This window comes from Pseudophryne corroboree, chromosome 4, assembly GCF_028390025.1.
Source record: "Pseudophryne corroboree isolate aPseCor3 chromosome 4, aPseCor3.hap2, whole genome shotgun sequence".
Classification (NCBI taxonomy): Eukaryota; Metazoa; Chordata; class Amphibia; order Anura; family Myobatrachidae; genus Pseudophryne; species Pseudophryne corroboree.
Genome location: NC_086447.1, coordinates 415,602,483 through 416,755,915, shown reverse-complemented (window position 1 = coordinate 416,755,915; position 1,153,433 = coordinate 415,602,483). Strand labels below are relative to the sequence as shown.

The window sequence follows — 1,153,433 nt, the reverse complement described above, 5'->3', positions numbered from 1 at the left end:
CCTAGATGGTATTTGGTACCGGGGACACAGTACCTCCAACAAGTCTCTAGTTGGCTCTGCAGTAATGATGGATACCGGAACCACGTTTCTCACCACCCAGGATGTCAAGGCCTCAGTTATCCGCTTTGCAGTAGGATGACTGCTGTGATATTTCATCTTCCTCGCAAAGGACTGTTGGACAGTCAATTGCTTGGTGGAAGTAGTAAAAGTGGTCTTACGACTTCCCCTCTGGGATGACCATCGACTCCCAGCAGCAACAACAGCAGCGCCAGCAGCAGTAGGCGTTACACGCAAGGATGCATCGGAGGAATCCCAGGCAGGAGAGGACTCGTCAGAATTGCCAGTGACATGGCCTGCAGGACTATTGGCATTCCTGGGGAAGGAGGAAATTGACACTGAGGGAGTTGGTGGGGTGGTTTGCGTGAGCTTGGTTACAAGAGGAAGGGATTTACTGGTCAGTGGACTGCTTCCGCTGTCGGCCCAAGTTTTTGAACTTGTCACTGACTTATTATGAATGCGCTGCAGGTGACGTATAAGGGAGGATGTTCCGAGGTGGTTAACGTCCTTACCCCTACTTATTACAGCTTGACAAAGGGAACACACGGCTTGACACCTGTTGTCCGCATTTCTGGTGAAATACTTCCACACCGAAGAGCTGATTTTTTTGGTATTTTCACCAGGCATGTCAACGGCCATATTCCTACCACGGACAACAGGTGTCTCCCCGGGTGCCTGACTTAAACAAACCACCTCACCATCAGAATCCTCCTGGTCAATTTCCTCCCCAGCGCCAGCAACACCCATATCCTCCTCATCCTGGTGTACTTCAACACTGACATCTTCAATCTGACTATCAGGAACTGGACTGCGGGTGCTCCTTCCATCACTTGCAGGGGGCGTGCAAATGGTGGAAGGCGCATGCTCTTCACGTCCAGTGTTGGGAAGGTCAGGCATCGCAACCGACACAATTGGAGTCGGACTCTCCTTGTGGATTTGGGATTTCGAAGAACGCACAGTTCTTTGCGGTGCTACTGCTTTTGCCAGCTTTAGTCTTTTCATTTTTCTAGCGAGAGGCTGAGTGCTTCCATCCTCATGTGAAGCTGAACCACTAGCCATGAACATAGGCCAGGGCCTCAGCCGTTCCTTGCCACTCCGTGTGGTAAATGGCATATTGGCAAGTTTACGCTTCTCCTCCGACAATTTTATTTTAGGTTTTGGAGTCCTTTTTTTACTGATATTTGGTGTTTTGGATTTGACATGCTCTGTACTATGACATTGGGCATCGGCCTTGGCAGACGACGTTGCTGGCATTTCATCGTCTCGGCCATGACTAGTGGCAGCAGCTTCAGCACGAGGTGGAAGTGGATCTTGATCTTTCCCTAATTTTGGAACCTCAACATTTTTGTTCTCCATATTTTAATAGGCAAAACTAAAAGGCACCTCAGGTAAACAATGGAGATGGATGGATTGGATACTAGTATACAATTATGGACGGACTGCCGAGTGCCGACACAGAGGTAGCCACAGCCGTGAACTACCGCACTGTACTGTGTCTGCTGCTAATATATAGACTGGTTGATAAAGAGATAGTATACTCGTAACTAGTATGTATGTATAAAGAAAGAAAAAAAAACCACGGTTAGGTGGTATATACAATTATGGACGGGCTGCCGAGTGCCGACACAGAGGTAGCCACAGCCGTGAACTACCGCACTGTACTGTGTCTGCTGCTAATATAGACTGGTTGATAAAGAGATAGTATACTCGTAACTAGTATGTATGTATAAAGAAAGAAAAAAAAACCACGGTTAGGTGGTATATACAATTATGGACGGGCTGCCGAGTGCCGACACAGAGGTAGCCACAGCCGTGAACTACCGCACTGTACTGTGTCTGCTGCTAATATAGACTGGTTGATAAAGAGATAGTATACTCGTAACTAGTATGTATGTATAAAGAAAGAAAAAAAAACCACGGTTAGGTGGTATATACAATTATGGACGGGCTGCCGAGTGCCGACACAGAGGTAGCCACAGCCGTGAACTACCGCACTGTACTGTGTCTGCTGCTAATATATAGACTGGTTGATAAAGAGATAGTATACTCGTAACTAGTATGTATGTATAAAGAAAGAAAAAAAAACCACGGTTAGGTGGTATATACAATTATGGACGGGCTGCCGAGTGCCGACACAGAGGTAGCCACAGCCGTGAACTACCGCACTGTACTGTGTCTGCTGCTAATATAGACTGGTTGATAAAGAGATAGTATACTCGTAACTAGTATGTATGTATAAAGAAAGAAAAAAAAAACACGGTTAGGTGGTATATACAATTATGGACGGGCTGCCGAGTGCCGACACAGAGGTAGCCACAGCCGTGAACTACCGCACTGTACTGTGTCTGCTGCTAATATAGACTGGTTGATAAAGAGATAGTATACTCGTAACTAGTATGTATGTATAAAGAAAGAAAAAAAAACCACGGTTAGGTGGTATATACAATTATGGACGGGCTGCCGAGTGCCGACACAGAGGTAGCCACAGCCGTGAACTACCGCACTGTACTGTGTCTGCTGCTAATATATAGACTGGTTGATAAAGAGATAGTATACTCGTAACTAGTATGTATGTATAAAGAAAGAAAAAAAAACCACGGTTAGGTGGTATATACAATTATGGACGGGCTGCCGAGTGCCGACACAGAGGTAGCCACAGCCGTGAACTACCGCACTGTACTGTGTCTGCTGCTAATATATAGACTGGTTGATAAAGAGATAGTATACTCGTAACTAGTATGTATGTATAAAGAAAGAAAAAAAAAACACGGTTAGGTGGTATATACAATTATGGACGGGCTGCCGAGTGCCGACACAGAGGTAGCCACAGCCGTGAACTACCGCACTGTACTGTGTCTGCTGCTAATATATAGACTGGTTGATAAAGAGATAGTATACTCGTAACTAGTATGTATGTATAAAGAAAGAAAAAAAAAAACACGGTTAGGTGGTATATACAATTATGGACGGGCTGCCGAGTGCCGACACAGAGGTAGCCACAGCCGTGAACTACCGCACTGTACTGTGTCTGCTGCTAATATATAGACTGGTTGATAAAGAGATAGTATACTCGTAACTAGTATGTATGTATAAAGAAAGAAAAAAAAAACACGGTTAGGTGGTATATACAATTATGGACGGGCTGCCGAGTGCCGACACAGAGGTAGCCACAGCCGTGAACTACCGCACTGTACTGTGTCTGCTGCTAATATATAGACTGGTTGATAAAGAGATAGTATACTCGTAACTAGTATGTATGTATAAAGAAAGAAAAAAAAACCACGGTTAGGTGGTATATACAATTATGGACGGGCTGCCGAGTGCCGACACAGAGGTAGCCACAGCCGTGAACTACCGCACTGTACTGTGTCTGCTGCTAATATAGACTGGTTGATAAAGAGATAGTATACTCGTAACTAGTATGTATGTATAAAGAAAGAAAAAAAAACCACGGTTAGGTGGTATATACAATTATGGACGGGCTGCCGAGTGCCGACACAGAGGTAGCCACAGCCGTGAACTACCGCACTGTACTGTGTCTGCTGCTAATATAGACTGGTTGATAAAGAGATAGTATACTACTAATATTATATATACTGGTGGTCAGGTCACTGGTCACTAGTCACACTGGCAGTGGCACTCCTGCAGCAAAAGTGTGCACTGTTTAATTTTAATATAATATTATGTACTCCTGGCTCCTGCTATAACCTATAACTGGCACTGCAGTGCTCCCCAGTCTCCCCCACAATTATAAGCTGTGTGAGCTGAGCACAGTCAGATATATATATACATTGATGCAGCACACTGGGCTGAGCAGTGCACACAGATATGGTATGTGACTGAGTCACTGTGTGTATCGTTTTTTTCAGGCAGAGAACGGATATATTAAATAAAACAAACAACTGCACTGTCTGGTGGTCACTGTGGTCGTCAGTCACTAAACTCTGCACTCTCTTCTACAGTATCACAGCCTCAGGTCAATCTCTCTCTCTCTCTCTCAACCCTAATCTAAATGGAGAGGACGCCAGCCACGTCCTCTCCCTATCAATCTCAATGCACGTGTGAAAATGGCGGCGACGCGCAGCTCCTTATATAGAATCCGAGTCTCGCGAGAATCCGACAGCGTCATGATGACGTTCGGGCGCGCTCGGGTTAACCGAGCAAGGCGGGAGGATCCGAGTCTGCTCGGACCCGTGAAAAAAACATGAAGTTCGTGCGGGTTCGGATTCAGAGAAACCGAACCCGCTCATCTCTAGTTCAGACATTTGTAAAGGGAGTGCTACATATTCAGCCCCTTTTTTGTGCCTTCTGTGGCACCTTGGGATCTCAACGTGGTGTTGAGTTTATTAAAATCACTTTGGTTTGAGCCACTTAAAACTGTGGATTTGAAATATCTCACGTGGAAAGTGGTCATGTTATTGGCCTTGGCTTCGGCAAGGCGTGTGTCAGAATTGGCGGCTTTGTCATGTAAAAGCCCTTATCTGATTTTCCATATGGATAGGGCAGAATTGAGGACTCGTCCCCAGTTTCTCCCTAAGGTGGTATCAGCTTTTCACTTGAACCAACCTATTGTAGTGCCTGCGGCTACTAGGGGCTTGGAAGATTCCAAGTTACTGGACGTAGTCAGGGCCTTAAAAATTTATATTTCCAGGACGGCTGGAGTCAGGAAAACTGACTCGTTTTTTATCCTGTAGGCACCCAACAAAATAGGTGCTCCTGCTTCTAAGCAGACTATTGCTCGCTGAATTTGTAGCACAATTCAGCTGGAGCATTCTGCGGCTGGATTGCCGCATCCTAAATCAGTAACAGCCCATTCCACGAGGAAAGTGGGCTCATCTTGGGCGGCAGCCCGAGGGGTATCGGCTTTACAACTTTGCCGAGCTGCAACTTGGTCAGGGGCAAACACGTTTGCTAAATTCTACAAATTTGATACCCTGGCTGAGGAGGACCTTGAGTTCTCTCATTCGGTGCTGCAGAGTCATCCGCACTCTCCCGCCCGTTTGGGAGCTTTGGTATAATCCCCATGGTCCTTACGGAGTTCCCAGCATCCACTAGGACGTCAGAGAAAATAAGATTTTACTCACCGGTAAATCTATTTCTCGTAGTCCGTAGTGGATGCTGGGCGCCCATCCCAAGTGCGGATTGTCTGCAATACTTGTATATAGTTATTGCCTAACTAAAGGGTTATTGTTGAGCCATCTGTTGAGAGGCTCAGTTATATTTCATACTGTTAACTGGGTATAGTATCACGAGTTATACGGTGTGATTGGTGTGGCTGGTATGAGTCTTACCCGGGATTCAAAATCCTTCCTTATTGTGTCAGCTCTTCCGGGCACAGTATCCTAACTGAGGTCTGGAGGAGGGGCATAGAGGGAGGAGCCAGTGCACACCAGATAGTACCTAATCTTTCTTTTAGAGTGCCCAGTCTCCTGCGGAGCCCGTCTATTCCCCATGGTCCTTACGGAGTTCCCAGCATCCACTACGGACTACGAGAAATAGATTTACCGGTGAGTAAAATCTTATTTTCTCTCTCACCCTCTACTTACCTAAGTCTGGCTGGCTGCCGCTGTAGTTACTCTCCAGTCTCCTTCTGTACAGCAGCCTGGCCCGTGTAGCTCCGCCCCTTCTGTCCCGTTTAGCTCTCCCCCTTCCGGCCCGTGTAGCTCCACCCCCTCTGATCAGTACACTGCCGCTGTGAGACAGGTGAGGGGAGGAGGCTTTTCATGCTGCCGGCGTAGCTGCCAGAGCCTGTCATGCAGTGACAGGCACAGCAGCTGGCAGCAGCAGCAGCAGGGGGGGACAGGACGGCGCAGCAGCAGGGAAGGGATGCAGAGCAGCAGGAGCGCCTCTCCGTCCCAGCGCCTCCCTGCACTGCATCCCTTCGCTGAGCGGGTAGCGCCGGGCCTGCAGACACTGTCTGATTATTTCTACATGTCCCCTGTGCCTTCATAGTGAACGAATGGTGAAATGTTTACTCCATACTTGCCTACCTGACCCTCTCCATGAGGGACAAAATGCTCTGTTCCTGGACTTTCCTGGTAATGTATGATTGCTATCACCTGTGGTGAGCTATGTTAGTTGATAAGAAAGGTGTTTCACCACAGGTGATGGCAATCATACATTACCAGGAAAGTCCAGGTGCAGAGCATTTTCTCCCTCATGGGGAGGGTCAGGTAGGCAAGTATGGTTTACTCCCAAGGGAAGGAACACTGAAATTATGGACATACACACTGAAATATCTCTATGTATGGCAACAATATCTGTTTTAGATAAAATGTCTGTCGGTCCAGACATTTTATCTGTCGGTATATCATACCTCCCAACATGACCCTCTCCAGGAGGGACAGAATGCTCTGCTCCTGGACTTTCTCTTAATTTCTGATTGCCATCACCTGTGCTGAAACACCTTTCTTATCCATTAACCTGTTCAACACAGGTGCCGGCAATCATACATTAAGAGAAAAGTCCAGAAGCAGAGCATTGTGTCCCTCCTGGAGAGGGTCATGTTGGGAGGTATGCTAACATGAAGTGTATTAAACTTGCTTTATCGTGCTCTACTCTTAAAATTTCAGCACACGGTGAGATCCTTGCTATGGCCGATTTTGACTATGCGATTTCCCTTGATCTCTCTCCGGAGCCCAGCACCACCGATTTTGACTAACTTTTCTTGAGATATGGACTATGTGTGCTTACGATTTTAGCTTATGTGAGATTTTGACTATCTCATTATAATAGTGGGATGACATTACAGGGTTGGGGGGAGTGTCTTTTTCGACTGTCAGACATTTTTAAAACCGTGCATTTCTGCTCTGTGGCTGTGCACTGTGTGGTTGATTTTTGTAAAAAAAAATGTACAGGTACCCCATGGATTCTACATGGACAAGATTCTACAAGTGAATGTGTAGGCGTCTGTTAATAAACTTTTACGTTCACGGTGTGTGTGTTTTGTCTTTCTTGGGGTATTTCTTTTGTTGTGGAACTACAGGTACCAGCGGGCCCTTTAATTCTCTGCATGCTGGTACTTGTGGTTCTCCAAGTACCAGCATGCGGGGGAGGCTTGCTGGGACTTGTAGTTCCACAGCAAAATACAATATTATTTTTGTACATATTTTGTCTAACAGCCAGGCACCCACCACCCAGGGGTGCTGGGGACAGCTTCGGGCTTCACTCCTGGCCCTTGGGTGTCTGGAGGGGTGGACCCCTTTATTTTAGGGGTCCCCCCCAGGGAACCCCGGCCAGGGGTGACTTGTTGGGTGTTTGATGCTGCGGCCACAGGGACCTGTATAAAAGTGTCTCCTGGCTGCGGCGTCACTTCCCTGGCTAGTGGAGCCCGGTGCTGGTTTAAAAAATAAGGGGGACCCCTACTTCTTTTGTCCCCTGTATATTCAAAACCAGGACCGGTCCATGAGATCAGTGCTGGTTGCTTAAATATGGGGGACCCCTTCTTCATTTTCCCCCCGTATTTTTGCAACCAGGACAGGCTCAAAGAGCCTGGGGCTGGTTAAGCTTTTTGGGTGGACCTGCACATCGTTGTTTTTACTTTTAACACTTTATAATTTTCACAGAGAAGCATGCACGGATCTTACTGATCTGTGCATGCTTCTGACTAAGGGGGTCATTCTGACCTGATCGCTCGCTGCAGTTCAGGTCAGAAGTGCGCCGGCGCCGCAGCTGTCGTTGCCTTGCGATTGTCTCTCCCTGTGCTGGGCGTCCCCCCGCATGTCGGTGTGCCTGATCGTAGCCCTGCAAAATTTTGCAGGGCTACAATCAGGTCTGAATTAGGCCCTAATAAAACATGACCCAAAAATTGTGAAAAACATGACCCCAAAAAAGACACTTAAAAAACGTGTGGTTTTCGCCAGTATCCCCCCCACGTCCGTCACAGCAACACTCAACACCCATCCATCCCCCCCCACCCCCCAAATCCACCATCCCCCACCTAAAAACGCTATAGGGCGTTTTTGCGAACACTGCCAATAACTCAATAAAAGGGGTAATTCTGAGTTGATCGCAGCAGGATTTTTGTTAGCAGTTGGGCAAAACCATGTGCACTGCAGGGGAGGCAGATATAACATGTGCAGAGAGAGTTAGATTTGGGTGTGGTGTGTTCAATCTGCAATCTAAATTGCAGTGTAAAAATAAAGCAGCCAGTATTTACCCTGCACAGAAACAAAATAACCCACCCAAATCTAACTCTCTCTGCACATGTTATAGCTGCCTCCCCTGCAGTGCATATTGGTTTTGCCCAACTGCTAACAAAAATCCTGCTGCGATCAACTCAGAATTACCCCCATAACCCACATTACATTTTTTAAAAACGCAACACAATTTTTTTGTTTCAGAAACCTTTATAAAAAAAAGGAAATGTGTAAAATACAACGCCAATTCTGGTCAGGATTCATTCATTGTGCCATGAGAACGCGTGCCTTTTTACAGGGACTATGCCAACAGAACAAGAATCGGGCATATCCCAGTACAGTAGAGGCAAACCCAGTGCGATTTTGCCTTGGGTGAAGAACAACAGCAAATTTCCAAACAGTCTTAAAGGAACACAAGAAGTGCAGTGATCACAACAATCCGTAGTCCGGGACAGGGAGGTCACAAAACCGACACTGCAGTACTAATGAGTAATGACCCCAATAAAGTTCACTTGGAGCAAGAGCGTAGGATATGGTCACCAGCAGATTTTTCCAACAAAACTAAAAATCCCGGTACAAAAAAACAAATTATAAATTAAAATAGCGTGGGTCGCCCAGCACAGGGGACTGTGTACTCGGCATGTCCGAGTACATGCCATTGGAGGAGGTGCTAGATTGGGGGGAGGGGCTGGGCTGGGCTGTGTGGCGCCCGCCGGAAAAAAAGTTGTTTGCGGAGGAGGGTTTACCGGCGCATGCTCCATGGGGCGGTGGTATGGGAAGGTGGGAGGGGGCAAATTTGGGAGATGCCAACGGTCAGCTGGCACTGTCTCACACGCCGTCACCAGTGTTTGGCGCGTGAGGTAGCCTCACAGACTAACCATTTATGGATCATCTTTTGATCCTCCATCATTAACCACATCTCCGCTGCCAGGGGCGGATCCAGAAGAAAATGATAGGGGGGGCACCATGGAAGGGGCAAGTACATTTGCGTGCGGCTTTGGTGCATGTGAGGTGGCGCTTCTTATACAATGCCCACAGTTGTAGCGCTCATTATGCAATGTCCACTGTACTGGTAGTGCCCCTAATATAGACCCCATAGTAGTGGTGCCCCTTTTGCAATGCCCGTATTGCCCCCAGTAGTAATGTTGCCTGTAGTAATGCCCCCAGTCATTATGCCCCCAGTGGTAATTCCCCTGCAGTTATGACCCCAGTAGTTTACCCCTACCTTTAGTTTAGCCTCCCAGTGGTAATGCCCCCAGTAGTTTAGCCACCAGTAGTAATGCCCCCTGAAGTTTGCCCCATTGTAGTTTATCCCATGTAGTTATGACCCCTTGTAGCTTAGCCTTCAGTAGTAATGCCCCTAGTAGTTTGGCCCCTGTAGTTATCCCCCAGTAGTTTGGCCCCTGTAGTTAAGCCCCCAGTAGTTTGGCCCCCCTGTAGTTTAGCCCCCAAGTAGTAATGCCCCTGTAGTTAAGCCGCCAGTAGTAATGCCCCTGTAGTTACGCCACCAGTAGTTAGCACCTTTGTAGTTGGCCCCCAGAAATAGTCCTCCAGTAGTTTGCCCCCAGTAGATGCCACCCAGTAATAATGTCCCCCAGCAGTTTGCCCCCAGTAGATGCCCCCCAGTAATAATGTCCCCCAGCAGTTTGCCCCCAGTAGATGCCCCCCAGTAATAATGTCCTCCAGTAGTTTGCCCCCAGTAGTAATGCCCCCTAGGAGTTTGCCCCCAATAGATGACCCCCCAGTAGTAATGCCCCCAGTAGATGCCCCCAGTAATAATGCCCCCAGTAAAAATGTCCCCCAGTAGCTGCCCCCAATAGATGACCCCCAGTAGTAATACCCCCAGTAGATTCCCCCCAGTAATAATGCCCCCAGTAGCTGCCCCCAATAGATGACCCCCCCAGTAATAATGCCCCCTACGAGTTTGCCCCAATAGATTACCCCCCTGTAGTAATGCCCCCAGTAGATGGCCCCAGTAAAAATGTCCCCCAGTAGCTGCCCCCAATAGATGACCCCTCAGTAGTGATGCCCCCAGTAGATGCCCCCCAGTTATAATGCCCCCAGTAGTTTGCCCCCCCCAGTAGTAATGCCCCTTGTTGATGCCCCCCCAGTAGTAATGTCCCCCGTAGTTTGCCCCCAGTAGATGCCCCCGCTGCATTAAGGAAGAAAAAAACATACTTACCGAGCCCCGTTCCCGCTTCCAGGCCGCTGCAGTCCTCCTCCCTGGGCGTCTGCTCCTCAGTCAGCACTATGAGAGAGACATCATGACTGACGTCTCTCCCATAGCGTACGGCGCACAGTGACAGCGCCGGAAGCCGGAGCTCAGTACTGAGCTCCTGCCTCCGGCTGCCGCTGTGCAGGGAGACAGGCACCCGCTGGTAACACAATCTCAGCAGGCGCCTGTCATCTCCCTGTGCGGCGCCGGTGGGGGGCAGAAGGCCACAAATGACAGGGGGGGCACGGGCCCGAGTGCCCCCCCCCCTGGATCCGCCACTGTCCGCTGCAATATAATTGCAGAATTGTTGATCCACATCCAGTGGCCTATGCAGAACCTCCTCGGCGCATAGAAAAAACTGCTGGGAGCCAGAGGGGGGGCTATAGGGGGCAGAAGTGGACCTCCTCGCCTTGCGCCTTGATCTTGGTGGACACAGCTGCGGGGGTGCCACCGGCTCCACTACTGGCTCCTCCACTTCTGCCCTTTGGCCTGTGGTAGGCTCCTTCTCCAGCTACGGGGTAGGTTCCTATAATATAAGAAAAGCAAAAATTAGGTCTATGTAAAAATTTGTGGGTGGCATACCAAACAAATGTGTGTGTACTTACCAGATCCAGACTCTCCTGGGCCTCCTCTTCTACAAGAACTGGAGAATCTGGATCCAGAGTGTCCCGTGACCTTACCCATGGTTCTTGCTCCATAATGAACTTCAATTGGTCATAGTACCACAGAATCGGCTTATAGACCTCATCTGTTTAGGCTCCGGATCGCTGTGAATCCTGCACCTTCTCGTGTTCATTGACAAAAACTGTTAGGAAATTTGCTATTTTCTTCTTCACCCAAGGCACATCGGCAACAGAGTTTCTGCTGCTGATATGCCCGATTCCACTTGGTTCTGTTGGCATAGTCCGAGCTTCTGACACGCCACAGGGCCTCGTTCTCATGGTAGAGATCGATGAACCCTGACCAGAATTGGCGGTGCTCGTCAGTTGTCATTTCTGGTTGAAAGTAAAATAACACAATTAACCTACAAAATACAACCGTCACAAATAGCCTAAAAATACTATTAATAGTAAAAATTATCACATTAAAATATGCAGCACCCCAAAAATGCATCCCTTAATGCGTCTCCACCATCCCCCAAAACATTGGTGGTGTACAGTGTCCCCTCTCTATGCAGCCTCCCCTGTCCCCATGTGCCTCCCAGTGGTGCAAGTAGAAAAAATGTCTTAGTGGTACTGTGTACGCATGCCAGAGGTGCGCAGGCCCCCCCAAAAAAAGGGTGTGACCAAATGCCACATGGGGCAAAGCCAATTAAAATGGGGGTATGATACACATATGGGGGGCTAGATACACATGACTACAATAGTGCCAGATACATAAATGCCCCACGGTGCCAGAAACATAAATGCCCCCCAGTGCCAGAAACACACATTGCCCCCAGAGCCAGATACACACATGCCCCACGGTGCCAGAAACACAAATGCCCCCCCAGTGCCAGAAACACAAATGCCCCCCAGTGCCAGAAACACACATTGCCCCCAGAGCCAGATACAGAAATGCCCCACGGTGCCAGAAACACAAATGCCCACCAGTACCAGAAACACAAATGCCCCACGGTGCTAGAAACACAAATGTCCCCCAGTGCCAGAAGCACACATTGCCCCCAGAGCCAGACACATTGCTCCCCAGTGCCAGACACATTGCTCCCCAGTGCCAGACACACTGCCTCCAGCGCCAGACACATTGCCCTCCCAGCGCCAGACACACTGCCCCCCAGTGCCAGACACATTGCCCCCCCAGAGCCAGACACATTGCTCCCCCAGAGCCAGATACGTTGCCCCCAGTGCCAGACACATTGCTCCCCCATCGCCAGACACATTGCCCCCCCCAGTGCCAGATACGCTGCCGCCCCAGCGCCAGACACATCGCCCCCAGTGCCAGACACACTGCCCCCCAGTGCCAGACACACTGCCCCCCAGAGCAAGACACATTGCCCCCAGTGCCAGACACATTGCCCCCCAGTGCCATACACATTGCCCCCCAGTGCCATACACATTGCCCCCCCAGTGCCATACACATTGCCCCCCCAGTGCCATACACATTGCCCCTCCAGCGCCAGACACATTGCCCTCCCAGTGCCAGATACACTGCCCCCCCAGCACCAGACACATTGCCCGCCAGAGGCAGATACATTGCCCCAGTACCAGACACATTGCCCCCCCCCCAGTGCCAGATACACTGTGCCCCAGCACCAATTACACTGCCCCCCGTGCCAAATACACTGCCCCCAGTACCAGATACATTGCCCCAAGTGCCAAATACATTGCCCCCCCCAGTGCCAGATACATTGCCCCCCGTGCCAAAGACATTGCCCCCCCAGTTCTGCCCTCTACCCCGCTGCTGATACTTACTGGTTTTTGAGTTGTTTGCTGCTGCCCACTGCTCCACATGTAGCTTCTTCAGCCTCCGCGCAGTGAATGAAGATAATGGACGGCAGGGAGTGGCTGGGATGACGCAGATCGGCATCGCAAGCTACTGGAAACACTTACAATATGAACTAGATAGTACACCGATCTAGCAAGGATTGACTTGCCTGTACAGTCTATCTTTTCTTTCCATGCCGACCCTGCGGGACCGCGCATCGGGATCAAATCGGGATCGCAAGCGGTATAACACCTTGTGATTTGCACTAACTTTTCTTGCAATTCTGACTATATAGTCAAAATCAAAAGAAAAAAATCTCACCGTGTGTACACACCATAACTGATATGTTCAGCCCCAGTTTGTCAGCCCAAAGCTGACTCCACAGAGTGTTTTCTCTAGATGACAGTCTGGACAAGGAGGGGTAAATTTACTAAGGTGGGAGTTTTTTAGAACAGGTGATGTTGCTCATAGCAACCAATCAGATTCTACTTAACATTCATCTAGTTGCTTCTAGAAGATAATAGAATCTGATTGGTTGCTATGGGCAACATCTGAAAAGCTCCTCCCTTAGTAAATTTACCCCGATAACTCCGGTCGACTATGTCCTCCTTGCACAGCATATCAAGAAAAGCCAGGAAGCTAATCAATTGTTTTTGCAGATGTGTGCGATAACATAATTACTGATAGTTGCCTCCTGAGGTGGCGAGTAGAAATCTGTAAAAAGCCCGGGCTATGAGCAACCAAACTGTTTGGACGGGCTAAACAGGACTTTTGACAAGTAATGTGGCTAAACCAGCTCTATTAGGACGCTACATCTGTGGGAAAAGAAAAAAAGAATATCTCCTGTCAGTTTATAGAAGTAAAGAATAAGTGCACAAAAACAATTGAATACTTCCCTATTACTCAGCAGACCAATCAGGGGTGGGGCTTTTGGGGTTGGATTGGAGGGCAGAGCTAGCGTAGAAAAAAACCAGCAGGGTGGATTTTGTTCCATCAGTGGTGGGGAACCATTTGCCCCTGCTTGCAGATTATTATTTACCAGTAAGTAAAGAATGTAATGGTGTGTACACTACACACGGTGAGATATTTTCTTACAATTTTGACTATATAGTCAAAATTGTAAGAAAAGTAAGTGCAGATCGCAAGGTGAAAGTCACCTTGCGATGCCGATGCGCAGTCCCGCGCGGTCAGCATCGCAAGCATAGATAGACTGTGCAGGCAAGTTAATTTTGACTATCTCATAGAAAAGATGGTCAAGATTGACACTTAGGTGGTCATTCCGACCCGATCGCTCGCTGCAGTTTATCGCAGCGCAGCGATCGGGTCAGATCTGCATATGTGCTGGTGCCGCAGTGCACCAGTGCATGCTGGACGGCCGAAGGCCCTTGTTCCCTAGCAGAAGCCGGCAGAGGCGGTCACTGGGCGGGAGGGGGCTGTATGGCGGCGCGGTACGGCCAAAGCAGGCTGGACCGTTGGGGGGGGGGGGCATGGCGGCTGTATGACGTCACACGCAGATGCTGCGACCCGGGCAGCGAAGAGGTTCTCCCGGCCAGCCGCAGGAGCTGCGCTGGCCGGGAGTTACTCCTCAAATGCAAAAGCATCGCCGCTATGCGATGCTTTTGCATTTCTGCGGGGGGGGGGCGTCACTGACATGTGGGGCAGACTAGTCCTGTGCTGGGTGTCCCCCCGCATGTCTGAGTACCTGATCGTAGCTGCACTGATCTGTGCATGCTTCTGACTAAGGGGGTCATTCTGACCTGATCGCTCGCTGCAGTTCAGGTCAGAAGTGCGCCGGCGCCGCAGCTGTCGTTGCCTTGCGATTGTCTCTCCCTGATTGACAGGCAGAGGCGGGAGGGGGCGGCATGGCGGCGTTTGGCCGCCATTTTCTGGGCGCAGTCCAGCCAATGCAGGCATGGCCGGACCACACGGGGAGCAGGCCGCAGCAGCTGCGTGACGTCACACAGAGCCGCTGCGACCCGGGCAGCGACGAGTAGCTCCCAGCCAACACGCAAAAGCTGCACTGGCCGGGAGTTACTCCTGAAGTGCAAAAGCATCGCAGCTGTGCGATGCTTTTGCACTTCTGGGAGGGGGAAAGGGGGCGGGTCTGACAAGCGGGGCAGACTAGCCCTGTGCTGGGCGTCCCCCCGCATGTCGGTGTGCCTGATCGTAGCCCTGCAAAATTTTGCAGGGCTACAATCAGGTCTGAATTAGGCCCTAATAAAACAACATGACCCAAAAAAAGACACTTAAAAAACTTGTGGTTTTCGCCAGTATCCCCCCCACCTCCGTCACAGCAACACTCAACACTCATCCATCCCCCCCCCCCCAAAATCCACTATCCCCCACCTAAAAACGCTATAGGGTGTTTTTGCTAACACTGTCAATAACACAATATAACCCACATTACATTTTTTAAAAACACGCAACACAACTTTTTTGTTTCAGAAACCTTTATAAAAAAAAGGAAATGTGTAAAATACAACGCCAATTCTGGTCAGGATTCATTCATTGTGCCATGAGAACGCGTGCCTTTTTACAGGGACTATGCCAACAGAACAAGAATCGGGCATATCCCAGTACAGTAGAGGCAAACCCAGTGCGATTTTGCCTTGGGTGAAGAACAACAGCAAATTTCCAAACAGTCTTAAAGGAACACAAGAAGTGCAGTGATCACAACAATCCGTAGTCCGGGACAGGGAGGTCACAAAACCGACACTGCAGTACTAATGATGACCCCAATAAAGTTCACTTGGAGCAAGAGCGTAGGATATGGTCACCAGCAGATTTTTCCAACAAAACTAAAAATCCCGGTACAAAAAAACAAATTATAAATTAAAACAGCGTGGGTCGCCCAGCACAGGGGACTGTGTACTCGGCATGTCCGAGTACATGCCATTGAACGAGGTGCTAGATTGGGGGGGAAGGGCTGAGCTGTGTGGCTCCCGCCAGAAAAAAAGTTGTTTGCGGAGGAGGGTTTACCGGCGCATGCTCCATGGGGGGGTGGTATGGGAAGGTGGGAGGGGGCAAATTTGGGAGATGCCAACGGTCAGCTGGTACTGTCTCACACGCCAGCACCAGTGTTTGGCGTCTGGCGCGTGAGGTAGCCTCACAGACTAACCATTTATGGATCATCTTTTGATCCTCCATCATTAACCGCATCTCCGCTGTAATATAATTGCAGAATTGTTGATCCACATCCAGGGGCCTATGCAGAACCTCCTTCGCGCGTAGAAAAAACTGCTGGGAGCCAGAGGGGGGGGGGGGCTATAAGGGGCAGAAGTGGACCTCCTCGCCGTGCGCCTTGATCTTGGTGGACACAGCTGCGGGGGTGCCACCGGCTCCACTACTGGCTCCTCCACTTCTGCCCCTTGGCCTGTGGTAGGCTCCTACAGCTACGGGGTAGGTTCCTACAATATAAGAAAAGCAAAAATTAGGTCTATGTAAAAATTTATGGGTGGCATACCAAACAAATGTGTGTGTACTTACCAGATCCAGACTCTCCTGGGCCTCCTCTTCTACAAGAACTGGAGAATCTGGATCCAGAGTTTCCCGTGACCTTACCCACGGTTCTTGCTCCATAATGAACTTCAATTGGTCATAGTACCACAGCGTCGGCTTATAGACCTCATCTGTTTAGGCTCTGGATCGCAGTGAATCCTGCACCTTCTCGTGTTCATTGACAAAAACTGTTAGGAAATTTGCTATTTTCTTCTTCACCCAAGGCACATCGGCAACAGAGTTTCTGCTGCTAATATGCCCGATTCCGCTTGGTTCTGTTGGCATAGTCCGAGCTTCTGACACGCCACAGGGCCTCGTTCTCATGGTAGAGACCGATGAACCCTGACCAGAATTGGCGGTACTCGTCAGTTGTCATTTCTGGTTGAAAATAAAATAACATAATTAACCTACAAAATACAACCGTCACAAATAGCCTAAAAATACTATTAATAGTAAAAATTATCACATTAAAATATGCAGCACCCCAAAAATGCATCCCTTAATGCGTCTTCCCCATCCCCCAAAACATTGGTGGTGCACAGTGTCCCCTCTCTATGCAGCCTCCCCTGTCCCCATGTGCCTCCCAGTGGTGCAAGTAGAAAAAATGTCTTAGTGGTACTGTGTACCCATGCCAGAGGTGCGCAGGCCCCCCCAAAAAAGGGTGTGACCAAATGCCACATGGGGCAAAGCCAATTAAAATGGGGGTATGATACACATATGGGGGGCCAGATACACATGACTACAATAGTGCCAGATACATAAATGCCCCACGGTGCCAGAAACACAAATGCCCCCCAGTGCCAGAAACACAAATGCCCCCCAGTGCCAGAAACATAAATGCCCCCCAGTGCCAGAAACACACATGCCCCACGGTGCCAGATACACACATGCCCCACGGTGCCAGAAACACAAATGCCCCACGGTGCCAGAAACACAAATGCCCCCCCAGTGCCAGAAACACAAATGCCCCCCAGTGCCAGAAACACACATTGCCCCCAGAGCCAGATACAGAAATGCCCCACGGTGCCAGAAACACAAATGCCCACCAGTGCCAGAAACACAAATGCCCCACGGTGCTAGAAACACAAATGTCCCCCAGTGCCAGAAGCACACATTGCCCCCAGAGCCAGACACATTGCTTCCCAGTGCCAGACACATTGCTCCCCAGTGCCAGACACATTGCCCCCCAGCGCCAGACACATTGCCCCCCCAGTGCCAGATACACTGCCCCCCAGCGCCAGACACACTGCCCCCCAGTGCCAGACACATTGCCCCCCCCCCCAGAGCCAGACACATTGCTCCCCCAGCGCCAGACACATTGCTCCCCCAGCGCCAGACACATTGCTCCCCCAGCGCCAGACACATTGCTCCCCCAGCGCCCGACACATTGCCCCCCCAGTGCCAGATACACTGCCGCCCCAGCGCCAGACACATCGCCCCCAGCGCCAGACACACTGCCCCCCCAGTGCCAGACACACTGCCCCCCAGTGCCAGACACACTGCCCCCCAGTGCCAGACACATTGCCCCCAGTGCCAGACACATTGCCCCCCAGTGCCATACACATTGCCCCCCCAGCACCAGACACATTGCCCCCCCAGTGCCAGATACACTGCCCCCCCAGCGCCAGACACATTGCCTGCCCAGTGCCAGATGCATTGCCCCCAGTACCAGACACATTGCCCCGCAGAGCCAGATACATTGCCCCAGTACCAGACACATTGCCCCCCTGAGCCAGATACATTGCCGCCAGTGCCAGACAGATTGCCCCCCCAGTGCCAGATACATTGCCCCCCAGCGCCAGATACATTGCCCCCCAGCGCCATACACATTGCCCCCCAGCGCCAGACACATTGCCCCCCCAGTGCCAGATACACTGTGCCCCAGCACCAAATACACTGCCCCCCCCGCGCCAAATACACTGCCCCCCATGCCAGATACATTGCCCCCAGTGCCAGATACATTGCCCCAAGTGCCAAATACATTGCCCACCCAGTGCCAGATACATTGCCCCCAGTGCCAAAGACATTGCCCCCCCAGTTCTGCCCTCCACCCCGCTGCTGATACTTACTGGTTTTTGAGTTGTTTGCTGCTGCCCACTGCTCCACGTGTAGCTTCTTCAGTCTCCGCGCAGTGAATGAAGAAAATGGACGGCAGGGAGTGGCTGGGATGACGCAGATCGGCATCGCAAGCTACTGGAAACACTTGCGATATGAACTAGATAGTACACCGATCTAGCAATGATTGACTTGCCTGTACAGTCTATCTTTTCTTGCCATGCCGACCCTGCGGGACCGCGCATCGGGATCGAATCGGGATCGCAAGCGGTATAACACCTTGCGATTTGCACTAACTTTTCTTGCAATTTTGACTATATAGTCAAAATCAAAAGAAAAAAATCTCACCGTGTGTACATACCATAACTGATATGTTCAGCCCCAGTTTGTCAGCCCAAAGCTGACTCCACAGAGTGTTTTCTCTAGATGACAGTCTGGACAAGGAGGGGTAAATTTACTAAGGTGGGAGTTTTTTAGAACAGGTGATGTTGCTCATAGCAACCAATCAGATTCTACTTAACATTTATCTAGTTGCTTCTAGAAGATAATAGAATCTGATTGGTTGCTATGGGCAACATCTGAAAAGCTCCTCCCTTAGTAAATTTACCCCGATAACTCCGGTCGACTATGTCCTCCTTGCACAGCATATCAAGAAAAGCCAGGCAGCTAATCAATTGTTTTTGCAGATGTGTGCGATAACATAATTACTGATAGTTGCCTCCTGAGGTGGCGAGTAGAAATCTGTAAAAAGCCCGGGCTATGAGCAACCAAACTGTTTGGACGGGCTAAACAGGACTTTTGACAAGTAATGTGGCTAAACCAGCTCTATTAGGACGCTACATCTGTGGGAAAAGAAAAAAAGAATATCGCCTGTCAGTTTATAGAAGTAAGGTGCGAATAAGTGCACAAAAACAATTGAATACTTCCCTATTACTCAGCAGACCAATCGGGGGTGGGGCTTTTGGGGTTGGATCAGAGGGCAGAGCTAGGGTAAAAAAAAACCAGCAGGGTGGACTTTGTTCCATCAGTGGTGGGGAACCATTTGCCCCTGCTTGCAGATTATTATTTACCAGTAAGTAAAGAATGTAATGGTGTGTACACTACACACGGTGAGATATTTTCTTACGATTTTGACTATATAGTCAAAATTGTAAGAAAAGTTAGTACAGATCGCAAGGTGAAAGTCACCTTGCGATGCCGATGTGCAGTCAGCATTGCAAGCATAGATAGACTGTGCAGGCAAGTCAATTTTGACTATCTCATAGAAAAGATGGTCTGAGAACCAGTGCTGTCTGGGCCACGCTGGAGCTATGAGAAGCAGAATTCCTCTTTCTTGCTTGAACTTCCGAAGTACCCTGGGCAGGAGTGACACCGGAGAGAACACATACGGCAGCCGAAACCTGCACGGCACCGCCAGCACATCCACGAATGCTGCTTGAGGATCCCTTGTCCTTGCTCCGAAGACCGGAACCTTGTGATTGTGTCGAGACGCCATCAGATCTACGTCTGGAAGGCCCCACCTTTCCACTAGGAGTTGAAACACTTCTGGATGGAGGCCCCACTCGCCGGCATGCACGTCCTGACGACTGAGAAAGTCTGCTTCCCAATTCAGGACTCCCGGAATGAATATTGCCGATATGGCCGGTAGATGGCGTTCTGCCCAATGTAGAATCCGTGAGACTTCCTTCATTGCTAGGCGGCTTCGAGTGCCGCCCTGATGATTTATGTAAGCCACTGTGGTGGCGTTGTCCGACTGCACTTGAACAGGACGGTTCTGAATTAAATGCTGGGCTAGGTTCAAGGCATTGAAGACCGCCCGCATTTCCAGAATATTGATCGAGAGGAGGGACTCCTCCTTGGTCCACCGCCACTGAAGGGAGTGTTGCTCCAGCACCGCGCCCCAACCTCTTAGACTGGCATCTGTTGTCAACAGGACCCAGTCGGATATCCAGAACGGACGGCCTCTGCACAGTTGTTGGTCCCGGAGCCACGAGAGCAGCGACAGACGGACCTCCGGAGTCAATTAAATAATTTGAGACCTGATCCGGTGAGGCAGGCCGTCCCATTTGGCTAGAATCAGCCTCTGGAGAGGGCGAGAGTGAAATTGAGCGTACTCCACCATGTCGAATGCTGACACCATGAGGCCCAGCACCTGCATCGCCGAATGTATCGACAGTTGCGGACGAGATAGGAAGCAACGAATCCTGTCCTGAAGTTTCAGGACTTTCTCCTGAGACAGGAACAACCGCTGGTTGTGAGTGTCCAATAGTGCTCCCAGATGTACCTTGGTCTGAGCAGGGATCAGGGATGACTTCTTCCAGTTGATGAGCCACCCGTGGGCTTGCAGAAACCGGACCATCACATCTAGATGACGCAGGAGAAGTTCTGGGGAATTTGCCAGGATTAACAAGTCATCCAAATACGGCAGTATCCTGACCCCTTGATGACGGAGTACCACCGTCATCACCGCCATGACTTTTGAAAAGACTCGCGGAGCCGTTGTTAAACCAAAAGGTAACGCCCGAAACTGGTAATGGCAGTTGCCAATCGCAAATCTCAGGTATTGCTGATGAGACACTGCTACAGGAATATGCAGGTAAGCATCCTGTATATCCAGGGAGACCATGAAGTCCCCAGGTTCCAAGGCCAGAACTATAGAGCGAAGGGTTTCCATCCGGAACTTGGAAACCTTCACAAACCTGTTCAATGCCTTGAAGTTGAGAATGGGCCGGGAGGACCCATTCGGTTTCGGGACTAGAAACAGCGGAGAATAGTACCCCCGACCCCTCTGCGCAAGAGGCACCTGTACTACGACTCCTGTATCCAGGAGGGTCTGTACCACCGAATGTAGAGTGTTTGCCTTTGTTTTGTCCAATGGGACATCTGTCTGGCAAAATCGATGAGGGGGTTGGTTTTTGAAGGCTATGGCGTAACCTCGAGTGACGACTTCCCATACCCAGGCATCTGAAGTGGTCTTCAACCATTCCTGGGTATACCCTAGAAACCGGCCCCCACCCTGGGATCCCCCAGAGGGAGGCCCGCCCCGTCATGCGGCAGGCTTATCTGTCTTGGAAGCTGGCTGACGGGCCGCCCAGGCTCTTTTGGGCTTAGGCTTACCAGGTTTGGAAGTGCGGGCCTGCTTGTTGTACGCCTGACCTTTTGCTTTACCTGAAGAACGAAAGGGGCGAAAGGAAGTACTTTTAGCCTTCGATATAGAAGGAGCAGTACTTGGCAGACAGGCAGTTTTGGCAGTAGCCAAGTCAGCCACATTCTTATTTAAATCCTTCCCAAACAGAATATCTCCCTTAAAAGGGAGTACCTCCAGGGTTTTTCTAGAGTCCAGATCCACAGACCAGGATTTCAGCCACAATATCCGGCGAGCCAGGACTGACGTAGTAGAGGGCTTGGCTGCCAGGATACCGGCATCAGAAGCCGCCTCTTTAATATAACGAGAAGCTGTGACAATATAAGACAAGCATTGTCTAGCATGGTCAGAGGAGATTTCAGCATCTAACTCCAAGGCCCATGCTTCAATGGCCTCTGCAGCCCAAGTAGCTGCAATAGTGGGCCTTTGTGCAGCACCCGTGAGGGTGTAAATCGCTTTCAGACAACCCTCCACGCGTTTATCCGTAGGCTCTTTTAGAGACGTGACGGTGGTGACCGGTAGAGCTGAGGAAACCACCATCCTAGCCACATGTGAGTCCACTGGAGGAGGCGTTTCCCAATTCTTAGACAGCTCCGGCGCGAGGGGATAGCGAGCCAGCATCTTCTTTTGAGGCACAAACTTCGTACCCGGGTTTTCCCAGGGTTCCTGACGTATATCAATTAGGTGGTCAGAGTGAGGTAAAACTTGTTTAATCACCTTCTGACGCTTGAACCTATCTGGTTTCTTAGGAGGAACGGATGGCTCGGGATCATCCGTAATCTGTAAAATTAACTTAATAGCCTCCAAAAGATCAGGAACATCCATATGTGAACCACCCTCCCCATCAGCCGTATCTGAGTCAGAACCTGTGGGGTCACTGTAAGTGCCGTCTTCATCAGACGAGGTGTCAGTGACAGCAGTGGATTGTGAGGAGACAAGCGCTCGCTTAGAGGACCCCTTGGACATAGGCAAGCGACGGTCAGACTTTTTAGTAGTCAGGGACTGGTTCAACTTCTTTATTTGAGCAGATAAATCGTCCGCCCACGGCGGGTTAGCTGCAGGGACCACAAACGGTTGCACCGGCATTGGGGGTCCTATAGGTGGTGTTAGTTTATGAACTAGCGTATGCAGAAGCGTGGAAAAAGCGGCCCACGGCGGGTCATTATTTGCCCCCGTTGCCACCATCCCACTGGGGGGCAAGGAACCCCCAGAACCAGAGTCCAAAGCTGCTATATTCTCCTCATAGGTATCTGCGGCTTCAGCAACACCGGCAGTGTGTTCAGCCCCAGAACCGTTACCCTCAGAAGCAGACATGATATAACTTGCAGTATCAGGTAACAGAGTACAATTTGTCAGCAGCACAATACCTCTAGCTCAAACCCCTGCGCAGTGTAGTCAGCACCAGCAGAGATAAAGGAGAGATATGGTGACTAAATCACAGAGAAAAATACGTAATACAGTATATCTTTGTGAAAATCCTATATTAGATAAAACCTGACGCACCAAGCCCCCTCAGGTTATAGAATATAGGGATAGCAGGTTGAGTGAAAGACACAAAATGGACACCACTCAGCTATCAAATGCACACACAAATAGTCACAGTCTGTACAATGCAGAGGTTATTACTAACAATAATACTGCACTGGACTAGCTTACACAGCTATATAACAATAGATATAACAGTACACAGTAAGAACTGGATGTATTTCACAGGGTAATTGTACTAGGAAACCCTGACTAAGTGCACTCTTTCTTAACTAACACTGACTAAAAAAGGCAGGTAGAATACTTAAGTGTTTTGTAAAGTCACAGTACTGACAACCAGGCGGCTTTACATAGGAGGATTTGCCCAAGCATTCCCAGGAACAGTGAGCTGAGGGATAATGGCGCCGCAGACACTGCTAGGGAGTGAGGGAGAGACAGATATGCAGCTCCAGGGCGGGAACATTTGCAGAAAATGGCGCCCTGGGGGAGGAACTTCAGGTCCAAGCTCTATCCCCCTGCTGGCAAAACCACTGGGTACTGCGGGCTCTAATAAAATGGTTTATAGAGAAAACCTGACCTGTCCCATGCCCTGGTGATCTAGTGGGATCGCCTGTACTGCCACAGTGTCCACCGCCAGCACGCGCGGCCCGCCTCCCACTGACCGCGCCGGATCGCGATAAAGACCGGGTCCCGCAAGCTGGACTCACTTACCACTAGAGATGAGCGGGTTCGGTTCCTCGGAAACCGAACCCCCCCGAACTTCACCCATTTTACACGGGTCTGAGGCATACTCGGATTCTCCCGTATGGCTCGGTTAACTCGAGCGCGCCCGAACGTCATCATCCCGCTGTCGGATTCTCGCGAGATTCGGATTCTATATAAGGAGCCGCGCGTCGCCGCCATTTTTCACTCGTGCATTGGAAATGATAGTGAGAGGACGTGGCTGGCGTCCTCCCACTTTGTTTCAGGGGGCTGCATATCTTTATTCTGGGGACCAGCAGTATTATAGGGGGAGTACAGTGCAGAGTTTTGCTGACCAGTGACCACCAGTATTATACGTTGTCTGCCTGAAAAACGCTCCATATCTGTGCTCAGTGTGCTGCATATATCTGTGCTCACACTGCTTTATTGTGGGGACTGGGGACCACCAGTATATTATATAGGAGGAGTACAGTGCAGAGTTTTGCTGACCAGTGACCACCAGTATTATACGTTGTCTGCCTGAAAAACGCTCCATATCTTTGCTCAGTGTGCTGCATATATCTGTGCTCACACTGCTTTATTGTGGGTACTGAGGACCACCAGTATATTATATAGGAGGAGTACAGTGCAGAGTTTTGCTGACCAGTGACCACCAGTATTATACTTGTCTGCCTGAAAAACGCTCCATATCTGTGTTTAATGTGCTGCATATATCTGTGCTCACACTGCTTTATTGTGGGGACTGGGGACCACCAGTATATTATATAGGAGGAGTACAGTGCAGAGTTTTGCTGACCAGTGATCACCAGTATTATACGTTCTCTGCCTGAAAAACGCTCCATATCTGTGCTGCATTGTAGTATATAGTAGGAGTACAGTGCATAATTTTGCTGACCACCAGTATATAATATATAGGAGTACGGTACAGAAGGCCACTGCTCTACCTACCTCTGTGTCGTCAAGTATACTATCCATCCATACCTGTGGTGCATTTCAGTTTTGCACAGTTTGCTGACCACCAGTATATAATATATAGCAGTACGGTACAGTAGGCCACTGCTCTACCTACCTCTGTGTCGTCAAGTATACTATCCATCCATACCTGTGGTGCATTTCAGTTTTGCACAGTTTGCTGACCACCAGTATATAATATATAGCAGTACGGTACAGTAGGCCACTGCTCTACCTACCTCTGTGTCGTCAAGTATACTATCCATCCGTACCTGTGGTGCATTTCAGTTTTGCACAGTTTGCTGACCACCAGTATATAATATATAGCAGTACGGTACAGTAGGCCACTGCTCTACCTACCTCTGTGTCGTCAAGTATACTATCCATCCATACCTGTGGTGCATTTCAGTTGTGCGCAGTATATATAGTAGTAGGCCATTGCTATTGATACTGGCATATAATTCCACACATTAAAAAATGGCGAACAAAAATGTGGAGGGTAAAATAGGGAAAGATCAAGATCCACTTCCACCTCGTGCTGAAGCTGCTGCCACTAGTCATGGCTGAGACGATGAAATGCCATCAACGTCGTCTGCCAAGGCCGATGCCCAATGTCATAGTAGAGAGCATGTAAAATCCAAAACACAAAAGTTCAGTAAAATGACCCAAAAATCAAAATTAAAAGCGTCTGAGGAGAAGCGTAAACTTGCCAATATGCCATTTACGACACGGAGTGGCAAGGAACGGCTGAGGCCCTGGCCTATGTTCATGGCTAGTGGTTCAGCTTCACATGAGGATGGAAGCACTCATCCTCTCGCTAGAAAACTGCAGTGCCACTCCTAGATGGGCCAGGTGTTTGTGTCGGCCACTTGGGTCGCTTAGCTTAGTCACAGAGCTACCTCATTGCGCCTATTTTTTTCTTTGCATCATGTGCTGTTTGGGGACTATTTTTTTGAAGTGCCATCCTGCCTGACACTGCAGTGCCACTCCTAGATGGGCCAGGTGTTTGTGTCGGCCACTTGTGTCGCTTAGCTTAGCCATCCAGCGACCTTGGTGCACCTCTTTTTTTCTTTGCATAATGTGCTGTTTGGGGACTATTTTTTTGAAGTGCCATCCTGTCTGACACTGCAGTGCCACTCCTAGATGGGCCAGGTGTTTGTGTCGGCCACTTGGGTCGCTCAGCTTAGTCACACAGCTACCTCATTGCGCCTCTTTTTTTCTTTGCATCATGTGCTGTTTGGGGACTATTTTTTTGAAGTGCCATCGTGCCTGACACTGCAGTGCCACTCCTAGATGGGCCAGGTATTTGTGTCGGCCACTTGGGTCGCTTAGCTTAGTCACACAGCTATCTCATTGCGCCTCTTTTTTTCTTTGCATCATGTGCTGTTTGGGGACTATTTTTTTGAAGTGCCATCTTTCCTGACACTGCAGTGCCACTCCTAGATGGGCCAGGTGTTTGTGTCGGCCACTGGGTCGCTTAGCTTAGTCACACAGCTACCTCATTGCGCCTCTTTTTTTTTTCTTTGCATCATGTGCTGTTTGGGGACTATTTTTTTGAAGTGCCATCCTGCCTGACACTGCAGTGCCACTCCTAGATGGGCCAGGTGTTTGTGTCGGCCACTTGGGTCGCTTAGCTTAGCCATCCAGCGACCTTGGTGCACCTCTTTTTTCTTTGCATCATGTGCTGTTTGGGGACTATTTTTTTGAAGTGCCATCCTGTCTGACACTGCAGTGCCACTCCTAGATGGGCCAGGTGTTTGTGTCGGCCACTTGGGTCGCTTAGCTTAGTCACACAGCTACCTCATTGCGCCTCTTTTTTTCTTTGCATCATGTGCTGTTTGTAGACTATTTTTTTGAAGTGCCATCCTGCCTGACACTGCAGTGCCACTCCTAGATGGGCCAGGTGTTTGTGTCGGCCACTTGGGTCGCTTAGCTTAGTCACACAGCTACCTCATTGCGCCTCTTTTTTTCTTTGCATCATGTGCTGTTTGGGGACTATTTTTTTGTAGTGCCATCCTGCCTGACACTGCAGTGCCACTCCTAGATGGGCTAGGTGTTTGTGTCGGCCACTTGTGTCGCTTAGCTTAGCCATCCAGCGACCTTGGTGCACCTCTTTTTTTCTTTGCATCATGTGCTGTTTGGGGACTATTTTTTGAAGTGCCATCCTGTCTGACACTGCAGTGCCACTCCTAGATGGGCCTGGTGTTTGTGTTGGCCACTTGGGTCGCTCAGCTTAGTCATCCAGCGACCTCGGTGCAAATTTTAGGACTAAAAATAATATTGTGAGGTGTGAGGTGTTCAGAATAGACTGAAAATGAGTGGAAATTATGGTTATTGAGGTTAATAATACTATGGGATCAAAATGACCCCCAAATTCTATGATTTAAGCTGTTTTTGAGGGGTTTTTGTAAAAAAACACCCGAATCCAAAACACACCCGAATCCGACAAAAAATTTTCAAGGAGGTTTCGCCAAAATGCGTCCGAATCCAAAACACGGCAGCGGAACCGAATCCAAAACCAAAACACAAAACACAAAAAATTTCCGGTGCACATCACTGCTTACCACCTCCCGAAGCACGGCAACGCGATCCCGGAGAGCCCCCGTCGTGTGTGCCTGACAAGAAGAAAACCGGAGCCTCCTGCTGTAGTTACCCGACAACCAGGGCTCGGGCGTGTACAGCGCCGCTGGGGAGAGCCGGAGCTGCAGCCGTGAATGTCCACTGACATTTAACACTGCTGCTGCCCTTGAAGTCTTCACTTTTTTCCTCAGAAAAAAAGCTCTTCTTAGGGCTGCCTGGAGCAGCCCCTCTGTTAAGTGCCTGCTACTGCAGCACCAACTACAAAACTGAGATCCTGTGCAGGGAGGCAGGATGATATAGGAGGCGGCACTATGCATTCTGGGAACAGTCAAAGCTTTGAGCCTGTTGGTGCCTCGGATCAAGATCCTACTCTACACCCCATTGTCCATTCCTTGTGGAGCCAAGTGTACCCCGCAGCAGAAACACAGCTTTTGTACAATGTCTAACTGACTACTTTTGACTGATGACCTAAAGCAGGGGTGGGGAACTTTTTTTCTACCGAGGGCCATTTGGATATTTATAAAATCCTTCGGGGGCCATACAAAAATTCTCAACTTAAAAAATTACCCTGCCCCCCAGTAGGTCTGCCCCTTAGAGGCACTGTGTGTGCGCGCCGAAGGCGCGTGCGCCAAAAAAATGGGTGTGGCCAGTTAAAATGGGACGTGATACACATATGCCCCCAATAGTGCAGTGCCAGATCCACAATTGCCCCCACAGTGCCAGGTATACAAATGCCCCCACAGTGCCAGGTATACAAATGCCCCTCACAGTGCCAGGAATACAGATGCCCCTTTACAGTGCCAGGTATACAAATGCCCCCACAGTGCCAGGTATACAAATGCCCCTCACAGTGCCAGGTATACAGATGCCCCCACAGTGCCAGGTATACAAATGCCCCCCACAGTGCCAGGTATACAAATGCCCCTCACAGTGCCAGGTATACAGATGTCCCCACAGTGCCAGGTATACAGATGTCCCCACAGTGCCAGGTATACAGATTCCCCACAGTGCCAGGTATACAAATGCCCCTCGCAGTGCCAGGTATACAATTGCCCCTCACAGTGCCAAGTATACAGATGTCCCCACAGTGCCAGGTATACAGATGTCCCCACAGTGCCGGGTATACAAATGCCCCCCCCGTGCTGCTTACCGCTGCTTGCTGCTTCTTTCGGCGGGACACGGAGGAGAGCGCGGCTATGTTGGGCGGCGGCGTGTAGGACTTGAAACCAGCCGCCGGTTCGTGAGCCAATCAGAGCTCGCGGACCGGCAGCCGCGGATCCTGATTGGCTGCCGGTCCGCGAGCTCTGATTGGCTCACGAACCGGCGGCTGGTTTCAAGTACTACACGCCGCCACCCGACAATAGCCGCGCTCTCCTCCTGAGTCCCTGTCCTGACAGCTGAGACACGCTGCCGCTGGACTGAGCAGCGGCGTGTCTCACTGAGAGAAGCGGGTGGGCTGGAACAAATGGCTTTGCGGGCCTTATACGGCCCGCGGGCCGGAGGTTCCCCACCCCTGACCTAAAGGCTGGATTTGGTTTTACATTGTTTTTATGTAGTCTCCCTGCCCCAGTCATCTTCAGTCAAAATTACCATTATGTCTAAATAGAATGGGTCACATTTGCTCAGACAACCGGTATTAAAAAGGGAAAGTTGTACACAGAATATTCGGTTACATGCAGTTACACACCACATAAATATATACCAAATATACGTACACTCACATCCACATATGCAGACACCGCCACATATGCACACAGCCATACACATCTACATATGCAGACATAGCCACATACATACATGACCCACCCAAGTAGCATAAGACAGTAGTGGCAACGTGAAGGCCAGGGGAGTGGAGTGGAGTGCTGGAGACAGGAGGTAAGCTGTCAGGGGGCGGGTGCACTGCCTGATACTGCCGGCAAGCCCCACCTCCTCCCCTTGATGTTGCTGAGCACCATGCAACACTGGAAGTAGCAGCCAGCGACACGCAGACAAGCAGGTGATCTTAGAACCCCATTCACGTTACGGCCTGCAGGCAGAAGGAGCGGGATGTCACCCCCCTTTTCTCTGTTACAGTGTCCGGACCGTGGACTGATGTACCCTTGATGGCGGCCCCGTGTATGATCATTATAATAGAAGATATTCCTTACAATGGTATCTCTACAAGATCAGAAGTTGAATCTGATCTACAGCATTTTGGGACTCACAGCTGGTCAGAAAATACCTTGCTGTTCACAACCAGATAGCAGCACCTTTAATGATTTACAGCACTTGTTTATAAACTGTAATGCTTCTAAAGACCTCATATCTGGGTGAATGCATACAATTACTAACAGATGGTAGCAAAAAAATTTTATTTTATTTGTCACATGAGAATTTTTTTATATATATATATATAAATATGTTTTTATTGATGTATCGTGTATAATTAAAGATACAATTCCATTATACGGCTTAGCGTTTGCACGACAACAATGGAAATGTCAAATAATAGTGATAACAATAAATAGTTATAGGAAACATGTATAGACAATGAGCCGTGTAATTACAGGTAAAACTACATGTCTCCGCAAAGAATTATTACAATATAGTTGAATTAAATTATTAAATTTGAACATAAAAGAAAAAGGTTCCCTCTCCTCCCCTCCTCACACACACAGGGTGATTATCCCTCACACTTGTATATAGAGCAGAAATTTCTATCACGTCAAAATAAGAGGGTCACCACTCGCCAGCCACCTTTCGAGTTAAATACCAAGAGGTATCAAGCAAGCTTCTATAATTTTGACTCTTAATTTCAGGTGATAGAATATCTATAAAACTTTACCACATATCAAAAAAGAAGGTCGGTCTTTGATTCATTATACAAAACCACCTCCACCTAGTTCATTCTAAAAAGCTTTTAAAATAAAAGCTTTAAAAATGGATAGAGGTGGGGCGACTGAGTGGTTCCACATTTGGCTGCAAATTTACAATTTTTAATAATTCTGATCCTCTTTAGCCAGTACTGAAATTCAAAAATAATACATTTGATCTGGGATTAGTCATCCATGCTGAAGTTGCTGCACTTTTTCCTAATATTACTAAATATAGATTATACTAACACTTTTTCTCTTACGTCCTAGAGGATACTGGGGATCCATTTAGTACCATGGGGTATAGGGGGTCATTCCGAGTTGAACGCTAGCTGGAAATGTTCGCTATGCAGCGATGAAGCAAAAAAACGGCACTTCTGCGCATGCAGCACAATGCGCACGCGCGACGTACTTTCACAACGGCCGATGCAGTTTCACACAAGGTCTAGCGAAGCTTTTCCGTCGCACTGCTGGCCGCAGAGTGATTGACATAAAGTGGGCGTTTCTGGGTGTCAACTGACCGTTTTCAGGGAGTGTTCGAAAAAATGCAGGCGTGCCAGGAAAAGCGCAGGCGTGGCTGGGCAAACGCAGGGCGTGTTTGTGACGTCAAATCTGGAACTGAACAGTCTGAAGTGATCGCAAGCCAGGAGTAGCTCTGGAGCTACTCTAAAACTGCACAATTTTTTTTTGTAGTCGCTCTGCGAGCCTTTCGTTCGCACTTCTGCTAAGCTAAAATACACTCCCAGAGGGCGGCGGCTTAGCGTTTGCACGGCTGCTAAAAACTGCTAGCGAGCGATCAACTCGGAATGGCCCCCATAGGCGGGTGCACTAGGAGCCATGGGCTCTTTAAGAATTTGATAGTGTGGGCTGGCTCCTCCCTCTATGCCCCTCCTACAAGACTCTGTTTAGAAAATGTGCCAGGAGGAGCCGGTCACGCTTATGGAAGCTCCTGAAGAGTTTTCTGCATTTATTTTTCTGTTTGTTGTTTTCAGGCAGGACTGGATGGCAGCCTGCCTGCTTCGTGGGACTTAGGGGGGAAGGGGGGAAATAGCCCAACCTCTTGAAGGGTTAATGGTCCCGTTCCCCGCTGACAGGACACTAGCTCCTGAGGTAACAATTCGCAAGCCCCACCACGGCGAGCGTACATTCCCGCAGTACACCGCCACCCCTAACAGAGCCAGAAGAATGAAGAGCAGTGAGTACTAAGCCGGCATCCCGGTTAGCGGGTCGCCGGCCATTATGGCGGCATGAGGGTACGGAGATGCACGGCTTCCAACCTGGGCGGATTGCGTCTCCAGACTCAGTACACAACTGCATCTCAGTACACTGTACACAGTACCCACACTGGCAAACAAAGCCTTAAAACGGATCTCTCTCCATTTTAAGCACAAAATTACCTCAGCCAGTATAAAAAAAAGTGGGAAGACAGTGCGCCATTGAGAGGGCGGGGCTTTACTATGAGCAGATCCAGCAGCTCACCAGTGCCATTTTCCCTCTGCAGTGGACACAGACGCTCACTGTCAGTGACGCGCAGCTCCTCCGGTGTGACTCCAGAATACCTCAGTGGTATCAGGGGGTCATAGCAGGGGGGAGTGATTATTAGTGTACTAAGTCCCCAATCTAGGTACTTAGTCTGCGACCGGGCTAAGCTTGGCATTAGCAAGAAGGGTGCTGTGTGCTGGCTCCAAAAATATCTCTGTGTCTCCTTGGAAGGGCTCTTTGTGGGTTAATTGTGCTTTTAACCTTTTCCTGTGTGTGTGCTGTCACATTTACAAATGTCAGGCAAAGATTCTGTTTCATGTATGGCAGAGTGTTCCTCTTCCCAAGGGAGCTCACTACTATGTACTCAGTGTAGTGCACCTTCCCAGGCTAGCTTGGCTAAACCAGCATGGCTGGATTCCATTAAAGGAATGATTTCCAATATCTCTAATAAATGGTCCTGCAATGAGAAAGTGACGCAATACTTAAGACAGTCTGTGGATGAAATTATCAACAGAGACTCAGTCCCCAAACAAGCGTCTCAGTCCCCTGCCATTTGTCCGCAAAAACGAACTCTGGCCCATATCCTGCAGTCTGACTCTGACGCTGAGGGGGTCAGACATGGAGGAGGGGTAGGTGGATTCAGAAGGGGGGAACGCTGCTCTGTCACATGGAATAGAGGCTCTTAAAGAAGCTATCAGAGATGTTCTGCAGATTCCTGATAAGGTGACAGAGGAATGTGAGCAATTTTATTTTAATGTAAAAAAGAAGTCCTCAGTCACTTTTCCTGTGTCAAAGGAATTGAATACCCTGTTTGAAGAACCGTGGGTTAATCCTGAGAAGAAATTTCAAGTCCCTAAAAGGTTACTCTCATCTTTTCCTTTTCCTCGTGCGGATAGGAAAAAATGGGAAAGTCCACAGATAGTGGATGCATCAGTGTCCAGGTTGTCACGAAAAATTGTATTGCCTGTCCCTTTTGCAGCCTCTCTGAAAGACACGGCTGATCGTAAAATTGAGACTACACTCAAATCCTTGTACATAGCTGCTGGGGTGGCTCAGAGACCCACTATAGCATGTGTGTGGATTATTAAAGCCATTGCTAAATGGTCGGGTAACCTCATTGAAGCGTTTGATTCCTTATCTGGGGGGGGGGGGGGGATTGTGTTACTCCTGCAACATATACAGGACTCTGCGAACGTTATGGTGGAAGCCATAAAAGAAGTAGATTTGCTTAATGCACGCACCACTGCTATGGCAGTGTCAGCACGCAGGGTCTTATGGTTACGCCAGTGGACGCAGACTCCAGGAAAGGCGTGGAAGGCCTACCCTTCACAGGAGAGGCCTTATTTGGAGATGAACTAGCCAAATGGATTTCCAAAGCTACTGCGGGTAATTCCACATATCTTCCTTCTGCAGCTCCCCCAACCAGGAAGACCTACTCAGGACCTACTCTACAGTCCTTTCGGACTGCCAAGTTTAAGGGCAAAGCCAGAGGATCTTCTACAGCCAACAGAGGCGCTAGAGGTAATCCACGCAAACCAGCAACTGCCAGTTCTCAGGAACAGAGCTCCAGCTCTGCTTCCTCAATGTTATGAGCCACGGCAGTGGCTCATTCCTGTTTTGCATTTTGGTTATGTATTTTATGTTATACTTCTGTTGGGATGCAGTCAGTTTACCTCCAATCAAAATCCCGACGTTCAAAATCCCGACACCAATTGACCGATGGTCAAAATCCCGACAAGGTCAAAATACCGACACGGACAAAATACCGACATTTAAAATACCGACAAGGTCAAAATACCGACATGTAAAATGCCGACAGGTCAAAATACCGACATGAGTTTTTCATGATTTTTTTCATTGAAACCGACTTGTTCATACTTTACCATCCCAGTGGACCTGGAGGGGGAATATAATAGTGTGCCCGAAGCATGGCGAGCGCAGCGAGCCATGCGAGGGGACGCGGTACACTTTATATGGTATCCATGTTGATTTATGTCGACATACACACAAAAAAACATCAAAAAATGCATGTCGGTATTTTGACCTGTCGGCATTTTACATGTCGGTATTTTGACATTGTCGGTATTTTAAATGTCGGTATTTTGTCCGTGTCGGTATTTTGACCTTGTCGGGATTTTGACCATCGGTCAATTGGTGTCGGGATTTTGAACGTCTGTATTTTGATTGGAGGTATTTCATACCGATCCCCTTCTGTTCTGTTCCCCTTGGCTTTTATGGGGTGTCCGGAGTCCACCCTTAAGGAGGGGGTACTGTTATGAACCACAAGCAGTGGTTCATTCCTGTTTGCATTTTGTTCATGTATTTCATGTTATATTTCTGTTTGCATGCCAGGATTTCTCATGTACTTGTTTTGTTCTGTTGTTGGCTGCCAATGGTGAGTCTGTAATTGCAGCCTGTTTCCAATGTGTTCAGCCTAACCTGACAGTAATTAGGTCATTACCTTGTGCCTGGCTTCCAGCTATCCTGATTGGGGCGTGCTTCCTTTATTACTCAGCTGGCCCTGCATCCTGAGCTGGTGATAGAAGTTTGTTATGATACCTGTATGTTCCTGTGAGAACCTGTCAGCTCCTCCAATCAGACTGGTTTGAACCGTTACAGGAGGTTGACGTAAAGTACCTTACGTGGAAGACTGTCACACTGTTGGCCTTGACTTCAACAAGACGTGTGTCAGAGCTGGGGCGTTGTCTCACAAAAGCCCCTATTTAATTTTCCATGAAGACAGAGCTGAACTCAGAACTCATCAGCAATTTCTTCCTAAAGTGGTGTCTGCGTTTCCCATCAACCAACTTATTGTAGTTCTGGTTGTTACCGACACCTCTGCTACTTCAAAGTATTTGGCTGTTGTGAAGGCTTTGAAGGTGTATGCAAAGCGAACAGCTCGTCACAGGAAGTCGGACTCGCTGTTTGTTCTTTATGATCCCAATAAGATTGGGTGTCCTGCTTCAAAGCAGTCCATTGCACGCTCCATCAGATTCACTATCCAGCATGCTTATTCCACAGCGGGATTGCCAGTTCCAAAATCTGTACAGGCCCAGTCTATTAGGATGGTGGGTTCTTCTTGGGCAACTGCCCGGGGTGACTCGGCTTTACAGCTCTGCTGAGCAGCTACTTGGTCAGGTCTGAACACGTTTGCTAAGTTCTACAAGTTCGATACTTTGGCCTCTGAGGACCTTCAGTTTGGTCAATCAGTTCTGCAGGAATCTCAGCACTCTCCCACCCAGTTTGGTAGCTTTGGTACTTCCCCATGGTACTAAATGGATCCCCAGTATCCTCTAGGACGTAAGAAAAAATAGGATTTTAATTACCTGCCGGTAAATCCTTTTCTCGTAGTCTGTAGAGGATACTGAGCACCCGCCTGCTGCTTTGTTCTTACTGCACTGTTACTTGATAAGTATTGTTGTTTGGTTCAGCTGTTGCTGTTCCTGTTTCAAGTTTGCTTAGCATGACTTTACTCTTGTTTGTGTGTGCTGGTTCGGAATCTCACCACTATCCTTTTATATCCTTCTCTCAAAGTATGTCCGTTTCCTCAGGCACAGTTTCCTAGACTGAGTCTGGTAGGAGGGGCATAGAGGGAGGAGCCAGCCCACACTATCAAATTCTTAAAGAGCCCATGGCTCCTAGTGGTCCTGTCTGTACCCCATGGTACTAAATGGATCCACAGTATCCTCTACGGACTACGAGAAAAGGATTTACCGGTAGGTAATTAAAATCCTATTTTTAAAGTATTTGCTAAAGTAGCTTCTTTAATCACGGCTATATAATTTCACAAAAATAATCTCAAACATGTATATACAGTATAATGATTTGGAAAAGCATGCCCATCAAACTGCCTTGTGCAGAGCTAGCAGAATGTATTGTACAGTAATAGAAATGACTAACAGCCTTTCTTCATACTTTAAGCCCTCTTAAGGGATTCCGTGCCCCTGTAATTACGCTGCTGCCAACGATTGCCTACAACTACTAAAGTTGGCCATACAACAGACCCTCTCTCCTCCAACCATCCAACTTGTCTCCCCAACTAAAATACTCCCACACATACTGTACCTAACCAACTTATTCACCAGACCAGCCTACGTCCCTCATAGTAACATAGTAACATAGTATCTAAGGTTGAAAAAAGACAATTGTCCATCGGGTTCAACCTATTTGTGGTCTCCTATGCACGATTATTTTGTATAAAATTTTGACTGAAGTTGCTGACTGCCGTTCCGATTAACCCCTCTTTTTTATAATAACCATAGTGCGTGACTATGCCCCATAACCCTGGATATCCTTATCCATTAGGAATTTATCTAACCCATTCTTAAAGGTGTTGACTGAGTTGGCCATTACAACTCCCTCAGGCAGGGAATTCCAAACACGTATCGTCCTTACCGTAAAAAAGCCTTTACGCCGTATTGTGTGGAATCTCCTCTCCTCTAACCTGAGCGAGTGTCCACGAGTTCTCTGTGTTGATCTAACCAAAAACAGGTCCTGCGCAAGATCTGTATATTGTCCCCTTATATATTTGTAAATGTTGATCATGTCCCCTCTTAATCTCCTCTTTTCCAGTGTAAACATGCCTAGTCTTGCAAGCCTTTCCTCGTATTCCAGCGTCTCCATACCCTTATTTAGTTTGGTCGCCCGCCTTTGAACCTTATCTAGCTCCAGGATATCCTTTTTGTAGTAAGGTGCCCAGAATTGTACACAGTATTCAAGGTGTGGCCTCACAAGTGATTTATATAACGGGAGTATAATACTCTCGTCCCTAGCATCAATTCCCCGTTTTATGCATGCTAATATCTTATTAGCCTTCTTTGCTGCAGTCCTACTTTGGGTACTACTGCTTAGTTTGTTATCTATGAGGACACCTAAGTCCTTTTCCCGTACAGAATCCCCTAATTTTACCCCATTTAGTAGGTAGGTGTTATTTTTGTTCTTGTTACCACAGTGCATTACCTTACACTTGTCTGTATTGAAGCGCATTCTCCATTTCGCTGCCCAAGCTTCTAATTTAACTAAGTCATTCTGAAGCAACTCAGCATCCCCCTCCGCATTTATAACTTTACACAATTTGGTATCATCTGCAAAAATTGACACCATGCTCTCTAGACCTTCTGTTAGGTCATTAATGAAAATATTGAACAATAGCGGTCCTAATACTGAGCCTTGCAGCACACCACTTAGCACTTCAGTCCAAGTTGAAAAAGATCCATTAACCACAACGCGCTGCTCCCTATTATCTAACCAGTTTTTGACCCAAGTGCATATTGTGCTTCCTAGCCCTGATTCTTGTAGCTTGTATATAAGTCTCATGTGTGGTACAGTATCGAACGCTTTGGCAAAATCTAAAAAGATTACATCCACCTCTTTACCCTGATCTAGGTTTGCGCTTACTGTTTCATAAAAGCCAAGTAAGTTGGTTTGACAGGATCTGTCCTTCATAAACCCATGTTGATTCCTTTTAATGACCTTATTGACTTCAAGGAACTTCTGAATACTATCTCTTAGAATACCTTCCAATACTTTCCCCACTATAGATGTAAGACTAACTGGTCTATAATTACCTGGTTCAGCTTTACTTCCCTTTTTGAATATAGGCACTACTTCCGCTATACGCCAGTCTTTGGGAACCATACCTGATATTACTGAATCCTTAAAGATCAAAAATAGCGGCTTTGCAAGTTCAGAATGAAGCTCCATTAGAACCCTTGGGTGAATACCATCGGGACCTGGTGACTTATTAATCTACAAATGTTTTAATCGGTCACAGACAACTTCCTCGCTTAAATAAGTACCTATCAGTGGGATATTCTCATTATTGAGATTATATGTTAGTCCCTGAATTGGGTCCTCTCTAGTAAATACTGTTGAAAAAAACTCATTTAGTGTGTCCACTATGTCATTATCATTTTTGCTTAAGACTCCCAACTTGTCTTTTAAAGGGCCTATACTCTCCTTCTTTAATCTCTTGCTATTAATGTATTTAAAGATTTTTTTGGGATTCGCTTTGCTTTCCTTTGCTACTAGTTTTTCTCTGACGTCCTAGTGGATGCTGGGAACTCCGTAAGGACCATGGGGAACAGCGGCTCCGCAGGAGACCGGGCACAAAAAGAAAGCTTTAGGACTACCTGGTGTGCACTGGCTCCTCCCCCTATGACCCTCCTCCAAGCCTCAGTTAGTTAGATTTTTGTGCCCGACCGAGCAGGGTGCAATCTAGGGGGCTCTCCTGAGCTTCTTAGATAAAAGTTAGTTTTAGGTTTTTTATTTTCAGTGAGACCTGCTGGCAACAGGCTCACTGCATCGAGGGACTAAGGGGAGAAGAAGCGAACCTGCCTGCTTGCAGCCAGCTTGGGCTTCTTAGGCTACTGGACACCATTAGCTCCAGAGGGATCGAACACAGGCCCAGCCTCGGAGTCCGGTCCCAGAGCCGCGCCGCCGGCCCCCTTACAGAGCCAGAAGCAAGAAGAGGTCCGGAAAATCGGCGGCAGAAGACATCAGTCTTCATCAAGGTAGCGCACAGCACTGCAGCTGTGCGCCATTGCTCCTCATGCACACCTCACACTGCGGTCACTGATGGGTGCAGGGCGCTGGGGGGGGGCGCCCTGAGCAGCAATATTAACACCTTGGCTGGCAAAAATACATCACATATAGCCCCCAGGGCTATATGGATGTACATTAACCCCTGCCAGAATCCATAAAAATGCGGGAGAAAAGTCTGCGAAAAAGGGGCGGAGCTATCTCCTCAGCACACTGGCGCCATTTTTCCCTCACAGCTCCGTTGGAGGGAAGCTCCCTGGCTCTCCCCTGCAGTTAATACACTACAGAAAGGGTTAAAAAGAGAGGGGGGGCACAATTTAGGCGCAGTATACATATATATATGCAGCTATAAGGGAAAACACTTTTTATAGGTGCTATCCCTTATATAGCGCCCTGGTGTGTGCTGGCATACTCTCCCTCTGTCTCCCCAAAGGGCTTTGTGGGGTCCTGTCCTCTATCAGAGCATTCCCTGTGTGTGTGCTGTGTGTCGGTACGGCTGTGTCGACAGGTATGTGGAGGATAATGAGGTGGAGGCGGAGCGAATGCCTGTAAATATGTTGTCACCCCCTGCGGGGTCGACACCGGTGTGGTTGAACTTATGGAAAGATTACGTGAAAGTGTCAACTCCTTACATAAAAGGTCGACGACACAGAACAGCCGGCTACTCAGCTTGTGCCTGTTCCAGCGTCTCAAATGTCATGGGGGGCTCTAAAATCGCCCGCTACCTCAGATAACAGACACAGATGTCGACACGGATACTGACTCCAGTGTCGACGTCGATGAGACTGGTGTACCCTCCAAATAGGTCCACCCGTTACAGGATTGAGGCAATGAAAAATGTATTACACATTTATGATTATACCCCAGGTACCACATAAAAGGGTATTGTGTTTGGTGAGAGAAAACTATTAGTAGTTTTTCCTGCATCTGAGAAATTAAATGAGGTGTGTGAGGAAGAGTGGTCTTCCCCCGGTAAGAAATTGATAATTTAAAAAACGGTTATTGGCAGCGTACCCTTTCCCGCCAGAGGATAGGTCACGCGGGGAAACACCCCATAGGGTAGATACAGCGCTTACACGCTTATCAGAAAAGGTGGCACTACCGTCTCCGGATACGGCCGCCCTGAAGGGACCTGCTGATAGAAAGCAGGAGGTTACCCTATAAGATATAGTCACACACTAGGGCATTATATTGCGACCAGCCGTTGCTTCGGCATGGATGTGCAGTGCTCCCGCTGCGTGGTCAGATTCCCTGTCGGAAAATAACTATGGATAGGGACAATATTTTGCTGAAAATAGAGCATATAAAAGACGTGGTCTTATACATACGTGATGCACAGAGGGATATTTGCCGGCTGGCATCAAAAATAAGCGCTAGGTCCATTGCCGCCAGACGGGGGTTATGGACTTGGCAATGGTCAGGCGATGCCGACTCGAATCGGCACATGGAAGTTGCCCTATAAGGGGGTAAAACTGTTTGGGGATGGTTTTTCAGACCTCGTTTCCACAACTACTGTTGGGAAATCGATTTTTTTGCCACAGGCTACCCCACAACTAAAGAAAGCACCGTATCATCAAGTACAGTCCTTTCGGCCCCAGAAAAGCAAGAGGGCTAGAGGCTCATCCTTTCTGCCGAGAGGCAAAGGTAGAGGAAAAAGCTGCAACACACAGCTAGTTCCCAAGAGCAGAAATCCTCCCTGCGTCCGGTAGGTCCACAGCATGGTGCGGGGGCTGCTCAGGCGGACACGGGTACGGTGGGGGCCCGTCTCAGAAATTTCAGCGGTCAGTGGGCTCTCTCACATGGATCCCTGGGTCCTTCAAATAGTATCTCAGGGGTACAGGCTGGAGTTCGAGACGTTCTTCCCCCCGCCGTTTCCTAAAATCTGCCTTACCGGCACCTCCCTCTGCCAGGGAGACGGTGTTGGTGGATATTCAACACTATAATCACAACAAGTGATTGTCAAGGTGCCCCTCCTTCAGCAAGGAAGGGGTTATTATTCCAGAGTGGTTGTGGTACCGAAACGTTTCGGTGAGACCCATCTTGAAATTAAAATACTTGAACTTTTATATCAGAAGATTCAAGTTCAAGATGGAATCGCTCAGGGCGGATATTACGAGCCTGGACGAGGGGGATTACAGGGTCTCCCTGGACATCAAGGATGCGTACCTGCATGTCCCCATTTACCCTCCTCACCAGGAGTACCTCAGATATGTGGTACAGGACTGTCACTATCAGTTCCAGACGCGGCCGGTGGAGTTGTCCACGGCACCGAAGGTCTTTACCTAGGTAATGGCAGAAGTGATGATACTCCTTCGCAAGAAGGAAGTTTTTATTATCCCGTACTTGGACGATCTCCTGATAAAGGCGAGGTCCAAAGAACAGTTGGTAGTGGGGGTAGCACTCTCTCGGGAAGTGCTACAACAGCACGACTGGATTCTCAATATTCCAAAGTCACAGCTGGTCCCGACGACACGTCTTCTGTTCCTGGAAATGTTTCTGAACGCAGACCAGAAAAGAGTGTTTCTTCCAGTGGAAAAAGCCGAGGAGTTGTCATCTCTAGTCAGAGACATCCTATAACCAGGACAGGTGTCGGTACATCAATGCACACGAGTCCTGGGAAAAATGGTAGCTTCGTACGAAGCATAATTCCATTCGGAAGACTCCACGCAAGGACGTTCCAGTGGGACCTGTGGGACTAATGGTCCGGGTCCCATCTACAGATACAACAGCGGATAACCCTGTCAGCAAGAAACAGGGTGTCGCTGCTGTGGTGGCTGCAGAGGGCTCATCTACTAGAGGGCCGCAGATTCGGAATACAGGACTGGGTCCTGGTGACCACGGATGCCAGCCTTCGGGGCTGGGGTGCAGTCACACAGGGAAGAAATTTCCAAGGAGATTTCGCTTCACATAAATATTCTGCAGCGAAGGGCCATTTACAATGCCCTAAGCCAAGCAAGGCCCCTGCTTCAGAACCAGCCGGTACTGATCCAATCAGACGACATCACGGCGGTCGCCCATGTAAACAGACAGGGCGGCACAAGAAGCAGGATGGCGATGGCAGAAGCCACAAGGATTCTCCGATGGGCGACCTTAACCCAGGAGAATGGGGACTTCATTCAGAAGTTTTCCAAATGCGGGTAAACCGTTGGGAATGACCACGGGTGGACATGATGGCGTCCCGCCTCAACAAGAAGTTGAAAAGATATTGCGCCAGGTCAAGGGACCCTCAGGCGATCGCTGGGGACGCTCTAGTGACACCGTGGGTGTACCAGTCGGTTTATGTGTCTCCTCCTCTACCTCTCATACCCAAGGTACTGAGAATAATAAGAAGGCGAGGAGTGAAAACCATACTCGGGGTTCCGGATTGGCCATGAAGAGCTTGGTACCCGGAACTTCAAGAGATGCTGGCAGAGGACCCTTGGCCTCTGCCGCTTACACAAGACCTGCTGCAGCAGGGACCCTGTCTGTTCCAAGACTTACCGCGGCTGCGTTTGACGGCATGGCGGTAGAACACCGGATCCTAAAGGAAAAGGGTATTCCGAAGGAAGTCATCCCTACCCTGATCATAGCCAGGAAGGATGTCACCGCAAGACATTATCGCCGCGTTTGGCGAAAATTTATTGCTTGGTGGGAGGCCATGAAGGCCCCGACGGAGGAATTTCAACTATGTCGATTCCTGCACTTCCTACAAGCAGGGGTGACGTTTGTGCCTCAAATTGGGGTCCATCAAGGTCCAGATTTCGGCTCTGTCGATTTTCTTCCAGAAAGAACTGGCTTCACTGCCTGAAGTTCAGACTTTGGTTAAAGGAGTACTACATATTCAGCCTCCTTTTGTGCCTCCTGTGGCACTTCTTGGATCTCAACGTGGTGTTGGATTTCCTAAAGTCGCATTGGTTGAGCCACTTAAAACCATGGAGCTAAAGTATCTCGCGTGGAAAGTGGTCATGCTGTTGGCCTTGGCCTTGGCCAGGCGTGTGTCAGAATTGGCGGCTTTGTCATGTAAAAGCCTTATCTGATTTTCTATATGGATAGGGCAGAGTTGAGGACTCGTCCTCAGTTTCTCCCAAAGGTGGTCTCAGGTTTTCACTTGAACCAACCTATTGTGGTGCCTGCGGCTACTAGGGACTTGGAGGATTCCAAGTTGCTGGACGTAGTCAGGGCCCTGAAAATTTTATTTTTCCAGGATGGCTGGAGTCAGGAAAACTGACTCGCTGTTTATCCTGATGGCACCCAACAAGCTGGGTGCTCCTGCTTCTAAGCAGTCTATTGCGCGCTGGATTTGTAGCACTATTCAGCTGGCGCATTCTGCGGTAGGATGACCGCAGCCTAAATCAATAAAAGCCCATTCCACAAGGAAGGTGGGCTCATCTTGGGCGGCTGCCCGAGGGGTCTCGGCTTTACAACTTTGCCGAGCAGCTACTTGGTCAGGGGCAAACACGTTTGCAAAATTCTATGAATTTGATACCCTGGCTGAGGAGGACCTGGAGTTCTCTCATTCGGTGCTGCAGAGTCATCCGCACTCTCCCGCCCGTTTGGGAGCTTTGGTATAATCCCCATGGTCCTTACGGAGTTCCCAGCATCCACTAGGACGTCAGAGAAAATAAGAATTTACTTACCGATAATTCTATTTCTCGTAGTCCGTAGTGGATGCTGGGCGCCCATCCCAAGTGCGGATTGTCTGCAATACTTGTACATAGTTATTGTTAACTAATCGGGTTCTTGTTGTGAGCCATCTATTCAGAGGCTCCTCTGTTATCATGCTGTTAACTGGGTTTCATATCACAAGTTGTACGGTGTGATTGGTGTGGCTGGTATGAGTCTTACCCGGGATTCAAAATCCTTCCTTATTGTGTACGCTCGTCCGGGCACAGTATCCTAACTGAGGCTTGGAGGAGGGTCATAGGGGGAGGAGCCAGTGCACACCAGGTAGTCCTAAAGCTTTCTTTTTGTGCCCGGTCTCCTGCGGAGCCGCTGTTCCCCATGGTCCTTACGGAGTTCCCAGCATCCACTACGGACTACGAGAAATAGAATTATCGGTAAATAAATTCTTATTTTCAGTTTCTACTTTAGCCGCTCTTATTTCCTCCTGCATGTTTTGAATGAATAAGATGGCTTCCACTTTGTGAGTGAATAAACATCATTTGACTTTGCTATAAAGACCCTGGTGAGTGCCTTTTTTGCAATATGTAAACATATGGATTTCTTATGGAATGCATTGGAGTGCACCCCAGGCAGTTGATGTATAAAAACAACAGAGAGTGCCAACCTACCGAAGATATATATATATATATATATATAGTCGAGTGGATGCTCGGCACTCTGGACTCAATGAATGTGGTAAATGATCAGCCCTCCGGTACTGTCAACGTTTCAATTTATTCCAAATTTTTCTCAAGACATATAAATGAACATAGACAAACACTCACCTTATATCCCCACCATTGTGCAGGTGCGCGTGCCGGAGCGGGGGACCGCCTCCCGGCGAGGTCCGTCGGGCCGGAAGTCTCCCGTCAGCTGTGGCGCAGTAAAACGACGTCATTGCGTATTGCGCGATGCACGTCCAGTGCTGGGTTGCCATGGCAATGCTATACACAACAACAAGGATTATATAAGCTTAACAGTACTTGCTATATAAAACAAGTACATTGCTATGTTGCGGCTCTATTCATGAAACTGTATTATGCAATCCATTAGTGCCTGATGTAAATAACTTGGAAATAGCAGTGCGAAAAAACTGTGAAAGAGTGAAAGAAGAAAAGAGAGAGAGAGGGAAGGGGGACGAAAAAAGAAGAAAAAAGAAAAAAGAAAGAAAAAAGAAAAAAGAAAAAAAGAAAAAAGAAAAGGAGGAGAGGGAAGAGAGGGAAGTAGGAACGAAAGAAAGAGAAAGAGAGAGAAGGAAAGAGAGAAAGAGGAAGAATAAAGAGGTAGAGAGAAAAAAAGGAGAGAGAGGGAAAAAAAGGGGAAAAAAGGGAGAGAAAGAAAGAAAAGGGGAAATAAAGGGGGGAGAGGGAAGGAGGAAAGAAAGAACAGCTGAAAAAGACTGATTACAACAAAGATATATAAAAATATATAAAAGTGTATAACAATTAGTGAACATATTGAGGCTAAAGGAAACAAGATAGAGGTACCATATCATTAAGGCCCCGGGGGGTCACAGTATCCAGTTTGTGAATCCACCTTGATTCACATCTCAGAAGGGCCTTGCCCCGGTCACCACGAAGCAAGGGTGGTATGTGATCTATCATTCTGTATCTGATGGTGGCTAGGGCATGTTTCTTTTTTTCTTTTTTCTTTTTTCTTTCTTTTTTCTTTTTTCTTCTTTTTTCGTCCCCCTTCCCTCTCTCTCTCTCTTCTTCTTTCACTCTTTCACAGTTTTTTCGCACTGCTATTTCCAAGTTATTTACATCAGGCACTAATGGATTGCATAATACAGTTTCATGAATAGAGCCGCAACATAGCAATGTACTTGTTTTATATAGCAAGTACTGTTAAGCTTATATAATCCTTGTTGTTGTGTATAGCATTGCCATGGCAACCCAGCACTGGACGTGCATCGCGCAATACGCGATGACGTCGTTTTACTGCGCCACAGCTGACGGGAGACTTCCGGCCCGACGGACCTCGCCGGGAGGCGGTCCCCCGCTCCGGCACGCGCACCTGCACAATGGTGGGGATATAAGGTGAGTGTTTGTCTATGTTCATTTATATGTCTTGAGAAAAATTTGGAATAAATTGAAACGTTGACAGTACCGGAGGGCTGATCATTTACCACATTCATTGAGTCCAGAGTGCCGAGCATCCACTCGACTACTTACACGTGAACAACGTCAGCACGGGCACCGGACCAAGCCACCTGTGCAACAAAGAGTGCCAGACCATCACATACCTATATATATATATATATATATATACACATACACACACATATATACGTACAGAAATATTTTTTTTATGCATGTCCTATGTATTGTTTTAAAAGGTTAGGGTGGAAAGATGGAGAGGTCAGGAGAAGATGATGAGGTTAGGGTGCAGAGATAGAGAGGTCAGCGGGAGGTGGGTGAGGTTAGGACACAGAAATAGAGGTCAGGAGAAGGTGAGTGAGGTTGGGGTGCAGAGATAGGTCAGCGGGAGGTGGGTGAGGTTAGGGGATGCGGTCAAGATCCCGCCGGACGGACAGTATACTGACACCGGAATCCCGACCGGCACAATCCCGACATATTCTCCCTCTGTGGGTGTCCACGACACCCATACAGGGAGTATAAATCAGCGCGCCGAGCGTAGCGAGGCACCGTGCCCGCAGCGAGCCCGCAAAGGCCTGCGTTGCGCTCATTCCCCTGTTGGGATTGTGCTGGTCGGGATCCCGGTGTCGGTATTCCGACCGCCGGGATACCGTCCGGCGGTATCTCGTACTGATCCCGAGGTTAGGGCACAGAACTAGGTCAGGGGGAGGTGGGGCAGGTTAGGGCACAGAGATAGAGACATCAGGGGGAGGTGATTCTGAAATATAGATTGAGAAAAGCAGAGGACCTAAGACTGAGCCTTGCGGTAGTCCAACTGATAGAGGTAGCGAAGAGGAGATGGAATCAAAGAAGCAAACACTACAAGAGCGATTAGATAAGTAGAATGAGAACCAAGTAAGGCTGTATCCTGAAGGCCTAGTGATTGTAGTGTTAGTATGAGAAGAGAGATCTAGAAGAATAAGAAGTAAGTTATGGCCTTTGGATCTTGCAGTGACCAGATCATTTACTACTTTAGTCAGTGCTGTCTCTGTGGAGTGTTGGGAGTGAAAGCCTGACTGAAGTGGGTCCAATAAGTTGTGAGGGTTAAGAAAGAGTGTGAGGCAAGTGTAGGCAAGTCTCTTAAGTAGCTTGGGGAGGCATAGAAGCTGAGTGATGGGCCGGTAGTTAGAGACTTTGGGTCAGAATTGTGTTTTTTCAGAATTGGAGTAATCACTGTATGCTTGAACAGAGAAGGAAAGATACCAGAATAGAGAGAGAGATTACAGATTCTAGTTAAGGTTGGGATAAGCACAGGAGAGTTTTACTGACTTGTGAGGGTATGGAATCAAGAGGAGAGGTAGTAGAGTAGGCAGATGAGAAGAGTGTTGATACTTCATCTTCATTTGTGGGATCAAATGAAGAGAAAGTGCCAGAGTATTCAGGTACAGAATTGAGCAGGTCACTGGCTGAGGAAGAGCATACCATTTTATATTGGTTTTTATTTAGCCTGTCCTTGAAGTAGGAAACAAGTTCTTGTGAACTGATAGTAGTTAGAGGGGAGAGTGAGGGAGGGTAAAGAAGTGATTTAACTGTATTAAAAAGTCACTTGGGGTTCGTGGCATGAGAGGAGATGAGAGATTATAAATATGTTTGTTTGGCAGTGTCCAGGACATTATGATAAGAGTGGTCATATATGTGAGGAAGTCACTTGGATTCTGAGATTTACACCACTGACGTTTACTTTATGTGACAATTTTTCTAGGTGTCTTGGTGATTGATAGTGCCACGGCTGGCATCTAAGCATACGTGGAGTGTGATGGATAGCTGAAGCCACTTCATCAAGGCCTCTCTCTAGAGTCTGGTTCTGGTGGGATACAGCATTGGGCCTAATTCAAACCTGATCATAGCAGCAAATTTGTTAGCAGTTGGGCAAAACCATGTGCACTGCAGGGGGGGAAGATATAACATGTGCAGAGAGAGTTAGATTTGGGTGGGGTGTGTTCAAACTGAAATCTAAATTGCAGTGTAAAAATAAAGCAGGCAGTATTTACGCTGCACAGAAACAAAATAACCCACTCAAATCTAATTCTCTCTACAAATGTTATATCTGCCACACCTGCAGTGCACATGGTTTTGCCCAACTGCTAACAAATTTTCTGCTATGATCAGGTCTGAATTACCCCCAATTTCAGGAAAGTAAATAAAAAAATTGTCAAAAGCAGTTGAGAGGTGGAAAGTTGTTGAAAATTAATAGTGTTAATATTTCTGCGGGATAGAGGAGGCTTGCTTGATTTCAGTGTTATAGAGTTTGAAGTAATGGAAGAGAGCATGCAGGTGATAAGGTTATGATCTGAGAGAGGGAAAGGAGTATTAGTGAATTCAGAAACTGAGCAGAGACTGGTGAATACAAGATCAAGGCAGAAGCCATCCTGATGAGTAGAGAAGTCAGACCATTGGGTGAGGCCAAGAGAGGAGGTTAAAGAGAGAAATTTGGAGGCATGAAGAGTTTGTGGACTGTCAATAGCGATTTTGAAATCACTCATGATGATGGTGGAGAGATGTCAGAGGCTAAGAAGTGAGGGAGCCAGGCAGATAAATCTTTTCCTAGAAATTGTTGTTTGGTTTGTCCAGGTGGGCAATAGATAGCTGCAACATGCAGAGAGAGTGGGGTGAAAATCCTGATAGAATGAACCTCAAATGATGTGAATGTGAGTGATGGAACCAGTGGTAGAACTCTATATGTGAAAAATTGGGACAGTAATATTCCAACCCCACCTCCTTTACTGTTACCAGGCCTGGAGGTGTGTGTGAAATGAAGACCACAGTGTGACAGTGCAGCAGGGGAGGCTGTGTCTGATTGGGTGAGCCATGTTTCTGTTATAGCGAGCAGGTTGAAGCTGTCAGAGATGAAGAGGTCGTGGATGGACGTTAATTTGTTGCAAACAGAGCGTGCAGTCAATAAGGCAAATTTTTGTGACTTGGAGGGTGATGGGAGACGGGATATTTATGATGTTAGATGGCTTCCTATATTGTTTTGAATTGGCTAAGTGAGTAGGGCAGGTGGTTGGGCCCTGGATTTGGTGATATGTCGACAGTGTGACAACCAGCTGAGGAGAGGGATCCGTCGAGTAGGACCACAGGAGGGTGGAAGCGAGGAGTACGAATATAGTTCCTTCTCATGGGCACTAGGCATTCAGAGGCATTTGGATGGCCTGTACATGGTGTGGTGTTTGTAGTGACTGGATTGCTGAGGCTTGAAAACATGAACTGCTGAAGAATGAAGTCTGGATTGCTGAAGCTTGAAAACAGGAACTGTGGAAGACGAACTGAATAACGGACTAGAAAATTCGGACTGCAGAAAACTGTATACTGATTAACTGTGGCTTGAAAACACCAACTGCAGGACAGCTGGATACTGTGGCTTGAAAACACAAACTGCAATACTTGAGAAGCAGACTCTGGAGCAGGACCGGTTTGCAATATAGGGGGTCATTCCGAGTTGATCGCTCGCTAGCTACCTTTTGCAGCTCTGCGATCAGATAGTCGCCGCCTATGGGGGAGTGTATTTTCGCTTTGCAAGTGTGTGAACGCCTGTGCAACGGAGCGGTACAAAACAGTTTGTGCAGTTTCTGAGTAGCTCAGAACTTACTCAGCCACTGCGATCACTTCAGCCTGTCTGCAGGGTCGTCTTTTCGTATGGGCTCAATGGGCTCTTGCCCAAGGGCCCCAGGAGTTTAAGGGCCCTAGGCTGATAGCTGAGGGTCCCCTCTTTCCAGGGGTACCCTATTTTTGATAATCGGCCCTGGGGAACCGGAGATATCTGACTTGAAAGCAGTGGTCCCCATCCAATCCTGTTAATTGCTTTTCCCTACCAGATATCTCGGGTTCTGTCTGAGGATATAATCCAAAAACTGAGACTCTTCCCTTTTGGTAGACATTGGCAGCTTGTCTCTACTATGCCCAGAACCAGAGATATCAGTCTTCAAGCAGCTGGTCCCTGTTCCAGCTCCACATCCCTAATATGCAGTTTTATATTTTTGTTGGTGAATTGCTCTGGCTCCTGAACTCTGATCCCCAAGTCCCCAGTACCTCCTGAAAGGTGTCCAGAGAACCTCCAGAAAGGTGGGACTCTCTTCAGGAACTTGAGATATCTGCAGTCAAGCAAGCTGCCCTCCCATCGGAAAATGATAAATATTAAGCCCACTCCACTATCCACTCCTTCCCTACTTATTACACACCCCCTACCACCCTGGAATTCATGTACCAGGGCCCCTTCATTCAGCACAATGCCCCCTTCTACTGTTTAGCCCCATCTGTGCAGTACAGGAGTAAGTAGCAGAAATTACTGCTCCAGGTCCTGCATGCTGAGTGGAAGATACAGCACCCCCTACCGCCCGTGGGACATCAAAGCTGCCACTGATAGCAACCCCCACCCCTACTGCTGGAGGATGGGTAGGGGGCCCAGTGCATTGCTGTGCCCAGGGGCCTACACTGCTGTTAAGACGGCCCTGCCTGTCTGGTCCCGGAATTGACGTCAGACTCCTGTCCTGCAAACGCTTGGACACACCTGCGTTTTTCCAACCACTCCCTGAAAACGGTCAGTTGACACCCACAAATGCCCTCTTCCTGTCAATCTTCTTGCGAACGGCTGTGCGAATGGATTCTTCGTTAAATCCATCGCCCAGCACGATCAGCTTTGTACCCGTACGACACACCTGCGCATTGCGGTGCATACGCATGCGCAGTTTTGCTGAGTTTTCACCTGATCACAGTGCTGCAAAAAGTTGGTAGCGAGCGATCAACTCGGAATGACCTCCAAAGCCGGGACACAGCTGCAGTATTTGAGAACCGGACTGTGGAGCAGGATTGCTGGAGTACAGTCAGCGGTTTAGGATTACAGATAGAGTCAGTGGGTGCTAAGAATACACAGCACAGGAGTCCATTGGTAGGCATACCTCCCAACATGACCCTCTCCAGGAGGGACAGAATGCTCTGCTCCTGGACTTCCCTCTTAATTTGTGATTGCTATCACCTGTGCTGAAACACCTTTTATATCCATTAACCTGTTCAACACAGGTGCTGGCAATCATACATTAAGAGAAAAGTCCAGAAGCAGATCATATTGTCCCTCCTGGAGAGGGTCATGTTGGGAAGTATGGGTAGGTCGCTGACAGAAAATACATGCACATCTGGTGTAGATGACAACAAAGCACTGACATCAGGAAGTGCTTTTTTTTTTTTTTTAATTGTGTCATTTTTATTGGAAATTTCAAAAGTTACACCCAGACATTAAAGAGGCATATGAATTGTAAGGCAAACATGAGGAATAATACAGGAGGGCATAAACAGTGTATAAATGACAAAATAAAGATTAGCCACCAAGCCATCGGACATGAGAATGGAACAATTGCAGGATATAGTAAAAACAATGACATACAGAATACCCCAAATCAAACACGGATAAATTAATCGCCACCCGAAGGCGCCATTCGGGTGTACACATGAGAGAACCAGATTTATAATGGGGCATAGGTGACATACCATAAATGAAAATATAAATAACTCACATCCATCAGAATATCAAAACAAAAAGCCTCACATTCCCCCACACCTCATATACCCTAACCTACAAACAAAACAAATACACAAAATAAAATAAAGACACCCAAAGCAAACCTCCCAAGAACCCCCCACCCTATATAACCTTACCCCAACCTAGGCATACCTGGATCCCCATAAGAACCCCATCCCTAACTACACTACACCTAAATGCCTAACATCCCCCCACCCCCCAACCCCATAACACAGGATAAGTATACCGTATAATTGACAGGGGCAGCTAAAATAAATGGTCATAAACTAAGTGGAGCAGGTTACACCCGCAGAATAGTAAAGTAGTATGCAAATACTGAGTTAGCTGAGCTTAAAGACAGAATATAAATATAAATGGCTGTGGAACTAAAACAAGCGACCACAGACTAAGTATGTCAAGCTTCTCTGACAAAATGGTAAAAAGTGCACACGTTCTTAGATACAAGGAGCTGGAAAACAGACATAAAAATACTGATGTAACACTATATTAAGGGCCATACACCAGTTAGAACAGGATTCTCTCGGAAAGTAAGTGTTACACGCAAATATTTAGCTATAATGAGCACGAGGATAGCAGAACAACAAAACTGTAGCTACAGGATAAGCACACAATATACTGTAAATGAAAGGGGCAATTAAATAAAAGACCATAAACTAAATAGAGCAGGTTATACCCATAGAATAGTAAAGTATAATGCAAATACCAAGATAACTGAGTCTAAAGAACAGACATAATATAAAGAGAAGTGGCTGCGGCATTAAAATAAATGACCACAACCTATATATGGGAAGTTGCTCCTGCAAAATAGTGAAAATGCACATACAGTAGGTTTAGATGCACTGAGCCAGAAAACAGACAAATAATTATATAAGTGACAATAACACTAAATAAATGGCCTTAAACATTAGAGCAGAATTCTCCTGGAAAATAATTAGTTGTATGCAAATATCTAGACTGAGCGCAAAAATAGCAGTATAACACAACTGGAACTATGAAAGGACATACAAACAATATGAAATTACGCAGTAGCTAACGAGAATCAGTATACAGAACAGAGCACAGTAAGGGTCTCAGCAGCCAGTGATATGGTTCCCAGTCCCAAGGTGAGCAAAATCAGTCCGGAGGATGAGTCCACCCTGGAACAAAGTAATCCAGCCAAATGACAGTCCCTCGAGAGTGGGCAGAAGGATAAACTGTGCCATCAGCCGTCACACACATCTGTGTCATAATAAACGTATAGGGACAAGTGGCAGCTGAAGAAAACCGGATTAGGGACAAAAACCTCCATCCGCGGGTTACACCGAACCACTGTTCCAAATAAATATTAGAGTGGAAAGCCATTCCCTCTCGCGGACTGCCAACAAACTGGAGGATGTTACGTCGCCATTCTCCCTCTTCATCGGATAAGTGACTCTGTGTGACTGCAGATTGAAACTTCACGCGGGACCATGGAATCACCACTAAAGAAACAGAGACCGCTGGAGGATCCACACGCGCCATCACCAGCCGTAGTTTACTGTGAATATGCGTAAGGTTATCCCTCAGCTCCTCCAGTCTGTTAGTAATTCGTTGCTCGGACGAACCCACAGCGGTAAGCACCTTCTGTAGTGTAATAGTAAGTGGTGCAGATAAAGTCTCACTAAGGGTCCCTGAGAGCTGCTGCACCGATTCAGGATAAAAGGACATAGAAGCAAAGCCATCCTGCTCACCAGCTACAGAGTTGTGGTAGAATTCACACATTATGACAAAGCTGGAGACAGGGCACAGAAATCCACAGGATGCTGCCACCAAAACCTCTGCAGAGCACACTGTCCCTAGCAGCTGAGTGAGGGCAGAGCTGCAGCAGGAGCACCAGCCACACTGAGAGCAGAGTCTGTCTCAGGATCCAGTCACAGACTTCACCAGCCAGTAAGTTAGGACTCTTGGCACCGAGGATCCCAAACTTCACACTGCAGGAGCAGAGCGGGGTACTGCACTCCTGCAGAAATTTTCAGCCACAGCACACCAGAGAAACAGGAGATAGATCAGGATATTAGCAGGAGCTCTGGCAGGAAGCTGCCTACACCATGCTGTGTCAAGCCACGCCCCCCCATCAGGAAGTGCTTTTGCAGGATCTTTATACCCCTGGGTGACTGCGGATTGGCTGGGAGTATCATGTTATCACAAACTGACTTCCAGTTGGTGTTTGATTGATCATCTGATCCAAACTGTCATGGCTGTGTCCATCTCCAATTCTGGAGGGAACTCTGGCGTGGAGTCCACTAAGATCTTACAGCAAGCTGGATACATGGGGTATCCAATTATATCCGATCCTTTTCGGCCGGTGAAAACGGATGGATATCGCGATTATTGACCTTTGGTAAATATTGCATTATTCAATTAGGGTCCATTTTCAGCTGCGATCTCGCGAAAACACTTGGGATCGGGGATAAGTCCCTGATCTCATGTGTTATCGCTGCTCCGGCAGCTGCTTATCACAGATTATGCTTCGGGTGCCACAGCATACCTCCCAACATGACCCTCTCCAGGAGGGACAGAATGCTCTGCTCCTGGACTTCCCTCTTAATATGTGATTGCCACCACCTGTGCTGAAACACCTTTCTTATCCATTAACCTGTCCAACACAGGTGTCGGCAATCATACATTAAGAGAAAAGTCCAGAAGCAGAGCATTGTGTCCCACCTGGAGAGGGTCATATTGGGAGGTATGCCACACCACGATACGCTATAAGTGCTGGCATTGGGGGGGGTCACATTAGGGCTAATAGGATAGCCCCGGGCAATACAATTAGTCGTGGTCAATGCCAATAATTGGGTACCCCCTAAGCCTGCTATAAGCAGAAGTCTGCAAGCTTCACAGGCAGAGACTCCTCAGGTGCACAATCAGTCAGCAGCTTGGAATACAAACACATGCTATAACTTGGAAGCTGAATTCTGTATGGAGCTTAAGCAGGACTGCGAGAAATCCTGAAAACACTGCAGAACAAGAGGTTAGGCACAAGGACACACTTAGTACATGGATAAACTAGGTCTGGATCGTGACAACCAGCTAATAAAAATAGAAGTGTGAGATAAATATTGGTGGAGATTTGTGATTGACATCCACAATCTGCCACCATAAAAACAAAGTACTTGTAGAGAAGTAAGTAAAAAGCTCATGAGTGCTAAGAAGAGGGGCGTGGATAATAGAAGCAGTAATGTGCAGAGAGGGATGATTTGTAGGGTGAGTGTAGGATGTGTGAAATTTAGAGAGAATTTCATGAGAAATAGTAGTTTGGTGAACATGATGTGGTTGTAAGGTAAAATTAGGGTTAAGTGGTTTGGGAGTAATCTTACATAGATTTACAATTACCTTATTTCTTGATGATGTTCAATTAAGTTTGGCACTCACATCAGCCTACCTCCATGCAGAACAAATATATTAGACACTCACAGAACAGGCCCAGACTAATCATAACTATCAGTCGAATAAATTCCACAGATGAGGGAACAAATCAGGAAGGCTGCTGGGAAATTTTATTGAAGGACCCCGGAAATAGGTAGACTCCTTAACTAGCTCATATACTATTCTTTTCGACCCAGCACCTATTTGTACTGAAGTCTAATCCTTTTTTGGAGGAGCCCGCCTCCCCTGACAATCCCAGGAGGAGAGAGAGTTTCTTGACGACCCCATTACTAATGAAGGAGGTCCTTAAAACTATTAAATTATTATCAAATGGAAAATGCCCCGGCCCTGATGGGTTTGGTGTCGAATTTTATAAAATGCTTAGCGTTGAACTGACTCCTACGCTGACAAAACTTTACAATCATAGCCTCACCTTCGAAGAAACTCTGATTCGATGTAAGGTGCATACATATTGGGCGTTTTCAGCATGTATGCACAGTGATGATGTGAACATTGTTGGCAGGAAAATCGCTCTGTGCATTCACACTGAGCTATTTTCCCTGTACCCTGCGATGTTCACTGGGGGTGGGTGAAGCACTTTCCACAGTAGGAGACTGAGGAAAGTGGTTCACTTGGCTGTTTAAACAGCCCGATGGACGGCAGCGGCCAGTGATGATGCTGGAGTGCATCAGCGCTTGACGCTCATCGCCCAGCCATACACACTGTCCAAGTTTGACCTCAAAGTAGCTCAAAACGCCACTAGCTCAAAATCGGCTAGTGTGTATGGGTATTTAATGAGGCTAAAATTATTGTATTGATAAAACCTGGCAAAGATCCTTCCCTGATAGGATCCTATTGCCACATCTCGCTCCTTAATTAAGAGTTTAAAATTCCTACTAAATTGATGGCCAATCGTTTACAGTCTTGTCTGCCCACCTGATTTCGCCAGTCCAATTTGGTTTTGTTAGGAATAGACATTCTGTACAGGGAATTCATGTGGCCATTGCTGCGATTACCCAAACTCGTCTTCATAATGCTACAGACAACATTCTTATTTATCTAGACGCAGAAAAGGCATTCGATAAAATTGCATGGTTCCATCTTGCTAGAGTAGAGTACTGCGTTTTCAACATTTTGGTCTGGCATAATCTCATACAAACTCTTAACACTGCGCAAGTAGTGGTTAATAATGACACCTCCCCTTTTTGTCTTGAAAGAGGTATCAGACAAGGCTATCCCCTTTCTCCACTTCTTTTTAATTTAGGGATGGAGCCTTTCCTGCACTATATTACACACTTGCAAGGTTATCAAGGCATAAAAATAGGAGATCGAGAGTTGTGCAGATGATCTGCTTCTCTTTACATCTAACCCTAAACATTCAGTTCCCTGGATTCTTGATTAATTTTGACAAATCGGAGGTTTTAGCTGTGTTTGGATGAGCAAGGTCGGGCTGCAATGGCTCTTTTCCCTTTCAGTGGACTCATACTCAAATAACTTACTTGGGGATCGCACTTTCGTCCCACCCATCCCATCTGTATACCCAATATTAGCCCGGTTAACCATAAAATCCAGACTGAGCTCAATCTCTGGCAAAACTTGTAATTTAATTTGCTGGGACACTGCAGCCTAATAATGATGGCCAGCTTTCCAAAACTTTTATATGTTTTACAAATGACCCCTCTTTTGCTCACGTGATTGGACTTGTCTCTACTCAATAGTGCTATTTCTAAATTAATTTGGCATAACAAGAGACCCAGAATTAGTCTATGAAAACCATTGCAAACTGTGCAAAGGGGAGGAGTCAACTTACCTAACATTAAACAATAGAACTTAGCCTGCCTTCTGTTTTGCCATTGATTGGCTCAGGGGCTCTAATCATTAAACTGATGTAGCATTAGAATCTCAGTTATGCGCTCCCCTTTCCCTTAGTTACATTTTACATGCACGCCTTTCTGATTTAAAATTGCCTCAATTTGAAAATTTGCTGTTAACCTCTACAATTCAGGCTTGGAAATTGTCCAGAAAGTCTCTCAACTTTCAATATTCTTATTCTCTGTTTCTGCCTTTGGTCTTTAATTTAGATTTCCAGAAAGGCAAGGCCTCTGTACCTTTCACAACTTGGCGCTCTTCTGGAATCCTAACTCTTGGTAATCTGTTAAATTCATCTAACTTCCCGTTTACTTTTAATGAAGCCATGGAAAAATATGGACTTAGACCTCAACATAGATTTTCTTACTTTTAGGCTACCCACTATCTGAAATCTATTCTTCCCAAACTAGCCAACCAAGACTGCATAAACTCTCTTGACAAGCTTATTTACACTAGTTCATACTCTATTTCCACTATATATGCTCGGATATGTACAGAGCTGAGCTTCCAGAAATAGGCAAGTGGGCCTCCCAGATGCCTTCTCTCTCTCCTGTTACAGTTTTAGCCATTTTCCAAATCAATTTAAAACTTATTTCAGTCAGTTCACATAAAAAAATGACATAAGCTGCATCATAGAGCATATTTATCGTCTAAAAAACATCAATTAATGGGCCTCTCAGCTACAATAGAATGCACCAGATGTATGGCCTGCAGCGGCAAACAAAATGCATTGCTTTTGGGACTGCTGTTATATTCAACAGTTCTGGAAAGAACTGAATCACTATGGCACTATGGTTCTGGGCATACCCTTTTACTGTACTGCACCTTGGACACTCTGGATATTTGGCAGACCAACTTCATGTTCCCAAGATGGCCAAAAAGTTGCTTCTTATCTTGGCTGCAGTAGGTCGGAAGGCCATATTACAGTAGTAGATCCATGATTCGGCACCTACCATAACCATGGCGACCTTCAGACTACTCATTTTGTTTACTATGGAGTGGTTAAAGGCATCTTTGAATAAAGAATCTCTGACTCCTGCCCTATTTCAATGTTGGGATATTAACACTCAAACGTTATCCCTACCAACTAAATTGGCAGTACAACGTTTCCTACACACATCATCGTATTCTTACCAACTATTTGATAATTAGAATCCTGTTCCCCTTTAAACTCTTGCTCTAACGTCACCCCTTACATCTCCTATTTTCCCATTTCTATACGTTTCATTTTATTTTCTTCTGCGTAGTCTTCCCTTCTCATTCTTTTTATCCTGTTGCTGGTCATCTCCACGGATGGATTAAATACTATTGGCTCTTGGATAGGCACTGGTTGTGATTAAAAATGCTTCGTTCTTTTTACATATTTTATTTTGAGATTTTTGTTCTATCCCCTTTTTTTTGTTTTTGTTAGTTAGGAGTACTTGTAAATGTTTCTATTTACAGGTAACTATTTGGGGAATGTTCTGTCCCCTACATTCAAGACTGTTGTGTCGATGTACTACCTGACAGAGTTACATTATTTTGTCCATGTTTATTGCCATAATGGTTTTGATATTTGTCACACTATAATACAGTTAAGATATTCTTAGACTTATTGTACTGTGGGGATTATTCCAAGTTGATCGCTTGCTAGCTATATTTTGCAGCGCTGCGATCACATAGTCACCACCTATGGGGGAGTGTATTTTCGCTTTGAAGTGTGCGAATGCCTGTGCAGCCAGGCGGTACAAAAACAGTTTGTGCAGTTTCTGGGTAGGTCTGAACTTACTCAGCCGCTGCGATCACTTCAGCCTGTCCGGTCCCGGAATTGACATCAACCGCCCTGCAAACGCTTGGACACGCCTGCGTTTTTCCAACCACTCCCTGAAAACGGTCAGTAGACACCCATAAACACCTTCTTCCTGCCAATCTTCTTGCGATCGGCTGTGTGAGTGGATTCTTCGTTAAATCCATCGCACAGCAATGATCCGCTTTGTACCCGTACAACGCGCCTGCACATTGCGGTGCATACGCATGCGCAGTTTTGCAGAGGTCTGACCTGATCGCTGCGCTGAAAAAAATAGCTAGCGTGCGATCAGGTCGGAATGACCCCCTATGTTATACCGCTTATCTTTCTTCATAATATTTTGTATTTACTTTTATAAATGCTGTACCTTCTTCTATTATCTATACCAGTGATTTTCAACCTTTTTTTACTCGCGGCACACCGAACAATATTTTAAAATTGCCAAGGCACACCATAAGTTCCCCACAGAAAAAAACAAAACACACACATTGGCACTCACAATAAAAAAAAAAAATCCACACATACATTGACCTACACAGAAAAAACAATCATGTTGCTCCCTACATAAATCCTATTGCTCCACACATAAATCAATCACATTTCTCCCCACATAAATCCTATTGCTCCCCACATGAATTATTCACATTGTTCCCCACATAAATCCATAAATTCTTATTCTCCCCACATAAATCCTATTGAAATCCTATTGTTCCCCACAGGAGAAATAAAATAACAAATATTATTATCAGCTGTCCTCCTCCCTGTCCCTCAGTGGCGGGGGTTGTTCATAGTGGAGTTCTGCGAATACTGAGCAGCGGGCGGTTGGGCAGGTGTGAATGTGGGTTGGCAAGGTAAGCTGTGCATGCAGGCGGGAACTAGAAGATGTGTATGCAGGCAGGTGGGCTGGCTGGGTGGTAAGACGCGGCGGCCATGACCTATGATATCACACCGTTTTAGGTCACGGCCGGAGCACGACTGATCCTCTAAGAAGAGCCTGGGCCAACAGTTTACTCTGAAGGTGCAGGAAGCTGCTCTGGCTCCGCGGCACACCTTGCAACTGGTCGCGGCACACTAGTGTGCCACGGCACACTGGTTGAAAAAGCCTGATCTATACTGTATGGAGCTTCAATACAAATATATTAGGGAAAAAAAGTTAACATTTATGAGGATCTGTTCCTCAAATGTGCATGACCTTCCTCTGTCATATATTAGATCTGCCACGGAAAGAATCATCACTCTGGTTTTATTGTTTTTTTATATTTCACCTTGGTGGAAGTGGTTTACCATTTAACACATATCAATAAATTGTTTATTTTTAACCCCTTGAATGTCCCTATTTAGAATACTGTTCTAATTTTGCTATTTAAACCTGACAGAATAAACAGGCAGAGCCCTGTAATTCGGCCCAATACTACGAGACCAGGGGAGGGAGGGGCAGTCTGGATAACAGGAGGATACTGAGGATTACCAGACAGCTGGAGCTACAACGGAAAAAGAAATTACATCAGCATCTCTTTACTGTGACAAGTCTCACTATAACATCGAACGATACAATATAAGTTCTGAAACCAAATAGACTTTCTTTTTTTGAAAATAGTTTTTATTGAAGTATAAGAAGGAAAAGCACTGGCATGCATAAACACAGCAATATAAAAACAGTATTCTCAGGCAAGAAGACAGCGTACAAAAATGAAAAGCAGCAAATCATTGGCTTCAGATATACATGTGAGTGTGAGAAGGGGGGAATGGGAAAAAAGAAATAAAGGTAGAGATGAGCGGATTCGGTTTTACTCGGTTTTACTCGGTTCTCAAAACCGAATCTTATTGGCTATCCAAAACACGTGACATCCGTGAGCCAATAAGATTCGGTTTTGAGAACCGAGTAAAACCGAGTAAAACCGAATCCGCTCATCTCTAAATAAAGGAAGGAAAGTGTGTGGGGGGTATTAAAGTAAGGGAGAGGAGGTGGGGGACTGTTGGCAAGCACTAAGGATTGCGAGTACTAGAATCCTGATAGGAGATCCAAGCGGACCAGATTCCCATTAATGTGCACGCCCATTTGTACAAATAGCTAGTGATAGGTGTGCCAAATTGAAGAATGTAGAGCAGGAGGGGGATCGGTCTACCTTCTTCCAACAAGTAGTGATGGAGCAATTAGATGCATTCAGAATGTGTTGAATTTACCATGGCACAAAGGCACCTTATTTTAGGGCAGTACCACCAGATGTTTGTGAAGGTGCCATCTTCTCCATAGCCCCTCCAGGATCTGTCTGATGATTGGGGAATCAAAGCTCGAAGGCGGGCAGGCACCAAATACCAGCTGTATAGACTCTTAAAAGTATTTTCATGAATCCTGACACAGATGATTTTGCGAATTTTCTAATTTTAGCCCACTCCTTCAGCTCCAGAGTCTCCCCAAGGTACCTCTCCCAGGCCAACTCCTGGGGTTCTTTGAAAGGTTGGTTATCGGCTATCAGAAGACCATAGAGAGTAACAATGAGACCTTTTGAGTCAGAACAGCGGAGACAAAGGGACCGATTTAAATGTTTTTTGCACGGACGCCAGTAGAGGGCGCCCAATGATGGCTATTCAATTGTCCGAGTTAGAGAAACTCCCGTGCCAGGTTTTAGATAAATAGTATTATATAGGGAATATTAATGGCATAACAATTTGTGTTGACCAAACAAATATTTCAACACAACTCCATATAAGTGGTGCTGCTTGTTGATTTAAATATACATATACAAATATAACAAGAAAAAAAGGAAATCAACTTTAATTAGCAGCACTCTTTCTCTTCCACGAGAAAATGAATTCTTCTTTAATAAAAATGACATGTTTATAATTTTATTAGTATTCTTGTAAAAATAAAGAAGTTCCAATACCCATATGTGATGTAGATATCTTTATTGTCATCACATATGATGTATTTTTTTTTTATTTTTAAGGGGTCATGTAGAGTGAAATATAAAATTATTAGAAACAGAAAAACGTGTGAAGAAAAAATAAATGAATTTACGTGAATAGAGATATTTTAAAAGAAATTATTAAATTTAATTATTATTATTAAATTATTAATAATTTAAATTTTATTAAAATTTTAATTATTACATAAGTCATCAGCGCATCCACTGCTACAGCTTGCGGATCCTTCGTTCTGAAACAGTAACGGCATAGCTTCTTGTTGAGTCGAAAAGCCATCAGATCTATCTGTGGACAGCCCCACCGATGAATTAGCTGTTGAAACACCTTGGGATGTAGGCCCCATTCCCCCGGATGGAGGTCGTGCCTGCTGAGGAAGTCCGCTTCCCAGTTGTCTCCGAATATGGCGGAGATGGCCCCTGCATTCTCCGCCCAGAGGAGGATTTTCGACACCTCTTGCATTGCCACTCTGCTTCTTGTTCCCCCTTGTCGGTTGATGTACGCCACTGCCGTGACGTTGTCCGACTGAACCTGGATTGTCTGATCCTTCAAGAGATGAGAAGCCTGCAGAAGAGCATTGTAAACTGCCCTGAGTTCCAAGATGTTTATTGGTAGGGCAACTTCCTGTTGTGACCAAATCCCCTGGGTTCCTTGGGTCATAGCCCCCCAAACCCGGAGGCTGGCATCCATTGTCGGTAAAATCCACAGGTGGATATTGAAACTACTGCCCTCCACCAGGTGAGGAACCTGTATCAACTATAAGAGAGAAATCTGGGCTTGCGGGGACAACGTCACTTCCACATGCATGTGAAGGTGAGACCATGACCATTTGTCCAGCAGATCCAGCTGAAATGGTTGGGTATGAAATATGCCGTATTGGATACCTTGTAAGCAGCCACCATTTTGCACAGTAATCGGGTGCAAAGATGTATGGATACCTTGCGAGGACCGAGCTCCGAGTGAACCATAGCCTGGATAGTCAAGGCTTTGTTCCTCGGGAGAAACACCTTTTGAGACACAGTATCCAGTATCATTCCCAGGAACTGAAGACATTGGGTCGGTTCCAGGTGAGACTTCTGAAAATTTAGGATCCACCCATGATGGTCGTAGTCGAGTCGTCAGATCGATGCTGTCCAGCAGATGCTCCCTGGACACAGCCTTTATTAGGAAATCGTCCAAGTAGGGGACTATGTTCACTCCCATCATGCGCAGCTGCAGCATCATCTCCACCATGACCTTGGTGAAAACCCTCGGAGATGTGGATAATCCAAAGGTTAAGGCCTAAAACTGGAAATGGTCGTTCAACATGGTAAGCCTGATGAGGGGGCCACATGGGAATGTGTAGGTAAGCATCCTTGACATCCAGAGATACCATGGACTCCCCCTCCTCCAGCACGGACACAACCGCCCACAGGAATTCCATATTGAATTTGAATACCTGCAGATAACGGTTTAGAGACTTCAAGTTCAAGATGGGGCGCACCGAACTGTCTGGTTTGGGTACGAAAAAAGACTGGAGTAAAACCCTGGTTGCGTAACTGAGGAGGTACTTGCACCACCACCCCTGTCTGAAAAAGCTTTTGAATAGCCTCTTGTAACTCTTGCTGCAGGTAAAAGTGGTAAGCCCGACTTGAAATACCTGTGAGGAGGGAGTGTCTGTAATTCTAGCCGGTATCCTTGGGAAATGAGGTCCCTCACCCAAGGATCCCGGCGGGACTCCGGCCACACATGGGCGAAGTGTTGAAGGTGAGCACCTACCTGAAAGGTGCCTCTCTGCTGGGGCCAACCGTCACGTGGAAGGCTTAGCGGCAGGAGATCCAGTTGTCTGGTCCAGGGAGACGGCAGGTGCAGATTTACGGGACTTATCACAAGATCCCCTGGAGGTGGTGGAGGCCCCTCAGCCCCTGCCTCTGAATCTTGCCACACGAAAGGACTGCAAGGAGGGTCCAGTGTAAGAACGTCTAGCAGGCGGCACAGCAGACGGCAGATAGGTAGACTTACCCGCCGTAGCCTGGGAGATCCAGTTATTTAATTAATCTCCAAACTAGGCATCACCTGTAAAGGGAAGATTTACTACACCCTTTTTGGAGTCAGCGTCAGCTGACCACTAATGTAACCATGGAGCCCTGCACGCCGAAACGACCATAGCAGTAGTGCAGCCATTTATCGCACACAACTCCTTAATAGCTTTGCTCATAAAGTTTGCAGCATCCTGTATATGTTGCAGCAGAGTAATGACCTTATCCCGGGGTAGAGAGTCTAAACCTTCAATAACAGTGTCAGACAACCTGACTACCGCCCGAAAAAATCCACCCACAAACTATTGTGGGAGCTTTACCGCGCCCGCTGCCGTATAAATTGCCTTGAGTGTAGTCTCAATCTTACGGTCAGCCGGCTCCTTCAGGGATACAGCCCCTGGTACCGGAAGTACTCATTTTTTGGACAGTCTGGATACAGACATATCGAATGACAGGGGTTTTTCCCATATATTCCTGTCCTCAGCAGGGAGGGGGAAAGTAGTTAAAAACCTCTGAGAGATCTTACATTTTTTATCAGGGTTTAACCAAGCCTCCCTGGTCAGGGAGTTTATTTCCTTAGACACAGGAAAAGTTGCTGAGGTCTTTGGTCTAACATTAAAATATAATTCCTCATCTGGTTCCGCCTCCTGATCTGGTATGTGGAGGACCTCTCTAATAGCAAAGATGAGAGCTTCCACTCCAGGGAACAGAGAGCTGACCTCATCCATATCATCATCATCCACATCTGGCTGATTAGAGTCAGAATCAGACTGTGATACCCGAGGCAGTGAGCGTTTATGGGATACCACTAGAGGGGGCTGATAAGCCTTATTGGCATCTGTAGCCTTAGCCACACAATCAATAGATTGTCTTAGCACTCGTCTCTCTCTTTTAGCAGCCACCAATTCTGAATTTACATTCTGAATCATGCTTTTGAAGCTAGCCAGTCAGGTGCCTGTAAACTGTGTCCCTGTGGTGACAAAGAACATTGTTCACACATGAGTGACCCCACTGAAGTGGGGGTTGAGTTACAAGCAGTACACATAACCATGGGGGTCATTTCGAGTTGTTCGCTCGCTAGCTGCTTTTAGCAGCATTGCACACGCTAGGCCGCCACCCTCTGGGAGTGTATCTTAGCTTAGCAGAATAGCGAACGAAAGATTAGCAGAACTGCTAATAAATAATTCTTTGCAGTTTCTGAGTAGCTCCAGACCTACTCACAGATTGCGATCAGCTCAGTCCGTTTAGTTCCTGGTTTGACGTCACAAACACGCCCTGCGTTCCGCCAGCCACTCCCCCGTTTCTCCAGACACTCCCGCGTTATTCCCTGACACGCCTCCGTTTTTTAGCACACTCCCGGAAAACGCTCAGTTACCACCCAGAAACGCCCCTTTCCTGTCAATCATTCACCGATCAGCAGTGCGACTGAAAAGCGCTGCAGAATCCACAGCAAATCTACTAAGTTTTTAGTTAAATAACTAAGCGCTTGCGCCCTGCATGCCTTGCGCATGCGCATTTTGCAACAAATCGCAGCATAGCGAAAATCGGCAACGAGCGAACAACTCGGAATGACCCCCATGTCCACAGACATTTTAGACAACCGTAATACAGCTTAGCCCACTGACTAACACCTCCACACAGACCCTAGAAAGCCCCTGGAATGTCACTGAGGAGCGGACACCAGCACACAGAAACACAGCAGCACAAAGTGTGAAAGTATGTGTATGACCTGATAGGAGTGCTACCACTGGCATGCTCCCCCCTTCTGTGAACCCCTGGTACCAGTTTACAGTCTGTAGCAGCGTGGGACCCTGGAGGAGCAGCGTTCATGCAGCCTGATGATCCACAGCAGCAGGAAATGGCACCTTCCCGCCTCTGTTCCCACTCCGATGGCGCGCGGTCCCTGACAGTGATTTTATACTGGCGATGTTGAAAACAACATTATACATCTATATACAGTCCACACAAAGTCTTAAGACAGTGAGCACTGCGGGGCTTGTAGCCCAGAGCCAGTTTGTCCGCAGCAGGCACTGCAGCTCCGGGCCTGTGACTGCCGTGTGACTTGCCGCCAACACTGCACCAGGGACCCGCTAACCAGCCCCCTGGTGTAACACTCACCGCACCTGGATCTTCGTCATCTGTTAGAGGGTGGCGGCTAGATGCCGCCATGGGCACACAAACTAATGGAGTGTGATCAGCAGCTCAGGAGATCAGTGTCCTGTCAGCTGGGATTATGAACCATTAACCCTCAGGAGGTTGGTTCAGTCCCCCCCTCTAAGTCCCACAAAGCAGGTAGTCTGGTTGCCAACCAGAACTACCTGAAAATAATAAACTTAAAAGAAAAATCTCTGGAGCTCCAGCTCCTTGAGCACATTTTTCTAAACTGAGTCTGATAGGAGAGGCATAGAGGGGAGGAGTCAGCACACACATGCTGTGTCAGGCTCCAGTGGACCCAATATATACACCATGGTACTAAAGTACAAGACCCCAGTATCCACTAAGACGTAAGAGAAAAAGAGTTATGGTAATACATACCTTAGTTAACTCTTTTTCTTCAAGATCCATGGGATACACAGGGTTAACCTTGGGTATGATCTGGTGGAGACCAGGACTGGCACCAAACAATAAAGCTTTGTGAGGTTCCCAGGATGCAGTGGGCTCCACTGCCTTCATACCCTGCCCCCATGCTCAGGCACATGAGTTTTAGTTAACAAGCCCAAAGCAGGAGCTGGAGAAAGCAGAGCAGAAAGTATGGTACACACAGAAAATCAAACCCTCAGGAGTAATAAACAGCATTAAATAAATAGAAAAAAAACCAACAGGAGAGCAGAACAGTAGCAGAGTAAACCTTTACTCACTGTATAGCCCAACTCAGGGTAGGTTATGCACCCACAGTGTAGTCACAGCCAGCTGGGAGGACAGAAAAACTTGTATGTAAAAACCCAGGCTGGGTATAAAATGGCCGCCAGGCCACCAGTTCACAACCAGCAGCACGAGAGGGCTCCGGGAGTGCAGGGTCATGCAGGGCTGAAAGGCAGGGCACCAAGGAGACAGCTAATAAAGATGGGACTGGGCAGCTGATGGGAGCGCGGCCGGAGGGTCAATTAGGTCCCCGACGCGCTATAGAGGCCTACCACTTTGTGCAGCAGCACTCCTGGGCTGGCTTGTCTGTGGGGTGAGGTAGAGCGACGGGACCCGATGCAGTATGGAGAGCCGGGCGGCCGCCGGGAGCGCAACCGGAAGTAGCGCTTTACTCCGGAGGCCTCCAGTGCTCAAGAGCCGTGGCACAGCAACGGCGTCAATAGCTTGAAACAGGGGGGACACAGCGGCGCCGCAGTGCTTCCACTACTTCCACCAGGGTGTCAGTAAGGTATGTGGCCAAATTTTAGCTCTGGGCTGTGGACAGGATGGGCTCAAAGGGAGCTCCAGGCAAAAATGTCCTACTCCCCTGCTGCTGTGGCCACGGCCCCAGAAAATCACACTCTCGAAGAGAAGGGAACTGGTGACCGTAAGGCAGCCCATTGAAGCGTGGTGATTCAGGGTGGGCGCCCTGTGGATCTTATGTACAGCAAAGAAAAAGAGTTAACGAAGATGTTTTACCATAACTCTTTCTTTTCTTCTTTTCGGGGTCCATGGTCTCCCCAAGGTTAACCTTGGGATGTCCCAAAGCAGTTGTTATAGGGAGGGAACCCTTATGCTGAAAGTAGGACATGGCGGCCTAAGGTTACATCCTGAGAGCCAAATGTATTAAAGACATAGAACCTAAGAAACGTGTAAGCAGAAGATCATGTAGCAGCCTTACATAATTGTTCAGCAGACGCTCCGCGGCGTGCTGCCTACGAAGGACCCACAGAGCAAGTAGAATGAGCAGATACTGTACTCGGAACAGGCAGATCAGCCTGTGTGTAAGCCTGTGAGATGGTCATGTGAAGGCAACGTGCTAATGTTTGTTTATTGGCTGGCCAGCCCCGCTTATGGAATCCATAGAGGATGAATAAGCCATCTGTTTTCCTAACAGAACTAGTGTGGTCCATGTAGATCCGAAGAGCACCGACCACATCCAACGAGGCTTCCTCTGGTGAGAGGCCAGGTTCCTGGAAGGCCGGTACCACAATTGGCTCATTGACATGAAATTTAGATACTATCTTAGGTAGGTAACCACGTTTAGTCCAAGGACCAGGACCACCTGGTAGTGATGGAATATCAGAAATGGGGAGTGATATGAGAGAACACCCAAGTCAGAGACCCTACAGGCTAAAGTATTAGCTAATAGAAACAGAGTTTTAGCAGTGAGCACTTGAGGTGTACCGTTTCCAGTGGTTCAAATGGACTGTGATGTAGAGCCTTAAGAACTAATGACAGGTCCCACGGAGCTATTGGAGGGATGAATGGAGGCTGTATCCAAAGTACCCCCTGAAGGAAGGTACACACATCTGGCAATGGAGCCAGCATCTTCTGGAACCAGACAAAGCTGAAACCTGGACCTTGAGAGAAGCCAGGTAAAGACCCATGGCGAGTCCTGCCTGCAAGAAGGCTAACAATCTAGGGATCCGAATGACCTTGGGATCGTAGTGATGATGAGCACACCACTGGAAATAGGAGTGCCAAATCCAGTGATAAATGCGAGCAGAGACCGGTTTCCTAGCTTGAAGCATAGTTTGAACCACCTCCCCAGAGAAACCTTTGTCCCTTAGGAGGGAAGTCTCAAGAGCCACATCGTCAAAGACAGACTAGGCAAGTCTGGATGGAGGCAGGACCCTTGGGAGAGTAGGTAAGAGGGAAGAGATAGGCCAGCTGAAAGTCCCATGGGACTGTGATAGGGCCCATGAAGCTTGCTCCTGGATCTCTTGTCCTGGCCCCGTACACTGGAACCTTGTGATTGTGTCTGGAGGCCACGAGATCGACGTCCGGAAGTCCCCAATTGTGTACCAGCATCTGAAAGACCTCTGGGTGGAGGGACCATTCCCCAGCGTGAATGTCCTGTCGAGTGAGGAAGTCTGCTTCCCAGTTGAGGACTCCTAAAATGAAGATTGCGGATATGGCTAGGAGGTTAAGTTCTGCCCAAAATCCTTGTTACCTCCTGCATCGCTGCCACACTGTAAGTGCCGCCCTGTCAATTTATATATGCCACTTCCGTGGCATTGTCCGACTGGATGTGTACTGGAGAACCCTAGAGCAGGGTCTGGGCCATCATAAGGGCCCAGTAGACAGCTCAAAGTTCCAGGACATTAATCGGGAGATTCCTTTCTGACAGAGACCAGCGATCCTGAAAGGAGTGACTGCCTGTGACAGGCCCCCAGCCCCTGAGACTGACATCCATGGTGAGGAGTGTCCAGTGTGGGATGACTGGCATCCATGGTGAGGAGTGTCCAGTGTGGGATCCAGAATGGTTGGCCCTTGTTTAAATTGGTCGTGTGTAACCACCATGACAGAGATACCCGAAGAGGGGTAGAATCAAGGTCTGGGATTTGATTTGAGACTGTAATCCCGTAGAGGCCTGGAGTGATATTGGGCATATTCCACCATGTCGAACACTGACCTAGGGTCTGCATTGCTGAATGAACTGAGACTCTGGGACTGTGGAGTCGGTTGTTGATGCGCAACTGCAAGGTTGCAATCTAGTCCTGAGGGAGGAATATGTGTTGTACCCTGGCATCCAGCAGCGCTCCCAGATACTGCATACTCTGGGATGGGATGAGCGAGGACTTGGGTAGTTGATTAGCCATCCATGGTACTGAAGGAAGGTCACAGTCTGTTGTAGGTGTCCCCAGCACCAGTGTACATTACAGCCCTGGTGGTCTAGTGTGGCCGCAGGGAACCCCCCAGTGATCCAGTTGCAGTCCCAGGTGCCCCTGCACCTCTGCTAGTGAAGAAAGTGTGCCAGGGGTCCTGCTAAAATCATGCACCCAGTTGTGGCGTCACGGCCCAGTGGGGGTGTTGGAGCATCAGCTCTGGCTTCCTGTTGGACCCCAGATGCTGATTGCTCAGTAAAAAAAGTTACAAATTAAAAAATAAAAATAAAAGCTTGGGCTGCACACAGCCCTTGTTCAGTGTGACCAGCTCCATGCTGACACCGGAAAAAAAAACTGATGTTCCCAAGCATGGGGGTGGGGTATGAAGGCAGAGGAGCCCACTACATCCTGGGAGCCTCACAAAGCTTTAATGTTCGGTGCCAGTCCTGGTCTCCACCAGATCATACCCAAGGTTAACCCTGTGGAGACCACGGACCCCGGAGAAATATAAATTAAGTCTCTTCCTGACGTCAACTCAAAGTTTTTGACTGGGAGGGACAAGAGTTTTAAATATGTCAATAAGCAAGCTTCTTGGTATGTTAGTAGATTAAGAAGGGATAATCTTCCTTCTTTTCTAGTAAGAAACATCCTGATATGTGTCATTCATGATGGTTTGTTTTTCCATATGCAACATATTTTCTCTAGCATCCATAAGGGATATTGGGGACAGATTAGTACAATGGGGTATAGACGGGTCCAAAGGAGCCAGTGCACTTTACATTTCTTCAACTGGATGTGCTGGCTCCTCCCCTATATGCCTCCTCCTACAGGTCAGTTTAGAAAAAAGTGCCCTCAGGAGAGGATGCACACTCTGCAAGCTCCAGAGTTTTTTCTTCAATTTCTTTTAAACTTTAATTTCTTTCGGTATGCTGTTTTGGCAACAGCATACCTGCACCGTGGGAGTTAGGGGGGGATGGTCATCTGCCTCTTGAGGTGCAGAGCCGCTTCCCCGCTGCAGGACCACCGTCCTGAGGGGCTGTTTGTTCAGAGGGGCATGGAGCCTTGGTTGTCGCAGCTGCAGCATGCCACAAACCCCTAACGCTGCCTGAAGGTGATCATCGGTGGTGAGTACACACCGGGGACCCTGCTAGGGGGGCCCCTGGTTCACTGTGCAGCAGAAGCGCGGGTGAGGCATACGGGTCTCTCCTGGGGGGGACCCGCTGTAGCCCCTGCGTGAGACTAAGCATTTATGTGAGGCTACAAACACATAGGGAGACATGGCCAGTATAAATGTTACACAGTGGCTCCGGCGCCATTATGGGGGGCGGAGCTACAGCATAGCGGGTTCAGCAGCATTTTGGCGCCTTCCTCTGCATAAGCAGCAGTAGCTGCCTCATACAGTTCCTTCATAATGGTCACACGCTGGATCACTGGTACCGGGTGGGTATAGACGGGGGAGGCGCTGTATTGTGCACAAATATAATTCCTCTGAGGGAATTTGCATAAGACGGTCTCACTGTTGGTTATGTATATGTAAAACGCTTACAGCCTCACTGGGGCTGTGCAGCGTTGGGTGCGCTGGTGTCCTCTCTCCTGTGTCTCCTCTCACATGCAATATGGCAGGCTTGTATTGTATTTCGGGCTGTGTTGTATGTGTATTGTACCTGTTTTTCTTCTTCACAATGGTAAAACAGAAATCATGTAGTGTATTTAATGCTAGATTCTCCCCTATCTCATCTGGCTGAATATCAGGGCGTATAGTTACTAATATTCGTGTTTGTGGCGATTTGTAGGGAGTTTGATCTCGAATTTTATCGGACGTATTTTACTGCAACGTTTTGAATCCATCTACGGTAATTTACTAAGCTGACGAAATTTATATTTTCGTATTTTCCGATGTCGATGTGATTCGTAGTGTCGGGCAGTGTTTTACGGGAGTGATTTAAGGGGTCCACACTCCTCCAGGGTACCCCGGCCAGGGGTGACTAGTTAGGGGGGGGGGGGGTAATGCCATGGCCGCAGGGACCTATATAAAAGTGTCCCCCGGCTGTGGCCTTATCTCTCTGGCTAGTGGAGCCCAGTGCTGTTTTTAAAAATACGGGGGACCCCTACATCTTTTGTCCCCCGGATTTTTTGAACGAGGACCGGACGTAGAGCCCGTGCTGATTGTATAAATAATAAGAATTTACTTACCGATAATTCTATTTCTCGTAGTCCGTAGTGGATGCTGGGAACTCCGTAAGGACCATGGGGAATAGCGGCTCCGCAGGAGACTGGGCACAAAAAGAAAGCTTTAGGACTACCTGGTGTGCACTGGCTCCTCCCCCTATGACCCTCCTCCAAGCCTCAGTTAGGATACTGTGCCCGGACGAGCGTACACAATAAGGAAGGATTTTGAATCCCGGGTAAGACTCATACCAGCCACACCAATCACACCGTACAACTTGTGATATGAAACCCAGTTAACAGCATGATAACAGAGGAGCCTCTGAATAGATGGCTCACAACAAGAACCCGATTAGTTAACAATAACTATGTACAAGTATTGCAGACAATCCGCACTTGGGATGGGCGCCCAGCATCCACTACGGACTACGAGAAATAGAATTATCGGTAAGTAAATTCTTATTTTCTCTGACGTCCTAGTGGATGCTGGGAACTCCGTAAGGACCATGGGGATTATACCAAAGCTCCCAAACGGGCGGGAGAGTGCGGATGACTCTGCAGCACCGAATGAGAGAACTCCAGGTCCTCCTCAGCCAGGGTATCAAATTCATAGAATTTTGCAAACGTGTTTGCCCCTGACCAAGTAGCTGCTCGGCAAAGTTGTAAAGCCGAGACCCCTCGGGCAGCCGCCCAAGATGAGCCCACCTTCCTTGTGGAATGGGCTTTTATTGATTTAGGCTGCGGTCATCCTACCGCAGAATGCGCCAGCTGAATAGTGCTACAAATCCAGCGCGCAATAGACTGCTTAGAAGCAGGAGCACCCAGCTTGTTGGGTGCCATCAGGATAAACAGCGAGTCAGTTTTCCTGACTCCAGCCGTCCTGGAAAAATACAATTTTCAGGGCCCTGACTACGTCCAGCAACTTGGAATCCTCCAAGTCCCTAGTAGCCGCAGGCACCACAATAGGTTGGTTTAAGTGAAAACCTGAGACCACCTTTGGGAGAAACTGAGGACGAGTCCTCAACTCTGCCCTATCCATATAGAAAATCAGATAAGGGCTTTTACATGACAAAGCCGCCAATTCTGACACACGCCTGGCCAAGGCCAACAGCATGACCACTTTCCACGCGAGATACTTTAGCTCCATGGTTTTAAGTGGCTCAACCAATGCGACTTTAGGAAATCCAACACCATGTTGAGATCCAAAAAGTGCCACAGGAGGCACAAAAAGGAGGCTGAATATGTAGTACTCCTTTAACCAAAGTCTGAACTTCAGGCAGTGAAGCCAGTTCTTTCTGGAAGAAAATCGACAGAGCCGAAATCTGGACCTTGATGGACCCCAATTTGAGGCCCAAACGTCACCCCTGCTTGCAGAAAGTGCAGGAATCGACATAGTTGAAATTCCTCCGTCGGGGCCTTCATGGCCTCCCACCAAGCAACAAATTTTCGCCAAACGCGGCGATAATGTCTTGCGGTGACATCCTTCCTGGCTATGATCAGGGTAGGGATGACTTCCTTCGGAATACCCTTTACCTTTAGGATCCGGTGTTCTACCGCCATGCCGTCAAACGCAGCCGCGGTAAGTCTTGGAACAGACATGGTCCCTGCTGCAGCAGGTCTTGTCTAAGCGGCAGAGGCCAAGGGTCCTCTGCCAGCATCTCTTGAAGTTCCGGGTACCAAGCTCTTCATGGCCAATCCGGAACCCCGAGTATGGTTTTCACTCCTCGCCTTCTTATTATTCTCAGTACCTTGGGTATGAGAGGTAGAGGAGGAGACACATAAACCGACTGGTACACCCACGGTGTCACTAGAGCGTCCCCAGCGATCGCCTGAGGGTCCCTTGACCTGGCGCAATATCTTTTCAACTTCTTGTTGAGGCGGGACGCCATCATGTCCACCCGTGGTCATTCCCAACGGTTTACCCGCATTTGGAAAACTTCTGAATGAAGTCCCCATTCTCCTGGGTGTAGGTCGCCCATCGGAGAATCCTTGTGGCTTCTGCCATCGCCATCCTGCTTCTTGTGCCGCCCTGTCTGTTTACATGGGCGACCGCCGTGATGTCGTCTGATTGGATCAGTACCGGCTGGTTCTGAAGCAGGGGCCTTGCTTGGCTTAGGGCATTGTAAATGGCCCTTCGCTGCAGAATATTTATGTGAAGCGAAATCTCCTTGGAAATTTCTTCCCTGTGTGACTGCACCCCAGCCCCGAAGGCTGGCATCCGTGGTCACCAGGACCCAGTCCTGTATTCCGAATCTGCGGCCCTCTAGTAGATGAGCCCTCTGCAGCCACCACAGCAGCGACACCCTGTTTCTTGCTGACAGGGTTATCCGCTGTTGTATCTGTAGATGGGACCCGGACCATTAGTCCCACAGGTCCCACTGGAACGTCCTTGCGTGGAGTCTTCCGAATGGAATTATGCTTCGTACGAAGCTACCATTTTTCCCAGGACTCGTGTGCATTGATGTACCGACACCTGTCCTGGTTTTAGGATGTCTCTGACTAGAGATGACAACTCCTCGGCTTTTTCCACTGGAAGAAACACTCTTTTCTGGTCTGCGTTCAGAAACATTCCCAGGAACAGAAGACGTGTCGTCGGGACCAGCTGTGACTTTGGAATATTGAGAATCCAGTCGTGCTGTTGTAGCACTTCCCGAGAGAGTGCTACCCCCACTACCAACTGTTCTTTGGACCTCGCCTTTATCAGGAGATCGTCCAAGTACGAGATAATAAAAACTTCCTTCTTGCGAAGGAGTATCATCACTTCTGCCATTACCTAGGTAAAGACCTTCGGTGCCGTGGACAATTCCACCGGCCGCGTCTGGAACTGATAGTGACAGTCCTGTACCACATATCTGAGGTACTCCTGGTGAGGAGGGTAAATGGGGACATGCAGGTACGCATCCTTGATGTCCAGGGAGACCCTGTAATCCCCCTCGTCCAGGCTCGTAATATCCGCCCTGAGCGATTCCATCTTGAACTTGAATCTTCTGATATAAAAGTTCAAGTATTTTAATTTCAAGATGGGTCTCACCGAAACGTTTCGGTACCACAACCACTGTGGAATAGTAACCCCTTCCTTGCTGAAGAAGGGGTACCTTGACAATCACTTGTTGTGATTATAGTGTTGAATATCCACCAACACCGTCTCCCTGGCAGAGGGAGGTGCCGGTAAGGCAGATTTTAGGAAACGGCGGGGGGAAGAACGTCTCGAACTCCAGCCTGTACCCCTGAGATACTACTTGAAGGACCCAGGGATCCATGTGAGAGAGCCCACTGTCCGCTGAAATTTCTGAGACGGGCCCCCACCGTACCCGGGTCCGCCTGAGCAGCCCCCGCACCATGCTGTGGACCTACCGGACGCAGGGAGGACTTCTGCTCTTGGGAACTAGCTGTGTGTTGCAGCTTTTTCCTCTACCTTTGCCTCTCGGCAGAAAGGATGAGCCTCTAGCCCTCTTGCTTTTCTGGGGCCGAAAGGACTGTACTTGATGATACGGTGCTTTCTTTTGTTGTGGGGTAGCCTGTGGCAAAAAAATCGATTTCCCAACAGTAGCTGTGGAAACGAGGTCTGAAAAACCATCCCCAAACAGTTTTACCCCCTTATAGGGCAACTTCCATGTGCCGATTCGAGTCGGCATCGCCTGACCATTGCCAAGTCCATAACCCCCGTCTGGCGGCAATGGACCTAGCGCTTATTTTTGATGCCAGCCGGCAAATATCCCTCTGTGCATCACGCATGTATAAGACCACGTCTTTTATATGCTTTATTTTCAGCAAAATATTGGCCCTCATTCCGAGTTGATCGGTCGCATTGCGAATTTAGCAGAGTTACACACGCTAAGCCGCCGCCTACTGGGAGTGAATCTTAGCTTCTTAAAATTGCGACCGATGTATTCGCAATATTGCGATTACTAACTACTTAGCAGTTTCTGAGTAGCTCCAGACTTACTCTGCCTGTGCGATCATTTCAGTGCTTGTCGTTCCTGGTTGACGTCACAAACACACCCAGCGTTCGCCCAGGCACTCCCACCGTTTCCCCGGCCACTCCTGCGTTTTTTCCGGAAACGGTAGCGTTTTCAGCCACACGCCCCTGAAACGCCGTGTTTCCGCCCAGTAACACCCATTTCCTGTCAATCACATTACGATCGCCGGAGCGAAGAAAAAGCCGTGAGTAAAATTACTTTCTTCATAGTAAAGTTACTTGGCGCAGTCGCAGTGCGAACATTGCGCATGCGTACTAAGCGGATTTTCACTGCGATGCGATGAAAAATACCGAGCGAACAACTCGGAATGAGGGCCCTTGTCCCTATCCATAGTTATTTTCCGACAGGGAATCTGACCACGCAGCGGGAGCACTGCACATCCATGCCGAAGCAACGGCTGGTCGCAATATAATGCCCTAGTGTGTGACTATATCTTATAGGGTAACCTCCTGCTTTCTATCAGCAGGTCCCTTCAGGGCGGCCGTATCCGGAGACGGTAGTGCCACCTTTTCTGATAAGCGTGTAAGCGCTGTATCTACCCTATGGGGTGTTTCCCCGCGTGACCTATCCTCTGGCGGGAAAGGGTACGCTGCCAATAACCGTTTTAGAAATTATCAATTTCTTACCGGGGGAAGACCACTCTTCCTCACACACCTCATTTAATTTCTCAGATGCAGGAAAAACTACTAATAGTTTTCTCTCACCAAACACAATACCCTTTTATGTGGTACCTGGGGTATAATCATAAATGTGTAATACATTTTTCATTGCCTCAATCCTGTAACGGGTGGACCTATTTGGAGGGTACACTAGTCTCATCGACGTCGACACTGAAGTCAGTATCCGTGTCGACATCTGTGTCTGTTATCTGAGGTAGCGGTCGATTTTAGAGCCCCCCATGACATTTGAGACGCTGGAACAGGCACAAGCTGAGTAGCCGGCTGTTCTGTGTCGTCGACCTTTTATGTAAGGAGTTGACACTTTCACGTAATCCTTCCATAAGTTCAACCACACCGGTGTCGACCCCGCAGGGGGTGACAACATATTTACAGGCATTCGCTCCGCCTCCACCTCATTATCCTCCACATACCTGTCGACACAGCCGTACCGACACACAGCACACACAGAGAATGCTCTGATAGAGGACAGGACCCCACAAAGCCCTTTGGGGAGACAGAGGGAGAGTATGCCAGCACACACCAGGGCGCTATATATCACAGGGATAGCACCTATAAAAAGTGTTTTCCCTTATAGCTGCATATATATATATGTATACTGCGCCTAATTTGTGCCCCCCCTCTCTTTTTAACCCTTTCTGTAGTGTATTAACTGCAGGGGAGAGCCAGGGAGCTTCCCTCCAACGGAGCTGTGAGGGAAAAATGGCGCCAGTGTGCTGAGGAGATAGGCCCCGCCCCTTTTTCGCGGACTTTTCTCCCGCATTTTTATAGATTCTGGCAGGGGTTAATGTACATCCATATAGCCCTGGGGGTTATATGTGATGTATTTTTGCCAGCCAAGGTGTTAATATTGCTGCTCAGGGCGCCCCCCCCCAGCGCCCTGCACCCATCAGTGACCGCAGTGTGAGGTGTGCATGAGGAGCAATGGCGCACAGCTGCAGTGCTGTGCGCTACCTTGATGAAGACTGATGTCTTCTGCCGCCGATTTTCCGGACCTCTTCTTGCTTCTGGCTCTGTAAGGGGGCCGGCGGCGCGGCTCTGGGACCGGACTCCGAGGCTGGGCCTGTGTTCGATCCCTCTGGAGCTAATGGTGTCCAGTAGCCTAAGAAGCCCAAGCTGGCTGTAAGCAGGCAGGTTCGCTTCTTCTCCCCTTAGTCCCTCGATGCAGTGAGCCTGTTGCCAGCAGGTCTCACTGAAAATAAAAAACCTAAAACTAACTTTTATCTAAGAAGCTCAGGAGAGCCCCCTAGATTGCACCCTGCTCGGTCGGGCACAAAAATCTAACTAACTGAGGCTTGGAGGAGGGTCATAGGGGGAGGAGCCAGTGCACACCAGGTAGTCCTAAAGCTTTCTTTTTGTGCCCAGTCTCCTGCGGAGCCGCTATTCCCCATGGTCCTTACGGAGTTCCCAGCATCCACTAGGACGTCAGAGAAAATAAGATTTTACTCACCGGTAAATCTATTTCTCGTAGTCCGTAGTGGATGCTGGGGACTCCGTAAGGACCATGGGGAATAGACGGGCTCCGCAGGAGACTGGGCACTCTAAGAAAGATTTAGTACTACTGGTGTGCACTGGCTCCTCCCTCTATGCCGCTCCTCCAAACCTCAGTTAAGGAAACTGTGCCCGGAAGAGCTGACATTACAAGGAAAGGATTTTGGAATCCAGGGTAAGACTCATACCAGCCACACCAATCACACCGTATAACTTGTGATAAACTTACCCAGTCAACAGTATGAACAACAACAGAGCATCAAACAATGGATGCCAACATAACATAACCCTTTATTAAGCAATAACTATATACACGTATTGCAGAAAGTCCGCACTTGGGACGGGCGCCCAGCATCCACTACGGACTACGAGAAATAGATTTACCGGTGAGTAAAATCTTATTTTCTCTAACGTCCTAGTGGATGCTGGGGACTCCGTAAGGACCATGGGGATTATACCAAAGCTCCCAAACGGGCGGGAGAGTGCGGATGACTCTGCAGCACCGAATGGGCAAACACAAGGTCCTCCTCAGCCAGGGTATCAAACTTGTAGAACTTAGCAAATGTGTTTGAACCCGACCAAGTAGCTGCTCGGCAAAGCTGTAATGCCGAGACCCCTCGGGCAGCCGCCCAAGAAGAGCCCACTTTCCTTGTGGAATAGGCTTTCACCGATTTTGGATGCGGCAATCCAGCCGCAGAATGAGCCTGCTGAATCGTGTTACAGATCCAGCGAGCAATGGTTTGCTTTGAAGCAGGAGCACCCAGCTTGTTGGATGCATACAGGATAAACAGCGAGTCAGTCTTCCTGACTCCAGCCATCCTGGCTACATAGATCTTCAAAGCCCTTACTACATCAAGCAACTTGGAATCCTCCAAGTCACGAGTAGCCGCAGGCACCACAATAGGTTGGTTCAAATGAAAAGATGACACCACCTTCGGCAGAAATTGCGGACGAGTCCGTAATTCTGCCCTGTCCATATGGAAAACCAGATAGGGGCTTTTACATGACAAAGCCGCCAATTCTGACACACGCCTAGCCGAAGCTAAGGCCAATAGCATGACCACCTTCCACGTGAGATACTTTAGCTCCACGGTCTTAAGTGGCTCAAACCAGTGGATTTCAGGAAACCCAACACCACGTTGAGATCCCAAGGTGCCACTCTGTTAACAAACGTCTGAACTTCAGGAAGAGAAGCCAGTTCCTTTTGAAAGAAAATGGATAGGGCTGAAATCTGGACCTTTATGGACCCCAACTTCAAGCCCATAGTCACTCCAGACTGTAGGAAGTGCAGGAACCGGCCCAGCTGGAATTCCTCTGTAGGGGCCTTCCTGGCCTCACACCAGGCAACATATTTTCGCCATATACGGTGAGTGTTTTGCTGTCACGTCCTTCCTAGCCTTTATCAGCGTAGGAATAACTTCATCCGGAATGCCTTTTTCCGCTAGGATCCTGTGTTCAACCGCCATGCTGTCAAACGCAGCAAGTCTTGGAACAGACAGGGCCCCTGTTGCAACAGGTCCTGCCTGAGAGGCAGAGGCCATGGGTCCTCAGTGAGCATTTCTTGCAGTTCCGGATACCAAGTCCTTCTTGGCCAATCCGGAACATTGAGTATTGTTCTTACTCCTCTTTTTCTTACGATTCTCAGCACCTTGGGTATGAGAGGAAGAGGAGGAAACACATAGACCGACTGGAACACCCACGGTGTTACTAATGCGTCCACAGCTATCGCCTGAGGGTCTCTTGACCTGGCGCAATACCTTTGTAGCTTTCTCTTGAGACGGGATGCCATCATGTACACCTGTGGCAGTTCCCATCGATTTGTAATCTGAGTGAAGACTTTGTGATGAAGTCCCCACTCTCCCGGGTGGAGGTCGTGCCTGCTGAGGAAGTCTGCTTCCCAGTTGTCCACTCCCGGAATGAACACTGCTGACAGTGCTTGCACGTGATTCTCCGCCCAACGAAGAATCCTGGTGGCTTCCGCCATCGCCACTCTGCTTCTTATGCCGCCCTGGCGGTTTACATGAGCCACTGCGGTGATGTTGTCTGACTGAATCAGCACCGGTTGGTTGCGAAGCAGAGGCTCTACTTGACTCAGGGCGATGTATATGGCCCTTTGTTCCAGGATATTTATGTGCAGACAAGCCTCCTGACTTGACCACAACCCTTGGAAGTTTCTTCTCTGAGTGACTGCCCCCCATCCTCGGAGGCTCGCATCCGTGGTCACCAGGACCCAGTCCTGTATGCCGAACCTGCGGCCCTCGACAAGGTGAGCACACTGCAGCCACCACAGAAAAGACACCCTGGCCCTCGGGGACAGGGTGATCAGCCGATGCATCTGAAGATGCGACCCGGACCACTTGTCCAATAGATCCCACTGAAAGATCCTCGCATGGAACCTGCCGAAGGGAATGGCTTCGTACGATGCCACCATCTTTCCCAGGACTCGCGTGCAGTGATGCACCGACACCTGTTTCGGTTTTAAGAGGTCTCTGACTAGAATCACGAGCTCCTGAGCCTTCTCCGCCGGGAGAAACACCTTCTTCTGGTCTGTGTCCAGAATCATGCCCAGAAAGGGCAGACTCGTCGTAGGAATCAGCTGCGACTTTGGGATATTCAGAATCCAGCCATGCTGCTGCAACACTTCCTGAGAGTGTGCTACGCTGATCAGCAACTGCTCTCTGGACCTCGCCTTTATGAGGAGATCGTCCAAGTATGGGATAACTGTGACTCCTTGCTTTCTCAGGATCACCATCATTTCCGCCATTACCTTGGTAAATATTCTCGGTGCCGTGGAGAGCCCAAAAGGCAACGTCTGGAATTGGTAATGACAGTCCTGTACCACAAATCTGAGGTACTCCTGATGAGGTGGATAAATGGTGTCAAAGTCGAAAAATATCCTGATTCATATGCCTTGTACTAACCCCTCATGCACATGCCCGCTGCACGTGCATGAGCTCTGCTGTGCGTGCACATGTCCGCAATATGCGTAAGATCGCTCCGTCGATCACGCACGGTGTATGCGCATTTACGGTAGAGTTTGTGAGCGTCTAGCGGGCGACTTGATCATAACATATTTTACCCACATAGCGTGTTTTATAGTGATTATTCCCCTTAACAATGTTAGAAAGTATGTTTAGTGTAAACAGTTCTTGGACAGAGAAATTCCTCTTTGCATGATATGAAGGGTCAGACAAAGGTAGAACGGTGGTGTTTAGTATCCAGCTGTAGAGTATTTTAATAGTAACATTTCGGTGTTGGTTAGGAAGAGATTGTTCGCTCCTGCGTATAGTTATGTTTAAAAAAAAGAATTTACTTACCGATAATTCTATTTCTCGTAGTCCGTAGTGGATGCTGGGAACGCCGTAAGGACCATGGGGAATAGCGGCTCCACAGGAGACTGGGCACAAAAGAAAAGCTTTAGGACTACCTGGTGTGCACTGGCTCCTCCCCCTATGACCCTCCTCCAAGCCTCAGTTAGGATACTGTGCCCGGACGAGCGTACACAATAAGGAAGGATTTTGAATCCCGGATAAGACTTATACCAGCCACACCAATCACACCGTACAACTTGTGATATGAACCCAGTTAACAGCATGATAACAGAGGAGCCTCTGGATAGATGGCTCACAACAACAATAACCCGATTTGTTAACAATAACTATGTACAAGTATTGCAGACAATCCGCACTTGGGATGGGTGCCCAGCATCCACTACGGACTACGAGAAATAGAATTATCGGTAAGTAAATTCTTATTTTCTCTGACATCCTAGTGGATGCTGGGAACTCCGTAAGGACCATGGGGATTATACCAAAGCTCCCAAACGGGCGGGAGAGTGCGGATGACTCTGCAGCACCGAGTGAGAAAACTCCAGGTCCTCCTCAGCCAGAGTGTCAAATTTGTAAAATTTTACAAAAGTATTTGACCCTGACCAAGTAGCAGCTCGGCAGAGTTGTAAAGCCGAGACCCCTCGGGCAGCCGCCCAAGATGAGCCCACCTTCCTTGTGGAGTGGGCTTTTACAGATTTTGGCTGTGGCAGGCCTGCCACAGAATGCGCAAGCTGAATAGTACTACAAATCCAGCGAGCAATAGTCTGCTTAGAAGCAGGAGCACCCAGCTTGTTGGGTGCGTACAGGATAAATAGCGAGTCAGATTTTCTGACTCCAGCCGTCCTGGAAACATATATTTTCAGGGCCCTGACAACGTCCAGCAACTTGGAGTCCTCCAAGTCCTTAGTAGCCGCAGGTACCACAATAGGCTGGTTCAGATGAAACGCTGAAACCACCTTTGGGAGAAATTGAGGACGAGTCCTCAATTCTGCCCTGTCCGTATGAAAAATCAGGTAAGGGCTTTTACAGGATAAAGCCGCCAATTCGGACACACGCCTGGCTGAAGCCAGGGCCAACAACATGACCACCTTCCATGTGAGATATTTTAAGTCCACAGTGTTGAGTGGTTCAAACCAATGTGATTTTAGGAAACCCAAAACAACATTCAGATCCCAGGGTGCCACTGGAGGCACAAAAGGAGGCTGTATATGTAGCACTCCCTTAACAAACGTCTGGACTTCAGGCACTGAAGCCAGTTCTCTCTGAAAGAAAATCGACAGGGCCGAAATCTGGACCTTAATGGATCCTAATTTTAGGCCCATAGACACTCCTGTTTGCAGGAAATGCAGGAATCAACCCAGTTGAAATTCCTCCGTCGGGGCCTTTTTGGCCTCGCACCACGCAACATATTTCCGCCAGATGCGGTGATAATGCTTTGCGGTTACATCCTTTCTGGCTGTTATCAAAGTAGGGATGACTTCGTCTGGAATGCCTTTTTCCTTTAGGATCCGGCGTTCAACCGCCATGCCGTCAAACGCAGCCGCGGTAAGTCTTGGAACAGACAGGGTCCCTGCTGGAGCAGGTCCCTTCTCAGAGGTAGAGGCCACGGATCCTCTGTGAGCATCTCTTGAAGTTCCGGGTACCAAGTCCTTCTTGGCCAATCCGGAGCCACGAGAATAGTTCTTACTCCTCCCCGCCGTATAATTCTCAGCACCTTGGGTATGAGAGGCAGAGGAGGGAACACATACACTGACTGGTACACCCACGGTGTTACCAGAGCGTCCACAGCTATTGCTTGAGAGTCCCTTGACCTGGCGCAATACCTGTCCAGTTTTTTGTTGAGGCGGGACGCCATCATGTCCACCTTTGGTTTTTCCCAACGGTTTATCATCATGTGGAAGACTTCTGGGTGAAGTCCCCACTCTCCCGGGTGGAGGTCGTGTCTGCTAAGGAAGTCTGCTTCCCAGTTGTCCACTCCCGGAATGAACACTGCCGACAGTGCTATCACATGATTTTCCGCCCAGCGAAGAATCCTTGCAGCTTCTGCCATTGCCCTCCTGCTTCTTGTGCCGCCCTGTCTGTTTACGTGGGCGACTGCCGTGATGTTGTCCGACTGGATCAGCACCGGCTGACCTTGAAGCAGAGGTCTTGCTTGGCTTAGAGCATTGTAAATAACTCTTAACTCCAGGATATTTATGTGAAGTGATGTATCCAGGCTTGACCACAAGCCCTGGAAGTTTCTTCCCTGTGTGACTGCTCCCCAGCCTCGCAGGCTGGCATCCGTGGTCACCAGGACCCAGTCCTGAATGCCGAATCTGCGGCCCTCTAGAAGATGAGCACTCTGCAACCACCACAGGAGAGACACCCTTGTCCTTGGGGACAGGGTTATCCGCTGATGCATCTGAAGATGCGATCCGGACCATTTGTCCAGCAGGTCCCACTGGAATGTTCTTGCGTGGAATCTGCCGAATGGGATTGCTTCGTAGGAAGCTACCATTTTTCCCAGGACCCTTGTGCATTGGTGCACTGATACTTGGCCTGGTTTTAGGAGGTTTCTGACTAGCTCGGATAACTCTCTGGCTTTCTCTTCCGGGAGAAACACCTTTTTCTGGACTGTGTCCAGGATCATCCCTAGGAATAGAAGACGTGTCGTCGGGATCAGCTGCGATTTTGGGATATTGAGAATCCAACCGTGCTGCCGCAGCACTACTTGAGATAGTGCTACTCCGACTACCAACTGTTCCTTGGATCTTGCCCTTATCAGGAGATCGTCCAAGTAAGGGATAATTAAAACTCCCTTCCTTCGAAGGAGTATCATCATTTCGGCCATTACTTTGGTAAAGACCCGGGGTGCCATGGACAATCCAAACGGCAGCGTCTGAAACTGATAGTGGCAGTTCTGTACCACAAACCTGAGGTACCCTTGGTGAGAAGGGTAAATTGGGACATGGAGGTAAGCATCCTTGATGTCCAGAGACACCATATAATCCCCTTCTTCCATGTTCGCGATCACCGCTCTGAGTGACTCCATCTTGAATTTGAACCTCTGTATGTAAGTGTTCAAAGATTTTAGATTTAAAATAGGTCTCACCGAGCCATCCGGATTCGGTACCACAAACAGCGTGGAATAATACCCCTTTCCCTGTTGCAGGAGGGGTACCTTGATTATCACCTGCTGTGAATACAGCTTGTGAATGGCTTCCAATACCGCCTCCCTGTCGGAGGGAGATGTCGGTAAGGCAGACTTTAGGAAACGGCGAGGGGGAGACGTCTCGAATTCCAATTTGTACCCCTGAGATACCACCTGAAGGATCCAGGGGTCCACTTGTGAGTGAGCCCACTGCGCGCTGAAATTCTTGAGACGGGCCCCCACCGTGCCTGAGTCCGCTTGTAGAGCCCCAGCGTCATGCTGAGAACTTGGCAGAAGCGGGAGAGGGCTTCTGTTCCTGGGAACTGGCTGTTTGCTGCAGCCTTTTTCCTCTCCCTCTGCCATGGGGCAGAAATGAGGAGCCTTTCGCTCGCTTGCCCTTACGGGGCCGAAAGGACTGCGCCTGATAATACGGCGTCTTTTTATGTTGAGAGGCTACCTGGGGTAAAAATGTGGATTTCCCAGCAGTTGCCGTGGATACCAGGTCCGATAGACCTACCCCAAATAACTCCTCCCCTTTATAAGGCAATACTTCCATATGCCTTTTGGAATCAGCATCACCTGACCACTGCCGCGTCCATAACCCTCTTCTGGCAGATATGGACAGCGCACTTACTCTTGATGCCAGTCGGCAAATATCCCTCTGTGCATCACGCATATATAAAAATGCATCTTTAAATGCTCTATAGTCAGTAATATACTGTCCCTATCCAGGGTATCAATATTTTCAGTCAGGGAATCCGACCAAGCCACCCCAGCACTGCACATCCAGGCTGAGGCGATTGCTGGTCGCAGTATAACACCCGTGTGAGTGTATATACATTTTAGGATATTCTCCTGCTTTCTGTCAGCAGGTTCCTTAAGGGCGGCCGTATCAGGAGACAATAGTGCCACCTGTTTTGACAAGCGTGTGAGCGCTTTATCCACCCTAGGGGGTGTTTCCCAACGTGCCCTATCCTCTGGCGGGAAGGGGTATGATGCCAATAACTTTTTAGGAATTATCAGTTTTTTATCGGGAGAAACCCACGCTTCATCACACACTTCATTTAATTCCTCAGATGCAGGAAAAACTACAGGTAGTTTTTTCTCACCAAACATAATACCCTTTTTAGTGGTACTTGTACTATCAGAAATGTGTAAAACATTTTTCATTGCCTCAATCATGTATCGTGTGGCCCTACTGGAAGTCACATTCGTCTCTTCATCGTCGACACTGGAGTCAGTATCCGTGTCGGCGTCTGTATCTGCCATCTGCGGTAGTGGGCATTTTAGAGCCCCTGATGGTCTTTGAGACGCCTGGACAGGCACAAGCTGAGTAGCCGGCTGTCTCATGTCATCAACATTCTTTTGTAAAGAGCTGACACTTTCACGTAATTCCTTCCATAAGCTCATCCACTCAGGTGTCTACTCCCTAGGGGGTGACATCACCATTACAGGCAATTGCTCCGCCTCCACATCATTTTCCTCTTCATACATGTCGACACAGTCGTACCGACACACAGCACACACACAGGGAATGCTCTGATAGAGGACAGGACCCCACTAGCCCTTTGGGGAGACAGAGGGAGAGTATGCCAGCACACACCAGAGCGCTATATATATGTTGGGATAACACCATACAGAGTGTTTTTCCCTTTATAGCTGCTGTGTATATTATACTGCGCCTAATTAGTGCCCCCCCCCTCTTGTTTTACCCTTTTCTGTAGTGCAGGACTGCAGGGGAGAGTCAGGGAGACGTCCTTCCAGCGGAGCTGTGAGGGAAAATGGCGCCAGTGTGCTGAGGAGATAGGCTCCGCCCCCTTCTCGGCGGACTTTTCTCCCGCTTTTTTCAGGAATCTGGCAGGGGTTAATATACATCCATATTGCCCTGGGGGTTATATGTGATGTATTTTAGCCAGCCAAGGTGTTTATATTGCTGCTCAGGGCGCCCCCCCCCAGCGCCCTGCACCCATCAGTGACCGGAGCGTGTGGTGCATGAGGAGCAATGGCGCACAGCTGCAGTGCTGTGCGCTACCTTGGTGAAGACTGATGTCTTCTGCCGCCGATTTTCCGGACCTCTTCTTGCTTCTGGCTCTGTAAGGGGGCCGGCGGCGCGGCTCTGGGACCGGACTCCGAGGCTGGGCCTGTGTTCGGTCCCTCTGGAGCTAATGGTGTCCAGTAGCCTAAGAAGCCCAAGCTGGCTGCAAGCAGGCAGGTTCGCTTCTTCTCCCCTTAGTCCCTCGATGCAGTGAGCCTGTTGCCAGCAGGTCTCACTGAAAATAAAAAACCTAAAAACTAACTTTTCCTAAGAAGCTCAGGAGAGCCTCCTAGATTGCACCCAGCTCGGTCGGGCACAAAAATCTAACTGAGGCTTGGAGGAGGGTCATAGGGGGAGGAGCCAGTGCACACCAGGTAGTCCTAAAGCTTTTCTTTTGTGCCCAGTCTCCTGCGGAGCCGCTATTCCCCATGGTCCTTACGGAGTTCCCAGCATCCACTAGGACGTCAGAGAAAGTAATTTAGAGACATTTACTGTATCTGCTGTTCATTACCCATGCGGCGGGAATCCTGAGGATACCTCCCACCAGAGCAGTTGGAAACAGACACAGCCCACCTGTTCGAACCCACCTATGACCTTTTGTTATAATGCAGAGACACATTCCTGTGTCCAATGAACTATAAGATTATAGGGACCATTGTATTGTTACTGTATGTTGTGTATATAAAGGCCACCATTGCTGGACCAGCACTCACTCTCTCTCTACAAAAGTATCTTCACACTGAAGGCTGAGGGCTGGTCCAGGACGCGCTTGCGAATCATTCCCACGTGTGTAAGTTTCTCTGTAGCCATTTTGTTATCCTTTAAGTGTTTGCCATTTTATTCTCTTTGTGTTTATTCTGTTTGCGATCGTTCGCTATTGTTCACATTTATTTCTTGTTATTCTGTTTAGATATTGATGTTAGGTCTGTAGTGTATAAGCTGTAACTGTTTTTCCCTTTACTTTTTTATACTAAAGTATCTTCTACGAAGGTGTTGGAACCTTACCAGGTCTTGTGTGTTTCACCAGTTATTGAATAGGGTTTCTGAGCGTCTCAATCGCTCAAACAGCTTTTATATTTTCAAGGTCAATAAGTGTTACATTGTGGTAATATTACAGTATTAAGGTTTACAGTATAAGCATACCCTTACAGTGTGTTGTTAACAAGGTTTACAGTGTGTCAGTCAGTGAGCGTACGTGCCGCTCGTGCGTCGCACCGACGATAAGCGTCTGCTACGCTAAGTGCGTACCCTTACGGTACTCCGTGCGCCAATTGCGTACTTAGTCCATAATAAGTATATAGCTTATGTTCAAAGGTAATATTTGACTCTATCAATTGGGGGCATCGTCCGGGCCTCCTCATATCCGCAGCCAACCGGAACCAGGCAGACTTTTATCCATCAGCAAAGGGCGGGAAGGTAGTATCCCCTGTATCCGTGTTTATGGTTGGGGATACGGTAGTGCTGATTAGATAAGCGTCTGCTCCGCTTGGTTTGTAGGGATGCTGGTGGGATCCGGAACCGAAAGGTAAGAACATTAAGCTATTGTCTTTTAAAACTGTTTTAATTTCTGTTTGGCGCACATTGTGCACGCAACACACGCAACGCACCTGTATTTTCATTTGTGTACTTTCACATATCTAACTTTCCTGTTTTGCCATTTGCATTGATAACGTGCTGAGAAAATTTATTGCTGCTATTATTAGTTAAAAGTAAAGAGTAATACTTAAGGGAGTAATTGTAAAGCACGCACACAGCCTGGCCTAGTTGTAAAGGTTGATACAGATGAAACTGTGTGGTGTTTAGTAAACGATTATAGTTAAATATCGTTTACATTTATAGAAGCGTGTTATTTGTATTACTGTGGAGTATCCGGCCTGTGTACACGTGTCTCTGACCGAGTGCGAGACAGCGTACGCAACGCAAAGGCCTACACACGTGGCGTACATTACGCAGCGTGCGTACGGATACGCCCACTAGATACAAATCACACGATAGCATTGTTTTAGTAGTAGATACGGAAGCCACGAGATAATAGCACAAATTTGTTCAGTTTCCAAAATTTAGTTTAAAGGAAAAAGGTCCTTCTCTCGTTGCATTACCTCTGGGATTAGCCTGTGTTACCTGAATGAAAGAAATTTTCTGTACAGAAAAATCAAAGTATATATGAAGTGAAAGAAGTGTGTGTATGCAAGTGAATTTTTTCTTTGGGTGAACCTTGAGAAAAATCGAGATCTCGTAGAAGGATACCCGTGAAGTGAACACGTGGTGGCGTGGGAGAAGGCCATCTCACGTTAAAAGTCCATAAGGTAAGAGGAGCAATTAGTGTTACAGCAAACCAGGAGGTCCGCGAAAGTCAGAAATCCGTTAAAAGTACATATATGAAGTTCTGAAAACCCTGACTTAAGAAAGGTCAGAGGTAGTGAGCGCAACCCAGGGGAGTTGGCGCAATACCCATATAGGCCCGTTTTGAGAATACGCTCCGGCTGAAGGTTTCGCAGCCTAAACAATCGATTCCGCTGGTCGTTCTGCGGATAAGTAATAGTTACTTATACGCATTGCGACTGTACCGCATGTAATTGTGTGCATTAGTTTGTTACCTTGATACCCATTCTTTGCGGGATCATAAACGCTATTTGTACATTCTAACGTGATTTGTGTAGGTTTTTTTTATTTTAAGGGAGGTTCGCTGATCACTCAGGTATTCTCCAGCAACTGATATTTACTGGGGAGGGTAGCATACTCCCACACGCCCCAGTAAATAGAGGTTCAGGTTGCAGGGGCCCTGGGTTGAGTACGCCAGCGCAAAGGCAGTGTGTGGGCGTATTGGTCGACGTGGGCGAGAGTGAGTGAAGGCACTCGTTGAACTTTCACCGTCGCCTTACCTCTGGGAACTTGTTTTTTTGTAGGAATTCGCTGAGAAAGCAATACCTGCAAATAATGGGGGCCAGTTGCTCAAGTAAGGGGCGATTAACCAGGGTTCAGGTTGATTCAGTACCGCGACCAGTTGGGTCGGCCAGATATATAATGTGTGAAAAATATGAATCACACGCAGAGGTTTTATGCAATGAGTGGAAACGTATGACTGTGAACGATGGGGAGAAGTTTCCCAGGGTAGGCAGTTTTAATCCTGAGGTTTTGCAAAATTTAAGGAGAAGGATATGTCTAATAAAGTCCGGCAAGCAACGGATTAGACATTATGATTATTTACAGTTATGGCAACAGGAAGGTGAGATACAAAGAGGATTAGCTCAAGCAGCTGGTTCCAATCCTATCAGGAAACTGATAGCTACCGCACCACCACCACCACCATACATAACAGGAGAGAAAATGGCTGCAGAGAATGGCACACTGGTATATGATCAAAATGCACTTAATAAATGTATTAGTGATAAGAATAAAGTAGATAAGTGTATTGATGTTAATACTAACCCGTGCAAGTTGTATCCCGTCTTAAACTTCCCCCAGGATTGCGAGCAGGAAGATGAGCCAACCACAATATCGGCGCTCTCTCTAGCAGCCACCATAGCAGAAACTACAGTGGGCATGGCCCAACCAGTAAGAGGAGTAGCAAAGGCCCCTAGTGGAGGGACAGGTGAGGTCGTGTCGGCAGGTAAGTACGGCACTGTACACTACGCAGAAACAATTACACCACATATTGTAGAATCAACCCAGAGTGATGTTATTGAACTTAATCCTGTCAGGGTAATTGCGGTCCCAAATGGGAAAACTGACACTTCGGGAGTCACTCCCGTCAGGAACATTGCAATGCATTGTCCCTTTTCCCGGACAGAATTAAGAGCAATTATGTCTGAATTCCCTGATCCTAGGAAAGATCTAGTTGCAAGCCAAAGGTTCGTTAGAGAACTAGGTAACTCCGCAGAACCCAATAACAAAGATTGGCGGACAGTGCTGAGGGCATGTTTACCCCCCAATATCGACTCTGCGAGATTTATCACTGATTGTAGGTTAGATGAAGAGATGCCTCTCACAGATGCATACAATCAGGAAAATGTTAAGCAGATCAACATGCAATTAGGAGTATATTTCCCAGCTGTTGTCAAGTGGAACAAAATCTTCTCCATAAGACAAAAAGAGGGTGAAATAGCTTCTGATTATTTCCATCGGGCACTGCAGGAAATGGCTAAGTATACTGGAATAGAAGACATTAAGACAAATGTGCATCATAGGGAAGTAGCAGTTTCTGTGTTAATGGATGGTTTAAAGGAAGTGTTAAGGACAAGGGTACAGACCACTCAACCAAGTTGGCGAGGTCTGTCGGTGGCTGCGTTGAGAGAGACCGCTATTGAACATGATCGGAACATCATGAGACACAGGGAGTCACAGGGCGATAAGCTGATGGCAGTAAGTATACAAGCCCTTACAACAAAGCCACCTCAGCCAAAGCCGCAGACCCCTGTGGGTAAGTCAAATGTAATAAAATGTTATAACTGTAACAGGGAAGGACATATTGCACGGAATTGTATGTTTAATGACCCATATAAGGTATACCAACCCCCTAGACAACGACAAGACACACGTAATTGGGATCAGGGACTGCAGAGACGGAGTTATGAGCCACATGCAGGGGAAACAAAAAGGTACCCACCAAGAAGAGACTGGCAAGTCTCTGATAATTCCCAGTTACCCCCCTCACATGTAGTAGCTGCCAGCGCGCTGCGGGGAGGTCACCACACACAATAGGGGTGGGGCCACACCTGTAGTCTGCAGCCAGTGAAATTAATTGCGAGCCTTGGAAGTGAACCCAAGGTCACAATTGATGTAGCTGGTAGATCTCTACCTTTCCTTGTAGATACGGGGGCGGCCAAGTCAGTGATAAATTCAACAGTGGGTATGAAGACCACTGGTAGAACAATTCCAGCCATGGGAGTAACAGGAGTAGTACAACACTACCCTTTAAGCAAACCAGCAGAGATTACGATAGGGCCTTTGCAAACCAAGCATTCCTTTTTGCTAGCTGCATCGGCTCCGACTAATCTACTTGGGAGAGACTTACTGTGCAAGATGGGGTGTGTCATATATTGTACTCCTGGAGGTGTGTTCTTAGATATACCCGAGAATCACGCTCAGGAAGTACAGGATATGCTAGATTCCCCACAAAGGTTAATGACGCATACTGCTGTTACAGATAGGTGTCCGTCCAAGGTAGAGAAAATGATTTCCCAGATATCGGAGTCACTTTGGACCAAGGATGGACAAGACACTGGATTAATGGCAAATGTAGCTCCTGTAGTAGTCCAAGTAAAAGATGGTAGGATAGCTCCAAAAATCCCACAGTATCCTCTGAAGCCAGAGGTGGAGTTAGGAGTTTACCCAGTAATAGAGCGCTTGCTACAACAGGGCATTCTGGTTAGGACGTCCAGCACTGCCAATAGTCCCATCTTCCCTGTAAAGAAGAGCGGGGGGAGGGGTTACAGGCTAGTGCAGGATCTAAGGGGGATCAACAAAATAGTTGAGAGCCAATTCCCCGTAGTGCCAAATCCAGCTGTCATCCTTATGCAAATCCCTCCCACTGCGAAATTTTTCATTGTAATTGACCTCTGCTCCGCCTTCTTCTCGGTACCTCTGTACCCTGACAGCCAATATTTGTTTGCATTCACATACAGAGGAGTACAGTACACCTGGACTCGCTTACCACAAGGTTTCATTGACAGCCCAAGTATTTTCTCGCAGGCTTTGCATGATTGTTTACAATCCTTTCAACCTGAGAGCGGATCAATATTTATACAGTATGTAGACGACTTACTACTGTGTTCTGATTCACTCGAATCGTCCTTGAGAGACACGAAACAGCTTCTGTTTCATCTTTCTGATACGGGACACAAGGTTTCAAAGGATAAGTTGCAATTATGCCAGACCAAGGTAAAATATTTGGGGCATTGTTTGACACAAGGACTGAGACACCTCACCACTGATAGTGTACAGGCAATTCGCAACATGACTCTGCCACAGACTCAGCAACAGATTTGCACGTTCCTAGGAATGTGTGGGTACTGTCGTAACTGGATCCCAGGATTTTCCATACTGGCCTTACCTTTGCAAGAGATGGTCTCATCAAACAAACCAGATCGGATTTCGCACACAGATGAGTCCGAACTGGCATTTGAGAGACTAAAACAGTGCCCAACGCAGGCACCAGCATTAGGTATGCCAGATTATGGGAAACCCTTTGAACTGTACGGTACGGAAAGTGCTGGATGTGCGGCAGGTGTCTTAACCCAGAAGCATGGTGATGCCAGCAGGCCGGTAGCCTACTACAGCGCTCAGCTAGACACGGTAGCGCGATCCCTCCCCACATGCTTGCGAAGTGTTGCAGCGATAGCATTGCTAGTGAGTAAAAGCGAAGATGTAGTGCTAGGACACAACCTGACCATACACACACCTCATGCAGTGTTAGCCTTACTGAATTCTGCCCAAACCAGACACGTCTCATCCGCACGGTTTACAAGGTGGGAATTAGCACTAATGGCCCCTGTAAACATCACCATAAGGAGATGCAGCGCACTAAATCCTGCAACGTATCTCCCAGGTGTGCCTGGACAGGCACAAAGGGTGGGGGATGAGAGTAATGGTGAAGGAGGATTTAGTACAGACACTGACACACATGATTGTATGGAATATTTGACCCAAAATTTCACTGCAAGGCCTGACATCAGTGACAACCCACTGGACGGTGTAGATTTTACTTTCTACACTGACGGTAGTTGCCACAGACAGACGGACTCGGGAGACTTGTGTACTGGATACGCAGTCGTAGATGACAAAGGCACCATAGAAGCGGAACCCCTGGGCCCACCTCACTCAGCACAAGTTGCTGAGCTGGTTGCCCTAACCAGAGCGTGTGAATTGGCTAAAGGTAAGTCAGCCAATATCTACACGGATTCTAGGTATGCCTTTGGAGTAGTGCATGATTTTGGGGCCCTATGGCGCCTCAGAAATTTCATGACGGCAGCTGGCACACCTGTGGCACATGCAACCCACATCAAAAGACTTTTAGCAGCGATACAGGAACCTGACAGAGTGGCTGTTATCAAGTGTTAAGCCCACACATACAGTCAAGACCCAGTGTCACTTGGTCACAGCCGAGCAGACGAAGCTACTAAATCAGCAGCCAATACCCCCAGACAGACAGACATCACACAACTGATGGTATTCAATACCGTAAACACACAGAAATTGAGTGAAATGCAAAATTTGTGTTTGCCACAGGAAAAGGCAGTCTGGAGGTCAAAAGGATATGGCCAGGAGTCCTCAGGACTCTGGACAGATGGACAGGGTAAGCCAGTGGCACCCAGAGCATACCTTCCGAGTTTAGCGGAGGCGGCACATGGGCTGACTCATCTAGGTAAAGAAGGTATGTGCAAGTTGGTAAGAGCCTACTGGTGCGCACCAGGATTTTCTTCTCATGCAAGCAAGAGGGCAATGACATGCCTTACCTGTTTGAGGAAGAACATTGGAAAGGCAATACCAACAGAACCATCCCATATTCCGCCAACGGACGGCCCTTTTCAGGTAATACAGATTGATTTCATACAATTGCCACCTTGTAGAAATTTGAAGTATGTATTGGTTTGTATTGATGTGTTTTCAAATTGGGTTGAAGCGTTTCCCGCTGCCACAAATACCGCTACGTTTACTGCAAAGAAAATTGTGCAGGAATTTGTGTGCAGGTATGGTATCCCTAGGATAATCGAAAGTGATAGGGGTACCCATTTTACAGGTGAAGTCTTTCAGGTAATGTGCAAATTAATGGGAATTAATAGTAAGCTGCATACTCCGTACCGCCCACAGGCGAGTGCGAAAGTGGAAAGAGTAAACAGCACTATTAAGAACAAGTTGAGCAAAGTAATGGCTGAAACTGGACTGTTGTGGCCAGAAGCTTTGCCACTTGTATTGTACAGCATCAGAACCACTCCCAGGTCCCCTCTTAATCTGTCCCCTTTTGAAATTCTTTTTGGTCGACAACCCCATGTTATGATTGACCCCCAGGATGATTTGAAATGTAACAATGAAGTAACCGTAAAGTATTTGGTTAAGATGAGCAAGCAGTTGAGGAATCAGTATAGCAATCTAAAGCTGGTGATTCCTGATCTGCCAGACAGTAATTGTCATGACATTGAACCTGGGGATTATGTAATGATTCTGAATTTTCTACGCTCAGGTTGCCTGATTGACCGTTGGGAAGGACCGTACCAAGTCTTATTGACCAGCACGACAGCATTGAAGGTTGCCGAAAGAGAGACTTGGGTCCACTCGTCCCACTGTAAGAAGGTCGCTGACCCAGAGAAAGTCCGTGACATAGAACAGAGTGTTGAGGAAACCATATCATTGGAGTGTCTGTTCCGGGAAGGCTGAGAGGCTGGACTGTTGTCACGGCACCTGAGCACAGAGAATTACAAGATCGGAGGCGGTTGTCGCGCCAAGTTTTCTTTCCCTCATAGTTGTTTTCTTTCCCCCATTACAACTTTCTCTTTCTCCTCCTGTAAGATGGACTCGCCCCAAGAGACTGCAGTTCGTGTTTTCCTGTTGACCCTGTTGTTGACCAGAGCAGTCTGTTTCGGTGAGAGTACCAGTGAGGTCGAGAAAGGATCTGGAATGGGTTCTGATGATCAGGATGGATTCGTAGAATTCCAAGAGCAACACAACCACGAGCAAAGGCGAGTATCAGAAAACGATCTGGTAGCCATGACATTAATAGACATTGTGAAGGATTGTTAGCTGAAGAGAATTGTATATGTAGAAATTGTGACAACATAGTTGAGGACGGGTGCATCCAGAGATGTCAGTCCAGCATTAATATCAATATGGACCGTCATCCATTGAGTGACTATCACTCATTAGTGGGTAAGGTTTTAAACCAAACGGAATGCTGGGTGTGCTCACAAGTACCTCAAGGTCATAGAAAGTCAGGACTAGTGCCATACTCTTTAACGATAGATGAGGTACTTGAATTAAGGGGTGGGAGACCGGTGGACAAGAAATTTAATATTTCTTTCCCTCCTAGTTTGAAGCTCCACCAATACCATGTAGATAGGTCCCTAATATGTTTTATCATTTCCAATTCCCGAAAGCCGGGAAATTGGGAAGTGACATGGAACAACCGAACCATGACATTCTCACACAGAGCCGATAGAATGCCCATCGACTCAGAGCTTATACGCCAAATAGCCAACAGTGGAAGATATTTCCAATATAGGTACACTCTAGGAAGTAGGCCCATGCGAGTTGGAGAAGTATCACCAGGATACTGTGCGCATATCATACAACCTGATACGTGTACTAGACAGATGAGAGAGTTAGGGATAGGAGTTTTCACCTGGAAGGTTTGTAATATGGTGATGTCATATTCTGTCCCATATGTCCTCCCCGATGATGCATATTTCATATGTGGGAGGAAGGCGTATAAGTGGCTTGCCCCAAACTCAGAGGGATTGTGTTACATTGGAAGAGTGTTACCGGAAGTAATGACCATTACCCATGAAAAGATGAAAGATGTTCACCGCAATGCTCAAGCTCCTTACACTCACACCCATTACGAACACATTGTAAAAAGACACCTTATAGATAGGACAGAGCATGCAGCCTCTGATTTGATTCACGAATCCACCGGGATTCAATTCCTACTCGCGTTAGATATCACCCGTACCGCCAGAGGAGTTATAAATTTTAGGTATATTACCGCGCTAGCGAACCTGATAGACAATATCACCGAGATGTATGATGACACCTTCAGGTATACAGGGAGAGAATTGCAAGCTTACAAAACGGAACTGGTCCAGCACAGGATGGTTCTAAATTACCTCACAGCAATGACAGGAGGGTATTGTGTCACCCTAGCAACTCAGTATGGAGTGAAGTGTTGTACATATATCACAAACAGCACTGAGGACCCAACAGAGGTCATAGATCAAAAGATGGACGATATCTTGCAATTGAAGTGGGAGTTCCGAAGGAGACACAACCTTACCCTTGCTTCTGTGGGTAATGAACTAACCGGCTGGGTATCATGGTTGAACCCACGTAATTGGTTCTCAGGTTTAGGAGAATGGGCTCAAAATGTTGTCGTTACTGTAGGAAAGTTCCTCTTATGTATCCTAGGAGTTGTCATAATGATTGGTCTGATATTCAAATGTGTTCGGATTTTAATGAATTGCAAACGTAGTACCAAATTGATGAGTTTGAGGAGCGAGGGCATTGTAACAACAACTAGTTTAATTTATGACCCGTCAATCGAGACAATGTTGTGATAAAATGTGATTCCACGGTCCGTTTCTTTCACCCGTTTCTCCTTTGGTTTTCTCCAAGGTACAAAGACATCCACCTGGAAGAAGAATTTGATGACCCTTTATACAGACCACTGATGAACTGTGTCACAGATACCTAATGAGCTTTTAGAGACTGTAAATTTTTATGGACACTTGAAGAGCTGTGCTTGCCACTTACAGCAAAGATACAGTAAAGAGACAAGACATCAGACAAGACACCCAAAGACGACCACATACATAATCATACGACTGCATTTGTAACGCATGTTTCTTATCTTCATCTCTACTATCTTCAGGTAGTGACACACATAGTCGACAGGTAATATAGGCACATATATTAGCACTCACATATTCTCCCCCTTCATGTATCATCAACTAATGTGCACCCCCATTTGTTGGAACTAACAGCCGAAAAGAGCTCGGTAGAGTGTGTTAGCCCACTTACAGACCCTTAATACGGGATGAGAAGGATTCAATGTATACTTCGCAATACCTCGAAGCTTATTTTAGAACACGTACGGCACGATGATACATGACCCCTCAGACATGGATTTCATACACACATGCTTTTTACTATCCCACTAGGTCATACATTTCCCACCTCCTCCTCTCCTCCCTACTCCCAATCATAATGAGGTATTTCATGGTAATATATATATTTTTCTGCTTGAATTGTTTAGAAAGTGGCAGTTATTGTTGACTGCCAAAGGGTGGACTGTCAAAGTCAAAAAATATCCTGATTCATATGCCTTGTACTAACCCCTCATGCACATGCCCGCTGCACGTGCATGAGCTCTGCTGTGCATGCACATGTCCGCAATTTGCGTAAGATCGCTCCGGCGATCACGCGCGGTGTATGCGCATTTACGGTAGAGTTTGTGAGCGTCTAGCGGGCGACTCGATCATAACATATTTTACCCACATAGCGTGTTTTATAGTGATTATTCCCCTTAACAATGTTAGAAAGTATGTTTAGTGTAAACGGTTCTTGGACAGAGAAATTCCTCTTTGCATGATATGAAGGGTCAGACAAAGATAGAACGGTGGTGTTTAGTATCCAGCTGTAGAGTATTTTAATAGTAACATTTTGGTGTTGGTTAGAAAGAGATTCGCTCCTGCGTATAGTTATGTTTAAAAGTAATTTAGAGACATTTACTGTATCTGCTGTTCATTACCCATGCGGCGGGAATCCTGAGGATACCTCCCACCAGAGCAGTTGGAAACAGACACAGCCCACCTGTTCGAACCCACCTATGACCTTTTGTTATAATGCAGAGACACATTCCTGGACCAGTACTCACTCTCTCTACAAAAGTATCTTCACACTGAAGGCTGGTCCAGGACGCGCTTGCGAATCATTCCCACGTGTGTAAGTTTCTCTGTAGCCATTTTGTTATCCTTTAAGTGTTTGCCATTTTATTCTCTTTGTGTTTATTCTGTTTGCGATCGTTCGCTATTGTTCACATTTATTTCTTGTTATTCTGTTTAGATATTGATGTTAGGTCTGTAGTGTATAAGCTGTAACTGTTTTTCCCTTTTTTTTATACTAAAGTATCTTCTACGAAGGTATTGGAACCTTACCAGGTCTTGTGTGTTTCACCAGTTATTGAATAGGGTTTCTGAGCGTCTCAATCGCTCAGCTTTTATATTTTCAAGGTCAATAAGTGTTACATTGTGGTAATATTACAGTATTAAGGTTTACAGTATAAGCATACCCTTACAGTGTGTTGTCAACAAGGTTTACAGTGTGTCAGTCAGTGAGCGTACGTGCCGCTCGTGCGTCGCACCGACGATAAGCGTCTGCTACGGTAAGTGCGTACCCTTACGGTACTCCGTGCGCCAATTGCGTACTTAGTCCATAATAAGTATATAGCTTATGTTCAAAGGTAATATTTGACTCTATCAATGGGGACATGCAAGTAAGCATCCTTGATGTCCAGAGACACCATAAAATCCCCCTCTTCCAGGCTTGCAATGACCGCTCTGAGCGATTCCATTTTGAACTTGAATCTTTTCAGATAAATGTTCAGGGACTTTAAATTCAATATGGGTTTGACCGAACCGTCCGGTTTCGGTACCACAAACATTGTGGAATAGTATCCCCTTCCCTGTTGAAGGAGGGGAACCTTTACCACCACCTGCTGGAGATATAACTTGTGAATTTCCACTAACACTTCTTCCCTTTCCATGGGGGAAGCTGGCAGGGCCGATTTGAGGTAACGGTGAGGGGGCATCACTTCGAATTCCAGCTTGTATCCCTGAGACACAATCTGTATAGCCCAGGGATCCACCTGTGAGCGAACCCACTGTTGGCTGAAATTTTGGAGACGCGCCCCCACCGCTCCTGGCTCCACCTGTGGAGCCCCAGCGTCAAGCGGTGGATTTAGTGGAAGCCGGGGAGGACTGCTGTTCCTGGGAACTAGCTGTATGGTGCCGCTTCTTTCCTCTACCCCTGCCTCTGGCAAGAAAGGATGCACCTCTGACCTTCTTGCTTCTTTGTGATCGAAAGGACTGCATTTGGTAATACGGTGCTTTCTTAGGCTGTGAGGGAATATATGGCAAAAAAATTTACTTCCCAGCCGTAGCTGTGGAAACTAGGTCCGAGAGACCGTCCCCAAACAATTCCTCACCCTTGTAAGGTAAAACCTCCATGTGCTTTTTGGAGTCGGCATCACCTGTCCATTGCCGAGTCCACAGGACCCTTTCTGGCAGAAATTGACATTGCATTTATTCTAGAGCCCAGTAGGCAAATGTCCCTCTGGGCATCCCTCATATATAGGACAGCGTCTTTTCTATGCCCCAGGGTCAGTAAAATGGTATCCTTGTCTAAGGTATCCAGTTCCTCAGACAGATTATCTGTCCATGCTGCTACAGCACTACACATCCAGGCCGACGCAATTGCCGGCCTCAGTAGAGTACCTGAATGTGTATAAACAGACTTCAGGATACTTTCCTGCTTCCTATCGGCAGGATCCTTTAGGGAGGCCGTATCCTGTGATGGCAGGGCCACCTTCTTAGATAAGCGTGTCAGAGCTTTATCTACCCTAGGGGAGGATTCCCAGCGCATCCTGTCCGTTGGCGGGAAAGGGTACGCCATAAGTAACCTTTTGGAAATCAGCACTTTCCTATCGGGGGAATCCCACGCTTTTTCACATAACTCATTTAACTCATGTGAAGGGGGAAAAGTCACCTCTTGCTTTTTCTCCCCATACATATAAACCCTCTTGTCAGGGACAGGGTTTACCTCTGATATGTGCAATACATCCTTCATTGCTATAATCATGTAGCGGATGGCTTTAGCCATTTTAGGCTGCAATTTTGCATCATCGTCATCGACACTGGAGTCAGAATCCGTGTCGATATCTGTGTCAACAATTTTGGATAGTGGGCGCTTCTGAGACCCTGACGGCCTCTGCGCTGTAGGATCAGGCATGGGCTGAGACCCCGACTGTCCCAAGGCATCAGCTTTATCCAACCTTTTATGCAAGGAGTTTACATTATCATTTAACACCTTCCACATATCCATCCAATCAGGTGTCGGCGCCGTCGGCGGAGACACGTCATTCATCTGCACCTGCTCTGCCTCCACATAGCCCTCCTCGTCAAACATGTCGACACACTCGTACCGACACACCACACACACAGGGGATGCTCTATATGAGGACAGGACCCCCACAAGGCCTTTTGGAGAGACAGAGAGAGAGTATGCCAGCACACACCCCAGCACTATATGACCCAGGAATCACACAGTAACTTAGTGTTTACCCAGTAGCTGCTGTATATATGATTAATGCGCTAAATTTATGTGCCCCCCCTCTCTTTTTACCCTCCCCTTCTACCGTGAGTCTGCAGGGGAGAGCCTGGGGAGCTTCCTCTCAGCGGAGCTGTGGAGAGAAAATGGCGCTGGTGAGTGCTGAGGAAGAAGGCCCCGCCCCCTCAGCGGCGGGATTCTGTCCCGCGATTTTGTGTAAAAGTAATGGCGGGGGCTCATGCATATTACAGTGCCCAGCTGTATATATGCTGCTTTTTTGCCAGGAGGTAATCAATAGCTGCCCAGGGCGCCCCCCTGCGCCCTGCACCCTACAGTGACCGGAGTGTGTGGGTTAGTGTGGGCGCAATGGCGCACAGCTGCAGTGCTGTGTGCTACCTCATATGAAGACAGGAGTCTTCTGACGCCGATTTTGACGTCTTCTTGCTTCAACCCGCCGGCTTCTGTCTTCTGGCTCTGCGAGGGGGACGGCGGCGCGGCTCCGGGAACGGACGACCAAGGTTAGGTTCCTGTGTTCGATCCCTCTGGAGCTAATGGTGTCCAGTAGCCTAAGAAGCGCAACCTAGCCGCAGTTAGTAGGTTTGCTTCTCTCCCCTCAGTCCCACGTAGCAGAGAGTCTGTTGCCAGCAGAAGCTCTCTGAAAATAAAAAACCTAACTAAAATACTTTCTTATTAGCAAGCTCAGGAGAGCTCACTAAAATGCACCCAGCTCTGTCCGGGCACAGATTCTAACTGCGGTCTGGAGGAGGGGCATAGAGGGAGCCAGTGCACACCAGTAGTACTAAATCTTTCTTTGAGTGCCCAGTCTCCTGCGGAGCCCGTCTATTCCCCATGGTCCTTACGGAGTTCCCAGCATCCACTAGGACGTTAGAGAAATGGGGGGACCACAGTCATTTTTCTCTCTCTGTATTTTTACAACCAGGGCCGGCCCAAAGAGCTCGAGGCTGGTTATGCTTAGGAGGGGGGACCCCACGCAATTTTTTAGAAACATTTTTAAGCCAAACAGACCCTTTCCCACAGATAAGCATGCACAGATCTCACTGACCCGTGCATGACTATCAAAACACACCTGGAAAAAGCAGGTCTATTTTTTTCCTGCATTTTTTTTACGACTTCTATGTTTTCCCGGCAGTGTTTGGCTATTGTCGGCAGTGATTGAGAATACAAATTCTTAGTAAATTACCGAATTGTATCAAATAACAGCCGTGTTTGACAGATGGTGTATTCAATCGTATTTGTGAACTCTGCCGTCAAAACAAATACGAATGCCCACAGCACTGCCGAGATTTGTGTTTAGTAAATTCCCGAGAAAAAAAATCGGAATCTTAGTAAATATACCCCCATGTGAGCAGGGTACTGTACCTCTCCATATTGGCTATTCAGGATGTGTTAAAGCTCCCCCTGGAGGATGCTAATAATCAGCAGTAATTTTTCCTCCCACAAGACAAAATGGCAGTCACATTTCCTGACTCCAAGGAATTGGATGATTTATTTAAAATAGCCTGGAAAAATCCAGATAAAAAATATCAGGTGTCCAAGCGGTTTTTGCATACTTTACCCTTTGCCCCTCAAGGCAGAAAATTCTGGGAAGAATCTCCAGCAGTAGATGTCTCAGTCTCTCACCTTTCTAAAAAGGCGGTACTTCCTGCTCCGGGCTCCTTTACGGTAAAGGACCCGGCAGATAGAAAATTGAGACCACTCTGAAATCTATCTACACTGCTGCAGGTATAGCTCAAAAAACGGTCATTGCGGTTGCTGGATGACACATGCAATTCATTCCTGGGCTACTCAAATTCAGGAAGGTCTCTCGGGTGATATGACCTTAGTTACTACTGTTACTTTCCTAAAACACATTCAGGACATGCCACGAGTCTTCTGTGACTCCCTTAAAGAGATTGGCAATATTAATGCTAGGACCACGGCTGTGGCTGTGTCTGCGCGCAGAGCCATATGTTTGTATCAGTGAATTGCTGATGCTGACTCCAAATGTATTGTGGAATCTCTTCCCTTCACAGGTGAAGGGCTTTTTGGAGGTGAATTGGATGCATCAATTTTCAAAGCTACTGCTGGGAAATCCACGTTTCTCCCATCGGGGACTCCACCTGTTAGACGTACCTACCCGGGACCGTCTACTCAGTTCTTTTGGTCCTCCAGATTTCGATCTAGGGCCAGGGGGGCCTCCAACGCAGCTAGAGGCTCCAGAGAAAAACCTAAGAAACCAGCAGTTGCCGGATCTCAGGACCAGAGCACCAGTTCTGCTTCCACAAAGACTTCAACATGACGGTGCCCACCCACCCCGAGGGGATCTCATGGTGGGAGCTCGGTTACGTCACTACAGCCACATCTGGAATGGTTCCTGCCAAGATGCTTGGGTAAGGCACCTTATCTCTCAGGGTTACAAGCTGGAGTTCGACGGTGCTCCTCCCCAACGATTTTTCAAATCAGGCTTACCAGCTTTGGAAAATATGCGTGGTACGCTACTACTGGCCATAAACAAGTTGGTCCAGTCCCAGGTCATTTTTCCACAACCCCTATAACAACGAGGACAGGGTTACTACTCCAGTCTGTTCGTAGTACCAAAACCAGATGGGTCTGTGAGACCCTTTCTGAATCTGAAGTCCTTGAATCCTTACCTGAAGGTTTTCAAGATGGAATCTTTGAGAGCAGTGATTGCAGTCCTGGACCAACAGGAATTCCTAGTGTCCCTGGATATCAAGGAAGCTTACCTCCATATCCCAATTTGGCCTCCTCATCAGGCCTATCTGCGGTTCGCTCTACTGAACGATCACTACTAGTTTCAGGTATTCACGAAGGTGATGGCAGAAATGATGTTTAAGCTCAGGGTCCAGGGGGTTTCTGGGGATGCTCCAGGATACACAGAAAGTGTTCCTACCAGAGGAAACAAGTGAGAACACTTCAAGAAATGGTTCGCATGGTGCTCCGACCTGCTCGAGTATCCATCCATCTTTGCATAAAATTGTTGGAAAAGATGGTGGCCTCGTAGAAGGCGATACAGTACGGAAAATTTCATGCCAGACCGTTCCAACTGGATATCCTGAACAAGTGGTCTAGCTCCCACCTTCAGATGCACCGGATGATTTGGCTGTCACCCCGGGCCAGGATTTCACTCCTGTGGTGGCTACAGTCTTCCAACCTGCAGGAAGGTCGACGCTTTGGGATTCAGGATTGGATCCTCCTCACGACAGATGCAAGTTTGAGAGGATGGGGAGCTGTCACCCAGGGAGCGCAGTTCCAGAGCAGGTGGTCTGCCCAAGAGGCCCTCCTTCCGATCAACATCCTGGAATTTCAGGCCATCTACAATGCTCTGTTTTAGGCCTCCCCTCTAAATAGGGATCAGGCGATCCAGGTCCAGTCGGACAATGCCAAGGCTGTGGCGTACATCAATCGACAAGAAGAGATAAAAAGCAGAGCCTGCATGTGAGTAGTGTCAAGAATAATCTTCTGGGCAGAAAGAAATGCAAGAGCACTGTCCACAATCTTCATTCCAGGGGTGGACAACTAGGAAGCGGACTTCCTCAGTCGCCACGATCTCCACCCAGGGGAGTGGGGACTACACCCTCAGGGTTTCAACAGATAGACATGATGGCCTCTCGCCTCAACAAGAAGCTTTGTTGCTATTGCTCGCGAACCAGAGACCCTCATGCGAGCGCAGTGGATGCGTTGACAACGCCTTGGACATACCAGCTGGTCTACCTATTTCCTCCGATTCCGTTGGTCACCAGAGTATTCAAGAGAATCAGGCAATCTTGATTGCCCCCGAAGAGCATGGTACGCGGCTCTCCTGGGCATGTCCATAGAGGACCCTTGGCCTCTGCCGCTAAGAAGAGATCTTCAGCAAGGACCGTTCGTCTACCCGGACTTACGGCGGCTTCGTTTGACGGCATGGAGGTTGAGCGGAACATCCTGGTTCACAAAGGGCTTTCCAAAAAGGTCATTGCCACTATGGTGCAAGCCAGAAAACCTGTGACGTCAAAACACTATCATCATATCTGGCAGAGATATGTCTCTTGGTGCGAGGAACGCACATATCCATCTGCGGAAATCCACTTGGGGAGATACCTTTGTTCCTACAGACAGGAGTGGATAAAGGTTTACGTCTTAGATATATGAAGGCCCAGATTTCAGCTCTTTTCGTCTTCTTTCAGAAGTTGGCTCTCCTGACAGAAGTTCAGACCTTCTTGCAAGGGGTGCTTCACATACAACCTCCGTTTGTGCCGCCTACGGCACCTTGGGATTTGGATGTGGTGTTACGCTTTCTACAGTCCTCCTGGTTCGAAACTCTGATGACAGTAGAAGACAAGTACCTCATGTGGAAGACGGTGATGTTACTGGCCCTGGCTTCTGCTAGACATGTCTCAGAATTAGAGGCCTTATCGTGTAAAAGTCCCTACTTGGTCTTTTACGAGAACAGAGCGGAGCTCAGGAGTAGAGAGCAGTTCCTGCCGACGGTAGTCTCCGTGTTTGACTTGAATCAACCTATTGTGATCCCGTCCAGTTCTGGCACTTCTACCCCTCCGGAGGCATTGGATGCAGTGCAAGCCTTGAAAATCTATGTCAAGAGGACGGCTCGGATCAGGATTCCTTGTTCGTGCCGTATGATGAGCAGAAGGGTTGCCCTGCTTCTGTTAGGTTCCTGGTGCTCAGAACAAGGGAGATGTTATGAAGCGAGTCCAGAGCACCAGGACGGAATGCTGGGAAAGGGGAATGGAAAGGGAATAGCCCCTGGCACCCTATCTCCGTTGTCTCACCCGTGCTGTCAGTACACTCTTGCGAGACTATGGTTGCTTGAGCCCATGGCAGCCGCGTTTGAAGGGCGGATTACGTCTGCCCAACTTCGATGCCCCCTCAGGTCTTAATGAGAGACAAAGAGTGAACCGAGACAGGGTGATAACAAGGGGCCCTCTGACTAAACAACAAGGCCAGGGGCTACTAACAAACCTAAAGCCAAAGTATGTGCGGCTTGCCGCCAAAGGAAAAGAACAACAAAGGAAATGCTGACCACACGCCGACAATACTTTTGTGTACCGGCGGTGACAGCATAAGCAGAACCCTCTGCAAAACACCAGTGACAGAAATAATAAGGGAATACAGCGGCCTAAGCCAACGGACGCGGCCGTGCCGCTACTCACGGAAACGGTACGAATACTGGCAAACGGACAGGAACTCCCAATGCTGCTGACACAGACTCTCAGAACTGGAGGACAGGCAGAATCCCAAACGACAGACCGGTGGACACCAAGAAGCCAGAAACTTGCACAGGCAAAGGTACTGGACCTCAGGACAGGAACGCCTCACGGCAGGACACGGGATCAGACATAGGAATCGACACAGGGACTGACACAGGAATCGACACAGGAAGCTCAGGAACTAGCAGGAACCAAGCTCAGAACTCAAGCAGACTGAAAACCCAGGAATATCACCAGCATCTGTGAATTGCAAACAGCCAGCATATAACAGAGAGGCCTAATTAATAATCCCATGCAGCTGCCTTGTTGCATGATTCCAAACTGACCAGATGCAATTAGCAGCCAGGTGAGGCTGAACACAAGGGAACAAGCTGCAATTACACAGACTCACCAGCGGCAGCAGACAAGAGTATTCTAAAACAGAGCAACAGGAAATCCTGGCATGCAAGACAACTTTATAAACATAAAATAGGAATGAACCACTACCTGTGGTTCATAACAGTATCCCCTCCTTAAGGGTGAGCTCCGAGCACCCCATGACACCCACGGGGAACATAAACAGAAGTATAACATGAAATACAGAACAAAACTGCAAAACAGGAATGAGCCACAGCCGTGGCTCATAACATTACCCCCCCCCCCCCCCTTGAGGAGGGGTCAAAAGACCCCAAAATTCAGACTATCCAGAACAAGGGATACAAAAAAAAAAACCTGACACACTGGTCTAACAGACAAGAAAACAAAAAACAAGTTGTAGCAACAACTTGTAACAGTGCCCTCCCCTTGATGGTGGCCACTGGACACAAGACAAGGGGAAAAAAAAATTTTTTTTTTTATTTTTTTTTTATTTATCAAGGCAAGAGTCAAAAATTATTTCTTTTTCTTCTTCTTCTTTTTACAAAGCTCTTTAGGTCTGACCAAGGTAATTCCCCAAACATTGTCTGAACTGATGGTACCACCCAGCAAGGCTGCGTTCAAATCAGAGATAGGTCTCTTACCCTTGGGAGCTGAACTTTCTGGTAAAGTACTATTATTAGAAGAAGAAGTCAAAAAAGCACATCCTGCAGTCAAAACAACGGGCTGGGACTCTTGTGCAGAGTTTACAGTATTTGGTGGACTCTCAGCAGACAAGACGGGTGACTTAGAGGAACCTGAACCAATTTCTTTGGAACCGTATCTTTTAACAATTGCATCACAGAATGCTAGGGGATCCTGAAGAATGGGATCTTCAGCTTTCATTAGGCTGGTTGCCCACTCAGAAGGCTCTCCTCTAAAAGAATAAATCAGATAGAGCCCAAGGTTTTCTGAAGTGATGCCCAGAAATGGTCTAGACAACATAATAGTGTAATAGTGTTTGAAAAGCGCCAGAAATTGGGCGAAGTCCCCATCAAAGGTTATGGATGTTGAGATATCAGAGTCAGGATCTGTTTCCTTCTCATCTGACTGACTGGAGTGCTTTGCTAGGACCTGGTCACTATTGACCTTACTCGAGGCTGAGACTCTCTGAACCCCACCCGGGGCTGAGACTTTCTGAACCCCACCCGGGGCAGTGACTTTCTGAACCCCACCCGGGGCAGTGACTTTCTGAACCCCACCCGGGGCAGTGACTTTCTGAACCCCACCCGGGGCAGTGACTTTCTGAACCCCACCCGGGGCAGTGGCCTCCGGGAACCCCGCTGGGGCAGTGGCCTCCGGGAACCCCGCTGGGGCAGTGGCCTCCGAGAACCCCGCTGGGGCAGTGGCCTCCGAGAACCCCGCTGGGGCAGTGGCCTCCGAGAACCCCGCTGGGGCCAGCACCTCGGATTCTTTTACTGGGACCGGGCCGTTGGCGTCCCTGACTGGGATCGGGCCATCGGCCTCCCTCTCTGAGTCGATAATTATCGAAAGTTCTCCCGGGACTATGACTTCCGGGACTTTTGCTGAAGCAATAACTTTCAGATCCTCCACTAATGCTATGCTTCTTAAGTTCTTTCCTGGGGAAGCGACTTCTAGACCCTTCTTTGGGGCTGCGTCTTTAGAGACCCCACTTGGGGATATTACTTCAAAGATCCCTTCTGGGGTTTTGCTTCTCGAGTTCCCTTCAAGAACTATGGTTTTAGAGACCCTTTCTTGGGTTGCGCTTTTCAAGTCCCTACCTGGGGTGACAGCTTCTGAGACCCCTTCCGGTATGGACACCTGAACTATAATATTTGATGTCCCTCTATAAGCTAGGGCATCGGGTACCGCTCCAGCACTCTGGGCATCGGGTACCGCTCCAGCACTCTGGGCATCGGGTACCGCTCCAGCACTCTGGGCATCGGGTACCGCTCCAGCACTCTGGGCATCGGGTACCGCTCCAGCACTCTGGGCATCGGGTACCGCTCCAGCACTCTGGGCATCGGGCACCGCTCCAGGACCCTGGGCTACGGGCACCACTCCAGGACCCTGGGCTACGGGCACCACTCCAGGACCCTGGGCTACGGGCACCACTCCAGGACCCTGGGCTACGGGCACCACTCCAGGACCCTGGGCTACGGGCACCACTCCAGGACCCTGGGCATCGGGCACCACTCCAGGACCCTGGGCATCGGGCACCACTCCAGGGGCTTGCAACTCCGCTTCCACAGGAACCTCAAGAGAGGAGAAAAACATTCTTTTTTGATTCCTGAATCTATAATGGGGCTCCCTTGCCCAAGGACCCCAATTATAGGACAGAGAGCTTATTAGTGTGGGTTGTGTGACAAGTACCTCTGCCACAGTAGAGACAGGAGTAGGTCTTGTATCCTGACTCAACTTGGCCAGAGGGCAAGACTCGTCACCACACTTTGGCTTGCACAACTCACAGGTCTGCAGATAGTGGCCTAAACCCCCACAATATAGGCATAAGTTTAAGTTTCTGCGACGCAGACGCTCCTCTTCTGAGAGCCTGGGCCGCAGAAAACTTTTAAACCTTTTCTCTTCAATTAAACCAGAGGATTCTCTTGTCACCATACTGTGAACAAGAGTTTCTTTAGAGATAGATGTACTCTCAACGACTTCTGGCAAAATAAGCAAGATTTTAGTCAGAAGGTTTTGCAGTTGCTTTAGGGATTGCTGCAAAACTTCTAGTCGCTCTGGTCTCAAAGCACTGAATACAGAGTTCAGGGCTGCGAGAGATGCCTGCAGGGCTTGCATAGTAGACATAGGAGGATTTAAAACTAGACAGGACAAGACAAGACAAGGCAAGGCAAGGCAAGGCTAAATTTTGCTAAACAAAACAAGACTTTTTTTTTTTTTTTAAACACCGGACTGGATTCTAAACACCGGACTGGATTCTAAACACCGGACTGGATTCTAACACCGGACTGGGCCAAAAAAGAAAAAAAAGTTTTATTTATTTTTTGTGGTATGGCTGGTGATAATGTTAGGTTCCTGGTGCTCAGAACAAGGGAGATGTTATGAAGCGAGTCCAGAGCACCAGGACGGAATGCTGGGAAAGGGGAATGGAAAGGGAATAGCCCCTGGCGCCCTATCTCCGTTGTCTCACCCGTGCTGTCAGTACACTCTTGCGAGACTATGGTTGCTTGAGCCCATGGCAGCCGCGTTTGAAGGGCGGATTACGTCTGCCCAACTTCGATGCCCCCTCAGGTCTTAATGAGAGACAAAGAGTGAACCGAGACAGGGTGATAACAAGGGGCCCTCTGACTAAACAACAAGGCCAGGGGCTACTAACAAACCTAAAGCCAAAGTATGTGCGGCTTGCCGCCAAAGGAAAAGAACAACAAAGGAAATGCTGACCACACGCCGACAATACTTTTGTGTACCGGCGGTGACAGCATAAGCAGAACCCTCTGCAAAACACCAGTGACAGAAATAATAAGGGAATACAGCGGCCTAAGCCAACGGACGCGGCCGTGCCGCTACTCACGGAAACGGTACGAATACTGGCAAACGGACAGGAACTCCCAATGCTGCTGACACAGACTCTCAGAACTGGAGGACAGGCAGAATCCCAAACGACAGACCGGTGGACACCAAGAAGCCAGAAACTTGCACAGGCAAAGGTACTGGACCTCAGGACAGGAACGCCTCACGGCAGGACACGGGATCAGACATAGGAATCGACACAGGGACTGACACAGGAATCGACACAGGAAGCTCAGGAACTAGCAGGAACCAAGCTCAGAACTCAAGCAGACTGAAAACCCAGGAATATCACCAGCATCTGTGAATTGCAAACAGCCAGCATATAACAGAGAGGCCTAATTAATAATCCCATGCAGCTGCCTTGTTGCATGATTCCAAACTGACCAGATGCAATTAGCAGCCAGGTGAGGCTGAACACAAGGGAACAATGTCACAACTGAGGGCCTGAGCTGACGGAAGGCAGCCTCAGTTGTAGGGGCTGAGATGTACCGGAACCTGGGAGGTTGTATCAGACCCCTGGACATGTAAGTAACATGAAGAGAAACTGCCCGAAGGCGTGACCACGACAACTTGGGTAAAAGTCAATGATATTTATTTATGACAAACTCCATGCATCACAGTAGCAGTAAAAGAAACATAAAAATCAGCAGAGAAATAATAATACAGTTCCTGGGTACTACAGGGTGGCAGGGGCCACAGAGCTCTGGTGGTATGAGACAGTTCTTAATATCTGCAAGTTGGAAAGTCCTTACCAGGCTCAACTGTAGCAATGAGGAAAGCCCAGGGTCGTACCAGCTGGTGTTCCAGGGAAAGCTGGACTGCTGTAGATAAAATGCTGCTGTGGGTACTGGTTAGAACCAGACAGGTGTTGGCACGGAGTGGATACTGGCTGGAACCAGTTAAATAATAAATAAAGCTTGAGAGCGATGCAATATAGATGAAATGTAGAATTTGAGAGCGGAGAAATAATAATACCGGTGGAGAGTGGTAAACTGCAGAAAGGACACCGGCCCTTTAAGAGAAGCTGTACACTGCTGGAAGCTGAGCTGGAAGCAGGTGATGTTGTAGCTGGAAACAGGTGAGTCCAGAATGGATCGGAGAGTCAGGCTACACCGCAGATGGAATGCTGGTGCGGGTCTCTATAGCAGAAGTCTGGAGACAGGAGCTGGAACCTGGAAGACAATCACAGGAGAGAGACAAACTGGAACTAGGTTTGACAACCAAAGCACTGACGCCTTCCTTGCTCAGGCACAACCTATTTATACCTGCAGCAAGGAAGGCATTGGCTAGGCAATTATGCAAATTAATAATACAGACAGCAGATTGGTGAATATGATCAGATGACAGAATCCAAGATGGCTGCGCCCATGCAGACACTTGGAGGGAAGTTTGGTTTGTAATCCATGTGGTCTGGAAAACAGTAATGGCGCCGGCCACCGGAGACAGGAGACGCCAGGCTGACAGGTGCACATCCAACCACGCGGACACAGCGGAGGCCGCGGCTGACGTAATCGCCACTCTGAATGCAGAAGCTCAGGAACGGCGGCGGAGGCCGCGGGAGACGCCATGCCAGATGTATAAGGCGTTACTGTGACAGCGTCCAGAGAGACAGGAGAGGATGCGGGAATATGCACATCAGGATAACAGATGGGATCCGGTCCTGGAGCGCTGAGCCAGCCTTAGGAGGCATCTGATGGGTAAGAAATGGCGTCCAGATACCCGGATCGTGACAGCACCCCCCCCCCCCCCCCCCCTTTAGGAGTGGCCCCAGGACACTTCTTTGGCTTTTGAGGAAACTTGGAATGGAATCTCCGGACCAAGGCAGGAGCATGGACATCAGAAGCATTGGTCCATGAACGTTCCTCAGGGCCATAACCCTTCCAGTCAATAAGATACTGAAGTCGACCGTAACGGTGACGTGAGTCCAGGATCTTGGCTACTTCATACTCAACGCCTCGTTGAGTTTGGACTTTCGGAGTTGGAGGAAGTGAGGAATGAAACCGATTCAAGATTAACGGTTTCAACAGGGAAACATGGAATGTCCTGGGTATTTTTAAGAAAGGAGGTAACTGGAGTCTGTAAGCAACAGGATTGATGACTTGATCAATTTTAAAAGGACCGATGAAGCGAGGTGCAAACTTCATACTGGGAACTCTCAACCTCAAATTCTTCGTGGATAACCATACCCGATCACCCACCTTGAGAGCAGGAACTGCTCGACGCTTCTTATCCGCAAACTTCTTGTACCTGAACGATGCCTTGAGCAGAGCTGATCGTACGCTCTTCCAGATATTGGCAAACTGATGCAAGGTGATATCCACTGCGGGAACAGAAGTTGCTGGAAGCGGTTGGAACTCAGGGACTTTAGGGTGGAATCCAAAGTTGGTGAAGAATGGTGTTGAAGAAGATGAAGAATGATACTGGTTGTTATGACAGAACTCGGCCCAGGGAAGTAATTGAACCCAGTCATCTTGAGAGGAGGACACATAGATGCGGAGGAAGGACTCCAAGTCCTGATTCACCCTCTCAGTCTGACCATTGGTCTGAGGATGGTAAGCCGTGGAAAACTTTAGCTTGACTTGGAGGACTTGACATAAACTTCGCCAGAATTTGGCTGTGAATTGAACTCCTCGATCTGAGATAATTTCTTCTGGAAGACCGTGGAGTCGGAAGATCTCTTGTATGAATACTTGAGCCAACTTGGAAGCTGATGGAAGACCGGTGAGAGGAATGAAGTGTGCCATCTTGGTGAACCGGTCAACTACCACCCAGATGGTATTGAACTTGTTGCACATGGGCAAATCTGTAATAAAATCCATCGACAAATGGGTCCATGGTCGACGGGGAACAGATAGTGGAACCAGTTGCCCCGCAGGCGACTGGCGGGATACTTTATGTTGAGCACACTTTGGGCAAGATGCAATAAACTCCAAAACGTCCTTTTTCAGAGTTGGCCACCAATAGGACCTAGAGATAAACTCCAGGGTTTTTTGGATACCTGTATGTCCGGCAAAGCGGGAAGCATGGGCCCAATGCATGAGCTTCTTCCTTAGTGTCGGCTTCACAAAACTTTTCCCTGATGGGGGCGTAGAGTCCATCCCTACCGTGGAGAATGCCAACGGATTTATAATAGGATGCTTGTCTGAAGACTCTGACTCATTTTCTTGCTCCCATGAGCGGGAAAGGGCATCGGCCTTGCGATTCTGAGAGCCCGGACAGAACTGGAGTTTAAAGTCGAACCTGGAAAAGAAAAGTGCCCATCTGGCCTGACGAGGATTGAGACATTGTGCGCCCTTCAGATATAGAAGGTTCTTGTGGTCTGTAAGGATGGTGATTGAATGAGAAGCTCCCTCCAACAGATATCTCCACTCCTCTAGAGCGAGCTTGATGGCTAGCAACTCCTGGTCGCCAATGGCATAGTTGCGTTCCGCTGGGGAGAACTTCCGTGAGAAGAAACTGCAAGGATGTAGATGGCCATCTTTAGCCCTCTGAGATAACACCGCTCCTACTCCAACGGAGGAGGCATCCACCTCTAAGATGAAAGGAGAGTCGATGTCAGGCTGTTTCAGGACAGGCGCAGAGATGAACCTCTGTTTTAAAAGATGAAAAGCTTGCATGGCTTCTTCAGACCACTTGGACGGGTTAGCACCCTTCTTGGTGAAAGCAGTAATAGGCGCCACAATGGTGGAAAAGTCTCGTATAAACTTTCGGTAATAATTGGCGAACCCTAAGAACCTCTGGACCCCTTTGAGGGTTAAGGGTACCGGCCAATTCTGGATTGCTTGTAGTTTCTCAGGATCCATCTCTAGTCCGGAACCGGACACAATGTACCCTAGAAACGGAATGGACTTGACTTCAAAGACGCATTTCTCTAATTTGCAATAGAGATGATTGACACGGAGACGGGACAGAACCTCCTTTACCCAAAAACGATGTTCCTCTAAATTGTTGGCAAAAATGAGGATATCATCTAGATAGACCACGACATGACGGTATAGAATGTCTCTGAAGATCTCATTGACGAAATGCTGGAAGACAGCTGGAGCATTGCTCAATCCGAAGGGCATGACGAGGTACTCATAATGTCCGTCACGGGTGTTAAATGCGGTCTTCCACTCGTCACCCTCACGGATCCGGATGAGATTGTATGCACCTCTCAAGTCCAGCTTTGTAAAGATGGTAGCTCCGCTAACTCTGTCAAAGAGCTCAGTAATCAGGGGTAAAGGATAGCGGTTCTTGATGGTAATGTCGTTCAAACCTCTGTAGTCGATGCACAGCCGCAGACCACCATCTTTCTTTTTTACAAAAAAGAAGCCTGCGCCGGCTGGAGAAGAAGAAGGTCGAATGAACCCCTTTGCTAGGTTCTCTTTAATGTATTCCTCCATAGAATGCGTCTCGGGCAGAGACAACGGATAAGTTCGGCCTCGAGGTGGAATCTTCCCTGGAACGAGATCAATCGGGCAGTCCCATTCTCTATGAGGAGGAAGGATATCAGCAGAAGCCTTACTGAACACATCCGTGAAATCTTGATATGGAGGAGGTGGAACATCAGACGACCTGGGGGAGGAAGAACAGACAGGCAACACTTTAAACAAACATGTCTCAGCACAGGAGGGACCCCATGCCAGGATTTGCGTAGTCGTCCAATCAATTGTAGGATTGTGAAGACGGAGCCATGGAAGGCCCAGGACCACAGGATGTGTGGCTCTTGGAATCACTAAAAGTGAAATAAGTTCGGAATGAAGAACTCCCACTCTCAGACGAACTGGTAGAGTCCTTAGAGCAATAACTGTATCAAAAATTTTACTGCCATCCACGGCAGTTAAGGAAAAGGAGGAAGGAAGTCTCTCGGTGGGTAGGGACCACCGTTTAACATAGGCTTTGGTAATAAAGTTCCCAGCTGCTCCGGAATCCAGGAGGGCAATGACGTTCTGATAACGTTGAGCAACTTGAAGCGAGACTGGGAGATTACAATCTTGAGGAGATGGAGAGGAGATCATTACTCCTAGCCGGCCCTCTCCTTGGCGAGCTAGGATTTGGAGTTTCCCGGACGTTTGGGACAGGCATTAATAGTGTGAGACGGAGCTGCACAATACAGACAAAGAGACTCAGAGAGACGTCTTCGGCGCTCAGCAGGAGTTAAACGGGAACGGCCAATTTGCATGGGTTCATCTTTTGTTGGTGACAGTTGGCGAGGAGGAGGAGCAGAAGATTTTGGAGCAGATGATCTTCCACGCTCAGTTGCTCTCTCTCTGAAACGTAAGTCAACTTTCGTACAAAGTGAGATTAGCTCATCTAACTTGGAGGGTAAGTCTCTGGTAGCTAACTCATCTTTAATACGCTCGGATAAACCATGCCAGAATGCAGCATACAGGGCCTCGTCGTTCCATGCCAGTTCAGATGCCAGGATCTGGAACTGTATAAGATATTGTCCTACAGTACGTGATCCCTGGCGTAAACGGAGAATCTCAGACGAAGCTGAAGTTACCCGGCCTGGCTCGTCGAAGATGCGCCTGAATGTTGACACGAATGCAGTGTAAGAAGATAGCAGGGTGTCGGACCTCTCCCATAACGGTGATGCCCAGTCAAGGGCTGAGCCACTGAGAAGAGAGATGATGTAGGCAATTTTTGTACGGTCACTGGGAAAATTGCCAGGTTGTAGCTCAAACTGAATCTCACACTGGTTGAGAAATCCCCTGCAGAATCTTGGAGATCCGTCAAATTTTGCTGGCGTTGGAAGATGAAGACGTGGAGCAGAAATGGGTAAGGTGGGTGGGGTTATAGTTGGAGTCACTGTGGTTGACGCCCCAGATGCGTCTGATCCACGGAGAGTTGTCTGAATCCCATCCAGCCGAGTAGAGAGATCCTGGAGACAGCGGATGATGTGGCCCTGTGCAGCCTCCAGATGTTCAAGTCGGGCTGCCAGTTCTTGCATCGGCCTGGCCGCTTGATCCTGGTCTCCGGCTGGATTCATTAGGTCAGTGCTTACTGTCACAACTGAGGGCCTGAGCTGACGGAAGGCAGCCTCAGTTGTAGGGGCTGAGATGTACCGGAACCTGGGAGGTTGTATCAGACCCCTGGACATGTAAGTAACATGAAGAGAAACCGCCCGAAGGCGTGACCACGACAACTTGGGTAAAAGTCAATGATATTTATTTATGACAAACTCCATGCATCACAGTAGCAGTAAAAGAAACATAAAAATCAGCAGAGAAATAATAATACAGTTCCTGGGTACTACAGGGTGGCAGGGGCCACAGAGCTCTGGTGGTATGAGACAGTTCTTAATATCTGCAAGTTGGAAAGTCCTTACCAGGCTCAACTGTAGCAATGAGGAAAGCCCAGGGTCGTACCAGCTGGTGTTCCAGGGAAAGCTGGACTGCTGTAGATAAAATGCTGCTGTGGGTACTGGTTAGAACCAGACAGGTGTTGGCACGGAGTGGATACTGGCTGGAACCAGTTAAATAATAAATAAAGCTTGAGAGCGATGCAATATAGATGAAATGTAGAATTTGAGAGCGGAGAAATAATAATACCGGTGGAGAGTGGTAAACTGCAGAAAGGACACCGGCCCTTTAAGAGAAGCTGTACACTGCTGGAAGCTGAGCTGGAAGCAGGTGATGTTGTAGCTGGAAACAGGTGAGTCCAGAATGGATCGGAGAGTCAGGCTACACCGCAGATGGAATGCTGGTGCGGGTCTCTATAGCAGAAGTCTGGAGACAGGAGCTGGAACCTGGAAGACAATCACAGGAGAGAGACAAACTGGAACTAGGTTTGACAACCAAAGCACTGACGCCTTCCTTGCTCAGGCACAACCTATTTATACCTGCAGCAAGGAAGGCATTGGCTAGGCAATTATGCAAATTAATAATACAGACAGCAGATTGGTGAATATGATCAGATGACAGAATCCAAGATGGCTGCGCCCATGCAGACACTTGGAGGGAAGTTTGGTTTGTAATCCATGTGGTCTGGAAAACAGTAATGGCGGCGCCGGCCACCGGAGACAGGAGACGCCAGGCTGACAGGTGCACATCCAACCACGCGGACACAGCGGAGGCCGCGGCTGACGTAATCGCCACTCTGAATGCAGAAGCTCAGGAACGGCGGCGGAGGCCGCGGGAGACGCCATGCCAGATGTATAAGGCGTTACTGTGACAGCGTCCAGAGAGACAGGAGAGGATGCGGGAATATGCACATCAGGATAACAGATGGGATCCGGTCCTGGAGCGCTGAGCCAGCCTTAGGAGGCATCTGATGGGTAAGAAATGGCGTCCAGATACCCGGATCGTGACAAACAAGCTGCAATTACACAGACTCACCAGCGGCAGCAGACAAGAGTATTCTAAAACAGAGCAACAGGAAATCCTGGCATGCAAGACAACTTTATAAACATAAAATAGGAATGAACCACTACCTGTGGTTCATAACAGCTTCAAAGCAGTCTATTGCTCATTGGATTCGGCTTACTATCCACAGTCTCTGAAGGCCCACTCTAAGAGATCAGTGGGATCTTCCTGGGTGGCTACCCGTGGAGTCTCGGCCCTCCAACTGTGCCGAGCTGCTACCTGGTCAGGGAAGAACACCTTTGTGAAGTTCTACAAATTTAATACCCTGGCCAAAGAGGATACCCAGTTTGGGCAGGTGGTACTGCAGATGTCTCCGCATGTTCCTGCCCGTTCTGGAAGCTTTGGGACATCCCCATTGTACTAATCTATCCCCAATATCCCTTATGGATGCTAGAGAAAATAGAATTTTAAATACCTACTGGTAAACCCTTTTCTCGTAGTCCATAAGGGATATTGGGCGCCTGCCTCTGTGCGGTGACTTTCTGCAGGTTCTCTGTTAGGTGTTACCTGTTCAGCTGTTGCTGTTAATGTTGCCAGCCATTGCTGGCCTGGTTAAGTTTTGGTGTGCTGGTGTGTAAATCCCGCCACACTTATTGTTATGTTCCTTCTCTCAAGTATGTAATTCTCCTTCGGGCACTGTTTTACCTATAACTGACCTGTAGGAGGAGGCATAGAGGGGAGAAGCCAGCACACCCAGCTGAAGAAATTTAAAGTGCACTGGCTCCTTTGGACCCGTCTATACCCCATCGTACTAGTCTGTCCCCAATACACTTATGGACTACGAGAAAAGGATTTACTGTTAGGTATTTAAAATCCTATTTTAATAGAATATAATTTGTCAAAATATGTTTGTGGGGGATATATGATATTGGATGGAAAATATAATTTTTATACACAGCATCATTGTAATGCTGCTCATTTGACCATAAACTTAATTTCAAAGGAAGTTGTAGTATGTTTAAATGAAGCTTTCTTTTATTATGTTATTTTATTTAGCCTTCAAATAATTGTTTGATGTTTAGGTGATTACGGGCCCGATTCAGACCTGATTGCTGTTGTGCGAATTTGCAAAGTGGCCGATCGACTGTGCATGTGTATAGATCATTATGCGCATGAGCGAGCCCAAACTGCGAAAAAATCCATCGTGTTTTTATCGCTAGGCGTACGCAAGTTGATTGACAGGAAGCTGGTGTTTGGGGGTGGTAACTGCCCATTTCTGGGAGTGTCAGGAAAAACGCAGGCATGCCCAAGTGTTTTCAGGTAGGGTGTGTGACATCAGCTCCGGCCCTGATCAGCCTGTTCTCATCGCACTGTAGGAGTAGGTCATGGCCTACACACAGACTGGAAAAATCATTTGATGGTGAGTGAGTTGCGAATGGATTTGAAACTGACCGGCGTTCGCAGAGATTTTTGCAAGGAATGCACAGATTGCATGGGGCAGATATTCACTCTGTCTGGGTGGCGACTATCTGATCGCAAACCTCTGCAAATTCGCTGAGGAGCGATCAAGTCTGAATTATCCCCTATGTACAAAGGCATATGTCATTGAAACAAAAGCACATTTGTACTCTTTCTCTAGCATCCATAAGGGATACTGGGGTCTTAGGGGGTCATTCTGACCTGATCGCTCGCTGCAGTTCTTCGAAGTGATCAGGTCAGAACTGCGCATGTGCCAGCTGTCATAGCCTAGCGACCGACAGGCGGAGTCGGTCGCTGGGCGGGAGGGGGCAGCACGGAGGCGTTTGGCCGGCGTTTTGTGGGTGCGGTCCAGCCAACGCAGGCATGGGCGGACCATGTGGGGGGTGGGCCGCAGCGGCTGCGTGACGTCACATGCAGCCGTTGCGACCCGGGCAGCGACAAGTAGCTCCTGGCTAGCACCCAAAAGCTGCGCTGACCGGGAGCTACTCCAGATGTGCAAAAGCATTGCCGCTGTGCGATGTTTTTGCACTTCTGCGACGGAGCAGGGACTGATATGCGGGGCTGGCTCGCCCTGTGCTGGGCGTCCCCTCCCATGTCTGTGTTCCTGATAGTAGCTGTGCTAAATTTAGCACGGCCACGATCAAGTCGGAATCACTCCCTTAGTACAATGGGGACCAAAGGAGCCGGTGCACTTTAAATTTCTCCAACTGGGTGTGCTGGCTCCTCCCCTCTATGCCCCCTCCTATAGCCATTTTAGAAAAAAAATGTGCCCTCAGGAGAGGATGCACACTGTGGAGCTCTAGAGGATTTTTTCTTCAGTTTATTGTAAACTTTATTTTTGGTATACTGTTTGGGCAACAGTATACCGGGACAATTGGAGTTGGGAGGTTTACTGGTCTCTTAATGTGTCAGAGCTACTTCCCCACTGCAGGACCCCTGTCCTGAGAGGTTGTTGGTATCGCAGGGCATTGCGCTTTAGCGAACGCAATCGCAGCACACCCCGAATGTAGCCTGAAGGTGAGAAGAGTGGAGAGTACAAACCAGGGGCCCCGCTAGGGGGGTCCCCTGGTTCTTGGTGTGGCGCAACACAGGGGTGGCATACGGAACCCTCCCTGGGGGCAACCGCTATAGCCCCCCTGTGTACACTGGCAGCGATAGTGAAAACTGGCATTTATGTGATGTTTTACACTGTGTGGGAGATATTGCCAGTATAAATAACTACATAGCTCCATTACAGGGGGCGGAGCTTCCTCAGAGCGGGACCAGCAGAATTTTGGCGCCTTCCTCTGCATTCAGCTACAGCAGCAAGGACACACAGCTCCTCCAGACACTCACAGATACTCAGGAAACTGGTACAGGGGTGAAAATAAGGAGGAGAGCCGCTATTGTACACTATATAGTGTCCTGAAAAGGACAATAATCCGGTGTTTCACTGTGATATCTGTATAGATACAGCTTGCAGTCTCACTGAGCCTGATAAGCTTGGGTGTGCTGTCCCTCTCTCAGTCTGTGTCTCCTGTCAAAGTCAGAAAAATATCACGCTACACACTGCCATATATGCACCTCATGCGAGTGCCTGCTGCGTGTGCATGAGCCCTCCCGTGCGTGCGCATACTCTCAGTTGCGTGCACCCGCAGGCGCACGGTATGCGCATTTACGGTAGAGTTTATGTGCGTCTAGCGGGCGACTCAATCGTAACATATTTTATTCATATAATGTATTTTGTAGATTATGGTCCCTTTGATAGAATCTGAAAGTTTAGTTAATGTAGTATGTTCAGGGACAAAGAGATCCCTCTTTGTTTGATACGAAGGGTCAGACAGGGGTTACACAGTGGTGTTTAGTATCCATCGGAAGAGAATATAATTAGCAATATTCCGGTGTTGGTTTGAAGCGGATTAATCGCTCGTGCGTATAGTTATGGACATAAGAAGTTTATGGACATTTACTATATTTGCACTTTATTACCCATGCGGCGGGAAACCCAGTTTCCCACCCACCTGAGCAGTTAGGAATAGTCACAGCCCACCTGTATGAACCAACCTATGACCTTTTGTTATAATGCGAAGACGAATTCCTGTGTCCAATGAACAATAAGAATGTAGGGACCATTGTACTGTATCGTGTGTAGTGTATAAAAGGACAAGCCGATCTGGGCCAGCTCTCTACTCTCTTCAACGATTCTCATTGCTGATAATCGGAAGCTGGATATCCAGAAAGGCGCTTGCGATTGTTTCCCCTGGTGCGTAAGTTCTCTGCAACCATATTGTCTCTTTATTAATGTTATAAGCCATTCTCTCTCTCCTTCCCCTCCTTTAAATGTAACTGTATCTGTAGTGTATTTTATGTGTAGTTATCCGGTTAGGTATTTTATGTTATCTTGGTAGTGTATAACTTGTATTGTATTATTCTTTTGCGATTGAACGTTGATTCATTTCCTTAAAAGGCGTTAGACCCTTAGACCGGTATTTGAGTGTTTATTATATTGCTAAGGGGTTCTCTGAGAGTCACATACGCTCATACAGCTTTTAAACTAACAAGGTTACACTGTGTTGCATTTACACCTTATCACTGCACAAGGGTTTACAGTAGAAGTACATTGTTTATGGTATTGTTTTAAAGGTTTAACACCGTGAGCGTCAGCACCGCTTGTGATCTCCTCGTGGTCCCGAGCGTCCGCTACGCTGATAGCGTATCATTACGTTAGTCGGCAGCCTATAGCGTGCTTGCCTTTACGCTCTAAGCCATGAGCGAACGTGCCGCTCGTGCGTCTCGTCCACGGCTAAGCGTTCGTTACGCTACGTGCGTACTCTTACGGTATTCCATACGCCAATTGCGTACTGTGTTCTTTAACCTTTTAGCGTGTTTTATACAAAGTATAGAATAGGCATTGTCACTCCTCACATACAGTAAGTCAGGCTTGCTATTGTAATACTTGTTTTTGTGTGTGTGTGAGTGTTGTCTCCTGTAAACATGGTCAAACACCACTTATGCAGTGTTTGTCACACCAGATTCTCTCCCTCTATGGCTGGTTCCCTCTCATGTGAACAATGCAGCCAATCCTCCCAAGTTAATGAGGAGGGTCGGGCGCCATCCTGGCTCAGTGCCATAAAAAATAAGAATTTACTTACCGATAATTCTATTTCTCGTAGTCCGTAGTGGATGCTGGGGACTCCGTCAGGACCATGGGGAATAGCGGCTCCGCAGGAGACAGGGCACAAAAGTAAAAGCTTTAGGATCAGGTGGTGTGCACTGGCTCCTCCCCCTATGACCCTCCTCCAAGCCTCAGTTAGGATACTGTGCCCGGACGAGCGTACACAATAAGGAAGGATTTTGAATCCCGGGTAAGACTCATACCAGCCACACCAATCACACTGTACAACCTGTGATCTGAACCCAGTTAACAGCATGATAACAGCGGAGCCTCTGAAAAGATGGCTCACAACAATAATAACCCGATTTTTGTAACAATAACTATGTACAAGTATTGCAGACAATCCGCACTTGGGATGGGCGCCCAGCATCCACTACGGACTACGAGAAATAGAATTATCGGTAAGTAAATTCTTATTTTCTCTGACGTCCTAAGTGGATGCTGGGGACTCCGTCAGGACCATGGGGATTATACCAAAGCTCCCAAACGGGCGGGAGAGTGCGGATGACTCTGCAGCACCGAATGAGAGAACTCCAGGTCCTCCTCAGCCAGGGTATCAAATTTGTAGAATTTTGCAAACGTGTTTGCCCCTGACCAAGTAGCAGCTCGGCAAAGTTGTAAAACCGAGACCCCTCGGGCAGCCGCCCAAGATGAGCCCACCTTCCTTGTGGAATGGGCATTTACATATTTTGGCTGTGGCAGGCCTGCCACAGAATGTGCAAGCTGAATTGTACTACACATCCAACTAGCAATCGTCTGCTTAGAAGCAAGAGCACCCCGTTTGTTGGGTGCATACAGGATAACAGCAAGTCAGTTTTCCTGACTCCAGCCGTCCTGGAAACATATATTTTCAGGGCCCTGACAACATCTAGCAACTTGGAGTCCTCCAAGTCCCTAGTAGCCGCAGGTACCACAATAAGCTGGTTCAGGTGAAACGCTGACACCACCTTAGGGAGAAACTGGGGACGAGTCCGCAGCTCTGCCCTGTCCGAATGGACAATCAGATATGGGCTTTTGTGAGACAAAGCCGCCAATTCTGACACTCGCCTGGCCGAGGCCAGGGCCAACAGCATGGTCACTTTCCATGTGAGATATTTCAAATCCACAGATTTGAGCGGTTTAAACCAATGTGATTTGAGGAATCCCAGAACTACGTTGAGATCCCACAGTACCACTGGAGGCACAAAAGGGGGTTGTATATGTAGTACTCCCTTGACAAACTTCTGGACTTCAGGAACTGAAGCCAATTCTTTCTGGAAGAAAATCGACAGGGCCGAAATTTGAACCTTAATGGACCCCAATTTGAGGCCCATAGACAGTCCTGTTTGCAGGAAATGCAGGAATCGACCGAGTTGAAATTCCTCCGTGGGGGCCTTCCTGGCCTCACACCATGCAACATATTTTCGCCAAATGCGGTGATAATATTGTGCGGTCACCTCCTTCCTGGCTCTGACCAGGGTAGGGATGACCTCTTCCGGAATGCCTTTTTCCCTTAGGATCCGGCGTTCAACCGCCATGCCGTCAAACGCAGCCGCGGTAAGTCTTAGAACAGACATGATCCTTGCTGAAGCAAGTCCCTTCTTAGTATCTCTTGAAGTTCCGGGTACCAAGTCCTTCTTGGCCAATCCGGAGCCACGAGTATAGTTCTTACTCCTCTCCGTCTTATAATTCTCAGTACCTTGGGTATGAGAGGCAGAGGAGGGAACACATACACCGACTGGTACACCCACGGTGTTACCAGAGCGTCCCAGCTATTGCCTGAGGGTCTCTTGACCTGGCGCAATACCTGTCCAGTTTTTTGTTCAGACGGGACGCCATCATGTCCACCTTTGGTCTTTCCCAACGGTTCACAATCATGTGGAAGACTTCCAGATGAAGTCCCCACTCTCCCGGGTGGAGGTCGTCCACTCCCGGAATGAACACCGCTGACAGTGTTATCACATGATTTTTCGCCCAGCGAAGAATCCTTGCTGCCATTGCCCTCCTGCTTCTTGTGCCGCCCTGTCTGTTTACGTGGGCGACTGCCGTGATGTTGTCCGACTGGATCAGCACCAGTTGACTTTGAAGCAGAGGTCTTCCTAGGCTCAGAGCATTGTAACTTGCCCTTAGCTCCAGTATATTTATGTGGAGAGAAGTCTCCAGACTTGACCACACTCCTTGGAAATTTCTTCCCTGTGTGACTGCTCCCCAGCCTCTCAGGCTGGCATCCGTGGTCACCAGGACCCAGTCCTGAATGCCGAATCTGCTGCCCTCTAGTAGATGAGCACTCTGCAGCCACCACAGAAGAGACACCCTTGTCCTTGGAGACAGGATTATCCGCTGATGCATCTGAAGATGCGATCCGGACCATTCGTCCAGCAGATCCCACTGAAAAATTCTTGCGTGAAATCTGCCGAATGGAATCGCTTCGTAAGAAGCCACCATTTTTCCCAGGACTCTTGTGCATTGATGCACTGACACTTGGCCTGGTTCTAGGAGGTTCCTAACTAGCTCGGATAACTCCCTGGCTTTCTCCTCCGGGAGAAATACCTTTTTCTGGACTGTGTCCAGAATCATCCCTAGGAACAGCAGACGTGTCGTCGGAATCAGCTGCGATTTTGGAATATTTAGAATCCATCCGTGCTGTCGTAGAACTACTTGAGATAGTGCTACTCCGACCTCCAACTGTTCTCTGGACCTTGCCCTTATCAGGAGATCGTCCAAGTAAGGGATAATTAAGACGGCTTTTCTTTGAAGAAGAATCATCATTTCGGTCATTACCTTGGTAAAGACCCGGGGTGCCGTGGACAATCCAAACGGCAGCGTCTGAAACTGATAATGACAGTTTTGTACCACGAACCTGAGGTACCCTTGGTGTGAAGGGCAAATTGGGACATGGAGGTAAGCATCCTTGATGTCCAGGGACACCATATAGTCCCCTTCTTCCTGGTTCGCTATCACTGCTCTGAGTGACTCCATCTTGATTTGAACCTTTGTATGTAAGTGTTCAAAGATTTCAGATTTAGAATAGATCTCACCGAGCCGTCTGGCTTCAGTACCACAAATAGTGTGGAATAATACCCCTTTCCTTGTTGTAGGAGGGGTACTTTGATTACCACCTGCTGGGAATACAGCTTGTGAATTGTTTCCAATACTGCCTCCCTGTCGGAGGGAGACGTTGGTAAAGCAGACTTCAGGAACCTGCGAGGGGGAGACGTCTCGAATTTCCAATCTGTACCCCTGGGATACTACTTGTAGGATCCAGGGGTCCACTTGCGAGTGAGCCCACTGCGCGCTGAAACTCTTGAGACGACCCCCCACCGCCTTTGAGTCCGCTTGTACGGCCCCAGCGTCATGCTGAGGACTTGGCAGAAGCGGTGGAGGGCTTCTGTTCCTGGGAAGGGGCTGCCTGCTGCAGTCTTCTTCCCTTTCCTCTACCCCTGGGCAGATATGACTGGCCTTTTGCCCGCTTGCCCTTATGGGGACGAAAGGACTGAGGCTGAAAGACAGTGTCTTTTTCTTTATACGGCAATACTTCCATGTGCCGTTTGGAATCTGCATCACCTGACCACTGTCGTGTCCATAAACATCTTCTGGCAGACATGGACATCGCATTTACTCTTGATGCCAGAGTGCAAATATCCCTCTGTGCATCTCTCATATATAGTAATGCATCCTTTAAATGCTCTATGATCAATAAAATACTGTCCCTGTCAAGGGTATCAATATTTTCAGTCAGGGAATCCGACCAAGCCACCCCAGCGCTGCACATCCAGGCTGAGGCGATCGCTGGTCGCAGTATAACACCAGTATGTGTGTATATACTTTTTAGGATATTTTCCAGCCTCCTATTAGCTGGCTCCTTGAGGGCGGCCGTATCTGGAGACGGTAACACCACTTGTTTTGATAAGCGTGTGAGCGCCTTATCCACCCTAGGGGGTGTTTCCCAACGCGCCCTAACTTCTGGCGGAAAAGGGTATAACGCCAATAATTTTCTATCGGGGGAAACCCACGCATCATCACACACTTCATTTAATTTATCTGATTCAGGAAAAACTACAGGTAGTTTTTTCACACCCCACATAATACCCTTTTTTGTGGTACTTGTAGTATCAGAAATATGTAACACCTCCTTCATTGCCCTTAACATGTAACGTGTGGCCCTAATGGAAAATACGTTTGTTTCTTCACCGTCGACACTGGAGTCAGTGTCCGTGTCTGTGTCTGTGTCGACCGACTGAGGTAATGGGCGTTTTAAAGCCCCTGACGGTGTTTGAGACGCCTGGACAGGTACTAATTGGTTTGCCGGCCGTCTCATGTCGTCAACCGACCTTGCAGCGTGTTGACATTATCACGTAATTCCCTAAATAAGCCATCCATTCCGGTGTCGACTCCCTAGAGAGTGACATCACCATTACAGGCAATTGCTCCGCCTCCTCACCAACATCGTCCTCATACATGTCGACACACACGTACCGACACACAGCACACACACAGGGAATGCTCTGATAGAGGACAGGACCCCACTAGCTCTTTGGGGAGACAGAGGGAGAGTTTGCCAGCACACACCAAAACGCTATAATTTTACAGGGACAACCTTATAGTAAGTGTTTTCCCTTATAGCATCTTAATATGTAATAATATCGCCACAAAAATGCCCCCCCTCTCTGTTTTAACCCTGTTTCTGTAGTGCAGTGCAGGGGAGAGCCTGGGAGCCTTCCCACCAGCAGTTCTGTGAGGGAAAATGGCGCTGTGTGCTGAGGAGAATAGGCCCCGCCCCCTTTTCGGCGGGCTTCTTCTCCCGTTTTTCTGACAACCTGGCAGGGGTTAAATACATCCATATAGCCCCAGAGGCTATATGTGATGTATATTTAGCCAGCATAGGTACTTTCATTGCTGCCCAGGGCGCCCCCCCCAGCGCCCTGCACCCTCAGTGACCGTTGGTGTGAAGTGTGCTGAGAGCAATGGCGCACAGCTGCAGTGCTGTGCGCTACCTTAAGAAGACTGGGAAGTCTTCAGCCGCCGATTTCTGGACCTCTTCTCTCTTCAGCATCTGCAAGGGGGTCGGCGGCGCGGCTCCGGTGACCCATCCAGGCTGTACCTGTGATCGTCCCTCTGGAGCTAGTGTCCAGTAGCCTAAGAAGCCAATCCATCCTGCACGCAGGTGAGTTCACTTCTTCTCCCCTAAGTCCCTCGTTGCAGTGAGCCTGTTGCCAGCAGGACTCACTGAAAATAAAAAAACCTAATAAAACTTTTACTCTAAGCAGCTCTTTAGGAGAGCCACCTAGATTGCACCCTTCTCGGCCCGGCACAAAAACCTAACTGAGGCTTGGAGGAGGGTCATAGGGGGAGGAGCCAGTGCACACCACCTGATCCTAAAGCTGTTACTTTTGTGCCCTGTCTCCTGCTGAGCCGCTATTCCCCATGGTCCTGACGGAGTCCCCAGCATCCACTTAGGACGTCAGAGAAACTATGATGGCAGATATATCATCACAGCTCACTGCTAATACTCAGAAGACACAACAGCTGCAGCAGGCTGTTGCAGACCTAGCTGCAAAGGCAGATGATAACCCCCACATCCCTAGTTCAGGGCCACATAAACGTGGGCTGCCTGATTTACTCTCAGAGTCTGAGGAAGAGGTACAGGAGGAGGGGGAGGAATTAGATCCCATTACTGAGGATTCAGCTGCTGCACAGGGTATTGAGCCCCTCATTCTGGCTATCAGGGATGTAGTAAAAATCCCTTTAGAAGACGCTGCAACACCAGTCATTTTTCTTAGCACAGAAAGTGTCACTTTCCCTGATTCTCCGGAACTAGATGACATGTTTAAGCAAGCCTGGAAAAATCTTGATAAAAAATATCAGGTGACAAAAATTGGAAAGATCCCCCAGCTGTGGACGTATCAGTCACCCGCTTGTCAAAAAAGGTGGTACTGCCAGCTACGGGCTCCTTTACATTAAAGGACCCTTGGGATAGAAAAAGAGAGACTACACTAAAGTCTATTTACACAGCGCCTGGCATATCACAAAGACCTGTGATAGCGGATTGCTGGATGACACATGCCACTCATACATTGGCGACTCAAATTCAGGAGGGTCCTGGGGGGATATGCCCCTGGTTACTACAGTGACCCTAAGACACATCCAAGACACTGCAAGTGTCCTGTGTGATTCTCTCAAGGAAATAGGCGCTCTTAATGCTAGGATTATTGCCATGGTAGTGTCGGCGCGCAGAGCCCTATAGCTGCGTCAGTGGATAGTGCATGCAGATTCCAAGCGCAGTATGGAGTCTCTCCCCTTCTCCGGGGAGTGGCTGTTCGAGGTTGAATTGGATACGTGGATTTATAAAGTTACTGCAGGGAAAGCAACGTTTCTCCCCTCTGGGGCCCCGCCGGCTAGACGTTGATACCTGGGGCCGTCTGCCCAGTCCTTTCTGTCAAACAGATTTAGATCTAGGGCCAGAGGTGCCTCCAATGCGGCTAGAGGCACCAGAGGTAAGACAAGAAAACCAGCAACCGCAGGTTCTCAGAAACAGAGCACCAGTTCAGCTTCCACTAAGGCCTCAGCATGACAGTGCCCACCCACCCCGAGGGGATCTCGACGTGGGAGCTTGGCTGCGTCACTTCAGCTGCATCTGGGAAAGCTCCTGCCAGGATACCTGAGTAAAGGACCTAATTTCTCAGGGCTACAAGCTGGAGATCGACGGCGCTCCTCCCCAACTATTTTTCAAATCAAGCTTACCAGCTTTGGAGGATACGCATGTTACGCTGCAACAGGCCATCCTAAAGTTGGTCCAGTCCCAAGTCATTGTTCCAGTGCCACTGCAACAACAGGGAATGGGTTACTACTCCAACCTGTTCATGGTACCGAAACCGGACGGTTCGGTAAGGCCCATTTTGAATCTAAAGTCCTTGAACCCTTACTTAAAGGTTTTCAAGTTCAAGATGGAATCCTTGCGAGCAGTGATTGCAGGCCTGGAAGAATGTGAGTTCATGGTCTCACTGGATATAAAGGATTCCTATCTCCATATCCCGATTTGTCCGCCTCAGCAGGCTTACCTGCGGTTTGCCCTGCTGAACTACCAGTTCCAGGCGCTACTCTTTGGTCTGTCCACAGCTCCGAGGGTATTCATGAAGGTGATGGCGGAGATGATGTTACAACTGCAGGTCCAGGGAGTCAATATTGTTCCTTACCTGGACGATCTCTTGATAAAGGCGAGATCCAGGGAGCTTTTATTGCTCCATATAGACCACACTATCCAAATTCTGTCACACCATGGGTGGATCCTCAATTTACAGAAGTCCACCTAGTGCCAACTGAGCAGCTCCTGTTCCTGGGAATGTTGCTGGATACTGTGGCCCAGAAAGTGTTCCTTCCAGAGGACAAAGCGAGAACACTCCAGGAGATGGTCCAAATGATTCTACAGCCTACTAGAATATCCATCCATCTTTGCATAAGATTGTTGGGGAAAATGGAAGCTTAATACGAGGCAATCTAGTATGGAAGGTTCCATGCCAGAACATTTCAGTTGGATCTCCTCAGCAAGTGGTCTGGATTACATCTTCAGATGCACCAGCTAATACAGCTGTCACCTCAGGCCAGGATTTCCCTCCTGTGGTGGCTACAGTCCTCAAACCTACTGGAAGGTCGAAGTTTCGGGATTCAGGATTCTAGATACTAGTCTGAGAGGATGGGGAGCTGTCACCCAGGGGACTCCGTTCCGGGGCAGGTGGTCAGCCCACGAAGCCCTACTTCCGATCAACATTATGGAACTTCGGGCCATCTACAATGCTCTGCTTCAGGCCTCTCCTCTACTCAAGGATCACGCGATCCAAGTTCAGTCGGACAATGCCACGGCGATGGCGTACATAAATCGACAAGGAGGGACAAAAAGCAAGGCATGCATGCGAGGAGTGTCAAAGATACTCCTCTGGGCAGAAAGAAATGCAAGAGCAATGTCTGCAATCTTCATTCCGGGAGTGGACAACTGAGAAGCTGACTTCCTGAGTCATCACGATCTCCACCCGGGAGAGTGGGGGCTCCACCATCAGGTGTTTCAGCAGATCATCGACCAGTGGGGCTGCCCACAAATAGACATGATTGTTTCTCGACTCAACAAGAAGCTTTGCTGGTATTGCTCATGAACCAGGGACCCTCAGGCGAGGGCAGTAGATGCACTGACGTCGCCTTGGCCTTACCGGCTGTTCTACCTGTTTCCTCCGATTCCATTGATCCCAAGGGTGCTAAAGCGAATCAGGAATCAAAGAATCCAGGCAATTCTGATTGCCCCGGATTGGCCTCAGAGGGCGTGGTACTTGGATCTTCTGGATATGTCCGTCGAAGACCCTTGGCCTCTGCCAATGAGAAGAGATCTTCTTCAACAAGGACCATTCATCTACCCGGACTTACGGTGACTTTGTTTGACAGCATGGAGGTTGAGCGGAACATCCTAGCTCACAAAGGCCTTTCCAAGAATGTTATTGCTACCATGGTTCAGGCCAGGAAGCCTGTGATGTCAAAACACTATCATCATATCTGGAGAAGATATGTTTCTTGGTGCGAGGAACGCACGTATCCGCCTGCAGAGTTCCACTTGGGACGTTTCTTACATTTCCTGCTGGCTGGTGTGGATAAGGGCTTACGTCTGGGTTCCATTAGGGTCCAGATTTCAGCTCTCTCAACTTTCTTCCAGAAGAAATTGGCAGTGTTGGCAGAAGTTCAGACCTTCTTGCAAGGGGTACTCCACATACAACCTCCTATAGTGCCGCCCACGGCACCCTGGGATTTGAATGTAGTGTTGGAATTTCTACAGTCCTCCTGGTTTGAACTACTGATAACGGTAGAAGACAAGTACCTCACGTGGAAGACGGTGATGTTACTGGCCCTGGCTCCTGCTAGGCATGCCTCAGAATTGGGGGTCTTATCATGTAAAAGTCCCTACTTGGTCTTTTACGAGGACAGAGCGGAGCTCAGGACTAGGCAGCAGTTCCCGCCGAAGGTCGTCTCTGCATCCTACTTAAATCAACCTATTGTGGTTCCGTTAGGTTCTGGCACTTCTGCTCCTCCAGAGGCATTGGATGCTGTGCGAGCCTTGAAGATCTAAGTCAAGAGAATGGCTCAGATCAGAATGACGGATTCCTTGTTTGTGCTCTATGATGCACAGAAAAAGGGTTGCCCTGCTTCTAAGTAGTCCATTACTCATTGGCTTAGGCTTACTATTCAACAGGCCTATGTGTCAGCACCTTTACCTGTTCCACAGTCTCTGAAGGCCCACTCTACAAGATCGGTGGGGTCTTCCTGGGCAGCTGCCCGTGGAGTCTCGGCCTTGCAACCATGCTGAGCTGCTACCTGGTCGAGGAAGAATGCCTTTGTGAAGTTCTACAAGCTTGATACCCTGGCCAAAGAGGATACCCAGTTTGGGTAGGCGGTGCTGCAGATGTTTCTGCACTTTCCCACCTGTTCTGGAAGCTTTGGGATGTCCCCATCATACTTAGACCCAAGTTTCCCTTATGGATGCTAGAGAAAATAGGATTTTAGTTAACTACCGGTAAATCCTTTTCTCGTAGTCCATAAGGGATACTGGGCGACCGCCTCAGTGCGTTGACTTTTCTGCAGGTTTTTATTTTATAAAAGTTTACCTGTTCAGCTGTTGCTGTTTGTTACCAGCCGTTGCTGGTTGTTTTATGTTGTTTGGTGTGCTGGTGTATGAATCTTACCACTCACTGTCGTTATGTTCCTCCTCTCAAGTATGTCCATTCTCCTTCGGGCACAGTTTACCTATACTGGCTGTAGGAGGGGGCATAGAGGGGAGGAGCCAGCACACCCAACTGAAGAAATTTAAAGTGCACCGGCTCCTTTGGACCCCATCTATACCCCATCGTACTAAGACCCTAGTATCCCTTATGGACTACGAGAAAATGATTTACTGGTAGGTAATTCAAATCCTATTTTCCTCAATATTTGCCTCCTGTACATCACTTTTTATTAGGGATGAGCGGGTTCGGTTCTATGAAAAACTGAACTCTACCAGACTTTACCATTCAAACTCGGATCCAAGCCAGGCTCGAGTTTTCCCACCTGACTCAGAAACCAGAACGAGGCAAAAATAGGATTTTGGTACTTACCAGGTAAATCTTTTTCTTTGAATCCATAGGGGGCACTGGAGTACTCTTGGGATATGGACAGTTCCACAGGAACTAGGCACTGAATAGTTAAAATTTGAGACTATACCTCCCCTCCATATCCCAGAGTACCTCAATGTTTTTTTTACTGAGCCGAACTGGAGCTATAGAGGTTGACAATGGAGAAATACATATAACCAAAACGGACAACAATAAAGTTGACACAAACGAAACTGACAACTAACAGTTGACACCAACCCGACCGAATTTCTAATTTGAAACAGTCGGTAAGAGTGTGTTACCATAATATTCCCTGCACTTACCACAACCAGGTAAACAACTGCTCTGGGTGGGCGTCCAGTGCCCCCTATGGATACAAAGAAAAGGATTTACCTGGTAAGTACCAAAATCCTATTTTCTTTTTCATCCACTAGGGGTCACTGGAGTACTCTTGGGACGTACCAAAGTTTCCCCCGTGGGCGGGAGAGCTATTTGGCACCTGTAACACTAAACGGCCAAAGCTAGATGCTGATGCCGCAAAAGTATCAAACTTATAAAAGCGCACAAACGTGTGCACTGACGACCATGTAGCCGCATGGCAAAGCTGTGTCTTAGAAGCTCCACGACCAGCTGCCCATGACGTTCCTACCGAACATGTGGAATGAGCTGTTACCGATGTAGGCGGCTGTAACCTAGCCTGAAGATAGGCCTGACGTATGGTCAGTTTTATCCACCTGGATAAGGTCTGCTTAGAAGCTGGCCAATCCCTCTTGGCAGCATCATATAGAATAAACAACGTATCCGTCCTACGATCTGTAGATGTTCGGGATACATAAACGCGTAATGCGCGTACCACATCCAGAGTTTCAGAATGTCCTGTTAACACAGGAACTACTATTGGTTGGTTGATGTGAAAAGATGACACTACTTTTGGTAAGAAAGCGGGATTTGTCCGAAGTTCCGCTCTGTCATCATGAAACACCAAATACGGTGGCTTGCAAGACAAGGCACCCAAATCTGAAACCCGCCTTGCCGAAGCCAAGGCTAGGAGAAAAATTGTTTTCCAAAAGAGAAACTTAATATCCACTTGTTGTAAGGGTTCAAAATGAAAAGACTGTAAGAAATCTAAAACCAGATTCAAGTCCCATGGCGCAGTAGGTGGAATGAATGGAGGCTGTACTCTGAGGACACCCTGCATAAAGGTGTGTACCGATGGCAATAGAGCCAATCTTCTATGAAAATAGAGTGACAGCGCAGATATCTGCACCTTTAGTGTGGATAAACGTAGATCTCCATCTAACCCCATCTGTAGAAATAACAAAAGACGAAGATGTCGGAAACTTCCGAGCTTCACACCAACCTGTATAGGCACGCCAAATTCTGTAATAATGAGCTGCCGTAACCGGCTTCCTAGCTCGTAACATGGTTGGAATGACTGATTCTGGAATGCCCTCTCTTCTTAAGAGGGCGGTCTCAACAGCCACCCCGTCAAACGCAGCCGCACTAAATCGGGGTAACGGAACGGACCTTGTTGTAATAGGTCTGGACGTAGTGGAAGCGGCCAAGGATCGTCTGCGAGTAGTCCGCGAAGATCCGAGAACCAAGCTCTCCGAGGCCAATGAGGCGCCACTAGCATGACTGTGACGGACTCTCTTTTGATCGGTTTTAGCAATAGAGGGAGCAGCGGAAACGGTGGACACAGATACACTAGACTGTATGGCCACCTGACTGTGAGAGCATCCACCGCCACTGCCTTTGGATCTCTCGTTCTGGACACATACTGGGGCGTTTGATGATTGTGGCGAGATGCCATCAGGTCCACCTGAGGGTAACCCCACCTCTGGACCAGCATGTGAAACACTTCTGGATTTAATGCCCATTCTCCTGGATGAAAATCCCGACGACTGAGATAATCCGCTTCCCAGTTGTCCACTCCTGGAATGAACTCTGCCGACAATATCACTTGGTGATATTCGGCCCAACTGAGGATTCAAGCTACTTCCCGCATTGCCATGCGGCTTCTCGTTCCGCCTTGTTTGTTGATGTATGCGACTGCCGTCGCATTGTCTGACTGCACCTGAACAGCCTGAGCCTGCAGCATGTGCACTGCTTGTCGCAACGCATTGTAAATTGCCCGGAGTTCCAGGACATTTATAGACAGCAATCTTTCGTGATCCGCACAGAGACCCTGGAGCTGAAAATTTTGAACTACAGCTCCCCAACCTCTGAGACTTGCGTCCGCCGTGAGAATTATCCAATTCCAGGCGCCGAACCGTTTCCCTGCGGTTAGATTCTGTACCTTGAGCCACCAGAGTAGAGACACTCTGGTCCTTGGAGACAACCTCACCCTGTGGTGAATCTGCAAATGCGAGCCCGACCACTGTGCGAGCACATCCAGTTGAAAAGGAAGTGAGTGAAGTCTTCCGAACTGAAGCGCTTCGAAAGCCGCCACCATTGTGCCTAAGAGGCGAATGCACAAATGAACCGAGACCGTGTGTGGCTTGAGCACTAATTGTACCAGATGACGAATGACCTGTACCTTCTGTTCGGGTAAGTAAATTCTTTGATCTACCGTATCGAGAACCATACCTAGGAATTGAAGTCGTTGAGACGGAACTAGATGTGATTTCTTGAAGTTGACAATCTAACCGTGGTGAACCAGTGCATTGTATGTCAGCAATGCCTGTTGAAGGAGGATTTGTTGAGACGGAGCTTTGATGAGTAAGTCGTCCAAGTACGGAACTATTATCACTCCTAGGGATCTGAGATGAGCCATCATCACAGACATTACCTTGGTGATTACCCGAGGCGCTGACGAGAGGCCAAACGGTAGAGCCTGAAACTGGTAATGGTTCTGTCGTATTGCAAACCGCAAAAACCTTTGATGAGGAGGCCAAATCGGAATGTGTAAATACGCATCCTTGAGATCCAGCGCAATCATAAATTCCTGTGGCTCTAGGCCTGCAATTACTGACCGTAGAGATTCCATCTTGAATCTGTAGTAAGTGACGTACTGATTGAGGCCCTTTAAGTTCAATATTGGCCTGACCGAGCCATCCGGCTTCGGTACCACAAACAGACTGGAATAATAACCCTGACCCTGTTGGTGCACAGGGACCGGAATCAAAACTGCTGCGTCCAGCAGAGACTGAATGGCAGTCTGCAGAATCGCCCTCTTGTCGTCCGACAGAGGCAGTCCTGTCCTGAAAAACCGCATTGGCGGGAGACAGTCGAACTCTATTTTGTAACCTGTTAAAACTAAATTGCGGATCCACCCATCTGTGGACGTCCGAAGCCACGCCAACTGGAATGACTGAAGGCGTGCTCCCACAATAGGAGATCCGAGATGGGCTGGGAGCCCGTCATGCCACTGGCTTGCCGGTGACTTTAGTATCTTGACAAGTGGAATTGGTTCGTTGGAAACTACGTCCCCGACCTCGTCTACCAGGTGTGGCCCCCTTCTATTCCTCTTTTGACCTCTGTCTCCGCTCGCCAAGAACGTAGCCAGAGCGCACGACGTGCTGTGACTAGCGATGATGAAAGGCGAGAAGTGAGCTGACAGACGTCAGTAGAAGCTGTATATAAATAGTCAACAGCTTTCCAGATTTGATCAGCGAGAAGTATAAGATGATCATCAGTTAAGGCAGACTTGAGTTCTGTTATCCATACCATTAGTGCCTTAGTTACCCAAATGCCACTCAACCCAGGTCTAAGCAGCACTCCTGCTGCTGTATACATGGACTTTAGCATAGCTTCTATTTTACGGTCCGAAGGGTCCTTGAGTGTAGTTGCAGCTGGTACTGGTATGGTTAATTTCTTTGTAAGTTTAGACACAGATGAATCCACCAACGGCGGATTCTCCCATGTAGCTGTCACAGACTCTGGAAACGGATAACTAGACCTAAATCTGTGAGGTACAGAAAACCGTTTATCCGGATTCTTCTTTGTTTCTAGTAACATTTTATTAAGAGATTCTGAAACAGGGAAACACATTGGAGTTCTCTGTCGTTTAGTAAAAACGACCTCATCATTTGTCAGAGGCTCCTCAGTTTCTGTAAAATTCAGAGACTGACGCACCGCTCTGATGAGATTATCAATGCCCGGGCTGTCAAAATCGTCACCATCTGACTGCTGGTCTACTTCGCCCTCCTCAACCACCTCTTGTAGAGTGAGGTCTGGCGAAGAATCTTCAGACAGTAACATAGCAGAAACCGGTAGTTTATAAGAAAAATGAAACCTATCCCCCTTAGCCAAAGAGGATTTGGACCTTTGGTAAGGCTGAGACCCCTCTGGTAGTTCTAGCGGTCTCACCCTAGATTCAGATCTTGCCGCCCTTTCGCTCTTGCCGAGAGGCGGCCAACTCTGATTGCAATCCAGCTAAGACATCTGCTAATATAGCCCATGGCGGGTCCGGGGTTGAAATTGGATTTGAAACCGGAGCAGAAATTGTATTTGTTTCTGAATTTACAAAACATACTTTACATGTGCTAAATCCATCAGGTAATACATCCTTACAGACATGGCAGTAAAACTGCTTTTTGGCTTTTGTTGGTGTTTTACTCATTATGCAAACAGACAATACAAAATACAAAGACAAACAACTTGCGCGACTCAGTAAATAGCACTAAGGTGTCTCTATATCTCTGGCCAAGTGCCAGCAATATGCCTGATCCCAAATTCCCCCTAACACCCCTGCGCCTTCAATGGTGGAGAGATGTAATATAGGAAATTCTGGAAAAGAAAACAAGAAAAAACAGGAAGCATGGTTAATATGTCCCCATGCTCACAGTATATCACAAAAGTGCATACTTATAACTTATGTAGCAGATTTATAATTCTTTTATATGCATTATGCACATATATCCTGTTACAAAAGGCTTAAACCCTATTTATGCAGCGCTGCTGGCCCTGTGCTAGGCTAATACCATATACACTACTCGATATATTAAGTGTGTCTCCCCCTCCCCCGTGCTCCGTCACCGCTCTCTGTACATGGAGACCGGCCTAAAACACTGCGCCTATCCGGAAGCACATCGGAGCAGGGGAACATGCCGCATAGAGCCGTGGAGCGGCCTATGCAAAATCAAATGACCGCGTGGCTCAGAGCGGCGGGAGAGGCACATAAACAGCGGCGGCTGAGAGCAGCGGCGGGCGGCACATACACACACAGTAATCCCACACAGCGGGGCGGCAGCAAGAGCTGACCGCCCCGATCAACATACCTGGACCCTGTGGTGAGGGCAATGACGGGGCTTCTCTGTAAGCACTGTCAGCCTTTTTCTGCAGGCGTCCTGCACGTGGTAGTGAGGGAGCTCTTCTAGAGAGGTCCGACACCCACAGCTGCTTCAGCAGCTTCCACTATTCCGGACCCTCGCCTTCCTGGAAGGGGGAAAGGGATGTGGCTTCCAAACAAAAAATAAAAATCAAAAATCAGTAATTGTGGACCAACTTCCACAAGCCTAGTCTCGGTGAGCACCGAAAAAACACTGAGGTACTCTGGGATATGGAGGGGAGGTATAGTCTCAAATTTTAACTATTCAGTGCCTAGTTCCTGTGGAACCGTCCTTATCTCAAGAGTACTCCAGTGACCCCTAGTGGATGAAAAAGAAACATCATCCCGCTGTCGGATTCTCGCAGGGTTTAGATTCCATATAAGGAGCTGCACGTTCCCGCCATTTTCACTCCAGCATTGGAGAGTGTAGAGAGAGGACGTGTCTCCGTTTTTTCAGTATCCGTGACTTGTGCTGTATTTGTCCAGTCAGTGGTTGTGTCCTCTTGCTGCCATATGTCCATTGCTGCTGTGTTGTGCTGCATCAGTTCAGTGGTGGTGTATTGTGCTGCATCAGTCCAGTGGTAGTGTCCTGTGCATCAGCCATCAGTCATTGCAGTGACCAGGCAGTCTCAGTGGTATACGCTGCTGCTATATGTCCACTGCTACAGTATAATAATAACAACAAGTCCCTTACAGTGTTGCTGTGTTGTCCTGCATCAGACCAGTGGTAGTGTCCTGTGCATCAGCCATCAGTCATTCCAGAGACCAGGCAGTCACAGTGTTATACGCTACTGCTATATGTCCACTGCTACAGTATAATAATAAGATTTTACTTACCGATAAATCTATTTCTCGTAGTCCGTAGTGGATGCTGGGACTCCGTCAGGACCATGGGGAATAGCGGCTCCGCAGGAGACAGGGCACAAAATGTAAAAGTTTGACTACTAGGTGGTGTGTACTGGCTCCTCCCCCTATGACCCTCCTCCAAGCCTCAGTTAGGATACTGTGCCCGGACGAGCGTACACAATAAGGAAGGATTTTGAATCCCGGGTAAGACTCATACCAGCCACACCAATCACACCGTACAACTTGTGATCTGAACCCAGTTAACAGTATGACAAACGTAGGAGCCTCTGAACAGACGGCTCACAACAATAACAACCCGATTTTTTTGTAACAATAACTATGTACAAGTATTGCAGACAATCCGCACTTGGGATGGGCGCCCAGCATCCACTACGGACTACGAGAAATAGATTTATCGGTAAGTAAAATCTTATTTTCTCTGACGTCCTAGTGGATGCTGGGACTCCGCCAGGACCATGGGGATTATACCAAAGCTCCCAAACGGGCGGGAGAGTGCGGATGACTCTGCAGCACCGAATGAGAGAACTCCAGGTCCTCCTTAGCCAGGGTATCAAATTTGTAGAATTTTACAAACGTGTTCTCCCCTGACCACGGAGCTGCTCGGCAGAGTTGTAATGCCGAGACCCCTCGGGCAGCCGCCCAAGATGAGCCCACCTTCCTTGTGGAATGGGCCTTGACAGATTTAGGCTGTGGCAGGCCTGCCACAGAATGTGCAAGTTGAATTGTGCTACAAATCCAACGAGCAATCGTCTGCTTAGAAGCAGGAGCACCCAGCTTGTTGGGTGCATACAGTATAAACAGCGAGTCAGATTTTCTGACTCCAGCCGTCCTTGAAATATATATTTTCAATGCTCTGACAACGTCCAGCAACTTGGAATCCTCCAAATCGCTAGTAGCCGCAGGCACCACAATAGGCTGGTTCAGGTGAAACGCTGAAACCACCTTAGGCAGAAAGTGAGGACGCGTCCGCAGTTCTGCCCTGTCCGAATGGAAAATCAGATATGGGCTTTTATACGATAAAGCCGCCAATTCTGACACTCTCCTGGCTGAAGCCAGGGCCAGTAGCATGGTTACTTTCCATGTAAGATATTTCAAATCCACCGATTTGAGTGGCTCAAACCAATGGGATTTGAGAAAATCCAAAACTACATTAAGATCCCACGGTGCCACTGGGGGCACAACCGGGGGCTGTATATGTAGTACTCCTTTTACAAAAGTCTGGACTTCAGGAACTGAAGCCAATTCTTTCTGGAAGAAAATCGACAGGGCCGAAATTTGAACCTTAATGGACCCTAATTTGAGGCCCATAGACAATCCTGTTTGCAGGAAATGTAGGAATTGACCCAGTTGAAATTCCTCCGTCGGGGCCTTCCTGGCCTCACACCACGCAACATATTTTCTCCAAATGCGGTGATAATGTTGTGCAGTCACCTCCTTCCTGGCTTTTACCAGGGTAGGGATGACCTCTTCCGGAATGCCTTTTTCCCTTAGGATTCGGCGGTCAACCGCCATGCCGTCAAACGCAGCCGCGGTAAGTCTTGGAATAGACACGGTCCCTGCTGAAGCAGGTCCCGTCTTAGAGGTAGAGGCCACGGATCTTCCGTGAGCATCTCCTGAAGTTCCGGGTAGCAAGTTCTTCTTGGCCAATCCGGAGCCACGAGTATCGTTCTCACTCCCCTTTGCCGTATAATTCTCAGTACTTTTGGTATGAGAGGCAGAGGAGGAAACACATACACTGACTGGTACACCCATGGTGTTACCAGAGCGTCTACAGCTATTGCCTGAGGGTCTCTTGACCTGGCGCAATACCTGTCCAGTTTTTTGTTGAGGCGGGACGCCATCATGTCCACCATTGGTCTTTCCCAATGGACCACAATCATGTGGAAGACTTCTGGATGAAGTCCCCACTCTCCCGGGTGCAGATCGTGTCTGCTGAGGAAGTCTGCTTCCCAGTTGTCCACTCCCGGGATGAACACAGCTGACAGTGCTAACACATGATTTTCTGCCCAGCGGAGAATCCTTGCAGCTTCTGCCATTGCCCTCCTGCTTCTTGTGCCGCCCTGTCTGTTTACGTGGGCGACTGCCGTGATGTTGTCCGACTGAATCAACACCGGCTGACCCTGAAGCAGAGGTTTTGCCAGGCTTAGAGCATTGTAGATTGCTCTTAGCTCCAGTATATTTATGTGAAGAGACGTCTCCAGGCTTGACCACACGCCCTGGAAGTTTCTTCCCTGTGTGACCGCTCCCCAGCCTCTCAGGCTGGCATCCGTGGTCACTAGGACCCAATTCTGTATGCCGAATCTGCGGCCCTCTAACAGATGAGCACTCTGCAACCACCATAGCAGAGACACTCTTGTCCTTGTGGACAATTTTATCCGCTGATGCATCTGCAGATGCGATCCGGACCATTTGTCCAGCAGATCCCACTGAAAAGTTTGTGCATGGAATCTGCCGAATGGAATCGCTTCGTAAGAAGCTACCATTTTTCCCTGGACTCTTGTGCATTGATGCACAGATACTTTTCCTGGTTTTAGGAGGTTCCTGACTAGATCGGATAACTCCCTGGCTTTCTCCTCCGGAAGAAATACCTTTTTCTGAACAGTGTCCAGAATCATCCCTAGGACCAACAGACGTGTCGTCGGGATCAGTTGGGATTTTGGAAAATTCAGAATCCACCCGTGTTGTTGGAGCACTACTTGGGTTAGTGCTACTCCGACCTCCAGCTGTTCTCTGGATCTTGCCCTTATCAGGAGATCGTCCAAGTAAGGGATAATTAAGACGCCTTCTCTTCGAAGAAGGATCATCATTTCGGCCATTACCTTGGGAAAGACCCGGGGTGCCGTGGACAATCCAAACGGCAGCGTCTGAAACTGATAATGACAGTTTTGGACCACTAACCTGAGGTACCCTTGGTGTAGGAGGGGTACCTTGACTATCACCTGCTGAGAATACAGCTTGTGAATGGCCTCCAATACCGTCGCCCTGTCGGAGGGAGACGTTGGCAAAGCAGACTTTAGGAAACGGCGAGGAGGGGACTTCTCGAATTCCAACCTGTAACCCTGAGATACTACCTGCAGGATCCAGGGGTCCACCTGCGAGTGAGCCCACTGTGCGCTGAAATGTTTGAGGCGACCCCCCACCGCCCCTGAGTCTGCTTGTAAGGTCCCAGCGTCATTCTGACGCCTTTGTAGAAGCCGGGGAGGGCTTCTGCTCCTGGGAAGGAGCTGCTTGTTGCAGTCTCTTACCCTTTCCTTTGCCTCGGGGCAAATAGGAATGTCCTTTTGCTCGTTTGTTCTTATAGGAACGAAAGGACTGCGGCTGAAAAACCTGCGGCTTTTTCTGCTGGGAGGTGACCTGGGGTAAAAAGGTGGATTTTCCGGCCGTTGCCGTGGCCACCAGATCCGATAGACCGACCCCAAATAATTCCTCCCCCTTATACGGCAATACTTCCATATGTCGTTTGGAATCCGCATCACCTGACCACTGGCGCGTCCATAAACTTCTTCTGGCAGATATGGACATCGCACTTACTCTTGATGCCAGAGTGCAAATATCTCTCTGTGCATCTCGCATATAAAGAAATGCATCCTTTAACTGCTCTATAGTCAGTAAAATACTGTCCCTATCCAGGGTATCAATATTTTCAGACAGTGACTCCGACCAAGCCACGCCAGCACTGCACATCCAGGCTGAGGCGATTGCTGGTCTCAGTATAACACCCGTATGTGTGTATATACTTTTTAATGTATTCTCCAGCCTCCTATCAGCTGGATCCTTGAGGGCGGCCGTATCAGGAGACGGTAACGCCACTTGCTTTGATAAGCGTGTGAGCGCCTTATCCACCCTAGGAGGTGTTTCCCAGCGCGCCCTAACCTCTGGCGGGAAAGGGTATAATGCCAATAACTTCTTTGAAATTAGCAGTTTTCTATCTGGGGTAACCCACGCTTCATCACACACTTCATTCAGTTCCTCTGATTCAGGAAAAACTATCGGTAGTTTTTTCACACCCCACATAATACCCCTTTTTGTGGTACTTGCAGTATCAGAGATATGCAAAGCCTCCTTCATTGCCGTGATCATATAACGTGTGGCCCTACTGGAAAATACGTTTGTTTCTTCACCGTCGACACTGGATTCAGTGTCAGTGTCTGGGTCTGTGTCGACCGACTGAGGTAAAGGGCGTTTTACAGCCCCTGACGGTGTCTGAGACGCCTGGACAGGTACTAACTGGTTTGCCGGCTGTCTCATGTCGTCAACCGACTTTTGTAGCGTGCTGACACTATCCCGTAATTCCATAAACAAAGCCATCCATTCTGGTGTCGACTCCCTAGGGGGTGACATCACCATTACAGGCAATTGCTCCGCCTCCACGCCAACATCGTCCTCATACATGTCGACACACACGTACCGACACACAGCAGACACACAGGGAATGCTCTGATAGAAGACAGGACCCCACTAGCCCTTTGGGGAGACAGAGGGAGAGTTTGCCAGCACACACCCAAGCGCTATAAATATATATAGGGACAACCTTAATAAGTGTGTTCCCTTTATAGCAGCTCAAATATTATAAATATCGCCAATAAGTGCCCCCCCTCTCTGTTTTTACCCTGTTTCTGTAGTGCAGTGCAGGGGAGAGTCCTGGGAGCCTTCCTCGCAGCGGAGCTGGGCAGGAAAATGGCGCTGTGTGCTGAGGAGAATAGGCCCCGCCCCCTTTTCGGTGGGCTTCTTCTCCCGGTTTTTTTGGAACCTGGCAGGGGTTAAATACACCCATATAGCCCCAGGGGCTATATGTGATATATTTTAGCCAGAATAGGTATATTACATTGCTGCCCAGGGCGCCCCCCCCCCAGCGCCCTGCACCCTCAGTGACCGCTGGTGTGAAGTGTGCGGAGAGCAATGGCGCACAGCTGCAGTGCTGTGCGCTACCTCATGAAGACTGAGACGTCTTCTGCCGCCGGTTTCTGGACCTCTTCTCTATTCGGCATCTGCAAGGGGGTCGGCGGCGCGGCTCCGGTGACCCATCCAGGCTGTACCTGTGATCGTCCCTCTGGAGCTAGTGTCCAGTAGCCTAAGAAGCAAATCCATCCTGCACGCAGGTGAGTTCACTTCTTCTCCCCTAAGTCCCTCGTTGCAGTGAGCCTGTTGCCAGCAGGACTCACTGAAAATAAAAAACCTAACAAACTTTTTCTAAGCAGCTCTTTAGGAGAGCCACCTAGATTGCACCCTGCTCGGACGGGCACAAAAACCTAACTGAGGCTTGGAGGAGGGTCATAGGGGGAGGAGCCAGTACACACCACCTAGTGGTCAAACTTTTAAATTTTGTGCCCTGTCTCCTGCGGAGCCGCTATTCCCCATGGTCCTGACGGAGTCCCAGCATCCACTAGGACGTCAGAGAAAATAATAATAATAATAACAATAACAACAAGCCCATTACAGTGTTGTTGTGTTGTCCTGCATCAGACCAGTGGTAGTGTCCTGTGCATCAGCCACTCCAGTGACCAGGCAGTCACAGTGTTATATGCTGCTGCTATATGTCCACTGCTACAGTATAATAATAATAATAATAATAATAATAACAACAAGTACCTTACAGTATTGCTGTGTTGTCCTGCATCAGACCAGTGGTAGTGTCCTGTGCATCAACCTTCAGTCATTCCAGTGACCAGGCAGTCACAGTGTTATACGCTGCTTCTATATGTCCACTGCTACAGTATAATAATAATAATAACAACAAGTCCCTTACAGTGTTGCTGTGTTGTCCTGCATCAGACCAGTGGTAGTGTCCTGTGCATCAGCCATCAGTCATTCCTGTGCCGCATATTGTGTAATATAACTACAGAAAAATAATGGAGGACAAAAATTTGGAGGATAAAATAGGGAATGATCAAGAACCACTTCCTCCTAGTGCTGAAGCTACTGCCACTAGCCATGACATAGATGATGAAATGCCATCAACGTCGTCTGCCAAGGCCGATGCCCAAAGTGATAGTAGAGGGCATGTAAAATCCAAAAAAGCCTACATTCAGTAAAAAAAGACCCAAAAAAAGAAATTTCAATCATCTGAGGAGAAACGTAAACTTGTCAATATGCCATTTATGACACGGAGTGGCAAGAAACGGCTGAGGCCATTGCCTATGTTCATGACTAGTGGTTCAGCTTCACATGACGATGGAAGCCCTCATCCTCCCGCTAGAAAAATTAAAATACTTAAGCTGGAAAAAGCACAGAAAATAACTGTGCATTCTGAGATGGTATCAAAAATCCCCAAGGAGAGTCCAAGTGTGTCGTGTCGGCAGTTGCGATGCCTGACCTTCCTAACACTGGATGGGAAGAGGTTGCGCCTTCCACCATTTGCACACCCCCTGCAAGTGCTGGAAGGTGCACCCACAGTCCAGTTCCTGATATTGAAATTGAAGATGTCATTGTTGAAGTACACCAGGATGAGGATATGGGTGTTGCTGGCGCTGAGGAGGAAGTTGACGATGAGGATTCTGATGGTAATGTGGTTTATTTAAGTCAGGCACCGGGGGAGACACCTGTTGTCCGTGGGATGAAGAAGCCTATTGTGTTGCCTGGGCAAACTACCAAAAAAGCCACCTCTTCGGTGTGGAATTATTTCTCCAGAAATCCGGACAACAGGTGTCAAGCTATCTGTTGCCTCTGTCAATCTGTAATAAGTAGGGGTAAGGATGTTAACCACCTAGGAACATCATCCCTTATACGTCACCTGCAGTACATTCATCATAAGACAGTGTCAAGTTGTGAAACTTTGGGTAAGAGCATAAGCAGTCCACTGACACCTAAATCCCTTTTTCCTCTTGTACCCAAGCTCCTGCAAGCCACACCACCAACTCCCTCAACGTCAACTTCCTCCTCAGTCAGGAACGTCAGTAGTCCTGCAGGCCATGTCACTGTCAAGACTGAGGAGTCCTCTCCTAACCGGGATTCCTCCGGAGGATCCTTTAGTGGTACACCTGCTGTTGCTGCCGCTGCTGTTGTTGCTGCTGGGAGTCGATCGTTATCCCAGAGGGGAAGTCGGAAGACCACTTGTACTACTTCAACTAAGCAATTGACTGTCCAACAGTCCTTTGTGAGGAGGATAAAATATGACAGCCGTCATCCTGTTGCAAAGCAGATAACTGAGGCCTTGACACTTATGGTGGTGTTAGATGTGCATTTGGTATCAGCCATTAGTGCAGTGGGATTTAGACAATTGATGGAGGTGTTGTGTCCATGGTACCAAATCCCATCTAGGTTCCACTTCATTAGGCAGGCAATACCGAGAATGTAAAAAGACGTCAGAAAGAGTCACCAGTATCCTACAAAATGCGATTGTATCCAGTGTCCACTTAACCACGGACATGTGGACAAGTGGAACAGGGCAGACTAAGGACTATATGACTGTGACAGACAACTGGGTAGATGTATGGCCTCCCGCAGCGGCAACAGTAGCAGCATCTCGCAAACACCAACTTGTTCCTAGGTAGGCTACGCTATGTATCACAGCTTTCCGTAAGAGGCACACAGCTGACAACCTCTTACGGAAACTGAGGGACATCATCGCAGAATGGCTTACCCCAATTAGACTCTCCTGGGGATTTGTGATATCGGACAACGCCACCAATATTGTGCATGCATTATATCTGGGCAAATTCCAGCACGTCCCATGTTTTGCACATACAATTAATTTGGTGGTGCAGAATTTTTTTTCAAATGAGAGGGGTGTACAGGAGATGCTGTCGGTGGCCCGAAAAATTGCAGGCCACTTTCGACATTCTGCCACCGCGTGCTGAAGACTGGAGCGCCAGCAAACACTCCTGAACCTGCCCTGCCATCAACTGAAGCAAGAGGTGATAACGAGGTGGAAATCAACACTCTACATGCTTCAGGGGATGGAGGAGCAGCAAAAGGCCATAAAAAACGTATACATACACCTACGATATAGGCAAAGGAGTGTTATGAACCACAAGCAGTGGTTCATTCCTGTTTGCTTTCTGTTCATGAATTTTATGTTATAGTTCTGTTTGCATGCCAGGATTTCTCTTGTACTTGTTTAGAAGACTCTTGTTGGCCGCTGGTGGTGAGTCTGTGTAACTGCAGCCTGTTTTCTATGTGTTAAGCCTCACCTGTCAGATTTTTGGTCATTATGTGGTGAGTCCGTGTACTGCAGTCTGGCTGTTGTCTGTGTAACCTCACCTCCAGTATTTTGGCCATTACCTTGTGCCTGGGCTACCAGCCATCCTGATTGGGGTGTGCTTCCCTTATTACCCAGCTAGCCCTGTAGTCCAGTGCTGGTGATTGGTGATAGAAGTTTGTTATGATACCTGTATGTTCCAGTTCTTGGTTAGCTTCCTGCAAGCTTGTTCCTGATCCCTGTCAGCAGCTTCCAGTGGAGCCGTCTTCCTGCATCCAGCTTCTGTACTCCAGTGTCCTGTGTCCAGTTTCCTGAGTACGGGCTGAAGGATCGTTTCCTGCTGTCCTTCGAGTTTGTCTTCCAGTGGAGTGGTCTGGTGTCTGAAGCCTCGGGGTTCTGGTCGTTTCCTGCGCACACCTTCCGTGGTGTCACGATCCGGGTATCTGGACGCCATTTCTTACCCATCAGATGCCTCCTAAGGCTGGCTCAGCGCTCCAGGACCGGATCCCATCTGTTATCCTGATGTGTACATTCCTGTATCCTCTCCTGTCACTCTGGGACGCTGTCACAGTAAACGCCATATTACACCTGGCATGGCGTCTTCCGCGGCCTCCGCCGCCGTCCCTGAACTTCTGCATGCAGAGTGTCTGAGTGGCGATTACGTCAGCCGCGGCCTCCGCTGTGTCCGCGTGGTTGGATGTGCATCTGTCAGCCTGGCGCCTCCTGTCTCCGGTGGCCGGCGCCGCCATTACTGTTTTCATTACCACATGGATTACAAACCAAACTTCCCTCCAAGTGTCTGCATGGGCGCAGCCATCTTGGATTCTGTCAGCTGATCATTTCCTCCAATCTGTTGTCAGTATTGTTAATCTGCATAATTGCCTAGCCAATCCCTTCCTTGCTGCAGGTATAAATACACTGTGCCTGAGCAAGGAAGGCGTCAGTGCTTTGGTTGTCAAACCTAGTTCCTGTTTGTCTCTCTCCTGTGATTGTCTTCCAGGTTCCAGCTCCTGTCTCAAGACTTCCACCATAGAGACCCGCACCAGCATTCCACCTGCGGTGTAGCCTGACTCTCCAATCCATTGTGGATTCATCTGTTTCCAGCTACAACATTACCTGCTTCCAGCTCAGCTTCCAGCAGAGTACAGCTTCCCTTAAAGGGCCGGTGTCCTTTCTACACTTTACCACTCTCCACCGGTATTATTATTTCTCCGCTCTCAAGTTCTACATTTCAGTTCATATTTCATCGCTCCCAAGTTCATTTATTATTTAACTGGTTCCAGCCAGTATCCACTCCGTGCTAACAACAGTCTGGTTCCAGCCAGTATCCACAGCAGCTGTTTTATCTTCAGCAACCCAGCTTTTCCTGGAACACCAGCTGGCACAATCCTGGGTTATCTCCATTGCTACAGTCGGGCCTGGTAAGGACTTTCCATCTAGAAGATCATAAGAACTATCTCACACTACCAGTGCCCTGTGGCTCCTGCCATCCTGTAGTACCCAGGAACTGTATTTATTCTTTGCTGACTTTTACGTTTTCTTTTACTGCTGCTGTGTTGCGGAGTTGTCATAATAAACATCATTGACTTTTATCCAAGTTGTCGTGGTCACGCCTTCGGGCAGTTATTATTCATGTTACTTACATGTCCAGGGGTCTGATACAACCTCCCAGGTTCCGGTACATCTCAGCCCCTACAACTGAGGCTGCCTCCCGTCAGCTCAGGCCCTCAGTTGTGACAGTAAGCACTGACCTAATGAATCCAGCCGGAGACCAGGATCAAGCGGCCAGGCCGATGCAAGAACTGGCAGCCCGACTAGAACATCAGGAGGCTGCACAGGGCCACATCATCCGCTGTCTCCAGGATCTCTCTACTCGGCTGGATGGGATTCAGACAACTCTCCGTGGATCAGGCGCGTCTGGTGCGTCAACCACAGTGACTCCAGCTATAACCCCACCCACCTTACCCATTTCTGCTCCACGTCTTCATCTTCCAACGCCAGCGAAATTTGACGGATCTCCAAGATTCTGCAGGGGATTTCTCAACCAGTGTGAGATTCAGTTTGAGCTACAACCTGGCAATTTTCCCAGTGACCGTACAAAAATTGCCTACATTATTTCTCTTCTCAGTGGCTCAGCCCTTGATTGGGCATCACCGTTATGGGAGAGGTCCGACACCCTGCTATCTTCCTACACTGCCTTCGTGTCAACATTCAGGCGCATCTTCGACGAGCCAGGCCGGGTAACCTCAGCTTCATCCGAGATTCTCCGTTTACGCCAGGGGTCACGTACTGTAGGACAATATCTGATACAGTTCCAGATCCTGGCATCCGAACTGGCATGGAACGACGAGGCCCTGTATGCTGCATTCTGGCATGGCTTATCTGAGCGTATTAAAGATGAGTTAGCTACCAGAGACTTACCTTCTAAGTTAGATGAGCTAATCTCACTCTGCACGAAAGTTGATTTACGTTTCAGAGAGAGAGCAACTGAGCGTGGAAGATCATCTGCTCCAAAATCTTCTGCTCCTCCTCCTCGTCAACTGTCACCATCTAAAGATGAGCCCATGCAACTTGGCCGTTCCCGTTTAACTCCTGCTGAGCGCCGAAGACGTCTCTCCGAGTTTCTCTGTCTCTATTGTGCAGCTCCGTCTCACACCATTAATGCCTGTCCCAAACGTCCGGGAAACTCCAAATCCTAGCTCGCCAAGGAGAGGGCCGGCTAGGAGTAATGATCTCCTCTCCATCTCCTCAAGATTGTAATCTCCCAGTCTCGCTTCAAGTTGCTCAACGTTATCAGAACGTCATTGCCCTCCTTGATTCCGGAGCAGCTGGGAACTTTATTACCGAAGCCTATGTTAAACGGTGGTCCCTACCCACCGAGAGACTTCCTTCGTCCATTTCTTTAACTGCCGTGGATGGCAGCAAAATTTTTGATGCAGTTATTTCTTTAAGGACTCTACCAGTTCGTCTGAGAGTGGGAGTTCTTCATTCCGAACTTATTTCTTTTTTAGTGATTCCAAGAGCCACACATCCTGTGGTCCTGGGCCTTCCATGGCTCCGTCTTCACAATCCTACAATTGATTGGACGACTACGCAAATCCTGGCATGGGGTTCCTCCTGTGCTGAGACATGTTTGTTTAAAGTATTGCCTGTCTGTTCTTCCTCCCCCAGGTCGTCTGATGTTCCACCTCCTCCATATCAAAATTTCACGGATGTGTTCAGTAAAGCTTCTGCTGATATCCTTCCTCCTCATAGAGAATGGGACTGTCCGATTGATCTCGTTCCAGGGAAGGTTCCACCTCGAGGCCAAACTTATCCATTGTCTCTGCCTGAGACGCATTCTATGGAGGAATATATTAAAGAGAACCTAGCAAAGGGGTTCATTCGACCTTCTTCTTCTCCAGCCGGCGCAGGCTTCTTTTTTGTAAAAAAGAAAGATGGTGGTCTGCGGCCGTGCATCGACTACAGAGGTTTGAACGACATTACCATCAAGAACCGTTATCCTTTACCCCTGATTACTGAGCTCTTTGACAGAGTTAGCGGAGCTACCATCTTTACAAAGCTGGACTTGCGAGGTGCATACAATCTCATCCGGATCCGTGAGGGTGACGAGTGGAAGACCGCTTTTAACACCCGTGACGGACATTATGAGTACCTCGTCATGCCCTTCGGATTGAGCAATGCTCCAGCTGTCTTCCAGCATTTTGTCAATGAGATCTTCAGAGACATTCTATACAGTCATGTCGTGGTCTATCTAGACGATATCCTCATTTTTGCCAACGATTTAGAGGAACATCGTTTTTGGGTTAAAGAGGTTCTGTCCCGTCTCCGTGTCAATCATCTCTATTGCAAATTAGAAAAATGCGTCTTTGAAGTCAAGTCCATTCCGTTTCTAGGGTACATTGTGTCCGGTTCCGGACTAGAGATGGATCCTGAGAAACTACAAGCAATCCAAAATTGGCCGGTACCCTTAACCCTCAAAGGGGTCCAGAGGTTCTTAGGGTTCGCCAACTATTACCGAAAGTTTATACGAGACTTTTCCACCATTGTGGCGCCTATTACTGCTTTCACTAAGAAGGGTGCTAACCAGTCCAAGTGGTCTGAAGAAGCCATGCAAGCATTTCATCTTTTAAAACAAAGGTTCATCTCTGCGCCTGTTCTGAAACAGCCTGACATCGACTCTCCTTTCATCTTAGAGGTGGATGCCTCCTCCGTTGGAGTAGGAGCGGTGTTATCTCAGAGGGCTAAAGATGGCCATTTACACCCTTGCAGTTTCTTCTCCCGGAAGTTCTCCCCAGCTGAGCGCAACTATGCCATTGGCGACCAGGAGTTGCTAGCCATCAAGCTCGCTCTAGAAGAGTGGAGGTATCTGTTGGAGGGAGCTTCTCATTCAATCACCATACTTACAGACCACAAGAACCTTTTATACCTGAAGGGCACACAATGTCTCAACCCTCGTCAGGCCAGATGGGCACTTTTCTTTTCCAGGTTCGACTTTAAACTCCAGTTCTGTCCGGGCTCTCAGAATCGCAAGGCCGATGCCCTTTCCCGCTCATGGGAGCAAGAAAATGAGTCAGAGTCTTCAGACAAGCATCCTATTATAAATCCGTTGGCATTCTCCACGGTAGGGATGGACTCTACGCCCCCATCAGGGAAAAGTTTTGTGAAGCCGATGCTAAGGAAGAAGCTCATGCATTGGGCCCATGCTTCCCGTTTTGCCGGACATACAGGTATCCAAAAAACCCTGGAGTTTATCTCTAGGTCCTATTGGTGGCCAACTCTGAAAAAGGACGTCTTGGAGTTTATTGCATCTTGCCCAAAGTGTGCCCAACATAAAGTATCCCGCCAGTCGCCTGCGGGGCAACTGGTTCCACTATCCGTTCCCCGTCGACCATGGACCCACTTGTCGATGGATTTCATTACAGACTTACCCATGTGCAACAAGTTCAATACCATCTGGGTGGTAGTTGACCGGTTCACCAAGATGGCACACTTCATTCCTCTCACCGGTCTTCCGTCAGCTTCCAAGTTGGCTCAAGTATTCATACAAGAGATCTTCCGACTCCACGGTCTTCCTGAAGAAATTATCTCAGATCGAGGAGTTCAATTCACAGCCAAATTCTGGCGAAGTTTATGTCAAGTCCTCCAAGTCAAGCTAAAGTTTTCCACGGCTTACCATCCTCAGACCAATGGTCAAACCGAGAGGGTGAATCAGGACTTGGAGGCCTTCCTCCGCATCTATGTGTCCTCCTCTCAAGATGACTGGGTTCAATTACTTCCCTGGGCCGAGTTCTGTCATAACAACCAGTATCATTCTTCATCTGCTTCAACACCATTCTTCACTAACTTTGGATTCCACCCTAAAGTCCCTGAGTTCCAACCGCTTCCAGCAACTTCTGTTCCCGCAGTGGATATCACCTTGCATCAGTTTGCCAATATCTGGAAGAGCGTACGATCAGCTCTGCTCAAGGCATCGTTCAGGTACAAGAAGTTTGCGGATAAGAAGCGTCGAGCAGTTCCTGCTCTCAAGGTGGGTGATCGGGTATGGTTATCCACGAAGAATTTGAGGTTAAGAGTTCCCAGTATGAAGTTTGCACCTCGCTATATCGGTCCTTTCAAGATTGAACAAGTCATCAATCCTGTTGCTTACAGACTCCAGTTGCCTCCCTTCTTAAAAATACCCAGGACATTCCATGTTTCCCTGTTGAAACCGCTGATCTTGAATCGGTTTCATTCCTCACTTCCTCCAACTCCGAAAGTCCAAACTCAACGAGGCGTTGAGTATGAAGTGGCCAAGATCCTGGACTCACGTCACCGTTACGGTCAACTACAATATCTTATTGACTGGAAGGGTTATGGTCCTGAGGAACGTTCATGGACCAATGCTTCTGATGTCCATGCTCCTGCCTTGGTCCGGAGATTCCATTCCAAGTTTCCTCAAAAGCCAAAGAAGTGTCCTGGGGCCACTCCTAAAGGGGGGGGTGCTGTCACGATCCGGGTATCTGGACGCCATTTCTTACCCATCAGATGCCTCCTAAGGCTGGCTCAGCGCTCCAGGACCGGATCCCATCTGTTATCCTGATGTGTACATTCCTGTATCCTCTCCTGTCACTCTGGGACGCTGTCACAGTAAACGCCATATTACACCTGGCATGGCGTCTTCCGCGGCCTCCGCCGCCGTCCCTGAACTTCTGCATGCAGAGTGTCTGAGTGGCGATTACGTCAGCCGCGGCCTCCGCTGTGTCCGCGTGGTTGGATGTGCATCTGTCAGCCTGGCGCCTCCTGTCTCCGGTGGCCGGCGCCGCCATTACTGTTTTCATTACCACATGGATTACAAACCAAACTTCCCTCCAAGTGTCTGCATGGGCGCAGCCATCTTGGATTCTGTCAGCTGATCATTTCCTCCAATCTGTTGTCAGTATTGTTAATCTGCATAATTGCCTAGCCAATCCCTTCCTTGCTGCAGGTATAAATACACTGTGCCTGAGCAAGGAAGGCGTCAGTGCTTTGGTTGTCAAACCTAGTTCCTGTTTGTCTCTCTCCTGTGATTGTCTTCCAGGTTCCAGCTCCTGTCTCAAGACTTCCACCATAGAGACCCGCACCAGCATTCCACCTGCGGTGTAGCCTGACTCTCCAATCCATTGTGGATTCATCTGTTTCCAGCTACAACATTACCTGCTTCCAGCTCAGCTTCCAGCAGAGTACAGCTTCCCTTAAAGGGCCGGTGTCCTTTCTACACTTTACCACTCTCCACCGGTATTATTATTTCTCCGCTCTCAAGTTCTACATTTCAGTTCATATTTCATCGCTCCCAAGTTCATTTATTATTTAACTGGTTCCAGCCAGTATCCACTCCGTGCTAACAACAGTCTGGTTCCAGCCAGTATCCACAGCAGCTGTTTTATCTTCAGCAACCCAGCTTTTCCTGGAACACCAGCTGGCACAATCCTGGGTTATCTCCATTGCTACAGTCGGGCCTGGTAAGGACTTTCCATCTAGAAGATCATAAGAACTATCTCACACTACCAGTGCCCTGTGGCTCCTGCCATCCTGTAGTACCCAGGAACTGTATTTATTCTTTGCTGACTTTTACGTTTTCTTTTACTGCTGCTGTGTTGCGGAGTTGTCATAATAAACATCATTGACTTTTATCCAAGTTGTCGTGGTCACGCCTTCGGGCAGTTATTATTCATGTTACTTACATGTCCAGGGGTCTGATACAACCTCCCAGGTTCCGGTACATCTCAGCCCCTACAACTGAGGCTGCCTCCCGTCAGCTCAGGCCCTCAGTTGTGACACGTGGTGTCAAAAGTAGCGGCTCTGCCTAACCTTACGGCTGAAGCCATGTTCTCGTTATCTGTTTTTGGTTGAGTCATTTTGGCGGAGGCTTCCGCATGGTTGTCCTTGCCGAACTACGACGGATTCGTATTTGGCATTTGGGCAACGTTACTTTAGTTACGGTTTTTCTTGGCGGCCACACCGCACATAAATTAGTTTATTATTTTCTGTGGTTTCCCCTTTCTCTTTTGTGTCTGTCTTAGTTTTCCCCTTGTTCTCTCTCTGTATCGGTTAACTCCTTGTCACCATTGTGGGACTTGTGGATGGAGCCCTTCATTCGCTTTGCCAGGATTCGAGGGTGGTCAATCTGTTGAAATCAGAGCACTATATTTTGGCCACCGTGCTCGATCCTAGGTTTTAAGCCTACGTTGTATCTCTCTTTCCGGCAGGCACAAGTCTGCAGAGGTGCAAAGAACTGCTGGTGAGTAAATTGTCAACTCAAGTGGAACGTGACCCATCAACAGCTCCTCCTTCAATTTCTCCCGCCACTGGGGCTGCAAGGAAAAGGATAAGATTTCCTAGCCCACCCACTGGCAGGGATGCAGGGCAGTCAGGAGCGAAAGCTGACATCTGGTCCGGACTGAAGGATCTTCCAACGATTACTGACATGTCTACTGTCACTGCATATGATTCTGTCACCACTGAAAGAATGGTGGACGATTATATGAGTGACAGCATCCAAGTAGGCATCTCAGACAGTCCGTATGTATACTGGCAGGAAAAAAAGGCAATTTGGATGCCCTTGCACAGACTAGCTTTATTTTACCTAAGTTTCCACCCCTCCAGTGTGTACTCCGAAAGAGTGTTTAGTGCAGCCGGTAAACTTGTCAGCGATCGGAGTAGGAGGTTACTTCCACAAAATGTGGAGAAGATGATGTTCATCAAAATGAATTATAAATTCCTCCGGGAAGACCTTTACCAGCAATTGCCTCCAGAAAGTACACAGTCACCTGTGATGGTGGATTCCAGTGGGAACGAATTAATACTCTGTGAGGAGGAGGATGTACACAGTGAAAGGGGTGAGGAATCGGATGCTGAGGATTAGGTCGACATCTTGCCTCTTTAGAGCCAGTTTGTACAAGGAGAGATTGATTGCTTCTTTTTTTTAAGGGGGCCCAAACAAACCAGTTATTTCAGCCCCAGTCGTGTGGCAGACTCTGTCGCTGAAATTATTGGTTTGTTAAACTGTGCATGTCCTGTTTATATAACATAAGGGTGGGTGGGAGGGACCAAGGACAATTCCATCTTGCACCCCTTTTTCTTCTTATCATCATGTGCTGTTTGGGGACTATTTTTTTAAAGTGCCATACTTCTGTATATGTCCAGTAGTACTGCCGTATAATTCCAGTGATTTGGACGTATAATTCCAGTGATTTGGACGTATAATTCCAGTGGGAATTGTTTGTGTCGCTTGGCTTAGTCATACAGCTACCTCATTGCACCTCTTCGACATCTTTGCATGAGGTGGTGTTTGGGGCCTAGTTTTTGAAAAGTGCCATCCTGTCTGACACTGACGTATGAGTCCAGGGGTACTGCTGTATTAGTCCTGGGGTACTGCCGTATAAGTCCACCAATTGCAGATTTTTTTTTAAATGACAGGGGCGTGCTGGAGATGCTGTCAGTGGACCAAACAATTGCGGCCCACTCTCGACATTCAGCCACTGTGTGACACTACTAGATGGGCCAGATGGTTGTGTCGCTTAGCTTAGTCATAGAGCAACCTCGGTGCACCTTTTTTTCTTCTCTGCATCATGTGCTGTTTGGGGCCTTTTTTTTTATATCTGTCCTCCTGTCTGCCACTGGAGTGCCACTCCTAGATGGGCCAATTGTATGTGTCGCTTGGCTTAGTCATACAGCTACCTCATTGCACCTCTTCTACATCTTTGCATGAGGTGCTGTTTGGTGTCTGGAAGGTTCTTAAATAGCGCAGAATGTTCTTTTCTTCTATAGGTGCTGTTTGGGGCCTAGTTTTTTAAAAGTGCCATACTGTCTGACACTGCACTGCCACTCCTAGATGGGCCAGGTGTTTGTGCCGCACACTTGTGTCGCTTGGCTTAATCATACAGCATCCTCGGTGCACCTCTTTTTCTTCTTTGCATCATGTGCTGTTTGGGGCCTTTTTTTTATATCTGCACTCCTGTCTGACACTGCAGTGCCACTCCTAGATGGGCCAGGTGTTTGTGCCGCACACTTGTGTCGTTTAGCTTAGTCATACAGCCACCTCGGTGCAACCTTTTGGCTAAAAACAATATTGTGAGGTGTTCAAAATAGACTGTAAATGAGTGGAAATGAATGTTATTGAGGTTAATAATACCGTAGGATCAAAATTACCCCCAAATTCTGTGATTTTAGCCGATTTTATGTTTTTTTCAAAAATCATCCAGTTCCAAAACGAAATCCAAAACACGAAACGGTGGTTTTGGCAAAACCAAGCCAAAACCAAAACACGAAAGTGGAATTAGAACCAAAACACAAAAAGTGACAGCCGCACATCTCTACTTTTTATGGCTAGTATGCTGGTAGGGCACACCGGGGGATGAAGGCAAGGCACTACTAGAAAGCATATGCATCATGCATAGTATAGTATTTATGCTCTAATACCTAGTTAACTGTTTTCTAATATTCCTTTGTAGCACCACTTTGTTATTATCATTTATTTACATGGGATCTGCAGCACCCAATTACAGAGTAAGCAAATAAGTAAAACATGAAGACAGTGACTTACAATTCAATACAATATAGGACAAGTACAGGGTATATAAACATAGCTGCGTCAGTAAACAACACTGAAGTATCAGGGCGGCAGAAAACCGAGAGATATGGTGCCATCAAAGGTAGTATTGAAAAGAAGGTAGGTTAAGTAAGAGACATGGAGTCAGAATTCTCGTTTGAATGGTATGGATATTGGGGGTCATTCAGATCTGATCTCTGGGCAGCAATTTTGCAGTCCTGCGATCAGATAGTTGCCACCAACAGGGGGAGTGTATTTTTGCTGTGTAGGTGTGCGATGGCATGTGTAGCAGAGCTGTAGAAACTGATTTTGTGCAGTCTCTGCGATGAGAGCAGGCTGATCGGGACCGGAGCGGACGTCAGACACCCTCCCTGAAAACGCTTGATCTCGCCTGCGTTTTTCCAGACACTCCCTGAAAATGGTCAGATGCCACCCACAAACGGCTTCTTCCTGTCAATCACCTTGCAAAAGCCCATGTGAATGGATTCTTCGCACCATCCCGTCGCAGGGCGCCGATGCCCATTGCAGCCGTGCGAAGCGCCGGCGCAGTGCGGTGAATACGTATGCGCAGTTGGGATCTGATCGCCCGCTGTGCAAAAATGCACAGCAGTGATCAGATCTGAATGACCCCCATTGACTGTACAAATAAGATTGTCGTGGACCTAGAACAGAGACACGTATCAGCGGCCTTCACCAAGGACCCACTCAATGGTGTTTGGGCTTTTGCTGCACCTGATATGCAGGTCACAACCCTCTGGTTGGGTTTCTACTGTATGTATGGGCTGGTGGGTGTGAAGACAGACAGAAACTGGTCACAATCAGGCGTACTGGAGCATAGTTGTCAGGAGTGGATCAGAGCAGGTGGACAATGTGAAACCAGGGGACAAGCAGAATCAGATCAGAGTCAGAACCAGGAAGTCACTGAAGCAGTGCCAAGGCAGCAGGCAATGAGAATCGTCAGACAGATCGGATCAGAACACAGGTAAATATGCATTGAGTTCTAACAGACACTGGAGATCAACATGTGAGCCAAGTACTCTGGCATTACCGCGCATAGCATAGTTGCCAATATTACTAATCACCTCTCCGAGAGATGCCCAGAGAGGAGAAGCAGGTGGGCCGCAATGGGGGCGGGGCCAGGCTAATTGCATGTGCTAACGCATTTAAGGCCTTGCCCCCTCACAGTGAAAGTGCCGTGATTGGCCATATTTGCATAGAGGCACGCTAAAATTACACAATTAGCATATAACCACATCATTTCTCGCAAAACTACCACTCATGCTGAATCAGGGCCTTAAATGTGTTAGCACATCAGTATGTAAGCACCCTGCGAAAAATAAGATTTTACTCACCGGTAAATCTATTTCTCGTAGTCCGTAGTGGATGCTGGGACTCCGTAAGGACCATGGGGGATTAGCGGCTCCGCAGGAGACTGGGCACAACTAAAGAAAGCTTTAGGACTACCTGGTGTGCACTGGCTCCTCCCACTAAGACCCTCCTCCAGACCTCAGTTAGGATACTGTGCCCGGAAGAGCTGACACAAATAGGAAGGATTTTGAATCCCGGGTAAGACTCATACCAGCCACACCAATCACACCGTATAACTCGTGATACTATACCCAGTTAACAGTATGAAATATAACTGAGCCTCTCAACAGATGGCTCAACAATAACCCTTTAGTTAGGCAATAACTATAAACAAGTATTGCAGACAATCCGCACTTGGGATGGGCGCCCAGCATCCACTACGGACTACGAGAAATAGATTTACCGGTGAGTAAAATCTTATTTTCTCTGACGTCCTAAGTGGATGCTGGGACTCCGTAAGGACCATGGGGATTATACCAAAGCTCCCAAACGGGCGGGAGAGTGCGGATGACTCTGCAGCACCGAATGAGCAAACTCTAGGTCCTCCTCAGCCAGGGTATCAAACTTGAAGACTGTTGCAAAAATGTTTGAACCCGACCAAGTAACAGCTCGGCAAAGTCGTAAAGCCGAGACCCCTCGGGCAGCCGCCCAAGAAGAGCCCACTTTCCTCGTGGAATGGGCTTTTACAGATTTAGGGTGCAGCAGTCCAGCCGCAGCATGTGCAAGTTGAATCGTGCTACAGATCCAGCGAGCAATAGTCTGCTTAGAAGCAGGAGCACCCAGCTTGTTGGGTGCATACAGGATAAATAGCGAGTCAGTTTTCCTGACTCCAGCCGTCCTGGAAACATATACTTTTCAGGGCCCTGACTACGTCCAGTAACTTGGAATCCTCCAAGTCCCAAGTAGCCGCAGGCACCACAATAGGTTGGTTCACATGAAAAACTGATACCACCTTAGGAAGGAATTGGGAACGAGTCCTCAATTCCGCCTTATCCATATAAAATACAGATAAGGGCTTTTGTATGACAAAGCCGCCAATTCTGATACACGCCTGGCCGACGCCACGGCCCACAGCATGACCACTTTCCACGTGAGGTATTGTAGCTCCACGGATTTAAGTGGCTCAACCCAATGCGACTTCAGTAAATCCAACACCACGTTGAGATCCCACGGTGCCACTTGAGGCACAAACGGGGGCTGACTATGCAGCACTCCCTTAACAAAAGTCCGAACTTCAGGCAGTGAAGCCAGTTCTATTTTGGAAGAAAATCGATAGAGCCGAAATCTGGACCTTCATGGAACCCAATTTTAGGCCCATAGTCACCTCTGACTGTAGGAAGTGCAGAAATCGACCTAGCTGAAATTTCTCCTTTGGGGCCTTCCTGGCCTCACAGCACGCAACATATTTCCACCATATGCGGTGATAATGGTTTGCGTTCACTTCTTTCCTAGCTTTAAATAGCTTAGGGATAACTTCCTCCGGAATGCCCTTTTCCTTCAGGATCCGGCGTTCAACCGCCATGCCGTAAAACGCAGCCGCGGTACGTCTTGGAACAGACAGGCCCCCTGCTGCAGCAGGTCCTGTCTGAGCGGCAGAGGCCATGGGTCCTCTGAGATCATTTCTTGGAGTTCTGGTTACCAAGCTCTTCTTGGCCAACCCGGAACAATGAGTATAGTTCTTACTCCTCTCCTTCTTATTATTCTCATTACCCTGGGTAAGAGAGGCAGAGAAGGGAACACATACACCGACTGGTACACCCACGGTGTTACCAGAGCGTCCACAGCTATCGCCTGAGGGTCCCTTGACCTGGCGCAATATCTTTGTAGCTTTTTGTTGAGGCGGGACGCAATCATGTCCACCTGTGGCCTTTCCCAACGGTGTACAATCATTTGGAAAACTTCTGGATGAAGTCCCCACTCTCCCGGGTGGAGGTCGTGTCTTCTGAGAAAGTCTGCTTCTCAGTTGTCCACTCCGGGAATGAACACTGCTGACAGTGCTAACACATGATTTTCCGCCCATCGGAGAATCCTTGTGGCTTCTGCCATCGCCATCCTGCTTCTTGTGCCGCCCTGTCGGTTTACATGAGCGACCGCCGTGATGTTGTCTGACTGGATCAGCACCGGCCGGTGTTGAAGCAGGGGTCTAGCCTGACTTAGGGCCTTGTAAATGGCCCTTAGTTCCAGAATATTTATGTGTAGGGAAGTCTCCTGACTTTTCCATAGCCTTGGAAGTTTCTTTCCTGTGTGACAGCCCCCCAGCCTCGAAGGCTGGCATCCGTGGTCACCAGGACCCAGTCCTGTATGCCGAATCTGCGGCCCCCTAGAAGATGAGCACTCTGCAGCCACCACAACAGTGACACCCTGTCCCTTGGAGACAGGGTTATCCGCCGATGCATCTGAAGATGCGACCCGGACCACTTGTCCAACAGATCCCACTGGAAAATCCTTGCATGGGACCTGGCGAATGGAATTTCTTCGTAAGAAGCTACCATCCTTCCCAGGGCTCGCGTGCATTGATGCACCGACACATGTATACGTATTAGGAGGTCTCTGTCTAGAGACGACAACTCCTTGGACTTCTCCTCCGGGAGAAACCCTTTTTATCCTGTTCTGTGTCCAGAACCATACCCAGGAACAGTAGACGCGTCGTAGGAACCAGCTGCGACTTTGGAATATTCAGAATCCAGCCGTGCTGTTGTAGCACTTCCCGAGATAGTGCTACTCCGCCGAACAACTGCTCCATGGACCTCGCCTTTATAAGGAGATCGTCCAAGTACGGGGATAATTATTTCGGCCATTACCATGGTAAATACCTCGGTGCCGGGGACAGACCAACGGCAACGTCTGGAATTAATAATGACAATCCTGTACCACAATTTTGAGGTACTCCTGGTGAAGAGGGTAAATAGGGACATGCAGGTAAGCATCCTTGATGTCCAGTGATACCATGAAATTTCTATAGGCTTGCAATAATCGCCCTGAGCGATTCCATTTTGAACTTGAACCTTCGGATATAAGTGTTCAAGGCTTTTAGAATGGGTCTCACCGAACCGTCTGGTTTCGGTACCACAACATTTTGGAATAGTAACCCCGGCCTTGTTGAAGGAGGGGTACCTTGATTTCACCTGCTGGAAGTACAGCTTGTGAATTGCCGCCAGTACTACCTTTCTCCGAGGGTAGCAGGCAAGGCTGATGTGAGGTAACGGCGAGGGGGAGTCGCCTCGAACTCCAGCCTGTATCCCTGTGATACTATTTGCAGAACCTAGGGATCCACCTGTGGGCAAGCCCACTGGTCCCTGAAGTTCCCGAGACGTGCCCCTACCGCACCTGTCTCCACCTGTGGAGCCCCAACGTCATGCGGTGGACTCAGAGGAAGCGGGGGAAGATTTTTGATCCTGGGAACTGGCTGCTGGTGCAGCTTTTTCCTTCTTCCCTTGTCTCTGTGCAGAAAGGAAGCGCCTTTGACCCGCTTGCTTTTCTGAAGCCGAAAGGACTGTACCTGAAAATACAGTGCTTTCTTAGGCTGTGAGGAAACCTGAGGTAAAAAAAAATTCTTCCCAGCTGTTGCTGTGGATACGAGGTCCCAGAGACCATCCCCAAACAATTCCTCACCCTTATAAGGCAGAATCTCCATGTGCCTTTTATAGGCAGCATCACCTGTCCACTGCCGGGTTTCTAATACCCTCCTGGCAGAATGGACATTGCATTAATTCTGGATGCCAGTCGGCAAATATCCCTCTGTGCATCCTTTATATCTAAGACGACGTCTTTAATATGCTCTATGTTAGCAAACTATTATCCCTGTCTTAGAGTATTAATATTATCTGACAGGGTATCAGACCACGCTGCAGCAGCACTATTTATGCTGAGGCAATTGCAGGTCTCAGTATATAACCTGAGTGTGTATATACAGACTTCAGGATAGCCTCCTGCTTTTTATCAGCAGGCTCCTTCAAGGTGGCCGTATCCTAAGACGGCAGTGCCACCTTTTTTGACAAACGTGTGAGCGCCTTATCCACCCTAAGGGATATCTCCCAACGTGACCTATCCTCTGGCGGGAAAGGGTACGCCATCAGTAAATTTTTAGAAATTACCAGTTTCTCGCTACTTTACACACTTCATTCATTCATTCATCTGATGGGGGAACAAAACACTGGCTGCTTTTTCTCCCCAAAAATAAAACCCTTTTTATGTGGTACTTGGGTTCATGTCAGAAATGCGTAACACATTTTTCATTGCCGAGATCATGTAACGGATGTTCCTAGTGGATTGTGTATATGTCTCAACCTCGTCGACACTGGAGTCAGACTCCGTGTCGACATCTGTGTCTGCCATCTGAGGTAACGGGCGCTTTTTTGAGCCCCTGATGGCCTTTGAGACGCCTGGGCAGGCGCGGGCTGAGAAGCCGGCTGTCCCACAGCCGTTTTACGTCAACCAGCCTTCTATGTAAGGAGTTGACATTGTCGGTTAATACCTTCCACCTATCCATCCACTCTGGTGTCGGCCCCACAGGGGGCGACATCCCATTTTTCGGCCTCTGCTCCACCTCCACGTAACCTTCCTCATCCCACATGTCGACACAGCCGTACCGACACACAGCACACACACAGGGAATGCTCTGACTGAGGACAGGACCCCACAAAGTCCTTTGGGGAGACAGAGAGAGAGTATGCCAGCACACACCAGAGCGCTATATAATGCAGGGATTAACACTATAACTGAGTGATTTTTCCCCAATAGCTGCTGGTATAAACCATATTGCGCCTAAATTTAGTGCCCCCCCTCTCTTTTTAACCCTTTGAGCCTGAAAACTACAGGGGAGAGCCTGGGGAGCTGTCTTCCAGCTGCACTGTGAAGAGAAAATGGCGCCAGTGTGCTGAGGGAGATAGCTCCGCCCCTTTTTCGCTGACTTTTCTCCCGCTTTTTTATGGATTCTGGCAGGGGTATTTATCACATATATAGCCTCTGGGGCTATATATTGTTATCACATATATAGCCTCTGGGGCTATATATTGTGATATATTTCAACAAGAAACAATAGACCTTTCTTGCGCTAAAATTCAAATGTCAGCCCCTCGTCCCTCAAAAGAAACCTTCACCGTGGTCCCACTTAATACGAATGCACCAAAAGAAAAATGTGGGGCGATTGAGGCGCCACTTGACACTTCTAGAGACAACAAAATTATGCTTACACCAATAATATTCACGACAGACGGCGTCCGAATTAGCTGCTAATTCGGACGCCGACGCTGGGTGCTATACCTACGAGGCTGAATGATCCTGACATACCAAATTTCTACATGCAAATTAAAATCCGACATCATGTGAGTGAGATCAAGAAGTAATAAAGGCCTAATTAATCAAATTTGGAATACACTATGTTTTGTGCTTTTTTGTTATCTTTTTAGTATCCAACTCTGGAAGGTCATTTTTTGATCCGTCTGTCGTGAATATTATTGGTGTAAGCATAATTTTGTTGTCTCTAGAAGTGTCAAGTGGCGCCTCAATCGCCCCACATTTTTCTTTTGGTGCATTGTGATATATTTGCCAGCCAAGGTGTTTTTATTGCTGCTCAGGGCGCCCCTTCCCCAGCGCCCTGCACCCTCAGTGACCGGAGTGTGAAGTGTGTATGAGTTGCAATGGCGCACAGCTGCAGTGCTGTGCGCTACCTTGGTGAAGACTGATGTCTTCTGCCGCCGATTTTCCGGACTCTTCTTGCTTCTGGCTCTGTAAGGGGGCCGGCGGCGCGGCTCCGGGACCGAACATCAATGGCCGGTTCCATGCGGTCGATCCCTCTGGAGCTAATGGTGTCCAGTAGCCTAAGAAGCCCAAGCTACCACCAGTTAGGTAGGTTCGCTTCTTCTCCCCTCAGTCCCTCGCTGCAGTGAGTCTGTTGCCAGCAGATCTCACTGTAAAATAAAAAACCTAAAATATACTTTCTTTTTAGGAGCTCAGGAGAGCCCCTAGTGTGCATCCAGCTCAGCCGGGCACAAGAATCTAACTGAGGTCTGGAGGAGGGTCTTAGTGGGAGGAGCCAGTGCACACCAGGTAGTCCTAAAGCTTTCTTTAGTTGTGCCCAGTCTCCTGCGGAGCTGCTAATCCCCCATGGTCCTTACGGAGTCCCAGCATCCACTTAGGAGGTCAGAGAAATGTATTTATTACATTGAAACAGTGGTTTACTAGCCACTACTTCATGTCATTTATCATCCTTAATGCCACTCTGGTTTCTTTAAATGATCAAATTGTATATACAAGAACTAATTAACCCTTGTTCAATATGATTGTATTAACAAATATGCCAATTTGATAATAAAAGTATACTAAATAGGGTTTAAATAGCTGTTACATAATTTGATAATTAAAGAAATTACAACTTTGGGGACATATTTGGAAACAATATTAGCCAGTTAAGTGATTAAGGAATGAAGGGCAGAGTGGAATGTCAAAGTGCTCTGAGGGAAGACAATTATTCCTATATAGACTTGGCCCAATAGATTGATGAACAGAAGAAATAGTTACATGGACAAGTCTTAAGGGCCCCATACACTAGAACGCTAATGCCCGATTTCGACCTTTCAGGCCGATAAATCGGATTAAAAGTGGCAAATCGGATGTGTTTTACATCCGATCCGATCCGATGCACGGTCCCGTAAGCATCGAATCGGAACCCCTAGGTCGTTAGTGCTGCACTCGTGATATGTCGGATCCCATAGGCATGGCTGGGATTGCACGATACATCATAAGCAAAAGGACCGCATACAATGTATCATGTGCGATCCTGCCGCCCGGGAAGCTGTCGGGCGGTTCAAGGGAAATCGCATCCGACTTTAGCCTCTGACATGTCGCTGTAGTGCATTGGGCCCTCTAGTAGTATATTAATATAACTAGATCATTTAAACCTTCTTACTCACCTTGTCTTTAAAATGACATGTGCTCCTATGCGTGTGTGGTCTATGTCATAGGCTGTGTCACAGCAAGTTAACTGACATCATTAGTGTAACCTGCTCACCGCACATGACTCATCGTTCCTGAAGCCTTTTGTAGAGCTCAAAAGCAGAATCCGCCATCTAGCGGCCATCTCCAGCAATCACATGTTGTAAAAGCAACAATGACATGACTGATGACGGAAGTGACTAGTTATTTTATTACAAAGTACTTTACCCAGTACAGTATGTACAATGTCTGAGTTTGTTTTTTCTTTCCCACCTGTTAAAGTCATACATTTCATTTCAAACAATCGGTAAGCAGCTTTAGAATCCCTTGTTATATGAACGCTGGTGAACACTATGCAGGGACAGACTGGGGACACCATCCAGCCCTGGCATACGTGTGCACCCACGAGAAAGGGAGCGCGTGCGCCTTATAAAGGGCGTGCGGACACTGCAACTGGGGGCGTTTTACAAGTCAGGGGGCGTGGACTCGCAGCACGCCCCCAAATCGCTTAGCAACGGGGCACGTCTGGCAGCGGCAGCGCAGTGGGGGACAAACCAGAGAGCCGGGAGCTGCGCTGAGTGCAGCCTTCCCGGCTCTCTGTGGACTGAACCGGTCCACCGATCGGCCCTTCTGGCATTTGCCCGAAGGCTAGTCCAGCCCTGCCATTATGTTACATATAGGCATTTATATACCTCCCAACTTGACTCAGTTGGCCAAATAAGAAGCTAACTTCAGCCTCGTCCAGGAGTGACAGAATGCTCTACTCCTGGACTTCCCTCAGTCTATGATTGCCATCACCTGTGCTGAAACACCTTTCTTATCCATTAACCTGTTCAACACAGGTGCTGACAATCATATGTTAAGAGAAAAGTCCAGAAGCAGAGCATTGTGTCCCTCCTGGAGAGGGTCATCTTGGAAGGTATGCCGCATATTCACAGTGTGTAAGACAGTAAAGCTTACCTCCCAACATGACCCTCTCCAGGAGGGACAGAATGCTCTGCTTCTGGACTTCCTTCTTACTGTATGATTGCCAACACCTGTAGTGAAACACCTTTCTTATCCATTACCTGTGCAACACAGGTGCCAGCAATCATACATTAGAGCATACCTCCCAACTGTCCCGATTTTCGCGGGACAGTCCCGTTTTTTGGGGACTGTCCCGCTGTCCCACCCGCGGGCCGCAGTGTCCCGCGGTGGGGGGGGGGGGGGCAGTTGGGAGGCTCTGTCTCTCGCTGCCCTGCTTAGCAGAGCAGCCGTGAATAGACTCTGTGCGCAAGCGCACAGCGTCTATTTAGGGGAGACAGGAGAGGGGGCATGCCAGCAGCTCACAGAGCGCTGGGCATGCCCCCCTCAGTGACGAAAACGGAGGCGTGGCTAGCGACCGCGGGTCCTCCTGCAAAGACACACCCCTTTTCACAGGTCACGCCCCTTTTCGGGAGCGCACGCGTCTTCGCCGCGCGTGTCCCTCCTTAGACCATAGGAAAGTTGGGAGGTATGCATTAGAGCAGGGATGGGGAACCTTCGGCCCTCCAGCTGTTGTTGAACTACACATACCAGCATGCCTTGCTACAGTTTTCCTATTTGGCAATGCTAAAACTGTTGCAGGGCATGCTGGGATGTGTTGTTCAACAACAGCTGGAGGGCCGAAGGTTCCCCATCCCTGCATTAGAGGGAAGTTCAGAAGCAGAGCATTTTGTCCCTCCTGGAGAGGGTCATGTTGGGAGGTATATGTAAAGTGTGACACAAAAGTCAAGTGAGTCTCAGTGAAACCCATTACGCACATCATGGATAGTACTGACAGAGACAGCAACTACATTCCCATTTCTCGAGTATAAAACAAACGTGAAGCCAACTCTGTATTGCGCGCTACTCGCCCACAGCGGCCGCGCCGCACACAGCACGTGGGAGACAGGACTGCAGGGCACTCGCACTCAGCTGATCACGAGGACACTTCCTCACGCGCTCACACACCCTTTCACGTCGGGCAATGACGAGAAAGGGCGGTGTGCTGAGTCGCCGGTTATTTCGTCATCCCCGAACTGCGTGACCTGTGTCTCGCGCTGCAGCGCTGGCGCTCCCCCTCCTCAGCCACCGCCCCCAGCCTCAGCCCTGCTATCGCAGGGAGGGGCGGTGATGCTTCAGATAGTGAGGACGGACTATCACTGACACTCACTACAAAGAGACAGAGGTTGTTGTTATAAGATTGAGTACAGTAACAGCAAGGGGTGCAGCTATGTCTTTTAAGGCCCCCATAGCAACATTTTTACCAACATATGGTAGTAGTATAGTTCCTTCACGCTATACCTACAATGCCCTCAGTTAATAGTATGTCACGTTGTAGTGCTGCCGGTATACATTATTTCTCTAACGTCCTAGTGGATGCTGGGGACTCCGTCAGGACCATGGGGATTAGCGGCTCCGCAGGAGACAGGGCACAAAAATAAAGCTTTAGGATCAGGTGGTGTGCACTGGCTCCTCCCCCTATGACCCTCCTCCAAGCCTCCGTTAGGTTTTTGTGCCCGTCCGAGCAGGGTGCAATCTAGGTGGCTCTCCTAAAGAGCTGCTTAGAAAAAGTTTTTAGGTTTTTTATTTTCAGTGAGTCCTGCTGGCAACAGGCTCACTGCAACGAGGGACTTAGGGGAGAAGAAGTGAACTCACCTGCGTGCAGGATGGATTGGCTTCTTAGGCTACTGGACACCATTAGCTCCAGAGGGATCGAACACAGGCCCAGCCATGGAGTCCGGTCCCGGAGCCGCGCCGCCGACCCCCTTGCAGATGCCGAAAAGCGAAGAGGTCCAGAAACCGGCGGCAGAAGACTTTTCAGTCTTCATGAGGTAGCGCACAGCACTGCAGCTGTGCGCCATTGTTGTCACACACTTCACACCAGCGGTCACGGAGGGTGCAGGGCGCTGCAGGGGGCGCCCTGGGCAGCAATGAGAATACCTTGTTCTGGCTAAAAAATACATCACATATAGCCCTTGGGGCTATATGGATGTATTTAACCCCTGCCAGGTCTCACAAACTCCGGAGAAGAGCCCGCCGAAATAGGGGGCGGGGCCTATCTCCTCAGCACACGGCGCCATTTTCCTGCTCAGCTCCGCTGCGAGGAAGGCTCCCAGGACTCTCCCCTGCACTGCACTACAGAAACAGGGTAAAAAAGAGAGGGGGGGGCACTTTTTTTGGCGTTTTTGATATATATTAAGCTGCTATAAGGGAGACAACTCTTCTATAGGGTTGTTCCTATATATTTATAGCGCTTGGGTGTGTGCTGGCAAACTCTCCCTCTGTCTCCCCAAAGGGCTAGTGGGGTCCTGTCTTCGATAAGAGCATTCCCTGTGTGTCTGCTGTGTGTCGGTACGTGTGTGTCGACATGTATGAGGACGATGTTGGTGTGGAGGCGGAGCAATTGCCGGTAATGTTGATGTCACCCCCTAGGGAGTCGACACCGGAATGGATGGCTTTATTTATGGAATTACGTGATAATGTCAGCACATTACAAAAATCAGTTGACGACATGAGACGGCCGGAAAACCAGTTAGTACCTGTACAGGCGTCTCAGACACCGTCAGGGGCTGTAAAACGCCCTTTACCTCAGTCGGTCGACACAGACCCAGACACGGACACCGAATCTAGTGTCGACGGTGAAGAAACAAACGTATTTTCCAGTAGGGCCACACGTTATATGATCACGGCAATGAAGGAGGCTTTACATATCTCTGATACTGCATGTACCACAAAAAGGGGTATTATGTGGGGTCTGAAAAAACTACCTGTAGTTTTTCCTGAATCAGACGAATTGAATGAAGTGTGTGATGAAGCGTGGGTTAACCCCGATAGAAAACTGCTAATTTCAAAGAAGTTATTGGCATTATATCCTTTCCCGCCAGAGGTTAGGGCGCGCTGGGAAACACCCCCTAGGGTGGATAAGGCGCTCACACGCTTATCAAAACAAGTGGCGTTACCGTCTCCTGAAACGGCCGCCCTCAAGGATCCAGCAGATAGGAGGCTGGAAACTACCCTGAAAAGTATATACACTCATACTGGTGTTATACTGCGACCAGCCATCGCCTCTGCATGGATGTGCAGTGCTGGGGTGGTTTGGTCGGATTCCCTGACTGAAAATATTGATACCCTGGATAGGGACAGTATTTTACTGACTATAGAGCATTTAAAGGATGCATTTCTATATATGCGAGATGCACAGAGGGATTTCTCTATCGTCCTAGTGGATGCTGGGGTTCCTGAAAGGACCATGGGGAATAGCGGCTCCGCAGGAGACAGGGCACAAAAAGTAAAGCTTTTCCAGATCAGGTGGTGTGCACTGGCTCCTCCCCCTATGACCCTCCTCCAGACTCCAGTTAGATTTTTGTGCCCGGCCGAGAAGGGTGCAATTCTAGGTGGCTCTCATAAAGAGCTGCTTAGAGAAAGTTTAGCTTAGGTTTTTTATTTTACAGTGATTCCTGCTGGCAACAGGATCACTGCAACGAGGGACAGAGGGGAGAAGAAGTGAACTCACCTGCGTGCAGGATGGATTGGCTTCTTGGCTACTGGACATCAGCTCCAGAGGGACGATCACAGGTACAGCCTGGATGGTCACCGGAGCCGCGCCGCCGGCCCCCTTGCAGATGCTGAAGTAAGAAGAGGTCCAGAATCGGCGGCTGAAGACTCCTGCAGTCTTCTAAAGGTAGCGCACAGCACTGCAGCTGTGCGCCATTTTCCTCTCAGCACACTTCACACGCAGTCACTGAGGGTGCAGGGCGCTGGGGGGGGGGCGCCCTGGGAGGCAAATGTAAACCTATATAAAGGCTAAAAATACCTCACATATAGCCCCCAGAGGCTATATGGAGATATTTAACCCCTGCCTGTATTCACAAAATAGCGGGAGACGAGCCCGCCGAAAAAGGGGCGGGGCCTATCTCCTCAGCACACGGCGCCATTTCCTCTCACAGCTCCGCTGGTCAGGACGGCTCCCAGGTCTCTCCCCTGCACTGCACTACAGAAACAGGGTAAAACAGAGAGGGGGGGCAAATTTAATGGCAATATCTTGATATATATAAAGCAGCTATAAGGGAGCACTTATTATAAGGCTATCCCTGTCATATATAGCGCTTTTTGGTGTGTGCTGGCAGACTCTCCCTCTGTCTCCCCAAAGGGCTAGTGGGTCCTGTCTTCGTTTAGAGCATTCCCTGTGTGTCGGTACGTGTGTGTCGACATGTATGAGGACGATATTGGTGTGGAGGCGGAGCAATTGCCAAATATGGGGATGTCACCTCCTAGGGGGTCGACACCAGAATGGATGCCTTTATTTATGGAATTACGGGATAGTGTCAACACGCTAAAGCAGTCGTTTGACGACATGAGGCGGCCGGACAATCAATTAGTGCCTGTCCAGGCGCCTCAAACACCGTCAGGGGCTGTAAAACGCCCTTTGCCTCAGTCGGTCGACACAGACACAGGCACTGATTCCAGTGGTGACGAATCAACCGTATTTTCCAGTAGGGCCACACGTTATATGATTTTGGCAATGAAGGAGGCGTTACATTTAGCTGATACTACAGGTACCACTAAACAGGGTATTATGTGGGGTGTGAAAAAACTACCTATAGTTTTTCCTGAATCAGAAGAATTAAATGACGTGTGTGATGAAGCGTGGGTTGCCCCTGATAAAAAGCTGATAATTTCAAAGAAATTATTGGCATTATACCCTTTCCCGCCAGAGGTTAGGGAGCGCTGGGAAACACCTCCTAGGGTGGACAAGGCGCTAACACGCTTATCAAAACAAGTGGCGTTACCTTCTCCTGAGACGGCCGCACTTAAAGATCCATCAGATAGGAGGATGGAAAATATCCAAAAAAGTATATACACACATGCAGGTGTTATACTACGACCAGCTATAGCGACTGCCTGGATGTGCAGTGCTGGGGTAGTTTGGTCAGAGTCCCTGATTGAAAATATTGATACCCTGGACAGGGACAATATTTTACTGTCGTTAGAACAAATAAAGGATGTATTTCTTTATATGCGTGATGCACAGAGGGATATCTGCACACTGGCATCACGGGTAAGTGCTATGTCCATTTCGGCCAGAAGAGCTTTATGGACGCGACAGTGGACAGGCGATGCGGATTCAAAACGGCATATGGAAGTTTTGCCGTATAAAGGGGAGGAGTTATTTGGAGTCGGTCTATCAGATTTGGTGGCCACGGCTACAGCCGGGAAATCCACCTTTCTACCTCAAGTCACTCCCCAACAGAAAAAGGCACCGACTTTTCAACCGCAGCCCTTTCGTTCCTTTAAAAATAAGAGAGCAAAGGGCTATTCATATCTGCCACGAGGCAGAGGTCGAGGGAAGAAACAGCAACAGGCAGCTCCTTCCCAGGAACAGAAGCCCTCCCCGGCTTCTACAAAAGCCTCAGCATGACGCTGGGGCTTCTCAAGCGGACTCGGGGACGGTGGGAGGTCGTCTCAAAAATTACAGCGCGCAGTGGGCTCACTCGCAGGTAGATCCCTGGATCCTGCAGATAATATCTCAGGGGTACAGGTTGGAATTAGAGACAGATCCACCTCGCCGTTTCCTGAAGTCTGCTTTACCAACGTCCCCTTCCGAAAGGGAGACGGTTTTGGAAGCCATTCACAAGCTGTACTCTCAGCAGGTGATAGTCAAGGTACCTCTTCTACAACAAGGGAAGGGGTATTATTCCACTCTAATTGTGGTACCGAAGCCGGATGGCTCGGTAAGGCCTATTCTAAATCTGAAGTCCTTGAACCTGTACATAAAGAAGTTCAAGTTCAAGATGGAGTCACTCAGAGCAGTGATAGCGAACCTGGAAGAAGGGGACTTTATGGTATCCTTGGACATCAAGGATGCGTATCTCCACGTTCCAATTTACCCCTCACACCAGGGGTACCTCAGGTTCGTTGTACAAAACTGTCACTATCAGTTTTAGACGCTGCCGTTTGGTTTGTCCACGGCACCTCGGGTCTTTACAAAGGTAATGGCCGAGATGATGATTCTTCTTCGAAGAAAAGGCGTATTAATTATCCCATACTTGGACGATCTCCTAATAAGGACAAGGTCCAGAGAACAGCTAGAGATGGGATTAGCAATATCTCAAGAGGTGCTAAAGCAGCACGGATGGATTCTGAATATTCCAAAATCCCAATTAATGCCGACAACTCGTCTGCTGTTCCTAGGGATGATTCTGGACACGGTTCAGAAAAAGGTTTTTCTTCCCGAGGAAAAAGCCAAGGAGTTATCCGACCTGGTCAGGAATCTCCTAAAACCAGGAAAGGTGTCTGTACATCAATGCACGCATCTTCAGATGCACCTGCGGATAACCCTGTCTCCAAGGACAAGGGTATCTCTTCTGTGGTGGTTGCAGAGGGCTCATCTATTGGAGGGCCGCAGATTCGGCATACAGGATTGGATCCTGGTGACCACGGACGCCAGCCTGAGAGGCTGGGGAGCAGTCACACAAGGAAGAAACTTCCAGGGAGTGTGGTCGAGCCTGGAAAAGTCTCTTCACATAAACATTCTGGAACTAAGAGCAATCTACAATGCTCTAAGCCAGGCGGAACCTCTACTTCAAGGAAGACCGGTGTTGATCCAGTCGGACAACATCACGGCAGTCGCCCATGTAAACAGACAGGGCGGCACAAGAAGCAGGAGTGCAATGGCAGAAGCTGCCAGGATCCTTCGCTGGGCGGAGAATCACGTGATAGCACTGTCAGCAGTGTTCATCCCGGGAGTGGACAGCTGGGAAGCAGACTTCCTCAGCAGACACGATCTTCACCCGGGAGAGTGGGGACTTCATCCAGAAGTTTTCCACATGCTAATAAACCGTTGGGAAAGACCAATGGTGGACATGATGGCGTCTCGCCTCAACAAAAAACTGGACAGGTATTGCGCCAGGTCAAGAGATCCGCAGGCAATAGCTGTGGACGCGCTGGTAACACCTTGGGTGTACCAGTCGGTGTATGTGTTTCCTCCTCTGCCTCTCATACCAAAGGTATTGAGAATCATACGGCAAAGCGGAGTAAGAACGATACTAGTGGCTCCGGATTGGCCAAGAAGGTCTTGGTACCCGGAACTTCAAGAGATGGTCACGGACGATCCGTGGCCTCTACCTCTAAGACAGGACCTGTTTCAGCAGGGACCGTGTCTATTCCAAGACTTACCGCGGCTGCGTTTGACGGCATGGCGGTTGAACGCCAGATCCTAAAAGGAAAAGGCATTCCAGAAGAAGTCATTCCTACCTTGATTAAGGCAAGAAAGGAAGTCACCGCGAAGCATTATCACCGCATTTGGCGGAAATATGTTGCGTGGTGCGAGGATCGGAGTGCTCCGACGGAGGAATTTCAACTGGGTCGTTTCCTACATTTCCTGCAATCAGGATTGTCTATGGGTCTCAAATTGGGATCTATTAAGGTTCAAATTTCGGCCCTGTCAATATTCTTCCAAAAAGAATTGGCCTCAGTTCCTGAGGTCCAGACTTTTGTCAAAGGAGTACTGCATATACAGCCTCCTGTGGTGCCTCCGGTGGCACCGTGGGATCTAAATGTAGTTTTAGATTTCCTCAAATCCCATTGGTTTGAACCACTAAAAAATGTGGATTTGAAATATCTCACATGGAAAGTGACTATGTTACTGGCCCTGGCGTCCGCCAGGAGAGTATCTGAACTGGCGGCTTTATCTTATAAAAGCCCTTATTTAATTTTCCATTCGGATAGGGCAGAGCTGCGGACGCGTCCGCATTTTCTCCCTAAGGTGGTATCAGCGTTTCACCTGAACCAGCCTATTGTAGTGCCTGCGGCTACAAGCGACTTGGAGGACTCCAAGTTGTTGGACGTTGTCAGAGCTTTAAAAATATACATTTCAAGGACGGCTGGAGTCAGAAAATCTGACTCGCTGTTTATACTGTATGCACCCAACAAGTTGGGTGCGCCTGCTTCTAAGCAGTCGATTGCTCGTTGGATTTGTAACACAATTCAACTTGCACATTCTGTGGCAGGCCTGACACAGCCTAAATCTGTTAAGGCCCATTCCACAAGGAAGGTGGGCTCATCTTGGGCGGCTGCCCGAGGGGTCTCGGCATTACAACTCTGCCGAGCAGCTACGTGGTCAGGGGAGAACACGTTTGTAAAATTCTACAAATTTGATACCCTGGCAAAGGAGGACCTGGAGTTCTCTCATTCGGTGCTGCAGAGTCATCCGCACTCTCCCGCCCGTTTGGGAGCTTTGGTATAATCCCCATGGTCCTTTCAGGAACCCCAGCATCCACTAGGACGATAGAGAAAATAAGAATTTACTTACCGATAATTCTATTTCTCGGAGTCCGTAGTGGATGCTGGGCGCCCATCCCAAGTGCGGATTATCTGCAATACTTGTACATAGTTATTGTTAACTAATTCGGGTTATTGTTTAGGGAGCCATCTTTCAGAGGCTCTTCTGTTATCATACTGTTAACTGGGTTTAGATCACAAGTTGTACGGTGTGATTGGTGTGGCTGGTATGAGTCTTACCCGGGATTCAAAATCCTCCCTTATTGTGTACGCTCGTCCGGGCACAGTACCTAACTGGAGTCTGGAGGAGGGTCATAGGGGGAGGAGCCAGTGCACACCACCTGATCTGGAAAAGCTTTACTTTTTGTGCCCTGTCTCCTGCGGAGCCGCTATTCCCCATGGTCCTTTCAGGAACCCCAGCATCCACTACGGACTCCGAGAAATAGAATTATCGGTAAGTAAATTCTTATTATTTGCACTCTGGCATCGAGAGTAAGTGCGATGTCCATATCTGCCAGAAGAAGTTTATGGACGCGACAATGGTCAGGTGATGCGGATTCCAAACGGCATATGGAAGTATTGCCGTATAAGGGGGAGGAATTATTTGGGGTCGGTCTATCGGATTTGGTGGCCACGGCAACAGCCGGGAAATCCACCTTTTTACCTCAGGTCCCCTCCCAACAGAAAAAGACACCGTCTTTTCAGCCGCAGTCCTTTCGTTCCTATAGGAACAAGCGGGCGAAAGGACAGTCATATTTGCCCCGAGGCAAAGGAAAGGGTAAGAGAGTGCACCAAGCAGCTTCTTCCCAGGAGCAGAAGCCCCCCCCGGCTTCTGCAAAGCCCTCAGCATGACGTTGGGGCTTTACAAGCGGACTCAGGGGCGGTGGGGGGTCGACTCAAGAATTTCAGCGCACAGTGGGCTCACTCACAGGTGGACCCCTGGATCCTGCAGATAATATCTCAGGGTTACAGGTTGGAATTCGAGAAGTCTCCCCCGCGCCGGTTCCTAAAGTCTGCTCTGCCAACGTCTCCCTCAGACAAGGCGACGGTATTGGAAGCCATTCACAAGCTGTATTCTCAGCAGGTGATAGTCAAGGTACCCCTCCTACAACAGGGAAAGGGGTATTATTCCACACTATTTGTGGTACCGAAGCCGGACGGCTCGGTAAGACCTATTCTAAATCTGAAATCTTTGAACCTGTACATACAAAAATTCAAGTTCAAGATGGAGTCACTCAGAGCAGTGATAGCGAATCTGGAAGAAGGGGACTTTATGGTGTCCCTGGACATCAAGGATGCTTACCTGCATGTCCCAATTTGCCCTTCACATCAAGGGTACCTCAGGTTCGTGGTGCAAAACTGTCATTATCAGTTTCAGACGCTGCCGTTTGGATTGTCCACGGCACCTCGGGTCTTTACCAAGGTAATGGCCGAAATGATGTTTCTTCTACGAAGAAAAGGCGTATTAATTATCCCTTACTTGGACGATCTCCTGATAAGGGCAAGGTCCAGGGAACAGCTGGGGGACGTAGTAGCACTAACCCAAATAGTGCTACAACAGCACGGGTGGATTCTGAATTTTCCAAAATCTCAATTGACCCCGACGACACGTCTGCTGTTCCTGGGAATGATTCTGGACACGGTTCAGAAAAAGGTGTTTCTTCCGGAGGAGAAAGCCAAGGAGTTATCCGAACTTGTCAGGAACCTCCTAAAACCAGGGAAAGTGTCTGTGCATCAATGCACAAGAGTCCTGGGAAAGATGGTGGCTTCTTACGAAGCGATTCCATTCGGCAGATTCCACGCACGAACTTTTCAGTGGGATCTGCTGGACAAATGGTCCGGATCGCATCTGCAGATGCATCAGCGGATAACCTTATCGCCACGGACAAGGGTGTCTCTTCTGTGGTGGTTGCAGAGTGCTCATCTGTTAGAGGGCCGCAGATTCGGCATACAGGACTGGGTCCTGGTGACCACGGATGCCAGTCTGAGAGGCTGGGGAGCGGTCACACAGGGAAGAAACTTCCAGGGAGTATGGTCAAACCTGGAGATGTCTCTTCACATAAATATACTGTAGCTAAGAGTGATTTACAATGCTCTAAGCCTGGCAAAACCCCTGCTTCAGGGTCAGCCGGTGTTGATCCAGTCGGACAACATCACGGCAGTCGCCCACGTAAACAGACAGGGCGGCACAAGAAGCAGGAGAGCAATGGCAGAAGCTGCAAGGATTCTTCGCTGGGCGGAAGATCATGTGATAGCACTGTCAGCAGTGTTCATTCCGGGAGTGGACAACTGGGAAGCAGACTTCCTCAGCAGACACGATCTACACCCGGGAGAGTGGGGACTTCATCCAGAAGTCTTCCACATGATTGTGAACCGTTGGGAAAAACCAAAGGTGGACATGATGGCGTCTCGCCTCAACAAAAAACTGGACAGGTATTGCGCCAGGTCAAGAGACCCTCAGGCAATAGCTGTGGACGCTCTGGTAACGCCGTGGGTGTTCCAGTCAGTGTATGTGTTTCCTCCTCTGCCTCTCATACCAAAAGTACTGAGAATTATACGGCAAAGGGGAGTAAGAACGATACTCGTGGCTCCGGATTGGCCAAGAAGAACTTGGTACCCGGAACTTCAGGAGATGCTCACGGAAGATCCGTGGCCTCTACCTCTAAGACGGGACCTGCTTCAGCAGGGACCGTGTCTATTCCAAGACTTACCGCGGCTGTGTTTGACGGCATGGCGGTTGAATGCCGAATTCTAAGGGAAAAAGGCATTCCGGAAGAGGTCATTCCTACATTGGTAAAAGCCAGGAAGGAGGTGACTGCACAACATTATCACCGCATTTGGAGAAAATATGTTGCGTGGTGTGAGGCCAGGAAGGCCCCCACGGAGGAATTTCAATTGGGTCGATTCCTACATTTCCTGCAAACAGGATTGTCTATGGGCCTCAAGTTGGGGTCCATTAAGGTTCAAATTTCGGCCCTGTCGATTTTCTTCCAGAAAGAATTGGCTTCAGTTCCTGAAGTCCAGACTTTTGTAAAAGGAGTACTACATATACAGCCCCCGGTTGTGCCCCCAGTGGCTCCGTGGGACCTTAATGTAGTTTTGGATTTTCTCAAATCCCATTGGTTTGAGCCACTCAAATCGGCGGATTTGAAATATCTTACATGGAAAGTAACCATGCTACTGGCCCTGGCTTCAGCCAGGAGAGTGTCAGAATTGGCGGCTTTATCGTATAAAAGCCCATATCTGATTTTCCATTCGGACAGGGCAGAACTGCGGACGCGTCCTCATTTTCTGCCTAAGGTGGTGTCAGCGTTTCACCTGAACCAGCCTATTGTGGTGCCTGCGGCTACTAGCGATTTGGAGGATTCCAAGTTGCTGGACGTTGTCAGGGCATTGAAAATATATATTTCAAGGACGGCTGGAGTCAGAAAATCTGACTCGCTGTTTATACTGTATGCACCCAACAAGCTGGGTGCTCCTGCTTCTAAGCAGACGATTGCTCGTTGGATTTGTAGCACAATTCAACTTGCACATTCTGTGGCAGGCCTGCCACAGCCTAAATCTGTCAAGGCCCATTCCACAAGGAAGGTGGGCTCATCCTGGGCGGCTGCCCGAGGGGTCTCGGCATTACAACTCTGCCGAGCAGCTACGTGGTCGGGGGAGAACACGTTTGTAAAATTCTACAAATTTGATACCCTGGCTAAAGAGGACCTGGAGTTCTCTCATTCGGTGCTGCAGAGTCATCCGCACTCTCCCGCCCGTTTGGGAGCTTTGGTATAATCCCCATGGTCCTGACGGAGTCCCCAGCATCCACTAGGACGTTAGAGAAAATAAGATTTTACTTACCGATAAATCTATTTCTCGTAGTCCGTAGTGGATGCTGGGCGCCCATCCCAAGTGCGGATTGTCTGCAATACTTGTACATAGTTATTGTTACAAAAAAATCGGGTTGTTATTGTTGTGAGCCGTCTGTTCAGAGGCTCCTACGTTGTCATACTGTTAACTGGGTTGAGATCACAAGTTGTACGGTGTGATTGGTGTGGCTGGTATGAGTCTTACCCGGGATTCAAAATCCTTCCTTATTGTGTACGCTCGTCCGGGCACAGTATCCTAACTGAGGCTTGGAGGAGGTCATAGGGGGAGGAGCCAGTGCACACCACCTGATCCTAAAGCTTTATTTTTGTGCCCTGTCTCCTGCGGAGCCGCTAATCCCCATGGTCCTGACGGAGTCCCCAGCATCCACTACGGACTACGAGAAATAGATTTATCGGTAAGTAAAATCTTATTTTTCACTGTTCCCAGTACATAATATGGCACATTTACCCACTACGTCTCCAGTCTACTTTACACGGGCTGTATCCATACCCTCCAACATGACCCGCCCCACTAGGTACAAAATGCTCTGTTTCTGGACTTTCCTCTTAATTTATGATTGCCATCACCTGTGAAGAAACAGCTTTCTTATCATGTAACTAGTTCAGCACAGGTGATGGAAATCATAAATTAAGAGGGAAGTCCAGAAACAGAGCATTTTGTACCTAGTGGGGCGGGTCATGTTGGAGGGTGTGCTGTATCATGCAGAAGCCTATTACATGTTCACTGATTGAATATATAACAGCACACCTGAAGCAGCAATACGGACTTTGGGCCTGATTCATTACCAATTGCAAATGTGAGACTGCACACAGTGAGCGTTTATCATCAAACTGCGCATGCGCTGCAAATGCATTGCGCGTGTGCAAAGAGCAAAAATCCGATCGCCTTGTGTATGCAGCCTAATTGTAAAGTGAATTTTAGCAATAGCAGATTTGTGAACATCGCTATAGGGCCCCATACACTAGGACGATAATGCCTGATTTCATCCGATTTCGGGCATTCTGCCAGATATATCAGATGAAATCGAACATTTTGGAGGCGTTTCCGATCCGATGCGCGTTCCCGTGAGCATCGGATCCTCCAGATTGAATGTGCTGCACATTCAATCATGTCTGACCCCGCAGGCATGGCTGGGATCGCCCAAGATACATCATATGCAAAAGGACAGCATACGATGTATCTTGAGCGATCCTGGCTTCTGGGAGGCTGCCGGGGTGATCGCCTGCGACATGTCAGACGGACATGTCGCGTAAGTGTATGGGACCCTTATCTCTGCCTCAATAGCAAAACAAAATAAATCAGGCTCTATGTTCAATGTATGTCACCTACCATACACACAACCAGTTAAATAGACTAAAAGAAAACACAGTCACCAATTGCGCTCACTGAAAAACATATGCAAGTGTAAAGAGAACACCAGGTCCACAAAATGTCAACATAACATACCCGTGGTGGAGAACAGTATCAAGATACATAAAATAGAAGAAGAAAATAATAGTGTAATATGTTCAAACTCAAATCATGTTCTGTACATCCCAGATGTGTTTATACATCTGAAAACTGGTAGCCACAAGTGACTACATCCTCCACCTCCCTATGTAAAAAATATAGGGTGGCATACTGAGCTCACACACTAGTATCACATAATCAACTCAAAAAGGGTTTTTTATAATCAATCTTAAATCTCCAGATATCATACTTGCCTATTCTCCCGGAATGGCCGGGAGGCTCCCGAAAATCGGGTGACCCTCCCGGCCCCACGGAAGAGCAGACAAGTCTCCCAGCTTTTCAAGTCCCCCCCTACCCGGCCACCCACTTTGAGAGTAAAGTGGGCGGTCCGGACAGTAGATGACGCAATTCTTGTTGAATCGCGTCATCATAGTCACGCCCCCTGCTGTAAAATGCCGGTTATCGCGGCATTACAGAACGGGGGGCGTGGTTTAAACGTGTACCGCTATAACCCCGCCCTCGTTCCGCCTCCTCCCTCCTCCCCGCCCCGTTCCGCCTCCTCCCCGCCCCCTCCTCTCGACATTGCCCAGCCCCTCCACTGAGCCGTCCTGGCAGCTCTCTCACGGAGAGAGCAGCCAGAAGGTAGGTAAGTATGTCAGATATACACCTTATAAGGAGGATAACATCCAATAGTGTGGATAAACAGATGGGCATACCCTAGGGAGGCAGGTTCAGGGGAAATTTAAGGAAAACTTACTTCACAGAAAGGGTAGTGGACAAGTGAAATAGCCTCCCATCAGAGGTGGTAGAGGCTAAAGGCCCATATAGACGGGCCGATGTGGAAGAGATGTGTGCTGAGCGAACCGCTCAGCACACATCTCTCCCCCCCGCTCAACACAGCGCGATGTGTGCTGAGCGTGCGGGGGGAGACGGGGGGCCGCTCATTTCACCCAGCGGGTGAAGTGAGTGACCCGTAAGATTGGCCTGCATGCAGGCCAATCTATCACCAGCGATAGCGATGCGCGGGGCTGCGCATCGCTATCGCTGTAGGGGGTACACACGGAGCGATAATGCTTAATTTCTAAGCAATCTTGTCAGATTGCTTAGAATATCGCTTCGTGAGTACCCCCCTTAAGACTGTAGAGCAATTTAAACATGCTTGGCATATGAATATCCTTACAAAGAATTAAGGTTCAAAAAGGGTTGAGATTACCTAAAGGATAAAAAAAGGGGCAGACTAGATGGGCCAAGTGGTTCTTATCTGCCATCAAATTCTATGTTACTTACAGCATCAAACGTGTAATGACTCTCATAAAGGTTTCTCTGGGGTGCTCCAGACCTTGCTCCTTCGTCCTACTCTGAATGCCTGCAGGGGGTTAGAATATACGATAAAGGATCGGTCTAATCAGCAATAAAATGAAATCCCACAATTTTTTTTTACACAACACATAAAAAAAAAACTGCTGACATAGTTAAGCCACCAGGAATACAGAGGATGATTACATGGAAAAGGCTATATAGGGGGCCATTCAGACCCGAACGCAGCCACGCATCTGTATGTAATGGCTGCATTCTGAGAGTCTGTTTACGCGCACCAGCCACAGTGCTCATACGCAACCCTTCACCTTGTGGCCCCATCCTGAAAGGTGATTGACAACAGCGACCGTCGAGGGGCGTCGCTGCGGCATTTTGTGGGCGTGGTCTGTATAACGCAGGTGTGTCCAGACCGTTTTCAGGGGGGGGGCTGCATGATATCACACACAGCCGCTCCGAGAAAAAAATGTCGCTGGACCACCTGCCAATGCAGCCAGACTGCACAGGCTGGGGTCAACCCTAAATCGATGCTTCTGTAATTAAATTGCGGATGCATTGCGAGTTGACGCCACACACATGCTGGGCAGCCTCCAGCATGTGAGTAGATGGATGCAGATTTTGCTGCGGATGCAATGATCTGCATCCATCTCTGAATGAGGTCTTTAGTCCGGCTCACCACCCCTCAGATTACATGCCTCCTCAGTGGTAACTAACTCCAACAAGGCCCACAGCTCCTCCACCGGCACGTTTCAGCTTAGTGTCTATTTTAGTGTCTTGGGTATCTTGACTGTATGTTCACTGATTAGCCCAACTGTGCGTGTGAGAGTAACGCAAACTTGTTTAGGGCACTAGTGAAGACGGGAGGGGAAATATTTAAAAGTTAGTAATGTAAATAGTGGAATATTAGAGATAAAGTAACATTTATTATATATTTCTCTATCGTCCTAGTGGATGCTGGGGTTCCTGAAAGGACCATGGGGAATAGCGGCTCCGCAGGAGACAGGGCACAAAAAGTAAAGCTTTAGGATCAGGTGGTGTGCACTGGCTCCTCCCCCTATGACCCTCCTCCAAGCCTCAGTTAGGTTTTTGTGCCCGGCCGAGAAGGGTGCAATCTAGGTGGCTCTCCTAAAGAGCTGCTTAGAAAAGTTTAGCTTAGGTTTTTTATTTTACAGTGAGTCCTGCTGGCAACAGGATCACTGCATCGAGGGACTTAGGGGAGAAGAAGTGAACTCACCTGCGTGCAGGATGGATTGGCTTCTTTGGCTACTGGACATTAGCTCCAGAGGGACGATCACAGGTACAGCCTGGATGGTCACCGGAGCCTCGCCGCCGGCCCCCTTGCAGATGCTGAAAAGAGAAGAAGGTCCAGAATCGGCGGCAGAAGACTCCTCAGTCTTCTTAAGGTAGCGCACAGCACTGCAGCTGTGCGCCATTGCTCTCAGCACACTTCACACGGCAGTCACTGAGGGTGCAGGGCGCTGGGGGGGGCGCCCTGGGCAGCAATGAAAATCCTTTTTTTGGCAAAAAATACCTCACATATAGCCTCCGGGGCTATATGGAGATATTTAACCCCTGCCAGAATCCATTTTTAAGCGGGAGACGAGCCCGCCGAAAAGGGGGCGGGGCCTATCTCCTCAGCACACAGCGCCATTTCCTCACACAGTTCCGCTGGTCAGGAAGGCTCCCAGGCTCTCCCCTGCACTGCACTACAGAAACAGGATTAAATCAAGAGAGGGGGGGCAAAATTTGGCGAAATTGTGATTTTATAAAAGCAGCTATAAGGGAGCACTTATTATAAGGCTATCCCTGTAAAATATAGCGTTTTGGTGTGTGCTGGCAAACTCTCCCTCTGTCTCCCCAAGGGGCTAGTGGGGTCCTGTCCTCTATCAGAGCATTCCCTGTGTGTGTGTGCTATATGTCGGTACGTGTGTGTCGACATGTATGAGGACGATGTTGGTGAGGAGGCGGAGAAAATTGCCTGTAATGGTGATGTCACTCTCTAGGGAGTCGACACCGGAATGGATGGCTTATTTATGGAATTACGTGATAATGTCAACACGCTGCAAGGTCGGTTGGCGACATGAGACGGCTGGCAAACAAATTAGTACCTGTCCAGGCGTCTCAAACACCGTCAGGGGCGTTAAAACGTCCTTTTACCTCAGTCGGTCGACAGACACAGACACGGACACTGATTTCAGTGTCGACGGTGAAGAAACAAACGTATTTCCCTTTAGGGCCACACGTTACTTGTTAAGGGCAATGAAGGAGGTGTTACATATTTCTGATACTACAAGTACCACAAAAGAGGGTATTATGTGGGATGTGAAAAAACTACCTGTAGTTTTTCCTGAATCAGATAAATTAAATGAAGTGTGTGATGATGCGTGGGTTCCCCCCGATAGAAAATTATTGGCGGTATACCCTTTCCCGCCAGAAGTTAGGGCGCGGTGGGAAACACCCCTTAGGGTGGATAAGGCGCTCACACGCTTATCAAAACAAGTGGCGGTACCGTCTATAGATAGGGCCGTCCTCAAGGAGCCAGCTGACAGGAGGCTGGAAAATATCATAAAAAGTATATACACACATACTGGTGTTATACTGCGACCAGCGATCGCCTCAGCCTGGATGTGCAGAGCTGGGGTGGCTTGGTCGGATTCCCTGACTAAAAATATTGATACCCTTGACAGGGACAGTATTTTATTGACTATAGAGCATTTAAAGGATGCATTTCTATATATACGAGATGCACAGAGGGATATTTGCACTCTGGCATCAAGAGTAAGTGCGATGTCCATATCTGCCAGAAGATGTTTATGGACACGACAGTGGTCAGGTGATGCAGATTCCAAAAACGGCACAAAGGTGTATTGCCGTATAAAGGAAGAGGAGTTATTTGGGGTCGGTCCATCGGACCTGGTGGCCACGGCAACTGCTGGAAAATCCACCGTTTTTACCCTAAGTCACATCTCTGCAGAAAAAGACACCGTCTTTTCAGCCTCAGTCCTTTCGTCCCTATAAGAGTCATATCTGCCCAGGGATAGAGGAAAGGGAAGAAGACTGCAGCAGGCAGCCCATTCCCAGGAACAGAAGCCTTCCACCGCTTCTGCCAAGCTCTCAGCATGACGCTGGGACCGTACAGGACCCCTGGATCCTACAAGTAGTATCCCAGGGGTACAGATTGGAATGTCGAGACGTTTCCCCCTCGCAGGCTCCTGAAGTCTGCTTTACCAAGGTCTCCCTCCGACAAGGAGGCAGTATGGGAAACAATTCACAAGCTGTATTCCCAGCAGGTGATAATCAAATTACCCCTCCTACAACAAGGAAAGGGGTATTATTCCACACTATATTGTGGTACTGAAGACAGAAGGCTAGGTGAGACCTATTCTAAATCTAAAAAAATTTGAACACTTACAAAGGTTCAAATCAAGATGGAGTCACTCAGAGCAGTGATAACGAACCAGGAAGAAGGGGACTATATAGTGTCCCGGGACATCAGGGATGCTTACCTCCATGTCCCAAATTTGCCCTTCTCACTAAGGGTACTTCAGGTTCGTGGTACAGAACTGTCACTATCAGTTTCAGACGCTGCCGTTTGGATTGTCCACGGCACCCCGGGTCTTTACCAAGGTAATGGCCGAAATGATGATTCTTCTTCGAAGAAAAGGCGTCTTAATTATCCCTTACTTGGACGATCTCCTGATAAGGGCAAAGTCCAGGGAACAGTTGGAGGTCGGAGTAGCACTATCTCGGATACTGCTACAACAGCACGGGTGGATTCTAAATATTCCAAAATCGCAGCTGATCCCGACGACACGTCTGCTGTGCCTAGGGATGATTCTGGACACAGTCCAGAAAAAGGTGTTTCTCCCGGAAGAGAAAGCCAGGGAGTTATCCGAGCTAGTCAGGAACCTCCTAAAACCAGGAAAAGTGTCAGTGCATCATTGCACAAGGGTCCTGGTAAAAATGGTGGCTTCCTACGAAGCAATTCCATTCGGCAGATTTCACGCAAGAACTTTTCAGTGGGATCTGCTGGACAAATGGTCCGGATCGCATCTTCAGATGCATCAGCGGATAACCCTATATCCAAGGACAAGGGTGTCTCTCCTGTGGTGGTTACAGAGTGCTCATCTTCTAGAGGGCCGCAGATTTGGCATTCAGGATTGGATGCTGGTGACCACGGAGGCCAGCCCGAGAGGCTGGGGAGCAGTCACACAAGGAAAAAATTTCCAGGGAGTGTGATCAAGTCTGGAGACTTTTCTCCACATAAATATACTGGAGCTAAGGGTAATTTTATAATGCTCTAAGCTTAGCAAGACCTCTGCTTCAAGGTCAGCCGGTATTGATCCAGTGGGAAAAACATCACGGCAGTCGCCCACGTAAACAGACAGGGCGGCTCAAGAAGCAGGAGGGCAATGGCAAAAACTGCAAGGACTTTTCGCTGGGCGGAAAATCATGTGATAGCACTGTCAGCAGTGTTTCATTCCGGGAATGGAAACTGGGAAGCAGACTTCCTCAGCAGGCACGACCTCCACCCGGGAGAGTGGAAACTTCATCGGGAAGTTTTTCCACATGATTGTGAACCGTTGGGAAATACCAAAGGTGGACATGATGGCGTCCCGTCTGAACAAAAAACGGGACAGGTATTGCGCCAGGTCAAGAGACCCTCAGGCAATAGCTGTGGACGTTCTGGTAACACCGTGGGTGTACCAGTCGGTGTATGTGTTCCCTCCTCTGCTTCTCATACCTAAGGTACTGAGAATTATAAGACGTAGAGGAGTAAGAACTATACTCATGGCTCCGGATTGGCCAAGAAGGACTTGGTACCCGGAACTTCAAGAGATGCTCACAGAGGACTTATGGCCTCTGCCGCTAAGAAGGGACTTGCTTCAGCAAGTACCATGTCTGTTCCAAGACTTACCGCAGCTGCGTTTGACGGCATGGCGGTGGAACGCCGGATCCTAAGGGAAAAAGGCATTCCGGAAGAGGTCATTCCTACCCTGGTCAAAGCCAGGAAGGAGGTGACCGCACAACATTATCACCACATGTGGCGAAAATATGTTGCGTGGTGTGAGGCCAGGAAGGCCCCACGAAGAAATTTCAACTCGGTCGATTCCTGCATTTCCTGCAAACAGGAGTGTCTATGGGCCTCAAATTGGGGTCCATTAAGGTTCAAATTTCGGCCCTGTCGATTTTCTTCCAGAAAGAATTGGCTTCAGTTCCTGAAGTCCAGAAGTTTGTCAAGGGAGTATTGCATATACAACCCCCTTTTGTGCCTCCAGTGGCACTGTGGGATCTCAACGTAGTTCTGGGATTCCTCAAATCACATTGGTTTAAAACCAGTCAAATCTGTGGATTTGAAGCATCTCACATGAAAAGTGACCATGCTCTTGGGCCTGGGCCAGGCGAGTGTCAAATTGGTGGTTTTTTTCTCAAAAAAGCCCATATCTGTTTGTCCATTCGGACAGGGCAGAGCTGCGGACTCGTCCCCAGTTCTCTCCCTAAGGTGGTGTCAGTGTTTCACCTGAACCAGCTTATTGTGGTGCCTTGCGCCTACTAGGGACTTGGAGGACTCCAAGTTGCTAGATGTTGTCAGGGCCCTGAAAATATAGGTTCCAGGACGGCTGGAGTCAGGAAAACTGACTTGCTGTTATCCTGTATGCACCCAACAAACTGGGTGCTCTTGCTTCTAAGCAGACTATTGCTAGTTGGATGTGTAATACAATTCAGCTTGCACATTCTGTGGCAGGCCTGCCACAGCCAAAATATGTAAATGCCCATTCCACAAGGAAGGTGGGCTCATCTTGGGCAGCTGCCCGAGGGGTCTCGGCTTTACAACTTTGCCGAGCGGCTACTTAGTCAGGGGCAAACACGTTTGTAAAATCCTACAAATTTGATACCCTGGCTAAGGAGGACCTGGAGTTCTCTCATTCGGTGCTGCAGAGTCATCCGCACTCTCCCGCCCGTTTGGGAGCTTTGGTATAATCCCCATGGTCCTTTCAGGAACCCCAGCATCCACTAGGACGATAGAGAAAATAAGAATTTACTTACCGATAATTCTATTTCTCGGAGTCCGTAGTGGATGCTGGGCGCCCATCCCAAGTGCGGATTATCTGCAATACTTGTACATAGTTACAAAAATCGGGTTATTATTGTTGTGAGCCATCTTTTCAGAGGCTCCGCTGTTATCATACTGTTAACTGGGTTCAGATCACAGGTTGTACAGTGTGATTGGTGTGGCTGGTATGAGTCTTACCCGGGATTCAAAATCCTTCCTTATTGTGTACGCTCGTCCGGGCACAGTATCCTAACTGAGGCTTGGAGGAGGGTCATAGGGGGAGGAGCCAGTGCACACCACCTGATCCTAAAGCTTTACTTTTTGTGCCCTGTCTCCTGCGGAGCCGCTATTCCCCATGGTCCTTTCAGGAACCCCAGCATCCACTACGGACTCCGAGAAATAGAATTATCGGTAAGTAAATTCTTATTTTCTATAGCACTAGGTTCATTGAATGATTAACTAGTTGCGTCATTGATACTTTCCATCGATGGTGGCCTGCATGTAATGGTTAGGAACCAATTGGAATAGGAGGTTGAAAGAGATTTGGGATGTGCAACATGCAGAAAGCCCATGTAACTCCCAACAACAACAAAAAATGCTTTGACACCATTGGATCTCTTATATTGATAGTAGAGAAATTAAGAAGCCTGCCATCAATTGCAAAACCTTCTGACCATTGATAGCAAACCATTGCTCTTTGTTAATCATCAATGTTTGATGGCCATCCCTATGTAATGTCATCATATTCTGCTGAGGTTTACAATTGTCATATGGGATAAATATTGAACAGACAGAACTGCAGCAATCTGTTTTTGCTATTTCTCATACGTCCTAAAGGATGCTGGGGTAACCATAAGAACCACAGCTGTCCAAAAAGGTGGCTCTTCCGTCCCCTCACACAGCAGCCCTTAAGGATCCTGTGGATCGTAGGCAGGAAACTACATTGAAATCCATTTATGTCACCACAGATATGCTGCTCAGGCCAGCCATTGCATCTGCATGGGTGAGTAGTGCTATCGAAAAATGGGCTGATAGATTGTCTTCTGAGGTAGATACCCTGGATAGGGATAGCGTTCTCTTGACACTAGGTCATATCAGTGACGCTGCAGCCTACCTAAAGGAAGCTGCGAGGGATATCAGCCTTTTGGGTTCGAAAGCCAATGCCATGACAGTCTCAGCTAGGAGAGCATTGTAGATTTATCAATGGAATGCTGATGCTGATTCTAAGAGAAATATGGAGTCTCTACCATATAAAGGTGGTGTCTTGTTTGGTGACGGTCTCGCTGATTTGGTGTCTACGGCTATCGCGGGTAAGTCATCCTTTTTACCTTATGTTCCTGCACAACAAAAGAAAACACCACTATCAGATGCAGTCCTTTCGGCCCAATAAATACAAGAAAGGCCGAGGTTCTTCCTCCCTTGCTACTAGAGGAAGGGGAAAAGGTAAAAGATCACCAGCAGTGGCAGGTTCCCAGGAGCAGAAGTCCTCCCCGGCTCCTGCCAAACCCACCGCATGACGCTGGGACTCCTCTGCGGGAGTCCGCACCGGTGGGGGCACGTCTCAAACTCTTCAGTCAGTTCTGGGTTCGTTCGGCCCTGGACCCATGGGTTTTGGAAATAGTGTCCCAGCGGTACAAACTAGAGTTTCAAGACGTTCCCCCTCGCCGATTTTTCAAATCGGCCTTACCAGCTTCTCTTCCGGACAGGGAGCTGGTACGCGACGCAATACAAAAGTTGTGTCAAAATCAGGTCATTATCAAGGTTCCCCCGTCACAACAGGGAGAAGGATTTTATTCGAGCCTATTCGTGGTCCCGAAGCCGGACGGCTCGGTCAGACCAATCCTGAATCTAAAATCCCTCAATTACTACCTAAGAAAATTCTAATTCAAGATGGAATCTCTCCGGGCAGTGATCTCCAGTCTGGAGGAAGGGGATTTTATGGTGTCGGTGAACATAAAGGATGCCTACTTGCATGTTCCCATCTATCCTCTGCATCAGGCTTACCTGAGGTTTGCAGTTCAGGATTTTCATTACCAATTTCAAACGTTGCCGTTTGGTCTGTCCACGGCTCCGAGGGTTTTCACGAAAGTAATGGTGAAAATGATGGTTCTCCTGCGCAAGTGAGGAATCACAATTATCCCGTACTTGGACGATCTCCTGATAAAGGCGAGATCCAGGGACCAATTGCTGCAGAACATGGCGATCTCCCTGACAGTTCTGCAACAACATGGTTGGCTCCTAAACTTGCCGAAATCACAGTTGGTGCCGACGACGCGGCTGTCTTTTCTGGGAATGATTCTGGACACAGAATTACAGAGAGTTTTTCTTCCAGTGGAAAAGGCTCTGGAAATTCAGAACCTGGTCAAACAAATTCTGAAACCGGCAAGAGTGTCAATCCATCAATGCACTCGGTTGCTGGGGGAAATGGTGGCGGCTTACGAGGCCATTCAGTTTGGCAGATTCCATGACAGGGTGTTTCGGTGGGATCTGTTGGACAAGTGGTCTGGATCCCACCTTCACATGCACCGAAGGATAATCCTGTCTTCCAAGACCAGAATCTCGCTCCTGGGGTGGCTGAACAGCTCTCACCTCCTAGAGGGGCGCAGGTTTGGGATCCAGGACTGGATCCTAGTAACCACAGATGCGAGTCTCTGAGGCTGGGGTGTAGTCACACAGGGGGAAAACTTCCAGGGAAGATGGTCAAGCCAAGAAACTTGTCTACACATAAACGTTCTGGAGTTAAGGGCCATTTACAACGGCCTTCTTCAAGCGGAACATCTTCTGCGCAATCTGCCCGTCCTGATTCAATCGGACAATGTAACAGCAGTAGCGTACATAAACCGCCAGGGCGGAACAAAAAGCAGAGCAGCAATGGCAGAGGCCACGAAAGTTCTTCGTTGGGCGGAAAAACATACAAGCGCTCTGTCAGCAATCTTCATTCCAGAAGTGGACAACTGGGAAGCAGACTTCCTCAGCAGACGCGATCTCCATCCAGGGGAGTGGGGTCTTCATCAAGAGGTCTTCACAGAAGTGACAAGTCTTTAGTGAGTTCCTCAAATAGACATGATGGCGTCTCGTCTCAACAAGAAACTTCAGAGATATTGTTCCAGGTCGCGGGACCCTCAAGCAATAGCAGTGGACGCCCTAGTAACACCATGGGTGTTTCAGTCGGTGTATGTATTTCCTCCGCTTCCTCTCATTCCAAAAGTACTAAAGATCATAAGAAGAACAAAGGTTCAGACGATCCTCATTGTTCCAGACTGGCCAAGGAGAGCTTGGTATCCAGATCTTCAGGAATTACTCATAGGAGATCCCTGGCCCCTTCCTCTACGAGAGGATCTGTTACAGCAGGGACCGTGCGTGTATCAAGACTTACCACGGCTACGTTTGACGGCGTGGCAGTTGAACGCCGGATCGTAGCCCTAAAGGGTATTCCCTGTGAAGTCATTCCCACACTTCTTCAGGCTAGAAAAGGGATACAGGTGTTCATCATTGCTAACATCACTTGGAGTCTGAATCAGCCTGAGCCCGTGCAGGAGATCAGCTTTTTTCATCATTGCTGCCACCACGGTATACCATTGACCACTGACCAGCCGCCGCTTGAGTGTCGATCTTGCCTCCATACACACCGGCAACTGCAGGGAGGCTCCATCGGAGCTGCCCGTGGGAGCACAGGTCAGCCGCCTTCTGTTGAGAGCCTGCACACTGTGCCACGCAAGGTAACATCTAGCCGTCCGGATATTGCAGCCGCTTGTCAGCTTTACACAGCCGCATTTCATCCAGTCCAGCGGTCACATCAGGCACGGCTCTCCATTCCCCGTGCAGGGGCTAGCGGCTGACCTCATTAATACTGCTCCGGGCTCTCCCTCCTGTCACCAAGACAGCGGCTCGTGGTTCACCATACGGTGCATTCGCTCACAGTATCATTCATGTGAGCGTCAATTCATTGTTGCAAGGGTCCTTTTCACTCCAGGACCATTGGAATGAATCTTTAGTTACCTATTCTCAGGACTGTTCGGGACTCATATGGACCAAGTGAGTTACATGTATGCAAACACAGACTTTCTCTGACGTCCTAGTGGATGCTGGGTACTCCGTAAGGACCATAAGGTATAGACGGGCTCCGCAGGAGACTGGGCACTCTTAAAAGAAAGATTAGGTACTATATCTGGTGTGCACTGGCTCCTCCCTCTATGCCCCTCCTCCAGACCTCAGTTAGTATCTGTGCCCGGCCAGAGCTGGATGCACCCTAGGGGCTCTCCTGAGCTTCCTAGAAAAGAAAGTATTTGTTAGGTTTTTTATTTTCAGTGAGATCTGCTGGCAACAGACTCACTGCTACGTGGGACTGAGGGGAGAGAAGCGAACCTACCTGCTTGCAGCTAGCTTGGGCTTCTAAGGCTACTGGACACCATTAGCTCCAGAGGGATCGAACACAGGCCCAGTCCTCGGTCGTCCGGTCCCGGAGCCGCGCCGCCGTCCCCCTTGCAGAGCCAGAAGAACGAAGAGAAGTTGAAAATCGGCGGCTGAAGACTCCGGTCTTCATTAAGGTAGCGCACAGCACTGCAGCTGTGCGCCATTGCTCCCTTAGCACACCACACACTCCGGTCACTGATGGGTGCAGGGCGCTGGGAGGGGGGGTGCCCTGGGCAGCAATTAGATTACCTTACTTGGCGAAAAGCACATAATACAGTCTGATAAACTGTATATGTGCATTAACCCCCGCCATTAAAGTACATAAAAGGACAGAAGCCTGCCGCTGAGGGGGCCGGGCCTTCTTCCTCAGCACACCGGCGCCATTTTCTCTTCACAGCTCAGCTGGAAGGAAGCTCCCCAGGCTCTCCCCTGCAGTATCCTGGTACACAAAGGGTAAAAAAGAGAGGGGGGGGGCACATAAATTTAGACGCAAAACTGTGTATGTAAGCTGCTATAGGGGAAAAATCACTCAGTATAGTGTACATCCCTGTATTATATAGCGCTGTGGTGTGTGCTGGCATACTCTCTCTCTGTCTCTCCAAAGGGCCTGGTGGGGGAACTGTCTTCAAATAGAGCATCCCCTGTGTGTGTGGTGTGTCGGTACGCGTGTGTCGACATGTCTGAGGTAAAAGGCTCCTCTAAGGAGGTGATAGAGCGGATGTGTGTGTGGGAGGGTGTCTCCGTCGACAACGCCGACACCTGTTTGGATATGTGTAAGTGCTGAGGTAAAATTATTGCACAAAAGGTTAGGGAACAGAAAGGAAATCTACCCTGGTCTGTCCCTATGTCACAGAGTCCTTCAGAGTCTCTCTATGTTCACTATCCAAAATAACAAAGTATCGACACGGAGTTTAACTCCACTGTCGACTACGATAATGCAAAGTTACAGCAAGAGGGCTAAAAGATATTCAATATATGATTATTGGAATAAAAGATGATTTGCATATCACTGATGACTCATCTGTCCCTGACACGAGAGTACACATGTTAAGGGGAAGAATGCTGAGGTAAATTTCCCTCCTCTCATGAGGAAAAAGAGCGGGAATCTCCAGACAAGAGACGGCAGCTTCCCACAAGAGAATTCTCAGGCTGTATCCTTTCCCCACTAGGGCCAGGATGTGTTGAGAATCTTCCCCTTGGGTGTCCTGTTTACACTAGCTATTCTCAGGGATCCTGCAGATAGTGTGCACATTCTAGTATACTACCCAGACCGGCGATTGTGTCGGCATGGGTTTATAGCGCTGTGGCAGCGTGGACAGGTACCTTATCAGCAGAGATTGAGACCCTAGTATGCATATAAATATTTTAAGATGCTGTCTTAAGTGATAGATATATAATTATAAAGCATGCCCAAAGGGACATGAGTATACTGGGTCCTAGAGACAAAAGCTATGTCGATTTCTGCTTGACGTGTCCTGTAGAATATACATTGGACAGATGATGCCGACTTAAGAGGCATATGGAAGGCTGAGGATTGTGTGGAGAAAGGTTCTCGGGCCTGGTCTCCACAGCTATAGCTGGTAATTCTGATATTTTGCCTTATATTCCTGCACAGCCTAGGAAAGCACGACATTATTAAATGCAGCTTTTCGAATAAAGAAACAAGAAAGTCTGAGGTGCGTCCTTTCTTGTCAGAGCCGGGGGCAGAGGAAAGAAGCTGTACAACACAGCTAGTCCCCAGGAACAGAATCCTTCCCGGCCTCTACAAAAATCCACCGCATGTCGCTGGGGCTCCACAGGCGGAGCTAGGCCCGGTGGGGACACGCCTTCGTAAGTTCAGCCACAAGTGGGTTCACTCCCTGTTAGATCCCTGGGCAATAGAAATTGTATCGCAGGGATACAGGCTGGACTGTGAGAAGATGCCCCCTCACCGAGGACCCGGCGGGCTTCCCCCCAAGAGAGGGAGCCAGTGTTAACTGCAATTCGTAAATTGTATCTTCAACAGGTGGTGGTCAAGGGTCCCCTCCTTCAACAAGAGGGTGTTATTATTCGACCATGTTATAATTAGTGATGAGCACCGGAAATTTTTCGGGTTTTGTGTTTTGGTTTTGGGTTCGGTTCCGCGGCCGTGTTTTGGGTTCGAACGCGTTTTGGCAAAACCTCACCGAATTTTTTTTGTCGGATTCGGGTGTGTTTTGGATTCGGGTGTTTTTTTCAAAAAACCCTAAAAAACAGCTTAAATCATAGAATTTGGGGGTCATTTTGATCCCAAAGTATTATTAACCTCAATAACCATAATTTCCACTCATTTTCAGTCTATTCTGAACACCTCACACCTCACAATATTATTTTTAGTCCTAAAATTTGCACCGAGGTCGCTGGATGACTAAGCTCAGCGACCCAAGTGGCCGACACAAACACCTGGCCCATCTAGGAGTGGCACTGCAGTGTCACGCAGGATGGCCCTTCAAAAAACTACTCCCCAAACAGCACATGACGCAAAGAAGAAAAAAAAGAGGCGCAATGAGGTAGCTGTGTGACTAAGATAAGCGACCCTAGTGGCCGACACAAACACCTGGCCCATCTAGGAGTGGCACTGCAGTGTCACGCAGGATGGCCCTTCCAAAAAACACCCCCCAAACAGCACATGACGCAAAGAAAAAAAGAGGCGCAATGAGGTAGCTGTGTGACTAAGATAAGCGACCCAAGTGGCCGACACAAACACCTGGCCCATCTAGGAGTGGCACTGCAGTGTCACGCAGGATGGCCCTTCCAAAAAACACCCCCCAAACAGCACATGACGCAAAGAAAAAAAGAGGCGCAATGAGGTAGCTGTGTGACTAAGATAAGCGACCCTAGTGGCCGACACAAACACCTGGCCCATCTAGGAGTGGCACAGCAGTGTCACGCAGGATGGCCCTTCCAAAAACTACTCCCCAAACAGCACATGACGCAAAGAAAAATGAAAGAAAAAAGAGGTGCAAGATGGAATTGTCCTTGGGCCCTCCCACCCACCCTTATGTTGTATAAACAGGACATGCACACTTTAACCAACCCATCATTTCAGTGACAGGGTCTGCCACACGACTGTGACTGAAATGACGGGTTGGTTTGGACCCCCACCAAAAAAGAAGCAATTAATCTCTCCTTGCACAAACTGGCTCTACAGAGGCAAGATGTCCACCTCATCATCATCCTCCGATATATCACCGTGTACATCCCCCTCCTCACAGATTATCAATTTGTCCCCACTGGAATCCACCATCTCAGCTCCCTGTGTACTTTGTGGAGGCAATTGCTGCTGGTCAATGTCTCCACGGAGGAATTGATTATAATTCATTTTAATGAACATCATCTTCTCCACATTTTCTGGATGTAACCTCGTACGCCGATTGCTGACAAGGTGAGCGGCGGCACTTAACACTCTTTCGGAGTACACACTTGTGGGAGGGTAGAATAAAGCCAGTTTGTGCAAGGGCCTCCAAATTACCTCTTTTTCCTGCCAGTATAAGTACGGACTGTCTGACGTGCCTACTTGGATGCGGTCACTCATATAATCCTCCACCATTCTTTCAATGGGGAGAGAATCATATGCAGTGACAGTAGACGACATGTCCGTAATCGTTGTCAGGTCCTTCAGTCCGGACCAGATGTCAGCATCAGCAGTCGCTCCAGACTGCCCTGCATCACCGCCAGCGGGTGGGCTCGGAATTCTGAGCCTTTTCCTCGCACCCCCAGTTGCGGGAGAATGTGAAGGAGGAGATGTTGACAGGTCGCGTTCCGCTTGACTTGACAATTTTGTCACCAGCAGTTCTTTGAACCCCAGCAGACTTGTGTCTGCCGGAAAGAGAGATCCAAGGTAGGTTTTAAATCTAGGATCGAGCACGGTGGACAAAATGTAGTGCTCTGATTTCAACAGATTGACCACCCGTGAATCCTTGTTAAGCGAATTAAGGGCTCCATCCACAAGTCCCACATGCCTAGCGGAATCGCTCTGTGTTAGCTCCTCCTTCAATGTCTCCAGCTTCTTCTGCAAAAGCCTGATGAGGGGAATGACCTGACTCAGGCTGGCAGTGTCTGAACTGACTTCACGTGTGGCAAGTTCAAAAGGTTGCAGAACCTTGCACAAAGTTGAAATCATTCTCCACTGCGCTTGAGACAGGTGCATTCCGCCTCCTATATCGTGCTCAGTTGTATAGGCTTGAATGGCCTTTTGCTGCTCCTCCAACCTCTGAAGCATATAGAGGGTTGAATTCCACCTCGTTACCACTTCTTGCTTCAGATGATGGCAGGGCAGGTTCAGGCGTTTTTGGTGGTGCTCCAGTCTTCTGTACGTGGTGCCTGTACGCCGAAAGTGTCCCGCAATTCTTCTGGCCACCGACAGCATCTCTTGCACGCCCCTCTCGTTTTTTAAATAATTCTGCACCACCAAATTCAAGGTATGTGCAAAACATGGGATATGCTGGAATTTGCCCATATTTAATGCACACACAATATTGCTGGCGTTGTCCGATGCCACAAATCCACAGGAGAGTCCAATTGGGGTAAGCCATTCTGCGATGATCTTCCTCAGTTGCCGTAAGAGGTTTTTAGCTGTGTGCGTATTCTGGAAAGCGGTGATACAAAGCGTAGCCTGCCTAGGAAAGAGTTGGCGTTTGCGAGATGCTGCTACTGGTGCCGCCGCTGCTGTTCTTGCGGCGGGAGTCCATACATCTACCCAGTGGGCTGTCACAGTCATATAGTCCTGAGCCTGCCCTGCTCCACTTGTCCACATGTCCGTGGTTAAGTGGACATTGGGTACAACTGCATTTTTTAGGACACTGGTGAGTCATTTTCTGAGGTCTGTGTACATTTTCGGTATCGCCTGCCTAGAGAAATGGAACCTAGATGGTATTTGGTACCGGGGACACAGTACCTCCAACAAGTCTCTAGTTGGCTCTGCAGTAATGATGGATACCGGAACCACGTTTCTCACCGCCCAGGATGCCAAGGCCTCAGTTATCCGCTTTGCAGCAGGATGACTGCTGTGATATTTCATCTTCCTCGCAAAGGACTGTTGGACAGTCAATTGCTTGGTGGAAGTAGTAAAAGTGGTCTTACGAGTACGACTTCCCCTCTGGGATGACCATCGACTCCCAGCAGCAACAACAGCAGCGCCAGCAGCAGTAGGCGTTACACGCAAGGATGCATCGGAGGAATCCCAGGCAGGAGAGGACTCGTCAGAATTGCCAGTGACATGGCCTGCAGGACTATTGGCATTCATGGGGAAGGAGGAAATTGACACTGAGGGAGTTGGTGGGGTGGTTTGCGTGAGCTTGGTTACAAGAGGAAGGGATTTACTGGTCAGTGGACTGCTTCCGCTGTCGCCCAAAGTTTTTGAACTTGTCACTGACTTATGATGAATGCGCTGCAGGTGACGTATAAGGGAGGATGTTCCGAGGTGGTTAACGTCCTTACCCCTACTTATTACAGCTTGACAAAGGCAACACACGGCTTGACAAATGTTGTCCGCATTTCTGTTGAAATACTTCCACACCGAAGAGCTGATTTTTTTGGTATTTTCACCAGGCATGTCAATGGCCCTATTCCTCCCACGGACAACAGGTGTCTCCCCGGGTGCCTGACTTAAACAAACCACCTCACCATCAGAATCCTCCTGGTCAATTTCCTCCCCAGCGCCAGCAACACCCATATCCTCCTCATCCTGGTGTACTTCAACACTGACATCTTCAATCTGACTATCAGGAACTGGACTGCGGGTGCTCCTTCCAGCACTTGCAGGGGGCGTGCAAATGGTGGAAGGCGCATGCTCTTCACGTCCAGTGTTGGGAAGGTCAGGCATCGCAAACGACACAATTGGACTCTCCTTGTGGATTTGTGATTTCGAAAAACGCACAGTTCTTTGCTGTGCTTTTGCCAGCTTGAGTCTTTTCATTTTTCTAGCGAGAGGCTGAGTGCTTCCATCCTCATGTGAAGCTGAACCACTAGCCATGAACATAGGCCAGGGCCTCAGCCGTTCCTTGCCACTCCGTGTGGTAAATGGCATATTGGCAAGTTTACGCTTCTCCGACGACAATTTTATTTTAGATTTTTGAGTCCTTTTTTTACTGATATTTGGTGTTTTGGATTTTACATGCTCTGTACTATGACATTGGGCATCGGCCTTGGCAGACGACTTTGATGGCATTTCATCGTCTCGGCCATGACTAGTGGCAGCAGCTTCAGCACGAGGTGGAAGTCGATCTTGATCTTTCCCTATTTTTGGAACCTCAACATTTTTGTTCTCCATATTTTAATAGGCACAACTAAAAGGCACCTCAGGTAAACAATGGAGATGGATGGATACTAGTATACTTATGGATGGACGAGCCACTGCCGACACAGAGGTAGCTACAGCCGTGGACTACCGTACTGCGTCTGCTGCTAATATAGACTGGATGATAATGATATAAAAAATATATATATATCACTACTGCAGCCGGACAGGTATATATTATATAATGACGGACCTGCTGGACACTGTCAGCACTGCAGACTCCTAAAGTAAGCTACTAGTATCAAGAAGATAGAAAAAAAAAAACACCACAGGTAGGTGGTATACAATTATGGATGGACGAGCGACTGCCGACACAGAGGTAGCTACAGCCGTGGACTACCGTACTGCGTCTGCTGCTAATATAGACTGGATGATAATGATATAAAAAATATATATATATCACTACTGCAGCCGGACAGGTATATATTATATAATGACGGACCTGCTGGACACTGTCAGCACTGCAGACTCCTAAAGTAAGCTACTAGTATCAAGAAGATAGAATAAAAAAAAACACCACAGGTAGGTGGTATACAATTATGGATGGACGAGCGACTGCCGACACAGAGGTAGCTACAGCCGTGGACTACCGTACTGCGTCTGCTGCTAATATAGACTGGATGATAATGATATAAAAAATATATATATATCACTACTGCAGCCGGACAGGTATATATTATATAATGACGGACCTGCTGGACACTGTCAGCACTGCAGACTCCTAAAGTTAACTACTAGTATGAAGAAGATAGAAAAAAAAAACCACCACAGGTAGGTATACAATTATGGACGAGCGACTGCCGACACAGAGGTAGCTACAGCCGTGGACTACCGTACTGCGTCTGCTGCTAGTATAGACTGGATGATAATGATATAAAAAATATATATATATCACTACTGCAGGACAGGTATATATTATATAATGACGGACCTGCTGGACACTGTCAGCACTGCAGACTCCTAAAGTAAGCTACTAGTATCAAGAAGATAGAAAAAAAACAAACACCACAGGTAGGTGGTATACAATTATGGATGGACGAGCGACTGCCGACACAGAGGTAGCTACAGCCGTGGACTACCATACTGCGTCTGCTGCTAATATAGACTGGATGATAATGATATAAAAATATATATATATATCACTACTGCAGCCGGACAGGTATATATTATATAATGACGGACCTGCTGGACACTGTCAGCACTGCAGACTCCTAAAGTAAGCTACTAGTATCAAGAAGATAGAAAAAAAAAACACCACAGGTAGGTGGTATACAATTATGGATGGACGAGCGACTGCCGACACAGAGGTAGCTACAGCCGTGGACTACCGTACTGCGTCTGCTGCTAGTATAGACTGGATGATAATGATATAAAAAAAATATATATATCACTACTGCAGGACAGGTATATATTATATAATGACGGACCTGCTGGACACTGTCAGCACTGCAGACTCCTAAAGTAAGCTACTAGTATCAAGAAGATAGAAAAAAAAAAACACAACAGGTAGGTGGTATACAATTATGGATGGACGAGCGACTGCCGACACAGAGGTAGCTACAGCCGTGGACTACCGTACTGCGTCTGCTGCTAATATAGACTGGATGATAATGATATAAAAAATATATATATATCACTACTGCAGCCGGACAGGTATATATTATATAATGACGGACCTGCTGGACACTGTCAGCACTGCAGACTCCTAAAGTAAGCTACTAGTATCAAGAAGATAGAATAAAAAAAAACACCACAGGTAGGTGGTATACAATTATGGATGGACGAGCGACTGCCGACACAGAGGTAGCTACAGCCGTGGACTACCGTACTGCGTCTGCTGCTAATATAGACTGGATGATAATGATATAAAAAATATATATATATCACTACTGCAGCCGGACAGGTATATATTATATAATGACGGACCTGCTGGACACTGTCAGCACTGCAGACTCCTAAAGTTAACTACTAGTATGAAGAAGATAGAAAAAAAAAAAACCACCACAGGTAGGTATACAATTATGGACGAGCGACTGCCGACACAGAGGTAGCTACAGCCGTGGACTACCGTACTGCGTCTGCTGCTAGTATAGACTGGATGATAATGATATAAAAAATATATATATATCACTACTGCAGGACAGGTATATATTATATAATGACGGACCTGCTGGACACTGTCAGCACTGCAGACTCCTAAAGTAAGCTACTAGTATCAAGAAGATAGAAAAAAACCAAACACCACAGGTAGGTGGTATACAATTATGGATGGACAAGCGACTGCCGACACAGAGGTAGCTACAGCCGTGGACTACCATACTGCGTCTGCTGCTAATATAGACTGGATGATAATGATATAAAAATATATATATATATATCACTACTGCAGCCGGACAGGTATATATTATATAATGACGGACCTGCTGGACACTGTCAGCACTGCAGACTCCTAAAGTAAGCTACTAGTATCAAGAAGATAGAAAAAAAAAACACCACAGGTAGGTGGTATACAATTATGGATGGACGAGCGACTGCCGACACAGAGGTAGCTACAGCCGTGGACTACCGTACTGCGTCTGCTGCTAGTATAGACTGGATGATAATGATATAAAAAAAATATATATATCACTACTGCAGGACAGGTATATATTATATAATGACGGACCTGCTGGACACTGTCAGCAGAATGCATTTATAGAATAAAAACACCACACGACGAGTGTTTAACTTTTTCAGGCAGACAATCACAATATACTGGTGGTCACTGGTCAGTCACACTGGCAGTGGCACTCTGGCAGCAAAAGTGTGCACTGTTAAATATATGTACTCCTGCTATAACTGCTCCCCAGTTTTCCCCACAATTAAGCTGTGTGAGCAGTGAGCACTCAGCACAGTCAGATATACATAGATGATGCAGCACACTGAGGCTGAGCACAGATATGGTATACTGTGTCACTGTGTATCGTTTTTTTTCAGGCAGAGAACGGATTATATTAAATAATAATAAAACTGCACTGGTGGTCACTGGTCAGTCACTAGTAAACTCTGCTCTCTCTGAGTACTCCTAAGCTCCAGTAAATCAAGTGTCTCACTCTCACTATCTATTTCTATTCTAAACGGAGAGGACGCCAGCCACGTCCTCTCCCTATCAATCTCAATGCACGTGTGAAAATGGCGGCGACGCGCGGCTCCTTATATAGAATCCGAGTCTCGCGATAGAATACGAGCCTCGCGAGAATCCGACAGCGGGATGATGGCGTTCGGGCGCGCTCGGGTTAGCCGAGCAAGGCGGGAAGATCCGAGTCTGCCTCGGACCCGTGTAAAAAGCGTGAAGTTCGGGGGGGTTCGGTTTCCGAGAAACCGAACCCCCTCATCACTAGTTATAATCCCGAAACCAGACGGTTCGGTTAGACCCATATTGTATTAAAATCCCTGAACATATACCTGAAAAGGTTCAGGTTCAAGATGGAATCGCTAAGAGCGGTCATTGCAAGCCTGAAATGAATCGGGACATAAGGGATGCATACCTTCGTGTCCCCATTTATCCACCTCATCAGGCGTACCTCAGAATTGCGGTACGGGATTGTCTACCAATTTCACCAAGGTAATGGCGGATATGATGGTGCTCCTGCGGAAGCAAGGTGTCACTATTATTACATACTTGGATGATCTCCTCATAAAAGCGAGATCAAGAGAGCAGTTGCTGGACAGCGTATCACCTTCTCTGGAAGTGAAACGGCAACATGACTGGATTCTATATATTCCGAAGTCGCAGTTGGTTCCTACAGCTCATCTGCCTCGCCTAGGCATGATCCTAGACACAGACCAGAAGAGGGTTTATCTCCCGATAGAGAGAGCTCAGGAGCTCATGACACTGGTCAGGAATCCATTGAAAACCAAAACAGGTGTCAGTGCATCACTGCACTCGAGTCCTGGGAAGGATGATGGCATCATACGAGGCCATCCCCTTCGGCTGGTTCCATGCAAGGACAATGGAACTTACTGGACAAGTGGTCCGGATCACATCTTCAGATGCATCGGTTAATCACCCTATCCCCCAGGGCCAGGGTGTCTCTCCTGTGGTGGCTGCGGAGTGCTCACCTTCTCGAGGGCTGCAGATTCGGCATTCAGGACTGGGTCCTGGTGACCACGGATGCAAGCCTCCGAGGGTGGGGGGCAGTTACACAGGGAAGAAAATTCCAAGGTTTGTGGTCAAGCCAACAGACTTGCCTTCACATCAATATCCTGGAACTAAGGGCCATATACAACGCCCTAAGTCAAGCGGAGTTCCTGCTTCACGACCAACCGGTTCTGATCCAGTCAGACCGCAGGGGCTCATGTAAACCGCCAGGGCGGCACAAGGAGCAGGGTGGCGAGGGTAGAAGCCACCAGAATTCTTCGCTGGGCGGAGAATCAAGTAAGCGCACTGTCAGCAGTGTTCATTTCGGGAGTGGACACGACCTCCACCCGGAAAAGTGGTGACTTCATCAGGAAGTCTTCACGCAGTTTTGCAAATTGATGGAAACTGCCTCAGGTGGACTACATGGCGTCCCACCTCAATAAAAAGATAAAAAAGGTTTTACGCTGGGTCAAGGGACTCTCAGGCGATAGCTGTGGTCGCACTAGTAACACCGTGGGTGTTCCAGTCGGTCTATATATTTCCTCCTCTTCCTCTCAGACCCAAGGGCTGAGAATTGTAATAAACGGAGGAGTGTGAACAATATTCTTTGCTCCGGATTGGCCAAGAAGGACTCGGTACCCGGAACTGCAAGAAATGCTCTCAGAGGACCCATGGCCTCTGCCTCTCAGTCAGGACATGTTGCAACAGGGACCCTGTCTGATCCAAGACTTACCGCGGCTGCGTTGGACGGCATGGCGGTTGAACGCCGGATCCTAGCGGAAAAGGGCATTCCGGATGCAGTTATTCCTACGCTGATAAAGGCTAGGAAAGACGTGACAGCAAGACTTTTTCACTGTATATGGCGAAAATAGGTTGCTTGGTGTGTGGCCGGGAAGGCCCTACAGAGGAATTCCAGGGGGGTCGATTCCTGCACTTCCTACAGTCAGGAGTGACTATGGGCCTAAAATTAGGATCCATAAAGGCCAAGATTTTGGCCCTATCCCTTTTTCTCTCAAAAAGAACTGGCTTCACTGCCTGAAGTTCGGACGTTGTTACAGGGGTGCTGCATATTCAGCCCCTTTTGTGCCTCCAGTGGCACCTTGGGATCTTAACGTGTGTTGGATTCCTAAAATCCCACTGGTTTGAGCCACTTAAGACCGTGGAGCTAAAATATCTCACGTGGAAAGTGGTCATGCTTTTGGCCTTAGCTTGGACTAGGCGTGTGTCAGAATTGGCGGCTTTGTCATGTAAAAGCCCATATCTGATCTTCCATATGGAAAGGGCAGAATGGAGGACTCGTCCCCAATTTCTCCCTAAGGTGGTATCATCGTTTCATTTGAACCAACCTATTGTGGTGCCTGCGGCTACTAGGGACTTGGAGGATTCCAAGTTGCTGGACGGAGTCCGGGCCCTGAAACTTTATGTTTCCAGGACGGCTAGAGTCAGAAAAACTGACTCGCTATTTATCCTGCATGCACCCAACAAGCTGGGTGCTCCTGCTTCAAAGCAGACTATTGCTCGCTGGATCTGTAGCACGATTCAGCCTGCACATTTTGCGGCTGGACTGCCGCATCCTAAATTAGTAAAAGCCCATTCCACGAGGAAGGTGGGCTCTTCTTGGGCGGCTGCCCGAGGGGTCTCGGCTTTTCAACTTTGCCGAGCTGCTACTTGGTCGGGTTCAAACACTTTTGCAAAATTCTACAAGTTTGATACCCTGGCTGAGGAGGACCTTGAGTTTGCTCATTCGGTGCTGCAGAGTCATCCGCACTCTCCCGCCCGTTTGGGAGCTTTGGTATAATCCCCATGGTCCTTACGGAGTACAAAGCATCCACTAGGACGTCAGAGAAAATAAGAATTTACTCACCGGTAATTCTATTTCTCGTAGTCCGTAGTGGATGCTGGGAGCCCGTCCCAAGTGCGGACTCTCTGCAATACATGTATATAGTTATTGCTTAACTAAAGGGTTATTGTATGAGCCATCTGTTGAGAGAGGCTCAGTTATTGTTCATACTGTTAACTGGGTATAGTTATCACGAGTTGTACGGTGTGATTGGTGTGGCTGGTATGAGTCTTACCCTGGATTCCAAATCCTTTCCTAGTAATGTCAGCTCTTCCGGGCACAGTTTCCCTAACTGAGGTCTGGAGGAGGGGCATAGAGGGAGGAGCCAGTGCACACCAGATATAGTACCTAATCTTTCTTTTAAGAGTGCCCAGTCTCCTGCGGAGCCCGTCTATACCCCATGGTCCTTACGGAGTACCCAGCATCCACTACGGACTACGAGAAATAGAATTACCGGTGAGTAAATTCTTATTTTTTATTTTACTCTTAACAGTTATCAATCACTGCTGTTATTATATTTAAAACGACACCCCTGGGGTCATAAGTTTTGGAATAATAAGAATTTGCATTCCAGTTATAAGAATAGCAATAAGTATATAGACACAGAGATAAAGTATTTTTATGTCAAATTGTGAATTGTACTCCCGGGAGATTTGTTGTAATTATTATTACATTTTATGTATCAAAATAAATGTTTCTTACATTTGATTGTTGAGCGCAACTTGGTATATTTTTCTACATAAGTGTGTTTTAGGGGATTGGTATTCCCTTCCCAAGCTGCTGCTGACAATCATTTATACACCACCACTCACTGAGCGCTCAGCTTATTCTTTCTTAGAAAAGGGATAACGTCTAAACATTACCACCGTATTTGGAGAAAATATGTGTCTTGGTATGAATCCAAGAAGGCTCCTACGGAAGAATTTCAGTTTCTCCATTTCCTACAAGCAGGTGTGGATGCGGGCTTAAAGTTGGGCTCAATTAAAGTACAGATTTCAGCCTTATTGGTTTTCTTTTAAAAAACAATTGGCCTCCCTTCCAGAAGTTCAGACTTTCGTGAAAGGCGTGTTGCACATCCAACCTCCATTTGTGCCTCCAGTGGCACCATGGGATCTTAACGTGGTGTTGCAGTTCCTTCAATCACATTGGTTTGAACCTTTACAGAAGGTAGAGTTGAAATTTGTCACTTGGAAAGTGGTCATGCTGTTGGCCTTGGCATCCGCGAGGCGGGTATCGGAGTTAGCGGCCTTGTCTCACAAGAGCCCTTATTTGATCTTCCATGAAGATAGAGCAGAGTTGAGGACTCATCAACAATTTCTGCCGAAGGTGGTGTCGTCGTTCCACATGAACCAACCTATTGTGGTGCCAGTGGCTACTGACGTCTTAGTGGAGTCGAAGTCTCTCGATGTGGTCAGAGCTTTAAAAATTTATGTTGTCAGAACGGCTCAGATTAGGAAAACGGAGGCTCTGTTTGTCCTGTATGATCCCAACAAGATTGGGGCTCCTGCTTCCAAACAGACTATTGCACGCTGGATTTGTGCTACGATTCAGCGGGCTCATTCTACGGCTGGATTGCCGTTACCGAAATCGGTGAAGGCCCATTCTACCAGGAAGGTGGGTGCATCCTGGGTGGCTGCCCGGGGGGTCTCGGCGTTACAACTTTGCCGAGCAGCTACTTGGTCGGGTTCACTTTTGCTAAGTTTTACAAGTTTGATACCCTGGCCGAGGAGGACCTCATGTTTGGTCAATCGGTGCTGCAGAGTCATCCGCACTCTCCCGCCCGTTCTAGAGCTTTGGTATAATCCCATGGTTCTTATGGTTACCCCAGCATCCTCTAGGACGTATGAGAAAATAGGATTTTAATACCTACCGGTAAATCCTTTTCTCTTAGTCCGCAGAGGATGCTGGGCGCCCGTCCCAGTGCGTACTGTATCTGCAGTTATTAGTTATGGTTACACACAGGTTGTGTTATGGTTATAGTCAGCCTGTTGCTGACATTGTTCATGCTGTTGGCTTGAGTTCTGTTGAATGCCATGTTGCGTGGCGTGTTTGAGGTGTGAGCTGGTATGTATCTCACTTTAGTTTAACAATAATTTCTTTCCTCGAAATGTCCGTCTCCCTGGGCACAGTTCCTATAACTGGAGTCTGGAGCAGGGGCATAGAGGAAGGAGCCAGTTCACACCCATTCAAAGTCTTAAAGTGCCCATGTCTCCTGCGGATCCCGTCTATACCCATTGTAGAACAATGTACAATAGTACAATATCCATTGTAGTAGCAGCCAAGTGTTGCCAGTAGTAGCTACATTCTGTGATAAAGTAACTTTGACATGTATGGGTATGGTAGCAATTATTTTGACATAAGCTGTGACCAGCGCCAGCCATATAGTGTAGGGGAGAAAAGCTTAGCACATATAAACATACATGTTATCATGTATGTAATATATGTGTTGGCTAGTTCCCCTGGGGATTGGATGCGCTGAATAATCTGGAGCCATGCTCAGCCGGGATTCAGCATAAGGCTTCACATACTCCTTCTAAGCCCACCCCATTGGCTAATTTCGCAGAAGTCTGGAGGCAGGCTTAGGAGTGTATAAAACCTAACGCTGATTCCCAGGTGCCACATGGAGCACTCAGCGCACCCGATCAGGGCCGTTTCTAGCTAATTTGGCTCCCAGTGCGAGATTTAAAAATGTGCCCCCCCCCCCCCATATTCACATAAGAAAAAATGGTTCCCCCCCATAGATATAAAGAGGAAAACCATGTGCGCGCCTTAGGTGCGCGCGCTCCCAGCAAGGGGGCATGGCCTTGTTAAAATGGGCATGGCTTTAAGATGGGCGTGGCCTCATCTGATCTCATCATCACGGCCACCACAGGATTAAAAAAAAAAAAAGGCCTCATTTTACACATTACAGCAGGCACGTGACCATATTTTACACAGCACGGCAGGCAAGTGTCCCCATTTTACACATTGCGGCAGGAAAGTGTCCCCATTTTACACATTGTGGCAGGAAATTGTCCCCATTTTACACATTGTGGCAGGCACGTGCCCCCATTTTACACAGTACGGCAGGCAAGTGTCCCCATTTTACACATTGCGGCAGGCACGTGCCCCCATTTTACACATTGCGGCAGGAAAGTGTCCCCATTTTACACATTGCGGCAGGAAAGTGTCCCCATTTTACACATTGCGGCAGGAAAGTGCCCCCATTTTACACATTGCGGCAGGAAAGTGCCCCCATTTTACACAGCACGGCAGGAAAGTGTCCCCATTTTACACAGTACGGCAGGAAAGTGTCCCCATTTTACACATTGCGGCAGGCACGTGTCCCCATTTTACACATTGCGGCAGGCAAGTGTCCCCATTTTACACATTGCGGCAGGCAAGTGTCCCCATTTTACACATTGCAGCAGGCACGTGCCCCCATTTTACACATTGCGGCAGGCACGTGTCCCCATTTTACACATTGCGGCAGGCAAGTGTCCCCATTTTACACATTGCAGCAGGCAAGTGTCCCCATTTTACACACTGCGGCAGGCACGTGCCCCCATTTGACACATTGCGGCAGGCACGTGTCCCCATTTTACACATTGCGGCAGGAAAGTGCCCCCATTTTACACATTGCGGCAGGAAAGTGCCCCCATTTTACACAGTACGGCAGGAAAGTGTCCCCATTTTACACAGTACGGCAGGAAAGTGTCCCCATTTTACACATCACGGCAAGCAAGAGTCCCCAATTTACACATTCCGGCAGACTGCGTCCCCATTTTACATATTACGGCAGGCAAGTGTCCCCATTTTACACATTCCGAAGACAAGTGTCTCCAATTTACACAGTACGGCAGGTGGTGGTGGTGAGAGAGAGAGAGAGAGAGAGAGAGAGAGAGGGACGGGGAGGGGGAGAGGGAGAGGGGCTGACTTACATTTGAAGCGGTTCTTCCCGTTCTTCAGCTGCCTCTCCCTCGTCTGCGCGGCGCCGGCCGGCTTGGCTCCCCCTTCTCCCTCCTCCCGAGCGCCTAGCTCGGGGGGCGAGGTTTCACGGAATGACGCGAGTGCGTCGTGACGTCACGACGCAAACGCGTCATTCCGCGAAACCCCGCCCCCCGAGCTGGGCACTCGGGAGGAGAGGGGAGGGGGTATTTAGTGCTGAAGAAGTGCCGCGGCGGGCGCCCCGTGCGGTTGCACGGCTCGCCCGCCGCAAGAAACGGCACTGCACCCTATCCCCAGGGGAACTAGTCAGCACATTTATTACATACAAGCGTGTAGCTACTATAGGTGCAGGGAATGCTGCTGCTATGCGGCCCAGAGCTGAGAGGGGCCCACCTTCCTTGTCAAAGTTACATGTGTTATATATATGTTTCACCATTGGTTGGTACATAAGGGCCTTTAGAACATTTTGCCTTGGGACCTACAATATACGAGGTCTGACAATTAAGTTTGCAAACTCATTACTGTAAAAAAGTGCTACATACCTCATTGCTGAATATCACTGTGGTCGTCTTCAAAGTACTTCCCTGGGGATACTATGCACTGATGCCAGCGCCTAGGCCACCCTTCAAAACTATTTTGAAACTCATTTTGTGGAGTGGCCTTCAGAGCTACGATCATATTACTACTGATGTCATCAATGTCATCAAAAAATTCAAAATGCCTTCCTTTTAATATTTCATTTATCTTAAGGAATATAAAAAATTAATTGGGGACTAGGGTGGTCATTCCGAACACAGACATGCGGAGGGACGCCCAGCACAGGGCCAGCCCACCCTGCATGTCAGTCTTTGCCCCGTCGCTGAAGTACAAAAGCATTGCACAGCGGCGATACTATTGTACTTCAGGAGTAGCTCCTGGCCAGCGCAGCTTTTGCGCACTGGCTGGGAGCTACTCATTGCTGCCCGGCTCGCACCGGCTGCGTGTAACATCATGCAGTCGCTACGGCCCGCCCCCCGCACAGTCCGGCTACGCCTGCATTGGCTGGACCGCGGCTAGAAAACAGCGGCCAAACGTTGCCGTGCCGCCCCCTCCTGCCCAGCGACCGCCTCTGCCTGTCAATCAGGCAGAGGCGATCGCTAGGCAACGACAGCCGTCGGCTGTCAGCCATGCGCCGGCGCACTGCGGCACCGGCGCATGCGCAGTTCTGACCTGAACGCTGCGCTGCGATAGACTGCAGCGAGCGATCAGGTCAGAATGACTCCCATGATCCGGTGAATAGGGAAGGTGTTCCAACACAGTTATTTGTTTACTAGCTAAAAACTCCCTCTCAGACAGTGCCATGTGAGCGGGTGTATTGTCGTGATGCAAGATCCATGAGTTGTTGGCAAAAAATTTGGATACTGTCCGTCTAACTTTTCTATGCAGCCTTTTCAGTACTTCCAAATAGTAAACTTGGTGGATGTTACCTTGCTCTACTATGCTCCTGACAGTTGATGATTTTCACGCACAATTTGATGAACTTTGGCAATGTTTTCTACAGTTCTGCTCGTTGCTGGCCGTCCTAATCTCTTATCGTCAGTGGCACTTTCTCTTCCCTCAAAAAACGTTTCACCCACTTGTAAACTGCTGTTTTCTGCATAGCATTAGCCCAATTACTTGCATGGACACCTCTTGATTTCACATTCACTCTTGCCAAGTTTAACAAGAAATGTAATATTACTTTGTTGCTCTAATTCAAGCTCCAACATTCTTGCTACGGAACACCAAAAAATACACAGACAATAGCCCTCATTCCGAGTTGATCGCTCGCCAGCAGCCGTGCAAACGCATAGTCGCCGCCCACGGGGTAGTGTATTTTCGCTTACAAGTGTGCAAGCGCATGTGCAGCCGAGCGGTACAAAAACATTTTGTGCCAAACAAGACCAGCCCTGTAGTTACTTATCCTGTGCGATGATTCTAGCGTCGGAGGTCCCGGAATTGATGTCAGATAGCCGCCCTGCAAACGCCTGATCACGTCTGCGTTTTCCCTACCACTCCTAGAAAACGGTCAGTTGACACCCATAAACGCCCTCTTCCTGTCAATCTCCTTGCGATCGGCTGTGCGAATAGAATCGTCGCTAGAAGCATTGCACAGCAACGATGCTGTTTGTACCCGTACAACATGCGTGCGCATTGCGGTGCATACGCATGTGCAATTTTGCCATTTTTTTACCTGATCGCTGAGCTGCAAAAATCAGCAGCGTGCGATCAACTGGGAATGACCCCCAATAATAGACAGCACTCAGGAAGAGACTGCCATAGATCAACAACAACACAGCTGTGAAACGCTGATATGCTGCCAACATCATCAAACAATACTGAAGTTTCTGTCCAGTGCTGCCATGGCAAGCACATGGTGGTGAGTTCGCAAACTTAATTGTCAGACCTCGTACCTAGGTATGCCCCTGGACCTGCTCATTGTAATGTATACAATGAACTAGAGCAGGCCTTGTCAACCTGTGGTTCTACAGCTGTTGCAAAACTACACATCCCGGCATGCCCTGTCACAGTTTTAGCATTCCCTAATAGGCAGGGCATGCTTGGACATATAGTTTCACAACAGATGGAGAGCCACAGGTTGGCCAGGCCTGAACTAGAGGATATTGTAATTTGTACATAATATGAACTGAGGCACTCTAATATGGCACAATAAGAAGTGGAGGCACTATAATGCATACTTACCTACATTTCTTTTCTCCTCCCCGGGAGATACCCAGAGAAGAGAAGCAGGGGGGTGGAGACGGGGGCGGGACTGAGCCAAGGGCATCATTAGGCCCCACCCACTTCACATGAAAATACAGCGATTGGTCGGTATTTGCATAGGGGTGGAGCTTCAATTACGTAATTTGCATATAACTGCATCATTAAGCCCTGCCCCCTGCACACTCTTTGCCCTATTCAGCTACCCATTCCTGCACAGTGACAGGAGCAGAGTGCTGCACTGTTATATTATGTGCAGCACTCGGCTCCTGTAACTGTGTAGGAGCCAGCACTGCAGGGACAGCACTCACCGGGAGTCAGCCCTCACCTCCCACACCCCCCAAGTCATACTTGTCTACCCTCCTGGCAGAGCCGGCCCTAACCAATATGATGCCCTAGGCAAGATTTTTGCTGGTGCCCCCTAGCACCGCCGCTAGTTCTGCAGGAGATGCCTGGCATGAGTCAGCTAGCAGCTCTGCTAATGTCAGGCGCCTTTTGTTTATAAAAATGCATCTTATTTGCATTATTATGTGGCTAGGATGCGCAAGCAGCTTCTGCTGATTAAAATGATATGCAGCATGCCTATATTCTGTGTGTGACTGCGGCTATATCTGCATATGAAATGCTACATTACAGTGATTTCCAGGACTACACTGCAACGTAGCATTTTGTATGCCGCAGTCACACACAGAATATAGGCATGCTGCATATTATTTTAATCAGCAGAAGCTGCTGGTGCCCCTAAGCACACCAAATGCCCTAGGCAATTACCTAGTTTGCCTATGCCTAAGGCCGGCTCTGCAGGAGGGGGCAGCAAAGTAGGTAAGTATGCCCCAAGTGACAAAAGGAACGGATGTCGGGATGTGAAGTCCCGCCCCTTCCCACAAAGCCCCACCCCTTTCCAGTCTTTCAAAGGACTAAAAACGGGTGCCACCCACGAAGCCCCGCCCCTCTAATTAAGTCCCACCCATTCCCACAAAGACCCCCCCCCCCCCCCCGCCCGCCGCAGTACTGGGTGTTAAGGAGGTGAGTGACGCCTCTGATGCAATGTGCTCTGTAATATGTGTGCTCTGTATAAATAACTGTTAATGAATAACTGCTTCCTTTTTCTTCACACAGACAGCTGGTCATGTACTCTCACAAAACTTTGTTTACAACTATCGGCTTAATATTTCTTTGACTTCACATTCACAGGCTTTCTGGTATGACCTATTTTGTTTATACAATTCACTAAATCTGTATACGGACAGATTTAGGTTGAATAAGAAAACTGAAACTAGACAGCAGGGATTTTCCTGTCAGGAAAGAGAATAGCTAGGCGTGTGCCTAGGCTGCAGGTTTCATTTATCTCTTCCTGAAGGTGATGTGGGAGGAAACATTACTTATTGGTGAGAATGTAAGAATTTGTCAGAAAGGAAATAGACATGGGAGACCATAGGCGGCATGAAGAGAAAGACTCTGCAACTCGGCCAAAGGAGCCCAGAGGCAGAGGAAGGACGGCCAGAAAATACACCGAATCAGGCAAAAATGAGTGCTCTGGAGGAAGGGGAAAATCACAGACATTGGGAAGAGCTACAACTCTAAAAGAGGTTAATGGAAATGCTGTGGGACAAAGTTGTGGTAAGAAACAGTCACAGGTGAAACCTCAAAAAGCACAACAGAGTGAAACCAAAATTAATTCAGCACCTGACAATAATGAATGTGCACAGTCAGAGGTGAAGTTATCTGGAAGAACAAACAAATCAGGCAAAACTGGTAATGAGAAAATTGTGAAAAAGAGAGTGAATGGCTTAGTACAAGGCAGAACAAGCCGCACAGAAAGTACTGAGGAGTCTGAGGACTGTGATAGGCCATCCCAAATTAACCGGCAAACAAAACAATCTCCCCCTGGGAAGGGAAAATCAAGTAAACTGAGACATGTGGTAGAGAGCTTGAGACTGAAAATGAAGGATATCTCAAATGCAGCAGATAAAATAAATACTATAGTTGATACAATCATCCATGAAGTCTCTGAAAAAGATTTACTATTCCAAGATATAAAGGGAATGTCCACTGGAAGCTATTATGAAGGAGTCAAGGTAAGAAACCCACTTTAATAAGGAAATATACCCAATTATATTGTTTTTATGTACCCTTTGTTCTAAGTAAAAATTAATGATTCCTATCCAATAAGTATGTATGCTACATTCAAGGTCCATGGTCTCCACAGTATTTACCTTGGGGTATGCTTGGTGGAGACCAGGGGGTTTATTTACTAATATCCGTGTTTGTGCCGATTTGTAGGGAGTTTTATCTCGAATTTTATCTGCAACTTTTTTAATCCATCTACGGTAATTTACTAAGCTGCCGAGTTTTCTATTTTCTCTTACGTCCTAGAGGATGCTGGGGACTACGTAAGGACCATAGGGATAGATGGGCTCCGCAGGAGACATGGGCACTTTAAGAAAGACTTTAGATCCTGGGTGTGCACTGGCTTCTCCCTCTATGCCCCTCCTCCAGACCTCAGTTTGATACTGTGCCCAGTGGAGACTGGGTGCTTTTCAGGAGCTCTCCTGAGCTTTCTGACAGGAAGTATTTTGTTAGGTTTTTTATTTTCAGGGAGCACTGCTGGCAACAGACTCCCTGCATCGAGGGACTGAGGGGAGAGAAGCAGACCTACTTCTGTGAGTTTCAAGGCTCTGCTTCTTAGGCTACTGGACACCATTAGCTCCAGAGGGATTGGTACGCAGGATCTCACCCTAGCCGGCCGTCCCAGAGCCGCGCTGCCGTCCCCCTCGCAGAGCCGGAAGATAGAAGCCGGGTGAGTATGAGAAGAAAAGAAGACTTCAGAGGCGGCAGAAGACTTCATGATCTTCACTGAGGTAACGCACAGCACTGCAGCTGTGCGCCATTGCTCCCATACACCTCACAAACGGCAGTCACTGTAAGGATGCAGGGCGCAGGGGGCGCCCTGGGCAGCAATACAAACCTCTTATTTGGCAAAAGAGAGCATATATACAGCTGGACACTGTATATATGCATGAGCCCCCGCCAATTGTACACTTTTAGTGGGACTGAAGCCCGCCGCCGAGGGAGCGGAGCTTCTCCCTCAGCACTCACCAGCGCCATGTTTTTCTCCACAGCACCGCTGAGAGGAAGCTCCCCGGACTCTCCCCTGCTTATACCACGGTAGAAGAGAGGGTTTTAAAGAAGAGGGGGGGCACATAATTCGGCGCAGATAATAACAGCGCTACTGGGTAAACATTTAATTGTTGTGTTTTTTCCTGGGTCATATAGCGCTGGGGTGTGTGCTGGCATACTCTCTCTCTATCTCTCCAAAGGGCCTTGTGGGGGAATTATCTTCAGAAGAGCATTCCCTGAGTGTGTGGTGTGTCGGTACGTGTGTGTCGACATGTCTGAGGTAAAAGGCTCTCCTAAGGAGGAGATAGAGCAAATGTGTGTGTGGTGTCTCCGTCGACAACGCCGACACCTGATTGGATATGTGAAATTAAGTGCTAAGGTAAATTTATTGCACAAAAGATTAGAGAACAGACAAGGAATCTACCCATGTCTGTCCCTATGTCGCAGAGACCTTCAGAGTCTCACAACGCTCACTATCCAAAATAATAGACACTGGTATCGACACGGAGTCTGACTCCAGTGTCGACTACGATAATGCAAAGTACAGAGAAGTATTCAATATATGATTATTGTAATAAAATATGTTTTGCATATCACTGATGACTCATCTGTCCCTGACACGAGGGTACACATGTTTAAGGGGAAGAAAGCTGAGGTAAATTTCCCTCCTCTCATGAAGAAAAAGAGCGGGAATCTCCAGACAAGAAACTGCAGATTCCCAAAAAGAATTCTCAGGGAGTATCCTTTCCCTACTAGGGCCAGGATACAATGGGAATCTTCCCCTAGGGTGGACAAGGCATTTTCACGTTTACCCAAAAGGTAGCGCTGACTTAACAGCTATCCTCAGGGATCCTGAAGATAGCATGCAGTAAAAGTACATTGAAGTCCATTTACACACATTCTGGTACACTACTCAGACCGGCGATTGTGTCGGCATGGGTTTATAGCGCTGTAGCAGCGTGGACAGATACCTTATCAGCGGAGATTGAAACCCTAGATAAGGATACCATGTTATTGACCCTAGTGTGTGTATATATATATATATATATAAAAGATGCTGTCTTATATATATATATATATAAGACATGCCCAAAGAGACATTAGTCTACTGGGTTCTAGAGTCAACCCTATGTCGATTTCTGCTAGACGTGTCCTGTGGAACATGCAATGGACAGGTGATGCCGACTAAAAGAGGCATATGGAGGGTTTACCTTACAAGGCTGAGGAATTGTGTGGAGAAGGGCTCTCGGACCTGGTCTCCACAGCTATAGCTGGTAATTCTGATCTTTTGCCTTATATTCCCTCACAGCCTAAGAAAGCACGACATTATCAAATGCAGTCCTTTCGGTCGCAGAATAACAAGAAAGTACGAGGAGCGTCCTTTCTTACCAGAGGTAAGGGCACAGGGCACAGCTAGTTCCCTGGAACAGAAGTCCTCCCCGGCCTCTACTACATCCACCGCATAACGATGGAGCTCCGCTAAGGGAGTCCGTCCCAGTGGGAGCACGTCTTCGACTCTTCAGCCACATCTGAGTTCACTCACAGGTGGATCCCGGGGCAATAAAAATTATTTCTCAGGGTTACAAGCTGGAATTCGAAAGGTGCCTCCTCCTTATCGGACCTACCGCTTCTTCCCCAGAAAGGGAGATAATATTAAATACAATTCACACATTGTATCTCCAACAGGTGGTGCTCAAGGTTCCCCTCCTGCAACAAGGAAGGGGATATGACTCAACCTTGGCTGTGGTCCCGAAACCGTACGGTTCGGTCAGACCTATTTTAAAATTAAAATCTCTGAACCTATACGGGAAAAGGTTCAAATTTAAAGTGGAATCGCTCAGAGCGATCATCGCCATCCTGGAGGGGGGGATTTGATGGTGTATCTAGACATGAAGGCTGCATACCTTCATGTTTCCCATTTATCCAACCCATCAGGCGTACCTGACAATTGCGGTACAGTATTGTCATTACCAATTTCAGGGTAATTGGCGGAAAAGATGGTGCTCCTACGCAAGCAAGGAGTCACAGTTATCCCATACTTGGACGATCTCCTAATAAGGGCAAGATCAAAAGAGCAGTTGTTGTACAGCGTGTCACTTTCGCTGAAGGTGTCACAGCAACACGGCTGGATTCTCAATGTCCCGAAGTCACAGTTGGTTCCTATGGCTCGTCTGCCCTTCTTGGGTATGATTCTGGATACGGACAAGAAATGGGTTTACCTTCAGATAGAGAAGGCCCAGGAACTCATGACTCTAGTCAGGGACCTATTGAAACCAAGACAGGTGTCAGTGCATCACTGCACTCAAGTCCGGGGAAAAACATTCCCTTCAGCAGGTTCCATGCGAGGACTTCAAATGGGACCTACTGGACAAGTGGTCCGGGTCACATCTACAGATTCATCAGTTGATCACCCTATCCCCCAGGGCCAGGGTATCTCTCCTGTGGTGGCTGCAGAGTGCTCAAGTTCTATAGGGCCGCAGGTTCGGCATTCAGGACTGGATTCTGGTGACCACGGACGCGAGCCTCCGAGGTTGGGGAGCAGTCACACATTGAAGAAATTTCCAAGGTCTTTGGTCAAGTCAAGAGACTTGTCTTCACATCAACATCTTGGAACTAAGGGCCATATACAACACCCTACGTCAAGCGGAGACCTTACTTCGCGACCAACCGGTTCTGATCCAGTCAGACAACGTCACCGCAGTAGCTCATGTAAACCGCCAAGGCGGAACAAGGAGCAGAGTGGCGATGGCGGAAGCCACCAGAATTCTTTGCTGAGCGGAGAATCATGTAAGAGCACTGTCAGCAGTGTTCATTCCGGGAGTGGACAACTGGGAAGCAGACTTCCTCAGCAGACACGACCTACGTCCTGGAGAGTGGGGACTTCATCAGGAAGTCTTCGCACAGATTGCAATTCGGTGGGGACTGCCACAGATAGACATGATGGCGACCCGCCTCAACAAAAAGCTGCAGAGTTATTGTGCCAGGTCAAGAGACCCTCAGGCAGTAGCGGTAGACACCGTGGGTGTTCCAGTCAGTCTATGTATTTCCTCCTCTTCCTCTCATACCCAAGGGTTGAGAATAATAAGAAAAAGAGGAGTGAGAACAATCCTCATTGTTCCAGATTGGCCACGAAGGACCTGGTATCCGGATCTGCAGGAAATGCTTACAGAAGATCCGTGGCCTCTTCCTCTAAGGCAGGACCTGTTGCAACAGGGCCCATGTCTGTTCCAGACACTTACCGCGGCTGCGTTTGACGGCATGGCGGTTGAATGCCGGATCCTAGCGAAAAAAGGCATTCCGGATGAGGTCATTCCTACGCTAATAAAGGCTAGGAAGGACGTGACATCTAAACATTATCACCGTATATGGCGAAAATATGTTTCTTGGTAGGAGGCCAGGAATGCTTCTATGGAAAAATTCCATCTGGGCCGTTTCCTTCACTTCCTACAAACTGGAGTGAATTTGGGCCTAAAATTAAGGTTCAGATTTCGGCCCTATCCATTTTCTTTCAAAAAGAATTGGCTTCTCTCCCAGAAATCACGGCTGCGCTCGTCTCGGAGTATACACTAAGAGAGGTGGGGTTAATAGTACATAAGTCTCTAATAAAAGGATTGTTCTTGAATTAAGTGCGTTGACTTAATATATCCCGTAAAGTTATTGATGCGTACTTGGGCCTTTCTTTATGTGTTTTAGTTCCTACTTCTCCAAGTTGGATCTTGAGTGGGTTCGTGTTGTTGGACTGTGGTATATTCTTCTTGTACCGGTGAATTCGGTATTCGTTCTCTGGATTTTCTCCTGTGCTTCCCTCCGGGGTACCAAGATATTTCTTGACCTCAGAAATTAGGGGTAGAGAAGCAGAGATAGCCGCTGATAGTGTAGTAAGCGTATTAAGAATGACGTTATAGACTAGTAGGGGTGTCTTATGAGAAGATCTTAAAGAAGTGGGGACTGTTGGTTGCGTACTGTACTCACGTGAGAGACGTGATGTACCCCTTGCATAAAGGTATCTTTAATGTTCTTATGTTGTTCTCCTCTTCCTCCAGACAGGATTCTATATAGTTCTTATCCTCGGGAGGGAGAGAGGAGATAGAACAGTTGGTAGTGTGATAGGTTTTTTGTGTGAAGTGAGTATTTACTAGAGAGCAAATCACTCCTCTGAACTTATCATTTTTAAAGGGGAGTGCGTACCGTACTCACATCCGTACAGGAAAGTTCAAAACACATAAAGGTATCTTTTCTCGAATCGATATATTGTCATACACGGTTACACTCATGCAGGTAAAATAGATGAGAGAAATGGTGGGCGTACCCAACTCACACTGTACAATGCGGGGACTTGTATATAAAGGTATCTTTAAAATGATCCTGTTGGCTCTAGAAGTTCTTAGTTTCGGAATCCATTCCGCTCGTATAAATATGAAGAAAAATGAAGCAGGGTGTCATGGGGTAACCTTGAAAAAGACTTCTTCAGTCGAAACGCGTTGGTGTGAGGGCCAGGACTTCCAGGGACTGATAGGGACGGCATTTACTAAGGTGAGAACGATCCGGACATTAACATCTTTTATCCACCCGTGTATGCCCCCCTTTCCTATCTGGAGTCCATTGGCAGTTTTATGTTGTTTTAGAAGTTTTTTGTACTATTAAATCATTTTAAATGGGTTACCCCATGACACCCTGCTTCATTTTTCTTCATATTTATACGAGCGGAATGGATTCCGAAACTAAGAACTTCTAGAGCCAACAGGATCATTTTAAAGATACCTTTATATACAAGTCCCCGCATTGTACAGTGTGAGTTGGGTACGCCCACCATTTCTCTCATCTATTTTACCTGCATGAGTGTAACCGTGTATGACAATATATCGATTCGAGAAAAGATACCTTTATGTGTTTTGAACTTTCCTGTACGGATGTGAGTACGGTACGCACTCCCCTTTAAAAATGATAAGTTCAGAGGAGTGATTTGCTCTCTAGTAAATACTCACTTCACACAAAAAACCTATCACACTACCAACTGTTCTATCTCCTCTCTCCCTCCCGAGGATAAGAACTATATAGAATCCTGTCTGGAGGAAGAGGAGAACAACATAAGAACATTAAAGATACCTTTATGCAAGGGGTACATCACGTCTCTCACGTGAGTACGGTACGCAACCAACAGTCCCCACTTCTTTAAGATCTTCTCATAAGACACCCCTACTAGTCTATAACGTCATTCTTAATACGCTTACTACACTATCAGCGGCTATCTCTGCTTCTCTACCCCTAATTTCTGAGGTCAAGAAATATCTTGGTACCCCGGAGGGAAGCACAGGAGAAAATCCAGAGAACGAATACCGAATTCACCGGTACAAGAAGAATATACCACAGTCCAACAACACGAACCCACTCAAGATCCAACTTGGAGAAGTAGGAACTAAAACACATAAAGAAAGGCCCAAGTACGCATCAATAACTTTACGGGATATATTAAGTCAACGCACTTAATTCAAGAACAATCCTTTTATTAGAGACTTATGTACTATTAACCCCACCTCTCTTAGTGTATACTCCGAGACGAGCGCAGCCGTGATTTCTCTTTTTGTTTTATGTATCTATGTTGTAGGAGGTTGAGTGACCACCTGTAGATATCACCACTGCTGCTCTCTGGGGCGCGGCAGTCCTTTGTAAACCCTTTTAGATTCTCTCCCAGAAGTTCAGACTTTTGTGAAGGGAGTGCTGCATATTCAGCCTCCTTTTGTACCTCCGGTGGAGCCTTGGGACCTTAACGTGGTGTTAAGTTCCTTAAGTCACACTGGTTTGTACCACTTAAAACGGTGGAGTTGAAATATCTCACTTGGAAGGTGGTCATGTTATTAGCCTTGGCTTCGGCTAGGCGAGGGTCGGAATAAGCGGCTTTGTCACATAAAAGCCCCTATCTGATTTTCCATATGGATAGAGCGGAATTGCGGAACCGTCCTCAATTCCTGCCAAAAGTGGTTTCATCCTTTCATATGAACCAACCTATTGGGGTGCCTGTGGCTACGCGTGACTTGGAGGATTCCGAGTCACTTGATGTGGTCAGGGCTTTGAAAATTTACGTAGCCAGAACGGCTAGAGTCAGAAAAACAGATGCACTGTTTATCCTATATGCGACCAACAAGATTGGTACCCCTGCTTCAAAGCAGACTATTGCTCGCTGGATCTGTAGCACGATTCAGCAAGCGCATTCTACGGCTGGTTTGCCGTTGCCTAAATCAGTCAAGGCCCATTCCACTAGGAAAGTGGGCTCTTCTTGGGCGGCTGCCCGAGGGGTCTTGGCACTACAGCTGTGCCGAGCTGCTACTTGGTCGGGTTCAAACACCTTTGCAAAGTTCTATAAGTTTGATACCCTGGCTGAGGGGGACCTCCTGTTTGCTCAATCGGTGCTGCAGAGTCATCCGCACTCTCCCGCCCGTTTGGGAGCTTTGGTATAATCCCCATGGTCCTTACGGAGTCCCCAGCATCCTCTAGAATGTAAGAGAAAATAAGATTTTAAACCTACCGGTAAATCTTTTTCTCGTAGTCCGTAGAGGATGCTGGGCGCCCGTCCCAAGTGCGGACTACTTCTGCAATACTTGTATATAGTTATTGTTTGAATAAGGGTTATGTTATAGTTGCATCGGTCTTGAACTGATGCTATGTTGTTTTCATACTGTTAACTGGGTAGTTTATCACAAGTTATACGGTGTGATTGGTGTGGCTGGTATGAATCTTGCCCTTGGATTAACAAAAATCCTTTCCTCGTACTGTCAGTCTCCTCTGGGCACAGTTTCTCTAACTGAGGTCCGGAGGAGGGGCATAGAGGGAGGAGCCAGTGCACACCCAGGATCTAAAGTCTTTCTTAAAGTGCCCATGTCTCCTGCGGAGCCCGTCTATCCCCATGGTCCTAACGGAGTCCCCAGCATCCTCTACGGACTACGAGAAAAAGATTTACCGGTAGGTTTAAAATCTTATTTTCCGATGTCGATGTGATTCGTATTGTCATGCAGTGTTTTATGGGAGTGATTAGTCCGGCCGAATCAGTGAGATCCGTGCAGGGCTTCATTGAGTACATTATGAGAAGTGTTTAAATAATTAAAAATCAAAGAAAAAAATTGCGTGGGGTCCCCCCTCCTAAGCATAACCAGCCTTGGGCTCTTTGAGCCGGCCCTGGTTGTAAAAATACAGGGGAAAGATGCGTAGGGTCCCCCCATATTTATACAACCAGCACCGGGCTCTGCGTCCAGTCCTGGTTCAAAAAGTACGGGGGACAAAAGATGTAGGGGTCCCCCGTATTTTTTAAACCAGCACCGGGCTCCACTAGCCAGAGAGATAATGTCACAGCCAGGGGACACTTTTATATAGGTCCTTGAGGCCGTGGCATTACCCCCCCAACTAGTCATCCCTGGCCGGGGTACCCTGGATGAGTGGGGACCCCTTAAATCAAGGCCCCCCCCCCTCCAGCCACCCAAGGGCCATGGGTGAATCCCGAGGCTGCCCCCCCATCCGTGGGCGGTGGATGGGAGGCTGATAGCCTTTGTGTAAAAATAAGAATATTGTTTCTCTTACGTCCTAGAGGATGTTGGGGTCCATATAAGTACCATGGGGTATAGACGGGTCCTGTGGAGCCTTTGGCACTATAAAATTTTAAGTGTGGGCAGGCTCCTCCCTCTATGCACCTCCTCCATACCTCAGTTTAGAAATCGTGCTGAGAGAGCCGGATGCACTTCCAGTGAGCTCCACAGAGGGAGTTCAGAAAAGGATATTTCTAAGTTCTTAAATAACAGGGAGGCTGCTGGCAACAGCCTCCCTGCTTCGTGGGATGCAGGGGGAAGGAGCAGGAACCAACTTCCTGAAGAGTTAATGGCTCCTGCTGACAGGACACCATTAGCTCCTGAAGGGTACTGATTGCATAGCCCCCGATGGCGAACGCTCACTCCCACAGCAACAGCTGCCACCCCTGCAGCTGCCAGAAGGTGACAAGGTGGGGAGTACTACATACCAGCGATCCGTCAGACGGAAAGCTGGTGTCCATGGCGGCTGAGGGGAAAGGAGCGCAGCGGCAGCAGGCTGCGCTCCGCTGGCTCACACAGGCAGTCCACGGGGTGCAGAGCGCAGGAGGGGCGCTCTGAGCCAGCAATACTCCCCATACTGGTTACAAGGTAAACGGGGGTGTAAAACCCCCCATTTACAAGAAATCCCTCAGGCCAGTTAAAATAACAAAAACGCGGGAGGTCCGTGCCGTCTTGGGGGCGGGGTTTCTTCTCTTTCAGATCCAGCAAGTCATCAGCGCCATTTTAGGCTGCAGTCACCGCAGAGGACAGGCTGCACGGAACGCTGACCTCCTTCATAACTTACTGTGGTACCAGGGTGTTATAGGACGAGAGGTGGAGTACAGTTGGTGCTTTATATGGTATATATACATATATTTATTGTAGAACAACCGATTAGGTTACCAAATTAGCGTTGAAGGTTAATATTTAAACGCTTCTAGAATCGCTGGATGGAGCTGGCTCTTAGTTTCTGTGTTACTCTGATAAGTCTCAGTAAAGGAATTGTTTTATACAAATATTCGTGTGTGTGTGTGTGTGTGTGTGTGTGTGTGTGTGTGTGTGTGTGTGTGTGTGAAAGGCACAGTAACATGTCAAATGAGAATGATTCAGACAATGCAGACTGTTTGTCGACTGCTGATGTTTTCCTGCCACAGGATGATGAGGTGTTGCCTAACCCCACTGAAACTGACACAGAGGGTTTGGGCAGCATAAAATTAATGCTTGCACAGTTGAATGAGAGATTTACACAATCTGAAAAATAATTTAAAGGTTGGAGGAGATCTGTGGAAGATGCTTTGTACACAGGCCCATCGACTTCCTCACATCAAACCCCCTCAGCCATATCAAAGCGTTCTCTTGCACGCATGATGAATGTCGACAAAGACACAGATGACGATGCGGGGGACATAGATGACATGAAAGGGGCGAATGCTACCCTTTCAAAGAGCAGTCAATCCATGATTACAAACATTAGGGTGGTGTTGGAAATCACAGATACCCCTCCAACAGAGGAAAAAAGGGCATATTTTAATAAAAATAAAAAACCTGTGATAACTTTCCCTGTTTCAGAGGAATTGAATGCTATGTTTGAAAATTCCTGGCAATGCCCAGACAAGAAATTTCGGATTCCAAAAAGAATCTTAATAGCTTATCCCTTTCCAGAAGGTGATAGATCAAAGTGGGAGAATTCCCCCATGGTGGACGCCTCAGTGTCCAGATTATCAAAAAATATTACCTTACCTGTACCAGGCACGGCTTCGTTAAAAGAACCGGCTGACCGCAAGATTGAGACTACACTTAAGTCTATTTATACGGCTAGTGATACTATCCTCAGACCCACTATTGCGGGTGCATGGATTTCAAATGTTATTGAAAAATATGCAGAAAATTTATTAAAAAATATAGACACAGTTGACAGGGATGATATTATCTCAACCCTGGGTCACATAAAGGATTCTGCGGGATTCATGTTTGAGGCCCTGAAGGACATTCTATTAACGGCTGCACGTTCGTCATCCATGCCGGTGTCGGCCCGCAGAGGTCTCTGGTTGAATCAGTGGACAGCGGACGCAGAATCTAAGAAAAATGTGGAAACCCTCCCTTATGAAGGTGAAGCACTTTTTGGGGTAGCATTAGATAAGTGGATATCTAAAACAACATCGGGTAAGTCAACTTTTCTTTCTTTCCGCAGCACCTCCTGCAAAAAAGCAATTTTTTGGCCCGCAACAAAGCCCCTTTCTCGGCGGGAAATCAGGTAGGGCCAAAGGCTCCACCCCTTTCTTCGGTAGAGGAAGAGGTCAGGGGCGATGCGGAAAACCAACAACAGGGGTTTCTCAGGAACAGAAATTAACTTCGGTTCCACCAACCACGTCAACATGACGCTGGGGCTCCCGGCCGGGAGTTCGATCAGGAGGGAGACAAAGATCCTCTAAAATTAGGGATGGCCAAAAGGGCTTAAGAACTCCCACCTGGCAGAATTTTCAAGAAAATTTGGAAAAGGTTGTTGATTCTCTGACTAAAATTCAGAAAAGAGTTTTTCAGACTGGCAGGGCTCTGCCAGCATCTCTTTCAACCTCCTGTTTCAAGCCAAAACAGAATTAGTAATAGGATACCATTAAAAACAATACCAGAGGTTATTACACCTTTTCCAGACACAGACTACTTGTCTAGATGTTGACATCGCTCTAGATGAAGTGATATCTTGCAGCCCAGCTACAGAGGAATTAAAAATTCCACAACAAATTCTTCCATAAAAAATCTATAGAACATGTTATTCAGATTACATCTTTGGATGTAACAGTGAGTACGCCATTGACCGTACACCTAGATGTCATCCCCATGAGGGAGGAACAGGTCCCATCTGCGCGTGGGATGCAGGTTCAGGAATCTGACCTGGATCCTCCTCTGACAGGAGACGTATTGAAAAGATTGGAAGACAATCACAAGACAAAAGAACTTCCCCGGAAGATTTTAAAAGCTAAGAACACTTCTTCACACAAGCATTCGGAGAAGAAGGACAAACAGACAAAGTCTATGTCAAAGTCAACAAAAACTCCATTGCAAGGTTCCCTCAAGGGAACAAGACCTTTGAAACGTTCCTCAAAGGGCCACGAGACCACGTTATCTCAAAAAGAAGTCAGGGACACATTGTTCCAGGTGGACAAACCTTCAGGCCTGGTTGGTTCCGAGGGCGTTTTAGTTGAGGGAAGTGTCTCTTCCAGTTCCACTAACAAGATCACAAAATCTGGCGACCCATATAAATTTGGTAATAGCCCTTTTAATAACAGCAGTAGCACATTTAGTTAAAAGAAAAGGCAGCATCTGTACCGGGTAAAGGAGCCTGGGGAAAGAGACTATCTTAAATAGATGGTAACGACCAATATAGGAAAGTGGTACATGTTTCCAAAGGAGGTTTTACTTCAGTATCTATTACGGTGAGTGCACCTCTGTTTTTGTACCCCCAGGCCCATCAGCTCCCTCTGCCAGCACAAGATCCTCCATGGGCCTCATTTTCTAACATGCTGGGTAAAATTGCTGACCATATTGCAGCCCCGCCTGTGACCCCCTCCCCCCTTCATGGGTCTTCCACAACCTTTACTGCCTGTTTATCAGCCCATACCAGCCCCACCCATCCCTCACCCCTGGTTGGACATGTTCTCTAACTCTATACAGAGTCTGGCTGCTTCATCGGCTGCATTCCAGATGAAGGGTCAGATAACACCTCCTGCTCCTACTGCCACCAAGCTTGTTGTGGCATCTTCACAGTTTATGCCACTCAGATTCTGTGGAATCTTCTGCAGCAGATCATGCTGATTTCGCTGATGCATACTCCCCTCTCGGGGAAAGAAGAGGTGCATAAAAATACAGTCTCACTTTCTGCGCTCCAAATGTCCCCTTGTTTTAAACGGTCCTCACAGCGATGTCATGTTGTACATGACAAAGAAACAAAAAATACAATAGTGTAATCCTGTATGAGCATAAAAGTTCTTTCCACTGTGTTAAGGGAGAACTAGGTGATGAAGATGGTCCCAAAAGAGAAATAAGACGTCCAACTTTCTTATAGGGTCACCCAAAGTGATGCCGTGAAGATACGGTAATGGATCCTTACGTGTATGCTTACTTGAAAATGGAAGATAGAAAGCACATAAAGGTTTCTTTTCCGTGTAGGTTATTTCCTCTGTGACACCGTATACTGAGTATGAATATCACTCATATGGTGGGTATGCAATTAAAAAAAGGGGAAGCCAATTAGGGCCAAAAGAACCCTTCTTTTATTAAAATATACAAATAAAACATAAATAGACAACCAGCCGTACCAAATGGGGAGCAGAGATGGAAGTCAACTGACATAAAGTGATCCGGATATCATAAAATGTCATATGCCCCCTTCAATGGATGTACTGGTTTAGGACATCAATATAGCACTGTATCAACGCGTTTCGACGCTCTGCGGCGTCTTTGTCAAGATTTAACAGTGTGTTTCACTATAATAATATACAGAAAATCCAATAAAACACTTTCCCTTATTTACAGAAAATAATCATAAAAACAAATGTAGTCATGAAAACATAAAACATACCACTGATATGCAGCCTCTCCTGTGTGGTCAGCTGAATGAAAAACTCCCAGTCTGACCTCTCTTAAATAGCAGAGCCTTAATTGGTTTAACCCTAATTAACCAATGAGCTGACCACCAGCGTGATAGACATTCACAGTAGCCAATAGTTTACAATTCACAAGAGACCTGGATTTACAGATTTGGCGCCAAAAGAGTTCACAGATCCCCTTCATGGCACTGCCCCGCATCTCATTTCCATGGCAACACGCCCGGGCCGCAATCACATGATATAGCTAATTCCTGCTTCCTTTAAAACCTTCTTCGTATTACTAACCTGCGTCCCGTTCCCTTGGTAACATATCCGGGGCACAGACCAATACCATGGCTAGCATTACTTCCTCCCACTACCAACGTAACAACCTGCCAGCTGTGCGTCCCGTTCCCCTGGTAACACATCCGGGGTCCAGACCAGTCATACGGCTAGCATTACTTCCTCCCACTCAAAACGTACTATCCTAACAGCTGAAAACGAAAGTGATCTAAACTCCTTTTACAGTACTAACATGTTCAGATAAAACCCGGTCCTGGGAACAAGTATCCCTTAATCTCGCCTAAACGTCCTATACTCACTGCAGTCACGAGCACGGAATTAAGGTATGGGGCAGGTTCTCAACCTTGCCCTTTTCCAACATGGTTCGCCGTGACTTCCGCCCACTTAATACGTCACAGGTATTCTCATAACCGGACCCGCAAAGCTCTCTATTTCTTAACGTATCCCCTCCATACTGATACCCTGCGTCCCGTTTCCATAGTGACGCATCCAGGACACAGTTGCTTCCTAGTAACCAAAAACGGAGTCATCTATACTCCGCCTTTGGTACAAACATTTTCTAACAGAGCCCCGCTCTGGAAACAAATATAATTTAAAAGTCCTGTACCAACTCCGTATGATAGCGGGAACGGAACTATACATAGAATATTGCCCATACCCTACATTATAAATGGAACAGACCCAAGCACACAACCTTTAATACGGTCCCCCATAAACAGGGAAAAGTGATATGCACATAGTTAAAATAGCAACATAATGGTAATTACAATATACAATGTACATAAATAAACTCTCATTTACATATAGAATTTTTTTGTCTGAACACATATAATTACAATAATGTTGGAAATAATCTCCCTATATAGATAGAGGAACACTTGGGAATGATCCCAAAGTTCCAAAAGGTATAAGCCCTACCAGAATGGACCCAACACCACTTTACAGAAACCACCTAATTTCAAAATCGTGGTTTAGACCATGAGGTCTAAGGCTGTTGAATTCATAGATGTTCCTCATTTCCGCCTTGGCTAACCTGTTATCCCTATCCCTTGTCCTCCAGTTATTTTGTATCCATTTGATTGCACAAAAACTCTTTAGGCCCTTGACTAATTTTTCATGTTTCTCTTTAAAATGCAAGGAAAAGGGATGATTAACGTTACCATTGATGATGTTTCGAACATGCTCGGCCCAGCGAATTTTAACCTGTCGTTTGGTTTTACCTATGTACAATAAATTGCATTTGCATACTATGCCATAAACAACATAATCTGTATGACAGGTTATAAACTCGTCAATTTTGATGGTCTTCTTTTCCCAGCAAAAACTAGTAACTTTAGACTCACTGCTGGGACAGGCTTTCAAAGTTTACAGTCTCCACAACGATAAAACCCCTTATTTCTTGGAAGAAACCCCTTTCCATCCATAGGTAATGCACTAGATATCAGACTATTTTTAATGTTCGGTGCCCTCCTATATGTAAATTTGGGCTTTTTTTGGTAACACTTTACACAAGATTTCGTCCTTTATTCCAGTTCTTTCTAACTATTCCTTCTATCCTTTTGTGTTGTTTGTTAAACTGTGTATGGAAGGAGACTTTAAAATTTGTGGTGTAATTCTTTCTATGTTCTTTAGTTTTAAGCAATGTTAACCTATCGATGCTGCCAACCTCCTCTGATACTTTGGATAGTTTAGAAATTTCATACCCTTTCTTTGCAAAATTAGTTACCATCACTGAGGCTTGTTTATTATATTTTGTGTTGTCAGAACAATTCCTGCGTAACCTGAGTAATTGACCCTTAGGTACATTCTCCAGCCAGATAGGTAAATGGTTACTGTCCAAGGGTATGTACGTATTACAATCTGTAGTTTTTACATAATTACTGGTAATGAGATTTCCATCAACTACTTCAATTTTTAAATCGAGAAAGTGAATGGAAAATCTACTGATATCAAAAGACAGCTGAATGTTCAGAGTATTAGTATTGAGATATTGGAAAAAATCCTGGAAGGTGGACTCATCCCCCTTCCAAACAAAAATTATATTGTCTATGTACCGCCACCACCGCACCAGGTTCGCATCCCAGCCATGCCCTGCCCACACATGGGTGTCTTCCCATCTGGACATGAATAAATTTGCATAACTGGGTGCGAACCTGGTGCCCATGGCGGTACCGACTACCTGCTTGTAAAAAGAGCCATCAAAATTAAAATAATTGTTGGTCAGAATAAATGATATTCCATCCAGAATGAAATTAGAAAGTAAAGTATCAAACTTTTCCTGGTTCAATGTGGTCTTAATGGCATCTAAACCGTCCTTATGGGAAATAATAGTATAAAGGGAGGAGACGTCCGCAGTTATGAGGATGTAATCTTCCTCCCACTGTAGATCTAAAAGATGATTTAGAATATCTCTAGTGTCCTTAAGATAAGACTTACCGCGGGTTACAAGTGGCTGTAAATGATGGTCTATATATGCCGACAGATTGGACGTGATAGAATTCGTCCCTGCCACTATAGGCCTACCAGGGGGGTTAAGGACATCTTTATGGACCTTCAGGAGAAGGTACAAAACCGGTATGAAAAAACTCTCATTTAGTAAATATTGTGCAATATTCTCATCAATTGTTCCCAAGTTGACATATTGACTGACTAGGTTATTGTATGATTTGAAAATATTAGTAGATGGATCTCCCTTGAGTTTTAAATAGGTGACCCCATCTTCTAGTTGACGTTGGCCCTCTTTGATGTAATTTTCCTTGTCCATAATTACAATCCCCCCTCCCTTATCTGCCGGTTTCAAAATGATATCCCGATTTTCTTGTAAGTTCTTCAAACATTCACGTTCTTTTTTATTTAAATTATTGATTCTATTTGGACCTACTTCCTTCAATTGATTAAATTCCTCCAATACACTTTTATAAAAAGTGTCCACACAACATCCTCTGCTATGTGTGGGATAGAAGGTGGATTTCCTTTTAAAACAGGAAGTTACATCTTCTCCCACCTGTTGTGTATCGTCATTAAAAAACCTTTTTAATGATAATGTTCTGATGAACTTTTTTAGATCTATGTATAAATTAAAATGGTTGATATCATTGGTGGGACAGAATTTTAACCCTTTTTTAAGAACATGAGATTCTATCTCGTTCAATACATATTTGCTCAAGTTGAATATCTTAATCCCTTCCGTTTGATCAATTTCTGTAGTTGTGGGTACAGAGCTTGTGTCACCATTTATCAGTGTATCAAAGGTCCCTACACTTTTTTTGTTATTATTTCTTAGTTTTGAGGATTTACCCCCTCTTTTACCTCTCTTCCTCCGTTTGGAACATGTCTTAGTTCCTCTGCCCACTTCTAATGGTACCTCTTTTGAAAGTCTTTTCTACCCAAAAAATGTTGTTTACCTTTCCCATAATTTTGTTGTACTCTGGGTCTTTCCCTTATTGCATTTGACCCCCATGAGTTGCGGTCCTCATTATCAGAATGATATACTCTGTATGAGGTGTCCCCATTTTCACGGAGCCTCGATCTTTGCTCTGGAGAATATCCTCTCCTAGATCTATATTCCCTTCCATCAACTTCATTTCTGAAAGATGGTTTCCTGGAGGGGAACCTGTCGAATGTATGGTCAGACCTCTGATGGGGTGTCCGATCCAATTCCTGGTACCTTCTTTGGAATTTGGGTCTGATTCTCTGGGGAAGTGCACTAAAATGCTTTTTTACTGTAGGTAATGGTGTTCTTATATTTCCTCTTTCATCACTAATAACTCTATCCTCCTTATTAACATTTTTATCCCTGAGGAATTTTCTCTTCTTTTTGTTAATGAGTTCTCTCTCATTCCTCTCAATCTTTTGTATAATCCGGTTTTCCAGATGGGAAGACACCCATGTGTGGGCAGGGCATGGCTGGGATGCGAACCTGGTGCGGTGGTGGCGGTACATAGACGATATAATTTTTGTTTGGAAGGGGGATGAGTCCACCCTCCAGGATTTTTGCCAATATCTCAATACTAATACTCTGAACATTCAGCTGTCTTTTGATATCAGTAGATTTTCCATTCACTTTCTCGATTTAAAAATTGAAGTAGTTGATGGAAATCTCATTACCATTAATTATGTAAAACCTACAGATTGTAATACGTACATACCCTTGGACAGTAACCATTTACCTATCTGGCTGGAGAATGTACCTAAGGGTCAATAACTCAGGTTACGCAGGAATTGTTCTGACAACACAAAATATAATGAACAAGCCTCAGTGATGGTAACTAAATTTGCAAAGAAAGGGTATGAAATTTCTAAACTATCCAAAGTATCAGAGGAAGTTGGCAGCATCGATAGGTTAACATTGCTTAAAACTAAAGAACATAGAAAGAATTACACCACAAATTTTAAGGTCTCCTTCCATGCACAGTTTAACAAACAACACAAAAGGATAGAAGGAATAGTTAGAAAGAACTGGAATATTCTATTAAAGGACGAAATCTTGTGTAAAGTGTTACCAAAAAAGCCCAAATTTACATATAGGAGGGCACCGAACATTAAAAATAGTCTGATATCGAGTGCATTACCTATGGATGGAAAGAGGTTTCTTCCAAGAAATAAGGGGTTTTATCGTTGTGGAGACTGTAAACTTTGAAAGCCTGTCCCAGCAGTGAGTCTAAAGTTACTAGTTTTTGCTGGGAAAAGAAGACCATCAAAATTGACGAGTTTATAACCTGTCATAAAGATTATGTCGTTTATGGCATAGTATGCAAATGCAATTTATTGTACATAGGTAAAACCAAACAGGTTAAAATTCGCTGGGCCGAGCATGTTCGAAACATCATCAATGGTAACGTTAATCATCCCTTTTCCTTGCATTTTAAAGAGAAACATGAAAAATCAGTCAAGGGCCTAAAGAGTTTTTGTGCAATCAAATGGATACAAAATAACTGGAGGACAAGGGATAGGGATAACAGGTTAGCCAAGGCGGAAATGAGGAACATCTATGAATTCAACAGCCTTAGACCTCATGGTCTAAACAACGATTTTGAAATTAGGTGGTTTCTGTAAAGTGGTGTTGGGTCCATTCTGCTAGGGCTTATACCTTTTGGAACTTTGGGATCATTCCCAAGTGTTCCTCTATCTATATAGGGAGATTATTTCCAACATTATTGTAATTATATGTGTTCAGACACAAAAATTCTATATGTAAATGAGAGTTTATTTATGTACATTGTATATTGTAATAACCATTATGTTGCTATTTTAACTATGTGCATATCACTTTTCCTTGTTTATGGGGGACCGTATTAAAGGTTGTGTGCTTGGGTCTGTTCCATTTATAATGTAGGGTATGGGCAATATTCTATGTATAGTTCCGTTCCCGCTATCATACGGAGTTGGTACAGGACTTTTAAATTATATTTGTTTCCAGAGCGGGGCTCTGTTAGAAAATGTTTGTACCAAAGGCGGAGTATAGATGACTCCGTTTTTGGTTACTAGGAAGCAACTGTGTCCTGGATGCGTCACTATGGAAACGGGACGCAGGGTATCAGTATGGAGGGGATACGTTAAGAAATAGAGAGCTTTGCGGGTCCGGTTATGAGAATACCTGTGACGTATTAAGTGGGCGGAAGTCACGGCGAACCATGTTGGAAAAGGGCAAGGTTGAGAACCTGCCCCATACCTTAATTCCGTGCCCGTGACTGCAGTGAGTATAGGACGTTTAGGCGAGGTTAAGGGATACTTGTTCCCAGGACCGGGTTTTATCTGAACATGTTAGTACTGTAAAAGGAGTTTAGATCACTTTCGTTTTCAGCTGTTAGGATAGTACGTTTTGAGTGGGAGGAAGTAATGCTAGCCGTATGACTGGTCTGGACCCTGGATGTGTTACCAGGGGAACGGGACGCACAGCTGGCAGGTTGTTACGTTGGTAGTGGGAGGAAGTAATGCTAGCCATGGTATTGGTCTGTGCCCCGGATATGTTACCAAGGGAACGGGACGCAGGTTAGTAATATGAAGAAGGTTTTAAAGGAAGCAGGAATTAGCTATATCATGTGATTGCGGCCCGGGCGTGTTGCCATGGAAATGAGATGCGGGGCAGTGCCATGAAGGGGATCTGTGAACTCTTTTGGCGCCAAATCTGTAAATCCAGGTCTCTTGTGAATTGTAAACTATTGGCTACTGTGAATGTCTATCACGCTGGTGGTCAGCTCATTGGTTAATTAGGGTTAAACCAATTAAGGCTCTGCTATTTAAGAGAGGTCAGACTGGGAGTTTTTCATTCAGCTGACCACACAGGAGAGGCTGCATATCAGTGGTATGTTTTATGTTTTCATGACTACATTTGTTTTTATGATTATTTTCTGTAAATAAGGGAAAGTGTTTTATTGGATTTTCTGTATATTATTATAGTGAAACACACTGTTAAATCTTGACAAAGACGCCGCAGAGCGTCGAAACGCGTTGATACAGTGCTATATTGATGTCCTAAACCAGTACATCCATTGAAGGGGGCATATGACATTTTATGATATCCGGATCACTTTATGTCAGTTGACTTCCATCTCTGCTCCCCATTTGGTACGGCTGGTTGTCTATTTATGTTTTATTTGTATATTTTAATAAAATAAGGGTTCTTTTGGCCCTAATTGGCTTCCCCTTTTTTTTTAATTGCATACCCACCATATGAGTGATATTCATACTCAGTATACGGTGTCACAGAGGAAATAACCTACACGGAAAAGAAACCTTTATGTGCTTTCTATCTTCCATTTTCAAGTAAACATACACGTAAGGATCCATTACCGTATCTTCACGGCATCACTTTGGGTGACCCTATAAGAAGGTGGACGTCTTATTTCTCTTTTGGGACCATCTTCATCACCTAGTTCTCCCTTAACACAGTGGAAAGAACTTTTATGCTCATACAGGATTACACTATTGTATTTTTTGTTTCTTTTTCATGTACAATATGACATCGCTGTGAGGACCGTTTAAAACAAGGGGACATTTGGAGCGCAGAAAGTGAGACTGTATTTTTCTGTTACATATTGTCTTTGTAGGTTGGTGACCTATCTATACTGTCCACTGCTGCTCCAATTTGCAGCGCCTTAGGAAGAATTTTTTTTTGTATTATTTTTTTGTAAAGAAGAGGTGCAGTCCAAATTAATGTCGCTGCTTTGGTAGGGCAGATAAATTCTCACTCCAGTTAGAGGATACTGAACCGGCCCCAAAATCTAAAAACCCTCTCTGTAAACACCAAACAGTAGTGGTGGCTGAGTTTCCACACTCTGATCATTTCTCTAATGCTATGAATGAAGCATGGAAAAATCCTAGCAAGAAATGTACTGTACCTAAATGGCTAAACTCCTTTTGGCCATTACCTACGGCTGACTATGCAAAATGGGAAACTTCACCTACTGTAGATTCTCATGTGACATGCTTGATTTAAAAGTTCCATTCTAACTATTTGGACAGCGTCCTCCCTTAAGGGCATACCTGATCGGCAATTGGACACGTGTCTCAAATCTTTATATTCACTTACAGACACCACAGCCAGACCTGCTACGGCATGGGTAGCTAAAGCCATTGAAAACTGGGCTTATGACCTTGCAAATATTTTCACGTCTGAGGCTACCAAGGACCACTGTCACTGATTGCCAACATCAGAAATGTTGCCTATTACATTGGAGAGGTTGCTCTGCATACTGCTCTACTGTCCCTTTAAAGCTTCGGTTTCTTCTTTGGTAGCACGCCGCATTGTTTGGCTTTGTTCCTGGAAGGCGGACTCTGACGCTAAGAAAGCCCATGAAGCACTTCTATACACAAGTTAATTTCTTTTTGGACCAGAATTGGACAAGACAGTCAAAACCTGGTAACTTTTAATACAGCTTGCCTACCCTCAGCTTCTTCTGTGCAGCCTAGGACTTCCTCTCTGTCCTTTCTTCCTCTCTGTCCTTTCGCCCTTCCCTAGATTGTCTCACCCCACAAAGGCTTCTAAGCCTAAACCCAAACAGGCCTGGGTGGCTAGATGCCCAACTACCAAACTTGAGGATAAACCCTCTGCCTGATGGGGCAAGCCTCACCATGAGGGACCCCAGAGTGGGAGGTCGACTTCTTCAGTTCACCAATGCATGGCATCAGATCACAACAGATGCTTGGGTTTAAGAAGTGGTTTCTCATGGGCACGCTCTCTCCTTCCTGAAGTGTCCTCCCAGACTATACTTTCCTACCAGTCCACAAGCAGACCTCAGCAAAGCCAAGACACTGAAGATGGTCATTCACTCCTTACGATTGGGTGTGGTTTTTCCTGTCCCCGTGTCTCAACAGGGCCAGGGGTTCTATTCTACACTCTTTTTGGTTCAGAAACCCAATGGGGTTTATTTACTAAGATTCGTAATTTCCGTAAAAAGGTCAAAGTTCAATCACGAATGACATCGACAGTGTAAAACTGCAACTTTTTGAATTGATTACGATGGATTTACTAAGCTGTCGTATTCGGGTTTTTCTTTGCTTCCGATGTCGATGTCATTCGTGTTTTTTTACCTAATTTTACGGCAGTGATTAGCAAAACACTGCCGTTTTTTTTTACAATCAATCTCGGCTGGATCTGTGTGATCCGTGCTGGGGTTCGTATTTTTTTTTAAAAAAATTAAACAATGTAAATTTCCAAAAAAAAATGCGTGGGGTCCCCCCTCCTAAGCATAACCAGCCTCGGGCTCTTTGAGCCGATCCTGGTTGCAGAAATATGGGGAAAAAAATGACAGGGGTTCCCCCATATTTAAGCAACCAGCATCGGGCTCTGCGCCTGGTCCTGGTCCCAAAAATACGGGGGACAAAAAGAGTAGGGGTCCCCCGTATTTTTAAAACCAGCACCGGGCTCCACTAGCTGGACAGATAATGCCACAGCCGGGGGTCACTTTTATACAGCGCCCTGCGGCCGTGGCATCAAAAATCCAACTAGTCACCCCTAGCCGGGGTACCCTGGGGGAGTGGGGACCCCTTCAATCAAGGGGTCCCCCCCCCCAGCCACCCAAGGGCCAGGGGTGAAGCCCGAGGCTGTCCCCCCCCATCCAATGGGCTGCGGATGGGAGGGCTGATAGCCTTTGTTGTAAAATAAAAGATATTGGGGTAAATTTACTAAGATTCGTAATTTCCTAAAAAAGGTCAAAGTTCAATCACGAATGACATCGACAGTGTAAAACTGCAACTTTTTGAATTGATTACGATGGATTTACTAAGCTGTCGTATTCGGGTTTTTCTTTTCTTCCGATGTCGATGTCATTCGTTTTTTTTAACCTATTTTTACGGCAGTGATTAGCAAAACACTGCCGTTTTTTTTTACAATCAATCTCGGCCGGATCTGTGTGATCCGTGCTGGGGTTCTTATTTTTTTTTTTTTTAATTAAACAATGTAAAATCCCAAAAAAAAATGCGTGGGGTCCCCCCTCCTAAGCATAACCAGCCTCGGGCTCTTTGAGCCGATCCTGGTTGCAGAAATATGGGGAAAAAATTGACAGGGGTTCCCCCATATTTAAGCAACCAGCATCGGGCTCTGCGCCTGGTCCTGGTCCCAAAAATACGGGGGACAAAAAGAGTAGGGGTCCCCCGTATTTTTAAAACCAGCACCGGGCTCCACTAGCTGGACAGATAATGCCACAGCCGGGGGTCACTTTTATATAGTGCCCTGCGGCCGTGGCATCAAAAATCCAACTAGTCACCCCTGGCCGGGGTACCCTGGGGGAGTGGGGACCCCTTCAATCAAGGGGTCCCCCCCCCCCCAGCCACCCAAGGGCCAGGGGTGAAGCCCGAGGCTGTCCCCCCCCATCCAATGGGCTGCGGATGGGGGGGCTGATAGCCTTTGTTGTAATTGAAAAGATATTGTTTTTAGTAGCAGTACTACAAGTCCCAGCAATCCTCCCCCGCATGCTGGTACTTGGAGAACCACAAGTACCAGCATGCGGCGGAAAAACGGGCCCGCTGGTACCTGTAGTACTACCACTAAAAAAATACCCAAAAAAACACAAGACACACACACCGTGAAAGTATAATTTTATTACATACATACACACATACATACATACTTACCTTAAGTTCCCACGCAGGTCGGTCCTCTTCTCCAGTAGAATCCAAGGGGTACCTGTTGAAGAAATTATACTCACGAGATCCAGGGGTCCAGGCTCCTCGGGAAATCCAGGGGTAATCCACGTACTTGACAAAAAAAACAAAACGGTGTCCCGACCACGAACTGAAAGGGGACCCATGTTTGCACATGGGTCACCTTTCCACGAATGCCAGAAAGCCACTCTGACTTCTGTCTAAGTGGGTTTCTTCAGCCAATCAGGGAGCGCCACGTTGTAGCACTCTCCTGATCAGCTGTGTGCTCCTGTCCTCACTGACAGGCAGCACACGGCAGTGTTACAATGTAGCGCCTATGCGCTACATTGTAACCAATGATGGGAACTTTCTGCTCAGCGGTGACGTCACTTTAGGTCAACCGCAGGGCAGAAAGTTCCCATCATTGGTTACAATGTAGCGCATAGGCGCTACATTGTAACACTGCCGTGTGCTGCCTGTCAGTGAGGACAGGACCACACAGCTGATCAGGAGAGTGCTACAACGTGGCGCTCCCTGATTGGCTGAAGAAACCCACTTAGACAGAAGTCAGAGTGGCTTTCTGGCATTCGTGGAAAGGTGACCCATGTGCAAACATGGGTCCCCTTTCAGTTCGTGGTCGGGACACCGTTTTGTTTTTTTTGTCAAGTACGTGGATTACCCCTGGATTTCCCGAGGAGCCTGGACCCCTGGATCTCGTGAGTATAATTTCTTCAACAGGTACCCCTTGGATTCTACTGGAGAAGAGGACCGACCTGCGTGGGAACATAAGGTAAGTATGTATGTATGTGTGTATGTATGTAATAAAATTATACTTTCACGGTGTGTGTGTCTTGTGTTTTTTTGGGTATTTTTTTAGTAGTAGTACTACAGGTACCAGCGGGCCCGTTTTTCCGTCGCATGCTGGTACTTGTGGTTCTCCAAGTACCAGCATGCGGGGGAGGCTTGCTGGGCCTTGTAGTACTGCTACTAAAAACAATGGGGGTAATTCCAAGTTGATCGCAGCAGGAGTTTTGATAGCAACTGGGCAAAACCATGTGCACTGCAGGGGAGGCAGATATAACATGTGCAAAAAGAGTTAGATTTGGGTGGGTTATATTGTTTCTGTGCAGGGTAAATACTGGCTGCTTTATTTTTACACTGCAAATTAGATTGCAGATTGAACACACCACACCCAAATCTAAGTCTCTCTGCACATGTTATATCTGCCTCCCCTGCAGTGCACATGGTTTTGCCCAGTTGCTATCAAAAATCCTGCTGCGATCAACTTGGAATTACCCCCCAAATCTTTTCTTTTACAACAAAGGCTATCAGCCTCCCCATCCGCAGCCCATTGGATGGGGGGGGACAGCCTCGGGCTTCACCCCTGGCCCTTGGGTGGCTGGGGGGGGGGGACCCCTTGATTGAAGGGGTCCCCACTCCCCCAGGGTACCCCGGCCAGGGGTGACTAGTTGGATTTTTGATGCCACGGCCGCAGGGCACTATATAAAAGTGACCCCCGGCTGTGGCATTATCTGTCCAGCTAGTGGAGCCCGGTGCTGGTTTTAAAAATACGGGGGACCCCTACTCTTTTTGTCCCCCGTATTTTTGGGACCAGGACCAGGCGCAGAGCCCGATGCTGGTTGCTTAAATATGGGGGAACCCCTGTCATTTTTTGCCCCATATTTCTGCAACCAGGATCGGCTCAAAGAGCCCGAGGCTGGTTATGCTTAGGAGGGGGGACCCCACGCAATTTTTTTTGAAAAAATAAGCACTTTCCCACCCCTTCCCACTGATATACATGCACGGATCTCATGGATCCGTGCATGCCTATCCAATCACGAATAAAAAAAGCAGGTCTGTTTTTTTTTAGCACTTTTTTACGAGTTGTAATTTTTCACGGCAGTGTTTGTTCTTTTTTTGCTTTGCACTTCTTAGTAAATGACCGAGATTCATACTTAAACAGCCGCGTTTTGACCGATGGTGTATTCATTCGTAATTTTTTACCTGAACTTGCAAAAAATTACGAATGCCCTCATCACTGCCGTGATTAGTGCTTAGTAAATTACCGAGATGACACTTTGATGAAAAAACGGCATCTCGGTCAAAATCGGGAGCTTAGTAAATTTCCCCCATTGTTTTTAGTAGCAGTACTACAAGTCCCAGCAAGCCTCCCCCGCATGCTGGTACTTGGAGAACCACAAGTACCAGCATGCGGCGGAAAAACGGGCCCGCTGGTACCTGTAGTACTACCACTAAAAAAATACCCCAAAAAAGACAAGACACACACACCGTGAAAGTATAATTTTATTACTTACATACACACATACATACATACATACTTACCTATGGCCCCACGCAGGTCGGTCCTCTTGTCCAGTAGAATCCAAGGGTACCTGTTGAATAAATTATACTCACGAGATCCAGGGGTCCAGGCTCCTCGGCAAATCCAGGGTTAATCCACGTACTTGCCAAAAATAAAAAAACGGTGTCCCGACCACGAACTGAAAGGGGACCCATGTTTGCACATGGGTCACCTTTCCCCGAATGCAAGAAACCCACTTTGCCTTCTGGCTAAGTGGGTTTCTTCAGCCAATCAGGGAGCGCCACGTTGTAGCACTCTCCTGATCAGCTGTGTGCTCCTGTCTTCACTGACAGGCAGCACACGGCAGTGTTACAATGTAGCGCCTATGCGCTACATTGTAACCAATGATGGGAACTTTCTGCTCAGCGGTGACGTCACTTTAGGTCAACCGCAGGGCAGAAAGTTCCCATCATTGGTTACAATGTAGCGCATAGGCGCTACATTGTAACACTGCCGTGTGCTGCCTGTCAGTGAAGACAGGAGCACACAGCTGATCAGGAGAGTGCTACAACGTGGCGCTCCCTGATTGGCTGAAGAAACCCACTTAGCCAGAAGGCAAAGTGGGTTTCTTGCATTCGGGGAAAGGTGACCCATGTGCAAACATGGGTCCCCTTTCAGTTCGTGGTCGGGACACCGTTTTTTTATTTTTGGCAAGTACGTGGATTAACCCTGGATTTGCCGAGGAGCCTGGACCCCTGGATCTCGTGAGTATAATTTATTCAACAGGTACCCTTGGATTCTACTGGACAAGAGGACCGACCTGCGTGGGGCCATAGGTAAGTATGTATGTATGTGTGTATGTAAGTAATAAAATTATACTTTCACGGTGTGTGTGTCTTGTCTTTTTTTGGGTATTTTTTTAGTGGTAGTACTACAGGTACCAGCGGGCCCGTTTTTCCGCCGCATGCTGGTACTTGTGGTTCTCCAAGTACCAGCATGCGGGGGAGGCTTGCTGGGACTTGTAGTACTGCTACTAAAAACAATATCTTTTATTTTACAACAAAGGCTATCAGCCCTCCCATCCGCAGCCCATTGGATGGGGGGGGGACAGCCTCGGGCTTCACCCCTGGCCCTTGGGTGGCTGGGGGGGGGGGACCCCTTGATTGAAGGGGTCCCCACTCCCCCAGGGTACCCCGGCCAGGGGTGACTAGTTGGATTTTTGATGCCACGGCCGCAGGGCGCTGTATAAAAGTGACCCCCGGCTGTGGCATTATCTGTCCAGCTAGTGGAGCCCGGTGCTGGTTTTAAAAATACGGGGGACCCCTACTCTTTTTGTCCCCCGTATTTTTGGGACCAGGACCAGGCGCAGAGCCCGATGCTGGTTGCTTAAATATGGGGGAACCCCTGTCATTTTTTTCCCCATATTTCTGCAACCAGGATCGGCTCAAAGAGCCCGAGGCTGGTTATGCTTAGGAGGGGGGACCCCACGCAATTTTTTTAGCAAAAATAAGCACTTTCACACCCCTTCCCACTGATATACATGCACGGATCTCATGGATCCCTGCATGCATCTCAAATCACGGATAAAAAAAGCAGGTCTGTTTTTTTTTAGGACTTTTTTACGAGTTGTAATTTTTCACGGCAGTGTTTTGTGTTTTTTTGCTTTGCACTTCTTAGTAAATGACCGAGATTCATACTTAAACAGCCGCGTTTTGACCGATGGTGTATTCATTCGTAATTTTTTACCTGAACTAGCAAAAAATTACGAATGCCCTCATCACTGCCGTGATTAGTGTTTAGTAAATGACCGAGATTTACCGAGATGACACTTTGATGAAAAAACGGCATCTCGGTCAAAATCGGGAGCTTAGTAAATATACCCCAATGAGTCTCATCGTCCCATACCAAATCGAAAATTACTGAATACCTCAAAGTGCCCAGGTGCCGAATGAAAACTCTTCATTCCATTGTCCTGGCTATGAGGCCTGGTGGATTTTATGGTCTCCCTGGATGTTCAGGATGCTTACCTTCATGTACCTATAGCACTCTGTCAACAACAATATCTCTGATTTGCTGTCCTCCTTTCAGGGCCGCTGTATCCTAACAGAGGGATCTTTTGATCAATGTCCTGGAACTTCGGGCAGTTTTCCGAGCCCTTCAGATGGTTTAGGAACTTCTTCACGGCTCTCCCATGCAAGTACAGTCAGAAAATGCCAGGAAAATCCAGGAAGTAGCTCAGAACCTGGCCGACAGGATGTGTATACCAGAGAGTGGTCTCTACACCCAAACGTCTTTCAGCTTCTGGTGAACAAATAGGATCTTCCGGATGTGGACCTCTTGGACTCCAGACACAACCACAAGGTACCCATGTATGGGTCCAGGATGAGGGATCTGGATGCAACATTCGTGGACACCCTAACAGTCCGGTGGCACTTTCGTCTGGCTTATTTGTTTCCTCCAGTATTTCTCCTTCCCAGAGTGCTACGCAAAGTCAAAGAGAAAGGCGTCACAATCATCTTGGTTGCTCCGGCATGGCCCAAGTGCCATTGGTTTACGGATGTGCAGTGTCTATCCATAGACGTTCCCTTCCAACTTTCTGTTCAACCAGACCTTTTATCACAATGTCCCTGTTTACACCTGGACCTAGCTTGCTTGTCTTTCACGACGTGGCTCTTGAGTCATCCATCCTAAGGAATAAAGGATTTCTCTGACGTCCTAGTGGATGCTGGGTACTCCGTAAGGACCATGGGGTATAGACGGGCTCCGCAGGAGACTGGGCACTCTTAAAAGAAAGATTAGGTACTATATCTGGTGTGCACTGGCTCCTCCCTCTATGCCCCTCCTCCAGACCTCAGTTAGTATCTGTGCCCGGCCAGAGCTGGATGCACCCTAGGGGCTTTCCTGAGCTTCCTAGAAAAGAAAGTATTTGTTAGGTTTTTTATTTTCAGTAAGATCTGCTGGCAACAGACTCACTGCTACGTGGGACTGAGGGGAGAGAAGCGAACCTACCTGCTTGCAGCTAGCTTGGGCTTCTAAGGCTACTGGACACCATTAGCTCCAGAGGGATCGAACACAGGCCCAGTCCTCGGTCGTCCGGTCCCGGAGCCGCGCCGCCGTCCCCCTTGCAGAGCCAGAAGAACGAAGAGAAATTGAAAATCGGCGGCTGAAGACTCCGGTCTTCATTAAGGTAGCGCACAGCACTGCAGCTGTGCGCCATTGCTCCCTTAGCACACCACACACTCCGGTCACTGATGGGTGCAGGGCCCTGGGGGGGGCGCCCTGGGCAGCAATTAGATTACCTTACTTGGCGAAAAGCACATAATACAGTCTGATAAACTGTATATGTGCATTAACCCCCGCCATTACAGTACATAAAAGGACAGAAGCCCGCCGCTGAGGGGGACGGGCCTTCTTCCTCAGCACACCGGCGTCATTTTCTCTTCACAGCTCAGCTGGAAGGAAGCTCCCCAGGCTCTCCCCTGCAGTATCCTGGTACACAAAGGGTAAAAAAGAGAGGGGGGGGGGGGCACATAAATTTAGGCGCAAAACTGTGTATATAAGCTGCTATAGGGGAAAAATTACTCAGTATAGTGTACATCCCTGTATTATATAGCGCTGTGGTGTGTGCTGGCATACTCTCTCTCTGTCTCTCCAAAGGGCCTGGTGGGGGAACTGTCTTCAAATAGAGCATCCCCTGTGTGTGTGGTGTGTCGGTACGCGTGTGTCGACATGTCTGAGGTAAAAGGCTCCTCTAAGGAGGTGATAGAGCGGATATGTGTGTGGGAGGGTGTCTCCGTCGACAACACCGACACCTGTTTGGATATGTGTAAGTGCTGAGGTAAAATTATTGCACAAAAGGTTAGGGAACAGAAAGGAAATCTACCCTGGTCTGTCCCTATGTCACAGAGTCCTTCAGAGTCTCTCTATGTTCACTATCCAAAATAACAAAGTATCGACACGGAGTTTAACTCCACTGTCGACTACGATAATGCAAAGTTACAGCCAAGAGGGCTAAAAGATATTCAATATATGATTATTGGAATAAAAGATGATTTGCATATCACTGATGACTCATCTGTCCCTGACACGAGAGTACACATGTTAAGGGGAAGAATGCTGAGGTAAATTTCCCTCCTCTCATGAGGAAAAAGAGCGGGAATCTCCAGACAAGAGACGGCAGCTTCCCACAAAAGAATTCTCAGGCTGTATCCTTTCCCCACTAGGGCCAGGATGTGTTGAGAATCTTCCCCTTGGTGTCCTGTTTGCACTAGCTATTCTCAGGGATCCTGCAGATAGTGTGCACATTCTAGTATACTACCCGGACCGGCGATTGTGTCGGCATGGGTTTATAGCGCTGTGGCAGCGTGGACAGGTACCTTATCAGCAGAGATTGAGACCCTAGTATGCACATAAATATTTTAAGATGCTGTCTTAAGTGATAGATATATAATTATAAAGCATGCCCAAAGGGACATGAGTATACTGGGTCCTAGAGACAAAAGCTATGTCGATTTCTGCTTGACGTGTCCTGTAGAATATACATTGGACAGATGATGCCGACTTAAGAGGCATATGGAAGGCTGAGGATTGTGTGGAGAAAGGTTCTCGGGCCTGGTCTCCACAGCTATAGCTGGTGATTCTGATATTTTGCCTTATATTCCTGCACAGCCTAGGAAAGCACGACATTATTAAATACAGCTTTTCGAATAAAGAAACAAGAAAGTCTGAGGTGCGTCCTTTCTTGTCAGAGCCGGGGGCAGAGGAAAGAAGCTGTACAACACAGCTAGTCCCCAGGAACAGAATCCTTCCCGGCCTCTACAAAAATCCACCGCATGTCGCTGGGGCTCCACAGGCGGAGCTAGGCCCGGTGGGGACACGCCTTCGTAAGTTCAGCCACAAGTGGGTTCACTCCCTGTTAGATCCCTGGGCAATAGAAATTGTATCGCAGGGATACAGGCTGGACTGTGAGAAGATGCCCCCTCACCGAGGACCCGGCGGGCTTCCCCCCAAGAGAGGGAGCCAGTGTTAACTGCAATTCGTAAATTGTATCTTCAACAGGTGGTGGTCAAGGGTCCCCTCCTTCAACAAGAGGGTGTTATTATTCGACCATGTTATAATCCCGAAACCAGACGGTTCGGTTAGACCCATATTGTATTAAAATCCCTGAACATATACCTGAAAAGGTTCAGGTTCAAGATGGAATCGCTTAGAGCGGTCATTGCAAGCCTGAAATGAATCGGGACATAAGGGATGCATACCTTCGTGTCCCCATTTATCCACCTCATCAGGCGTACCTCAGAATTGCGGTACGGGATTGTCATTACCAATTTCACCAAGGTAATGGCGGATATGATGGTGCTCCTGCGGAAGCAAGGTGTCACTATTATCACATACTTGGATGATCTCCTCATAAAAGCGAGATCAAGAGAGCAGTTGCTGGACAGCGTATCACCTTCTCTGGAAGTGAAACGGCAACACGACTGGATTCTATATATTCCGAAGTCGCAGTTGGTTCCTACAGCTCATCTGCCTCACCTAGGCATGATCCTAGACACAGACCAGAAGAGGGTTTATCTCCCGATAGAGAGAGCTCAGGAGCTCATGACACTGGTCAGGAATCCATTGAAAACCAAAACAGATGTCAGTGCATCACTGCACTCGAGTCCTAGGAAGGATGATGGCATCATACGAGGCCATCCCCTTCGGCTGGTTCCATGCAAGGACAATGGAACTTACTGGACAAGTGGTCCGGATCACATCTTCAGATGCATCGGTTAATCACCCTATCCCCCAGGGCCAGGGTGTCTCTCCTGTGGTGGCTGCGGAGTGCTCACCTTCTCAAGGGCCGCAGATTCGGCATTCAGGACTGGGTCCTGGTGACCACGGATGCAAGCCTCCGAGGGTGGGGGGCAGTTACACAGGGAAGAAAATTCCAAGGTTTGTGGTCAAGCCAACAGACTTGCCTTCACATCAATATCCTGGAACTAAGGGCCATATACAACGCCCTAAGTCAAGCGGAGTTCCTGCTTCACGACCAACCGGTTCTGATCCAGTCAGACCGCAGGGGCTCATGTAAACCGCCAGGGCGGCACAAGGAGCAGGGTGGCGAGGGTAGAAGCCACCAGAATTCTTCGCTGGGCGAAGAATCAAGTAAGCGCACTGTCAGCAGTGTTTGTTCCGGGAGTGGACACGACCTCTACCCGGGAAAGTGGTGACTTCATCAGGAAGTCTTCACGCAGTTTTGCAAATTGATGGAAACTGCCTCAGGTGGACTACATGGCGTCCCACCTCAATAAAAAGATAAAAAAGGTTTTACGCTGGGTCAAGGGACTCTCAGGCGATAGCTGTGGTCGCACTAGTAACACCGTGGGTGTTCCAGTCGGTCTATATATTCCCTCCTCTTCCTCTCAGACCCAAGGGCTGAGAATTGTAATAAACGGAGGAGTGTGAACAATATTCTTTGCTCCGGATTGGCCAAGAAGGACTCGGTACCCGGAACTGCAAGAAATGCTCTCAGAGGACCCATGGCCTCTGCCTTCTCAGTCAGGACATGCTGCAACAGGGACCCTGTCTGATCCAAGACTTACCGCATCTGCGTTGGACGGCATGGCGGTTGAACACCGGATCCTAGCGGAAAAGGGCGTTCCGGATGCAGTTATTCCTATGCTGATAAACGCTAGGAAAGACGTGACAGCAAGACTTTTTCACTTTATATGGTGAAAATAGGTTGCTTGGTGTGTGGCCGGGAAGGCCCTACAGAGGAATTCCAGGGGGGTCGATTCCTGCACTTCCTACAGTCAGGAGTGACTATGGGCCTAAAATTAGGATCCATAAAGGCCAAGATTTCGGCCCTATCCCTTTTTCTCTCAAAAAGAACTGGCTTCACTGCCTGAAGTTCGGACGTTGTTACAGGGGTGCTGCATATTCAGCCCCTTTTGTGCCTCCAGTGGCACCTTGGGATCTTAACGTGTGTTGGATTCCTAAAATCCCACTGGTTTGAGCCACTTAAGACCGTGGAGCTAAAATGTCTCACGTGGAAAGTGGTCATGCTTTTGGCCTTAGCTTGGACTAGGCGTGTGTCAGAATTGGCGGCTTTGTCATGTAAAAGCCCATATCTGATCTTCCATATGGAAAGGGCAGAATGGAGGACTCGTCCCCAATTTCTCCCTAAGGTGGTATCATCGTTTCATTTGAACCAACCTATTGTGGTGCCTACGGCTACTAGGGACTTGGAGGATTCCAAGTTGCTGGACTTAGTCCGGGCCCTGAAACTTTATGTTTCCAGGACGGCTAGAGTCAGAAAAACTGACTCGCTATTTATCCTGCATGCACCCAACAAGCTGGGTGCTCCTGCTTCAAAGCAGACTATTGCTCGCTGGATCTGTAGCACGATTCAGCTTGCACATTCTGCGGCTGGACTGCCGCATCCTAAATTAGTAAAAGCCCATTCCAAGAGGAAGGGGGCTCTTCTTGGGCGGCTGCCCGAGGGGTCTCGGCTTTACAACTTTGCCGAGCTGCTACTTGGTCGGGTTCAAACACTTTTGCAAAATTCTACAAGTTTGATACCCTGGCTGAGGAGGACCTTTAGTTTGCTCATTCGGTGCTGCAGAGTCATCCGCACTCTCCCGCCCGTTTGGGAGCTTTGGTATAATCCCCATGCTACTTACGGAGTACCCAGCATCCACTAGGACGTCAGAGAAAATAAGAATTTACTCACCGGTAATTCTATTTCTCGTAGTCCGTAGTGGATGCTGGGAGCCCGTCCCAAGTGCGGACTCTCTGCAATACATGTATATAGTTATTGCTTAACTAAAGGGTTATTGTATGAGCCATCTGTTGAGAGAGGCTCAGTTATTGTTCATACTGTTAACTGGGTATAGTTATCACGAGTTGTACGGTGTGATTGGTGTGGCTGGTATGAGTCTTACCCTGGATTCCAAATCCTTTCCTAGTAATGTCAGCTCTTCCGGGCACAGTTTCCCTGAGGTCTGGAGGAGGGGCATAGAGGGAGGAGCCAGTGCACACCAGATATAGTACCTAATCTTTCTTTTAAGAGTGCCCAGTCTCCTGCGGAGCCCGTCTATACCCCATGGTCCTTACGGAGTACCCAGCATCCACTACGGACTACGAGAAATAGAATTACCGGTGAGTAAATTCTTATTTTTTTCAGAAACCAGCATCAGCTCGCATATATTACCGTATCTGGCACCCTTGCTTTCAGTGACGTGCTCATCGCCACTATGATCCTCTGGTATTTCGGATACATAGACTTCTGGCATTTCTACAGATGGGCCTTACCATGGTTCTCTGCCTTGCATCTGTTAAAGTTCAGGTCTCTGCTCTGTCCGTCTGGTTTCAGAAAAGACTTGCTCCCTTTGTTACTTCAGGGGCTCCTTGAAATTTTTCCTGTTCTTTGGGCCTAGCAACAGCCTCACTTTGAACTGTTGGATACGGGTGATCTCAAATGGTTGACAGCGAATATCCTCTTCCCCTTGGCTATTGCCTCAGCCCGCAGAGTATCTGACTTGGGGGCACAGGGTTGTCCTTCGGACTAAGCAGGGATACCTACCTAAGGTAGTATCTAAGTTTCATATCAACTAGGCCATTGTGGTGCCAGCCTTCCTTGAACCTGGCCTTTCACCTAAGGAAGCTTTGTTGGATGTGGTCCGTGCTCTCAAGATCTACGTGGACCATATCAGTTCAATTCGATATATGGATTCCTTTTCATACTCTACGGATTCCACAGGCGTGCCTGGCCAGCCAATAAACAAACCTTGGCTCGTTGGCTCCACATGACCATCTCACATGCTTGCTGATCTTCCACTAACGAATACACTCTCTGCTCATGGAATCAAGGGGTTTGCGTGGAGCGCACAGTGTGTGTATCTTGTTTAAGGGGGCTGCTGGTATCTGAAGAGTTGTCCAGACTCTAAGGCTAGTGTTATTGTACAGGTTTTGGATACCTGCGCTCACCCTGTATTTGGTGTTTGTATGTGAGAAATAATGTATCTCTATGATCTGTAAATACCTTTATAAGTCACAATGCTTAGCATAACAGATGGTACAATAATTCATATATAATCGATGATATTGTGATGACACATAAATGCCCTTATTTGCAATAGTAACATGCATATTGTGTGAACATCCGATGTATAGGGAAAATAAACACAAGATGAAATCAAATATGGTATTGCCGTGTGATGAATATCCTAAAGAAAAGTCTTATGAGAAAAGGAGTATCTTTGTTCCAGATATATAAGAGTCAGTCTTTATCTGAAGGGATTTCCTTTCCCCTCAGTGTGAGTCTAAGCAGTGTGCCCAGAGGCGGTTCTTTGTCAATAATTGATCGTAGGTGGAGGTCGTGTTCTGGGAGGCTGGGGTCCCGGCCTGCCAGTTGCAACTTACCCTCACGATGTGATGTTTAGTTCTCTTTGTTCACTCTGTGGTGAGTGATGTTGTGGCCGCTTGCGCTGTTTCCGCTGTATCCATCCCCGGTGGTGCTCAGCAGACAGAGCTGGAAGCCTTCCTGGCATTGCTGCTAGGCTGAGGGGTCCCACCGGAAGCCGCACTGAACAACCAGAGGTTGCGTTGCCGCAACGCTCCGCTTCTTCCTATGTCCTGTGCGGTCTCAACGGCCGCTCCACTCGCCGGCTGGCGAGGAGTTTTGTGGATGTAGTTTGCGGTGATGTGCTGGCAGGCTTGAGGTGTTTGCATGGATCTGTTTCCAACGCGTTTCGGCCGCAAATGGCCTTCTTCAAGGATTCAGAGTGCTGTCCCATGGGGTTCTTTTATTGGTCTTTCTGACCAATCGGATGCGGTGGGTGTGGTTCCAAATGGGTAATTGATGTTGTGGTGGGTGTGGTTCCAAATGGGTGATTGATGTTTCCATGGAAATGCTTCACTTAGTGCATCTGTTCATTTCAAACAGTAGTGTGCCAGATTTTTTTACTTTTATGGTATGGTGTTTGATGACAACGTGTATGTCCCATATATAGATAGTGGTTTCTTGGTCATATGTATCAACATACATGAATAGTAGCTCTACGGTTAAGTAAAGATATAATTTTCTACAAACATATCACATTTACATATGTATTCATGTCTATGTATAAGTGGATATGGGTGTCTGGTTTTCCAATGTCTGATGGTGTGCTCCAACCTGTATTGATTATTTGGCTAGTATGCTGTTATTAAAGTCAATGTTGAGACCTTTCGGTGCCATGGTTTTGAGATTAAAGATCCATTTTAATTCGTTCCTATCCAATGTTTTATTGAAATCTCCACCTCTCCAATTTCTGAGTGGTTTCTCTATTGCTATGAAGAACAAAGTGGTGGGATTTGCCTCATGTACTTCTTTGTAATGTTTTGATACGCTGTGGTTCTCATATCCAATTTTGATGTTTCTTATATGTTCATATATCCTATTTTTTAATGGTCTGATGGTTCTGCCTATATATTCTAGCCCACACGGGCATCTCAGTAGGTATATCACCCCCTTACTTTCACATGAGACTTCATGTTTGATTTTGAATGACTCATTTATCGTGGAGGAGTGGAATTCCTCTATTCTCTTTGTGGTGGTCTTGTGTGTGATCTTGCAGTTGAGCATTTGCCACAATAGTGAAAGCCCGTATGGTGTTCTGTGTACGGTAACGTAGTTTGTACCTTTGATGGTTTGAGATGGTTCCTTACCAATTTCTGCTTAATGTCAGGGGCTTTCCTGTAGACTATGTGTGGTCACTCCTCCACGATAAATGAGTCATTCAAAATCAAACATGAAGTCTCATGTGAAAGTAAGGGGGTGATATACCTACTGAGATGCCCGTGTGGGCTAGAATATATAGGCAGAACCATCAGACCATTAAAAAATAGGATATATGAACATATAAGAAACACCAAAATTGGATATGAGAACCACAGCGTATCAAAACATTACAAAGAAGTACATGAGGCAAATCCCACCACTTTGTTCTTCATAGCAATAGAGAAACCACTCAGAAATTGGAGAGGTGGAGATTTCAATAAAACATTGGATAGGAACGAATTAAAATGGATCTTTAATCTCAAAACCATGGCACCGAAAGGTCTCAACATTGACTTTAATAACAGCATACTAGCCAAATATTTACTACAGGTTGGAGCACACTATCAGACATTGGAAAACCAGACACCCATATCCACTTATACAGAGACATGAATACATATGTAAATGTGATATGTTTGTAGAAAATGATATCTTTACTTAACCGTAGAGCTACTATTCATGTATGTTGATACATATGACCAAGAAACCACTATCTATATATGGGACATACACATTGTCATCAAACACCATACCATAAAAGTAAAAAAGTCTGGCACACTACTGTTTGAAATGAACAGATGCACTAAGTGAAGCAGTTCCATGGAAACATCAATCACCCATTTGGAACCACACCCACCACAACATCAATCACCCATTTAGAACCACACCCACCGCATCCGATTGGTCAGAAAGACCAATAAAAGAACCCCATGGGACAGCACTCTGAATCCTTGAAGAAGGCCATTTGCGGCCGAAACGCGTTGGAAACAGATCCATGCAAACACCTCAAGCCTGCCAGCACATCACCGCAAACTACATCCACAAGACTCCTCGCGGCCGGCGAGTGGAGCGGCCATTGAGACCGCACAGGACATAGGAAGAAGCGGAGCGTTGCGGCAACGCAACTTCCGGTTGTTCAGTGCGGCTTCCGGCGGGACCCGGCAGCCTAGCAGCAGAGCCAGGAAGGCTTCCAGCTCTGTCTGCTGAGGAGCACCACTGGGGACGGATACAGCGGAAACAGCGCAAGCGGCCACATCGTCACTCACCACAGAGTGAACAAAGAGAACTAAACATCACATCGTGAGGGTAAGTTGCACCTGGCAGGCCGGGACGCCGGCCTCCCAGAACACGACCTCCACCTACGATCAATTATTGACAAAGAACCGCCTCTGGGCACACTGCTTAGACTCACACTGAGGGGAAAGGAAATCCCTTCAGATAAAGACTGACTCTCATATATCTGGAACAAAGATACTCCTTTTCTCATAAGACTTCTCTTTAGGATATTCATTACACGGCAATACCATATTTGATTTCATCTTGTGTTTATTTTCCCTATACATCGGATGTTCACACAATATGCATGTTACTATTTCAAATAAGGGCATTTATGTGTAATCACAATATCATCGATTATATATGAATTATTGTACCATCTGTTATACTAAGCATTGTGACTTATAAAGGTATTTACAGATCATAGAGATACATTATTTCTCACACTCTCTGCTCACTCTACTCTCTCTGTTGGACCTTCGTAGGCAACCCGTCATGGCGCGTCTGCTGAATAACTCTGCAAAGGCCGCTACGTGGTCCTCTTCCCACGCGTTTCTTAGGTTCTATGCCTTTGATATGTTTGCCTCTCAGGATGCAACCTTTGACTGCAATGTCCTCCTTTCATCTTGGAAGTATTCCCTCCCTATTACTGCTTTGGGACATCCCCAAGGTTAACCCTGTGGAGACCATGAAAATAAGAGTTATGGTAAAACTTACCCTCATTAACTCTTTTTCTTCGAGGTCCGTGGAATCTGCAGGGTGCCCACCCTGACGCACCACGTTTCAATGGACACATTAGTGCCGGCGGTGGGGGAAGGGGGGAATCGAGGGCGACTGCAGCCAGCACTCATGCAGCCCTGGAAATAACATGCCTACAGGGGGAAGGGTTGCAAAGCGGTGGGGTGTGGGGGACTCTGCAGCCGGAGACCTTCAATGGTGTCCCGGCAGGAAAGTGGGGCGGGACTATGGCTGCAGAGAGGAAAGTTATCTCTTTCCGAAAAAATGTCTTCTCAAAAAGACCAGTTTTTCGGAAGTGTTAATTTTCTCATGCTGGCATAATTAATCATAAAAAAATTGTGAGAGAATGCAATGAGAATGGAAAACTAAAAATTCTCATTGCACAATTTTTTCATGATGAATATGCCCCTTAATGATGGTAAGTTTTACCATAACTCTTCTTATTTATAAAGCCAACATTTTTTGGCAGAGTGAAAATTTAAAGCGGCAAACACATTTAAGATTAAAGTACAAAGGGCTTTATTCTTATCTTAATGGGGTTGATTCAATTCAGCACGCTGTTAATAACATGGGAAAGAGATCCCGCATTTATTCAATTCAGCATGCTGTTATGTAGGAGAATGCTGGTACTCACGCCTTAAACCGGGTGCTTAGTTCCGTGAACCTCTACCCTCCTCCCCTCTGGTGCCTCTGCCTCCTTTCCCACTTGTACCTCTGCCCACTCCTTATTTGTGTCTCTGCATCCCACCACATTTGTGCCTCTGGCCCCTCTCTACTAGTTTCTTTGCAAGCCTCCTTATTTGTGCCTCAGTATCCCTCCCCACTTCTGCTTCTGGCCCATTTACACCTATGCCCCTGCCTCCCTCCTCAACTGTACCTCTACCTCCCTCCCCACTGGTACCTCTGCCCCCTCCCCTGTGCCCCTATGTTCCGTCCCACTTGTACATCTGCCCCCTCCTTATCTATGCTTTTGCATCCCTCTACACTTCTGCCTCTGGGCCCTTCCCAACTATGACTCTGCATCCCCCCCCCCCTCCCCCCTCCCACTTGTGCCTCTTTTCCACCTGTGCCGGCTGTGCAGCCATGAAAGAGAAAAGGGTCTCAAAGCAGTGCCTGATAGAGCAAGTGTAGCAACAGTTCTGTAATATGCAGTACTATGGATGCATCAGAGCAGTGACGTGCGGTGAGGTCACTGGTTGGGGAGGCACTGGCAGCTAACAAGCCCCCCCCCCCCCCCCCCCTGAAAAAAAAAAAAGCGTGGTCCCCTGACACATCAGTAAAACCAGCACTAGGCAGAACCAGCCAGGGGGAGTAATGCCATAGCAGGGGAGACACTCAGTGTGGGGTCCCCCTGCCATAACATTAATCATCCCCCCGAGCCAGTCAGCCCAGGGTTGGAATTCTTCGGAAAGTGGGAACCCCAAAAAATAAAAATGGGGTCCCCCCTCCCGAGCAATAACCAGCACTGGGCTGATAGCCCAGTGCTATGCCCCGCACCCCTGGTGGCGGTGGGTGCGGGGTTCATTGTATGTTAATATTGTTCTTTACAGGTGGCCTATAGGTCCCAGCAAGCCTGCCCCAGCATGCTGGCACTTGGAGAACCACAAGTGCCAGCATGCCTGGACATAAAGGGCCCGCTGGCACCTGTAGTCCACCTGTAAAGAAAACATTAAAATAAAACACCACACGTCTTAAAAATAAGTTTTATTAAACTGGATCTTCACCTGGGGGCGGCAGCCTTTAAGCTCTTTTGCGTGGCCGCCGCCTTCCCAGGGCTTCCTGCGTCTTCACCTGGGGGGCGCCACATCCCCAGGGCTTCCAGCGTCTTCACCCGGTGGGCGGCGGCTGCTAAGCTCTTTTGCATAGCCGCCGCCCATCCAGGACTTCCGGCAGCTTCTTTCTTCAGGAGCTCTTCACAGCTCCTCCTCCGCCGTCGGACTGACGCTCCTCTGCCTCGCGCTGACTTATATAAGTCAGCCGGAGGGGGCGGGGCGATGACGCGGCGAGCCGTGATTGGCTCGTGGCGGCCATCTTGAATTTAAAAAATGACGCTGAGGTGCCATTTTTGAAACTGGTACCGCTCCGCTGCCAAACTCTGCAGGCTAAAGGTAAACTTCCGCAACCCGCTGCCCGCACCACCGCCGCCCGCACCACAGCCGCATCCAGCCGCTCGCACCTCCTCCGCCAGCGTCGCCCACACAGTGATTGACAGCGGATCCAGTGACGGATCCGCTGGCCAATCACTGTGGCCTCACTGACAGGGACGTGCTTTCATAGGTTGAAAGCACGTCCCTGTATGAAAGCGGCACCTCTAATGGTGCCGCTTTCCCATATATTTTCAATGGGCTTTTACTGCCCATGGCTAGTCCCCGCCCGTGCCCGCCCCCCCGCCCCCATACCTTTCCCCAGTGACAACGGGAGGCACCACGATCGGTGCCTCCCAAACACTTAAAGAGAGGAGCAATGATAAGAATAATATTAAGAGGATACATATGACAAAGAATATGTGTCATATGCATCTTCTTTGTATTATCTTAATCATTAATGACAGGGGAGGCACTGCCTCCCCTGACTGCACGTCCCTGCATCAGAGTACCCAGTAGGAGGAAGAACCTGGAGCGTCTCAGGGAAGCCCTAACCAGGAAGGGAGTTAGTATGTCTTGCACACCCCATACACCCTGTGTATGCCTATATTGTACTGTATTATAACTCCTGTTATGTAGCGCAATGTTCTAATCCAGAATGGTATTACTATAAGTGCTGAATATGCGCAGTGGCGGCATATCAAATAGAATTGAATTGAATTCCCATTACATTTCCCATTTATTATCCAGCAAAAGAGCGTCTTTATAGACAACTTATGATTATGATTATTATTATTATAATTATTATTATTATTATTATTATTATTATTATTTTTTGCCTAATCTGCTGGCCATTCCCACTTTAATTTTCGAAAAGGGTTAGGAAACTGCAGCTGAGGCATGCTCCAAGCATTATGGCTCCACGCTACACCTCTGGCCCTAGGGGAGAATTCAATTGCAGGCGATGTCCATGGAGATGGCCAGACAATTGGCACTTCTCTGATACCATCATTGCCAGTTGTTTCTCGCATTCCTTAGAGCTGCACAGGAAAATGAGTGATGATGGGCTAGCATAATTCTCACAGGTGAGCTCAGCAGAGTTTCATAGTTGCACATTGCTGAGAAATGAACCTTCCCACCACCACCAGCCTCCAGCTCTCAATCTAAACTATCCAATAATTATTGGGAATGGAGTAATGGTTAGCATTACTGCCTCACAGCACTAAGGTCATGGGTTCGATTCCCACTATGGCCCTACCTGTGTGGAGTTTGTATATTCTCCCTGTGCTTGCATGGGTTTCCTCCGGGTACTCCGGTTTCTTCCACTATCCAAAAATATACAGGTAGCTTAATTGACTCCTAACCCTAGCATGAATGTGTGTGTGTGTGTGTGTGTGTGTGTGTGTGTGTGTGTGTGTGTGTGTGTGTGTGTGTGTGTGTGTGTGTGTGTGTGTGTACATGTGGTAGGGAATATAGATCCACTGGGGCAGGGACTGATGTGAATGGCCAAATATTCTCTGTAAAGCGCCTTGTGGAATATGTGTGCGCTATATAAATAACTGGTAATAATAATAACTGGTAATAATAATAACTGGTAATAATCATCCTCCTAGCAAGTAATCAGATTGTGCTATAGCACTCCCCATATTTGTCAATCCTTCAGTATTTTAACTGTACATTTTTTTTTATTTTTTTTTTATATAATAATTTAGTTACAACCAATATATGTACTTGCACATTGTTTGTTTCTAAAGAGATACGGTAGAGGTTGCTGCACTGGGTAATACAGATAATTACAAAAGGAGCAGTATATAGTATATTAAACAGTCCTTAAACCAATAATCCAAGCCAGCTGCACAGTGTGGAAGGATCCCCGCTAAATGTACAAACTGGCAATGTACCCTAAAGGCCCATACACAATAGAAGTCATGAAAGATGTGAAAGATGAACAATTTGAAAGATGAGCAATATCCCTTGAACTTCCCGGAGTCCTAAAAAACGTAATTGAGTGAACACACTGAGTGATTTTGCAAACAATTTGAAAGACGAAAGATCTCCTTGGAATTGGCACCTTATTTACATATTTTAATTTTGGGAAGGCATTTCTGGGTGTGTGGATAGGGCTTTAGGAGGGAATAAATGCCTAGTGTCCATTTTAGCTTTTTGAATTTATGCTAAAAGTGCTGTACTTTGGACCTTTGGCCAACTACCTGTGAGGGCTTCTACATTTAGCTCCCAATACCCCCTATGCCTCCCATTAACACAGCTATACCTCCCAATACCCCCAAACATCCCCTGTACCTCCCATATACACTGCTATACCTCCTAATACTCCCTCTACCTCCCAATTACCATCCATCCTGTAAGGCGCAATCAAAATTTATGCAAATAACAAGGAATTTTGGACTGGATTCATTGAATTGTACACCAATATGTGCCTCTAGAGCAGGCTTTTTCAACCAGTGTGCCATGGCACACTAGTGTGCCGTGACCAGTTGCAGGGTGTGCCCCGGAGCCAGAGCAGCTTCCTGCACCTTCAGAGTGAACTGTTGGTTTGGGCTCTTCTTAGAGGATCAGTCATGCTCCGGCTGTGACCTATGCCTTGAAAATGGTGTGATATCATAGGTCACGGCTGCCGCGTCTCACCACCCAGCCAGCCCACCCTCCTGCTTCCAGTTCCTGACTGCATACACAGCTTTCCTTGCCCACCCACATCCACACCTGCCCGACCGCCCGCTGCTCAGTATTCGCAGAACTCCACTATGAACAACCCCCGCCACTGAGGGACAGGGAGGAGAACAGCTGATAATATTTGTTATTTTATTTCTCCTGTGGGGAACCAAATAATTTCAATAGTATTTATGTGGGGAGAATAAGAATTTATGGATTTATGGGGGGAAGAATGTGAATAATTCATGTGGGGAGCAATAAGATTTATGTGGGGAGAAATGTGATTGATTTATGTGTGGAGCAATAGGATTTATGTAAGGAGCAACATGATTTATGTGGGGAGCAATGTGATTGTTTTTTCTGTGTAGGCCAATGTATGTGTGGATTTTTTTTTTTTTACTGTGAGGGCCAATATGTGTGCTTTGTTTTTTTCTGTGAGGAACTGATGGTGTGCCTTGGCAATTTTAAAATATTGTTCAATGTGCCGCGAGTAAAAAAAAGGTTGAAAATTACTGCTCTAGAGCATGGATTACTCCAACAAATTTAGGCACTCCAGCATATTCACAACTACAGCAAAGTACAGAACATTGATACCGACATAAGTAGGGCCAAGAAAAAGATATTAAATCTGCGGAAAATCTTTTCAAAAGAACACAAGAAATGTAAGAAGTCCCAACATCCGGTAGCTTGAGCAGATGAAGTCCAAAACCAACACTATGGTACTCCAACCATACTCCGGTCATCCTGGATCAAGAACTCACGATAGTGCAGAACATTTTAAGAAATACGTCTTTAAAAACGGCAATTAAAAAATTCACTAATAATAAGCAGGATCACCATGCAGAGCTGACTGTGCACTCATCCATGTGGAGTGAATGCCAGTAGAGGAACTGGGTTTGATGACAGGTGGTGTAGGGGGCCACGCTGCAGATAAATTGAGATGTGACTGGCTTGCAGCAGGATTTGGCGGTGGCGGAATCGACGCAAGCATCGGGAAGTCGCTTTAGGGGTGGTGGCGTGGGCTGGGGCAAGATTGAATGACAGTGCTCTCGGTCAATCGCCTGGCTTGAGCACGTGTCAGTGCATCATACACTATGCATTTGAACAGCCAAAACTAATCTAGGTCTACGCTCTGCAACTCTGAGGCTATGTGCATGCCAAAAATCATTAATTGGTCCGGGAGCTTCTGAAGAACCTGCTGCGCTTGATCCGAAAACTGTTCTGCACATGACGGTACGGAACTGGAAGGTTGCTGATGCCTCTTTGCGGGCCTCTTCCCCTTGCTGGCTGGTTGAGTGGGCAGCGTTTCCAGCACAGTCTCTCCCAGTTCCGTGTACTCAATGGTGGGAGGGTCAGGATCCACATCAGGCAAGACAAACTGAATTTAAAAAAAAGTAGTTAGGTCCAAATAGAAAACGTAACATGTTCTAGGAGGACTGTACATGCAAAAGAAGTGAAAACAGTGGAGAAGCGTGCCATTGAAGAAGTTGACAATATATATCACCAGTGCCACACTTCTCCACTCCACACTTCTCACATTTAACCATGTGTGAAAAACACAAACAAAACAGTGTGTGCCTGGACTGTGTGTGTACTTGTCAGATCCTGATTCCCCGATACCTCGTCTGCGGCGGCCTCAGGGGAGGCAGGCGACACTGAGCACTCTGACCGCTTTGTTGGCTCAGCACTCTGACCGCATCGTTGGCTCTTGATCCAGGGTGGAGAGGAGTACGTCGTAATACTATAGTGTTGGTTTGTAGACATCATCCATCCCGTTTGTAGACACTCCTTGCATTTTTTGTTTTATTTTAAAATGACAGTCCGTATATTTTGGATCTTCTTGACCCATGGGATGTCGGCTTCTGAATTCAGTGCTTTGCTGTAGTCAACAAGTTGTTGGAATGCCTGAACCTTCTTTTGTCTATTGGAGTAATCCTTGGATTTGACTCTCCAGAGGCACTCATTGGCCTGGTACAAGTCCATGAATCCAGTCCAGAATTCCTTGTGGTGTTCCATAATTCTGAAAAGAAGAATGAAAAATAAATAAATACATACGCTCAAACCATAAAACATATCCTCATATACATCTTTAAAATAAAATTTGAAGCGTATAAATTATAATATATTATATATATATATATATATATATATATATATATATATATATACAAGGGCGTAGCTACCATAGGTGCAGGGAGTGCAGTTGCTATGGGCCTAGAGCTAAGAGGGGCCCACCTTACCTTTCAAGGTTAAGTGTTATATACATTTTTTACCATTGGATGGTACATGTAGGCCCCAAGGAGAGTTTGTAAGGGCCTCTAATATATCTAGTCATGCCCCTGGACCTGCTCATTGTATTTGGTATAAAATGAAGGGCATTATAATGTTACATAATATGAACTGGGGGCACTATATGTCAAAATGTGAATAGGGGGTACTATGTTGCATAATGTGTACTGGCAGCCCTACAATGTGACATAACGTGAAGTGGGGAACTACTAGGGTTTATAAAATAAACTAGGGCACTGATATAATATTTGCCCAAACTCCATGGTGGCCCAGTGGGTCATTGGTGGGCAGTGGCACATATGTGTTTTGGGAAACACTGGTGGGGTAGTGGGTGTTTATACTCACAAAAGAAGAGTTTAGTTTTCAGAGTTGTCTTGGAAGCGTGCTGTGGAGGGGCTGCTTCTCGGTCCGCACAGTGCATTAAAATGGTGCCAAGGCGGGTCCGGGAGGAGGTTTGCTTACCATATCATTCACATTGGACATCGGTCGTACCGTACTGTACATGTCAATATGAGCGATGTCACCAGCGAGATTGAGGGAACTGAGCTGCATGCATGGTCGACTGCCAACCTGCTTCAACGAGCACAGGTGCACGCATCGCTCGTCGTTCATTGGGTACACACGAGACGATATGAACGATCAGATCGTTCAATCCCATCATTATCGTGCAAATCTACTGAAAAACTCGTCTAGTGTATACGGGCCTTAAGAGTAAAAGATATAAGTTTGAAGTACAAAATAAAAGTAGACTTTTGCAGTGGCACTTTTATAAATATAAAAATTTTACTTTTAAGTAAATATGTAAAAATAGAGAAACAGATATGAACATAAAAAAATATAGTTTACGTCACGTAAATCATTAGGTATCCCATAGAACAGAGGTTCTCAAACTCGGTCCTCGGGGGCACACACAGTGCATGTTTTGCAGGTCTCCTCACAGAATCGCAAGTGAAATAATTAGCTCCACCTGTGGACCTTTTAAAATGTGTCAGTGAGTAATTAATACACCTGTGCACCTGCTGGGTTACCTGCAAAACATGCACTGTGTGGGCCCCCGAGGACCGAGTTTGAGAACCTCTGCCATAGAACATATAACTATGGGGCCCATTTTATGTAAAAAAAAAAATGTTGATTACTCCCTGAAAACACCCGTTATCAGGGGTAACCGCAAATATTTAGTGTCACCTAAATGTATGAAGGAGGGATCGTAGCTGATATTTCTATTATCTGCTGTGATACCTCCATTCCCGACTACAGCTGCATCCCCAATGGTTTCTGTGGTGCGTGCAATGCTGCCAGATCTACCATTCTGGAGACTGGCCCAGGCAGCTAACGCCATCTAAAGATGCCGTTAACCTGTTGTAGCCTATGGGCTACATTTCATAAGGTCCCCAGAACCTTCCCCAGCAATAGCAACCGCACATGTTTAGTAGTTCCTTTCGGAGCCCCTCTCCGTTTTTGGTCCTGCCTCATACCTCTGACCTACTTATCCACATATTGCAATGAGATCTTGGGTGCTAACATCACTCCCAGGTCACATTTTGTGATGATTGATAAATGGTCCTCTATCTGAGCCAAATAATTCAGGTGCTTTGTGTCAGTGCATATATGCAGAGAGAATCAAACTGTTTATTGAGTATGCAAAGGATTTATAAACATGAAATGTATCCCATAGGTCAGTGGTTCTCAAACTGTGTGCCGTGGCATCCTGGGGTGCCACAAGACACTTGCTGGGGTGCCTCGGGTTGGTGGTCCAGGACCAATTAAAATTATTTATGGTCTATGTAATAGGCAAAACCAGTGCTAGTGGCTGCCAATCATAAAGTATGTGGACAGAGAAGTAAATCCTGTTCCTCACCACATAAAATTTCTCAATAAGAAACCTTTATCCTAGGGGTGCCGTGAAAAAAATTCTGATACTCTAGGGTGCCGTGATTCCAAAAAGTTTGTGAACCGCTGCCATAGGGCATATGGATGGCTCTCCTGCAAACAATTGAGACACCCTACTTCTGCACAGAAACTTTATAAATTGATGGCAAACAATCATGAATACAATCCACAATATACAGTATACAGTAAAATTTGTAATTAAGTAGAATTCATTTTTACAATAGCCGAAATGATAAATACCACAGGGTCTGAAAGCAGCCATGTCCAAAGATCCTCAACTACCTACACAGGAGGCCATACTCAGATGGAAAAACTGCACTTGCCATAAGGCTGGTGCAAGTTTCCACTATCATGAATATATTGTGGGTAGGGAGGCCAATCCCGGGCCGTTTTTTCAATCCCGGGATTCGGGATTGAAAAACGGTCAAGCCCGGGATTGCAGTAGGGACCAGTGAAGGTTGTAGGGAGCAGCGCTGGAGGGAGGGTGTAGGTAATGGTGCGGGAGGTAGGGAGGGTGTAGGTAGTGGTGCGGGAGGTAGGGAGGGTGTAGGTAGCGGTGCAGGAGGTAGGGAGGGGGTAGGCAGCAGTGCGGGAGGGTGGGTGTAGGTAGTGGTGCTGGAGGGAGGATGTAGGTAGCGGCGCGGAAGCGTTGGTAGCGGCGCGAGAGGGAGGGTGGGTGTAAGTAATGACACTTACTATTAGGCGGGCGGCCGCGGCAGCCATGGACTCACTGAACGCGGGAGCATTTCAAATGAAGCGCCGGCCGCCAGCCAACTAGAGCTGGCTGACCGGCAGCCAATCAGGGAAGCGGTCGCAGCAGTGGCTCCTGATTGGCTGCCGCTGCTGCGGCAGCTTCCCTGATTGGCTGCCGAGCCGCCAGCTCTGATTGGCTGGCGGCCGGCGCTACATTTGAAGTGCTGCCGCGTTCAGCTTGTCCATGGCTGCCGCGGCCGCCCGCCTAATAGTAAGTGTCATTACTTACACCCACCCTCCCGCACATGCGCACTGTAATCCCTTGAATCCCGGGATTGGAAGCTCCAATCCCGGGATTCAAGTCCCGGCATTTTTGGGCCCAAATCCCGGGATCCCGCCGATCCCGATCCCGGGATTGTCCTCCCTAATTGTGGGGGGTTTGTCCGGTTACTGTATGTCTGTAATATGTATTTCTATGATAATTTCTATTATATTTTTGTAGTTTGAATGAAATGCATAATATATGTAGGAATAATATGTCAGCCCAACAGGATAAACCATTTAAAAAATAGACAATCCACTGCATGAAGTAAGGGCATTCCTGTGGTTATTTAAGGCAGAATGAGAGAGATTGGGGCATAGAAACTAGAGATGAGCGGGTTCGGTTTCTCTGAATCCGAACCCGCCAGAACTTCATGTTTTTTTTCACGGGTCCGAGCGACTCGGATCTTCCCGCCTTGCTCGGTTAACCCGAGCGCGCCCGAACGTCATCATGACGCTGTCGGATTCTCGCGAGGCTCGGATTCTATCGCGAGACTCGGATTCTATATAAGGAGCCGCGCGTCGCCGCCATTTTCACACGTGCATTGAGATTGATAGGGAGAGGACGTGGCTGGCGTCCTCTCCGTTTAGAATAGATTAGAGAGACACTTGATTTACTAATTTTGGGGAGCATTAGGAGTACTCAGTACAGTGCAGAGTTTTGCTGATAGTGACCAGTGACCACCAGTTTTATTTATAATCCGTTCTCTGCCTGAAAAAAGCGATACACAGCACACAGTGACTCAGTCACATACCATATCTGTGTGCACTGCTCAGGCTCAGGCCAGTGTGCTGCATCATCTATTATCTATATATAATATTATATATATCTGTCTGACTGCTCAGCTCACACAGCTTATAATTGTGGGGGAGACTGGGGAGCACTACTGCAGTGCCAGTTATAGGTTATAGCAGGAGCCAGGAGTACATAATATATTATATAGTGAGTGACCACCAGACACACAGTGCAGTTTATTTAATATATCCGTTCTCTGCCTGAAAAAAGCGATACACACAGTGACTCAGTCAGTCACATACCATATCTGTGTGCACTGCTCAGGCTCAGGCCAGTGTGCTGCATCATCTATATATATTATATATCTGTCTGACTGCTCAGCTCACACAGCTTATAATTGTGGGGGAGACTGGGGAGCACTACTGCAGTGCCAGTTATAGGTTATAGCAGGAGCCAGGAGTACATAATATTATATTAAAATTAAACAGTGCACACTTTTGCTGCAGGAGTGCCACTGCCAGTGTGACTAGTGACCAGTGACCTGACCACCAGTATATATAATATTAGTAGTATACTATCTCTTTATCAACCAGTCTATATTAGCAGCAGACACAGTACAGTGCGGTAGTTCACGGCTGTGGCTACCTCTGTGTCGGCACTCGGCAGCCCGTCCATAATTGTATATACCACCTAACCGTGGTTTTTTTTTCTTTCTTTATACATACATACTAGTTACGAGTATACTATCTCTTTATCAACCAGTCTATATATTAGCAGCAGACACAGTACAGTGCGGTAGTTCACGGCTGTGGCTACCTCTGTGTCGGCACTCGGCAGCCCGTCCATAATTGTATATACCACCTAACCGTGGTTTTTTTTTCTTTCTTTATACATACATACTAGTTACGAGTATACTATCTCTTTATCAACCAGTCTATATATTAGCAGCAGACACAGTACAGTGCGGTAGTTCACGGCTGTGGCTACCTCTGTGTCGGCACTCGGCAGCCCGTCCATAATTGTATATACCACCTAACCGTGGTTTTTTTTTCTTTCTTTATACATACATACTAGTTACGAGTATACTATCTCTTTATCAACCAGTCTATATATTAGCAGCAGACCCAGTACAGTGCGGTAGTTCACGGCTGTGGCTACCTCTGTGTCGGCACTCGGCAGCCCGTCCATAATTGTATATACCACCTAACCGTGGTTTTTTTTTCTTTCTTTATACATACATACTAGTTACGAGTATACTATCTCTTTATCAACCAGTCTATATATTAGCAGCAGACACAGTACAGTGCGGTAGTTCACGGCTGTGGCTACCTCTGTGTCGGCACTCGGCAGCCCGTCCATAATTGTATATACCACCTAACCGTGGTTTTTTTTTCTTTCTTTATACATACATACTAGTTACGAGTATACTATCTCTTTATCAACCAGTCTATATATTAGCAGCAGACACAGTACAGTGCGGTAGTTCACGGCTGTGGCTACCTCTGTGTCGGCACTCGGCAGCCCGTCCATAATTGTATACTAGTATCCAATCCATCCATCTCCATTGTTTACCTGAGGTGCCTTTTAGTTGTGCCTATTAAAATATGGAGAACAAAAATGTTGAGGTTCCAAAATTAGGGAAAGATCAAGATCCACTTCCACCTCGTGCTGAAGCTGCTGCCACTAGTCATGGCCGAGACGATGAAATGCCAGCAACGTCGTCTGCCAAGGCCGATGCCCAATGTCATAGTACAGAGCATGTCAAATCCAAAACACCAAATATCAGTAAAAAAAGGACTCCAAAACCTAAAATAAAATTGTCGGAGGAGAAGCGTAAACTTGCCAATATGCCATTTACCACACGGAGTGGCAAGGAACGGCTGAGGCCCTGGCCTATGTTCATGGCTAGTGGTTCAGCTTCACATGAGGATGGAAGCACTCAGCCTCTCGCTAGAAAAATGAAAAGACTCAAGCTGGCAAAAGCAGCACAGCAAAGAACTGTGCATTCTTCGAAATCCCAAATCCACAAGGAGAGTCCAATTGTGTCGGTTGCGATGCCTGACCTTCCCAACACTGGACGTGAAGAGCATGCGCCTTCCACCATTTGCACGCCCCCTGCAAGTGCTGGAAGGAGCACCCGCAGTCCAGTTCCTGATAGTCAGATTGAAGATGTCAGTGTTGAAGTACACCAGGATGAGGAGGATATGGGTGTTGCTGGCGCTGGGGAGGAAATTGACCAGGAGGATTCTGATGGTGAGGTGGTTTGTTTAAGTCAGGCACCCGGGGAGACACCTGTTGTCCGTGGGAGGAATATGGCCGTTGACATGCCAGGTGAAAATACCAAAAAAATCAGCTCTTCGGTGTGGAGGTATTTCACCAGAAATGCGGACAACAGGTGTCAAGCCGTGTGTTCCCTTTGTCAAGCTGTAATAAGTAGGGGTAAGGACGTTAACCACCTCGGAACATCCTCCCTTATACGTCACCTGCAGCGCATTCATAATAAGTCAGTGACAAGTTCAAAAACTTTGGGTGACAGCGGAAGCAGTCCACTGACCAGTAAATCCCTTCCTCTTGTAACCAAGCTCACGCAAACCACCCCACCAACTCCCTCAGTGTCAATTTCCTCCTTCCCCAGGAATGCCAATAGTCCTGCAGGCCATGTCACTGGCAATTCTGACGAGTCCTCTCCTGCCTGGGATTCCTCCGATGCATCCTTGCGTGTAACGCCTACTGCTGCTGGCGCTGCTGTTGTTGCCGCTGGGAGTCGATGGTCATCCCAGAGGGGAAGTCGTAAGCCCACTTGTACTACTTCCAGTAAGCAATTGACTGTTCAACAGTCCTTTGCGAGGAAGATGAAATATCACAGCAGTCATCCTACTGCAAAGCGGATAACTGAGTCCTTGACAACTATGTTGGTGTTAGACGTGCGTCCGGTATCCGCCGTTAGTTCACAGGGAACTAGACAATTTATTGAGGCAGTGTGCCCCCGTTACCAAATACCATCTAGGTTCCACTTCTCTAGGCAGGCGATACCGAGAATGTACACGGACATCAGAAAAAGACTCACCAGTGTCCTAAAAAATGCAGTTGTACCCAATGTCCACTTAACCACGGACATGTGGACAAGTGGAGCAGGGCAGGGTCAGGACTATATGACTGTGACAGCCCACTGGGTAGATGTATGGACTCCCGCCGCAAGAACAGCAGCGGCGGCACCAGTAGCAGCATCTCGCAAACGCCAACTCTTTCCTAGGCAGGCTACGCTTTGTATCACCGCTTTCCAGAATACGCACACAGCTGAAAACCTCTTACGGCAACTGAGGAAGATCATCGCGGAATGGCTTACCCCAATTGGACTCTCCTGTGGATTTGTGGCATCGGACAACGCCAGCAATATTGTGTGTGCATTAAATATGGGCAAATTCCAGCACGTCCCATGTTTTGCACATACCTTGAATTTGGTGGTGCAGAATTTTAAAAAAAACGACAGGGGCGTGCAAGAGATGCTGTCGGTGGCCAGAAAAATTGCGGGACACTTTCGGCGTACAGGCACCACGTACAGAAGACTGGAGCACCACCAAAAACTACTGAACCTGCCCTGCCATCATCTGAAGCAAGAAGTGGTAACGAGGTGGAATTCAACCCTCTATATGCTTCAGAGGTTGGAGGAGCAGCAAAAGGCCATTCAAGCCTATACAATTGAGCACGATATAGTAGGTGGAATGCACCTGTCTCAAGTGCAGTGGAGAATGATTTCAACGTTGTGCAAGGTTCTGATGCCCTTTGAACTTGCCACACGTGAAGTCAGTTCAGACACTGCCAGCCTGAGTCAGGTCATTCCCCTCATCAGGCTTTTGCAGAAGAAGCTGGAGGCATTGAAGAAGGAGCTAAAAGGGAGCGATTCCGCTAGGCATGTGGGACTTGTGGATGCAGCCCTTAATTCGCTTAACAAGGATTCACGGGTGGTCAATCTGTTGAAATCAGAGCACTACATTTTGGCCACCGTGCTCGATCCTAGATTTAAAGCCTACCTTGGATCTCTCTTTCCGGCAGACACAGGTCTGCTGGGGTTGAAAGACCTGCTGGTGACAAAATTGTCAAGTCAAGCGGAACGCGACCTGTCAACATCTCCTCCTTCACATTCTCCCGCAACTGGGGGTGCGAGGAAAAGGCTCAGAATTCCGAGCCCACCCGCTGGCGGTGATGCAGGGCAGTCTGGAGCGACTGCTGATGCTGACATCTGGTCCGGACTGAAGGACCTGACAACGATTACGGACATGTCGTCTACTGTCACTGCATATGATTCTCTCAACATTGATAGAATGGTGGAGGATTATATGAGTGACCGCATCCAAGTAGGCACGTCACACAGTCCGTACTTATACTGGCAGGAAAAAGAGGCAATTTGGAGGCCCTTGCACAAACTGGCTTTATTCTACCTAAGTTGCCCTCCCACAAGTGTGTACTCCGAAAGAGTGTTTAGTGCCGCCGCTCACCTTGTCAGCAATCGGCGTACGAGGTTACATCCAGAAAATGTGGAGAAGATGATGTTCATTAAAATGAATTATAATCAATTCCTCCGCGGAGACATTGACCAGCAGCAATTGCCTCCACAAAGTACACAGGGAGCTGAGATGGTGGATTCCAGTGGGGACGAATTGATAATCTGTGAGGAGGGGGATGTACACGGTGATATATCGGAGGGTGAAGATGAGGTGGACATCTTGCCTCTGTAGAGCCAGTTTGTGCAAGGAGAGATTAATTGCTTCTTTTTTGGGGGGGGTCCAAACCAACCCGTCATATCAGTCACAGTCGTGTGGCAGACCCTGTCACTGAAATGATGGGTTGGTTAAAGTGTGCATGTCCTGTTTTGTTTATACAACATAAGGGTGGGTGGGAGGGCCCAAGGACAATTCCATCTTGCACCTCTTTTTTCTTTTCTTTTTCTTTGCATCATGTGCTGATTGGGGAGGGTTTTTTGGAAGGGACATCCTGCGTGACACTGCAGTGCCACTCCTAGATGGGCCCGGTGTTTGTGTCGGCCACTAGGGTCGCTAATCTTACTCACACAGTCAGCTACCTCATTGCGCCTCTTTTTTTCTTTGCGTCATGTGCTGTTTGGGGAGGGTTTTTTGGAAGGGACATCCTGCGTGACACTGCAGTGCCACTCCTAGATGGGCCCGGTGTTTGTGTCGGCCACTAGGGTCGCTAATCTTACTCACACAGCTACCTCATTGCGCCTCTTTTTTTCTTTGCGTCATGTGCTGTTTGGGGAGGGTTTTTTGGAAGGGACATCCTGCGTGACACTGCAGTGCCACTCCTAGATGGGCCCGGTGTTTGTGTCGGCCACTAGGGTCGCTAATCTTACTCACACAGCTACCTCATTGCGCCTCTTTTTTTCTTTGCGTCATGTGCTGTTTGGGGAGGGTTTTTTGGAAGGGCCATCCTGCGTGACACTGCAGTGCCACTCCTAGATGGGCCCGGTGTTTGTGTCGGCCACTAGGGTCGCTAATCTTACTCACACAGCTACCTCATTGCGCCTCTTTTTTTCTTTGCGTCATGTGCTGTTTGGGGAGGGTTTTTTGGAAGGGCCATCCTGCGTGACACTGCAGTGCCACTCCTAGATGGGCCCGGTGTTTGTGTCGGCCACTAGGGTCGCTTATCTTACTCACACAGCGACCTCGGTGCAAATTTTAGGACTAAAAATAATATTGTGAGGTGTGAGGTATTCAGAATAGACTGAAAATGAGTGTAAATTATGGTTTTTGAGGTTAATAATACTTTGGGATCAAAATGACCCCCAAATTATATGATTTAAGCTGTTTTTTAGTGTTTTTTGAAAAAAACACCCGAATCCAAAACACACCCGAATCCGACAAAAAAAATTCGGTGAGGTTTTGCCAAAACGCGTTCGAACCCAAAACACGGCCGCGGAACCGAACCCAAAACCAAAACACAAAACCCGAAAAATTTCAGGCGCTCATCTCTAATAGAAACCCCATCCCCCCATCCTGGATTTCTTAACATTTTCTGTATTAGGATCAGTGGCGTAACTACTGCCCCCGCAGCCCTCGCGGTGGCTTGGAGGCGCAGTGCTGCGGGGGTGCCGCCACTGATTTAGCGCAGATTGACATGCGGACGAGCGTCCGCATGTCAATCTGCTGTCTTCTCTCCCTCCTTCCCTCCGCTGCTGTGGGGGTAAAGGTAGAGGCAGTGAGTGACAGGGAGAGGCAGAGGGGATCTCTGTGGAAAAAAGATCAATGTATATTTGGCTGCAGAGTATGTGTGTGTGTGTGTGTGTGTGTGTGTGTGTGTGTGTGTGTGTGTGTGTGTGTGTGTGTGTGAGACATGGAGAGGGAAAGAGGGGGGAGAGAAGGGAAAGAGTGAGAGGGATGAGAGTGAGCGAGGGGGGAGGTAGAGAGAGAGAAGGGAATGAGAGATGTAGAGGAAGGGAGAGCGAGAGGGTGGATGAGGGAAAGAGAGAGAGATGGGTGAGGAAGGAAAGAGAGCTGGAAGGAGAGAAAGGACAGTGAGCGGCGGGAGAGAGAGAGAGAGGGGAGAGAGACGAGGGAAGAGAACAAGGGGAGAGAGGGGAGGGAGATAGAAGGGAGAGAATGTGAGAGTGAGGGAAAGAGTGAGAGAAGAGAGGGGAAAGAGGAGAAGAGAGAGAGGGTAAAGAGAAGAGGGGGGAGGGACAGAGATGGGAGAGGGAGAGAGGCGAAAAGAGGGGGAGAATGTGAGGTGTGAGAGAGGGGATAGTGAGGGAAAGGGGGAGAGAGCGTTGGTGCGAGTGTGTAGGATAGTGGTGTCTCAATCCCCATTTGCTCTCTTACATCAGTCACAGAGAGTCCTTCTATTTGTCCCCGGCTCCCCATCATAAAGACTGCAGCGCTCGGGAGGGATGTGTTGGCTACCCATTGTCCCTTGGAGGCGCCATGGTTCCTGGTGTTTGTGATATACACACTGGCATGGTCTCCTGTCTTCTATGCCTGGCAAGACTTCCGGCTCTTGTGAAAGGTGGTATGTCGGACGGCCATCTATTACTGTAGCGGGTGATCGTCGTTTCTTAAATGAAATTTGTACAAAATTTCTCCTAAACGACAGGATGGGCAAGTGCCTTGGTGCCCTGCTCCTGAATCCGCTATTGTCCATTTCACATGTACACAAACACATACACAGTAGGTATTATTATGTTGGGAGCCAGTTTACCTAACTATACTTTGGGAGTGTGTGAGGAAACTGGAGTACCTGGAGGAAACCCAACCAAGCAAGCATGGGGAGAATATACAAACTCCATACAGTTAAGGCCAAGATAGGAATTAAACCCAATATCGCAGTGCTGTGAGGCAGTAATGCTAACTATTACACCATCTATGCTAAAATAAAAAGGGGTCACTCATTTAATGCAGTAGGTTGTATAGTTTATTAAATGGTAGTCCTTGTAGGGTGAGCAAGCCCTTAGCAGTGATGGAGTTAATTCAGGGAGAGTCAGATAATATGCTCATATTTACTGTGTAGAAATATTTAAAAAAAACTGAGCAGTTATAAGAAAGCTAAATAGTTCTCCTATCCTTTCTTTAGATTTCAAACCCAAATGAATTTGATATCATGGTGAAAGTACCAATCCAAAAAAAAGGCCAAAGATTTGCATTGACTGAATTTGACAAGACTGGTGCTTTTTACACACTGACATGTAAACGAAGTACAGTAGATTTTTTGAAAGACTACACAGATGATGATGGAAAGATTTTATCTCAAAAAGTAATTTCTCGGTTTAGAAAATGTATTAAAGCTGTAATCTCAGGTAAGCCTCAGCAGATGTTTATTTGTGAAATGTGTATATTTTTTAAAGGTACCTATTGTAACATAAAATGCAGATTGGTGACAGTCAGATATAGGGATAATGGTGTTACAGCAGTGGAAGGCTGCCAATTGTTGGTCTTGGATGGGGGTTTGGTGCAAATAGAAGTACAGTAATTGGCTCAGGGGTGTTTTAAGAAAGGGGGGGACCCGCGTGCAGCCACCGTCACGGGCCTCCTCCTCTCTGGCAGCTAGTAGACTCTGGCTTAAAGCAAGAGCCTACTGCGCATGCGCAGGTCTCCGGGAACATGGCACCTGTGCCTTGTTTCCGGGGACACCTCCAGTGCGCATGTGCAAATTACTCGGAAATGGCTGCAGCGGCCATATTCTAAGTGATTTATGCCCGTACTGCAGAGCCGCCGCTGCGGGACTCCGGAGGGGTAAGTATACTCTATGGGTGCGGTGTGGGCCCCCCCGCACACACTGCACCCATTATAGAAACGCCTATGAATTGGCTCATGGTACTGAATTTACATATTTAAAAGAATAAGCTATTATGAGGAGGAATCTAGATATTGATTGACATTAAGAACTGATGATTTTGCACAGCTATGGGAGTGAGGTTTGCGAGGTAAAAAAACCTTGTTTACCTCACTCCCAATTTTGGATTACCGCGGGTATGCGTGCTCCCAATAGCCAATAAAAAAATAATAGTCCTGGGGTTTTCAGCGGTGCGTAAAAATAAAAAAAATTATACTCGCCTCTCGGGGATCACCGCAGCTCATGGTGGTCTCCCCTCCATCTTCCGACTGGGAAGGGGGCTGCTGGGAGTCCCGGGGAATGCTGGGAGGCTTCGGAGATGCTTGGCAGGTGCAAGGGCTGCTGGAAGATGTAATTCTCCCATTGGCTGGCTCCGGGGAAGGGGAATTTCACATTTCTCGCCAGCACTTGATTCTGCCCCTATAAATTTCCTTCTTGCAGTGGAGAGATGATTACTTGTATCAATTTTATAGATTCCAATAACCTCTCAGTACTGGCTCTAATCTATAAACAGAAAAGTGTCCTCCGTCATATTTTTTGTCCCTACCCTGAGTTCCAGTCAGATATGATGTTATGGGATCAATCCAGTTAGGTGTGAATTGCTAGATGTTTCATTACACTCGCAGACATTCTCACAAATGCTCGCTACCAATAATTATCCAATCCAATTAAAAATGCCAATTCGCGGTAATCTGAGTTGTCCAAGGGGCTCTGCAAGGTGTCCAGACATTTTACCTTAAAATAAGGAATTTCCCAACCATCTCTCAACTTCATTGTGAGGTGGTTTACTCTGCCTGGTTCAGTGAGAGATTCTAATTGGATTGGAAAATGTGAATTTGCAGAGATAATGGCAACTTGCTTCTCACACCTAATTTGATTGACCCCTGTGTATATTAAACTAAAAGACCCTTATACAGTGCCTTGCTAAAGTATTCACCCCCCCTTTGCATTTTTCATGTTTTGTTTCCTCACAACCTGGAATTAAAATGGATTGTTTGAAGGTTTGCCTCATTTCATTCACAGAACATGCCTACAATTTTGAAGATGGTTTTTTTTTTTTTCATTGTGAAGCAAACAACAAATAGGACAAAATAACAGAAATCTTCAGCATGCATAACTATTCACCCCCTAAAGTCAGTACTTTGTAGAGCCACCTTTTGCGGCAATTACAGCTGCAAGTCGCTTTGGATAAGAGTCTATGAGCTTGCCACATCTTGCCACTGGGGTTTTTGCCCATTCCTCAAGGCAAAATTGCTCCAGCTCCTTCATCTTGGATGGTTTCCGCTTGTGAACAGCAATCTTCAAGTCTGACCACAGATTCTCAATGGGATTGAGATCTGGGCTTTAACTAGGCCATTCCAACACATTTAAATGTTTCCCCTTAAACCACTCGAGTGTTGCTTTAGCAGTGTGCTTCGGGTCATTGTCCTGCTGGAAGGTGAACCTCCGTCCCAGTCTTAAATCACAGGCAGACTGAAACAGGTTTTGGTCAAGAATATCTCTGTATTTAGCACCAGCCATCTTTCCCTCGCCTTGAAACAGTTTACTAGTCCCAGCTGCTGAAAAACATCCCCACAGCATGATGCTGCCACCACCATATTTCATTTTGAGGATGGTGTTCTAGGGGTGATGGGATGTGTTGGGTTTGCGCCAGACATAGCGTTTTCCTTGGAGGCCGAAAAGTAAAATTTTAGTCTCATTTGATCAGAGCACCTTCCTCCATACATTTGGTGAGTCGTCCACATTCCTTTTGGCAAACTCAAAACGTGTCTTCTTATTTTTACACGAAGTAATGGCTTTTTTCTGGCCACTCTTCCATAAAGCCCAGCTCTATGGAGTGTATAGCTTATTGTGGTCACATGCGCCAGTCTCTGCTGTGGAACTCTGCAGCTCCTTCAGGGTTACCTTTGGTCTCTGTGCTGCCTCTCTGATTAATGCCCACCTTGCCTGGTCTGTGAGTTTTCGTGGCCAGCCCTCTCTTGGCAGGTTTGTTGTAGTACCATGTTCTTTCCATTTGAAGGTGATGGATTTGATGGTGCTCCGGGGATCATCAAAGATTTGGATATTTTTTTATAACCCAACGCTGACTTGTACTTCTCAACAACTTTGTCCCTGACTTGTTTGGAGAGCTCCTTGGTCTTCATGGTGTGACGCCTCTTGCTTAGTGGTGTTGCAGCCTCTGGGGCCAGAAAAGGTGTGTTTATTATACTGACAGATTATGTGACACTTAGATTGCCCACAGGTGGACTTCATTTCACTAATTATGTGACTTCTGAAGGTAAATGGTTGCACCAGAACTTTTGAGGGGCTTCATAGCAAAAGGGGTGAATACATATGCACATGCCAATTTTCTAATTTTTATTTATAAAAATAATTTTTTATATAAAATTTTTACTTCACCAACTTAGACTGTTTTGTGCAGATCTATCACATAAGTCAGATAAAAAAAAATTAAATTACAGATCGTAATGCAACAAAATAGGTAAAAAGCCAAGGGGGTGAATACTTTAGCAAGGCCTTGTAAATACAGCCAACAGAGATATGAATTTGACTTCAAATATACGCATCTACGCTGTTCCTTTGGAATGAAGGAGTTGCCTCTATTTTCTACATTGTTTTACTTATATGTTCCGCATTGTGCTCCCTAGAAGTTCTGTATTGTGCTTTCCTTTTGGTTTGTATTTTCTTTACTGCGCTTTTCACTAGATCCCCCATATTTTCTTTATGCTCCACACATCTCCCCCTACACCATTTTTTTTATTGTATCATTGTCTTTATATTATATTAATTTAAATAATGTGCTCTATGCCCTTAATGACACACCACATTTGTAGTTCTTATAATGTACCCCTACATTATATTCATCATTGTGCTTCCCATCCCACATTTGTGTTGCCACCCTATCCCCTGCGCCTACATCCCACACTGCTGAGCTCCCCTTTCCCCATCCCACTCTGTCTATGCTCCCCTTCTCACTCCATGTCGATCCCAGATTTGTGCTTCCATGAACCACCTCCTCACCTGATGGTGCCCCCAGTTATTACTTACAATGCTAGAAAGGTGCACGGGATATCCTCTGGCTTCTATTCCCTGCTCACTGTCAGGACTGTGGTTTTTGTGAACCCGGTGTTAGTGAAGTCTGTGCGGGCGACTGGAGGACTATGTGAATATTAGGCTGGTCTGTAGGAATCAGTGAGAAGAAGGAGCAATACCTGACCGGGGATCGAACCCAGGCCTCTCAAAGGAAGCCGTATCCTGACCACTGGATCACCAGGGACTTTGATAGCAGGATGATGAATGTATAGGTGAGATTGAACTGGATATAGTGTCACAGGAGTAGGTGCTTATGTACTCAAGGTTACTGGTGAGATAGTAAGATGGACTGGTTACTGGTGAGACTGAGACCCGGACTGGTTACCGGTGAGACTGGGACGCAACTGTAATCCGGGCTGGTACCGGATTAGCAGGAAATGCAACTGAAAGTAGAACGATGACTGTGGCTGTGACTTTAGGACGAGGCTGAAGAACACTGTGGCTGTGACTTTAAGATGAGATGGTAGAATACTGCAGCTGTGGCTTTAAGAGGAGACTGTGGAATACTGCGACCGTGACTTTAAGATGAAACTGTAGAAATACTGGATATCAATGGTAACACAACTGTAATCCAGACTGGGTAGCAAAGGAGCAGAGTTATACAGGAACCGCAATACAAGTGTTACTTTTAGGGAGCTCAGCTTCTAAGCTCACACTGAGCTGTGTGTGACATGAGGAACTGGCAGAGTTTCCAACTCAAGTCTCCTGACTTATACTTCCTGGTCCTTGGTGATTGGTGAGCAGTGTCAGGTGATTCAGAGAGTCTCAGGCTGGCACAGGATTGGACAGCTCTGGGTCAGGTGAACAGTCACTGTCATGTGAGTACTCTAGACTAGGCTGTGATGTGGAGTGAAGCCTGAACTTCTGCAAACAAACAGGATGCTGGCTTTTAGGCCTAAACCTCAGATTGCTGAATTCAGACTCACACAGAAGATTAATCACCACAGGTGGAGCTCGTTATCTCTTACCTTCCAGGCAGAGAACTCAGGACTCAGGAAACTCATGGTAATGGCAAGCTGTTTATCCCAGTGAGCAGAAAAGACACAGGATTCAGGGCAGATGGCAGGGGTAAGTCACCCTTCGGTGCTGCAGCTCCATCACCTCCCAAGCGGCGTCGCATACTCCCGCGGCTCAGTTCCTGGGTGCTTGCGGCGGAGATGCTACAGCTTTAGGCACATGGTTGCAGATGCTTTTCTGGTTCACGTGGCTGCTTCAGGGAGGCGGTAAGAGGGTCCCCCAGGCAGGATCCGCCACTAAATCGCATTCCTGATTGCAGTCTAGGGAGACGGACTACGACTCTGGCGTGGACACTGTCACCGAGCAGGGACCCCACTATATCCGCCAGGGCATAGGAGTGCAAGTCGGGTGTACTAACGCCCCTATTGATAAGGCTTCATATTACCGGTGGTGAGGTCCAGTATAGGGGAGTCAGCGCTTGACCTGTAGTATCTCCCTGGCCGAGGACGACATCTACTGCAGATTTTCCCGCCCTGGATCTTCCGCACACTCTCCCAGTGCCTGACTGAGACGCTGGGTGCAATCTTAGGAGTATTGCTGCTGCTAGTCTCTGGGACTGCAGGGCAAGGTCTCCCTTGTAAAGCTGCCTGTATACAGCGCTGTGACTTTACAATGTCTCTATACAGACAGCGTTAGTTAAGAAAAAGTGTAGAAAATATAGAATATATTGTCCGAGTATTCTGATATATACCTCCGGTCTAGGACTGCGCTGTGTTTTATATATATATACATATATAGAATCCACGTACTGCGGGCGGCACTCACAGGGCTTGTCTGGGAATAAACAATTACCCCACACAGGTCTGATCAACGTTTCAATTTAATTCATCGTCTTCAGGATCTATCAAACAACAAACATCAAAGACAAACATTTATAACTCACCCAGTGAAGTCTTCTCCTCCTCCGTTGCCGCGCGCCGGGTGCCCTTCGGGGGCCCGATGACATCACCGCCTGCCGTCCAGCGTCTGCGTCACTTCCCTCCCGGACTCACCGTTGCCAGGCAACTGGAGGAGGCATAAACAAGTGACTATCCCCACACCTAAAAACATTTAATTCTGTTTGGTTTCCACAAACGTGGCTGGCCTGCTAATAAGCAATCCTTTGCCGGATTAGAATGGTGATTGCACAAGCTTATGCGTAGGCTGGACTCCCAGCTCCTGCTGTAGTTAAAGCCCATTCTACTCAGTCTGTTGGACCTTCTTGGGCGGCCCCCCGTGCGCGTCCGCAGAACAATTGTGCAAGGCGGCTACGTGGTCCTCAGTGAACTCGTTCATTAGGTTCTATGCCATTGATACTTCCGCCTCCCAGGATGCTTCCTTTGGACGCCGGGTTCTCATACCCGCTAAGGTGTGTCGCCTCCCTTGAGGAAGTGGTTTAGGACATCCCCGATATTTTCCTGTGAACACAGTGTGCCCCTCTGCAGAAAAGGAGAGTTATGGTAGACTTATCATTGTTAACTCTCTTTCTGCGAGGTACACTGGGTTCCACAGGGCGCCCACCTTGACACACCTAGCTTCTTTGGGTTTGTATGGCATTAGCCGTTGGTCCCTTCTCCTGTCGTGAGAATGTGGTTCTATGTATTCTATGGTCTGCCTTCTCTATGGTAAGTCTACAATAACTCTCCTTTTTAGCATCTATACACACAGTAATACCAATCGGTACGTCCTTATATGCCACCATCTCCAACAAACCCTGCACATACCCTCTGGCAAGTGCAGTTTCTCCATCTGACTATGGCCTTCTATGACTGTGAATGCAGCCGCTTGCATTGACACATCCACGACATTCCCATAACACGCACACTGAAAGGATCATTTTTGTGTGCATTTCTAGCCACCTCCCAGCTACAGCCCATCACTTGTCCACAACATTTCTGTGCTTTCCAGCAGAGACACAGGGACCACAGGTATTGTGACTCATTGTCCCAGGCTCTATAACCTTGCTGTGACTTGGAACTTCTAGATTCCTTTTTTCAGGCACCACTCTGCACTGGCTGCGTCAAACTTTCATGGTGTCGAACTCTGCTACTACTTTGCACTGTTCCTCCATCAGCCTTTACACCCTGGCTGTTTTGCTCACATGACACTTCTCATTGGATTTACTATAATTGCAGCTGTTGAACTTCTATATCGGACCTGTTTTCTCCATGCACTGTGTAGTCCCAGTCCCACCCAAAGCGGGACAGTTGGAAGATATGATTATGCCACTTTACTTTTTCGTTAAACTTTCATTCTTTTTGTTTCTACAGTTGTGGTATAAACTTCCGTGTTCCATAATTTTTCATTGCTATACTGTATCTATGCATACCTGATTCGCTGCTGCATCCTAGTGGTTATTTTGAAAATTGCACAATGCTCTTTTTATTGTTTCTTGTTTTTAAAGGCCTATTTCAATTATCAGGTTTTAGTCACAATAATTGTCATTTGTTATTGCCTCTATTTAGGAATTTAATAAGAAATTAACATTCACCAAATGTATTTATATACACATGCAGGTTCCTGCAATGTGTTAAGAGTGAAGTGATCGTGTTAGCAGTCACTTCACTCCTCTATCAGGACACCCACAGTGTTACTGCACATGCGTATTCTACTGACCACGCATGTGCAGTTGCCACTGCCGGGGAGGGTTCCAGAAGAACCCTCTACAGGCAATTTTTGCGGAATGTAGCCCTTTGGCCAGTGGTTCTCAAACTGTGTGCCGTCGCACCATGGGGTGCCTCGGGGTACTTGCAGGGGTTCCTTTGATTGGTGGTCCAGGACCAATTCAAATTATTTTTGGTCAATGTAATAGGCAAAAACAGTTCCTCAAACCCCAATCTCTGCCGCCAGTCCTACACTATGTCCAGCTACATCGGCAGCCGGTGTCGGGGTCTGTACAGATCCGGCCCTACAACCATGGGCACCGGGTCCCACCACATTGGCGGATGGTGCCGGGATCCCGCCAGATCAAGCCCCACCACCATGGCAGGGTTTCGCCAGGTTGAAGGAGGTGTGACTATGCAAATGAGTCACCTCTATGATTAGTAGCCTCTGGTCCAGCACAGACCTAATTAAACTGTAATTAGAGCGCTGCCAGTGCTACTAATCATAGAGTAATTTTTGTAAGAATTGTGTCTGGCCGAGAGTACATTCCCATGCAAGTTTTGCCTTTTTTTTTTTTTTTTTTTTTTGGGGAAGAAGGGGGGGGGGGGGGGTTGTCAGAGATTTACTAAAGTCAAACGGATATGAAATCACAAATGGAATTACAAAACACGGGGGTAAACTGAAAAATGATTCAGTACACCATCGGCCAAACTCGGAAGTACTTTCAATAGAAAAGAATACAACATTTCAATTTACTAAGAACCACGGGCCTAATTCAGATCTTTAAATTTAGCACATCTACGATCACTTTCACAGACATGCGGGGAAACGCCCAGCACAGGGCTAGTCCGCCTCTCATGTCTGGCCCTCCCCTGCACAGGTACAAAAACATCACACGACGGCGATGCTTTTGTACTTGACGAAAAGCTCCCTGCCTGCGCAGCTCCTACACGCTGGCACCATGTACCGGGTCGCAGTGGATGCATGTGTCGTCACGCAGCCGCTCCGGTCCGCCCACCCAACGATCCGGACACGCCTCCGTTGTCCGGACTGCGCCCAGCCAACGGCATTCTAAAGCTGTTGGCACGCTCCCTCCAGCCCCGCAACCGCCACTGCCTGTCAAGTAGAGGCAATTGCAACCCTGAGATGCTGATAGGATCTCACCGGTCCTCCCAGGGTGCGTGTGCGCACTCCACAAAGTAATTCAGAGTGCGATCGCTGCCGCGATGCAGTCTGAATTACCCCCCATGTTTTTGAGCTGGTCCTGGTTCAGGAAAAACAGGGGGGACTGCTTGAAGGTCCCCCATAATCCAATGAACCAGCACAAGGCTCCTGAAGCGATCTTGGATAAGGAAATATTTTGGGGGAAAATTTTCAGGTTTGCCCCAGGCTCTTGCTAGCGGGAAAGGGGGGGGGGGGATAATGCCACAGCCGGGGACGCCCTTCACAGGCCCAGCCCTACTAGTCAGTTCAGGCCAGAGTTCCTCAAGAACTGGGGACCCTTTATTGGGGCCTCTACAAGCTGACGCCTGGCCTAAAGATCGGGGCCATTCCCCGCATCCTTTGTGTTGGTGAGTGCGTGGTTAATGAGTATGAAAAATAGAAAAATTGTCCTTTAAAGGGGGACTGCCAGTCCCTGCAAGGCAGCTCCAGCATGCATGTACTTGGAGAACAAAACTACCATCATGCCCGGACAGTAAGGGCCCACTGGTACCTGTCATCCTCCTGTAAGAGAAATCTAAAAATAAAGACAGAACACACACGACTGCTGTAATATTTTATTGCACAGTCACACACAGTAAAAACGTACCTTTACTTCCTGTCGCTGGTCGGTTCACTTGTCCAGTAGCATCCCTGGGAATACTCTTTCACAAACCCCTTTTTCAGGTCCTCTTCAGTGTTCCTGTCCCCACATCCCCTACACCTGGCACTCCTGTCCCCGCTCCTCCTACACAGGTGCTCCTGTCCGAGCTATCCCCTACACTCGGCGATCCTGCCTCCACTCCCCACTACACACATACACCGGGCACTCCTATCCCTGCTCCCCCCTACTCCCATACAACTCGGCACTTCTGCCCCAACTCCCCCCTACATCTGGTGCCCTCTGCTGCCTTCAACACACATACACCGGGCTCTCCTGTCCCCGCTCCATCCCTACACACATACACATGTCTCCGCTCCCCCCTACATTGGGCTCTCCTTTCTCCTCACGCCCTACACCGGGCTCTCCTGTCTCCGCTCCCCCCTGCACACATATACCGGGTTCTCCTGTCCCCTCTACACACGTACACCAAGCACTCCTGTCCCTGCTGCCCTCTACACACATACACCGAGCGCTCTTGTCCCGGCTTCCCTCTGCACACGTACACCGTTCACTCCTGTCTTGACTCCCTCCTGCACACATACACCGGGCCTTCCTGTCCCCGCTACCTCCATACACCTGGCACTCCTGTCCCCCGCTCCAGGTGCAGGGGACTGTATGGGGAGGGGGGGTGACATGCAGAGGACTGTAAGGGTGTGGCGACACGCTGGGCGCAGGGGACTTTATGGGGGGGGGGGGAGCGCAGGGTGCAGGGACTGTACGGGGCGACACACAGGGCTCAGGGAACTGTACGGGGGCGTTACGCAGGGCACAGGACTGTACAGGGGGTGACATGCAGGGTGCAGGGGACTGTACAGGGGAGGAACATGCAGGGCGAAGGAGATTGTAAGAGGGCGACACGCAGGGAGCAGGGGACTGTATGGGAGGGGTGACACATAGGGCACAAGGGTCTGTATGGGGGAGGCAACGCTCAGGGGACTGTAAGGGGGGGGGGAAATGCAGGGCACAGGGTACTGTACGGGGGGCGGCACACAGGGTGCAGGGGTCTGTATTGGTGGGGGGCAACACGCAGGGGACTGTACGGGGGTAGGGCGACATTCAGAAGGCGAGGGACTGCACGTGGGGGTGACACACGGGACAGTATCGGGGGAAAGTGACACGCTGAGTGCAGGGCACTGTGCTGAAGGGGTGACACGCAGGATGTAGGGGCCTGGTACAGTGGGGGCAACATGCAGGGCACGGTGGACTGTAAGGGGGGCCAATATGCAGGGCGCAGGGGACTGTATGGGGAGTGGCACGCAGGCTGCAGGAGTCTGTATTGGTGGGGGGCAACACACAGGGGACTGTACAGGGGAGCAACATGCAGGGGATTGTAAGGGGGGAGCGACACACAGGGAGCAGGGGACTGTATGGGAGTGGTGGCACATAGGGCGCAGGGGTCTGTATGGGGGGGCAACACCCAGAGGACTGTAAGGATGGGGCAAAATGCAGGGCAAAGGGTACTGTATGGGGGACGGCACGCAAGGTGCAGGGGTCTGTATTGGTGAGTGGCAACACGCAGGGGACTGTACCGGGGGTAGTGCGACTTGCAGGACGCGGGGGATTGCACGTGGGGGTGACACACAGGGTACAGGGGACAAGCAGGATGCGGGGGACTGCATGGGGGCGTGGGGAGTGACACACAGAGTACAGTACCGGGGGAAAGCAACACGTTGGGTGCAGTGCACTGTACTGAAGGGGGCGACACGCAGGATGTAATGGCCTGTACAGTGGAGGCAACATGCAGGGCACAGGGGACTGTAAGGGGGGGGCAACATTCAGGGCACAGGGGACTGTATGGTGGGGTGACACGTAGGGTGCAGGGGGCTGTACAGGTGGGGGGCAACATGCACGGGATTGTACTGGGGTAGGGTGACATGCAGGACGCAGGGAACTGTACGGGGGGTGGCATGCAGGGCGCAGGGGACAGTACCGGGGAAAAGCGACATGCAGGGTGCAGGGGACTGTACTGAAGGGGGCGACACGCAGGGGACTGTACGAGGGTGGGGCAATATGCAGGGCGCAGGGGACTGTACTTGAGGTGACACGTAGGGTGCAGGGGACAGTACAAGGGGAAAGGGGACTGCACTGAATGGGGCGACACGCAGAGCGCAGGGGACTGGATGGGGGACAGCATGCAGGGTGCAGGGGACTGTATGAGAGGGGTGACATTCAGGGTGCAGGGGACTGTACGGGGGGGGGCGATATGCAGGGGACTGTAGGGGGGGTGACATGCATTGCACAGGGGACTGTACAGGGGGAGGTGACATGCAGGGCACAGGGCACTGTACAGGGGGCGACACGCAGGGGACTGTATCGGGGTGTGTGACATGCAGTGGACAGTACGGGGGGGTGACATGCAGGTATAGTGGGGGCAACATGCAGGGCACAGTGGACTGTAAGAGGGGCCAACATGCAGGGCGCAGGGGGCTGTATGGGGGGGTGGCACGCAGGGTGCAGGAGTCTGTATTGGTGGGGGGCAACACGCAGCGGACTGTACAAGGGAGCAACATGCAGGGTGCAGGGGATTGTATGGGGGGCGACATGCAGGAAGCAGGGGACTGTATGGGAGGGGTGACACATAGGACGCAGGGGTCTGTATGGGGGGGCAACACGCAAAGGACTGTAAGAGGGAGGCAAAATGCAGGGCACAAGGCACTGTACGGGGGGCGGCACGCAGGGTGCAAGGGTCGGTATTGGTGGTTGGCAACACGCTGGGGACTGTACAGGGGTAGGGCGACATGCAGGACGCGAAGGACTGCACGTGGGGGTGACACACAGGGTACAGGGGACATGCAGGATGCGGGGGACTGCACGGGAGATGTAAGGGCCTGTACAGTGGAGGCAACATGCAGGGCACATGGGACTGTAAGGGGGGGGGCAACATGTAGGGCACAGGGGACTGTATGGGGGGGCGACACGCAGGGTGCAGGGAACTGTACAGGTGGGGGGCAACATGCATGGGATTGTACTGGGGTAGGGCGACATGCAGGATGCAGGGAACTGCACGGGGGGTTGGCATGCAGGGCGCAGGGGACAGTACCGGGGAAAAGTGACACGCAGGGTGCAGGGGTCTGTACTGAAGGGGGCGACACGCAGGGGACTGTATGAGGGTGGCGCAATATGCAGGGTGCAGAGGACTGTACTTGAGGTAACACGTAGGGTGCAGGGGACAGTACAAGGGGAAAGGGGACTGTACTGAAGGGAGTGACATGCAGAACGCAGGGGACTGGATGGAGGGGCGGCACGCAGGGTGCAGGGGACTGGTTGGGGGGCGACACACTGGGCGCAGGGGACTGTATGAGAGGGGTGACATTCAGGGTGCAGGAGACTGTACGTGGGAGCAATACGCAGAGGACTGTAGGGGGGACGACAAGCATGGCACATTGGACTGTACGGGGGGCAACTTGCAGGGGACTGTACGGGGGGCGAACACGCAGGGCGCAGCGAAGTGTATAGGGGGTGTGACATGCAGGGGACTGTACGGGAGGGTTGACACGCAGGGTGCAGGAAACTGTATGGGGAGGGCGAAACGTAGGGCACAGGGGACTATACGGGGGGGGGGGGGGGACATGCAGAGGACTGTAAGGGGGCGAAAACATGAAGGGCGCAGGGGACTGTAAGAGGAGGTTGACATGCAGGGTGCAGGGGAATGTAGTGGTGGGGGGCAATACGCAGGGGACTGTATGGGGGTAGGGTGACATGCAGGACGCGGGGGACTGCACGTGGGGGTGACACACAGGGTACAGGGGACAAGCAGGATGCGGGGGACTGCATGGGGGGATGGGGAGTGACACACAGAGTACAGTACCGGGGGAAAGCAACACGTTGGGTGCAGTGCACTGTACTGAAGGGGGCGACATGCAGGATGTAATGGCCTGTACAGTGGAGGCAACATGCAGGTCACAGGGGACTGTAAGGGGGGGGGGGGGGGGCAACATGCAGGGCACAGGGGACTGTATGGTGAGGCGACACGCAGGGTGCAGGGTGCTGTACAGGTGGGTGGCAACACGCACGGGATTGTACTGGGGTAGGGCGACATGCAGGACGCAGGAAACTGTATGGGGGGTGGCATGCAGGGCGCAGGGGACAGTACCGGGGAAAAGCGACACACAGGGTGCAGGGGACTGTACTGAAGGGGACAAGACGCAGGGGACTGTACGAGGGTGGGGCAATATGCAGGGCGCAGGGGACTGTACTTGAGGTGACATGTAGGGTGCAGGGGACAGTACAAGGGGAAAGGGGACTGTACTGAAGGGGGCGACATGCAGAGCGCAGGCGACTGTATGGGGGGCGGCATGCAGGGTGCAGGGGACTGTATGAGAGGGGTGACATTCAAGGTGCAGGGGACTGTACGGGGGAGCGATATGCAGGGGACCGTAGGGGGAGGTGACATGCATGGCACAGGGGACTTACAGGGGGCGACACGCAGGGAACTGTATGGGGGTGTGTGACATGCAGGGGACAGTACGGGGGGGTGACACACAGGTATAGTGGGGGCAACATGCATGCACAGGGGACTGTAAGAGGGGCCAACATGCAGGGCGCAGGGGACTGTATGGGGGGGGGTGGCACGCAGGGTGCAGGAGTCTGTATTGGTGGGGGGTAACACGCAGCGGACTGTACAGGGGAGCAACATGCAGGGTGCAGGGGATTGTATGGGGGGGCGACATGCAGGGAGCAGGGGAATGTATGGGAGGGGTGGCACATAGGACACAGGGGTCTGTATGGGGGGGCAACATGCAAAGGACTGTAAGGGGGAGGCAAAATGCAGGGCACAAGGCACTGTACAGGGGTCGGCACGCAGGGTGCAAGGGCCGGTATTGGTGGGTGGCAACACGCTGGGGACTGTACGGGGTTAGGGCGACATGCAGGACGCGCAGGACTGCACGTGGGGGTGACACACAGGGGACATGCAGGATGCGGGGGACTGCACGGGGGATGTAAGGGCCTGTACAGTGGAGGCAACATGCAGGGCACAGGGGACTGTAAAGGAAGGGGGGGGGGGGCAACATGCAGGGCACAGGGGACTGTATGGGGGGGGCGACACGCAGGGTGCAGGGAACTGTACAGTTGGGGGGCAACATGCATGGGATTGTACTGGGGTAGGGCAACATGCAGTATGCAGGGAATTCTACGGGGGGTTGGCATGCAGGGCGCAGGGGACAGTACCATGGAAAAGTGATTTGCAGGGTGCAGGGGTCTGTACTGAAGGGGGCGACACGCAGGGGACTGTACGAGGGTGGGGCAATATGCAGGGCGCAGGGGACTGTACTTGAGGGGACAGTACCAGGGTACGGCGACATTCAGGATGCAGGGGACCGTACGGGGAGGGGAGGGTAGGTGACACACAGGGGACAGTATCAGGGGAAAGCAACACGCAGGACACAGGACTGGTGAAAAGCAACACGCAGGGGGCAGGGCACTGTACAGGGGGGTGACACGTGGAGGGTTAGGACACTGTACGGGAGGGGTGACACACAGGGTGCAGGGGACTGTATGGGGGGTAACATCTAGGGTGCAGAGGCCTGTGCGTGGGGGCGACATGCAGGGTGCAGGAGACTGTATGGGGGGGCGACACACAAAGGACTGTACAGGGTGGGGCAACATGCAGGGTGCAGGGCAATATACGTGCGGGTGACACGCAGGGGGGCAACACGCAGGGGACTGTACAGGAGGGGTGACACGTAGGGTGCAGGGACTGTACAGGGTGACACGCAGGGCGCAGGGGACTGTACTGGGGGGGTGACACGCAGGGCACCGGGGACTGTACAGGGGCAACACGCTAGATGCAGGAGACAGTATGGGGGGATGACACGCAGGAGGTAGGGGACAGTATGGGGGGATGACACGCAGGGGACTGTACAGGGGTGACACAGGGCGCAGGAGACTTTACGGGGTGGAAACACAGAGCGCAGGGACTGTACAGGGTGACATGCAGGGTGCAAGGGACTGTATGGGGAAGGTGAAACGTAGGGCACAGGGGACTATACGGGGGGACATGCAGAGGACTGTAAGGGGGGGCAACATGAAGGGCACGGCGGACTGTAAGGGTCGGTTGACATGCAGGGTGCAGGGGAACGTACTGGTGGGGGGCAATACGCAGGGGACTGTATGGGGGTAGGGCGACATGCATGACGCAGGGGACTGTATGTAGTGGGGGGTGACACGCAGGATGTATGGGGGGGACACAGGGCACAGAGAACTGTATGGGGATGCTGCACACAGTGCATAAGACTATATAGGAGGGGTGACACGCAGGGTGCAGGAGACTGTACGGGGGGGGGCGACACGTAGGGCGCAGGAGACTATGGGGGTCATTCCGAGTTGTTCGCTCGCTAGCAGATTTTAGCAGCATTGCACACGCTAGGCTGCCGCCCTCTGGGAGTGTATCTTAGCTTAGCAGAATTGCGAACGAAAGATTAGCAGAATTGCGAATAGAAAATTCTTAGCAGTTTCTGAGTAGCTCGAGACTTACTCCTACACTGCGATCAGCTCAGCCCGTTTCGTTCCTGGTTTGACGTCACAAACACGCCCTGCGTTCGGGCAGCCACTCCCCCGTTTCTCCAGACACTCCCGCGTTTTATCCTGGCACGCCTGCGTTTTTCCGCATACTCCCAGAAAACGGTCAGTTTCCGCCCAGAAACACCCACTTCCTGTTAATCACACTCCGATCACTTCAACGATGAAAATTCTTCGTTCGGACGTGAGTAAATCTACTAAGTTTTGTGCTAAAATACTTAGCGCATGCGCGCTGCGTACCATGCGCATGCGCATTTTTGCCTTAATTGCTCCGTTGTGAAAATCAGCAATGAGCGAACAACTCGGAATGACCCCCTATCTGGGTATGAAGACATGCAGAGCACTGTAAGGGGGTGGCGACGCGCAGGGAACTTTACAGGGGGAAACGAAGGGCGCATGGACTGTACAGGGGGGGGCGACACACAGGGCGCAGGGAACAGTACAAGGGTGGCAACGTGCAGGGGATTTTATGGGGAGAAACGCAGGGCACAGGCACTGTACAGGGGGAATGATACACTGGGCACTGGGGACTGTACAGGGGGGCAACACGCAGGATGCAGGGGACAGTACGGGGGGATGACACGCAGGGCACAGGTACTGTACAGGGGGGGGGGGGGCAACACGCAGGACACAGGGGTCTGTTTTGATAGAGGCAACACACAGGGGACTGTACCAGGGTACGGCGACATTCAGGATGCAGGGGACCGTACGGGGAGGGGTGGGTGACACACAGGGGACAGTATCGGGGGAAAGCAGGACACAGGACTGGGGGGAAAGCGACATGCAAGGGACAGGGCACTGTACAGGGGGGTGACACGTGGGGGGTTAGGACACTGTACGGGAGGGGTGACACGCAAGGTGCAGGGGACTGTACGGGGGGGTAACACTTAGAGTGCAGGGGTCTATACGTGGGGTGAACATGCAGGGCGCAGGGGACTGTATGGGGGGCGACACACAAAGGACTGTACGGGGTGGGGCAACATGCAGGGTGCAAGGGAATGTACGTGGGGGTGACACGCAGGGTCCAGGGGACTGTACAGGGGGGCAACACGCAGGGGCAGGGGACTGTACAGGAGGGGTGACACGCAGTCGCAGGGGACTGTATGGGGGATAAAACGTAGGGTGCAGGGATTGTACAGGGTGACATGCGGAGGCGCAGGGAACTGTACAGGGGGGATGACCCGTAGGACGCAGGGGACAGTATGGGGGGGGATGACAGGCAGGGCGCAGGGGACTGTACAGGGGGTGACGCAGGGCGCAGGAGACTTTACGGGGTGGAAACACAGGATGCAGGGACTGTACAGGGCGACACGCAGGCTGCAAGGGACTGTACGGGGGCAGGGCGACATGCAGGACGTGGGGGACTGTATGTGGAGGGGGGGGGTGACACACAGGGGACAGTACCGGGAAAAGCGGCATGCAGGGGACAGTACTGGGGGGTGACACGTAGGGTGCAGGGGACTGTACGGGGGGAGGTAACAGTTAGGGCGCAGGGGTCTGTACGTGGGGGCAACATGCAGGGTGCAGGGGACTCTACGGCGGGTGACACACAAAGGACAGTACAGGGTGGGGCAACATGTATGGTGCAAGGGAATGTATGTGGGTGACATGCAGGGTGCAGGGGACTGTGCAGGGGGGGCAACACGCAGTGCGCATGGGCCTGTACAGAAGGTAACACCTGGGGTGCAGGGACTGTACGGGGGGGGTGACACGCAGGGCACAAGGGACTGTACAGGGTGCGGCACGCAGAGTACAGGAGACTTTACGGGGTGGAAATGCAGGGCGCATGGACTGTACAGGGCAACACGCAGGGTGCAAGGGACTGTACGGGGGCAGGGCGACATGCAGGATGCGGGGGACTGTATGTGGGGTGGTGACACGCAGGTAACAGTAACATAGTAACATAGTATCTAAGGTTGAAAAAAGACAATTGTCCATCGAGTTCAACCTATTTGTGGTCTCCTATGCAGGATTATTTTGTAGAAAATTTTGACTGAAGCTGATGACTGCCGTTACGTTTTACCCCTCTTTTTTATAATAACCATAGTGCGTGACTATGCACCGTAACCCTGGATATCCTTATCTATTAGGAATTTATCTAACCCATTCTTAAAGGTGTTGACTGAGTCCGCCATTACAACTCCCTCAGGCAGGGAATTCCAAACACGTATCGTCCTTACCGTAAAAAAGCCTTTACGCCGTATTGTGCGGAATCTCCTCTCCTCCAACCTGAGCGAGTGTCCACGAGTTCTCTGTGTTGATCTAACCAAAAACAGGTCCTGCGCAAGATCTGTATAATGTACCCTTATATATTTGTAAATGTTGATCATGTCCCCTCTTAATCTCCTCTATTCCAGTGTAAACATGCCTAGTCTTGCAAGCCTGTCCTCGTATTCCAGCGTTTCCATACCCTTAATTAGTTTGGTCGCCCGCCTTTGAACCTTTTCTAGCTCCAGGATATCCTTTTTGTAGTAAGGTGCCCAGAAATGTACACAGTATTCAAGGTGTGGCCTCACAAGTGATTTATATAACGGGAGTATAATACTCTCGTCCCTAGCATCAATTCCCCGTTTTATGCATGCTAATATCTTATTAGCCTTCTTTGCTGCAGTCCTAATTTGGGTACTACTGCTTAGTTTGCTATCTATGAGGACACCTAAGTCCTTTTCCAGTACAGAATCCCCTAATTTTACCCCATTTAGTAGGTAGGTGTAATTTTTGTTCTTGTTACCACAGTGCATTACCTTACACTTGTCTGTGTTGAAGCGCTTTCTGCATTTCGCTGCCCAAGCTTCTAATTTAACTAAGTCGTTCTGAAGCGACTCAGCATCCCCCTCCGCATTTATAACTTTACACAATTTGGTATCATCTGCAAAAATTGACACCATGCTCTCTAGACCTTCTGTTAGGTCGTTAATGAAAATATTGAACAATAGCGGTCCTAATACTGAGCCTTGCGGCACACCACTTAGCACTTCAGTCCAAGTTGAAAAAGATCCATTAACCACAACGCACTGCTCCCTATTATCTAACCAGTTTTTGACCCAAGTGCATATTGTGCTTCTTAGCCCTGTTTATTGTAGCTTGTAGATAAGTCTCATGTGTGGTACAGTATCGAATGCTTTGGCAAAATCTAAAAAGATTACATCCACCTCTTTACCCTGATCTAGGTTTGCGCTTACTGTATCATAAAAGCCAAGTAAATTGGTTTGACAGGACCTGTCCTTCATAAACCCATGTTGATTGGGTTTATCAGGGGAAAGCGGCATGCAGTGGACAGTACTGGGGGTGACACGCAGGGTCCAGGGGACTGTACGGGGGTAACACGGAGCAGGGGTCTGTACGTGGGGGCGACACGCAGGGGACTGTATTGGGGGGCGACGCACAAAGGACTGTACGGGGGTATCACGTAAGGCGCAGGGACTGTTCAGGGCGACATGCAGGGGACTGTACAGGGGACTGTACGGGGGCAGGGCGACATGCAGGACGTGGAGGACTGTATGTGGGGGGTGACACGCAGGGGACAGTACCAGGGGGGTGCGACACGCAGTGGACAGTACTGGGGGGCGACACACAGGGAGCAGAGAACTGTATGGGTGGGGGGCAACACGCAGGGGTCTGTACGGGAGTAGGGTGACATTCATTACACAGGGGACTGTACAGAGGGGGTGACATTCAGAGCACAGGGGACAGTGCCGGGGGAAAGCAACACGCAGGCCACAGTACCGGGGAAAAAGCAACACGCAGGGCGCAGGGAACCGTACACGGGGGTGACATGCAGGACGCAGGGGACAGTACGGGGGGATGACACGCAGGGCACAGGGGTCTGTATTGATGGGGGCCAACACTCGGGGGACTGTATGTGAGGGTGCGACACACAGGGTGCAGGGGATAGTACAAGGGGAAAGCGGAGCCATTACGGGGAAAACGCGGGGCGCATGTACTGCACAGGGCGACACGCAGGGTGCAGGTACTGCACAGAGCGACATGCAGGGCTCAGGGGACTGTACGGGGGCAACACGCAGGGCACAGGGGTCTGTATTGATGGGGGCCGACACGCAGGGGACTGTATGTGAGGGGGTGACACACAGGGTGCAGGGGACAGTACAAGGGGAAAGAGACACGCAGGGGACAGTACTGGGGGGCGACACGCAGGGCACAGGGGGCTGTAAAGAGGGGGCAACATGCAGGTTGCAGGGGACTGTCTGGGGGAGGGGCGACACGCAGGGGACTGTGCAGGGGGCAACATGCAGGGGGCAGGGCACTGTATGGGAGGGATGACACGCAGGGTGGAGGGGACTGTACGGGGGTAACACGTAGGGCGCAGGGGACTGTATGCAGGAGCAACACGCAGAGTGCAGAGGACTGTACGGGGGGTGACAAGCAGGGTGTAGAGAACTGTATGGGTGGGGGGGCAACACGCAGGGGTCTGTACGGGAGTAGCGTGACATTAATTACACAGGGGACTGTACGGAGGGGGTGACATGCAGAGCACAGGGGACAATGCCAGGGGAAAGCGACACGCAGGCCACAGTACCGGGGATTGGCTGTGTGCTCCTGTAGTGTATGTCAGGCAGCACACGGCAGTGTTACAATGTAGCGCCTATGCGCTCCATTGTAACCAATGGTGGGAACTTTGTGGTCAGTGGTGAGGTTACTTTCGGTCAACCGCTGACCACAAAGTTCCCACCATTGGTTATAATGGAGCGCATAGGCGCTACATTGTAACACTGCCGTGTGCTGCCTGACATACACTACAGGAGCACACAGCCAATCAGGAGGGTGCCACAACGTGGCGCTCCCTGATTGGCTGAAGGAACCCTCTTAGACAGAAGTCAGGGGGGGTTCCTGGCAGTCGGGGAAAGGGGTCCCATGTCAGTGCGTGGTCGTGTATCCGTTTTTTTATTTTGCAAAGTACGTGGATTACAAATAGAAAAGAAGAGGACCGAACTACACTGGATTATGTGAGTATAATTTTTCCAACAGGTACCCCATGGATTCTACATGGAGAAGAGGACCGACCCTCGTGTGAACATAGGTAAGTATGTGTGTATGGAGGTGTGGATGTATGTATTAAACTTTTACTTTCAAGGTTTGTGTCTTCTGTTTTTATTGGGGTATTTTTTTAGTAGTAGTACTACAGGTACCAGTGGGCCCGGTTTTCCACCGCATGCTGGTACTTGTGGTTCTCCAAGTACCAGCTTGCGGGGGAGGCTTGCTGGGACTTGTAGTACTGCTACTAAAAACAATATTAAAATTTTGACAAAAAGGCTATCAGCCCCCATCCGCAGCCCTTGGATGGGGGGGACAGCCTTGGGCTTCACCCCTGGCCCTTGGGTGGCTGGAGAGGGGGGACCCCTTGATTGAAGGGGTCCCCACTCCTCCAGGGTACCCCGGCCAGAGGTGACTAGTTGGGTATGTAATGCCAGGGCCGCAGGGACCAATATAAAAGTGTCCCCCGGCTGTGGCATTATGTATCTGGCTAGTGGAGCCCGGTGCTGGTTTCAGAAATACGGGGGACCCCTACGCTTTTTGTCCCCCGTATTTTTGGAACCAGGACCAGGCGCAGAGCCCGATGCTGGTTGTTTAAATATGGGGGAACCCCTGTCACTTTTTTCCCCATTTCTCTAACGTCCTAGTGGATGCTGGGAACTCCGAAAGGACCATGGGGAATAGCGGGCTCCGAAGGAGGCTGGGCACTCTAGAAAGATTTAGGACTACCTGGTGTGCACTGGCTCCTCCCACTATGACCCTCCTCCAAGCCTCAGTTAGATTTTGTGCCCGGCCGAGGTTGGATGCACACTAGGGGCTCTCCTGAGCTCTTAGAAGAAAGATAGTCTTAGGTTTATTATTTTCAGTGAGACCTGCTGGCAACAGGCTCACTGCAGCGAGGGACTAAGGGGAGAAGAAGCGAACTCACCTGCTTGCAGCCGGATTGGGATTCTTAGGCTACTGGACACCATTAGCTCCAGAGGGATCGACCGCAGGCCCAGCCTTGATGTTCGGTCCCGGAGCCGCGCCGCCGTCCCCCTTACAGAGCCAGAAGCAAGAAGATGGTCCGGAAAATCGGCGGCATGAAGACATCAGTCTTCACCAAGGTAGCGCACAGCACTGCAGCTGTGCGCCATTGCTCCTCTCACACTTCACACTCCGGTCACTGAGGGTGCAGGGCGCTGGGGGGGGGGGGCGCCCTGAGGCAGCAATAAAAACACCTTGGCTGGCAAAAATACCTCAATATATAGCCCCAGGGGCTATATATGAGGTAAATACCCCTGCCAGATTCCATAAAAAAGCGGGAGAATAGGCCGCGGAAAAGGGGCGGAGCTATCTCCCTCAGCACACTGGGCGCCATTTTCCCTCACAGTTCCGCTGGAAGGAAGCTCCCTGGCTCTCCCCTGCAGACTACTCTACAGAAAAGGGTAAAAAAGAGAGAGGGGGGGCATTTAATTTGGCGCAGTATATAGTTATATTAAAAAGCCGCTATAAGGGACATAACTCAGTTAGTCCCTGCCTTATATAGCGCTCTGGTGTGTGCTGGCATACTCTCACTCTGTCCCCCCAAAGGGCTTTTGTGGGTCCTGTCCTCTATATAGAGCATTCCCTGTGTGTGTGGAGTGTGTCGGTACGGCTGTGTCGACATGTTTGATGAGGATAATGAGGTGGAGGCGGAGCAGATGCCTTTAGAAGGGATGTCACCCCCTGGGGGGCAGACACCTGAGTGGATGTGCTTATGGAAAGAAATGAGTGCACGTATAGACTCATTACATAAGAAATTTGACGACATGCCGACTGCGGGACAGCCGAGTTCTCAGCTCGTGCCTGTCCAGGTGTCTCAAAAGTCATCAGGGGCTCTGAAACGCCCGCTATCTCAGATGGCACAAGTAGATGTCGACACGGATACTGACACCAGTGTCGACGACGATGAGTCAAATTTAATGCCCATTAAGGCCATTCACTGCATGATTGAGGCAATGAAAGAGGTGTTAAATATCTCTGATTTACATCCAGGTACCACAAAAAAGGGTATTATGTTTGGGGAGAAAAAACTACCTGTAGTTTTTCCCCCGTCAGATGAATTAAATGAAGTATGTGAAGAAGCGTGGGCTTCCCCTGATAAGAAATTGGTAATTCCTAAGAAGGTACTAATGGCGTTCCCTTTCCCGCCAAAGGATAGGTTACGTTGGGAAACACCTCCTAGGGTGGATAAAGCGCTCACACGTTTGTCTAAAAAGATGGCACTACCGTCTCAGGATACGGCCGCCCTTAAGGAACCTGCTGATAGAAAGCAGGAGGCGATCCTGAAGTCTGTATATACACACTCCGGCATTATACTTAGACCAGCTATTGCGTCAGCATGGATGTGCAGTGCTGCCGCTGCGTGGTCGGATAAACTGTCAGAAAATATTGACACACTAGACAGAGATACGATTCTGCTAACGATTGACCATATCAAAGACTCAGTCTTATATATGAGAGATGCACAGAGGGAAGTCTGCCGGCTGGCATCTAAAATAAGTGCATTGTCCATCTCTGCTAGGAGATGCTTATGGACTCGCCAGTGGACTGGAGATGCAGATTCCAAAAGGCACATGGAAGTTTTGCCTTATAATGGGGAGGAATTATTTGGGGATGGTCTCTCCGACCTAGTTTCCACAGCAACGTCTGGGAAGTCAGCATTTTTACCCCATGTCCCCTCACAGCCTAAGAAGGCGCCATTTTATCAGGTTCAGTCCTTTCGGACCCAGAAAAACAAGCGGGGAAAAGGAGGGTCTTTTCTCTCTAGAGGCAGAGGTAGGGGAAAAAGGCTGCAACAAACAGCAGGTTCCCAGGAGCAAAAGTCCTCCCCCGCTTCCTCTTCCAAGTCCGCCGCATGACGGTGGGGCTCCACAGGCGGAGCCAGGTACGGTGGGGGCCCGCCTCATGAATTTCAGCGATCAGTGGGCTCGCTCACAGGTGGATCCCTGGATCCTTCAAATAGTATCTCAGGGGTACAAGCTGGAATTCGAGGCGGCTCCACCCCACCGGTTCCTAAAATCTGCCTGGCCGATTGCTCCCTCAGGCAGGGAGGCGGTGCTAGCTGCGATTCACAAGCTGTATTCCCAGCAGGTGATAATCAAGGTACCCCTACTTCAACAAGGCCGGGGTTACTATTCCACACTATTTGTGGTGCCGAAACCGGACGGTTCGATGAGACCTATTTTAAATTTGAAATCCTTGAACACATACATAAAAAAATTCAAGTTCAAGATGGAATCGCTCAGGGTGGTTATTGCAAGCCTGGAGGAGGGGGATTACATGGTATCCCTGGACATCAAGGATGCTTACCTGCATGTCCCCATTTACCATCCTCACCAGGAGTACCTCAGATTTGTGGTACAGGATTGCCATTACCAATTCCAGACGCTGCCGTTTGGACTCTCCACGGCACCGAGGGTATTTACCAAGGTTATGGCGGAAATGATGATACTCCTTCGAAAAAAGGGAGTTTTAATTATCCCATACTTGGACGATCTCCTAATAAAGGCACGATCCAAGGAACACTTGTTAGTGGGAGTGGCACTATCTCAGGAAGTGCTGCGCCAGCACGGCTGGATTCTGAATATCCCAAAGTCACAGCTGGTCCCGACGACACGTCTAATGTTCCTGGGAATGATTCTGGACACAGTCCAGAAAAAAGTGTTTCTCCCGGAGGAGAAAGCCAGGGAGTTGTCTTCTCTAGTCAGAGACCTCCTAAAACCAAAACAGGTATCGGTGCATCACTGCACGCGGGTCCGGGGAAAGATGGTAGCTTCTTACGAAGCAATTCCATTCGGCAGATTCCATGCCAGGATTTTTCAGTGGGACCTGTTGGACAAGTGGTCCGGATCGCATCTTCAGATGCATCGCTTGATAACCCTGTCCCCAAGAACCAGGGTGTCTCTTCTGTGGTGGCTGCAGAGTGCTCATCTTTTGGAGGGCCGCAGATTCGGCATACAGGACTTGGTCCTGGTGACCACGGATGCCAGCCTACGAGGCTGGGGGGCAGTCACAAAGGGAAGAAACTTCCAAGGACTATGGTCAAGTCAGGAGACTTCCCTTCACATAAATATTCTGGAACTAAGGGCCATTTACAATGCCCTAAGTCAAGCAAAATCCCTGCTCCTACACAGAAGTCTTCCAAATGATTGTAAATCAGTGGGGTCGTCCACAGGTGGACATGATGGCGTCCCGCCTAAACAAAAAACTAGAGAGGTATTGCGCCAGGTCAAGAGACCCTCAGGCGATAGCAGTGGACGCTCTAGTGACACTGTGGGTGTACCAGTCAGTTTATGTGTTCCCTCCTCTACCTCTCATACCAAAGGTATTGAGAATAATAAGAAAGCGAGGTGTAAACACAATTCTCGTGGTTCCGGATTGGCCAAGAAGAGCGTGGTACCCGGAACTTCAAGAGATGATCTCAGAGGACCCGTGGTCTCTGCCGCTCAGACAAGACCTGCTACAGCAGGGGCCCTGTCTGTTCCAAGACTTACCGCGGCTGCGTTTGACGGCATGGCGGTTGAACGCCGGATCCTGAAGGAAAAGGGCATTCCGGAGGAAGTCATTCCTACGCTTATTAAAGCTAGGAAAGAGGTTACAGCAAATCATTATCACCGCATATGGGGGAAGTATGTTGCATGGTGTGAGGCCGAAAAGGCCCCAACAGAGGAATTTCAACTAGGTCGTTTTCTGCATTTCCTGCAAGCAGGAGTTAATATGGGCCTAAAACTAGGCTCCATTAAAGTACAGATCTCGGCTCTGTCGATTTTCTTTCAAAAAGAACTAGCTTCAGTACCTGAAGTTCAGACATTTGTGAAAGGAGTGCTGCATATTCAGCCCCCATTTGTGCCTCCTGTGGCACCTTGGGATCTCAACGTGATGTTGAGTTTCTTAAAATCACATTGGTTTGAGCCACTAAAAACCGTGGATCTGAAATATCTCACGTGGAAAGTGGTCATGTTATTGGCTTTGGCTTCAGCCAGGCGTGTGTCAGAATTGGCGGCTTTATCATGTAAAAGCCCTTATCTGATTTTCCATATGGATAGGGCAGAATTGAGGACTCGTCCCCAATTTCTCCCAAAGGTGGTGTCAGCGTTTCACCTGAACCAGCCTATTGTGGTGCCTGCGGCTACTAGGGACTTGGAGGACTCCAAGTTGCTAGACGTTGTCAGGGCCCTGAAAATATATGTTTCCAGGACGGCTGGAGTCAGAAAATCTGACTCGCTGTTTATCCTGTATGCACCCAACAAGCTGGGTGCTCCTGCTTCTAAGCAGACTATTGCTCGCTGGATTTGTAGTACAATTCAGCTTGCTCATTCTGTGGCAGGCCTGCCACAGCCAAAATCTGTAAATGCCCATTCCACTAGGAAGGTGGGCTCATCTTGGGCGGCTGCCCGAGGGGTCTCGGCTTTACAACTTTGCCGAGCAGCTACTTGGTCAGGGGCAAACACGTTTGCAAAATTCTACAAATTTGATACCCTGGCTGAGGAGGACCTGGAGTTCTCTCATTCGGTGCTGCAGAGTCATCCGCACTCTCCCGCCCGTTTGGGAGCTTTGGTATAATCCCGATGGTCCTTTCGGAGTTCCCAGCATCCACTAGGACGTTAGAGAAAATAAGAATTTACTCACCGGTAATTCTATTTCTCGTAGTCCGTAGTGGATGCTGGGCGCCCATCCCAAGTGCGGTTTATCTGCAATACTTGTACATAGTTATTGTTAACTAAATCGGGTTATTGTTGAGCCATCTGTTGAGAGGCTCAGTTGTTTCATACTGTTAACTGGGATTCATATCACGAGTTGTACGGTGTGATTGGTGTGGCTGGTATGAGTCTTACCCGGGATTCAAAATCCTTCCTTATTGTGTACGCTCGTCCGGGCACAGTGTCCTAACTGAGGCTTGGAGGAGGGTCATAGTGGGAGGAGCCAGTGCACACCAGGTAGTCCTAAATCTTTCTAGAGTGCCCAGCCTCCTTCGGAGCCCGCTATTCCCCATGGTCCTTTCGGAGTTCCCAGCATCCACTACGGACTACGAGAAATAGAATTACCGGTGAGTAAATTCTTATTATTTTTACAACCAGGACCGGCTCAAAGAGCCCGAGGCTGGTTTTTTCTTAGGAGGGGGGAGCCCACGCATTTTTTTTTTTAAATGAACACTTTCCCACCCCTTCCCACTGAAAAACATGCACGGATCTCATGGATCCGTGCATGCCTATCCAAACACGGTAAAAAAAAGCAGGTCTGTTTTTTTTTAGCACTTTTTCACGATTTGTATTCTTTCACGGCAGTGTTTGGCTATTGTCGGCAGTGTTTGTGATTTGCACTTTTTAGTAAATGACCGATTTCTACCAAATTCCAGGCGTATTTGACCGATGGTGTATTCATTCGTAATTTTTTCCTAGGACTTCCAAAAAAATACGAATGCCCTCATCACTGCCGTGATTTGAGTTTAGTAAATTCCCGAGATGACACTTTGAAGAAAAAACACCATCTCGGTCAAAATTGGGACCTTAGTAAATATACCCCCAAGTCTTAATTCTTCCTCTACCTTGAGTTATTCCTTCCCAAAAATCTCCTCATAGACTACATGGGTAAACGGTCCTAAAAAGCCATGCAGGAATTAGCAGAAAAAAACTGACAGTTGAAATTTTAGGTTACTCCCAATTCCTAATTTTTTATTATTTTACCCTGAAATTTGGCATGCAGCACCGGGTGATGATTCTACGCATCCATGCCAAATTTCAGCTCAGCGTCCAATCCCTTGCCCCCATCTCAGAAGTTCCCTATGGGAGAATTCCGTTTGTTCGATTAAGCCTTAATATAAGGGCACGACCATGACCTTATAATCTATCTATCTATCTATCTATCTATCTATCTATCTATCTATCTATCTATCTATCTATCTATCTATCTATCTACTGTGTCTATCTATCTATATATCTATATATATATCTATATCTATATATATATCTATATATATATATATATATATATATATATTGTACATAAAAGGACATACTGCAAATGAAAACTTGATAAATCTGACTGCTTTGCAGCTCCCATAAAAGCCCATAGACCTATATGCTATAGGAAAGTGGAGGGGTCAGAAAAGCTCAATATTGTGATAAACTGTTTTAAAGTAAACCGATGGACAATAAGTCAGTTGCGCAGTTTCCTCAATGTTACTCTGTTTACACTTTATTCCTAGCTATGGGCATACCTATGCGTAGCGCCACTTAGCGTACCTTTTGAGCGTTGTGATGCTCTCGTAATACCGTGGTGAATATATATATGGCTACAGCAATATAACACACTTAAACCTTAGTATAGTGTCGGAAGCGTCCATGACGCTTCGCCAGATTAGCAAAATAATTTAGTCGAGACAGAGGGGTAAGTTTGGATTAAAGGTCCAACCCAATAACCATATATTAGTCCCTAGCGGACACAAAGGGATAACAATGCTATACTGTAGCAACACAATACAATTCAAAGATACAATAATACATACAATAATATACAATAGACACAGGGGAAATAAATGCAAGTACAATTAGCAATACAACTATACCAATACAATAGTAACAGTTATCGTCATACATACGCTAGTTTCCCTGACGCAGGCAGCCAGTCATCAGAGCAGAGTGTGTGTGTGAGAGTGTATGTGTGTGTGTATATGAAAGTGTATGTGTGATAGTTCTGAGATAGGTAGTTCTCTACCTGGGCCAGGAGTGTGTTCTTTTATACAATAGTTCAAAAGGTAGTACAAAAGGGAATGTATGCTCTTCTTCCATTGGTCTGGGGGTGGGAAATATCCAGTACACTGGGGATCATTGGTCGGCTCAACCGGTGAGCGATGACTAAGTCATGAGATGTGATTACTGTTTGTTTACATCTGAGTTCCCGCTCCAAGACCAGTCAAACACACCACATTATCTTACAGTAATATACATGAATCCGGTATTGCTAATAACTTGTTGCCGAAATATGTGACAATATTCTTGCAACCTCCAAATTACTGCTTATGTGACCCTGAACAATTTGATCCTACACATGGTATTCTTACACGGTGTTCTTGATATTTAATGGAACAATACAATATATATATATATATATATATATATATATATTATATATATATATATGCACTGCTCAAAAAAATAAAGGGAACACTTAAACAACACAAAGTAACTCCAAGTCAATCACACTTCTGTGAAATCAAACTGTCCACTTAGGAAGCAACACTGATTGACAATCAATTTCACATGCTGTTGTGCAAATGGAATAGACAACAGGTGGAAATTATAGGCAATTAGCAAGACACCCCCAATAAAGGACTAGTTCTGCAGGTGGTGACCACAGACCACTTCTCAGCTCCTATGCTTTCTGGCTGATGTTTTGGTCACTTTTGAAAGCTGGCGGTGCTTTCACTCTAATGGTAGCATGAGACGGAGTCTACAGCCCACACAAGTGGCTCAGGTAGTGCAGCTCATCCAGGATGGCACATTAATGTGAGCTGTGGCAAGAAGGTTTGCTGTGTCGTTCAGCGTAGTGTCCAGAGCATGGAGGTGCTACCAGGAGACAGGCCAGTACATCAGGAGACGTGGAGGAGGCCGTAGGAGGGCAACAACCCAGCAGCAGGACCGCTACCTCCGCCTTTGTGCAAGGAGGAACAGGAGGAGCACTGCCAGAGCCCTGCAAAATGACCTCCAGCAAGCCACAAATGTGCATGTGTCTACTCAAACGATCAGAAACAGACTCCATGGGGTAAATTTACTAAGGTGGGAGATTTTTAGAACTGGTGATGTTGCCCATGGCAACCAATCAGATTCTACTTACCATTTATCTAGCTGCTTCTAGCAGATAATAGATATAATCTGATTGGTTGCTATGGGCAACATCACCAGTTCTAAAAATCTCCCACCTTAGTAAATTTACCCCCATGAGGGTGGTATGAGGGCCCGACGTCCACAGGTGGGGGTTGTGCTTACAGCCCAACACCGTGCAGGACATTTGGCATTTGCCAGAGAACACGAAGATTGGCAAATTCGCCACTGGTGCCCTGTGCTCTTCACAGATGAAAGCGGGTTCTCACTGAGCACATGTGACAGACGTGACAGAGTCTGGAGACGCCAAGGAGAACGTTCTGCTGCCTGCAACATCCTCCAGCATGACCGGTTTGGCAGTGGGTCAGTAATGGTGTGGGGTGACATTTCTTTGGGGGGCCGCACAGCCCTCCATGTGCTCGCCAGAGGTAGCCTGACTGCCATTAGGTACCGAGATGAGATCCTCAGACCCCTTGTGAGACCATATGCTGGTGCGGTTAGCCCTGGTTCCTCCTAATGCAAGACAATGCTAGACCTCATGTGGCTGGAGTGTGTTAGCAGTTCCTGCAAGACGAAGGCATTGATGCTATGGACTGGCCCGCCCGTTCCCCAGACCTGAATCCAATTGAGCACATCTGGGACATCATGTCTCGCTCCATCCACCAACTCCATGTTGCACCACAGACTGTCCAGGAGTTGGCGGATGCTTTAGTTCAGGTCTGGGAGGAGATCCCTCAGGAGACCATCCGCCATCTCATCAGGAGCATGCCCAGGCATTGTAGGGAGGTCATACTGGCACGTGGAGGCCACACACACTACTGAGACTCGTTTTGACTTGTTTTAAGGACATTACATCAAAGTTGGATCAGCCTGTAGTGTGTTTTTCCACTTGAATTTTGAGTGTGACTCCAAATCCAGACCTCCATGGGTTAATAAATTGTATTTCCATTGATAATTTTTGTGTGATTTTGTTGTCAGCACATTCAACTATGTAAAGAACAAAGTATTTAATAAGAATATTTCATTCAGATCTAGGATGTGTTGTTTAAGTGTTCCCTTTATTTTTTTGAGCAGTATATATATATATATATATATATATATATATATAGTTTCCTGCTACTACAATTACGTTATGAAATATATATATAAACCGTGGGTTAGATGTGTTTAAAACTGTGTGTAGGAGAATGTAATTGTTATACATTTGACATATCATACATCAATGTCTGGTTTGTACGATATTGAGTGTCACCTTTTAGTGGTCTTGAAAGGTATTAAGCAAACAAGGGTCTGGCATGTGTTTGTGTATGTTATATGGTGTTCTTTTTTGTTCTGACCTCTAGTGCAGGCATTCCTAACTGCGGTCCTCAAGGCTCACCAACAGTGCAGGTTTTAGTGATATCCAGGCTTCAGTACAGATGGTTAAATCAAAATAACTGAGGTACTAATTAAGTCACCTGTGTTCAACCCTGGATATCACTAAAACCAGGACTGTTAGTGTGCCTTGAGGACCGAGGTTGGGAAACACTGCTCTAGTGGAACAATGAGAGTCCAGTATCTATTGACTCAATATACAACTCTCAAACAACTGGGGCAAACAACAGTATTTACACATGTCCTCAGTCCAAGGTCTATCTTCCATGGAAACAATGGCTGTTTGGACAAAGCAATCTGATACTGCATATTTTAGGACACTATAAGAATTTGTATTTCTGGCTGTAATACATTTGATTGTGTGTATAAAATTATTTGCTATTTTTTTGACAATATGATATTTATTAACACATGCATCTTCTACGATAATGCGCACAGTAATGTGCCGTTATGGTCATTCGTGTCCTACCGTATTGACGCATACATCGTAGATGCATCCATTAATAAATGCCATAGCGTATTCTAAATATCGAAATATTTAATTTGACTTTGACAGACCACCCTTTGCTAGTAATCAAAAACTATCACATGTATTTCATAATTCATATTTCATAATACGTATACACAACATTTGAGTTAGTACCTTGTCTCCCAATTTCCTGGGTTCTGGGAATTGGTTTAATCTAAATATATCAGGGATTTATCTATATGGTACTGGTGGAGTCTTAGGCTATGGGATCTAGATATATTATATTTCCTATCCACCGGTCTCCCCCCATGTAACTCAAGTACCTCTGATAACTTTAGTGGGTATGGGACTAAGCCTACATTATTTTGTTTTTGAGGTACCATTGAGCACACTTAACATTCTTATTTGGTTTAAGACCTTACCCACTAGTGAGTGTTAATCACTCAAGGGATGTCTGTCAAGTTCTGCCTTATTGCTAGACTGACATATTTGGATGCACTCATCTTCAATTATAGGGTCACAATACTTACAAATACAGTATTCCTCAGACAATAACCCCTCACATTGTCTCCGAACTCCGTACTCTCCAGACCTCTTACTCACTCCTGCTTTGAGCAGTGTCAGACTGTGCCTGGGATTCTATCAAGTCATCACCGTTTCCTGAAAAACCTGTCCCAGGCCCCCACTCAATTCTTTCCGATCCTTCGCAAAAATAAACAGTCCTGAGAAAAATAAAGGAAAAAAATGGAAAAAGAAAAATGGTGATTGACGACGCTCTTCCATCTCTCAACCGAAGTCCCGTGTGACCACTTAATACGCTTCGGGGGGGGGGGGGAATGTCCACTGTTATCACTTCTCAGTTCTCCCGGAATAGGTTCTAGTGATATCTCCTCTGTTTCACTTCTTTCCCGAGCTTCTTCCGGGTTACTGGCTTTCCTGTAATGCGACAAATGGACCCAAGTCTCTCTCTCTGCTACTTTCAATGAAGTGGTGCTGGTTAACAAAACTTGTTACGATCCCTCCCAATGGTCTATCGTACAACCTGAGCGTAAAAACATTTCAAATCATCACATAGGGGTATATTTACTAAGGTCCCGATTTTGACCGAGATGCCGTTTTTTCTTCAAAGTGTCATCTCGGTAATTTACTAAGTAAAAATCACGGCAGTGATGAGGGCATTCGTAATATTTTGGAAGTCCTTGGAAAAAATCACGAATCAATACACCATCGGTCAAATACGCCTGCAATTTGGTAGAAATCAGTCATTTACTAAAAAGTGCAAAACACAAACACTGCCGACAATAGCCAAACACTGCCGTGCTAAAATACAAATCGTGAAAAAGTGCTAAAAATAAACAGACCTGCTTTTTTATCCCGTGTTTGTATAGGCATGCACGGATCCATGAGATCCGTGCATGTTTATCAGTGGGAAGGGGTGGGAAATGTTATAATTTTTCAAAAAAAAATTGCGTGGGGTCCCCCCTCCTTAACCAAACCAGCCTCGGGCTCTTTGAGCCGGCCCTGGTTGCAAAAATATGGGAAAAAAATTGACAGGGGTTCCCCCATATTTAAGCAACCAGCACCGGGCTCTGCGCCTGGTCCTGGTTCCAAAAATACGGGGGACAAAAAGCGTAGGGGTCCCCCGTATTTTTGAAACCAGCACCGGGCTCCACTAGCTGGACAGATAATGCCACAGCCGGGGGTCACTTTTATACAGTGCCTTGCGGCCGTAGCATCAAATATCCAACTAGTCACCCCTGGCAGGGGTACCCTGGGGGAGTGGGGACCCCTTCAATCAAGGGGTCCCCCCCCCCAGCCACCCAAGGGCCAGGGGTGAAGCCCGAGGCTGTCCCCCCCATCCAATGGGCTGCGGATGGGGGGCTGATAGCCTTTGCTCAAAGTGAATGATATTGTTTTTAGTAGCAGTACTACAAGGCCCAGCAAGCCTCCCCCGCAAGCTGGTACTTGGAGAGCCACAAGTACCAGCATGCGGCGGAAAAATTGGCCCGCTGGTACCTGTAGTAGTACTACTAAAAAAATACCCCAATAAAGACAACACACACACACCTTGAAAGTATAACTTTAATACATCCATCCACACCTCCATATACACATACTTACCTTATGTTCCCTGTGGGGAACACAAATTTAGCATTTCAATTAATTTCTGGGTGTTTGAAGGCGGGTCCAGGTATACTGTACACCTCTATAGGAGAAGGCAAACAGATACTGGCTGTCAGGGTGAAGTGGGACAGAAAAAAAGAAAACAGAACAGAGGTCAATTTCAGTAAAGTGAGTAGAATGAGGAGGAATTTGCATTAGGATGACAGCTGGATTAGGCACTACGGGGAATTGGCTCTCAACTACTTTGTTTGCCCTTCTTAAATCCTGCACTAGCCTGAAGCCCCTCCCCCTACTTTTCTTTACTGGAAAGTTGGGACTATAGGCTGTGCTGGAAGTTCTGATTAGAATTCCCTGTTGGAGCAGCATTTCAATTGCAGGATACACCCCTGATTCCACTTCTGGCTTCAGGGGGTACTGTAGTATTCTTGGAGCTGCCCTACAGTCTTTTAATTGGATTATTATGGGTGCTACATTCGCCATTAATCCAGCGTCCTGTCTATCTTTGGTCCAAAGGGAACCCGATATTTGCGAGATAATTTCCTCTACCTGAGATGGATGTGAATCTAGAATGGGAGAATGCAACATTAGTCTTTGGGGAGTGCCCAACATGTTCTGTACTTCCTGAGCGAAGTTTCCTGGGGTGTCAAAAAATACACCATCAGAGGTACAATAAATCACACATCCCATTTTACAGAGCAAATCTCTACCCAGTAAGTTAGTAAAGGCCGCTGCAGCCAGGAGAAAAGAGTGTTTGGTTGTCGCGGACCAATAGTAACCTCTGCTTGCTTAGTTAAAGGGTAATGTTGCACAGTTCCCGTTACCCCCAATGCCAAAATAGATTCTCCCAGTTATTTCTTTGTACTTACCTATGTTTCTATTGTGTTACCTGTATACTCAAAGTTAAGGGGAGAGTTAAGAACAGACCTGGCCGCCCCTGTATCTATCAGAAAGGTTTGCTTCATGACTGCTATGCTGACCCGTACCTGAGGTTCGACTCTAAGGTGTCGACTCAGCCTAACCGGCTGCAGGATACAGGTGTGACCTGCCTCCTATTGGTGTGCCTGACCCACCCGTGAAATAATGTCAGCTAGAAAGTGAGGCGGGGGCATGCGCTAGGACCCATCTGACTCCTCCCAGTCCCTTTTATGTGTGCTGTATTTCCTAGTATTCCCTGTCACTGGGCATTTTCTAGATGTGTGACCCTGTTTATTGCACTTATAGCATACAATAGGTTTTCTCTTGTGTTTCCCGTATGTGGTGTTTTGCATGCGCAGCTGCAGTTTGGCTGGAGCACTACTAAAAGCTTGCATTTGTGAATGTTCTTATCGTGGTCAATGGCAGATTCCCTCAAGGCATCTACTGTCATGCCCCTCCAGTTAGGAAAGGAAGTCTGCACTCTGACCCTCAAGGTTTCTTTAAGTCCATCCATCAGCACAGAGACAACCATCTCCCTATGATGCGTGCTGTCTTTGAGGTTGGTGATACCTGTGTGCTTGAATGTGGATTGTAAGGCCCTGTTGAAATATTCGCTCGCCGATTCACTATCTTTCTGCTTGATAGTGAATGTCTTGCTATATTCAATTGTTGTTGGAAAATATACACCCAATTGCAGATTGATCAGACGTATATTTTCTAGAGATGAGCGGGTTCGGTTTCTCTGAATCCGAACCCGCCCGAACTTCATGTTTTTTTACACGGGTCCGAGCGACTCGGATCTTCCCGCCTTGCTCGGTTAACCCGAGCGCGCCCGAACGTCATCATCACGCTGTCGGATTCTCGCGAGGCTCGGATTCTATCGCAAGACTCGGATTCTATATAAGGAGCCGCGCGTCGCGGCCATTTTCACACGTGCATTGAGATTGATAGGGAGAGGACGTGGCTGGCGTCCTCTCCGTTTAGAAATTAAAATAGATAGGAGAGTGAGAGTGAGACACTTCATTTACTTACTGGAGCTTAGGAGGAGTTATACTAGTGACTGATGACCAGTGACCTGACCACCAGTGCAGTTTTATAATTTATTATTATTTAATAATCCGTTCTGTTCTTGTTCTCTGCCTGAAAAAAACGATACACAGTGACTCAGTCACACTCACATACCATATCTGTGCTCAGCCCAGTGTGCTGCATCATCTATGTATAATATCTGACTGTGCTCACACAGCTTAATTGTGGGGGAGACTGGGGAGCAGTTATAGGTTATAGCAGGAGCCAGGAGTACATATTAAACAGTGCACACTTTTGCTGCCAGAGTGCCACTGCCAGTGTGACTGACCACTGACCACTGTGACCAGTGACCTGACCACACTGACCACCAGTATAGTATATTGTGATTGAATGTCTGCCTGAAAAAGTACACTCGTCGTGTGACTTGTGTGGTGTTTTTTTTATTCTATAAAAATTAAAAAACTCATTCTGCTGACAGACATTGTCCACTCCAGCAGGTCCGTCATTATATAATATATACCTGTCCGGCTGCAGTAGTGATATATATATATTTTTTTATATCATTATTTATCATCCAGTCTACTAGCAGCAGACACAGTACGGTAGTTCACGGCTGTAGCTACCTCTGTGTCGGCACTCGGCAGTCCATCCATAATTGTATACCACCTACCCGTGGTTTTTTTTTTCTTTCTTCTTTATACATACTACATCTCATTATCATCCAGTCTATATTAGCAGCAGACACAGTACAGTACGGTAGTCCACGGCTGTAGCTACCTCTGTGTCGGCACTCGGCAGTCCATCCATAATTGTATACCACCTACCCGTGGTTTTTTCTTTCTTTCTTCTTTATACATACTACATCTCATTATCAACCAGTCTATATTAGCAGCAGACACAGTACGGTAGTTCACGGCTGTAGCTACCTCTGTGTCGGCACTCGGCAGTCCATCCATAATTGTATACCACCTACCCGTGGTTTTTTTTTCTTTCTTCTTTATACATACATACTACATCTCATTATCATCCAGTCTATATTAGCAGCAGACACAGTACAGTACGGTAGTCCACGGCTGTAGCTACCTCTGTGTCGGCACTCGGCAGTCCATCCATAATTGTATACCACCTACCCGTGGTTTTTTTTTCTTTCTTCTTTATACATACTACATCTCATTATCATCCAGTCTATATTAGCAGCAGACACAGTACAGTACGGTAGTCCACGGCTGTAGCTACCTCTGTGTCGGCACTCGGCAGTCCATCCATAATTGTATACCACCTACCCGTGGTTTTTTTTTCTTTCTTCTTTATACATACTACATCTCATTATCAACCAGTCTATATTAGCAGCAGACACAGTACAGTACGGTAGTCCACGGCTGTAGCTACCTCTGTGTCGGCACTCGGCAGTCCATCCATAATTGTATACCACCTACCCGTGGTTTTTTTTTTCTTTCTTCTTTATACATACTACATCTCATTATCATCCAGTCTATATTAGCAGCAGACACAGTACAGTACGGTAGTCCACGGCTGTAGCTACCTCTGTGTCGGCACTCGGCAGTCCATCCATAATTGTATACCACCTACCCGTGTTTTTTTTTTCTTTCTTCTTTATACATACTACATCTCATTATCAACCAGTCTATATTAGCAGCAGACACAGTACAGTACGGTAGTCCACGGCTGTAGCTACCTCTGTGTCGGCACTCGGCAGTCCATCCATAATTGTATACCACCTACCCGTGGTTTTTTTTTTCTTTCTTCTTTATACATACTACATCTCATTATCAACCAGTCTATATTAGCAGCAGACACAGTACAGTACGTTAGTCCACGGCTGTATCTACCTCTGTGTCGGCACTCGGCAGTCCATCCATAAGTATACTAGTATCCATCCATCTCCATTGTTTACCTGAGGTGCCTTTTAGTTGTGCCTATTAAAATATGGAGAACAAAAATGTTGAGGTTCCAAAATTAGGTAAAGATCAAGATCCACTTCCACCTCGTGCTGAAGCTGCTGCCACTAGTCATGGCCGAGACGATGAAATGCCAGCAACGTCGTCTGCCAAGGCCGATGCCCAATGTCATAGTACAGAGCATGTCAAATCCAAAACACCAAATATCAGTAAAAAAAGGACTCCAAAACCTAAAATAAAATTGTCGGAGGAGAAGCGTAAACTTGCCAATATGCCATTTACCACACGGAGTGGCAAGGAACGGCTGAGGCCCTGGCCTATGTTCATGGCTAGTGGTTCAGCTTCACATGAGGATGGAAGCACTCAGCCTCTCGCTAGAAAACTGAAAAGACTCAAGCTGGCAAAAGCACCGCAAAGAACTGTGCGTTCTTCGAAATCCCAAATCCACAAGGAGAGTCCAATTGTGTCGGTTGCGATGCCTGACCTTCCCAACACTGGACGTGAAGAGCATGCGCCTTCCACCATTTGCCATCCCCCTGCAAGTGCTGGAAGGAGCACCCGCAGTCCAGTTCCTGATAGTCAGATTGAAGATGTCAGTGTTGAAGTACACCAGGATGAGGAGGATATGGGTGTTGCTGGCGCTGGGGAGGAAATTGACCAGGAGGATTCTGATGGTGAGGTGGTTTGTTTAAGTCAGGCACCCGGGGAGACACCTGTTGTCCGTGGGAGGAATATGGCCGTTGACATGCCTGGTGAAAATACCAAAAAAATCAGCTCTTCAGTGTGGAGGTATTTCAACAGAAAAGCGGACAACAGGTGTCAAGCCGTGTGTTGCCTTTGTCAAGCTGTAATAAGTAGGGGTAAGGACGTTAACCACCTCGGAACATCCTCCCTTATACGTCACCTGCAGCGCATTCATAATAAGTCAGTGACAAGTTCAAAAACTTTGGGCGACAGCGGAAGCAGTCCACTGACCAGTAAATCCCTTCCTCTTGTAACCAAGCTCACGCAAACCACCCCACCAACTCCCTCAGTGTCAATTTCCTCCTTCCCCAGGAATGCCAATAGTCCTGCAGGCCATGTCACTGGCAATTCTGACGAGTCCTCTCCTGCCTGGGATTCCTCCGATGCATCCTTGCGTGTAACGCCTACTGCTGCTGGCGCTGCTGTTGTTGCCGCTGGGAGTCGATGGTCATCCCAGAGGGGAAGTCGTAAGCCCACTTGTACTACTTCCAGTAAGCAATTGACTGTCCAACAGTCCTTTGCGAGGAAGATGAAATATCACAGCAGTCATCCTGCTGCAAAGCGGATAACTGAGGCCTTGACAACTATGTTGGTGTTAGACGTGCGTCCGGTATCCGCCGTTAGTTCACAGGGAACTAGACAATTTATTGAGGCAGTGTGCCCCCGTTACCAAATACCATCTAGGTTCCACTTCTCTAGGCAGGCGATACCGAGAATGTACACGGACGTCAGAAAAAGACTCACCAGTGTCCTAAAAAATGCAGTTGTACCCAATGTCCACTTAACCACGGACATGTGGACAAGTGGAGCAGGGCAGGGTCAGGACTATATGACTGTGACAGCCCACTGGGTAGATGTATGGACTCCCGCCGCAAGAACAGCAGCGGCGGCACCAGTAGCAGCATCTCGCAAACGCCAACTCTTTCCTAGGCAGGCTACGCTTTGTATCACCGCTTTCCAGAATACGCACACAGCTGAAAACCTCTTACGGCAACTGAGGAAGATCATCGCGGAATGGCTTACCCCAATTGGACTCTCCTGTGGATTTGTGGCATCGGACAACGCCAGCAATATTGTGTGTGCATTAAATATGGGCAAATTCCAGCACGTCCCATGTTTTGCACATACCTTGAATTTGGTGGTGCAGAATTTTTTAAAAAATGACAGGGGCGTGCAAGAGATGCTGTCGGTGGCCAGAAGAATTGCGGGACACTTTCGGCGTACAGGCACCACGTACAGAAGACTGGAGCACCACCAAAAACTACTGAACCTGCCCTGCCATCATCTGAAGCAAGAAGTGGTAACGAGGTGGAATTCAACCCTCTATATGCTTCAGAGGTTGGAGGAGCAGCAAAAGGCCATTCAAGCCTATACAATTGAGCACGATATAGGAGGTGGAATGCACCTGTCTCAAGCGCAGTGGAGAATGATTTCAACGTTGTGCAAGGTTCTGATGCCCTTTGAACTTGCCACACGTGAAGTCAGTTCAGACACTGCCAGCCTGAGTCAGGTCATTCCTCTCATCAGGCTTTTGCAGAAGAAGCTGGAGACATTGAAGGAGGAGCTAACACGGAGCGATTCCGCTAGGCATGTGGGACTTGTGGATGGAGCCCTTAATTCGCTTAACAAGGATTCACGGGTGGTCAATCTGTTGAAATCAGAGCACTACATTTTGGCCACCGTGCTCGATCCTAGATTTAAAGCCTACCTTGGATCTCTCTTTCCGACAGACACAAGTCTGCTGGGGTTGAAAGACCTGCTGGTGAGAAAATTGTCAAGTCAAGCGGAACGCGACCTGTCAACATCTCCTCCTTCACATTCTCCCGCAACTGGGGGTGCGAGGAAAAGGCTCAGAATTCCGAGCCCACCCGCTGGCGGTGATGCAGGGCAGTCTGGAGCGACTGCTGATGCTGACATCTGGTCCGGACTGAAGGACCTGACAATGATTACGGACATGTCGTCTACTGTCACTGCATATGATTCTCTCACCATTGAAAGAATGGTGGAGGATTATATGAGTGACCGCATCCAAGTAGGCACGTCACACAGTCCGTACTTATACTGGCAGGAAAAAGAGTCAATTTGGAGGCCCTTGCACAAACTGGCTTTATTCTACCTAAGTTGCCCTCCCACAAGTGTGTACTCCGAAAGAGTGTTTAGTGCCGCCGCTCACCTTGTCCGCAATCGGCGTACGAGGTTACATCCAGAAAATGTGGAGAAGATGATGTTCATTAAAATGAATTATAATCAATTCCTCCGTGGAGACATTGACCAGCAGCAATTGCCTCCACAAAGTACACAGGGAGCTGGGATGGTGGATTCCAGTGGGGACGAATTGATAATCTGTGAGGAGGGGGATGTACACGGTGATATATCGGAGGATGATGATGAGGTGGACATCTTGCCTCTGTAGAGCCAGTTTGTGCAAGGAGAGATTAATTGCTTCTTTTTTGGTGGGGGTCCAAACCAACCCGTCATTTCAGTCACAGTCGTGTGGCAGACCCTGTCACTGAAATGATGGGTTGGTTAAAGTGTGCATGTCCTGTTTATACAACATAAGGGTGGGTGGGAGGGCCCAAGGACAATTCCATCTTGCACCTCTTTTTTCTTTAATTTTTCTTTGCGTCATGTGCTGTTTGGGGAGGGTTTTTTGGAAGGGACATCCTGCGTGACACTGCAGTGCCACTCCTAGATGGGCCCGGTGTTTGTGTCGGCCACTAGGGTCGCTTATCTTACTCACACAGCTACCTCATTGCGCCTCTTTTTTTCTTTGCGTCATGTGCTGTTTGGGGAGGGTTTTTTGGAAGGGACATCCTGCGTGACACTGCAGTGACACTCCTAGATGGGCCCGGTGTTTGTGTCGGCCACTAGGGTCGCTTATCTTACTCACACAGCTACCTCATTGCGCCTCTTTTTTTCTTTGCGTCATGTGCTGTTTGGGGAGGGTTTTTTGGAAGGGACATCCTGCGTGACACTGCAGTGACACTCCTAGATGGGCCCGGTGTTTGTGTCGGCCACTAGGGTCGCTTAGCTTAGTCATCCAGCGACCTAGGTGCAAATTTTAGGACTAAAAATAATATTGTGAGGTGTGAGGTATTCAGAATAGACTGAAAATGAGTGTAAATTATGGTTTTTGAGGTTAATAATACTTTGGGATCAAAATGACCCCCAAATTCTATGATTTAAGCTGTTTTTTAGTGTTTTTTGAAAAAAACACCCGAATCCGACAAAAAAAATTCGGCGAGGTTTTGCCAAAACGCGGTCGAACCCAAAACACGGCCGCGGAACCGAACCCAAAACCAAAACACAAAACCCGAAAAATTTCCGGCGCTCATCTCTATATTTTCCTGGTTATCTGCATCGCTTAAGGACTTGTCTTCCCCCACTTTACAATCCCGAATGCATTTTATGACGTCAATATGGGATGGAAGACAAGCCCTTAACACGACCCGCCAATCTTTATTGGTGGGTTCTTGTGCGTTACCAAGATCCTTTATAAATTTCTGACATGCAGTCAGATCTTTCTTGGGATCTGGGAATTCTGCAATAATGGACCGCAGTTCCGACCTAGTCCAGGGACAGTACATATTCACTTGCCTTATAGGTATCACCCCTTCTCTGTCTGCCTTTCCATAGGGGACGTCTAGGGTGCGCAGGGGGTACGTCCGTGGTACTTCCAAGCTCTCAGACACGATATTGGGTATTGTCTCTGTGCTGTGTAGTGCACCATACTTACCTACCTCTCCTACTGTGTCAGTGACGTCAGCCGTCTCCACCGCTTGGGAAACAGCACCCCCTCTGGCTGCCTAGCTCTGCCCTTCATTTAGATTTATTGCATAGCAGACGGCTGAGGTCAGGGTCATTTCATCATCACTTACAGATTACTAAAAAGGAGTTTACACAGGGTATAAGTTAGACGGCTTCACAATTTTGTCAGACACTTTCTTAGTTTCCCCCTTGACGGTAACTGCCCCTCATGTGCATATGGAGGGGGGGGGGGTGCAGTTGCATTTACCAGGCTAATTGCACTTGCATTGGCTAAACAACTATTTTCCCCCTGTGCCCCACCTTCCTGTTGCCACAAGTTGAGACAATCATTATGCCTTATTTTTGCTTTGCGTGATGAGAGCAGGCATACCTTATCTCTAACAGCGTGTAAAACGTCAGGATCGAAACCGCCAACACTCGGAAATTCTACTTTACTCTCAGCGGTCATTTTAACCCATTCCCCCATGTGAGCAACTGTGTACTCTCCGTATTTTATCTTCATGATGAACCTGGCAGACCCTTTGGGTCTGTCTTGCTCCTGATCCCTACGTAGCACGGTCTCCTTGTGTGAACCTCTATTTCCCATTGTGATGAGATAAGATGTTCCCTGTCAGCAGAGCCCGGTGGGCTATTTTCCGAGGACCCCAAAGACTCCTTCCTCAGTAGGCACAGCTAGTCTGACAACTAAGCGTGCAGCGCACACTACGAGGGAAATTTAATCTCACTCATGGCCGTGTCTCGCCTACGGTCGTGCGGACCAATCGTACAGCACAAGGACACTTGTTCTCCTTGTACCCTGCGATTGTTGGAACTGTATGAACTTGGCAGACCCTTTGGGTCTGCTTTGTTCCGGAACTAGTGTCTCTTATCCAACACTTATCGCCTCTTAACCAGCGATTTTTTTTTTCCTTTATTTGGGAGACAATTTAACTAGGCTATGTCCCCTGCACCTGGCTAATCGGTTTCCACTGGGCTACGATTCCAACACCCTCATATCCTAAACCTCACTATCGCTTCTTAACTAGAGTCACTTCACTACCGCTTCTTAACTAGCGTCACTTCACTACCACTTCTTAACTAGCGTCGCCTCTTAACCAGCTTTTAATGAAGAGTGAATGTGGGTCCCAAACATTACCTTCTACAATTATATTTCTGTACAGAAACTTTCTCTGGTTGACAGTTCCTCACCGGATGTTACACAAGTATAAACCCCTTAACTAATAATTTGGAATAAAATCATTACGTTTGAATTGCTTTACTGGAAACGTAATAAAAACTACTATCATATTAATATTAGTCCTATTAATAATATAATTGAATATACTTATTAATAGGATTGTTTTGCGTACCGCCCGTCGCTGGACCTACACGTGCGCTGTGTACGCAGTGAACATAAGCGACCACGTGTATGCACGTGCATCAGTTACGCAACCACACCCACAGACGCAGCCGAAAGTGCGTCAGTGATGCAACGTGAGTACGTGACTACAAATGCACGTGCGATGGTACCGCAACATGTGCACGCAGTCACGCCCGCTTTACGGGGGTAATTCCAAGTTGATCGCAGCAGGAAATTTTTTAGCAGTTGGGCAAAACAATGTGCACTGCAGGGGGGGCAGATATAACATTTGCAGAGAGAGTTAGATTTGGGTGGGTTATTTTGTTTCTGTGCAGGGTAAATACTGGCTGCTTTATTTTTACACTGCAATTTAGATTGCAGATTGAACTCACCACACCCAAATCTAACTCTCTCTGCACATGTTATATCTGCCTCCCCTGCAGTGCACATGGTTTTGCCCAATTGCTATCAAAAATCCTGCTGCGATCAACTTGGAATTACCCCCTACATATGTATGTTGCCAAACACACGACGTGAGTACGCTTTCACGTGCGTGCGTTACTAATGCTATGCGTTACGGACGCCTCGCGTCAACGTATGGGCCCAAGCTTAATACCGTGTGGCAAGTTGCCATGTGGTAGAGGCTTGGGCCTAAAACACATAACCAAGGGCATAGCTACCATAGGTGCAGGGAGTGCAGCTGCTATGGGGCCCAGAGCTGAAGAGGGGCTCACCTTCCCTGTCAAATGACATGTGTTATATACATTTTTCACTATTTGGAGTACATAATGGCCCTTACAACCTTTTGCCATGGTGAAAGTGAATAACCAATCAAAAATTGGAAGGGGCGCTCAAGCTGTGATTCCAATCAGTGTGTGATAAAGCAGCTGTCTGGATAGGCTAGTCACGCCTATAACATCATACAAAACAAAAATACCAGAATAAGACAGCGCTAACTGAGATGGATTGTCAAAATTACAGTACTATTTATTAAAATAACAATGAAATACTAAACACTTTAAAATTGTTAAAATTATAATTTCACTGCACTCTTGAGCTCATAGTCACCATACATATAATTGTTGATCGTTTGCTGCTTTATCCAATGTCCCCATATGATCCGCACATTAGAATGTCCCTTTATCCTGGGGTTGTGGCACAATCCCCGGGCCGATACCAACGCTGGAGGAATGTCTGTCCCAGTAGTGTGGCAATACAACAGGAATGTCCTCACCAGTAGTGCGTGATAGAATTCTGTTCGGTCCTTGTAGATGGATATGGGTGCAAAATAGCGCTATTTAGCGGAATCCTCAGGGGTCCAGGTAGTATTGGATGATCAATGTAGGTGACACAGGTTCACACCTGACGCGTTTCCCAGCTGACTGCTGCTTTCTCAAAGGTCCTTTGAGAAAGCAGCAGTCAGCTGGGAAACGCGTCAGGTGTGAACCTGTGTCACCTACATTGATCATCCAATACTACCTGGACCCCTGAGGATTCAGCTAAATAGCGCTATTTTGCACCCATATCCATCTACAAGGACCGAACAGAATTCTATCACGCACTACTGGTGAGGACATTCCTGTTGTATTGCCACACTACTGGGACAGACATTCCTCCAGCGTTGGTATCGGCCCGGGGATTGTGCCACAACCCCAGGATAAAGGGACATTTTAATGTGCGGATCATATGGGGACATTGGATAAAGCAGCAAACGATCAACAATTATATGTATGGTGACTATGAGCTCAAGAGTGCAGTGAAATTATAATTTTAACAATTTTAAAGTGTTTAGTATTTCATTGTTATTTTAATAAATAGTACTGTAATTTTGACAATCCATCTCAGTTAGCGCTGTCTTATTCTGGTATTTTTGTTTTGCCATGGTGCCTGCAATATTTATAGGTACAATATGTTCCTGGGCCTACTCATTGTAATGTGGTATAAAATGAACTGGAGGGCATTGTAATGTTACATAATATGGACGAGTGACACTGTACTGTGGCATAATACAGTATGAAATGGGTACACTATCTGCCATAATGTGAGTTGGGAAAGCTTTGTTACATAGTTTATACTGGCAGCCCTGCAATGTGACATAATATGAAGTAGGGCACTGTTATGAGGCATAACAGTAACAACTGCTGCAGAAAGCTGTCTTTCTAGAAACATTGGGACAGGGGCCCCTTCAAAATTTTGCTATGGGGCCCACAAAGTTCTGGCTACGCCCCTGCACACAACAGTACTATTAAACAACTTTTTTCAACAATCCTCTATGCACTATACCCGAACTATACGCAAATCACTCTCCGATGGTTACCGGAGTTTGATTTTACGAACGGGCCTGTGTCTACGCTTGTGCGAATGTAATGCTCACACAGCTTAACCGTGATTCAAGCAATTCACACTGCAAACCCCTTTTTAGTTGTGGCAAACAAGAATATGACATTAAACCCAATATATATACAATATATGGTTATTACAATATACCAAGAGACTGCACTTATTGTCCGTGGGTTCGCGTTTGCACCTTTCTAACTTTGTACTGAAGCAGACTTGGTTTTTCCAGCACGAGTTTGAGGACGTCTATCCCACCCTTTGCTGATAAACTTAAGTCTTGCGTATGGTACTTGTTTTAAAGTATGTAATGGCCGGCTAGAGCCCCCATCTGTGATAAACTGTTTTAAAGTAAGCCGATGGACAATAAGTCAGTTGCGCAGTTTCCTCAATGTTACTCTAACTGTTTACACTTTATTGCTAGCTATGGGCGTACCTATGCGTAGCGCCACTTAGCGTACCTTTTGAGCATTGTGACGCTCTCGTAATACCGTGGTGAATATATATATGGCTGCAGCAATATAACACACTTAAACCTTAGTATAGTGTCGGAAGCGTCCATGACGCTTCACCAGATTAACAAAATAACTTAGTCGAGACAGAGGGGTAAGTTTGGATTAAAGGTCCAACCCAATAACCATATATTAGTCCCTAGCGGACACAAAGGGATAACAATGCTACACTGTAGCAACACAATACAATTCAAAGATACAATAATACGTACAATAATATACAACAGACACAGGGGAAATAAATGCAAGTAAAATTAGCAATACAACTATACCAATACAATAGTAACAGTTACCGTCATACATATACGCTAGTTTCCCTGATGCAGGCAGCCAGTCATCAGAGCAGAGTGTGTGTGTGTGTGTGTGTGTGTGTGTGTGTGTGTGTGTGTGTGTGTGTGTGTGTGATAGTTCTGAGATAGGTGAGTTCTCTACCTGGGCCAGGAGTGTGCTCTTTTATACAATAGTTTAAAAGGTAGTACAATAGGGAATGTATACTCTTCTTCCATTGGTCCGGGGGTGGGACATATCCAGTACACTGGGGATCATTGGTCGGCTCAACCGGTGGGCGATGAATAAGTCATAAGATGTGATTACTGTTTGTTTACATCTGAGTTCCCGCCCCAAGACCAGTCAAACACACCACATTATCTTACAGTAATACACATGAATCCGGTATTGCTAATAACTTGTTGCCGAAATATGTGACAATATTCTCGCAACCACCGAATTACTGCTTATGTGACCCTGAACAATTTGATCCCAAACACGGTATTCGTACATGGTGTTCTTGATATTTAATGGAACAATACATATATATTTAAGTAGGTGGCCATGGGCTACATTCACCCCACCCTATGAGTGGTGAGTGCAGACATTGCACCCCGCTTCTGGGGTGGCGAGTGCTGTGATTTTATATTTGTTTGTATATTGCAGGGTTAATCTTTGGTTTACTCTTAATAACTGTGGCCACAAGCTTTTTCATGCACCCCTATGTAAACTCAATTATCCTAAACCTGTGTCAGCTGCTCCTTAGTAATTTATTAGCCAGTGCCAGGTGACTAGTGTACCTTTAAAAGCCATAAGAGATGTGGCAGGTGCACATTAAACCAAGTGGGCATATTTGCAGTTATATTATGTGTGATACAGTTGCCAGGTTTTAATTTTTAAGACTCTGTGATAGTGTAGGACCTGCAAGAAGGTGGGGTACCTTGGCGAGCGGTTTGCAGGCTTCCGTGCATTGGCCAATTCACTAACTAAACCCCCATCCTTTATTTATTGATGTTTTGAGGATAAGTGAGCTTGCTATGGTGAGTGCTGAATTTTCTGTTTGTGTGTGTGTGTGTTTGTTTTTATATATATATATATATATATATATATATATATGTGTACTGTATGTATATATATATGTGTGTGTGGTTTCCTGCTATTACAAATACATTATGGAATATATATAAACCGTGGGTTAGATGTGTTTAAAACTATGTGTAGGAGAATATAAATGTTATACATTTGACATATACATCAATGTCTGGTCTGTACGATATTGAGTGTCACCTTTTAAAGGTATTAAGCAAACAAGGGTCTGGCTTGTGTTTGTGTATGTTATATTGTGTTCTTTTTTGTTCTGACATCCAATGTAACAATGACAGTCTAGTATCTACTGAATCAATATTCAACTCTCAAACAATTGGGGCAAACAATGGTATCTGATACTGTATGTTTTAGGACACTATAGGAATTTGTATTTCTGGGTGTAATACATTTGATTGAAAATAGCAAAAATTATTTGCTATTTTTGACAATATGATATTTATTAACACATGCATCTTCTACGGTAAGCACACAGTAACATGCAGTTATGGTCATTCACGTCCTACCGTATCAACGCATTCATCGTAGATGCATCCATTAATAAATGCCATAGCGTATTCTAAATATCGAAATATGTAATTTGACTTTGACAATATTCCCCAACCAGGGCCGGTTCTAGACCTTGTGGCAGCCAGGGTGACAGTTTCCATTGGTGCGCCTCCGTCCACCATGTAAAATAGGGGCGTGATGTCATGGGGAAGGGGCATGACCACAGAAAAGTACCAATTCACAGTACACCCGCACAGTTGTGTCTGTCAGTCACATTACACCACACAATAGTGCCACTTATACACATTATCCCAGGTACAGCCCCTTATACAACACAGGAAAAACAAAAACACAGGAAAAAATCCCTGATTCATGCCCATTATTTTTCTTTTTCCTCCTTATTGTAATGCTCCTTAAACATTATTCCACACACAGTAATGGCCATTACACATTATCCCACACCCTGTAATGCTCATTACACATTACGCCACACACCATAATGCCCATTACATGTTACTTCACACACCACAATGCCCATTACATGTTATGCCACACACTGTAATACCCATTACACATTATGCTACACACCATAATGCCCATTACATGTTATGCCACATACTGTAATGCCAATTACACATTATGCCACATACAGTTATGCCCCTGACACCATTTTATGCCCCACACACATTTATGTCCCTTACAAATTATGCCCCACAGTAAGGTTTCTTATTATTTTGAAATTACTTGCTCACTGCCAGGAGTCTCATGCTCCCTGCCAGGGGTCTCGTGCTCGCTGCCAGGGGTCTCGTGCTCGCTGCCAGGGGTCTTGTGCTCCCTGGCATGGGTCTTGTGCTCCCTGGCAGGGGGTCTCATGCTCGCTGCCAGGGGTCTTATGCTCGCTGCCAGGGGTTTCATGATCGCTGCCAAGGGTCTTAGGCTCACTTCCAGGGGTCTTATGCTTTCCACCAGGGGTTTCATGGTCACTGCCAAGGGTCTCATGCTCACTGCTAGGGGGTCTCATGCTCGTTGCCATGGGGTTCATGCTCTTTGCTTGGGGGTTTAAATGGGGGTTTAGCCTTTAGTATTTGAGTGTTTTTCTCTATGGAGTCGGCTGCAGCGGGCCTGGCTTGTCCACACCAAAAACCGTTCCTGTCCCCAACCCTGCCATAAATACTTGCATCTCTCATGGAGCCAAAAAGGAGCCCAGAGGCGAGATAGTTATTAGTGCCCCCTTTCGATTATATTCATTATCAACACCCCAATCCCAGCAGCACTCAGCCACACAGTTCCCCAACCCACATTCACTACCAACACCTCAGCAGCACCCTCACAGAAGCTGTCCCCCCTGCCTACACTCCAGGATTACCCAGACTCCCCCTCCCCCCAACCTGCAGTCACTACTATCACCCTAGCAGCACCCAGACACACTCTCTCTCTCCCTGCATTCACTACTAGCACCCCCAGCAGCACCCTGACACACACTCTACTCCCCCTGCATTCACTAGTTACAGTGAACTGCCTTCATTGTCCGCTGGGGCCAGAACCGTATGTTTTCCATAATGCTATTCTCTTTGGAGTTCTCAACATCTCCTTTGCTGTTTGTCCTCTGCAGCAGACAGATTTAGCCATGTTCATCGTGGTTACATCTAGGAGCGAATGCGCCTCGTGTACAAAGTATATGGGGAGGCAAACACACAACTCAGTGCGGGAGTGTCTAGCCATGCCGGGAGTGCCTGTGCCAGCAAGATTTAGCCACGATGAGCGTGGCTACATCTGTATGTGGGTAAGACTTTTTTCAGTCGTGTGTGTCTTGTTGACATTTAGTGCAAAATAGGAACCTATGGGCCTGAGTCACATTGAATAACCCTATGTATGAAGGAGGAGAAGTTACAGTGGTGCAATGCTAAACGATAGCACACCGATGTGCAGGGCAATGTATGAACGGTCAGTTGCACAAACAATTCCGATACCTGCAACTGTCGATTTCGACAGCTGCAGGTGTTGTTGCACATACACCACATCTAGGGACACTGCTGTGTCTGGCTGCGGCGGCTGCCGACTCTGGGTTGCTCAGGAGATTTCATGATAGTAGCAAGATCTCGCACATGCCCAGTGAGCCCACCGGGGGAGAGAGACACAGAGCATTAGCACAATATTTTGTCTTACACACCATCACATTAAATTACACATTCCACGACAGCAGATACTTATTTCAAACCCCTTTGTCAGAGTTGTGGGGTTTTGTGAATCCGAGGTTGGGTTTTTGGCTGGCATGGATTCTGGAGTATGCAAAGGGAAGGTAGCTGGCTTAATGTAGTTCTTGCTCATAGACTGCAGATACTAAAACGAATACTGAGTAGTTGGCAGAAACCCATAACGGGCATGTCTAACACACCGGTGGTTTTCGTCAGGAACCCCCGCAAGGAGGTGTGAACTTCACTGCGCCCGGCGTGCAGGTTCGCGGCCTCCTGTCTAGATCACTCAGTATTGGCACTAGGTAGAATCTGTGGCAACTTGGCTGACGAATGCAATGAATGACTGTGAACCATATACTTGAATGACTGGAGGATGAGACAGAGGAGTTGGTGGTATTAGTATATCGGATGGTACCAACGATGCAGGAGTAACGGCAGGAACTGATATTAATAGGATATCAGCTGGAACCGATGTTGCGGGATATCGGCTGAATCCACTGGAGTTAGGATATCGGTTGGAACCGATGGAGCAAGGGAGTGCTCAGGCTGGAATAAGGCACTGGAGTCACCTATATGGATGATCCACTGGCGCTCTGTAGAAACACACTGCTAGACTGTGGACAACATTGCACTGGCAGCATGAGACATCATGGACTGCCCCTTTTATACCTGCTGGGAAGCAGGGATTGGCTGCTGCAATCAGCTGAACAACTGTCTGGCTTGGATTGACTGAGTAAGAACTGGTCACATTAGTTTAAACAACATGGCGGCGCCCATGGCTGTGTTTTGGAGGGAACTCTGGTGTAGAGTAAATAGGCCCAAATGCTGGGGAAGCAGAGAGTGAGCAGAACACTGTGGAGAGTTGGACTCAGAGGGGTAAATTTACTAACATTCGTATTTTCCCGTTTCAGGTCAAAGTTCAATCACGAATGACATCGAAAGTGTAAAACTGCAACTTTTTGAATTTGTTACGACGGATTTACTAAGCTGCCGTATTCGGGTTTTTCTTTTGTTCCGATGTTGATGTCATTCGTGTTTTATTTTTTATTTTTACGGCAGTGATTAGCAAAACACTGCCGACTTTTTTACAATGAATCTCGGCCGGATCTGTGTGATCCGTGCTGGGGTTCATTTTTTTTTTTTTAAATGAAACACTGTAAAATCCTTAAAAAAAATTGCGTGGGGTCCCCCCTCCTAAGCATAACCAGCCTCGGGCTCTTTGAGCCGATCCTGGTTGCAGAAATATGGGGGAAAAATTGACAGGGGTTCCCCCATATTTAAGCAACCAGCATCGGGCTCTGCGCCTGGTCCTGGTTCCAAAAATACGGGGGACAAAAAGAGTAGGGGTCCCCCGTATTTTTAAAACCAGCACCGGGCTCCACTAGCTGGACAGATAATGCCACAGCCGGGGGTCACTTTGATATAGTGCCCTGCGGCCGTGGCATCAAAAATCCAACTAGTCACCCCTGGCCGGGGTACCCTGGGGGAGTGGGGACCCCTTCAATCAAGGGTTCCCCCCCCCCAGCCACCCAAGGGCCAGGGGTGAAGCCCGAGGCTGTCCCCCCCCATCCAATGGGCTGCGGATGGGGAGGCTGATAGCCTTTTGTGATAATGAAAAGATATATTGTTTTTAGTAGCAGTACTACAAGGCCCAGCAAGCCTCCCCGCATGCTGGTACTTGGAGAACCACAAGTACCAGCATGCAACGGAAAAACGGGCCCGCTGGTACCTGTAGTACTACTACTAAAAAAATACCCAAAAAAAGACAAGACACACACACCGTGAAAGTAAAGATTTATTACATACATGCACACAAACATACATACATACTTACCTTATGTTCACACGCAGGTCGGTCCTCTTCTCCAGTAGAATCCAAGGGGTACCTGTTGAATAAATTCTACTCACCAGATCGCGGGTCCCAGGCTCCTCGGGGCATCCATTTGTAATCCACGTACTTGCATAAAATAAGAAAACGGAAAGCCGAGCCACGAACTGAAAGGGGCCCCATGTTTTCACATGGGACTCCTTTCCCCGAATGCCAGAAACCCACTCTGACTGATGTCTAAGTGGGTTTCTTCAGCCAATCATGGAGCGCCACGTTGTAGCACTCTCCTGATCGGCTGTGTGCTCCTGTACTGTATGACAGGCGGCACACGGCAGTGTTACAATGTAGCGCCTATGCGCTCCATTGTAACCAATGGTGGGAACTTTCTGCCCTGCGGTTGACCTAAAGTGACGTCACCGCTGAGCAGAAAGTTCCCACCATTGGTTACAATGGAGCGCATAGGCGCTACATTGTAACACTGCCGTGTGCCGCCTGTCATACAGTACAGGAGCACACAGCCGATCAGGAGAGTGCTACAACGTGGCGCTCCATGATTGGCTGAAGAAACCCACTTAGACATCAGTCAGAGTGGGTTTCTGGCATTCGGGGAAAGGAGTCCCATGTGAAAACATGGGGCCCCTTTCAGTTCGTGGCTCGGCTTTCCGTTTTCTTATTTTATGCAAGTACGTGGATTACAAATGGATGCCCCGAGGAGCCTGGGACCCGCGATCTGGTGAGTAGAATTTATTCAACAGGTACCCCTTGGATTCTACTGGAGAAGAGGACCGACCTGCGTGTGAACATAAGGTAAGTATGTATGTATGTTTGTGTGCATGTATGTAATAAATCTTTACTTTCACGGTGTGTGTGTCTTGTCTTTTTTTGGGTATTTTTTTAGTAGTAGTACTACAGGTACCAGCGGGCCCGTTTTTCCGTCGCATGCTGGTACTTGTGGTTCTCCAAGTACCAGCATGCGGGGGAGGCTTGCTGGGCACAAAAGGCTATCAGCCTCCCCATCCGCAGCCCATTGGATGGGGGGGGACAGCCTCGGGCTTCACCCCTGGCCCTTGGGTGGCTGGGGGGGGGACCCCTTGATTGAAGGGGTCCCCACTCCCCCAGGGTACCCCGGCCAGGGGTGACTAGTTGGATTTTTGATGCCACGGCCGCAGGGCACTATATCAAAGTGACCCCCGGCTGTGGCATTATCTGTCCAGCTAGTGGAGCCCGGTGCTGGTTTTAAAAATACGGGGGACCCCTACTCTTTTTGTCCCCCGTATTTTTGGAACCAGGACCAGGCGCAGAGCCCGATGCTGGTTGCTTAAATATGGGGGAACCCCTGTCAATTTTTCCCCCATATTTCTGCAACCAGGATCGGCTCAAAGAGCCCGAGGCTGGTTATGCTTAGGAGGGGGGACCCCACGCAATTTATTTTCATAAAATAACAACTTTCCCACCCCTTCCCACTGATATACATGCACGGATCTCATGGATCCCTGCATGCCTATCCAATCACGGAAAAAAAAAGCAGGTCTGTTTTTTTTTTTGCACTTTTTTACGAGTTGTAATTTTTCACGGCAGTGTTTGTTTGTTTTTTGCTTTGCACTTCTTAGTAAATTACCGAGATTCATACTTAAACAGCCGCGTTTTGACCGATGGTGTATTCATTCGTAATTTTTTCTTGGACTTGCAAAAAATTACGAATGCCCTCATCACTGCCGTGATTATTGCTTAGTAAATTACCGAGATGACACTTTGATGAAAAAACGGCATCTCGGTCAAAATCGGGAGCTTAGTAAATTTACCCCAGAGACAGTATGTCATGCTGTCATTGCTGTGTGAGGATAGCATAGGCAGGCTTCACTGCTGAATTCCGAACTTTGCAGATTACTCATACAGGAGAGCCAGGGCCGGCTCCAGGCCTACTAGCACCCTGAGCGAGAAAATTTAAAAGTGCCCCCCCCCCCTATGCGCGCGCCTTCGGCGCGCGCGTTCCTGGAAAAGTGGGTGTGGCCTCCTGAAAAAGTGGGCGTGGTCTCGTCCCCCAGCAGTGCCAGCTACACATGACATGCCCTCCAGCAGTGCCAGCTACACGTGACATGACTCCCAGCAGTGCCAGCTACACATGATAGTGTTCACTTTTTAGGGCAGGTTGCTGATCACAGGGAGGGCACATTTTTAAGTTAGGTGGGCAAAATGATGTACATATTGTAATGCTTGTTGTTCCCAATTTCCACATGCTAAAGCATGGACAGTGCGCGCCGAAGGCGCGCAGCAAAAATTTAGGGGAGTTACTTCGTGGGGAAGGTGCGTAGCCACATTATAGTGGCAATTCACATTACACCACACAGTAGTGCAGCTAATACACATTGCACCAGGTAGAACCTCCTATAAGAGCACGTTAGACACATTGCGCCAGGTAGAGCACTGAGACACACTGCCCAGCCACAGACGCCTAGCGGGAACACTACATGATATGCCCCCCAGCAGTGCCAGCTACACATGACATGCCCCCCAGCAGTGCCAGCTACACGTGACATGCCCCCCAGCAGTGCCAGCTACATAAATGGCCACACAGTTCCAGATGGATAAATGCCCCCACAGCGCAGATATGCCCCCACAGTGCCAGATACATTAATGCCCTCACAGTGCAAAATATGCCCCCACAGTGCAAGAAATGCCCCCACAGTGCCAGATACATAAATGCCCCCACAGTGCCAGATACATAAATGCCCCCACAGTGCCAGATACATAAATGCCCCCACGGTGCCAGATACAGTGCCTGATACATAAATGCCCCCACAGTGCCTGATACATAAATGCCCCCACAGTGCCTGATACATAAATGCCCCCACAGTGCCTGATACATAAATGCCCCCACAGTGCCTGATACATAAATGCCCCCACGGTGCCAGATATGCCCCCACAGTGCCAGATATGCCCCCACAGTGCCAGATATGCCCCCCCACAGTGCCAGAAATGCCCCCCCACAGTGCCAGATATGCCCCCACGGTGCCAGAAATGCCCCCACGGTGCCAGAAATGCCCCCACGGTGCCAGATATGCCCCCACAGAGCCAGATATGCCCCCACAGAGCCAGATATGCCCCCACAGAGCCAGAAATGCCCCCACAGAGCCAGAAATGCCCCCACAGTGCCAGATAAATGCCCCCACAGTGCAAGATAAATGCCCCCACAGTGCAATATATGCCCCCACATTGCAATATATGCCCCACAGTGCCAGATATGCCCCCACAGTGCCAGAAATGCCCCCCACAGAGCCAGAAATGCCCCCAGTGTGCCAGAAATGCCCCCACAGTGCCAGAAATGCCCCCCACAGAGCCAAAAATGCCCCCAGTGTGCCAGAAATGCCCCCACAGTGCCAGATAAATGCCCCCACAGTGCGGATCTTCCCCCCCCCCCCCCAAATACCTGCGGCGCTGGGGAGGAGTACTGCTGTCCGCCTGTCCGAGTGCGGGAGTGCTGGCGGGCGGGCGAGTGAGAGTGAGCCTGGGTCCGGGTCCGGGTGCGGGTGTGGGCGGGCGGCCACTTGTGTGCGCTATGCGCGTTGCGCGGCGCCGGCGTCTGACGTTAGACACCGGCGCCGCGCAGCGCGCATAGCGCACACACGGGCGGGACGGGCCAATGCTGCACACACAGGGCCGGCTCCAGCATCGAATATGGCGGCGCCAGCGTGCGGCGCCCATTAAGGGTGGCGCCCTGCGCGGACGCTCTATTCGAACATGCCTAGAGCCGGCCCTGAGGAGAGCTCCACACAGGTGACTAATCAGCAACTAGCAATACAGACTGCAGCTTGTATGCTGAGCAAACCTCTCATTAATAAACACAGAAGTCATGATAAACTATTAGGACAAGATGAACAAAGTCATTATCATGATACCCTTCATTTTTACTTTTTTTTTCTTTTATCCCATCTTCTATTTCTTCTAACTAGAAGGGTAACTTTAACCTTCAATATATACCTTACACCTGCATTTCATTGTTCTCATATCAATTGTTGATACAGTAACAGGTGTATTCTTCCCCCTCAGCACCTGCTCACTGCTAGCTCACTCATCACCTGTTCAGCCCCTCTCATTCAGAACCTGCTGACTGCTCATGCCCCCCTCACTTAGCATTTACTCAGCCCTATTCACTCTGCATCTGCTCAGCCCCCCTTACTCAGCACGTTCTCACTGCTCAGCCGCCCTCACTCAGCACTTGCCCACTGCTCAGCCGCCCTCACTCAGCATCTACTCAGCCCCCCTTACTCAGCACGTTCTCACTGCTCAGCCGCCCTCACTCAGCACTTGCCCACTGCTCAGCCGCCCTCACTCAGCATCTACTCAGCCCCCCTTACTCAGTACCTTCACACTGCTCTGCCCCCTTAGTCAGCACTGGTTCACCCCCCCCCCCCTTACTCAGCACCTGCTCACTGCTCAGCCCACCTCACTCAGCACCTGCCCTTTTCTCAGCATCCCTACTCAGCCCCCCTTACTCAGCACTGGCTCATTGCTCAGCCCCCTCACTCAGCACCAGTCCAGTTCCCCTCGGTACCTGCTTACTGCTCAGCCTCCCTCACTCAGTGCCTGTTCACTGCTCAATACCCCCTCACTCAGCACCTGCCTACTGCTTAGCCCCCCACTCCGCAACTGCCTACTGCTCAGCCACTCCCACTCAGCATTTTCTGAGCCCCCCTCACTCAGCACCTGCTTGCTACTCACTACCCCCTTACTCAACACCTGCTCACTGCTCTGCTCCCCTCACTCAGCATTTGCTCAGCACCGGCTCACTGCTCAGTCCTACTTAATCAGCCCCTGCCCAGTCCCCCTCACTCAGCACCTGCTCGCTGCTCAGTCACCATTACTCAGCACCAGCTCACTGCTCATCTGCTCCTAACTCATCACTTGCTCAGCCCCCCTCACTCAGCACCTGTTCACTGCTCAGCCCCACTCAGCATCTGCCCTTGCTCAGCCCCCCTCACTCAGCTCCCCTCAGCACTTGCTAACTGCTCAGCACTTGCTCACTGCTCAGCCCACTCTTACTCAGCTCACTGCTCAACCCCCCTCATTCAGCACTTGCCCACTGCCCAGCCCCCCTCACTCAGCACTTGCTTAGCCCTCCTCACTTCGAACATGCCTAGCTTCCTCAGTCAGCACCATCTCAGTGCTCAGCCACTTCAACCCCAGTTGTCACCATTCACTGACCTTGCTGCTCAGCCCCAGGCTCAGCACTACAACCGCTGCTAGTCCCTCACAATCCTCAACTGTAGAAATGCAGATCCAGAAATGCAGTTAGTATATGTCAGTAACTGACTGCATCACTGACACTGTGCTCAACCGGGACAGCATGAGGGCAGCTAAAGTACGGGGACAGCATGCGGCTAGCATCACGCTTGACCTGGGTGGCTATGCCTAATCTGAATCACCACCTGGAAGAGCCTAGCACTGCCCAGGCAAGGCGGCTAATTATGTAGTAAGTGAGGAATCGTCAGTGGCTGCACTGCTCCCACTATAGGATGGCGCGCTTGAGCGGCCACTCAGGTGGAACGGGCCTTGAGCCAGCCCTGCACTCTCGTAACATGCCCACTGACTGGACCATTTTTGCCTTACTTTGTAGCTGCTTCTCACTCACTGCCAGGAATGCCCATCACTTTCCCCCAACATCTCTGATGCCTAGACTGTAACCTCCTTGGAGCAGGGCCCTCTTCCCTCATGTTCTCACAGCCCTCTTCTCTCACACTTCAATTACAGTTCTTTCCTACACAGTGACTGGCTATAACTGCATTACCTTCTGCCCGCCCCCAGTAGTATGCTGATTACTTCTTTGCCTCCTGACATCTCAGCTGTATTGTGTACTGAGAACTGTGCTGCTAATTGTTACCTGTGCTCTGTTTTTTGTTTTCTGTGATGTTAAGTTCCATTTACCCTGTGTTGTTCTAATGTGCGCTCATGTACGGTGCTGCAAAACACTTGTGCGCCTTATAAATAAATTGTAATAGTAATAATGCCATCTGTCCCGATCATAACAGCACCTATGTGTGTACACTCTCTGTGTATCACATGCGGCGTAGGGGTTTTCAAAAATTTTCACGCATGCGCAGTTGCAAATAATTGTGCAGCAACATAATGATCAGTATTGCATGTGACTCAGTCCCTATGCCCTAGGTCTCCTTTGTGGAGGAACAGAGTCAATCACCAAAAACCATTTATTATGATGTTCTGATTCTGAACATTTATGTACCATTTAAAATGACAGGATAGTGTATAGGTGTCCAGACCCTTCTTTTTATATTATGGCCTGGATGTAATGAAGTCCAAGAGGGTCCGAAGTCCCATTCAGAATGACGGACGAACACGGACATTTTTTAAAGAGGCAATCATTTACCAGGCATGGTTTAGACTTGTAAATGATTGGCCCTTTTAAAAAAACATCTGCATTTGGCCGGCATCTTGGACTTCATTACATCCTGTCCTATATGTGTGTTCTACATATAATTTAAAGGGGTTCTCGTCCGCTCTACATAAAATAACCCACAAGAACATTCAATAATATAAATGACACTTTTCGTATGGCACGTTATGGAATATATCAATTTAATATGATTTTCTTTCCCTTAATTATAGTTTATTTAATTTTGTTTATATTTCCTTTGACATTTTGCAAGTGCTGCATAAAAAAAAGACTTGTTTTATTTCTAATTTACTTTCTTTTCTGGGTATTTGCAATACATGAATTTGGATTTATCATGCCATTTATTTGGATGTATTTTTTTTAATTATTTTTTTTACAAATAATATTTATTGAGTTTTCAGAGATAAGTAACATTCAAGTGCAATAACAGTATACAGACTTGCATAGTCAATTGTGTTAGTAGCAATGGCAATATAGGCAAGAGAGAACCAAGGAGATTAACAAACATGCCATATGGCAGGGGTGGCCAAACAGGCCAAACATGCGACCAGTCGATCGCGATCCGCCGCCCAGCCACCCGAAGCCGCGCCTCTCCTGCCTGCCGCTCTGCCTCCTCAGTCTGGTCTGCGGCAGTGACGGCCGAGTGTATAGCTCAAATCAGGTGCCGGTTCGTTAGCCAATGAGAGCTCGCGGACCAGCGCCTGATTTGAGCTATACACGCTGCCGTCACCGCCGGAGATTAGACTGAGAAGCAGGGCGGCAGGCAGGAGAAGCGCGCGCTGCGCTCTCCACACAGCAACGGTGAGCTCTTCTATGGGGGCATATCTGGCATTGTGGGCACATGGCTCAGTGGGGGCATATCTGGCAATGTGGGGCATATCTGGCACTGTGGGGTCATATCTGGCACTGGGGGCATATCTGGCTCTGCGGGCACATGGCACTGTGGGGGCATATCTGGCACTGTGGGGGCATATCTGTAATCTGGCGCTGTGGGGGCATATCTGGCACTGTGGGCACATGGCACTGTGGGGGCATATCTGTATCTGGCACTGTGGGGGCATATCTGGCACTGTGGGCACATGGCACTGTGGGGGCATATCTGTATCTGGCACTGTAGGGGCATATCTGGCACTGTGAGGGCATATCTGGCACTGTGAGGGCATATCTGGCACTGTGGGCACATGGCACTGTGGGGGCATATCTGGCACTGTGGGGGCATATCTGTAATCTGGCACTGTGGGGGCATATCTGGCACTGTGGGCACATGGCACTGTGGGGGCATATCTGTATCTGGCACTGTGGGGGCATATCTGGCACTGTGGGCACATGGCACTGTGGGGGCATATCTGTAATCTGGCGCTGTGGGGGCATATCTGGCACTGTGGGCACATGGCACTGTGGGGGCATATCTATCTGGCACTGTGGGGGCATATGTGGCACTGTGGGGGCATATCTGGCACTGTGGGCACATGGCACTGTGAGGGCATATCTGGCACTGTGGGCACATGGCACTGTGGGGGCATATCTGGCACTGTGGGGGCATATCTGGCACTGTGGGGGCATATCTGTAATCTGGCACTGTGGGGGCATATCTGGCACTGTGGGCACATGGCACTGTGGGGGCATATCTGTTTCTGGCACTGTGGGCACATGCCACTGTGGGGGCATATCTGTATCTGGCACTGTGGGGGCATGTGTATCTGGCACTGTGGGGGCATATCTAGCACTGTGGGCACATGGCACTTTGGGGGCATATCTGTATCTGGCACTGTGGGGGCATATCTGGCATTGTGGGCACATGGCACTGTGGGGGCATGTGTATCTGGCACTGTGGGGGCATATGTGTTTGAGGTTTTTACCTGTGGGGGCCAATGTGTTATTTCGTGTGAGGCAGTCATTACACTCTGTGCAGCAAGGCTACGTCCCTTTTTTTTTTGTTATACCACGCCCACTTTTTGTTATGCCACACCCTTTTTTTGCACGCGCCTGCGGCGCGCGCTATTATTCCTCCTAGGTAGATCACAAAAGCTTTTTAGCTTTCACAGTAGATCACCGACTCCAAAAGTCTGGCCGCCCCTGCCATATGGTGTCCAAGTATATATACGGGGTGTGTCAAGTCTATAAACCGCATATGGGTAACAATTTTTAACAATGTTTAACAGAATTGGAAAGACAGAAGAAATGGGAGATAGAGGGGAGTAGGGGAAGACGGGGGAAGGGTGATCTATGCCTAACTATGCAGGCACCTGATATATATTGAACTGAAATTTTTCAGAACCAACAGTCGATGGGGAATATTACCAAATATGGAGAATACACATTGATAAACCCAAATGGAGATGGCGGGAGTTTTTTGTATAATGGAATCTTGTAAAGTGGGGTGTAAGTAAAGGCTTAGAAAGTTATTGGTGGGTAATGCTGCAAGTAGCATTTTCCTATGTAAGAACCAGTCCGTGGTATCAAATCGAGCAAAAATCTGGGTCTGGGATATCTGTGGGAGTGTGCTTATATAGGGGTTCCATTTTTTGTAAAATTTTGCTACACCACTTTCCGAATCAGCCATGGTTGAGAAGCGATCTATATACATAGTCTTAAGAAGTGAGGCATGAACTGCTGATAGAGTTGGGGCCTGTTTAGATATCCATTTCTGGAGAATGGTTTTCTTAGCTATAGTAACTATCAACGTCAGGAGTGGGTAGAGGTGTGATTGAGTGATGCCCAAATTCCAAACCGAAAAGTCTGCTAATAGTAACGCTTGTGGGTGCAGTGACACATTAACCCCAAGGCTGTTAGTGATGTATTGTACTAATTTGTTCCAGAACCGTTTGATGGTTCCACACTCCCAAAAGTTATGAAAGAACGTTGCCGAAGAGTGGAAGCACTTCAAGCAGTGTCCAGTCTCCTCAACCACAAAATGTTTCCTCTGTGCCTGTGATATATAAGCCCTATACACGGTCTTTACATGTACCTCCTGTAAAGATGACTCTTTCAACGTCCGCAATGTTTTGTCATAGTGGTGGAATATAGAATCTGAGTTTGTAAGACTCGGAATGAATTTGTTCTATGATAGAACAACCCGATTTTGAAGTCTATCACAGGAGACACCAAGCAAGTCGTTGTACAAATACCTAGTTTTATATGGACGGAAGTAGGATAGGTACATTAACGAAAAAAGAGGGTAATTTAAATTGGAATCTGCTATCATCGGCCGCAATGAGTCTATATAATGTCTGATTTGGAAATATGCATAGAGGTGGGAGGTGTGTAGGCCAAATTTTTCTTTTAATGTGGTGAATGGTAGCAGGACACCACCTGGGTCAAAGACATCTGCAATTTTCCTAATGCCTTTTAGCTGCAAGCGTCGAAAAATTGCATCATCAATGCCTGGAGTGAAAAGTGGGTTACCCCATAGAGGTATGTACTGGGAGTATAATGGGTTCCTGGATAATTTCCTGTTGATCGCCCACCAGGACTGATAAATATCACTAAACAGTGGGTGGGAACGTATATAGTCAGGGATCATGGAGCTGGGTGTATGTAGAAGAGCACTAGGAGAGAAAGGGGTAAACAGAGCACAGTCTAGTTCATACCAGGTAAACCTGCTGTGTTCATAGAGCCAGTCTAGAACGTATCTGAATAGGACTGACTGGGAGAAATGTAGTATATCAGGGAATCCCATACCCCCCTTATCTCTAGGCAACTTTATAGATCTACTAGAGATCCGTGGTTTACCACCTTTCCAAAGGAATTTACTGAATGTAGTCTCAATATTTTGAATGTCTGACTTTGACAGTCGCAAAGGGAGCATTTGCATCATGTAGGATAATTGGGGGAAAAGCACCGACTTAATTAATGCATTTCTGCCCAATACAGACAGAGGCAAAGTCATCCAAGTGTCGAGTTTTTTGGTGATAGATTTAATAATTGGGGTAAAGTTTAAATTATAAACGTCTCGAACATTCATCGGTATCTGAACCCCCAAATATTTTATAGCTGTAGTGACAATTCTAATATGGCTATACGGACCTTGCGTGTCCAAATAAACGGGTGGGCCGTTCACTGGTAACAATTCAGACTTGTGTACATTTATAGAGTATCCAGAAAATGAGCCAAAGGTATTAATTAGGTCAAAAGCAACTGGCAATGTTACATCAGGCCGTGACATAAGTAGCAGCATATCGTCTGCAAATAGTGAGAGACGGAGGTCAAGCTCACCTATACGAATGCCATGATACAAGGGGGATTCCCTAATTGATATGGCCAATGGTTCCAAAGCCACTGCAAACAGAAGTGGGGAGAGGGGACATCCCTGGCGGGTGCCCCTTTGGATAATGATAGGTTGCGACAGGAAACCATTGCAGAGGATTCTCGAATCAGGATTGCTATACAATATTCTTATGTAATCCACAAAACGGGGGGAGCCAAATCTAGACATTGTGTCAAATAGATGATCCCAGAGCACCATATCAAATGCTTTCTCTGCATCCAGGGATAGTATAGCAGCAGGAATGGTAGACTTGGCATTCTGGGATGTAAGGATTGCTGACAATACCTTCCGAACGTTCACCGTTGAGGATCGGCCCATAATGAAGCCCGTCTGATCACAATGGATAATAGAAGGCAAGACCAATTTGAGCCTCTCTGCAAGGATCTTCGTCAACATCTTGTAATCTAAATTGAGCAAGGATATAGGTCGGTAAGAGCCTGGGTCAGATAGGTCTCTACCAGGTTTAGGTAAAATGGTGATGGTGGCAGAGTTGAAATATAAGGGCAATTCTCCAGTGGAGAGAATATCATTAAAGACTCTAGTCAGTACAGGTGTCAATTTGGGGGCTAATAATTTATAAAATTCTGAGGAAAGGCCATCCGGTCCCGGTGCCTTCCCATTCTTCAGATGAGCTATGGTCCTAGAGACCTCCGTTTCAGTATATTTGGATGTATTTTATTATACCAGGTTCTGAATATTGCAGGCTGCGTATCAGTACTGATCATGGATCTGTACAATTCGTGTTTGTACGCTAATGCATTAGCAAGTGGGATTCTCTAGGCTGCGGAGCTGCGAATGTTAACAAGTGAAGCTGCTGTCCACAAATGAAAAGAGACGCCCACCAGACTCATTGCAAGCGGACACAATTGCGTAAACATTAGCGGACTTTATACAAACTGTCCAGAGTAGTGACTCAGACGCCATGTATTTGCACGTACGATCATACAGCCATCAGAAGATACACACCCCGAAAGTGGCCATGATAAGCCTGCGTTTCTCCAGCTACTGCCCATAAACTCCCCATTAACACCTCCAAACGACCACCTCCTGTTAATTACTCTGCGACAAAGGCCTTAGTGGGAGGCACTGTGCCATGTCAAAATTAGTGAATTCTAGACTACCTATTCATGAATATTAGTTGTTCATCCTATACAATAACTGTCCTTGCTGTGTGTAAGTCAACTATTCGCACACATTTTTGTGTATTTTTTTACATGGAAATCTATTCCTGAGCTTCTCTATTTGCTCTCCCCATTGTCTAAACTTTGGCAAAGGCAAATCAGCTGATTTACAGTATGTACTGTATATGTGCATTGGAAAGGTCCAGTCATCCAGTGCCTGGAGAAATGAGCACAAACAATGACCTTAAACAGGATCATTTTCATCTTGTTTTTTTTTTCCAGCCATCCTGATTGACATCTAAAAGAACTCAATCAGGGTCTCGTCCTTTTCTTTTAATTCTGCTGAGTCACTGTTACCTGCGTCCTAGGGCTTCAGTGGTTAAGGGCACTTTGTACTCTGCGACATACAATGCACATTCGTAGTCAGCTGAGGTTTGTTTTAAAACAATAGGGGAGGAGGAACGGTGGACAAATAGCGCACTAGCACTTTTTCAAAAGAGAAAAGAAAAGGAAGAATGATTGCGCTGTGAGAAAGAGCTCAACTGACTTTATTTCAGCAGATTATTGGTTTTCATGTAAATACTGAAAGTGTAAGTGATAGGATAAGCTCTTTTTTCCAAATGTCAGCTGTAGAGGGGGTGAAAAATCTAAGTGCTGGAGGGGGCCCGAAATACCTGAAAAATACGGCCTTGAACCAAATTAATTGCAGATCCAGATTGGCAATTTATTTTTGTGCCCAGCAGTATTGCAACACAAGCCTCCTTTTAAGTATAAGTCCTTAATGTGCATTAGATTTTATTAAAGACTAGCGTTTGCCCACTGCTTCACTCTCGTGGATGTCTTCCGAAAAATAAAAAGTAGTCTCCATAGTTCATAAACAGTCCCTAGAAGTATATTTCTCCCCAAACATATATATTTATATACATATAGTCATTTTGGACTTGAGGAGCCTGCACACAGTATGTGCCGAGTGTCAAATGTCTGTTTTTTTCCTTTGTTGCTCTTCTCCCTGATGTCACATTGACTGAGATAATACATACCTCAGTTTCTATCTAGGTCACTAGCTATCCAGTAGTGAAAATGGCATCCAAATTCATTCAGTCGTTTTTGCATGATACCGGAACGAATGAACGAACGAACGAACGAACGAACGAACGAACAGACAAACAAAAATTACAACTTTATTGTAGTTATACAGCAGGTTCATTTTTTTGTTATGAGTTGTTTTACAGTGTTCGGAACAGGTTTAACAAATGTATCAACTGTTTTTAAACAGATATGCCGGCAGTTACTATATTAAGGAAAAAACCCTTATGTCCTGCGGTAACTCTTATTATTAAGAATAAGCCTACAGATATCTCGGTGGATCTAGTTCTTGCATTAGAAATAAAACAGAGCTGGCCTGAAAAGACAAGAGATGGAATGAATATCGATGGATGGTTAGGCAAGAAGGTGAAAAGAGATTTGAAGTTTAATCCATTCTATATGGTAGCTAAGCAAGCAGACAAGGGGAAGGAATCCAAAGGTAAGGGCAATGATTTGTCTATGTACATTATTTTACTACTATACTGTATATACAGTGCATCTGAAAAGTATTCACAGCGCTTCACTTTTTCCACATTTTGTTATGTTACAGCCTTATTCCAAAATAGAATAGATTCATTTTTCCCTCAAAATTCTACAAACAATACCCCATAATGACAGCGTGAAAAGATTTTTTTGAGATTTTTGCTAATTTATTAAAAATAAAAAACGAAGAAATCACATGTACATAACTATTCACAGCCTTTGCTCAATACTTTGTTGATGCACCTTTGGCAGCAATTACAGCCTTACGTCTTTTTGAATATGATTATGATGCCACAAGCTTAGCATACCTATCTTTGGGCAGTTTCAATTAGCTGCTACCTTTAAGAAAATTACTGCTATATCTGTCTTTAGATATAACCTAAAGATAAATATATCTGGCATTAACACATTCTGTTGTGATTTTCCATTTTTCACAGATACTTGGCGAATTTCATTTTCTCACATTGAAAAGGAGATATTACTGAATCATGGGAGCACAAAAACTTGTTGTGAAGGTGAAGGGGAGAAATGTTGCAGGTTAGTGTACCATGGGGGTCATTCCGAGTTGTTCGCACGCAAACTGCTTTTAGCAGCTTTACACACGCTAAGCCGCCGCCTACTGGGAGTGAATCTTAGCTTCTTAAAATTGCGAACAAAAGATTCTCTAAATTGCGACCACACACCTCTTAGCAGTTTCTGAGTAGCTCCAGACTTACTCGGCATCTGCGATCAGTTCAGTGCTTGTCGTTCCTGGTTTGACGTCACAAACACACCCAGCGTTCGCCCAGACACTCCTCCGTTTCTCCAGCCACTCCCGCGTTTTTCCCAGAACCGGTAGCGTTTTTTCGCACACACCCATAAAACGGCCAGTTTCCGCCCAGAAACACCCACTTCCTGTCAATCACACTCCGAACACCAGAACGAAGAAAATACCTCGTAATGCCATGAGTAAAATTCCTAACTGCATAGCAAATTTACTTGGCGCAGTCGCAGTGCGGACATTGCGCATGCGCATTAGCGACTAATCGCTCCGTTGCGAGAAAAAAATACCGAGTGAACAACTCGGAATGACCCCCCATATTTGTTAACCTGTACAAAATAGTGACAATTTAATTATTCAACATTTTTCTGTAATCAAGGGATCTATATAGACATATCTTACAACAGGATAAGTATGGGATCCCTGCGGTCAGGAGACCAACGGGGAGATCCCGACATGTGGAATCCGGCCAGCGAGTGCCGCGTATTCCCTCGCGGGCTAACTATGCATCGTCCCGGTGGCGACCTTTGGTTTTGCCTTGTAGGTTTTGCCTTGTAAACGTTTGCTGCTTTAAAAAAATGTACGAGTTTGGACGGTCTCAGAGCTCCGGCTGTCTCGCAAGCCATTACACCCTGCCACATATAGTACAATAAGAGCCCATATACCAAATACATATTCAAAGCATGTTTATCTGACATTCTTTAATTTATATAATATACCCATTATTGTAACCTCTCTCTTTAACCCACCATTTGGTGATGAATTGTCACAATGCTATTTGCATCCTGCATACTTTTGGTGTAGAACACAGCAGGTCTCACAGACTATTGTAACCAAGGGTGATAATACCCAGAGGGGCAATATATCCAACCTCGTCCACAGCAATCGGTAATAGTATCACTGGTCCTATAATTGTGGGTAGCCCCATCTGATGTCTGTTTGTGGTTAGAATTTCAACAATGCTAATGATGTCGACAGGGTTGTCTTAACAGCAGTGTAGGCCCCTAGTCAAAGCAATGCACTGGCGCCCCTACCCATCTTCAAGCATTAGGGATGAGGGGGTGCTATCAGCGGCAGCTTTGATGTCCCATGGGCGGTAGAGGGTGTTCTATATTCCAGTGCCATAACCAAACATTTTACCTCTGTGCTCAAGATTGGGCATCGCCCCCCCCCCCCCCCCCCTTATGTAAAACAGGAACAGTGCGCGAAAAATATAGGTTAAGGGCTGTGGCCACAAAATAATACCAATTCATATTACATATTATAGTAGTCGCCATTATTCAAATTACGCCACACAGTAGCGCCACTACACCAGGTAGAGTCCCTTTTACACATTACGGCAGACAGCTTCCCCTTTTTACACATTATGGCAGACAGCGCCCCCTTTTTACACATCACGGCAGATAGTCCCACTTTTTACACATTACGGCAGACAGCGTCCCCTTTTTACACATTACGGCAGACAGTTCCCCTTTTTACACATTACGGCAGACAGCGTCCCCCTTTTTACACATTACGGCAGACAGCATCCCCCTTTTTACACATTATGGCAGACAGCGTCCCCTTTTTACACATAACGGCAGACAGCGTCCCCTTTTTACACATTATGGCAGACAGCGTCCCCTTTTTACACAATCCTACTTCTGATCGCTCCAGCATGGCCCAGACGGCATTGGTTCTCAGACCTTCAGGGTCTCTCGATAGAGCGTCCTCTTCTACTTCCGCAGCACCCAGATCTCCTCGTTCAGGGCCCCTGTGTATATCAGGATTTAGCCCGATTGGCTTTGATGGCGTGGCTCTTGAAGCTTCTGTCTTAAGGGCCAAAGGATTTTCTGGGTCGGTCATTCAAACCATGCTAAAGGCCCGGAAACCGACTTCTGCTCCGATTTATAGGGTCTGGAATTCTTACTTTGCTTGGTGCGCATCTAACAATCATGACGCTTACAAGTTTAGTACAGCCAAACTTTTGGCCTTCTTACAACAGGGCCTGGACTTGGTCCTTCGTCTGGCCTCCATCAAGGTTCATATTTCTGCCTTGTCGGTTTGGTTCCAGAGAAAAATTGCAACTTTACCTGATGTTCATACATTTACTCAGGGTGTGTTGCGGATTCAACCTCCTTACGTCCCACCTGTGGCTCCTTGGGACTTGTCGGTGGTTCTGGAGGCATTGCATGGGTCTCCGTTTGAGCCTCTTGAATCGGCAGACCTTAAGTGGCTTTCTCTTAAAGTGTTGTTTCTGCTGGCTATTGCCTCTGCCAGACGGGTGTCAGATTTGGGTGCTTTGTCCTGTAAGTCACCATATCTGATTTTTCATCATGACCGGGCGGTTCTTAGAACACGTCCCGGGTACCTACCTAAAGTGGTGTCTTCTTTCCACCTTAATCAGGAGATTGTGGTTCTGGCCTTTGCCTCTCCTGAATTGTCTTCCAAAGAGCGGTCTTTGGATGTGGTACGGGCTCTCCGTATCTATGTGAAGAGGACAGCTCCTATCAGGAAGTCTGATTCTCTCTTTGTACTGTTTGGTTTTCACAAACGTGGCTCGCCTGCTCACAAGCAGACCTTGCCTAGATGGATTAGAATGGTGATTGCACATGCTTATGTACAGGCTGGTCGTCCAGCTCCTGTTACTGTAAAGGCCCATTCTACTCGGTCTGTTGGACCTGCTTGAGTGGCCCGCCGTGGTGCGACCCTTGAACAATTGTGCAAGGCGGCTACGTGGTCCTCAGTGAACACGTTCATAAGGTTCTATGCCTTCGATACATCCATCTCCCAGGATGCTTACTTTGGACACCAGGTTCTTGTGCCCTCCACAGTGCATCCCCTCCCATAAGGAACTGCTTTAGGACATCCCAAATGTCATTCCCTGTGGAGCCCAGTGTACCCCGCAGCAGAAAACAAGATTTATGGTAAGAACTTACCATTGTTAAATCTCTTTCTGTTAGGTACACTGGGCTCCACAGGGCGCCCACCCTTACGCATTTAGCTTCCTTGGGTTGGTATGGCATGAGCCGCTGACACTTTCTCCTGTCGTGAGAATGTGGTGTATGTGGCTACTAACAGTTGTCGTCTCTTTTGCTTGCTACTGCACTGGACTGGTTAACCAAAAATTGAGTTCCTGTGCACGGAGGCGGGGTTATAGAGGAGGCGGCGCTATGCATTCTGGGAAGAAGGTCAAAACTTTGAGCCTGTTGGTATCTCGGATAAAGATCCTACTCTACATCCCAATGTCATTCCCTGTGGAGCCCAGTGTACCTCGCAGAAAGAGATTTAACAACGGTAAGTTCTTACCATAAATCTCGTTTTATACATTACGGCAGACAGTTCCCCTTTTTACACATTACGACAGACTGCGTCCCTCTTTTTACACATTACGGCAGACAGCGTCCCCTTTTTACACATTACGGCACATAGCGTCCCCTTTGTACACATTACGGCACACAGCGTCCCCTTTTTACACATTACGGTAGATAGACAGATAGATAGATAGATAGATAGATAGATACTGCTGGGAGCTCCGGGTAGCAGGGGAGAAGGAAGAGGAAGGAGGGGGAGGAGGGAGACGCAGCAGTGCACTGTAATTGCCGGCGGCGCCGCTGCAGCAGTCCCTCTCCTTCTGCATTGGCTGGCCGCCACTATGAATGCTGGGATGAGGGAAGCGCATCCCAGCATTCACAGCAGCGGCGGCCAGCCTATGTGGAAGGAGAGGGGCTGCATCGGCAACGCCACCAATTACATAGCGCTGCTGCGGCTCCCTCCTCCTCCTTCTCCGCTGCTCCTCTCATCCTACGGCACAGGCGGCTTGTAATGAGTCAATTTGACTCATTACAAGCCGCTGACTTTAGGGAATGGGGGCCGTTGTGCCCTCAGGGCAACTGCGCTGTGTGCCAGGCACACACGTATTACGGCACTGCTATCTTCCACTCAGCATGTAGGACCTGGAGCAGTAATTTCTGATAATTACTCCTTTACTGCACAGAAGGTGGGAGATGGGCAGGAGGAAGAACACTATACTGTAGAATGGGGCATTGAGCTGAATGAAGGGGCCCCAGTATATGACTTCAAGGGTGGTAGGGGGTCTTTGATATGCAGGGGAGAGGTGGATAGTGGAGTGAGCTTAATATTCATAATTTTCGGTGGGAGGGCAGCAGGCTTGACAGCAGATATCTCCAGTTCCTGTAAATAGATTTCTTAGCTTTTAGTGGGATAAAAAAAATAAAAATTAGAGATTGCTACCTTTCAGGAGGTACTAGGTACTTGGGGATCAGTGTTCAGGAACCAGAGCAATCCACCAATAATCTAAAACTGCATATCAGGGATGTGGAGCTGTAGCTGGGACTAGCTGCTGGAGGGCTCCCAAAAAACAGGGGAGAGTTCCAGCTTTTGGAATATATCCTCAGAAAAAGACAGAACCCTAGATATCTGGCTCGGGTGAGCAATTATCAGAGTCGGATGGGGACCACTACTTTAAAGTCTGATATCTCCGGTTCCCCGGTGCAGATTTAGAAAAAATCTGGTACACCTGGAAAAAGGGGAACCTCAGCTATGAGCCTAGGATCCTTAAACTCCTGGGGCCCTTGGGCAACTGCCCATTGAGCCCATACGAAAAGATGGCCCTGGATGTCGACAAATGTTGTTGATGCAACTATTCTGGCGATTTCAGAGGTAAGTATTGTGAAAATGGAGAGGAAGTCATGGCCCACATTCGTTCCTGTCCCCTCACCACCTCCCCACTTGACCCTATCCAATCCCGCCTACTCCGCTACCTCTTTCCTTCTGCCTGTTCCCATCTTTCCCACCTTCTCAATCTCTCCCTCTCATCAGGCACTGTCCCCTCTGCCTTCAAGCATGCACTCATCTCTCCTATTCTTATAAAAACTACCCTTGATCCAAACACTCTCTCCAGCTACCGACCCATCTCTCTCCTCCCTTTTGCCTCCAAACTCCTTGAGCGTATTGTCTACAACCGCCTTACATCCGTTCTTTCCTCACACTCACTGCTTGACCCATTCCAGTCTGGCTTCCAGCTTCTCCACTCCAAAAAAACTGCCTTTACAAAAGTATGCAATGACCTCCATGCTGCCAAATCTAAGGGCCACTACTCTCTACTTATTCTTTTTGATCTCTCTGCTGCTTTTGACACTGTGGACCATCCTCTCCTACTGCAAATCCTTCACTCCATTGGTCTGCGTGATACTGCCCTCTCTTGGCTGTCTTCCTACCTCTCTGACCATTCATTCTCTGTCTCCTCTCATTACTCCACCTCCCCCTCACTTCCACTAACTGTAGGTGTACCCCAAGGTTCTGTCCTTGGTCCTCTTCTTTTCTCTCTCTGTACGTTCTCACTAGGTAAGCTCATTAGTTCTTTTGGTTTCCAATATCATCTCTATGCTGATGACACTCAAATCTATCTTTCCTCTCCAGACCTCTCCCCTGCTCTCCTCACTCGTATCTCCAACTGTCTCTCCCCTAAGTGCGCTGTCTTGGTGTAATCCTTGACTCCTCACTCTCCTTCAAACCACACATTCAGCACCTCTCACAATCCTGCCGTTTTCATTTAAAAAATATTTCCAGGATCAGACCCTTTCTGACCCAGGATGCTACTAAGACCCTTATCCACTCACTGGTCATCTTCAGACTGGACTACTGTAATCTCCTCCTGACTGGCATTCCTGACAAATACCTCACTCCACTCCAGTCTATCCTCAGTGCGGCTGCCCAGCTCATTTTCCTCACCAAACGCACTACGTCCACCTCTCCCCTCCTACAAGAACTTTACTGGCTTCCCTTCCCTTTCAGAATCCATTTCAAGCTTCTCACACTCGCTTACAAAGCACTCACCCACTCCTCTCCCATCTACATCTCTGACCTTATCTCTCTTTACATTCCCACCCGTTCTCTTCGCTCAGCTAATGCACGCCGACTCTCCTGCCTACGGATTACTTCCTCCCACTTCTACCTCCAAGATTTTTCACGTGCTGCACCACTTCTCTGGAATTCCCTACCTCTTCCCCTCAGACTCTCCACCTCTCTACAAAACTTCAAACGGGCTCTCAAAACCCACTTCTTCACAAAACCCAGCCAAATCTCATCCTAACCCTCTGTTCCACGCTCTCTATGTACCATGTCTGTGTCACCCCTGTGTGTCTACCCCTCCCCTTTAGAATGTAAGCTCTCACGAGCAGGGTCCTCTTCCCTCATGTGCTTATCCTTTGTCTTAATTTAATAATCCTCAACTGCACCAAATCCAGCAGTCTTCTGCCACCTGATACTTATTTCAGGGTCGTCTGCTGATGTAGCTATATTTATTTACCCTGTACTTGTCCTATATTGTCGTCAACTGTAAGTTGCTGTTTTCCTGTTTTGATTATTTGTTTATGTACTCTGTAATTGGGCGCTGCGGAACCCATGTGGCGCCATATAAATAAAGGATAATAATAAAAGAATAATAATAAAATGTCCACAATTTGCAGATGTTGACATGTAGCTGACAATAGTTTAACAATGTCGACTACATAACTGTCGACATGATTAAAGTATATATCATGACCTTCGACATGCTGACCGAATCCCATGTGTTTCTGTGTTTACCCTGTGTGTTTGTGACATGGGAGAGATGAGTGACACAGAGCCATCATTCATTCTATATGCTTTTCAAAATACAAAGACACGCTGGTCCTGAGTTGCACGCAATCCAAACGCAATGCCAATGTTTATGTAGTTGAGGAATTTTTAGCAACTATCCATATGAAATATTTTCTAGAGACCCCTATGGTGCATGCGTGAATGCACAAAGATGCTGCCTGGATAGACAGTATCAGAAATGGAATGATGGGTGTTCCTGGGAGGTGGCTAGAAGTGAACACATGGGCTTGTTATGGGAGTGTTGCAGGTGTGAAAGTGGCTGGGTTCCTGGATGCACAGACGCAGCCAGGAAGACAGACTGTGAAACCACATAGGGCCAGTAGTGGCGTCTAAAGAATCACTGACAGTATTACAGTGTGCAGAGATGCAGAAAGTGGTTGTCCCAGCCCTAGCACATTTAGATGCATGCTACTACACCAGGGAAAGGGCTGAATCTAGCATTTGCATATTGCAGCTGCGACTCCAGCAACAGATGCAAGAGCAGATACAGCAGTCCCCATCATTGGATCAGGTGCATTAAGTGCGATCACTTTATATTTGTATGTTCTTATATATTGTTAACATACATCTAAAATTAGGGCTATAATAAACTAATTAAAATCCCTAAAGCTTCATGGGATAGTCATTCAGGTACATTTACCATACCACCGCTTCTAAATTTCCACTTCAACCAATGTATGTATGTATGTATGTATGTATTTATTATTCCCAGTAGCTACACTGCAGCCTTCCTCTAACATGACAATAAATCTTTACCTAAACATATAATAGTAAGGAAGAGGATTTGCATAAGTTATGTGAGTTCTGTATTCAGTGCCGTAACTAGACATTTTAGCGCTGTGTGCAAGAAACAACATGCCCCCCCCCCCCACACACACACATTTAAAACAGGGCCAGTGCGCGCCGCAGATGCGCAGCAAAAATGTAGGGGGGGTGTCTTCGTGGGAAAGGGGAGTGACCACAAAATAATACCAAATTATATTACGCTGCACAGTAGTCTTCATTATTCAAATTATGCCGAACAGTAGTGCCACTTACACACACATTACAGTAGGCAGAGCTCCCTTTTACACCTTACGGCAGGCACAGCTCCCTTTTACACCTTACGGCAGGCAGAGTCACCATTTACACCTTACGGCAGGCAGAGTCACCATTTACACTTTACGGCAGGCAGAGTCCCCTGTCAATCAATACGGCAGGCAGAGTCCCTGTCACACATTATGGCAGGCAGAGTTCCCTGTCACACATTATGGCAGGCAGAGTCCCCTGTCACACATTATGGCAGGCAGAGTCACCATTTACAGAGTCCCCCGTCCTCCTCTGCTGAAATATTCAGTGATTGCCCCTGTACCTGCCCACCTTCCCCCATCCCCTCCTCTGTCATGCTATGCTGACTTTACCTTATGGCCTGTACCAGTGGCGCAAGTTTAATCTAGATGCCCGGAGGCGGAATAGACGATGGTGTGCTCCCCCCCCTCAAAGTTCACACACAGCCACATAGGCACACACACAGTCACACATACACACACACAGTCACATATGCACACACACAGTCACATATGCGCACACACACGCAGCCACATATGCGCACACACAGTCACACATGCACACAGTGTCACATATACACAGACGGGTACATATACACACACATACATAGCGACATATGCACACACACACAGTCACATATACACACACAGTCAGCCACATACACTATACACACATAGTTATAGACAGCCACAGTATATACAGTCACATAAGCACAGCCTGCCACATGTACACCACAGCACATATACATCGACAACCACATATGCTCCCACACAGTCACACATACACACACAGCCATACAATGTTAAACAAGTAATACACTACTCTCCCCACCACATCGTTACTGACTCCTCACTGCACCCTGCTGAGCGGCGCCTGCTGCTCTCGAGCCCGCGGCCCACCTGCATAATGACAGCTGTATCCCTCTGCTCTGCACGCCTGCACACACTGTGGACGGCTTCTCAGTCAGGCAGCGGGCGTACAAGGTCCGGCGGGTGGCCGGCGGCGGGCGGGTGGGGGGGTAGATGAGATGCCCTTCCTCGCGGCTTTCTGCAGCTGCACAGCACTCCAAGCTCCAAGTCCAGCTTGGGGAGGAGCGGAGGCGGAGCTGACATTCAGACAGTGGCACCGGCGCTGCCGCTGTCGAGTATACATTATGATGGAGGCTAGTTGCGCCCCAGGTCATCGTGCGCTGTGTGCAAGGCACACAGCGCACATACCTAGTTACGGCCCTGTCTGTATTTATTCTTTTATTTGTGTAAGATGTTTGATTTCTATCATTGGGCACTTAAGAAAGGGGCAGGGACGTTTTTTCATGTGGGCTCAGTGGGCAGTTGCCCAAGGGCCCCAGCAGTGTAAGGGCCCTAGGCTGGTAGCTGAGGGTCCCCTTTTTCCAGGGGTACCAGATTTTTTTTAAATCGGCCCTGGGGAACCGGAGATATCCGACTTCAAAGTAGTGGTCCCCATCCAATCCTGTTAATTGCTAAATACATCGAGTTCTGTCTGACTTTAGAGTTTTTCTGAGGGTATAATCCAAAAGCTGGGACTCTCCTCCTTTGGTGGACACTGGCAGCTTGTCTCTACTATGCCCAGAACCAGAGATACTGTATCAGCGCTCCAGCAGCTAGTCCCAGCTCCAGCTCCACACACCTGGTATGCAGTTTTAGATTTTCATTGGAGGATTGCTCTGGCTCCTGAACACTGATCCCCAAGTACCTAGTACCTCCTGAAAATTGGGACTCTCTAATTTCTCTTACGTCCTAGAGGATGCTGGGGTCCACATTAGTACCATGGGATATAGACGGGTGCACTAGGAGTCATTGGCACTTTAAGAACTAGAGAGTGTGAGCTGGCTCCTCCTTCTATGCCCCTCCTACCAGACTCAGTTTAGAAAATGTGCCCGGAGGAGCCGGTCACAGATAGGGGAGCTCTACAGAGCTTCTTTAGTAAAGGTTTATTTTAGAGTTTTTTATGTTACAGGGAGGCTGCTGGCAACAGCCTCCCTGCTTCGTGGGACTAAGGGGGGGAGTAGTGTCTGCCCTGCGGGGTCTGAGCCAATATCTCCGCTGACAGGACACTGAGCTCCTGAGGGGATCGAACGTTCCCCGCCATAGGGGATCGCTCACCCCGGCAGCATGTCGCCACTCCCTTACAGAGCCAGAAGATCGGTGGCGAGTCAGTCACCGGCCCCCCTAGCAAGCGGGGAGCCGATGTGAAGATGTCGGCAACAGATTATGGAGCGCAGTGCTAACTCCTCTCCGGGGCTCAGCGGTACATAGTGCGGCGCTGTTAAGTGCGCCCTGAGCCAGCGCCTACATCCTACACTGACCTCTTAAGCCTGTCAGGGTCCCGGGATCACTGCCCGCATGAATCCTCAGGCCAGTATAATCTTATGAAGAGCGGGAAGACAGCGCCATTAAGGGGGCGGAGCTTCTCCTCAGAGCGGATCCAGCAGTGTTCAGCGCCATTTTCTGCCTGCAGAAACGCTGTCAGTGAAGTGCAGTCTCTCCAGAGCAACTCCAGCTATCACTTACGGTACCAGGGGGTTGTAGAAGGGGGGGGGGGGGGCTGTGTAAAAAGACTGTGTAACCTATTAAGGTGCACAGTCAGTGCTGGTTGGGGTCTCCCTATACCTTGAAAGCGCTGTGTGTGGGTTGGCTCCAATCTCTGTGTCTCTCTTGCCATTCTTGGGGGTGAAACTCTATCTAGCCTCCCCTGTGTGTGTATGGAGTGTTCGGGGTCTATGTCCAGGGACTCTGTGTCATATGCTGCTGAGGATACGTCTTCTCAAGATGATCTCATTCCATGTAATCAGGATTGCACTGTTTTAGCGCAGATACCAGCAAGGGAGCCTGAATGGTTGTCCTCTATCAAATGTATGATTTCTCAGATTTCTACTATGGTTGCACAGAATGAATCTGCAACTCAGGTTTTACAGAACTCGGCAGTTTGGTCCGGTTCTGTTACCTCAGGGCCCCCCTCTGTAGGTTCCCACAAACTCTTGCCCAGATTATGCATGATGACATGGATACCGATTCTGACATGGCAGATGGTGATGGGGATGTGCTCAGGGGGGCCGCATCTCTTGCTAAAGGGGTGCAGTTGATGATAGAGGCTATAAGGGATGTGTTGAATATTGCCGATACAACACCTGAGCAGATTGAGGAGGCTTACTTCACTGACAATAAGAAAGTCTTGCTAACCTTCCCTGCGTCCAAAGAATTAAATGCTATTTTTGAAAAAGTATGGGAAAACCCGGAATTTTTTTTTTTTTAAATTCCAGATCCCTAGAAGGGTTCTGGTTGCTTTCCCCTTACCTGAGGAGGATAGAAAAAATGGGAAAACCCACCCATAATGGACGCGTCTGTATCCAGACTCTCGAAAAAGGTGGTTTTACCGGTTCCAGGATCTACCGCCTTAAGGGAGCCAGCTGATCACAAAATTGATACTACGCTCAAATCCATATACACGGCTTCAGGGGCGATACTACGGCCCACTATTGCCTGTGCATGGATTTCCAAAGCTATAGTAAAGTGGTCAGGCACATTACTTGAGTATTTGGATACAATGGATAAAAGTGACGTTGAATTGTTTTTACGTAATATTCAGGATTCTGCAGGATTTATGGTGGAATCCATGAAGGACCTGGGTTCAATGGCTACAGGAATTTCTTTCATGTCTGTCTCAGCTCGTTGAGGACTGTGGCTGCGCCAGTGGTCTGCCGACGCAGAATCTAGGAGAGGTGTGCAGACCTTACCCTACACAGCAGTGACGTGCGGTGGGGTGAGGCAGGTGAGGCAGGTGAGGCAGAGCCTTTCCTGTCATACTTACGTTTAAACCAGAATTTTGTCTGAACAAAGTATATGAAAAATACTAATAATTTGTTTGAAATATCTTCTTTGCATTATTCTAATAATTTTTATAGCCCAAACTCTGGAGTAAAAAGTCTATGGCAGATGAGGCAGTGCCTCACCTGCTTATCTTTTCCGCACATCTCTGATCAAACCTCACCAAATTTCTAGGGGTTTACTGCTGTACCTTTTTATAATGCCCAGATGTACCCTTCGGTTCATATATTGCATGGAATTCTGGCTCTGGGGTTAGCCAGTGCATCCTGAGCCATTTAGCTCACCGCACATCCCTGCTACACAGGTCAGACTCTCTTTGGGGAAGCGTTGGATGCCTGGATCTCCACGGCTACAGCGGGTAAGTCACCTTTTCTTCCCTCAGCTGCACCTGCTACAAAGAAACCTTTTTCTTCAACTGCATCACAGTCCTTTTGGGTTGCTAAAACAAGAAAGGCCAAACCGTCCAACACCTTCTTTAGAGGAGGTCGACCAAAATCCAAGAAACCTGCTGCTGCAGGTTCCCAGGAACAGAAACCCGCTTCAGGTACGCCAAAGTCCTCAGCATGACGGTGGACTGCGCGGCCTGGAGGTAGGGCCGGTGGGGGCGAGACTCAGACATTTCAGTCACATCTGGGTGTTGTCCAGCCTGGATCCCTGGGTACAAGATATTGTGTCCCAGAGGTACCGGCTGGACTTTCAAGATCTCCCTCCTCACTGGTTCTTCAAATCAGGCTTGCCAGCTTTGCCGGCAGACAGGGCTATCCTACAGGGAGCCATCCAGAAGTTGGTGTAGGCACAGGTTATTGTACCAGTTTCTCCCCAGATGCAAAACAAGGGTTACTATTTGAACCTTTTCGTGGTACTGAAACCGGATGGTTCGGTCAGGCCCATTCTGAACTTAAAATCACTAAACCCCTTTCTGTGGGCGTTCAAGTTCAAAATGGAGTCTCTAAGGGCGGTGATATCAGGTCTGGAGGAGGGGGAATTCCTGGTATCCCTGGATATCAAGGATGCGTACCTCCACATTCCGATTTGGCTGCCGCATCAAGCTTATCTCCGATTCGCACTGTTGGACTGTCATTTTCAGTTCCAGGCCCTACCACTCAGCCTCTCCACAGCACCGAGGGTATTCACCAAGGTGATGGCAGAAATGATGGTTCTCCTCTGCAGACAGGGGCTGAACATAATTCCATATCTGGACGATCTGCTGATAAAGGCATCATCCAAGGAAAAGCTGTTACAGTCCACTGTTCTCACGACCCATCTTCTCAGGGAACACGGTTGGATCCTGAATCTTCCAAAATCACATTTGGAACCAACCCGGAGGTTGTCCTTTCTGGGAATGATCCTCAACACTGAAGTGCAGAGGGTGTTTCTTCCAGAGGAAAAAGCGATGGTGATACAAACAATGGTCCGGGATGTCCTGAAGCCAGCCCGGGTGTCGGTTCATCAGTGCATTCGCCTTCTGGGGAAGATGGTGGCCTCTTACGAGGCTCTACATTATGGGAGGTTTCATGCTCTGTCCTTCCAACTGGATCTCCTGGACAAGTAGTCGGGATCCCATCTACACATGCACCAGAGAATACGTCTGTCACCAAAGGCCAGGATTTCACTCCTCTGGTGGCTGCAATTACCTCACCTTCTGGAGGGCCGCAGGTTCGGGATTCAGGACTGGTTCCTTCTAACCACGGATGCAAGTCTCCGGGGCTGGGGCGCAGTCACTCAAGGGGAAACTTTCCAAGGAAGGTGGTCAAGTCTGGAAGCCGGCCTGCCGATAAACATTCTGGAACTAAGAGCCATCTACAACGGTCTTCTCCAAGCGGCCCATCTTCTGAGAAATCGGGACATTCAAGTGCAGTCGGACAATGTAACGACAGTGGCTTACATAAACCGACAGGGCGGAATGAAGAGCAGAGCTGCAGTGTCATAGGTAACAAGAATTATCCTCTAGGCAGAAAAACATGCATTGGCGCTGTTAGAAATCTTCATTCCGGGAGTAGACAACTGGGAAGCGGACTTCCTCAGCAGACACAATCTCCATCCAGGGGAGTTGGGTCTCCATCCGGAGGTGTTCAAGGAGGTAACGGATCTTTGGTGTGTACCCCAAATAGACATGATGGCCTCTCGTCTCAACAAGAAGCTTCGGCGATATTGTTCCAGGTTGAGGGACCCTTTAGCAGTGGCGGTGGACGCCCTAGTGACTCCATGGGTATTCCAGTTGGTGTATGTGTTTCCACCACTCCCACTCATTCCTAGAGTGCTAAAACTCATAAGGAGAACAAGGGTTCGAGCAATCCTCATTGCTCCAGACTGGCCAAGAAGGTCTTGGTACACGGATCTTCTGGATCTACTGCTAGAAGAGCCGAGGCCTCTTCCTCTTCGGGAGGACCTGCTGCTGCAGGGGCCGTTCACCTATCAAGACTTACCATGGCTACGTTTGACGGCATGGAGGTTGAACGCCAGATACTAGCTCAGAAGGGCATTCCGAACAAGGTTGTTCCCACCCTGATTCAGGCTAGGAAAGGAGTGATGTCTAAACATTACCATAATTTTTGGAAGAAATATGTGGCCTCACATCCACTTTACCACACCTCACCTTATTTCCATGCCACCTCAGAGGATGGCCTGTAACCTTGGCAATATAACTCCTCCCATCACTTGCTTCAATTATACAACATACTCAGAATTTTATGACACTATTGACATATAAAATGTCCTCCGGTCTCTTTCACCAAAACCAGCACAATGTGAATCAGGATTTTATCCAATACATGGGGACTATTTATAATTACCCTTCAGGCAGAAATAAAGTCTTCCGGTATTTCTAGCTATTTCTGCATTATATTCACAGCTTAGTTTAGTGCAAATATAAACAGGAAACAGACTCTTCTTTTCCTCCACATATGTATCATGAATGTATTCTCCTTATTCCATACTCAAAGTGGAGTGCCATGCAGAGAAAAACAAAATGGAGACCAGTAGTGCAGCCCTCTTGAAACAGTTAAAAAATGTTTAGTCTGAATTTCACTACATTACAATAAACACTACCAGTCACCTAGATTGTCAGAAAAGGATCAACACAGGTCCCAGAAACCAGCGTTTTTAGTCCTTGGTTGCACAAAGTATTCCCACACACACAGCAGTCAGTGAACCATTATTCTAAGTTAGAGGCTCTCCCCTTGTGCATGAGGACCTCAACATCCAAGAGGGGGATCGTAATAGAGGTGGTTGGATTTAATCAGGTCCTCTTCTTATAGGACCTCCTCCTCATAGGAAGGAGTCAGGCTCTGGGAACCATCACCGTCTGATGATGGTGTTGGTTTTCGCAGGCAAACCCCCACAATTTTCAGTTTTCAAAGTTTTCTGAATACTATGTGGTCCCATTGGGCCCGTGATTCTGAATGGATATTTCCACATATGCAACAGGCCCATTAAGGAAGATGAATAGGCCTCTAAATTTGAGTATTTTCCATTGTGCCATCCTATTACATAAGCTGTTGGCTTTATCATGTTAAATACATTGTAGAAAGCAATTGCTTATTGTGGTGTTGTGCTTTGTTTTGATTAGGAAACAGTGCCTTAAACTGCTGAAGTACCTACTGGAAATGCTTGGAAAAAATGGGATGAAAGGAAAAATGGATAATTTCTGCTCATACCATGCTAAGACCGCATTATTACACCACTGTACGCGATATCCAAAAGATGAAGACTGGAAACTGGAAGATCTGGATGTATGCTTTAACAGATACATTGCATTCTTTCAAGATTGCCTTAAAAATGCCAAGCTTCCAAACTTTTTTATACCTTCCCTCAATATGTTCAGTTCAATCAAAACTGACTGTAGCCTGCTGCATAGAATGATCGAAGATCAAAAAAGGAACAATTACGCACTCTTTTATAGTTAGAGGAATTTACTGTTAGGTTTGGGCTTGCTTAACTACTTCAGCTTTGCCCTCTTCCCTACATGTGGGAGTAGAAACAAGTTGGTTAAAGTTTCTTCCATTTGTGTCCTACTGTTTGTTAGAGAACAGATCAGCTTTATGAGTGTGTACTACTTAGAAACAGAAGCACCACTACAGAGGGCAATCCTATCCTGAGTCCAGAACTGATAGAACTATTTAAAGATTAGTGTATGATGTGAAACATCTGCAGTAAAAAATAATAATACAAAAAATAATAAAAAATAGAGGTGCTGGTAATCAATGCAGAAACTTATTTAATCATTCAGTGTGCTATAACTTACAAAGAAAAAGATTAAATGACTTGGTACAATGTTTTAGGAAATAGAGAGAGATTTCTGGCACCCTTTGTTCTTAGTGTTGACTTGCCTTGTATTGTAGAGGTCTCCCTTGCTATACTCCAAATTGCAACCCAAAAAGACACTTGAAAAGCACAATAGTGTATGCAGGGCCTGTTTCAGGTGGTTAGATTGTGCATTGCTGCTGCTTACTTCAAAGCAACAGTGATGCTCAGAAATAGCAGCAGAAGGCATCTGGTATAAGTAGACACCTCCTGCTGCATCTGAGAATGTTGCATCAGATCACTTGTGACACCATCCACCAGCTGAGTAACCCATGAGGACACACAGACCGGCTGCCACAGCTCCATTGCTGAGGCCAGGAAATCTCCGTCAGAAGATGGACCAGGATTGGCGGGATCCCGGGATTCTGGTCAAAAATTGGCCGGGCTTCCAATCCCATGTATTTTGGGATTAGGGAGCCCCTTTGTTTTTTCAATGCCGGGCAGCATTGAGCGTCCTTGGGAGGCTCAGGTGCTGCCCAGCTTCCCCTGCTCACCTCCCCCTGACTCCAGCTGTGCGCACTTGAAGTCAGAGGTCTTGCTGCGCAGATAGCCACCCAGACCTCAGCGTCTGCACCGGCCCACACCTCACCTCCTTTTCTTGCAGTAAGTGGATCCACCATCCCTCCCATCTGGATGAGGGTAAATTATGCGGACTGGGCAAGGCGGGAGGGGGAGGTACCTGAAAAGGAACCAATCCCAGGCATCCTGGGAATCCGGGGATTGATCATTTTTCAATCCCGATTCCCGGGATTGAAAAAAATGGCCCGGAATTGACCACCCTAGGTAGGACCTGTGACTCCTTTTAATGTTTATCACAGGTGGTGGAAGTAGAGTGTGTTGAATTACTGCTCTCTGACCAATAGTTAAGAGTGCAGAGTCCTTCTGAACAGATCAGGAATAAAGTGAGATTCCTGACACGTACAGTATTAGGAGATAAAGTACATATTGAGTAAGAAAATGTTTTCAAAAGCTGATCTAAAGTGATATGAGGGAAAATCTGCAGCCACGAGGCGAAACCTTTGTTGTTTTTTTTGCAGATCTCGATCTATAGGAGTATGTAAAATCTTATTGTGAGTTGATATTGCCTTTTGCTTATAGTGAGCCGAATCAACAAACTATCCAAAGCATTAGACCAATCTTTGGAAGAAAGGTCTCTAAGGGGCCATCAGACACACATAGCTGATCATACTGCCGTCTCCCTGCATAGTTTTCTATGCCTAGGGGCAGAGTAACTTGTGCAGAAGTACAGGATCCGCAGTACTGAAACTGGCGTAATAATCACAGGTCTCACTGCGGTATTTTATTACAATTTTATTAAATTTTTTTAGTCAATTTCATCACATTGCATTTCCCATTATACAGTTGTGCTCATAAGTTTACATACCCTAGCAGAATTTGTGATTTTCTGGCCATTTGTCAGAGAATATGAATGATAACTCACAAACTTTTCTTTCACTCATGGTTAGTGGTTGGGTGAAGCCATTTATTGTCAAACAACTGTGTTTACTCTTTTTAAATCATAATGACAACAGAAACTCCCCAAATGACCCTGATCAAAAGTTTACATACCCCAGTTCTTAATACCGTGTATTGCCCCCTTTAACATCAATGACAGCTTGAAGTCTTTTGTGGTAGTTGTGGATGAGGCTCTTTATTTTCTCAGTTGGTAAAGCTGCCCATTCTTCTTGGCAAAAGCATACAGAAGAAATTCTGGATGAATTTTGAGATCTCCCCAGAGTGGCTCAATGATATTGAGGTCAGGAGACTGAGATGGCCACTCCAGAACCTTCACTTTATTCTGCTGTAGCCAATGACAGGTCGACTTGGCCTTGTGTTTTGGATCATTGTCATGTTGGAACGTCCAAGTACGTCCCATGTGCAGCTTCCGGGATGACGAGTGCAAATTTTCCTCCAGTATTTTCTGATAACATGCTGCATTCATTTTGCCATCAATTTTGACCAAGTTTCCAGTGACTTTGTAGCTCACACATCCCCAAAACATCAGCGATCCACTTCCGTGTTTCACAGTAGGAATGGTGTACCTTTCATCGTAGGCCTTGTTGACTCCTCTCCAAATGTAACGTTTATTGTTGTGGCCAAAAAGTAAAATTTTGGTCTCATCACTCCAAATGACTTTGTTCCAGAAGTTTTGAGGCTTGTCTCTGTGCTGTTTGGAGTATTGTAAGCGGGATGCTTTGTGGCATTTGTGTAGTAATGGCTTTCTTCTGGCGACTCGACCATGCAGCCCATTTTTCTTCAAATGCCTCCTTATTGTGCATCTTGAAACAACCACACCACTTTTTTTTCAGAGAGTCCTGTATTTCAGCTGAAGTTATTTGTGGATTTTTCTTTGCATCTCGAACAATTTTCCTGGCAGTTGTGGCTGAAATTTTTATTGGTCTACCTGACCGTGATTTTGTTTCCACAGAATCCCTCATTTTCCACTTCTTAATTAGAGTTTGAACACTGCTGACTGGCATTCTCAATTGCTTTGATATCTTTTTATATCCCTTTCCTGTTTTATACAGTTCAATTACCTTTTCCCGCAGATCCTTTGACAATTCTTTTGCTTTCCCCATGACTCAGAATCCAAACACGTCAGTGCAGCATTGGATGAAAGATGCAAGGGTCTTTCAGGAGTCCAGAAACTCACTGACCTTTTATACACACACACATTGATTACAAGCAAACAGATCACAGGTGAGAATGGTTACCTTTAGTAGCCATTCAAACCCATTTGTGTCAACTTGTGTGCATGTTATCAGGCCAAACTCTCCAGGGTATGTAAACTTTTGATCAGGGTCATTTGGGTATTTTCTGTTGTCATTATGATTTAAAAAGAGTAAACACAGTTGTTTGACAATAAATGGCTTCACGCAACCACTAACCATGAGTGAAAGAAAAGTTTGTGAGTTATCATTTATATTCCATTACAAATGGCCAGAAAATCACAAATTCTGCTAGGGTATGTAAACTTATGAGCACAACTGTAATTATGGGAAATGCAATCTGGGTTACAAAAAATGTTTATAATTAATAAGTTTGGAGCAGTTTTTCACAAAAAAACTGCTCCAAAAGCCCCTAATACAGTACATTCAGGTAAACTAAAATAATATGAAAAAGGTGTTTCACATTATTTTAGTAAAATAAAATGTTAATAAATATGCCCCTAAGTACTGAACTAACATAGTGTTGGGCCTGATAAAGTGCTAGAGCCTATGAGCATGATATACCCATTTTTTTCTGAAATAGTGTGTATAAAATGGAGGAATTTAGTTTTAAACATCTACCAATGTCCAGAATATAAATAATAATAATAATAATTATTATTATTATTATTATTATTATTATTATTATTATTATTATTATTTAGGATGCCCCTTGAACACCAGTAAATTAACTGAGGCTCGACCATTCTGAAATTCTGGATTATCCACTTGCGGTAAAAACAAAGAGTGATGACTATTTAAATCCTAATGATGCCTTGTGTAGTACCACAATGTCCATACTGTCATCAATAAAGGATTTCGAATTATATCATCCTGAAGTTCTTGTTATAATTATGAAGAAAAGAAAGTAAGGACCGTATCCTATTCCCTGCGATTTTTCCAAATGCTTCACCGATTTTTTTTGTTTATGTAGTATCCAAATAGATCTCCTGTAAAAAAATGCAATATGGGAGCCCAGGAGCCGGCATTCAGCACTGTGACCCCCAGCAGGGAAGCCAGAGCAGCACCGTAACTTGCATCCCCCCTCTTCCACATCCCCGTCGGAAGTCATGTGACTGAGATACTTGAGCTGTCTGCACCAGGAGCTGCCAGGAGTCGGCACCTTGTGCAGTAATACGAAAACCCCAATAAGCAAAAAAGGCTGTGCTGTTTCAATTATGGTATATAGGTCTGTCTGGTGAATCCAGTCACGGAAATATCGGAGTATACCCGTGTGGCTATATAGTTAGAAATTATAAAAAAAACACGCCATTTGAGGGGTAGTTGCAATTTTAATAAGCTCACTTGGTGGGTGGCTTCAATTAGTCTGAAAAATGGGTGGTTTTCGCACTTTTTTTGCAGCAATTTTCTTTCAAGCTACCCAATTAGCCAATTTTTTCCAACTGAAAAAGATCAAGATCTGTGTCCTTCTCCTAACTGCTGGGGGCCGCCCAGTGCAGGGCAATGCCACCCAGCATGTGTGGCGCCACCTCATGATGTGTCTGCAATTTCCACTGTGTATGCGCTGTCAGGTGGTCTGCCACCAGTTTTGTTTTATCAGATGTCACATGCAGCCACCACGAAAATGGCAGACTTCAGGTACGAGAAACCAAATCCACAGTAAGTACCAGCATTGAGGCTAATTGGATAGCACCGGGGGAGGTAAATAGCTGAGGTACATTACCGATGATAAAATTATTTGGGGAATATAATCATTTTAACCACTTGCCTAGTACTACAGTATGCGATGCAACCTCAGCCAAGAGTGTGTTATCTGGCCAGGTCACATCACGTATGCATGGAAAGTCCTACTGTGCACAGTCCTGTTATTTACCCCTGGAAGTGATGTTGTGGTCCGTGACTGCCAACATCACTTCTGAAATCACACCTCCCAAAAAATCGTTTAGCTCTCCTGGCCCCCTAGAAAGGAAGGCAAGCTAGCAGTATAGAGAGTACTTTATCATCAAATTAAAAGTGACAGCTTGATACGCCATAATACATAACCAGAACACACCCCAGAAAGCCCATAACAAGCCCCTGACACACCCTGTTTTACACCCCTATTTTATACAAATTTAATATAAACTTAATATAAATTTTATATAAAGTTAACATCATATTTATATAAATGTTATATCAATATGATATCAAATTTCATTTATTTATTTTTGGGTGTTTTTTTAATTAACGATGTCTGCTCTAAAAAAAGCTTCTTTCAAGGCATGTGTTGCTTCAGATAAGAACTTCCAGCACCAGGCCTTTGTGTTTAATATCAAATTATACTTGTTTTGGTATTAAAAAATGATTAACCTTAGACAGTGCAACAGTTCCAGTATGATACACAACAAGAGTAAAAAAAAAAAATTGAAAAAAAGGTATTACAATGTGTTAAACCCTGGCAGTTATTGAGGCATTGACAAATATATAAGGCTAATAAAGGGAAGTTTAAAAGATCGGAAAATTAAAAATTGCTACAAAATCAATATGCCTATACATTGCATAAGCCGGCGCGAAAAACCTATGAAAGGAATATGATTTGCATATCGGCTATAAAACAGCAATGACAATGGATTTGGTCTTGCTCATAGACCTTGCAAAGTACAACAATGGTTTTAAATACACATTAACCATTATCGATATATTCAGTAAGAGAGCTTGGGCGGTTAGTCTAACATCCAAGAATGCTACAACAGTCACAAACACTATTGAAAAAATATATCAACAGGACAAGATGCCAAAGAAATTTGTTAACAAGTGAGTACAAACGGGTAAAATCATAGTAGTGTATCTGCTCATCCTGTTGTGCTTTGTGATACAACTTTATGGCATTTGTATGACCACTGTAAATCGCTGGTCGTGGGTCCAAGGGCTAGGGTAATTCTTTACACTTCAGAAAAACCTGTAGACTCTAATCAGACTCTAACATTTGTTTCCATTCACATTCCCAAATGACACATAAAAGAAAACCTCATTGTTTCAGAGAGTACATTCTCACTGCGACTTGTGTCGCAGTTGACCTTAGGTCATGTTAGTCAGTTTGTTTTCATCATCGGCATTGTAACATGCAACACAGCCGTGATAAAAACACCCTTGGAATTCAAAAGCAGTGGGTACGCCGTTAATCACAGCATAACCATCCAGTCGATAGTTACCAACTTTCTTTTCACCCCATTGTAAAGTGTGTCGTATTTCTATACTTTCTTTGTGTTCTATGTACAACAACCATTGTATGATGTCACATACAGAATGCAACTTATTTGTAATGTTTGTTAAAAAAATGCAAAAAATATTAAAATAAATCATTTCATTTATAGATAATCATAGAACACATTGCGTCTTTTATTAATCGCAATGATATTATAAAATAGAGCATATATTATTACATTGACTGTCTGGTCCAATGCTTCTGCAAAGCAAAATTCAGCGCATAGAGTGCCTGTTCTTATTAGCGACAGGTGCTCCACACACTCCTGTTCAGGCTACAGATCAAATACTAAAAGTGTGTAATCATTGAGGTACTCTTCACAGTCAATCAGTATACTGGAATCTGATTTCTGATTAATTGTAATCTGTATGAGCGACACTTACTCACGCACCGCATTAGCATGTTCAATGTCCAGTTGAAACAGTTTGGCAGGGTGGGGTGGTCCGTCTATGTAGAGGGATGCAAAGTTCTCGTTGTTATGCTCAAAATTTACCAGGTTTCAAACACAGGTTCCTGATAATGCTTTGTTGTCTACAAACGCAGCTATAACTGTTTTTGCTACTTGGCTTAAAAACAGATTTTCTAAATGAAACACCCTACTGCCTGCCGGCACGCTGTAGATTTTCATTCCCACACGCTCAAACGAATATTTTGCATTGCCATTTAGCAAAGCCTGTGCGTGTCTGATCCGGATGGCTGAGGAGACCCGAATTCTTTTCACAAACAGTTAATGCCACTAAAGGCTGAACATATAGACTTTTGTCCATGCTAGTTTGCGTTGGTGGTACGTCAAAAAGATCCAGCTCTGATTTTGCGCATTAAACGGACTCATTATGTATGAAAGACATGGTTAAAAAATATCACGAACCCTTTGCATCAATTTTGTTTTCTTACTTAAGTTGGAACGTCTCATTTTTTGTTTAAAAGGGGCATACACCAAAGCAGACATGCTGTCGACCGTTTCCATTTCATTTTAGCTGCCCCTTTTCTTGTATATATTAAACCAGGGCCATCTTGTTTCGCTTGGTTCACTGAGTGTAATTTATTAATTGCAGCTGCTATGACCTGTTTGATTACATCTTTTGCAATATTACGCGCCTCTCTTTTCACATGAGGTTTAGCTAATTCTAACCCTCTTCAGAAAAGAGGCACAACTTTTCTGAACAGGCTTCAAAAAATGCCACCTAAACCGCAACTGTACATGTACGCGCTGCTGTGAAACCCCGGTAAAACATTACTTGTTTGTGCTTTATAATATTGCACTTACAATGCCGGATCACCATCGTTTTTAACGATGACCATTCTGTCTATTTAATAAAATTCAGTGTTGTGTCGTCTAAAGTATAGTTTCACGATCGCTTTCCCAAACTTAAATGAAATGTTCTTGTTCTGGTCGTTCTTTATTACTATGCGCTTTGCACAAAGGCACATAATCGGGCTTCTCGTATCAAATTGTGACCATCTCATTGTTATGGCCCTTAATTTCAACAGTGCGAAGCAGAGGTACATAACTATCCAAAACCCTCAGGTGATCGATAATGTCTGTGTACATGTACAACATATATGACCCCCGTTGATGTCGGCGCATGGTTTCAAAATCTTAGTTTTAGGCTGTAAACCCAATACTCTTCTCAGTTTAGCTCCGGCTGTGAGTTGATAAAGTTGCTTACTGTCGTATGTTACAACACATTCAAACGGACCATACATTAGTCTTAATCCACCCTCCAGTTTCTGTCGTTCAATTTCTGTGTTAATTACATCAGTAGGGCATTGATTGTTTCATAAAAACCAGGTTTAATGCACATGCTCACGACTCTCACTATCAGTTGAGCCACCGTGCCTCCCCATGTTATTTGCAACCTACAATCGGGTAAATCCAAATTATTCCATATGTGCGGGTATTGCATGTTTGTAAGAGCGACTTCCCACTCACCGGTTAAGTCTATCACCTTTGACAGTTTTGTTGTGCAGTTAGATATCTTATTTTGTGGAAATGTGTCTGCTGAAGCATTATTTGGCAAAATTATGTAGAACGATTTGTCATACATTGTTCGCCTTGTTTAGAGAACGTAGTGTTTTATATATCTTTTATCTCTGCTGCTGTGACCCAACTGTTAAATTTTGCGGGGTACCACTACCCGTGCCACTTGACTAGCGCGTATCTGTGACCACTGACCATCTTATTTTTAAAAATCTTTTCGACTTTGTAAATTCTGTTATACTGTAGTTTTTAGGGATGCTTTGAAGCTCTTCAGGGTAAAAACTGCATGAAATATCTTCACCACCAACATATAAAGCGGCTTAAGCCCTTTAGTGTTCACGCCTTATTTTACAAATATTTCCTCAGAAAAATTCTGTTCATAGCCTTTATGAAATATATCCTTATATACATGATCACCAATTGGTAGACGTGGTGGATTTTTCTTAGTACTAAAGTAATCACCATACGTTGTCTTGAAAAGAGTTAGAGAGAGTTAGAGGGGGTCACTTCATACAGCATACACTTAGGGGTATATTCAATTAGAGTTGGATCCGATCCAACATGGGTTATTCAATAGGATGGCCAAATCCAAAAGTTGGATTGACATTGTTGGAAACGGGACCAAAACCTGTCGGATTTGGCCCCGTTTCTGACAGCAGCACGCGGATCGGCGGCTATTCAGATGATGCACGTGCTTTCCGACAGCTTGCCGACAAGTCGGATTTCCCGACTTGTCTGAAAACATTAGGCTGGATTGAATAGGTTGGAACCCCTTTTTATAACTGTATATGAAATTTTGTAAAACATCTATATACAGTATCTGTGAGTATTCTGAGCAGTAAAATAGCACCACATATGTGTTTTTAAAATCCTATTGAAGTTACATAGTTAATGAGGTTGAAAAGAGGCAAAATGCCCATCGGGTTCAACCTGTAATCTGTCTTAAGCCGAGTTCATTATAATGTCCCGATTGAAATAATGATTTATGTTTAGTTAACAACTGAAAATCATGTTCCTCCCAGATTAAAAATGTCAATATTTTAAATGTTAAAACCTTGGATATCTTTTTCAGTCAGGAATTTATCCAATCCGTTATTAAATGCATACTGTATATAGTGTCCGCCATTACCATCTTCACTGGCAGGGAATTCCAGATCCTTATTGCCCTAACAGTGAATGACCCCTTCCTTCCCCCTCTCCCCCCCCCCCCCCCCCCCCACCCTCACCTCCCCCCCCCCTTCCCCTTCTTGATTGATGTCAGATAGTCTGTGGCGTTAGAGACTAGATGCCCTAATATTTTCATATTGCTTCCTATTGTTCTTAAGTATTGATATGGAATATGTCTTAAGTATCAGTCACTCATGTTTTTGCTTTCTGCTTTATGTATATCCTTGGTTCTACTCAGCTGCTTTTTTTAAGCAACTTTTTAATCCTTTTAATCCACTGTTTATGCTGCACTTTACTCACACAGCACACAAACTGCTGGGTCTTGCATGCTTATGCATGCCTTAATACCACTCATTCAATCCGCTTTTTTTCACTGACAGGCTTTCCCGGCGCCTGCTACTCAATGCACGTGTTGCTAGGCAACGAATACGTCACTGGTGAGCCGCTCACGTGACTCATTTGGAAGTCCTGGTTACAGACGCCGGGAACACCTTCTGCTCTGCACACCACGCTATTTAACAGGTAAGTGTTCACTATTTGGTTTGGTTCTTAGTTTTCACACACAGCACTGGGTTACCTTACCTGGTGAAAAAGCTGCCATGCCTTGAAACGTCGTAATATGCCTGCAATTTGTTGTTCTTTTGAGCACCTTTGTTTTATCATCACTATGATTTGAATACAACCATTTCCACAAGTCCTTGGAGTGCCGCCTCCATTCCTTCGCCGCTAACACCTGAGCCATAGGTGGGGAAGGATACCACAGTTGTATTATCTTTAGGAGGGCACCCGGGCATTTACTCATTTATTCAGAGTGCCGGATGTATCCATTACTATATATATATATATATATATATATATATATATATATATATTATATACAGTTGTGCTCATAAGTATACGTACCCTAGCAGAATTTGTGATTTTCTGGCCATTTGTCAGAGAATATGAATGATAACTCACAAACTTTTCTTTCACTCATGGTTAGTGGTTGGGTGAAGCCATTTATTGTCAAACAACTGTGTTTACTCTTTTTAAATCATAATGACAACAGAAACTACCCAAATGACCCTGATCAAAAGTTTACATACCCCAGTTCTTAATACCGTGTATTGTCCCCTTTAACATTAATGACAGCTTGAAGTCTTTTGTGGTAGTTGTGGATGAGGCTCTTTATTTTCTCAGATGGTAAAGCCGCCCATTCTTCTTGGCAAAAAGCCTCCAGTTCCTGTAAATTCTTGGGCTGTCTTGCATGAACTGCACGTTTGAGATCTCCCCAGAGTGGCTCAATGATATTGAGGTCAGCAGACTGAGATGGCCACTCCAGAACTTTCACTTTATTCTGCTGTAGCCAATGACAGGTCGACTTGGCCTTGTGTTTTGGATCATTGTCATGTTGGAACGTCCAAGTACGTACCATGCACAGCTTCCGGGCTGATGAGTGCAAATTTTCCTACAGTATTTTCTGATAACATGCTGCATTCATCTTGCCATCAATTTTGGCCAAGTTTCCAGTGCCTTTGTAGCTCACACATCCCCAAAACATCAGCGATCCACCTCCGTGTTTCACAGTAGGAATGGTGTACCTTTCATCATAGGCCTTGTTGACTCCTCTCCAAATGTAACGTTTATGGTTGTGGCCAAAAAGTTAACTTGTTCTTGAAAAAAGTCTTAAAGTGACTGAAACGTTGAACACTGTGACGCTGTCCGTCTGAGTTATTCTTCTGCAAAAGACTCGTGAGTGCCGCCCATCAATGTGTATATATATATATATATATATAATATAGTACCCACTATCCGGCACTCCACGGGTTCACACATACAGCAGAATATTACCGGGTGCCTTCCATGATGGCTGGGTTGGGTACGGCTTACGCTGGGGATCCCGGCGGTCAGCATACCGACAGTGGGCTCCCATAAGCAGAATGCCAGCATGGGGGTCGAGCGCAACGAAGCCCCTTGCGGGCTCGCTCTGCTTGCCACTCTGCAGAGTTGGTTCCCACTCTATGGGTGTCATGGACACCTACAAGTGGGTAAAGCCACTGCTAGTCTGCATGCCAACTGTCGGCATTCAGAGAGAGGGCTCCGACCACCTGTCACATAAGTACATCCCAGATATATATACTGTGTGTGTGTATGTGTATATATATATATACACACACACACACACACACACACACAGAAACCCCGCCCCCCTGAAAAATCCTGCGTTTGCCCCTGCACCCATGCTCTCTTACTGAATATATCTATAATGGTTAATATGTATTTAAAACCATCATTATACTTTGCAAGGTCTATGAGCGAAATTCGATCGCATTGCCGTTGCTGGTTTATAGCTGATATGCAAATCATGTTCCTTTTATAGGTTTTGTGCGCCAGCTTGTGCAACATATATATGCATCTTGATTTTGAAGCCATTTTTAAATTTCCAATCTTTTAAACTTGCCTTTATTAGCATTATAATATTTTTCAATGCCTCAATAACTGCCGGGGTTTAACACATTGTAATACATTATTCAAACTGCTGCGCTATCTAAGGTTAATCATTTTTTAATACCAAAACAAGTATCATTTGATATCAAATACAAAGGCCTGGTGCTGCAAGTTTTTATTAACTGAAGCAACACATGCCTTGTAAGTAGCTTTTGTTAGAGCAGACATGGCTAAGTTAAAAACCACAAATGTACCATTTATATAAATATGATATTAAATTGATATAAAATGTATATTACATTTATATAAAATTTATATATATATAGCCCCCAGCCGAAAAATAAATAAATTATGGGGCAGCTCTGGGAACTTGAGTAGTACAGAGAGCACTTTTTCATCAAATAAAAAGTGACAGGTTGACGACCCCAAAACACGCCCAGAATACACCCAAGAATGCCCATAAACCATCCCATAATATGCCCCTGACACACTCTGTTTTACACCCCTTTTTTATATAAATTTAAGGAGCACCTATTGTGGCAACTGAACGTAAGTGTCATCTTCATTATTCTAAGTGATGTTACTAAGAGGAAATAAATCATTTTATTTGGCCAATTAGAGCCATAGTCACATGTATAAAGGATATAAGAATGCACAATACAGGGAATATAACATACAGACAGGAGCGGCGCTACCTACTCAGCAAAGGGATGCAGGGAAGGTAGGCGCCAGGGTGGAGAGGTGCTCTCCCTGCCCTGCATCCCCGCTGCTGTGCTGCCTGTCCCCCCTGCTGCTGCTGGCTGCTGTGCCTGTCACACTGTGACAGGCAGCGGCGCCGGTAGCTTTAAGCATCTTCTCCCCCTCCCTAACTGTGTGACAGCGTGCAGTGTTTACTCACTGTGCAGGAAGACCCGAAAACGGGGTGGGGCTACATGGAACAGATGGGAGGAGCTACAAGGGATCAGGCTGATCATGAGGAGGAACAGGAGGATGGACAGCTCTGGCCAGCCAGACTTCCTTTTGGTAAGAAAATATAAAGAGTGAGTGAGCTTGAGAAAGTGTGTGTGTATTTGTGTGTGTGTGTGTGTGTATATATATATATATATCTGTATGTGTGTGTGTGTGTGTGTGTGTGTGTGTATGTATGTGTGTGTATCTGTTTGTGTATGTGTGACTGGGTGGGCAAAATGTGTGTAAGCGCCAATATTACAGAAGGGATTTTGTGCAAGCTGCACTACTACAGGGGGGATTTTGTATGGGCTACACTACCACAGGTGGAAATTTGTGTAAGTGGCACTACTACAGGGGGATTTTGTGTAAGCGACACTATTAAGGGGGCATTTTGTGCAAGCTGCACTACTACAGGGGGGGTTTTGTATGGGCTACACTACCACAGGTGGAAATTTGTGTAAGTGGCACTACTACAGGGGGATTTTGTGTAAGCGACACTATTAAGGGGGCATTTTGTATAAGTGGCACTACTACAGGGGGATTTTGTGTAAGCGGCACTACTAAGGGGGCATTTTGTGTAAGCGGCACTACTACAGGGTGGGATTTTGTGTAAGCGGCACTACTAAGGGGGCATTTTGTGTAAGCGGCACTACTACAGGGGGAATTTTGTGTATAAGAAGCACTACTAGGTGCGGTGTTATGTGAATAAGATTGTGCTACTGTGGAGTAATTTGAAATGGGGGTACTATTGCGTGGCCATGCCCCTTCTGTGTAAGACCACACCCCTTTTTCATTGTGCAGCAAAGACATGTGCTGTCCCTTTGTAAAGTATGTGAGGACGCAAATTTATAGTTTGCAGGGGGGCGCCGAACACCCTAGCACTAGCCCTGCATACAGACATGACATACATACAATTAGACATTATATGTCACACCCTATACAGCACTAATTACACAATGAGTGTTATAGTAAGCATTTTGTGTGAGAATACTACTAGGATGACATATTTGGCTTTCAGGGGCCTACTCACCAGTCTCTATAGCGGGTGTAGGCAATGTATGGCACACCATCTAATGTGGAACTACATATGCTAGCATACCCTGATAGAATTATAGCATGCCTTTTCAGAAACACGTCCATATGACACAGGGAGTGTAATGTCACAGCATCATTTGGCAAGGTAAATCTTGCTCATTATTTATACATTACTATTACACATTGCTTTATCTTCTCTATTCTCTCCATGGCCTTACATCAGCCACACATATAGGTATCGCCGCAGACCATGCCCCGAGGACAGAAGGCCTCAATGCTTCTACAGTCACAGGTACTGAACAGTGATGCAAGTCAGAGCATATATGTGCATTGTGTAAGTAATAGGAATTAGTGGGGACAGGGCTGGCCTCTGTGGTGTGGGTGGGTAAGTTACATCTGCAGCTGGCAGTAACTGGGTGAGATTGTGGCATCAGTTGTCTAGTATTGTATAAGTCAGCTTTGTGCTGCAGCATATAATATATCAGCAGGTGCAGAGTGCGGGGCACTCACAGGTTAGGGTGCATGTTACTACCCAATATACATGTGACGGTTACACACCATTGGAGCTGCTTTAGATCAGATGACAGCCTATCATACTCCTTTTACACATGCTAAGACCACTGTATGTGGGGAAGCTGCTTGTTATGTGCATAGAGCACAATGTAATGAGAACACTGTAATGCAGAACTAAGAGCCATGTAATACAGGCAGCCCTGATGTGACAAAGTTGTTTTCAGAATTGTTTCATATAAGGAATTGATGTACAGTGCATCCGGAAAGTATTCACAGCATCCCACTTTTTCCACATTTTGTTATGTTAGCAGGGGTGGGGAACCTGCGGCCCTCCAGCTGTTGTTGAACTACACATCCCAGCATACCGTGCAACAGTTTTAGCATTGTCAAATAGTAAAACTGTAGAAAGGCATGCTGATATGTGTAGTTCAACAACAGCTGGAGGGCCAAAGGTTCCCCACCCCTGTGTTACAGCCTTATTCCAAAATGGAATAAATTAATTTTCCCCTCAAAATTCTACGCACAATGCCTCATAATGACAACGTGAAAAACGTTTTTTTCTCTTACGTCCTAGAGGATGCTGGGGACTCCGTAAGGACCATGGGGTATAGACGGGCTCCGCAGGAGATATGGGCACTATAACGTACTTTAGAATAGGTGTGCACTGGCTCCTCCCTCTATGCCCCTCCTCCAGACCTCAGTTAGATCCTGTGCCCAGAGGAGATTGGGTGCATTACAGGGAGCTCTCCTGAGTTTCTCTGATAAAGAATTTTGTTAGGTTTTTTATTTTCAGGGAGCACTGCTGGCAACAGGCTCCCTGCATCGTGGGACTGAGGAGAGAGAAGCAGTCCTACTTAAGTGATAGGCTCTGCTTCATAGGCTACTGGACACCATTAGCTCCAGAGGGAGTCGGAACACAGGTCTCCCCCCGCTGTTCGTCCCGGAGCCGCGCCGCCGTCCTCCTCGCAGAGCCGGAAGATAGAAGCCGGGTGAGTATAAGAAGAAAAGAAGACTTCAAGGCGGCAAAATGTAAGAGGGGTGGCGGTGCGTGTGGTGGTACCTGCTGCCGTGCAGGTGTAGTTTCGGTACTCACCAGGCGCCGCTCTCTCTCACCTTCAGGTACCGGAACCTTCAACGGACCTGGCAATCTTCAGTTGGATCCGGACACGGCGATTCCCTCTCGGAGCTGACAGACGAACGAGCTGAAGAGAAAATAGTCTACCTTAAGGGGGGGTATCAACCCTTCTTCCACCGGAAAAGGGGATACCCCAGGGGTGACGGCGACCTTCACCGGTTGGGTGAAAGGTCATCACTGGCACAAAGCCTCAGCCACCCAGAAGTCACACACTCGCACTCTCGCGCGTAGTGTGATGAAGGGGATTCTCACGTCCGTGAGCAACCCCTATTCCGGCGCTCGGGGACAGACATGGGACAAACGTACACAGATGCTACTCACCGTCAGTTCCGCACTGCGGCCATCTTCTTCTCTTACAGGTCCCTGTAAGGAAGCAAACAAACAAGCAAACAGCCGTGCAGGGCCTAACTCTAACCTAGTGTCACACCCCTATACTAACTACAACGGCAGAGCCCTCAAACTAGCTCTGTGGGTGTGGTGCAACAAAACTAAACACAGACTTAACAAGCTCACACTTTGCCCTGCACTGTAACAACATATCCAATCACAATCCACAGCGCAAGCAACTACCACGGTGCTGTCCCTTTAAGTACCTGAATCAAAACACCAGGTAGTGGGGGCCGCACAGCTCACCCACCTCCCGTACTCTCTCTCCAGGGGCTCAGGCCGAGCGGGCCTGCCTGCCTAAACACCTTGGGGTGCCCAGTGCCACCTCTATTCACTTCGGGGGAACCGCTTATTTATTGGGCCTTGCGCCCCCTATTTGCGCACGGACCCGAGGCCCGACATTACCCACGGGCCTAGCGCCCGCCTAACTCGTCACTCGTTGGGTGACCTGGGCCTAGTACCCAGTGTCACCTTATATTACCTAATTGGCCAAAATACACTAGGGCCTAATGCCCTCTAATGCCTCCCCAGGCCTAGTGCCCGATGTGCCCCTCGGGCCTAATGCCCGCCTGCTGCACCGTTGATCAAATGGTAGCCCCAACCTCCTATCTGCGCCCCAGGCCTAGTGCCTGAATTGTGCCCCCGGGAGGAAAAGGGAGGGGGGTGAAAGTTGCCTCACTGAGGCCTCACCTGCACCGGGGGTCTCCGGCGCCCTCTTCTGCCGCTGACCCGTCCTGGTCAACGGCGCCGCCTCCGCTCTTCCGCGTCCAGCCGCCGCTGGACATCTTCTTTCAAGAGAGCGACGTCTTCTGGCCTCTTCAACGGCCACCGGAGCTTTTCACCGCTCTTCGGCGCGGCCTTCCGTTCTCTTCTCCTTGCGGCGTCTTCTTTCTTCTACCACCCGTCTTCTTCTGCCGCGCTCCTCCGCGCGCTTCGGGTCTTCTCCTCCCGCCCGGCGTTTGACGTCAGATGCCGGGGGCGGGGCCCATGACGCGGCGAGCGCCGATTGGCTCGCTGCGCCCGCCTCTGATTGGCCGGCGCCCCACGAGCCGCGATTGGCTCGCGGACGGCGCCGGATTTCAAATCCCGCGGGCGGCGTTTTTCATTGGCGGCCAGATTGGCGCCAAGTTTAAAATGCCGCCGCCTGTCGCCGCCGACAGTCTGCTGCAGGGAAACATCTGATCCCTGCACCAGACACCCGCCGCTGCTGTACGCCGACAGGCGCTGGGGACAGACAAGCTGCCCACGGCTAGGGTCTGCATGTCTGATGTGCCCTGGGACACAGGGCACATCTCCACAAGAAGACTTCAGATCTTCACTGAGGTAAGCGCGCAGCGGTAACGCTGCGCGCCATTGCTCCCACACACTACACACAATAGCGCGCACTGATGGGTGCAGGGCGCAAAGGGGGCACCCTGGGCAGCAATAAAACCTCTTTATCTGGCATTATAAGTTGGACACTGTGGAGGCAGTAATTCTTTGAATCCCCCACCAGTTTTGAGATACTTTGAGCAGGACCGAAGCCCGCCGCTGGAGGGGGCGGAGCTTGGTCCCTCAGCACTAACCAGCGCCATTTTCTCCACAGAGATCTGCAGTGAAGCTGGCTCCCCGGTTCTCCCCTGCTGAACACGGTGACAGAGGGCTGAAAAGAGGAGGGGGGGCACTTGTAAGGCGCAGTGAGTGTATTAACACAGTGATTAATATAAAAGCGCTATTATCTGGGAGTTTATTTTCCAGTGTCAGTTGGCGCTGGGTGTGTGCTGGCATAATCTCTCTCTGTCTCTCCAAAGGGCCTTATTGGGGAACTGTCTCCTTATAACCATATCCCTGTGTGTGTGGGGGTGTCGGTACAAGTGTGTCGGCATGTCTGATGCGGAAGGCTCAGCTAAGGAGGAGGTGGAGCAGATGATTGTGGTGTCTCATGATTGGATGGACATGTGGAATGTTTTAAATGCAAATGTGACCTTATTACATAAGAGATTGGACAAAGCAGAGTCCAGGGAAAAAGCAGGGAGTCAATCCACGGCTTCGGCTGGGTCACCGTGCCCTTCTGGGTCTCAAAAACGTCCCCTATCCCAAATAGCAGACACTGATACCGACACGGACTCTGACTCCAGTGTCGACTACGATGAAGCAAGGTTACACCCAAGGGTGGCAAAAAGTATTCATTATATGATTGTTGCAATAAAAGATATTTTGCATATCACAGATGACCCCTCGGTCCCTGACACGAGGGTGCGCATGTATAAGGAAAAGAAACCTGAGGTAACCTTTCCCCAATCCCATGAGCTTAACGAGTTATTTGAAAAAGCTTGGGAAACTCCAGATAAAAAACTGCAGATTCCCAAGAGGATTCTTATGGCGTATCCTTTCCCTGCACAGGACAGGGTACGTTGGGATTCCTCACCCAGGGTGGACAAGGCTTTAACACGCCTGTCCAAGAAAGTGGCGCTACCGTCTCCGGACATGGCAGCCCTCAAGGATCCTGCTGATCGCAGACAGGAAACTACTTTAAAGTCTATTTATGCGCATACAGGTGCTTTGCTCAGACTGGCAATAGCATCGGCATGGGTGTGTAGTGCAGTTGCGGCTTGGACAGATACCTTGTCAGCTGACCTTGATACCCTAGATAGGGATACCATTTTATTGACCTTAGGCTACATTAAAGACGCAGTCTTATATATGAGGGACGCTCAAAGAGACGTTGGGCTGCTGGGTTTGAGAGCCAACGCCATGGCGATTTCTGCCAGGTGAACTCTGTGGACCCGCCAATGGACGGGTGATGCCGACTCTAAGAAGCATATAGAGGTTTTGCCTTACAAAGGTGAAGTTTTATTTGGGGAAGGTCTCGCGGACCTGGTTGCCACAGCTACCGCGGGTAAATCTACCTTTTTGCCTTTTGTTCCCCCGCAGCAAAAGAAAACTCCACAATATCAGATGCAGTCCTTTCGGTCGCATAAGTCCAGAAGAGGTCGGGGCTCATCTTTCCTCGCCAGAGGTAAGGGTAGAGGAAAGAGAGCACCTGCTCCGGCAAGTTCCCAGGAGCAGAAGTCCTCCCCGGCTTCTACTAAATCCAATGGATATTGTATCCCAAGGCTACAAACTGGAATTCGAAGAGGTGCCCCTTCGCCGATTTTTCAAGTCGGCCTTGCCAGCTTCTTCCCCAGAGAGGGAAGTAGTGTTAGCTGCGCTTCAAAAGCTGTATCAACAGCAAGTGATTGTCAAGGTTCCCCTAGTTCAACAGGGGAAAGGGTACTATTCGACCCTGTTCGTGGTCTTGAAGCCGGATGGTTCGGTCAGACCCATTTTAAATCTAAAATCCCTAAACCTGTACTTGAAAAAGTTCAAATTCAAGATGGAATCGCTCCGGGCTGTGATCTCCAGTCTGGAAGGGAGGGATTTTATGGTGTCACGGCCCCGAGGATTTTCACCAAGGTGATGGTGGAGATGATGGTGCTCCTGCGCAGGCAGGGAGTCACAATTATCCCATACTTGGACGATCTCCTGATAAAAGCAAGATTTAGAGATCAATTGCTGAAGAGCGTGTCGCTCTCCCTGAGAGTGCTACAACAACACGGTTGGATTCTCAATCTGCCAAAGTCACAATTGATTCCAACAACTCGACTATCATTCCTAGGCATGATTCTAGACACGGAACAGAAGAGGGTTTTTCTCCCGATGTAAAAAGCCCAGGACCTCCAGAACATGGTCAGAGACTTGCTAAAACCAAAAAGAGTGTCGGTTCATCAATGCACTTGAGTTCTGGGGAAAATGGTGGCAGCCTACGAGGCCATCCCCTTCGGCAGGTTTCATGCAAGGACGTTTCAGTGGGACCTCCTGGACAAGTGGTCAGGGTCCCATCTACTAATACATCAGAAGATAAGCCTGTCCCCCCGGGCCAGGGTGTCTCTCCTGTGGTGGCTGCAAAGTGCTCACCTTCTAGAGGGTCGCAGGTTCAGCATTCAAGACTGGGTTCTGGTGACCACGGACGCGAGCCTCCCAGGATGGGGAGCAGTCACACAAGGAAGAAGTTTTCAGGGCCTATGGTCAAGCCAGGAGGCTTGTCTACACATCAACATACTGGAATTGTGGGCCATATACAACGGCCTACGACAAGCGGAGAATCTTCTTCGCGACCTACCAGTTCTGATTCAATCAGACAACGTCACAGCCGTGGCTCATGTAAACCGCCAAGGCAGGACAAGAAGCAGAGTTGCAATGGCGGAAGCCACCAGGATTCTTCGCTGGGCGGAAAATCACGTAAGCGCTCTGTCAGCGGTCTTCATTCCGGGAGTGGATAACTGGGAAGCAGACTTCCTCAGCAGACACGATCTCCATCCAGGAGAATGGGGACTTCATCAAGACGTTTTTACAGAGATAACAAGTCTTTGGGGAATTCCTCACATAGACATGATGGTGTCATGCCTCAACAAGAAGCTTCGGAGGTATTGTGCCAGGTCAAGGGACCCTCAGGCAGTAGCGGTGGACGCCCTGGTGACACCTTGGGTATTTCAGTCGGTCTATGTGTTCCCCCCTCTTCCTCTCATCTCAAAAATATTGAGAATCATAAGACAAAAAAGAGTGAGAACAATCCTCATTGTTCCAGATTGGCCTCGAAGGGCCTGGTATTCAGATCTTCAGGAGATGCTCACAGAAGATCCATGGCCTCTTCCTCTCAGGGAGGACCTGTTACAACAGGGGCCCTGCGTGTTCCAAGACTTACCGCGGTTATGTTTGACGGCATGGCGGTTGAACGCCGAATCCTAGCTGGGAAAGGTATTCCGGAGGAGGTCATCCCTACTCTGATAAAGGCTAGGAAGGAGGTGACGGCAAAACATTATCACCGTATCTGGAGGAAATATGTTTCTTGGTGTGAAGCCAAGAATGCTCCTACGGAAGATTTCCATCTGGGCCGTTTTCTCCACTTTCTACAGACAGGAGTGGATATGGGCCTAAAATTAGGCTCCATTAAGGTACAGATTTCGGCCCTATTTTCTTTCAGAAGGAATTGGCTTCTCTCCCAGAAGTCCAGACTTTTGTAAAGGGAGTGCTGCACATCCAGCCTCCTTTTGTGCCCCCAGTGGCACCCTGGGACCTTAACGTGGTGTTACGGTTCCTGAAATCTCACTGGTTTGAGCCTCTTCAAACGGTTGAATTGAAATTTCTCACTTGGAAGGTGGTCATGTTGTTGGCCTTGGCATCTGCAAGGTGGGTGTCCGAATTGGTGGCCTTGTCTCACAAGAGCCCCTATTTGACCTTCCATGTGGATAGACCAGAGTTGAGGACTCGTCCTCAATTTTTGCCAAAGGTGGTTTCTTCATTTCATATGAACCAACCTATTGTGGTGCCTGTGGCTACGGGTGACTTGGAGGATTCCAAGTCCCTGGATGTAGTCAGGGCCTTAAAAATCTATGTAGCCAGGACGGCTCGAGTTAGGAAAACAGAAGCACTGTTTGTCCTGTATGCAGCCAACAAAGTTGGCGCTCCTGCTTCGAAGCAGACTATTGCTCGCTGGATCTGTAACACGATTCAGCAGGCTCATTCTACGGCGGGATTGCCGTTAACAAATTCAGTAAAGGCCCATTCCACTAGGAAGGTGGGCTCTTCTTGGGCGGCTGCCCGAGGCGTCTCGGCATTACAGCTTTGCCGAGCGGCGACTTGGTCGGGTTCAAAACACTTTTGCCAAATTCTACAAGTTTGATACCCTGGCTGATGAGGACCTCATGTTTGCTCAATCGGTGCTGCAGAGTCATCCGCACTCTCCCGCCCGGTCTGGAGATTTGGTATAATCCCCATGGTCCTTACGGAGTCCCCAGCATCCTCTAGGACGTAAGAGAAAATAAGATTTTAAACCTACCGGTAAATCTTTTTCTCCTAGTCCGTAGAGGATGCTGGGTGCCCGTCCCAGTGCGGACAAAATCTGCAAGGCTTGTATATAGTTGTTGCTTACATAAGGGTTATGTTACAGTCTTTAGCTGATACTGGCTTTTGTTCATACTGTTAACTGGTTGCAGGTTATACGGTGTGGATGGTGTGGGCTGGTATGAATCTTGCCCTTAGATTAACAAAATCCTTTCCTCATATTGTCCATCTCCTCTGGGCACAGTTTCTCTAACTGAGGTCTGGAGGAGGGTCATAGAGGGAGGAGCCAGTGCACACCCATTCTAAAGTTCTTTATAGTACCCATATCTCCTGCGGAGCCCGTCTATACCCCATGGTCCTTACGGAGTCCCCAGCATCCTCTACGGACTAGGAAAAAAAGATTTACCGGTAGGTTTCAAATCTTATTTTTTAGATTTTTGCAAATTTATTAAAAATAAAAAACTAAGAAATCACATATACATAAGTATTCACAGCCTTTGCCATGAAGCTCAAAATTGAGCTCAGGTGCATCCTGTTTCCACTGATCATTCTTGAGGTGTTTCTACAGCTTACTTGGAGTCAGTAGCATCACCAGGTGGGGTGACACCCGGTGCGCAACCTTCATAACCCAGCGCGCCGAGGAGCGTGTTTGCGCCAAAAAGGGGGCGTGGCCGTTAACAAAGGGGGCATGGCCTCAGTGGGGATGTCACTCCGGGGGCGTGCCCAGCATCTCCAGAGATGCTGGGTTGTATTGGGCTGCCCCTGGAGACTGTCTCCCAGCGCTGTCGGCTCCTCTGCTATGATAGGAGCCGGGTGCTGTAGCAGAATTTCACACTGCAGCGCTCGGCTGCTGTCACTGCGGAGGAGCCCACAGTGTGGTGTCACCCCTTCTAGGCGTCACACCCGGGTGCGGGCAGCACCCCCCGCACCCGGCTTGTGACGCCACTGCTTGGAGTCCCACCTTTTTTAAATTCAGTTGATTGGACATGATTTAGAAAGGCACAAACCTGTCTATATAAGGTCCTACACTTGACCGTCTGAGCACAAACCAAGCATGAAGTCAAAGGAATTGTCTGTAGACTTCTGAGACAGGAATGTCTCGAGGCACAAATCTGGGAAAGGGTACAGAAAAATATCTGCTGTTTTAAGGTCCCAATGAGCACAATGGCCTCCATCATCCATAAATGGAAGAGGTTTGGAACCACCAGGAATCTTCCTAGAGCTGGCTGGCCGTCTAAACTGAGCCATCAGGGAAGAAGGGCCCTAGTCAGGGAGGTGACCAAGAAACTGATAGTCACTCCATCAGAGCTACAGCATTCCTCTGTGGAGAGAGGAGAACCTTCCAGAAGGACAACCATCTCTGCAGCAATCCACAAATAAAGCCTGTGTGGTAGAGTGGACAGACAGAAGCCACTCCTTAGTAAAAAGCACATGGCAGCCCACCTGGAGTTTGCCAAAATGCACCTGAAGGACTCTCAGACCATGAGAAACAAAATTCTCTGGTCTGATGAGACAAATATTGAACTCTTTGGCGTGAATGCCAGGCGTCATGTTTGGAGGAAACCAGGCACCGCTCATCACCAGGTCAATACCATCCCTAGAGTGAAGCATGGTGGTGGCAGCATCATGCTGTGGGGATGTTTTTCAGCAGCAGGAACTGGGAGAATAGTCAGTATAGAGGTAAAGATGAATGCAGCAATGTACAGAGACATCCTGAATGAAAACCTGCTCCAGAGCGCTGTTGAACTCACACTGGGGCGACGGTTCATCTTTCAGCAGGACAACGACCCTAAGTACACAGCCAAGATAGCCAAGAAATGGCTTCAGGACAACTCTGTGAATGTCCTTGAGCGGCCCAGCCAGAGCCCAGATTTGAATCCTATTGAACATCTCTGGAGAGATCTGAAAATGGCTGTGCACCAACGCTTCCCATCCAACCTGATGGAGCTAGGGAGGTGCTGCAAAGAGGAAGGGGCAAAACTGCTCAAAGATAGGTGTGCCAAGCTTGTGGCATCATATTCAAAAAGACTTGAGGCTGTAACTGCTGTTTTTTATTTTTTATAAATTTGCAAAAATCTCGAAAAAACTTTTTTCACGTTGTCATTATGGGTTATTGTTTGTAGAATTTTGAGGGGGAAAAATAGGATTTTAATACCTAACGGTAAATCCTTTTCTCTTAGTCCGTAGAGGATACTGGGGTCACATCAAGAATCATAGGGGTATAGACGGGATCCGCAGGAGAAATGGGCACTTTAAAACTTTGAATGGGTGTGAACTGGCTCCTCCCTCTTTGCCCCTCTTCCAGACTCCAGTTTTAGGAACTGTGCCCAGGGAGACGAACATTTCGAGGAAAAGATTTAATGTTAAACCACGGTGAGCATCTTACCAGCTCACACCTCAAGAATGCCGCAGAACGTGGCATTCCACAGAATACAAGCCAACGGCATGAACAATTGCAGCACCTGGCTGACAAGAAACGTAACACAACATGTGTGTAACCACAAATAATCACTGCAGATATATTACGCACTGGGACGGGCACCCAGCATCTCTACGGACTAAGAGAAAAGGATTTATCGGTAGGTATTAAAATCCTATTTTCTCAGGCGACTTCCGGTTCCGGGACCCATGGAGTGAGACTCTCACTGCCGGAGCTCCGTCCTGCCGCCCACCGCAACTAATCTTTTAAAGGCTGCTACAGCCTCCACACCACCCAGATTACCTCCGGCAAGACCCGCGGTCAGCATGGACCGCTACTTGACACCTGTAGCTGCGGCTCCACAGGCTCCCACCGGCGCTGCCACGAGGCTGGAGAAATGCCGCGTGGGCAGCAATATGGCGCCTGGCGCCGGCCCTGAAGTCACCTCTCCTGCTGCAAAGAAAGCCACGGCGGAGGGGACTGATCAGGTATGCCGCGATCCTGAGGCCCCTGTAACATATGGGAATGTTGTAGCAGCGATAAAAGCCACCATGGCCCCCTGCTTTCACAGGCTCTTAGTGATATAACAACACAGCTGCAGCACCTGCAACAGAGAGTCTCCCATACTGAATCCCAGCTGCAAGCAGCTACACATGACATAGAGGGGCTGCATCACTCAGTGAAATCTCTTACTACAGAGAACTATCAGATCTGGAATAAACTGGATGATTTTGAGAATCGTTCAAGAAGAAATAATATCAGATTAGTGGGATTGCCGGAATCACTTAAAGGCACAGCGCTGGCTCATTTTGTCCGTGTTACCCTTCCTGCGATTTTGGGCATAGAACGGGACTGTAGTGATCTAGTAATTGAGAGAGTCCACTGTGTGGGTCCTGTTCCCACCCCCAACAGACCGCACCCACGTGTAACTTTGTTTCGCTGTCTGAATTACCTTGATAAATTGCCATTCTGGTCCGCATCCCGCAAAATAAAGGATATCCAATGAGAGGGTAATAAGCTTTTCATATTCCAGGACTATTCGGTGGAATTGACCCGGGCCCGTAAAGCTTTTTCCCCCATTTGCACTCAACTTGTATCAGAGGGTCGCAAGTTTGGCCTGCTCTACCCCGCACGCCTGCGCATTTATGAGAGTACCTCCCACAAAGATTTTCTGTGGCCTGCTGATGCGGTGGCCTACCTCCGTAATATCTCCAGAGAAGACAACGCAGATATTTTTGATCTCCCCTCAGCAGCAACTTGATCTTATATCACTGGTTCTCCCCCTGCGGACTAGTCATTCCTTCCACATGGACTGCCTTGGTTCGTTTTGTTATAGCAACGATTACTCGCTGACACTACTGTAGCTGCCACTGCTCCGTACTTGTTCTGCCTGCTCTTGGATCCTGTTTTGATCCATTTTTTAATATGTTCTCATATACAAGCTTATTCTACAAATGCTCACTGGGTTTTATTTTACCCAGGCTGGGGTACACCCCACTATCCTGGACTTCCGTGGTTATGTTTGCTTATTCACTAAATTCGACTTAGGTTTTCTACTATATGCTGCTCACTGCATCTCGCCTATAATATGTTGTTCTTTAGAGCATACTGTTACACTGTTTATTTGTTAGGAGTTTCTGGGTGGGTATGTTTATTTACATCGCGGTGGGGAGGGGCTCCTCCTTTACTGTTGGTGTCCACCACTTAATGCCAGGGTGCGGGACCGCTACAACTGGTGTTCGCCCATGCTCGTTGACCGGAGGTCGCTGGTCACAGAAGTATTGGCTATTTTTTAAAGTATTACTTTTCCAATTGTATGGCCTGTTATTGTCGATTGCTTTCTATTTCTTATTTTCTCCTCTTGTTTTGTCTCTTCCCTCCCCCCTCTTCCCCCCCCCCCCCCTCCACCGGGATGTGATTATGTTCATGCCTCTTGTGAAGATGGTATAGAATATATCTGTTTTGCCTTTTCCTCTGAATTATGCCTGATTTGACGGTGGGATCTTGGAATGTTGGGGGTTTTAATTCCCCAGCAAAGAGATGGAAAATACTCCTCTATCTTGGTAAACAGCGCATAGACCTGGCATTCCTCCAGGAAACACACCTCACTCCAGAGGAGAAGGCAAAATTAAATGCTTTGAACTGGCGGGTTTGGGTTTCAGCTCTTTCAATTCTAAGGTCAGAGGGGTTGTTATATTGGTCAAACATTCTATCCCCACTGAAGTCCTATCCACTGCTATTGACCCTGATGGTCGTTATGTGATAATATCTGCTAAGATTAATGGTAGAACTTATTCACTGTGTAATGTATATGCACCCAATGTTTACTCCAATATATTTTTTCAGTCCTTACTTGCCAAACTGACTCCCCTCCTCACAGACCCCTTGATACTCTGCGGAGATTTAAACCTTATCTCCTCCTCCTATTTAGACCGATCTCATATACCAACGAGACCTCTTTCATTGCCCAAATTTGGAGTCCCTCTACTGGCTGACAGACTGCAGGTGGTAGATATCTGGAGAGCCCTACATCCCACAGAGAAGGAATACACTTGCCTCTCTGCGGCCCATCACACACTATCTAGGATAGACTATATTTTATTGTCCCATTCTCTATTACCGAATGTGTCAGACTCTCAAATTGAGGCAATTTCCCTATCGGATCATGCCCTAGTCACTGCAACACTTCATTTTCCAGACATCTCCTCCTCTCCTAAACTGTGGAGATTCCCCTCATACCTCGCAAACTCCCTGAAATTTTAAAAAGATTAGAATCTTCTTGGGAATCCTTTAAAACTAACAATGCATCCCATTTGGATGACGATCCAATTTTGTTCTGAATGACCGCGAAATCGGTTCTCCAGGGCGACATCATATCCTATGTCTCAGCCACCAATAAGAAATACGCCTCTCAGTATTTAGAGTTTCAGAGACCCCTGTCGACAGCCTATCAGCAATACAAATCTCTTCCAACTCCTCATAATCGTCTTAGATATATATTGAAGCCAAAACACACTTTGATGAATTCATGTCTTCCATGGGTAATAGGTACTCTTTTATCGGTTTTACAAATTTGGCAATAGAACTGGCAAATTGTTAACCCTTTCCTCTCTTCCAGTTATTCTCTCCCTTGACGCTGAAAAAGCGTTCGACATGGTGGACTGGGACCATCTCTTTTCCACTCTCCTACACTTTGGTTTTCCTGACGATTTTGTAATTCTTCTAAAACTTCTTTACACAGCTCCACAAACTCAGATATCCTGTAATGGAGTTCTCTCTTCTTCCTTTGAGATTCAGCGTGGTACCAGACAGGGCTGCCCTTATCACCACTGCTATTTACAATAGCACTGGAGCCTCTGGCGATAGCCTTATGCCAATCGAGTGTATTTAAGGGAATTCAAATTGGAAATGTTGACCTCCGTCTTGCTCTTTTTGCCGATGATATGCTGTTATTTGTTTCAGATCCGTCGACCTCTATCCCAGAGATCCTTGGATTGATGCAAGCATTCGGAATTAGGGCGGGGTGTAGGATTAATGTGGCCAAGTCGGAACTTTTACCCTTAGGTCCCTCTTCCCGTACCATTTCCACACTCCTCCCATCCCATATATATTGAAGCCAAAACACACTTTGATGAATTCATGTCTTCCATGGGTAATAGGTACTCTTTTATCGGTTTTACAAATTTGGCAATAGAACTGGCAAATTGTTAACGACACTCCTCACTGGCTCCCGCCCTCCCATGGTAACTCATCCCTTGCGTACCTCCGCTGGCACATTAACTACTAATAATCAGGAGATCTCTGATGTTATGAAATCCTTTTACAAGGACTTATATTCCTCTACCTCAGGCTCCACCCCCTCCACTCCTCCCATCCCGTCGCCATGGCCCAATGAATTTTGGGACAACCTTTCTGTTCCCCAGCTTCATTCTTCCATGGTTCAATCATTGCTCGTTCCTATCTAGTTAGAGGAAGTACAGAGTGTCATTGGTCAATTTGGCAGAGACAAGGCACCGGGCCCTGATGGCTTTAGTGCTGATTTTTAACAAATTCTTCTACCCCAAATAGGAGACGCCCTGGTGTCTGTCCTAAATGCGATTTTGTCTTCTGACACTCTTCCCAGACATTTCAACACTGCTATCCTCAAGGTCCTCCCCAAACCTGGTAAAATCTTGGCAAACCGGATTAAATTATTACTCCCCCATATCATACATAAGGATCAAACTGGGTTCATCTGGGGCAGACACTCGGAGATTAACGTATGGAGAGCACTATCTGCCATTTCTGCTTCTCCTTCTATAACCACCCTTTCCTCTCTTCCAGTTATTCTCTCCCTTGACGCTGAAAAAGCGTTCGACATGGTGGACTGGGACCATCTCTTTTCCACTCTCCTACACTTTGGTTTTCCTGACGATTTTGTAAATCTTCTAAAACTTCTTTACACAGCTCCACAGACTCAGATATCCTGTAATGGAGTTCTCTCTTCTTCCTTTGAGATTCAGCGTGGTACCAGACAGGGCTGCCCTTTATCACCACTGCTATTTGAAATAGCACTGGAGCCTCTGGCGATAGACTTATGCCAATCGAGTGTATTTAAGGGAATTAAAATTGGAAATGTTGACCTCCGTCTTGCTCTTTTTGCCGATGATATGCTGTTATTTGTTTCAGATCCGTCGACCTCTATCCCAGAGATCCTTGGATTGATGCAAGCATTCGGAATTAGGGCGGGGTGTAGGATTAATGTGGCCAAGTCGGAACTTTTACCCTTAGGTCCCTTCCCGTACCATTTCCACACTCCTCCCATCTCTTTCTTTTAAAATTGCCCACACAAAGATTACTTATCTAGGGATTCAAATCCCAGCGAACCTCTCCAGACTATATGAGGAAAATTACACTCCTGTCCTGGCACGTGTCACCTCGCTGTTGGACAATTGGAAATTGTTACCCCTGTCCCTGTTGGGAAGAATAGCTGTGTTACAAAGTATAGTCTTTCCAAAACTATTCTATCTTATGCAGATGCTTCCAGTCCACCTTACTACACATGACATTCACTATTTACGGAAGGTTATGTCAAAATTCTTATGGAAGGGCAAAAAAGTGTTCATTGCTTTAGATAAATTGATGGCCCCTAAGTCCGCAGGTGGCTTTGGTGTTCCTAATTACGCGTCCTACTCAATGGCGTCTTTGTTCCGATGTGCTGCAGAGTGGCTGTTTGACAGTGAACTCTTTACAGACTCTGCTTTAGATGAGGCCCTATTTACTCCCTACTCCCCGGGCTCATTGCTCCTGTCTAAGCCCTCACTGATCCCGAATCACATCCTCAACAATCCCCTTTTTCGCGATGTTTATTACAACTGGCGCTCCTTACACAAGAAATTTAAATGTAACCCCGAGATGTCCATATGCACTCCGCTATGGGGCAATCCCACTTTTTCCCCATCTCTCATTAACTCCAATTACTGGCTCTGGAAAGAGAAAGGTCTTTCTAACTCTTCCAAAGTGTTTGACCCAGGAGGCTCTATGTATTCATTCTCATCACTCCAGGAGAAATTTGACCTACCTCAATCTCATTTTTTTATGTACTTCCAGACCCGACACTACTTAGGCTCAATCACCCATATGTTCACTATACCACGTGACACCCCCCCTTCTTCTTACCCATTGCTACTCTCGCTTAATATACATAGGGCGGGCCCAACAGAGTGTAGATGGGATAGACTACTTACCCAATGGTGTAAGGATATACCTAGCCTGACTAGTCATCACCAACTTAGTGATCATTATGTTTCTACCCTAAAAGCTCTGGCTTCACCTCACTTACAGGAAGTCCACCTCCGTACCCTACAGAGAGCCTATATCTCCCCAAGTCAACATGCCAGGTTTCACCCCACGGAAACTGGGGAATGCCCCAAATGTCATGTACGTATGGCTTCCTTCTACCATATGTTTTGGGAGTGTAGTCTTATCCGGCGTTTTTGACACAAATTACTGGCCTACATTAATAAGCTGTTAAATATACGTGTATCAGCAACACCCCTATCTTGTTTGTGTGCAAATTTTTCTTACTGGGATTTAGGACCTGAGAAGCGGCGAATTATACCGTTTCTCCCTATTTTGGTAACAGTCTCAAAGAAAATTATCCTATCCCACTGGTTATTGTCCTCTTCCCCTACACTGGTGGAAGTTCATGGTAAACTTTTACAGATATTATATTACGACAGGAAATCGGCTCAAGTCAATATAGAGTTGGGTGTTAAATCTTTTTACAAAAACTGGGGTCTCTATATAGATTCGCGGGATCAGAACACACAGGCCCAAATATTTAAGGTCTTTGAGCGCACCGAATGCTTCCTCCATAGGAAGATATTGGAAGAGCCCATATCATGACCTTCTTTATCGTTATATTATGATAAGCCCTAGGATCGAGATCCCCTACCCCCCGACCTAAGATTGATGTATTAATTGCTATTTTTTCTCACTTTCATTGATGGGAACATCCTTACCATCCTTCACTTTTTACCCTTGTGTGTGTCCCTGCCCTCCTCTTTCTCTCTCTAAACTCTCCTTTCTCCTATTCTCTTATCGAAATTGGTCTTATGTGATGTTTCTAATGTTTAGTTTCAAGGAGTACCTTCTTGTGGGTTACTATGGTTCAATTACTGTTAATAATAACCTGATCTGTGGGTATATGTTCCTTATTCTGCCTCCGTATTCCTGTAACTTCGTGTGTTATTCTTTTTGATGTCACCCTATGATATTATTGCTAATTTTTGGTGTACAGGATTTACCGATTTTTATATAATTAGTGACTACAGGATCCTAGTATATGGTGTAGTTACTAGTGCAATACATCTGTTTCCATACTCCGACGAGGTTGAATGTTCACTTCTTGATATAGATTGGTGTACACACCTATGTGATCTACTTGTTTAATTCATCAAATACTTGCGATTTGTTCATGTTTTGCCTTGTATTCCATGAAAATCAAAATAAACAGATATATTAAAAAAAAATTTTTTAAAAATCCTATTTTCTCATACATCCTAGAGGATGCTGGGGTCACATCAAGAACCATGGGGTTATACCAAAGCTCTAGAATGGGCGGGAGAGTGCGGACGACTCTGCAGTACCGAATGACCCAACGTGAGGTCAACCTCAGCCAAGGTATTAAACTTAATTACTTAGCCAAATTGTTAGTTAAAAGGCTGCTCGGCAAAGTTGCAATGCGGAGACTCCCCGGTCAACCGCCCCGGACGAGCCCACCTTTCTAGTAGAATGGGCCTTCACCTATTTCGGTAACGGCAATCCTGCCATGAGATGGGCATGCTGAATCGTACCACAGATCCAGCGCGCAACGGTCTGCTTGGAAGCAGGACACCCAATCTTGTTGGGAGCAAACAGGACAAACAGAGCCTGTGTTCCTGAACGGAGCCGCCCTGGCGACCTAAATTTTCAAAACTCTGACCACATGCAGAGACTTCGACTCAGTGAAGGCATCGGTAGTCACAGGCACCACCATAGGTTGGTACATGTGGAAAGAAGAAAACCACCTCCGGTAGAAATTGCTGACGAGTTTCCAACTCTGCTTTATCTTCATGGAAGATCAAATAAGGTCTCTTGTGAGACTAGGCCGCTAACTCAGACACTCGCCTTGCGTATGTCAAGGCCAACCTGACGACCACTTTTCAAGTGAGGAAATTCACTCCTCCTTACTTAAAGGTTCAAACCAATGTGATTGAAGGAACTGCAACACCCCATTAAGATCCCATGGTGCCACTGGGGCACAAATGGAGGTTGGATGTGCAACACGCCCTTCACGACAGTCTGAACTTCTGGAAGGGAGTCCAATTTATTCTAAAGGAAACCCGCTAAGGCCGATTTTAATTGAGCCCAAGTTTAGGCCCGCATCCACACCTGCTTGTAGAAAATGGAGAAAACGTCCTAGCTGAAAACTCCGCCGTAGGAGTCTTCTTGGATTCACACCAAGAAACTTATTTTCTCCAAATACGGTAGTAATGTTTAGATGTTACCCCTTTTCTAGCCCGAATAAGTGTGGAGAACTAATTCCGTGGGAGTACCCTTACGGACTAGGATTTGGCGGTCAACCGCCATGTCATCATAGCCGCGGTAAGACCTAATACACGCACGGCCCCTGCCGCAACAGGTCCTCGCACAAAGGAAAAAGCCAGGGATCTCCTATGAGTAATTCCTGAGATCTGGATACCATGCTCTTCTTGGCCAGTCTGGGACCATGAGGCTCGCTCAAATTTCCCAGAAATGATCCCAGAACTTTTGGAACGAGAGAACCCATAGGGAATACATATACCGACTGAAAACACCCACGGTGTCACCAGTGCATTCACTGTTCCTGTTTGAGGGTCCCTTGACCTGGAACTCTGAAGCTTCTTGCTGAGACGAGATGCCATCATTCCTACTTGAGGAAATCCCAACAACATGTCACCTTTTCGAAGACTACTTGGAGGAGGTCTCCCCTCTCCTGGATGGAGATCGTGTCTGCTGAGGAAGTCTGCTTCTCAGTTGTCCACTCTTGGAATGAACATCGCCGACAGAGCGCTTGTATGTTTTTTTCCGCCCAGCGGAAAACCCTTGTGGTTTCTGCCATTGCTGTTCTGCTTTTCGTCTGTAGAAAACCATTGTAAACGGCCCTTAACTCTAGACAGAGCTGTCTTAACAGCAGAGTAGGCCCCTGGGCACAGCAATGCACTGGGGCCCCTACCCACCCATCAGCAGTAGGGGTGGGAGGTGCTATCAGCGGAAGCTTTGATGTCCCGCAGGGGGTAGGGGGGTTCTATCTTTCGCATCAGCATCTAGGACCTGGAGAAATAATTTCGGCTAATTACTCCTTTATAGCGCAAATGGGGTGGGAAGGAGAACACTAAACTATAGAAGGGGACATTGCGCTGAATGAAGGGGCCCTGGTACATGACTTCCAGGGTGGTAGGGGTTGTTTGTATTAACAGGGGAGGGGTGGATAGTGGAGTGGGCTTAATATTCATCATGGACAGCTTGCTTTACGACAGATATCTCCAGTTCCTGGAAATAGATTTCTTAGCTTTAATGGGATAAAAAAAAGTAGAGTCCCACCTTTCAGGAGGTTCTGGGGACTTGGGGATCAGACTTCAGTAGCCAGAGCAATCCACCAACAAAAATATAAAACTGCATATTAGGCGTGTGGAGCTGGAGCAGGGACCAGATGCTTGAAGGCTGATATCTCTGGTTCTGGGCATAGTAGAGACCAGCTGCCAGTGTCCACTGAAAGAGGAGCGTCCCAGCTTTTGGCAAATACCATCAGAAAATCTCTAAGTTAGACAGAACCCAAGATATCTGGATGGGAAAACAATTAACAGGCTTGGATGGGGACCACTGCTTTGAAGTCGGATATCTCCGGTTCCCCAGGGCCGATTTTAAAAAATCTGGTACCCCTGGAAACAGGGGACCCTCAGCTAACAGCATAGAGCCCTTTTACTCCTGGGGCCCTTGGGCAAGAGCCCACTGAGCCCATACAAAAAGACGGCCCTGACTCTAGACCGTTTATGTGGTGACAAGTTTCCTAACTTGACCATCTTCCTTGGAAGTTTTCCCCCTGTGTGACTGCCCCCCCCCCCCGCCTCGGAGGCTTGCATCTGTGGTCGCTAGGATCCAGTCCTGGATCTCAAACCTGCTCCCCTCTAGGAGGTGAGGACTGCGCAGCCACCACAGGAGTGAGATTCCTGCCTGGGAAGACAGGATTGTCCTCCGGTGTATGTGTAGGTGGGAACCGGACCACTTGTCCAACAGGCCCCACTGGAACACCCTGGCATGGAACCTGCCAAACTGAGTGGCCTCGTAGGCCGCAACCATCTTTCCCAGCAACCGAATGTATTGATGAATTGACACTCTTGCTGGTCTCGGAATTTGTTTGACCAGACTCTGGATCTCGAGAGCCTTTTCCCCTGGATGAAAAAACTCTCTATAGTTCTGTGTCTAGTATTATTCCCAAAGCCGACAACCACGTTGTTGGGACCAACAGTGATTCCGGCAAGTTCAGGAGCCAACCCTGTTGTTGAAGAACTGTCAGGGAGAGTGCAATTGTGACTCCTTACTAGCGACGGAGAACCATCATTACCGCCATCACTCTGAAATTGGTAATGACAACCCTGAATTGCAAACCTCAGATAAGCCTAATGAGGAGAAAAATGTAATTAGGCCTCCGTTATATCTACTGAGACCATGAAAAAACTCCTTTTTCCAGATTGGAAATAACTGCCCTGAGAGATTCCATCTTGGATTTGAATTTCTTTAAGTAGAAATTCATGGATTTCAGATTTAGGATTGGTCTGACCGAGCCGTCTGGCTTCGGGACCATGAAGAGGCTTGAATAAAAGCCTTCTACCTGTTGTGACAGGGGAAACCAGGCCAATGATCTGATCCTGATACAACCTTTGTATTGCGTCGCATACTACCTCCCCGTCCGGAGGAGAATCGGTCATTTGAAAAATTGGTGAGGGGAAACGTCTGGAAACTCCAGTATGTACCCTTGGGACTATTCGTAAAAACTCCCGGGTCCAGGTCCGTTCCAGGACTGACTGAAGAGTTTTAGACGTGGCCCCACCAGTGTGGGCTCCCGTAAGAGAGTCCCAGCGTCATGCGGTGGATGTGGCAGAAACAGAGGAAGATCTCTTCTCCTGTGATCTTGAAGAGGTTGCAGACCTCTTCCCTTTTCTCCTTCCTCTACCTGCAAAGAAAGAGGAATCTGTATCTATTGGGTCAAAATGACTACATCCGACAATGATGTGTCATCATCCATAGTGAGGGAACATAGGGCAAGAAGGTGGACTTACCAGCGGCAGCTGTCGAGATGAAATTAACTAGGCCGTCACCTAACCAGGCTTCACCTTCATAGGGAAGAGACTCCCCTTCTTCTCAGAGTCAGCATCAGCATTGCATTGGTGAATCCACAACGCCCTCCTAGCCAAGACCGCTATGGAATTGGCCCGTGAACCCAGGAGTCCTATATCCCTTGCAGTCGCACGAAAGTATGCTGCAGTGTCCTTGATATGACCCAACATAAGGGGTATTATCTACATCGGATGACAAGGTACCCAACCATATTTGAATACTACTACTCCCCCATGCGCATGTAATGGCAGGACTAACTAACGTAGTCTTGGACACATAACTAGAATATAACGAAGCTTCCTGCATACGATCCACTGTACTTGTGACAGGGCCCCGTGCAGAACAGGGGGCGACTCCCACTTTATTCTGTCCGTGGCGGGAAAAGAAATAAACAATCAGAATTCTCATGAGGATTTGAAACCATTTTGTCAGGGCTGACCCAGACTTTCTCACACACAGCTCTCAGCACATGAGAATGAGGAACGATACCTCAGCTTTCATTATAACTTTATATATACATACACATACACAATTATATATACAAATATATATATCTATATATCTATATATACTGTATATATATATATATATATACATATCCACACATAGACCCTTCTGTCAAGAACAGCCAGAGTCCTCAGTGACGTCTTTAATGTGCACTACTCATGTACTGAATGCTCTTTTTTTTTTTTTTTTTTTTTTGGGGGGGGGGGGGGGGGCGTGATGTAATCAGGAAACATTATGGTCGACATAGGAAACAGTAACCGTGTCGATATCAGGGAGTAGTAACTGGGCAAAATAACATTTTTGCGACCCCGAGGGGTCTGAGGGAAATATAGCTATGAACAAGACATCCTCCATAAATATTTCTCCGTCTGTGTTGGGGACACAGAGTTATTCAACCTTATGCTATATATATATATATATATATATATATATATATATATATATATATATACCCTTTCTGATATGCAAATTTTCTACCCAGTCAGATAATGGTGATGCCTACATGGTCACCCACACCCGTCTGTGTCCCTAATATCGTTTTCTCTTGGGAAAAACATTCAGCCACCGATGTGTCGACATACAAGTACCAAGTAGCATCAAGAGTCGGTGGTGTCGACAGGGTCACTCCCACTGCCGTTTGTGCAACGAGCACTCAGCCTCAGACATGCCGACACAACACCCTCCGCTCCCAGTTCAACAACAACAATATCCTGCGGGTGTTGTTGTCAGGCTCTGGACCTCCATTGTATAATGCTGTGATAAGTATATAGGCAAGGTTAGGGACTTGCAGAATATTGTGGTCCCTTGACAATGAGTTGCAAGCTTAAACATATATACATATATATACATATTTGACCTAGAAATACCATTGTATGTGGGTTTTCTCTGGGTGCTCCTGTTTCCGCCCAGTATTCAAAATTATACTGGTAGGTTAATTGGCTCCCCACAAAAAAAAAAGAAAAATGAAATGGCAAAGTATTCTCTGTAAAGTGCTGCAGAATATGTGAGCGCTATATAAATAACTGGTAATAAATAAATAAATGTATCTGTCCAATCTGGCTGGTGGGAACACAACTTTGTTATTATATGGGAGCATCTGTAATGGTGTGCTCAGTATATAGGCTAGGTTAGGGACTTGCAGAATATTGGGGTTCCTTGATGGTGGGCTGCAAGCTTAAATGTTTGATTGCTCAAAATATGACCAAATCCCCTGTTTTATGTGCTATATACAAATACATTTGCAGTATATTATTGTTAGTGCCAGTAGCAAATGTCTTTCTGCTAAATAAATATTAAATCAAATACAATGAAGTGATATTTGAAATTCAATTGATTTTATATATATATATATATATATATACTGTATATATAAAGTACTAATCCATGGCACTCACCATTCCTAGATTTGTGGTGCAACACGGTATGTGACCACATTGTTTAAATAGAAATCACAGATGATTCACGTTAATAAAAACTAAAAGAAAAACCCTTACTCCATCCCATTATATGCCTTTTTGGGGCAACCCGTCTTTTACTCCTCTTTCTAATCCAATGTTTATGTCCTAGTGTCAGGCAGGTATCTTGTCTATCAAGGATGTTTTCAATCCTGGAGGCTATCTGCTTTTTTTTTCAGATCTACTAGACAAATATTTTTTTCTCCTGCTCTCATTTTTCTGTTCTTACAAATTTCCTGCCCCTGGCGATTTCCTGCCCTTTGGGTGCTCTGTCCTCAGTAGTGACCTCTTGTAAATTATCTTAATTTAGAATTTGGTACCTCTACTCCCTGGTGCTCTGTCCTCAGTAGTGACCTCTTGTAAATTATCTTAATTTAGAATTTGGTACCTCTACTCCCATTTGATTGTACCATCTCCACACATATGGTCTTCCACCTCCCAGGCGTGGTGGTCGGAATTGCCTAATTTACTAGATTGCCTGATTTACTTTCTCCTTACACTTATATCAGCTAGTTTACAAAGGGTTCATAGTTGTATTTTGAACCGTACTTAAATTTCTCCATAGAAAACACTTTGTTTCTTCTGACACTGGTGCCTGCATTAGATGTGGTCAATCTGATGCTTCATTCTCTCATACCCTGTGGTATTGTGGTAAGGTAAATACATTTTGGAACAAGCTATTAGAATACTTGAACACTACACGACAGTTGGGATTGACCAAAAGTGCTGCACCCTTCATATTTGCATTGTTTTCATCTTGGGAAGTGACAGAAAAATGCTGTGCTAGAAATGTTATATCAAGAGATGTATGGATAGTCACAATATCGATAAAGGGATTTTTACATTTTCTAAAACATGGGAAGCGTATATAGGACCCTATTCACGTTGGATCGCAAAATTTGAGAAATCGCAGTATGGATGATTATCGAACGACTGCGCATGTGCAGCATTCACATTGCTCATGCATGTCCACGGTTAGCGAATATTTCTGCGACTACATTGTGCTTCAACTCAATCGCATTTTGATTGACAGGAGGCCATATTTTAGGGGAGGAAACATGGTGTTTTGTGGGTGTGTTTGTAAAAATGCAGGCGCCTCAAGCGTTCAATCCACTGGTGTTATGAGAGGGGGTGAAGCTTTTTTTTTTTTTTTTACAGCTGTGGGGGTGGAGCTACGAACAACCTGTGGCAGGCTGCTGTAGCTGGAAAAAACTTCCTGTCTACAACAGTACTGCAGCAGATGCTGTGGGCCTATTTTGATGGGGGGCCTGGAGCTGTAGCTCCATCCATCCCATTGTTAATCTTGCCCTGCCAATTGGACACCCCAAAAAGTGGCCCAGGATTGTAAAAATATCAATAGTGGATCAAGGGCACAATTAAATAATAATGGGGAAGATGGCATCCCTGGCATTTCCCTCTAATCCTTTGTTCAACACATTCAATCTGTCTCTAAATCATGTTACATGCACCTAAAAAACATATCCAAAATACGTCCTTATCTTACACAAGATACTGCAAAAATTCTAATCCATGCACTCATCTCCCGTATTGATTATTGTAATGGTCTCCTTACTGGTCTTCCCAAACATAGGCTCTCACCACTACAATCCATTTTAAATGCAGCTGCGAGGCTAATCTTCCTCGCTAGACGATCTTCGTCTGCTGATCCGCTCTGTCAGTCTCTTCATTGGTTACCAGTATTCTACCGTGTTAAATGTAAAATACTTTTACTTACATACAAGACTATTAACCAAACTGCACCAACATATATCTCTTCACTTATCTCAAAATATCTCCCTACCAGACCTCTTCGCTCTGCACAAGATCTGCGTCTCTCGTCCACATGTATTACTTGTTCCCACTCAAAACTACAGGACTTTATCCCTGCTTCCCCCACTCTGTGGATGCCCTCCCACACACAATTAGTGATGAGCGGGTTCGGTTCCTCGGAAACCGAATTCCCCCGAACTTCACCCATTTTACACGGGTCCGAGGCATACTCGGATTCTCCCGTATGGCTCGGTTAACCCGAGCGCGCCCGAACGTCATCATCCCGCTGTCGGATTCTCGCGAGATTCGGATTCTATATAAGCAGCCGCGCGTCGCCGCCATTTTCACTCGTGCATTGGAAATGTTAGGGAGAGGACGTGGCTGGCGTCCTCTCCGTTTATTAATCTTGAATCCTTGATGCAAAAATATTTGTGCTTATTGCTTAATTGTGGGGACTGGGGAGCAGCTGTATTATATAGGAGGAGTACAGTGCAGAGTTTTGCTGACAGTGACCACCAGTATACGTTGTCTGCCTGAAAAACACTCCATATCTGTGCTCAGTGTGCTGCATATATCTGTGCTCACACTGCTTAATTGTGGGGACTGGGGAGCAGCTGTATTATATAGGAGGAGTACAGTGCAGAGTTTTGCTGACAGTGACCACCAGTATACGTTGTCTGCCTGAAAAACACTCCATATCGGTGCTCAGTGTGCTGCATATATCTGTGCTCACACTGCTTAATTGTGGGGACTGGGGAGCAGCTGTATTATATAGGAGGAGTACAGTGCAGAGTTTTGCTGACAGTGACCACCAGTATACGTTGTCTGCCTGAAAAACACTCCATATCTGTGCTCAGTGTGCTGCATATATCTGTGCTCACACTGCTTTATTGTGGGGACTGGGGACCACCAGTATATTATATAGGAGGAGTACAGTGCAGAGTTTTGCTGACAGTGACCACCAGTATACGTTGTCTGCCTGAAAAACACTCCATATCTGTGCTCAGTGTGCTGCATATATCTGTGCTCACACTGCTTTATTGTGGGGACTGGGGACCACCAGTATATTATATAGGAGGAGTACAGTGCAGAGTTTTGCTGACCAGTGACCACCAGTATACGTTGTCTGCCTGAAAAACACTCCATATCTGTGCTCAGTGTGCTGCATATATCTGTGCTCACACTGCTTTATTGTGGGGACTGGGGACCAGCAGTATTATATAGGAGGAGTACAGTGCAGAGCTTTGCTGACAGTGACCACCAGTATATATAGCAGTACGGTACGGAAGGCCACTGCTCTACCTACCTCTGTGTCGTCAAGTATACTATCCATCTAGATTCTATACCTGTGGTGCATTTTAGTTTTGCAGTTTGCTGACAGTGACCACCAGTATATATAGCAGTACGGTACGGAAGGCCACTGCTCTACCTACCTCTGTGTCGTCAAGTATACTATCCATCTAGATTCCATACCTGTGGTGCATTTTAGTTTTGCAGTTTGCTGACAGTGACCACCAGTATATATAGCACTACGGTACGGAAGGCCACTGCTCTACCTACCTCTGTGTCGTCAAGTATACTATCCATCCATACCTGTGGTGCATTTCAGTTGTGCGCAGTATATATAGTAGTAGGCCATTGCTATTGATACTGGCATATAATTCCACACATTAAAAAATGGAGAACAAAAACGTGGAGGTTAAAATAGGGAAAGATCAAGATCCACTTCCACCTCGTGCTGAAGCTGCTGCCACTAGTCATGGCCGAGACGATGAAATGCCATCAACGTCGTCTGCCAAGGCCGATGCCCAATGTCATAGTAGAGAGCATGTAAAATCCAAAAAACAAAAGTTCAGTAAAATGACCCAAAAATCAAAATTGAAAGCGTCTGATGAGAAGCGTAAACTTGCCAATATGCCATTTACGACACGGAGTGGCAAGGAACGGCTGAGGCCCTGGCCTATGTTCATGGCTAGTGGTTCAGATTCACATGAGGATGGAAGCACTCATCCTCTCGCTAGAAAAATGAAAAGACTTAAGCTGGCAAAAGCACAGCAAAGAACTGTGCGTTCTTCTAAATCACAAATCCCCAAGGAGAGTCCAATTGTGTCGGTTGCGATGCCTGACCTTCCCAACACTGGACGGGAAGAGCTTGCGCCTTCCACGATTTGCACGCCCCCTGCAAGTGCTGGAAGGAGCACCCGCAGTCCAGTTCCTGATAGTCAAATTGAAGATGTTACTGTTGAAGTACACCAGGATGAGGATATTGGTGTTGCTGGCGCTGGGGAGGAAATTGACATGGAGGATTCTGATGGTGAGGTGGTTTGTTTAAGTCAGGCACCCGGGGAGACATGCCTGGTCAAAATACAAAAAAAATCACCTCTTCGGTGTGGAATTATTTCAACACAAATGCGGACAACAGGTGTCAAGCCATGTGTTGCCTTTGTCAAGCTGTAATAAGTAGGGGTAAGGACGTTAACCACCTAGGAACATCCTCCCTTATACGTCACCTGGTCCGCATTCATCAGAAGTCAGTGACAAGTTCAAAAACTTTGGATGACAGCGGAAGCAGTCCACTGACCACTAAATCCCTTCCTCTTGTAACCAAGCTCCTGCAAACCACACCACCAACTCCCTCAGTGTCAATTTCCACCTTACACAGGAAAGCCAATAGTCCTGCAGGCCATGTCACTGGCAAGTCTGACGAGTCCTCTCCTGCCTGGGATTCCTCCGATGCATCCTTGAGTGTAACGCCTACTGCTGCTGGCGCTGCTGTTGTTGCTGCTGGGAGTCGATCGGCATCCCAGAGAGGAAGTCGGAAGACCACTTGTACTACTTCCAGTAAGCAATTGACTGTCCAACAGTCCTTTGCGAGGAAGATGAAATATCACAGCAGACATCCTGCTGCAAAGCGGATAACTCAGGTCTTGTCAGCCTGGGTGGTGAGAAACGTGGTTCCGGTATCCACCGTTAATTCACAGGCAACTAGAGACTTGTTTGAGGTACTGTGTCCCCGGTACTAAATACCATCTAGGTTCCATTTCTCTAGGCACGCGATACCGAAAATGTACACAGACGTCAGAAAAAGAGTCACCAGTGTCCTAAAAAATGCAGTTGTACCCAATGTACACTTAACCACGGACATGTGGACAAGTGGAGCAGGGCAGACTCAGGACTATATGACTGTGACAGCCCACTGGGTAGATGTATTGCCTCCCGCAGCAAGAACAGCAGCAGCGGCACCAGTAGCAGCATCTCGCAAACGCCAACTCGTTCCTAGGCAGGCTACGCTTTGTATCACCGCTTTCCATAAGAGGCACACAGCTGACAACCTCTTACGGAAACTGAGGAACATCATCGCAGAATGGCTTACCCCAATTGGACTCTCCTGGGGATTTGTGACATCGGACAACGCCACCAATATTGTGCGTGCATTACATCTGGGCAAATTCCAGCACGTCCCATGTTTTGCACATACATTGAATTTGGTGGTGCGGAATTATTTAAAAAACGACAGGGGCGTGCAAGAGATGCTGTCGGTGGCCCGAAGAATTGCGGGCCACTTTCGGCATTCAGGCACCGCGTGCCGAAGACTGGAGCACCAGTAAACAGTCCTGAACCTGCCCTGCCATCATCTGAAGCAAGAGGTGGTAACGAGGTGGAATTCAACCCTCTATATGCTTCAGAGGATGGAGGAGCAGCAAAAGGCCATTCAAGCCTATACTTCTGCCCACGATATAGGCAAAGGAGGGGGAATGCACCTGACTCAAGCGCAGTTGAGAATGATTTCAACGTTGTGCAAGGTTCTGCAACCCTTTGAACTTGCCACACGTGAAGTCAGTTCAACACTGCCAGCCTGAGTCAGGTCATTCCCCTCATCAGGCTTTTGCAGAAGAAGCTGGAGACATTGAAGGAGGAGCTAAAACAGAGCGATTCCGCTAGGCATGTGGGACTTGTGGATGGAGCCCTTAATTCGCTTAACCAGGATTCACGGGTGGTCAATCTGTTGAAATCAGTCACTACATTTTGGCCACCGTGCTCGAGCCTAGATTTAAAACCTACGTTGTATCTCTCTTTCCGGCAGACACAAGTCTGCAGAGGTTCAAAGACCTGCTGGTGAGAAAATTGTCAAGTCAAGCGGAACGTGACCCGTCAACATCTCCTCCTTCACATTCTCCCGCAACTGGGGGTGCGAGGAAAAGGCTAAGAATTCCGAGCCCACCCGCTGGCGGTGATGCAGGGCAGTCTGGAGCGAGTGCTGACATCTGGTCCGGACTGAAGGACCTGCCAACGATTACTGACATGTCGTCTACTGTCACTGCATATGATTCTGTCACCATTGAAAGAATGGTGGAGGATTATATGAGTGACCGCATCCAAGTAGGCACGTCAGACAGTCCGTACGTATACTGGCAGGAAAAAGAGGCAATTTGGAGGCCCTTTTTTAAACCAAAAAAAATATTGTGTTTTTTGCGCTAGACAGACAGTAAAAAATGCAGCATGCACACCTCAGAAAAATCCACTAATTTTCCATATACAACTGTTTACAAAGAAATTGGTGTACAAATTGCGCAAATTCTGTCTTATATGATTACATATAATAAAAGAGCATTACTTCCCTTTTGTTTCTTTGTGGGAAGGACAATAACTTCTCAGATGTCACCATTAATTGAATTATCTAAACTGTAAAAGATAATAAACACAATAGTGCAGACATCCAATTCAAAAACCATAAAGTTTTTTATATACACCACACTCACAATATGTCAATGGGTTGAAGGCATGTAATGAGTCTCTAACTTGAACGAAGATGTTTCTATTAGGTTCTTTTAAAATCCACCTGGGCTTTATGCTGAAACAGAATAAAGCGAAGCAATAGTGCAGACTCCCATTCAAGGAAAAAATATATTTTAATACAAATGCACTCACAAACAGACAAAATTAAAAAGCATGTAGTAACACTGGTGCTAGAGATGGCTGTATACTGATCGATCCAAAAGGCCCACAGAGTTCCGGATACTCCTAGGAGCAAATTCGGGATCAGTCCTATACCTCAGTCCACCAGGTAAGAAGAAGCCACACCGCTTAATGCATTTCGAACCCAACTGGTATCTTCCTCAGAAGCGTCTGTGGCTAGACAACATCATCAAACATTTATACCCATCCAATTTAGTCTCATAATGTCCATCAGCTGTGTCCAAATGCACCTACTCCCACTTCCGCTTTCAAATTTCGCGGGGGAGATGGTGACGCTATCATCCTCCAATCGGAGGATCTCTCTTCCTTCTCCGACGCCGCTGACGGCGGACAGGAACTGACGTCATGCGTGCCACCCGGTCCTGTGCGTTCCATACACGGAAAGTAAAACTGAGCGAGCACTTCCCGTTCCCGTCGTCAGCGGCGACGGACAGGAAGTCGCGCCCCTCACATATCTCGGGATACCACAATCTCCTCTACATGCGGAAGTGTGCGTTCCACGTCCTCATCTGTCATCCAGAACGGCACCATGATTATTATATATATGTCCACTTCCACTTGAAAAAAGAGGAGATCCTTGGGAATTTTCCATTCATAGTTCCATAAATATATATAAACCAAAAAACAAAACATATAGGTGGTTTTAGGGCCATGATATTATAATAAATACTACGATGTGATATTATCAATACATATAAATTCATGAATAAAAAATTATAAAAAATTATTAGGTTAAATTCACCAGTATATAAATGGATTGAAACATATAAATAAAATCCATAAATATAAAAATCCTGCAAAAAACATTATAAAAAACAATTATAAAAACCACTTCATCTCAAAATCGGTATTTAATCCTTTAGGTTGCAGAGAATTTAGTTTAAAAATCCATTTCATTTCATTCTTAGCTAATCTACTTTCTAGATCTTTAGTCCGCCATGTGGGTTTGACCTGTTCTATTCCCCAAAATCTTTTAAAAAACATTCTTTTTTATCATGCTGGGTTTTAATGTATTGATAATATCACATCGTAGTATTTATTATAATATGATGGCCCTAAAACCACCTATATGTTTTGTTTTTTGGTTTATATATATATTTATGGATCTCCTCTTTTTTCAAGTGGAAGTGGACATATATATAATAATCATGATGCCGTTCTGGATGACAGATGAGGACGTGGAACGCACACTTCCGCATGTAGAGGAGATTGTGGTATCCCGAGATATGTGAGGGGCGCGACTTCCTGTCCGTCGCCGCTGACGACGAGAACGGGAAGTGCTCGCTCAGTTTTACTTTCCGTGTATGGAATGCACAGGACCGGGTTGTTATGAACCACAGGTAGTGGTTCATTCCTATTTTATGTTTATAAAGTTGTCTTGCATGCCAGGATTTCCTGTTGCTCTGTTTTAGAATACTCTTGTCTGCTGCCGCTGGTGAGTCTGTGTAATTGCAGCTTGTTCCCATGTGTTCAGCCTCACCTGGCTGCTAATTGCATCTTGTCAGTTTGGAATCATGCAACAGGGCAGCTGCATGGGATTATTAATTAGGCCTCTCTGTTATATGCTGGCTGTTTACAATTCACAGATGCTGGTGATATTCCTTGGTTTGCAGTCTGCTTGAAGTGTGAGCTGGTTCCTGTCAGTCCCTGTGTTGATTCCTGTGTCAGTCCCTGTGTCGATTCCTGTGTCTGATCCCGTGTCCTGCTGTGAGGCGTTCCTGCCCTGAGGTCCAGTGGCTTTGCCTGTCCCTGGTCAAGTCTTCTGGCTTCCTGGTGTCCACCGGTCTGTCGTTTGGGATTCTGCCTGTCCTCCAGTTCTGAGAGTCGGTGTCGGCAGCATTAGAAGTTCCTGTCCGTTTGCCAGTATTCGTACCGGTTCCGTGAGTAGCGGCTCTCCCGCGTCCGTTGGCCTAGGCCGCTGTATTCCATTATTGTTTCTGTCCCTGGTGTTTTGCAGAGGGTTCTGCTTATGCTGTCACCGCCGGTACACAAGGGTATTGTGTCGGCGTGTGATCAGCATTTCCTTTGTTGTTCTTTTCCTTTGGCGGTTTCTCCGCACATACTTTAGGTTTTTAGTTAGCTTGTAGCCCCTGGCCTGTTTGCTTAGTTAGAGGTCCTCTTGTTATCATTCTGCCTCGGATTTCCCTTTGTCTCTCATTAAGACCGGGGGGCACCGGAGTTGGGCAGACATAATCCGCCCTTCAAACGTGGCTGCCAAGGGCTCAAGAAACCATAGTCTCGCAAGGGATTTCCGATAGCACGGGTGAGACAACAGAGTTAGGGCGCCAGGGGCTATTCCCTTTCCATTCCCCTTTCCCAGCGTTACGTCCTGGTGCTCTGGACTCACTTCATGAACATCTCCCTTGTTCTGAGCACCAGGAACCTAACATTATCACCAGCCATACCCTGGACTGGGCCATACCCTGGACTGGTATGGCCCAGTCCAGCTAGACACTGGACTGGGCCAAAAAAGAAATAAAACTTTTTTTTTCTTTTTTGGCCCAGTCCAGTGTCTAGTCTAGAATCCAGTCCTGTCTAGAATTCAGTGTGCAGAATCCAATCCGGTGTTTAGAATCCAGTCTTGTCTAGAATTCAGTGTGCAGAATCCAATCCGGTGTTTAGAATCCAGTCCTGTCTAGAATTCAGTGTGCAGAATCCAGTCCGGTGTTTAGAATCCAGTCCGGTGTTTAGAATCCAGTCCGGTGTTTAGAATCCAGTCCGGTTAAAAAAAAAAAAAAAAAAAAAAAAGTCTTGTTTTGTTTAGTAAAAATTTAGTCTTGCCTTGTCTTGTCTAGTTTTTAATCCTCCTATGTCTACTATGCAAGCCCTGCAGGCATCTCTCGCAGCCCTGAACTCTGTATTCAGTGCTTTGAGACCAGAGCGACTAGAAGTTTTGCAGCAATCCCTAAAGCAACTGCAAAACCTACTGACTAAAATCTTGCTCATCTTGCCAGAAGTCGTTGAGAGTACATCTATCTCTAAAGAGACTCTTGTTCACAGTATGGTGACAAGAGAATCCTCTGGTTTAATTGAAGAGAAAAGGTTTAAAAGTTTTCTGCGGCCCAGGCTCTCAGAAGAGGAGCGTCTGCGTCGCAGAAACTTAAACTTGTGCCTATATTGTGGGGGTTTAGGCCACTATCTGCAGACCTGTGAGTTGCGCAAACCAAAGTGTGGTGACGAGTCTTGCCCTCTGGCCAAGTTGAGTCAGGATACAAGACCTACTCCTGTCTCTACTGTGGCAGAGGTACTTGTCACACAACCCACACTAAAAAGCTCTCTGTCCTATAATTGGGGTCCTTGGGCAAGGGAGCCCCATTATAGATTCAGGAATCAAAAGAGAATGTTTCTCTCCTCTCTTGAGGTTTCTGTGGAAGCGGAGTTGCAAGCCCCTGGAGTGGTGCCCGATGCCCAGGGTCCTGGAGTGGTGCCTGTAGCCCAGGGTCCTGGAGTGGTGCCCGTAGCCCAGGGTCCTGGAGTGGTGCCCGTAGCCCAGGGTCCTGGAGTGGTGCCCGTAGCCCAGGGTCCTGGAGTGGTGCCCATAGCCCAGGGTCCTGGAGTGGTGCCCGTAGCCCAGGGTCCTGGAGTGGTGCCCGATGCTCAGGTTCTTGGTGCGGTACCTGATGCCCAGAGTGCTGGAGCGGTACCCGATGCCCAGAGTGCTGGAGCGGTACCCGATGCCCAGAGTGCTGGAGCGGTACCCGATGCCCATAGTGCTGGAGCGGTACCCGATGCCCTAGCTTATAGAGGGACATCAAATATTATAGTTCAGGTGTCCATACCGGAAGGGGTCTCAGAAGCTGTCACCCCAGGTAGGGACTTGAAAAGCGCAACCCTAGAAAGGGTCTCTAAAACCATAGTTATTGAAGGGAACTCGAGAAGCAAAACCCCAGAAGGGATCTTTGAAGTAATATCCCCAAGTGGGGTCTCGAGAGACGCAGCCCCAAAGAAGGGTCTAGAAGTCGCTTCCCCAGGAAAGAACTTAAGAAGCATAGCATTAGTGGAGGATCTGAACGTTATTGCTTCAGCAAAAGTCCCGGAAGTCATAGTCCCGGGAGAACTTTCGATAATTATCGACTCAGAGAGGGAGGCCGATGGCCCGATCCCAGTCAGGGAGGCCAACGGCCCGGTCCCAGTAAAAGAATCCGAGGTGCTGGCCCCAGCGGTGTTCCCGGAGGCCACTGCCCCAGCGGGGTTCCCGGAGGCCACTGCCCCAGCGGGGTTCCCGGAGGCTACTGCCCCAGCGGGGTTCCCGGAGGCCACTGCCCCAGCGGGGTTCCCGGAAGTCACTGCCCCGGGTGGGGTTCAGAAAGTCACTGCCCCGGGTGGGGTTCAGAAAGTCACTGCCCCGGGTGGGGTTCAGAAAGTCACTGCCCCGGGTGGGGTTCAGAAAGTCACTGCCCCGGGTGGGATTCAGAAAGTCACTGCCCCGGGTGGGGTTCAGAAAGTCTTAGCCCCGGGTGGGGTTCAGAGAGCAACTGCCCCGGGTGGGGTTCAGAGAGTCTCAGCCTCGAGTAAGGTCAATAGTGACCAGGTCCTAGCAAAGCACTCCAGTCAGTCAGATGAGAAGGAAACAGATCCTGACTCTGATATCTCAACATCCATAACCTTTGATGGGGACTTAGCCCAATTTCAAGCGCTTTTCAAACACTATTACACTATTATGTTGTCTAGACCATTTCTGGGCGTCACTTCAGAAAACCTTGGGCTCTATCTGATTTATTCTTTTAGAGGAGAGCCTTTTGAGTGGGCGACCAGCCTAATGAAAGCTGAAGATCCCATTCTTCAGGATCCCCTAGCATTCTGTGATGCAATTATTAAAAGATATGGTTCCAAAGAAATTGGTTCAGGTTCCTCTAAGTCACCCGTCTTGTCTGCTGAGAGTCCACCAAATACTGTAAACTCGGCACAAGAGTCCCAGCCCGTTGTTTTGACTGCAGGATGTGCTTTTCTGACTTCTTCTTCTAATAATAGTACTTTACCAGAAAGTTCAGCTCCCAAGGGTAAGAGACCTGTCTCTGATTTGAACGCAGCCTTGCTGGGTGGTACCATCAGTTCAGACAATGTTTGGGGAATTACCTTGGTCAGACCTAAAGAGCTTCGTAAAAAGAAGAAGAAGAAAAAGAAATAATTTTTGACTCTTGCCTTGATAAAAAAAAGAGAGATTTTTTTTTTCCTTGTCTTGTGTCCAGTGGCCACCATCAAGGGGAGGGCACTGTTACAATTTGTTGCTACAGCTTGTTTTTTGTTTTCTTGTCTGTTAGACCAGTGTGTCAGTTTTTTTTTTTTGTATCCCTTGTTCTGGATAGTCTGAATTTTAAGGTCTTTTGACCCCTCCTCAAGGGGGGGGTAATGTTATGAGCCACGGCTGTGGCTCATTCCTGTTTTGCCGTTTTGTTCTGCATTTCATGTTATACTTCTGTTTATGTTCCCCGTGGGTGTCATGGGGTGCTCGGAGCTCACCCTTAAGGAGGGGATACTGTTATGAACCACAGGTAGTGGTTCATTCCTATTTTATGTTTAGAAAGTTGTCTTGCATGCCAGGATTTTCTGTTGCTCTGTTTTAGAATACTCTTGTCTGCTGCCGCTGGTGAGTCTGTGTAATTGCAGCTTGTTCCCATGTGTTCAGCCTCACCTGGCTGCTAATTGCATCTTGTCAGTTTGGAATCATGCAACAGGGCAGCTGCATGGGATTATTAATTAGGCCTCTCTGTTATATGCTGGCTGTTTACAATTCACAGATGCTGGTGATATTCCTTGGTTTGCAGTCTGCTTGAAGTGTGAGCTGGTTCCTGTCAGTCCCTGTGTTGATTCCTGTGTCAGTCCCTGTGTCGATTCCTGTGTCTGATCCCGTGTCCTGCTGTGAGGCGTTCCTGCCCTGAGGTCCAGTGGCTTTGCCTGTCCCTGGTCAAGTCTTCTGGCTTCCTGGTGTCCACCGGTCTGTCGTTTGGGATTCTGCCTGTCCTCCAGTTCTGAGAGTCGGTGTCGGCAGCATTAGAAGTTCCTGTCCGTTTGCCAGTATTCGTACCGGTTCCGTGAGTAGCGGCTCTCCCGCGTCCGTTGGCCTAGGCCGCTGTATTCCATTATTGTTTTTGTCCCTGGTGTTTTGCAGAGGGTTCTGCTTATGCTGTCACCGCCGGTACACAAGGGTATTGTGTCGGCGTGTGATCAGCATTTCCTTTGTTCTTTTCCTTTGGCGGTTTCTCCGCACATACTTTAGGTTTTTAGTTAGCTTGTAGCCCCTGGCCTGTTTGCTTAGTTAGAGGTCCTCTTGTTATCATTCTGCCTCGGATTTCCCTTTGTCTCTCATTAAGACCGGGGGGCACCGGAGTTGGGCAGACATAATCCGCCCTTCAAACGTGGCTGCCAAGGGCTCAAGAAACCATAGTCTCGCAAGGGATTTCCGATAGCACGGGTGAGACAACAGAGTTAGGGCGCCAGGGGCTATTCCCTTTCCATTCCCCTTTCCCAGCGTTACGTCCAGGTGCTCTGGACTCACTTCATGAACATCTCCCTTGTTCTGAGCACCAGGAACCTAACACGGGTGGCACGCATGACGTCAGTTCCTGTCCACCGTCAGCGGCGTCGGAGAAGGAAGAGAGATCCTCCGATTGGAGGATGATAGCGTCACCATCTCCCCCGCGAAATTTGAAAGCGGAAGTGGGAGTAGGTGCATTTGGACACAGCTGATGGACATTATGAGACTAAATTGGATGGGTATAAATGTTTGATGATGTTGTCTAGCCACAAACGCTTCTGAGGAAGAACCCAGTTGGGTTCGAAATGCATTAAGCGGTGTGGCTTCTTCTTACCTGGTGGACTGAGGTATAGGACTGATCCCGAATTTGCTCCTAGGAGTATCCGGAAATCTGTGGGCCTTTTGGATCGATGAGTATACAGCCATCTCTAGCACCAGTGTTACTACATGCTTTTTAATTTTGTCTGTTTGTGAGTGCATTTGTATTAATATCTTTTTTCCTTGAATGGGAGTCTGCACTATTGCTTCGCTTTATTCTGTTTCAGCATAAAGCCCAGGTGGATTTTAAAATAACCTAATAGAAACATCTTCGTTCAAGTTAGAGACTCATTACATGCCTTCAACCCATTGACATATTGTGAGTGTGGTGTATATAAAAAAACTTTATGGTTTTTGAATTGGATGTCTGCACTATTGTGTTTATTATCTTTTACAGTTTAGATAATTCAATAAATGGTGACATCCGAGAAGTTATTGTCCTTCCCACAAAGAAACAAAAGGGAAGTAATGCTCTTTTATTATGTGTAATCATATAAGACAGAATTTGCGCAATTTGTACACCAATTTCTTTGTAAAATTTGGAGGCCCTTGCACAAACTGGCTTTATTCTACCTAAGTTGCCCTCCCTCCAGTGTGTACTCCGAAAGAGTGTTTAGTGCAGCCGCTCACCTTGTCAGCAATCGGCGTACGAGGTTAATTCCAGAAAATGTGGAGAAGATGATGTTCATCAAAATGAATTATAATCAATTCCTCCGTGGAGACATTCACCAGCAATTGCCTCCAGAAAGTACACAGGGACCTGAGATGGTGGATTCCAGTGGGGACGAATTAATAATCTGTGAGGAGGGGGATGTACACAGTGAAAGGGGTGAGGAATCGGAGGATGATGATGAGGTGGACATCTTGCCTCTTTAGAGCCAGTTTGTGCAAGGAGAGATTGATTGCTTCTTTTTTTGGTGGGGGCCCAAACCAACCAGTCATTTCAGTCACAGTCGTGTGGCAGACCCTGTCGCTGAAATGATGGGTTCGTTAAAGTGTGCATGTCCTGTTTATACAACATAAGGGTGGGTGGGAGGGCCCAAGGACAATTCCATCTTGCACCTCCTTTTTTCTTTCATTTTTCTTTGCATCATGTGCTGTTTGGGGACTATTTTTTTTGAAGTGCCATCCTGCCTGACACTGCAGTGCCACTCCTAGATGGGCCAGGTGTTTGTGTCGGCCACTTGTGTCGCTAAGCTTAGTCACACAGCGACCTTGGTGCGCCTCTTTTTTTCTTTGCATCATGAGCTGTTTGGGGACAATTTTTTTGAAGTGCCATCCTGCCTGACACTGCAGTGCCACTCCTAGATGGGCCAGGTGTTTGTGTCGGCCACTTGTGTCGCTTAGCTTAGCCATCCAGCGACCTCGGTGCAAATTTCAGGACTAAAAATAATATTGTGAGGTGTGAGGTGTTCAGAATAGACTGACAATGAGTGGAAATTATGGTTATTGAGGTTAATAATACTATGGGATCAAAATGACCCCCAAATTCTATGATTTAAGCTGTTTTTGAGGGTTTTCTGTAAAAAACACCCGAATCCAAAACACACCCGAATCCGACAAAAAATTTTCAGGGAGGTTTTGCCAAAACGCGGAACCGAATCCAAAACCAAAACACAAAACCCGAAAAATGTCCGGTGCACATCACTACACACAATAAGACTCACCTATAGTCTCCATACCTTTAAACGTTCCCTGAAAACTCACCTCTTCAGACAAGCCTATCAAATTTCAGACCCACTAACATAACCTTCAATGCTTCCCTATCAAATTGCATCCTCTCTGTACAGTCAACATAACTTCACATATTTTGTCTCCCAACATTGCTGGGTAATCATATCATATAACCCATTAAGAACCTTGCAATCTGGTAGACCATTATGCAATAAGTAGCATGTATCCTTGTGTATCAATGCTTATATCCTTATAGATTGTAAGCTTGCAAACAGGGCCTTCCTACCTCTGTCTGTCTGTTTTTGCCCAGTTTGTTCTAAAAACTGTTGTTCTAATTGTAAAGCGCAACGCAATATGCTGCGCTATACAAGAAACTGCTGATAATAATAAAAATAATAACCATCATAGTGATAGGAGAACCAATTTCTCCATTAACAACCCGATACAATATGTTAACAGTGCGGAATATAGATAGGTAAAAAAATTAGAAGAAGGTATGCCCAAAGGCGCTAAGATCAAAAATCTTCATCAGGTGACTCCAAGACACTGAATAAAATGCTTTCTCCAGGCTGAGAAGCATAATAGGGGTGGACAAATTGTTAGTTGATTCCTGTATTATTACAGCCAAAGCAGTGCAAACCCCTTTGACCAAAAATCTATTGTGGGTGAAGACTAGTTGTTGGGAAGTGATAGAATGGATTGCAAGCGGTTAGACATTAGTTTAGTCAGGATATTAAGATCCTGAATAAGCAATGTAATAGGCTTGTAGGAAGAAAGCAATTCAGGATCCTTACTAGGTTTTGGAAATAAAATTGTATTGGCTTCTATGAAGTTTCGAAAAAGTAATTGGTCCCTATGGATTTCCTGAAAGTGGGAGGTTAGAATGGGGACAATTAAGGGCTTCAATATCTTATAATATTCCCCAAAGAATCCATCAGGACCAGGAGATTTATTGATAGGTAGCTGTGAAATTACCGTAGCAACCTCTGATTCCATGATGTCCTCATTAAGGAATTCACGTTGAGTCGAGGAGAGTTTAGGTAAAGTGGCCTGCAATTCTAGGTTATCAGGGGGGGCTGTATATAAGGATGTGTAATATGTGTGAAACTGAAAATGTCATATATGGATACAACCTTCTGATTTGTGATTGTGACTGGATGATTCCTAGCCCTCACTGAATGCATTCAGCGGTCACGGTCATGAATAACTGTAATATGTTGTTTATTTCTCTGTGTTCTGGTCATGCTAGCCAACAGATCACCTGCCTTATTACCTCATTGGTAAAAGCGATTTGCCGTGAAGCCTATTTTCAGTTGGGCATTATCTAGGAGAAAGCTCTCCAAGAAATTTATTTTTTTGATTATAATCAGTAAGGCATGGTTCCGTTGGGTCAGATTCATACTGTATAACCAAAAGGCAGTAGCCATAGCCATCACATTTCTGCTGGTATTTCCTTCTCCTCCCAGCTTGATAAGCTATTATGTGTTTTCTAACCACAGCTTTGGCTGTTGCCCAAAAGAGGGCAGGATCATCTCAATGTTCAATATTATCATCTGCAAAATCTTGCCATTTGGAGTGCAAATATTGGGTGAAAGTATCAGACCTGCTGAGGGAGGACAGGAAATGCCAACATTTGGATGAGACACTAGGGTTCTGGGTCTAAAGGTAAATGGAGACAGGTGCTTGATCTGAAATAAGAATACTGTGAATATCTGCGAAGATCGCCTTAGGAAGTAACAGACCAGAAAGCAGGAAATAATCAATCCATGAAGAGGACTGATGGACGTGAATAAGTGTAGGTCCTACCAGAATGGTTCATGATCATCCATACATCATGTAGGCTGTGGAGATTTCTCAATAGGTATAAGCCTCCCCCCCCCCCCCCTCCTCCAAGAGAGGCTGCATAGGACTCATCCTAGAATGATCAAGGAGAGGATCCACCACATTATTAAAATCTTAGCCGATAATCAAATTAGGAGAAGGGCACTGCAGCAATATGTTATAAATATGTCTAAATAAAATGGAGATTAGGAGACGTGGGGGAATACAGATTCAGAATGGTAAAAGGATCTCATCGGATGAGTACATCCAGAAATCTATAGCGGTCCTCATTATCACTTAGACAATCAATACCGAAGATTTGTATTAAATACAATCGCCTTCCCTCCTTTTTAGTGCTATGAGCAGTGAAATTACATTCCTATTGTTTTAACAAAGTCCAGGAGGGAAACATTCTTCAAATGAAGAGAAGCAATGGGACACGAGGACATGCACTGAGACTGGAGGGGTGGGGGGAGGGGGGTTTCAGGAGAAATATGAGAAAAAATTACTTCACAGAAAGGGTAGTGGACAAGTGTAATAGCCTCCCATCAGAGGTGGTAGTGGCTAAGACAGTAGAGCAATTTAAAAATGCATGGGATAGACATAAGGATATCCTTACAAAGAAATAAGGATCAAATAAGTTTTGAGTTATCAATATGATAAAAAAAAAGGGCAGACTAGATAGGCCAAGTGGTTCTTATCTGCCGTCAAATTCTATGTTCCTATATCCAGGAATGTCGAAGGGACATGCTCTGGGAGGCTACCCAGTGGGATTCCTGCAGAAGTACAATATCCAGTGTAAGATGTTTCAGATGGGTGACCACTCACCTACGCTTTACCAAATTGAGACCATGTAAATTCCATGAGATTATATGAGCATCCCAGAAATCATAACTAATGGCAGTATTTTTCATAGTTAGTGACTGTATCAACCAATTTCTCTCCTAGGGATAGAAAATGCAGAGAATAAAGAAAGCAGTAATCCCAAACCCCCATCCCAGCAAGTTTGGGTAGCAGTGGTAAATAATGCCTTACATGTCGGCCATGCAAGTAACATATAAGAAAAACCTTTTCAAAGGCTTGACCTCTTATTTATTTGCTGACTCCCAATGAGCTAGGGATTTTGGGCATAATTCAGACCTGATTCCAGCAGCAAATTTGTTAGCAAATGGGCAAAGCCATGTGCACTGCAGGGGGGCAGATATAACATTTGCAGATATAGTTAGATTTGGGTGAGTTGTTTCTGTGCAGGGTAAATACTGGCTGTTTTTACACTACAATTTAGATTTCAGTTTCAACACACCACACCCAAATCTAACTATCTCTGTATTGGTTATATCTGCCCCCCCCTGCAGTGCACATGGGGGGTATTTCCAAGTTGATGGCAGCAGGAATTTTGTTAGCAGTTGGGCAAAACCATGTGCACTGCAGGGGAGGCAGATATAACATGTGCAGAAAGAGTTAGATTTGGGTGGTTTATTTTATTTCTGTGCAGGGTAAATACGGGCTGCTTTATTTTTACACTGCAAATTAGACTGCAGATTGAACACATCACACCCAAATCTAACTCTCTCTGCACATGTTAAATCTGCCTCCCCTGCAGTGCACATGGTTTTGCCCAACTGTTAACAAAATTCCTGCTGCGATCAACTTGGAATTACCCCCATGGTTTTGCCCATTTGCTAACAAATTAGGCCCTTTGTCCTTTCTATATATCTGTCTGTGCTAAGCAAGATAAAGCCTTTAAAAACATTAATGTTTTTAAAGTTTTTAAAGGCTTTATCTTGCTTAACCCAAATAGGAAACTTTGTAGGGAATAGGAAACTTTGCCTTTTAAATAAAATCAGCTTCTTCTTATCCAAACTATTTATAATTAATGGTAATAGGTGTCCTGTGGAATATTTTATATATATGATACAAGTGTGAACACAAACTAAAGCCACATTACAAATGGCAAAAAGATTATTTTTTTTATGAGGGATGTAGCTTTAATCAGTGTAAAGTTGACTTTTGCAGTACCTCTGAACTGTCAGGGGGATTCCAAGTTCCTACATTTTCCTCCAGTTACACAACCCAAGACACTTCCCCTATACATTGGCAGCTTTGCCACACAACCTCTTCCCATATTCTGTTCAGAAAAACTGCAATCTCATTTTATTTTATTTATTTATTTATTTATTTTTCCCAAATAGGAAGTTATTTTTTGTAGCAAAAATTAGAATTTTTCCTTGATGGCCTTATATTTGCTTTTCAGTTCTCTTGTACAATAAAGAGGACAGTAAGATTTCTAAATCTGAGCCAGTCCAGCAATTGATGGCAGAGGAGGGAGCGTGGGTGTTTGCTCTATGAAGATGCATGCCAAGAAATAGGGTAGTCAAAAATCTCTGCTCACAGCATCATAAGCCATGTGACTATGGATGTCGTTGTAGTCAAACAGCAAACTGTAAGTCATACTTACCAATACTCCCTGATTGTCAGGTAGACTCCCTGAATTTACTCTTACATAGGAAGGATAATCCCGGGATCTGCAGGTTCCCTGGATTTGTGCTTAAAATTGTCGGGATTTGAATCCCAGGATTGGAGGTTTTTTTTGTAATGCTGGGCAGCACTAGGCACCTGCAGCACACGGCTCAGATGCTGCACAGCTGGCCCTGTCCCCCTGTGCACAGCGCCCACTCACTCGCCCGCACTGACAACTGGCAATCAGTGCGACATACTGTGTGCTTGCCTGTGCAGTACAGGGATGTGCGGTGAAGTAAATGGCTGTGGAGGCGCTGGCTAGTACCAGAGCTAGATTTACACACAATATTTTATTATTATTTATTACCAGTTATTTATATAGCGCACACATATTCCGCAGCGCTTTACAGAGAATAATTGTCCATTCACATCAGTCCCTGCCCCAGTGGAGCTTACAATCTACATTCCCTATCACATGTACACACACACTCACGCTAGGGTTAATTTTGTGGGAGCCAATTAACCTACCAGTATATTTTTGGATTGTGGGAGGAAACCGGAGTACCCGGAGGAAACCCACGCAAGTACGGAGAGAATATACAAACTCTGCACAGTTAGGGCCATGGTGGGAATCGAACCCATGACCTCAGTGCTGTGAGGCAATAATGCTAACCATTATACATATAAGAGCCAAAGGGTTCATGTGGGCATTATAGACAGGTGCAGCAGTATATATTGCTGGACATTTGGTGAGTTTTGATAAGAGATGTGCGGAAAAGGAAGGCTACCTCCCCTGCCATAGACTTTTTACTCCAGAGATTTGACTATAAAAATTATATAGAATAATAAATGAAGATATTTATAATATATTCTTTGTATTTTTCATATACTGGATATAGTCAAAACTCTGGTTTAAACGTTAGTATGACAGGAAAGGATCTGCCTCACTTCACCGCACGCCACTGGTGTAGTAGTAGTAGTGTCCAGTCTCATAGAGGGAGCCCAGGCAGCCATGGATAGAGAGGAAAGGAGCAAAGGGGGAGGAGGATAGGTCTCCGGTCTGACTCCTGGCTAGGCAGGGCTTAAAGTGGTCCAGGAGAGGTGGTGGAACTCATTTCCCGTGCAACCTACAACCCCAACACACGCACACACATCTCCCATTAGGCAGAACCAGGGCCAGTGCTAGAGTGTTTGGCGTCCCCCTGCAAACTATAAATTTGTGCATTACCTCCCGATGGTGTCACAAGGAAGGGGTGTGGTCACACAATAGTATCCCCAATTGAAATTATGCCACACAGTAGAACAATCTTATTCCAATTACACTGCATGTAGTGCCCCATATTTATATTACACCACATAGTAGTGTCCCTTATTCACCTTATGACACACAGCAGTGCCCCTTATTCACATTACATCACTCAGTAGTGTCCTTTATTCACATTATGCTACACAGTGGTACCGCTTATACACGTTATGGAATTACTGTGCAAGGCCGTGGAGGAGGTGGAACTAGTTTCACCTACAATCACAGGTGGTGGATCTCAGTCCCACCTTATTCCCGCCCACTTTATCCTCTGTGGCTAGGACTCTGAGTCGGGACTCGGGGGAAGGGACATAAGAACTGAGGGACTGGAGAAGGAGGGAGTCCCGCTGCTAACTGCAATAGTGCCACCACTGCCCAGCCCCACACCCAGTGTGTGAGAGTGACAGTGCTGCCCTGGGCTCTGCAAAATGCCGAAGTCAAGCCAGAAAGCCCTTATCCAGCCAGAGCCAAGAAGCTGCAGACTGCCAGTGCCAATTTGCTGAACCTGTCTGACTACTGAACTGTGCTGTTGGTGTTGACAGTGTCGAGTGTCAACTGACTGCTGCTGCCTGTGCCTGGGTGAGTCAGTGAATCATTTTATTTTTTTTCATATTTTCATTAACTACTCAATCCCAGGTATCACGTGAATCCTGGTATTGAGCGTTTTTCAATCCCAGATTGAAAATTTTTTCCTGGGTGTGTCTTCTACTCTTACCCTCTTTATCTAGTTGTTACAGAACATGGAGATAAAAATCATAGCTGTCTGTCTATATCTCTGTAGTGTATATGTGCCAGTCTATGTCATTGCTTTGGCATTCATTTACAGTTGGACGTAAGTCAATTTTATGACATGCCTCCCAGGCAAAACAATACATACTCTCTTCAGCACTGCGTGCAAAAATAAGATTTTACTTACCGGTAAATCTAGTTCTCGTAGTCCGTAGTGGATGCTGGGGACTCCGTAAGGACCATGGGGAATAGACGGGCTCCGCAGGAGACAGGGCACTTTAAGAAAGAATTTGGATTCTGGTGTGTTCTGGCTCCTCCCTCTATGTCCCTCCTCCAGACCTCAGTTAGAGAAACTGTGCCCGGAAGAGCTGACAGTACAAGGAAAGGATTTTGGAATCCAGGGCAAGACTCATACCAGTCACACCAATCACACCGTATAACTTGTGATAAACATACCATACATAACAGTATGAACAACAACGGAGCATCAGATCAACCCTGATGCAACCATAACATAACCCTTATGTAAGCAATAACTATATAAAAGTATTGCAGAAGAAGTCCGCACTTGGGACGGGCGCCCAGCATCCACTACGGACTACGAGAAATAGATTTACCGGTAAGTAAAATCTTATTTTCTGTAACGTCCTAGTGGATGCTGGGGACTCCGTAAGGACCATGGGGATTATACCAAAGCTCCCAAACGGGCGGGAGAGTGCGGATGACTCTGCAGCACCGAATGAGCAAACACAAGGTCCTCCTCAGCCAGGGTATCAAACTTGTAGAACTTTGCAAAGGTGTTTGAACCTGACCAAGTAGCTGCTCGGCAAAGCTGTAATGCCGAGACCCCTCGGGCAGCCGCCCAAGAAGAGCCCACCTTCCTTGTGGAATGGGCCTTAACTGATTTAGGCAGCGGCAACCCAGCCGCAGAATGAACCTGCTGAATCGTGTTACAGATCCAGCGAGCAATAGTTTGCTTTGAAGCAGGTGTCCCAAGCTTGTTGGAAGCATACAGGATAAACAAAGATTCTGTTTTCCTGACCTTAGCCGTTCTGGCTACATAAACCTTCAAAGCCCCGACTACATCCAGTGACTCGGAATCCTCCAAGTCAGTAGTAGCCACAGGCACCACAATAGGTTGGTTTATATGAAAGGATGAAACCACTTTCGGCAGAAATTGTGGGCGGTCCGCAATTCTGCTCTATCCGCATGGAAAACCAGATAAGGGCTTTTATGTGACAAAGCCGCCAATTCTGACACACGCCTAGCCGAAGCCAAGGCTAATAGCATGACCACCTTCCACGTGAGATATTTTACTTCCATCGTTTTGAGTGGTTCAAACCAGTGTGATTTCAGGAAACTCAACACCACGTTAAGATCCCAAGGTGCCACTGGAGGCACAAAAGGGGGTTGAATACGCAGCACTCCCTTTACAAACGTCTGAACTTCAGGCAGAGAAGCCAGTTCTTTTTGAAAGAAAATGGATAGTGCCGAAATCTTGACCTTAATGGAACCCAATTTAAGGCCCAAAGTCACTCCCGACTGTAGGAAGTGAAGGAAAAGGCCCAGCTGGAATTCCTCCGTAGGGGCATTCCTGGCCTCACACCAAGCCACAAATTTTCGCCATATACGGTGATAATGTTGAGCCGTCACATCCTTCCTAGCCTCTATCAGCGTAGGAATGACCTCATCCGGAATGCCTTTTTCTGCTAGGATCCGGTGTTCAACCGCCATGCCATCAAACGCAGCCGCGGTAAGTCTTGGAACAGACAGGGCCCCTGTTGCACAAGTCCTGTCCTAGAGGCAGAGGCCACGGGTCCTCTGTGAGCATTTCTTGCAGATCTGGATACCAAGTCCTTCTTGGCCAATCCGGAACAATGAGTATTGTTCTCACTCCTAGTTTCCTTATGATTCTCAGCACCTTGGGTATGAGAGGAAGAGGAGGAAATACATAGACCGACGGGAACACCCACGGTGTCACCAGTGCGTCCACAGTTATCGCCTGAGAGTCTCTTGACCTGGCGCAATATCTCTGCTGCTTTTTGTTGAGGCGGGATGCCATCATGTCCACCTGTGGCAGTTCCCACCGACTTGCAATCTGCGTGAAGACTTCTTGATGTAGTCCCCACTCTCCCGGGTGGAGGTCGTGCCTGCTGAGGAAGTCTGCTTCCCAGTTGTCCACTCCCGGAATGCACACTGCTGACAGTGCGCTTACGTGATTCTCCGCCCAGCGAAGAATTCTGGTGGCTTCTACCATTGCCACCCTGCTCCTTGTGCCGCCTTGGCGGTTTACATGAGCCACTGCGGTGATGTTGTCTGACTGAATCAGAACCGGTTGGTCGCGAAGCAGGGACTCCGCTTGATGTAGGGCGTTGTATATGGCCCTTAGTTCCAGGATGTTGATGTGAAGGCAAGTCTCCTGACTTGACCACAGCCCTTGGAAATTTCTTCCCTGTGTGACTGCCCCCCACCCTCGGAGGCTTGCATCCGTGGTCACCAGGACCCAGTCCTGAATGCCGAATCTGCGAAATTCGAGAAGGTGAGCACTCTGCAGCCACCACAGGAGAGACACCCTGGCCCTGGGGGATAGGGTGATTAACCGATGCATCTGAAGATGTGATCCGGACCACTTGTCCAGTAAGTCCCATTGGAAGGTCTTCGCATGGAACCTGCCGAAAGGAATGGCCTCGTATGATGACACCATCCTTCCCAGGACCCGAGTGCAGTGATGCACTGACACCTGTTTTGGTTTTAATAGATTCCTGACCAGTGTCACAAGCTCCTGAGCTCTCTCTATCGGGAGATAAACCCTTTTCTGGTCTATGTCTAGGATCATGCCTAGGAGAGGCAGATGAGCTGTAGGAACCAACTGCGACTTTGGAATATATAGACTCCAGCCGTGTTTCCGTTACACTTCCAGAGAAAGTGATACGCTGTTCAGCAACTGCTCTCTTGATCTCGCTTTTATGAGATCGTCCAAGTACGTGATAATAGTGACACCTTGCTTCCGCAGGATCACCATCATTTCCACCATTACCTTGGTGAATATTCTCGGGGCCGTGGAGAGACCAAACGGCAATTCTGAGGTACGCCTGATGAGGTGGATAAATGGGGACATGAAGGTATGCATCCTTTATGTCCAGAGTCAACATAAAATCTCCCCTGTTCAGGCTTGCAATGACCGCTCTTAGCGATTCCATCTTGAACTTGAACCTTTTCAGGTATATGTTCAGGGATTTTAAATTCAATATGGGTCTGACCGAACCGTCTGGTTTCGGGACTACAACATGGTCGAATAATAACCCCCTTCTTGTTGAAGGAGGGGAACCTTGACCACCTGTTGAAGATATAATTTGTGAATTGCAGTTAACACTGTTTCCCTCTCGTGGGGGGAAGCCGGCAGGGCCGTCAGTGAGGGGGCATCTCCTCAAAGTCCAGCTTGTATCCCTGAGACACAATATCTATTGCCCAGGGATCTAACAGGGAGTGAACCCACTTGTGGCTGAACTTACGAAGGCGTGCCCCCAACGGGCCTAGCTCCGCCTGTGGAGCCCCAGCGACATGCGGTGGATTTTGTAGAGGCCGGGGAGGACTTCTGTTCCTGGGAACTAGCTGTGTTGTGCAGCTTCTTTCCTCTGCCCCCGCCTCTGGCAAGAAAGGACGCACCTCGGACTTTCTTGTTTCTTTGTTCGAAAGGCTGCATTTGATAATGTCGTGCTTTCCTAGGCTGTGCAGGAATATAAGGCAAAATATCAGAATTACCAGCTATAGCTGTGGAAACCAGGTCCGAGAACCCTTCTCCACACAATCCTCAGCCTTCCATATGCCTCTTAAGTCGGCATCATCTGTCCATTGCATATTCTACAGGACACGTCAAGCAGAAATCGACATAGCTTTGTCTCTAGGACCCAGTAGACTCATGTCTCTTTGGGCATGTTTTATATATATATATATATATATATATATATATCTCTTAAGACAGCATCTTTAATATATATATCTCTATATATACATATATATATATATATATATATATATATATATATATATATACATACATACTAGGGTCTCAATCTCTGCAGATAAGGTACCTGTCCACGCTGCCACAGCGCTATAAACCCATGCCGACACAATCGCCGGTCTGAGTAGTGTACCAGAATGCGCACGCTATCGGCAGGATCCCTGAGAATAGCTGTTACGTCAGGGCTACCTTTTGTGACACCCTAGGGGAAGATTCCCATCGTATCCTGGCCCTAGTGGGGAAAGGATACTGCCTGAGAATTCTTTGTGGGAAACTGCAGTCTCTTGTCTGGAGATTCCCGCTCATTTCCTCATGAGAGGAGGGAAATTTACCTCAGCTTTCTTCCCCTTAAACATGTGTACCCTTGTGTCAGGGACAGATGAGTCATCAGTGATATGCAAATCATCTTTTATTACAATAGTCATATATTGAATACTTTTCTGCCATTTTGGCTGTAACTTTGCATTATCGTAGTCGACACTGGAGTCAGACTCCGTGTCGATATCAGTGTCTATTATTTTGGATAGTGAGCATTGAGAGACTCTGAAGGTCTCTGCGACATAGGGACAGACATGGGTAGATTCTCTGTCTGTTCTCTAATCTTTTGTGCAATAAATTCACCTTAGCACTTAATTACACATATCCAAACAGGTGTCAGCGTTGTCGACGGAGACACCCTCTCACACACATATTTGCTCCATCTCCTCCTTAAGGGAGCCTTTTACCTCAGACATGTCGACACACACGTACTGACACACCACACACTCAGGGAATGCTCATCTGAAGACAATTCCCCCATAAGGCCCTTTGGATAGACAGAGAGAGAGTATGCCAGCACACACCCCAGCGCTATTAACCCAGGAATAACACAGTAACTTAGTGTTAACCCAGTAGCTGCTGTTTATATTGATTTTTGCGCCTAATTATGTGCCCCCCCTCTCTTTTTACCCTCTTCTACCGTGTAACTGCAGGGGAGAGGCTGGAGAGTTTCCTCTCAGCGGTGCTGTGGAGAAAAAACATGGCGCTGGTGAGTGCTGAGGAAGAAGCCCCGCCCCCTCGACGGCAGGCTTCTGTCCCGCTTTCATGTACAATTTTTTGGCGGGGGCTCATGCATATATACAGTGCCCAACTGTATATATGCCCACTTTTGCCAAGAGGTCCTAATTGCTGCCCAGGGCGCCCCCCCCCTGCGCCCTGCACCCTACAGTGACCGGAGTATGTGGGTGTAGTGTGGGAGCAATGGCGCACAGCTGCAGTGCTGTGCGCTACCTCAGTTTGAAGACTGGAGTCTTCTGCCGACGATTTCGAAGTCTTCTTGCTTCTTTCACCCGGCTTCTGTCTTCCGGCTCTGCGAGGGGGACGGCAGCGCGGCTCCGGGATCGGACGACAAAGGGTGAGATCCTGTGTACGATCCCTCTGGAGCTAATGGTGTCCAGTAGCCTAAGAAGCAGGACCTATCTTCAGAGAGTAGGGCTGCTTCTCTCCCCTCAGTCCCACGATGCAGGGAGTCTGTTGCCAGCAGATCTCCCTGAAAATAAAAAAAACCTAACAAAATACTTTCTTACAGCAAGCTCAGGAGAGCTCACTAAGTAGCACCCAGCTCGTCCGGGCACAGATTCAAACTGAGGTCTGGAGGAGGGACATAGAGGGAGGAGCCAGAACACACCAGAATCCAAATTCTTTCTTAAAGTGCCCTGTCTCCTGCGGAGCCCGTCTATTCCCCATGGTCCTTACGGAGTCCCCAGCATCCACTAGGACGTTAGAGAAAATGTGTTTTCACAATCTCTCTGAAATGCTGTAAATCATTATTATTATAACTAGTAAAGCCCTCTCTCAGTCCTGCTCCCATCCTTATTCAGCCATTATGTCATACTTACCAACTTTCAGTGTTTTCTCTCTGGGAGAAGCCCGTAAAGAAGACGCAGCTTGCCACTTGGGGAGTGGGGAGGCTGCACTCTCACTTCTTTAGACCCTGCCCTTGTGACCAGGGCTGGCCCAAGCCTGATTTTTTTAGTAAGCGAATATAGATTTTGGCGCCCCTTGATGGGATAAACTTTATAAAGGGACAGCGGCACGTGCTGTAAACTGGGGTGTGGTCTCACAATTTCCCAATGGCATTTGTGCAGTTTTGTTAGGATTTTGTTTTAAAGTTTGGGTGGTAATACCATCCAAAAACTGCATATTATGGTTCCCTGGCACACAGGCAACTTATCCTGTCTCCCTAAATATCCACAGTACTCATCAGCTCTGCCTTTTGGCTTGACCTTTACCATAAGGTAAATCTAGATCGTTGCTTGTCTCCTTGGCAATTTGTTTGTTGGCACAGGCAAAATATGAGAAATCTTCCTTATCACCCTCCAAAGAATGTGGCAAAGGAGAGCAAAAGAGATCACCGGCATTGCTGAATTGTTTGGTTCCCCTAAATTTAATTAAGTATCAGTGTCATCCCAGGAACAAGGCCCATCATTGTAGGCGAACAGCTGTCATGGCCTTCTGTGGATTAAAGGTGGAAACCAGCGGTTGTTCGTTTATGACAAGAGTACATTTTTGCCCATACAGAAATTGATTACATATTTTTTTACAACCCATATTATACTGAGAGCCTTTCATAATCAACAACTAGATGAACCCTAGCTATTTTGAACCAGTCTTTATTATTTTTAGGCTTTTGCTGGGGTTCAGGAATGCTCACTGATCAGCATACTCTTTCTAAGTGGCCATACGCATGACAAAATTGCAATCCTTGTCCTTAAACTAACAGCAATCTGCATTGTGAGAACAGTGAAAACATGCCAGATGTTGTTTAAAGGTAATTTTATGGGATACAGTCAATTTACCTCCAATCAAAATCCCAACGATCGAAATCCCGACAGCAATTGAACGACGGTCAAAATCCCGATGAGGTCAAAATATCGACATGGACAAAATACTGACATTTAAAATACCGACAAGGTCAAAATACCGACATGTAAAATGCCGACAGGTCAAAATGCCGACCGTATTTTGTCCATGTCGGGATTTTGACCGTCGGTCAATTGCTGTCGGGATTTCGACCGTTGGGATTTTGATTGGAGGTATTTCATACCGATACCCATTTTATACGTTAAGCACTCTATACTACAGCGTCTTTTTCTGCCGTTAGAAATGGCGATAGATAGGACCCATCTGAAAGCAGATCAGGTTCTGACAATCTTCTCTGAGTGATACCTTTATAATTTCCGTAGATTTGGTAATCTCTTAAAGCATCTAACAATCCAAATTTGCAATGCTCACTGTCTGTGGCTCCGCCATATACTCTGTTATGGATTCTTTCTTCGATTTGGCATCTTTTATCAAATCAGGACCTCTCTACAATCACTAATGGTTAAAGATTTAAATTATTTTGAAAGCTATCCACAATGTATTTAAGAAATGTATCTGCTGGCTTCTTAAATCATGAAACTCAACAATAAACTGTACATTTTGGAGCCCATCCCACTTCACAAGAATGCCTCCTTTCTGACATCCGGGATGAAGCAATTGAAGTCCACTCTATCAATGTAGGTGGATCGGTCTTAAACATCACTATAAGTGATGATGGTGCCTATATACTGTGGCAGGGACAGTGTGGTTCCACATGAGGTTAATGTGGAATGGCAAGATTTTGCAGGATTGGAGCACCTACCTTATGTATACACATGTATAACCAAGGGGAAGGAGGTTTTTGGAGGGTGAGCCAGTTCAGTGAATGCCAGCCTCATAGAACCCTGCTTTTCTGTGTAAATTCTTCATACAGCAGTCCTCCTTTGAGAATGTACGAGGAGAAACAGCAATTACCATGTCTTACAGTTTAACCAGTTCCTGCTCTATATCTTGTCATGGTTTATTATCGCAATTGACAATAGAATTTCTGTATAGGAACCTTATATTAATTAGTAAATTACAGTTTGAATCACCTTACAGTAATTTACAGAATATTATGCTCAATGGTTCTATAATGATACAGCTCAAATCTAGTGATGGTGCCCCATATAAGTAAAGTATAAGCAATCCGTGAACCACTGAAATGGAAAGTCAGGGGCAGATGTATTAAGCTTGGAGAAGTGCTAAAGCATTGATAAGTGGAAGGAAATAATGCACCAGCCAATCATTACAGGTTTGAAACATGACAATTAGGAGCTGATTGGCTGGTGCGTTATCACCTTGCACTTATCACTGCTTTATCACTTCTTTATCCCTTCTCCAGGCTTAATACATCTGCCCCTGGGTTTCTGTTTCAGTGATTCACTGATTGCTTGTTTAGGCTTTTATGGTTCCAAGCCCCACAGGTTTGTATTTTTTTATTACGCATGCTCCAAAAGTTTGTGCACACATTTGCTGATGCAGAGTTGGACATATTTGGATCACTTCTACATTTACATCAGAAGAGACCTAACTGGGTTAAAAGTGGACATTGGGCCTAATTAAGAGGTGATCGCAGCAGCAAAATTGTTAGCAGTTGGGCTAAACCATGTGCACTGCAGGGGAGGCAGATATAACATGTGCAGAGAGAGTTAGATATTGGTGGGGTGTGTTCAAATGAAATCTAAATTGCAGTGTAAAAATAACGCAGAGAGTATTTACCCTGCACAGAAACAAAATAACCCACCCAAATCTAACTCTCTCTGCAAATGTTATATCTGCCCCTCCTGCAGTGCACATGGTTTTGCCCAACTGCTAACAAATTTGCTGCTGCGATCAACTCTGAATTACCCCCATTGTCGCAAAGGCAAAGTTCAGTGTCTTGATGGAACTGCGGTCTGTGGTGGTGATTCAGACCTGATCGCAGATGTGCTAAATTTAGCACATCTACGATCAGCTTTCCTGACATGCGGGTGGACGCCCAGCACAGGGCTAGTCCATCCCGCATGTCAGGCTCTCCCCCCTCCTCCCCTGCAGAAGTACAAAAGCATCACACAGCAGCGATGCTTTTGTACTTCAGGAGTAGCTCCCTGCCAGTACAGCTCCTGCGTGCTGGCAGGGAGATACCCGTAGCAGCGGCAGCGTGTGATGTCACGCAGCCGCAGTGCCCACCCACCCCCAACAGTCTGTGCATGCCTGCGTTGCCCGGACTGCGCCCCCTAAATGGCGGCCAAACGCCGCTGGCCCGCCCAGCAACCACCTCTGCCTGTCAATCAGGCAGAGGCGATCGCTAGCCTAAGACAGCCGTCGGCTGTCTGGCATTCGCCGGCGCACGCGCAGTGCAGACCCGATCGCTGCTGTGCGACAATGCACAGCAACGATTGGGTCTGAATGACCCCGTGTCTTCTGTTTGCAGATGTATATTCAGCACCTAGCATAGAGAAAGTGCAGCTGAACGCTGATAAGAACTAGTAGCAAATTAGATGTGAAATTTAATTAGCCCAGAATTTGCAGTGGGCTAATTAATCCGCCGAGGCTATTCTTTTAGCGGGTGTACTATGGTATGCCAGCGGCCGGGCTCCCGGCGACCAGCATACCGGCGCCGGGAGGCCGACCGCTGGCATACCGACAGCGTGGCGAGCGCAAAGGAGCCCCTTGTGGGCTCGCTGCGGGCACGGTTATTCTCCCTCCAGGGGGGTCGTGGACCCCCACGAGGGAGAATATCTGTCGGTATGCTGGGTGTCGGAATTCCGGCACCGGTATACTGTGCGCCGGGATCCCGACATTCGGCATACTGAAGACCACCCCTTTTAGCACTGACTGCAGCCCGCAGGCTGCAGTTAATAGGAATTTCTTTACAGGTCTGGGCAGAAGTCCCTCATACTGTAAATAGCATGTTACCAAATCATGTTAACACATAGGTCCGGGAATTTATCCTGGATTCTATGTGTTAACACCAAATAACATGGTAATTTACCGGACGAGAAAAAAGGGCTCTAAATGAATAGCCCCAGACAATAGAGCCCGAGACTATCACCTTTTTTCACACCCAGTAAATTACCGGGTCTAATTGAATCCTCCCAATAGTGGTGGTCGCATAAAAAGGTACAAATAACTCTGTACATGGGTGAATATATAAATATTTTCCATGCACACTCCTTTGGAGCTGCATAGAACTGGATGCAAATCCAATTCTGCATCAGGCCCATAATGCACTTGTGAAAAACAGGACAGATTGAAGTTGGGAAGTAGCTAATATATTAATAATTAGAAAAGTGGAAGATCCACCCAATATCAGCAGATTGGCCAGATAATTACAGCATGTATGTGGCCAACAGACCCAAAAATATTTATTAGTCGGCCATGCTGGATCTTCCAGCATGCCCCACCGATTCGATGTTTTCATAGTGTCATGTCGGCTGCATCATGCAGTGTATGCCTTGCTGCAGCCAACTGACGGGCATTCCCCTGTTGCTTCACATGGGGAGGAACGGGCAAATGACTCGGACCCGGGAGATGAAAGGGTCGATATCACGTGACATACACTGCGAGAGATCTCACAGTGTATAGGCCCATATAGACGGGAGAGATGTGTGCTGAGCGATGCGGGGGAGGACGGGGGGTCGCTCATTTCACCCAGCGGGTGAAATGAGCGACGTGCTAGATTGGCCTGCATGCAGGCTCAATCTAGCAGCGGCGATAGTGATGTGTGGGGCCGCGCATCGCTATCGCTGAGGGAGCTACACATAAGTGATCTGTGCTTAAAATCTACGGAATCTAGTCAGATAGCTTAGATTTTAAGCATGGATCTCTCCGTGAGTACCCCCCTTATGTCTCGGATATAGGCAGGGTCAGGTAAAATGCCTGTTTGTCTGACAGGCATTTTATCTAAGCGTGTATGCCCGACATAAGTAATGTGAAGGCTTTATCAGATTACTATGTCAAAAGAGCAGGAGGTTGAAATAAAGGTGGAGGCTCCAGAATCTCTATCCTGGCTTGTAAGGGAACTAAAATCTGGATGGGGCTCAGTCTAACTGTCTTATAAGATCCTCCTGTACATAGCTGCTGACACATTTCAAGTAGAAACTCTTCATCAATGAATCTACATCATCATCATCTTCATATACTGTACATCATCTTCATCTACAGGAGGCTATGGGATCCTTAAATAGGGTTATGTAAATTACTTCCAGGTAGCCAGTTCCAAGAGAAAACCCGGAAATGGAAAACTATGTTTATTTTACAAAAAATAAATGTAGTGTCTCTCAGTTGGATATTGAAAGCTGTGAAAATCTCAAATAATTTATAAATACTTTAGATTATTAAATTATTAACCCAGATCACATTTTAGTATCAAATGAACATTTACACAGCACTTGATACTTGAAAAGGATAATTGCTAAACACATCTACAGCAGAATCAAATCAATCCAAAATGACATACTAATTACCAAATAGGGTTACTATATTTCAAAAATAAAAATATGGGGAACACCCTGCGATATATTGATATGAATCGATATATCAATGTAAATCAGTAAACAAGAATAGGTATGGGAGACAGTAAAAGCTAAATATTCTAGTCATTTCTGAAACATACAGCTGTATGGCCATGCTGGGACTTGTAGTGCAACTTACAGCAGCCAATGGTGGCCACTGGTAGCTGTGCTAGTATGGTGAAACCAGTATATGAGTCACTCACCTTACTCCGCAGAGTCCGAGTCATGCCTCTCCTCCCACCTCAAGCCACCCATCTCCTGTACCCAGGGCCGTCTTAATAGCAGTGTAGGCCCCTGGGCACAGCAATGCACTGGGCTCCCTACGCATCCTCCAGCAGTAGGGGTGGGGGGTGCTATCAGCGGCAGATTTGATGTCCCGCCGGCGGTAGGGGGTGTTCTATCTGCCACTCAGCATGTAGGACCTGGAGCAGTCATTTCTGCTAATTACTCCTTTACTGCACAGATGGGGCTAAACTGTAGAAGGGGCATTTAGGCTGAATGAAGAAGCCCCGGTACATGACTTCCAGGGTGGTAGGGGGTGTTTAATATGTAGGGGAGGGGTGGATAGTGGAGTGGGCTTAATATTTATCATTTTCCGGTGGGAGGGCAGCTTGCTTGACTGCAGATATCTCAAGTTCCTGAAAATATATTTCTGAATGGGATAAAAATCTAGAGAGTCTGACCTGTCAGGAGGTACTGGGGATTTGGGGATCAGAGTTCAGGAGCCAGAGCAATTCACCAATGAAAATCTAAAACTGCATATTAGGCGTGTGGAGCTGATGCAGAGACCAGCTGATGGAATGCTGATATCTCTGGTTCTTGTCACAGTAGAGACAAGCTGTTAGTGTCCACCGAAAGGGGAGAGTCACAGCTTTAGGATTATACCCTCAGAAAAACTCTAACTCAGAGAGAACCTGAGATATCTGGCTGGGAATAGCAATTAACAGGCTTGGATGGGGACCACTGCTTTCAAGTCGGATATTTCCAGTTCCCCAGGTCCGATTTTCAAAAATCTGGTAACCTTGGAAAGAGGGGACCCTCAGCTATCAGGCTAGGGCCCTTATACTCCTGGGGCCCTTGGGCAAGAGCCCATTGAGCCCATACGAAAAAACGGCCCTGCCTGTACCCAGATTCATAGCTCTCTTCCTACCTCCAGACACCCATCAACTGCACCAGGAACTCGTGTACATGTATTTAACTCAGCAGATAATCCTTTGAGGAGACCAAACAAGCTGGTGGAGACCATGATCGTGTGAGTACATGCAGTAGCGGATCTTGCCACGGGCAAGCAGGACTTTTGCGCGGGGCGCCGCCTTCCGGAGGGCGCTGGCGCCATCCGGAGGGCGCCGCACCGTGGCAAGATCCGCCACTGCTGCCCGCTGTGTCCCCCGTCCGCCTCCGCTGCCGTCCCCGTCCGCCTCCTGTGAAGGGAACTAGACGCTATGCGTCTAGTTTCCCTTCGTGGAGAGTAACTTTGCTGAGCGGTGCGCGATGACGTCATCGCGCACCGCACAGCAAAGGTCCTCTCCACGAAGGGAACTAGACGCATAGCGTCTAGTTTCCCTTCGTGGAGAGGACCTTTTGCTGTGCGGTGCGCGATGACATCATCGCGCACCGCTCAGCAATCAAGCGGCGCTAGCAATGTACAGGGGGCGTAACTGACCACGCCCCCTGTATTAGGCCACACCCTTTTCCTGCCCGGGGCGCAGAGCCCTTGAACCGGCCCTGAGTACATGTGTACCTGACTGGTTGTGTCTGGCTGTGACCCCATCCTGCACTGTGCTGTGCAGAGCAGAAGAAGGCAGAGTTCTTACCTGCTTAAATTAAAATAAGACATAGTATTCATTTGGGGGGAAAGTAGCCAACTTCCCCTGCAATTAAATGATAGTAGCCCAACTAGCTGTAAAAAAATCAAACATGTTTATTGCTGTTTTTTTTGGCTTGTAGGACAATAGGAGCAAACACTCACACACACTGAACGAATATCGTTGCAATCAACTAGTTGGTTGGTTGAAATAGTATTTTTCTGGTTTATGGCCAGCTTATTAATGCCGGGTACACACCTTCAGATAAATTCAGCATATCTGATATAGACGTTCAGACCCGACAGAGCGATTAGTGGATAGCTATGAACCCATACACACTTAGCAAATTGTAGCTCAATATGTGATTCCTTCAGGAGCATTTGAATACATATATTGGCTAACGCTCCACCATACACAATATACCATTAAAGCACCATCATACAATTATCGGCTGATCAGCCTGATAATAAAGATATACCTATTCTAAAAGAGAAGGTAACATTTACTAGGTTGTGCAATGAATATTATTTCTAATGCAAATGACACAGAACAAACATTTGACATCTTTCAGTGTATATTTATTGGTTATGTTGCAAACGTAACTGAGGATTAAAAATATTCAACATGTTAGCATTTGCCAGTTCCTGGAAATCCAGAAGTTTGAAGTTTAACAGTAGAGAGGTTACTTTAGGTTTCGTTTCTTCCTTTTTTTTGTGAGATGAGAGGTGTGTCCAGAGGCGGATTGGCCATAGGGCTTACAGGGAAGATTCCCGGTGGGCCGACGCACCCGCGGGTCCTGTTTTGTTTGAGGACATGTGGTCCTATGTATAGACATAATGAATAAGATGCAAAAAAATTTGCATATATGAAAATGACTTTGCCACTTAGCCTGTGATTGCAGATAATCTAGTGTATGATCTGTCTGCCGCTTGGCTGCCATATAAGATTGAGTGAATAGTGATTGGGATACGGTTGGTGTAATAAGCAAGAAATATATATTTCTAAAGAATTATATAGTTTCCTAAATTCTAAAGGTGTATCATATAATGTGCTCATAACATTTAATTTTATTTCCTTTAAAACTTCTACCTTTATGCTTGACATCCCCACTATCTGGAAAGTCTTGGGGGGAGGGTGCTGCTGCCATGGCCCATGGCTAGACCTTACACCTCTGGTGCTGCCCATTGTGGGGCCACTAGTGCAAATTTTTCCAGGGCCACTTTTTGTCCCCAATCCGTCCCTGGGCGTGTCTACAGATGAGCAGTGTAAGACAAATGCTTTATGAACAGTAAAACAGAAAGGTGACATGACACTGGAGGCAATTCAGAGATGGGCACTGTTTCGATTCGGACAATGGGGGTCATTCCGACCCGTTCGCACGCTGTGGTGCGAACGGGTCGGGACTGTGCCTGCGTGGCGCCCACAATTTGCATGCGAGTCATTGCCCAGTGACAGCCATCGCCGGGCAAAGGCCAGAAGAAAGAAGAGAGTGATCAGTAGCGCGATCGCAAGAAGATTGACAGTGGGGAGGCGCTCTGGGGCGGATACTCACCATTTTTCGGGCGTGGAGATCCAAACGCAGGCGTGTCCAGGCGTTTGGAGTGTGGATGTCTGATGTCAATAACGGGACCTTCATCGCTGGATCCATCGCACAGGGTAAGTATGTCTAGGGCTAGTCTTGTTTTACACACAACGTTTTTAGCATAGCAGGGCTGCACAAGCAATCGCTTGTGCAGTGCTATGCTAAAATACACGCCCCCCCATAGGTTCAAAATGTTGCTACGTGCGATCAACTCGGAATGACCCCCCCATGTTTTCTGTTCTGCACATGCATCAGTGCCGCAGTGCACGTGTGTGGCGATGGTGCTGCAGCTTCATTCGCGCTGTACCGACGATCCCCCTTGCAACCACCTAGGCCCACTGTTCTTAGTGTTTGACAATGAGTGCATACCTTAAAACTGGCACGTGTGATCTACAGTGACCTTGGGGCTTCCCATTAGCACACATCGTTGCCTGATGTGTGTACAGGTAGTTTGCAAATTGCAAGATCTGGTGGGTTGTGCTGGGGGCTGGTGAATTGGAAGTTATCCATAAGAATCACAATTGTAAAGAGACACTGCATTCCAAATAAAGGACTAAGGCTTCCACTTGTCCATTTTGGCTTCCACCTCTTCATTTTCAGATTCCTGGACCGGGGCATTGCCAAAACTGCAGTAGACTTAGCCATTTTATGGGCCTCAGAACCATATAATGCCCTTTTATATGCCAGGCCAGAACCACTATATATGGGATGTAGTCAATATACCGGCTGATGGGATCCCAGTGTTCAGGAGACTGACGCTGGAATCCTGACAGCTGGCATGTTATTGACAGGTTCTATTCCCACCAACCAAGTGGGAATAGAACCTGTTGGGAGCAAAGCGAGACACCGAGCCCGATGCGCGGCAAGAGCAGCGAGCCTGTAAGGGGACTCGCCTAAGAAATTTCCACAGATGGGATGCCGCTGTCGTTATAGTGACAGTCGGCATCCCCTCTGCCGGGATATCATATGTATTCCCCTATATATGCCTCAGAGCCCCATCCTGTCTCTTTATATGCCAACCCAGAACCACTATATATGCCTCAGAACCCCATCATGCCACTTCATATGGAAGCCCAGAACCAGTACGTACAGTATGCCTCAGAGCACCAGTGGTTAAAGTGGGCCGGAATGGGGCGGAACTGCGTTCCGTCATCTCTAATTGCAGGCGGAACCAGTTCCGCCTCCGCCCGGCCACAGCATCATGTCCCTGTTCCATTGTAAAGGTGGCAGCGGCCGCCAGCCAATCACGGCTCGCGAACCGGCTGCAGCACCAATCAGAAGAAGATGAGGCTTTTTTAAAATCTGGCGTGAGCCAGTCACGGCTCTCAGACGGTAAAGGAGCCGTGAATGGCGCACAGCCGGCGCCAGGTTCAAAGTGCCCTCTCCCCCCCCCCCCCTCCGCCGCTGCCACAGCCGCCGGAGTGTGACTGAGCCGCGGGCTGTAACGCCCGATCCCCCCAGCAGCCGCCGGAGTTAACTGTGAGGCTGAGCAGTGGCCAGTAATGCCCGTGCCCACTCCCCATCTCCCTGCCAGCGCAGCAGCTTAAATTTCACCCCACCCCTAAGCTTAGTGACCCGCGGCCTGTAATGCCCTCCCCACCTCCACCGGAGCACTGTCTGCAAGTGAATGATAATCCGAGGCCCTATCCTAACCGTGGCACACCCCTGGGCGTCTGGCAGGAGAGTCAACTCGCCCTCCACATGAAGATCTCCAGGTAACTGCTGCCACAATTCACAGCTCTGGGTGCCCAGCAGTGGTGCAAGTAGAAAAAATGTCTTACAGGTACTGTGTACGCTAAAAAATGGGTGTGACCAAATGCCACATGGGGCGTGGCCAATGAAAATGGGGTCGTGATACACATATGGGGGAGGGGCAAATACACATATGACCCTAATAGTGCCAGATATACATTGCCCCACAGTGCCAGATATACATTGCCCCACAGTGCCAGATATACATTGCCCCACAGTGCCAGATATACATTGCCCCACAGTGCCAGATACACATTGCTTCACAGTGCCAGATTTACATTGCCCCACAGTGCCAGATATACATTGCTTCACTGTGCCAGATACACATTGCTTCACAGTGCCAGATACACATTGCTTCACAGTGCCAGATACACATTGCCCCACAGTGCCAGATATACATTGCCCCACAGTGCCAGATATACATTGCTTCACTGTGCCAGATACACAAATGCCCCCAGAGTGCCAGATACACATTGCTTCACAGTGCCAGGTACACATTGCCCCAGAGTGCCAGATACACAAATGCCCCCACTGTGTCAGATATACATTGCCCCCCTGTGCCAGATACAGAAATGCACCCACAGTGCCAGATATGCCCCCAGTGCCAGATACAGAAATGCCCCCAGTGCCAGATACACATGTCCCCCCAGTGCCAGATACACATGTCCCCCCAGTGCCAGATACACATGTCCCCCCAGTGTCAGATATACCCCAGTGCCAGATACACATGTCCCCCCATTGCCAGATATGCCCCCAGTGCCAGATATCCCCCAGTGCCAGATACACATGTCCCCCCCATTGCCAGATATGCCCCCAGTGCTATATATACATGCCCCCCAGTGCCAGATACACATATTTCCGCAATGCCACATATGCCCCCAGTGCCAGATACATATGTCCCCGCAGTGCCACATGTCCCCAGTGACAGATACACATGTCCCCCATTTGCCAGATATGCCCCCATTGCCAGATATGCCCCCTGTGCCAGGTATACATGCCCCCAGTACCAGATACACATGTCTCCCCTTTGCCAGATATGCCCCCAGTGCCAGGTATACATGCCCCCATTGCCAGATATGCCCCCAGTGCCAGATATGCCCCCAGTGCCAGATACACATGTCCCCCCTTTGCCAGATATGCCCCCAGTGCCAGGTATACATGCCCCCAGTGCCAGGTATACATGCCCCCATTGCCAGATATACATGCCCCCAGTGCCAGGTATACATGCCCCCATTGCCAGATATACATGCCCTCAGTGCCAGGTATGCTCCCAGTGCCAGGTATACATGCCCCCAGTGCCAGGTATGCGCTCCCCTGCTCACCGCTGCTGTCTTGTGTCTGAGGGGAGGAGAGCGCAGCCTGCGCCTCTCCTTCCCCTCAGTGTCCGGCGGGCGGCGGGTGCGGCTGTGTCTGTTCAATTCAGCGCCGATCCGTGAGCCAATCAAAGCTCGCGGTCCGGCAGCCCTGATTGGCTCACGGGCGGCGCTGAATGAAACGAAGACACTGAGGGGCAGGAGAGGCGCAGGCTGCGCTCTCCTCCCTTCACATCAGTGGCGGAGGGAGCAGAGGCAGAACTCTGGGAGGCAACGGAGTCATCTGCCGCCGGGCTCCTGCTCTGAAGGGAGCACCTCTCCTCCCATTCTGTGACACCATTGAATTAAGTTAATTGATAGCTGTCGCTGTCATTTCAGTGGCTGACTTCCTCACTGGTCCCTGCACCTTACAAATCACACCCTCTTTATTATACTGAATATACACATTTTACAAGTATCAGACCCAGGATTAGAAACCACAACCTATTACACTGGAAGCAGACACCTTACTGATGAAGCTATTTGCTCCTGTATAGGAAATATGAGAATTCTAACTATATGAAGATACTTCTCTGACAATTACACGTAACTTCATATAGTTAGCATTCTCATGTTTCCTCTACAGGAGCAAATACCTCCATCAGTAAAGTGTCTGCTGTCAGTGTAACAGGTCATGGGTTCTAATCCTGGGTATGACTGCTAAGAAATGTGTGATTTAAAATAAAAGACAATCAAATGTATAAATACAGTATATAAAACATTTTCAGAACACTCCATATACACACACACACATACACACACACACACACACACACACACACACACGCACACATATATTTATCTTAATATAGGAAATAGTGGGGCACCAATATTTATCTTGCCTCCGGGCAACTGTGACGAACTTACGCCACTGGGAGGGAGGGAGCAGCGAGGTGCGGCGGCCTGTCGGTGTGGGTACGGCGTACCCACGGCTAAATTCTTAAGGGTACGCCGTACCCACCCGTACCCGCATACATGCACCACTGGTGCCCAGTCTTTCTGCTGCTGATATTCTCTCTCTCTCCATGTTTCTCTCTCTCTCCATGTCACTCTATTTTGCCATGTCTCCCCCTCATCTCTCTCTTTTGCCATGTCTCTCTCTCTCTTGCAATGTCTCTATCTCCATGTCTCTCTCACCCTCTCTTGCCATGTCACTCTTTTTGTCCGTTTTTGCACTTTCAAGACTCTGAGTGTGTGTGTGTGTGTGTGTGTGTGTGTGTGTGTGTGTGTGTGTGTGTGTGTATATATATATATATATATATATATATATATAAAACCCCCTCATAAAATCCTGTTTGCCCCTTGAAGGGGCTCTACCTGTCGTACTGTGTAAAAGGGGACGCTGTCTGCCGTACTGTGTAAAATGGGGCTCCGCCTCCCGTACTGTGTAAAAGGGGGACTCTGCTATTGTGGGCATTGTGTGTGTAAAGGGCACTAGTATGTGGGACGGGCAATGTGAATAAGATTGTGCTACTGTGAAGCATTATTTTTAATTGGTGTTACTTTTGTGTGGCCACGCCCCTTCCTTGTGAGGCCACACCCCTTTCTACGGCATTGCGGGTGAGGTGAGTTCCCCTACCTCTCCAGGACCACCTTAAGCCCTGCAGAGCACCATAATGCCCCTTTATAGGCCAGCACAGTGGCGGATTTAGTGGGGGGGGGGGGCACCAAGCACATGTTTTGTGTTTTTTTACACTGCACAGTTAGATAATGGACGCCCGCCCGACACTGGTATCCCTCCCCTGTCAGCTGCTCCACCTTGCTGCATGATTTCCAGGCCAGTGTCCCTCCTGATTGGCTCCGTGGAGACATGTGATATGCAGTACCATGCAGTCCAGAGGAGCCAAGCAGGAGCATCCCAGATTCAGCACCCACCGCCGCCACTGAGGGACAGCGCACCGCCGCCGACGGTCCGGACATCACGCCGCTGAGGGAGAGTACACCGCCGCCAACAAGGGATAGAGCACCGCCACCTCACCGAGTTACTACGCACAGCCACTGAGGGTCCGGGACATTGCAAGCTGAGGGGTCCGGGACAACATACTCCCAGCCAGGCAGACACCACAAGGACGCGCAGGCCAGCAAGCAAGAAGAAGCCTGGCCCTGCTTTCTTCGTCAGTGTCTGGTGAGCGCTGTGTGTTTCTGGGTGAGGGTAGAAGGCCCAGGAAGTTAGCATCCGCCTGTTGCTGAGGTGGGGATTGGGAGTCTCAAGTGGTGAGGACAGAGGCCGGGTGCTTCTTGGGAGGTAGAACCGAGGAGCTGAGCTGTCTATTGCAGTGAGAAGTAGCTGGAAGCTAGGCTGCTGCTTAGGAGGGAAGTCTGCTGCTGGGGAGTGGTTGAATTGGGGGATCAAGGTGCCTGCACTGTGTGAAGGGAGGGGAGGGTGACTGCACTGTCTGTGTGTGGAGGGAGGGGGTGCCTGCACTGTCTGTGTATGGAGGGAATGGGGGGTGATCAGGGTGCCTGCAGATACTCACAGTAAGCACATGACCACACACCCTTACACAATTGGTCACACCCACTGAAACTTGGTCACGCCTGTTCCACTCCTAACTCCACCCCTACCCTCCTTGATAGCGCAACCACTTATGGTGCCCTCCCTGTGATTTTTTTCTGGATCCGCCCCTGACCGTGCAGAATCACTATATGTCTCAGAGCACCATCATACCACTTTATCTAGCAGCCCAGAACCAATATATATGCTTCTAAGCCCAATCATACCCCGTTATAAGCCAGTCCAGAACCAATATATAAGCTTCTGAGCCTACTCTTACCCCTTTTTATGTCAGCCCAAAACCAATATACAGTATATGTCTGAGTCCAATCATGCCTCTTTATCTGCCAGCCCAGAACCACTATAAATGCCTAAGAGCCCCATCATGTCCCGTTATATGCCTCATACTATAGTTGCCTATTTTTTATTTATTTATTACCTTCATAAAGGAATTATACCTAGCTACACTATTGGGGTCATAAATACTCTGTATTCTTCAACAACACAGAATATTCTTTTTATGAACAAGAAAACAAATTAAATGTCTTCTGAAATGGCCATCATTTATTCTTTGCCCCAAGGTCTCTGGTACCATGCTTTACTCTGGACACTTTAAAACTGTATTATATTTTATTAAAAAGATACGTACAGAACATCTTTTGTAAAAGTTTCTTAAAATAAAATCCCCTTTCTTCCCCATTTTCATAACTACTGTATATTGCTGGATAACTATCAGATTTAGGGTCTCTGGCTAGGTCTCCTGTTTCTTCCTCCATGCATGGGAGATGTTTTATTTACTGTATATTGATTGTGGGATGTTCTTTGTGTATGAGCATAAATGTATTTAAAATGTCTAAATGTGTAAAGAATGGAAACATTTTACTTACCTGGTGGTCAGGTACAAATATATAGGTGCAGGTGCTGCATGAGGGCTCACTGATGCCTTAAATTAGCCCTCACTGCACTGGAATAATCTTTTAGCTTCAACACACTCTCCTTGTGGTCATCTGCCTCTGCTTACTCACTGGCAGAAGCACGACTTCCAAAGTCGATGGTGAGGGTGAGACAGGGACACAGCCTAAAAGTAGTGAGCCTGAAAACAAGAAGCAGAGCCCATACATTCAACTCCCTCTGCCAAGGACCCGCCTGGCCCAAATATATTAAGCCTTAACAAGAGATAAAGTGGAGACAGATAAAGGGGGACATGTACTAAGCAGTGATAAAAGTGGAGAAGTGAGCCACTGGAGAAGTTGCCCATGGCAACCAATCGGCATTGACGTAACATTTCTAATTTGCATACTATAAAAGTATACAGAGCAGCTGATTGGTTGTCATGGGCAACTTCTCCAGTGGCTCACTTCTCCACTTTTATCACTGCTTAGTACATGTCCCCCATAGAGTGATAAAAGACCAGCCAACCAACTCCTGTCATTTTTCAAACACAGCCTGTTACATGGCATATAGGAAGCTGATTGCCTGGTCATTTATCACTCTTTATCCATCTCCATTTTATCTCTTGTTAAGGCTTAATACATTTGGGACCTGGGTACTCTATGGCTGCCAGATGCATCAAGTGCTTGGGAGCTGGAGTTCTACTCGTGTCACACCAGTGGTAGTGAATGAAAACAGTTACCGGCTGTGAGAACTGGCATCAGTCAGTTCTTAAGCACTTTGTGTCTCTGACACCAAGGAGTCCCGGATTCCATCCTTATTACGTGTCACAACACCGCCGGATGATCCCTCGTGTCACAACACCGCCGGATGATCCCTCGTGTCACAACACCGTCGGATGCCAACTGGTAGCTTCTTCTTGCTTAACGATTCAGTGAAATATGCTATTTGACCAGAGGTCAGAGATGGAATATAAGTGGGGCAACCGTTGCACCCTCAAACGAACTGTTCTTCACCTTTGCAGATTCGCTGCCTGCTGTTCAGATAGCTGTAAGTGCTCAGTACTCTAGTAACTGCAGATGATTATTTGCTGGTGCAGCAGCTGCGAATGTGTACTCCCGATACTGTGTGCAAATGTGCAGCCACTTGGATGTACTGTATACAGCTGCAGTGTGTACTGCATCAATCTCTGAATCAGGCCTCTTTTATTCAAGATGAAGATAAAAAAGAACGTACTAAAAACAAAACTGAATAAAGTAAATATTTCATGAACAAAGAAAATGAGATACGCCATAGAATTTATAAAATGTCACTGAAATATCTGCATCTCAGAAAGTTGGGAAGTTTAGCTCGGTGGTTCCCAAACTTCTTTGAAACACGGAATCCTAGAGTATTTTTTTGGGCATCAAGAGGTTTGTTATGGAGACATTCAGAATAAATATTAAACTAAATAAGTTATGATTATTTGTCATTCTTAAGTTCACTTATGTGGTGCGGGACAGGATTTGCTTCTGTTTGTCTACATATTTTATTTCCTTTTCCACAGTTTCTAAGTTGCATCTTATCACAAACCCTGCCGGCTCTCAGATACGCCAATCTGAGGTTGCTGCTGGTGTTTACTTCACTTGGTTACTTCAGCACTTACGGTTAATAACACAATGCAATGTCACTGCCATCAGCAAGGAAATTTTGGTGATCTGTCATCATGTAGCCTTTCACTTCTACCTATTCACCATTATTAATATTCAAATGATAATACATACCTCCCAACTGTCCCGATTTTCGCGGGACAGTCCCGTTTTTTGGGGACTGTCCCGCTGTCCCACCCGCGGGCCGTAGTGTCCCGCGGTGGGCGGGACAGTTGGGAGGCTCTGTCTGTCGCTGCCCTGCTTAGCAGAGCAGCGGTGAATAGACGCATTCGCACAGCGTCTATTCACTGAAGTCAGAGGGAGAGGGGGCATGCCAGCGGCTCACAGAGCGCTGGGCATGCCCCCTCAGTGACGAAAACGGGGCGTGGCTCGCGACCGCTGGTCCTCCCACGAAGCCACGCCCCATTATACTTAGACCACGCCCCCTTTTCGGGAGCGCGTGTGTCCCTCTTTGGAAGGGGACAAAGTTGGGAGGTATGGATAATATCACGTTCATGTAGCATGGATTCTGCACATAGAGGACTATGGATTCTTCAAGAACACAAAGTGCAGTACCCTAAATTAACTGTGTTTAATTTAAAAAATATTTCCAAGCTTTCCAAGTGGCTGAGAGGGGTAGGTGGGTGACACAGTGGCTGGAAGAGAACAGAGGGGTAGGGGGCTACAGTGGCTGGGAGATAACAGAGGGGTAGTTGGGTGACACAGTGACAGAGCGAACACAGGGGTAGAGGGTGACACAGTAGCTGGGAGAGAACAGAGGGGTAGGGGGCTACAGTGGCTGGGAGAGAACACAGAGGTGGTAAAATAACGGTGAGCCCAGAAAGGGAAAAATGTCAGAAAGAGGGTAAAGTTAGAGGCACAGAGAAGCAGAAGGGGTTACAGAGAGGCAGTAGGGGGTACAGATAGAGACAGAATGGGGCACAGAGAAAGAAAGAGGTGCAGAGAGGCAGAAGGGGGTACAGATAGAGACACAAAGAGGCAGAAAAGGGTACAGACAGTGGTAAAGGCAGAATGGAGCATAGGTTGAAGCACAGACAGAATGCAGCCCATATAGAAGTACAGACAGACAGAAGGTGATACAGGTATAGAAGGAAATGTGTACTTGGTTGGTTTAGGTGGAGACAGGTCTTGAGGGATATACTTTTAAAATTAAAAACGGTCATAGAGGCAAGTGGGCCTGGATTCAGAGGGTTTGGGGTCAGGCGTCTGACCAGGTGTACCAACAGGCCAGCACCAATATGGTTAATGTTGGTAAAATTACACTACTGTTGGCATTATGTGTAAGAGGCATTACTACTGTGAACATTATGTGTATGGGGCATTACTACTGTGGGCATCATGTGTAAGAGTGCTGACAAACAGTAAGCCTTTTTATCCAGACAGCTGTGAACTTTTATACCATCATTCCAAAGGTATGCAGGACTTGTTAACATGGGTGTAAGTCTGGAATTTCACCCCTGTATGTCAAATCCATCAGACTATAAAACATTTCCAGAATACTATATATTGGAATATAATTGTTGAAGACTGCCAGACTGTCATTTTCTTAAAAACATACATTTTTATTACTGTGGACTTTTTTATGAAGAATAAATGCTTTTGGTATCTGGAGGCGTGGCTTAATCGTATTAAAAGAAACCTTTACACGTGGAATTTGTTATATCATTAAGCGAGTTGGGTACGCAAATTTTAACAGAGTCTCTCCATTACATATGATGCCTGTGTGGAGTTTAAAGGTACCTTTATATATATATGTTCATGTTATTCTCTATGTGAGTTTTGGTACGTCTTTCTTCATTGCAAAGTGATGGCGAGTTTCTATCCTCATCATTTATCAAGGAATTTACAACGTTAGGGCTCCATTTCCGGATATTCACCGGACTATTCCATCGGTTTTAAACATTACCACCCATTGTATTGTATTTTTCTCTTGTTATGTGAATCCTGGGACTTGTGACATGGTCTAAGAAAATAAAGACTTGAAGAACTTCCACTGATACAAGTGATGTATATTTGTCTTTAAAGGTTTAAATTTTGTAATTGTTTATCTAACATGGTCCTTAGTGGCGCCTTGGATCTAGCCTCACCTTGTGTTTTATTATCATGTGTAAGGGGCATTACTACTGTGGGCAATATATGTATAAATGGCACTACTACTGTAGGCATTATGTATAAGGGGCATTACTACTGTGGGCATTATGTGTTAAAGAGGCCCTGCTACTGTGGGCATTATGTGTATATGTGGCACTACTACTGTCGGCATCATGTGTAAGGGGCACTGTTACTGTGAGCATTATATGTAAGGAGCATTACTACTGTGGGCATTATATGTATAAGTGGAACAAACTACTACTGTGAGCATTATGTGTTAAAGAGGCCCTGCTACTGTGGGCATTATGTGTATATGTGGCATTTCTACTGTCAGCATTATGTGTAAGGGGCACTGCTACTGTGGACTTTATGTGCATAGCGGGCACTACTGTGGGAATTGTGTATAGGGACACTACTGAACTTCCTCGTACACATTTCACTGAGGCCTTTCCAGAGTCAAACCATTCATTCCACTGTACCAGTATCCTGTCTGCCATCTCCTAGTGCCTAGGTCACCTCATGCTCAAAAGTTAACTACCCCCAGCTAGCCTCCTGCATAAAGTGCCCTCTACTAAGCCTGCACCAGTATCTAACTCAAGTTCACAAGAAACCACAGACCTGACCAGCTTTATTTTAGTACATCCTATGATATGTAGAAGTCTTAGGCTGGGTACACACTAGATCAGACCTGGCCAACCTGTGGCTCTCCAGCTGCTGTGAAACTACAATTTCCAGCATGCCCTGCCACAGATTAGCTAATAGGGAATGCTAAAACTGTGGCAGGACATGCTGGGATTTGTAGTTTCACAACAGCTGGAGAGCCACAGGTTCACCAGGCCTGCAGAAGATGATGTGTACCCAGCGCAATGTCGTCAGCGTTAGAGTACAGAGGTGGGGCTGGCGTCAGCAAGTGCATAAACACTTGCCAATGCCGGCAGCGACAAGCGATGTGTGGGTGTGTGGGGGTCAGTGGGGGCCATGCTGCATTCAGCAGCAAGGCCCTTGCTGCGATGTCACCTGTCGGACCTAAAGCAGGTCTGATGGAAGATGTCGATGACGACGGGTGGGAGCGCACAACGTCAGCAACATAGTGCATACGCATTAGGCAATGTGAACGATATATTGCACATTCCGGCCAATAATTGCTGGATCATGTGATATATCGTCTAGTGTGTACATACCTTTACACATATTTATTTTGGACTATACAGGGTACTTGTAAAAAGCCATTGATATTGTTTTACTTTTTAAAATATGTCATGTAATCTGCCTGTAAGGATTTGGGAATAAAACACAATGCTGACTGATAATTTATATAATAAATAGCATCACTATATAATTTTGATAATTTTATTTTACAGGAGCCTCCAAAAGTAACTTACACTGGGGCACACCCATTATTCTGTTACTGCCAGGGGAGGGGGAGGGTGGGGGGGGGGGGGGCAGAATTTTGTAATTACATTGCATTACATTGCAGTGAAAACACTTTTAGTTTCATTTCTTAGTTTTCCCCTAGGTGGGAGGAGAGCTGACTGTAAAAGGAAGCGACTGTCATTTTTTTTTAGCAATTGCAGACACATCATTCAGGAGCAGATAACAAATGGGAGACAGACATCAGAAAGGTGGACGGAAAGACATGGCAAAGTGTCCAAAGGATCCCAAAGACCAGAAATACCAGACTTCTGCGCACAGTGAATCAAGCAATAATGTATGTGCAGCAGGAGAATTGAAACAGGACAATCATGAAAACTATATGGCAACAGCAGAGGTTTACGAAAGATCTGTTAGGAAGAAGCAACAGAAATCACAAAAAGCACATCCAATCAAAGCTGATTCTGCACACTGCCCAGATGAAAATAAGCTCTCTCTGGGAAAACCACTCAGAAAAGAAACTGGAAGGAGCTCTTTAAGAAATGGAGATAAAAATACTAAAACTTCAACAGATAAGCAGAAGATAGTTCAACATACAACCGATGGAACACAGACATTTAACATAACAATGAGCGCACCTCCAATCACTTTTCTTTCATCCACAAGTCTAGAGAGTGACGAGAGGGATTCTTACCACCCAACTGTCCCAATTTTGGTGGGACAATCCCAATTTGTGGCCTTAGACAGGGCTAGTGCTTCACCCCAAAATGTTTTTTCCTGTGAAAATGTAGGTGGGGCATGTGCAGCTTGGGATGAAACTTTGTCAGATCGAGGGCATGGGAAAACTGAGAAAGTAAATGAGAGGAAAAAAAGTAACAACCTGAACAAAAAGAATGATGAGCTAACGGAGCACAATGTAAGGGATAAGAAACCTGTTAATTCCAAATCCCCCAAGAGACTGAAAGATGTGGTGGAGAGATTGAGAATGAAGATGACTGACATTTGCCATGCATCAGATACAGTGAAAAAAATCATTACTAAAATCATCACATCTGACCATCTAAAAAAAGATGATCTTTTCAGTAAAATACAAAAATTTTCTACTGGAAGCTACTATGAAAAACTCAAGGTAAGGATACTATACTTTATTTGTTATTATTGCCACTAGTATTATTATTACCTTTTATTTACTGTATATGGAGCAATATGTGTTCCATATCACCGTACTTAGGTGACAGAATATAAAATAACATAACATTATACAGTTACACATACGTTTACAAACCTACATTATTACATAAATACAATGCATACATTGTAATTACTTACAGGAGACAATAGGAATGGGTCCGCCTCGTAAAAGCTTACATTCTCAATGGGATTCAAGCAGATACAGAGGGAGAGGGGGGCAGATTTGAGGAGTGCTGAGGCTGAAAATTAGGAGGAGGGGTGCTAGGCTTGAATGAGGAGATTAGTGTGAAAGCTATGACATAACTGACAAGAACAAAAAATAAATGTAAACATAATGGGATTATTGGAAAATAATAACATTTCGGTCTCCCGTCAAGACAAGACAAAACACAAGTGAAATCAGTGCTTTCATCATTTTTACAACAAACACAGTGCTAAATTGAAGTAATGATGTTTTTGGCATTGTTGTATAACAATACCATGTGGACACAAGCATATAATAAATCTGATAAAATAAAAACAGTATCAGTAAATAACAATAAATAATACATAAATACATTAGCTTATACCCCAGTGACAGAAGAGAAAAAGGAAAACAATGAAAATGTATTCATCAAAATGTAAAATGTCTGAAAGTTTAGTATAGGTATAAAGCTCAGTGCACCTATAGAATTAACTATTGTAAAAAAAATTATATTTAAACAGGCATCTCCAAAGAAACACATCTACATTTGTGCATGAGCACTCATAGCTGTAAATGTATTTTTATAAATGCAGTTATTCTATCTACATTGTCTATTACAGTGGTAACATCTTAGTCACTGTTATCATAAAGGTGGATTAGTACTGTAGGTGTTTGTTGTATGGTATTTAAGTTCTGATTTCATGTACTTTATTATGTTGTGATAAAGGTTCCAAAAAGGACTAAGATGTTGATTATTACTATGCCTTCTTGTACAAACAATCATGAAAGTTGGGCTACCAGGACAATCTCATGATACGTCCATCTGTTTCGTATGTTTGCATGGTCACCGCCCAGTTGCCACTAAGAAACACCCATTTAATGGAAGTGTCCACTCGAGATGAGACTCACAAGTGGCCAATTGCTGTTGCAAATGCTTTGTGTGAAACATGCACATATACATTTTTCAACGCATGCACATATATATTTATGTATATTTAAACACCATATTATTTTTCTCTAACGTCCTAGTGGATGCTGGGGACTCCGTAAGGACCATGGGGAATAGACGGGCTCCGCAGGAGACTGGGCACTCTAAAGAAAGATTAGGTACTATTTGGTGTGCACTGGCTCCTCCCTCTATGCCCCTCCTCCAGACCTCAGTTAGAATCTGTGCCCGGCCAGAGCTGGGTGCTCCTAGTGGGCTCTCCTGAGCCTGCTAGTAAAAGAAAGTATTTTGTTAGCTTTTTTATTTTCAGTGAGCTTCTGCTGGCAACAGACTCACTGCTACGTGGGACTGAGGGGAGAGAAGCAAACCTACCTATCTGCAGCTAGGTTGCGCTTCTTAGGCTACTGGACACCATTAGCTCCAGAGGGATCGAACACAGGCACCTGTCCTCGATCGTCCGTTCCCGGAGCCGCGCCGCCGTCCCCCTCGCAGAGCCAGAAGTGCAGAAGACCAGCAGAAGCAAGAACACATCGAAATCGGCGGCAGAAGACTCCTGTCTTCACATGAGGTAGCGCACAGCACTGCAGCTGTGCGCCATTGCTCCCACATTACACCCACACACTCCAGTCACTGTAGGGTGCAGGGCGCAGGGGGGGCGCCCTGGGCAGCAATTGGGATACCTCCTGGCAAAAGCAGCATATATACAGTTGGACACTGTTATATGCATGAGCCCCCGCCATTAATTTTACACAAAATCGCGGGACAGAAGCCCGCCGCTGAGGGGGCGGGGCCTTCTTCCTCAGCACTCACCAGCGCCATTTTCTCTCCACAGATCTGCTGAGAGAAGCTCCCCTGCAGGGTGAAATAGAGAGGGGGGGGCACATAAAATTGGCGTAAAAACAATATATACAGCAGCTACTGGGTTAACACTAAGTTACTGTGTGATTCCTGGGTCATATAGTGCTGGGGTGTGTGCTGGCATACTCTCTCTCTGTCTCTCCAAAGGGCCTTATGTGGTAACTGTCTTCAAATAGAGCATCCCCTGTGTGTGTGGTGTGTCGGTACGTGTGTGTCGACATGTCTGAGGTAAAAGGCTCCCCTAAGGAGGAGAAGGAGCACATGTGTGTGTGAGAGGGTGTCTCCGTCGACAACGCCGACACCTGTTTGGATATGTGTAGGTGCTGAGGTGAATTTATTGCACAAAAGATTAGAGAACAGACAGGAAATCTACCCATGTCTGTCCCTGTGTCACAGAGACCTTCAGAGTCTCTCAATGCTCACTATCCAAAAATAATAAACACTGATGTCGACACGGAGTTTGACTCCAGTGTCGACTACGATAATGCAAAGTTACAGCCTGAATGGCTGAAAGGTATTCAATATATGATTATTGTAATAAAAGATGATTTGCATATCTCTGATGACTCATTGTCCCTGTCACAAGGGTACACATGTTAAGGGGAAGAAAGCTTAGGTAACTTTCCCTCCTCTCATGAGGAAAAAGAGCGGGAATCTCAAGACAAGAGACTGCAGCTTCCCACAATAAAATTCTCAGGCAGTATCCTTTCCCCACTAGGGCCAGGATGTGTTGAGAATCTTCCCCTATGGTGTCCTGTTTGCACAGGAGGGAGCACTAGCTATTCTCAGGGATCCTGCAGATAGCATACACATTCTAGTATACTACTCAGACCGGCGATTGTGTCGGCAGGGGTTTATAGCGCTGTGGCAGCGTGGACAGGTACCTTATCAACAGAGATTGAGACCCTAGTATGCATATAGATATATATATGTATATGTAGAGATATCCTGACGAAGGGGCTGCGTCCCCGAAACGTAGAACACTGCAATAAATTATTTGAAAAGTCTCCGGAGTGCCGCCTCATTGCACTGTTTGTATATGTAGAGATATATATATATATATATATATATATATTAAAGATGCTGTCTTAAGTGATAGGTATATATATAAAACATGCTCAAAGAGACATGAGTATACTGGGTCCTAGAGTCAAAGCTATGTCGATTTCTGCTTGACGTGTCCTGTAGGATATGCAATGGACAGATGATGCCGACTTAAGAGGCATGTGGAAGGCTGAGGATGGTGTGGAGAAGGGTTCTCGGACCTGGTCTCCACAGCTAGAGCTGGTAATTCTGATATTTTGCCTTATATTCCTGCACAGCCTAAGAAAGCACGATATTATCAAATGCAGCCTTTCGAAAAAAGAAACAAGAAAGTCCGAGGGGCGTCCTTTCTTGCCAGAGGCGGGGGCAGAGGAAAGAAGCTGCACAACACAGCTAGTTCCCAGGAACAGAAGTCCTCCCCGGCCTCTACAAAAATCCACCACTTGTCACTGGGGCTCCACAGGCGGAGCTAGGCCCGGTGGGGGCACGCCTTCGTAAGTTCAGCCACAAGTGGGTTCACTCCCTGTTAGATCCCTGGGCAATAGATAATGTGTCTCAGGGATACAAGCTGGACTTTGAGAGGATGCCCCCTCACCGACGGCCCTGCCGGCTTCCCCCCACGAGAGGGAAACAGTATTGACTGCAATTCATAAATTGTATCTTCAACAGGTGGTGGTCAAGGTTCCCCTCCTCCAACAAGGAGGGGATTATTTTTCGACCAGGTTGTAGTCCCAAAACCAGACGGTTCGGTCGGACCCATATTGAATTTAAAATCCCTGAACATATACCTGAAAGGGTTCAAGTTCAAGATGGAATCGCTAAGAGCGGTTATTGCAAGCCTGAAAGGGGGAGATTTTATGGTGACTCGGGACATAAAGGATGCACACCTTCATGTCCCCATTTATCCACCTCATCAGGTGTACCTCAGAATTGCGGTACGGGATGGTCATTACCAATTTCAGACGTTGCCGTTGGGTATCTCCAGGGCCTTGAGAATATTCACCAAGGTAATGGCGGAAATGATGGTACTCCTGCGGAAGCAAGGTGTCACTATTATCATGTACTTGGACGATCTCCTCATAAAAGCGAGATCAAGAGAGCAGTTGCTGAACAGCGTATCACTTTCTCTGGGAGTGAAACGGCAACACGGCTGGATTCTATATATCCAAAGTCGCAGCGGGTTCTTACAGCTCATCTGCTTCTCCTAGGCATGATCCTAGACACAGACCAGAAAAGGGTTTATCTCCCGATAGAGAGAGCTCAGGAGCTCGTGACACTGGTCAGGAATCTATTAAAACCAAAACAGGTGTCAGTGCATCACTGCACTCGAGTCCTGGGAAGGAGGGTTGCATCATTCGAGGCCATTCCCTTCGGCAGGTTCCATAAGAGGACCTTACATTGGGAATTACTGGACAAGTGGTCCGGATCACATCTTCGGATGCATCGGTTAATCACCCTATCCCCCAGAGTCATGGTGTCTCTCCTGTGGTGACTGCAGAGTGCTCACCTTCTCGAAGGTCGCAGATTCGGCATTCAGTAATGGGTCCTGATGACCACGGATGCAAGCCTCCGAGGGTGGGGGGCAGTCACACAGGAAAGAAATTTCCAAGGGCTGTGGTCAAGGCAGGAGACTTGCCTTCACATCAATATCCTGGAACTAAGGGCCATATACAACGCCCTAAGTCAAGCGGAGACCCTGCTTCGCTACCAACCGGTTCTGATCCAGTCAGACCGCAGTGGCTCATGTAAACCGCCAAGGCTGCACAAGGAGCAGGGTGGCGATGGTAGAAGCCACCAGAATTCTTCGCTGGGCGGAGAATCACGTAAGTACACTGTCAGCAGTGTTCATTCCGGGAGTGGACAACTGGGAAGCAGACTTCCTCAGCAGGCACGACCTCCACCCGGGAGAGTGGGGACTTCATCAAGAAGTCTTCACGCAGATTACAAATCGATGGGAACTGCCACAGGTGGACATGATGGCGTCCCGCCTCAACAAAAAGGGACCCTCAGGCGATAGCTGTGGACGCACTGATAACACCGTGGGTGTTCCAGTCGGTCTATGTGTTTCCTCCTCTTCCTCTCATACCCAAGGTGCTGAGAATCGTAAGAAAAAGAGGGGTGAGAGCAATACTCGTGGTTCCGGATTGGCCAAGAAGGACTTGGTACACAGAACTACAAGAAATGCTCACAGAGGACCCATGGCCTCTGCCTCTCAGACAGGATCTGTTGCAACAGGGGCCCTGTCTGTTCCAAGACTTACCGCAGCTGCGTTTGACGGCATGGCGGTTGAACGCCGGATCCTAGCAGAAAAGGGCATTCCGGATGAAGTTATTCCTACGCTGATAAAGGCTAGGAAAGACGTGACAGCAAAGCATTATCACCATATATGGCGAAAATATGTTGCTTGGTGTGAGGCCAGGAAGGCCCCTACAGAGGATTTCCAGCTGGGTTGATTCCTGCACTTCCTACAGTCAGGAGTGACTATGGGCCTAAAATTAGGGTCCATAAAGGTCCAGATTTCGGCCCTATCCATTTTCTTTCAAAAAGAACTGGCTTCACTGCCTGAGGTTCAAACGTTTGTTAAGGGAGTGCTGCATATACAGCCCCCTTTTGTGCCACCAGTGGAATCTTGGGATCTTAACGTGGTGTGGGATTTCCTGAAATCCCACTGGTTTGAGCCACTGAAAACCGTGGAGCTCAAGTATCTCACGTGGAAAGTGGTCATGCTGTTGGCCTTAGTTTCGGCTAGGCGTGTGTCAGAATTGGCGGCTTTGTCATGTAAAAGCCCCTATCTGGTTTTCCATATGGACAGGGCAGAATTGCGGACTCGTCTGCAATTCCTGCCAAAGGTGGTGTCATCTTTTCATTTGAACCAACCTATTGTGGTGCCTGCGGCTACTCGTGACTAAGGACTCCAAGTTGCTGGACGTAGTCCGGGCTTTGAAGATTTATGTATCCAGAACGGCTGGAGTCAGGAAAACTGACTCGCTGTTTATCCTGTATGCATCCAACAAGCTGGGTGCTCCGGCTTCAAAGCAAACTATTGCTCGCTGGATCTGTAACACGATTCAGCAGGCTCATTCTGCGGCTGGATTGCCGCATCCAAAATCAGTGAAAGCCCATTCCACAAGGAAGGTGGGTTCTTCTTGGGCGGCTGCCCGAGGGGTCTCGGCATTACAGCTTTGCCGAGCAGCTACTTGGTCGGGTTCAAACACTTTTGCAAAATTCTACAAGTTTGATACCCTGGCTGAGGAGGACCTTGTGTTTGCCCATTCGGTGCTGCAGAGTCATCCGCACTCTCCCGCCCGTTTGGGAGCTTTGGTATAATCCCCATGGTCCTTACGGAGTCCCCAGCATCCACTAGGACGTTAGAGAAAATAAGAATTTACTCAGCGGTAATTCTATTTCTCGTAGTCCGTAGTGGATGCTGGGCGCCCGTCCCAAGTGTGGACTTTCTGCAATACGTGTATATAGTTATTGCTTAATAAAGGGTTATTGTTATGTGGCATCCTTTTGAGTGATGGTCAGTTGTTGTTCATACTGTTAACTGGGTAAGGTTATCACAAGTTGTACGGTGTGATTGGTGTGGCTGGTATGAGTCTTACCCTGGATTCCAAAATCCTTTCCTTGTAATGTCAGCTCTTCCGGGCACAGTTTCCTTAACTGAGGTCTGGAGGAGGGGCATAGAGGGAGGAGCCAGTGCACACCAGATAATACCTAATCTTTCTTTAGAGTGCCCAGTCTCCTGCGGAGCCCGTCTATTCCCCATGGTCCTTACGGAGTCCCCAGCATCCACTACGGACTACGAGAAATAGAATTACCGGTGAGTAAATTCTTATTATTTAAAGAAAACCTGTGAAACTATCTGTTAAACAGGTGTTTTGTGTACTGTCAGCTTTACACTTCTTCTCAGCTCTGTGGGCATTGTTGGGTCTCTTTACCTTGTTTTCTTCAGTTTCTTTTTCTTTCTTTGTTTTTCATTGTTTCTAAACCACAGACACTTTTTTTTTCAATCTGCCATAATGCGATCCTGCCACATACACAGTGATAGCAGCAATGTTATAATCAGCTTTTGACATTTCCTGATGTATAGTTTTGTTTTTGTGCTGCTCCATGCACGTCGGTATATGATGTAATATCCTTCCTGGATATTGATTGTGCAGTTTGAAACTACCTTAATTATTAAACAAGTATGATGCAATACCCTTACGTTAACTGCCTCTGCTGCCCTTTTGCCTCTTTATTCCTGGTCAGCAGTGCTGCACATTGCCCCCTGGTGGCAGCTTCCTCTGAGGCTGAAACAGATGTCCGGCAGATGCTGTATGTTACCTGTATGAGTACATCGGAATAAAATGACATTATTCCACTTCTAAGTTTGAGTGTGGGCTCTTTAATGTTTTTTTTTTTGCCTGGGAAAAGGGGAGTATATTTTGTATATGGATCCCTGCACAACAGATTCCTACACATTTTTGGATTGAGTGCTGCTACCTTACCCTGTTTTACCAGAGAAATGCACAGAAGTTTTTATCTATAAACTTTTTTGGACCCCTTTATAAACTAGTAATATAAAGTGCCAAGTAAAATTGATGCTGGCCAATCTAGGGATCAGGAAGGAAATTGGATGGATCAGGAAGGAAATTGGATGTATGTAAAAATACTATATTGTCTGACATCATGACAACTTATCACCAGTTTTTCCACCAGAAATAGATTGGCGGTGTCAGGGCCACTATTTATATATATGGAGGTGTGAATGTATGCTTAAGGGCACAAGAGTGAGAGAGTAATTTGTATATATACAATAGATTTCTAAATATTATACATATTGAGTTGATGATAAAGTTGAGATTGTGAAATGAAGAACAGTCTACTGGACCCTGAGATCTGCCATCCTATGTGACACTTCAAAAAAGCCCTGGCTTGCGTATGCCCTGACCCTTAATCCGCATTTCATAGTGAAGTCAGGAAGAGCCTGAATATTCCATTTTAACCCATATATTGTTCATTTAAGTTATTTAATATTAACTGATGATTATGAAAACAGAAATACCTATATGTACAACTAGTGATGAAATGTTTTAATAGCCACTCTTTTTTTTCAGATTACAAAGCCAAACGAATTTGACATCATGCTGGAAATCTCTATCCCCGGTTACCAAACAATCGAGCTGACCAATGTTACTGGTGCTTTCTACACACTTGCGTATAAACATAGAAAACCAAAAGTTATGACTAAATACCTCGATCAGGATGGGAATATTTCAGCCGTACAGATTTTATGTCAATTTAGAAAGCTTGTTAGTGACGTATTCCGAGCCAGAGAGCAAGGTAAGTTTGTTTCACTTAATGCATTCATTTATGCTTGTGCAACATAGGTTGGCACAGCAGGGTGTGCGCAGGGGGCATGGTGCAACATAGGTGGGTGTCACGGAGGCATGACGCAACACAGTGGCCCCGCTGTTCAATGCCGAGATTACCATCATTGTAAAGCAGGGGGTGCCCACATTACTCGGGAAGTGGGCGGCAGCAGCCAGATGGCAGGACAGCTTCGGGAGATATGTGATGACGCCAAGTTGGGCTTTCCCTGACAAGGTTGCATCTGATGCAACAGTGTCAGAGACGTCTGCCGGTGACTGTTGGAAGGTAATTTTCAAGCAGCTACCAAGCTAAGCACACCTAGTTGGCCTGAGCATCCTTCTTATTTTACCCATACATTATTAAAATGGGTGTGGTTAGACAGTTAAAAGATACAGTCGTTAGGTCCACACGATATGGTTGCCAGTCAAAAGGTCGCCAGTGTCAAAAGTCCAGTTAGTTGCCAGTTAGAAGTTGAAACTGATTTGGATCACCAAATCGACAGTGTCTAGGTCGACAATGTTTAGGTCGACAGGGTCTGAAGGTCGACATGTGCTAAGTCGACAGGTCAAAATTAGTTTTTCATGTTTTTTTGGTGTCGTGTTCTCCGTACAGTGACCGGGAAGCCCAATTAGTGCCATGCTTCGGGCAAGGTGCCTTGCTTCGCTCGGCACAGATTACCGGTCCAATCATAGTCCACGTAGATTGTTAAGTATGAAAAAGTAAAAAAAAAAAAAAAAGTGAAAAACTCATGTTGACCTTTTGACCTGGCACATCAACCTAGAAACCCTGCTGACCTTCAGACCCTGTCGACCTATAGTGGTCAACCTAAACATTGTCGACCTAGACAGTGTTGATCTTCAGAGCGGATCGCGTTTTAACAGTCTATCAACCGCCTCCCATAGGAATAAAGTACAACTAAAAACAATTAAAATTTATTGACCACCATTTTTGGTAAGATAAATGGTTCCCATTGTAGGTCATTACAGTCGGGAGACTATAGCATGAATTTCCCACCTACTTACAGCATAATTCAGCATCTTTACAATAATTTATAACTTTCCCCATCCTTTTATAAACAGCGACACTTAATAACTACTGTATGTGTATAATTTCCTCATGTCATCTGATATTCTGCATGCATTCATTTCCTGAAACACTAACTACTAATGTCACTTCCTCCTGCTTGGCGTTTACGGACATCACTTCCTCTCAGGTGGAACACAAATAACCTTTATTTACTGTATAATTGGTAGTGATCTTCATTTCTTTTTGTTAATTAAATAATAATATTTAATGTAAAAATTTTCTGTGTGTGAATGTTTGATTCCTAGGAACTGATTCTGAGTTGCATGCAGACTTGGCCTTGCCTTTGCTGCAGTTGTGTCTGCATTTATGCCAGTGCCAATACAAAGTCCTTCTCTAGTGTAATCTGTGTGTCCAAATGTGCAAGGACTGACACTGTTCGTAGATGCTGAAATACCGATTGGTTCGTCTTTATAAGCACCATCGATCACACCATCAAAACTTGCACCAACCCTATGTGAGGTGCAGCTTCTCCATCTGAGCATGGCCTCTATGTGAGCGGTTCAGCTTCCATGGATGCAGCCACTGGCCTAGCCACTTCCAGAAAACTGGGAAGACAACCCACATTTTTGGGAACGCTGCCAGTTCTGCCCCGCCCCCCACCTCTAAACGTCAACAGCCTGTCAAGCAGAACGCAGGACCTGTTCTACACATGTGCAGAATGGGTCCTGCACGTGAGCAGCAACCCCACCATCATAGATATACAATATACCATCAGGCTTACGTACATTTCTGAATCAGGCCCATTATTCCTAACCTCCCCCACGAGGCCATTGCTTTACAAAAATTGTGCACTCACATTGCAAAATAATAACATTCATTCTTAGGTGTATGAGGGACACATCTGTATCTGACATGTCTTGTATTCGTGTACTTCAGTTTCTCCGCCAAGAAGATATATATGGATTTCTGTCCAGCTAAGATTACCTTAAAGATATTTAAATAAACAGTGTATACAACTATTGTTACCAATAACACATGGTTTATTAATCCAGACAATAAATGCTTACAAGAGAAAGACAGTGGTGTAAATTTATTAAAGCTTCTAAAACAGAGAATTGTGGATGTTGCCCATAGCGACCAATCAGATGCTGTCTATCATTTCTCTATTGTTTTTAGAAAATGATTGACAGCATCTGATTGGTTAATATAGGCACCATCACCAATTCTGTTTTAGAAGCTTTAGTAAATTTACTCCTATGACGTTTATCTTAAAGCTCCAGAGTATGAGAAATTTGGAATTTCCATGGATCACTGGAACCACATATATTTGGACTCCCTCTAGCGATTGTACTCCAGCTGGCTCTGGAGTTTAATATAAGCTTCATTGTTTTTATTTCTTGTATGAATTAATAAATCTTACACGTACAGTGGGAGTGGTGGGATCTAAAGCAGGGGGCCCAGGATCAAGTTAATTGTAATCTGCTACTTGTGACAATGATGATGTTCAATGGTGAACTAAAATTGATACTGTATGATAAACAAAGTACTGTACATACATAATGCCATATAGAGTTGTACATAAAAGTTCCTTTTTTATGTAACATATGTTTCTGTATACATCAAAAATATTTATGGTTGCATCACGATGCAAGATAATCCTAACGATGAAGCTCATCGGCACAGACCATGACATTGTTAAAAAAAACAAAAAACCCAGAAAGAAATCAAGTACTTTAATTAGGGTCGTCCAGAGGTAAAATAGTTCCTTTATCCCCTGCGCAGTAGCACAGCTGTGGAGATAAAGGAATAAATAATATAACAGTAATACTGCCACTTCCCACTCAAGTTCTTCCCAGCTCATTCACCTGTGTCTGCATCTCCAGCCCCCCTTCTCTATTACAAGTCAGCCCTCCTTCTGTCTCTCCAGTTAAGGTGCATACACATGGTGAGATATTGACCATCTCCGATTTTGACTATCTATACTTAATATTTTGACTATGTGCCAATTTTAACTATATTTACTTGAGATATTGGCTAGGTGCAATTTTGACTATAGTCAAAATAGCTAAGCTTGCACAATTTTTCCTTGCAATACCGACCACACGGGAGCGAGCATCGGTATCAGAAGCAGTGTACACATGGTGCGAGACATGGTGTGTTTTTACCACTTAACTGGGTAATATTTTCTACAAGAGAAGACAGCAGCAGTAGGTATGCATTACTGAGGATCGCCCATTACTGCTGCGGTGAAACTGTTGTGTGGAGTGACATTTCACTGCCAAATCACTGTGGCCATCAATGATCAGGACACACTGAGAGCCATGGATGCTGTGCTTCTAGTACTGCACTGATGCTGGCAGGAGGGGTGCTGCTGGTCTGCTCTATCATTGCTGGCCACAGTCATTGGGACATACTGGAGCTGCTCCATTTACAGTAGTCATTCAGCTGCCGGGTGGAGGGTGCCTCCAGGCTGTCTGATCAATGCTGCCAGCAGATTGGGACACACTGGTGTGGATGCATGGGTGCAGGAAGGCCTGGAGGTCTATCTGAGACTGGCAGCTGTTGGAAGATTATCTTCCAGCAGCCACCCAGTGGGCGTTTGACTGATATGTCTGATGCCACCACATCAGACAAGTGGTTAAAATATACGTTATGATAAGAACTTACCATTGATAATGGTATTTCTCCTAAGTCCACAGGATAACATTGGGATTTAATGAAGCGACAGCGTATTTGCACCAGTCAAAGCTTTTCAGCCTCCCAGCATGCAACTGGCCCGTCCATATATCCCCGCCTCCTGGCTCAGGCAAATCAGTTGTATTCCCAAAGCTCAAGGCAGCAGCATCATAGATAGCCCTAATCAGGCAAGAAAAACACACGTGCACAACCTTCCGTACAAGAAAGAGGTTAGTGAATAAAAGGATCCTCAAATCAGGTGCGTTAGGGTGGGATCCCTGTGGACTTAGGAGAAATACCATTATCAATGGTAAGTTCTTACCATAACGTATATTTTTCCGGCAGCGTTCACAGGTTATCCACAGGATAACAATGGGATTTCCCAAAGCAATTTAGTGGTGGGGATGCTCCTGATTGGACAGGAGAATCCTTTGCCCGAATTCAGCATCGTGAGAAGCAAAAGTATCCAAGGCATAATGTATAATGAATGTGTTAATGGAAGACCATGTGGCTGCCTTACATATCTGTTCTGCTGAAGCACCACGTTGTGCTGCCCATGATGGACCTACCTTACGAGTAGAGTGAGCAGAGACGTTATCCGGAACAGGGAGATCAGCTTGAGAATATGCTTCTGAAATCATCATCCGAAGCCACCTTGCCAGTGTCTGCTTATCAGGCCATTCTCTCTTGTGAAATCCGTAGAGAACAAAGAATCTGTCTTTCTGATGGCACTGGTACGATCCACGTAGATCCTTAAAGCACGGACCACGTCCAGCGATGCATCTCCCGCAGAAAGGCCAGGTACCTGGAAAGCCGGGACTACAATTTATTTAAGGTGAAATGTATACACCACCTTGGGGAGATACCTATATCTACTGTAGTTCTGAGTGCTGCTTTATCTGGATAAAAATCAGAAATGGGGAACGACATGACAATGCCCCTAAATCGGACACTCTTCTAGCCGACGCCATGGCCAGTAGAAAGAGAACTTTAGCTGTCAACCATTCAAGATCCACTTTATTAAGTGGTTGAAATGGGGCAACTTAAATTTAGTCCTAAAGGCCCTTCAAGTCCCTAGGCACTGTAGGAGGAACAAAAGTAGGGTTGAATGCGCAGCATTCCCTGGAAAAAAAGTATGCACATCCTGTAAGTTGGCAATTTTCTTTTGGAACCATACAGTCAATGCTGATACTTGCACTCTCAAGGAAGCCACCTTCAAACCTTTATCCATTCCTGCCTGAAGGAATGCTAAGACCCTGGAAACTCTGAAAGACTTAGGGTCCATTTTCCGTTCACTGCAGCAATGAATATAGGTTTGCCATATTCTGTAATAAATGCGAGCTAAGGAAGGTTTCCTTGCTCTGAGCATTGTTTGAATTACCTGTTGTGAGAATCCTCTTGACTTCAGGATAGAGGTTTCAAGAGCCACGCCGTCAAAGATAGTCGATCCAGATGTCTGTGATAACAAGGACCCTGCATCAGTAGATCTGGACGTTGAGGGAGCAGAAGACATTCTCTGCAGATCTGCATACCAATGTCTTCTGGGCCAATCTGGAGCTATTAGTATCACGGCACCCTTTCCTTGCTTTATCTTTCTCACCACCCTGGGCAATAGGGTGATTGGAGGAAACACATAGGCCAGATGAAAGTCCCATCTTACAGACAGGGCATCCACAAAGATCGCTTTGGTATCCTTTGTTCTTGACCCGTATGCAAGAACTTTGTTGTTCTGACGGGACGCCATGAGATCTCTCTCTGGCAACCCCCACTTGTCTACTAGAGTCTGGAAGACCTCCGGGTGTAGAGCCCATTCGCTTGCCTGAATGGCGTGTGGACTGAGAAAATCCGCTCCCCAGTTTAGGACTCCTGGAACGAATACTGCGGACAAGGCTGGATGATTAAGTTCTGCCCACTGTAGTGTGTGACTTATCTCCTTCGTTGCTTTTCGGCTGTGAGTTCTGTCCTGATGGTTGAGGTACGCTACTGCCTGTCGCATTGTCCGAGCGGATCTGAACAGGTTTTCCCGGAAGAATCTTTGCCTGAATCAGTGCCATATATATGGCCCGAAGCTCCAATATATTTCTTGGCAGGCAACTTTCTTCCTTGGTCCATTGCCCCTGGAAACACAACCTTCCTGACACTGCTCCCCAGCCCTGGAGACTGGCATCCGTTATTAGAATTTCCCAATCTAATATCCAAAGGGTCTCCCCTTGTCTAGATGTAACTGTGTAAGTGTGCGAACGCATGTGCAGCTGAGCGGTACAAAAGGATTTTGTGCAGTTTGAGTAGCCGCTGCGATCACTTCAGGCAGTCCGGGACCGGAATTCACCTCAGACACCCGCCCTGCAAACGATTGAACACGCCGGCGTTTTTCCAAACATTCCCAGAAAATGGTCAGTTGACACCCACAAACGCCCTTTTCCTGTCAATCTCCTTGTGATCGGCTGTGCGGATGGATTCTTCGTAAAACCCATCACACAGCAACGATCTGCTTTGTATCCGAGCGACGTACCTACGCAGTTCTGACCTGATTGCAGCAAAAAAGCTAGCGTGCGATCAGGTCTGAATTACCCCCATAGTGCTGTATTACCCATCTCAGTAGAGTGCGATACAGGAAGACTCACCCCACATCCAGCACCGATCAATACATTTGCGAATGCTGAGTGGATCCAGACGCTACTAGTGTACACTGCCACTCCATGAACCTATACTGTAGTGAACACAGATGCTCAGTGAATACAGATGCACCAGTCATACAGCCGCCTATGCTGCGACTGGGTCCCCTTCGTATACAGCGTCTCAGACGGAAGCGGGAAACTCGGAGGAAACTGGTCATGAACTGGGGGGAGGGGTGACCAGGAGAGTGCCTGACTCCCCACCGCTGACATCAACCCTAGGGATCGCAGCCTCATACTATTCCTGGAGCCTATGACCCCCTAAGGCCTAGCACTGGTGCACCCGAGACTGTTTGGTAGTCTCCTCTCAAAACAGTGCGGCTGTGTCCATATTCCCCTTCTAAGCGGAACCGGTGCCTTACCTTCTCCCCGTGCTCCAGCCACAGCATGGTAACGTCTGCTGGACCTGCTAGTATATCCGACACAGACGCCCGCCGAAACAGCACTGTACTCATGGGTAAGCGTTGTCGCGACCCAGCGGAGAGTTGTTGGAGTGACTCTTTCTAAGGTACGTATAAGACACTTTTTAGAAAGATCACTCAAGAAAAAATAGTAAGACTATAAAAAATAAAATAAGAAAGCTCCTGCCGCACCAAACAAAAAACTGCTTTGCCTGAGCCAGGAGGCGGGGATATATGGACGGGCCCGTTGCATGCTGGGAGGCCAAAAAGCTTTGACCGATTGGTGCAAATCCGCTGTTGCTTCATCATATCCCAATGTTATAATCTGGATAATCTGCGGACCCTGCCGGAGAAATAAACACTCCCTTACACAAAGACTTTTTCCAATTTATTACGCACATAAATTCATTGATGGGGTCCTCTTCTGTTTTCCAGTTTCTAGTCCAATCGGGAGACGGGATGGGAAACATCTTTCAGACAATGCATACAGGTCTCCCAACTTCCCAATAACTAACTAAATTAGAGCTGCTCTGATTGGTGTTAGGATCTCCTGTTCTGTGCTGCCACGTCGCCATGGCAACCGGGAGGCAAGTGTTAGCAAAGTAACCTGAGCGCAGCTTATACTCCGGTCCGGGTTTTTACTGTGTAGTGGTTACAGGCTCTGTGCACGGCAGGGAATCCGGCGCTGGTTTTGTGCTCACAGTCTGTGAGGTCTGAGTGGGGCGTGGACAGCACCTGCTATATAAACCATCCTCTCAGGATAGGCAAATGCTGCTGAATCTTTGTTTGTTAGTCAGTTCCAGAGAGTTAGCTAGTACTGTGTGACTTTGTATTTACTTGTTGCTTACTGCGAATAGGCCTTGGGATTCAGTACTTCATTCTGCCAATCCGGACCTAGCAGTAAGACTGGAGTCAGTTGTTTAACCTGCTGGGGTTCTTTTGCTATTCTGTGAACCCAGCAGGTTTGCGGCTGTACTCTCAGACCTGCTTGCTTAATCCTCCCTCACTGTGCAGGGCGTCCAGGTGTCAGTTTAGTGGCAGTAAGCTGAACCTGTGCCCTGCAAGTGGGGGTTAGGATTGTGGATACTCTCCTTGTGTCTATATTTCTATCTCTGACCAAGGAGTTTATTCCCACACCCGTTGGTAACCCTTTGGGGTTTTTTCTGTTGCTCTTAGCAACATCATTTCGGGTGCTCCACATGTTAAATCACTACATCTCGCTTCATTGTCCGCTCTATTCCATCTGAGCATTCCTGACACTAGGGAGACACCCAATTCCTGAGCCTTTGGGCTTCCCCGTTCACTTTGTGTTTATTAGATATTCCATCACCTCCTGTGTATGTTGTGTTATACTGTCTGTGAGTTCGTTTGCTTCGCATCCCTCTCTGTTCATACACCGGTATACTCCTGTTAGCACTGGTGTGCGTAACATATTCAGCAGCCTTACTCCTGTTGAAATTTTGTGGGAATATGGAGCATACCCCTCAAAATACTTTGCAACAGGTGGTCGATCAGGTGCAAGTCCTGACTCGACAATTTAATGAGATGTCCATTAAAATAAACACCCCGCAGGCCGCTAGCGGAGCTCCCGCAGCAGCAGCGGCAAGTTTAGGGGTTAAGGAGCCGAAAGTAAATCTCCCGGATCGTTTTTCTGGAGATCGCTCGCAGTTCTTTTGTTTCAAGGAGAGCTGTAAGCTATATTTCAGGCTTAGGCCCCATTCTTCTGGGTCGGAGATTCAGCGGGTGGGCATGGTGAGTTCCTTGCTACAAGGAGACCCACAGGTCTGGGCATATGGGTTGCAGCCTGACTGTCCGTCGCTTAAAAGTGTTGATGCTTTTTTTACGGCACTGGGCATTTTGTATGATGACCCTGACAAGATGGCTTCAGCCGAGGCTCAGATTACGGTCCTTAAGCAAGGGCGACGGCCAGCTGAGGTTTATAGTACGGAGTTTCGGAGGTTGGCTCATGATACCCAGTGGAATGACCCAGCCCTGAGAAACCAGTACCGAAGGGGCCTTTCTGACCAGATAAAGGACCAACTGGTACAATATCCCTCGCCTGATAGCTTAGATCAGCTCATGCAGTTATCCATCCGGGTGGATGGACGGCTGAGAGAGCGTAGGCTTGAAAGGGAGACCGCAGTTTCCTTTTTTCCCAAGGGAACCTCAGACTCTGATGAATATTCCGAGGAGCCTATGCAGATTGGGGCTACCCGCCTCTCCTCGCGTGGGAAGACGCGGAGGAGACATCAGGGTTTGTGTTTGTACTGTGGGAATAAAGGTCATGTTGTAGTATCATGCCCAGAAAAGCCGGAAAACTTCAGGGCCTGAGGGTGATGGGAAATATCCTGTCAGGCCAGAAGTCAGAATTTCCCAAAAAGACTTTTCTCATTCCGGTGACTTTGGAGATCCTCGGTCAAACTGTTAAGACTGAGGCCTTTGTTGACAGTGGGGCCGATGGGGTTTTCATGGACTGTCAATTTGCCCTGGAACACTCTGTTCCCGCAGTACCTTTGGCATCCGAGATTGAGATCTGTGGGTTAAACGGGGAACCATTGTCCCAGGGTAAAATTACCTCCTGCACCAGCCAAATTCCTTTGTTTATTGGAGCCACACACTCTGAAAAATTGTCTTTCTATGTGACTATCTGTTCTTTTGCCCCATTGGTTTTGGGGTTACCCTGGTTAAGGGCCCATAACCCTCAATTTGACTGGGTCTCTGGGGAGATTCTTAGTTGGGGTAGTGATTGTTTCAGGAGTTGCTTGAGCCTTCCAGTCAGGCTCTCGCAGCTAAGTTTGCCAGGATTGCCAGGATGTTATGCAGATTTTGCGGATGTGTTCTCCAAAAAAAGTTGCGGAGGTACTACCTCCCCATTGCCCCTATGACTGTGCCATTGATTTGTTGCCGGATGCTAAGCTTCCCAAGAGCAGGTTGTATTCCCTGTCACGTCCTGAGACTCAGGCTATGGCAGAGTACATTCAGGAGAACTTGGCTAAGGGATTTATCAGACCCTCACAGTCCCCAGTTGGGTCGGGGTTCTTCTTCGTGGGTAAAAAGGACGGTTCGTTGCGACCCTGCATCGACTTCAGGGAATTGAACCGTATCACGATTAAAAACTCGTACCCACTGCCTCTCATTTCGGTTTTGTTTGACCAGCTTCGTACTGCCACCATTTTTTCTAAGATTGACCTACGCGGTGCTTATAATCTAATCCGAATAAGAGAGGGGGATGAATGGAAGACTGCCTATAATACCCACTCAGGGCATTATGAATATTTGGTGATGCCTTTTGGGCTCTCTAATGCCCCGGCAGTCTTCCAGGAATTCATGAACGATGTGCTCAGGGAATATTTGGATAGATTCTTAGTTGTTTATCTAGATGACATCCTAATCTTCTCCCATTCCCTGGAGGAACATCGGAAGCATGTACGCTTAGTCCTCCAGAAACTCAGAGACCACCAGCTTGGGGCGAAGCTGGAGAAGTGCGAATTTGAAGTCCAGCAAATCGCATTTCTAGGGTATATTATCTCCTCCGAAGGTTTCCAAATGGAGGGTTCTAAGGTACAGGCAGTCCTGGATTGGGTGCAGCCCACTAGTTTGAAGGCACTTCAGCGTTTTCTGGGCTTTTGTCTCGGCCAAGGTGCTGCGACACCCAGATCCAGAGCGTCCTTTTGTGGTAGAAGTGGATGCCTCTGAGATAGGTATTGGGGCAGTGCTCTCTCAGATGGGGGTGTCTGATAATCGCCTTCATCCCTGTGCTTACTTTTCCCGTAAATTTTCGTCTGCCGAGATGAATTATGACGTGGGTAACCGGGAATTGTTGGCTATAAAGGATGCACTCGGGGAGTGGAGACACTGGCTTGAGGGGGCTAAGTTTGTGGTCTCAATTCTCACCGACCATAAGAATCTGGCATATTTAGAGTCAGCGAAGCGGCTCAATGCCAGGCAGGCACGATGGGCTTTGTTTTTTGCTCGCTTTAATTTTTTGATAACATATCGCCCTGGGTCAAAAAACATCAAGGCTGATGCGCTCTCGCGGAGTTTTGCTCCAGTCCAAGAGACCACCGAGGAGCCATTGCCCATTGTGTCCCCATCATGTATTAAAGTGGGCATTACCCAGGACCTCTTGTCATTAGTCCTTAGAGCACAGGAGCAGGCTCCTCCAGACCTTCCGGTAGGTCTCTTGTTTGTGCCTCCTAGGTTAAGACAGCGAGTGTTCCTGGAATTCCATGCCAAGAGGTCGGCAGGGCATCCGGGTATTGCCAGAACTCGGGAGTTGGGATGTGGATCAGTGGGTTCGGGCATGTGACGTTTGTGCCCGAAATAAAACTCCTAGAGGGGTTCCTGTCGGCCCATTACATCCACTCTCTATTCCATCTAAGCCATGGACCCACATTTCCATGGATTTTGTGGTGGACTTGCCCAAATCCTCGGGGATGACAGCCATTTGGGTTGTCGTTGACAGGTTTTCGAAGATGGCGCATTTCGTTCCACTGGTTGGGTTGCCATCGGCCAGACGCCTGTCTGAGTTATTTATGCAGCATGTTGTGCGCCTCCACGGGTTGCCACTTGATGTGGTCTCTGACCGTGGGCCAAATTCTGGAGGGCATTTTATTCTGATCTCCAGATTTCTGTGAGCTTGTCGTCAGGCTACCATCCACAGTCTAATGGGCAGACTGAGAGGGTGAACCAGTCCTTGGAGCAGTTCCTCAGGTGTTATGTCTCCAAGTGTCATACTGACTGGGTTGCTCATCTGTCCATGGCGGAGTTTGCCTATAACAACGCGGCTCACTCTGCTACAGGGATCTCTCCCTTCCTTTGTGTGTATGGGCATCATCCTAAGGCCAATTCTTTTGACCCCCTGGATTCCACGCCTGGTGGTTCCTCTGTGGTTTCGGCCCTTAGGGGTATTTGGAGGAAAGTTAAGAAAGCCCTTGTGTCTGTGTCATTAGTGACCAAAAGGGTTTTTGATAAGCGGAGAAGACCCTGCAGCTTCAAATTAGGAGACTTCGTCTGGTTGTCCACCAAGAATTTGAAGTTGAGACAGCCATCTCATAAGTTAGGCCCCCGGTTCATCGGCCCTTATAAGATCACCAGGGTTATCAATCCGGTGGCATTTCAGTTAGATCTGCCCCGTTCATTGGGTATCAATAAAACATTTCATTGTTCCCTTTTAAAACTGGCGGTTAGTAATCCTTCTTCTAGTGGAAGACCTTCTCCTCTTCTGATACGGGGTCAGAGGGAGTTTGTGGTTGAAAGGGTTCTTGACTCCAAGATGGTTCGGGGTCGGCTGTCATTTTTGGTGCACTGGAAGGGGTATGGCCCGGAGGAGCGGTCGTGGGTGCGCAGTTGTGATCTTCATGCCCCCAGACTGATACGCTCTTTCTTCTCGCAGCTCCCCGATAAACCCGGTGGTAGGGGTTCTTTGACCCCTCGTCAGAGGGGGGGTACTGTTAGGATCTCCTGTTCTGTGCTGCCACGTCGCCATGGCAACCAGGAGGCAAGTGTCAGCGAAGTAACCTGAGCGCAGCTTATACTCCGGTCCGGGTTTTTACTGTGTAGTGGTTACAGGCTCTGTGTACGGCAGGGAATCCGGCGCTGGTTTTGTGCTCACAGTCTGTGAGGTCTGAGTGGGGCGTGGACAGCACCTGCTATATAAACCATCCTCTCAGGATAGGCAAATGCTGCTGAATCTTTGTTTGTTAGTCAGTTCCAGAGAGTTAGCTAGTACTGTGTGACTTTGTATTTACTTGTTGCTTACTGCGAATAGGCCTTGGGATTCGGTACTTCATTCTGCCAATCCGGACCTAGCAGTAAGACTGGAGTCAGTTGTTTAACCTGCTGGGGTTCTTTTGCTATTCTGTGAACCCAGCAGGTTTGCGGCTGTACTCTCAGACCTGCTTGCTTAATCCTCCCTCACTGTGCAGGGCGTCCAGGTGTCAGTTTAGTGGCAGTAAGCTGAACCTGTGCCCTGCAAGTGGGGGTTAGGATTGTGGATACTCTCCTTGTGTCTATATTTCTATCTCTGACCAAGGAGTTTATTCCCACACCCGTTGGTAAACCTTTGGGGTTTTTTCTGTTGCTCTTAGCAACATTATTTCGGGTGCTCCACATGTTAAATCACTACATCTCGCTTCATTGTCCGCTCTATTCCATCTGAGCATTCCTGAAACTAGGGAGACACCCAATTCCTGAGCCTTTGGGCTTCCCCGTTCACTTTGTGTTTATTAGTTATTCCATCACCTCCTGTGTATGTTGTGTTATACTGTCTGTGAGTTCGTTTGCTTCGCTTCCCTCTCTGTTCATACACCGGTATACTCCTGTTAGCACTGGTGTGCGTAACAATTGGTTAGTAATGCCCAAACCAAGCATGTCATTTAAATGCTATCAACTACATTTATACAATATAGTTAATTGATAAAGTTTAGAAAATTAGCTCAGCATACACACATTGGGGGCAATTCATTTGGTGCCATGTAGTGGTGGCAGTGAGGAGAAACAATTGTATCCCCCCATTGTGTCATTTTTTTAAAACTTATTTTGTCAGGTTTTTTTTTTTTTTTTTTTAACAATGTAGTTTTTTTTTTTTTACAATGTTGTTAATTGATGAAGGATAAATAAGTGAACTCAGCATACACACATTGGGGGTAAATCAGATCCGATTGCTAGGCTGTGTTTTTTGCTGTCCTGCAATCAGATAGTCGCCGCCTACAGGGGGAGTGTATTTTCGCCGTGCAAGTGTGAGATTGCATGTGTAGCTGAGCTGCAAAAATCCACTTTGTGCAGTCTGTGTGCAACCCAGGACTTACTCCTCCAGTGCGATAAGAACGGTCTGATCGGGACCGGAGATGACGTCAGACACCCTCCCTGAAAACGCTTGGGAACGCCTGCGTTTTTCCGGACACTCCCAGTAAACGCTCAGTTGCTACCCACAAACGGCCTCATCCTGTCAATCACCTTGTGAATGCCCGTGCGATTGGATTTTTCGCACCATCTCATCGCTGACCAGCGATGAACGTGCTGGCTGATGCGCATTGTGGCGCATATGCTGTCATGACCTGATCGCCAAATGTGCGAAAACGCACAGCAGCAATCAGATCTGAATTATTCCCATAATTGTGTCATTTGTGTTTACTTATTTTACATCAGAGTTCTTATTGAATTTTACGTAAGGCCCCAAGTGCGAGGTGCTACACACTACTAGTGGCAGAGTGATTTGTAGCATGTGGATGGATACAATCTGGTGCAGGTTAATGTTGCTCTGACATCATTTTACATATATATATATATTGTTATAACAGGTCTGCAAGTACATTTAAAGAAGAAGGAGCCTTTAAGCCCTGCGGTAACTCTTCTCATTGGAGAAGAGCCTGGCATTATATCAGTGGACCTTGTTCTTGCCCTTAAACTCAATCAGCCATGGCCTGATACAACAAGAGACGGAATGAATATTGATGACTGGCTAGGCACTAAGGTGAAACAAGACTATAAGAGAGGACCATTCTACATGGTACCTAAACAAGCAAACTTGGGGCAGGAAAATAAAACAGGTAACCAATTTGATTGTCTGCGTTCCCTATGTTCCTCTAATGTTAATTGACTGGATATGTTAAAGTTTACTGCTGAGTATGCACTTATAATATCATTTATGAAGGTTCTGTTTTTCCTTCGATTTCTTCCCATATGGCAGTGTATATCCCAATGAAAAATTAGAACAAAATTGGAGTAGGTCAAATCCTGGGTTGCATGTCGGCAGACAGTACCACACTACCAAAGGCACAGTTCCTTTAGGTGCAGGTTGTAAGACTACTATGGGCCTGTCGCCCAAGTATTGCCCCAGGCCCACCTCCCCTGCACCAAGGGGGTTATTCAGTGACGAATGCAGATGGCTGCATACGCAGCCAGATCTGCGTTCATCTCTGCAAATGCTGGGGGCCACCCAGCACAGGGCAAGGCCACTCAGCATGTGTGAGGCCGCCTCCCGATGCATCAACAATTTAATTGCGGACGCATCGGAATAAGGTTGACCCATAGTTGCGCTGTCAGGTGGTCAGTGGCCATTTTTTTATCGGAGCAGCCGCCCCGAAAGTAGTCCCGGACCCCCCCCCCCACAATGCCCGCCGCTGTCAATCACATTGTGGTGGCATCCATCAGGGATGCCACCACAATATGCGTGTCCGTGCATGCGCAGTTTGCCGCTATCAGCAAACTGCTCTACGGATCACATCAGTGGCCGGGTCTGAATGACCCTCTAAGTGCTCACATTACACCACAGAGAAGAGTTCCTCCTTGGACCCTGCCCGCTGGGAGGAACAGACAAGTCACACCTCCCAGCATTCCTTGCATACCAGTGGGAGCACAGCAGGGAATAAATACAGGGTTCAGAACACAAGCAAAGCACAGGAGGTGCATGTGAGGCTATGTGGGTATACCTGATCCCATCTCTGCTGTTGTAATTCTGCACAACGCTCGCTCTGATGCGTTTACATCTTATGTTGTTGTGTGTCCACACGTGGTCATGTATTAAGTGCATGCAAACTGCAGAAGTTCCTATGAGAGTCACTGGTTTCCTAGAGAGCGGTCACCAGCCCGGCTATTAAGAGCTGCTGGCTGTATAGTGATAGAGCGCAGACCTTGATGAACGAGACAGCGGTCATAACTAGATGTAGTCATGGTTAGTATTCCACTGGTGACAGTGACTTACTGTATGTTCTGTGGAGCAGAGAGGGGGTAACACGTGGCACTGTGTGTGGGGCAGGGATGGGAAACACCTGGCACTGTGTATGGTGCAGAGAGGAGGCAACACATGGCACTATGTGGTGTTAGAGAGAGAGGGAGGTAACACTTTGCACTCTGGGGGGATTTAGGGCCTAATTCACACCTGGTCGCTGCAGCGGCAGCGATCGCAGGCTGAAATCCTATGTCATGTGCGCACATGCAGCGACCGCACTGCGCACACAGTGAGATGCGAAAGCATCTCACTGGTGCGATCGCCTCTGCCTGATTGACATGCAGAGGTGGTCGCGGGGTGGGAGGGGGTGTGCGAACGGTGTTGGGTGGGTGCGGTCCGGACCGTTGCTGGGGCGGGTCGCGGCGGCTACATAACATCACATGCAGCTGCTGTGACCAAAAACATGGCTGGTAGACGCCTGCCTCCACGATCAGCTCTGAATTAGGCTCTTAGAGCGGAAACACCATCTGTGTTTAGGCATGGATGTCCTTAAAACCTGGATGTCTTAAGGACCAAGTTTGGGAACCACTAAGTAAATGCAAAGATTAAATCAGAGCTTTGCAAACTCTGCCATTACAGTCCAGGTTTTAAGGATATGCATGTAGTCCAGATGGTTAAATCAAATTGACTGAGGTACTAATTAAGTCACTTATGGTCAAGCATGGATATCCTTAAAACCTGGACTGTAATTTTAGAGTTTGGGAAACTCTGCTTAAACGCTATTCAATAAGTAATACAGAGGTTCTCAATCTCAAGTATTCCTAACAGGTCATGTCTTGAGGATTTCTACCTGTGGAAGCATGTAGGATAATTACTGCCACAGCAAAATAGACTAACTCACCTGTGCATGATTAAAGAACTCCATAAAAAATGACCTGTTGGAGTTGAGAACCACTAATGTAATGGATTGTTTGTCACTGGTATATTAAAAACCTGATTTCCTTTTTAAATAAAATTCTATACTATTATTCTATATTTTTAACATCTTACGGACATTATGTCTACCATACTGATGCAATTGGCTGTCTTTCACAGATACATGGCGAATTTCATTTTCAAATATTGAAAAGGAAATAATTTCCAATCATGGGAGTCAAAAAATCTGTTGTGAACAGAGAAAAGAAATGTGCTGCAGGTTAGTACTGAGAGTTATGTTACAGATACATAAATGAGCAGAAATATTTTGTGTTAAATACCAGCTAGACGAAAAAGTACATTTTGCTATATAATAGTTTTTATTTATAGTATTGCTAGGCTGCAAAATGGTTCTGTAATGCTTGTTGTAGAGAAAGATGATTTAGCTGGTCTTTTTACAGCTCTATAGCATAGTAATAGTTTTAAGTAAGCAATACTATATATAGTTAATGATTTGATACCACAGTATCATTTTTGGTGTTTTATAACAAATTGCCTGAACAAAAATTCAAGATGCTTATGCATAAAAATATAGTAACAATAATATAGGTAGGTAAAGCTGCAGAGCTTTAATAGAGTCAAAGATATATATTTTTTAAAATACTACATCTTAAATACTTATCATGCCCCATTGAAAATCTGTTAAGGGAACCTTTGCGTGTCTAAAGGGTTTATGGATTAATAGATCTAGAGTAAGAAGGTCTACAATCATTAGGTCGACACCATATGGTCAACAGTGAAAAGGTCGACACAGGAAAGGTCAGCAGGTACAAAAGGTCGACATTGAAATGATCGACAAAGAAAAAAGATTAACACAACATTTAAAAAAAACAAAAAAACTTTTTTGGGTATCATTTCTCGCCGTCTGAGCACGTGGACCCCAAAGTAGTGCACCACGTCCCTTCACATGGCTCGCGATTCAGGTAAGGTGACTGGCATCGTTACCGCTACACAGGTTACTATTCCCAATCGTAGTCCACGTGCATGGTAAAGTATGAAAAAGTTTGGGAAAAACCCTCCGGTCGACCATTTGAATCTTTAGACATTTTGTACCTCTTGACCACAAGCCCTGTTGACCTTTCATAGGTCGCCCTAATGACCATGTCGACCTAATGCATTGACAACAATTTGGCGTCGACCTATTCACTGCAGATCTATATACCACATACTGTTTAAAGCCTCTTTAAGACACGTGACCCGGGAATTTGACGGGTCTAGCAGCCGGCAAATTCCCAGGTCTCAGCTCCGTGACCCTGGTCAGGAGCAGGGTCGGGCCCCGGGTTGTGTCCATTTACACATGCAGAAATCCCGGGTTGATGTGCGTTCAGGTGCATAAACACGGGATTTAGTTGAATGTATGAGAGAGGCTTAAATAGCAGGGCAAAAGTACAGTATATTAGCTTGCAGCCCTGTACATAGTAGGTATGTATACTTTTATTAATCTAACCATAAAAAATAACATGTGATTATGGTTAAAAAAACAAACAGAAAAACCCAAAAAGCATTTGATGATGCTACAAATTGTGCCCTTGTATTATAACTTTTCCTCAGGAAACAGTGCCTCAAACTGATGAAAAACTTGCTGGAATTGCTTAAAAATACCGGAAATAAAAGAAAAATGGATCAGTTCTGTTCCTACCATGCCAAGACTGCATTACTGCACATGTGTACGAAATACACAAAAGATGAAGACTGGAAATTGGAAGATCTGGATTCATGCTTTAACAGATACATTGAATACTTCCAGACATGTCTTAAATATTATACTCTTCACAACTTTTTTATACCTTCTCACAATCTTTTTAGTTCACAGTTTATTGACAAAGCAAGCTGTGACCATCTGTATAAACAGATAGAATATCAAAAAAATCACAGTTATCCATTGTTTTACCCAGAATTGGGATGTCCAACTGTCCACTCAAAGAAAAACAGTCACTGAACAAGATCAAACAAGCACGCTGATATTGATCTCTCACTGCCAGGCTTAACTCACTGATCCTGCTAACCTTCCTGTCTGTCTTCCTGAACCTACTGCATGACTGTCATCCCAATCCTACTAACCTTACTACTTTTCATCTTGAACCAACTTCCCTGCCTGCATGAACTCATTGTCTTTCCTGTCATGCCGAACTTACTGCCTGGGCCCGACTTTCAATCTAAACTTGCGGCCTGGGACTGCCTTTGGCAGTCTGCCTGTTTTGAGCTGCTGACTTCTGATCTGATTAGATTAAAAATATACTCTAGGCAGCTCTGACCAGAGTGATGCCAGTATAATTAACAATTCCAAAATTAGTTAGTCATCAGTTGGATGAGAAGCAAAAGTAATATCATACAATATTGTAAAAGGTTTAGGCCTAGTGGAAAAAAAAAAAGTACCACGGCTCTCCAAATGGTGGCCCACAGGATGAAAGTCACTACTAAATCTAAAGGCCATTACTCACTACTTATTCTCCTTGATCTCTCTGCTGCTTTTGCAAACACTACAATCACTAGGTATGCAGGACACAGCCCTTTCTTGGTTCTCATCCTACCTATCTAATCGCTCCTTCAGTGTTCGTTTCTCTGATTCCACCTCCTCTTTGCTACTTCTCTCAGTTGGAGTACCGCAAGGCTCAGTCTTAGGTCCTCTGCTTTTCTCTATCTATACATCTCTTGGCAAACTAATCAACTCTTTCGGATTTCAGTACCATCTGTATGCAGATGATACTCAAATCTACCTATCCTCCACAGATTTGTTACCATCTGTATTGGGCCGTGTCACTGAATGCCTTTCTGCCATTTCATCTTGGATGACATCTCGCCACCTCAAACTTAATATTTCCAAAACAGAATTAATTATATTTCCACCGGCCAATAGTAGTTTCCAACTTGATATCTCTTATCACTGAGAGAACTCTGCAGTCATCCCTACCCCACAAGCTAAATGCCTAAGTGTCATTCTTGACTCTGAACTGTCCTTTGTTCCCCACATTCAATCTGTCTCAAGATCATGTTACATACATCTAAGAAACATATCCAAAATACGACCATATCTTACACAAGACACAGCAAAAACTGTAATCCATGCTCTCATTATCTCCCGCATTGATTATTGTAATAGTCTCCTGACCGGTCTTCCCAGACATAGGCTCTCACCACTACAATCCATTTTGAATGCAGCGGCGAGGCTAATCTTCCTCACTAGATGTTCATCGTCTGCAGATCCGTTTTTGTCAGTCCCTCCATTGGTTACCAGTATTCTACCGTATTAAATATAAAATACTTTTACTGACATACAAAGCTATTAACCAAACTGCACTAACATACATCTCTTCACTCATCTCAAAATATCTCCCTACCCGACCTTTCCACACTGCACAAGATCTGCTTCTCTCATCCACACGCATTACTTGTTCACACTCAAAATTACAGGACTTTATCCGGTCTTCACCCACTCTGTGGAATGCCCTCCCATGCACAATAAGATTTGCATCGTCTCCAAACCTTTAAACGTTCCCTGAAAACTCACCTCTTCAGATAAGCCTATCACATTCCAGACCCACCCACATAACCTTCAGTGCTTCCCTATCTGATTACATCCTCTGTAGAGTATTCATAACATCACATATCTTGTCTTTCTTTACTCTCACACCCTCCTGACACTTGGCCAACATTGCGGGGTGATCATATCATACAACCCATTAAGAACCTAGCAATCTGGTGGACCATTATGCAATAGGTAGCATCTATCCTTGTGTATCAATGCCTATTTCCCCATAGATTGCGAGTAGGGCCTTCCTACCTCTAAGTCTGTCTGTTTTTACCCAGTGTTGTTCTATTACTGTTGTTCTAATTGTAAAGCGCAACGGAATATGCTGCCCTATATAAGAAACTTAATAAATAAATAATAAATAAATGAAAGTGGCTCCGTTTTGGATTTGGTAGCAATACTGCAGCTTTGGAAAAAAGGTAGAAACTAGTTTGAGAGGATGATTTCTCCTTTCTTTATAAAAAGTCAAATTGATGATTATTCTACTTTCTGTTTAAACATTATACAAGTAACAAGGAGCCTTGATTTAGGTTGGGTGGGAAACCTAAATTGCTGCCCCTGAAAAAGTCAGTAGCGATATTGAGGTTCAATCAGGTGCAGTCACAAAGCGGCAATTGTACGCACATTGTCAATGTTTTCTTACTGCGCATGTGTCTGAGCTGCAGTGTGCACTTGCAGCAAGTGAACTGCTATAGCTGCTGCAACGAAGACAGTGTTTGGGGGTGGTAACGGGGAGTGGTCGGGTAAATGCAGGTGTGTCATGACCGTTCAGACAGCGTTTTCTGGGCGAGCATAAACTAGCAGTTGCGATCTTACTTGCTATTGGAGAGTTCTTTGCGTCCCGGGAGAGCAGCTCAGCCTGCGTGTCTACAGAGGCACTCAGACTTTGCATCATGTCCGGATTTGTGACGATGGTACCGATGTATTAGCAGTTATACACTGTTGGACAGAAATGATGCACCTGCAGTGGGTGTCCCTATGCTCAGGTTAACTTCTGCCCATATTAGCATATAACTGCAGTTGCGTACGGCAAAAGATAGCAGCAGCAAGAACAACTACATCTAAATGGGTCTCATTGTCACTATTATAAAATTGTAACTGCACAATAAAAAAATCTACGCATTTTTTATGATGACTAAATGTATTTTATGTATATGTCAGGAGGAAACATCTGTCATAAGATTATTGTTTGATTTTATTAATTTATGTAATTAAATGTAAATCATTGAATTGTCCTGTTTAAGAATAAACTTTACTGTTTAAAGAATAATTGGGATATAGCTAAACCTGTAATTAACTAAATTTGGTGTAAGTCAATTTACTCATTGTATGGTAATAAAAATAATCAAGATATGCGCACAATAAATTGCTTCTCATTATTAAAATGGATTTTCAGATTTTTTTACCGTATGAAGGTAAGAACTTAGAAGAGAAAAATGATCCAACACTGGGGTTAGGACATTACAGACAGAAGCAGAACTAGCGGCGGTGCAGCCGGTACATTGCACCGGGACTCACCGCAGTGAAGGGGCCCGCAGTATTACAATGAGTTACATGGACAAATTTTATGCCACTGCTGCCCGACCATCTGGCCCAACGGCCAGTCCCCCAGCAACTAGCGTGAGCACCTCAGCAGCTCCAGATCACAGTCACTGACAATCCAGCCAGAGGGAGAGCAGGTGCCACGATCCCCTCTCCTCTCCCTATTGCTCCGACCGTGGCTTCATCTCTACTTCCCTTACCACCGGCGCTGGGGATCTGACATCATGATCTTGTGACAGTCCCTGGTGTAAACCCTAGTAGGAGTTGTGCTGCAGTTGTAGGCCCAGGAAATGAAATTGTAATATATTAGCACTCACTGTCAGTCACACTCTCCCTGTCACCCATTGCCTCTCCCTGGTACCACTCACTGCCTTTCCCTGGCACCCACTGATGGTAGCGCTCACTCGCTTTCCTTTTCTGGACAGCGTTTTACAGATGTCCCAAACAATCTGAAAGGGGATTCATCAGAGAAAATAACTTTCCCCCCAGTCCTCAGCAGTTCAATCCCTGTACCTTTTGCAGAATAGCAGTATGTCCCTGATGTTTTGGAGAGAAGTGGCTTATTTGCTGCCCTTGTCCGGAGAAGGAAAGGTATGCGCTACCATCAGTCTTGTGTCATGATAACAGTAAAGGATCCTGAGACCATTCATGTGTGGAGTTGCATCTCAGTCAAGGGAGTGGACTTCTAACATGCACGAAAATGACCCGGAAATGGTTGCGTTTATTTTATTATTTACTTATTAAGTTTCTTATATAGCGCAGCAAATTCCATTGCGCTTTACAACTGGACACAATTAGAAGCCAAAACTGGGTAAAAACAAACAGAGGGAGGAGGGCCCTGCTCGCAAGCTTACAATCTATGGGGAAATAGGCATTGATACACAAGGACAGGTGCTATCTACTGCATAGTTGTTCACCAGATTGTAAAGGTTCTTTGTGGGCTGCATGATATCACATCACAGCAGTGATGAACCAGGTTCAGTGGAAAGGAGAGTGAAGAAAGAAAATATGTGGCGGATGTGTGGACTGTTATGTGAGGATATAATTGGATAGGAGAGCTATGAAGGTAATGTGAGCGGTTCTGGAATTTGATAAGCTTGTCTGAGTAGGTGAGTTTTCACGGAACGCTTGAAGGTTTGAAGACTAGAGGAGAGTCTTATTGTACGTGGTAGGGCATTCCACAGAGTGGATGCAGCCCGAAGAAAGTCCTGTAATCGTGCATGGGAGCAAGTAATGACTGTGGATGAGAGACGCAGATCTTGTGAAGAGCGAAGGGGCCGGGTTGGGAGATATTTTGAGATAAGTGAAGAGATGTATGTTGGTGTAGTATGGTTAATAGCCTTGTGTGTAAGTAACAGTTGTGCGGGACCTGTTTTTGGTTAGATCAACACAGAGGACTCGTGGACACTCGCTCAGGTTAGAGGAGAGGAGATTCCGCACAATACGTCGTAAAGGCTTTTTCACGGTAAGGACAATACGTGTTTGGAATTCCCTGCCCGAGGGAGTTGTAATGGCGGAATCTGTCAACACCTTTAAGAATGGGTTAGATAAATTCCTAATGGATAAGGATATCCAGGGGTATGGTGCATAGTCATGCATTATAGTTACTATAAATAGGGATAAAATGCAACGGCTGACAGCAGCATCAGTCAGAAATTTTAGTCAAATCATCATGCATAGGAGACCACAAATAGGTTGAACTCGATGGACAATTGTCTTTTTTCAACCTCAGATACCATGTTACTATGTTTATATTGAATACGGTAGAATACAGGTAGCCAATGGAGGGACTGACAAAGTGGGTCTGCAGACGCTCATCATTTATCGCTCAAATTGGAGGCCGGACCGACTGAAAATATGCACCTACTAAAAGGGATTACAACACAAACACGCTCCTGGCAATAGAAGTGACCCTGAAATTGTAAAGAATATACATACAGTATATCAAACATGAGAAACATTCTAGCCTTGCAGCTATGTCCAATAGATGATTGTTCCTCCCTCAGCAATTGCAAGAACACAAAACGGAAAAAATAAGATTTTACTCACCGGTAAATCTATTTCTCGTAGTCCGTAGTGGATGCTGGGACTCCGTAAGGACCATGGGGAATAGCGGCTCCGCAGGAGACTGGGCACAACTAAAGAAAGCTTTAGGACTACCTGGTGTGCACTGGCTCCTCCCACTATGACCCTCCTCCAGACCTCAGGATACTGTGCCCGGAAGAGCTGACACAATAAGGAAGGATTTTGAATCCCGGGTAAGACTCATACCAGCCACACCAATCACACCGTATAACTCATGATACTATACCCAGTTAACAGTATGAAATATAACTGAGCCTCTCAACAGATGGCTCAACAATAACCCTTTAGTTAAGCAATAACTATAAACAAGTATTGCAGACAATCCGCACTTGGGATGGGCGCCCAGCATCCACTACGGACTCCGAGAAATAGATTTACCGGTGAGTAAAATCTTATTTTCTCTGACGTCCTAGTGGATGCTGGGACTCCGTAAGGACCATTGGGATTATACCAAAGCTCCCAAACGGGCGGGAGAGTGCGGATGACTCTGCAGCACCGAATGAGCAAACTCTAGGTCCTCCTCAGCCAGGGTATCAAACTTGTAGACTGTTGCAAAAATGTTTGAACCCGACCAAGTAACAGCTCGGCAAAGTTGTAAAGCCGAGACCCCTCGGGCAGCCGCCCAAGAAGAGCCCACTTTCCTCGTGGAATGGGCTTTTACAGATTTAGGGTGCGGCAGTCCAGCCGCAGCATGTGCAAGTTGAATCGTGCTACAGATCCAGCGAGCAATAGTCTGCTTAGAAGCAGGAGCACCCAGCTTGTTGGGTGCATACAGGATAAATAGCGAGTCAGTTTTCCTGACTCCAGCCGTCCTGGAAACATATACTTTTCAGGGCCCTGACTACCTCCAGTAACTTGGAATCCTCCAAGTCCCAAGTAGCCGCAGGCACCACAATAGGTTGGTTCACATGAAAAACTGATACCACCTTAGGAAGGAATTGGGAACGAGTCCTCAATTCCGCCTTATCCATATAAAATACAGATAAGGGCTTTTGTATGACAAAGCCGCCAATTCTGATACACGCCTGGCCGACGCCAAGGCCCACAGCAGGACCACTTTCCACGTGAGGTATTGTAGCTCCACGGATTTAAGTGGCTCAACCCAATGCGACTTCAGGAAATCCAACACCACGTTGAGATCCCACGGTGCCACTTGAGGCACAAATGGGGGCTGACTATGCAGCACTCCCTTAACAAAAGTCTGAACTTCAGGCAGTGAAGCCAGTTCTATTTTTGAAAAAAATCGATAGAGCCGAAATCTGGACCTTCATGGAACCCAATTTTAGGCCCATAGTCACCTCTGACTGTAGGAAGTGCAGAAATCGACCTAGCTGAAATTTCTCCTTTGGGGCCTTCCTGGCCTAACAGCACGCAACATATTTCCGCCATATGCGGTGATAATGGTTTGCGTTCACTTCTGTCCTAGCTTTAAATAACGTAGGGATAACTTCCTCCGGAATGCCCTTTTCCTTCAGGATCCGGCGTTCAACCGACATGCCGTCAAACGCAGCCGCGGTATGTCTTGGAACAGACAGGCCCCCTGCTGCAGCAGGTCCTGTCTGAGCGGCAGAGGCCATGGGTCCTCTGAGATCATTTCTTGGAGTTCTGGGTACCAAGCTCTTCTTGGCCAACCCGGAACAATGAGTATAGTTCTTACTCCTCTCCTTCTTATTATTCTCATTACCCTGGGTAAGAGAGGCAGAGAAGGGAACACATACACCGACTGGTACACCCACGGTGTTACCAGAGCGTCCACAGCCATCGCCTGAGGGTCCCTTGACCTGGCGCAATATGTTTGTAACTGTTTGTTGAGGCGGGACGCCATCATGTCCACCTGTGGCCTTTCCCAACGGTGTACAATCATTTGGAAGACTTCTGGATGAAGTCCCCACTCTCCCGGGTGGAGGTCGTGTCTTCTGAGAAAGTCTGCTTCTCAGTTGTTCACTCCGGGAATGAACACTGCTGACAGTGCTAACACATGATTTTCCGCCCATCGGAGAATCCTTGTGGCTTCTGCCATCGCCATCCTGCTTCTTGTGCCGCCCTGTCGGTTTACATGAGCAACCGCCGTGATGTTGTCTGACTGGATCAGCACCGGCCGGTGTTGAAGCAGGGTCTAGCCTGACTTAGGGCATTGTAAATGGCCCTTAGTTCCCGAATATTTATGTGTAGGGAAGTCTCCTGACTTTTCCATAGCCTTGGAAGTTTCTTCCCTGTGTGACTGCCCCCCAGCCTCGAAGGCTGGCATCCGTGGACACCAGGACCCAGTCCTGTATGCTGAATCTGCGGCCCCCTAGAAGATGAGCACTCTGCAGCCACCACAACAGCGACACCCTGGCCCTTGGAGACAGGGTTATCCGCCGATGCATCTGAAGAAGCGACCCGGACCACTTGTCCCACAGATCCCACTGGAAGATCCTTGCATAGGACCTGGCGAATGGAATTTCTTAGTAAGAAGCTACCATCTTTCCCAGGGCTCGCGTGCATTGATGCACCGACACCTGTATTTGTATTAGGAGGTCTCTGTCTAGAGACGACAACTCCTTGGACTTCTCCTCCGGGAGAAACCCTTTTTATCCTGTTCTGTGTCCAGAACCATACCCAGGAACAGTAGACGCGTCGTAGGAACCAGCTGCGACTTTGGAATATTCAGAATCCAGCCGTGCTGTTGTAGCACTTCCCGAGATAGTGCTACTCCGACGAACAACTGCTCCCTGGACCTCGCCTTTATAAGGAGATCGTCCAAGTACGGGATAATTATTTCGGCCATTACCTTGGTAAATACCTCGGTGCCGGGGACAGACCAACGGCAACGTCTGAAATTGGTAATGCCAATCCTGTACCACAATTTAGAGGTACTCCTGGTGAAGAGGGTAAATAGGGACATGCAGGTAAGCATCCTTGATGTCCAGTGATACCATGAAATTCTCCAGGCTTGCAATAATCGCCCTGAGCGATTCCATTTTGAACTTGAACCTTCGTATATAAGTGTTCAAGGATTTCAATTTTAGAATGGGTCTCACCGAACCGTCTGGTTTCGGTACCACAACATTTTGGAATAGTAACCCCGGCCTTGTTGAAGGAGGGGTACCTTGATTTCACCTGCTGGAAGTACAGCTTGTGAATTGCCGCCAGTACTACCTTTCTCCGAGGGCAGCAGGCAAGGCTGATGTGAGGTAACGGCGAGGGGGAGTCGCCTCGAACTCCAGCCTGTATCCCTGTGATACTACTTGCAGAACCTAGGGATCCACCTGTGGGCAAGCCCACTGGTCCCTGAAGTTCCCGAGACGCGCCCCCACCGCACCTGTCTCCACCTGTGGAGCCCCAGCGTCATGCGGTGGACTCAGAGGAAGCGGGGGAAGATTTTTGATCCTGGGAAGTGGCTGTCTGGTGCAGCTTTTTCCTTCTTCCCTTGCCTCTGTGCAGAAAGGAAGCGCCTTTGACCCGCTTGCTTTTCTGAAGCCGAAAGGACTGTACCTGAAAATACGGTGCTTTCTTAGGCTGTGAGGAAACCTGAGGTAAAATTTTTTCTTCCCAGCTGTTGCTGTGGATACGAGGTCCCAGAGACCATCCCCAAACAATTCCTCACCCTTATAAGGCAGAATCTCCATGTGCCTTTTAAGGCAGCATCACCTGTCCACTGCCGGGTTTCTAATACCCTCCTGGCAGAATGGACATTGCATTAATTCTGGATGCCAGCCGGCAAATATCCCTCTGTGCATCCTTCATATATAAGACGACGTCTTTAATATGCTCTATGTTAGCAAAATATTATCCCTGTCTAGGGTATTAATATTATCTGACAGGGTATCAGACCACGCTGCAGCAGCACTATTTATGCTGAGGCAATTGCAGGTCTCAGTATAGAACCTGAGTGTGTATATACAGACTTCAGGATAGCCTCCTGCTTTTTATCAGCAGGCTCCTTCAAGGTGGCCGTATCCTAAGACGGCAGTGCCACCTTTTTTGACAAACGTGTGAGCGCCTTATTCACCCTAGGGGATATCTCCCAACGTGACCTATCCTCTGGCGGGAAAGGGTACGCCATCAGTAACTTTTTAGAAATGACCAGTTTCTTATAGGGGGGAACCCACGCTTCTTTACACACTTCATTCACTCATCTGATGGGGGAACAAAACACTGGCTGCTTTTTCTCCCCAAAAATAAAACCCCTTTTATGTGGTACTTGGGTTCATATTAGAAATGTGTAACTCATTTTTCATTGCCGAGATCATGTAACGGATGTTCCTAGTGGATTGTGTATATATCTCAACCTCGTCGACACTGGAGTCAGACTCCGTGTCGACATCTGAGGTAACGGGCGTTTTTTGAGCCCCTGATGGCCTTTGAGACGCCTGGGCAGGCGCGGGCTGAGAAGCCGGCTGTCCCACAGCTGTTACGTCATCCAGCCTTTTATGTAAGGAGTTGACATTGTCGTAAATACCTTCCACCTATCCATCCACTCTGGTGTCGGCCCCACAGGGGGCGACATCCCATTTATCGGCCTCTGCTCCGCCTCCACGTAACCTTCCTCATCCAACATGTCGACACAGCCGTACCGACACACCGCACACACAGAGGGAATGCTCTGACTGAGGACAGGACCCCACAAAGTCCTTTGGGGAGAGAGAGTATGCCAGCACACACCAGAGCGCTATATAATGCAGGGATTAACACTATAACTGAGTGATTTTTCCCCCAATAGCTGTTTGTATACATATATTGCACCTAAATTTAGTGCCCCCCCCCCTCTCTTTTTAACCCTTTGAGCCTGCAAACTACAGGGGAGAGCCTGGGGAGCTGTCTTCCAGCTGCACTGTGAAGAGAAAATGGCGCCAGTGTGCTGAGGGAGATAGGCCCGCCCCTTTTTCGGCTGACTTTTCTCCCGCTTTTTTATGGATTCTGGCAGGGGTAATTTATCACATATATAGCCCTGGGACTATATATTGTGATGATTTGCCAGCCAAGGTGTCTTATATTGCCCTCAGGGCGCCCCCCCCAGCACCCTGCACCCATCAGTGACCGGAGTGTGAGGTGTGCATGAGGAGCAATGGCGCACAGCTGCAGTGCTGTGCGCTACCTTGTTGAAGACAGAAGTCTTCTGCCGACGATTTTCCGGAACACTTCTTGCTTCTGGCTCTGTAAGGGGGCCGGCGGCGCGGCTCCGGGAACGAACACCAAGGTCGGGTCCTGCGGTCGATCCCTCTGGAGCTAATGGTGTCCAGTAGCCTAAGAAGCCCAAACTACCACCTGTTAGGTAGGTTCGCTTCTTCTCCCCTTAGTCCCTCGCTGCAGTGAGTCTGTTGCCAGCAGATCTCACTGTAAAATAAAAAACCTAAATATACTTTCTTTCTAGGAGCTCAGGAGAGCCCCTAGTGTGCATCCAGCTCAGCCGGGCACAAGATTCTAACTGAGGTCTGGAGGAGGGTCATAGTGGGAGGAGCCAGTGCACACCGGGTAGTCCTAAAGCTTTCTTTAGTTGTGCCCAGTCTCCTGCGGAGCCGCTATTCCCCATGGTCCTTACGGAGTCCCAGCATCCACTTAGGACGTCAGAGAAAGTAAGATTTTAAACCTACCGGTAAATCTTTTTCTCCTAGTCCGTAGAGGATGCTGGGGACTCTGTAAGGACCATGGGGTATAGACAGGCTCCGCAGGAGACATGGGCACTCTAAGACCTTTTAATGAGCGTGATCTGGCTCCTCACTCTATGCCCCTCCTCCAGACCTCAGTTATAGAACTGTGCCCAGAGGAGACAGACATTTCGAGGAAAAGGATTTTGTTAATTAAGGGTGAGATACATACCAGCTCACACCACAAACACACCGTATAACATGGTTTATAACTAAACCAGTTAACAGCATGAACAACAGAAATCAGCAACAGTCTGATCTCAACCGTACACAACTCTCGTGTAACTACATCAGTAACTATGTACAAGTACTGCAGATTTATTCCGCACTGGGACGGGCGCCCAGCATCCTCTACGGACTAGGAGAAAAAGATTTACCGGTAGGTTTAAAATCTTATTTTCTCTTACGTCCTAGAGGATGCTGGGGATTGAGCAAACAGGAGGTCCTCATCAGCCAGGGTATCAAACTTATAGAATTTTGCAAAAGTGTTTGAACCCGACCAAGTAGCTGCTCGGCAAAGCTGTAATGCCGAGACACCTCGGGCAGCCGCCCAAGAAGAGCCCACCTTCCTAGTGGAATGGGCCTTCACCGATTTTGGTAATGGCAATCCTGCCGTAGAATGAGCCTGCTACAGATCCAGCGGGCAATAGTCTGCTTGGAAGCAGGAGCGCCAACCTTATTGGCCGCATATAGGACAAACAGAGCCTCTGTTTTCCTAATACGAGCCGTTCTGGCTACATAGATTTTTAAAGTCCTGACTATATCAAGGGACTTGGACTCCTCCAAGACATCCGTAGCCACCGGCACTACAATAGGTTGGTTCATGTGAAACGACGAAACCACCTTAGGTAGAAATTGTGGACGAGTTCTCAATTCCGCTCTATCCACATGGAAAATCAGATAGGGGCTCTTGTGGGACAAGGCCGCCAATTCTGACACCCGCCTTGCAGATGCCAAGGCCAATAACATGACCACTTTCCACGTGAGAAATTTTAACTCAACAGTTTGAAGTGGTTCAAACCAATGTGATTTAATGAACTGCAACACCACGTTCAGGTCCCACGGTGCCACAAAAGGAGGTTGGATGTGCAGTACTCCTTTCACAAAAGTCTGTACTTCTGGAAGAGAGGCCAATTCCTTCTGAAAGAATATTGATAAGGCCGAAATCTGCACCTTAATGGAACCTAACTTTAGGCCCATATCCACTCCTGTCTGTAGAAAATGGAGAAAACACCCAGCTGAAATTCTTCCGTAGGGGCATTCTTGGATTCACACCAAGACACATACTTCCTCCAGATACGGTGAGAGTGCTTCGCCGTTACTTCCTTCCTAGCTTTAAGCAGAGTAGGGATGACTTCCCCTGGAATACCTTTCCTAGCTAGGATCTGGTGTTAGACCGCCATGCTGTCAAACGTAATCGCGGTAAGTCTTGGAACACACATGCTCCTGTTGTAACAGGTCCTCTCTGAGAGGAGGCGGCCAAGGATCTTCTGCGATCATTTCCTGAAGATCTGGATACCAGGCCCTTCGATACCAATCTGGGACAATGACTATCGTCTGAACTTTTGTTCTTCTTGATTCTCAATATTTTTGAGATAAGCGGAAGCGGAGGGAACACATAGACCGCTTGATACACCCACGGTGTTACTAGCGCATCCACTGCTATTGCCCGAGGGTCCCTTACCCTGGAACAATATGTCCGAAGCTTCTTGTTGAGGCGTGACGCCATCATGTCTATTTGAGGGAGTCCCCAACAACTTGTCACTTCTGCAAAGACCTCTTGATGAAGTACCCACTCTCCTGGATGGAGATCGTGTCTGCTGAGGAAGTCTGCTTCCCAGTTGTCCACTCCCGGAATGAATACCGCGGACAGAGCGCTTACATGATTTTCCGCCCAGCGAAGAATCCTGGTGGCCTCCACCATTGCTGCTCTACTCCTTGTTCCGCCCTGGCGGTTTACATGCGCCACGGCTGTGATATTGTCTGACTGGATAAGAACGGGTAGGTTGCGAAGGAGATGCTCCGCCTGTCTCAGGCCGATGTATATGGCCCTTAATTCTAGCACGTTTATGTGCAGTCAAGCATCCTGGCCTGACCATATTCCCTGAAAGTTTTTTCCCTGTGTGACTGCTACCTAACCCCGGAGGCTCGCGTCCGTGGACACGAGAATCCAATCTTGAATTCCAAACCTGCGACCCTCTAGAAGGTGAGCACTCTGGAGCCACCACAGGAGAGAAATCCTGGCCCTGGGGGACAGGCTTATCATCTGATGCATTTGGAGATGGGACCCCACTTTTCCCACTGAAAAGTTCTTGCATGGAACCTGCCAAACGGAATGGCCTCGTAGGCCGCCACCATCTTTCCCAACACTCGAGTGCATTGATGAATCAACACTCTTTTTGGTTTCAGCAGAACCCTGACCATGTTCTGGAGTTCCATAGCTTTTTCCACTGGGAGAAAAACCCTCTGCCGTTCCGTGTCCAGAATCATGCCCAAAAACGACAGCAGAGTTGTCGGGACCAACTGCGATTTTGGCAAATTTAGAAGCCAGCCGTGTTGTTGTAGCACCCTCAGAGGGAGAGCCACGCTCTTCAGCAATTGTTCTCTTGATCTCGCTTTTATCAGGAGATCGTCCAAGTACGGGATAATTTTGACACCCTGATTGCGCAGGACCACCATCATTTCTGCCATTACCTTGGTGAAAATCCTCGGGGCCGTGGAAAGCCCAAACGGCAACGTCTGAAACTGGTAATGACAATCCTGTACAGTGAATCTCAGGAACGCCTGATGAGGAGGATATATGGGGACATGAAGGTATGCATCCTTTATGTCTAGAGACACCATAAAATCCCCCCCTTCCAGGCTAGAGATCACTGCCCGGAGAGATTCCATTTTGAATTTGAATCTCTTCAAATATAGATTTTGGGATTTTAGGTTCAGAATCGGTCTGACCGAACTGTCCGGCTTTGGGACCACAAACAGGGTTGAAAAGAACCCTTTTCCCTGTTGCAACTGGGGAACCTGGATAATCACTTGCTGTTGACACAGCTTTTGTATAGCCGCCGAAACTATTGCTCTCTCTGGGAGAGAAGCTGGCAAGGCCGATTTGAAAAATTGGCGTGGAGGCACATCTTCGAACTCCAGTTTGTAGCCTTGGGACACAATTCATATCACCCAAGGATCCAAGCCTGGATGAACCCAGACCTGGCTGAAGAGCTGAAGACGTGCCGCCACCGGTGCGGACTACCGCAGAGGAGTCCCAGCGTCAAGCGGTGGATATGGTAGAGGTCGGGGAGGACTTTTGCTCCTGGGAACTAGCCGAAGCTGGTGTTCTTTTCCCCCTACCTCTGGAAGGATGAACCGCGCCCCTTTCTGAATTTATGAGACCGAAAGGACTGCATCTGGTATTGAGGTGTTTTCTTTTGCTGTGGGGGAATGTAAGGCAGAAAAGAAGACTTACCCGCGGTAGCTGTGGAAACCAGGTCCGCAAGTCCTTCCCCAAACAGAACTTCATCCTTGTAAGGCAAAGCCTCCATAAGTCTCTTGGACTCAGCATCCCCAGTCCATTCGCTGGTCCACAGTGACCTCCTAGCTGAAATTGCCAAGGCATTTGCTCTTGAACCCAAGAGCCCAATATCTCTCGCAGCCTCCCTCATATATAACGCTGCGTCCTTTATGTGACCTAATGTCAACAAAACACTGTCTTTATCGAGGGTGTCCAGGTCAGATGACAAGTTATCTGCCCAAGCTGCAATTGCGCTCCCCACCCATGCCGACGCTACCACTGGTCTGAGCAGGGCTCCCGTAGTCGCATAAATTGATTTTAAGGTAGTTTCCTGCCTGCAATCCGCAGGATCTTTTAAGGTCGCCGTGTCCGGGGACGGTAGGGCCACCTTTTTGGACAAGCGCGTAAGGGCCTTGTCCACCGTGGGTGAGGATTCCCACCGTAACCTGTCCTGTGAGGGGAAAGGATACGCCATTATAATTCTCTTGGGAACCTGCAGCCTCTTGTCTGTAGTTTTCCAAGCCTTTTCAAATAAAGCGTTCAGCTCATGTGATGGGGGAAATGTTACCTCAGGTTTCTTCCCCTTAAACATACAGACCAGTGTGTCCGGGACAGACGGGTCCTCTGTGATATGTAATACATCTTTTATTGCAACATTCATGTATTGAATACTCTTTGCCAGCCTTGGGTGCAACTTTGCCTCATCACAGTCGACACTGTAGTCGGTATCAGTGTCTGCTATCTGGGTAAAGGGACGTTTTTGGGACCCTGAAGGGTCTTGTGACACAGTAAGAGCCATGGAGTGACTCACTGGTTGGCATTTGGACTCTGCTTTGTCCAATCTCTTATGTAATAAAGCCACATTTGCATTCAAAACATTCCACATGTCAACCCAATTAGCCGTCGGCGGTGCCTCCAGAGACAATACTACCATCTACTCTGCATGATCCCTAGAAGAGCCTTCCGCTTCAGACATGTCGACACACACGTACTGACACCCCACACACACTGGGATATATGGATATGGGGACAGACCCACAATAAGGCCCTTTGGAGAGACAGAGAGAAAGTATGCCAGCTCACACCCAGCACCCTCAAACAAAGTCCCAGACTAGTAAGCGCTTTTATAATAATACATTTTGCACCAAATTAATGTGCCCCCCCTCGTTTTGCACCCTGTTACTTGTGTACAGCAGGGGAAGAGTCCGGGAGCAGCTTCTCTGCAGCAAGCTGTGGAGAAAATGGCGCTGGTTAGAGCTGAGGGAACAAGCTCTGCCCCCTCGATGGCGGGCTTCGGTCCCGCTGTTTCTTTATACTGGCGGGGCTTTATATACTGCCTCAGCAGTATCTATACTTGTGCCAGCCTATATATGAGGTAAAAATAGCTGCCCAGGGCGCCCCCCCTGCGCCCTGCACCCTTGGTGTGCCGTTGTGTGTGCGTGTGGGAGCAATGGCGCGCAGCGCGACCGCTGCGCGGTACCTCACAAAGATCTGAAGTCTTCTGCCGCCTTTGAAGTCTTCTTGCTTCCTATACTCACCCGGCTTCTATCTTCCGGCTCTGCGAGGAGGACGGCGGCGCGGCTCTGGGACGAACAGCGAGGACGACACCTGTGTTCCGACCCTCTGGAGCTAATGGTGTCCAGTAGCCTAAAAAGCAGAGCCTATCAGTAAAGTAGGTCTGCTCATCTCCCCACAGTCCCACGATGCAGGGAGCCTGTTGCCAGCAGTGCTCCCTGAAAATAAAAAACCTAACAAAAGTCTTTTCTAGAGAAACTCAGTAGAGCTCCCCTAGTTTGTGACCAGTCTCCTCTGGGCACAGAATCTAACTGAGGTCTGGAGGAGGGGCATAGAGGGAGGAGCCAGCTCACGCCCATTAAAAGGTCTTAGAGTGCCCATGTCTCCTGTGGAGCCAGTCTATACCCCCCATGGTCCTTACAGAGTCCCCAGCATCCTCTAGGACGTAAGAGAAAAAGGGGAGAACAAAAGCTCTGCGGCATGCAATTATTAGCGGAGTATAAGGTTGCTGTTTCATTAAAGCCAGGTATGTATAAGGATTTCTAACACCATAACAGGAGTCAGTGCTTGTGCTGAATTGTGCATACTGGTGTGCTATCATCAGATCAAATGCTGGCTATATTTACGATACTAACATCACAAATTCTAAGTAAGATAACTTCTGTATCATAATAACAGGAACCAGTGCTTGAGTCAAGCTGTGCAATGCTATAATTCAATAACATTGGAATAAGTGCTTGCTTGAGGTGTAACATACATAATATATAAATATATATATATAAAAATACAAGATACATTGTTACCTTTGATCCACTTTTTTGCACAGAGAGAACAGCATTGGAGTGTAAATTGTGCTATTGATGAAACATCAATGTTTACCTGAGGTGAACCTACGTGTATTTGTGATACTATGGAGATTTGTCGATTTTATTCTCAGAGATATTTTGTCCATTAATATTAGTATATCTGTTTTTGTTTGGTCATAAGTGGAACCACTTTTTCCCCCCAGAAAAGAAAAGTTTATTGGAAAGTCTTCTTATGTTACATAGGCCCAAATGTATTAAGCCTTAAAAAGTGATACAGTGGATAGTGATAAAGTGCCAACAAATCAGCTCCTATCATTTTTCAAACACATCCTGTAACATTGCAGGTAGGAAGATGATTGACTGGCACATTATCATGTTTTAAGGCTTAATATATTTGGGCCATAACTACGTAGAATTTGACGGCAGAGAAGAAATACGTGGCCCATCTAATCTGCCCCTTTTTGTACTTTTTGGTAACCTCAACCTTAATTGATCCTTAGTTATTTTTAATTATATTCCCATGCATGTTTAAATTGCTCTACTGTCTTAGCTTCTACCACCTCTGATGGGAGGTTATTCCGCCTATCCACTGCCATTTCTGTAAAGTAATTTTTCATTGTTCCCTTTGAACCTACCACCTTCCAGTTTTAGCATGTGTCCTTGTGTTCTAATGTTGATTAATTTCTGCACAATTTTTGTGGTAAGAAAATGTATTCTTTACTGCTGACGTACAGTCTCATCACTATATAGTTATACCATATTGTCAGGACGCTACCTGAGAGCGATTCTCTGTCTTCTCTCATGACCCCACGTCCCCCCACTTCCATTAACTGTAGGTGTCTCCTAAGGTTCTGTTCTTGGTCCGCTCCTTTTCTCTTTCTATACGTCCTCTTTAGGTGAGCGCATTAGCTCTTTTGACTAAAGCCCAGTACTCACGGGCCGATCAAGGAGAGATGCGTGCTGAGCGAACCGCTCAGCACACATCTCTCCTGCCGCTCAGCACAGCGCGATCTGTGCTGAGCGTGCGGGGGGAGACCGCTCACTTCACCCAGCGGGTGAAGTGAGCGACCCGCTAGATTGGCCTGCATGCAGGCCAATCTAGCAGCGGCGATAGCGATGTGCGGGGCCGCGCATCGCTATCGCCGAGGGGGCTACACACGGAGCGATCCTGCCGATATTCTAAGCAATCTAGTCAGATTGCTTAGAATATCGCTCCGTGAGTACCCCCCTTAACAACAATAATCTTTATACTGATAATACTCAAATCTACCTGTCCTTCTCTGACCTCTCCCCTGCTCTTCTCACTCGTGTATCCAACTGTATCTCTGCTATCTCTTCTTGGATGTCCCAGCGCTTTCTTAAACTTAACACGTCTAAGACTAAGCAGATTATCTTCCCACCCTCCTGCATAACCTCACCTTCCGCAATTGTATTATCTATTGATGGCACTACTATCTCCTCTAGCCCACACATTCAGTACCTCTCACAAACCTATTGTTTTCATCTCAAAAATATTTGCAGGATCAAACCCTCTCACCCAGGATGCCACTAAGGACCTTATCCACTCACTGGTCATCTCCAGACTGGACTAATGTAATCTTCTCCTATCTGGCATCCATGACACATGCCTCTCTCCACTCCAATCTATCCTCAATGCTGCTGCCCAGCTCATCTTTCTCACCAAACATGCTACGTTCACTTCCCTTCTTTTATATGCCCTTCACTGGCTCTCCTTCCCTTCAGAATCCAATTTAAGCTTCTCACACTCACCTACAAAGCCTTCACCCACTCCTCTCCCATTTACTGTACATCTCTGACCTTATCTCCCTTTACACTCCTGGACGTCCTCTTCGCTCAGCTGATGCACGCCGCCTCTCCCGCATACTGATTACCTCTAATATTTCGCACATGCTGCTTCCTTTATCTGAAATTCTCTACCACTCCCCCTCAGACTCTCCACTTCTGTTTAAAACTTCAAACAGGCTCTCAAGCCCCACTTCTTCACCAAACTCTCATCCTAAATCCTCTGTCCCACGCTCACTATCTACCCAATCTATGTCACACCTGTATGTCTGACCCTCCCATTTAGAATGTAAGCTCTCACGAGCAGGGCCCTTTCCCCTGTGCTTTTCCTTCTCTTAAACTATTCCTTATTCCCAACGATGGCACCAAATCCTTGTTTTCTGCCACCGATACTTATTTCAGTGTTGTCTGCTGATGCAGCAATGTTTAAATACCCTGTACTTGTCCTATATTGTCTTGAACTGCAAGTCACTGTTTTCTTGTTTTGTTTACTTGTTTATGTACTCTGTAATTGGCTGCTGCAGATCCCTTGTGGTGCCATATAAAGGATAATATTAATAGTGATTGAGGAATTTGTTACCTTTATGCTGTAAGCAATTTTTTTTTTTTTAATAAATGATGTAGTTTACTTAGAATAAAAAAAGTGCCAATGATTTATTGATCGGTCACTGGGCCTTTTTTTTGTAGGGTGATTTTTGGTGAGGGTATTTTTAGGAATATCCTGGATATATCAATCTCTACAATTGAATACCGTGGGGGATCCAAGTGGAAAGAACATACTGTACAGACACAGTAAAGACGATCCATTGACTTCATCATAGGATTTTATAGCACTTATATATACATTTCATTCGTATAGCGCCCTCTGGTTTTATATATATATATATATAAGTGTGTTTCTACCCTGCCCTGCTTTGTCTGGCCTCACTCCCTATTTATTCTACACTGACCCCACTCTGACAACTGTACCTGCTCAACCCCTGCCACCGCTCCCTTCCGTCCCAAACGCCCCTAATTCTCTCCAATACATCGTCTATCCCACTCCATTGTTTTTTTTTTTTTTGTAGTTTAAACAAATAAAAAAAAAATTGAATACATTTTTTCCAATTTTGATGATTTTTCAAAAATATCACATTATGTAAACAATAGCTATTTGAACTTGAATTTGCAGTTTTGTTAAAAAATTGTTCTGAATCAGATTTAAATTATTTACCCAATTTGCTGATAATAATAATAATAATAATAATAATAAAATTTTGACATTTTGGGGACATTTTGCAAAATGATATTATTAGCCAGTTTGTGTTTGGACTAGGATTGTCATTACTATTCAAGTTCACGTTAATCTGCTTTACCAAGTTCATCAAATATATCTGCATTTCTTATGTATCCACATCTCCAGTATTCATGCAGTTTCCAATAACCTGTGTTTGCTAAAGCTGGGCATACACTATACAATCTGTCAGATCAGGGTGGTTGGAATGAAAATCTGGTAATGGCTGACTACAATTTACAGTCGACCAATTGCTTCCAAACACTGGAAAACGGACAAAACCTGTCGTTCAACTTGGTTAAATCCATGACAGGGTAACTAGCAACTACAATATGCACATTTTAGACCAGGCATTCCCAACCTCGGTCCTCAAGGCACACGAACCATGCAGGTGATAACCAGGCTGCAGCATAGATGGTTAAATCAAAAAAATTGAGGTACTAATTAAGTCACCTGTGCTCAAGTATGGCTATGACTAAAACTTGGTCTGTTAGTGTGCCTGGGGGACCGTAGTTGGGAATGCCTGTTTTAGACTGTAGACAAACTCCTTATATCACAAGAGAGAGTGGAGGGACATACTTTTATATTTTTGAGTCTTCTAGATAAGTGGTTCTCAAGTACCCATAACAGTTCAAATTTTCCAGGTCTCCTCACAGCAAGTGAGCATAATTGAAATAATTTGCTCCACCTGATGGTCTTTTAAAATGTGTCAGTGAGTAATAAATACACCTGTTCAACTGCTCGGTGACCTGGAAAACATGAACTGTTGGGGGTACTTGAGGACCAAGGTTGAGAACCACTGTTCTAGATCAAAAAGGTTCTACTACTCAGTCCTCAGGACCCCCACACAGTTCATGTTTTTCAGGTCACCTGTAGATTTTTAAAATGTGACGGTGATACACAGTGCAAGTGCCGGGTGACCTGGAAAATGTGAACTGTGTGGTGTTTTGAGGACAGAGGGGCAGATGTATTAAGCCTGAAGAAGTGATAAAGCAGTGATAAGTGGAAGGTGATAATGCACCAGCCAGATAGCTCCTAACTACCAATTTACATACAGGAGCTGATTGGCTGGTGCGTTATCATCTTGCACTTATCACTGCTTTATCACTTCTCCAGGCACGAAAGGACAGTCAGCCTTAACCACAATGATGAAACAAAGAACTAAATAAATACATTTGACTGGTTTAAGTAAAAAAAGGACAGTGCAAAATAGCTTAAGGTAACCTTTAGGGCTCAGTTGGAGACCTGCTCGCTAAAAGAAAACTTCTGCTGAAATCTCCTTTGTCAGCACTAACAGAATAAAGTTTTCACAGATACTGTATCAAAAACTAAAGCGGCCTGGACAGAAATCTTAGAATTGACATTGCAATATTTAAATTTGTACAGAATTAACTTGCACACAATAATGTGATAACTGAAACTTTATTAGCACAGGATTCCATGTAATTACAGGTTAACAAAATGTACTGTATCTTGTTTAGAACTCTGTACTAGGTGCTTTAAAAGAAGCATCAATTCTACAACAACCAAGACACTCCAACTTCAAGACTTGTCATCCAACAGGATTTCAATGAACAAATTATTTTCATCCAAAGATGTGACATTTTCATACACTGTAGAATAAAATAAAAACAGACAATTGGTAAATGTGTATCATAGGTGATAAGCAATCGGGTCTTTTTGGTTTAATTGTGTGGTGTCCCAGCAGTAGTATTATCAATCAGGTAGCGCAATGGGGACATTAGCAGATTAGCAAAAAAGTCAGTCCATTTCATGAGGGAGATATTTGGCTCAAGACTTTCCAGTTCTGTTTAACCATGCACAGATCAGTAGAATAAAAATGTAAGTGGAAAATCCAGAACCAAATGTCTCCTTTATGTAATGGGTCAGAAAGGTATGCCTGTAGGGGGAAATGACAGAGTAAAGCAGGCAGGCTTGCAAAAGAAGACTGTATAAATCCAAAGGACGAAAAGACTGCGCTCCAAAACAGTAGTGCTGCTGAAGGAAACCACTGGTGGATAAAGCATACACACAAGATCTTTGAATGTGACAGCACCAGCTGCTTCGTAGGTTCTCTGAAAGATATGGGCTAGGTGACTCGACCCGAGGAAAGAGGACGCCTATACTGATCCAGTGCTTTGGGAGTACTATTCGGGAGTTTTTGCATCAGGACCTGGAACAATATCTGACTTTTGACCTTCAAAGGATCCCAGGGGTGCGCACAATAGCAAGAACTTGAATTATTTCTGAGGCTTGCAAAAGGTAAAATAAGTCAATCAGAATTGGGATGGTGGGGGGAACACAGCAGGGGAGAAGGTTACAGATGCAAAGGCCTCTTATGGGAAAACCTCTACATTAACACACAAAGGCTAAAGTATAACATGCAGAAATGTCCGAGAGAGCAGATATGATCGCCTAGCACCTTTTAAAGGTTCCACATGCTTCCTTGTGTTGGCATACTGTACAATCAATCTGCAATTACAAATGTAGTTTGCCGTTCACAGTACTACAGAAAATGTGCAGAGTGAAAAAGTATACATAACAGCACAATTCTTTTTCCCCTTAATGAAAGTCTAGGCACAACTGAAGTAAAAGCAAGGGAAAAAATAATTTGATTAATTTCAAATAAATAATTCTTCAGCAAGTTAGCAACATCTGAAAATTGGTATCACTGTCTGCGCGGCCCCAAAGCTAACTATATTGTCGTGGAAAACATATTGGTGAAAGAACCACAAATTATTACCAAATCAAGCCAATCTGTTGTGTTGCATATTTGTGGAGACCACTATCAATTCACTAAAATTACACAATTGTTTAATACAGAGGTTCTCAAACGTGGTCCTCAAGACATCCCAATGGTTCAGGTTTTATGTATATCCATTGCTCAGCATAGACAGTTAAATCAAACTGAGGTGCAAATTAAGTCACCTGTGACCAAGCATTGATAAACTTAAAACTTGGGACTGTTGGGGTGCTTTGAGGACCGCGTTTGAGAACTTTTTTAAGAGCAAAAGAATAAATACTGTGAGGGGCATTTCTGCTGCAGTGTACGTTGTAAAATAGGGCAACTAGAAACATTTTGTACGAAGTAATATGTACCCATTAGTGCTGAAATACATGTTAAGCAGGTTTACAGTTGGACCCGTTGTTTCCAATTCTAGCATACCTAGTCTTGTTTTTACTTGTATTAAGATGCATTGTAGTTTTGGAACATCTCTTACTCCAATTACTTCCCAAACACAAGTAAAAGTGTTGTTTAACGTGTGTGAAAGACATACATTTAATATTGGTTTTCAAAATGCAGATTAAACGTCAGTGGTAGAAAGACTTAAAGAGCATATAAAACTATGGGGGTCATTCCGAGTTGTTCGCTCGGTAAAAATCTTCGCATCGCAGCGATTTTCCGCTTAATGCGCAATGTCCGCACTGCGACTGCGCCAAGTAAATTTGCTATGCAGTTAGGATTTTTACTCACGGCTTTTTCTTCGTTCTGGCGATCGTAATGTGATTGACAAGACATGGGTGTTACTGGGCGGAAACAGGCCGTTTTATGGGCGTGTGGGAAAAAACGCAACCGTTTCCGGGAAAAACGCAGGAGTGGCCGGAGAAACGGGGGAGTGTCTGGGCGAACGCTGGGTGTGTTTGTGACGTCAAACCAGGAACGACAAGCACTGAAATGATCGCAGATGCCGAGTAAGTCTGGAGCTACTCAGAAACTGCTACGAGGTGTGTAATCGCAATATTGCGAATATATCGTTCGCAATTTTAAGAAGCTAAGATTCACTCCCAGTAGGCGGCGGCTTAGCATGAGCAAATCTGCTAAAATCCGCTTGCGAGCGAACAACTCGGAATGACCCCCTATGTGTGTTGTGTATGAGAAAGGTTAGTGCTTGCTTCCTTTTTTATCTGCTTCTTGGCAGATACCAAAAAATGTTAACTGTCAAGATAACCTGGCTATACAAATTAAACTACTCTGTACATACTGTATTGATACCGTAGAAAAACACTGCATTATTAATTTTATAGACAGAAGTACTATCATACTTGGACATTAATTGTCACGCCATCGTCCTTTACGGGGAAGCAAGTCTCGTTCGCCATCTTTTCTCTTCTTAAACTCCTCATACCTCTCAGCCATATCTAACAAATCCTTTGGAACTTCCTGAAAATATTAACGTACAGAACTGTGACACAAGTATATGTAAAAGGAATACACTAGGTTAAAAGCAGATCTAGACGTTATGGTAAGAACTTACCGTTGATAATGTAATTTCTCTTATGTCCACAGGTATCCACAGGATAACATTGGGATATGGTTGAGCAACAGCGGAAATGGCACCAACACGGTCACGAGCTTTCTGGCCTCCCAGGATGCATCGGGGGTTCACCATATAGTCCCGCCCACTGACTCAGTCAAATCAGTTCTTTCCACAGCAATTTAGGCAGGAGCATCAGGTAGAAACCTATTTAGGCGATAAGAACACACATGCACACCCTTCCATACAACAGGGAAGGGTTTAATGATTGTCAAGATCCTCAAATCCGGTGCGTCAGGGTGGGATCCCTGTGGACATAAGAGAAATCACGTTATCAACGGTAAGTTCTTACCATAACGTCTATTTCTCTGGCTGGGTCCACAGGATTATCCACAGGATAACATTGGGATTCCCAAAGCCAATTTCAGTGGTGGGGACGCTCCTGATTACACAGGAACACCTTTCGCCCGAAGTCTGCGTCATGAGAGGCAAAAGTATCCAAGGCATAATGTCTAATGAATGTGTTTATGGAAGACCATGTGGCTGCCTTACAAATCTGTTCTGCTGAAGCACCCTGTTGTGCTGCCCATGAAGGACCTACCTTACGTGTAGAGTGAGCAGAAACATTAGCCGGAGTAGGGAGATCTGCATGAGAATAAGCTTCTGATATTACCATTCGGAGCCATCTCGCCAGCGTCTGTTTACTAGCAGGCCATCCTCTTCTATGAAATCCGTAGAGGATGAAGAGAGAATCTGTTTTCCTGATGGCACTAGTACGATCTACGTAGATTCTTAATGCTCGGACTACGTCCAGCGACGCTTCTCCCGCAGAAAGTCCCGATACCTGAAAAGCTGGGACTACAATCTCTTCATTCAGTTGAAATTTTGAAACCACCTTCGGAAGATAACCAGATCTAGTTCTGAGAACTGCTCTGTCTGGGAAAAAAACTTAGGAAAGGAGACTTACACGATAACGCTCCTAAATCTGACACTCTTCTGGCTGACGCCATTGCCAGTTGAAAAAGTACTTTAGCCGTTAACCCCTTAAGATCTGCTCTCTTAAGTGGTTCAAACGGAGGTCCCTGAAGGAATTTAAGAACTAAATTCAAATCCCAGGGAGCTGCAGGAGGAACAAATGGAGGTTGAATATGTACCACTCCCTGAAAGAAAGTACATCCTGTAAATCAGCAATCTTACAGTTAACGCTGATACTTGAACTCTCAAGAAAGCTACCTTCAAACCTTTATCCAATCCTGCTTGAAGGAAATCCAAAATCCTGGATACTTTGAAAGATCTTGGATTCAAACTTTTTTCAGTACACCAATGATTATAGGCTTGCCATATTCTATGACACACACGAGCTGAAGAAGGCTTTCTTGCTCTGAGCATAGTTTGGATTACTTGTTTTGAAAATCATCTAGCTTCTAAGATAGAGGTTTCAACAGCCACGCCGTCAAAGACAGGCGATCCAGATGGCTGTGACAACAAGGACCCTGCATTAGCAGATCTGGACGTTGAGGGAGCAGTATCGGTGCTTCCACGGACATTCTCAGTAGATCTGTGTACTAATGCCTTCTTGGCCAAGCTGGAGCTATTAGAATTATTGCTCCCTTTGCTTGCTTTATCTTTCTCACTACTCTGGGTAACAAAGATATTGGAGGGAACAGATACGCCAGATGAAATTTCCATTCTACTGACACTGCGTCTACAAGGACCACTCCTGGATCCTTTGTTCTCGATCTGTACCTCAGAACTTTGTTGTTTAGACGAGACACCATGAGGTCTATCTCTGGTAGACCCCATCTGTTCACTATTGTCTGAAACACATCTGGGTGTAATGCCCATTCGGTTTCCTGAATGGTGTGTCGACTGAGAAAATCTGCTTCCCAGTTCAGAACACCTGGGACAAATACTGCTGACAATGCTGGAAGATGAAGTTCTGCCCATCTCAGAATGGGAGTTACTTCCTCCATCAATCTTTTGCTGCGAGTTCCTCCTTGATGATTGAGGTACGCTACTGCTGTCGCATTGTCTGAGCGGATCTGGACCGGTCTTCCTTGCAGACTGTCCTTTGCCTGAACTAGAGCCATATAAATGGCCCTTATCTCCAACAGATTTATTGGCAGGCGACTTTCCCTTACGGTCCATTTTCCCTGGAACTAAAGGCTTCCGAGTACCGCCCCCCCAGCCTTGCAGACTGGCATCTGTTGTCAGGACTTGCCATTCCTTTATCCAAAAGGGTCTCCCCTTGTTTAAATAGTCTGTCTGTAGCCACCACGCTAGAGACCTCTTTACGTTTACTGGAAACTTTATCATCTGCTTTTTTATCGTCTGATGATTTCCGTTCCATTTGGTCAGAATAAGGTGCTGCAATGATCTGAAGTGGAATTGCGCATATTCCACCATGTCGAAGGTTGATACCATCAGACCCAACAGTCGCATTGCTGCATGGACTGGCATTCTCTGGGCGTGCAACGCTTCCTGAGCCATGACCTGCACCTTGACTATCTTTTTCTCTGGTAAGAGAACTTTCTGTAGGTCTGTATCCAATATGGCCCCCAAATGAACCATCCGCTGTGACGGATTCAGAGACGACTTTTCCCAATTTATGAGCCACCCGTGTCTCTGTAAACAAACTGTTGTCTGTTGAAGATGGCTCAAAAGTAACTCCTGCGATTGTGCTAGGATTAACAGGTCGTCGAGGTATGGGAATATTCTTATCCCCTGTTTGCGCAGACAAGCTGCCATAACCACCATAATCTTGGTAAACACCCTGGGTGCTGTTGCTAGCCCGAAGGGCAAAGCTTGGAACTGAAAATTTTCCTGGCGGATGGCAAACCTGAGGTAACACTGATGAGACAGTGCTATAGGCACATGTAGGTAAGCATCCCTTACATACAGAGATACCATGTAATCTCCCGGTTCCATAGCCAACATTATGGAGCGTAATGTCTCCATGTGGAACTTTGGGATCCAAATGTATTTGTTTAACATTTTCAGATTGAGAATTGGTCGAAATGACCCATTCGGCTTCTGGATCAGAAATAGATTGGAGTAAAACCCCTGTCCCCTTTGTTATGGAGGTACTGGGACAATTACACCTGACTGCAGTAACTTTTGGACTGCTTCTTGCAGGGCATTGGCCTTCGACTCTATACGAGACGGGCTGGTGCAAAAAAATCTTTGAGGAGGCTGCCTCCTGAATGGGAACCCATACCCCTGAGATACCACCTTCTGCACCCAAGCATCTGTCGTCGACTGTTGCCATATGTGTGCAAAATGAAGGAGTCGGCCCCCAACCCTGGAATCCTCCAGGCGGAGGCCCGTCTCTTCAGGCTGATGGTTTCTATTCAGGCTTGGAAGCTGGCTTTCTACTAGCCCATTGCTTTCTACCCCATGCCGATCTATTGGACTGGGGCTGCTTAGACTCCTCTTTAGCTTTCGCTTTGCCACCGAAATGAGCAAAACTTTGAACCCCTAGTCTTAGGGTTATAAGTAGCCGGAAATCTGACCTTTTTTGATTCAGCCTCTGATTCTAGGATATCAGATAATGGTTTCCCAAACAATATATTACCAATGAAAGGCAATGCTTCCAATTCTTTCTTGGATTCCGCATCTGCTTTCCAGGTACGTAGCCAAACTGCTCTACGAGCGGCTATTGTCAAGGCGGAAGCTTTAGAAGCAACTGTACCCATATCAATTGCTGCTTCTTCCAAGTATTGGGCAGATTATCTTAAACGGCTTAAAAGATCCTCTTGCTCCCTATTAGGAGAAGAGAGGCCATTCTCTAGTTCCTCTATCCATTCGTCCATTGCCTTTGCTACCCAGGCCGAAGCCATAGCAGGTCTTACCACTGCTCCTACTAGAGAAAATACATTTTTCAAGAAACTATCTACCCTTTTGTCTGTGACATCATTTAGTGAGGTAGATGACAGTGGTAAAGCAGATTTATGCACGAGTCGCAGTACATGTGCATCTACTTTTGGAGGAACTTCTCTTTTCGAACAATCCACAGCTGGAAATTGATAATAAGAATTCCATCTTTTCGGAATCTTATACTTCTTACTGGGTGTCGCCCAAGACTCATCCATCACTTCCGTCAGCTCATCTGACGCTGGGAATTCAGTTTTAACTGTCTTTGTTCGTTTAAACACAGGTGCTTTAGATTGTGACACTGTCTTGGCTGGCTCTTCCAAGGAGAGAACAGCCTTCACAGCGTCAATAAGTTCAGCTACATCCTCTGAACTAAAACTCTGCGACTGATCATCATACGGAGTATTTGAATATACTGTATCATCATCTGTTGTATCATCTTGTGTAGTCTGCCACATAGACATATCTGTCTTAGTCTTACCTGTCCCTTGGTTACTTGTAGAGGCTACTGGAACCAAGCCGTAGGAAGGGAGCGGCATGTATGGGTTAATAGTGTAACCTAACCCCTGAGGTGGTGCTACCGGAGATGACCTGTCCGCTACTGAAGATAAAGTCTTTGCGAACATATTCCATGGTGCTCTGTTGGTGGTTGAACCAACTCCTGTTTTTTACTTTGCTGAAAAGCAAAACAGTTCGCACACAACCCCTCATAATTGACCAATTGGTCCATACCAATAAACCCTGTCTTACAAGATAAGCATGTTAGGGATGTAGGAGTGCCTGATAAATTCTCCTCGTCACTTTTGCCGCTAACAGACATGGTAATAATCTGTTAATGACTACACAATTTGTGACTGAAAAGCACCTATATATGGATATATAGAAGTGAGATCAATCTGACCACAACCGTGCACCTGAATTGAGGGTCAGAACAGGACTGACAACATAGAAAAGTCAGCACACATACTAGCAGTCAGTCACATGTTAAGGCATTAGACATTGTCATATGAGAATACAACTCCCATAATAACTTACAAGTAGGTAGGAAAATTGTACTTCTGTTTAAACTGGTTCTTTTTCAAATATAACATGCAGAAAACACAGTAATATACAGATCTCATATGCAATATGTACTAAAAATTAACAATTCATACTAACAAGCAGAGAGAATTTTTAGTACTGTATACCCTTCCTCCGTAGAGCGGGATACAGGGAGACTCACCACACTTCCATATCCAAGAAAATGCGCTCGCAAGACGCTGAGTGGATTCAGACGCTACTGATGTACACTACCGCTCCTGATAACGGACACAGTCGCTCACTGACGGACACAGACGCTCAGCGACTTCCACGTGTATGCAGACGCGAAGGCCTTCGACTCGGTCTAGGCGGGATCTCTAGTGTACACAACCGCAGCATCTAAGCTGCGACCGAGTACCCTCGTGGTAGCGTCTGAGACGGAAGTGAGGTCATTTAGTTCATGGACGGGAGATGCACGAAAACTGGTCATGAACTCGGAGGAGGGGTGGCCAGGAGAGCGTCTGAATCCACCTGTTGACTTAAACTCTAAGGATCGCGGCCTTTACCTAGTCCTGGCGCCTATGATCCCTAGAGCGTAGCGCTGTCACACTCGAGATGTGCGGCGCATCAACACACTGTTTGTAGTCTCCACCAATACAGTGTAGCTGTGTCCGGACCCCTCTAGTAAGAGGAAATCCATAGACTTACCTTCCCCCCATGCTCCGGCCACAGCCTGGTTACGTCTGCTGGACCTGCTCAAGAACATCCGACACAGACGCCCGTTGAGACAGCACTATACCGCGAAGGTAAGCGTTGTTGCGACCCGGTGGGGAGTTGTTGGAGCGACTCTTTCCAATATGCGTTTAAGACGCTGTTAAGAAAAGTCGCTCAAAAAAATAAGAATTTACTCACCGGTAATTCTATTTCTCGTAGTCCGTAGTGGATACTGGGACTCCGTAAGGACCATGGGGAATAGTGGCTCCGCAGGAGACTGGGCACAACTATAAAGAAAGCTTTAGGTCTAACTGGTGTGCACTGGCTCCTCCCACTATGACCCTCCTCCAGACTTCAGTTAGGATACTGTGCCCGGAAGAGCTGACACAAGAAGGAAGGATTTTGAATCCCGGGTAAGACTCATACCAGCCACACCAATCACACCGTATAACTCGTGATACAATACCCAGTTAACAGTATGATAACAACTGAGCCTCTCAATAGATGGCTCAACAATAACCCTTTAGTTAAGCAAGTATTGCAGACAATCCGCACTTGGGATGGGCGCCCAGCATCCACTACGGACTACGAGAAATAGAATTACCGGTGAGTAAATTCTTATTTTCTGACGTCCTAAGTGGATGCTGGGACTCCGTAAGGACCATGGGGATTATACCAAAGCTCCCAAACGGGCGGGAGAGTGCGGATGACTCTGCAGCACCGAATGGGCAAACTCTAGGTCCTCCTCAGCCAGGGTGTCAAACTTGTAGAATTTAGCAAACGTGTTTGACCCCGACCAAGTAGCTGCTCGGCAAAGTTGAAGAGCCGAGACCCCTCGGGCAGCCGCCCAAGAAGAGCCCACCTTCCTCGTGGAATGGGCTTTCACTGATTTAGGATGCGGCAGTCCAGCCGCAGAATGTGCAAGCTGAATCGTACTACAGATCCAGCGAGCAATAGTCTGCTTTGAAGCAGGTGCACCCAACTTGGTGGGCGCATACAGGATAAATAGCGAGTCAGTATTTCTGACTCCAGCTGTCCTGGAAACATATATTTTCAGGGCCCTGACTACGTCCAACAACTTGGAAGCCTCCAAGTCTTTTGTAGCCGCAGGCACCACAATAGGTTGGTTCAGATGAAACGCTGATACCACTTTAGGGAGAAACTGGGGACGAGTCCTCAATTCTGCCCTATCCATATGGAAAATCAGATAAGGGCTTTTACATGACAAAGCTGCCAATTCTGATACACGCCTGGCCGAAGCCAAGGCCAACAACATGACCACTTTCCACGTGAGATATTTCAAATCCACGGTTTTCAGTGGCTCAAACCAATGTGACTTTAGGAAATCCAACACCACGTTGAGATCCCAAGGTGCCACTGGAGGCACAAAAGGGGGCTGAATATGCAGCACTCCCTTAACAAAAGTCTGAACTTCAGGTAGTGAAGCCAGTTCTCTCTGGAAGAAAATCGATAGAGCCGAAATCTGGACCTTAATGGAACCCAATTTAAGGCCCATAGTCACCCCTGACTATAGGAAGTGCAGGAAACGGCCCAGCTGAAATTCCTCCGTTGGGGCCTTCCTGGCCTCACACCACGCTACATATTTTCGCCATATGCGGTGATAATGGTTTGCGGTTACTTCTTTCCTAGCCTTAATCAGCGTAGGAATGACTTCCTCCGGAATGCCCTTTTCCTTCAGGATCCGGTGTTCAACCGCCATGCCGTCAAACGCAGCCGCGGTAAGTCTTGGAACAGACAGGGCCCCTGCAGCAGCAGGTCTTGTCTGAGCGGTAGAGGCCATGGGTCCTCTGAGATCATTTCTTGAAGTTCCGGGTACCAAGCTCTTCTTGGCCAATCCGTAACAATGAGTATAGTTCTTACTCCTCTTCTCCGTATTATCCTCAGTACCTTTGGTATGAGAGGAATAGGAGGGAACACATAAACCGACCGGTACACCCACGGTGTCACTAGAGCGTCCACAGCTATCGCCTGCGGGTCTCTTGACCTGGCGCAATACTTTTCTAGCTTTTTGTTTAGGCGGGACGCCATCATGTCCACCTGTGGCCTTTCCCAACGGTTTACAATCATTTGGAAGACTTCCGGATGAAGTCCCCAATCTCCCGGGTGGAGGTCGTGCCTGCTGAGGAAGTCTGCTTCCCAGTTGTCCACTCCCGGAATGAACACTGCTGACAGTGCTAACACGTGATTTTTCGCCCATCGGAGAAACCTTGTGGCTTCTGCCATTGCCGTCCTGCTTCTCGTGCCGCCCTGTCGGTTTACATGGGCGACCGCCGTGATGTTGTCTGACTGGATCAGTACCGGCTGGTTTTGAAGCAGGGGTTTTGCCTGACTTAGGGCATTGTAAATGGCCCCTAGTTCCAGAATATTTATGTGCAGGGAAGTCTCCTGACTTGACCATAGTCCTTGGAAGTTTCTTCCCTGTGTGACTGCCCCCCAGCCTCGAAGGCTGGCATCCGTGGTCACCAGGACCCAGTCCTGTATGCCGAATCTGCGGCCTTCTTGAAGATGAGCACTCTGCAGCCACCACAGCAGAGACACCCTTGTCCATGGAGACAGGGTTATCAGTCGATGCATCTGAAGATGTGATCCGGACCCCTTGTCCAACAGGTCCCACTGAAAAGTTCTTGCATGAAACCTGCCGAATGGAATCGCTTCGTAGGAAGCTACCATTTTCCCCAGGACCCGCGTGCAGTGATGCACCGACACCTGTTTTGGTTTTAGGAGGCCTCTGACTAGAGATGACAGCTCCTTGGCCTTCTCCTCCGGGAGAAACACTTTTTTCTGTTCTGTGTCCAGAACCATCCCCAGGAACAGTAGGCGTGTCGTAGGGACCAGCTGTAACTTTGGGATGTTTAGAATCCAGCCGTGCTGTTGTAGCACTTCCCGAGATAGTGCTACCCCGAATAATAACTGCTCTCTGGACCTCGCCTTTATCAGGAGATCGTCCAAGTACGGGATAATTAAAACTCCCTTCTTTCGAAGGAGTATCATCATTTCGGCCATTACCTTGGTAAAGACCCTCGGAGCCGTGGATAGACCGAACGGCAACGTCTGGAATTGGTAATGACAATCCTGTACCACAAATCTGAGGTACTCCTGGTGAGGATGGTAAATGGGGACATGCAGGTAAGCATCCTTGATGTCCAGTGATACCATGTAATCCCCCTCGTGCAGGCTTGCAATAGCCGCCCTGAGCGATTCCATCTTGAACTTGAATTTTTTTATATATGTGTTCAAGGATTTCAAATTTAAAATGGGTCTCACCGAACCGTCCGGTTTCGGTACCACAAACATTGTGGAATAGTAACCCCTTCCTTGTTTAAATAGGGGTACCTTTACTATCACCTGTTGTGAATACAGCTTGTGAATTGCCTGTAACACTGCCTCCCTGCCTGAGGGAGTGGTTGGCAAGGCAGATTTGAGGAAACGGCGGGGAGGAGACGTGTCGAATTCCAGCTTGTAGCCCTGAGATACTATCTGAAAAATCCAGGGATCCACCCGTGAGCGAGCCCACTGATTGCTGAAATATTTGAGACGGGCCCCCACCGTACCTGGCTCCGCCTGTGGAGCCCCAGCGTCATGCTGTGGACTTAGAGGAAGCGGGGGAGAACTTTTGCTTCTGGGAACTGGCTGTATGCTGCAGCTTCTTTCCCCCACCTCTGCCTCTGGGCAGAAAGGACGCGCCTTTAACCCGCTTGCCCCTATTGGGCCGAAAGGACTGTACCTGATAATACGGTGCTTTCTTTGGTTGTGAGGGAACATGGGGTAAAAATGTAGACTTCCCAGCTGTTGCTGTGGAAACGAGGTCCGAGAGACCATCCCCGAACAACTCCTCACCCTTATAAGGCAGAACTTCCATGTGTCTTTTGGAATCTGCATCTCCTGTCCACTGCCGAGTCCATAACCCTCTCCTGGCAGAAATGGACATTGCACTAATTTTGGATGCCAGCCGGCAAATATCCCTCTGTGCATCCCTCATGTATAAAAGTGCGTCTTTTATATGCTCTATGGTTAGCAATATAGTGTCCCTGTCTAGGGTATCTATATTTTCTGACAGGGAATCTGACCATGCAGCAGCAGCACTGCACATCCAGGCTGAAGCAATAGCCGGTCTCAGTATAACACCTGTGTGTGTATATATAGATTTCAGGATAGCCTCCTGCTTTCTATCAGCAGATTCCTTCCGTATCCGGAGACGGTAGTGCCACCTTCATTGACAAGCGTGTGAGCGCTTTATCCACCCTAGGGGATGTTTCCCAGCGTGACCGATCCTCTGGCGGGAAAGGGTACGCCATTAGTAACCTCTTAGAAATTACCAGCTTTTTATCAGGGGAAGCCCACGCTTCTTCACACACTTCATTTAACTCCTCAGATGGAGGAAAAGCTACTGGTAGTTTTTTCTCTACAAACATTATACCCTTTTTTGAGGTACCGGGGGTAACATCAGAAATGTGCAACACATTTTTCATTGCCTCAATCATGTAACGTGTGGCCCTACTGGAAGTTACATTAGTCTCATCGTCGTCGACACTGGAGTCAGTATCCGTGTCGACATCTGTGTCTGCCATCTGAGGTAGCGGGCGTTTTAGAGCCCCTGATGGCTTTTGAGACGCCTGGGCAGGCACAGGCTGAGAAGCCGGCTGTCCCACATTAGGTATGTCGTCAAACCTTTTATGCAAGGAGTCGACACTGTCGCGTAATTCCTTCCACAGCACCATCCACTCAGGTGTTGACCCCGCAGGGGGTGACATCACATTTACAGGCATCTGCTCCGCCCCCACATAAGCCTCCTCATCAAATATGTCGACACAGCCGTACCGACACACCGCAAACACACAGGGAATGCTCTGACAGAGGACAGGACCCCACAAAGCCCTTTGGGGAGACAGAGAGAGAGAGTATGCCAGCACACACCAGAGCGCTATATAACACAGGGATCCCACTATAAATGAGTGTTTTCCCTTATAGCTGCTTTTTATATATCAATATATATCAATATATATATATATTGTCAAAGTCAGAAAAATATCACTATGCACACTGCCATATTTGCACCTCATATGTGTCCCTGCTGCGCATGCGTGCGCTCTCCCGTGCGTGCGCATACTCGCTGTTGCGGGCACCCGCAGGCGCACGGTATGCGCATTTACGGTAGAGATTGTGTGCGTCTAGCGGGCGACTCTTTCGTTACATATTTTCACCATATAATGTATTTTGTAGATTATGGTCCCTTTGATAGAATCTGAAAGTTTGGTTAATGTAGAATGTTCATGGACGGAGAAATCCCTCTTTGTTTGATACGAAGGGTCAGACAGGAGTAATACAGTGGTGTTTAGTATCCATCGGAAGAGTATTTAATTAGCAATATTCCTGTGTTGGTTTGAAGCGTATAAATCGCTTGTGCGAATAGTTATGGACATAAGAAGTTTATGTCCATTTACTATTATTTGCACTTACTTATCCATGCGGCGGGAAACCTAGTTTCCCACCCACCTGAGCAGTTGGAAATTGTCACAGCCCACCTGTATGAATCAACCTATGACCTCTTGTTATAATGCGAGGAGGAATTCCTGTGTCCAATGAACAATAAGATTGTAGGGACCATTGAATCGTATTGTGTGTGGGGCATAAATAGACAAGCCGATCACATCCAGCTCTCACTCTTCAACGGTTCTCATTGCTGATAATCGGGAGCTGGATGTCCAGAGGCGCATGCGATCGTTCCCCTTTGTGCGTAAGTTTTTCTCCGCAATCATATTGTATTTCTTGTTATTGTGGGCCATTTCTCTCTCTTCTCCCCTTTCTCTCTTAATTTTCCTGCAAACGTAATTGTATTATATTGTATTTCCTGTGTAGTTATCTGGTTAGTTAGTCTATGTTATATTGTAGTGTGTGACTTGTATTGTATTATTCTTTTTGCAAGTAATAACATTCATATAAGGCGTTAGACCCTAAGCTCGGTATCTGTGTATTTCTTATAGTGTTAAGTATTCTCAGAGCGTCGGTGACGCTCGAACAGCTTTTAAGTTAATAAGGTTACACTGTGTTGCATCTACACCCTATCTCTACACTAAGGTTTTACTGCATATTACATTGTTTATGGTTTAGATATAAAGGTTTAACATTGTGAGCGTCTGCGCCGCTGGTGATCTCCTCGTGGTCCCGAGCGGCCGCTACGCTATAGCGAACCATTACGTTAGTCAGCAGCCAATAGCGTGCCTGCCTGTGATCTCTTGGCCGTGAGCGAACGTGACGCTTGAGCGTCTCGACCACGGCTAAGCGATTGTTACGCAACGTGCGTACCCTTACGGTACTCCATACGTGAATAGCGTACAGTGTTCTTAGGCCTCATAAAGGGTGTTATATAAGATATTTAGCTTTATCAATTGGCGGCTCGTCCTGTCCTTCACATATCTCTGCTAGGTAATTTCAGCAGACATTATCCATCAGCAAAGGGCGGGAGATCATATTCTTCGCAGTGCTGACGGGATAAGCGTCTGCTTCGCTTAGTAAAGGGTGCTGAGGGAATCCGGAACCGGAGGTAAGAACAACACGCTAGTGTCTTTTAAAACTGTTTTTTCTATCTTGCGTACGCACACACGCATATCTGCATTTCTTTTTCGTGTATTTTCATATATCACTCTCCTGTTTGCCATTTTAAATTGATAAAACGTGCTAAGAGAGATTTGTCGCTATTTCATAGTTAAAGTGTAAGAGTAATATTAAGGGATAAAGTGTAAAGCACACACGCAGCTCTACCTAAAGGTACAAGGAGAGATTGGTGTGGGGTTCAGTAGAGGATCGAGGATCATCTACATTGATAAACGTGTACATTGTGTTACGGTGGACATTGGTTTTGTGTACACGTGTCTCTAACAAAGGGCTGAGACTCGCGTACGCAAAGGCCGACGCACGCAGCGTAAATTACGCAACGGAGCGTCTGGGTACGCCCACGTAACTCAAGTCACGATAGTGTTGATTTTTAACAAGCGAAAAGGTGGCAAGGCGATAAATAGCGCAACAGGCGATAAATAGCGCAACAGGCGATAAGTAGCGCAACAGGCGATAAGTAGCGCAAGTTTATTTTAGTATTCGAAATTTAAATTAACAGATCCTTCTCCAAATTTACAACACATCTGGTCTAAAGAAAATTTCTGCGCAGAAATAGAAATAGAAACAAGAGTGTATATGTGGTGAGTGAGTGTTTGTTTTTACAATTTTGGGGATTGAACCACAGAAATCATCGAGTTCTCGTGAAGGTACATACGTGTAAGTGACACACGTGGTGGCTAGGGAGGCATCTCTGGTTAAACATAAAATTTGAGCATTAGAGTATAGCAGACCAGGAGGTCATATAACAGACCAGGAGGTCTAGGTACAAAGAAGTCCGCTATAGAGACAAGGCACAACACCAAGAAGGGTTGGTGCAACACCCATATAGGCCATAAAGCTCAGGCTGAAGGAATTCGCAGCTGCTGAATGTCGATTCCACTGGTCGCTCCGAACATAAGATTAGTTGCTTATGTACTGAACGATTGTACCGCACGTAATTGTGTGCATTAGTTAGTAACCTGACCAGTACCATTTGTGTACAAACCCGGTCATAAACGCTACTTGTACATTCTAACGTGATTTGTGTAATTTTTTATTTTTTCAAAAAGGGAAGTTCGCTGGTCACTCAGGAATTATCCGACAACCCCACCTTTACTGGAAAGGGTTAATGCTCTTCGGATCACACTCACATGTTCCAGTAAACGAAGGTTAATAGGGGCCCTGGGTCGAGTACGCCAGCACTATATCAGTGTGTGGGCATATTGGTCGGCGTGGGCGAATGAGTGAGGTGCTCGGTAAACTTCACCGTCAACCTATCTTTGAATACTTTGGTTTTTTGTAAGGGTTCGCTGAAGACCCTGATATAAAGGTCAGAGGTAGAGCAAGCAACACCTGCAAATTATGGGGGCCAGTTGTTCAGGAAGGGGGCGATCAACCTCGGTTCGGGTTGATTCTGTAAACTGACCAGTCGGGTCGGCAAGGTATGTAATGTGTGAAAAATACGGAAGACACACAGAAATTTTATGTGATGAATGGGAGAAAATGACTGTACATGACGGGGAGAAATTCCCAAGAGTAGGCAGCTTCAGCCCAGAAGTGTTGCAAAATTTAAGGAGAAGGATATGTCTCATTAAATCAGCAAAGAGACGAATCAAACATTATGATTATTTGCAGTTATGGCAACAGGAGGGTGAAATACAGAGAGGATTGGCTCAGGCGGCGGGATCTGGCCCTATCAGGAAACTGATAGCCACGGCCCCGCCGCCACCATACATATCAGGAGAGAAATTGGTTGCGGAGAATGACGCATCAGGGGGTAACAAACAGGCACTTAGCAACTGTATAAATGTTAAGGATAATGTTAATAAGTTAACCCATGCAAGTATTAACCCGTGCAAGTTGTACCCTGTTTTGAACTTTCCCCAGGAGTGTGATCAAGAGGACGAATCGGCAACAATATTGGCGCTCTCTCTAGCAGCCACTATATCAGAAACGACAGTAGGCACGGCCCAACCCATAAGATTAGTAACAAAGCCCCCTAGCGGAGGGACAGGTGAGGTCGTATCAACGGGTAAGTACGGCACCATACACTATGCTGAAACCATTTCACCACAGACTGTAGAATCTACACAGAATGTTGTTGTTAAACTTGCTCCCGTGAGGGTAATAGCAGTCCCAAATGGGAAAACGGACACTACAGGAGTCACTCCTATCAGGAACATTGCCATGTACAGCCCGTTTTCCCGAATGGAATTAAGGACCATAGTGTCTGAATTCCCTGACCCCAGAAAAGATTTAGTTGCTAGCCAAAAATACATCAGAGACCTAGGAAACACTTTAGAGCCCAATAACAAAGAATGGCAGATATTGCTGAGGGCTTGTTTACCCTCCAATGTCGACGCAGCTCAATTTTTAGCTGACTGTGGACTGGATCAGGATGTACCTCTTACAGATGTGTACAACAAAGACAATGTAAAAAGAATAAATTTACAGTTAAAAGAGTATTTCCCAGCTGTGGTCAAATGGAATAGAATTTTTTCCATTAAACAAAAAGAGTCAGAAACAGCTGCTGATTATTTTCACTGGGCATTATTAGAAATGGCAAAATACACTGGCATAGAGGACATTAGGACCAATGCAAACCATCAAGAAGTAGCAGTATCTGTGCTAATGGATGGTTTAAAAGAGGCATTAAAGACCAGGGTACAGACCACACAACCATGTTGGCGAGGTCTGTCGGTGGCTACTTTGAGAGAGGCTGCTATTGATCACGACCGGAATATCACCAGACACAGAGAGTCACAAGGTAATGTCAGTAAGTATACAGGCCCTGACCACAAAACAGCCTGTGTTTATATCACCAAACCCTGTGGGTAAGTCAAATGTGGTAACATGTTATTTTTGTCATAAACAGGGACACATAGCACGAGACTGTAGAGCGAAAAATTCGCAAAGATCATACCAACCCCCTAGACAACGACACGACACACGACATTGGGATCAGGGTCCACAGAGACGGAGTTATGAGCCACATACAGGGGAAACAAAAAGATACCCCCCGAACAGAAACTGGCACGCCTCTGGCAGTTCCCATTTAACCCCTTCACAAGTAGTTGCTGCCAGCGGGATTCAGGGAGGTCACCATACCCAATAGGGGTGTGGCCAACCTGTAATCTCCAGCCAGTAAAATTGATTGCAAATCTTGGAAGTGAACCCGAAATTGCAATTGATGTAGCTGGTAAAACATTAAACTTTCTTGTAGATACGGGGGCGGCCAAATCAGTGATAAATTCGACAGTGGGCATGAGAACCACTGGTAAGACAATTCCAGCCATAGGAGTAACGGGAGTAGTCCAGCACTACCCTGTTAGCAAACCAACCGAGATTACAATAGGGCCTTTACATACCAAGCATTCCTTTTTGCTGGCTGCATCGGCACCGACTAATCTCCTGGGAAGAGACTTATTGTGTAAAATGGGGTGCGTCATTTATTGTACTCCTGAAGGTGTATTCTTGGACATACCTGAGAATAACGCTCAGGAAGTGCGAGACATGTTAGACTCCCCATCAAAATTAATGTCACATACCATTATGACAAGTAGGACTCCATCCCAAGTAGAAGAAATGACATCCCAGATACCAGAGTCACTTTGGACCAAAGATGGACAGGACACTGGATTAATGGCGAACGTAGCTCCGGTAGTTGTACAAGTAAAAGATGGTAGGATAGCTCCAAAAATCCCACAATACCCTCTGAAGCCAGAGGTGGAGTTAGGAGTGTATCCCGTAATAGAGCGCTTGCTACAACAGGGCATTCTTGTAAGAACGTCCAGCACTGCCAATAGTCCCATCTTCCCTGTGAAAAAGAGTGGGGGGAGGGGTTACCGGCTAGTGCAGGATCTAAGGGGGATTAACAAAATAGTTGAGAGTCAGTTCCCCGTAGTGCCAAATCCAGCTGTCATCCTTATGCAAATCCCTCCCACTGCGAAATTTTTCACTGTTATTGACCTCTGCTCCGCTTTCTTTTCGGTACCCCTACACCCTGACAGCCAATACTTGTTTGCATTCACATACAGAGGAGTCCAATACACATGGACTCGATTACCATAAGGTTTCATAGACAGTCCAAGTATATTTTCCCAGGCTTTGCATGATTGTTTACAGTCTTTCCAACCAGAGAGTGGATCAGTATTAATACAGTACGTGGATGATCTACTACTGTGTTCTGATTCAGTGGAAGCATCCCTGAAAGATACGAAACAGCTCCTGTTTCATCTTTCAGACACAGGACACAAGGTTTCCAAAGACAAGTTACAATTATGCCAAACTAAGGTAAAATATTTGGGACACTGTCTAACACAAGGACTGAGACACCTGACCGCTGATAGAATTCAAGCAATTAGAGACATGACTCTGCCACAAACCCAGCAACAGATCAGAACATTTTTAGGAATGTGTGGGTATTGCCGTAACTGGATCCCAGGGTTTTCCATTCTAGCGTTACCTTTGCAGGAGATGGTCTCCTCAAACAAACCTGATCGGATTTCGCATACAGACGAGTCCGAGATGGCATTTGAGAGACTTAAACAGTGCCTAACGCAGGCACCAGCATTAGGTATGCCAGACTATGGGAAACCCTTTGAGCTGTACGGAACAGAAAGCGCTGGTTGCGCGGCAGGCGTCTTAACCCAAAAGCACGGTGATGCCAGCAGGCCGGTAGCATACTACAGCGCTCAGCTAGATACGGTAGCGCGATCCCTCCCCACATGCTTGCGAAGCGTTGCTGCGATAGCATTGCTAGTAACAAAAAGCGAAGATGTAGTGCTAGGTCACAACCTCACAATTCATACACCACATGCAGTGTCAGCCTTGCTAAATTCTGCCCAAACCAGGCACGTCTCATCAGCGCGGTTTACAAGATGGGAATTGGCACTAATGGCCCCCGTAAACATCACCATAAGGAGATGCAGTGCATTAAATCCTGCAACATATCTCCCAGGTGTGCCTGGACAGGCACAAAGGGTGGAGGATGAGAGTGGTGGGGAAGGAGAATTTAATACAAAGGAGGACACACATGATTGTATGGAATATTTGACCCAAAATTTTACCGCAAGGCCTGACATCAGTGACAACCCACTGGAAGATGTAGATCTAACTTTCTACACGGACGGTAGTTGTCACAGACAGTCAGACTCGGGAGACTTGTGTACTGGATACGCAGTCGTAGATGACCAAGGCACCATAGAAGCAGAACCGCTAGGCCCACCTCACTCAGCCCAGGTTGCTGAACTGGTCGCCCTAACCAGAGCATGTGAATTGGCTAAGGGCAAATCAGCTAATATCTACACCGACTCTAGATACGCATTCGGGGTAGTCCATGATTTCGGAGCCCTATGGCGCCTCAGAAATTTCATGACGGCAGCTGGTACACCGGTAGCGCATGCAGCTCACATCAAAAGGCTTCTAACAGCGATACAGGAACCCGACAGAGTGGCTGTTATCAAGTGTAAAGCACACACATATAGTCAAGATCCAGTATCACTTGGTAACAGCCGAGCAGACGAAGCAGCTAAGTTAGCAGCTGGTACCCCCAGACAGACAGACACCACACAATTGATGGTATTTAATACCATCAACACACAGAAGTTGTGTGAAATGCAAAATTTGTGTTCCACACAGGAAAAGGCAGTCTGGAAGGCAAAGGGATATGGCCAGGAGTCCTCAGGACTCTGGACGGATGGACATGGTAAACCGGTGGCCCCCAGAGCATATCTCCCATGTTTAGCTGAGGCAGCTCACGGGCTGACTCATCTGGGCAAGGAAGGAATGTGCAAGTTGGTAAGAGCATATTGGTGCGCCCCAGGATTTTCATCTCATGCAAGTAAGAGAGCAATGTCATGCCTTACATGCTTGAGAAAGAATATCGGAAAGGCAATACCAACAGAACCATCTCATATCCCACCTGCAGGCGGCCCTTTCCAGGTAATACAGATTGACTTCATTCAATTACCCCCTTGTCGAAATTTGAAATATGTACTTGTTTGTATAGATGTTTTTTCAAATTGGGTCGAAGCATTTCCTGTGGCCACAAATACCGCTATGTTTACTGCTAAGAAAATTGTGCAGGAATTTGTATGCAGATATGGTATCCCTAGAATTATCGAAAGTGATAGGGGTACCCATTTTACAGGTGATGTCTTTCAAGGAATGTGTAAGTTGATGGGAATTGATAGCAAGCTGCACACTCCATACCGTCCACAGGCGAGTGCGAAGGTGGAAAGAGTGAACAGCACTATTAAAAATAAACTGAGCAAAGTTATGGCAGAGACAGGATTGACGTGGCCAGAAGCTTTACCCATTGTACTGTACAGCATCAGAACCACTCCCAGGTCCCCTCTTAATCTGTCTCCCTTTGAAATCTTGTTTGGTCGACAACCGCATGTTATGATTAACCCTCAGGATGATTTGAAGTGTAACAATGAAGTGACTGTAAAATACTTGATTAACATGAGTAAACAGTTAAGGAATCAAAATGATAATTTGAAGTTGGTGATTCCTGATTTACCAGATAGTAATTGTCATGACATTGAACCTGGGGATTATGTAATGATACGGAATTTTCTACGCTCAGGTTGCCTTATTGACAGATGGGAAGGACCATACCAAGTCTTATTGACTAGCACTACAGCATTGAAGGTTGCCGAGAGAGAGACTTGGGTTCATTCGTCCCACTGTAAGAAGGTTGCTGATCCAGAGAGGTCCCGTGATAAGGAACAGACGGTAGAGGAAGTTGTATCACTGGAGTGTCTGTTCCAGGAGGACTGAGGCGGCACCTGAGCATTGAAAAATCACAAGATCAAAAGCAGTTGTCGATTCCCTGTTCCCTTTTATTGTTTTTCTCCACTTCCCATCCCCTCTCCCTCAATTATTTTTTTCCCCCTTCTCATTCTTCTTCGTTTCCTCCTATAAGATGGACTTGCCCCAAGAGACTGTGATCCGGATTTTCCTGTTGACCATGATGTTGACCAGAGAAGTCTGTTCCGGCGAGAGTACCATGGAGGTCGAGAGAGGTTCTGGAATGGGTTCTGATGACAAAGATGGAGGCGTAGTTTTCCAAGAGCAACCTAATCAACAAGTAAAGGCGAGTATCAGAAAACGATCCGATAACATTGACAATAGAAGGAATTGTGAAGGATTGTTAGCTGAAGAAAACTGTATCTGTAGGCTCTGTGACAACGTAGTTGAGGATGGGTGCATTAAGAAATGCCAATCCAGTTTTAATATCCACATGGACCGGCATCCATTGAGTGACTATCACTCCTTAGTGGGTAGTGTGTTAAATCAAACAGATTGTTGGGTATGCTCTCAAGTACCTCTCAAGGTCATAGCAAATCAGGACTAGTACCATTTCCTTTAACGATAGGGGAGGTACTTGAGCTAAAGGGTGGGAGGCCGGTGGACAGGAGGTTTAATATCTCCAGTCCTCCTAGTTTGAAGCTCCACCAATATCATGTGGATAGATCCCTAATATGTTTTAACATTACCAATCCCCGAAAGCCGAGAAATTTGGAAGTGTCATGGAGTAACCAAACCATGACCTTTTCATATAGAGCAGATAGAATGCCGACAGATACAGAGCTTATACGCCACATAGCCAGTAGAGAAAAATCTTTCCGATATAGGTATACCCTAAGAAGTAGGATTACGAGAGTTGGAGAGGTATCACCAGGATACTGCGCACATATCGTACAAACTGATACGTGTACTAAACAGATGGGAGCATTAGGGTTAGGAGATTTCACATGGAAGATGTGTAATATGGTTATGTCCTACTCCGTCCCATATGTTCTCCCCGATGATGCATATTTCATATGCGGGAGGAAGGCGTATAAGTGGCTTGCCCCAAACTCTGAAGGATTGTGTTATATTGGAAAAGTACTGCCTGAGGTAATGACTGTATCACATGCCAAAATGAAAGATATTCACCGTGTTGCCCAAGCTCCTTATACTCACACCCACTACGAGCACGTAGTTAAACGGCACCTGATAGAAAGAACAGAGCATCCGGCCTCTGACATGATCCATGAATCCACCGGGATTCAGTTTCTAATCGCGTTAGACATCACTCGCACCGCCAGAGGAGTGTTGAATTATAAATACATATCTGCGCTCGCAAATTTGTTAGACAATATCACAGAAATGTATGATGACACGTTTAGGTATACTGGAAGAGAACTTCAAGCTTATAAAACAGAACTGGTCCAGCATAGAATGGTTCTTAATTATCTCACAGCAGTGACAGGCGGATATTGTGTCACACTGGCAACGCAGTACGGCGTGAAATGCTGCACATATATAACGAATAGTACCGAGGACCCAGTCGAGGTCATAGACCAAAAGATGGACGATATTCTCCAATTGAAGTGGGAATTTCGCAGGAGATACAATCTCACTCTTGCTGCTGTAGGTAATGAGCTGACTGGTTGGGTGTCATGGTTGAACCCGCGAAATTGGTTCTCTGGTTTAGGAGAATGGGCTCAAGGAGTCATAATGGATGTAGGGAAGTTTCTTCTATGTATCTTAGGTGTTGTCATAGCCATTGGCTTGATATTTAGATGCGGTCAGGCTTTAATGAAGTGCAAACGTCGTACCAGGGTAATGAGTTTAAGGAGTGAGGAAATTGTAATTCCAATGGATTTGATTTATGACCCAAATGTAGAAACAATGATGTGATGAAAATGCGATTTCTACGGTCCGTTTCTTTCACCTGTTTTTCTGGGTTTTCCAAGGTAAAAAGACCCACTTTTGACGAGGAATTTGATGATCCTGTATACAGACAACTGATGGATTAAAGAAGAAGTTTTGACAACCTTATACACAGATTTTTGATGAACAATGCCATAGACCCCCAGTTTCCCTAGAAATTTTAAAATTATGCTAGCCCAACACTTTTGTAAGCCTATGGACATTGACAAAGCTTTTTGCCCACACGCCTTTTGGCAAAAGCACAAAGAAGACTGCATTCAACAGACACCGAACAAGACTTCAACCGACAAATGTTCATTAACCTGACATAGAATACCACTGCATTTACCGTAATTATGTCTTTTCTTCATCTCTACAACCTTCAGGTAATTACACACATAGTCGATAGGGAATACAGGCACAGATATCAGCAATCACATATTCCCCCATTCATGTATCATCAACTAAAATGTGCTCCCCATTTTGTTGCAACCAAAATCCGAAAAGAGCTCGGTAAAGTTTGACAGCCCATCCACAGACCCGTACCACGGGATAAGAAGGAATTCAAATGTATACTTCGCAATACCTCGAAGCTTGATTTAAAACACGTACGGCACGATGATACATGACCCCCAAACACGGATTCATACACACATGCTTCTGCTATCTCACTAGGTCATACCCTCTTCACACCTTCTCCTCTCTCCTCCCTTACCCAACCATGGAAATGTATTAACCCCTGACATATATTTTTCTCGTTTTGAAATGTTTTAGGAAGTGGCAGTTATTGTTGACTGCCAAAGGGTGGACTGTCAAAGTCAGAAAAATATCACTATGCACACTGCCATATTTGCACCTCATATGTGTCCCTGCTGCGCATGCGTGCGCTCTCCCGTGCGTGCGCATACTCGCTGTTGCGGGCACCCGCAGGCGCACGGTATGCGCATTTACGGTAGAGATTGTGTGCGTCTAGCGGGCGACTCTTTCGTTACATATTTTCACCATATAATGTATTTTGTAGATTATGGTCCCTTTGATAGAATCTGAAAGTTTGGTTAATGTAGAATGTTCATGGACGGAGAAATCCCTCTTTGTTTGATACGAAGGGTCAGACAGGAGTAATACAGTGGTGTTTAGTATCCATCGGAAGAGTATTTAATTAGCAATATTCCGGTGATGGTTTGAAGCGTATAAATCGCTCGTGCGAATAGTTATGGACATAAGAAATTTATGTCCATTTACTATTATTTGCACTTACTTATCCATGCGGCGGGAAACCTAGTTTCCCACCCACCTGAGCAGTTGGAAATTGTCACAGCCCACCTGTATGAATCAACCTATGACCTTTTGTTATAATGCGAGGAGGAATTCCTGTGTCCAATGAACAATAAGATTGTAGGGACCATTGAATCGTATTGTGTGTGGGGCATAAATAGACAAGCCGATCACATCCAGCTCTCACTCTTCAACGGTTCTCATTGCTGATAATCGGGAGCTGGATGTCCAGAGGCGCATGCGATCGTTCCCCTTTGTGCGTAAGTTTTTCTCCGCAATCATATTGTATTTCTTGTTATTGTGGGCCATTTCTCTCTCTCTCTCTTCTCCCCTTTCTCTCTTAATTTTCCTGCAAACGTAATTGTATTATATTGTATTTCCTGTGTAGTTATCTGGTTAGTTAGTCTATGTTATATTGTAGTGTGTGACTTGTATTGTATTATTCTTTTTGCAAGTAATAACATTCATATAAGGCGTTAGACCCTAAGCTCGGTATCTGTGTATTTCTTATAGTGTTAAGTATTCTCAGAGCGTCGGTGACGCTCGAACAGCTTTTAAGTTAATAAGGTTACACTGTGTTGCATCTACACCCTATCTCTACACTAAGGTTTTACTGCATATTACATTGTTTATGGTTTAGATATAAAGGTTTAACATTGTGAGCGTCTGCGCCGCTGGTGATCTCCTCGTGGTCCCGAGCGGCCGCTACGCTATAGCGAACCATTACGTTAGTCAGCAGCCAATAGCGTGCCTGCCTGTGATCTCTTGGCCGTGAGCGAACGTGACGCTTGAGCGTCTCGACCACGGCTAAGCGATTGTTACGCAACGTGCGTACCCTTACGGTACTCCATACGTGAATAGCGTACAGTGTTCTTAGGCCTCATAAAGGGTGTTATATAAGATAAATATTTAGCTTTATCAATATCTATATATCTATATCCTGCGCCTAAATTTAGTGCCCCCCCCTCTCTTTTTTACCCTTCTGTAGTGTTCAGACTGCAGGGGAGAGCCAGGGAGCTTCCTTCCAGCAGAGCTGTGAGGGAAAAATGTCGCCAGTGTGCTGAGGGAGATGGCCCCGCCCCTTTTCCGGCGGACTTCTCCCGCTTTTTCTGGAATACTGGCAGGGGTATTTTTACATCCATATAGCCTCTAGGACTATATATGATGTAGATTTGCCAGCCAAGGTGTCATATATTGCCCTCAGGGCGCCCCCCCCCCCAGCGCCCTGCACCCATCAGTGACCGGAGTGTGAGGTGTACATGAGGAGCAATGGCGCACAGCTGCAGTGCTGTGCGCTACCTTGGTGAAGACCGAAGTCTTCTGCCGCCGATTTTCCGGACCTCTTCATGCTTCTGGCTCTGTAAGGGGGACGGCGGCGCGGCTCCGGGAACGAACACCAAGGTCGGGTCCTGCGGTCGATCCCTCTGGAGCTAATGGTGTCCAGTAGCCTAAGAAGCCCAAACTACCACCTGTTAGGTAGGTTCGCTTCTTCTCCCCTTAGTCCCTCGCTGCAGTGAGTCTGTTGCCAGCAGATCTCACTGTAAAATAAAAAACCTTAATATACTTTCTTTCTAGGAGCTCAGGAGAGCCCCTAGTGTGCATCCAGCTCAGCCGGGCACAAGATTCTAACTGAAGTCTGGAGGAGGGTCATAGTGGGAGGAGCCAGTGCACACCAGTTAGACCTAAAGCTTTCTTTATAGTTGTGCCCAGTCTCCTGCGGAGCCGCTATTCCCCATGGTCCTTACGGAGTCCCAGCATCCACTTAGGACGTCAGATAAACATAGTAAGTCTATAAAAATAACAATAAAAGCTTCAGGCTGCTTTATTCACAGTAGCCCTGTGACCATGGTCTGGCTTCCTGCCGCACCAAGCAAAAAACTGATTTGACTGAGTCAGTGGGCGGGACTATATGGTGAAGCCCCGATGCATCCTGGGAGGCCAGAAAGCTCGTGACCGTGTTGGTGCCATTTCCGCTGTCGCTCAACCATATCCCAATGTTATCCTGTGGTTAATCCTGTGGACCCAGCCAGAGAAATTATACTTTTGGGTGAAAAAAAAAATATATAAACCATGTTGCGTTACATTAACTAGCATAAAATGCATTAGATAACGTCTATTGGAGGAAGTCTCTGAGTTAGTGAAACAGTCAAAAATTTATCTGGATGACAATGTCTAGGTAGACTGTCAATAGGTTGACACCATATGGTCGACATGCATTAGGTCAACAGGTTCAAAAGGTAATTTTTTTTTGGGGGGTGGAGGGGAAGGTTTACATGTTTTCCTAACATTTGCTTGATTTACTATCCACGTGGACAACAATTTGTAATAGTTGGTGAGAGGAGCGAACCACCTTGCCCGAAGCATGGCAAGCAAAGTGAGCCCTCGAGCAGACCTGGAGCTACCTGATCAGCAAAGGGATGCAGAGCAGGGAGGCGATACATTATGTGTATAAGCGGCACTGCTACGTGCAGTGCAATGTGAATAAGATTGTGCTTTTGTATGGTGTAATTTGAAATGGGGGTACTATTGTGTGGCCACATCCCTTCCTTGTGAGACCTCACCCCTTTTTTGCTACGCGCCAAAGGTGCGCGCTGTCCCTTTGTAAAGTATGGGAAGGTGCAAATTTATAATTCGTATGGGGGCGCTGAACACCCTAGCACTTATTCTGCCCACGATGGTCTATGTTTGTACTGATGGTGATCACAGAATACAAAATATACAAAATTTGTCTCAAAGAAAAAACACAAAAAATGTGTCGACCTTTGCACCCTGTCGAACTATTGACTGTCTAACTAGACACTGTACATCTATTATACCACACCCGTCAAAAAGGGGAGGAAAAAGGTGGCATCTTGATACCACTTTTGGCAAAAATGCTGCACCATGCCTGAAAATTACTTCAAGGATGGTAAGATAAGGCTGTTGAACAGAAAAATATACGTTATGGTAAGAACTTACCGTTGATAACGGTATTTCTCCTAAGTCCACAGGATAACAATGGGGATATGATGAAGCGAAAGCGGATTTGCACCAATCGGTCAAAGCTTTTCTGGCCTCCCAGCATGCAATAGGCCCATCCAGATATTCCCGCCTCCTTGCTCAGGCAAATCAGTTGTATTCCAAAGCTCTAGGTAGGAGCATCATAGATAGCCCTAATCAGGTAAAAAGAACACACATGCACACCCTTCCGTACAAGAAGGAAGAGGTTAGTGAGTAAAAGGATCCTCAAATCAGGTGCGTGAGGGTGGGATCCCTGTGGACTTAGGAGAAATACCGTTATCAACGGTAAGTTCTTACCATAACGTATATTTCTCCGGCAGGGTCCACAGGTTATCCACAGGATAACAATTGGATTTCCCAAAGCAATTTAGTGGTGGGGACGCTCCTGATTAGACAGGAGAATCCTTCGCCCGAATTCAGCGTCATGAGAGGCAAAGGTATCCAAGGCATAATGTCTAATGAATGTGTTAATGGAAAACCATGTGGCTGCCTTACATATCTGTTCTGCTGAAGCATCACGTTGTGCTACCCATGATGGACCTACCTTACGAGTAGAGTGAGCAGACATTAGCCAGAACAGGGAGATCAGCCTGAGAATATGCTTCTGAAATTGTCATCTGAAGCCATCTTGCCAGTGTCTGCTTATCAGCAGGCCATCCTCTTTTGTGAAATCCGTAGAGAATGAAGAGAGAATGTGTCTTTCTGATGGCACTGGTACGATCCACGTAGATCCTTAATGCACGGACCACGTCCAGCGATGCATCTCCCGCAGAAAGGCCCGGTTCCTGGAAAGCCGGGACTACAATTTCTTCATGAAGGTGGAATTTAGACACCACCTTCAGAAGATACCCAGATCTAGTTCTGAGAACTGCTTTATCTGGATAAAAAATAAGAAATGGGGAATGACATGATAATGCCCCTAAATCTGATACTCTTCTATCTAAAGCCATAATCAGTAGAAGAGAACTTTAGCTGTCAACCATTTAAGATCCACTTTATTAAGTGGTTCAAACGGGGCAACTTGAAGGACTTTCAGGGCTAGACTTAAGTCCCAAAGCACTGTAGGAGGAACAAAAGGAGGTTGAATGCGCATCCTGTAAATTGCACATACTGTAAATTAGCAATTCTCTTTTGGAACCATACAGTCAATGCCCACACTTGCACTCTCAAGGAAGACACCTTCAAACCTTAATCCATTCCTGCCTGAAGGAATGCTAAGACCCTGGAAATTCTGAAAGACTAATGGTGTGTACATGAGATATTGTCTTACGATTTTGACTATATAGTCAAAATCGTAAGAAAAGTTAGTGCAGATTGCAAGGTGAAAGTCACCTTGCGTTCCCGATGCGATGCCGATGCGCAGTCCCGTGCGGTCGGCATCGCAAGCCTAGATAGACTGTGCAGGCAAGTCAATTTTGACTATCTCTATAGAAGAAATAGTCAAAATTGACAGTGAAAATCGCACACAGGGGGTCATTCCGAGTTGATTGCTAGCTGCATTCATTCGCTGTGCAGCGATGAGGCAAAAAAAAAAGGCACTTCTGCGCATGCGGCGCAATGCGCACGCGCGACGTACTATTACAACGAACGATGTCGTTTCACACATGGTCTAGCAAAGCTGGCCGCAGAGTGATTGACATGAAGTGGGCGTTTCTGGGTGTCAACGGACCGTTTTCAGGGAGTGTTCAAAAAAACGCAGGTGTGCCAGGAAAAACGCAGGGCGTGTTTGTGACGTCAAAACAGGAACTGAACAGTCTGAAGTCATCGCAAGCGCTGAGTAGGTATTGAGCTACTCAAAAACTGCACAAAAAAACTTTGCCGCCGCTCTGCGATCCTTTCATTCGCACTTCTGCTAAGCTAAAATACACTCCCAGTGGGAGGCGGCATAGCGTTTGCTCGGATGCTAAAAACAACTAGTGAGCGAACAACTCGGAATGACCACCATAGTCAGTATCGCAAGCACAGTTAATATGTGCTTGCGATGCCGACCTAGTCCCTGTCGCATAGTGAGAATCGGGCTTAGCCCGAATCTCACCGTGCGTATGCATCTTTAGGGACCATTTTCCGTTCACTGCACCGCACCAATGAATATAGGTTTGCCATATTCGGTGATAAATGCTCTGAGCATAGTTTGCCTGTTGTGAGAATCCTCTTGACTTCAGGATAGAGGTTTCAAGAGCCACGCCGTCAAAGACAGTCGATCCAGATGCCTGTGATAACAAGGACCCTACATCAGTAGATCTGGACATTGAGGAAGCAGAAGTGGAACATCCATCGACATCCTCTGCAGATCTGTGTACCAATGACTTCTGGGCCAAGCCAGAGCTATTAGTATCACGGCACCTTTTCCTTGCTTTATCTTTCTCACCACCCTGGGTAATAATTGGAGGAAACACATAGGCCAGATGAAAATCCCATCTCACCGACAGGGCATCCACAAAGATCGCTCTGGGATCCTTTGTTCTTGACCCGTATACGAGCACTTCGTTGTTCAGCCGGGACGCCATGAGATCAATCACTGGCAACCCCCACTTATCGACTAGAGTCTGGAAGACTTCCGGATGTAGAGTCCATTCGCTTGCCTGAATGGCGTGTCGACTGAGAAAATCCGCTTGCCAGTTTAGAACTCCTGGAACGAACACTGCGGACAAGGCTGGATGATGAAGTTCCTCCCACTTTAGTATGTGACTTACCTGCTTCATCGCTTTTCGGCTGCGAGTTCCTCCCTGATGGTTGAGGTACGCTACTGCCGTCGCATTGTCCGAGCGGATCTGGACTGGTTTTCCCCCGAAGAATGTCCGTTGCCTGAATCAGTGCCATGTATATGGCCCGAAGTTCCAATATATTTATGGGCAGGCAACTTTCTTCCTTGGTCCATTGCCCCTGAAAACACAACCTTCCTGACACTGCTCCCCAGCCCTGGAGACTGGCATCTGTCATCAGAATTTCCCAATCTGATATCCAACAGATGGGATGTCTGTAGCCACCAGGCTAATGACCTTCTTACTTCTTTCTATTGTAAGAACCATAGTCTGTGTTTTTATCGTCTGATGCAACCCATTCCATTTGGCAAGGCTCAGATACTGCCGAGGCCTCGAGTGGAATTGTGCAAACTTCACCATGTCGAATGTTGACACCATCAAACCCATCACACGCATTGCTGCGTGAATGGATACCTTTTGACTGTGCAACAAAGTCTTGAATCCTTGACTGAACCTTGGATATCTTGTTCAGAGGTAAAATTACTCTTTGAAGACTTGAATCCAGTACAGCCCCCAAGTGAGACGTCCGTTGTGACGGAACCAGAGTTAATTTTGCCCAATTTATGAGCCACCTGTAGTTCTGCAGACACGTTATTGTCTGTTGCAGATGACATAAGAGCAATTCCTGCATCTGTGCCAGGATTAATAGATCGTCGAAGTATGGAAATATTCTTATCCCCTGCTGGCGGAGATAAGCTGTCATTACCACCATAATCTTCGTACATACTCTGGGAGCTGTGGCTAACCTAAAAGGTAGGGCCTGGAACTGAAAATGCTGTTGGAGGATAGCGAACCTGAGATAGCACTGATGGGACAGTGCTAGAGGAACATGTAGGTAAGCATCCTGTATATCCAAGGATACCATATAATTCCCTGGCTCCATGGCCAAAATTATGTAAGATAATGGACCGGAATGACCCATTTGGTTTCTGAACTAAAAACAGGTTTGAGTAAAAACCCTGTCCTCGTTGTGCAGGAGGAACTGGAATGACTACTCCTGGCTAAAGCAATTTCTGAACTGCCTCTAACAAAGCCCTGGCCTTCGTCTCTACCAGAGATGGGCTGGTACAAAAAACCTACAAGAAGGGTGCTTCTGTTGTACACTGCTGCCAGATCTGTGCAAACTGAAGAAGTCGGCCCCCCACCCTGGGGTCCCCCAGGTGGAGGCCGTACCATCAGGCTGATGGCTTATCTGTTTTTCCAACCGGTCCTCTGGTAGCCCAATGCTTTTTAGTCTTACCAGACTTATTGTATTGGGGCTGCTTGCCATCACTTTTTCCTTTAGCTTTTCCTTGAGACCGAAAGGGCCGAAAAGCCGGAACTTTAGGTTTGAAATTGTATGTGGAAAGAAACTTGACCTTTTGGAGTCTGCTTCTGACTCCAGAATATCTGTCAATTCTTTACCAAAAAGAATATCTCCATAAAAGAGCAAAGATTCCAAAACCTTCTTTGATTCTCAATCAGCTTTCCACGTACTGTACGTAGCCAAACTGCTCTGCGAGCAGCTATTGTTGAAGCGGATGCCCTGGAGGCAATTGTACCCATATCCAATGCTGCTTCTTCCAAGAACATTGCAGCCTGTTTTATATGAGCTATATGGGATTTTTGCTCTCTAGAAGCTATTGAAAAATCCCCCTCCAATGCATCAGCCCAGGCAGCCACTGCCTTTGCCATCCAAGCTGAAGCCATGGCTGGCCTTATGACTGCCCCAGACAGGGATAAAAATGTTTTTTAGAAAACCATCCACTCTGCTATCCGTGACATAACTTAATGATGTTGAAGGCAAAAGTAATGTAGATTTTCGCACTAATCGAATTACATGTGTATCTACATTAGGAGCCACCTCCCTTTTTAAACAATCCCCAGCTGGAAGAGGATAATTGGAATTCCATTTCTTAGAAATTCTAAATTTCTTATTGGGCGTAGCCCAAGCCTCTTCCATAATTTCCGCCAGCTGATCTGACCCTGGAAACTCAGTCTTAACTGTTTTGGGATGTTTAAACACAGGTGCCTTGGTTTTTAACACAGGCTCTGCTGAATCCTCTAAGGATAGAATGGCTTTCATTGCTTTTATTAACTCCGCTATATCCACTGAGCTGAGACCTTCCTGCTCCTCTTCGTATGCCGAAGTAGAATTTATTGAGCTTTCATCTTCAGATGAATCCTCTTCTGAATCATGTGTAGCCTGTGAGGGTGAAGATTTACTTACCTCTGGCTTATCAGCTTGTTTCTTTTGAGAAGCTGCTGCTGGAAGCGATACACCATAGGTGGGGAGCTGCATGTAAGGATTAATAGTGTAACCTATCCCCGGTACAGGAGTTGGAGGAATTATCCGTTCAGCTATACTGGATAAAGTCTGTGCAAACATAGCCCAAAGTGGATCCATCTGCATCTGAATCTGCCTTGTATTTTTCAATAACCCCTGGTGAAAGCTAAAACAATTTGCACACAAACCATCCTGAACCAGATCCTGAGAGGATAACACAGCTTTGCAAGACAAAGATGATATGAGTGTTGGTGTTGCTGTGAGTGTACCTTCTTCACCTTTGTCGCTCTTAGACATGATGAATAATCAACACTTCCACAGTGTACTACACAATTTGTGACTGTAATCACTTTAAGCTTCTTAAAATGACACACCATCCGACCCAACCCATGCACCAGCATTGAGGATCGGAATAAAGAAACTGACAAATATAGTAAAGTCAGCAATCACACTAGCAGTCAGTCACGTTATACATTAGTATAATAAGCAATATGAGCATATCATCAACTACATTTTAAGTATGTAGGAGAACATATTACTGCATCATGTTTAAACAGATCTAACGTATTCAGATGCAATTGCGAAAGAAACAACAGTAAATGTATACAGACTCATATGCAATACGCACTTATCAAACTATTCGTACTCAAAAGGGTAGATACTTAGTGCTGTATTACCCGTACTCAGTAGAGTGGGATACAGGGAGACTCACCTCGCTTCCAGGACCGATCAATACGTTAGCGAATGCTGAGTGGATCCAGATGCAACTAGTGTACACTGCCGCTCCATGAACCTATAGTGAACACAGATGCTCAGTGAACACCGATGCACCAGTCACACAGCTGCCTATGCTGCGACTGGGTCCCCTTCGTGTATAGCGTCTGAGACGGAAGCGGGAAACAGTTCATGGCGGGAGACTCGGAGGAAACTGGTCATGAACCAGGGGGAGGGGCGACCAGGAGAGCGTCTGACTCCCCACTGCTGACAACCTTAGGGATCGCGGCCTCATACTATTCCTGGAGCCTCTGATCCCTAAGGCATAGCGCAGGTGCACCCGTGGTGGCAGCCGTGTCAGCGACTGTTTGGTAGTCTCCTCCCAAAACTGTGCGGCTGTGTCCGTATTCCCCTACTAAGCAGAACCGATGCCTTACCTTCTCCATGTGCTCCGGCCACAGCCTAATGTCTGCTGGACCTGCTAGTATATCCGACACAGACGCTCGCCGAAACAGCACTGTACTCGTGGGTAAGCGTTGTCGCGACCCGGCGGAGGGTTGTTGGAGCGACTCTTTCTAAAGTACGTATAAGACACGGTTTAGAAAGATCACTCAAGAAAAAATAGTAATACTATAAAAATAAAATAAGAGAGCTTAGGGCTGCTAAAAACCAGCAGCCCTCTGACCATGGTCCGGATCCTGCCGCACCAAACAAAAAACTGATTTACCTGAGCAAGGAGGCAGGGAATATATGGACGGGCCCCTTGCATGCTGGGAGGCCAGAAAAGGTTTGACCAATTGGTGCAAATCCGCTGCCGCTTCATCATATCCCCATTGTTATCCTGTGGATAACCTATGGACTCTGCCGGAGAAAAACAAGATTTTAATACCTACCAGTATATCCCTCTCTTGTAGTCCATAAGCTCCTTTGGACCCCTTCTATGCCCCATCGTAGTGAACCCCAGTATCCCTTATGGATGCCAGAGAAATATGATTCTCACATACTGTACTTGCCAGCATATGCAATAGCAAAAAGAAAGATAAACTAGATAGTGAGACAGTCGAGGATTTCATCAAGTGGTTGAGCAAGTATCAAGGATGATCCAGACAGTCCCAACTGAGCCTACATGGAAATAAGGAGATTTAGGTTCTTACAGATGTGTCCTCATACACCTTGCCTCAATATGCCACGCAGTGGGAGATGCCTGGCGTGTGTGAGCTGGCGCACTTGTGCAACTCCGTTAGGGTTTTTTTTTTTCTTTAGGAAAACGCTGTAGCATAGCATTTCAAATGCAGATATAGCTGCAGCGCCACACACCACACACAGAATATAGGCATGCAGTATCATTTTAATCAGCAAGAGCTGTGTGTGTGCGTACTATTATCATCGTTTTACGAATACGATATTTTAATGGAAAGGTCACATGAAAAGATGCTCAGCGCTACCAAGTCACGCCACGGCATTGTGTGACTAGGAGGGCTGTTTAACGTGCAGGGAGGCTAGATTTAAATGTGAATATCTGTATTTGTTAAATCCATACCTTAGAATCAATAACCATAGGGAACACAGGGATGACTCTGGGTATAGCCTGGTGAGGTAGAGTTTGACCATCAAATAGGTAAACTTTCTGTACCAGCAGCCCAGGCTCCCTCTCCTCTATACCTGCCCCCAGCCACAGGTAACCAGTTAAGTTAGCAAGTCCAAGGAAACGAGCAAAAGGAAGGAGAAGACAGACTGGCAATTACTCAGAACCACACTACAATAAAGGTTAGCAGAAAAACCAGTAGTAGAACAACAAAATTCCTACAAGCCTGGTGTGTGAGGGTGGGTGCCTGTGTCCCCTATGGATTTAAAAAAAATGATTTAACAGGTAAGAACATATATCTCCTTTTCGTCTTCATTCCGTAGGGGACACATGGATGGGGATGCTCCTGAGCTGCACTGATAACCCTTTGCCCAAAGTCTACATATGAAGAAGCAAAACAATCAAATTAATAGAAACTAATGAAAGTATGGACAGAGTATTACATGCAGCCTTACAAAGCTGCTCCGCAGAGGAGTCACAATTAGCTTCCAAGAGGTACCCACTGACCAGGTGCAATGTGCAGTCACCACGCTAGGGACAGAAAGGACCAACATAAAGTAAGCCTGGCGGATAGTCAAATGAAGCCACCTGGCCAAACTCTGTTTAGTAGCCGTCTAGCCTTGATTATGAATACATACAGGACAAACAGAATCAGTCTTATGGAAATCTCTAGGACTGTCAACATAAATTCGGAGGGCCCTCACATCATCATAAAAAGCCTCCTCCACTGAAGAGTCTGGTACTTGGGAGAAAGGACCATGATCTCATGGTTGATATGAAATCTAGACACAACCCTTGAAAGGTAACCTAAGTGTATCCGAAGATTGCCTAGTCCAAGTGGAAATTCAGGAACAACAGGACAAGGCGCTCATGTCTGAAACTCACTGACAATGGGATGGCAAAAAGGAAGACAGCCTGCCACATAATCCAACAGATGTCCACCATATCCAATGGCTCAAAGGAGGAAACTGGAGAGCCCAAAGTACCAAAGATAGGATCCATGCAGCCACCAGTGGCACAAACAGCTGCTGCACGTGGAGGACGCCTTGAAGTGACACAATCTGCCAGTGGAAGAGAACAGAAAGGGCTGGGACCTGTACTTTACAGGAAGGGAGCCAGAGGCCCAAATCCAGACCTGCCTGTAAACTCGTGAGAAACTGAACAATCTGGGGTTCAAACCTCTAGCCAAACAGCATTGAAAGTAGGTCCTCCAAACTCAGTGATAAATCCTTGCCGAAGAGGACTTCCGGGCATTAAGCATGATATAAACAACCCTTCTCAAAAACTCTTTCAATCGTAGGACAGATGTCTCAAGACTCAAGAGCCACTCCACCAAGGTGAGGTGGACCAGATCCTGATGACAGCACGGGCTCTGAGGTAGTAGGTCGGCCATAGAGGAAGACACAGCAGAGCGCTGATGAAGAAGAGTAGAAGAACTGCGTACCATGGCCAATCTGAAGCCACACAGATCACTGTGCCTCCTTCCAACTTTATCCTGTGGAGGACCTGCTGGATCACTGGGATTGGAGGAACGATGTATACGAGCTGGAACACCCACTATGGTGCTAGAGAGTCCACCAAGAGAGCTCTGGAATCACTGGAGCAGGAACAGTATCTCGGCAGCTTGTGTTGTGTCAAGACGCCACATTATCGATGTCTGGCAAGCCCCAGCAATGGACTCAGAGCTGAAAAGGCACATGGATGTAGAGAACAGTCGCCTGAGTGAACGTTCTTAGGAACGCTTAGGAAGTCTGCTTCACACTTGTGCTTTTCAGGGATAAAGCCAGCACACAAAGCCAGAAGATGACACACTGCCCAACTGAGGACATGATTGACCTCCTTCATGGTGCCGCAACTCCAAGTGTCATCCTGATGGATTATGTAGAAGATGGATATAATGTTGTTTTGACCGGAAGATGCTGTGGAGTGGCAGAGCTAGACAGAGCACTCTGAAGATCACTCGAAGTCTCAGAATATTCCACAATTGTTAACTGGCTCTCCTAAGCCATCCATTGACCCTGAAAGGTCTGATGACAGGTTACTGCCCCCACACCCACGAAGACCTGTGACGGTGGTGAGGAAGATCCAGTCTTTAATCCAAAAGAGGCAGCCCCTGTCCGAGTGGGAACCCTGGAGCCACCACAAGAGTGTGTGTCTGATCTCCTGAGAGGAATAACTTTTGCATCTTTAGCTGCAGATTTGTACCAACTGGGATCTGTTTCAATGAGCCAGAAATTCCATCTGAAGAGGCCAGAAGTGAACTTGAGCATACTCCACCATGTCAAAGGTTGAGTATAGAGAACCCAGGATCTGCATGCAAGAGTGTAATAACACTCAGTGGTGATGCAAGAATAGGCAAATCCTTGCCTGTAGGTTCTAAAGTCTGTCCGCGGGGAATACCCACTTAACTCTGGAATCCAGCAAGGTCCCCAAATGTAACATCTCCTAAGATAGAGGCAGGAGGATTTCTCCTAATTGATGATCCTGTGGGACTGGAGAACATCTACTGTATCTTGAGACGAATGTGTTCCCTGAGGACATCTGGTGACTGGGCCAGCATTAGCAGGTTATACAGATAGCAGAAATCTAATAACCCTGCGCTGAAGATGAGCTACCATGACCTCCATAACTTGTGTGAAAACACGAGGAGCCATGGACAGTCCAAATAGCAATGCCAGAAACTTATAAGAGATCCTCCCTTACCGGAAACCTGAGCTGGCAACGGACTTAGTTGGGAAGATGTAAATAGGCATCCTGAATGCTATACAATCCCCCAGTTCTACAGCTAGAATGATGGAGCAAAAAGACTCTATGTGGAAACTGTGAATCCTCAGGTACATGTTTAGCACCTTCTGAATGAGTATGGACCGGAACGAGCTGTCCAGTTCCTGTACCAGGAAGAGTTTGGTATAGAAAACCGTACCTCTTTGACATGGGGGAACCAGTATGATGACCTTGGAGACCAGAAAGGAGCAAATGGACTCCCTGAGAGCTCTTGCTTTTCCTGGAAGTGCTGTAAAGCCAGTGGAAAATAAAAAACTGACTGGAGGACGCTTCTGAAAGGGCAGAGCATAACCCTGGGAAACCATGCCTCTGACCCAGGTGTCTTGCCGTGTAGAAGCCTGGCCTTTCCTTGTGGACAAAGGGACAGAAAATTAGACATTCCAGACTTGGTATGTGGTGAAGAAGGAAGAAAGGGCATCCTGTGTGCTGTCAGCATATCGACTATCTTGAACAAAGAGGACCTCCCCTGAATAAGTAAGAGCCTCTAAAGCATTCTTAAGAGTCCATGTCAGCATACCAGGAATGCAGCCAGAGGAGTGTCCTGGCCACCACAGCAGACCCCAACACCAAAGAGATTAAGACACTTTTGTCAATAGCCGTCTCACCATTGTAGGTAGGAGCCTGCCACCTTAATGTGCCCCACTAGAGAAAATAACTTCTCTCTGTGTGTACCAGAACTGAGGACATTAGTGCATCTGCCCAGCAGCCACTAGCTTTATCTCCCAAGCAAATGCTAGGGGCTGGGTGTGTAAAAGCAATCGCATAAGCATAGATCATCTAGAGGACGTTAACTAGCTGTCTATCTGTTGGATCCTTAAGGGGAGCCATATTTGGAATAGGAAGGATAGAAGATCTAATAAGTCGAACAATGAGAGCAGCAACCGGAGGAGTGAACTCCCACCTGGTCTGATCCTCAGGTGGTAGCAGATAAATTGAAGCGCTGTGCTTAGATAACTGGAAGCACCTATTAAGGTTTGCCCATACCTCTGCACGGAAGTCCAGACGCTACAGAGAACATGGGAATACAGCTGTCACACTCTCTTTTGATGCTTAAATACCGAGGCTCTGGACTTGGTGGTCTGCTCGGAATCTTTGCTTAAAAATGCACATTTAACTACCCTTATCTGTGCCTCTACAGCCTCTGGCATAGAAGAGCGGTCAACGTCTGAGGGAACGGAGACATTAGCTTTCTATTGTGAGTCGCAACCAGACAGGGCGTAGAGCTGTCTTGCCTGGAAGGCCTGTGCTTAGCTGTGCAACCTCTCTCGAGCATCTGTTGGAAAGTTGCTGACTGCGCCAATTCCTGCACAGTGAAGGACCGCATCCACGGTGGCTCTACAGCAGAAAGTACGCTGGTAATCTGGGCCACACCTAAAGATATACTAGCATGGGCAGCTGGCCCAGGAGCTGCAAGCTGGATAGCTAACTGCAACATTATCTGTGATAGTACAGAAGCCTGACTAGTATAACTGACTGAAGGAACCTCACGCAGCGTACAGTAGCTGTAACACACTGGGCATAGGGCCCTGTGATCGTGGTCCAGACCCTGAGAATAAAGTACGTCAGCACAGGTTCAACAGCTCCAGTATGCAACACGCAACCCTGGGTGTTGTAATCTTTGAAGACATTATAAAGCAATCCATGAATGTCCCCACGCACAAAAGTTATAAAACAGTAGTGTGCTGAGATAGGCACCCAATATATACGTTATGGTAAGAACTTACCGTTGATAATGTGATTTCTCTTATGTCCACAGGTATCCACAGGATAACATTGGGATATTGTCGAGCGACAGCGAAAATGGCACCAACACGGTCACGAGCTTTCTGGCCTCCCAGGATGCATTGGGGCCTCCACTATATAGTCCCGCCCACTGACTCAGTCAGATCAGTTCTTTCCACAGCGATTTTAGGCAGGAACATTAGGTAGAGACCTGTACAGGCGATAAGAACACACATGCACACCCTTCCATACAAGAAGGAAGAGGTTTTAGTGATTGTCTAGATCCTTAAATCAGATGCGTCAGGGTGGGATCCCTGTGGACATAAGAGAAATCACGTTATCAACGGTAAGTTCTTACCATAACGTATATTTCTCTGGCTGGGTCCACAGTATTATCCACAGGATAACATTGGGATTCCCAAAGCCATTTTAGTGGTGGGGACGCTCCTGATTGCACAAGAGGACCTTTCGCCCGAAGTCTGCGTCATGAGAGGCAAAAGTATCCAAGGCATAATGTCTGATGAATGTGTTTATGGAAGACCATGTGGCTGCCCTACATATCTGTTCTGCTGAAGCACCCTGCTGTGCTGCCCAAGAAGGACCTACCTTACGTGTAGAGTGTGCAGAGACATTAACCGTAATAGGGAGATCTGCATGAGAATAAGCTTCTGATATTACCATTCGGAGCCATTTCGCCAGCGTCTATTTACTAGCAGGCCATCCTCTTCTATGGAATCCGTAGAGGATGAAGAGAGAATCTGTTTTCCTGATGGCACTAGTACGATCTATGTAGATTCTTAAAGCCCGGACCACGTCCAGCGACGTTTCTCCCGCAGATAGTCCCGATACCTGAAAAGCTGGGACTACAATCTCTTCATTCAGGTGAAACTTTGATATCACCTTTGGAAGATAACTAGATCTCGTTCTTAGAACTGCTCTGTCTGGAAAAAAACTTAGGAAAGCAGACTTACATGATAATGCTCCTAAATCTGACACTCTTCTGGCTGACGCCATTGCCAGTAAAAAAAGAACTTTAACCGTTAACCACTTAAGATCTGCTCTCTCAAGTGGTTCAAACAGAGGACCCTGGAGAAATTGAAGAACTAAATTCAAATCCCAGGGAGCTGCAGGAGGAACAAATGGAGGTTGAATATGTACTACTCCTTGGAAAAACGTACGTACATCCTGTAAATCAGCAATCTTCTGCTGAAACCATACAGTCAACGCCGAGACTTGCACCCTCAAGGAAGCAACTTTCAACCCTTTATCCAATCCTGCCTGAAGGAAATCCAAAATCCTAGCTACTTTAAAAGATCTCTGATTGTAATTTTTTCCAGTACACCAGTGAATATAGGCTTGCCATATTCTATGATACACACGGGCCGAAGAAGGCTTTCTTGCTCTAAGCATAGTTTGGATTACTTGTTTCGAAAATCCTTTAGCCTCTAGGATAGAGGTCTCAACAGCCACGCCGTCAAAGATAGGCGATCCAGATGACTGTGACAACAAGGACCCTGCATTAACAGATCTGGACGTTGAGGGAGCAGTATCGGTGCTTCCACTGACATTCTCAACAGATCTGTGTACCAATGCCTTCTTGGCCAAGCTGGAGCTATTAGAATAATTGCTCCTTTTGCCTGTTTTATCTTTCTCACTACTCTGGATAACAAAGATATTGGAGGGAACAGATATGCCAGCTGAAACCTCCATTCTACTGACAGTGCGTCTACCAGGACCGCTCCTGGGTCCCTTGTTCTTGATCCGTACCTCGGAACTTTGTTGTTTAGACGAAACACCATAAGGTCTATCTCCGGTAGACCCCATCTGTTCACCAGTGTCTGAAACACTTCTGGGTGTAGTGCCCATTCGGTTTCCTGAATGGTGTGCCGACTGAGAAAATCTGCTTCCCAATTTAGTACACCCGGGACAAATACTGCTGACAATGCCGGGAGATGGAGTTCCGCCCATTTTAGAATGGGAGTTACTTCCTCCATCAGACTCTTGCTGTGAGTTCCTCCTTGATGATTGAGGTATGCTACTGCCGTCGCATTGTCTGAGCGGATCTGGACTGGTCTTCCTTGTAGATTGTCCTTTGCCTGAACTAGAGCCAAGTAAACGGCCCTTATCTCCAACAGATTTATCGGCAGGAGACTTTCCCTTGCGGTCCACTTTCCCTGGAATCATAGGCTTCCGAGTACCGCCCCCCAGCCTTGCAGGCTGGCATCTGTTGTCAGGACTTGCCACTCTTTTATCCAAAAGGGTCTCCCCTTGTTTAAATGGTCTGTCTGTAGCCACCATGCTAGAGACCTTTTTACATTTACTGGAATCTTTATCATCTGCTTCTTTATCGTTTGATGATTTCCGTTCCATTTGGTCAGAATCAGGTGCTGCAATGGTCTGGAGTGGAATTGCGCATATTCCACCATGTCTAAGGTTGATACCATCAGACCCAACAGTCGCATTACTGCATGGACTGACATTGTCTGGGCTTGCAACGCTTCCTGAGCCATGACCTGCACCTTGACTATCTTTTTCTCTGGTAAGAGAACTTTCTGTAGGTCTGAATCCAATATGGCCCCCAAATGAACCATCCGCTGTGACGGATTCAGGGACGACTTCTCCCAATTTATGAGCCACCCGTGTCTCTGTAAACAAACTATCGTCTCTTGAAGATGGCTCAACAGTAAATCTTGCGACTGTGCTAAGATTAACAGGTCGTCGAGGTATGGGAATATTCTTATCCCCTGCTTGCGCAGACAAGCTGCCATAACCACCATGATCTTGGTAAACACCCTGGGTGCTGTAGCTAGCCCAAAAGGCAGAGCTTGGAACTGGAAATGTTCCTGGAGGATGGCAAACCTGAGGTAACACTGATGTGACAGTGCTATAGGCACATGTAGGTAAGCATCCCGTACATCCAGAGATACCATGTAATCTCCCAGTTCCATAGCCAACATTGTGGAGCGTAACGTCTCCATGTCGAACTTCGTGATCCATATGTATTTGTTCAACATTTTCAGATTTAGAATTGGTCGATATGACCCATTTGGTTTCTGGATTAGAAACAGATTGGAGTAATACCCCTGTCCCTTTTGTGATGGAGGTACTGGGACAATCACACCTGACTGCAGTAATTTTTGGACTGCTTCTTGCAGGGCATTGGCCTTCGACTCTATACGAGACAGGCTGGTGCAAAAAAATCTTTAAGGAGGCTGCCTCCTGAATGGGAACCCATACCTCTGAGATACTACCTTCTGCACCCAGGCATCTGCTGTTGACTGTTGCCATATGTGTGCAAACTGAAGGAGTCGGACCCCAACCCTGGAATCCTGCAGGCGGAGGCCTGTCTCTTCAGGCTGACGGTTTCTGTTCAGGTTTGCAAGCTGGCTTTTTGCTAGCCCACTGCTTACTACCCCTGGATTTAAACTGGGGTTGCTTAGGCTCCTCTTTAGCTTTTGCTTTGCCAGCGAAATAAGCGAAAATTTAAACCCTTGGACTTAGGGTTATAAGCAGCCGGAAATCTGACCTTTTTCGATTCAGCCTCTGATTCTAGGATATCCGATAAAGGTTTTCCAAATAATATATTACCGACAAAAGGCAATGCTTCCAATTCTTTCTTGGACTCCGCATCTGCCTTCCAGGTCCGTAGCCAAACTGCTCTGCGAGCGACTACTGTCAAGGCTGAAGCTTTAGAAGCAACTGTGCCTACATCAATTGCTGCTTCTTCCAAATACAGGGCAAATTGTCTTAACCGGCAAAAACGATCCTCTTGCTCCCTAGTAGGAGAAGGGATGTCATTCTCTAGTTCCTCTATCCATTCGCCCATTGCCTTTGCTACCCAGGCCGAAGCCATAGCAGGTCTTACCGCTGCTCCTACTAGAGAAAAAATATTTTTCAAAAGGCTATCTACCCTTCTGTCTGTGACATCATTTAGTGAGGTAGATGACAGTGGTAAAGCAGATTTATGCACGAGTCGCAGAACATGTGCATCTATTTTGGAGGAACTTCTCTTTTCGAACAATCCACAGCTGGAAATGGATAATACGAATCCCATCTCTTAGGAATCTTATACTTTTTACTGGGCGCTGCCCAAGACTCATCCATCATTTCCGTCAACTCATCTGACGCTGGAAATTCAGCTTTCACTGATTTTGTTCGTTTAAATACAGGTGCTTTAGATTTTAACACTGTCTTGGCTGGCTCTTCCAACGAGAGAAGAGCTTTCACAGCATTAATAAGTTCAGCTACATCATCTGAACTAAAACTCTGCAACTGATTATCATACGGAGTCAAATCTATTGTCTCATCGTCCGATGTATCATCTTGTGTAGTCTGCCACATAGACGTATCTGTCTTAGTCTTAACTGTCTCTTGGTTGCTTGTAGTGGCTATTGGAACCAAGCCGTAGGAAGGGAGCTGCATGTATGGGTTCATAGTGTAACCTAACCCCTGAGGTGGTGCTACTGTAGTTAACTTGTCCGCTATAGAAGATAGAGTCTTTGCAAACATATTCCATGGTGGCTCTGTTGGTGGTTGAACCAACTTCTGTCTTTTACTTCGCTGAAAAGCGAAACAGTTTGCACACAAACCCTCATAAGTGACCAATTGATTCATATCATTTACCCCTGACTTACAAGATAAGCATGTTAGGGCTATAGGAGTGCTTGATAAATTCTCATCACTTTTGCCACTCACAGACATGGTAATAATCTGTTATTGACTACACAATTTTGTGACTGAAAAACACCCTATATGTCAGTATATAGAGGTGAGATCAATCTGACCACAGTGCACCTGATTTGAGGGTCAGAACAGGACTGACATTACACAAAAAAGTCAGCACACATACTACCAGTCAGTCACATGTTAAAACATTAGACATTGTCATATGAGAATTCAACCTCCATAACAACTTATACATAAGTAGGAAAATTGTACTTCTGTTTTAACTGGCTCTTTTTTTCAACATAACATGTAGAAAACACAGTAATATACAGGTCTCATATGCAATAGGTACTAAAAATTATCAATGCATACTAAAAAGTAGAAGGAATTTTTAGTACTGTATACCCTGCCTCCGGAGAGCAGGATACAGGGAGACTCACCACACTTCCATATCCAAGCAAATACGCTCGTAAGACGCTGAGTGGATTCAGACGCTACTGGTGTACACTGCCGCTCTTGGTAACTGATAACGGACACAAACGCTCACCAACGGACACGGACGCTGAGCGACTTCCACGTGTATGGAGACGCTAAGGCCTGCGACACGGTCTGGCGGGTTTTATCTCCAGTGTACACAACCGTAGCGTCTAAGCTGCGACCGAGTACCCTCGTGGTAGCGTCTGAGCCGGAAGCGAGGTCATTCTGTTCATGAAACGAGAGACACGCGGGAAATGCCCATGAACTCGGAGGAGGGATGGCCAGGAGAGCGTCTGAATCCCCCCGTTGACTTAAACTCCCGGGATCGCGGCCTCTACCTAGTCCTGGCGCCTATGATCCCCGGAGCATAGCGCTGTCACACTCGAGATGTTCGGCGCATCAACACAGTTTGTAGTCTCCACCAAATCAGTGTAGCTGTGTCCTGATCCCTCTCTAGAACATCCGACACAGACGCCCGTCGAGACAGCACTGATACTCGAAGGTAAGCGTTGTTGCGACCCGGTGGGGAGTTGTTGGAGCGACTCTTTCTAATATGCGTTTAAGACGCTGTTAAGAGAAGTCGCTCAAAAAAACAATATAGTAAGTCTATAAAAAATAATAAAAGCTTTAGGCTGCTTTATTCACAGCAGCCCTGTGACCATGCGGCTTCCTGCCGCACCAAGCAAAAAACTGATCTGACTGAGTCAGTGGGCGGGACTATATAGTGGAGGCCCCAATGCATCCTGGGAGGCCAGAAAGCTCGTGACCGTGTTGGTGCCATTTTCGCTGTCGCTCGACAATATCCCAATGTTATCCTGTGGATAATCCTGTGGACCCAGCCAGAGAAATATATGATATGCTAATGCAGGCAGTACACCACTTTTATGTAGGAGGGGAGAGATAAAAAATATCACTCTGTGCCCGCCTGTGTGCAGAGGGGGAGTGCACCAAGGGGGTAGTGCTGAGCCTGACTTCCCCATCTGGACTGGACCCCAGGGCAAATGACCGCCACCACAAATTGGCAATTACCTGTTGTCAGAAGCTGCAATGGTGGTCTAGTGGGTGGTGCAGACAGGAGCCTTAACTGCCAACACCGCCGGTGAAAGCTGCCACTAAGCGGCTCCTTGTGCATACAGATGCAGCTCCAGGACATGTCCCATGTGAGCGGAGGAGTCCTGGCCAAAGCCAATAACCCAGTTGGAGCTGGGGGTCGTCGGAGCAACAGGGATGGCGTCTTATAAGACGCCTTTCACTGCCCACTTAAATAAAAAAATAAATAGAAAAGAAAAATTAAATAAAATGAAGGGCCACTTAAAAGCAGCCCCTTCAAAATGTTGCCTGCTCCTTGCTGGCACCAAACTAAAACTGTCTGCCTGTGGCTGGGGTATAGAGGAGAGGGAGCCTGGGCTGCTGGGAAAGAAATTTTAGCTATTTGGTTCCCAGACTCTACCTGTCCAGGCTATACTCTGTGTCATCCCTGTGTCCCCTATGGAATGAAGAAGAAATATTATTTTCTCGGAGCTTGATATTTGATACTGCTCTGAAGAGACTCTTAAATAATACGTGCTGCTAGGGGGTATCACAAGTCTTGATCCTGGAAAACTACTGAATTTAAATTTACAACATCTCAGCATTAGGGCTGCAAAACATGTTTCAAGTATTTTATTGACATTGGTCTGAAAAGTGTAGTCATTTACCCAGTTCTTGGCCTAACTCAGCAAAGTGATAATAGTTAGCTGTATGAAGGCATCAGTGTTTAAATATTTTCCACAAATACACCTGTATTTTTGCTATAAGGCCTGAGAAGAAATGAAGTCAGCACTTCTTACAGCTCAAGGACCTGCCACCTTTCCAAATTAGATACCCCATTTAAAATATCAATGGATGCTCGCATATTGGGGGTAATTCCAAGTTGATCGCAGCAGGAAATTTTTTAGCAGTAGGGCAAAACCATGTGCACTGCAGGAGGGGCAGATATAACATTTGCAGAGAGAGTTAGATTTGGGTGGGTTATTTTGTTTCTGTGCAGGGTAAATACTGGCTGCTTTCTTTTTACACTGCAATTTAGATTGCAGATTGAAATCACCACACCCAAATCTATCTCTCTGTGCATATGTTATATCTGCCCCCCCCCCTGCAGTGCACATGGTTTTGCCCAACTGCTTAAAAATTTCCTGCTGCGATCAACTTGGAATTACCCCCATTGATACACTGAAATGAAGGAAAGTTAGGTTTCAGTGAAAGTGCACTAGCATGAAGTATTCTCAGTTTAAGAATATATAATAACGGGGGCGTGGCCACGGCGGCAAGGGACTAGGCAGCAGGATCGAGGAGCTCCCTGGATATTGATCCTGAAACATTCATGGGGCTCTTTTTTGTGGTCTCCCCTGGACTCCTCTCCTGTCTGGCGGCACTGGGGAAGCGGCAGGCACCGTTATTGACCTGTGCGAGCGCTCCCGGCTCGCGCCAGCGGCCGTCCGGACTCCGGGCCTAGGCCGCAATCCAGTCCCCGGCCTCAGTTTTGGAGCTCCGCCGGGTGCGCGCTTCCCTCCGGTGCTCCACAGCGGCACCGGAGGGAAGCGGCACCCCACTCCTGCACCCCCAGGGCTCCACACATACATAATCCTGCTCCCCTGAAGGCTGGTGCAGGGAGGGAAGAAGGGGAAATCAGTGTGCTGGGCGGCCATTTTACTTGCAGCTTCCTGTGTCTCTCCTCACTACAGGGTGCAGTGTGTGTGAAGATTATACTGGGCTGGAGGATTTCAACTGGTCCCAGCTGCCCTGCCTTTTGCTTTTGGAATACTATACACTGGATATATATATACTACTGGACTCCCCTGGTCCCCCCTTCTCCCTTCAATATAACAGCAGGCTATCCCAGTGCCTGACGTGCTGTTGATACTGCATTCACCACCCACTGCTATACTTCTTGACACTGAATATCGGGACTCTGAGTATTGCTGGGCCTTGATACGATGGTGAGGGGCGGCCAGAGTGCGGCCGCGGCTAAATTGGAGAAGTTTGCTCGACAGCCTGCAACCCAGTCGACGCAGTCATCTCCTAAGCTCTCCCCCCCTGCTAGAATGGATCCCTCGGCCGGGGCCGACTCAAGGGTGAATACACAGCCATCTGCTCCTTCCATCCAGCAGGTCCTGGAGGCCATAGCGGCCAGTGAACAACGTCTGTCGGACAAAATGGAGAAGGTGCAGTGTGATTTATCACTGCTGCGACAGGACGTTTAGCGAGTACGGGAGAGGGTGGGCGAAACCGAGACAAGGGTCTCCAACTTGGAGGACCTCAGCGGCCCTTTACAACGATCGGTGTCTGCAGTTACACAAGTCACGATGTTGCAAACCAAACTCCTGGACATGGAGGGCAGACTCCGCAGAAATAACCTGAGATTCGTGGGCCTCCCCGAAAAGGAAGAGGGGGCTCACATCGAAGATTTCCTGGAGTCCTGGCTAAAAGAGGTATATGGCGCTGAATCCTTTACCTCCCAGTTTGCAGTGGAGCGGGCTCACCGTGTGCCCTTCCGGCCTTTACCCCCAGGCGCCCCGCCACGAACTTTTATAGCAAAATTCCTGCACTACAAGGATCGGGACTCTGTCCTGCGCCTGGGACGCGTGAAGGGCCCCCTGATCCGGAATGGAATCCGGGTGTCGGCATTTCCGGACTTTACAGCGGACGTTCAAAAAGACCGGGCCCAGTTTCTTCCCATTAAGCGACGTCTTCGTGACCTGAATCTACCCTACTCGATGCTGTTCCCCTCCAGGTTGCGTGTGGTGGCGGACGGGGAGGCCAAATTCTTCAGCTCGCCAAGGGAAGCGGCTTCCTGGTTGGACAGATATGCTCCTGGGGTCCGCCAGCTGGCTCCAGACTGACATCGGGTCGCCCTCCTCTATGGGCCTACATTCCGCAAGTATAAGTCCAGGGAGCTTCCTCTCGTTTAGTGGTTCTGGACTTTGCTGAGAAGTGATATAAACGTATAAAGGTTTTGCATTGGGGTTGTTTTGATCTGTACGCCTAGTACAGTGTTGCCGTAGGCTTTGGGATCTCCAGGGCAAGAGTTTGGTTAGGGATATGGGTATGCCACAGTTCGGGGAGGTATACGGGGTGGGGGGATGTTTGGGGGCCGTTGTTGGCCTCTCAGCAGTTTTTCTATTATATGTTTTGAATTTACGAAGCCTATATACTTGTTATTCAGAGGGTGTGGTGGGGTTGAACTGTTTTCTGGGGTTCGGCTCGGGGTTCGGGGCCTGCGGACGACATGATTACGTGAGCGGAGCGCCGGGTGGACGGGCGGTTGCTAGGAGTGTTGTGCCCCTGTTGATACCTTGGCCGACATGCCTCCCTTAAAAATCTTGGCGTGGAATGTCCGGGGCATCAACAACAAAGTTAAGCGATCCTTAGTATTTAAAATGATCAAGAAATATGGCCCGGATATCATTTGTTTAAGTGAAACCCACTTGGAGGGGAATAGGCTGTTGTCGCTCCGCAGGCCTTGGGTGGGGTGGGCGTATCATTCCTCGCACTCCTCTTATTCCAGAGGGGTGTCGGTAATAATAAAGAGTACTGTACAGTTTGAGATGATCAGGGCAAATACAGATCCACATGGTAGATACGTGTTCCTAGAATGTAAACTGTTTTCACGTAATTTTTTCCTATTGTCTGTGTATGTTCCCCCCCCCGTTTTCATATGATGTCCTGCAAAAGGCCGCCTCATTTGTTGCCTCCTCCCCCCACACCCCTGTCATCTGCCTGGGGGACTTCAACACTGTGTTGGATGCCTCTTTGGACAGATGGAGGGCTCCTCGGGACCAAGGGGTGACTTGATTTCATCTAGATCTAAATTTGCAGATTTTCTAGATAGTATGCAGTGGGTAGATGCCTGGAGGATTCGGAATCCTACCCTTCGGCAATACTCCTGTTATTCGGGTACACATGGCTCCTTTTCCAGAATCGACCTGGCCCTGGTCTCGCCTGAGCTTCTGCCTGGCGTGACGATTGTCCGTTATGAGGCACGGGGGGTGTCCGACCATTCACCCCTGGTGCTGTAATTGGATGGGGACTGTCAGAGGGGACAGTCATATTGGCGGTTGCATCCATCTTGGCTGGTCCAGCTGGGCGATTGCCCGGATTTAGCGCCCACACGGGAGGCATTTTTCGCGGATAATGCGGGCACGGCCCCGGTTGTTTGGGATGCATTCAAAGCGTATTTGCGCGGTACATTGATTGGCAAAATTGCTGCCTGCAAGGTGGCTCGCAGGGCGACGGAAAGACAGCTTGAGAATGAGTGTAGGGACCTGGAGACACGATACCTGACTGAGGGTACCCCTGCGCTGAAGGCCCGCTTGCTGGTGGCTCAGGAGGCCTGGCTGGCTCACCTTTCAGACAAAAATGCACGCTCCCTCTTGTTTAGGGCCACTAAAATCTACATGCAGGCGGACAGACCAGGTAGTTTGCTGGCCCACTTAGTGCATTATGACCGACCTGGGACCACGATAGCGCAGATGCTTGGCCCCGACGGCTCCACGGTAGATAACACCCCTGACATCGCACAGATGTTCCTCCGTTACTTTAGGGAGGTATATGATAGTCGACTGACATGCTCCATGGAGGACTTAGACCTGTACCTGACAAATATACCCCTTTCTAAACTCTCCCCTGAGGCTAGGGACGCCTTGGACGCGCCTCTGAACCTGGAGGAGGTGACGTCGGCGGTGGAGGTGTCTCCTAGTGGTAAATCCCCGGGTAGTGACGGTATTCCCACGGAACTATATAAACAATACATTGAGTTCTTTGGTCCTCAGCTGCTTGACACGTATGTTGATATGTTTGCCGCTAACTGCCTTCCTCCCTCAATGTCCGAGGCTATTCTCATAATGCTTCCAAAGCCTGGTAAGGACCCTAAACTTTTGGAGTCCTGCAGGCCGATCTCCCTTATTCCCACCGATGCCAAGATCCTGGCGAAAATTCTTGCGGTCCGGCTCAACCTAGTAATTGAATCTATAATTCATCCGGATCAAACCGGCTTCATGCCTGGGAAATCCACATCCATTAACTTGCGCAGGCTGTACACTATTTTGCAGGCTCCTCATGACTTCCCCTCGGACGCGGCTGTGGTCTCATTGGATGCGGCCAAGGCATTTGACAGCGTTGAGTGGCCCTGCCTGTGGGGAGACATGAGGAACATGGGCTTTGGCCCAAACTTTATACAATGGATCAAATTGTTATACCAGAATCCACGCGCCAGGGTCCTGGTGAACGGCTACATTTCCTCCTCCTTCCCTTTGACACGGGGCACCTGACAGGGATGCCCCCTCTCTCCTGCCCTGTTTGCCATAGCCATAGAGCCCCTGGCTTGTTTGATTAGGTCACACCCGGACATTGGGGGAATAGATACGGGTTCCTGTACTGACAAAATAGCCCTTTATGCGGATGACTTGCTGTTATTCCTCCGAGACTACGCGGTGGATATGCCCACTGTGTTGCGGGTCATTGAGACCTTTGGTGGGTATTCGGGTCTCCGCATAAACTGGTCCAAATCATTAATTATGCCCATTATAGGCTCCCTCCCCCAGGTTCCGAAAATATCCCTACCGCTGTGTTGGACAGTCCAGTTTAAGTACCTCGGGATCCTAGTTACTAACGACCCATCAGACTTTGTGCCCTTAAACCTTGACCCTCTTGTACAGACGGTAGTGCGCAAATCGAGAGCATGGTGTAAGCTTCCACTGACAATGACGGGCAGGGTCGGCCTCATTAAAATGGTAGTTTTGCCTAAACTATTGTATGTTCTCTTGCAGTCCCCTGTATACATCTTTCCAGCCTTCTTCAGGAAATTAAATAGTGTCATGACGTCCTTGATATGGGCCAATAAAAGATCTAGAATAAAATGATCCACCCTTACCAGACAAAAAAGGGACGGTGGCTTGGCCTTGCCCCACTTCCTACTGTATTACTATGCTGCTCAGCTATCGCATATCGGTATGTGGCTTCGAGGAGGGGAGGGGGCTGGACTAAGTTGGGCGCTCATTAGGTGCTATTACCCGGATCTTTCCCCGGCACAGGTCCTGGTGGGGGGAAACCCTTCTAGATTCTCACCTCCTATTGTCTTTCAGGCTATGAAGATATGGCTAGCATTGAAGGGCCTGCTTGGGTACGAGGGTATGGACCCGGATACTCCCCTATGGCACTCCACATTGCTTAGTTAACTGGGGTCTCTAGAGGGCGGGGAGGTGTGGGCTCCGTATTCGATAGTTTCACTGTCCCAGCTATATAGCGATGGTTCATTGAAATCATTTCAGCAATTAAAGGAGGAGTTTGGACTCCCGAACTCTCACTTTTACAGATTCTTACAGCTCAGACACGCCTTGCAGGTGCAGTTCGGAGATTCTCCCCCGGCGCTCCTCCCCTTCCCCATAAAAATATTTCTACACTCACTGGGTCGAGTCAAGGTGATCTCCTTCACCTACTCGTACCTTCTTCAAACAATACACGCAGACCCGCTCTCGAATCTTCGGGAGAGCTGGGAGTGTGACTTGGGTCCCATAGATGGGGAAGATTGGGAAGGGGCTCTGGGTAACCCGAGCCAGGTCACCAAATCGCTGCGGTTTCAGCAGATACAGCTTTTCATTCTGCATAGATCATACATGACGCCGAGCAGGCTGGTCAGATTTAGGTCTGATAGCGCTGATGTTTGTCCCAAGTGCGGGGCTGCCGGAGGCACATTCTGGCACCTCACATGGGAATGCCCGTTGCAGCAGACGTTCTGGGCTGGGGTCGGGTCGATTCTGGAACATACGGGGATACCGAGAGGTTTGCTGACTCCGAGATTTTGTATTTTGGGGGTGGGCGATCCTGACTCTGGGTCCCGTTGGGAAAGCATGTATGCCCGCAGTATGTGCGCTCTTGCAAAGGTGTGTATTGCGCGGACATGGATGGCCCCGCGTCCTCCCACGATCACGATACCTGCTTTCAAAGGTTTGGTAAACGATACCCTATTAAAAGAACGCTATGTATATATGAAATATAATGCCCTTACCAAATACGAGAAGATATGGTCTCCCTGGATCAATTCCACATACTCCTCCCTTGCCCTTCAGATTTAGAGGGCACCGGCTCTCGCTGCGGTGCGCTATTTGGGCCCTGGGCCGAACCTTTATCTCTCCTTTAACGTAGTAGTTTAACTATCTAGCTGCCACACCACACCATACACACCATGGCTTCACTAGGCTTGAGTTTGTTCAGGGGGTTTTGTTCGGGGGTAGAGGGGTTGTGCGCTATACAAGGCCTACTAGACGGGGTAATTATAATAAAGGTTTGGGGAGAAAATATATAAAATGTTAAGTATGTGAATCATGATCTGTTTACAGACTTCAGAAAATATGTATATTGTGGGAAGACTGCACGGGAATAGCAATACCGGGAATGTCATTCGTACATGTATACCCTTGGAGACAAGTATGATTCAGAATAACGTGTAATACCAAATGTGCTTCCCAGTGTACACTGAAATGTCTGTATCTTTATTACGCTGTTGAATAAAAATTACTCTATTCAAAAAAAAAAAAAAAAAAAAAGAATATATAATAACAGTATCATTATTGGAGACACAGAAAGCCACACTTTTGCTCATTTTTAGATCTCTGCATTACATATATCCTGAGACTTACTTGGTGTGCACGTTCTAATATAGTTATCAGTTCTCCTGCAACTCTCCAGTCTTTTCTAGATACCAATGTAACAGATTCACCAGAGCGTCTGTAGGCAAGTATGGAGATCAAACAGCATCATTGACAAATGTAATTTGGAAAGGTCCACTCCTTAACATCCCAAGAACCCATTTAATGAGTAATTGCCAAAATTATTGGAAACCCTGATGGATTTTGTCTCATGAACGGAGATATCTACTCACCCAGCTCTACCAGTACGACCAACTCTGTGCACATATTCTTCAATGTTTCGTGGAAAATCAAAGTTGAAAACATGGGTGATATCATGCACATCAAGTCCACGAGAAGCTAAATCCGTAGCTATTAATATTCGTACCCTCCCTAGAAGGGAAGAGGAATTATTTTTGAAGCGTAGATATAATGCTTTGTTTGTTAGCTAGCAGATAAGAAATGAAAGGATGTAGTTGTGTCACAAAGTAGAAATAAATATGCATGAATTTGGTAACAACATTTTTCAAAATAAACCATTTGGTTTATGCCAACCCTGATGCTGACTAAAAAGAAAAAATATATATTATTATTATTATGCTGTGAATACGGGCTCGGTGCCATGACTGCTTAAAAAAGGCCAATTATAAGGGAATCCCCCTGGTATTATCCCACATTCTTGTTACTTGTGGTCTTCATTTGTGTGAGCTAAAGGCTAAACCAATGCAGTAAACTCACACATCAGAGAAATAGGGAAGGTGAAACAGATCAAAGAGGTACTATATCAACTAAGACTCCACAAACTACTCCCCTAAAAATACTATAGGACAGGACAATGCCACACCTAACATTCTTATTTTCAATTTAATCTGAGTGTACTATGTATGTTTTATGTTTAGACTACCTTTTAGATTGTAAGCTCGCAACAATAGGGCCTTATCCCCTCATATAACTTTCCTTCTCTTACTCACACTATCTTAAACTCCCTTTGATGGCACCTAACCCCTAGTTTTCTGTACTTGTCCTATAGTCTCAAGAACTAAGTACTGTTTTCTTGTTTTGCTCATTTGTATGTACTCTGTAATGGGTGCTGCGGATCCCATGTGGCGCCATATAAATGGATGTAATGTAATAGGAATAATAAGCAGTAAAAATTTGGATTTATTGAGTAAAATAAATGAAATCAGTCTAATAAATTTGTATTGTTAATGTTAGAAAGCATTAAAACATGGTTGATCAAGGTTTTGAATAATTATCAATGTTTCACAGTTTTAGTATAATAGACAGGATTTTTTTTCATTAAAATACTAAAGAACAAAAACTAGTTAAAAAAACAAACACTTTTTTGGGGGGAAACTTTTTCCATCCCTGCGCAGCATTTAATTGTATAAATAAATGGGAAACGCACTATTATATTCTAATTCAGTACACAATAGGTCACCAAATACAAAGTTTGCAATAAGAGACAAAAGGGAATAACAACACACACTATGGTAAAATTCTTGCTTTTGTATTTTCATATACCAAAATTACTGCATGGCCTTATGATAAGTCTGAAGGGGTGTGGTATATTAGGTAGATTAGAGTTAGGTCGACCACTATTGGTCGACAGTAAGTAGGTCGACATGGTTTCTAGGTCGACATGAGAAAAGGTCGACATGAGTTTTTTTTACTTTTCTTTGGTGTCGTTTTCTCCGTACAGTGACCGGGAATCCCAATTAGTGCACCGTGTTTGCTCGCCATGCTTCGGGCAAGGTGCCTCGCTTCGCTACCGCTGTGCTCGGCACAGGCTACCGTTCCCAACTGTTGTTCACGTGGATCGTAAAGTATGAAAATAAGAATTTACTTACCGATAATTCTATTTCTCGGAGTCCGTAGTGGATGCTGGGGTTCCTGAAAGGACCATGGGGAATAGCGGCTCCGCAGGAGACAGGGCACAAAAAGTAAAGCTTTAGGATCAGGTGGTGTGCACTGGCTCCTCCCCCTATGACCCTCCTCCAAGCCAGTTAGGTACTGTGCCCGGACGAGCGTACACAATAAGGGAGGAATTATGAATCCCGGGTAAGACTCATACCAGCCACACCAATCACACCGTACAACTTGTGATCTAAACCCAGTTAACAGTATGATAACAGCGGAGCCTCTGAAAAGATGGCTCACAACAATAATAACCCGATTTTTGTAACTATGTACAAGTATTGCAGATAATCCGCACTTGGGATGGGCGCCCAGCATCCACTACGGACTCCGAGAAATAGAATTATCGGTAAGTAAATTCTTATTTTCTCTATCGTCCTAGTGGATGCTGGGGTTCCTGAAAGGACCATGGGGATTATACCAAAGCTCCCAAACGGGCGGGAGAGTGCGGATGACTCTGCAGCACCGAATGAGAGAACTCCAGGTCCTCTTTTGCCAGGATATCAAATTTGTAGAATTTTACAAACGTGTTCTCCCCTGACCACGTAGCTGCTCGGCAGAGTTGTAATGCCGAGACCTCTCGGGCAGCCGCCCAAGATGAGCCCACCTTCCTTGTGGAATGGGCCTTAACCGATTTAGACTGTGGCAGGCCTGCCTTAGAATGTGCAAGTTGAATTGTGTTACAAATCCAACGAGCAATCGCCTGCTTAGAAGCAGGCGCACCCAACTTGTTGGGTGCATACAGTATAAACAGCGAGTCAGATTTTCTGACTCCAGCTGTCCTGGAACATATTTTCAGGGCCCTGACAACTCCTAGCAACTTGGAGTCCTCCAAGTCCCTAGTAGGTGCAAGGCACCACAATAAGCTGGTTCAGGTGAAACACTGACACCACCTTAGGGAGAGAACTGGGGACGAGTCCGCAGCTCTGCCCTGTCCGAATGGACAAACAGATATGGGCTTTTTTGAGAAAAAACCACCAATTTGACACTCGCCTGGTCCAGGCCAGGGCCAAGAGCATGGTCACTTTTTATGTGAGATGCTTCAAATCCACATATTTGACTGGTTTTAAACCAATGTGATTTGAGGAATCCCAGAACTACGTTGAGATCCCACAGTGCCACTGGAGGCACAAAAAAGGGGTTTGTATATGCAATACTCCCTTGACAAACTTCTGGACTTCAGGAACTGAAGCCAATTCTTTCTGGAAGAAAATTTACAGGGCCGAATTTGAACCTTAATGGACCCCAATTTGAGGCCCATAGACACTCCTGTTTGCAGGAAATGCAGGAAACGACCGAGTTGAAATTTCTTTGTGGGGCCTTCCTGGCCTCACACCACGCAACATATTTTCGCCACACGTGGTGATAATGTTGTGCGGTCACCTCCTTTCTGGCTTTGACCAGGGTAGGAATGACCTCTTCCGGAATGCCTTTTTTCCCTTAGGATCCGGCTTTCCATCGCCATGCCGACAACGCAGCTGCGGTAAGTCTTGGAACAGACATGGTACTTGCTGAAGCAAGTCCCTTCTTAGCGGCAGAGGCCATAAGACCTCTGTAAGCATCTCTTGAAGTTCCGGGTACCAAGTCCTTCTTGGCCAATCCGGAGCCATGAGTATAGTTCTTACTCCTCTACGTCTTATAATTCTCAGCACCTTAGGTATGAGAAGCAGAGGAGGGAACACATACACCGACTGGTACACCCACGGTGTTACCAGAACGTCCACATCTATTGCCTGAGGGTCTCTTGACCTGGCGCAATACCTGTCCCGTTTTTTGTTCAGACGGGACGCCATCATGTCCACCTTTGGTATTTCCCAACGGTTTACAATCATGTGGAAAAAACTTCTCAATGAAGTTTCCACTCTCCCGGGTGGAGGTCGTGCTGAGGAAGTCTGCTTCCCAGTTTCCATTCCCGGGATGAAAAACTGCTGACAGTGTTATCACATGATTTTCCGCCCAGCGAAAAGTCCTTGCAGTTTCTGCCATTGCCCTCCTGCTTCTTGTGTCGCCCTGTCTGTTTACGTGGGCGACTGCCGTGATGTTTTTCCCACTGGATCAATACCGGCTGACCTTGAAGCAGAGGTCTTGCTAAGCTTAGAGCATTATAAATTTACCCTTAGCTCCAGTATATTTATGTGGAGAAAAGTCTCCATACTTGATCACACTCCCTGGAAATTTTTTCCTTGTGTGACTGCTCCCCAGCCTCTCAGGCTGGGCTCCGTGGTTACCAGCATCCAATCCTGAATGCCGAATCTGCTGCCCTCTAGAAGATGAGCACTCTATAACCACCACAGGAGAGACACCCTTGTCCTTGGATATTGGGTTATCCGCTGATGCATCTGAAGATGCGATCCGGACCATTTGTCCAGCAGATCCCACTGAAAAGTTCTTACGTGAAATCTGCCGAATGGAATTGCTTCGTAGGAAGCCACCATTTTTACCAGGACCCTTGTGCAATGATGCACTGTTTTTAGGAGGTTCCTGACTTGCTCGGATAACTCCCTGGCTTTCTCTTCCGGGAGAAACACCTTTTTCTGGACTGTGTCCAGAATCATCCCTAGGCACAGCAGACGTGTCGTCGGGATCAGCTGCGATTTTGGAATATTTAGAATCCACCCGTGCTGATTGTAGCAGTATCAGAGATAGTGCTACTCCGACCTCCAACTGTTCCCTGGACTATGCCCCTATCAGGAGATCGTCCAAGTAAGGGATAATTAAGACGCCTTTTCTTCGAAGAAGAATCATCAATTCGGCCATTACCTTGGTAAAGACCCCAGGGTGCCGTGGACAATCCAAACGGCAGCGTCTGAAACTGATAGTGACAGTTCTGCACCACGAACCTGAGGTACCCTTAGTGAGAAGGGCAAATTTGGGACATAGAGGTAAGCATCCCTGATGTCCCGGGACACTATATAGTCCCCTTATTCCTGGTTCGTTATCACTGCTCTGAGTGACTTCATCTTAATTTGAACCTTTGTAAGTGTTCAAAAACAAATTTTTAGAATAAGTCTCACCTAGCCTTCTGGCTTCAGTACCACAATATAGTGTGGAATAATACCCCTTTTCTGTAGTAGGAGGGGTAATTTAATTATCACCTGCTGGGAATACAGCTTGTGAATTTTTTCCCATACTACCTCCTTGTCGGAGGGAGACTTGGTAAAGCAGACTTCAGGAGCCTGCGAAGGGGAAACGTCTCGACATTCCCATCTGTACCCCCGGGATACTACTTGTAGGATCCAGGGGTCCTGTACGGTCTCAGCGCCATGCTGAGAACTTGTCAGACGCGGTGGAACGCTTCTGTTCCTGGGAATGGGCTGCCTGCTGCAGTCTTCTTCCCTTTCCTCTATCCCTGGGCAGATATGATCTTATAGGGACGAGAGGACTGAGGCTGAAAAGACGGTGTCTTTTTCTGCAGAGATGTGACTTAGGGTAAAAAACGGTGGATTTTCCAGCAGTTGCCGTGACCACCAGGTCCGATGGACCGACCCCAAACAAGTCCTCTTCCTGTATACGGCCATACTGTGCCGTTTGGAATCTGCATCACCTGACCACTGTCGTGTCCATAACATCTTCTGGCAGTTATGGACATCGCGTTTATTCATGATGCCAGAGTGCAAATATCCCTCTGTGCATCTCGCATATATAGAAATGCTCTATAGTCAATAAAATACTGTCCCTGTCAAGGGTATCAATATTTTTAGTCAGGGAATCCGACCAAGCCACCCTAGCTCTGCACATCCAGGCTGAGGCGATCGCTGGCCGCAGTATAACACCAGTATGTGTGTATATACTTTTTATTATATTTTCCAGCCTTGTCAGCTGGTCCTTGAGGACGGCCCTATCTATAGACGGTACCGCCACTTGTTTTGATAAGCGTGTGAGCGCCTTATCCACCTTAAAGGGTGTTTCCCAACGCGCCCTAACTTCTGGCGGGAAAGGGTATACCGCCCATAATTTTCTATCGGGGGGAACCCACGCATCATCACACACTTTATTTAATTTATCTGATTCAGGAAAAACTATGGTAGTTTTTTCACATCCCACATAATACCCTCTTTTGTGGTACTTGTAGTATCAGAAATACGTAACACCTCCTTCATTGCCTTTAACGTGTGGCCCTAATAAGGAATACGTTTGTTTATTCACCGTCGACACTGGATTCAGTGTCCCTGTCTGTGTCTGTGTCGACCGACTAAAGTAAACGGGCGTTTTAAAACCCTTGACGGTGTTTTTGAGACGTCTGGACCGTACTAATTGTTTGTCGGCCGTCTCATGTCGTCAACCGACCTTGCAGCGTGTTGACATTATCACGTAATTTCCTAAATAAGCCATCCATTCCGGTGTCGACTCCCTAGAGAGTGACATCACCATTACAGGCAATTGCTCCGCCTCCTCACCAACATCGTCCTCCTACCTGTCGACACACACGTACCGACACACAGCACACACACAGGGAATGCTCTGATAGAGGACAGGACCCACTAGCCCTTTGGAGAGACAGAGGGAGAGTTTGCCAGCACACACCAAAAACGCTATAATTATATAGGGACAACCTTATATAAGTGTTTTCCCTTATAGCATCTTAATATATATATAAGCATATCGCCAAATTAGTGCCCCCCCTCTCTGTTTTAACCCTGTTTCTGTAGTGCAGTGCAGGGGAGAGCCTGGGAGCCTTCCCTCCAGCCTTTCTGTGAGGGAAAATGGCGCTGTGTGCTGAGGAGATAGGCCCCGCCCCTTTTTCGGCGGCCTCGTCTCCCGCTCTTAACGGATTCTGGCAGGGGTTAAATATCTCCATATAGCCTCCGGAGGCTATATGTGAGGTATTTTTAGCCAAAATAGGTATTCATTTGCCTCCCAGGGCGCCCCCCTCCCAGCGCCCTGCACCCTCAGTGACTGCCGTGTGAAGTGTGCTGAGAGGAAAATGGCGCACAGCTGCAGTGCTGTGCGCTACCTTTAGAAGACTGAGGAGTCTTCTGCCGCCGATTCTGGACCTCTTCTTACTTCAGCATCTGCAAGGGGGCCGGCGGCAAGGCTCCGGTGACCATCCAGGCTGTACCTGTGATCGTCCCTCTGGAGCTGATGTCCAGTAGCCAAGAAGCCAATCCATCCTGCACGCAGGTGAGTTCACTTCTTCTCCCCTGAGTCCCTCGTTGCAGTGATCCTGTTGCCAGCAGGACTCACTGTAAAATAAAAAACCTAAGCTAAACTTTCCTAAGCAGCTCTTTAGGAGAGCCACCTAGATTGCACCCTTCTCGGCCGGGCACAAAAATCTAACTGGCTTGGAGGAGGGTCATAGGGGGAGGAGCCAGTGCACACCACCTGATCCTAAAGCTTTACTTTTTGTGCCCTGTCTCCTGCGGAGCCGCTATTCCCCATGGTCCTTTCAGGAACCCCAGCATCCACTAGGACGATAGAGAAAAAGTAAAAATAAAAAGTGAAAAACTCATGTCGACCTTTTGTCATGTCGACCTAGAGTCCCTGTCGACCTACTTACTGTCGACCTAAAGACCGAATCCCGTCTGAAGACCTAAGAAATTCTAAGTTAAGTCCTTAAAATAAATATCATTGCACTGAGCACTTTACACACGTTATATTGCACTAGAAAATGCTGTTCTTCATTTCTTATTTTGATTTATTTGTGCTGTGGCTTACCAACACATTATTTGTTTACAGCAGCCACCTATGACTAATAGGGAGTACATTCCTTCTCACAATTATAAAGGTGATAGTGTGTTGAATACATTATCACAATGAAAACCCCCAAAACTCTCTGCTTTAATACGGATTCAGTATACCTGCTAATGGAATCCCAGCGATTATAATATCGACACCAGGATCCTGATGAATGCTAGACCGACAGGGGTGAGTATGGGCAAATCTCTCCCACAGCCTAACCCACCCTTCCCACAGCCTAACCATAACTTCCCCCCTTAGTGCCTGACCCTAGCCATCCCACGAAGGTGCCTAAACCTAGCCCCCCCCTCCCATTACACTGCTTCACCTCCCCTGCATCCTGACCCTAACCCCCGCCCGTCTGGTGCCTAAACCTCCCCGCAGCCTAAACCTAACAACTTCACCCCCGGCTCTACACCTAACCCTTCGTTATACTTGTGGTCAGGTTCGGGCGTCGGTCTCCTGTCCCTTTTTTGGAGATTCTAAAGGGTGTTGGGATTCCAGCGTCGACTGCCAGATCCCGGCAGCCGGCATTGTGACCGCATCCCTTTAATACACAGTGTAATTTAAAAGTAGATACAATATATAGCAACAAACATGTCCTTTAATATATTGCTAAAGCTCAGTACAGAAAATAAGTTGTTCTTCCTTGTGATCACACCCAGAAACTGGATCTCCAAAATGTTTTAAATGTTTTGCCCCACAGCAGCCACTAGATGGTGCCCGAAAGAGCATTTCAATTGTTATGCACAGCTAAACGCGGTCTAATTGGGCGCTTTTCTCCAGCAGTACTCAAAGGGGTAAATTTACTAAGATGGGATGTTTCCCATAGCAACCAATCATATTCTAATTCTCATTTAGCACTTTCTAGAAGATAATACCCGGAATCTGATTGGTTGTTATTGGCAACATCCCATATTAAAGAGAACTCCCATCTTAGTAAATTTACCCCAAAGTCTGTTTATAGACATCAAAAAACGAGTTTTATGGTAAGAACTTACCTTTGTTAAAACTCTTTCTGCGAGGTTCACTGGGCTCCACAAGTCTGGACAATGGGGTGTAGAGTAGGATCTTGATCCGAGGCACCAACAGGCTCAAAGCTTTGACTGTTCCCAGAATGCACAGCGCCGCCTCCTATATCACCCCGCCTCCCAGCACAGGAGCTCAGTTTTAGTTAACCAGCCCAATGCAGTAGCAGGAAAAGAGACGACAACGGTTAGTAGCCGCATATACCACACTCTCATGACAAGAGAAGTGTCAGCGGCTAATGCCATATCAACCCAAAGAAGCTAACCGCGTCAGGGTGGGCGCCTTGTGGAGCCCAGTGTACCTCCCAGAAAGTTTTAACAAAGGTAAGTTCTTACCATAAAACTCGTTTTCTGCTGCGGGGTACACTGGGCTCCACAAGTCTGGACAATGGGGATGTCCTATAGCAGTTCCTTATGGGAGGGGACGCACTGTAGCGGGCACAAGAACCCGGCGTCCAAAGGAAGCATCTGGGGAAGCGGCAGTATCGAAGGCATAGAACCTTATGAACGTGTTCCCGGAGGACCACGTAGCCGCCTTGCACAATTGATCAAGGGTCGCACCACGGTGGGCCGCTCAAGAAGGTCCAACAGACCGAGTAGAATGGGCTGTAATGTGAGCAGGAGCTGACAGACCAGCCTTCACATAAGCATGTGCAATCACCATTCTAATCCATCTGGCCAGGGTCTGCTTGTGAGCAGGCCAGCCAAGTTTGTGAAATCCAAACAAAACAAAGAGAGAATCAGATTTTCGAATAGAAGCAGTTCTCTTCACATAGATACGGAGAGCCTGTACCACATCCAAAGACCGCTCTTTGGGAGACAAATCAGGAGAGACAAAGGTTGGAACCACAATCTCCTGATTAAGGTGGAACGAAGAAACCACCTTAGGTAAATATCTGGGACGAGTCCTAAGAACCGCCCGGTCACGGTGAAAAATCAGATATGGGGAACTACAAGACAAGTCATCCAGATCCAACACTCTTCTAGCAGAGGCAATAGCCAGCAAGAACACCACCTTGATTTCAAAGATTTTTATTGATTTCTTGACATATAGGTAAGTTACAGATTGAACAATATACATCTTAGCAAGAGCCCTTAAGTAGGGGCCTGAGGTCTTGTACTCCATTTACCTAATCAGAAGTAGTAATATCTGCGTGATGGTTTGAACAAATATAATTACGTAAGTATAAGTGTTGAGTTGCCTTCAGGTGTACTTTTTCTAAGAACACTAATACAGCTGTATAAAAGAAGTGATCTTGAGGATCTCTGAAAGGCCACTATAATCAGAGAAGAATGGAAGTAGAAAGAAAAGGATCAAAGCAGGTATATGGAGAGAGAAGGAGAGTGAAAAAAAAAAGAGAGAAAAATAACACTACAGACTGAAGGGGTAGTAGGTGAGAGGGGAAGGGGGGAGGGGAGGGGTTAGCACAATTAACATAGATCATAGTTTAAAATAACATACATATAGATTATGGATATAACTAAGATCTACTAGATGAGATTAATAGGGTTCGAGCAAGTTCCTCCAGACGTCAAGTTGGGTGGAGTCATCTAACGTAGATATGTACTTTCCCCATTTTTTAATAAAGGAGTCGAAGGAGTAATCAGAGTTGAGTGAGAGTGATCTTTTGTCAAAGTATATCAATTGGAGGATTCTGTTCCGAAGTTCTCTAATAGACGGGGAGGTTTTTTGTGTCCAATGAATCAAAATGAGCTTCTTTGCCATAGTGAGTACTGTGATGAGAAAGCCTGTGGGCGGGCTCTCTGTCTTGGGAAAAGTCCAATTTTTAAAGTTCAGACATAAACAGGCAAGTGGATTGAGGTCTAGGTTTAGGTTTAGTGTAGAGTTGAGAAATGCTATAATCTTGCGCCAAAACTTTAGGATCTTAGTGCAGGACCAAAAACAATGAAAGAATTTGGCATTGGCCATGGAACATTTGTAACAAGAGCCAGGATCTGATGTGATCATATGTCTCCTTTGTGCTGGGGAGATATAGATTCTGTGTATAGACTTAAAGTGGACTTCTTGAAGGTACGATGAGTGGAGTGTTTTCATAATTTTCGGAAACTGGAAGGTATCAATAATCTCGGCACTTGTAATCCCAGGGATGTCGGCACTCCAAGCTGAGACAAGGTTAGTTAGACCAGATTCATTTGCCGGACTCGTTAGGAGGGCATACAGCATCTTGGTTGAGGATTTATGGCTATTATAGGATTTAAAGATAGGATCCAGAGGGTGAGAAGCTTTAGGTGAGGAATTTAGTAAAGGTATTGTCATTGTATAGTGTCTAGCTTGTAAATATAAGTAGAAGTGAGAATTAGGGAGGTTATATGTGTCTTTTAGGGTGGAGAAGGTGAGTATATGTCCTCCAGGGTCAAAAAGTTTCGAAGCTAGGCTAAGGCCTTTTTGGGCCCATTGACGAAAGATTGGATTAGTTAGGGAGGGTTGGAAATTGGGATTGCCCCATAATGGACAAAAAGGTGAGGATGAGCGTGGAAACTTGAGGTGTTTACTCAGCTTAATCCAGGTGTTGTATGTGGTTCTAAATAAGGGGTGGTTTGCGATGTATGAGGGTATTAAGTGGATAGGTGTGTGTAGTAAAGCTCCTGGGGAAAAGGGATAGAATAGGGATTGTTCAAGCGCCTTATCAGTGAATTTTGAGGCTTCCATAAGCCAATCTGCTATTATCCTGAATTGAGTTGTGATAGAGTAGAGTGCGAAGTTTGGAATGCTTAGACCCCCGTTTGACCTTGGTTTATATAGTTTTTTTAGAGCCAATCTAGGACGTTTGCCCTGCCATAAGAACATTGAGATTTTTTTCTCAAGGGTACTTAGATCTTGTTTGGATATGACACATGGTAGTAGTTGTAAAGGGTAATATATTTTTGGAAATATTACACTTTTCAATATTGCAGCTCTTCCTAGTAGCGAAATAGGGAGTTTTGTCCACCCATCCAGTTGGGCATAGATTTTTGTAAGGAGGGGGGGGAAATTAGTTGAGTATAGGGAGTGAGAATCGTTAGTGATCTGTACTCCTAGATATTTAAGCTGAGAGGTTTTAATGCGAAATTGGGATAGAATCGGTAAGGAATGAAAGTCATGTGGTTGCTTAGATATGGGGAGAATTTCGGACTTAGCCACATTAATTTTATATCCTGCTATTAAGCTGAAGGATGATATTATTTCTAAGATCACTGGGAGGGATTTGACGGGATTAGATATAAAAAGTAGCATATCGTCTGCAAAGAGTGACACTTTCAGTTCTAGTGAGGATACTTTAATACCGGTGAAGTCTGATGCGGCTCTAAGGGCGATGGCCAGAGGTTCAATCGCTATGTCAAAAAGGAGTGGGGAGAGGGGACATCCCTGACGAGTTCCCTTTTGGATTGGGAAGGGGGAGGAGAGGAATCCATTACATGAGATCTGTGATGATGACATTGTGTATAGTGTTCTAATAAAAGAAATAAAGGTGGTTGGGATACCAAATCTCTCCATAGTGAGGAACAGGTGAGACCAGTGTACTAGGTCAAATGCTTTTTCTGCATCAATTGATAGGATTGCTTTTCCACTGGGCTCATCTGTTCGCTCACTACCCATGTGTACTGCTGCCAGAACCTTTCGGATATTTGTAAGAGAGTGTCTGCCCTTAATGAATCCTGTTTGGTCATGATGTATTATTAACGGAAGGATGGGATTGAGGCGGGTGGCTAAGATTTTTGTAAGGATTTTGTAATCAGAATTTAATAAGGAGATGGGTCTGTATGAGGCATAAAGCGCTGGGTCTCTACCAGGTTTAAGTATGAGTTTGATAATTGCCGAATTGAAATAGGGGGGAGGGGCTGCATTAAAGAGGATAAAATTGAAGACTGATACTAAAATTGGGGCTATGCGTTTGTCAAATAATTTATAAAAATCTCCATTGAAGCCATCTGGTCCTGGAGCTTTCGCTGGTTTTAACGATTTCATGGCCTGGACGACTTCAGTTAGAGTTATCGGTTGCGTCAACGAATTATTAGAATCTTTAGGGGTTTGGGGGTACAAAAGAGCGTCCCATAAGGATCGGGGGGGGTTAGGAGCTGTAGGAGATTTGGAAGAGTCTATATTCAAGGATATCTGAGGGTGTGAGTATATGTCAGTGTAATAATGTTGCATGGTTTGCGAGATTTGTTTGTTAGATGTGGTATGTGTGCCATCGGTCTGGATCAGGGGGTGTACTGTCATAGGTGGTCTAGTCCCATTAAGAATGTTAGTCAACAACTTACTAGTTTTGTTGCCATATCTATGAAAACGATAATTGGAGTAGAATTGTGATTTGTCTGATAAAGTTTGGAGGGTTTCCTCAAATTTTATTTTAGCAGCTAGGTATATGGACTTGTTGGCAGGGGAGGGTAGTAGGGTATAGTTTGAATAGGCTTCTGTGAGAGATTGTTGGAGTAGGAGATAAGATTTAGATCCATTCTTTCTTTCCTTAGACTCAAAGTTTAAGATCGAACCTCTCAAAACCGCTTTTGCGGACATCCAATATAGCGGTGGATCAGTGGCTAGGTGTTGTTTGTTGTTTTCGTGGTAGTCATCCCAGGAGTGTTGTACATGATTAATGAATCTAGGGATTTTAGAGAGGTGCGCCGGGAATCTCCAAGTCTTATGTGTAGATCTTTCATTTTGGGTTTTAATGATGAGCCATATCAGTGCATGGTCAGATATAATAATTGGTTCTATACCTGAGTCCAAGACTTGAGAGAATAAATTGTTAGAGAGAGTGACGTAGTCTATCCGGGATAAGGAGTGGTGTGCGGCTGATAAGCATGTATAACCTCTGTCTGTGGGGTGTAGGGCCCTCCAAACATCGATTAGTTGTAACGAGGACAGGAGCATGGGGATACCCAATTTTGGAAGTGTTTGGTGGGACCTTCTAGTATGGGATCTGTCCAAATGGGGGTGAGAGATCAAATTTAGGTCTCCGCCCATAATGAGGTTATTAGAAGACAAGGGTAATAGTTTACATAATATCAATTGAAAAAAAACTTTAGAGTAGGAGTTGGGGGCATATATTGAGCATAAGGTGTATGTGTTAGTGTATAATTTTATGGTGGCTATGACATATCTTCCCTCTGGATCACAATCAGATGATATAATCTCTAGTGGGAGTGATTTAGAAACCAAGATTGCTACTCCTCTGGATTTTGAATTAAAAGAAGAGGAGGCCAGTAGGTGCCAATTAAGCATTTGTAGTTTGAGTGTTTCTGGATGCGTAAGGTGCGTCTCCTGAACAAATACAATATCCAATTTTTGTCTATTTAAATATATTAATACCTTGCGTCGCTTTGCCGGAGTGCCAATACCCCCGACATTCAGAGAGCCAACCCGTAATGTAGTTACGTCTGTGTGTGGCATAAAGATAATTCCTGAGAGGAAGACATCCTGGGGAACTCGTAAGATAACCTGTAGTGGAAAGGGAAACATGGAGGGGAAGCACAAGAGGGGTGGGGGGGACAAGACAAGAGAGATAGAGAGAAGCATAGGCATAATAGAGACACATACCTCATATTTACAGGTGTATCCGCATGTATGAATGCGTGATACTTCCGCAAATAGGGAAAAAAAGAATATAAAAACAACACACTAAACATAGTGTGTAAATTTAACATAAGATCATAACGGAGCATAACAGGTGCAACAATACCCTATTATAAACATCAGAATTACCAGACCTCTTAAATATGTTATTAAGTTTGTGCATTGTCTGGAGCTTCCATACTTATTACACCGCAGAATTAGCCTCTGTGAACAGGCATAAGGTGGTATAGGTTGCCAGAGGGGGTACTGATAATTTTGTGGGGTAGATCAGAAGGTATGTAATAGCTTATATGATAAGATTTGAGTAGCTAAAATGCTGAAAAAGTAATCAATTTAGGAGACGAGGGTGTACTGTGAGAAATACCGGAGTAAATAAATGTTCTGTGGAGTGGACAGTCAGCGAGATTCACTGGGAATAGGTGTTACATCGGATATATCTTCGGTTTGGGACAATTGTTCCTCATTCAAGAATGCTCGTGCATCTTCCGGAGTGTTAAAATCATAATGTTTGTCTGCAAAGAATATGCGCAAACGCGCCGGGTACATGAGGGCAAATTTCTGTTTAGCCGAGGCCAGTTCAGAGCATACTGGAGTGAAGGCTTTTCTAGCTCTCGTGAGCTCTACTGAGAAGTCTTGGAATAAATGTATGCGTTTGCCTTCCCATGAGAGATTTTGTATCTGGCGTGAGGCCTTCCAAATAGCTACCTTGTGAAGGTAGTTAAGGCATTTGAAGATAACAACACGTGGTCTCTTTTCATGTGGCTTAGGAGTAGGACCGATTCTGTGTACCCTCTCAATTATTAAGTCTTTGCATTCTGGCTCAATTTTTAGGATTTGGGGAAGTGTAACTGACACAAAGGAGAGGAGGGCAGGGCCTTTAACTGATTCTGGTATTCCCACTACTCTTATATTCGATCTCCTGGAGCGATTTTCTATATCATCTACTTTGTTCCACAATTGGTGGTTCTCCTTCTGTAGATTTAAAATAGCTCTCTGCGCCTCTGACATATCATGGCAGACTGACGCTACACGGTGTTCTGTATCAGTGACTCTTCCCTGCAAGTGGTGTAGCTGTTGTGTAATGTCCGCCACGGCCTGTGTTAGCAGGGGGGTCATAGTGCTCTTAATAGCATCTACTATATCCTGGTAAGTCGCTGGGGATTCTGGCGGGCGACGTACCTTTGGATAGTTTGCATCCTCTGCTGCTTCTGCTGCAGCTTTCTTTGAGGCTGGTACACTGTGAGCGGTTTCAGCGTCCGGCGCCATTGTGGGGTCTGCGCGGCGTTTCTCCTGTCGGCTCTGCGGGTGTTTAACGGCAGGCGGTGAGGCCAGGAATTTCTCCATCAGAGGGAGAGCGGTACAGACAGGTCGGGCAGCGAGGCTGTGGAGGCTCCAGGAGCCGTTAATAGGTATATTATTCCGGGTATTGTGCGGAGGAGCACGGTCACGCTGTGCTCTGCATGCAACCGGAAGCGGAAGTCAAGAACACCACCTTAAGGAAAAGCCACTTAAGGTCAGCTGAACCAAGAGGTTCAAATGGAGGCTCCTGCAACGCCTCCAAAACCACGACAAGTCCCAAGGAGCCACAGGCGGGACATAGGGAGGTTGGATACGCAACACACCCTGAGTGAAAGTATGAACATCAGGTAAAGTCGCAATTTTTCTCTGAAACCACACCGACAAGGCAGAAATATGAACCTTGAGGGAGGCCAGACGCAGGCCTAAATCTAGGCCCTGCTGCAGAAAAGCCAAAAGTTTGGCTGTACTAAACTTGGAAGCGTCATAATTGTTAGATGCGCACCAAACAAAGTATGAATGACAGACCCTATGGTAAATCCAAGCAGAAGACGGTTTCCGGGTCCACAACATAGTTTTAATTAGTGATGAGCGGGTTCGGTTCCTCGGAAACCGAACCCCCCCCGAACTTCACCCATTTTACACGGGTCCGAGGCATACTAATTGTGGGGACTGGGGAGCAGCTGTATTATTAATATAGGAGAAGTACAGTGCAGAGTTTTGCTGACAGTGACCACCAGTTTTATTCGTTATCTGCCTGAAAAAAACGCTCCTTATTATCTGTGCTCAGTGTGCTGCATATATCTGTGCTCACACTGCTTAATTGTGGGGACTGGGGAGCAGCTGTATTATATAAAAGTACAGTGCAGAGTTTTGCTAACAGTGACCACCAGTATACGTTGTCTGCCTGAAAAACACTCCATATCTGTGCTCAGTGTGCTGCATATATCTGTGCTCACACTGCTTTATTGTGGGGACTGGGGACCACCAGTATATTATATAGGAGGAGTACAGTGCAGAGTTTTGCTGACAGTGACCACCAGTATACGTTGTCTGCCTGAAAAACACTCCATATCTGTGCTCAGTGTGCTGCATATATCTGTGCTCACACTGCTTTATTGTGGGGACTGGGGACCAGCAGTATTATATAGGAGGAGTACAGTGCAGAGTTTTGCTGACCAGTGACCACCAGTATACGTTGTCTGCCTGAAAAACACTCCATATCTGTGCTGCATTGTAGTATATAGTAGGAGTACAGTGCATAATTTTGCTGACCACCATATATAATATATAGGAGTACGGTACAGAAGGCCACTGCTGTACCTACCTCTGTGTCGTCAAGTATACTATCCATCCATACCTGTGGTGCATTTCAGTTTTGCACAGTTTGCTGACCACCAGTATATAATATATAGCATTACGGTACAGTAGGCCACTGCTGTACCTACCGCTGTGTCGTCAAGTATACTATCCATCCATACCTGTGGTGCATTTCAGTTTTGCACAGTTTGCGGACCACCAGTATATAACATATAGCATTACGGTACAGTAGGCCACTGCTGTACCTACCTCTGTGTCGTCAAGTATACTATCCATCCATACCTGTGGTGCATTTCAGTTGTGCGCAGTATATATAGTAGTAGGCCATTGCTATTGATACTGGCATATAATTCCACACATTCAAAAATGGAGAACAAAAATGTGGAGGTTAAAATAGGGAAAGATCAAGATCCACTTCCACCTCGTGCTGAAGCTGCTGCCACTAGTCATGGCTGAGACGATGAAATGCCATCAACGTCGTCTGCCAAGGCCGATGCCCAATGTCATAGTAGAGAGCATGTAAAATCCAAAAAACAAAAGTTCAGTAAAATGACCCAAAAATCAAAATTGAAAGCGTCTGATGAGAAGCGTAAACTTGCAAATATGCCATTTACGACACGGAGTGGCAAGGAACGGCTGAGGCCCTGGCCTATGTTCATGGCTAGTGGTTCAGATTCACATGAGGATGGAAGCACTCATCCTCTCGCTAGAAAAATGAAAAGACTTAAGCTGGCAAAAGCACAGCAAAGAACTGTGCGTTCTTCTAAATCACAAATCCGCAAGGAGAGTCCAATTGTGTCAGTTGCGATGCCTGACCTTCCCAACACTGGACGGGAAGAGCTTGCGCCTTCCACCATTTGCACGCCCCCTGCAAGTGCTGGAAGGAGCACCCGCAGTCCAGTTCCTGATAGTCAAATTGAAGATGTCACTGTTGAAGTACACCAGGATGACGATATGGGTGTTGCTGGCACTGGGGAGGAAATTGACAAGGAGGATTCTGATGGTGAGGTGGTTTGTTTAAGCCAGGCACCCGGGGAGACACCTGTTGTCCGTGGGACGAATATGGCCAATGACATGCCTGGTCAAAATACAAAAAAAAAAATCACCTCTTCGGTGTGGAATTATTTCAACACAAATGCGGACAACAGGTGTCAAGCCGTGTGTTGCCTTTGTCAAAGCTGTAATAAGTAGGGGTAAGGACGTTAACCACCTCGGAACATCCTCCCTTATCCCTCACCTGCAGCGCATTCATCATAAGTCAGTGACGAGTTCAAAAACTTTGGATGACAGCGGAAGCAGTCCACTGACCACTAAATCCCTTCCTCTTGTTGTAACCAAGCTCCTGCAAACCACACCACCAACTCCCTCAGTGTCAATTTCCACCTTACACAGGAAATCCAATAGTCCTGCAGGCCATGTCACTGGCAAGTCTGATGAGTCCTCTCCTGCCTGGGATTCCTCTGATGCATCCTTGAGTGTAACGCCTACTGCTGCTGGCGCTGCTGTTGTTGCTGCTGGGAGTCGATCATCATCCCAGAGGGGAAGTCGGAAGACCACTTGTACTACTTCCAGTAAGCAATTGACTGTCCAACAGTCCTTTGCGAGGAAGATGAAATATCACAGCAGTCATCCTGCTGCAAAGCGGATAACTCAGGCCTTGGCAGCCTGGGCGGTGAGAAACGTGGTTCCGGTATCCACCGTTAATTCAGAGGCAACTAGAGACTTGATTGAGGTACTGTGTCCCCGGTACCAAATACCATTTAGGTTCCATTTCTCTAGGCAGGCGATACCGAAAATGTACACAGACCTCAGAAAAAGAGTCACCAGTGTCCTAAAAAATGCAGTTGTACCCAATGTCCACTTAACCACGGACATGTGGACAAGTGGAGCAGGGCAGACTCAGGACTATACGACTGTGACAGCCCACTGGGTAGACGTATTGCCTCCCGCAGCAAGAACAGCAGCGGCGGCACCAGTAGCAGCATCTCGCAAACGCCAACTCGTTCCTAGGCAGGCTACGCTTTGTATCACCGCTTTCCATAAGAGGCACACAGCTGACAACCTCTTACGGAAACTGAGGAACATCATCGCAGAATGGCTTACCCCAATTGGACTCTCCTGGGGATTTGTGACATCGGACAACGCCACCAATATTGTGCGTGCATTACATCTGGGCAAATTCCAGCACGTCCCATGTTTTGCACATACATTGAATTTGGTGGTGCAGAATTATTTAAAAAACAACAGGGGCGTGCAAGAGATGCTGACGGTGGCCCGAAGAATTGCGGGCCACTTTCGGCATTCAGCCACCGCGTGCCGAAGACTGAAGCACCACCAAACATTCCTGAACCTGCCCTGCCATCATCTGAAGCAAGAGGTGGTAACGAGGTGGAATTCAACCCTCTATATGCTTCAGAGGATGGAGGAGCAGCAAAAGGCCATTCAAGCCTATACATCTGCCCACGATATAGGCAAAGGAGGGGGAATGCACCTGACTCAAGCGCAGTGGAGAATGATTTCAACGTTGTGCAAGGTTCTGGAACCCTTTGAACTTGCCACACGTGAAGTCAGTTCAGACACTGCCAGCCTGAGTCAGGTCATTCCCCTCATCAGGCTTTTGCAGAAGAAGCTGGAGACATTGAAGGAGGAGCTAAAACAGAGCGATTCCGCTAGGCATGTGGGACTTGTGGATGGAGCCCTTAATTCGCTTAACCTGGATTCACGGGTGGTCAATCTGTTGAAATCAGAGCACTACATTTTGGCCACCGTGCTCGATCCTAGATTTAAAATCTACGTTGTATCTCTCTTTTCAGCCTGCAGAGGTTCAAAGACCTGCTGGTGAGAAAATTGTCAAGTCAAGCGGAACGTGACCCGTCAACATCTCCTCTTTCACATTCTCCCGCAACTGGGGGTGCGAGGAAAAGGCTAAGAATTCCGAGCCCACCCGCTGGCGGTGATGCAGGGCAGTCTGGAGCGAGTGCTGACATCTGGTCCGGACTGAAGGACCTGCCAATGATTACTGACATGTCGTCTACTGTCACTGCATATGATTCTCTCACCATTGAAAGAATGGTGGAGGATTATATGAGTGACCGCATCCAAGTAGGCACGTCAGACAGTCCGTACGTATACTGGCAGGAAAAAGAGGCAATTTGGAGGCCCTTGCACAAACTGGCTTTATTCTACCTAAGTTGCCCTCCCTCCAGTGTGTACTCCGAAAGAGTGTTTAGTGCAGCCGCTCACCTTGTCAGCAATCGGCGTACGAGGTTACTTCCAGAAAATGTGGAGAAGATGATGTTCATCAAAATGAATTATAATCAATTCCTCCGTGGAGACATTCACCAGCAGCAATTGCCTCCAGAAAGTCCAAAGGGATCTGAGATGGTGGATTCCAGTGGGGAAGAATTAATAATCTGTGAGGAGGGGGATGTACACAGTGAAAGGGGTGAGGAATCGGAGGATGATGATGAGGTGGACATCTTGCCTCTGTAGAGCCAGTTTGTGCAAGGAGAGATCGATTGCTTCTTTTTTGGTGGGGGCCCAAACCAACCAGTCATTTCAGTCAGTCACAGTCGTGTGGCAGACCCTGTCGCTGAAATGATGGGTTCGTTAAAGTGTGCATGTCCTGTTTATACAACATAAGGGTGGGTGGGAGGGCCCAAGGACAATTCCATCTTGCACCTCTTTTTTCTTTTATTTTTCTTTGCATTATGTGCTGTTTGGGGACAATTTTTTTGAAGTGCCATCCCGCCTGACACTGCAGTGCCACTCCTAGATGGGCCAGGTGTTTGTGTTGTTCACTTGTGTCGCTTAGCTTAGTCACACAGCGACCTTGGTGCGCCTCTTTTTTTCTTTGCATCATGTGCTGTTTGGGGACTATTTTTTTGAAGTGCCATCCTGTCTGAAACTGCAGTGCCACTCCTAGATGGGCCAGGTGTTTGTGTCGGCCACTTGGGTCGCTTAGCTTAGCCATCCAGCGACCTCGGTGCAAATTTTAGGACTAAAAATAATATTGTGAGGTGTTCAGAATAGACTGAAAATGAGTGGAAATTATGGTTATTGAGGTTAATAATACTATGGGATCAAAATGACCCCCAAATTCTAGGATTTAAGCTGTTTTTGAGGGTTTTTTGTAAAAAAACACCCGAATCCAAAACACACCCGAATCCGACAAAAAATTTTCAGGGAGGTTTTGCCAAAACGCGTCCGAATCCAAAACACGGCCGCGGAAGCGAATCCAAAAACAAAACACAAAACCCGAAAAATGTCCGGTGCACATCACTAGTTTTAATGACATCTTCAGAAAAACCCTTAGCCATCAAGACGGAAGCTTCAAGAGCCACGCCGTCAAAGATAGCCGGGCTAGGTACTGGTAGACACAAGGGCCCTGAACGAGGAGGTCTGGGCGTTGTGGAAGTAGAAGTGGACGCTCTGACGATAGGCCTTGCAGGTTTGAGAACCAGTGCCGTCTGGCCCACGCCGGAGCTATGAGAAGCAGATTTCCTTTTTTTTGCTTGAACTTCCGAATTACCCTGGACAGGAGTGACACCGGAGGGAACACGTACGGCAGCCGAAACCTCCACGGCACCGCAAGCACATCCACGAATGCTGCTTGAGGATCCCTTGTCCTTGCTCTGTAGACCGGAACCTTGTGATTGTGTCGAGACGCCATCAGATGCACATCTGGAAGACCCCACCTTTCCATGAGGAATTGAAATACTTCTGGATGGAGGCCCCACTCGCCGGCATGCAAGTCCTGACGACTGAGAAAGTCCGCTTCCCAATTCAGGACTCCCGGAATGAATATTGCCGGTAGATGGTGTTCTGCCCACTGTAGAATCCGTGAGGCTTCCTTCATTGCCAAACGGCTTCGAGTGCCGCCTTGATGATTTATGTAAGCCACTGTGGTGGCGTTGTCCGACTGTACTTGAACAGGACGGTTCTGAATTAAATGCTGGGCCAGGTTCAACGCATTGAAGACCGCCCGCAACTCCAGAATGTTGATCGAGAGGAGAGATTCCTCCTTGGTCCACCAACCCTGTAAGGAGTGATGCTCCAGCACCGCGCCCCAACCTCTTAGACTGGCATCTGTCGTCAACAGGACCCAGTTGGATATCCAGAAGGGACGGCCCCTGCACAATTGTTGGTTCTGCAGCCACCAGAGCAGCGACAGACGGACCTCCGTAGTCAATGAGATCATGTGAGACCTGATCCGGTGAGGCAGGCCGTCCCACTTGGCTAGAATCAGCTTCTGGAGGGGGCGAGAATGGAATTGAGCATACTCCACCATGTTGAATGCTGACACCATGAGGCCCAGCACCTGCATAGCCAAATGTATCGACACTTGCGGACGAGAAAGGAAGCAACGAATCCTGTCCTGAAGCTTCAGGACTTTCTCCTGAGACAAGAACAACCTCTGGTTTTGAGTGTCTAACAGCGCTCCCAGGTGCACCATGCTCTGAGCAGGGACCAGGGAGGATTTCTTCCAGTTGATGAGCCACCCGTGGGCTTTTAGAAACCGGACCGTCATATCCAGATGACACAGGAGAAGATCTGGGGAATTTGCCAGGATTAACAAGTCGTCCAAATACGGCAGTATCCTGACCCCTTGACGGCGGAGTACCACCGTCATCACCGCCCTAACTTTGGTGAAGACTCGCGGAGCTGTTGTTAAACAAAAAAGGTAACGCCCGAAACTGGTAATGGATGTTGACAATAGCAAACCTCAGGTATTGTTGATGTGACACTGCTATAGGAATATGCAGGTCAGCATCCTGTATGTCCAAGGAGACCATGTAGTCCCCAGGTTCCAAGGCCAGAACTATAGAGCGAAGGGTTTCCATACGGAACTTGGAAATCTTCACAAACCTGTTCAATGCCTTGAGGTTGAGAATGGGCCGGGAGGACCCATTCGGTTTCGGGACTAGAAACAGCGGAGAATAGTACCCCCGGCCCCTCTGAGCAAGAGGCACCTGTACTACGACTCCTGTATCCAGGAGGGTCTGTACCACCGAGTGTAGAGTTTTTGCCTTTGTCCGGTCCAAAGGGACGTCTGTCTGGCAAAATCGATGAGAGGGTCGGTTTTTGAAGGCAATGGCATAACCTCGAGTGACGACTTCCCGTACCCAGGCATCTGAAGTGGTCTTCAACCATTCCTGGGTATACCCTAGAAGCCGGCCTCCCACCCTGGGATCCCCCAGGGGGAGGCCCGCCCCGTCATGCGGCAGGCTTATCGTCTTGGCAGCTGGCTGACGGGCAGCCCAGGCTCTTTTGGGCTTCGGCTTACCAGGTTTGGAAGTTCAGGCCTGCTTATGCTACGCCTGACCTTGTGCTTTGCCTGAAGGACGAAAGGGTCGAAAGGACGTACCTTTAGCCTTCGACACAGAAGGAGCGGTATTAGGTAGACAGGCAGTTTTGGCAGTAGCCAAGTCAGCCACTATCTTATTTAAGTCCTCCCCAAACAGAATATCTCTCTTGAAAGGGAGTACCATCCAGGGTTTTTCTAGAGTCCAGATCCAAAGACCAGGATCTCAGCCACAATATCCGGCGAGCCAGGACTGACGTAGTAGAGGCTTTGGCTGCCAGGATACCGGCATCAGAAGCCGCCTCTTTCATATATATCGAGAAGCTGTGACAATATATGACAAGCATTGTCTAGCATGGTCAGAGGAGATTTCAGCTTCTAACCCCAAGGCCCATGATTCAATAGCCTCAGCAGCCCATGAAGCTGCAATAGTAGGCCTTTGTGTAGCACCCGTGAGGGTGTAAATCGCTTTTAGACAACCCTCCACACGTTTATCCGTAGGCTCTTTCAGAGACGTGACGGTAGTGACAGGTAGAGCTGAAGAAACCACCATCCTAGCCACATGTGAGTCCACTGGAGGAGGTGTTTCCCAATTCTTAGACAGCTCTGGCGCGAGGGGATAGCGAGCCAGCATCCTCTTTTGAGGCACAAACTTCGTACCCGGGTTTTCCCAGGGTTCCTGACGTATATCCACTAGGTGATCAGAAAGAGGTAAAACCTGTTTAACCACCTTCTGACGCTTGAACCTATCTGGTTTCTTAGGAAGCACGGATGACTCGGGATCATCCGTAATCTGCAGAATTAACTTAATAGCCTCCACAAGGTCAGGAACATCCACATGTGAACTACCCTCCCCATCAGCCGTATCGGAGTCAGAACCTGTGGGGTCAGTGTAAGTGCCGTCCTCATCAGACGAGGTGTCAGTGACAGCAGTGGATTGTGAGGAGAAGAGCGCTCGCTTAGAGGACCTCTTGGACTTAGGCGAGCGTTGGTCAGACTTTTTAGTAGTCAAGGACTGGTTCAACTTCTTTAATTGAGCAGATAAATCGTCCGCCCACGGCGGGTTAGCTGCAGGGCCCACACACGGTTGTACCGGCATTGGGGGTCCCATAGGGGGTGTTAGTTTATGAACTAGCGTATGCAGAAGCGAGGAAAAAGCGGCCCACGGTGGGTCAGTATGTGCCTCCGTTGCCACAGTCCCACTGGGGGGCAAGGAGCTCCCAGAACCACAGCCCACAGCTGCTATATTCTCCTCATATGTGCCTGTGGCTTCAGCAACACCGGCAGTGTGTTCCGCCCCAGAACCGTTACCCTCAGAAGCAGACATGATATAACTTGCAGTATGAGGTAACACAGTACAATTATCAGCAGCAGAATATCCCAAACCCAAACCCCTGTGCAGTGCAGTCAGCACTAGCAGAGATAAAGGAGAGATATGGTGACCAAATCACAGAAAAAAATACGTAATACAGTATCTTTGTGAAAATCCTATATTAGATAACACCTGACGCACCAAGCCCCCTCAGATTATAGATTATAGCGATAGCAAGTTGAGTGAAAGACACGAGATGGACAACACTCAGCTATCAAATGCACACACAGAAGGTCACAGTTTGTACAATGCAGAGGTTATTACAGACAATAATACTGCACTGGACTAGCTTACACAGCTATATAACAGTACACAGTAAGAACTGGATGTATATCACAGGGTAATTGTACTATAAAACCCTGACTAAATGAACTCTTTCTTAACTATCACTGTCTAAAAAGGCAGGTAGAATACTTAAGTGTCATGTAAAGGCACAGCGCTGACAACCAGGCGGCTTTACATAGGAGGATTTGCCCAAGCAGTCCCAGGAACAGTGAGCTGAGGGATAATGGCGCCGCAGACACTGACTGGGAGTGAGGAAAAGACAGATATGCAGCTCCAGGGCGGGAACATTTGCGGGAAATGGCGCCCTGGAGCTGGGGGAGGGGCTTCAGGTCTAAGCCTTATCCCCCTTGCTGGCAAAACTACCGGGTACTGTGGACGATACAAGTGGTTTAGAGAGAAGACCCGACCTGCGCCCATGCCCTGGTGATCTAGTGGGATCGCCTGTACTGCCACAGTGTCCACCGCCAGCGCGCGCGGCCCGCCCCCCACTGACCGCACCATATCGCGATAAAGACCGGGTCCCGCGAGCGAGACCCACTTACCACCTCCCGAGCGCGGCCACGCGATCCTGGAGAGCCCCAGCCGTGTGTGTCTAACATGAAGAAAACCGGAGCCTCCGCTGTAGGTACCCGGCAACCAGGGCTCGGGAGTGTACAGCGCTGCTGGGGAGAGCTGGAGCTGCAGCAGTGAATGTCACAAAACATTTACCACCGCTGCTGCCCTTGAAGTCTTCACTTTTTACCTCATAAAAAGCTTTTCTCAGGGCTGCTTGGAGCAGCCCCTCTGTTAAGTGCCTGCTTACTGCAGCACCAACTGACAAACTGAGCTCCTGTGCTGGGAGGCGGGGTGATATAGGAGGCGGCGCTTTGCATTCTGGGAACAGTCAAAGCTTTGAGTCTGTTGGTGCCTCGGATCAAGATCCTACTCTACACCCCATTGTCCAGACTTGTGGAGCCCAGTGTACCCCGCGGCAGAAACATAATACATTGTACAAAAGGATTTAGAATTACAGCAAGTAGAAAAACACACATAAATAAATAAAAAAACAACAACAAAAGTCTAGAGAGCATATTAAGTATAATACTGGGTTGGAGAAAAAATTCTAAAATTCTGGGTAATGACTTCCACGGGTTGTCCATTCCACCCACAAAAGGTGCACTACACAGGATTACCCTGGGTGGAATAGGTTATGCCTACAAGAGATGACACACAATGGGTGGTTGCAGCATCCTAATGCTAGGAGACGGGTCCCAACATAACGGTCAGCTCCATGTATCTTTCATCCCATACACAAGCTCACCAGGCCAGGGATGTTTCTACTAGAGGGTGAGCCGTGCAATCGCACCTAAGCCCTGCAGGACACTGCTGGCATACGCTACTGCTCACTGCTAATACCAGCGTGAATGGCTCACACACTCCCGGACTGTGGCTAGACCCTGCAGCCACCCAGACCTCCGGTACAGTCAAGGACACTATCAGGGGGGGTTTCGGGCAGTGGGGTAAGTCCAGCGAGCTGACGCTGCAGCCACATACAAAGCGCGCTCAGCCTCCGACACCCGGCGGAAGGAGGGGCTGGCAGCTAGTGACACCCCTCATCCCAGTTGCCGTCTCCCATCTGCCTGGCCCTGCATGCACACACGCGCGTCCGGGGGAACGCTACATTGCAGATCCACATCAGCCAGATCAGAGAGCGGCAAAAAGGGATGAAAGGTGCCCCATTCAGGGCAGCTGCCCCCAAGATCCGCCTCATCGACCCCCCCCCCCCCCCCCCCCCAGTGCCCATGTCAGACAGACAGCCACCCCATGGCTAGGTCATCGTGGCCCCGCTACCCTAGGGTGCACAGACTGGAATCAAGAAGAGGACACGGGTAAGAATCACTGCACCATAAGGTGGATTCACCAGGATCCATTTTTTTGTCCATCACATTTTTTGAAGAAGCAGCTGTGTGTGACCCTGTGAAACACCTTTGATCTGGATCTGTGATTCTGCTGTCATATTCTGGGATTCTGCTCTCAGTGATATTAGTGTTGTAATCTGAATTGACTAGGTATGAATTGGACAGATAAGCCATATACAACTCCTGTGCAGAGGTACTTTGGAGTAATATACTGTATGTTATATTTTTGTATATGTTGTTTGTCCTGTATACTGGTATTAGGCACCATTACGTTACATGTATATTTTTATTGTGGGGGCCAACGTGCTTGGTTTTCTTTCTATCTGGGTCAGTGTGTTTTATTTTTTGCTATGACGGAGCTGGAGGATACTGTTCCCTCTAGCAACCGGATGAATGGTCCCTCCGGTACAGATGAGATAGCGAGGTACCTAGTCAGATTGTGGTGGTAGGGGATTCTATTATCAGAAAGACAGACAGGGCACTCTGCTACCGGGACCGCGGTTGCCATACAGTCTGTTGTCTCCCGGGTGCGACAAATTGCAGACCAGGTAGAAAGATTGTTGGGAGGGACCGGGAACAACACGGCAGTCTTGGTACACGTTGGCGCCAATGACAAAGTTAGTGGTAGGTGGGCTGTCCTTAAAGATTATAGGGACTTAGGCCAGAAACTAAACGCAAGGACATCTAGGGTAATATTCTCTGAAAAATATTGCTTTTGCCACGCGCTAGCCCAGGGAGGAACAGGGAGATCAGGGAGGTAAATGTGTGGCTTAGAAACTGGTGTAGAAAAGAGGGGTTTGTGTTCCTGGAACACTGGGCGGACTTCTCAGTCAGGCCCCATCTTTTCGCACCTGAATGAGGAGGGGTCAGCAGTGCTTTGGGGGGGAGGGAAGGATGGTTAGAAGGTTGGAGGAGATTTTAAACTAGGAGCCTGGGGAGAGGGTTTAGCTAGAGACTATGGGTCAAGCAGTGAGAATAGGAGGGATAGAGGTAATGAGCTGAATGGGGGTGGAGAAGGGGGGAGGGGCAGAGAAGCCGGCAAGGGTATTAACAAGGGTGTTACCATAACTTGAATTAACAATGCTTACGAATCACCAATAACGCTAGAAGCCTTACAGGGAAAAAGGGAGAACTAGAAGTCCTCGCAGCAGACAAACAGTATGATATTATAGGTATTACTGAAACTTGGTGGGATGAAACTCATGATTGGACAGTTAATCTGGAGGGTTATACGCTGTTCAGGAGAGACAGAATAAACAAACTGGGTGTAGGGGTATGTCGTTATGTAAAGCCTTTTTTAAAACTTGGTATAAAGGATGACATTCACGATATAACAGTAAATACTGTGGAGACTTTAAGGGTAGAAATTGCATACGGTAGAAAGGGAACTAAAAAGCTACTAATAGGGATCTGATGAGGAATGGTTACTGAAGCAAATCGAAAAAGCGGCAGGATTAGGAGACGTAATAGTGTTGGGTGATTTAACTATCCAGAGGTTAATTGGACAAATGATTCATGTGATACTGCTAGGGGTAATAACTTTTTTTTAAACACACTAAATGATCATTACTTACTTCAATTAATCGAGGAACCAACTAGGTACAATGCAATCTTAGACTTGGTACTAACAAACAATGGGGAATTGATATCAAATATTATAGTAGGGGAGCCCATGGGAAACAGGGACCACAATATGGTCACATTCAATATCAGTTTTAACAAACAGCTCTACATAAGCTCAACTGAGACTTTAAACTTTAGCAAAGTCAACTTTGCCATGATGAGGGAAGCTTTAAGGGACATTGACTGGGATATTTTGTTTCAAGGCAAGAATACCACAGAGAAATGGGATGCAGTAAAAACGCTGCTCACTAGTTATACTCGTAAATTCATTCCCATGGGCAGCAAACGAAGGAGTAATAATTCCAAACCAATGTGGCTTAACAACAAGATTAAGGAACTAATGGGCAAAAAGAGGTAAGCATTCAAAAAGTATAAATCAGACGGGAAGGCGGAGTCATTCCAGTACTATAAGGATTGAAACGAAATATGCAAAAAAGAAATGAGAGCATCTAAAATAGAAACGGAAAAGCTGATAGCAAAGAAAAGTAAATCAAACCCCAAAAAATAGGATTTTAATACCTACCGGTAAATCCTTTTCTCTTAGTCCGTAGAGGATGCTGGGGATGCTTCAAGAACCATGGGGTATAGACGGGATCCGCAGGAGACATGGGCACACTATAAAACTTTGGGTGTGAACTGGCTCCTCCCTCTATGCCCCTCCTCCAGACCTCAGTTTAGATTATGTGCCCAGTGAGACTGGTCACACACAGGGGAGCTCTACTGAGTTTATCTGAAAATACTTTGTTAGGTTTATTATTTTCAGGGAGACCTGCTGGCAACAGGCTCCCTGCATCGTGGGACTGAGGGGAGAGAAGCAGACCTACTTCTGTGAGTTCAAAGGCTCTGATTCTTAGGCTACTGGACACCATTAGCTCCAGAGGGTCCGATCACTTGGTACGCCTAGCTGCTCGTTCCCGGAGCCGTGCTGTCACCTCCCTTGCAGAGCCAGAAGAAAGAAGCCGGGTGAGTAAAAGAAGATCAGAAGACTTCAGAAGATGGCTTTTGAGGTACCGCGCAGCGCGCCGTGCTCCCACATACAGAACGGCAATGAAGGGTGCAGGGCGCAGGGGGGGCGCCCTGGGCAGCATAAACCCTAAATAGCGACTGGCAGAAGTGAAAAAAGTGCCTGGGCACTAATTACAGACCCCCGCCAGTATAAAAAAAAATAAGATTTTACTTACCGGTAAATCTATTTCTCGTAGTCCGTAGAGGATGCTGGGACTCCGTAAGGACCATGGGGAATAGACGGGCTCCGCAGGAGATAGGGCACTTTAAGAAAGCTTTGGACTCTGGGTATGCACTGGCTCCTCCCTCTATGCCCCTCCTCCAGACCTCAGTTAGGGAAAATGTGCCCAGAGGAGATGGACAGTACGAGGAAGGATTTTTGTAAATCTAAGGGCGAGATCCATACCAGCCACACTAATCACACCGTATAACTTGTGATAAACTACCCAGTTAATAGTATGAACAACAACATAGCCACGGTTCAACCGATAAACTATAACATAACCCTTATGTAAGCAATAACTATATACAAGTCTTGCAGAAGAAGTCCGCACTTGGGACGGGCGCTCAGCATCCTCTACGGACTACGAGAAATAGATTTACCGGTAAGTAAAATCTTATTTTCTCTAACGTCCTTGAGGATGCTGGGACTCCGTAAGGACCATGGGGATTATACCAAAGCTCCCAAACGGGCGGGAGAGTGCGGATGACTCTGCAGCACCGATTGAGCAAACAGGAGGTCCTCCTCAGCCAGGGTATCAAACTTATAGAACTTTGTAAAGGTGTTAGACCCCGACCAAGTAGCTGCTCGGCACAACTGTAATGCCGAGACCCCTCGGGCAGCCGCCCAAGAAGAGCCCACTTTCCTAGTGGAATGGGCCTTAACCGATTTCGGTAACGGCAATCCTGCCGTAGAATGCGCCTGCTGAATCGTGTTACAGATCCAGCGAGCAATAGTCTGCTTTGAAGCAGGAGCGCCAACCTTGTTGGCCGCATACAGAACAAACAGAGCTTCAGTCTTCCTGATTCTAGCCGTTCTGGTCACATAAATCTTCAAAGCCCTGACCACATCCAGGGACTCGGAATCCTCCAAGTCCCGTGTAGCCACAGGCACGACAATAGGTTGGTTCATATGAAAAGATGAGACCACCTTTGGCAGAAATTGAGGACGAGTCCTCAACTCTGCCCTATCCACGTGAAAAACCAAGTATGGGCTTTTATGTGATAAAGCCGCCAATTCTGAAACACGTCTAGCCGAAGCTAATGCCAACAATATGACCACTTTCCACGTGAGGTATTTCAACTCCACAGTTTTGAGTGGTTCAAACAAAGGTGACTTGAGGAAACGTAACACCACGTTAAGATCCCAAGGCGCCACCGGAGGCACAAAGGGAGGCTGAATATGCAGCACCCCCTTCACAAAAGTCTGTACTTCAGGAAGAGAGGCTAATTCTCTTTGAAAGAAAATGGATAAGGCCGAAATTTGGATCTTTATGGACCCTAATTTTAGGCCCAAAGTCACTCCTGTTTGAAGGAAGTGAAGCAGACGGCCCAAATGGAACTCCTCCGTAGGAGCAGCTCTGGCCTCACACCAAGAAACATATTTCCGCCATATACGGTGATAATGTTTTAACGTCACGTCTTTCCTAGCCTTGATCAGGGTAGGAATGACTTCCTCCGGAATTCCTATTTCCGCTAGGATCCGGCGTTCAACCGCCATGCCGTCAAACGCAGCCGCGGTAAGTCTTGGAACAGACAGGGCCCCTGCAGCAGCAGGTCCTGCCTTAGAGGAAGAGGCCACGGATCTTCTGTGAGCAACTCTTGCAGCTCTGGATTCCAAGTCCTCCGTGGCCAATCTGGAACAATGAGGATTGTTCTGACCCTGCTCATTCTTATTATTCTCAACACTTTGGGTATGAGAGGAAGAGGAGGAAACACATAGACCGATCTGAACACCCAAGGTGTCACCAGAGCGTCTACCTCTACCGCCTGAGGGTCCCTTGACCTGGCGCAATACTGCTTTAGCTTTTTGTTGAGACGGGATGCCATCATGTCGATTTGAGGCAGTCCCCATCGATCCGTGATCTGTGCGAAGACTTCTTGATGAACTCCCCACTCTCCCGGATGCAGGTCGTGCCTGCTGAGGAAGTCCACCTCCCAGTTGTCCACCCCCGGGATGAACACTGCTGATAGTGCGCTTACATGGCCTTCCGCCCAGCGTAGAATCCTGGTCGCTTCTGCCATGGCCACTCTGCTCCTTGTTCCGCCTTGCCGGTTTATATGAGCCACTGCCGTGACGTTGTCCGACTGAATCAGAACCGGTTTTCTCCGAAGCAATTCCTCCGCTTGACACAGGGCGTTGTATATGGCCCTCAACTTCAGGACGTTGATGTGGAGACAAGTCTCTAGGTTTGACCAGAGACCTTGGAAATTTCTTCCCAGTGTTACTGCTCCCCAGCCTCGGAGGCTTGCGTCCGTGGTCACCAGGACCCAGTCCTGAATGCCGAACCTGCGACCCTCTAGCAGGTGAGCACTGTTCAGCCACCACAGGAGAGATACCCTGGTCCTGGGAGACAGGATGATCCTTTGATGCATTCGTAAATGGGACCCGGACCACTTGTCCAAGAGGTCCCACTGAAGGTCCTCGCATGGAACCTGCCGAAAGGGATGGCCTCGTATGAAGCCACCATCTTCCCCAGGACCCGCGTGCAATGATGCACTGAAACCTTTTTTGGTTTTAAGAGGTTCCTGACCATGGCTATGAGCTCCTGAACCTTTTCGATCGGAAGAAAAACCTTTTTCTGGTCTGTGTCTAGAATCAGGCCCAAAAAGGTCAGACGCGTTGTAGGGACTAGCTGGGACTTCGGTATATTGAGAATCCAGCCGTGTATCGGCAACGTCTTCATGGACAGAAACACACTGTCCAGCAACTTCTCCCAAGATCTCGCCTTTATGAGGAGATCGTCCAAGTATGGGATAATTGTGACCCCCTGCCTGCGCAGGAGCACCATCATTTCCGCCATTACCTTGGTGAAAATCCTCGGGGCCGTGGAAAGTCCAAATGGCAACGTCTGAAATTGGTAGTGACAGTCCTGCACTGCAAATATCAGGAACGCCTGATGAGGGGGGAATATCGGAACATGAAGGTATGCATCCTTTATGTCCAGGGACACCATCCAATCCCCCCCTCCAGGCTGGCGATGACCGCCCTGAGTGATTCCATCTTGAACTTGAACCTCTTCAAGTACAGGTTCAGAGATTTTAGGTTTAAAATGGGTCTGACCGAACCGTCCGGTTTCGGAACCACAAACAGGGTCGAGTAATATCCCTCTCCTTGCTGGAGATGAGGAACTGTGACAATCACCTGTTGAATATACAATTTTTGGATTGCCGCCAACACTAGCTCCCTCTCTGACGGGGAAGCCATCAGAGCCGATTTGAAAAACCGGCGAGGTGGCAAGTCTTCGAATTCCAGCCTGTATCCCTGAGAAACAATCTCTAATGCCCAGGGATCCACCTGCGAGTGAACCCAGACGTGGCTGAAAAACCGAAGACGAGCCCCCACTAGATCTGCCTCCCCCCGGAAAGCCCCAGCGTCATGCGGTGGACTTTGCAGAGGCAGGGGAGGACTTTTGCTCTTGGGAACTAGCTGTGTGCAGCTTCTTTCCCCTACCTTTCCCTCTGGCAACAAAGGACGATCCCCGTACCTTTTTGTTTTTATTGGAACGAAAGGACTGCATTTGATAATAAGGTGCTTTTTTTGTATGCTGCGGGGGGACATAAGGTAAGAAATTCGACTTACCAGCCGTAGCCGTAGAGACAAGGTCCGAGAGGCCGTCTCCAAACAACTCCTCCCCTTTGTAAGGCAAGGACTCCATATGCCGCTTTGAATCGGCATCTCCCGTCCACTGTCGGGTCCACAAGAGCCGCCTAGCAGAAATAGACATAGCATTTATTCTGGAGCTTAATAAACAAATGTCTCTCTGAGCATCTCTCATATACAAGACAGCATCTCTGATATGCTCTATGGTCATTTGAATAGCATCCCTATCTAAGGTATCAATCTCCGTAGATAAGGAATCTGCCCATGCCACAACCGCACTACAAACCCAGGCCGACGCCATAGCCGGTCCAGCAACAGTACCTGAATGAGTGTAAATGTGCTTCAAGGTAATTTCCTGCCTGCGGTCAGCAGGTTCCTTGAGGGAAGCCGTATCCTGAGAAGGCAGTGCCACCTTTTTGGACAAGCGTGTCAGCGCCTTGTCTACTTTAAGCGAAGATTCCCAGCGTATCCTCTCAGTTTGTGGAAAAGGATACGCCATAAGAATCCTTTTGGGAACTTGTGGTCTCCTATCCGGAGATTCCCAAGCCTTTTCGCACAATTCACTTAGTTCAAATGAGGATGGAAAGGTGACTTCAGGCTTTTTCCCTTTATACATGTGTACCCTCGTGTCAGGGACCGGGAGTTCTTCAGTAATATGCAAAACCTCTTTAATGGCAATAATCATGTACCGAATACCTTTTGCCACCTTCGGCTGTAATTTTGCATCTTCATAGTCGACACTAGAGTCAGTATCTGTGTCGGTATCTGTGTCATCGATCTGGGATATGGTGCGCTTCTGAGACCCCGAAGGGCCTGGCGCCACAGGGACAGGCATGGACTGGCTACCTGACTGATCCCTAGCTTCTGCCTTGTCTAACCTTTTATGCAATAGATTAACATTTGCATTCAAGACATTCAGCATATCCACCCATTCCGGTGTCGGCGTTGCCGACGGCGACATGACATTCAAGCACTCCCCCTCCACATTAAGCGAGCCTTCCTCGTCAAACATGTTGACACACGCGTACCGACACTTCACACACACAGGGAACCCCTTTCCTGAAGACAGTATCCCTGTCAAGGCCCTTTGGAGAGACAGAAAGAGAGTATGCCAGCACACACCCCAGCGCAATAACCCTGGAGACCAACACAAAATGTTTTTCCCCAGCAGCGCTGTATAATATGTATCCGCCAATTATGTGCACCCCCTCTCTTTTAAACACCCCTTCACCGTGTGTAAGCAGGGGAGAGTCCGGGGAGCTTCCTCTCAGCGGTGCTGTGGAGAGAAAATGGCGCTGGTGAGTGCTGAGGGAGAAGCCCCGTCCCCTCGGCGGCGGGCTTCTGTCCCGCTCAAACTTACAAAAATATGGCGGGGGCTCTTTTATATACATGTACAGTGCCCACCTGTACATGTATATTGTCTTTTGCCATAAGAGGTGTTTATATTGCTGTCCAGGGCGCCCCCCCCCTGCGCCCTGCACCCTTACAGTGACCGGAGTGTGTGAGGTGTATGGGAGCAATGACGCACAGCTGCAGTGCTGTGCGTTACCTCCGTGAAGCTGAAGGCTTCTGCCGCCTGATGACTTCTGTCTTCTGTTCTTCTAGCTCTGCGAGGAGAACGGTGGCGCGGCTCTGGGGGTGGACGCCCAGTAAGAACCTGCGTTCACCCCCTCTGGAGCTAATGGTGTCCAGTAGCCGAGGAAGCAGAGCCTATCTTAGACAAGAAGGTCTGCTCCTCTCTCCTCAGTCCCTCGATGCAGGGAGCCTGTTGCTAGCAGTGCTCCCTGTGAAAAAGCAGAGAAAAAATCCAAACAAAAATGCTTTTAGGCAGAGAACTCAGGAGAGCTCTCTGCAGTGCACCCATCCTGCTCTGGACACAGTGTAAAACTGAGGTCTGGAGGAGGCGCATAGAGGGAGGAGCCAGTGCAAACCCAGAGTCCAAAGCTTTCTTAAAGTGCCCTATCTCCTGCGGAGCCCGTCTATTCCCCATGGTCCTTACGGAGTCCCAGCATCCACAAGGACGTTCGAGAAATATAAAAATAAGCGGGACTGAAGCGCGCCATTAAGGCGCGTGGCTTAGCCCTCACAGCTCTAACCAGCGCCATTTTCTCCTCACAGAGACGCTGGTCCTTCCAAAACACTACTGTATAGATCAGTGTGAAAAACGAGGGGGGCCACAGTTGTTTGGTGCAATGAAATGAAACTTTTTCGAAATGGACTGAGGTACTGTGTGCCACAGGGGTCTGTACTTGGACCACTATTGTTCAACATGTTTATAAATGATCTAGAAGTAGGTCTAGAGAGCACAGTGTACATTTTTGCAGATGATGCCAAACTGTGTAAGGTTATAAATTTGGTGGAGGATGCCAAGTCTCTTCAGAACGACTTATTTAAACTGGAAGCATGGGCTTCAAAATGGAGAATGAGGTTCAATATAGACAAATGTAAGTTAATGCACTTCGGTAGCAAGAACAAGAACACTACCTACACACTAAATGAGGAAAAACTAGGGGAATCAAAACTGGATAAAGATTTAGGTGTTCACATAGATAAACTTAGCAGAAGTACCCAAAGTATGAATGCAGCAAAAAAGGCAAATAAGGTATTAACATGCATTAAGCAGGGAATTGACGCAAGGGATGAGTGTGTTATACTCCCATTATATAAATCACTAGTGAGGCCACATCTCGAATAGCGTGCACAATTATGGGCACCATACTATAAAAAGGATAACCTAGAACTAGAAGAGGTTCAGAGACGGGCGACCAAATTGATTAAGGGGACAGAGACGCTAGAAAACAAGGAAAGGCTTGCTAGGCATGTTTACAGTGTTCATAGCCAAAGCAAGCAAGTGAGTTTAGCTCTAACACAGGCCATGCATGTGATCCAAAGAGACTGCAAACACAACTGGGAATTAGTTGTAAAAATTAGCAGAACTACACTCCATCTTCTCTCTTGCTGTTTGTACCCATTTTCCACTAGTCTAGAGTTTAATAGTTTGAGGAAGAGTGTTCCGAAGGTGGTGAGTAGCACAGGAGAATCTTGGACGTAGAAGTAAGATGAGGTCACCAAGTCGTGATCGTAGAGAGGGCAGGGAAGGTAATGTGTATGGAGCGGAGGTTAAGGTTGGAGATGCAGTAGTTGAGAACTACTATATATAGGTGAAGGTTAGGAATAGCAGGTATCTGTTCGTCTTTCTTGTAGAAAGGTGTTGATTTACATGGACCACTGCAACCATAGATTCATTGATTGGCATTTCAGACTGTATGTCCTGCACACTGATCTGTTTGTCATTAGCATTGGAGAAAGAAGGAACTAAAGAGTTCAATGGAGGTGGTTTGTAAAGAGAACAGCATGGGGCTGATGGGTCACTATGTCAGCATTTATCAACAGGTCAACATTGATGTCGACATAGTTAAACAGAGGAATGCTGTAGCTCTGACATAGTGACCATCGGGTTCTTGGTCACCTCCCTGACTAGGGACCATCTCCCGCGATCGTTCAGTTCAGACAGCCGGCCAGCTCTAGGAAGAGTCATAGTGGTTTCGAACTTCTTCCATTTACGGATGATGGAGGCCATTGTGCTCATTGGGACCTTCAAATCAGCAAATATTTTTCTGTACCGTTCCCCAGATTTGTGCCTCGAGTCCATCCTGTCTCGGACGTCTACAGACAATTCCTTTGACTCCATGCTTGGTTTGTGCTCAGACATGCACTGTCAAGTGTGAGACCTTATATAGACAAGTGTGTGCCTTTCCAAATGATGTCCAACTGAATTTACCACAGGTGGACAACAATTAAACAGTAGGAACATCACAAAGATGATCAGTGGAAATGTGATGCACCTGAGCTCAATTTTGAGCTTCATGGCAAAGGCTGTGAATACTTATGTACATGTGACCTCTTAGTTTTGTATTTTTAATAAATTTGCAAAAATCACAACATTTTTTTTTTTTCCACGTTGTCATTATGGGGTATTGTGTGTAGAATTTTGAGGGAAAAATTAATTTATTCCATTTTGAAATAAGACTGTCACATAACAAAATGGGGGAAAAAAGTGAAGCGCTGTGAATACTTTCCGGATGCACTGTACACTGTGGGGTTCTCAGCCATTCTAGCAGGGCTGATACTTTCATCTTTTATGGCTTGCTTTAAAGCTCTGGGCATGATTTTATAATCAGCCGTGGCTAGATTTTACAAGCTGCTGCAGGAAGGCCAGCTCACACCTTTCCGACCATAGTGTCTCTGAGGTGTTCTCCCAGGGGCACTTAATGCATTCTCCAAGCTAACTCTTGTCCCTTACATCAAAAGAGGCAGGACATCTCTTGGCTGTACTTTAAACAAGCTGTGTCCCAGCAAAGTAATTCAGTCTCATCCAATTGTCAGCCTACTACATTTTCCACAATACAATATACTGTACATGGATAAATCTATACATCAGGTAATATGAATAAAAATTTTAATTACGCCCAATCCGATATAAAAAATGGGAGGGCACTACAGTGTTACTATGAAATTACATACAATAACAGTAGAGCTTACCCTTCTTAAAATCATCCAATGCTTGTTCTCGATCACATTGTTCTCTATTACCATGTAATGATTGAACAGGGATTCCTTGAAGACTAAAGTCACTTGATAAATCATCAGCACTAAAACAAAAACATAGATAATTATAATAACAGAAGAATTTTACAATTAAAATTCTAGCATAAGGCTAAAATGGTTTGTCAAATACACTAATTACTGAAGGAAATAAAACCAACAATACATTTATTAAAAATACACTTAAAAATGTCAAATAGATATTCAGTTTAATGCGTTAATGGAGTCTATTTGCACTCTGGGTTCATAATATTACTTTCAACAGTACTTGATTACAAATTAGCATGCTGTAAAATTTGTGTATAAATTGGTAAGAAGTCCGAATCGAGATCCTAAAACGCCTTACTGGCATATATAATTTAGTCAAGATAGATATAGATATCCATTGTGCAGGGGTGCTGCTGTTATAGGTGTCATGCAGTTTGTATTAGTTAGTTACTGCCAGTTATGAAAGAGAAAGAGCGTCGGTGTATAGAATGGGGGTCTACAAGAAGTGTGGCAATTATGGCACATCTCTAGCCAGACCACAGCGAGTGAGAATTACAGGAGGACTTGCATGTTTGAGGGTACATTCATATACTCAATTTACAGATTTCAGCACGTACTGTACTTACGAGTACAGTGCATCCGGGAAGTATTCACAGCGCTTCACTTTTTCCACATTTTGTTATGTTACAGTCTTATTTCAAAATGGAATAAATTATTTTTTTCTCTCAAAATTCTACATACAATACCCCATGACAACATGAAGATTTTTGCAAATTTATTAAAAGTAAAAAACTAAGAAATCACATGTACATAAGTATTCAGTCTTTGCCATGAAGCTCAAAATTGAGCTCATGTGTATCCTGTTTCCATTGATCATCCTTGAGATTTTCTACAGCTTAATTGGAGTCCACCTGTGGTAAATTCAGTTGATTGGACAAGATTTGGAAAGGCACACACCAGTCAATTATAAGGTCCCACACTTGACAGTGCATGTCTGAGCACAAACCAAGCATGAAGTCAAAGGAATTGCCTGTAGACCTCCGAGACAGGATTGTCTCAAAGCACAAATCTGGGGAAGGGTACATAAAAAAATAGGATTTTAATTACCTACCGGTAAATCCTTTTCTCGTAGTCCGTAGAGGATACTGGGGTTTCATTTAGTACCATGGGTATAGACGGGTCCACTAGGATCCATGGGCACTTCAAGAATTTGATAGTGTGGGCTGGCTCCTCCCTCTATGCCCCTCCTACCAGACTCAGTCTAGGAAACTGTGCCCGAGGAGACAGACATACTTTGAGAGGATAAAGATAGTGGTGAGATTCCGAACCAGCACACACAAAACAGAGGAAAGCTATGCTAACCCAACTTTAAACAGGAACAGCTGAACCAACAATACTTAACCAAGTAACAGTGCAGGAAGAACGAAGCACCGGGCGGGCACCCAGCATCCTCTACGGACTACGAGAAAAGGATTTACCGGTAGGTATTTAAAATCCTATTTTCTCTTACGTCCTAGAGGATACTGGGGTTCCATTTAGTACCATGGGGATGTACCAAAGCTCCCAAACCGGGTGGGAGAGTGCTGAGGTTCCTGCAGAACTGATTGACCAAACTGGAGGTCCTCAAAGGCCAAAGCATCGCACTTGTAGAACTTAGCAAACAAACCCGACCAAGTAGCTGCTCGGCAGAGCTGTAAAGCCGAGACACCCCAGGCTGCCACCCAGGAAGAACCCACTGACCTAGTAGAGTGGGCCTGTACAGATTTCGGAACCGGCAAACCTGCCATGGAATAAGCATGCTGGTTAGTGAACCTGATCCAGTGTGCAATTGTCTGCTTTGAAGCAGGACACCCAATTTTATTGGGATCATATAGAACGAACAGCAAGTCGGATTTCCTGTGATGAGCTGTTCTCTTTACATACACCTTCAAAGTCCTCACAAAATCCAAAGACTTTGAAGTAGCAGAGGTGTCCGTAACAGCTGGAACCACAATAGGTTGGTTGATGCGAAATGCGGACAACACCTTAGGAAGAAATTGCTGACGAGTTCTGAGTTCAGCTCTGTCCTCAAGAAAAATTAAGTAGGGACTCTTGCGAGACAACGCCCCTAGCTCCGACACACGTCTTGCTGAAGCCAAGGCCAACAGTGTGACGGTCTTCCACGTAAGGTACTTTACGTCAACTTCCTGTAACGGTTCTAACCAGTCCAACTGGAGGAACTGCAGCACCAAATGGAGATCCCAAGGTGCCATGTGAGGCACAAAGAGAGGTTGATTGAACAGAACCTTTCAAAAACATCTGGACCTCAGAGAGAGAAGCCAACTGTTTTTGAAAGAAAATGGAGAAGGCCGAAATCTGGACTTTTATGTAGCCCAGACGTAGGCCCACATCCACATCTGCCTGCAGAAAAAGCAGGAAACGTCCCAGGTGAAATTCCACAGCAGAATATTTTCTACTGTCACACCAAGAGACGTATTTTTTCCAAATACGGTGGTAATGTTTAGACGTTACCCCCTTTCTGGCTTGGATCATAGTCGGGATTACTTTGTCGGGCATACCTCTCCTGGCAAGAATCAGCCGTTCAACTTCCATGCCATCAAACGTAGCCACGGTAAGTCCTGATAGACCAACGGACCCTGTTGCAGAAGATCTTCGCGAAGAGGTAGAGGCCACGGATCTTCGAGGAGCATCTCCAGAAGGTCCGCATACCAGGCCCTTCTTGGCCAGTCCGGCGCAATGGGTATTGCTTAAATCTTTTTCCTTTTTATTCTTTTGATAATTCTTGGTATCAGAGAAAGTGGAGGAAACACGTACAACATCTGACAGACAAATGGAGTCGTCAGAGCGTCTACCGCCACTGCCTGTGGGTCTCTCAACCTGGAACGGGTGGTCTTCCATGACCCCCATAGAGGGAGAATAAAATAGTGTGGCGCGCGTAGCGCGCCACCGTGCCCGTAGCGTGGCGAGCGCAGCGAGCCCGCATGGGGCTCATTTGCGCTCGCCACGCTGTCGGTAAGCCGGCGGTCGGGCTCCCGGCGCCGGGAGCCCGACCGCCGGCCAGCCGTAGTGAACCCCCTGGAACAATACCACTTGAGCTTCTTGTTGAGACAAGAGGCCATCATATCGATGTGTGGATGTCCCCACCGACGTGTCAAGCACCTCAACACTTCCTGGTGAAGGCCCCACTCCTCCAGGTGCAGGTTGTGTCTGCTGAGGAAGTCTGCTTCCCAGTTGTCTACTCCCGGAATGAAGACCGCTGACAAAGCCACAGCATTTTTTTCTGCCCAGAGGAGAATTCTTGACACCTCTGACATTGCTGCTTTGCTTTTCGTTCCGCCCTGTCAGTTTATGTACGTTACTGCTGTCACATTGTCCGACTGGACCTGAACGGCCCGATCGTGAAGATGATAAGAGGCCTGCAGAAGGGCGTTGTACATGGCCCTGAGTTCCAGAATGTTGATTGGAAGGGTGACTTCCTGACTTGACCATCTTCCTTGAAACTGCACCACCTGGGTGACTGCTACCCAACCTCTGAGGCTTGCGTCCGTGGGTAACAGGATCCAATCCTGAATTCCGAACCTCAGACCCTCGATGAGGTGAGAATTCTGGAGCCACCACAGAAGGTAGATCCTGGTTTTTGGTGACAGACGGATCCTCTGGTGCATGTGAAGTTGCGATCTGGACCATTTGTCCAACAGATCGAACTGGAAGGGTCTTGCGTGAAACCTTCCGTATTGAAGCGCCTCGTAAGAGGCCACCATTTTCCCCAGAAGGTGAATGCACAGATGCACCGATATCCGGGTTGGCTTCAGGACATCCCGAACCATTTACTGGATTACCAATGCCTTTTCCAACGGAAGGAACACTTTCTGCGACTCTGTGTCCAGTATCACTCCCAGGAATGGGAGCCTCCGTGTTGGCTCTAGGTGAGATTTCAGAAGGTTCAGAATCCACCCATGATCCTGGAGAAGTTTGGTTGAGAGGCCAATGCTGTCCAGCAACCTCTCCATGGACGGCACCTTTATCAGATGATCGTCCAGGTACGAAATTATGTTCACTCCCTGCTTGCGAAGGAGAAACATCATCTCTGCCATCACTTTGGTGAATACCCTCGGTGCCATGGAGAGACCAAATGGCAGGGCCTGGAACTGTTAGTGACAGTTCTGCAGTGCAAACCGTAGATAAGCCTGATGAGGCGGCCAGATCGGAATGTGATGGTACGCATCCTTGATATCCAGAGACACAAGTAATTCCCCTTCCTCCAGACCTGAGATCACCGCTCTCAGAGACTCCATCTTGAACTTGAACAATCTTAAGAACGGATTCAAGGACTTGAGGTTCAGAATTGGTCGTACCGAAACGTCCGGTTGGAATAGTACCCCTTGTTGTGCAGATGAGGTGGAACTGGAACAATGACTTGAGTCTGTACCAGTTTTTGGATGGCCTGCTGTACAGTTATACTTGCCTCTTGTGAAGCTGGTAAGCTTGATTTGAAGAATCTGTGAGGTGGGAGGTCTTGGAACTCGAGTCTGTAGCCGTGGGAAATAAGATCTATGACCCTGGGACCCCGGCACAAACTTGACCAGATGTGACTGAAGAATTTTAGTCGGGCTCCCACCTGACAACCCTCCAGGCATCAGAGTCCACCGTCATGAGAAGGCTTTGGGGAAGCAGAGCCTGAGCTCCTGCAGTTGCTGGTTTGCGTGGTTTACCTCTTGCACCTCTGGAAGACGTAGAAGCACCTCTGGAATTTCCCTTAAACTTGGCTGTCCGAAAGGACTGTAAATTTAAAGATGAATAAGCTTTCCTGACTGGGGGAGTTGCGGAAGGAAGATACGCAGACTTACCCACAGTAGCTTTGGAGATTCATTTGTCTAGTTCATCTCCAAACAAGGCCTCTCCTGTGAATGGCAGGCCTAACACACCTTTTCTGGAGACCGCATCAGCAGTCCACAAGCCCCTGCATGCTGACACTGCCATATCTGTGGAGCGTGCATTAAGCAAACCAATCTCTTTTATGGTTTCCACCATAAAGTTCACAGAGACCTGTATATGCTGCAGGAGTAAAACAACATTTAGCAATGGCTTTTGTGATCCATGCACATGCAATAGTAGGGTCTTTGGGCCATCCCAGCAGCTGTGTACAATGATTTGAGTGAAGTCTCAATATTACGATCTGCCGTATCTTTTAGGGAGGCTGCACTAGGGACAGGCAATACAATTTTATGTGACAGCCTACAGACTGATGCGTCCACTGTCGGTGGATTTTAATATTTTTTCCTATCCTCTAGTGGAAAAGGAAAAGATGAGAGCAACCTTTTAGGGATTTGAAATTTCTTATCAGGATCAACCCACGGTTCTTCAAACGGTATTTAATTCCTTTGAAGCAGGAAAAGTGACTGAGGACTTCTTTTTTACATTAAAATAAGATTCCTCACAGTCTGACACCTTATCAGGAATTTGCAGAACATCTCGGATAGCCTCTATTCCCTGTGACAGGCCATCCCAGCAGCTGTGTACAATGATTTGAGTGAAGTCTCAATATTACGATCTGCCGTATCTTTTAGGGAGGCTGCACTAGGGACAGGCAATACAATTTTATGTGACAGCCTACAGACTGATGCGTCCACTGTCGGTGGATTTTAATATTTTTTCCTATCCTCTAGATAGGACAGGTAGCATCCCCCCCTCCAAATCCATCTCACCCGTCAGCGTCAGACTGCAGGATATGGGCCAGAGATCGTTTTTGCGGACAAATGGGAGGGGACTGAGATGCTGGTTTGGGGACTGAGTATTCATAAACTCATCCACAGTCTGTCTTTAGTATTGCGTCTCTTTCTCATTGCGGGATAACTTTGTAGAAATATTTGAGATCATTCCCTTAATGGAATTAACCATTGCCTGACAATGTAAATGTGACAGCACACACACACACACACACACACACACACACACACACACACACACACAGAGGAAAAGGTTAAGCACAATTAACCCAAAAAGAGCCCTTCCTGCCAAGCTTAGCCGGGTCGCAGACTAAGTACCCTGATAGGGGACTTAGTACACTAATAAACGCTCCCCCCCTGCTATGACCCCCGGGTACCGCTGAGGTAATGTGGAGTCTCTACAGAGGAGCTGTGCTTCCCTGTCAGTCAGCGTCTGTGTGCACTGCAGAGGGAAAATGGCGCTGGTGAGCTGCTAGATCTGCTCATAGTGAAGGTCCCGCCCCTTCAATGGTGCGCAGTCTTCTTGCTTTTTTTTATACTGGCTGAAGTAATCTGGTGCTTAAAATGGAGAGAAAACCGTTTTAAGGCTGTTTTTGCCAGTGTGGGTACTGTGTACAGTGTACTGAGATGCAGCTGTGTACTGTATCTGGAGACGCAGTCCGCCCCGGTTAGAAACCGTGCGTCTCTGTACTCTCATGCCGCCATAATGGCCAGCGACCCACTAGTCGGGACGCCGGCTTAGTACTCACCACTCTTCTTTCTTCTGGCTCTGTTAGCATGCTGCGGGAATGTACGCTCGCTGTGGTGGGGCTTGCGAATAGTTCCCTCAGGAGCTCAGTGTTCTGTCAGTGGGGAACGGGACCATTAACCCTTCAAGAGGTTGGGCTGTTCCCCCACCTAAGTCCCAAGAAGCAGGCAGGCTGGTGCCAAGCAGCCCTGCCTGAAAATAACATATAAAATAAATGCAGAAAACTCTTCAGGAGCTTCCATAAGCATGACCGGCTCCTCGGGGCACATTTTCTAAATTGAGTCTGGTAGGAGGGGCATAGAGGGAGGAGCCAGCCCACACTATCAAATTCTTAAAGTGCCCATGGCTCCTAGTGGACCCGTCTATTTCTATGGTAGTAAATGGAACCCCTGTATCCTCTAGGACGTAAGAGAAAATAGGATTTTAATACCTACCGGTAAATCCTTTTCTCTTAGTCCGTAGAGGATGCTGGGGATGCTTCAAGAACCATGGGGTATAGACGGGATCTGCAGGAGACATGGGCACTTTAAGACTTTGAATGGGTGTGAACTGGCTCCTCCCTCTATGCCCCTCCTCCAGACTCCAGTTTAAGTAACTGTGCCCAGGGAGACGGACATTTCGAGGAAAGAATTTATTGTTAAACCACGGTGAGCAGCTTACCAGCTCACACCTCCAGTATGCTGCAGAACGTGGCATTCAATAGAACACCAGCCGACGGCATGAAGAATATGCAGTAAATGCTGACATAAAGCATAAAACAACCTGTGTGTAAACACAACCAATAACAGCATAACGCATGCCACGGCATGAATAACGTCCTCAACAGGCTGACTGAAACGCAACCCACCTTGTGTCTAACCATCCCCAATAACTGCAGAAACAGTACGCACTGGGACGGGCGCCCAGCATCCCCTACGGACTAAGAGAAAAGGATTTACTGGTAGGTATTAAAATCTTATTTTCTCATACGTCCTAGAGGATGCTGGGGATGCTTCAAGAACCATGGGGTTTATACCAAAGCTCTAGAACGGGCGGGAGAGTGCGGATGAATCTGCAGCACCAATTGACCAAACAAGAGGTCCTCCTCAGCCAGGGTATCAAACTTGTAAAACTTTGCAAATGTGTTTGATCTCGACCAAATAGCAGCTCGGCAAAGCTGTAATGCCGAGACCCCTCGGGCAGCCGCCCAGGATGAGCCCACCTTTCTGGTAGAATGGGCCTTCCCGATTTCGGTAACGGCAATCCTGCCGTAGAATGAGCCTGCTGAATCGTATGACAGATCCAGCGTGCAATAGTCTGCTTGGAAGCAGGAGCCCCAATCTTGTTGGGAGCCCACAGGACAAACAGGGCCTCTGTTTTCCTAATCTGAGCCGTTCTGGCTAAATAGATTTTCAAAGTTCTGACCACATCGAGAGACTTCGATTCTGCCAAGGCGTCAGAAGCCACTGGCACCACAATAGGCTTGAAACGATGAAACCACTTTTGGCAGAAATTGCTGATGAGTTCTCAACTCCGCTCTATCAGCATGGAAGATTAAATAGGGGCTTTTGTGAGACAAAGCCGCCAATTTAGACACCCGACTTGCAGATGCCAAGGCCAACAGCATGACTACTTTCCAAGTAAGGAATTTCAACTCAACCCTACGCAAAGGTTCAAACCAATGAGATTGCAGGAACTGCAACACCACATTAAGATCCCATGGTGCCACTGGGGGCACAAAGGGAAGTTGGATGTGCAGCACGCCCTTCATGAACGTCTGAATTTCTGGAAGGGAGGCCAATTCTTTCTGAAAGAAAATAGATAAGGCCGAAAGTTGTACTTTTATGGAGTCCAACTTTAGGCCCGCATCCACACCTGCTTGCCAAAAATGGAGCAAACGCCCCAGCTGAAATTCTTCAGTAGTTCTTGGATTCACACCAAGACACATATTTTCTCCAAATACGGTGGTAATGCTTAGCCGTTACTTCTTTTCTAGCCTGAAGTAGTGTGGGAATGACTTCACTGGGAATACCCCTTCGGGCTAGGATTTGGCATTCAACCGCCATGCCGTCAAACACAGCCGTGGTAAGTCTTGATACACGCAAAGACCTTGCTGTAACAGGTCCCCTCGTAGAGGAAGAGGCCAGGGATCTTCTATGAGTAATTCTTGAAGATCTGGATACCAAGCCCTCCGGGCCAGTCCGGAACAATGAGGATCGCCTGAACCTTTGTTCTTCTTATGATCTTTATCACCTTCGGAATGAGTGGAAGCGTAGGGTACACATAGACCGACTGAAACACCCACGGTGTCACCAGGGCGTCCACCGCTATTGCTTGAGGGTCCCTCAACCTGGAACAATATCTCTGACGTTTCTTGTTGAGGCGAGACGCCATCATGTCTATTTGAGGAATTCCCCAACGACTTGTCACTTCTGCAAAGACCTCTTGATGACGACCCCACTCTCCTGGATGGAGATCTGCTGAGGAAGTCTGCTTCCCAGTTGTTCACTCCTGGAATGAAGACTGCTGACAGAGCGCTTGCATGTTTCTCCGCCCAGCTAAGAACTTTTGTGGCCTCCGCCATCGCAGCTCTTTGTTCCGCCCTGGCGGTTTATGTACGCCACTGCTGTTACGTTGTCTGACTTAATCAGGATGGGCAGACCGCGAAGAAGAGGTTCCGCTTGCCGAAGGCCGTTGTAAATGGCCCTTAATTCCAGAATGTTTATGTGCAGACAAGCGTCCTGGCATTTTCCCTGGAAATTTTCCCCCTGTGTGACTGTTCCCCAGCCTCGGAAACTTGCATCCGTGGTCACCAGGATCCAATCCTGGATCCCGAACCTGCGTCCCTCTAGGAGGTGAGAACTGTGCAGTCACCACAGGAGCACAGGAGAGAGATTCTGGTCCTGGAAGATAGGAATATTCCGGTGCATATGCAGGCGAGACCCGGACCACATGTCCAACTGGTCCCGCTAATACCACTCTGGCATTTAACCTGCTCACTTAATGGCCTCGTAGGCCGCAACCATTTTTTTCATCAACGGAACTTATTGATGGATTGACACTGTTGCAGATCTGACCCAACTCTGAATCCTCAGAGCTTTTTCCACTGGAAGAAACAAACTCTCAACAGTTCTGTAACTAACAGTATTCCCAACGCCGACAACCGCGTCATTGGGATCCACAGTGATTCTGGCAAAAATATAAAAACATACCCCCCCGGGATACAATCTCGGGAGTGTACCAAGAGCGCTGCTTCCACCACAATTCCTATACTATTATATTATTTCACAACCGGTTTTATATTCAATCTTTTTTATTTATAAAAATAGTACTCTAAATAAGCACAGATAAAAAGAATTTCATCATACATAATACATGCTGCAGCATAATAATTAATATTACAATTACAACCAAAAAACCTAAGAGGCTTGTTTGTATCCGGATCTGAGGCTTATGTTAAAAACAATTTAGCTGTGTAATGTCCACATTACATCAATATGTCCCAGTAGGTATAATAAATCCTTTCATTTCATAATCTCTGTGATCCAAGATTGATCCAATTAATAGGTGTATAAATCTTCAGATTGTCCCAAATTTACTTGGATTTTTAATAATGTGTGCACACATATATATTCTTTACCTTCACATTTGTTTATCATACGGATATTGATTTCACCTCCAGTGCTGGACTCTTTGCTGTTACGGTTCTCCTTTAATAATTGCAGACATCAATCATCGTATGCTTCTGCTCACAGTGCTCAGGCTCCCTCTGCTGGTATTTGCCCGTATTGCAGTTTACACTGTGTGATAGTGTTGCTGACCCCGTGTTACAGCGGTCCGGAGGTGAAACCTATTACCACGGTCACTCGAAAACGCGTTTCTCTGCCTTGATGCTCCCTCAGCGGCTTCCTCAGTTCAGGAGCCACCACTTTGTTGAAGAACTGTCAGGGAGAAAGCAACATTTTGCACCACTTGTTTCTTGACCTTGCCGAACTCAGGAGAGCGTCCCAGTACAGAATATTAATGACACTTTTACTATCGAAGGAAAACCATCATACCGCCATCACTCCGGTGAAATGGTAATGACAATCCTGAATAGCAAACCCAGGCAAGCCTAATGTGGAAGAAACCGCACTTAGACCCTCTTTCTCCTATTACAGATTGGAGATCCCTGCCCTGAGAGATTCCATCTTGTAGTTCAACTTCTTAAGTAGAAATTTTTGGGATTTTAGATATAGGATCGTTCTGACCGAGCCGTCCGGCCTCAGAAGTACGAAAAAGCTTGAACAACAGCTTTTTTTTGACCGGGATAGCAGGACAATGACCTGATCCTGACACAACTCTTGTATGGCGTCGCATACTACCTCCCCGTCCAGAGGAGAATCGGTAAGGTCTATTTGAAAAAACAGTGAGGGGAATCGTCTGGAAACTCCAGTATGTCCCCCTTGGGACTCTATTCTCAAACTCATTGGTCCATGTCCATACCAGGACTGACTGAAGAGTATTAGACGTGGACCCACCGGTGTGGGCTCCCGCAAGATAGACCCAGCGTCATGCGGTGGATGTGGCAGAAACAGAGGATGATATCTGCTTCTGCGAACTTGAAAAAACTGCTGACCTCTTACCTTTTCACCTTCCTCTACCTGCAAAGAAAGGGAAAACCGTATCCATTCGGTCGAAATGACTGCATCCTACAAAAATGCGTCACCAACCGTTGTGGGAGAACATATGTCAAGAAGGTAGACTTACCAGTGGTATCTGCCGAGATCAACTTAACAAACCATCCCCAAACCAGGTTTCACCTTCATAGGGAAGAGACTCCAGTTCTTCTCGGAGTCAGCTTCAGCATTCCATTGGTAAATCCACAACACCCTCCTAGTCGAGACCGCCATGGAATTGGCCCGCGAACCCAAGAGTCCCATACCTCTTGTAGTCGCACAGCAGTATGCTGCAATGTTCTAGATATGACCCAACTTAAGGACTATCCCCTCTCTCCCCAGGGTAATTATATCGGATGACAAGGTAACTGACCATTTCTGAATACAAGCACTCCCCCATGCGCATGTAATGCAAGTATAATCAAAGCATATAATTAAAATATCACTTAGCTTCCTGTAAACGATCCTTTGTGACAGGGCATCATGCAGAACAGGGGTTGACTCTCACTTTATTCTATCCACGGCGGGAAAAGAATAAACATTTGGGCTCCTCGTGAGGATTTGAAACCATCTTGTCACGGCTGACCTAGAGCTTTTTCAACAGAGCGACCAGCACATGAGAAGGAATAACTTTACTTCAGCATTCATTATAAATGTTAATATGAATATACACATTTAGATACACATATACCCACATATCTATCTTTATATATCTATATATATCATAAATATAGATTTTTGTCAGGAACAGCAGGCTACCTAGTGACGTTAATACGTTCTAAATGTGTATGAAACATGTACTGAATGCCAATGTTGTGGATCTAATCAGGAAACATCATGGTCGACATAAGAAATAGTATTCGTGTCGATATCAGTGAGTAGTAACTGGGCAAAATAACATCTTTGCGACCCCGAGGGGTCTGAGGGAAATATTTTGCGAATATTACGCCCTCCACCAAAATTACTACGTCTGTGTTCGAGCCACAGATCTATGCAACCGTACCATACACACATATATATATATATATATAAATATATACACACACACACACACACACACACACATACATACATACATACATACAGGTATAGCTTTCTGAAATGCATCACATTATCGTGTCAATTTTTACCCAGTCAGATTTGTTGGTGCCGACAGGGTCACCCACACACGTCTGTGTCTCCCATATAGTTTTCTCTTTGGAAAAGCATACATCTACCAACACGTTGACACTTATTTACATGAACCAAGTACCATCAGGGGTCGGCGGTGCCGACAGACATTCCCATAGCCGTTTGTGGTAGAGCACGCAGCCTCAGACATGTCGACTATAAGGGATAGTGTCAGGGAAACACAGAAGACGTTTACCAGCTCTTTTACACCACGCTAATTACATATTGTGCTTTATTTTTAACATACATTGCACTAAACAACTGTGCCCCCCCGCTTTTCACTGTGATCTGTTCAGCAGTGCTTTGGGAGGGCCAGCGTCTCTGAGGAGAAAATGGCGCTGGCTAGAGCTGAGGGCTAAGCCACGCCCCCTTCATGGCACGCTTCAGCCCCGCTATTTTCTATATATTTATACTGGCGGGGGTCTGTATTTAGTGCCCAGGCACTTAATATCTCTCTTGCCAGTCTCTATCTGAGGTATACATGCTGCCCAGGGCGCCCCCCCTGCGCCCTTGTAGTGCCGCTTGTGTGTGGGAGCAATGGCGCGCAGCGCGGTACCTCAGACACTAAACTCTTCTGCCGTCACTGAAGTCTTCTGTTCTTTCACTCACCCGGCTTCTTTGTTCTGGCTCTGCAAGAGGGGGGAAACGGCGCGGCTCCGGGAACGAGCAGCTAGGCGTACCAAGTGATCAGACCCTCTGGAGCTAATGGTGTGCAGTAGCCTAAGAAGCAGAGCCTTTGAACTCACAGAAGTAGGTCTGCTTCTCTCCCCTCAGTCCCACGATGCAGGGAGCCTGTTGCCAGCAGGTCTCCCTGAAAATAATAAACCTAACAAAGTCTTTTCCGAGAAACTCAGTAGAATTCCTCAGTGTGTGACCAGTCTCTCTGGGCACAGAATCTAACTGGAGTCTGGAGGAGGGGCATAGAGGGAGGGGCCAGTTCACACCTATTCAAAGTCTTAAAGTGCCCATGTCTCCTGCGGATCCCGTCTATACCCCATGGTTCTTGAAGCATCCTCAGCATCCTCTAGGACGTATGAGAAATATTTGCTGCTTTGAAGGTCCCAATGAGCACAGTGGCCTCCATCATCCGTAAATGGAAGAAGTTCGGAACCACAAGGACTCTTCCTAGAGATGGCCGGCTGTCTAAACTGAGCGATCGGGGGAGAGGGGCCCTAGTCAGGGAGGTGACCAAGAACCCGATGGTCACTCTGTCAGCTACAGCATTCCTCTGTGGGGAGAGGAGAACCTTCCAGAAGGACAACCATCTCTGCAGCAATCCACCAATCAGGCCTGTATGGTAGATTGGCCAGACGGAAGCCACTCCTTAGTAAAAAGCACATGGCAGCCCGCCTGGAGTTTGCCAAAATGCACCTGAAGGACTTTTAGACCATGAAAAACAAAATTTCTCTGGTCTGATGAGACAAAGATTGAACTCTTTGGCGTGAATGCCAGGCATCATGTTTGCAGGAAACCAGGCATCGCCATCTCCAGGCAAATACCATACCTACAGTGAAGCATGGCGGTGGCAGCATCATGCTGTGGGGATGTTTTTCAGCAGCAGGAACTGGAAGACTAGTCAGGATAGAGGATAAGATGAATGCAGCAATGTACAGAGACATCCTGGATGTTTTTATCCAGAGCGCTCTTGACCGGTTTCTGGATGCACAAAAAAGTTTTTTTACACACAAAATGAGCATTATATTTTATCAAAGTATTCGACAAAGAAGCCTATGCAAAATTGCATGTGCTCATACCACTTGGTGAAGCAGCTGGATCAATCTGAAGCAGGTATGTCTTCTACATGCTGGATGATAGTGGCCACTGTAATTTCTGGTCACTCAAAACTAATCTCATGCATCTTCTGCTTGATTTGTGGGAACAAAAAGAAATAGCAAAGGGCCAGGTCTGGACTGTACAGCGAATGGCCCAGAAAATCCACCACTATTGTGGACTTGCGGGCAGGTGCATTGGCGTGATGGAGAAGGGCACCTTGAATGCAAGTTCTTGGATGGCACCTGGATATAGCACTTGGGAAGGTATTGGTTGGTGTACCAATCCCCAGTGATAGTTTGCTGCTGCACAAGTGGTACGTTTGCTACATAATCAGTCTTGGCCACAAAAACAGCTACCATCTACTGGGCCACACTCGCTGACGTTGTGACTTCTGTGGTGGCGCACTCCAACTAGGATTCACGGAGCCAACTGTTTGATCTCTGAGTGGAAACTGCAAATCCAGTATTCATCGCCACTGATTATCTACCAGAGTTTGAGCATCCGCCATCAAACCTGGCCAGCATGTTGTTGCACCAAATCACCACAAGCCTCCTTCTGCTCTTGAGTCAGCTGATGGGGCACTCAGCACACAGAAATTTTGCTCAGGGCAAGCTTTTCGTGGAGTATCAAGGGCTTGCACCCCCCGATGAGATGCCTATCTCCTTCTCAAACTGGGCAAGTCGCCCTGGCATCTACCTCAACTATGGCCCGCATGGCAGCAACAATGTCTCCCGCTCTGAAATTTTGCAAACTACTCAAAGACAGTGGTTCAGGACAGCGCTTCCTCTCCAAAAGCAGCTCACAGTCTGTCAAAACTCTCCTGCTGTCGGAGACTACTCCTTCCTGTAGTCGTAAACGATCATGGCTCTCCATTGACTTCTGTTGAGCTCCATAACGACTTTGTGAAGGAAGTGAGCATGCCGACTTCTTCGGTGCCCAGTGCTGCTTATATACAGTTCTGTGCCTTGACATTTCACAAAACCCTTTGGTCAAAGATTACAGTTCACAACCAGTCATCTTGGGAAACTTAGTGTACACCCCTCATGTAAGGAAATATGAGAATATAGCCTATGTCGACATTACTCATAGACCGTGATTAAATATTAACATATTAGAATCTTGACATACCGTCCCTCGTGACTCCATGGCTAAATACCTTATCCTGACTGGTGCAGCAGCAGCTCCAACGGAGGCTTCCAGGTCCTGGAGGATATGTGACCACCACATCAAGGCGAGGCCAGAAATCCTTTGGCATTTTGGTATTTCTTTACTATCCCTGATCCGTACCCCCTAACCCTCCCTTCTAGATCCAAACCTTAACCTCCAGCGCCCCCCCCCCTAACCGTAATGAAAACATTCTGACAATGTCGATAATTCACCTGTCAACATTCTGAGAATGCTAAAATGCCGACAGGCATCGTGTCCGCAGTGTCTTCACCAGAAATGTAGACCTTGTTGTGTCGACATAGTAAAGGTCAACATTGTTATTTTCAAGCTTTTGACTACATCCCATCCTATACATACAGTATGTAAAGTATCAAAATGTACATACTGTACTGTGGTAATGGGCCATTGCTCCTATGCTGTATTTAAAATAAAAGATTTATACAGCTGGTGTAAGCAAAGTATCATTAGTTGTAGCAGCTGTATAAAAAATGTGTCTAATAAGGTTAAATAATGGGTGGATCTGCTTTTAGGAAGATTTGAATGCTGCTCCTATTGGTATAGTATACCTGCACAGAAAATAACTAGTTCAGAGTACTAATGAGTGTTCACTTTTACTGGGGGAGAGTGTACAATAGTAAACAGTATTATTGCAACATGCATCAAACGGGGATATAAATTATGGTAAAAAGTATTAAAGGAGAAGACTGTTAGTGAAAATGCTATATATACATTAGATGCAGCAGTATGTCAGTCCATTAATGTTCATTCTAGCACCCTGCACCTCTCACAACCCATGCAGTTACTCCTTTCTGCCTGGGGTGTTGCTCTCTGCTCTGGTGCTTCTAGCAGACTCCTGTCTGTATCTCAGCATGGAGCTATAGATCAGCATGTGATAGAAGCATCCGGAGCAGAGAGTGACACCCCAGGCTGGAAAGAGGAACTGCACGGGTTGTGAGAGGTGCAGGGTGCTAGAATGAACACTAGTCTATAATTTGTAGCAATACAAGAAAAAAAACACAGAGTGCGCAGCCAGAGTAATGTTACCACTTTCTCTGACGCATGTTATGGTGCCCACACACTGTGCGATTCTCACATGCTATTTGATCTTTTTAGTTCAAATCGCGCCATGTGTATTATCCCTTGCGATGCACGCTCCTGTGTAGTCCATATTGCAAGGCAAAATAGTATGTGCAGGCAGGTATTTCTGAACTACATCGCATACATTACGTATTGTAGTATTGTCAAATTCGGGTGTAGTTCAAATAGCATGTAGTTCAAATAGCATACACCGCTAAGTACAAATCGCATAGCACACATCGTATAGCTCAAATCGCACCTAGCACAGATGGCACAGTGTGTGGGCACCAATAGGCTTAATCCCAACACCTGTTAATAGTTCATGATTTATGCCTTTAGCTGCTTTGAAGTCTGGGAGTATAATCTGGATTTAGTTTATTTGTGTGTAGAACGTTGTTTTGAACTGCCTGGCAGTATCTTCTTGGTTACATGGAAGATTCCTCAGATAGCCTGCTGTTGTTGCAGGGGCTAGTAAGAATAGTGTTTTTTGTTTTATAGGAACAGTGACTCCTGGTACGGTTATTTCGCTGCCGTCCTCCTACTGTAAATGTGGTGTATGCTTTCAAGTAACACTGATTTTAGTGATCCACATTGTAAAGACAGGATTTTTTTTCTTTAGCAAATTGCATGCTCGTCACAATGTGTTACTGTTTTTCTTGAAATCACATTTAAACAAATCTGACGTTATGCACCATTCAAAACATCTTAGTACCTGCAAGCATTTGGATATTATATGGTATTGAAAGGGTTATTCATTCATCTTCACAGTTCATATTTTAATTTACTCAATTTAATTATTTCTTAATTAGGCATACATTTGCAAACTACAAACAATTTTTATGTACTCTATAATCCACAATACATTTGCAATGTATTTACTAATTGTTTGATCCTTCTTGGTTCAAATACTTATTTAGCATGATCTTCAATACATTAGTGCATTTAAGTGATCACTGCTACATTTTAACGATATAAACCAGTGACACAAATGGCCATTCCAATTTCCTTGTAAAATCAGTATTACACAATATACTTTTTTTTAAAAAAAAGGTATGACTGCAGTGGAATAAGGAACACTGATATCCTGAGACTTACCAGATTTTGATTTGGCCGAGATTTTAGTGCAATCTATTTTATATCTTTAACTGCATGTTTGACAATGTCTGGAAGGTAGCTCTGGTGCACTCCCAAACTTTAAGAATGGTAGACTTTGATGTGTGGATATCCAATGTATATAAGGAGTAAATAGAGGGAATATAATATTCTTACATGGTTGAACTAGTCTTGATAATGGTCTCCATGCACGTTAAACAGCCCTTCTACTCACACCTAGCGTCGAGTGTCTTGCATCTTTTTCCATCTCAATTAGTCTTATTTGCAAAATGATACTAATAAGACACACATGCAGCTTATGCTGATTAAAATGATATGCGGTATGCCTATATTCTGTGTGTGCGACCATGGCTGTATCTGCATACAAAATGGTACGTTACAGTGTTTTCCTAGAAAACATTGTATCATACCATTTCACAGTCAGACGCTTACATGGATGCTGCATACCATTTTAATCAAAGTCTGCTTGTGCGTCCTATTTGCAAGATTCGTGGTGTATTGAGGCAAGATGTATGAGAACATCTGTAGGTGGACAATTGTGAAATTTTGACAAAGGCACAAATTTTACATATTAAAGGTAAATGCAACTTGCACAAACTGTACGTCCTATATTTTCTTACTGTACACAATATATCTTCATTTTCTGTTTGGGATATAATTGAATAACTACAGATTTGCTCAACCTCATCGCACACACGACTATTCATGAATGTGACTGGTTCACCACAATTAGCGTGCATTGTACGAACACAAGTGCGACTATTCGCACCGGTGAGTGTAGTCACTGCGGCGATACGTCCCAACAATAATAGGTGGCACATCTGTACAAATTAAAAGCCAATCATATAGAAAGACATAACCCTAAAGACTGGAAGATTGTCAGAACTACAGTCACATTATTATGACCACCAGCTGATAGAGTAACCGCTGTGTGCAGCACAGACAGCAGCTAGATGGGCTGTACTGTCATTTTAGACACACATCTGGTAGACCCCAGGTTCATTTTGACGGTGAGCTACTCCACTGTAGTGTGTTGGTCGACACTCATGCACCTTTGTAGCAGACGCATATTTGCACGATAAAGCATGGAACCTGGCACGCCAAGAATGGAAGTTTGGCGCGACTACAGCAAAAGTGTACAAGGACACATCTGGACTGCATAATACGAAATTTGTCCTTATTGAGAATCATATTACAGATGCTAGCATATATATTAACATACATACATCAATTTTTTTCCAACAAATATTAAGACTTTGTCTTCAGGTTTCAAGGAATCAATGAAATGTAGAGTTATTGCTCTCTTGTCTTCTTCTGGGATAACCAAAACTCTCTGTTGCACTGTATTGACAGCCTGAAAACAAAACAGTATACAGATGAAAGAATGATTTTTCAACTCAAGAGAATAGACAGTACTAAAAACATGAGCCACAGACCCTGCTGCTCTCCCCATTAAAAAATATATATAATAATTTCACCAGGGATGTTTAAAGGTTATTAAACTAAAGGTTTACTAAAGAAAAGGTTACTAAATATGCAAACCAGGATATTAATTGCAAGCTAACTTATAATGGCAGTAATTGCAAACACTAACACATTGTGCCAATTGTGCAGGGTAAAAAATCTAAACTGGGTTTTATAATGTGTGACTGATAAAATACCCTATTTTCAAAATTTACGGGGCCGACTATTGTAAACTTATTTTGGAATCACAGGCACAGTAAATATATTTTTACATGGGCAATACAAACAGAAGTAAAAACCCCAAACATACAAAAGAAGCTTTTACACACCTATGACTACACAAAAATAATTTCTGTTACATCTACTGTTCACAGGGTTACCAAATATGCACTTTAGAAGTATTATCTACATAGGAGAGGCTCTAAGTAGAAACCTAAAGCTTATTTTTCGTTTCTAACTTCAGACACATTTTAATTACTATGACATTTAAATGCCAGTATAAAGTGTTCTTCCAGAGAGAAGAATAGATCTACATTTAAAAAAAATTTTTTTTTTTAAGTATGTCCTGGGTACAACATATATGAAATAAAATAAATGTGAATATATCTTGGACTGAAAGCTGATTGAGACATGTGGCGCCTAGTAGGAATATACAGAGTGACCAAATTGTTCACTGAATATAGAAACCGTTAGTAGGTGTCTGGAAGTTTATAGAAGGTAATTAGTGCTGTTTGATGTTTGAGTGTTTTCAAACTAAGAAATTGACTAAAAATAGTTTGAAGGTTTGACAGACAAAGGGACTCCACTTTTCTTTCCATACACAAGAGGAAAAAAACAGTATGCATACAGATGTGTCCTCACACAACTTTGCTGCACTCGCGTCAAACCTTCCCTCTTGGCACACAAGACCCATGAGACTCTGCAAGCGTCAGTCGTCTTTTTCCCCCAAAAATGAGACTTTGTTGCAACGCGATGAAGCTAGAATGCACCAGGAGACTGCGGGTATCTGTGTGCCACGGATTCTCTGAATCTGCATACAAAGTGGTACAATGCAGCAGCCGTGGCTTTTTTCCATGTCAAGTTCTGCTTTGCTTTATATGGAGTCAGTCGCACAGATATACAGACGTGTCTTCCTAGTTTGTTGGTGTTTTATACAGATGTAGCCATGCTCATCTTACTGCGATGTGGCATGCTGCTTCACGTGCCAGGCTGCAACTAATCACAGCCGGCGATCGCTTCATTAACTCCTTTAAGATTTTATGACTATATAGAAAACCACAAGAAAAATAGTTACATAATATTAGTTTAAATAAATACATTTTCAGTTGGTCTTCTATTTAACAAATTAACTTGTCAAAGTATTTCCAAAGTTGAAGTGTGGAGAGAATTATTAGTAAAACACTAGCAATGAAAAAACAGTTGCAGCCAAAAACATATTACAATTTAGATTTTAACTATATACTGTACAGTACAAGGAATAAATACATCCAAAAACTCAATAACGATATTACAGTATATACTGCAAACTACACTTTATCAGGTATCAAGCAGTGCCAAGTAAAAAAATAATAATAATGACTGTCCTGATGGCAATCGCAGATGATCTAGCAAACCTGTACAGTGTGACGCAATATGGAATTATAGCTAACCGGCAAATCTCATAGGAATAGGATGACAAACAAAATTCTGGTTTCCATCATAAAATAGATATATAAAATACAATGCCTAAAGGTGCATACACACTGCGATAAACATTTAGTCAATATCGCTCAATTTTCCCCTTCCGAGCAATATTGACTAAAATATCATACAGTTTGTACGCTGCAAACGACAGCCGGTTATCAGCGGTTTGTAACGACCCCCTCTGTTGGCTGTACATGCAACTCAATCTTTCCGTTTAAAAATAGGATTTTAATTGCCTACCGGTAAATCCTTCTCTTGTAGTCCGTAGAGGATGCTGGGGTCCATATTAGTACCATGGGGTATAGACGGGTCCACCACGAGCCATTGGCACTTTAAGAGTTTAATAGTGTGGGCTGGCTCCTCCCTCTATGCCCCTCCTACCAGACTCAGTCTAGAAATTGTGCCCGAGAAGACGACATACTTCTAGAAACACAGATAGTGGCGAGATTCATACCAGCTCACACAACAGGCAAATCCGGCTAACATGCCGGAAAACTCAGCAACAGCTGAAACCGTACTGAAACAGTAAATAACGCAGAACTTACCTAGGAACCAGGCAGTACTGAACTATAAAACCAATGCAGGAGAACACAGCGCTGGGCGGGCGCCCAGCATCCTCTACGGACTACAAGAAAAGGCTTTACTGGTAGGTAATTAAAATCCCATTTTCTCTTACGTCCTATAGCAGGGTTTCCCAACCTCGTTCCTCAAGGCACACTAACAGTCCTGGTTTTAGTGATATACAGGCTTGAACACAGGTGACTTAATTAGTACCTCAGTTATTTTGATTTAACCATCTGTGCTGAAGCCTGGATATCACTAAAACCTGCACTGTTGGTGTGCCTTGAGGACCGCGGTTGGGAATGCCTGTCCTAGAGGATGCTGGGGTCCATATTAGTACCATGGAGATGTACCAAAGCTCCCAGAAGGGGAGGGAGAGCACGGAGACTCCTGCAAGACCGCTTGACCAAACTTGAGGCCATCAGAGGCCAAAGTATCGAACCTGTAAAACTTAGCAAACGTGTTCGACCCAGACCAAGTAGCCGCTCGGCAAAGCTGTACAGCCGAGACACCCCGGGCAGCCGCCCAGGAAGAGCCCACCTTACGAGTAGAGTGGGCCTTAACAGATCTTGGACATGGCAATCCTGCCGTAGAATACGCATGCTGGATGGTGAACCTGATCCAGCGCAAAATCGACTGATAAGAAGCAGGACACCCAAGTTTCTTGGGATCATAGAGGACAAACAGAGAGTCAGACTTTCTGTGACGCTTCACATAAATCTTCAAAGCCCTCACAACGTCCAAGGCCTTTGAAGCAATTGAGGAGTCCATAGCCACTGGCACCACAATCGGTTGGTTGATATGGAAAGCAGATACAACCTTAGGCAGGAACAGCGGCCGAGTCCTAAGTTCCGCCCTACCTTCATGGAAGATCAGATAGGGACTTTTACAAGACAAAGTCCACAACTGCGACACGCGTCGAGCAGAAGCCAAGGCAAACAAAGTGACCGCCTTCTACGTGAGAAACTTGATGTCAGCCTCCTGTAGAGGCTCAAACCAAGCTGATTGTAGGAACTGCAACACCACATCAAGATCCCAGGGTGCCGTTGGCGCCACAAAGGGAGGCTGAATGTGCAGAACCCCTTTAAAAAAGGTCTGAACCTCAGGGAGGACAGCCAATTGTTTTTGGAAGAAAATGGAAAAAGCAGAGATCTGGACCTTAATGGAGCCCAATCTCAGTCCCATATCCACACCTGCTTGCAGGAAAAGGAGAAAACGTCCAAGTTGAAAATCCTCCGCAGGAAATTTCTTGGATTCACACCAAGAAACATATTTTTTTACAAATTCGATGGTAATGTTTAGACGTTACCCCCTTCCTAGCCTGTATCAGGGTAGGAATAACCTCACTCGGGATACCCTTCTGAGCTAATATCTGGCGTTCAACCTCCATGCCGTCAAAGGTAGCCATGGTAAGTCTTGATAAGCGAACGGCCCCTGCAGTAGCAGATCCTCTCGAAGAGGTAAGGGCCTTGGATCTTCCAGCAGAAGATCCAGTAGATCCGCGTACTAAGCCTTCCTTGGTCAGTCCGGAGCAATGAGGATTGCCAGAACCTTTGTTCTTCTTCCCAGTTGAAGAACTTTTGGTATCAGAGGAAGTGGAGGGAACACATACACTGACGTGAACACCCACGGTGTTACCAGTGTGTCCACCGCCACTGCCTGTGGGTCTCTCGACCTGGAACAGTACCTCCGCAGCTTCTTGTTGAGGCAGGAGGCCATTGTCTATGTGAGGAACTCCCCACCAACCGGTTACCTCCTCGAACACCTCCGGATGGAGGCCCCACTCTCCTGGATGGAGATCGTGTCTGCTGAGGAAGTCTGCTTCCCAGTTGTCTACTCCCGGAATGAAGATTGCTGACATCGCCACACCGTGCCTTTCTGCCCAGAGGAGGATTCTTGACACCTCTGACATGGCAGCCGTGCTCTTTATTCTGCCTTGTCGGTTTATGTAGGCCACTGTGGTCACGTTGTCCGACTGCACCTGAACAGCCCGATCCTGTAGAAGGTGTGCTGCTTGCAGAAGGCCGTTGTATACGGCTCTTAGCTCCAGGATATTTATTGGGAGAAGGGATTCTTGATTCGACCACTTTCCTTGGAAGGCTTCCCCATGAGCAACTGCTCCCCAACCTCTTAAGACTTGCATCTGTGGTTAGAAGGATCCAGTCCTGAACTCCGAACCTTCGGCCTTCCAGAAGGTGTGGTAGTTGTAGCAACCAGAGAAGCGAAATCCTGGCTTTCGGTGACAGACGTATCCTCTGGTGCATATGCAGGTGAGATCCCGACCACTGGTCCAAAAGATCCAACTGAAAGGATCGAGCATGAAACCTTCCGTACTGTAGAACCTCGTAGGAGGCAACCATCTTCCCCAGAAGGCGGATGCACTGATGAACCGATAACCGGGTAGGCTTCTAGACATCCCGGATCATTGTTTGAATCACCAATGCTTTCTCCACTGGTAGAAACATCCTCTGCACTTCTGTGTCTAGGATCATCCCCAGGAAAGACAGCCTCCTTGTCGGCTCCAGATGGGACTTTGGAAGGTTCAGGATCCAACCGTACTCCTTGAGCAGTTGTGTCGTGAGAGCAATGGATCTTAACAGCTTCTCCCTGGACGACGCCTTGATCAGGAGGTCGTCCAGATACGGAATTATGTTCACCCCTTGCTTGAGGAGGAGAACCATCATTCTTGCCATCACCTTGGTGAAGACCCTCGGTGCTGTGGAGAGGCCAAACGGCAAAGCCTGAAACTGATAGTGATCATCTAACAGTGCAAACCTGAGATATGCCTGATGCGGTGACCAAATGGGAATGTGAAGGAACGCAACCTTGATGTAAAGGGACAACAGGAACTCCCCCTCCGTCAGTCCTGAGATGACAGCTCTCAGAGACTCCATCTTAAATTTGCTTGAGATAAGGGTTCTAAGATTTTAAGTTCAGAATTGGATGTACCGAACCATCCGGCTTCGGTACCACGAAAAGGTTTGAATAGTAACCCTTGTTCCATTGATGAGGCGGAGCTGGAACAATGACCTCGGACACTACCAATTTTCGGATAGCTTCCAGAAGAATTGTTCTGTCTGCCGGCAGAGCTGGCAAGCCTGATTTGAAGAAACGGTGAGGTGGGAGAGTTTGAAACTCTAGCCTGTATCCCCTGGACACAATATCTTGTACCCAAGGGTCCAGGCCAGAAGACATCCAGATGTGTCTGAAATGCCGGAGTCTTGCCCCCACCTGACCTTCCTCCCGGCTGAGCTGTCCACTGTCATGCGGAAGACTTTGGGGTACCAGAAGCAGGATACCGGTCATGGGAACCTGCGGGAGCAGGCTTCTTTCCTTTAGCACGACCACCTCTGAAGGTGTGAGAAGGCTTGTTCTTTCTAGGCCTCGCGGCCGAAAGGACTGTGACGTGGCTGTTGTAAAAGGCTTCTTCGTAGCTGGTGCAGCTGAGAGGAGAAAAGGAGACTTACCCGCGGTAGCCGTGGCAATCCACGCAACCAGCGCCTCCCCAAAGAGAGCCTGACCCATATATGGAAGGCCCTCCACACTTCCTGGATTCCGCGTCCGCAGACCATTGGCGCGGCCAGAGACCCCTGCGAGCCGAGACGGACATGGAGGAGATCCCCGCAGCCATGGAACCCAGATCCTTCATGGGATCTACCAGGAACCCTGCAGAATCCTGAATATTACGTAAGAATAAATCAACGTCACCTTTATCCATCGTAATCAAGTCCTCCTGCAGAGTGATTGACCATCTGGCAATAGCTTTATAAATCCATGCACAGGCAATAGTAGGCCGCAGTATAGCCCCTGAAGCCGTGTAAATGGATTTGAGCGTAGCATCCACCTTGCGATCTATCCGGTCCTTCAACGCGGTAGATCCCGGGACTGGTAGAACCACCTGTTTTGATAGCCTGGAGACAGAGGCGTCAACTATCGGCGGAGACTCCCACTTCTTTCTATCTTCCTCTGGGAAGGGAAAAGCAACCAGGACCCTCTTAGGGATCTGGAATTTTTTCTCTGGATTTTCCCAGGCTTTTTCAAAGATAGCATTTAATTCCTTAGATGCTGGGAAGGTGAGGGAGAGGGAGGGGAGGGGGGGCTTTTTACTATCCGTGAAAAAGGCCTCCTCAACCTGCTCAGGAGTTGTGTCAGAAATGTGCAACACATCCCGTACGGCCTCAATCATCAACTGCACCCCCTTAGCAAGTGATGCCATCCCCCTCGACACATCGACGTCACTGTCTGCAGTGTCAGAATCAGTGTCTGTGTCATCCTGCATAATGGCAAGTGCACGTTTGTGAGAATGTACCGCAGGGGGACCCTGAGGGAGCAGTATCAGACCATACAACCATAGAGGATTGCAGTACCTGAATGGCATGCCCAGTTCTAGCAACCCTTTCAGAAATCTAAGAAATAGTCCCCCTAAGTGGCCAACCATTCCGGCTCTCTAGCTGGGATGTGCGCTGCAACAGTGTAATCCTGATTACATGGGATCGGATCTTCCTGAGAAGATAAATCCTCTGCAGCATATGAAACAGAGTCTCTAGACATGTTAGCAAATACACACCAACCACCCCACATATACACAGGGTATGGGCAGACAGAGTCCCCCCTCCCCCCAAGAACGGCAGAGACACACAGAGATTGGAGCCAACCCACACACAGTGCTATTATAGGTATAGGGAGACCCTAAACCAGCGCTGACTGTGTCCCTTAATAGGGGACACAGCCTTTACACAGCCTCCCCTCCCTTCTACAACCCCCTGGTACCGTACAGATAGCTGGAGTTGAACTGGAGGGATCTACCACTTGCATCCGACTGCAGGCAGGAAAATGGCGCTGAAACGATGCTGGGTCCGCTCTGAGAAGCTCCGCCCCCTTAATGGCACGTTCTTCCCGCTCTTCTGAGATTATACCGGCCTAAAGATTTTGTGCTGGCTGAGATCCGCAGACCCCGACAGGCTTGTTTGGCCAGTGTAGGATCAGGTGCTGGCTCAGGGCGCCCGTCAGAGCGCCGCACCGAAGTACCGCTGAGCCGTCTGGGAGCGCAGTTAATACTGCGCTCCTACCCTGAAGCCGCCATCATCACACCGACCCCCCGCTTGTTAGGAGGGATGGTGACTTACTCGCCACACTTCAGCTCTGCAAGGGGGTGGCGGTCTGCTGCTGGGGTGAGCAAGGGAACCTTGTGTCGGGCGCGATCTATCCTCTCTGGAGCTCAATGTCCAGTCAGCGGAGACAGTGGCTCAGACCCCGCAGGGCGGACACTGCTCCCCCCCTCAGTCCCTCGTTGCAGGCAGGCTGTTGCCAACAGCCTCCTGTAAAAAAAATAAACTCTAAAGGGTATAGAGGGAGGAGCCAGCCCACACTATTAAACTCTTAAAGTGCCAATGGCTCCTGGTGGGGACCCCAGCATCCTCTAGGACATAAGAGAAATAGACAATAGAATAACCACTGTAGCAGGAGGTGCCCAATTAGCTTATAGGGTAAATACATCTACGGGCTGACTGCCCATTCTATCGGCACCAATCTGATCTGTGATCTATATTGGGATCGAGGAAATTTAACATGTTAAAAATACCCATACTTGCTGAGTGCAAAATTTTTTTGTCGGAATGGGCAAATAGGGGATTCCCAACATGTTGGATTTCATCGATCCCCCGACCCAGTCATCGTGACAATGACAAATTGCACAGTTAAAAACTGGAAGTCTACAAGATAACTAATTAAGGCAGTGCATCCAGAGTACAGTTGTAGCATATATGGAGGCTTGGACACCAGAATGGTACGTAGCCAGGTTAAAATATGTAGTTCATTGGTCTACCAGACAACTAAAGACAAAATATGTATAGCAGGGTGCAGCATAATGGAGGGCTTGTAGAGGATAACTACATTATTATTTTTGATTCTTCAACTAAAACAAAAAGTGAAGTGATATCCAGAGTGACAGAATTATGAAAATTGTTTTGCAAGTTAAAATCAGCCTAGCAATAACATTTAAGGTGGATTAATGTAGTGATAGTTTGGTTAATGTAAAGTATGTAAAGTAATATAATAGAAGGATGCCCCAAAAGTTAATTCAAGCATAGAAATTTGTGTTTTAGTGGTGCCATCAGTGAGGTAAGGAAGGATGTGGGAAGCAACATGATTTTACATGGTAAAAACAAGGATGGGGAGATAACTGACCAGAAGACAAAGGAATAGCTTAAAAAGGTTTAAGTAATTGTATTAAAGAACTCTTTAAAATATATTGCTTGCAAGCATGTAACAGCATAGATACATAGTAATCAGGCGATTAAACAGGTAAAAAATGACTATTTTCAGGTGAAAACAGTAAATGCGCTTATTGAGTGTGAAAATAAGAATTTAATAACTACCGGTAATTCCTTTTCTCGTAGTCCGTAGTGGATACTGGGATGACATTAGTACCATGGGGTATAGACCGGGTCCACTGGAGCCTGGCACTTTAAGAAATCATTAGTGTGTGCTGGCTCCTCCCCTCTATGCCCCTCCACCAGACTCAGTCTAGGAAAACTGTGCCCGAGAAGACTGACATACCATGAGAAGGAAGTACAAGGAAAGCGGTGAGGTAACGTACCAACACACAACAGTAATAAACGATAGCAGCGCTAACCAGAACAGAGGGTAGCCACGCTAACTATAACAAGGATAGCAACGCTACGCAAACATGGAACAGGGACAGCAACAGCAGACCCAACCAAGAGCACTTACAACCAGGCAAGCAGGAACACAAAGCACTGAAGCGGGCGGCCCAGTATCCACTACGGACTACGAGAAAAGGAATTACCGGCAGGTATTAAAATAAGATTTTACTCACCGGTAAATCTATTTCTCGTAGTCCGTAGTGGATGCTGGGGACTCCGTAAGGACCATGGGGAATAGACGGGCTCCGCAGGAGACTGGGCACTCTAAGGAAGATTTAGTACTACTGGTGTGCACTGGCTCCTCCCTCTATGCCCCTCCTCCAGACCTCAGTTAAGGAAACTGTGCCCGGAAGAGCTGACATTACAAGGAAAGGATTTTGGAATCCAGGGTAAGACTCATACCAGCCACACCAATCACACCATATAACTTGTGATAAACTTACCCAGTTAACAGTATGAACAAACAACAGAGCATCAACCAATGGATGCCAACATAACATAACCCTTTATTAAGCAATAACTATATACACGTATTGCAGAAAGTCCGCACTTGGGATGGGCGCCCAGCATCCACTACGGACTACGAGAAATAGAATTATCGGTGAGTAAAATCTTATTTTCTCTAACGTCCTAGTGGATGCTGGGGACTCCGTAAGGACCATGGGGATTATACCAAAGCTCCCAAACGGGCGGGAGAGTGCGGATGACTCTGCAGCACCGAATGGGCAAACACAAGGTCCTCCTTAGCCAGGGTATCAAACTTGTAGAATTTTGCAAATGTGTTTGAACCCGACCAAGTAGCAGCTCGGCAAAGCTGTAATGCCGAGACCCCTCGGGCAGCCGCCCAAGAAAAGCCCACCTTCCTTGTGGAATGGGCTTTTCACTGATTTTGGATGCGGCAATCCAGCCACAGAATGATCCTGCTGAATCGTGCTACAGATCCAGCGAGCAATAGTTTGCTTTGAAGCAGGAGCACCCAGCTTGTTGGATGCATACAGGATAAACAGCGAGTCAGTCTTCATGACTCCAGCCGTTCTGGTTACATAAATCTTCAAAGCCCGGACTACGTCAAGCAACTTGGAATCCTCCAAGTCACAAGTAGCCGCAGGCACCACAATAGGTTGGTTCAAAGGAAAAGATGACACCACCTTTTGGCAGAAATTGCGGACGAGTCCGCAATTCTGCCCTGTCCATATGGAAAACCAGATAGGGGCTTTACATGACAAAGCCGCCAATTCTGACACACGCCTAGCCGAAGCTAAGGCCAACAGCATGACCACTTTCCACGTGAGATACTTTAGCTCCACAGACTTAAGTGGCTCAAACCAGTGGGATTTCATGAAACCCAACACCACGTTAAGAACCCAAGGTGCCACTGGTGGCACAAAAGGGGGCTGAATATGCAGCACTCCCTTAACAAACGTCTGAACCTCAGGCAGTGAAGCCAGTTCTTTTTGAAAGAAAACGGATAGGGCCGAAATCTGGACCTTTATGGACCCTAATTTTAGGCCCATAGTCACTCCTGACTGTAGGAAGTGCAGGAATCGACCCAGCTGGAATTCTTCTGTAGGGCCTTCCTGGCCTCACACCAAGCAACATTTTTTGCTGTCACGTCCTTCCTAGCCTTTATCAGCGTAGGAATAACTTCATCCGGAATGCCTTTTTCCGCTAGGATCCTGCGTTCAACCGCCCTGCCGTCAAACGCAGCCGCGGTAAGTCTTGGAACAGACAGGGCCCTTGTTGCAACAGGTCCTGTCTGAGAGGCAGAGGCCATGGGTCCTCTGTGAGCATTTCTTACAGTTCCGGGTACCAAGTCCTTCTTGGCCAATCCGGAACAATGAGTATTGTTCTCACTCCTCTTTTTCTTACAATTCTCAGCACCCTTGGTATGAGAGGAAGAGGAGGAAACACATAGACCGACTGGAACACCCACGGTGTTACTAGTGCGTCCACAGCTATCGCCTGAGGGTCCCTTGACCTGGCGCAATACCTTTTTAGCTTTTTGTTGAGGCGGGACGCCATCATGTCCACCTGTGGCAGTTCCCGTCGATTTGCAATCTGCGTGAAGACTTCTTGGTGAAGTCCCCACTCTCCCGGGTGGAGGTTGTGCCTGCTGAGGAAGTCTGCTTCCCAGTTGACCACTCCCGGAATGAACACTGCTGACAGTGTGCTTACGTGATTCTCCGCCCAGCGAAGAATTCTGGTGGCTTCTACCATCGCCACCCTGCTCCTTGTGCCGACTTGGCGGTTTACATGAGCCACTGCGGTGATATTGTCTGACTGGATCAGAACCAGTTGGTCGCGAAGCAGGGTCTCCGCTTGACTTAGGGCGTTGTATATGGCCCTTAGTTCCAGGATATTGAGGTGAAGGCAAGTCTCCTGCCTTGACCACAGCCCTTGGAAATTTCTTCCCTGTGTGACTGCCCCCCACCCTCGAAGGCTTGCATCCGTGGTCACCAGGACCCAGTCCTGAATGCCGAATCTGCGACCTTCGAGAAGGTGAGCACTCTGCAGTCACCACAGGAGAGACACCCTTGCTCTGGGGGATAGGGTGATTAACCGATGCATCCGAAGATGTGATCCGGACCACTTGTCCAGTAAGTCCCATTGGAAGGTATGGAACCTGCCGAAGGGAATGGCCTCGTATGATGCCACCCTCCTTCCCAGGACTCGAGTGCAGTGATGCACTGACACCTGTTTTAGTTTTAATAGATTCCTGACCAGTGTCACGAGCTCCTGAGCTCTCTCTATCGGGAGATAATAAGAATTTACTTACCGATAATTCTATTTCTCGTAGTCCGTAGTGGATGCTGGGGACTCCGTCAGGACCATGGGGAATAGCGGGCTCCGCAGGAGACAGGGCACATCTAAAAAAGCTTTTTAGGTCACATGGTGTGTACTGGCTCCTCCCCCTATGACCCTCCTCCAAGCCTCAGTTAGGTACTGTGCCCGGACGAGCGTACACAATAAGGAAGGATCTTGAATCCCGGGTAAGACTCATACCAGCCACACCAATCACACCGTACAACTTGTGATCTGAACCCAGTTAACAGTATGATAACAAAACGAAGTAGCCTCCGAAAAGATGGCTCACAACAATAGTAATAACCCGATTTTTGTAACAATAACTATGTACAAGCATTGCAGACAATCCGCACTTGGGATGGGCGCCCAGCATCCACTACGGACTACGAGAAATAGAATTATCGGTAAGTAAATTCTTATTTTCTCTAACGTCCTAGTGGATGCTGGGGACTCCGTCAGGACCATGGGGATTATACCAAAGCTCCCAAACGGGCGGGAGAGTGCGGATGACTCTGCAGCACCGAATGAGAGAACTCCAGGTCCTCCTTAGCCAGAGTATCAAAATTTGTAAAATTTTACAAACGTGTTCTCCCCTGACCACGTAGCTGCTCGGCAAAGTTGTAATGCCGAGACTCCTCGGGCAGCCGCCCAGGATGAGCCCACCTTCCTTGTGGAATGGGCATCTACATATTTCGTCTGTGGCAGGCCTGCCACAGAATGTGCAAGCTGAATTGTACTACAAATCCAGCGTGCAATAGACTGCTTAGAAGCATGAGCACCCAGCTTGTTGGGTGTATACAGTATAAACAGCAAGTCAGACTTTCTGACTCCAGCCGTCCTAACTATATATATATATATATATATATTTTTAGGGCCCTGACCACGTCTAGTAACTTGGAGTCCTCCAAGTCCCTAGTAGCCGCAGGCACCACAAGAGGTTGTTTCAGGTGAAAACGCTGACACCCCTTTATGAAGAAACTGGAGACGAGTCCCAGTTCTGTCCTGTTCAAATGGAAAATTTTAATATGGGCTTTTGTAAGACAAAGCCGCCCATTCTGACAATCGCCTGGCCGAGGCCAGGGCTAACAACATGGTCACTTCCCATGTGAGATATTTGTCAACAGCATGGTCACTTTCCATGTGAGATATTTCAAATCCACAGATTTGAGCGGTTCAAACCAATATGATTTTAAGAAATCCCAACACTATGTTGAGATCTCACGGTGCCCCTAGGGGCACAAAAAAGCTGTATATGCAATACATCCTTTACAATCTGGACTTCAGGAACTGAAGTCAATTCTTTCTGGAAGAAAATCTACAGGGCCGAAATTTAAATGTTAATGAACCCCAATTTGAGGTCCAAAACACTCCTGTTTTCAGGAAGTGTAGAAATCGACCTAGTTGAATTTCCGTCGTGGAGCCTTCCTGGCCTCACCCACGCAACATATTTTCACCACATGTGGTGATGACGTTGTGCGGTCACCTCCTTCCTGGCTTTGACCAGGGTAGGTATGACCTCTTATGGAATGCCTTTTCCCCTCAGGATCCGGCATTCAACCGCCATGCCGTCAAACGCAGCCGCGGTAAGTCTTGGAATAGACATGGTACTTGCTGAATCAAGTCCCTTCTTAGCTCCCCAGGCCCTTAGTCCTCTGTGAGCATTTCTTGAAGTTCCGGGTACCAAGTCCCTCTTGGCCAATCCGGAGCCACTAGTATAGTTCATACTCCTCTATGTCTTATAATTCTCAATACCCTGGTTATGAGAAACAGAGGAGGGAACACATACACAGACTGGTACACCCACGGTGTTACCAGAACATCCACAGCTATCGCCTGAAGGTCTCATGACCTGGCGGAATACCTGTCCCGTTTTTTGTTCGGGCGGGACGCCATCATGTCCACCTTTGGTCTTTGCCAACGGTCCACAATCATGTTGAAAAACTTCCCTATGAAGTTTCCACTCTCCCGGGTGGAGGTCATGCCTGCTGAGGAAGTCTGCTTCCCAGTCGTCCACTCCCGGAAAGAACACTGCTGACAGTGCTATCACATGATTTTCCGCCTAGCGAAAAATCCTTGCAGTTTTCACTGCCCTCCTGCTTCTTGTGCCGCCCTTCTGTTTACGTGGGCGACTGCCGTGATGTTATCCCACTGGATCAATACCGGCTGACCTTGAAGCAGAGGTCTAGCTAAGTTTAGAGCATTATAAATTTGCTCTAAGCTTATTTATGCGGAGAGAATTCTCCAGACTTAATCACACTTCCCTGGAAATTTTTTCCTTGTGTGACTGTTCCCCAGCCTCTCAGGCTGGCCTCCGTGGTCACCGGCATCCAATCCTGAATGCCGAATCTGCGGCCCTCTAGAAGATGAGCACTCTGTAATCACCACAGGAGAGACACCCTTTTCCTTGGATATAGGGTTATCCGCTGATGCATCTGAGGATGCGATCCGGACCATTTGTCCAGCAGATCCCACTGAAGAGTTCTTGCGGGAAATCTGCCGAATGGAATTGCTTCGTAATAAGCCACCATTTTTACCAGGACTCTTGTGCAATGATGCACTGACACTTTTCCTGGTTTTAGGAGGATCCCGATTAGCTCGGATAACTCCCTGGTTTTCTCCACTGGGAGAAACACTTTTTTTGGACTGTGTCCAGAATCTTCCCTAGGAACAGTAGACGTGTCGTCGGAAAAAGCTGCGATTTTGGAATATTTAGAATCCACTCGTGCTGTCGTAGAACTACTTAAGATAGTGCTACTCCGACCTTCAACTGTTCTCTGGACCTTGCCCTTATCAGGAAAGCGTCCATGTTTCATCATTCCGGCCATTACCTTGGTAAAGACCCGGGGCGCCGTGGACAATCCAAACGGCAGCGTCTGAACTGATAGTGACAGTTCTGTACCAGGAACCTGAAGTACCCTTGGTGAGAAGGGCAAATTTGGACCTGTAGGTAAACGTCCCTGATATCCAGTGACATCATATCGTCCCCTTCTTCCTGGTTCGCTATCACTGCTCCGAGTGACTCCATCTTGATTTGAACGCTTGTATGTAAGTGTTCAAATATTTCAGATCTCACCGAGCCGGTTGGCTTCAGTACCACAATATAGTGTGGAATACTACCCCCTTCCTTGTTGTAAGAAGGGTACTTTGATTATCACCTGCTGGGAATACAGCCTGTGAATTGTGTGAGGGGGAGACGTCTCGAATTTCCAATGTACACCTGGGATATTACATGTAGGATCCCGGAGTTCCCTTGCGAGTGTTGCTGAAACTCTTGAGATGACCCCCTACCGCACCTGAGTCCGCTTGTACGGCCCCAGCGTTATGCTGCGGACTTGGCAGAAGCCGTGAGGAGCTTCTGTTCCTGGGAATGAGCTGCTTGCTGCAGTCTTCTTCCCTTTCCTCTCCCCCTGGGCAGATATGACTGGCCTTCGCCCGCCTGCCCGTATGGGAACGAAAGGACTGAGACTGAAAAGACTGTGTCCTTTTCTGCCAATATGTGACTCGGGGTAACAAAAGGTGGATTTTTCAGCTGTTGCCATGGCCACCAGGTCCAATGGACCGCCCCTTTATACGGCAATACTTCCATATGCCGTCTGGAATCTGCCTCACCTGACCACTGTCGTGTCTTCGTCTGGCAGATATGTACATCACATTTACTCTTGATGCTAGAATGCAAATATGCCTCTGCGCATCACACATATATAGAAATGCATCCTTAAAATGCTCTATAGACAATAAAATCCTGTCCCTGTCAAGGGTATCAAAATTTTCAGTCAGGAAATCCGACCAAGCCCCCTCAGCGCTGCACATCCAGGCTGAGGCGATTGCTGGTCGTAGTATAACACCAGTATGTGTGTATATACTGTTATGATATTTTCCAGCTTCCTATCAGCTGGCTCCTTGAGGGCGTCCGTATCTGGAAACGGTAACGCCATGTTTTTTATAAGCGTGTGAGCGCCTTGTCCACCCTAAGGTGTGTTTTCCAACTCGCCCTTACTACTGGCGGGAAAAAAGGGTATACCGCCCATAACTTTCTGTCGGAGGAACCCCACGTATCATCACACACTTCATTTAATTTATCTGATTCAGGCAAAACTACAAGTAGTTTATTCCCACCCTACAAAATACCCTTATTTGTGGTACTTGTGGTATCAGAAATACGTAACACCTCCTTCATTGCCCTTAACATGTAACTTGTGGCCCTAGAGGAAAACTACGTTTGTTTCTTCACCGTCGACACTGGGGTCAGTGTCCGTGTCAGTGTCTGTCGACCGACTGAGGTAAATGGGCGTTTTTACAAGCCCCTGACGGTGTCTGAGACGCCTGGACCGATACTAATTTGTCCGCCGGCTGTCTCATGTCGTCAACCGGCTTGCAGCGTGTTGACATTATCACGTAATTCCATAAGTAAGCCATCCATTCTGGTGTCGACTCCCTAGAGAGTGACATCACCATTACAGGCAATTTTCTCCGTCTCCTCACCAACATTTTCCTCATACATGTCGACACACACGTACCGACCTACAGCACACACATACAGGGAATGCTCTGATAGAGGACAGGACCCACTAGCCCTTTGGGGAGACAGAGGGAGAGTTTGCCAGCACACACCAAAAGCGCCATAATGTATATAACAACCCTAGAAGGTGTTGTTTCTACATATGGGCTCTTAATATATAATTATATCGCCAATTTATGCCCCCCTTCTCTTTAACCCTGTTTCTGTAGTGCAGGGGAGAGTGGGAGCCTTCCTCACCAGCGGAGCTGGTCAGGAAAATGGCGCTGAGTGCTGAGGAGAATAAGCTCCGCCCCTTTCACGGCGGGCTTTTCTCCCGGTTATTAGGAAAACTGGCCTGGGTTAAATACATACATATAGCCTTAATGGCTATATGTGATGTATTTATTTGCCTCTAAGGTAATCTATATTGCTGCCCAGGGCGCCCCCAGCAGCGCCCTGCACCCTCCGTGACCGAGATCAGTGAGCCGTGTAGCAACAATGGCGCACAGCTGCAGTGCTGTGCGCTACCTTCATGAAGACTGAGGAGTCTTCTGCCGCCTGTTTCCGGACCTCCGTTCTGCCGTTCTTCAGCGTCTGTAAGGGGGATCGGCGGCGCGGCTCCGGGACGAACCCCAGGCTAACCTGTGTTCCGACTCCCTCTGGAGCTCAGTGTCCAGTAGCCTAAAACTTCAATCCTCCTGCACGCAGGTGAGTTGCAAGTCTCTCCCCTAAGTCCCTCGTTGCAGTGATCCTGTCGCCAGCAGGAATCACTGATTAGAAACCTAAAAAAAAACTTTTCTAAACAGCTCTTTAAGAGAGCCACCTAGATTGCACCCTCTCGGACGGGCACAAAAACCTAACTGAGGCTTGGAGGAGGGTCATAGGGGGAGGAGCCAGTACACACCATGTGACCTAAAAAGCTTTTTTAGATGTGCCCTGTCTCCTGCGGAGCCCGCTATTCCCCATGGTCCTGACGGAGTCCCCAGCATCCACTAGGACGTTAGAGAAAAACCTTTTTCTGGTCTGTGTCTAGGATCATGCCTAGGAGAGGCAGATGAGCTGTAAGAACCAACTGCGACTTTGGAATATATAGAATCCAGCCGTGTTGCCGTTTCACTTCCAGAGAAAGTGATACGCTGTTCAGCAACTGCTCTCTTGATCTCGCTTTTATGAGGAGATCGTCCAAGTACGTGATAATAGTGACACCTTGCTTCCGCAGGAGCACCATCATTTCCGCCATTACCTTGGTGAATCTTCTCAAGGCCGTGGAGAGACCAAACGGCAACGTCTGAAATTGGTAATGACCATCCCGTACCGCAATTCTGAGGTACGCCTGATGAGGTGGATAAATGGGGACATGAAGGAATGCATCCTTTATGTCCCGAGTCACCATAAAATCTCCCCCTTTCAGGCTTGCAATAACCGCTCTTAGCGATTCCATCTTGAACTTGAACCCTTTCAGGTATATGTTCAGGGATTTTAAATTCAATATGGGTCCGACCGAACCGTCTGGTTTCGGGACTACAACATGGTCGAATAATAACCCCCTCCTTGTTGAAGGAGGAGAACCTTGACCACCATCTGTTGAAGATACAATTTATGAATTGCAGTTAACACTGTTTCCCTCTCGTGGGGGGAAGCCGGCAGGGCCGTCGGTGAGGGGGCATCTTCTCAAAGTCCAGCTTGTATCCCTGAGACACAATATCTATTGCCCAGGGATCTAACAGGGAGTGAACCCACTTGTGGCTGAACTTACGAAGGCGTGCCCTCACCGAGCCTAGCTCCGCCTGTGGAGCCCCAGCGACATGCGGTGGATTTTTGTAGAGGCCAGGGAGGACTTCTGTTCCTGGGAACTAGCTGTGTTGTGCAACTTCTTTCCCCTGCCCCCGCCTCTGGCAAGAAAGGACGCACCTCTGACTTTCTTGTTTCTTTATTCGAAAGGCTGCATTTGATAATGTCGTGCTTTCCTAGGCTGTGCAGGAATATAAGGCAAAATATCAGAATTACCAGCTATAGCTGTGGAGACCAGGTCCGAGAACCCTTCTCCACACAATCCTCAGCCTTCCACATGCCTCTTAAGTCGGCATCATCTGTCCATTGCATATTCTACAGGACACGTCAAGCAGAAATCGACATAGTATTGACTCTAGGACCCAGTATACTCATGTCTCTTTGGGCATGTTTTATATATATATATATATATATATATATATATATATATACCTATCACTTAAGACAGCATCTTTAATATATATATATCTCTATATATACATATATATAGATCTATATGCATACTAGGGTCTCAATCTCTGCTGATAAGGTACCTGTATACGCTGCCACAGCGCTATAAACCCATGCCGACACAATCGCCGGTCTGAGTAGTAAACTAGAATGTGCACGCTATCTGCAGGATCCCTGAGAATAGCTAGTGCTACCTTCTGTGCAAACGTGACACCCTAGGGGAAGATTCCCATCACATCCTGGCCCTAGTGGGGAAAGGATACTGCTTGAGAATTTTTTGTGGGAAGCTGCAGTCTCTTGTCTGGAGATTCCCGCTCTTTTTCCTCATGAGAGGAGGGAAATTTACCTCAGCTTTCTTCCCCTTAACATGTGTACCCTTGTGTCAGGGACAGATGAGTCATCAGTGATATGCAAATCATCTTTTATTACAATAATCATATATTGAATACCTTTCAGCCATCTTGGCTGTAACTTTGCATTATCGTAGTCGACACTGGAGTCAAACTCCGTGTCGATATCGGTGTTTATTATTTTGGATAGTGAGCATTGTGAGACTCTGAAGATCTCTGTGACATAGGGACAGACAAGGGAAGATTTCCTGTCTGTTCTCTAATCTTTTGTGCAATAAATTCACCTCAGCTCTTACACATATCCAAACAGGTGTCGGCGTTGTCGACGGAGACACCCTCTCACACACATATTTGCTCTATCTCCTCCTTAGGGGAGCCTTTTACCTCAGACATGTCGACACACACGTACCGACACACCACACACACAGGGGATGCTCTATTTGAAGACAGTTCCCCCACAAAGGCCCTTTGGAGAGACAGAGAGAGAGTATGCCAGCACACACCCCAGCGCTATATGACCCAGGAATCACACAGTAACTTAGTGTTAACCCAGTAGCTGCTGTATATATTGTTTTTACGCCAAATTTATGTGCCCCCCCTCTCTTTTTCACCCTCTCTATCGTGCAGGGGAGAGCCTGGGGAGCTTCCTCTCAGCGGATCTGTGGAGAGAAAATGGCGCTGGTGAGTGCTGAGGAAGAAGGCCCCGCCCCCTCAGCGGCGGGCTTCTCCCGCGATTTTGTGTAAAATTAATGGCGGGGGCTCATGCATATAACAGTGTCCAACTGTATATATGCTGCTTTTGCCAGGAGGTACTTAATTGCTGCCCAGGGCGCGCCCCCCCCCCCCCCCCCTGCGCCCTGCACCCTACAGTGACCGGAGTGTGTGGGTGTAATGCGGGAGCAATGGTGCACAGCTGCAGTGCTGTGCGCTACCTCATGTGAAGACAGGAGTCTTCTGCCGCCGATTTCGATGTCTTCTTGCTTCTGCCGGCTTCTGTCTTCTGGCTCTGCGAGGGGGACGGCGGCGCGGCTCCGGGAACGGACGACAAGGTCAGGTCCTGTGTTCGATCCCTCTGGAGCTAATGGTGTCCAGTAGCCTAAGAAGTGCAACCTAGCCGCAGTTAGTAGGTTTGCTTCTCTCCCCTCAGTCCCTCGTAGCAGAGAGTCTGTTGCCAGCAGAAGCTCTCTGAAAATAAAAAAACCTAACTAAAATACTTTCTTATTAGCAAGCTCAGGAGAGCCCACTAAAAGCACCCAGCTCTGGCCGGGCACAGATTCTAACTGAGGTCTGGAGGAGGGGCATAGAGGGAGGAGCCAGTGCACACCAGTAGTACTAAATCTTTCTTAGAGTGCCCAGTCTCCTGCGAGGCCCGTCTATTCCCCATGGTCCTTACGAAGTCCCCAGCATCCACTAGGACGTTAGAGAAATTCTTATTTTCTCTAACGTCCTAGTGGATACTGGGATGACATTAGTACCATGGGGAAGTCCCAAAGCTCCCGTCGGGTGGGAGAGTGCCGAGACCCCTGCAAAACTGCCTGACCAAACTGAAAGTCATCTTTTGCCAAGGTGTCGAACCTAAAGAACTTTAGGACGTGTTTAAACCAGACCACGTAGCTGCATGGCATAACTGTAAGGCCGAGATGCCCCGGGCAGCCGCCCAGGAAGAACCCACCGACCTTGTCGAGTGGGCCTGGATAGAACTCGGCAGCGGCACTGCTGCCGAAGAATAGGCTTGTTGAATGGTCAACCTGATCCAACGAGCAACTGACTGCTAAGAAGCAGGACAACCAATTTTGGTAGCGTCATAAAGGACAAAATTCGAGTCAGATTTCCTGTGATGAGCCGTCCTATTGACGTAAATTTTCAAAGCCCTCACAACGTCCTGGGACGTTGGAGCAACTGATGTGTCAGCCAACACTGGAACCACTATTGGCTGATTTATGTGAAAGGCAGACACCACTTTCGGCAAAAACTGCGGGCGAGTTCTGCCCTATCCACGTGAAATATCAGAGACGGGCTCTTACAGGATAAGGCCCCTAATTCTGACACACGTCTTCCAGAGGACAAAGCCAGCACCATGACAGTCTTCCAAGTTAGATATTTCAAGTCCACCCTTTGCAAAGGTTCAAACCAGTCTGACTGGAGAAAGGTCAAGACCACACTGAGGCCCCACAAAGCCATAGGAGGGACAAAAGGTGGCTGAATGTGAAGAACACCTTTGAGGAATGTCTGTACTTCCGGCAGTACTGCTAGTTGTTTCTGGAAGAAGATAGAGAGACGAAATCTAAACTTTGATGGAGCCCAACCTTATGCCCTTATCCATGCCTGCTTGCAGGCAGAGCAGGAAACGGCCCAGTTGAAACTCCGCAGGAGAATATTTTCTACACTCACACCACGAAAAATATTTCTTTCAGATACGGTGGTAATGTTTTTACGTGGCCACCTTACGGGCCCGGACAATAGTAGCCGCAGTAAGTCTGTCAAGACGAACGGTCCTTGTTGAAGAAGGTCCTTGAGAAGCGGCCAGGGTTCCTCCAGAGACATGGTCAGGAGGTCTGCATACCAGGACCTTCGAGGCCAATCTGGGGTAATGAGAAAAACCCGAACGCTTTCCCTTTTGAGTCTTTTTAGAACTCCAGGAATGAGAGGGATTGGAGGAAACAGGTGTACAAACTGGTAAGTCCACGGTGGCATCAGAGCGTCCACTGCTGCAGCCAGCGGATCCCTCGTTCTGGAACAGTAACGATGGAGCTTCTTGTTGAGACGAGAAGCCATCAGGTCTATCTGCGGACAGCCCCATCAGTGAACCAGCTGTTGAAACACCTGAGGGTGAAGACCCCATTCCCCTGGATGGAGGTGGTGCATGCTGAGGAAGCCCGCTTCCCAATTGTCCACGCCTGGAATGAATACGGCTGAGATGGCCCTTGCATTTGCCTTCACCCAGAGAAGTATCCTTGACACCACTCGCATTGCGGCCTTGCCACTTGTACCTCCCTGTCTGTTTATGTACGCCACCGCCGTGGCATTGTCTGAATGCACCTGGATGGCTTGATTGCGAAGGAGATAGGAGGCTTGCAGAAGAGCATTGTAAATTGCCCTGAATTCCAGGACATTTATTGGGAGTGCAGATTTCTGACTCGACCACTTCTCCTGGAACTGGGTCCCCTCGGTCACAGCACCCCTACCCCGTAGGGCTAGCATCCGTTGTCAGTCCAAGACTGGGTACTGAAACTCTGACCCTCCACAAGGTGAGACTTGTAGCCACCATAACAGGGAGATTCGTGCTTTTGGCGACAGAGCTATACTCTAGTGCATGTGCAGGTGAGATCCTGTCCACTTGTCCAGCAGATCCAGCCGAAATGGACGTGCATAAAGTCTGCCGTACTGGGTTGCCTCCTACAAGACAACCATCTTTCCCAGTAAGCGAATGCAAAGAAGAACCGAGATCTTGTGGGGTCTGAGCACCGAGCGGACCATAGCCTAAATAGCCAAGGCCTTGTCCATTGGAAGGAATACCTTCTGAGACACCGTGTCATTCCCAAGAACTGAATTCTTTGTGACGGTTCCAGGGGAGACTTCTGGAGATTTAGGATCCACCCATGGTCTGTAAGCAGGCAAGTAGTCTAGTCGATGCTGTGTAGCAGACGTTCCCTGGACACCGCCTTTTTCAGGAGATCGTCCAAATAGGGGACAATGTTGACTACCACCCTGCGCAACTGCAGCATAATCTCCGCCATGACATTTGTGAATACCCTTGGAGCTGTGTAGAGACCAAAGTGTAAGGCTGGAAGTGGTGGTCCAGTATAGCGAACCAGAGGTAAGCCTGATGAGGAGGCCATATGGGGATATTTAAGTAAGCATCCTTGACATGCAGGGACACTGGGAACTCCCCCTCATCTAGACCGGAGACCACCGCTCTCAGGGACTCCATCTTGAATTTGAACACACGTAGATACAGGTTCAAGTTTTTGAATTTCGGGTTCAGAGGATTTTGGTTTTACGTTAAAAAAACAATTACTCTTCTGGTTCTGCCTCTTTATCTGGTATGCTGAGGACTTCTCAAACAGCATAAATCAGAGCCTCAACCCCCGGGGTCAGAGAACTGTCATCTCCCTCATCCAGCTCTGGCATGTCGGTATCACAGTCAGACTGAAGCACCTGTGGGAGTGTGCGTTTATGAGAGATCAAAACATGAGGGACACACAGTCTTTTTCCCAGACATTCTTATTACAGAAAACACACAGAGTTAGGTGAACATACACAGCACAGTGACAACACAGATAGTGAAACAGCACAACAACCCCAGACAGCCTGAATGGAGTGACACAGAGAGGATTGAGACCAGCACACAATACCTCAGTCAGGACAGTGCTCCATCTGGGTACACTAATAATAAAATATATATATATATATATATATACACACACACACACACACACACACACACACACACACATACATACATACACAGGTTGAGTATCCCTTATCCAAAATGCTTGGGAGCTGAAGTATTTTGGATTTTTCCGTAATTTGGAACAATTGCATACCATAATGAAATATCATGGCGATGGGACCCAATTGTAAGCACAGAATGCATTTATGTTTCATATACACCTTATACACACAGCCTGAAGGTTATTTTAGCCAATATTTTTAATAACTTTGTGCATTACACAAAGTGTGTCTACATTCACACAATTCATTTATGTTTCATATACACCTTATACACGCAGCCTGAAGGTCATTTACTACAATATTTTTAATAACTCTGTGTATGAAACAAAGTTTGTGTACATTGAGCAATCAGAAAACAAAAGGCTTCACTATCTCACTCAAAATATTCTGTATTTCGGAATATTTGGATATGGGATACTCAACCGGTATGTATATTATATATATATATATATATATATATATATATACATACAGTGGAGCAAAAAAGTATTTGGACAGCCACCGATTGTGCAAGTTGACTCACTTAAAAAGATGGGAGAGGTCTGTAATTTCCACCATAGGTACACTTCAACTGTGAGAGACAGAATCTGAAAGAAAAAAAACTAGGAAATCACATTGTATGATTTTTAAACAATTTATTTGTATATTCTTGCGGAAAATAAATATTTGGACAATCAAAAAGTTTAAGGGTGCATACACACGGTGAGATTCGGACTTATCCGATTCTCACCGTGCGACAGGGGGCCGGGTCGGCACTTAGCCAGTATCGCAAGCACATAATAACTGTGCTTGCGATGCTGGCTATGTGCGATTTCAATCCTGACTATCTCTTCTATAGAGATAGTCAGGATTGACTTGCCTGCACAGCCTATTTTTTCTTCCGATGCCGACCGCGCGGGGCCGCGCATCGGCATCGGATCGGGATCGCAAGGTGACTGTCACCTTGCGATCTGCACTATATTTTCTTCCGATTCTGACTATATAGTCAGAATCGGAAGAAAATATCTTACCGTGTGTACACACCTTAACTCAATACTTTGTAATATAACCTCGGTTGGCAATTACAAAGGTCAAACGTTTCCTGCAGTTCTTGACCAAGTTTGCACATATTGTAGCAAGTATTTTGTCCCACTCTTCCATGCAGATCTACTCTAGATCTGTCATGTTTTGGGGCTGTCGCCGGGCAACACGGACTTTCAACTCCCTCCACAGATTTTCTATTGGGTTGAGGTCTGGAGACTGGCTAGGCCACTCCAGGACCTTGAAATGCTTCTTATGGAGCCACTCCTTAGTTGCCCGGGCGGTATGTTTGGGGTCATTGTCATGCTGGAAGACCCAGCCACGTTCCATCTTCAATGCTCTTACTGAGGGAAGGAGGTTTTTGCCCAAAATCTCACGATACATGGGCACATTCATCCTCTCATTAATACGGATCAGTCGTCCTGTCCCCTTTGCAGAAAAGCAGCCCCAAAGCATGATGTTTCTACCCCCATGCTTCACAGTGGGTATGGTGTTCTTGGGATGCCACTCTCTCTCCAAACACGGCGAGTGGAGTTTATACCAAAAAGTTTGATTTTGCTCTCATCTGACCACATTACATTCTCCCAATCCTCCTCTGGATCACCCAGATGGTCACTGGCAAACTTAAGACGGGCCTGAACATGTGCTGGCTTTAGCAGGGGGATCTTTCGGGCGCTGCAGGATTTCAATCCATGACGATGTAGTGTGTTACTAATGGTAACCTTTGTGACAGTGGTCCCAGCTCTCTTGAGGTCATTGACCAGGTCCCCAGTGTAGTTCTGGGCTGGTTCCTTACCGTTCTCAAGATCATTGATACCCCACGAGGTGAGATCTTGCATGGAACCCCAGGTCGAGGAAGATTGTCAGTGATCTTGTATTTCTTCCATTTTTTAATAATTGCGCCAACATTTGATCTCTTCTCACCAAGCTGCTTGCCTATTGTCGAGTAGCTCATCCCAGCCTTGTGCAGCTCTACAATTTTGTCCCTGGTGTCCTTAGACAGCTCTCTGGTCTTGGCCATGGTGGAGAGGTAGCAGTCTGACTGTTTGACGGTGTGGACAGGTGTCTTTTATACAGATAACCAGTTCAAACAGGTGCCATTAATACAGGTAACGAGTGGAGGATAGAAGAGCTCCTTAAAGAAGAAGTAACAGGTCTGTGAAAGCCAGAAAACTTGCTGCTTGGTAGGTGTCCAAATATTTATTTTCCACAAGAATATACAAGTAAATTGTTTAAAAATCATACAATGTGATTTCCTGTTTTTTTTTCAGTTCCTGTCTCTCACAGTTGAGGTGTACCTATGATGGAAATTACAGACCTCTCTCATCTCTTTAAGTGGGTCAACTTGCACAATCGGTGGCTGTCCAAATACTTTTTTGCCCCACTAACTATATCTATATATATATCTATATCTATCTCTCTCTCTCTCTCTCTCTCTATATATATATATATATATATATATATATATATATATATATATATATATATATATATATATATATATATATATATATATATATATATACACACATACACAGATGCAGGTAATCCTAGATAAAGGAAAAGGGCGGCACTCCTCCGGTCCTCACTAAGACCTGCATCTGTACATCACCTCACAGGGAAGGCACACCGGCATTGAACTTCATCCTGGAGTGCCCTTTCACATGTCCACATTATATATATATATATATATATATATATATATATATAAAACCAGGGACACTCCAACTAGCAGTATAAAGACGTCCAACAGATTCACAACCCTGCAGAGATATGGCTCAAACAGTGACCAGGGTTTTTTATCCCAAAGACCAGGCACAAGACAAAGGAACACCATAAGAAACACAGTGAGAGGACATACGTCACGCATCGCCCCTCAAAAGAAGACATACAGAAGAAGAGGATCCCGAGGAGGCAGGAAATTAAAAAACAAACAAAAAAAAAAACCCACAAAAACATTGTAACAACCAACCCAAGAGAAAAAGGCATATTCAACTTATCCCAACACACCTTAACAGAACCAGAAATATCCCTTTTAGACAAAGGACTCACTTTTGCACCGACAGGAGGCCTTAACAAGTTCGAGACATTCATCGATCTTAACAAGTTTGTTAGGAAATTAACATTAAAAAAGACACTTTCTAAAGAAAGAAGATGCAGTCATAGCTAACTATGAAAGCCGCTCTAAATCGGGCATAAAACCAACTTCTAAGTACTACCCTTTAGAGTCCAAAGGGAGTAATATTAGCTTGTTCTACGAACTAGTGAAAAAGGACCTGTGTGACATGGACCAGGAAAAAATAAGAGAGAGGAATATCAACAACAGAGAGAGTGAGGCCCTACAAATTTACAGAAGAACAAAGGGATTATTATAAAACAAGCTGATAAAGGAAGGAGTCGGGGGGCTGGTCATTATGGATTGGGACAAATATATCACAGAGGCAGAAAGACTGCTATCAGATGGAGAGTCTTACAAAAAACTCACAGGTGACCCGAAGGATTACTACATTGAAGAATTGAGGACACTTCTACTACATGGTCTAAGAACAGAAATCATCACCAAAGAGGAGTACCAATTCTTAATGAGATCAGACCCCACCACCCCCATCTTCTATTTACTACCAAAGATTCATAAAAGCTTGGACAACACGCCCGGAAGACCAATTGTGGCGGGTATAGACTCACTTATGTCACGATCCGGGTATCTGGACGCCATTACTTACCCTTCAGATGCCTCCTAAGGCTGGCTCAGCGCTCCAGGACCGGATCCCATCTGTTATCCTGATGTTTACATTCCTGCATCCTCTCCTGTCTCTCTGAGACGCGGTCACAGTAAACGCCATATTACATATGGCATGGCGTCTCCCGCGGCCTCCGCCGCCGTCCCTGAGTTTCTGCATGCAAAGTGTCAGAGTGGCGATTACGTCAGCCGCGGCCTCCGCTGTGCCCGCGTGGTTTGGATGTGCATTCATCAGTCTGGCGTCTCCTGTCTCCTGTGGCCGGCGCCGCCATTGCTGCTTCAATTCTCACATGGATTACAAACCAAACTTCCCTCCAAGTGTCTGCATGGGCGCAGCCATCTTGGATTTTGTCATCTGATCATTTCCACCAATCTGCTGTCTGTATTGTTGATTTGCATAATTGCCTAGCCAACCCCTTCCTTGCTGCAGGTATAAGTAAGCTGTGCCTGAGCAAGGAAGGCGTCAGTGCTTTGGTTGTCTAACCTAGTTCCAGTTTGTCTCTCTCCTGTGGTTGTCTTCCAGGTTCCAGCTCCTGTCTCCAGACTTCTGCTATAGAGACCCGCACCAGCATTCCATCTGCGGTGTAGCCTGACTCTCCGATCCATTCTGGACTCACCTGTTTCCAGCTACAACAATCACCTGCTTCCAGCCCAGCTTCCAGCAGTGTACAGCTTCTCTTAAAGGGCCGGTGTCCTTTCTGCAGTTTACCACTCTCCACCGGTATTATTATTTCACCGCTCTCAAACAATCACCTGCTTCCAGCCCAGCTTCCAGCAGTGTATAGCTTCTCTTAAAGGGCCGGTATCCTTTTCTGCAGTTTACCACTCTCCACCGGTATTATTATTTCACCGCTCTCAAACTCCAAACTTCATTATTATTTCATCGCTCTCAAGTTCGTTTATTATTTAACTGGTTCCAGCCAGTATCCACTCCGTACCAACAACAGTCTGGTTCCAGCCAGTATCCACAGCAGCCGTTTTACCTTCAGCAGCCCAGCCTTTCCTGGAACATCAGCTGGTACGATCCTGGGTTCTCTCCATTGCTACAGTCAGGCCTGGTAAGGACTTTCCAACTAGAAGATTATAAGAACTGTCTCACACTACCAGTGCCTGTGGCCCTTGCCACCCTGTAGTACCCAGGAATTGTATTTATCCTCTGTTGACTTTTATGTTTCCTTTTACTGCTGCTGTGTTACGGAGTTTGTCATAATAAACATCATTGACTTTTATCCTGGTTGTCGTGGTCACGCCTTCGGGCAGTTATTCTACATGTTACTTACATGTCTAGGGGTCTGATACAACCTCCCAAGTTCCGTTACATCTCAGCCCCTACAACTGAGGCTGCCTCCCGTCAGCTCAGGCCCTCAGTTGTGACAGTAAGCACTGACCTAATGAATCCAGCCGGAGACCAGGATCAAGCGGCCAGGCCGATGCAAGAACTGGCAGCCCGACTTGAACATTAGGAGGCTGCACAGGGCCACATCATCCGCTGTCTCCAGGATCTCTCTACACGGCTGGATGGGATTCAAACGACCCTCCGTGGACCTGGCACGTCCGGTGCGTCCACTACAGTGACACCAGCTGTAACCCCACCCACCTTACCCATTTCCAGTCCACATCTTCATCTTCCAACGCCAGCAAAATTTGATGGATCTCCAAGGTTCTGCAGGGGATTTCTCAATCAATGTGAAATCCACTTTGAGCTTCTACCTGGCAATTTCTTCAGTGACCGTACCAAAATTGCCTATATCATCTCCCTTTTCAGTGGCTCAGCCCTTGACTGGGCATCACCTTTATGGGAGAAGTCTGATCCCCTGCTATCCTCCTATACTGACTTTGTAGCTACATTCAGGCGCATCTTCGACGAGCCAGGCCGGATAACATCTGCTTCATCTGAGATTCTCCGTTTACGCCAGGGAACACGTACTGTGGGACAGTATCTTATACAGTTTAAAATCCTGGCATCCGAACTGGCATGGAACGACGAGGCCCTGTATGCTGCATTCTGGCATGGCTTATCAGAACGCATCAAGGATGAGTTAGCTACCAGAGACTTGCCCTCTAAGTTGGATGAGCTAATTTCTCTTTGCACGAAGGTTGATCTACGTTTCAGAGAGAGAGCAACTGAGCGAGGAAGATCATCTACTCCTAAATCTTCTGCTCCTCCTCCTCGTCAACCATCTCCATCCAAGGATGAGCCTATGCAAATTAGTCGTTCCCGTCTATCTCCCGCTGAGCGCCGAAGACGTCTCTCTGAGTCTCTCTGTCTCTACTGTGCAGCTCCGTCGCACACTATCAATGCCTGTCCCAAACGTCCGGGAAACTCCAGATCCTAGCTCGCCAAGGAGAGGGCCGGCTAGGAGTAATGATCTCCTCTCCATCTCCTCATGACTGTAACCTCCCAGTGTCGCTCCAAATTGCTCAACGTTACAGGAACGTCATTGCCCTCCTTGATTCCGGAGCAGCTGGGAATTTCATAACCGAAGCTTATGTTAAACGGTGGTCCCTACCCACCGAGAGACTGTCCTTGTCCATCTCTTTGACTGCCGTGGATGGCAGCAAGATTTTTGACGCAGTCATTTCCTTAAGGACTCTTCCAGTTCGTCTGAGAGTGGGAGTTCTTCATTCTGAGTATATTTCTTTTTTTAGTGATTCCAAGAGCCACACATCCAGTGGTTTTAGGCCTTCCATGGCTCCGTCTCCACAACCCATCAATTGACTGGACGACTACGCAAATACTGGCATGGGGTCCCTCCTGTGCTGAGACTTGTTTAGCCAAAGTTCTTCCTGTTTGTTCTTCCTTCCCCAGGTCATCTGATGTTCCGCCTCCTCCATATCAAGACTTCACGGACGTGTTCAGTAAAGCCTCTGCTGATATCCTTCCTCCTCATAGAGAATGGGACTGCCCAATCGACCTCATTCCAGGGAAGGTTCCACCGCGAGGCCGAACTTATCCGTTGTCTCTGCCTGAGACACACTCCATGGAAGAGTACATCAAAGAGAACCTGGCGAAGGGTTTCATCCGACCATCTTCTTCTCCAGCCGGCGCAGGCTTCTTCTTCGTTAAGAAGAAAGACGGTGGTCTGCGTCCGTGCATCGACTACAGAGGTCTGAACGATATTACCGTCAAGAACCGATACCCTTTACCCCTGATTACCGAGCTCTTTGATAGAGTTAGTGGTGCAACTATTTTCACAAAGCTGGACTTGAGGGGTGCCTACAATCTCATCCGAATCCGTGAGGGTGACGAGTGGAAGACCGCCTTTAACACCCGTGACGGACATTATGAGTACCTCGTCATGCCCTTCGGATTGAGCAACGCTCCAGCAGTCTTCCAGCACTTCGTGAATGAGATTTTCAGGGACATCTTGTACCGCCATGTCGTGGTTTATCTAGACGACATCCTCATCTTTGCTAATAATCTCGAAGATCATCGTTTCTGGGTAAAAGAGGTTCTTTCCCGTCTCCGTGTCAATCACCTCTATTGTAAATTGGAGAAGTGTGTGTTTGAAGTTAAAACCATTCCGTTTCTAGGTTACATTGTGTCCGGTTCAGGACTAGAGATGGATCCTGAGAAACTCCAAGCAATCCAGAATTGGCCTATACCCTTAAGCCTCAAAGGGGTCCAGAGGTTCTTAGGGTTCGCCAATTATTATAGAAAATTTATACGAGACTTTTCCACCATTGTGGCGCCTATCACTGCATTAACCAAGAAAGGTGCTAATCCGTCCAAGTGGTCCGAGGAAGCTACACAGGCCTTTCACCTTCTGAAGCAACGGTTCATCTCTGCACCAGTTCTGAAACAGCCCGACACCGACTCTCCTTTTATCTTAGAGGTAGATGCCTCCTCCGTTGGAGTAGGAGCAGTGTTATCCCAGAGGGCCAAAGATGGACATCTACATCCTTGCAGTTTCTTCTCCCGGAAGTTCTCCCCAGCTGAGCGCAACTATGCCATTGGCGATCAGGAGTTGCAAGCCATCAAGCTCGCTCTGGAGGAGTGGAGATACCTGTTGGAGGGAGCTTCCCACTCAATCACCATACTTACCGACCACAAAAATCTTTTATATCTCAAAGGCGCACAATGTCTGAATCCTCGTCAGGCCAGATGGGCACTTTTCTTCTCTAGGTTTGACTTTAAACTCCAGTTCTGTCCGGGTTCTCAGAATCGTAAGGCCGATGCCCTTTCCCGCTCATGGGAGCAAGAAAATGAGTCCGAGTCTGCAGACAAGCATCCTATTATTAATCCGTTGGCATTCTCCACGGTAGGGATGGACTCTACGCCTCCACCAGGGAAAAGTTTTGTTAAGCCAGTTCTAAGGAAGAAGCTCATGCATTGGGCCCATGCTTCCCGTTTTGCTGGACATACAGGCATTCAGAAAACCCTTGAATTTATTTCTAGGTCCTACTGGTGGCCAACTCTGAAGAAGGACGTTATGGAATTTATTGCCTCCTGCCCAAAGTGTGCCCAACACAAAGTCTCCCGCCAGTCGCCTGCGGGGCAACTGGTTCCATTATCTGTTCCCCGTCGACCTTGGACCCATTTGTCGATGGACTTTGTTTCCGATCTACCTATCTGCAACAAGTTTAATACCATCTGGGTGGTAGTTGACCGGTTCACCAAGATGGCACATTTCATCCCTCTCACCGGTCTTCCGTCAGCTTCCAAGTTGGCTCAAGTGTTTATACAAGAGATCTTCCGACTTCACGGTCTTCCTGAAGAGATCATCTCGGATCGTAGAGTACAATTTGTAGCCAAATTTTGGCGAAGTTTGTGTCAAGCCCTCCAAGTCAAGTTAAAGTTTTCCACGGCTTACCATCCTCAGACCAATGGTCAAACCGAGAGGGTGAATCAGGACTTGGAGGCCTTCCTCCGTATATATGTGTCTTCCTCTCAAGATGACTGGGTTCAACTCCTTCCTTGGGCCGAGTTCAGCCACAACAATCAATACCATTCCTCATCTTCTTCTACACCATTCTTCATTAATTATGGATTCCACCCTAAAGTCCCAGAATTCCAACCGCTTCCCGCAACTTCTGTTCCAGCAGTGGATGTCACCTTGCGTCAGTTTTCAAATAACTGGAGGAACGTCCGCGCAGCCCTGCTTAAAGCCTCATTCAGGTATAAGAAGTTTGCCGATAGGAAGCGTAGAGCGGTTCCTGCTCTCAAGGTGGGTGATCGTGTGTGGCTGTCCACGAAGAATTTGAGGTTGAGAGTTCCCAGCATGAAATTTGCACCTCGCTACATCGGACCCTTCAAGATTGAACAAGTCATCAATCCTGTTGCCTACAGGTTACAGTTACCATCCTTCTTGAAAATACCCAGGACATTTCATGTTTCTTTGTTGAAACCGCTGATCCTGAATCGGTTTCATTCCGCACTTCCTCCAGCTCCCAAAGTTCAGACTCAACGGGGAGTCGAGTACAAGGTGGCCAAGATTTTGGACTCACGTTTCCGTTACGGTCAGTTACAATACCTCATTGACTGGAAGGGCTATGGTCCTGAAGAACGCTCTTGGACCAATGCCTCAGACGTCCATGCTCCTGCCTTGGTCCGAAATTTCCACGCAAAGTTTCCTTTAAAGCCTAAGAAGTGTCCTGGGGCCACTCCTAAAGGGGGGGGGTGCTGTCACGATCTGGGTATCTGGACGCCATTACTTACCCTTCAGATGCCTCCTAAGGCTGGCTCAGCGCTCCAGGACCGGATCCCATCTGTTATCCTGATGTTTACATTCCTGCATCCTCTCCTGTCTCTCTGAGACGCGGTCACAGTAAACGCCATATTACATATGGCATGGCGTCTCCCGCGGCCTCCGCCGCCGTCCCTGAGTTTCTGCATGCAAAGTGTCAGAGTGGCGATTACGTCAGCCGCGGCCTCCGCTGTGCCCGCGTGGTTTGGATGTGCATTCATCAGTCTGGCGTCTCCTGTCTCCTGTGGCCGGCGCCGCCATTGCTGCTTCAATTCTCACATGGATTACAAACCAAACTTCCCTCCAAGTGTCTGCATGGGCGCAGCCATCTTGGATTTTGTCATCTGATCATTTCCACCAATCTGCTGTCTGTATTGTTGATTTGCATAATTGCCTAGCCAACCCCTTCCTTGCTGCAGGTATAAGTAAGCTGTGCCTGAGCAAGGAAGGAGTCAGTGCTTTGGTTGTCTAACCTAGTTCCAGTTTGTCTCTCTCCTGTGGTTGTCTTCCAGGTTCCAGCTCCTGTCTCCAGACTTCTGCTATAGAGACCCGCACCAGCATTCCATCTGCGGTGTAGCCTGACTCTCCGATCCATTCTGGACTCACCTGTTTCCAGCTACAACAATCACCTGCTTCCAGCAGTGTACAGCTTCTCTTAAAGGGCCGGTGTCCTTTCTGCAGTTTACCACTCTCCACCGGTATTATTATTTCACCGCTCTCAAACAATCACCTGCTTCCAGCCCAGCTTCCAGCAGTGTATAGCTTCTCTTAAAGGGCCGGTGTCCTTTTCTGCAGTTTACCACTCTCCACCGGTATTATTATTTCACCGCTCTCAAACTCCAAACTTAATTATTATTTCATCGCTCTCAAGTTCGTTTATTATTTAACTGGTTCCAGCCAGTATCCACTCCGTACCAACAACAGTCTGGTTCCAGCCAGTATCCACAGCAGCCGTTTTACCTTCAGCAGCCCAGCCTTTCCTGGAACATCAGCTGGTACGATCCTGGGTTCTCTCCATTGCTACAGTCAGGCCTGGTAAGGACTTTCCAACTAGAAGAATATAAGAACTGTCTCACACTACCAGTGCCTGTGGCCCTTGCCACCCTGTAGTACCCAGGAATTGTATTTATCCTCTGTTGACTTTTATGTTTCCTTTTACTGCTGCTGTGTTACGGAGTTTGTCATAATAAACATCATTGACTTTTATCCTGGTTGTCGTGGTCACGCCTTCGGGCAGTTATTCTACATGTTACTTACATGTCTAGGGGTCTGATACAACCTCCCAGGTTCCGTTACATCTCAGCCCCTACAACTGAGGCTGCCTCCCGTCAGCTCAGGCCCTCAGTTGTGACAACTTACCTCTAATCTATCCGAATACGCTGATGTCTTTTTAAAACCATATGTAAAGGATCTTCCATCATACCTTAAAGATACCACGTCGGTACTGAGCCTCCTAAAAGATACTGAGTGGAAGGATTCATACACGTGGGTCACAATAGACGTTCAATCACTCTACATATGTACTGAACATGAGAAGGGAGTGATAGCTTGCAAGGAATTTCTGGACAATGATCCCACATTAACAACCAACCACAAAGATTTTATCTGTGACATCATGTATTTTATTCTTCATCATAACTATTTTAAGTTCTTGGACCAGTTTTAAGTACAGCAGTGCGGCACCGCAATGGGTACAATTTTTGCGCCCAGTTTTGCAAATCTTTTTATGGGTTGTTGGGAGAAAGCTTTTATATATGACCATCATGATTTTAACAGCAATATAATTTTTTATCGGAGGTACATAGATGATATTTTAATAATCTGGGATGGAGACATTGAACGTTTTAACCAATTTTTTAAACATATCAGCACCAATGAAATGAATCTTGTTTTTACATCCAACACAAACAGGGAGCATATTGAGTTCTGGGATTTGATTCTGACAAGAGAGAATGGGAGAATTACAACCAAAAATTTTGTTAAACATGTGGATACCAACAGCTACAGTATCTCCACTACAAGAGTAACCACCTCAAAAATTGGAAGAACAATATTCCATTCTCCGAATTCAGTAGAATCAAAAGAAATTGCAGTAAACCAGAGGACTGCCAATTACAGATGGAGATGTACAGGGACAGATTCAAGCAAAAAGAATACCCGGATACCATTCTGAAAGAAGCCATCACCAGAACCAATGAAGTTGAAAGATCCAAGCTGCTAGAATATAAAACAAGGGAGAAAACAAGATTCTACGGCATTTATTACAACCTTCAACCGGCACGAAAAATCCATCCGAGAATCATTTAGAAATCATTGGAGAATATTGCTCATGGATCCCATTCTTAAAGAAATCCTCCCTCCTCATCCTGAAATAGTTTTTAAGAAATCACGGAACCTCAGGGACATCCTAGCCCCAAGCATGCTGAGGACAGACCAAGAAAAAGACCACACATGGCCCAAATGTGTGGGTTCCTATAAATGCGGGCGGTGCAACGTATGCAGGTATTTACATCCCAACAGGAAAACCTTTACAGATGTGGAAAAGAAAAAGGAATACAAAATTAATGATTACATGAACTGCAATACCCAATTGGTCATATACCTCCTGGAATGTGATTGCGGGAAACAGTACATCGGTAAGACGAAGAGACCATTGAAGCTGAGGATACAAGAGCACGTAAGGAACATCAGGAACAAAGTGGAGAGCTATGCTGTCTCCAAACATTTTATTTTAACACATAACTCCAATCCGGAGGCCCTGACATTCAAACCTATCGAACTGGTCAAACTGGGAGATAGAGGAAGTGATCTCGCCAATAAACTGTCACATCGTGAGATGTTTTGGATATTCCAATTACAGATAATACAGCCAAAAGTATTTAATGACAGCTATGAGATCGCTCCCTTCTTGTGAAATACGGTATTAAATCCCCGTTTGCCGCCCCCTCCTAACCTTCCCTAAATAGTATTCCCTCCCCCCTATCCCATTCCCCCCGCCCCCCTCCTCCCCTTACCATTCCCCCCACCCCTTCTTTCTTTTCATATTCGCTATCTCACATTACTTTGTTAAAAAATTCACTTACTTATACTACTGAGATTGGAGTGATAACCCAGAAGGCACAACGTCGTTACAGTTATACCACGCTGGAAATGCCCAAACACGTCCAATCTTGGAAGCTAAGCAGTGTTGGGCCTGATCAGTACCAGTAAGGGGGACCACCTGGGAAGATCAGGTACTGTATAGAACAAGATTAAATAGGGGCCTGAGAAAGGTTTATATTCCACATTCATATGAATTCGCAAATAGAACACTGAATACTGTAGTAAGGTTTATGTAGTTAAATTAGATTTAACACAGGGTCTTCTATATGTGCACTAACAGATCTATGCACGCTATCTCCCAATCACATTCACTATGTAGAATTAAAGCACGTCCACTTTAAGATAAGCTCTGCACTCTTTCTATATATTCTTAACAAAATAGCAAAAAATTATTTCCAACTTCATCCTGAGTCACTAATGTACTAACACTTCTTATTGACCTATATTGCATCAACTCCATAGAATAATATCCATATTTTTATTATTTTATTATACTATTATATTTAATTATTGTATCAATTTATCTTATAAATATATAAGAAATTCTTCTCTAATATTATCGTAATTTTACTAGTCAGTTACCTGCTTCCATTATCTGTAAATAATAATATGTAAAACTAGATTAGTTGTTTACAAACAACAATGCACTTCTGATACTACACTTATTTTTATATGGAATCATTGCTATGGACACCGGGGAACCCGAGAGCTATATGTGTCTGATGAGCTTCTGGAAAATGGCCGCCGCAGCCTGGAGATATATAGACATAATCCCACTGAACATGGCCGCTGTTTTATGGACATAGTAAAACTAAGACTCCACCCTATGAACTACAGCCGCCGGGAACAGCCAGGGGACACATGCGCAGAGGACCGCACGAAAGCACTGAGCCGCCGTGGGCGCATACGCAACCGGAAGTGGGGCGGAAGTACCGCAAATACACCATTTGGAACTGTTTAAAGTGATATTAGAGCTCACAACACACTCGCTTTTATATGTAAATAGTTCCAAGACACCTGTTCGTAACTAGGCTGCACTGATAAGTAGGTTTGAAGCATACTTTATATAATTGAATCACATGATTCCCCATGATGTCACAACCCTCCCACCAAGCACTATGGTTATAAATAGACATGCAGATTCATTCTGTCCCTACCCCTTGAAGAAGTCTTTTGAGATGAAACGCGTTGAGAGACCTGTATCTACCTCATTTTAAGATAAGGAAATTCTTTTTAGTTGATCTTACTGTAGTTTTTATATGATCATTTAAGTGCTTTTAGTTCAGCTGTGTATGTATTGTTGTCCCATTTTTATATGTGTCTCTCTTATGTTTTATGGTAATAGTTTAATGTAATTGGCAATTGTAATAGCATTAATTGACACTGTGGTCGCTACATATCCCTCATCCCCCCCTTTCTATATATATATATATATATATATATATATATATATATATATATATATATACACACACACACACACATACATATATACACACACACACACACATATAATAAGAATTTACTCACCGGTAATTCTATTTCTCGTAGTCCGTAGTGGATGCTGGGGACTCCGTAAGGACCATGGGAATAGACGGGCTCCGCAGGAGACTGGGCACTCTAAAGAAAGATTCAGTACTATCTGGTGTGCACTGGCTCCTCCCTCTATGCCCCTCCTCCAGACCTCAGTTAAGGAAACTGTGCCCGGAAGAGCTGACATTACAAGGAAAGGATTTTGGAATCCAGGGTAAGACTCATACCAGCCACACCAATCACACTGTACAACTTGTGATAAACTTACCCAGTTAACAGTATGAACAACAACTGAGCATCACTCAACCGATGCCACATAACCATAACCCTTTGTTAAGCAATAACTATATACACGTATTGCAGAAAGTCCGCACTTGGGACGGGCGCCCAGCATCCACTACGGACTAAGAGAAATAGAATTACCGGTGAGTAAATTCTTATTTTCTCTAACGTCCTAGTGGATGCTGGGGACTCCGTAAGGACCATGGGGATTATACCAAAGCTCCCAAACGAGCGGGAGAGTGCGGATGACTCTGCAGCACCGAATGGGCAAACACAAGGTCCTCCTCAGCCAGGGTATCAAACTTGTAGAATTTTGCAAAAGTGTTTGAACCCAACCAAGTAGCTGCTCGGCAAAGCTGTAATGTCGAGACCCCTCGGGCAGCCGCCCAAGAAGAGCCCACTTTCCTTGTGGAATGGGCTTTTACTGATTTCGGCTGCGGCAATCCCGCCGCAGAATGAGCCTGCTGAATCGTGTTACAGATCCAGCGAGCAATAGTTTGCTTTGAAGCAGGAGCACCCAGCTTGTTGGACGCATACAGGATAAACAGCGAGTCAGTCTTCCTGACTCCAGCCGTTCTGGTTACATAAATCTTCAAAACCCGGACTACGTCCAGCAACTTGGAGTCCTCCAAGTCACGAGTAGCCGCAGGCACCACAATAGGTTGGTTCAAATGAAACGATGATACCACCTTTGGCAGAAACTGCGGACGAGTCCGCAATTCTGCCCTGTCCATATGGAATACCAGATAGGGGCTTTTACATGACAAAGCCGCCAATTCTGACGCCTAGCTGAAGCTAAAGCCAACAGCATGACCACTTTCCACGTGAGATTCTTTATTTCCAAGGTCTTAAGTGGCTCAAACCAGTGGGATTTCAGGAAATCCAACACCACGTTAAGATCCCAAGGTGCCACTGGTGGCACAAAAGGGGGCTGAATATGCAGCACTCCCTTAACAAACGTCTGAACCTCAGGCAGTGAAGCCAGTTCTTTTTGAAAGAAAATGGATAGGGCCGAAATCTGGACCTTTATGGACCCTAATTTTAGGCCCATAGTCACACCTGACTGTAGGAAGTGCAGGAATCGACCCAACTGGAATTCCTCTGTAGGGGCCTTCCTGGCCTCACACCAAGCAACATATTTTCGCCATATACGGTGATAATGCTTTGCTGTCACGTCCCTTCCTAGCCTTTATCAGCGTAGGAATAACTTCATCCGGAATGCCTTTTTCTGCTAGGATCCGGCGTTCAACCGCCATGCTGTCAAACGCAGCCGCGGTAAGTCTTGGAACAGGCAGGGCCCCTGTCGCAACAGGTCCAGTCTGAGAGGCAGAGGCCATGGTTCCTCTGTGAGCATTTCTTGCCGTTCTGGGTACCAAGTCCTTCTTGGCCAGTCCGGAACAATGAGTATTGTTTTCACTCTTCTTTTTCTTACGATTCTCAGTACCTTGGGTATGAGAGGAAGAGGAGGAAACACATAGACCGACTGGAACACCCACGGTGTTACCAGTGCGTCCACAGCTATCGCCTGAGCCTTGACCCGGCGCAATACCTTTTTAGCTTTTTGTTGAGGCGGGACGCCATCATGTCCACCTGTGGCAGTTCCACCGATTTGCAATCTGCTTGAAGACTTCTTGATGAAGTCCCCACTCTCCCGGGTGGAGATCGTGTCTGCTGAGGAAGTCTGCTTCCCAGTTGTCCACTCCCGGAATGAACACTGCTGACAGTGCTTGCACGTGATTCTCCGCCCACCGAAGAATCCTGGTGGCTTCCGCCATTGCCACCCTGCTTCTTGTGCCGCCCTGGCGGTTTACATGGGCGACTGCCGTGATGTTGTCTGACTGAATCAGCACTGGTTGGTCTCGAAGCAGAGGCTCCGCTTGACTCAGGGCGTTGTATATGGCCCTTAGTTCCAGGATATTGATGTGCAGACAAGTCTCTTGACTTGACCACAGCCCTTAGAGGTTTCTTCCCTGAGTGACTGCCCCCCATCCTCGGAGGCTTGCCTCCGTGGTCACCAGGACCCAGTCCTGTATGCCGAACCTGCGGCCCTCGAGGTGGTGAGCACTCTGCAGCCACCACAGAAGAGACACCCGGGCCCTGGGAGACAGGGTGATCAGCCGATGCATCTGAAGATGCGATCTGGACCACTTGTCCAGCAGATCCCACTGAAAGATCCTCGCATGGAACCTGTCCAGAATCATGCCCAAGAAGGGCAGACGCGTCGTAGGAATCAGCTGCGACTTTGGAATATTCAGAATCCAGCCGTGCTGACGCAACACTTCCTGAGTGTGCTACGTTGATCAGCAACCGCTCCCTGGACCTCGCCTTTATGAGGCGATCGTCCAAGTATGGGATAATTGTAACTCCGTGCTTCCGAAGGAGCACCATCATTTCCGCCATCACCTTGGTAAATATTCTCGGTGCCGTGGACAGGCCAAACGGCAGCGTCTGGAATTGGTAATGACAGTCCTGTACCACAAACCTGAGGTACTCCTGATGAGGTGGATAAATGGGGACATGCAAGTAAGCATCCTTGATGTCCAGAGATACCATAAAAACCCCCTCCTCCAGGCTTGCAATGACCGCTCTGAGCGATTCCATTTTGAACCTGAATTTCATCAGATAAATGATCAGGGATTTTAAATTCAAAATGGGCCTTACCGAACCGTCCGGTTTCGGTACCACAAACATCGTGGAATAGTAACCCCTTCCTTGTTGAAGGAGGGGAATCTGTATTATCACCTGCTGTATGTACAGCTTGTGAATTGCCGCCAGTACTACCTCCCTTTCCGTAGGGGAAGCTGGCAAGGCCGACTTTAGGAAACTGTGAGGGTGCGTCACTTCGAGTTCCAGCTTGTATCCCTGAGACACAACTTGTATAGCCCAAGGATCCACCTGTGAGCGAACCCACTGGTGGCTGAAATTTCTGAGACGCGCCCCCACCGCTCCTGGCTCCAGTCGTGGAGCCCCAGCGTCATGCGGTGGATTTAGTAGAAGCCGGGGAGGACTTTTGTTCCTGGGAACTAGCTGCCTGGTGCAGCTTCTTTCCTCTACCCCTGCCCCTGGCAAGAAAGGATGCACCTCTGACTTTCTTGCTTTTTTGAGAACGAAAGGACTGCATTTGGTAATACGGGGCTCTCTTTGGCTGTGAGGGAACGTAAGGCAAGAAATTTGACTTCCCAGCTGTGGCTGTGGACACAAGGTCCGAAAGACCGTCCCCAAATAATTCCTCACCCTTGTAAGGCAAAACCTCCATGTGTTTTTTAGAGTCGGCATCCCCTGTCCATTGCCGAGTCCATAAGACCCTTCTGGCAGAAATGGACATTGCATTTATTCTAGAGCCCAGCAGGCAAATGTCCCCCTGGGCATCCCGCATATATAGGACGGCGTCTTTGATATGCCCCAGGGTTAGTAAAACAGCGTCCCTGTCCAGGGTATCTATGTCCTCCGACAGAGTATCTGTCCAAGCTGCTACCGCACTACACATCCAGGCCGAAGCAATGGCTGGCCTCAGTAGAGTACCAGAATGTGTATAAACAGACTTCAGGATAGCTTCCTGCTTCCTATCCGCAGGATCCTTTAGGGCGGCCGTATCCTGTGACGGCAGGGCCACCTTCTTAGATAAGCGTGTCAGCGCTTTGTCTACCCTAGGGGAGGATTCCCAGCGTAACCTGTCCGTTGGCGGGAAAGGATACGCCATCAGTAGCTTTTTGGAAATAACCACTCTCTTATTAGGGGAACCCCATGCTTCTTCACATAATTCATTTAACTCATGTGAAGGGGGAAAAGTCACTTCTTGTCTTTTCTCCCCAAACATATAAACCCTCTTGGTCAGGGACAGGGTTTTCCTCTGCAATGTGCAATACCTCCTTCATTGCAATAATCATGTAGCGGATGGCCTTGGTCATTTTAGGCTGTAATTTTGCCTCATCATCATCGACACTGGAGTCAGACTCCGTGTCGACATCTGTGTCAACCAGTTGAGATAGTGGGCGCTTATGAGACCCTGACGGCCTCTGAGCTGCAGGATCAGACATGGGTTGAGACCCTGACTGTCCCAAGGCTTCAGCCTTATCCAATCTTCTATGTAAGGAGCTTACATTATCATTTAAGACCTTCCACATATCCATCAAATCCGGTGTCGGCCCTGACGGCTGCGACACCACATTCATCTGCACTTGTTCCGCCTCCACGTAACCCTCCTCATCAAACATGTCGACACTGACGTACCGACACACTGTACACACACATGGAATGCTCTGACTGAGGACAGGGCCCCACAAAGGCTTTTGGGGAGACAGAGAGAGAGAGTATGCCAGCACACACCACAGCGCTATATACCTCAGGGATTTACACTGTAATTAGTGTCCACCCAGTAGCTGCTGATTACAACGTTTTTGCGCCTAAATTTATGTGCCCCCCCTCTCTTTTTTCCCTTCTTGTACCTGGATACTGCAGGGGAGAGCCTGGGGAGCTGCTTCCAGCGGAGCTGTGAAGAGAAATGGCGCTGGTTAGTGCTGAGGAAGAAGGCCCCGCCCCCTCAGCGGCGGGCTTCTGTCCCGCTTTCATGTGTAAAAAATGGCTGGGGCTCGGGCATATATACAGTCTCAGACTGTATATATGTCTATTTTTGCCAAAAGGTACTTAATTGCTGCCCAGGATTCTAACTGAGGTCTGGAGGAGGGGCATAGAGGGAGGAGCCAGTGCACACCAGATAGTACTGAATCATTCTTTAGAGTGCCCAGTCTCATGCGGAGCCCGTGTATTCCCATGGTCCTTACGGAGTCCCCAGCATCCACTAGGACGTTAGAGAAATATTTATATGTATATATATATATACTGTATATATATAGCTCTACAAAAAAAAAAAAAAAAAGAACCACAGCACTCGCCACCCCAGGAACAGGGTACATGGCTGCACTTACCACTTATAGGGTGAGGTGCATGTAGCCCATGACCACATTACTTATATAAATACAAACAGAAAATTCAGCACTCACCATAACAAGCTCACGTATCCTAACCACAACAACAAATAAATGATGGGAGTTTAGTTAGTGAATTGGACAATGCACAGAGGCCTGCAAACAGATGGCCAGGTCCTACACTATCGCAGAGTCACTAACTAAACCCCCATCATTTATTGATGTGGTTAGGATAAGTGAGCTTGCTTTGGTGAGTGCTGAATTTTCTGTTTCTATAACTAAGTATATATATATATATATATATATATATATATATAAAAGATGTCTCTGTGGAGCGCACTTATTTTGTAAACTGATGTAATTAGATTAATTTTACCGGATAACTTAGAAAGAGAGGATGACCTTACACATATAAACACCCGTATTAAAACACATATCTTTTTGTTGTAAGAACAATATAGTTTGATTTCACATTTGCATTAAAAAGAATTGGTAATAAACATTTCTTTTACATTGAAAATAGTTGTATGTTTCAACATTATTCATGTAAAAAAGAAATAAAATAAGAGCTTTCACCCAACGCGTTTCGTCTTATAGCGACTTCTTCAGGTGTGTTTTCTAGACAGCAGCTCTGTTTATTTTGAAAAAGCTGTATCATTTATAAAGAGTAAGGAATATAAGTCCTATAGGTCTGCATGCATAGGGATCCAATAATGGTTTCCATTATTGGATTCCTATGCATGCAGACCTATAGGACTATTGCTGGAAAGCAAGTGTGAATTATTTACATCCAGTCCATAGGTGGATCCTTCCTTTTGTGATTTACAGACATTTAAAAATTGCTGGAATATAAATATAACGAGGCTTGATAAACCACTAATATATCCACATTTGGGAGAAGAGTTTAATCCACTAGGTGGCTTATAATAAGGAACCCCACTAAATGTTGCCATATTATGGAAGCCTTGGTTCCTCAAGTTTTCTAATCTATTTTATAAACAATTCTTAGCACAATAATTGGCTCAATTAGGAGTCCTTACTCTTTTATTTTATTTCTTTTTTACATGAATAATGTTGAAACATACAACTGTATTTTCAATGTAAAAGAAATGTTTATTACCAATTCTTTTTAATGCAAATGTGAATTCAAACTATATTGTTCGTACAATAAAAAGATATATGTGTTTTAATACGGGTGTTTATATGTGTAAGGTCATCCTCTCTTTATAAATTATCCGGTAAAATTAATCTAATTACATCAGTTTACAAAATAAGTGCGCTCCACAGAGACATCTTTTTTTATTTTCATTCTTATTGATCTCTATCGACAAGGGATCCGCTCTGTGTTGAAGCTTGCCCTTTTCGGAAATATTGATTTTGGTTAATTTAGAACTGACTAACTGACAAAGAAAATAACATTTCAGTAGTGTATATTAAGAGCGCATTAAGGGATTATACTAATATATATATATATATATATATATATATATATTTTTTTTTTTTTTTTTGAAGCACTTTTATTAGATTGGTATGTATATGGCAATTTTATGTGCATGTTTTTAAATGGATATTTTTAGGTGTATATTTTTAATGTACATTTTTTTTTAAATACGCATTTCTTAAACATGCATGACTTCCGGTGGGCGGGCCATCCAGCATGGCTGCTTTTTAGCTGGGTTCCGGCTTGCAGGTTGGAAATCCACTAACATCCCCTGCTATCAGCATTCTATTCTCCTGAGAAATACTTTATAACAACCCCTACATCATAGGGAGCCTGGAGATACCCTGCAAGGGTAGGAGCGTGTTTGTATGCCCCCGAAGTTTGGCCCTCAAGGAGACGGCCTGCATGACCGCCGGCGTGGGTTCTGGCGCGAAGACCGGAGGCCCGGTAATACCCATCCCCTGCCGCTCACGCGGGGACATCCCATCACCTGCAGCCCTTTGGTGGTAGTTCCGTTCTGCAGAGGTGCGGAGGCTCCGTATACTTCTGGCGGCCCGGCGGCTTCTGCTCCCTGATGCTTCGATGCCCCTGCTGCCCCTGGACGCCTGTGAAGAATCCCGCGACTGGCTGGGGTGCAGCGCTACACCGAAGGCGACCTCTGGAGCGGTGGACCTGGCCCGGCTCCCCCCCGCTTCTGCTCCCAAGACTGTGAGGCGGTGTCTGGAGACGGGACCGAAAGGCAAGACAAGTGTGGGTTGGCGACGGTGGGGCGCTGTGACGGAGAAGGCCCCTGGAGCGGAGGACGCTGGCCTGGCTTCCCCCCTGCTTCTAAGTCTGTGCCGCGGTGTAAGGAGGAGAGTCTGAGAGACGCGGCGGTAATCGGCTGCCGTGACGGGCGCTGGCAGAGCGGAGACGGAGGATTTCGAGAGCCGCCTTGTAACGCGGGTGAGGTGAGAGCCTGAGGAACCGAGGCTGACAGATACCTGGGGGGTGGACGCTGCTGCCCTCGACGCCCGGGGTGTTGTGACTCATCTTCGGCCCTCTGATCCTGGTGCCGGGGTTTGGACACCCGGATTACTGTGTCCTTATACAGTACAGCGGCGGTGAGCACTGAGGTGAGCCCTGTGCCGGCTCGATTGGACCCCTCAAAAGCGGTTTCAACAAAAGGCTGGGAACTGTATTTGGGTATACACTGGCATAGTGAACACTACTCTGGAGGGGGGTGGCGATTCGGGGTCCTGCCTGTCACTGACTGCGTGGTCCTACTACCCGGGACCGCAACTTTACATAAGAGAATTATACAGCCCCCTTGTACACTGCTTGATACCTACCTGTTGTGTGCCTCTCCCTAAACTTTCTTCCAATACCTTACACCTCTTTCCAACGGAGTGCTCAGTCTCTCCTTCTTGCTTAAGCCCTTTGGTCTTGAGGTGTGGGGACCCAGGCCTCTCCCCTACTCTTCCTTCTGCATCTTGCTGGACTCTCCCCTTTAATTTCTATCCTTTTCTTCTTTCCCTATCTGCCCACCTTTAATACAGTAATTATTAATATTGTTGGAAGCTGCTTCATGCGACACTGATACAAGTGTCTGTTGAAATCTCTGTGCAGAAATTTCTGAGGTTACATCGCCATCTGGTGGCTACCTAGTTTTAACAGTTAATTGGCTATACTAATCCACTGTTGCCTCTTATAAAGCCTTTTTACTGGGGCAATTTATAGTATCTCTCCTAATATTTGTCCCTCAGTGGTTTTGCCCTGATTTAGGCTCCAACCCGGAGATTTCAAGGTGCAATGCCCCTGCACTACCTTATAATGTGTGAGTTAATGTCTACTTAAATTTTGTTTTTGTTTCCTTGCTGAGTAGCTCTGACATATCTTCTGACTCAGGCCCCTACGTGAGGTGTTTTATTATCATATACTGCAGTGTGTTGGTATAAGAGTCCCTAGCTTCTTGCAGTTAGTGGTCTACGGACCGGGGGATGGACAAATACGTCCATAAAACTCCAGCGGTTAGATCCTCCCAGTCCTCAATTGCTACAAGAATGAGTAAGACCAAGAACACGGCGAGGAAACCTAACCCCCCCTCGCCCCCGGAGGCAGGGAACTCCCGTGACCAAACTCAGGAGGTGGATACGCTACCTGATCAACCCTCGTTAATGCATATGGCCCAGGAACTCTCCCGGCTTCTCATGCCCCAAATTGACAAGAAACTTGAGAATATCCCTTTAATTGACAAAAGGCTTGAACAGATACAGACACTACTTGATTCGACACTTGCGAAAATGGACCATAACACCTCACGGATCACCTCATTAGAACAGCGGGTTAGCGATGGGGAGGACCAGATACATACACTCCAGCGATCCACTGACACTCAAGATTCCTCTATTAAAACTTTACAGGCAAAAATAGATGAGCTTGAAAACAGGGATAGAAGATCGAATCTACGCTTTGTGGGCATCCCCGAAGTAGTTAAAGACAGACAATTGTCAGATTTTGTAACGACTGATATATTCCAGGCTTTGGGAATTACGGATGCCCCATTCTTATTAAATATTGAAAGGGTGCATAGAATTGGTCCTGCTCGACCTGATGCTGAAATGAAGCCGAGGCCAGTCATTGCGAAATTCATGGACTTGCGTTTGAAGGAACATGTATTGCGCTCTTATCGCAAACTCCCACAATTGGTAGTGCAGGGAAAACGTATTTTGATTTTTCAAGATTTCTCGGCCTCTGTTGCGCAGAAGAGAAGGGAGTTCTCGGATGTTTGCAAATTACTCCATGAGAGCAATACTAGATTCGCATTGATGTATCCAGCTAAATTACGCATTCATGACAATGGTCGCACATTGATATTTGTTGATCCCGCCACCGCACAATCCTATGTTACACACATGTTGAACCCTGGGAATCCACCACACTAATACTAGACATATTGAAGTTATATACTTTATGCCTGAGTCGGTTTAATTTTCACACGAGAGAGACACTTGGTCTCTTCACATGCTACTCAGCTTGAATTTTAATGTTGCATTTACTTCTGATGGGTTTCTCGCCAGTGCTACCGGAGGGTTTAGCACTTGCGTGGTTATTAGTTTGGTTTGGAAAAAATGAAAAATGTTATGTGAAGCAATGTGTGTTTTTTTTGTTTGGTTCTTTTTTGTTCTGCCCGTGCCGTGCCTTCCTCGCCCGATCTGTTCCTGGGCTCTATGATACTGTGTGGTTTCGGTCGTTCCTCTCCGCTCGCTGGGAAGGAGGGGGACGACGCTGTGACGTGATGTTCCAGCTGGAGTGTCACCCTCGGGTGGGTATAGGTTAGTAAACTGATGACCGACCCTAGGGTAGGGACCTCTTCAGCAGATTCTTGCTTTAAAATTTTATCCTGGAACGTGGGCGGCCTTAACTCCCCAATAAAACGTAAAAGAGTTGTCACACACCTGAAACGGTTTAAACCTCAAATTATATTTGTCCAAGAGACCCACTGGATGGCGGGCGCCTCCTCTGCTCTTCGGGCACCATGGTTGGATAGCTGTGTTTCTGCAGATAACACGAGGAAGACTAGGGGGGTGGCGGTCCTATTTAGCAAACACCTACACTACACTGTTTTATATTCTGTTGATGACCCGAAGGGGCGTTATTTAATTTTGGATGTAGAAATTTGGGGTAACAAGTACACACTGGTTAATGTATACGCACCAAATGGCAAGACAGCTGCTTTTCTCCAAGAATTAAGCTCTCAGCTGCTACAACGCGATAATTCTCAACTTATCCTGGGAGGTGACTGGAACACAGTTGACGACCCCACTATTGATAAACGCCCTATCCCGCGTAATTCCGGTTCCTCTTCTTGGACACATCTCCAAACATTAAAAGCCTCCCTTCAGCTTACTGATGTCTGGCGTCTCCTCAATCCCTATGACAGATCATTTACTTTGTTCTCCGGGGTTCATAGCTCCTGGTCCAGGATTGACTCCATCTTGGTTGCAGACTCCCTAGTTACGCAAGTCACGCAAGCTGATATCCACAACATTTTGATATCGGACCACGCTCCTGTGACATTGACGCTGCAAAGAACTCTTCAGTCGGGGGGCTCTAGGATTTGGAGATTTCTGAGTTATCTCTATAACTGTGACGATTTTCGGAAATTTTTGATAACGAACTGGGCCAACTATTTAGACGATAACCTGGAAAACTGGGACCGCCCAACTATTCTTTGGGGTGCGGCAAAAGCAGTTCTAAGGGGTCAATTTATTGAGTATGTTCATAGATTTAAAAAGAAAAATTTGGCGATTTACAACACCTTACACTCAGAATTAACTAATGCACTGCAGCGTCACCTTACCCTGCAGACTGAGGAGTCTTTGCAGCTTTATCTACAGGCTAAGCAGCTCTTAAACGATCACTTGCTAGCGCAAGCAAAGCGTGACGTGGTATTTTCTTCTCATAAATATTATCAATGGGGAAATAAATCCGGTCGACTACTGGCAAATATGGCTAGAAAAAAACCCACTCGCATATTCATAACAGCTGTTAGACACCGAGCCTCGGGACAACTCCTTACCAACTCCCCTGCCATATTAGACCATTTTGAATCTTACTTTGCTGACCTATACTCTGATCTCCCCTTCAGCGAATCTACCCATACAACGCTCCTACCAGACACAATACTACCACCAATAACGAATGCACAATCGGATTTACTGGTGAGAGCTATCACCGAGGAGGAACTAGTCTCGGCAATGTCCAAACTCAAATTGCACAAGTCTCCAGGCCCTGACGGCCTCTCCAATGAATTTTATAAAATTCTCCAGCCTCACGTAGTTCCGACTCTGCTGGAAGTGTTCAACAGCCTTTTGCATCATCGCTCCCCTTTTCACCACTTCACAACAGCACACACTATTTTAATCCCCAAACCCGCACAAGACCCACAATTGGTGACCTCATACAGGCCCATTACGTTATTAAATACCGACATAAAACTATTTACTAAGATTTTAGCAGACAGGCTACAAACTATTCTCCCCCACACTTTAACTAATCACCAGCTTGGCTTTGTTCGCAATACTCATTCGGTTAAGGGAATTAGGGCGGTGGTCGCGGCAGTTATAGCTTCTGCTGAATCGCCCCAATCCAGAAATATACTCCTCAGCTTAGACACCACTAAGGCCTTCGATACAGTACTTTGGCCCCATCTATTCAAGGTCTTAGAACGTAGACTATTCCATCAAGACTTCATTGATATTATTCGCTACTTATACGATTCTCCCTCAACTACCCTCTTGCTTAATGGACATATTAGCAGCCCGGTGGTTATGCATCGTGGCACGCGGCAAGGTTGCCCCTTGTCTCCCCTGCTGTTCAACTTGGCCATAGATCCCCTACATCGTTTGCTGTTAAGTGATACCCAGTTTCATGGAATTCAGGTTGGTCGCAGAGACCTAAACTTACTGCTTTTGCCGATGATCTACTGCTATATATCTCAGACTCGGAGGCTTCATTGAACCATATATTTACTCTACTGCAGGCTTATGGACAAGTTTCAGGCTTCAATGTTAACTGGGCAAAATCGGTGGCACTCAGATTGGGGAATGGTTCATTTTTGAAACAGGGGGTGAGGAACCTACCATTACAATGGAGTTCAGATCACATAACCTATCTAGGGATTCGAATACCAAGAAAGCCGGAGCGATTATATGCCCTAAACTTTACCTCGGCCATCCGAACAATTGAAACAGAACTTGAGACCTGGAAATCAATGCCTTTATCATATTTGGGGAGGGCTAGCTTGATTAAGATGATATCATTCCCCCGTCTGATGTACTTCATTCAAGCCATGCCGCATGCACTTCTACCTAAAGACGTTCAACGTCTCAATTTTCTTTTTAGAAGATTTATTTGGCATGGAGGGAGACAGCGTATAGCGTTGATCAAACTCCAACAGACTGCAAGAAATGGGGGAATTAACTTCAGTAATATCTTCTGGTACTCCCAGGCGGCCCAACTACGATACCTACATGACTGGATGCACAATGACAACACGTACACAAATACAGACTTAGATAGAGAATTTTTACAAGGGGGGGATCTAATTACCTTTCTACATCTGCATGATCAGGAGGTGTCCGAGGAGCTGAGGAGAAACCCATTATTGTGGAACATTAAGAAGCTATGGACAGATATGCGACATAAACTTAATCTAAATGCCCACAAATCATTACATCTTCCGTTCATGGCTAATCCTGACTTCCAGGATGGTAGGGCACAATATCCGTTTAATATATGGCGGCTGGGGTGTGTGTCCAAGATCGGTGATCTAGTGGACATGCGGGGCACGAGGTCGCTCACGTTCCAGGAGGCCACTACTAAATATCCAACTTTGCTGGCCTATCCTGTGGCCTTTCTTTTGGCTCAACATTATGTTTCATCCACTATCAGATGTTTTTCTCCTGGGGATTGGGACAATCCGTTGGATAGAATGCTGAAACAAACCCCTAAGGTTCGTAAGGCAATTTCGACTGCATATGGGTACTTTCGAAACGTCCTAGATTACTCGAAGGGACTGGGAGGTATTATGTCTTGGAAGAATTGTCTCCCAGACATTGAGACTACAGACTTACTGGCGGCACACGTTAAAGCCTGCAAATTATTCTGGCAGTCAGCAGCAGAAAAAGGAGATTTATGGTAAGAACTTACAGTACCTTTGTTAAATCTCTTTCTGCGAGGTACACTGGGTTCCACAGGGATAACATCGGGGTGTAGAGTTGGATCTTGATCCGAGGCACCAACAGGCTAAAAGCTTTGACTGTTCCCAAGATGCAAAGCACCGCCTACTCTATAACCCCCCCTCCGTGCACAGGAGCTCAGTTTTGTTAACCAGTCCAATGCAGTAGCAGGTAAAAGAGGCGACAACTGTTAGTAGCCACATACATTTACATTCTTACGACAGGAGACGGTACCAGCGGATAATGTCACATAAACCCAAAGAAGCTAAGTGCGTCAGGGTGGGCGCCCTGTGGAATCCACTGTACCTTGCAGAAAGATTTAACAAAGGTAAGTTCTTACCATAAATCTCCTTTTCAGCAGCGGGGTACACTGGGGTTCCACAGGATAACATCAGGGATGTCTTAAAGCAGTTCCTCATGGGAGGGGACGCACTGTAGCGGGCACAAGAACCCAGCGTCCAAAGGAGGCATCCTGGGAGGCAGAAGTATCGAAGGCATAGAACCTTATGAACGTATTCACGGAGGACCATGTAGCCGCCTTACACAATTGCTCAAGGGTCGCACCACGGCGGGCTGCCCAAGAAGGTCCAACAGACCGAGTAGAATGGGCTTTGATGGTATCAGGAGCTGAAAGGCCAGCCTGTACATAAGCATGTGCAATCACCATTCTAATCCATCTGGCCAAGGTCTGCTTGTTACCAGGCCAGCCACGTTTGCGAAAACCAAAAAGGACAAAGAAAGAATCAGATCTCCTAAGCGAAGCCGTTCTCTTCACATAAATATGGAGGGCCCTATCACATCCAAAGACAGCTCTTTGTCGGATAAACCTGGAGGTGTAAAGGCTGGAACCACAATCTCTTGGTTAAGGTGGAAATCCGACACCACCTTAGACAAATAACCAGGACGAGTTCGGAGAACTGCTCGGTCACGGTGAAAAATCAGAAAGGGTGACCAACAGGATAAGGCACCCAAGTCTGTAACCAGTCTAGCAGAGGCAATAGCCAGCAGAAACAAGACCTTAAGAGTAAACCACTTAAGGTCCACAGACTCAAGAGGTTCAAACGGAGACTCTTGTCCCAAAAAATGCCATGGAGCCATAGGAGGGACACAGGGAGGTTGAATCCGCAAAACACCCTGAGTGAATGTATGAACATCAGGCAGAGTCGCAATCTGAAACAATACCTTCAAGGCAGAAACATGAACCTTAAGGGAGGCCAGAAGAAAGCCTAAGTCTAGGCCCTGTTCCAGGAACGCCAAAAGTTTGGCCGTACTGAACTTGCATGCATCATAATTGTTAGTTGCACACAAAGCAAAATAAGAATTCCAGACCCTATGATAAATTTGAGCAGAAGCCGGTTTACGGGCCTTCAACATAGTTTGAATGACCGCCTCAGAAAAACCCTTGGCCCTCAGGACGGAAGCTTCAAGAGCCATGCCGTCAAAGCCAGACGGGCCAAATCCTGGTAAACAAGAGGGCCCTGATCGAGGAGGACTGGTCGTTGTGGAAGTAGAAGCGGACGATCCCACGAGAGACCCAGGAGATCGGAGAACCAGTGCCGTCTGGGCCATGCTGGAGCGACCAGAAGCAGGTTCCTTCCTTCTTGCTTGAACTTCCGTATGGTCTTCACTTTGTCCCTCAGTACTGAAGCCTCAAGAGCCACGCCGTCAAAGCCCACCGGGCAAGATCCTGGTAGACACAAGGTCCCTGAACAAGGAGGTCTGGGCGTTGAGGAAGTAGAAAAGGACGCTCTATCGAGAGACCCTGCAGGTCTGAGAACCAATGCCATCTGGGCCACGCTGGAGCGATTAGAAGTAGTATCCCTCCTTCTTGCTTGAACTTCCTTATCAACCTGGGCAGAAGGGACACCGGAGGGAACACGTACGGCAGCCGAAAGTTTCATGGAATTGGCAGCGCGTCCACGAACGCTGCTTGAGGAACCCTTGTCCTTGCTCCGAAGACCGGAACCTTGTGATTGTGTCGAGACGCCATCAGGTCCACATTTGGTAGGCCCCCCACTTGTCCACTAAAAGTTGAAATACTTCTGGATGAAGGCTCCATTCTCCGGTATGTACGTCCTGACGACTGAGGAAGTCTTCTTCCCAGTTGAGGACTCTCGGAATGAACACTGCCGATATGGCTGGCAGTTGGCCTTCCGCCCAACTAAGGATTTTTGATACTTCATCATTGCCATGCGGATTTGAGTGCCGCCTTGATGATTTATCTACGCCACCGTGGTGGCGTTGTCCGACTGTACTTGAACAGGCCTGTTCTGTACTAGAGGCAGGGCCAGTTTCAGAGCATTGAACACTGCCCGCATCTCCAGAATGTTTATCGGGAGGACAGACTGCTCCCTGGTCCACCGACCCTGAAGAGAGTGTTGCCCCAACACCATGCCCCAACCCCACAGACTGGCATCCGTTGTTAGAGGGACCAAGTTGGAGATCCAGAAGGGACGACCCCTGGTCAGTTGCTGGTCCTGTAGCCCCCAGCCCAGTGACAAGCGGACCTCCGGAGTCAAGGAGATCATGTGAGTTCTGATCCGGTGAGGCAGGCCGTCCCATTGGGAGAGTATCAACCTCTGCAGAGGGCTAGAATGAAATTGAGCCTACTCCACCATGTCGAAAGCCGACACCATGAGGCCCAGTACTTACACTCAGCGATGCATCGACACACGTGGGCGAGAGAGGAAGCATCTTATTTTGTCCTGAAGTTTCAGGACTTTCTCCGGAGACAAAAACAACCGCTGGTTGTGGGTGTCCAATAGTGCTCCCAGGTGCACCATGCTCGGAGCAGGGACCAGGGAAGATTTCTTTCAGGTAATGAGCCACCCGTGGGCTTGCAGGAGTTGGACCGTCCGTTCCAGAAGATGGAGAAGAACCTTTGGAGAGTTCGCCAGGATCAACAAGTCGTCCAGATACAGCAGGATCCTGATACCCTGACGCTGGAGTAGAGCCGCCATAACCTTGGTGAAAATTCTTGGAGCCGTGGTCAGACCGAAAAGGTAAGGCCTGGAATTGAAAATGTAGGTTGCCAATAGCAGACCACAGGTATTGTTGCGACACTGCAATAGGTATATGCAGGTAAGCATCCTGTATGTCCAGGGATACCATATAGTTCTTGTGCTCCAAAGCCAGAACAATAGTGCGAAGCGTTTCCATACGGAATTTAGAAACTTTCACAAACTTGTTCAAAGACTTGAGGTTGAGAATGGTCCGCGAGGACGCATTCGGTTTCGGTACTAGGAACAGCGTGGAATAGTACCCCCTGCCTCTCTGAGCCAGAGGCACCGGCACTATCACTCCTGTATCCAGGAGAGATTGCACCACAAAGTGGAGAGTTTTTGCTTTTACCTGATCCGAAGGGATGTTTGATGAGCAAAACTGGCGAAGGGGACGTTTCTTGAAAGAGATGGCGTATCCGTGAGTGACGACTTCCCTTACCCAGGCGTCCGAAGTGGACTGTAACCATGCCTGAGCAAACCGTAGAAGTCTGCATCCCACCCTGGGATCTCCCAGACGGAGGCCCGCCCCGTCATGCAGCAGGCTTGTCTGTTTTGGAAGCAGGCTGACGAACAGCTCAGGCACGTTTAGGTTTGGGCTTACCGGATTTGGAAGTGCGAGCCTGTTTTGGGTACGCCTGACCCTTTGCTTTACCTGGAGGTCGAAAGGAACGAAAGGAAGTACTCTTAGCCTTCGGAGTTGAAGGAGAAGTACTAGGCAGGCATGCCGTCTTAGCTCATGCCAAGTCAGCCACAATCTTGTTGAGATCTTCCCCAAAAAGAATGTTTCCCTTAAAAGGGATTACCTCCAAGGTCTTTTTAGAGGCCAGATCTACTGACCAGGACCGCAACCAGAGAATGCGACGGACTAGAATGGATGTAGTAGATGCCTTGGCCGCCAGGACACTTGCATCAGATGCCGCCTCCTAAATATAATGAGAGGCTGTAATAATATATGAAAGACATTGTCTAGCTGTCACAACTGAGGGCTGGTGCTCACTACTGGAAGCCTCAGTTGTAGGAGCTGAGGTATACTTAAATGTGAGAGGCCAGATAGGACTCCTGGACATGTGTGAACCTGCAGTACCTAAAACCCGAAGGCGTGACCACGACAACAGAGGATATGTTCAACAGGTTTATTAAATGAACTCAGCTCCCAAATGATAGCGACACTTAGCAGTAAGTCACAGCTCTCAGAGATGCACATAGGAAGTCTCTAGGTGTGGTACAATAGAACAGTCTTAAAGGACCTGGAGATGGTGAGTCCTTTACCACACCAATGCACTGAAGAGCTGTGTTAATAATGTTGGAATGCAAACTGTAGCTTGAGAGTGAGGAGTTATGTAGGTGATGCTTAGAAGCATATACTGGTGATGCTTGTGAGCGCAGATACAGGAGATGCTTGAGAGCACATACAGAAGATGCTTGTGAGCATATACAGGAGATGCTTGTGAGCATATACAGGAGATGCTTGTGAGCATATACAGGAGATGCTTGTGAGCATATACAGGAGATGCTTGAGAGCATACACAGGAGATGCTTGTGAGCATATACAGGAGATGCTTGAGAGCGCAGATTACGGAATACAGGAACAGGGCACCGCTGAAGCTGGAATGCTGGAAGCCGGTGTAATAGTAATCAGCGGTGATTTAAGATTGATGATGGAACACCGATGGGGACTTGAGATCGATGGTAGAACACTGATGGTGATTTAGGATCGATGACGGAACACCGATGATGACTTGGGATCGATGGCGGAACACAGATGGTTACTGGCAGGGCAGAGCACCGCTGGAAGCCGGTGTCCGGTAACTGCCGGTCACAGGATGCAATGATGAGACACTGCAGAGTCAGGATGCACCATGGAGAGTGGAACTGGTGTGAGTCTCCATTGGAGTTTGCAGGCAGGAACGACCACAATAGGAAGAGACTGGTTTCACTAGGATGACAACTAAAGCACTGACTTCTTTCCAGCCAAGGAACAGGATATTTATACCTGCTGCGAAACAGGCATTGGCTGGCTGATTAAGCAGATTCCAATGTGCAGCTGCTGGATAATTAGGCTGAAAAGTAACATGTGATGTAAACAAACATGGCTGCGCCCATGTTTGAATTTGGAGGGAAAGACTGTTTGTAACTTGCATGCGAGTTTTATCCATGAAGCTGCCAGAATCACAGTGAAGAGACTTGAGACAATGAGATGCAGCGTGCTGCATGCAGTCAGTGCAGATGGAATCCAGGCTTGGAACGCTGGGACAGTCTCAAGAGGCATTTGGAAGGTAAATACCTGGATCGTGACACTAGCATTATCAGGAAAATTAGACGGCAGTTCTGCTTCAAGTTCCTGAACACAGGGGGATCAAGCAGGGGACGTACCCTGGGCGCCTTAGCAGGCCCAGCAGAGGGGGGCGCCGCCACTGGCCAGGCCATCATGCCCACTCGCCCCCGTTACTGTTCCTCTGCCCCCGGCCAGTCCCCCATCCCACTGCTATGTGAGAATATGAGGGGAGGAGAGCGCAGTGCCTCACCTACCCCTCAATGTCTGGGGACGGACGGTACAGTGCGGCGGGGCGAGTCTCCTTGGTTTGGTAGCCAATCAGAGCTCACGGACCGGCTTCTGATTGGCTGCTGGTCCGCGAGCTCTGATTGGCTAACGAACCGGCGCCAAGAAGATACCCGCAGCCGGAGACTGGACTTCATGGTGCGTTGAGGCCGGGCAGGAGAGGCGCTGCGGCGGTGAGGGTCTGGGAGTGGCACTGTGGGGCAATGTGTATCTGGCAGTGGCACATTGTGTATCTGGCAGTGGCACTGTGGGGCATTGTTTATCTGACAGTGGCACTGTGGGGCATTGTGTATCTGGCAGTGACACTGTGTGTACAGTGTAAAAAGGGGACTCTGCCTGCGTACTTTGTAAATAGGGGACTCTGCCTGCGTACTGTGTAAATAGGGGACTCTGCCTGCGTACTGTGTAAATAGGGGACTCTGCCTGCGTACTGTGTAAATAGGAGACTCTGCCTGCGTACTGTGTAAATAGGGGACTGTGCAAAAATTGAATGAAGGTGTGCTGAGAGACGACACAAGGGGTAGGTGATAGTGTGCTGAGAGACAACATAGCGAGTAGGTGAGAGTCATGTTGCCACGCCCCATTGTCAGTGGTCACTCACCTTCTGGTATGTGACCACGCCCCTTCTGGCGCGTGGCCACGCCCACTTTCCGAAGGCACACGCGCACATGCTTCACTGTGGATTTTTATTTTATTTTTGGGGGGGGGGGGGGGGGGGATGGTTAGGGCGCACTCTTCATCTTGCCCTGGGCTCCAAAAGCACTAGTCACGCCTCTGAGGCCGCAATAGTAGGTGTCACGATCCGGGTTACTGGATGCCGTTTCCTGCCTGTTAGGTGTCTCCTGAGGTTGGCTCAGCGAGCCAGGGCCGGGCTATAGCTAGGTCTTGGCTTACATTTCATAGGTGTTGCCTGCAGCGCTGGTTCAACGCTCTCAGCCCCGTCGCGGCTGTCACTGCCGGGCCTGTGGTCTTCCGCTAGATATGCGTCATCTGTGTGCCGCGGCCGCTGATGTCATCCCTGTGGCCGCTGAACGCGTGGAGTTTCTGCTGTTGCGGCCTCCGCCGCCATTACCGCTTGACACATGGATCCTGAGTGTTTCTTTCCCCTTCAATCACCGTCACTGGGCGCAGCCATTTAGGATTTAGTCACATGATTCTCTTCTCACCTATCCGTAGGGCTGCCAGAGCCTGAGCTTAATTGTCAGCCAATCCCTGCTATCCAGCAGGAATAAATATCCTGTCTCAGCACCCAGAGGGTTGTCAGTGCTTCCATTGTCTCTCCAGCATTCCAGTATGCAGCTTATCTAAGGACTCTCCTGTGAATACTCCCTGCAGTATAGCCTGACTCCCTGGTGGTTCCTCTCTGCGGTCCAGTTCTCCTGTCCTGGTGCAACCTGACTCTTTAATTCCCGCACCCAGCGCTAACAGAGTCTACAACTCCGGCTTCCAGCAGCCACTCTTTGGCAGTCCTTTGTTTCCACTACTCCCCATAGTAGTGGAGCTTCTACCTGCGATCCCTAGCATCACTTCAGTTTTACCTGCGATCCCTAGCATCACTCAAAGGTTCACCTGTGATCCCCAATATCACTCAAGCTTTACCTACGATCCCCAGCTTCACTCTATACTTCACCAAAGTGCTTACGTGTCATCAGGCACTCCCATTTAAACTCCGGGTTACTGCTTTTGCAAGTTGTTATTCAGAGACTCACTTGTGACACTTATTGTTTGGTTGCACATTCTTAACTTTTATGATTTAATAAAAACCCTCAAAGATACCTCCTGTTGTCGTGGTCACGCCTTCGGGCAATTGGTACTACATCTCAGCACATGTCTAGGAGTCCTCTCCTATCTCTTAAGTTTACGTACCCATCAGCCCCTGCAACTGAGGCCTCCAGCTTCCAACACCAGCCCTCAGTCGTGACAGTAGGCCTATGCACAGCTCCAGCACGAGTGTAAATAGACTTTAAGCAACCCTCCACACGCTTATCCGTCGGTTCTTTCAGGTAGGTGACTGTAGTGACAGGCAGAGCAGAGAAGATCACCAGACACGCAACTTGTGAGCCCACCGGCGGCGGTGTTCCACAATTTTTACTCAACTCTGCAGCGAGGGGATAACGAGACAGCATTTTCTTAGACAGAAAAAACTTCTATCCCGGAATTTTCCAGGATTTCTGACGGATATCAACCAGGTGGTCAGAATGAGTTAAAACTAATTTAGTGACCATCTGACGTTTAAACTTATCTGGTTTCTTAGAGGTAGCTGGAGGCTCTTCATCATCGTTGATTTGAAGTATCAGCCTGATAACCTGCAAGAGGTCAGGAACAACCTGTGTCAGAGAATCTCCATCAGAAGCATCTGCATCAGTGTCTGAAGGGTCAGTGTAAGCGCCATCTTCATCAGATGCGGTATCCCAAACATGTGTGGATTGTGAGGAAGTAATGGCCCGTTTAGATGACCCCTTGGTTTTAGGCGGGCGAGTCAGGATTTTGCTTAGCTAGTGACTGATTTAACGGCTGTAACTGAGAGGATAGAGTATCTGCCCATGGCGGATTAACTGCAGGGACAATATGTGGCTGTAATGGCACAGGAGGTCCCACAGGGGGCGCAAGTCTAGTTACAAGCGTAGTCAGTAAATAAGAGAAAACAGCCCAAGGTGGGTCTTGATTTGCCCCTGTTGCTGCAGGCTCACCACGGGTATAGGACCCCTAGTACCTGAACCCTCAGCTGCTACGTTTTCCTCCAAGTAATCCGTGGCATCAGCACTGCATGGTGCAGGAGCAGCCATAGATTTATCATCCTGTGTAGCAGACATTATATGTAAGCGTAATCGTAGGGTGCAATAGTACAATATAAGCAGACAAACTACCTTACAAAAAATCCCCTGTATAGTGTTACTGCAAGGCAGAGCACAAACAGAAGATTTAAGAGGTATGTGGTGACTGAAAAACACAGAGAAAAATACCAAAGTAGTATATCCTGTGAAACACAATTATATGGGAACCCTGATGCACTTAGCTCCTATCAGGGTACAGAATATAGGGATAGCAATGTTTGAGATAAACGAAATAGAGACTACACAGCAGCTATTGGCACACACTCAGTCACATAAACAATGCAGAAATTATTACAAACAATAAGACTGCACTGGACTAGCAATAGTAAGTACAAACTGTACCACTAAGGTAAGCTATATAGGCAAAGAGATATAACAATGCACAGTAAAGACTGGATGTATACTGTATCACAGGGTACTTGTATAAAATATCCCTGTAGAAATGCATTCTCTCTTAACGAACAGTCTAAAGACATGTAGAATACTTAAATGTCTTGTAAATGCACAGCGCTGATGATGCAGGCGGCTTTACAGAGGAAACTTTGCCCAGCAGACCCAGATTAGCGCAGCTGTGTGTGTAATCGTGCGCAAACGCAGACAGAGTGAGGGAGACAGAGTTGCAGCTCCACGGCGGGAACATTGGCAGTAAATGGCGCCCTGGGGCTGGGGGAGGGGCTACAGGCCAGAGCCTTATCCCCTTACTGGACTTCACCACCGGGTACTGCGGGCCTTGTAAAAATGGATTATATACAGAATCCGACCTGTGCCCAAGCCCTGGTGGTCTAGTGGGGTCCCTGTATAGCCACAGTGTCCACGCCAGCACGCGCGGTCCGTCTCCTAGAGACCACGCCGGATCACGATTAGCAGTGGGTCCCGCCTGGAGGACAGTCCTACATCCTCCTGAAAGCGGCCATGAGATCCCAGAGAGCGGCGGTCAATGTGTGCGTGTGCCCTAATGAATCACCGGAGCCCTCCACTGTAAAAGCCCATACACACGGTGAGATTCTGGCTATGCCCGATTCTCACTATGCGACAGGGGCTAGGTCGGCATCGCAAGCACATAATCAGTGTGCTTGCGATACTGACTATGTGCGATTTTCGCAAAGTGCCAATTTTGACTCTCTCTTCCATAGAGATAGTCAAAATTGACTTGCCTGCACAGTCTATCTAGGCTTGCGATACCAACCGCGTGGGATCGCAAGGTGACTTTCACCTTGCAACCTGCACTAACTTTTCTTACGATTTTGACTATATAGTCAAAATTGTAATAAAATATCTCACAGTGTGTACACACTATAAGTACCCGGCAACCAGGGCGCGGGAGTATACAGCGCCGCTGAGAGGTGAGGGAGCCGCAGCATGATATGTCAGATATGACATATAGCACTCTCAAGTGCCTATGCAGCGGCCATGTAAGTCTTCTTTCTTCATAAAAAGCTCTTTTCAGGGCTGCTCAGCGCAGCCCTCCCAGTTAGATGCCTGGACTGCAGGCACCAACTTACAAACTGAGCTCCTGTGCATGGAGGAGGTGTTATAGAGGAGGCGGTGCTGCGCATCTTGGGAACAGTCAAAGCTTTTAGCCTGTTGGTGCCTCGGATCAAGATCCAACTCTACACCACGATGTTATCCTTGTGGAACCACAGTGTACCCCGCAGAAAGGCAAACTAATAAAAAAAAAACCACAAAAAAAACCACACCAAACAACTGGAGAATAAAAACCTTGCTCACAGAATAAAAAAGTACATTCTTATAAATGATCAATTTCAATTTTCGAGATACCCACAATCAGAAGAAAACATGGCAACCAGATCCAATTGAGTAAGTTTCTGCCCAAAACTCAGAATTTTCCAACAGAGAAAATGTAACAAGTGAAAAAAAGGACTGTGATAAGTTAACGCACAATGTAAACGCAAAAAAAATATTGAGGGTAAACTTACACCGATTTAAAGACGTTTTCAACCCAAACTGAATTCGGTCCTAAGTCTATTTTAGCTGTTCATTTCAGGTGTGATATACAAGTTAGACATTTAAAAGATATTAGGTCAACACCATATGGTCGACAGTCAAAAGTCCGACAGGGTAATAGTTTGTGACATGGATAGTAAATGAAAAAAATAAATTGTAAAAGCATGAAAAAGCACAAAAAAATAAAATAAAAAATGTGTCAACCTTTTTACCCTGTCAACATTTTGACTGTTGGACGTTTGACCATGTCGAGCATATGGTGTCAACCTAATGACTGTCTATATTTTAGATGCCTATCAACCGCCTCCGTTTCACTTTTAGGCCAAAATCTCAAATTGACAAGTACTGTGCTTGAGCAATCCTAGGACACCCCAAAGTCCTGGTCATAGGGGTATATTCAATAACTGTCGGAAGCTGCCGTCTTGTCGGAAAGACGGCAGCATCTGACAGTTTTAGATCGGAAGGGGTTCCGACCTATTCATTAGTGCCCCGTTTATTCCGACAAGTCGGGAAATCCGACTTGTCGGAATGCAGTCGGAAGGCACGCTGATCGGCGGCTTCTGCCGCGATCAGCGTGCATTGTCGGAAGCTGGGCCAAACCTGACAGGTTTTAGCCCCATTTCCGACAATCTCAATCCGACTTTCAAAAAAGTCGGATTGAGATGAGGAGACTAGTGGCGCTGCGGCCGGCGCAGGCTGCGGGGGGACATGTCTGTGGCGGCAGGGGGAGGCGCTGCAGGGGGAGAGGTGCCTGGCCGTCCCGGCACCTCTATCCCTGCAGCACGTCCCCCCGCCGCAGACATGTTCCCCCGCAGCCAGCTAATGCCGCCGGCCACCGATCTCTGCTCCCCCCGCCGCAGACATGTCCCCCGCAGCTTGCTCCCCCTGCCGCCGTCCCGCTCACGCCTGCCGCCGCCATCTGCACCGCTGCTGTCAGCGCATCAGCAGCCGCTGACAGCAGCGGCAGCACAGGACCTGTGTACGGCCAAATCCGACAGTCGGATTTGGCCGTCCATTGAATAGGGGTTGTTGGGTCCATTCCGAGAACTGCATGTCGGAATGGACCCGACTCTTATTGACTATACCCCATAGACTTGCAAATGCTCAGCAATATAAGTACAGCACAAATGGGCCAGTCAGAACTGAAGGGGAGGGCCGAGATCACCCAGCCTGTCAATTGGTTTTGCTTAGAGTATTTTAAAATGTTTGTGGTGGTCAAACCAAGGTGAAAAGGTTTAAAAATGGTCAAGAATAAACAAAGATAAATTACCTTATGGCTATAGAACTGAGCTACCACTGGGCCGTACTCAGGTCCAGCCAGTATTGCAACATTCACGCAGGTCTGCCTAACCTCATGGGTTATACAGCTGGTTGATGGTGTCGCAGAGAGATCTGACGCTGCTTCCTCGGACGCAAGAGACTCTAACATTCATGCAGCAGGTGTCTACTTATACCAGACGCCTCCTGCTGCATTCCTATAGGTTAGCAACACTGCTTCCAAAGAAGCAACAGCTATGCAAGCTCCGACCGAACCTGAGTCAGGCCCACTGAGAGTAAACAGTCACCAAAAACCTTTCTGAGGATTAATCAGTGAAATAAATCACATTAAACTTTTAGATACAAGAAACTGATTAAAATTGATCAAACTTGGGAGACCAACAGTGGTCATATTTTCAAGGAATGTTATTTATAAATGTGAATTGTGGTGAGTGAGCTAATGACCGTTCAATTTCCATTGCAAAAACCTTGGCAAAAAAAGCAGCATTAACGTAAACCTACAGCTAAATCAAGGGTTCCAACGTATACCATCATTGGATCTTTCAAATAAGATTTCGCAAGACGACGAACTCCATCTGGCCAAGTAGCACTAAAATAAGATAAAAAATAAGATTTTAAACCTACCGGTAAATCTTTTTCTCCTAGTTCGTAGAGGATGCTGGGGACTCCGTAAGGACCATGGGGAATAGACGGGCTCCGCAGGAGACATGGGCACTAAAAAGAACTTTAGCTATTGGTGTGCACTGGCTCCTCCCTCTATGCCCCTCCTCCAGACCTCAGTTAGAGATTAGACTAGACTAGATTGGATCTTTTATCTGGCTGCAAAACCTACTGAGAGCGACCGCTGGACGTCATGTCTCTACAGTCAGTTATTCCATCTAGTGATTTATATTCCTCCCCGCTGCCGTGTGGATGTGGGCACTGCAGGACTGACAGCCGGGGACGCCCGGCTCTCGACCAGCCCACCGGAGAGGTAACACCATCTGCACATCACACCTGACCACTACAAGCACTTTGTTATTTGGAACTGTCTGTGCTGTAGTGCATCTGCTCCTAACCCAAGCTACGGCTGACAGTTTGTGGAAAACGGACATTTATCATTACTTTGTCCTCCTTAGCAATTAACATATTCTAGGAGATATTCTATATCCTGAGATTAATAAGGTGTGCTCATTCTAATTTGTTTGGCTCATATATGTTTGTTTATTGCTTTTTTAATTTTATTAAATATCATATACTTTTCATGTCGGCTCTCTCTCCATTTATCATCTCCTGACATACAGCGCAGCCGTTTCTCTTGTTCTCAGTTAGAGAAACTGTGCCCAGAGGAGCCGGACAGTACGAGGAAAGGATTTTGTTAATCTAAGGGCAAGATTCATACCAGCCCACACCATCCACACCGTATAACATGGAATATACTAACCTGTTAACAGTATGAAACAAAACAGCATCACCCCGAGACTGATCAAACTGTAACATAACCCTTATGTAAGCAAAAACTATATACAAGTCTTGCAGAAATAAGACCGCACTGGGACGGGAGCCCAGCATCCTCTACGGACTAGGAGAAAAAGATTTACCGGTAGGTTTAAAATCTTATTTTCTCTTACATCCTAGAGGATGCTGGGGACTCCGTAAGGACCATGGGGATTATACCAAAGCTCCAGACCGGGCGGAAGAGTGCGGACGACTCTGCAGCACGGATTGAGCAAACATGAGGTCCTCCTCAGCCAGGGTATCAAACTTGTAGAATTTCGTAAAGGTGTTTGAACCTGACCAAGTCGCGGCTCGGCACAGCTGTAAAGCCGAGACGCCTCGGGCAGCAGCCCAAGAAGAGCCCACCTTCCTAGTGGAATGGGCCTTTACTGAATTTGGTAACGGCAATCCAGCCGTAGAATGAGCTTGCTGAATCGTATTACAGATCCAGCGAGAAATAGTCTGCTTAGAAGCAGGAGCGCCAATCTTGTTGGCTGCAAACAGGACAAACAGTGGCTCTGTTTTCCTAACCCGAGCCGTTCTGGCTACATATATTTTCAAGGCCATGACCACATCAAGGGACTCGGAATCCTCCAAGTCCCGCGTAGCCACAGGCACCACAATAGGTTGGTTCATATGAAAAGAGGAAACCACTTTAGGCAAAAATTGAGGACGAGTCCGCAACTCAGCTCTATCCACATGGAAAATCAGATAGGGGCTTTTGTGATACAAAGCCGCTAACTCAGACACTCGCCTTGCAGATGCCAAGGCCAACAACATGACCACCTTCCAAGTGAGATACTTTAAGTCCACAGTTTGAAGCGGCTCAAACCAGTGAGCCTTAAGGAACCGCAACACCACGTTAAGGTCACATGGTGCCACTGGAGGCACAAAAGGAGGCTGGATATGCAGCACTCCCTTCACAAAAGTCTGGACTTCTGGGAGAGAAGCCAATTCCTTCTGAAAGAAAATGGATAGGGCCGAAATCTGAACTTTAATGGAGCCTAATTTTAGGCCCACATTCACCCCAGTCTGTAGGAAGTGAAGAAAACGGCCCAGATGAAATTCTTCCGGAGGAGCATCCTTGGACTCACACCAAGACACATACTTCCTCCATATACGGTGATAATGCTTTGCTGTCACCTCCTTCCTAGCCTTTATCAGAGTAGGAATGACCTCATCCGGAATGACCTTTTCAGCTAGGATCCGGCGTTCAACCGCCAAGCCGTCAAACGCAGCCGCGGTAAGTCTTGGAATAGACAGGGCCCCTGTCGCAACAGGTCCTCTCTGAGAGGAAGAGGCCACGGATCTTCTGTGAGCATTTCCTGCAGCTCCGGATACCAGGCCCTTCGAGGCCAATCTGGAACAATGAGAATTGCCTGTACTTCTTTTCGTCTTATGATTCTCAATATTTTTGAGATGAGAGGAAGAGGAGGGAACACATAGACCGACTGGAACACCCACGGAGTCACCAGGGCGTCCACTGCTACCGCCTGAGGGTCCCTTGACCTGGCACAATACCTCGGGAGCTTTTTGTTGAGGCGTGACGCCATCATGTCTATTTAAAGCAGTACCCACTGACTTGCAATCTCTGCAAAGACTTCTTGATGAAGTCCCCACTCTCCTGGATGGAGATCATGTCTGCTGAGGAAGTCTGCTTCCCAGTTGCCCACTCCCGGAATGAAGACTGCTGTCAGAGCGCTTACATGATTTTCCGCCTAGCGAAGAATTCTGGTGGCTTCCGCCATTGCCACTCTGCTCCTTGTTCCGCCTTGGCAGTTTACATGAGCCACAGCCGTGACGTTGTCTGACTGAATCAGAACCGGTAGGTCGCAAAGAAAATTCTCCGCTTGACGTAGGACGTTGTATATGGCCCTCAATTCCAGTACGTTGATGTGTAGACAAGCCTCCTGGCTTGACCACAGACCCTGGAAGTTTCTTCCCTGTGTGACTGCTCCCCAGCCTCGGAGGCTCGCGTCCGTGGTCACCAGAACCCAGTCCTGAATGCGAAACCTGCGACCCTCTAGAAGGTGAGCACTCTGCAGCCACCACAAGAGAGATACCCTGGACCTGGGGGACAGGCTGATCATCTGATGAATATGTAGATGTGACCCGGACCACTTGTCCAGAAGGTCCCACTGAAAGGTCCTCGCATGGAACCTGCCGAATGGAATGGCCTCGTAAGACGCCACCATCTTTCCTAGAGCTCGAGTGCATTGATGGACCGACATCCTTTTTGGCTTTAACAGGGGAAAAACCCTTTTTCGTTCCGTATCCAGAATCATGCCTAAGAAAAGGCAAACGGGTCGTTGGAACCAACTGTGACTTTGGTAGATTGAGAATCCAGCCGTGCTGTTGCAAAGAGAGTGATACGCTGTTCAGCAACTGTTCTCTCGATCTCGCTTTTATTAGGAGATCGTCCAAGTACGGGATAATTGTGACACCCTGCTTGCGCAGGAGCACCATCATTTCCGCCATTACCTTGGTGAAAATCCTCGGGGCTGTGGAAAGCCCAAACGGCAACGTCTGAAATTGGTAATGACAATCCTGTACAGCAAATCTCAGGAACGCCTGATGAGGAGGATATATGGGGACATGAAGGTATGCATCCTTTATGTCCAGGGACACCATATAATTCCCCCCCCTCCAGGCTGGCGAAGACCGCTCTGAGCGATTCCATCTTGAATTTGAAACTTTTCAAGTATAGGTTTAAGGATTTTAAATTCAGAATGGGTCTGACCGAACCGTCCGGTTTCGGTACCACAAACAGGGTTGCGTAGTACCCCGTCCCCTGTTGAAGCAGGGGAACTTTGACCACCACTTGTTGAAGACACAGCTTTTGAATTGCATTTAAAACTACTTCCCTCTCCGGGGAAGAAGCTGGTAGGGCCGATTTGAAAAACCGGCGAGGAGGCACGTCTTCGAATTCCAGCTTGTAACACTGAGAAACAATGTCTATTGCCCAGGGATCCACCTGTGATTGAATCCAGACGTGGCTGAAAAGTCGAAGACGTGCCCCCACTGGGGCGGACTCCCTCAGCAGAGCCCCAGCGTCACGCGGTGGATTTTGTAGAAGCCGGGGAGGACTTCTGCTCCTGGGAACTAGCTGTAGTTGGCAGCTTTTTCCTTCTGCTCTTACCTCTGGCAAGAAAGGAAGATCCCCGTACTCTCTTGGATTTATGCGACCGAAAGGACTGCATCTGATAATGTGGCGTTTTCTTTGGCTGTGAGGAAACATAAGGTAAAAAAGTGGATTTACCTGCAGTAGCTGTGGAAACCAGGTCCGTGAGACCTTCCCCAAATAAGTCCTCACCCTTGTAAGGCAAAACCTCCATATGCCTCTTCGAGTCGGCATCACCCGTCCATTGTCGGGTCCATAGGGCTCGCCTAGCAGAAATTGCCATAGCGTTGGCTCTGGAACCCAGTAGGCCAACGTCTCTCTGAGCATCGCTCATATATAGGACAGCATCCTTAATATGACCCAGGGTCAATAAAATGGTTTCCTTATCCAGCGTATCAATATCAGCAGATAAGGTATCTGTCCATGCTGCAACAGCGCTACAAACCCAAGCCGACGCTAACGCGCCGGTCTGAGTAACGTACCAGTATGTGTGTAAATTGACTTCAAGGTAGTTTCCTGCCTGCGATCAACAGGATCCTTGAGTGTTGCGGTATCTTGAGACGGCAGCACTACCTTCTTGGATAAGCGTGTCAACGCTTTGTCCACCCGTGGGGAGGATTCCCCCCGTATCCTGTCCTTAGCCGGGAAAGGATACGCCATAAGAATCCTTTTGGGAATCTGCAGTTTTTTGTCTGGAGTTTCCCAAGCTCTTTCAAACAACTCGTTTAGCTCATGTAAAGGGGGAAAAGTAATCTCAGGCTTCTTTTCTTTAAACATGTGGACCCTCGTGTCAGGTACAGAGGGGTCATCTGTTATATGCAACACGTCTTTTATTGCAATAATCATATAATGAATACTTTTTGCCAACCTTGGTTGCAACCTCGCATCATCGTAGTCGACACTGGAGTCAGAATCCGTGTCGGTATCAGTGTCTACTACTTGGGATAGTGGGCGCTTTTGAGACCCAGACGGTCCCTGCGACATAGTAAAAGTCAGGGCTTGATTCCCTGTACATTCCCTGGACTCCGCTTTGTCCAGCCTTTTGTGTAATAAATTCACATTTGCATTTAAAACATTCCACATATCCAACCAGTCAGGTGTCGGCGTTGCCGACGGAGATACCACACTCATTTGCTCCACCTCCTCCCTAGAAGAGCCTTCCGCTTCAGACATGCCGACACGCGTACCGACACCCCACACACTCAGGGAAATCTCTAATCTGGAGACAGTTCCCCAACAAGGCCCTTTGAAGAGACAGAGAGAGACTATGCCAGCACACACCCAGCGCCAATGACCGTGGAAAAAAAATCCCAGATATATAGAGCGCTTTTTATGATATATCAACTGCGCCAAATTATGTGCCCCCCCCCCCCCTTCTTTAAAACCCTCTGTCACCGTATTCAGCAGGGGAGAGTCCGGGGAGCCAGCTTCTCAGCGGTGTGCTGTGGAGAAAATGGCACTGGTTAGTGCTGAGGGATCAAGCTCCGCCCCCTCAGCGGCGGGCTTCGGTCCTGCTCGATTTCTTTAAAGACTGCCAGGGGTTTTCTATATACAGCCCTCAGAGCCTATATATAATGTCTGGCCAGTCCTAGAGGTTTAAAATTGCTGCCCAGGGCGCCCCCCCTGCGCCCTGCACCCATCAGTGCCTGCCTTGTGTGTTGTGTGTGGGAGCAATGGCGCGCAGCGTTACCTCAGCGAAGATCTGAAGTCTTCTCCCGCCTCTGAAGTTTTCTATCTTCTTATACTCACCCGGCTTCTATCTTCCGGTTCTGTGAGGAGGACGGCGGCGCGGCTCCGAGACGAACGGCGAGGGCAGACCTGCGTTCCGACTCCCTCTGGAGCTAATGGTGTCCAGTAACCTAAGAAGCAGAGCCTAGCATTTAAGTAGGTCTGCTTCTCTCTCCTCAGTCCCACGATGCAGTGAGCCTGTTGCCAGCTGGGCTCCCTGAAAATAAAAAACCTAACAAAATTCTTACTTTCAGAGAAACTCAGGAGAGCTCCCTGTAATGCACCCAGTCTCCTCTGGGCCCAGTATCAAACTGAGGTCTGGAGGAGGGGCATAGAGGGAGGAGCCAGTGCACACCCATAGCTAAAGTTCCTTTTATTGCCCATGTCTCCTGTGGAGTCAGACTAGTCCCCATGGTCCTTACGGAGTCCCCAGCATCCTCTAGGACGTAAGAGAAACATATAAAACAATTTCAAAAACCTAAATAATGTATGATTAAACATTTAGCATAAATATTATAATCAATATATATATATATATATATATATATATATATATATATATATATACTTCTGATGAAGTCCAGGCTTGAGATGCCAAAAGGACGAAACGCGTTGAGGAACAGAGACTGAACTGTATCTACTACACATCAGATAAGCTATTTTTACATTATTTTGATGTACGGGTATTTGCTTTGTTTTTTAACAATTAAACTGGTGTTAAAACTTTATTACACTATTTCGGCTACCTTTTTTCTTTTCATTGGTGATCATTGAGCATTAGAAGTACCATGAGGTTCTGGAGCTGAAGGGAGAAATCTATCCAGTTTGGGAATTCCCATTTTGAGAGCGTGCGATTTAATGAAGTGGTTAACTCCACTCATGATGGTACTTGCGTTTTTCTAAGGGTGTTATTGAACTGGTGGAGGTTTTCATTTGAAGGATCCTAATATACTGCACTAGTAGGCTCTGTTTTCACCTTCTTTCTAGATATATATATATATATATAGATATACGCACACATATACTCAAAATGTAACAGATACTACATCAGTCAGTACAATCTTTCATCTACATCTGTAAATCTTTATCTATCACAACATAATAGGGAAAAACAAAAAACACAAACAAAACACTAAAGTCCCCAGCCTACAGGTAACATATGCGACTTGTGAGCTTTTATACAACTATAGCACCTTGAAGATTATATACTTATTTAATAGATAGATCGATAGACATACAGACATATGTGCAAGTACAATATCAAATCTTTAAAAGCAGTAGCCTGGCATTAATAAATTCCTGTGTACTTTTTCGGTTGCTGCTCCCTTAAATGACCCCTCCTGAATGAGTCCAGTAATTTAACTTGAGAAACAAACAAAGGGGCGCACACAAGTGCTTTATTTTATGTACGTGTTGAATGCTAAGAAAGTATTACATTTTAAAAATACAGACTTCACCATTGTGTGCCCGTTTGTTTCTCTCTATATATTGTAAAGAAGTATATTATGATTCTAATTTAATTTGAATGTTTAAACAAACAAGAACAAATAAAATAATCTGATGGAATACAAATTTACCTCGTCATTATGGTTTGTCTGTCAGGACGAATGTCAATAATGATCTTCATAATCTGTGGTTCAAACCCCATGTCCAGCATTCTATCTGCTTCATCCAAAACCTACAGTATAGCAAAATTTCTAGTTTCATTTATTTCTGATGCAGTAACAATACATTGCACATGTATTTGTGAATTTTATGAGCATTTATTGTATTGGAAAGATCACACTATTACGTACAATAAATATATACAAGAGTTTGTCCCTTGATTCCTGACACACTGATTTGTTTTATTGATGAACCCCAGATCATTAGCATGAACCTTCCAGCAATGGCAGATTCTATAATATACTAACATACTATATATATATATTTATATATATATATATATATATATATATATATACTCACACACATACACAAATATACTTAGCGGTGGGAGGGGTTGCCTCTCTCCTGAATTACGCACATTCCTGTGGGATCAGCTCCCTCCAAGGTAGCCTAAAGCAAAACCTGTGCAGTCTACAGTATTAGTGGAAGTTTGGAACTCAGGGTTATCTGTGTTGCACAGATCCAGCTGGAACTCATCACTGAAGGACAGGAAGGGTTTAAAACTCTCAAACAACCGATGCGCTGGCCACTGATGCCAAATAGCGGACAGCGAGTAAGCAGCGTTTCCTTAGTGCCAGGGACTTATTATACTAGCTGTGCCAGGGAAGCATAACAGATTGTAGCTGCAGGCTATTACAGCAGACTGTAACATTTAAGGGGGGTACTCAAGGAGCGATATTCTAAGCAATCTGACTAGATTGCTTAGAATATCAGCATGATCGCTCCGTGTGTAGCCCCCTCAGCGATGCTGCTAGATTCGCCTGCATGCAGGCCAATCTAGCGGGTCACTCACTTCACCCGCTGGGTGAAGTGAGCGCCCCCCCCATCTCCCTCCGCACGCTCAGCACAGATCGCGCTGTGCTGAGCGGCAGGAGAGATGTGTGCTGAGCGAACCGCTCAGCACACATCTCTCCTGCATCGGCCCGTGGGTACTGGGCTTTACTTTCACCTGTGTCTAATTAATGGGCCTGTTTGTCCAGTCTTATGTGTGTGAATGTTAAAGAGCAGTATCTGTGATCACTAAAAGACACTGCTTCACTGTGAACCTGCCCATCGTGAGTCCCAATTTCTCTTTAAGTCTTTCTTTGAGGTCCACAGGAGGGGCAAGGGGGGTGTAGGTGGTGGTATAGGACGAGGCTCCAAACCGTTAAGCTTTTAGTTATCCCAAGATGCTCTGGTCCCTTCCCCCCAATACCACGCCTACATGCTCATGTACCTCAGTTCTGTCAATAAGCCCAAGGCGGGAGGATAGGAGAGAAGGAAGATATTGTACACACAAGAACATACTCTCACAGGTCAGAGAAGGGAACCAGTGACCAAGAGAAGAACCCCATATAAGCCAGGGGCGTCAGTGTAGGTGCACTGTGGACACTATGAATCCCGAAGAAAGAGCTAAAAAAAAAAAAAAAAAAAAAATTGTCTACCATAACCATAACTCTTTTACTTCTTCAGGTTCCATAGGGCTCCACGGAGGTAACAAGAGGGATGTCCCAAAACAGTTGTTTAAGGGAGGGGATGCTCCTAAATGTATAGGAGAATCCAGCGTCGAAATAAAGCATCCTGGTAAGCGAATGTATGAAAGGCATAGAACCTGAGAAAAGTGTGGAAAGACAACAACATGGCTGCCTTGCACAATTCTTCGGTGGACGCATCCGGCGTGCTGCCCACGAAGGTCCCACTGAGCAAGTAGAATGAACAGAGACTGTAGCTGGCACAGGAAGGCAGCCTGCGTGTACGTCTGTGAGATAGACATGTGAAACCATCGGGCCAGAGCCTCTTTGTCAGCTGGCCAGTCCCTCTTGTGGAAGCCATAGAGGACAAAGAAGGAATCCAATTTCCTGATCAAACTGGTACGATCCACGTAGATCCGCAGAGCACGGACAACATCCTGGGAGGCCTCTCCTGACTAGAAATCCGGAAAGGAAGGCCGGTACCACAATATCCACGTTAAGGTGGAAACGGGACACTACCTTAGGAAGGTAAGCAGACTGAGTTTGAAGAATCGCCCTGTCCCGATAAAAGATTAGAAAGGGAGAGCGTCAGGAGAGCTCCCCCAAATCTGACACTCGTCGGGCAGATGCAATAGCCAGAAGGAATAGAGTCTTCGCTGTTAGCAACCTGAGATCCACTGAATCCAGAAAACCCGTAAGCGGGAACCTTGTCGTTGTGTCGGGGGGCCATTAGGTCCACGTCCGGTTGGCCCCACTAGTGCACCAGGAGCTGGAAGACCTCTTGGTGCAGAGACCACTCGCCGGCGTGTAGGTATTTGCCAGCTGAGTTAGTCCGTTTAGTATCTCTGGAGTGACCGCATCGAAAACAGATTGCGAGTGCTGCTCTGCCAGTTGAGGTAGGCCACCGCAGTGGCATTGTCGGACCAAATCTGGACAGTTCTGCCCTGGAGCAGACCCTGCGCTAGAGTGAGGGCTTTGTAGACAGCTCTGTGCTCCAGAACATTGATTGGTAGGCAGCTTTCTGCAGGAGTTCAACGGCCCTGAAGGAGTGTTGTCCGGTAACTGCTCCCCATCCGCGGAGATTGGCATCTGTGGTTAGAAGTTCCCAATCCGGAATGCAGAAGGGTCGCCCCTTGTTGAGGAGTTCCGTCTGGAGCTACCAGGTTAGGAACAGTCGGACCTTTGGGGAAAGGACCATTGTCTGGGACCTGATCAAATGGGGTTGTCCATTCTACTGGGACAGGATCAAGTGTTGTATGTCGAAGGTGGAAACCACGGACCCCAGGACTTGCATTGCCAAGTGGTTGGACACTCAACGTCTGTGCAGCAATTTGCATAGTCGGTGCTGTAGTGCTGACATTTTGTCTGTAGGCAGGAAAAGCGTCTGGACCCGAGACTCTAGGAGGGCTCCCAGATGGAGCATTCGTTGTGAAGGCAGGAGGGATGACTAGATTTAAGTCCCACGTGGGAACATAAGGAGGTTAAGGGACTAATCGCATGCTGGGGGCCACCCATCGCAGGGCAAGGCCGCCCAGCATGCTGCCAGCCGCCTCCCACTTCAACAAGCAGAAATTTGCTCGCATCGCATTTTTTGCTTGGTAGTAGAAATAGAGGAAGCCTCCTGTGAGATCACGCAGCCGCCATGATCACGCCCCCGACACGCCCTCGTTTGGCCAACACCGCCCCCCCCCCCCCCCTTTCGAGCCGCACCGCCCCGTCTCCTCCCTGGAAACAGAGCGTTGCCCCCCAAACGCACACTGCGATCCATCCTGAATTAGGCACTAAATATGTAAAACACCCTGGAGTAAAAGTATGAACCTCCAGAATGTATGCCAACCTCCTTTGAAAAAGGAGGTCCCTTAAGAGACAAGCAAAGACCCTTAGCAAACCCTCCTGGAGAAAAGAAATTTCGACATGCCCAAAAGGCCTCTGGTTGCCATTTATGACACTCACATCAGAAAATATTTTTTTTCCATATACAATGATAAATCCTTGAGGAAGCATAGGAAGAGGTGGAAAGATGTATCCCAGCTGGAATGCCCAGGGGGCAGTCATGGAATCCACTAGAAATGCCTTTTGATCCTTTGACCAAGCACCCTATACCGGAAAATCTTGTTCAGACGTGAGGCCATGAAGTTTACTGGTAAACCCCCATCTGGATACAGGGGGTAATTCATTCCTGATCACAGCAGCAAATTTGTTAGCAGTTGGGCAAAACCATGTGCACTGCAGGGTGGGCAGACTTAACATGTGCAGAAAGAGCTAGATTTGGGTGGGGTGTGTTCAGACTGACATGTAAATTGCAGTATAAAAATAAAGCAGGCAGTATTTACTCTGCACAGAAACAAAAAAAACCCACCCAAATCTAAATCTCTGCAAATGTTATATCTGTCGCACTTGCAGTGCACATGGGTAGTCATTCAGAGTTGTTCGCTCGTTGCCGATTTTCGCTATGCTGCGATTTGTTGCTAAATGCGCATGGTACGCAGCGCATATGCGCTAAGTTATTTAACACAAAACTTAGTAGATTTGCTGGTGTTCGTGTGCCGCTTTTCAGTCGCGCTGCTGATCGGTGAATGATTGACAGGAAAGGGGCGTTTCTGGGTGGTAACTGAGCGTTTTCCGGGAGTGTGCTAAAAAACGCAGGCGTGTCAGGGAAAACCGCGGGAGTGTCTGGAGAAACGGGGAGTGGCTGGCCGAACGCAGGGCGTGTTTGTGACGTCAAACCAGGAACTAAACGGACTGAGCTGATCGCAATCTAGGAGTAGGTCTGGAGCTACTCAGAAACTGCAAATTATTTAGCAGCAGTTCTGCTACTCTTTCGTTCGCTATTCTGCTAGGCTAAGATACACTCCCAGAGGGCGGCGGCCTAGCGTTTGCAATGCTGTTAAAAGCAGCTAGCGAGCAAACAACTCGGAATGACCACCATCTGCCGCACTTGCATTGCACATGGTTAGGCACAACTGCTAACAAATTTGCTGCTACGATCAGGTCTGAATTACCCCCACAATCTCCAGAAACACCTCCTGTTGTAATTCCCACTCTCTGGTGTGTATTTATTGGCGACTTAAAAAGGTCTGCCTCCCAATTGGCCACCCCATGAATATAAATTTCTGAGATTGCTGGAAGACAAATCTCTGCAAACCTGAGGATGTGCATTATCCACCATGTCCAGGTGACCTCATTAATCAGGAAAGTCCCTAATATATTGGGGGGTACATATATAGTGCACGGGACACCCCAAAACCAAGCAGCTGAGTGACCCCAGAACAACACTAGAGTGAAAAAAATATATAGTGAAAAAAGTGAAGAGAGGTTAGTGAGAGGCTGCTGAAAACAGCAGGGGTAAATTTGTGAGAGGTCACGAGGTGAGAGGTAAAGTAGTGAGAAGTGAAAGTGGGAAATGAGTTACTGTATATTAAAACAAAACACGCAGTAGGGATGAAAGGAAATATTAAAATAAGTGTTAACCTGTGTTGCTCCTGAGGCCAAACAGCCACAGTATATTAGGGACTTGCCCGATTAAGGAGGTCACCTGGACGCAGTGGGCAAGCCATTATTTATGGCCACAGCTATGCGAAGAACCTCTCTCAAAATGCAAAATTTTATTGCAATGATTATTATTAATAAATTGGTAGTGTTTGAATTGTGCACCTGTAACCTTGTCTTTGATGTGCATTATCCGCCAGCCCCTCGTGCTACCCTGCATGTTAAGATAAGCCACTGCCGTGGCATTGTCCCTCTAAATCCGCACAGGTAAGTTCTACAGAAAGTACTGGACCTTTATCAATGCCAAACAAAATTGCCCTCAATTCCAAAATGTTGAATGGAAGTGTGGCTTCCTGTATTGACCATTTCCCTTGCAAATGAATGTTTGTAACAATCAACCAATTCCAGATTGTCATCAGAGTACCTCTTGCTAAATTTTTACTTCTAACCACCAATGACTGACGAGATTGTGGTGATAGTGCGAACATCTCCTTCAAAATATGCCACCATCTTTCACAGTAGTTGCATGGTCCTGAGAATTGAGACCCGAGACAGATTGGATCTCCAGAACCTTTTCCTGTGGAAGAAAAACTCTGCAACACTGCATGTCGAAATAGAGACCCAGAAACTGCATCTTCTGTGAAGGATTTAAGTTGGATTTGTGAAAATTTACCATTGGCCGAAAGTTTTGGAGTGTCTAAAGTCATCTGAAGATGTTGCTGCAACAGGCTTACCGACTGAGCCTTGATCAGTAGATCATCCAGATAAGGTATAATCTTTACACCTAACTTCCTGAGGAGAGAGATCATATGGGCCATGACCTTCGTAAAAACTATGGGCGCTGTTGACAGACCATAAAGGTAGAGCATGGAACTGAAAGTGCCAGTGCCCTACCGCAAAGCTTAGTAAACAGTGATGTCCTTTCCATATGGAAACAGGCAAACTTGATGGGTGGTATTCATGTGACCGCCGGTCAGCTGACCGACAGTCACATGACCTCCTCCACCAGCCCGACGGGTCACTGTCCCGATGGTCGGCATGCCGACCAACAGGGACTATTTCCACTCGTGGGTGTCCACGACACCCATAGAGTGGGAATAGAACCCGTGGCGACCGCCACCGAGCCCGCAAGGGGCTTGCTGCACTCGCCCCTCCCCGCCGGGATCCCGGCGTCGGTAAGCTGACCGCCGGTCAGCCGTACTACACCCATACTTGATATATATGGAAGCCCCCCCCCCAAAAAAAAAGAGATATGGTACAGTAGAACTTACCATCGTTAACTCTTTTTTCGAGGTCCATAGGAACCACAGCACTTGCATTGGGGTGTAGGTAGCAGGAGTCGATCGGGCACCACACAGTTAAGCTTTTAGCTCCCAGGATACATCGTTCCTTCTCCTCATATACCCCGGACTAGGGAAGCCAGTTTTGTTAACAAGCCCAAGGCAGGAGCAGGATTTCAAGAGAGAAGGAAGACCTGAACATACAAGACACACTCTCCCACACAGCAGGAGAGAAACATCGAAAAGGGGAAAAAAATAAAAAAAATATTCTCCCCAAGACTGGTGCGTCAGGGTGGGCGCCCAGTGGATCCTATGGACCTTGAAGAAAAAAATAAGAATTTACTTACCGATAATTCTATTTCTCATAGTCCGTAGTGGATGCTGGGACTCCGTCAGGACCATGGGGAATAGCGGGCTCCGCAGGAGACAGGGCACATCTAAAAAAGCTTTTAGGTCACATGGTGCGTACTGGCTCCTCCCCCTATGACCCTCCTCCAAGCCTCAGTTAGGTACTGTGCCCGGACGAGCGTACACAATAAGGAAGGATCTTGAATCCCGGGTAAGACTCATACCAGCCACACCAATCACACCGTACAACTTGTGATCTGAACCCAGTTAACAGTATGATAACACAAACGAAGTAGCCTCTGAACAGATGGCTCACAACAACAGTAATAACCCGATTTTTGTAACAATAACTATGTACAAGCATTGCAGACAATCCGCACTTGGGATGGGCGCCCAGCATCCACTACGGACTATGAGAAATAGAATTATCGGTAAGTAAATTCTTATTTTCTCTAACGTCCTAGTGGATGCTGGGACTCCGTCAGGACCATGGGGATTATACCAAAGCTCCCAAACGGGCGGGAGAGTGCGGATGACTCTGCAGCACCGAATGAGAGAACTCCAGGTCCTCTTTAGCCAGAGTATCAAATTTGTAAAATTTTACAAACGTGTTCTCCCCTGACCACGTAGCTGCTCGGCAAAGTTGTAATGCCGAGACTCCTCGGGCAGCCGCCCAGGATGAGCCCACTTTCCTTGTGGAATGGGCCTTTACAGATTTAGGCTGTGGCAGGCCTGCCACAGAATGTGCAAGTTGGATTGTACTACATATCCAACGTGCAATCGTCTGTTTAGACGCAGGAGCACCCAACTTGTTGGGTGCATACAATGTAAACAACGAGTCAGATTTTCTGACTCCAGCTGTCCTTGAAATATATATTTTTAATGCTCTGACAACGTCCAGTAACTTGGAGTCCTCCAAGTCGCTAGTAGCCGCAGGCACCACAATAGGCTGGTTCAAGTGAAATGCCGAAACCACCTTAGGGAGAAATTGAGGACGTGTCCTCAATTCTGCCCTGTCCGAATGGAATATCAGATACGGGCTTTTGTATGACAAAGCTGCCAACTCCGAAACTCTCCTGGCTGAAGCCAGGGCCAACAGCATGGTTACCTTCCATGTAAGGTATTTTAAATCTACCGATTTTAAAGGCTCAAACCAATGAGATTTGAGAAAATTTAGAACCACGTTCAAATCCCACGGTGCCACTGGAGGCACTATTGGGGGTTGTATATGTAGTACACCTTTGACAAAAGTTTGTACTTCAGGCACTGACGCCAATTCCTTCTGGAAGAAAATTGATAAGGCCGAAATTTGAACTTTAATGGACCCCAAATTGAGGCCCATAGACAATCCTGCTTGCAGGAAATGTAAGAATCGACCCAATTGAAATTCTTCCGTTGGAGCCTTCTTGGCCTCACACCACGCAACATATTTTCTCCAAATGCGGTGATAATGTTGTGCGGTCACTTCTTTCCTGGCTTTAATTAAAGTAGGAATAACTTCCTCAGGAATGCCCTTCTCTTTTAGAATCCGGCGTTCAACCGCCATGCCGTCAAACGCAGCCGCGGTAAGTCTTGGAACATACAAGGTCCCTGCTGAAGCAGATCCCTTCTTAGAGGTAGAGGCCACGGATCCTCCGTGAGCATCTCTTGAAGTTCCGGATACCAAGTTCTTCTTGGCCAGTCCGGAGCTACCAGTATTGTTCTTACTCCTCTTTTCCGTATAATTCTCAGTACCTTTGGTATGAGAGGCAGAGGAGGGAACACATACACTGACTGGTACACCCACGGTGTTACCAGAGCGTCCACAGCTATTGCCTGAGGGTCTCTTGACCTGGCGCAATACCTGTCCAATTTTTTGTTGAGGCGAGGCGCCATCATGTCCACCTTTGGTTTTTCCCAACGGTTCACAATCATGTGGAAAACTTCTGGATGAAGTCCCCACTCTCCCGGGTGAAGGTCGTGTCTGCTGAGGAAATCTGCTTCCCAGTTGTCCACTCCCGGGATGAACACTGCTGACAGTGCTACGACATGATTCTCCGCCCAGTGCAGAATCCTTGCAGCTTCTGCCATTGCACTCCTGCTTCTCGTGCCGCCTTGTCGGTTTACGTGGGCGACTGCCGTGATGTTGTCGGACTGGATCAACACCGGCTGACCCTGAAGCAGCGATTTTGCCAGGCTTAGAGCATTGTAGATCGCTCTTAGCTCCAGTATATTTATGTGAAGAGACGTCTCCAGGTTTGACCACACGCCCTGGAAGTTTCTTCCCTTTGTGACTGCTCCCCAACCTCGTAGGCTGGCATCCGTAGTCACCAGGACCCAGTCCTGTATGCCGAATCTGCGGCCCACTAACAGATGGGCAGTCTGCAACCACCACAGGAGAGACAACCTTGTTCTCGGTGACAGTGTTATCCGCTGATGCATGTGCAGATGCGATCCGGACCATTTGTCCAGCAGATCCCACTGAAATGTTCGTGCATGGAATCTGCCGAATGGAATCGCTTCGTACGAAGCCACCATCTTTCCCAGGACTCTTGTGCATTGATGTACTGACACAGTTCCTGGTTTTAGGAGGTTCTTGACAAGTTCGGATAACTCCCTTGCTTTCTCTTCCGGGAGAAATACCTTTTTCTGAACCGTGTCCAGAATCATGCCCAGGAACAGCAGATGTGTTGTCGGGGTCAATTGAGATTTTGGAAGATTTAGAATCCACCCGTGTTGCTGAAGCACTACTTGTGTTAGCGCTACACCGACTTCCAGCTGTTCTCTGGACTTTGCCCTTATCAGGAGATCGTCCAAGTAAGGGATAATTAATACGCCTTTTCTTCGTAGAAGAACCATCATTTCGGTCATTACCTTGGTAAAGACCCGAGGGGCCGTGGACAACCCAAACGGCAGCGTTTGAAACTGATAATGACAGTCTTGTATCACGAACCTGAGATACCCTTGGTGTGAGGGGTAAATCGGGACATGTAGATAAGCATCTTTTATGTCCAAGGACACCATGAAGTCTCCTTCTTCCAGATTCGCTATCACTGCTCTGAGTGACTCCATCTTGAACTTGAATTTCTTTATGTACAGGTTCAAGGATTTCAGATTTAGAATAGGCCTTACCGAACCGTCCGGTTTCGGTACCACAAATAGTGTGGAATAATACCCCTTTCCCTGTTGTAGGAGGGGTACCTTGACTATCACCTGCTGAGAATACAGCTTGTGAATGGCTTCCAAAACCGACGTCCTTTCTGAGGGAGACGTTGGTAAAGCAGACTTTAGGAACCGGCGAGGGGGAGACCTTTCGAACTCCAGCATGTAACCCTGAGATACTATCTGCAGGACCCACGGGTCCACTTGTGAGTGAACCCATTGATTGCTGAAAATCTTGAGTCGACCCCCCACCGTTCCTGAGTCCGCTTGTAAAGCCCCAGCGTCATGCTGATGGCTTTGTAGAAGCCGGGGCGGGCTTCTGTTCCTGGGCAGGGGCTGCTTGCTGCCCTTTCTTACCCTTTCCTCTGCCTCGCGGCAGATAAGACTGTCCTTTTGGTCGCTTTTTATAGGAACGAAAGGACTGCGGCTGAAAAGACGGTGTCTTTTTCTGTTGGGAGGGGGTCTGAGGTAAAAAAGTGGATTTGCCGGCAGTTGCCGTGGCCACCAGGTCCGAAAGACCGATCCCAAACAATTCCTCTCCTTTATATGGCAATACTTCCATATGCCTCTTGGAATCCGCATCACCTGACCACTGTCGCGTCCATAAACTTCTTCTGGCAGATATGGACATCGCGCTTACTCTTGATGCTAGAGTACACACATCTCTCTGAGCATCTCGCATATAAAGGAAAGCATCCTTTAATTGCTCTAGAGTCAATAAAATACTGTCCCTATCCAGGGTATCAATATTTTCAGTCAGAGAATCCAACCACACTACCCCAGCACTGCACATCCAGGCTGAGGCTATTGCCGGTCGCAGTATAACACCAGTATGTGTGTATATACTCTTCAGTGTAGTTTCCAGCCTCCTATCTGCTGGATCCTTGAGGGCGGCCGTATCAGGAGACGGCAACGCCACTTGCTTTGATAAACGTGTGAGCGCCTTATCCACCCTAGGGGGTGTTTCCCAGCGCGCCCTAACCTCTGGTGGGAAAGGGTATAATGCCAATAACTTCTTGGAAATTAGCAGTTTTCTATCGGGGTTAACCCACGCTTCATCACACACGTCATTCAATTCCTCTGATTCTGGAAAAAATACAGGTAGTTTTTTCACCCCCCACATAATACCCCTTTTTGAGGTACCAGCAGTATCAGAGATCTGCAAAGCCTCCTTCATTGCCGTGATCATATAACGTGTGGCCCTATTGGAAAATACGTTTGTTTCTTCACCGTCGACACTAGATTCATCTGTGTCGGTACCCGTGTCGACTGACTGAGGTAAAGGACGTTTTACAGCCCCTGACGGTGTCTGAGACGCCTGAACCGGTACTAACTGGTTTGCCGGGCGTCTTATTTCGTCAACTGACTTTTGTAATGTGCTGACATTATCACGTAATTCCATAACTAAAGCCATCCATTCCGGTGTCGACTCCCTAGGGGGTGACATTACCATCATCGGCAATTGCTCTGCCTCCACACCAACATCGTCCTCATACATGTCGACACACACGTACCGACACACAGCAGCCACACAGGGAATGCTCTAATCGAAGACAGGACCCCCTAGCCCTTTGGGGAGACAGAGGGAGAGTTTGCCAGCACACACCAAAAGCGCTATAAATGTATATAAACAACCCTAGAAGGTGTTGTTTACTATATATGCGCTCTTAATATATAAATATCGCCAATTTATGCCCCCCTTCTCTTTGTTACCCTGTTTCTGTAGTGCAGTGCAGGGGAGAGACCTGGGAGCCTTCCTCACCAGCGGAGCTGAGCAGGAAAATGGCGCTGAGTGCTGAGGAGAATAAGCTCCGCCCCTTTTTCGGCGGGCTTTTCCCCGGTTTTTAAGAAACTGGCCTGGGTTAAAATACATACATATAGCCTTAATGGCTATATGTGATGTATTTATTTTGCCACTAAAGGTAATTATATTGCTGCCCAGGGCGCCCCCAGCAGCGCCCTGCACCCTCCGTGACTGAGTCAGTGAGCCGTGTGGCAACAATGGCGCACAGCTGCCGTGCTGTGCGCTACCTTCAAGAAGACTGAGGAGTCTTCTGCCGCCTGCTTTCCGGACCTCCGTTCTGCCGTCTCTTCAGCGTCTGTAAGGGGGATCGGCGGCGCGGCTCCGGGACGAACCCCAGGCTGACCTGTGTTCCGACTCCCTCTGGAGCTAAGTGTCCAGTAGCCTAAGACTCCAATCCATCCTGCACGCAGGTGAGTTGGAAATCTCTCCCCTAAGTCCCTCGATGCAGTGATCCTGTTGCCAGCAGGAATCACTGAGATTGAAACCTAAAAAAAAACTTTTCTAAACAGCTCTTTAGGAGAGCCACCTAGATTGCACCCTCTCGGACGGGCACAAAAACCTAACTGAGGCTTGGAGGAGGGTCATAGGGGGAGGAGCCAGTACGCACCATGTGACCTAAAAGCTTTTTTAGATGTGCCCTGTCTCCTGCGGAGCCCGCTATTCCCCATGGTCCTGACGGAGTCCCAGCATCCACTAGGACGTTAGAGAAATAAACGTTATGGTAAGAACTTACCGTTGATAACGTGATTTCTCTTATGTCCACAGGTATCCACAGGATAACACTGGGGATATTGTCGAGCGACAGCGAAAATGGCACCAACACGGTCACCAGCTTTCTGGCCTCCCAGGATGCATTGGGGCCTCCACTATATAGTCCCGCCCACTGACTCAGTCAGATCAGTTCTTTCCACAGCGATTTTAGGCAGGAACATTAAGTAGAGACCTGTACAGGCGATAAGAACACACATGCACACCCTTCCATACAAGAAGGAAGAGGTTTTTAGTGTTTGTCTAGATCCTCAAATCAGATGCGTCCGGGTGGGATCCCTGTGGATACCTGTGGACATAAGAGAAATCACGTTATCAACGGTAAGTTCTTACCATAACGTTTATTTCTCTGGCTGGGTCCACAGGATTATCCACAGGATAACATTGGGATTCCCAAAGCCATTTTAGTGGTGGGGACGCTCCTGATTGCACAGGAGGACCTTTCGCCCGAAGTCTGCGTCATGAGAGGCAAAAGTATCCAAGGCATAATGTCTGATGAATGTGTTTATGGAAGACCATGTGGCTGCCCTACATATCTGTTCTGCTGATGCACCCTGTTGTGCTGCCCAAGAAGGACCTACTTTACGTGTAGAGTGTGCAGAGACATTAGCCGGAATAGGGAGATCTGCATGATAATAAGCTTCTGATATTACCATTCGGAGCCATCTCGCCAGCGTCTGTTTACTAGCAGGCCAACCTCTCCTATGGAATCCGTAGAGGATGAAGAGGGAATCTGTTTTCCTGATGGCACTAGTACGATCTATGTAGATTTTTAAAGACCGGACCACGTCCAGTGACGCTTCTCCCGCAGATAGTCCCGATACCTGAAAAGCTGGGACTAAAATCTCTTCATTCAGGTGAAACTTTGACACCACCTTTGGAAGATAACTAGATCTCGTTCTGAGAACTGCTCTGTCTGGAAAAAAACTTAGGAAAGGAGACTTACATGATAATGCTCCTAAATCTGACACTCTTCTGGCTGACGCCATTGCCAGTAAAAAAAGAACTTTAACCGTTAACCACTTAAGATCCGCTCTCTCAAGCGGTTCAAACAAAGGACCCTGGAGAAATTTAATAACTAAATTCAAATCCCAGGGAGCTGCAGGAGGAACAAATGGAGGTTGAATATGTACTACTCCTTGGAAAAATGTACGTACATCCTGTAGGTCAGCAATCTTCTGCTGAAACCATACAGTCAACGCTGAGACTTGCACCCTCAAGGAAGCAACCTTCAACCCTTTAGCCAATCCTGCCTGCAGGAAATCCAAAATTCTAGCTACTTTCAAAGATCTCGGACTGTAATTTTTTCCAGAACACCAATGAATATAGGCTTGCCATATTCTATGATATACACGGGCCGAAGAAGGCTTTCTTGCTCTAAGCATGGTTTGGATTACTTGCTTTGAAAATCCTTTAGCCTCTAAGATAGAGGTTTCAACAGCCACGCCGTCAAAGACAGGCGATCCAGATGACTGTGACAACAAGGACCCTGCATTAACAGATCTGGACGTTGAGGGAGCAGTATCGGTGCTTCCACGGACATTCTCAACAGATCTGTGTACCAATGCCTTCTTGGCCAAGCTGGAGCTATTAGAATGATTGCTCCTTTTGCCTGTTTTATCTTTCTCACTACTCTGGGTAACAGAGATATGGGAAAGAACAGATATGCCAGCTGAAACCTCCATTCCACTGACAGTGCGTCTACCAGGACCGCTCCTGGGTCCCTTGTTCTTGATCCGTACCTCGGAACTTTGTTGTTTAGACGAGACGCCATAAGGTCTATCTCCGGTAGACCCCATCTGTTCACCAGTGTCTGAAACACTTCTGGGTGTAGTGCCCATTCGGTTTCCTGAATGGTGTGCCGACTGAGAAAATCCGCTTCCCAATTTAGTACACCCGGGACAAATACTGCTGACAATGCCGGGAGATGGAGTTCTGCCCATTTTAGAATGGGAGTTACTTCCTCCATCAGACTCTTGCTGTGAGTTCCTCCTTGATGATTGAGGTATGCTACTGCCGTCGCATTGTCTGAGCGGATCTGGACTGGTCTTCCTTGTAAATTGTCCTTTGCCTGAACTAGGGCCAAGTAAATGGCTCTTATTTCTAACAGATTTTTTTGGCAGGCGACTTTCCCTTGCGGTCCATTTTCCCTGGAACCATAGGCTTCCGAGTACCGCCCCCCAGCCATGCAGGCTGGCATCTGTCGTCAGGACTTGCCACTCTTTTATCCAAAAGGGTCTCCCCTTGTTTAAATGGTCTGTCTGTAGCCACCATGCTAGAGACCTTTTTACAATTACTCGAATCTTTATCATCTGTTTTTTTATTGTTTGATGATTTCCGTTCCATTTGGTCAAAATGAGATGCTGCAACGGTCTGGAGTGGAATTGCGCATATTCCACCATGTCGAAGGTTGATACCATCAGACCCAACAGTCGCATTACTGCATGGACTGACATTGTCTGGGCTTGCAACGCTTCCTGAGCCATGACCTGCACCTTGACTATTTTCTTCTCTGGTAAGAAAACTCTCTGTAGGTCTGAATCCAATATGGCTCCCAAATGAACCATCCGCTGTGACGGATTCAGGGACGACTTCTCCCAATTTATGAGCCACCCGTGTCTCTGTAAACAAACTATTGTCTGTTGGAGATGGCTCAACAGTAAATCTTGCGACTGTGCTAAGATTAATAGGTCGTCTAGGTATGGAAATATTCTTATCCCTTGTTTGCGCAGACAAGCTGCCATAACCACCATGATCTTGGTAAACACCCTGGGTGCTGTAGCTAGCCCGAAGGGCAGAGCTTGGAACTGGAAGTGTTCCTTGAGGATGGCAAACCTGAGGTAACACTGATGTGATAGTGCTATAGGCACATGTAGGTAAGCATCCCGTACATCCAGAGATACCATATAGTCTCCCGGTTCCATAGCCAACATTATGGAGCGTAACGTCTCCATGTGGAACTTCGGGATCCATATGTAATTGTTCAACATCTTCAGATTTAGAATTGGTCGATATGACCCATTTGGTTTCTGGATTAGAAACAGATTGGAGTAATACCCCTGTCCCTTTTGTGATGGAGGTACTGGGACAATCACACCTGACTGCAGTAATCTTTGGACTGCTTCTTGCAGGGCATTGGCCTTCGACTCTATACAAGACGGGCTGGTGCAAAAAAATCTTTGAGGAGGCTGCCTCCTGAATGGGAACCCATACCCCTGAGATACTACCTTCTGCACCCAGGCATCTGTTGTTGACTGTTGCCATGTGTGTGAAAATTGCAGGAGTCGGCCCCCAACCCTGGAATCCTCCAGGCGGAGGCTCGTCTCTTCAGGCTGAGGGTTTCTGTTCAGGTTTGGAAGCTGGCATTTTGCTAGCCCACTGCTTCCTACCCCTGGATTTAAACTGGGGTTGTTTAGGCTCCTCTTTACCTTTCGCTTTGCTTTGCCAGCGAAATGAGCGAAATTTTAAACCCTTGGACTTAGGGTTATAGGTAGCCGGAAATCTGACCTTCGATTCAGCCTCTGACTCTAGGATATCCGATAAAGGTTTTCCAAATAATATATTACCCACGAAAGGCAATGCTTCCAATTCCTTCTTGGACTCCGCATCTGCCTTCCAGGTCCGTAGCCAGACTGCTCTGCGAGCGACTACTGCCAGGGCTGAAGCTTTAGAAGCAACAGTGCCTACATCAATGGCTGCTTCTTCTAAATACTGGGCAGATTGTCTTAAACGGCAAAGACGATCCTCTTGCTCCCTAGTAGGAGAGGGGATGTCATGCTCTAGTTCCTCTATCCATTCGCCCATTGCCTTTGCTACCCAGGCCGAAGCCATAGCAGGTCTTACCACTGCACCCACAAGAGAAAAAATATTTTTCAATAGGCTCTCTACCCTCCTGTCTGTGACATCATTCAAAGAGGTAGATGACAGTGGCAAAGCAGATTTATGCACGAGTCGCAGAACATGTGCATCTACTTTTGGAGGAACTTCTCCCTTCAAACAATCTCCAGCAGGAAATGGATAATAAGAATCCCATCTCCTAGGAATCTTATACTTTTTACCGGGCGCTGCCCAAGACTCATCCATCATCCGTCAACTCCTCTGACGCTGGAAATTCAGCTTTCACTGACTTTGTTCGTTTGAATACAGGTGCTTTTGCTTTTAACGCTGTCTTGGCTGGTTCTTCCAGAGAAAGCACAGCCTTTACTGCATTAATGAGTTCAGCTACATCATCTGAACTAAAGTTCTGCGACTGATCATCATACGGAGTTGAATCTATTGTTTCCGCATCATCATCCGATGTATCCTCTTGTGTAGTCTGCCATACAGACGTATCTGTCTTAGTCTTACCTGCCCCTTGGTTGCTTGTAGAGGCAACTGGAACCAAACCATAGGAAGGGAGCTGCATGTAGGGTTCATAGTGTAACCTAACCCTTGAGGTGGTGCAACTGGAGCTAACCTGTCCGCTATTGAAGACAGAGTCTTTGCGAACATATTCCATGGTGGCTCTACTGGAGGTTGAACTAACTCCTGTTTTTTACTTCGCTGAAAAGCGAAACAGTTTGCACACAAACCCTCATAAGTGACCAATTGATTCATATCAATTACCCCTGACTTACAAGATAAGCATGTTAGGGCTATGGGAGTGCTTGACAAATTCTCCTCATCACTTTTGCCGCTCACAGACATTTTTTCTGATATTGACTACACAATTTTGTGACTGAAAAACACCCTATAATCAGTATATAGAGGTGAAATCAATCTGACCACAGTGCACCTGATTTGAGGGTCAGAACAGGACTGACATTACACAGAAAAGTCAGCACGCATACTAGCAGTCAGTCACATGTTAAAGCATTAGACATTGTCATATGAGAATACAATCTCCATAATAACTTATACATAAGTAGGAAAATTGTACTTCTGTTTAACTGGTTCTTTTTTCAACATAACATGCAGAAAACACAGTAATATACAGGTCTCATATGCAATAGGTACTAAAAATTAACAATGCACACTAAGAAGTAGAAGGAATTTTTAGTACTGTATACCCTGCCTCCAGAGAGCGGGATACAGGGAGACTCACCACACTTCTATATCCAAGCAAAGACGCTCGTAAGACGCTGAGTGGATTCAGACGCTACTGGTGTACACTGCCGCTCTTGGTAACTGATAACGGACACGGACGCTCACCAACGGACACGGACGCTGAGCGACTCCACGTGCATACAGACACTAAAGGCCTGCGACTCGGTCTGGGCGGGTTTATATCCAGTGTACACAACCGCAGCGTCTAATCTGCGACCGAGTACCCTCGTGGTAGCGTCTGAGCCGGAAGTGAGGTCATTCAGTTCATGAAACGAGAGACACGCCGGAACTGGCCATGAACTCGGAGGAGGGACGGCCAGGAGAGCGTCTGAAACCCCCTGTTGACTTAAACTCCCAGGATAGCGGCCTTACCTAGTCCTGGCGCCTATGATCCCCAGAGCGTAGCGCTGTCACACTCGAGATGTTCGCCGCATCAACACACTGTTTGCAGTCTCCATCAAATCAGTGTAGCTGTTTCCTGACCCCTCTAGTAAGAGGAAGTCCATAGACTCACCGTCTCCCCATGCTCCGGCCACAGCCTGGTAACGTCTGCTGGACCTGCTAGAACATCCGACACAGACGCCCGTCGAGACAGCACTGTACCGCGAAGGTAAGCGTTGTTGCGACCCGGTGGGGAGTTGTTGGAGCGACTCTTTCTAATACGCGTTTAAGACGCTGTTAAGAGAAGTCGCTCAAAACAAAACAGTAAGTCTATAAAAATTAAAGTAATGAAAACTTGAGGCTGCTTTCACAGCAGCCCTGTGACCATGCGGCTTCCTGCCGCACCAAGCAAAAAACTGATCTGACTGAGTCAGTGGGCGGGACTATATAGTGGAGGCCCCAATGCATCCTGGGAGGCCAGAAAGCTCGTGACCGTGTTGGTGCCATTTTCGCTGTCGCTCGACAATATCCCCAATGTTATCCTGTGGATAATCCTGTGGACCCAGCCAGAGAAAAAAAAAAAGAGTTAACCATGGTAAGTTCTACTATAACTCTTATTTTCTTCATCAGGTTCCATAGTGATCCACAGTTCTTACATTGGGGATGTCCTAAAGCAGTTTCCCCTTATGGTGGGGACGCTCCTGAGTAGTCAGGAGAATCCAATGCCCAAATGAAGCATCCTGAGAGGCAAAGGTATCAAAGGCATAAAACCTTAGGAACGTGTTAGTAGAAGACCACGTAGCTGTCTTGCACAGTTGTTCAGTAGTAGCGCCTCGGCGAGCCGCCCATGAGGGACCTACTGAACATGTAAAATAAGCAAATACTGTATCTGGAACAGGAAAATCAGTTTGTATGTAAGCCTCTGCAATAGTCATGCGATACCACCTAGACAGAATTTGTTTACTAGCTGGCCAACCTCGCTTATGGAAACCATATAGGACAAATAGAGAATCCGATTTCTTGATCACTTTGGTACGTTCCACGTAAATCCTTAGTGTACGAACAAAATAAAATAAGGCATTTCCAGCCGACAGATCCAAGGACTGAAAGGCTGGAACCACTATCTCCATATTAAGATAAAACTTGGACACCACCTTAGGAAGGTGACCTACCCTGGTCCGGAAAACTGCCCTATCTTGATAGAAGATCAGAAACGGAGGATGACAGGAAAGCGCTTCCAAATCAGACACCCTTCTCGCAGAGGCAAAAGCCAGGAGAAACACCTTTGACGACAACCACTTAAGGTCCACTGACTCTAAAGGCTCAATGGGGAAGTCTTAAGAGTTTGCAGGACCACAAATAAATCCCAGGGGGCCACTGGATGTACAAAGAGAGAATATGGAGTATTCCTTGAAAAAAAGTAAGCACATCTTGTAGTGGAGCGATCTTTTGTTGAAATCACGCTGACAGTGCAGAAACGTTTACTTTCAGGGATGCTAGGCGAAGACCAAGGTCTAACCCTGCTTGCAGAAAGACCAGTACCCTGGAGACCCTAAAAGGTACGAGGGTTATAGCACCTAGGCGCACACCACTGAAAATAAGCGTGCCAAATCCGGTAATAGATCCACGCTTAAGATGGCTTGCGAGCACGCAGCATTGTCTGTATCACTACATCTGAAAACCCCTCAGCTCTGAGAACTGATGACTCAAGTCGTCAAAGACAGTCGAGCCAGGTCCCGATACAAACAGGGACCCTGAGACAACAGACCTGGTTGCTGTGGTAGTAGGAATGGCACGTCCACAGACAGATTTTGGAGATGGGTGAACCAATGGCGCCAGGGCCATGTGGGAGTTATCCGTATCAAGATGCCTCCTTCCCGTTTGAACATGCGTAGAACTCTGGGTAACAGCGATACCGGAGAGAACAGGTATCCTATATGGAAGGTCCAACGTACTTGCTAGAGCATCCATGAAGGCTACCTGTGGATCTTTAGTCCTGGATCCATAGATTGAGACTTTGCGTTTGTGACGAGAGGCCATCAGATCTACATCTGGCAGACTCCATCTGTTTACCAGGTTCTGGAACACTTTCGGGTGCAGAGCCCAATCACCGTTGTAGTCGTCCTGCCAACTGAGGAAGTCTGCTTCCCAGTCGAGGATTCATGGCAAAACCACAGCTTAGATGGCCAAAAGGTGAGCCTTGGCCCACTGGAGCGCGCGTTCCACTTCCGCCATCTTTCATCTGGAGTCCACCAACCTTTTAAGACATGTGGACTGGTTACTGCGCCCCATCCGCAGAGACTGGCATCCGTGGTGAGGACCACCCAATCCGGAATCAAGAAAGGACGTCCTTTGTTCAAGTGTGACGTCTGTAGTTACCAGGTGAAAAAGACGCACCTCCAGAGATAGTACCATCGTCTTGGCCCTGACCTGATACTGCCCATTCAACCTGGAAAGGATCAGATGTTGCAGGGGCCTGAAGTGAAACTGGGCACGCTCCACCATATCGAAGGTGGAGAATACAGACTCAAGAACCTGCATTGCCTTGAAACCGAAAAGGAAGACGTCCCAGACTCTGGGTTAGATGCTGATGGTAAAAAAAGCAGACTTAGAAGCTGCCAGCGTAGCCACAATCTTATCTAATTCTGCGCCCAAAAAATGTTTCCAGCAAAAGGCAGACCTTCCAATGCCCTTTTATACTTTGAATACGCCTTCAAGGAGTGCAGCCAGAGCACACGGCAAGTTACCACTGAAGTAGCTGAGGCCCTGGAAGTCAACAGACTCAAATCTCAGGATGCCTCTTCTAAATATTGGGCTGCTTGCCTGATATTAGCAATAAGAGACAGCTGATCTCTGGAAGCATCCAGCTTCAACAGCTTTAACCACCCAGGCTGAAGCTAATGCTGGTCTAGAAATCGCCCCTTTTAGAGAAAAAAAAAGTAGTTTTAAGAACTGCTTCAATTTTCCTGTCTGTCGCATACTTAACAGAGGAAGACGACTGTATAGGTAATGTGGAGGAGCACACCAGGCGTGCCACATGAACATCCACTGAAAGGGGAATTTCCCATTTAGCACACTCTCCTTGTGGTAAAGGGTAATGAGACGCCAGTCTCTCAGGCACTTCTTACTAGGAGAATTCCAAGCTTCCAGCAGGAGTTCAGCATGATACTCAGTGAGGGAACTCAGTCTTAACCACCTTCTGACGCCTAAACAAAGACGTTTTAGGCACAGGCCCTTCCTCCTCAAAAACCCGAAACAGACTTAACTGTCACATCCATTGAGGAATGATGCTCCTCCTCACCCGAGGGAGACCCAGGGAGAGAGATGCCCAATTCTTCCTCTGAGGACTCCTCAGAGTCTGACCGCTGTGTAGACTGAGGATAACACAAAGCGTTTATGCGCCACACTCGTCTAGAAAGGTCTGCCTGCAACAACTGCTGAGAGACAGCTGTCGTGTGGTCTGAGTATATAAATTGCTTCATCCATGGAGGACACCCCGGGCCTGCAATGCGTGAGGCAAATGCTGCAGTAACCCCATATTAGGCAACAAAGCAGCAGGGGCTGGTTGGAGCAGCCGTTTTGGGTTTGGCTCATAGCATTTAACATACAAACCGTTCTGCACAAGGTTCTGTGGTGATAATGCTGCAGCACAGGTCATAAATGAAACCAGCCCAGGTGCATTATCATCTTTGTTACCTTTGCCTTTGGAAGACATTGTAACTGGATAACTAAAAGCTAAGCACAAACAATGTACAGCTTTAGCAATTGCAAATGTAACTGACTTCATAAAACACAAAGTAATTGTGAAGTACCACAGCCCTGAACACCTGTACTCAGGGTTTATTGAAAATAAAAAATTTTAGGAATAGATATAACTGACCGATAGAAATGCAGTCAGACAGCAGAGGTAAGACTAGTAACCTGGCCCTTGGGGAAAGGTATACAAGGAGACAGAACCCAGCAGCACACCTGTTCCCATTTGGAATGTAGCTCAGAGACTCTAATACGCGCCTGTGTGCCGGTCTCCAAGAGACCGGAGGCATGGACTGCATGTATTGCAGGTCCCGCACCTTACCTGCCCCCCATTCTCCAGCTGCAGTCCAGGACCCTGGACATTGTACTAGCATGGCGACCAGGAAGAATCCTCGCCAGAATCATTAGTCTCTCAATCTCACTGACATTACGGCACGAGCGGGGGATCATTGGAGCAGCAGCACTGGCGCTCAAACAGACTTCCAGCACTTGTTCACTCACTTATGCTTCGCAAAAGAAAACAAAAACCTTTTTCTTCAACTGTGTGAAAGGTGCTCCAGCTCTGCCAGCACAAACACTAAAACTGGCTTCCCTAGGACGGGGGTGGGGTATATGAAGAGGACCGATGCATCCTGAGAGCTAAAAGATTAACTATGTGGTGCCCAGTCGACTCCTACTACCTACACCCCAATGTAAGGACTGTGGATCACTATAGGCCCTGATGAAGAAATTCTCCTTTTTCCATGGAGCTGATCACAGACAGTACTGACTCCATCTTGAATCTTCCTAATTGAAGGAATGGATTTAACCACTTTAAGTTGAGAATTGGATGGAATGATCCATCCTGTTTCTCCACTAAAATAAGAATTTACTTACCGATAATTCTATTTCTCGTAGTCCGTAGTGGATGCTGGGAACTCCGTAAGGACCATGGGGAATAGCGGCTCCGCAGGAGACTGGGCACAAAATGAAAGCTTTAGGACTACCTGGTGTGCACTGGCTCCTCCCCCTATGACCCTCCTCCAAGCCTCAGTTAGGATACTGTGCCCGGACGAGCGTACACAATAAGGAAGGATTTTGAATCCCGGGTAAGACTCATACCAGCCACACCAATCACACCGTACAACTTGAGATATGAAACCCAGTTAACAGCATGATAACAGAGGAGCCTCTGAATAGATGGCTCACAACAAGAACCCGATTAGTTAACAATAACTATGTACAAGTATTGCAGACAATCCGCACTTGGGATGGGCGCCCAGCATCCACTACGGACTACGAGAAATAGAATTATCGGTAAGTAAATTCTTATTTTCTCTGACGTCCTAGTGGATGCTGGGAACTCCGTAAGGACCATGGGGATTATACCAAAGCTCCCAAACGGGCGGGAGAGTGCAGATGACTCTGCAGCACCGAATGAGAGAACTCCAGGTCCTCCTCAGCCAAGGTATCAAATTTATAGAATTTTGCAAACGTGTTTGCCCCTGACCAAGTAGCAGCTCGGCAAAGTTGTAAAGCCGAGACCCCTCGGGCAGCCGCCCAAGATGAGCCCACCTTCCTTGTGGAATGGGCTTTTATTGATTTAGGCTGCGGTAATCCTACAGCAGAATGCGCCAGCTGAATAGTGCTACAAATCCAGCGCGCAATAGACTGCTTAGAAGCAGGAGCACCCAGCTTGTTGGGTGCCATCAGGATAAATAGCGAGTCAGTTTTCCTGACTCCAGCCGTCCTGGAAAAATAAAATTTTCAGGGCCCTGACTACGTCCAGCAACTTGGAATCCTCCAAGTCCCTAGTAGCCGCAGGCACCACAATAGGTTGGTTCAAGTGAAAACCTGAGACCACCTTCGGGAGAAACTGAGGACGAGTCCTCAACTCTGCCCTATCCATATAGAAAATCAGATAAGGGCTTTTACATGACAAAACCGCCAATTCTGACACACGCCTGGCCAAGGCCAAGGCCATCAGCATGACCACTTTCTACGCGAAATACTTTAGCTCCATGGTTTTAAGTGGCTCAACCAATGCGACTTTAGGAAATCCAACACCACGTTGAGATCCAAAAAGTGCCACAGGAGGCACAACAGGAGGCTGAATATGTAGTACTCCTTTAACCAAAGTCTGAACTTCAGGCAGTGAAGCCAGTTCTTTCTGGAAGAAAATCGACAGAGCCGAAATCTGGACCTTGATGGACCCCAATTTGAGGCCCAAACGTCACCCCTGCTTGCAGGAAGTGCAGGAATCGACATAGTTGAAATTCCTCCGTCGGGCCTTCATGGCCTCCCACCAAGCAACAAATTTTCGCCAAACGCGGCGATAATGTCTTGCGGTGACATCCTTCCTGGCTATGATCAGGGTAGGGATGACTTCCTTCGGAATACCCTTTTCCTTTAGGATCCGGTGTTCTACAGCCATGCCGTCAAACGCAGCCGCGGTAAGTCTTGGAACAGACAGGGTCCCTGCTGCCGCAGGTCTTGTCTGAGCGGCAGAGGCCAAGGGTCCTCTGCCAGCATCTCTTGAAGTTCCGGGTACCAAGCTCTTCATGGCCAATCCGGAACCCCGAGTATGGTTTTCACTCCTCGCCTTCTTATTATTCTCAGTACCTTGGGTATGAGAGGTAGAAGAGGAGACACATAAACCGACTGGTACACCCACGGTGTCACTAGAGCGTCCCCAGCGATCGCCTGAGGGTCCCTTGACCTGGCGCAATATCTTTTCAACTTCTTGTTGAGGCGGGACGCCATCATGTCCACCCGTGGTCATTCCCAACGGTTTACCCGCATTTGGAAAACTTCTGATGAAGTCCCCATTCTCCTGGGTGTAGGTCGCCCATCGGAGAATCCTTGTGGCTTCTGCCATCGCCATCCTGCTTCTTGTGCCGCCCTGTCTGTTTACATGGGCGACCGCCGTGATGTCGTCTGATTGGATCAGTACCGGCTGGTTCTGAAGCAGGGGCCTTGCTTGGCTTAGGGTATTGTAAATGGCCCTTAGCTGCAGAATATTTATGTGAAGCGAAATCTCCTTGGAAATTTCTTCCCTGTGTGACTGCACCCCAGCCCCGAAGGCTGGCATCCGTTGCGTTCAGAAACATTCCCAGGAACAGAAGACGTGTCGTCGGGACCAGCTGTGACTTTGGAATATTGAGAATCCAGTCGTGCTGTTGTAGCACTTCCCGAGAGAGTGCTACCCCCACTACCAACTGTTCTTTGGACCTCGCCTTTATCAGGAGATCGTCCAAGTACGGGATAATAAAAACTTCCTTCTTGCGAAGGAGTATCATCACTTCGGCCATTACCAAGGTAAAGACCTTCGGTGCCGTGGACAACTCCAACGGCCGCGTCTGGAACTGATAGTGACAGTCCTGTACCACATACCTGAGGTACACCTGGTGAGGAGGGTAAATGGGGACATGCAGGTACGCATCCTTGATGTCCAGGGAGACCCTGTAATCCCCCTCGTCCAGGCTCGTAATAACCGCCCTGAGCGATTCCATCTTGAACTTGAATCTTCTGATATAAAAGTTCAAGTATTTTAATTTCAAGATGGGTCTCACCGAACCGTTTCGGTACCACAACCACTGTGGAATAGTAACCCCTTCCTTGCTGAAGGAGGGGCACCTTTACAATCACTTGTTGTGATTATAGTGTTGAATATCCACCAACACCGTCTCCCTGGCAGAGGGAGGTGCCGGTAAGGCCGATTTTAGGAAACGGCGGGGGGAAGAACGTCTCGAACTCCAGCCTGTGCCCCTGAGATACTACTTGAAGTACCCAGGGATCCATGTAAGAAAGCCCACTGTCCGCTGAAATATCTGAGACGGGCCCCCACCGTACCCGGGTCCGCCTGAGCAGCCCCAGCACCATGCTGTGGACCTACCGGACGCAGGGAGGACTTCTGCTCTTGGGAACTAGCTGTGTGTTGCAGCTTTTTCCTCTACCTTTGCCTCTCGGCAGAAAAGATGAGCCTCTAGCCCTCTTGCTTTTCTTGGGCCGAAAGGACTGTACTTGATGATACGGTGCTTTCTTTTGTTGTGGGGTAGCCTGTGGCAAAAAAATTGATTTCCCAGCAGTAGCTGTGGAAACGAGGTCTGAAAGACCATCCCCAAACAGTTTTACCCCCTTATAGGGCAACTTCCATGTGCCGATTCGAGTCGGCATCGCCTGACCATTGGCAAGTCCATAACCCCCGTCTGGCGGCAATGGACCTAGCGCTTATTTTTGATGCCAGCCGGCAAATATCCCTCTGTGCATCACGCATGTATAAGACCACGTCTTTTATATGCTCTATTTTCAGCAAAATATTGTCCCTATCCATAGTTATTTTCCGACAGGGAATCTGACCACGCAGCGGGAGCACTGCACATCCATGCCGAAGCAACGGCTGGTCGCAATATGATGCCCTAGTGTGTGACTATATCTTATAGGGTAACCTCCTGCTTTCTATCAGCAGGTTCCTTCAGGGCGGCCGTATCCGGAGACGGTAGTGCCACCTTTTCTGATAAGCGTGTAAGCGCTGTATCTACCCTATGGGGTGTTTTCCCGCGTGACCTATCCTCTGGCGGGAAAGAGTACGCTGCCAAGAACTGTTTTAGAAATTATCAATTTCTTACCGGGGGAAGACCACTCTTCCTCACACACCTCATTTAATTTCTCAGATGCAGGAAAAACTACTAATAGTTTTCACTCACCAAACACCATACCCTTTTATGTGGTACCTGGGGTATAATCATAAATGTGTAATACATTTTTCATTGCCTCAATCCTGTAACGGGTGGACCTATTGGGAGGGTACATCAGTCTCATCGATGTCGACACTGGAGTCAGTATCCGTGTCGACATCTGTGTCTGTTATCTGAGGTAGCGGGCGATTTTAGAGCCCCCCATGACATTTGAGACGCTGGAACAGGCACAAGCTGAGCAGCCGGCTGTTCTGTGTCGTCGACCTTTTATGTAAGGAGTTGACACTTTCACGTAATCCTTCCATAAGTTCAACCACACCGGTGTCGACCCCGCAGGGGGTGACAACATATTTACAGGCATTCGCTCCGCCTCCACCTCATTATCCTCCACATACCTGTCGACACAGCCGTACCGACACACAGCACACACACAGGGAATGCTCTGATAGAGGACAGGACCCCACAAAGCCCTTTGGGGAGACAGAGGGAGAGTATGCCAGCACACACCAGGGCGCTATATATCACAGGGATAGCACCTATAAAAAAGTGTTTTCCCTTATAGCTGCATATATTGTATACTGCGCCTAAATTGTGCCCCCCCTCTCTTTTTAACCCTTTCTGTAGTGTATTAACTGCAGGGGAGAGCCAGGGAGCTTCCCTCCAACGGAGCTGTGAGAGAAAAATGGCGCCAGTGTGCTGAGGAGATAGGCTCCGCCCCTTTTCCGCTGACTTTTCTCCCGCATTTTTATGGATTCTGGCAGGGGTTAATGTACATCCATATAGCCCTGGGGGTTATATGTGATGTATTTTTGCCAGCCAAGGTGTTAATATTGCTGCTCAGGGCGCGCCCCCCCCCACCCCCCAGCGCCCTGCACCCATCAGTGACCGCAGTGTGAGGTGTGCATGAGGAGCAAAGGCGCACAGCTGCAGTGCTGTGCGCTACCTTGATGAAGACGGATGTCTTCTGCCGCCGATTTTCCGGACCTCTTCTTGCTTCTGGCTCTGTAAGGGGGCCGGCGGCGCGGCTCTGGGACCGGACTCCGAGGCTGGGCCTGTGTTCGATCCCTCTGGAGCTAATGGTGTCCAGTAGCCTAAGAAGCCCAAGCTGGCTGCAAGCAGGCAGGTTCGCTTCTTCTCCCCTTAGTCCCTCGATGCAGTGAGCCTGTTGCCAGCAGGTCTCACTGAAAATAAAAAACCTAAAACTAACTTTTCCTAAGAAGCTCAGGAGAGCCCCCTAGATTGCACCCTGCTCGGTCGGGCACAAAAATCTAACTGAGGCTTGGAGGAGGGTCATAGGGGGAGGAGCCAGTGCACACCAGGTAGTCCTAAAGCTTTCTTTTTGTGCCCAGTCTCCTGCGGAGCCGCTATTCCCCATGGTCCTTACGGAGTTCCCAGCATCCACTAGGACGTCAGAGAAATAAAGATTTGAATAATAACCATGGACTTGTAAATGTTCCAGAACCGGAACAATTACCCCAGACTCTACCAGAGAATGGACCAACCTGGATGATGGCCCTTCTATTGTCCTGATCTTGAGGGGTAGTGACAAAAACAATAGTCCAGAACTGAACTTTCCAGATCTAGAATGTGACCTCTGGAAACAATTCCACTCGCCCAACAGTCTGGGTTGGAATCCTGAAAAGAGTACCACTTGCATGTGCATTGGAGCCCCAACCCGTCACACAGATTGCTTATCTGGTGTTTTGACCGCAGAACATGTGGTACCAGGGGGGTACCCTGTCCTCTGTTCCTCTATGGGCAGAACATGTGGTACAGGGGTACGCCATCCTCTAAATTTTACTCTATGGGAAATTCTTGGTGAACCCCTGAAACTCTGGAACCTAGCTCTCCCTTGTGGACGAAAAGTCCTGTAGCCTGGGAAATAATATTTGTGAGTTCTGAAGCAAACAAAGACTCTCCTTCAATAGCCACTGCACATAAAAGTATGTTTAGACTTGGCATCAACATTCCATGATCGGAGCTAGGGGAGGGAGTCAGTTAATGGTTTAGTGCCAGACTCAGATAGGTCAGACACATAACACAATTAAAACAAATTTAATAACAAAATCTACATTTAATTCAGTAGACAGATCCGAAAGAAGATGGCATGGGCTGGGCGTTTCTATGAGGATCGCCCAATCACTTATCACTGTTGCTTGAGAAAGGCCGAGAGGAGTAGGAGCTGCACTGCAGTTAACAACAGTATCTGCAGTGGATATTAGCTAGTGATGAACATCCAACAGTTTTGCCATTGATGATCAATGGATTTCCATTGGTAAATAACCGTTAGTGGTCTCCCACCGATGGTAAACCATTACGTCAGTTATATTCTTATGGCCACCCTTATTAGTAGAGAACTTGGAGCTCTGTGAACAGAAGTTCCTCTAAATGATACACTACTTACCAGATAAGTGCAATCATAGTGCACAAATGAATGTAAGTACTGTGTATGCAGAGGAACTTCAGTTCGCAGAGCTCCAAATTCTGTGCTAACATACTACAGGCACATTTTCTGTGCATATACTGGGCAAGAAAAATAAGAATTTACTTACCGATAATTCTATTTCTCATAGTCCGTAGTGGATGCTGGGGACTCCGAAAGGACCATGGGGAATAGCGGCTCCGCAGGAGACTGGGCACAAAGTAAAAGCTTTAGGACTAGCTGGTGTGCACTGGCTCCTCCCCCTATGACCCTCCTCCAAGCCTCAGTTAGGATACTGTGCCCGGACGAGCGTACACAATAAGGAAGGATTTTGAATCCCGGGTAAGACTCATACCAGCCACACCAATCACACCGTACAACTTGTGATCTGAACCCAGTTAACAGCATGATAACAGAAGGAGCCTCTGAAAAGATGGCTCACAACAACAATAACCCGATTTTTGTAACAATAACTATGTACAAGTAATGCAGACAATCCGCACTTGGGATGGGCGCCCAGCATCCACTACGGACTATGAGAAATAGAATTATCGGTAAGTAAATTCTTATTTTCTCTAACGTCCTAGTGGATGCTGGGGACTCCGAAAGGACCATGGGGATTATACCAAAGCTCCCAAACGGGCGGGAGAGTGCGGATGACTCTGCAGCACCGAATGAGAGAACTCCAGGTCCTCCTCAGCCAGGGTATCAAATTTGTAGAATTTAGCAAACGTGTTTGCCCCTGACCAAGTAGCTGCTCGGCAAAGTTGTAAAGCCGAGACCCCTCGGGCAGCCGCCCAAGATGAGCCCACTTTCCGTGTGGAATGGGCTTTTACAGATTTTGGCTGTGGCAGGCCTGCCACAGAATGTGCAAGCTGAATTGTACTACAAATCCAACGAGCAATCGTCTGCTTAGAAGCAGGAGCACCCAGCTTGCTGGGTGCATACAGGATAAACAGCGAATCAGATTTTCTGACTCCAGCCGTCCTGGAAACATATATTTTCAGGGCCCTGACTACGTCCAGCAACTTGGAATCCTCCAAGTCCCTAGTAGCCGCAGGCACCACAATAGGCTGGTTTAAGTGAAATGCTGAAACCACCTTAGGAAGAAATTGAGGACGAGTCCTCAATTCTGCCCTGTCCGTATGAAAAATTAGGTAAGGGCTTTTATAGGATAAAGCCGCCAATTCTGAGACACGCCTGGCTGAAGCCAGGGCTAACAGCATTACCACTTTCCATGTGAGATATTTTAAGTCCACAGTGGTGAGTGGTTCAAACCAATGTGATTTTAGGAATCCCAAAACTACATTGAGATCCCAAGGTGCCACTGGAGGCACAAAAGGAGGCTGTATATGCAGTACTCCCTTGACAAACGTCTGAACTTCAGGAACAGAAGCCAGTTCTTTTTGGAAGAATATTGACAGGGCCGAAATTTGAACCTTAATGGACCCTAATTTGAGGCCCATAGACAGTCCTGTTTGCAGGAAATGCAGGAAACGACCCAGTTGAAATTCCTCTGTAGGGGCCTTCCTGGCCTCGCACCACGCAACATATTTAAGCCAAATACGGTGATAATGTTGTATGGTTACATCCTTCCTGGCTTTGATCAGGGTAGGGATGACTTCATCCGGAATGCCTTTTTCCTTCAGGATCCGGCGTTCAACCGCCATGCCGTCAAACGCAGCCGCGGTAAGTCTTGGAACAGACATGGTCCCTGCTGGAGCAGGTCCTTTCTTAGAGGTAGAGGCCACGGGTCTTCCGTGAGCATCTCTTGAATTTCCGGGGACCAAGTCCTTCTTGGCCAATCCGGAGCCACGAGTATAGTCTTTACTCCTCTCCTTCTTATGATTCTCAGTACTTTTGGTATGAGAGGAAGAGGAGGGAACACATACACTGACTGGTACACCCACGGTGTTACCAGAGCGTCCACAGCTATTGCCTGAGGGTCCCTTGACCTGGCGCAATATCTGTCCAGTTTTTTGTTGAGGCGGGACGCCATCATGTCCACCTTTGGTTTTTCCCAACGGTTCACAATCATGTGGAAGACTTCTGGGTGAAGTCCCCACTCCCCCGGGTGAAGATCGTGTCTGCTGAGGAAGTCTGCTTCCCAGTTGTCCACTCCCGGAATGAACACTGCTGACAGTGCTATCACATGATTCTCCGCCCAGCGAAGAATCCTTGCCACTTCCATCATTGCCCTCCTGCTTCTTGTGCCGCCCTGTCTGTTTACGTGGGCGACTGCCGTGATGTTGTCCGACTGGATCAACACCGGCTGACCCTGAAGCAGAGGTCTTGCCTTACTTAGGGCATTGTAAATGGCCCTTAATTCCAGGATATTTATGTGAAGTGACGTTTCCATGCTTGACCACAAGCCCTGGAAATTTCTTCCCTGTGTGACTGCTCCCCAGCCTCTCAGGCTGGCATCCGTGGTCACCAGGACCCAATCCTGAATGCCGAATCTGCGGCCCTCTAGGAGATGAGCACTCTGTAACCACCACAGGAGAGACACCCTTGTCCTTGGAGACAGGGTTATCCGCTGATGCATTTGAAGATGCGATCCGGACCATTTGTCCAGCAGATCCCACTGAAAAGTTCTTGCGTGGAATCTGCCGAATGGAATCGCTTCGTAAGAAGCCACCATCTTTCCCAGGACCCTTGTGCATTGATGTACTGACACTTGGCCTGGTCTTAGGAGGTTCCTGACTAGGTCGGATAACTCCATGGCTTTCTCCTCCGGGAGAAACACCTTTTTCTGTACTGTGTCCAGAATCATCCCTAGGAACAGCAGACGTGTCGTCGGAATCAGCTGCGATTTTGGAATATTTAGAATCCATCCGTGCTGTCGTAGTACTACTTGAGATAGTGCTACTCCGACCTCTAACTGTTCTCTGGACCTTGCCCTTATCAGGAGATCGTCCAAGTAAGGGATAATTAAAACGCCTTTTCTTCGAAGAAGAATCATCATTTCGGCCATTACCTTGGTAAAGACCCGGGGTGCCGTGGACAATCCAAACGGCAGCGTCTGAAACTGATAGTGACAGTTCTGTACCACAAAACTGAGGTACCCTTGGTGAGAAGGGCAAATTGGGACATGGAGGTAAGCATCCTTGATGTCCAGAGACACCATATAGTCCCCTTCTTCCAGGTTCGCTATCACTGCTCTGAGTGACTCCATCTTGAACTTGAACCTTTTTATGTAAGTGTTCAAGGATTTCAGATTTAAAATGGGTCTCACCGAGCCGTCCGGCTTCGGTACCACAAACAGCGTGGAATAATACCCCTTTCCCTGTTGTAGGAGGGGTACCTTGATTATCACCTGCTGGGAATACAGCTTGTGAATGGCTTCCAATACCGCCTCCCTGTCGGGGGGAGACGTTGGTAAAGCAGACTTCAGGAACCGGCGAGGGGGAGACGTCTCGAATTCCAATTTGTACCCCTGAGATACTACCTGCAGGATCCAGGGGTCCACTTGCGAGTGTGCCCACTGCGCGCTGAAATTCTTGAGACGAGCCCCCACCGTGCCTGAGTCCGCTTGTAAGGCCCCAGCGTCATGCTGAGGACTTGGCAGAAGCGGGGGAGGGCTTCTGTTCGTGGGAAGAGGCTGTTTGCTGCAGTCTTTTTCCCCTTCCTCTGCCCCGGGGCAGATATGAGTGGCCTTTTGCCCGCTTGCCCTTATGGGGACGAAAGGACTGAGCCTGAAAAGACGGTATCTTTTTCTGCTGCGAGGTGACTTGGGGTAAAAAGGTGGATTTTCCAGCCGTTGCCGTGGCCACCAGGTCCGATAGACCGACCCCAAATAACTCCTCCCCTTTATATGGCAATACTTCCATATGCCGTTTGGAATCCGCATCCCCTGACCACTGTCGCGTCCATAATCCTCTTCTGGCAGAAATGGACATCGCACTTACTCTTGATGCCAGAGTGCAAATATCCCTCTGTGCATCTCGCATATATAGAAATGCATCCTTTAAATGCTCTATAGTCAATAATATATTGTCCCTGTCCAGGGTATCAATATTTTCAGTCAGGGAATCCGACCAAGCCACCCCAGCACTGCACATCCAGGCTGAGGCGATTGCTGGTCGCAGTATAATACCAGTATGTGTGTATATACTTTTAAGGATATTTTCCAGCTTCCTATCAGCTGGTTCCTTGAGGGCGGCCGTATCAGGGGACGGTAACGCCACTTGTTTTGATAAGCGTGTGAGCGCCTTATCTACGCTAGGAGGTGTTTCCCAACGCGCCCTAACCTCTGGCGGGAAAGGGTATAATGCCAATAATTTTTTAGAAATTAGCAGTTTTTTATCGGGGGAAACCCACGCTTCATCACACACCTCATTTAATTCATCTGATTCAGGAAAAACTACGGGTAGTTTTTTCACACCCCACATAATACCCTTTTTTGTGGTACTTGTAGTATCAGAAATGTTCAAAACCTCCTTCATTGCCGTGATCATGTAACGTGTGGCCCTACTGGAAAATACGTTTGTTTCCTCACCGTCGACACTGGAGTCAGTGTCCGTATCGACCTGAGGTAACGGGCGTTTTATAGCCCCTGACGGTGTTTGAGACGCCTGTACAGGTATTAACTGATTTGCCGGCTGTCTCATGTCGTCAACAGTCGTTTGTAAAGTGCCGACACTATCACGTAATTCTTTCCATAAGACCATCCAGTCAGGTGTCGACTCCCTAGGGGGTGACATCACTAACACAGGCAATTGCTCCGCCTCCACACCATTTTCCTCCTCATACATGTCGACACAGCGTACCGACACACAGCACACACACAGGGAATGCTCTGATAGAGGACAGGACCCCACTAGCCCTTTGGGGAGACAGAGGGAGAATTTGCCAGCACACACCAGAGCGCTATATATATATAGGGATAACCTTATATAAGTGTTTTTCCCTAATATAGCTGCTGTATATATTAATATGCCAATTTAGTGCCCCCCCTCTCTTGTTTTACCCTGTTTCTGTTGTGCAGGACTGCAGGGGAGAGTCAGGGAGCCTTCCTCCAACGGAGCTGTGAGGAAAAAATGGCGCTTGCGTGCTGAGGAGATAGGCTCCGCCCCTTTTTCGGCGGCCTTTCTCCCGCTTTTTTGTGGAAAACTGGCAGGGGTTAAATACATCCATATAGCCCAGGAGCTATATGTGATGTATTTTTAGCCATTTAAGGTATTTTCATTGCGTCCCAGGGCGCCCCCCCCCCCAGCGCCCTGCACCCTCAGTGACCGGAGTGTGAAGTGTGCTGAGAGCAATGGCGCACAGCTGCGGTGCTGTGCGCTACCTTATTGAAGACAGGACGTCTTCTGCCGCCGATTTTCCGGACCTCTTCACTCTTCTGGCTCTGTAAGGGGGCCGGCGGCGCGGCTCCGGGACCCATCCATGGCTGGGCCTGTGATCGTCCCTCTGGAGCTAATGTCCAGTAGCCTAAGAAGCCCAATCCACTCTGCACGCAGGTGAGTTCGCTTCTTCTCCCCTTAGTCCCTCGATGCAGTGAGCCTGTTGCCAGCAGGTCTCACTGAAAATAAAAAAACCTATTTAAACTTTTACTCTAAGCAGCTCTAGGAGAGCCACCTAGATTGCACCCTTCTCGTTCGGGCACAAAATCTTAACTGAGACTTGGAGGAGGGTCATAGGGGGAGGAGCCAGTGCACACCAGCTAGTCCTAAAGCTTTTACTTTGTGCCCAGTCTCCTGCGGAGCCGCTATTCCCCATGGTCCTTTCGGAGTCCCCAGCATCCACTAGGACGTTAGAGAAATGGGAGGTGTGGCTGCAGTAAGTTACTATCCACTCCTGCAGCCACGTATGATAGATCACTGGGAAGCTCAGACAAGATATTCGCTGGGACATAGGAGCAGAGAATGCAGGGGAAAAGCAGCTGCAGTGAGTCTTGTGTGGTTCTGCAGCTGCGGGTGTGTGATCACTGTGGCTGGCTATGCCTGGATGATCCTCACTGCTTGACGCCAGGGTGGCAGAGACTAAGGGTGGAGACGCTCCTGCATTAAGCACTACGAGTAGCTGCAGTCGTGGGTGTGCACACTACCACTGCAGCCGTGCCTGGCCAGTGATCGATTGGTACGTGTTTTGCAGGGGGAAGAGAGGAGGATCCTCTGAGTGGAGCTACAGAGAATACGGAGCTGTGTGATCTCATTGGCTGCCTTTAGATTCTATTCAGGCAGCCGGGGGTGGGCGTTTCTTACCGGTCGCATGAAATGCTACCATGTCAGGAAAGCCCAGCTTGATGTGGTCACATCTCATGCGACCACGGCAGGGAAGTGGTTAAAAGGATCTTTTTGATGTATGTTACCAGACTGTTTTACACTTTCCTCCTCACTGAAAAATAGTCAATTTGAAACTTGATTTTGTAGGCAGTCACAAAAAAAAATGTAACGAGTAAAGAATAATAAAACATTGACAAAATTTGTGCAATACCCGATTATAGATTGAATATGTTTAAACAAGTACCCAGATTCCCCCTAACATGTCTTTCACTAGAGTGCTATATATTTGCATAGTTGTACTGATAATTCAGAGGTGAGTGGCATCAGAAAAATGGCACCATATGAGACTGGATTTTAAAATTCAAAGCGCAAAAAAGGTACTCACCAAGTAAGTAATGCTTTTTAGAGTAATAATATTGTTCATCTGCAGATCATTTAGTCTTCCAGGAGTGGCAATGACAATATCCACACCCTTTGAAACCACATTTATCTGTTTTTTACGATCGCCACCACCATAAATGCAAATGCTAAAAAATAAGACGCAAATCACACTCAACATCAGAACATGAAATGTAAATTTTTACAATATTTGGACTGAAACGGTGTATCAGGTTATAAATGAGATCATACAATATAACTCGAAGGGCAGAAAAGTGTCTTACAATGGTGCACAACCAAGGAAAAATGTAATGTTAAAATATTACTTTTAATAATTACATTAAAATCGCCAGCTGTTTGTGAAAACATTAAAAAATAAGATTTTACTCACCGATAAATCTATTTCTCGTAGTCCGTAGTGGATGCTGGGGACTCCGTCAGGACCATGGGGAATAGCGGCTCCGCAGGAGACAGGGCACAAAAAGTAAAAGCTTTTGGACCTAGGTGGTGTGCACTGGCTCCTCCCCCTATGACCCTCCTCCAAGCCTCAGTTAGGATACTGTGCCCGGACGAGCGTACACAATAAGGAAGGATTTTGAATCCCGGGTAAGACTCATACCAGCCACACCAATCACACCGTACAACTTGTGATCTGAACCCAGTTAACAGTATGATAACAGAGGAGCCTCTGAAAAGATGGCTCACTACAACAAAAACCCGATTTTGTTAACAATAACTATGTACAAGTATTGCAGACAATCCGCACTTGGGATGGGCGCCCAGCATCCACTACGGACTACGAGAAATAGATTTATCGGTAAGTAAAATCTTATTTTCTCTAACGTCCTAAGTGGATGCTGGGGACTCCGTCAGGACCATGGGGATTATACCAAAGCTCCCAAACGGGCGGGAGAGTGCGGATGACTCTGCAGCACCGAATGAGAGAACTCCAGGTCCTCCTCAGCCAGGGTATCAAATTTGTAGAATTTAGCAAACGTGTTTGCCTCTGACCAAGTAGCTGCTCGGCAAAGTTGTAAAGCCGAGACCCCTCGGGCAGCCGCCCAAGATGAGCCCACTTTCCTTGTGGAATGGGCTTTTACAGATTTTGGCTGTGGCAGGCCTGCCACAGAATGTGCAAGCTGAATTGTACTACAAATCCAACGCGCAATAGTCTGCTTAGAAGCAGGAGCACCCAGCTTGTTGGGTGCATACAGGATAAACAGCGAGTCAGATTTCCTGACTCCAGCCGTCCTGGAAACATATATTTTCAGGGCCCTGACTACGTCCAGCAACTTGGAGTCCTCCAAGTCCCTAGTAGCCGCAGGCACCACAATAGGTTGGTTTAGGTGAAACGCTGAAACCACCTTAGGAAGAAATTGAGGACGAGTCCTCAATTCCGCCCTATCCGAATGAAATATCAGGTAAGGGCTTTTATAGGATAAAGCCGCCAATTCAGATACTCGCCTGGCAGAAGCCAGGGCCAACAACATTACCACTTTCCCTGTGAGATATTTTAATTCCACCGTGGCAAGTGGCTCAAACCAATGTGATTTTAGGAATCCCAAAACTACATTGAGATCCCAAGGTGCCACTGGGGGCACAAAGGGAGGCTGTATATGCAGTACCCCTTTTACAAAAGTCTGAACTTCAGGAAATGAAGCCAATTCTCTCTGAAAGAAAATCGACAAGGCCGAAATTTGAACCTTAATGGACCTTAACTTTAGGCCCATGGACAGTCCTGTTTGCAGGAAATGTAGGAAACGACCTAGTTGAAATTCCTCTGTCGGGGCCTTCTTGGTCTCGCACCACGCAACATATTTTCGCCAAATACGGTGATAATGTTGTGCGGTTACATCCTTCCTAGCTTTAATCAGGGTAGGAATAACTTCATCTGGAATGCCTTTTCCTTCAGAATCCGGCGTTCAACCGCCATGCCGTCAAACGCAGCCGCGGTAAGTCTTGGAACAGACAGGGTCCCTGCTGAAGCAGGTCCCTTCTTAGCGGCAGAGGCCACGGGTCCTCTGTGAGCATCTCTTGAAGTTCCGGGTACCAAGTCCTTCTTGGCCAATCCGGAGCCACTAGTATAGTTCTTACTCCTCTCCGTCTTATAATTCTCAGTACCTTGGGTAAGAGAGGCAGAGGAGGGAACACATACACCGACTGGAACACCCAAGGTGTTAGCAGAGCGTCCACAGCTATTGCCTGCGGGTCTCTTGACCTGGCGCAATACCTGTCTAGTTTTTTGTTGAGGCGTGACGCCATCATGTCCACCTTTGGTTTTTCCCAACGGTTCACAATCATGAGGAAGACTTCCGGATGAAGTCCCCACTCTCCCGGGTGTAGGTCGTGTCTGCTGAGGAAGTCTGCTTCCCAGTTGTCCACTCCCGGAATGAACACTGCTGACAGTGCTATCACATGATTTTCCGCCCATTGCAGAATCCTTGCAGCTTCTGTCATTGCCCTCCTGCTTCTTGTGCCGCCCTGTCTGTTTATGTGGGCGACTGCTGTGATGTTGTCCGACTGGATCAACACCGGCTGACCCTGAAGCAGAGGCTTTGCTAGGCTTAGAGCATTGTAAATTGCCCTTAGTTCCAGTATATTTATGTGAAGTGAAGTCTCCAGGCTTGACCACACTCCCTGGAAGTTTCTTCCTTGTGTGACTGCTCCCCAGCCTCTCAGGCTGGCATCCGTGGTCACCAGGATCCAGTCCTGAATGCCGAATCTGCGGCCCTCTAGGAGATGAGCACTTTGCAGCCACCACAGAAGAGATACCCTTGTCCTTGGAGACAGGGTTATTTTCTGATGCATCTGAAGATGCGATCCGGACCATTTGTCCAGCAGATCCCACTGAAAAATTCTTGCGTGGAATCTGCCGAATGGAATCGCTTCGTAAGAAGCCACCATTTTTCCCAGGACCCTTGTGCATTGATGCACTGACACCTTTCCTGGTTTTTGGAGGTTCCTGACTAGCTCGGATAACTCCCTGGCTTTCTCCTCCGGGAGAAACACCTTTTTCTGGACTGTGTCCAGAATCATCCCTAGGAACAGCAGACGTGTCGTCGGAATCAGCTGCGATTTTGGAATATTTAAAATCCACCCGTGCTGTTGTAGTACTTCTTGAGATAGTGCTACTCCGACTTCTAACTGTTCTCTGGACCTTGCCCTTATTAGGAGATCGTCCAAGTAAGGGATAATTAATACGCCTTTTCTTCGAAGAAGAATCATCATTTCGGCCATTACCTTGGTAAAGACCCGGGGTGCCGTGGACAATCCAAACGGCAGCGTCTGAAACTGATAATGACAGTTTAGTATTACGAACCTGAGATACCCTTGGTGAGAAGGGCAAATCGGGACATGGAGATAGGCATCCTTGATGTCCAGAGACACCATATAGTCCCCTTCTTCCAGGTTCGCTATCACTTCTTGAATTTGAACCTTTTGATATAAGTGTTCAAAGATTTTAGATTTAAAATCGGTCTCACCGAACCGTCTGGTTTCGGTACCACAAACAGTGTGGAGTAATATCCCTTCCCTTGTTGTAGGAGGGGTACTTTTATTATCACCTGTTGGGAGTACAGCTTGTGAATGGCTCCCAATACCGCCTCCCTGTCGGAGGGAGCTATTGGTAAAGCAGACTTCAGGAACCGGCGAGGGGGAGACGTCTCGAATTCCAATTTGTACCCCTGAGATCCTACTTGCAGGATCCAGGGGTTCACTTGCGAGTGAGCCCACTGCGCGCTGAAATTTCTGAGACGACCTCCCACCGTACCGGAGTCTGCTTGTAAGGACCCAGCGTCATGCTGAGGACTTGGCAGAAGCGGAAGAGGGCTTCTGTTCTTGGGAAGAAGCTGTCTGCTGCAGTCTTTTACCCCTTCCTCTACCCCGGGGCAGATATGACTGTCCTTTTGTCCGCTTGCCTTTATGGGAACGAAAGGACTGATGCTGAAAAGACGGTGTCTTTTTCTGTTGAGAGATGACTTGAGGTAAAAATGTGGATTTCCCAGCCGTTGCCGTGGTTACCAGGTCTGATAGACCGACCCCAAATAACTCCTCCCCTTTATACGGCAATACCTCCATGTGCCGTTTCGAATCCGCATCACCTGACCACTGTCGCGTCCATAACCCTCTTCTGGCAAAATGGACAGCGCACTTACTCTTGATGCCAGAGTGCAAATATCTCTCTGTGCATCTCGCATATATAAAAATGCATCTTTTAATTGCTCAATAGTCAATAAAATACTGTCCCTATCCAGGGTATCAATATTCTCAGTCAGGGAGTCAGACCACGCCACCCCAGCACTGCACATCCAGGCTGAGGCGATTGCTGGTCGCAGTATAACACCAGTATGTGTGTATATACTTTTAAGGATATTTTCCAGCCTCCTATCTGCTGGCTCCTTAAGGGCGGCCGTTTCTGGAGACGGTAACGCCACTTGTTTTGATAAGCGTGTGAGCGCCTTATCTACCCTAGGGGGTGTTTCCCAACGAGCCCTAACCTCTGGTGGGAAGGGATATAGTGCCAATAGTTTTTTAGAAATTTGCAGTTTTTTGTCGGGGGTAACCCACGCTTCATCACACACTTCATTCAATTCATCTGATTCAGGAAAAACTACGGGTAGTTTTTTCACACCCCACATAATACCCCTTTTCGTGGTACTTGCAGTATCAGAGATGTGCAAAACCTCCTTCATTGCCGTGATCATGTAACGTGTGGCCCTACTGGAAAATACGTTTGTTTCTTCACCGTCGACACTGGAGTCAGTGTCTGTGTCCGTGTCGACCCACTGAGGTAACGGGCGTTTTATAGCCCCTGACGGTGTTTGAGACGCCTGGACAGGCACTAACTGAGCTGCCGGCTGTCTCATGTCGTCAACAGTTTTCTGTAACGTGCCGACACTGTCACGTAATTCCTTAATTACGGCCATCCATTCAGGTGTCGACTCCCCAGGGGGTGACATCACCATTATAGGCAATTGCTCCGCCTCCACATCATTTTCCTCCTCATACATGTCGACACACACGTACCGACACCCAGCACACACACAGGGAATGCTCTGATAGAGGACAGGACCCCACTTAGCCCCTTGGGGAGACAGAGGGAGAGTTTGCCAGCACACACCAGAGCGCTATATATGTATAGGGACAACCTTACAATAAGTGTCTATCCCTTATAGCTGCTTATATCTGTTATTTTGCCAAATAAGTGCCCCCCTCTCTTTTTTACCCTGTTTCTGTAGTGCAGGATGCAGGGGAGATTCTGGGAGCCTTCCTACCAGCGGAGCTGTGTGGGAAAAATGGCGCTGTGTGCTGAGGAGATAGGCCCCGCCCCCTTCACGGTGGGCTCTTCTCCCGCTTTTTTCTGGAAAACTGGCAGGGGTTAAATACATCCATATAGCCCAGGAGCTATATGTGATGTATTTTTTGCCAAATAAGGTAAATTCATTGCTTCCCAGGGCGCCCCCCCCCAGCGCCCTGCACCCTCAGTGACCGAAGTGTGCGGAGAGCAATGGCGCACAGCTGCAGTGCTGTGCGCTACCTTATGAAGACAGGAAAGTCTTCTGCCGCCGATTTATGGACCTCTTCTTGCTTCAGCATCTGTAAGGGGGCCGGCGGCGCGGCTCCGGGACCCATCCATGGCTGGGCCTGTGATCGTCCCTCTGGAGCTAATGTCCAGTAGCCAAGAAGCCCAATCCACTCTGCACGCAGGTGAGTTCGCTTCTTCTCCCCTTAGTCCCACGCTGCAGTGAGCCTGTTGCCAGCAGGACTCACTGAAAATAAAAAAAACCTAAGTATACTTTTACTTCTAAGCAGCTCAGGAGAGCCACCTAGATTGCACCCTTCTCGGCCGGGCACAAAGATCTAACTGAGGCTTGGAGGAGGGTCATAGGGGGAGGAGCCAGTGCACACCACCTAGGTCCAAAAGCTTTTACTTTTTGTGCACTGTCTCCTGCGGAGCCGCTATTCCCCATGGTCCTGACGGAGTCCCCAGCATCCACTTAGGACGTTAGAGAAACATAAGAAAGTGGTTAAGTGAATAAAGAGTGAGAATTGTTTAAAAATCCCACGCTCCCCATGTGTTTGTAGGATTTGCTTAAATCTATGTATCATCAATAAATTGAATTATGTACGTACAAATTGTCTCCTGTGTCTGAACTGATTGAGGTCAATAGATCAAAAAAAATGTCACAGTCTTATTATTGTCAGTATTATTCACTTGATGTGGTGTCTATCTATTGTGCAGTGTCATTAACAGATACTATTAATGACTTTGGACTCTGTATCCTGGTTTATAGAGATACATTTGTCTGTAATTAGTGTATTGTTGAAACAATGTTACAGTTTACTCCAGCGTTTACAGAGCCAATAGTCTAAAGACAGTCTGATTTATCAGGTTATTATTACAGATACAACTACTTCATATAATCAGGACAAATCACACTTATCTCAAAGAAAATATTCTATACAGACACTCTGCTGCTGACTCGCATCCCTATATTTGTGTGCGGTGTTGAATTGGGCATAAGACCCATCTATACAATGAATAGCACCGATATGTGTTTGTTATCAGAAATGAATACAGAATCCATCAATATGGTTTGTCAGTGTTATGGCTTGAATTTAACCTTTTTCCTGTGTTGCAGGCAGATATAAATATTGCCTAGGAAATAACACACTATTCAATTTATAATACATCACTGGCTGGCATTACCTAATGTGCTCATAAATATCAATTGTATATTACAGGTGATGCCGCACTATTTATTGTGAATAGTATTTCTGGCTGGCAAAACCTGATCAACTTGCAATAATTATGCCATTAAAGACAAACACTGTCCTCATTATCCGAGGTATCACGTTACATCATATACAGTAGTAATTATTGAGTCTTTAGACTGCATTATATAGGTTGGTATAATCCCTACTTTATTACATGAGTAGAACAAAGAAGAAATATGATAAAATGGACTCAATGTCCAACACCCCTATTATAGTTAATGCTGCCCTATATAACGTGCAGCGGTGTCTAAATTATAAGATTCGGTGTAAGGTTATAAATTCGGAGGGGGATGCAGAGTCCCTTCAGAACGACTTATATAAACTGGAAGCATGGGCAGCAAAATGGAGAATGAGGTTCAATATAGACAAATGTAAGGTAATGCACTTTGTAGCAAGAACAGAAATACTACCTACATAATAAATGGGGAAAAACTAGGGGATTGTGTACTGGAAAAAGATCTAGGTGTTCACATAGATAAACTTAGCAGCAGTACCCAAGTAGGTATGCAGCAAAAAAGGCAAACAAGGTATTAGCATGCATTAAGCGGGGAATTGATGCAAGGGATGAGTGTTATACTCCCATTATATAAATACCTAGTGAGGCCACATCTTGAATACTTTGCACAATTTTGGGCAACATACTACAAAAAGGATATCCTGGAACTAGAAAAGGCTCAGAGACGGGCGAACAAATTGATTAAGGCGATGGAGATGCTAGAATACGAGGAAAGGCTTGTTAGACTAGGCATGTTCACATTGGAAAAGAGGCGATTAAGAGGGGACATGATTAACATTTACAAATATATAAGGGGTCAATACACAGAGCTAGCGGGGGATTTGTTTCTGGTAAGATCGTCACAAAGGACACGTGGACACCCGCTTAGGTTAGAGAAGATGAGATTCCGCACAGTGAGACGGTTAGGTTTCTTTACAGTAAGGACAATACGTATTTGGTATTCCCTGCCTGAGTAGTGATGGCGGGCTCGGTCACTACTTTTAAAAATGGGCTAGATAAATTCCTAATGGATAAGGATATACAGGGTTATGGTGGGTAAATCATCCACTATAGTAGTAATAAAAAAAAAAATACAAAAAAAATATACATACAGGAGGAAGTGACATAACGGCTAAACATTCACAGCAGTTAAAATAGGATTTTAATACCTACCGGTAAATCCTTTTCTCTTAGTCCGTAGAGTATGCTGGGGACTCCAAAAGGAACAGGGGGTATAGACGGTATACGCAGGAGACATGGGCACTTTAAGACTTTAAAATAAGATTTTACTCACCGGTAAATCTATTTCTCGTAGTCCGTAGTGGATGCTGGGACTCCGTAAGGACCATGGGGAATAGCGGCTCCGCAGGAGACTGGGCACAACTAAAGAAAGCTTTAGGACTACCTGGTGTGCACTGGCTCCTCCCACTATAACCCTCCTCCAGACCTCAGTTAGAATCTTGTGCCCGGAAGAGCTGACACAATAAGGAAGGATTTTGAATCCCGGGTAAGACTCATACCAGCCACACCAATCACACCGTATAACTCGTGATACTATACCCAGTTAACAGCATGAAATATAACTGAGCCTCTCAACAGATGGCTCAACAATAACCCTTTAGTTAGGAAATAACTATAAACAAGTATTGCAGACAATCCGCACTTGGGATGGGCGCCCAGCATCCACTACGGACTACGAGAAATAGATTTACCGGTGAGTAAAATCTTATTTTCTCTGACGTCCTAAGTGGATGCTGGGACTCTGTAAGGACCATGGGGATTATACCAAAGCTCCCAAACGGGCGGGAGAGTGCGGATGACTCTGCAGCACCGAATGGGCAAACTCTAGGTCCTCCTCAGCCAGGGTGTCAAACTTGTAGAATTTAGCAAATGTGTTTGACCCCGACCAAGTAGCTGCTCGGCAAAGTTGTAGAGCTGAGACCTCTCGGGCAGCCGCCCAAGAAGAGCCCACTTTCCTCGTGGAATGGGCTTTTATTGATTTAGGATGCGGCAGTCTAGCCGCAGAATGTGCAAGCTGAATCGTGCTACAGATCCAGCGAGCAATAGTCTGCTTAGAAGCAGGAGCACCCAGCTTGTTGGGTGCATACAGGATAAATAGCGAGTCAGTTTTCCTGACTCCAGCCGTCCTGGAAACATATATTTTTCAGGGCCCTGACTACGTCAAGTAACTTGGGATCCTCCAAGTCCCAAGTAGCCGCAGGCACCACAATAGGTTGGTTCACATGAAAAACTGAAACCACCTTAGGAAAGAATTGGGAACGAGTCCTCAATTCCGCCTTATCCATATAAAAAAACAGATAAGGGCTTTTGCATGACAAAGCCGCCAATTCTGATACACGCCTGGCCGACGCCAAGGCCAACAGCATGACCACTTTCCACGTGAGGTATTGTATCTCCACGGATTTAAGTGGCTCAACACAATGCGACTTCAGGAAATCCAACACCACGTTGAGATCCCACGGTGCCACTGGAGGCACAAACGGGGCTGACTATGCAGCACTCCCTTAACAAAAGTCTGAACTTCAGGCAGTGAAGCCAGTTCTATTTTGGAAGAAAATCGATAGAGCCGAAATCTGGACCTTAATGGAACCCAATTGTAGGCCCATAGTCACCCTGACTGTAGGAAGTGCAGAAATCGACCTAGCTGAAATTCCTCCTTTGGGCCTTCCTAGCCTCACAGCACGCAACATATTTCCGCCATATGCGGTGATAATGGTTTGCGTTCACTTCCTTCCTAGCTTTAATTAGCGTAGGGATAACTTCCACCAGAATGCCCTTTTCCTTCAGGATCCGGCGTTCAACCGCCATGCCGTCAAACGCAGCCGCGGTACGTCTTGGAACAGACAGGCCCTGTTGCTGCAGCAGGTCCTGTCTGAGCGGCAGAGGCCATGGGTCCTCTGAGATCATTTCTTGGAGTTCTGGGTACCAAGCTCTTCTTGGCCAATCCGGAACAATGAGTATAGTTCTTACTCCTCTTCTTCTTATTATTCTCATTACCCTGGGTAAGAGAGGCAGAGAAGGGAACACATACACCGACTGGTACACCCACGGTGTTACCAGAGCGTCCACAGCCATCGCCTGAGGGTCCCTTGACCTGGCGCAATATCTTTGTAGCTTTTTGTTGAGGCGGGACGCCATCATGTCCACCTGTGGCCTTTCCCAACGGTGTACAATCATTTGGAAGACTTCTGGATGAAGTCCCCACTCTCCCGGGTGGAGGCCGTGCCTGCTGAGAAAGTCTGATTCCCAGTTGTCCACTCCGGGAATGAACACTGCTGACAGTGCTAACACATGATTTTCCGCCCATCGGAGAATCCTTGTGGCTTTTGCCATCGCCATCCTGCTTCTTGTGCCGGCCCGTCGGTTTACATGAGCGACCGCCGTGATGTTGTCTGAGTAGATCAGCACCGGCCGGTGTTGAAGCAGGGTCTCGCCTGACTTAGGACATTGTAAATGGCCCTTAGTTCCAGAATATTTATGTGTAGGGAAGTCTCCTGACTTTTCCATAGTCCTTGGAAGTTTCTTCCCTGTGCGACTGCCCCCCAGCCTCGAAGGCTGGCATCCGTGGTCACCAGGACCCAGTCCTGTATGCCGAATCTGCGGCCCCCTAGAAGATGAGCACTCTGCAGCCACCACAACAGCGACACCCTGGCCCTTGGAGACAGGGTTATCCGCCGATGCATCTGAAGATGCGACCCGGACCACTTGTCCAACAGATCCCACTGGAAGATCCTTGCATGGGACCTGGCGAATGGAATTTCTGCGTAAGAAGCTACCATCTTTCCCAGGGCTCGCGTGCATCGATGCACCGACACCTGTATTTGTATTAGGAGGTCTCTGTCTAGAGACGACAACTCCTAGGACTTCTCCTCCGGGAGAAACCCTTTTTATCCTGTTCTGTGTCCAGAACCATACCCAGGAACAGTAGACACGTCGTAGGAACCAGCTGCGACTTTGGAATATTCAGAATCCAGCCGTGCTGTTGTAGCACTTCCCGAGATAGTGCTACTCCGACGAAAAACTGCTCCCTGGACCTCGCCTTTATAAGGAGATCGTCCAAGCACGGGATAATTATTTCGGCCATTACCTTGGTAAATACCCTCGGTGCCGGGGACAGACCAACGGCAACATCTGGAATTGGTAATGACCATCCTGTACCACAATTTTGAGGTACTCCTGGTGAAGAGGGTAAATAGGGACATGCAGGTAAACATCCTTGATGTCCAGTGATACCATGAAATTCTCCAGGCTTGCAATAATCGCCCTGAGCGATTCCATTTTGAACTTGAACCTTCGTATATAAGTGTTCAAGGATTTCAATTTTAGAATGGGTCTCACCGAACCGTCTGGTTTCGGTACCACAACATTTTGGAATAGTAACCCCGGCCTTGTTGAAGGAGGGGTACCTTGATTTCACCTGCTGGAAGTACAGCTTGTGAATTGCCGCCAGTACTACCTCCCTTTCTCCGAGGGCAGCAGGCAAGGCTGATGTGAGGTAACGGCGAGGGGGAGTCGCCTCGAACTCCAGCCTGTATCCCTGTGATACTACTTGCAGAACCTAGGGATCCACCTGTGGGCAAGCCCACTGGACCCTGAAGTTCCCGAGACGCGCCCCCACCGCACCTGTCTCCACCTGTGGAGCCCCAGCGTCATGCGGTGGACTCAGAGGAAGCGGGGGAAGATTTTTGATCCTGGGAACTGGCTGTCTGGTGCAGCCTTTTCCTTCTTCCCTTGTCTCTGTGCAGAAAGGAAGCGCCTTTGACCCGCTTGCTTTTCTGAAGCCGAAAGGACTGTACCTGAAAATACGGTGCTTTCGTAGGCTGTGAGGAAACCTGAGGTAAAAATTTTTCTTCCCAGCTGTTGCTGTGGATACGAGGTCCCAGAGACCATCCCCAAACAATTCCTCACCCTTATAAGGCAGAATCTCCATGTGCCTTTTAAAGGCAGCATCACCTGTCCACTGCCGGGTCTCTAATACCCTCCTGGCAGAATGGACATTGCATTAATTCTGGATGCCAGCCGGCAAAGATCCCTCTGTGCATCCTTCATGTATAAGACGACGTCTTTAATATGCTCTATGTTAGCAAAATATTATCCCTGTCTAGGGTAATAATATTATCAGACAGGGTATCAGACCACGCTGCAGCAGCACTATTTATGCTGAGGCAAATGCAGGTCTCAGTATAGTACCTGAGTGTGTATATACAGACTTCAGGATAGTCTCCTGCTTTTTATCAGCAGGCTCCTTCAAAGTGGCCGTATCCCAAGACGGCAGTGCCACCCTTTTTGACAAACGTGTGAGCGCCTTATCCACCCTAGGGGATATCTCCCAACGTGACCTATCCTCTGGCGGGAAAGGGTACGCCAGCAGTAACTTTTCAGAAATTACCATTTTCTTATCGGGGGAACCCACACTCTTTACACACTTCATTCACTCATCTGCCTAGTGGATTGTGTATATGTCTCAACCTCGTCGACACTGGAGTCAGACTCCGTGCCGACATCTGTGTCTGCCATCTGAGGTAACGGGCGTTTTTTTGAACCCCTGATGGCCTTTGAGACGCCTGGGCAAGCGCGGCCTGCGAAGCCGGCTGTCCCACAGCTGTTACGTCATCCAGCCTTTTATGTAAGGAGTTGACATTGTCGGTTAATACCTTCCACCTATCCATCCACTCTGGTGTCGGCCCCACAGGGGGCGACATCCCATTTATCGGCCTCTGCTCCGCCTCCACATAACCTTCCTCATCCAACATGTCGACACAGCCGTACCGACACACCGCACACACACAGGGAATGCTCTTACTGAGGACAGGACCCCACAAAGTCCTTTGGGGAGACAGAGAGAGAGTATGCCAGCACACACCAGAGCGCTATATAATGCAGGGATTAACACTATAACGGAGTGATTTTTCCCCCAATAGCTGCTTGTATACACATATTGCGCCTAAATTTAGTGCCCCCCCTCTCTTTTTAACCCTTTGAGCCTGAAAACTACAGGGGAGAGCCTGGGGAGCTGTCTTCCAGCTGCACTGTGAAGAAATAATGGCGCCAGTGTGCTGAGGGAGATAGCCCCGCCCCCTTTTCGGCGGACTTTTCTCCCGCTTTATTCATGGATTCTGGCAGGGGTAATTTATCACATATATAGCCCTGGGACTATATATTGTGATGATTTGCCAGCCAAGGTGTATTATATTGCCCTCAGGGCGCGCCGCCCCCCCCAGCGCCCTGCACCCATCAGTGACCAGAGTGTGAGGTGTGCATGAGGAGCAATGGCGCACAGCTGCAGTGCTGTGCGCTACCTTGTTGAAGACAGAAGTCTTCTGCCGCCGATTTTCCGGAACACTTCTTGCTTCTGGCTCTGTAAGGGGGCCGGCGGCGCGGCTCCGGGAACGAACACCAAGGTCGGGTCCTGCGCTCGATCGCTCTGGAGCTAATGGTGTCCAGTAGCCTAAGAAGCCCAAACTACCACCAGTTAGGTAGGTTCGCTTCTTCTCCCCTTAGTCCCTCGCTGCAGTGAGTCTGTTGCCAGCAGATCTCACTGTAAAATAAAAAACCTAATATATACTTTCTTTCTAGGAACTCAGGAGAGCCCCTAGTGTGCATCCAGCTCAGCCGGGCACAAGATTCTAACTGAGGTCTGGTGGAGGGTCATAGTGGGAGGAGCCAGTGCACACCAGGTAGTCCTAAAGCTTTCTTTAGTTGTGCCCAGTCTCCTGCGGAGCCGCTATTCCCCATGGTCCTTACGGAGTCCCAGCATCCACTTAGGACGTCAGAGAAATGGGTGTGAACTGGCTCCTTCCTCTATGCCCCTCCTCCAGACCTCAGTTATAGGAACTGTGCCGAGAGGAGACGGACATTTCGAGGAAAAGGATTTTGTCAAACTAAGGGTGAGATACATACCAGCTCAAACCACAACACACCATACAACATGGCATTTAACTAAAACCAGTTAACAGCGGGAACCAAAAAGATCAGCAACAGGCTGACCCTTACCAAAACACAACCTTTGTGCAACATAAGCAATAACTATTTACAATTACTGCAGATAGAGTCCGCACTGGGACGGGCGCCCAGCATTCTCTACGGACTAAGAGAAAAGATTTACCGGTAGGTATTAAAATCCTATTTTCTCCTTCGCCCTAGAGGATGCTGGGGACTACAAAACGAGCATGGGGTTTATGCCAAAGCTCCAGACCGGGCGTGAGAGTGCGGATGACTGCAGCACCGATTGAGCAAACATGAGGTCCTCATCAGCCAGGGTATCAAACTTGTAGAATTTTGCAAAAGTGTTTGAACCCGACCAAGTAGCTGCTCAGCAAAGCTGTAATGCCGAAACGCCTCGGGCAGCCGCCCAAAATGAGCCCACCTTCCTAGTGGAATGGGCTTTCACCGATTTCAGTAACGGCAATCCAGCCGTAGAATGAGCCTGCTGAATCGTATTACAGATCCAGCGTGCAATAGTCTGCTTAGAAGCAGGAGCGCCAACCTCGTTGGCCGCATACAGGACAAACAGCGCCTCTGTTTTCCTAACACGAGCCGTTCTGGCTACATACATTTTCAAAGCACTGACCACATCAAGAGACTTGGAATCCGCCAAGGCTTCAGTAGCCACAGGCACCACAATAGGTTGGTTCATGTGAAACGACAAAACAACCTTAGGCAGAAATTGTTGCCGAGATCTCAATTCCGCCCTATCCACATGGAAAATCAGATAGGGGCTTTTGTGAGACAAAGCCGCCAATTCGGACACCCGCCTTGTGGACGCCAAGGCCAATAGCATGACCACTTTCCAAGTGAGAAATTTCAACTTAACCTTTTGTAAAGGTTCAAACCAATGTCACGTAAGGAACTGTAACACCACGTTAAGGTCCCACGGTGCCACTGAGGGCACAAAGGGAAGTTGGATGTGCGGCACACCCTTCACAAAAGTCTGTACATCTGGAAGTGAGGCTAATTCCTTTTGAAAGAAAATTGATAAGGCCGAAACCTGCACTTTAATGGAGCCTAACTTCAGGCCCGCATCCACACCTGCTTGCAAAAAGTGGAGAAAACGACCCAGCTGAAATTCTTCCGTAGGAGCCTTCTTGGATTCACACCAAGACACGTATTTTCTCCAAATACGGTGATAATGCTTTCTAGCTTTAAGTAAAGTGGGGATGACTTCCCCGGGAATACCCTTTCTAGCTAGGATTTGGCGTTCAACTGCCATGCCATCAAACGCAACCGCGGTAAATCCTGGAACACGCACGGCCCCTGCTGTAACATGTCCTCTCTTAGAGGAAGAGGCCAGGGATCTCCTGTGAGTAATTCCTGAAGATCCGGATACCAGGCCCTCCGTGGCCAATCTGGAACAACGAGTATCACCTGAAACCTTGTTCTTATGATCCTTATCACCTTTGGGATGAGTGGAAGTGGAGGGAACACATAGACCGACTGAAACACCCACGGAGTCACCAGTGCGTCCACTGCTATTGCTTGAGGTTCCCTCGACCTGGAACAATATGTCTGAAGCTTCTTGTTGAGGCGAGACGCCATCATGTCTATTTGAGGAACTCCCCAACGACTTGTCACTTCTGCAAAGACCTCTTGATGAAGACCCCACTCTCCTGGATGAAGATTGTGTCTGCTGAGGAAGTCTGCTTCCCAGTTGTCCACTCCTGGAATGAAGACCGCTGACAGAGCGCTTGCATGTTTTCCCGCCCAGCGAAGAATCTTGGTGGCCTCCGCCATTGCCGCTCTGCTCTTTGTTCCGCTCTGGCGGTTTATGTGCGCCACGGCTGTAATGTTGTCCGACTGAATCAGGACGGGCAGGTCACGAAGAAGATGCTTCGCTTGCCGAAGGCCGTTGTAGATGGCCCTTAACTCCAGCACGTTTATGTGCAGACAAGCTTCCTGGCTTGACCATTTTCCCTGGAAATTTTGTCCCCGTGTGACTGCTCCCCAACCTCGGAGACTCGCGTCCGTGGTCACCAGAACCCAATCCTGGATCCCGAACCTGCGACCCTCTAGAAGGTGAGAACTTTGGAGTCACCACAGGAGAGAAACCCTGGCCCTGGGGGACAGGCTTATCTTCCGGTGCATGTGCAGATGGGACCCTGACCACTTGTCCAGCAGGTCCCACTGAAAAGTTCTTGCATGGAATCTGCCATACTGAATGGTCTCATAGGCCGCCACCATTTTCCCCAGCACTCGAGTGCAGTGATGAATCGACACTCTTGGTGGTTTCAGAAGTTCCTTGACCATGTTCTGTAGTTCCTGAGCCTTTTCTAACGGGAGAAAGATCCTCTGCAGTTCCGTGTCCAGAATCATACCCAAAAACGACAGCCGAGTTGTCGGAATCAACTGCGACTTTGGTAAATTTAGGAACCAGCCATGTTGTTGCAGTACCTTCAGGGAGAGCGCAACGCTTTTTAGTAACTCTCTTGATCTCGCATTTATCAGGAGATCGTCCAAGTATGGGATAATTGTGACCCCTTGCTTGCGCAGGAGCACCATAATTTCCGCCATTACTTTGGTGAAAGTCCTCGGGGCCGTGGAAAGACCAAACGGCAACGTCTGAAATTGGTAGTGACAATACTGAACAGCAAACTTCAGGAACGTCTGGTGAGGAGGATATATGGGGACATGTAGGTGTGCATCCTTTATGTCGACTGACACCATAAAATCTCCCCCCTCCAGACTCGAGATCACTGCTCGGAGAGACTCCATCTTGAATTTGAAACTTTTCAAATACAGATTGAGGGATTTTAAGTTCAGAATCGGTCTGACCGAGCCATCCGGCTTCGGGACCACAAACAGGCTTGAATTAAACCCTTCTCCCCGTTGTGACGGGGGTATCGCGACAATGACTCGCTGCTGACACAGCTTTTGTATCGCCGCACACACTACCTCTCTTTCCGGAAGAGAAGCTGGCAAGGCCGATTTGAAAAATCGGTGTGGAGGCACGTCTTGAAACTCCAGTTTGTATCCTTGGGACACAATTTCCAGCAATCAAGGATCCAGGCCCGAGAGAACCCAGACCTGACTGAAGAGCTGAAGACGTGCCCCCACCGGTGCGGACTCCCGTAGGGGAGCCCCAGCGTCATGCAGTGGATTTGGCAGAAGCCGGGGAGGACTTCTGCTCCTGGGAGCCTGTCACAGCCGGCGATCTTTTTCCTTTTCCCTTACCTCTTGCCGCAAGGAAGGATAACCCACGTCCTTTCTGGAATTTTTGCGACCGAAAGGACTGCATCTGGTATTGAAGCGTTTTCTTTTGCTGTGGAGGGACAAAAGGCAGAAAAGAGGACACCCGCGGTAGCTGTAGAAACCAGGTCCGCGAGGCCTTCACCAAACAAAACTCCACCCTTATAGGGCAGAGCCTTCTTAGAATCAGCATCACCTTTCCATTGATGAGTCCACAACGTCCTCCTAGCCGAGATCGCCATGGCATTGGCCCTTGATCCCAAGAGGCCAATATCTCTCGCAATCTCCTTTAGATAGACTGCAGCGTCCCTGATACGACCCAGTGTCAACAGCACTCTCTCTCTATCCAGGGTGTCCATTTCAGCTGACAAGGTATCTGCCCACTTTTCAATAGAGTTACTCACCCATGCCGCTGCCACGGCCGGCCTGAGCAGCGTACCTGTCGTGACATAAATAGATTTCAGGGTAGCTTCCTGCCTACGATCAGCCGGATCCTTAAGGGCCGCCATCTCAGGGGACGGTAGCGCCACCTTCTTGGACAAGCGTGCTAGAGCTTTGTCCACCGTGGGTGTTAACTCCCACCTAACTCTATCCTGAGAAGGAAACGGGTATGCCATAGCAATTCTCCTGGGAATCTGCCACCTTTTGTCCGGAGTTTTCCCGGCCCTTTCAAAGAGAGCATTCTGTTCATGCGAGGGAGGAAACGTTACCTCCGGCTTCTTCCCCTTAAACATACAAACCCTTGTCTCAGGGACAGCGGGGTCTTCCGTGATATGCAACACGTCTTTTATTGCCACAATCATGTATTTCATTTCAGATCGCAAATGCCGGATCCCATCCGGTAAGATAAACGTGTCCTTACCGGGTGGGATCCGGCATTTGCTCTTCTTTGGTGGCTTTCCGACCCGGCAATATACCGGGTCGGTTGCCATAGCAGCGGGGGGAGGGGGCGCAGCAGCAGCAGGGGTGGAGGCGGCGCTGGGAGATAAGCCCATCTCCTGCGCCGCCTCTCCCTATGCTGTGAATGGGAGCCGTGTCGCATCGAAACGGCTCCCATTCACACTGCGCCTGACCCGGTATTCACCCTTCTTTTTTACCGGGTTGAATTACCGGGTCAGGCGACCCGCTAATTCAGCCAAAGTGCTTTCACATCGCACACTGACCCGTTTCGACACGGCAACATGTCGTGTCGATACCGGGTTATTTGTGCGATGTGAAAGGGGTATTAGCCACCTTAGGATGCAACTTTGCATCATTATAGTCGACACTGGAGTCGGAATCCGTGTCGGTATCAGTGTCTGATATCTGGGTAAATGAACGTTTTTGGGACCCCGAAGGGGTCTGAGTGTGTGGCACTAACTCTCCCATGGATTGCCTCCATGCTTGGTTCTGAGAGTCGGATTTGTCCAACCTCTTATGCAACAAAGCCACTTTTATTTAAAACACTCCAGATCTCAACCCAATCAGCAGTCGGCGGTGCTGACGGAGTCACTCCCTCATTCTGTTCAGCCCCCACACGAGCTTCCTCCTGGGAAGAGCATTCAGCCTCAGACATGCCGACACACGCGTACCGACACCCCCAAACACACTGGGCTAAAGGGGACAGACCCACAGTAAGGCCTTTCAGAGAGACAGATTGCCAGCTCACACCCAGCGACCCACCGGTCTGAAGAATGAAACAATGCCCCAGACCTATAAGCGCTGTTATATATTAATAATAATAATAACCAACACCAATTTTAGTGCCCCCCCCTCGTGCCAGCAGTGAAGGGCCAGGAGCAGCGTCTCTGCAGCAAGCTGTGGAGAGAAAATGGCGCTGGTTAGAGCTGGAGGACGATGCCCCGCCCCCTACATGGCGTGCTTCCGTCCCGCAATTTTTTACACTGCAATCACACCAGGTGATTGCTGCTGTGCGTGCCCACTGTTTACCTTCCAGTTTCCTGAGGAACTTCTACCTGGACCAGGTCCCCACCATTGCCTCCATTTGCGGACCCCGTTAGAAGGACATCTTTCCATCGTGGAACTTTTACACAGTCATACAAGGGACAAGCTCCTGCGGATGCTAACCGCTTAAACACCTTGGACAACTGCTGGTGGTAAATATTTACACGATGGATTACTAACGGGACACCCAGAGTTTATTAATAGGGGACTGTCTTTTGGAACAGGTTTGAACTTCACTCACTAATCTCTCACTGAGCTGTTTTTGAGATCCAACACCCATTTGTGTTCTCCAATTTTTTTTCACATTGTGTATTTTTAAACAATTTTACTCTCTTTTAATATTCAAATAAATGTGTGATTTTTCATGTGACCTTCTTCTCTCATATATGACCAATCAGCGCTTCAATTTTCCTTTTGTATATTGCTTGTGACTTGGGGGTCTGACCAACCTCCTTTTGTTTTAGCTGCTGTGTTGTACCTCCCCAATCAGCGCCTGGAGTAAAATCCACCCTAGGGTGTTTTTCCTTCTTCTTTGCAACTCACAGAAGTAGGTCTGCTTCTCTCCCCTCAGTCCCACGAAGCCTGTTGCCAGCAGTGCTCCCTGAAAATAAAAAACCTAACAAAAGTCTTTCTAGAGAAACTCTGTAGAGCTCCCCTAGTGTGTGACCAGTCTCCTCTGGGCACAGAATCTAACTGAGGTCTGGAGGAGGGGCATAGAGGGAGGAGCCAGTTCACACCCATTTAAAGTCTTAAAGTGTCCATGTCTCCTGCGGATCCCGTCTATACCCCCTGGTCCTTTTGGAGTCCCCAGCATCCTCTAGGACGAAGGAGAAAATTAGTATAAAAAATATTACAGTGTAGGAGATCACTAGCAGGTTGAACTCGATGGAAAAATTGTCTTTTTTCGACCTCAGCAACTGTTACTATGTATGTATGTATGTATGTATGTATGTATGTATGTGTGTGATGGTGATACCTAGCCTTAACTTATTGCATAACAAACAGGGGTTCCAGTTGTAATCACCCTGAATTAAATTGGTTGCTAATAGAGTAACCTGATAATCTTAAATCTAAATGAGTATCTCCAAGTTTAATCAGACCTTCTGTACACCGGACATTTAACACATTATAGTATATGACAAAGTATTAATACCCATGATATATTTGTAATTGGATTTTAATCCAAAAGATATTTGGGCTGGGGATAATTAGGTTGAATAACCAGAACATATATAGTGTGGTTATTGAATAACACACCACTAATGCTGTATCTCAACTGCATGGAGTTTATCTATGCAAGTACCCACTAAACTTTTTCAGTTAGTAAGTGTGGCTTAGTAACGGGAGTGTTAGGTCCGGGCTGTTTAACTGGGTAGCTGTGCTATATGTCACGTAATTCACACTTGTGATGGCAGCCGTTCTCTGACTCCAGCTTATGGAGACTGCTTATGCTCATTTAAAGACTCCATCTATTAACTGTTACACCTGTGTATAATTTGACTACAGTATGGAGTAATTCCTAATTACCACAACAGCCGCTTGACAATAGCAGTTCAGAGAGTGTCTTTACCAGTGTCTATTATGTGAGGTCTGCTATAGACTAGCGCTACCAATTAATTGACCAACACCATTCACATATAAGACCTACAACACATGCGTTAGACAGTATCAATCATTTACAAAACATATGGAGAGCGTGAAAACGCTGACAAACGTTTCAAATTGCTTTTTTGAGGCTGGACCCGATTGTAGCCATTGGCCAGGATAAAAAGGCTGATCTAGCCAATTATTGACACAGATCACGATCATGTGGTTCATAAACCCAATTGAGTGTTTGATATGTATAATGTAGGAGTCCTCTGCTCTGAGATCACATGCTATGATTGAACCTATCAATTCCCTAACATTAGATGCACTAGAGAATGAATCACAATCTGGGCTCGTGTCTTTGTGTCAGATGCAGTCTTTCCAAACATGTGATCAGTAACCTCCTTTTCCTAAACATCATTATGACAAATTAGATTAGTTCAGGTAAGTATTAATCAGTTAGACTTTAAATTATTAACCAGATTATATCGTATAGATCCCATATTTGTGCTGCGCCCAGATTCATACTAAAATAATAGTAATTTATTTAGAAGTTTTTTTATTGTCCACTTACTATCTCCATTTGAGTAATGGCTTTATCAATATATCTTTGAGTGGATCGTGATTAGTTACATATGTTCTCTTTAAATCATTAAATACTATATTCGTTACATTGTGTATGATGGATCACAAAAGATCCTGTACATGTCCAAGTGTATGATGGGGGCAATGAATCAGAAAGAATTTATTAGACACCAGTATGTAGAATCTAAAATGTAAATGCAAAAAATATATTAAGTGAAAAACGTGACCAGTGTGTACAGTACCAGTGAAAAGTTTGGACACATCTTCTCATTCAATGGTTTTTGTTTATTTTAATTATTTTCTACATTGTAGATTAATACTGAAGACATCAAAACTATAGAGGGAAGGGGGCCCTAATTTGCACACCATAATTAGATAATTAGGTGCTACTCTGCTTGAGACTTAATACAGTGTACAGAGGGAAAAAGTAGCAGTTGCACTATCTCACACTAGCTCAACCTGTAATAGCCAGAAGCATTTAGCATATACCTAGCCAGGGCTATGAGCTTACCCACCGCACCAAGGTAGCCTCTCATTGGGTAAGTCCCTAACACTAACTAACATTGAGAATGCAAAGAGTGTGCAAAGCTGTCATCAAAGCAAAAGGGGACTACTTTGAGGAACCTAAAATATAAAACATATTTTGATTTGTTTAACACTTTTTTGTTTACAACATAATTCCATATGTGTTCTTTAATAGTTTTGAGGCCTTCAGTATTAATCTGCAATGTAAAAAATAGGATTTTAATACATACGATAAATCCTTTTCTCTTAGTCCGTAGAGGATGCTGGGGATGCTTCAAGAACCATGGGGTATAGACGGGATCCGCAGGAGACATGGGCACACTATAGGACTTTGAATGGGTGTGAACTGGCTCCTCCCTCTATGCCCTTCCTCCAGACTCCAGTTACAGGAACTGTGCCCAGGGAGACGGACATTTCGAGGAAAAGGATTTAAATATTTTAATTAAGGTGAGATACATACCAGCTCACACCTCTAACACGCCGTACAACATGGCATTCAACAAACAACGCATGCAACGGCATGACCAACACATTCACAGACTGACCGAACTCAACACAACATGAGCGTAACTACAACCAAACTGCAGATATAGTCCGCACTGGGACAGGCGCCCAGCATCCTCTATGGAATAAGAGAAAAGGATTTACCGGTAGGTATTAAAATCCTATTTTCTCATACGCCCTAGAGGATGCTGGGGATGCTTCAAGAACCATGGGGTTTATACCAAAGCTCTAGAATGGGCGGGAGAGTGCGGATGACTCTGCAGCACCGATTGACCAAACAAGAGGTCCTCCTCAGCCAGGGTATCAAACCTTAGTAAACTTCACAAAGGTGTTTGAACCCGACCAAGAAGCAGCTCGGCAAAGTTGTAACGCCGAGACTCCCCGGGCAGCCGCCCAGGATGAGCCCATCTTTCTGATAGAATGGGCTTTCATCGACTTCGGTAACGGCAATCCTGCCGTAGAATGAGCCTGCTGAATCGTATTACAAATCCACCGCGCAATAGTCTGCTTAGAAGCAAGAGCCCCAATCTTGTTGGGAGCCCACAGGACAAACAGAGCCTCTGTTTTCCTAATCTGCGCCGTTCTGGCGACATAGATCTTCAATGCACTGACCACATCGAGAGACTTTGACTCCGCCAAGGCGTCAGTAGCCACTGGCACCACAATTGGCTGGTGAAAATGAAATGATGAAACCACTTTTGGCAGAAATTGCTGGCGAGTTCTCAACTCCGCTCTATCAGCATGGAAAATCAAATAGGGGCTCTTGTGAGACAAAGCCGCCAACTCAGACACTCGCCTTGCAGACGCCAAGGCCAACAACATGACCACTTTCTGTTATGATTCCAGCACCCTGGTCTGGGGAGATCTTGTAGCAAGGACCCGAGTACTGGAACGTAATGCTGGGAAAGGGAGTGGGAACGGAAATAGCCCCTGGCGCCCTAACTCCGTTGTCTCGCCCGTGCTGTCAGAAATCTCTTGCGAGACTATGGTTGCTTGAGCCCATGGCAGCCGCGTTTGAAGGGCGGATTACGTCTGCCCAACTCCGATGCCCCCTCAGGTCTTAATGGGAGACAAAGAGAAATCCGAGACAGGGTGATAACAAGGGGCCCTCTAACTAAGCAACAAAGCCAGGGGCTACAAGCTAACCTAAAACTAGAATATGTGCGGAAAAACCGCCAGGGAAAAGGACAACCAAAATACCCACTTGTCCACTCTCCTACCCGGCACCGCCGAGTTCCGGAGAGGACTTGTGGAAGCGGAAACCTCCGCAAATGCTCCGAAACAGAATACAAAATTAAGCGGGCTGAGCCGCAGCACACGGCAGAGCCGCAACTCACGAACACCACACGAGATTCTCTGGCGACGGTTGCGGACAATTGGGGACCAGAGACTTCTTGGGATGAGATGACAACTCCAAGATTCAGGAACTCTGAGGACAGGAATGACCGGACACAGCAGGACTGGAACAGACGTTCAGCAAACCTAAGCAGCATGCAGGAAGCTATTACCGGCGTCTGTGTGAAGCACTGAGAAGGTATTTATCAAGGCGTCCTCCAATCAGATGTTCAGAGCCTGATTACCCTAAATGCCTTGCAGCTGCCCTGCTGCACGCCCAGAAGACCCGTGTGTGTGTGTTACTGGATTGACCCTGCAACGGGGAACGCGGTCCGCCCGTGGCGTCCCCGTTGCTAGGGTCCAGGCGGCTCAGCGCGCCCGGCGTCCCTGCGTTGCTAGGGAGCCGGCGGCTAAGCGCGCACGGCGTCCCAGCGTTGCTAGGGACCCGGCGGCTAGCACGCTCGGCGTCCCTAGTTGCTAGGCGCCGGGAGGACATCGCGGACCACGGCGCCTAACACTTTCTAAGTAAGGAATTTTAACTCAACCTTACGCAAAGGTTCAAACCAATGCGATTGCAAGATTTGCAACACCACATTAAGGTCCCATGGTGCCACGGGGGGCACAGAAGGAGGTTGGATGTGCAGCACGCCTTTTACGAAGGTCTGAACTTCTGGAAGGGAAGCCAATTCTTTTTGAAAAAAGATCGACAAGGCAGAAATCTATACTTTAATAGAGCCTAACTTTAGGCCCGCATCCACACCAGCTTGTAGGAAATGGAGCAAACTCCCCAGGTTAAATTCTTCCGTAGGAGCCTTCTTGGATTCACACCAAGACACATATCTTCTCCAAATACGGTGGTAATGCTTTGCCGTTACTTACTTTCAAGCCTGAAGAAGTGTGGGAATGACTTCACTGGGAATACCCTTTCGGGCTAGGATTTTGCGTTCAACCGCCACGCCGTCAAACGCAGCCGCGGTAAGTCCTGATACACGCACGGCCCCTGTTGTAACAGGTCCTCCCGTAGAGGAATAGGCCAGGGATCTTCTACGAGCAACTCCTGAAGATCTGGATACCAGGCCCTTTTTGGCCAATCCGGAACAATGAGGATCGCCTGAACCCTTGTTCTTATAATTTTTATCACCTTCTGAATGAGTGGAAGTGGAAGGAACACATAGACCGACTGAAACACCCACGGTGTCACTAGGGCGTCCACCGCTATTGCTTGAGGGTCCGTTGACCTGGAACAATATCTCTGAAGTTTCTTGTTGAGGCGGAACGCCATCATGTCCACTTGAGGAACTCCCCAACGACTTGTCACTTCTGCAAAGACCTCTTGATGAAGACCCCACACTCCTGGATGGAGGTCGTGTCTGCTGAGGAAGTCTGCTTCCCAGTTGTCTACTCCTGGAATGAAGACCGCTGACAGAGCGCTGGCATGTCTTTCCGCCCAGCGAAGAATCTTTGTGGCCTCGCCATCGCCGCTCTGCTCTTTGTTCCGCCTTGAAGGTTTATGTACGCCACTGCTGTCACGTTGTCTGACTGAATCAAGATCGGCAGACCTCGAAGAAGGTGTTCTGCTTGCAGTATGCCGTTGTGGATGGCTCTTAATTCCAGAATGTTTGTGTGTAGACAAGCTTCCTGACTTGACCACTTTCCCTGAAAGTTTCTTCCCACCCTGGCATTAAACCTGCCATATGGAATGGCCTCGTAGGCCGCTACCATCTTCCCCAGCAACCGAGTGCAGCGAAGAACCAACAACTTCGCCGGTTTCAGAATCTGTTTCACCATGTTCTGTATTTCCAGAGCCTTTTCCACTGGAAGAACCACTCTTTGCAATTCTGTATCTAGAATCATACCTAGGAACGACAGGCGCGTCGTTGGATCCAACTGTGATTTTGGCAGATTTAGGAGCCAACCGTGTTGTTGCAGAATCGTCAGTGAAAGGGCAACATTCTTCAACAATTGCTCCTTGGACCTCGCCTTTATGAAGAGATCGTCCAAGTACGGGATAATTGTGATTCCCTGCTTGCGCAGGAGAACCATCATTTCCGCCATTACTTTGGTGAAAATCCTCGGACCAGTGGACAGACCAAACGGCAACGTCTGAAATTGGTAATGACAATCCTGCCCAGCAAATCTCAGGTAAGCCTGATGTGGAGGATATATGGGGACACTTAAGTAGGCATCTTTTATGTCGACCGACAAAATAAAATCCCCCTCCTCCAGACTGGAGATCACTGCTCGTAGGGACTCCATCTTGAACTTGAATTTTTTCAGAAAGAAATTGAGGAATTTTAGGTTTAGAATCGGTCTGACTGAGCCATCCGGCTTCGGGACCATGAACAGGCTCGAATAAAACCCTTCCCCCTGTTGAGACGGGGGTACCTTGACAATTACTTGATTCTGACACAACTTTAGTATCGCAGCGCTTACTATCTCCCTGTCCGGAAGAGAAGCTGGTAAGGCCGATTTGAAAAATCGGTGAGGAGGCACGTCTTGAAACTCTAACTTGTACCCTTGGGATACTATGTCTACTATCCAAGGATCCAGGTCCGAGTGCACCTAGACCTGACTGAATAGCTTGAGATGTGCCCCCACTGGTGCGGACTCCCGCAGAGGACCCCAGCGTCATGTGGTGGATTTGGTAGAAGCCGGAGAGGACTTCTGCTCCTGGGAACTTGCCACTGCCTGTGACATTTTTCCTCTTCCTCTCCCCCTCGCAACAAGGAAGGAGGACCCACGTTTTTGAATTTGTTGTGGCCGAAAGGACTGCATCTGATAGTGAGGCGATTTCTTCTGCTGTGCAGGAACATAAGGTAAAAAAGACGACTTACCCGCTGTAGCCGTAGAGACCAGGTCAGTGAGGCAGTCACCAAACAAGACCTTACCGTTAAACGGTAAAGACTCCATCGCCTTCTTAGAATCCGCATCAGCATTCCATTGATGAATCCACAATGCTCTCCTAGCAGAGACTGCCATGGCATTGGCCCTTGATCCCAAAAGGCCAATATCCCTTACTGCTTCTTTTAAATACGCTGCAGCGTCCTTGATATGACCCAAGGTCAAAAGCACACTATCCCTGTCTAGGGAATCTACCTCCGATGACAAGTTATCCGCCCACTTTTCAATAGCGCTACTCACCCATGCCGCAGCAACAGCGGGTCTGAGTAGCGACCCTGTAGTGACATAAATGGACTTCAGGATATTTTCCTGCTTATGATCCACAGGATCCTTCAGGGCTGCCGTGTCAGGGGACGGAAGCACTACCTTTTTGAATACACGCGACAAAGCTTTATCTACCGTGGGGATTGACTCCCAGCTGTCCCTGTCCCCAGAGGGAAACGGATAAGCCATTGGAATTCTTTTGGGAACATGTACCTTTTTGTCGGGATTTTCCCAAGCATTTTCAAAAAGTGCATTCAGTTCATGAGAGGGAGGAAACGTTACCGTAGGTTTCTTGCCTTTAAATATACAGACCCTCATATCAGGAACAGCAGGGTCCTCAGTGATATGTAAAACGTCTTTTATCGCCACAATCATGTACTGAATACTCTTAGCCAGTTTTGGATGTAATCTGGCATCACTATAGTCGACACTGGAATCAGAGTCCGTGTCGGTATCCGTATCTCCTATTTGGGCAAATGCACGTTTCTGCGACCCCAAAGGGGTCTGGACCTGTGACAAAGCATCCTCCATGGATTTACTCCATGACTGGTTCTTAGACTCAGATTTATCAAACCTCTTAGCCAACTTAGTCATATTCGTATTTAAAACACTCAGCATATTGACCCAATCATCCGTCGACGGTGACGACACTGTCCCTCTCACAGAACTGTCAGTCCCCACGCCAGCCTCCTCCTGGGAAAAGCATTCAGCCTCAGACATGTCGACACACACATGTACCGACAGCCACAAACACACTGGGCTATAGGGGACAGACCCACAGCAGAGCTTGTTTAGAGAGACACAGAGAGAGTTCTGCCAGTTCACACCCAGCGCCTATCCCGGTTCTCAAGTCAGCAATAATACTGCCCAGACCTGCTAGCGTTTTTATCAATATATATAATTCACCAATTATGAGTGCCCCCCCCCCGTTTTGCACCCTGTTACTTGCACAGCAGTGTGGAGGATCAGGGCCAGCGTCTCTGCAGCCTTCTGTGAAGATAAAAAATGGTGCTGGTGAGAGCTATGCGGCTAAGCCCCGACCCCGACATGGCGCGCTTAGGTCCCGCTCAAAAATCTTTATACTGGCGGGGGTCCCTAACAAGTGCCTGCGGCACTATTATATTGCTTGCCAGTGTATTTGCGGCCCCCCCTGCGCCCTGCACCCTGTAGTGGCGTGAACTAGGTGGGACCATGGCGCGCAGCGCGGCCGCTGCATGGTACCTCAAGCCATCTTCTGCTGTCACTGAAGTCTTCTGATCTTCTCATACTCACCCGGCTTATATCTTCAGGCTTTGTGAAGGGGGTGACGGCGCGGCTCCGGGAACAAGCAGCTAGGCGTACCATAGTGATCGAACCCTCTGGAGCCAATGGTGTCCAGTAGCCTAAAGAGCAGAGCCCTTGAACTCTAAAGAAGTAGGTCTGCTTCTCTCCCCTCACTCTTACGCTGCAGGGAGCCTGTAGCCAGCAGGTCTCCCCGAAAATAAAAAACCTAAATAAAGTCTTTTTCTGAAAAACTCAGGAGAGCTCCTCAGTGTGCCTCCAGTCTCGCTGGGCACAGAATCTAACTGGAGTCTGGAGGAGGGGCATAGAGACAGGAGCCAGTTCACACCCATTCAAAGTGTTATAGTGTGCCCATGTCTCCTGCGGATCCCGTCTATACCCCATGGTTCTTGAAGCATCCCCAGCATCCTCTAGGACGTATGAGAAAATAATTAAAATAAATATATACGTTATGGTAAGAACTTACCGTTGATAACGGTATTTCTCCTAAGTACACAGGATAACAACAGGATATGATGAAGCGACAGCGGATTTTCACCAATCGGTCAAAGCTTTTCCGGCCTCCCAGCATGCAACGGGCCCATCCATATATCCCTGCCTCCTTGCACAGGCAAATCAGTTGTATTCCAAAGCTCAAGGAAAGAGCATCATAGACGGCCCTAATCAAGCGATAAGAACACACATGCACACCCTTCCGTACAAGAAGGAAGAGGTTAGTGAGTAAATGGGTCCTCAAATCAGGTGAGTCAGGGTGGGATCCCTGTGTATCCTGTGGACTTAGGAGAAATACCGTTATCAATGGTAAGTTCTTACCATAACTATATTTCTCCGGCAGGGTCCACAGGTTATCCACAGGATAACAATTGGATTTCCCAAAGCAATTTAGTGGTGGGGATGCTCCTGATTGGACAGAAGAATCCTTCGCTCAAATCCAGCGTCATGAGAGGCAAAGGTGTCCATGGCATAATGTCTAATGAATGAGTTAATGGAAGACCATGTGGCTGCCTTACGTATCTGTTCTGCTGAAGCACCACGCTGTGCTGCCCATGATGGACCTACCTTACAAGTATAGTGAGCAGAGACATTAGCCGGAACAGGGAGATCAGCCTGAGAATATGCTTCTGAAATCGTCATCAGAAGCCATCTTGTCAGCGTCTGCTTATCATCAGGCCATCCTCTCTTGTAAAATCCATAGAGAATGAAGAGAGTATCTGTCTTTCTGATGGCACTGGTACGATCCACGTAGATCCTTAATGCACGGACCACGTCTAGCAATGCATCTCCCGCAGAAAGGCCCGGTACCTGGAAAGCCGGGAATACAATTTCTTCATTAAGGTTGAATTTAGACACCAGCTTTGGATGATACTCAGATCTAGTTCTGAGAACTGCTTTATCTGGATAAAAAAAAATCAGAAATGGGGAATGACATAATGACCCTAAATCTGATACTCTTCTAGCTGACGCCATAGCCAGTAGAAAGAGAACTGTAGCTGTCAACCATTTAAGATCCACTTTATTAAGTGTTTCAAACGGGGCAACTTGAAGGGCTTTGAGGACTAGACTTAAGTCCCAAGGCACTGTAGGAGGAACAAAAGGAGGTTGAATGTGTAGCATTCACTGGAAAAAAAGTATGCACATCCTGTAAATTGGCAATTTTCTTTTGGAACCATACAGTCAATGCCGACACTTGCATTCTCAAGGAAGACACCTTCAAACCTTTTTCCATTCTTGCCTGAAGGAATGCTAAGACCCTGGAAATTCTGAAAGACTAATGGTGTGTACATGAGATATTGTCTTACAATTTTGACTATATAAATCAATCGTAAGAAAAGTTAGTGCAGATCGCAAGGTGAAAGTCACCTTGCGATTCCGATGCACGGTTCCGCACGGTCCGCATCGCAAGCCTAGACAGACTGTGCAAGCAAGTCAATTTTGACTTTCTCTATAGAAGAGAGTCAAAATTGACACTTAGCCAAAATTGCACAGTCAGTATCGCAAGCACACTCATTATGTTTTTGCAATGCCTAACTAGCCCCTGTTGCATAGTGAGAATCGGCATAGCCTGAATTTCACCGTGTGTATGCACCTTTATGGTCCATTTTCCGTTCACTGCATAAATTAATATAGGTCTGCCATATTTGGCGATAAATGATCTGAGCATATTTTGAATTACCTGTTGTGAGAATCCTTTTGGCTTTAGGAGAGAGGTTTGAAGAGCCACGCCGTCAAAGACAGTCGATCCAGATGCCTGTGATAACAAGGACCCTGCATCAGTAGATCTGGACGTTGAGGGAGCAGAAGTGGAACATTCATCAACATCCTCTGCAGATCTGTGTACCAATGTCTTCTGGGCCAAGCCAGAGCTATTAGTATCAAGGCACCTTTTCATTGCTTTATCTTTCTCACCACCCTGGGTAATAGAGTGATTGGAGGAAACACAGAAGCCAGATGAAAATCCCATCTCACCAACAGGGCATCCACAACGATCGCTTCCGGGTGTAGAGCCCATTCGCTTGCCTGAATGGCGTGTCGACTTAGAAAATCCGCTTCCCAGTTTAGAACTCCTGGAACGAACACTGCGAACAAGGCTGGATGATGAAGTTCCTCCCACTTTAGTATGTGACTTACCTCCTTCATCGCTTTTCGGCTGCGAGTTCCTCCCTGATGGTTGAGCTACACTACTGCCGTCGCATTGTCCGAGCGGATCTGGACTGGTTTTCCCCGAAGAATGTCCTTTGCCTGAATCAGTGCCATGTATATGGCCCGAAGTTCCAATATTTCTCTAACGTCCTAAGTGGATGCTGGGGACTCCGTCAGGACCATGGGGAATAGCGGCTCCGCAGGAGACAGGGCACAAAAAAGTAAGCTTTTAGGATCACATGGTGTGTACTGGCTCCTCCCCCTATGACCCTCCTCCAAGCCTCAGTTAGGTTTTTGTGCCCGTCCGAGCAGGGTGCAATCTAGGTGGCTCTCCTAAAGAGCTGCTTAGAAAAAGTTTTTTAGGTTTTTTATTTTCAGTGAGTCCTGCTGGCAACAGGCTCACTGCATCGAGGGACTTAGGGGAGAGAATTTCAACTCACCTGCGTGCAGGATGGATTGGATTCTTAGGCTACTGGACACCATTAGCTCCAGAGGGAGTCGGAACACAGGTCTCACCCTGGGGTTCGTCCCGGAGCCGCGCCGCCGACCCCCCTTACAGATGCTGAAGATTGAAGGTCCGGAAACAGGCGGCAGAAGGCTCTTCAGTCTTCATGAAGGTAGCGCACAGCACTGCAGCTGTGCGCCATTGTTGTCACACACTTCACACCAGACGGTCACGGAGGGTGCAGGGCGCTGCTGGGGGCGCCCTGGGCAGCAATATATATTACCTTTTATGGCAAAAGAATACATCACATATAGCCATTAAGGCTATATGTATGTATTTAACCCATGCCAAATGTCTAAAACTCCGGGAGAAAAGCCCGCCGGAATAGGGGGCGGGGCTTATTCTCCTCAGCACACAGCGCCATTTTCCTGCTCAGCTCCGCTGTGAGGAAGGCTCCCAGGACTCTCCCCTGCACTGCACTACAGAAACAGGGTAAAACAGAGAGGGGGGGCATATTTTGGCGATATTTTTATATATTTAAGCGGCTATAAGGAACAACACTTATATAGGGTTGTTCCCATATATATTATAGCGCTTGGGTGTGTGCTGGCAAACTCTCCCTCTGTCTCCCCAAAGGGCTAGTGGGGTCCTGTCTTCGATAAGAGCATTCCCTGTGTGTCTGCTGTGTGTCGGTACGTGTGTGTCGACATGTATGAGGACGATGTTGGCGTGGAGGCAAAGCAATTGCCGATAATGGTGATGTCACCCCCCAGGGAGTCGACACCGGAATGGATGGCTTTGTTTATGGAATTACGTGATAATGTCAGCACATTACAAAAATCAGTTGACGACATGAGACGGCCGGCAAACCAGTTAGTACCTGCCCAGGCGTCTCAGACACCGTCAGGGGCTGTAAAGCGCCCTTTACCTCAGTCGGTCGACACAGACCCAGACACTGAATCTAGTGTCGACGGTGATGAAACAAACGTATTTTCAAGTAGGGCCACACGTTATATGATCACGGCAATGAAGGAGGCTTTGCATATCTCTGATACTACAAGTACCACAAAAAGGGGTATTATGTGGGGGGTGAAAAAACTACCTGTAGTTTTTCCTGAATCAGAGGAATTAAATGATGTATGTGATGAAGCGTGGGTTAACCCAGATAGAAAAATGCTAATTTCAAAAAAGTTATTAGCATTATACCCTTTCCCGCCAGAGGTTAGGGCGCGCTGGGAAACACCCCCTAGGGTGGATAAGGCGCTCACACGCTTATCAAAACAAGTGGCGTTACCGTCTCCTGATACGGCCGCCCTCAAGGATCCAGCTGATAGGAGGCTGGAAACTACCCTGAAAAGTATATACACTCATACTGGTGTTATACTGCGACCAGCCATCGCCTCAGCCTGGATGTGCAGTGCTGGGGTCGTCTGGTTGGATTCCCTGACTGAAAATATTGATACCCTGGATAGGGACAGTATTTTATTGACTATAGAGCAATTAAAGGATGCTTTCCTTTATATGCGAGATGCGCAGAGAGATATTTGCACTCTGGCATCGAGAGTAAATGCGATGTCCATATCTGCCAGAAGGAGTTTATGGACGCGACAGTGGTCAGGTGATGCGGATTCCAAACGACATATGGAAGTATTGCCGTATAAAGGGGAGGAATTATTTGGGGTCGGTCTATCGGATCTGGTGGCTACGGCAACTGCCGGAAAATCCACTTTTTTACCTCAGACCCCCTCCCAACAGAAAAAGACACCGTCTTTTCAGCCGCAGTCCTTTCGTTCCTATAAGAACAAGCGGACAAAAGGACAGTCATATCTGCCTCGGGGCAGAGGAAGGGGTAAGAGAGGGCAGCAAGCAGCCCCTGCCCAGGAACAGAAGCCCTCCCAGGGTTCTGCAAAGCCCTCAGCATGACGCTGGGGCCTTACAAGCGGACTCAGGAACGGTGGGGGGTCGACTCAAGAATTTCAGCGCACAGTGGGCTTGCTCACAGGTGGACCCCTGGATTCTACAGGTAGTATCTCAGGGTTACAGGTTGGAATTCGAGAAGTCTCCCCCTCGCCGGTTCCTAAAGTCTGCTTTGCCAACGTCTCCCTCGGACAGGGCGACGGTATTGGAAGCCATTCACAAGCTGTTTGCTCAGCAGGTGATAGTCAAGGTACCCCTCCTACAACAGGGAAAGGGGTATTACTCCACGCTATTTGTGGTACCGAAGCCGGACGGCTCGGTAAGACCTATTCTAAATCTCAAATCTTTGAACCTGTACATACAAAAATTCAAGTTCAAGATGGAGTCACTCAGAGCAGTGATAGCGAATCTGGAAGAAGGGGACTTTATGGTGTCCCTGGACATAAAGGATGCTTACCTGCATGTCCCAATTTGCCCTTCACATCAAGGGTACCTCAGGTTCGTGGTGCAAAACTGTCATTATCAGTTTCAGACGCTGCCGTTTGGATTGTCCACGGCACCTCGGGTCTTTACCAAGGTAATGGCCGAAATGATGATCCTTCTCCGAAGAAGAGGCGTATTAATTATCCCTTACTTGGACGATCTCCTGATAAGGGCAAGATCCAGAGAACAGCTGGAAGACGGAGTAGCACTAACCCAACTAGTGTTGCAACAACACGGGTGGATTCTGAATTTTCCAAAATCTCAGTTGACCCCGACGACACGTCTGCTGTTCCTGGGAATGATTCTGGACACGGTTCAGAAAAAGGTGTTTCTTCCGGAGGAGAAAGCCAGGGAGTTATCCGAACTTGTCAGGAACCTCCTAAAACCAGGGACAGTGTCTGTGCATCAATGCACAAGAGTCCTGGGAAAGATGCTGGCTTCTTACGAAGCGATTCCATTCGGCAGATTCCACGCACGAACTTTTCAGTGGGATCTGCTGGACAAATGGTCCGGATCGCATCTGCAGATGCATCAGCGGATAACCTTATCGCCACGGACAAGGGTGTCTCTTCTGTGGTGGTTGCAGAGTGCTCATCTGTTAGAGGGCCGCAGATTCGGCATACAGGACTGGGTCCTGGTGACCACGGATGCCAGTCTGAGAGGCTGGGGAGCGGTCACACAAGGAAGAAACTTCCAGGGAGTATGGTCAAGCCTGGAGATGTCTCTTCACATAAATATACTGGAGCTAAGAGCGATTTACAATGCTCTAAGTCTGGCAAAACCCCTGCTTCAGGGTCAGCCGGTGTTGATCCAGTCGGACAACATCACGGCAGTCGCCCACGTAAACAGACAGGGCGGCACAAGAAGCAGGACAGCAATGGCAGAAGCTGCAAGGATTCTTCGCTGGGCGGAAGATCATGTGATAGCACTGTCAGCAGTATTCATTCCGGGAGTGGACAACTGGGAAGCAGACTTCCTCAGCAGACACGATCTACACCCGGGAGAGTGGGGACTTCATCCAGAAGTCTTCCACATGATTGTGAACCGTTGGGAAAAACCAATGGTGGATATGATGGCGTCCCGCCTCAACAAAAAACTGGACAGGTATTGCGCCAGGTCAAGAGATCCTCAGGCAATAGCTGTGGACGCTCTGGTAACACCGTGGGTGTTCCAGTCAGTGTATGTGTTCCCTCCTCTGCCTCTCATACCAAAAGTACTGAGAATTATACGGCAAAAGGGAGTAAGAACGATACTAGTGGCTCCGGATTGGCCAAGAAGAACTTGGTACCCGGAACTTCAAGAGATGCTCACGGAGGATCCGTGGCCTCTACCTCTAAGACGGGACCTGCTTCAGCAGGGACCGTGTCTATTCCAAGACTTACCGCGGCTGCGTTTGACGGCATGGCGGTTGAACGCCGAATTCTAAAGGAAAAAGGCATTCCGGAAGAGGTCATTCCTACACTGGTAAAGGCCAGGAAGGAGGTGACTGCACAACATTATCACCGCATTTGGAGGAAATATGTTGCGTGGTGTGAGGCCAGGAAGGCCCCCACGGAGGAATTTCAACTGGGTCGATTCCTACATTTCCTGCAAACAGGATTGTCTATGGGCCTCAAATTGGGGTCCATTAAGGTTCAAATTTCGGCCCTGTCGATTTTCTTCCAAAAAGAATTGGCTTCAGTTCCTGAAGTCCAGACTTTTGTAAAAGGAGTACTACATATACAGCCCCCGGTTGTGCCCCCAGTGGCACCGTGGGATCTTAATGTAGTCTTGGATTTTCTAAAATCCCATTGGTTTGAGCCGCTCAAATCGGTGGAGATGAAGTATCTTACATGGAAAGTAACCATGCTACTGGCCCTGGCTTCAGCCAGGAGAGTATCAGAATTGGCGGCTTTATCATATAAGAGCCCATATCTGATTTTCCATACGGACAGGGCAGAACTGCGGACGCGTCCTCATTTTCTGCCTAAGGTGGTGTCAGCGTTTCACCTGAACCAGCCTATTGTGGTGCCTGCGGCTACTAACGAGTTGGAGGATTCCAAGTTGTTGGACGTGGTCCGGGCATTGAAAATATATATTTCAAGAACGGCTGGAGTCAGAAAGTCTGACTCACTGCTTATATTGTATGCACCCAACAAGATGGGTGCTCCTGCTTCTAAGCAGACGATTGCTCGTTGGATTTGTAGCACAATTCAACTTGCACATTCTGTGGCAGGCTTGCCACAACCTAAATCTGTCAAGGCCCATTCCACAAGGAAAGTGGGCTCATCCTGGGCGGCTGCCCAGGGAGTCTCGGCATTACAACTCTGCCGAGCTGCTACTTGGTCAGGGGCAAACACGTTTGCAAAATTCTACAAATTTGATACCCTGGCTGAGGAGGACCTTGAGTTCTCTCATTCGGTGCTGCAGAGTCATCCGCACTCTCCCGCCCGTTTGGGAGCTTTGGTATAATCCCCATGGTCCTGACGGAGTCCCCAGCATCCACTTAGGACGTTAGAGAAAATAAGAATTTACTTACCGATAATTCTATTTCTCGTAGTCCGTAGTGGATGCTGGGCGCCCATCCCAAGTGCGGATTGTCTGCAATACTTGTACATAGTTATTGTTACAAAAAAATCGGGTTGTTATTTGTTGTGAGCCGTCTGTTCAGAGGCTCCTACGTTTGTCATACTGTTAACTGGGTTCAGATCACAAGTTATACGGTGTGATTGGTGTGGCTGGTATGAGTCTTACCCGGGGTTCAATATCCTTCCTTATTGTGTACGCTCGTCCGGGCACAGTACCTAACTGAGGCTTGGAGGAGGGTCATAGGGGGAGGAGCCAGTACACACCATGTGATCCTAAAAGCTTACTTTTTGTGCCCTGTCTCCTGCGGAGCCGCTATTCCCCATGGTCCTGACGGAGTCCCCAGCATCCACTACGGACTACGAGAAATAGAATTATCGGTAAGTAAATTCTTATTATTTATTGGCAGGCAACTTTCTTCCTTGGTCCATTGCGCCTGAAAACACAACCTTCCTGACACTGCTCCTCAGCCCTCGAGACTGGCATCTTTCATAAGAATTTACCAATCTGATATCCAACAGGGTCTCCCCTTGTCCAGATGGGATGTCTGTAGCCACCAGGCTAATGACCTTCTTACTTCTATCGTAAGAACCATAGTCTATGTTTTTATCGTCTGACGCAACCCATTCCATTTGGCAAGAATCAGATGCTGCAGAGGCCTCGAGGGGAATTGTGCATACTCCACCATGTCGCATGGTGACACCATCAAACCCATCACGCGCATTGCTGCGTGAATGGATACCTTTTGACTGTGTAACAAGTCCTGAATCCTTGACTGAAACCTTGGATATCTTGATCAGAGGAGAAATTACTATTTGAAGATTTGAATCCAGTACAGCCCCCAAGTGAGTCGTCCGTTGTGACGGAACCAGAGATGATTTTGCCCAATTTATGAGCCACCCGTGGTTCTGCAGACACGTTATGGTCTGTTGCAGATGACTTAAGAGCAATTCCTGTGTCTGTGCCGGGATTAAAAGATCGTCACAGTATGGAAACATTCTTATACCCTGCTAGCGGAGATAAGCTGCCATTACCACCATAATCTTCGTACATACTCTGGGGGCTGTGGCTAACCCAAAAGGTAGGGCCTGAAACTGAAAATGCTGTTGGAGGATAGCGAACCTGAGATAGCACTGATGGGACAGTGCTATAGGAACATGTAGGTAAGCATCCTGTATATCCAGGGATACCATATAATCCTCTGGCTCCATGGCCAAAATGATGGTACCCAACGTCTCCATGTGAAACAGAGGTACCCAAATGTATTTGTTCAGCACTTTGAGACTGAAAATGGGCCAAAATGACCCATTTGGATTCTGAACTAAAAACAGGTTGGAGTAAAAACCCTGTCCTCGTTGTGCAGAAGGAACTGGAATGACTACTCCTGACTGAAGCAATTTCTGAACTGCCTCTAACAAAGCCCTGGCCTTCGTCTCTACCCGAGACGGGCTGGTACAAAAAAACCTTTGAGGAGGGTGTTTCTTGAAGGCAAAAGCATAACTTAGAGATACCCCTTCCTACTGCCAGATCTGTGCAAACTGAAGAAGTCGGCCCCCCACCCTGGGGTCCCCGAGGTGGAGGCCGTACCATCAGGCTGATGGCTTATCTGTTTTCCCAACCGTTCTTCTGGTAGCCCATTGCTTTTTAGTCTTACCAGACTTGTTGTATTGCGGCTGCTTGCCATCACTTTTTCCTTTAGCATTTCCTTCAGACCGAAAGGGCCGAAAAGCCAGAACTTTAGGTTTGAAATTGTATGTGGAAGGAAACTTTAGCTTCTTGGGAGTCTGCTTCTGACTCCAGAATATCTGTCAATTCTTTACCAAAAAAGAATATCTCCAGAAAAGGGCAAAGATTCCAAAACCTTCTTAAATTCTGAATCAGCTTTCCACGTACGTAACCAAACTGCTATGCGAGCAGCTATTGTTGAAGCTGATGCCCTGGAGGCATTAGTGCCCATATCCAATACTGCTTCTTCCAAAAACATTGCAGCCTGTTTTATATGAGCTATATGAGATTTTTGCTCTCTAGAAGCTATAGAAAAATCCCGCTTCAATGCAACAGACCAGGCAGCCACTGCCTTTGCCATCCAAGCTGAAGCCATGGCTGGCCTTATGACCGCCCCAGACAGGGAAAAAATGTTTTTTAGAAAACCATCCACTCTCCTATCCGTGAAATCATTTAATGATGTTGAAGGCAAAGGTAATGTAGATTTTGACACTAATCGAATTACATGCGTATCTACTTTAGGAGCCACCTCCCTTTTTAAACAATCCCCAGCTGGAAGAGGATAATTGGAATTCCATTTCTTAGGAATTCTAAACTTCTTATTGGGCGTGGCCCAAGCCTCCTCCATAATTTCCGTCAGCTGATCTGACCCTGGAAACTCAGTCTTAACTGTTTTGGGACGTTTAAACATAGGTGCCTTGGTTTTTAACAGACTCTCTGCTGAATCCTCTAAGGATTGAATGGCTTTCATTGCTTTAATTAATTCAGCTATATCCACTGAGCTGAGACCTTCCTCCTCCTCTTCGTATGCCAAAGTACAATTAATCGAGCTTTCATCTTCCGATGAATCCTCATCTGAATCATGTGTAGCCTGTGAGGGTGAAGATTTACTTACCACCGGCTTATCAGCTTGTTTCTTTTGAGAAGCTGCTGCTAGAAGTGATACACCATAGGTGGGGAGCTGCATGTAAGCTTTAATAGTGTAACCTATCCCTGGTTCAGGAGTTGGAGGAATTATCCGTTCAGCTATACTGGATAAAGTCTGTGCAAACATAGCCCAAGGTGGATCCATCTGCACCTGAATCTGCCTTGTCTTTTTCATTAACCCCTGGTGAAAGCTAAAACAATTTGCCCACAAACCATCCTGAATCAGATCCGGAGAGGATAACACAGTTTTGCAAGACAAACATGATATGAGTGTTGGTGTTGCTGTGAGTGTACCTTCCTCACCTTTGCCGCTCTTAGACATTCCACAGTGTACTACACAATCTGTGACTGTAATCACTTTAAATTTCTTAAAGTGACATACAATCAGACCCTACCCATGCACCAGCATTGAGGATCGGAATTAAACAAACTGACAGAAATATAGTAAAGTCAGCAATCACACTAGCATTCAGTCACATGTATAAGCAATATGAGCACATCATCAACTACATTTTAAATATGTAGGAGAACATATTACTGCATCATGTTTAAACAGATCTAACGTATTCAGATGCAATGCGAAACAAACAGTAAATGTATACAGATTCATATGCAATACACACTTATCTAACTATTCGTACTCAAAAGGTAGATACTTAGTGCTGTATAACCCGTACTCAGTTGAGCGGGATACAGGGAGACTCACCTCGCTTCCAGGACCGATCAATACGTTAGCGTACACTGAGTGGATCCAGATGCTACTAGTGTATACTGCCGCTCCATGAACCTATAGTGAACATAGACGCTCAGTGAACACAGACGCACCAGTCACACAGCCGTCTATGCTGAGACTGGGTCCCCTTTGTGTACAGCGTCTGAGATGGAAGCGGGAAACAGTTCATGGAGGGATACTCGGAGGAAACAGGTCATGAACCGGGGGGAGGGGCGAACAGGAGAGCGTCTTACTCCCCACTGCCGACATCAACCCTAGGGATCGTAGCCTCATACTATTCCTGGAGCCTCTGATCCCTAAGGCCTAGCGTTGGTGCACCCGAGATGGCAGCCGCGTCAGCGTGTTTGGTAGTCTCCTGCCAAAACAGTGCGGCTGTGTCCATATTCCCCTTCTAAGCAGAACCGATGACTTACCTTCTCCCCCAGCCACAGCCTGGTAACATCTACTGGACCTGCTAGTATATCCGACACAGACGCCCGCCGAAACAGCACTGTACTCGTGGACAAGCGTTGTCGCAACCCGGTGGAGAGTTGTTGGAGCGACTCTTTCTAAGGTACGTATCACTCAGAAAAATAGTAAGACTATAAAAATAAAATAAAGCTTAGGACTGCTAAAAACCAGCAGCCCCCTGACCATGGTCCAGCTCCTGCCGCACCAAACAAAAAACTGATTTGCCTTAGCAAGGAGGCGGGGCTATATAGACGGGCCCGTTGCATGCTGGGAAATCTTTGATCGATTGGTTCAAATCCACTGTCGCTTCATCATATCCCACTGTTATCCTGTGGATAACCTGTGGACCCTGCCGGAGAAAAACAACATTGAATGAGAAGGTGTGTCAAAACTTTTGACTGGTACTGTATATATGTGTGCGTGTGTGTGTACATATATATATATATATATATATATGTATGTAAAAAATAGTGAACAGCAGAAAATTGTGAATTTACAAGTTATAGAGTAAATAAAGTGACTGGAAAAAATATATACATTTGTGATTGAATATTATGTATAGAATTGGATCTAAATGAAGATCACCGTGTTTAAAAAATAAGATAAAATAAACAGGTGCATGTTGAAATAATGTGAATAGTGTGGTTAGAGTCAATAAAGCTAATCTTACCAATGTGCCAAAATAACGAGATTTATGGTAAGAACTTACCATTGTTAAATCTCTTTCTGCAGGTACACTGGGCTCCACAAGGAATTACATCGGGGGTGTAGAGTAGGATCTTGATCCAAGGCACCAACAGGCTCAAAGCTTTTGACTGTTCCCAAGATGCACAGCGCCGCCTCCTCTATAACTCCGCCTCCATGCCAGGGAACTAAGTTTTGTTTACCAGCCCAATGCAGCAGCAGGTACCAGAGACGACAACCGATCGTAGCCAAATACACCACACACTCACCGCAGGAGAGCGGCTACGCCAATACCAACCCAAAAAAGCTAAGTGCGTCAGGATGGGCGCCTTGTGGAGTCCAGTGTACCTCGCAGAAAGAGATTTATCTAAGGTAAAATCTCGTTTTCTGCTGCGGGGTACACTGGGCTGAACAAGGATTAACATCAGGATGTCCTAAAGCAATTCCTCATGGGAGGGGACGCACAGTAGCGGGCACAAGAACCTGGCGTCCAAAGGAAGCATCCTGGGAAGCGGCGGTATCGAAGGCATAGAACCATATAAACGTGTTCCCTGAGGACCATGTAGCCGCTTTGCACAAATGTTCAAGGGTAACACCCTGGTGGGCCTCCCAAGAAGGTCCAACCGACCGAATAGAATGGGCTTTGATGGTAGCAGGAACCGGACGATCAGCCTGTACATAAGCATGTGCAATCACCATTCTAATCCATCTGGCCAGAGTCTGCTTGGAAGCAGGCCAGCCACGTTTGTGAAGACCAAACAACACAAAAAGAGAATCGGATTTCCTAATGGAGGAAGTTCTCTTCACATAGATACGGAGAGCCTGTACCACGTCCAAAGATCGCTCTTTGGAAGACAACTCAGGAGAATTAAAGGCCGGAACCAATATCTCCTGGTTAAGGTGGAAGGAAGACACCACCTTGGGTAAATAACCTGGGCATGTTCGAAGCACCGCCCGGTCACGGCGTAAAATCAAATAGGGAGACTTATAGGACAAGGCACCCAAGTCCGAGACCCTTCTAGCTGAAGCAATAGCTAGCAAAAACAACACCTTAAGGGAAAGCCACTTAAGGTCAGCAGAGGTAAGAGGCTCAAACGGAGACTCTTGTAAGGCCTTCAAAACCAACGACAAATCCCAAGGGGCCACAGGTGGCACATAAGGAGGCTGAATCCTCAACACACCCTAAGTGAATTTATGGACATCAGGTAGGCTAGCGATCTTTCTCTGAAACCAAACCGACAAGGCAGAGATATGCACCTTGAGAGAGGCCAGACGCAGGCCCAAATCCAGGCCCTGTTGTAGAAAGGCCAAAAGTTTGGCCATACTAAACTTGAAAACGTCATGATTGTGAGACGCACACCAAGTAAAGTAAGCATTCCAGACCCTATGGTATATCCGAGCAGAAGCCGGCTTACGGGCCTTCAACATAGTTTGAACAACCGCCTCAGAAAAACCCTTGGCCCTCAGGACGGAAGCTTCAAGAGCCATGCCGTCAAAGCCAAATCCTGGTAAACACAAGGGCCCTGAACGAGGAGGTCTGGTCGTTGTGGAAGTAGAAGGGCACGATCCAACGAGAGGCCCTGTAGATCGGAGAACCAGTGCCGTCTGGGCCACGCTGGAGTAACTAGAAGAAGGTTAACTCCTTATTGCTTGAACTTCCGTATTACTCTAGGCAGGAGTGACTCCGGAGGGAACACATACAGCAGCCGAAAGTTCCACGGGATTGACAGAACATCCAAGAATGCTGCTTGAGGATCCCTTGTCCTTGCTCCGAAGACCGGAACCTTGTGATTGTGTCGAGATGACATCAGGTCCACATCTGGGAGGCCCCACTTGTCCACGAGAAGTTGAAAGACCTCTGGCTGTAGGTACCATTCTCCGGCGTGCACGTCCTGACGACTGAGATAGTCCGTTTCCCAGTTCAGAACGCCCGGAATGAACACTGCTGATATGGCCGGCAGATGGCATTCTGCCCACTGAAGAATCCTTGATACTTCCTTCATTGCCAAGCGGCTTCGAGTGCCACCCTGATGATTGATATACGCCAACGTGGTGGCGTTGTCCGATTGTACTAGAACAGGTCTGTTCTGTATTAGATGCTGGGCCATTGTCAACTCATTGAACACTGCCCGCAGTTCCAGAATGTTTATCGGGAGTAGCGACTTCTCCTTGGTCCACCAACCTTGAAGAGAGTGTTGCTCCAACACCGCGCCCCAACCTTTCAGACTGGCATCCGTCGTCAGCAGGACCCTGTTGGATATCCAGAAGGGACGACCCCTGCTCAATTGTTGGTCCTGCAGCCACCAGCTCAGTGACAGGCAGACCTCCGGAGATAAGGAGATCATGTGAGATCTGATCCGGTGAGGCAGGCTGTCCCACTTGGACAGAATCAACTTCTGCAGAGGGCAAGAATGGAATTGAGCATACTCCACCATGTCGAAAGCTGACACGTGAGACCTAACACTTGCATCGCCGAATGAATCGACACTTGCGTACAGGATAGGAAGCAATGGATATTGCCTTGAGGTTTCAGGACTTTCTCCTGAGACAACCACCACCGCTGGTTGTGAGTTTCCAACAACGCTCCCAGGTGTACCATGCTCTGAGCAGGAACCAGGGAGGATTTCTTCCTGTTGATCAGCCACCCGTGGGCTGTCATGCACTGGACCGTCATATCGAGATGACACAGGAGAATTTCTGGGGAACTCACCAGGATCAACAAATCGTCTAGGTATGGTAGTATCCTGACCCCTTGACGGCGGAGTGTAGCCGTCACAACCGCCATTACTTTGGTGAAAACTCACGGAGCCGTTGTCAAACCAAAGGGTAACGCCCGAAATTGCTAATGAAGGTTGCCCACCGCAAACCGCAGGTACTGCTGATGAGATACCGCAATAGGAATATGTAGGTAGGCATCCTGTATGTCCAGGGAGACCATATAGTCCCCAGGCTCCATGGCCAGAACAATAGAGCGCAGCGTTTCCATACGGAACTTGGAGATCCGCACATGTTTGTTTAAGTACTTCAGATTGAGAATGTGCCACGAGGACCCGTTCGGTTTCGGGACTAGAAACAGCGGTGAATAGAACCTTGGACAGGAGGGAATGTACCACCGAGTGCAACGTGTTTGCTTTTGCCGGATCCAGAGGCACATCTGTCAGGCAAAATCGATGAGGGGGGCGATTCTTGAAGGGTATGGCGTAACCTCGAGCAACGACTTCCCTTACCCAGGTATCCAAAGTGGTCTTTAACCATTCCTGGGTAAATCCTAGAAGTCGCAATGTGGTAAATGTAGCTCAAGGTGGATCTTGTGATGCCCCAAGTGCTACCGACCCACTGGAGGGCAAGGAACCCCCTGAACCTTAACTCTCAGCTGCTAAATTATCCTCCATTCCGTCAGTGGCCTCACTACCACGCAGTGTGGGATAGGCCCCAACGTCGTTACCACGTGTAGCAGACATAACTATGCGCACAGCAATGGGCAACCCGGTACAAATTGTAGCAGCACTATACCCAGTAAGAACTCTCAGAGAAACAGCCTAAAATGGCACAGACCGAGAGTCCAATAGGAATAGAACATATGGTGACTATAATTCACAAGTAAAACATACCTCAGTAGTATATCTTGTGAAACAATCCTATATTATCATCAGAGAAAACCTGAAACACTTGGCCCCCACAGGTATAGCAATATAGGAATAGCATGCTGAGTGAAATACCCTGCAGTAAGGCAACCACGCAGCAGCTACATGCACACACACGTATATAGTCACAAGCGTACCATGCAGATATTATGTACCATAAACTGCACTGGACTAGCAATACAAAGTAATACTCAGTATGGCTATATGTGATAACAATAGATATAACAAACACAGTAAGCACTGGATGTATATCACAGGGTGCTTGTACCACACAACCCTGAATGAATGCACTCTTTCTTAACTAACACAGTCCCAGTGACAGGTAGAATACTCACGTGTCCTGTAGGAAGCACAGCACTGGCAGTCAGGCGGTTCCACAGAGGAGGATTTGCCCCAGCAATCCCAGGAACAGCAAGGCTCTATCTGTAATGGCTGCGGACCGGGAGTGAGGGAGAAGGAAGCAGCTCCAGGGCGGGAACATTGCATAAATGGCGCCCTGGGGATGGGGGGAGGGGCCTCAGGTCCAGCCTGCAAAACAGGGGGGGGGGGAATGGTACAACGTCCCCCCTGACCTGTGCCCATGAAGTATATCTCTGGCGGCTAGTGGAACATCGCCCAGTAATCCGTGTCCACGCCAGCGCGCGGCCCACCTCCTACGGCCGCGCTGGATCGCGGCGCAAAGTGCGGCACAGAAGCCCCTTACCTCCCCCTTGTCAGTAGCCCCGCGATCCGGGACACGGTGGTGTGTGTGTGACTCATGTGAAGAGGGAAGAAGCCGGCACCTCCGCTGTAGTGACCCGGCAACCGCGGCATGGGAGTATACAGCGCAGCTGGGGGTGATGGAGCTGCACGCAGGAAAGTCTATGAGACTTTGCCTGCAGCAGACCTGTACATCTTCATACATTTCTTCTGTCTTTCAGTCTGTAAATGAAGCTCTGAAAAGGCTGCCTAGAGCAGCCCCTGTTAAGTGCCTCCATACTTACAAACTGAGCTTCCTGGCATGGAGGCGGGGTTATAGAGGAGGCGGCGCTGTGCATCTTGGGAACAGTCAAAAGCTTTGAGCCTGTTGGTGCCTCGGATCAAGATCCTACTCTACACCCCCGATGTAATTCCTTGTGGAGCCCAGTGTACCCCGCAGCAGAAACATAAATAAAAGGCGACAACTTATTCATGAGTTTTAATGTTTGGAGAACATATAATATTACAGCACATATTGCTTTAATAATCTTGTGTTGTACAGCTAATCTGCACTAGGAAAGAACCTCTATGGTTTCAAGATGAATACATTCCCAGTGAATTAAAATTATAATACAAAGTGAAAATGGATATAGGCAGGTCATAAGTATCTAGTGTCATCTTACATTAATATTTTCATAGTAGCCGGTTAGTTTTCAATTTAATGAAGTCCTACGATAAATCCCCTGGATTTCTTTAGAATATATACATTCAAGAGTTAATTTGCAATGCCTCATTGATTATCCTGGAGTACTCGGGAAGATACCATATCCTATTAATGATATGATTATTGTGTTCTTAGGGAACGACTTAAGATTGTATACCCTCATACATTCCTGTAACATCTACTCTTGTCAGAGTGAGAAAAATGTAATCTCTATCCTGATCTACAGTAATAAATACAGACAAAAAGGGGAGAGAAAAAGGAGAAGCATACCATATAGAATTATGTGCTACCTCAAAATGTGTCAATGCTAAAGCACATGTTCCTCCAGCTCTTAAAAATGCTAAAAAAAACTATTATTCTCATTTAGAGTTTGGGGGTACATACTGTTCATAAGGAAGGTCATTTTAGATCCATTTTGAGAAGTTCATACTCCAAGTCACCCCACCTGATCCCCAATTGGATCTGTTGCATTACAATGGCTTTAAGTCCTTTAAGATTCAAATTGTGGGCATGAAGAAACTGTCTGGCAATTTTTGAGTTTTCTCTTGTCCTGAATGGAATTCTTAATACTATTAGCGTGTTCCAAGACCCTTACTTTCAGAGGTCTTATTTGTCTTTCCAATGTAAATTTTACCGCAGGGACACTGCAGCTGATATACAACTTCCATTGTTGTACAACATACTGTATGAAGTTCTGAATATATCTTTTCTTGCCAAATTTATCCTTAAAATCATAGGTAGGAATCATATACTGGCAGGCCTTACATCTCCACACTGAAACGATCCTTTATTGTTATACAGTGGGGTCTTAGATGTTGTCAGATGGCTAATGACTACTAGATCTTTTACATTTTTGTACCTCCTCCAGCTAGCTTGAACTTTGGAAGAAAGGATCTTACGTAATAAATCGTCCGTTCATACTACCAATGTTTCTGCAAGATTTTATTTATCGCTGTCCATTGAGGATTAAAAGTACTGTCAAACCTCACAGGTTCTTCATTTTGAGATTTAATTAACCTATTACTATATCCTCTCTATCTCAGACTGGTTCATGCATTGCGTACACAAGTTTGATCTGAGCAGTTCATTTTTGTTCGCAATAATTCCCCTTTAGGAATTGCCTTTATAGTCAATGGTAAAAGGGAACTGCTGATAAGCAGGATACTATTGGTGGCTACTGTTTTTCTGTAAGTGCCAGTACTTATTGCGCCATTTTCTTCAATTTTGATTTTCAGATCAAAAAAACATACTTGTTGACTCTTGTCACCTGTTAACTTAAGGTTAAAATAGTTTTCGTTCAAGATTGAGATGAAGCGCTCCAGAAGATCTTCTCCAGCTTTCCATATCATAAGAACGTCATCTATAAAACAAAGGTATGGGAGAATATGTTTGGTGTATTATTCATTACTTTCGTTGAAGACTTTCTTTCTCCCACCACCCCAGGTAGAGATTGGCATATGAGGGGGCACAAGCCGTCCCCATAGCCGTCCCTCCGATCTTGAGGTAGAACTTCTCTTTGAGGTAGAACTTCTCTTTGCACGCAAAGTAATTCCTAGTTAAAATGAATTCCAATAAACAGATCAAAAAATCATTGAATTCACGATGTATACCCATACCTAGGAAGTATTTAATTGTCAAAACACCTTTCTTGTGATCTATACTAATGTAGAGGCTTTCAATGTCATATGTGGCTAGCCAAGTTCCGGGATTAACCACTAGATCCCTTAATTTGGCCAGTACAACAACCATCGTGTCTCTGGTGTAGGAGGGGAGGGCCAATACATGTTGTCTTAGATATGTATCAACATAGACACTTGCCTTTTCCGTAAGGCTCCCTACACCAGAGACAATAGGTCTACCAGGTGGGATTTTGTCGTTCTTATGTATCTTAGGTAACACATACATGGTTGCTGTCTTTGGATTCTCCATTTTAAGAAACTCAAAAGTCTTTCACATCAATTATGCCGTTCTTGTAGGCTCTGGAGATCATGGAGTTATACAACATCAAGAAATTAGTGCTGGGATTAAAAATTAATAGTTTGTAACAATGGGAGTCATTTAATTGTTTACGAAGTTCTGTTACATACCCTTTATCTGGGCCACAAATCATCACCCCCCCCCCCCCCCCCTCCTTGTCAGATGACTTTATGATGGTGTCATGCCATTCCTTTATTTGTTGCAATGCTTGTCTCTCACCCTTTGTAAGGTTGCCTGCATGCCAGTGGCGTTGTTGTTCAGGCCTAACCAATAGATCCACATCATTGGATACCAGATGACAAAAGATTTTCACTGGGTGTGGGATCTTAAAATCTGGGTAAAACGTAGACTTTTTCTTAATTTTGGAGGGATCGAAGGGTGAGAGGGTTTCATTTATCACTTCATTCTCTCCTGTTTCAAGTGATTCCAACAATTCTAAAGCAATACAGTCTTGGGATGTAAATTGAGAACTGTGAATGGTACTGGTTTCTACACAGAAAGTCTCTTTGCGTGACTCCTGTTAAAAGAAAAAGAATTTCTTCAAGAGTATTTTTCTCATTGTTATAAATCCTTCTCACATTCGAATCTATCTAGTTTGTAAACTGGTGAAAAAGATAAGCTTTTACTTAGTAATGAGATCTGATCATCTGTGAGGATTTTATCTGTCAGGTTGATGATAATTAATAATCATTCACCACCTCTTTTGTTGTTCCATTGGTTCGACCCTCCAGTCTCATTGTTCTTTTTTTCTTCTCCCAGCCCTTCCCCCTCCTAGTCTTATACTTCAGTATACCATAGTAACATCTGACAAAAAGGTCTAAAAACACTGAAGCAGTAAACTTTATGAAAACCAATACTTGTGTCATTCTCAAAACTTTTGGCCACGGCTATAGCTTAACTCACTTGTGCATGAATAAAGAAATTCACATAACATGACCTATTGGTAGTACTTGAGGACCCCTAATTTAAAGAATACAGTGGGACATCAAATTAAAATGCAAAATGCCCGTTTCAAGCACACTTTATGTTTTTGTCCATTGGCGTCACACACAAACACTCATGCTGGAAGATCTAAAAAGTTTAAATTGGCACACTCGTAGCTTTTGGGTAACAAGCAACAGGAGAAATAAAACTATTTTCAGAAGGTTTGAGTTTACATAGTAGTATATAGGAAACACATGAATACTTACATTCACTGGTGAAATAAATGTAGACAGGATGATGTGTAGCCGATTAGGGTGATCATGTGACCACATATCATTAACAACCCTCTGCCTTGGTTTAAAAGTCACTGCTTAGCATACTGTACAACAGTTATAAGCTAAATGTAAACTATTTAATAAAAACCCAAGCATTATTTAGAAAAATAGAATTTAATGGCAGATAAGAACCACTTGGCCCATGTATTCTGCCCCTTTTTTACCATATTTGTACCTCAAGCCTTATTTGCTCCTTATTTCTTTCTAAGGATATCCTTATGTCTATCCCATGCATGCTTAAATTGCTCTACTGTCTTAGCCTTTGCCACATCTGATGGGAGGCTATTCCACGTGTGCACTACCCTTTCTGTGAAGTAATTTTTACTCAAATTTCCCATGAACTTACCTCGATCCAGTTTCAGTGCATGTCCTCGTGTTTTAATACTTCCCTTCATTTGAAGAATGTTTACCTCCAGGACTTTGTTAAAACCCTTGATAGATTTGAAAGTTACTATCATTTCACCCCATTTCCATTCTCTGCTCCAAACTATACATATTTAGATTTTTTGTTTTTATTGCTGAGAGTCGTGTTTGCAGAAACAACATCTAACAGACTAAGGTAAGCTTTTTCTCAACCTAAATGTTATAGTATAAGAATTTATATACAGTATTTACTAGTTAAAAGCCTCTCAAAATGATGGACACCAGTGCCGGATTATTGGGTGGGAATGTCACTACTCACACAGGGTTTGTGGAAGACCTACTGCGAGCTGGGGCTCTGTCATGCTGAAGGTGTAGCATTAGCCTTTAATAAATACAGATGCTGTATATCTGTAATGGACAGGCTATAATGATGTTGCACTATATACACCAGTACTGGCACATGTAAGCTCACACACAGCTCTTGCCCAGTCTGGGGGTAGAGGACAATAGTAGCCACCAGCAGTTGGCCGGAGTGGACTGGACCTGTGCGGGATGTGGGAGGGTCAAGCACAGGACCCCGCCCCTTCCCCAGCGTGCAGCATATATAAGGCAGATGAGCCAATTATCTGCCTCCTCACATGCATCATCTGCAGCCCCAGCACCGTTCCCTCCTCCTCCCGGTCACGACACTGCTCACCTCAGAGGGTCTCACAACTTCCTGCCGGACCTTCTCCCCCCGCCGGTAAGTGGGCACACGTGTACCCGATGCCGCCACGCTGAGTGCTGTGGGACCGTGTGGTGGTTCCTACATCCATTCCCCGGTTACTGCTACCACCTGTTGCCGTGTCCCGGGCTGGCAAGTAACCTGGGGTTGCAGCATAGTATATGGAGGAGGGGGTACAGATTATTATTTATTTATTAACAGTTTCTTATATAGTGTAGCAAATTCCAATCGCGCTTTACAACTGGACACAATGATAAGACAAAACTGGGTAATAACAAACAGTCAAAGGTAGGAAGGCCCTGCTCGCAAGCTTCCAATCTACGGGAGTATGTGGTATATGGCAGAAGCAGTATATGGAGGAGGGTGGTGCCTGTGTATAGCATACCTCCCAACATGAGCCTCTCCAGGAGGGATAGAATGTTCTGCTCTTGGACTTCCCTCTAAATTTATGATTGCCAGCACATGTGGTGAATCACCTCTCTTCTCCATTAACCTGTTAAAAACAGGTGCTGGCAATCATAAATTAAGAGGAAAGTCCAGGAGCAGAACATGCTATACCTCCTGGAGAGGGTCATGTTGGAAGGTATGATATAGGGGGCACTCTATGGAGGGGTATGAGGGTGCAGTGTGTATATAGAGGAAGTATATGGTGGGGGTGCAGTGTACATACTGTAGGGGGTGTGTGCGCATGTGTCCTTATCACTCCAGGGGCTGCCGGGGGCACCACAGAGGTAAGTAGCAGCGTTAGATTAACGTAACCATAAGTGGAAAACAAACAAAAAGGATAGAAAATCCTGTACATTTTCAAAATGAAAGTTTGTTATAAATGGCAACTGCCACACCAAAACCTAGCCCCACTCTATATCTCCCCAGCACCCTCACTACATATTCAGCAAGTATGAAACAGTCAGGTAAGTAATTTTACGTAATTATTAGCAGGCTGTAACATCTCCCTGGGTCTGTGTGGCTGCCTCTAGTGGCCACCGGTCCACATAACAGAAGATCAGGAGCAGTTAGCCAATTATTTAGGATATAATTTTGTTCACACTGCAAAAATAATAGATTAACATCTTCATTCTAAAAGAGAAGAGTCTCCCAAATGAATAAGCTTTAACTGTTGCATTAAGAAGTGTGACATTTCAAACTCAAAAAATAACACTATCATGGACAGCAACACTACTACTTTGATAGCTAGTAAATTACATCTGTCAGAATAAATTATCAGCATTTAATATGCTAAAGTTGTGCTGTAGAAAATAATACACTTATTTGAATTTCTATTGAAATGATACCATACCTTTCAAATCCTTTATATTTGTACTTTGAACACTCTGACTTCACCTGAAGAGCTAATTCACGGGTTGGTGCAAGAACTAACATACCGGGTCCCTCACGCTGATTTCTGGGTCTAATGAGGGAGATTTGATAAAGAGTTATATAGATACAAATAGATAGACAGAATATAATATATACACAAATTCATATAGAGGGGAAAAAAATAAGAATTTACTCACCGGTAATTCTATTTCTCGTAGTCCGTAGTGGATGCTGGGAACTCCGTAAGGACCATGGGGACTAGACGGGCTCCGCAGGAGACTGGGCACTCTAAAGAAAAGATTAGGTACTATCTGGTGTGCACTGGCTCCTCCCTCTATGCCCCTCCTCCAGACCTCAGTTAGGGAAACTGTGCCCGGAAGAGCTGACATTACAAGGAAAGGAAATTTTGAATCCAGGGTAAGACTCATACCAGCCACACCGTACAACTTGTGATAACCTTACCCAGTTAACAGTATGAACAACAACTGAGCCTCACTCAATGGATGACTCATAACAATAACCCTTAGTTAAGCAATAACTATATACACGTATTGCAGAAAGTCCGCACTTGGGACGGGCGCCCAGCATCCACTACGGACTACGAGAAATAGAATTACCGGTGAGTAAATTCTTATTTTCTCTGACGTCCTAGTGGATGCTGGGAACTCCGTAAGGACCATGGGGATTATACCAAAGCTCCCAAACGGGCGGGAGAGTGCGGATGACTCTGCAGCACCGAATGAGCAAACACAAGGTCCTCCTCAGCCAGGGTATCAAACTTGTAGAACTTTGCAAATGTGTTTGAACCCGACCAAGTAGCCGCTCGGCAAAGCTGTAAAGCCGAGACCCCTCGGGCAGCCGCCCAAGAAGAGCCCACCTTCCTTGTGGAATGGGCTTTTACTGATTTTGGATGCGGCAATCCAGCCGCAGAATGAGCCTGCTGAATCGTGCTACAGATCCAGCGAGCAATAGTTTGCTTTGAAGCAGGAGCACCCAGCTTGTTGGGTGCATGCAAGATAAACAGCGAGTCAGTCTTCCTGACTCCAGCCGTTCTGGAAACATATATTTTCAAAGCCCTGACTACGTCCAGCAACTTGGAGTCCTCCAAGTCCCAAGTAGCCGCAGGCACCACAATAGGTTGGTTCAAATGAAACGATGACACCACCTTTGGAAGAAATTGGGGACGAGTCCTCAATTCTGCCCTGTCCATATGGAAGATCAGATATGGGCTTTTACATGACAAAGCCGCCAATTCCGACACACGCCTAGCCGTGGCTAAAGCCAACAGCATGACCACTTTCCACGTGAGATACTTTAGTTCCACGGTCTTAAGTGGCTCAAACCAGTGGGATTTCAGGAAATCCAACACAACGTTAAGATCCCGGGGTGCCACTGGTGGCACAAAAGGGGGCTGAATATGCAGCACTCCCTAAACAAATGTCTGAACCTCAGGCAGTGAAGCCAGTTCTTTTTGAAAGAAAATGGATAGGGCCGAAATCTGGACCTTTATGGACCCCAATTTTAGGCCCATAGTCACCCCTGACTGTAGGAAGTGCAGGAAACGACCCAGTTGGAATTCCTCTGTAGGGGCCTTCCTGGCCTCACACCAAGCAACATATTTCCGCCTTATACGGTGATAATGCTTTGCTGTCACGTCTTTCCTAGCCTTTATAAGCGTAGGAATAACTTCATCCGGAATGCCTTTTTCCGCTAGGATCCGCGTTCAACCGCCATGCCGTCAAACGCAGCCGCGGTAAGTCTTGGAATAGACAGGGCCCTTGTTGCAGCAGGTCCTGTCTGAGAGGCAGAGGCCATGGGTCCTCTGTGCGCATTTCTTGCAGTTCCGGGTACCAAGTCCTTCTTGGCCAGTCCGGAACAATGAGTATTGTTCTTATTCCTCTCTTTCTTACTATTCTCAGTACCTTGGGTATGAGAGGAAGAGGAGGAAACACATATACCGACTGGTACACCCACAGTGTCACTAGGGCGTCCACAGCTATCGCCTGAGGGTCCCTTGACCTAGCGCAATATCTTTTTAGCTTTTTGTTAAGGCGGGACGCCATCATGTCCACCTGTGGCAGTTCCCATCGGTTTGCAATCAGTTGGAAGACTTCTTGATGAAGTCCCCACTCTCCCGGGTGGAGGTCGTGTCTGCTGAGGAAGTCTGCTTCCCAGTTGTCCACTCCCGGAATGAACACTGCTGACAGTGCTTGCACGTGATTCTCCGCCCATCGAAGAATCTTTGTGGCTTCCGCCATTGCCATCCTGCTTCTTGTGCCGCCCTGGCGGTTTAAATGGGTGACTGCCGTGATGTTGTCTGACTGAATCAGCACTGGCCAGTTTTGAAGCAGGGGCTCTGCTTGACTCAGGGCGTTGTAAATGGCCCTTAATTCCAGTATATTTATGTGTAGAGAAGTCTCCAGACTTGACCACAGCCCTTGGAAGTTTCTTCCCTGAGTGACTGCCCCCCATCCTCGGAGGCTTGCACCACAGAAGAGACACCCTGGCCCTTGGGGACAGGGTGATCAGCCGATGCATCTGAAGATGCGATCCGGACCACTTGTCCAACAGATCCCACTGAAAGATCCTCGCATGGAACCTGCCGAAGGGAATGGCTTCGTATGAAGCCACCATCTTTCCCAGGACTCGCATGCAGTGATGCACCGATACCTGTTTTGGTTTCAGGAGGTCCCTGACCAGAGATGCTAATTCCTGGGCTTTCTCCACCGGGAGAAATACCTTCTTCTGTTCTGTGTCCAGAATCATGCCCAGGAAAAGCAGACGCGTCGTAGGAATCAGCTGAGACTTTGGAACATTCAGAAACCAGCCGTGCTGTTGCAACACTTCCTGAGAGAGTGCTACGCTGATCAACAACTGCTCCCTGGACCTCGCCTTTATGAGGAGATCGTCCAAGTACGGGATAATTATAACTCACTTTTGCCGAAGGAGTATCATCATTTCGGCCATTACCTTGGTAAATATTCTCGGTGCCGTGGACAGGCCAAACGGCAACGTCTGGAATTGGTAATGACAGTCCTGTACCACAAATCTGAGGTACTCCTGGTGAGGTGGGTAAATGGGGACATGCAAGTAAGCATCTTTGATGTCCAGCGACACCATAAAATCCCCCTCTTCCAGGCTTGCAATAACCGCTCTGAGCGATTCCATTTTGAACTTGAATTTCTTTATATAAGTGTTCAAGGATTTTAAATTCAGAATGGGTCTCACCAAACCGTCCAGTTTCGGTACCACAAACATTGTGGAATAGTAACCCCTTCCCTGTTGAAGGAGGGGGACCCTGACAATCACTTGCTGGAGGTACAGCTTGTGAATTGCCGCCAGCACTACCTCCCTTTCCATGGGGGAAGCTGGCAAGGCTGATTTGAGGTAACGGCGCGGGGGAGTCGCTTCGAATTCCAGCTTGTATCCCTGAGATACAATTTGTATAGCCCAGAGATCCACCTGTGAGCGAACCCACTGGCTGCTGAGGTTTCGGAGACGCGCCCCCACCGCACCTGGCTCCGCCTGTGGAGCCCCAACGTCATGCGGTGGACTTAGTGGAAGCAGGGGAGGACTTTTGTTCCTGGGAACTGGCTGCATGGTGCAGCTTCTTACCTCTACCCCTGCCTCTGGCAAGAAAGGATGCGCCCCTGACCCTCTTGCCTTTTTGGGAACGAAAGGACTGCATTTGATAATACGGTGCTTTCTTAGGCTGTGAGGAAACCTGAGGCAAGAAAGTCGACTTTCCAGCTGTCGCCGTAGACACGAGGTCCGACAGACCGTCCCCAAACAATTCCTCACCCTTATAAGGCAAAACCTCCATGTGTTTTTTAGAATCAGCATCTCCTGTCCATTGCCGAGTCCATAAGACCCTCCTGGCAGAAATGGACATAGCATTAATTCTAGAGCCCAGCAGGCAAATGTCTCTCTGAGCATCCCGCATATATAAGACGACGTCTTTGATATGGCCCAGGGTTAGCAAAACAGTATCTCTGTCGAGGGAATCTATGTCGTCTAACAGAGTATCTGTCCACGCTGCTACAGCACTACACATCCAGGCTGAAGCAATAGCAGGTCTCAGTAGAGTACCAGAGTGTGTATACACTGACTTCAGGATAGCTTCCTGCTTTCTATCCGCAGGCTCCTTTAGGGCGGCCGTATCCTGAGACGGCAGGGCCACCTTTTTAGATAAGCGTGTCAGCGCCTTGTCCACCCTTGGGGATGTTTCCCAACGTAACCTGTCCATTGGCGGGAAAGGGTACGCCATCAGTAACCTCTTAGAAATCACTAATTTCTTATCAGGGGAACTCCACGCTTCTTCACACAATTCATTTAATTCATCAGATGGGGGAACAGTCACTGGCTGCTTTTTCTCCCCAAACATAAAAACCCTCTTGGTATTAACAGGGTTAATCTCAGAAATGTGTAATACATCTTTCATTGCAATAATCATGTATCGGATGGCCTTGGTCATTTTAGACTGTAAATGTGCCTCATCATCGTCGACACTGGAGTCGGACTCCGTGTCGACATCTGTGTCAACCATCTGAGATAGAGGGCGTTTATGAGCCTCTGACGGTTTCTGAGTCGCCTGGGCAGGCGCGGGCTGAGACCCCGGCTGTCCCAAGGCTGCAGCGTCATCAAACCTTTTATGTAAGGAGTTTACATTGTCATTTAAGACCTACCACATATCCATCCAATCAGGTGTCGGCCCCGACGGGGGCGACACCACACTTATCTGCCCTTGCTCCGCCTCCACGTAACCTTCCTCATCAAACATGTCGACACAGCCGTACAGACACCCACACAGGGAATGCTCAGACTGAGGACAGGGCCCCACAAAGTCCTTTGGGGAGGACAGAGAGAGAGTATGCCAGCACACACCACAGCGCTATATAAACACAGGGATTTTCACTGACAATAAGTGATTTACCCAATAGCTGCTTTATAAGTCTTATTTGCGCCTAAATTTATGTGCCCCCCCTCTCTTTTTAACCCGTCTTGTACCTGGATACTGCAGGGGAGAGCCTGAGGAGCTGCTTCCAGCGGAGCTGTGAAGAAAAAATGGCGCTGGTGTGCTGAGGAAGAAGGCCCCGCCCCCTCAGCGGTGGGCTTCAGTCCTGCTTTCTGTGTAAAAAAATGGCGGGGTTTTTTACATATATACAGTGCCAGACTGTATATATGTATTTTTATGCCAAAAGGTACCACAATTGCAGCCCAGGGCGCCCAGCCCCCTGCACCCTACAGTGACCGGAGTGTGTAAGTGTGCTGGGAGCAATGGCGCACAGCTGCGGTGCTGTGCGCTACCTTAATGAAGACAGGAGTCTTCAGCCGCCGATTTCGTCGTCTTCAAGCTTCTGTTCTTCTGGCTCTGCGAGGGGGACGGCGGCGCGCCTCCGGGAACGGACGATCGAGGACAGGTGCCTGTGTTCGAACCCTCTGGAGCTAATGGTGTCCAGTAGCCTAAGAAGCACAAGCTAGCTGCAAGCAGGTAGGTTTGCTTCTCTCCCCTTAGTCCCACGTAGCAGTGAGTCTGTTGCCAGCAGAAGCTAACTGAAAATAAAAAACCTAACAAATACTTTCTTAACTAGCAAGCTCAGGAGAGCCCACTAGGAGCACCCAGCTCTGGCCGGGCACAGATTCTAACTGAGGTCTGGAGGAGGGGCATAGAGGGAGGAGCGAGTGCACACCAGATAGTACCTAATCTTTTCTTTAGAGTGCCCAGTCTCCTGCGGAGCCCGTCTATTCCCCATGGTCCTTACGGAGTTCCCAGCATCCACTAGGACGTCAGAGAAATGTATTTATAAATATATATATATATATATATATATACATACACACACACACTGTATCGAGAGCGAGATAGAGACACACACTGTATTTTGCACACAAACACATACAACATGGGTTCAGTGAAACATTGTAGACCTAAAATCTGTAGATAGGGGATATGTGCCAAAATATAAAACAATTCTAAACAATGTGAACACTGGGTGTATTTGAAGTACTACGGGTAAATGTTCGGCAACACATCTATTTTGTAATTGTCAACTACCATTCACCAAAATAAATGTCATCCTTACCATTTGTTCTTTTTCTCTACCTACCAAAATACACTGTTATGGTAAGAACTTACCGTTGATAACGGAATTTCTCCTATGTCCAAAGGTATCCACAGGATAACATTGGGATATGCCGGAGCGACAGCGGAAATAGCACCAAATAGTCATGAGCTTTCTGGCCTCCCAGGATGCATCGGGCTCATCCATATAATCCCGCCCACCGACTTAGTTAAATCAGTTGTTTTCACAGCAATTAGGCATGAGCATCATGTAGAACCCTATTCAGGCGATAAGAACACACATGCACACCCTTCCATACAAGAGGGAAGAGGTTTAGTGATTGTAAAGATCCTCAAATCAGGTGCGTCCGGGTGGGATCCCTGTGGACATAGGAGAAATTCCGTTATCAACGGTAAGTTCTTACCATAACGGAATATTTAGCCGGCTGGGTCCATAGGTTATCCACAGGATAACATTGGGATTCCCAAAGCCATTATTAGTGGTGGGGACGCTCCTGATTAGCCAGGAGAACCCTTCGCCCGAATTCCGCATCATGAGAGGCAAAAGTATCCAAGGCATAATGTCTAATAAATGTGTTAATGGAAGACCATGTGGCTTCCTTACAAATCTGCTCTGCTGAAGCACCATGTTGCGCTGCCCATGAAGGACCTTCCTTACGTGTAGAGTGCGCAGACATTAGCCGGAGCAGGGAGATCAGCACGAGAATATGCTTCTGAAATAGTCAATCGAAGCCATCTTGCTAGCGCCATCCTCTTTTGTTAAATCCGTAGAGAATGAAGAGAGAATCTGTCTTTCTGATGGCACTAGTATGATCTACGTAAATTCTTCATGCACGGACTACGTCCAGCGACGCTTCTCCCGCAGAAAGTCCTGATACCTGAAAAGCCGGGACTACAATTTCTTCGTTCAGGTGAAACTTTGAGACCACCTTCGGAAGATAACCAAATCTAGTTCTGAGAACTGCTTTATCTGGATAAAAGATCAGAAAAGGAGACTTACACGACAGCGCTCTTAAATCTGACACTCTTCTAGCTGACGCCATTGTCAGTAGAAAGAGAACTTTAGCAGTCAACCATTTAAGATCTGCTCTCTTAAGTGGTTCAAACGGAGTCCCCTGAAGGATTTTAAGAACCAGGGCACTGCAGGAGGAACACCGGTGGCTGAATGTGCAAAATTCCATGAAAAAAGGTACGCACATCCTGTAGATTAGCAATCTTTTTCTGAAACCATACAGTTAATGCTGATACTTGAACTCTCAAGGAAGCCACCTTTAAACCCTTATCCATTCCTGTTTGGAGTAAATCCCAAATCCTGGATACTATAAAAGATCTTGGATCCATACCTCTTTCACTACACCAATGAATATAGGCCTGCCATATTCGATGATAAATACGAGCTGAAGAAGGCTTTCTTGCTCTAAGCATGGTTTGAATTACCTGTTGTGAAAATCCTCTTGCTTTTAGGATAGAGGTTTCAACAGCCACGCCGTCAAAGACAGCCGTTCCAAATGGCTGTGATAACAAGGCCCCTGCATTAGTAGATCTGGACATTGCGGAAGCAGAATTGGAGCTTCCACGGACATCCTTAGTAGATCTATGTACCAATGCCTTCTGGGCCAGGCTGGAGCTATTAGAATTATGGCTCCCTTTGCTTGCTTTAATTTTCCTCACCACCCTGGGTAACAGGGAGATTGGAGGAAACAGATATGCCAGATGAAAGTCCCATTTCACTGACAGTGCGTTTACAAGGATTGCCCCGGGATCCTTTGTTCTTGACCCGTATGCCGGAACTTTGTTGCTCCTGAATCATGAGATCTATCTCTGGCAGACCCCATCTGTTTACTAGAGTTTTAAATACTTCCGGGTGTAACGCCCATTCGGTCTCCTGAATGGTGTGTCGACTGAGAAAGTCCGCTTCCCAGTTCAGCACTCCTGGCACAAACACTGCGGACAATGCCGGAAGATGGAGTTCTGCCCACCTTAGAATGTGAGTTACTTCCTCCATCAATCTTTTGCTGTGAGTTCCTCTCTGATGGTTGAGGTACGCTACTGCTGTTGCATTGTCTACACAGATCTGGACTGGTGTTCCCTGCAGAATGTCCTTTGCCAGGACCAGAGCCATATATATGGCCCTTATCTCCAACAGATTTATTGGCAGGCAACTTTCCCATGTGGTCCATTTTCCCTGGAACCAGAAATTTTCTAACACTGCCCCCCAGCCTTGAAGAATGGCATCTGTTGTTAGTACTTGCCAATCTGCTATCCAAAAGGGTCTCCCCTTGTCTAGATGGTCCGTCTGTAACCACCAGGCTAGTGACCATTTTACGTTTACTGGAAGCTTTAACATCTGTCTTTTTATTGTCTGATGTTTTCCATTCCATCTGGTTAGAATGAGGTGCTGTAGGGGTCTGGAGTGGAATTGTGCATATTCCACCATGTCGAATGTTGACACCATGAGACCCATCACTCGCATTGCTGCATGGACTGATACTGTCTGACTGTACAATAATTCCTGAGTCATTACCTGCACCTTGGATATCTTTTTCCAAGGTAAGATTATCCTTTGTAGACTTGAATCCAATATGGCCCCCAAGTGAACCATCCGTTGTGATGGACTCAGAGATGACTTTTCCCAATTTATGAGCCAACCGTGTCTCTGTAGACAAGCTATTGTCTGTTGGAGATGGCCCAAAAGTAACTCCTGGGATTGAGCCAGGATTAAAAGATCATCGAGGTATGGAAAAATTCTTCCCGTTTGCGGAGATAAGCTGCCATAACCGCCATAATCTTGGTAAATACCCTGGGGGCTGTTGCTAGCCCAAAGGTCAAAGCCTGGAACTGAAAATGTTGCTGGAGGATGGCAAACCTGAGGTAACACTGATGGGACCGTGCTATGGGCACATGCAGGTAAGTATCCTGTACATCCAGAGATACCATGTAATCTCCTGGTTCCATGGCCAAAACTATGGAGTGTAACGTCTCCATGTGAAACTTTGGAACCCAAACATATTCGTTTAACCTCTTGAGATTGAGAATTGGTCGGAATGATCCATCTGGCTTCTGAATCAAAAATAGGTTGGAGTAAAACCCCCGTCCCTTTGTGTCAGGGGTACTGGGATAATTACTCCAGACTGAAGCAATTTCTGAACTGCATCTTGCAGAGCTGTGGCCTTCGACTCTATACGAGACAGGCTGGTGCAAAAAAACCTTTGAGGAGGTTGCTTCTTGAAAGGGAAACCATAACCGAGACATACCACCTTCTGCACCCAAGCATCTGTCGTCGACTGCTGCCATATGTGTGCAAAGTGAAGGAGTCGGCCCCCAACCCTGGAATCCTCCAGGCGGAGGCCCGCACCCTCAAACTGATGGCTTCTGTTCTGGTTTGGAAGCTGGCCGTCTAGTGGCCCATTGCTTCCTATCCCAGCTGATTTATTATACTGGGGTTGGTTAGAATCATCCTTTCCTTTTGCATTCCATCGAAATGGCCGAAATTTTGAAACCCTCGGTTTAGGGTTATAACTAGCTGGAAACCTGACCTTTTTGGATTCAGCTTCCGATTCCAGAATATCTGTCAATTGCTTTCCAAACAGAATATTACCAGCGAAAGGCAACGCTTCCAGAGCTTTCTTGGATTCTGCATCCGCTTCCCAAGTACGTAGCCAAATTGCTCTACGATCGGCTACCGTTAAGGCTGATGCTTTAGAAGCAATCGTACCCATATCAATTGCTGCTTCTTCCAAATACTGCGCAGCTTCTTTTATATGGCCTAGATGAGACTCCTGCTCCCTGGTACGTGCGGAGAGGCCACTCTCTAGTTCCTCCGCCCATTCTAACATTGCTTTTGCCATCCAGGCCGAAGCCATAGCTGGCCTTACAACAGCCCCTGACACAGAAAATATGTTTTTCAAAAAAACATCTACTTTTCTATCTGTGACATCATTCAAGGAGGTAGAGGGTAATGGTAAAATAGATTTTCGCACAAGTCGCATGACATGTGCATCTACTTTAGGAGGTACTTCTCTTTTAGAACAGTCCTAAGCCGGAAAAGGATAGTAAGAATTCCACTTTTTCGGAATTCTATACTTTTTATTGGGTGTAGCCTGTCGAAGTCAAAAATATTACATAGAGAGAACATACAGACTCCACACATTATGAGTCGCTATGCTTGCAAATACGCGCATCGAGCACAGCAATATATGGTAACATACGCATTTACACAGACATGCCACAAAGATAGATTCAACACATTTCATACAGCACATAAATTTAAACATATCAAGCACAAGACATCATAAGGTTTCAAATTATATAATGGAGTAACATCATGTATGTGTATTATTGGAGCGGAGCAAGATGGACATGTCGTGCTTGGTGTAAAAGTAACCAGATTAATGTGTGTCAATTTGATGCCTGTGATTAGGTTGTAGCACATTGCCATGAGTAGATATGATTAAATGTATGAAAGATAAAGTCACTCTTATTAGAACAGTGAACTTCCTGGAAGGCAGGAAGCCTGCAGCTTGGTACCAGTGGCTATCTCCTGTAATTACACCATCAAGGCTGGACGTTGCTTGCATATGAACTGACCAATGACTCATCATGAATGAGAAAGTTCCCTCCCCTAGACTAATAACGAGATCTGTACACGCCCAACAGACTCAGTGTATAGCTGATCCCACATAGAAGAGCTTGCTGTTTGTCCCAGATGATGGTCGAGATGCTATCTGTCCAGTAGCTGCATGATTTTACTGAGAGAGAGAGAGAGAGAGAGAGTGATATGTAGCGGAGAGTGCATTTGAGCAAAATATGGTAATTGTATTGCTGGCCGTGTCTGTATTTGAATTAGTTTGTAATAACTGCTTACTGTGTAAATTGTAACCATGTAACTATATATATATATATATATATATATATATATATACTGTACATTGTGATATATTGAATACATATCCTTTTAATAACAAATATACAGTATACATCATTGAGCTTTGGAACTCAGATAATGTGTGGGTGTATTGTTTTCTCTTATGGGATGTAGTGTTTTGCGATGTATAGCGCACATTCATAGCACATGGTAATTAGATGCGCAGGCGTCAACAGTATATATTAGAGCTGGCATTTTAAATGTATTTAAAAATATATTCCTCCATAATTTCCGTCAGATCTTCTGATCCTGGAAACTCAATCCTAACTGCTTTTGGACGTTTAAACACAGGTGCTTTAGATTTTGTTATTGCTTTGGCTGATTCTTCCAGAGACAGAACAGCCTTCATGGCACCAATAAGCTCAGCTATATCCTCTGAGCTGAAACCCTCCAACTGGTCGTCATATGGGGAATTTGAATACACCGTATCCTCATCTGTTGTATCGTCTTGTGTAGTCTGTAACATAGATGTATCTACCCTAGCTTCACCAGCCTGCTTACTTGTTGAAGCTACTGGAATTAACCCACAAGAAGGTAGCTGCATGTAAGGGTTAATAGAGTATCCTACTCCCGGGTGTGGCACCACAGGTGCTAATCTGTCAGCTATTGTAGACGAAGTCTGTGCAAACACACCCCATGGTGGATCAACTGGTTGCTGAACCTGTCCTTTATTTTGATGATACGCGCAACAGTTTGCATATAACCCGTCATAAGTTAGAAACTGGGCTAACACCCCTACTTTACAAGATAGACATGTTAAGGGTTTATGAGTCCCTGATAAAGTCTCCTCGTCACTTTTGCCGCTCATAGACATGGTAAATAATCTGTTTATACAATATACTACACTCTCTGTGACTGAGATCACTTATATAAATATAAAAGTGATATCAATCTGACCACAACCCGAGCACCTGAATTGAGGTTCAGAACACAATACTGACAAACATATAAAAGTCAGCAATCACACTAGCAGTCAGTCACATGTTAATTATTAGACATTGTCATATGAGAATATAATCAACCACAAAATACTTCTCGAGGTATGTAGGAGTACAATTACTGCATTTCTGATTTTAAACAGTTATTACCATTTTCAGACATGTTATGCAGAAAACAACAGTACTGTACAGGCCTCATATGCACTGTGTACCAGCATTAACTATTCATACTAACAAGTAGATAGAATCTTAGTACTGAATAACCCTTACTCAGTAGAGTGGGATACAGGGAGACTCACCCCACTCCAGGATCGATCAATACGCTCGAAAGACGCTGAGTGGATTCAGACACTACTAGTGTACACTGCCGCTCCGGTAACTGATAAGAGACACAGACGCTTATTAACGGAAACAGACGCTCAGTGAACGATGAGTGTATGCAGACGCTCCTGTCTGCGACCTGGTCTCGGCGGCAACTTTAGTGTACACAACCGCAGCGGCCTAAGCTGCAACAGTGTACCCTCGTGGTAGCATCTGAGACTGAAGTGAGGTCATCAGTTCATGGATGGGAGACGCACGGAAACTGGTCATAAAGTGGGGGGAGGGGCGACCAGGAGAGCGTCTGACCCCCCTTGCTGACAAATTCCAGGGATCGCGGCCTCAACCTAGTCTTGGCACCTATGAATCCTAAAGCATAGCGCTGGAGCACTTAAGAGTGGCGGCGCGTCAGCCACTGTTTGTAGTCTCCTCCAATACAGCGCTGCTGTGTCCGAATTCCCCTAGTAAGTGGAACCGATGCCTTACCTTCTCCTTATGCTCCGGCCACAGCCTAGTAACGTCTGCTGGACCTGCTAGAACATCCGACACAGACGCCCGTCGAGACGGCACTAGTACCCGGAGGTAAGCGTTGTTGCGACCCGGTGGAGAGTTGTTGGAGCGACTCTTTTTAGCATGCGTTTAAGACGCTGTTAAGAAAGATCACTCAAAAACATAGTCAGACTATAAAAATAGAATAATAAAAGCTTAGGGCTGCCTTAACAGCAGCCCTGTGACCATGGTCCGGCTCCTGCCGCACCAATCAAAAAGCTGATTTGACTGAGTCGGTGGGCGGGATTATATGGATGAGCCCGATGCATCCTGGGAGGCCAGAAAGCTCGTGACTATTTGGTGCCATTTCCACTGTCGCTCCGGCATATCCCAATGTTATCCTGTGGATAACCTGTGGACCCAGCCAGAGAAAGCATAATTTCGCTATTGCCCAGTTTGGTTTTAATAGTGCGAGGACAAATCGGATGCTGCCCGTTGATGGATGTGGAGGCGCTACCAAGCCATCTGGCACTCACGCATTCCGATTAACGCACGGAAGATAGATGTATGTGGACACATCTGTAGTTCTTTGTTTCCTCCCTTCTAGCAAAGTCAGGAGAGAAGTGAAACAGAGAAGAACAGTTGGGGGGTTTGTTTGCCTACTTATCTCCCCAAACGTGACGGGAATCTCAGGTTCCGGATGCCGAGGTCGGTCATGTGACCACCAGCATCCCAAATGCAAGGATATTGTATGCTTCTCATACTCACCCGGCTTCTGTCTTCCGGCTCTGCGAGGGGGACGGCGGCGCGACTCTGGGATCAGACAGCGAGGGTGAGATCCTGCGTACGATCCCTCTGGAGCTAATGGTGTCCAGTAGCCTAAGAAGCAGGACCTAGCTTCAGAGAGTAGGGCTGCTTCTCTCCCCTCAGTCCCACGATGCAGGGAGTCTGTTGCCAGCAGAGCTCCCTGAAAATAAAAAACCTAACAAAATACTTTCTCTCAGCAAACTCAGGAGAGCTCACTGAAAAGCACCCAGCTCGTCTGTGCACAGTATCAAACTGAGGTCTGGAGGAGGGGCATAGAGGGAGGAGCCAGTGCACACCAGAACCTAAATTCTTTCTTAAAGTGCCCATGTCTCCTGCGGAGCCCGTCTATCCCCATGGTCCTTACGGAGTCCCCAGCATCCACTAGGACGTTAGAGAAAAGACACTGTCTGCTGCGAATAGAGCTTCCAGGATGCATTCTGCCACTTGCAACAATGGTCTGAATACTGACAGCATTACTTGGCACCTCCTTAACGAGTGATGAATGCAACTACTGCTCCGTTACCCAAATGAACAATTCCGCCATACCAAGATGATTCTCTGAAACTCTAAGCATGCTCTGAGCCCAACTAACACAACAGGAATTTCACGGCAACCTGTCACGTGTTCTTTCCACAATCATTGGGGCTGTTGAGATGACCAAAGTGTGCGCCTCATACAGTCTTGAAATCAGAGTAATATGGGATCCAAGCCTTAATGTTGAATTTCCAGAAAAGGGTGTCACCACACCCAATAAATTGTGCACTAACAGAAAAGGCGCTGAATGGAAACAATGAAACAGGTAATAAATAAAAAAGATAATATACACTGCACATATAGTGGCGATTGTATTCCTCGTATTCTCTCCTCCTTTGTTATAAATGCTCCAGAGGTTTCATTCGCTTCAAGGAATATGTAAAAAAATGAGTAAAACAATGTGCAGATGTGGAGAATAAAAGCGTAACCCACTCACAATTGAGCCCCAAGCATGCTGTCTATAAAAGGTATCTTTACTCTTCTTAACACTGTGTGAAGCCTTCACCATATAATACAAAAAGGGAGCTGTGTACCCCACAAACAAAGATAAAGAAAATAGGATTTTAATTACCTACCGGTAAATTATTTTCTGGTAATCCGTAGAGGATGCTGGGGTTCATATTAGTACCATGGGGTATAGACGGGTCCACCAAGAGCCATGGGCACTTTAAGACTTTGATAGTGCGGGCTGGCTCCTCCCTCTGTGCCCCTCCTACCAGACTCAGTCTAGAAACTGTGCCCGAGGAGACGGACAACTTTGAGACTTAACACAGATAGTGTCGAGATTCACACCAGCTCACACATACAAGGCAAACCAAGCTAACCAGCTTGAAAACTCAGCAACAGCTGAACAAGAATACTTAACCAAGTAACAAACAGTACTTGAACCAAGTAACCACTGCAGGGTCACAAAGCGCTGGGTGGGCACCCAGCATCCTCTATGGGCTACGAGAAAAGGATTTACCGGTAGGTAATTAAAATCCTATTATCTCTTATGTCCTAGAGGATGCTGGGATCCATATTAGTACCATGGGGATGTACCAAAGATCCCAGTACGGGAGAAAGAGCGCGGAGGCTCCTGCAGAACCACTTGACCAAACTTTAGGTCCTCAGAGGCCACAGTATCGAACTTGTAGAACTTCGCAAACGTGTTCGACCCAGACCAAGTAGCCGCTTGGCAAAGCTGTAAAGCCGAGACACCCGGGCAGCCACCCAGAAAGAACCCACCTTACGAGTACAGTGGGCCTTAACAGATTTAGGACACGGCAATCCTGCCGTAAAATATGCATGCTGGATAGTGACCCTGATCCAGCAAGAATTCGTCTGCTAAGAAGCAGGACACCCAATTTTCTTGGGATCATACAGGACAAACAGAGAGTCCGATTATCTGTGACGAGCAATCCTCTTCACATAGGATTTTCAGAGCCCTTACAACATCCAAGGACTTTGATGTAATTGAGGAGTTAGTAGCCACTGGCACCACAATAGGTTGGTTGATATGAAAAGCTGACACAAACTTTGGAAGGAACTGCTGACGTGTTCGAAGCTCAGCTCTATCTTCATGTAAGATCAAGTAGGGGCTCGACATACGTCTAGCAGAACCTAAAGCCAACAAAGTGACAGCCTTCCACGTGAGAAACTTGACCTCAACCTCCTGTAGAGGCTTGAACCAATCCGATTGGAGGCACTGTAACACCACGTTAAGATCCCAGGGTGCCGTAGGTGGCACAAACGGAGGCTGGATGTGCAGAACCCCTTTCAAGAAAGTCTGAACCTCAGGGAGGGAAGCCAGTTGTTTCTGGAAGAAAGTGGATAAGGCCGAAATCTGGACCTTTATGGATCCCAAACTCAGGCCCATATCCACACCTGCTTGCAGGAAGAGTAGAAAACGTCCCAGTTGAAACTCCACCGTAGGAAACTTCTTGGATTCACACCAAGATACAAACTTTTTCCAAATGCGATGGTAATGTTTAGACATTACTCCTTTCCTAGCCTGTATCAGGGTAGGAATAACCTTGTTCGGAATGCCCTTCCGAGCTAATATCTGGCGTTCAACCACCATGCCGTCAAACGTAGCCGTGGTAAGTCTTGAAAAGCGAACGGCCCCTGTTGCAGCAGGTCCTCCCGAAGAGGAAGATGCCTTGGATCTTCCAGCAGTAGAGCCAGAAGATCTGCGTACCAAGCCCTTCTTGGCCAGTCTGGAGCAATGAGGATTGCCTGAACTCTTGTTCTCTTTATGAGTTTTAGAATCCTTGGAATGAGTGGAAGTGGAGGAAACACGTACACTGATTGGAACACCCACGGAGTCACCAGGGCGTCCACCGCCACTGCTTGCGGGTCTCTAGACCTGGAACAGTACCTCCGAAGCTTCTTGTTGAGACGGGAGGCCATCTATCTATATATTTGAGGTACACCCCAAAGATTTGTCACCTCCGTGAATACCTCGGGATGGAGGCCCCACTCTCCTGGATGGAGATAGTCCGCTTCCCAGTTGTCCACTCCCGGAATGAAGATTGCTGACAGCGCCAATGCGTGCCTTTCTGCCCAGAGGCTGATTCTTTTTACCTCTAACATTGCAGCTCTGCTCTTCGTTCCGCCCTGTCGGTTTATGTAGGACACTGTTGTTACATTGTCTGACAGCACCTGAATGGCCCGATCTTGTAGAAGATGTGCCGCTTGTAGAAGACAGTTGTACACGGCTCTTAGTTCCAGAATGTTGATTGGAAGAATAGATTCTAGACTTGACCACCTTCCTTGGAAGGTCTCCCCTTGGGTAACTGTGCCCCAACCTCAGACTTGCTACCGTGGTTAGAAGGATCCAGTTCAGAATCCCGAACCTGCGGCCCTCTAGAAGGTGAGCAATTGTAGGCACCACAGGAGTGAAATCCTGGCTTTTGGCGACAGACGTATCCTCTGGTGTATGTGCAGATGAGATCCCGACCACTTGTCCAGAAGATCGAGTTGGAAGAACCGTGCATGAAATCTTCCGTACTGAAGAGCCTCGTAGGAGGCAACCATCTTCCCCAGAAGGCAAATGCACTGATGAACCAATACCCGGGTAGGCTTCAGGACATCCCGGACCATAGCTTGGATCACCAACGCCTTTTCCACAGGTATAAATACCCTCTGCACTTCCGTGTCGAGGATCATCCCCAGGAAAGACAATCTCCTTGTCGGCTCCAAATGTGATTTTGGAAGATTTAGGATCCATCCATGTTCCCTGAGCAGTCAAGTCGTGAGAGCAATGAACTGCAATAACCTTTCCCTGGAAGATGCCTTTATCAGCAGATCGTCCAGATAAGGAATTACATTCACCCCCTGCCTGCAGAGGAGAATCATCATCTCTGCTATTACCTTGGTGAACCCCCCCGGTGCTGTGGAGAGGCTGAATGGCAGTGCCTGGAACTGACAGTGACAGTCCAACAGCGCAAATCTGAGATAAGCCTGGTGTGGTGGCCAAATCGGAATGTGGAGGTACGCATCCTGGATGTCCAAGGACACCAGAAACTCCCCCTCCTCCCCTCCTCCAACCCTGAGATCACCGCTCTCAGAGACTCCATTTTGAACTTGAATTCCCTCAGATAAGGGTTTAGCGACTTCAGGTTCAGAATAGGCCTGACCGAACCATCCGGTTTCGGTACCACAAACAGGTTTGAATAGTAACCCTGGTTTACCAGATGAGGTGGAACTGGAACAAATACATCTGACCTTTCCAATTTGTGAATGGCTTCATGAAGGACAGCCCTTTCTGTCAGCAAAGCTGGCAGGCCTGATTTGAAGAACCTGTGGGGTGGGAGCTCTTGAAACTCCAGTTTGTACCCCTGGGACACAATATCCTGTACCCAGGGATCCAGAACGGACGACACCAAGACGTGACTGAAACGTCTGAGCCTCGCTCCCACCTGCCCGTTCTCCAGGCAGGGAGGTCCAACGTCATGCTGAGGATTTAGAGGACCCAGAGGCAGGTTTCCGGTCTTGGGAACCTGCCAATGACGTTTTTTTGGATTTTGCCCGCCCACTTCTGAAGAAAGTGGTAGGAGTATTGGACTTTTTAGCTTTTGCAGACCGAAAGGACTGCACAGAGGTCATAGAAAAAGGTTTCTTCGCCGTCTGAGAGGAGAAAGGTTGACTTACCAGCGGTTGCTGTGGAGATCCACGCATCCAATGCTTCCCCAAATAGAGCCTGACCTGTGAAGGGTTGGTTCTCCACACTTCTCCTACAGAAGCGTCTACTATAGGCGGGTTTTCCCACTTTTTCCTAACATCCTCAGGGAAAGAAAAAGCCACAAGAACCCTCTTTGGAATCTGGAATTTTTTTCTCTGGATTTTCCCAGGATTTTTCAAAACAGGATTTTGATACCTACCGGTAAATCCTTTTCTCCTAGTCCGTAGAGAATGCTGGGGTCCACTACATGACCATGGGGTATAGACGGTTCCGCAGAAGCCATAGGCACTCCTAAGACTTTTCAATGGGTGTGAACTGGTTCCTCCCTCTATGCCCCTCCTCCAGACCTCAGTTGTAGGAAATGTGCCCAGGGAGACGGACATTTCGACGAAAGGATTTACTTTAAACTAGTGGTGAGATACATACCAGCTCACACCTCAACCATGCCGCACAACATGGCATTCAACAGAACACACGCCAACAGGCATGAACCAATTACAGCAACATGCTGAAACGAATATAACACAACTTGTGTAACTCTAATAACAAAACTGCAGGTAAAGTACGCACTGGGACGGGCGCCCTGCGTCCTCTACGGACTAGGAGAAAAGGATTTATCGGTAGATATCAAAATTCTGTTTTCTCATACGTCCTAGAGGATGCTGGGGTCCACTTCATGACAATGGGGTTTATACCAAAGCTCCGGTACGGGCGGGAGAGTGCAGATGACCCTGCAGCACCGATTGACCGAACATGAGGTCTTCATCGGCCAAGGTGTCAAACTTGTAGAATGTAGCAAGTGTGTTTGACCCCGAACAAGTAGCTGCTCGGCAAAGTTGCAATGTCGAGACCCCCCGGGCAGCCGCCAAGGATGAGCCCACCTTCCTAGTGGAATGGGCCTTCACCGACGTCGGTAACGGCAATCCAGCCGTAGTATGAGCGTGCTGAATCGTACTTATGATCCAACGCGCAATAGTCTGCTTGGAAGCAGGACACCCAATCTTGTTGGGAGCATACAGGACAAACAAAGACTCTGTTTTCCGTATTTGAGCTGTTCTAGCGACATAAATCTTCAAAGACCTAACCACATCTTGAGACTTTGACTCAGTGAACATGTCAGTAACTACTGGCACCACAATAGGTTGGTTTATGTGGAAAGATGAAATCACCTTCGGAAGAAAATGTTGACAAGTCCTCAACTCTGCCCTATCTTCATGGAAGATCAGGTAAGGGCTCTTGTGAGACAAGGCCCCCAATTCAGACACCCGCCGCGCGGATGCCAATGCATCACCACTTTCCAAGTGAGAAACTGCAACTCTACCTCTTGTAGAGGCTCAAACCAAACTGATTGAAGGAACTGCAACACCACGTTAAGGTCCCATGGTGCCACTGGAAGCACAAATGGAGGCTGGATGTGCAGAACCCCTTTCACGAAGGTCTGTTTAGGAAGAACACTGACAAAGCAGAAATCTGGACCTTGATTGATCCCAATCGTAGGCCCGCCTCCACACCAGCCTGCAGAAAATGGAGAAAACGTCCCAACTCAAACTCTTCCATAGGAGCCTTCTTGGATTCACACCAACACACATTTTCTCCAAATACGGTGGTAATGTTTCAACGTTACTCCTTTCCTGGCCTGAATAAGGGTGGGGATGACTTCCTTGGGAATACCCTTTCGGGCTAGTATCCGGCGCTCAACAGCCATGCCGTCAAACGTAGCCGCGGTAAGTCTTGATACACGCACGGCCCCTGCTGCAGCAGGTCCTCGCGAAGAGGAAGAGGCCGAGGATCTTCTATGAGCAATTCCTGAAGATCTGGGTACCAAGTCCTCCTTGGCCAGTCTGGGGCAATGAAGATTGCTCAAACTCTTGTTCTTCTTATGATCCTGAGCACTTTTGGGATCAGCGGAAGTGGAGGGAAGACATTCACCGACCGAAACACCCACTGGGCCACCAGCGCATCCTCTGCTATTGCTTGAGGGTCTCTCGACCTGGAACAATATCTCTGAAGCTTCTTGTTAAGACGAGATGCCATCATGTCTACTTGAGGAACTCCCCAAAGACTTGTCACCTCTGTGAAGACTTCTTGGTGTAGGCCCTACTCTCCTGGATGGAGATCGTGTCTGCTGAGGAAGTCTGCTTCCCAGCTGTCTACTCCCGGAATGAAAATTGCCAACAGAGCCTTTACATGTCTTTCTGCCCAGAGGAGGATCTTCGTCACCTCTGCCATTGCCGCTCTGCTTTTCGTTCCGCCCTGCCTGTTTATGTACGCGACTGCTGTTACATTGTCCGACTGGATCTGCACGGGATGATCTTGAAGATGATGTACCGCTTGTTGAAGGCCGTTGTAAATGACTCTCAATTCCAGCACGTTTATGTGAAGGCAGGCTTCCTGACTTGACCATATTCCCTGGAAGCTTTCTCCCTGAGTGACAGCTGCCCAGCCTTGGAGACTTGCATCCGTGGTTACCAGGAGCCAGTCCTGAATCCCGAACCTGCGTCCCTCTAGTAGGTGAGAACTGTGTAGCCACCACAAGAGCGAAATACTGGCTTTTGATGACAGGATTATCTTCCGGTGCATGTGTAGGTGGGATCCCGACCACTTGTCCAACAGGTCCCACTGGAACACCCTGGCATGAAACCTGCCAAACTGTATGGCCTCGTAGGCCGCCATCATCTTCCCCAACAACCGAATGCACTAATGGATCGACACACTCGATGGTTTCAATATCTGTTTTACCATTTTCTGGATTTTCAGAGCCTTTTCCACCGGAAGAAATACTCTCTGAACTTCTGTGTCCAGAATCATACCGAGAAAAGAATCTGGTCATCGGTTCCAACTGTAACTTTGGATAATTTTGTAACAACTGCTCCCTGGATCTCGCCTTTATCAGGAGATTGTCTAGATAAGGAATTATATTGACTCCTTTTTGACGCAGGAGAACCATCATCTCCGCCATCACCTTGGTGAATATCCTCGGCGCCGTGGATAGACCGAAAGGTAACGTCTGGAATTGCTAATGGCAATTCTGAACCGCGAATCTCAGATAAGCCTGGTGAAGAGGATAAATGGGAACATGCAGATAAGCATCTTTTATGTCTACAGACACAATGTAGTCCCCCTCCTAGAGACTGGAAATCACTGCCTTCAGTGATTCCATTTTGAACTTGAATTGTTTCAAGTAGAGATTCAGATTTTTCAGGTTTAGGATCGGTCTGACCGAGCCATCCGGCTTCGGAACTACAAAAAGGCTTGAATAAAACCCCTCCCCTTGTTGTGACAAAGGTACCAGGACTATGACCTGGTCCTGACATAATTTTTGGATTGCCGCTGTTACTGCTTCCCTTTCTGGAAGAGAAGCTGGCAAGGTCGATTTGAAAAAAAATCAGCATGGGGGAATGTCTTGAAACTCCAGCTTGTATCCCTGGGACACTATTTGCAACACCCAGGGATCCAGGCCAGACAGAATCCAACCTTGGCTGAACAGTTTGAGACGTGCCCCCACCCGAGCGGCCTCCCGCAAAGGAGCCCAGCGTCATGCTGAAGATTTGGCAGAAGTAGGAGTAGACTTCTGCTCCTGGGAACCTGAAGCTGCTGTGGACTTCTTTCCCTTTCCCCTACCCGCAAAGAAGGGGGAACCTCTCGCTTTTTTGTATTTATTGGGCCGAAAGGACTGCATGTGCGGGTGATGTGTCTTTTTTGCCGGTGCAGGCGCAGAGGGCAAAAATGTCGACTTACCTGCGGTAGCCGCCGAGACTAACGCATCCAGTCCATCGCCAAATAAGGCCTCACCTTTATATGGGAGAGCCTCCATATTTCTTTTGGAATCTGCATCCGCGTTCCACTGGCGAATCCACAACGCCCGCCGAGCCAATACTGCCATGGTAGCGGCCTGTGAACTCAAGAGTCCAATATCTTTAATCGCTTCTAGCATGTATGCGGCAGCGTCTTTGATATTCCCTAACTTAAGGAGTATCTCATCTTTATCAATCGTGTCAATTTCTGATGACACGCTTTCTGACCATTTTTCAATAGTGCGACTCACCCACGCGCAAGCAATTGTGGGCCTGAGCAGCGTACCATTGGCAACATAAATGGTTTTCAATGTAGTTTCCATCTTTCGCTCTACAGGCTCTTTTAGTAAAGCCGTGCCAGGTGCAGGGAGAATTACCTTCTTTGTCAACCTGGACAGTGCACTGTCTAACACAGGGGGTGACTCCCATTTTTTCCTGTCCTCCACCGGGAAAGGATAAGCTATCTGAATTCTCTTGGGAATACGAAATTTCTTTTCGGTATTCACCCACATCCCTTCAAAGAGTGTATTAAACTCGTGGGAAGGAGGGAAAGTGACCTTAGATTTCTTTTCTTTATAGAAATAAGCCTTCTCCTGAGGTACAGGAGTGGCTTCCGTGACTTCCAGAACTTCCCTTATAGCCACAATCATATATTGTATATTTTTTGCCAATTTATGATCTATTTCTCTGGAGTCACTATCGTCGACACAAGCATCAGTGTCCGTGTCGGTATCAGTATTCACAATATTCGCAAATGGTCTCTTATGTGACCCAGAGGGGTCGCCTGCGGATGGAAGAACAGAGCCCTGAAAAATCACATCCTCCACAGATTTTCTCCAGCACTCAGTATGAGATTCAGACTTATCTAATCTCCTATTGATATGATGCATACTATCACGTATTTCTTTCACCCATGCAGGCTCTTGGTGTGCCGGCAGCGCCACCACATTACACTTCTGTGTCCCTAAAATGGTTCTGACATGTCTTACACACGTGTACAACACACACAGACACACTGGGACTTATAGGGGACAGACCCACAGTAAAATCTGTCAGAGGGACACAGTTCAGGAGCAGCCAGTTCACAACCCCAGCGCCAGTATCTAATGCCTGTGAACACAGAATGCCCACTGACATGCAGTGCTTTTTACACAGTAAAACACACTTGTAAAGCACCAAATTCGCTTGTCCCCCCCCCCCCGTTTTGCATCCTGATACTTGTAGTCAGAAGTGAAGGAGGGCCAGCGATGTCTCTGCAGCCAGAGGAGAAAGAAAATGGCACTGAGCAGTGTGCTGGCTGCCTGAGGAAGAAGCTCCGCCCTTTTTACCTCAGAAACTTGTCATAATATTTATACTGGCGGGGGTAGAGCTGTGCCTGGGCATCTTATGCCCCCTTTTCGCCAATTTATAGAGGTGTTTTTGCTGCCCAGGGAGTGCCCCCCCCCCCTGCAGTGCCTGTGTGTGGGGGCAGCAATGGCGCGCTGCGATCCCGCCAGCCGCGCTGTACCTCAGCCGCCACTTTTCTTGATAGAAGATCTGTCTTCTTCTACTCACCTGTCTTCTGACTTCTGGCTCTGTGAGGAGGGTGACGGCGTGCTGTGGGAGTGAGCATCTAGACACGGCTAGCGTTCAGTACCCTTCAGGAGCTAATGGTGTCCTGTCAGCTAGAAGCAGAGCCATGAAACTCTTCAGGAAGTTGGTTCCTACTTCTGCCCCCTCAGTCTCACGAAGCAGGGAGTCTGTTGCCAGCAGTTCTCCCTGAAAACAAAAAACCTAACAAGTCTTTTCAGAGAAAATCAGAAGAGCTCCTCAGAGTGCATCCAGTCTGCCTGGGCACATTTCTAAAACTGAGGTCTGGAGGAGGGGCATAGAGGGAGGAGCCAGTTCACACCCATTGAAAAGTCTTAAGAGTGCCCATGGCTCCTGCGGAACATTCTATACCCCATTGTCATGAAGTGGACCCCAGCATCCTCTAGGACGTATGAGAAATAATGCGATTAATTCCTTAGACGCATGGAAGGTCAGGGAGGCCTTCTTATTGTCTGTAATGTAAGCCTACTCTACCTGGTGGTTTGTCAGTAATGTGTAACACATCCCTAATAGCCTCAATCATGAGTTGTACCCCTCTTGCCAGGGAAGCCTCACCACCACCACCCCACCACCCCTCGCATATCCGCATCACCCACTGCCGTGTCAGAGTCAGTGCCCGTGTCAACCTGCATAATCTGAGCAAGCGCACGTTTCTTGGATACACCAGGGGATTTTGAGGTAGTGGGGACAGAACCAGACAAAACCTCCACAGAATGTTTTAAAATCTGTGATTCAGTCTCATAATGCGCAATCCTAGTAGAAATCTGGGATATCATTCCCTTAATAGAAGCTACCCACTGGGGCTCGGCTTCGGAAGGAGACAAAACATTACATTCCTGTGTACATGGAATGGATTCCTCTGGAGAAGATACATATTCTGTCACACAAGACACAGAGTCCCTGGACATGGTTATGTGAGAAATTTGCATACACACACACACACACACAGGAAAATGTCAGACAGTTTCCCCCAAGTACCTTCAGAGAAACACAGACCTTGGAGCCAGCACACACAGCGCCCCAGTAGGCAGTTATAGAAGAAATACCTGAAGATGACTGTGTACCCTTAATAGAACTACACAGTATTAGACAGTCTCCCCCCTCTTCTACAACCCCCTTGGTACCACACAGGATAGCTGGAGTCGTGGAGGGTCAGCGCTCCCTGTCAGCATCTCAGCGTGTGGCTCTGCAGGGAGAAAATGGCGCTGGTGAGCTACTGGGTCCGCACTGAGAAGCTCCACCCTCAAACATGGCGCGTCTTCCCGCACTTTGGATGTTTATACTGGCCTGAAGTAATGGCGCTAGCAGTAGTACATATGTCCCTGATTGCCTGAGTGAGCAGTTTTGTAGGGTATAGCGCTGGCCAAGGGCGCCCCCCACAGCGCCGCACCTGTGTACCGCTGAGCCTCCGGAGCGCAGTGTCAGTACTGCGCTCCCACCCTTTTGCCGCCATACACACCGGCTTCCCGTTTGTCGGGTCACCGGTGACACACTCACCACCGCGATCTTCTGGCTCTGTTAGGGGGTGTCGGCATGCTGCGGGAGTGAGCGTTCGCCTCGGGGGCCAACGATCAACACCCTCAGGAGCTCAGCGTCCTGTCAGCTGAGATAGTGGCCATTAACCTCTGAGGGTTGGACACTACTCTCTCCCTAAGTCCCACGAAGCAGGGAGGCTGTTGCCAGAAGCCTCCCTGTGCCTAATACTCTTTAAAAAAACAAAGAAGCTCTAGGAGCTCCCCTAGCTGTGACCGGCTCCTCCTACATTTTCTAAACTGGGTTTGATAGGAGGGGCATAGACGGAGGAGCCAGCCCACACTATCAAAGTCTTAAAGTGCCCATGGCTCCTAGTGGACCAGTCTATTCCCCATGGTACTAATATGGACCCCAGCATCCTCTAGGACGTAAGAGAAAATTAAGGTATCTTTTCATATGCAGGAGCTGTAAATAGTCAGCGTACAACACTTTTGTACAGATTTATCAAGCATTGGAGAGTGATATATTGCACGGTGATAAAAGTACCAGTCAGCTCCTAACTGTCATTTTTCAAACACAGCCTGTAACATGGCAGTTAGGAGCTGGTTGGCTGGTACTTAGTCACCGTGCAATTTATCAAGGCTTGATAAATGAGGTCCTCGCTGTTTAAAATGTGATTGTAATCGGAGCAGAGTTTCTTCTTTAATCCAACACATCTTCAAATGTTCACTCTCAATGGTTTCAGGTAAGTATGAACACCCCCCCCCCTCCCCCCCACCTCCCCAGAAAAAAAGGGGGGGTGACCATACAAACTTATCAGTATAAAAAATATTTTTTATTCACACACAAGACCCATAGCTGGGCTATTTTACAAGAACAAAAAAAATTCAGACGATGAATACAAAGAAAAAAAAAGGGGGAACACACCAGAAACGTATTTTTTTTATACTGATAATCAATCAGGTATACAGGCAATACTATCTGGATCTTTAGTAAGTATCCAAAATACCTCCCCAGATAAATCCATGAGATTGATTGCAGAGAATATCTCAACAATCCAGACCCCCCCCCCCCCCCTCCCCAAACCCCTCCCCACCCCCTGCCAAACACCTCTTCTGCATATTTAAGATAGACCACAGGCATTCCTTCTTGAATTTCCAGCTGTTTATTTACAGTATTTGTGGAGGTGCCATAAATTCAATATTGTTAAATGCCCTCCTCAGAATTTTTCAATAATGAAATTAAGAGTCGTGATTCTCGAATAAACATGAAGTTTGATCATTTCTTCCCTGCACAACACCACGTGCAGACCATTGAATAGGACTGTTCTTTTCCAATGGTGCTCTTGGGAGGTGTATACTCTATAACAACTACTTTCAAGATCCATACATCCGTCATCATGGTCCATTTCACAGAAAATCTTGTGATCCTGCCTACAGAAGAAAATTCTTCTAGAGCATAGGTTCTCAAACTCGGTCCTCAGGACCCCACACAGTGCATGTTTTGCAGGTTTCCTCACAGAATCACAAGTTAAATAATTAGCTCCACCTGTGGACCTTTTACAATGTGTCATTGAGTAATTAATACACCTGTGCACCTGCTGAGTTACCTGCAAAACATGCACTGTCTGGGGTCCTGAGGACCGAGTTTGAGAACCTGTGCTCTAGAGCATCACCCGGTGGAAAACCAAATATCTATTTGTCTCTTGAGCCAAACTACCTGCCTTGAGGCTCCTCTGTGAAATTTGCTTCTCCCAGACCTGTGATACTTGATCTCTCTAACATTTCTGTAGGGACTAGATCTACTTTTAACACTGAAAAGTTGTGCTGACCATGCTCACCAGTTCTAGGGGAATCATACATGTTTTTCTAGTTTAAAATATAATCAGTCTAGTTTTTATTTGGCCTTACAAGTCAGCATGGAAGGCTCTGTGGCATGAGGAGATCAAGAAAAGAAAAAGGATTCAAATTTGCAAGTAAGATTTTATAACCGAATGTTATGGTGAATGTGCATGCCACAAGTCAATGTACTGAGACTTCCTTAATTAGGATGAAAATTGTACAACACAACCTTAGTTAACATACTCCCAGCATATAATGGGGGTTATTCTGACCCGTTCGCATGCAGCGGTTGTTCGCTGCGGTGCGAACGGGTCAGAACTGCGCACGCGCGCCGTTGCCCGGCGACAGACGTCGCCAGGCAAAGGAGCGCCTAGTGTGAAGAAAAGACGCAGCGCTGAACGGAAACAAGATTGACAGCGGAAAGGCGGTCCGGGGCGGATACTCACCGTTGGAGGCCGTTTTCAGGGAGAGCTAAGAAGAAGCAGGCGCATCCAGCGGAATGGAGGGCAGATGTCTGACGTCAGGACCAGAATCTTCATCGCTGTATCCGTCGCACTGGGTAAGTAGCTGCAGGACTGGTCTTGTTTTGCCAGAAAATGTTTAAGCATAGCAGGGCTGCACAAGCGATCGCAGCCCTGCTATGCTAAAATACACTCCCCCCATAGGTGGGAATTAGTTGATCGCATCAGCAGCAAAAAGTTGCTGGCTGCGATCAACTCCGAATGACCCCCAATATGCTTACACATGCTGAGCTTTACAGAGAAGAAGAAAAAATAACAGTGAAATATATACGTTATGGTAAGAACTTACCGTTGATAACGTGATTTCTCTTATGTCCACAGGTATCCACAGGATAACATTGGGATATAGTTGCGCGATAGCGGAAATGGCACCAACACGGTCACGAGCTTTCTGGCCTCCCAGGATGCATTGGGGCCTTCACCATATAGTCACGCCCCCTGACTCAGTCAAATCAGTTCTTTCCACAGCGATTTTAGGCAGGAACATCAGGCAGAGACCTGTTTAGGCGATAAGAACACACATGCACACCCTTCCACACAAGAAGGAAGAGGTTTTAGTGATTGTCTAGATCCTCAAATCAGATGCGTCAGGGTGGGATCCCTGTGGATATAAGAGAAATCACGTTATCAACGGTAAGTTCTTACCATAACGTACATTTCTCTGGCTGGGTCCACAGGATTATCCACAGGATAACATTGGGATTCCCAAAGCCATTTTAATGGTGGAGACGCTCCTGATTGCACAGGAGGACCTTTCGCCCGAAATCTGCGTCATGAGAGGCAAAAGTATCCAAGGCATAATGTCTGATGTATGTGTTTATGGAAGACCATGTGGCTGCCTTACATATCTGTTCAGCTGAAGCACCCTGTTGTGCTGCCCAAGAAGGACCTACCTTACGTGTAGAGTGTGCAGAGACATTAGCCGGAATAGGGAGATCTGTATGAGAATAAGCTTCTGATATTACCATTCGGAGCTATCTCTCCAGCGTCTGTTTACTAACAGGCCATCCTCTTCTATGGAATCCGTAGAGGATGAAGAGAGAATCTGTTTTTCTGATGGTACTAGTACGATCTATGTAGATTCTTAAGGCTTGGACTACGTCCAGCGACGCTTCTCCCGCAGATAGTCCGATACCTGAAAAGCTGGGACTACAATCTCTTCATTCAGGTGAAACTTTGATACCACCTTTGGAAGATAACTAGATCTCGTTCTGAGAACTGCTCTGTCTGGAAAAATACTCAGGAAAGGAGACTTACACAATAATGCTCCTAAATCTGACACTCTTCTGGCTGACGCTATTGCCAGTAAAAAAAGCACTTTAGCCGTTAACCATTTAGGATCTGCTCTCTTAAGTGGTTCAAACAGAGGACTCTGGAGAAATGTAAGAACTAAATTCAAATCCCAGGGAGCTGCAGGAGGAACAAATGGAGGTTGTATATGTACTACTCCCTGAAAAAAGGTACGTACATCCTGTAAATCAGCAATCTTTCGCTGAAACCATACAGTTAACGCTGATACTTGAACTCTCAAGGAAGCAACTTTCAAACCTTTATCCAATCCTGCTTGGAGGAAATCCAAAATCCTGGACACTTTAAAAGATCTTGGATTGAAATTTTTTCCAGTACACCAATGAATATAGGCTTGCCATATTCTATGATACACACGGGCCGAAGAAGGCTTTCTTGCTCTGAGCATAGTTTGGATTACCTGAATAGAAAACCCTTTACCCTCTAAGATAGAGGTTTCAACAGCCACGCCGTCAAAGACAGGCGATCCAGATGACTGTGACAACAAGGACCCTGCATTAGCAGATCTGGACGTTGAGGGAGCAGTATCGGTGCTTCCATGGACATCCTCAGTAGATCTGTGTACCAATGCCTTCTTGGCCAAGCTGGAGCTATTAGAATTATTGCTCCTTTTGCTTGATTTATTTTTCTCACGACTCTGGGTAACAGAAATATTGGAGGGAACAGATACGCCAGTTGAAACCTCCATTCTACTGACAGTGCGTCTACAAGGACCGCTCCTGGGTCCCTTGTTCTCGATCCGTACCTTGGAACTTTGTTGTTTAGACGAGATGCCATGAGATCTATCTCTGGTAGACCCCATCTGTTCACTATTGTCTGAAACACTTCTGGGTGTAATGCCCATTCGGTTTCCTGAATGGTGTGTCGACTGAGAAAATCTGCTTCCCAGTTCAGTACACCCAGGACAAATACTGCTGACAATGCTGGGAGATGGAGTTCTGCCCATCTTAGAATGGGAGCTACTTCCTCCATCAGTCTCTTGCTGCGAGTTCCTCCCTGATGATTGAGGTACGCTACTGCCGTCGCATTGTCTGAGCGAATCTGGACTGGTCTTCCTTGCAGACTGTCCTTTGCCTGAACTAGAGCCAAGTAAATGGCCCTTATTTCTAACAGATTTACTGGCAGGCGACTTTCCCTTGCGGTCCATTTTCCCTGGAACCACAGGCTTCCGAGTGCCGCCCCCCAGCCTTGCAGGCTGGCATCTGTTGTCAGGACTTGCCACTCTTTTATCCAACAGGGTCTCCCCTTGTTTAAATGGTCTGTCTGTAGCCACCACGCTAGAGACCTTTTTACGTTTACTGGAAACTTTATCATCTGCTTTTTTATCGTCTGATGATCCCCATTCCATTTGGTCAGAATAAGGTGCTGCAATGGTCTGGAGTGGAATTGTGCAAATTCCAGCATGTCGAAGGTTGATACCATCAGACCTAACAGTCGCATTGCTGCATGGACTGACATTGTCTGGGCTTGCAACGCTTCCTGAGCCATGACCTGCACCTTGACTATCTTTTTCTCTGGTAAGAGAACTTTCTGTAGGTCTGAATCCAATATGGCCCCCAAATGAACCATCCGCTGTGACGGATTCAGGGACGACTTTTCCCAATTTATGAGCCAAGGTGTCTCTGTAAACAAACTATCGTCTGTTGAAGATGGCTCAACAGTAAATCTTGCGATTGTGCTAAGATTAACAGGTCGTCGAGGTATGGGAATATTCTTATCCCCTGTTTGCGCAGACAAGCTGCCATTACCACCATGATCTTGGTAAACACCCTGGGTGCTGTTGCTAGCCCGAAGGGCAAGGCTTGGAACTGAAAATGTACCTGGAGGATGGCAAACCTGAGGTAACACTGATGCGACAGTGCTATAGGCACATGTAGGTAAGCATCCCGCACATCCAGAGATACCATGTAATCTCCCGGTTCCATAGCCAACATTATGGAGCGTAGCGTCTCCATGTGGAACTTCGGGATCCAAATGTATTTGTTCAACATTTTCAGATTGAGAATTGGTCGATATGACTTCTGGATTAGAAATAGATTGGATTAAAACCCCTGCCCCTTTGTGATGGAGGTACTGGGACAATCACAACTGACTGCAGTCATTTTTAGACTGCTTCTTGCAGGGCATTGGCCTTCGACTCTATACGAGACGGGCTGGTGCAAAAAAATCTTTGAGGAGGCTGCCTCCTGAATGGGAACCCATACCCCTGAGATACTACCTTCTGCACCCAAGCATCTGCTGTTGACTGTTGCCATATGTGTGCAAAATGAAGGAGTCGGCCCCCAACCATGGAATCCTCCAGGCGGAGGCCCGTCTCTTCAGGCTGACGGTTTCTATTCAGGCTTGGAAGCTGGCTTTTTGCTAGCCCACTGCTTCCTACCCCTAGATTTAAACTGGGGTTGCTTAGGCTCCTCTTTATCTTTCGCTTTGCTTTGCCAACGAAATGAGCGAAATTTTAAACCCTTAGTCCAGGGGTGGGGAACCTTTTTTCTACCAAGGGCCATTTGGATATTTATAAAAACCTTCCGGGGGCCATACAAAAATTATCAACTTAAAAATTAGCCTGCCCCCAGTAGATATGCCCCAGTAGATATGACCCCTAGTAGCGCCGCTTACAGACACACATTAAAAGAAAGAAAAAACACAATACTCACCAGCCACGCTCCTGCTTCCGGACCCTTGCCCTCTGCCTTGCTGCCCACTCCTCAGAGTTATGGGAGAGACGTCATGACATCTCTCCCATAGCACCGCACAGGCACACACGTACACTGCCAGAGCCAGAAGCCGGAGCTCAGGAGTGAGCTCCTACCTCCAGCTGCCGCTGAGGGGAAGAAGCCGGGCGCCCGCTAGTAACAAAATCTCAGTGGGCGCCCGGCATCTACCTTGGTTAGGTGAGCCTGGGAGGGCCAGATCAAGTGGCTTTGAGGACCTTATACGGCCCGCGGGCCTGAGGTTCCCCACCCCTGCCTTAGACTTAGGGTTATAGGTAGCCGGAAATCTGACCTTTTTTGATTCAGCCTCTGATTCTAGGACATCCGATAAAGGTTTTCCAAATAATATATTACCAACGAAAGGCAATGCTTCCAATTCTTTCTTGGATTCCTCATCTGCCTTCCAGGTACGTAGCCAAACTGCTCTGCGAGCGATTACTGTCAAGGCTGAAGCTTTAGAAGCAACTGTACCTACATGAATTGCTGCTTCTTCCAAGTACTGGGCAGATTGTCTTAAACGGCAAAAAACGATCCTCTTGCTCCCTAGTAGGAGAAGGGATGTCATTCTCTAGTTCCTCTATCCATTCGCCCATTGCCTTTGCTACCCAGGTCGAAGCCGTAGCAGGTCTTACCACTGCTCCTACTAGAGAAAATATATTTTTCAAAAGGCTATCTACCCTTCTGTCTGTGACATCATTTAGTGAGGTAGATGACAGTGGTAAAGCAGATTTATGCACAAGTCACAGAACATGTGCATCTACTTTTGGAGGAACTTCTCTTTTCAAACAATCCACAGCTGGGAATGGATAATAAGAATCCCATCTTTTAGGACCCTTATACTTTATACTGGGCTCCGCCCAAGATTCATCCATCATTTCCGTCAGCTCATCTGACGCTGGGAATTCAGCCTGCCCTGATTTTGTTCGTTTAAATACAGGTGCTTTAGCTTTTAACACTGTCTTGGCTGGCTCTTCCAACGAGAGAACAGCCTTCACAGCATTAATAAGATCAGCTACATCTTCTGAACTAAAACTCTGCGACTGATCATCATACGGAGTATTCGAATTTACTGCATCATCATCCGTTGTATCATCTTGTGTAGTCTGCCACACAGACGTATCTGTCTTAGTCTTACCTGTCCCTTGGTTGTAGAGGCTACTGGAACAAGCCATAGGAAGGGAGCTGCATGTATGGGTTCATAGTGTAACCGAACCCTTGAGGTGGTGCTACCGGAGTTAACTTGTCCACTATAGAAGATAGAGTCTTTGCGAACATATTCCATGGTGGCTCTGTTGGTGGTTGAACCAACTCCTGTTTTTTACTTCGCTGAAAAGTGAAACAGTTTGCACACAAACCCTCATAAGTGACCAATTGATTCATATCAATTACCCCTGACTTACAAGATAAGCATGTTAGGGCTGTAGGAGTGCTTGATAAATTCTCCTCATCACTTTTACCGCTCACAGACATGGTAATAATCTGTTATTGACTACACAATTTGTGACTGAAAATCACCCTATATGCAAGTATATAGAGGTGAGATCAATCTGACCACAGTGCACCTGATTTGAGGGTCAGAACAGGACTGACATTACACAGAAAAGTCAGCACACATACTAGCAGTCAGTCACATGTTAAAGCATTTAGACATTGTCATATGAGAATACAACCTCCATAACAACTTATACATAAGCAGGAAAATTGTACTTCTGTTTTTAACTTGTTCTTTTTTCAACATAACATGCAGAAAACACAGTAATATACAGGTCTCATATGCAATAGGTACTAAAAATGAACAATTCATACTAAGAAGTAGAGAGAATTTTTAGTACTGTATACCCTGCCTCCGGAGAGCGGGATACAGGGAGACTCACCACACTTCCATATCCAAGCAAATACGCTTGTAAGACGCTGAGTGGATTCAGACGCTACTGATGTACACTACCGCTCTTGATAACTGATGACGGACACGGACGCTGAGCGACTTCCACGTGTATGCAGACGCTAAGGCCTGCGACTCGGTCTGGGCGGGATCTCTAGTGTACACAACCGCAGTATCTAAGCTGCGACAGAGTACCCTCGTGGTAGCGTCTGAGCCGGAAGTGAGGTCATTCAGTTCATGAAACGAGAGACGCTCGGAAACTGGCCATGAACTCGGAGGGGCGGCCAGGAGAGCGTCTGAATCCCCCTGTTGACTTAAACTCCCAGGATCACGGCCTCTACCTAGTCCTGGCGCCTATGATCCCCGGAGCGTAGCGCTGTCGCACTCGAGATGTTCGGCGCATCAACACACTGTTTGTAGTCTCCACCAAATCAGTGTAGCTGTGTCCTGACCCCTCTAGTAAGAGGAAGTCCATAGACTCACCGTCTCCCCATGCTCCGGCCACAGCCTGGTTACGTCTGCTGGACCTGCTAGAACATCCGACACAGACGCCCGTCGAGACAGCACTAATACCCGAAGGTAAGCGTTGTTTCGACCCGGTGGGGAGTTGTTGGAGCAACTCTTTCTAGTATGCGTTTAAGACGCTGTTAAGAGAAGTCGCTCAAAAAAATATAGTAAGTCTATAAAAATAAAATAATAAAAGCTTGAGGCTGCTTTCTCAGCAGCCCTGCGACCATGCGGCTTCCTGCCGCACCAAGCAAAAAACTGATTTGACTGAGTCAGGGGGCGGGACTATATGGTGAAGGCCCCAATGCATCCTGGGAGGCCAGAAAGCTCGTGACCGTGTTGGTGCCATTTCCGCTATCGCGCAACTATATCCCAATGTTATCCTGTGGATAATCCTGTGGACGCAGCCAGAGAAAAAATGTTATCTTGCAAACATGTTGAGGACGACACAATACCATATGCATAGTATTTTGAATGGTTCAAATATTTATAATTGGGCAGCTATATAAGCACACATAATAATGTTTTGTGGTGCACAAAGTAGGAAAAGGTAGTGCAAAATTTTAGAAATTGGGCCAAAAAAAAAGAAGCGGAGACAGTGGTGTAAAAAGTGCAATGCTATATCCACTATATAGGGAGACAGAAAGGACATGAATATAAAAGTAAAACACACTTCTAACAATGAGTACCAATGTATAATAAAAGCAATCTTAAATGAGCAACCTTACATTGGTTGAAGATCTAAGTGAATGAATCCTGGTAGTAAATACGCCAATGTTTTTCCTGTGCCTGTTTGTGCAATCCCAATAAGATCCATTCCTTGGAGGATGATTGGCCATGCCTGGGACTTTAAAATACACACAGTAGAAAAGAATGTTAAAAGCAGTGCAAACACTTGGAAAGAGGATTTTTTTGTACTTACCGTTCAATCTATTTCTCAGAACTCATCTGGGGATACTAGTAAACCTTTGGGTTGTAAAAGGCAACAAACCAGTAGCATAAACAAGATTCAAACTTAACTTGTTTGAAATATTGCTCCTCTCCATCTACATCCCATAAGGCCATTGGACTTACAGGAAAACAGTTGCAATTTAACAAGCCCGTAGGAGTGCCAGCAGACAAACAGACCCATATTGAACGAGAGCGAACAAGGACAGAGTTAGAGAAGGGAAGGCAATGCATTGCCCCCAGATGGAGTAAGAGAAATACATTTAGTGGAATATCAAATATCCTCTTTTCTCTCTCTCATCCAATCTAGGGGACTCTGGAATACCTTCAGGACGTTCCAAAGCTGCCACTAGGGGGGCACAAAGCAATCGCAAAACTATCCACCTGCACTACAGTTTTCAAATTCAAACATCCAAATAACAGAACTAGAAGCTTGCCTGTTAGAGTGGGCCACATTTATATGATAAGGCATTGTAAACATATTCAGAGTAGTTTAATATAATAAAAACTAACAGGTCCGTGAAAGTCATATAGCCAGCAATTAACTTGCATATGGATCCATCAACCAGAGGAAGCAGAGAAACTCTCTATCCAGGCATAAATCACAATATAGAGCCAATACTATGGCAAGCAAGATATGGCTCAGGTAAAGGCTAATGTAGCCTAGTAAACGCAGGAATGCAAACTACAAAGAAAGAAACAAAGGTCCACAACACAAGGCAGCTCTGCCTCAGACACTTATGAGACATAAGTCAGCGCAGGCCCTGTCTTCATAAAGCAACAGTTACAGTAGCAAAAACGGAAAATAAACACCCCATGAATCAAGCGACTGGAAAGTCGACATCGGCAATTCTACAAAAGACCAAAAGATTGCAATACAGAACAAGTTGGGAAACATTGACAGGGGAAATGTGGAAAAACCCCTAAAGGAAGAGGCTGAAAGGTAACCAACATTCACAGAAAGAACCAGCCAATACAGTATGACTATTAACTGAAAAAGGAGATTACATTTAAAACAACCAAAGAACTGTGATGGCATCCCATAAGAATGAGCCCTGGTCTTGCACAGAACAAGCAATGTAAAGGGTTAAAAGTGAGCGTTAACAGTCAAGAACTGTGGGATCCAAATCACCAGGACATTCCATCTGACCCCAGAGGAACCACAATACTGTCTATGCCAAAGGCCTCAGGATGACTCTATAAAGAGCACAGATGCCACCACCAAAGCAACAAATCACAATGGTGACTGTCCCCTAGAAGGGAGTGAGTGAACACCCGAAGCCCAAAACCTCCAAAAAAAGGTAAAGATACTGCATTAGCACTCTTGAAAAAAAGATCCATGATCATAACATATCATACCAAGAAAAAGGAAAGGATCCTGGCTGATTTGATATCTCCACAACCACCACCATGGAACCAATGAGTCCTGACAATGGGGTTCTCAAAAATGAAGGTGGTGAAAAAAAAGAAGGATACCTAGCAATATTATGATTAGGCAGGAAAGATGACGGCTCCCTTGTTACCAGTGGTAACTGAATGGAGCAGGAGGAAAGAAGCAGATCTTGCAAGATGAGCAAGACCGCCCAGGGATGGATAAATGTTATCACGAGAAGGCCATAAGAATCTTGCCAGAAACGTGGAAGCACCAACTGAAACTGATGACCTTCCCAAATCTTATGACTCACTCAATAGTCTTTTGTATAGAGCGTAGAGCAGGGTTAACATAGTAACAGTTATGGAGGTTGAAAAAAATAAGATTTTACTCACCGGTAAATCTATTTCTCGTAGTCCGTAGTGGATGCTGGGAACTCCGAAAGGACCATGGGGAATAGCGGCTCCGCAGGAGACTGGGCACAACTAAAGAAAGATTTTAGGTCACCTGGTGTGCACTGGCTCCTCCCACTATGACCCTCCTCCAAGCCTCAGTTAGGACACTGTGCCCGGACGAGCTGACATAATAAGGAAGGATTTTGAATCCCGGGTAAGACTCCTACCAGCCACACCAATCACACCGTATAACTCGTGATACTATACCCAGTTTAACAGTATGAAAACAACTGAGCCTCTCAACAGATGGCTCAACAATAACCCTTTAGTTAACAATAACTATGTACAAGTATTGCAGACAATCCGCACTTAGGATGGGCGCCCAGCATCCACTACGGACTACGAGAAATAGATTTACCGGTGAGTAAAATCTTATTTTCTCTGACGTCCTAGTGGATGCTGGGAACTCCGAAAGGACCATGGGGATTATACCAAAGCTCCCAAACGGGCGGGAGAGTGCGGATGACTCTGCAGCACCGAATGAGAGAACTCAAGGTCCTCCTCAGCCAGGGTATCAAATTTGTAGAATTTTGCAAACGTGTTTGCCCCTGACCAAGTAGCTGCTCGGCAAAGTTGTAAAGCCGAGACCCCTCGGGCAGCCGCCCAAGATGAGCCCACCTTCCTTGTGGAATGGGCTTTTACTGATTTAGGATGCGGCAGTCCAGCCGCAGAATGCGCCAGCTGAATTGTGCTACAAATCCAGCGAGCAATAGTCTGCTTAGAGGCAGGAGCACCCAGTTTGTTGGGTGCATACAGGATAAATAGCGAGTCAGTTTTCCTGACTCTAGCCGTCCTGGAAACATAAATTTTCAAGGCCCTGACTACGTCCAGTAACTTGGAATCCTCCAAGTCCCTAGTAGCCGCAGGCACCACAATAGGTTGGTTCAAGTGAAAAGCTGATACCACCTTAGGGAGAAACTGGGGACGAGTCCTCAATTCCGCCCTATCCATATGGAAAATCAGATAAGGGCTTTTACATGACAAAGCTGCCAATTCTGACACACGCCTGGCTGAAGCCAAGGCCAATAACATGACCACTTTCCACATGAGATATTTTAGATCCACGATTTTAAGTGGCTCAAACCAATGTCATTTTAAGAAACTCAACACCACGTTGAGATCCCAAGGTGCCACTGGAGGCACAAACGGGGGCTGAATATGCAGCACTCCTATCACAAACGTCTGAACTTCAGGTAGTGAAGCTAGTTCTTTCTGGAAGAAAATCGACAGAGCCGAGATCTGTACCTTAATGGAGCCTAATTTCAGGCCCATAGTCACTCCTGCTTGTAGGAAATGCAGAAATCGACCTAGTTGAAATTCCTCTGTTGGGGCCTTTTTGGCCTCACACCAAGCAACATACTTCAGCCATATGCGGTGATAATGCTTTGCAGTTACATCTTTCCTGGCTTTAATCAGCGTAGGAATGACTTCCTCCGGAATGCCCTTTTCCTTCAGGATCCGGCGTTCAACCGCCATGCCGTCAAACGCAGCCGCGGTAAGTCTTGGAACAGACAGGGCCCCTGCTGCAGCAGGTCCTGTCTGAGCGGCAGAGGCCATGGGTCCTCTGAGATCATCTCTTGAAGTTCCGGGTACCACGCTCGTCTTGGCCAATCCGGAACCACGAGTATTGTTCTTACTCCTCGTTTTCTTATTATTCTCAGTACCCTTGGTATGACAGGCAGAGGAGGGAACACATAAACTGACTGGTACACCCACGGTGTCACTAGAGCGTCCACAGCTATCGCCTGAGGGTCCCTTGACCTGGCGCAATATCTCTCTAGTTTTTTGTTTAGGCGGGACGCCATCATGTCCACCTGTGGCCGTTCCCATCGATTTACAATCAACGTGAAGACTTCTGGATGAAGTCCCCACTCTCCCGGGTGGAGGTCGTACCTGCTGAGAAAGTCTGCTTCCCAGTTGTCCACTCCCGGAATGAACACTGCTGACAGTGCTAGTACGTGATTTTCCGCCCATCGGAGAATCCTTGTGGCTTCTGCCATTGCCATCCTGCTTCTTGTGCCGCCCTGTCGATTTACATGGGCGACTGCCGTGATGTTGTCTGACTGGATCAGTACCGGCAGGTGTAGAAGCAGGGATTTTGCCTGACTTAGGGCATTGTAAATGGCCCTTAGTTCCAGAATATTTATGTTTAGGGAAGTCTCCTGACTCGACCATAGTCCTTGGAAGTTTCTTCCCTGTGTGACTGCCCTCCAGCCTCGAAGGCTGGCATCCGTGGTCACCAGGACCCAGTCCTGTATGCCGAATCTGCGGCCCTCTAGAAGATGAGCACTCTGCAGCCACCACAGCAGAGACACCCTAGTTCTTGGAGACAGGGTTATTAGGCGATGCATCTGAAGATGCGATCCGGACCATTGGTCCAACAGGTCCCACTGAAAGATTCTGGCATGGAACCTGCCGAAAGGAATTGCTTCGTAAGAAGCCACCATCTTTCCCAGGACCCGCGTGCAGTGATGCACCGATACCTGTTTTGGTTTCAGGAGGTCTCTGACTAGAGATGACAGCTCCTTGGCTTTCACCTCCGGGAGAAACACTTTTTTCTGGACTGTATCCAGAATCATACCCAGGAACAGTAGACGTGTCGTCGGAACCAGCTGTGATTTTGGAATATTCAGAATCCAACCGTGCTGGTGTAGCACCTCCTGAGATAGTGCTACTCCCACCAACAACTGCTCCTTGGACCTCGCCTTTATTAGGAGATCGTCCAAGTACGGGATAATTAAAACTCCCTTTCTTCGAAGGAGTATCATCATTTCCGCCATTACCTTGGTAAACACCCTCGGTGCCGTGGAGAGTCCAAACGGCAGCGTCTGGAATTGGTAATGGCAATCCTGTACCACAAATCTGAGGTACTCCTGGTGAGGATAGTAAATGGGGACATGCAGGTAAGCATCCTTGATGTCCAGGGATACCATGTAATCCCCCTCGTCCAGGCTTGCAATAACCGCCCTGAGCGATTCCATCTTGAACTTGGATTTTTTTATGTATGTGTTCAAGGATTTCAAATTTAAAATGGGTCTCACCGAACCGTCCGGTTTCGGTACCACAAACAGTGCGGAATAGTAACCCCGTCCTTGTTGAAGTAGGGGCACCTTGATTATCACCTGCTGGGAATACAGCTTGTGAATTGCCGCTAGCACAGCCTCCCTGTCTGAAGGAGTAATCGGCAAGGCAGATTTTAGGAACCGGTGGGGTGGAGACGCCTCGAATTCCAGTTTGTACCCTTGAGATACTATTTGCAGGATCCAGGGATCCACCTGTGAGCGTGCCCACTGATCGCTGAAATTTTTGAGGCGGCCCCCCACCATACCTGGCTCCGCCTGTGGAGCCCCACCGTCATGCGGCGGACTTGGAAGAAGCGGGGGAGGACTTTTGCTCCTGGGAACCTGCTGTTTGTAGCAGCCTTTTTCCCCTACCTCTGGACAGAAAGGACCCGCCTTTTCCACGCCTGTTTTTCTGAGTCCGAAAGGACTGTACCTGATAAAACGGCGCCTTTTTAGGCTGTGAGGGAACATGGGGTAAAAATGCTGACTTCCCAGCTGTTGCTGTGGAAACTAGGTCCGAGAGACCATCCCCAAATAACTCCTCACCCTTATAAGGCAAAACTTCCATGTGCCTTTTTGAATCTGCATCCCCTGTCCACTGGCGAGTCCATAAGCCTCTCCTAGCAGAAATGGACAATGCACTTATTTTAGATGCCAGCCGGCAGATCTCCCTCTGTGCATCTCTCATGTATAAGACTGAGTCTTTTATATGCTCTATGGTTAGCAGAATAGTGTCCCTGTCTAGGGTGTCAATATTTTCTGACAGGGAATCTGACCACGCAGCGACAGCACTGCACATCCATGCTGACGCAATAGCTGGTCTAAGTATAATGCCTGAGTGTGTATATACAGACTTCAGGATCGCCTCCTGCTTTCTATCAGCAGGTTCCTTGAGGGCGGCCGTATCCGGAGACGGTAGTGCCACCTTTTTAGACAAACGTGTGAGCGCTTTATCCACCCTAGGGGGTGTCTCCCAACGTGACCTATCCTCTGGCGGGAAAGGGAACGCCATTAGTAACTTCTTAGAGATTACCAATCTTTTATCAGGGAAAGCCCACGCTTCTTAACACACTTCATTTAATTCTTCTGATGGGGGAAAAACTACGGGTAGTTTTTTCTCCCCAAACATAATACCCTTTTTAGTGGTACCTGGGTTTATATCAGAAATTTGTAACACCTCTTTCATTGCTTCAATCATGCAACGAATGGCCTTAGTGGACATTAGACAAGACTCATCGTCGTCGACACTGGTGTCAGTATCCGTGTCGACATCCGCGTCTGCCATCTGAGGTAGCGGGCGTTTTAGAGCCCCCGATGGCCTTTGAGACGCCTGGACAGGCACGAGCTGAGAAGCCGGCTGTCCCGCATTTGGCATGTCGTCAATTTTTTTGTGTAAGGAGTCGACACGTGCACGCAATTCCTTCCATAAGTCCATCCACTCAGGTGTCTGCCCCGCAGGGGGTGACATCCCTTCTATAGGCATCTGCTCCGCCTCCACATCATTATCCTCATCAAACATGTCGACACAGCCGTACCGACACACCGCACACACACAGGGAATGCTCTAACAGAGGACAGGACCCACAAAAGCCCTTTGGGGAGACAGAGTGAGAGTATGCCAGCACACACCAGAGCGCTATATAATGCAGGGACTAACTGAATTATGTCCCCTATAGCTGCTGTTATATATACTGCGCCTAAATTTAGTCCCCCCCCCTCTCTTTTTTACCCTTTTCTGTAGTGTAGACTGCAGGGGATAGCCAGGGAGCTTCCTTCCAGCGGAGCTGTGAGGGAGAAATGGCGCCAGTGTGCTGAAGGAGATAGCTCCGCCCCTTTTTCACGGACTATTCTCCCGCTTTTTTATGGATTCTGGCAGGGGTAATTATCACATATATAGCCTCTGGGGCTATATATTGTGGTATTTTTGCCAGCCAAGGTGTTTTTATTGCTGCTCAGGGCGCCCCCCCCTAGCGCCCTGCACCCTCAGTGACCGGAGTGTGAAGTGTGTATGAGGAGCAATGGCGCACAGCTGCAATGCTGTGCGCTACCTTGGTGAAGACTGATGTCTTCTGCCGCCGATTTTCCGGACCTCTTCTTGCTTCTGGCTCTGTAAGGGGGACGGCGGCGCGGCTCCGGGACCGAACACCAAGGCCAGTTCCATGCGGTCGATCCCTATGGAGCTAATGGTGTCCAGTAGCCTAAGAAGCCCAAGCTAGCTGCAAGCAGGTAGGTTCGCTTCTTCTCCCCTTAGTCCCTCGCTGCAGTGAGCCTGTTGCCAGCAGGTCTCACTGTAAAATAAAAAACCTAATTATATACTTTCTTTTTAGAAGCTCAGGAGAGCCCCTAGTGTGCATCCAACCTCGGCCGGGCACAAAATCTAACTGAGGCTTGGAGGAGGGTCATAGTGGGAGGAGCCAGTGCACACCAGGTGACCTAAAAGCTTTCTTTAGTTGTGCCCAGTCTCCTGCGGAGCCGCTATTCCCCATGGTCCTTTCGGAGTTCCCAGCATCCACTAGGACGTCAGAGAAAAGACAAAAATGTCCATCTAGTTAACCTTTTTTATAATTCTTACACTAATCTGTGTTTATTTTCCTATACTGACCCAGATGAAGTTAAGTTATTAAGTCTAACACTATAAATCATGCTTTTTCTAATATACACTCACTTTAATTGCTATATCCTTGGATATTTCTTTCAGTTAGGTATTTATCTTATCCATTTTTAAACATACTGATTGAGTCCACCATTACTACATTCTCAGGCAGTGAATTCCAAATACTCACTGCCCTTACTGTGAAGAACCCTTTCCTTCGTTGGGTATGAAAATTCCTCTCCTCTAACCTAAGGAGACCAGCAGTACTGGCACCGAACAGTATCAGCTTGTGAGCCTCCCAGGATGCACTGGGCTCCTCTCCCTCATACCCCACCCCCATGCTCAGGCACTCTCCAGCTCAAAGCAGTAGCTGGAGAGAGGAGAGAAGAAGAATGGTACACACAGTAGGGAACTGGTGACGGTAAAAGAAATCCATTGAAGCTAGATGCGTCAGGGTGGGCAACCTGTGGATTTCATGGACCTCTAAGAAAAAATAGTTAACGAAAGTAAGTTTTACCATAACGCTTTCTTTTCTTCTTCTTCGGAGTCCATGGTCTCCACTGGAATAACCTCAGGGATGTCCCAAAGCAGTTGTTATAGGCAGGGAACGCTCCTAAGCTGAAATATACGTTATGGTAAGAACTTACCGTTGATAACGGTATTTCTCCTATGTCCACAGGTTGCACAGGATAACAATGGGATATGATGGAGCGACAGCGGATTGGCACCAAACGATCGCAAGCTTTCAGTTCTCCCAGGATGCAAAGGGCTCATCCATATATCCCCGCCCACTGGCTCAGGCAAATCAGTTGTATTCCAAAGCATTTAGGCAGGAGCATCATGTAGAATCCTATTCAGGCGAGAACAACACACATGTACACCCTTCCATGCAAGAGGGAAGAGTTTAGCGAGTATAAAGATCCTCAAATTAGGTGCGTCAGGGTGGGATTCCTGTGGAACCTGTGGACATAGAAGAAATACAGTTATCAACGGTAAGTTCTTACCATAACGTATATTTCTCCGGCTGGGTCCACAGGTTATCCACAGGATAACAATGGAATTTCCCAAAGCAATTTAGTGGTGGGGACGCTCCTGAGTGGACAGGAGAACCTTGCGCCCGAATTCAGTGTCATGAGAGGCAAAAGTATCCAAGGCATAATGTCTAATGAAAGTGTTAATGGAAGACCATGTGGCTGCCTTACATATATGTTCTGCTGAAGCACCATGTTGTGCTGCCCATGAAGGACCTACCTTACGAGTAGAGTGAGCAGAGACATTAGCCGGAACCGGGAGATCAGCTTGAGAATACGCTTCTGAAATAGTAATTCGAAGCAATCTTGCTAGCGTCTGTTTAGTAGCAGGCCATCCTCTCTTGTGAAATCCGTAGAGAATGAAGAGAGAATCTGTCTTTCTGATGGCACTGGTACGATCCAAGTAGATCCTTAATGCCCGGACTACGTCCAGAGACGCTTCTCCCGCAGATAGTCCCGATACCTGAAAAGCCAGCACTACAATTTCTTCATTAAGGTGGAATTTAGACACCACCTTAGTAAGATACCCAGACCTAGTTCTGAGAACTGCTTTATCTGGATAAAAAAAATCAGAAAAGGAGAACAACATGACAGCCCTCCTAAATCTGACACTCTTCTAGCTGATGCCATAGTCAGTAGAAAGAGAACTTTAGCAGTCAACCATTTCAGATCCACTTTATTAAGTGGTTCAAACGGAGCAACTTGAAGGGCTTTGAGAATTAGACTTAAGTCCCAAGGCACTGCAGGAGGAACAAAAGGCGGTTGAATGTGCAGCATTCCCTGGAAAAAAGTACGCATATCCTGTAAATTGGCAATTTTCCTTTTGGAACCATACAGTCAATGCCGATACTTGCACTCTCAAGGAAGCCACCTTCAAACCCTTATCCATTCCTGCCTGAAGCAAATCTAAGAGCCTGGAAACTTGGAAAGATTTTGGGTCTATATTTCCTTTAATGCACAAATGAATATAGGTCTGCCATATTCGGTGATAAATGCGAGCTGAGGAGGGTTTCCTTGCTCTGAGCATGGTTTGAATTACCTGTTGTGAGAATCCTCTTGACTTCAGGATAGAGGTTTCAAGAGCCACGCCGGCAACAATAGTCGATCCAGAAAGATTGCTCTGGGATCCTTTGTTCTTGACCCGTATGCTGGCACTTTGTTGTTCAGACGGGACGCCATGAGATCTATCTCTGGCAAACCCCACTTGTCTACCAGAGTCTGAAAGACTTCCGGGTGTAAAGCCCATTCGCTTGCTTGAATGACGTGTCGATTGAAGAAATCCGCTTCCCAGTTTAGGACTCCCGGAACGAACACTGCGGACAATGGGGGTAATTCTGAGTTGATCGCAGCAGGAATTATTTTAGCAGTTGGGCAAAACCATGTGCACTGCAAGAGGGGCAGATATAACATGTGCAGAGAGAGTTAGATTTGGGTGTGGTGTGTTCAATCTGCAATCTAAATTGCAGTGTAAGAATAAAGCAGCCAGTATTTACCCTGCACAGAAACAAAATAACCCACCCAATATTACTCTACACATGTTATATCTGCCCCCCCTGCAGTGCACATGGTTTTGCCCAACTGCTAACAAAATTCCTGCTGCGATCAACTTGGAATTACTCCCATTGCTGGGAGATGGAGTTCTGCCCATTTTAGTATGTGACTTACCTCCTCTATTGCTTTTTTGCTGCGAGTTACTCCTTTATGGTTGAGGTACGCTACTGCCGTCGCATTGTCCGAGCGGATCTGGACTGGTTTTCCTTGCAAAGTGTCTTTTGCCTGAATCAGTGCCATGTATATGGCCCGAAGCTCCAACAGGTTTATTGACAGGCAACTTTCTTCTGTGGTCCACTGTCCTTGGAACCATAATTTTCCGGACACTGCTCCCCAGCCTTGAAGACTGGCATCTGTTGTCGGGCTCTCCCAATTTGAAATCCAAAAGGGTCTCCCCTTGTCTAGACTGGATGTCTGCAGCCACCAGGCTAATGACCTTCTTACTTTTTCTGAAAGTACTATGGTCTGTTTCTTTATCGTCTGATGTACTCCATTCCATTTGGCCAGAATCAGACGCTGCAGATGTCTTGAGTGGAATTGTGCATACTCCACCATGTCGAATGTTGACACCATCAAACCCATCAATTGCATTGCTGCATGAATTGATATTGTTTGACTGTGTAACAACTCCTGAATCCTTAACTGCACCTTGGATATTTTGTTCCGAGGTAAAAATATTTTCTGCAGACTTGAATCCAATACAGCCCCCAAGTGAATCATCCGTTGTGATGGAATCAGAGATGACTTTGCCCAATTTATGAGCCATCTGTGGCTCTGTAGACAAGAAATTGTCTGCTGGAGATGGCCCAAGCACATTTGGTGGGACTGTGCCAGGATTAAAAGATCGTTGAGGTATGGAAAAATTCTTATCTCCTGCTTTCGGAGATAAGCTGCCATAACCACCATAATCTTGGTAAATACTCTGGGGGCTGTGGCTAACCTAAAGGGTAAAGCCTGGATCTGAAAATGTTGCTGGAGGATGGCGAACCTGAGGTAATACTGATGAGACAGTGCTATAGGAACATTCAGGTAAGCATACTGTATATCCATGGATACCATGTAATGCCCTGGTTCCATGGCTAAAACTATGGAGCATAAGGTCTCACGTGGAACAGTGGTACCCAAATGTATTTGTTTAACATTTTGAGATTGAGAATCAGCCGAAACGACCCATTTGGTTTCTGAACTAAAAACAGGTTGGAGTAAAAACCCTGTCCCCGTTGTGCAGGGGGTACTGGAAAAATTACTCCTGACTGAAGCAATTTCTGAAATGCTTCTTGCAGGGCTCTGGCCTTCGTCTCTATCTGAGACGGGCTGTTACAGAAGAACCTTTGAGGAGGCCGCTTCTTGAAAGGGAAAACATAACCCAGAGATACCACTTCTTGCACCCAGGCATCTGTTGTAGACTGCTGCCACATCTGTATTAGAACCTTTGAGGAGGCCGCTTCTTGAAAGGGAAAACATAACCCAGAGATACCACTTCTTGCACCCAGGCATCTGTTGTAGACTGCTGCCACATCTGTGCAAAATGAAGAAGTCAGCTTCCCACCCTGGGGTCCCCCAGGCGGAGGCTCGCACCATCAGGCTGATGGCTTATCTTCTGGTTTGGAAGCTGGCCCAATGCTTCTTTGCCTTACCAAACTTATTGTATTGGGGCTGCTTATGATCACTTATTCCTTTTACTTTTCCTTGCGACCGAAATGGCCAAAAAACCCAGACCCTTAGGTCTGGGTATATATGTGGCAGGAAACCTGACCACCTTCGATTCGACTTCTGATTCCAGAATATCTGTCAATTCCTTACCAAACAGAATATTCCCCACAAAAGGCAAAGATTCCAGAACCTTTTTCGATTCTGAATCAGCTTTCCATGTGCGCAGCCAAACTGCTCTGCGAGCAGCTACTGTTAATGCTGATGCTTTAGAAGCAATAGTACCCATATCTATTGCCGCTTTTTCTAAGAATACTGCAGCCTGTTTCATGTGAGCTATATGGGATTCCTGCTCCCTAGTAGGTGCTGAAAGCCCGTCTTCCAGTACCTCAGTCCATTCAGCTACTGCTTTTGCCATCCAAGCTGAAGCCATAGCTGGCCTTATGACTGCCCCTGACAGAGAAAATATGGTTTTCAAAAACCCATCCACTCTCCTGTCTGTGACATCATTCAATGACATTGACGGCAAAGGCAATATAGCTTTTCGCACTAATCGAATGACATGCTTATCTACCTTAGGAGGCACTTCCCTTTTTAAACAGTCCCCAGTTGGAAAAGGGTAATTGGAATCCCATTTTCTGGGAATTCTGTATTTTTTATTGGGCGTATCCAAGCTTCTTCCATGATTTCCATCAGCTGATCTGATCCTGGAAACTCGACCCTAACTGTTTTGGGACGTTTAAACACAGGTGCCTTAGTTTTTAACACTGGCTCTGCTGAATCCTCTAAGGACAGAATAGCCTTCATTGCTCCAATTAATTCAGCTTTATCCACTGAGATGATACCTTCCACCTGTTCTTCATATGATGAAGCAGAGTATATAGAGCTATCAACATCTGATGTATCATCCTGTGTAACCTGTGAATTTGATGATTTATTTACACCCGGTTTATCAGCTTGCTGTGTATCCTGAGCTGTACCGTAATAAGGGAGCTGCATGTATGGGTTAATAGTGTATCCTACTGCTGGTATTGAAGCTGTAGGAATTACCTATTCAGCTATATTGGATAAGGTCTGTGCAAACATCGCCCAAGGTGGATCTACCTGCCGTTGAACAGGGATCTGCCTTGCAATCTGCTGAAAAGCAAAACAATTTGCACATAAACCATCATGTGCCAGATCCTGAGAGGATAATCCCGTTTTGCAGTACAAACATGTTATGAGTGTTGGTGTTACTGTCAGTGTAACCTCGTCCCTTTTGCCGCTCTTAGACATGATAAATAATCAGCTTTTCACAGTGTACTACACAGTTTGTGACTGTAATCACTTTACCTTATTAAAGTGATATCAATCTGACCCTACCCATGCATCAGCATTGAGGTTCAGAAGAAACCACTGACAAACATATATAAAGTCAGCAATTAAACTAGCAGTCAGTCACATGTTATATATTAATCATATGAGCATATTATCAACTACAAACACAATTCAAAGTATGTAGGAGTACATATTACTGAATTTTGTTCTATACAGATCTTAACGTACTCAAGACGCAATGCGAAGAAAACCACAGTAATGTACACAGACTAATATGCAATAGGCACTTAAATTTAACTATTCATACTGACAAGTAGATAGAAATTTAGTGCTGTATAACCCGTACTCAGTAGAGTGGGATACAGGGAGACTCACCTCACTTCCAAGATCGATCAATACGTTAGCGAATGCTGAGTGGATCCAGACGCTACTAGTGTACACTGTCGCTCCGGGAACATTAAGTGGACACAGATGCACTGTGCATACAGACGCACCGGTCATACAGACGCCTGTCCTGCGACCGGGTCTCCTCGCGGTAACATTTAGTGAACACAGACGCAGTGGCCTATGCTGCGACGAGACCCCTTGTGGTAGCGTCTGAGACGGAAGTGAGGCAATCAGTTCATGGCGGGAGAACGACGGAAACTGGTCATGAGCTGGGGGGAGGGGCGACCAGGAGAGCATTTGACTCCCCACCACTGACATCAACTCTAGGGATCGCAGCCTCATACTATTCCTGGCACCTTATGATCCCTAAAGCTTAGCGCTGGAGCACCCGTGGTGGCAGCGCGTCAGCTACTGTTTGGTAGTCACCTCCGAAACCAGTGCGGCTGTGTCCGTATTCCCCTTCTACGCGGAACCGATGCTTTACCTTCTCCCCGTGCTCTGGTCACAGCCTGGTAACGTCTGCTGGACCTGCTAGTATATCCAACATAGACGCCTGTCGAGACAGCACTTGTACCGTGGGTAAGCGTTGCTGCGACCCGGCGGAGAGTTGTTGGTGCGACTCTTTCCAATATGCTTTAAGACGATGTTAGGAAAGATCACTCAAAAACATAGTAAGACTATTAAAAATAAAATAATAAAGCTTAGGGCTGCCATAGAACAGAAGCCCTGTGACCATGGTCCGGCTCCTGTCGCACCACACAAAAAAAACTGATTTGCCTGGGTCAGTGGGCAGGGATATATGGACGAGCCCATTGCATCCTGGGAGGACTGAAAGCTTGTGATCGTTTGGTGATGTCGCTCCATCATATCCCATTGTTATCCTGTGGATAACCTGTGAACCCAGCCGGAGAAAGGACGACATTGCGGCCAAAGGTTGCGCCCTGAGAAGCAAAAGTATCAAAGGCATATAACCTAAGAAACGTGTGGGCAGAAGACCACATAGCAGCCTTGCATTGTTGTTCAGCAGATGCTCTACGGCGAGCTGCCCACGAAGGACACACAGAGCGGGTAGGAGTGTGTAGAGACTGTACTTGGAACTGGAAGATCAGCCTGCGTGTAATCCTGTGAGATGGTCATGCAGAGCCAACGTTCCAACGATTGCACAGTGGCAGGCCTACCCCACTTGTAGAATCCATAGAGTATTAACAGGGAATCAGTTTACCGAACGAAACTAATACAGTCCACGAGAGCACGGACCACATCCAACGAGGCTTCTATTTGTGAAAGGCCAGGCTCCTGGAAGGCTGGTACAAGGGTTTTGTTGATATAGAATTTAGACACTACCTTAGGTAGGAATTCCCGTGTAGTCAGAAGGACCGCCCGGTACTGGTGAAAAATCAAAAAAGGGGAGCGACAGGAGACAGCTCCCAAGTTGGAGACTCTTCGGGCTAAAGCGATGGGCAGTAGAAAGAGTCTTAGCAGTTAACCACTTGAGGTCCACAGTTTCCAATGGTTCAAAAGGAATCTGTTGTAAGGCCCGAATAACCAAGGACAGATTCCATGGAATAACCGGAGGAATGAATGGAGGCTGTATCCATCCGGACAAGGCCGAGACCAGGACCTTCAGAGAAGTCAGGCGAAGACCCAAGGTTAGACCGGCCTGTAAGAAGGCTAACAGCCTAGAGATCCTAAAAACTTTAGCATCGTAGTTACAATGAGCACACCACTGAAAGTAGGAGTGCCAGATACAGTAATATATATGGGCTGAGGCGGCTTTCTGAACCTGAAGCATAGTTTGAACCACCGCACCGGAAAAGCCTTTTTCCCTTAGGATAGATGTCTAAAGAGCCACGCCGTCAAAGACCAGCGAGGCAGGGCCTCCGAGAGAACAGGTCTGGACGTAGAGGCAGAGGGAAGGGCTCGTCTATGGATGGACATTGAAGACTCGTGAACCAATAGCCTCTGGGCCATGTCGGAGCCACAAGGAGTAGCGTGCCGCCGTCGTCCTTGAACCTGCACAGTACTCTGGGAAGAAGAGACGCTGGAGGGAAGAGATAAAAAAAACTAAAGGTACTGTGAAGCGCATCCACGAAGCTCACTCCCGGATCTCTTGTCCTAGCCCCGTAGACTGGAACTTTGTGGTTGAGTCTGGAGACCATGAAATACACGCCTTGAAGACCCCACTTGCACATCAGAAGCTGAAAGACGTCTGGATTTAGAGACCACTCTCTGGCGTGAACATCCGTCGACTGAGAAAGTCTGCTTCCCAGTTGAGGACTCCCAGAATGAATATTGCGGCGACAGCCAGATGATGGAGTTCTGCCCAGGAGAGAATCAGAGTTACTTCCGGCATCGCTGCTGCACTGCGAGTGCCTTCCTGTTTATGTAAGCCACTACCGTGGCATTGTCTGACTGGATTTGTTCCAGAGAACACTGTAGAAGGTCCTGAGCCATTTGAAAGGCCCAGTACACCAGGGACGTGTGGTGAACTAAATGGCTCGAGGCGGCACTTTCTAACACCAAAGCCAGATTTACGCACAATAAATGAGCCAAAGGGTACATCTGGGCATTATACACAGGTGCAACAGTATAAACTCCTGGACATTTGGTGAGTTTTGATCAGACATGCGCAGAAAAGATAGGCAGGTGAGGCACTGCCTCACCTCCCATAAACTTCTTACTCCAGAGTTTTGGCCATAAAAATGATTAGAATAATACAAAGAAGATATTTGAAAAAAACGCTTTGAAATATACTTTATACAGTCAAAACTCACAAACGTTAGTATGACAGGAAAGGCTCTTCCTCATCTCACTGCGGTGCACTGTCCAAGTTCCCTTTCCGTCAGAGACCAGCGACCCTAAAATGAGTGACTGCCTGTGACAGTTCCACACCCCCGGAGACTGGCATCCATGGTGAGAAGCGTTCAGTGCGGAATCCAGAATGGCCAACCCTTGTCCAGGTTGGATGTGTGTAACCACCATAAGAGGGACACCCAAACATCCTGTGGCAGTATCAGTGTATGTGATTTGAACTGTTGTGGCAGACCACTCCATCTGGAGAGTATCAGGTGTTTTGTAGAGGCTTGGAGTGAAATTTCCACCACGTCAAAGGTGGATACCATAGAGCCTAGGGTCTGCATCGCCAAATGGATCGAGACCCTTTGTCTGTGAAGTAGATAGCGGATACGCAACTGCACTGCCAAAACCTTGTCTTGGAAGGAAGAGGACATATCTATCTCTCTCCCTCTCGATATATATATATATATATATATAAAAGAAGATTTTAAACCTACCGGTAAATCTTTTTCTCCTAGTCCGTAGAGGATGCTGGGGACTCCGTAAGGACCATGGGGTATAGATGGGCTCCGCAGGAGACATGGGCACTTTAAGACCTTTAATGGGCATGAACTGGCTCCTCCCTCTATGCCCGTCCTCCAGACTCCAGTTATAGGAACTGTGCCCAGAGAAGAAGGACATTTCGAGGAAAAGGATTTTGTTAATCAAGGGTGGGACACATACCAGCTCACACCACAAAAACACCGTACAACATGGTATATAAGTAAACCAGTTAACAGTATGAACAACAACAGAAAACAGCAACAACCTGATTTCAACAGTAACACAACCTGTGTGTACCTTATCAATAACTATGTACAATTATTGCAGATTTCAGTCTGCACTGGGACGGGCGCCCAGCATCATCTACGGACTAGGAGAAAAAGATTTACCGGTAGGTTTAAAATCTTATTTTCTCTTGCGTCCTAGAGGATGCTGGGGACTCTACGTAAGGACCATGAGGTTTATACCAAAGCTCCAAACCGGGCGGGAGAGTGCGGATGACTCTGCAGCACCGATTGAGCAAACATGAGGACCTCATCAGCCAGGGTATCAAACTTGCAAGAAAGGTAATAGATACCCAAGAGTATTCGGGCGCTGTGAGGCGAGGTGCTCTGCTAAGCAGCAGCCAAATTTAAGAGGGAAGTCACTCCCAATATATTTACACTGAAAAAGAGAAAGAAGGGAGGCTGCGCTTCAGGAGAAAAGGAACAATAATCCACTAAATGTGTACAGTTTTATAATTTATTAAAAACACTAACTTATTAAAAAGCAGCAATTTTCATAAAATTAAATGTGCCATGTGCATACAAAAAAAGGGAATGATTTTTTACCCAGAGTATTGGTTCAGGATAGATATCATATGAACTCGGTAGGATCCGTTCCAAGTATTGCCCTAGAATACTGAAAGTCCAGTTGTAATCCACTGTGTAGAGTCCCTGTTAGATGTTGTTATGAGAGTCCTTTATAAATTCCATATGCCGCTAGAGGATTGGATTGGAATGCAATGTCCCGTATACAGTGGGTACCTCATGCAATGCGGTAATTGGATGGTGCCTCTCTGGGACTCCTCTGGATAGCTGGAAAATTGATGAGGGCTGGTCCGGATCCAATTGAGGAGATGTCCTGCTCCAAAGGGTAAAAATCTGACGCGTTTCGCTGCATATGCCTTGCAGCTTTTTCAAAGGTATCAAACTTGTAGAACTTTGCAAAAGTGTTTGACCCCGACCAAGTAGCTGCTCGGCAAAGCTGTAATGCCGAGATGCCTCGGGCAGCCGCCCAAGATGAGCCCACCTTCCTAGTGGAATGGGCCTTTTACCGATTTTGGTAACCGCAAACCAGCCGTAGAATGAGCCTGCTGAATCATGTTACAGATCCAGCGTGCAATAGTCTGCTTGGAAGCAGTCGCGCCAATCTTGTTGGCCGCATACAGGACAAACAGTGCCTGTGTTTTCCTAATACGAGCCATTCTGGAAACATAGATTTTTAAAGCCCTGACCACATCACGGGACTTAGAATCCTCCAAGACATCCGTAGACACCGGCACTACAATAGGTTGGTTCATGTGAAACGACGAAACCACCTTGGGTAGAAATTGAGGACGAGTTCTCAATTCCGCTCTATCTACATGGAAAATCAGATAGAGGCTCTTGTGAAACAAGGCCGCCAATTCTGTTACCCGCCTTGCCGAAGCCAAGGCCAATAACATGACCACTTTCCAAGTGAGAAATTTCAAGTAAACAGTTTGAAGAGGTTCAAACCAATGTGATTTAAGGAACTGTAACACCATGATAACGTCCCACGGTGCCACTGGGGGCACAAAAGGAGGTTGGATGTGCAGTACTCCCTTCACAAAAGGCTGCACTTCTCGAAGAGAAGCCAATTCCTTCTGAAAGAATACTGATAATTCCGAAATCTGCACCTTAATGGAGCCTAACTTCAGGCCCATATCCACTCCTGTCTGTAGAAAATGGAGAAAATGACCCAGCTAGAAATCCTCCGTAGGAGCATTCTTGGATTGACACCAAGACACATACTTCCTCAAGATACGATGATAGTGCTTCGCCGTTACCTCCTTCCTAGCTTTAAGTAGAGTAGGGATGACTTCCCCTGGAATACCTTTCCTAGCTAGGATCTGGCGTTCAACCGCCATGCCGTCAAACGTAATCGCGGTAAGTCCTGGAACACACACGGCCCCTGTTGTAACAGGTCCTCTCTGAGAGGAAGAGGCCAAGGATCTTCCGTGAGCATTTCCTGAAGATCTGGATACCAAGCCCTTCGAGGCCAATCTGGAACAATGAGTATCGTCTGAACCTTTGTTCTTCTTATTATTCTCAATATTTTCGAGATGAGCGTAAATGGAGGGTACACATAGACCGCCTGATACACCCATGGTGTTACCAGCGCGTCCACCGCTATTGCCTGAGGGTCCCTTGACCTTGAACAATACGTCCGAAGCTTCTTGTTGAGGCGTGACGCCATCATGTCTATTTGAGGGAGTCCCCAGCAACTTGTCACTTCTGCAAAGACCTCTTGATGAAGTCCCCACTCTCCTGGATGGAGATTGTGTCTGCTGAGGAAGTCTGCTTCCCAGCTGTCCACTCCTGGAATGAATACTGCTGACAGAGTGCTCACGTGATTTTCCGCCCAGCGAAGAATCCTGGTGGTCTCTGCCATTGCTGCTCTGCTCTTTGTTCCGCCTTGTAGGTTTACATGCGCCACGGCTGTGACATTGTCTGACTGGATCAGAACCGGTAGGTTGCGAAGAAGGTGCTCCGCCTGTCTCAGGCCGTTGTATATGGCCCTTAATTCCAGCACATTTATGTGCAGACAAGCCTCCTGGCTTGACCATATTCCCTGAAAGTTTATTCCCTGTGTGACCGCTCCCCATCCTCGGAGGCTCGCGTCAGTGGTCACGAGAACCCAATCCTGAATTCCGAACCTGCGACCCTCTAGAAGGTGAGCCCCCTGGAGCCACCACAGGAGAGATATCCTTGCCCTGGGGGACAGGCATATCAACCGATGCATTTGGAGATGGGACCCTGACCACTTGTTCAGTAGGTCCCACTGAAAAGCTCTTGCATGAAACCTGCCAAACGGAATGGCCTCGTAGGCCGCCACCATCTTTCCCAACACTCGAGCGCATTGATGAATCGATACTCTCTTTGGTTTTAGCAGATCCTTGACCATGGCCTGGATTTCCTGAGCTTTTTCCACTGGAAGAAAAACCCTCTGTCTTTCCGTATCCAGAATCATGCCTAAGAACGACAGCCGAGTTGTTGGAACCAACTGCGACTTCTGCAAATTTAGAAGCCAGCCGTGTTGTTGTAGCACCCTGAGAGAGAGCTCCACATTTTTCAGTAATTGATCTCTTGATCTCGCTTTTATCAGGAGATCATCCAAGTACGGGATAATTGTGACACCCTGCTTGCGCAGGAGCACCATAATTTCTGCCATTACCTTGGTGAAAATCCTCGGGGCCGTGGAAAGCCCAAACGGCAACGTCTGAAATTGGTAATGACAATCCTGTACAGCGAATCTCAGGAACACCTGAAGTGGAGGGTATATGGGGACATGAAGGTATGCATCCTTTATGTCCAGTGAGACCATAAACTCCCCCCCTTCCAGACTGGAGATCACCGCTTGGAGAGATTCCGTCTTGAATTTGAATCTTCTCAAATACAGGTTTAGGGATTTTAGGGTTAGAATCGGTCTGACCGAGCCGTCCGGCTTCGGGACCACGAAAAGAGTTGAATAAAACCCCTTCCCCTGTTGTAACTGGGGAACCATGATAATCACTTGCTGCTGACACAGCTTTTGTATTGCCGCTGAAACTATTGTTCTCTCTGGGAGAGAAGCTGGTAAGGCCGATTTGAAAAATTGGTGTGGAGGCACGTCCTCAAACTCCAGTTTGTACCCTTGGGTCACAATTCCTAGCACCCAAGGATCCAGGTCCGACTGAACCCAGACCTGGCTGAAGAGCCGAAGACGTGCCCCCACCGGTGCAGACTCCCGCAGGGGAGCCCCAGCGTCATGCGGTAGATTTGGCAGAAGCCGGAGAGGACTTTTGCTCCTGGGAACTAGCCGTAGCTGGTGTTCTTTTCCCTTTTCCTCTACCTCTGGCGAGGAAAGACGATCCACGCCCCTTTCTGAATTTATGAGACCGAAAGGACTGCATCTAGTACTGAGGCGTTTTCTTTTGCTGTGGGGGAACAAAATGCAAAAAAGAAGACTTACTCGCGGTAGCTGTGGAAACCAGGTCCGCGGGGCCATCCCCAAACAAAACTTCACCCTTGTAAGGCAGAGCCTCCATAAGTCTCTTGGAGTCAGCATCCCCAGTCCATTGACGGGTCCACAGCAACATCCTAGCTGAAATTGCCATGGCATTGGCCCTTGATCCCAAGAGGCCAATATCCCTCGCAGCCTCCCTTAGGTATAACGCTGCGTCTTTGATGTGACCCAAAGTTAACAGAACAGTATCCCTGTCGAGGGGTGTCCATGTCAGATGACAAGTTATCTGTCCAAGCTGCAATCGCGCTACTCACCCATGCCGACGCAACTGCCGGTCTGAGGAGGGCTCCCGTAACCGCATAAATTGATTTTAAAGTGGTTTCCTGCTTGCGGTTCGCAGGATCCTTTAGGGTCGCCGCGTCCGGGGACGGTAGGGCCACTTTTTTGGATAACCGCGTCAAGGCTTTATCCACCGAGGGAGAGGATTCCCACCGTAACCTGTCCTGTGAGGGGAAAGCATACGCCATAATAATTGTCTTGGGAACCTGCAGCCTCGTCTGGTTTTCCTAAGCCTTTTCAAATAGCGCGTTCAGTTCATGAGATGGGGGAAACGTTGCCTCACGTTTCTTCTCTTTAAACATACAGACTCTTGTGTCCGGGACAGAAGGGTCCTCTGTGATATGTAATACATCCCTTATTGCTACAATCATGTACTGAATACTCTTGGCCACCCGTGGGTGTAACCTCGCCTCATCATAGTTGACACTGGAGTCGGAATCCGTGTCGCTATCAGTGTCTGCTATCTGGGTAAAGGGACGTTTCTGGGACCCTGACGTGTTCTGAGACACAGCAATATCCATGGATTGACTCCATGCTTGGTACTGAGACTCAGCTTTGTCCAATCTTTTATGCAATAAAGCCACACTTGCATTCAAAACATTCCACATGTCTACCCAATCAGCAGTCGGCGGTGCCGACGCAGTCACTATCACATTTTGCTCCTCTTCCTCCCTCGAATAGCATTCCGCCTCAGACATGTCGACACACACGTACTGACACCCCCACACACACTGAATTATAGGGGACAGACCCACAAGGAGGTCCTTTGGAGAGACAGAGGTAGTTGCCAGCTCACACCCAAAGCCGCCACAGTCTGAAATAATAAGAATTTACTCACCGGTAATTCTATTTCTCGTAGTCCGTAGAGGATGCTGGGGACTCTGTAAGGACCATGGGGAATAGACGGCTCCGCAGGAGACTGGGCACACTAAAAGAAAGATTTGGTACTACCTGGTGTGCACTGGCTCCTCCCTCTATGCCCCTCCTACAGACCTCAGTTAGGATACTGTGCCCGGAAGAGCTGACACAATAAGGAAGGATTTTGAATCCCGGGTAAGACTCATACCAGCCACACCAATCACACCGTATAACTCGTGATATTTAACCCAGTTAACAGTATGAAATACAACTGAGCCTCTCAACAGATGGCTCAACAATAACCCTTTAGTTAGGCAATAACTATATACAAGTATTGCAGACAATCCGCACTTGGGATGGGCGCCCAGCATCCACTACGGACTACGAGAAATAGAATTACCGGTGAGTAAATTCTTATTTTCTCTGACGTCCTAGTGGATGCTGGGGACTCCGAAAGGACCATGGGGATTATACCAAAGCTCCCAAACGGGCGGGAGAGTGCGGATGACTCTGCAGCACCGAATGAGAGAACTCAAGGTCCTCCTCAGCCAGGGTATCAAATTTTTAGAATTTAGCAAACGTGTTTGCCCCTGACCAAGTAGCAGCTCGGCAAAGTTGTAAAGCCGAGACCCCTCGGGCAGCCGCCCAAGATGAGCCCACCTTCCTCGTGGAATGGGCTTTTACTGATTTAGGATGCGGCAATCCAGCCGCAGAATGCGCCAGCTGAATTGTGCTACAAATCCAGCGAGCAATAGTCTGCTTAGAAGCAGGAGCACCTATTTTGTTGGGTGCATACAGGATAAAAAGCGAGTCAGTTTTCCTGACTCCAGCCGTCCTGGAAACATACATTTTCAAGGCCCTGACTACGTCCAGTAACTTGGAATCCTCCAAGTCCTTAGTAGCCGCAGGCACCACAATAGGTTGGTTCAAGTGAAAAGCTGATACCACCTTAGGGAAAAATTGGGGACGAGTCCTCAATTCTGCCCTATCCATATGGAAAATCAGATAAGGGCTTTTACATGACAAAGACGCCAATTCTGACACACGCCTGGCCGAAGCCAAGGCCAATAACATGACCACTTTGCACGTGAGATATTTGAGATCCACGGTTTTAAGTGGTTCAAACCAATGTGATTTTAGGAAACTCAACACCACATTGAGATCCTAAGGTGCCACAGGAGGCACAAAAGGGGGCTGAATATGAAGCACTCCCTTTACAAAAGTCTGAACTTCAGGTAGTGAAGCCAGTTCTTTCTGGAAGAAAATCGACAGAGCCGAAATCTGGACCTTAATGGAACCCAATTTTAGGCCCATAGTCACTCCTGACTGTAGGAAGTGCAGAAAACGACCCAGCTGAAATTCCTCTGTAGGGCCTTCCTGGCCTCACACCACGCAACATATTTTCGCCAAATGCGGTGATAATGGTTTGCGGTTACTTCTTTCCTGGCTTTTATCAGCGTAGGAATGACTTCCTCCGGAATGCCCTTTTCCTTTAGGATCCGGAATTCAACCGCCATGCCGTCAAACGCAGCCGCGGTAAGTCTTGGAACAGACAGGGCCCCTGCTGTAGCAGATCCTGTCTGAGCGGTAGAGGCCATGGGTCCTCTGATAACATTTCTTGAAGTTCCGGGTACCAAGCTCTTCTTGGCCAATCCGGAACCACGAGTATCGTTCTTACTCCTCGCCTTCTTATTATTCTCAGTACCTTTGGTATGAGGGGCAGAGGAGGGAACACATAGACCGACTGGTACACCCACGGTGTCACTAGAGCGTCCACAGCTATCGCCTGAGGGTCCCTTGACCTGGCGCAATATCTAGTTTTTTGTTTAGGTGGGACGCCATCATGTCCACCTGTGGCCTTTCCCAACGGTTTACCAACAGTTGGAAGACTTCTGGATGAAGTCCCCACTCTCCCGGGTGTCGGTCGTGTCTGCTGAGGAAGTCTGCTTCCCAGTTGTCCACTCCCGGAATGAACACTGCTGACAGTGCTAAGACGTGATTTTCCGCCCATCGGAGAATCCTTGTGGCTTCTGCCATCGCCATCCTGCTTCTTGTGCCGCCCTGTCGGTTTACATGGGCGACTGCCGTGATGTTGTCTGATTGGATCAGTACCGGCTGGTTTTGAAGCAGAGGCCTTGCCAGGCGTTGGGCATTGTAAATGGCCCTCAGTTCCAGAATATGTATGTGTAGGGACGACTCCTGACTTGACCAAAGTCCTTGGAAATTTCTTCCCTGTGTGACTGCCCCCCAGCCTCGAAGGCTGGCATCCGTGGTTACCAGGACCCAGTCCTGTATGCCGAATCTGCGGCCCTCTTGAAGATGAGCACTCTGCAGCCACCACAGTAGAGATACCCTGGTCCTTGGAGACAGGGTTATCAGCCGATGCATCTGAAGATGCGATTCCGACCACTTGTCCAAGAGGTCCCACTGAAAGGTTCTTGCATGGAACCTGTCGAATGGAATTTTGCTTCGTAAGAAGCTACCATTTTTCCCAGGACTCGTGTGCAGTGATGCACCGATACCTGTTTTGGTTTCAGGAGGTCTCTGACTAGAGATGACAGCTCCTTGGCTTTCTCCTGCGGGAGAAACACTTTTTTCTGTTGTGTCCAGAACCATCCCCAGGAACAGCAGGCGTGTGGTAGGAACCAGCTGTGACTTTGGAATGTATAGAATCCATCCGTGCTGTTGTAGCACTTCCCGAGATAGTGCTACTCCGACCAACAACTGCTCCATGGACCTCGCCTTTATAAGGAGATCGTCCAAGTACGGGATAATTAAAAACTCCCTTTTTTCGAAGGAGTATCATCATTTCTACCATTACCTTGGTAAAGACCCTCGGTGCCGTGGACAGTCCAAATGGCAGTGTTTGGAATTGGTAATGGCAATCCTGTACCACAAATCTGAGGTACACCTGGTGAGGATGGTAAATGGGGACATGTAGGTAAGCATCCTTGATGTCCAGGGATACCATGTAATCCCCCTCCTCCAGGCTTGCAATAACCGCCCTGAGCGATTCCATTTTGAACTTGAATTTTTTTATGTATGTGTTCAAGGACTTCAAATTTAAAATGGGTCTCACCGAACCGTCCGGTTTCGGTACCACAACCAGTGTGGAATAGTAACCCCGTCCTTGTTGAAGTAGGGGCACCTTGACTATCACCTGCTGGGAATACAGCTTGTGAATTGCCTCTAGCACAGCCTCCCTGCCTGAGGGAGTTGTCGGCAAGGCAGATTTGAGGAAACGGCGGGGGGGAGACGCCTCGAATTCCAGCTTGTACCCCTGAGATACTACTTGAAGGATCCAGGGATCCACCTGTGAGCGAGCCCACTGATCGATGAAATTTTGAGGCGGCCCCCCACCGTACCTGGCTACGCCTGTGGAGCCCCCGCGTCATGCGGTGGACTCAGAGGAAGCGGGGGAAGAATTTTGATTCTGGGAACTGGCTGACTGGTGCAGCTTTTTCCCTCTTCCCTTGTCTCTGTGCAGAAAGGAAGCGCCTTTCTGAAGCCGAAAGGACTGTACCTGATAATACAGTGCTTTCTTAGGCTGTGAGGAAACCTGAGGTAAAAAATTTTCTTCCCTGCTTTTGCTGTGGATACGAGGTCCCAGAGACCATCCCCAAACAATTCCTCACCCTTATAAGGCTCTATGTGCCTTTTAAAGTCAGCATCACCTGTCCAGTGTCGGGTCTCTAATACCCTCCTGACAAAATGGACATTGCATTAATTCTGGATGCCAGCCGGCAAAATATCCCTCTTTGCATCCCTCATATATAAGACGACGTCTTATGTTCGCAAAATAGTATCCCTGTTTGACAGGGTTACAGACCACGCTGCTGCAGCAGCACTATCTGCAGGTCTCAGTCTAGTACCTGAGTGTGTAAATACAGACTTCAGGATAGCCTCCTGCTTTTTATCAGCAGGTACCTTCAAAGTGGCCGTATCCTAAGACGGCAGTGCCACCTTTTTTGACAAACGTGTGAGCGCCTTATCCACCCTAGGGGATATCTCCCAGCGTAACTTATCCTCTGGCGGGAAAAGGTACGCCATCAGTAACTTTTTAGAAATTATCAGTTTCTTACCGGGGGAACCCACGCTTTTTCGCACTTCATTCACTCATTGGATGGGGGAACAAAACACTGCCTGCTTTTTCTCCCCAAACATAAAACCCTTTTTTAGTGGTACTTGGGTTAATGTCAGAAATGTGTAACACTTTTTTTAATGCCGGGATCATGTAACGGATGTTCCTAGTGGATTGTGTATATGTCTCAACCTCGTCGACACTGGAGTCAGACTCCGTGTCGACATCTGTGCTTTGAGACGCCTGGGCAGGCACGGGCTGAGAAGCCGGCTGTCCCATAGCTGTTACGTCATCCAGCCTTTTATGTCGGTTAGTACCTTCCACCTATCCATCCACTCTGGTGTCGGCCCACAGGGGGCGACATCCCATTTATCGGCATCTGCTCCGCCTCCACATAAGCCTCCTCATCAAACATGTCGACACAGCCGTACCGACACACCGCACACACACAGGGAATGCTCTGACTGAGGACAGGACCCCACACAGCCCTTTGGGGAGACAGAGAGAGAGTATGCCAGCACACACCAGAGCGCTATATAATGTAGGGATAAACACTATCACTGAGTGAATTTTCCCCAATAGCTGCTTGCATAAACAATATTTGCGCCTAAATTTTGTGCCCCCCCTCTCTTTTTAACCCTTTGAGCCTGAAAACTACAGGGGAGAGCCTGGGTAGCTGTCTTCCAGCTACACTGTGAAGAGAAAATGGCGCCAGTGTGCCGAGGGAGATAGCTCCGCCCCTTTTTCGCGGACTTTTCTCCCGCTTTTTTATGGATTCTGGCAGGGGCAATTATCACATATATAGCCTCTGGGGCTATATATTGTGATTATTTTGCCAGCCAAGGTGTTTTTATTGCTGCTCAGGGCGCCCCCCCCCCAGCGCCCTGCACCCTCAGTGAGAAGTGTGTATGAGGAGCAATGGCGCACAGCTGCAGTGCTGTGCGCTACCTTGGTGAAGACTGAAGTCTTCTGCCGCCGATTTTCCGGACCATCTTCATGCTTCTGGCTCTGTAAGGGGGATGGCGGCGCGGCTCCGGGAACTAACACCAAGGACGGGTCCTGCGGTCGATCCCTCTGGAGCTAATGGTGTCCAGTAGCCTAAGAAGCCCAAGCTAGCTGCAAGCAGGTAGGTTCGCTTCTTCTCCCCTTAGTCCCTCGTTGCAGTGAGCCTGTTGCCAGCAGGTCTCACTGTAAAATAAAAAACCTAACATATACTTTCTTTCTAGGAGCTCAGGAGAGCCCCTAGTGTGCATCCAGCTCGGCCGGGCACAGAAATCTAACTGAGGTCTGGAGGAGGGGCACAGAGGGAGGAGCCAGTGCACACCAGGTAGTACCAAATCTTTCTTTTAGTGTGCCCAGTCTCCTGCGGAGCCGTCTATTCCCCATGGTCCTTACGGAGTCCCCAGCATCCACTAGGACGTCAGAGAAATAACAATACCCCAGACCTGTATAGCGCGTTTTATATATATATAATACATATATCAAATCAGCACCAAATATTGTGCCCCCCCCCTCCCCTCGTTTTGTACCCTATCACTTGCAGATATCAGGGCAGGGTCCGGGAGCAGCGTCTCTGCAGCCAAGCTGTGGAGAAAATGGCGCTGGTTAGAGCAGAGGGATGAAGCCCCGCCCCCTCGACGGCGGGCTTCGGTCCCGCTAATATTTATACTGGCAGGGGTTTCAAATACCCTGTAATGCAGTGTATATAGCTTGCCAGTCATTTTTATGAGGCACTCTTTGCTGCCCAGGGCGCCCCCCCTGCACCCTGCACCCTTGCAGTGCCTAGTGTGTCTGCGGGAGCAAAGGCGCGCTGCGCGGTACCTTCCGAAGCTCTGATGTCTTCTGCCGCCTGTGAAGTCTTCTTTCTTCCTATACTCACCAGGCTTCAATCTTCCGGCTCTGTGAGGAGGACGGCGGCGTGGCTCCGGGAACGAACAGCTAGACGACACCAGTGTTCAGACCCTCTGGAGCTAATGGTGTCCAGTAGCCTAAGAAGCAGAGCCCATCAGTCCAGGAAAGTGAGTCTGCTTCTCTCTCCTCAGTCCCACGAAGCAGGGAGTCTGTTGCCAGCAGGTCTCCCTGAACATAAAAAACCTAACAAAGTCTATTTTCTAGAGAAACTCGGTAGAGCTCCCCTAGTGTGTGACCAGTCTACTCTGGGCACAGGATATAACTGGAGTCTGGAGGAGGGGCATAGAGGGAGGAGCCAGTTCACGACCATTAAAAGGTATTTAAGTGCCCATGTCTCATGCGAAGCCCGTCTATACCCCATGGTCCTTACGGAGTCCCCAGCATCCTCTAGGACGTAAGAGAAATAAATATATATATATATATATATATATATATATATATACACAGATAGATAGATATATATAGATATATATAGGGAGAGATACAATATATGTGTAATATCTATCTATATCTATATCTATATATATATGGATGTACAGTATGTATGTGTGTATGTATGTTCCAGCATAACTCTGGAATGCCTGGTGCAATTTATACCAAACTTGGTACACATATGACTTGCAATCTGGAAAAAAATACTGTGGAGGTATGACGTGAAGCTAAGCAAGGAGACTTAGGGCTCTTTGGAATAGAGTCAGCCTATCCCTGCAAACCTTACATATTTAGCATGCAGTGGGCGGAGTTTGGCCTGTCGTCCCAGCAGATGCAGCACTGAGCAGGGCAACATTAGAGGAGGGACGGGGGAGAGAAGGAGGCGGAATATTCTCCTCAGCGCCAGCCTTTTGACAGCATCAATCCGGGGAAGGCCCGTCCAGAGATGCAGCCTGACAAAGATTGGCAGCGGTGGGCGTAGCATGTCCTGTTGTATGTCTATTTAGTTTACCAGTAAGGCCTTTAAAATGAAAGTTATACGCACATAAATACTTGAAATTCCATAGCAAAGCACAGGTATTCAGCTAGTGCTCAATAAAAAAAGTAAAGAAAAAAAGGAAACATTTTGAAAGCGTGGGCTTTATTGCTGCAGCACCTGTTCAGTGGTGACCAGCTCCTGCTGGCACTGAAAAAAACCTGAAGTGTCTGAGCATGGAGGCGGGGTATGTGGGGAGAGGAGCCCAGTGCATCCTGGGTTGCTCGCAAGCTTATGCTGTCCGGTGCCAGTCCTGGTAAAGACCATGGACCCCGATGAAGAAAACATGGTAGCCCAAACGGCAACACTCAATACATGGGAAGCACCATGACATATTATTTGTGTGTAATTCCATACGTACTGTAAAAACAGATAATAGTGTAACAGACATCCGCCAATAAGATCCCATGTAATACAAGCAGCCAAGTCAACATCAGAAGAATAAAACATTGCCACAGAATACATAAGGATTAATGCTAGGTTGGGTGCAATGTGACAAATTGTCAGAGAACCACCAGAACATGTTAACCAATAAGACAATGCACAATACAAAAAGGAATAGTATATTGTGACCAAACATGTTTGTGTAATAAGGCAGCAAACAACCGTAATAGAGTATTAGGACATACAAAGGGAGTCAGTATGTCAGCATACAAGTTAACATGGAGATTCGAGCAATGTAGTTCGTACCAAAATCAGAGTGTCGATACAGAACATGAGTCATTCCAACATAAAAGATTGTTGTGACCAAACACAGAATCTACATAGTTAATACTTAATCTAAATAGTAACCAGAAGTACGTGAGCCCAGAAGGCAACATTCAACCTACACCCGGGTAGAGCAAAATGTGAAAAAGCATTCAAGTCAGAAAAGTCCATCCTCGATTGCAGGACTTCCTTCGGGCTGCACCTACTCTCTGGATTGTCCTCCCACGCACAGTAAGACTCCCCTCTACTCTTCAAACATTCCCTAAAAACACACCTCTTCAGGCAAACTTATCAAATTCCATAACCGCCCACATAACCTTCATAAATATTACTATCTAATTACATCACCTCCGTACAGTCCACACATCCTAACATACAGTATTTTCTTTTTATTCAATTTGACGTCCTTCTGACCTCTGGTCAACACTGCTGTGTGACTAAATCATACAGCCCACCAAGAAACTCTACAATTTGGCTAGACCATTATGAAACAGAAAGCACCTATCCTTGTGTATAAATGCCTATTTCCCTACAGAATATAAGCTTGCAAGTAGGGCCTTCATACCTGTTCTAAGTAATCTGTCAGGTAATTTACCTTTTGCCACCTGTTCTGCTTGTCTTTGTTTTGTGAACAGATGCACGGACATCATCATATTGGAATGGCTTGGTATTGCGAGACCCGACCGCCGGTAAACATACCAACGGCAGGATCCAGTCATTGAGATGCCCGGTGGGAAGCGAACGCACTGAAGCACTTCTGCGCTCGCCAAAGGTTCTATTCCAACTCATGGACACCCACGAGTGGGAATAGTCCCCGTTAGTTGGCATGCTGGCTGTAGGGATTGTGAGGGGGCGGGATGTAGGTGCCAGTATTGTGACCGGCTGACATAACTACACCCCAAAGAAGGAATTTTTTGCACCCCCTTAAGGGCGCTGGATCCTTAACATCCTGTTGCTAGGTGTCTAATAAGTAGGTGTGATAATGAAGAATATAAAATCACTTTTAATCCATATAAAACACGATAAACATAATAAAATAATTCACATGCGAGTATAGGGTAATGAAATAAAATAGCTCAAAAATTATTAAGAAATTAAGTGGTACAGAAACACTTTTGGTGGCAGGAATAAAATCGTACCGTGAAAGTAAATAGAGCCACAGGTGTTGATAAACGCAGAGTACCACGAGAAATACCCTGCTTGTTGGCTCCTGGATTAAATTCCCACTGGCAGTCTGTTTCGTCCTATTCGTCCATCAGGTGGTAAAGGCACAGCAGGACAACGCCAACGCGTTTCGGGGCTATTAAGTCCCTTTTTCAAGGCTGGATGCCCCCTGTGCTGATGTCCTGTGACTTTATGCTCCTCAGTATCCATTCAGATGTGGCCATGTGTGCTTTGCCGGTGACTTCCTGTCCGGACTTCCCGGGACTGTTAGTGACTATTTCCCTTGAACCGGAAGTGACGTCATATCCCCTTCTGGTCCATACATGTTTGCGTTCCATAAGCAGGAAGTGGTAGGTGTGGTTCTGTATATGAAGATGAAAGGTTCCAGGCTTTTGATGTAAGATTTATAATGCAGATGACGGATTCTCAGGCACATGAAAAAATTGAAGGAATGCAATTGGTTATAAATCCAAAGATGAAAAAAATAAGAATTTACTTACCGATAATTCTATTTCTCGTAGTCCGTAGTGGATGCTGGGAACTCCGTAAGGACCATGGGGAATAGCGGCTCCGCAGGAGACTGGGCACAAAAGTAAAGCTTTAGGACTACCTGGTGTGCACTGGCTCCTCCCCCTATGACCCTCCTCCAAGCCTCAGTTAGGATACTGTGCCCGGACGAGCGTACACAATAAGGAAGGATTTTGAATCCCGGGTAAGACTCATACCAGCCACACCAATCACACCGTACAACCTGTGATCTGAACCCAGTTAACAGCATGATAACAGAGGAGCCTCTGAAAAGATGGCTCACAACAATAATAACCCGATTTTTGTAACAATAACTATGTACAAGTATTGCAGACAATCCGCACTTGGGATGGGCGCCCAGCATCCACTACGGACTACGAGAAATAGAATTATCGGTAAGTAAATTCTTATTTTCTCTGACGTCCTAGTGGATGCTGGGAACTCCGTAAGGACCATGGGGATTATACCAAAGCTCCCAAACGGGCGGGAGAGTGCGGATGACTCTGCAGCACCGAATGAGAGAACTCAAGGTCCTCCTCAGCCAGGGTATCAAATTTGTAGAATTTAGCAAACGTGTTTGCCCCTGACCAAGTAGCTGCTCGGCAAAGTTGTAAAGCCGAGACCCCTCGGGCAGCCGCCCAAGATGAGCCCACCTTCCTTGTGGAATGGGCTTTAACAGATTTTGGCTGTGGCAGGCCTGCCACAGAATGTGCAAGCTGAATTGTACTACAAATCCAACGAGCAATAGTCTGCTTAGAAGCAGGAGCACCCAGCTTGTTGGGTGCATACAGGATAAACAGCGAGTCAGATTTTCTGACTCCAGCCGTCCTGGAAACATATATTTTCAGGGCCCTGACTACGTCCAGCAACTTGGAGTCCTCCAAGTCCCTAGTAGCCGCAGGTACCACAATAGGCTGGTTCAAGTGAAACGCTGAAACCACCTTAGGGGGAAATTGAGGACGAGTCCTCAATTCTGCCCTGTCCGTATGAAAAATTAGGTAAGGGCTTTTATAGGATAAAGCCGCCAATTCTGAGACACGCCTGGCTGAAGCCAGGGCCAACAGCATTACCACTTTCCATGTGAGATATTTTAAGTCCACAGTGGTGAGTGGTTCAAACCAATGTGATTTTAGGAACCCAAAAACTACATTGAGATCCCAAGGTGCCACTGGAGGCACAAAAGGAGGCTGTATATGCAGTACCCCCTTGACAAACGTCTGAACTTCAGGAACTGAAGCCAGTTCTTTCTGGAAGAAAATCGACAGGGCCGAAATTTGAACCTTAATGGACCCTAATTTTAGGCCCATAGACAGTCCTGTTTGCAGGAAATGTAGGAAACGACCCAGTTTAAATTCATCTGTAGGGGCCTTCCTGGCCTCGCACCACGCAACATATTTACGCCAAATACGGTGATAATGCTGTACGGTTACATCCTTCCTGGCTTTGATCAGGGTAGGGATGACTTCATCCGGAATGCCTTTTTCCTTCAGGATCCGGCGTTCAACCGCCATGCCGTTAAACGCAGCCGCGGTAAGTCTTGGAACAGACAGGGTCCCTGCTGGAGCAGGTCCCTTCTTAGAGGTAGAGGCCACGGGTCCTCTGTGAGCATCTCTTGAAGTTCCGGGTACCAAGTCCTTCTTGGCCAATCCGGAGCCACGAGTATAGTCCTTACTCCTCTCCTTCTTATGATTCTCAGTACCTTGGGTATGAGAGGCAGAGGAGGGAACACATACACTGACTGGTACACCCACGGTGTTACCAGAGCGTCCACAGCTATTGCCTGAGGGTCCCTTGACCTGGCGCAATACCCGTCTAGTTTTTTGTTGAGGCGGGACGCCATCATGTCCACCTTTGGTTTTTCCCAACGGTTCACAATCATGTGGAAGACTTCTGGGTGAAGTCCCCACTCTCCCGGGTGGAGGTCGTGTCTGCTGAGGAAGTCTGCTTCCCAGTTGTCCACTCCCGGAATGAACACTGCTGACAGTGCTATCACATGATTTTCCGCCCAGCGAAGAATCCTTGCAACTTCTGCCATTGCCCTCCTGCTTCTTGTGCCGCCCTGTCTGTTTACGTGGGCGACTGCCGTGATGTTGTCTGACTGGATCAGCACCGGCTGACCTTGAAGCAGAGGTCTTGCTAGGCTTAGAGCATTGTAGATGGCCCTTAGCTCCAGGATATTTATGTGAAGTGATGTCTCCAGGCTTGACCACAAGCCCTGGAAATTTCTTCCCTGTGTGACTGCTCCCCAGCCTCTCAGGCTGGCATCCGTGGTCACCAGGACCCAGTCCTGAATGCCGAATCTGCGGCCCTCTAGAAGATGAGCACTCTGCAACCACCACAGGAGAGACACCCTTGTCCTTGGTGACAAGATTATCCGCTGATGCATCTGAAGATGCGACCCGGACCATTTGTCTAGCAGATCCCACTGGAAGGTTCTTGCGTGGAATCTGCCGAATGGGATTGCTTCGTAAGAAGCCACCATCTTTCCCAGGACCCTTGTGCATTGATGCACTGAGACTTGGCCTGGTATTAGGAGATTTCTGACTAGTTCGGATAACTCCCTGGCTTTCTCCTCCGGGAGAAACACCTTTTTCTGGACTGTGTCCAGGATCATCCCTAGGAATAGAAGTCGTGTCGCCGGGATCAGCTGCGATTTTGGAATATTGAGAATCCAACCGTGCTGGCGCAGCACTATCTGAGATAGTGCTACTCCGACTTCCAACTGTTCCCTGGATCTTGCCCTTATCAGGAGATCGTCCAAGTAAGGGATAACTAAAACTCCCTTCCTTCGAAGGAGTATCATCATTTCGGCCATTACCTTGGTAAAGACCCGGGGTGCCGTGGACAATCCAAACGGCAGCATCTGAAACGGATAGTGACAGTTCTGTACCACAAACCTGAGGTACCCTTGGTGAGAAGGGTAAATTGGGACATGTAGGTAAGCATCTTTGATGTCCAGAGACACCATATAGTCCCCTTCTTCCAGGTTTGCAATCACTGCTCTGAGTGACTCCATCTTGAATTTGAACCTTTGTATGTAAGTGTTCAAGGATTTTAGGTTTAAAATTGGTCTCACCGAGCTGTCCGGTTTCGGTACCACAAATAGTGTGGAATAGTACCCCTTTCCCTGTTGTAGGAGGGGTACCTTGATTATCACCTGCTGGGAATATAGCTTGTGAATGGCTTCCAATACTGCCTCCCTGTCTGAGGGAGACGTCGATAAAGCAGACTTTAGAAAACGGCGAGGGGGAGACGTCTCGAATTCCAATTTGTACCCCTGAGATACCACCTGAAGGATCCAGGGGTCCACTTGCGAGTGGGCCCACTGCGCACTGAACTTCTTGAGACGGGCCCCCACCGAGTCCGCTTGTAAAGCCCCAGCGTCATGCTGAGGACTTTGCGGAGGCGGGAGAGGGCTTTTGTTCCTGGGAACTGGCTGTTTGTTGCAGCCTTTTTCCTCTCCCTCTGCCACGGGGCAGAAATGAGGCGCCTTTTGCCCGCTTGCCCTTATGGGGCCGAAAGGACTGCGCCTGATAATACGGCGTCTTCTTAGGTTGAGAAGCTACCTGGGGTAAAAATGTGGATTTTCCAGCAGTTGCCGTGGCTACCAGGTCTGATAGACCTACCCCAAATAACTCCTCCCCCTTATAAGGCAATACTTCCATGTGCCTTTTAGAATCCGCATCACCTGACCACTGCCGCGTCCATAAACCTCTTCTTGCAGAAATGGACAGCGCGCTAACTCTTGATGCCAGTCGGCAAATATCCCTCTGTGCATCACGCATATATAGAAATGCATCCTTCAAATGCTCTATAGTCAGTAATATACTGTCCCTATCTAGAGTATCAATATTTTCAGTCAGGGAATCCGACCACGCCAGGCCCGCACTGCACATCCAGGCTGAGGCGATTGCTGGTCGCAGTATAACACCCGTGTGAGTGTATATACATTTTAGGATATTCTCCAGCTTTCTATCGGCAGGTTCCTTTAGGGCGGCCGTATCAGGAGAGGGTAGTGCTACCTGTTTAGACAAGCGTGTCAGCGCTTTATCCACCCTAGGGGGTGTTTCCCAACGTGCCCTATCCTCTGGCGGGAAAGGATACGATGCCAATAACCTTTTAGGAATTATCAGTTTTTTATCGGGGGAAACCCACGCCTCATCACACACTTCATTTAATTCCTCGGATACAGGAAAAACTACAGGCAGTTTTTTCTCACCAAACATAATACCCTTTTTAGTGGTACTTGTATTATCAGAGATATGCAATACATTTTTCATTGCTTCAATCATGTAACGTGTGGCTCTAGTGGAAGTCACGTTTGTCTCCTCATCATCGACACTGGAGTCAGTATCCGTGTCTGTGTCTGCCATTTGAGGTAACGGGCGTTTTAAAGCCCCTGATGGCGTTTGAGACCCCTGGACAGGCACAAGCTGAGTAGCCGGCTGTCTCATGTCGTCAACTGTCTGTCGTAAAGAGCTGACACTGTCACGCAATTCCTTCCATAAGCTCATCCACTCAGGTGTCGACTCCCTAGGGGGTGACAACTCTATAATAGGCAATTGCTCCGCCTCCATCTCATTTTCCTCCTCAAACATGTCGACACAATCGTACCGACACACCGCACACACACAGGGAATGCTCTGATAGAGGACAGGACCCCACTAGCCCTTTGGAGAGACAGAGGGAGAGTATGCCAGCACACACCAGAGCGCTATATATAGACAGGAATACCACTATAAAATGTGCTTTTCCCTTTATAGCTGTTGTTAGTATTAAAACTGCGCCAAATTAGTGCCCCCCTCTCTTTTTTACCCTTTTCTGTAGTGCAGGACTGCAGGGGAGAGTCAGGGAGACGTCCTTCCAGCGGAGCTGTGATGGAAAATGGCGCCCGTGTGCTGAGGAGATAGGCTCCGCCCCCTTCTCGGCGGCCTTTTCTCCCGCTTTTTGGTGAGTTCTGGCAGGGGTTAAAATACATCCATATAGCCCTGGGGGTTATATGTGGTGTATTTATGCCAGCCAAGGTGTTTACATTGCTGCTCAGGGCGCCCCCCCCTAGCGCCCTGCACCCTCAGTGACCGAAGTGTGAAGTGTGCCTGAGTAACAATGGCGCACAGCTGCAGTGCTGTGCGCTACCTTGTTGAAGACTGATGTCTTCTGCCGCCGATTTTTCCGGACCTATTCTTGCTTCTGGCTCTGTAAGGGGGCCGGCGGCGCGGCTCTGGGACCGAGCTCCGAGGCTGGGCCTGTGTTCGGTCCCTCTGGAGCTAATGGTGTCCAGTAGCCTAAGAAGCCCAAGCTGGCTGCAAGCAGGCAGGTTCGCTTCTTCTCCCCTTAGTCCCTCGATGCAGTGAGCCTGTTGCCAGCAGGTCTCACTGAAAATAAAAAACCTAAAACTAAACTTTCACTAAGAAGCTCAGGAGAGCCCCTAGTGTGCACCCTTCTCGGCCGGGCACAAAAATCTAACTGAGGCTTGGAGGAGGGTCATAGGGGGAGGAGCCAGTGCACACCAGGTAGTCCTAAAGCTTTACTTTTGTGCCCAGTCTCCTGCGGAGCCGCTATTCCCCATGGTCCTTACGGAGTTCCCAGCATCCACTAGGACGTCAGAGAAATAGGATTTTAATTACCTACCAGTAAATCCTTTTCTCGTAGTCCGTAGAGGATGCTGGGGTCCACATTAGTACCATGGGGTATAGATGAGTCCTCTAGGAGCCATTGGCACTTGAATAGTTTGAGCTGGCTCCTCCCTCTATGCCCCTTCTACCAGACCCAGTCTAGAAACTGTGCCCGAGGAGACAGACATATTCGAGAGAAGGATTACACAGATAGTGGCGAGATTCACACCAGCTCACACACAAGGCAACCTAAGCTAACTAGCTTGAAACATCAGCAACAGCTAAACGGGAGTACTTACCAAGTAACAAAACAGTACTTACAAAGAACTAAGCAGTACGGAACTAAATAACCACTGCAGGATAACGAATTTTAATTACCTACCGGTAAATCCTTTTCTTGTAATCTAGGAGAAAAGGATTTACCGGTAGGCAATTAAAATTCTATTTTCTCTTACGTCCTAGAGGATGCTGGGGTCCACATTAGTACAATGGGGATGTACCAAAGCTCCCAGAACATGAGGGAGAGCGCAGAGGCTCCTGCAGAACCACTTGACCAAACTTTAGGTCTTCAGAGGCCAAAGTATCGAACTTGAACTTTGCGAACGTGTTCGACCCAGACCAAGTAGCTGCTCGGCAGAGTTGCAAAGCCGAGACACCCCGGGCAGCCGCCTAGGAAGAACCCACCTTACGAGTAGAGTGGGCCTTAACAGACGTAGGACACGGCAAGCCTGCCGTAAAATACGCATGCTGGATAGTGAACCTGATCCAGCAAGATATTGTCTGCTTAGAAGCAGGACACCCAATTTTCTTGGGATCATACAGGACAAACAGAGTTCGATTTTCTGTGCGGAGCAGTCCTCCTCACATAGATCTTTAGAGCCCTTACAACATATATGAACTTGGATGAGATTGAGGAGTCAGTCACAACTGGCACCACAATAGGTTGGTTGATATGAAATGCCGACACAACCTTCGGAAGAAACTGCTGACGTGTCCGGAGCTCAGCTCTATCTTCGTGGAAGATCAAGTATGGGCTTTTACATGACAAAGCCCCCAGCTCCGACACGCGTCTAGCAGAAGCTAAGGCCAACAAAGTGACAGCCTTCAACGTGAGAAACGTGACCTCAACCTCCTGTAGAGGTTCAAACCAATCCGACTGGAGGAACTGCAACACCACGTTAAGATCCCAGGGCGCCACAGGCGGAACAAAGGGAGCTTGGATGTGCAGAACTCCATTCAAAAAAGTCTGAACCTCAGGGAGGACAGCCATCAGTTTCTGGAAGAAAACGGATAGGGCCGAAATCTGGATTTGTACGGATCCTAATCTACAGTATGACCCATATCCACACCTGCTTGCAGGAAGAGGAGAAACCGTCCCAATTGAAACTCCACCGTAGGAAACTTCTTGGATTCACACCAAGATACATATTTTTCCCAAATACGATGGTAATGTTTAGACGTTACTCCTTTCCTAGCCTGTATCAGGGTAAGAATAACCTTGTTCGGAATGCCCTTCTGAGCTAGGTCCTCCCGAAGAGGAAGAGGCCTCGGCTCTTCTAGCAGTAGATCCAGAAGATCCGCGTACCAAGCCCTTCTTGGCCAGTCCGGAGCAATGAGGATTGCCTGAACTCTTGTTCTCCTTATGAGTTTGAGAACTCTTGGAATGAGTGGAAGTGGAGGAAACACGTACACGGACTGGAACACCCACGGAGTCACTAGGGCGTCCACCGCCACTGCTTGCGGGTCCCTCGACCTGGAACAATACAGCCAAAGCTTCTTGTTGAGACAAGAGGCCATCATGTCAATTTGGGGCACGCCCCAAAGATCTGTTACCTCCGTGAACACCTCCGGATGGAGACCCAACTCTCCTGGATGGAGATCGTGTCTGCTGAGGAAGTCCGCTTCCCAGTTGTCTACTCCCGGAATGAAGATTGCTGACAGCGCCAACGCATGCTTTTCTGCCCAGAGGATGATTTTTGTGACCTATGACATTGCAGCTCTGCTCTTCGTTCCGCCTTGTCGGTTTATGTAAGCCACTGTCGTTACGTTGTCTGACTGTACCTGAATGGCCCGATTTCTAAGATGATGAGCCACTTGGAGAAGACCGTTGTATACGGCTCTTAGTTCCAGAATGTTTATCGGCAGGCCGGCTTCCAGACTTGACCACCTTCCTTGGAAGGTTTCCCTTTGAGTGACTGCGCCCCAGCCCTGGAGACTTGAATCCGTAGTTAGAAGGATCCAGTCCTGAATTCCGAACCTGCGGCCCTCCAAAAGGTGAGGTATTGCAGCCACCAGAGGAGTGAAATCCTGGCCTTTGGCGACAGAAGTATTCTCTGGTGCATGTGTAGATGGGATCCCGACAACTTGTCCAGGAGATCAAGTTGGAAGGACCGAGCATGAAACCTCCCATACTGCAGAGCCTCGTAAGAGTCCACCATCTTCCCCAGAAGGCAAATGCACTGATGGACAGACACCCGGGCTGGCTTCAGGACATCCCGGATCATTGCCTGTATCACCAACGCTTTTTCCTCTGGAAGAAACACCCTCTGCACCTCCGTGTCGAGGATCATTCCCAGAAAGGACAACCTCCTGGTTGGTTCCAAATGTGATTTTGGGATATTCAGGATCCAACCATGTTCCTTGAGAAGCTGGGTCATGAGAGCTATTGACTGAAACAGCTTCTCCTTGGACGATGCCTTCATCAGCAGATCGTCCAGATACGGAATTATGTTCACCCCCTGCCTGCGGAGGAGAACCATGATTTCCGCCATCACCTTGGTAAATACTCTCGGTGTTGTGGATCGGCCGAATGGTAATGCCTGGAACCGAAAATGACAGTCCAACAGAGCGAATTGGAGATGAGCTTGATGCGGCAGCCAAATCGGAATGTGAAGGTACGCATCTGATATCCAGGGATACCAGGAATTCCCCCTCCTCCAGACCTGATATCACTGCCCTTAGAGACTCCATCTTGAACTTGAACTGCCTCAGAAAGGGATTCAGTGATTTTAAGTTCAGAATGGGCCTGACCGAACCATCCGGTTTCGGTACCACGAAAAAGTTCGAAAAGTAACCTGTGTTCTGCATTTGAGAAGGGACTGGTACAATGACCTGTGCCTCCACCAACTTCTGGATGGCTCCCTGTAGTGTAGCCCAGTCTGCCGGCAAAGCTGGCAAGCCCGATGTGAAGAACCAGTGAGAAGGGAGATCTTGAAAGTCCAGCCGGTACCCAGGGACACAATATCTAGTACCCAAGGGTCAAGGCCGGACGACACCCAGACATGACTGAAATGTCTGAGCCTCGTCCCCACCGGCCCTACCTCCAGGCTGCGCTGTCCACCGTTATGCGGAGGACTTTGGCGCACCTGAAGCAGGCTTCTGTTCTTGGGAACCTGCCGCAGCAGGTTTCTTGGATTTTGGTCAGCCCCCTCTAAAGAAGGTGTTGGCCGGTTTGGCCTTTCTTGGTTTAGAAATCCGAAAGGACTGAAATGCAGGTGAAGAGAAAGGTTTCTTCGTAGCCGGAGCTGCGAAGGGAAGAAAAGGGGACTTACCCGCTGTAGCAATGGAAAACCACGCATCCAATGCTTCCCCAAAGAGAGCCTGACCTTTGTAGGGTAGGGTCTCCACTCCTCTCCTGGATTACGAGTCGACAGACCACTGGCGCAGCCAAAGTCCCCGACGAGCTGAGACAGACATGGAAGAAATTCCTGCAGCCATTGAACCCAGGTCTTTCATGGATTCCACCATAAAACCTGCAGAATCCTGAATGTTACGGAGAAACAATTCAATGTCACTCTTATCCAACGTATCCAAATCCTCAAGTAACGTGCCTGACCACTTTACTATAGCTTTGAAGATCCACGCACAGGCAATAGTAGGACGGAGTATCGCCCCTGAAGCCGTGTATATGGATTTAAGAGTAGTGTCAATCTTACAATCAGCAGGCTCCTTTAAGGCGGTTGATCCTGGGACAGGTAACACCACCTTTTTGAGAGTCTGGATACAGACACGTCCACTATGGGTGGGATTTTCCATTTCTTTCTATCCTCCTCAGGGAAGGGGAAAGCAACCAGAACCTTCCTAGGGATCTGGAATTATTTCTCTGGATTTTCTCATGCTTTTTCAAAAAAAGCATTTAATTCTTTGGACTCAGGGAAGGTTAGCGAGGCTTTCTTATCGTCAGTGAAGTAAGCCTCCTCAACCTGTTCAGGTGTTGTGTCAGTAATATTCAACACATCTCTAATAGCCTCTTTTTCAAGAGATGCAGCCCCCCTGAGCACGTCTCCATCACCGTCTGCCATGTCAGAGTTGGTATCCATGTTTTCTTGCATGATCTGGGCAAGCGCACATTTGTGGGAACCAACAGGGGGGGGGCTGAGGTAACAGAACCAGACCAAACTGCCAAAGAATTCTGCAAAACCTGAGTTGCAGATTCATTCTGAGCAACCCTAGCAGAGATCTGAGAAATCATAGTTTTGATAGAGGATAACCACTCCGGCTCCCTTGCTGGTATCTGCGCTACAGCAGTGCAATCCTGATTACATGGAATGAGATCATCCTGAGAGAACATGTCCTCAGCTGCATATGACACAGAGTCCCTGGACATAGCTAACTGGAGACCCCAAACACTCCACACACAGGGTAGGGTAGACAGAGTTTCGTCCCTGAGAATGGCAAGAGAGAGACAGAGATCAGAGCCAACCCACTCAAAGCGCTGTTATATATAAAGGACACCCCTTATCAGCACCCACTGTGTACTGTAATAGTTGCACAGATCTAATTCACCGCCTCCCCACTTCTACAACCCCCTGGTACCGCACAGGATAGCTGGAGTTGCTTGGAGGGACAACTCTGTCAGCGTCTGTGTACAGGAACGGCAGGCAGGAAAAAGGGCGCTGAACGCTGCTGGGTCCGCTCTGAGAAGCTCTGCCCCTTGAAGATGGCACGTCTTCACACACAAATTCGTTATTCTGGCCTGAGGACTCCGTCGCAAGGCGGGGGATTCCGTCCCCTGTTGAGTATCTGAGTACGGAGGATTGTGACGCTAGCCTGGGGATTCAGTCTCCGGTTAGCGTCTGTGACCAGTGTAGGGTATTAAGACGCTGGCTCAGGACGCCTCTCAAAGCGCCAACACTGTGTGCCGCTGAGCCTTCCCGGAGCGCAACCGCTCAGAGCTGCGCTCCTACCCTTGTGCCGCCATATCTTGCATCTTCTGATCTTCTGGCTCTGTAAGGGGGTGGCGGCATGCTGCAGGGGTGAGCGATCCCCTGTGGCGGGGAACATTCGATCCCCTCAGGAGCTCAGTGTCCTGTCAGCGGTGATAGTGGCTCAGACCCCGCAGGGTGGACACTACCCCCTCCTTAGTTCCTCGAATCAGGGAGGCTGTTGCCAGCAGCCTCCCTGTAAAATAATAAACTCTAAAATAAACTATTACTGAAGAAGCTCTGTAGCGCTCCCTTAGCTGTGACCGGCTCCTCCGTGCACATTTTCTAAACTGGGTCTGGTAGGAGGAGCATAGAGGGAGGAGCCAGACCACACTCTCAAACTCTTGAAGTGCCAATGGCTCCTAGTGGACCCGTCTATACCCCATGGTACTAATAAGGACCCTAGCATCCTCTAGGACGTGAGAGAAATATGAAATTAGATGAATCTAAATGTATTATCATGGGAATATGATAAATGATAATCAATTATAGAGGGTATGTGAACCCGGAAGGGGTATGGTGGGTGTATCGGGATAAATTCTCCAAGAATATGTATCCTCAATCAGGATTTCGAAATAAAATGGTTCCTCTAATTATATGGTTCCTCGAACCATTCGAAATAAAATGGTTCCTCTAATCGTTCCTGTATTACGCTATTCCTACAGTCATCGTCCACGTTAAATACATCTTCTTGGAGAATTTATCCCAATACACCCACCATACCCCTTCCAGGTTCACATACCCTCTATAATTTATTATCATCATTTATCATATTCCCATGATAATAAATTTAGATTCATCTAATTCATCTAATTTCATATTTTTGATTTATATCCAATTGCATTCCTTCTATTTTTTCATGTGCCTGAGAATCAATCATCTGCATTATGAATCTTACATTAAAAGCCTGGAACCTTTCATCTTCATATACAGAGCCACACCTATCACTTCCTGCTTATGGAACGCAAACATGTATGGAACACAAGGGGATATGATGTCACTTCCGGCCCCAGGGAAATAGTCACTTCCGGTTCCGGGAAGTCCGGACAGGAAGTCACCGGCAAAGCACACATGGCCACATTTGAATGGATGAGGAGCATAAAGGCATAGATCAGCAGCACAGGGAGCATCCAGCCTTGAAAAAAGGACTTAATAGCCCCGAAACACGTTGGCGTTGCCCTGCTGTGCCTTTACCAACTGATGGACTCCTTGGACGAATAGGACGACACAGACGGTCAGTGGGAATTTAATCCAGGAGCCAACAAGCAGGGTATTTCCCGGGGTACTCTACATTACTCAACACCTGTGGCTCCATATACTTTCACCGGTACGATTTTATTCCTGCCACCAAAAGTGTTTCTGTACCACTTCATTTCTTAATCATTTTTAAACTATTTTATTTCATTACCCTATACTCGCATGTGAATTATTTTATTATGTTTATCGTGTTTTATTTGGATTAAAAATTATTTTATATTCTTCATTATCACACCTACTTATTAGACACCTAGCAACAGGGTGTTAAGAATCCAGCGCCCTAAAGGGGGTGCAAAACATTCCTTCTTTGTGCAGTATATTCAGGGAGTTCACTAGGGGAACTCCAGCACCTTCCCTGGACTTGCTTAAGATTCTATACAGCTACCCCCACTCCCCACTTTTTCACATAACTACATCCCATTGGAACATGTCAGCTGACGGCATTCCTTCCAGTCAGAGTGTCCTTGTCACAGCTGACACTGGCAACCAATTGGAGTCCTGCAATTCCTATGGTAGCGTTCTCTGACCATTGTTCAGAGCAAGAGCAATAAGTCACATCCTGACTACTAGGCTGCTGTTAGAAGCAAGCCTCTTTGCTTTTCCTGGCTCCAGTGAATTAATTACTTCAGTTTTTCGTTTCCTGCACTGCTCACAGCCAGTAAACCTTTCCTGCTACAGACTTCAGAGTTTCACTTAGCTCATCCTCTGTGAATCAATATACAGCATTCCTGTTTCTAGTCTCATTACTCTGCAAAGACGACTGCTACAAGCTCACAGACTTCTTAAAATTCCCTAACATAGAAGCTTCCTGCCTACAAGTACAGTAAACTACAGCCTTGAGCAAGTTTTTGTTTTTAAGTTTGCAGACACTCCCTCCAGGCTAATCATCCACCTGTGAGTTTCACATAAGTATCCAGTCTGCTGTTTCCTAATTGCACTGTTAATCTCAGACCTATTAGCCAGTTGTTGGTTCAGTGCACTCCTTCTGCTGCAGACATCCTGAATCCTGCTGTACTATTAACCCCTGAATTTCCAGCTAACAGGCATATGATTCTGTGTGTATATTTCCTTTGCTTCTAGCCATAGTACTAGCACCCATAACCACAGACTCAATCTTCCTAGTCCTGAAACTACTTCCTTTCTGTGCAAGGTCTGCAATATCCAGCCACAGTAACGCTGTACCCTGCACAGCATCCAGAACCACCAACACCAGCTCGGCGTCCAGTAACAGAACAGCAGTTCCCAGCCAGCCACAGTACCACTGTTCCAGCTAGTGTCCAGTCACAGAACCGCTGGTCCCAGCCAGCATCCAGAACTACCAGTATCAGGCTGGTGTCCAGGTTCAGCGTCCGGTTCCAGTACAGTTCCAGCATACCACTCCCACTCTGGATATTCGTATAGCCATTACCACAGAGCCTATTTCAGCAAGCAGCATCATTAGTGCACCTAACTAACCTCACTTCAATTTCATCCATTGCCCAAGCGGTCAAAGTTCAGTCTCCACAGACAACATTCAACAGATACAATAAGGACGTATCCTGACAAGTAACATGCCATAACATTCAAACTTGGAAAACAGCAATCAATCTACAGCACAGGAGGAGGAAAAGCTGTTGTAATCCATGTCTGAAGCATAGCATATCCCTTATGTAGACAGGGGGCTGCACTAGTATCGTGGCCACTGCTCCCAGTATACAGTGCATAGGTGTCAGTGGTGATCTGGCTTACACCCGCAGGGGAACATGGGCAAGGCTCCACCCGCAGGAACCAGCTGAGAGTTCTAGAAGGTGGACAGTTGGTGAGAGAGATGGGGCTGCACTGTTCGTTCTGGCTGCGGCACGTCGCGCATCGCCTAAACAATGGAGACCCTAGGGCAAGTCCCCTAAACAACAAAGACTGTGTGAAACCCTATAGCTGGGAACTGGACGATCGCTGATGAGCACAGCTGCCTGTCCCCCTTCAGCTGAGTTGAGAGAATGCTAATCGCTAACTAAAAAAATTACAAATTAAGAGTAAAAACGAAGCTGCTCCAGCAGCTGAGCAAATCCTGCCCACTTCCTGTGAGGAACAAAAGGGAAACGGTTTTCCGTTAGATATTTGGCCTCACTGGATACAGAGGGGGAAGAGCAAGATTTCCAACAATTTTAGTTTGCATTTTGTACCTACTGCAGCATTGGTGCCTTCTACACCCCAAAGTACTGTAAACCAGTGAAAAAAAGAAAAGAAAAAAAGAATGATCATTTTACATTAGGAATAGTGTACTGCATTCTAATGTTCAAATACTTGAAATTATATAGATATTTTTTTGTTTTTAAATCTACAGATACAGGTACAGTATGAGATCTACTATACGGGAAAACTTATATCTGGTATGTTCCCAAAACCAGAAATAAAAAGTAATTCTGCTTTTCTGTAAAAGTTATACATATAGGGCAGACTTCATAATCTGCAAGCAGAAATACGTGTTAACTGCAGCTTTGGGACTGTTTGTGAGTCTGTATGTGGACAGCTAAGCGAATCTGCACCATAGTCCGTGTTCCTCCTCAAGACACTGCAAGTTCTGTACAATTTAAATAAGATTTTACTCACCGGTAAATCTATTTCTCGTAGTCCGTAGTGGATGCTGGGAACTCCGTAAGGACCATGGGGAATAGCGGCTCCGCAGGAGACTGGGCACAACTAAGAAAGATTTAGGACTACCTGGTGTGCACTGGCTCCTCCCTCTATGCCCCTCCTCCAGACCTCAGTTAGGAAACTGTGCCCGGAAGAGCTGACACAATAAGGAAAGGATTTGAAATCCCGGGTAAGACTCATACCAGCCACACCAATCACACCGTACAACTCGTGATACTATACCCAGTTAACAGTATGAAAAACAACTGAGCCTCACGAACAGAAGGCTCATAACAATAACCCTTTAGTTAGGCAATAACTATATACAAGTATTGCAGACAATCCGCACTTGGGATGGGCGCCCAGCATCCACTACGGACTACGAGAAATAGATTTACCGGTGAGTAAAATCTTATTTTCTCTGACGTCCTAGTGGATGCTGGGAACTCCGTAAGGGGATTATACCAAAGCTCCCAAACGGGCGGGAGAGTGCAGATGACTCTGCAGCACCGAATGAGCAAACTCAAGGTCCTCCTCAGCCAGGGTATCAAACTTGTAGAATCTTGCAAAAGTGTTTGAACCCGACCAAGTAGCAGCTCGGCAAAGTTGTAAAGCCGAGACCCCTCGGGCAGCCGCCCAAGAAGAGCCCACTTTCCTCGTGGAATGGGCTTTTACCGATTTAGGATGCGGCAGTCCAGCAGCAGCATGTGCAAGTTGAATCGTGCTACAGATCCAGCGAGCAATAGTCTGCTTAGAAGCAGGAGCACCCAGCTTGTTGGGTGCATACAGGATAAACAGCGAGTCAGTTTTCCTGACTCCAGCCGTCCTGGAAACATATATTTTCAGGGCCCTGACTACGTCCAGCAACTTGGAGTCCTCCAAGTCCCGAGTAGCCGCAGGCACCACAATAGGTTGGTTCACATGAAACGCTGATCCACCTTAGGAAGGAATTGGGAACGAGTCCTCAATTCCGCCCTATCCGTATGAAAAATCAGATAAGGGCTTTTACATGACAAAGCCGCCAATTCTGATACACGCCTGGCCGACGCCAGGGCCAACAGCATGACCACTTTCCACGTGAGGTATTTTAGCTCCATGGTCTTAAGTGGCTCAAACCAATGCGACTTTAGGAAATCCAACACCACGTTGAGATCCCACGGTGCCACTGGAGGCACAAACGGGGGCTGAATATGCAGCACGCCTTTAACAAAAGTCTGAACTTCAGGCAGTGAAGCCAGTTCTTTTTGGAAGAAAATGGACAGAGCCGAAATCTGGACCTTAATGGAGCCCAATTTTAGGCCCATAGTCACTCCTGACTGCAGGAAGTGCAGAAAACGACCCAGTTGAAATTCCTCCGTTGGGGCCTTCCTGGCCTCACACCACGCAACATATTTCCGCCATATGCGGTGATAATGGTTTGCGGTCACCTCTTTCCTAGCTTTAATCAGTGTAGGAATAACTTCCTCCGGAATGCCTTTTTCTTTAGGATCCGGTGTTCAACCGCAATGCCGTCAAACGCAGTCGCGGTAAGTCTTGGAACAGACAGGGCCCCTGCAGCAGCAGGTCCTGTCTGAGCGGCAGAGGCCATGGGTCCTCTGATAACATCTCTTGAAGTTCCGGGTACCAGGCTCTTCTTGGCCAATCCGGAACCACTAGTATAGTTCTTACTCCTCTTCTTCTTATTATTATTCTCAGTACCTTGGGTATGAGAGGAAGAGGAGGGAACACATAAACCGACTGGTACACCCACGGTGTCACTAGAGCGTCCACAGCTATCGCCTGAGGGTCCCTTGACCTGGCGCAATATCTTTTCAACTGTTTGTTGAGGCGGGACGCCATCATGTCCACCTGTGGCCGTTCCCAACGGTTTACCAGCATTTTGAAGACTTCTGGATGAAGTCCCCACTCTCCCGGGTGGAGGTCGTGTCTGCTGAGGAAGTCTGCTTCCCAGTTGTCCACTCCCGGAATGAACACTGCTGACAGTGCTAACACGTGATTTTCCGCCCATCGGAGAACCCTTGTGGCTTCTGCCATTGCCATCCTGCTACTTGTGCCACCCTGTCAGTTTACATGGGCGACCGCCGTGATGTTGTCTGACTGGATCAGCACCGGCTGGTGTTGAAGCAGGGGTCTTGCCTGACTTAGGGCATTGTAAATGGCCCTTATTTCCAGAATATTTATGTGTAGGGAAGTCTCCTGACTTGACCATTGTCCTTGGAAGTTTCTTCCCTGCGTGACTGCCCCCCAACCTCGAAGGCTGGCATCCGTGGTCACCAGGACCCAGTCCTGTATGCCGAATCTGCGGCCCTCTAGAAGATGAGCACTCTGCAGCCACCACAGCAGCGACACCCTGGTCCTTGGAGACAGGGTTATCAGCCGATGCATCTGAAGATGCGATCCGGACCACTTGTCCAACAGATCCCACTGAAAGATCCTTGCATGGAACCTTCCGAATAGAATTGCTTCGTAAGAAGCCACCATTTTTCCCAGGACTCGCGTGCAGTGGTGCACCGACACCTGTTTTGGTTTTAGGAGGTCTCTGACTAGAGATGACAACTCCTTGGCCCTCTCCTCCGGGAGAAACACTTTTTTCTGTTCTGTGTCCAGAACCATCCCCAGGAACAGTAGACGCGTTGTAGGAACCAGCTGCGACTTCGGAATGTTCAGGATCCAGCCGTGCTGTTGTAGCACTGCCCGAGCCAGTGCTACTCCGATCAACAACTGTTCCCTGGACCTCGCCTTTATAAGGAGATCGTCCAAGTACGGGATAATTATAACTCCCTTTTTTCGAAGGAGTATCATCATCTCTGCCATTACCTTGGTAAATACCCTCGGTGCCGTGGACAGACCAAACGGCAACGTCTGGAATTGGTAATGACAGTCCTGTACCACAAATCTGAGGTACTCCTGGTGAGGGGGGTAAATGGGGACATGCAGGTAAGCATCCTTGATGTCCAGTGATACCATGTAATCCCTTTCGTCCAGGCTTGCAATAACCGCCCTGAGCAATTCCATTTTGAACTTGAACCTTCGTATATAAGTGTTCAAGGATTTCAAATTTAGGATGGTCTCACCGAACCGTCCGGTTTCGGTACCACAAACATTGTGGAATAGTAACCCCGTCCTTGTTGAAGGAGGGGTACCGTGACTATCACCTGCTGCAAATACAGCTTGTGAATTGCCTCCAGCACTGCCTCTGCGGTGGACTTAGAGGAAGCGGGGGAGGACTTTTGTTCCTGGGAACTGGCTGTATGCTGCAGCTTTTTCCCTCTACCTCTGCCTCTGGGCAGAAAGGACGCGCCTTTAACCCGCTTGCCTTTCTGGGACCGAAAGGACTGTACCTGATAATACGGTGCTTTCTTCGGCTGTGAGGGAACATGGGGTAAAAATGTTGATTTCCCAGCTGTAGCTGTGGAAACGAGGTCCGAGAGACCATCCCCAAACAACTCCTCACCCTTCTAAGGCAAAACTTCCATGTGCCTTTTAGAATCAGCATCACCTGTCCACTGCCGAGTCCACAATCCTCTCCTGGCAGAAATGGACATTGCGTTTATTTTAGATGCCAGCCGGCAAATATCCCTCTGTGCATCTCTCATGTATAAGACTGCGTCTTTAATATGCTCTATGGTTAGCAATATAGTGTCCCTGTCTAAGGTATCAATGTTATCTGACAGGGGAATCTGACCACGCAGCTGCAGCACTGCACATCCATGCTGAAGCAATAGCTGGTCTCAGTATAATATCTGAGTGTGTATATACAGACTTCAGGATAGCCTCCTGCTTTCTATCTGCAGGCTCCTTTAGGGCGGCCGTGTCCGGAGACGGTAGTGCCACCTTCTTTGACAGACGTGTGAGCGCTTTATCCACCCTAGGGGATGTCTCCCAACGTGACCTATCCTCTGGCGGGAAAGGGTACGCCATTAGTAACCTTTTAGAAATTACCAGTTTCTTATCGGGGGAAACCCACGCTTCTTCACACACTTCATTTAATTCATCAGATGGGGGAAAAACCACTGGAAGCTTTTTCTCCCCAAACATAATACCCTTTTTTGTGGTACCTGGGGTAATATCTGAAATGTGCAACACATTTTTCATTGCCGTAATCATGTAACGGGTGGCTCTATTGGAATGTACACTAGTCTCATCGTCGTCGACACTGGAGTCAGTATCCGTGTCGACATCTGTGTCTGCCATCTGAGGTAGTGGGCGTTTTAGGGCCCCTGATGGCTTTTGAGACGCCTGGGCAGGCACGGGCTGAGAAGCCGGCTGTCCCACATCTGCTATGTCGTCAAACCTTTTATGTAAGGAGTTGACACGGTCGCGTAATTCCTTCCACATGTCCATCCACTCAGGTGTCGACCCCGCAGGGGGTGACATCACATTTATCGGCATCTGCTCCGCCTCCACATAAGCCTCCTCATCAAACATGTCGACACAGCCGTACCGACACACCGCACACACACAGGGAATGCGCTGACTGAGGACAGGACCCCACAAAGTCCTTTGGGGAGACAGAGAGAGAGTATGCCAGCACACACCAGAGCGCTATATATACAGGGATTCACACTACCCATAGTGATTTTTCCCCTATAGCTGCTGATATTACACAGATTGCGCCTAAATTTAGTGCCCCCCCTCTCTTTTTTACCCTATGTAGTCTGGAAACTGCAGGGGAGAGCCTGGGGAGCGTCCTTCCAGCGGAGCTGTGAGGGAAAATGGCGCCAGTGTGCTGAGGGAGATAGCCCCGCCCCTTTTCCGGTGGACTTCTCCCGCTTTTTTATATGTATATCTGGCAGGGGATTTTACACATATATAGTCTTAATGACTATATTATGTGTTTATTTTGCCAGCAAGGTACTATTATTGCAGCCCAGGGCGCCCCCCCCCCAGCGCCCTGCACCCATCAGTGACCGGAGTGTGTGGTGTGCATGGGGAGCAATGGCGCACAGCTGCAGTGCTGTGCGCTACCTTGATGAAGACCGAAGTCTTCTGCCGCCGATTTCCAGGAACGTCTTCTTGCTTCTGGCTCTGTAAGGGGGACGGCGGCGCGGCTTCGGGACCGGACGACCGAGGCTGGGCCTGTGTTCGATCCCTCTGGAGCTAATGGTGTCCAGTAGCCTAGAAGCCCAAGCTAGCTGCAAGCAGGTAGGTTCGCTTTTCTCCCCTTAGTCCCTCGTAGCAGTGAGACTGTTGCCAGCAGATCTCACTGAAAATAAAAAACCTAAATTATACTTTCTTTTCTAGGAGCTCAGGAGAGCCCCTAGTGTGCATCCAGCTCGGCCGGGCACAAAATTCTAACTGAGGTCTGGAGGAGGGGCATAGAGGGAGGAGCCAGTGCACACCAGGTAGTCCTAAATCTTTCTTAGTTGTGCCCAGTCTCCTGCGGAGCGGCTATTCCCCATGGTCCTTACGGAGATCCCAGCATCCACTAGGACGTCAGAAAAATAATGGTAATGCAGTGGCAGTGTAGGGAAATACATATATTTTGTAACTGTAAAAATGTGAAACATTTTTTAAAACTTTATCTATTTTACAAAGAAAATAAGTATATGGGGTATATGCAATTGCGGTCGAATTGCCGCAAATATCGAAAAACGGGGCATTTTCGACACAAAAAAAAATTCGACAATGCAATACAGTACTTTTCGACAAAAAAACGGACGTTTCAGATTCGACTTTTTGAAATTCGACAGTTGTTAAATTCGACATGTCTGCAATGGTAAAAATGCGGCTTTTCGACAAAAGTATATTCAATTGAAGAATGTCGATTCGACAACAGTGCTTTTCGACAGTCATTTCGTCAATTTCAGTCCGCCTCATTTTGCTGGCGGAATCTAATAAAAAATTTTAAAAACATGTTTTTTTTGTGTGTTTTTTTTGTTGCTAATAGCATATCTATTTATATTAAAAGGGATTATCTACTTGGTTTGTCTATTAGGAGCCACAAGTATTATTTACATATTTTTTAAAAGAATATATATATTTTTTTTTTACTGACTAAAATAATATGGAGAGATCAGAGCATGTTTTTAGTGGGTTAAAAATCACAAAAAAAAATATGTGTGGGGTCCCCCCTCCTAAGCATAACCAGCCTCGGGATCTTAGAGCCGGTCCTGGTTGTAAAAATCCGGGGGGGGGAAATTGACAGGGGATCACCCGTATTTTAACAACCAGCACCGGGCTCTGCGTTTGGTCCTGGTGCAAAAAATATGGGGGACAAAAGACGTAGGGGTCCCCCGTATTTTCAACACCAGCACCGGGCTCCACTAGCTGGAGAGATAATGCCACAGCCGGGGGATACTTTTATACCGGTCCCTGCGGCCGTGGCATTAAATCCCCAACTAGTCACCCCTGGCCGGGGTACCCTGGAGGAGTGGGGACCCCTTAAATCAAGGAGTTTCCCCCCTCCAGCCACCCAAGGGCCAAGGGTGAAGCCCGAGGCTGTCCCCTCCATTCAAGGGTTGCGGATGGGGGGCTGATAGCCTTGTGTCAAATAAAAGAGTATTGTTTTTTGTAGCAGAACTACAAGTCCCAGCAAGCCTCCCCCGCAAGCTGGTACTTGGAGAACCACAAGTACCAGCATGCGGGGGGGAAACGGGCCCGCTGGTAACTGTAGTTCTACTGCAAAAAAAATACCCAAATAAAAACAGTACACACACACACCGTGAAAGTAAAACTTTATTGCATACATGCACACCAACATACACACATACTTACCTATGTTCACACGAGGTTCGGTCCACTTCTCCAAGTAGAATCCACGGTGTACCTGATAATAAAATTATACTCACCAAAATCCAGTGTAGCTCCGTCCTCTTCTTTTTTGTAATCCACGTACTTGGCAAAAAAAGAAAACGCATTTACCCGGACCACGCACTGAAAGGGGTCCCATGTTTACACATGGGACCCCTTTCCCAAAATGCCGGGACCCCACGTGACTCCTGTCACAGAGGGTCCCTTCAGCCAATCAGGAAGTGCCACGTCGTGGCACTCTCCTGATTGCCTGTGCGCGTCTGAGCTGTCAGACGGCACATCGCACAGCCGCTCCATTATCTTCAACGGTGGGAACTTTGCGGTCAGCGGTGAGGTTACTCGCGGTCAGTGGCTGATTGGTCATCCGTCAATTGGTCCGTTTTTCAACAGCTGGACTGTCGAATCCGTTTTTTAATGAATATGTCGAATTCCGGTTCCCGACGGGAGGGTATGTGACTGTCGAATTGTGACGAATTTAAAAACAATTGCATATACCCCTATAATACTCTAAATATGTGACTGTCGAATTGTGTCGAATTTAAAAACAATTGCATATACCCCTATAATACTCTAAATAAATAGACTCCACACCTGTAAAACTCTTGGGGTAATAAAAAGTGCATTAGAACAAAAAAATATATCGGCTCTCTCAAGTTTTCACTTTGACCAAGCTTTGTGTATTTACCTGAATTGGAGTGGGTCTTTCAAACCCAGCATTTTTTATTGCAGACATAACTTCTGGATATGGATGAAATGCATCTTGAAAATGGCGAATTGGATTGGGAATTGGCCTCTTATCACCTTCTTTTAAGTCTTTACAAATAATATTATTGTTTTCCTTCCTAAAACAAGATTGTTAACATGATCAAGAAAATAGTCAAAGTCATACAAGGTTCCTACACTTGTAGTGATTTAATTTTAGGATCTCATAGAGGACTAAAAACCTGTGAAGCATCACTGTGCGTTCTACAAAAATAGGATTTTAATTACATACCGGGTAAATCCTTTTCTCTTAGTTCGTAGAGATACTAGGGATCCATTTAGTACCATGGGGTACAGACAGGTCCACTAGGAGCCATAGGCACTTTGAGAATTTGATAGTGTCGGCTGGCTCCTCCCTCTATGCCCCTCCTACCAAACTCAGTCTAGGAAACTGTGCCCGAGGAGACGGACATACTTTGAGAGAAGGATATAAAAGGATAGTGGTGACATTCCGAACCAGCACATACAAACAAGAGGAAAGCCATCCTGACCAAACTTGGAACAGGTAAAGCAACAGCTGAAACAAACAATACTAAACCAAGTAACCGTGCATGATGAACAAAGCACCGGGCGGGCACCCAGTATCCTCAGCGGACTACGAGAAAAGGATTTACTGGCAGGTAATTAAAATCCTATTATCTCTTACGTCCTAGAGGATACTGGGGATCCCTTTAGTACCATGGGGAAGTACCAAAGCTCCCAAACCGGGTGGGAGAGTGCTGAGGCTCCTGCAGAACTAATTGACCAAACTGAAGGTCCTCAGAGGCCAAAGTATCAAACTTATAGAACTTTGCAACTGTGTTCGAACCTGACCATGTAGCTGTTCGGCAGAGCTTGTAGGCCGAGACACCGCGGGCAGCCGCCCAAGAAGAACCCACTGACCTAGTCGAGTAGGCCTGTACAGATTTTGGAATCAGCAATCCTGCCGTGGAATAAGCATGCTGGATAGTGAGCCTGATCCAGTGTGCAATTGACTGCTTAGAAGCAGAACACCCAATCTTATTGGGATCGTAAAGAACAATCGAGTCCAATTTCCTGTGACGAGCTGTTCTCTTCACATACACCTTCAAAGCCCTCACAACATCGAAAGACTTTGAAGTAACAGATGTGTCAATAACAACAGGTACCACAATGGGTTGGCGGATGTGAAACGAAGACACCACTTTAGGAAGAAATTGCTAACGAGTCCTGAGTTCATCTCTGTCCTCATGGAAAATTAAATAGGGGCTCTTGTGAGACAACACCCTCTGCTCAGACACACGTCTTGCTGAAGCCATGGCCAACAGTGTGACAGTCTTCCACGTAAGATATTTTACGTCTACCTCCTGTAATGGTTCAAACCAATCCGACTGGAGGAACTGCAGCACCAAATTGAGATCCCAAGGTGCCGTGGGAGGCTGGATGGGCAGAACCCCTTTCAAGAACGTCTGGACCTCAGGGAGAGAAGCCAATTGTTTCTGAAAGAAAATGGACATGGCCGAAATCTGGACTTTTATGGAGCCCAGACGTAGGCGCACATCCACACCCGACTGCAGAAAAAGCAGGAAACGTCCCAGATGAAATTCAACCGCAGAATATCTTCTGCTCTCACACCAAAAGACGTTATTTCTTCCAAATACGGTGGTAATGTTTAGACGTTACCCCCTTCCTGGCTTGGATCATAGTCGGGATGACCTTTTCTGGGGATGCCTCTCCTGGCTAGAATCAACCATTCAACTTCCATGCCATCAAACGTATCCGTGCTAAGTCTTGATAGATAAACGGGCCCTGTTGAAAAATATCTTCGCGAAGAGGCAGAGGCCACGGATCTTACAGGAGCATCTCCAGAAGGTCCGTGTACCACGCCCTTCTTAGCTAGTCCGGAGCAATGAGAATTGCTTGAACTTTTTCTCTTTTAATTCTTTTCAGAATTTTTAGTATCAGCGGAAATGGAGGGAACATGTACACCATGTGATAGACCCATGGAGTCGTCAGAGCATCCACTGCCACGGGGTCTCTCGACCTGGAACAATACCGCTTGAGCTTCTTGTTGAGGCAAGAGGCCATCATGTCGATTGCGGACATCCCCATCGATGTGTCAAGCACCTGAACACCTCCGGGTGGAGGCCCCACTCCCCCGGGTGCAGGTCATGTCTGCTTTCCAGTTGTCTACTCCCGGAATGAAAACAACGCCACAACGTGTTTTTCTGCCCAGAGCAGAATTCTTGATACCTCTGACAGTGCTGCTCTGCTTTTTGCTCCGCCGTGTCGGTTTATGTACGTCACTGCAGTCACATTGCTCGACTGAACCTGAATGGCCCGATCTTGAAGAAGATATGAGGCCTGAAGAAGGGCGTTGTATATAGCCCTGAGTTCCAGAATGTTGAATGGAAGGACGTCTTCCTGACTTGACCATCTTTCTTGAAACTGCACCCCTAGGTGACTGCTCCCCAACCTCTGAGGCTTGCGTCTGTGGTTAGCAGAATCCAATTCTGAATCCCGAACCGTCGGCCCTCGAGTGGGTGAGAAGTCTGTAGCCCACCACAGAAGGGAGGGGTGTACTATGGTATGTCGGCAGATGGAATCCCGGCGGCCAGCATACCGGTGCCAGGATCCCGACCGCCGGCATACCGACAGCTGACCGAGCGCAAATGAGCCCCTTGCGGGCACGGTAGAGCGCTACGCGTGCCACGCTGATTATTCTCCCTCCAGGGGGGTCGTCGACCCTCAAAAGGGAGAACAGTTGTCTGTATGCCGGGTGTCGGGATTCCGACGTCTGTATACTGAGCGCCGGGATCCCAACAGCCGGCATACTGAATACCACCCGAAGGGAGATCCTGGCTTTTGGTGACAGACGGATGCTCTTCTGCATGTGAAGATGCAATCTGGACCATTTGTCCAACAGATCCAGCTGGAAGGGCCTCGCATGAAACCTTCCGTACTGAAGCGCCTCGTAAGAGGCCACCATTTTCCCCAGAAGGCAAATGCATAGATGCACAAATATCCGGGTTGGTTTTAGGACATCCTGAATCATCGACTGGATTACCAATGCTTTTTCCAACAGAAGAAAAACTTTCTGTGACTCTGTGACCAGTATCATTGCTAGAAATGGGAGCATCTGAGTTGGCTCTAAGTGAGATTTTGGAAGATTTAGAATCTACCCGTGATCCAGGAGTAGTTTGGTTGTGAGAACAATGCTGTCCAACAACCTTTCCCTGGACGGTGCCTTTATCAAAAGATCGTCCAGGTACAGAATTATGTTCACTCCCTGCTTGCGAAGGAGAAACATCATCTCTGCCATCACCTTGGTGGCACCCTCGGTGCCGTTGAGAGACCAAATGGCAGGGCATGGAACTGGTAGTGACAGTCCTGTAGTGCAAAGTATAGATAATAGGATTTTAATTACCTACAGATAAATCCTTTTCTCGTAGTCCGTAGAGGATGCTGGGGTCCACATTAGTACCATGGGGTATAGACGGGTCCACCAGGAGCCATGGGCACACTAAGAGTTTAATAGTGTGGGCTGGCTCCTCCCTCTATGCCCCTCCTACCAGACTCAGTCTAGAAACTGTGCCCGAGGAGACGGACATACTTTGAGAGAAGAAAATACACATATAGTGGTGAGATTCATACCAGCTCACACATAAGGCAAACCAGGCTCAGCAGCCTGAACAATCTCCGCACCAGCTGAACACAGTACTTAAACAAGTAACAACACAGTACTAAACCAAGTAACAAGGCAGTACCAAACCAAGGAACAACTGCAGGAAAACGAAGCGCTGGGCGGGCGCCCAGCATCCTCTATGGACTACGAGAAAAGGATTTACCGGTAGGTAATTAAAAAACTATTTTCTCTTACATCCTAGAGGATGCTGGGGTCCCCAGTAGTACCATGGGGATGTACCAAAGCTCCCAGTACGGGAGGGAGAGCACGGAGGCTCCTGTAGAACTGACTGACCAAACTGTAGGTCCCCAGAGACCAAAGTATCGAACTTGTAGAAAATAGCAAACGTGTTCGACCCAGACCAAGTAGCTGCTCGGCAAAGCTGAGAGCCGCCCAGGAAGAACCCACCTTACGAATAGAGTGGGCCTTAACAGACATAGGACACGGCAAGCCTGCCGTAGAATAAGCATGCTGGACAGTGAACCTGATCCAGCGAGAAATCGTCTGCTTAGAAGCAGGAAACCCAATGTTGTTGGGATCATAAAGGACAAACAGAGCGTCCAACTTTCTGTAACATGAAGTCCTCTAAATATAAATCCTCAAAGCCCTCACAACATCCAAGGACTTTAAGGTAATTGAGGAGTCAGTAGCCACTGGCACCACAATAGGCTGGTTTATATAAAAAGCCAACACAACCTTTGGAAGAAACTGCTGACGCGTACTGAGCTCAGCTCTATCTTCATGAAAATCAAATAGGGGCTCTTGCAGGACAATGCCCCCAATTCAGACACACTCCTAGCCGAAGCTAATGCCAACAGTGTAACCACCTTCCAAGTGAGAAACTTGACCTCAACCTCCTGTAGAGGTTCGAACCAATCTGATTGCAGGAACTGCAACACCACGTTAAGATCCCAAGGTGCCGTAGGAGGCACAAAGGGAGACTGGATGTGCAGCACCCCTTTCAAGAAAGTCTGAACCTCAGGGAGTGCAGCCAACTGCTTCTGGAAGAAAATGGACAAGGCCGAAATCTGGACCTTTATGGAGCCAAACGTCGTACCACATCCACACCTGCGTGCAGGAAGAGGAGAAACCGCCCCAGTTGAAACTCCACTGTAGGAAACTTCTTGGAGTCACACCAAGACACATACTTTTTCCAAATGCAATGGTAATGTTTAGACGTTACTTCTTTCCTAGCCTGGATCAGGGTATGAATAACTTTTTTCAGAATGCCCTTCCGAGCTAAGATCTGTCGTTCAACCTCCATGCCGTCAAACGTAGCCATGGTAAGTGTTGATAAGCGAACGGCCCCTGTTGTAGAGGGTCCTCTCGAAGAGAAAGAGGCCTCGGATCTTCCAATAGCAACTCCAGAAAATCCGCGTACCAGGCCCTTCTTGGCCAGTCTGGAGCAATTAGGATCACCTGAACTCTTGTTGTTTTGATTATTTTGAGAATCGTTGGAATGAGAGGAAGTGGAGGGAACACATACACTGACGTGAACACCTACGGAGTTACCAGGCGTCCACCGCCACTGCCTGTGGGTCCCTCGACCTGGAACAAATACCTCCAAAGTTTCTTGTTGAGGCATGAGGCCATCATGTCTATTTGAGGTACGCAAACACCTCTGGGTGGAGGCACCACTCCCCCCAGATGGAGATAGTGTCTGCAGGAAGGACAGTTTTCCCGCATCCCAGTTGTCTACTCCCGGAATGAAGATTGCCGACAACACCACTGTGTGTCTTTCCGCCCAGATGATGATTCTTGTTACCTCTGACATTGCAGCTCTGCTCTTCATTCCACCTTGTCGGTTTATGTAGGCCACTGTTACATTGTCCGATTGAACTTGAATGGCCCGATCTTTTAGAAGATGAGCCGCCTGTAGAAGACCATTGTACATGGCTTTTAGTTACAGAATGTTTATTGGAAGGCTGGATTCAAGACTTGACCACCCTCCTTGGAAGTTTTCCCCCTGGGTGACTGCTCCCCAACCTCTGAGACTTGCATCCGTGGTTAGAAGGATCCAATACTGAATCCCAAACCTGCGGCCCTCCAGTAGGTGAGAAGTTTGCAGCCACCAGAGGAGCGAGATTCTGGCTTTCGGTGACAGAGACGTATCCTCTGGTGCATATGAAGATGAGACCCTGACCATTTGTCCAGGAGATCCAGCTGGAAAGACAGTGCATGAAATCTTCTGTACTGTAGAGCCTCGTAGGTGGCATCTTCCCCAGAAGGCGAATGCACTGATGAACCGATACTCGGGCTGTCTTCAGGACATCCCGTACCATTGCATGGATCACCAATGCTTTCTCCGCCGGCAGAAACACCCTCTGTACTTCCTTGTCGAGAATCATTCCCAGGAAGGATAGTTTTCTCGTTGGCTCCAAATGTGACTTTGGAAGATTCAGGATCCAACCATGATCCCGGAGCAGTCGAGGTGTGAGAGCAATGGACTGTAACAACTTATCCCTGGACGATGCTTTTATCAGCAGATCGTCCAGATATGGAATTATGTTCACACCTTGTTTGCGGAGTAGAAGCATCATCTCCGCCATTACCTTGGTGAACACTCTTGGTGCTGTTGATAGGAGGAATGGCAGCGCCTGGAACTGATAGTGACAGTCCAACAGCGCAAACCTGAGATAAGCCTGGTGTGGCAGCCAAATAGGAATGTGAAGATAAGCATCCTTGATATCTAAAGACACCAGGAATTCCCCTTCATCCAGACCGGAGATCACCGCTCTCAGAGATTCCATCTTGAACTTGAATACCCTCAAATATGGATTTAACGATTTGAGGTTCAATATTGGTCTGACCGAACCGTCCGGCTTTGGCACCACAAAAAGGTTTGAGTAGTAATCTTTGTTTTCCAGGTGAGACGGAACTGGAACAATGACATTTGCTCTTTCCAATTTATCCACTCACTGGTCATCTTCAGACTGGACTACTGTAATCTCCTCCTGACTGGCAACCCTGACAAATACCTCTCTCCACTCCAATCTATCCTTGATGCTGCTTCCCGGCTCATTTTCCTCACCAAACGCACTACGTCCACCTCACCTCTCCTAAAAGAACTTCACTGGCTTCCCTTCCCTTTTAGAATCCATTTCAAGCTTCTCACCTACTCCTCTCTCATTTGCATCTCTGACCTTATCTCCCTTTACACTTCCACTCGTCCTCTTCACTTTGCTAATGCACGCCGACTCTCTTGCCTACTGATTACTTCCTCCCACTCCAACCCCTATGATTTTTCATGCGCTAGTCCCTTTCTCTGGAATTCCCTACCTCTCCTGCTCAGACTCTCCACCTCTCTACAAAACTTCAAACAGGCTCTCAAAACCCACTTCTTCACCAAACCCAGCTGTTTCTCATCCTAAGCCCACTGTTCCACGCTCTGTGTACCCCATCTGTGACACCCCTGTCTATCTACCCCTCCCCTTGAGAATGTAAGCTCTCACGAGTAGGGATCTATTCGATCATGGGCTTATCCTTTTTACTTTAATAATCTTCAACTGCACAAAATTCCGCATTTTTCTGCCACCTGATACTTATTTCAGTGTCATCTGCTGATGTTACTACGTTTATTTACCCTGTACTTGTCCTATATTGTCGTCAACTGTAAGTTGCTGTTTTTCTGTTTTGATTATGTGTTTATGTACTCCGTAACTGGGCACTGCAGAACCCTTGTGGCACCATATAAAAGGATGATGATAATAATAATAAATAGTGTAGAGACAGTGTAGAGGTGTGCACTAGGCATGCCACACGTGAATCTACAGAGGGAGGACGTTTCCCATTGTGCTCAGTCCTTTGCTGGAAGGGGGGGTAAAATGTTGATAGCCTTCACATTTTTTACCAGGCGTAGCCCAGTAATCTTGCATTAGCTCAGTCACTTGTTTTGACTGAGGAAATTGTGCTGTAACCATTTTTGGCTGCTTAAATACTGCCGCCTTGGATTTAGACGTAGGGGCCGGTTGTTTGTCACTTTCAAATTCTGCAATGTATTCTACAGCTCTGACTAAGGCTGGTACATCTATAGTGGAATGACGTTCCTCCTCCGGAGAAAAAGATTCCACTAGGGAAGTGTCTGTCTGATCTGGTTCCCCAGAAGATTGCTCTAAATCAGGCTGAGGGGACCTCGGGTTCATGTGTGCGTTATTCTCGCCTATCGCTCATCTCCGCCTTGAGAAAGGCAGCGTTTACAGCTCCGCACTGTACCCCAGGGTTACTAACGAGTTCTGAGATCACACAGTAAGGACACAATAGCAAGGTACAAAACGTACCTTTATTTTCGTACACACTAATTATACAGGAAAATTCGTAACCACACTTTATACACTATTTACAGGTAGCATTAATAACAATTACAGTTAAGATTATATCAGAGCAAGAACCACACAAAAGCAACAACTCCTGCCCCTACACAGTCACTAGCCACCTCAGGGAATACTTGGGTTTGGTAACTACCAGCGGATACTGGTTCCTGGAAGGGGCAATGATGTCTGTCTTGCTGATCCCGGCCGCTTTTGGCCTGATGGTCCTCTACCCTGCAGAGGTAGGGCGTGCTGACTAGTCACCCGGCTCCAGCCAGCATACCAGTCACACACCTGGGACAGCTCCCGATGGAGCAAACGCTTAGCTGCGTTATCGCCTGCTGGGCCTCAGGTATCCACGCACAGGCTGATAGGACATTCTCCTGTCGGCATTTAACCATATATTGTCCTGTTAATGTTAACAATAGTAGGGAATACACAACTCCATTGAGTGTGCAGGCAGTGGGCAATACAGGGTCACACTCAGTTATATCCTGCATCTTGGACTTACATGCTGAATGCAGGAACAGGCTGGCCAAAAAATACGCGACGCTGGCATAGCTGCATCCGTCACACAGGCCCATGAGTAGATTGTGAGGATTGTAAAGGCCTTCTCTGGGTACCTCAACTCTGGAGTTTTATTAGCCTGTAACATTTGCTGGACTACAGCAGAGGTCTGAGCTAAGTTTTGTACTGAATTAGACAGTATGTCTACCCAGGGAGGCTGTATAGAAAGTATAGGGGGATTTAGCATTGCAGGTTGTGGCTGCTGGTGAAATCCCACACTAGTGGGCTGAGCAGGTGCTGACAAGTGATCTGCAATTTGTGTGAGGAGCTGTGAAAAGGAAGCCCATGGGAGTTTCTGTGGCAAAGGCTGCTCCGCTGTGGAAGACTGGCAGGGAGGGTTATAACAATTTGTGTATTGACCATCCTGAACAGGGGATACGGTCATTAGGTCGACCACTATTGGTCGACATGGTCACTAGGTTGACATTTAATAGATCTACATGGAAAAAGGTCGACATGAGTTTTTCACTTTTTTTTTTTTCATTTCTTTTGAACTTTTTCATACTTTACGATCCACGTGGACTACGATTGGGAATAGTAACCTGTGCAGAGCGCAGCGAAGCAAGCCATGCGAGGGGACACGGTGCACTAATTGGGGTTCCCCGTCACTTTACGGAGAAAACGACACAAATAAAAAGGTAAAAAAACTGTCAACCGTTTTACATGTCGACTTAGTACATGTCGACCAACAGACCTAATGACTGTCGACCTAAGTCTGGTCAACCTAATGACCCACACCCCTGAACAGGATCCTGTGGGGCTAAACCCGCTGAACAGCATGTAACCAGTATTGGAGCAGCCTGCTCCTTGTGAGCCTTTCTAGAAGACATACTGTAGCAGTAACTGTGAAGCACACGGCAGTGTGTGTCTTAAATATGCAATGTGACTGCCTTCACAAATATGTTTAAATGTGAAGTACTATTTGTAACCCTTAAATACCTGTACTCTAGGGTTATGAAGAAAAAGAGAAATGGATAGCAACAGCCTGTATAGAGAAACTGAAAAAACAGACAGAAGATCTAGCACAAGTCACATACAATGCATAAAAGTATTGCAATGGGCACTATATCAACTACACAGGCCGTAGTGGCTGGTAGAATGAAGTGCTGTTTAACATGACCAATGGGGAGAGGTATACTGGAAACTCAGTACTCAGCGTTCCCGGAGTTTCAGCTGCAGCCTGTGTCCCTGAGGAAATGGCCGCTCAGCGTCCCTGTAAGGGAGCAGAGTGAAAGAGGCGGGAAACTGCTGTGGAGACCCCCTCTGAGTCAGGGGAGGGGCTTCTGGGGAAGCAAACCTGCCCTATGCTGACATTAACCCAAGGGCGCCTGGCTGCCTAATTTCCCCAGCAGGCCAGTACAGTATTGCCCTGGCGGCATAGTGGGGTTGCGAACGGACCGGCGCCCACATCAGTGCCTCCCCGCCCGTCTCTGCGACTGGAAGAGAGACCACACACACAGAAAAAAAAAAAAAGACGCGGGTCCCCGCATTCACGGAAACCCACCTTACCTGTCCCCCCGTTAGCCAGCTGTGGTCCATGGATCGCTAGGAATCCTTGTTAGCAGGGAGATGTAGGAGCCGGGTTGGGAGTTGTTGGAGCAGCAGCGCTGATGTCCGCTGGACCGCCAAGCGCTGCTGCTCTTAAGTAAAAAATACTAACAAGTAAATGAATCATAAAATAAAGCTTGGGGCTGCTTAGACGCTGCCCCCTGTCTAACGGTGCATCCGGCTCCAGTCAGCTACAGAGCAAAACTGAAGTTCCTTGGCCAGGGGAGTGGGGTATAGGGAGGGAGGACCGGAGCATCCTGGGAGTTTAAAAGCTTTATAGGTCTGGTGCCCGGATCCACACCTGATCTCCCAAGGCTACAAGCTGGAATTCATAAGTCTTCCATCTTTCAGGTTTTTTAAGTCGGGTTTACCAGCTTCAGAAACCATGCTCCTCACGCTAAAGAAAGCCATTCAAAAGTTAGCCCAGACATAGGTCAGTGTTCCTGTGCCACCGAAACAAAGCGAGGGATACTAATCCAGCCTATCTGTGGTGCCAAAACCGGACGGTTCAGTGACGCCCATTTTGAACCTAAAATCGTTAAACCCATAGCTGCAGGTTTTCCGGTTCAAAATGGAGTGTCTGAGAGCAGTGATCTCAAGTCTGGAGGAGAGGGAGTTCTTGGTCTCCTTAGACATAAAGGATGCTTACCTCCATATACCGATATGGCCGCTTTATCAGGCTTACCTCAGGTTTGCTCTGCTGCAGGAACACTACCAGTTCTAGGCACTACCCTTCGGCCTATCCACGACCCCAAGGGTCTTCACCAATGTGATGGCGGAAATGATGTTCCAACTCAAGATTCGGGGTGTGAACACTGTCCCCTACCTCGATCTGCTAATCAAAGCGAGATAAAAACAATTACTGCTGGATAGCATCTCCCGCACTTCTTCCTTGCTATCACGTCACGGGTGGATTCTGAAATTTAAAAAGTCCCACCTGGAGCCAACCCAGCGTCTACCGTTTCTCGGGATGATCCTGGACACAGTGGCTCAGAAGGTCTTCCTTCCCACAGACCAGGCAAAAGCACTTCAGGTGTTGGTTCACGCTGTTCTGCAGAAGGACTGGGTCTCGGTGCATCTCTACACCCGAGTGTTGGGGAAAATAGTGACCTCCTTTGAGGCCATTCTATTTGGCAGATTCCATACAAGGATATTCCAGCTGGATCTCCTGAAAAAAATCTGCAAAAGCACCAGGTCATACGACTCTCACCACAGGCCAGGATTTCCCTCCTGTGGTGGTTGCAATCCTCCAACCTCTTGGAGGGGCGGAGCTTTGGAATTCAGGTTTGGATTCTCTTGACCACGGACGCCAGCCTTCGGGGCTGGGGAGCGGTGACCCAAGGAAAACAATTCCAGGGTCGGTGGTCTCACCTCGAAGCCCGTCTTCCTATAAGGAACTCAGATCGATATACAATGCTCTGCTGCAGGCAACTCCTTTGCTCCAAGGCCAAGCCACTCAGGTACAGTCGGACAATGCCACGGCTGTGGCATACATCAATCGACAAGGTGGGACACAGAGCAGGGCCTGCATGAGGAAGGTATCCAAGATCCTCATCTGGGCTGAAAAGAACGCAAGGCGGTGTCGGCCATATTCATTCCGGGAGTCGACAACTGGGAGACGGACTTCCTCAGTTGTCACGACCTACACCCTGGGAAATGGGCTCTCCATCAGGGGTTTTGTCAAATAACCGATTTTTGGGGCTTCCCACAGATCGATCTGATGGCCTCTCGGCTCAACAAGTTTCACGGGGGATCCTCTGGCGATGGCAGTGGACACGCTGACATCTCCATGGGATTACAAACTGGTGTACCTGTTCCCTCCGATTCCACTGCTCCCCGAGGTTCTAAAACAAATCAGAAGAGAGGGAGCTCAGGCGATCCTCATCGCCCCCGACTGGCCTCAGAGGGTTTGGTATGCAGATCTTCTGGACATGACCATAGAAGACCCCTGGCCCTTGCAGCTAAGGGAAGATCTTCTTCAGCAAGGACCGTTCGTCTACCCTGACTTACGGCGGCTTTGTTTGACGGTATGCCGCTTGAGCGGAACCCTCTAGTCGAGAAGGGTATTCCGGGTAAGGTTATTACCACCATGATTCAAGCCAGGAAAGCGGTCACATCGAAGCATTACCACCATATCTGGAAACGATACCTCTCCTGGTGTGGGGGCCGAAACTATCCTCCTGCAGATTTCAACCTTGGGCGCTTTTTGCAGGCTGGTGTGGATATGGGCCTAAGGTTGGGCTCCATAAAGATTCAGATCTCGGCCTTGTCCATTTTCTTTCAGAAGAAACTGTCTGCTTTGCCTGAAGTCCAGACATTCCTGCAGGGTGTCCTGCACATCCAACTTCCTTTTGCACCACCCACGGCACCTTGGGATCTAAATGTGGTTTTGTCCTTTCTACAGTCCTCTTGGCTTGAACCTTTGATGTCGGTGGAGGACAAATACCTTACGTGGAAGACAGTTATGCTCCTATCCTTGGTTTCCGCAAGGCGTGTCTCCAAACTTGGTACTTTGTACTGTACAAGTCCCTACCTGGTCTTTTATGAGGATAGAGCGGAACTCCGGACTCGACAACAGTTCCTACCTAAGGTGGTATCTGCATTCCACTTGAATCAACCTATTGTGGTTCCGGCGGCTTCAGCCTCTTCCTTGATTCCTGAGTCATTGTATGTGGTGCAAGCCCTGAGAATTTATGTCATGACTACGGCTTCTGTCAGAAAATCGGATTCCCTCTTTGTGCTGTATGATGCTCTCAAAAAGGGTCGTACTGCTTCAAAGCAGTGCATTGCCTGTTGGATTAGGCTTACTGTTCAACAAGCCTACGCTTGGGCGGCCTTCCTCGGTCTATCATTGCCCACTCCACAAGGTCTGTGGGTTCCTCCTGGGCGGCTGCCCGGGTAGTATCGACCCTACAACTGTGTCGGGCCGCTATCTGGTCAGGGACAAACAAGTTTTACAGGTTTGATATCCTGGCTGCAGAGGATGTCCAGTTTGGACGTACAGTGTTGCAGGCGTCTTAGCACGTTCCCGCCCTGTTTGGGACGTCCCCATTGTACTAAGGTCCCCAGTATCCCTTATGGATGATAGAGAAAAGAGGATTTTAATTATCTACTGGTAAATCCTTTTCTCGTAGTCCATAAGGTATACTGGGCACCCGCCTCTGTGCTGCGACTTTCCTGCAAGTTGTTCTTGTGTGAAGTTGTTCCGACAGCAGTTGATGTTGTGTTTTGCTAGAGGTTGCTAATAGCTTGTTTTGTTGTGTGCTGGTTCGTTAATCTCACCACTCGTTTGTTGTCTTGTATCCTCCTCTCAAGTATGTCTATCTCCTTCGGACACAGTTTTCCTAGACTGAGCTGTGAGGGAGGTCATAGAGGAGAGTAGCCAGCACACCCTGTGGAAGAAATTTATAGTGCACCGGCTCCTTTGGACCCCTTCTATACCCATTGTACTAAGGTCCCCAGTATCCCTCATGGACTAAGAGGAAAGGATTTACCAGTAGATAATAAAAATCCACTTTACTCTGGATTGTGTGGGGTCGATTCAATTGTGGAGCACGCCAACTGCTGGCCGTTGAAAGAATGGATGTCTATTAGAGCTATTCAATTGTTTCTCCGATAGACGCCCATTAACTGTAGCAGTCACTTTTTTTCTCAACTTCAGGAGGTGCGAGGAAAAAAATGTGTAAAAAAGCCAGTGGACACCCATTCAAGCACTTAATATGCAAAGTAGCTAAAACCTGGTGCTGTCAGGTGCCTTAACTTAACCGGTAAATCCTTTTCTCTTAGTCTGTAGAGGATGCTGGGAACACCATTAGAACAATGGGGTATAGACGGGATCCGCAGGAGACATGGGCACTTTAAGACTTTGAAAGGGTGTGAACTGGCTCCTCCCTCTATGCCCCTCCTCCAGGCTCCAGTTATAGGAACTGTGCCCAGGGAGAGGGACATTTCGAGGAAAGGATTTATTGGTAAACTAAGGTGAGATTCATACCAGCTCACACCTCAACCATGCCACAGAACATGGCATTCAACAGAACACAGGCCAACGGCATGAACAATGTCAGCAACAGGCTGACAACAACGTAACACAACATGTGTAACCATAACTATTAACTGCAGATACCGTACGCAATCAGGACGGGCGCCCAGCATCCTCTTCGGACTAAGAGAAAAGGATTTACTGGTAGGCATTAAAATCCTATTTTCTCATACGTCCTAGAGGATGCTGGGGACACCATTAGAACCATGGGGTTATACCAAAGCTCTAGAACGGGCGGGAGAGTGCAGACGACTCTGCAGCACCGATTGACCAAACTTAAGGTCTTCATCGGCCAAGGTGTCAAACTTGTAGAACTTTGCAAAAGTGTTTGACCCCGACCAAGTAGCTGCTCGGCAAAGTTGCAATGCCGAGACCCCCCCGGGCAGCCGCCCAGGATGAGCCTACCTTCCTAGTGGAATGGGCCTTCACTGATTTCGGTAATGGCAATCCAGCCGTGGAATGGGCCTGCTGAATCGTGTTACAGATCCAGCGTGCAATGGTCTACTTGGAAGCAGGATACCCAACCTAGTTGGGATCATACAGGACAAACAGAACCTCTGTCTTCCTAATCTAAGCCGTTCTGGCGACATAAATCTTCAAAGCTCTGACCACATCCAGAGACTTTGACTCAGCGAATGTGTCAGTAGCCAAAGGCACCACAATGGGTTGGTTTATGTGGAAAGAGGAAACCACCTTCGGTAAAAATTGCTGACGTCGTTTCCTCAATTCAGCTCTATCTTCATGGAAGATCAAATAAGGGCTCTTGTGAGACAAGGCCGCTAACTCAGACACCCGCCTTGCAGATGCCAAGGCCAATAGGATGACCACTTTCCAAGTGAGGAATTTTAACTCCACCTTCCGTAAAGGTTCAAACCAACGTGATTGAAGGAACTGCAATACCACGTTAAGGTCCCATGGTGCTACAGGAGGCACAAATGGAGGTTGGATGTGCAACACTCCTTTCACGAAGGTCTGAACTTCTGTAAGGGAGGCCAATTGTTTCTGAAAGAAGATTGATAAGGCTGAAATCTGAACATTGATTGAGCCCAATTTTAGGCCCGCATCCACATCGGCTTATAGAAAATGGAGAAAACGCCCTAGCCGAAACTCTTCCGTAGGAGCTCCCTTGGCTTCACACCAAGACACATATTTTCTCCAAATACGGTGGTAATGTTTAGCCATTACCCTTTTTCTGGCCTGAATAAGTGTGGGAATGACTTCACTGGGAATACCTTTACTGGCTAGGATTTTGCGTTCAACCGCCATGCCGTCAAACGCAGCCGCGGTAAGTCCTGATACACGCACGGCCCCTATCGTAACAGGTCCTCTCGCAGAAGAAGAGGCCATGGATCTCCTATGAGTAATTCCTGAAGATCTGGATACCAGGCCCTCCTTGGCCAGTCTGGGACAATGACGATCGCCTGGATCTTTGTTCTTCTTATGATTTTTAGAACTTTCAGAATTAAAGGAAGTGGAGGGAATACATACACCGACTGAAACACCCACAGTGTCACCAGTGCATCCACTGCTATTGCTTGAGGGTCCCTTGATAAGCTTCCCAGTTGTTCACTCCTGGAATGAATACCGCTGACAGAGCACTTGTATGTTTCTCTGCCCATCGGAAAATCCTTGTGGCTTCTGCCATCGCCGCTCTGTTTTTCGTTCCGCCCTGACAGTTTATGTACGCTACAGCAATTACATTGTCCGACTGGATCAGTACAGGCAGATCTCGAAGAAGATGTTCCGCTTGTAGGAGGCCATTGTAAATGGCCCTTAACGCCAGAACATTTATGTGGAGACAAGATTCCTGACTTGACCATTTTCCTTGGAAGCTTTCTCCCATTGTGACTGCCCCCCAGCCTCGGAGGCTTGCATCTGTGGTCACCAGGATCCAGTCCTGTATCCCGAACCTGCGCCCCTCTAGGAGGTGAGAACTGTGTAGCCCCCACAGGAGTGATATCCTGGCCTTGGACGACAGGATTATCCTCTGGTGCATGTGTAGATGGGACCCGGACCACTTGTCCAACATGTCCCACTGGAACACCCTGGCATGAAACCTGCCAAACTGAATGGCCTTGTAGGCCGCAACCATCTTCCCAAGCAACCGAATGCATTGATGGATCGACACTCTTGCTGGTTTCAGAATTTGTTTGACCAGATTCTGAAGTTACAGAGCCTTTTCCACAGGAAGAAAGACTCTCTGTAGTTCTGTGTCCATTATCATTCCCAAAAACGACAGCCGCGTCGTCGGTATCAACTGTGATTTTGGCAAGTTTAGGAGCCAACCATGTTGTTGAAGTACGGATATGGAGATTGCAATGTTTTGGACCAACTGGTCCCTGGATCTCGCCTTTATCAGGAGATTGTCCAAGTATGGGATAATTGTGACTCCTTGCTTGCGCAGGAGAACCATCATCTCCGCCATCACTTTGGTGAAAATCCTCGAAGCCGTGGATAGACCAAACGGCAACGTTTGAAATTGGTAATGACAATCCTGATTTGCAAATCTCAGGTAATCATGATGCGGAGGATAAATGGGAACATGTAAGTAGGCATCTTTTATGTCCACCGACACCATGAAATCCCCTTCCTCCAGACTGGAGATCACTGCTCGGAGAGACTCCATCTTGAATTTGAATCTCCTTAGGTATAGATTCAGAGATTTCAGGTTTAGGATTGGTCTGACCGAGCCATCCGGCTTCGGGACCACAAACAAGCTCGAATAAAAACCTCCCCCCTGTTGTGACTGGGGAACTTTGACGATAACTGGATTTTGACCCAATTTTTGTATTGCGTCGCAAACTACCTCCCTGTCGGGAAGAGAAGCTGGTAAGGCCGATTTGAAAAACCGGGGAGGGGGAACGTCTTGAAACTCCAGCTTGTACCCTTGGAATACTATTTGTAAAATCCAAGGGTCCAGGTTCGAACGTACCCAACACTGACTGAAGAGTTTTAGATGGGACCCCACCGGTGCGGACTCCCGCATAGGAGCCCCAACGTCATGCGGTGGAATGGCAGAAGCCTGGGAGGACTTCTGCTCCTGGGAGCCTGACAAGGCAGGAGAACGTTTACCTCTTCCTCTTCCTCTAGTAGCAAGGAAGGAAGAACCCCGGCCCTTTCTGTATTTATTGGGCCGAAAGGACTGCATCTGATAAAGTTGCGTTTTCTTTTGTTGTGGAGGAACATAAGGTAAAAATGATGACTTACCCGCGGCAGCCGTAGATACCAAATCATCAAGGCCGTCACCAAATAAGGCCTTACCTTTATATGGTAGAGATTCCATACTTTTCTTGGAGTCAGCATCAGCATTCCATTGGTGAATCCACAACGCACGCCTAGCTGAAACAGCCATGGCATTGGATTTTGATCCCAAAAGATCAATATCTCTCGCAGCTTCCTTAAGGTATGCTGCAGCGCCCTTGATATAACCCAGCGTCAAGAGGATGCTATCCCTATCTAGGGTATCTATATCAGGTGACAAGTTGTCTGCCCACTTTTCGATAGCACTACTTACCCACGCAGACGCAATGACAGGTCGGAGTAGTGTACCTGTGGTCACATAAATGGACTTCAATGTAGTTTCCTGTTTACGATCCGCAGGATCCTTCAGGGCCACTGTGTCAGGTGACGGGAGAGCCACCTTTTTTAGACAACCTAGACAAGGCCTTGTCCACAGTGGGGGGCGACTCCCACTTTTCCCTATCTGTCGAGGGAAACGGATAAGCTGCTCTAATTCTTTTGGGAATCTGAAACTTCCGGTCAGGTTCTTCCCAAACTTTTTCAAAAAGCGTGTTCAGTTCATGAGAGGGAGGAAACATTATCTCAGGTTTCCTTTCTTTATACATACAGACCCTAGTATCAGGAACAGCAGGGTCCTCAGTGATATTTAATACCTTTTTAATCGCCACAATCATGTACTGAATGCTCTCTGCCAATTTTGGGTCTAACCTGGAATCGCTATAGTAGACACTTGAATCAGTGTCCGTGTCGGTATCAGTGTCTGCCACTTGGGCCAACGTACGGTTTTGTGACCCTGAGGGGACCTGATTTTGGAATAACATATCTTCCACAGATTTTTTCCATGCCTGGGTCTACGACTCAGACTTATCTAGCCTCTTACTAATAAGAGTCACAATAGCATTCAAGGTGTTCAACACATTTACCCAATCAGGTGTCGGCGGTGCCGACAGGATCACCCCCGCAGCCGTCTGCGTCCCCAACACAGCCTCCTCCTGGGAAGAGCCTTCAGCCCCAGACATGACGACACTCGTGCACCAAACACCCACAGACACACCGGGCATATAGGGGACAGACCCACAGTAAAGTCTGTCAGAGAGACACAGAGGGGATTTGCCAGCTCACAGCCTGCGCTGAAAAAATGGTCAGAAAATTGCCAATACAATGCCTCAGACCTATAGCGCTTTTATCACATATACATTGCACCAATTATATGCCTCCCCCCTCCGTTTTACACCCCTGGTACTTGTCAGTGTGTGTGGAGGACCAGCGTCTCTGCAGCCTGAGGAGATGAAATGGCGCCGTGAGCTGTGAGGGAGAAGCTCCGCCCCCTTAATGGTGCGCTTCTGTCCCGCTTTCTAGATGTTTATACTGGCGGGGGATGGGACAGTGCCGCGGCACTAATGTCCCCTCTTGCCAGTGTGCTAAATGAGGTATTTTTTTGCTGCCCAGGGCTCTTTTATTATAACAATATTGCATATGCAAACCAAACCTTGAGCATACTGTATAGGACCAACTATGTTAAATGTGCTAATGGTACAAAACAATGTATAAAAGACCTGAACTAGTTAGTTATTATTTATTATGACAGATCTGCACAAATTAAAATTTACCTCCAATTCGTTACTTCATCTTCAGACATGGATGCAATGCTTGGAGATTCTTTGTAGAAAACTTTCCCAATTGGAGGCATGTCTTTCAAGAGAGGGGAAAGTGTAAAAATAATTATTTACTCACCGGTAATTCTATTTCTCGTAGTCCGTAGTGGATGCTGGGAACTCCGTAAGGACCATGGGGAATAGACTGGCTCCGCAAGAGACTGAGCACTCTAAAAGAAAGATCAGGTACTATCTGGTGTGCACTGGCTCCTCCCTCTATGCCCCTCCTCCAGACCTCAGTTAAGGAAACTGTGCCCGGAAGAGCTGACACAACAAGGAAAGGATTTGGAATCCAGGGTAAGACTCATACCAGCCACACCAATCACACCGTACAACTCGTGATAACCATACCCAGTTAACAGTATGAACAACAACTGAGCTTCAGTAACAGATGGCTCATAACAATAACCCTTTAGTTAAGCAATAACTATATACATGTATTGCAGAGAGTCCGCACTTGGGACGGGCGCCCAGCATCCACTACAGACTACGAGAAATAGAATTACCGGTGAGTAAATTCTAATTTTCTCTGACGTCCTAGAGGATGCTGGAAACTCCGTAAGGACCATGGGGATTATACCAAAGCTCCCAAACGGGCGGGAGAGTGCGGATGACTCTGCAGCACCGAATGAGCAAAGGCAAGGTCCTCCTCAGCCAGGGTATCAAACTTGTAGAACTTAGCAAATGTGTTTGAACCCGACCAAGTAGCAGTTTGGCAAAGCTGTAAAGCCGAGACCCCTCGGGCAGCCGCCCAAGAAGAGCCCACCTTCCTTGTGGAATGGGCTTTCACTGATTTAGGATGCGGCAATCCTGCCGCAGAATGAGCTTGCTGAATCGTGTTACAGATCCAGCGCGCAATAGTTTGCTTTGAAGCAGGAGCACCCAGTTTGTTGGGTGCATGCAGGATAAACAGCGAGTCAGTTTTCCTGACTCCAGCCGTCCTGGCTACATAGATTTTCAAAGCCCTGACTACATCTAGTAACTTGGAGTCCTCCAAGTCCCGAGTAGCCGCAGGCACCACAATAGGTTGGTTCAAATGAAACGCTGATACCACCTTAGGGAGAAATTGGGGACGAGTCCTCAATTCTGCCCTGTCCATATGGAAGATCAGATAAGGGCTTTTACAAGACAAAGCCGCCAATTCTGACACACGCCTAGCCGAAGCTAAGGCCAATAGCATGACCACTTTCCACGCGAGATATTTTAGCTCCACGGTCTTAAGTGGCTCAAACCAGTGGGATTTCAGGAAACCCAACACAACGTTAAGATCCCAAGGTGCCACTGGAGGCACAAAAGGGGGCTGAATATGCAGCACTCCCTTAACAAACGTCTGAACTTCAGGCAGTGAAGCCAGTTCTTTTTGAAAGAAAATAGATAGGGCCGAAATCTCGACCTTTATGGATCCTAATTTTAGGCCCATAGTCACTCCTGACTGTAGGAAGTGCAGGAATCGACCCAGCTGGAATTCCTCTGTAGGGGCCTTCCTGGCCTCACACCAAGCAACATATTTTCGCCATATACGGTGATAATGTTGTGCTGTCACGTCTTTCCTAGCCTTTATCAGCGTAGGAATCACTTCATCTGGAATGCCCTTTTCCGTTAGGATCCGGCGTTCAACCGCCATGCCGTCAAACGCAGCCACGGTAAGTCTTGGAACAGACAGGGCCCCTGCTGTAACAGGTCCTGTCTGAGAGGCAGAGGCCATGGTTCCTCTGAGATAATTTCTTGTAGTTCTGGGTACCAAGTTCTTCTTGGCCAATCCGGAACGATGAGTATAGTTCTTACTCCTCTCTTTCTTACTATCCTCAGTACCTTGGGTATGAGAGGAAGAGGAGGGAACACATAAACCGACTGGTACACCCACGGTGTCACTAGTGCGTCCACAGCTATCGCCTGAGGGTCCCTTGACCTGGCGCAATATTTTTTTAGCTTTTAGTTGAGGCGGGACGCCATCATGTCCACCTGTGGCCGTTCCCAACGGTTTACAATCTGCGTGAAGACTTCTGGATGAAGTCCCCACTCTCCCGGGTGTAGCGTGCCTGCTGAGGAAGTCTGCTTCCCAGTTGTCCACTCCCGGAATGAACACTGCTGACAGTGCTAGCACGTGATTTTCCGCCCATCGGAGAATCCTTGTGGCTTCTGCCATCGCCATCCTGCTTCTTGCGCCGCCCCCGCCGTGATGTTGTCTGATTGAATCAGCACTGGTTGGTTCTGAAGCAGGGGCTCTACTTGACTCAGGGCGTTGTAAATGGCCCTTAGTTCCAGTATATTTATGTGTAGTGAAGTCTCCTGACTTGACCACAGTCCCTGGAAGTTCCTTCCCTGAGTGACTGCCCCCTATCCTTGGAGGCTTGCGTCCGTGGTCACCAGGACCCAGTCCTGTATGCCGAATCTGCGGCCCTCGAGAAGATGAGCACACTGCAGCCACCACAGCAGAGACACCCTGACCCTTGGGGACAGGGTGATCAACCGATGCATCTGAAGATGCGATCCGGACCATTTGTCTAACAGATCCCACTGAAAGATCCTTGCATGGAACCTGCCGAAGGGAATTGCTTCGTAAGTGTCACAACTGAGGGCCTGAGCTGACGGGAGGCAGCCTCAGTTGTAGGGGCTGAGATGTACCGGAACCTGGGAGGTTGTATCAGACCCCTGGACATGTAAGTAACATGAATAATAACTGCCCGAAGGCGTGACCACGACAACTTGGATAAAAGTCAATGATGTTTATTATGACAACTCCGCAACACAGCAGCAGTAAAAGAAAACGTAAAAGTCAGCAAATAATAAATACAGTTCCTGGGTACTACAGGATGGCAGGAGCCACAGGGCACTGGTAGTGTGAGATAGTTCTTATGATCTTCTAGATGGAAAGTCCTTACCAGGCCCGACTGTAGCAATGGAGATAACCCAGGATTGTGCCAGCTGGTGTTCCAGGAAAAGCTGGGTTGCTGAAGGTAAAACAGCTGCTGTGGATACTGGCTGGAACCAGACTGTTGTTAGCACGGAGTGGATACTGGCTGGAACCAGTTAAATAATAGATGAACTTGGGAGCGATGAAATATGAACTGAAATGTAGAACTTGAGAGCGGAGAAATAATAATACCGGTGGAGAGTGGTAAAGTGTAGAAAGGACACCGGCCCTTTAAGGGAAGCTGTACTCTGCTGAAAGCTGAGCTGGAAGCAGGTAATGTTGTAGCTGGAAACAGATGAATCCACAATGGATTGGAGAGTCAGGCTACACCGCAGGTGGAATGCTGGTGCGGGTCTCTATGGTGGAAGTCTTGAGACAGGAGCTGGAACCTGGAAGACAATCACAGGAGAGAGACAAACAGGAACTAGGTTTGACAACCAAAGCACTGACGCCTTCCTTGCTCAGGCACAGTGTATTTATACCTGCAGCAAGGAAGGGATTGGCTAGGCAATTATGCAGATTATCAATACTGAGAACAGATTGGTGGAAATGATCAGCTGACAGAATCCAAGATGGCTGCGCCCATGCAGACACTTGGAGGGAAGTTTGGTTTGTAATCCATGTGGTAATGAAAACAGTAATGGCGGCGCCGGCCACCGGAGACAGGAGGCGCCAGGCTGACAGATGCACATCCAACCACGCGGACACAGCGGAGGCCGCGGCTGACGTAATCGCCACTCAGACACTCTGCATGCAGAAGTTCAGGGACGGCGGCGGAGGCCGCGGGAGACGCCATGCCAGGTGTAATATGGCGTTTACTGTGACAGCGTCCCAGAGTGACAGGAGAGGATACAGGAATGTACACATCAGGATAACAGATGGGATCCGGTCCTGGAGCGCTGAGCCAGCCTTAGGAGGCATCTGATGGGTAAGAAATGGCGTCCAGATACCCGGATCGTGACAGCACCCCCCCCTTTAGGAGTGGCCCCAGGACACTTCTTTGGCTTTTGAGGAAACTTGGAATGGAATCTCCGGACCAAGGCAGGAGCATGGACATCAGAAGCATTGGTCCATGAACGTTCCTCAGGACCATAACCCTTCCAGTCAATAAGATATTGTAGTTGACCGTAACGGTGACGTCAGGATCTTGGCCACTTCATACTCAACGCCTCGTTGAGTTTGGACTTTCGGAGTTGGAGGAAGTGAGGCATGAAACCGATTCAAGATCAGCGGTTTCAACAGGGAAACATGGAATGTCCTGGGTATTTTTAAGAAGGGAGGCAACTGGATTCTGTAAGCAACAGGATTGATGACTTGTTCAATCTTGAAAGGACCGATATAGCGAGGTGCAAACTTCATACTGGGAACTCTTAACCTCAAATTCTTTGTGGATAACCATACCCGATCACCCACCTTGAGAGCAGGAACTGCTCGACGCTTCTTATCCGCAAACTTCTTGTACCTGAACGATGCCTTGAGCAGAGCTGATCGTACGCTCTTCCAGATATTGGCAAACTGATGCAAGGTGATATCCACTGCGGGAACAGAAGTTGCTGGAAGCGGTTGGAACTCAGGGACTTTAGGGTGGAATCCAAAGTTAGTGAAGAATGGTGTTGAAGCAGATGAAGAATGATACTGGTTGTTATGACAGAACTCGGCCCAGGGAAGTAATTGAACCCAGTCATCTTGAGAGGAGGACACATAGATGCGGAGGAAGGCCTCCAAGTCCTGATTCACCCTCTCGGTTTGACCATTGGTCTGAGGATGGTAAGCCGTGGAAAACTTTAGCTTGACTTGGAGGACTTGACATAAACTTCGCCAGAATTTGGCTGTGAATTGAACTCCTCGATCTGAGATAATTTCTTCAGGAAGACCGTGGAGTCGGAAGATCTCTTGTATGAATACTTGAGCCAACTTGGAAGCTGACGGAAGACCGGTGAGAGGAATGAAGTGTGCCATCTTGGTGAACCGGTCAACTACCACCCAGATGGTATTGAACTTGTTGCACATGGGTAAGTCTGTAACGAAATCCATCGACAAGTGGGTCCATGGTCGACGGGGAACGGATAGTGGAACCAGTTGCCCCGCAGGCGACTGGCGGGATACTTTATGTTGGGCACACTTTGGGCAAGATGCAATAAACTCCAAGACGTCCTTTTTCAGAGTTGGCCACCAATAGGACCTAGAGATAAACTCCAGGGTTTTTTGGATACCTGTATGTCCGGCAAAACGGGAAGCATGGGCCCAATGCATGAGCTTCTGCCTTAGCATCGGCTTCACAAAACTTTTCCCTGATGGGGGCGTAGAGTCCATCCCTACCGTGGAGAATGCCAACGGATTTATAATAGGATGCTTGTCTGAAGACTCTGACTCATTTTCTTGCTCCCATGAGCGGGAAAGGGCATCGGCCTTGCGATTCTGAGAGCCCGGACAGAACTGGAGTTTAAAGTCGAACCTGGAAAAGAAAAGTGCCCATCTGGCCTGACGAGGGTTGAGACATTGTGCGCCCTTCAGGTATAAAAGGTTCTTGTGGTCTGTAAGTATGGTGATTGAATGAGAAGCTCCCTCCAACAGATACCTCCACTCTTCTAGAGCGAGCTTGATGGCTAGCAACTCCTGGTCGCCAATGGCATAGTTGCGCTCAGCTGGGGAGAACTTCCGGGAGAAGAAACTGCAAGGGTGTAAATGGCCATCTTTAGCCCTCTGAGATAACACCGCTCCTACTCCAACGGAGGAGGCATCCACCTCTAAGATGAAAGGGGAGTCGATGTCAGGCTGTTTCAGAACAGGCGCAGAGATGAACCTTTGTTTTAAAAGATGAAATGCTTGCATGGCTTCTTCAGACCACTTGGACGGGTTAGCACCCTTCTTAGTGAAAGCAGTAATAGGCGCCACAATGGTGGAAAGTCTCGTATAAACTTTCGGTAATAGTTGGCGAACCCTAAGAACCTCTGGACCCCTTTGAGGGTTAAGGGTACCGGACAATTTTGGATTGCTTGTAGTTTCTCAGTATCCATCTCTAGTCCAGAACCAGACACAATGTACCCTAGAAACGGAATGGACTTGACTTCAAAGACGCATTTTTCTAATTTGCAATAGAGATGATTGACACGGAGACGGGACAGAACCTCTTTAACCCAAAAACGATGTTCCTCTAAATCGTTGGCAAAAATGAGGTTATCGTCTAGATAGACCACGACATGACGGTATAGAATGTCTCTGAAGATCTCATTGACAAAATGCTGGAAGACAGCTGGAGCATTGCTCAATCCGAAGGGCATGACGAGGTACTCATAATGTCCGTCACGGGTGTTAAAGGTGGTCTTCCACTCGTCACCCTCACGGATCCGGATGAGATTGTATGCACCTCGCAAGTCCAGCTTTGTAAAGATGGTAGCTCCGCTAACTCTGTCAAAGAGCTCAGTAATCAGGGGTAAAGGATAACGGTTCTTGATGGTAATGTCGTTCAAACCTCTGTAGTCGATGCACGGCCGCAGACCACCATCTTTCTTTTTTACAAAAAAGAAGCCTGCGCCGGCTGGGGAAGAAGAAGGTCGAATGAACCCCTTTGCTAGGTTCTCTTTAATGTATTCCTCCATAGAATGCGTCTCAGGCAGAGACAACGGATAAGTTCGGCCTCGAGGTGGAACCTTCCCTGGAACGAGATCAATCGGGCAGTCCCATTCTCTATGAGGAGGAAGGATATCAGCAGAAGCTTTACTGAACACATCCGTGAAATCTTGATATGGAGGAGGTGGAACATCAGACGACCTGGGGGAGGAAGAACAGACAGGCAATACTTTAAACAAACATGTCTCTGCACAGGAGGAACCCCATGCCAGGATTTGCGTAGTCGTCCAATCAATTGTAGGATTGTGAAGACGGAGCCATGGAAGGCCCAGGACCACAGGATGTGTGGCTCTTGGAATCACTAAAAGTGAAATAAGTTCGGAATGAAGAACTCCCACTCTCAGACGAACTGGTAGAGTCCTTAGAGCAATAACAGTATCAAAAATTTTACTGCCATCCACGGCAGTTAAGGAAAAGGAGGAAGGAAGTCTCTCGGTGGGTAGGGACCACCGTTTAACATAGGCTTCAGTAATAAAGTTCCCAGCTGCTCCGGAATCAAGGAGGGCAATGACGTTCCGATAACGTTGAGCAATTTGAAGCGAGACTGGGAGATTACAATCATGAGGAGATGGAGAGGAGATCATTACTCCTAGCCGGCCCTCTCCTGGGCGAGCTAGGGTTTGGAGTTTTCCCGGACGTTCGGGACAGGCATTGATGGTGTGAGACGGAGCTGCACAGTAAAGACAAAGAGACTCAGAGAGACGTCTTCGGCGCTCAGCAGGAGTTAAACGGGAACGGCCAATTTGCATGGGCTCATCTTTAGATGGTGACAGTTGACGAGGAGGAGGAGCAGAAGATTTTGGAGCAGATGATCTTCCACGCTCAGTTGCTCTCTCTCTGAAACGTAAATCAACTTTCGTGCAGAGTGAGATTAGCTCATCTAACTTAGAAGGTAAGTCTCTGGTAGCTAACTCATCTTTAATAAGCTCAGATAAGCCATGCCAGAATGCAGCATACAGGGCCTCGTCGTTCCATGCCAGTTCGGATGCCAGGATCTGGAACTGTATCAGATATTGTCCTACAGTACGTGACCCCTGGCGTAAACGGAGAATCTCGTATGAAGCTGAGGTTACCCGGCCTGGCTCGTCGAAGATGCGCCTGAATGTTGACACGAATGCAGTGTAAGAAGATAGCAGGGTGTCGGACCTCTCCCATAACGGTGATGCCCAGTAAAGGGCGGAGCCACTGAGAAGAGAGATGATGTAGGCAATTTTTGTACGGTCACTGGGAAAATTGCCAGGTTGTAGCTCAAACTGAATCTCACACTGGTTGAGAAATCCCCTGCAGAATCTTGGAGATCCGTCAAATTTTGCTGGCGTTGGAAGATGAAGACGTGGAGCAGAAATGGGTAAGGTGGGTGGGGTTATAGCTGGAGTCACTGTGGTTGACGCACCAGATGCGCCTGATCCACGGAGAGTTGTCTGAATCCCATCCAGCCGAGTAGAGAGATCCTGGAGACAGCGGATGATGTGGCCCTGTGCAGCCTCCTGATGTTCTAGTCGGGCTGCCAGTTCTTGCATCGGCCTGGCCGCTTGATCCTGGTCTCCGGCTGGATTCATTAGGTCAGTGCTTACTGTCACAACTGAGGGCCTGAGCTGACGGGAGGCAGCCTCAGTTGTAGGGGCTGAGATGTACCGGAACCTGGGAGGTTGTATCAGACCCCTGGACATGTAAGTAACATGAATAATAACTGCCCGAAGGCGTGACCACGACAACTTGGATAAAAGTCAATGATGTTTATTATGACAACTCCGCAACACAGCAGCAGTAAAAGAAAACGTAAAAGTCAGCAAATAATAAATACAGTTCCTGGGTACTACAGGATGGCAGGAGCCACAGGGCACTGGTAGTGTGAGATAGTTCTTATGATCTTCTAGATGGAAAGTCCTTACCAGGCCCGACTGTAGCAATGGAGATAACCCAGGATTGTGCCAGCTGGTGTTCCAGGAAAAGCTGGGTTGCTGAAGGTAAAACAGCTGCTGTGGATACTGGCTGGAACCAGACTGTTGTTAGCACGGAGTGGATACTGGCTGGAACCAGTTAAATAATAGATGAACTTGGGAGCGATGAAATATGAACTGAAATGTAGAACTTGAGAGCGGAGAAATAATAATACCGGTGGAGAGTGGTAAAGTGTAGAAAGGACACCGGCCCTTTAAGGGAAGCTGTACTCTGCTGAAAGCTGAGCTGGAAGCAGGTAATGTTGTAGCTGGAAACAGATGAATCCACAATGGATTGGAGAGTCAGGCTACACCGCAGGTGGAATGCTGGTGCGGGTCTCTATGGTGGAAGTCTTGAGACAGGAGCTGGAACCTGGAAGACAATCACAGGAGAGAGACAAACAGGAACTAGGTTTGACAACCAAAGCACTGACGCCTTCCTTGCTCAGGCACAGTGTATTTATACCTGCAGCAAGGAAGGGATTGGCTAGGCAATTATGCAGATTATCAATACTGAGAACAGATTGGTGGAAATGATCAGCTGACAGAATCCAAGATGGCTGCGCCCATGCAGACACTTGGAGGGAAGTTTGGTTTGTAATCCATGTGGTAATGAAAACAGTAATGGCGGCGCCGGCCACCGGAGACAGGAGGCGCCAGGCTGACAGATGCACATCCAACCACGCGGACACAGCGGAGGCCGCGGCTGACGTAATCGCCACTCAGACACTCTGCATGCAGAAGTTCAGGGACGGCGGCGGAGGCCGCGGGAGACGCCATGCCAGGTGTAATATAGCGTTTACTGTGACAGCGTCCCAGAGTGACAGGAGAGGATACAGGAATGTACACATCAGGATAACAGATGGGATCCGGTCCTGGAGCGCTGAGCCAGCCTTAGGAGGCATCTGATGGGTAAGAAATGGCGTCCAGATACCCGGATCGTGACAGTAAGAAGCCACCATCTTTCCCAGGACTCGCGTGTAGTGATGCACCAACACCTGTTTTGGTTTCAGGAGGTCCCTGACCAGAGATGACAATTCCTGGGCCTTCTCCACCGGGAGAAACACCTTCTTCTGTTCTGTGTCCAGAATCATGCCCAGGAAGAGCAGACGCGTCGCAGGAATCAGCTGCGACTTTGGGATATTCAGAATCCAGCCGTGCTGTAGCAACACTTCCCGAGAAAGTGCTACGCTGACTAACAACTGCTCTCTGGACCTCGCCTTTATAAGGAGATCGTCCAAGTACGGGATAATTATAACTCCCTTCTTCCGAAGGAGTATCATCATTTCGGCCATTACCTTGGTAAATACTCTCGGTGCCGTGGACAGACCAAACGGCAACGTCTGGAATTGGTAATGACAATCCTGTACCACAAACCTGAGGTACTCCTGGTGAGGTGGGTAAACGGGGACATGCAAGTAAGCATCCTTGATGTCCAGCGACACCATAAAATCCCCCTCTTCCAGGCTTGCAATAACTGCCCTGAGCGATTCCATTTTGAACTTGAACTTCCTTATATAAGTGTTCAAGGATTTTAAATTCAGAATGGGTCTCACCGAACCGTCTGGTTTCGGTACCACAAACATTGTGGAATAGTAACCCCGTCCCTGTTGAAGGAGGGGAACCTTGATTATCACCTGCTGGAGGTACAGCTTGTGAATTGCCGCCAGTACTACCTCCCTTTCCCTGGGAGCAGCTGGCAAGGCTGATTTGAGGTAACGGCGAGGGGCAGTCGCCTCGAACTCCAGCTTGTATCCCTGAGATACAATTTGTACAGCCCAGAGATCCACTTGTGAGCGAACCCACTGGTTGCTGAAGTTTCTGAGACGCGCCCCCACTGCACCCGGCTCCGCCTGTGGAGCCCCAGCGTCATGCGGTGGACTTAGAGGAAGCGGGGGAGGATTTTTGTTCCTGGGAACTGGCTGCCTGCTGCAGCTTCTTTCCTCTACCCCTGCCTCTGGGCAGAAAGGATGCGCCTCTGATCCGCTTGCCTTTCTGAGGCCGAAAGGACTGTACATGATAATACGGTGCTTTCTTAGGCTGTGAGGGAACCTGAAGTAAAAAAGTTGACTTCCCGGCTGTTGCCGTGGATACGAGGTCCGAGAGACCGTCCCCAAACAATTCCTCACCCTTATAAGACAAAACCTCCATGTATCTTTTAGAATCAGCATCACCTGTCCACTGCCGAGTCCATAATACTCTCCTGGCAGAAATGGACATTGCATTAATTCTAGATGCCAGCAGGCAAATGTCCCTCTGTGCATCCCGCATATATAAGACGACGTCTTTTATATGTTCTATGGTTAGCAAAATAGTATCCCTGTCGAGGGAATCAATGTTGTCTGACAGGGTATCAGACCATGCGGCTGCAGCACTACACATCCATGCTGAAGCAATAGCAGGTCTCAGTATAGTACCTGAGTGTGTATACACAGACTTCAGGATAGCTTCCTGCTTTCTATCCGCAGGCTCCTTTAAGGCGGCCGTATCCTGAGACGGCAGTGCCACCTTTTTTGATAAGCGTGTGAGCGCCTTGTCCACCCTAGGGGATGTTTCCCAACGTAACCTATCCGTTGGCGGGAAAGGGTACGCCATCAGTAACCTCTTAGAAATCACTAGTTTCTTATCGGGGGAACTCCACGCTTCCTCACACAATTCATTTAATTCATCAGATGGGGGAAAAGTCACTGGCTGCTTTTTCTCCCCAAACATAATACCCTTCTTGGTAGTAACCGGGTTAATATCAGAAATGTGCAATACATTTTTCATTGCAGTAATCATGCATCGGATGGCTTTAGTAGACTGTGCATTTGTCTCATCCTCATCTACACTGGAGTCAGACTCCGTGTCGACATCTGTGTCTACCATCTGAGCTAGCGGGCGTTTATGAGCCCCTGATGGCCTCTGAGACGCCTGGGCAGGCGCGGGTTGAGATCCCGGCTGTCCCAAGGCTGCTGCGTCATCGAACCTTTTATGTAAGGAGTTGACACTGTTAAGACCTTCCACATATCCATCCAATCCGGTGTCGGCCCCGTCGGGGGCGACACCACACTTATCTGCCCTTGCTCCGCCTCCACGTAACCCTCCTCATCAAACATGTCGACACAGCCGTACCGACACACCGCACACACACAGGGAATGCTCTGACTGAGGACAGGACCCCACAAAGCCCTTTGGGGAGACAGAGAGAGAGTATGCCAGCACACACCACAGCGCTATATAACACAGGGATTTACACTATAATGAGTGCTTTTTCCCAATAGCTGCTTAATATATATTATTTGCGCCTAAATTTATGTGCCCCCCCTCTCTTTTTTACCCTTCTTGTATCAGGAATACTGCAGGGGAGAGCCTGGGGAGCTGCTTCCAGCGGAACTGTGAAGGAAAAATGGCGCTGGTGTGCCGAGGAAGAAGGCCCCGCCCCCTCAGCGGCGGGCTTCTACCTGCAGTTTCTGACTGAAAAATGGCGGGGGTTTTACACATATACAGTCACAGACTGTATTATGTGTATTTTTATGCCAAAAGGTATTTTATTGCTGCCCAGGGCGCCGCCCCCCCCCCTACAGTGACCGGAGTGTGTGGTATGCATCGGGAGCAATGGCGCACAGCTGCAGTGCTGTGCGCTACCTTAATGAAGACCGAAGTCTTCTGCCGCCGATTTCATCTCTTTCTCTTCTGTCTTCTGGCTCTGCAAGGGGGACGGCGGCGCGGCTCAGGGAACGGACGATCGAGGTCAGGCCCTGTGTTCGAACCCTCTGGAGCTAATGGTGTCCAGTAGCCTAAGAAGCACAAGCTAGCTGCACGCAGGTAGGTTTGCTTCTCTCCCCTCAGTCCCTCGCAGCAGTGAGTCTGTGGCCAGCAGATCTCACTGAAAACAAAAAACCTAACAAATACTTTCTTTTCTAGCAAGCTCAGGAGAGCTCACTAGGAGCACCCAGCTCTGGCCGGGCACAGATTCTAACTGAGGTCTGGAGAAGGGGCATAGAGGGAGGAGCCAGTGCACACCAGATAGTACCTAATCTTTCTTTTAGAGTGCCCAGTCTCCTGCGGAGCCCGTCTATTCCCCATGGTCCTTACGGAGTTCCCAGCATCCACTAGGACGTCAGAGAAAGGACAATTTAAACTTTTAAGTTAACATACACACTATGCTTAACTAGCAATATGCATGCAGATCAGCAGCAGGCCACAAATATTTACAGTAAATGTCACATTAAATACATGTATACCAGAATCCCAAGTTTTTCATTGCATACTCTAATAAATGTAAGATCAAACTAAGGGGTCGATCCTATTAGCTGCGATATCGCGGATGCAAGTCATCGCGGCAGCACTTCACAACGGCGCAAATCCGCACAAAAGTGTTAGTTTCCCCGGTATGCGGCTAACATACCGAACGGCAGGATCCCGGTGGTCGCAATACCGATACCGGAATCCCGATGGGCGCACAATGCCGCCACCGGTATTGGTGATTCTCCCATAGAGGGAGAACAGAACCTGTGGTGAGCGCTGCAAGGATGCCGCTGTCGGTATAGTGACAGCCGGCATCCCCTGCACTGGAATCCCATACCGATCCCCGCTGCCCCATAGGTCTCCGAGCACTCTGATGCAAATTAAGCCCATGAAGGGTGGGAGATCGGGTGCCATTGTCGGCGTTTAAATTTGCGGCAACTGCACATCGCACATTTCGTGGGTAATAGGGTTGACTCCTAAAATTAACTATGCACTAAAAGTAACTATGCACCATGTTAAAACCTTGCTGCGCTGCAGGTGAGGCAGTTGTACAATGTGTAGAGAGATTTAGGGGTATATTTACTAAGGTGTGAGTTTTTTTAGAAGTGGAGATGTTAACCATAGCAACCAATAAGGCTATTTTGCTACGTTGACAAAATAAAATATTTCCTTTTGCAGAAAAGTAGAAATTAAACTTATAAGTGACTCATCATTGCTGCAGTCACGCCAAGCCGCATGAGAATCTTCTGGCGGAAGAGGTCTTTTCGGACAAATCTGCATCTTAGTCGCAACGCAATGAGACTATGACGCACAAGGAGACTGTGCCGATTAATTTGATAGGACACTTGTATATGTGTGCAGCTGCGTCTCTAACTCTGCATATGAAGTGCTACAATGTAGCAGCAGCAGCAGCTTTTTCCCAATACAAGTTCTGTTCTGTGTACAGACTCAGTCACACACAATGGGCCGGATACAGGTTTGTACACGTTACATCAGCCCCACCTGCAGTGCAAAATGGTTTTGCCCAGGTGTGTGCTTTTTTGTTTTTCTTACAAACCTGAATCAGGCCCAATATACAAGTGTCATATCAAAACAATCAGCACATTCTCCTCCTGCATCCTAGTCACATTGTGTTGCAACTAAGACGCATTTTCAGCAAAACTAAAGACGCCCAACGCGAGCGTTAGCCAATACCTGGCTGCTCACTCACGTCAGTCATCTCGCACTGCATGGCTTATTGAGGCTAGATGTATTTGTACACAGCTGTATTGTTAAATTGGTCCCAAGTGTGACAGAAATGCTCATCCATAACCTATGTAGATGTACTGGTTCAGCAGCAAAGTGTGCCTAAAATTCTTTGCAAATTATGGTGATGTCAAATGAGCAGTTCTAACTACGTATTTTTCCCACATAAAAAAGGGCCTCCATACTTTACACGAGCTGTACAATGCAACCCAAATATAGGCAGTGTTACATTAGGAGCTAAAGAATTTTAATTAGCTCTGTTTGCTGATTACCTTCTTGCTATTATTTCCAACCCAGTGATTTCACTGCCCAGCCATACTAGGGAGTTTAAAAAATGTAGTTCACTGTCAAACGTTAAAATTACTCTTAAGTCGAAAGCCCTCAATCTAAATGCGCAGGAAGGCATTATACAGTGTTTGCAATCACTCTTCTTGTTTCAATGGCATCCATCATAAATTAAAAACCTAGGCGTTCAATTAACAAAAGATGTCACGAGTCTTTTTCAAGCTAATTTTACCCCTCTATTGCGTACTATTAGGAAAGATTCACACGTTTGGCAACCACAGTCCTTTTCTTGGATTGTAAGGGTTAATATTATCAAAATAAACATTCTTCCAAGGATCTTATGTTGTTCACAGACCTTACCTTTTATACTTTTATATATTATTCCTTTTTTAAGGATTTACAGAAACTGGTGCGTGACTTTACTTGGTATGGCAGGATTGGAAGCCTAGGTTTCATTATGATATTCTCTATCGCACTAAACAGACAGGCGGCCTTCAACTCCCTAATTTTTTGCTTTATTACCAGGCAGTCCATCTTGGTAAAATCTTGGACTGGTCCCAATCTACCCCGAATAAACAATGGATAATAGTAGAACCAGCCATCAGCTCCTCCCTCTTACAAGTTTTAGCTTGGATGTCATCCATACCACTAACAGACCACCCTACTATCACCCCATCAATCCAAATTTGGCAGAAGATAAGATCTCTTCCTTCCATCTCCTCGGCTCCATCTCCTTTAAACCTCCCCTCTGTCGAACCCGGAGATTCCTCCGGGACTAGATGCCAATGTCTTTAAATTGTGGAGTGTCCAGGAGATTCTCAGAGCTTGCCATCTCTTTCATGGTGGGATATTGTGTCCTTCCAGTATTTCCAAGAGGTTATGAGCCTCCCTCAAACAGAATACTGGCATTATATCTAGTTAGTCTCCTATGTAAAGAAGGCAAACAGATAGGGTCTCTGCAAAGTACACCCTACCCCTTTTGAAGCTTTTTGAAGCCAAAAAACTTTCATCACTCACGCAATCTCTGTATTATATAAAATGATATAAGATTCTTTTTACTATCCTACCTAAATTTACGAGGGACTGGCATACAGATTTGACTATCTCACTTACTGATAAACAATGGTCTCAAGCTTTTACATTTTTACATGCCTCCTCAGAAAGTGTATCTGTAATTGAGACACATTACAAGGTTTCCACAAGATGGTACAGATGTCCTAGTGTTCTGATTAAAATGTTTCCTGGTCTTCCTAATGTTTGTTGGCGATGTCAAAATGGCCCAAGAACACCTGCAGACATTTGGTGGTCGTGCTCTTCTCTAGCCTCCTTCTGGGCCCAAATCATCCAACTTGCAAAGGATATTGTGGGTGAAGGTCTTCCTGAAGACCGAGAGTTTTGGATTCTTAATATTATTTCCTGGCTCATATCAAAATAGAAAACAATCACTTCAACGACACATGAACAATGCCGCTAAGGCAGTAATACCAGTTAAATGGCGCTCACCCTCACCTCCATCTCTGTAAAAGATTGGATTGCTCGTCTAAACCTATATATGTCAATGGAGGAACTTTCAATGGCTGCCTCTGATCATACCTCAGCATTTAGCTCTACCTGGTTCTGCTGGTTGGAAATCCAGGAATTAGAAAAATAGCACAGGTTATGGTAGACATAGATAACCTTTTATCACTGAAGTCCACAGTATCTACCTTGGGATATAAGGAAGCGACAGCGGAACAGGCAACAAACAGTTAAGGTTTTCAGACTCCCAGGATGCAATGGGACAGCCCCCTATATCCCCTCATCCCGGCTCAGGCAATTCAATTGATTCCAAAGCTCAAGGCAGGTGCAGTTCAAACGAGAGAGAGACCTATTCAGGTGAAAAGAACATACACACACTTCCATACCCAAAGGACAGGAAGAAGTCAGTAAGTGTAAAGATACTCAAATCAGGTGCGTCAGGGTGGGATCCCTGTGGACTTCAGAGAAAAAGTGATCCATAGGCTCTACCTTGGGACTTCCCAAAGCAGTATTAAGGGAGGAGACGCTCCAGATTAGACAGGAAAATCCTTCGCCCAAATGCAGCATCCTAAGAGGAAAATATGTCACAGGCATAATGTCTAATGAATATGTTAATAGATGACCATGTGGCTGCCACACAGATTTGTTCAGCTGAAGCACCACGGTGGGCTGCCGGACGGACCTACCTTACGAGTAGAGTGGGCAGAGACACTGTCCAGAAGGGGGGAGATCAGCTTGGGAGTATGCTTCTGATATAGTTATCCGAAGCCATCTCGCCAGTGTCTGTTTATTAGCAGGCCATCCTCTCATGAAATTCTAAGAGAACGAAGAGAGTGTCTGTTCTTCTGATGGCACTGGTACGATCCACGTAGATCCTTAAGAGAACGAACTACATCCAATGATGCATCTGCTGCAGAGAAGACCGGTCCCTGAAAAAACGAAACTACTATTTCGTCATTAAGATGGAACTTAGATACAACCTTAGGAAGATATCCAGATTTAGTTCGAAGAACTGCTCTAGATAAAATACCAGAAAAGGAGGGCAACACAACAGTGCCCCTAAATCAGACACTCTTTTAGCTGAAGCAATTGCCAGGAGAAAAAGCACTTTAGCTGTCAACCATTTGAGATCCACACGATTCAGTGATTCAAATAGTGCAACTTGAAGTGCCCTGAGAACTAATTCTAAGTCTCACGGAGCTGTGGGGTGAACAAAAGGAGGTTGAATGTGAAGCATTCCCTGGACAAAAAGTACAAACATCCTTTAGGTGTGCAATTTTTTTCTTTTGAAACCATAGCGATAATGCTGACATTTGGACCTTCAAGGAAGTTATGCGGAGCGCCCTGTCCTTTCCTGCTTAAAGGAAAGCTAGAATTCTAGAAACTCTGAAAGACTTTGGGGCAAAATTTTTGACAGCGCACCATTGAACATGTGCATGCCAAATCCGGTAATAGATGCGAGCAGAGGATGGCTTTCTTGCTTTAAGCATCGTCTGAATTACCTCTTGTGAAAAACCTTTTGCTTTTAAGACGGATGTTTCAAGAGCCATGCCATCAAAGATAGTTGATCCAGATATTTGTAGAGGCAGGGACCCTGAATCAGCAGGTCTGGACGTTGAGGTAGTAAGATAGGAATGTCTACAGACAGCCTCTGCAGATTTGTATACCAGTTTCTTCTGGGCCACGCTGGAACTATTAGTATCACGGCTCCCCCTTCCTGTTTGAATTTTTTAATCACTCTGGGTACCAGAGAAATTGGTGGAAACACGCAAGCCAGATGAAAACTCCACCTCACTGACAGAGCATCCATGAAGATTGCTTCTGGATCCTTTTTTCTTGACCCGTATGCGGGAACTTTGTTGTTCCGACGGGATGCCGTGAGATCCACCTCCGGCAGTCCCCACTTGTTTACCAGATCGTGAAGACTTCTGTGTCTAAGGCCCATTCGTTTGCATGAATGTCGTTCTTGCTGAGAAAGTCCATCTCACAATTTAGGATTCCTGCTATGAAAACTGCTGACATGGCAGGATGATGAATTTCCACACACCGTAATGTGCGGCTTACCTCCTTCATTAACATTTGACTTTGAGTGCCTCCTTGGTGATTGAGGTATGCTACTGCAGTGGCACTGTCCGAACAAAGCTGAATCGTTTTGCCGTGAAGTATTTCTTTTGACCTGGGTGAGTGCCATGTACAACATATGGCCTGAAGTTCCAGAATATTGATTGGCAGACAACTTTCTTCCCTGTTACAGTAACCCTGGAACGAATACTGTTCCGTCACAGCTCCCCAGCCCTGAAGACTTGCATCTGTTGTCAGAACCACCCAAACTGAAATCCATAAAGGTCGCCCTTTGTCCAGATGGGCCATCTGTAGCCACCAGGCTAATGACTGACGCACTTCCTGAGGAAGAATTATTGTCTGAGTTTTTATCGTCTGATGCTGTCCGTTCCATTTGGAGAGGATCAGACGTTGAAAGGGGCCTTGAAGGAAATTGAGCATACTCTATCATGTCGAATGTTGAGACCATTGACCCCAGGACTCGCATTGCTGCCTGGATGGATACTCTCCGACTGTGTAGCAAATCCTGAACCCTCGTCTGCAACGTGGTTACTTTGTTCAGAGGCAGAAATCTTCTCTGAAAACTGGTGTCCAATACAGCCCCAGATGTGTCATCCTTTGTGATGGAACTAAGGACTTTGCCAAGTTCATAAGCCAGCCGTGATTCTGTAGGCAGGCTATAGTCACGTGAAGATGGTGTTACAGAATTTCCTGAGACTGAGCCAGGATAAGCAAGTTGTCTAGATATGGGAAAATCCTTATTCCTTGACGAAGTTGAGCTGCCATCACCACCATGATCTTGGTAAATACCTGGAAGCTGTGGCCAGTCCAAAAGGTAGAGCCTGAAACTGGAAATGCTGTTAACAGGATAGCAAACCTGAGATAGCATTAATGAGAAGATGCTATAGGTACATGGAGGTAAGCATTCTAAATATCCAGGGACACCACTCCTTGCACCCAGGTACCTGTGGTTGACTGTAGCCAACCTTGTGCAAAATGAAGAAGTCGGCCTCCTACCCTAGGCTCCCCCAGGTGGAAGCCCGCAGCATTCAGGCCGATGGCTTGTCTTCTTGTTTAGAAGCTGGGTGTCTGGTTGACCAATTCTGCTTCCTCTTAGTTCTACCAGATTTATATGACTGAGACTGCTTGCTGTAAACTCTTCCTTTTGCTTTACTTTGAGCCCGAAAGGACTGTAAAGCAGGAAAACTGGGTTTAGCCTTATATGAAGAAGGAAACCTCTCCTTTGTAGAGTCCGCTTCAGACACAAGAATGTTATTAGATTCTGTGCCAAACAATATTTCTAGTAAAAAGCAACGATTACAAAACCTTCTTGGATTCCGAATCAGCCTTCCATGCACGGAACCAAATAGCTCTGCAAACAGCTATTGATGAAGCTACAGCCTGATAAGCTACTGTACCCATATCCAGTGCAGCTTCTTCCAAAAATACAGCTGCCTGCTTTATACATTCAATATGGGATAACTGTTCTCTTGTAGCTGTTAAAATATCTTCTTCCAAAGCGTCTGCCCAGTCTGCCACTGCTTTACCTACCCAGGCTTAGGCCATAGCTGGGCTAGTTACTGTCCTGTTACAGAGAACAGTATTAAGAAACCCATCAATCTTCCAGTTACATCATTTAATGATGTTGAAGGCAGAGGTAATGTAGATTTACGCACAAATTGAACTGTGTGCGCATCTACCTTGGGAGGAACCTCCCTTTTTAAACAGTCCACAGTAGAAAAAGAACCCCATTTTTTGGGACTCTTCAACTTCTTACTGGGTGTAACCGATGCCACTTACATAATTTCCTTCAGCTGATATGAGTTAGGAAATATTGTTTTTACTGTTTTTGTTTAAACACAGATGCCTCAGACTTTAGCACAGGCTCTTCTGCCTTCTCAATTGACAGAATAGATTTAACTGCCTGAATTAAATCAGGTATATCCACTGCAGAAGAGTGCTCCTCTTCTCTAGATGCAGATTCAGAATTGGAAGATTCAGCTTCATCACCTGAAGTATCCTCTGATTCTGAAAATTGTGTACAGTGAAGATGTAGCTCCCTGTCTAACTGACATCCATTCCTTGGGCCCATCAACTTTTTGTTTTTACTGAAAGGCAGCCAAGGACGGATAGGAATCTAACATTGAATGTGGCATGACCCAAGTGGGATGTTGTATATAAGGGTTAAGTGGGAACCCTGTACCTGGTACTGTAGCAGGTGCCATACGGTCTGCTAATTTAGACAAAGTCTGACTTGGAGCCGGTTAATTCAGAAGGTTTTTATGGAAATTATAGCAATTAACACATAAGTCATCTTGTACAAAATCCTGGGCGGTTAACCCAGCTTTGCAGGACAAACATGATGTTAATGTAGGTGCCTCGTCACTTTTGCCTTTCTTGGACATAGCAACAATTATTACCACAATAATCAGTGTAATTCTACGCATAAATGTGACTGTCCTCACTTTCATACTTTAAAGTGAAGTACAATCAGATCCTACCCTGCCTTGCACCAGCATTGAGGATCTGAATAACAGAAAGAAAAAGCTTACAGAATCAGGGTTTAAAGTAAGCAGTCACAAAAAAGAATGTGTATATATATTTATTATGCAATATGAGCACATTTTTCAACTACACAATACATATAAGTACGTAGGGAAAAACATTACTGTAGTATCTTAAAACTGGAAAGTAACGTATTCAGATGCACAGCAAATAATACAGCAGTAAATGTTCACAATGCTCATTTGCATCAGGCACCTAATCACTACTCAAAACCCGAAGGGTAAGTAGGTACTCACTGCTGTATCACCTGCCTTAGAAGAGCGGGATACAGGAAGACTTAAACCCGCTTCCATGTGTGACCATGCCGCAAACAAACGGCTGGGCTAATTCAGACCAGTGTACCCAGCCGCGCATGAGACTCTGACCGGTATAATATGTTATGCATCTTAGATGGAAGCGGAAATCAGTTCATGGAGGAAGTCTCGGCTGAAACTGGTCATGGACTGGGGATGGGGGGGGGGGGAAACCAGGGAAGCGTCTTACTCCCCACTGCTGACATCAACATCAGATATTGCGGCCTCTACTATTTCTCAGAACCTATGATCTGAGGCCTAGTGCTGGTGCATCCGAGGTGGCATTTACGTCAGCGACTGTCCAGTAGTCTCCCCCCAGAACAGTAAGCCTGCGGTATATGCGTCTTATACCGCTAACTGGAAAAAGACGCCTTACCTTCTCTCCCAGTTCTCCGGCAGCAGCCTGGGATCGTCAGTACGGACTTGCTAGCACATCCAGTCTGGCGTACTCCGAAACAGCAGTGTACTCCAAGTAACAGTAGTCGCAACCCAGCGGGGAGTCTTTCCTATTATGCGTTTTGAGACGCATAGAAAGCTCACTCAGAAAATGAAAAATACTATAAAATAACAAAGCTTGTTGCTGCTAAAAATGCAGTCCAACCTAGTGGTCTGGCTCCTGCCGCACCACACAAAAAACTGAATTGCCTGAGTCGGGAAGCGGTGATATAGGGGGCTGGCCCACTGCATCCTGGGAGTCTAAAAAACTTACATTTTTGGTGCCCGTTCCGCTGTGGCTTCCTTATATCCCAAGGTAGATCCTGTGGATCACTGTGGACCCTGATAAAGAAACAAGTTTTTGGTTGCTTGATCTGTTCTTTGATTACCCTGTGTTGTACAGTTATATTGATAACCTTACATATACTGTGACATTTTCTGGTGGAGACCTGAATATCCCCCCCCCCCCGCCCCTCTCCCCCACATCTCTACTTTTTCGACACACCCTTTCTTCCTTTCTTTATTATTTAGAAACATTCCTGATGCATTGTGTTATCTATGCTTTTGACATGGCAATGACGTTGTTGGTCATATTGATTGTAATGTGCATCTTTAAATAAAAAAAATAAAAAATGAAAATGAAAAATTTAGTTCTATGCAGCTCAACTATCGACAGTGATTCAAACACAAACAGCTATTTAAGAAATGGATAAACAGTTGTTCCCCTTCACTACATCTGTTAGTATTAGGGCTGTAACAAGAGGGCCATGGTTTGCTGCCCAACATGCATGTATTCAAAGAGAGCTCAATGAGCTGTAACTAGAAAATTCTCCAAGAAGCATAAATTAAAATTCTACTGACAATTCTACTGACATTAACCTGAGAGAAAGCAGGCTTAACCTGAGAGAAAGCAGTTTAGCAGCTGCCTGGGCAAGACATGAGTTCTACCACTTTCAGATAATGCCACTGTGGCCCAAAGACTTGTTTGAAGATCTTGAACTTCTGGAATTAACTGTTCTTCTTTATAGGGACAAGAATACGTTCCCTTGAAGTGCATCTAACCAAATACCTAGTGTATCTGTGATAACCTGAAGCATCTTTGAAATGCATTCAGTTTTCCTGTCTACACGGTCTATCAAAGAATTAGCATACTGAAGGAAAACTGACTGAACACAGATGCATCAACTTTAGAAGTAATATCTCTGAAATAATGTAATTAGAGGAGAAAATGTACATCCTGTTGCATATATTTATTGGAAAGAACGCAAACTTTTTTTTTTTTAAAGGGGCAATCACTTTCAAGGCATGGTTTTGACAGAGTTCGGCCGGCATCCCTCGTAGCCGCCGAAATCTTGATACAATTCCTGTAAGGATGAATTCGTTTTCATGACTACTTTGTCTTCCCATATATTTATAAAAGAGTTCTCTTCGCCATCTCTTCTTCTCGAAGTAAATTATACTAGAAATATTACTTTTAGCGTCACCCATCTGGGACAACTTCAGACATCCGTTCAAATGTAGAATCCATAAGGCTTTTAGTACAAATTTAAGATAACCAACCAAAATATTCTAATGAATAGACAAATTAGTTTCCTGCTTGGAAGAAACAAATGATTAATTCTTTTGGACCAAATATGGTCCCCAAGACCATACCATACTGAGCAGCACATTAGGTCTAATGATTAGCAACACTTCCTCACAACACAAAGGTCTTGGATTCAAATCCTACCAAGGCCCCCGTGTTTACGTGGGTTTCCACGGGTACTGCAGTTTCTTACCACAATGCAGCATCATTCAATGGATTAGGATTAACAAAAAAAAGGAGAGTTATGGTAGACTTACCATTATTAACTCTTTCTGCGAGGTACACTGGGTTCTATCATAACTCTCCTTTTCTGCACCATGGCACACTGTGTTCCACAGGAAAACATCAGGGATGTCCTAAAGCAGTTCCTCAAGAGAACCCAAAAGCGTGGCTCACGTATTTATGTACATTTTGAACTCCAGGACTTCAACATCACTGTGAGGGGCTGTCTCCTGTAGGGAAGCAGGCATCTGGAGCTTGGGATCTATCCACTGCACAAACATCTGTGGTATCAGGAACCTCCCAGGTGTCTCCACGCATCCTCAATGCATGAGGGAAGGGAGACACTGTATCTTTCAGGTTTATCCAAAGCATCTGAAATAATACTGCTATGATTAATCCTAGAAAGGAGGAATTTACTTCAATTTGTGGCTGTACTTTCCAACAGAAGGAGTTGGAGTGGACTTTATTTTTGGTGAATCAGTTGTTTACATATATGTCACATTGTGGAATTGTAAATCACTAACGTGGTACTTGGAGAGCGCTCTTATACGTGTACAATACCCCCTTTTTGTTCTCATTGTGTGTTTAAGTGTATGTGGGATGTACACTTAATTGTACATTTTGTAGCTGCACCCCAAGTTTTGTTGCGCATCGTTTTAAAGTTGTTTTTTTCTATTTGGGTATGAGAACCCGTCGTCCAAAAGGAAGCATCCTGGCAGGCGGTAGTATCAAAGGCATAGAACCTAATGAACGTGTTCACCGACGACCACATAGCCGCCTTGCACAATTGTTCTGTGGACGCGCCACGGCGAGCCGTCCAAGAAGTCCAACAGACCGAGTAGAATGGGCTTTAACAGCAGCAGGAGCTGGGAGTCCAGCCTGCGCATAAGATTGTGCAATCACTATTTTAATCCATCTGGCCAAAGTTTGCTTATTCCAGGCCTGGCCAACCTGTGGCTCTCCAGATGTTGTGAAACTACACATACCAGCATGCCCTACCACAATTTTATCATTCACTAACAGCAAAACTGTGGCAAAGCATGATGGGACTTGTAGTTATACAACAGCTGGAGAGCCACAGGTTGGCCAGGCCTGGCTTATTCGCTGGCTAGCCACGTTTGTGGAAAGCAAACGGGTATCTGACCTCCTGATAGAGGCAGTCCTCTCCACATATATGCGGAGAGCACTTACGACATCCAAAGACCGCTCTTTGGTGGACAAATCCGAACAGATAAAGGCCGGGACCAAAATCTCTTGGTTAAGGTGAAAAGATTACACCACCTTAGGTAAATAACCTGGGCGAGTTCTAAGAACTGCCCGGACATAATGTAATATTGGAAAGGGTGGACGACAGGACAAAGCGCCTAGGTCCGACACCCTTCTAGCAGAAAAAATCTAAAAAACATTGCGCTATAAAGTATGTAAATATAAATGTGTCAATACAACAGTAAAAATTAAGTCTGAAAAATTAAGTTTGAAAAAATGGCTGTGGAGTTGTCAGAAATGAGGTCGGGAGACTGTTTATATATAATATAATAAAATACCTTTTATTTTAAACCAAATAATCCACCAAGTGGAATGTAAGAATAAAACATATATATATTTAAGAAAGCATCAAATAGTTAATATATATAGAACATTCCAGAATACATAGGTAACTGTTGTAACAGCTCTAATGGATATGCTGTAATATAATTAAATAGATACTTAAGTGTCCTTTTTAGAGACAATGTGCATCAATAGTTGGAATCCTTTGCACGATCCACATAAATATAGCTATTGGCTTTAAATGCCGGCGTCCCGGCCACGATAATTAGTTCAAAGTGAGCTGGAGGTTTTATATTTACCGCCTGTAGCTTTCACAAATGTGAGAGAAGTCGTCCCTCCTTTCCCGGTGGTGAGGCTATCACCGCCCCGGGCGTGATGTAACGTATGTCCGTGAAACGGATGAGAGTCGAGGGACTCACCGATCTCTCCCGATGAGATAATGTTGCCGTCTCCCCTCTCCCGGTGGTGAGGCCGTCACCGCCCCGGGTGATGTAGTTCGGGGGTCCGTGAATGTAATTCACGGACCCCCGAACTACCTCACCCGGGCCGGGGCGGTGACAGCCTCACCACCGGGAGAGGGGAGACGGCAACATTATCTCAGCGGGAGAGATCGGTGAGTCCCTCGACTCTCATCCGTTTCACGGACATACGTTACATCACGCCCGGGGCGGTGATAGCCTCACCACCGGGAAAGGAGGGACGACTTCTCTCACATTTGTGAAAGCTACAGGTGGTAAATATAAAACCTCCAGCTCACTTTGAACTAATTATCGTGGCCGGGACGCCGGCATATAAAGCCAATAGCTATATTTATGTGGATCGTGCAAAGGATTGCAACTATTGATGCACATTGTCTCTAAAAAGGACACTTAAGTATCTATTTAATTATATTACAGCATATCCATTAGAGCTGTTACAACAGGAACCTATGTATTCTGGAATGTTCTATATATACATTAACTATTTGATGCTTTCTTAAATATATATATGTTTTATTCTTATATTCCACTTGGTGGATTATTCGGTATAAAATAAAAGGTATTTTATTATATTATATATAAACAGTCTCCCGACCTCATTTCTGACAACTCCACAGCCAATTTTTCAAACTTAATTTTTACTGTTGTATTGACACATTTATATTTACATACTTTATAGCGCAATGTTTTTTTTAGATTTTTTCCATTTTGTTTATGCTAGAGACCCTAACTAAGTCTCAAAACATACGCTGCTGTTTATTTATACTGGTTGTATTTATACCAAAAATATTTTTACACACACACACACACACATATATATATATATATATATATATATATATATATATATATATATATATATATATATATATGAGTTTATTAACAGCGCCAGGAGAGTGGGATTGGCATACCACTGGGAATTTTATCTACTTTTTATACCCTAGTACCCTTCTAGCAGAGACAATAGCCAAAAGGAACAGAACCTTGGCTGTGAACCATTTAATGTTTACTGACTCAAGAGGTTCACATAGAGACTCTTAAAGGGCATAAAGGACAACAGACAGATCCCTTGGAGCCACAGGAGGAACATAGGGAGGCTGAATCCTTAACACACCCTGAGTGAACGTATGAACGTCCGGTAGAGACGCAATTTTCTTCTGAAACCAAACCGACAAGACAGATATGTGAACCTTGAGGGAAGCCAGACGAATGCCTAAGTCCAGTTGCAAGAAAGCCAGGATTCTAGAGGTTTTGAATCTGAACACATCATAGTTCTTATCAGCACACCAGGTAATGTAAGAATTCCAGAACCTGTAATAGATCCGGGCAGATGCCAGTTTGCGGGCTTTCAACATAGTTTGGATGACTGCCTCAGAGAATCTTTTGGCCCTCAGGAGTGATGCTTCAAGAGCCACGCCGTCAAAGCAAGTCTGGCCACGTAAGGATAGAGACAAGGGCCCTGCACAAGAAGGTCTGGTCGCTGAGGAAGTAGAAGAGGACGCTCTGTCGATAGACCCTGCAGGTCAGAGAACCAATGTCGACTGGGCCACGCCAGAGCGACTAGCAGTAGTATTCCTCCTCCTTGCTTGAACTTCCATAGGACCCTGGGCAGGAGTGACACTGGAGGGAACACGTAAGGCTGCCGAAAGTTCCATGGAATGGCTAGAGTGTCCACGAACACTGGTTGAGGATCCCTGGTCCTTGATCCGAAGACCAGAACATTGTGATGGTGTAAAGACGCCATCAGAACTACATCTGGTAGGCCCACGTGTCCACTACGAGTTGAAAGACTTCTGGATGAAGACTCCACTCTCCGGCGTGTAGGACACCCAAAATGAACACTGCCGATATGGCTGGCAGATGTCATTCCGTCCATCGAAGGATTTTTGACACTTCCAACATTGTCATGCGGCTTCGAGTGCCACCTTAATGATTGATGTATGCCACTGTGGTGGCATTGTCTGACCGTACTTGAATAGGCCTGTTCTGTACAAGAGGCAGGGCGAGAGTTTACGCATTGAACACCGCCCGCAGCTCCAGAATGTTTATTGGGAGGAGACTCCTACTTGGTCCAACAACCCTGCAAAGAGTGTTGCTCCAACACTGCACCCCATCCCTGTAGACTAGCATCCGTCAGCAGGACCCAGTCGGGGATCCAGAAGGAATGGCCCTTGCTCAATTGCTGGTTCTGTAGCCACCAGGTCAGCGATTGACAAACCTCCGGAGTCCAAGTAATCACGTGAGATTTGATCCAATAAGGTAGGCCGTTCACTTGGAAAGAATTAACCTCTGCAGAGGGCGGCAATTAAATTGAGCGTACTCTACCATGTCGAATGCCGACACCATCAGGCCAAGTACTTGCATCGCCGAGTGTATCAACACTCTGGGATGACAAATGAAGCACCATATCCTGTCCTGAAGCCTCAGGACTTTCTCCAGAGACAAGAACAGACGTTGACTGTGTGTTCAGGAGTGACGCCAGGTGCACCATGCTCTGAGCTGGGAACAGCGAGGATTTCTTCCAATTGATGAGCCACCCGTGGCTTGTAGGAAGCTTACCGTCAGTTGTAGAGGACTAACAAGGACATGGTGGGAGTTTTCCAGGAACAGCAAGTCGTCCAGATACAGCAGGATCCTGACTCCCTGGAGACGGAGATGCGCCGTCATTATGGCCATGACCTTGGTGAAGATCCAAGGAGCCATAGCCAGTCCAAATTGCAGAGTCTGGAACGGATAGTACAAGAAAGAAAGGAGGCTGCGCTAGTGGAGGAAAGAACAATGTAAACAACTCAATGTGTAATTATAAAAATTTATTAAAAAACATTAATTCTTTAAAAAGCAGTAGTTCTGTGCAAGATAATGTGCCAAAATATATGCAGAAAAAATAGAATTTGCCAATGCTATGCAAAAATTGGAATTTACCCAAGGTGTTGGTACAGGATTAGTGGAAATAATTCTCTAGAGTCCGTTCCTTATTTTGCCCATCAATATGGTGTCTAGTTATGATCCGGTAAGGAGAGTCCCTTTTAGATGTTACTGAGGAGAGTCCATGGAAAGTTTCCATATACCGCTAGAGGATTGGTGCAATGTCTCATAGATGTAGAGTACCTCATGCAATGCGGAAATAGGCTGGTGCCTCTCTCGGGCTCCTCCGGATAACTGGTCGGCAGAATGGGCCGGTTCGGGTCCAATTCAGAGATATCCTGTTCCAACGGGTAATACCTGACGCGTTTCGCTGCATAAACCCTGCAGCTTTTTCAAAGGTCACCAGCCCATTCTGCCGACCAAGCTCCCCTTCACACACACAGTCCACTGCCTTCAAAGACGGCACGGCCCCGGCCCAGCAGCCGGACCTTCCAATGGATATTTCCGGCTGCAACCCGGCAGCCGCGCCGGGGCCGTGCAGTGTGAAAGGACCCTACCCCTCACACTGTTAATTAAACTACCGGCAAAGGAAAAAGCCGTCCGGCTTTTTCCCGGCCGGCAAAAGCCGGCGTGTGTTTCAGCCCTCAAGCTTTAGACTGTCCCAGGATGCATTGCGGGGCTTCCTCTATATAACCCCGCCTCCAGGCACTGTGTGCTCAGTTTTAGTTAACCAGTCCAATGTGGAAGCAGGTAAAATAAGATTTTACTTACCGGTAAATCTATTTCTCGTAGTCCGTAGAGGATGCTAGGACTCCGTAAGGACCATGGGGAATAGACGGGCTCCGCAGGAGATAGGGAACTTTAAGAAAGCTTTGGACTCTGGGTGTGCACTGGCTCCTCCCTCTATGCCCCTCCTCCAGACCTCAGTTAGGGAAACTGTGCCCAGAGGAGATGGACAGTACGAGGAAAGATTTTTGTAAATCTAAGGGCGAGATCCATACCAGCCACACCAATCACACCGTATAACTTGTGATACACTACCCAGTCAACAGTATGAACAACAACATAGCCTCGGTTAAACCGATAAACTATAACATAACCCTTATGTAAGCAACAACTATATACAAGTCTTGCAGTAGAAGTCCGCACTTGGGACGGGCGCCCAGCATCCTCTACGGACTACGAGAAATAGATTTACCGGTAAGTAAAATCTTATTTTCTCTAACGTCCTTGAGGATGCTGGGACTCCGTAAGGACCATGGGGATTATACCAAACCTCCCAAATGGGCGGGAGAGTGCGGATGACTCTGCAGCACTGATTGAGCAAACATGAGGTCCTCCTCAACCAGGGTATCAAACTTGTAGAACTTTGCAAAGGTGTTTGAACCCGACCAAGTAGCAGCTCGGCACAATTGCAATGCCGAGACCCCTCGGGCAGCCGCCCAAGAACAGCCCAATTTCCTAGTGGAATAGGCCTTAACCGATTTAGGCAATGGCAAACCTGCCGTAGAATGCGCCTGCTGAATCGTATTACAGATCCAGCGAGCAATAGTCTGCTTTGAAGCAGGAGCGCCAACCTTGTTGGCCGCATACAGAACAAACAGAGCTTCAGTCTTCCTGATTCTAGCCGTTCTGGTCACATAAATCTTCAAAGCCCTGACCACATCCAGGGACTCGGAATCCTCCAAGTCCCGTGTAGCCACAGGCACGACAATAGGTTGGTTCACATGAAAAGATGAGACCACTTTTGGCAGAAAGTGAGGACGAGTCCTCAACTCTGCCCTATCCACGTGAAAAACCAAGTATGGGCTTTTATGTGATAAAGCCGCCAATTGTGAAACACGTCTTGCCGAAGCCAATGCCAACAACATGACCACTTTCCACGTGAGGTATTTCAACTCCACAGTTTTGAGTGGTTCAAACCAAGGTGACTTGAGGAAACGTAACACCACGTTAAGATCCAAAAGGCGCCACCGGAGGCACAAAGGGAGGCTGAATATGCAGCACACCCTTCACAAAAGTCTGTACTTCAGGAAGAGAGGCTAATTCTCTTTGAAAGAAAATGGATAAGGCCGAAATTTGGACCTTTATGGACCCTAATTTTAGGCCCAAAGTCACTCCTGTTTGAAGGAAGTGAAGTAGACGGCCCAAATGGAACTCCTCCGTAGGAGCAGCTCTGGCCTCACACCAAGAAACATATTTTCGTCATATACGGTGATAATGTTTTAACGTCACGTCTTTCCTAGCCTTGATCAGGGAAGGAATGACCTTCTCCGAAATCCCTTTTTCCGCTAGGATCCGGCGTTCAACCGACATGCCGTCAAACGCAGCCGCGGTAAGTCTTGGAACAGACAGGGTCCCTGCCGCAGCAGGTCCTGCCTTAGAGGAAGAGGCCACGGATCTTCAGTGAGCAACTCTTGCAGCTCCGGATACCAAGTCCTCCGTGGCCAATCTGGAACAATGAGGATTGTTCTGACCCTGCTTATTCTTATTATACTCAACACTTTGGGTATGAGAGGAAGAGGAGGAAACACATAGACCGATCTGAACACCCAAGGTGTCACCAGAGCGTCTACCGCTACCGCCTGAGGGTTCCTTGACCTGGCGCAATACCGCTTTAGCTTTTTGTTGAGACGGGATGCCATCATGTCTATTTGAGGCAGTCCCCACCGACCCGTGATCTGTGCGAAGACTTCTTGATGAAGTCCCCACTCTCCCGGATGGAGGTCGTGCCTGCTGAGGAAGTCCGCCTCCCAGTTGTCCACCCCCGGGATGAACACTGCTGATAACGCGCTTACATGGCCTCCCGCCCAGCATAGAATCCTGGTCGCTTCTGCCATGGCCACTCTGCTCCTCGTTCCGCCTTGGCGGTTTATATGAGCCACTGCCGTGACATTGTCTGACTGAATCAGAACCGGTTTTTACCGAAGCAATTCCTCCGCTTGACGCTGGGCGTTGTATATGGCCCTCAACTCCAGGACGTTGATGTGGAGACAAGTCTCTAGATTTGACCAGAGACCTTGGAAATTTCTTCCCAGTGTGACTGCTCCCCAGCCTCGGAGGCTTGCGTCCGTGGTCACCAGGACCCAGTCCTGAATGCCGAACCTGCGACCCTCTAGTAGGTGAGCACTGTGCAGCCACCACAGGAGAGATACCCTGGTCCTGGGAGACAGGGTGATCCTTCGATGCATTTGTAAATGGGACCCGGACCACTTGTCCAAGAGGTCCCATTGAAAAATCCTCGCATGGAACCTGCCGAAAGGGATGACCTCGTATGAAGCCACCATCTTCCCCAGGACCCGCGTGCAATGATGCACTGAAACCTGTTTTGGTTTTAATAGGTTCCTGACCAGGGCTATGAGCTCCTGAACCTTTTCGACCGGAAGAAAAACCTTTTTCTGGTCTGTGTCTAGAATCAGGCCCAAAAAAGTTAGACGCGTTGTAGGGACTAGCTGGGACTTCGGTATATTGAGAATCCAGCCGTGTAACTGCAACGTCTTCATGGACAGAGACACGCTGTCCAGCAACTTCTCCCGAGATCTCGCCTTTATGAGGAGATCGTCCAAGTATGGGATAATTGTGACCCCCTGCCTGCGCAGGAGCACCATCATTTCCGCCATTACCTTGGTGAAAATTCTCGGGGCCGTGGACAGCCCAAACGGCAACGTCTGAAATTGGTAGTGACAGTCCTGCACTGCAAATATCAGGAACGCCTGATGAGGGGGGAATACCGGAACATGAAGGTAAGCATCCTTTTTGTCCAGGGACACCATCCAATCCCCCCCCACCTGCAGGCTGGCGATGACCGCCTTGAGTGATTCCATTTTGAACTTGAACCTCTTCAAGTACAGGTTCGGGGATTTTAGGTTTAAAATGGGTCTGACCGAACCGTCCGGTTTCGGGACCACAAACAGGGTTGAGTAATATCCCTCTCTTTGCTGGAGATGAGGAACTGTGACAATCACCTGTTGAATATACAATTTTTGGATTGCTGCCAACACTAGCTCCCTCTCTGACGGGGAAGCCGGCAGAGCCGATTTGAAAAACCGGCGAGGAGGCAAGTCTTCGAATTCCAGCCTGTATCCTTGAGAAACAATCTTTAATGCCCAGGGATCCACCTGCGAGTGAACCCAGACGTGGCTGAAAAACCGAAGACGAGCCCCCACTAGATCTGCCTCCCCCCGGGAGGCCCCAGCGTCATGCGGTGGACTTTGCAGACGCAGGGGAGGACTTCTGTTCTTGGGAACTAGCTGTGTGCAGCTTCTTTCCCCTGCCTTTCCCTCTGGCAACAAAGGACGATCCCCGTACCTTTTTGTTTTTATTGGAACGAAAGGACTGCATTTGATAATGAGGTGCCTTTTTTGTATGCTGCGGGGGGACATAAGGTAAGAAATTCGACTTACCAGCCGTAGCAGTAGAGACAAGGTCCGAGAGGCCGTCTCCAAACAACTCCTCCCCTTTGTAAGGCAAGGACTCCATATGCCGCTTTGAATCGGCGTCTCCCGTCCACTGTCGGGTCCACAAGAGCCGCCTAGCAGGAATAGACATAGCATTTATTCTGGAGCTTAATAAACAAATGTCTCTCTGAGCATCTCTCATATACAAGGCAGCATCTCTGATATGCTCTATGGTCATTTGAATGGCATCCCTATCCAAGGTGTCAATCTCCGTAGATAAGGAATCTGCCCATGCCACAACCGCACTACAAACCCAGGCCGACGCCATAGCAGGTCTAACAATAGTACCTGAATGAGTGTAAATGTGCTTCATGGTAATTTCCTGCCTGCGATCAGCAGGATCCTTGAGGGAAGACGTATCCTGAGAAGGCAGTGCCGCCTTTTTGGACAAGCGTGTCAGCGCCTTGTCTACTTTAGGCGAAGATTCCCATCGTATCCTATCCGTTTGTGGAAAAGGATACGCCATAGGAATCCTTTTGGGAACTCCTATCCGGAGATTCCCAAGCCTTTTCGCACAATTCACTCAGTTCAAATGAGGACGGAAAGGTGACTTCAGGCTTTTTCCCTTTATACATGTGTACCCTCGTGTCAGGGACAGGGGGTTCCTCAGTAATATGCAAAACCTCTTTAATTGCAATAATCAAGTACCGAATACCTTTTGCCACCCTCGGCTGTAATTTTGCATCTTCATAGTCGACACTAGAGTCAGTATCCGTGTCGGTATTTGTGTCATCGATCTGGGATATGGTGCGCTTCTGAGACCCCGAAGGGCCTGGCGCCACAGGGACAGGCATGGACTGGCTACCTGACTGATCCCTAGCTTCAGCCTTGTCTAACCTTTTATGCAAAAGATTGACATTTGCCTTCAAGACATTCCGCATATCCACCCATTCCGGTGTCGGTGTTGCCGACGGCGACATGACATTCAAGCACTCCCCCTCCACATTAAGAGAGCCTTCCTCGTCAAACATGTCGACACACGCGTACCGACACACTTCACACACACAGGGAACCTCTTTTCTGAAGACAGCATCCCCTTCAAGGCCCTTTGGAGAGACAGAGAGAGAGTATGCCAGCACACACCCCAGCGCAATGACCCTGGAGACCAACACAAAATGTTTTCCCCCCAGTCGCGCTGTATATGTTATCCGCCAATTATGTGCCCCCTCCCCTCTCTTTTAAACACCCCTTCACCGTGTGTAAGCAGGGGAGAGACCGGGGAGCTTCCTCTCAGCGGTGCTGTGGAGAGAAAATGGCGCTGGTGAGTGCTGAGGGAGAAGCCCCGCCCCCTTGGCGGCAGGCTTCTGTCCCGCTCAAACTTACTAAAATATGGCGGGGGCTCTTTTATATACATGTACAGTGCCCACCTGTACATGTATATTGTCTTTTGCCATAATAGAGGTGTTATATTGCTGCCCAGAGCGCCCCCCCCTGCGCCCTGCACGCTTACAGTGACCGGAGTATGTGAGGTGTATGGGAGCAATGGCGCACAGCTGCAGTGCTGTGCGTTACCTCAGTGAAGCTGAAGGCTTCTGCCGCCTGACGTCTTCTGACTTCGGTTCTTCTGGCTCTGTGAGGAGAACGGCGGTGCGGCTCTGGGGGTGGACGCCCAGTAAGAACCTGTGTTCACCCCCTCTGCAGCTAATGGTGTCCAGTAGCCGAGGAAGCAGAGCCTATCTTAGACAAGAAGGTCTGCCCCTCTCTCCTCAGTCCCTCGATGCATTGAGCCTGTTACCAGCAGTGCTCCCTGTAAAAAAGTAGAAAAAAATCCAAACAAAAATGCTTCTAGGCAGAGAACTCAGGAGAGCTCTTTGCAGTGCACCCATCTTGCTCTGGGCACAGTGTAAAACTGAGGTCTGGAGGAGGGGCATAGAGGGAAGAGCCAGTGCACACCCAGAGTCCAAAGCTTTCTTAAAGCGCCCTATATCCTGCGGAGCCCGTCTATTCCCCATGGTCCTTACGGAGACTCAGCATCCTCAAGGACGTAAGAGAAAAGAGAAGGCAGATGTTAGTCACACTGAACCACGTTCTCACGACAGAAGAAGAGACCAGCGGCTAATGCCATACAAACCCAAAGAAGCTAAGTGCGTCAGGGTGGGCGCCCTGTGGAACCCAGTTTACCTTGCAGAAAGAGATTTAACAATGGTAAGTCTACCATAAATCTCCTTTTCTGCAGCGGGGTACACTCTGTTCCACAGGGAATACATCTACATGTACTAAAGCAGTTCCTCAAGAGAGGGGACGCACCTTAGCGGGTACGAGAACCCGGCGTCTAAAGGAAGCATCCTGGGAGGCGGAAGTATCAAAGGCATAGAACCTAATGAACGTGTTCACTCACATAGCCACCTTGCACAACTGTTCTGTCGACGAGCCAAGGCGGGCCGTCCAAGAAGGTCCGACAGACAGAGTTGAATGGGCCTTAATAGCAGCAGGAGCTGGGACCCAGCCTGCACATAAGCTTATGCAATCACCATTCTAATCCATCTGGCCAAGGTTTGTTTATTCGCAGACCAGCCACGTTTGTGGAAACCAAAAAGTACAAAAAGGGTATCTGACCTCCTGATAGAGGCAGTCCTCTCCACATAAACACAGAGAACCCTTACCACATCCAAAGACTGCTCTTTGGGAGGACAAGTCAGAAGAGATGAAGGCTGGAACCACAATCTCTTGGTTAAGGTGAAAAGATGACACCACTTTAGGTAAGTAACCTGGGCGAGTTCTAAGAACTGTCCGGTCACGATGGAATATCAGAAAGGGTGGAAGACAGGACAAAGCGCCTAAGTCCGACACCCTCCTAGCTGAGGCAATAGCCAGCAGAAACAGGACCTTGGCTGTGAGCCATTTAAGGTCCACTGACTCAAGAGGTTCCCATGGAGCCACAGGAGGGACATAGGGAGGCTGAATCCGCTGTTCGCCTTGAATGGATGCACAAACGTCAGGAATAGACGCAATTTTCTTATGAAACCACACCGACAAGGCAGATATGTGAACCTTGAGGGAGGCCAGACAAAGTCGTAAATCCAGGCCTTGTTGCAAAAAAGCCAGAAGCTTGGACGTACTAAACTTGTAAGCATCGTAATTCTTAGCAGCACACCAGGTGAAGTAAGAATTCCATACCCTATAATAAATCTGTGCAGAATCCAGTTTGCGGGCCTTTAGCATAGTTTGGATAACCGCATCGGAGAATCCTTTGGCCCTCAGGAGTGAAGCTTCAAGACCCACACCGTCAAAGTCAGTCTGGCCAGGTCCGGGTAGACGCAATGGCCCTGAACGAGGAGGTCTGGGCGCTGAGCAAGTAGAAGAGGACGCTCTATCGATGGACCTTGCAGGTCTGAGAACCAATGCCATCGGGCCCAAGCTGGAGCGACTAGAAGTAGTATTGTTCCTTCTTGCTTGAACTTCCGTAGTACCCTGGGCAGGAGTGACACTGCACTGCGCCCCAACCTCTCAGACTGGCATCCGTAGTCAGGAGGACCCAGTTGGGAATCTAGAAGGGACGGCCCCTGCTTAACTGTTGGTTCTGTAGCCACCAGCTCAGTGACAAACTAACCTCCGGAATAAAGGAGATTATTTGAGACCTGATCAGATGAGGCAAGCCATCCCACTTGGAAAGGATTAACATATGTAGAGGGCGGGAATGAAATGGAGCGTACTCTACCATGTCGAACGCCGACATCATGAAACCAAGTACTTGCATCGCCGAGTGTATCGACACTCTTGGGCGAGAGAGGAAATATTGTATCCTGTCCTGAAGTTTCAGGACTTTCTCTGGAGACAGAAACAGTCTTTGGCTGTGTGTCCCCAGCAGTGCCCCCAGGTGCACCATGCTCCGAGCAGGAACCAGAGAGGACTTCTTCCAGTTGATGAGCCACCCGTGGGTTTACCGTCAGTTGTAGATGACTGAAGGACATCTTGGGAGTTCGCCAGGATCAGCAAGTCGTCCAGATACGACAGGATCCTGAAACCCTGACGGCGGCGAAGGGCCGCAATGAACGCCATGACCTTTATGAAGTTTTGCGTGGCCGTAGTCAGTCCAAAAGGCAAGGCCTGCAATTGCTAATGTAGGTTGCCAATAGCAAACCGCAGATATTGCTGATGCGACATGGATATAGGTATATGCAGGTAAGCATCCTGTATGTCCAGGGATACCATATAGTCCTTGGGTTCCAAGGCCAGAACAACAGAGCAAAGAGTTTCCATACAGAATTTGGATACCTTCACAAATTTGTTCAAAGACTTTAGGTTGAGAATGGGCCAGGAGGATCCATTCGGTTTCAGAACTAGGAACAGCGTTGAATAGTACCCCCTGCATCTCTGAGCCAGAGGCACCTTCACTATCACTCCTGTGTCCAGGAGGGATTGTACCAACAGTAGAGTTATTGCTTTCACCGGATCCGAAGGGATATTTGTCGAGCAAAATTGGTGAGGGGGACATTTCTTGAAAGAGATGGCGTATTCGTGAGTGACGACTTCCCTCACCCAGGCATCTGAAGTGGTCTGTTGCCATACCTGGGCGAACCGCAGAAGTGAGCCTCCCACCCTGGGGTCCCCAAGGGGAGGCCCGCCCGTCATGCAGCAGGCTTGTCTGGTTTGGAAGCAGGCTGACGGGCAGCCCGGGAACGTTTAGGTTTGGGCTTAGAGGTTTTGGAAGTGCAAGCCTGTTTTGGGTACACCTGACCCTTTGCTTTGCTTTACTTGGAGGTTGAAAGGAACGAAAGGTGGTACTCTTAGCCTTCGGAGCCAAAGGATTAGTACTAGGCAGACATGCAGTTTTTGCAGACGCTAAGTCAGCAACAATCTTGTTCAGGTCTTCCCCAAAAAGGATGTTTCCCTTAAAAGGGATCACCTCCAAGGTCTTTTAGAGTCCAGATCCACAGATCAGGACCGAAACCAATAGAATCCGGCGAGCCAGAATGGACATCGTAGACGCTTTGGCCGCCATCACACCGGCATCAGAGGCCGCCTCCTGAATATAACGAGAGGCTGTGGTAATATATGAAAGACACTGTCTGGCATTATCAGAAAAATTCAGAGGTAGCCCCGCTTCAACATCCTGAACCCAGGCTTCAATAGCTTTTGCAGCCCAAGAAGCCGCTATAGTAGGTCTATGTACAGCACCCACAAGAGTGTAAACAGACTTCAAGCAACCCTCCACACGCTTATCCGTCAGTTCTTTCAGAGAGGTGACGGTAGTGACAGACAGAGTAGAAGACACCACCAGACGTGCGACATGCGAGTCCACTGGCAGCGGTGTTTCCCAATTTTTACTTAACTCTGCAGCGAGGGAATAATGAGCTAACATCTTTTTAGACTGGGAGAATTTCTTTCCTGGAGACTCCCAGGATTTCTGACGTATGTCAACTAAATGGTCATAATGTGGCAATACTAATTTAGTAACCTTCTGACGTTTGAACTTATCAGATTTCTTAGACGTATCTGGAGGTTCAGGTTCATTATCAATCTGAAGAATCAGTTTGATAGCCTGCAAGAGGTCAGGAACAACCACCTGTGTTGTAGATTCCCCATTAGAAGCATCTGCATCAGTGTCTGATGGGTCAGTATATACGCCATCTTCATCGGATGAAGTATCCGAAACATGCGTGGATTATGAGGAAGAAATGGCCCGCTTAGATGACCAGCTTAGATGACCTTTTGGTCCTAGGAGGGCGAGGGTCAGGCTTTTGTTTGACCAAAGTCTGATTTAACTGCTGTAACTGAGTCGACAGAGTATCCACCCATGGTGGATTTACAACAGGAATAATAAATAAGAATTTACTTACCGATAATTCTATTTCTCGTAGTCCGTAGTGGATGCTGGGAACTCCGTAAGGACCATGGGGAATAGCGGCTCCGCAGGAGACTGGGCACAAAAGTAAAGCTTTAGGACTACCTGGTGTGCACTGGCTCCTCCCCCTATGACCCTCCTCCAAGCCTCAGTTAGGATACTGTGCCCGGACGAGCGTACACAATAAGGAAGGATTTATGAATCCCGGGTAAGACTCATACCAGCCACACCGATCACACCGTACAACCTGTGATCTGAACCCAGTTAACAGCATGATAACAGAGGAGCCTCTGGATAGATGGCTCACAACAACAATAACCCGATTTAGTTAACAATAACTATGTACAAGTATTGCAGACAATCCGCACTTGGGATGGGCGCCCAGCATCCACTACGGACTACGAGAAATAGAATTATCGGTAAGTAAATTCTTATTTTCTCTGACGTCCTAGTGGATGCTGGGAACTCCGTAAGGACCATGGGGATTATACCAAAGCTCCCAAACGGGCGGGAGAGTGCAGATGACTCTGCAGCACCGAATGAGAGAACTCCAGGTCCTCCTCAGCCAGGGTATCAAATTTGTAGAATTTAGCAAACGTATTTGCCCCTGACCAAATAGCTGCTCGGCAAAGTTGTAAAGCCGAGACCCCTCGGGCAGCCGCCCAAGATGAGCCCACCTTCCTTGTGGAATGGGCTTTTACAGATTTTGGCTGTGGCAGGCCTGCCACAGAATGTGCAAGCTGAATTGTATTACAAATCCAACGAGCAATAGTCTGCTTAGAAGCAGGAGCACCCAGCTTGTTGGGTGCATACAGGATAAACAGCGAGTCAGATTTTCTGACTCCAGCCGTCCTGGAAACATATTTTCAGGGCCCTGACTATGTCCAACAACTTAGAGTCCTCCAAGTCACTAGTAGCCGCAGGTACCACAATAGGTTGGTCCAGATGAAACGCTGAAACCACCTTAGGGAGAAAATGAAGACGAGTCCTCAATTCCGCCCTGTCTGAATGGAAGATCAGATAAGGGCTTTTACAGGATAAAGCCGCCAATTCTGACACGCGCCTGGCCTAGGCCAGGGCCAACAGCATGACCACTTTCCATGTGAGATATTTTAACTCCACAGATTCAAGTGGTTCAAACCATTGTGACTTTAGGAACCCCAAAACTACATTGAGATCCCAAGGTGCCACTGGAGGCACAAAAGGAGGCTGTATATGCAGTACCCCTTTTACAAACGTCTGAACTTCAGGAACTGAAGCTAGTTCTTTCTGGAAGAAAATTGACAGGGCCGAAATTTGAACCTTAATGGACCCCAATTTTAGGCCCATAGACACTCCTGTTTGCAGGAAATGCAGGAATCAACCTAGTTGAAATTCCTCCATCGGGGCCTTACTGGCCTCGCACCACGCAACATATTTTCGCCTAATGCGGTGATAATGCTTTGCGGTTACATCCTTCCTGGCTTTGATCAGGGTAGGGATGACTTCATCCGGAATGCCTTTTTCCTTCAGGATCCGGCGTTCAACCGCCCTGCCGTCAAACGCAGCCGCGGTAAGTCTTGGAATAGATAGGGTCCTTGATGGAGCAGGTCCCTTCTTAGAGGTAGAGGCCACGGGTCCTCCGTGAGCATCTCTTGAAGTTCCGGGTACCAACTCCTTCTTGGCCAATCCGGAGCCACGAGTATAGTTCTTACTCCCCTCCGTCTTATAATTCTCAATACTTTTGGTAAGAGAGGAAGAGGAGGGAACCCATACACTGACTGGTACACCCACGGTGTTACCAGAGCGTCCACAGCTATTGCCTGAGGGTCCCTTGACCTGGCGCAATACCTGTCCAATTTTTTGTTTAGGCGGGACGCCATCATGTCCACCCTTGGTTTTTCCCAACGGTTTACAATCATGTGGAAGACTTCTGCTGAGGAAGTCTGTTTCCCAGTTGTCCACTCCCGGAATGAACACTGCTGACAATGCTATCACATGATTTTCCGCCCAGCGAAAAATCCTTGCAGCTTCTCTACGTGGGCGACTGCCGTGATGTTGTCCGACTGGATCAGCACCGGCTGACCTTGAAGCAGAGGTCTTGCTTGGCTTAGGGCATTGTAAATGGCCCTTAGCTCCAAGATATTTATGTGAAGTGATGTCTCCAGGCTTGACCACAAGCCCTGGAAATTTCTTCCCTGTGTGACTGCTCCCCAGCCTCGCAGGCTGGCATCCGTGGTCACCAGGACCCAGTCCTGAATGCCGAATCTGCGCCCTCTAGAAGATGAGCACTCTGCAACCACCACAGGAGAGACACCCTTGTCTTTGGTGACAGGGTTATCCGCTGATGCATCTGAAGATGCGATCCGGACCACTTTTCCAGCAGGTCCCACTGGAAAGTTCTTGCATGGAATCTGCCAAATGGAATTGCTTCGTAGGAAGCCACCATTTTTCCCAGGACCCTTGTGCACTGCTGCACTGACACTTGGCCTGGTTTTAGGAGGTTTCTGACTAGTTCGGATAACTCCCTGGCTTTCTCCTCCTGGAGAAACACCTTTTTCTGGACCGTGTCCAGGATCATCCTTAGGAATAGAAGACGTGTCGTCGGGATCAGCTGCGATTTTGGAATATTAAGAATCCAACCGTGCTGCCGCAACACTACTTGAGATAGTGCTACCCCGACTACCAACCGTTCCCTGGATCTTGCCCTTATCCGGAGATCGTCCAAGTAAGGGATAATTAAAACTCCCTTCCTTCGAAGGAGTATCATCATTTCGGCCATTACTTTGGTAAAGACCCGGGGTGCCGTGGACAAACCAAACGGCAGCGTCTGAAACTGATAGTGACAGTTCTGTACCACAAACCTGAGGTACCCTTGGTGAGAAGGGTAAATTGGGACATGGAGATAAGCATCCTTGATGTCCAGAGACACCATATAATCCCCTTCTTCCAGGTTTGCCATCACCGCTCTGAGTGACTCCATCTTGAATTTGAACCTTTGTATGTAAGTGTTCAAGGATTTCAGATTTAAATTAGGTCTCACCGAGCCGTCCGGCTTCGGTACCACAAACAGCGTGGAATAATACCCCTTTCCCTGTTGTAGGAGGGGTACCTTGATTATCACCTGCTGGGAATACAGCATGTGAATGGCTTCCCATACCGCCTCCCTGTCGGAGGGAGACGTCGGTAAAGCAGACTTTAGGAAAACGGCGAAGGGGAGACGTCTCGAATTCCAATTTGTACCCCTGAGATACCACCTGAAGGATCCAGGGGTCCCCTGTGAGTGAGCCCACTGCACGCTGAAATTTTTGAGACGGGCCCCCACCGTGCCTGAGTCCGCTTGTAAAGCCCCAGCGTCATGCTGAGGACTTGGCAGAAAACGGGAGAGGGCTTCTGTTCCTGGGAACTGGCTGTTTGCTGCAGCCTTTTTCCTCTCCCTCTGCCACGGGGCAGAAATGAGGAGCCTTTTGCCCGCTTGCCCTTATGGGGCCCAAAGGACTGCGCCTGATAATACGGCGTCTTCTTATGTTGAGAGGCTACCTGGGGTAAAAATGTGGATTTTCCAGCCGTTGCCGTGGCCACCAGGTCTGTTAGACCTACCCCAAATAACTCCTCCCTTTTATAAGGCGATACTTCCATATGCCTTTTGGAATCAGCATCACCTGACCACTGTCTTGTCCATAACCCTCTTCTGGCAGAAATGGACAGCGCACTTACTCTTGATGCCAGTCGGCAAATATCCCTCTGTGCATCACGCATATATAGAAATGCATCTTTTAAATGCTCTATAGTCAGTAATATACTGTCCCTATCTAGGGTATCAATATTGTCAGTCAGGGAATCCGACCAAGCCACCCCAGCACTGCACATCCAGGCTGAGGCGATTGCTGGTCGCAGTATCACACCCGTGTGAGTGTATATACATTTTAGGATATTTTACTGCTGTCTGTCAGCAGGTTCCTTAAGGGCGGCCGTATCCGGGGACGGTAGTGCCACCTGTTTAGACAAGCGTGTGAGCGCTTTATTCACCCTAGGGGGTGTTTCCCAACGTGCCCTATCCTCTGGCGGGAAGGGGTATGATGCTAATAACTTTTTAGGAATTAACAGTTTTTATCGGGGGAAACCCACGCATCATCACACACTTCATTTAATTCCTCAGATGCAGGAAAAACTACAGGCAGTTTTTTCTCACCCAACATAATACCCTTTTTAGTGGTACTGGTATTATCAGAAATGTGTAAAAACATTTTCCATAGCCTCAATCATGTAACGTGTGGCCCTACTGGAAGTCACATTCGTCTCTTAATCGTCGACACTGGAGTCAGTATCCGTGTCGGCGTCTGTATCTGCCATCTGCGGTAACGGGCGTTTTAGAGCCCCTGATGGCTTTTGAGACACCTGGACAGGCACAGGCTGAGTCGCCGGCTGTCTCATGTCATCAATCTTTTGTAAAGAGCTGACTCACATAATTCCTTCCATAAGCTCATCCACTCAGATGTCGACTCCCTAGGGGGTGACATCTCTGTTACAGGCAATTGCTCCGCCTCCACCTCATTTTCCTCCTCATACATGTCGACACAACGTACCGACACACAGCACACACACACAGGGAATGCTCTGATAGAGGACAGGACCCCACTAGCCCTTTGGGGAGACAGAGGGAGAGTATGCCAGCACACACCAGAGCGCTATATATATATATATATATATATATACAGGGATAACCTTATATAAGTGTTTTTCCCCTTATAGCTGCTGTATTGTTATACTGCGCCTAATTAGTGCCCCCCTCTCTTTTTTAACCCCTTTCTGTAGTGTAGTAACTGCAGGGGAGAGCCAGGGAGCTTCCCTCCAACGGAGCTGTGAGAGAAAATGGCGCCAGTGTGCTGAGGAGATAGGCTCCGCCCCCTTCTCGGCGGCCTTTTCTCCGGTTTTTCTGTGGAATCTGGCAGGGGTTAAAATTCATCCATATAGCCCTGGGGGCTATATGTGATGTATTTTCGCCAGCCAAGGTGCTTTTATTGCTGCTCAGGGCGCCCCCCCCTAGCGCCCTGCACCCTCAGTGACCGAAGTGTGAAGTGTGCTGAGGAGCAATGGCGCACAGCTGCAGTGCTGTGCGCAACCTTGGTGAAGACAGGATGTCTTCTGCCGCCGATTTTCCGGACCTCTTCTTGCTTCTGGCTCTGTAAGGGGGCCGGCGGCGCGGCTCTGGGACCGAGCTCCGAGGCTGGGCCTGTGTTCGGTCCCTCTGGAGCTAATGGTGTCCAGTAGCCTAAGAAGCCCAATCCACTCTGCACGCAGGTGAGTTCGCTTCTTCTCCCCTTAGTCCCTCGATGCAGTGAGCCTGTTGCCAGCAGGTCTCACTGAAAATAAAAAACCTAAAACTAAACTTTCACTAAGAAGCTCAGGAGAGCCCCTAGTGTGCACCCTTCTCGGCCGGGCACAAAAATCTAACTGAGGCTTGGAGGAGGGTCATAGGGGGAGGAGCCAGTGCACACCAGGTAGTCCTAAAGCTTTACTTTTGTGCCCAGTCTCCTGCGGAGCCGCTATTCCCCATGGTCCTTACGGAGTTCCCAGCATCCACTAGGACGTCAGAGAAATAGGATTTTAGTTACCTACCGCTAAACCTTTTTTCGTAGTCCGTAGAGGATGCTGGGGTCCACATTAGTACCATGGGGTATAGACTGTAACACCGTGAGCCATTGGCACTTCAAGAGTTTGAGAGTGTGGGCTGGCTCCTCCCTCTATGCCCCTCCTACCAGACTCAGTCTAGAAACTGTGCCCGAGGAGACGGACAACTTCGAGAGAAGGATTTTACACAGATAGTGGCGAGATTCACACCAGCTCACACAAACAAGGCAAACCAAGCTAACTAGCTTGAAAACTCGGCAACAGCTGAACAACATTCCTGAACCAAGTAATAACGCAGTACTTAACTAAGAACAAAGCAGTACTAACCAAGCATCCTCTACGGACTATGAGAAAAGGATTTACCGGTAGGTAATTAAAATCCTATTTTCTCTTATGTCCTACAGGATGCTGGGGTCCATATTAGTATCATGGGGATGTACCAAAGCTTCCAGAATGGGAGGGAGAGCGCAGAGGATCCTGCAGGACTGATAGACCAAATTTCAGGTCCTCAGAGTCCAAAGTATCGAACCTGTAGAACTTAGCAAATATGTTCGACCCAGACCAAATAGCCGCTCTGCAAAGCCGTAAAGCCGAGACACGCCGGGCAGCCGCCCAGGAAAAACCCACTTTACGAGTAGAGTGGGCCTTAACAGATCTTGGGCACGGCAATCCTGCCGTAGAATTTGCATGCTGGATAGTGAACCTGATCCAGCGAGAGATCGTCTGCTTAGAAGCAGGACACCCAATTTTCTTAGGATCATACAGGACAAACAGAGAGTCCGATTTTCTGTGACGAGCAGTACTCTTCACATAGATTTTCAGAGCCCTTACAACATCCAAGGACTTTGACAGAATTGAGGAGTCAGTAGCCGCTGGCACCACAATAGATTTTAAACTAGCTGCCTGGGGGGAGAGTTTAGCAAGAAATTATGGGTCATTCAGTAAGAATAGCAGGGGTGGCGTTCGTGAACAAAACAAGGGAGGAGTAGGGGGGAGGAAAAGAGCAGACGGCAAGGGTAGTAACATGGGAACTAAAAAGAATTTTAGAATAACAGTAACCAATGACGATTACGGGTCATCTTTGCTGCATAAGAATTATGATGTCCCTACCATAAGGGGAATTACATATCTCAATTGTATGTATGTAAATGCTAGAAGCCTTAGGGTGTGTACACACGGTGAGATTTTTTTTCTTACGATTCTGACTATATAGTCAAAATCGTAAGAAAAGTTAGTGCAGATCGCAAGGTGAAAGTCACCTTGCGATCCCGATTCGATGCGCAGTCCCGCGGGGTCGGCATCGCAAGAACAGACTGTGCAGGCAAGTCAATATTGACTCTCTCTATAGAAGAGATAATCAAAATTGACACTTAGCCAAAATCACATATAGTCAGTATAGCAAGCACACTCATTATGTGCTTGCGATACTGACTATGTGCCGACCTAGCCCCTATCGCATAGTGCGAATCGGGCATAGCCCGGATCTCACCGTGTGTACACACCCTAACAGGTAAAAAGGGGGAACTAGAAATCCTTGCAGAAAGCAAGGAATATGATGTTATAGGCATTACTGAAACGTGGTAGGACGAATCTCACGATTGGACAGTCAATCTAGAGGGTTACACGCTGTACAGAAGAGACAGACTAAATAAACGGGGTGGAGGGGTATGTCTTTTCGTAAAGCTATTTCTAAAACCTTTTATACGGGATGATATTCAAGAAGGGACTGTAAATACTATTGAGACGTTATGGGTAGAAATTGCATGCGGGGGTAAAGGAATAAAGAAGTTATTATTGGGATTATGCTACAGGCCGCCTGGTATTAATGTGTCTAATGAGAAATTGTTACTGAATCAAATTGAAAGAGCAGCAGGAGTAGGAGACATAGTAGTGATGGGAGACTTTAAATATCTCGAGATAAACTGGAAAAATCAATTCATGTGATACTTGCTAGGGGCAATAATAGGATTTTAATACCTACCGGTAAATCATTTTCTCTTAGTCTGTAGAGGATGCTGGGGTCACTTCAAGAACCATGGGGTATAGACAGGATCCGCAGGAGACATGGGCACTTTAAGACTTTCAAATGGTGTGACCTGGCTCCTCCCTCTATGCCCCTCCACCAGACTCCAGTTTAAGGAACTGTGCCCAGGGAGACGGACATTTCGAGGAAAGGATTTATTGTTAAACCACGGTGAGCACGCAGAACGTGGCATTCAACAGAACACAAGCCAACGGCATGAAGAATTTTCAGCAATATGCTGACAAAAAACGTAACACAACCTGTGTGTAACCACAACCAATAACTGCAGATACAGTACGCACTGGGACGGGCGCCCAGCATCCTTTATGGACTAAGAGAAAAGGATTTACCGGTATGTATTAAAATCCTATTTTCTCATATGTCCTAGAGGATGCTGGGGTCACTTCAAGAACCATGGGGTTATACCAAAGCTCTAGAATGGGCGGAAGAGTGCAGACGACTCTGCAGTCCTGAATGACCAAACGTGAGGTCAATCTCGGCCAAGGCATTAAAAGTGTAAAACTTAGCCGAATTGTTTGCTAAATAGCTGCTCGGCAAAGTTGCAATGCCGAGACTTCCCGGTCAACCGCCCCGGACGAGCCCACCGTTCTAGTAGAATGGGCCTTCACCTATTTCGGTAACGGCAATCCTGCCGTAAGATGAACATGCTGAATCGTACCACAGATCCAGCGCGCAACAGTCTGCTTGGAAGCAGGACATCCAATCTGGTTGGGAGCAAACAGGACAAACAGAGCCTGTGTTCCTAAACGGAGCTGTCCTGGCGACATAAATTTTCAAAACTCTGACCACATGCAGAGACTTCGATTCAACGAAGGCATCCGTAGCCACCGGCACCACAAAAGGTTGGTACATGTGGAAAGAAGAAACCACCTTTGGTAGAAAATGTCGAGTTTCCAACTCTGCTCTAACTTCATGGAAGATCAAATAAGGTCTCTTGAGAGACCAGACCGCTAACTCAGACACTCGCCTTGCGTATGCCAAGGCCAACCTGACGACCACTTTACAAGTGATGAATTTCACTCTGCCTTACGTAAAGGTTCAAACCAATGTGATTGAAGGAACTGCAACACCCCATTAAGATCCCCTGGTGAAACAGGGGGCACAAAAGGAGGTTGGATGTGCAACTCTCCCTTCACGACAGTCTGAACTTCTGAAAGGGAGTCCAACTGATTCTGAAAGAAAACCGATAAGGCAGATTTTAATAACTGAAAACTCTGCCGTAGGAGTCTTTTTGGATTCACACCAAGAAACTTATTTTCTCCAAAACCGGCAGTAATGTTTAGACGTTACCCCTTTTCTAATCCGAATAAGTGTGGGAACTACTTCCGTGGGAATACCCTTACGGACAAAGATCTGGTGTTCAACCGCCATGTCGTCAAACGTAGCTGCGGTAAGTCCTAATACACGCATGGACCCTGCCGCAACAGCTCCTCGCGCAAAGGAAAAAGGCCAGGGATCTCCTATGAACAATTCCTGAGATCTGGATACCAAGCTCTCCTTGGCCAGTCTGGGACCATAAGGCTCGCCCGAATTTCCTTTTTATGAACCCAGAACTTTTGGAACGAGAGAACCCGTAAGGAATACATATACCGACTGAAAACACCCACGGTTCCTGTTTGAGGGTCCCTTGACCTGGAACTCTGAAGCTTCTTGCTGAGACGAGGTGCCATCATTCCTACTTGAGGAAATCCCAATGACATGTCACCCCTTCGAAGGCTACTTGGAGGAGGTCTCCCTTCTCCTGGATGGAGATCGTCTGCTGAGGAAGTCTGCTTCCCAGTCGTCCACTCCTGGAACGAACATCGCTGACAAAGCGCTTGTATGTTTTTCCGCCCAGCGGAAAATCCTTGTGGCTTCTGCCATTGCTGTTCTGCTTTTCGTTGTATAAAATCGTTGTAAACAGACCTTAACTCTAGACCGTTTATGTGGTGACAAGTTTCCTAACTTGACGATCTTCCTTGGAAATTTTCCCCCCCGAGTAACGTAACGTGACGGGACGGGACGAGAACTGCGCAGCCAACACAAGAGTGAGATTCTGGTATTGGAAGACAGGATTATCCTCCGGTGTATGTGTAGGAGGGAACCAGACCACTTGTCTAACAGGTCCCTCTGGAACACCCTGGCATGGAACCTGCCAAATTGAGTGGCCTCGTAGGCCGTAACCATCTTTTCCAGCAACCAAATGTATTGATGAAATTACACTCTTGCTGGTCTCGGAATTTGTTTGACCAGACTCTGGATCTCCAGAGCCTTTTCCACTGGAAGAAAAAAAAACTCTTTGTAGTTCTGTGTCTAGTATTATTCCTAAAACAGACAACCGCGTCGATGGGACCAACAGTGATTCTGACAAGTTCAGGAGCTAACCCTGTTTCAGGGAGAGTGCAATGTTTTGCACCAACTGGTTCCTAGAACTCCCGTTATCAGGGGACCGTCCCAGTACGGGATAACTGTGACTCCTTACTAGCGACGGAGAATCATCATTACCACCATCACCCTTGGAGCCGTGGACAGACCAACGGCAATGTCTGAAATTGGTAATGACACCCCTGAATTGCAAACCTCAGGCAGGCCTAATGCGGATTGGTCTGACCGAGCCGTCTGGTTTCGGGACCACGAAGAGGCTTGAATAAAAACCTTCTCCCTGTTGCGACAGGGGAAAAACAGGTCAATGACCTAATCCTGATACCACCTTTGTCTTGTGTCGCATACTACCTCCCCGTCCGGAGGAGAATCGGTAATTTGAAAAATCGGCGAGGGAAAACGTCTGGAAACTCCAGTATGTACCATTGGGACACTATTCGTAAAACCCACGGGTCCAGGTCCGTTCCAGAACTGACTGAAGAGATTTTAGACGTGGCATCATGTGGTGGATGTGGCAGAACAGAGGATGATGTCTGCTCCTGTGATCTTGAAGAGATTCCGGACCTCTTCCCTTTTCTCCTTCCTCTACCTGCAAAGAAAGGGGAATCAGTATCTATTGGGCCGAAATGACTGCATCCGACAATGATGCGTTGTCATCCGCTGTGAGGGAACATAGGGCAAGAAGGGAGACTTACCAGCAGCAGCTGTCGAGATTAACTAGACCGTCACCAAACCAGGCTTCACCTACATAAGGCCGAGACACCATTTCTTCTCGGAATCCACATCAGCATTGCATTGGTGAATCCACAACGCCCTCCTAACCAAGACCGCCATGGAATTGGCCTGAGAACCCAATAATCCTATATCTCTTGCAGTTCCACGAAAGTACGCTGCAGTATTTGATATGACCCAACGTAAGGAGTATCCCATCTCTCTCCAGGGTATCTATATCGGATGACAAGGCAACCAACCATTTTTGAAGACTACTACTCCCCCATGCGCATGTAATGGCAGGTCTAACTAACGTACGCGTGAACACATAACTAGAAAATAACCAATTTCCGGCATACGATCCGCTGGATTTGTGACAGGGCCCCCTGCAGAACAGGGGGTGACTCCCACTTTATTCTGTCCGTGGCGGGAAAAAAATAAACAATCAGAATCCTCATGAGGATTTGAAACCATCTTGTCAGGGCTGACCCAGACTTTCACACACAGAGCTCTCTGCACATGAGAAGGAGGAACGATTCCTCAGCTTTCAATATAACTTATATATACATATATATATATATATAATAATAAGATTTTAAACCTACCGGTAAATCTTTTTCTCCTAGTCCGTAGAGGATGCTGGGGACTCCGTAAGGACCGTTGGGTATAGATGGGCTCCGCAGGAGACATGGGCACTATAAAGAAACTTTAGAATGGGTGTGCACTGGCTCCTCCCTCTATGCCCCTCCTCCAGACCTCAGTTAGAGAAACTGTGCCCAGAGAAGACGGACAGTATGAGGAAAGGATTTTGTAATCTAAGGGCAAGATTCATACCAGCCCACACCATCCACACCGTATAACCTGGAATATACGCAACCAGTTAACAGAATGAACAAACAGTATCAGTCAACGACTGATCTTAACTGTAACATAACCCTTATGTAAGCAAGAACTATATACAAGTCATGCAGAAATATGTCCGCACTGGGACGGGCGCCCAGCATCCTCTACGGACTAGGAGAAAAAGATTTAACGGTAGGTTTAAAATCTTATTTTCTCTTACGTCCTAGAGGATGCTGGGGACTCCGTAAGGACCATGGGGATTATACCAAAGCTCCAGACCGGGCGGGAGAGTGCGGATGACTCTGCAGCACCGATTGAGCAAACATGAGGTCCTCCTCAGCCAGGGTATCAAACTTGTAGAATTTTACAAAAGTGTTTGAACCCGACCAAGTAGCTGCTCGGCAAAGCTGTAAGGCCGAGATGCCTCGGGCAGCCGCCCAAGAAGAACCCACCTTCCTAGTGGAATGGGCATTTACAGAATTTGGTAACGGCAATCCAGCCGTAGAATGAGCCTGCTGAATCGTGTTACAGATCCAGCGAGCAATAGTTTGTTTAGAAGCAGGAGTGCCAACCTTGTTGGCTGCATACAGGACAAACAGTGCCTCTGTTTTCCTAACCCGAGCCGTCCTGGCTACGTAAATTTTTAAGGCCCTGACCACATCAAGGGATTTGGAATCCTCCAAGTCTCCCGTACCCACAGGCACCACAATAGGTTGGTTCATATGAAACGATGACACCACCTTAGCCAAAAAATAAGATTTCAAACCTACCGGTAAATCTTATTCTCCTAGTCTACAGAGGATGCTGGGGACTCCGTAAGGACCATGGGGAATAGACGGGCTCCGCAGGAGACATGGGCACTATAAAGAAACTTTAGAATGGGTGTGCACTGGGCTCCTCCCTCTATGCCCCTCCTCCAGACCTCAGTTAGAGAAACTGTGCCCAGAGGAGACTGACAGTACGAGGAAAGGATTTTGTTAATCCAAGGGCAAGATTCACACCAGCCCACACTATCCACACTGTATAACCTGGAATATACGAACCAGTCAACAGCATGAAACAGACAAGCATCAGTCAAAGACTGAACAAAACTGTAACATAACCCTTATGCAAGCAAATAACTATATACAAGTCATGCAGAATGTTGTCCGCACTGGGAAGGGCGCTCAGCATCCTCTACGGACTAGGAGAAAAAGATTTACCGGTAGGTTTAAAATCGTATTTTCTCTTACGTCCTAGAGGATGCTGGGGACTCCGTAAGGACCATGGGGATTATACCAAAGCTCCAGACCATGCGAAAGAGTGCGGATGACTCTGCAGCACCGACTGAGCAAACATGAGGTCCTCCTCAGCCAGGATATCAAACTTGTAGAATTTTGCAAAAAAGTGTTTGAACCCGACCAAGTCGCCGCTCGGCAAACCTGTAATGCCGAGACGCCTCGGGCAGCCGCCCAAGAAGATCCCACCTTCCTAGTGGAATGGGCCTTCACCGAAGAATTAGGTAACGTCAATCCCGCCATAGAATGAGCCTGCTGAATCGTGTTACAGATCCAGCGAGCAATAGTCTGCTTAGAAGCAGGAGCGCCAACCTTCTTGGTTGCATACTGGGCAAACAGAGCTTCTGTTTTACTAATCTGAGCCGTCCTGGCTACGTAAATTTTTAAGGCCCGGACTACATCAAGGGATTTGGAATCCTCCAAATCTCCCGTAGCCACAGGCACCACAATAGGTTGGTTCATATGAAAAGAGAAAACTACCTTAGGCAAAAATTGAGGACGAGTTCGCAACTCAGCTCTGTCCACATGGAAAATCAGATAGGGGCTTTTGTGAGATAAAGCCGCCAACTCAGACACTCGCCTTGCAGACGCCAAGGCCAACAACATAACCACTTTCCAAGTGAGATATTTTAATTCCACGGTTTGAAGAGGCTCAAACCAATGAGACTTAAGGAACTGTAACACCACGTTAAGGTCCCATGGTGCCACTGGGGGCACAAAAGGAGGCTGGATATGCAGCACTCCCTTCAGAAAAGTCTGGACTTCTGGTAGAGAAGCCAATTCCCTCTGAAAAAAAATAGACAGGGCCGAAATCTGTACCTTAATGGAACCTAATTTTAGGCTCAAATTCACTCCAGTTTGTAGGAAGTGGAGAAAACGGCCCAGATGGAATTCCTCCGAAGTAGCATTCTTGGTCTCACACCAAGACACATACTTCCTCCAGATACGGTGATAATGTTTCACTGTCACCTCCTTCCTAGCCCCTATCAGAGTAGGAATGACCTCATCCGGAATGCCCTTTTCGGCTAGGATCCGGCGTTCAACCGCCATGCCGTAAAACGCAGCCGCGGTACGTCTTGGAATAGACAGGGCCCCTGTTGCAATAGGTCCTCTCTGAGAGGAAGAGGCCACGGATCTTCTGTGAGCATTTCCTGTAGCTCCGTGTACCAGGCCCTTCAAGGCCAATCTGGAACAATGAGAATTGCCTGTACTCCTTTTCGTCTTATGATTCTCAATATTTTTGAGATGAGAGTAAGAGGAGGGAACACATAGACCGACTGGAACACCCACGGAGTCACCAGGGCGTCCACTGCTACCGCCTGAGGGTCCCTTAACCTGGCACAATACCTCGGGAGCTTTTGTTGAGGCGTGACGCAATCATGTCTATTTGAGGTAGTCCCCACTGATTTGCGATCTCTGCAAAGACTTCTTGATGAAGTCCCCACTCTCCTGGATGGAGATCGTGTCTGCTGAGGAAGTCTGCTTCCCAGTTGTCGACTCACGGAATGAAGAATGCTGTCAGAGCGCTTACATGATTTTCCGCACAGCGAAGAATTCTGGTGGCTTCTGCCATTGCCACTCTGCTCCTTGTTCCGCCTTGGCGGTTTACATGAGCCACAGCCGTGAAGTTGTCTGTCTGAATCAGAACCGGTAGGTCGCGAACCAAATTCTCCGCTTGACGTAGGCCGTTGTATATGGCCCTCAATTCCGGTACGTTGATGTGTAGGCAAGCCTCCTGGCTTGACCACAGACCCTGGAAGTTTCTTCCCTGTGTGACTGCTCCCCAGCCTTGGAGGCTCGCGTCCGTGGTCACCAGAACCCAGTCCTGAATGCCGAACCTGCGACCCTCTAGAAGGTGAGCACTCTGCAGCCACCACAAGAGAAATACCCTGGCCCTGGGGGAGAGGCTGATCATCTGATGAATATGTAGATGTGACCCGGACCACTTGTCCAGAAGGTCCCACTGAAAGGTCCTCGCATGGAAGCTGCCGAATGGAATGGCCTCGTAAGACGCCACCATCTTTCCCAGAACCCGAGTGCATTGATGGACCGACACCCTTTTTGGCTTCAACAGGTCCCTGACAACGTTCTGGAGTTCCTGGGCCTTTTCCATCGGTAGAAAAATCCTTTTTCGTTCCGGATCCAGAATCATGCCTAAGAAAGGCAAACGGGTCGTTGGAACCAACTGTGACTTTGGTAGATTGAGAATCCAGCCGTGCTTTTGCAATACCCTCAGGGAGAGTGACACGCTGTTCAGCAACTGTTCTCTCGATCTCGCTTTTATTAGGAAATCGTTCAAGTACGGGATAATTGTGACACCCTGCTTGCGCAGGAGCACCATCATTTCCGCCATCACCTTGGTGAAAATCCTCGGGGCCGTGGAAAGCCCAAACGGCAACGTCTGAAATTGGTAATGACAATCCTGTACAGCAAATCTCAGGAACGCCTGATGAGGAGGACATATGGGGACATGAAGGTATGCATCCTTTATGTCCAGGGACACCATATAATCCCCCCCCCCCCCCCCCCCTTCCAGGCTGGCGATGACCGCTCTGAGCGATTCCATCTTGAATTTGAACCTTATCAAGTATAGGTGTAAGGATTTTAAATTCAGAAAGGGTCTGACCAAACCATCCGGTTTCGATACCACAAACCGGGTTGAGTAGTACCCCGTCCCCTGTTGAAGCAGGGGTACCCGGACCACCACTTGTTGAAGACACAGCTTTTGAATTGCATTTAAAACTACTTCCCTCTCCGGGGAAGAACCTGGTAGGGCCGATTTGAAAAACCGGCGAGAAGGCACCTCTTCGAATTCCAGCTTGTAACCCTGGTAAACAATGTCTATTGCCCAGGGATCCACCTGTGATTGAACACAGACGTGGCTGAAAAGTCGAAGACGTGCCCCTACTGGGGCGGACGCCCTCAGGGGAGAACCAGCGTCATGCGGTGGATTTTGTAGAAGCCGGGGAGGACTTCTGTTCCTGGGAACTAGCTGTAGTTGGCAGCTTTTTCCCTCTGCCCTTACCTCTGACGAGAAAGGAAGATCCCTGTACTCTCTTGGATTTATGCGACCGAAAGGACTGGCTTCTGATAATGTGGCGTTTTCTTTTGCTGTGAGGAAACATAAGGTAAAAAATAAGATTTTACTCACCGGTAAATCTATTTCTCGTAGTCCGTAGTGGATGCTGGGAACTCCGAAAGGACCATGGGGAATAGCGGCTCCGCAGGAGACTGGGCACAACTAAAGAAAGCTTTTAGGTCACCTGGTGTGCACTGGCTCCTCCCACTATGACCCTCCTCCAAGCCTCAGTTAGGACACTGTGCCCGGACGAGCTGACATAATAAGGAAGGATTTTGAATCCCGGGTAAGACTCTTACCAGCCACACCAATCACACCGTATAACTCGTGATACCATACCCAGTTTTACAGTATGAAAACAACTGAGCCTCTCAACAGATGGCTCAACAATAACCCTTTAGTTAACAATAACTATGTACAAGTATTGCAGACAATCCGCACTTGGGACGGGCGCCCAGCATCCACTACGGACTACGAGAAATAGATTTACCGGTGAGTAAAATCTTATTTTCTCTGACGTCCTAGTGGATGCTGGGAACTCCGAAAGGACCATGGGGATTATACCAAAGCTCCCAAACGGGCGGGAGAGTGCGGATGACTCTGCAGCACCGAATGAGAGAACTCAAGGTCCTCCTCAGCCAGGGTATCAAATTTGTAGAATTTTGCAAACGTGTTTGCCCCTGACCAAGTAGCAGCTCGGCAAAGTTGTAAAGCCGAGACCCCTCGGGCAGCCGCCCAAGATGAGCCCACCTTCCTTATGGAATGGGCTTTTACTGATTTAGGATGCGGCAGTCCAGCCGCAGAGTGCGCCAGCTGAATTGTGCTACAAATCCAACGAGCAATAGTCTGCTTAGAAGCAGGAGCACCCAGCTTGTTGGGTGCATACAGGATAAATAGCGAGTCAGTTTTCCTGACTCTAGCCGTCCTGGAAACATAAATTTTCAAGGCCCTGACTACGTCCAGCAACTTGGAATCCTCCAAGTCCCTAGTAGCCGCAGGCACCACAATAGGCTGGTTCAAGTGAAAAGCTGATACCACCCTAGGGAGAAACTGGGGACGAGTCCTCAATTCTGCCCTATCCATATGGAAAATCAGATAAGGGTTTTTACATGACAAAGCCGCCAATTCTGACACACGCCTGGCTGAAGCCAAGGCCAATAACATGACCACTTTCCACGTGAGATATTTTAGATCCACGGTTTTAAGTGGCTCAAACCAATGTGATTTTAAGAAACTCAACACCACGTTGAGATCCCAAGGTGCCACTGGAGGCACAAAAGGGGGCTGAATATGCAGCACTCCCTTAACAAACGTCTGAACGTCAGGTAGTGAAGCTTTCTGGAAGAAAATCGACAGAGCCGAGATCTGTACCTTAATGGAGCCTAATTTCAGGCCCATAGTCACTCCTGCTTGTAGGAAATGCAGAAATCGACCCAGTTGAAATTCCTCTGTTGGGGCCTTTTTGGCCTCACACCAAGCAACATACATCCGCCATATGCGGTGATAATGCTTTGCAGTTACATCTTTCCTGGCTTTAATCAGCGTAGGAATGACTTCCTCCGGAATGCCCTTTTCCTTCAGGATCCGGCGTTCAACTGCCATGCCGTCAAACGCAGCCGCGGTAAGTCTTGGAACAGACAGGGCCCCTGCTGCAGCAGGTCCTGTCTGAGCGGCAGAGGCCATGGGTCCTCTGAGATCATCTCTTGAAGTTCCGGGTACCACGCTCGTCTTGGCCAATCCGGAACCACGAGTATTGTTCTTACTCCTCGTTTTCTTATTATTCTCAGTACCCTTGGTATGAGAGGCAGAGGAGGGAACACATAAACTGACTGATACACCCACGGTGTCACTAGAGCATCCACAGCTATCGCCTGAGGGTCCCTTGACCTGGCGCAATATCTCTCTAGTTTTTTGTTTAGGCGGGACGCCATCATGTCCACCTGTGGCCTTTCCCAACGGTTTACCAACAGTTGGAAGACTTCTGGATGAAGTCCCCACTCTCCCGGGTGTAGGTCGTGTCCGCTGAGGAAGTCTGCTTCCCAGTTGTCCACTCCCGGAATGAACACTGCTGACAGTGCTAAGACGTGATTTTCCGCCCATCGGAGAATCCTTGTGGCTTCTGCCATCGCCATCCTGCATCTTGTGCCGCCCTGTCGGTTTACATGGGCGACTGCCGTGATGTTGTCTGATTGGATCAGTACCGGCTGGTTTTGAAGCAGAGGCCTTGCCAGACTTAGGACATTGTAAATGGCCCTCAGTTCCAGAATATTTATGTGTAGGGACGACTCCCGACTTGACCAAAGTCCTTGGAAATTTCTTCCCTGTGTGACTGCCCCCCAGCCTCGAAGGCTGGCATCCGTGGTTACCAGGACCCAGTCCTGTATGCCGAATCTGCGGCCCTCTTGAAGATGAGCACTCTGCAGCCACCACAGTAGAGATACCCTGGTCCTTGGAGACAGGGTTATCAGCCGATGCATCTGAAGATGCGATCCCGACCCCTTGTCCAAGAGGTCCCACTGAAAGGTTCTTGCATGGAACCTACCGAATGGAATTTTGCTTCGTAAGAAGCTACCATTTTTCCCAGGACTCGTGTGCAGTGATGCACCGATACCTGTTTTGGTTTCAGGAGGTCTCTGACTAGAGATGACAGCTCCTTGGCTTTCTCCTGCGGGAGAAACACTTTTTTCTGTTCTGTGTCCAGAACCATCCCCAGGAACAGTAGGCGTGTGGTAGGAACCAGCTGTGACTTTGGAATGTATAGAATCCATCCGTGCTGTTGTAGCACTTCCCGAGATAGTGCTACTCCGACCAACAACTGCTCCTTGGACCTCGCCTTTATAAGGAGATCGTCCAAGTACGGGATAATTAAAACTTCCTTTCTCGAAGGAGTATAATCATTTCTGCCATTACCTTGGTAAAGACCCTCGGTGCCGTGGACAGTCCAAACGGCAGTGTTTGGAATTGGTAATGGCAATCCTGTACCACAAATCTGAGGTACTCCTGGTGAGGATGGTAAATGGGGACATGTAGGTAAGCCTCCTTGATGTCCAGGGACACCATGTAATCCCCCTCCTCCAGGCTTGCAATAATCGCCCTGAGCGATTCCATCTTGAACTTGAATTTTTTTATGTATGTGTTCAAGGATTTCAAATATAAAATGGGTCTCACCGAACCGTCCGGTTTCGGTACCACAAACAGTGTGGAATAGTAACCCCGTCCTTGTTGAAGTAGGGGCACCTTGACTATCACCTGCTGGGAATACAGCTTGTGAATTGCCTCTAGCACAGTCTCCCTGCCTGAGGGAGTTGTCGGCAAGGCAGATTTGAGGAAACGGCGGGGGGGAGACGCCTCGAATTCCAGCTTGTACCCCTGAAATACTACTTGAAGGATCTAGGGATCCACCTGTGAGCGAGCCCACTGATCGCTGAAATTTTTGAGGCGGCCCCCCACCGTACCTGGCTACGCCTGTGGAGCCCCCCCGTCATGAGGTGGACTCAGAGGAAGCGGGGGAAGAATTTTGATTCTGGGAACTGGCTGACTGGTGCAGCTTTTTCCCTCTTCCCTCGTTTTACACGCTTGCATTTCTGAAGCCAAAAGGACTGTACCTGATAATACAGTGCTTTCTTAGGCTGTGAGGAAACCTGAGGTAAAAAAATTTCTTCCCAGCTGTTGCTGTGGATACGAGGTCCCAGAGACCATCCCCAAACAATTCCTCACCCTTATAAGGCTCTATGTGCCTTTTAAAGTCAGCATCACCTGTCCAGTGTCGGGTCTCTAATACCCTCCTGACAGAATGGACATTGCATTAATTCTGGATGCCAGCCGGCAAAATATCCCTCTGTGCATCCCTCATATATAAGACGACGTCTCATGTTCGCAAAATAGTATCCCTGTTTGACAGGGTTACAGACCACGCTGCAGCAGCACTATCTGCAGGTCTCAGTCTAGTACCTGAGTGTGTAAATACAGACTTCAGGATAGCCTCCTGCTTTTTATCAGCAGGTACCTTCAAAGTGGCCGTATCCTAAGACGGCAGTGCCACCTTTTTTGACAAACGTGTGAGCGCCTTATCCACCCTAGGGGATATCTCCCAGCGTAACTTATCCTCTGGCTGGAAAGGGTACGCCATCAGTAACTTTTTAGAAATTACCAGTTTCTTATCGGGGGAACCCACGCTTTTTCACACTTCATTCACTCATTTGATGGGGGAACAAAACACTGCCTGCTTTTTCTCCCCAAACATAAAACCCTTTTTTAGTGGTACTTGGGTTAATGTCAGAAATGTGCAACACATTTTTTATTGCCGGGATCATGTAACGGATGTTCCTAGTGGATTGTGTATATGTCTCAACCTCGTCGACACTGGAGTCAGACTCTGTGTCGACATCTGTGTCTGCCATCTGAGGGAGCGGGCGTTTTTGAGCCCCTGATGGCCTTTGAGACGCCTGGGCAGGCGCGGGCTGAGAAGCCGGCTGTCCCATAGCCGTTACGTCATCCAGCCTTTTATGTAAAGGAGTTGACACTGTCGGTTTATACCTTCCACCTATCCATCCACTCTGGTGTCGGCCCCACAGGGGGCGACATCCCATTTATCGGCATCTGCTCTGCCATCACATAAGCCTCCTCATCAAACGTGTCGACACAGCCGTACCGACACACCGCACACACACAGGGAATGCTCTGACTGAGGACAGGACCCCACACAGCCCTTTGGGGAGACAGAGAGAGAGTATGCCAGCACACACCAGAGCGCTATATAATTTAGGGATTAACACTATATTGAGTGAATTTTTCCCAATAGCTGCTTGTATATACAATATTGCGCCTAAATTTAGTGCCCCCCCCCTCTTTTTAACCCTTTGAGCCTGAAAACTACAGGGGAGAGCCTGGGGAGCTGTCTTCCAGTTGCACTGTGAAGAGAAAATGGCGCCAGTGTGCTGAGAGAGATAGCTCCGCCCCTTTTTCGTGGACTTTTCTCCCGCATTTTTTATGGATTCTGGCAGGGGTATTTATCACATATATAGCCTCTGGGGCTATATATTGTGATATATATGCCAGCCAAGGTGTTTTTATTGCTGCTCAGGGCGCCCCCCCCAGCGCCCTGCACCCTCAGTGACCGGAGTGTGAAGTGTGCATGAGGAGCAATGGCGCACAGCTGCAGTGCTGTACGCTACCTTGGTGAAGACTGATGTCTTCTGCCGCCGATTTTCCGGACCTCTTCTTGCTTCTGGCTCTGTAAGGGGGACGGCAGCGCGGCTCCGGGACCGAACACCAAGGCCAGTTCCATGCGGTCGATCCCTCTGGAGCTAATGGTGTCCAGTAGCCTAAGAAGCCCAAGCTAGCTGCAAGCAGGTAGGTTCGCTTCTTCTCCCCTTAGTCCCTCGCTGCAGTGAGCCTGTTGCCAGCAGGTCTCACTGTAAAATAAAAAACCTAATTATATACTTTCTTTCTAGAAGCTCAGGAGAGCCCCTAGTGTGCATCCAACCTCGGCCGGGCACAAAATCTAACTGAGGCTTGGAGGAGGGTCATAGTGGGAGGAGCCAGTGCACACCAGGTGACCTAAAAGCTTTCTTTAGTTGTGCCCAGTCTCCTGCGGAGCCGCTATTCCCCATGGTCCTTTCGGAGTTCCCAGCATCCACTAGGACGTCAGAGAAAAGTGGATTTACCTGCAGTAGCTGTGGAAACCAGGTCCGTGAGACCTTCCCCAAATAATTCCTCATCCTTGTAAGGCAAAACCTCCACATGCTTCTTTGAGTCGGCATCACCCGTCCATTGTCGGGTCCACAGGGCTCGCCTAGCAGAAATCGCCATGGCGTTGCTCTGGAACCCAGTAGGCCAACGTCTCTCTGAGCATCTCTCATATATAGGACAGCATCCTTAATATGACCCAAGGTCAATAAAACGGTATCCTTATCCAGTGTATCAATTTCAGCAGACAAGGTATCTGTCCACGCTGCAACAGCGCTACAAACCCAAACCGACGCTATCGCAGGTCTGAGTAATGTACCAGTATGTGTGTAAATTGACTTCAACGTAGTCTATTGCCTGCGATCAGCAGGATCCTTGAGGGTTGCGGTATCTTAAGACGACAGCGCCACCTTTTTGGATAAGCGCGTCAACGCTTTGTCCACTCTGGGAGAGGATTCCCACCGTATCCTGTCCTTAGCCGGGAAAGGACAGGACAGGATACGGTGGGAATCCTCTCCCAGAGTGGACAAAGCCATAAGAATCCTTTTGGGAATCTGCAGTTTCTTCTCTGTAGTTTCCCAAGCCCTTTCAAACAACTCATTTAGCTCATGTGAAGGGGGGAAAGTAACCTCAGGTTTCTTTTCCTTATACATGCACACCCTCGTGCCCGGGACCGAGGGGTCATCTGATATATGCAACACATCTTTTATAGCAATAAACATATAATGAATACTTTTTGCCAATTTCGGCTGCAACCTCGCATCATCATAGTCGACACTGGAGTCAGAATCCGTGTCGGTATCAGTGTCTGCTACTTGGGATAGTGGGCGCTTTTTAGACCCAGAAGGGCCCTGTGACATAGTGAAAGGCAGGGATTGACTCCCTGTATTTCCCCTGGACTCCGCTTTGTCCAACCTTTTGTGCAATAAATTCACATTTGCATTTAAAACATTCCACATATCCAACCAATCAGGTGTCAGCGTTGCCGACGGAGACACCACACTCATTTGCTCCACCTCCTCCCTAGAAGAGCCTTCCGCTTCAGACATGCCGACACACGCGTACCGACACCCCACACACTCAGGGAAATCTCTAATCTGGAGACAGTTCCCGCAACCAGGCCCTTTGGAGAGACAGAGAGAGAGTATGCCAGCACACACCCAGCGCCAATGACCCTGGAAACACAAGTCCCAGCAATAAACAGCGCTTTTTTGCTTTATATATAAATATATTGAGTGCGCTCAAATTATGTCGTCGTCCCCCCCCCCCTCCCCCCTCTTCAAAGCCCTCTGTCACCGTGTTCAGCAGGGGAGAGTCCGGGGAGCCAGCTTCTCAGCAGCGTGCTGTGGAGAAAATGGCGCTGGTTAGTGCTGAGGGAACAAGCTCCGCCCCCTCACCGGCGGGCTTCGGTCCCGCTCAAAATACAAAATAACCTGGCGGGAGATTGTATATCATACTGCCATAGCTGAATATACCTGTAATGCCAGTAAAGAGGATTATTGCTGCCCAGGGCGCCGCCGCCGCCCCCCCCCCCCCCCCCCTGCGCCCTGCACCCATCTGTGCCTGTGTGTGTGCGGGAGCAATGGCGCGCAGCGTTACCTCAGTGAAGATCGAAGTCTTCTGCCGCCTGTGAAGTCTTCTTTCTTCGTATACTCACCCGGCTTTAATCTTCCGGCTCTGCAAGGAGGACGGCGGCGCGGCTCTGGGATGAACGGCAAGGGTGAGACCTGCGTTCCGATCCCTCTGGAGCTAATGGTGTCCAGTAGCCTAAGAAGCAGGGCCTATCACTTAAGTAGGTCTGCTTCTCTCTCCTCAGTCCCATGATGCAGGGAGCCTGTTGCCAGCAGTGCTCCCTGAAAATAAAAAACCTAACAAAATTCTTTTTTCAGAGAAACTCAGGAGAGCTCCCTGTAATGCACCCAGTCTCCTCTGGGCACAGGATCTAACTGAGGTCTGGAGGAGGGGCATAGAGGGAGGAGCCAGTGCACACCCACTCTAAAGTTTATAGTGCCCATGTCTCCTGAGGGAGTCCCCAGCATCCTCTAGGAAAAATTATGGTGACATAGGAAACAGTATCCGTGTCGATTTCAGGGAGTAGTAACTGGGCAAAAGAACATTTTTGCGACCCCGAGGGGGTCTGAGGGAAATAGTAAGAATTTACTTACCGATAATTCTATTTCTCGTAGTCCGTAGTGGATGCTGGGGACTCCGTAAGGACCATGGGGAATAGCGGCTCCGCAGGAGACAGGGCACAAAAGTAAAAGCTTTAGGATCAGGTGGTGTGCACTGTACAACCTGTGATCTGAACCCAGTTAACAGCATGATAACAGCGGAGCCTCTGAAAAGATGGCTCACAACAATAATAACCCGATTTTTGTAACAATAACTATGTACAAGTATTGCAGACAATCCGCACTTGGGATGGGCGCCCAGCATCCACTACGGACTACGAGAAATAGAATTATCGGTAAGTAAATTCTTATTTTCTCTGACGTCCTAAGTGGATGCTGGGGACTCCGTAAGGACCATGGGGATTATACCAAAGCTCCCAAACGGGCGGGAGAGTGCGGATGACTCTGCAACACCGAATGAGAGAACTCCAGGTCCTCCTCAGCCAGGCTATCAAATTTGTAGAATTTTGCAAACGTGTTTGCCCCTGACCAAGTAGCAGCTCGGCAAAGTTGTAAAGCCGAGACCCCTTGGGCAGTCGCCCAAGATGAGCCCACCTTCCTTGTCGAATGGGCATTTACAGATTTTGGCTGTGGCAGGCCTGCCACAGAATGTGCAAGCTGAATTGTACTACAAATCCAACGAGCAATCGTCTGCTTAGAAGCAGGAGCACCCAGTTTGTTGGGTGCATACAGGATAAACAGCGAGTCAGTTTTCCGGACTCCAGCCGTCCTGGAAACATATATTTTCAGGGCCCTGACAACATCTAGCAACTTGGAGTCCTCCAAGTCCCTATTAGACGCAGGTATCACAATAGGCTGGTTCAGGTGAAACGCTGACACCACCTTAGGGAAAAAATAAGATTTTACTTACCGATAAATCTATTTCTCGTAGTCCGTAGTGGATGCTGGGGACTCCGTCAGGACCATGGGGATTAGCGGCTCCGCAGGAGACAGGGCACAAAAATAAAGCTTTAGGATCAGGTGGTGTGCACTGGCTCCTTCCCCTATGACCCTCCTCCAAGCCTCAGTTAGGATACTGTGCCCGGACGAGCGTACACAATAAGGAAGGATTTTGAATCCCAGGTAAGACTCATACCAGCCACACCAATCACACCGTACAACTTGTGATCTGAACCCAGTTAACAGTATGACAACGTAGGAGCCTCTGAACAGACGGCTCACAACAAGAACAACCCGATTTTTTTGTAACAATAACTATGTACAAGTATTGCAGACAATCCGCACTTGGGATGGGCGCCCAGCATCCACTACGGACTACGAGAAATATATTTATCGGTAAGTAAAATCTTATTTTCTCTAACGTCCTAGTGGATGCTGGGGACTCCGTCAGGACCATGGGGATTATACCAAAGCTCCCAAACGGGCGGGAGAGTGCGGATGACTCTGTAGCACCGAATGAGAGAACTCCAGGTCCTCTTTAGCCAGGGTATCAAATTTGTAAAATTTTACAAACGTGTTCTCCCCCGACCACGTAGCTGCTCGGCAGAGTTGTAATGCCGAGACCCCTCGGGCAGCCGCCCAGGATGAGCCCACCTTCCTTGTGGAATGGGCCTTGACAGATTTAGGCTGTGGCAGGCCTGCCACAGAATGTGCAAGTTGAATTGTGCTACAAATCCAACGAGCAATCGTCTGCTTAGAAGCAGGAGCACCCAGCTTGTTGGGTGCATACAGTATAAACAGCGAGTCAGATTTTCTGACTCCAGCCGTCCTTGAAATATATATTTTCAATGCCCTGACAACGTCCAGCAACTTGGAATCCTCCAAATCGCTAGTAGCCGCAGGCACCACAATAGGCTGGTTCAGGTGAAATGCTGACACCACCTTAGGCAGAAAATGAGGACGCGTCCTCAGTTCTGCCCTGTCCGAATGGAAAATCAGATATGGGCTTTTATACGATAAAGCCGCCAATTCTGACACTCTCCTGGCTGAAGCCAGGGCCAGTAGCATGGTTACTTTCCATGTAAGATATTTCAAATCCGCCGATTTGAGTGGCTCAAACCAATGGGATTTGAGAAAATCCAAAACTACATTAAGGTCCCACGGAGCCACTGGGGGCACAATCGGGGGCTGTATATGTAGTACTCCTTTTACAAAAGTCTGGACTTCAGGAACTGAAGCCAATTCTATCTGGAAGAAAATCGACAGGGCCGAAATTTGAACCTTAATGGACCCCAACTTGAGGCCCATAGACAATCCTGTTTGCAGGAAATGTAGGAATCGACCCAATTGAAATTCCTCCGCGGGGGCCTTCCTGGCCTCGCACCACGCAACATATTTTCTCCAAATGCGGTGATAATGTTGTGCAGTCACTTCCTTCCTGGCTTTAACCAGTGTAGGGATGACCTCTTCCGGAATGCCTTTTTCCTTTAGAATTCGGCGTTCAACCGCCACGCCGTCAAACGCAGCCGCGGTAAGTCTTGGAATAGACACGGTCCCTGCTGAATCAGGTCCCGTCTTAGAGGTAGAGGCCACGGATTTTCCGTGAGCATCTCCTGAAGTTCCGGGTACCAAGTTCTTCTTGGCCAATCCGGAGCCACGAGTATCGTTCTTACTCCCCTTCGCCGTATAATTCTCAGTACTTTGGGTATGAGAGGCAGAGGAGGAAACACATACACTGACTGGAACACCCACGGTGTTACCAGAGCGTCCACAGCTATTGCCTGAGGGTCTCTTGACCTGGCGCAATACCTGTCCAGTTTTTTGTTGAGGCGAGACGCCATCATATCCACCTTTGGTTTTTCCCAACGGTTCACAATCATGTGGAAAACTTCTGGATGAAGTCCCCACTCTCCCGGGTGTAGATCGTGTCTGCTGAGGAAGTCTGCTTCCCAGTTGTCCACTCCCGGAATGAACACTGCTGACAGTGCTATCACATGATCTTCCGCCCAGCGAAGAATCCTTGCAGCTTCTGCCATTGCTCTCCTGCTTCTTGTGCCGCCCTGTCTGTTTACGTGGGCGACTGCCGTGATGTTGTCCGACTGGATCAACACCGGCCGACCCTGAAGCAGGGGTTTTGCCAGGCTTAGAGCATTGTAAATCGCTCTTAGCTCCAGTATATTTATGTGAAGAGACATCTCCAGGCTTGACCATACTCCCTGGAAGTTTCTTCCCTGTGTGACCGCTCCCCAGCCTCTCAGACTGGCATCCGTGGTCACCAGGACCCAGTCCTGTATGCCGAATCTGCGTCCTTCTAACAGATGAGCACTCTGTAACCACCACAGAAGAGACACCCTTGTCCGTGGCGATAAGGTTATCCGCTGATGCATCTGCAGATGCGATCCGGACCATTTGTCCAGCAGATCCCACTGAAAAGTTCGTGCGTGGAATCTGCCGAATGGGATTGCTTCGTAAGAAGCCACCATCTTTCCCAGGACTCTTGTGCATTGATGCACAGACACTTTTCCTGGTTTTAGGAGGTTCCTGACAAGTTCGGATAACTCCCTGGCTTTCTCCTCCGGAAGAAACACCTTTTTCTGAACCGTGTCCAGAATCATTCCCAGGAACAGCAGACGTGTTGTCGGGGTCAACTGAGATTTTGGGAAATTCAGAATCCACCCGTGTTGTTGCAGCACTACTTGGGTTAGTGCTACTCCGTCCTCCAGCTGTTCTCTGGACCTTGCCCTTATCAGGAGATCGTCCAAGTAAGGGATAATTAATACGCCTTTTCTTCGTAGAAGAAACATCATTTCGGCCATTACCTTGGTAAAGACCCGAGGTGCCGTGGACAATCCAAACGGCAGCGTCTGAAACTGATAATGACAGTTTTGCACCACGAACCTGAGGTACCCTTGATGTGAAGGGCAAATTGGGACATGCAGGTAAGCATCCTTGATGTCCAGGGACACCATAAAGTCCCCTTCTTCCAGATTCGCTATCACTGCTCTGAGTGACTCCATCTTGAACTTGAATTTTTGTATGTACAGGTTCAAAGATTTCAGATTTAGAATAGGTCTTACCGAGCCGTCCGGCTTCGGTACCACAAATAGTGTGGAATAATACCCCTTTCCCTGTTGTAGGAGGGGTACCTTGACTATCACCTGCTGAGAATACAGCTTGTGAATGGCTTCCAATACCGTCGCCCTGTCTGAGGGAGACGTTGGCAGAGCAGACTTTAGGAACCGGCGAGGGGGAGACTTCTCGAATTCCAACCTGTAACCCCGAGATATTATCTGCAGGATCCAGGGGTCCACCTGTGAGCAAGCCCACTGCGCGCTGAAATTCTTGAGTCGACCCCCCACCGTTTCTGAGTCCGCTTGTAAAGCCCCAGCGTCATGCTGAGGGCTTTGTAGAACCCGCGGAGGGCTTCTGTTCCTGGGAAGGAGCTGCTTGCTGCCCTCTCTTACCCTTTCCTCTGCCTCGGGGCAGATATGACTGTCCTTTTGCCCGCTTGTTCTTATAGGACCGAAAGGACTGCGGCTGAAAAGACGGTGTCTTTTTCTGTTGGGAGGGGGTCTGAGGTAAAAAGGTGGATTTCACGGCCGTTGCCGTGGCCACCAGATCCGATAGACCGACGCCAAATAATTCCTCCCCTTTATACGGCAATACTTCCATATGCCGTTTGGAATCCGCATCACCTGACCACTGTCGTGTCCATAAACTTCTTCTGGCAGATATGGACATCGCACTTACTCTCGATGCCAGAGTGCAAATAACCCTCTGAGCATCTCGCATATAAAGAAAAGCATCCTTTAATTGCTCTAAAGTCTGTAAAATACTGTCCCTATCCAGGGTATCAATATTTTCAGTCAGGGAATCCGACCAGACCACCCCAGCACTGCACATCCAGGCTGAGGCGATGGCTGGTCGCAGTATAACACCAGTATGTGTGTATATACTTTTTAGGGTAGTTTCCAGCCTCCTATCAGCTGGATCCTTGAGGGCGGCCGTATCAGGGGACGGTAACGCCACTTGTTTTGATAAGCGTGTGAGCGCCTTATCCACCCTAGGGGGTGTTTCCCAGCGCGCCCTAACCTCTGGCGGGAAAGGGTATAATGCCAATAACTTTTTTGAAATTAGCCCTTTTCTATCTGGGTTAACCCACGCTTCATCACATACATCATTCAATTCCTCTGATTCAGGAAAAACTACAGGTAGTTTTTTCACCCCCCACATAATACCCCTTTTTGTGGTACTTGTAGTATCAGAGATATGCAAAGTCTCCTTCATTGCCGTGATCATATAACGTGTGGCCCTACTGGAAAATACGTTTGTCTCTTCACCGTCGACACTAGATTCAGTGTCCGTATCTGGGTCTGTATCGACCGACTGAGGTAAAGGGCGTTTTACAGCCCCTGACGGTGTCTGAGACGCCTGCGCAGGTACCAACTGGTTTGACGGCCGTCTCATGTCGTCAACTGATTTTTGTAATGTGCTGACATTATCACGTAATTCCATAAACAAAGCCATTACCGGCAATTGCTCCGCCTCCACACCAATATCGTCCTCATACATGTCGACACACACGTACCGACACACAGCAGACACACCGGGAATGCTCTATTGAAGACAGGACCCCACTAGCCCTTTGGGGAGACAGAGGGAGAGTTTGCCAGCACACACCCAAGCGCTATAATATATATGGGAACAACCCTATATAAGTGTTGTATCCTTATAGCAGCTTAAATATATTTAGATCGCCAAAAAAGTGCCCCCCCTCTCTGTTTTACCCTGTTTCTGTAGTGCAGTGCAGGGGAGAGTCCTGGGAGCCTTCCTCACAGCGGAGCTGAGCAGGAAAATGGCGCTGTGTGCTGAGGAGAATAAGCCCCGCCCCCTATTTCGGCGGGCTCTTCTCCGGAATCTGTGAGATTTGGCAGGGGTTAAATACATCCATATAGCCTCAAAGGGCTATATGTGATGTATTTTTAGCCATAAAAAGGTATAATACATTGCTGCCCAGGGCGCCCCCCCAACGCCCTGCACCCTCCGTGACCGCTGTGTGAAGTGTGCTGACAACAATGGCGCACAGCTGCAGTGCTGTGCGCTACCTCAGGAAGACTGAAAAGTCTTCTGCCGCCTGCTTCTGGACCTCTTCCATCTTCGGCATCTGTAAGGGGGGTCGGCGGCGCGGCACCGGGACGAACCCCAGGGTGAGACCTGTGTTCCGACTCCCTCTGGAGCTAATGGTGTCCAGTAGCCTAAGAAGCCAATCCATCCTGCACGCAGGTGAGTTCACTTCTCTCCCCTAAGTCCCTCGATGCAGTGAGCCTGTTGCCAGCAGGACTCACTGAAAATAAAAAACCTAAAAAACTTTTTCTAAGCAGCTCTTTAGGAGAGCCACCTAGATTGCACCCTGCTCGGACGGGCACAAAAACCTAACTGAGGCTTGGAGGAGGGTCATAGGGGGAGGAGCCAGTGCACACCACCTGATCCTAAAGCTTTATTTTTGTGCCCTGTCTCCTGCGGAGCCGCTAATCCCCATGGTCCTGACGGAGTCCCCAGCATCCACTAGGACGTTAGAGAAACTGGGGAAGAGTCCGCAGTTCTGCCCTGTCCGAATGGAAAAAGAGATATGGGCTTTTGTGAGACAAAGCCGCCAATTCTGACACTCGCCTGGCCGAGGCCAGGGCCAACCGCATGGTCACTTTCCATGTGAGATATTTCAAATCCACAGATTTGAGCGGTTCAAACCAATGTGATTTGAGGAATCCCAGAACTACGTTGAGATCCCACGGTGCCACTGGAGGCACAAAAGGGGGTTGTATATGCAGTACTCCCTTGACAAACGTCTGGACTTCAGGAACTGAAGCCAATTCTTTCTGGAATAAAAACGACAGGGCCGAAATTTGAACCTTAATGGACCCCAATTTTAGGCCCATAGACACTCCTGTTTGCAGGAAATGCAGGAATCGACCGAGTTAAAATTTCTTCGTGGGGGCCTTCCTGGCCTCACACCACGCAACATATTTTCGCCACCTGTGGTGATAATGTTGTGCGGTCACCTCCTTCCTGGCTTTGACCAGGGTAGGGATGACCTCTTCCGGAATGCCTTTTTCCCTTAGGATCCGGCGTTCAACCGCCATGCCGTCAAACGCAGCCGCGGTAAGTCTTGGAACAGACATGGTACTTGCTGAAGCAAGTCCCTTCTTAGCGGCAGAGGCCATGGGTCCTCTGTGAGCATCTCTTGAAGTCCTGGGTACCAAGTCCTTCTTGGCCAATCCGGAGCCACGAGTATAGTTCTTACTCCTCTACGTCTTATAATTCTCAGTACCTTGGGTATGAGAAGCAGAGGAGGGAACACATACACCGACTGGTACACCCACGGTGTTACCAGAACGTCCACAGCTATTGCCTGAGGGTCTCTTGACCTGGCGCAATACCTGTCCAGTTTTTTGTTCAGGCGGGACGCCATCATGTCCACCTTTGGTCTTTCCCAACGGTTCACAATCATGTGGTAGACTTCCAGATGAAGTCCCCACTCTCCCGGGTGGAGGTCGTGCCTGCTGAGGAAGTCTGCTTCCCAGTTGTCCACTCCCGGAATGAACACTGCTATCACATGATTTTCCGCCCAGCGAAGAATCCTTGCAGTTTCTGCCATTGCCCTCCTGCTTCTTGTGCCGCCCTGTCTGTTTACGTGGGCGACTGCCGTGATGTTGTCCGACTGGATCAATACCGGCTGACCTTGAAGCAGAGGTCTTGCTAAGCTTAGAGCATTGTAAATTGCCCTTAGCTCCAGTATATTTATGTGGAGAGAAGTCTCCAGACTTGACCACACTCCCTGGAAATTTTTTCCCTGTGTGACTGCTCCCCAGCCTCTCAGGCTGGCATCCGTGGTCACCAGGACCCAGTCCTGAATGCCGAATCTGCGGCCCTCTAGTAGATGAGCACTCTGCAGCCACCACAGAAGAGACACCCTTGTCCTTGGAGACAGGGTTATCCGCTGATGCATCTGAAGATGCGATCCGGACCATTTTTCCAGCAGATCCCACTGAAAAGTTATTGCGTGAAATCTGCCGAATGGAATCGCTTCGTAAGAAGCCACCATTTTTCCCAGGACCCTTGTGCAATGATGCACTGACACTTTTCCTGGTTTTAGGAGGTTCCTGACTAGCTCGGATAACTCCCTGGCTTTCTCCTCCGGGAGAAACACCTTTTTCTGGACTGTGTCCAGAATCATCCCTAGGAACAGCAGACGTGTCGTCGGGATCAGCTGCGATTTTGGAATATTTAGAATCCACCCGTGCTGTTGTAGCAGTACTGCTACTCCGACCTCCAACTGTTCCCTGGACTTTGCCCTTATCAGGAGATCGCCCAAGTAAGGGATAATTAAGACGTCTTTTCTTCGAAGAAGAATCATCATTTCGGCCCTTACCTTGGTAAAGACCCGGGGTGCCGTGGACAATCCAAACGGCAGCGTCTGAACTGATAGTGACAGTTCAGTACCACGAACCTGAGGTACCCTTGGTGAGAAGGGCAAATTGGGACATGGAGGTAAGCATCCTTGATGTCCAAGGACACCATATAGTCCCCTCTTCCAGGTTCGCTATCACTGCTCTGAGTGACTCCATCTTGATTTGAACCTTTGTATGTAAGTGTTCAAAGATTTCAGATTTAGAATAGGTCTCACCGAGCCGTCTGGCTTCGGTACCACAAATAGTGTGGAATAATACCCCTTTCCTTGTTGTAGGAGGGGTACTTTGATTATCACCTGCTGGTGAATTGCTTCCAATACTGCCTCCCTGTCGGAGGGAGACGTTGGTAAAGCAGACTTCAGGAACCTGCGAGGAGGCGACGTCTCGAATTCCAATCTGTACCCCTGAGATACTACCTGTAGGATCCAGGGGTCCACTTGCGAGTGAGCCCACTGCGCGCTGAAACTCTTGAGACGACCCCCCACCGCACCTGAGTCCGCTTGTAAGGCCCCAGCGTCATGCTGAGGACTTGGCAGAAGCGGTGGAGGGCTTCTGTTCCTGGGAAGGGGCTGCCTGCTGCAGTCTTTTTTCCTTTCCTCTACCCCTGGGCAGATATGACTGGCCTTTTGCCCGCTTGCCCTTATGGGGACGAAAGGACTGAGGCTGAAAAGACGGTGTCTTTTTCTGCTGAGAGGTGACTTGGGGTAAAAAGGTGGATTTTCCAGCTGTTGCCGTGGCCACCAGGTCCGATAGACCTACCCCAAATAACTCCTCCCCTTTATACGGCAATACTTCCATGTGCCGTTTGGAATCCGCATCACCTGACCACTGTCGTGTCCATAAACATCTTCTGGCAGAAATGGACATCGCACTTACTCTTGATGCCAGAGTGCAAATATCCCTCTGTGCATCTCGCATATATAGAAATGCATCCTTTAAATGCTCTATAGTCAATAAAATACTGTCCCTGTCAAGGGTATCAATATTTTCAGTCAGGGAAACCGACCAAGCCACCCCAGCACTGCACATCCAGGCTGAGGCGATCGCTGGTCGCAGTATAACACCAGTATGTGTGTATATACTTTTTAGGATATTTTCCAGCCTCCTATCAGCTGGTTCCTTGAGGGCGGCCGTATCTGGAGACGGTAACGCCACTTGTTTTGATAAGCGTGTGAATGCCTTATCCACCCTAGGGGGTGTTTCCCAACGCGCCCTAACTTCTGGCGGGAAAGGGTATAACGCCAATAATTTCTTAGATATTAGCAATTTTTAATTCATCTGATTCAGGAAAAACTACAGGTAGTTTTTTCACACCCCACATAATACCCTTTTTTGTGGTACTTGTAGTATCAGAAATATGTAACACCTCCTTCATTGCCCTTATCATGTAACGTGTGGCCCTACTGGAAAATACGTCTGTTTTTTTACCGTCGACACTGGAGTCAGTGTCCGTGTCTGTGTCTGTGTCGACCGACTGAGGTAATGGCCGTTTTAAAGCCCCTGACGGTGTTTGAGACGCCTGGACAGGTACTAATTGGTTTGCCGGCCGTCTCATGTCGTCAACCGACCTTGCAGCGTGTTGACATTATCACGTAATTCCATAAATAAGCCATCCATTCCGGTGTCGACTCCCTAGGGGGTGACATCACCATTACAGGCAATTTCTCCGCCTCCACACCAACATCGTCCTCATACATGTCGACACACACGTACCGACACACAGCACACACACAGGGAATGCTCTGATAGAGGACAGGACCCCACTAGCCCTTTGGGGAGACAGAGGGAGAGTTTGCCAGCACACACCAAAACGCTATAATTATACAGGGACAACCTTATAATAAGTGTTTTCCCTTATAGCATCTTAATATATTATAATATCGCCACACAAAATGCCCCCCCTCTCTGTTTTAACCCTGTTTCTGTAGTGCAGGGCAGGGGAGAGCCTGGGAGCCTTCCTAGCAGCGGAGCTGTGTAGGAAAATGGCGCTGTGTGCTGAGGAGAATAGGCCCCGCCCACTTTCCGGCGGGCTCTTCTTCCGGTTTTTCAGACAACCTGGCAGGGGTTAAATACATCCATATAGCCTCAGGGGCTATATGTGATGTATTTTTAGCCAGCATAGGTACTTTCATTGCTGCCCAGGGCGCCCCCCCCAGCGCCCTGCACCCTCAGTGACCGTTGGTGTGAAGTGTGCTGAGAGCAATGGCGCACAGCTGCCGTGCTGTGCGCTACCTTAAGAAGACTGGGAAGTCTTCAGCCGCCGATTTCTGGACCTCTTATCTCTTCAGCATCTGCAAGGGGGTCGGCGGCGCGGCTCCGGTGACCCATCCAGGCTGTACCTGTGATCGTCCCTCTGGAGCTAGTGTCCAGTAGCCTAAGAAGCCAATCCATCCTGCACGCAGGTGAGTTCACTTCTTCTCCCCTAAGTCCCGCGTTGCAGTGAGCCTGTTGCCAGCAGGACTCACTGAAAATAAAAAACCTAACAAAACTTTTACTCTAAGCAGCTCTTTAGGAGAGCCACCTAGATTGCACCCTTCTCGGCCGGGCACAAAAACCTAACTGAGGCTTGGAGGAGGGTCATAGGGGGAGGAGCCAGTGCACACCACCTGATCCTAAAGCTTTTACTTTTGTGCCCTGTCTCCTGCGGAGCCGCTATTCCCCATGGTCCTTACGGAGTCCCCAGCATCCACTTAGGACGTCAGAGAAATAGCTATGAACATGACATCCTCCATAGATATTTCTACGTCTGTGTTTGGGATACAGAGTTATGCAACCTTACTATATATATATATATATATATATATATATATATATATATATATACATACATACATATATATATATATATATACACACATATATATATATATATATATATATACATATACATACATACATACATACACACACATATATATACCCTTTCTGATGTGCAAATTTTCTACCCAGTCAGATAATGGTGGTGCCTACATGGCCAACCACACCCGTCTGTGTCCCTAATATCGTTTTCTCTTGGGAAACACATTCAGCCACCGACGTGTCGACACACATGTGCCAAGTAGCATCAAGAGCCGGCGGTGTTGACAGGGTCACTCCCACAGCAGTTTGTGGGACGAGCACTCAGCCTCAGACATGCCGACACACGTGTACCAAACACCCACCGACACCCCGGGCATATAGGGGACAGACCCACAGTAAAGTCTGTCAGGAAGACACAGATGGAGTTTGCCAGCTCACAACCCAGCGCTCAAACCCGGTACTGAAACCTTTATATAATGCCTCAGACCTTATATTAACTTATATTGCATCAAATCAACTGTTCCCCCCGTTTTTCACGATGTTATGTTAGACAGTAGTGTGAGGAAGGACTAGCGTCTCTACAAGAGAAAATGGCGCTGATGAGAGCTGTGAGGGCTAAGCCCCACCCCCTTAATGAGGCGCTTCAGCCCCGCTATTTTTTATTATATTTATACTGGTGGGGGTCAGGATTTAGTGCCTAGGCACTCATACCCTTGTTTTCCAGTCACATATGAGGATTTTATGCTGCCCAGGGCGCGCGCTCTGCACCCTACAGTGCCGCTGTGTGTGGGAGCATGGCGCGCAGCGCGATCGCTGTGCGGTACCTCAGAAGCAGTCACTGAAGTTTTCTTTTGTTCTTCTACTCACCTGTCTTCTGACTTCTGGCTCTGCAATAGGGTTGACGGCGGGCTCTGGGAATGAACCCCTAGGCGTACCTAGTGTTCCAAACCCTCAGGAGCTAATGGTGTCCTGTAGCCAAAGAAGCAGAGACTCACTAGAAGTAGGTCTGACTTCTCTCCCCTAAGTCCCACGAAGCAGTCTCCCTGAAAATAAAAAACCTAACAAAAGTCTTTTTCCGAGAAACTCAGTAGAGCTCCTCAGAGTGCATCCAGTCTGCCTGGGCACAATTCGAAACTGGAGTCTGGAGGAGGGGCATAGAGGGAGGAGCCAGGTCACACCATTTGAAAGTCTTAAAAAGTGCCCATGTCTCCTGCGGATCCCGTCTATACCCCATGGTTCTTGAAGTGACCCCAGCATCCTCTAGGACGTGTGAGAAATGTTTTTAAACACGCTAAATGATAATTACTTAGTTCAAATAATCGAGGAACTAACTAGGTACAATGCAATCTTAGACCTGGTATTAACTAACAATGGGGAATTGGTATCAAATATTGAAGTAGGAGAGCCCATAGGTAACAGCGAGCACAATATGGTCACATTCAATATCAGTTTTCATAAGCAGTCCTATACTGGCTCAACTAGGACTCTAAACTTTAGCAAAGCCAACTTTGACATGATGAAGGAAGCGTTAAGGGACATTGAATGGGAAAATCTGTTTCATGGAAAAAAATACTACAGAGAAATGGGATGTATTAAAATCACTGCTAAATAATAATACAGGTTGAGTCTCCCTTATCCAAAATGCTTGGGACCAGAGGTATTTTGGATATGGGATTTTTCCGTATTTTGGAATAATTGCATATCATAATGAGATATCATGGTGATGGGACCTAAATCTAAGCACAGAATGCATTTATGTTTCATAAAACAAAGTGTGTCCACATTCACACAATTCATTTATGTTTCATATACAACTTATACACACAGCCTACAGGTCATTTAATACAATATTTTTAATAACTGTGTATTAAACAAAGTTTGTGTACATTGAGCCATCAAAAAACAAAGGTTTCACTATCTCACTCACTCAAAAAAGTCCGTATTTCAGAATATTTGGATATGGGATACTCAACCTGTACTCGTAAATTTATTCCCACCAGCAGCAAAAAAAGGAATAAAAATCCCAAACCAATGTGGTTTAAAAAAAATATAAAGGAATTAATGGACAAAAAAAAGACGAGCATTTAAAAAATACAAATATGAGGGGGATGCGGAGTCATTTCAGCACTATAAGGACTGTAACAAAATATGCAAAAAAGGAATAAGAGCGGCTAAAGTAGAAACTGAAAAACTAGTAGCAAAGGAAAGCAAAGCGAATCTCAAAAAAATAAGAATTTACTTACCGATAATTCTATTTCTCGGAGTCCGTAGTGGATGCTGGGGTTCCTGAAAGGACCATTGGGAATAGCGGCTCCGCAGGAGACAGGGCACAAAAGTAAAGCTTTCCGATCAGGTGGTGTGCACTGGCTCCTCCCCCTATGACCCTCCTCCAAGCCAGTTAGGTACTGTGCCCGGACGAGCGTACACAATAAGGGAGGAATTTTGAATCCCGGGTAAGACTCATACCAGCCACACCAATCACACCGTACAACTTGTGATCTAAACCCAGTTAACAGTATGATAACAGCGGAGCCTCTGAAAAGATGGCTCACAACAATAATAACCCGATTTTTGTAACTATGTACAAGTATTGCAGATAATCCGCACTTGGGATGGGCGCCCAGCATCCACTACGGACTCCGAGAAATAGAATTATCGGTAAGTAAATTCTTATTTTCTCTATCGTCCTAGTGGATGCTGGGGTTCCTGAAAGGACCATGGGGATTATACCAAAGCTCCCAAACGGGCGGGAGAGTGCGGATGACTCTGCAGCACCGAATGAGAGAACTCCAGGTCCTCCTTAGCCAGGGTATCAAATTTGTAGAATTTAGCAAACGTGTTTGCCCCTGACCAAGTAGCTGCTCGGCAAAGTTGTAAAGCCGAGACCCCTCGGGCAGCCGCCCAAGATGAGCCCACCTTCCTTGTGGAATGGGCATTTACATATTTTGGCTGTGGCAGGCCTGCCACAGAATGTGCAAGCTGAATTGTATTACACATCCAACTAGCAATAGTCTGCTTAGAAGCAAGAGCACCCAGTTTGTTGGGTGCATACAGGATAACAGCAAGTCAGTTTTCCTGACTCCAGCCGTCCTGGAACATATTTTCAGGGCCCTGACAACATCTAGCAACTTGGAGTCCTCCAAGTCCCTAGTAGGTGCAAGGCACCACAATAAGCTGGTTCAGGTAAAACACTGACACCACCTTAGGGAGAGAACTGGGGACGAGTCCGCAGCTCTGCCCTGTCCGAATGGACAAACAGATATGGGCTTTTTTGAGAAAAAACCACCAATTTGACACTCGCCTGGTCCAGGCCAGGGCCAAGAGCATGGTCACTTTTCCTGTGAGATGCTTCAAATCCACAGATTTGACTGGTTTTAAACCAATGTGATTTGAGGAATCCCAGAACTACGTTGAGATCCCACAGTGCCACTGGAGGCACAAAAGGGGGTTGTATATGCAATACTCCCTTGACAACTTCTGGACTTCAGGAACTGAAGCCAATTCTTTCTGGAAGAAAATCGACAGGGCCGAAATTTGAACCTTAATGGACCCCAATTTGAGGCCCATAGACACTCCTGTTTGCAGGAAATGCAGGAAACGACCGAGTTGAAATTTCTTTGTGAGGCCTTCCTGGCCTCACACCACGCAACATATTTTCGCCACATGTGGTGATAATGTTGTGCGGTCACCTCCTTTCTGGCTTTGACCAGGGTAGGAATGACCTCTTCCGGAATGCCTTTTTCCCTTAGGATCCGGCTTTCCACCGCCATGCCGACAAACGCAGCTGCGGTAAGTCTTGGAACAGACATGGTACTTGCTGAAGCAAGTCCCTTCTTAGCGGCAGAGGCCATAAGACCTCTGTAAGCATCTCTTGAAGTTCCGGGTACCAAGTCCTTCTTGGCCAATCCGGAGCCATGAGTATAGTTCTTACTCCTCTACGTCTTATAAATTTCAGCACCTTAGGTATGAGAAGCAGAGGAGGGAACACATACACCGACTGGTACACCCACGGTGTTACCAGAACGTCCACAGCTATTGCCTGAGGGTCTCTTGACCTGGCGCAATACCTGTCCCGTTTTTTGTTCAGACGGGACGCCATCATGTCCACCTTTGGTATTTCCCAACGGTTTACAATCATGTGGAAAAAACTTCCCGATGAAGTTTCCACTCTCCCGGGTGGAGGTCGTGCCTGCTGAGGAAGTCTGCTTCCCAGTTTCCATTCCCGGGATGAAACACTGCTGACAGTGCTATCACATGATTTTCCGCCCAGCGAAAAGTCCTTGCAGTTTTTGCCATTGCCCTCCTGCTTCTTGTGTCGCCCTGTCTGTTAACGTGGGCGACTGCCGTGATGTTTTTCCCACTGGATAAATACCGGCTGACCCTGAAGCAGAGGTCTTGCTAAGCTTAGAGCATTATAAATTTACCCTTAGCTCCAGTATATTTATGTGGAGAAAAGTCTCCAGACTTGATCACACTCCCTGGAAATTTTTTCCCTGTGTGACTGCTCCCCAGCCTCTCGGGCTGGGCTCCGTGGTCACCAGCATCCAATCCTGAATGCCGAATCTGCGGCCCTCTAGAAGATGAGCACTCTATAACCACCACAGGAGAGACACCCTTGTCCTTGGATATAGGGTTATCCGCTGATGCATCTGAAGATGCGATCCGGGCCATTTGTCCAGCAGATCCCACTGAAAAGTTCTTGCGTGAAATCTGCCGAATGGAATTGCTTCGTAGGAAGCCACCATTTTTACCAGGACCCTTGTGCAATGATGCACTGTTTTTAGGAGGTTCCTGACTAACTCGGATAACTCCCTGGCTTTCTCTTCCGGGAGAAACACCTTTTTCTGGACTGTGTCCAGAATCATCCCTAGGCACAGCAGACGTGTCGTCGGATCAGCTGCGATTTTGGAATATTTAGAATCCACCCGTGCTGTTGTAGCAGTATCCGAGATAGTGCTACTCCGACCTCCAACTGTTCCCTGGACTATGCCCTTATCAGGAAATCGTCCAAGTAAGGGATACTTAAGACGCCTTTTCTTCGAAGAAGAATCATCATTTCGGCCATTACCTTGGTAAAGACCCGGGGTGCCGTGGACAATCCAAACGGCAGCGTCTGAAACTGATAGTGACAGTTCTGCACCACGAACCTGAGGTACCCTTAGTGAGAAGGGCAAATTTGGGACATAGAGGTAAGCATCCCTGATGTCCCGGGACACTATATAGTCCTCTTCTTCCTGGTTCGTTATCACTGCTCTGAGTGACTCCATCTTGATTTGAACCTTTGTAAGTGTTCAAAAAATTTTTTAGAATAAGTCTCACCTAGCCTTCTGGCTTCAGTACCACAATATAGTGTGGAATAATACCCCTTTTCTTGTAGTAGGAGGGGTAATTTAGTTATCACCTGCTGGGAATACAGCTTGTGAATTTTTTTCCATACTGCCTCCTTGTCGGAGGGAGACCTTGGTAAAGCAGACTTCAGGAGCCTGCGAAGGGGAAACATCTCGACCTTCAAATCTGTACCCCTGGGATACTACTTGTAGGATCCAGGGGTCCTGTACGGTCTCAGCGCCATGCTGAGAACTTGTCAGAAGCGGTGGAACGCTTCTGTTCCTGGGAATGGGCTGCCTGCTGCAGTCTTCTTCCCTTTCCTCTATCCCTGGGCAGATATGATCTTATAGGGACGAGAGGACTGAGGCTGAAAAGACGGTGTCTTTTTCTGCAGAGATGTGACTTAGGGTAAAAACCGGTGGATTTTCCAGCAGTTGCCGTGGCCACCAGGTCCGATGGACCGACCCCAAATAACTCCTCTTCCTTTATACGGCAATACACCTTTGTGCCGTTTGGAATCTGCATCACCTGACCACTGTCGTGTCCATAACATCTTTTGGCAGTTATGGACATCGCATTTACTCATGATGCCAGAGTGCAAATATCCCTCTGTGCATCTCGCATATATAGAAATGCATCCTTTAAATGCTCTATAGTCAATAAAATACTGTCCCTGTCAAGGGTATCAATATTTTTAGTCAGGGAATCCGACCAAGCCACCCCAGCTCTGCACATCCAGGCTGAGGCGATCGCTGGTCGCAGTATAACACCAGTATGTGTGTATATACTTTTTATGATATTTTTCCAGCCTCCTGTCAGCTGGTCCTTGAGGACGGCCCTATCTATAGACGGTACCGCCACTTGTTTTGATAAGCGTGTGAGCGCCTTATCCACCTTAAGGGGTGTTTCCCAACGCGCCCTAACTTCTGGCGGGAAAGGGTATACCGCCCATAATTTTCTATCGGGGGGAACCCACGCATCATCACACACTTTATTTAATTTATCTGATTCAGGAAAAACTATGGTAGTTTTTTCACATCCCACATAATACCCTCTTTTGTGGTACTTGTAGTATCAGAAATATGTAACACCTCCTTCATTGCCTTTAACGTGTGGCCCTAATAAGGAATACGTTTGTTTATTCACCGTCGACACTGGATTCAGTGTCCCTGTCTGTGTCTGTGTCGACCGACTAAAGTAAACGGGCGTTTTAAAACCCCTGACGGTGTTTTTGAGACGTCTGGACCGGTACTAATTGTTTGTCGGCCGTCTCATGTCGTCAACCGACCTTGCAGCGTGTTGACATTATCACGTAATTTCCTAAATAAGCCATCCATTCCGGTGTCGACTCCCTAGAGAGTGACATCACCATTACAGGCAATTGCTCCGCCTCCTCACCAACATCGTCCTCCTACATGTCGACACACACGTACCGACACACAGCACACACACAGGGAATGCTCTGATAGAGGACAGGACCCACTAGCCCTTTGGAGAGACAGAGGGAGAGTTTGCCAGCACACACCAAAAACGCTATAATTATATAGGGACAACCTTATATAAGTGTTTTCCCTTATAGCATCTTAATATATAAGCATATCGCCAAATTAGTGCCCCCCCTCTCTGTTTTAACCCTGTTTCTGTAGTGCAGTGCAGGGGAGAGCCTGGGAGCCTTCCCTCCAGCCTTTCTGTGAGGGAAAATGGCGCTGTGTGCTGAGGAGATAGGCCCCGCCCCTTTTTCGGCGGCCTCGTCTCCCGCTCTTAACGGATTCTGGCAGGGGTTAAATATCTCCATATAGCCTCCGGAGGCTATATGTGAGGTATTTTTAGCCAAAATAGGTATTCATTTGCCTCCCAGGGCGCCCCCCTCCCAGCGCCCTGCACCCTCAGTGACTGCCGTGTGAAGTGTGCTGAGAGGAAAATGGCGCACAGCTGCAGTGCTGTGCGCTACCTTTAGAAGACTGAGGAGTCTTCTGCCGCCGATTCTGGACCTCTTCTTACTTCAGCATCTGCAAGGGGGCCGGCGGCAAGGCTCCGGTGACCATCCAGGCTGTACCTGTGATCGTCCCTCTGGAGCTGATGTCCAGTAGCCAAGAAGCCAATCCATCCTGCACGCAGGTGAGTTCACTTCTTCTCCCCTCTGTCCCTCGTTGCAGTGATCCTGTTGCCAGCAGGACTCACTGTAAAGTAAAAAACCTAAGCTAAACTTTCTCTAAGCAGCTCTTTAGGAGAGCCACCTAGAATTGCACCCTTCTCGGCCGGGCACAAAAATCTAACTGGCTTGGAGGAGGGTCATAGGGGGAGGAGCCAGTGCACACCACCTGATCGGAAAGCTTTACTTTTGTGCCCTGTCTCCTGCGGAGCCGCTATTCCCCATGGTCCTTTCAGGAACCCCAGCATCCACTAGGACGATAGAGAAAATGTTTTAAGTACATCAACAGCAAGAGACTAAAGAAGGAGAGTATAGGCCCTTTAAATGACAAGAGGGGAGTCAATCAAAAATGATAATGACATAGCAAACAAATGAAACAAGTTTTTTTCAACGGTATTTACCAGAAAGGACCAAATGCTGGGTCTAACACAAAATCTCAACAAAGATAATGTCCCACTGCTAAATGCTCATTTATGTGAGGAGGTAGTCTGTGACAGATTAAAAAAGTTAAAGATTAATAAATCACCTGGTCCCGATAGAATGCACCCGAGGGTCCTTATGGAGCTGCCTGCTGAACTAGCAAGACCTTTATTTTTGATCTTCATAGATTCAGTTAAATCGGGTATGGTTCCCAAAGACTGGCGTATAGCGGAGGTAATGCAGATATTCAAAAAGGGGAGCAAAGCTGAACCAGATAATTATAGACCAGTTAGTCTTACATCTATAGTGGGGAAAGTATTGGAAGGTATTCTAAGGGACAGTATTCAAAAGTTCCTTGAAGCAAATAAGGTCATTAAAAGATACCAACATGGATTTGTGAAGGACAGATCATGTCAGACCAACTTACTTGACTTTTATGAAACAGTAAGTGCGAACCTTGATCAGGGTAAGGAGGTGGATGTAATCTTTTTAAACTTTGCCAAACCTTTCGACACTGTACCACACATGCGTCTTATCTATAAGCTACAAGAAATAGGGCTAGGGAACACAATATGCACTTGGGTCAGTAATAGGTTAGATAATAGGGAGCAGCACGTTGTGGTCAACGGATCATTTTCAAATTGGACTAAAGTAAATAAGTGGTGTGCCACAAGGGTCTGTACTCGGACCACTTCTGTTCAACATTTTCATCAACGACCTAACAGTAGGTCTAGAGAGCATGGTGTCAATTTTCGCAGACGATACCAAATTATGTAAGGTTATAAATACGGAGGGGGATGCTGAGTCTCTTCAGAACGACTTAACTAAACTGCAAGCATGGGCAGCAAAATGAAGAATGAGGTTCAACACAGACAAGTGTAAGGTAATGCACTGTGGGGGCAAGATGAAAAATAACACCTACATACTAAATGGGGTAATAATAAGATTTTACTCACCGGTAAATCTATTTCTCGTAGTCCGTAGTGGATGCTGGGAACTCCGTAAGGACCATGGGGAATAGACGGGCTCCGCAGGAGACTGGGCACTCTAAAAGAAAGATTAGGACTATCTGGTGTGCACTGGCTCCTCCCTCTATGCCCCTCCTCCAGACCTCAGTTAGGATACTGTGCCCGGAAGAGCTGACACAATAAGGAAGGATTTTGAATCCCGGGTAAGACTCATACCAGCCACACCAATCACACCGTATAACTCGTGATACTATACCCAGTTAACAGTATGAAATATAACTGAGCCTCTCAACAGATGGCTCAACAATAACCCTTTAGTTAGGCAATAACTATATACAAGTATTGCAGACCATCCGCACTTGGGATGGGCGCCCAGCATCCACTACGGACTACGAGAAATAGATTTACCGGTGAGTAAAATCTTATTTTCTCTGACGTCCTAGTGGATGCTGGGAACTCCGTAAGGACCATGGGGATTATACCAAAGCTCCCAAACGGGCGGGAGAGTGCGGATGACTCTGCAGCACCGAATGAGAGAACTCAAGGTCCTCCTCAGCCAGGGTATCAAATTTGTAGAATTTAGCAAACGTGTTTGCCCCTGACCAAGTTGTAGCTCGGCAAAGTTGTAAAGCCGAGACCCCTCGGGCAGCCGCCCAAGATGAGCCCACTTTCCTCGTGGAATGGGCTGTTACTGATTTAGGATGCGGCAATCCAGCCGCAGAATGCTCCAGCTGAATTGTGCTACAAATTCAGCGAGCAATAGTCTGCTTAGAAGCAGGAGCACCTATTTTGTTGGGTGCCTACAGGATAAAAAACGAGTCAGTTTTCCTGACTCCAGCCGTCCTGGAAATATAAATTTTTAAGGCCCTGACTACGTCCAGTAACTTGGAATCTTCCAAGTCCCTAGTAGCCGCAGGCACTACAATAGGTTGGTTCAAGTGAAAAGCTGATACCACCTTAGGGAGAAACTGGGGACGAGTCCTCAATTCTGCCCTATCCATATGGAAAATCAGATAAGGGCTTTTACATGACAAAGCCGCCAATTCTGACACACGCCTGGCCGAAGCCAAGGCCAATAACATGACCACTTTCCACGTGAGATATTTCAAATCCACAGTTTTAAGTGGCTCAAACCAATGTGATTTTAAGAAACTCAACACCACGTTGAGATACCAAGGTGCCACAGAAGGCACAAAAAAGGGGCTGAATATGTAGCACTCCCTTTACAAATGTCTGAACTCCAGGCAGTGAAGCCAGTTCTTTCTGGAAGAAAATTGACAGAGCCGAAATCTGGACCTTAATGGAACCCAAATTTAGGCCCATAGTCACTCCTGACTGTAGGAAGTGCAGAAAACGACCCAGCTGAAATTCCTCTGTTGGGGCCTTCCTGGCCTCACACCACGCAACATATTTTCGCCAAATACGGTGATAATGGTTTGCGGTTACTTCTTTCCTGGCTTTTATCAGCGTAGGAATGACTTCCTCCGGAATGCCCTTTTGCTTTAGGATTCGGAATTCAACCGCCATGCCGTCCAACGCAGCCGCGGTAAGTCTTGGAACAGACAGGGCCCCTGCTGTAGCAGATCCTGTCTGAGCGGTAGAGGCCATGGGTCCTCTGATATTATTTCTTGAAGTTCTGGGTACCAAGCTCTTCTTGGCCCATCCGGAACCACGAGTATCGTTCTTACTCCTCGTTTTCTTATTATTCTCAGTACCTTTGGTATGAGAGGCAGAGGAGGGAATACATAAACCGACTGGTACACCCACGGTGTCACTAGAGCGTCCACAGCTATTGCCTGAGGGTCCCTTGACCTGGCGCAATATCTAGTTTTTTGTTTAGGCGGGACGCCATTATGTCCACCTGTGGCCTTTCCCAACGGTTTACCAACAGTTGGAAGACTTCTGGATGAAGTCCCCACTCTCCCGGGTGTCGGTCGTGTCTGCTGAGGAAGTCTGCTTCCCAGTTGTCCACTCCCGGAATGAACACTGCTGACAGTGCTAAGACGTGATTTTCCGCCCATCGGAGAATCCTTGTGGCTTCTGCCATCGCCATCCTGCTTCTTGTGCCGCCCTGTCGGTTTACATGGGCGACTGCCGTGATGTTGTCTGATTGGATCAGTACCGGCTGGTTTTGAAGCAGAGGCCTTGCCAGACTTAGGGCATTGTAAATGGCCCTCAGTTCCAGAATATTTATGTGTAGGGACGACTCCTGACTTGATCAAAGTCCTTGGAAATTTCTTCCCTGTGTGACTGCCCCCCAGCCTCGAAGGCTGGCATCCGTGGTTACCAGTACCCAGTCCTGTATGCCGAATCTGCGGCCCTCTTGAAGATGAGCACTCTGCAGCCACCACAGTAGAGATACCCTGGTCCTTGGAGACAGGGTTATCAGCCGATGCATCTGAAGATGCGATTCCGACCACTTGTCCAAGAGGTCCCACTGAAAGGTTCTTGCATGGAACCTGCCGAATGGAATTTTGCTTCGTAAGAAGCTACCATTTTTCCCAGGACTCGTGTGCAGTGATGCACCGATACCTGTTTTGGTTTCAGGAGGTCTCTGACTAGAGATGACAGCTCCTTGGCTTTCTCCTGCGGGAGAAACACTTTTTTCTGTTCTGTGTCCAGAACCATCCCCAGGAACAGCAGGCGTGTGGTAGGAACCAGCTGTGACTTTGGAATGTATAGAATCCATCCGTGCTGTTGTAGCACTTCCCGAGATAGTGCTACTCCGACCAACAACTGCTCCATGGACCTCGCCTTTATAAGGAGATCGTCCAAGTACGGGATAATTAAAAACTCCCATTTTTCGAAGGAGTATCATCATTTCTGCCATTACCTTGGTAAAGACCCTCGGTGCCGTGGACAGTCCAAATGGCAGTGTTTGGAATTGGTAATGGCAATCCTGTACCACAAATCTGAGGTACTCCTGGTGAGGATGGTAAATGGGGACATGTAGGTAAGCATCCTTGATGTCCAGGGATACCATGTAATCCCCCTCCTCCAGGCTTGCAATAACCGCCCTGAGCGATTCCATCTTGAACTTGAATTTTTTTATGTATGTGTTCAAGGACTTCAAATTTAAATGGGTCTCACCGAACCGTCCGGTTTCGGTACCACAAACAGTGTGGAATAGTAACCCCGTCCTTGTTGAAGTAGGGGCACCTTGACTATCACCTGCTGGGAATACAGCTTGTGAATTGCCTCTAGCACAGCCTCCCTGCCTGAGGGAGTTGTCGGCAAGGCAGATTTGGGGAAACGGCAGGGGGGGAGACGCCTCGAATTCCAGCCTGTACCCCTGAGATACTACTTGAAGGATCTAGGGATCCACCTGTGAGCGAGCCCACTGATCGCTGAAATTTTTGAGGCGGCCCCCCACCGTACCTGGCTACGCCTGTGGAGCCCCCGCGTCATGCGGTCGACTCAGAGGAAGCGGGGGAAGAATTTTGATTCTGGGAACTGGCTGACTGGTGCAGCTTTTTCCCTCTCCCCTCGTCTCTGTGCAGAAAGGAAGCGCCTTTGACCCGCTTGCTTTTCTGAAGCCGAAAGGACTGTACCTGATAATACAGTGCTTTCTTAGGCTGTGAGGAAACCTGAGATAAAAAAATTTCTTCCCAGCTGTTGCTGTGGATACGAGGTCCCAGAGACCATCCCCAAACAATTCCTTACCCTTATAAGGCTCTATGTGCCTTTTAAAGTCAGCATCACCTGTCCAGTGTCGGGTCTCTAATACCCTCCTGACAGAATGGACATTGCATTAATTCTGGATGCCAGTCGGCAAAATATCCCTCTGTGCATCCCTCATATATAAGACGACGACTTATGTTCGCAAAATAGTATCCCTGTTTGACAGGGTTACAGACCACGCTGCAGCAGCACTATCTGCAGGTCTCAGTCTAGTACCCGAGTGTGTAAATACAGACTTCAGGATAGCCTCCTGCTTTTTATCAGCAGGTACCTTCAAAGTGGCCGTATCCTAAGACGGCAGTGCCACCTTTTTTGACAAACGTGTGAGCGCCTTATCCACCCTAGGGGATATCTCCCAGCGTAACTTATCCTCTGGCGGGAAAAGGTACGCCATCAGTAACTTTTTAGAAATTACCAGTTTCTTATCGGGGGAACCCACGCTTTTTCACACTTCATTCACTCATTTGATGGGGGAACAAAACACTGCCTGCTTTTTCTCCCCAAACATAAAACCCTTTTTTAGTGGTACTTGGGTTAATGTCAGAAATGTGTAACACATTTTTTATTGCCGGGATCATGTAACGGATGTTCCTAGTGGATTGTGTATATGTCTCAACCTCGTTGACACTGGAGTCAGACTCCGTGTCGACATCTGTGTCTGCCATCTGAGGGAGCGGGCGTTTTTGAGCCCCTGATGGCCTTTGAGACGCCTGGGCAGGCGCGGGCTGAGAAGCCGGCTGTCCCATAGCTGTTACGTCATCCAGCCTTTTATGTAAGGAGTTGACACTGTCGGTTAATACCTTCCACCTATCCATCCACTCTGGTGTCGGCCCACAGGGGGCGACATCCCATTTATCGGCATCTGCTCCGCCTCCACATAAGCCTCCTCATCAAACATGTCGACACAGCCGTACCAACACACCGCACACACACAGGGAATGCTCTGACTGAGGACAGGACCCCACACAGCCCTTTGGGGAGACAGAGAGAGAGTATGCCAGCACACACCAGAGCGCTATATAATGTAGGGATAAACACTATCACTGAGTGAATTTTCCCCAATAGCTGCTTGTATAAACAATATTGCGCCTAAATTTAGTGCCCCCCCTCTCTTTTTAACCCATTGAGCCTGAAAACTACAGGGGAGAGCCTGGGGAGCTGTCTTCCAGCTACACTGTGAAGAGAAAATGGCGCCAGTGTGCCGAGGGAGATGGCTCCGCCCCTTTTTCGCGGACTTTTCTCCCGCTTTTTTATGGATTCTGGCAGGGGTAATTATCACATATATAGCCTCTGGGGCTATATATTGTGATTATTTTGCCAGCCAAGGTGTTTTTATTGCTGCTCAGGGCGCCCCCCCCCAGCGCCCTGCACCCTCAGTGACCGGAGTGTGAAGTGTGTATGAGGAGCAATGGCGCACAGCTGCAGTGCTGTGCGCTACCTTGGTGAAGACTGAAGTCTTCTGCCGCCGATTTTCCGGACCATCTTCATGCTTCTGGCTCTGTAAGGGGGACGGCGGCGCGGCTCCGGGAACGAACACCAAGTACGGGTCCTGCGGTCGATCCCTCTGGAGCTAATGGTGTCCAGTAGCCTAAGAAGCCCAAGCTAGCTGCAAGCAGGTAGGTTCGCTTCTTCTCCCCTTAGTCCCTCGTTGCAGTGAGCCTGTTGCCAGCAGGTCTCACTGTAAAATAAAAAACCTAACATATACTTTCTTTCTAGGAGCTCAGGAGAGCCCCTAGTGTGCATCCAGCTCGGCCGGGCACAGAAATCTAACTGAAGTCTGGAGGAGGGGCATAGAGGGAGGAGCCAGTGCACACCAGATAGTACCTAATCTTTCTTTTAGAGTGCCCAGTCTCCTGCGGAGCCTGTCTATTCCCCATGGTCCTTACGGAGTTCCCAGCATCCACTAGGACGTCAGAGAAATTAGGGATTCTGTACTGGAAAAAGACCTAGGGTTTCACATAGATAACACATTAAGCAGCAGTACCCAAAGTAGGAGTGCAGCAAAGAAGGCTAATAAGATATTAGCATGCATAAAACGTGGAATTGATGCAAGGGACGAGAGTATTATACTCCCATTATATAAATCACTAGTGAGGCCACATCTTGAATACTGTGTGCAATTTTAGGCACCATATTACAAAAAGGATATCCTGGAGCTAGAAAAAGTTCAGAGGCGGGCGACCAAACTAATCAAGGGCATGGAGACTCTGGAATACGAGGAAAGGCTTGCAAAGCTAGGCATGTTTACATTAGAAAAGAGGAGACTAAGAGGGGACATGATCAACATCTACAAATATATAAGGGATCAATACACAGAGCTTTGGAGGGACCTGTTTTACAGAAGATCAGCACAGAGAACACGTGGTCACTCGCTTAGGTTAGAGAAGAGGACTTTCCGCACATTGAGGCGAAAAGGTTTTTTCACAGTAAGGACAATACGTGTTTGGAATTCCCTGCCTGAGAGAGTAGTAATGGCGGACTCCCTCAACACCTTTAAGAATGGGTTAGATAAAATAAGATTTTACTCACCGGTAAATCTATTTCTCGTAGTCCGTAGTGGATGCTGGGAACTCCGAAAGGACCATGGGGAATAGCGGCTCCGCAGGAGACTGGGCACAACTAAAGAAAGCTTTTAGGTCACCTGGTGTGCACTGGCTCCTCCCACTATGACCCTCCTCCAAGCCTCAGTTAGGACACTGTGCCCGGACGAGCTGACATAATAAGGAAGGATTTTGAATCCCGGGTAAGACTCTTACCAGCCACACCAATCACACCGTATAACTCGTGATACCATACCCAGTTTAACAGTATGAAAACAACTGAGCCTCTCAACAGATGGCTCAACAATAACCCTTTAGTTAGGCAATAACTATATACAAGTATTGCAGACAATCCGCACTTGGGACGGGCGCCCAGCATCCACTACGGACTACGAGAAATAGATTTACCGGTGAGTAAAATCTTATTTTCTCTGACGTCCTAGTGGATGCTGGGAACTCCGAAAGGACCATGGGGATTATACCAAAGCTCCCAAACGAGCGGGAGAGTGCGGATGACTCTGCAGCACCGAATGAGAGAACTCAAGGTCCTCCTCAGCCAGGGTATCAAATTTGTAGAATTTTGCAAACGTGTTTGCCCCTGACCAAGTAGCAGCTCGGCAAAGTTGTAAAGCCGAGACCCCTCGGGCAGCCGCCCAAGATGAGCCCACCTTCCTTGTGGAATGGGCTTTTACTGATTTAGGATGCGGCAGTCCAGCCGCAGAATGCGCCAGCTGAATTGTGCTACAAATCCAGCAAGCAATAGTCTGCTTAGAAGCAGGAGCACCCAGCTTGCTGGGTGCATACAGGATAAATAGCGAGTCAGTTTTCCTGACTCTAGCCGTCCTGGAAACAGAAATTTTCAAGGCCCTGACTACGTCCAGTAACTTGGAATCCTCCAAGTCCCTAGTAGCCGCAGGCACCACAATAGGTTGGTTCAAGTGAAAAGCTGATACCACCTTAGGGAGAAACTGGGGACGAGTCCTCAATTCTGCCCTATCCATATGGAAAATCAGATAAGGGCTTTTACATGACAAAGCCGCCAATTCTGACACACGCCTGGCTGAAGCCAAGGCAAATAACATGACCACTTTCCACGTGAGATATTTTAGATCCACGGTTTTAAGTGGCTCAAACCAATGTGATTTTAAGAAACTCAACACCACGTTGAGATCCCAAGGTGCCACTGGAGGCACAAACGTCTGAACTTCAGGTAGTGAAGCTAGTTCTTTCTGGAAGAAAATCGACAGAGCCGAGATCTGTACCTTAATGGAGCCTAATTTCAGGCCCATAGTCACTCCTGCTTGTAGGAAATGCAGAAATCGACCCAGTTGAAATTCCTCTGTTGGGGCCTTTTTGGCCTCACACCAAGCAACATACATCCGCCATATGCGGTGATAATGCTTTGCAGTTACATCTTTCCTGGCTTTAATCAGCGTAGGAATGACTTCCTCCGGAATGCCCTTTTCCTTCAGGATCCGGCGTTCAACCGCCATGCCGTCAAACGCAGCCGCGGTAAGTCTTGGAACAGACAGGGCCCCTGCTGCAGCAGGTCCTGTCTGAGCGGCAGAGGCCATGGGTCCTCTGAGATCATCTCTTGAAGTTCCGGGTACCACGCTCGTCTTGGCCAATCCGGAACCACGAGTATTGTTCTTACTCCTCGTTTTCTTATTATTCTCAGTACCCTTGGTATGAGAGGCAGAGGAGGGAACACAAACTGACTGGTACACCCACGGTGTCACTAGAGCGTCCACAGCTATCGCCTGAGCGTCCCTTGACCTGGCGCAATATCTCTCTAGTTTTTTGTTTAGGCGGGACGCCATCATGTCCACATGTGGCCTTTCCCAACGGTTTACCAACAGTTGGAAGACTTCTGGATGAAGTCCCCACTCTCCCGGGTGTAGGTCGTGTCCGCTGAGGAAGTCTGCTTCCCAGTTGTCCACTCCCGGAATGAACACTGCTGACAGTGCTAAGACGTGATTTTCCGCCCATCGGAGAATCCTTGTGGCTTCTGCCATCACCATCCTGCTTCTTGTGCCGCCCTGTCGGTTTACATGGGCGACTGCCGTGATGTTGTCTGATTGGATCAGTACCGGCTGGTTTTGAAGCAGAGGCCTTGCCAGACTTAGGGCATTGTAAATGGCCCTCAGTTCCAGAATATTTATGTGTAGGGACGACTCCCGACTTGACCAAAGTCCTTGGAAATTTCTTCCCTGTGTGACTGCCCCCCAGCCTCGAAGGCTGGCATCCGTGGTTACCAGGACCCAGTCCTGTATGCCGAATCTGCGGCCCTCTTGAAGATGAGCACTCTGCAGCCACCACAGTAGAGATACCCTGGTCCTTGGAGACAGGGTTATCAGCCGATGCATCTGAAGATGCGATCCCGACCACTTGTCCAAGAGGTCCCACTGAAAGGTTCTTGCATGGAACCTGCCGAATGGAATTTTGCTTCGTAAGAAGCTACCATTTTTCCCAGGACTCGTGTGCAGTGATGCACCGATACCTGTTTTGGTTTCAGGAGGTCTCTGACTAGAGATGACAGCTCCTTGGCTTTCTCCTGCGGGAGAAACACTTTTTTCTGTTCTGTGTCCAGAACCATCCCCAGGAACAGTAGGCGTGTGGTAGGAACCAGCTGTGACTTTGGAATGTATAGAATCCATCCGTGCTGTTGTAGCACTTCCCGAGATAGTGCTACCCCGACCAACAACTGCTCCTTGGACCTCGCCTTTATAAGGAGATCGTCCAAGTACGGGATAATTAAAACTTCCTTTCTCGAAGGAGTATAATCATTTCTGCCATTACCTTGGTAAAGACCCTCGGTGCCGTGGACAGTCCAAACGGCAGTGTTTGGAATTGGTAATGGCAATCCTGTACCACAAATCTGAGGGACTCCTGGTGAGGATGGTAAATGGGGACATGTAGGTAAGCCTCCTTGATGTCCAGGGATACCATGTAATCCCCCTCCTCCAGGCTTGCAATAATCGCCCTGAGCGATTCCATCTTGAACTTGAATTTTTTTATGTATGTGTTCAAGGATTTCAAATATAAAATGGGTCTCACCGAACCGTCCGGTTTCGGTACCACAAACAGTGTGGAATAGTAACCCCGTCCTTGTTGAAGTAGGGGCACCTTGACTATCACCTGCTGGGAATACAGCTTGTGAATTGCCTTTAGCACAGTCTCCCTGCCTGAGGGAGTTGTCGGCAAGGCAGATTTGAGGAAACGGCGGGGGGGAGACGCCTCGAATTCCAGCTTGTACCCCTGAAATACTACTTGAAGGATCTAGGGATCCACCTGTGAGCGAACCCACTGATCGCTGAAATTTTTGAGGCGGCCCCCCACCGTACCTGGCTACGCCTGTGGAGCCCCCGCGTCATGCGGTGGACTCAGAGGAAGCGGGGGAAGAATTTTGATTCTGGGAACTGGCTGACTGGTGCAGCTTTTTCCCTCTTCCCTCGTTTTACACGCTTGCATTTCTGAAGCCGAAAGGACTGTACCTGATAATACAGTGCTTTCTGAGGCTGTGAGGAAACCTGAGGTAAAAAATTTTCTTCCCAGCTGTTGCTGTGGATAAGAGGTCCCAGAGACCATCCCCAAACAATTCCTCACCCTTATAAGGCTCTATGTGCCTTTTAAAGTCAGCATCACCTGTCCAGTGTCGGGTCTCTAATAACCTCCTGACCGAATGGACATTGCATTAATTCTGGATGCCAGCCGGCAAAATATCCCTATGTGCATCCCTCATATATAAGACGACGTCTTATGTTCGCAAACTAGTATCCCTGTTTGACAGGGTTACAGACCACGCTGCAGCAGCACTATCTGCAGGTCTCAGTCTAGTACCTGAGTGTGTAAATACAGACTTCAGGATAGCCTCCTGCTTTTTATCAGCAGGTACCTTCAAGTGGCCGTATCCTAAGACGGCAGTGCCACCTTTTTTGACAAACGTGTGAGCGCCTTATCCACCCTAGGGGATATCTCCCAGCGTAACTTATCCTCTGGCGGGAAAGGGTACGCCATCAGTAACTTTTTAGAAATTACCAGTTTCTTATCGGGGGAACCCACGCTTTTTCACACTTCATTCACTCATTTGATGGGCGAACAAAACACTGCCTGCTTTTTCTCCCCAAACATAAAACCCTTTTTTAGTGGTACTTGGGTTAATGTCAGAAATGCTTAACACATTTTTTATTTGCCGGGATCATGTAACGGATGTTCCTAGTGGATTGTGTATATGTCTCAACCTCGTCGACACTGGAGTCAGACTCTGTGTCGACATCTGTGTCTGCCATCTGAGGGAGCGGGCGTTTTGAGCCCCTGATGGCCTTTGAGACGCCTGGGCAGGCGTGGGCTGAGAAGCCGGCTGTCCCACAGCTGTTACGTCATCCAGCCTTTTATGTAAGGAGTTGACACTGTCGGTTTATACCTTCCACCTATCCATCCACTCTGGTGTCGGCCCCACAGGGGGCGACATCACATTTATCGGCATCTGCTCTGCCATCACATAAGCCTCCTCATCAAACGTGTCGACACAGCCGTACCGACACACCGCACACACACAGGGAATGCTCTGACTGAGGACAGGACCCCACACAGCCCTTTGGGGAGACAGAGAGAGAGTATGCCAGCACACACCAGAGCGCTATATAATTTAGGGATTAACACTATATTGAGTGAATTTTTCCCAATAGCTGCTTGTATATACAATATTGCGCCTAAATTTAGTGCCCCCCCCTCTCTTTTTAACCCTTTGAGCCTGAAAACTACAGGGGAGAGCCTGGGGAGCTGTCTTCCAGTTGCACTGTGAAGAGAAAATGGCGCCAGTGTGCTGAGAGAGATAGCTCCGCCCCTTTTTCGCGGACTTTTCTCCCGCATTTTTATGGATTCTGGCAGGGGTATTTATCACATATATAGCCTCTGGGGCTATATATTGTGATATATATGCCAGCCAAGGTGTTTTTATTGCTGCTCAGGGCGCCCCCCCCCCAGCGCCCTGCACCCTCAGTGACCGGAGTGTGAAGTGTGCATGAGGAGCAATGGCGCACAGCTGCAGTGCTGTGCGCTACCTTGGTGAAGACTGATGTCTTCTGCCGCCGATTTTCCGGACCTCTTCTTGCTTCTGGCTCTGTAAGGGGGACGGCGGCGCGGCTCCGGGACCGAACACCAAGGCCAGTTCCATGCGGTCGATCCCTCTGGAGCTAATGGTGTCCAGTAGCCTAAGAAGCCCAAGCTAGCTGCAAGCAGGTAGGTTCGCTTCTTCTCCCCTTAGTCCCTCGCTGCAGTGAGCCTGTTGCCAGCAGGTCTCACTGTAAAATAAAAAAACCTAATTATATACTTTCTTTCTAGAAGCTCAGGAGAGCCCCTAGTGTGCATCCAACCTCGGCCGGGCACAAAATCTAACTGAGGCTTGGAGGAGGGTCATAGTGGGAGGAGCCAGTGCACACCAGGTGACCTAAAAGCTTTCTTTAGTTGTGCCCAGTCTCCTGCGGAGCCGCTATTCCCCATGGTCCTTTCGGAGTTCCCAGCATCCACTAGGACGTCAGAAATTCCTATTGGATAAAAATATTCAGGGTTATGGTGCGTAGGCACGCATTATAGTTACTATAACTAGTCCTAACATTCAATTAACTAGTTCTATAATAAGACTGCATAGGAGACCACAAATAGGTTGAACTCGATGGACAATTGTCTTTTTTCAACCTTAGTTAAGATGTTACTATGTAATAGGTTGGTTGGTATGAAAAGCCGACACAAGCTTTGGAAGGAACTGCTGACGTGTCCAGAGCTCAGCCCTATCTTCATGGAAGATCAAGTAGGGACTTTTGCAAGACAACGCCCCGAACTCCGGCACATGTCTAGCAGAAGCTAAGGTCAAGAAAGTGACAGTCTTCCACGTGAGAAACTTGACCTCAACCTCCAGTAGAGGCTCAATACAATCCGATTGGACGAACTGCAACACCACGTTAAGATCCCAGGGCGCCGTAGGCGGCACAAAGGGAGGCTGGATGTGCAGAACCCCTTTCAAAAAAGTCAAACTCAGAGAGGGCAGCCAATTGCTTCTGGAAGAAAATGGATAAGGCAGAAATCTGGACCTTTACGGATCCCAACCTGAGGCCCATATACACACCTGCTTGCAGGAAGAGGAGAAAACGTCCCAGTTGAAACTCCACCGTAGGAAACTTCTTGGATTCACACCAAGATACATACTTTTTCCAAATGCGATGGTAAGGTTTAGACGTTACTCCTTTCCTAGCCTGCATCAGGGTAGGAATGACTTTGCTCGGAATGCCTTTCCGAGCTAATATCTGGCGTTCAACCTCCATGCCATCAAACGTAGCCGCGGTAAGTATTGATAAGCGAACGGACCCTGTTGTAAGAGGTCCTCCTGAAGAGGAAGAGGCCACGGATCTTCCAGCAGTAGATCCGCATACCAAGCCCTTCTTGGCCAGGCCGGAGCAATGAGGATTGCCTGAACTCTGGTTCTCCTTATGAGCTTTAGAATCTTTGGGATGAGTGGAAGTGGAGGAAACACGTATAATGACTGGAACATCCACGGAGACACCAGAGCGTCCACCACCACTGCTTGCGGGTCTCTCAACCTGGAACAATACCTCCGAAGCTTCTTGTTCAGGCGGGAGGCCACCATGCCTATTTGCTGAACCCTCCAAAGATTTGTCACCTCCGTGAACACCTCTGGATGGAGTCCCCACTCTCCTGGATGGAGATCGTGTCTGCTGAGGAAGTCCGCTTCACCAGTTGTCCACTCCCGGAATGAAGATTGCTGACAGCGCCAACGCGTGTTTTTCTGCCCAGAGGATGACTCTCGTTACCTCTGACATTGCAGCTCTGCTCTTCGTTCCGCCTTGTCGATTGATGTAGGCCACCGTCATTAAATTGACCGACTGCACTTGAATGGCTCGATCCCGCAGAAGATGAGCCGCTTGGAGAAGACCATTGTAGACGGCTCCGAGTTCCAGAATGTTTATTGGAAGACTGGATTCCAGGCTTGACCACCTTCCTTGGAAGGTTTCCCCTCGAGTGACTGCGTCCCAACCCCGGAGACTTGCATCCGTGGTTAGAAGGATCCAGTCCTGAATCCTGAACCTGCGGCCCTCCAGAAGGTGAGGCATTTGCAGCCACCAGAGGAGTGAAATCCTTTTTTTTGGTGACAAACATATCCTCTGGTGCATGTGTGAGATCCCGACCATTTGTCTAGAAGATCCAGTTGGAAGGACAGAGCATGAAATCTTCCATACTGTAGCGCCTCGTACGAGGCGACCATCTTCCCCAGAAGGCGAATGCACTGATGAACCGATACCCGGGCTGGCTTCAGGACATCCCGGACCATTGTTTGAATCACCAACGCTTTCTCCTCCGTTAGAAACACCCTCTGCACTTCCGTGTCGAGGATCATCCCCAGAAAAGACAATCTCCTTGTTGGTTCCAAATGTGACTTTGGAAGATTCAGGACCCAACCGTGTCTCCTGAGCAGGTGAGTCATGAGAGCAATGGACTGCAACAACGTCTCCCTGGACGATGCTTTAATCAGCAGATCGTCCAGATACGGAACTATGTTCACCCCCTGCCTGCAGAGGAGAACCATCACATCTGCCATCACCTTGGTGAACACCCTCGGTGCCTTGGAGAGGCCGAATGGCAGTGCCTGAAATTGATAGCGACTGTCTAACAGTGCAAATCTGAGATAAGCCTGGTGCTGCGGCCAAATCGAATGTGGAGGTACGCATCCTTGATATCCAGGGATACCAGAAACTCTCCCTCCTCCAGACCGGAGATCACCGCTCTGAGAGACTCCAGTTTGAATTTGAACACCCTCAGATAAGGGTTCAACGATTTCAAGTTCAAAATTGGTCTGACCGAACCATCCGGTTTTGGTACCACGAAAAGGTTTGAATAATACCCCTTGTTTTGCATATGAGGTGGTACTGGGATAATGACCTGTGACTTTTCCAATTTTTGGATGGCTTCCTGTAGGATAGCCCTGTCTGTCAGCAAAGCTGGCAAGCCTGATTTGAAGAATCAGTGAGGCGGGAGTTCTTGAAACTCCAGTCTGTACCCCTGGGACATAATATCCTGTACCCAGGGATCCAGGCCAGACGACAGCCAGACGTGGCTGAAACGTCTGAGCCTCGCACCCACCAGCCCTTCCTCCAGGCTGAGCAGATCACCATCATGCTGGAGTTTTGAGGAATCAGAAGCAGGTTTATGGTCCAGGGAGCATGCGAGTGCAGGCTTTTTGGATTTTGCACAACTACCTCTAAAGAAGGTGGTAGGAGTAGGCTTGGACTTTTTTGTCTTAGTGGACTGAAAGAACTGCGATGCTGCTGAAGAAAATGGTTTCCTCGTAGAAGGCATAGCTGAGGGAAGAAAAGGTGACTTACCCGCAGTTGCCGTGGAAATCCACGCATCCAATGCTTCCCCAAATAGAGCCTGACCTGTGTAGGGTAGGTTCTCCACACTTCTCCTGGATTCCGTGTCTGCAGACCATTGGCGTAGCCAGAGTCCCCTACGAGCTGAGACCGACATGGAAGATATCCATGCAGTCAGCGTACCCAGATCCTTCATGGATTCCACCATGAACCCTGCAGAATCCTGTATGTTACGTAAAAACAATTCAATGTCACTTCTATCCATTGTATCCAAATCCTCTAGTAATGTGCCTGACCACTTTACTATGGCTTTAGAAATCCATGCACAGGCAATAGTGAGCCTTAACGCCACTCCTAAAGCAGTGTATGGTATATGGATTTGAGCGTAGTGTCAGTCTTACGATCAGCCGGTTCTTCTAACGCGGTAGACCCAGGGACCGGTAAAACCACCTTTTTTGACAGTCTGGAAACAGATGTGTCAACTATGGGTGGGTTTTCCCATTTTTTTCTATCCTATTCAGGGAAGGGAAAAGCAACCAGAACCCTTTTTGGGATCTGGAATTTTTTCTCTGTGTTCTCCCAGGATTTTTCAAACAGAGCGTTTAATTCTTTAGACGCAGGGAAGGTTAGCGAGGCTTTCTTATGGCCAGTGAAGCCTCCTCAACCTGCTCAGGTGGCATGTCAGTAATGTTTAACACATCTCGGCCTCAATCATGAGCTGCACCCCCCCTTTGCAAGGGATGCCGTCCCCCTCAGTCCGTCCCCATCACTGTTTGCTGTATCAGAGTCGGTATCAGTGTCATCTTGCATAATCTGGGCAAGTGCACGTTTCTGTGGGAAGATGCTAAGGGATTTTGATGGAACAGAACATGCCCAAACTGCCATAGATTTCTTTAACACCTTAGTTTCAGTCTCAGTATGAGCTACCCTAGTAGAGATCTGAGTTCTCATCCCCTTAATAGAGGTCAACCACTCGGGCTCAGTAATAGGGATTTGAGACAAAACATTACATTCCTGTGTACATGGAATGGATTCCTCCTGAGAGGAATTGTCCTCTGCAGCATAAGACACAGAGTCCCTGGACATGGCAATGTGAGAATACAGACACCCACACAGGAAAATGCCAGACACCGTTTCCCCCCAAGTATGCCAGACAGGAACACACAGTTTGGAGCCAGCACACACACAGCGCTTCCTTAGGCAGATGCAATAAACTACCTAGCGCTGACTGAGTACCTTAACAGACTACACAGTAAATTTACAGTCTGCCCTCCCGTCCCCCTTCTACAACCCCCTGGTACCGCACAGGATAGCTGGAGTTGCTAGGAGTGACAGCTCTCCCTGTCAGCGTCTCTCTGCAGGCAGGAAAATGGCGCAGAACGCTGCTGGGTCCGCTCTGAGAAGCTTCGCCATCTAAATAAGGTGCTGCTTCCCGCACTTTGTTTTTTTATACTGGCCTGAGGTATGTTGCTGACAGTGTTACAGAGGTCCCTGACAGCCTTGGAGCCAGTGTAGGGCTATAGGCGCTGGATCAGGGCGCCCCTCACAGCGCCGCACAATGTACCGCTGATCCTCCGGAGCGCAGTTAGTACTGCGCTCCCACCCTGTTGACGCCATCTTCACACCGGTTTCCTGCTTGTCAGGGGGGCCGGTGACTCACTCGCCACTGGAATCTTCTGGCTCTGTTAGAGGGTGGCGGTCGCCTGGGGCGGCTAACGATCATCACCCTCAGGAGCTAATGTCTTGTCAGCGGAGATAATGGCTCGAACCCCGCAGGGCGGACACTACTCCCCCCCTAAGTCCCACGAAGCAGGGAGGCTGTTGCCAGGATCCTCCCTGTGCCTAAAAATAAGAAAACCAGAGAAACTCCTATGGAGCTCCCCTAGCTGTGGGCACATTTTCTAAACGGAGTCTGTTAGGAGGGGCATAGAGGGAGGAGCCAGACCCACACACTCAAACTCTAAAAGTGCCAATGGCTCCTAGTGGACCCATCTATTCCCCATGGTACTAATATGGACCCCAGAATCCTCTAGGACGCAAGAGAAATGTGATTGAACAGGTACAGCAGGTCCCACAGGGGGTGCTAGTCTCGTTACTAGCATAGTCATAAAATTAGAAAAAGCAGCCCAAGGTGGGTCTTGGTGTGCCACCGATACTGCAGGCTGACCGAAGGGTACAGAAGTCCTAATACCTGGACCCTCAGCTGGAAAATTTTCCTCATATAAATCAGCGGCGTCAGCACTGCATGACGCAGGATCAGCCACGGATCTCCCACCCTGTGACGCAGACATTATTGGCAAATGTAGCTCTGTGGCGTAACAATACAATATAGCCAGAGACGGTGCCTGACAAAAGTGTGATTGATTGCAATGCAGATCACAAAAAGAGGATTTAAGTGGTATAAGGTGACTGAAATACAGAGAAAAATACCAAACAGTATATCCTGTGAAACACTATATATTATATATATATATCTCTCGTGTGTGTGTGTGTGTGTGTGTGTGTGTGTGTGTGTGTGTGTGTGTGTGTGTGTGTGTGTGTGTGTGTGTAAAAAACAATAGATGCGGGGGCGCACAGGTAATGCTAAATAGGCACACTTAGTGCACGTGATAAGTGATTTATATATTATATATAAATTTACAAGTGAGTAAATACTTACATTTTTTGTTTAAAATTGACACTCCTCCATGTAATGAGTGGCAGCAACCTTAAGCAATGTGATATGTGCTTGGAAACACATATAATACCGTGAAATTAAAAAAGTGTAGAAAAGGGCGCCTTCTAGCGTCTAAAATATATAGTGTGAACCCAGTGTTGGTAAAAGAACACTACTTATATGATACAGTCTTTCTTCGGATAATATATATATACATACACACACACATATCTACACAGGTTGAGTATCCCTTATCCAAAATGCTTGGGACCAGAGGTATTTTGGATATCGGATTTTTCCGTATTTTGGAATAATTGCATACCATAATGAGATAACATGGTGATGGGACCTAAGTCATAGAAACATAGAATTTGACGGCAGATAAGAACCACTTGGCCCATCTAGTCTGCCCCTTTTTTATTTCATCCTTTAGGCAATCTCAAACCTTTTTTAACCTTAATTCTTTGTAAGGATATTCATATGCCTGTCCCAAGCATGTTTAAATTGCCCTACAGTCTTAGACTCTACCACCTCTGATGGGAGGCTATTCCACCTATCCACTACCCTTTCTGTGAAGTAATTTTTCCTTAAATTTCCCCTGAACCTCCCCCCCCCTCCAGTCTCAATGTATGCCCTCGAGTTCTAATACTACTTTTCCTTTGAAGAATGTTTCCCTCCTGAACTTTGTTAAGACCCTTGATATATTTGAAAGTTTCTATCATGTCCCCCCTTTCCCTTCTCTCCTCCAAACTATACATGTTAAGATCTTTTAGCCTTTCCGGGTAAGTTTTGTGATGTAGGCCATGCACCATTTTAGTTGCCCTTCTTTGTACACTCTCTAATGTATTTATATCCTTCTGGAGATAGGGTCTCCAGAACTGGACACAGTATTCCAGATGGGGCCGTACCAATGACCTATACAGTGGCATTATCACTTCTTTTTTCCTGCTACTGATTCCTCTCCCTATGCAACCAAGCATCTGACTTGCCTTTCTCATTGCTTTGTTGCATTGCTTTCCTGCCTTCAAGTCACTTGAAATAGTGACTCCTAAATCTCTTTCCTCCTCAGTAGTTTCCATTATAGTACCCTTGATACTATACTTAGCCTTTGGGTTTTTGAGACCCAAGTGCATGATTTTGCATTTTTTAGCATTAAACTGTAGTTGCCACGTTCTTGACCATTTCTCAAGCCTACCTAGGTCATTAATCATTTGTTTGACCCCTCCCGGTGTGTCTACCCTGTTGCATATCTCTGTATCATCTGCAAAAAGTCAAAGCACAGAATGCATTTATGTTTCATATACAACTTATACACACAGCCTGATGGTAATTTTAGCCAATATTTTTAATAACTTTGTGCATTAAACAAAGTGTGTGTACATTCACACAATTCATTTATGTTTCATATACACCTTATACACCCAGCCTGAAGGTCATTTAATACAATGCTTTTAATAACTTTGTGTATTAAACAAAGTACGTGTACATTGAGCCATCAGAAAACAAAGGTTTCACTATCACAGTCTGACAAAAAATTCCGTATTTCGGAATATTTGGATATGGGATACTCAACCTGTGTATGTATGTATGTATGTATGTATGTATGTATGTATGTATGTATGTATGTATATATATATATATGTATATGTGCCCTGCCGTACTTATCCCCCTTCAGGATACAGAATATAGGGATAGCAATATAGGAACCACACAGCAGCTATAGGGACACATGTACAATGCAGAAATTATTACAAAACAATAAAACTGCACTGGACTAGCAAAACTAAGTAAAGCTATGTATGTATACAGATATAACAATGCACAGTAAATACTGGCTGTATATCACAGAATACTTGTACTAAATATTCCTGTGGTTATGCACTTGTTCTTAACTAACACTGTCTAAACGACATGTAGAATACTTAAGTGTCCTGTAAATGCACAGCGCTGATGAGGCAGGCGGCTTTAAAGAGGAGACTGTGCCCAGCAGTCCCAGAATCAGCGCAGCTCTGTGTAATGGCGCCCAAACGCTGACAGGGGGTGAGGGAGAGAGAGAGAGAGAGAGATGCAGCTCCAGGGCGGGAACATCTGCTGTAGATGGCGCCTGGGGCTGGGGGGAGTGGCTACAGGTCAGCACCTTATCCCCTCTGGTGGATTTCACCACTGGATACTATGGAGCCTATACTAAACGGATTTTAGTAAATCCGACCTGTGCTCCTTGCCCTGGTGGATATAGTGGGGTCCCTGCACGGCAACAGTGTCCACGCCAGCGGCGCGGTCTACCTCCTGTTGGTGCCTCGGATCAAGATCCAACTCTACACATCAATGTTATTCCCTGTGGAATACCACTGCTGCAGAAAGACCCATTCGGTTTCGGAACTAGAAACAGGGTCGAGTAGTATCCTCCGCCTCTCTGGGTCAGGGGGACGGGCACTACCACTCCTGTATCCAGGAGGGAATGCACAAACAGGTGTAGAGCTTGCGCCTTCAACGGATCCAAAGGGATAACAGTCGGTCAAAACTGGCGAGGGGGACGTCACTTGAAAGACTGCATACCCGTGAGAGACGACTTTTCGCACCCATGCATCTGAAGTGGTCTTTAACCAGACCTGGGTGAATTGCAGAAGTCGGCCTCCCACCCTGGGATCCCCCAGGGGGAGGCCCGCCCCGTCATGCAGCAGGCTTGTCATGTTTGGAAGCAGGCTGACAGGCAGTCCAGGATTGTTTTGCTTTGGGCTTAGGAGCAGTAGCTTGTCTCTGGTATGCCTGACCTTTTGCTTTCCCTTGAGGTCGAAAGGAACGAAAAGTGGTACTCTTTGCCTTCTGTGTAGAAGGATTAGTATTTGGGAGAAACGCAGTATTAGCAGCCGCTAAGTCAGTTACAATCTTATTTAGATCCTCCCCAAACAAGATGTCTCCCTTAAAAGGGAGTACCTCCAAGGTGTTTTTGGAGTCCAGGTCCACCTTCCATGACCTCAACTACAGAATTCGGCGAGCCAGGATGGACGTAATCGACGCCTTGGCCGCCATTACATCTGCTTCAGAGGATGCCTCCTGAATGTAATGGGAGGCAGTGGCAATATGAGACAGATATTGTCTGGCAGTGTCAAATATAGCCTGAGGAAGCTCTTCCTCTAGTGCATGAACCCATGCTTTAAATCCTTTTGCGGCCCAGGAGGCTGCTATAGTGGGTCTATGTACAGCACCTGTAAGGGAGTTAATAGACTTCAGGCATCCTTCGACACGCTTATCTGTCGGTTCCTTCAGTGAGGTGAAAGTGGTGACAGGCAGAGTAGATGATACAAAACAGGTGACATGGGAATCCACCGGCGGCAGATTTTACCACTTGTTACACAACTCAGCGAGAGAGGATAACGAGCTAGCATCTTTTTTAGACAGGGACAATTTCTTTCCTGGAGAAGACCAGGGTTCCTGACGTATGTTTAACAAATGTTCAGAATGTTGTAAGACTACTTTAGTACTTCTGACGTTCAAATTTATCAGGCTTCTTAGATGCAGTAGTGGTATCTACATCATCATCGATTTGTAGAATCAGCTTAATAGCCTCCACCAAGTCAGGGACATAAACTTACGTTGTAGTTTCCTCATCAGAAGTATCATCTGAGATATTAGTGGATTGTGAGGAAGCGGCGGCCCGCTTAGATGACCCCTTGACCACAGAGGGACGTGGGGTAGGTTTTTGTCTAACCAAAGATTGATTCAGTTGTTGTATCTGGGTAAATAGAGTATCCGCCCAGGGCGGATTAACCATAGGGACAATATGTGGCTGCAATGGCACAGGAGGCACCATAGGGGGCGTAAGGCGTGTCACAAGCTTATTAAGAATATTGGAGAACGCCGCCCAAGGTGGCTCCTGATTGGCTACAGGAGCAGCGCGCTGACTGGGAGATGTATGGCACAACACCAGCGTCTAAACCTGGTACTATGGGACTGCGTACACAATACAGGCGGATAAATACAGTATGATTTGACCGAGTACACAGTAGAATACACTTAACGGTAAATACTGTGCAGCACTATACATGAGAAGCTGACGGACCTAGTACAGAATACAGTGATAGATATAGCTGGGATACACTGAAAGTGAAAATCTCACAGCAGTTACAGGCACACACAGTCACAGTGACAATGCAGATAATTATTTTAGTCCGACAACAAAACTGCACTGGACTAGATATGTGTGTGTATATTATATATATATATATATATATATATATATATATATATATATATATATATATATATAATAAGATTTTACTTACCGGTAAATCTATTTCTCGTAGTCCGTAGTGGATGCTGGGGACTCCGTAAGGACCATGGGGAATAGACGGGCTCCGCAGGAGACAGGGCACTTTAAGAAAGAATTTGGATACTGGTGTGCTCTGGCTCCTCCCTCTATGTCCCTCCTCCAGACCTCAGTTAGAGAAACTGTGCCCGGAAGAGCTGACAGTACAAGGAAAGGATTTTGGAATCCAGGGCAAGACTCATACCAGTCACACCAATCACACCGTATAACTTGTGATAAACTTACCCAGTTAACAGTATGAACAACAACGGAGCATCAGATCAACCCTGATGCAACCAAACACAACCCTTATTTAAGCAATAACTATATACAAGTATTGCAGAAGAAGTCCGCACTTGGGACGGGCGCCCAGCATCCACTACGGACTACGAGAAATCAGGATTTTGGTACTTACCGATAAACCCCTTTCTCCGATTCCACAGGGGCCACTGGAGCGCAGTTACAATGGGGAAATAGTAGGCAGTAATTGGGAGCTGGCACTTTAAAAATTCCAACACTGTGGCTAGCTCCTCCCCTACTATCTCCCCTCCAAGCCAGTCTACGTAAAACTGTGCCCGAGGAGAGCTGTAACAAACAAACTTGAAGGTAGAGGAGGTTAACTCCGCCATGTAAACCAGGATAACACAAAAATAAACCTGGAACTTAACTTAACCAAAAGGTTAAACTGAACCAAACAAACAGTCACATAGTGATCTGCAAACCCGGTAAGCCAAAAACAAAATAGGAGGAAACAGCGCTGGGTGGGCGTCCAGTGGCCCCTGTGGAATCGGAGAAAGGGATTTATCGGTAAGTACCAAAACCCTGATTTCTCCTTCATCCACTAGGGGCCACTGGAGCGCAGTTACAATGGGGACGTCCCAGAGCTCCCAAAACGGGTGGGAGAGGGCTGAGAGTCCTGTAAAACCGCTCGGCCAAACTGCGATGCAGAGGCCGCAAACGTGTCAAACTTGTAGAATTTGACAAACGTATGTCGGCCCGACCAAGTAGCCGCCCGACATAAAGTAGTGATGGAGACCCCCCGGGCAGCCGCCCACGAAGGTCCCACAGAGCGCGTAGAGTGCGCCGAAATTGAAGATGGAGGTTCCCGAGAAGCTGCCAAATAAGCTTGTCTGATGGTCAGTCGAATCCATCGAGACAAAGTCTGCTTAGAAGCCGGCCAACCACGGCGAGCAGCATCGTAGAGAACAAATAAGGAATCTGACTTTCGAATAGCTGAAGTCCTATCCACATAGATCCTGAGCGCCCTGACAACGTCCAATGATCTCGAATCCGGAGAGTCCCCCGAGAGGGCCGGGACCACAAGCGGCTGATTGATGTGAAAATCAGACACCACCTTAGGTAGAAAAGACATACGAGTACGAAGCTCAGCCCTATCCGTATGAAACACCAGGTAAGGAGACCTACAAGAGAGAGCCCCAAGTTCCGACACTCGTCTAGCTGAAGCCAGTGCCAGGAGAAGAACCACCTTCCAAGTGAGATATTTGATCTCCACTGATTCCAGGGGCTCAAACAATGAGGACTGCAGAAAGGAGAGGACCAGATTGAGGTCCCACGGTGCTGTCGGAGGGCGGAAGGGAGGCTGTATTCGAAGAACTCCCTGAAAGAACGTCTGAACTTCCGGCAGCAGGGCTAACTTTTCTGGAAGAAAACCGAAAGAGCAGAGACCTGCACTTTTAGCGAACCCAGTCGTAAGCCTGCTGAAAAACCTGCCTGCAAAAATCGGAGAAGGCGGGCTAAGCAAAACACAGAAGGAGAAAATTCTCGATGTTCACACCAGGCTACATAAGCCTTCCAAATGCGGTAGTAGTGAGAAGATGTGACTGACTTTCTAGCCCGAAGCATAGTAGGTATAACCGTACGAGGAATCCCCTTCCTTTTCAAGATGGCTTTCTCAGCAGCCACGCCGTCAAACGTAGCCTGCGTAAGTCTGGATAAAGAAAAGGACCCTGTTGTAAAAGATCGTCTCGTAGTGGCAGGGGCCAAGGCTCGGCTACTGACAACAGGTGCAGGGTGGAGTACCAAACCCTGCGTGGCCAATCCGGAGCCACCAGGAGGACCAGAGCGTCTTCTCTCTTGATGCGCTGCAGAACCCGCGGCAACAGTGGGAAAGGAGGAAAGAGGTAAACGAACTGGAAATTCCAAGGAGCCGTGAGAGCATCCACACCCGCCGCGGCCGGATCCCTCGTCCGAGAGTAATAAAGAGGCAACTGATGGTTCAGGCGGGACGCCATGAGGTCGATCTGTGGTTTTCCCCACCGGCGGACCAGTTGCCAAAACACCTGGGGATGTAGTGACCATTCTCCCGGGTGCATGTCCTGCCGGCTGAGATAGTCGGCTTCCCAATTGTCCACTCCCGGAATGAATATCGCCGAGAAGGACAGAGCATACCTTCTGCCCAGAGGAGGATGTTGGTGACCTCCCTCATCGCTGCTCGGCTGCGAGTGCCGCCCTGACGGTTGATGTACGCCACCGTCGTGGCGTTGTCGGACTGAACTCTGACTGCTCGACCGCGGAGTAGGTGATGCGCCTGAAGCAGAGCATTGTACACCGCCCTTAGTTCGAGAATGTTTATGGGGAGAGCGGATTCGTGTATTGACCAGCGCCCCTGAAACCGATGTTCCAGGGTCACTGCCCCCCAGCCTCGCAGACTGGCGTCCGTGGTGAGGAGAGTCCAATCCCATACCCCGAACCGCCTTCCTTCCAACAGATGCGTCGACTGGAGCCACCAGAGAAGCGACGACCGGGCCTTTGGAGATAGCGTCACCCTTTGATGAAGGAACAGATGAGATCCTGACCACTGATGTAGAAACACAGTTGAAACGGTCGAGAGTGGAAGCGACCGTACGGAAGAGCTTCGAATGCTGCTACCATTTTTCCCAGAAGGCGAATGCACAGATACACTGACACCCGACGGTGTCGAAGAACCGACCTTACCAGTGTCTGCAAAGACAGGATCTTGTCCTGAGGAAGGAAAACCTTCTGACGGACCGTGTCGAGAATCATCCCCAGAAACAACAGCCGTTGCGAGGGGCACAATTGAGACTTCGGGAAATTCAGGATCCACCCGTGTCGAAGCAGAAGGTCCTGCGTCAGCCGGATATTCCGAAGCAACAGTTCTGTCGAGCTTCCTTTTATTAGCAAATCGTCCAGATAGGGAACAATCGTCACACCCTGCTTCCGAAGCAGGGCCATCATGACCGCCATGACCTTTGTGAACACTCTGGGAGCCGAAGAGAGACCGAAAGGAAGGGCCTGGAACTGGAAATGAGTGTCCTGTATTGCAAACCGGAGAAAAGCCTGGTGAGAAGGCCAAATGGGAACATGTAAGTATGCATCCTTGATATCTAAGGATGCCAGAAACTCGTTTCTTTCCAACCCCGCAATAACAGACTGGAGGGACTCCATCTTGAACTTGAATACTCTCAAATGTGGATTGAGATCCTTCAAGTTCAGGATTGGCCTGACCGAGCCGTCCGGCTTCGGTACGAGAAACAGGCTTGAGTAATAGCCCCGTTTCCGATGATGAGAGGGTACAGGGATCACCACCCTTGCGGATAGAAGCTTCTGGACCGCTGCCTGCAAGGCACTTCTTCGGTTGTTGGAAACTGGCAAACCCGCAGTAAAAAAACGCTGGGGCGGTTGTTCCTGAAAATCGAGCTTGTAACCGCAAGTGATTAGATCCCGGACCCAAGCGTCTGGACAGGACTGTACCCAGATCTCCTTGAATTCCCACAGACGAGCTCCCACCCTGTGATCTCCCAGGTGGGAGGGGAGCCCGTCATGCGGTGGTAGTGGTAGAGGACTTACCCTCTGAGTGGGCTGAGGCTGCGGAACCTCTACCCCTGCCGCTGCCTCTACCTCTATGGCCACGGAAGGTAGAAGTTCCTCCCCTGGCCTGGCCTCGAAACCTGGAAGGGGCACGAAAGGATCGAAAGGAGGGACCCCTATATGGCCTGCGAGTGGCTGGAGCAGCCGAGGGAAGATAAGTCGACTTACCACCGGTGGCCTGAGAGATCCAGGCTTCCAGATCCTTACCAAATAGAACCTCACCCGTAAAGGGCAACGCCTCTGCTGCCCTTTTGGATTCCGTATCCGCTTGCCACTGCCGGAGCCAGAGAGCTCTGCGGGCCGCAATTGCTAAAGCGGAAATCCTAGCTCCGAGTATACATATGTCCTTGGACGCTTCGCAGAGATAAAGGGCTGATTCACGGATGTGTTCCGCCCACTGTATCAACTGATCCGCCGGCAATTCGTCACGAATTCCAGCGGACAATTGCTCCGCCCAAGCTTCGATCGCCTTGTTGACCCAACAACCTACCTGCGCCGGGCGATGCAATACCCCCGCCGCCGAGTAAATAGTCTTCAAGGTGGATTCCAACTTCCGATCCGACGCCTCCTTAAGCGAAGTTGCCGCCGGAACCGGTAGGACCGTCTTTTTGGACAGATGAGACACCGAAGGATCCACAATCGGAGAGGTCTCATAACATTTCCTGCTATCTGCGGGAAAAGGATAGGAAGACAACAGTTTTCCTGATACCTGAAATTTTGCGTCTGGATGCTTCCAGGCTGCCGTGATGAGCGCATCCAGCTCCTCCGAAACTGGAAAAGTCACCGGCAGGCATTGGTTGGTGCCAAACCTTGAAGGGCGTAAGGCATCCTGCTCTGTGTCCTCCACCAGTAATACTGAACGAATAGCAGTAATAAGAGCCTCTATACCCTGAGCTACTGGTTCAGTATATCAACATCCTGTACATCATGTACATCTAACCCCGCCTCATCTAATTGAGGCATATCATCGTCCAAGTCCTGTAACACAGAGGCTAGCAATCTCTTTTTAGAAGCCTGTTGAGAGGGACTAAAGGACGGGGCTTGGGAAGGGATTACAGCCCTAGAGAGCCCTTCTACTGACTTTGCCAAAGAGACCGCCCATGTAGGTTCTGGCTCCGGTACCGGGACAAGCTGTCGGAACCGGGCCGCCTCTCTATCTTCCCGAGAGGCTTTCAGTTCCCTAGTCAGCAAAGACATAACTTCTGAGAGTTGTGTCGTCCATGCAGGGGCGCTCTGGGGTTCTGAGGAGGGCTGAGCAGATGGCTCTGACTCCTCACATACAATATGAACCTGTTTTTGTGTTGCCCTGGAGCCTTTATTGGCCATGGCAGCACCAACCACTGTGACCCTCCCCCACAGGAAACAGCAATAAGCAGAAGTGGAGGGAGGGGAGAGAGTAGGGAAAATGCAGCCACAGCAGCCCGATCTATCCTGCCCTATAATGTGCAGTGACAGGCTGTACTAAGGATTTTATGCCCCCCGTGCCCCCTGTCCCCACTGTAACTGTCTCACTGTACAGGCTCCCTCCGTTGCGCTTCTCCGTCCCGCGCTGTGAATAGGAAGTGGCCGCCAGCGCGCGCTGTTTCCGGCGGAGCAGAGCGGGACTAAGCTCCGCCCCCTTCCGCAAAGGCGCCAAATTTGAACTTGCTCTGCGCGCTTTGAAGGATCCCCGTAGCGGCTCTGTGAGCCGCGCTGAGCGGGGATCCGAGCGGGAAGGGGGGCGGACGGGAGCGCGGGCGGGAGAAAAGCAGTCTGAGTGCCGTGTCCCTCCCCCATGCAGTAATAAATAATCAATGTAATGCATAGCCAGAGCTGCCCAAGCCCCGTGTCACCTACTAACTCAAACTTGTAGCGAGTGGGGGAAGGGAGGGAGGGGAAGGAAGTGGGGGCTGGGGGGCTTTCAGCATAATGTGGTTAAGTGACCGTGACACGCGCCGCACGCAGCGGTGTCCGGCCATGTATACTTACCATTGCCGTGCTGCCGGTATCTTCTGCCGACGGAGCGGCCCCGACACGCGCCGCACGCAGCGGTGTCCGGCCGACTCCAGAGAGCTTAGTGTCTCCTTCAGCCAGGGCCCATCCCGAGCCGCACGCAGCTGCGATGGGACCCCGCCGGCAGCCTCCCACGGTGCAGACTGGCAGTGGCAAAGCTGCCAGTCTGTGGATGTAAGTACGATTTAAAAAAAAAAAAAAAAAAATTCTTCAGAGAAGACCCAAGTGAACCAGCTCCCTTGGGCACAAATTAAAGACTGGCTTGGAGGGGAGATAGTAGGGGAGGAGCTAGCCACAGTGTTGGAATTTTTAAAGTGCCAGCTCCCAATTACTGCCTACTATTTCCCCATTGTAACTGCGCTTCAGTGGCCCCAAGTGGATGAAGGAGAAATAGATTTACCGGTAAGTAAAATCTTATTTTCTCTAACGTCCTAGTGGATGCTGGGGACTCCGTAAGGACCATGGGTATTATACCAAAGCTCCCAAACGGGCAGGAGAGTGCTGATGACTCTGCAGCACCGAATGAGCAAACACAAGGTCCTCCTCAGCCAGGGTAACCAACTTGTAAAACTTTGCAAAAGTGTTCGAACCTGACCAAGTAGCCACTCGGCAAAGCTGTAACGCCGAGACCCCTCGTGCAGCCGCCCAAGAAGAGCCCACCTTCCTTGTGGAGTGGGCTTTTACTGATTTTGGAAGCTGCAATCCAGCCGCAGAATGAGCCTGCTGAATCGTGTTACAGATCCAGCGAGCAAGTTTGCTTTGAAGCAGGAGCACCCAGCTTGTTGGGTGCATACAGGATAAACAGCGACTCAGTTTTCCTGACTCTAGCCGTTCTGGCTACATAAACCTTCAAAGCCCTGACCACATCTAGTAACTCGGAATCCTCCAAGTCACGAGTAGCCACAGGCACCACAATAGGTTGGTTCATATGAAAGGATGACACCACTTTTGGCAGAAATTGTGGACGGGTCCGCAATTCTGCCCTGTCCATATGAAAAACCAGATAGGGGCTTTTATGTGACAAAGCCGCTAATTCTGACACACGCCTAGCTGAAGCCAAGGCTAAGAGCATGACCACCTTCCACGTGAGAAATTTTAACTCCACGGTTTTGAGTGGCTCAAACCAGTGTGACTTCAGGAAACTCAACACCACGTTAAGATCCCAAGGTGCCACTGGAGGCACAAAAGGAGGCTGAATATGCAGCACTCCTTTTACAAACGTCTGGACTTCAGGAAGAGAAGCCAGTTCTTTTTGAAAGAAAATGGATAGGGCTGAAATCTGGACCTTAATGGAACCCAATTTTAGGCCCAAAGTCACTCCCGACTGTAGGAAGTGAAGGAACCGGCCCAGCTGGAATTCCTCCGTAGGGGCATTCCTGGCCTCACACCAAGCAACATATTTTCGCCATATACGGTGATAATGTTTAGCCGTCACGTCCTTCCTAGCCTTTATCAGCATAGGAATAACCTCATCCGGAATGCCTTTTTCTGCTAGGATCCGGCGTTCAACCGCCATGCCGTCAAACGCAGCCGCGGTAAGTCTTGGAACAGACAGGGCCCCTGTTGCAACAGGTCCTGTCTTAGAGGCAGAGGCCATGGGTCCTCTGTGAGCATTTCTTGCAGCTCTGGATACCAAGTCCTTCTTGGCCAATCCGGGACAATGAGTATTGTTCTCACTCCTCTTTTTCTTATGATTCTCAGCACCTTGGGTATGAGAGGAGGAAATATATAAACCGACTGGAACACCCACGGTGTCACTAGTGCGTCTACAGCTATCGCCTGAGGGTCTCTTGACCTGGCGCAATACCTCTGTAGCTTTTTGTTGAGGCGGGATGCCATCATGTCCACCTACGGCAGTTCCCACCGACTTGCAATCTGCGCGAAGACTTCTTGATGAAGTCCCCACTCTCCCGGGTGGAGGTCGTGCCTGCTGAGGAAGTCTGCTTCCCAGTTGTCCACTCCCGGAATGAACACTGCTGACAGTGCTCTTACGTGATTCTCCGCCCAGCGAAGAATTCTGGTGGCTTCCGCCATCGCCACCCTGCTCCTTGTGCCACCTTGGTGGTTTACATGAGCCACTGCGGTGATGTTGTCTGACTGAATCAGCACCGATTGGTCGCAAAGCAGGGTCTCCGCTTGACTTAGGGCGTTGTATATGGCCCTTAGTTCCAGGATATTGATGTGAAGGCAAGTTTCCTGACTTGACCACAGACCTTGGAAATTTCTTCCCTGTGACTGCCCCCCACCCTCGGAGGCTTGCATCCGTGGTCACCAGGACCCAGTCCTGAATGCCAAATCTGCGGCCCTCGAGAAGGTGAGCACTCTGCAGCCACCACAGAAGAGACACCCTGGCCCTGGGTGATAGGGTGATCATCCGATGCATCTGTAGATGTGATCCGGACCACTTGTCCAACAGATCCCATTGAAAGGTCCTCGCATGGAACCTGCCAAAGGGAATGGCCTCGTACGATGCCACCATCTTTCCCAGGACTCGCGTGCAGTGATGCACCGACACCTGTTTTGGTTTTAAGAGGTCTCTGACCAGTGTCATGAGTTCCTGAGCCTTCTCCGTCGGGAGAAAAACCTTCTTCTGGTCTGTGTCCAGAATCATGCCCAGGAAGGGCAGACGCGTCGTAGGAATCAGCTGCGACTTTGGAATATTTAGAATCCAGCCCTGCTGTTGTAACACTTCCCGAGAGCTGTTGTAACACTTCCCGTGCTGATCAGCAACTGCTCTCTGGACCTCGACTTTATGAGGAGATCGTCCAAGTATGGGATAACTGTGACCCCTGCTTTCGCAGGAGCACCATCATTTCCGCCATTACCTTGGTGAAAATTCTCAGTGCCGTGGAGAGACCAAACGGCAACGTCTGGAATTGGTAATGACAATCCTGTACCACAAATCTGAGGTACGCCTGATGAGGTGGATAAATGGGGACATGAAGGTATGCATTCTTTATGTCCAGAAACACCATAATATCCCCCCCTTCCAGGCTTGCGATGACCGCTCTGAGCGATTCCATCTTGAACTTGAACCTTTTCAGGTATATGTTCAGGGATTTTAAATTCAATATGGGTCTGACCGAACCGTCCGGTTTCGGAACCACAAACATGGTCGAATAATAACCCTTTCCTTGTTGAAGGAGGGGAACCTTGACCACCACCTGCTGAAGATACAATTTGTGAATTGCAGCTAACACAATTTTCCTCTCTAAGGGGGAAGCTGGCAGGGCCGATTTGAGGTATCGGTGAGGGGGCATCTCTTCGAATTCCAGCTTGTATCCCTGAGACACAATCTCTATTACCCAGGGATCCACCTGGGAGTGAACCCACCTGTGGCTGAAATTACGGAGTCGCGCCCCCACTGGTCCTAGCTCCGCCTGTGGAGCCCCAGCGTCATGCGGTGGATTTAGTAGAAGCCGGGGAGGACTTCTGTTCCTGGGAACTAGCCGTGTTGTGCAGCTTCTTTCGTCTACCCTTGCCTCTGGCAAGAAAGGACGCACCTCGGACTTTCTTGCCTTTTTGTGAACGAAAGGACTGCATTTGGTAATATGGTGCTTTCTTAAGTTGTGAGGGAACATATGGCAAAAAATTTGACTTTCCAGCAGTAGCTGTGGAGACCAGGTCCGAGAGACCCTCCCCAAACAATTCCACACCCTTCTAAGGTAAAACCTCCATGTGCCTTTTTGAGTCGGCATCGCCTGTCCATTGCCGAGTCCACAGGACCATTCTGGCAGAAATCGACATTGCATTTATTCTAGAGCCCAGTAGGCTAATGTCTCTTTGAGCATCTCTCATATACAGGACAGCGTCTTTTATATGCCCCAGGGTCATTAATATAGTATCCTTGTCTAAGGTATCCAGATCCTCAGATAAGGAATCCGTCCATGCTGCTACAGCACTACACACCCAGGCCGACGCAATTGCTGGCCTTAGTAAGGTACCTGAATGTGTATAAATGGACTTCAGGGTACCCTCTTGCTTTCTATCCGCAGCATCTTTTAGGGTGGCCGTATCCTGTGACGGCAGGGCTACCCTCTTGGATAAGCATGTTAGAGCTTTGTTCCCCCTAGGGGAGGATTCCCAGCGTAACCTGTCAGTTGGCGGGAAGGTTTACGCCATAAGCATCCTCTTGGAAATCTGCAGTTTTTTATCTGAAGATTCCCAAGCCTTTTCACATAACTCATTTAGCTCATGTGAAGGGGGAAAGGTCACCTCCTGCCTTTTTTCCCCATACATATGAACCCTCTTGTCAGGGACTGGGGTTTCCTCTGTGATGTGCAACACCTCCTTCATTGCTATAATCATATAACGTATAGCTTTAGCCAATTTAGGCTGTAACTTTGCATCATCATAGCAGACACTGGAGTCAGACTCCGTGTCGGTGTCTGTGTCAACAATTTGGGATAGTGGGCGCTTCTGAGACCCTGACGGCCTCTGCGAGATAGGATCAGGCATGGGCTGAGACCCTGACTGTCCTAAGAATTCAACTTTATCCAACCTTTAATTCAAGGAATTAACATTATCATTTAAAACCTTCCACATATCCATCCAATCAGGTGTCGGCGCCGTTGGCGGCGACCCCACATTCATTTGCTCCCGCTCTGCTTCCACATAGCCTTCCTCGTCAAACATGTCGACACAAGTGTACCGACACACCACACACATACAGGGGATGCTCTTTTTGAAGACAGTACCCCCACAAGGCCCTTTGGAGAGACAGAGAGAGAGTATGCCAGCACACACCCCAGCGCTATATGTCCCAGGAATCACACAGTAACTTAGTGTTAACCCAGTAGCTGCTGTATATAAAGCTTTTTGCACCTAATTTATGTGCCCCCCCCCTCTCTTTTTACCCTCTTATACCGTGTTTCTGCAGGGGAGAGCCTGGGGAGCTTCCTCTCAGTGGAGCTGTGGAGAGAAAATGGCGCTGGTGAGTGCTGAGGAAGAAGCCCCGCCCCCTCAGCGGCGGGCTTCTGTCCCGCGTTTGTGTGTAAAATAATGGCGGGGGATCATGCATATATACAGTGCCCAACTGTATATATGCTACTTTTTGCCAAGAGGTTCCTAATTGCTGCCCAGGGCGCCCCCCCCCGCGCGCCCTGCACCCTACAGTGACCGGAGTGTGTGGGTTTAATGTGGGAGCATTGGCGCACAGCTGCAGTGCTGTGCGCTACCTCAGTTTGAAGACTGGATTCTTCTGCCGCCGCTTTTGAAGTCTTCTTGCTTCTGTCACCGGCTTCTGTCTTCCGGCTCTGCGAGGGGGACGGCGGCGCGGCTCCGGGATCGGACGACAAAGGGTGAGATCCTGTGTACGATCCCTCTGGAGCTAATGGTGTCCAGTAGCCTAAGAAGCAGGACCTATCTTCAGTGAGTAGGGCTGCTTCTCTCCCCTCAGTCCCACGCTGCAGAGAGTCTGTTGCCAGCAGATATCTCTGAAAATAAAAAAACCTAACAAAATACTTTCTTATAGCAAGTTCAGGAGAGCTCACTAAGTAGCACCCAGCTCGTCCGGGCACAGATTCAAACTGAGGTCTGGAGGAGGGACAGTGGGAGGAGCCAGAGCACACCAGTATCCAAATTCTTTCTTAAAGTGCCCTGTCTCCTGCGGAGCCCGTCTATTCCCCATGGTCCTTACGGAGTCCCCAGCATCCACTAGGACGTTAGAGAAATATATATATATATATATATATATATATATATATATATATATATAATAAGAATTTACTTACCGATAATTCTATTTCTCGGAGTCCGTAGTGGATGCTGGGGTTCCTGAAAGGACCATGGGGAATAGCGGCTCCGCAGGAGACAGGGCACAAAAAGTAAAGCTTTTCCAGATCAGGTGGTGTGCACTGGCTCCTCCCCCCATGACCCTCCTCCAGACTCCAGTTAGGTACTGTGCCCGGACGAGCGTACACAATAAGGGAGGATTTTGAATCCCGGGTAAGACTCATACCAGCCACACCAATCACACCGTACAACTTGTGATCTAAACCCAGTTAACAGTATGATAACAGAGGATCCTCTGAAAGATGGCTCCCTAAACAATAACCCGAATTAGTTAACAATAACTATGTACAAGTATTGCAGATAATCCGCACTTGGGATGGGCGCCCAGCATCCACTACGGACTCCGAGAAATAGAATTATCGGTAAGTAAATTCTTATTTTCTCTATCGTCCTAGTGGATGCTGGGGTTCCTGAAAGGACCATGGGGATTATACCAAAGCTCCCAAACGGGCGGGAGAGTGCGGATGACTCTGCAGCACCGAATGAGAGAACTCCAGGTCCTCCTTTGCCAGGGTATCAAATTTGTAGAATTTTACAAACGTGTTCTCCCCTGACCACGTAGCTGCTCGGCAGAGTTGTAATGCCGAGACCCCTCGGGCAGCCGCCCAAGATGAGCCCACCTTCCTTGTGGAATGGGCCTTAACAGATTTAGGCTGTGGCAGGCCTGCCACAGAATGTGCAAGTTGAATTGTGTTACAAATCCAACGAGCAATCGACTGCTTAGAAGCAGGCGCACCCAACTTGTTGGGTGCATACAGTATAAACAGCGAGTCAGATTTTCTGACTCCAGCCGTCCTTGAAATGTATATTTTTTTAAAGCTCTGACAACGTCCAACAACTTGGAGTCCTCCAAGTCGCTTGTAGCCGCAGGCACTACAATAGGCTGGTTCAGGTGAAACGCTGATACCACCTTAGGGAGAAAATGCGGACGCGTCCGCAGCTCTGCCCTATCCGAATGGAAAATTAAATAAGGGCTTTTATAAGATAAAGCCGCCAGTTCAGATACTCTCCTGGCGGACGCCAGGACCAGTAACATAGTCACTTTCCATGTGAGATATTTCAAATCCACATTTTTTAGTGGTTCAAACCAATGGGATTTGAGGAAATCTAAAACTACATTTAGATCCCACGGTGCCACCGGAGGCACCACAGGAGGCTGTATATGCAGTACTCCTTTGACAAAAGTCTGGACCTCAGGAACTGAGGCCAATTCTTTTTGGAAGAATATTGACAGGGCCGAAATTTGAACCTTAATAGATCCCAATTTGAGACCCATAGACAATCCTGATTGCAGGAAATGTAGGAAACGACCCAGTTGAAATTTCTCCGTCGGAGCACTCCGATCCTCGCACCACGCAACATATTTCCGCCAAATGCGGTGATAATGCTTCGCGGTGACTTCCTTTCTTGCCTTAATCAAGGTAGGAATGACTTCTTCTGGAATGCCTTCAAACGCAGCCGCGGTAAGTCTTGGAATAGACACGGTCCCTGCTGAAGCAGGTCCTGTCTTAGAGGTAGAGGCCACGGATCGTCCGTGACCATCTCTTGAAGTTCCGGGTACCAAGACCTTCTTGGCCAATCCGGAGCCACTAGTATCGTTCTTACTCCGCTTTGCCGTATGATTCTCAATACCTTTGGTATGAGAGGCAGAGGAGGAAACACATACACCGACTGGTACACCCAAGGTGTTACCAGCGCGTCCACAGCTATTGCCTGCGGATCTCTTGACCTGGCGCAATACCTGTCCAGTTTTTTGTTGAGGCGAGACGCCATCATGTCCACCATTGGTCTTTCCCAACGGTTTATTAGCATGTGGAAAACTTCTGGATGAAGTCCCCACTCTCCCGGGTGAAGATCGTGTCTGCTGAGGAAGTCTGCTTCCCAGTTGTCCACTCCCGGGATGAACACTGCTGACAGTGCTATCACGTGATTCTCCGCCCAGCGAAGGATCCTGGCAGCTTCTGCCATTGCACTCCTGCTTCTTGTGCCGCCCTGTCTGTTTACATGGGCGACTGCCGTGATGTTGTCCGACTGGATCAACACCGGTCTTCCTTGAAGCAGAGGTTCCGCCTGGCTTAGAGCATTGTAGATTGCTCTTAGTTCCAGAATGTTTATGTGAAGAGACTTTTCCAGGCTCGACCACACTCCCTGGAAGTTTCTTCCTTGTGTGACTGCTCCCCAGCCTCTCAGGCTGGCGTCCGTGGTCACCAGGATCCAATCCTGTATGCCGAATCTGCGGCCCTCCAATAGATGAGCCCTCTGCAACCACCACAGAAGAGATACCCTTGTCCTTGGAGACAGGGTTATCCGCAGGTGCATCTGAAGATGCGTGCATTGATGTACAGACACCTTTCCTGGTTTTAGGAGATTCCTGACCAGGTCGGATAACTCCTTGGCTTTTTCCTCGGGAAGAAAAACCTTTTTCTGAACCGTGTCCAGAATCATCCCTAGGAACAGCAGACGAGTTGTCGGCATTAATTGGGATTTTGGAATATTCAGAATCCATCCGTGCTGCTTTAGCACCTCTTGAGATATTGCTAATCCCATCTCTAGCTGTTCTCTGGACCTTGCCCTTATTAGGAGATCGTCCAAGTATGGGATAATTAATACGCCTTTTCTTCGAAGAAGAATCATCATCTCGGCCATTACCTTTGTAAAGACCCGAGGTGCCGTGGACAAACCAAACGGCAGCGTCTGAAACTGATAGTGACAGTTTTGTACAACGAACCTGAGGTACCCCTGGTGTGAGGGGTAAATTGGAACGTGGAGATACGCATCCTTGATGTCCAAGGATACCATAAAGTCCCCTTCTTCCAGGTTCGCTATCACTGCTCTGAGTGACTCCATCTTGAACTTGAACTTCTTTATGTACAGGTTCAAGGACTTCAGATTTAGAATAGGCCTTACCGAGCCATCCGGCTTCGGTACCACAAATAGAGTGGAATAATACCCCTTCCCTTGTTGTAGAAGAGGTACCTTGACTATCACCTGCTGAGAGTACAGCTTGTGAATGGCTTCCAAAACCGTCTCCCTTTCGGAAGGGGACGTTGGTAAAGCAGACTTCAGGAAACGGCGAGGTGGATCTGTCTCTAATTCCAACCTGTACCCCTGAGATATTATCTGCAGGATCCAGGGATCTACCTGCGAGTGAGCCCACTGCGCGCTGTAATTTTTGAGACGACCTCCCACCGTCCCCGAGTCCGCTTGAGAAGCCCCAGCGTCATGCTGAGGCTTTTGTAGAAGCCGGGGAGGGCTTCTGTTCCTGGGAAGGAGCTGCCTGTTGCTGTTTCTTCCCTCGACCTCTGCCTCGTGGCAGATATGAATAGCCCTTTGCTCTCTTATTTTTAAAGGAACGAAAGGGCTGCGGTTGAAAAGTCGGTGCCTTTTTCTGTTGGGGAGTGACTTGAGGTAGAAAGGTGGATTTCCCGGCTGTAGCCGTGGCCACCAAATCTGATAGACCGACTCCAAATAACTCCTCCCCTTTATACGGCAAAACTTCCATATGCCGTTTTGAATCCGCATCGCCTGTCCACTGTCGCGTCCATAAAGCTCTTCTGGCCGAAATGGACATAGCACTTACCCGTGATGCCAGTGTGCAGATATCCCTCTGTGCATCACGCATATAAAGAAATGCATCCTTTATTTGTTCTAACGACAGTAAAATATTGTCCCTGTCCAGGGTATCAATATTTTCAATCAGGGACTCTGACCAAACTACCCCAGCACTGCACATCCAGGCAGTCGCTATAGCTGGTCGTAGTATAACACCTGCATGTGTGTATATACTTTTTTGGATATTTTCCATCCTCCTATCTGATGGATCTTTAAGTGCGGCCGTCTCAGGAGAAGGTAACGCCACTTGTTTTGATAAGCGTGTTAGCGCCTTGTCCACCCTAGGAGGTGTTTCCCAGCGCTCCCTAACCTCTGGCGGGAAAGGGTATAATGCCAATAATTTCTTTGAAATTATCAGCTTTTTATCAGGGGCAACCCACGCTTCATCACACACGTCATTTAATTCTTCTGATTCAGGAAAAACTATAGGTAGTTTTTTCACACCCCACATAATACCCTGTTTAGTGGTACCTGTAGTATCAGCTAAATGTAACGCCTCCTTCATTGCCAAAATCATATAACGTGTGGCCCTACTGGAAAATACGGTTGATTCGTCACCGTCACCACTGGAATCAGTGCCTGTGTCTGGGTCTGTGTCGACCGACTGAGGCAAAGGGCGTTTTACAGCCCCTGACGGTGTTTGAGGCGCCTGGACAGGCACTAATTGATTGTCCGGCCGCCTCATGTCGTCAAACGACTGCTTTAGCGTGTTGACACTATCCCGTAATTCCATAAATAAAGGCATCCATTCTGGTGTCGACCCCCTAGGAGGTGACATCCCCATATTTGGCAATTGCTCCGCCTCCACACCAATATCGTCCTCATACATGTCGACACACACGTACCGACACACAGCAGACACACAGGGAATGCTCTAAACGAAGACAGGACCCACTAGCCCTTTGGGGAGACAGAGGGAGAGTCTGCCAGCACACACCAAAAAGCGCTATATATGACAGGGATAGCCTTATAATAAGTGCTCCCTTATAGCTGCTTTATATATATCAAGATATTGCCATTAAATTTGCCCCCCCTCTCTGTTTTACCCTGTTTCTGTAGTGCAGTGCAGGGGAGAGACCTGGGAGCCGTCCTGACCAGCGGAGCTGTGAGAGGAAATGGCGCCGTGTGCTGAGGAGATAGGCCCCGCCCCTTTTTCGGCGGGCTCGTCTCCCGCTATTTTGTGAATACAGGCAGGGGTTAAATATCTCCATATAGCCTCTGGGGGCTATATGTGAGGTATTTTTAGCCTTTATATAGGTTTACATTTGCCTCCCAGGGCGCCCCCCCCCAGCGCCCTGCACCCTCAGTGACTGCGTGTGAAGTGTGCTGAGAGGAAAATGGCGCACAGCTGCAGTGCTGTGCGCTACCTTTAGAAGACTGCAGGAGTCTTCAGCCGCCGATTCTGGACCTCTTCTTACTTCAGCATCTGCAAGGGGGCCGGCGGCGCGGCTCCGGTGACCATCCAGGCTGTACCTGTGATCGTCCCTCTGGAGCTGATGTCCAGTAGCCAAGAAGCCAATCCATCCTGCACGCAGGTGAGTTCACTTCTTCTCCCCTCTGTCCCTCGTTGCAGTGATCCTGTTGCCAGCAGGAATCACTGTAAAATAAAAAACCTAAGCTAAACTTTCTCTAAGCAGCTCTTTATGAGAGCCACCTAGAATTGCACCCTTCTCGGCCGGGCACAAAAATCTAACTGGAGTCTGGAGGAGGGTCATGGGGGGAGGAGCCAGTGCACCCCACCTGATCTGGAAAAGCTTTACTTTTTGTGCCCTGTCTCCTGCGGAGCCGCTATTCCCCATGGTCCTTTCAGGAACCCCAGCATCCACTAGGACGATAGAGAAATATATATATATATATATATATATGTAACACAATTTTACGATGTATATATCAGAATACTCGTACAATATATTCTGGCAGAGGTACACTTGTTCTTAACTAACGCTGTTTTAAAATGACATGTAGAATACTTAAGTGTCTGTAGAATCACAGCGTTGATAAATCAGGCGGATTTACAGAGGAGACCTTGCCCTGCAGTCCCGGAGACCAGTTGGAGCTACTGTTAGAAGATGGCACCCAGCGTCTCAGTCAGGGAGTAAGGGAGAGTGTGAGGCAGCTCCAGGGCGGGAACACCAGCAGTAAATGGCGCCCGGAGCTGGGGGAGGGGCTACAGGTCAAGCGCCTTATCCACTATGCTGGTCCTCACCACCTGGTACTATGGAGCCTTATTAAAAATGGATAATGTATTATCCGACCTGTGCTCCTCTGCCATGGTGGATACAGTGGGGTCCCTGTACGGCCAGTGTCCGCACCAGCGTTGCAGTCCGTCTCCTGAGACCGTGACCGGAACGCGATTTAATGGCGGGTCCCGCCTGGGGGACCCTCTTACCTCCTCCCTGAGAAGGAGCCATACAATCCAGGAGAGCGTCTGCGGTGGTGTGTCTAGGAACCGGAGCATCTTCGCCACAAGTACCCAGGAACAAAGCCAGCGGGAGTATGCAATGCTGCTGGAGAAGTGATGGAGGCGCAGCACATTATGTCACACTGACATATGAAGTGCTGTAGCCCTTGACATCTTCTAAATAGCTTTTTCAGGGCGCAACGCAGCCCCCCACCCTGTTAAGTGACCTGCTTCATGCAGGCACCAACTCTAAAACTGAACTCACAGTGCCTGGAGGCAGGGTTATATAGAGGAGGCCCCGCAATGCATCCTGGGACAGTCTTAAGCTTTAGCCTGTTGGTGCCTCTGGATCAAGATCCATCTCTACACCCCAATGTATTCCCTGTGGGAACACAGTGTACCCTGCTGCAGAAAATTACCATTTTCATACATTACCCAGCAATCCTGAGAAACTTTAATAAATATGCAAACTTGCATGTAATGAATTACTTTATGTAACAATCCAGTGTTTAAAATATATCGGCCATATATGGCTGTGTCAATATCGCAAGGTTTCTCTCCCACCTGTATGAGGTGCGAGGGAAAACTTAAAATGCCATCGGGTGTTGAATGGAACATCACGGCAAGCACTTGAATTGAATCCCCATCAAGCATCCTCGATTTAAAGGTAGTTGGCTGTCTCGCACACTGGTATGTGCCCAAAAAAACCATGCTTCAAGACAAAGATCCTACAGAAATCCAAAGTATTATAATCTAGTACCACAAAACTGCTTTCTCTAACGTCCTAGTGGATGCTGGGGACTCCGAAAGGACCATGGGGAATAGCGGCTCCGCAGGAGACTGGGCACAAAGTAAAAGCTTTAGGACTAGCTGGTGTGCACTGGCTCCTCCCCCTATGACCCTCCTCCAAGCCTCAGTTAAGATTTTGTGCCCGAACGAGAAGGGTGCAATCTAGGTGGCTCTCCTAGAGCTGCTTAGAGTAAAAGTTTAAATAGGTTATTTTTATTTTCAGTGAGACCTGCTGGCAACAGGCTCACTGCATCGAGGGACTAAGGGGAGAAGAAGCGAACTCACCTGCGTGCAGAGTGGATTGGGCTTCTTAGGCTACTGGACATTAGCTCCAGAGGGACGATCACAGGCCCAGCCATGGATGGGTCCCGGAGCCGCGCCGCCGGCCCCCTTACAGAGCCAGAAGAGTGAAGAGGTCCGGAAAATCGGCGGCAGAAGACGTCCTGTCTTCAATAAGGTAGCGCACAGCACCGCAGCTGTGCGCCATTGCTCTCAGCACACTTCACACTCCGGTCACTGAGGGTGCAGGGCGCTGGGGGGGGGGGGCGCCCTGGGACGCAATGAAAATACCTTAAATGGCTAAAAATACATCACATATAGCTCCTGGGCTATATGGATGTATTTAACCCCTGCCAGTTTTCCACAAAAAAGCGGGAGAAAGGCTGCCGAAAAAGGGGCGGAGCCTATCTCCTCAGCACACAAGGGCCATTTTTTCCTCACAGCTCCGTTGGAGGAAGGCTCCCTGACTCTCCCCTGCAGTCCTGCACAACAGAAACAGGGTAAAACAAGAGATGGGGGGGCACTAAATTGGCATATTAATATATACAGCAGCTATATTAGGGAAAAACACTTATATAAGGTTATCCCTGTATATATATATATATATATATAGCGCTCTGGTGTGTGCTGGCAAACTCTCCCTCTGTCTCCCCAAAGGGCTAGTGGGGTCCTGTCCTCTATCAGAGCATTCCCTGTGTGTGTGCTGTGTGTCGGTACGCTGTGTCGACATGTATGAGGAGGAAAATGGTGTGGAGGCGGAGCAATTGCCTGTGTTAGTGATGTCACCCCCTAGGGAGTCGACACCTGACTGGATGGTCTTATGGAAAGAATTACGTGATAGTGTCGGCACTTTACAAAAGACTGTTGACGACATGAGACAGCCGGCAAATCAGTTAATACCTGTACAGGCGTCTCAAACACCGTCAGGGGCTATAAAACGCCCGTTACCTCAGGTCGATACAGACACTGACACGGACACTGACTCCAGTGTCGACGGTGAGGAAACAAACGTATTTTCCAGTAGGGCCACACGTTACATGATCACGGCAATGAAGGAGGTTTTGAACATTTCTGATACTACAAGTACCACAAAAAAGGGTATTATGTGGGGTGTGAAAAAACTACCCGTAGTTTTTCCTGAATCAGATGAATTAAATGAGGTGTGTGATGAAGCGTGGGTTTCCCCCGATAAAAAACTGCTAATTTCTAAAAAATTATTGCCATTATACCCTTTCCCGCCAGAGGTTAGGGCGCGTTGGGAAACACCCCCTAGCGTAGATAAGGCGCTCATACGCTTATCAAAACAAGTGGCGTTACCGTCCCCTGATACGGCCGCCCTCAAGGAACCAGCTGATAGGAAGCTGGAAAATATCCTAAAAAGTATATACACACATACTGGTATTATACTGCGACCAGCAATCGCCTCAGCCTGGATGTGCAATGCTGGGGTGGCTTGGTCGGATTCCCTGACTGAAAATATTGATACCCTGGACAGGGACAATATATTATTGACTATAGAGCATTTAAAGGATGCATTTCTATATATGCGAGATGCACAGAGGGATATTTGCACTCTGGCATCAAGAGTAAGTGCGATGTCCATTGCTGCCAGAAGAGAATTATGGACGCGACAGTGGTCAGGGGATGCGGATTCCAAACGGCATATGGAAGTATTGCCGTATAAAGGGGAGGAGTTATTTGGGGTCGGTCTATCTGACCTGGTGGCCACGGCAACGGCTGGAAAATCCACCTTTTTACCCCAAGTCACCTCGCAGCAGAAAAAGATACCGTCTTTTCAGGCTCAGTCCTTTCGTCCCCATAAGGGCAAGCGGGCAAAAGGCCACTCATATCTGCCCCGGGGCAGAGGAAGGGGAAAAAAGACTGCAGCAAACAGCCTCTTCCCACGAACAGAAGCCCTCCCCCGCTTCTGCCAAGTCCTCAGCATGACGCTGGGGCCTTACAAGCGGACTCAGGCACGGTGGGGGCCCGTCTGAAGAATTTCAGCGCGCAGTGGGCACACTCGCAAGTGGACCCCTGGATCCTGCAGGTAGTATCTCAGGGGTACAAATTGGAATTCGAGACGTCTTCCCCTCGCCGGTTCCTGAAGTCTGCTTTACCAACGTCTCCCCCCGACAGGGAGGCGGTATTGGAAGCCATTCACAAGCTGTATTCCCAGCAGGTGATAATCAAGGTACCCCTCCTACAACAGGGAAAGGGGTATTATTCCACGCTGTTTGTGGTACCGAAGCCGGACGGCTCGGTGAGACCCATTTTAAATCTGAAATCCTTGAACACTTACATAAAAAGGTTCAAGTTCAAGATGGAGTCACTCAGAGCAGTGATAGCGAACCTGGAAGAAGGGGACTATATGGTGTCTCTGGACATCAAGGATGCTTACCTCCATGTCCCAATTTGCCCTTCTCACCAAGGGTACCTCAGGTTTGTGGTACAGAACTGTCACTATCAGTTTCAGACGCTGCCGTTTGGATTGTCCACGGCACCCCGGGTCTTTACCAAGGTAATGGCCGAAATGATGATTCTTCTTCGAAGAAAAGGCGTCTTAATTATCCCTTACTTGGACGATCTCCTGATAAGGGCAAGGTCCAGAGAACAGTTAGAGGTCGGAGTAGCACTATCTCAAGTAGTACTACGACAGCACGGATGGATTCTAAATATTCCAAAATCGCAGCTGATTCCGACGACACGTCTGCTGTTCCTAGGGATGATTCTGGACACAGTACAGAAAAAGGTGTTTCTCCCGGAGGAGAAAGCCAAGGAGTTATCCGACCTAGTCAGGAACCTCCTAAGACCAGGCCAAGTGTCAGTACATCAATGCACAAGGGTCCTGGGAAAGATGGTGGCTTCTTACGAAGCGATTCCATTCGGCAGACTCCACGCAAGAACTTTTCAGTGGGATCTGCTGGACAAATGGTCCGGATCGCATCTTCAAATGCATCAGCGGATAACCCTGTCTCCAAGGACAAGGGTGTCTCTCCTGTGGTGGTTACAGAGTGCTCATCTCCTAGAGGGCCGCAGATTCGGCATTCAGGATTAGGTCCTGGTGACCACGGATGCCAGCCTGAGAGGCTGGGGAGCAGTCACACAGGGAAGAAATTTCCAGGGCTTGTGGTCAAGCATGGAAACGTCACTTCACATAAATATCCTGGAACTAAGGGCCATTTACAATGCCCTAAGTCAGGCAAGACCTCTGCTTCAGGGTCAGCCGGTGTTGATCCAGTCGGACAACATCACGGCAGTCGCCCACGTAAACAGACAGGGCGGCACAAGAAGCAGGAGGGCAATGATGGAAGTGGCAAGGATTCTTCGCTGGGCGGAGAATCATGTGATAGCACTGTCAGCAGTGTTCATTCCGGGAGTGGACAACTGGGAAGCAGACTTCCTCAGCAGACACGATCTTCACCCGGGGGAGTGGGGACTTCACCCAGAAGTCTTCCACATGATTGTGAACCGTTGGGAAAAACCAAAAGGTGGACATGATGGCGTCCCGCCTCAACAAAAAACTGGACAGATATTGCGCCAGGTCAAGGGACCCTCAGGCAATAGCTGTGGACGCTCTGGTAACACCGTGGGTGTACCAGTCAGTGTATGTGTTCCCTCCTCTTCCTCTCATACCAAAAGTACTGAGAATCATAAGAAGGAGAGGAGTAAAGACTATACTCGTGGCTCCGGATTGGCCAAGAAGGACTTGGTACCCGGAAATTCAAGAGATGCTCACGGAAGACCCGTGGCCTCTACCTCTAAGAAAGGACCTGCTCCAGCAGGGACCATGTCTGTTCCAAGACTTACCGCGGCTGCGTTTGACGGCAGGGTGGCTGAACGCCGGATCCTGAAGGAAAAAGGCATTCCGGATGAAGTCATCCCTACCCTGATCAAAGCCAGGAAGGATGTAACCATACAACATTATTACCGTATTTGGCGTAAATATGTTGCGTGGTGCGAGGCCAGGAAGGCCCCTACAGAGGAATTTCAACTGGGTCGTTTCCTGCATTTCCTGCAAACAGGACTGTCTATGGGCCTCAAATTAGGGTCCATTAAGGTTCAAATTTCGGCCCTGTCAATATTCTTCCAAAAAGAACTGGCTTCTGTTCCTGAAGTTCAGACGTTTGTCAAGGGAGTACTGCATAAACAGCCTCCTTTTGTGCCTCCAGTGGCACCTTGGGATCTCAATGTAGTTTTGGGATTCCTAAAATCACATTGGTTTGAACCACTCACCACTGTGGACTTAAAATATCTCACATGGAAAGTGGTAATGCTGTTAGCCCTGGCTTCAGCCAGGCGTGTCTCAGAATTGGCGGCTTTATCCTATAAAAGCCCTTACCTAATTTTTCATACGGACAGGGCAGAATTGAGGACTCGTCCTCAATTTCTTCCTAAGGTGGTTTCAGCATTTCACTTAAACCAGCCTATTGTGGTGCCTGCGGCTACTAGGGACTTGGAGGATTCCAAGTTGCTGGACGTAGTCAGGGCCCTGAAAATATATGTTTCCAGGACGGCTGGAGTCAGAAAATCTGATTCGCTGTTTATCCTGTATGCACCCAGCAAGCTGGGTGCTCCTGCTTCTAAGCAGACGATTGCTCGTTGGATTTGTAGTACAATTCAGCTTGCACATTCTGTGGCAGGCCTGCCACAGCCAAAATATGTAAAAGCCCATTCCACACGGAAAGTGGGCTCATCTTGGGCGGCTGCCCGAGGGGTCTCGGCTTTACAACTTTGCCGAGCTGCTACTTGGTCAAGGGCAAACACGTTTGCTAAATTCTACAAATTTGATACCCTGGCTGAGGAGGACCTGGAGTTCTCTCATTCGGTGCTGCAGAGTCATCCGCACTCTCCCGCCCGTTTGGGAGCTTTGGTATAATCCCCATGGTCCTTTCGGAGTCCCCAGCATCCACTAGGACGTTAGAGAAAATAAGAATTTACTTACCGATAATTCTATTTCTCATAGTCCGTAGTGGATGCTGGGCGCCCATCCCAAGTGCGGATTGTCTGCATTACTTGTACATAGTTATTGTTACAAAAATCGGGTTATTGTTGTTGTGAGCCATCTTTTCAGAGGCTCCTTCTGTTATCATGCTGTTAACTGGGTTCAGATCACAAGTTGTACGGTGTGATTGGTGTGGCTGGTATGAGTCTTACCCGGGATTCAAAATCCTTCCTTATTGTGTACGCTCGTCCGGGCACAGTATCCTAACTGAGGCTTGGAGGAGGGTCATAGGGGGAGGAGCCAGTGCACACCAGCTAGTCCTAAAGCTTTTACTTTGTGCCCAGTCTCCTGCGGAGCCGCTATTCCCCATGGTCCTTTCGGAGTCCCCAGCATCCACTACGGACTATGAGAAATAGAATTATCGGTAAGTAAATTCTTATTTCCATCATCATTGCAGTCTCAAACAGCAGCATAACCAAAAATGCAAACAGGTGTATCTTGTCTTGTCCAAACTGAACCATGATAATGGAGAACATGAACGGCCACTGTCATGGACATAACTAATCAGATGAAAACCTAGGATTCGGGTAACATTACAAAAATGATATACAGATGGGTCCACGGTTATCTTAGCTAGTTTGCTGCACCTAGGCACAACATGGTTTATTAACATAAACCCTTCATCTATTGTTCTCAGCTGCAATACAATACAGAGAACAATACAGCAGGGGATTAAGTCATTACAGCAGGGGATTAAGTCCCGACTGCCCAGTCTCAGTTAATCCTATTACAGGTCAAGATAAACATGGACCCATCTGTAGGTCACCGATGATGCTGACAGTAAAGATACAAAGGAATGTCAATTAAGAACTACTGTATGTAGTACAAAATTACAACATCATTTACAGACCTGCCCATTTCATTGCTTCATATTTAGCTTTATTTTCCCGGAGTGAGGCCCAATTTATACTGGATCCTTCTTGAACATTCATCTCTGCAGAACTGGGAGAGTAACTATACTTCTGTCCAAAATCTACACATATAAAGAAATAGAAAATGCTCACAATTGTCAGATTGTATACCAATTTAAAAAAAAAACAAAAAAACAACTGGCCTGCTGCTTTATATTACATAAGATTTATGAAGATTTCACTAAGTAGACCGTCACGTGATAAGCCAAAATCTAAGTAGTACAATAGAGTCTATATACACTGTTATATAAAAAGTGCTATGTATTGTACACTCACCTTATTGAGCACTAAATTGTAGATGCAAAGAACAAAGCCATATTAATGCTACTCCTTACTGCTATCCAACTAGTCTCTACACAGATTAAACAATCAGGAATCATTCTTATGCAAATGGAAAATGGACTAAAGTAAAATACCCCACAAAATCAAGTTCAGTAATTTAAAACTAAAGGATAATTCTGTGTTTATGAGTAGTATGTATATATAATACACTTATCACACAAAATCAAGTTGCATCTGAAAACTACAGTACTTGGAAGTCTCAGTTTCTGACAACACCTATAACAGACAATTTACCTCTTTCTGGCCTCTCACAGCTTTCCACAATACCATCAATCAATTCTTTTGCTTTACTTTGTTGTTCACTGCTTCCAAAGATCGTTATCTGTGAATCTACATCTTCTTTTACAATCTGAATAAAATTAAAAACACACTTTATAAAAATTATTTGAACAAAAACTATACTTTTTTGCCCCAACATTTGATATTTTAGATACCTCGAGCACTATTCTATCAGCTCCAGTTAAACAGACACCTACTGAATAGCAAATGCAGTCGCCACTCAGATTTCATCTGGAGGCAATGCTAAAAACACAAGGAGTAATGATGCAAATATCTGTAACAGTATAACCACTTACTTGGCACAGTCGGATGGGACCTAGGCACAGATAGCTGTGCTTTAGCTGATACGGTCACATCCTATGCAACTGCACCGTGCCACTGTATACCCCCATCTGTTACGGAGGAAATCTGATCTGCACATGTGCAAATCAGATCTCCTCATCCTGCTCCAGCCCTCAGGTAGTTATGCTGCAGTCTGACTGCTTAAATCACACCTGAAAATGCTTCTCAGAATGCACATGCCGAAGTGTGAGGAGGGGAACAGAGATCACACCTCCACAGCACAAATATATTGATCTGTACGTGTTCAGAGATAAGCTGCAGCAAGTAGTACTGATGATCAGTACCCCCTGTGCTATAATAAGGTCATGGGGCAGGGAACATTTTTTGACACTGGGGGTGGTAGTTGGTGGAAAATAGGAGTTATTGTAGACTTACCATAATTAACTCTTTTTCTTCAAGGTACATAGGATGGGTGTAGGTAGTTGGAGAGGACCGGGCAACTAAAGTTAAAGCGTTCAGATCCCAGAAAACACTGGTCACGCCTCTCCCCTATACCCCACCCCCAGCAAAGGCCAGCCCTTTTTGTAAACAAGCCCAAGGCAGGAGCAGGATAGGAGAGAAAAAAGACTGGTACACATAAGAAACACTCACACAAGAGAATGGAACTGGTGACAAAAGAAAAAACCCACAGAAACCAGATGAGTTAGAGTGGGTGCCCTGTGGATCTTATGGACTGCGAAAAAAGAGTTAACTATGGTAAGTCTACCATAACTTTTCAGGGTCGATGGGCATCCAAAGGGATGACATTGGGGATGTGCCAAAGCAGTTCTCTTAAGGGAGGGGAGGAGCCTGAGCTGAATGGAGAATTTGTCACCCAAAGGAAGTATCCTGGGTGGTGGAGGAAAGTGTGGGCGGAAGACCACGTGGATGTTCTGTACAACTGTTCAGCAGAAGCCCCACGACTAGCTACCAAGAGGGCCACACAGAGCGAGTGGAATGAGCTGTAACCACACTTCGAACAGGGAGGTCAACGGGCGCGGAAGCCCGAGCAGGCCAGCCCCGTTTGTGAAAACCTTATAACACTTATAATCCTATATATGGAAAAAGAGTCCATGTGATCCACCTAATTGTGAAGCGCGCACATACCACATCAAGTAGGGCTTTCCTCACAGAATCTGGTGAGGACTGAAAGGCTGGAACCACAATCCCTTTAGTAATATGGAACTGAGAGACAGCTTTGGGGAGGTATCCAGACCTAGTCCAGAGGACAGCTCTGTCCGGATGGGAAAGAAAGAAAGAATGAACTAACGAAAAAAAAAGATGGAGCGACAGGATAGCGCTCTTAGGTCAAACACTCTACGAGCAGAAAACCAACCAAGCAAGGAGGGAGTCTTCCACTTTAGCCACTTGAAGTCCACAGAGTTCAAATGGAGACTCTGTAAAGACCGGAGAACCAAGGAGAAGTTCCAAGGAGCTACCGGAGATACACAAAAGAGGTTGAATATGGAGGATCCCCCTGAAAAATGTGCTGACATCAGGTAGGAAAGTGATCTTTCACTGGAACCAGACAGAAAGAGCAGAGACCTGTACCTGGAAGGATGCTAGGCGAAGGACTAATACCATACCATACCATCAAACCAGATCTGGGTGTAGACAGGGACACTGAGTCAACAGATCTAGCCGTAGAGGTAGCTGAAAGGGAATGTCTATTCATAGACTCTGCAGGTCTGCAAACTAAGGTCGTCACGGCTACGCCGATGCCACGAGGAGCACAATGCCTCCCTTTCACATGAACTTGCAAAGAACCCTTGGAAGGAGTGCGACTGGAAGGCAGATGTTCCATGAAGGCAGTTGCAGGATCCCTGGTCCTGGACCAGCACACCTGCAGTTTGTGGTTGTGGCCGGAGGCCATGAGATCCACATTGGTAGGCCCCACCTGTCCATTTAGAATCTGAAAGATCCCTGGATGTAGATCCCACTCGCCGGAGTGAGTGTCCTTTCGGCTTAAGAAGTCCGCTTCCCAGTTGAAGATTCCAAGGTAAAACATTGGCGAGATAGCCGAAAGCAGATGTTCTGCTCAAGAGAGAATGTGCCCCGCTTTTCACGATGCGGCCTGTCTACGCATGACTCAATGATAATTGAGGGAGGCGTACGCTATTGCCTTACCCAGCTGGAACCAAACTGATCCAGTGACAAAAAGAACCCCCTGTACCCTGCCCGAAGCTCTAGTAAGTTTATGGGCAGATGACTTACGTGGATTGTCCAAAGTCCCTGAAAGGACCGTTAACTTGTTACTGCTCCCAAACCATGGAGGCTGGCATCTGTGGTGAGGAGTACCCAATTCGGAATCTTGAAGCGTGACCCTTGTCCTGGTGGGACTATTGTAGCCACCGCTAGAGGGAGAGCTGAAGTTCCGGGGATAGCTGGACTGATGAATTCTGATTAGATGACATCGCCTGTTCCAACGTGACTGGATCAGTCGTTGGAGAGGTCTAGAGTGGAGCTGGGCATACTCCATCATGCTGAAGGTGGACATCATGAACCTCAAGATCTGTATGGCTGAGTGAGTTGACACCCGCCGCTATCGAAGAAACCTGCGGAGGCGAGCCCGGAGGGCTGTGATCCTGTCCTCTGGAAGGAGACACCTCAGGACGTGAGACTCCAGGAGGGGTCCCAAATGTAGTATCTTCTGGGAGGAAGACAGGGAGGACACTTTCCAGTTGATGAACCAGCCGTGCACTAGCACTAAGGCAATGGTCAGACGGAGATGCTGTCGCATGACCTACAGAGACTAGGCTTAAATCAGTATCTCGTCCGGTTAAGGAAGAATCCAGACCCCCTGGTGCCTGAGATATGAAGCCATGACTGACATAATTTAGGTAAAAACCTAAAGGGCCGTGGAAAGTCCAGAGGGGCAGGGCCCAGAAAAGATAGTATTGCAGGTGGGCAGCAAACCTGAGGTATTATGTTTGGAAGTGATAGGTTAATGCAGAATGGATATCCAGGAAGCCCATAAAGTCCCCAAGCTAGCAGCGTTATAGCTGAAGGATTTTCTTCTTGTGGGATCTGCATCTCCTGAAGGTCTTCTGGCAGTGGCCCAGGGTTGAGTCTCTTAGAACTCACCAGCAGGTATTCTTGCCTTTAACAGCCACTCTTCCCATAAGGCTGTACCTAGAGGTTTAAGTAGCAGGCTGCATAAGATCGTGGATTTCTAAAGATGAAGAACTGCAGACTGATACTCCAAGCGACAAGGGCTCCCACTGCGGCCAGAGGCTATGACCCTTAAGGCATGACAGGCAGACATAGAATATAAAGGAAGCGTGAGCCAATTACGTCCCGAACATCACCTAGCCTCCCTTGATCACAGACTCAGTGCATCTGTCTAGCTGCACGTACCCAGGTCCCCCATCTCCCTAGCAACTCCAGCGGCCGCACTAGCCAGCATCTTAGGTTACCTAGGAGCCGGTGGCTGGGGAGGGGAAGTTCGGGAGCATCATATCATTGCTAAGCGACCGGACATAGCGGAAATCACAGGACACCTGTCATGATCCTGACTGTAGTTCTCATATTTAGTGACTTACCTCTGCCATCTACCCTGGATCCTGCTTCTTTTCTGCTGACTGGGATAAACAGCTTGCCAGTACCATGAGTTTCCGGAGTGCTGAGTTCTCTGCCTGGAAGGTGAGAGTTAACGAGCTCCACCTGTGTTGATTAACCTTCTGTGTGAATACTGAATTCAGCAAGAGTCTCTATGCTGTGCCTACTCAGCAATCATTGTTGTCATTATACTATATGCCTCTCAGACTCCTGTGGTCACCAGATACATACTCCACTGTGCTCAGCTCTCTGGTGTTTGGGCCTAAAAGCCAGCATCCTCCAGTCATTTTAGGAGTTTAGGCTTCAGTGTGTTTCTGGCCTGCTAGGCCTCACTCCACATCAAAGCCTAACCTGGAGTACTGACATAACAGGGTCTGACCATAAGCTATTCAATCCTGTGCTTGTCACCCTCGGAGTAAGTTGGGGTTCTGACAACCGAGTTTTGGCTGAAGGGACAGCTACCTGTGAGGAGAGCAAACGAGGTGGCTGTATGTAATTCCTCCTCATGGGGTGGAGGCCAAACTAATTGTTAACGTTGGCCGGAGGGCGTAAAGGAAAAGGAGGACTCCGTAGGAAGGTAACTGTAGTTTTAATGAATAACAGGCTGTACACGAATATTGGAGAAATTGACAAAACTGGAAGGATTAGACTCTATGGTTAAATGACTTGAAGATTGACGCTGAAGAACTCAGGTAAAGAACTACTGAAGACTGTAATTAAAAGACGAGGCTGAAGAACTTTGAAGAAATGAAGACTTGTGATTGAACGACGAGGCTGAAGAACTTGGACTTTAAAGAAATGAAGACATCTGCGAGAACTGCCGTTAGCACCTGGAACTCCTCTACGACCTGGGACCCCGTGAGCGCTTCCATGAGTGGCAACGGACGTAGACAGCAGGACTGTAGCAGCGTTTAGGTAACCAATAGATGAGAGCAACCAGAACCAGGGCACCAGAAGTAACCTGGGAGCACAGAGCTGGAGAACCTTTCACAAGGAGGTAACTTGAAGCACTGGCAATCTCCCTCTGGGCCAGCCCCCTTTTGTGAGGGAAGAACACAGGATTGGCTGGACACAGAATGGGAACTTAATTGGTAATGCTCTGGTCTCCAACATGGCTGCCCCCAGCACAGGAGACATACTCAGCTGTTAGCACACAGCATTAGCTAGCTACTGACTCTGACACTCTATACTACCTTACCGCAGCGATGCCAGCCGCAGCGCCCGGCTCTCCAGACCACCGGCAGCCGCACATCCTTCCAGGAGTACCCGCCGCCAGCGGTTCCTTGCCGCCTCAGCCGCGCCAACCAGCGGGATGGCAACCCCCGGGAGCACCAGCCGGAGGTAAGGCTCCAGAGTCTGACAGCGCTAGCCTGAGTCTCCCTGAATCACCTGACTCTGTTCACCAAGTACCAGGAAGTACAAGTAAAGAGACTTGTGTTACAGAAGCTGCCAGTTCCTTGTGTCACACAGCTCAGTGTATGCTTGGTAGCGGAGCTCCTTAAGAGGTAACACTATTAGCTTAGTTCCTGTAAAACCCTGCTCTTTTGCTACCCAGTCTGGATTACAGTTGTGTCACCAGTTATATCCCGTATTCTTCAGTCTCGTCTTAAAGACACAGCTGCAGTATTCGTCAGTCTCATCTTAAAGACACAGCCGCAGTATTCCTCAGTCTCATCTTAGACACAGCCGTAGTAATCTTCAGTCTTGTATTAAAGACACAGCGCAGTATTCTTCAGTCTCGTTTTAAAGACACAGCTGCAGTATTCTTCAGTCTCATTTTAAAAAGACAGCCGCAGTATTCTTCAGCCTCGTCTTAAAGAGACAGCCGCAGTATTCTTCAACCTTGTCTTAAAGTCACAGCCACAGTCATTGTTCTACATACACAGTTACGTTCCAGTTATACCGGTACCCAGCCCGGTTCACAGTGCGGTTCTCAGTCGCACCGGTAACATCTTCAGCTCTCCTCCCAGTTCTGCGCAACTCCAGAGAACCTATTTCATAGTATCCTTGAGTACACATACACCTACTCCTGTGATAGTATATCCAATACATTCACCATCCTGCTATCAACACCAAGTCCCTGGTGACCCAGTGGTCAGGATACGGCTCCCACTGCCGAAGCCCGGGTTCGACCCCCCGGTCACGGAGTGCTCGATACTACTTCATCTCACTGATTCCCACAAACCAGCCGAATATACACAGTCCTCCAGTTACCTACATGGACTTCACATACACGCCGGGTTCACAAAAACCACAGTCATGACAACACCAAGGCTATGACAATGGAATGAACAGTTTCCATGCGAAGACTTGGTACCTGCATAAACCTGGTGAGTGATTTTAGGTTCAGCATGGGTCGAAAGGAGCCATTGGGCTATTGAACCTGAAAAAGAATGGAATAAAAGCCTGTGCGTTGCTATGACTCCAGACTAAAGAGTGAATGGCCTATTACAGAGCTAATGGCCTTGTTGGATCAGCTGGGAGACCCGTACCAAAGAACAACTGAAGAAGGCGCCTCATGAAAAAGAGAGTACAGTATACCCATGGGAGACCACATCTCGTACCGAAGCGTCCATTATAGTTAACACCAGGTCACTTTAAACTGAAGCAGTCGGCCTGCCACCGTGGGATCCCCCAGGAGGAGGCCTGCCTGGCTTAGCGGCCAGACAACCGGAGATCCAGGTTTGCCTAGAGTGTGGCCTATTGGACCTGAAAGAAGAGGTCTGCCTGGGAAAGGACTGCCCTATAGCTGTCCCTGGGGGCTGAAAGGGCTTAAGAGGACGTCAGGGCAGCAGCTGATTATTACTATTACATTTGATTTATAAAGGCGCCACAAGTGTTTTGCAGCGCCGTACAAAGGACAGTCCAGGGAGACAAAACTTAGCATTACAGTAAATAATTAACAAAAATAGAGTACAGGTAACAAAGAGCACCACAATTCTCAAAACATAATACAGCTAAGATGTAAGTAGCGAGGGAGTAATCATCGTAGAGATGATACTTTACCAGCAGGAGAAAAAGCAGGTAAAGATGGTCGCTGAGTTGGAGAGAGCTGCGAGTGAAAATGTGTTGAGAAGAGGGCTTTGACAACAAGAGGAAAGAGGGCCCTGCTCTGAAGAGCTAACAATCTAGTAGGAAGGGGCTGATAGCAGAATAGTTTTAAAAACAGACAGTGGCCACAATCTTATCTAGCTGTGCTCCAAACAGTGTATCGCCTGTTAAAGACAGATATGCAAGGCCCTTTTTAAGACAGTCCACCCTCCAGGAGCTGAGCCAAAGAACTCGTCTAGCAGCCACAGAGGCCACAGATACTTTAGAGGAGAGTACGCCTACAGTATACGTAAGGTTGCCTCTCCTACGTAAGAAGCCACTCCCTTAATACAGGATATGAGAGCCAGTTGTTCCCTGGTGGCTGCAATCTTTGAGGGAGGATGCAGTGGGAACATGAGAATCTACTGAAGGGGAGGAACCTCCCACTTAGTACATTCCACCGCAGGGAGAGGATAAATGGACGTAAGCCTTTCTAACAGCTAGAACCGCTTGTTAGGCATAGTCCAGGCCTCCCGCAAGAGATTGGTGAGCTGGTCCGACTGAGGAAATTCTGTCCGGCTTCCATTCCTCTAGTGTCGCAATACCAGTGTTGCGGCGCCGGCGTGAGGTTGTAGAAGCAACAGCGCTGGTGTCCTATACGACTGCCGAGCGATGCCTTCTCTGAAGCAAATACAGGATAATAAACTAAATCATACAATAAAAGCTTGGGGCTGCTTAAAAGGTGCATCCGGCTCCTGCCGACACCAAAGCAAAACTGTATGACTTGGTAAATAATAAGTATGACTTGGCCCATCTATACTTATAAATAAGTATGACTTGGCCCATCTAGTCTTACCTAAACACGTGTACACACACACATACACACACACACACACACACACACTCTAGGGTTAATTTTTGTTGGAAGTCAATTAACCTACCAGTATATTATTGGATTGTAACAAAGAAAAATAAATAGAAAATGCAGGTGCACACTCTACACACATATAATGAACTGCAAATTAACATGAGAGTAAAATTACGTTTCTAAGCATAATTTTGTCCTCAAACTGAAATACCCAGGCATGCATGGGGAGAATATACAAACACCACAGAGTTTGGGCCATGGTGGGAATCAAACCCATGACCTCAGTGCTGTGAAGCAGTAATGGTAGTCATCACACCATCCGTACTGCTCTGTTGTAGGGCTCGTTTGCCTGGAATAGTTTGGGAACTGTGCTGCTCTTAGTACCATTAAGCAGATTTTAGCAGACATTCCTTACTGAGCAATTGTCACCACATGCTGCAGAATTTCTTTCCAAGCAGCAAAGGTAACTTACATGATAACAATTCCCAAAACTACAGCACGTGTGTCACCCAAGCTGGTTAATGTCATCCACTTAACATGGTCTACTCAGTAATGAGATATGAATCCAAATGAGCATTTATGGAATACTCTCCAATGAAACAGGATTTTCCCACTTCAATAATGTATGCATTGGTTAAAAGGCTTTCTTATGGAAGAATGGTATTGAATCCCTCATGCAAAACTCCAGTCAGAGCACAAGAGACATACTGGTTCATGTATTGGCCCAACATCATAGGAAGGGACATGTTCTTTGCCTATATTTTGTCCTAAACCTATACATACCTTAAAAAAATTAAATCCATTGTGGCAATGAGTGCTTATTTACCCAAAAAATAATACATTTGAAGTACAACAATTGCTCAACAAAATATAATCTAGAATATTTTTTCACCTTTATTCTTGAGCCAGAAGCCTCTTCTAGTTCTTTTATTTTAGCCCCTCCGCGTCCTGCAACACACATTAACATTATTTAGTACACTTTCTATGTAGCTTATTAAAATATAAAGTACAGATGTGATAAAGCTCATTTTACTTTTCCACCTGCCTCATGTGCACACTCCGTGGCAATGGTTATCTGCACCCTGCTGCAACTAGGTGCAGTTTGCGCCTAGCACCATGCATTCCAATGGAAGCGGGTGCGCATCCATGTTCCCACACACACTAGTGGGAATACTATTCGTGGCAAATAAATTCTGTTTGAGGCAAACGCTATTCAAGATCAGCATGGACACATCTGTATGATATAAGTGTTATAGCTTGGGGGAAAATTACAAATCATGTACACAAAAATAGGATTTTGGTACTTACCAGGTAAATCCTTTTCTTTGAATCCATAGGGGGCACTGGAGTACTCTTGGGATATGGACGGGCGTAGCCGAACAAAGGCACTGAATATTCAAATTTAGGACCCTCCCCCCCCTCCATATCCCCAAGTACCTCAGTGTACTTTGCCAGTGTTTTTTACTGAGCGAACAGGATATAGAGAGGTTGACAATGGAGAATCCCTATAACATAACGGACAACCACAAAGTTGACTCGTAACCTTATTGTCAACTAAAAAGTTGACAGCTTAACCGATAGAACTTATAATTTGAACCAACCGGTGAAAATGTGTTACCATAAGCTCCTTTGAGCTTAATACCATCCAAGTTAAATTTGTTCACTAAGCTCCCTTGAGCTTAAAACAACCCAGGTAAAACTGCTCTGGGTGGGCGTCCAGTGCCCCCTATGGATTCAAAGAAAAGGATTTACCTGGTAAGTACCAAAATCCTATTTTCTTTATCATCCACTAGGGGTCACTGGAGTACTCTTGGGACGTACCAAAGCTTCCCTCGTGGGCGGGAGAGCTGTTTGATACTTGTAACAGTAGGCAGCCAAAGCTAAATGCTGATGGCGCCACCATTTATAACGTGTAAACGTGCACAAACGTGGTGCACTGAAGGCTATGTAGCCGCGTCGTAGACTCTCCACGACCCGCTGGGTCTGACATTCCCACAGAACCTGTGGAATGAACTATTACTGACGTAGGCGATTGTAACTTAGCCTTAAAGTAAGACTGACTTGTAGTCATTATTATTCAACTGGATAATGTCTGCTGAGAAACTGGCTAACCCCAGTTTACAGTATCATATATAACAACAACGTATTCATATCACGTACTGTAGACGTTCGGTACATATATAAACGCGTAACGCGTGTACCACATTCAGAATTTTAGAATGTGCTGTCCACACAGGAACCACTATTGGTATATTGATGTGAAGAATACGAAAGCGGATTTCGTCCGAAGATCTGCTTTGTCATGAGAAAACTCAAATACGGTGGCTTGGAATACAAGGCACCCAAATATGAAAACAAACCCCTTGTCGAAGCACCATTGCCGAAGGCAAGGCTAGAAGAAAAATGTTTTCCAAAGTGAGAAACTTAATCCCCATTTGTTGAAAGGGTTCCAAAATATGAAACTGTAAGAAAATCTAAACCCAACCTCAAATCGCCTGGCGCTGTAGGTGGGATAAATAGAGTCTGAACTTTGGTGACACCTTGTAGAAAGATGTTGACAGACGCAAATAGAGGCAAACGCTTTGAAAATAAGTTTACCACACAGATACCTGCCCTCTTAGTGCAGATGAACGCAGTTTGCCATCCCATCCTGTTTAACAGAATACGGGTACTTGAAGTATGATGTTGGAAACTTCCGAGGTTTACACCCTATGTAAGCACACGAAATTTTTTTTTTTTTTTTTTTTTTTTTTTTTAGTCATGAGCTGCCTTAAGCGGCTTAGTATTTCGTGACATGGTTGGTATAACCGATACTGTAATGCTCTATTTTTTTAAGAGGGCGGTCTGAACCCTCACCCCGTCAACCGCAGCTGCGGTACATAGATAATAGGTACATAGGTAACTATGGGTAAAAGAACGTTCCCTGATGTAACAGGTTGGACGTATTATGAGCGGGCCAAGATCGTGTGCAAGTATTCCTTGAAAATTCGAGAAGCAAACTTCTCTGAAACCCATGAGATACCACCAGTATGACTGTGACGAACTGTCTTCTGATCCGTTTTGGCAACGAAGAAAGAAGCGGACAATGGAGGAGCCAGATACACGATGCTGAATGACCCCATGAATGTGATGTACACATACTGAGCTTTTGTAATTGTGGCGAGATGCCCTCATGTATACCTGAGGGTAACCCCCTTCTGTGGACTCACATATGAAACACCTCTGGATTTAATGTCCAGTTTTTAAGATCCAAACCCTGACGGTTGAGATCGCCTGTCTAACAGATGTCCACTCACGGATTGATGTCTTGACATTTTCACATAATAGCGTTCTGAGCCATTGAAGATTTGAGTTACCTACCGCCTTGCCATGCGGCTTATTGGTTCTCACTGGTTGTTGAGTATGCAACTGCCTTTGCTTTGTTTGACTGCTTAAGGGCAGCGTGAGCCAGGCATGAAAAAACAAAATTACATGAAACTCACGGTTGTTCCTCTCCACAGAAATCTTTAGTAAAAAACGAAAGATTTATTTGTTATGAAGAGAAACCAGAGTCTATCCCTGGTCAGACTGAAAGCGAATCATTTATTGCATTGTAAAATGCACAGAGATGTAGGACATTTATCTATTGCATTGTAAAATGCACAGAGTTCTAGTACCTTTATCGACAGGAATCTGTCGTGTTTTAGAACCTTTGCGTTGATTTTAACTACAAATCCTGACTCTCTGTGACTGTCGTCCAGAGTATACGCACCCTTGTCCCTCTGTGGGAAACGCGATTGAAGGGTGGTGCACTAAATTGAAAACACATCTTTATTCTTAATAATTGAATACACCAATGTACCGCTAGTGTGCGTGTACTTTTGTTCTTGTTGGTGTAGTAGGTAAAAGTCTTTGATTTACCGTATTTATAATCTTACCTAGGAATTGACATCGTTTAGACAGACTTAGATGTGATTGTTTTCGAACTTAATCTGCTACCGCAGTATAACTTAGTAGCGCAAGATAGAGGAACTTTGTTGATACATAGTTCTTATGTGAGATGAGCTATTATTCCAACATCACTTTGGTAAATACCGGAAGCGATAAGCAACGGTATAAATGAAATGGTTAATGGTTGTGGCGATTTTCAAACGCTAGAACCTATGATGAAGAAACCGGACTGGGTAAATACGCATTGTGAAGATCAAATGCAATTATACAATTTTGTGGCTGCAATAAGCAAAAACTAACTGCAGAAAATCCATTTTCTAACTGTAGTAAATGACTTGCTGATTGATATTGCAACGGAGCTGTTTGATTTTGCTCAAACAGAGGGGAATAAGTAACTTTGACTCTGTTGGCGTACTATTGCCTGGTTTATAAACCAGCAAAGACTAAATGACAACCTGCCAAACCGTTCGCCAGAAGCAGTTTTGTACTCTAAGCTGTAAATAGCTGAGACATATATGAGTTGAAGTCATGAAACCTCGCAAATGTAACATGAAAAGACGCACTTCCACAATTGTAAAAGAGGTCATCAAACCACTGGCTTGCTGACTGTAACGTCCTGTCGTTACAAGGCGTGACTGTTTCTTATAAAGGAATAAAACACCGTTACAAGTATACTGTATGCGCTAATGGCAGAATATCCTATAGGGATAAAATGCCGTTACACATATATCAAATTCAGGCGCAAACAAGCTCTGGCCTTGTCGCGCTTAACTAGCGACAATGAAAATAACCGGCGTTAGCAGAAGCTTTACAGATATACTCTGCAGCTTTTTTGAACCGTGATCGGCATGGTTTCATACATAGATTCTAGTGACCCAAATGTATCTGTGGTTTTTATAATGTTTGACAGAAACGCATATACCAATGGCGGATCGCGTCCTTTTGGAAACGATTATGTATGGTTGTCCAAAACCCCGCACTATCTGAATGCTGGACTAATGTACCCTTCTCACTTGTAGTTATCGGTGTGAGATTTGACATAGAATCGTGCATTAAATTATAAGACTAGTGAAATAAACACTCTGGTACCCAAAGGAAAATTGTCACTTTGGAAAGATTGTCTTTTGTTAGCGCTGGCGGAGTTATTCTGAGACTCCGATTACCGCTGTTTTAATTTGAATTGCCAATGTTAACATTTTTAGTCTGCACTAGAGCCTTATTTGCTATGTAGACAGACATCATAATAGGCAACAGACAGACACTTGCACGACTTAATAACATTATTATATGGCATATATATCTATATATATATGTTATTGCTGAACAGCATATTTATTAGGAAACTAAAGTGTTCTTTATGTGAAAAGCAGTTCACATAGGCATGAAACCCGAACCAAATTCCTACTAACACCCCTGCGCCTTCTGGTGGCTTAAAGATGTAGGGCAGGAATGTTCTAGATTATCCTGAAGTAAAAAAATTCCCACTAACACCCCTGCGCCTCCTTGTGGAGTAGAGGTGTATGGTCTGGAATTATAACTGGAAAACCAGCAATGATTAAAATGGCCGTCATGCCATGCTTTCACAGAAAATCACAGTACAGGTTACTTGCTGCAGTTTTAATATAGGCTTAATAGCCTATTATACAGTTACTATGCTTAATAGCCTATTATACAGTGATAACCCAGGTGTAGGATACAGTAAAATATATGCATTTAGTCAATTAATATGAGCACTGCCTGCAGTGTATTTATCTTGCAACCTTAACCAAAAATAACAGAAAACATGGTTAAACGTGCAATAGGTTATGCCACTGATAACCCATTGCCAGCCAAAGCCTCATATATATATTATATATATATATACAAAGTGTTTACACATATAATCACAGTTCATACTGATATTATAGACAGTTCTGCCAGCAAAAGCTTCATTATATATTATATATATAAAACGTGCTGAAACATATATCACAGTACACATGTACATTGTTTAAAGTGCTGCGCTGCTTGTTTATTTTGAACCCATGCAGCCTTTGCTGCTGCTATGGGTATTATTCCCCCTCCCCCCCCCCCCCCCCCTGCATCCCCATGTTACCTGCAGCGTACGGGGATCGGGTGCAGGGAGAGCAGGAGAGCCTGAATGTAGCGCCGGGGAGCTGACCGGAAGCTCCTTCCTACAGCAGTACACAGTCTCCCTGTGTCTGCGGTGTTTCACTGGGAGAGTGGCCGGCGTCCTTGAGTGACGTGCGGCCACTCTTTAGTACCCAGGAGAGTCTCGGCGGCGTGTAGCGGTGCCGGGCCATCCGAGCAGTGAGAGCGGCCGGCGTCTGAGTGACGTGCGGCCGCTCTGCTTAGTTCAGCGCCCGGAGAGTGTCGGCGGCGTGTAGCGGTGCCGCATCAGAGCAGTGAGAGCGGCCGGCGTCTGAGTGACGTGCGGCCGCTCTGCTTAGTTCAGCCAAGGAGAGTGTCGGCGGCGTGTAGCGGTGCCGGGCCATCAGAGCAGTAAGAGCGGCCGGCGTCTGAGTGACGTGCGGCCGCTCTGCTTAGTTCAGCGCAGGGAGAGTCATGTACGAGTGAGGTGGAACTTCATATATAAGAAGTGGTCCTTACTACTTCAGCGGGACACGTCAGCGGCGTGCTCAGCGGCGGCCAGCTCCCTGTACAGTATAACACTCACACAGCAGGGCGGCAGCGTGAGCTGACCGCCCTGTCACCCATACCTTGCTCCATCCTGGCTGTGACGAGCTCTCTGTAAGCTCCGTTTCAGTCCTTCTTCCAGCTCTTTGTCTCATCCTGGCTGTAACGGATCTTCTTTCTGTAAGCTCCGTTCAGCTTGCAGGAGACAGTGGCTGCCTGTGGCTGTGAGGGTGCTCTTTGTGAGGACCGACACGCCATGCGCTGCCCTATAGCGCCTGTGGCTGTGAGGGTGCTCTTTGTGAGGACCGACACGCCATACGCTGCCTTGCAGCGGCACCATCCCGGACCCAAGTTTTTCCAGAAACTGGGACGGGAAGTGTAAAAATTAAAAATAAAAATAAAAATCTTCTGAAAAGTGGCCATTGCCACAAGCCGATGTTCATCTGTGAGCACCGAAAAAACACTGGCAAAGTACACTGAGGTACTTGGGGATATGGAGGGGGGGGAGGGTCCTAAATTTGAATATTCAGTGCCTTTGTTCGGCTACGCCCGTCCATATCCCAAGAGTACTCCAGTGACCCCTAGTGGATGATAAAGAAAAAGGGTTGTTGGTTTTTTTTCAGAATATTCTACTTGCCAGTTTTAGATACATAGATCATTCCTACTAAATTGCCAGACATGTGTTTTACAAATTTTTCCCAGTGTTTAGTTGTCATGCAAGTGGTAACTTTAATTTAGAAGAGCACACCTTTACATGCCACGCAACCTTTACGGTTGCATTTTATACACTATTTCAATTATGTTTTGCAACAACTTTTGATAAGAGTTCTGGTAAACATAATCCAAACTATTAAATCATATGTACCATTATTATTTTTTTCCTTGAAAGGCTCCAAAAGGAAGCCCTATTAATGGTTAAATCCTTGGTGAGCTGGGCAGGGACAAGAATAGGAAATACTCTCAGATATGTACACATTGTGACTCCTTACTTAACCACATAATTAACAATTTTTCCCTTCAAGACCATGCACGGCATTGTTGTTGAATAATTATATGCAAGAACTAGCATTATTGGGTATTTTTTATTTGTATTTTTGCTTTATTTATATAGTTAAAAATAAGTTAATGGTAAAACTTACCTTTGTTAACTCTTTCTTTGAGGTCAATAGGATCCACAGGGCTAAACTTGGGAGTATGCTGGTGGAGACCAGGACAGGCACCGAACAGTAAAGCTTTTCAAGCTCCAGGATGAACAGGAGCTTGAAAAGCTTCACTCCCCACATACCCGCCCACAGCTCAGGCTCTTCAGTTTTAATTAACGAGCCCAAAGCAGGAGAGGAGATAAGGAAGAAAGGTACACACAGAAAATACACTCTCAAAATCAGGAGACAGGAACTTGTGACCGTGAAGAATAAGCCATTGAAGCTAGGTGCATCAGGGTGGGTGCCATGTGGATCCTATGGTCCTCGAAGAAAAAGAGATAACAAAAGCAATTTTACCATAACTCTTATTTTCTTCTTCAAGGTCCATGGTCTCCACATGGTTAAGCTCAGGGATGTACCAAAGCAGTTTTAAATGGGAGGCAACGCTCCCAAGCTGAAAGGAGTACATTGCTGCCAAAGGTTGCATCCGGAGAGGCAAACGTATCAAAGGTGAAGCACCTAAGAAACGTGTGGGCAGAAGACCACATAGAGGTCTTGCATAGTTGCCACAGCAGGCTGCCTACGTAGGTCCCATAGAGCGAGTAGAGTGAGCAGAGACTGTAATCGGTACTGGAAGACCAGTTTGCGTGTAGGCCTGCGAGATGGTTAAATCGGAGCCAGCAAGCTAAAGTTTGTTTATTAGACGGCCAGCCACGTTTGTGAAATCCATAGAGGACGAACAAAGAAATCAGTTTTCCTAATGGTACTAGTACGGTCCACATATATCAGACCCGGCCAAAACGTTGATTGCAATCTACTAGTAGCTTGCGGAGCTCCGGCATGTAGATCGCGACCAACTTCAGTAGAAGCACTTCCAATAGTGCAGTGTGGGTGAGCGGGTGCGTGATGTGAAGAGCAAGTTGGAGCCAGTCTGCAGCAGTGTGCAGCCAGCGGGGGCAGTTTTATGCAACCTACCCAGCGGGAAAGATATGGGGTGCATGCTATTCTGCACTAAGGGTAGGGATTCTACACAAGGGGAGGGGGTACGTTGTGGGTAGGGGGTTTCGGCACAGGGGGTCAATTAAAATAGGATTTTAATACCTACCGGTAAATCCTTTTCTCTTAGTACGTAGAGGATGCTGGGGATGCTTCAAGAACCATGGGGTACAGACGGGATCCGCAGGAGACATGGGCACACTATAAGACTTTGAATGGGTGTGAACTGGCTCCTCCCTCTATGACCCTCCTCCAGACTCCACTTATAGGAACTGTGCCCAGGGAGACGGACATTTCGACTAAAAGGATTTATGTAATTATTTTAAAACTAAGGTGAGATACATACCAGCTCACACCTCAAACACGCCGTACAATATGGCAATCAACAACAACGCATGCAACTGCATGACCAACAACAGTCACAGACTGACTGAACTCAACATGAGCGTAACTATAACCAAACTGCAGATACAGCCCGCACTAGGACGGGCGCCCAGCATCCTCTACGGACTAAGAGAAAAGGATTTACCGGTAGGTATTAAAATCCTATTTTCTCATACGTCCTAGAGGATGCTGGGGATGCTTCAAGAACCATGGGGTTTATACCAAAGCTCTAGAATGGGCGGGAGAGTGCGGATGACTCTGCAGCACCGACTGACCAAACAAGAGGTCCTCCTCAGCCAGGGTATCAAACTTGTAGAACCTCGCAAAGGTGTTTGAACTCGACCAAGTAGCAGCTCGGCAAAGCTGTAATGCCGAGACCCCTCGGGCAGCCACCCAAGGTGAGCCCACCTTTCTGGTAGAATGGGCTTTCACCAATTTCGGTAACGGCAATCCTGCCGTAGTTGAGCCTGCTGAATCGTATTACAGATCCAGCGCAACAATAGTCTGCTTGGAAGCAGGAGCCCCAATCTTGTTGTGAGCCCACAGGACAAACAGAGCCTCTGTTTTCCTAATCTGCACCATTCTGGCGACATAGATTTTCAAAGCTCTGACCACATCGAGAGACTTCGATTCCGCCAAGGCGTTAGTAGCCACTGGCACCACAATAGGCTGGTTTACGTGAAATGATGAAACCACTTTTGGCAGAAATTGCTGACGAGTTCTCAACTCCGCTCTATCAGCATGGAAGATTAAATAGGGGCTTTTGTGAGACAAAGCCGCCAACTCAGATACCCGCCTTGCGGATGCCAAGGCCAACAACATGACTACTTTCCAAGCAAGGAATTTTAACTCAACCTTACGTAAAGGTTCAAACCAATGAGATTGCAGGAACCGCAATACCACATTAAGATCCCACGGTGCCACAGGAGGCACAAATGGAGGTTGGATGTGCAGCACGCCTTTCACGAAGGTCTGAACTTCTGGAAGGGAGGCCAATTCTTTCTAAAAGAAGATTGATAAGGCCGAAATTTGTACTTTAATAGAGCCTAACTTTAGGCCTGCATCCACACCTGCTTGCAAAAAATGGAGCAAACGCCCCAGCTGAAATTCCTCCGTATGAGCCTTCTTGGATTCACACCAAGACACACATTTCCTCCAAATACGGTGGTAATGCTTTGCCGTTACTTCTTTCCTAGCCTGAAGAAGTGTGGGAATTACTTCACTGGGAATACCCTTTCGGGCTAGGATTTGGCGTTCAACCGCCATGCCGTCAAACGCAGCCACGGTAAGTCTTGATACACGCACGGTCCTTGTTGTAACAGGTCTTCCCGTAGACAAAGAGGCCAGGGATCTCTATGAGCAACTCCTGAAAATCTGGATACCAGGCCCTCCTTGGCCCGTCTGGAACAATGAGTATCGCCTGAACCCTTGTTCTTCTTATAATCTATATCACCTTTGGAATGAGTGGAAGTGGAGGGAACACATAGACCGACGGAAACACCCACGGTGTCACTAGGGCATCCACCGCTAATGCTTGAGGGTCCCTCGACCTGGAACAATATCTCTGAAGTTTCTTGTTGAGGCGAGACGCCATCATGTCTATTTGAGGAATTCCCCAGCCAACTATGTTGTTGCAGAATAGTCAGTGAGAGCGCAACAATTTTCAGCAATTGCTCCTTGGATCTCGCCTTTATGAGGAGATCGTCCAAGTACGGGATAATTGTAATTCCCTGCTTGCGCAGGAGAACCATCATTTCTGCCATAACCTTGGTGAAAATCCTTGGTGCTGTGGACAAACCAAACGGCAACGTCTGAAATTGGTAATGACAATCCTGAACAGCAAACCTCAGGTATGCCTGATGTGGAGGATATATGGGAACGTGTAAGTAAGCATCCTTTATGTTTGTCTCCATTTGTCTCATCCTCATCTACACTGAAGTCAGACTCCGTGTCGACATCTGTGTCTACCATCAGAGCTAGCGGGCGTTTATGAGCCCCTGACGGCTTCTGAGACGCCTGGGCAGGCGCGGGCTGAGACCCCGGCTGTCCCAAGGCTGCTGCGTCATCGAACCTTTTATGTAAGGAGTTGACACTGTCGGTTAAGACCTTCCACATATCCATCCAATCAGGTGTCGGCCCCGTCAGGGGCGACACCACATGTATCTGCCCCTGCTCCGCCTCCACATAACCCTCCTCATCAAACATGTCGACACAGCCGTACCGACACACCGCACACACACAGGGAATGCTCAGACTGAGGACAGGACCCCACAAAGTCCTTTGGGGAGACAGAGAGAGAGTATGCCAGCACACACCACAGCGCTATATAACACAGGGATTTACACTGCTAATAAGTGATTTTCCCAATAGCTGCTTGTTTGTATCTAATTGCGCCTAAATTTATGTGCCCCCCCCCTCTCTTTTTAACCCGTCTTGTACCTGGATACTGCAGGGGAGAGCCTGGGGAGCGTGCTTCCAGCGGAGCTGTGAAGGGAAAATGGAGCTGGTGTGCTGAGGAAGAAGGCCCCGCCCCCTCAGCGGCGGGCTTCTGTCCCGCGTTTTCTTTAACTTAATGGCAGGGTTTTTTACACATATACAGTTTACTGACTGTATTATGTGTATATTTAGCCAAAAGGTAATATAATTGCTGTGTTCGAACCCTCTGGAGCTAATGATGTCCAGTAGCCTAAGAAGCACAAGCTAGCTGCACGCAGGTAGGTTTGCTTCTCTCCCCTCAGTCCCACGTAGCAGTGAGTCTGTTGCCAGCAGATCTCACTGAAAATAAAAAACCTAACAAATACTTTCTTTCTAGCAAGCTCAGGAGAGCCCACTAGGAGCACCCAGCTCTGGCCGGGCACAGATTCTAACTGAGGTCTGGAGGAGGGGCATAGAGGGAGGAGCCAGTGCACACCAGATAGTACCTAATCTTTCTTTTAGAGTGCCCAGTCTCCTGCGGAGCCCGTCTATTCCCCATGGTCCTTACGGAGTTCCCAGCATCCACTAGGACGTCAGAGAAAACATACAGACCCTAGTATCAGGAACAGCAGGGTCCTCTGTTATATGCAACACTTCTTTTATCGCCACAATCATGTACTGAATGCTCTTAGCCAGTTTAGGATTCAATCTGGCATCACTATAGTCGACACTGGAATCAGAGTCCGTGTCGGTATCCGTATCTGCTATCTGGGTAAATGCACGTTTTTGTGACCCAGAAGGGGTCTGAGCTTGTGACAATGCATCCTCCATGGATTTCTTCCATGTCTGGTTCTTAGACTCAGATTTATCTAATCTCTTAGTCAACCGAGCCACATTTGCATTCAAAATACTCAACATATTTTCCCAATCAGCCGTCGGCGGTGCCGACACGGTCACTCCCACAGCCTTTTCTGTCCCCACTCCAGCCTCCTCCTGGGAAGAGCACTCAGACATGTCAAAACACACGTACCGACACACACAACCACACTGGGGCTATAGGAGACAGACCCACAACAAAGCCTGTTAGAGAAAACCAGAGGGAGTTCTGCCAGCTCACAACCCAGCGCCTATCCCGGTTCTGCGGTTCTGAAGCGAGTAAATTACTGCCCAGACCTCTTAGCGCTTTTACTTTCAAATAATTAGCACCAAACCTCTTGTGCCCCCCCCCCCGTTTTGCACCCTGTTACTTGTACAGCAGTGTGGGAGGCCAGGCTCAGCGTCTCTGCAGCTTCTGTGAAGAGAAAATGGCGCTGGTCAGAGCTGTGAGGGCTAAGCCACGCCTCCTTAATGGCGCGCTTCAGTCCCGATTGATTTAACATATTTATACTGGCGGGGGTCTGTAATTAGTGCCCAGCCACTTTATACACTTCTGCCAGTGCCGTTCTTATGTGGGAGCATGGCGCGCGGCCACTGCGCGGTACCTCAAAAGCCGTCTTCTGCCGTCACTGAAGTCTTCTGAACTTCTTTTACTCACCCGGCTTCTGTCTTCTGGCTCTGCAAGGGGGGTGACGGCGCGGCTCCGGGAACGAGCAGCTAGGCGCACCAAGTGATCGGACCCTCTGGAGCTAATGGTGTCCAGTAGCCTAACAAGCAGAGCCTTTGAACTCACAGAAGTAGGTCTGCTTCTCTCCCCTCAGTCCCACCATGCAGGGAGCCTGTTGCCAGCAGGTCTCCCTGAAAATAATAAACCTAACAAAGTATTTTTTCTGAGAAACTCTGGAGAGCTCCTCCTCAGTGTGCATCCAGTCTCACTGGGCACAGAATCTAACTGGAGTCCGGAGGAGGGGCATAGAGGGAGGAGCCAGTTCACACCCCTTTTAAAGTCTTAAAGTGCCCATGTCTCCTGCGGATCCCGTCTATACCCCATGGTTCTTGAAGCATCCCCAGCATCCTCTAGGACATATGAGAAAACATGAATATTAGTAAATATACCCCTTAGAATATTTTTTATCAGGAGCTCATGGCTCTCTGAAAATGTCACCCAGTTCCTTTGAGTCAAGAATTGTGACCTGTGCTTTTTTCTGTGGAGAGGAAAAGGATTGCTGCACATCAGATTCATTGCTAGGAATATTTAAAACATCTCTTATTGCAATAATAAGCGAGTCTACACCCTGTGCAGCAGAGGAATCATCTAACTCAGCATTTGATTCCAGCTCCTCCCCCTCTTCCACCTTCAGTACCTCCTCCTCGGATTCCGAGAGGATATCAGGTAACCCCCTTTTTTGGGGTAAAGGATAAGAGAGGAAAACCATGTTTGATATCTGCCCTGTCCTTTGTCAGAGCAACCATAGACTGCTGCCTTTCTTGCCTTGCAGTAGTTAACTCATTAGACATGTCAGCCATCATAGATTTAATTGAACTGAGCCAAGGAGGCTCTTGCAATTCACCCCCAGGAGCCCCATTAGTTTGTGAGGGCTGACTGCATTGTTCACACGAGAGAATCCGCAGGAGAGGGGAAAAACCTGGTGTGACAAACAGCACACACAACTTTTTTCCCCATGCTGACAAAGGACATTTACATACAAACACATACACAGAGACACAGGGTACAAGCAAGCCTGCCCAGTCTAGTATGTGTGGAGATACACAGAGATGAGGAACCAGCACACAGCCAGATTATAGAATTTTAATTACCTACCGGTAAATCCTTTTCTCGTAGTCCGTAGAGGATGCTGGGGTCCACATTAGTACCATGGGGTATAGACGCACCCCTTGGGAGCCATGGGCACTTTAAGAGTTTACTAGTGTGGGCTGGCTCCTCCCTCTATGCCCCTCCTACCAGACTCAGTCTAGAAACTGTGCCAGAGGAGACAGACCTACTTCGAGAGAAGGAAATACACAGATAGTGGTGAGATTCACACCAGCTCACACATACAGAAAACCAAGCTACCCAGCTTGAAACAATTCAGCAACGGCTAAACAACAGTACTTAACCAAGTAACAACGCAGTACTTAACTAAGTAACAAATGCAGGAAAACTAAGCACTCGGCGAGCACCCAGCATACTCTACAGACTAGGAGAAACGGATTTACCAGTAGGTAATTAAAATCCTATTTTTTCTTACGTCCTAGAGGATTCTGGGGTCCACATTAGTACCATGGGGGATGTACCAAAGCTCGCAGTACGGGAGGCAGAGCGCGGAGCCTCCTGCAGAACTGATTGACCAAACTTTAGGTCCTCAGAGGCCAAAGTATCGAACTTGTAGAACTTCGCAAACGTGTTCGATCCTGACCAAGTAGCCACTCAGCAAAGTTGTAAAACCAAGACAGCCGCCCAGGCAGAACCCACTTTACGAGTAGAGTGGGCCTTAACGGATTTCGGACATGGCAAGCCTGTCGTAGAATAAGCATTCTGGATCGCACACCTGATCCAGCGAGAATTAGTCTGCTTAGAAGCAGGCCACCCAACCTTGTTGGGATCCTAAAAGGACAAACAGAGCGTCCGACTTTCTGTGATGAGAAGTTCTCTTCACATAAATCTTCAAAGCCCTTACAACATCCAAGGATCTTGAAGTAATTGAGGAGTCAGTAGCCACTGGCACAATAGGTTGGTTGATATGAAAAGCCGTCACAACCTTCGGAAGAAATTGCTGACGTGTCCTAAGCTCAGCTCTATCTTTATGGAAAATCAAGTAGGGGCTCTTGCAGGACAATGCCCCCAATTCCGACACACGTCTAGCAGATGCCAATGCCAATAGTGTGACCGCCTTCCAAGTAAGGAACTTGACATCAACCTCTTGTAAAGGTTCAAACCAATCCAACTGCAGGAACTGCAGCACCACATTAAGATCCCAAGGTGCCGTAGGAGGCACAAAAATGGAGGCTGAATGTGCAGAACCCCTTTCAAGAAAGTCTGAACCTCAGGGAGGACAGCCAATTGTTTCTGGGAGAAAATGGACAAGGCCGAAACCTGGACTTTTATGGAGCCCAACCGCAGGCCCACATCCACACCTGCTTGCAGAAAGAGGAGAAACCGTCCTAGTTGAAACTCCACCGTAGGAAACTGCTTGGATTCACACCAAGACACGTACTTTTTCCAAATTCGATGGTAATGTTTAGACGTTACTCCTTTCCTAGCCTGTATCAGGGTAGGAATAACCTTATTGGAATGCCCTTCCTAGCTAAGATATGGCGTTCAACCTCCATGCCATCAAACGTAGCCGTGGTAAGTCTTGATAAGCGAACGGCCCTGTTGCAGAAGGTCCTCTTGAAGAGGAAGAGGCCTCGGATCTTCCAGCAATAACTCCAGAAGATCCGCGTACCAAGCCCTTCTTGGCCAGTCCGGAGCAATGAGGATCGCTTGAACTCTTGTTCTTTTTATTAGTTTGAGAATCCTTGGCATGAGTGGAAGTGGAGGGAACACATACACCGACTTGAACACCCACGGAGTTACCAGGGCATCCACCGCCATTGCCTGTGGGTCCCTCAACCTGGAACAGTACCTCCCAAGCTTCTTGTTGAGGCGGGAGGCCATCATGTCTATTTGAGGTACGCCCCAAAGACTTGTCAACTCTGCGATCACTTCCGGGTGAAGTCCACACTCCCCCGGGTGAAGGTAGTGTCTGCTGAGGTCTGCTTCCCAGTTGTCTACTCCCGGAATGAAGACCGCTGACAACACCACAGCGTTTTTTTCTGCCCAGAGGAGAATTCTTGACAACTCTGACATTGCTGCTCTGCTTTTCGTTCTGCCCTGTCAGTTTATGTACGTCACTGCCGTCACATTGTCCGACTGGATCTGAATGGACCGATCTTGAAGAAGATATGAGGCCTGCAGAAAGGCGTTGTAAATGGCCCTGAGTTCCAGAATGTTGATTGGAAGGATGACTTCCTGACTTGACCATCTTCCTTGAAACTGCACCCCCTGGGTGACTGCTCCCCAACCTCTGAGGCTTGCGTTCGTGATTAACAGAATCCAGTTCTGAATTCCGAACCTCCGACCCTCGACGAGGTGAGAAGTCTGTAGCCACCACAGAAGGGAGATCCTGGCTTTTGGCAACAGACAGATCCTCTGGTGCATGTGAAGATGCGATCCGGACCATTTATCCAACAGATTTAGCTGGAAGAGTCTTGCGTGCAACCTTCCGTATTGAAGCGCCTCGTAAGAGGCCACCATTTTCCCTAGAAGACGAATGCAGTGATCGCAAAATACGCGCTATAGCGCGTTTTTACGCGCTACAGGAAGAGACGTACCTGGTTTTAAAAAATGAGCGGGTCCCATAGGACGCGCTGTGTATCACTGCACCAATAGGAGACTCTGTCTTCCCATCCAATCACCGCCGCGCCTCCTCATCCAATCGCCGCCGCATCTCTCTATCCGCATGCACCCAGAAGGCCCCGCCCCCTACACCGCGCACACACATCACACCGGGGGCAAGATGCTCCGCTGAAGCTGGTCTTCTATAAGTCCTCTCGTGGCGGTGCGGCCCGCCCCCCCCCCGATCACCCGCTGGAGCCTCAAGGGAGCCGGACAGAGTGAGGACGCCCCCCCCCCCCCCCCCCGCCGATCACCCGCTGGAGCTTCACGGAGCCGGACAGAGTGAGGACGCCCCCCCCCCCGCCGATCACCCGCTGGAGCTTCACGGGAGCCGGACAGACAGTGAGGACGGCTCTGCGGCGCGCTACACACTGTGCTGCGGGGATGTTGAACGCCGGTGACCGGGGACTGTGCTTGCTGTGCGGAGGGGTGAGCTGGACTTACGGTGGCGGCAGGGGGGCTGTTCATATCGGTGGGATGGCGGAGATGGGGGCTGCATGGCGCCTGCAAACAGGTGTTAAACGCAACATTTTTGTGGTATGGAGTGGGGGTGAGGCGAGAGGGTGACAGTGCTGCTGGTCTGTGCAGCATACAGGACCCTTGATACAACCACTGGATTCGAGTCATGCTGCCTGTAATTTATGTGCTGACTGATCAACTTCAGTGACACTCACTGTGCTGGCTGCCTTTGTTGGTTACTGCTGGTTGCTGTTCGTTACTGCTGGTTGCCGCTGGTTACTGTAAAGGCAGCCAGCACAGTGAGTGTCACTGAAGTTGATCAGTCAGCACATAAATTACAGGCAGCATGACTCAAATCCAGTGGTTGTACCAAGTGTCCGAAGTCGTCGTCAGGATGTTGGCATTTAGTATACCGACACCAGCATCCCGATCGCAGCAAAACCGACAAGAGTGACGAGTGCAGAGGGTACCCTAACCTCCCACCCCTAACCCTCCGTTTCCCGCAGCCTAAACCTAACCCACCCCCTTAGTGCCTAACACTTATACCCCCCCCCCCCTCTGCAGCCTAACCCTCCCCAACACCATATCCTAACCCCCCCCCCCCTTCCCACCCGCACGCTAAACCAGTGGCGGCAGTGCATACTTCCCTTCAGGATTCTGACTGTCAGGATATCGTTGCCGGGATCCTGATCACCTCTGGATGCCAGTGTTGGTATTGTGGCTGCTGTCAGGATTCCGGCATCGGTATTACGGCTGCTGGGATCCCGACAGCCAGGATCCTGAATGCATACTTCCGATATGATAACAGCCCAGCAGCATTGTCACCCTCCCTCCCCCACAACACTTTTGTAGTGTCTAAATCCAGTCTGGGGCTCTATTATAGCGGCACCATAAAGCCATTACATATAGAAAATGTATTATTTAATAATGTTGTCCTGTTTTTTAATCATATAATTGTTAAGTGCTCTACCTGGCGCAATGTGAATAACGTGCTCTGCCTGGCGCAATGTGAATAACGTGCTCTGCCTGGCGCAATGTGAATAACGTGCTATACCTGGCGCAATACGTATAACGTGCTCTACCTGGTGCAATGTGTGGCGCAATGTGTATAACGTGCTCTACCTGGTGCAATGTGTGGCGCAATGTGTATAACGTGCTCTACCTGGTGCAATGTGTGGCGCAATGTGTATAACGTGCTCTACCTGGTGCAATGTGTGGTGCAGTGTGAATAACGTGCTCTACCTGGTGCAATGTGTGGTGCAATGTGAATAACGTGCTCTCCTTGGCTCAGTGTGTATAGGAGGTTCTACCTGGTGCAATGTGTATAAGCGGCACTACTGTGTGGAATAATGTGAATTGGTACTACAGGTTGAGTATCCCTTATCCAAAATGCTTGGGACCAGAGGTATTTTGGATATGGGATTTTTCCGTAGTTTGGAATAATTGCATACCATAATGAGATATCATGGTGATGGGACCTAAATCTAAGCACAGAATGCATTTATGTTTCATATACACCTTATACACACAGCCTGAAGGTCATTTTAGCCAATATTTTTTATAACTTTGTGCATTAAGCAAACTGTGTGTACATTCACACAATTCATTTATGTTTCATATACATCTTATACACACAGCCTGAAGGTCATTTAATACAATATTTTTAATAACTTTGTGTATTAAACAAAGTTTGTGTACATTGAGTCATCAAAAAACAAAGATTTCACTATCTCACTCACACTCAGAAAAGTCCGTATTTCGGAATATTCCGTATTTCGGAATATTTGGATATGGGATACTCAACCTGTATTATGTGACCACGCCCCTTCCCCACGAAGCTACGCCTCTAAAAAATTCCAGCGCGCCTTCGGCGCGCACTGTCACGGTTTTCAGTCTCAGTGCGGGAGAACCAATTCTCTTTCTGCCACAAGGTCACCAAAATGTCTAATTACATCTAAAGTGCGGGGTGTCCTGTATGCTACACAGCCCAGCAGCATCGTCACCCCATCCTCCCCCTTGCACCCCTTTTGTAGTGTCCAAATCAAGTTTGTGTTTTTATGTTTGAATCATTAATAAGACTAATTAAAACCTTCATTCCGATGGGACCCAGAAAAGGACAAGTAGGACCCCAATTTTTAAAAGTGAGGGGTCCCTGGGACCCACTTTTTTTTGGTCTCAGCGCGATCACTGCGAATGCATAGATGCGCAGATATCCAGGTTGGCTTCAGGACATCGCGTACCATCGACTGTATTACCAGTGCCTTTTCCAACGGAAGGAACACTTTCTGCGACTCCATGTCCAGTATCATTCCCAGGAATGGAAGCCTCCGTGTTGGCTCTAGGTGAGATTTCGGAAGGTTTAGAATCCACCCGTGATCCTGGAGAAGTTTGGTTGAGAGACCAATGCTGCCCAGCAACCTCTCCATGGACGGCGCCTTTATCAGAAGATCGTCCAGGTACGGAATTATGTTCACTCCCTGTTTGCGGATTATAAACATCACTTTGGTGAATACCCTCGGTGCCATGGAGAGACCAAATGGCAAGGCCTGGAACTGGTAGTGACAGTCCTGCAGTGCAAACCGTAGATAACCCTGATGAGGCGGCCAGATCGGAATGTGAAGGTACGCATCTTTGATATCCAGAGACACTAGGAATTCCCCTTCCTCCAGACCTGAGATCACCGCTCTCAGAGACTCCATCTTGAACTTGAACACTTAAGAACGGGTTCAAGGACTTGAGGTTCAGAATCAGCCACACCAAACCATCCGGTTTTGGTACTACAAACAAGTTGGAATAGTACCCCTTGTTGTGCAGATGAGGTGGAACAGAAACAATGACTTTAGTCTGTACCAGTTTTTGGATGGCAAGCTGTAAAGTTATACTTGCCTCTTGTGAAACTGGTAAGCCTGATTTGAAGAATTTGTGAGAGGGGGAGCTCTTGGAACTCCAGTCTGTATCCCTGGGAAATAAGATCTATGGCCCAGGGATCCCGCCATGAATTTGACCAGATGTGACTGAAGTATTTTAGTCAGGCTCCCACCTGACAACCCTTCAGGCATCACGGTCCACAGTCATGCTGAAGGCTTTGAGGAAGCAGAGCCTGAGCTCTGTTCCTGAGCACCTGCAGTTGCTGGTTTGCGTGGCTACCTCTTGCGTATGGAGGCCATAGAAGCACCTCTGGATTTTCCCTTAAACTTGGCCGTCCGAAAAGACTGTAAATTTGAAGCTGAATAAGCTTTCCTGGCTGGGGGAGCTGCGGAAGGAAGATACGTAGACCTACCAGCAGTAGCTTTGGAGATCCTGTTGTCTAGGTCATCTCCAAACAAGGCCTCTCCAGTGAATGGTAGGCTTACCACGCCTATCCTGGAGTCCGCATCAGTAGTCCACTGGGGTAGCCACAAGACCCTGCGTGGTGACACTGCCATAGCGGTGGTGCGTGCATTAAGCAAGCCTATCTCTTTTATGACTTTCACCATAAAGTTTGCAGAATCCTGTATATGCTGCAGGAGAACAACATCCCCCCTAGACAAGGAATCTAACCCCTCAATTAGGTTACCTGATCATTTTGCAATGGCTTTAGTGATCCACGCACAGGCTATAGTGGGTCTCTGGGCCACCCCAGCAGCTGTGTACAATGATTTGAGTGTAATCTCAATTTTACGATTAGCTGTGTCTTTTAGGGAGGCTGCACTAGGGACAGGCAATACAATTTTTCGTGACAGCCCAGAGACTGATGCGTCCACTATCGGTGGATTTTCCCATTTTTTACTATCCTCCAGGAGGAAAAGGAAAATATGAGAGCAACCTTTTAGGGATTTGAAATTTCTTAGGATTAACCCACGGTTTTTAAAACAGGGTATTCAATTCCTCTGACGCAGGAAAAGTGACTTATTATTTTTATTTAAGTAATAAGATTCCTCACACTACTCTGACACCTTATCAGGAATTTGCAGAACATCTCCGATAGCCTCTATAAGAGCCTCTATTCCCTGTGAAAGAGCAGCATTCCCCCCCCCCCCCCTCCTTGCAAATCCAGCTCGCCCTCCTCGTCTGACCTGTCAGAGTCAGACCGCAGAATATGGGCCAGAGATGGTTTTTGCAGACAAATGGGAGGGGATTGAAACGCTGGTTTGGGGACCGAGTCTCTATTCATAAACTCATCTACAGTCTGTCTTAAGTATTGCGTCTCTTTCTCATTGTGGGATAATTTCTTAGAAATATTGGAGATCATTCCTTTAATGGATTTAACCCACTACGGTTCAGCCCTGCTATTCTGGGAAGGTGCACTGGCCTGAGTACCTCGTAGTGAGCCCCCTGGTGAAGAGGAACACTCTGATATAATGTAAATGTGACAGCACACACACACACACACGAAAAAAGGTTAAGCACAATAACCCACAAAGAGCCCTTCAGGGAGACACAGAGTTGTTTGGAGCCAGCCCCCACTGAGCCATTATCTCTAATGCCAAGCTTAGCTGGGTCGCAGACTAAGTACCCTGATAGGGGACTTAGTACACTAATAATCGCTCCCCCCATGCTATGACCCCCTGGGACCGCTGAGGTGATCTGGAGTCTCTCCGGAGGAACTGCGCGTCCCTGTCAGTCAGTGTGCGTGTCCACTGCAGAGGGAAAATAAGATTTTACTTACCGGTAAATCTATTTCTCGTAGTCCGTACTGGATGCTGGGGACTCCGTAAGGACCATGGGGAATAGACGGGCTCCGCAGGAGACAGGGCACTTCAAGAAAGAATTTGGATACTGGTGTGTTCTGGCTCCTCCCTCTATGTCCCTCCTCCAGACCTCAGTTAGAGAAACTGTGCCCGTAAGAGCTGACAGTACAAGGAAAGGATTTTGGAATCCAGGGCAAGACTCATACCAGTCACACCAACCATACCGTATCACTCGTGATAAATTTACCCAGTTAACAGTATGAACAACAAAGGAGCATCAGATCAACCCTGATGCAACCAAACATAACCCTTATTTAAGCAATAACTATATACAAGTATTGCAGAAGAAGTCCGCACTTGGGACGGGCGCCGAGCATCCACTACGGACTACGAGAAATAAATTTACCGGTAAGTAAAATCTTATTTTCTCTAACGTCCTAGTGGATGCTGGGGACTCCGTAAGGACCATGGGGATTATACCAAAGCTCCCAAACGGGCGGGAGAGTGCGGATGACTCTGCAGCACCAAATGAGCAAACACAAGGTCCTCCTCAGCCAGGGTATCAAACTTGTAAAACTTTGCCAAAGTGTTTGAACCTGACCAAGTAGCTGCTCGGCAAAGCTGTAATGCCGAGACCCCTCGGGCAGCCGCCCAAGAAGAGCCCCCTTCCTTCTGGAGTGGGCTTTTACTGATTTGGAAGTGGCAATCCAGCCGCAGAATGAGCCTGCTGAATCGTGTTACAGATCCAGCGAGCAATAGTTTGCTTTGAAGCAGGAGCACCCAGCTTGTTGGATGCATACAGGATAAACAGCGACTCAGTTTTCCTGACTCTAGCCGTTCTGGCTACATAAATCTTCAAAGCCCTGACCACATCCAGCAACACGGAATCCGCCAAGTCACGAGTAGCCACAGGCACCACAATAGGTTGGTTCATATTAAAAGATGACACCACTTTTGGCAGAAATTGTGGACGGATCCGCAATTCTGCCCTGTCCATATGGAAAACCAGATAGGGGCTTTTATGTGACAAAGCCGCTAATTCTGACACACGCCTAGCTGAAGCCAAGGCTAATAGCATTACCCCTTCCACGTGAGAAATTTTAACTCCACGGTTTTGAGTGGCTCAAACCAGTGTGACTTCAGGAAACTCAACACCACGTTAAGATCCCAAGGTGCACAAAAGGGGGCTGAATATGCAGCACTCCCTTTACAACGTCTGAACTTCAGGAAGAGAAGGAAGTTCTTTTTGAAAGAAAATGGATAGGACAGAAATCTGGACCTTAATGGAACCCAATTTCAGCCCCAAAGTCACTCCCGACTGTAGGAAGTGAAGGAAACGGCCCAGCTGGAATTCCTCCGTAGGGGCATTCCTGGCCTCACACCAAGCATCATATTTTCGCCATATACGGTGAAAATGTTGAGCCGTCACATCCTTCCTAGCCTCTATCAGCGTAGGAATGACCTCATCCGGAATGCCTTTTTCTGCTAGGATCCGGCGTTCAACCGCCATGTTGTCAAACGCAGCCGCAGTAAGTCTTGGAACAGACAGGGCCCCTGTTGCACAAGTCCTGTCTTAGAGGCAGAGGCCACGGGTCCTCTGTGAGCATTTCTTGCAGATCTGGATACCAAGTCCTTCTTGGCCAATCCGGAACAAAGAGTATTGTTCTCACTCCTCTTTTCCTTATGATTCCCAGCACCTTGGGTATGAGAGGAAGAGGAGGAAATACATATACCGACGGGAACACCCACGGTGTCACAAGTGCGTCCACAGCTATCGCCTGAGGGTCTCTTGACCTGGCGCAATATCTCTGCAGCTTTTTGTTGAGGCAGGATGCCATCATGTCCACCTGTGGCAGTTCCCACCGACTTGCAATCTGCATGAAGATTTCTTGATGAAGTCCCCACTCTCCCGGGTGGAGGTCGTGCCTGCTGAGGAAGTCTGCTTCCCAGTTGTCCACTCCCGGAATGAACATGCTGACAGTGCGCTTACGTGATTCTCCGCCCAGCGAAGAATTCTGGTGGCTTCTACCATCGCCACCCTGCTCCTTGTGCCGCCTTGGCGGCTTATATGAGCCACTGCGGTGATATTGTCTGACTGAATCAGAACCGGTTGGTCGCGAAGCAGGGTCTCCGCTTGACTTAGGGCGTTGTATATGGCCCTTAGTTCCAGGATATTGATGTGAAGGCAAGTCTCCTGCCTTGACCACAGCCCTTGGAAATTTCTTCCCTGTGTGACTGCCCCCCACCCTCGGAGGCTTGCATCCGTGGTCACCAGGACCCAGTCCTGAATGCCGAAACTGCGACCTTCGAGAAGGTGAGCACTCTGTAGCCACCACAAGAGAGACACCCTGGCCCTGGGGGATAGGGTGATTAACCGATGCATCTGAAGATGTGATCCAGACCACTTGTCCAGTGAGTCCCATTGGAAGGTCCTTGCATGAAACATGTCGAAGGGAATGGCTTCGTATGATGCCACCCTCCTTCCCAGGCCTCGAGTGCAGTGATGCACTGACACCTGTTTTGGTTTTAATAGATTCCTGACCAGTGTCACGAGCTCCTGAGCTCTCTCTATCGGGAGATAAACCCTTTTCTGGTCTGTGCCTAGGATCATGCCTAGGAGAGGCAGATGAGCTGTAGGAACCAACTGCGACTTTGGAATATATAGAATCCAGCCGTGTTGCCGTTACACTTCCAGAGAAAGTGATACGCTGTTCAGCAACTGCTCTCTTGATCTCGCTTTTATGAGGAGATCGTCCAAGTACGTGATAATAGTGACACCTTGCTTCCGCAGGAGCACCATCATTTCCGCCATTACCTTGGTGAATATTCTCAAGGCCGTGGAGAGACCAAACGGCAACGTCTGAAATTGGTAATGATAATCCCGTACCGCAATTCTGAGGTACGCCTGATGAGGTGGATAAATGGGGACATGAAGGTATGCATCCTTTATGTCCCGAGTCACCATAAAATCTCCCCCTTTCAGGCTTGCAATGACCGCTCTTAGCGATTCCATCTTGAACTTGAACCTTTTCAGGTATATGTTCAGGGATTTTAAATTCAATATGGGTCTGACCGAACCGTCTGGTTTCGGGACTACAACATGGTCGAATAATAACCCCCTCCTTGTTGAAGGAGGGAAACCTTGACCACCACCTGTTGAAGATACAATTTGTGAATTGCAGTTAACACTGTTTCCCTCTCGTGGGGAGAAGCCGGCAGGGCCGTCGGTGAGGGGGCATCTTCTCAAAGTCCAGCTTGTATCCCTGAGACACAATATCTATTGTCCAGGGATCTAACAGGGAGTGAACCCACTTGTGGCTGAACTTACGAAGGCGTGCCCCCACCGGGCCTAGCTCCGCCTGTGGAGCCCCAGCGACATGCGGTGGATTTTTGTAGAGGCCTGGGAGGACTTCTGTTCCTGGGAACTAGCTGTGTTGTGCAGCTTCTTTCCTCTGCCCCCACCTCTGGCAAGAAAGGACGAACCTCGGACTTTCTTGTTTCTTTATTCGAAAGGCTGCATTTGATAATGTCGTGCTTTCCTAGGCTGTGCAGGAATATAAGGCAAAATATCAGAATTACCAAGCTATAGCTGTGGAGACCAGATCCGAGAACCCTTCTCCACACAATCCTCAGCCTTCCATATGCCTCTTAAGTCGGCATCATCTGTCCATTGCATATTCTACAGGACACGTCAAGCAGAAATCGACATAGCTTTGACTCTAGGACCCAGTATACTCATGTCTCTTTGGGCATGTTTTATATATATATATATATATATATATATATATATATATATATATATATATATATATATATATATACATACATATCTCTTAAGACAGCATCTTTAATATATATATATATATATATATCTCTATATATATCTCTATATATACATATATATATCTATATGCATACTAGGGTCTCAATCTCTGTTGATAAGGTACCTGTCCACGCTGCCACAGCGCTATAAACCCATGCCGACACAATCGCCGGTCTGAGTAGTGTACCAGAATGTGCACGCTATCTGCAGGATCCCTGAGAATAGCTGTTACGTCAGGGCTACCATTTGGGCAAACGTGACACCCTAGGGGAAGATTCCCATCATATCCTGGCCCTAGTGGGGAAAGGATACTGCCTGAGAATTCTTTGTGGGAAACTGCAGTCTCTTGTCTGGAGATTCCCGCTCTTTTTCATCATGAGAGGAGGGAAATTTACCTCAGCTTTCTTCCCCTTAAACATGTGTACCCTTGTGTCAGGAACAGATGAGTCATCAGTGATATGCAAATCATCTTTTATTACAATAATCATATATTGAATACTTTTCTGCCATTTTGGCTGTAACTTTGCATTATCGTAGTCGACACTGGAGTCAAACTCTGTGTCGATATCAGTGTCTATTATTTTGGATAGTGAGCATTGAGAGACTCTGAAGGTATCTGCGACATAGGGACAGACATGGGTAGATTTCCGGTCTGTTCTCTAATGTTTTGTGCAATAAATTCACCTTAGCACTTAATTACACATATCCAAACAGGTGTCGGCGTTGTCGACGGAGACACCCTCTCTCACACATATTTGCTCCATCTCCTCCTTAGGGGAGCCTTTTACCTCAGACATGTCGACACACACGTACCGACACACCACACATTCAGGGACTGCTCATCTGAAGACAATTCCCCCATAAGGCCCTTTGGAGAGACAGAGAGAGAGTATGCCAGCACACACCCCAGCGCTATTAACCCAGGAATAACACAGTAACTTAATGTTAACCCAGTAGCTGCTGTTTATATTGATTTTTGCGCCTAATTATGTGCCCCCCCCTCTCTTTTTACCCTCTTCTACCGTGTAACTGCAGGGGAGAGACTGGGGAGCTTCCTCTCAGCGGTGTTGTGGAGAAAAAACATGGCGCTTCTGTCCCGCTTTTATGTACAATTTTGGCAGGGGCTCATACATATATACAGTGCCCAACTATATATTATGTAAACTTTTGCCAAGAGGTACCTAATTGCTGCCCAGGGCGCCCCCCCCCCCCTGCGCCCTGCACCCTACAGTGACCCGAGTGTGTGGGTTTAGTGTGGGAGCAATGGCGCACAGCTGCAGTGCTGTGCGCTACCTCATATGAAGACTGGAGTCTTCTGCCGCCGATTTCGAAGTCTTCTTGCTTCTGACACCGGCTTCTGTCTTCTGGCTCTGCGAGGGGGACGGCGGCGCGGCTCCGGGATCGGACGACCAAGGGTGCGATCCTGTGTACGATCCCTCTGGAGCTAATGGTGTCCAGTAGCCTAAGAAGCAGGACCTATCTTCAGAGAGTAGGGCTGCTTCTCTCCCCTCAGTCCCACGTAGCAGAGAGCCTGTTGCCAGCAGATCTCTCTGAAAATAAAAAACCTAACAAAATACTTTCTTTTTAGCAAGCTCAGGAGAGCCCACTAAGTAGCACCCAGCTCGTCCGGGCACAGATTCAAACTGAGGTCTGGAGGAGGGACATAGAGGGAGGAGCCAGAACACACCAGAATCCAAATTCTTTCTTGAAGTGCCCTGTCTCCTGCGGAGCCCGTCTATTCCCCATGGTCCTTACGGAGTCCCCAGCATCCATTAGGACGTTAGAGAAAATGGCACTGGTGAGCTGCTGGATCCGCTCATCGTGAAGGACCCGCCCCTTCAATGACGCGCGGTCTTCCCACTTTTTTATACTGGCTGAGGTAATCTGGTGCTTAAAATGGAGAGAAAACCATTTTAAGGCTGTTTTCGCCAGTGTGGGTACTGTGTACAGTGTACTGAGACGCAGCTGTGTACTGTGTCTGGAGACACATTCCGCCCAGGTTAGAAGCCGTACGTCTCCATACCCTCATGCTGCCATAATTGCCGCCACCCCGCTAACCAGGACGCTGGCTTAGTACTCACCACTCTTCATTCTTCTGGCTCTGTTAGGGGTGGCGGCGTGCTGCGGGAATGTACGCTCGCCGTGGTGGGACTTGCGAATAGTTCCCTCAGGAGCTCAGTGTCCTGTCAGCGGGGTGGGTCGAACCCCCCCCCTAAGTCCCACGAAGCAGGCAGGCTGGTGCCATCCAGCCCTGCCTGAAAATATCAAACACATAAAATAAATGCAGAAAAATCTTCAGGAGCTTCCATAAGCGTGACCCGCTCCTCCAGGCACATTTTCTAAACTGAATCTGGTAGGAAGGGCATAGAGGGAGGAGCCAGCCCACACTATCAAATGCTTAAAGTGCCCATGGCTCCTAGTGGACCAGTCTATACTCCATAGTACTAACTGGAACCCCAGTATCCTCTAGGACGTAAGAGAAAACTTTGCTTCTATACTATCATCATCATCTTCATGGGAGGATAAGTTGGCAAAGTGGCATTTTTTAGCGACTGCTCATGGTAAAGGGCCTTGCAATAGTGTAGGTGGCACCAGTGAAGAAGTTGGCATCCTGATCAGGCCTGCAACGCCCATATAAGCAGATTATTACAGCACAACAACTTCCACACAAGAAGAACATATTGGAGATAGCAATATTTCTGTATGATCACTTTAAAAACACAGTAATATTTCCTGGGACCTAGAAATTCCATGCTTTTATACCTGCAACATCCACAACAAAAATCTTTGTTGAAGACTTTTTCCTTCTCACAATAGTCATTGGAACAGATGAAAACAACATCCCAAGAAAAGTTCACACCTGCTGACATCAGAGGGTACAGATATGTCCTCATACATCTTTGTTGCAGTCACGCCAAACAGCCCCTCTTGGCATGCCAGGCCGCGTGAGAATCTTCTAGTGTCAGATGTCTTTTTTGCCAAAAGTGCATCTTAAACATAATGCAATGCAATTAATCAGTGTGTGACCGAGTCTATGAATCTGTAAATGAAGTGCTACAATGTAGCAGCCGCAGCATTTTTCCAATACAAGTTCTGTTCTGCTCTGCTCTGTATACAGACTCGGTCACACACAATATACAAATGACACCTAGTCACATTGCGTTGTGACTAAGACACATTTTCGCTGCATGGGGCATTGAGTCTAGATGTACGAGGACACATCTGTACGTAACTACCATAACAGACAGATTTTATTCTCATTTGCTTTCATTTACTGTATTTTCCGCTTGTGTTGGGCAAGATATGACATTATTGAACTGCTATTTATCTGTTTGCACCTTAAGTGAAAGTGACATTCCTCCATGCAGCTGGAACATTACCATCTTTTTCATACACAAGGAAGCTGAATGTTTCATGGATTCCTATAATAGATGTTCTGTGTAAGGTGAATCTGTTAACTCCAACAAGTCGAGTGTACACCCTTTCTGGAATGGAAATACTAAAAACAAATGAAGCCTTCAGCCAGTTCCAACTCATCAATCCAGAGCAGTAGGACCAAATTTGAAATATTTTAGTATTCACATACTGTCATTGTACATACTGTATATACTCGAGTATAAGCCGACTTTTTCAGCACTTTTTTTATGCTGAAAAAGCCCCCTCGGCTTATACTCGAGTCAGTGCCTGGGAAGGAGGGACACGGAGGGCACAGCGCGCGCCTCTCCTGTGTCCCTCCTGCGTCTCCGGCGGGTCTATTAAATGAAGTACCCGTTCGTGAGCTCTCATTGGCTCACGAACCGGCACTTCATTTAATAGACCTGCAGCTGCCGCCGGAGACGCAGGAGGGTCACAGGAGAGGCGCGCGCTGTGCCCTCCGTGTCTCTCCTTCACAAAACAGCGGGGAGGGTAAGTTGTACCTGGCACTGGGGGAGCATATTTGGCACTTGGGGGGGGGGGCGGCATATGTGTCACCAAGGGGGCATATCTGGCACTGAGGGGGGCATATCTGGCACTGAGGGGGGCATATCTGGCAGTATGAGGGCTGTGTACGGCTAGAGCTGCATTTCCCACCCTAGGCTTATACTCGAGTCAATAAGTTTTCCCAGGTTTTTGTGGTAAAATTAGGTGCCTCTGTTTATATTCAGGTCAACATACTCGAGTATATACGGTAATATAAATCAGATGGATTGTTTAAGGAGATAAATTAAAAAGTAATGAAAAGACCTAGATAACGAGATTTATGGTAAGAACTGACCGTTGTTAAATCTCTTTCTGCGAGGTACACTGGGCTCCACAGGGAATGACATTGGGGTGTAGACTAGGATCTTGATCCGAGGCACCAACAGGCTCAAAGCTTTGACTGTTCCCAGAATGCATAGCGCCACCTCCTCTATAACCCCACCTCCTTGCAAAGGAGCTCAGTTTTTGTTAACCAGTCCAATGCAGTAGTAGGCAAAAGAGACGACAACTGTTAGTAGCCACATACACCACATTCTCTCGACAGGAGAAAGTGTCAGCGGCTAATGCCATACCAACTCAAAGAAGCTAAGTGCGTCAGGGTGGGCGCCCTGTGGAGCCCAGTGTACCTTGCAGAAAGATTTAACAACGGTAAGTTCTTACCATAAATCTCGTTTTCTGCTGCGTGGTACACTGGGCTCCACAGGGAATGACATTGGGGACGTCCTAAAGCAGTTCCTTATGGGAAGGGACGCACTGTAGAGGGCACAAGTACCCGGCGTCCAAAGGAAGCATCCTGGGAGGCGGAAGTATCAAAGGCATAGAACCTTATGAACGTGTTCATTGGAGGACCACGTAGCCGGCTTGCACAATTGTTCAAGGGTCGCACCACGGCGGGCCGCCCAAGAAAGTCCAACAGACCGAGTAGAATGGGCTTTGATGGTAGCAGGAGCTGGAAGGCCAGCCTGTACATAAGTATGTGCAATCACCATTCTAATCCATTTGGCCAGGGTCTGCTTGTGAGCAGACCAGCAACGTTTACAAAGAGAGAATCCGACTTCCTGATGGAGGCAGTTCTCTTCACGTAGATACGGAGAGCCCGTACCACATCCAAAGACCGCTCTTTGGAAGACAATTCAGGAGAGGCAAAGGCTGGAACCACAATCTCCTGATTAAGGTGTAAAGAAGACACCACCTTAGGTAAATACCCGGGACGTGTTCTAAGAACTGCCCGAGCACGTTGAAAAATCAGATATGGTGACCTACAAGACAAGGCACCCAAATACGACACCCTTCTAGCAGAGGCAATAGCCAGCAGAAACAATACCTTAAGAGAAAGCCACTTAAGGTCTGCAGACTCAAGAGACTCAAACGGAGACCCTCGCAACACCTCCAATACCACAGACAAGTCCCAAGGGGCCACAGGTGGGACATACGGAGGTTGAATCAGCAACACACCCTGAGTAAACGTATGTACACAAGGTAAAGTCGCAATTTTTCTCTGGAACCAAACCGACAAGGCAGAAAATAAGAATTTACTCACCGGTAATTCTATTTCTCGTAGTCCGTAGTGGATGCTGGGAACTCCGTAAGGACCATGGGGAATAGACGGCTCCGCAGGAGACTGGGCACATCTAAAGAAAGATTTAGGACTATCTGGTGTGCACTGGCTCCTCCCCCTATGCCCCTCCTCCAAGCCTCAGTTAGGACACTGTGCCCGGAAGAGCTGACACAATAAGGAAGGATTTTGAATCCCGGGTAAGACTCATACCAGCCACACCAAACACACCGTATAACTCGTGATAGGAACCCCGGTTAACAGTATGATAACAAAAGGAGCCTCTGAACAGATGGCTCGCAATAACAACCCGATTTGTGTAACAATAACTATTTACAAGTATTGCAGACAATCCGCACTTGGGATGGGCGCCCAGCATCCACTACGGACTACGAGAAATAGAATTACCGGTGAGTAAATTCTTATTTTCTCTGACGTCCTAGTGGATGCTGGTAACTCCGTAAGGACCATGGGGATTATACCAAAGCTCCCAAACGGGCGGGAGAGTGCGGATGACTCTGCAGCACCGAATGAGAGAACTCCAGGTCCTCCTCAGCCAGGGTATCAAATTTATAGAATTTTGCAAACGTGTTTGCCCCTGACCAAGTAGCAGCTCGGCAAAGTTGTAAAGCCGAGACCCCTCGGGCAGCCGCCCAAGATGAGCCCACCTTCCTTGTGGAATGGGCTTTTACAGATTTAGGCTGCGGTAGTCCCACCGCAGAATGCGCCAGCTGAATAGTGCTACAAATCCAGCGCGCGATAGTCTGCTTAGAAGCAGGAGCACCCAGTTTGTTGAGTGCATACAGGATAAACAGCGAGTCAGTTTTCCTGACTCCAGCCGTCCAGGAAACATAAATTTTCAGGGCCCTGACTACGTCCAGTAACTTGGAATCCTCCAAGTCCCTAGTAGCCGCAGGCACCACAATAGGCTGGTTCAAGTGAAACGCTGATACCACCTTCGGGAGAAACTGAGGACGAGTCCTCAACTCTGCCCTATCCAAATGGAAAATCAGATAAGGGCTTTTATAGGACAAAGCCGCCAATTCTGACACACGCCTGGCCGAAGCCAGGGCCCACAGCATGACCACTTTCCACGTGAGATATTTCAAATCCACAGTCTTAAGTGGTTCAAACCAATGTGAATTCAGGAACTCCAAAACCACATTGAGATCCCAAGGTGCCACTGGGGGCACAAAAGGAGGCTGAATATGAGAACTCCTTTGACAAAAGTCTGAACTTCAGGCAGTGAAGCCAGTTCTTTCTGGAAGAAAATCGACAGGGCCGAAATCTGGACCTTAATGGACCCCAATTTGAGGCCCAACGTCACCCCTGCTTAAGGGAAATGCAGGAATCGACCCAGTTGAAATTCCTCCGTTGGGGCCTTCCTGGCCTCACACCAAGCAACATATTTATGCCAAATGCGGTGATAATGTTTTGCGGTGACATCCTTCCTGGCTTTGATCAGGGTAGGGATGACTTCTTCCGGAATGCCCTTTTCCTTCAGGATCCGGTGTTCAACCGCCATGCCGTCAAACGTAGCCGCGGTAAGTCTTGGAACAGACAGGGCCCCTGCTGCAGCAGGTCCTGTCTGAGCGGCAGAGGCCAAGGGTCCTCTGAAAGCATCTCTTGAAGTTCCGGGTACCAAGCTCTTCTTGGCCAATCCGGAACCACGAGTATAGTTTTCACTCCTCGCCTTCGTATTATTCTCAGTACCTTGGGAATGAGAGGCAGAGGAGGAAACACATAAACCGACTGGTACACCCACGGTGTTACTAGAGCGTCCACAGCGATCGCCTGAGGGTCCCTTGACCTGGCGCAATATCTTTTTAGCTTTTTGTTGAGGCGGGACGCCATCATGTCCACCTGTGGTCTTTCCCAACGGTTTACCAGCATTTGGAAGACTTCTGGATGAAGTCCCCATTCTCCCGGGTGGAGGTCGTGCCTGCTGAGGAAGTCTGCTTCCCAGTTGTCCACTCCCGGAATGAACACTGCTGTCAGTGCTAACACATGATTTTCCGCCCATCGGAGAATCCTTGTGGCTTCTGCCAATGCCCTCCTGCTTCTTGTGCCGCCCTGTCTGTTTACATGGGCGACCGCCGTGATGTTGTCTGATTGGATCAGTACCGGCTGGTTCTGAAGCAGGGGCCTTGCTTGGCTTAGGGCATTGTAAATGGCCCATAGCTCCAGAATATTTATGTGAAGCGAAAGCTCCTGATTTGACCACAGTCCTTGGAAATTTCTTCCCTGTGTGACTGCACCCCAGCCCCGAAGGCTGGCATCCGTGGTCACCAGGACCCAGTCCTGTATTCCGAATCTGCGGCCCTCTAGTAGATGAGCCCTCTGCAGCCACCACAGCAGCGACACCCTGGTCCCTGCCGACAGGGTTATCCGCTGTTGCATCTGGAGATGGGACCCGGACCATTTGTCCAACAGGTCCCACTGGAAAGTCCTTGCGTGGAACCTTCCGAATGGAATTGCTTCGTACGAAGCTACCATTTTTCCCAGGACTCGTGTGCATTGATGTACCGACACATGTCCCGGTTTTAGGAGGTCTCTGACTAGAGATGACAACTCCTCGGCTTTTTCCACTGGAAGAAATACTTTTTTCTGGTCTGTGTCCAGAATCATTCCCAGGAACAGAAGACGTGTCGTCGGGACCAGCTGTGACTTTGGAATATTGAGAATCCAGCCGTGCTGTTGCAGCACTTCCCGAGAAAGTGCTACCCCCACTACCAACTGTTCCTTGGACCTCGCCTTTATCAGGAGATCGTCCAAGCACGGGATAATTAAAAACTCCCTTCTTGCGAAGGAGTATCATCATGTCGGCCATTACCTTGGTAAAGACCCTCGGTGCCGTGGATAACCCAAACGGCAGTGTTTGGAATTGGTAATGGCAATCCTGTACCACAAATCTGAGGTACTCCTGGTGAGGATGGTAAATGGGGACATGCAGGTAAGCATCCTTGATGTCCAGAGAGACCCTGTAATCCCCCTCGTCCAGGTTCGCAATAACCGCCCTGAGCGATTCCATCTTGAACTTGAATCTTTTGATATATGTGTTCAAGGATTTTAAATTTAATATGGGTCTCACCGAACCTTCCGGTTTCGGTACCACAAACATTGTGGAATAGTAACCCTTTCCTTGTTGAAGGAGGGGTACCTTGACAATCACTTGCAGTGAATACAGTTTTTAGATAACCACCACACTGCCTCCCTGGCAGAGAGAGTTGCCGGTAAGGCAGATTTTAGGAAACGGCGGGGGGAAGACGTCTCGAATTCCAGCCTGTACCCCTGAGATACTGTTTGAAGAACCCCGGGATCCGCCTGTGAGAGAGCCCACTGTGCGCTGAAATTTTTGAGACGGGCCCCCACCGTACCCGGGTCCGCCTGAGCAGTCCCAGCGTCATGCTGTGGACTTACCGGACGCAGGGGAGGACTTCTGCTCTTGGGAACTAGCTGTGTGCTGCAGCTTTTTCCCTCTACCTTTTCCTCTTGGCAGAAAAGATGAGCCTCCAGCCCTCTTGCTTTTCTGGGGCCGAAAGGACTGTACCTGATAATACAGTGCTTTCTTTTGCTGTGGGGTAGCTTGTGGCAACCAGTTTGATTTCCCAGCAGTAGCTGTGGAAACGAGGTCTGAAAGACTATCCCCAAACAGTTCCACCCCCTTATAGGGCAAAACTTCCATGTGCCGTTTTGAATCGGCATCGCTTTTACATAGCGCTTATTTGTGATGCCAGCCGGCAAATATCCCTCTGTGCATCACGCATGTATAAGACAGCGTCTTTTATATGCTCTATTGTCAGCAAAATATTGTCCCTATCCATAGTATTATCCGACAGGGAATCTGACCACGCTGCTGCCGCACTGCACCGCCATGCCGAGGCAATAGCTGGTCTCAATATAATGCCCGTGTGTGTGTATATAGCTTTAAGGGTAGTTTCCTACTTTCTATCAGCAGGTTCCTTTAGGGCGGCCGTATCCGGAGACGGTAGTGCCACCTTTTTTAATAAGCGTGTCAGCGCTTTATCTACCCTAGGGGGTATTTCCCAACGTGACCTATCCTCTGGCGGAAAAGGGTACGCTGCTTAGAAATTATCAATTTCTTATCGGGGGAAGTCCACGCTTCCTCACACACCTCATATTAATTTCTCGGATGCAGGAAAAACTACAGGTAGTTTTTTCTCACCAAACAGAATACCCTTTTTTGTGGTACCTGGGGTATTATCAGAAATGTGTAATACATTTTTCATTGCCTCAATCATGTAACGGGTGGACCTATTGGAGGGTACACTAGTCTCATCGTCGTCGACACTGGAGTCGGTATCCGTGTCGACATCTGTGTCTGTCACCTGAGGTAGCGGGCGTTTTAAAGCCCCTGATGACATTTGAGACGCTGGAACAGGCACAAGCTGAGTAGCCGGCTGCCCTATGTCGTCAAACCTTTTGTGTAAGAAGTTGACACCTTCCATAAGTCCATCCACACAGGTGTCGACCCCGCAGGGGGTGACATCACATTCACAGGCATTTGCTCCGCCTCCACATCATTTTCCTCATCATACATGTCGACACAGCAGTACCGACACACAGCACACACACAGGGTATGCTCTGACAGAGGACAGGACCCCACAAAGCCCTTTGGGGAGACAGAGGGAGAGTATGCCAGCACACACCAGAGCGCTATATATCACAGGGATATCACCTATAGAGAGTGTTTTCCCTTATAGCTGCATTATTATAATATACTGCGCCTAATTTTTGTGCCCCCCTCTCTTTTTAACCCTTTCTGTAGTGCAGGACTGCAGGGGAGAGCCAGGGAGCGATCCTTCCAGCTGAGCTGTGAGGGAAAATGGCGCCAGTGTGCTGAGGGAGATGGCTCCGCCCCTTTTTCGGCTGGCTTTCTCCCGCTATTTTAATAATTCTGGCAGGGGTTAATATACACCTATATAGCCCCTGGGGCTATATATGGTGTCAGTTTGCCAGCCAAGGTGCTATTTATTGCTGCTCAAGGCGCCCCCCCCAGCGCCCTGCACCCATCAGTGACCGCAGTGTGTGGTGTGCATGAGGAGCAATGGCGCACAGCTGCAGTGCTGTGCGCTACCTTGGAGAAGACAGAAGTCTTCAGCCGCCGATTTTCCGGACCTTCTTGCTTCTGGCTCTGTAAGGGGGACGGCGGCGCGGCTCCGGGAACGGACGACGAGGTCGGGTCCTGTGTTCGATCCCTCTGGAGCTAATGGTGTCCAGTAGCCTAAGAAGCCCAAGCTACCACCACTTAGGTAGGTTCGCTTCTTCTCCCCTTAGTCCCTCGGTGCAGTGAGCCTGTTGCCAGCAGGTCTCACTGTAAAATAAAAAACCTAAACTATACTTTCTTTCTAGGAGCTCAGGAGAGCCCCTAGTGTGCATCCAGCTCGGCCGGGCACAGAAATCTAACTGAGGCTTGGAGGAGGGGCATAGGGGGAAGAGCCAGTGCACACCAGATAGTCCTAAATCTTTCTTTAGATGTGCCCAGTCTCCTGCGGAGCCGTCTATTCCCCATGGTCCTTACGGAGTTCCCAGCATCCACTAGGACGTCAGAGAAATAACGAGTTTTATGGTAAGAACTTACCTTTGTTAAAACTCTTTCTGCGAGGTACACTGGGCTCCACAGGGAATGGACAATAGGGTGTAGAGTAGGATCTTGATCCGATGCACCAACAGGCTCAAAAGCTTTGACTGTTCCCAGAATGCATAGCGCCGCCACCTATATCACCCCGCCTCCCTGCACAGGAGCTCAGTTTTTAGTTAACCAGTCCAATGTAGTAGCAGGAAAAGAGACGACAACGGTTAGTAGCCACAACACCGCATTCTCACGACAGGAGACGTGTCAGCGGCAAATGCCATACCAACCCAAAGAAGCTAAGTGCGTCAGGGTGAGCGCCTTGTGGAGCCCAGTGTACCTCGCAGAAAGTTTTAACAAAGGTAAATTCTTACCATAAAACTCGTTTTCTGCTGCGGGGTACACTGGGCTCCACAAGGAATGGACAATGGGGATGTCCTAAAGCAGTTCCCTATGGGAGGAGACGCACTGTAGCGGGCACAAAAACCCGGCGTCCAAAGGAAGCATCCTGGGAAGCGGCAGTATCGAAGGCATAGAACCTTATGAACGTGTTCACAGAGGACCACGTAGCCGCCTTGCACAATTGTTCAAGGGTCGCACCACGTTGGGCCGCCCAAGAAGGTCCAACAGACCGAGTAGAATGGACCTTAATGTGATCAGGAGCAGAGAGACCAGCCTTCACATAAGCATGTGCAATCACCATTCTAATCCATCTGGCCAAAGTTTGCTTGTGAGCAGGCCAGCCACGTTTGTGAAATCCAAATAGTACAAAGAGAGAATCAGATTTCCTAATAGGAGCAGTTCTCTTCACATAGATACGGAGAGCCCGTACCACATCCAAAGACCGCTCTTTGGGAGACAGATCAGGAGAAACAAGTGCCGGAACTACAATTTCCTGATTAAGGTGAAACGAAAAAACCACCTTAGGTAGATAGCCGGGACGAGTCCTAAGAACCACCCGGTCACGGTGAAATATCAGATATGGGGAACTACAGGACAAGGCACCCAAATCCGACACTCTTCTAGCTGAAGCAATAGCCAGCAGAAACACCACCTTAAGGGAAAGCCACTTAAGGTCAGCTAAACCAAGAGGTTCAAACGGAGACTCATGTAACGCCTCCAAAACCACCGACAAGTCCCAAGGAGCCACAAGCGGGACATAGGGAGGTTGGATACGCAACACGCCCTGAGTAAAGGTATGCACATCAGGTAAGGTCGCAATTTTTTTCTGAAACCACAGCGACAAGGCAGAAATTTGAACCTTGAGGGAGGCCAGACGCAGGCCTAAGTCCAGGACCTGCTGAAGAAAAGCCAACAACTTGGCTATACTAAACTTGGAAGCGTCATAATCGTTCAATGCGCACCAAACAAAGTAAGAATGCCAGACCCTATAGTAAATCCGAGCCGAAGCCGGTTTCCGGGCCCGCAACATAGTTTGAATGACCGCCTCAGAAAACCCTTTGGCCCTTAAGACGGAAGCTTCAAGAGCCACACCGTCAAAGACAGCCGGGCTAGGTCCTGGTAGACACAGGGGCCCTGAACGAGGAGGTCTGGGCGTTGTGGAAGTAGAATTGGACACTCTGACGATAGGCCTTGCAGGTCTGAGGACCAGTGCCGTCTGGGCCACGCTGGAGCCATGAGAAGCAAAATTCCTTTTTCTTGCTTGAACTTCCGAATTACCCTGGGCAGGAGAGACACCGGAGGGAACACGTACGGCAGCCGAAACCTCCACGGTACCACCAGCGCATCCACGAATGCTGCTTGAGGATCCCTTGTCCTTGCTCCGAAGACCGGAACCTTGAGATTGTGTCGAGACACCATCAGGTCCACTTCTGGAACGCCCCACCTGTCCAAGAGGAGTTGAAACACTTCTGGATGGAGGCTCCACTCTCCAGTGTGTGTATGTCCTGACGACTGAGAAAGTCCGTTTCCCAGTTTAGGACCCCCGGAATGAACACTGCCGATATGTCTGGCAGATGGTGTTCTGCCCACTGAAGAATCCGTGATACTTCCCTCATTGCCATGCGGCTTCAACTGCCGCCTTGATGATTGATGTTTGCCACCGTGGTGGCATTGTCCGACTGTACTTGAACAGGTATGTTCTGTATTAAATGCTGGGCCAAGGCCAATGAGTTGAACACCGCCCGGAATTCCAGAATGTTTATCGGGAGGAGAGACTCCTCCTTAGTCCACCGACCCTGAAGGGAGTGTTGTTCCAACACCGCGCCCCAACCTCTCAGACTGGCATCCGTCGTCAGAAGGACCCAGTTGGAGATCCAGAACGGACGACCCCTGCTCAATGGTTGGTCCTGAAGCCACCAGCTCAGTGACAGACGGACCTCCGGAGACAAGGAGATCATTTGAGATCTGAGACGGTGAGGCAGGCCATCCCACTTGGCAAGAATTAGCTTCTGCAGGAGGCGGGAATGGAATTGAGCGTACTCCACCATGGTGAAAGCCGACACCATGAGACCTAGCACTTGCATTGTCGAATGTATCGACACTTGCAGACGAGATAGGAAACATCGAATCCTGTCCTGAAGCTTCAGGACTTTCTCCTGAGACAAGAACAACTGCTGGTTGTGAGTGTCCAAAATGCCCCCAGGTGCACCATGCTCTGAGCAGGGACCAGGGAAGATTTCTTCCACTTGATGAGCCACCCATGGGCTTGCAGAAACTGGATAGTCAGATCCAGATGGCGTAGGAGAATTTCTGGGGAATTTGCCAGGATCAACAAGTCGTCTGGGTACGGTAGGATCCTGACCCCTTGACGGCGGAGTACAGCCGTCAATACCGCCATGACCTTGGTGAAGACTCGCGGAGCCGTGGTCAAACCAAAAGGTAACGCCCGAAATTTGTAATGGAGGTTGCCAACCGCAAACCTCAGGTACTACTGATGAGACACTGCAATGGGAATATGCATCCTGTATGTCCAGGGAGACCATATAATCCCCAGGTTCCAAGGCCAGAACAATAGAGCGAAGAGTTTCTATACGAAACTTGGAGACCCTCACAAATTTGTTCAAGGACTTGAGGTTGAGAATGGGCCGAGATGACCCATTCGGTTTCGGGACTTGGAACAGCAGTGAATAGTACCCCTTGCCTCTCTGAGCCAGAGGCACCTGTACTACCACTCCTGTGTCCAGGAGGGACTGTACCACCGAATTAAGAGTTTTTGCCTTCACCTGATCCGTAGGGACGTCTGTCAAGCAAAATCAATGAGGGGGGACGATTCTTGAAGGATACGGCGTAACCTCGAGTGACGACTTCCCGTACCCAGGCATCGGAAGTGGTCCTCAACCATTCCTGGGTATACCCTAGAAGTCGGCCCCCCAACCTGGAATCCCCCAGAGGGAGGCCCGCCCCATCATGCGGCAGGCTTGTCAGTTTTGGAAGCAGGCTGACGGGCAGCCCAGGCCCGTTTGGGTTTCGGCTTATTGCGTTTTGAAGTGCGAACCTGTTTCGGGTACGCCTGACCTTTTGCTTTCCCTGAAGGACGAAAGGAGCAAAATGGAGTACTCTTAGCCTTCGGCACCGAAGGAGCAGTACTAGGTAGACATGCTGTTTTAGCAGAAGCTAAGTCAGCCACTATCTTGTTGAGGTCTTCTCCGAAAAGAATGTCTCCCTTAAAAGGGAGTACCTCCAGGGTTTTCTTAAGAGTCCAGATCCACAGACCAGGACCGTAACCAGAGAATCCGGCGAGCCAAAATGGACGTAGTAGAAGCCTTGGCCGCCAGAATACCGGCATCAGAAGCCGCCTCCTTAATGTAATGAGAAGCTGTGACAATATAAGATAGACATTGTCTAGCATGAGCAGAACCGTTGGAAGGCAACTCCGCCTCCAGCTCCTGAGCCCACGCTTCAACAGCCTCTGCAGTGCATGTTGCTGCAATGGTGGGCCTACGCGCAGCACCAGTTAGCGTGTAAATCGCCTTTAAACAACGCTCCACACGCTTATCCGTCTGTTCTTTCAGAGACGTGACGGAAATTACCGGCAGAGCTGAGGATACCACCAGCCGCGCTACCTGCGAATCCACTGGCGGGGGTGTTTCCCAATTTTTACTTAGCTCCGCATAGAGGGGGTAGTGAGCCAGCATTTTCTTGTGAGGCGTGAATTTTTCTTTCCTGGATTTTCCCAGGACTCCTGACATATGTCAACTAAATGGTCAGAATGAGGTAAAACTTGCTTAACCACTTTGACGTTTAAACCCGTCGGGTTTCTTAGGGGCAGCATCAGGCTCCAGGTCATCAGTAATTTGAAGAATGGTCCTGATAGCTCCAACAAGTCAGGAACATCCACCTGTGAAACAGATTCCCCATCAGAAGAGTCGGGATCAGAATCTGTGGGGTCAGTATAAACGCCATCCTCATCAGACGAGGAGTCTGGGACGTTGGTGGATTGGGAGGAAGTAATGGCCCGCTTAAAGGACCCCTTGGTCTTAGGCGGGCGAGGGTTAGACTTCTGAGTAGTCAGTGATTGGTTCAATTGCTGTAACTGAGCGGACAGTTGATCTGCCCATGGCGGGTTAACCGCGGGGACCATAAGCGGTTGTACCGGCACAGGAGGTCCCATAGGAGGCGTTAGTCTAGTTACCAGCGTATTCAATAGCGTGGAGAAGGTAGCCCACTTGGGGGTAAGGATCCTCCAGAACCTGAACCCTCAAGCTGCTATGTTTTCCTCAAATGTGTCTGCAGCATCACCACCACGCAATGTGATATCAGCCCCAGCACCATTGCCCTTTGTAGCTGACATATCCGAAAGCTCAATACAAGGCAACACAGTACAATATCAGCAGCACAATACCTGACAAGAACCCCCTGTGCAGCACAAACAGGGAATTCAAGAGGCAGTGTTCGCAAATACGCGCTACAGCGCGTATTTTACCCAGTTCTGTGGTCCGGGGACTCACTTTTCTAAACTGTGTGGGTCCCCGGGGAAGCGCTCTGCTGAAACTGGTTGTACTGGTTGTCTAAGTTTTACCAGTTCTCTTGCGGCGCGGCGCGGCTTTCCCCCCCCCCCCTCCCCTCCCTCCCGATCACCTGCTGCAGCTTCACGGGGGCCGGACAGAGTGAGGACGGCTCTGCTGCGCTGCACACTGTGCTGCGGGGGGAGGTGTACGCCGGTGAACGCGGACTGTAAGTGCTGTGAGGAAGGGTGAGCTGGACTTGCGGTGGCGGCTGGGGGGCTGCTCATATTGGTGGGAAGGCGGAGATGGGGGCTGCATGGCGACGGCAAACAGGTTGTTAAACACCACAAAAATGTTGCATGGGGTGGGGGTGAGGCAAGAGGGTGACAGTGATGCTGGTCTGTGCAGCATACAGTACACTTGGTACAACCACTGGATTCGAGTCATGCTGCCTGTAATTTATGTGCTGACTGATCAACTTCAGTGACACTCACTGCGCTGGCTGTCTTTGTTGGTTGCTGCTGGTTACTGTAAAAACAGCCAGCACAGTGAGTGTCACTGAAGTTGATCACTCAGCACATAAATTACAGGCAGCATGACTCGAATCCAGTGGTTGTACCAAGTGTCCGAAGTCGGCGGTCAGGATGCCAGCATCCCGATCGCAGCAATCCCGACAAGGATGCAGAGGGTACCCTAACCTCCCACCCCTAACCCTCCGTTTCCTGCAGCCTAAACCTAACCCTCCCCCTTAGTGCCTAACACTTATCCCCCTCCCTGCAGCCTAACCCTAACCTCCCCAACACCATATCCTAAACCACCCCCCCACCCACACGCTAAACTGTGGTGGCAGTGCATACTTACCTTCAGGATCCTGACTGTCAGGATATCGTTACCGGGATCCTGATCTCCTCGGGATGCCAGCGTCGGTATTCTGGCGGCTGTCAGGATTCCGTCGTCTGTATTACGGCTGCTGGGATCCCGACAGCCAGGATCCTGAACCCATACTTCTGAATGATAACAGCCCAGCAGCATTGTCACCCCCCTGGTGCAATGTGTGGCGCAGTGTGTATAATGTGCTCTGCCTGGCGCAATGTGTATAACGTGCTCTTCTTGGCTCAGTGAGTATAGGAGGTTCTACCTGGTGCAATGTGTATAAGCGGCACTATTGTGTGGAGTAATGTGAATTGGTACTGTGACCACGCCCCTTCCCCACGAAGCCACGCCCCTACAAAAATTGGCTTGCAGTTTCCAGTGTGAGTGGGGGAGCACCAATTCTCTGTCTAGATACATCTTATCTGCGGGGTGTCCTGTATGCTACACAGCCCAGCAGCATCGTCACCCCATCCTCCTCCTTGCACCACTTTTATAGTGTCCAAATCAAGTTTGTGTTTTTATATTTGAATCATTAATAAGACTAATTAAAATCTTAATTCCAAAAGGACCGGTAGGAATCCAAGTTTTAAAAGTGAGGGGTCCGTGGGACCCACTTTTTTTTGGTCTCAGCACGATCACTGATGAGGTATATGGTGACTAAAAATCAGAGAAAAATACACACTGAGTATATCCTGTGATAAACCTGACGCACCTAGCCCCCTCAGGTTATAGGATATAGGGATAGCAATCTGAGTGAGATACACGAAATGGAGGTCACACAGCTGCTATATGCACACACACAGTCAAATGTACAATGCAGAAATTATGACATGCAATAAAACTGCACTGGACTAGCAATACAGAGTAGTACTATGTATAGCTATACACTCAATAGATATAACAATGCACAGTAAAGACTAGATGTATATCACACGGTACTTGTACTATATAACCCTGACTAAATGCACTCTCTTAACTAACACTGTCAGCAGACATGCAGAATACTTAAGTGTCCTGTAAAATGTACAGCGCTGACATGCAGGCGGCTTTACAGAGGAGGATTTGCCCAAACAGTCCCAGGATCAGTTCAGCTTGTCCTAATGGCGCCCAAACAGTGAGAGGGAGAGAGATATGCAGCTCCAGGGCGGGAACATTTACTCTAAATGGCGCCCTGGGGCTGGGCCTACAGGTCAAAGCCTTAACCCCCAGCTGGACTTCACCACCGGGTACTGTGGCTTATATAAACGGTTTATGAGAGAAAAGCGACCTGTGCCCTTGGTCTAGTGGGGTCCCTGTACTACCACAGTGTCCACGCCAGCGCACGCGGCCCGTCTTCCACGCGATTTACAGCGGGTCCCGTCGGGGGGACCCACTTACCTCCTCCCTGAGTGCGGCCACGCGATCCAGGAGAACAGCGGTCGTGTGTGTGGCTAACTGGAAGAAAACCGGAGCCTCCGCTGCAGGTACCTGGCAACCAGGGCGCGGGAGGTGATGGAGCTGCAGCAGGAGATGTCTGACTGACATCTAACACAGTCAGTGTCTCTGCTGCAGCCCTTGAAGTCTTCATTTTTCTTTAAAAAGCTTCTCCGGGCTGCTGGAGCAGCCCCCCTGTAGTATGCCTGCTTACTGCATGGCACCAACTACAAAACTGAGATCCTGTGCACGGAGGGGTATCCGTTCACATGGTCGACCATGTTATGGTCGACAGTCATTAGGTCGACCACTATTGGTCGACATTAACATGGTCGACGTGGACACATGGTCGACACATGAAAATGGTCGACACATGAAACGGTCGACATGAGTTTTTTTTCTTTTGGGGAACTTTTCCATACTTTACAATCCACATGGACTACGATTGGAACGGTAATCTGTGCCGAGCGAAGCGGGAGCGGAGCGAAGGCACCATGCCCGAAGCATGCCATGCGAGGGGACGCGGTGCACTAATTTGGGTTCCCAGTCACTTTACGCAAAAAACAACACCAAAAAAAGTTAAAAAACTCATGTCGACCTTTTCATGTGTCGACCTTTCATGTGTCGACCATTTTCATGTGTCGACCATGTGTCCATGTCGACCATGTCAATGTCGACCAATAGTGGTCGACCTAATGACTGTCGACCATAACATGGTCGACCATTCATACCGGAACCGCACGGAGGCGGGGTTATAGAGGAGGCGGCGCTATGCATTCTGGAAACAGTCAAAGCTTTGAGCCTGTTGGTGCCTCGGATCAAGATCCTACTCTACTCCCCAATGTCATTCCCGGTGGAGCCCAGTGTAACCCGCAGCAGAAAGATCTCATTTTCATTAATTTAACAAACAGTCCGAAGTGAAACCTGATGATCCCAAAATAAAAAAACTTTGGGGATTTATTAACAGTATGAACAATGAGAATTGTTTTCCCAATTTAAAAAGATTACTTTTTGAGTAAATCCAAATTTTGAATTTGAAAAGGTCTTTTTTCATTTTTACTGAAAAATACTACTGTTCTATATTAAAGCCCATAAAAGGATGTTTAAAATGAGACCGTGCCAAACTCTTTAGCTCAATTAGTTGAGTTGCAAATGCAATTTAAAAGATCGTTAATAGCATATTTTTTGTAAATAAATTACAGCTTTAAAAAAAAAAGGCATGTAACTTCAAATCCAGTGTACTTATCAGCATAAGATTTTTGAAGCTATCTTCGCACCCAAGGCATAAAATATACCCAATTTCATTACAATCTGAAATGGTCAGTTTGAAACCCTGTATTGATTTGTTATGGAATAAGCCCGGAGCGAAACCCCAGCTTCCATGTAGATGGATTTTAGGGTAGTTTCTAATTTTCTATCTGAACCATCACACAAGGACATAGTCCCCAGGACAGGAATCGTCAACTTTTTGGAAAGATGGGATACAGAGGGATCCACCAGAGGTGGCGTTTCCCACTTGGCCCTTTCTACAGAGGGAAACTGATAAAGGCGAGAAAGCACCTGGACATCTGGAATTTCTTATCTGGATGTTTGCAGGCTGCAGACATCTGTTCCTACAACTTAGGGGAAGAGGGAAGAGTAACTGCAAGTTTATTTTTCTTCCTAAACATGGAAGTCTCCCGAGACTTAATCTAAACTGAGGTCAGTGGGGTATAGAAGCGGAGGAGCCAACTTCAATTCTAAATAATTCTTAAAGTGCCAGGCTCCATCAACACCCCAGTGTAACACCAGTGTCACCTAGTTGATGAAGGAGAAAAACTTTGTTGTTTTTTTAGGTCTACCAACTCAAAAGGAGAATGTTGCAGATTCCAGAGAACAAAGAGCAAATCCCAGGGCTCAACTGGAGGCACAAACAGCAGAGAGGATAGAGAATTTTTAATTATCCCCAATAAATTTAGAAAACTAAGATGGCTGCAATGAAAAACAAATTGAGTACATACATGCATGCATACCCACCAGCAGGAGGTAAGGGGAGGAGAACGGACATAAATAGAAAGTCGGGCTACACCAATACCAAACCAATACCAAACCTAAAATGAGAGGTAAGGTTGGCAGAACAACTATAATCTGGCGAGGTATAGTAGGAGGAGATACCCAGCACTATGGTGGCCAATCCCGTGATTGTAGGATTTAGGCCTAAAATTAATTCCGGGGTTTTCATGATTAGCCAGCCAACTTTTATTTCCAATGCCGGGCAGCGTTCAGCCTCTTCAGCAACCTCTTTCCAGTCTATTGGGCGATACTGTTTTTGCACTTTCAAATCATTTTAGGTTTGTATAACTATATTTCTGAGGAAATAGTTTGCATGTATTGGATGGGCTATAAACATGCTCTATTCTTTCTTTGTTTAGTGTTGGCAGTATTGGTTTGAGAGGAGAAAGAGTGGGGGATGTATGGGTAATAATAATAATAATAATAATAATAATAATAATAATAATGATGATAATGGAGATGAATGTATGATGGTGGAGGGAAAATTAATAAGTGGGAGTTTGGAGTTGAGTATGTGTTCCTGGTCCTGGAGACGGAAAGGGACAGGAGAAAGGAGGTTCAGAATAAAGATTGCCTAGATATTTAGAATCTAGAGGACGATTCAGAAGGGAAGGGTTTGGGTGGAAAGGGAGGGAGGGACTAAAGTTGTTTGTTATTTTCTTGTTTAAATATAATTTTCTCTTATGTCCTAGTGGATACTGGGGAACTGTACTTTAGTACCATGGGGTATAGATCGGGTCCAATGGAGCCTGCCACTTTAAAACCATTAGTGTGTGGATGTGTGTGCTGGCTCCTCCCCTCTATGCCCCTCCTACCAGACTCCGTTTAGAAATATGTGCCCAAGGAGCCGGGTGCATTTCTCTGAAGCACCACAGAGTTTCCTTTAATTTCTGTTTTAGTTATTGTTTTCAGGTAAGTCCCGTAAACCTGCAACTGCTGCATCCCGGGACCAGACCACCGGATCCCCTGCCTGCTCGCCTTCAACACTTCGCCCACGACCTCATTTCCCAGGAATACCGGCTGGAATTTCAAGAACTTCCTCCTCACAGATGTTTCAAATCGGGCTTAACAGTTTCGCCCGCAGCAAAAGTTACCTTGCAGAAGACAATTCAAAAACTTTTGCGGACAGGAGTGGTGATTCCAGTACCTCCTCCGTTACACAAAAGGGGGTTTTACTCCAGTCTTTTTGTCATTCCAAAACCGGACGGTTTGGTGCAACCCATCTTAAACCTGGACTCTCTAAACCCTTATCTGCGGGTGTTCAAATTCAAGATGGAATCCCTGCGGGCAGTGATGTCTGGTCTGGAGGAGGGGGAATTCTTGGTGTCCCTAGATGTCAAGGATGCTTACCTACACATTCCCATGTGGCCCGCTCATCAGGCTTACCTCAGGTTGCCATCTTGGACGACCATTTCCAGTTTCAGGCCTTGCCCTTTGGCCTGTCCACAGCTCCGAGGGTCTTCACCAAAGTCATGGCGGAGATGAGGATGCAACTGCGCAGGATGGGAGTCAACATAGTCCCCTACTTGGACGATCTCCTGATAAAGGCTATGTCCAAAGAGCGTCTATTGCACAGCATCAATCTGACTACTCGCCTGCTTACGAATCATGGGTGGATCCTAAACTGCCAGAAATCTCACCTGGAACCGACCCAACGTCTCCAATTCCTGGGAATGATACTGGATACAGTGTCTCAAAAGGTGTTATTTCCGATGGACAAGGCCTTGGCTATCCAGGCTTTGGTCCACTCAGTGCTCCGTCCACGCAAGGTGTCCATACATCTTTGCATACGTTTGCTGGGCAAGAAGGTTGCTGCTTACAAGGCAATCCAATACGGCAGGTTTCATGTCTGGCCATTTCAGCTGGATCTGCTGGACAAATGGTCGGGCTCTCACCTTCACACGCATCAGGAAGTGACCTTATCTCCAAAAGCCCGGATTTCTCTATTATGGTGGCTTCAAGTTCCTCACCTGGTAGAAGGCAGGAATTTCAATATCCACTCGTGGATTCTACTAACGACGGATGCCAGACTCCGGGGTTGGTGGGCTGTGACCCAAGGGGCCCAGTTCAAGGGGATATGGTCAAGTGAGGAGTCTGCTCTGCCAATAAACATCCTGGAACTCAGGGCAATTTACAATACCTTCTGCAAGCTTCCCATCTCCTTAGGGATCAGGCGATACAGGATAAATTGGACAACGCCACGGTGGTGGCGTATATAAATCGACAAGGGGGAACAAGAAGCAGAGCGGCGATGCGAGAAGTATCAAAAGTCCTCCTCTGGGCGGAGGCCAACGCAAAGGCCATCTAAGCCATATTCATTCCAGGAGTGGACAACTGGGAAGCGGACTTCCTCAGCAGACATGACCTCCATCCGGGGGAATGGGGCCTACATCCCCAAGTGTTTCAACAGTTAATTCACCGATGGGGCTGTCCGCAGATAGATCTGATGGCTTCTCGTCTCAACAAGAAGCTAGGCCGTTACTGATCCAGAACGAGGGATCCGCAGGCTGAAGCAGTGGACGCGCTGACGCTATGGATGTACCAATTTGTGTACCTGTTCCCTCCTCTACCGCTAATCCCAAGGGTTCTAAAAAGGCTAAGAAGGGAAAGCGTTCAAGCAATTCTAATTGCCCCGTATTGGCCTCGACAGGCGTGGTACTCGGACCTCCTAACCATGGCACTGGAGGATCCCTGGCCTCTACCGCTCCAACAGGATCTTCTTCAACAAGGTCCGTTCGTCTATCCAGACCTACAGCGGCTACGTTTGACAGCTTTTAAGTTGAGAAGGAGATTCTAGCAAGAAAGGGTCTTCCCTCCCGGGTTATTTCCACCATGGTCCAAGCCAGGAGTATGGTTACATCAAAACATTATCATCGTATCTGGAAGAAGTATGTTTCCTGGTGTGAAAGTAGAAAGGCGTCTGCTGTGGAATTTAGAATTGGTCGTTTTCTACTTTTCCTGCAAGCAGGAGTGGATATGGGCCTAAGTTTAGGCTCCACCAAAGTCCAGATTTCGGCGCTCTCTATTTTCTTCCAGAAACAACTTGCCATGTACAAACTTTTCTAAAAAGAGTTCTTCATATGCAACCGCCCTTTGTACCTCCCACGGTTCCGTGCGATATCAATATAGTTTTGTCCTTTCTTCAATCGGACTGGTTTGAATCCTTACATATGATGGAGTTAAAATTTCTCACCTGGAAAACGGTGATGTTATTAGCACTGGCGTCTGCAAGACGTGTCTATGAATTGGGGGCCTTATCCTGTAAGAGTCCTTGATTTTTCATGAAGACAGGGCGGAACTCAGGACCCGTCCTCAGTTTTTGCCAAAAGTGGTTTCAGCTTTTCACGACAATCAACCCATTGTGGTTCTCGGATGCTGTGTTGTCGGATGCTTCTATTGGGCCTGAGTTCTTCGATGTAGTGAGGGCCCTGAAGATTTATGTCAAGAGTACGGCTCGTCATCGGAAATCGGATTCGCTGTTTGTCCTTAATGATGCCACCAAGATTGGTGGTCCAGCTTCCAAGCAATCCATTGCTCGTTGGCTCTGTTTGACCATTTAGCAGACCTATATATACTTCGGCGGCTCTGCCTTTGCCGACGTCTATTCAGGCCCACTCGACGAGGTCTGTGGGCTCTTCCTGGGCGGCTGCCCGGGGTGTCTCGGCATTGCAGTTGTGCCAAGCTGCTACTTGGTCTGGTTCGAACACTTTTGTGAAATTCTATTGGTTCGACACATTGGCCAGGGATGACCTTCAGTTTGGTCAGGCGGTTTTACAGGAGTCTCAGCACTCTCCCACCCGTTTGGGAGCTTTGAGACATCCCCATGGTACTAAAGTACAGTTCCCCAGTACCCACTAGGACGTTAGAGAAAATAGGAATTTAATACCTACCGGATAATCCTTTTCTCGTAGTCCATAGTGGATTCTGGGCACCAGCCTCAGTACTTCGATTCCTGCTTACTTTAGTAAGTATTTGGTTGGTCAGCCGTTGCGGTCCCTTTATGTTGTTGGGATAGCCATGCTATCCTGGTTGGGTTGGTGTTGCTATCCTCTGTTCTGGTTAGCGCCCTCCTTTTGGTTATGGTTGTGTGTTGGCTTGTTGTCTCACTGCTGTTGTATTTATTCCTTCTCTCGTTGTATGTCAGTCTCCTCAGGCACAGTTTTCCTAGACGGAGTCTGGTAGGAGGGGCATAGAGGGGAGGAGCCAGCACACACATACACACACTAAAGATTTTAAAGTGCCAGGCTCCAGTGGACCCGATCTATATCCCATGGTACTAAAGTACAGTTCCCCAGTATCCACTACGGACTACGAGAAAAGCAATTACTGGTAGGTATTAAATTCCTATTTTATGATTATGTGGTATATGTAAAAGTTTTGGTTTGGTTTAATTCTTGTTTAGAACTACATATGGAATATGCTGTTACCTTATATTTATTTGAACAAAAATTTAAATATGTGGTTGCAATTTTAAATAAAACACAATCCCTGCCCCCGGCTGTGCGCACTGCGCAGCGTGACAATGTCAGAGGTCACGCTGCGCAGCCGGACATCAACCGCGTGCGCAGCCCGAACTGCCCTCACCTCACTGCACTGCAGTCCTCCGTAAGTGGACCCACCCTGTTGATTAGACAATGGAATATTATGGGGGGGGTGGGACATTGACAAATCAATCCTGGATATACCGGAAATCCCAGGGATTGATCGTTTTTAAATCCAGATCCCCGGGATTGAAAAAAAATGAGTTTTATGGCAAGAACTTACTTTTGTTAAAACTCTTTCTGCGAGGTACACTGCGATCCACAATGATAGACATTGGGGGTGTAGAGTAGGATCTTGATCCGAGGCACCAACAGGCTCAAAAGCTTTGACTGTTCCCAAGATGCATAGCGCCGCCTCCTCTATAACCCCGCCTCCCTGCACAGGAGCTCAGTTTTTAGTTAACCAGCCAAATGCAGTAGCAGGAAAAGAGACAACAACAGTTAGTAGCCACATACACCACACTCTCACGACAGGGGAAAGTGTCAGCGGCTAATGCCATACCAACCCAAAGAAGCTAAGTGCGTCAGGGTGGGCGCCTTGTGGAGCCCAGTGTACCTCGCAGAAAGAGTTTTAACAAAGGTAAGTTCTTACCAGAAAACTCGTTTCCTGCTGCGGCCTACACTGGGCTCCACAAGGATAGACATTGGGGATGTCCTAAAGCAGTCCCCTATGGGAGGGGACGTACTGAAGCGGGCACAAGAACCCGGCGTCCAAAGGAAGCATCCTGGGAAGCGGCAGTATCGAAGGCACAGAACCTTATGAAGTGTTCACCGAGGACCACGTAGCCGCCTTGAACAATTGTTCAAGGGTCGCACCACGGCGGGCCGCCCAAGAAGGTCCAACTGACCGAGTAGAATGGGCGTAATGTGAGCAGGAGCTGACAGACCAGCCCTCGCATAAGCATGTGCAATCACCATTCTAATCCATCTGGCCAAAGTCTGCTTGTGAGCAGACCAGCCCCGTTTGTGAAACCCAAACAGAACAAAGAGAGAATCAGATTTCCTAATAGAAGCAGTTCTCTTCACATAGATACGGAGAGCCCGTACCACATCCAAGGACCGCTCTTTGGGAGACAGATCAGGAGAAACAAGTGCCGGAACCACAATCTCCTGGTTTAGGTGGAACGAAGAAACCACCTTAGGCAAATAACCAGGACGACTCCTAAGAACCGCCCGGTCACGGTGAAATATCAGATATGGAGAACTACAAGACAAAGCACCCAAATCCAACACTCTTCTAGCTGAGGCAATAGCCAGCAGAAACACCACCTTAAGGGAAAGCCACTTAAGATCAGCTGACCCAAGAGGTTCAAACGGAGACTCTTGTAATGCCTCCAATACCACCGACAAGTCCCAAGGAGCCACAGGCGGGACATAGGGAGGTTGGATACGCAACACACCCTGAGTAAAGGTATGCACATCAGGTAAGGTCGCAATTTTTCTCAGAAACCACACCGACAAGGCAGAAATTTTAACTTTGAGGGAGGCCAGACGCAGGCCCAAGTCCAGGCCCTGCTGAAGAAAAGCCAAAAGCTTGGCTGTACTAAACTTGGAAGCGTCATAATTGTTAGATGTGCACAAAACAAAGTAAGAATGCAAGACCCTATGGTAAATCAGAGCAGAAACCGGTTTACGGGCCCGCAACATAGTTTGAATGACCGCCTCAGAAAACCCCTTAGTCCTCAAGACGGAAGCTTCAAGAGCCACGCCGTCAAAGACAGCCGGGCTAGGTCCTGGCCCTGAACGAGGAGGTCTGGGCATTGTGGAAGTAGGATTGGACGCTCTGACAATAGGCCCTGCAGGTCTGAGAACCAATGCCGTCTGGGCCACGCTGGAGCTATGAGAAGCAGGATTCCTCTTTCCTGCTTGAACTTCCGAATTACCCTGGGCAGGAGTGACACCGGAGAGAACACGTACGGCAGCCGAAACCTCCACGACACCGCCAGCGCATCCACGAATGCTGCTTGAGGATCCCTTGTCCTTGCTCCGAAGACCGGAACCTTGTGATTGTGTCGAGACGCCATCAGATCTACGTCTGGAAGGCCCCACCTTTCCACTAGGAGTTGAAACACTTCTGGATGGAGGCCCCACTCTCCGGCGTGTATGTCCTGACGACTGAGAAAGTCCGCTTCCCAATTCAGGACTCCCGGAATGAATATTGCCGATATGGCCGGTAGATGGCGTTCCGCCCATTGCAGAATCCGTGAGACTTCCTTCATTGCCAAACGGCTTCGAGTGTCGCCTTGATGATTTATGTAAGCCACTGTGGTGGCGTTGTCCGACTGTATTTGAACAGGACGGTTCTGAATTAAATGCTGGGCCAGGTTCAACGAGTTGGAAGACCGCCCGCAATTCCAGAATGTTGATCGAGAGGAGAGACTCCTCCTTGGTCCACCGATCCTGAAGGGAGTGTTGCTCCAGCACCGCGCCCCAACCCCTTAGACTGGCATCTGTCGTCAACAGGACCCAGTCGGATATCCAGAAGGGACAATCGTTGGTCCTGGAGCCACCAGTGCAGCGACAGACTGACCTCCGGAGTCAATGAGATCATTTGAGACCTGATCCGGTAAGGCAGGCCATCCCACTTGGCCAGAATCAGCCTCTGGAGGGGGCGAGAATGGAATTGAGCATACTCCACCATGTCGAATGTTGACACCATGAGGCCTAGCACCTGCATCGCCGAATGTATCGACACTTGCGGACGAGAAAGGAAGCAACGAATCCTGTCCTGAAGCTTCAGAAATTTTTCCTGAGACAAGAACAACTGCAGGTTGTGAGTGTCCAATAGTGCTCCCAGGTGCACCATGCTCTGAGCAGGGACCAGAGAGGATTTCTTCCAGTTGATGAGCCACCCGTGGGCTTGCAGAAACCGGACAGTCATATCCAGATGACGCAGGAGAAGTTCTGGGGAATTTGCCAGGATCAACAAGTCGTCCAGATACGGTAGGATCCTGACCCCTTGACGGCGGAGTACCACCGTCATCACCGCCATAACTTTGGTGAAGACTCGCGGAGCCGTAGTTAAACCAAAAGGTAACGCCCGAAACTGGTAATGGAGGTTGCCAATCGCAAACCTCAGGTATTGCTGATGCGACACTGCTATAGGAATTTGCAGGTAAGCATCCTGTATGTCCAGGGGGACCATATAATTCCCAGGTTCCAAGGCCAGAACTATAGAGCGAAGGGTTTCCATACGGAACTTGGAGACCCTTCACAAACTTGTTCAATGCCTTGAGGTTGAGAATGGGCCGGAAGGACCCATTCGGTTTCGGGACTAGAAACAGCGGAGAATAGTACCCCCGGCCTCTCTGAGCAAGAGGCACCTGTATTACCACTCCTGTGTCCAGGAGGGTCTGTACCACCGAATGTAGAGTTTTTGCCTTTGTCTGGTCCAAAGGGACGTCTGTCAGGCAAAATCGATGAGGGGGGCGGTTTTTGAAGGCTATGGCGTAACCTCGAGTGACGACTTTCCGTACCCAGGCATCTGAAGTGGTCTTCAACCATTCCTGGGTATACCCTAGAAGCCGGCCCCCCACCCTGGGATCGCCGAGAGGGAGGCCCACCCCGTCATGCGGCAGGCTTATCGGTCTTGGAAGCTGGCTGACGGGCAGCACAGGCTCTTTTGGGCTTTGGCTTACCAGGTTTGGAAGTGCGGGCCTGCAAGTGGTACGCCTGACCTTTTGCTTAACATGAAGGACGAAAGGAAGTACCTTTAGCCTTCGACACAGAAGGGACGGTACTTGGCAGACAGGCAGTTTTGGCAGTAGCCAAGTCAGCCACTATCTTATTTAAGTCCTCCCCAAACAGAATATCTCCCTTGAAAGGGAGTACCACCAGGGTTTTTCTAGAGTCCAGATCCACAGACCAGGATCTCAGCCACAATATCCGGCGAGCCAGGACTAACGTAGTAGAGGCCTTGGCTGCTAGAATACCGGCATCAGAAGTCGCCTCTTTAATATAGTGAGAAGCTGTGACAATATATGACAAGCATTGTCTAGCATGGTCAGAAGAGATTTCAGCTTCCAACTCTAGGGCCCATGTTTCAATAGCCTCTGCAGCCCATGTTGCTGCAATAGTGGCCCTTTGTGCAGCACCCGTGAGGGTGTAAATCGCTTTCAGACAACCCTCCACACGTTTATCCGTAGGCTCTTTTTGAGACGTGACAGTAATGACAGGTAGAGCTGAAGAAACCACCATCCTAGCCACATGCGAGTACACTGGAGAAGGCGTTTCCCAATTTTTAGACAGCTCTGGCGCGAGGGGATAGCGAGCCAGCAACTTCTTTTGAGGCACAAACTTCTTCCTTGGGTTTCCCCAGGATTCCTGACATATATCCACTAGGTGGTCAGAATGAGGTAAAACTTGTTTAACCACCTTCTGACGCTTGAACCTATCTGGTTTCTTAGGAGGGACGGATGGCTCGGGATCATCCGTAATCTGTAGAATCAACTTAATAGCCTCCAAAAGATCAGGAACATCCACATGTGAACTACCCTCCCCATCAGCAGTATCTGTGTCAGAATCTCTGGGGTCAGTGTAAGCGCCATCTTCATCAGACGAGGTGTCAGTGACAGCCGTGGATTGTGAGGAGGTAAGAGCTCGCTTAGAGGACCCCTTGGTCTTAGGCGAGCGAGGGTCAGACTTTTTAGTAGTCAAGGACTGGTTCAATTTCTTCAATTGAGCAGACAAGTTATCTGCCCACGGCGAGTTAGCCGCGGGGACCACATACGGTTGAACCGGCATAGGAGGTCCCATAGGGGGTGTTAGTTTAGTAACTAGCGTATTCAGAAGTGTGGAGAAAGTAGCCCACGGCGGGTCATTATGGACCCCCGTTGCCACAGTTCCACTGGGGGGCAAGGAGCCCTCAGAACCAGAGCCCGCAGCTGCTATAGTCTCCTCATAGGGATCTGTGGCGTCAGCAACACCGGTAGTGTGTTCAGCCCCAGAACCGTTACCTTCAGAAGCAGACATGATATAACTTGCAATATCAGGTAACACAGTACAATTGTCAGCAGCACAATACCTCTTGCCCAAACCCCTGCGCAGTGTAGTCAGCACAAGCAGGGATACAGGAGAGATATGGCGACTAAAATCACAGAGAAAAATACAAATTAGAGTATATCTTGTGAATATTCTATATTATTATAAACATGACGCACCAAGCCCCCTCAGGTTATAGAATATAGGGATAGCGAGTTGAGTGAGAGACACGAAATGGAAATCACCCAGCAAGCTAATGCACACACATACAGTCAGTTATACAATGCAGAGGTTATTACCAACAATAATACTGCACTGGACCAGTATATATATATATATATATATATATATATATATATATATTATAGCTCTGTAGTCAAGAACTGTATGTATATCACAGGGTACTTGTACCAGAGAACCCTGACCAAATGAACTCTCTCTTAACTATCACTGTCTAAATGACATGTAGGATACTTAAGTGTCATGTAAAGTCACAGCGCTGACTACCAGGCGGCTTTACAAAGGAGGAATTGCCCAAGCAGTCCCAGGAACAGTGTAGCTGAGAGAAATGGTGCTCAAACACTGACAGGGAGTGAGGGAGAGACAGATATGCAGCTCCAGGGTGGGAACATTTACTGGAAATGGCGCCCTGGGGATGGGGGAGGGGCTCCAGGTCTAAGCCTTATCCCCTCTGCTGGCAAAACCACCTGGTACTGCGGGCTACAAACAAAAAGGTTTAAAGAGAAAACCTGACCTGCACCCATGCCCTGGTGATCTAGTGGGATTGCCTGTACTGCCAGTGTCCACCGGCCGTGCCGGATCGCGATACAGCATGGGTCCCGCGAGCGGGACACACTCACCACCTCCCGAAGCGCGGCCATGCGATCCCAGAGAGCCCCAGTCGTGTGTTCCTGACCAGAAGAAAACCGAAGCCTCCCGCTGTAGTTACCCGGCAACCAGGACGCGGGAGTGTACAGCGCCGCTGGGGAGAGATGGAGCTGCAGCAGTGAATGTCTCCTGACATGTACACACTGCTGCAGCCCTTGAAGTCTTCACTTTTCTTCATAAAAAAGCTCTTCTTAGGGCTGCCTGGAGCAGCCCCTCTGTTATGTGCCTGCTATCTGCGGCACCAACTACAAAACTGAGCTCCTGTGCAGGGAGGCGGGGTTATAGAGGAGGCGGCGCTATGCATCTTGGGAACAGTCAAAGCTTTTGAGCCTGTTGGTGCCTCGGATCAAGATCCTACTCTACACCCCCAATGTCTATCCTTGTGGAGCCCAGTGTACCCCGCAGCAGATAAACAGCCCGGGATTGGCCTCCCTACCCAGCACTCTCCGCGTAAGATTAACCACAGCACCAGAGGCTGCAAAATATCTTCTCAGCGTAAGACTGACCACGGCACCATAGGCTGCAAAATATCTGCTCAGCGTCCCGAGCTATTCCCACTACACAAACATGCTCAGACTGGGTGTGGTATTCAAGGTCGACAGTGTCTAGATCGACAACTATTGGTTAACATTAACTAAATCGACAGGAATTCTAGGTCGACATGGTCTAATTCGTCGAGAGGTTTTTAAAGAAAAAAAAAAATTGGTGTCGTCTTCACCATACAGTGACCGAGAACACCAATTAGCGCACCGCTTCGCTCGCCATGCTTCGGGCAAGGTTACCATTCCCAATTCTAGTCCACGTGGATCGTAAAGTATGAAAAAGTTCTAAAAAAGAAAAATAAATGTGAAAAACTCATGTCGACCTAGACCATGTCGACCTAGAGACCCTGCCAACCTAGACACTGTTGACCCAAGTCTTGTCGACCTGGAGACCAGATACCGCTCAGACTTTAATAAACTATACGGACAGACCTCAAATCCCCAGGTCACTTTGTAGGGGGAGTAGCATCAATACCATTGTACAGAGGTTACCAAACATCTATTGCTCAAGAGAAGAAATTAATTGTTTATTGGTATTAAAATGTATTTTGTCTAATTAAATATAAATCATCCCATTAAAATACATGGTGTAATTTGGAGAATGCAAAAGCTGTTAAATAATATACAGCGGTCAATCTACACATTAAAATGCGAACATTAAGGCACATGGGATGGACTAATTTTACCAGGTTTGGCTCAGATAAGCAAGATTTATTAATTTTTGGTATGGGAGATAACAGGATTTTAATACCTACCGGTAAATCCTTTTCTCCTAGTCCGTAGAGGATGCTGGGGCCCACTTCAGTACCACGTGGTATAGACGGTTCCGCAGGAGCCATGGGCACTTTAAGACTTTTTCAGAGTGTGAACTGGCTCCTCCCTCTATGCCCCTCCTCCAGACCTCAGTATAGGAACTGTGCCCAGGGAGACAGACATTTCGAGAAAAGGATTTACTTTTAAGTTAATGGTGAGATTCATACCAGCTCACACATCAACCATGCCGCACAACATGGCATTCAACATAACACATGCCAACGGGCATGAACATTACAGCAAACGTGCTGAAAACATTTTCAACAAATTAACAACTGCAGGTAAAGTACGCACTGGGTTGGGTGCCCAGCATCCTCTACGGACTAGGAGAAAAGGATTTACCGGTAGGTATTAAAATCCTGTTTTCTCATACATCCTAGTGGATGCTGGGGTCCACTTCAGTACCCTGGGGTTATAGCAAAGCTCTAGTACGGGCGGGAGAGTGCGGATAACCCTGCAGCACCGATTGACCAAACTTGAGGTCCTCATCGGCCAAGGTGTCAAACTTGTAGAACTTTGCAAACGTGTTTGACCCTGACCAAGTAGATGCTCGGCAAAGTTGTAATGCCGAGACCCCCTGGGCAGCCGCCCAGGATGAGCCCACCTTTCTAGTAGAATGGGTATTTACCGACTTCGGTATCGGCAATCCTGCCGTGGAATGAGCGTGGTGAATCGTCCCTCTGATCCAGCGCGCAATAGTCTGCTTAGAAGCAGGACACCCAATCTTGTTGGGAGAATACAGGACAAACAGAGCCTCTGTTTTCCGTATCCGAGCTTTTCTTGCGACATAAATTCTCAACGCCCTGACTACATACAGTGACTTTGAAGCAGAGAAGGTGTCAGTAGCCACTGGCACCACAATAGGTTGGTTTATATGGAAAGAAGAAACCACCTTTGGAAGAAATTGCTGACGAGTTCTCAACTCCGCCCTATCTTCATGGAAAATCAGGTAAGGGCTCTTGTGAGACAAGGCCCCTAACTCAGACACCTTGCGGATGCCAAGGCCAACAGAATGACCACTTTCCAAGTGAAGGAACTTCAACTATCTCCTGGAGAGGTTTAAACCAATCCGATTGAAGGAACTGCAACACCACGTTAAGATCCCATGGTGCCACGGGAGGCACAAATGGAGGTTGGATGTGCAGAACCCCTTTTACGAATGTCTGGACTTCTGGAAGGGAGGCCAATTGTTTCTGAAAGAAAACGGACAAGGCCGAAATCTGGACCCAATCGTAGGCCCGCATCCACACCCGCCTGGAGAAAATGGAGAAAACGTCCTAACAAACTCTTCCGTTGGAGTTTTCTTGGTTTCACACCAAGACACATTTTTTCCAGACGGTGGTAATGTCTCGACGTTACTCCTTTTCTGGCCTGAATAAGAGTGGGGATGACTTCTTTGGGAATACCCTTTCTGGCTAGGATCCGGCGCTCAACAGCCATGCCGTCAAACGTAGCTGCGGTAAGTCTTGATACACGCACAGCCCCTGCTGCAGCAGGTCCTCGCGAAGAGGAAGAGGCCGAGGATCTTCTATGAGCAACTCCTGAAGATCTGGATACCAAGCCCTCCTTGGCCAGTCTGGGACAATGAGGATCGCTCGAACACCTGTTCTTCTTATGATCTTGAGAACTTTCGGTATGAGTGGAAGTGGAGGGAAGACATATACCGACCGAAACACCCACTGGGTCACTAGTGCATCCACTGCTATTGCTCGAGGGTCTCTCGACCTGGAACAATATCTCTGAAGCTTCTTGTTGAGACGAGATGCCATCATATCTACTTGAGGAACCCCCCAAAGACTTGTCACCTCTGCGAAGACTTCATGGTGGAGGCCCCATTCCCCTGGATGGAGATCGTGTCTGCTAAGGAAGTCTGCTTTCCAGTTGTCCACTCCCGGAATGAAAATTGGCGACAGAGCTCTTGCATGTCTTTCTGCCCAGAGGAGAATCTTTGTCACCTCTGCCATTGCCGCTCTGCGTTTCATTCCGCCCTGACGGTTTATGTACGCGACTGCTGTTACATTGTCCTACTGGATCTGTACGGGTTGATCTTGAAGAAGATGTACCGCTTGTAGAAGGCCGTTGTAAATGGCTCTCAACTGCAGAACGTTTATGTGAAGACAAGTTTCTTGCCTTGACCATCTTCCTTGGAAGCTTTCCCCCTTTGTGACTGCTCCCCAGCCTCAGAGACTTGCATACAATTTTTGTATTGCTGCAGCTACCACTTCCCTGTCTGGGATAGAAGCTGGTAAGGTCGATTTGAAAAATCAGCATGGGGGAATGTCTTGAAACTCCAGTCTGTACCCGTGGGACATTATTTGTACGACCCACGGGTCCAGGCCAGATTGAACCCAGAACTGACTGAAAAGTTTCAGACGTGCCACCACCTGAATGGACTCCCACAAGGGAGCCCCAGTGTCGTGCTGAAGATTTGGCAGAAGCAGAGGTTGATTTCTGCTCCTGTGATCCTGGAGACGCTGTGGACTTTTTTCCTTTTCCCATTCCTTTACCCGCAAAGAAAGGGGAAACTTTACCCTTTTTGTATTTATTGGGCCGAAAGGACTGCATCTGAGAGTGATGTGTCTTTTTCTCCGGCACAGGAGCATTAGGCAAGAATGTCAACTTACCTGCGATAGCCGCAGAAACTAAAGCATCCAGCCCATCTCCAAACAAGGCCTCACCTTTATACGGGAGAGCCTCCATATTCCTTTTGGAATCTGCGCAGCATTCCATTGGCGAATCCACAACGCCCTCCGTGCTGAGACTGCCATGGTAACGGCTCTTGATCCCAAGAGATCAATATCTTTCATGGCTTCTAGCATGTACGCAGCAGCGTCTTTGATATGACCTAACGTTAGGAGTATCTCGTCTCTATCTATTGTGTCAATGTCTGATAAGTTTTCTGACCACTTTTCAATAGCACTACTCACCAACGCACAGGCAATGGTAGGCCTGAGTAGTGTCCCATTGGCCACATAAATAGATTTCAACGTATTCTCCAACTTTCGGTCTGCCGGCTCCTTAAGTGAAGCCGTCCCAGGTGCAGGGAGAATCACCTTTTTTGTTAACCGCGACAGGGCACTGTCTAAAACAGGGGATGACTCCCACCTTTTCCTGTCCTCTGCAGGGAAAGGGTAAGCTACCTGAATTCTTTTGGGAACCTGCAATTTATTTTCAGGATTTGTCCATACACCCTCAAAGAGACTGTTCAGCTCATGAGATGGAGGAAAAGTTACATTAATTTTCTTTTCTTTACAGAAGTAAGCCTTCTCCTGTGGTAAAGGAGGGGCCTCCGTAACTTCTAACACCTCCTTTATAGCAACAATCATGTATTGAATGTTTTTTGCTAACTTTGGATCTATTCCCCTGGAATCACTAGTGTCGGCACAGGAATCAGAGTCTGTGTCGGTATCAGTTTGTACTATTTGTGCAAATGACCTTTTTATGTGACCCAGAGGGGTCCCCTGTGGATGAAAAGGCAGAACTATTAAAAATCACATCTTCGACAGATTTTCTACAGTTTTCTGCATGAGACTCAGATTTATTCAATCTCTTACTGATATGATTCAAACGATCACTTAATTCTTTCACCCAGTCAGGCTCTTGGTGTGATGGCAGCACCACCACATTACAACCCTCTGTCCCTAAAATGGCTCCCTCAGGGGAAGAGCTCCCTGCTTCAGACATGTCACACAACTGCACAATCACTCCGGGGCTTATAGGGGACAGACCCACAGTAAAATCTGTCAGAGGGACACAGAAAGGAATTGCCAGTCCACAACTCAGTGCCTAAAGAAAAAATCCCTGTGTCGTGTACTTTGTACACAGAGACTTTCCGCGCTATGGTGGTCATTCCGAGCTGTTCGCTCGCTAGCTGCTTTTAGCAGCATTGCAAACGCTAGGCCGCCGCCCTCTGGGAGTGTATCTTAGCTTTGCAGAATAGCGAACGAAAGATTAGCAGAATTGCTACTAAATAATTTCCTGCAGTTTCTGAGTAGCTCCAGACCTACTCCTAGATTGCGATCACCTCAGTCTGTTTAGTTCCTGGTTTGACGTCACAAACACGCCCTGCGTTCGGCCAGCCACTCCCCCGTTTCTTCAGACACTCCCGCGTTTTTCCCTGACACGTTTGCGTTTTTTAGCACACTCCCGGAAAGCGCTCAGTTACCTCCCAGAAACACCCCTTTCCTGTCAATCACTCACCATCAGCAGTGCGCCTGAAAAGCGCCGCAAGAACACCAGCAAATCTACTAAGTTTTGTGTAAAATAACTTTGCGCATGCGCGCTGTGAGCCATGCTCCACCTAATCGTTGCGTTGCAAAAAACGCCAACGAGCGAACAACTCGGAATGACCACCTATATATATTGCCAATAATACCACAATATACACTTTTCCCCCCTTTTTTCCCCCTGATACTTGAGTCAGAAGTGGAGAGGAGGATCAGCGTTTCTTCCCCTACTGTCTGCTGGAAGAAAATGGCGCTGAGCAGTGTGCTGGCTACCTGAGGAAGAAGCCCCGCCCCCTGCAATGGCGCATTTTTCCTCAGCTATTGAACTAGATATTTATACTGGCGGGGGTGTAGGACTGTGCCACAGCATCATATGCCACCTTTTGCCAGTGAGAGTAGGTTTCATGCTGCTCAGGGCGTGGGCGCCCCCGCGCCCTGCTGTGCATTGTGTAATGGAGAGCAGGGCGCGGTACCTTGAGCAGTCACGATGACCGGAGATCCCTCTCTGCAGACCTCCGGTAATACTCCGGTAATACTACTCACTCGTCTTCTGACTTCTGGTTCTGTTAGGGGGGTGACGGCATGCTGTGGTAGTGAGCGCATAGCCGCAGCTAGTGTTCAGTACCCTTCAGGAGCTAATGGGGTCCTGTCAGCAGAAGCAGAGCCATGAAACTCTTTAGGAAGTTGGTTCCTACTTTTTCCACCTTAAGGCCCATACACATTAGACGATGTCGCTCTGTGAGCGACATCGTCTAACGTCTCCCCCTCCCGGGCCGGCCGGTCGGCGGCCGCCTGTACGCACTGAGCGATATGACCGCTCATATCGCTCAGTGACGTCACGCCCCCGCCAGCCCTGCATGAAGGTCGTGGACGACAGTCCACATCCTTCATGCATGCCCTACCGACAGCGACGATCGTTGCCGACCCGCGGGGCCGCGCATCGGTCGTCGCTGGCGGCATACACACTTAACGATATAATGAGCGACGTCGCTCAAGGAGGGGGAAAATGAGCGACGTCGCTCATTATATCGTTAAGTGTGTATGGACCTTAAGTCTCACGAAGTAGGAAGACTGTTGCCAGCAGTCTCCCTGAAAATAAAAAACCTAACAAAGTATTTTAGTGAAACTCAGTAGAGCTCCTCTAGAGTGCGACCAGTCTGCCTGGGCACATTTTCTAAACTGAGGTCTGGAGGAGGGGCATAGAGGGAGGAGCCAGTTCACACTCTGAAAAAGTCTTAAAGTGCCCATGGCTCCTGCAGAACAGTCTATACCCCATGGTACTGAAGTGGACCCCAGAATCCTCTAGGACGTATGAGAAATAGATATATTTTGTATTTATTAATTTTTTTAACATCTAAAATTTTATACACTGTAGAAAGCGATGACTAATGCAGGCCATATATCTACGGTCCCAATTTCCCATTCAGTCAACCCACAATACGATTCACCAACCACTGGCCAATTATCGCAATCACAACAGCTAATAAAGTAAAAAATAGCATGTTGAAAATATCTGACTTGCAGATCCCAACCCTGCAGTGGAGAGTCCAGATACTCCAACATGTTGGATTTCTCCAATCTACCAACCCCAACAGAATGGGGAATTTCCCCAATATATCCTAAAATGATGTATGGGCCCATACATCTGTAATTGACTTTCCCAATGTTCTGCAGACACCTGGTAATCAGGGAAATCCTGCATCTTAGAAATTCCTGACTCGCCACTTCCTAGCAAAAATGTTCTGGATTAGTGGGCCAGGATTTTAACAATTACCTTGATTCTCCAATAGATGGGTGATCATTGATGTCCGGCGGCCGCCAGTTTTGATAGATGGATTGTATCAGCGTAGGGAAATTCTGATGCTTGTAGTATGACCAGCATAACATTACACAGAACTCATTTGTTTTTTTGTTTTGCTTCCAGACAAATAGGTTATAGTTTCTACTTTACAAATACAATGACAGTGTGTATGTACTGTATGCAATATGGCAGCGTCCAGGGGGGCACTGCGTCTGCTCACCTATCACCCTCCCGATCACCGAGCTGTCCAGGTGGAAGCACATCGGGGGACACGAGGTGTCCTGGCCGCCTTCGCTCCTCCTGAATTCCCTCGTCCACTTAGCATCGCTCCCTGGATTCCGTTCAAAGGATGTGCCCGGCCTGCGGAACCCGCTCCCGCCTTCTTCTCGCTGCCATCCTCGGTTGTCCGACCCCCTATCCCTATACTGTGTGCGGTCCTCGCTGTCCGTACCATACCGCTGCCGCGTCGGGGGTGTCCACGGCCTACTTACACCACAGGCCCCAGAGTTGCCGCCATCAACGTCTTCCTCCCAGTCCGACATGGCGCCCAAACAGACAGAGCGATTCCCCACCGCCAGAGCTCCTATGTCATCAGCAGCAGGAGGGCGTCCCTGCGCCTGCGGTCGTCATGGGTAATAGCTTCCCGCCTTAGCGGCACGGGGCCACGGGCACTGTCCAGTCTGTCACTGTAGGGAGGCGGCAAGTGGCAGCAGCAGACGGAAAATGTAATGTACATCCAAAGGCTGATAGTGTTTGATACATGAGATACAAAGCATGGGAATATGTTTTCACAAGCGTGTTGAAATACAGATACTGAACTATTTTAGTGCCGAACCATGAACACAGTTGTGCAGTAAATACAAACTATTTGTACATATGGGTGGTCATTGGTGAATTAACAATAAATAGTGCCATAGGTGACTAATACCCCTTTCACACCGCCAATGCAGGATCCCACCCGGGAATTGGAAACGGGTCTGTCCCGGGTGGGATCCAGCATTGGTTGCTAACGGCAGGCTTCCCGACTCGGCAATGTGACGAGTCGGTTGCCATAGCGGCAGAGGCGGCGCTGGGAGATGAGCTCATCGTGCCGCCTCAACCTATGTAGTGAACGGGTGGCATCAACCCGGGGACCCGTTCACGCTGCCACTGACCCGGTCTTCAACCCAGGAATAACACTGCTTTATTCCAGGGTTGAATTACTTTCACATGTAGAGATGTGCCCTGTGTCACAGGGCACAGAGCACTGGCGGCGGGTGTCCGGTGCCAGGACCGTGTATTGGTTCCCTGCACCGGACCAGGAGCGGCAATGCCCAGCGTCACTGCAGCGGCATTTCAAATTTGGCGCCGATTTGGCAGCCAATAGGAAGCGCCGCCCGCGGCCTTTCAAAACTGTTGCCCTCCATGAGCCAACCACAGCTCGCGGAGCGGCGGCCAATAGGTAGCGGCCGTGGCGAGCCAATCGGAGATCGCCGCGCCGTACCTGGCCCCGCTCCCGGCATCTGATGTCAGACCCCGGGCGAGAGCCGAAGAGGAAGGAGGCCGCGGTGAAGAGCCGGACGGAGAAGAGAAGAAGCGCGGCGGGCGTAGAAAAAAAAAGGCGTCGGGTAGAGAGCTCCAGTAGCAGCCGAAGAGGCCAGAAGACGCCGGCCTCCAGAAAGAAGATGTCCAGCGGCAGCTGGAAGCGGAGGAGCCGCTGGCCAGGACGGGTCAGCGGCCGAAGATTGAGGTGGAGGACCCGGAGAGGCCACCACGAGAGGAATACAAAAGAGCTAACGAAGCTCCCCCCTGGTGCCTCTCCCACCGGTACAGGTAGGCGGGCGCTAGGCCCGTGGGAAACAGGCGTTTGTGGAAGTGGGGGCGTCACCCTCGATTTATGAGAGTGGCAAGGCCAAGGACTGCGTCGCCACGCGCCGTTTCATTGGTCGCGATTTTCATCCCGGAATGCAATTTGCATTGCTATGGATTGCATTTGCAAAGCTGCCTCAAGGAGCTTTGCAAGTGAAATCCATGATAAATTAGGCCCATAGACAAAACTATCTGGTACAAATCTTTAAACCCTTGCGGTATCCGGACTCCAGGTCGACAACAAAAAGGTCGACACACATTAGGTCGACGCCAATTGGTCGACACACCTTATGTCGACATGGTCAAACTGTCGACAGGAACAAGGTCGACATGGAAAAAGGTCGACATGTGTTTTTCACTATTTTTTTCTTTTTTGGAACCTTTTCATACTTAACGATCCACGTGGACTACGATTGGAACGGTAATCTGTGCCGAGCGGAGCGAAGGCACCATGCCCGAAGCATGGCGAGCGAAGCGAGCCATGCGAGGGGACGCGGTGCACCAATTGGGATTCCCGGTCACTCTACGAAGAAAACGACACCAAAAAAACATTAAAAATTCATGTTGACCTTTTTCCATGTCGACCTTGTTCCTGTCGACCTTTTGTCCATGTCGACCTAAGGTGTGTCGACCAATTGGCATCGACCTAAGGTGTGTCGACCTTTTTGTTGTCGACCTGGAGTCCCAGACCCACCCTTGCACCATACGTAGAATGTGCAGGGACTGTTGGTCATAGATATTAAGTGACAAGTAAATATTCTCAGCCAGTTTAGGTTTATTAACCATTATAATTCTATATTTATCATAGTAAATCTGGTTGAGTGGTGGGACCTGTACTGCTTTGAGCAACTCTGTATTTGGCATACCTTGATCATGCAGGAAGAAGCAACGTACTAGTAGGGAAAATTGCAGAGCACTATCTAGTCATTAGATGGCACCAGAACACTCCTTTGGAGAATAGCCTGCCAATGGGCCTATTTCAGACTAATTAAAAAATGTTGCACGGCTACGATCAGCCACCCTGACATGCGGAGGGACGCCCAGCACAGGGATAGTCTGCCCTACATGTCTGGCCCTCCCCCTCTGCACAGGTACAAAAGCATCGCACGGCGGCAATATTTTTGTACCTGAAGAGTAGCTCCCTACCAGAGCAGCTCCTGTGCACTGGCAGGGAGCTACCCTTCACTCTCCGGGTCGCAGCCACATCACACGCAGCCGCCGCGGCCCGCCCCCTGCACGGTCCAGGCACGCCTGCGTTGCCCGGACCGCGCCCACATAACGGCGACCCAACCCCCGCCGGCCAGCCCCATCCCACCCAGCGAACGCCTCTGCCTGTCAATCAGGCAGAGGCGATCGCTGGGCTGAGATGCTGATAGCATCTCTGGCATGCGCCAGCGCATTGCGGCGCATGTGCAGTTCAGACCTGATTGCCCGCTGTGTGAAAACGCACAGCAGTGATCAGGTCTGAATTAGCCCCAATGTTTGCCCTTGGAAACAGACACATGAGAGAATATCAACGTCTATCCACATTTCTCTAACGTCCTAGTGGATGCTGGGGACTCCGTCAGGACCATGGGGAATAGCGGGCTCCGCAGGAGACAGGGCACATCTAAAAAGCTTTTTAGGTCACATGGTGTGTACTGGCTCCTCCCCCTATGACCCTCCTCCAAGCCTCAGTTAGGTTTTTGTGCCCGTCCGAGAAGGGTGCAAACTGGATGGCTCTCTTAAGGAGCTATTTAGTAAAGTTTTTTTTTAGGTTTCTAATCAGTGATTCCTGCTGGCGACAGGATCACTGCAACGAGGGACTTAGGGGAGAGACTGGCAACTCACCTGCGTGCAGGAGGATTGAAGTCTTAGGCTACTGGACACTGAGCTCCAGAGGGAGTCGGAACACAGGTCAGCCTGGGGTTCGTCCCGGAGCCGCGCCGCCGATCCCCCTTACAGACGCTGAAGAAAGACGGCGGAACGGAGGTCCGGAAACAGGCGGCAGAAGACTTCACAGTCTTCAGAGAGGTAGCGCACAGCACTGCAGCTGTGCGCCATTGTTGTCACACGGCTCACTGACACGGTCACGGAGGGTGCAGGGCGCTGCTGGGGGCGCCCTGGGCAGCAATATAAATACCTATTTGGCAAATAAATACATCACATATAGCCATTAAGGCTATATGTATGTATTTTAACCCAGGCCAGTTATTAAAAAACCGGGAGGAAAAGCCCGCCGAAAAGGGGGCGGAGCTTATTCTCCTCAGCACTCAGCGCCATTTTCCTGATCAGCTCCGCTGGTGAGGAAGGCTCCCACTCTCCCCTGCACTGCACTACAGAAACAGGGTTAAAAGAGAAGGGGGGCATAAATTGGCGATATAATGATATATTAAGAGCGCATATATAGAAACAACACCTTCTAGGGTTGTTATATACATTATAGCGCTTTTGGTGTGTGCTGGCAAACTCTCCCTCTGTCTCCCCAAAGGGCTAGTGGGTCCTGTCCTCTATCAGAGCATTCCCTGTGTGTGTGCTGTATGTCGGTACGTGTGTGTCGACATGTATGAGGAAAATGTTGGTGAGGAGGCGGAGCAAATTGCCTGTAATGTTGATGTCACTCTCTAGGGAGTCGACACCGGAATGGATGGTCTACTTATGGAATTACGTGATAATGTCAACACGCTGCAAGACGGTTGACGACATGAGATGGCCGGCGGACAAATTAGTACCGGTCCAGGCGTCTCAGACACCGTCAGGGGCTTGTAAAAACGCCCATTTACCTCAGTCGGTCGACAGACACAGACATGGACACTGACCCCAGTGTCGACGGTGAAGAAACATACGTAATTTTCCTTTAGGGCCACGAGTTACATGTTAAGGGCAATGAAGGAGCTGTTACATATTTCTGATACTACAAGTACCACAAATAAGGGTATTTTGTAGGGTGTGAATAAACTACTTGTAGTTTTGCCTGAATCAGATAAATTAAATGAAGTGTGTGATGATACGTGGGGTTCCTCCGATAGAAAGTTATGGGCGGTATACCCTTTCCCGCCAGAAGTAAGGGCGAGTTGGGAAACACACCTTAGGGTGGATAAGGCGCTCACACGCTTATAAAAACATGGCGTTACCGTCTCTAGATACGGCCGCCCTCAAGAAGCCAGCTGATAGGAAGCTGAAAAATATCATGACAGTATATACACACATACTGGTGTTATACTACGACCAGCAATCGCCTCAGCCTGGATGTGCAGCGCTGAGGGGGCTTGGTCGGATTTCCTGACTGAAAATTTTGATACCCTTGACAGGGACAAGATTTTATTGACTATAGAGCATTTTAAGGATGCATTTCTATATATGCGTGATGCGCAGAGGGATATTTGCATTCTGGCATCAAGAGTAAATGTGATTTACATATCTGCCAGACGAAGACACGACAGTGGTCAGGTGAGGCAGATTCCAGACGGCATGTGGAAGTATTGCCGTATAAAGGGGCGGTCCATCGGACCTGGTGGCCATGGCAACAGCTGAAAAATCCACTTTTTGTTACCCCGAATCACATATCGGCAAAAAAGGACACAGTCTTTTCAGTCTCAGTCCTTTCGTCCCCATAGGGGCAGGCGGGCAAAGGCCAGTCATATCTGCCAGGGGTAGAGGAAAGGGAAGAAGACTGCAGCAAGCAGCCTATTCCCAGGAACAGAAGCCCCTCACAGCTTCTGCCAAGTCCGCAGCATAACGCTGGGGCCGTACAAGCGGACTCAGGTGCGGTAGGGGGTCATCTCAAGAGTTTCAGTACGCAGGGGGCTCACTCGCAAGGGAACTCCGGGATCCTACATGTAGTATCCCAGGTGTACATTGGAAATTCGAGACATCTCCCCCTCACACAATTCACAGGCTGTATTCCCAGCTGGTGATAATCAAAGTACCCCTCTTACAACATGGAAGGGGGTAGTATTCCACACTATATTGTGGTACTGAAGCCAACCGGCTCGGTGAGATCTGAAATATTTGAACACTTACATACAAGCGTTCAAATCAAGATGGAGTCACTCAGAGCAGTGATAGCGAACCAGGAAGAAGGGGACGATATGGTGTCACTGGATATCAGGGACGCTTACCTACAGGTCCAAATTTGCCCTTCTCTCCAAGGGTACTTCAGGTTCCTGGTACAGAACTGTCACTATCAGTTCAGACGCTGCCGTTTGGGTTGTCCACGGCGCCCCGGGTCTTTACCAAGGTAATGGCCGGAATGATGATTTTTCTTAAAAGGAAACATGGACGCTTTCCTGATAAGGGCAAGGTCCAGAGAACAGTTGGAGGTCGGAGTAGCACTATCTTAAGTAGTTCTACGTCAGCACGAGTGGATTCTAAATATTCCAAAATCGCAGCTTTTTCCGATGACACGTCTACTGTTCATAGGGATGATTCTGGACACAGTCCAGAAAAACGTGTTTCTCCCAGTGGAGAAAGCCAGGGAGTTATCCGAGCTAATCGGGATCCTCCTAAAACCAGGAAAAGTGTCAGTGCATCATTGCACAAGAGTCCTGGTAAAAATGGTGGCTTATTACGAAGCAATTCCATTCGGCAGATTTCCCGCAAGAACTCTTCGGTGGGATCTGCTGGACAAATGGTCCGGATCGCATCCTCAGATGCATCAGCGGATAACCCTATATCCAAGGACAAGGGTGTCTCTCCTGTGGTGATTACAGAGTGCTCATCTTCTAGAGGGCCGCAGATTTGGCATTCAGGATTGGATGCCGGTGACCACGGAGGCCAGCCTGAGAGGCTGGAGAACAGTCACACAGGGAAAAAAAAAAAAAAAAAATTTCCAGGGAAGTGTGATTAAGTCTGGAGAATTCTCTCTGCATAAATAAGCTTAGAGCAAATTTATAAGGCTCTAAACTTAGCAAGACCTCTGCTTCAAGGTCAGCCGGTATTGATCCAGTGGGATAACATCACGGCAGTCGCCCACGTAAACAGAAAGGGCGGCACAAGAAGCGGGAGGGCAGTGACAAAACTGCAAGGATTTTTCGCTAGGCGGAAAATCATGTGATAGCACTGTCAGCAGTGTTCTTTCCGGGAGTGGACGACTGGGAAGCAGACTTCCTCAGCAGGCATGACCTCCACCCGGGAGAGTGGAAACTTCATAGGGAAGTTTTTCAGCATGATTGTGGATCGTTGGCAAAGACCAAAGGTGGACATGATAGCGTCCCGCCCGAAAAACGGGACAGGTATTCCGCCAGGTCATGAGACCTTCAGGCGATAGCTGTGGATGTTCTGGTAACACCGTGGGTGTACCAGTCAGTGTATGGGTTCCCTCCTCTGTTTCTCATAACCAAGGTATTGAGAATTATAAGACATAGAGGAGTATGAACTATACTAGTGGCTCCGGATGGGCCAAGAGGGACTTGGTACCCGGAGCTTCAAGAGATGCTCACAGAGGACTAAGGGCCTGGGGAGCTAAGAAGGGACTTGCTTCAGCAAGTACCATGTCTTTTCCAAGAATTACCGCGGCTGCGTTTGACGGCATGGCGGTTGAATACCGGATTCTGAAGGGAAAAAGGCATTCCATAAGAGGTCATACCTACCTTGGTCAAAGCCAGGAAGGAGGTGACCGCACAACGTCATCACCACATGTGGTGAAAATATGTTGCGTGGGTAAGGCCAGGAAGGCTCCACGAAGGAAATTCAACTAGGTCGATTCTGCACTTCCTGAAAACAGGAGTGTTTTGAGCCTCAAATTGGGGTTCATTAAGATTTAAATTTCGGCCCTGTAGATTTTCTTCCAGAAAAAATTGACTTCAGTTCCTGAAGTCCAGATTGTAAAGGGTGTATTCCATATACAGTTCTTTTGTGCCTCTAGGGGCACCGTGAGATCTCAACATAGTGTTGGGATTCCTTAAAATCATATTGGTTTGAACCGCTCAAATCTGTGGATTTGAAATATCTCACATGGAAAGTGACCATGCTGTTGACCAATATCTCACATGGAAAGTGACCATGTTGTTAGTCCTGGCCTCGGCCAGGCGATTGTCAAAAAGAATGGGCGGTTTTGTTTTACAAAAGCCCATATTAGAATTTTCCATTTGAACAGGGCAGAACTGGGACTCGTCTCCAGTTTCTTCCTAAAGGGGTGTCAGCGTTGTCACCTGAAACAACCTATTGTGGTGCCTGCGGCTACTGGGGACTTGGAGGACTCCAAGTTACTAGACGTTGTCAGGGCCCTAAAAATATATATATATATATATATATATATATATATAGTTAGGACGGCTGGAGTCAGAAAGTCTGACTTGCTGTTTATATTGTATGCACCCAACAAGCTGGGTGCTCCTGCTTCTAAGCAGTCTATTGCACGCTAGATTTGTAGTACAATGCAGCTTGCACATTCTGTGGCAGGCCTGCCACAGCCGAAATATGTAGATGCCCATTCCACAAGGGAGGTGGCCTCATCCTGGGCGGCTGCCCGAGGAGTCTCGGCATTATAACTTTGCCGAGCAGCTACGTGGTCAGGGGAGAACACGTTTGTAAAATTTTACAAATTTGATACTCTGGCTAAAGAGGACCTGGAGTTCTCTCATTCGGTGCTGCAGAGTCATCCGCACTCTCCCGCCCGTTTGGGAGCTTTGGTATAATCCCCATGGTCCTGACGGAGTCCCCAGCATCCACTAGGACGTTAGAGAAAATAAGAATTTACTTACCGATAATTCTATTTCTCGTAGTCCGTAGTGGATGCTGGGCGCCCATCCCAAGTGCGGATTGTCTGCAATGCTTGTACATAGTTATTGTTACAAAAATCGGGTTATTACTATTGTTGTGAGCCATTTTTTCAGAGGCTACTTCGTTTTGTTATCATACTGTTAACTGGGTTCAGATCACAAGTTGTACGGTGTGATTGGTGTGGCTGGTATGAGTCTTACCCGGGATTCAAGATCCTTCCTTATTGTGTACGCTCGTCCGGGCACAGTACCTAACTGAGGCTTGGAGGAGGGTCATAGGGGGAGGAGCCAGTACACACCATGTGACCTAAAAAGCTTTTTAGATGTGCCCTGTCTCCTGCGGAGCCCGCTATTCCCCATGGTCCTGACGGAGTCCCCAGCATCCACTACGGACTACGAGAAATAGAATTATCGGTAAGTAAATTCTTATTTATTTACACATCAAGCTAAAAGATTTACAGTTTTAAAAGAAAGGGGATGAGGGAGATTAAGAAGCAAAAGAGACGGTTTACATTATTGACAGAGGGGTACGGTAGGTTTTCATTGAAAAAGTAAAATCAAAGAACCATGGTTTAACTAATATGCAATTACATAATATACTTTATGTTGATTACATTCGGACTAATCCTATCAGCGGCATGGTCAGGATCTTTTTCCAATTTGTGTAAACATTCACTCAAAATGGGCAGCTGGGTCACCTATTAACTGAGATGACTGCACACAGGCTTACAGCGATCCTTCTTGGCCATGCCAATAATCTTGGGCCCACATGTAGGTCAATTTCAGAACAATTAATGTCAACATTGAAGTGTGTGAGGTAGGGCAACGGTTCTGGTATGAATGGTCGACCATGTTAAGATCGACAGTCATTAGGTCAACCACTATTGGTCAACATTGACATGGTCGACATGGACAAATAGCTGACACATGAAAATGGTCGACACATGAAAAGGTCGACATGAATTTTTGAACTGTTTTTGGTGTCATTTTTTCCGTAACATGACCATGAACCCCAATTAGTGTACCGCGTCCCCTTTCTGCAGGCAAGGTGCCTCACTCTGCTACTGCTGCGCTCGGCACAGGTTACTATTCCTAATCGTAGTCCACGTGGATGGTAAAGTATGAAAAAGTAAAAAATCTAATTTAAAAAAGCCATGTCGACCTTTTCATGTGTCGACCATTTGTCCATGACGACCATGTCAATGTCGACCAATAGTGGTCGACCTAGTGACTGTCGACCTACGTAAGGTCGACCTGCCAAACAGATACCCATCTCCACGTATAGGCACACTGGGCAACTGTCCGGGGCCCCACAATTCTAGGGGCTATGAACAGGGGTGGGTGGTAGTAACACAAAGTGGTGAGGCAGCATTCTCTACTTGCTTCCCAGCCTGCAGCCAGACGGTGAATGACTGTCATCATGCTGATTGGTGGATGGCTGGAGCTATCCACCAGTCATTCACTGTATGGAGAGATGGCACAGGACCGCAGGAGGGGCATGATTTTTTTTTTAAATTGGTACCTGCTGTTAATGGGTGTATAGAGGACCCAGTGCATTGCTTTGTCCAGGGACAAAAATGCTGTTAATATGCCCCTGGTGTGCGGAAAAGTTTAAACATATCTTTAAGAATAAACATTACACAATGAAAACAGAGGCACTAGCATTTTACCCTGAATCTAGGTCAGGTTGGGGGAATTCTTTCCCATTTAGATGGACATCTTTCACCTTTCAATATCTTGGTGTAAAAATCCCTTCTCATCACTCTCAATTGTATGCAGCCAAATATCCCAGGCTCCTTTCCCAAATGTTTGCTGACTTTTGTGAGGAGCCTTGCCTCTTTCTTATATAGGCAGATGCAACATAGTTAAAATGGTAAGTTTCTCACACATATCGGCCCTCATTCCGAGTTGTTCGCTCGCTAGCTGCTTTTAGCAGCATTGCACACGCTAGGCCGCCGCCCTCTGGGAGTTTATCTTAGCTTAGCAGAATAGCAAACGAAAGATTAGCAGAACTGCTACTAAATAATTCTTTGCAGTTTCTGAGTAGCTCCAGAAATTCCCCTTTCCTGTCAATCATTCACCGATCAGCATTGCGACTGAAAAGCGCCGCAGGATCCACAGCAAAACTGCTAAGTTTTTAGTTAAATAACTAAGCGCATGAGCCCTGCGTGCCTTGCGCATGCGCAATTAGCAACAAATCGCAGCATAGCAAAAATCGGCAATGAGCGAATAACTCGGAATGACCCCCATTGTACATGATCCACATGTTACCTCTTCTTCTCTCTAAAAAAGATTTGCAAATGTTAAATCAGAAAATTACAGCACTTTATCTGGGCCAATAAGCACCCTAGAATATCCCTACACAAATTGCAACATACCACTGGAGGTGTGAATTTATCTTGTATTAGGAAATATTCTCTTGCAGCCAACTATCGCTTTGCCACGGATTGGTTAAGTGATGCCTGTGTTTACACAAATTTCTCCACAGAACAGGCTGTTAGCCCTCAGTAAGCCGCATTGCTTCATACTCACCCCACCTCACTCCCCAGGAGAATAAAGTTAATATACTTTTGTCTACAGCATGCAGCGCTTGGAGACAGGGCCGCTTAATGGTGAAAATGTCCCCCTATTTTTCTCTTTTTCTCGGCCTCGTGGCTAATCCTACTTTCTCTGACGTCCTAAGTGGATGCTGGGACTCCGTAAGGACCATGGGGAATAGCGGCTCCGCAGGAGACTGGGCACAACTAAAAGAAAGCTTTTGGTCTAACTGGTGTGCACTGGCTCCTCCCTCTATGACCCTCCTCCAGACTTCAGTTAGAATCTTGTGCCCGGCTGAGCTGGATGCACACTAGGGGCTCTCCTGAGCTCCTAGAAAAGAAAGTATATTTTAGGTTTTTTATTTTCAGTGAGATCTGCTGGCAACAGACTCACTGCTACGAGGGACTAAGGGGAGAAGAAGCGAACCTACCTGCTTGCAGCTAGTTTGGGCTTCTTAGGCTACTGGACACCATTAGCTCCAGAGGGATCGAACACAGGACCCGACCTCGATCGTCCGGTCCCGGAGCCGCGCCGCCGTCCCCCTTACAGAGCCAGAAGCATGAAGATGGTCCTGAAAATCGGCGGCAGAAGACTGCGGTCTTCAACAAGGTAGCGCACAGCACTGCAGCTGTGCGCCATTGCTCCTCATGCACACCTCACACTCCGGTCACTGATGGGTGCAGGGCGCTGGGGGGGGCGCCCTGAGCAGCAATATTAATACCTTGGCTGGCAAATAATCACAATATATAGTCCCAGAGGCTATATATGTGAAAAATACCCCTGCCAGAATCCATAAAAAAGCGGGAGAAAGTCCGCCGAAAAAGGGGCGGGGCTATCTCCCTCAGCACACTGGCGCCATTTTTCCCTCACAGCTCCGATGGAAGGATCGCTCCCAGGCTCTCCCCTGCAGTTTCAAGCTACAAAGGGTAAAAAGGAGAGGGGGGCACTAAATTTAGGCGCAGCAATATATATTTAAGCAGCTATAAGGGAAAATCACTCAGTTATAGTGTTCATCCCTGTGTTATATAGCGCTCTGGTGTGTGCTGGCATACTCTCTCTCTGTCTCCCCAAAGGGCTTTGTGGGGTCCTGTCCTCTGTCAGAGCATTCCCTGTGTGCGGTGTGTCGGTACGGCTGTGTCGACATGTTTGATGAGGAGGCTTATGTGGAGGCGGAGCAGATGCCGATAAATGTGATGTCACCCCCAGCGGGGCCGACACCTGAGTGGATGGTTATATGGAAGGAATTACGGGACAGTGTCGACTCCTTACATAAAAGGTTTGACGACATACCAAATATGGGACAGCCGGCTTCTCAGCCTGTGCCTGCCCAGGCGTCTCAAAAGCCATCAGGGGCTCTAAAACGTCCGCTACCTCAGATGGCAGACACAGATGTCGACACGGATACTGACTCCAGTGTCGACGACGATGAGACAAATGTAACTTACATGATTGAGGCTATGAAAAATGTGTTGCACATTTCTGATGTTACCCCAGGTACCACAAAAAAGGGTATTATGTTTGGAGAGAAAAAACTACCAGTAGTTTTTCCTCCATCTGAGGAATTAAATGAAGTGTGTGAAGAAGCGTGGACTTCCCCCGATAAGAAACTGGTAATTTCTAAAAGGTTACTAATGACGCACCCTTTCGCGCCAGAGGATAGGTCACGTTGGGAAACATCCCCTAGGGTGGATAAAGCGCTCACACGCTTGTCAAAGAAGGTGGCACTACCGTCTCCGGATACGGCCGCCCTAAAGGAGCCTGCTGATAGAAAGCAGGAGGCTATCCTGAAGTCTGTATATACACACACAGGTATTATACTGAGACCAGCTATTGCTTCAGCATGGATGTGCAGTGCTGCAGCTGCGTGGTCAGATTCCCTGTCGGAAAATATTGATACCCTAGACAGGGACACTATATTGCTAACCGTAGAGCATATTAAAGACGCAGTCTTATACATGAGAGATGCACAGAGGGATATTTGCCGGCTGGCATCTAAAATAAGTGCAATGTCCATTTCTGCCAGGAGAGGGTTGTGGACTCGGCAGTGGACAGGTGATGCAGATTCTAAAAGGCACATGGAAGTTTTGCCTTATAAAGGTGAGGAGTTGTTCGGGGATGGTCTCTCGGACCTCGTTTCCACAGCAACAGCTGGGAAGTCAGCATTTTTACCCCATGTTCCCTCACAGCCAAAGAAAGCACCGTATTATCAGGTACAGTCCTTTCGGCCCCATAAGGGCAAGCGGGTTAAAGGCGCGTCCTTTCTGCCCAGAGGCAGAGGTAGAGGGAAAAAGCTGCAGCATACAGCCAGTTCCCAGGAGCAAAAGTCCTCCCCCGCTTCCTCCAAGTCCACCGCATGACGCTGGGGCTCCACAGACGGAGCCAGGTACGGTGGGGGCCCGTCTCAAAAACTTCAGCAATCAGTGGGCTCGCTCATGGGTGGATCCCTGGATCCTTCAAGTAGTATCTCAGGGGTACAAGCTGGAATTCGAGACGTCTCCCCCCTGCCATTTCCTCAAATCTGCCTTGCCAACAACTCCCTCAGGCAGGGAGGCAGTGCTAGAGGCAATTCACAAGCTGTATTCCCAGCAGGTGATAGTCAAGGTGCCCCTACTTCAACAAGGACGGGGTTACTATTTTACAATGTTTGTGGTACCGAAACCGGACGGTTCGGTGAGACCCATTTTAAATTTGAAATCTTTGAACACATATATAAAAAAATTCAAGTTCAAGATGGAATCGCTCAGGGCGGTTATTGCAAGCCTGGACGAGGGGGATTACATGGTATCACTGGACATCAAGGATGCTTACCTGCATGTCCCCATTTACCATCCTCACCAGGAGTACCTCAGATTTGTGGTACAGGATTGTCATTACCAATTCCAGACGTTGCCGTTTGGTCTATCCACGGCTCCGAGGGTATTTACCAAGGTAATGGCCGAAATGATGATACTCCTTCGAAAGAAGTGAGTTTTAATTATCCCGTACTTGGACGATCTCCTGATAAAGGCGAGTTCCAGGGAGCAGTTGTTGGTCGGGGTAGCACTATCTCGGGAGGTGCTACAACAGCACGGCTGGATTCTAAATATTCCAAAGTCACAGCTGGTCCCTACGACACGTCTACTGTTCCTTGGGATGGTTCTGGACACAGAACAGAAAAAAGTGTTTCTCCCGGAGGAGAAGGCCAAGGAGCTGTCATCTCTAGTCAGAGGCCTCCTAAAACCAAAACAGGTGTCGGTGCATCACGGCACGCGAATCCTGGGAAAAATGGTAGCTTCCTACGAAGCAATTCCATTCGGCAGGTTCCATGCAAGAACCTTTCAGTGGGACCTGTTGGACAAGTGGTCCGGATCGCATCTTCAGATGCATCGGCTGATAACCCTGTCTCCAAGGACCAGGGTGTCTCTGCTGTGGTGGCTGCAAAGTGCTCATCTTCAAGAGGGCCGCAGATTCGGCATACAGAACTGGGTCCTGGTGACCACGGATGCCAGCCTTCGAGGCTGGGGGGCAGTCACACAGGGAAGAAACTTCCAAGGACTATGGTCAAGTCAGGAGACTTCCCTACACATAAATATTCTGGAACTGAGGGCCATTTTCAATGCCCTAAGTCAGGCAAAACCCCTGCTTCAAAACCAGCCGGTACTGATCCAGTCAGACAACATCACGGCAGTCGCCCATGTAAACCGACAGGGCGGCACAAGAAGCAGGACGGCGATGGCAGAAGCCACAAGGATTCTCCGATGGGCGGAAAATCACGTGTTAGCACTGTCAGCAGTGTTCATTCCGGGAGTGGACAACTGGGAAGCAGACTTCCTCAGCAGGCACGACCTCCACTCGGGAGAGTGGGGACTTCATCCAGAAGTCTTCCAACTGATTGTAAACCGTTGGGAAAGGCCACAGGTGGACATGATGGCGTCCCGCCTAAACAAAAAGCTAGACAGATATTGCGCCAGGTCAAGAGACCCTCAGGCGATAGCTGTGGACGCTCTAGTGACACCGTGGGTGTACCGGTCGGTTTATGTGTTCCCTCCTCTTCCTCTCATACCAAAGGTACTGAGGATAATAAGGAGAAGAGGAGTAAGAACTATACTCATTGTTCCGGATTGGCCAAGAAGAGCTTGGTACCCGGAACTTCAAGAAATGATCTCAGAGGACCCATGGCCTCTGCCGCTCAGACAGGACCTGCTGCAGCAGGGGCCCTGTCTGTTCCAAGACTTACCGCGGCTGCGTTTGACGGCATGGCGGTTGAACACCGGATCCTGAAGGAAAAGGGCATTCCGGAGGAAGTAATTCCTACGCTGATTAAAGCTAGGAAAGAAGTGACCGCAAACCATTATCACCGCATTTGGCGAAAATATGTTGCGTGGTGTGAGGCCAGGAAGGCCCCAACGGAGGAATTTCAGTTGGGCCGTTTTCTGCACTTCCTACAGTCAGGGGTGACTATGGGCCTTAAATTGGGTTCCATTAAGGTCCAGATTTCGGCTCTATCGATTTTCTTCCAGAGAGAACTGGCTTCACTACCTGAAGTTCAGACTTTTGTTAAGGGAGTGCTGCATATTCAGCCCCCTTTTGTGCCTCCAGTGGCACCCTGGGATCTCAACGTGGTGTTGGATTTCCTAAAGTCACATTGGTTTGAGCCACTTAAAACCGTGGAATTGAAATATCTCACGTGGAAAGTGGTCATGTTGTTGGCCTTGGCTTCGGCCAGGCGTGTATCAGAATTGGCGGCTTTGTCATGTAATTTTCCATATGGATAGGGCAGAATTGAGGACTCGTCCCCAGTTTCTCCCTAAGGTGGTATCAGCTTTTCATCTGAACCAACCTATCGTGGTGCCTGCGGCTACTAAAGACTTGGAGGCTTCCAAGTTGTTGGACGTAGTCAGGGCCATGAAAATTTATGTTTCCAGGACAGCTGGAGTCAGAAAGACTGACTCGCTATTTATCCTGCATGCGCCCAACAAGTTGGGTGCACCTGCTTCAAAGCAGACTATTGCTCGCTGGATCTGTAGTACGATTCAGCTTGCACATTCTGCGGCTGGACTGCCGCATCCTAAATCAGTAAAAGCCCATTCCACGAGGAAGGTGGGCTCTTCTTGGGCGGCTGCCCGAGGAGTCTCGGCTCTACAACTTTGCCGAGCAGCTACTTGGTCGGGGTCGAACACATTTGCTAAATTCTACAAGTTTGACACCCTGGCTGAGGAGGACCTAGAGTTTGCCCATTCGGTGCTGCAGAGTCATCCGCACTCTCCCGCCCGTTTGGGAGCTTTGGTATAATCCCCATGGTCCTTACGGAGTCCCAGCATCCACTTAGGACGTCAGAGAAAATAAGATTTTACTCACCGGTAAATCTATTTCTCGTAGTCCGTAGTGGATGCTGGGCGCCCATCCCAAGTGCGGATTGTCTGCAATACTTGTATATAGTTATTGTTTAACTAAAGGGTTATTGTTGAGCCATCTGTTGAGAGGCTCAGTGTTTGTCATACTGTTAACTGGGTATTGTATCACAAGTTATACGGTGTGATTGGTGTGGCTGGTATGAGTCTTACCCGGGATTCAAAATCCTTCCTTATTGTGTCAGCTCTTCCGGGCACAGTATCCTAACTGAAGTCTGGAGGAGGGTCATAGAGGGAGGAGCCAGTGCACACCAGTTAGACCAAAAGCTTTCTTTTAGTTGTGCCCAGTCTCCTGCGGAGCCGCTATTCCCCATGGTCCTTACGGAGTCCCAGCATCCACTACGGACTACGAGAAATAGATTTACTGGTGAGTAAAATCTTATTTTTGCAGATGGACAACCATCTCATCACAGCTGGTCACTTTAGGAGTTCAAATATTTATACCAATTTATAGATGTTGATATGTTACAGACTCTCAAGGCCCATACACATTAGACGATGTTGCTCTGTGAGCGACATCGTCTAATGTTTCCCCCTCCCGGGCCGGCCGGCGGCCGACTATACACACTGAGCGATATGACCGCTCATATCGCTCAGTGACGTCACGCCCCCGCCAGCCCTGCATGAAGGTCGTGCACGACAGTCCACATCCTTCTTGCATGCCCTACCGACAGCGACGATCGTTGCCGACCCGTGGGGCTGCGCATCGGTCGTCGCTGGCGGCATACACACTTGACGATAAAATGAGCGACGTCGCTCATTTTATTGTTAAGTGTGTACGGACCTTCACACTCAGCTCCATAGTAAATTCCCTAAAATCTGCCTCCTGCTCTTTCCTTATCTACAAGTGCAGAGTTACATTCATAAAATAATACGGTGGCTGATGGAGGTTGACAGTCAGTGTAAATTAGATTTCACATTATGGCTCAGACCTACGGAGCCCTATTCATCCTCCCATGTTTATTCCTGTATTTGTCTTGTTATTAATTTAGAAGAAATTACAGGGGGTCTAGTGAAGTGGAAAGATGCCTTTCCAAACCTTACTTTCTCTCAGTTGGTGAAAGCTACTAGAAGCCTAAACAAGACTTTAATCTCTTCTTCCTATGCTGAAATGAACTAAGAAATTTTGCACCAGGGATATTACACCCCTAGATTGAATTACTTGATAGGACAATCAGACAATTCTAATTGTTATAAATGTGAATCCACCGAGGCAGATATTGACTGCTGTCTCTAGTCTTGCCCTAGAGTGGCAGAGTTTTGGAAACTAGTACACCAGTATATCACTCATGCACTTCAGATAGATATATCCTTGTCTCCTAAATGGGTATTTTGGGGATCTTTTTCCCACTTGGTCTCCCCTGATATATTTAAAGATAATAACATACTTTTATCCAAAATTGCGGGAGCAGTTAAAAAAAAATGGATAGAGCCCACATCCCCCTCACTTACCCTGTTCTTTCCCAGACTTACTCATTTATTTCACATGGACTGGACATCTGTTAATACGGAAAGGTTTTGCTGAGAAATTCTTTTCCACTTGGTTACCTTATGTCCCGACCTGAAACAAATGCTCAAACATTGCTTTCTCATACGTCCTAGAGGATGCTGGGGACTCCAAAAGGACCATGGAATATAGACAGGATCCGCAGGAGACATGGGCACTTTAAGACTTTGAATGGGTGTGAACTGGCTCCTCCCTCTATGCCCCTCCTCCAGACTCCAGTTAGATTCTGTGCCCGGAGAGACTGGTCAGACACTGAGGAGCTCTACTGAGTTTCTCGGAAAAGACTTTATGTTAGGTTTATTATTTTCAGGGAGCACTGCTGGCAACAGGCTCCCTGCATCGTGGGACTGAGGGGAGAGAAGCAGACCTACTTCTGTGAGTTTAAAGGCTCTGCTTCTTAGGCTACTGGACACCATTAGCTCCAGAGGGTCTGTTCACTTGGTACGCCTAGCTGCTCGTTCCTGGAGCCGCGCCGTCACCCCCCTCACAGAGCCAGAAGAAAGAAGCCGGGTGAGTAAAAGAAGAACAGAAGACTTCAGTGACGGCAGAAGACTTCAGTGTCTCTGAGGTACCGCGCAGCGGTTGCGCTGCGCGCCATTGCTCCCACACACAAGCGGCACTACAAGGGCGCAGGGGGGGGGGGGCGCCCTGGGCAGCAATATACCTCATATATTACCCTGGCAAAGAGGTATGCAGTGCATAGGCACTGTATACAGACCCCCGCCAGTATGAAAATTTTAAAAAGTAGCGGGACTGAAGCGCGCCGATAAGGGGGCATGGCTTAGCCCTCTCTGCTCTATCCAGCGCCATGTTCTCCTCACAGAGATGCTGGCCCTGCCAAAACACTGATGAACAGCTCACAGTGTAAAATGGGGGGGGGGGGGGGGACAGTTGTTTAGTGCAATATATGTAAACAAAATAAAAAATAAAGCACAATATATAATGAGCATGTGGTAAATGAGCTGGTAAACATTTTCTGTGTTTTCCCTGTCAGATACTGGGATCTACCCCTTATAGTCAGTGTAATGTCGGTGGGTGTTTAGTACACTGCCACAAACGGCTATGGGAATCCCTCTGTCGGCACCGCCGACTCCTGATGGTACTTGATTCATGAAATTAAGTGTCAACATGCCAGTAGTTGTATGCTTTTTCAAAAGAAAAAACTATATGGGAGTCACAGGCGTGTGTGGGTGACCCTGTCAGCACCAACTAATCTGACTGGGTATAAATTAACATGATAATGTGATGCATTTCAAAAAGCTATACCTGTATATGTATATGTATGGTACTGTTGCATTGATCTGTGGCTCGAGCACAGACGTAGTAATATTTGTGGGGGCGTAATATTAATTATATATTTCCCTCAGACCCCTCGGGGTCGCTAAATTTTATTTTGCCCTGTTACTACTCCCTGTTGTCGAACCGAATACTATGTCATATGTCGACCATAATGTTTCCTGATTAGATCCACAACATCGGCATTCAGTACATGTTTCATACACATTAAGAATGTATTAATGTCACTAGGGACCCTGCTGTTCCTGACAAAAATATATCTATATATGAGATATGTATACATAGATATATGTGTATTTAAATTACTGATGTGCACCGGAAATTTTTCGGGTTTTGTGTTTTGGTCTTGGATTCGGTTCCGCGGCCGTGTTTTGGATTCGGACGCGTTTTGACAAAACCTCCCTGGAAATTTTTTGTCGGATTCGGGTGTGTTTTGGATTCGGGTGTTATTTTACTAAAAACCCTCAAAAACAGCTTAAATCATAGAATTTGGGGGTCATTTTGATACCATAGTATTATTAACCTCAATAACCATAATTTCCACTCATTTCCAGTCTATTCTGAACACCTCACACCTCACAATATTATTTTTTGTCCTAAAATTTGCACCAAGGTCGCTGGATGACTAAGCTAAGCGACCCAAGTGGCCGACACAAACACCTGGCCCATCTAGGAGTGGCACTGTAGTGTCAGACAGGATGGCCGATTTAAAAAATAGTACCCAAACAGCACATGATGCAAATAAAAAAAGAGGTGCATAAGGGTAGCTGGATGGCTAAGCTAAGCGACCCAAGTGGCCGACACAAACACCTGGCCTATCTAGGAGTGGCACTGCAGTGTCAGACAGGATGGCACTTCAAAAAATAGTCCCCAAACAGCACATGATGCAAAGAAAAAAAGAGGTGCACCAAGGTCGCTGGATGGCTAAGCTAAGCGACCCAAGTGGCCGACACAAACACCTGGCCCATCTAGGAGTGGCACTGCAGTATCAGACAGGATGGCACTTCAAAAATAGTCCCCAAACAGCACATGATGCAAAGAAAAAAAAGAGGTGCACCAAGGTCGCTGGATGGCTAAGCTAAGCGACCCCAGTGGCCGACACAAACACCTGGCCCATCTAGGAGTGGCACTGCAGTGTCAGACAGGATGGCACTTCAAAAAATAGTCCCCAAACAGCACATGATGCAAAGAAAAAAAGAGGTGCACCAAGGTCGCTGGATGACTAAGCTAAGCGACCCAAGTGGCCGACACAAACACCTGGCCCATCTAGGAGTGGCACTGCAGTGTCAGACAGGATGGCCGATTTACAAAATAGTCCCCAAACAGCACATGATGCAAAGAAAAAAAGAGGTGCACCAAGGTCGCTGGATGACTAAGCTAAGCGACCCAAGTGGCCGACACAAACACCTGGCCCATCTAGGAGTGGCACTGCAGTGTCAGACAGGATGGCACTTCAAAAAATAGTCCCCAAACAGCACATGATGCAAAGAAAAAAAGAGGTGCACCAAGGTCGCTGGATGGCTAAGCTAAGCGACCAAAGTGGCCGACACAAACACCTGGCCCATCTAGAAGTGGCTCTGCAGTGTCAGACAGGATGGCACTTAAAAAAAATAGTCCCCAAACAGCACATGATGCAAAGAAAAAAAGAGGTGCACCAAGGTCGCTGGATGGCTAAGCTAAGCGACCCAAGTGGCCGACACAAACACCTGGCCCATCTAGGAGTGGCACTGCACTGTCAGACAGGATGGCACTTCAAAAAAATAGTCCCCAAACAGCACATGATACAAAGAAAAACAGAGGTGCACCAAGGTCGCTGGATGGCTAAGCTAAGCGACCCAAGTGGCCGACACAAACACCTGGCCCATCTAGGAGTGGCACTGCAGTTCTCTAGCGAGAGGATGAGTGCTTCCATCCTCATGTGAATCTGAACCACTAGACATGAACATAGGCTAGGGCCTCAGCCGTTCCTTGCCACTCCATGTCGTAAATGGCATATTGGCAAGTTTACGCTTCTCATCAGACACTTTTAATTTTGATTTTTGGGTCATTTTACTGAACTTTTGTAGTATACTTGACGACACAGAGGTAGAGCAATGGACTACTGTACCGTACTGCTATATATATATACTGGTGGTCAGCAAAATTCTGCACTGTCCTCCTACTATATACTGCGCACAACTAAAATGCAGCACAGGTATGGATGCATAGTATACACAGAGGTAGAACAGTGGACTACTGTACCGTACTGCTATATATATACTGGTGGTCAGCAAAATTCTGCACTATCCTCCTACTATATACTGCGCACAACTAAAATGCAGCACAGGTATGGATGCATAGTATACTTGACGACACAGAGGTAGAGCAGTGGACTACTGTACCGTACTGCTATATATGTATTTATTATTTATTTCTCCAACGTCCTAAGTGGATGCTGGGGACTCCGTAAGGACCATGGGGATTAGCGGCTCCGCATGAGACTGGGCACAACTACAAAGAAAGCTTTTAGACTACTGGTGTGCACTGGCTCCTCCCACTAAGACCCTCCTCCAGACCTCAGTTAGATTCTTGTGCCCGGCCGAGCTGGATGCACACTAGGGGCTCTCCTGAGCACCTAGAAAGAAAGTATATTTAGGTTTTTTATTTTCAGTGAGATCTGCTGGCAACAGACTCACTGCAGCGAGGGACTAAGGGGAGAAGAAGCGAACCTACCTAACAGGTGGTAGTTTGGGCTTCTTAGGCTACTGGACACCATTAGCTCCAGAGGGATCGACCGCAGGACCCGACCTTGGTGTTCGTTCCCGGAGCCGCGCCGCCGTCCCCCTTACAGAGCCAGAAGCACGAAGAAGGTCCGGAAAATCGGCGGCAGAAGACTTCAGTCTTCACCAAGGTAGCGCACAGCACTGCAGCTGTGCGCCATTGCTCCTCATGTACACCTCATACTTCGGTCACTGATGGGTGCAGGGCGCTGGGGGGGGGCGCCCTGAGGGCAATAGATAACACCTTGGCTGGCAAAATATACATCATATATAGTCCCAGAGGCTATATAGATGTAAAATTACCCCTGCCAGTATCACAGAAAAAGCGGGAGAAAGTCCGCCGAAAAGGGGGCGGGGCTTCTCCCTCAGCACACTGGCGCCATTTCTCCCTCACAGTTCCGCTGGAAGGAAGCTCCCTGGCTCTCCCCTGCAGTCTGAGAAACTACAGAAGGGTAAAAAAGAGAGGGGGGGCACTAAATTTAGGCGCAGTATAGATATATATATATATATATATATATATATATGTAATATATATAAAAAAGCAGCTATAGGGAAAACACTCATTGATAGTGGGATCCCAGTGTTATATAGCGCTCTGGTGTATGCTGGCATACTCTCTCTCTGTCTCCCCAAAGGGCTTTGTGGGGTCCTGTCCTCTGTCAGAGCATTCCCTGTGTGTTTGCGGTGTGTCGGTACGGCTGTGTCGACATGTTTGATGAGGAGGCTTATGTGGAGGCGGAGCAGATGCCTGTAAATGTGATGTCACCCCCTGCGGGGTCGACACCTGAGTGGATGGTGCTGTGGAAGGAATTACGTGATAGTGTCGACTCCTTACATAAAAGGTTTGACGACATACCTAATGTGGGACAGCCGGCTTCTCAGCCTGTGCCTGCTCAGGCGTCTCAAAAACCATCAGGGGCTCTAAAACGCCCGCTACCTCAGATGGTTGACACAGATGTCGACACGGATACTGACTCCAGTGTCGACGACGAAGAGACTAATGTAACTTCCAGTAGGGCCACACGTTACATGATTGAGGCAATGAAAAATGTGTTGCACATTTCTGATGTTACCCCCGGGACCACAAAAAAGGGTATAATGTTTGGAGAGAAAAAACTACCAGTAGCTTTTCCTCCATCTGAAGAGTTAAATGAAGTGTGTGAAGAAGCGTGGGCTTCCCCTGATAAAAAGATGGTAATTTCTAAGAGGTTACTAATGGCGTACCCTTTCCCGCCAGAGGATAGGTCACACTGGGAAACATCCCCTAGGGTGGATAAAGCGCTCACACGCTTGTCGAAGAAGGTGGCACTACCGTCTCCGGATACGGCCGCCCTGAAGGAATCTGCTGATAGAAAGCAGGAGGCTATCCTGAAATCTATATATACACACACAGGTGTGATACTGAGACCGGCTATAGCTTCAGCCTGGATGTGCAGCGCTGCTGCTGCGTGGTCAGATTCCCTGTCAGAAAATATAGATACCCTAGACAGGGACACTATTTTGCTGAACGTAGAGCATATAAAAGACGCACTTTTATACATGAGGGATGCACAGAGGGATATTTGCCGGCTGGCATCCAAAATTAGTGCAATGTCCATGTCACGATCCGGGTATCTGGACGCCATTTCTTACCCATCAGATGCCTCCTAAGGCTGGCTCAGCGCTCCAGGACCGGATCCCATCTGTTATCCTGATGTGTACATTCCTGTATCCTCTCCTGTCACTCTGGGACGCTGTCACAGTAAACGCCATATTACACCTGGCATGGCGTCTCCCGCGGCCTCCGCCGCCGTCCCTGCTCTTCTGCATGCAGAGTGTCTGAGTGGCGATTACGTCAGCCGCGGCCTCCGCTGTGTCCGCGTGGTTGGATGTGCATCTGTCAGCCTGGCGCCTCCTGTCTCCGGTGGCCGGCGCCGCCATTACTGTTTTCATTACCACATGGATTACAAACCAAACTTCCCTCCAAGTGTCTGCATGGGCGCAGCCATCTTGGATTCTGTCAGCTGATCATTTCCACCAATCTGTTCTCAGTATTGATAATCTGCATAATTGCCTAGCCAATCCCTTCCTTGCTGCAGGTATAAATACACTGTGCCTGAGCAAGGAAGGCGTCAGTGCTTTGGTTGTCAAACCTAGTTCCTGTTTGTCTCTCTCCTGTGATTGTCTTCCAGGTTCCAGCTCCTGTCTCAAGACTTCCACCATAGAAACCCGCACCAGCATTCCACCTGCGGTGTAGCCTGACTCTCCAATCCATTGTGGATTCATCTGTTTCCAGCTACAACATTACCTGCTTCCAGCTCAGCTTCCAGCAGAGTACAGCTTCTCTTAAAGGGCCGGTGTCCTTTCTACACTTTACCACTCTCCACCGGTATTATTATTTCTCTAACGTCCTAGTGGATGCTGGGGACTCCGTCAGGACCATGGGGAATAGCGGCTCCGCAGGAGACAGGGCACAAAAGCAAGCTTTTAGGATCACATGGTGTGTACTGGCTCCTCCCCCTATGACCCTCCTCCAAGCCTCAGTTAGGCTTTTGTGCCCGGCCGAGAAGGGTGCAATCTAGGTGGCTCTCTTAAAGAGTTGCTTAGAAAAAGTTTTTAGGTTCTTTATTTTCAGTGAGTCCTGCTGGCAACAGGCTCACTGCATCGAGGGACTTAGGGGAGAGATTTTCAACTCACCTGCGTGCAGGATGGATTGGATTCTTAGGCTACTGGACATAGCTCCAGAGGGAGTCGGAACACAGGGCTCGCCCTGGGGTTCGTCCCGGAGCCGCGCCGCCGACCCCCCTTGCAGATGCTGAAGATGAAGAGGTCCGGAACCAGGCGGCAGAAGACTCTCAGTCTTCATCAGGTAGCGCACAGCACTGCAGCTGTGCGCCATTGTTGTCAGCACACTTCACACAGCGGTCACGGAGGGTGCAGGGCGCTGGGGGGGGCGCCCTGGGCAGCAATGTATAATACCTGTTTGGCGAAAAATACATCACATATAGCCCTTGAGGCTATATGGATGTATTTAACCCCTGCCAGATATCTAAAACTCCGGAGAAGAAGCCCGCCGAAAAGGGGGCGGGGCCTATTCTCCTCAGCACACAGCGCCATTTTCCCTCACAGAAAGGCTGGTGGGAAGGCTCCCATGATCTCCCCTGCACTGCACTACAGAAACAGGGTTAAAACAGAGAGGGGGGGCACTGATTTGGCGATATGTATATATATATTAAAATGCTATAAAATGAACACTTATATAAAGGTTGTCCCTGGATAATTATAGCGTTTTGGTGTGTGCTGGAAAACTCTCCCTCTGTCTCCCCAAAGGGCTAGTGGGTCCTGTCCTCTATCAGAGCATTCCCTATGTGTGTGCTGTATGTCGGTACGTGTGTGTCGACATGTATGAGGAAAATATTGGTGAGGAGGCGGAGCAAATTGCCTGTAATGGTGATGTCACTCTCTAGGGAGTCGACACCGGAATGGATGGCTTATTTATGGAAATTACGTGACAATGTCAACACGCTGCAAGCCGGTTGACGACATGAGAGGGCCGGCGAACAAATTAGTATCTGTCCAGGCATCTCAAACACCGTCAGGGGCTGTAAAATGCCCATTTACCTCAGTCGGTCGACACAGACCCAGACACGGACACTGATTTCAGTGTCGACGGTGAAGAAACAAACGTATTTTCTTTTAGGGCCACACGTTAAGGGCAATGAAGGAGGTTTTACATATTTCTGATACTCCAAGTACCACAAAAAAGGGTATTATGTGTGAGGTGAAAAAACTACCTGTAGTTTTTCCTGAATCAGATAAATTAAATGAAGTGTGTGATGATGCGTGGGTTTCCCCCGATAGAAAATTATTGGCGGTATACCCTTTCCCGCCAGAAGTTAAGGCGCGGTGGGAAACACCCCTCAGGGTGGATAAGGCGCTCACACGCTTATCAGAACAAGTGGCGGTACCATCTACGGATAGGGCCGTACTTAAGGAGCCAGCTGATAGGAGGCTGAAAAATATCCTAAAAAGTATACACACACATGCTGGTGTTATACTGCGACCAGCGATCGCCTCAGCCTGGATGTGCAGAGCTGAGGTGGCTTGGTCGGATTCCCTGACTAAAAATATTGATACCTTTGACAGGGACAGTATTTTATTGACTATAGAGCATTTAAAGGATGCATTTCTATATATGCGAGATGCGCAGAGGGATATTTGCACTCTGGCATCAAGAGTAAATGCGATGTCCATATCTGCAAGAAGATGTTTATGGACACGACAGTGGTCAGGTGATGCAGATTCCAAACGGCACAAAGATGTATTGCCGTATAAAGGGGAGGAGTTATTTGGGGTCGGTCCATGGGACCTGGTGGCCAGGGCAACTGCTGGAAAATCCACCGTTTTTTACCCTAAGTCACATCTCTGCAGAAAAAGACACCGTCTTTTCAGCCTCAGTCCTTTCGTCCCTATAAGAGTCATATCTGCCCAGGGATAGAGGAAAGGGAAGAAGACTGCAGCAGGCAGCCCATTCCCAGGAACAGAAGCCCTCCACCGCTTCTACCAAGTTCTCAGCATGACGCTGGGACCGTACAGGACCCCTGGATCCTACAAGTAGTATCCAAGGGGTACAGATTGGAATGTCGAGAGGTTTCCCCCCTCGCAGGTTCCTGTAGTCTGCTGTACCAATGTCTCCCTCCGACAGGGAGGCAGTATTGAAAACAACTCACAAGCTGTATTCCCAGCAGGTGATAATAAAATTACCCCTCCGACAACAAGGAAAGGGGTATTACTCCACACTATATGGTGGTACTGAAGGCTAGGTGAGACCTATTCTAAATCTGAAAAATTTGAACACTTGCAAGGGTTCAAATCCAGATGGAGTCACTCAGAGCAGTGATAGCAAAGAACAAGGGGACTATATGGTGTCCCGGGACATCAGGGATGCTTACCTCCATGTCCCAAAATTTGCCTTTTCTCACCAAGGGTACCTCAGGTTCGTGGTACAGAACTGTCACTATCAGTTTCAAGACGATGCCGTTGGATTGTCCAAGGCACCCCGGGTCCTTACCAAGGTAATGACCGAAAGGAGGATTCGTCTTCAAAGAAAATGGACGACCTCCTGATAAGAACAAGGTCCAGAGAACAGTTGGAGGTCGGAGTAGCACTATCTCAAGTAGTTCTACGACAGCACGGGTGGATTCTAAATATTCCAAAACCGCAGTTGTTCCGACGACACGTCTGCTGGTCCTAGGGATGATTCTGGACACAGTCCAGGAAAAGGTGTTTCTCCCAGAGGAGAAAGCCAGGGAGTTATCCGAGCTAATCGGGATCCTCCTAAAACCAGGAAAAGTGTCAGTGCATCATTGCACAAGAGTCCTGGTAAAAATGGTGGCTTATTACGAAGCGCTTCCATTCGGCAGATTTCACGCAAGAACTCTTCAGTGGGATCTGCTGGACAAATGGTCCGGATCGCATCTTCAGATGCATCAGCGGATAACCCTATATCCAAGGACAAGGGTGTCTCTCCTGTGGTGATTACAGAGTGCTCATCTTCTAGAGGGCCGCAGATTCGGCATTCAGGATTGGATGCTGGTGACCACGGAGGCCAGCCTGAGAGGCTGGGGAGCAGTCACACAAGGAGTGTGATCAAGTCTGGAGAATTCTCTCCACATAAATATACTGGAGCTAAGAGCAAATTTATAATGCTCTAAGCTTAGCAAGACCTCTGCTTCAAGGTCAGCCGGTATTGATCCAGTGGGATAACATCACGGCAGTCGCCCACGTAAACAGAAAGGGCGGCACAAGAAGCAGGAGGGCAGTGGCAAAACTGCAAGGATTTTTCGCTAGGCGGAAAATCATGTGATAGCACTGTCAGCAGTGTTCATTCCGGGAGTGGACGACTGGGAAGCAGACTTCCTCAGCAGGCACGACCTCCACCCGGGAGAGTGGGAACTTCATCGGGAAGTTTTCCGCATGATTGTGAACCGTTGGGAAAGACCAAAGGTGGACATGATGGCGTCCCGCCCGAACAAAAAATGGGACAGGTATTGCGCCAGGTCACGAGACCTTCAGGCGATAGCTGTGGACGTCCTGGTAACACCGTGGGTGTAACAGTCGGTGTATGTGTTCCCTCCTCTGCTTCTCATAACCAAGGTATTGAGAATTATAAGACATAGAGGAGTAAGAACTATACTCGTGGCTCCGGATTGGCCAAGAGGGACTTGGTAACCGGAACTTCAAGAGATGCTCACAGAGGACTAATGGCCTCGGGAGCTAAGAAGGGATTTGCTTTCAGCAAGTACCATGTCTGTTCCAAGAGGAACCGTGGCATCGGCCTTTAAGAAAGGACCTGCTCCAGCAGGGACCTTGTCTGTTCCAAGACTTACCGCGACTGCGTTTGACGGCATGGCGGTTTGAACGCCGGATCCTAAGGGAAAAGGCATTCCGGAAGAGGTCATACCTACCCTGGTCAAAGCCAGGAAGGAGGTGACCGCACAACGTTATCACCACATGTGGTAAAAATATGTTGCGTGGGTGAGGCCAGGAAGGCCCCACGAAAAAATTTCAACTAGGTCGATTTCTGCACTTCCTGCAAACAGGAGTGTCTATGAGCCTCAAATTGGGGTCCATTAAGGTTCAAGTTTCGGCCCTATAGATTTTCTTCCAGAAAGAATTGGCTTCAGTTCCTGAAGTCCAGACGTTTGTCAAGGGAGTATTGCATATACAGCCCTTGTGTGCCTCCAGTGGCACCGTGGGATCTCAACGTAGTGTTGGGATTCCTCAAATCATATTGGCTTGAACCACTCAAATCTGTGGATTTGAAATATCTCACATGGAAAGTGACCATGCTGTTGGCCCTGGCCTCGGCCAGGCGATTGTCAAAATTGGCGGCTTTGTCTTACAAAAGCCCATATTTGATTTTCCATTCGGACAGGGCAGAACTGCGGACTCGTCCCCAGTTTCTTCCTAAGGTGGTGTCAGCGTTTCACCTGAAACAACCTATTGTGGTGCCTGCGGCTACTAGGGACTTGGAGGACTCCAAGTTGCTAGACGTTGTCAGGGCCCTGAAAATATATATATATATATATATAATTACAGGACGGCTGGAGTCAGAAAGTCTGACTTGCTGTTTATATTGTAGGCACCCAAAAAGCTGGGTGCTCCTGCTTCTAAGCAGACTATTGCTCGTTGGATTTGTAGTACAATTCAGCTTGCACATTCTGTGGCAGGCCTGCCACAGTCAAAATCTGTAAATGCCCATTCCACAAGGAAGGTGGGCTCATCTTGGGCGGCTGCCCGAGGGGTCTCGGCTTTACAACTTTGCCGAGTAGCTACTTGGTCAGGGGCAAACACGTTTGCAAAATTCTACAAATTTGATACCCTGGCTGAGGAGGACCTGGAGTTCTCTCATTCGGTGCTGCAGAGTCATCCGCACTCTCCCGCCCGTTTGGGAGCTTTGGTATAATCCCCATGGTCCTGACGGAGTCCCCAGCATCCACTAGGACGTTAGAGAAAATAAGATTTTACTTACCGATAAATCTATTTCTCATAGTCCGTAGTGGATGCTGGGCACCCATCCCAAGTGCGGATTGTCTGCATTACTTGTACATAGTTATTGTTACAAAAAAAATCGGGTTATTATTGTTGTGAGCCATCTTTTTTAGAGGCTACTTCATTGTTATCATACTGTTAACTGGGTTCAAATCACAAGTTGTACGGTGTGATTGGTGTGGCTGGTATGAGTCTTACCCGGGATTCAAGATCCTTCCTTATTGTGTACGCTCGTCCGGGCACAGTACCTAACTGAGGCTTGGAGGAGGGTCATAGGGGGAGGAGCCAGTACACACCATGTGATCCTAAAAGCTTGCTTTTGTGCCCTGTCTCCTGCGGAGCCGCTATTCCCCATGGTCCTGACGGAGTCCCCAGCATCCACTACGGACTATGAGAAATAGATTTATCGGTAAGTAAAATCTTATTTTCTCCGCTCTCAAGTTCTACATTTCAGTTCATATTTCATCGCTCCCAAGTTCATTTATTATTTAACTGGTTCCAGCCAGTATCCACTCCGTGCTAACAACAGTCTGGTTCCAGCCAGTATCCACAGCAGCCGTTTTATCTTCAGCAACCCAGCTTTTCCTGGAACACCAGCTGGCACAATCCTGGGTTATCTCCATTGCTACAGTCGGGCCTGGTAAGGACTTTCCATCTAGAAGATTATAAGAACTATCTCACACTACCAGTGCCCTGTGGCTCCTGCCATCCTGTAGTACCCAGGAACTGTATTTATTCTTTGCTGACTTTTACGTTTTCTTTTACTGCTGCTGTGTTGCGGAGTTGTCATAATAAACATCATTGACTTTTATCCAAGTTGTCGTGGTCACGCCTTCGGGCAGTTATTATTCATGTTACTTACATGTCCAGGGGTCTGATACAACCTCCCAGGTTCCGGTACATCTCAGCCCCTACAACTGAGGCTGCCTCCCGTCAGCTCAGGCCCTCAGTTGTGACAGTAAGCACTGACCTAATGAATCCAGCCGGAGACCAGGATCAAGCGGCCAGGCCGATGCAAGAACTGGCAGCCCGACTAGAACATCAGGAGGCTGCACAGGGCCACATCATCCGCTGTCTCCAGGATCTCTCTACTCGGCTGGATGGGATTCAGACAACTCTCCGTGGATCAGGCGCGTCTGGTGCGTCAACCACAGTGACTCCAGCTATAACCCCACCCACCTTACCCATTTCTGCTCCACGTCTTCATCTTCCAACGCCAGCAAAATTTGACGGATCTCCAAGATTCTGCAGGGGATTTCTCAACCAGTGTGAGATTCAGTTTGAGCTACAACCTGGCAATTTTCCCAGTGACCGTACAAAAATTGCCTACATTATTTCTCTTCTCAGTGGCTCAGCCCTTGATTGGGCATCACCGTTATGGGAGAGGTCCGACACCCTGCTATCTTCCTACACTGCCTTCGTGTCAACATTCAGGCGCATCTTCGACGAGCCAGGCCGGGTAACCTCAGCTTCATCCGAGATTCTCCGTTTACGCCAATATCTGATACAGTTCCAGATCCTGGCATCCGAACTGGCATGGAACGACGAGGCCCTGTATGCTGCATTCTGGCATGGCTTATCTGAGCGTATTAAAGATGAGTTAGCTACCAGAGACTTACCTTCTAAGTTAGATGAGCTAATCTCACTCTGCACGAAAGTTGATTTACGTTTCAGAGAGAGAGCAACTGAGCGTGGAAGATCATCTGCTCCAAAATCTTCTGCTCCTCCTCCTCGTCAACTGTCACCATCTAAAGATGAGCCCATGCAACTTGGCCGTACCCGTTTAACTCCTGCTGAGCGCCGAAGACGTCTCTCCGAGTCTCTCTGTCTCTATTGTGCAGCTCCGTCTCACACCATTAATGCCTGTCCCAAACGTCCGGGAAACTCCAAATCCTAGCTCGCCAAGGAGAGGGCCGGCTAGGAGTAATGATCTCCTCTCCATCTCCTCAAGATTGTAATCTCCCAGTCTCGCTTCAAGTTGCTCAACGTTATCGGAACGTCATTGCCCTCCTTGATTCCGGAGCAGCTGGGAACTTTATTACCGAAGCCTATGTTAAACGGTGGTCCCTACCCACCGAGAGACTTCCTTCGTCCATTTCTTTAACTGCCGTGGATGGCAGCAAAATTTTTGATGCAGTTATTTCTTTAAGGACTCTACCAGTTCGTCTGAGAGTGGGAGTTCTTCATTCCGAACTTATTTCTTTTTTAGTGATTCCAAGAGCCACACATCCTGTGGTCCTGGGCCTTCCATGGCTCCGTCTTCACAATCCTACAATTGATTGGACGACTACGCAAATCCTGGCATGGGGTTCCTCCTGTGCTGAGACATGTTTGTTTAAAGTATTGCCTGTCTGTTCTTCCTCCCCCAGGTCGTCTGATGTTCCACCTCCTCCATATCAAGATTTCACGGATGTGTTCAGTAAAGCTTCTGCTGATATCCTTCCTCCTCATAGAGAATGGGACTGCCCGATTGATCTCGTTCCAGGGAAGGTTCCACCTCGAGGCCGAACTTATCCGTTGTCTCTGCCTGAGACGCATTCTATGGAGGAATATATTAAAGAGAACCTAGCAAAGGGGTTCATTCGACCTTCTTCTTCTCCAGCCGGCGCAGGCTTCTTTTTTGTAAAAAAGAAAGATGGTGGTCTGCGGCCGTGCATCGACTACAGAGGTTTGAACGACATTACCATCAAGAACCGTTATCCTTTACCCCTGATTACTGAGCTCTTTGACAGAGTTAGCGGAGCTACCATCTTTACAAAGCTGGACTTGAGAGGTGCATACAATCTCATCCGGATCCGTGAGGGTGACGAGTGGAAGACCGCCTTTAACACCCGTGACGGACATTACGAGTACCTCGTCATGCCCTTCGGATTGAGCAATGCTCCAGCTGTCTTCCAGCATTTTGTCAATGAGATCTTCAGAGACATTCTATACCGTCATGTCGTGGTCTATCTAGACGATATCCTCATTTTTGCCAACGATTTAGAGGAACATCGTTTTTGGGTTAAAGAGGTTCTGTCCCGTCTCCGTGTCAATCATCTCTATTGCAAATTAGAAAAATGCGTCTTTGAAGTCAAGTCCATTCCGTTTCTAGGGTACATTGTGTCCGGTTCCGGACTAGAGATGGATCCTGAGAAACTACAAGCAATCCAAAATTGGCCGGTACCCTTAACCCTCAAAGGGGTCCAGAGGTTCTTAGGGTTCGCCAACTATTACCGAAAGTTTATACGAGACTTTTCCACCATTGTGGCGCCTATTACTGCTTTCACTAAGAAGGGTGCTAACCCGTCCAAGTGGTCTGAAGAAGCCATGCAAGCATTTCATCTTTTAAAACAAAGGTTCATCTCTGCGCCTGTTCTGAAACAGCCTGACATCGACTCTCCTTTCATCTTAGAGGTGGATGCCTCCTCCGTTGGAGTAGGAGCGGTGTTATCTCAGAGGGCTAAAGATGGCCATTTACACCCTTGCAGTTTCTTCTCCCGGAAGTTCTCCCCAGCTGAGCGCAACTATGCCATTGGCGACCAGGAGTTGCTAGCCATCAAGCTCGCTCTAGAAGAGTGGAGGTATCTGTTGGAGGGAGCTTCTCATTCAATCACCATACTTACAGACCACAAGAACCTTTTATATCTGAAAGGCGCACAATGTCTCAACCCTCGTCAGGCCAGATGGGCACTTTTCTTTTCCAGGTTCGACTTTAAACTCCAGTTCTGTCCGGGCTCTCAGAATCGCAAGGCCGATGCCCTTTCCCGCTCATGGGAGCAAGAAAATGAGTCAGAGTCTTCAGACAAGCATCCTATTATAAATCCGTTGGCATTCTCCACGGTAGGGATGGACTCTACGCCCCCATCAGGGAAAAGTTTTGTGAAACCGATGCTAAGGAAGAAGCTCATGCATTGGGCCCATGCTTCCCGTTTTGCCGGACATACAGGTATCCAAAAAACCCTGGAGTTTATCTCTAGGTCCTATTGGTGGCCAACTCTGAAAAAGGACGTCTTGGAGTTTATTGCATCTTGCCCAAAGTGTGCTCAACATAAGGTATCCCGCCAGTCGCCTGCGGGGCAACTGGTTCCACTATCTGTTCCCCGTCGACCTTGGACCCATTTGTCGATGGATTTTATTACAGATTTACCCATGTGCAACAAGTTCAATACCATCTGGGTGGTAGTTGACCGGTTCACCAAGATGGCACACTTCATTCCTCTCACCGGTCTTCCGTCAGCTTCCAAGTTGGCTCAAGTATTCATACAAGAGATCTTCCGACTCCACGGTCTTCCTGAAGAAATTATCTCAGATCGAGGAGTTCAATTCACAGCCAAATTCTGGCGAAGTTTATGTCAAGTCCTCCAAGTCAAGCTAAAGTTTTCCACGGCTTACCATCCTCAGACCAATGGTCAAACCGAGAGGGTGAATCAGGACTTGGAGGCCTTCCTCCGCATCTATGTGTCCTCCTCTCAAGATGACTGGGTTCAATTACTTCCCTGGGCCGAGTTCTGTCATAACAACCAGTATCATTCTTCATCTGCTTCAACACCATTCTTCACTAACTTTGGATTCCACCCTAAAGTCCCTGAGTTCCAACCGCTTCCAGCAACTTCTGTTCCCGCAGTGGATATCACCTTGCATCAGTTTGCCAATATCTGGAAGAGCGTACGATCAGCTCTGCTCAAGGCATCGTTCAGGTACAAGAAGTTTGCGGATAAGAAGCGTCGAGCAGTTCCTGCTCTCAAGGTGGGTGATCGGGTATGGTTATCCACGAAGAATTTGAGGTTAAGAGTTCCCAGTATGAAGTTTGCACCTCGCTATATCGGTCCTTTCAAGATTGAACAAGTCATCAATCCTGTTGCTTACAGACTCCAGTTGCCTCCCTTCTTAAAAATACCCAGGACATTCCATGTTTCCCTGTTGAAACCGCTGATCTTGAATCGGTTTCATTCCTCACTTCCTCCAACTCCGAAAGTCCAAACTCAACGAGGCGTTGAGTATGAAGTGGCCAAGATCCTGGACTCACGTCACCGTTACGGTCAACTACAATATCTTATTGACTGGAAGGGTTATGGTCCTGAGGAACGTTCATGGACCAATGCTTCTGATGTCCATGCTCCTGCCTTGGTCCGGAGATTCCATTCCAAGTTTCCTCAAAAGCCAAAGAAGTGTCCTGGGGCCACTCCTAAAGGGGGGGGTGCTGTCACGATCCGGGTATCTGGACGCCATTTCTTACCCATCAGATGCCTCCTAAGGCTGGCTCAGCGCTCCAGGACCGGATCCCATCTGTTATCCTGATGTGTACATTCCTGTATCCTCTCCTGTCACTCTGGGACGCTGTCACAGTAAACGCCATATTACACCTGGCATGGCGTCTCCCGCGGCCTCCGCCGCCGTCCCTGCTCTTCTGCATGCAGAGTGTCTGAGTGGCGATTACGTCATCCGCGGCCTCCGCTGTGTCCGCGTGGTTGGATGTGCATCTGTCAGCCTGGCGCCTCCTGTCTCCGGTGGCCGGCGCCGCCATTACTGTTTTCATTACCACATGGATTACAAACCAAACTTCCCTCCAAGTGTCTGCATGGGCGCAGCCATCTTGGATTCTGTCAGCTGATCATTTCCACCAATCTGTTCTCAGTATTGATAATCTGCATAATTGCCTAGCCAATCCCTTCCTTGCTGCAGGTATAAATACACTGTGCCTGAGCAAGGAAGGCGTCAGTGCTTTGGTTGTCAAACCTAGTTCCTGTTTGTCTCTCTCCTGTGATTGTCTTCCAGGTTCCAGCTCCTGTCTCAAGACTTCCACCATAGAAACCCGCACCAGCATTCCACCTGCGGTGTAGCCTGACTCTCCAATCCATTGTGGATTCATCTGTTTCCAGCTACAACATTACCTGCTTCCAGCTCAGCTTCCAGCAGAGTACAGCTTCTCTTAAAGGGCCGGTGTCCTTTCTACACTTTACCACTCTCCACCGGTATTATTATTTCTCCGCTCTCAAGTTCTACATTTCAGTTCATATTTCATCGCTCCCAAGTTAATTTATTATTAAACTGGTTCCAGCCAGTATCCACTCCGTGCTAACAACAGTCTGGTTCCAGCCAGTATCCACAGCAGCCGTTTTATCTTCAGCAACCCAGCTTTTCCTGGAACACCAGCTGGCACAATCCTGGGTTATCTCCATTGCTACAGTCGGGTCTGGTAAGGACTTTCCATCTAGAAGATTATAAGAACTATCTCACACTACCAGTGCCCTGTGGCTCCTGCCATCCTGTAGTACCCAGGAACTGTATTTATTCTTTGCTGACTTTTACGTTTTCTTTTACTGCTGCTGTGTTGCGGAGTTGTCATAATAAACATCATTGACTTTTATCCAAGTTGTCGTGGTCACGCCTTCGGGCAGTTATTATTCATGTTACTTACATGTCCAGGGGTCTGATACAACCTCCCAGGTTCCGGTACATCTCAGCCCCTACAACTGAGGCTGCCTCCCGTCAGCTCAGGCCCTCAGTTGTGACAGTCCATTTCTGCCAGGAGAGGGTTATGGACTCGGCAGTGGACAGGTGATGCAGATTCCAAACGACACATGGAAGTTCTGCCTTATAATGGTGAGGAATTGTTCGGGGATGGTCTCTCGGACCTCGTTTCCACAGCAACAGCTGGGAAGTCTACATTTTTGCCCCATGTTCCCTCACAACCTAAGAAAGCACCGTATTATCAGGTACAGTCCTTTCGGCCCAATAGGGGTAGGCGGGTTAAAGGCGTGTCCTTTCTGCCCAGAGGCAGAGGTAGAGGGAAAAAGCTGCAGCATACAGCCAGTTCCCAGGAGCAAAAGTCCTCCCCCGCTTCCTCTAAGTCCACAGCATGACGCTGGGGCTCCACAGGCAGAGCCAGGTACGGTGGGGGCCCGTCTCAAGCATTTCAGCAAGCAGTGGGCTCGCTCACGGGTGGATCCCTGGATCCTTCAAATAGTATCCTAGGGGTACAAACTGGAATTCGAGACGTCTCCCCCCACGCCGTTTCCTCAAATCTGCCTTGCCAACCACTCCCTCAGGCAGGGAGGCAGTGTTACAGGCAATTCAAAAGCTGTATTCGCAACAAGTTATAGTAAAGGTGCCCCTACTTCAACAAGGAAAGGGTTACTATTCCACAATGTTTGTGGTACCGAAACCGGACGGTTCGGTGAGACCCATTTTAAATTTGAAATCTTTGAACACATATATCAAAAAATTCAACTTCAAGATGGAATCGCTCAGGGCGGTTATTGCGAGCCTGGACGAGGGAGATTACATGGTATCGCTGGACATCAAGGATGCTTACCTACATGTCCCCATTTACCATCCTCACCAGGAGTACCTCAGGTTTGTGGTACAAGATTGTCATTACCAATTCCAGACGTTGCCGTTCGGTCTCTCCACGGCTCCGAGGGTCTTTACCAAGGTAATGGCGGAAATGATGATACTCCTTCGAAGGAAGGGAGTTTTAATTATCCCGTACTTGGACGATCTCCTGATAAAGGCGAGGTCCAGAGAGCAGTTGTTGGTAGGGGTAGCACTATCTCGGGAAGTGCTACAACAGCACGGCTGGATTCTAAACATTCCAAAGTCACAGCTGGTCCCTACGACACGCCTGCTGTTCCTAGGGATGGTTCTGGACACAGAACAGAGAAAAGTGTTTCTCCCGGAGGAGAAGGCCAAGGAGCTGTCATCTCTAGTCAGAGGCCTCCTAAAACCAAAACAGGTGTCGGTGCATCACTGCACGCGGATCCTGGGAAAAATGGTAGCTTCCTACGAAGCGATTCCATTCGACAGGTTTCATGCAAGAACCTTTCAGTGGGACCTGTTGGACAAGTGGTCCGGATCGCATCTTCAGATGCATCGTCTGATAACCCTGTCTCCGAGGACAAGGGTGTCTCTGCTGTGGTGGCTGCAGAGTGCTCATCTTCAAGAGGGCCGCAGATTCGGCATACAGGACTGGGTCCTGGTGACCACGGATGCCAGCCTTCGAGGCTGGGGAGCAGTCACACAGGGAAGAAACTTCCAAGGACTATGGTCAAGTCAGGAGACTTCCCTGCACATAAATATTCTGGAACTAAGGGCCATTTACAATGCCCTAAGTCAGGCAAAACCCCTGCTTCAAAACCAGCCGGTACTGATCCAGTCAGACAACATCACGGCGGTCGCCCATGTAAATCGACAGGGCGGCACGAGAAGCAGGACGGCAATGGCAGAAGCCACAAGGATTCTCCGATGGGCGGAAAATCACGTGTTAGCACTGTCAGCAGTGTTCATTCCGGGAGTGGACAACTGGGAAGCAGACTTCCTCAGCAGGCACGACCTCCACCCGGGAGAGTGGGGACTTCATCCAGAAGTCTTTCAAATGATTGTAAACCAGTGGGAAAAACCACAGGTGGACATGATGGCGTCCCGCCTAAACAAAAAGCTAGAAAAATATTGCGCCAGGTCAAGAGACCCGCAGGCGATAGCTGTGGACGCTCTGGTAACACCGTGGGTGTACCGATCGGTTTATGTGTTCCCTCCTCTTCCTCTCATACCAAAGGTACTGAGGATAATAAGGAGAAGAGGAGTAAGAACTATACTCATTGTTCCGGATTGGCCAAGAAGAGCGTGGTATCCGGAACTTCAAGAAATGATGTCAGAGGACCCATGGCCTCTACCACTCAGACAGGACCTGCTGCAGCAGGGGCCCTGTCTGTTCCAAGACTTACCGCGGCTGCGTTTGACGGCATGGCGGTTGAACACCGGATCCTGAAGGAAAAGGGCATTCCGGAGGAAGTCATTCCTACGCTGATAAAAGCTAGGAAAGAAGTAACCGCGAACCATTATCACCGCATTTGGCGAAAATATGTTGCGTGGTGTGAGGCCAGGAAGGCCCCAACGGAAGAATTTCAGCTGGGCCGGTTCCTGCACTTCCTACAGTCAGGGGTGACTATGGGCCTTAAATTGGGTTCCATTAAGGTCCAGATTTCGGCTCTGTCGATTTTCTTCCAGAGAGAATTGGCTTCACTACCTGAAGTTCAGACTTTTGTTAAGGGAGTGCTGCATATTCAGCCCCCTTTTGTGCCTCCAGTGGCACCTTGGGATCTCAACGTGGTGTTGGATTTCCTAAAGTCACATTGGTTTGAGCCACTGAAAACCGTGGATTTAAAATATCTCACGTGGAAAGTGGTCATGTTGTTGGCCTTGGCTTCGGCCAGGCGGGTTTCAGAATTGGCGGCTTTGTCATGTAAAAGCCCTTATCTGATTTTCCATATGGATAGGGCAGAATTGAGGACTCGTCCCCAGTTTCTTCCCAAAGTGGTATCAGCTTTTCATCTGAACCAACCTATCGTGGTGCCTGCGGCTACGAATGACTTGGAGGCTTCCAAGTTGTTGGATGTAGTCAGGGCCCTAAAAATTTATGTTTCCAGGACAGCTGGAGTCAGGAAAACTGACTCGCTTTTTATCCTGTATACGCCCAACAAGTTGGGTGCACCTGCTTCTAAGCAGACTATTGCTCGCTGGATCTGTAGTACGATTCAGCTTGCACATTCTGCGGCTGGACTGCCGCATCCTAAATCAGTAAAAGCCCATTCCACAAGGAAAGTGGGCTCTTCTTGGGCGGCTGCCCGAGGGGTCTCGGCTCTTCAACTTTGCCGAGCTGCTACTTGGTCAGGGGCAAACACGTTTGCTAAATTCTACAAATTTGATACCCTGGCTGAGGAGGACCTTGAGTTCTCTCATTCGGTGCTGAAGAGTCATCCGCACTCTCCCGCCCGTTTGGGAGCTTTGGTATAATCCCCATGGTCCTTACGGAGTCCCCAGCATCCACTTAGGACGTTGGAGAAAATAAGAATTTACTCACCGGTAATTCTATTTCTCATACTCCGTAGTGGATGCTGAGCGCCCATCCCAAGTGCGGATTGTCTGCAATACTTGTATATAGTTATTGCTTAACTAAAGGGTTATTGTTGAGCTATCTGTTGAGAGGCTCAGTTGTTATCATGCTGTTAACTGGGTATTGTATCACGAGTTATACGGTGTGATTGGTGTGGCTGGTATGAGTCTTACCCGGGATTCAAAATCCTTCCTAATTGTGTCAGCTCTTCCGGGCACAGTATCCTAACTGAGGTCTGGAGGAGGGTCTTAGTGGGAGGAGCCAGTGCACACCAGTAGTCTAAAAGCTTTCTTTGTAGTTGTGCCCAGTCTCCTGCGGAGCCGCTAATCCCCATGGTCCTTACGGAGTCCCCAGCATCCACTACGGACTATGAGAAATAGAATTACCGGTGAGTAAATTCTTATTTTATTTATTACCAGTTATTTATATAGCGCACACATATTCCGCAGCGCTGTACAGAGAATATTTGCCCATTCACATCAGTCCCTGCCCCAGTGGAGCTTACATTCTATATTCCCTACCACATGTACACCAGTATATATGGTAGTAACACAAAGTGGTGAGGCAGCATTCTCTACTTGCTTCCCAGCCTGCAGCCAGACGGTGAATGACTGTCATCATGCTGATTGGTGGATGGCTGGAGCTATCCACCAGTCATTCACTGTATGGAGAGATGGCACAGGACCGCAGGAGGGGCATTATTTTTTTTTAAATTGGTACCTGTTAATGGGTGTATAGGGGACCCAGTGCATTGCTTTGGCCAGGGACAAAAATGCTGTTAATATGCCCCTGGTGTGCGGAAAAGTTTAAACATATCTTTAAGAATAAACATTACACAATGAAAACAGAGGCACTAGCATTTTACCCTGAATCTAGGTCAGGTTGGGGGAATTCTTTCCCATTTAGATGGACATCTTTCACCTTTCAATATCTTGGTGTAAAAATCCCTTCTCATCACTCTCAATTGTATGCAGCCAAATATCCCAGGCTCCTTTCCCAAATGTTTGCTGACTTTTGTGAGGAGCCTTGCCTCTTTCTTATATAGGCAGATGCAACATAGTTAAAATGGTAAGTTTCTCACACATATCGGCCCTCATTCCGAGTTGTTCGCTCGCTAGCTGCTTTTAGCAGCATTGCACACGCTAGGCCGCCGCCCTCTGGGAGTTTATCTTAGCTTAGCAGAATAGCAAACGAAAGATTAGCAGAACTGCTACTAAATAATTCTTTGCAGTTTCTGAGTAGCTCCAGACCTACTCACAGATTGCGATCACCTCAGTCCGTTTAGTTCCTGGTTTGACGTCACAAACACGCCCTGCGCTCGGCCAGCCACTCCCCCGTTTCTCCAGACACTCTCGCGTTTTTCCCTGACACGCCTGCGTTTTTTAGCACACTCCCGGAAAACACTCAGTCACCACCCAGAAATTCCCCTTTCCTGTCAATCATTCACCGATCAGCATTGCGACTGAAAAGCGCCGCAGGATCCACAGCAAAACTGCTAAGTTTTTAGTTAAATAACTAAGCGCATGAGCCCTGCGTGCCTTGCGCATGCGCAATTAGCAACAAATCGCAGCATAGCAAAAATCGGCAATGAGCGAATAACTCGGAATGACCCCCATTGTACATGATCCACATGTTACCTCTTCTTCTCTCTAAAAAAAGATTTGCAAATGTTAAATCAGAAATTACAGCACTTTATCTGGGCCAATAAGCACCCTAGAATATCCCTACACAAATTGCAACATACCACTGGAGGTGTGAATTTATCTTGTATTAGGAAATATTCTCTTGCAGCCAACTATCGCTTTGCCACGGATTGGTTAAGTGATGCCTGTGTTTACACAAATTTCTCACAGAACAGGCTGTTAGCCCTCAGTAAGCCGCATTGCTTCATACTCACCCCACCTCACTCCCCAGGAGAATAAAGTTAATATACTTTTGTCTACAGCATGCAGCGCTTGGAGACAGGGCCGCTTAATGGTGAAAATGTCCCCCTATTTTTCTCTTTTTCTCTGCCTCGTGGCTAATCCTACTTTTGCAGATGGCCAACCATCTCATCACAGCTGGTCTCTTTAGGAGTTCAAATATTTATACCAATTTATAGATGTTGATATGTTACAGACTCTCAAGGCCCATACACATTAGACGATGTTGCTCTGTGAGCGACATCGTCTAATGTTTCCCCCTCCCGGGCCGGCCGGCCGGCGGCCGACTATACACACTAAGCGATATGACCGCTCATATCGCTCAGTGACGTCACGCCCCCGCCAGCCCTGCATGAAGGTCGTGCACGACAGTCCACATCCTTCATGCATGCCCTACCGACAGCGACGATCGTTGCCGACCCGCGGGGCCGCGCATCGGTCGTCGCTGGCGGCATACACACTTGACGATAAAATGAGCGACGTCGCTCATTTTATCGTTAAGTGTGTACGGACCTTCACACTCAGCTCCATAGTAAATTCCCTAAAATCTGCTTCCTGCTCTTTCCTTATCTACAAGTGCAGAGTTACATTCATAAAATAATACGGTGGCTGATGGAGGTTGACGGTCAGTGTAAATTAGATTTCACATTATGGCTCAGACCTACGGAGCCCTATTCATCCTCCCATGTTTATTTCTGTATTTGTCTTGTTATTAATTTAGAAGAAATTACAGGGGGTCTAGTGAAGTGGAAAGATGCCTTTCCAAACCTTACTTTCTCTCAGTTGGTGAAAGCTACTAGAAGCCTAAACAAGACTTTAATCTCTTCTTCCTATGCTGAAATGAACTAAGAAATTTTGCACCAGGGATATTACACCCCTAGATTGAATTACTTGATAGGACAATCAGACAATTCTAATTGTTATAAATGTGAATCCACCGAGGCAGATATTGACTGCTGTCTAGTCTTGCCCTAGAGTGGCAGAGTTTTGGAAACTAGTACACCAGTATATCACTCATGCACTTCAGATAGATATATCCTTGTCTCCTAAATGGGTATTTTGGGGATCTTTTTCCCACTTGGTCTCCCCTGATATATCTAAAGATAATAACATACTTTTATCCAAAATTGCGGGAGCAGTTAAAAAAAAATGGATAGAGCCCACATCCCCCTCACTTACCCTGTTCTTTCCCAGACTTACTCATTTATTTCACATGGACTGGACATCTGTTAATACGGAAAGGTTTTGCTGAGAAATTCTTTTCCACTTGGTTACCTTATGTCCCGACCTGAAACAAATGCTCAAACATTGCTTTCTCATACGTCCTAGAAGATGCTGGGGACTCCAAAAGGACCATGGAATATAGACAGGATCCGCAGGAGACATGGGCACTTTAAGACTTTGAATGGGTGTGAACTGACTCCTCCCTCTATGCCCCTCCTCCAGACTCCAGTTAGATTCTGTGCCCAGAGAGACTGGTCAGACACTGAGGAGCTCTACTGAGTTTCTCGGAAAAGACTTTATGTTAGGTTTATTATTTTCAGGGAGCACTGCTGGCAACAGGCTCCCTGCATCGTGGGACTGAGGGGAGAGAAGCAGACCTACTTCTGTGAGTTTAAAGGCTCTGCTTCTTAGGCTACTGGACACCATTAGCTCCAGAGGGTCTGTTCACTTGGTACGCCTAGCTGCTCGTTCCCGGAGCCGCGCCGTCACCCCCCTCACAGAGCCAGAAGAAAGAAGCCGGGTGAGTAAAAGAAGCACAGAAGACTTCAGTGACGGCAGAAGACTTCAGTGTCTCTGAGGTACCGTGCAGCGGTTGCGCTGCGCGCCATTGCTCCCACACACAAGCGGCACTACAAGAGCGCAGGGGGGGGGGCGCCCTGGGCAGCAATATACCTCATATATTACCCTGGCAAAGAGGTATACAGTGCATAGGCACTGTATACAGACCCCCGCCAGTATGAAAATTTTAAAAAGTAGCGGGACTGAAGCACGCCGATAAGGGGGCATGGCTTAGCCCTCTCTGCTCTATCCAGCGCCATGTTCTCCTCACAGAGATGCTGGCCCTGCCAAAACACTGATGAACAGCTCACAGTGTAAAACGGGGGGGGGGGGGGGGGGGGGACACACAGTTGTTTAGTGCAATATACGTAAAAAAATAAAAAATAAAGCACTATATATAATGAGCATGTGGTAAATGAGCTGGTAAACATTTTCTGTGTTTTCCCTGTCAGATACTGGGATCTACCCCTTATAGTCAGTGTAATGTCGGTGGGTGTTTAGTACACTGCCACAAACGGCAAATGGGAATCCCTCTGTCGCCACCGCCGACTCCTGATGGTACTTGATTCATGAAATTAAGTGTCAACATGTCAGTAGTTGTATACTTTTCCAAAAGAAAAAACTATATGGGAGACACAGGCGTGTGTGGGTGACCCTGTCAGCACCAACTAATCTGACTGGGTATAAATTAACATGATAATGTGATGCATTTCAAAAAGCTATACCTGTATATGTATATGTATGGTACTGTTGCATTGATCTGTGGCTCGAGCACAGACGTAGTAATATTTGTGGGGGCGTAATATTAATTATATATTTCTCTGACGTCCTAGTGGATGCTGGGAACTCCGTAAGGACCATGGGGAATAGCGGCTCCGCAGGAGACTGGGCACAAATAGAAAGCTTTAGTACTACCTGGTGTGCACTGGCTCCTCCCCCCATGACCCTCCTCCAAGCCTCAGTTAGGATACTGTGCCCGGACGAGCGTACACAATAAGGAAGGATTTTGAATCCCGGGTAAGACTCATACCAGCCACACCAATCACACCGTATAACTTGTGATCTGAACCCAGTTAACAGTATGATAACAGAGGAGCCTCTAGAAAAGATGGCTCACTACAACAATAACCCGATTTAGTTAACAATAACTATGTACAAGTAATGCAGACAATCCGCACTTGGGATGGGCGCCCAGCATCCACTACGGACTACGAGAAATAGAATTATCGGTAAGTAAATTCTTATTTTCTCTGACGTCCTAGTGGATGCTGGGAACTCCGCAAGGACCATGGGGATTATACCAAAGCTCCCAAACGGGCGGGAGAGTGCGGATGACTCTGCAGCACCGAATGAGAGAACTCCAGGTCCTCCTCAGCCAGGGTATCAAATTTGTAAAATTTAGCAAACGTGTTTGCCCCTGACCAAGTAGCTGCTCGGCAAAGTTGTAAAGCCAAGACCCCTTGGGCAGCCGCCCAAGATGAGCCCACTTTCCTTGTGGAATGGGCTTTTACAGATTTAGGCTGTGGCAGGCCTGCCACAGAATGAGCAAGCTGAATTGTACTACAAATCCAACGAGCAATAGTCTGCTTAGAAGCAGGAGCACCCAGCTTGTTGGGTGCATACAGGATAAACAGCGAGTCAGATTTTCTGACTCCAGCCGTCCTGGAAACATATATTTTCAGGGCCCTGACTACGTCCAGCAACTTGGAGTCCTCCAAGTCCCTAGTAGCCGCAGGTACCACAATAGGCTGGTTCAGGTGAAACGCTGAAACCACCTTAGGGAGAAATTGAGGACGAGTCCTCAATTCTGCCCTATTCGTATGAAAAATTAGGTAAGGGCTTTTATAGGATAAAGCCGCCAATTCTGACACGCGCCGGGCTGACGCCAGGGCCAACAGCATTACCACTTTCCATGTGAGATATTTTAAGTTCACAGTGGTGAGTGGTTCAAACCAATGTGATTTTAGGAACCCCAAAACCACATTGAGATCCCAAGGTGCCACTGGAGGCACAAAAGGAGGCTGTATATGCAGCACCCCTTTGACAAACGTCTGAACTTCAGGAACTGAAGCCAGTTCTTTTTGGAAGAAGGAAAGAGACAATAATAGTGTAATCCTGTATGGTTTGGTAATATAGGGATGGTGTAAAATTGCACTTACATTTCATAAAATGGGTAAAGGCATGTATCTCACTCAATAGTGAGTAATTTCCAGGATAAGAATAATTCTGTCCCTCTTCTAAAGATGGATCTCTGTTGGGTAATCTATAGGTCCAGAGGATACACATAGGGCAGCACCTGGGTTAAGCATTCCCCCATACCAAATTCATGGAGATTCAAATGGAATACCGCACAAGCCAGGGCTGCAGCCCTGGCTTGTGCGGTATTCCATTTGAATCTCCATGAGTGAGATACATGCCTTTACCCATTTTCTGAAATGTAAGTGCAATTTTACACCATCCCTATATTACCAAACCATACAGGATTACACTATTATTGTCTCTTTCCTTTTTGGGTATATTCCGAATAACTGCCAAAGGGAATCTATCTGGATGGAGTAAAAGAACCAAGAATCCTGGGGACTGTTTGTATTACCCAAAGAGACATCTGAGGGAAAATTACATCCACTTTGGTGGGATTGACTGACTCCCTTCTGTGTTTATGTAACCTCATATAACGCCTATTGAAGTCTCTATTTTTGTTCTTTCCACATTTGCTTGAAGTTAGGTGTTACTTCTGAGAGGCTTTTTGTGCTGTTTGTGTGGGGTGTAGTGCGCCTATTCATATATCATCAGCCACTGTTTCTATTCTCCTACTATATACTACAATGCGGCACAGATATGGAGCGTTTTTCAGGCAGAGAACGTAGATATTTTCAGCACACTGAGCACAGATATTTGCAAGCACACTGAGCACAGATATTTGCAGCACACTGAGCACAGATATTTGCAGCACACTGAACTCAGTGAGAACACAGCCACGTCCTCTCGCTATCATCTCCAAAGCACGAGTGAAAATGGCGGCGACGCACGGCTCCTTATATAGAATACGAATCTCGCGAACATCCGACAGCGGGATGATGACGTTTGGGCGCGCTCGGGTTAACCGAGCAAGGCGAGAAGATCCGAGGCTGCCTCGGAACCGTGTAAAATGGGTGAAGTTCGGGGGGGTTCGGATCCCGAGGAACCGAACCCGCTCATCACTAATTTAAATGTGTATATTTATACAAAAAATGTATAATGAATGCTGAAGTAAACTTTTCCTTCTCATGTGCTGGTCGCTCTGTGGAATAATTCTAGGTCAGCCGTGACAAGATGGTTTCAAATCATCACGAGGAGTCCGAGTGTTTATTCTTTTCCCGCCGTGGATAGAATAAAGTGAGAGTCAACCCCTGTTCTGCACGGGGCCCTGTCACAAAGGATCGTTTACAGGAAGCTAAGTGATATTTTAATTATATGCTTTGATTATACTTGCATTGCATGCGCAGGGGGGAGTGCTTGTATTCAGAAATGGTCGGTTACTTTGTCATCCGATATAATTACCCTGGGAGAGATGATACTCCTTAAGTTGGGTCATATCTAGAACATTGCAGCATACTGCCGTGCGACTACAAGGGATGGGACTCTTGACTGCGCGGGCCACTTCCATGGCGGTCTCGGCTAGGAGGGCGTTGTGGATTCGCCAAAGGGATGCAAATGCTGACTCCGAAAAGAAGTGGAGTCTCTTCCCCATGAAGGTGAAGCCTGGTTTGGTGATGGCCTTGTTAATATGCTCTCGGCAGGTGCCACGGGTAAGTCTACCTTCTTGCCCTATGTTCCCTTACAACTGTTGGTGACGCATTGTTGTAGGATGCAGTCATTTTGACCGAATAGATAAGGATTCCCCTTTCTTTGCAGGTAAAGGAAGGTAAAAAAAAAAGGGTAAGAGGTCAGCTGCCTTTTCAGGTTCACAGGAGCAGAAATCATCCATTGGTTTCTGCCACGTCCACCGCAGGACGTTGGGTCTATCTTGTGGGGGCGCACACCGGTGGGACCATGTCTAAAACTCTTCAGTCAGTCCTGGAAAGGACATGGACCAGTGAGTAAAGGATAGAGTCCCTAGGGGGACATACGGGAGTTTCCAGGTGTTCCCCTCACCGATTTTTTCAAATCGACCTTACCGATCCTCCTCATGACAGGGAGGTAGTATGTGACACAATACAAGAGTTGTGTCAGGATTAGGTCATTGTCCTGCTGTTCCGGTCATTAAAAAAAAAAAAAAAGAGAAGAAGCTGTTAATCAAGCTTTTTCGTGCGCCCGAGGCCGGATGGCTCGGTCAGACAAATCCCAATATTCCTACTTAAACTCCATGAGGGAATCTCTCATGGCAGGGTTCTCCACTCTGAAAGAGGAGTAGGGAGGTCTAATTACAGTTTCTTCCGCATTAGGCTTACCTGAGGTTTACGATTCAGGATTGTTCTTACCATTTCACAAGGGTGATGGCGGTATGATGGGTTTCCTTCGATAGTAAGGAGTCATAATTATTCTGTACTGGATCGCTCTCCGAATTACGGAGAGATCAAGAAGCCAAATGGTGCAAAACATTGTTTTCTCCGTGGCAGTTCTTCAACAACAGTACTTGCCAGAATCCCTGTTGGACCCAACGACGCGGTGATCGGCTTGGGCAATATTATTAGAAGCAGTACTGAGAAGAGTTTATGTGCTTCCAAAAAAAAAAAGGGGGAAGCTCTGAGAATTCAGAGTCTGGCAGACCTGCAAAGGTGTCAATCCGTCAATACATTCAGTTGCTGAAAAAGATGGTTGGGGCCTACGAGGCCATTCAGGCCTGAGTGTTTAGCAGGACCTGTTGGACAAGTGGTCCGGTTCCCACCTGGGATAATCATGGTTTCAAGACCAGTATCTCGCTCATGTGGTAGCGGCGCAATTCTCACTGAGGACAAGTGTCATATTAGGATACTTGTCGCCTCATTAACGGTCTAGAGTGAAGGGCCGTTTACAACTGTTTTCTACAGACAAAAACCGGAGAAGAAATGGCAGAAGCCAGAAAGATTTTCCGCTAGGCGATGAAAACATTTACGTGCTCTCTCAGCGATGTTTGTTCCAAGAGTGGACAACTGGGAAGCAGACTTCCTCGGCGGACATGTTCTCCGTTCAGGAGGGTTGAGTCTTCATCAAGCGGTTTTCACAGAAGTGATAAGTCTTTGGAGAATTCCGCAAATAGACAAGATGGCGCCTCGCCTCGACAAGAAACTTCAGAAATATTGTTACAGGTCGAGGGTCCCTCAGCGATAGTGGTGGACGCCCTAGTGACACCGTGGGTGTTTCGGTCGGTCTATGTGTTCCCCCCACTTCAACTCTTTCCAAAAATCTTAAAGATTATAAGAAGAACAAAGGTTCAGGTGATCCTCATTGTTCCAGACTGGTCAAGGAGGGCTGGTATCCGGATCTTCAGCAATTACTCATAGGAGATCCCTGACCTCTTCCTCTGCGAGAGGATCTGTTATAGCAGGGGCCATGTGTGTTCCAAGACTTACCGCGGTTTCCATTGACGACTTGGAGGTTGAACGTCGGTTCCCAGCCCGAAAGGGTATTCCCAGTGAAGTCATCCCTACTCTTCTTCAGTCAGAAAAGAAGTAACGTCAAAACATTACCACCATATTTGGGGAAAATGTCGTGTCTTGGTGTGAATCCAAGAAGGTTCCTATGGAAGAATTCCAGTTGGATCATTTTCTCCCTTATTTTCTTACAAGATCGTGTGGATGTGATCTTAGGTTGGGCTCTATTAAGGTTCAGATTTCAGCCTTATCGGTTTTCTTCCAAAAAAAACCAATTGGCCTCCTTTCCAGAGTTTCAAACTTTCGTAAAAGGAGTCTTACACATCCATCCTCCCTTTGTGCCTCTGTGACACCATGGGATCTTTACGTGGTGTTGCAGTTCCTGCAATTTCTTTGGTTGAACTTTTCAGTATGGTTAAGTTGAAATTCCTCACTTGGAAAGTGGTCATGCGGTTGACCTTGGCATCCGCAAGGCGGGTGTCTGAGTTGGCAGTTTGGTCTCACAAGAGCCCTGTTTAATCTTCTATGAAGATAGAGCGGAGTTGAGAACTCGGCAGCGGTTTCTGCCAAAAGTGGTTTCATTGGTTTCACTTGAACCAACCTATTGTGGTACCGGTGGCTACTGACGCCTGGGCGACATCGGAGTATCTCGATGTGGTCTGAATTTTTAAATTTTGTGTTGCCAGATTGGCACAGATCAGGAAAACGGAGGATCTGTTTATCCTATATGCTCCCAACAAGATTGGGGTTCCTGCTTCCAAGCAGACTATTGCACGCTGGATCTGTAGGCCCTCATTCCGAGTTGTTCGCTCGCAAGCGGATTTTAGCAGATTTGCTCATGCTAAGCCGCCGCCTACTGGGAGTGAATCTTAGCATCTTAAAATTGCGAACGATGTATTCGCAGTATTGCGATTACACACCTCGTAGCAGTCTCTGAGTAGCTTCAGACTTACTCGGCATCTGCGATCAGTTCAGTGCTTGTCGTTCCTGGTTTGACGTCACAAACACACCCACCGTTCGCCCAGACACTCCTCCGTTTCTCCAGCCACTCCTGCGTTTTTTCCGGAAACTGTAGCGTTTTTTCCCACACGCCCATAAAACGGCCTGTTTCCGCCCAGTAACACCCATTTCCTGTCAATCACATTACGATCGCCAGAACGATGAAAAAGCCGTGAGTAAAATTTACTTGGCGCAGTCGCAGTGCGAACATTGCGCATGCGCATTAAGCGGAAAATCGCTGCGATGCGAAGATTTTTACCGAGCGAACAACTCGAAATGAGGGCCGTAATACGATTAAGCTTGCTCGTTTTACGGATGGATTGCCGTTACCGAAATCTGTAAAAGCCCATTCTACCAAGAAGGTGGGCTCATCCTGGGCGGCTGCCCGAGGGGTCTCGGTTTTATAGCCTTGCAGAGCAGCTGCTTAGTCGGGTTCAAACAATTTTGCAAATATTCTACAAGTTTGATACCCTGGCTGTTGAGGTCCTCTTGTTTGGGCAATCGGTGCTGCAGAGTCATCCGCACTCTTCCGCCCATTCTAGAGCTTTGGTATAGACCCCATGGTCCTTTTGGAGTCCCCAGCATCCTCTAGGACGTATGAGAAAATAGGATTTTAATACCTACCGGTAAATCCTTTTCTCTTAGTCCGTAGAGGATGCTGGGCGCCCGTCCCAGTGCGGGCTGTATCTGCAGTTATTGGTTATGGTTGCACTCATGTTGTGTTTCTTTTCAGTCAGTCTGTTGCTGACGTTATTCATTCCATGGCATGCGGTATGCTATTATTGGTTGTGTTTACACACAGGTTGTGTTACATTTTCGGTCAGCATATTGCTGTATATTTTTCATGCCGTCGGCTGGTGTTCTATTGAATGCCACGTTCTGCGGCATGTTTGAGGTGTGAGCTGGTATGACGCTCACCGTGTTTAAACAATAAATTCTTTCCTTGAAATGTCCGTCTCCCTGGGCACAGTTCTATAACTGGAGTCTGGAGGAGGGGCATAGAGGGAGGAGCCAGTTCACACCCATTCAAAGTCTTAAAGTGCCCATGTCTCCTGCGGATCCCGTCTATACCCCATGGTCCTTTTGGGTCCCCAGCATCCTCTACGGACTAAGAGAAAAGGATTTACCGGTAGGTATTAAAATCCTATTTTCGCCTAACTACATGGTATAATTTAGCTGTCTTAGATAGAAGTGCACCTTTCTAGCCATGACTGGTTTTACCATGTCATATTGCTTATGTTATGTCTCTGGTTCATTTTACTTTATATGGTAATTGCTATGCATATCATTTCATGTTGTGCTTTTTTTGTCCATGAACCTGTTATATACTTTCGACTCCTCGAAGGCTAATGGGAGTGATACTTTGTTACTACACATTGGGGGTCATTCCGAGTTGATCGCTCGCTAGCTACTTTTTGCAGCGCTGCGATCAGATAGTCGCCGCCTATAGGGGAGTGTATTTTCGATTTGCAAGTGTGTGAATACCTGTGCAGCCAAACTCTGCAAAAACATTTTGTACAGTTTCTGAGTAGGTCTGAATTTACTCAGCCCTTGCGATCACTTCAGCCTGTCTGGTCCCGGAATTGACGTCAGACACCCGCCCTGCAAACACTTGGACATGCCTGCGTTTTCCCAAACACTTACAGAAAACGGTCAGTTGACACGCAAAACGCCTTTCTGTCAATCTCCTTGCGATCGGCTGTGCAAATGTATTGTTCGTTAAATCCATCGCTCAGCAACGATCCGCTTTGTACCCGTATGACGCACCTGCGCATTGCAGTGCATATGCATGCGCAGTAGTGACCTGATCGCTGCGCTGCAAAAAAAAGCAGCGTGCGAACAGGTCGGAATGATCCCCATTATTTGTTGCTATATCTACACACCTGCTAATGCCTATATATCCTTTTTGAGGTTTTTGTACTGGTGTATTCTTTGAGTCAATAATTAAAAATAAAATAAAGAGTAGACATTACAAAACATACCAGCTGTTTCATAAGTTACCAGACTAAAACATTTTATGTTTTATTACGATTTAGGAGGAAAAATATCCCCAAAATGTTATATATGATTCATAAAAATGCCCAGTTATGTGCACAAAATTTTATTAAATAAATTAAGTTAAAACTATTAAATTTCAAGCTCTCAAGCATTTCATTTAAGGCAAATACAGTATACCAAGTTATGTGTGATAAATTGCCAATAAATCAACTAAAGGTACCTGCTTAGTCTAAAGAAGAGAGAAGCAAAGCAACTGAAACAGTTGTTGTCTTTAAAATTCTAATCTTGTATGTTGGTTAATTTTGTATTAACCAAAATGTAGTTCTGTGAGATACTGCAATATGCAATGAAATAAAGGCACATAAAACATTGCTTAAAATAAGATGAAAGAAAAACCTGTATAGATGTATACATTGTACAATACTTTCAATGTACATAATAGTTATTTGGCTAAACAGATGCAAACATTCAAATTAAGTTATTTCTAATATGAGCTGAGATGTTGAAATACCCTAGATAATATCACAAAATTATTAGTAAACAAGCTTTTAGTAAGATCAAACTGAAGTTTTACTTATTAAATAGAACCCCCGAAGTGGCATTAGAAATGGAAAACAGTAATTAACTTTTTGTGCTTCAGACATCTTTCAGAACTGATCATCCAATCTTTGTTTACATTGAATAAAGAGAACACAATAAATCAGTTGTGAGTCAGGGAACTCATTTCAGAAGGGAGAGAGGATTTTCTATGCCTCTAACAAGACATATTTAGATCTTCATTAAACTGGCATCGGCAGACTCAAGCCATTTAATAAAAAAAATATAAAAACTCAAAATTCAAATTGGCCTCTTTTTTTCTGAAATGACATCCCTTTAAGTAGGTTTCAGAGACATGGACTCCATATATACAATATACAGTATCTACGTTCACATAACAAGCCTATCATTTAACATCCAAGAATACTCTTAAAAGAAATATGGAGGCAGAACTTTTTTCATAGTAAACAGGTCAAGTCCTTCATTAAAGTTTTGTACAGCATTTAATATGGTTAAGACTGCAGTGACTTTTTCATGTTATAAATCTTCGTAGCAAAATAATGTTCCTATTAGAAAGAAGAACCTGGAAGTGATGTGCCAATTTTATTCGTCACAACACTAATTCAGCAGAAATATACAGAAATCAACATTCATGTTACATGTGCATCAAAAGAAATGACTGAAATGAATATGTATGTGTAATGTGTAATCTCGTCACATCTAGCAGCGGTTCAAGTCCAATGTTACTACTTTCCTTGGTACAATTGCTAGCAGCTGTAACATCCTCTTTGTTGTAAACATGACCATATATTTCCAATGTGGACAGTTAATTATTTTTATATAGATTAAAAGTGCTTTAGACTCTAAGGTTTATAAACAGTACCATCTAATAATAGGCCTTTCAAATTGCTCATACTAAACCAAGTCAACACATTTTGTGTCATTGACTTTGCAGGCAAGTTGATACTTAAATCAGCTTCCATATATTCTATAATTGAAGGTGTGTGCGTGTGTGTCTGTATAATTTGTAGCCTTCACTTAAACATGCATTTTCATGCAACTAGGAGAGATAGGCTTGTAGTAGAATTGCCATTCTGTTTCTTTCCGCTTCTTGCAGTTACACTAGTTTTACGGGCTTTTCAAAAAAGTTCATGCAATGATATGAATGACTAAAGGAATCATAAACCCTATAAAAAAATGTTATTTGTGTATAACATGTGGAGGGCTAAGGGTTTCTGTACCATCCCTATTTTTGCTAATGCTTTGAGATGATTTTGCTATTCCAGTCCTCAAAGAGTCAGGTAACAAAGTGGTTTCCACTATAGGCTCAGAGACAGCATCAAAAGTTTCAGTCTCTGTCTCCAGCTCTTCATCTGGAATAAAAAGTTTTGATTCCCTCCATTGTGGGTAAAATTCCTGGCTGCCTCTGGAGACACTTGAGTCACTGCATGAAAGCTGCACATTCAGTTCTTCTGTGGATTGAATCAGATTTTGCACAGAAATTGATTTGCCAAAATCTTTGTGTGTAAAGGGAACTGAGGACAATACCCCACTATTTGCATCAAGGCTTTTCCGCCTTACAAATTTTTTTGCTAAACTAGGTTGTGCAGGCTGTAAGATTTCTTTTGAGGCAACAAGGCAGGCGGTGATATCACAAATATCTTCTTTTGTGGTCATAGGAATTATTTTAATTGGTTCTGGTTTGTTGATATTCTTCATGGAGGATACAGCTGGTAGCTGTAATGTTGTAGGTGCTGTTGGCTTTGAGGCCTGGCTTATTTGGTTTGATATACTGTTTGTTACCATAGTTACAGGTCCATCACTTACATTTGTTGATGCCTGAGTCGCTTGGCTATACAATGTAGGACTAAATCCATAGTAAGCAGATGTGTTAAATTCATTTGGTGTTAGTACAAACTGTAGCCCCCGGGGGATATTGGCACTAGCCGATCTGGTAATAAATCCACTGGTCTGTGCAGAACTGGACAGATCTTTGCTGTCTATAGGACTTTGATAATCTGAGGTTTGTTCACATTCAAATAGTGGCATCTGAAATGATGCCAAAGTCAGTGCTGAGGCAGATCCTTTCTTTAAGACCTGTTGGTAGATATCAAGTAGGCTGTCTAATTTTGATTCAATGGATTGTACCTGCAGTTAAGACAGTAAACATATGTAGCAATTATAAATATAGCAATCACAATTACATTGACTACAGCTGAATAAGCACAGGTGGATCTTAACATTGCTGAAAGAATTGACATACTCGCGATAGTATCCTGGCAGTGCTTTAATGCTAGGCAGGAAATGTATCCTGCATCAATACTTGCCAATGCCTAAGCTGCACATGAATGTGTGTGTGTTTGGAGGTGTTTGTTCTGATCAAGTTCGTGTTGTAATATTGTATAAAGAAGGTGCTATTAGAGGGAACATAATGCATACATGCCAACTTTCTGGCTGCCCCCTCCAGCCATGGGGCAGCCAGGTCGGCAGAACAGGGGGCGTGGTTCCGGCATAAGGAGTGATCCAGAGGGCATGGAGATGCAGCTGCGTCATCACAGCCCCGCCACCACACTAAACATTTCCCATGTTACCGGCATTGTAAAGCAGGAGTGGGGCTTGGATGACGTAATTCAGCATGAATTGCATCATCACAACGCCCACTTTTCCTCCGTATTAGACAGCTGGGGGGGAGTGGGTGGCCAGAGGGGATGGTGTGGGTGGCTGCAGGGTAAGCTGGCTTTGGTAGGCTTGCCTACTTTTCCAGATGGCTGGAAATGCCACCAGCTTTTTGGGAACCTCCCAGCCGTTCCGGGAGATTAGGCAAGTATGGCATAATATCCACTGACATGCCAATGTGTCCATTATAACATATCATCAATGCCTACAGTTTTCTGTATTACTTTACTATTGTGTATAGATTTCTGTGGTGTCTTTTGATTAAGACATTGGGCTAAATGTAATAGCCTCTGCGTTGCCGTAGGTGCAAACATTCTGCATTTTTTTAAAAGCAGCCATCATTTTCAAGGCAAAACCAGGTTGGTTTTGCCTTGTAAATGATTGCTGCTTTAAAGAAAACGGGCAGACTCTCACAAAGTCCTGCACCTCTAGCAACTCAAAGGCTATTACATTTAGCCCAAGGTCTCTTTTGAGTTGTTACAGCAATATTATTTAAAATTGTGTGTGACAGTGATATTTTCAAATCTGAAGAGTCACTCATTTCTGGGGACGATAATATCTGAGATCGGTTTCCAGATAATGGTGTAGAAAATGTAGATTTTTCCACAGCAAATAACCAAATTTAAACCTCCCAACTGATACAACTTTGTTGTGACAGTCCCAACACTATCTCAACATCTTGAATATGTCCTGCCACTTGGAAAGTTGGGTATTATGTCCTGTTCAGAATCAGACTAGCACTTAACAGGTGCTGCATACCCCAGTGACTGTTGTGCAAAGCAATGGGAAGTGAGGGCTGCAAAAGTTGACCTATCTCTTCAGAAGCGCTAGGCATACATTCCAGTGGCCAAGACCCACCGCCACATGCCCTATTTCTCATACGTCCTAGAGCAGTGGTGGCCAACCAGTGGCTCTTGAGCCACATGCGGCTCTTCCTTTATTCAAATGTGGCTCCCAACACTCTAAATCATGTGACCACAACAGATAAAGTAACCGCTGCACTCCAGCCAGACATGCAGCAGCACTACAGGGACTGAAAACTGAAGAAGCCAGATCCTAGAGACACCCACCGACAAAAAGAGGACATATTAGGGGCTGCTGCAATGGCACGAGTTTGTGGGGTGGCTGTAGTGATACATGAGGGTGCGCTAAAGTGACACAAGGCGGAACTGGCTAGAGTAACACAGGAGGGTCCTGGTAGGAGTGACACATGGGGGAGCTGACTGGAGTGACATAGGAGGTGCTAGCAGGAGTGACTCATGGGGAGCTGGCTGCAGTGACAGGAGGGTGTTGGCTGGAGTGACACATGGGGGAGCTGAAGTTTATTATGTGAATCTGGCCTTTTCAATTATTTTATGTAAAATTGGCTTTTTCAATGGATTTGGCTTAAAAATATATATTTTATGTCGTTCTGGCCTTTTCAATTAATTTTTATACCAGGGGCGTAGTCTAGCAGGCAAAAGGCCACATTCCATTTTTGCATGCGCGCCTTCGGCTCAATGTTGGCTCTTTGACATACCTAACAAGGTTTTTTGGCTCTTTGTCACTGACTGGTTGGCCGCCACTGTCCTAGAGGATGCTGGGGTCCACTTCATGACCATGGTGTATAGACAGGATCCGCAGGAGACATGGGCACTCTAAAGACTTTTCATTGGGTGTGAACTGGCTCCTCCCACTATGCCCCTCCTCCAGACCTCAGTTGTAGAAATGTGCCCAGGTCGACTGGATGCACTCTGAGGAGCTCTACTGAGTTTCTCTGAAAAGACTTATGTTAGGTTTTTTATTTCCAGGGAGATCTGCTGGCATCAGACTCCCTGCTTCGTGGGACTGAGGGGGCAGAAGTAGGAACCAACTTCTTAAAGAGTTTCATGGCTCTGCTTCTGTCTGACAGGACAACATTAGCTCCTGAAGGGAACTGAACGCTAGCCGTGCCTAGATGCTCACTCCCACAGCACGCCGTTACACCCCTCACAGAGACAGAAGTCAGAAGACAGGTGAGTGTTAGAAGACAGATCTTCAATCAAGAAAGTGATGGCTAAAGGTACCGTGCGGCTGGAGGGAGTGCAGCGCGCCATGTTGCCCACACATACACAGGCACTGCAGGGTGGAGGGCGCGGGGAAGGGGGGGGGGGCACCCTGGGCAGCATGAAACCTATGGAAACTGGCATAAATAAGGGGCATAAGTTGCTGAGGCACATCCTACCCCCGCCAGTATAAAAAATTACCTCATAAAAGCTGAGGAGAAACACACCATTGAAGAGTGGAGCTTCCTCCTCAGCCAGCACACTGCTCAGCGCCATTTTCTCTCTCTCCTCAGGCTGCAGAGACAACACTGGTCCTCCTCCACTACTGACAGGGGGGGGCCACAGTGAATTTGGTTCTATATAATTGTGTGATTAACATTATAAAAGTGCTGAATGTCAGTGGGCATTTTGTGTTTACAGACATTGTGTTACTGGCGCTGGGTTGTGAACTGGCAAATCCCATCTGTGTCCCTCTGACAGATTTTACTGTGGGTCTGTCCCCTATAAATCCCGGAGTGTCTGTGGTGTGGTTCTGCACGTGTGTGACATGTCTGTGGCAGGGAACTCTGTTGAGACATGTTAGGGACACAGAGGTGTAATATGACACCAAGAGCCTGACTGGGTGAAAAGTTACATGATAGTGTGAATCATATCAGTAAGAGGTTGGACTGAATCTCATACAGAAAATGAAAATAATCTGTTGAAGATGTGATTTTTAATAGTTCTGCCTTTCATCCACAGGGACCTTTCTGAGTCACATACAAAGTTGCACAAGTAGTACAAACTGATACCGACACGAACTCTGATTCCTGTGTCGACACTAGTGATTCCAGGGGAATAGGTCCTAAGTTAGCAAAAAAGCATTCAAAACATGTTTTAGCTATAAAGGAGATGTTACGAAGCCCCCTCTTTTACCACAAAGAGAGGGTTTACTTTAGTAAAGAAGTAATGTAATTTTCCCTCCACCTCAGGTCTGATTTAACCTGAAAAGAAATTTCAGATTCCCAAAAGGAATTCAGGCAGCCTACCTTTTTCCAAAAAAAAGTGGGAGTCATCCGGCATTTTAGACAGGACCCTGTCATAAAAGAGAAAAGGTATTTCTCCCTGCGCCTGGAATGGCTTAACTTAAGGAGCCGACAGACCGCAAGTGAGTGAGGTGATTTATTGATGTGGCCAATGGGATACTACTCAGGCCTACCATTGTCTGTGAGTGGGTGAGTAGTGCTATTGAAAAGTGGTCAGAAAACTTGTCATTAGACATTGACACAATAGATGGAGACGAGATACTCCTAATGTTAGGTCATATCAAAGACGCTGCTGCGTACGTACTAGAATCCATGAAATATATTGGTTTCTTGGAATCAAGAACCTCTACCATGGCAGTATCGGCTCGGAGGGCGTTGTGGATTCGCCTGTGGAATGCTGATGTAGATTCCAAAATAAAATATGGAGGCTCTCCCGTATAAAGGTGAGGCCTTGTTTGGTGATGGGCTGGATGCGTTAGTCTCGGCGGCTACCGCAGGTAAGTCGACATTCTTGTCTTATGCTCCTACACCGGCGAAAAAGACACATCACTCACATACAGTCCTTTCGGCCCAACAAATACAAAAAGGCCAAAGGTCTCCCCTTTTTTTGCAGGTATGGGAAGGGGAAAAGGAAAGAAATCTGCAGCATAACGCTGGGGCTCCCTTGCGGGAGTCTGCTCGGGTGGGAGCACGTCTGAAACTTTTCAGCCAAATCTGGATTCAATCTGGCCTGGACCAATGGGTCTTACAAATAGTGTCCCATGGGTACAAACTAGAGTTTCAAGACGTCCCCCCGTGCCGATTTTTCAAATCGACCTTACCAGCTTCTCTTCCGGGAAGAGAGGCAGTAAAAACGGCAATTCAAAAATGATGTCAGGATCAGGTCATTGTCCTGGTACCCTTGGCACAGTAAGGAGAAGGTTTTTTTATTCAAGCCTCTTCGTAGTTCCAAGGCCGGAAGGCTCGGTCAGACCGATTTTAAACCTGGAAAATCTGAATCTCTACCTGAAAAGGTTCAAGTTCAAGATGGAATCCCTGAGGGTAGTGATATCCAGTCTGGAAGAGGGGGACATCATGGTGTCAGTTGACATAAAAGATGCTTACTTGCATGTTCCCATTTATCCTCCTCACCAAGCTTATCTGAGATTTGCAGTACAGGATTGCCATTACCAGTTTCAGACGTTGCCGTTCGGACTCTCCACGGCACCGAGAGTATTCACCAAGGTGATGGCGGAGATTATGGTCCTCCTTCGTTAAAAAAGAGTCAATATAATTCCTTATCTGTACGATCTCCTGATAAAAGCGAGATCCAGGGAACAGTTGGTGCAGAACATCGCACTCTCCCTGTCAATACAGTGGAAAAGGTTCTGGAAATCCAGAAAATGGTCAAACAAATATTGAAACCAACAAGTGTGTCGATCCATCAGTGCATTCGGTTGTTGGGGAAAATGGTAGCGGCCTACGAGGCCATACAGTTTGGCCGGTTTCATGCCAGAGTATTCCAGTGGGACCTGTTGGACAAGTGGTCTGGATGCCACCTACACATACACCGGAAAATAATCCTGTCCCCGAAAGCCAGGATTTCGCTCCTGTGGTGGCTACACAGTTCTCACCTACTAGAGGTATGCAGGTTTGGGATTCACGACTGGATCCTAGTAACCATGGATGCAAGTCTCCGAGGCTGGAGAGCTGTCACACGGGGAAAGCTTCCAAGGAAAATGGTCAAGTCAGGAAGCCTGCCTTCACATAAACGTTCTGGAATTGAGAGCCATTTACTACGGCCTTCTACAAGCGGTACATCTTCTTCAAGATCCCGTGCAAATCCAGTCAGACAATGTAACAGCAGTCGCTTACATAAACAGGCAAGGCGGAACGAAAAGCAGAGCGGCAATGGCAGAGGTGACAAGGAAAGACATGTTAGAGCTCTGTCAGCAATTTTCATTCCGGGAGTGGACAACTGGGAAGAAGACTTCCTCAGCAGACACGATCTCCATCCAGGAGAGTGGGGCCTCCACCAAGAGAAAATATGTGTCTTGGTGTGAATCCAAGAAGGCTCCTACGGAAGAGTTTGAGTTGGGACGTTTTCTCCATTTTCTACAGGCTGGTGTGGATGCGGGCCTTAGATTGGGGTCAATCAAGGTCCAGATTTCGGCCTTATAAGTTTTCTTTCAAAAACAATTGGCCTCCTTTCCAGAAGTTCAGACGTTCGTGAAAGGGGTTCTGCACATCCAGCCTCCATTTGTGCCTCCAGTGGCACCATGGGACCTTAATATCGTGTTGCAGTTCCTTCAATCGGGTTAGTTTGAGCCTCTACAAGAAATAGAGTTGAAGTTTCTCACTTGGAAAGTGGTGATGCTTTTGGAGTTGGCATCCGCAAGGCGGGTGTCTGAATTGGGGGCCTTGTCCCACAAGAGCCCTTACCTGATCTTCCATGAAGATAGGGCAGAGTTGAGAACTCGTCAACATTTTCTTCCAAAGGTGGTTTCCTCTTTCCACATAAATCAATCTATTGTGGTGCCAGTTGCTACTGACACGTTCGCTGAGTCAAAGGGGTATATTTACAAAGATTCGTGTTTTTGCCATTTTGAAGGGTGTTTGATCTCGAATGGTATCGGGTGCATTTTACTGCAACTTTTTGAATCCTGATACGGTCATTCACTAAGCTGCCGACTTTTCACAATACAATTCGTATTTTCCGATGTCGATGTGATTCGTAATGTCAGGCAGTGTTCTACGGGAGTGATGAGTAAAACACTGCCTGTCAAAACACAAGGAATCCCGGCCGGATCTGTGAGATCCGTGCAGGGCTTCATTGTGTACTTTAAAAAGGTGTTTAAAGACTTTAAAAATCTGTGAGGTGAGGTTACTCGCGGTCAACCGCTGACCGCAAAGTTCCCACCATTGGATACAATGGAGCGCATAGGCGCTACATTGTATCTCTGCCGTGTGCTGCCTCACAGACACTACAGGAGCACACAGCCAATCAGGAGAGTGCCACGACGTGGCGCTCCCTGATTAGCTGAAGGGACCCTCTTTGACAGGAGTCAGGGGGGGTCCTGGCAGTCGGGGAAAGGGGTCCCATGTGTAAACATGGGACCCCTTTCAGTGCGTGGTCGGGTTTTCGTTTTTTTTGTTTTGCCAAGTACGTGGATTATACAAAGGACAGAAGCTACACTGGATTATGTGAGTATAATTTTTTCACAGGTACCCCGAGGATTCTACATGGAGAAGAGGACCGAGCCTCGTGTGAACATAGGTAAGTATGTATGTTTGGAGGTGTGCATGTATGTAATAAACTTATACTTTCACGGTGTGTGTGTCCTGTTTTTTTGGGGGTATGTTTTTAGTAGTAGTACTACAGGTACCAGCGGGCCCAGTTTTCCACCGCATGCTGGTACTTGTGGTTCTCCAAGTACCAGCTTGTGGGGGAGGCTTGCTGGGACTTGTAGTACTGCTACTAAAAACAATATTCACATTTTTTACACTTGGCTATCATCCCCCCATCCGCCGCCCTTGGATGGGTGGGACAGCCTCGGGCTTCACCCCTAGTGACTAGTTGGGTATGTAATGCCAGGGCCGCAGGGACCACTATAAAAGTGTCCCCCGGCTGTGGCATTATGTACCTGGCTAGTGGAGCCCGGTGCTGGTTTTAAAAATACGGGGGACCCTACGCTTTTTGTCCCCCGTATTTTTGGAACCAGGATCAGGCGCAGAGCCCGCTGCTGGTTGATGAAATATGGGGGAACCCCTGTCATTTCCCCCCCATATTTTTTTCAACCAGGACCGGCTCAAAGAGCCCGAGGCTGGTTATGCTTAGGAGGGGGGACCCCACGTAATTTTTTTTCTGTTTTTGCACTAAACAGACCCTTTCCCATAGATAACCATGCACAGAACTCACTGATCCGTGCATGGTTATCCAAACTCGACTGGAAAAAGGAGGTCTATTTTTTTGCTGCTTTTTTTAACGATTCGCAAAAAAATAGACCCGCACTTGAGCACTCAGAGACTAACACCCAAATACGAATGAATAGTGAATACCCGCATTGTATGAAATAACAGCCGCGTTTGACCGATGGTCTATTCATTCGTATTTCAGAACTTTGCCAATCAAACCATTACGAATAGACCAGACACTGCCGAGTTTTCTGTTTAGTGAATTCCCGGATTGGGACTTAGAAAAAAAAACACAAATCGGCAAAACTCGGATTTTTAGTAAATACTGGCCAAAGTCTCTAGATGTGGTTAGAGCTTTGAAAATTTATGTCACTAGAACAGCTCGAATATGGAAAACAGAGGTTTTGTTTGTCCTGTATGCTCCCAACAAGATTGTGTGTCCTGCTTCCAAGCAGACTATTGCGCGCTGGATCAGAGGTACGATTCAGCAAGCTCATTCTACGGCTGGATTGCCGTTACCGATGTCGGGGAAGGCCCATTCTACTAGGAAGGTGAGCTCCTCCTGGGCGGCTGCCCTGGGGGGGTGTCTCGGCATTACAACTTCGCCGAGCAGCTACTTGGTCAGGGTCAAACACATTTGCAAAATTGGACAAGTTTGACACCTTGGCCGATGAGGACCTCAAGTTCGGTCAATCGGTGCTGCAGGGTCATCCGCACTCTCCCGCCCGTACTGGAGCTTTGGTATAAACCCCATGGTCATGAAGTGTACCCCAGCATCCTCTAGGACGTATGAAAAAATAGGATTTTGATAACCTACCAGTAAATCCTTTTCTCCTAGTCCGTCGAGGATGCTGGGCGCCCGTCCCAGTGCGTACTTTACCTGCAGTTAGTTATTACAGTTACACAAGTTGTGTTATCTTGGTTCAGCATGTTGCTGCAATTAGTTCATGCCTGTTGGCGTGTGTTATGTTGAATGCCATGTGTGCGGCATGGTTGAGGGTGTGAGTTGGTAGATATCTTACCACTAGTTAAGTAATTCCTTTCCTCGAAATGTCAGTCTCCCTGGGCACAGTTCCTACAACTGAGGTCTGGAGGAGGGGCATAGAGGGAGGAGCCAGTTCACACCCAATGAAAAGTCTTTAGAGTGCCCATGTCTCCTGCGGATCCCGTCTATACCCCATGGTCATGACGTGGACCCCAGCATGCTCTACGGACTAGGAGAAAAGGATTTACCGGTAGGTTATCAAAATCCTATTTTTTAGTCTGTCCTGACTGAAGGATCCACTGAAAAAGACTGCAGTAGGCAGCAAAATATGCCATCAGCAGCTCATGGTCAACTGATTTGCCCATATATGTGACTCGTTTGTGGAAGGTAGCTCAGACTGCAAATTTATCTTATGCAAATAAAAGACCAGAAAACAGAAACATAAAATATTATAATACATTTCATCTGTCTTGCATTTATAAATTGCGTAAGTAAACAAATGTGTTTATTGTATTTAAATAAGAGTAACGCAAGGGTGGACACAAAATTACCCCCACATCAGAGTTGGGGGGAAAAACTGTTTTTTAAAATTAAATAAAGATAAAGTTTTTTTTGGTTTGTTATGTTATTAAACTAGATTTTTGAATTAATGTTTCATATTATATTAATACAGTGCAACTCTGCTATGCAGGGCTGCCATCAGAAATCCTGGGGCCTGGTACTCGCAAAACAGACAGCCCCCCTCCCTTCCCCCTCAAATAAATAAATAATAATAAAGAAGAATAAAATAAATATATATACAGAGGCGTCGGAACAGGGGGGGCAAGGGGGCAGCTTGCCCCCCCCCCCCCAAACACGAGAGGCGCCAACATGCAGGAGAAGCGATGTGCGGTCTGTTGAAAGACCGCACATCACAACCTCCGTGCAAACCAGGGACTGAGCAGTGGCAGCTCAGCCTCAGTCTCTCACCCGGCAGCAGTAGTGGGTGCGATCCACTCTCCCTCCCTGTACTCCGCAGCGGCCGCCTCCAATGCCTGCAGGGGCGGAGCCAGAGGTGCAGGTCGCCTCCCTCATTCAATGTCTGATCCAGTCTGGGCCTGGGGCTGACCCTTCCCCAGATCAATCACTCACCGCCCACCTCCAGTCTGTACCCTTCCTGTTACCTAGCTCGGATCTCCTCTCATGGCTCCCCTCCGCAGCTCCCCCCCCCCTCCCACAGCACCAGTGCTCCTGTAATCTCATATCCCACATCGTGGATCCGAACTCCAACCCCCCCCCCCATTCACAGCACCCCCTCCCCCACACCAGTACTCCTGTACTGTCCACCCCCCCCCCCCACACCCACGGCATCCCCGACCCCCCACCCCACCCGCGGCATCCCCGACCCCCCCACCCGCGGCACCCCTTCCCTCACACCAGTACTCCTGTACTGTCTCTCCCCCCCCACCCACGGCACCCCCGCCCCCACCACCTGCGGCACCCCCTCCCCTACACCAGCACTACTGTACTGTCCTCCCCCCCTACCCGCGGCATTCCCGACCCCCCCCCACCCGCGGCACCCCCTCACCCACACCAGTACTCCTGTACTGACCAACACACCCCCCCCCACCCGTGGCACCCCCTCCCCCTCACCAGTACTCCTGTACTGTCCTCCCCCACCTGCGGCATCCCCGACCCACCCGCGGCAACCCCTCCCCCACACCAGTACTCCTGTACTGTCCAACACCCCCCCACCCGCGGCATCCCCGACCCCCCCAACCGCTGCACCCCCTCCCCCACACCAGTACTCCTGTACTGTCCCCCCCCCCCGCAGCATCCCCGACCCCCCCCCCACCCACGGCACCCCCTCCCCCACACCAATACTTCTGTACTTTCCTATCCCCCCAACCGCAGTATCCCCAACCCCTCCACTTGTGGCAGCCCCTCCCCCACACCTGTACTCCTGCACTGTCCCGTTCCCCACCAACCGCGGCACCCCCCCCTCCCTGCACCAGTAGACCGCACCCCCGATCCCCCCTCATGGCTCCAAACTTTCCCCCCCCCACACACCTGCGTTCCCCCCTCCAGTACTCCTGTACTGTGCTCTTCCCCCCTCATTGCTCCAGACTCCAACCCCCCTTCTCGCGGAACCCCCGACCCCCCTTCCCCCGCACCAGTACTCCTGTACAGTCCTCTCCCCCATCATTGCTCCAAATTCCAACCCCCACCCGTGGCATCACTTACCCCCTCCTCCCCTGCACCAGTACTCCTGTACTGTGCCCCTCATGGCTCCAAACTCCGACCTCTCCCCCACCTGCGGCCTACGCAACCAGAGCCGGCCATAGGCATAGGCAAACTAGGCAATTGCCTAGGGCATTTGATATGCCTAGGGGCATCAGCAGCTTCTGCTGATTAAAATGATATGCGGCATGCCTATATTCTGTGTGTAGCATTTCATATGCTGTTACAGCCACAGTCTCACACAGTATATAGGCATGCTGTATATCACTTTAATCAGCAGAAGCTGTTTGTGCATCCTAGCCACATAGCAATGCAAATATGATGCATTTTCATAAAAAAAAAAGATGTGCCCGACGTTAGCATTGAGGCAAGATTTATGAGGACACATCTGTATCCAAGCAGAGGCAGAGGTCACAGTGTTAGTGGCAGTGTGAGTGCTGTGTGCATGTGAGTGGGTTGGTTGTGCAGTAGTGTTCGGAATATGTGTAAGCAGCATTATATGTGTCATGTAAAAATGCATTAATAATGTGCAACATATGTGTAAGGGGCACTATGTGTGTCATTATGTGTATAAGGGCATTAATAATGTGCGGCATATATGTGTAAGAGGGTACTACTGTATGTGTGTCATTATGTGTACAGGGGCACTAATAATGTGCAGCAAATGTGTAGGGGGCACTATGTGTGTCAATATGTGTATAAGGGCATTAATAATGTGTGGCATATGTGTAAGGGACATTATGTGTAAAAGGGCATTAATAAAGGTTGTCATAATGTGTAAGGCGCATTATGTTTATAAGGATATTAATAAGGTGTCTCACATGTGTAAGGGGCATTACTGTGTGGAATTAGGTGTATAAATGCATTACTAATGTGTGGCATTATGTGTATAAGGTGCTCTACTATGTGGCGTTGCTTATAGAAAGGGCACTACTGTGTCATCTACTGTGAATAAAGAGCAATAGAGTGTGGTATAATGTGAATAAGGAGCAATTCAGTGTGATGTAATGTGAATAAGGGGCTCTACTGTGAGGAGTAACGTTTATAAGGTAAAGTGATACTGCTGTGGGATGTAATATGAATTATGGACACTATCGCATGATCAAATGTGAAAAAAGTTGAAGTACTGTGTGGCGTAATTGGAATTGGGGGTACTATTGTGTGGCCATGCCCCTTGCCAGCAAAAACACACCCCTTTTTGGGCTGTGCGCCAAATGTGCGAACTGTTCCTATTTAAAATATAGGGGGTACAAACACCAAAATAAGGACTGCTATAGGTGAGGAGTGATGGTGCTGGGAAAGAGGTGCAAGGTCAGAGGCGGAACCAGTGGTGGTGCTAGGGGGCACCAGCCAAAATTTTGCCTAGGGCATCATATTGGTTAGGGCCAGCTCTGCACGCAACCCCCCCTCCCCCGCAATAGTACTCCTTTACTGTGCTCTCCCCCTCATGGCTCCAAACTCCCCCCACCCACCTGCACCTCCCCCGTCCCCCACACCAGTTTTCCTTTCCTTGTTGTCTCTTTACCCTCATAGCTACAGCTCCCCCCTCCCATCTGTAGCACTCATCCCTTCCCCATATCAGTTCCCCTATCCTGGTCTTTCTCCACTCACAGCCATGTTGCCATTTTACCAGTGTGTCTGTACACAAGCCTGAATGCCTGTAAGCAATCACAACATTGAGGGACAGGGAAGACAGTTAGCGCCCTTCTTCCTACAGGTAGGGGACAATGTTTGTTATTTTCTTTTTTTTGTGTGGCCATTGTGATTTGGTGCTGGCATGCGGTCACATGATTGGCGGTCGGGATCCCGGCGGTCAGGATGCCGATGCCAGAATCCCGACCGCTGGCTATGCCTACGATCGGCATGCCGACACACAGGGCCTATTCCCACTCGTGGGTGTCCATGACACCCATAGAGTGGTAATAGAACCTGCGGTGAGCCACCGAGCCCGCAAAGGACTCCGTTGCGCTCGCCCCCTCACGCCAGCATTCTGGTAGCCGGGATCCTGGGGTTGGTATGCTGACCTTCTGGATCCCAACCACCGGCAAAACAATCCCAACACGTAGTGCCAATGTGATTTTCTTTCTCTGTAGGGAGCAATGTGGTTTTTTTTTTTCACTGTGGGGAGCAATGTGTTTTTTTCTCACTGTTGGGAGCAATGTGGGGTTTTTTTCACTGTGGGGAGCAATGTGATTTTGTTTTCATTGTGGGGAGCAATGTTATTTGTTTCCCTGTAGGGAGCAATGTGATTTTTTTTTTACTGTGGGGAGCAATGTGATTTTTCTTTTCACTGTGGGTAGCAATGTTTTTTTTCTGACTGGGGAGCAATGATTTTTTTTTTTTTTCACTGTGGGGAGCAATGTGATTTTGATTTAATTGTGGGGGGCAATGTTATTTGTTTCCCTGTAGGGAGCAATGTGATTTATTTATTTTTACCGTGGGGAGCAATGTGATTTTTCTTTTCACTGTGGGGAGCAATGTTTTTTTTTCTGACTGTGGGGAGCAATGTTTTTTTTTTTTCACTGTGGGGAGCAATGTGATTTTGTTTTCATTGTGGGGAGCAATGGTGGTCATTCCGAGTTGATTGCTCGTTATTTTTTTTTCTCGCAACGGAGCGATTAGTCGCTAATGCGCATGCGCAATGTCCGCAGTGCGACTGCGCCAAGTAAATTTGCTATTAAGTTTGGTATTTTACTCACGGCATTACGAGGTTTTTTCTTTGTTCTGGTGATTGTAGTGTGATTGACAGGAAGTGGGTGTTTCTGGGCGGAAACTGGCCGTTTTATGGGAGTGTTTGAAAAAACGCTGCCGTTTCTGGGAAAAACGCGGGAGTGGCTGGAGAAACCGGGGAGTGTCTGGGCGAACGCTGGGTGTGTTTGTGACGTCAAACCAGGAACGAAACTGACTGAACTGATCGCAGTGGCAGAGTAAATCTCGAGCTACTCAGAAACTGCTAAGAACTGTATATTCGCAAATCTGCTAATCTTTCGTTCGCAAATCTACTATGCTAAGATTCACTCCCAGTAGGCGGCGGCTTAGCGTGTGCAAAGCTGCTAAAAGCAGCTTGCGAGCGAACAACTCGGAATGACCACCAATGTTATTTGTTTCCATGTAGGGAGCAATGTTATTTTTATTTTTTTTTACTGTGGGGAGTAATGTGTTTTTTTTTTTTTACTGTGGTGAGCAATGTTATTTTGTTTTCACTGTGATTTTTATTTTTTTCTCTGTAGGGAACAATGTGATTTATTTTCCTGTAGGGAGCAATGTGTGTTTGTTTATGGGCACAAATGTATGTGGTTTTTTTCCTGTGGAGGCCAATGTATATGTATTATTTTTTCTGTGGAGGTCAATGTATGTGTTTTTCTCTAACGTCCTAGTGGATGCTGGGGACTCCGTCAGGACCATGGGGAATAGCGGCTCCGCAGGAGACAGGGCACAAAAAGTAAGCTTTTAGGATCACATGGTGTGTACTGGCTCCTCCCCCTATGACCCTCCTCCAAGCCTCAGTTAGGTTTTTGTGCCCGTCCGAGCAGGGTGCAATCTAGGTGGCTCTCATAAAGAGCTGCTTAGAAAAAGTTTTTTAGGTTTCTTATTTTCAGTGAGTCCTGCTGGCAACAGGCTCACTGCTACGAGGGACTTAGGGGAGAGAAGTGAACTCACCTGCGTGCAGGATGGATTTGCTTCTTAGGCTACTGGACACCATTAGCTCCAGAGGGATCGAACACAGGCCCAGCCATGGAGTCCGGTCCCGGAGCCGTGCCGCCGACCCCCCTTGCAGATGCCGAAGTTGAAGAGGTCCAGAGGTCCGGAAACAGGCGGCAGAAGACTTTCAGTCTTCATAAGGTAGCGCACAGCACTGCAGCTGTGCGCCATTGTTGTCGGCACACTTCACACCAGCGGTCACTGAGGGTGCAGGGCGCTGGGGGGGGGCGCCCTGGGCAGCAATGTATAATACCTTTTTCTATGGCTAAAATACATCACATATAGCCCTTGAGGCTATATGGATGTATTTAACCCCTGCCATATATCGCAAACTCCGGGAGAAGAGCCCGCCGTTTTAGGGGGCGGGGCCTATTCTCCTCAGCACACAGCGCCATTTTCCTGCTCAGCTCCGCTGTGAGGAAGGCTCCCAGGACTCTCCCCTGCACTGCACTACAGAAACAGGGTAAAACAGAGAAGGGGGGCATATTTTGGCGATATTTTTATATATATTAAGCGCATATAACAGAAACAACACCTTTTAGGGTTGTTTATATACATTTTTATAGCGCTTTGGTGTGTGCTGGCAAACTCTCCCTCTGTCTCCCCAAAGGGCTAGTGGGGTCCTGTCTTCGATAAGAGCATTCCCTGTGTGTCTGCTGTGTGTCGGTACGTGTGTGTCGACATGTATGAGGACGATGTTGGTGTGGAGGCGGAGCAATTGCCGGTAATGGTGATGTCACCCCCTAGGGAGTCGACACCGGAATGGATGGCTTTAATTATGGAATTACGTGATAATGTTAGCACGCTGCAAAAGTCAGTTGACAACATGAGACGGCCGGAAAACCAGTTAGTACCTGTCCAGGCGTCTCAGGCACCGTCAGGGGCTGTAAAACGTCCCTTACCTCAGTCAGTCGACACAGGTACCGACACAGATGAATCTAGTGTCGACGGTGAAGAAAGAAACGTATTTTCCAATAGGGCCACACGTTATATGATCACGGCAATGAAGGAGGCTTTGCATATCTCTGATACTGCAGGTACCTCAAAGGGGGGTATTATGTGGGGTGTGAAAAAACTACCTGTAGCTTTTCCAGAATCAGAGGAATTGAATGACGTGTGTGATGAAGCGTGGGTTAACCCCGATAGAAAACTGCTAATTTCAAAGAAGTTATTGGCATTATACCCTTTCCCACCAGAGGTTAGGGCGCGCTGGGAAACACCCCCTAGGGTGGATAAGGCGCTCACACGCTTATCAAAACAAGTGGCGTTACCGTCTCCTGATACGGCCGCCCTCAAGGATCCAGCTGATAGGAGGCTGGAAACTACCCTGAAGAGTATATACACACATACTGGTGTTATACTGCGACCAGCAATAGCCTCAGCCTGGATGTGCAGTGCTGGGGTGGTGTGGTCGGATTCCCTGACTGAAAATATTGATACCCTGGATAGGGACAGTATTTTATTGACTATAGAGCAATTAAAGGATGCTTTTCTTTATATGCGAGATGCTCAGAGGGATATTTGCACTCTGGCATCGAGAGTAAGTGCGATGTCCATATCTGCCAGAAGAAGTTTATGGACGCGACAGTGGTCAGGTGATGCGGATTCCAAACGGCATATGGAAGTATTGCCGTATAAAGGAGAGGAATTATTTGGGGTCGGTCTATCGGATCTGGTGGTCACGGCAACAGCCGGAAAATCCACTTTTTTACCTCAGGTCACCTCCCAACAGAAAAAGACACCGTCTTTTCAGCCGCAGTCCTTTCGTTCCTATAAGAACAAGCGGGCAAAAGGACAGTCATATTTGCCCAGAGGCAAAGGAAGGGGTAAGAGGGTGCAGCAAGCAACTACTTCCCACGAACAGAAGCCCTCCCCGGCTTCTACAAAGCCCTCAGCATGACGCTGGGGCTGTGCAAGCGGACTCAGGGGCGGTGGGGGGGTCGACTAAAGATTTTCAGCACACAGTGGGCGCGCTCACAGGTGGACCCTTGGATCCTGCATGTAGTATCTCAGGGTTACAAGTTGGAATTCGAAAAGTCTCCCCCTCGCCGGTTCCTAAAGTCTGCTTTACCAACGTCTCCCTCAGAAAGGGCGACGGTATTGGAAGCCATTCACAAGCTGTATTCTCAGCAGGTGATAGTCAAGGTACCCCTCCTACAACAGGGAAAGGGGTATTATTCCACACTATTTGTGGTACCGAAGCCGGACGGTTCGGTAAGACCTATTCTAAATCTGAAATCCTTGAACCTGTACATACAGAAATTCAAGTTCAAGATGGAGTCACTCAGAGCAGTGATAGCGAATCTGGAAGAAGGGGACTTCATGGTGTCCCTGGACATAAAAGATGCTTATCTGCATGTCCCAATTTACCCTTCACACCAAGGGTATCTCAGGTTCATGATACAAAACTGTCATTATCAGTTTCAAACGCTGCCGTTTGGTTTGTCCACGGCACCTCGGGTCTTTACCAAGGTAATGGCCGAAATGATGGTTCTTCTACGAAGAAAAGGCGTATTAATTATCCCTTACTTGGACGATCTCCTGATAAGGGCAAGGTCCAGAGAACAGCTGGAAGTCGGAGTAGCACTAACCCAAGTAGTGCTTCAACAACACGGGTGGATTCTGAATCTTCCAAAATCTCAATTGACCCCGACGACACGTCTGCTGTTCCTGGGAATGATTCTGGACACTGTTCAGAAAAAGGTGTTTCTCCCAGAGGAGAAAGCAAGGGAGTTATCCGAACTTGTCAGGAACCTCCTAAAACCAGGAAATGTGTCAGTACATCAATGCACAAGAGTCCTGGGAAAGATGGTGGCTTCTTACGAAGCAATTCCATTCGGCAGATTCCACGCACGAATATTTCAGTGGGATCTGCTGGACAAATGGTCCGGATCGCATCTGCACATGCATCAGCGGATAACACTGTCACCAAGAACAAGGGTGTCTCTTCTGTGGTGGTTACAGAGTGCCCATCTGTTAGAGGGCCGCAGATTCGGCATACAGGACTGGGTCCTGGTGACTACGGATGCCAGCCTACGAGGCTGGGGAGCAGTCACACAGGGAAGAAACTTCCAGGGCGTGTGGTCAAACCTGGAGACGTCTCTTCACATAAATATACTGGAGCTAAGAGCGATTTACAATGCTCTAAGCCTGGCAAAACCGCTGCTTCAGGGTCAGCCGGTGTTGATCCAGTCGGACAACATCACGGCAGTCTCCCACGTAAACAGACAGGGCGGCACGAGAAGCAGAAGAGCAATGACAGAAGCTGCAAGGATTCTTCGCTGGGCGGAAAATCATGTCATAGCACTGTCAGCAGTGTTCATTCCGGGAGTGGACAACTGGGAAGCAGACTTCCTCAGCAGACACGACCTCCACCCGGGAGAGTGGGGACTTCATCCAGAAGTCTTCCACATGATTGTGAACCGTTGGGAAAAACCAAAGGTGGACATGATGGCGTCCCGCCTCAACAAGAAACTGGACAGATATTGCGCCAGGTCAAGAGACCCTCAGGCAATAGCTGTGGACGCTCTGGTAACACCGTGGGTGTACCAGTCCGTGTATGTGTTTCCTCCTCTGCCTCTCATACCAAAGGTACTGAGAATTATACGGCTACGGGGAGTAAGAACAATACTCGTGGCTCCGGATTGGCCGAGAAGGACTTGGTACCCGGAACTTTAAGAGATGCTCACGGAAGAGCCGTGGCCTCTACCGTTAAGAAGGGATCTGCTTCAGCAGGGACCTTGTATGTTCCAAGACTTACCGCGACTGCGTTTGACGGCATGGCGGTTGAACGCCGGATTCTAAAAGAAAAGGGCATTCCAGAGGAAGTTATTCCTACCTTGATTAAAGCCAGGAAGGAAGTGACCGCACAACATTATCACCGCATTTGGAGAAAATATGTTGCGTGGTGTGAGGCCAAGATGGCCCCAACGGAGGAATTTCAATTGGGTCGATTCCTACATTTCCTGCAGGCAGGATTGTCTATGGGCCTCAAATTGGGGTCTATTAAGGTTCAAATTTCGGCCTTATCGATTTTCTTCCAGAAAGAATTGGCTTCAGTGCCTGAAGTACAAACCTTTGTCAAAGGTGTACTACATATACAGCCCCCGATTGTGCCTCCAGTGGCACCGTGGGATCTCAACGTAGTTTTGGATTTTCTCAAATCCCATTGGTTTGAGCCGCTCAAATCGGTAGATTTGAAGTATCTTACATGGAAAGTAACCATGCTACTGGCCCTGGCTTCAGCCAGGAGAGTATCAGAGTTGGCGGCTTTATCGTACAAAAGCCCATATCTGATTTTCCATTCGGACAGGGCAGAACTGCGGACGCGTCCTCAGTTTCTGCCTAAGGTGGTTTCGGCTTTTCACTTGAACCAGCCTATTGTGGTGCCTGCGGCTACTAGCGACTTGGAGGACTCCAAGTTGCTGGACGTTGTCAGAGCATTGAAAATATATATTTCAAGGACGGCTGGAGTCAGAAAATCTGACTCGCTGTTTATCCTGTATGCACCCAACAAGATGGGTGCTCCTGCGTCTAAGCAGACGATTGCTCGTTGGATCTGTAGCACAATCCAACTTGCACATTCTGTGGCAGGCCTGCCACAGCCTAAATCTGTAAATGCCCACTCCACAAGGAAGGTGGGCTCATCTTGGGCGGCTGCCCGAGGGGTCTCGGCATTACAACTTTGCCGAGCAGCTACGTGGTCAGGGGAGAACACGTTTGTAAAATTTTACAAATTTGATACTCTGGCTAAGGAGGACCTGGAGTTCTCTCATTCGGTGCTGCAGAGTCATCCGCACTCTCCCGCCCGTTTGGGAGCTTTGGTATAATCCCCATGGTCCTGACGGAGTCCCCAGCATCCACTAGGACGTTAGAGAAAATAAGAATTTACTTACCGATAATTCTATTTCTCATAGTCCGTAGTGGATGCTGGGCGCCCATCCCAAGTGCGGATTGTCTGCAATACTTGTACATAGTTATTGTTACAAAAATCGGGTTATTATTGTTGTGAGCCATCTTTTCAGAGGCTTCTTCGTTGTTATCATACTGTTAACTTGGTTCAAATCACAAGTTGTACGGTGTGATTGGTGTGGCTGGTATGAGTCTTACCCGGGATTCAAGATCCTTCCTTATTGTGTACGCTCGTCCGGGCACAGTACCTAACTGAGGCTTGGAGGAGGGTCATAGGGGGAGGAGCCAGTACACACCATGTGATCCTAAAAGCTTACTTTTTGTGCCCTGTCTCCTGTGGAGCCGCTATTCCCCATGGTCCTGACGGAGTCCCCAGCATCCACTACGGACTATGAGAAATAGAATTATCGGTAAGTAAATTCTTATTTTTTTCCTGGCCTCTCTCTGTCCCTACAACCCTGCTGCCCCTCTCTCTGTCGCTACATCCTTGCTACCCCTCTCTCTGTCCCTACACTCCTGCTGCCTCTCTCTGTCCCTGCAGCCTCTCTCTGTCCCTACGTCCTTGCTGCCTCTCTCTGTCTCTACATCCCTGCTGGCCCTCTCTGTCCCTACGTCCCTGATGCCCTTCTCTCTCTCCTTACGTCCCTGCTGCCCCTCCCTCTGTCCTTACGTCCCTGCTGCCCCTCCCTCTGTCCTTACGTCCCTGCTGCCCCTCTCTCTATCCTTACATCCCTGCTGCCCCTCACTCTGTCCCTATGTTCCTGCAGCACCTCACTCTGTTCCTACGTCCCTGTTGCCTCTCTCTGTTCCTACTCCCCTGCAGCCTCTCTTTGTCCCTACTGTGTCTCCCTAAGTCCCTGCTGCTTCTCTCTGTCTCTGCTGCCTCTTTATCTGTACCTACATTGCTGCTGCCTCTCTTTGTTTCTATTCACCTGCTGCCTATCTTTGTCCCTATATCTTTGTCAGCATTCTTTCTCTGTCCCTGCCGCCACTCTGTCTCTGTGTCCCTGCTGTCACTCTCTTTGTCCCTTCCGCCACTCTCTGTATCTATGTCCCTGCAGCCACTCTCTCTGTATCTATGTCCCTATCCCTGTAGTCACTCTCTCTCTCTCTCTCTGGAGACCTGAGTTGGGGGACCCCTTAAACATTTTGCTATGGGGCCCACAAAGTTCTAGTTACACCCCTGTTCACAAGGGCTATGCGCTAGCCCCCCCCCTTACCACGGAAGACGTCCAGCACCAGAGCACTCAGCACTGCCACAAATCACGGCTGTTTAGGGGGCGTGGCCTGATGATGGGAAGCCACACCTCCATGAGAGACCTGTAGCTGTGCTGTTCAGGTAGTGTCTCTCTCTCCCTGACACTGTCTTTCCCTCTTTCTCCTTGACACCTCTTTCTCTCTCTATGTATCTCCGTCTTTGTTTCAGACACTCTCTCTTGCTCCCCATTCTTTCTGTCTCCCTCCCTCTTACAGGGTTGGAATTCATTTGCCAGTGACCGGGATGCCAGTGGTCAGACTGCGGCATCCCTATAGTTAGTATCCCGACAGGGGAAGGAAAGTTTACTCACCTACCCCCTGGCCTCCTAGCCCATCCTATCTATAGCCCTAACCTACACCCCCCCTTCCACAGCCTAACCCTAACACTCCCTAGTAGCAGCTAAACCTAACCCCCCTCCCCGCAGCCTAAACCTAACCTCCCCAGGGCGCAACCTAAACCTAACCCTCCCCCCACAGCTTAACCCCTTGCTCCATGGCTTACATCTCCGGTGTGGCGGTGGATGAGCGTTCTGGATCCTGCTGTCGGGATACCAGGGCCGGGCTGTAGACCCTATTCAGGATTTCAGTGTCGGCATTCCAAACAGTGTTGGGATTCCGGCGTCGGTGTTCTGACTGCCAGGCTCTCGACCGTATCCCCTCTGACACCCGCTCTCTCACCCTGACACTCTTTCTCTCTCGCTCCTCTCTTTCTCTCTGATACCATCTCTTTCATGCTCCCGTCTTTCTCTCGCTCACTCCCCCTCTCTCTCTCTCCCTGGCGCCCTCTTTGTTTCTCTCTCACTCCCCTCGCTCTCTCTCCTTCTCCCCTAAGAGGCATTGTAGTGACAGTGGCAGGGGGTGATGTGTGAGTGCGGGGGTCGCGGTGGGGGGTTGCACAGAGATGTATCCTCCCCACCGTGGTGCGGCCTCCTTTTTGTCCCGGTAGTACTGCCTCCTCCTCCCCAGTGGCCCCGCCCACAGGGGCACCAAAATGAGGATCTTTCTTGCCCTCCCGACCTGTAAATGTTCTGACTCCCCTGTGTGTGTGTATATATATATATATATATATATATATACGAATTAAATATATATATATATATATATATATATATACAGGTTGAGTCTCCCTTATCCAAAATGCTCGGGACCAGAGGTATTTTGGATATGGGATTTTTCCGTATTTTGGAATAATTGCATACCATAATGAGATATCATGGTGATGGGACCTAAGTCTAAGCACAGAATTAATTTATGTTTCATATACACCTTATACACACAGCCTGAAGGTCATTTTAGCCAATATTTTTTATAACTTTGTGCATTAAACAAAGTGTATCTACATTCACACAATGCATTTATGTTTCATATACACCTTATACACACAGCCTGAAGGTCATTTAATACAATATTTTTAATAACTTTGTGTATTAAACAAAGTTTGTGTACATTGAGCCATCAAAAAACAAAGGTTTCACTATCTCACTCTCACTCAAAAAATTCCGTATTTCGGAATATTCCGTATTTCGGAATATTTGGATATGGGATACTCAACCTGTATATATTTTTTAAAATAAAAAGTAACCTTTTTTCTGCGCTATACCACTAGTCTCAAACCACTGAGAAATACCTTCTGTCAGATGAGGTATAAAGAATAGATATGAAAAGGAAAAAGGTTCTAGTGGGAGCCAATACGCCTTTAGAATAACTATGTTTAAAAGTTTTTATTCATACACAAACCGACGACATTTGCAACCTAAACATTCGTCTTTGGTACAAATTACTAAAAATTCAGTAAAATGATATAACAATCTTATATAAACACATATTTCAGTTGATGTGAGGATTTTACAATCAGGTGATCATAATCAGAATTGTGAAGAGATATATCTGCAACCAGAAATCTGTGGTGAAGGCTTTATGAATCCGAGATCGCGAAACCCAACGCGTTTCGTCCGTTAGGACTTCATCAGGGGTTAACAATCAGATTCTTACAATAGATTGGATTACCACTGGTTATGACCGGCTAGGGTTCTCAATGTTATATCCAATCACAAGTATATTTTCAATTAATTTGGTATCTAATCTCATCAGGGGTAATGAAATTCTACAGTCCACCTCGGCTTCAATAAGTATCACCAAAAGGGTTTTAATAAATTCCCAATCCTGAACAGTACTGTACCTTCTTACTGGGACATGCACACCCTCACAGGATCACAACCACACATGCGAGGGTGTGCATGTCCCAGTAAGAAGGTACAGTACTGTTCAGGATTGGGAATTTATTAAAACACTTTTGGTGATACTTATTGAAGCCGAGGTGGACTGTAGAGTTTCATTACCCCTGATGAGATTAGATACCAAATTAATTGAAAATATACTTGTGATTGGATATAACATTGAGAACCCTAGCCGGTCATAACCAGTGGTAATCCAATCTATTGTAAGAATCTGATTGTTAACCCCTGATGAAGTCCTAACGGACGAAACGCGTTGAGTTTTGCGATCTCGGATTCATAAAGCCTTCACCACAGATTTCTGGTTGGAGATATGTCTCTTCACAATTCTGATTGTGATCACCTGATTGTAAAATCCTCACATCAACTGAAATATGTGTTTATATAAGATTGTTATATCATTTTACTGAATTTTTAGTAATTTGTACCAAAGACGAATGTTTAGGTTGCAAATGTCGTCGGTTTGTGTATGAATAAAAACTTTTAAACATAGTTATTCTAAAGGCGTATTGGCTCCCACTAGAACCTTTTTCCTATTCATATATATATATATATATACACACACACACACACACACACACAATTCACTCTCCCTGAACTTACCTATCAGAGGCTGGACGCAGCTGTGGCAGCCTGGTCCAGTGTAGCTCCGCTTCCTCTGTGTCATGTAGCTCCACCCCCTTTTCATGACCAAGATCTGGCACTGTCACAGGAGAGGGCAGAGTACGTTGCAAGCTTCTATTGAAAAGTCTGCCAAAATGGGCGCCGCCTCCGAGGAGACAGTTATTAAAGATACTAGAGGAGCCTCCTCTAGTATCTTTAATAACTGTCTCCTCTGAGGCGGCAGCCATTTTTGGATGGACGTTTACAACAGAAGCTTGCAGCGTCCTCTCCCCCTCCTTTGACAGTGCCAGAACTCGGTAATGAAAAGTAGGCGGAGCATCGCGGACGGCGGCATGAGCGGCCCAGGTCCTCTCCCCACTGTTAGAGAGGCCGGCCCGGGACATCTGTGCCCGCAGCACCCCCCTGATGGCGGGCCTGCTGCTATGTGTAAGAAACCTTGATCAACCATATTTTAATGCTTTCTAACATCAATAATCCAAAGTTTTTAGGCTTCGATATGATGTAGTTTACATTTTTCAAGAACCCATTTTTTTTTAACTGCTTAGTATTCCTATTAACATCTGTATTATATATATGAAACAACGATATTCAAACTCTGCGCTGCATAACAGTGTTTTCCAGAGTCTCTTTCAAGCAATTGTCCCAATGCAGCTAAATCCAGCTCCCAGCCCAGGAGCAAACGGTATTGGTGCTAAAACAAATCAGGAGAGCGCACTGGTAAGTGTAAAAGCATTCACTTTTATAAAGAATAAGTAATATCCACATACATTGCAGTTTAAAATTCCAAGCTCAGTAGAGTTCAAAGACCCGTCGACGAAGGGTGTGACGAAGACTGTGATTGGTCGAAACGCGTTGAGCGTGGCTACTTGCTGTGGACGTTGTGACGTCACCCACCGGGTCCGGAGCCGGCGAGAGAGATTCAGCACGACTGGGCACAACGGTTACGGGTCTTTGAACTCTATTGAGCTTGGAATTTTAAACTGCAATGTATGTGGATATTACTTATTCTTTATAAAAGTGAATGCTTTTACACTTACCAGTGCGCTCTCCTGATTTGTTTTAGCATATATATATATATATATATATATATAAAGGAAAACATATTAAACCAGTACACTCAGAGATAGATGACATTGAAAATAAGAATAAAAAGGTAATGTTAAGTATTAGTCCTACTTAAATCTGAATAGTCATATATAATGGAAAATGCAAAAGCAAGTTTCAGAGATGCAAACACACACATGCAAAAAGGAGGAGTTAAGCATTAGCACTGTGCATGCCACTGGCATTAAACACTAGTTTTTCAGTATAATAGGCTTTTGTTAAGAAGTCACTGTGTCGTGCGTGTAGTCACAGCATAAAAAAAATAAAAGTGGTTTTGTTTTTTTTTAAAAAGCCATTTGGTTTAAACCAAGGTGGATTAAACCAGCCAAACCTGCCCCACATATTAAAGTGTTACAAAATAGGTCAAGCCTTTACAAAGCAAATAAATAAATCATGCCCTGTATGTTATTACTCCATAATACGTATTTATTATTAATAATAATAATGATATTAATACACATTACCTGTTTCTCAACTTTAACTACTCGGCCCAACATACTGAGGTCATCTGCTGCCTCAGTTTCAGATATACTCTTATCTCGACTCTTTTTATCTGTTGTTATTTGACCTTTTCCAAGAATTTGGTCAACCCTGTATTTGGGAAAAACAAACAAAACTAAAGTACAATAGAAAGTACAGTGCAGCATTAAAATGGGGAGAGAACAGATTGCAGAGTTGACATCATAAAAATAGAATTTTAATACCTACCGGTAAATCCTTTTCTCTTAGTCCGTAGAGGATGCTGTGGACTCCGTAAGGACCATAGGGTATAGACGGGATCCGCAGGAGACATGGGCACACTATAAGACTTTGAATGGGTGTGAACTGGCTCCTCCCTCTATGACCCTCCTCCTGACTCCAGTTAGAGAACTGTGCCCAGGGAGACGGACATTTCGAGGAAAGAATTTGTTTAAACACGGTGAGTGTCATACCAGCTCACACCTCGAACATACCGCATAACGATGCATTCAATAGAATACCAGCCAACGGCATGAACAATACACAGCCACATGCTGAGAGAATATGTAACACAACCTGTGTGTCAACACAAGCAATAATAAGACACCGCATGTCATGGCATGCACAATGTCAGCAACAGCCTGACAGAAAAGAAACACCACAAGAGTGTAACCATAACCAATAACTGCAGACACAGTCTGCACTGGGACGGGCGCTCAGCATCCTCTACGGACTAAGAGAAAAGGATTTACCGGTAGGTATTAAAATCCTATTTTCTCATACGTCCTAGAGGATGCTGGGGACTCCGTAAGGACCATGGGGTTTATACCAAAGCTCCAGACCAGGCGGGAGAGTGCGGACGACTCTGCAGCACCGATTGAGCAAACATGAGGTCCCCATCAGCCAGGGTATCAAACTTGTAGAGCTTAGCAAAAAGTGTTTGAACCCGACCAAGTATCCGCTCTGCAAAGTTGAACCGCCGAGACTCCTCGGGCATCCGCCCAAGAAGAGCCCATCTTCCTAGAAGAATGGGTCACCACCGACTTCGGTAACAGCAATCCAGCCGTAGAACGAGCACGCCGAATCGTATCACAGATCTAGCGTGTAACAGACTGCAGAGACGCAGGCGCCCCAATCACGCTGGGAGCATACCGGACAAACAGAACCTCTGTTTCCCCAATCTGAGCCAAATTGGCGACATAAATATTCAAAACCCTGACTACATCGAGAGACCTTGAATCCGCCAATGCTTAAGTAACCACAGGCATCAAACAGTCTGGTTTCTGCGAAACACTGAAACCACTTTTGGCAAAACTATTATCCGAGTTCTCAATTCCGCTCTATCCACCTGGAAGATCAAACAGGGCTCTTGGGAGACCAAGCCGCTACTTCCGACAAGCACCTTGCGGACGCCAAAGCCAAAAGCATGACCACTCTCCAAGAGAGAAATTTTAACACAACCTTTCGTAAAGGTTTCAAACAGTGTGACACAAGAAAACGCAACACCACGTCAAGGTCCCATGGTGCCAATGGGGGCACAAATGGATGTTAAATGTGCAGTACTCCTTTTACGAAGGTCCTAACTTCCGGAAAGGTTGCCAATTCTTTCTTGAAAGAATATTTATAAGGCCAAAACCGCACATAAATGGAGCCTAACTGTAGGCCTGCACCCACACCTGCTTGCAAAGAATAGAGAAGAACACCCCAGCTGAAATACTTCCGTAGGAGCCTTCTTGGATTCACACCAAGACACATACTTCCTCCAAATACGGTGGTAAGGCTTTGCCGTTACCTCTTTTCTAGCCTGAAAAAGTGTAGAAATGACTTCACTGGGAATACCCTTTTTGGCTAGGATATGGCATTCAACCGCCACGCCGTCAAACGCAGCCGCGGTAAGTCTTGATACACGCCAGGATCTTGCTGTAACAGTTCCTCACGGAGAGGAAGAGGCCAGGGATCTTCTATGAGTAAATCTTGAAGAACTGGATACCAAGGCCTCCTTGGTTAGACTGGAACAATGAGGATCGCCTGAACCATTGTTCTTCTTACGTTTATCACCTTCAGAAGAGTAAAAACGGAGGGGACACATAGACCAACTGAAAACACCCAAGGTGTCCCGAGGACATCCACTGCTATAGCTTGAGTGTCACCTGACCTGTAACAATATCTCTGAGATCCCTCGTTGAGGCGAGACGCCAACCTGTCCAATTGAGGTATTCCTTAAAGACTTGTCGTTTCAGTGAAAACTTCTCGATGACGACTGTATTTCTCCCGGATGGAGATCGCGTCTGCAGAGGAATCTAATTCTCCGTCGATCACATCTGGAACGAAGACTGCTAATATAGCGTTTACCAGTCTTTCACCCAGTGGAAAACTTTTTCGGCTTCTGCCATTGCCGCTTTTCTTGTTCCGCCGTTGCGGCTTACTTACACCACTGTTGTCAAGACGTCCGACAGAATTAACACGGGCAGATCACGAAGCATACGTTCACTGAAAATAGCTCTTAATTCAAGCAAGCTCTTTGCAGACAAGCTTCCCAGCTTGACCTTTTCCTCTGGAAATACTTCCCTTGCAAGGACTGCTCCCCAGTCTCGGAGATCTGCATGCATGGACACCAGGATCTCATCCTGGATTTCGAACCTTTGTCCCTCTAGGAGGTGAGAACTGAGCAGACACCACAGGAGCGATATCCTGGCCATTAGGATTATATTCCGGCGTATGTGCAGGTGAGACCCGGACCACATTTCCAACTGGTCCTGTGAAAACCACTCTGGCATTTGACCTGCTCACCGAAAAAGGCCTCTTAGGCCGCACCCATCTTCTTCATCAACGGAACATATTGATGGATTGTCACTGAAAATCTGATCCGAGTCCGGATCCTCAGACCTCTTTCCACAGTAACACAGAGAACCTCAACAGTCTTCCCCTGTGTTGAAGAACAGTCAGAGAGAAACAATGATTTGCACCACTTGTGTCTAGACCTCGCCTTAATCAGGAGATTGTCCCAGTACAGAATAACAATGTCTCTCACTATTGAAAGAATACCATCCTACTGCCATCACTCCGGTGAAATGGCAAAGACAATCCTGGATATCAAACCAGGTAAGCTGAATGCGGAGAAAAACGCATCTAAACCCCTTTCTACCTTTACGCGCTGGAGCTCCCTGGCCTGAGAGATTCCATCCTGTAGTTCAACTTCGTAAGGAAAAATCTTTGTTTTCCTTTTTTTTTTTTTTTTTTATTAACAGGGACAGCAGGAGAATGCCCTGAACCTGACGCAACTCTGGTATGGCGTCACGTACTACCTCCCCTTCCAGAGGGGAAACGGCAAGATCTATTTGAAAAATCATTGAGGTAAAACATCTGTAAAGGCCAGTATGTCCCCCTTTGGACTCTATAATTAACTCACAGGTCCAAGTCCATTCCTGGACTGACTGAAAAGTAGTAGACGAGTTCCCACCAGAGTGGGCTCCAGCCAGATAGACCCAGCGACATGCGGTGGACGTGGTAGAAACAGAAAACGACATCCGCTTCTGCGAATCTAACAAGGCTGCAGAACACTTACCTTTTTACCTTCCACTATCCCGAAAGGGAAAAAAAAGAACGGTATCGAACCGGTTAAAATGACTGCATACCACAACAGCATGCGTCACCAACCGTTGTGAGGGAATCTAATTCACGAAGTTAGACTTACCAGTGGTATCCACCGAGAGTGACTGAACTGAGGCCTCCCCAAACAGCGGTACACCGTCACAGGGAAAAACTCCAGTATCTCTCGGAGTCAGCCTCAGCATTCCCCCGGTCACACCTCCTGTATACGCACGGCAGCCTGCCGCAATGTTCTAGAGAAGAATCAACATAAGAAACATCCCCACTCTCTTTAGGGTAATTCTATCGGATGCCTTTCCGAATACAAACACTCCCCCATGTGCATGTAATACAAATAACTCCAAAGCATATAAATAAAAATATCACTTAGCTTCCTGTGTACGATCCTTTGTGACAAGGCCCTGTGTCGACCAGGAGTTGACTTTCACAGTATTCTATCCGCGACGGGAAAAGAATAAACATTCGGACTCCTTGTGAGGATCTGAGACCAACTCGTCACAGCCGACCTAGAGCTTTATCAACAGAGCGACCAACACATGAGAAGGAATACTTTTACTTCAGCATTCATTAGAAATCGTAATATGAATATACATAATGTAATACACATATACACAAATATCCTATATACATATATATATATATATATATATATATATATATACCATCCATATAATCGGATTGTCCGGAACCGTCGGGTCCCTAGTGACATTAATGTGTTCTGAATGTGTATGACCATGTACTGAATGCCCGAGTTGTGGATCTAACAGGAAACCTTATGGTCGACAGAAAACCTAGTATTCGTCGACAGCAGGGAGTAGTAACTAGGCAAAATAACATTCTAGCGACCCCGAGGGGTCCGAGGGAAGTATACATATATAATTTAATACCACTCCCCCACAAATACTACCATGTCTGTGCTCGAGCTACAGGCCCATGGAACCGTACCATACATATACATATAAATATATACAGGTATAAGGCAGTTACAGCATGTTAATTTACACCCAGTAATAATAGTTGGTGCCGACAGGGTCACCCACATACTACTGTGTCTCCCATACAGTGTTTACTTTTGAAAAGCATACAACTACCGACCCGTTGACACTGCATCTACTGAATCAAGTACCAACAGGCGTCGGCGATGCCGACAGGGATCCCCATAGCTGTTTGTGACAGAGCACTCCCACATGTCGACACATGTGGACTAAAAAGCTATAGTGGGTATATCTGACAGGGAACACACAGACATATATGCACAACAAAATGATTACATGCCCATTATCTAAAATAGTGCTATATTTCCCTCTATATAGCGCTAAAACACTGTGCACCCCCTCGTTTGCACTATACACATGCTTTGGTGGGGACATGGAGAAAATGGCGCTGAATCCTGTTGTGAGGGCTAAGCCCCGCCCCTTCTCGGCGCGCTTCAGCCCGGCTATTAATATCGCTTTTTATGCTGGCAGGGGTCCGTATACAGTGCCTATGCACTGTATACACGTTTTGCCAGACTCACTTGAGGTATATATTGCTGCCCAGGGCGCCCCCCCTGCGCCCTGCACCCTTATAGAGCTATTGGTGTGTGGGAGCAATGGCGCGCAGCGCGACCGCTGCGCAGTTACCTCTGACACTCGGAAGTCTTCTGCCGTAACTGAAGTCTTCTATTCTTCTCATACTCACCCGGCTTCTTTCTTCTGGCTTCTGTGAGGGATTGACGGCGCGGCTCCGGGAACAAGCAGCTAGGCGCACCAAGTGATCGAACCCTCTGGAGCTAATGGTGTCCAGTAGCCTTAGAAGCAGAGCCTTTAACTCACAGAAGTAGGTCTGACTTATCTCCCCTCAGTCCCACGAAGCAGAGAGCCTGTAGCCAGCACGTCTCTCTGAAAATAAAAAACCTAACATAAAGTCTTTTAGAGAAACTCAGTAGAGCTCCCCTAGTTGTGTCCAGTCTGTCCTGGGCACAGAATCTAACTGGAGTCTGGAGGAGGGGCATAGAGGGAGGAGCCAGATCACACCCATTCAAAGTCTTATAGTGTGCCCATGTCTCCTGCGGATCCCGTCTATACCCCATGGTCCTTACGGAGTCCCCAGCATCCTCTAGGACGTATGAGGAAGAGTATTTTACCAGGATGTTCTCTTTTATCAAAATAAATATTTAATGTGTTATCCAGTCAAATTGTGAGGGTATGATGGGATGGGAGCATTTTACACATCCTGGGGAACTCAGTTAACATACAACACTGCTTCAGACCGCCGATGCAACCAAATGCACAAGATCTGTTGATAAGTGTCCTATATTTATTTTACATTATTTGTCACAGCTGATGAAAGAGTACAAGTTGCATTTTCCTTTTAGTTCCCCCTCCAGTGGCTCCAGCTACATGCTGAGTAGGCTGGTCCTGGTTCATCTGAGCTGCAGGATTCCCAGTTATGGGGAGGGGGGGATATAATAGGGGGTGAGAATCAGGAAGAGAGAGTTTGTGAGAGTTCCATTTTTTTACAGTGGCAATCATTTACATTTACATGATTTTGCCATGTAAATGATTGTCAGTTAAAAAATAAACAACTCTCACAAAATCTCTCACTTCGTGATTCTCACACCCTATACAGTACACTCCCCCATTGTGTGATCCAGTCTATCCTGTTGTCAGACCCTCTTTAGTGGAAGCCAAGCTGTAAAGCTGGTGCTAATTGGAGATTGATTTTAATAAATACCGTTTTGAGTTGAATAAATATATATATAAAATTATTATTTCTTAAAGGAAGGAGGCACAAGTTTCTTTCTTCACAACAGATAACTAACTAGCACCAGCTGTACAGCTTGGTTCCCACTAAAATATAGCCAAAAGCCACCGGTGCTCCTCCTCTGCCTGCTCCCTGCCCAGATAGGGGGTCATTCGGACCTGATCGTAGCAGCACCATGTCCACTGCAGGTGTGGCAGATATAACATTTGCAGAGAGAGTTAAGGGGGGTACACACCTAGAGATGTGTGCTGAGCGATCTATCACAGACCACTCAGCACACATCTCTCCCCCCGCTCAGTGCAATGTGTGTCGGGCGGTGGGGGGCGCTCACTTCACACAGCGACCTGCTAGATTGAGCCTGCATGCATGCCAATCTAGAGCCGGCAATAGCGATGCGCAGGCCCGGCATCGCTATCGCTGGGGGGCATACACACGAGAGATCCATGCTTAATTTCTAAGCAATTTAGTCAGATTGCTTAGATTTCAAGCACGGATTTCTCAGTGTGTAAAGACCATTAGATTTGGGTGGGTTATTTTGTTTCTGTGCAGAGTAAATACTGCCTGCTTAGTTTTTACACTGTAATTTAAATTTCAGTTTGAACACACCCCACCCAAATCTAACTCTCTCTGCACATGTTACATCTGCCCCACCTGCAGTGAACATGGTTTTGCCCAACTATTAACAAATTTAATGCTACGATCAGGTCTGAATTACCCCCATACTGTCTGCTGTGGTCTGCACCATTGAGAAGTGCAATTGTGGGTGCAGTGCCGCCGATTGACTGTATGAGGCGCGTTCATGGAGCTCCAAATCTGGAAAAGCAAAATCTTTCTCTTATACCCCTTTCACACCGCACAAATAACCCGGTATCGACCCGGCAATGGGTCAGTGTGCGGTGTGAAAGCGCCATGACGGATTTCCTGGGTTGCCTGACCTGGTAATTCAACCCGGGTTATAAGTAGTGCTAGTCCCGGGTTGAATACCGGGTCAGTGGCTCTGTAAATGGATTCCCAGGTCGAACCGATCCGGGACCCATTTACAAGATAGGGAGAGGTGGCGCTGAGATGAGCTCATCTCCTAGCACCACCTCCGCCCCCGCTACCGGCTCCACCCCTGCCGCTATGGCAACCGAACAGGGCATATTGCTGGGTCTGGAAGCCATCAGAAAGAGGTAGGAGATTCTCCAGTTCCGGATCCCACCCGGGAATGACCCGTTTCCAATTCCTGGGTGGGATCCGGCATTGGAGATGTGAAAGAGGTATAATGGGCAAAACCATGTGCACTGCAGGTGGGGCAGATATAACATGTGCAGTGAGCGTTAGATTTGGGTGGGGTGTGTTCAAACTCAAATTTAAATTGCAGTGTAAAAATAAAGCAGCCAGAATTTACCCTGCACAGAAACTATATAACCCACCCAAATCTACTGATTATTTTTTTTACTAAGTGCAAATAGCTTCATATAATAAGAAATCTCATAGTTTTTGTGCAAGATTAAATAGCTCAATTAGTAGGGTGTTTAACTGGAATGCAACAGCTTTACAATTGGAAACAATTATAAAACAAAACTGGGTAATAACAAACAGTCATAGAGGTAGGAAGGCCCTGCTCGCAAGCTTACACTCTATAAGGAAATAGGCATTGATACACAAGGATAGGTGCTATCTATTGCATAGTGGTCCACCAGATTGCAAAGGTTCTCGGTGGGCTGCATGATATGGCCACACAGCAATGATGAACCGGGGTCAGGAGGAAGGGAAAGTAAAAGAAGAGAAGATATGTGAGGATATGTGTGGCTTGTACAGTGGGGACATAGTGCCTAATTCAGACCTGATCGCAGCAGCAAATTTGTTAGCTAATGGGCAAAACCATGGGGGTAATTCCAAGTTGATCGCAGCAGGAATTCTGTTAGCAATTGGGCAAAACCATGTGCACTGCAGGGGAGGCAGATATAACATTTGCAGAGAGAGTTAGATTTGGGTGTGGTGAGTTCAATCTGCAATCTAAATTGCAGTGTAAAAATAAAGCAGCCAGTATTTACCCTGCACAGAAATAAAATAACCCACCCAAATCTAACTCTCTCTGCACATGTTATATCTGCCTCCCCTGCAGTGCACATGGTTTTGCCCAGTTGCTATCAAAAATCCTGCTGCGATCAACTTGGAATTACCCCCCATGTGCACTGCAGGTGGAGCAGATATAACATTTGCAAAGAGAGTTAGATTTGGGTGGGTTATATTGTTTCTGTGCAGGGTAAATACTGGCTGCTTTATTTTTACACTGCAATTTAGATTTCAGTTTGAACACACCCCACCCACATCTTACCCTCTCTGCACATGTTATATCTGCGCCCCCCCCCCCCCCTCCCTGCAGTGCACATGGTTTTGCCCATTAGTTAACAAATTTGCTGCTGCGATCAGGTCTGAATTAGGCCCATAGTTGGATAGGAAAGCTTACAAAGGTTCTATGAGTGGTTCTGGAATTTGATAAGCTTTCCTGAATAGTACCCCTTTTCCACTAGCTCAAAAAACACGGGTAAATGCACGGGGGCGCGCATTTACCCGTGTTTTTGGCAAGTGGAAAAGGGTAAACCCGGATCAAGTGACCCGTGAATCCTACCCGGCTATTTACCTGGGTAGGACACGGGAATGATCCGGGTAGGGTGTAGTGTAAACGGGAGCCGTGTCGATGCGACACGGCTCCCGTTTACACTGTATGGATGGGCGGCGCTGGGAGATCATGTGATTTCCCTGCGCCGCCCCTGCCGTGTAGCTAGAAGCGTCACCAACCCGGCATATGCCGGGTTGTGACTGCTAATGGGAAAGGGACCGAGCACGGGTCGCAGCAGGGGGCAGCTCCCGTGTCAGGCTCCCGGCTGCGACCCGTGCTCGTAGGTGTAAAAGGGGTATGAGTGAGTTTTCAGGGAACACTTGAAGGTTTGGAGACTAGAGGAGAGTCTTATTGTGCATGGTAGGGCATTCCACAGAGTGGGTGCAGCCCAAAGAAAGTCCTACAATCGTACACAGGAGCGAGTAATGAGTGTGGATGAGAGGCGTAGATCTTGTGAAGAGCGAAGAGGTCAGGTTGGGAGATTCTGAGATAAGCAAATAGATGTACATAGGTGTAGTTTGGTTAATGGCCTTGTGTGTGAGTAAAAGTATTTTATATTGAATATGGTAGAATACAGGTAAACAATAGAGTGGATCTGCAGACAATGAACTTCTAGCAAGGAAGATGTTCATTGTCCTCACAGCTGCATACAGAATGGCTTGTAGTGCTGAGAGTCTCTTTTTGGTCAGACCAGTAAGAACACTATTGCAATAATCAATGCGGGAGATAATGAGAGAATGGATTAGAGTTTTTGCAGTGTCTTGTGTAAGATATGGTCGTATTTTAGATATGTTTTTTAGATGCATGTAACATGATTTTGAGACAGATTGAATGTGGGAAACAAAGGACTGTTCAGAGTCAAGAATGACACCTAGGCAGCAAGCTTGTGGGGTAAGATTGATTGTCGAGTTCTCAACAGCAATAGAGATATAAGGTTGGTAGCTAGTTTTGGCTGATGGAAATATAAGTAACTTTGCTTTGGAAATATTACGTTTGAGATGGCGAGGTGACATCCAAGATGAAACAGCAGAAAGACATTCAGTGACACTGACCAATACAGACAGAGACAAATCTGGGGAGGATAGGTCGATTTGAGTATTATCCGTGTACAGATGATGCTGAAATCCAAAAGAGATGATTACTTAACCAAGAGATGAGATATAAAAAAGCATATTGAGGAAAGCAGGAGACCTAAGACTGAGCCTTGTGGTACTCCAACTGGCGGAAGGAGCAATTAGATAGGTGGGATAGGAACCAAGAAAGGGCTGTGTCTTGAAGACCTAGGTATTATACTGTTTGTATGAGAAGAGAGAGGTCATCAGTGTCAAAAGCAGCAGAGAGATTTAGAAGAATAAGTAGTGAGTAAAGGCCTTTAGACTTTGCAGTGTCCAGATCATTCACTACTTTAATCAGTGCTGTTTTTTTTTCTGAATGGGAGTAATCACTGTATGCTTGAACAGTGAAGGAATGATACCAGCAGAGAGAGAGAGATATTACAGATGTTATTTAAGGCTGGGATGAGCACAGGAGACAATACTTATTTGTGAGGGTATAGGGGGTCATTCCGAGTTGATCGCTCGCTAGCAGTTTTTAGCAGCCGTGCAAACGCTATGCCGCCTCCCACTGGGAGTGTATTTTAGCTTAGCAGAAGTGCGAACGAAAGGATCGCAGAGCGGCTACAAAATATTTGTGTGCAGTTTCAGAGTAGCTTCAGACCTACCCAGCGCTTGCGATCACTTCAGAAACAGTTCCTGTTTTGACATCACAAACATGATGCCACGCCTGCATTTTTCCGAACACTCCGTGAAAACGGCCAGTTGACACCAGAAACGCCCTCTTCCTGTCAATCACTCTGCGGCCAGCAGTGCGACTGAAAAGCTTCGCTAGACCTTGTGTGAAGCTACATCGTTCGTAGTAATAGTACGACGCGCGTGCGCATTGCGCCGCATGCGCAGAAGTGCCGATTTTTTGCCTGATCGCTACACAGCGAACGAAAGCAGCTAGCGATCAACGCAGAATGACCCCCATAGGATCAAGAGGAGAGGTAGTAGAGTAACAGGATAAGAAGAGTGTTGCTACTTCATCTACATTTGTGGGCTCAAATGAAGAGAAAGTGCCAGAGGGCTCAGGTAGGGAATTGAGCAGGTCACTGGCTGAGGAAGAGCATACAATTAAATCTCATTTTATCAATCTTGTCCTTGAAGTAGGAAGCAAGATCTTGTGCCTTGATAGTGGCTGGCGGGTAGGAAGGGCTCAGAAGTGATTTAAATGTATTTAAAAAAATAATTTAGGGTTAGAGGCTTGAGCAGAGATGAGAGTGTTGAAATTTGTTTGTTTAGCAGTACCCAGGGCATTGTGATAAGAATGGTAGACAGTCTTATATGTGAAGAAATTGCTTGGAATATGAGATTTACGCCACTGACGTTCAACTTTACAGGACAGGTTTTGTAAGGTAGAAAATGGTATAATGGCTGCGCTAACTAGAGAAATAAGTAATATAACCGTATAAGGTATGCTGCTTTTGGAATAAAGGTATTCCCCAATCCCCTGGAAAAGTAACTATATATGGAATGGTGTGTATTCCAGCGCAACAACCTTTTTAGGTAACAGTGTATGAAGGATAATAATATATATATAAGAAAGAGAAAAAGAAAGAGAGGGAAAAAAATGACAATATAAAAATATTAAAAAATGCTTTTAAAATTGAGAAATCCTCCTTGATGCTTTCAAAAAATAGTCCATCAAAAAACTTTTGGAAACACCAATATAAATTTCATGGGTGTTAATGACAGTCACAATTGTTGTATCCTGGTATTGACAATTTCTCATATAGTGGATCTTCAGAATAAGTGACTTTTTTTTTTCTTTTTTCCTTTCTTCTTTCTTTTTCTCTTTTTTCTCTTTCTTCATGTCAATGTACCATATATCAATCAGATTTGTCTTCTAATAAATATTTTATACCTACCAGTATTATATCATTATTATATTATATATATTTTATTATCCTTCATACCTGTACACTGTTACCTAAAAAGGTCTTTGCGCTGGAATACACACCATTCCATATATAGTTTCTGTAAGGTGTCTTGTTAATTTAGAGTTCCACGGTTGACATTTAGGCCTATTTGCAGTGTGATGGAGCCACTTCTTCAAGGGCTATTTCTAGAGTCTGGTTCAGGTGTGATACAGCCATCTTACGAGACGTGAATGCAGAAATAGGTGAAAGTTCTTGAAAATTAATTGTGTTAATATTTCTGCAGGTTTGAGGAGGTTGTAATCGGAGAGAGGGAAAGGAGTGTTAGTGAATTCAGAAATGGAGCACAGTCTGGTGAATATTAGGTCAAGGCAGTGGCCCTCTTGATGAGTAGAGGAGTCAGTCCATTGGGAGAGTCCGAGGGAGGAGGCTAGAGAGAGTAGTTTGTAGACATGAACAGCAGATTTTGGACTATCAATAGCAATATTGAAATCACCCTTGAAGATGGTGGAAATGTGTTATTTAATAAAGGGTATTGTAACTGAATGACAAAGGGCACTGAAGTTAAGTGCATGAATTGTGTCCAAATCCATTTTCTTGCAGTGTTCTATAAATGTGAGTGTATAATATATATATATATATATATATATATATATATATATATATATATATATATATAGTGTGGGAAGGGGCATCATAACATGGGCTTTCTCTGTGTTATGTGTCTGTCTTGTTTTGTCAAGTTATTTTGCAATATGTTTCCCCATCACTAGGGGTCACTAGGCCTCCTGACTATGGGGTGTTGTCAGATATCTGCTAATTATCAACATGGACAACACCTCATATATGCCTAATTAGGCTGCCTGGGACCAGCATGCATTGGTGATCATTAAAATAAGATTTTAAACCTACCAGTAAATCTTTTTCTCCTAGTCCGTAGAGGATGCTGGGGACTCCGTAAGGACCATGGGGTATAGACGGGCTCCGCAGGAGACATGGGCACTCTAAAGTCTTTAGATGGTTGTGCACTGGCTCCTCCCTCTATGCCCCTCCTCCAGACCTCAGTTAAAGAACTGTGCCCAGAGGAGACGGACAGTACGAGGAAAGGATTTTTGTTAATCTAAGGGCAAGATTCATACCAGCCCACACCATCCACACCGTATAACATGGAATATACGCAACCAGTTAACAGTATGAACAAAACAGCATCAGCCAAAGACTGATCTTAACTGTAACCTAACCCTTATGTAAGCAATAACTATATACAAGCCTTGCAGAAATATGTCCGCACTGGGACGGGCGCCCAGCATCCTCTATGGACTAGGAGAAAAAGATTAACCGGTAGGTTTAAAATCTTATTTTCTCTTACGTCCTAGAGGATGCTGGGGACTCCGTAAGGACCATGGGGATTATACCAAAGCTCCAGACTGGGCGGGAGAGTGCGGATGACTCTGCAGCACCGATTGAGCAAACATGAGGTCCTCATCAGCCAGGGTATCAAACTTGTAGAATTTTGCAAAAGTGTTTGAACCCGACCAAGTAGCTGCTCGGCAAAGCTGTAATGCCGAGACGCCTTCCTAGTGGAATGGGCCTTTACCGAATTTGGTAACGGCAATCCAGCTGTAGAATGAACCTGCTGAATCGTGTTACAGATCCAGCGAGCAATAGTCTGCTTAGAAGCAGGAGCGCCAACCTTGTTGGCTGCATACAGGACAAACAGTGCCTCTGTTTTCCTAACCCGAGCCGTCCTGGCTACATAAATTTTTAAGGCCCTGACTGCATCAAGGGACTTGGAATCCTCCAAGTCACCCGTAGCCACAGGCACCACAATAGGTTGGTTCATATGAAACGATGAAACCACCTTAGGCAAAAATTGAGGACGAGTCCTCAACTCTGCTCTATCCACATGGAAAATCAAATAGGTGCTTTTGTGAGATAAAGCCGCCAATTCGACACCCGCCTTGCAGATGCCAAGGCCAACAACATGACCACCTTCCAAGTGAGAAATTTTCATTCAACCGTTTGAAGAGGTTCAAACCAGTGAGATTTTAGGAACTGTAACACCACATTAAGGTCCCATGGTGCCACTGGGGGCACAAAAGGAGGCTGGATGTGCAGTACTCCCTTTACAAAAGTCTGGACTTCTGGAAGAGAAGCCAATTCCTTCTGAAAGAAAATTGATAGGGCCGAAATCTGTACCTTAATGGAGCCTAACTTTAGGCCCATATCCACTCCTGTCTGTAGAAAGTGGAGAAAACGTCCCAGATGGAAATCTTCCGTACGAGCATTCTTGGCTTCACACCAAGATACATACTTCCTCCAGATACGGTGATAATGTTTCGCCGTCACCTCCTTCCTAGCCTTTATTAGAGTAGGGATGACTTCCTCTGGAATACCTTTCCCAGCTAGGATTTGGTGTTCAACCGCCATGCCGTCAAACGTAACCGCAGAAAGTCTTGGAACACGCAGGCCCCCTGCTGCAACAGGTCCTCCCTGAGAGGAAGAGGCCATGGATCTTCTGTGAGCATTTCCTGAAGATCTGAATACCAAGCCCTTCGAGGCCAATCTGGAACAATGAGTATTGTCTGCACTCTTTTTCGTCTTATGATTCTCAATATTTTTGAAATGAGCGGAAGAGGAGGGAACACATGGACCAACTGAAACACCCATGGTGTCACCAGGGCGTCCACCGCTACTGCCTGAGGGTCCCTTGACCTGGCACAATACCTCCGAAGCTTCTTGTTGAGGCGAGACGCCATCATGTCTATTTGAGGAAGTCCCCAATGACTTGTTATCTCTGCAAAAACTTCTTGATGAAGTACCCACTCTCCTGGATGGAGATCGTGTCTGCTGAGGAAGTCTGCTTCCCAGTTGTCCACTCCCGGAATGAAGACTGCTGTCACGTTGTCTGATTGAATCAGAACTGGTAGGTCGCGAAGAAGATTCTCCGCTTGTCGTAGGCCGAAGTATATGGCCCTCAACTCCAGAACGTTGATGTGTAGACAAGCCTCCTGGCTTGACCAGAGTCCCTGAAAATTTCTTCCTTGTGTGACTGCTCCCCATCCTCGGAGGCTCGCATCCGTGGTCATCAGAACCCAGTCTTGAATACCGAACCTGCGACCTTCGAGAAGGTGAGCACTCTGCAGCCACCACAGGAGAGAGACCCTGGCCCTGGGGGACAGGCTTATTTTATGATGCATTTGTAGATGGGACCCCGACCACTTGTCCAGAAGGTCCCACTGAAACGTCCTCGCATGGAACCTGCCGAAGGGGATGGCCTCGTAGGCCGCCACCTTTTTTCCCAGTACTCGAGTGCATTGATGGACTGACACTCTTTTTGGTTTTAGCAGGTCCCTGACCATGTTCTGGAGTTCCTGGGCTTTTTCCACTGGGAGAAAAACCCTCTTCTGTTCCGTGTCCAGAATCATGCCTAAGAAAGATAGCCGAGTCGTTGGAATCAACTGTGACTTTGGTAGATTTAGAATCCAGCTGTGCTGCTGCAGCATTCTCAAGGAGAGCGACATGCTTTTCAGCAATTGATCTCTCGATCTCGCTTTTATCAGGAGATCGTCCAAGTACGGGATAATTGTGACTCCCTACCTGCGCAGGAGCACCATCATTTCCGCCATTACCTTGGTGGTCGGGGCTGTGGAAAGCCCAAACGGCATTGTCTGAAACTGGTAATGACAGTCCTGTACAGCGAATCTCAGGTACGCCTGATGAGGAGGATATATGGGGACATGAAGGTATGCATCCTTTATGTCTAGTGACACCATAAAATCCCCCCCTTCCAGGCTGGAGATAACTGCCCGGAGCGATTCCATCTTGAATTTGAACTTTTTCAAGTACAGGTTGTCACAATCCTGACTGTAGGTTTCATATTTGGTGACTTACCCCTGCCATCTGTCCCGGATCCTGTGTCTTTTTTAAACAGGTTGTCAGCTCTGAGTTTTCCTGAGTTCTCTGCCTGAAAGGTAATAGTTAATTAACTCCATCTGTGGTGATCTCCTGTGTGAGGCTGAATTCAGTAATCTGAAGTTTAGGCCTAAAAGCCAGCATCCTATGTTTTGCAGAAGATCAGGCTTCAGTGTTCTCTCGGCCTGCTAGGCCTCATTCTACATCACAGCCTTGGCTAGAGTAGTCACATGACAGTGACTGTTCACCTGACCCAGAGTTGTTCAATCCTCTGCCAGCCTGAGACTCTCTGCATCACCTAATCCTGCTCACCAATCACCAAGGACCAGGAAGTATAAATCAGGAGGCTGAGTTAGAAACTGGGCCAGTTCCTTGTGTCACACTCACAGCTATGTGTGAGTCTTCAAGCTGAGCTCCCTAAAGGTAACCTTTATACTCTGGTTCCTGTGAAAACTCTGTTCCTTGTTACCCTGTTTGGTTTACTTTTGTGTTGCCACTGATGATCACTATTTCCTCGAGTCTCAAAGTAAAGGCACAGCTGCAGTGGTTCATCTTAAAGGCACAGTATTATATTCCATAGTCTCAACTGAAAACCACAGCTGCCGTGGTTCATCTTTACTGCTGTTGTAGTTGTGATCTCCAGAGCTCCCGTATCCCTGCAGCATCTCAGT

General features: G+C 47.4%; 4 protein-coding genes, 1 non-coding gene and 1 pseudogene across 7 annotated transcripts in view; 3 read left to right on the top strand and 3 right to left on the bottom strand.

Annotated features, from left to right (window-relative positions):
• Positions 1-209,224: 209,224 nt before the first annotated feature.
• LOC134909673 (cyclic GMP-AMP synthase-like) lies at positions 209,225-348,861 on the top strand. The gene is made up of 5 exons (XM_063916813.1): positions 209,225-210,176; positions 266,911-267,133; positions 332,064-332,312; positions 332,794-332,893; positions 348,219-348,861. Exons 1-5 carry the CDS (start codon positions 209,523-209,525, stop codon positions 348,553-348,555), a joined length of 1,563 nt encoding a protein of 520 aa, XP_063772883.1. The 5' UTR covers positions 209,225-209,522; the 3' UTR covers positions 348,556-348,861.
• An 84,806-nt stretch (positions 348,862-433,667) lies between these two features.
• On the top strand, positions 433,668-464,438 carry LOC134909672 (cyclic GMP-AMP synthase-like). The gene is made up of 5 exons (XM_063916812.1): positions 433,668-434,648; positions 442,845-443,070; positions 457,180-457,428; positions 459,645-459,744; positions 461,076-464,438. Exons 1-5 carry the CDS (start codon positions 433,749-433,751, stop codon positions 461,461-461,463), a joined length of 1,863 nt encoding a protein of 620 aa, XP_063772882.1. The 5' UTR covers positions 433,668-433,748; the 3' UTR covers positions 461,464-464,438.
• Positions 464,439-482,618: 18,180 nt separating this feature from the next.
• LOC134909670 (probable ATP-dependent RNA helicase DDX43) lies at positions 482,619-1,058,279 on the bottom strand. Of its 2 annotated transcripts, XM_063916810.1 has the most exons (18): positions 1,057,781-1,058,279; positions 994,538-994,593; positions 985,824-985,938; positions 985,187-985,309; positions 857,131-857,212; positions 838,100-838,256; positions 784,213-784,331; positions 749,581-749,691; positions 698,452-698,593; positions 663,151-663,251; positions 655,750-655,837; positions 592,662-592,789; positions 573,974-574,083; positions 550,242-550,370; positions 536,561-536,699; positions 536,319-536,406; positions 485,257-485,374; positions 482,619-482,825 (listed from the first exon to the last, which is right to left on the bottom strand). In XM_063916810.1, exons 1-17 carry the CDS (start codon positions 1,058,100-1,058,102, stop codon positions 485,264-485,266), a joined length of 2,121 nt encoding a protein of 706 aa, XP_063772880.1. In that variant the 5' UTR covers positions 1,058,103-1,058,279; the 3' UTR covers positions 482,619-482,825; positions 485,257-485,263. The 2 variants fall into 2 exon arrangements, with proteins under 2 accessions (XP_063772880.1, XP_063772881.1); XM_063916811.1 differs by lacking the exon at positions 550,242-550,370 and having other exon boundaries at positions 1,057,781-1,058,276.
• On the top strand, positions 628,731-628,849 carry LOC134913806 (5S ribosomal RNA; annotated as a pseudogene).
• Positions 997,084-997,199, bottom strand: LOC134913517 (U5 spliceosomal RNA). The gene has a single exon (XR_010177263.1). It is a non-coding gene; the product is annotated as a U5 spliceosomal RNA (small nuclear RNA).
• A 52,107-nt stretch (positions 1,058,280-1,110,386) lies between the features above and the next one.
• Positions 1,110,387-1,153,433, bottom strand: part of KCNQ5 (potassium voltage-gated channel subfamily Q member 5) — a 1,045,273-nt gene continuing 1,002,226 nt past the window's right edge. For both annotated transcript variants that reach the window (XM_063916808.1, XM_063916809.1), the window contains 2 exons: positions 1,136,917-1,137,043; positions 1,110,387-1,111,944 (listed from right to left, as the gene is read on the bottom strand). In XM_063916808.1, coding sequence (XP_063772878.1) covers positions 1,110,997-1,111,944; positions 1,136,917-1,137,043 — 1,075 coding nt within the window. In that variant the 3' untranslated portion in view covers positions 1,110,387-1,110,996. The remainder of the gene's footprint in view (positions 1,111,945-1,136,916; positions 1,137,044-1,153,433) is intronic.

Bases quoted from the DNA above. Each gene is read 5' to 3' on its own strand.
- LOC134909673 (XM_063916813.1), top strand. From the start codon at position 209,523: ATGGGAGACCATAGGCGGCATGAAGAGAAAGACTCTGCAACTCGGCCA. The intron at 210,177-266,910 runs GTAAGAAACCCA...TCCTTTCTTTAG, and splicing joins GCTATTATGAAGGAGTCAAG to ATTTCAAACCCAAATGAATT. The intron at 267,134-332,063 runs GTAAGCCTCAGC...GTTTTTAAACAG, and splicing joins TATTAAAGCTGTAATCTCAG to ATATGCCGGCAGTTACTATA.
- LOC134909672 (XM_063916812.1), top strand. From the start codon at position 433,749: ATGGGAGACAGACATCAGAAAGGTGGACGGAAAGACATGGCAAAGTGT. The intron at 443,071-457,179 runs GTAAGTTTGTTT...TTGTTATAACAG, and splicing joins ATTCCGAGCCAGAGAGCAAG to GTCTGCAAGTACATTTAAAG. The intron at 457,429-459,644 runs GTAACCAATTTG...TGTCTTTCACAG, and splicing joins GGGGCAGGAAAATAAAACAG to ATACATGGCGAATTTCATTT.
- LOC134909670 (XM_063916810.1), bottom strand. From the start codon at position 1,058,102: ATGTCGGACTGGGAGGAAGACGTTGATGGCGGCAACTCTGGGGCCTGT. The intron at 994,594-1,057,780 runs GTGAGCAGACGC...TGTGTGTTGCAG, and splicing joins GGTGATCGGGAGGGTGATAG to GACGCGGAGGGGCTAAAATA. The intron at 985,939-994,537 runs GTGAAAAAATAT...AATTTTATTCAG, and splicing joins CTTCTGGCTCAAGAATAAAG to ATTGTAAAAGAAGATGTAGA.